This window comes from Tenrec ecaudatus, chromosome 1 (assembly GCF_050624435.1).
Source record: "Tenrec ecaudatus isolate mTenEca1 chromosome 1, mTenEca1.hap1, whole genome shotgun sequence".
In the NCBI taxonomy this organism is placed as follows: Eukaryota; Metazoa; Chordata; class Mammalia; order Afrosoricida; family Tenrecidae; genus Tenrec; species Tenrec ecaudatus.
The window spans coordinates 212,155,985-213,272,728 of NC_134530.1; the positions used below are offsets into that span (position 1 = coordinate 212,155,985).

Here is a 1,116,744-nt window from a genome sequence, read left to right on the forward strand (position 1 = left end):
ACACAATGACATTCAGGGTTCAAAAGAATCTTAAAGTGGTCATAAATAACTGAGCTTTTAGCTGCTAGGTCATAAAGAACTTTGTTATCTTGCAATGCTTTTAGCTACAAGGTAAACAGAGGCACAAGGGACTAATTTGTCACCCACCAAGAAACACATGGACCAGCTGACCACCTCCTACAATCACGCAGACTAGTGTGCTTCTTCCATGTGGGCTTTGTTGCTTCTGAGCTATATGGCTGCTTGTTTACCTTCAAGCCTTAAAAACCCCAGACGCTATATCTTTTGATAGCTGGGCACCATCAACTTTCTTCACAACATTTGCTTGTGTACCCATTTCTCTTCAGCAATCATATCAGGGAGGTGAGCACACAATGATATGATTTTTTGTTCTTTGACACCTGATAACTGATTCCTTCGGCACCTCGTGATCACGCAGGCTGGGGTGCTTCTTTGTGGGCTTTGTTGCTTCTGAGCTCGATGGCCACTTCTTTACCTTCAAGCCGTTAAGATCCCAGACACTATATCTTTTGATAGCAGGACCATCAGGTTTCTTCCCCACATTTGCTTATTTACCCGCTTTGTCTTCAGTGACTATGTCAGGAAGGTGAGCATCATAGAATGCCAATTTAATAGAAGAAAGTGTTCTTGCATTGAGGGAGTACTTGAGTGGAGGCCCAATGTCCTTCTGCTACCTTAATACTAAACCTATAAATATATGCACATCCTCAAAATAAATATATTTGCATATGTACATGCCTTTATTTTTCTGCTATTTCCTTTTACTTTCCTCTTGTCCCACTATCATGCTCAGTCTTCATTTCGGTTTCAGTAATTCCTCTTGGTTACATTACCCTTGATCACACCCTACCAGACCTCCTACACCCTCCTCACCACCGATTTGGATCACTTGTTGTTCCCTTGTGCCTGGGTTTATTAACACCACTATCTTTCCCTCCCACCTCCTCTTCTCCCATGTTCCCCCAGAAGTGTTGGCCCCATTGTGTTCTCCTCCAAATTGTTCATCCAGCCTATCTTATTTAGACAGACCTGCGGAGATAATAACATGCACAAAAACAAGACAGAGCAAAACCAAGCAATAATATACAAGAAAACAACAACAAAAACAATGAAAAAACAAAACACAACAAGAAAGAAAAGCTTATAGTTAGTACAAGGATTGTTTGCTGGCGTATAGGAGTGTTTTCCAGTCCAGTCTGTGGGGCACCAAGTCCTGGACCCAAAGTCCCCCTTCAGTATTCCTTGGGGAACTCACCGCTCCATTCCCTTACTGTTCTGTTGCACCTCCTTGGTGTTTTGTCTCGGTGTGGCGGGACCAGAGTAGGCACAATTCCCATACTGTGTCTCCAGTGTTGTCCCCTGTAGGGATATGGGTCAGTGAGGGGCGTCGTGTATCATAGTGAGACCGGCCATGTGGTCCTCTCTGTGGACTGGCTGATCTGAGTGGGATTATAGTCCTCAAGGTCTGGTGGGCCATGATGTGCTCTACTCGCTCCTCCTCCCCCTTCATCTGCTCCATGTGCTCTGATCAGATATGTCCCTCTCCTGGAGCTGCAGATTCTGTGCCATATTCTGAAATAAATTATTTTAGGGGGAGGGACAGGTGTTCACGTAGTAGTTGGGAGTGGGGACGGCCCCTCATACCTCTCCACTGGTTCCCTACTCCACACTGGCATGATGCGTTCACATCTTGGAGCACTGGGTTGAAGTTTGGTCCCTCTTTCCCTGTGGAGATATAAACAATACCCTCCCCTTGGGTGGGTTAGTGCCCTATGACCCTACTACCCATCTCAATTTTTATTATTTTTTTTCTTTTCCCCACCTCCATTTTAGCTTGCTACCATATGCATCCCTGGATTTGGTCTGGTCCCTGCCATGATACCTGGTTCTCACCCCAGGAATGCTTGTATACAGTAGCTTTTTCCCTATGCCTCTTTTACATTTTTTGTTTTTTCTTTAAGCTTACCCCAGTGGATTCATGTACTTGTCCTTTTGTGCTTGGATTACTTCACTTAGTATGATTTCCTCCAGTTCTTCACATGCAGTAATGTGCTTCATACATTCATGACTGCGTTTTAGTGATGTGTACTACTCAGTTCTATGTATGTACCACAGCTCTTGAATCCACTTGTCAGCTGATGGAAATTTGGGTTGTTTCCAACTCCTTGAAACTGTGAACTGTGCCACAATGAACATTAGAGGACAGATGCCTGGCTTTGGTTTGTTTCTTCCCTCTTCTGGGTATATGCTCAGTAGAGGGATTGCTGGGTCGTATGGTAACTTGATTTCCATCATTTTTAAACATCACCAGTTTGATTTCCTTAGTGGCTGTACATACTTACAAGTCCACCAGCAGTGGATGAGAATTCCTGCTCCCCCACAGTCCCTCCAACACTTGCTGCTTCCTGAATTTTTGAATTGGTCAATCTTTGAAGGTGCAATTGGTACCTCACTGTTTTTTTAATTTAAATTTCTCTTATGGCTAAAGATCAGGGACACTTTCTAATATGTTTGTTGGCCATTCGGATTTCTGCCCCTGTGAAACTTCTGGTTAGGTCCTTTGCCCAGATCCTCAGTGGGCAATTAGGTTGTTTTATTTGTTGTTGTTTTTCTTTTTGGAAGTTAGCAGTGTATTATAGATTTTAGTAATAAGACCTTTGCCTGATGTGTCATTACTAAAGATGTTTTCCCACTCCATGGACTCTCTTGATGAAATCTTTCTATGTACACAGGTGTTTTATCTTCAGTATATCCCATTTGTTAATTTGTGCCTCTTCTATGTTTGTGTCCTTCCCTATTTCTGGTAGCCTATGTATTACCTGTGCCAAAGTTCTTAAGTTGGTCCTAATTCACTCATTGATGGCCCTGATAGCTTGTGGCTTAAGTCCAAGGTCTTTGATCCACCTTGAGTTTATTCTTGTGCATGGAGTGAGATAAGAGTCTTGCTACATTTTTTCCTGCAGGTAAATATCCATTTTTTCCAGCACCACTTGTTAAAGAGGGCATCTGCTTCCCATTGGATATTTTTTGGGCCCTTATCAAAGATCAGTTGTCTGTATGCTGTTGGTTTTATTTCTGGGTTTTCAGTTCCTTTCCATTAGTTTGAGTATCTGTCATTGTACCAATACCATGCAGTTTTGGCAACTGTGGTTGTATAGCATGTGCTAAAGTAAGGTAAAGCAAGCCCTCCTACGGTGTCGTTCTTCTTAAGGAGTTATCTGCTAATTCTGGGCTTCTTCCTTCTCCATATGAAGTTGGTGACCAGTTTTGCCAATTATTTGAAGAAAGATGAGGGTAATTGTATCGGGATTGCATTAAACTTATACAGTGCCTTAAGCATATCTGACATCCTTACTATATTGAGTCTTCCAGTCCACGAGCATGGGATATTCTTCCATTTGTTGAGGTGGCTCTTGGTTTCTTGTAATAATGTTCTATAGTTTTTCCCATATAAATCCTTTGTTCTTTCAGTCAGGTATATCCCTAGATACTTCAATTTGTGTTTGGCTATTGTGAAGGGTACCACATTTTTTATCTCCTCATCTGTGGTCTTATCCAATGTGTATAGCAGTCTTATGGACTTCTGTTTGTTAATCTTGTTTCCTGCCACTCCGCCAAACTCCTCTATTGCTTCCAGTACTCTCCTTGTGGAGCTTTTGGGATTTTCTATATATAAAATCATGTCATCTTCAAATAATGATAGTTTCACCTCTTCCTTCCCTAGATGAATAAATTTGATCTCTTTCCTTTGCCTATGATGTTAGCTAATAACTCCAGCACGATATTAAATAAAAGTGGGGAAAAGGGGAATTCTTGTCTGGACCCTTTTTCAGTGGGATTGTGTTAGGCCTTTCTCCACTGACTACCACATTAGCTGTTGGTTTTTCATATATAGCTTATCTTGTCTTGAGGAATTTTCCTTCCATTCCCATCTTCTCAAGTGTCTTAAACAGAAATTGGTGTTGGATGTTGTCGAATGCTTTTTCTGTATCTATTGACATTATCCTGTCATTCTTATAGTTTTTCATGTCAATGTGGTGAATGTTATTAATGGTCTTTCATGTGTTGAACCATCCCTGCATCCCTGGTCTGAATCCCACTTGATCGTGGTGAGTAATTTGCTTGATATATTTTTATATTCTATTGGCCAATATTTTGTTAAGGATTTTTGCATCAATGTTCATTAGGGATATTAGTCTGTAGTTCTCGATTCTTGTGGGATCTTTGCCTGGTTTTGGTATCAGAGTTATATTAGCTTCATAGAAGGAGTTCAGGAGTTTTCCAGCTTTTTCTATGTTATGGAAGATTTTGTGTAGGATTAGTGTTAGTTCTTCCCTAAACGCTTGGTAAAAATCTCTAGTGAAGCCATTTGCTCCAGGGGATATTTTTGTTGGTAATCCCTCGATAACCTTGTCTATTTCTTCTATTGCTATGGGTCTGTTGAGATTCTTGATATCATTTAGGAACAGTCTAGGGAGGAATTGCTTTTCTAAGAATATGTCCGTGTCTTCCAAGTTGTTGAATGTTCTTGAATTCATTGGAGTACAATCCTTCGTTGTACTGTGTAATTGTCCTTTTTCATTTCATTAGTGTCTGTTGTAATGTCCCCTTTTCCATCCCTTATTGTTGCTATTGAAATTTGCTCCCTCATTTCTTTGGTTAGGTTTGCCAGTGGTCTGTCCATTCTGTTTATCCTTTCAAAGAACCAAATTTTAGCAGCATTAATTTTTCCATAGTTTTCTTATTTTCCTTCTCCTGAATCTCAGTCCTGATTTTTAAAATTTCTTTTCTTTTGCTATTAGTATGTTTGTCCTTCTGATTCTACTCTAGTTGTAAATTTTGTGCCAGCATATCAATCACGATTCTCTCTTCCTTTCTCAAGTGTGCATGTATTTCTATGAAACTTTTTCTGAGAACTGCCTTTGCTGTGTCCCATAAATTTTGGTACGTCGTGCTCTCATTCCCGTTGGTTTCTAGAACTTTCTTAATTTCATCTTTGATCTGTGCCAGTACACACTGCTTTTGCAGGAGAGAGTTATTCATCCTCTAATTGCTTGCTCTTGTTTTCTTCGTCTTCCTTTTGTTTATGTCCAGCCTTATGGCACAGTGGTCAGAGAGAGTGGTCTGTATTATATCAATGTGCTTAAATTTATGTAGATTTGTCTTATGCCTCAGCAGTTGGTCTATGAATATGTGCCATGTGCTCATGAAACAATGTGATTTTTTGTACTTGGATGAAAAATTCTGTAGATATCAGGTCAAATTGTCTAATTGTAGTGTTTAAATCTCTAGCCTCCTTGTTGAGTTTCTTTTCTTGTGATCTATCTTTCCCAGAGAATAGTATATTGAAGTCACCCACTATAATTTTTGAGACTTTAACTTCTTTTTTCATCTTTTGGAGTGTTTGGTTGACATATTCAGGGGGTCTCTCATTACTGGAATACATGTTTACAGTGCTTAGTGGCTCTTTGTCTATCATTCCCCTGAGCAATATACAGTGTCTCTATGTATCTCTCTTTATGGTTTGCACTTTGAGGTCAATTTTATCTGAGATTAGGATTGCAACCACTGCTTCTTTTGAATTTCTGTTTGCTTGGTATGCCTTTCTCCAGCCTTTGATTCTCTGACTAATTTCGTCTGTAGCATTAATATGCGTCTCCTGTGGGCAGCATATTGATGGGTTTTGTTTCCTAAGTCAATCTGCTAGTCATTTAATGCCTGAGTTCAGGCCATTGATATTCAGGGGTATTATCTCCATCTGCGGACTCTGTCATGTCATCTTATACCTTTTGTACTGGGTATTTTCATACTTGCCTTTCTCAGTATGTGTGTGTGTGTGTGTGTGTGTGTGTGTGTGTGTGTGTGTGTGTCATTCTTGACTTCTTTCCATCCTTAAGCCAATGCTAATTTAAGGAATATTTTTCTTTGTTGCCCTCTGGGTGAGGTTTTTCTATGTAGCGGTCTCTTATTTGTGCTTGGTGAGTGTTGTTCTTCTGCCCATACTGGGTCTGCAAGGATCTTTTGTAGGACTGGGTTTCTTCTAACGTATTCTTTGAGTTTTTCCTTGTCTGGAAAGACTCTTACTTCGCCATCTATCTTGATCGATACTTTGGCTGGGTAGAGTATTCTTGGGTTTGCATTGTTTTCCTTCAATTTTTGGAATATGTTAGACCACTCTATCTCCTTCTACATAGTTTCTGCTGATAGGTCTGAGCATATTCTTATTTGGGAAACTTTATATGTGATTGCTTGCTTTTTTTCCCTAGCTGCTCTCATGATTTTCTCCTTTTCCTCAAAGTTCTTGGGATTCAGCTAGCTGGTGTTCTTTCGGCCTCCTGAATGGTTGCCTGTTTTTCATTCATTAAGCTGGGGATGTTTTCCTCCAAGAATTCTAAACCAATGGTTCTAATTGCCTTATGTAGGTCTTTATCCAGTTGCTCACATTTTTTTGTTTGAGAGTTTGCAGCTTTACATACTATAGCAATCGTGAGAATGGCAGTCCAGATTTGTAGGTTGACATGAATTCTATCAAAACTCAAATAGAGTCAGATAATATTTATGAGATTCCTGTTTTATAATGTTTTATGAAGTCCCTGAGTGACACACATGACATCTAATTAGGTGGTAGCTAAAAATTAGAGAGTTCAACCCTATCCAATGTAATAAAGAAGAAGAAAACCCTGATGAACTACTTTCCTCAAGATTATAGCCAAGGAATCCTTATGCAAAGCATTTATCCTATGTAGTCCACAGGGTCACCATGAATCAAAATGAATTTGAGGGTGCAAGACAACAATAACAACAGTAATCTCTTATGGATAATAAAAAGCACCCTTTTAATAAATAAGGCAGGTTTATAATAACCTTTTGAGCTACTTGTCAAGTTAGATATGCATTAGAAGCCCACATTGATAATATTGAAATGTTTTGTCTTTCTTAAAGATTGTTCTCAGAATATGAAAACAAAGTCATCATGGGAGGCAATCAGGTTGATTCGTGTGATATAATAGATAAAAAATAACAACTATTTTGTTAAAATAATTAAAAATGACGATTATTAATATATTTTATAAAAGCAGGAGTGATCAGTCAGTATTAATAAAGCAAATAGTGCCATCTACTGACTACATAGTTCTATTATGAAAGTTGCCCTCCACATCTGTATCATACCATATTATTTTCTAATGTGATAGTTAATAATATAGGCATTCATTTCATATTTCAAATTTCCAAGAATTTTTGTTCATTTAAAATGATCAGTTGAATCTCTAGTTTTGCTAACTGAAGTGGAATTTACATGTGTTGAAATCAAATGACTGCCACTTTACAAAATCACTGTCATCACGAAGTAATCTATTTTAAGTGTCCCTTTGTGCTGGGAGCTACGTGATGTAAAAGAAATATGCCCAGATCCTTCCCACACAGAATGTACAGACCCAACACAGTAAGAATGCAGAAGTGGCTAGCTTGGATGAGTAATTATAAGGCAAAAGCTGGGGCTGGGAGGGACTATTCTAATAATTAAATAAATGAAAGCATTGGTGCAACTTACTAATAATTATATTTTATAATAATTATGGGAAGCAATATTTGAGATAGTCTTGTATCACAATTATAATTTAGATAAGATTTTAGAGAGGAAGTAGAATTGAAATAGCTTTGTAGACAAATACAATAGGACTTTGAGGCTAGTATGTGCTATTATTTAAATTGAATTTAATATTTTAAAATTACTAGGTCAAATGTGATTTGTTCCATTTCTGGCTCTTCTTGGGCAAACTTCCTCATATAGCTTACCATATCCTAAAGCGAAAGCAGAGCAGGGAGGAGGTAGCCTGGACACACAACACAGATTTCTAGGGTCTAGGGGGAAAGAGGCTCCAGAGCCTGAGGCATCATGTCAGATAAATATAGTCACCAGAAGTCACTTACCAGAACCAAGTCAGACCCTAGATCCCTTTCAGGTAGAGTATGATATGCATGCATTATGCTACTTTACATGTTAAAATCTGTAACTTCGGACTGTTAATCTACACCAAATCCAATCATTTTTAATTGGAACCAGACTCATAGCAAACATATGAGGCAGAGTAGACTGCCCTATAGTGTTTCCAATGCTATGAACCTTCATGAAAGAAAGCCACCACAATTTTGTCTCACATGGAGAGTGGTTGATGAGTTCATACCATGAACTTTTATGATTAGCAGTTGAGTTGTTAATCACTGCGACACTAGAGTACCTTAGTAAAATTGTAGGTCCTGCCAAATTGAGACAATCTCTTCTGGTGACAACTGAAAATCCTGTACTCTCTCTGAGGGAGGACTTCTTGCTTGACAAGAGGGTAATCGTGTGAGCCTGTGTTAGTCTGGGTAGACTAGAGAAACAAAATTTATAGACATTCTTATGTGTATAAGGAAGAGCTTTATTGATGGTGCCCGGCTATCAAAAGAGATGGTGTCTGGGGTCTTAAAGGCTTGAAGGTGAACAAGCGGCCATCTAGCTCAGAAGCAAAAAAGCCCACATGGAAGAAGCACACCTGCCAGTGTGATCACGAGGTGCCAAAGGGACCAGGTATAAGGCATCATGCAAAAAAAAAAGATATATGTGTGTGTGTGTATGTATATGTGTGTATATGTATGTGTATATATATATATATATATATATATATATGCCATATTGAATGAAGGGGGAAGTGCAGAGTGGAGACCCAAGACCCAAGTGTCGGCCAATGGAGATCCCCTCACAGAGGGGTTCAGGAGAGGAGATGGGTCAATTAGGGTGCGAGGTAGTACCAATGAGGAACACAGCTTTCCCCCAGATCCTGGATGCTTCCTCCCCACAACTACCATGATCCGAATTCTACCTTGCAGGGCTGGATAGGGCAGAGGTTGTACACTGGTACATATGAGGGCTGGAGGCACAGGGAATCTAGGGTGGATGATACCTTCAGGACCAAGGGTGTGAGGGGCGATGCTGGGAGAGTGGAGGGTGAGTGGGTTGGAAAGGGGGAACTGATTATAAGGACCCACATGTGACCTCCTTCCTGGGAGAGGGACCGCAGGGAAGGGAGGGAAGGAAGACTCCGGATAGGGCAAGATATGACAAAATAACGATGTATAAATTACCAAGGGCACATGAGGGAGGGGGGAGAGGGGAGGGAGGGGAAAAAAAAGAGGACCTGATGCAAAGGGCTTAAGTGGAGAGCAAATGCTTTGAGAATTATTGGGGCAGGGAATGTATGGATGTGCTTTATACAATTGATGTATGTATATGTATGGATTGTGATAAGACTTGTATGAGCCCCTAATAAAATGTTTTAAAAAAAGGAAGAGCTTTATATACCAGAGCAATTAAGGAACTATCCCAGCCCAGTCCAGATAAAGTCCATAAGTATATTAGCCCATGTGTCTGATACCAATATATAAAGTCTTCTTCAGACTCATGAAACACATGCAATGATGCTGAATGCAGGAAGATCACAGGTCACTGAGGAGAAAATCTTGTGGATCCAGTGGCATTGTAAGCATCTCAGTGCTGGCAGGGGTCTCCACATGGCTGCTTCAACCCAGGATTGTAGCTCCATGTGTCTTGTTTGCAGGGATGTCTAGCAAGAGTGAGCATGTATCTCGCCTCCAGTGAGCTATTTATCTCCTCATTAAGCTGTGACCTGGTTGACAGGCTAAACTCCACCCCTTCACTCTTCAGTCTCAAATTGACAACAGATTATGTAACTACCACAGAACCTAACAAAAGTACCAGAGCCTAAAATACAAATGGAATCAATTATAAACTCAAACTCAGTTCCGCAACATGCACATTTCACTGAATGCTTCAAAGAAGGGTATATTTCATTACTCATTCATTAATATAATGGCCTTATATTTTGAGTTAGACTTTGCATATACACATATTTATATATTTATAAGTACATGCTTCTGTACCTAAGGCATATGAATATATACATATGGTATGTAGAGTATTATATAGACCTATAACTCTTTGGTTTTGATCCCTAAACCCTATTCCAATAAGAATTTTAGATACTTCAGTGAATATGCTTTGATAAAAGGTGATAATCTTATAGAAGTTTATAAAGATAAAGCAAGTTAAAATAAGATTTAATTCATGAAAACAAGTTATCATTATAAAGAGTTATTCAATATTGGTACACACACTTCACATATATTTTAGTGGGGAACTGCTTTAATGAGAATCTGTATTAAAAATGTAAGTCAGATAATTTCTTGATAGTCAATTAACATTTTAGAAGCTTATTTAAAGTTCTATCCTTTCCTACTAGATCATTATGAATCAGAATCAACTCAATGGCAGTGAACTTGATATTTGGTTTTCAACTACAGAATCAAAGTGACTCTTCCTGCTAGATGATGACAAGGACTGAGGTGAGGAGACAAAATCCAGAACAGTCACAATGGAAGGGAAGGCTATCTTTACAATACACTAAGATCTTTTTCAGGCAACCACTCACCATTGCATTGAATATCACTGAATAATTTTTGGCCAATGAGCCTTCATACCAGGTTCAGGGAGTACCGCAGGTTAAAATTCACATCAAGATAATCCAACCTATTAAACAAGAGTCTTGATTATTGATAGTCATCAGCATGGCCTTTCCTATTAACAAGAGCTACAAGGACCCAGAAAAGCTCACAGGAGTAAAAGTAACCTCGCCTTGTCAGATGGTGTCTGTAACTATTCATCTGGGACTGCTGAACATAATAGGTATACATTTCTACTACCAAAACATGTACATTAGAAAAAGACCTTTGACAGTACATAAAACACCAATGGAAGATAGCTTAAACAAATGGCAAAGTGAGAACTGGTCTGGCCATGTAGATAAAATAATTTTTTAAAACAAGAAAAAACCTCTGTCTTCTGACTGCAATAGAGTGTCATTTCCTATCTGGAGTAAAATGCACAATCCATAGGCTAAATTTGATCACAAATAAGAAAGACTAAGTAAATATTTTTTTCTTTCTATTGCTTTTAATACAAAACAAAATATTTAGATTTAATCAATCACTGAAGCCAGTTAGATTTAATCAACCATTAAAGCCACAGGAAATATATTTGCATTTAGAATTATGCAAAATTTTGTCTCAAATAAATTCTATCTACTTTCCTAGAAGATATCTCTGTATATTTGATTCATAAAATTGATATCCAGTCTGTAGTTTTCCCTGATATCAAGGACAATGCAAATTGTTAGTTGAATCATTTAGTAGAATTGCTTTCTGAATGAATCATTAAAATCAAATAGAGGCAACTTTTTTCACAAAGTAAAGAAGTAGCAAAAAACTGCCTTAATCCAGAAGACAAAATGTACACTGTGAAAGAAAGGAGATGAGACTTTTAATAACTAAAATTCAAAAGGTAAAATAATATACTTTGACTTCAATATAAGTCAAAATGAACAATAAGCTTTCCTTGTATGAAGTGTCAACATTTCTCTGTTGATTACCTATTAAACAATGAACAGTTCCTCATTTTTGAAATAGACCCTGGTTCTCTTATGCACAACCACATGAAATGGAAACTCAAATCTAGAGAATTAGTCCATAGCTTTGCAATTAAAGAAGCTACAGAAGTGCATCAATAAAATTTTCAACTGGCCTTGCATGGATACATCCTTACACTCCCTATACTTTTGGAAGAATTCTAGATTTATAGTTTTTTCTGCTCCATCCTTAACCTCCTCATGTATTCTAAAGGTGCCACTTAACTTTATTTTTGAGACGTGGGACCCCAAGATACAAGGTACAAGGAAACACAGATGAGGACCTTATATTGTGTTCCTCTTTTCATTGTCTGAAGCCTCTGTATAAATAAAGATTATAGTGGGAATAATTCATGAGAATATGAAACCAGCACATTTTCATTTGTTAATAATTATTAATGAGTCATTCAAAGAAATGCTTATGTACATAATCAACAATAAAGCTAAAATGTAGCTATCGTGTGTCTAATGAATGTGTTTAGGTAATTCCTTGTTTCTAATCAGTTCTGCTGCTTTATTTATACATGTAGACTTTTTTCTGCTATAGAATGTCAATAATTTCATTTTGGTGAAGCTACTTCAGATAAACGGAAATGATCTACCTGATATTTTATGTACGGTCTACTTTATGTTTGAATTTGTTTTATATAATACCATTCTGTATATTTTGTTTCAAGCAAAAAAGGAAAATTAGCACATGTTCAAAAATAATAATTGTGATTGGAGAGTTTATTAAGCAAAGATATTTACCTCCTCAAATAGGGCCTTACTTTCTTAATGTAAGGTTTCAGATTACTAATAAAAAAATAGTCCCAGTACACTTAATGAATAGGAAACACAATTGACTTTACAATGATGCCCTAAGGCCCTAACTCTTTTTTAACTCACTATCTCTTTCATAAATGATATTATCCAAAACCTTCTATATTGTTTGTGTTATACAAAATCTTCTACTTAGTTCTGTTTTCACCCCATTGTACTCCTTGATATGCAAGAATATCTGAGCGCCGCTCACTGTCTCTTATCTTCTGTTTGGGATATCTTTTTCTTACTCATGATAAGGGTTAACTCTGCTTATCTTCCAGTGCTAAATCAATTTTATATTCTCAGTGCTTCTCTTTTAATCACTGAATCGAACATTTAGATGTCCTCCTCCATCCAGAATAGCAGAGTAACAATACCCTGCTACTCCCATGAAATATGTTAAATCTCATTTTAATCCCCCAAATGTTATACAATTATTGTTTATTTTGTACTGTTTAATGCTCCTTTAGCATTGAAAGTATCCCCTGAACATAGAAAAATACCTAACATGTAAGAACACTTATGACTGTTAGAATAAATAATTGAAGGAAAATATTTTAACATCTACAGCAAGACAGTAGAGCCTAAATCATTAAAAACAAACACTACAGGATTTCTGTCTAAAGTAACAGGTTGTAAAATCTTCTTTTTTTTTAATTCTTTCAATTTCTGGTCTGAGACAGGTACTGTTCCAAATTTTATTAATAGGGTCACAACATAAACAATATTTTTAAATACTGATACTATAGTCTTCTGATTATCAAGAAGGATAATAAGTTTTAGATTTACGTAGTTGTAAATGGGTCTCTAGTAAAAGCTATGCCATGGGCAAAGAGAAGCTATCAGAAATACAAGGGATTGCAACTTTACAACAGAGTTGGGTTATAAAACTACTACTGTCCAAGCAAACCACTTCCTGAACAGGTAGAAGTTCATTTTGAATAGACATCCACTTTAAAAACTGGATAGAATGTATAGAGAATAACTTTTATTGTTATTAACGACTTGTTACAATCTCCTTAGTCCAAATTCAAAGGATTTCTTTTCTGGAAGAGCTGAACTACAGAAAGATAATGGTTCACTTCAGGTTGTAAACGGTTTTTCACTAGAATCTACATAGCACAGCTGCACTTTAATAAAGAGAAATTTCTCAGGAGATAAGGACCATGGAAGAAAACATGTTCTACTGTGAAGGGGCATGCTACCAGCAACAAGCCATCTACAAGAGAGTAGGAATCATCTAAACATACACTATTTTGGTAACCTGTGTGATCCACTTTCCCTCTTTGTTTTTAAGAAATGCATTTCCAGTTGCCTACAGACGGACTTTGATTCTCCACTCTGCACTCACCCTCATTTAAAACGATATGATTTTTTGTTCTGTGATGCCTGGATCCTGATCCCTTCAACACCCCATGGTCACACAGGCTGGTGTGCTTCTTCCATGTAGGTTTTGTTGCTTCTCTGTTAGATGGCCCCTTGTTTATCTTCAAGCATTTAAGACCCCAGATGCTGTATCTTCTGCTAGCCGGGAACCATCAGATTTCTTCACCACATTTGCTTATGCACACATTTGTCTTGAGCGATTGATCATGTCAGGAAGGTGTGCAACTGCACTCCCCCTCACAGAAGGGGACTGCTGGGAGGAGACAGCCAGTAAGGGTTCAGTGTAGCAATGATGAAACATACAACATTCCTCTAGTTATTAAATGCTTCCTCCCCCCACTATCATGATCCCAATTCTGCCTTACAAATCTGGCTAGACCAGACGATGTTCACTGGTACAGATAGGAAATGGAAACACAAGGAATCCAGGACAGATGATCCCTTCAGGACCAGAGGCGTTACCTGGAGCATTGAGGGAGAGTGGGAGAACAGATTACAAGGTTTTACATATAACTTCCTCCCTGGGGGACGGACAGTAGAAAAGTGGTTGAAAGGAGATGCCAGACAGTGGGGGTCATGAGGGAGGGTGGAGTAGGGAGGAAGGGAAAATGATGAGCTGACACCAAGGGCTCAAGTAGAAAGCAAATGTTTTGATGATGACACCAAATGTACAAATGTGCTCAACACAATGGATGTATGTATGGATTTTGATAAGGGTTGTACGGGCCCTCAATGCAATGATTTTTTAAAAATGCACACACATATGTTAGGTGTGTATCATGTATAGGAAAAAACAGATGCAAAGTGCGTGTGCTGTTTGTAAAACTTGTATAACTTATACATTATGGAAAGCAAAATGTAATATTGTAAAAGATTAAAAACACAAAAGTGTTGATGGCTATTACAGAATCATTTTCTTCAAATTCTAGTGCTTTTGTAGATAGGTACAAGATGATAAGTATATTATAAATTATTTAAATCTGCTCTTTTGTACAGCATACTATTTTCCCTTAAAGTTTGAAAGATTTTACATTTGTGGTCTGAAGATTTTTTTTAAAATCAGCTGTAGTGCTTGTTTGTTTCCAACAAATGAATTTTTATTGAAAAAAATGAAATGCATTTCAATAATAAACTAATCTAGGAAAGTCATGTTTTATTTTCAAAGATGATGTAATTATTCAAATGAGCAATTAATATCATGTTAACTGGTTTGAAAATTATTTTAAGAAGAGGTGAGAAATGTATCACTGATTCTATTTTGAAAAGGTTTATTTTAACTTACAAATTTAGAATTTCATAGTTAAAGCAGTTTCCCTCCAGGAAAGTTACAGAATAGACCAGACATGCTCAGAAGTGATAAGGCAAAGAACACAATTTAAGAAGATTTAAAAGATGGGAAGCCTTTGGTTGCAGCCAAGTCGAGGACATATAAATAACTAGCATAGAAAAAAAATTTATTTTGAAGTGGACAATAGAAAATGTGAAATCTAAGTAATCAAATAATGGTAAAGATTTGAGAATTGTAAAGCAGCACGTTCATAGTGGAAACTTCTACATGATTCATACACCCGTTTCTGATTTATAATTCTGAAATATTTATGCAAAATGTTATTTCTACAAAGGCATACATATCTAGTCATGAACATAACCTAAGATGTGGACATGAAGTAAAACTCGTGCTTTAAGGAAAATATTTACAGGTCTCATTGATTTTAAGCAGCTGCTAAACTTATGAATGATAAAATCTTTACTAAATTTTGCATGCTGAGTGCATTCATTGATAGAAAATTTGAAATATAAACACTAATAATCATTTACTGACATCTGAAAATAGAGACAGAAATGAAGACAATCTCTATTCAAAGCTACTCAGAGAATTATCGAAGAAATATATATCAATAACTGCCATTAGGAAAAAATAAATTAAGGAAATTAGGTTGACATATTATATTGGCCTGCGCTGTTTTATACAGTAACAGTTACTTCTGCAGTTTTTCGGGAGTTTTCTTATTTCTTTTCTATTAAAAACATTATTATCTCACAAAGATGCATGTACTGAAAAGGGAACATCCCTTCATGATAAACAAAGAACTAGAAAACATACTGAGAAATGAGGCAGCTACAGTAAGTAGATAGTGTGTTGATCAAGAAAGAAGGTAATGAGAACACAAAATTAGGTGTTCTATGATTTTTCTAAGAGTTGCCTGTTAAGGTAGTACTTTTCAACCTTGTCTGAAAGCAAAGATTATCAGAACTATGTTTACCTGTCTTGAATCAACTATGTGAAAACATTTGACAATGTGGATCACAACAAACTCTGTAAAACATTGCAAAAAAAAAGGAATTCCAGAATATTTGTCTGTGCTCATGCAGAATTTGTACATAAAAAAAAGAGAATGCCCTTTAAATAGAACAATAGGACACTGAATGGTTTTAAATACGGGGAATGTGTGTGTCAGGATTGTGTGCATTCATGATATTTATTAAATTTGTATGCTGAGTAAATAATCTGAGAAGTTCTTCAATATAAATGAAGAACACAGCAACAGGTTTAGGGAAAAGCTCATTAATAATCTGTAATGTGCAGATTATATAACCAAGCTTGCTGAAAAGGAAGAAGACTTGAGAAAGGTATTGATAAAGATAAAACAATACAGAGTGTTTTAAAAATTTTATTGGGGGCTCATATAGCTCTTATCACAATCTATATATCCATCCATTGTGTCTAGCATATCTGTACATATGTTGCCATCATCATTTTCAAAACATTTTCTTTCTACTTGAGCCCTTGATATCAACTCATTCCTCCCCCTCTCCAAACCTCCCATCCTCATGAACACTTGATAATTTATAAATATTTGTTTTCATGTCTTACACTGACTGCTGTGTCCCTTCACCCACTTGTTTTTTGTCCACCCCACTTGGACGGGGCTATATGTAGATTACTGTGATTGGTTCTCCCTTTCTTCCCCAACCTTCCCCTTACCCTCTTGGTATCACTACTCTCATTATTGATCCCAAGGAGTTTATCTTTTCTAGATTCCCTGTGTTTCCAGGTCTTATTTTTTACAAGTGTACATGCTCTGGTCCTTCCAGATTTGTAAGGTAGAATTGGGGTCATGAGAGTGGGGAGAAGGAAGCATTAAAGCACTAGAGGAAAGTTATATGTTTCATCAGGGCAACACTGCACACTGATTGGCTCGTCTATTCCGTGTGACCCTTCTGTAAGGGAACGTCCAATTGTCTACAGATGAGCTTTGCATCTCCACTCCATGCTTCCCCTCATTCACATTAATATGATTTTTTGTTTTGGCATCTTTGATGCCTGATCCCTGATCCCATAGACACCTAATGATCAAACAGGATGGCTTGCTTCCTCCACGTGGGCTATGTGGCTTCTCTGCCAGAGGGTGGCCATTTGTTTATCTTCAATCCTTTAAGACCCTAGATGCTATATCTTTTGATAGCTTAGCACCATCAGCTTTCTTCATCATATTTGCTTATGTACTCATTTTGTCTTCAGCAAACATGTCGGGAGGGGAATGTGAGCATCACAGAATGCCGGGTTATTAGACCAAAGTGTTCTTACAATGAGGGAGTACTTGAATAGAGGCCCAATGTCCATCTGCTACCTTAATACTTAACATACACATATATGTACATAGATCTATTTCCCTATGATTATATATAAATAGATTTACGTATGCACATGCCTATATTTAGACCTCTATACATGTCCTTGCCTCCTAGTACTTTCCTCTATGTCCTTTTACTTTCCTCTTGTCCCTCTTTCATGTTTGGACTTCGTTCACATTTCATAATTCCTCTCACCTACATTACCTTTGATCAAGTCCTACCAGGGATCCTATGCCCTCCTCACCATCGTTTTTAGATCACTTGTTGTTTCCTTTTCCCTGGGTTTGTTGACTGCCCTTTCTTTCCCCCACGTCCCCCTCTGCTGGTTCCCCCAAGAACCATCAATCCTGTTTTCTCCTCTGGATTGTTTATCCTGCCTATCTGATCTAGGGAGACATGAAGAGACAAAAATAAGCACAAAACAAGACAGAGCAAAACAAAACAATAGAAGGAAACAAAACCACAGCAAAAGCAGACACACAAAAAAGAAAAGCTTATAAATAATCCCAGGTCTGTTTCTTCACCTTTAGAGTGTTTTTCAGTCGAGTCTGATGGGATGCCATGCCCTGGTCCCAAAGTCTATTTTTGGTATGCTCCAGGGACATCATTGCTTTGCTCCCCTTACTGCTCTGTTGCATGCCATTAGTGTTTCACCCAGGGCAGTGGGGTCCAATAGGGTACAATCCCCACACTGTACCTCCAGTGTTACCCCCCATAATGCTATGGGTCAGTGAGGGACATCATGCCTCATGGTGGAACTGGTCCTATGGTCCTCTGTGTGCATTTTCTGCTCTGAGCAGGAATATCATCCTTGGAGCTTGGTGAACCAGGATGTGTTCCACTCTCTCATCTTCCCTCTTTGTTTTACCCTATGTACTCAGATCAGATGCACCCCACTCCCTGAGTTGTAGCTTCTGTGCTTTCCTCTCTAGGCATTCTTAAGGGGGAGCCACATAGTTGGGATAGGGGCCAGCCCTGACATCTCTCTATTGGTTCCCTGCTTCATGCTGGTGCGTTGCATTCACATCTTGATGTACAGGGTTGAAGTCTGGTCTCTCTCTCCCTCTCCTGTGGAGATATAAACAATACCCTCCCCTTGGGTGGATTAATGCCCTATTCCCTCACTATGCATATCTTTTTTTTAAATTTCCCCCTCCTTTTTACTTGGCTGCCATATGTATCCCTGGATTGGGCCTGGCCCCTGCCATAGTACCTGGACCTCACCCCAGGATTGTATGTATATTGAAGCTTTTCCCCTTTTACATTTTTAAGCTTATCTCAGCAGTCTCATGTTTTGTACTTTTACTTTTGTGCTTGGTTTACCTCGCTAAGCATAATTTCCTCCAATTATTTCCATCTGGAGATGTGCTTCATGCATGCATCACTGCTTTTTAGGAATGCATAATGTTCCATTATATGTACGTACCAGTTTTTTTTAATCCAGTCGACCATTGATAGAAATTTCGCTTGTTTCTAACTCCTTGTTATTGTGAACTGTGCCACAATGAACACTGGACCACAGATGTCAGGCTGTGGTTTGTTTCATGGCTCTTCTGAGTATATGCCGAGTAGGGTGATTGTTGGGTCATATGGTAGCTCGATTTCTTTCAGTTTCAGACATTGCCAAATCAATTTCCATAATGGCTGGTTGTATATACCTACAGGTCCACCAGCAGTGGGCGAGAGTTCCTATCTCACCACATTCCCTCCAACACTTGTTACTTTCTGATTTTTTGAAGTGGGCTATCTTTGAGGGTGCTACATGGTATCGAATGGTTGTTTTAATTTGCATTTCTCTTATGGTTAATGATAGGGAACATTTTCTCATATGTTTATTGCTCATTCAGATTTTTGCCCTTGTGAAAATTCTGTTCAGGTCCTTTCTCATCTCCTTGTGGGCAATTCGTTTTTATTATTGTAAGTAAGCAGAGTTTTGTAGATTTTAGTAATACGGAATTTTTCTGATATGTCATTGCTAAAAATGTTTTCCCAGTCTGTGGGTTCACTTATTACTTTCTTGGTGAATGTTTTCATTGTACACAGATGTTTTAATGTCAGTATCTCCCACTTGTCAATTTGTGGCTCCTCTGTATTTGTGCCCTTCCCTATTTTCGATAGCCTATGTATTCCCTGCACCAAAGTTCTTAGGTATGTCCAAATTCCCTCATTGGTGACCCTATAGTTTGGGATTTTACCTCAAGATGTGTGCCCCACATTGGGTTTATTCTTGGGCATGGAGTGAGTTAAGGGTCTTGCTTCATTTTTCTGCGGGTAGATATCCAGTTTTTCTAGCACCATTTATTGAAGAGGGCAGAGCAGATGCAAGCACATTTAAAAATAAAACAATATAATGGGTGAGCGTTAAGTTTACCTAATTATTGGGGCAGTTGTTCTTAATCTTCAACATACACAGATATCAACAGAGGTTTTAGTTAAAATTCTTGAGTTTTGTCACCAGGGTTATATTTTAGTGAATTTTCAATAGACTTCAGGAAGCATTAGTTTGGACTACAATTACAAGAGATTCTGATAAACTTTGCGAACCAAATTTTGAGGGATAACTAAATAAAAAGGGCATTGAAATAGGGATTAAGACAAATATATTACTTTTACTTATAAAAATGACATGTTTCAAAGTTCACAATTATAGAATATCCTAACATATTGAGTACCAATCCTGCTTGTTGTTCACATTTCCCAGAGGGAAAGTCCATCCCGCCACATCCCCTTCTGTTTCATGACCGTTACTGAAAATGGTTACTGTACCATGTTCTACCGGGCCCATGTGTCTTCTCAGGCATAGTCTTATCTATTCCTTCTAAGTCAAAATCTATATTTAAAATTTTTGCTTTTGTTACATGGTATAGAAAATTGGGGTCGTACCATGTTTATAATGAATCAAATCTAACTACGTCTGTGTTTGTAAGGAATTATTTTTTAGCACAGGTTGAATCAACGAACTGCCACATAGCAGATTCTGACTCATAAAGAGCCCAATGGACAGTTTTCAAAGTTGCACATTTTTATGAAGTGCAAGATGAATTTGAATTGCTGACCTAGTGGTTAGCAGCCCAGTACATAATACAATATGCAACCAGGGCTCTTGAAGTATACCATACATTATCTTATTGAAATATGTTAAAATGCTTTGCAACTGTTTGGCCTAACTAACCAGATAAATGAGACATGTCTAAGAAACACATCTTACCCTTTGTGAGATCAACTATGCTACTCCTCTAAGTCCTGTAGGCCCAGAGATACCAAAGGAGTGCACGATGGTGAAATATATAAACTAGCCACACACACACACACACACACACACACATACACACACACACAGACTGCTGTTAAGCCAGTTCTGATTCTGGAACCCTACCTGGCAGTGTCTAACTGCTCAGCAGGTGTTTTGAGTCTACATATCTTTAGAGTAGAAAGAGCTTCATCTTTCCTCTGTGGAGAAAAAAGTGGGTTTGAACCACCAAGTTTGTGCTTAGCAACCCAATATTTAATTTACTACACCATTGGGGCCTCCCATGAAATAATACTAGGTCCTTAATAAGTTATGTAATGCTAGATGAGTTGAATATTTATTATTTAATAATAACGAACCAATCATTTAGTAATCCTGAGAAAAAAGAATTAGCATTTATGCTACTTCATTACAACTATGTTTCTAAACCATAGACAATCTCAAAAGCATATATAAGAAACAGGTTCATAAAATTTAAAGAACATCTTACACTTAAAATCATTTTTCTTATATCAATTTTATTTCAAAAGGCATAGTCTTAAGATTACTGAGTTTTTTTTAAGACAGATGCACAAGTTCTTTTAAGCTCACTTAAGAAAACACTACCAATAAAAAGAAAGCATTTAAAACTACATGACAAGAGAAGGAATATGAAATCAATGTATAATTTGCATCCAAGAAAATGAGTATAATAAAGGCAAGAAATGAGTCATACTTCAGAATAAGTGCTCTTTTCAGTACAATTATCTTTGAGTTCCTTTAGAGGATTAAATTTGAGATTTGCCTTCATTGTTTCTTTAGGGTTACATACAAATGGATTTCATCAGGTAGGATTAGTACAATACATAACTGAATGCTTCTGTCAAATCAGAATTCCACTGAGCTCATACATTAAAGGAATCTTTCATTTAAATAATGATCTGCCAATGTTGGACAAATGTTTTTCTTTGAGAATATGTAGCATGTTTATAAAGGACTAATGCATATATTGATGTCATATTTACTTATATTTTTTCCTTGGATTTATAAACTATAATTATACTTTATATATTATGTATGCATAGTTCATGCTTCAGTGTAATATCTTCACAAATAGAAGGTAGAATCTGGTTATCTTACTTAACATATCTACATTTCTCAGGTAAATAAAATATATGAACAGTGAAGTCTAAAAGAAATCATGTGCGACCTAGAGATACAGAGGCCACCATTGGCATAATAGGAAACTAAGGTATTTTATTAACACAAAATTAATTTTATTTAAGGGAAACTCATGTCTTTTATAAAAATGATGTAACTTGGGACATTATAAGGATGAGATCCATCTAATCTAGTTTGACATTGCAAATTTCCTTGGGTCAACTAGCATTGTAGCTAATCCTAGTAAAGAAGTAAAGATCACAATAGGGCAATCACATTTGAAAGTCTACATAGCTCACTCTCAAGGTATTTCCCATACAAAGTTGTGATGACAAAATCTGTTCAGGTAATCATAATTGAAAACCATACAAGTGTCACTCCCTGTGTTCAAAGAAATTTCTGGCCTGTAGCTGATCATTAAAGAATGGAGGTTAAAGTAACTTGGACCCGTTTGGAAGATTTGGCCATAAACTAAGCTGAGAAAAAGAACCTGAGAATGCTGTACTGATGGAAGGGAACTAAATAAAGAAACTAAATAACTAAATAAAGAAAAGGAAAGGGGTTGAGCTACATTAGCAGGCGACAGAGGAAAGGCTCATGATTGTGGCTGTAAAGCCCCTAAACTGTGTATAAGTTTATAGTTCACAAAGTAAGAAAAAGCACCAACACAAACCTAACACTTCACATTTTACATAAAAATATATTTTCTCTATGTGCATATCTATTTTATTTTTCTTACATGATTTTAAGCAAAATAAATAATTTTATAAATATTTCACTTCATGAAAAAGCAATTATTAAATATCTAGTAGAAATTACTATACGACCATTAAGTGATGAAGAGCAAAACAGTTATTTCTGAAATTAAATGGTTAGTTGTTGTTGATTGTTTGGGTAGACTAGCGAAACAAACTTATCAACACTCACATGTGTATAAGAAAGAAGTTTATATACAACAGATATTGAATGTTGAGCACACTTCCCAGACCAGTTCAAATCAAGTCCATAAGTCTGGTATTATCCCATATGTCTGAACCCAATCTATAAAGTCCTCTTCAGACTCATGAAACATATCTAATGATTTCAAATGCAAGAAGCTCACAGGCCAGTGGGTGGAAGGTGGGAATCCAGCAGTAGTATAAACATCTCAGCACTGACAAGGGTCTCCATGTGACTTCTTCAGCTCCCAGGGTTCTGGTTGCATGAGGGTAAGTACATGTGGTTTCTTCTCAGGGATGTCTCCCAGGGAGTGAGCAGAGAGAGAGAGAGCTTCTCCCGCCTCTAAGAACGAATATTGGAGTTCCCAGAATCCTCAGGAGAAGGCCATGCCCACACAGAGGCCTCATTGACTATGTCCTGATTGACAGACTATCCACCCCTACACTCTTAATCCTAAAATTGACACTAGATTATGTACTACCACATTGAGTTAGTTCCATAGCAGCCAAATGAAAATTAGTCAAATAAATCATCCAATAGTTAAACCTTATTTTCCAAATCTAGATTTTGTAACTACCACATTGAGTTAGTTCCATAGAAGCCAAATGAAAATTAGTCAAATAAACCATCCAATAGTTAAACTTTATTTTCCAAGACACGAAATTTTGACAGAAACTAACAGAGTAACTAGGAAGTGGAAATAAAAATGAGGCATCAGAAAAATGGAAACATTTTAAAGCATGAGTCAGTGCATCCTCGAAAAATAATAAAACACATACACAGACTTCCATGATTTCAATGTAAGTTTCTAAGCTATAGCCATATTTATCTCACTGTTCCCACAATTATTAACAGATGCCCCAGAGAAAAAGATTAAATTATATTCAACAGCCATGAAATAATTAATTTTTCAAAATGTCACCCACTATTAAGAAAAGGTTGGGGATTCAAATCCATCCAGTAAGTGATCCACTTCCATAAAATCACAAGCAATAAAACCCCGTGAAGTCTATTTCTAGATTAAAACCCATGGTATAACCATATGTAGGACTAGTGTCAATTTCAAAGGGTTTGATTTTTTGATAAAGTTATACAAGAATAATAATTGCAAATCCCCTATTACCATCTAAGATGCATTTTTACATCAATCGCCAAAGTTATGCTTAAATCTACAAACTAATGATATATAATAATCAATAGTTGATTCTTCATGGTAATTTAGTCTTACAAAACTGTGGAAATAAGCTAATATAGTGAATACACATACAAAATGAAAGAACTTAGATAAAAACAAATGAGGTATAAGAGAAACTACCACGAGTTCTCTCTTGGGAAGCAGACTGGTTGACATCATGAGTTAAGCATTGGACTGCCAACTAAAAGGTTGGTGCTTTGAACCGACCAGTTACTCCATGAAAGAGATGAAGCCGTCTGTATGGAAATTCACAGTCAGGGAAGCCCACAGACAATTAAATTGCATTAGTTCAGTTTGAGGAGGAATGGACTTGATGGAAGTGGGATTTTTGTTTTGGTTTGAATCATTTTCCTTGGAAAGACTCACTTTTTTAACTAATGAAAATGTAAATGTATATTTCTGTAAAGAGATTGAGTCACTTTTATGCATTAAAATTCCTCTTCATTAAAACACTGTATTTGGGGTAAGGAAGAGGTAGATGAGCTGTAAGGATGAATCCCTAGGTGAAAAATTAATCACCAATTGCCTAAATAAGCAACAAACAAACAAAATAGACATGAAATAAAAGGTAATTTTTTCTTCATCCTGTGTGGTAGGAAGCAAAGAAAAAAGGCAATTGGATGGGCAACTCATATTACTGATGTTGAAATTTTTATTGATCTTACATGTAGAGCCTTGAACACGTAATTAAATCTGATTTAAGAAATGGGCAAATATAATATTTCTAGCACCTAGAGTCAGGAAGCTTGCTGTGGTAGTTACATAATCTGGTGTCAATTTGAGACTTGAGAGGATTACGAGTGAAGGATGGAGTCTAGTCTGTTAATTGGTTTATAGCCAATGAGGCCTTTGTGTGGGCATGCCCTTCCCCTGAGGATTCTGAGAACTCCTGTATTTCCTTCTTGGATACAGGAGACACATTCTCCCTCCCTTGGAAACCCCAGATCACTATGAGTAAGACTGGACTGTATGGCAGTGAGTTAGATTTTTGAGTAGATTTGTTCCTTTTTAATTTAAATATGTTGCTCCCTTGGAGACTCAACTGACAATGCTCACTCCCTGAGACACTCTACTGATAAGACACTGGCATTGCGCTGATAGACCCCATGCCCTGGGAACTGGAGGAGCCACACAGAGACCCCTGCCAGCGCTGAGATGCTTACACCACTGGATCGAAAAACTTTGTATCCACTGGCCTGTGAGTGTACTGCATTCAGCGTCACTGCATGTGTTTCTTGAGTCTGAAGAGGACGTTATAGATTGGTATCAGATATATGGGCTAATATCAGACGTATGGACTTGATCTGGACTGGGTTAGGATGCTTTGTTAGTGTACAATTTTCCTTATTTAAAACTCTGTCTTATACACATGTGAGTGTCTCTATAAATTTGTTTCTCTAGTCTACGCAGACTAACACATTTACTATGTTTTGTTTTGTTTTTTACATTTGTATCATAAACTCTACTGCGGATGATTCATTTCTTATAGTAATTATATAAGTGACATACCTTCTTCTACTAATTCATTCATTTGTTAATGCACTTAGTTGGATTCTCTGAATCTTTTTTTAAATTGAGTATTCTATTAAGATAATTTTTAAGTCTAAGAATAAAGGACCATCGTAAAAAGATGTACAGAATCTCTAATAACAGACTGTTCTACCTAAACAGCACTCTCTACTTTTATATTTCTGTCACCCCCAGCACTCTACTTCTCAGCCACTACGGTCTTTATTTCTTTGCAACGGCCGCGCAGAACACATGAACAACACTTACAGGGTCTAGTAAGGAAGTCGGCAGGTTGAAATGTAGATGAGAAATGTTCAGGGTACAATGCTCAGGCAGGACGTGTTCTTCTAGAGCTGCTACTAAGTGTCCACTCTGCTGTACCCTTCAACCTGAAAGAGTTCAGCTCACACTCCATGAATCAGCGAATATAGTTGCCCCAACTAAGTGCCCAGAAGTGCCCTACTCCACTAAACCTCAACCGACGTCACTTAGCTCCACCTCTGTAAGTCAGCAAGCCCAGTTCCTTAAAATAAGCGCCAGTCTTTCCACCCCATAAACCAAACCCCTGCCCCAAAGCACTCAGCTTTCCTTGCTCTGCGGACTGGGCAGTCCATTCCTCTGTCTCACGCTCTGGCTCCTGCTTCTTCTGCTTCTGCAGCTCATATGCCACTCCCCGGATGTCAACGCTGTATTCCATGTGGCGGAGGTGCACTGCGCAGGGAGATCAGGGTCAGGGGACATGCTCCGTTCCTGGCAATTGCAGGTACAGATGCGCCCACCTACCCTGTTTCCTAGAAGGCTCATTTTGTACTCAGCATGATGGCAATGCAACAAATCCTGCTATCAGTGTCCCCCCACCCCACACCACACCTTCTTACTGTGACACATCCCAGCAAAGGTCATTTGCTGGGACCTACAGAGACATTTGTCATGAGAGCCACATTGTATAATTAACTACCCCTGCACAGATTCTTTGGTTAAATCATTTTATAATAAAATACATATCTTTGACACTCATTTCTTCAACTGGTGGAGTCTGTGCTTCAATCTAGAGACTACAAAATAAATGAAACATAATCCGTTCCAAAGCTACATCATAAATGGCCAGCCCATGCTGCTTCCAGTTGGTTCTCTGGGAACATTGCTTTCTGGAAGCCTCTGTTCGTGATCGGTACTCAGCTGCTGCCTCCTGAGTAGCTCACTTCACGGAGATGACACAGCCAGCCACTCGGATCAGTAGAGCAGCTCTTTCAGCTTCGTCAGCAGACAGGGGAGCAATGCAGTTGTCTTAGAAGTCCTCCCAGCTGGAGCTCCAGATAGTGCAGGGCAAAAAGGGTCACCCACTATATATCATAGCCAATCTCTGAACCACAGAATCTGTGGTTATAATAAAAACGATTCTTTTATACTATAGACAACGTGAGGGGGGTGTGTAATTGGTAAAGTCTTCTGAAATCAGACCTGTGTAAGGTATTTTAAAATCAACCTACTCATTTTTCTCACACCTCCTTTTTTTTTTTTTTTTTTTTTTTTTACCTCATAAGCAGTGATGTGCTGGCGAATGTCTGGAAAGAGAAAAAAAAAAGGCCACAGTCGTAGCAGCCACAGTGGATTTCCATTCATGGCAACCCAAGTATTTCAGAGTAAACATGGGGCCCATTGGACTTTCAGAGTTGTGACCTTTCAGCAGAAGATCTGAATCTGAGTGAGTCTGAAATGCTGACAGTCAGTTAATAGTCTGGCACGTCACCATTCGCTACACCACTTGCCTTCTTGGCTCTTCAACCCATAGCAGTAATCTTGGACATAGAAGAACTGTCCATTAGTTCCTTAGACTGTAATTTTAATGGAAACAGGTTGCAAAATCTTTCTTCCGGGAACTGCTGGTTCAAACTGCTGATGTTTTTATAGTAACTGAGAGCTTAACTACTTCATTACCAAGACAGCATACATAAATAATGTATAGGCTAGGATAACTTCTAGCTGGAGACCTCTTTTAATATACTTTAATTAACTTTTATCACATTAAATAAAATCAGACTTTTAAATAATAAATAATTTAAAAGAAATGTTTCGGGAAATTAAAATACTATAACAATTAAACAAGAGATCAATATATTTAAATTAAAAACAAACTAATCTACTCAAAAATCTAACTCACTGCCATATAGTCCAGTCTGACTCATAGTGATCTGGGGTTTCCAAGACTATATTTAAAGTATTAGAAATCATAATCTTTGCATAAGTTTTGATAATATCCATAACAGGATAGCTTTTATTCAATCTTCAATAAAAAAATCATGTATTTAATGTGACATTAGGTGTTTATTGAAAATAAGAAAAACCCTAATCAAGGAAAAATTTGAAAAATAGGTAAGAATTATTTTAAGTACCAGTCTTAACATAAATGGCTACTTATTCAAAGTGGGCATCAATTTGTTCTTTGTAATTAATATGGATTAATAATTTATATCTTTAAATCATAAAATATCACATGAAGCTAAGCCTGTGATTATTATAATATATACAAATTCTACCTAACTTTATTTTTATAGTTGTATAGTATTGTTGGATCCCACAAAAATAGCCAACACTGGTGGGCTGCTCAGTAGTAGAATTCTTGGATTCCATGTGGAGGATATAGGTTTGAGTATTGGCTATATACCTCATGTGCAGTCACTGCCCACACGTTCCAATGGAGCTTCCAGACAAATACGATATAGGACAAAAGGTTCATGGATCTACTTCTGAAAATCATCTTATGAAAACACTGTATCATAACAGTCTATCTGTAACCCATCAGTGGGATAGCATAGACTTGGGCAATATCTCATTACTTTGTATATGAGGTTTTCATAAGTCTTAAGCTGATTGTACCATAATTAACCAAAATAACTACCAGAGCAAGCATTGAAGAAATAATGAATATAAACAACCAGGCTTTTAACATGTTTGTCAAAATAATCTACAGCTTCAGATTATAGATGAGCATATAGATTGAAGAAAATTTAAATATAATCAACTCAATGGCAGTGAATTTGGTTATATATATGTATCTATAGATAGATAGACATAGATATATCACATACATGTTGCATATATATTACAATGGATACATTAACTAATGATAAATGATGCAATGTCATAACTATTACCCTCTCTCTTGCCATTTAAATGAACAGAATGGGTATATTTGCTTCTTATAACTTGGCAAAAATATTTCTGTGTTATTAAAAGAAATAAAAGCATCTGCTCAGAGGTAGCCAACCACTGAAATTAAGAATAAATACTTCTGATTCCTACTACAAAAAGTTTATAGAAGACCATCTTCACTTCTGAAAATTATAATTTTGGGGATTTCCAATCTACCAAATGTTGGATAATCTGCTAGAAGACTCATAGAACATACCCACTGAAAGTTATGCTCCTGGGTAAAATTTATTATAAAGGGATAAATTAGAAGCAGCCATGGGAGAGATATATAAAGTTAAAGACATTTCCCTTGTCTTCAGAATGTGTCAAATTCAAGAAACTGATCTGTGAAAATATATATAGATTTAATGGCCACCAGGAAAGCTCACTCAGACTTGAGGCTCTGGAGTTTTTATTCGAACTTACTGATTGACTTCATGGCAGTGAGAGGGAGAGTTACTGATCGCTTGTCCACATTGTTGAACTCAGTTTCCAGCCACTGCCTTCTTGACTGGCAGTGGGGTCAACACTGGCTGGCCTGAGAGGTCCATCATGAATAACAAAGACATAACCGGCATTCAGGGTCTTTCAAAGCTTTAAAGTCTGCCTCCCAGGAGTTGGAGACAGAGCAGACCTCGCTTTAAAACTCCCTGCCATTGAGGAACCTTGACTCATAGCAGCTCTCTAGGCCACAGTAGAGTTTGCACCTGACCTGAGTTTGAGTGACAGTTTATTTCTTAAGGATGAACCCTACAGCTAGCACCCACAATTACAGCCCTGGTCTTGAGATGGATGCATCATATAATAAAAAGAACAAGCGTATTTGCGCCACCATCTTCCTCTCACACTCATGAAAACAATTACATAGTCATGCTAACATCTTTAACAGCAGATGAATCTCTTTGTGAGAGACTCTTCTATACTACTTTCCTCTCTTGTTAAGATAAAGGCATGTATTCCAGCCAATCTTTCCTTTATACAACAAATATTTCAATGGCCTCTTCCTATTATCTATCCAACCATTTCCGGGAAATTATATCACTGCCCATTGTTAAACATATGGTAGCAAAGTATGTTTCTTGTGAGAAAAATGTGATTTACAAGTTAACATTGATGGTTATACTGTTTTGGTATCCTGAGCATTTGCATCTAACAATGACAGCCTGGTAGCTCAAGGAGCTAAAAGAATTAGTGCAATTTGCCCGCTATGTGTACGACAATCCTCACTGCTAGAGTCGTCTGCCCCATACCCATTTGTAGTCTCAGAAGATACCAGCAGAATTTTTCCAGATTCAATTCATCTCAACTTTGCTGAAGCTTCCCAATACACACTCATTATAGGTAAGAAATCAATAGCTTTTTTTTCACACTTAATAAAATGTATTGAGTCCCTTATGTATTTTGTTTTGTTTTGTTGGTAGATAGACTTTTAAAAAAAATCATTTTATTAGGGGCTCATACAACTCTTATCACAATCCATACATATACATACATCAATTGTATAAAGCACATCTGTACATTCCTTGCCCTAATCATTTTCAAAGCATTTGCTCTCCACTTAAGTCCTCTTTTTTCCCCCTCCCTCCCTTCTCCCCCCTCCCTTATGAACCCTTGATAATTTAATAAATTATTATTTTGTCATATCTTGCCCTACCCGGCATCTACCTTCACCCCCTTTTCTGTTGTCCATCTCCCAGGGAGGAGGTCACATGTAGATCCTTGTAATAGGTTCCCCCTTTCCAACCCACTCACCTTCTACTCTCCCAGTATCGCCTCTCATACCCCTGGTCCTGAAGGTATTATCCACCCTGGATTCCCTGTGCCTCCAGCTACTATCTGCACCAGTGTACAACCTCTGCTCTATCCAGACTTGCAAGGTAGAATTCGGATCATGATAGTTGGGGGGAGGAAGCATTTAGGAACTGGGGGAAAGCTGTATTCTTCATCGGTGCTACATTGCAGAGTCCCTTATATATTTTGAGAGGCCATTTTTCCTTAAGAAGCATGATTTGAGTTAATGCATACTCATTTTGGTGGTCAAATTTGCATATTAATGTAACCAGTTAACTAAATTTCTAAGATTTAATGCCATACATGTTAAAAAATAGTGTGCATCACCCAATCTGACAGTAGGCAACTTTACAATTTTCAAATGATGAAATAATTCACTGGATCGTGGTTAGAAAAGGTGATGTTTCACCATTCTTACTTCAACTCATTTTCCTTTTTAATAAACAATCTTGATAAAGTAGGGTCTCCCATTAGCAATTGTGGCTAATTGAAAGAAGCAGTAATTCAAATGAGGAAAACTTGAAGAAATTGTGCTACCACTATGTAAAATATTTTTAAGGTTAGTTCTTACCATCACATAGAATATCCTAAAAAAATATTGTGTTTGGATATCCATCCCTCAAACATGCCCCATCACTTTCCCAATTTCTGTCACTGAATAAAAATATCTCACTCATTCTTTTGGCAGCTTTCTCAATGCCAACCTTCTGCATCATACAACCCTTTGCTTATAAAAATATGTTAAACTTTCCTGTAGAAATATAGTTTGGATTTTACTTTGAAGTTCAAAAAAAAGAGAAAGAAAGAAAATATAAAATTTCTTAACTTTTAAGGGATAGAATTTCTTAAATTACTAAGGGTAGGATTTCTTAATTTTTACAGGATATAAATATTCTATAAGACACTGGGACCACCTCAAGAAATTTGAAATTATTTATTTTATGAATGCAAGCTATGTGCCTCAAGTAGATTTCTGCAAGAGTTTGATTTTGTAGATTATTGAATGTCAATGTTAGGCAACTCAGTTACCTCGGTGGCAGGAATTAGCCTGCAGAAAGCATAATCATGTGAACATATATGTTAGACACACTATGTTGTATCCTCACATAACATACAAAATGAGATGTTCTCATAAGAAAATGAATATTTTTATGACAGTGCAAGTGGGTGCTTTGAGGTCATTGAAAATTAACTTTGATCGACATTTACATTCAGTCGCTGGAGACTATGGCTGGTTCTATTTAGAGATGGCTCTATTACCTATTACTTCTAGAGAAGCCTAGAAGTTTTAAAGGTAAAAATAAAATGAACAGAAAAGTAAATTACTTTACACCCATGATTGATTTTCTCTATGTGCCTTGAAAGAAGCCAAAATCATTATGTTGCACACCTAAGGCAAATAATCATAAAAATTATAATCTGTTCCTTGAATTTCATTAAATCAAATCTCAATGATTTATATACCAGATTTCTAATAGTGATATGCAGTTCATTATGGAAAACATACAATTCTGAGGGAACATGCAGAGCTATTTGTAATTGATCTCCTTATCAAGATTTAATATTCCTCAAGGTTGAATAATGACTTCTTTCAGAGGATATATAAAGTTTCCACCTCATTTACTTTTTGTTTATTTCATCCATCACAGAGCTACAAATAATTTCAATGCTTGTCTGAAAACAAAAGGAATGCAGTAAAAAGTATAACTGCTAATTGTTGAAAATAATTTTATTTTAATTGTTAAAATTAGAATTTTAATACTTTTTTCCCCAGAAGAGATAGCAAAAGTTCTCAGTTAGAATTTAGTATTTCAAAGCACAAGTCTACAATGAATGCTACATCTTCATGAAATAATTTATAATAGAAAATCAATTAAACTCAAATGATCATTCAGAAACATCAAACTAGACTACTGTTAGATTTTAATGATTCAATATTGAGACCATTCTATTTGGTCAGTTTTGTTTACATGTGGGTGTGTTTAAGTTTCTAAGGGACAGTTGGATAGGCTTAAAATATAAGTACTTCAAAAATCTGACTTCAACGAAATTATGAATGCTCATTACCAAAGCTTAACTAAACAGTGGACTATTATGTACAAAGAATCACATTCTAATCTAGAAGTCTTTTATCAATCTGTTTTCTCATTAAGAAGATAACTAGTCCTTCTCATTTATATTTTCATTAGAAATAATTCTTAATGTTTATTTACAATCTAGCTTTCTGTGGCTCAGATTGAAAAGAATTAAAATGTCATTAAAGTGTGCTTTTATTGTAGATAATTTATCTGTGAAGAACGTGGGCAAAATTATTACTTTTTTTAGTACTAATATTTTACTAAATCCATGGCCAACTAGTTGATTCGCACACATAACAACCCTATTCAGGGATTCTAAGATTGTAACTTCTTACTCCAACAGAGAGCCTCATTGTTCCCTTGTGTGGGGCTCCAGGGGAACCTCCAAGACACTCCGTTATCCTCGCCAGATAAGCGGAAGGATTGTCAGCGAGTGACTCCGAGATCTTTGAAAGCTATAGAGCTTTCCTTTGTGAAATGTCTGTATAGGTATTTACACGGCTTCATTATATTTAATAGCATTGTCTCTCACTTAAGTATTCTAGGCTCTTTCACGTTTCTATTTTTCACTGGAAAGTTGGTGGTCATATTTGACTATAGAGGCTGCCGATGTTCACTAAAGCTGTATTAGGTAACTTAGAAATAGACAAGTAAAGATAGCTGAATGAGAAATATCAAATGTTAAATTATACAGTGAAGTCACAGATTTCCACCCAGTTTTCCTGAGAGATTCCCAATATATGTCTGTTGTCACATTAGTATATGTGATGCCTCTTTATCCTTTCAAAGGTGTTCCAGTTTGGATGACAAATCTCAGTGAAAAACATTGGGAATGTGACTATATTTTATACAGTATGCAACACAAACTGTTCCCTGAACAAAAATTATTTAGAAAAACAATTATGTATATTTTATGCTCACCTATTATCTTACACAGAAACGTGCACACACCTGTTTATAAAATCCTTACTGATATCAATATCAACAGAAATTAGGAATAGGAGTACTCATTTTTTTTACTACATCGAAACTAACTGTGGAGTAAGTATCATCACTCGGTACTAAAACTACACCAAGAATAAAAGAGAAATAAAAAGATGTATTCAGCCATGTCTCTGATTCAATCTGGTGAGAGTCCTGCCGAGAAAGATGGCCCATATGCATCTGCAGAAGAGAACCTACATACAGCAACACCAAAAATGTGAGACACTGAAAGTTTCTATGGTCAACGAAGGCGATAAATAAAGTAGGTTGACCTTCATGAAGATGGTTTTATCTAGACACCGATGCCACATAGACATAAGTATGAGTATAGTCTACTGCCTGTCTACATTTGTCATCCTGTGGTTGCTTGTATCCTGCTAAAGTGCTGGAAGCTATAACACCAGTGGTTTAACTACTAGAAGCGGTATGCCTGGTACACAGGTGTCAGCAAAAATATAGTAATATAGCCGAGGAAGAAAAGCTTTACTATCTACTTCCAAAATTAGTCTAAAAGGGATTGTGGATTTCAAAGGAACACTATGAGACTCACCTGCTTTATACACATCCTTGGAGTGCTCACTCGCTACTGGAAGACGCTGTGTTTGGCAAAGTAGAGAACTAACAACAGTGTGGGATCCTCTAAGTGAAACAGATGACCAGAGTGTCCATGATGAGAACCTTGAACACGCTGGCAATTGAGAGTGATCAGTATTTGATTGTTATAAATAGGTCTTGCTGAATAGATTTGACGATATCAATTGACACAGTAACCTGGATCTAGTGCAGGCAGATATATGCTTTATTTAACCTATATAATGCATCTCAAATATAGGGGGAAAGAAAAAAATATACTGAGGCTATAATTATTTGAGAAAATATATTTTGCATGCCAGGTACCAAATTTCTTGTACAACAAACATGCCCAATGCAATATCTTCTTTGATGTTCTGACTGTTGTGTACATGACATTAACTGTGGGTCTAAGTAAAACAAAAGCTTTGATAGATTCAATCTTTTAACATGATGCTGTCTAATATCTATTTGTCCAGTTGTAAGGATTCTTTTTTTATTTTTATATTGAGTTTTAATCCATACTGGAAGGGGAAGGGATTGTGTTTTGTTTTCATCAGTAAATGCTTCAAATGCTCCTTGTGGAAAGTCGTGTCTTTTGTGTATGGTAGGTCGTTAATACGTCTTTCTCTAATCCCGATCCTACATTCTTCTTCATATAGTCTAGCTTCTTGAATTATTTATCCAGAAAATAGATCAACTATGGATGATGAAAGGATACAACCTTAACACACAGGGTCAGGATTAGACAAATGCTATATAAATTTTAAAATAAATTACAACATATAGAAGGAATTACAGATTTATGGTTCAGTAAACCATTTATGAATATTAGGAATACTTTAAATGATAAAAGTGATGAAATAGTCACAGATCATAAATTTTATTTCAAGAAGGTAAAATTGAATTAATGTCAAATAAATTTAATGAACTTTTTAAAACAGAAATATTACATATGGTTTAGCAAAATAAAAAATTCAATTATTAGTTTTCAGATGTAATTGACTTCTGTTTATTATTTTGTATTGTGAGCTACTAACAATGGATTTTAAAAACAATTTTAATTAGAATATCTTGTATACTTTTTGCACATACTTATTATGATTTGGAGAACTTTCTTAATTTCTCAAAAACGTGTAGAATTGTAACAATCATAAAACGCAGATTTCTAGACTAGTTGTGAAACTTGATTGAATGAATCCTTATGATTTTGACAGAGGTTATTTTTTTAAGATTTTGGGATTTCAATTTGATTGAAGTCAAAAACTGAGGTTTTGTTTAATCTCCTAGCAGTTACACAGAAGTGCTTAAACGCTTCCTTTTTAAAAATTAGAAGGAAAGTTTAAAGACAGTGCTTTGAAGTTCAAACTATGTTAGCAGTTAGCAGGGAGTGAAAATGCTGACTTGTGAAGATAGTAGGTGTGTCAGAATAAACCTGTGTTCCTGAGAATATACCTTCAATGATGGCTTTTTCTGAAGTACATTGCGGTCGGAGTCTTTCTTTTGACTTTCCTGAGGGTGAATTCGAACCTCCAATCTCTAGGCTAGCATTTGCCTTCTACACTACCTAGGATAGCGAGAATATTTATAGAACTCCGAAAAGTGTAAAAGGACACATTAATTGAAGCAAATGTTCCAGAATTAAAACTGAGTTAAAAATATAGTCACACCCTGGATTTAAATAAGGTTCTAGAAATAAAGGAGTCCTAGTGGTGTGACGGTTAAGTACTAGGCTGCCAACCTAAAAGTCGGTGGTTCAAATCTACCATTTGCTTCAGGAGGAAAGCTGTGACAATCTGCTTTTGAAAATAGTATAATCTTTGAAACCCTGCTGGGTAGTTCTACTCAACTCACTGGGCTGGCATTATTGGAATTTACTTCAGGCCAATGAGTTTGTTTGTTTTTTATTGACTAAAAGAGTGATCAGAAATTTTCAAGTTTGTCTATATTATATAGATAAACAAGCACTACTTTCTTTTTTATTGAAACCATAAAATGTGTATGAACACTCTTCTTGTGAAAAATCAATTTTAGAGGTTTTAACTTCAACACATATAAGTGAATTATAAACATTATTATAATATATTAAACATGGCAGAAAATGACTACATTCCACTATCTCTAGATTTATTTATTGGCCACCTCTAGAGTATGACTTGGATGGAAGTTTTAGAAGTAAAAAGGAATGGAGCTACCTTTTTGTATTATTTTTCAGTTCCCTTCATAAAACATGCCTTCAGGGACAGATATTGATGCAGTTTTCAAAAATGAAGGTCTATGTCATAAATTAGATTAATGAAATAACATTTAAAAGTAGAAAGTCCCTCCTATTATCAGATGCAATGACAGGTAATGGAATAATGTAGTAAAAGCCATTAGTTGGATAAAAAGCATACTGTAAATAGTCTGTGTTTGCCTTCAGCATTTGTTAGATATTGCTGGAATAATGTATCAGAAAAATGTAAAATCTTTTAATGCATAGAAATGACCACAGAGGAACCATATTTCTTGCCATGAAAGCTAAGCTGTCTGGTGCCTTAAGGAAAAGAAAATAATGAATTTGGAAAGTGCCATTCATATTTTAAATATTGCCAGGCCTAGTGATTTGTTTTTTATTTGCTATGTTCTAGTGTAACTTGGAAGAAACGGGAAATGAATACTGATCAGAAATTTAATCAAAGAGTAATGAATACCTTTTAGCCCTTTTTAACCAATATTATGATAGTTCTTCCTGAGTACATGCTTCCTAAAAAAAAGCTAATGATGGTCATTGACTTATAAATATGTAAAGAGTATGCAAAAATATTCTAAAAATGCTTTAAAAATAAATTTATTTTTAAATAACTCACAATGTAAAATAATAAACAGATATCAATTACTTAATTCTAAGATCTAATAATTAAATTTTTAATTTTGCTAAATCAAATTTAACATTTCTATTTTTAAATTTAATTCCAATTTTTGACATTCATTTAATCAATATCATGATACATGTAGAATAAGATTGCAGCTGTTAAGGATTTCATCTTGACGTATCCACAATCAATGCTCATAGAAGCAGCAGTCAAGAGAACAAATAGTACATTGCATTTGATAAGTTAGCTGCATAGGATCTCTTAAAATTATTTGATATGATCGCTGAGGACAAATGGGTGCATAAGCAAATGTGGCGAAGAAAGCTGATGGTGCCCGGCTATCAAAAGAGATAGTGTCTGGGGTCTTAAATGTTTGAAGATGAACAAGTGACCATCCTGCTCTGAAGCAACAAAGCCCACATGGAAGAAGCACACCAGCCTGTTCGATCACGAGGTGCCAAAGGGATCAGGGATAAGGCAACATCAAAAAAAAAAACAACAACATCTTACCATAGTGAATGAAGGGGGAAGTGCAAAGTGGAGACCCAAAGCCCATTTGTCAGCCACTGGAGACCCCTCACAGAGGGGTCTAGGGGGGGAGATGAGTCAGTCAGAGTGCGATGTAGCACCGATGAAGAATACAGCTTTCCCCAGATCCTGTATGCTTCCTCCCCCCAAATACCATGATCCGAATTCTACCTTGCAAATCTGGATAGAGCAGAGGTTGTACACTGGTGCAGATAGGAGCTGGAGGCACAGGGAATCCAGGGTGGATGATACCTTCAGAACCAGGGGGTGAGGGGTGATACTGGGAGAGTAGAGGGTGAGTGGATTTGGAAAGGGGGAACTGATTACAAGGATCTACATGTGATCTCCTCCCTGGGGGATGGACAACAGAAAAGGGGTTGAAGGGAGACGCCAGATAGGGCAAGTTATGATAAAATAATCTATAAATTATCAAGGGCTCATGAGGGAAGGGTAGCGGGGAGGGAGGGGGAAAAAAGAGGACCTGATGCAAAGGGCTAAGTGGAGAGCAAATGCTCTGAAAATGATTAGGGCAAGGAATGTACAGATGTGCTTTATACAATTGATGTATGTTTATGTATGGATTGTAATAAGAGTTGTATGAGCCCCTAATAAAATGTTTCTTTAAAAAGCATTTGTTTTTCTCTGTCTTGTTTTTGTACATATTATCTCTGTATGTCAATCTAGATAAGATAGATGGGATAAACAATCTGAAGGAGAAAATAACGGGATCAATGATTCCAGGAGACATAAGTGGGGGTGGGGGTGGAGGGAGCAAAGGAATTGGGTGTTAACAAACCTAGAGACAAGGAAAACAGCAAGTGATCTAAAATAAATGGTGAGGAGGGTGTAGGATGTCTGGTAGGGCTTGATCAGGGACAAGGTAACCAACAGGAATTACTGAAACCCAAATGAAGGCTGAACCTGATAGTGGTACAAGAGGAAAGTAAAAGGAAATAGAGGAAAGGACTAACAGGCAAAGGGCATTTATAGAGGTCTAAATAGAGTCAGGTGTGTATGTAAATATATTTATATATGATGATGGGGAAATAGGTCTATGTGCAAATATTTATAGGTTTAGTATTAAGGTAGCAGATGGACATTGGGCCTCCACTCAAGTATGCCCTCAATGCAAGAACACTTTGTTCTATGAAACTGGCATTCCATCATTCTCACCTTCCCGACATGATTTCTGAAGACAAAGTGGGTGCATAAGCAAATGTGGTGTAGAAAGCTCATGGTGGCCAGCTATCAAAAGATGTAATGTCTGGAGTCTTCTCAGAGATAAGCAAGCAGCCATCTAGCTCAGAAGCAACAAAGCCCACATGGAAGAAGCACACCAGCCTGTGTGATCATGAGGTGTGAAGATAGGATCACATGTTAGGCATCAGAGAACCAGAAAAAAAATCATATCATTGTGAATGAGGGGGAATGCAGAGTGGAGACACAAAGCCCATCTGTAGTCAATTGAACACCCCCTTATAGAAGGGTTCTGGAGAGGAGATGAACCAGTCAGAGTTCAGTAAAGCACCGATGAAACATACAACTTTCCTCTAGGTCTTTAATGTTTCCTCACTCCCCCTTTATCATGACCCCTATTCTACCTTATAAATCTGTCTAGACCAGAGTATGTACATGGGTACAGATAAGAGCTGGAAACAGGGGATCCAGGACAGATAATCCTCTCAGAACCAATACTGAAAGTAGACATATCATCAGGGTAAGGGTTAGTTGAGGGGGGGAGGGAGAACCAATCACAATGACCCACCTATAACCCCTTCCCATGGGGATGGACAACAAAAAGTGGGTAAAGGGAGACATCGGTCAGTGTAAGTTATTAAAATATAATAATAATTTTTAAATTACCAAGGGTTCATTAGGGATGGTGGGTGGGGGAGAGAGGAGAAATATTAGAAGCTGATACCAAGGACTCAAGTAGTAACAAACTGTTTTGGAAATGGTGATGTCCACAAATGTACAAATGTGCTTGACACAATGGATGGGTGTATGGATTGTGATAAGAGTTGTACAAGTCCCCAATAAAATGATTCTTTAAGTGTTTTAAAGTGAAGATATTACTTTGAGGGCGAAGGTGCACCTGTTCCAAGCCAAGATATTTTCAATCATCTCATATGTATGTGAAAGTTGGACATTGAATAAGGAAGACCAAGGAAAAATTGATACATTTGAACTACAGTGTTGCCTAAGAATATTGAAAGAACCATGGACTGAAAAAAGAGTTACGTCTCAGAAAACAAACAGCCAGAATGCTCCTTAGAAACAAGGATGGTTAGACTACGCCTCTCATATTTGATGTGTTAACTGAGGGGACTAATGGGTGAAGAATGGCGTTATGCTTGGTAAGGTGGAGGGGCAGTAAAAAAGAGGTAGGATGCAGATGTAGTAGAGGTTACAAGGATGGGCTAAGAGTAAAGAACAAGTGTGAAGACAGCATGTTACCAGCAGGTATTTCCTTCTGTTGTCCATAGGCTCCGTAAGAGAAAGAACTGACTCTGGAACTTATCAACAAGAATTCTATGAGAACTAAGGGTTGATGACATATGAAACCAAAAATCAAAATCAATGCCATCAAGTTGATGCCCAATTATAGTGGTCCTATAGGACATGGTAGAACTGTCCCTCTGAATTTTTGAAGTACAAAAAGCCCTGTCATAGAAAAGCTCTGTTGTAGAAAGTGCTACCACTCTCCCAAAGAGCGTCTGGTGGTTTTAAATGCCCAAAGCATGGCTACCATGCCACAGCCTGGACCCTTGAGGCCATTCGCAGTCTGGTGGCAGGCAAATAACAGGATCAGTCACAGTATCTACCTGTGTCGACTATGATGGGGAATGTTTGGGATATGATGAGTGTACATCTGATCAATGCTTAATTAAACTTCGGGTGGTCAAGTAAGTTTTCCTAGAGAAAATATAATTTATATCAAAACCCTAACTTTGAGCAGTTAGCTCTTTTTCAAACACACCAGCTGTTTTTTAGTTCTTTCTCATGTATAATCTCATTTATGAAAATATAAATTTGGTAAATTAGGGTTTCAATAAATGTTTGGGGATTATATTATTTTATTTTTAAAAATCAGAATATTTTATGATATTTTGAAAATGGTTTTGTCAAAGCAATGCATTTGCCTACTTCAAAAAATCATTCAATAATATCAAAATTATTATGAATACTTACCCATATCTAAATAACATGCCCCAGAAGCAACCACCTAAAATATATATTACTATGGATACATTAAATTTATTAATAGACTCTATCCACAATCCTTTTGTGATGTATTTTAAATTCTATCCTCTTTTACTATAGAGTTAGTTTTCTTGTATGATAACAGGCAGGATTAAAATAGTATGTATTATGGGTCTGGGTTTCCACCCTACTAGAGACTGTGAACAAGTTAAGATATTTTGTTTATTTGGGGGTATTGTCTGCTGAATCACAATACCCCCTTCCCACTAAGCCAGTCTTTTGAGTATAAGATAGCTGTCTCAGAAACAGGAAGGGATGGAATCCAAGAACTTTCTGGAAATAAGCACCAGGAAGCATATTCAAAATCCCTGCCTGAAGTGGTGGAGGCTTAGACCAGAGGCACGAGGGGCTGAGGTTCAAAACACACGGGGCAGAGCCAAGGAGACACCACACCCCAAGAACTGAAACTGAGAGACAAGGAGCTGGAGTAGCAGGTGGGCTTCCTAGCCCATAAAGGCAGACGCCAAGGGACCACTTAGCTCAGAAGCTGAGGATCAGGGAGAGACTCGACTGCAACGGAGGAGAGGCGTGGTTTAATGCTGTGGTTTAATGACTGCACACTTTATGTTTTCTGATCCTAGCTTGTGGCAACCTGTTAACACACCTACTCACTCAGCTGACTGCTAACTCACTCAGCTCATTGCTAACCCATAATGACCCTTTGGACAGAGTAGAGCTGCCACTGTAAATTCCCTCTTTAAGGGAGCAGAAAGCCCCATCTGTCTCCTTTGCTGTGGCAGGTGGTTTTGAATCCCTGACATTGAGGTTAACTATCCAACTTGTAACCACTATGCCACCAGGACTCCTAACACCCTATAGATTTCCATAATTATGAATGTTGTCTTTGACTTCTGTGATCCTTTTGTGAACATTGACACACATTTTCAAGCCCAATAGAAAAGTGGAGTGCTATGGGATGAATGGTTGGTGTCGAAATAACAAAGAGAGGAGACTGGAGACATGCTTCACCTCTGCCTTCCGGCAACAGCCTTGGATTGGTGAGGAGGTCAGACAGAGTCTCCGTGTGTGTCCTTTTATCAGTTACTTATCTAAGTATTCTCAACATTGCTTTCTTCTGAGTTTTTTTATTTTATAATCATTGTTTTCCTTTAGGTAAGATACGTAGTAAGTATTCTTATATGTCCCCCTACAGTGGACATCCAAATATAAATGAGGCATTCTTATACACAGACACACTGGAACAGACATTTTCTTTCCTCATATTCTCAGTATAGTTATATCATTATTGTGTCACTATTCATAGTATAGTGGCAAAGATAAATTTTATATTATAATTGCATTATTTATTATATTATTATTTATTATTGAGTTAATGAATCCTTAATATTTGCTTATTACCTATTGAAATGCAGGGAATTACTTATCATGGATCTTCTACCCATAATCCTTGTTACACTAAACAACCTTCATTTTATTAATGGGTCTGGGTAAGAAGGAGGAAGCCTGGTAGAGTATAATTAACAGTTGGGCTGCTAACTACAAGGTCCAAAGTTCAAAACTACCAGCTGCTCCTTGGAAGAAAGACAGGCTTTCTACTCCCATCAAGAGTTACTGTCTCAGAAACTTACAGAGGCAGTTCGACCCTGTCCTACAGGTTCAATGTAAATCAGCAGTGACTTGTTGGCAGTGTGCTTGATTTCTTAGTTGGGTAAGAAGGTGGGGGAAGATAGTGATGATATAATTCATCTGGGAGTGATTGCTATCTGGCTAGGTACTAAATGAGTCCATTTAGAATCAGTAAGTAGGATTTCACTACCAATAAGTTCCAAGAGTATGTCTTCTGAGCCCGAGATTCCTGAGCACTTAACCTGTCTGACTCAGAAAGACAGATTTGTTATCAGAAAAGTGACGAGAGCACCAGCCAGACCAGGAATCAGAGCAAAGGATAGTTTCTGATGCCCCAGCCCATGAGCGCTTGAGCCAGCAGGTTGGCATGTGGAATGGGCTGCCTCCACGCTCTTCACACCGGTAGCTAGTTCCTGACCCATGGAGGTGGAGCTGAGTGCCTTTGGGTTGGGACTCATTGCTTTGTGGAGTACTTTGGGGGTGTATATAAGCAACCCTAAAATAATTTTGTAACATGCCCTGAGAGAACAACTATTCATTGGTCATTTCTTACCTGAAATGTAACTTGTTAATTTCCTTAGTAAACCCTACACTTACGAACATTGTCTGTGAGTTCTATGTGGCCATTGCAGCTGCTGGGCATTGGACTTGACTTACTCTCAAATGAGTGAGCAGAAAACTAGAGAGTGCTATGGAGACTGAGCTAAAAGGGTAGAGTGCTGTGTGAAACAGAACACCTATGTATCTATTAATTTTTTATTCCTCAGAAATTATATAAAACCATTTTTTAATGTTGCCCATTTTGTTTTGTCTTAGTTTGGTTGGTTTTCATCTGTCTTGAAGATATGGCATGGCAGGCCCTGCATGCTCCTTGATTATTGGTCTGTTGGCTCTCTATGTAGTTGTTCTGTTGACTCTCTGTCTTCTTAACTGGTTCTTCATTCATTTCTGAATTAAATATCTTTTATGTGGTCTTTTACCCAAAGTGTGTCTTTTAGCAGTTTCTTGACAAATAATAAATAGGACTTAAGTGTTTTGAGAATTTACATATTTAAAAATTCTCTATTATCTCTCCTCCACATTAATAAAGGGACTTTCTAAATGTATTACTCAAGGCTTAAAAGTGTAATTCCTTGGAATACGAAAAGTTATTCTCCTTGTGTTCTATAATCTAATCACCCATGGAGAAGTCTAATGTTCTTCTGATTCTTAATAACTGGCATATAACCAATATTTTTCCTTTGGAAATGCTTGTAAAAGGTGTTCTCTAATTGTTCCATTTTGGTGCCAGCACCATGATATGATATCTTGTCTCTGATCTTTATTAAACATTTTATTACATTTATTCTATTTTTCCCTTGATGATTTATTCTTCTAATTTCTTTTTTCTTTCTCTTTTAGTCTTCTTATTCAAGTTGAAGATTTGGTTGAAAATATATAAAGATATAGTCTTGAAATAGGTATAGATATTAACCTTTGGCTCTCTTTTGAGTTTTAATAATGAAGTATTAGATGACTAGGTGCTGTCTGTGTATGAGTAAGAATTGAAGGCCTGCTTGACAGTGACGTGGTGTGGCAAGAACCAAAGTCACAAGACTGAATGTTGTTCCAGTGACCTGTGTGGGTTTACAAGTTAATGGTATGCAATGCAGAAGTCTGCCTTTCTGAATCCTGCTTCAGAGAGAGGCTGCAATCTCAACATTCTTTATAAAGGCTTCTTCATTTCCTTCTTGTTTTAGTTTAACAGGTAGACCCCTTTCTCAACTGTGCTCAGCATCATAGAACTATCTTTCTGTTTCATTATTGGGATAGAATATAGACCTGGCTGGTCGAACTCATCCCATCAAGATTGTAATGGATTTTACTTTTCAATACTTACTTCTCAGTCTCATTCTTCACTTTTGAGATTCCTGACCTTCCCAATTTCCCACAATAATTTTCCACAATTAATTTATTTGCTTATTGTCAGGTTCTCCATCTACAAAAGCTTATGTTTTAGCTGCTACTGTCTTACAAATAGGAGCCCAGGTGGTATAGTGGTTACAAATTGGGCTGTTATCCTCAAAGTCCACAGTTCAAAACCACCAGGAGCTCCATGGGAGAAAGATAAGACTTTCTATTCCCATAAAGGGTTAAAGTCTCAGAAACCCACAGGGACAGTTCTATCCTGTCCTATAGGGTCACAATAAGTCAGAATTGAGTAGCTGGTAGTGAAAACTTCTTATAAATAACATTCATCTTTAATTCACAGAATATATATATTTTAACATTTCTCACCCACAGTTGTCTTATCTTCTGTTTTTGTCTTCATATGTTACATTACTTTTCAAGTTTTAAAAAATAATTTTATTGGTATATACTTCACATGTTATTTAATTGTTTAATAATATTAAGAAGAGTGGTGCACTCACAATCAAATTCAGAAATTTTCTCATATTGATTGTTGTTAGTCTCCTATTTCTCTACAACTTCTCCTACCATGCTACTAAGTAATTGCTAATTAAGTAACTGGCTCTTTATCTGTCCTGAATTTGATATACGGAAAATCATGCAAAACATAAACAGGGAGCAAATGAACAAAAATCACATAACAAAACAGAGAAAGCCCTCAATTGAAAGGAAAGCAGAAAATATTGAAAATTGAAACTACTTTGAAATGAGTCAAAAGGGAGCTCAAATGGAAAGATATTGCATTTTAACTGAACTGCCTCCACCAAAGTCAACTTTCCACTGCTCTCTGACTGATCAGAAGGGTAAACACATCCCTCCATTAGGATCAGAGGGGATTCACTGAAGGAGTAACCTTTGCGGAGACCCTGAAATGGATTGGGGCTCCACTTTCCTCTATAGCTTCTGAAAACCAGTGTTCAGAAGTCAAGCTTGCTTGGATACAGTTCCTCTTTCAGATATGGATCTTATTATTATTGTTGTTAAATACTTTTATTGGGGCTCTTACACCTCTTTTCACAATCCATTCATGCATCCATTGTGTCAAGCACATTTGTACATATGCTGCCATCATCATTTTCAAAGCATTTTCTTTCTGCTTGAGTCCTTGAGATCAGCTCCCCAATACTCCCCTCCCTCGCCCACCTGACCTTCTTCATTAACCCTTGGTAAGTTATAGATTATTATTTTTGTATCTTAAATTGGATTTGGATTCTATTATTTACAATCGTTGGATCACAGATTGGTGTGCTTCTTCCATGTGGACTTAGTAGATTCCTCACTTAGATGAATGATTGAAGACAAGCCTTTATGACCAAAGACACTATTCTCTGATAGCCAAGCACCATGGAGTTTTTCCACCACACTTTCCTGTAGCACCAGATTTCAGTGATCTCTTTATGAGGTGAAAATTAAGTAAGGTCATGTCATAAGAACTTATTATTCCTAGATTGGGGCTAGATTTGAGTGTAAACCCAAAATCCATTTATTTCTCTGTGGTTTATATATATATATATATATGGTTCATTTTAGAATCATCGCTGCCATTTTATGCTGGAGGACATTATAAATCATCTTCCTGGGACATAAAGTAATTCTATTGATAGTGTCAATAATTCTGCCAACTTTTCAGAATTTTTTTACTTCCCCTTTTTTGAGAAACTAGGTAGCTCTGCAGATTAGCATACTCATTCAGTTTACCATGTTTACCAAGAAATCTATTTATTTAATCTTGAGGCAGTATGTTTAAAATTTGGTCAACAACATTTCATATAGAATCTTAATATGTTGAATCAGTCTTTTAAAAATATATTGTGTAATTTACTCAACTGAGCGAAATCACTTTATGTGAAGCAAATGATTATGTCATTACACACCTCAAATCAACAATACCATTACCATGCCAACACATTGAAGGTAATTGCTGGGTCTATATATCTTAGGAGCCCTGGGGATGGGCTCTACCGTGAGTTGCAAACCAGAGGTCATTACCTTGAGTCCATCAGCCACTCCTTGGAAAAAAGACTGTCTATCCCTGTAAAGATTAAAAATCTCAGAAATGTAGAGGCATTCTGCTCTCTCTGATCTGTCTGAATTCACAAGATGAGAGTGAGACTGGTTTTTCTTAATTATTTTTTATTATTTCTTGGTCATGATTATATTTTCAGGGCTTTACACACAATATTGTTGAATATATTTGAATCCTGGACAAACTGCTGTGCCAACACAATTTTTGTCATTGAATATTGAAGCCTAGGTCTATGTAATTATTAAACTGTGATTCTTTTTTTAGTAGGAGCAAAACTGTTAAGGACCAATTTAGCAATGTCTACCAGAAGACGTATTTTTTTTTTGACATTTCAAATGCACTTTTGAAATGTAATGATCAATTTACCATAATCCAAGGCTGGTGCTCGGCACTATGTTCTACCGTCAGGCCCAGACAATTGTGGCTGTACTTAGACCGCAAAGTCTCCTTGTTTTCACCAGCTCTGGCCCGTGATTTAAAATTCTGATTCTACAAGAATATGTGGTCTCTACTGTAAACTTCAGCCTTGTTGGATGATTGCTTACCAAGTTTTGTCTGACAGTTCATCTTTATAACCCTGGTTGATTGCTGAGAATTGCACTGGCCAGACTGTTTATATTTCTCATGATTCCTGTAAGTTTAACACTAGATTCTGGCTTGTCATAATCTACTACCATGACCTTAACTGAATTGGTTTGCCAATTCAGTCTTGCTTTCATCTTATTTCTGTGAATCTAGTAACATAGTAATGCCCTTCAAATCTGTCCCATGTGAGTTCCTACGCGTGCTCAGTATAGAAGGGCTTTTCATCTAAGATAATTGTAAATCATCCCCATCTGTGCTTTAGATCTGATCTATCACTTCATTTCTTTTCATATCCTGCCTTGTGTATTCTGCTTACACGCTTCAAACAGTAATAGCTCTAGCCATAGTTTCACAGATTTGTTTTCCCAGATCGTCGCTTAGATTTCTTTGTCATGATAATGGATTACAATGATATATAGAGGGGATACAAAAAGTAACTACCTTTTTGATTTAATAGAAACTCTGAATCTTTAATATGAAAACCGGTTTGGAATATATATTTATTTGGATTTTAACATCAAATTAATTTTTTTAATTATGTAGTGTGAGTCCATAATTTATGCAGAAAGATAATATAGTGCAAAGGTTCAGAACATAGAATCTAGAGCCATCTGTTTATGATAGTCATGTTTTTTTTACTTGTCTGACACTCCCAGTGGTGTGATTTTGTTCAAGTTACTCTATTTCATGAAACTCAATTTACCCATCTGTAGAACAGAAATGTTCATAGCAACTCATGTGGTTATTTTAAAATTACATATCTAGATATGTAAAACATATGTATACATGCAAATCAAGTCCATAATTATAGAAATGCTTATTTTTATTGTTGAGATCATTGTAATATAGTGAGAATAATTTTAATGAATATTTGACATTTTTACTAGAAAATATATATAAAACATGGCCTCCCACATAAAGACCCCTACCTGTCTTAAGTGACCATTTATTCTGTTGCATGTCATACAAAATAGTTTTATTGACATATGATTCACATATCACATAATGCAACAGTTCAATTATATTCAGAAGAGTTGTGCCGTCACCACCACAACCAATTTTAGAATATTTTCTTCTTCCTTGAAACAGTTGTTGCTAGCTCCTCATTTTCCCGAAACTGCCTGCCATGCTCCTAAAAAATTATTCATCCAGTTACTGGCTCAAAAGATATACCTATTCTGAGTTTAATATACAGAAACAAAACAACAGTGACGAAATAAAACAGAAAAACCTCAATTGAACATAAAGCAGAAAATATTAAAATTGAATGAATTTAAAATAGGTCCAAGGTAGATCAAAAGGTACAGTGTTACATTTAACTTAACTACATCTGCAGTAATCCACTGTGCGAGGCACTCTGTCTGATAGAATGGCTATTCTCATCTGTAGACTATGGAGAGAAGGGATTCACCAGGGGCTTCATCCACACACAGAAACAAACAAACCTATGCCAACTCATTGGGACCCTAAATATGGATTTAGGACTTCCATTGTCATCCATAACCTTCTGCAGACCAGATGTTGAGAATTTAAACTATGATACAGTTCTGTATTCTAGATTTGGATTTTATAATTTGCAGTACTTGGATCACAAAGACTGTAACGTTTATTCAATCCTTCAAATGTGGAAAACATCATTCATTTTAGCCACCTCTCATTCAATTCTTGAATAGTTTCCATTCATTACAGTGTCCATTGAATAACCGTCTTTGTTGTTGTGTGCCACTGAGTAAATGCTCATTCATAACATTCCTAACTCAGAGAGTAGAAGCCCCCAACAGGATTTCCAAGGTTGGAAATTTGGGGGAGCAGATGCTAAGGCCAGTTGTCTTTGTGTTGGCAAGATAGTCTGGAGAACTAAATCTAACATGACTCATATATAAGAAAAAGTTGTATATCAATAAATAGTCTTATATCAGAAGAAAGCATCCCGACCCAGTCCAACCCAAATTTAGTCCATAAGTCCCTCTTTAAACTCAGGTAGCTTCATGCCAATGATGCAGAATGGTGAAGCATGGAGATCACGGGCAAGCGGATGCGATCTCATGGATCTAAAAGTCAGGGACAGCATGGCAGGGTGCCAGCCACTGTCAGAATTGGGTAGCCCCCATGGGGCCACCCCTGGAGGCCAAGCAGAATCCCAATGAAGTCCCACTAAGGAGGAAGGTTAAGTGGCAGAGAGAGAGAGAGAGAGAGAGAGAGCCCAAGAGAGACAATCTCTGTAAACCTTGCTCTCATATATCAAGGAGGTATCATCAGACTGTGAATTGACTGACAGATTTAACTGCACCCCTGTTTAGGAGTGGCTAGTTGACATAATCCCTAACGACCACAGACCTGCAGAGAATCTAATTGGTTCAACCTTTTAATTAGTGTCAGCCTCGGAACCCCTGCAACACCAGGGCTTTATCAAGAATCTAAAAGCAACAACAAATTAAATGATTACCATCTAGTTGACGCCAACTCATAGCAAGCCTAGTTAGGGTTCTAAGGGCATAAATCTTTGCACGAGCAGACAGCCACAGAGCCCGCCCATAGAGCACCTGGTGCATTTCAGCCTCCGTCCTTGCAGTTGTCAGCCTAACATTTAGTCAACCTCACCAGTTCTCCACATCAGTGCCTTAGTGACACATAATTAAAGCTCAGAGGTAGGGTTTTAATTGCTTCCCAGTCACTGGTACCTGGAAGTCAACAGTACAATTGCCTTTGATGACACTGAACCCACAGTATCCTTAAATTAGCTGAGGGATTACTGGGCTGTATAGTACCTCTGCTTGTAGATTTTAAAGAAGCACCATGATGGTTTCCATTAGAAGTGCACCATTTTGCAGTTTCACCAGTAATGACATGAGTTCAAATCTCCTCATAGCCTGTCAGCATTTGTTGTTCTCTGTATTCATTTTTTACACTGAGATTTTTGCTGGGAGGAGACAGTGTCTCATTTAATGATCATGAATGTCGTTTTATGCATTCATTAAACAGAATGTCTTCTGTGGTGACATATCTCTTCATATCCTTTGACTATTTTTTGTCTTTTTATTGTTGAGGCATTGAAAGTTGCTACAAGCTTCAGAGATAAGACTCCTGTCAGTTATATCATAGTCAATATCTTTACCCCAATCTATGGTCTTCTCTTTACTATTTTTGCTACAACTTTTAATGAGGATAAGTATTACATATTTCAGGAGATTCCAGTTACCTCACTCATCTTGTGTCGTTTGTTTGTTTTTAGGTATGTTGGTTCAGGCACACTAGAAAAATAAACAAGAGACACTTATATGTGTATGATAGAGCTTTATATCAACGAGTAATTGCACATTAATAAATTATTCCAGATCAGTCCATAAATCTGGTATTGACCCATATGTCCAATACCAGTCTATAAATTCTGCGTGAGAGTCATGCAATACATGTAATGATGTTGAATGCAGGAAGAGCACAGGCCTGTGGGTGAAAATCTTATAGATCCATTGGTGGTGGAAGCATCTCCGGGGCTCTGGCTGCCATCAGTATGGCTCCGTGTGACTTGTCAACAGAAAGACAAAGCAGAGAAAGAGTATGTACCTCCTCCAGGGAGGAAGAAGAAGTTCCCAGAATCCACATGAGAGGAACACGCCCACAAGGAGGGATCAATCAGACTGCACCATGATTGACCGGCTAGACTCCACCCCTTCATTCTTTTATCAAGTTGGCATAAAGTTGTGTAACTGCCAGAGTTGGGTATTATCATCATGACATATGCAGGGCCCCTAGTACTGTCCCTAAACAATTCCGTTTTGAAAGAAGTGTAGCCAGAATGCTCTTTAGAAGCGAGGAGGGTGAAACTGTCTCACATATTTTGGACATGTATAAAGAGAGACCAGTCCCTAGAAAAAGATACCATGTGGGGTAGAAGGTCAGTGAGTCTACTACAAGACAGTCAACAACATCATCATCAACAACATAAGTATTGCCCCTAGTGTTTCTTCCAGTGTTTACCTTACTATCACAATTCTGGGAAACTTAATTGCTTTTGAACAACTATGACTCCTAAATCATTTCTAAATTGGAGGGTTTGTTGTAAATATATAATTGTTGCTTGATAATTTCCTTTTATAGATTCAGTTGATTTAAAAGACTACAAAATGGCTTACAATTGAAAGTCAAGTCACATTTAAATTTTTGCTTAGAAGGAGGAACTCAAAAACAATATAACTCTCGTTAAAACTGAGAAAAATGAGCGCAAGATTGTCAAACTCATTATTGCAAACTATCATTTACTTATTTCATTATATAAATTGTTCCTATTAAAAACTTACTCATCTCAAAGAATTATAAATAATCAATAAGGATTTGTTACTTGCTCATCTCAAGGAATTATAAGTAAGCAAGAAGGTTTACAAAGTCATGACTCAGATACTTTCTAAAATATTTGGACATTATCTCTTAAGTAATTTTAATTCATTATTATTATTACGTTCTTTTTTTTTTTGCTCTTTTCAGTTTTATTGCCTGGAGTTACATTGTCCATGTAAAAAGTGGACCCCAAATGGTTACATCGTACGAGAGTGAGACAGAGTGTTGCTGTACAGCCACAGAAATCAGAGGAAACAAAAACCTCAAAAGATGAAGCGACTGTTTCTGGATGTAACCTGCACCTGGGCCCGTGCTGTTTTCGTCGACACACCTCTGAAGGCTGTGCTTCCATCCGACCCTGCCCGGCAGAACTCTCTCTCATCTATACCGTGTGAAAAACGGCAAGTTTTGCCTCTTTGAAGGACTCAAAATAATGCTCATTTTAAATGTTCTAATTCATTCCAAGAAATCCTCTTCAATAGCTTTGGTCCTGCTTAAAAGGCTTGGCGAGATCAGGCCTTTGAGCTGGCTGATCTTCCAACAGTGCTTTTGGCAGCCATCAAGACAAAAGTTGCCCGAGGCCCAGACAGCTGGCTTACAGTGAAAACTGCAGAGCGCCCTGAGAGTGGAAACTCCCCGAGTGGTCGATGGACACTCTACAGGGGACGTTCTTCAGCTATGCTCCAGACGTCGGTGTCAGTTTCTTCCTTTGTGGAGGTGGACGGTCTCGCCTTTTGGGGCTCATCTTTGGGGTCTTCCTGACTCTCCCTGAAATGCTTGATCAATTTAGAAACGGTTGTTTTAGATGGGGCAGAGTCCCGTAAGCTTGTTGCAAAGCCTCGGTTATTTGGGGAGATGCCCACTTGAGCTTTGTTAAGAATTTGATATTAGCCCTGACCTCAAAGTTAGTTTTTTCCATGGCACAAAAAAGTATCTTTTTAAAAAAGCACCACCAGTCTAAAACAAGTGGATCCCTGAGGGGACTATCTGGAGCCACTCAGTGGCTGCATGTGTTCACGTCTGTGCCGGGAAGGGGGCCTTTGCAGAGAAACCTTGTCACTTACCCTGAACGAGCTGTGAGGTTTTAAATTTGTGACAAGGGATGGAGAAAAATGTTCTACTCATTGCAGGGAAACCCTCACTTAAGCGACCGTGGACCACAAGCACTTAAAACCCATGCACCTTCAGCTGGTCATCCTTAGCCAGTCTGATCTCTACAAGGAACTGGCATGTGTGCTTGCGCTGGTCACCCTGGAGCTGAATCACTTCTCCGTATTCTGGATGCTCAATCACAGTCCCATTGCAGGCAAACTTCTTAAAGGCCTTCACTAGCTTCTTTTTGTCGTAGTCATCAGCGATCCCTTGGACAGTGGTCAGGGTCTTCCTGCCGATGCGCTGTTGAATTCTTATATGGATATAATCCTCGGTCCCGCGGGAAGCAGGTCATCACCCTTACTGGCATCAGCAAAGGGGTAGAAAGACTGGAGGTTCTGGGTAGCGGGCATACGATTAGATTCCTTTTCCTCAAAGGCTGAGGAAAGCAGCGGCGGGAGGAGGCGGGCGGCCGGGAGCCGGGTATGAGGGTCCGGAGGAGCGAGCGGCAACTCAGTAACTGGGCTATTATTATGTTCTTTAAAGGACTAATGAAGGCTAGTCTGAATGTTTCTAACTTTGAAATGATTTTCATAATTTTTTTTCTTTCATAGAAAAATAAAACAAGAAATTTTGGTTTCTGAAATACTTTAAGATTTTTCATAGAAGGTTTATCTTGTTCAATCATGTTTCAGCAAAAGTTGCAGTAATACACCAGACATACAAATTCAAATGGGACATTTTATTACATTTTTAGATAAACCATATCAAATACTCATTTAACTGTCTGTGTCATATCTCTATTTTTTCTTAAATTTCATCCATCTTTTCTCCACGTGAATTGTCCTGAGAGAGAAGGGAAACTTTGTCACTTTGGGATCTAGGTAATTGTACATAAAATACATATAACTTTGAGAGGGATTCAAAAGTGCAAATATTCCATTAAAAATTAATTTTATTCAAATTTTGAAGCCTCTTCATATGAATATAGATATATAGATCAATGTATACAATCTATACAACTATATAGTTTTTCAGTGCATATGCAGGGTGTACCCCACAAAATGGAATTGTTTTTCAAAGCTATATATTTTTTTTGCAAAACAACTTTATTACCTTCAATGTACACTTCATTACACTTAAAACATTTGTCAAATTTGTGATTCCGTTTTTTGAAAGATTTCTCAAACTCATCTATTTGGATGGCTGACAGCACGTCCCTCTTTGTTGCCATCGCCTCTTCTATGTCCTCAAATCACTGCCGTTCATTGTCCCTCTTCATTCACGAAAACAAAAAGAAATCACACACAGTGAGGTCAGGTGAGTAAGGTGTGTGGGGCAAGAGAGGCATGCCATTTTTTGCCAAAAACTGGCACACTGAGATGCCTGTGTGAGCAGGTGCATTGTTGTGGTGGCAAAATCCGTCCCCTGTCTGCCACAAATCAAGCTGGTCAGACACTGTTGTGCAATCTTTTCAGAACCTCTAAGTAGAAAGCCTGATTAGCGGTCTGACTGGGTGGAATAAACTGCAAGTCAACATTTTTGTCTTCAGGAAGTTGATGGATGTCCAGAAGGTTTGTCATCAATTGGCCTTTCACCTTTTTTGAAATGAGAAAAACCACTCGTACACTTGTTTTTCCCATAGTGCTGTCATTGTAAGCTGTATTCAACATCACAACATTTTCTGTGGCATTTTTCCTGAGCAGGAAACAAAAGTCCACACCTACACAATGTTCTCTTCAATAGGCCATGACAAAAACAAGGTCCAAATGAAACTTCTCATGAAAAAATTCACTGTGACCAGAGAGAACCTTCCTAGGCAATGCCACTGGGTGCACAAACTCAGCTCAGAGAGAGTTGCTTGCTGTTTGCCTAGAGGGAAAAATGCATGCAATGAAAGCTCTGCTAGTGGAGGATTCTTCTGTGGTTTGGGAGAGTACCCCCTCAAACAAAATATGCATATTCACTATTATAAAGATGTAAATATCGTGAGCAAAATTTTTCTTAGTTAAAGATTTCTGTGGAAATAGTTCAAAATAATATTTCCACTAAATGCTTTATTAATAAAATATGTTTCTTATGCTGCATTTCTCATTAGCAGTTTATAAAAATTTCCCATCTTTTCTCTGTTCTTTTATATTGGATATCTCCTTGTATTTTTGTTTAATTAAATACTTTTATTGGGGACTCTTAAATTCTTATCACAATCCACACAATCATCCGTTGAGTCAAGCACATTTGTACACATGCTACCATCATCATTTTCAAAGCATCTTCTTTCAACTTGAACCCTTGATATCAGCTCCTCATTTCCCCCTCCCTCCCCCGCCTTCCCTCCTTTAGGAACCCCTGATAAGTTATAGAGTATTATTTTCATATCTTACATTGTCTTCTGTCACCCACTTTTCTGTTGTTCGGCCCCTTGGGAGGGGCTATATGTTGATCTTTGTGATTGATTCACCCTTTCTCCCCACACCTTTCCCCCTTCCTCCTGGTATCTCTACTCTCATTGTTTACCCTGAGGGGTTTTCTATCCTGGATTTTCTGTTTTGAGCTCTTCTCTGTAGCAGTGTGCATGCTCTGGTCTAATCCGATTTGCAAGGTAGAATTGAGGTCATGATAGTTGGGGGAAGGACGCATAAAGAAACTAGAGGAAAATTGTATGTTTCAATGGTGCTATACTGCACCCTGACTGGCTCATCTCTTCCTTGTGACCCTTCTGTGAGGGGATATCCAATTGTCTACAGATGGGCTTTTGGTCTCTACGTACCACCCCCCACCCAATTCACTTAAGATATGGTTTTGTTCTGGGTCTGATACCTGGTCCCAGTAACATCTCACGATCGCACAGGCTGGCATGCTTCTTCTATGTGGGCTTTGTTGCTTCTCAGCTAGATGGCCTCTTGTTTATCTTCAAACTTTTAAGACCCCAGACACTATATCTTTTGATAGCCAGGCACCATCAGCTTTCTTCACCACATTTGCTTATGCACCCATTTGTCTTCAGTGATCGTGTCAGGAAGGTGAGCATCACAGAATGCCAGATTATTAGAGCAAAGTATTCTTGCTTTGAGGGAGTAGAATTACTAAACCTGAATGAAGCCAGAACATGATGGTGGGACAAGAGGAAAGTAAAAGGAAATAGAGGAAAGAACCAGGAGAAAAAGGACATTTATAGAGGTCTCAATACAGGCATGTACACATGTAAATACATTTATATATAACAAAAGGGGGGAAATCTATGTACTTATATCTATATGTTAAGAATCAAGGCTCCAGATGGACATTGGGCATCTCCTTGTATTCTTATGAATGAGACATTATATTTTGTGGTTAGGTCATGTGACTGTTATTGTTACCCAGGAAAATCAAACCCATCAACATCAAATCAATGTTAACTCATAATGACCATGTACACTGAGTAGAATTGTTCCATCAGGTTTCTAAAGTTATAATCTCCAGAGAAGCAGACAGTCATATCTTTCTCCTGTGGAAAAGTTGGTGAGTTCCAGTCACCAGCTGCAGCTGGGCTCTTAACCACGCTACCACAAGGGTTCCTTATGTTAACCTCTTGACCTGATTGCCAATGTGTTAATAAATGTTGTTAAATCCAATTTTAAAGTAAATAACAGTTTTCTAGGAAAGTATTTGGGGACTTCTATTCTCTATCTCACTAATTTTTCTGTATAATATCAGCATGGGCATATTTCCCAAGATGTTTATTAACATTAAATTACTCACATCTTTTTTCTTTATTAACTATCCATTTTTTTCATTTTCCAAAATGTTATCTGTATTTTTAGAAATATAATTTTCTTCAGAAAAAATATTTTAAATTGACAAACATAACTTGATCAATTAAAATAAGAAATAAGTTATTTTATAAAATTACTAGTGTATCAATAGAATCAATGTTACTTAAAAAACATAAGCCAAGACAATTTGTTTCATAAGTATACATAGGTGAATATGTAAGTCTTTGGAACATCCTTATGCTAATAGTCAAGAGAGACTCTGTGAGATATGTGTACATATAAGCATATGTACAATAATTGCTACAAATAATTATTTAGAGATTACAAGATGCCCAATGCCATGCATAGATAAGTATCATACTCACAGCTCCAGTAGCAGTAGTAGGGTTAACTTTCTCCCTGTAAAAGTTCTGGTGCCACAGTGGATTAAGCTTTGGGCTACTAACCACAGGGCTCGCATTTTATCCATGGGAGAAAGATGAAGCTGTCTGCTTCCATAAGAATGTGCAGAATTAATGACTGTAGGGATGCTTCTACTCTGTCCTACAGAGTAAGCTATGAGTTGGAATCAACTTAATGACAGCGATGGGTGCTCCACTTTCCACTCAAAAATCTGTGAGCAATAAATTTAACAAGGAGGCAGGAGTGGTGGAATACCAGAGCACATTCTTGAATGTACTGTAAAAAAAAATGTTTTTCTGAAACATTTCACAAAATGTTGATTATTGTTAATATGTTCTGCTCTACCAATTAGGCTCTTATAGGTAAATTCTCATATTATCTTAATCTTCATTAGGCAGAGCAAGAAGGAGATGTCATAATTCTGATCTCTGACTTGTACTGTGACCAAGGCAAAATGTTTTCCCGCTAGCAAATTAAGTCCATATTTTATGAATGAAAGGAAAAGGCACGTAAGGAAACTATGGAGAAGTGGTGGCTCCAGATGAAGGACCAGAAAGGGTAAAGTGGAGGGATGCAGGAGCATGGCCACAGTTCATGTCGCTCCATGCAGGGACACCATAAGACTTGTTGCTGCCTGTTTCAAATGGTGTGAAGTGTTACGAAATCTTATCATCTATCTTTCTGGAGTGCATGTTTTCTCTTTTACAATTTCTAATGTTTATTCTGCTTGAGAAAGTAATTTAGTCACATCGTTCATATAATCACAAAATTTTGTATGAAACTAAATAAAAATATCTATTGCTATTAGTGCCCAGTGTGCACATGCCCATGTTTGTTACAAATAAAATGTGCTAAATCATATCTCTGTGATAACCGATGACTAAAGATGTGTTCTCTGAGTGTTTGGGGACTTAAAAAAGAAGGGAAGACAGAAAGGAAAGATCTAAACAAAACAGTGTCTTCGGACGCAGATCGGTTGGGCCAGTTGAATCCAAGGCAGAGAGCTCAACTCACCAGGGTTTTCTTCAGGATTCTTTAGAGATAATCATGCTGGATTTTCCTGAAGAACACAAAATGATCACAGGTACTGCTTAATAGAAAGCTTTCAGAAAATTGAGAAGTGTATTGGTGAGACAAAAAGGCCAGAGAAATTGTGACAAGGTATTTTGTCTCTCACTACAGTGCACGGATGGACTGATCTATGGGAATTTTGCTGGGAAATCTCACTCAACCTGCCCTTCCTTCCCCATGAATACTTCTTTTTGTTCCACAAGCACAAAAGCATTTAAAAGGAAAAGAGTATGGGTCCTATGGGGATGTCAAAACTGCAAGTTAGAGATGGTTTAAATGGAAGAGTGCAAACTTGTTCAGGAAATGGATTGAGAGATTATGCTACTACTTTCAGAAGAGCATGGACCAGGTAGAAGATACACGAGGAATAATAGCTTCCTATTTTGATATTTTTGTTTAATACATGTTGTGATTTGTAGCTATACTTTTTTACTTGCTTTGTATTCTGACATTATGGAGCTAGAGTTGATTTTCTCCTAGATAGAAATTTCGTATTTCTCTCTGGGGACACCTGTATAGAGTCTTTAAAAAACTTCTTTACAAAATACCGGCAAGTGAAGTAAAATTTGTGAAGCACTTTTGAGACTTGGAAATTGCCCTAATGATACCTAAGGCCCATTTCTTACTAATAAATCACTTGCAAGCTAACTTCTTTATTGACAGGACTCCTGAAAGCTTTTTCCAGGGAGCTCTACCAAATCCAAACTTCCTCACTCAAATGTTCATGGTCCAAGTCAGAAACTCCCCCCACCCCACCCAAAGGACACTGTATCACCCACAGTCTGGAATGTTTCTCTCTTTGGAGGTCTCCTATGCTTTCTTGCAATTTTCCCCTCTTGGGTTTCTATATTCCATATATATATATATACATATACATACATATATATATGTTTTGTTTGACTATATTCTGTGGAGTTTGGTGAGTAATTTCAAATATCAGAATTGTGGGAAATTATAGATATTCCAAATATTGAAAATGAAAAATTTTCTATTTGCCAAAGCTCATATTTACTAGTACAAATTACCTAAATTGAAAATTGTGAAACAAAGTTGAAAATTAAGCACTTAGATTAGAGACAAATAGCTTTGCAGATAGCTATTTGTCAGGTGGTATGTGCCACCTGACAGCTGGTTGGATGTATTTATCATGTGAGACAGGTAAAGGAAAAATGGAAATTGAGATGGAATGTGGTACATTATGTGGAGCACATTCTAAATGTCTGTTTTTAAATTCTATATAGTTAAAAAATAAAAAGAAACAAACATTTTGTATAAAATTTGGAATTTGATCAAAAGAAAAAAATTCTTCTATAAAAATGTGCTTTTTCTCTTTTAATTTTATAATTTTTCTCAAGACGATGTGATATGCAAAGTGTATTTTGGTATATATTTCTACATTGCTTGAGGACTTACCATTTCAGTCATGTTGAAAACTCTGAAACAGAAATGCCTCAAATATGAGCTGCATAAATCAGTTTTTCTCAAAGTTGACACGGTTCTTCTCTAAAAATTTGGCCATGGCTCTTCTTAGTGTGGTCCAGGGAAGTTTTATCAGAAAACTTGGACTCTACTGCACCCAATTACCCCACTCCCACTTCTATGCCCCTGGTCAACCTTTCCCAGTGCCCAGATTGGTCTTAGTACAGTCTATCCATTATGCAACACTTCCCCCTGGCTGCAAAGTTCAGGTGAAACTTGCATAGATGGAACTGATACAATCTAATGATTGCATAAAACATCACGGTTTTATCATGCACTATGTCTCAGATTGCTCACCTTCTTGCTGAGTGACGTCACCTTCAGCTATAAGACCATCTCCGCTTCCCTAGGAGATCCTTGCCCTCTCCTTTCTTAGGGTGCCCCATTTGTTGTCTCTGAAAGGTCTCCTTTCCAGCCACCCAGTTGCCCAAGTGCTACCCAATAAAATGCTTCTTGTGCAACACTGCCATCTTGTGGCCACTCTTTTCCTTGATCGATCCCAGAATCCGTGAACTTGCCACATGTAGCAGCAGCACCCTAAATGGGAATCTGAACCAAAATGCACCTTAGGCAAAAATTAAGAGATATATAACTTAATTTTAGTTATTAATACTGTGTTAATATGGTTGCACTAATTGTGACATATTTGCCAAACTAGCCCCAAACTCTTCTGAAATAAAATAGTTTAATGGTTTATAAATCATAGTTTATAATAGTTTATAAACTATAAGATAGTTTATAGTACACCTAAGTACTATATCTTCTTCTTATAGACTTTTATTTTTAATCACCTTGTGGTCTTTAAAACAAAATAGCATGAATGAGATTAAGATCTTTTTCAATACTATATAATCACAAAATATTCTGGGCATTTTTGACATTCAAGAAAATGTGAGTGGAAAGTATGCCAAATGAATGCATTGAATAATACTGCAAACCAGCAGAGAAAAGATGGAACATTCTTTGTGATCATAAAACGATATTTTTACATATTATATGAAATAGCCCAAGGCATCATACAAAATAAATATTAATTCATAGTAGTATGAACAAATGACACACTATTGTTGATGAATGTGTGGCATACAAAGGAGTAAAATGTTACATTTAAGTGCAAAGCTAGAAATGAATTTTGAAAACGATTTGGAACAGAAGGAGTTAGGTACAAATTAATATATCCTATATTAATCCTTTTATAAGCATTTTTAAAGTAACTGTAATGGGTTAAAAATCAAGGCAATGCTTACTTCTAGAGAGAATGGAGAAAGCAAGATATTTTACGATATGGCCTGGAACTAGTTTAATGTGTAGGTTTATTGTATGATAGTTGATTTTTCCAAAAAATCATAAATCATGTGATTTTTCTGCATTAAGTTTCTAATTATATACATATATGGGAATTGTGGTAAATCATTTTAAAGTATAATAAATGTTATGTCTCTGCATTGAAGGGAAGTAATTTGCTATGGCTCTTCTCTCCATAGTCTTTCTAACTACCAGCCAGTGGCTGAGCGGAAGCTTGCAAATAAGGCTCAGAAAGCCGTAAGGAAGAGACTGGTCAGCTTTGCTGTTCTTCTGGGAATAAATCAGTCCTCTCAGAAGTAGGAAGAGGAGAATCCTGCCACCAGCCAGAGGAGGCGCCATGCTTGTCTGAGATCCCTGCACGGAGAAATGGTGCAGGTGAGAATATGAAGACGGAGATATCGAGGCAGTAAGACACCGTGAGACAGCAATTGGCTTCTGAGCCCCAGGAGAGGCTACGGCCTAGTGTCTTCAGGTAGAAAGCTGGCTTGCACAGTAGGGTGTCCTGTGGTCAGTTACGGTGCCAAATTAGCTTTGCAACACTTTGTGGGCAGGACAAAGTACAATGGACCATGTGTCTGAGAGGCTGAGGACCAGAGAGACAGACACATACCTGCTGTCATGGCTGAGAGTAGGTGTTTTAAATGAAAAGATGGTGTCATTCGTGTTTTCTGACTCTAAGTTACCTGTTCATTTCACCAAGAAGCCCCATCACTGTCAGATTATCTCAGGTCTCTGTGTCCATTGTACAGGATTTGAATGCAGGGGAGAAGCTGATTGCCATGGACAGAGGGTTGGTGATGGAGTAGGACGAAGAAAGTCAGAGAGTGGAACCATCTGATCCACTGAGCCATTCTTGAGCAGACATGGAGAAGTCTCCTTTCCTCTTTCGTAATTGGAAGAGGCGAGCCGTGGCTTGTATGGCATTTCCTGAGTCTTCAAGTAGAAATTATATGAAAGTTCAATTTTTACACAAAAACATATTTTTTAGTCTCTTTAGTCATTCTGTGTCACAAAATATGAATGATCACAGTGTTATATTCTATGGATATTTCATTAGAAATCACTGTGTTCAGTCTAAGTGTACATGAAATATGGACTTCTTTTTGTTAGTTTGGAAATACTATTGAATGGCTGTACTTAAGTGCAACGCATGGCATAGTCATATTTTATATATTGTGAAGAATACAGAAAAACTCTCATAGGTAACAGAAATGGTTTCCCAGTGAAGAACTGACTAATTGTAATTGCCAATCTCTTCCAGGGGGACAAATGTAGTCTCAAATGTCCCATTATGTTGTAAATGATTTTCCCTGCAGAACTGCATGTTCCTCGAAAGCAACAAACTATTAGTGAGTGATCGATCAGGATTTAATCATATTCTTTTACATACGGATCTGACAATATTTTATATGCTACTACTCCCACTGATACTGTATGTTCCATTGGCAAAATGTTTCGTAAGCATTTTCTAAAACACATTTGTTTGTTTCAAGGATTGTTAAATATTAATAGAACCAGAAATTGTCATTCACAAGCCGTACTAGGTTTTAAATTCAGTAGTATAAGTTTCAATCAGTTGTAAGCAAAGTAGTCACTATCAAATAGGTCTGGAAGAAATATTTAAATGTAGGTAATAATGTCCTAGTCATTGAATATAGCATCATGGAGCATGTTACAGACAGCAGCAAGGACACAAGTAATCATGAGGGCAGATGCTGAATCTGTCACATAACAGACCTGTCGCCTTGAAAAGTCATGTAACCCAAACATGCACAAACAAACTGCCGTAGAGTCATGTCTCTCTAATTATGATCCCTGTGGATTTTGAAAACTGAAACTCTTTCTCCCAGTCTTTCCCCCTTGGAGCTACTGGTGGTTTCAAACTGCCAACTATGCAGATTGAAGCCCAACATGTAACCCCTACACCAACAGAGATCCTGAGAAACAGGTAGTATCCAATAAATTAAAAAATGAAAAAGTGTTGTTTATCTACTTGATTTTTAAATAACTTTATATATCCCTGTTTTTATAAATAAATAATCAATATGTTAAAATATTGGCATGTCATTGTATAATAATCAGAAATACTCTTTTTGCTTATTACCCCAATGACACGACATTGTTCTTGGCATATAAATTATGTTCTACACAAATCAGACATTTCTTTCAATTATTTACTTCTGCAATCTTCTTATTACTTTGACTAACGGGTGTGTTGTCCAAATATATCTTTCACATAAGTGATAATTTTATGATGCAATTATAGTTCCCAATTATGATAACTGGTATGAAATTTATTCATCCAAGGAGGCCTATTTTACTACAAGTACATTAATCAGTATAATGAATTCAGGTGAATAAAATTGTAAACACGTTAGAGAAAGTGGGAGGAAGTAGCCTAAGTAATTATTACATTATACAGCATCAAATATTTTATCCTTTTTATAATTTAACCAAGAAGAAATTTTAGTTGAAAACCTTCTGGAATTAAGAAATTAATTATATTCATTTGTTTTGTAATGCAAGTTTAGTGAGCACTTACTTTGCACAAGCTAATGCAGCACGTAAGCGGAAGATATAGGCGTAATTAAGACATGGAAAACTGTCCTAGGCAACCTGTTGTAAAGTAAAGGCCAATAATGAGCACAAAAGTGAGCACACAATCTATACCAAGTTAGTGGTAAGCTCTAGGAAGGAAATGAAGCTGAGATGAAGGGTGAGAAGTGAGTGATAGAGAATGTAAAAGAGGATCCCAGGGACGGCTACATCCTGGACTCCTTGTCGCATACAACGCCGTCCTGTATCAGCAAGTATGATATCACACGAAAAGTTTAAGCAGTTGGTGATAAAATTAAGGGAAACTCAGAAAAATTTTATTATAGGACTTCACCAAAAATGAGAAAAGGCTACAAATCATTAGGAAATTCAGATGAAAGCAACAAATTTCTAGAAACACATCACCTATCTAAACCAACACAAAACAAAGCTTTAAAACTCTCCATGGGCCCATAGAAAGGAGATTAACTTGGTTATCAAACACCTCCTAGTGTCAACAGCAAGCAGCCCTGGAACACTGCACTGCACCAGGGGATTTACCAAGAGAAAAACTGAGCCCAGCCCTGCTAAACCTCTTCCAGAATGGAGAAAGGAGACTTCCTAACTCATCCCTGACAGCTAACATCGCCTTGAAAATCAGACAAAACATCACAAGTAAGAAACCCCAAACTGAATGCCACTCCCGAGGAGAAAAATAAGGAGGTTTGCTCCCAAAGGTTTTACATTCTAAGAGACCAAATGGAGTAGTTCTACTCCTTCAGATGGGATTATTTTGGGTTGAAATTGTCTTCATAGGTAGTGTTTGCTTTTTTAATATAGCCTCATAAATATATATGAAACAATGCTCAAGAAAATTCTGGCAAGTAAAATCTAACAATATATTAAGATAATTATATAGCAACTAAAATCCAAAATTATATTAAAATAATTATACAGCATTATTAGGTGGAATTTATTCCAGCAGTGCAAGAAAAATTCAACGTTTAAAATTCTATCAATGTGATATGAGGGTAACAAAAAAGTGTTGCTTCTGCTTCATAAATGCATGGGCTTATTGCAGACAAAATGGGTTTTAGTATGCATCAGTGGATGGCTGCAGACACATTCTCTCCGTCAACTTGTCTTAGTCTCATTAGAGGGCTTTCACAAGATACATTGTGTGCCTAGAAAATAAAATTGATGCTGAGAACCAGGCATAACGTTAGAGGATGAACAAAGCTCAAGTGGCTATCTAGTCAAATCATTAAAGGTTTGAGTGAAGTTTATGGGTGTGCATCACAAACAAAACAAAACAAAAAATCATTTTAGAAGGAGAAAGCATTTTAAGGAAGAATCGGAAGTTAATTGAAAAGAGCGAGCTCAGCTCAGAGAGTTCCGGTGAATGGCTTGGAGGAGTGCAGAGGAACAATCTTGGCAGGGTTTCTTCAGGGATACGGGATGATCATGGGAACTTAGCAAGAAGAAGCTTTAAGAAAACTACATTGATGAGAGGAAAAGTCCAGGGAGTTTGTGTCAGGAATTGTTGACCTTCACAACAAATCAGGGGCTCATTTTCCAAGAAACCCCCTGACAATTTTACTGTGAAATCATACCCTGTCCACCTCCTAGCCTTGGTCTTACCCCTTTCCCCTCCCCCGCTTTTTTTTTTTTTTACTCAGAATCAAAGAGCATTGATAGATTTGAATGTGTTGAGTGTACTAACCTTGCCACTATTCTGTGCTACAGATTGAAGAAGACAGATTCTTTAGGGAAGCCTTCAGAACTGTGTAGCCATGAATGAAGGGTATATTAAGAAACAGAAGCTTCAGCTTTTGATCTTTTTTGTTAAGGAAAATTTCTATGATATTTTTGATGTGCACTATGTCAATAGAACATATGATTATCAAAGTAAATTCAGAAAGGGCATGTGGTAGTTACGCCATCTGGTATCAATTTGTGAAGGGGTGGAGTCTGGCCTGTCCATCAGGTCGCAGCTTGATGACTTCATTTGGAGGAGCCACAGAGGTAAATAGCTCACTGCAGGCCAGATACAGACACACTCTGCTTCATCTTCCTGCGGACAAGACACATGAAGCTACACGAGAGCCCTGGAGCCCTGGAGAAGCCACGTGGAGAGCCCTGCCAGCACTGAGATGCTTCCACCCCCACTGGAGACTTTCCACCCACTGACCTGTAATCATCCTGCATTTGATATCATTGTATGTGCTGTGTGAGTCTGTAGAAGATTTTATAGACTATTTTTGGACATGTGGGCGAATATTGAATTTATGGGCAAATGTCGGGCTTATGGTCTTGATCTGGACTGGGCCGGGATGTTTTCTTAATATACAATTACCCTTTGATATAATGTTCTTTCTATTAATTTGTTTCTCTAGTCAACTCAGACAACACAAAGCATTGAATAAAATCTAACATCCTTCCTGATTAAAGAAAAGAAGAAGATGAAAGAAAAAGGAAACTCTCAATAAGACAAAATACTGAAGGAAAGCTATGCAATATAATTAAGAAAACCTATGAAAACCAACAGCCAACAACATCAGATGCAATGGGAAAAAGTTGAGCCTTGCCCTTGACAAGAGGGCTAAGGCCAGGATGCTTTTGTCGCCACTCCTATTCCATGAAAGTCCTAAAAAGAAGTGTACAAATTTTAAAAGGAAAAAATACATGCATAACTCCATTTGCAGGTGAGAAAATCCGATCCACAGCCAAGCCGAACGCGTCCACACGTGACCAAACAGAAAGTTCTGTGACCTCGTGGGCTTGTCTTGGCCGTAAATCTCTGCCGAAGTGTTTCACCAAGGTTTTCTTTTTCTTTCACAAAAGAAAGGCTTGTAGTTCGCTCAAGGATCGTGTGCTGGCACTTAGAAGCGCTTTCCAGTCCGGTCTGTTGGGGCACCACGTCCTGGCCCCAAAGTCCACTTTCAGCATTCCCTGGGGACCTTGCCACTCCATTCCCTTGCTGTTCCACTGCACTCCCCCAGTGCCTCGCCCCGGTATGGTGGGATCAGGTCAGGTGCAATTCCCACACTGTGTCTCCGGCGCCATCCCCCGCGCCAAGGTTTTCTTCCATGTTGCGGCTTGGTGGGTTAAAACCATCCCGTTAAGGTTAGTACCACTTTTCACCTGTAAACCCCACTGACGCCAAAACAAAACCAAGCAGACAAACCTCACTAATGACGAGTTAATTCTGACTCCTAGCACCCCTCTACCAGGTTCTGAGACTGCACATTTTTACAGGAAGGAGGAGGCAGCCCGTGTTTCCCTTGCTGAGTGACTGGTGAATTTGAACCTGAACATTGCAGTTTTACATCCAATGCCTAACTCAGAACTAACAGATAAGAATCAGAGAAAATTAAGAAATTTACAACCACTTATAACCACTGCCACCACGTCGGTTCAGACTCATATGGACTCTAGAATAAAATACAACTTCCCCTTTGTATTTCTGAAGCTATAAATCTTTTCTCTTGCAGACTACCAGATGGGCCGAACAGCTGAGCTTGCGATTAGTTGCCCAAAGAACATCACATTATGCCATCAGAGGTCCTTAGTTCTCCTTATAGGGTGATAGAAATCAGAGATTATTATGCAGAGATGCAAGGAAAATAACATCACAAATATGAATACACTTTAGGTGTTTTGTTTCTATTTTATCAATGAATTATGTGGCAACTATCAGGAAAGAGCTGAAATTTGAATAACTAGAAGTGAATAGAGCGAAAGGAAGATTCGAACTAACCATGCCATTATGCAGGAAATGAAACTTACACCACAATATAGCGGGACTCAAGACAGAAGCATACACTGCATGTATATTATTTTTATTATTTTATACTTCAAAATTTCAAATAGTTTACAGTAATATGTTTTTTTTGAATTCTTATAACTGAACCGTGACTTAATCTAAACTTTCTTTCAAGTATGAATATAAAGACATTGAAATTTTCTGACAGTGGTACTTAATGGAGTTTAAATCTTTTCCATAGAGGTAATATAAATAATTATTTTAATTTAAGAACTTTCCTCTATTAAAATAACTATGTAATTGTGCTTTTTAGTCTCATTTTGTGTCCAAGCACGCTGGAACTATTCTTTAGCCCACTACACCTGCCTCTGCCTCTAGGGTAGACGTGCTGTGGGGATTTTATTAAAGCTTCCTATGTCTTTTAAGGATGCATCCGTTTGAAAAAAAATACAGTGGTTTAAGTATCATGTCCCTCTTTCTCTCTTTTCTACACCCCCTACTTTATTTTTCTATACCTAATCTGAAACTAGGAGCCCTGGATGTGCAGTGCATTGCACCTCGGCAGCTAACGGCAAGGTCTGCATCTCTAACCCGGCAGCCGCTTCTCTGGACAAAGTCCAGGCTGTCTGCTCCTGTAAATCTTGACATCTTCAAAAACCCTAGGGCCGAGTCTACTGTATCCTATATCAGCATTATAAGCTAGCTATGAGTCAAAATCAAATTCATGGTAGTGGGCTTTGTTTTGTTTCTGTGGAGAGTTAACTTGAAACATATTCGAAGATTTACATAACCCTGTTAATCACATAACTATAACAGCATCAAATTGGAAATAGCCTAAATGAGCTAAAATAATGAATGATTAAGTGAGTCATTAAGCAGTGTAGCATTCTGTATTAATTAAAAGAGGATAATGTTTATGAAGAATGTTGGGAGCTTAGGGGAATTGTGCTATAGTGCTTCATGTAAAATCAGGATACACATTATATATACAGTATATTTTAAATACCTAGACTATTCTTTATTACAAAGATTAAATATAGCTTACAAAATACCATATTATTCAGCATGATCAAATGTATCTAACTTCAAAATGATTGAATAGGGGAAAAACTAGGAAACTTAAAATGAAACCCTATTCAATTGGCACTTCAAAAGAAGGCCCAGAGATGTTGCACTCACTTGTAATGTTTGGACACAAAGTTGATTCTAAGTATCCTATTATTAAAAAAAGCAATATCAGTTATATAATTTAGAACATCTGCTAGCGAAGTCAAACCGGCTGCTCCTGGGAAGCTGAGCTAAGCCTGGCACAGACACCTGCTAGACTTGTCTATGAAGTCTCAAATGCCTTACTTACTGGGCACATGCAATTCTCTACAATTGAAGAAGAAATGACATAGAAGAGGAAAAACATTCCTAAAAATACTGTTTTCCTAACTGTATAATTAAAATTCATAGAATTATACCCACTATCCCAAAAGTTCTGTGTCATTTATTTGAATAAAGTGAAAATAACCACTGCGAATGTACTGATGATGATGAATTTTATATGTGTAAGATTTTTAAGGAAGGCCTAATTTTTAAGGCAAAATTAATATACTGGTACACCTTCAAGTACTTGCACAGAATAAAATATTGTAATTCTTATATGGTGGGGCACTGAGGATTAGGTAGAAGTTATCAATGAGCTGATTCCTACTTGTGATAATCTTATATACCATTGTGGTAGTTACATCATTTCATATCAACTTGTTAAATGTTATAGGGATGGAGTCTAGCCTGTCAATCAGTTCATAGCCAATCATGCCTTCGTGTGGGCATGGCCTCCTCCTGAGGATTCTGGGAACTCCTGTCTTCCTCTCTGGAGTGAGAACACGCACTCTCCCTGCGAGACATTCCCGTTGACAAGCCACATGGAGCTACACTGATGGAGTCAGAACCCTGGAGCTGGAGGAGCCATGAGGAGACTGACACCAGCACTGAGATCCTCCCACTGCCACTGAGTCCACAAGACTTTCCACCCACAGGCCTGTGAACTTTCTGCATTCAGCATCATTGCACATGTTGTGTGAGTCTGAAGAGGCATATATAGACTGGTATCGGACACATGGGCTAATATTGGACTTAGGAACTTGATCCAAATTGGAGAGGGCTGGGATGTTTTCTCAATATACAAATACTCTTTGATATAATGCTCTTTCTTACACACATGAGTGCCTATGAATTTGTTTTTCTAGTCAACCCAGATTAGCACAACCATAGAATGAAAAATTGCCTGATTACTCTCACTGCCATTAAGTAACCTTCTGGAGGTTTCTGAGACTGTAACTATGTATGGGAGTAGAAACCACAGTCTTTCACCCATGGAACTGTGGGTGATTTTGAACTGCCGACCATGCCAATCGCAGCCCAACCTGTAACCACTACACCACCAGTGATCTATTGCCTGATTACAGCTACCCACATATTGAGTTCTTCCTTGTGCCAATTCACCTCACTAAGTATCTTTTGTATCCTTTTGGCCCTCTACTTCACCTAACATGATGTCTTTCTTCAGTAATAATTCTTTCCAAAGCAAGTCAGAAGTGTTCTGTTGTGATAATGTTTTCCTTGGCTAATTTTCAGAAGTAGATCACAAGAAGGACTTTATTCCTATTTAAACTAGACTTAGACCAGGTCCACTCTGTGTGACTGCTAGCATTTGTGATCATGGTGACTTTCAGGTTCCCTAACAGCACATAAGCCATTACATTGATGGATGGTGAAGATCTCAATGCAGGCTCACAATTATATTACTCAAGTCCTAATAGCACACACCACACAAGACAACACACATTTGGATGGTGAGAATAAGAGTAGAGTTTCATAATGACATTACTCAAGTGATTGGGGCCAGTTTTATCTTGGGATGTATTTTATAGTAAATAATACAATATGCTGTATACAATGTTATACCTTACACACATTTCTGCCAAGAAATAAGTGGATATTCATTGAACTCCATTGATGACCACTGTTCAGCCATACTGTTAAAATACTAGTAGTCAATGATGATATAGAAGAGTTCTTAAGCCAAGGAGTTCGTTTTCCAGTAATCCCTAAAGCAGCATATTAAATGACAAAATATTATATTATTAATATGACAAATGATTTTTATAAAAGTGAAAAGTAAACTCAAAAGAAAACATTGTCTTTCGACAAATAGTACTGTGAAAACTAGATGTCTTTGTCTCTAAGGAAAAAAAATAAATGAAATAAACATTTCATAAAATAAACAAAAATAAACTAAAGATAGGTCACTTAGGCCTGAAAGTAAAACTTAGAATTATAAAACTTTCTAAAGAAAATAAAAGAAAAAAAAGTATGAATTTGGGTCAAAGATTTCTTTAAAATGGCAAGAAATACATGATACATAAAATAATACATTTATAATTTGAATTGTCTCAAAAGTAAAGACTTCAGATGTTCAAATGACACTGTTGAGAGACTGCAATCACATCTACACAATATATTAAAAATGTTGCAAAATCTTTATACATATCTTATAAAAACTCATTCATAATATTCAATGACATTCAAATTCTATATTGAGAAATAAATCCAACTAATAACCACTCAAAGTACTTGAGCAAACCCATCACCAAAAATATATATATATGGCAAATTATCACATGAAAACTTTCTCAAGAACATTAACTATTGTGAATGGCAAAGTAAAATTATAATGAAATATATTTATGTAATTATTAGACAGAAAGTTTTAAAAGATAGCGAAAAGTATTAAAAGATAGTAGTGTACAATTGTAAAAAAATTATACACTACTGATGGTAATGTATTTCCTTAAACATTTTCAAAAGCAGTTTAGTAGTTTCTTCAAAAGTTGAACATATATATACTAGATAATTTGACAGTGTGCTGTTCTTAACAACTTTACCTGTAGCACCAACAAACAAGGAAAAAAATCCAAATATCCAGTAACAATTTACTTGATGGATAAACTATTCAGATAATGTGATGCAAAGAAATGATTGATATAATTATTGATATGCAATAGAAACTTTGCTTACTGATCATACGGAATGGAAGCACTCACTGGTCAATAAAAGCTACTACCGTCTTCAGCGTGGATTTCAAAGCAAAGCAAACTAAAACCCTCACAACTGGTCCAAGAGATTACATCATTATAAACGGAGAAACCACTGAAGTTGTCAGGATTTAATCTTTGTGGGATCAACAATCAATGCTCTTGGAAGCGGCAGTCAAGAAATCAAACCATGTATGGCATTGGGATAAACTGCTGCAACAAGACTTCTTTAAAGATTTGAGGACTAAAGCATGCCTGATCCAAACTTTGGTCATCTTTGTGAAAATCAAGGATTTTCAATCATCTCCTCTATCTCTTAAAGTTGAATATTGAATATGGAAAACTGAAGAACAGTTGATCATTTGAATTACAGTGTTGGCAAAGAACATTGAAAGTACCCTGGGATACCAGAAGAACCAACAAACCTGTTCTTGGAAGAAATACAGCCAGAATACTTCTTAGAAACCAGGATGGGGAGTCAGCCTCTCTCAGGTGTTGAACATTTATCAGGAAAGACAAGTCCCTGGAAAGGCATACCATGCTAAATAAAGTAAAAGAAAAATGTAGAAGAGGAAGAACCCCTACCCCCACCCCCACTGGAAAGAAACGGATTGACACTATGGCTGCATCAAAGGGCTCCAGCATAGGAGCTGGGAGGATGCCCCGTGCGAGGCTTTGCTCTGTGCTGCATAAGCTTGTTACAGAGTTGGCATGTTCTCCGTAGCGCGGAAGGACAAGAAGCACTTTAATTAAGCTCTCTATTGTTCGCTACCCTGATGATGGTTCTGACTTCTGGTGACCCTGGATACAATAGAATGAAAACACTGCCCATACCTGAAATCTCCTCGCAAGGGTTGTTAATTGTGAGCCCATCATCACAACCATTGTGTCAATCCCTCTCACCGAAGGTTTTGCTTCTCAATGGACACTTGATCAAACAGGATGCTTTTTCCAGTCGCTGGTCCCTACTGAAAACATGCTCGAAGGCCATAAGATGGTGTCTTCCCAACCTTGGCCCTACAGGGGATCTGGCTGTACTTCCCTCCACAAAGAAAGATTTGTTTGTTCTTCTGTCAGTCTGTGATATTTAACAATATAATTCATATTGTTATGAATAATGCATTCATTTATTCTTTGATCATCTTTATTTATTGTCTAGCATACACACACACACACATACACACACACACACACACACATACATATATTGCCATTACAAACACCATGGCCATGGCTTGGGTCAGGTGCACTTTAGTCCTCAAGTTATATCTTTGCTCTTAACACTGTAAAGAGATCTTGTGCAGAGATTGGACTAATGAAATAAGTCGTTTGATTTCTTAAATTTTCCTTCCAGGAGCATTCATTGAGGATGAATGAAATGAAATCCTTCACAATTTCAATCATTTTTCTTTTTATCATGATTTTCTCTATTGATCCATTGGCGAGGATGTCTAGTTTTCTTACAATGAAGTGAAATGTGTATTGAAAGCAGTGGTCTTCACTTTCAGCAAACAAGGCTTTGTTAATGAGCTTTCCTCCAATCCTTATACACGAAACGCCAATCATTTCATGAAACTCTGGGAAATACAATCTAGTATATGGTATAGAAAGCAAACAAATAGATTCCTTGGGGGTAAAGTAACTAAGTTGTGGGAGAAAAAGATTACAAAGTAGCATGAGAAAAGTTGAACTATCCTGACCACATTGCTGATTCCATAGATGCATATATGTCTAAAGTTTATCAAATGATCCCTTATCTCAATTAAACCTCTATAAAGTTTTAAAATTGTACAACGGGAGAGTGTGAAAAGTTAATTTAGTAAAAGCAATGGTAATATGAATGAGATTGCATCATCTGATTAATTGAAGTAGACGTTTGCATGCATTGCCACAGAGATTCTTTGAAACAAAGCATCTCAGCTCTTTTTACGTAGGGATCAATAACTATGCAGGGATGTATAATGGCCAGGTGCTTTATTGCCTGTACATCTGGTGCTGTAAATGTGGTATAGAACTAATGATTTATTCAAAAATATGCACTTGGTGCTTAAAAGTTGTTAAATCTTTGTACTTCGTGTAAAGATAAAAATTCAATCTCAGCAAGATTATCAGCAGAAAATTTAGAAAATGATTTCTGTTTTCCATTTTTAAAAGTTTGCATTCATTTGCTAATTAATTAGATGGCCATTGGAACTCACTAGTCAGTTTTAGAGAAAAATTTAACAATCTACTTCTGTAAAGTTCACAGCCTTAGAAATTCTTTGGGGCAGATCTACTCTGTTCAATATGGTCACTAGGAGTCATGAGTGCTTCAATGACAGTGAGTTAGTGAATACAGAGTCTAATCTGGGGAGAAATGAGATGAGGGAGAGGTACATCAGACTGACTTATTTCAGATCACCTTGGTTCCAGGAAATGGTGTCAAAGGAAAATAGAAAAATACACATGCTAGCCAAAAGAGTAGAACTTAATGATGATTTAGCAGAAATAAGAGAGTGAAAGAAACATTTATTGCATATAAGAGCATTTGTAATTCTAGAATAGAAGAGAAAGAACACAGCTTATAATACAAAATTGGAATTTATCTGGGATAAATTTATCTGGAATTTAGATGACTTTTAATATGCTGAAAATAAAAAGATAGAAAGAGGTGATGAAATATATAGAGAAAAAATGAGATATAAAAGCTGCCTTTTAGTGTTCTAATATAAGAATAAATGAATAAATATTGTGTGCAGATGCTACAGCTATATAAGCCCCGGAATAGACATTGCACTTTATTTCAGATTGAGATTTTGTTTTTCAGAGCAGTGAGCAAAAGCTCTGGATATTTACTGCAGCAGACAGCCTCATCTTTGTTTGGCCGGGTAACTGCGGGGGGCGGGGGGGGGGGGTGTTGCACTGCCAACATGGCTGGTAACAGCTCAATGTGAAACCCACTACACCAAAAGGGCCCCTGGGTGAAGAGGGTCAAGAGAGTGTTAGGCATGGAGTTACCCATTTCAGAACCCCCTTTAAAAACCTAGTGTCTTCATGTTTGTTTGTTTGTTTATTCTTTTCCTGTTTAACCCTCCAATTTTTTGCTCCCTACACATCTCCTTCCTCTCCCTTTTCCAACTCCTCGGTTCTGACTTTCTCATATTCATAAAGTTTTGTATTTTGATGTATCTACCACATTTTTCTTTGTTTTGCTTATAACAATGGTGATTTTAAATGTTTATCTTTGTAAATTTTTTTGATAAGCATCATGTTCTCAGTTTTATCTATGTCTTATAGAGTTTAGGAGAGTTGTAATTGTTTTGTATTGAAGTGTAAAATTCCATAATATGAATGTACCAGAGCTTATTTATCCATTCTTCTATAGTTGGGGTGTTGGGTTGTTTCCACGCTTTTGCTATTATGGTAACTGCTACAATAAATATAGGTTTACATATATCTGTTCCTGCTATATTCTTAATTTCTCTAAAGCATATACCCAGTAGAAAGATTGCTACATCATAAGGTACTTGGATTTGCCTTTGTTTAAGGAAGTGTCATGCTGATTTCCACAAGACTTTTACAATTACCCCGTCCCACTAGTACTGTCGAAGCATTCCTGCATCTCCACATCCTGTCCAGCATTTGTTATTTTGTGTTATTAGATTTTGACAAAAGTGTCAGTATGAGGTGATTTTATATTTTTTATTTAATTTTCACTTCTCTGCTTGCTAATGAATGCAAACATTTTTACCAATGGCTGTCGGCTGCCTATATGTCATCATTGGCTAATTCTCACTGGCTACTTTTAAGAATTGACTTTGTTTTCTAGTTCATTTGAATGTGGAAGCACTGATGAAACCTGTTCGACATTGCAGCAATATTCAAGCCCCCACTGTTCCTCAGAGCTCTCTTCTGAGAATCAAAAGTATATATCCCTCATTTGTCACTATGAGATGAGGCCAAAGATATAGCTATGAAGTGAGTGGGAAGGGTCAGGTCGAAAGCAATATAAACAGGGTGTATGTCACGAAATCTAAAAACTAACTAGAAGAGATTCATATATGCACCTATTTTAAAGATTGGTGTTCCAGCAGAATGCAACAACTATTGGACAATATAATTAACATTACACACAAGTAAAATGTTGCCAAAGATCATTTACAAATGGCTACAACAGTATTCCGCAGGGATCTCTCAGGAATTCCAGCCAAATTCAAAAGGGATTGTGGAACAAAGGGTATCCTTTCTGGCATCAGGTACATTTTGACTGATGTAAAGTAGTATATCAAACAATGTCCACCTATGTTTCATTGACTGTGAAATGTCATTTGACTGTGTGAATTATAGTATGGTATATTTAATATTTAGAAAAATTAGAATTCCAGACCACTTAATTTGAATGTTTTCATCATAACCTGCCCATAGGTACAGTCATTTGACTAGCGCCACCGTGTGTGATTTAGTATCAGGAAAGTGAGTGTCAGTGTTGTCGCCTTCCACTTTACTTATACACTCTGCGTGCTGAAGAAACATGCAAGAATTTTCACGAAGAATGTGGCATCGGGACTGGGGTAAGGCATATTAACAACTTGCAACATGCAGAAGTCACACCACGTTTGCCAAAGGTAAGAAGGTGGGACGCACTTAGTGATGAAGATTAAAGACTGCATCCATCAGTATGAATTATACTTATTCACAAATAAAACAATAAACTTCACAATCGGACCAATAAGTATCCTCATGATAAGTTGAGAAAATAGCGAAGATCTTAAGGAAATCATTTTACTTGATTCCAAAATCAATGCCTGTGGAAACAGCAGCCAAGAAATTAAATGAATATTGTGTTGGGAAAATCTGCTGTAAGACACCTCTTTAAAGTGATAAAAAGTAGACTTGTCACCTGAAGGACTATTGTGCACCTGGCCCAAGCTATGGTATTTTCAATTGCCTCCTATGCACACCTGACCTGGAAACCAAATAAGGAAACAAAAGGAAAATGTTGCATTTGAATTATAGTATTGTCAAAGAACACTGAGTATACCGTGGTCTGCCAGAGAAATAGAACACACATCTCTATTTTAAAAGAGACACAGTCAGAATACTCCCTAAAATGAAGAAAGGAAGACTATGTCTCATGTACTTTGGACATGTTATCAATAGGGACCAGTATCTAAGAGGATATGTCTGGGGAGGTCAAGGGTCAGAAAAAAAATTTTTTTAAAGGAAAATTCTCTACAAGATTAAGTGACACAGTGTGTACAACAATAACCTCAAACGTTGTAATGTTTGCGACAATAGTACAGGACTGCGCAGTATTTTGTTCTGTTTTATGAAGGGTCACTTTGAGATGGTACCTATGTGACAATACAATGCAACAACAACAAAAACAATAAATATGCAGGCTGTCATATCCTGAAGGCTCGTGTTCACCAAGAGTTGTCGGAGGATGAATTCCCAGTGATCCACTTGTAGAAAAAACACTGTTTGAACCTCCTATAGAGCCCAGTTCCTCTGTGACACACATTGGGTCTCCACGAGGCATAACTGAGTCAATGGAAACTGATGACAGGTTTATATAACTTACTGGTTGCTTCTAGACAATTCTAAGATAACAATTAAATAATCAGTCAAGAATTATATCTTCAGGGAATAATGAGACTGAGATTCTGGAAATGGCTTCAATAAGGAGATACGGGGTGGTATATTCGGTTGATGACTGATTTGAACCAAATATAGAAAAAAAGGTGTAGACACAGGAATGAAGGTAATTCACCACTAAGAATTGGCAAGTTAAGATTGGCAGAAATCAATGAAAAGCACTAATTATTTGAGACAAGCAGTATAACACATACTACAGAATTCCTAGGTGTCTGTGAACTTTTGCACAATGTTCTATACACGAAGATAATTGAATATTCCAATTGAGTTGGTTTATATACATTGTACTCACTAAAAATCTATATACCTAAAATGTATTCTCTGGTTATTTGGAGTATGTCGATTGGATGAAAATAAAATTTAACCCTGTGGTTATTAAAAGTTAGTTTTCCAATATGAAAATTTAACATTACCCCAGGCAAGAGTTTGTCTGTTAATTACTAATATCCACAGAGAATTCAGATTAAATTAGACTTAACATCTGCATCAATCACAGTATGTTTAGCCAGAAGCAACCCTGTCTATGAGTGTAATGATAATTTCTGGCGTATGTTTTGCTGCAGTGTCATATGGGCAGTAATAAAAAAAACAAACAAGAGGAAACCTCACACTACCACTACCAGTAATCCATGTTAAAATCCATGTTATACAAAGGAGTAAAAAAATTACCCCTTTACAATATTTAGTCAAATTTCAAAATGAATGTGCATTTTTGCCATGAAATATACACAACTCCACAGTGAATGAAAATATTGTTTCAACTAAAAAATTAAAATAACTGCACAGATATGAGGGAAAACAATGTCGCCAGTGACTGGTTCTTCATAGTTGAAGCTTCTTCCAATAATAGGTCCAAGCTGCATACATGTTACGTGAATCTAGCAATGTTACCTGTGATGAAAATGCCACGTTTATGATCAAGTGGATGAGAATTTGTATTAACAGCCTATTTGTCTCCTAGTATTGACTGAATATATCTATCTTTCTAACCAAGAATATTCTACATCAATCTACACTGGAGACTTTGTTCTACCATCCGGAGAGTTCAACTGATACTTCATGACTCTCCCACCTCTATTTTTCCATTGTTTAAGCTTGCTAATTCCACATGAGTTTTCCTGTTCACAGTGACCAGATTCAAAAATCTGGCCGAATGCTGCCCAGGGCCATAAGGAATACCTGCCAGAAGTTCCCTAGCTGCTCGGCCCCCTACTCAGCGTGTGCAGTGTGATTGGACTTGGAAAGTCACCACAAGCACTCCTGGTTTGTTGCTTTATAAACCGGAGTTTGAGCAGTGCTGGGAACCAAGACATCTGGAACATTCGCTGACTCCCAGTGGCTGCCTTAAAACCAAGCTTGCATTTGCCGAGTTCAGCGTGGTGCTGATTGACTTGAAAGCCAGGTGCAACAGGTAACTTTACATAAAATCACACTCAGTCTGAGAACATGCCACAAGCTTAGAGCAATTTGTCACATAATGGGTAATATTAATTGCTGAATGTATAAATCCTTAATTTTTTCTTTTTCTGTGTTTTGTTTGGCAAGACCAAGATTTATTACGAACATTATAATTATTTTCTAGCATGATAGACGCAAATTGTTAAATGCTCAATTATCAATCAAAAGTTTGACAGTTCATATCCATACGGGGCACAATTGAAGAAAGGCCTAAAAATCTTATGGAGTTCAGATTTTCTCTGTCAAATAAGGAAGGGCTTGGCAGAAAAATGGAATTGAAAGAAAGCAAGTGGATTTAGCATAACAAAAGAATTCCCAGCTTGTTTAGCATAACAAAAGGGTAGCTGAAAAGTTCTTCAAAGTCTTTGTATGGCTGGTTTCTTCTTACAATTCAGTCTAGTCATTTATTAGTCTCAAATTCTGAGATAAATGCTGGTCACATGAGCTGTAGATATGAAAGAAAGCCCTAAATAATTTTTTAAAAAGAAAGCCATATAATAAATGTAATGTTTAAGCATCATAATGTTACTTTCTGTCACAAAGTAGAGCATTAAAATTATTTATTAGCCTCTCCCCACTCTAGAATATAAAGATTTAAGCCCGCTCTCTATGGTTCACTTCACTGGTCACCTTGACGCCAGTTTAAACTCATGCAGGTGTTTCTTTCTGACGTAGAACCAGTTTCAACCTCTGGCACCACTTGACTAAGCATCTGCCAAAACATTACAAAATGATTTTAACTAGAGCAAAATCTAGCTATATACATAAGGTTATTGTGAAACTTAACCAAAGATTTTACAATGTAAATATTCAATAAAATGTTCCTCTTTTTTCTGTTCATGTAAGTACTTGGTAGACTTCAGGACAGGGGGCTTGTCCCTCTCATGCCTGCAAAGGCCCCCATAGAGGAAGTTGGATCAAAAAGCAGGCACCCCATTAGACATCTATGGGAGAAACCCAGAACTGAGTGTGCACAGACTAGGACCACGTAGACCCAGGTAAAACCAATACCTGAACACACCCATCTTAGGTACCAGCATATGACATCACCTAGGTGGGCCTAACTCAACCAGTGAGGCCAACCAACACCTTCAGCCATGCCTCCCCGAGTCAGGGGGCAGCTAGGATAAAGGCAGGAAGCATGCCCAACATGCTCTCCTGCTCTCTTGCTCACTTGCTCTCTCGGCAACTCCTTTTGCCATGCTGCCAGCCTCTTTTTGCTCTACACTCACTCCGGGCATGATGAAAGGAGGGCCTCTAGCGTGTCGGGCACTTATGCGCCCACATGCCCCTCAGTGTCCGTTCCAGGCACACTTGGGGCTTCTGCCCCCTTGCTGACGTGCTTTCCTGGTCTCTCGACCTCTTGATCTCAGGATTCCCCTGTTCCACATGTGTGGGTGTTCTTTTCCACGTGGTTGTCCGTGCCCAGTTGTGCACCCCAGCATGGCTTCCGCACAACTGGGCACACTGTCCAGAAATAGCGAGTACCCTTTGAGACTGTGAGCCCTGACACTTTCCTGTCTTTCATAAAAAATCATGTGGATTGCAAAACGTGCTTTGGTAAGAATTCTTTTAGCAAAGAACTGAGGTATAAACTACCCCCAGAAACCTAAAAGTATCTATCATAATTTATTAATGGCTAATCTAACCGAGCCCTGGTGGCTATTGTTTAGCGTTGGGCTGCAATCCACAAGGTCAACAGTTTGAAACCACCGGCTGCCTTGGGCATGAAAGATGGGGCTTTCTACTCCCCTTAACAGTTACAGTCTTGGAAGCTCACAAGGGCAGTTCCACCCTGTCCTACAAGATTTCTAAGTGGGCATTGACTTGATGGCAGTGAGAACTTAAATGAGCCACTTGGGAGAATATTCTTATGATGTGAAATGACTATCTTAATTCTAAATTGGTCAAGAAAACATGTAATTTTTCTACCAATGTAGCAGATGATATAAAAATATGTTAAGAATCAATATTTAGTTAACAGTGAAAGTTTTTATGTGAAATGAAATGTTGCCATGATATTAAGTGAATATGAAGAAATGATCTGCTTTTTCATTTTCCCTTTACTTATATGTTTTATATGTGAATTCAATATATTCAATAATACATTCTTCTGTCAGTTTGCTTCTGAAAATCAGCCCTTGGAGGCTACAGGAACATTGTCTAATACAGGGCTAGAAGATAAGCCCTTCAGGGTGTGGGCCACTCAGTCAAACACAGCACAGCGATGCAAGTAATGGCTCCTCAGAGTACAGCCAATCTTGCTTACATGTGTAGAGCAAAGTCTCCCGGACACTTATTTGCTAATGTGGCATAATTCAACATGAAAGACAAAATAATGCAAACACACCTTAATAGTTAGGACATGCAATGTACAAAGTATGAATCAAGTTAATGGGAAGTTGTCAAAAATTAAAAGGAATGCTAGAAGATCAATATCCTAGGCACTAGTGAGTTGAAATGGCATACTATTCGTTATTTTGAATTCAATAATCATATGTCCTACTAAGCCAGGAAAAATAAATTGCAGAGTAACAGTGATGTATTCATAGTATGGACAAAAATTTAAAAAGCTACCCCAATATACAAAGTTTCCGGTGATAAGTTATTATCCATACACTAAAAGGTAGGAACAGCTAATGCAACTATTATTCAAAATGATTCACGAACCATTAATGCCAAAGATGAAAATAAATAGGATTTGCACAAATTGCTGCAATGTAGTGCATTGATAAATACTAATGATTATAATGCAAACTTTGGAAACAGAAAAGAAGTGTGGACCAAAGAAAAACAGAGCCATAAGGAGAGGAAAGACACTAAGATTGCATGATGGACTACTGAATATACTGATGAAAAGCAAACTCCAGATATGCCTCAAAAAATAAATACAGCACTCAAACACTCCAGGTGTGAGGTCCAGGTAGTATGGCAGGCGCCAGACCAAATCCAGGGGTACATATGGCAGCCAACTAAAAAGGGGATGGAGGGAGGAAAGGGGAAAGAAAATAAAAAGATGTGTGATGGGGAATAGGGCACTGCCCCACCCAAGGGGAGGGTATTGTTTGTGTCTCCTCAGGGAAAGAGGGACCAGATATAAAGCCAGTGACAGATCAATACAGTGAGCTGGCAAAGAGTGGGGAGCCAGTGGGGGCCAGTGGAGCAGCTACATGGACAACAGCCCCTCACCCCAGAGGAATTTACTTGAGAGAACAGTACTGAAGTGGCAGCTAGGGGAGAGGGGCAAGTCTGATCAGAGCAAACGGGAGCAAATGAAAGCAGAGGAAGAGAGAGTGGAGCACATCCTCGCCCAACAGACCTGGAGGGCGATATGACCGCTCTGAGTAGCCAATGGTAAGAGTGGACAATATGGCTGGTCCTACTATGAGTGGACAATACTGGAGACTCATTGTCAGGACTGGCCCATATTGAGCCTGTGATACCTAGACAAACCACTAAAACCATGCAGCAGAACAACTGTGGGAGCAGAACAGGGACCCCCTGAGGGAATACAAAGGACAGACTCTGGGGCCAGAGCATAGTACCCCATTGGGCCTGACTTAAGGACATGCCTAGAGATCAAAAATCAGACCTTGATCTATTTACAGGTTTTTCTTTCTTTTAAATTTTTTTTCTTTTGATTAAGTTATTCTTCTATGGGTAATTGGTTTCCATTTTTGTTGTCATCGCTGTATGCTCACTCATCGCCTATCTTGCTATGGCTTGATTTTTGGTGCATATTATTATCTCTACAGATCTATCTAGATAAGATAGACTGGATGAATAGTCTGGATGAGAAAACAATGGGACCAATGGTTTCGGGGGGACATGGGAGAGGGTGGGGGTAAGGAAGTGGGGCTGACCAACCCAGGGACAGGGGATCAACAAGTGATCCAAAATCAGTGGCAAGGAGGGTGTCAGGGGCCTGGTGGGGATTTAGCAAGGGCAAGGAAACTGAGATAAATTACTGTAACCCAAATAAAGGCTGAGCATGATAGTGGGACAAGAGGAAAGTAAAAAGAAATAGAGGAAAGAACTAGATGACAGAGGATATTTATAGAGGTCTAAAAACTGGAATGTACATATGTAAATATATTCATGTTACAGTGTGGGGAAACAGATCTATGCACATATATTTATAGGTTTACTATCAAGGCAGCAAAGGACATTGGGACTCGACTCAAGCACTTACTCAATAGAAGAACACGTTGTTCTATTAAGTTGGCATTCCAGGATGCAAACCATCCAGACACAATTGCTGAAGAAAAATGTGTGCATAAGAAAATGTGGTGAAGAAAGCTGACAGTGTCTAGCTATCAAAAGATATAGCATCTGGGGTCTTAAAGGCTTGAAGATAAACAAGTGGCCATCTAGCTGAGAAACATCAACGCCCACGTGGAAGCACAACACACCAGCCTGTCTGACCATGAGGTGTAGAAGGGACCAGTTATATCAGACATCAAAGAACTAAAAATCATATCAGTGGGTGCCCACCTTCCTGATACCATCACTGAAGACAAACGTGTACATAAGCAAATGTGATGAAGAAAGCTAATGATGCCTGGCTATCAAAAGATATAGCGTCTGGGGTCTTAAAGGTTTGAAGATAAACAAGTGGCCATCTTGCTCAGAAGCAACAAAGCCCACATGGAAGAAGCACACCAGCCAGTGTGACCATGAGGTGTAGAAAGGGAGCAGTTATCAGACATCAAAGAACTAAAAATCATATCAATGGGCACCCACCTTCCTGATACGATCAATGATGAGAAACGTGTGCATAAGCAAATGTGGTGAAGAAAGCTGATGGTGATCAGCTATCAGAAGATATAGCATCTGGGGTCTTAAAGGTTCAAATATAAACAAGTGGCCATCTAGTTCAGAGGCAACAAAGCCCACGTGGAAGAAACACACCAGCCTGTGTGACTATGAGCTGTTGAGAGGATCAGGTATCAAGCATCAAAGAACAAACAATCATATCATTGTAAATGTGGGAGCGTGAAGAGTGGAAAGTCAAAGCCCATCAGTAGCCAACCAGACACTGTTTTATTGAAGGGTTGTGGGGAGGAGATGAGCCAATCAGAGTGCAGGGTAGCAACGATGAAACATATAACTTTCCTCTAGTTCTTAAATGCTTCCTCACCCCCACTATCATGATCCCAACTCTGTCTTACAAATCTGGCTAGACCAGAGGATATACACTGGTACAGATAGCAATGGGAAACACAGGGAAATCGGGACAGATTACTCTGTCAGGACCAGTGGTGAGATGCCTGGAGGGTGGAAGAATGTCGGGTAGAAAGTGAGAACCGATTACAAGAGTCTACGTATAGCCTCCTCCCTGGGGGTTGGATAGCAGAGAAGAAGGCTGGGGGAGATGTCAGTGTAACATATGACAAAAATAATTATGAATTATGAAGGGTTCATGAGGTGGGGGGAGTGGGGAGGGAGGCTGAAAATGAGCAGCCAATATTAAGGGCTCAAGTAGAAGGCAAATGTTTTGAGAATGATGATGGCAACAAATGTACATATGTGCTTGACACAATGAATGTGTGTATGGACTCTGATAAGAATTGTATGAGCCCCCAATAAAATGATTTATAAATAAATACATACAAACATACATACATACAGCACTGAAAGCCCTTCATTGTCTATGTCAAGAATTTTGGTAGACAACTATGTGTCAACTGTCAAGAGATCAAAAGGCGCATTGCATTAGGTAAATCTACTACACAAGGCCTCTTTGGAGTATTGAAAAACAAGAATCTTGCTTTGAGGTCTAAGGTATGACTCACACAAGCCATGGGATTTTCCATTGCCTTGTATGCTGCAAAAGTTGGACATTGAAGAAGGAAGACCACATGATTCTGGAGAAAAATATTAAAATTCCCATGGACTTGACAAACCAATCTGTGTTGGAAGAAGTATGGCCAGAGAGTTCCTTAGAGGCAAGATAGCAAGACTTTATCTTATATACTTAAGACATATTATCAGGAGAGGCCAGTCGCTGCTTGGTAAAGCGGAGAAGCAGCAAAAATGAGAAAAGTCCTCAATGAGATGGATTGCCGGCCTGGCTGCAACAATGGGCTCAGGCCTGGGAACCATTGTGAAGATGACACAGGGCCATGAGGTGTTTCACTCTGTTATAGGTTCGCTATGGGTCAGAACTAACTTGATAGCATATAAATGTGGCCGCCTAATGAAGAGAGCCAGACATATTTACTCCCATTCCAAAAGCAGGCAATGAAACAGAATAAAGAAACCAGCAAACAATATAATTAATGTCACATGCAAGCTAGATAAGCATTATGCTGTGTGAAATTAGCCAAGCACAGAAGAACAAATATTATATGAAACCAGTGTTATAAGGGAGGGAGCGAGGAGCCAAGACAAAGACTTTCATGCCAAATGGAGCAGGTTTTAGAGTCTTCCAAAGCAAGGAGGGTGAGGGAGGGAAGATGAAACAATAAACTAGGTGGTTGATGGTGTTCCCTTGAGTGAAGTGAAAGTGGTCCACATGTGGGAGAAAAGAAGTCAAGGAGTGGAGAAGGGTAAACTAGTAGAGTTTGATTAGTAGTTTAAACTGTTGAGCACAAAGTTCATGATCTGAAATGTAAACGGCCACCTAATTTTATATATATATTATCTCTAACAGTTAAAAAACACTCACAAGCAAATTTTTGCTGTAGATAATTTACTGTATATTGACAGGAGCTGCCAGAAATTCAAACCAACTTTAAAAAGAGGACATGAAACAAGTGATAGCATTGCCAATGTCAGGTAGATATTGGCCCAAACCAGAAACACAGAAATATGCCCATTTATCTGTATGTTATCAGCTACTGAAGGCACTCAGCTGCGTAGTTCATAATTGTGGATAATATTGCAAAGAAAGGGAGCTTCAGACAATTAGTTGTGCTCATTCAAAACCTCCCCAAGAATCAAGAGACTGTCATTCAGACAGAATAAAGGGATACTTTGGGGGTTAAAATTGGAGAAAATGCAGACAACACAACCTGGCTTGTGGAAACTGAAGACAACTCGAGTAGCTTATTGAAAAAGGTAAAAGACTACCTCTTTCAGAGAGGATTGCACCTTAGCATAACCTATATTAAACCTACACTATTTTTTGGAAAATAATCAGTCTGACAGAAAGATGAGCCCACGGTTTACTGTAAGGCACAGCATGCATGTGTGTTTAGGCGGCAAGGACTGGGAGGCCTAGGGGACATGTGATGCACTGTTTAAAATGTGGAGTTTAAGTTTCATTTAGTTAGAAATGCCTTTCTCTATCGGAAGACTGTCATTTGAATGTCGATAGAAGAGAAATATATCATTGAAAAAATATAAATGTGGACTCGGATGAAAGATGGTGTTTCCAGATTCAATCAGGGGTTGAGTTGGATAGTGTTTAAGATGACAGTGCAATGACCATGCCTCTGGGACAGCACTGGAGGTCGAGCTGCGCTCCTTCATCGTGATGGGGCCCAACCTGACCCGACATGGCGCTTATCTCCACTTGACTGATGAAAGGCGTATTCCAGGAACTGGCCACAATCTCAAAGTCAATAATTACCTGAGTTTCAACCTAATGGCAGGCCTCCTAGATTAGAATTTCAGGATCCTCAAAAGGAATCCAAGCGTCAAGTCCTCATTGTTACATGTAAAAACAATGTGGTTTAAAATTGGAAAAGGTGTGTGGATGTAGTATGTTCTTTCACATCACTCGGTCAAGCTACATGTGGACTCTGTACACATCAGTCTCAACAAACACTCATTTGCTGTTTATGTTAGTGGCATTTTTATTTGTATTTTATTTTACTTTTATTATATTATAAACTACATTATATTAAAAATACACTATATTTCCAGTGCATATGCAGTTCGTGATTTTATTTTGCAGTGTCTGCTAATGGGAGAGTCTATTGCATTGGAAACAGGTTGTGGTACTCAAATTTCTCTAACACCCTGAATGCACTGAGGGCAACATATTTTGAGCGCTATTGCTACCCTGGCTGTCCTGGCGGCTACACAAACCCGAACCTCTCTTTAGGTGTCACTTCCATCTGTAAAATTAGAATCCTAACTGGTTTTTAGGACTACTGAAATCCCTAAAAATCTACAAATTCAAATAGTGGCAACCTGATGTTTGCACGGCTGTGGTGACTGGCAAGCCGGGTGTTTTCAGGCTACTTCTTTCAAACCCTGTGAGCGCTTGAAAACCAGAGCCCTTCACGGGGCTCTTTGCTTCCCACGTCACTGACAAGGCGATGAAAGCTCAATAGTGTTTTTAAAACAGTCAAGTTAAAACCATTTCAAGGCGTTCTGGTTACTCCTGGGTATATTTTGAAGACTCAGAGGTGACTCTGGCCTTACAAAGATTCTAATCAGAGGAGGCAAGTGCACGTTCACTGCACATAACAGGGGTGTGGCAGCTAGACCAGAGGGAGTACTGGAGCTTGCCTCCCCCAGCACTCCCCCCTCCTCTCTCCACTCCAAAGAACACCCGTAAGCTGTGAGGGGAACAACAACAACAAAAGAGCAAATCAGGTACGTCTTTTATTATTGAAAAGTTTCTTCATGCCAAACACTGAGTTACGCACTGAGGGACAAAACGTCCTGACTCCTCCTTGGTAATGAACGACGTTGTATTTCAATTGCATGCAAAATAAAATCCGCAAAAACTGGAATCTGTGTAAGACAGAAACCTATCAGAGAAAGAAAAACATAAATATTTCCCACAAATAATGAATCATAGAAAAATGATACAACTGCACTATATCGAAGATACAAACCATGCAAGGCCTGGAATATCAAAGCTGTCCCACAGAGTTCCTGCTCTCATGTGTTTTACTGTATTAGCAAGTGGACATCAACCAATGTGTCTACTTGACATATAACAAGATTTAGCAAAACCACCCAAGTGCATCCATTGTTCGCGAAGGAATAGTTCTATATATTTTTAGTGGTAATAGTTATGCCACCCTATATTCCAGATGCAATTTGATAAAACTATACAAAAAATATGCAAATGAGTACATGCAAAACCTGGTGAAATTTGAAGAAAACCTGTATTCTAATTATAAATTATTGTATCAGCACCAATATCCTTGTACTGATATTGTACAGCTGATTTTATTTGGATGTTGCACTATAATTAAGGAGACTGCTACCATTAAGAGAAGTTGGGAGAAAGGTTCAAGGGAACATCTGAATTAATTTTGGAATTTTATATTAGCCTATATTTTTAGATAAATACAAAGTTTTTGATAATATTAAATTTCTAGCAGTGCAGTGCATGTGTGTGAGAGGAGAGAGAGAAAGAGAGAGAGAGAGAGAGAGAGAGAGAGAGAGAGAGAGAAAGAAGAAGAAGAAGAAGAAGAAGAAGAAGAAGAAGAAGAAGAAGAAGAAGAAGAAGAAGGGAGAAGAGAAAGGAAGGGAAGGGAAGAGAAGAGAAGAGAAGAGAAGAGAAGAGAAGAGAAGAGAGAGAAGAGAAGAGAAGAGAAGAGAAGAGAAGAGAGAGAAGAGAAGAGAAGAGAGAGAAGAGAAGAGAGAGAAGAGAAGAGAAGAGAGAGAAGAGAAGAGACCCTGTGTACTGCAGAACAAAATACTTCCTGGTCCTGTTCTATTCTCTTGTCGCCGTACTTGCGCCCATTGTTGCAGCATGTGTCAATCCATCTCATCCAGGATCTTGCTCTTTTTCACTGACCCTATAGTTTACTAAGCATGATGTACTTTTCCAAGGACTGGTCCTTAACTATACAGTTCTTAATACCGGAATCTCACCTTCCTCCCAACTAAGCCGCATTCCCTATTAACTCTAATGTTTCACTTGAATGCTCTCTTTCATATCTCAACTTGCCTTTGGCAACTTTCTATTCAACTCTTTTACTTCATCTCTCTTATTTGTTTTAGCTACCAGTTCATCTCATTTCACCAGGACCTAGGATAGTGATCATTATGCTTCCCATGTAATTTTGACAACTTCCAGTTTCCCCAGATTCATGCTTAGGACATTCTCATTACAATCATTAATGGATGCTTGCAACTGTTTCTTCTTATTGTCAGGCATGCCCCATCAGGAAGCAAAGGTCCCGAAAGCTGTAGATTCTATTTTGAAAATACCACTCTTAGACATATTCAATCTCATTTTCTGAAACTATATAACAAACTTTTGCTGCTATTCATAATGTGTCCAGTGGCGAAACATTCAGAAGAAGACAACCTATGTTATCATGAAAGGTTTGTTTTTTAATCTGGAAACTCCCTGTTGAAAAGGTTTCCATAGAGTTTCCAGATTAAAAAACAAACCTTTCATGATAACATAGGTGGTCTACTTCTGATTGTGGATCCAAGCAAGACTAAACCCATGACAATTTTGACATTTTGTCCATCCTAATGTTATCCATTGGTCCACCTGTGAGAATTTAGGTCTTCCTCACACTGGTTTGTAATTCATACCAGTTGAAGGTTGCAACCCTTGATCTTCAAGAAGTGCTTCAAGTGCTTTCAACCCTTCATTTTCATCAAGTGATTTCAGCAAGCAAAGTTATGTCATCTGCATAGTGTAGTTCTTAATAAGCCATCCTCCAATCCTGATGCAGGACTCTTCTTTATGTAATGCATCTTCTCTGATAATTTACTCAGCATATAGATTGAACAAGCATGGTGAAAGTATACAGCCCTGGTGCACCCCTCTCCTGACTTTAAACCATGCAGTATCCCCTTGTTCTGTTCATGCAACTGCCTCAGGAATGGTTGATCCATGTGCTTGAACTTGATTCGTGTACAAGTTCCTCATGAGCACAATGAAGTGTTCTGGAGTTCCATTCTTCTCAAGGTTATCCACAGTTTATTATGGTTCACAAGAAAGGCAAGTGAACATCCATCTGGTCTTATCTGCTTTGAGCCAAGATCCATCTGACATCAGCCATGAAATCCCTTGTTTCCTGTCCTCTTCTGAATCCTTTGAGAAGTGCTAGCAGCTCCTGACCAATGCAACCATTGTTGGAAGATCTTCAACTTCATTTTGCTCATTGGCGGTATCAATGCTATCATTCTATAGTTTGAGAATTCTGTTGCATCACCTTTAGAAAAAGAGAGTATATGGCAAAAAATATTTTCTAATAAATTAAGTCTTCTTATTCCTTTAATAATAAAAATCAAGTCGGTGCTAGTATTCAAATCCAAATTATTATTTATGACTACTAGAAGATAATATTTTTTGTGTTCTTGATTCATATCTATCAGTCACTGACCTTTATGTTTTCTCTTTTAAATTTTCCAACTTTTGAGAGGAAGATGCATTCTTCTCTTAGAAAAATTCGTGTTTTTGAAATGAATGTACTTTAAAAGACAGTTATAGCTAGAATATTTTTAAGTGTTTTGTCATGTCATCACATCAGTTTAGCAGCAGAAGAACTCCTACGCCTTAATAGCATCCAGTTCTTAAAAATAGCATTTTCAAAAACTATGCCTAATATTAAAGTTTCAAAATGAATGCTTTTGAATGATTATGCAATATTTAGGAGAAACTTTTTGAAAATATTATCATAGAGAATGCTTTGTTCCCTTCATAGTTTATTTTTCTTTGACTTGTTTTGCTTTGAGCTAAAAGAATGCTTTTGTGCAGTTCCTTTTGTAGTGTTTTGGAAACCTTTGGAGAGAAAGAAGTGCCACATTTGTAAAATCATTTATAACGAAACTGGTATGTGCATTGAAATAGCAGTGCGCCAGTTCCCATTTTATTTTTCTGGCCAATGTTCCTGAATTCAGTAATATGCAATTATAGTAACTGCCAAAATGAACACTAACTCAATAGAAATAAGAAAACAGGTCTGGTGTTCCAGCGCCTGAAAAGTAATTACATATCTGCATCAAGAAAATAACATCATGTAAAGAATACAAAGGTAAGCTAAAGTGGACGACGGGACAATTCTATGGCAGGATATAAAGGCTAGTTGGTGTTTTTATGTGCAACGCAAGACAACTGAACACTATTCAGCATAATTTGCCCAGGAATATCTCTGAATTGCTATTTTCATTCTGTGTGGGAAGGCTTTCTTAGAAGGCAAATTTGGTCTCACATGGATCGACCAAGCATTTTTTGAAAATAATTTCAATTCAGACACCCTGTCTCACTGTCATTATCTCCATAACCTAAAGCTAGAGCTATATGTGCTTAACATAGTAGTGTTTTTCCTTGCATTACTACCCTACGTATTGTAGCAGATTCCAGCCCATTTCTAGTTTCCCCGACCACTGACATAGCAAAGAACTTTAATGGTGCCCACGAAAAGACATAACATTCCTAGGGAGAAAACATCTTGCTCTCTTTCTAGCCATTCGTGAATGAGAAATAGTTCATCAGTGTATGACGCCCTCCTCCAAGACTCAGACATCATTCCCTATGTTTCTTCTTTGCCTTCAAGAAGATAAACTGCATCACCTGAAATGCCATAAATCTCTGACACAAGGGTTATAGGACTGTTGACTATTAAAAATAAGTTTGATTACAAAAGTAACTCACTGAAAGATCTAGGGAAAAATCAAAATATAAATATTCTTCATAGTTTCTTAAACTATTCTAGACAACACTCTGGTGACCTGGCTGGAGTTGAAAGCCGGGTTTTCATCAAAGCTATGTCCCCAATGTGGGGTCCTGACTGGCAAGTAGAGAGACAAAGCAAGATACCATGCATCTCATTTACTTCTATTCATGTAACATTCAAATGAGAGATAAAGTGGAGACAGGAGTCCTATTTCACTGTTTCTCTCAGATTGAATTAGTGTAATATTCAAATTAGGGTATGGTGGAGACAAAAACAAAAAAGGAATTATTTTAGATGCATGTAAAAATTACAGATGCTGGCTTTTCAACCTAAACCTGAGGTAACTTTCTCTAAAAACATCAATCCAGAATGATACAAATAGGACCAGCTGCCCAGCTGCTCGCTGGCTGGCTGATCAGCAGTGCGGCTGCCCAAGGCTGCCCCCGAAGAGCCAGTGGTAGCGCTGGCTGGCATCGTGCCTTGCCTAGAGCTGCTGTCTTTTAGGTGTCCTTATTGCATATGACAACAGCAAAGTAGTGGGTGAGCTGGGAGATATTTATGATGATCAAGGACACATTCATCTTAACATTGAAGCAGATTTTGTTATTTTCTGCCCAGAACCAGGACAAAAACTTGTGGGCACAGTTAATAAAGTGTCTTCCAGCCACATCCGCTGTTTAGTACATGGCTGTTTCAACGCCTCTATCCCTAAGCCGGAGCAGATGCCACCTGAGCAGTGGCAAACCCTGGAAATAAACATGGGAGATGAATTTGAATTTGAAGTGTTTTCCTTAGACTGATGCTGCTGCTGAAGTCTTTTGCATTCGAGGAAAACTAAACACGGCCAGTTTGCAAGCCAAGTGTTCTCACGTTTCTGAAGAAGCAACGGAAACCACCGCTGAAGAAACTATTGGAAATCCTCCAAAGAAAAAGAAGAAAAAGAGACTTGCAGAGTGGACGAGGGTACGACAGAGCTGGTGGCCGTCTTGGTACAGCGGGAAAGTGGGCTGCAGGCTGATGGCAGTGCCCATGGCCTCGGTGGGGAGGAGCCCCAGGAGAAGAGGAAGAAGGGGAAGCGCTGTGAAGATCGGGACCCAGACCCTGTTTTCCCAGGCAGTGACTCCAGCGGCTACCAAAGCGACCACAAGAAGACAAAGAAACGAAAACACCGCGAGGAGGCAGCGCTTCCCCCCACTTTGGAGCCCTCGCCTAAAAAGAAAAGGGAAATGTAATCTGCTTGACTGCATTTCAAACACGGTCCACTTTTTAATTTGATCATCTCACAGTAGATGAATAAATGTGTTGAATGATGTGAAATGCATATGTGTTTCACATAATTTATGGAAACATTTGATTTTGAGGTGTGCGTATGAGTTAAAATTATGAAACCCGTCTCTAAAGGATTTTAGGGATATTAAAGTGCCAATTTGTTATATAAGAATAAAAATGGAGCTGTTCTTAAAAAAAAATAATGATACAAATAAGACCATTGTTTATGAGAGCCAAACTGAGTTATCCAAGAAGTCGTACGCTGCTACTTGCAAGACCAGCCACAGAACAAATCCCCAGCTGCTCCACAGAGGACAGATGAGGCTATGTGCCCCCATTAAGTTTTGTTGTCTAGGAACCCCAATCTTTGGCAATGTACACGCTTTGGTTAACTAAGATATACAAAATGCACTCTCATAATCGCATGAAGGCGCGCCTGCCATGTCTATTTACATAAGGGAGAAGTAGCATGCCACTCCTCCTCTGCCTAAGAATGCTTCCTATGAGGCAGATGTTAGACAAGCTGCCCCTTTGTCCAATCTCCCACTCATGGCACGTTACGTCTCCCTGGATTCAGTAACTCACTGCATTGGCCACAAAGGATTGTCCGATAATAATCATGGTTATGAGGTTAATATCAAGTGAGGGAAAGAAAACATTAGGGATACAGTTATTTTGTAAACAGCACCTTTTCTCAGTCACGTCAGCAGACATAGCTCTGGTTTTCAGCTTGGAAGCTACATCGTCACTTGGCCTCCCTGCTTGGGCAAGTGTTACTAAGCTCCGTTATCCTCGGTAATGGTACCCACTCTGCAATGCAGTCTCTTTACTGAAGACATTCAGCTTTACTGCTTCCAAAGGCTGGGAAGGTCACCACTCTGCCTCATGATCTTGGCACATGTACCAGCTTTTGAGCTGGCTTGCTCTTATAACAGATTCAGAACCGATTAAAGATGAGTCAGAGTTCTTTACGCCTTATTTGTATGCTCCCGCCAAGTCACTGGGACTCCGCTGCTCTTCACATGATGTTGGAACTGCTGCTGTGTCTTTTGGACTCTGTGCTGTGGTCTCTGTTGCCTCAGCTACTTAGTCACTGGGTGGGGGGTCACAGCACTATCAATAGAATAGCCATGCTCAGCAATTTCACTTCACCTAAAAATTAGATTGAATTTTATTCAATAATATTTCTATTTATTATCAATTTCTCTTATCTTTTTTACGTTTCACATTTTCTTCTACTTTGTTTTACTTTGTCCTGAATCACATGCTAACATTACTAATTTTCAGCTATTTAAATTTATATATTTTCAACTAATTGTATTTAGTCATTGCTACATAATAATGTGAATTTTCATTTTATTTTAGTTCAATAATTATTTAGAATAGAGTTCTTTTATGGTGAAATATGATTGTGGCTGCATTGTGTTTATGAGAAAATATCCAGTAAAAGTAGCCATTTGAATATTTTAAGAGATTATTTTTAAGATTTAACACATGGCAAATGTTTTTTTACTGTCTGTGTAATTGTTTAAAAGCGATTTGTATTCAGTGCTTCTAGGTACATGGTTCTATAAATATTAGAATAAGATTATCACTTATCTTAATCATATATTTTCCAGTCTTGTTCTTTCTGTTACGGTGGTTTATTTCACTTTCTTCATTTTAAAATAGCATGTATTGCTATATTTCAAACATATTTTAGATGTATAAATCTTCATGAATGTTATTCTTTCTTAATAACCTTATTGGATATAATCTATATGGCCCTTTTACTAATTCCAGGAGGAAGCTCTCTGCTTTGGTAATGGCAGGATGAGGATGGGATTAAGGCCGAGCAGAATGTGGACCAAGTCACACACTTTGTTTTCTTGGAGGTGTAGTCTGGTGACCAGTGAAAACCACACCTCCATGTCTGGGGCACAGAGAGGAACCCTAGGATCATTGGAAGAAGACCACATTTGACATCTCAGTCTGGAGTAGTGGAGGCTGCGATCAGAGACTCCAGAAAGTGTAGCATGGAGGCTATCAAAGGCCAAGGAAAGGAAACTATGAGATAGAAAAAAGGAATATTGTCGAGACTATAGGACTGTGCGTTAGAGTGACAAGTAGGGATCCTGGTCCCTAGAGGCAGAGACCCAGGAGCCATGTGGTTGTGAGGCTGAGAAGTACAGTCCCCTGGGAGGGATGATTAACACCTGTGGTAGTTGGATGATTGAATGTCAGCTGACACTCCTGGCTAGGGGTGGAGTCAAACCTGTCAATCAACGTGTAGCTTGATGATGTCTCCTTGGGGGTGTGGCCTTTTGTATAATAGTGAGGGTCTCTGGGAACTGTTCTCTCTCACACGTTGCCTGCCTGCCTGCCTGCCTGCCTGCCTGCCTGCCTGCCTGCTGAGACTCTATGTCTGCCACCAGGGGCAGCCCCATGTGGGCAGTCCAACTCTGAAAACTGTCAGCATCCCTTCATGTTTCCAACAGCCTTGGATACATGCAGCTCTGCCTCTATTATCATGCTGCACCATTCTGTATCTGGCATGAAGCTACATGTGTCTGAAGAGAGACTTGTAGATTACCACTGGATTTATAGGTTAGAGTTGGACTGGTCAGGGATGTTTTCTTTGACATAAGATTATCTGTTGATATAAAGCTCTTTCATATATATAAAATGAGAGAGAGAGAGAGAGAGAGAAACTATTAGAATAGAGTTAAAAGGGTGGAAGCATGTCTGACCTATGTTGTGTGGCAATCAGCCTTGGGAGCCAGAGGTCAGATGTAGTCCTTATGCCATTTGCTTAGACATGCTGATGAACCAGTCAGGGTGCAGTATAGCACTTCGGAAACACACAACTTTCCTCTAGTTCTTTGGTGCTTCCTTCCCCCACTATCATGACCTCAATTCTACCTTGCAAATCAGATTAGACCAGAGTGTGCACACTGCTACAGATAAGAGCCCACAACACAGGGAATCCAGGATAGATAAAACCCTCAGGGCCAACAATGAGAATAGAGATACCAGGAGGTTAAGGGGAAGGTTGGGCAAAAAGGGGAGATCAATCACAAAGAACAACATATAACCCCTCCCAAGGGGCTGAACAACAGAAACATGGGTGAAGGGCGACAGAGGAAGATGTAAGATATGAAAATAACAATCTATAACATCAAGGGTTCATGATGGAAGGTGAAAAATGAGGAGCTGATATCAAGGGCTCAAATAGAAAGTGCTTTGAAAATGATGATGGCAGCATATGTACAAGTGTGCTTGACACAATGGATGAATGTATGGATTGTGATAAAAGTATTTGATAATAAAAAAAGATGTATAGCCTCAAGAGACCTATATAGGGTCAATTCAATTTGGGATGGGCTCAGTGGCAGTAAGAGTGGAAGAGCGATGAGTTGGCACCCACCCCATGGCCGTGGTCTGGCTGGGGATGTATTATTGTATTTAATACTTTTAAAGAAAGGTGATTAGGTTACGATGGTTGTTATTGCAGCTAGGTGCTGTCTTGACCACTCGCACTCCTTGCGGTCCACTGGACAACAGAATGAAACACTGCCGGTTCGGCACTCTCCTCACAAGTGTCCTCGTGTTTAGCCCATTCTTGCAACTACGGTGTCAATCCATTTTGTTGAGCGACTTTGTTTCTGTTGTCCTTTCACTTGCCAAGAATGATGTTCTTTTCAAGGGACTGGTCTATCTTGACAACATGACCTGAGTATGTGAGATGAAGTCTCACAATCCTTACCTCTGAGCAGCGTTCTAGCTGTGCTTCCTGCAAGACAGCCTTGTTTGTTCTTTTGGCAGAGCATGTGACTTTCAATAGTCTTCACCATAACCTTGATTCACGTGCGTCAATTCTTTGGTCTTCCTTATTCAATGTTCATTTGGTAAATTAAAAGCATATTTATTTATTTTATATATATGTATATACATGTATATAATCAAATATAAAGATATATCTTTCCCAAAGTGAAGGATACCACTCCCTTGGGGACACTGGAACAATTCAGAGGGGTGGCAAAATCAGATACCTAAACTTTATCTTGGATTATGGGTTATAGTACTAACTTTTTGATTGCCAGGTGATGCTGAGTAATTATTTTTTTTTAAAAAGAGTGTGGTAGAATAATAAGTTTGGGAAGCTATCGAAGAATAAAATAAATGAGTCTATTTGCAGATTCTATAAAACTAAAGAATAAGTAGGAAGATGAACAAAGAAAATTTATTTTAGTGCATGCTCAACTTGTGTTTCTCACTCCCCTGTTGCTCTTTAATTTTTAATGATTTTATAATAGCTAAAGATTTAGATTCTCAAAGAAAAATTATCATCATAAATTCTTAATTGTAGCATTATTCATAATTTGGGAAAATGCAAACAAAAATTTTCAAAGTAAATCATTAAGTGGAATAATACTATTAAAATGATAATTGTGAAATTAGTATGTTGTAAATTTAAAATTAGAATATGCAATATCAATTATAAATTATATGAATTATATGAAAGTATTTGAAAAAGAAATGAACAGAAACTTGATATATTCTGTTAGGATATAGGATTTGAATGTGTGTTGCTTGACTTTTTGTGCTGATTACTAATTTTAAATATAATTTTTAGAGAGAAAATCACAAACTTTTAAGGCTTCAAAAGTGGCAGATATCTGGCTGGAGTTAATATTGCCACTTCTGAATGGCATCCGTTTGATATAGACATCTTAAAATCCACCTTGGCAGCGGAGACATCACCTCAGCTGGGATCGGTTTTCAAGATTTAGGGGAGAGGGTGAAGACCATTCAATTGCTACCATAAACACAAATAAACTGATATCCTCAAGAGTGATAACTGAACCTTATCGGAGATTCAAGTAAAGATGGGGCCAGGGAGCATGTAGGTTTCCAAGAAGGTAATTACACTACTCTTGCTGGTTAAACCGGGAGGAGCAACCTCCTATCTGGAAAAAGAAAATGCTTAGCAATACTTATATAGAACCCAAGAGGAGAATACGCTCAATATAATGTTTCTAATTGGGTACTTTGGACCTCGTGTTAATTCAGCATTTGGTGGCCTAGGCCATGTGTCATAGAATACTGGGACTTCAAACTCTGTCCTTTTGAGGTGCACATTATCCTTCAGAGGCTACACCACACGGATTTGACAGGGAAACCCCACTAACGGGACTAGGCGTCACCTCCAACTCACCTGTAGCAGATTTAAGGGATTGCTGTACTCCTATGGACTTCAGACTGAGAACCTCTCATGTGAGAAGAAGCAGATGACCGTGAGCCCACGGTTATGGGTTGGCAGTCATTGGACTTGGGTTGCACTCTCTTGTTCGGAGGGCGCTCAAGGAATGGTTGTCCAGGGCTACCGTATATTTATCATGTTAATGCCCTCCTTACTCCTTAATACCTGCATTAGTCTTGCAGGCATGGTTATGCCTTAGTGAATGAGTGTTAGTGAAAGTGTTTCCATATCACCAAGTCCCATTGCTTATATAAATAATGTCTAGTCACTTAAGTTTTATCTGCACAAGTCAACAATTCATGGATTGCAGTCTAAACTTGTGTCTACTTGTATGATTTCCTTTTCTCAAGAGTGTTTTGAATTCCATACCATTGGCAAAATTAATGACCCTATCAGTAGAATTACCGTATGACCCAGGGGAGGAGTTATGTTATAGTCTCTATCATAAAATTATAATGATTCCTCTAAAGTGAACCAGAAAGCTACATAAATGGATTTGGAGCTTGCATTTAACTCAAGCACCAATCTGAAAACAGGTAGCTCTTATGATGTGGCCCTGATCAATGCTAGCTCTCATGAAGAGATTACTATAGACAAGTGCTGGGCTACCAGAAAGAATAGTTTCTGGGGTCTTGAGAGCTTATCTTAATATAAGCAGCTATCTAAATGTAAATTTAATCAACATGAAATAATCACACCAGTCTGTGTGATATAAAGATTGCATATATTAAAATCTAAATCTGAAGGAGGAAGTACTATTAGAGCTTAAATTGTGAACACCCAGTTTGCAGAAAGCTATTGATGATAGCAAAGAATATTGACAGGGTCACTGACTGCTACAAGGACATACAAATCAGTCTTGGGAAAGCTAAGGCAGAGTCGTCCTTCAAGGCAAAGATGAGGAGACTGTTACCTCACAGACGTTTTGCATGTTTTCAGGAGAGTCCCATCCCAGCAGAAGGACTTCCTGTTTTGTAAAGTAGAGGATGATAGAAGAAGGCCCTCAAGGAAATGGATCGACATTGTGATTGCAACAATGGACTCCAGCACAGGAACCATTGTGCATATGTCACAGGACCGTGCAGTGTGCTATCCGGGTGTGCATAGGGCCCCTATGAGTTAGAGCACACTCACTGGCACCTATCAATCACAATAATATGAATGAAATCTATGTTCAGGGTCTCCACACATCTTATACCTCTGATGTATTCCCTATGAACATAGCCAGAGATTTGAAGAACCTTGCTATCAAAGAGCATCATAAAGTAGATTTTTTGGCAGATGTAATTAGGTTAAAATGTAAGCCTTTATCACCAGTCACCTTTTGACCCATTTTAAAGTTGTTTCAGCTTTTAATATTGTCTGCTTTCTTATTTTTCAAGGGTTTTTTTATGTTTTGTCCAGTTATTACTGTTGTGGGTTTTTTTGTTGTTATTTTGTTTTGACTTTTCTTTGCTTGCTATCTTTTTATGTTTTGTACAAATGTCTGTATATGAGATCCAGGATAGGTTGATCTATAGAGACAGTAACAGAACTGACAATTGCCTAGGTTCATGGCAGGGGATTTTGCGGGGGAATGGGGAGATAACAAAAATAAGTATGAGAAGAAAATGTTCTGAAATTGATTGTGGTCATGATTGCACAAATCTTAATATGTTTGAGTAATTAAATTATATGATATGTGAAATACATGCCAGTGGAACTATATAAAATAAAATTTAGGATTTAAATTTTTGCTGAATTTTAAAAGTGTGAAAGGTAGTTTAAAATTTATCATTTTTATTTCAAAGAGCAGGTATTCATCAAATGGGTATTATTCATATATTTCATTCAATATATACAAAATGTAAAATTAAAAATTAGCCAGTCTTTAGAACAGAATAATTCATCTTATTCATAATCAAAATCTTTTGATGCTGTTAGTTGCATAAACCAGGAAATGTTTATTGTTTTATAGGAAAAGAATAAGATTATTAAATCCCTTAGAGGGAGATAGCAGGAGTCTTATCTAGAGTGTTTATGATTATTCTTGAAATGTGCTCTTGTTTACTAGAAAATGAGAATAATTTTCAATCGTATATTAATTTTTCCACCAATCAGTTTAGCACTAATAATCATAGAATAAGCTTACTTTTTAAAGTTGCATTATCCCATACTGTTATGAACAGAATTATGAAAAATTAAATATCATGCTATTTTGCATTTGAACACTTAAAATAAAATACTTTCTGTAGTAACAGTGCTTTTGGACTGGAAATATAATATCTAAACTTAAAAAGTAAATAGGGGATTTGCCTATATGTCAGCACTTAGTTATTGTTTTTGGAACATTGTGGCATCAGATTATAACATTCAAGGGTAAATGAAGCTTCAGAAAAATCCATCAATTACTGAATGACAATCTCTACATTTTTAGAAAAGAAGTTCTCATTTTTAGCCATATATATACACATTCATCATTGTGTGCACAAGTAAATCCATATCCATAATCAACCATGTTTTCTTTTCTAGCTTATAGAATATTGCTTCAAACACATTGGAAATATGAAACGACTCTGCTCTGGAAAATTCTTACAAACATAAATACATACAATGAAATGTTTAGTTGGAAGGGGTGTATAAGAGTGAAGTAGATTTTGAAAAATAGTCAGAATGTGATACATGTATTACCTGTTGTGAAAAATGGAGAGAAATCCACAAAGAACTAAGAGAGTAAAATATTACTGGATGTGGTTGAATGTCTGTGTTAATTGTGCCAAAGTTAACTTAGTAAAAAGTGTTTCTTTCTGGCTTACTCTCTTCTTTTTAACTCTCTCCCCCTTTTGCAGTTTCACATTATTGTATCCCACAATTTTTTCATCTAGTGAGTCATTTCTTTTGTTGTTAACTTTTTATTGTGTATTGAGTGAGGGTTAACACACTAAATCATTAGTTTTACAGTCAACCATTAATACACATTTTGTTTAATTTTGTTAATTATAAGCCCCTGGATGTAATATCATTTATCCAAGTTCCTCCTAGGTTTTCTGTTTCCAATCCTTCTTTTTTTCTTAATTCTTCTGAACTTTGTAATTGGGCAAGTGCTGCCACTTTTATCTCACATAGTTAATTATTCTAAGGTGTGTTTACCGTTCCCACTGTAAACTTGGCTATAGTTTGGCAAAACATCAAGTCACTGTGGTGAGTTCGGCTCCAGAGCTGGAGGGTGATTAACGGCCATAGGACTGGGTGTTCCAACAGCCTTCATCTGACTAGTAAACCGGTCATTTCTATGATTTCAAGTTTCTTCCCCATTTTCTCCCACTCTCTCCAGGAACTTCTAACATGATTTCCTAAGAGGAGTTGGCAGTGGTAGACTGGCACCATAAGTTCTCCTAGTATTGAGGTCATGGAGACTGGTGTTGGCTTGATCCAGTAGCCAGTGGATTAATTGCTTCCACATGTTTCTGATTGTCTTCACTCCTTTTTCTTCCAGATAATTAGAGGCAAATAGTTTCACCTTAGATGGTACTCATGAGCCCCAGTCACTACCAAAGTAGAATGCAGAACATTGTCTTGGTGAACTGTTTTGCCAATTGACCTTAGTGTCCTCCCACCTAATCAATAATTTCTTAAAGAAACAGCCTTACTACCAACAGCCTAATTAAGCTTGTTATTATATGTAAATAGTTAACTGTGTTCATGACAAACAGTAGTTGAATTTTAGTTACATGTCGATTTCCTTTTGAGACAAAATTTCCTTTGAGAGCAAAATATTCATTTATTGAAAAATGACTTCTTAGCCAAGTACATATGCTGCCTCTTAAATATTACACAGAGGCAACTGCTAATAAATTACATAGAGTTTTATTTATACTGGCACCTGTTATATTCCCAATAAAATCAAAGCACTTAATTAAACAATGTGAAGCTTTAATAAACACATTCATTAAAATCCTGGAGAACTGAATCAGCAGTCACACTAAAGTGGTGGCAACTTCTGGAATGCAGAGTAGGTATCCATAGAGGCCCACTGAAAGGAAAACATAAGACTGTTTGTATTGCCACTGTGTTTTCTCAGAAAAGTGACCTAAATGAAAATTAAATGTGTTAATAATATTTCCACAATCCATATTAAATTTAAGAACTTTATTATATGCGTGTAATTATGACAGAGATCAAGTGTTTACAGGTCCCCATTATTTATTGTTTACTTTTTATTCACCAAATTGCCAGGACCCAGAGAAGACACTTCTTTCTCCCTGTGACTCACACGGGCAGGTGATTGAGCTATGTAGGTGATCTTGTACTACCTGGTCTCAAAAAGTGCTATCCAGGCACAGTTGTCAAAACAGCCTCGTACTGGTATGATGACAAATGCTCAGACCAATGGATCAGGACAGAAATTCCAGAAATAAAAGCATCTCCATACAATTGATTTTTGACAAAGGCCAAAAAACATTAAATAGGTAACAGATGCCCCTTGCAATAAATAGTATTGGAAAATCTGGATACCCACCTGCAGAAGAATGAAACAAGATCCCTATCTCACTCCATGAGCAAAAACAAACTCAAGATGATCAAAGACCTAAATGTAAAACCCATAGCTATCAAATCATCAATGAAAAAAATGGGACAAAGCTAGGAGCCCTAGTATAGGAATGCACAGGCTATCAGATATCACAAAGGGAACACCTCTGTGGAAGATAAAATAGATAAGTGGGACTCATTAAAATAGATCACTTGTGTACATAGAAAGACAAAGATAAAAGGGAAATGGTGTTGAGGAGTCCAGGAAGGAAACTGATTATGGAAACAATCGTATAATTCGGCTTTTTGTGGTTGAACTATGGAATGATAATGATCTGCGTATCAACTCCCAAGTTACAGCAAACTAAAAGGGAAAAAATGGCATATATCCAGAAATGGGTTTGGGCTTTCACTCAATCCTAGCTCCAACCTAAGAATATTTCGTTCTTACATCATAGCCATGCTCAATACTCGCCCTCAGGTAGAGCACAACGAAGACACAAGTACTTTAGCAAAAGGTGGTGAAGAATTTAGATGGTGTATGGCTATCAAAATAAAATGGTGTCTGGAGTCTTAAAGACTTGTCTTTAAACAAGCAGCCAATTAAATGAGATGTCAACTAAGCCCACATGGAAGAAGCACACATCATCAGTCACTGAGGGATTGGAATCCATATAATGTGATGTAGAAGTAGGGATTCGTATCAAAGCCTAAATTTTAAGAATTTAATGTGCAGAGGCGATGGATGACAGTGGGAGCTTAAGATTCATTTGTGGACCAACATAGGAAGTAAGACTCCAGAGTAGTCTCCCTATCCAAAATTGAGAGCTGAGAGGAAAGAAGCCACTAAACAGAGTGCTTGGGAGGGATGAGTATAGAAGACGAAAGGCATAAATCTTACGTGAACAGTTAAAACTTTGTTAGTAGATCCTCTTATGATGTAGGCTTCACCTGATCTAGTTTCCAAAATTTTAAATATTTTTAGTTTGTATTGCTTTGTTTGGCTGTTGTTTGTTCATGTTAGAGAGTATCTTAGAGGCATTACGTCATTGGAGATCATCCTCTTGAGGTTGCTTTTCCAATTTTTGTATATGAAACCCAAGACTGATGAACTTATAAGGGACAGCAAGTAGAATAATGGTTTGGGGGAAGGGGAGTACAGTGGTGGGGGAGGGGTAAAAGGGAGAGGAGGTCAAGGAGTCCATGTAGAAAAAGAATATCTGGAAAGTGGTGTGGGAGCAACTGTACAATTTCATGTGACGTGAGTGACGGAATGATGGACTGATACAATATATGTACTAAATCCCAATTAATAAAAAATTGTGAGATTGCTTCTTTATACGATTTGTCATTTGTTGGTTTTACTAATTTTATAGTGAAATAACTTCAATTGAGAATATTAAACTCTATTATGTGTTATGACCATTTTTATTTGTTTTAAAATTTACATTTTAATGCTATCTAATTGTTCTAGTGCAAGCAGGTATCTGTTTCTATGGAAAGAAAGCAAAATGCAAAATCTACCAGTATGAGTCATATCAGTGTTCTTGTGAAGAAGAAAAAGCACTGAAGTTGAAACAAAAGAGCAATGGCCTTTTTGTTAACTCTGGTATTAATAGGCAAATAAAATCTTATTGTTTATCTTTTTTCCTTCATTTATAATATGAAAATATGAGGATCTCAGTTATTTTAATCATGTGGAAATGTCTTTAAATGCTATGCAAATATGTATATTTGGATGACAGTGACCATGATTTAAATATGGATCAATCCAAATGAATACATGCTTCCTTTCGAAATGAGTATTCTGGCCATTAATTTATATTTGAAGATCATGTATTTATCTATATTACAGGCAAGCATATTAAGAATGAAATTCCTTATTTATATTTGTATGTGCTTATGTACTGGTGTCTTATTACATAGTTTTTGGTTCACATAATAGGAGAAATAGTATTTACAAACATAATAAATCTAAATATCCAAATAAACATAATTTAGAGGGAATGATTTTACTTTCTAGAGAAATTAAGAGCAGCTGTGCCAGATATTATGGACAGCACTTCACAGCAACCAATTTTTTCCACAAATGAATAGTTTCAATGAAGGTAATACTTAATGTGGCAGGTGGTCTTTGTGTTGACAAAACAGATTTATAAAGGTGGTTGAATTACACACACTGCTTTTTAAAAAGCCTTTAGGGAAGGCTTTCATAAAATTCTTCCAAGATGTTGCCTTCAGTTTTTAGATTTGGTTTTTTAATGTACAAGAAATGACTTTGCATCAAGAAGTTGCTCCAGCCCAGTGCAAGTACAGTCCATGGGTCCACTGCTAGCCAAAGCACTTTTCAGGCTCATGTAGCTCCAGGCCGGTGATGCAGAAAGGAGAAGCACGAAGCAGGGAGATCGCAGGCTGGCACATGCAGAGCAACGTGGGTCCAACATCAGTGGAAGATGGCAGGGTGCCAAGAGCTCCCAGGGTTGGCATCCCACATGGATGCATCCCTAGGGGCAGATACAACATCCAAGCTAAGAGGAAGATGATGAAGGAGAAAGAGAGATAGTTTCCCAATGTGACTTATAAAATCTCCATACCCCAAGAAGGCATCATCAGGCTGTGACCCGATTAATAGATGCAACTCCATGCCTATACTTTCATTCAGATACAAGGATATAAAATCCAACCACCAAAGATCTTTTGTTCATTTGACACCAGTACACAACTCTTTAACCATACATAATTTCTAAACAAAGACAATAATAAAATCATGTTCTCACCAATAGGATACCTAAATATGTACAACAAAATTGTACTAGGCCTATTTACATATTTTATTCTACAAGTGAACAAAAGAAAAATAGTTTATGTCTAACAATTGCAGTTCTGTGAACACCTAAACCTGAATGCTATAACACTATAAGCATTATCCCTGCCCTCCTACCCTCTCCTAGATCAATTAGGAAAAGGTAAAATTAAACAATGGGGATCCGCCCTTGTTCCCCTTATTTAAGACAAATAACAAACGTGAAAGTTTGGAAGTCAACCACTTCATGTCTTTATCTCCCTCCATTTGCGGTATCCAATCTATAAACTGACCATTCCTTTCAACCCAGTAGTCTAGGTGACAAATAGTTTCTTTGTTGATAAGAATCTCCATTGGTGCACGGTTACCCTGAATCCATTAGCAAAGTCAAATCTAGAGCAGGACATCTATCAAGCCAGCAAGCAATGTGCACCAGCTCACAGGGTCACACAGCTTTCTCTTCATCAACTTGGGTTCTGGTTAACTGCAACCTAGCCATTGCAAACTCAGTCAGTGGGTTCAGTAACAAGCTAAGGAGTTTCACACAAGACCCTCTCCACTTCAGACCACTGACTCCTTCAGATATTCTTGTCAATTTTCTAGCTATCTCTGGTTAGGTTATTCCATAGGCTCAGGTTCCACACAATCCTTTAATCTTCAGACTAGCCAGCCCACTCTCGTCTCTCCTCTCGTCTCTACCTGTGGACCACTATGTTACTTTTGAAACTCTTCCTTTTCTTAATAGGTATGCCTAGATTTTCTATTATAACACAGAGCCACCACACAGATAATACAAAACAACACAGGCTATTTTAGATAAGAATTATAAAGCACAATGTGGAAATCCAGAAATATATGAGTAATTGGTAAGCAACCATCCATACACACACCCACACACATTTGTTTAGTCATTCACTTAACAGTGTTCATTGAACTCCATTGATGACCAATGGTCAGCCTGCCTGTTAAAATACTAGTAATCAATGAAGATATAGAGGAGTTCTTATGCCAAGGAAGTCATTGCCCAGTAATTCCTGAAGTAGCATATTAAATTAAAAACTATTATGTTATTAATATATAAGTATACATTTAATATCTTCAATCCTGAGTTTCCTCAAGTGACCCAAATGGGTGAATTGCACTTTGATTCAATATAAAAATGTATATTGTGTTTGTATTATGTGTTATGTGTGATTGTAGAAGTCGGAGAAACAATAATATGATAGGTTTATTATGCTAAGACTCCATAAGAACATGGGGGCAGAGTTTACCATATATACTAGTGTATAAGCTGAGTTTTTCAGCACAAAAAATGTGCTGAAAAACTGGGGTTCAGCTTATACATGGGTCAGTGTTACCCCAGCGAGGTGTAACATCTCGCTGCCTCCCTTCCCCTCCCCCCAAAGATAACGGGACGAGTACCCATTATCTTGTGGGTGATTGCTATTTCTCTGCTGTTCATTCAAAGCCCTGCTGATACTGCATGGCTTTGACTGTTTGTAACCAATCAGAGCCATCCTATGACGTGGACAGCTCCAAATCACAGAAGAATCCGTAGTGATTAACTTAAGCTGACAGCTGAACTGGTAAGGATGTGTCTATGGCTGCGATCCATCTCTCCCCTCTGGTATCTGTGTTAATTCACATCCTGCATCCCCCGCCCGCACGGACTAACCCCCTTCCTCCCAGCTAACACATATGCCATGTGTGTGTGTGTGTGTGTGTGTGTGTGTGTGTGTAGGTCGGGCGGGGGGGTGGGAGGGAAGGCATTACCTTGAAAGTTCCTTTTCAAAGCCTTGCTTTTTTATCCTATTAGAAATGGATACTCTTGAACCAAAACAAAAACACCGGTCATATGAGGCTGGTTTAAAAATGAAGGTTGTGTCAAGAGCAGACGAGCGCAATAACAGTATTACAAGTAGGGAATTCTGTGCTGATGAAAAGCAAGTGAGGGAGTGGCGGAAAATGAAGTCTGACTTGCAGCAGATTCCAAAAGCTAAAAAAGCTCATCGTGGTTTAACGTCTTTTTATGGGACTCTAGAGAGTGAATTGCATAAATGGGTTATGGAGTGTCATCAAAATGGTTCCTGCGTAACATGCATGGGAATCTGCATACGTGCTCTACAAATGGATAAGGATGACAAATATAAAGCACCAGACATTGAAAAATTTGCTACATCAGCAGGATGCTGTACCTGCTTCATAAATAGGTTTGGCCTACTATGTTTTAGACAAAATACAAATATTTCCTAGAAATTGCCACAAGACCTTGGAGAAAACATTATGTCATTCCAGTCATTTATTATAAAACAAAGGATTTATAATTATGATCTGTCAGATACTGGTAATATGGATGAGACTGCCATGACTTTTGATCATCCAAGCAACATATCTGTGGCAAGTTTAGGGGAAAAATTTTTTTTCTCAAAACCACAGGAAATGAAAAAAAAAACCCACTTTAGAGTTGTACTATCACGTTTGGATAATGGAACTAAGCTGTGTCCTGTCATTATTTTTAAAAGAAAGACCTTGCCTAAAAAGATCAATTTCCCAGCAAGAATTGGTGTGCGTGCACCTGTAAAAGGCTGGATGGATGAAGATGGAACCATAAAATGGCTGGAAGTAATTTGGAACCGACAACTAGGAGCAGTCTTAAAGAAAAAGCCATTGTTACTTGTTTGAGATATGTTGAGAGCCCACCTATCAGATGACATAAAAAAAAAATTGGCAAATCCAATAAAGTTAGTTTAGCTGTTATTCCAGGTGGGTTTACATCTGTACTGCAGCCTCTGGATGTAAATTTGAATAATCCTTTTAAAGACCATGTGCAAAGGATGGGGCATGAATGAATGTAATCTGGTCAAGCCCAACTAACAAAAGGAGGAAATCTCATGAAGCCTGACATAGAGTTAATAGCAAAGTGGGTTCGAGATACATGGGAAGACATTCCAAAAGACATGGTGTGACATGAATTCCAGAAATGTAGTATTAGTAATGCTATGGATGGCAGTAAAGACTGAACTTTGTATGAAAATGACAGCAGTGATGGTGATGATGGTGATCTCAGTGAGGACAGCGTCTATGATGACCTCACACCAGCTGAAGCTCTGCATTGCGATACAGATGATGATGAGGAATCCAGTTTTGAAGAATTTTAACTCTACATTTTAGCTTGGTTGCTGATTGAGTTTAGGGAATAGTACTCTTAAGGTATTGTTGATACCGTATTGTTTTTGTTGAACCTATTTTCCACTTCCTGTGCTGGTTTACCAATGTTAAATGACTTGTCCTTTTATTTTATGTTTTTTTATATAAAATAAATATTTAAATACATTACCTCACTGATGTCTCAATTTTTAGTAATTTTATTTTCATTTGTTTTGATTATTGAAACTCACCAATAGCTTCTGCATTTTCCACCCTAGGCTTATACTCGAGTCAATTAGTTTTTCTGGTTTCTCAGGTAATAATTAGGTACCTCGGCTTATACTTGGGTCGGCTTATATTCGCGTGTATACAGTAATTAGATCATTGCTTGATTGGAGGGTGACCAAAATAAATAATTTCTGTGGTTGGCATTCCCTCTCTCTCTTCCTCACTGGTGGTTGGACCAGTGTGCTGCTGCTTGGGATAGTTCTTTGCCTTAACCATGTGCTGCACTACCTATAGGCCAACCCAACCCATGGATCTTGTTGCTAGAATTTGAGGTCCCTTTGAGACCTGCTTCACCATGTTGCTGGTGCATACATCGCTTGAGCTAGACGCTGGGAAATCCTGTCACCATGCATCACTTGAGTTTGAGATCCCATCAGGGCCTGCTTCACTAAGCTGTTGCTGCCCACCCTGCTGTCTGCTGCCTATGGGCTGACTGCCTGTCTTGCCTGAGGAAAGACTTCACTGTTTGCTCCCTTGAGTGCAAGGACCTCAGCATATTAACTGTTCCATGAAAGTAAATTGAACTGAGCTCTCTATACTGCTGTGTTGACTAATTAGCTGTTATATTCCTTCTAATTGATAGATAAACTACTCTATCTATCATCTATTTATCAAAGTGTTCTGGTTTTGTTTCTCTAGAGAACCCTCCCCAAAACAAATAAATAAATAAAACAAAAATGAAATATCTGTTCTCATGGTGTTTACATTCTTAAAAGACAATTAATTAATTAATTAAAATGTGTTAGAAGATGGTAAGTATGTTTTTTACAAAAAGGGAGAGAGTGGTCCAAATGTTTTAATGTTGATGGCAGGTCAAATTAAGACAGAAATAGAAAGTTAATTTACCATTTTATTTGGCAGCATGGAGATTATTACAAGCCCACCTCACTACATTGTGCTTCACTTTGCAGATAATATATTTTTTACAGATTGCAGATTTATGAAAACCCTGAGTAGAATAAGTTTATCGATAGGATTTTCATCTGCTACTGCACACTCAGTAGCCTAATAGGCAGTGTAAGCATAGCTTTATATGCACTCTCAAAAGCTCCAAACTCACTGCCATCAAGTCATTTCCAATTCATTCGGACCCTATGAAATAGAACTGCTCCTGTGGTTTCTGCGGCTGTGCCTTTTTATAGGAGAAAAAGCATCGTCTTTCTCCTGAAGTGTAATGGGCGGTTTCCAATTGCTACCCTTTTGTTTAGCAGCAAATGCACAGGAAACCACATACATGGAACTTGCTTTATTGTGGTGGGCTTGAACGAAGCATGCAAGATCTGCGAGGTATGCCTGTCCTGGATCCAACCTGAAAAATTATGTGGGAGTTGGTAGAAGGGAAAATTAAAATCAAGAGAGAATGTTACAAGGGTTGAACTTCCAGTGGGACAATATAAGCCGCTCTGAGAAAACAACTTCCAAATGAGAAAGCTGAAAATTATTTTTTAATATAAAATAAAGAGTAAAAAGCACTTGAAATCCCTAGAAGGAGTTTCATGTCCCCAAAAGAATATATTCCGTAAAGACACGTTATTTAAGATGATCTAGTCAAACTGCAAAAGAGCAGTGAGAGCGTGTTGTATTTGAAACTAGAGCTGCCTCTTTCTCCAAGGACAGCTCTGTGAGATGAGAGCTCAGGAGCACAAGAATCTCTCTCTCTCTCTCTCTCTCTCTCTCTCTCTCTCTCTCTCTCTCTCTCTCTCTCTCTCTCCCTCCCTCCCTCTCTCTCCAACTCCTAATAAGGGCAGCACATCAACATGCCTATTCCTGTGCCCATCTACCAAGGGCGAAGACTAAACATAGTTCATTACCAATGGTAGTTGGGAGGTGGGAACAGTCTTTCACAATCTGTTATCTTCAAGATTTTTTTGCAACTTGAGCATGCAGCCTTTGAGAATGCAGTGGCCCCAGTGCCATTCTTCCTGCCTCTTGAACAGACGTTCCATACTGAAAGAGGCAAGGCAAAGAGACTGGTGCTTACTGCCTCCCAGCGTCCACCAACCACTGTGGTAGAGCTTATTGGATTAGAGCACTAGGCTTAGGCTAGGGAACATAAATCCATATTTGAATGTTCACATAGATCCAGCTACCACTGAGTTTTTTTTCTGATCACTGACTAGAAATGTGAGAAGATTTATCTTCAGGCTGAGTGTATTTGAAAATAAATCACTATCTCTCCCCTAGCCAGCCCAGGGAAGGAAATTGGGTACTAGTGCCCATAGCCATGAGACATACCCTGATTGCCTTAGCTGGAGGGTACTGGACCTCCTGAACATTTTTCTGTTTTAAACCAACATGGTCCCTTTCCCACTTACCAATGTGATGAATTGATTTGCTACAAGCAAACATGATTTTGTGGCCACTCCCTTCATTCTCTTTGTCCTGTTTAAGTGGATGCCCTCCTTGGACTCCTATATGGTCCCATGCTCATGGTCTTACACATCTAGATGTTTTACCTTTTTGTCTTGTATCTTTGTCTTCTTTAAGACTAATAAATATATCTCATAAATTATATTTGAAGTTGGAGTCTCTTTCCCTCCACAGAAGAGAATTAAGTATCGTAAGCATGGCTATCATTCAGAGAGAAGTACAACATTACCCTTGCTTCTGGCAAAGCAGTGGCTCAGAGACTTTCCAAAGGGAGAAACAGGATATCGCACAGGTGAAACCCAAATTTCTATCCCTAAGGAACTCAATTTGCAAGAGTGTGAAGTTCAAGATTAAGGGAGCTGTTGAAAACAGTTGAGGCCATGGTGAAAACAATTGGAGGGAAATCTATACATTCATTGGAGGAAAACTATGGGACAGAAATAAGCAAACAAACGAATAGACACACAGAAGCTGGGAAGAGCCCTCCTAGGGGCTAGTAGGAGCTGTCTCTTCAAAGGAGCTTACACTTTATGTGACCTGTCTGTGAAGCAAAGTGTTCTCCAGGGCTACGTGGGAAACAAATAGAACAAGTAAACTGCAACTAGAGAAACTTACTAGCAAAGTGAGTTTCAAACTGTAAAGACATAAAGACATCCCCATATTAAAAAAAAAAGCAAACTGGTTTTACAAGAAATAGTAACACTTTTAACACTGAAGCAGTGTTAAGCACTAATTCAAAACCACAATGAAAAAATTATAAGCCGATTTCCTTTCCCTTTTTTCAAGTTAAAATGTATAAATATTATATTGTTGGTCTACAATAAATGGTAAGGTAATATATTATTTACAAATAATAGCAACAATTATGCAAATGGGAACAAAGATATATAAGAAAAATGAAATGATTCCAGATGGTACCTGAAACCCACAGTCATAAATAAAAGAACCAGAAATTATAAATAAGAGAGCTATTAGGCAGAATTATAAATATATACTTCCAACAACAGTATAGTATATATTTTACTCAAGTGAACATGGAATATTCTTCAGGATGGACCATATGCTAGGATGTGTATATATATATATATAAATCAATATGAATATAAAACATAAAATAGATATAAATTAATATATAGATGTAAATATGTACACACACATATACATGCCTTGGAAGGAGCCTTGGTGTTGAACTGCTAATGGGCTTCTAACTGCAAGGTCAATAGTTCAAAACTACAAGCCAGGCATTTGACTCATATAAAGAGTTATAGTCACAGAAACTCACAGGGGGTAGTTTTACCCTCTCTTCTAGGGTCTCCAGGAGTCAGCATCAGTGTAAGGGCTGAGAGTTTGGTATAAGCCCTGGTGTCACAGTGAGTTTGGGGTTGGGATGCTAACTCCAGGGCCACCCATTCAAAACCACCAGCTGCTAAGCAGGAGAAAGACGAGGGTCTCTACTCCCATAAGGACTGTTATTAGGTGTCTTTAGGTCAGTTCCAACCCAAGGTGATCCATAGCACACTCGAATGAAACACTACCCAGCCTGGGACTGCCTCACAAATGTTCCTGTGCTGGAGATCTTTGGTGTAGACACTGTGTCAATCCATCTCATTGAGGACCTTCCTCTTTTTCTCTTTCCTTCCACTTTGCTAACCATGATGTCCTTCTCCAAGGACTGCTGTCTCTTGAGAACATATCCAAAGCATGTAAGATGAAGGCATACTCTGCTTCTGAGGCATACTTTGACTGTATTTCTTCCATAAAGGTTTACAGTCTAGGAAACCCATGGGGGCAGTTTCCTCCTGTCCTATAGGGTCACTATACATCAGAATTAATTCTTTGGCAGGGAGTTTGTGGGGAAAGTACAACCAGAGTGTACCTTAGGGGCAAGGAGCTGAGACTTAGTCCATACGACTTGGACATGTTGTCAGGAGAGACCAGTCCCTAGTAAAGGACATCATGTTTGGTAATGTAACAGGGAAACCAGAAAGGGAAAGTCTTCAACAAGATGAATTGACCCAGTATCTGGATTGATGATCTCGAACGTAAGAACAAATGTTGAGCGTGAAGCAGGAGCGGGCAGTGGTCTGTTCTGTAGTACGTAGGGTAGCCACGTGACAGGCTCGGCTCAACAGCACCTACTAACCATGTGGATGTGTATTCCACACATCTTTGAAAAATTCTATTTTCTTTTAATAACATTTTCCACAGAGTTTTTGAAACCCCCTTTGTGTGTATATAGACATACAGATACAAATGTTGTAGGAGAGAAAAATGAGCCAAAATCCGAACAAAATTAAAAAGATAAATTTGCTAAGTCTTAAACAAACAAACAAACAAACCAAAACACAAAGACAATTCTTCTGGATAAGAAGACTATAATCATGAAATTAGAAATCACCTACTACACCCTAAAACAGTACAATTTTCCATACAATTCTGAGTCACACAAAAAAACTCGGCATGCAAAACAGGAAAACCTTAGCAAGCCTCAAAGCCTTGGCAATCAAAAGTGTTTGTAAACAGAACAGAGAAAATGAACATTTAGCATTTCAGTCAGGAACATGCATAGCAATACTTAATAAGAAAAAGTGCTCTAAAAATTGAAAAACACAGATTTCTAAGTTCTGTGTGCTTACATTGTGGGATCCCCCAGGGTCTCTCAAAGTGCCATAAGATCACCCATTTCTTTGGTGCTAATTCCTTGGCCATCTGGAGATCCCTTCGTGAAAGACCACTTTGGGTCCTCAGGAAGACTAGGCCATTTGTTGCAGGGGAGAAAAGTGACCTCCAATCCAAAGATAATTTATGGAAGAGCTTATAAAATTGGTTCAGGGGCTCTTAAACCATGTGACTAGTAATGATGCAGCCATGCAGCCCTAGAAGCCACATTCCATCAAGGTCATAACCGGGCGAGTCCATAAAGGCTGGATGCCTCGCCCAGACTGGCGAGTAGCGTGGTAGAATCCACTTACTAATGAATATGGTCAAGGACAAAGATATGGATATAGCTGGTTCAAAAACACATTTAGGGTTTCCATTGCACACTATAGTCCTCTGCAAACTGAGTGCTCTAAATTTAATATATATTATTTAACATTTTATTATTATATTTCATAATATATTTAACATTTTATTATTATATTTCATAAAATGTGCAAAATGATGGAGAAAGAACAAAATGTGTCATCCAACCACCACATGGGGATGCAATGAGAAATTACAACAGGAATTCATAGATTTGCATAAAATAAAGAACACACTCCAAAATCATCAAGAAGTCAAAAAATAAAGTGAAAATAAAAATCAGAATCGTGAAACAACTTGTATCCTTATAGTCTGAGTTGCTCTTCTGCCATTAACAGTCACTCACTGCCATCCGAGCTTCCTGTCTAAATTTCTGATTGCATCCCTGTACACATAGATCTGTAAAAAGCACAATTTTTATAGCAGACACTAGACTTAAGGGTATATATTTTGTTTGCAACTTAAAGATTATCTCAGAGCAATAGTTTTAGGGGCTCATCTAATTTTGATATCTCCAGCAACTTTAGATTCCATGATAAATTAAAATGAAATGTTACAGCGTCTTCCTTGTGAACAGGATTCCGCTATAAAACCTTCAGCAGAAAGTTCAATGTCCATAGTCAGCAACCGTCTCACGTGTCTACTCCCATGGCAAAGGAGACGGCTGTTCTCAGAGGAATCGGCCTTACAGGCCGTTCTCTCTCCCGACCCCTGGCACTTCTTCGGTTGGTCATGATGAATCGAGAGCTATTGCTTCACCTTGAAAGCTGGTTGGTTGCTTGTTACTATTTTCCTTATGGAGCTTGTTTTCATTCGTCTTTGTCTTAAAATGAAATTTCCTTCAATTCCACAATGTGGTGTAGGCTCAGTGCTTTAAAATTACAATCAATAGCTTGGAACTTTAATCTCTGAATTGTAAGGGAAAAGACCAAACTCACTGGCATTGAATGACTGCTGACTCATTGGTAATCCCTGTGGGGCTCTGCGACTGTACTCCTTAAGGGAGCAGAAAGCCCAGTGGAGTTGACTTTTCTCCAGCGGAGCTGCTGGAGGTTTCAAAGAGCCAACCATGTGTGACCTCTACACCACTGGGGATCCTCCGGTATTGGTGTTTGCTGTTGTTGTGTTTGCTGTTGTTGTCCTATTCTGACCCAGGATAGCAGGTGAAACCGGTTTCAGAGTTCAAATCATGTTGCATGTATTTCCTGTTCATATCATCATTTCAATGACTTCATTATCCTCACCTTCAATTTCCACAGCTATATTTATCACTAATATAACATGCACCTTGATTATGAACTATATTAAATAAGCGTATCTAGATAGCCATCACTTTTGTTCATATATTTAAGATGTTCTACAGTTTAAATTACCTTTTAAGGTGACTGTTTAAGGTAAGTAACAGAAGAACACTTCTCCTCCATATGAATGTCCTCAGTAATTTCAATAAAAGTCAATAACCATGATCAAATTGTTATAGATGAGGTCTGACAATCTTCACATTGAACTTAACAACAGAGATAAATAAATAAAGAAGGTTATTTCCAACTTCATGAATCATACAGTACATTATGACATTACCTTTGATTATGGGAGAAGATCTGAAGAAAGTCATTTTTTATTATTTGAAAGATACAACTATTTAGCTCATTAACAAGAGTAAAACTGCCTGCTATATTTTGATAATGCATACCAGCTAAATAAAATTTGAATATATTTTTAGTACTTTCTTGCATTATGGGAGCTTTATGAATTGAGAAATGATGCAAGACAAATTCATAACATTAATGGATGTTCTATTTTTTTTAGTGCTGAAATGGTATCCTAAGACATTTCTTATTAAAAATATTCAATTCATCATAGCAGGTTTCAAAACCTAGTGAAATCTGAGTTGTATATAAAAAAGCTAATATTAAAGCTCTCATTAATTTTTCATCAAAGAAAAGAAATTCCCAAAGTCCTTAAACACAGACAAGGGGAAGTGAAGGGTGAGGATTATTTGAACCAGTTCCCCTGTGGCCACCTCAAGGTCATCCTTGAAGGAAGTGATTCTCTATAGGCAATGCTGCCAAAGCACACCAAATCAGGCCAAAGTCACTGCCATTGAGTAGATTCCAAATCAGGGTGACAGAGTAGGACAAGCTGACAAAAAACCCTGGTGGGTTTCTGAGATGGCAGTAGTAAGTCTGTGTCTAGGGGTTTCTAACTGCTGACCTTGCCAATCACAGCCCCACACAGAACCACTGCGCCAGCAGGCTCCTCTGCTGTGCCCACTGCCTTACTAATGCTCAGACAGGTAAGACAGTAGATTATTTGATACCATTGCTTTAAATGCAAATGGAAAGCAATGAGATAACTGATAGCTACTACCTTCTTTCAAAATATTCACATATTCATAGTTACTTTAGAGTTTTCACTTTCATTTTCTTCTTCTCCAGAACTACATTTATAAAAGAAAACTAAAAGTAGAAATAGATTACACATACATTCACTCTGAATATGCATAGCTGTCTATAATAAAAGCAATTATTTAATAAATAATGAATGTGTATACATTTATATTCTTAAGTAATATATTGGTTGTTAATATTTTCTATAGACACACAATGTATGTAGCATATTGTTTTATTGATTTGAAGATGCACTGTTTTCCAACTATCATCTTACAACTGCTAGGTCATCTTACAATCATAAGGAGCACTTGTGATGCAGTGGTAAATACTTGCCTGCTAAGTCAAAGGTCAACAGTTCAGCCCATCAGCTATTCTGTGGGCAAAATATGTTACTGTCCTGAAAAACTAATGGTGCAGTTCTACTCAGTGCCCTAGGATCACTTTGAGTGAGTTTTCATGGCATTTTATAAGGCAGTAATGTTAATGCAATGATGCTTACTCATATTTAACTGACTTTTCATCTTTTCATATATGCCAAAGTGATATAAATGTTTAACAAAAGTTCATGTTATAAGACTGTATTACATATTCTGTCCCCTATGCATGTGAATGTTGGACATTGACTAAGAAAGACCAAGGAAGAATCAATGCATGTGAACCATGGTGCTGGTGAAGAATATTGAAAGTACCAGGGACAGCCAGAAGAACAAGCAATTCTGTCTTGGAAGTACAGTCAGACTGCTCCTTTGAGGTCAGATGGGGAACTTTGTCTCCTGTAGCTTTCAACATATTATTGGAAGAAATCAGTCCCAGGAGAAGGACATCATGCTTAGTAAAATAGAGGGGCAGTGAAAAAGAAGAAGGTGCGCAACAAGATGGATTGACACTGTGGCTGCTACAAGGGGCTCAAGCAAAGAACATCTGTGAGGATGGCCCAGGACTGGGCAGTGTTCCAATCGGTTGCTTTGAGTATGGGTTGCTACGAACAGAAACCAACTCAATGGAACCTAAAAATAACAACAACAATTGAGTAATAATCCTCAATTTTGTTTTATTTGTAATATAAAACATAATAGTAAGCTAGATTCCATTAATGAGGACTTGTATTTAGCAACATACATAATTGATACACATTTTTATTTTGAGTTCATTATGAGATATTTTTCTCCAAAAAAAATTTTGCTGAAAGGTAGCTATTATTCACTCTCTTCATTTCTCCACTGTCCATTCATTCTTGTATTTTAAGTTTTAAAACTTTTGTAATTTATATGAGAGGGCTTCCTGAAATAGGTCATTATAGTTTCCCTTTGACTTTAATCTCACGATCTGCTAGTATTTTTTTTCTAGGGTACAAAGAGACTCAAATATCAAATGTAATGCAAAGAGAATATTTATCAAGTCCTAAAAAGGAAAATACAAGGCAAAGACACATCATCGGAATAAAGGAGAACATTAGCAAAAGGTCATAATGGTGTCCAAGTGTTTGCAAAGAACCAGAGACACATGGACGGGCAAAGAAAATGGTCTCTAAAGCATGATTGGCAATCAATCAATATGTTACAGGTGTGGGAATGGGACTATGATTGGCCCATGTACATTATGCTAGACAGAGTTTACTAGATTGGTCCAGGGCTCTATAAGTGGGAAATATAGGGCACAACCCATGATCGTGTGACCCTACGACCCCAATTTCCATGAATTGGCTAGGGGACAAATATATGCTCTTATGCATTTTGCTTGGGGACAAATCTCTTAAAGTTACCCCTTAAATATGTTTATCTTTCTTAGAGGAAGTATACCCAGAGTGCCCATTAGAGGTAAGGATAGCAAAACTTTGTCTTGCATACTTAGGACATATTGTCAGGAGAGACCAGTCCCAAGAGAAGGGCGTCATGCTTGGTAGAGCAGAGGTGCAGCGAGAAAGAGGAAAGCCCTCCAAGAGGTGGATTGACACAGGGACTGTGACAGTGACTTCTGGCATAGGAACACGTGCAAGGATGGTGCAGGGTTGTGCAGGATTTCGTTCTGTTGTTCTGTTCCCATGGGTCAGAATCCACTCAATGGTATCTAATAGCAAATATCAGCCCCTTTATGACTGTTAAGATATGCCAAGTTCGAAAGCTTTCTGAAGCTACTATGTATAAGATCTAAGGTAAAGTAGGGCATACCTCAAATTTCTAGATTGCTTCTTGTAAAAGAGAAAAGAAAACCCTGCCATTTCTGGATTATGAGCCATAGAAATGCTGGAATAAACACTTGTCAGGGTAGTTTTCCAGTTGCATGAAAAATGATGTATAAAACTCTTTGACATTAAGGGGTGCCCAGAAGTTCCTGGGAGCAGCCTCTGGTGAGCTGCTGCCATAAAGATTGGAACCTGGAGAACCCCGAGAGGCACTGCCACTGCTGCATGGACCACTGTGGCTCAAAATCCCCTTGACAGCGTCTATCAACAGAGCATCCTGGATGTCACACCTGATGCCTGTCCCCAAGAGTCCTGCAGAGCTCCCATGACATCTTTAATACAAATATGATCAGAAATAACATTTTAGACTATCGAGAGAGGTTAAAACTCACTTCTGGAAAGATCCCATAGGTATGTTATGCAAAAATGTTTTTACATAATCTTGTCATTTCTGATCATTCTGTGTGTCTATCTTATCTATATGGATGCACTATTTACCAAAAAAAAACATTCAGAATTGATTTAAAATATATTGGTTATGTGACAAAGATATGAACTTAGCTGAACTTCCTCTAGTAGGTATTAGATGCTAAATGCTAGTTCAAAATTAAGGTCTTAAGATGCCAACAAATTTAGAACTAGAGTAATTGAACACAAGCACATTAGAACACAGGATTCTGTGGTTCATTGGAATAGAGAATATGCCTTTATTAGTTGTCATATTGGACATTGCAGACCACTGAAGAATTTATGCTTTTGAATTGTGGTGCTGGACAATATTGAAAGTACGATGGACTGCAAAAGGACAAACCAATATGTATTGGAAGAAGTAAGGCCAGAGTGCTTCTTAGAGGCAAGGATGACATTCTTTGGATATATTGTTAGGAGAGGTCAATCTCTGGAGAAGGACATCATGTTTGGTAAAGTGGAAGGGCGGAAAAATAGAGAAGGCCCTCACTGAGATGAATTGGCACTGTGACCGCCTCAGTGGGCTCAGGCATAACAGCCATTGGGAGGCTGGCCCAGGACCATGCAGTGTTTTGCTCTGTTTGCACAGGGTCGCTATGGGCCAGAGGCAACTCGGTGGCACCCAACAGTAACAGTTGGCACGTATTGTGACAGAAAAATTACAAAACAAATATAGTGCTGTTATGTATACCAAGTCTAAAAATATGTATGTTATACTTTGACTCACTAATTTCACTTTTAGAAAGACGTATAAAGATATAATAATCCTGGTTGCAATATCAAAGTTCTGCAGCATTAACACAACAGTCCTGAAAGTCCAGAAAAGATCCCAAACTTCGTCCAAAGCACCTGTGCCATGTCTTGCTTTTCTGAGACTCAGTTGCACAGAGCAATTGACCTCAGACAAAGGACATTTCCCGACTCCCCTGTTTCAGCCAGCTGTGGGTCCTCCTCCAGACAATCCAGTCGAGGAAGTCAGGGCAGGTGTGATTTCATCTTTGGAACCCCTTTAGCTGGCGGAATCTTAGAATGTGTTATTCTCAAATAAATAACAATGAAAATGACTTTTCCCCCTCAGATTAGGACAACTGTGTCAGAGTTTGCACATCAATTATTCTCCCACAGAGGTTCATCATTGACATTTTACTTTTGAATTAAGATAAAGCCCTCTATATAAAAAGAATACCTGAAAATTTTTGAATAAGATAGTAACTTTTATTTATTTGACACATATATTTTATACAAATGTTATATATATAGTTATTATATTTACACAAAAAAGTGTGTCAGGATAAGTTCTCCTGGTGAAGAGAATATGGAATTCATCATGTTCTGAGGATATATTGCTCTCCAAGCAACCGCTGAATTTTTCTGTGTGTTCATGAGTTTAATTAGCCTGGTTGATGTATTGTTAACAATTTCCTGCCTCTCTGAAATGGCTTAGTGTGTTCATTTAGGTTCCATTTCAGAAATTAATATTTTTGAAATTATGCAGGGATTAATTAGTTAGGTGTTTTGTTTATTCCAATTAAAAAATGGACGTTTATATTCAGGGAGTAAAGTGGGAATGTTCCTGCCTGCCTGAGGCCACATTTCAGAAAGATTAAGGAATTGGCTTTGCCCAAATGATCATCAATTAATGTCCTAGAGTATAGATACCTGTTCTTGATAAATTGTGATTTTATGACCAATAAAGAGAAAAGAAGATGGGGAGATGTCATAGCATTCTTAGACTTCTATTTGAATTATTTATATATTCACACTATTTGAAAAAGCTTATTTGAATAGGTTTCTGATCATTTTAAAATGAATTTGAAGGAAAAAAATAAGCATGTACCAACTTCCTACCTTGTTATGTGGTAGAAAATTAGCATCACACAGGAAAAAAAGAGAAGAAAAGAAAAAGTCATCTTGTTATTTTCTAAAAAAGTATATTTTATTGAGTACTGGTATTAATTTTGATAAAATTTTGTTGACCTTTATTTTTCTTTTATAGATTGTACTTTGGGTAACATGTTAGAATTCTCTACCTAAACCAAAATCCAGAAGGGTTTTTCCCTATGCTTTGTACTAGATACTTTATAAATTTACATTTTCATTTAGATCTGTAATCTAGGATCTGTTATGCCTTTAATAAAATGTGAGGAATGAGTTAAAGCTCATTTTTAGCATGAAGAAATTCAATTTTTGCAGTTACATAAAAAAATACACTTCTAATTCTTTCCGTTTGTTTTCCTGTCACTGTAAAGATAAGTTGAGTATATTTATGTGGTCTATCTCTAGACTATTTATTGTGTTCTGTTAGTACTCACATACATCTTTCTGCTAATATCAAACAGGTTTGATAACTAGTTTCAAGGCACAACTTTAAATCAAATAATGTGAGTCTTCTAACATTTTATAAAAATTATATTGCTATTGTCATGTCCTTCCTCTTACAAACAAATTTTATAATAAGTTATTGTCTACAAAAATACTCTTGGTGTGTTTGTATTTGGATTATATTTCAATATATAAACTAATTTAATATAATTGATACATTACAGTTAGTTTTCAGTACACAGATTTTTCATATACTAGCTTTTATCTATACATGTTCACAGCATTTTAATTATATTATTTCTTTAAATAATTTTTGCATTATTTTGTATTATTGTATTATTTCTTTCAGTTTCATGTATAAATTTTTCTTGATAGTATATAGAAATAGGATCAATTTTCATATTTTGCAATTACATCAATTCCCTTACTGGCTGTATGAGCTTTCTGTAGATTCATTTAAACTTTCTATTAGAATAGTCATATCTTTTCAAAATTTATGCCTTTTGGAGAGGAGTTCAAAAGGTAAAGGCAAAAGAAGTTAATAGTCTTATATAAACAATTATGCAAGAATGGTGATCTATGAATAGATTTATACATAAACAAGCAGGCTGAACAAGTGTGGGAGAAAGATTAGAAGTATGCCTATGCCATGCATCAAAAATATGTATGAAAATATACATATATAGTCTAAGTATATTAACATAATTTATCATAAATAGATACTGATGTTTCAAAATTATTTTACTGTAACTATTTGGAGGATATTATAGTTTTTATTATCTAACTTGTTGATTTGGTGTCTTTCATCATTGATTTTTCAATTTTGAACTAGATTTGAATCCCTGAGATAAACTTTCATTTTTAAGTAAAATTAGTCAAACTTTTTATGAGACAGAAATTTTACTCTCAAATAGAGACAAATGCCAATAACTTGATTCTATTTGGACAATTCTAATAGTGGACTCAATAAAATTAAAATATATTAATATCTAGTAGAATGTATCCTTTAATTCAAATTTGGTTCTTTAAGATTAGTCAACAGGAAAGCACTTGGCAATTTATTTCAAGTATTTTGGCTACCCCATCCAATTCTCATAACATAAAAAACTAGGGAATGTATTGAAAATTAAAATAGTGAAAATATGGGCTTTAGCAACATTTTAATATGTTAGAGTTTAGAAAAATTGATCTCAAAACAAAATTTTAAATATTAAAATAGTGTAAATAAAGAAGAGAAGGCTATTATTTCCCTAATACAAATTAAATTTTAGCAAATTATGTTTAAGAAACAAGAGACTAGCAATGAAATGCTTGGCATGTAGGATCAGTCTAACCTGTCTGTATGCAGTAACTTTAGGGGTGAAATAGAAAAGTGGCATTATTTTCAAATTATATCTTGACTCAAATGTGATTTTAATGTGTTTTAGAATGCCTAAGCAATGATATTCAATACAACATTGCTACAACAAAAATATTTTGTTAACAAGCATTATGCTTGTGCTTCAAAGTAAAATAATATTTACAGTTTGCTTTAAATTTTTTTATGTTGGTATTTTCTTCATACTCTGAGCTGCAACTTTAATAATTCTAGGCGAAATCAAGTTTAGCTTAATTTTATTTTTCACAAACTTTACTTTTATATATATTTGCATAATTTCTAGAAAACAGTAATCATGGTAATCAGTATTCTATAACCTTCTTTAACCATGCCATTTATGATTGCAGAAAACAAAAATTAACCTTGCTAGGAGCTCAATATCATAATAGAATTTGCTCTCATGGAAAATATAGCAGGTGTGGCAGTGGGCAGCAGTCATTTGTCAAACTAAGAAAACCATACTGGTGACATCAAGAAGAAAATTATGCTAATATAAAGCCAATGCCTCTCAGTGGTATTATTAGCACTTTGCAACAGCAGAATGATAATGGAAAACTAAATCACTTCTGATTTTCCAAATTCTTTTTTTCTTATGATAGAGCAGTAACTTTCATTTACTGTGGGAGTTTCATGAGTATGAATAAGCACATAGCAAGCACTTAATGCATATTTATGAGCAGAATTTAACCTAAAAATTGGTTGTAATTGTCTTATGTTGTATTTTCATATGATAAATTTATTCAAACTCATAAATCTATTGGTTTTTAATGTATACATTACTTAGATGCTTAATGACATAAAGACCATCTAGATTACCCCACACACATATTTAAGTTTATTAGTATATCAAAAATAGACCTAAATCTGACTCCAAAAACTTGAGTCTCAATATCTCTTAATTTTTTATTTCTTTATCTGACAAAAGGAATACATAGAAACCATTCTATTTTTAAAGTGACAATTGTAAGGAATGACCGTGTTAGTTATATCAAATCAGTGAGACTCATAATACAATATGCTTTCTAAATGCAGTTGCTAAATTCCAGAATGTTTCATGTGTTTATGCAGAACTTATGCTTCACAATTATGCAAACAAGCAAGATAATACTCTGTATGATTTATAATCAGATAAGTCTACCTCATGGTTGTATCCTCTCACCATACTATCCAGTCTTTAAACTGAGCAAAATCATCAGAGAAGTGAAAAAGAATGTGGTATTGGGATTGGAGGAAGGCTTACTAACAATCTACTTAAAATATACTTTTATTGGGGGCTTTTATATCTCATCACAATCTATGCATTCTTCCAGTGTGTCAAGCACATATGCCGCCATCATCATTTTCAAAGTATTCTCTTCCCACTTGAGCCCCTGATATCAGTGCCTCATTTCTACTTTATGCAGATGGCACAACCTTGCTTGCAGAAAGTGAGGAGGTTTGAAGCACTTGCTGATAAAGATCAAGATTTGCAGTAGCCTTCAGTGTGGATTACAATGCAATGTAAAGAAGACCAACATATTCACAACTGATATAATAGGTAACATGGTAAATGGAGAAAATATTAAAGTTGTCAAGGATTTTGTTTTGCTTGGATCTACCATCAATACTCACAGAAGCAGCAGTCACGAGATCAAATAATACATTGCATTAGATAATCCTCTTTAAAGGGTTGAAAAGCCAGGATATTACTTTGAGGACTAAGATGCATCTGGCTCAGGCCATGATGTTTTCAATCATCTTATATGCATGTGAAATTTGGACATTGAATACAGGAAAAAGAAGAAGATTCAATGTGGCTGAATTGTGCTGGTGGAAGAGAATATTGAAAATACTATGGACTTGCAAAGGAACAAAAAAAATGTTTTGCAAGGAATACAACCACAATGCTCCTTAGAGGCAAGGATGGCAAGACCTCTTCTCACATACTTTGGGCATGTGGTCAGGAGACATGCTGTCAGTACCTGGGAAAGGACAGCATGATTGATAACATAGAGGAGGCAGTGAAAAAGAGGAAGGTCTACAACAAGATGGAATGATTTGGTGGCTGCAACAATGGGCTCAAGCATAATAACAATTATGAGGATGGCGGGATCATTCACAGGATCATATTTTGAAGCAAAATAATGTTAAGTTAAAATACACAAATCAAAGTTTAAAGAAGTCAATAATCATATTCTGATTAAGCAAAAGAGTGCAGAGTCAGAATAATCTTGGCTAAATGCAGAATTTTTTACTGTCAATTTCTTCTTGACAAAGGGTTAAACTGAGGATATCATATACTGATAAATGCCATCACTTTTCATAGACAAAAATCTTGAGGGAGTGAGAGAATAACGCATATCATAGGTTGCAAACAGCCTTCCTTCAATTCTGATGTCACAGTTCTCTTCATATAAGCCAGCTTCACAGATAGAGTACAGTGAAAAGATGCAACCCTGACACGCACGTGTCCTGATTGTAAACCATGCAGTATCCCCTTGTTCTGTTTGCATAATAGCATCTTGACGGGTAAAGTTCCACATGAGCACAATGAAGTTTTATGGAATTTCCATTCTTCTCCAGGCTATCCATGGGATATCATTGAATTATGAATATGGTCTTTGGCAGTAAAATAGCCTCTACTCAGATCTCTGTTCTTTGAAACTGCAATGGGAGGAGAACATCTCTCTGTTCTTCAGTTCCCTCAGCATGAAGCTAATATTAGCATACCTTCCTCCCTCAAATTTTTTGCCTTTGAAGATATAGTGTCTGGGGTCTTAAAGGCTTGAAGGAAACAAGTGGCCATCTAGCTCAGAAGCAACAAAGCCCACAGAGAAGAAGCACACAAGCCTAAGTGAACACGAGGTGTTGAAAGGATCAGGTAGCAGACACCAAAGAAGAAAAACCATCATTGTGTGATCACCTTCCCCACATAAACTCTGAAGATGAATGTTGCATAAGCAAGTGTGGCGAAGAAGGCTCATGGTGCCCGGCTATTGAGAGAGATAGCGTCTGGGGACTTGAAGGCTTGAAAGTAAACAAGCAGCCATCTAGCCCAGAAGCAACAAAGCCCACATGGAAGTAGCATATCAACATGCGTGATCATGAAGGACCAAGGGGACCAGGTTTCAAGCAACAAAGGCGGGGGAAAATCATATTATCGTGAATGAGGAGAGTGCATGATGGGGACCCAATGCCCATCTGTAGACAATTGGACATTCCTTGAAGAGGGGTAGTGGGGAGGAGATGAGTCACTCAGAATTCAGTGTAGCAACAATGAAACTCACAACCTTCCTCTAGTCTTAAACTCTTCCTCTCCCCAACTATCATGATCCCAATTCTACCTTGCAAACCTGGCTAGACCAGAGTATGCACAGTGGTACAGTTGGGATCTGGAAACACAGGGAATCTAGGACAGATGAACTCCTCAGGACCAAGGGTGAGAGTGGCAATACCGGGGGGTGGGGGGAAGGAAAGGGGATCTGCATATAACCTACTCTCTGGGGGATGGGCAACAGGAAAGCGGGTGAAGGGAGACACCAGGCAGTGTAAGATAAGATAAAATAATAATTTATAAATTATTAATGGTTCATGAGGGGTGAACGGGGAGGGAGGCGAAGGGAAAAAGGAAAATGAGCTGATTCCAGGAACCCAAGCAGATGGCAATTTTTGAGAATGATGATGGCAACGAATGTATAAGGGTGGTTTACTCAATTGATGTATGTATGGATCGTGATAAGAATTGTATGAGTCCCAATAAAATGATTACAAAAAAAGAAATGTATATTTGACTTCTTTAAACTAGTCCCCGGAGAAGGACATCACGCTTGGGAAGAAAGCAGAGGAGCAGTGGGGCGAGGAATGCCCTCCATGTGATGGGTTGACCCAATGCCTGCAGCAGTAAGGCCAAGAGTAGGAGTATTTGTGAGGATGGCGATGGTGCTGGACTTGTCAGTACTTTGTTTCCTTGTCACTAGTGGTAGGACCCACACCAACAGCTGTCATAGACAACAGTCTACTCCTCCGCAATAATTATAAATGTTAAATGTATGTTCTTATCACGGGGATTGTAATGATATTGGCTATGAGATAGGCTGCTGTTTCTCTACCCAATACCTGTTCTTATTTTTGTTTTAAATCCAATTTAGGGAACTTTGCTTTTTCTATCTGGAACACTGAATTTCCTCCCCCTCTTTGCAGCTTGGTATAGTCATCTGACTAAAGACCCGTAAGAAGAGTTGTGTGAGTCTTATCCAGCCATTAGAGAGGAAGCATGCACTTCTTCCTCTGTCTTGTTACTTGGAAAATAGATATTTTGACTGAATTGTATAGCCGCCACAGGAGCCCTTGCTGCCTATGCATTAAGGATTGTGTTGCTGAAAGTAAGGTGGCAAGTCAAATTCAGCAATCACTCCTCAGGAGAAAGATGAAGCTGTCTGCTTTCATTAAGACTCATAAATCTGAAGACATTTTGGCACAGTTTATTCTGTCCTGTAAAGACAATATGACTCAGAATAGACTTGATGGCAGCGGATTGAGCTAATTTTCTTCTGAATTTGTAGTCAATATAGCATTATTGCACTACTTACTGCCAACATTCTCTCATGTCGAATAGAAATAAACTGCTTGCTGCCCCGCTCCCCCACTGTCATGATCTGAATCCTACCTTGCAAGACTGACTGGACCAGAGGATGTACACTGGTACAGATGGGACCTGGAAACACAGGGAATCAAGGGCAGATGGTCCCCTCAGGACCAGTGGTGTGAGTGGCGATACTGGGGGGGTATAGGTAGGGTGGGTTGGAAAGAGGGAACCAATTTCAGGGATCTATATGTGACCTCCTCCCTGGGAATGTACAACAGAAAAGTGGGGGAAGGGAGATGTGGGACAGAGCAAGATATGACAGAATAATAATTTATAAATTATCAAGGGTTCATGAGGGAGGGGGAAAATGAGGACCTGATGCCAGAGGCTTGGATAGAGAGCAAATGTTTTGAGAATGATGAGGGCAACGAATGTATAAATGTGCTTTGCACAAGTCATGTATGCATGGATTGAGATAGGAGTTGTATGAGCCCCTAATAAAATGATTATTTAAAAAGGAAATAAACACCTAGCTTTATCTAATATCACCTCCAGTTAAGAGCGATTCTATTTAAAGCTCTGCTTGTAATAACCAATAGAATCATACTGCTATTTCAAAGGAGTCCTGATGGTATAATGATTATGCATTGGGTTGCTAGCACCAAGATCAGCAGTTCAAACCCACCAACTTCTCCTCGGGTAAAAGATGAGGCTTTCTACTCCAGTAAAGAGCTACAATCTCAGAAATCCATAGGGACAGTTCTACTCTGCTCTATGGGGTCACCATGAGTCAGATTCTTTTGACTCAATGATAGTGAGTTGAATTGAGTATTCTTCCCAAACTTCAATTTCTGCCAAAAAGAGATGAGATGTCTTTTGTAATGGCTTAATTGAACAGGAATGTACTCTCAGATAATATTAAATTTCTATACATTGTTAGACACTGATTTCTAAGCAAATTTGGTGGTCAGATTAAAGTTTAAATTCCCATCTCTTGTGCAAATATGTGTTCAGATACTGCCACCCCTCCATATACATCTATCGTCATATTTTTAACATTCCATTTTCATAATTTTCATAAAGTGCAGCATAAATATTCATATGTTGTTATAATTAGGTTGTATGAGACACCTATTTCTGATTTATAAATAGAATATTCTTTAGCTCAATGAAATAGATTACTCATAGATAACACTCAGTAAAAACAAACACAAAAATGAACCCTCCTTTCATGTATTCCTGCTTTAAAAAAATTGATGAATATAATTCCCCAAACACTCTCATGTCAATTGGAAAAGTTGGCTTCTTTGTCCTTCAAGAATAACCTTAGAAAGCAAGAGGAGTGTTAAAGTTAGGAAAGGGAGCCCCTGCTGGCACAGCGGTTAAAGTGCTTGGGTGTTAACAAAAGGTTAACAGTTGGAATCCATTAGCCTCTCTGTGGGAGAAAGATATGGCAATCTAACTTCCTAAGATTTTTCAGCTTTGGAAACTCTGTTGGTCAGTTTTTACTCCATCCTGTAGGGTCAGTGTGAACAGAAATGTTTCAAATTGCAATGTGTTACTTTTTTTGCTTTGTTTTAAATATTAAGAAAGCCACCATATGCAGGTGTTCAGATAAATGGTGGTTGGAAGAAGTTATACATTGAATTATTTCTTCCAAAAGTTGGTGATGTCATGGGCCGCCTACCTATAGATTTGACCTGTTTTTGAAACATAATTTTTCTTTAATGTTAGCAAATCAAACCAGTATAGGGTAGATACTAAATACAATCACAGTTTTTAAAAAAGAAGCTAGAATAAACACAAAAATGCATCTGGGAAGGCAGTGGTCATAAAGGCCATGTGAAGAATATTTATGAACCAAGGAGTGCCAAAAGAATTTAATTATATAAATTAATATTAACAGAACGTATCATATAACAAAAAAAGAAAAAAGATGTGAATTCAATGTAAATAAAAATAATATATATTTTGGTAATAGGAATAGATTGGAAAATCAAGTGTTAAACAGACTATGTATACTTTAGAATTGTAATTTAATTTATAATAATGTGTCAATTTTATAATCAAATGCAAATAATCAATTTTTGTGACACATAGATTAAATAAGTAAATTTAAGCTTTACAGGTTTTTAGTGTTCTTTTGCCTGACTACATGAGCTTAAAATAGAATGCAGAGAGGAATCAAAGTTCAGTGGGAAAACAATTTTTCTCATTTCCAAATGTCAAGTTGAATCGCTTCAGCTCATTTACATATGCAATTGTAGTTAAATCAAGCAGCCACACTAAATACTCAGTACAAGGCACACACACACACACAAAAAGCAGCTGTCTAAGCATATAAAAGGATTTCCAAAGAGGATTATTTCATAATAGAAGAATGTTTATTTTTCTAAACAAAATGCTTGATCTTATCATTATTCCTTTAAGAAATAAAGCATCTATCCTTTAGGAGAAATTAAGTGTATACCATCAAAACTAACCATTGTCATTGAGGTGAATCTGGATTATAGTGATTATATAGGTCAAAGGAGTCCTCGTGGTGTATGGTTATGAGTTGGCCCACTCACCACAAGGCTGGTGAGGTAGTGGGTTGTGGGTCTGTAAACTGGCTCAGGTCTGGGAATTGGAAGGACCATGATTGGAAAATTGGTGACAAGGACGTTTGGGGAAGAGGTATGTGGACAGACCTCTCAGAATGGGCCAAGAAAGTAAAGGTAATTGTATCTCGCGTGAATGCCTACCAAAGGATTACCTCTGAAGAGGAGGACTTTAATAATCAAATGGATAATATGACACTCGCTGTGGAGACTGGTCCTCCTCTTTCCTCTGCCACTCCTGTTATCGCCCAAAGGGCATATGAACAAAGTACACACGGTGGCAGGGATGGAGGTTATGCATGGGCACAGCAACATGGACTTCCACTCACCAAGGCTGACTTGCCACTGCCACTGCTGAGTGCCCCATTTGCCAGCAGCAGAAACCAACATTAAGTCCAAGATATGGGACCATTCCTTGGGGAGAGCGACGAGCAACCTGGTGGCAGGTTGATTACATAGGACCACTTCCATCATGGAGGGGACAGCGTTTTGTTCTTACTGGAATAAACACCTACTCTGGATATGGATTTGCCTTCCCTGCACGTGATGCTTCTGCCAAAACTACTATTCATGGACTTACAGAATGCCTCATCCATCGGCATGGCATCCCACATAGCATTGCTTCAGATCAAGGAACTCACTTCACAGCAAATGCAGTGTGGCAATGGGCCCATTCCCATGGAATCCACTGGTCGTATCATGTTCCTCATCATCCCGAAGCTGCTGGCTTGATAGAACGATGGAATGGACTCAAAAAGACACAATTATGGTGCCAACTAGGTGAAACAACTTGCAGGGCTGGGGCAATGTTCTCCAGGAAGCTGTATACGCTCTAAACAATTGGCCATTATTTGGTGCTGTGTCTCCAATAGCCAGAATTCATGGGTCCAGGAACCAAGAGGTGGAAGCTGGAGTGGCACCACTCACTATTACTCCTAGTGATCCACTTGCAGCATTTTTGCTTCCTGTCACAGTAATCCTGTGTTCTTCAGGCCTGGAGGTTATGGTCCCAAAGGAAGGAACTCTCCCACCTGGAAACACAGCACAGATTCCACTGAACTGGCAGCTGAGAATGCCCCCTGGGCACTTTGGACTTCTCATGCCTTTGGATCAACAGGTCAGGAAGGGTGTCACTGTACTAAGTAGTGTGATTGATCCTGATTACCAAGGAGGAATTGGAATGGTGTTACATAATGGAGGTAAAGAAGAAAATGTCTGGAATCCAGGAGATCCCATAGGCTGACTCTTAGTGCTACCATACCCTGTGATTAAAGTAAATGGTAAATTACAGCAACCCAATCCTGACAGGACTTATAATGACCCAGACCCCTCAGGAATGAAGGTCTGGGTCACCCCACCAGGCAAAAAACCACAGCCAGCTGAGGTCCTTGCTGAGGGCAAAGGTAACACAGAATGGGTATTATGACCACATGATCAATTGCAAAAATGAGGTTTGTAATTTTCAATGTATTTTTATGTGCTTATTGCATATCTTTCCTTTGTTCATGTATGATATATCAGATACAATTGGACTCAGTGTGTTTTCATTTATATGTATGATAGATGATTGATGATAACTATAAGTGTCATTTCATCAATGTCTGGAAATTGTATAAGTATATATGGCTAAAGAATTGTGTATAGCTGCCAGGTAGGCAAGGGTTGGATTGAGATAGTTAGTTTATTGTGCCAGCCTGGCCGATAAACACATGTGGGATTAATTGAAGGGCGGAGAGATAAATGGCTCAGTGAACCTCACCTTTCTTATCTCTTGCTCTTTGATCATCGGACCAGTGTGCAGCTGCCTTGCTTGTTCTGTGCCTCAATTTACAGGCTATACTACCTGTGGGATGCCTCGCCTGTGGACTGTGTCGCTCTAAGTTGAGGTCCCTTTAAGACCACAATATTGGAATTTACATCTCTTGAGCTGGGGGCTGACTGTTGGTGACCTGACTTGCTGTTTGCTGCCTGTGCTGAAATAGCCTACCTCTCTCTACAGAGGACTACCTGGCGGCCTTTAAGACTTGAAGGACTGTCAGTGTCTCACAACTCTCTCACAGGAGTGAGTCCCACTGAGCCATTTGTACTGCTTTATAATTTAACTGTTCATTTCTTGTATTATATATATCTGTATATAATTTAACAGTTCATTTATTGTGTTATATATCTATAAATAAATAAATATAAAATTATTAGCCATCTGGTTTTGTCACTCTAGAGAACCTTGTCTAACACAGCTGGCAATTCAAAATCACCAGCTTCTCCATGGGAGAAAGATTTGGCTTTCTACTCCCATGAAGAGTTGTAGTATTGGAGAACCACGGGGGAAGCTCTACTCCGTTCGACGGGGTTTCTCTGAATCAGAATTGGCTCAAGGGTAGTGAGAGGTTGGTACAGGACAAAGCTGTAAGTCTTTACAGAGCAGATTGCTACACCATTCTCCTGTGGGATGGTGCTGGTTTCCCATTGCTAATCCTTTGGTTGGCGACACTACACCACAAAGGCTTCTGAATGTATAGGTCATTTTCATATTCATTTCTAACGAACAATACAAGTGTTTGCAGAGAGATGAGCGATAGACGCTCCACCACTCCTTTTTCTTTGGAAACGATGTGATGCTATTGTTTCTATGGGCCTTTGATTCCCTTCCAATGCACAGCAACCCCACGAACAACAGAAACACTGTCAGGTCTCGTGACGTCCGCACAGTTGATGCAGTGATTGAACCCCCTCTTTACACGGATCCTCTGTCAAACACTGATGTCCTTTCCCAGAGACAGATCTCTTGCGATAACATGTCTGAATTCTTGAGATGAAGTCTGACAATTCTCATTTCTCAGGACATTCTGGCCTGTATTTCTTTCAAGATAGATTTGTTCCTCTGTCTGGCAGCCAATGGTACTTTCAATATTCTTCTCCTGCACCACAGTTCAAAACACACAAATCATTCTTTCCATTTTTTCTTATCTAATATTCAACATTACATGCATAGGAGGATATTGAAAATACCATGGCTTGGGTTAAGCACACATAAGTCCTCAAATTGACATCCTTAAGTTCAATAAAGCAGTTTCGTGCAGTAAATTTGTCCATAATTTGATTTCTGGACTGCTGGTTCCATAAGTTTTGATTGTGGATCAACATAAATGTAATTCTTGATTTCACACCTTTCTCTGTTTCTCATGCTGTTGCCTATTGGTCTAGTCGTGAGAATTTTCATTTTCTTTACATTGAGTTATAATCCATATGGAAGACGGCATTCTACCGTGTCTGTTCCCACAACGAGTCACCCTGAGCCAGTGTTTCACAAAGTGAGCGATGTCATCCCAAAGGGAGCACTCCGAAACCATCCAGAGAGCTAGAGGAACAGATACTTTGAATTCATCCTGGATTATGGGCTCAAAGGTTTTTCATTGCCAGACACGGGGTATGTTTTCTTTCTTTCTTTCTGAAAAGGAGTCAGTAGGTCAAATGCATTTGAGAACCTATTTAATATTCCCTTACAATATATGTATACAACGTGTTTAACACATTTAATTATATTAGTTTTTCAACCACCACCCAAATTATACTCTCACCCTTGAATGAAATCCACCTCTAAGCCATTTTAATGGATTAAAATGAAATTAAACTTGCTACCCAGGTTTACAAAACCCTAAAGAAACCTCATTCTGCTTGCCCCTCTCACCTCACCGCATGCAGCTATCCCATAACCACCTAGTATAGTCAAGCCACGTATCCATTTTCTCTTCCCATCACATTCAACTTTAGAAATTTGTGCTAGAATTTTTCTCTACCCAGAATGTTGATCAACCCAATCACCAAAAAGCTGGTTATAACTTGTGAATAGTTCTAAGCTGTTCATTATTTATCACCTCTTTCTAAGGTATTTTATCACATTTCACCTCTAACCCAGGTACATCTTATTTTCACTTTTTTGTGCATTATCTGCAATATTGAATTTATATGATTTATTCTAATCCTCTTAATAAAAGCAGAACTTTTGTCCATATTTTAGGATCTCCAATGGTCTCAGGTTTGTTGTAATTATGATATATCACTTGAATGAATGACTAAGTAGAAGCTCACTACAGGAGACAATAAAATTATGTTTTGGAAGTATTTGAATAATTAAGAAATTAGAATTTACATTAAACATGAAAGTTCAATGCCTTTCAAAATTCCCTCTTTGTTCAATTCAGGTACTTTGATTCTTCCTGAGCCCATAAGTTGGTTATTTCTATCCCGTTCAACTTCATATTTCAAAAAATAGCTTAAAATAGACTATTGGGGAAAAAAAAGGTATGGCATTATAGGTGAATTCTCACACTCCCTCAGATACAATATTTCCAAATATAGAAAAATCTTTCAGAGAACAATCAAGATGTAATAATATCCCTATAGTGCTACTAGACTAGTACAAAAATGCTAAACTTAAAGAAAATTAATACGCTAACGTTAAAATTAATATTATATAATTACCAATGATATATTTGTTTCAAAAGTACATTCAGTGATCTATTAAGTAATGTAATCTTCAATGTTAGGCCAAAAAAGTAATAATCTATAGATTATGAGGATATTTATACAATTCTCAGTATCAATTGTAGCCCCCCATCCTCCAAAATATATTCAACCAAGAATACAAGGAGACAAAACAAAACAAACAAACAAACATGTGCCAGATTTTAGCAAGAAAAACCAGGAAAGCTTTTCTTAAAGTGAAACATTGTAGCACTGTGCAATCCTCACTATCATTTCTATTCTTGAGCCCCTTGGTTCAGGACTGTGTCAATCCATCTTGTCCAGGGCCTTCCTCTATTTTGCTTCCCCTCTGCATGACCAAGCACCATGTCCTTCTTTGGGGACTGGTCTCTCCCGATAGATAACATGACCAAAGACCCAAGACAATGTCTTGCCATTCTTGCCTCTCGAAGCATTCTGGCTATTCTTCTTCTAAGACAGATTTGTTTATTCTTTTGGCACTCTATTGTACTTAACAATATGCTTCGCTAGCACCAAATATCAAAAGCATTGATTCTCCTTCAGTCTTCCTCATTCAGTCTCAAACTTTCACATGCATATGAGGCAATAGAAAATAATATGACATGCTCAGTTGCACCGTAGTCCTTCAAGTCACAGGCTTGCTTTTCAGTTCTCTATAGAGGTCGCGTGCAGCAGATGTACCCAATGCAATGTGTCTTTTGATCTCTTGACTGCTGCTCCTAAGGACATTGATTGTGGATCCAAGCAAGATGAAATTCTTAATTTTTTTCTCATTTTTATCATGAGGTTACCAATTGGTCAGATCGTGAAGACTTTCGTTTCCTTCGTATTGAGTTGTAATCCAAGTGGAAGGCAGCAATCCTTGGTCTTCATCAGCAAGTGCATCAAATCCCCCTCCTCGTTATATACCCAAGGAAAAGAAAGATTACACTCTAAAGTTACACTCTCTACTAAGGCACAGTAAATGATGCCCCCCAAAAACAAAGGGCGTGGCTTGGTTCACGCGTTCTACTGTGGCGAGGTCTTGATGATGCCCCTTAAGGAAACAAAGAGTGTAACTGGATTCACATCATTCATTGAGGTCTAGTCTTACTCCCACCCTATTAATAGAGAATTAGTCCATTAGTAGAGAACGACCTGAAAAATGGGACTTTTACCACTAACACATAAAGTCCAGAGTTATAATATTTTCCATAAGGGACTGTGGCTAGAAAAGCCATATTCATTTTAATTTCTGCACAACTATAATGATACCTTCTACCCATTTTACAGGAAGGTTGAGATGTAATGCTGCATGCCTATCACGTTTGTAGAAAACCGCAACTTGCTAATGGGAAAGAGCAGCAATTCCCATTGACACTGCAGTAAGCAGCCCTTTGCACAATGGTGCAGCTTTCCCTGTGGAAACAAGTGGAGTCGCTAAAACATACAGCCAGAATATGGGGTTCGGGTGGCGGTGGCATTTCTACAGCCATATGATCTCTTGGAATTCCCTCCCTGTTTTCCATAAAGCCCAAAATATGAAATTGAAGTAGGTTTATTTGAAAACTTACTTCTTTTTGTTTTTGTGTCCAACAAGGCAAGGTGTAGCAAAGCCAATAAGCATGCTGACGCCAATAGCAGGGTTTCTCTGGACTTCTATCTTTCTATTTGGCAAGTAAAGGAATAGCTGTAAGTGTGCTTGCATTGCGCGTATATATCCACCAGCCCTCTCATTTACAATGTACACTATCGACTAGATTTATGTATTACCTATTTAGCTTGAATATTCAATTGGATACATTAAAAGAACATACCAGTGAACATGATACATGATTAGCTCTAATGTTTTCTTTTAAGCATTTTAGTAATTCAGGAGTAATATTAAAATGAGTTTGATACTTCAGAATTTTAAAGGCATAATTCAATCATTAGCAACAAATGAATTGAGGAAGCATAACTATACTGTTTAATTTACTAATGACAAGTGGGTGGCTTTACAAATCCTTCATATTCTGTTTGTTTTACTACATGGAGTGTTTACATACTTCTTAATATTTTCTACAGTAGTATGTACTTTTCTTCATTATTTCATTTTGCCATCTGCTAACACACAAGCATCACTTAATATTAATTGGTCAACCCTCTGTATGGTTCAGTGCAATTACTTATAATAAGTGTCAATGAAATATATGTTCACTGATGGTAAAAATCTGAATTTGACCCCAAATGGGATGGTTGTGATACAACAAGCATACATTTTAAAACCAAGTAGGTCACTGAGCACTTGTGAGGTGGGAAAAGGAAGTTGCAGGTAGATTCATTAGGAGGCAAAGATGTCAGAAAGAAAGCAAGGCGCTGAGTATCAAGCTAATGAGCTGCACCTGGTTTCAATCACGACTTCAAGCACATTGGAATACAAATGCTAGTGTTTGCCCAGCTGGAATAGAGTGCTACTTTCCAGATAGCAGAAAGTCATTAAGAGCACACAAATAGACAATATGACTTTGTGAGATTGAACTATGAAATTTACAAAAGGGTAGGATTGTTTGAAAAAAAATGCCTGCCTTGTTCAAAACTAGTTTTCTTAAATAGCCTAAAAAATAAATACAGAGAAGATCATTCCGTTGCCTGTCTGGGATTGATTTGCAGGGAGACCATAAATACAAGAGTGATTACCATCCAATGCAGGAGCCACTGCTGCTGTCCGAAAATAAACCTCGCTGTACAGCTCCAAAGGGGAAATTGGTGCTACCAGGGGAACAGTCTTGATTTTCCACTTATCTTTTAATGACTTCCTGCAGGCAAAAACCTGGAGCCAAAATGCGACGGACAGCTGTTAGTTGGTATGGGCCTTATTTAGAGGCTCACTACTAGGTAATTATTCATTGCTTGTTGGCACTAGGATTGTGCGGCCCATGATGTTTTGTAACAGTTAACCTACAATAAATACAGAAGTAAACAAAACCCTTCTCCCAATGCTTATTTATAAGGAGCACCAGCAAAACAAATGGCATCACTACCAACAAGTTATTATTTCCAGGGAGTGACGGGTTAAAGTTGACATTTATCATTAACAAATGCAAAGATGGAAAACTGTTAGCTTTTTCATTGTAAATCAAAACTGATGCTTTAATGAGCAAGGGCACTTCATATTGTAATTTATGCTAATATGCTAGCCATACTGAGCAGCATGTTATTTTACCTTTGAAATATATATTTTTGAGACACTAGGATTTCACTGAAGAGCAATGAATGGGTTTTGTCATTTAAATAATGTATTTTTAAAGTGTAAGTCAGACATCAGAGATTTTAAGCAAATCATTTAACCTTTCTGGACCTTCTTCTTCATGCATTTTATAGTATTTTTCTTGAAGTATAGAGAATAATTATGTTATAGATATGAAGTCTATGGTATCGCAAGTTTAATACTATTTTATTTTGTCTCTAATTTTGTTTCCTACTCATTTTGAAGTATTTAGTTTTGAATAAAAATGCTTTTTTCACTGCATTTAATTGCTTTCATATGATCTTTCTAGTCAAGGCCTTCCAACTCTCCAAAAGTAATTGCCTGAGTCACAATGGATAATTCACTTTGCTTTGCAAATTGAATGGCATGCCGCCCACTGGGGGGACTGGATGGTTACTATGAAAATTGAGTGGCTTGTAGTCTACCAAGAAGATTGGTCAGTTCTGATCCTAGAGGGAGGATCGATGTTTTGAAATTGGCATGCAGTCAGTTTATCTAGAGGAGCAAGATGATGTAGTGGCTGAGTACTTGGCCGCAAAATAAAAGGTCCGCATCTTGAACCCTCAGCCCCTTCCTTTGGAGATGATCTGGAAGTCTAATCCAGTAAGGATTTCCAGTCTTTGAAAACCTATGGGTAGTTCGATTCTGTCCAATTTAACAGAGGTGCAGGGGCAACTCCCTGCCATCAAGGAGAACCTGGAATAGATGTGTCCTTTGTACCAGGGACCTGAGATTTCTGCACTGAGAACCTCCTAGACTCAAAACTAGACTACCTCACTGAAGATAGCACACGACAGCAACAGACAGTTGTGCGATTGCCAGCCCAGAAATCAAGAGCTGGGCACCATTGGTCGGGAACCTTGCATAAGAGAAAAAAAGATTTGTAACATTTGTCCTTACTTGACAGAGGTCTGAGGGTATGCCCATGTTGGATTTGTCTAGGAAGATTTTGTGCAGGGCTCTTTTCTAGACCAGGGTCTAACTAAATGCCTCTGGTTGGGGAGCTTTCCAGAGGACCTAGAAAACCTATGGCTCCTAATCTTACAGAGCTGCAGTGCGATCTGAGTGTGTCCCGTGCAGAGACAGTGCACCTCTTCTGTCCATTTGGCTGTGCAAACGGAAGCCAGGGGACCAGGCTAAGAAAGGCCCGGTGACTCAGCTTTCAGGACCCTTTGCAAGGGTGTTCACGCTGGTGAAGCATGTTTCGGTAGCATGGTGGTAGCAGGCAGCACCAGTGATGGGAACACAGCGTCTGACTCGAATAATAGTATACCATCCCAGTGACATAAGACTGGACAAGAGTTAAATGAAGAAGGGTGATTGTTTTATGTTTGACAATTTGTTGTTATTGTTTATAATTTGCTTTCTCCAGACGATAATGATGGCTGTCACTTGGCCAACACTATATAAGTGCCTCATGTGTCCAACTCAATCACATATAGACATAACACAAGATAATGGGTAATGACAGGATTTTATTTCTTGTAGGCTTATGGCTGCCTGAAAGGTTGAGACAAATTTTGTCTACATGTGCAATACAGATAAACAGATATATGCCCAGCACTAAAATACTACTTACTTCACAGCAATGTAATTTAAAAATAGACATGTAGAATAACTACATGTCTGAAATACAAGTTAGTTTACTTAAATATGAGAATCAACCAAATATGATTTGGATTTGTGTAAGGTTGGAAAAATCCTTCAAAGATATTAGGGTATAATCCCTGAAACAAGTGAATAACACCATATATACTCATATGCATGTACATATAATCATATATATGATTAAATTAAGCATTTTTAGAATGGGAGATGATCTTGAATCATTCTGTCTCTAAATGCAGATATGTTGCTGCATAGCACTCATCAGAGAAATGCACAGGGCCATTAAAACGTTCTGAAGCGTGCCTCCGATACTGTAAAGCACACTGAATGTTTTTGTTTAAACCAGATGGTGAGAAGACTTGCAGATGTCAATAAATAAGAAAGAGATAAAAAACATATAAATCACAGATTATTATCATATAAACCTAGATACATGACTAAACTAAACCTATTGCCAAAGAGTCGGGGCCAGCTGTGCATGGCTTCCACGACTGTAAATCCCTCGGGCTAAGAGAACCTCGCCTTCCTCCCACAGAGAATCTGCTTTGCTTCAACCACTGACTTTGTGGTGAGCGATCCACCAGGATTCCTTAGCATTCTGAAAACACGGCCCTGGCCAGTGATTTCACGCTAAAATGAGACATACTGAGGTTCACCATCTTGGTACCCCTCCCTGCATATGATTAACCTACACTTATATGAAAATGTATGTAGAACAGGATCAAGTCATTCTTACCACGTAAAGAAACCCTAATAGTGTCTGAAGGCAGAAATAATCTGGAGAATAACCCTTGGTTTCCAGTTTGTTGTAGAAGAAGCTTAATAAATAATGTTCCTGTAGCTTCTTCTTTTTTAGCTTGACTCATTCCAGACAATTAACCCAGGGCGTTACAAGTAAAAAGGGATACCCTTTTAAGAAAGAGACAGAGGAAACTTGGCACAGCAGCTGAGCAGAGGCATAAAGATATAAAGGGAAGGAGATGTGCCCAGAAGCAAAGATAGAATGATGCAGCTACAAATCAGGAAAAGCCACGAGAAGTCAACACAGACAGGAGTAGATTATCTTCTAGATCAGAGGGACCTAGGCCATGGTAACATTTTTATTTCTGCCCAGTGATACTGATTTTGGACTACTGGCTTCTAGAGCTGTGAGAGAATAAATTTCTGTTGTGATACGTCATTGAATGGGTGAGTAAATTGTTACAATGGTTTAAAGACACAATGTTCTTTAGCAATTTTACAGGTAAGCAGAATTGACTAATAAAGCATACATGATGTTTGAAATTACAAAACCTGGTAATGTAACCCAAGGGCTAGGATGCTGAGGTAAAGTTTATTGTTCCAACCTGGCCAATAAACACATGTGGGGCTAGTTGAGGGCTGCGTGATAAATGGCTGGTGTGAGCCTGGCCTTTCTAGTTCTCAGGTCTCTTGCTGTCTGATGGTCGGACCAGGGTGGGGTGCAGCTGCCTTAACTAGTTATTTTCCTCACTTCCTGACAGACATCCCTGAGGAGAAGCCACATGGACCCACCCCGATGTAGCCCTGGGTGCTGGAGCAGCCGTGTGGAGACCCCTGCCAGAGCTGAGGTGCTTACATGTTCACTGATTCAGCTTTCCTCCTACAGTTGGCATCATAGTGTGTGTTTTGTGAGATGGAGGAGGGCTTTGTGGATTGGTGTCGGACATATGAGCTAATGTTGGACTTGTGGGCTTGGGCAGCACTGGGTTGGAATGTTTTCTTGATGTGCACTTACCCTTTATATAAAACTCTCTCTTATACATATGAGTTTCTGTGGATTTGTTTCTCTAGTGTAGCCAGACTAACACAGATGCTATGATGAAAGAAGTACAGAATTATCAATTGTAAATGTGATAGTTGTATAGACATTGAGACTATTTGAATTCACAAGAATAGCAAAGAATGGAAAGCGAGCATTCCAAAAGTATGATTCACATGCAGGCAAAAAAGGTTAAAAATAAACACGGCTTAATTAAATTTTTGTGAAGGCAAATTTAATTTTTAGACCCAAAAGTAAATGGAATAGGTAAAACATCTCTTGTGAACCGAAGGACGGTGCTTGTATAGATAATTGTATGAGTAAATAGAGATCCCTTAGCTGAGGAAATACAGCACATGCTTGTCCTTTGGCAGGTGTTTGTGCTCCAGAGGGCCGCTGGGAATGCTCTCCATGTAATATATCTGAGTTAAAAGAGGAAGCAACTCATCTGGGCTGGGGAGTGCAGAAAGCATCCATGAATGATGGATAATGGAGGCCCTGAAACAAAGCAAACAGAGAGGTTGAAAGGAGAGATATCCCGTAGCTAGATCTCCTAGAGAATCCCATCAACTGCTGGCAAGACACAGCTGAAGGACTATGGTAAGCACATATTTCAGATGTGTATATTAACAGCAGTTTTGTTGATGGCATTCTTATATGGTGAATAAAGATGGATAATCATGTTCCTAAATTAACTGCGTAGTAAATTGCTTTTAGTCCATTGCTTTGTGTAGGGTGCATTCATTTGAAATGAACATTGGCAATGTGTTTCCTTGACTTAAAAATATCCATTCATGCTTCTATGGAGAACAATGCTTACTGTGAGAACAGACAAGCATATATTATGCTTGGGAAAATAGATCGGGCATTGAAAGGGTTGAAGACCCTCAACAAAATGGATTGACACAGTGGCTGCAGCAATGAGCTCAAGCATTTGAAGATTTGTGAGGATGGTACAGTGTGTTAGGGTTCTCTAGAAACAAACCAGGACACTTATGATTTTATATAGAAAGATAGATGATAGATAGGTAGATATTGATATATACATAATGAAAGACTATAACGGCTAACTAGTCCACACAGCAGTACAGAGGGCTCAGTTCAACTCGCTTCCGTGAAACAGTTAACATACTGGAAGTCCTTCAACTCACGAGGGCCGCTGAGTCCAAGGTCAAGGAAGCAGACGGCTGAGTCTTCTGTAAGCCATTCAGGCAGTCCAGCCACAGGCAGCAAACAGCAGGGTAGGTCACCAACAGTCAGCCAGATGACAGGATCCGAGGGTCCCAAGCTTAAGTGATGTATTCACAAGCAGTGTGGCAAAGCAGGTCTTGAAGGAACCTCAAGCTCTAGTGCTCCACATGCCGGCGTCCCAGGGGTAGTGTAGCTCGCAAGTTAAGGTAGAGAACTAGCAGAACTGGTCTGATCACCAGAGAGCAAGAGAGAGACAGGCAGGGTTTGCTGAACCATTTATCCCTTTGCCCTCCAATCAAACTGTGACCTTATGAATCCGCATGTTCCTATTGGCCTGGTTGGCACAATAAGCCTACCCATCACAGGCAGTATCAGGACGTGTTTCATGCTGTTCTTCACAGGGTCCCTGTGGTTGGAACTGACTCCATGGAACCTAACAACAACAACACCATCACGATTTTGGATCCCAGCATACATGACTTAGGTAGGCGTTATCATTTTAATAATAATAGCACAACCAGAATTTTTTCTTTGTGATTTGGAATAAGTTTGCTCTTGCCAAGTGTAAAATAGCTTCAAAGATATGAGAACAAGCTTGTCATACAATGACTTACTCAATCAAGCTGTTCTAGCCATTGTAGTAGCTGTTTCCACAATGATTTTGTGGACTTGTGCAAATAAGGTGCTTGTGACCCTTATTGTGACCCCCAAGCTATAGGGCATCTTCTTACGCATGTAACTAAGGTACATAGAATGCTTTTGGGGGGCGAGCTATTCAAATAAGGCATATGGCACCTGCTGAGGGTGGGGGTCAGCTTTGTCATCCTGTTAGGCTTAAATTGAACCATCCCCAAAACAGAAAGGGGGATCCTCACTGCCATCAAGAAAAAGAAACAGAAGCAAAGCACATTCATTAGACCCAGGATCTCCTCTTTGGTGAGAGTCTCTTAGACCCAGGGGACAACGAAAGAGAAAATGACTACAGTAACCCCAGACATAGTTCAGTGGCTTCCCAGCTCCAACAGCCTTGAAACAAGAGGTTTTCTGGCACAAGGGGTACCCCCCACCCTAGGAACTTGTCAGTATAGTTAAACTTGCTACCCCATCAAGCAAAAGAACTGCATATTTTCAGGCTGAGGCTTCCTGGTGAATTAGGATATCTCTAGGCACTTTATTAATAGAGTTCAAGAGATTTGTAATATTTGTCTGAGCTGGACAGAAGCCAGACTAAGAAACTGAGATTCATGGCAGGGGGTGGGAGTGGAGGGGTGCCTGAAGGCACAGTTGATAAGAAACTGTCTTGACTGAAGAACTATGTCCTGTATAATTTCTGGTTCTGAATTATAACCTGATGCTACCATAATAAATGTGATACCTGTGAGTATAATCTGTGAACTCTGTGAGGTTAATGTAATGAATTACCTTGCCCAGCAAAAAAGTCAGAATTGATTGGAAGGTGGTGGTATGTCTCACTTCCACTTCATAGAAATAAAATCTGAACTGATAGTGCAGTAATTATCTCTCTCATGAAAATTGCCACCACTGTAATTGAAAGACATCAATTCTTCTGTCTTCCTTATCCAATGCCCAATTTTGACATGCATATGATGCAATTGAAAATACCATGCCTTGGGTCAGGTGCACCTTCGTTCTCAAAGTAATATATTTGTATTTGAATTATGATGTTCACAAATAACATTGAATGTATCGTGGACTGCCAAAAGCACAAACAAATCTATATCAGAAGAAGTACAGCCAGAAAGTTCCTTGGAGGCAAGAATGGCAAGATTTCCTTTCATAGACTCTGGATGTGTTGTTAGGAGAGAGCAGCCCCCGGAGAAGGGGAGGATACTAGGTAAAGTAGCTGGGTAGTGAAAAATCAGAAGACCTTTAATAAGATGGAGTGACGCAGTGGCTGCATTGTAGGCGCAAGCAGACCAGGACGTGTCTCCTTTTGCTGGACACTGGCTGCTGCTGTGACCGGAACTGCCTGGAGGGCTCACCAGCACAAGCAGTGACTTCAGACAGGAAGTGGAGAGCCTGCATAGGCCACTTTAAAAGAGAGTGAGTACCACCGTGAGTCAAATGTTGGGCTGCTAACCAAAATGTCACTGGTTTAAATCTTTAAAAAAACTCTTTCCAACGGAGAAAGATGAGTCAGCCTGTACTAGCAAAGGTAGGCCGTTTTAGAAACACTGTTATTGCTAAGTGCCACCATGCAATTTCAACTCATTGTGACCCTATGGACAACAGATTGGAAACACTGCTCAGTCCTGCGCCATCTTGCAAGTGTTCATTTATTTGAGCCTAATGTTGCAGGCCAGGTGTCGATGCATTATGACAAGAGCCTTGCTTGTTTTTGATGCCCCTGTACCAAGCATGCTGTCCTTCTCCACGGACTTCTCTCTCCTGATAACTAGTCCAAAGTTCTGAGGATAAAGTCTTGCCAGCCTTGGCTCCAAGAAGCGTCTAGCTGACTTATTTGAAGAGAGACTTGTCTGTTCTTCTGGCAGTCTTTAGCACTTTCAATATTCTTCATCAGCACCATGATTCAAAGACATCTATTCTTCTTCAGTCATTCTTATTCAAAGTCAAAATTTCCCATGCATGGGAAATGACTGACTGAACATACCATGACTTTACTAGGGTTAGGGGCACTTTCGTGCTCAAAGTAACATCCTTGCTTTTCAATACTTTAAAGAGGTCTTTTGCAGGATATTTTTCCAGTGCAATGTATCATTTGATCTCTTGCTTGCTGCTTCCATTAATGTTAATTGTGGATCAAAGCAGAATTAAATCCTTGACATTTTCACTCTTTTCTTCATTTATCATGATATTTCCTATTGGCTCAGTTGTGAGAGTTTTTGTTTTCTTTACATCAAGTTGTAAATCTGTACTGAAGGCTGCATTTCTTGATGTTCATCAGTTCCGTCAATGTTTTGTCAGGCTTCCTCTGATTCTGATGCACTGTTCTTCAACATCTCTGATTATTTCATCCTGCTTTCTTAACTCCAGGTCTTTGGACATTTCATTATACTATTTACTTTGTCTTCTCAAATTCCCCATTGAAAATTCCTATTGAGCTTTTGACTGAATCACTTCTTCCGTTAGCCGTAGGTGCTCCGTTATGAAGAGCAAGTTTCATCTTTTCTGACATCCATGTTGATCTTTTCTTCCTTTCCTGTCTTTAATGACCTTTTGATTTCTGCTGTATAAATTTTTTAATGATATTCTCATCAGCTCTGTCATTAGTGTTAAATGCAGCCAGTCTATCTTGAAATATTCCAGAAATCCAGATGAGATAGACATAAGGTCATATATTGGCTCTCATGGACCTGCTTTAATTTTCTTCAACTTCAATCTGAATTTACATGTCAGCAAGTGACTGTCAGTCCCACAATCGGCCACAGGTCTGCTCTAAATTGCTGATATTGAGCTTCCGTCGTTTCTCCCCAGAGAGGCAGTCAATTTGATTTCTGTGTATTCCACATGGAGACATCTTTTGTGTTGCTTAAAAAAATGTATTTGGAACGAAGTCATCTGTCTCGCAAAATCCTATCATGCAATCTCAAATTTTATTTATATCACCAAGACCATATTTTCCAATTACGCTTATAATCACTCTTTGTTTCCAACCTTTGTATTCCAATGACCAATAATTATCAATGCCCTTTGATTGCATATTTGATTCATTATAGACAGAAGATGTTATGTAATTCCTCAATTTCTGTATGATTTAGTGGTTGGTTTATAAATTTGAATCATGGTGGTACTGACTGGATTTCCTTGTATGTAATTATGTATTATCCTCTTGCTAGCAGCATTGGCCTTCAAGATGGATCTTGACATGTCCTTTTCGGATGATGAACGCAGTGCCGTGCCTCTTGACTCGGTCATCCCAGCGTAGTAAACCAGGCCTAGTCTGATTCAGAATGTCCAACACGAGTCTATTTCAACTCACTAACACCTACAATGTTGGTCTGCAATGTCTAATTTGATTGGTTTTTTTTCCAATTCATTTTTCTTTGATTCATACTTCAGACATTACATATCCTGATAATTAATTGATGTTTTCAACTATTTGAGTCATGCCCTCTGCCTCAAATGAAGGCCCCACAGACTTGACTTCCTTTGCTTTGCTTTGTCCCACTCCTTATGGTTGACCGTACTCTGAGAAGGCAGTTTTGCCTCAGTCAGATTTTGACCTGAGGTGTCCGTTTTTTGGTATGATCTCTCACCATGCTCTGCTTCTATTCATGAAGTTTTCAGTGTCTGGCAATGTTTCAATGCTACTTATAAGAATTTCAGTGACTAATTCTTCAGAATTTGACAGCCTGTTTCTTCTGAATAGTCTCTTCTCCATATCTGAAAGTTCTCCTGAAATCGCTTCACTTTGGGTGGCCCTGGTGATACGTGAAGTACTAGTTGCATGGCTTCCAGCATTACAGCAACACACAAGCCACCCCAGTAAGATCAAATGACAGACATGGGGGTAAGAAACACTAGAGAGCAGTTGTATTCAATTCCTACAAGGTTGTTGTGAGTTGAAAACAAATCAACTTAGCAGCAGTGAATTTGGAATTTTACTTTAGTGATAGCATTTGAGGAAAAGTAAACAGCATGTGGACGATTGATCAAGTTGTGTAGTAACTATAGTTATGACTATAAGTGACAATAAGGGGTTTGTGGAAATAATAAAAGGATTTCCTCATAAAAGGGACTTCAAAAATCTTGCGGAAAACTGGAATGAGCAGATAATGGAATGGAATTTTTCTAAGAATCTTTGAAATTTCCTCATAAAAACCCTGAAGTTAGAGATAATCCCCATAAATGGCTGAAAACACTGCTGGGATATTATTCAAAAGCATTTATATAGTTAGTTTTAAAACAGCGTGAGGAATGAGTTAATGGAGAAAAAAGTGGCAGTTGAGTAACCTAAGTTAGTAAATTCAAACCAAAAGGATTGTTGCGACTACGACACGAGACTTCCTCCTCCACATAACAAACCCAAGAAGATCTCCTCAGAAAGTGCTGAAGAACTTCCACCCAGAGGGATAGCCCACACTGGTCGGGTGCAAGAAAATCAACTTTCAAAAGTTATGCAAACCAACATTTCTTAAAGTCCTGCTAATGATCGCCCCTCACGATAGGCCAGCAACATGAAACGTTTCGGTACATCCTCATCTCCCCTGCACAAGCCCACTCTTCCTGGCCACTGAGCAATCCCAGCCAGCCTGCCCTCCTTCCCCACTGTGTCTGGTGCGGGTGCGGTGCGGGCTGTGTGGCTAGCAGACCAGGTAGGCAGCTTGGTGCTCCGGACAAAAGCAACACTTTTCATCGGCATCTCTTTCTCCTGTGTCCCTGCTTTCTTCTCCAGGGCCCTTCCACACACAGCAGGTGCATACATAGAAGAGAATCCCCACCCATAACTTTGTTTTGTTGTATTTTTAAAATTCATTTTATTAAATTGAGTTTTGTATCTTTGATGTATCATAATACTTTTACTACTTCTTCCTAGTTTTCTCCTATTTCCTCTTCCCCTGTAGTTCCCCACCTCCTGAGAATATGCAAGCCTCCAAGGCAAAGCCAAGCAGGCCTGCAGACCTGACCACAGCCCCCCTACTATGGCTCACCCCCCACTCCCCTGAGTACACAGACATACCCACGTCCACACTGCTATGGCAACAGAACTCCAGCATCTACACTCAGGTACATCTTTGTTTTTCTACCCTTGTCTCTCTTTCTTATTGGCATCTCCACACTTTTTCCATCTTCTTTTCCCCCTGATAGTGTGCGTGTGTGCTTTATGTTCTTCCCCTTCACTCGTTTTTGTTCCTTTCCTCTGTTCTCTCTTTTTCCTTCTTTAATTATAGTTCATCTAAACATATATATATATATATATATATAAATCCTCTTCCTGTTAGAATATTTGCTTACATGTTTTCCTGTCACACCCACTCCCAGCTTACTCTGCCCATTTCCTCATCAAATATATTTTTTACAAAACTATTTATTCTGATTTTCTATTAAACACATGTCTCCATTATGTTTATAAACCGGTTGGCCTATTCAGATAACCACTTGATATTATCATTATATTATTTTTTTCTCTGTATTACCCCCATTCCCATCTTGCCCCACTTATCCATTCTCTCCCCCTTTCTCTATTGTTTCTTTTCCAGCTCCTATTACATCTTTTCCAGCTCCTATTACATGTGGCCTGTGTTAGTGGCCTGTGTTAGTAAGGGTAGACTAGAGAAACAAATTCATAGAGACACACATGCACATGAGAGAGTTTTATATAAAGGGTAATTACACATTAACAAAGTATCCCAACCCAGTCCAGTCCAAGCCCATAAGTCTGATATTAGCCATATGCAAGATACCAATCTATAAAGTCCTCTTCAGACTCACGAAAACATGCAATGATGCCGAATTCAGTACAATCACAGGCAGGTAGGTAGAAAATTTTGGGATCCAGTGGTGGTATAAGCATCTCAGCACTGTCAGGGGTCTCCACATGGCTTCTCCAACTTTAGAGGTTTGGTTGCATCAGAGCAGGTCCATGTAGCTTCTACAGCTCAGGGCACCAGTATATTTCCATGTGTCTTGTCAGCTGCAATGTCTCCTAGGGAGTCAGCAGAGACGGAGGGGTGTCTCCTGCATCCATTTACAAAAAACAAACAAACAGAGTTCCCAGGATTCTCAGGAGAAGGGCATGCCCACACAGAGGCCTCCTTGGTTGTATCTTGATCAACAGGCCAGACTCCACCTCTTCACTTCTAATTCTCTCAAGTTCCAAATTGACACAAACTTATGTAACTAACACATGCCCCAAATACTACACAGAAACAACTACCATTACACAATCCAGCAGCTCACACACTACTAATAGTTGCATAACACATCAGAAACAATAGTCAACAACAGTACACGCACACACAAACAACAACAACCAACCAATCACACAAACAGGTAAACAAACAGAATTAAGCTATAACACACACAAAAAAAAACCAATGGGTACTTTAAAAAGGAGGCCCTTAAATTACCAGAGACAGAATTTGGAATCATGGTGTCACCAATTCTATATGCACTATCCCGGAATATAGAAAGGGACAGAAAAACTTCCAAACTCATTTTATGAAGGTATCATAATCCTGACACTCAAACCAGGTAAAGATCCCACAAGGACATAAAGCTACTGACTAATATCCCTCATGAACATAGACACAAAAATTAGAATTTCCAACTAAATTGTAGCCAACAGAATCCAACAGCACAGCCAAAAGAAACAATACCATTTACAGTAGGCACACAGAAGTTGAAATACTTAGGAATAAACACAAGAGAAACAAAAGACCCATACAAAGAAAACAACAGCACATTAGTACAAGAAAGTACAAAAAGACCTAACAAAAAGAGAATACCCAGTGTTCATGGATAGGAAGAAATTCATCATGACAAAGTGGATTCATACCAGGGATGCAAGAATGATTCCAGATGAGAAAAATAATCTGTGTAATCCACCACATACAATGACAATGAATGAGAACCACATAATCATATCAACAGATCACCAATTTCTGATAAAAACACACAATAAATAGGAATACAGAGACAATTCCTCAACAAAACAAAGACCACATATAAAAATCTAACAGCCAACATCATTCTTAGTGAGGGAAAATGGAAAATATTTTTGCAAGAACATGAAGTAGAGAGGATTCCCCCATCACACCACTCTTATTCAGTGTTTTGTTGGAAGTCCTAGCGAGAACCAATATACAACATTTTAAAAAGGAAATAATTGGTCAAAGAAGAAAAATTCTTATTACTTTCAGATAATATGATTTTATATAAAGAGATCCCTAAGGACTACACACACACACACACACACACACACACACACACACACCTATTGGAAACAATTGAGGTATTTGGTAAAGTAGCAAAATATAATATTAACCAGCAGAAATCAATTGGCTCCTTATATATCAGCAAAGAAAGCTCTGAAAAAGAATATGCTGTGTTCATGGATAGAAAGACTTAATATTATGAAAAGTTCAATAATACCTATAGTAATCTACAAATTATAATTGTGATGCAAATCCCAAATTCATTCTTTAAAGAAATTTAAAACTAATTACCAACTTATGGAGCAGGAGCAAGAGAGCCAAGATAAGCATAGAACTCCTCAAGAAGAACAAAGTAGGAGGCCTTGCACAATCTAACTAAAAACCTACCACATGTGCACAGTAGTCAAAACAGTCTGCAGTAGTCAAAACAGTCTGGTTCTTGTATAATGGCATTTACATAGACCTAGGAAACAATATAAAACCCAGATATAAAAGCATCTTCCTACAAGCAACAGATTTTTGACAAAAGACCAAACAATCATTAACTGAGAAAGGAATAGCATGTTCAACAAATAGTGCTGGAGAAATGGATCTCCATCTGCATGTGAAAGAATTCATAATGCTCCCATGAACAAAAGAGAACTCCAGATGGGTTTGATACCTAAATGTAAACCCCAGAGTTATTAGAATCATCAATGAGAAAACTGGGACAAACTTGGGGTCCCCATTGGAAGATATACACAGACTACCAAATGTAATGAAAGAAGCACACATAGTGAAAGATAATATTGATATACTTGAGCCTATTAAAAAGAAAACAATTATGCACATCAAAAGATTTTGTCAAAAGAGTAAAATTAGAACCTATGGATTGGGAAAACATCTTTGGCAATGACACAAAGGTCAAGAGTGTAATTACAAAAATTACTATAAAACTTTGTAACACCTCAATAAGTGGGGTGTGGTGTCTGTTCACGATTAAAAGGTGGGCAAAGAACACAAACTGACAAATCACAATGAATGCCACTCAAATGCCTAACAAACACATGAGGAAATGTTCATGATAACTAGCCATCGAAGGGATGCAAACCAAAACATTGATGAAACCACTAAATAACTACAATCGCCCAATTAAAAACAAATAAACAGAATAACAAGTGCTGGAGAGGGTGCAGAGAGATTGGTGTGCTTGTAAACATGCACAACCACTGTGGGTAATGATATGGCTCTACCCCAAACAACTGACTAGAAATACCATATGACCCAGTCATGTCTGCAGACACAGACTCCAAAGAATAAGACATAGAAGGTCAGCATGCTTGTCCATGTTCATGGAGCACAGTTTACAGTAGCAAGAAGCTGGAAACAGATGAACATGCCATCCATAGAAAAATGGATAATTTCTGGTACATATACACAATGGAATTCTGAAACTGAATTCTGAAAAACAGTGATATAACATAAAACACCTCATTAACATTGAGAGACTGACCTCAAAACCATTATGCAGGGTGAATTAGTCAATCAATCACAAAAGAACAAACATCGCATGAGTCCAACACGATAAGGATAAACCCCAAGATAAAGGAAGGATTCTACTCTCAGATCATGTCATTTTTTAATCTGGTCTCCCAAGCAACAAGGGAATGGGGGAAGGAGGCCCCCTGCTGCCACTAAGCTGTCCATCACCCTCTTTCTTTGTACAACTTAAAAACCACTGCCATAGAGGGGGCCTCACCTCAGCTGGGATCTGTTTCTCACGATGTGAGAAGAGGAAGAAAACTATTAAGTCACTATCACACAATGTTTTTCCATGACCAGCCCAAATCAACAAGCACTCCTCTATGAATGATCAGCAAACCTTACTGAGACTAAAATCAAGACGTGACAGGGGACCATGTCTGTCTCAGAGAAGGCTATTAGGTGGAGCAACATTCCATCTGATAAAAAATGCTTACCAAAGCATGCAGGACCCAAGAGGAGATTGCACTTGGTATCATGTTCCTAAATGTACACTTTTGATCTAGTCTTTCTAGAACTTGGTGACCTAAGCCAGGTGCTATAAAAAATTTGCAATTTCAGACTATCTTTTCAAGGGATTCAACATTCTTTGTAAGGCCACACCAGAAGGGTTCAGTGCAGAAACCCCACTAAAAGAACTGGGTTTGTCCTTAAGCTCCCTTAGACTCAAGCTGAAACACCATGGGGTGTGAAGAAGCAGATGGCCTCTATCTCAAGATTATCGAATTCGTGGTTATTGTGTTTGGGTTCTGATCTCTGGCTTTGAGGTTTGCGGAAGGCTTGAACGGCGGTTTGCAGAAGGCTGCAGATAACAGTTGGAGCCCAAATCCACTTGTGGGGTCTTCAAATGGATTAAACCTTGGATTAACCTCCTCTGATCAAAGTCCAGGGACATGACTAGCCTTGCCTTCAGAAGAGAACATTGTAAAGTAAATTACGGCAGGTGTTTTAAAGGGGTTTCAGGTTTTAATATTTTCTGATTTATTTTTATTGAGATATTTCTCTGTTTTGTTTTGTCATTGTTGTTGGAGTTTTGTTAGTTTTTGGCTTTGTATGATATTCTGTATATGAAACCCAAGATAGTTAATCTATAGAGACAGGAACTGAATTAATCATTATCTGTTGGTACAGCAAGGGAAGTTAGGGAGAAGAGGACTGCTAACAAGGATGAGTACTTGAAAGAAGAAAATGTTCTGAGATGGATGGTGGTGATAATTGTACAACTCTTCTGAATATGAAAGAATGATTAAATTGTATGGCCTGAGAAATATATGCTAATAAAACTCTTTTTAAATAAATAAATAAACATAAGAGGGGAAAAAGACCAATTTTTGCCTGAATTTAAATATCAGAAAAAGGATATCTAATATGTAGTACATATTCATTTTATGAATTCTATGGAATGATAAAATGAGTCAAAGTTCATATACTTTTTTTTCCATCCTTATACATATTTCCTGATGTTCCTTTTAAGACAGTACTTAGAATCAAGAGTTAACTGTGAAGTACTTTTAATACTGTGAATTTATTATATTTAACATTTACTAAGAAGTAATATACAAGGGAACAGAGCTCTTGAGGAGAAACTATACAAAAAAGCTTTTCATTTTATCTCAAGGTGTAGTGTTGTATAAAATAAAAGTACGCATATTTAGTTAAGCAAACTGTCTACTGCAACAGTTAGCATATACAATAAAAACTTGCATTTCATTATAATTCAACCCAAGTTAAATTGAAAGTCTATCACTTTAAAAATCAAGCACACTGACAAGCATGTAATCAGAAGAAAAACTTTTATTTGGTGACTATAAACTCATTGCTAGAGTATAGAGTTTTATTTAAAGAAAGTTGCAAGATGTCTTCAGATGGTTCATGAAAAATGCATGTTATGAAAATAAAACTGTTCAAGGATTTTAAAAAATTGGAATTGAAACAAACTCATAAGCTTTCTCTTGCATGTCTGAACAGTATATAATTTGAGTCACTAAAGATAAGCCATCAATTAGATAAAAGCTCCTCTTATACAACATTAATTCTTCTAAAATTGATGCAAGAACAGGCAGCAAATTTATGGTGAAGCTTGAATAGAAAACTAGAGAAATAATTGATTCTTTATGAAATGTACATAGGGTGAGTACTCCCAAAGGGATCAGCAGTTTCCAATCATATTGCTTGTTTTAGTGGGAATTAAATGACGTTAAGAATGAAGCATGCTGTGTCAGTCTGCCCACATCATTGCAAGAAAAAGTAATGTTACATTTGCTCTAAAGAAGAGGACTGAAGATTAACAGCAGAAACAATAGCCAACACTATAGATGTCTCAATTGGTTCACTACACAATTCCAACAGAAAATTTAATGTTGATCAAATATTCTTCTAGAAAAGTGACACAATTATTGAATCCACATAAGTAGCAGACAGGAGAAGAAACTTTCAACAGAAAACATTTAAAAGGAGAATCAAGATCCTGTAGCATTTCCTCAAAGAACTATAACTGGAGACGGAGCATGGCTTTACCAGCACAATCCTGAAGACAAAGCACATACAAAGCAATGGTTACCAAGATGTATATGTGGCCCAGTCAAAGCACACTGGACCAGCCAAGAAGAAAGGCCATGGTAAGAGCTTTCTTTAGGACGCTCAAGGCATTTTGTATGTTGGTTTTCTAGGAAGAAAAAAGTGCTGAAATCTGCTAATTATGAAAATTATTTTTAGAAAATTAATCAATGTTTTAGGAGAAAATGCCCAGGAAATTTTCATCAGAGGGTTCTCTACCAAAACAATGTAGCACTCATCAAATAAAGACAATTTTGAGTGTTTCACTAGGAAATCATTGAACATTCAATTCAAAGTTCTGCTTTAGCCATTTCTAACTTATTTTTGTTTCCCAATCTTAAAGAAAATACTTAACGAACACCTATCCTTTAGTTAATATCTAAAAAACTACATAGGCATGAATAAATTCCCAAGACCCTTAATACTTTAGGAATGAAATAATGAATGGAAAAACTCGTATTGGATGAAACATTTTTCAAAGAGTAAAACAAATTATTATAAATAAAATGATTTATTTTTGTCAACAATTGAAAACAAGCAAGATGAGATGTTTTTGCCTTTTTGTCCTTTTATTTTTCCTATACCTTCCAAATAAAATGTTTTATTATGTGTAGCAGTGAACTTATGATTCTGATATTTAAACATTTTACTAATTTAAATATATGCAATATGCGTGGTTGGATCAAAACGCATTAAACGTAGATGAGACTGTTACTAAGTACAGTAATTGGCAGGAAAAGCAATTGGCTTTAGAAATTTTTAAATGTTTCTTAAAGAAACTATTAGGAAACCAATCTGAATAACTGATCATACAAGAGAACATGAAATTTATTTTTCATTCGTAATAAAGGGCAAGATAGAATAAGTTATGTTTGGGGGTTTGCCTATTAATATTTCGTTTTACTCTTAGAAAAATGTTTCACCCAATAAAACATTTTTCCATACATTTTTTTAAGTTCACAATACTGCATAACTAAAATTTAAAAACAAGCTTGTAAGATGATATGCTGAAATGAGAATAGGTGTTTCCATTGGGAAATGAATTTTTTACTCTCTCAAGTATGATGGTAGTTTAAAATTTATTGATTTATTTTTTATGTTTGGATTAAATTTGTTTGTCATTAAAGAGTCTAAGTCCATTTTAGCTTTACTTTTCCTCTTCTATAAATCACTCAGACAATATTTACATCTGAAAGCTATATATTTAAATTTGTACAAAAAAACCTTATCACCTTCAAAGTACTGTCCATCACACTTAATATCAAATCGGCGATTCCATTCTTGGAAACATTTTTCTTTAAAAAAATCATTTTGTTGGGGCTCATACAACTCTTATCATGCATACATCAATTGTGCAAAGCACACCTAGACATTCGTTGCCGTCATCATTCCCAAAATTCACCTTCCGCCTGGGTTCCTGGAATCAGCTCCTCATTTTCCTTTTATCCTTCCCCTTCCTTTCCCAATCCCCCCTCCCTCATGAACCCTTAATAACGAATAAATTATTATTTTATCTTATCTTACACTGCCCGGTGTCTCCCTTCACCCACTTTTCCATTGCCCATCCCCCAGAGAGAAGGTTATATGTAGATCCCTGTGATCGGTTCCCCTTCCCTCTCAGTATCGCCACTCTCGCCGCTGGTCGTGAGGGGTTCATCTGTCCTAGATTCCCTGTATTTCCAGATGCCAACTGTACCGCTGTGCATTCTCTGGTCTAACCAGGTTTGCAAGGTAGAATTGGGATCGTGATAGTTGGGGGGAGGAAGCATTTAAGAACTAGAGGAAGGTTGTGAGTTTCATTATTGCTACACTGAATCCTGAGTGATTCATCTCCTCCCCATTACTCCTCTGCAAGGGATGCAGCACTGAAAACCACGGACCATCACATGAAACATGTCGTTTCATGGGAAGAGCTTGAAGGAATCATGTTAAGCAAGGTAAGCCAAACTCAAAAGGACAAGTATAACATAAGTCCCCTGAGGTAAGTACAATCAGCATGCCAGGAATAGAAGAATAAACACCTATCTCGCAATAAACGGGAAACATTTTTCAAACTCATCTGTTTGGATGGCTGACAGCACCTCCCTTGTTTTTTTCTTCATCTTTTCTACTTTGTCAAATTGCTGTCCTTTCATGTCCCTCTTCATTCACAGAAACAACAAAAAAAGTCTCGGGGAGCAAGGTCAGGTAAATAAGGTGCATTGGGCCAGAGAGTAATGCTGTTTTTGCCAAAAATTGGAGCACTGTGTGAGCAGGTACATTGTCATGGTGACAAAACCAGTCCCCCACCTGCCACAAATATGGCCATATTTTGTCACGCACTGTCATGCAATACTTTTAGGTAGAAAGTTGATTAAGAGTCTGACCTGGTACAACAAATTCCAAATGTACTATCCAAATGTACATTCCTCCATGATAGGATCGCTGAAGACAAATGGGTGCATAAGCAAATGTGGTGAAGAAAGCTGATGGTGCCCGGCTATCAAAAGAGATAGTGTCTGGGGTCTTAAAGGCTTGAAGGTGAACAAGCGGCCATCAAGCTCAGAAGCAAAAAAGCCCACATGGAAGAAGCACACCGGCCAGTGCGATCATGAGGTGCCAAGGGACCAGGTATAAGGCATCATGCAAAAAAAAAACAACAACGATATAAGTGTGTGTATATATGTGTATATATGTGTATATGTATATGTATATATATACCATATTAAATGAAGGGGGAAGTGCAGAGTGGAGACCCAAGGCACAAGTGTCGGCCAATGGAGATCCCCTCATAGAGGCGTTTAGGAGAGGAGATGGGTTAATTAGGGTGCGAGGTAGTACCGATGAAGAACACAGCTTTCCCCCAGATCCTGGATGCTTCCTCCCCCCAACTACCATGATCCGAATTCTACCTTGCAGGCCTGGATAGGACAGAGGCTGTACACTGGTACATATGAGGGATGGAGGTACAGGGAATCCAGGGTGGATGATACCTTGATGCTGGGAGAATGAAGGGTGAGTGGGTTGGAAAGGGGGAACTGATTACAAGGATCCACATGTGACCTCTTCCCTGGGAGAGGGACAGCAGAGAAGGGGGGAAGGGAGACTCCGAATAGGGCAAGATATGACAAAATAACGATGTATAAATTACCAAGGGCACATGAGGGAGGGGGGAAAGGGGAGGGAGGGGAAAAAAAAGAGGACCTGATGCAAGGGGCTTAAGTGGAGAGCAAATGATTGGGGCAGGGAATGTATGGATGTGCTTTATACAATTGATGTATATATATGTATGGAGGGTGATAAGAGTTGTATGAGTCCCTAATAAAATGTAAAAGAAGAAAAGAGGAGAAAAAAATGATTAGGACAAAGACTGTACAGATGTGCTTTATGCAATTGATGTATGTATATGTATGAACTGTGATAAGAATTGTATGAGCCCCAATAAATTGTTAAAATTAAAAAAAAAACAAATGAGCACCATCTTTATTTTGGATTTCACTGGACCAGCTTTTTTGAGGTGAGGTGGTGATGGTGTCTTCTACTGACTTGCTTGATGTTTGTTTTGGGGTCCTAAGAAGAGCACCATGTCTTATCACAGAAATGACATAGAAATAAAAAGTCTGGGTCACTTTGGAGCTGTTCTTTCAAAGCATAGCATGTTTCCACTTGACGCTCTTTTTCCTGGTTAGTCAGAATCCAAGGCACACATTTCGCAGTGACCCTTCTCATTCTCATATCTTCCATTAAAATTTGCTGTACCGAGTTCCAATATAATCCAGATAACTTCCCCATCTCATCAATGGCCCATCCTTAGTCTTCAAAAACAAGTGCATACATTTTGTCAACATTTTTGTCCATTTGGGAAATTGATGGACATCCAGTCTGAGGTTTGTCATCAATGGACATTTCACCTTCTTTGAAATGAGAAAACCACATCACAACAGTTTCTGTGGTATTTTTCCCAAGCATGAAACAAAATTTCACAGCCGCACCCTATTTTCTTCAACTGACCATCACAAAAAAAAGGAGGTTCGAGAAAAACTGCTTTATGAAAAAATTCATTGTAACCCAAGGGAACCTTCCCAAGTGACACCAATGGATGCACTACCTCAGAGTAAGTTGCCTGATGCTTGCCTAGAAGGAAAATTACGTATTATGAAAGCTCCACTCAGCAGAGTTTTTTTCTCTTTCGGGGGAAGTAGTATCCCCTGGTAAATATTTAAAATATATAGTCATAAATTATTTAAAATATCTATAAGATTTTTTTGATTATATTAAAATAAGAACATGTCTGTGAGGTATATCTAAGGTAAATCAAAATTGGAAACTGTGTCAGTTTTAAATTCTCTGCTGTTTAGTGACAGTGAAAATGTTATCAGTTGTTTTAATAGTATTTTAAAAATTCCAATATTAGAGAATAAGATCAAATATTGGGGATGAGTATTTCATGATTGAAATAGCATCCATGCATGGAAGACAAATATCCAATAATCCTATGAAACTGTTTCCTTTCTTGCCTCCCCTCTGCCATCTCAAAGTTCTCCCCACAGGGTCACACATTGGAAACAGACACTGAGTGTTCAACCAACAATGTCCCACGCTATGAAGGGTATAGAAAAAGAGCATTTATCATGTTTCTTTTTTATCCAGAAATTCTTATCTCATCTGTGAGAACTAGAACATCAGGCTTTGAAAAGCTCATTGTAATAGACCCAACTCTGCTAACAAGGAAAAAAAAAATGTAGCAGCAAGTGAGTATCAGGAAACAATAGAAACTGATTACAAGGATCCACATGTGACCTCTTCCCTGGGAGAGGGACAGCAGAGAAGGGGGGAAGGGAGACTCCGGATAGGGCAAGATATGACAAAATAACGATGTATAAATTACCAAGGGCACATGAGGGAGGGGGGAATGGGGAGGGAGGGGGAAAAAAAAGAGGACCTGATGCAAGGGGCTCAAGTGGAGAGCAAATGCCTTGAGAATGATTGGGGCAGGGAATGTATGGATGTGCTTTATACAATTGATGTATGTATATGTATGGATGGTGATAAGAGTTGTATGAGTCCCTAATAAAATGTAAAAAAAGAAAAGAGGAGAAAAAAATGATGAGGGCAAAGACTGTACAGATGTGCTTTATACAATTGATGTATGTATATGTATGGACTGTGATAAGAATTGTATCAGCCCCAATAAATTGTTAAAATTAAAAAAAAAAAGAAAATACCTACATTACAAAATCTACCTCAAAAAAGGCTTCCATTAAGTATCCTTGGCAAAAACCAGGTTAAATAAAGATCGGCTGTTTTGTTTGGAGGTTTATTTGGATTTTTATTTATTTTTACTAAGGGATGTTCCTTTTACCTTCATTAGGACCCCTGGTGGTGCAGTGTTTACAGTCTCTGGAGCTCACTAAATCAGCATTTATTGGATGGCAATGAGTTTGGTTTGGGTTTATACTCTCATTAAAAACGTTTCTTTGTAAGGTAGAATTGGGATCATGATAGTTGGGGGGTGGGAGGAAGCATTCAAGAACTAGAGGAAAATTGTATGTTTCATCATTGCTACACTACACTCTAACTGGTTGGTCACCTCCCCAAAGCCCTTCTGCAAGGATGTCCAATATCCCCCAGATGGGCCCTGGGTCCCCACTCTGCACTCCCCCTCATTCACAATGCTATGATTTATTTTTTGTCTTTGATGCCTGAAACCTGATCCTTTGATGCCTGGTCATCTCACAGGCTGGTGTGCATTTTCCATGTGGGCTTTGTTGTTTTTCAGTTAGATGGCCCCTTGTTTATCTTCCAGGGTTTGGAACCCAGATTCTATATATTTTGACAACTGGGCACCATCAGCTTTCTTCACCACACTTGCCCATGCACCGCTTTGTCTTAAGTGTTCGCATCGGGGTAGGCTGGTGTGCTTCATTCTTGTGGCCTTTGTTGTTTCTTATGGGTGATTAGACCAGCTATCACACATCAAGCTGCATCTGAACAGAGGCATTTGGATGAAAGGAAAAGAAAGAGACATCTACAACGCATGGGATTGGGAGGACAACAGTCTGATGGACTGAAGTACCAAGTATATTTGAAGCTTGGTTTTTATACTCTTCTTACAAGGGAATGATTACAAAGTAAACATTAAAGCACTAATTTTAAAAAACATTCTGAACTTCTTATCTATGTAAACATGACTTAACTAAGCACACTGTCTAAACACTTGAATAATAACAGCACTATATTCTAAGACAAGCACAATGACATGCAGGGTTCCAGAGAATCTTAAAGGGGTCATAAATAACTGAGTTATCTCACAATGCTTTTAACTGCAAGGTAAACAGAGGCACAGGAGACTAATTAGTCACCCACCAAAAAACACCTTGACCAGCTGACCACCTCCTACAGTTTCTTAGTTAGATGGCTGCCTGATTGCCTTCAAGCCTTTAAAACCCCTGATGCTGGACCGGAAAATGTACATTGGCATGGATAGGAACTGGAAATACGGGGAATCCAGGACAGATGAGCCCCTCAGGAACAGTGGTGAGAGTGGCGATTTCGGGAAGGTGGAGGGAGGGTGAGGGAGAAACGGGAAACGGATGACAAGGTCTATATGTAACCTCCTTCCGGGAGAACGGACAGCGGAGAATTGGGTGAGGAAGATGTTGGACAGTGTAAGATATGATAAAATAATTATTTATAAATTATCAAGGTTTTGGGGTGAGTGGGGAGTGGGAAGGGAGGAGAAAATGAGGAGCTGATGCCAGGGGCTCAGTTGGAGAGTGGGTGTTTTGAGAATGATGATGGCAACATATGTACAAATGTGCTGGACACAAATTTTGTATGTACAGATTGTAAAAAGAGTTGTATGAGCCCCTAATAAAAAGATTTTAGCAAAAGATAGAGATCAAAACGATCAACTTGACAAGAACGGTTAAAAGCTTGCCTCCTGAGAGTGATACCAGAGCGAACTAGACAAAAGATCATGCATGCCTTTAATTGATAAACGTGTATTTGATTGAAGCTGCAGGCCTATGGTAAGCTTGACTGTGTACTTTTCCAAATAGACTGAAAAGCATGATGGTCTTACCTCATCGGGGATCATTGCCCTGCAGCACGCAATGCAAATGCTATTTTGATGCTGGAAACGGCAATTGAGAAAATGATTTCGGACAGAAGGAGGCATACCTCCAAGGAAGTGAAAGGAAAACGAAGATGGGAGACCGGGCCCAGCAGTAATCAGCCCCGATAGAAAGAGACTGCAGCGGCCCACGAGGGCGACAATGAAAGCATGCTCTGCCGCTAGCACCACACTGGGCCACTTGAGCAAACTCAACGCATTTTGATAATCCAGGTGGGAGAATACCTGGTGAAACTTACAACAGCAGGAAGTGATTAGCATCAATAGGAAACCAAAAATGTCTTCAGGTTTTGATTAGCCATGAATCTGAAACTCCATGCTGAGGAACAAAACATGGATAACAAATGTCAAAAAACAACAACAACAACAAATAATGTTTCTTTGGCATCATCTGTCTAAAAAAATGTATGGTTCCTTCCGGTTATGTGAACAAAATAATTTCATTGCATCACATAGAATGTGTGGTCCCTCTTGACAAATGTTCCTGTTATTGTTGTCAGATATCAAAAGATCCAAAGCAAATTATAATATCGATGTGCATGAGGGGGGTTGAAGTGGAGAACCAAAGCCCATATGTAGACAATCAGAAATCCCCCACAGAAGGGTCACAAGGAAAGGATAGCATTGAAGAAGCATGCATCATTCCTCTAGTTCCTGATGCTTTCTCTCCCCAACTACCATGAGCCAGTTCTACATTACAAATCCCACTAGACTGGAGTACACACATTGGCACAGAAAGAGCTTTCAACACATGGAATTCAGGACAGATAAAACCCTCAGGAACAGTAGTGGGAGCAGCGATACCATGAGGGTAGGAGGATGGTGGGAGTGGAGGTAGGGGGAACCAATCACAAGGCTGGATATGTAGCCCACCCCCCCAGGGGGATGAATAACAAAGGTGAGTGAAAGGAGACAGCAGTGTACTGCATGAAATAACAACAATAATATATAACTGATCAAGGATTTATGAGGGGGGAGGCAAGGGGAAAATGAGGAGCTGATTCCAAGGGTACAAGTAGAAAGAAAAATGTTTGGAAGTGTTGATGGCAACATATGTACAACTGTGCTTAATACAACTGAATGATAGATTCTTGCAAAATTTGTAACAGCCCCCCAATAAAAGAATCAAATAGTCATTTAGAAACTACCATCAATAAAAAAAGAAAATGCCATCGAAGAGCTTCCGAGTCCTAGGAAGCGTAGGTACAACAAAACGAAATCTTGCCTGGTCCAGTGCCAGCCTCACAGTCTGTTATGCTTGAGCCCTGTGTTTGTAGCCACAGTGCTAACTCATCTCACTGGGGGTCTTCCTCTCTCCTACTATCACTTTCATAAGCATACTAGCCTTCTCTAGGAACTAGTCTCCTAAGGAACACTTTGGCTGAACTTGTCTTTAAAAACTTTTGCTCTTCTGTCAGTCCATGGTACTGTCGGTATTCTTCACTAACATGCTTAAATAAAGCTCTTGCTTCACTGAACACAAGTCAGAGGCATATTTTTTTTTCATTGACCTATGTCTTTGTACAGTATTTGTTTCACTAAACAAATATAGAAAAACTTTTCAAAGTTTATGCACTTGCAAGAAACAAATTCTTGAAAAAGAGACACAATGAAAGTACACAAGACATCCGCTAAACTCCATTGAAGAAGTGAGGGCTGAAGGAAAATCAGAGCAAGCAAGATAGTTTTGCCTGTTTCTCAAGCTCTTTTACTCCCTCTCCCTTCGTGTCTCTGTCACACACACACACACACACACACACACATACACACTCACACACTCCCTCTCTCATTATCTCCCTTTCTGCCTCTTTTCAAAGTTCTCTCATCTTTCCTCTTCATCCACTATTTTATCTACCACTTACATTATCATTATTGATTTGCTCACCTAAGGGATAAGACAAATAATGATTGCCTGTGTTAGACCAAGTAGCCTAGAGAAAAAAAATCCAGAGACACTCATATGTGTACGAGAGAACTTTATATCAAAGAGCAATTATACATTAAGAAAACATCCCAGCGCAGTCCAGAGGAAGTCCATAAGTTTGATATTAGCCCATATGTCAATACTAGTCCATAGATTCCTCTTTAGACTCATGAAGCCATGCAATGATGCTGAATGCAGGAAGACTACAGGCCAGTGGGTGGAAAGTCTTGTAGATCCAGTGGGAGTGGCAACATCTCAGTGCTAGCATAGGTCTTCATGTGGCTCCTCTAGCCCCAAGGCTCTGGCTGCAATCAGCAAAGATCCACGTGACCTGTCAGGTAGACGGCAAAGGAGCAAATGTGTCTGGCCTCCAGTAAGCTATTTATCTCTGCTGTGGCCCCAAACGAGGTCATCAAGCTATGACTTGATTGACAGGCTAAACCCCACCCCTTCACAAGTTCACAAAAGATTATGTAACTATCACACTGCCTAAACCCTAACTTGGCATTAAGTGTTCTGTTTTTGTTTTCTTAATCACTTTATTAGGGGCACATATAACTCTTATCACAATCCATCCATACATCAATTCTGTAAAGCACATTTGTACATTCATTGCCCTCATAATTTTCAAAACATTTGCTCTCCACTGGCATCAGCTCCTCATTTTTCCCCTCCCTCCTGGTTTCCCTCTCCCTCATGAACCCTTGATAATTTATAAATCATTACTTTGTCATATCTTGCCCTGTCAGACATCTCCCTTCACCCACTTTACAGTTGTCTGTCCCCCAGGGAGGTGGTCACATGTAGACCCTTGTAATCCGTTCCCCCTTTCCACTTCACCCTCCCTCTATCCTCCCAATATTGCCACTCACACCACTTGTCCTGAAGGGATCATCCACCCTGGATTCCCTGTGGTTCCAGTCTGTACCAGTGTACATCCTCTGGTCTAGCCAGACTTGCAAGGTAGATTTGGGATCATGATAGTGTGCGTGCGTGTGTGTGTGTGTGTGTGTGTGTGTGTGTTGTATTTTTCATCGTTGCTACATCACACCCTGACTGGCTCATCTCTTCCCTGAGATCCTTCTGTAAGGGGATATCCAGCGGCCTACAAATGGGCTTCTGTAAGGGGATATACAGTGGCCTAAAAATGGGCCGCACTTCTCCCCCGCCCCTCATTTTCTATGGTAGGATTTTTTTTGTTCTGATGATATCTTATACCTGGTCACTTCGACATCTTATGATCGCACAGGCTGGTGTGCATCTTCCATGTAGGCTTTGTTGCTTCTGGGCTAGATGGCCGCTTATTTACCTTCAAGCCTTTAAGACCCCAGACGCTATATCTTTCGACAGCCAGGCACCATCAGCAGTCTTCACCACTTTTGCTTATGCACCCATTTGTCTTCAGTGATCAGTTCATGGAGGTGTGCATACAATGCTATGATATGACAGACAATATGACAGTTCCGGGGGGATATGGGAGATGAGGAGGTGGGGGGAAAGGTAGTGGTGTTAACGAACCCAGGGACAAGGGAACAACTAGTGATCCAAATTGATGGTGAGGAAGGTGTGGGAGGCCTGGTAGGGCATGATCAAGGGTAATGTAACCAAGAGGAATTGCTAAAACCCTGGTGGGGACTGAGCATGATAGTGGGACAGGAGAAAAGTAAGGGGAAATAGAGGAAAGAGCTGAGAGGCAAAGGGAATTTATAGAGGTCTAGATAAAGACATGTATATATGCAAATATATTTATATATGAGGATGGGGAAATAAATCTATGTGCATATACTTGTAAGTCTAGTATTAAGGTAGCAAAAGAACATTGGGTCTCCACTCAAGTGCTCCCTCAATGCAAGAATACTTTATTCTATTACATTGGCATTCTATGATGCTCATCTTCCCGACACAACTTCTGAAGACAAATTGGGTTAATAAGCAAATGTGGTGAAGAAAGCTGATGGTGCCCGGCTATCAAAAGATATAGTGTCTGGGGTCTTTAAAGCTTGAAGATAAATATGCAGCCATCTAGCTCAGAAGCAATAAAGCCCACATGGAAGAAGCACACCAGCCTGTGTGATCATCAGGCATTAAGTGTTGTGTTGAAAAACACTAGCTAATTGCATCCTCTGGTTACTAATACTATTGCTTTATATTTCAATTTTACAGAAAATTGGAGCAAAATTCTGGTAATAGCATTGATCAAAATACAAAATTAGGATATATAGATGAAAACATAGAAAACACAATGCAGAGATCTAAAATGTGTATCAGATACATAGTATTGTCACTTATAATTTAATATAGACCAAAGTGTGTCAAACAATAATGAATACTATTTAAATGTTTTCCCTTACTTAAAAATGTGGACAAAATTAAATGAGTCAAATATTGTACAAAGATTATAAGGACTAAGAGAAAGTAAGTTGAGTAATGTTTAAAGAAATAAAAAAATGTGTACCTGACCCAAGTCATAGTATTTTCAATTGTTTCATATGCATGTGAAAATTGAACACTGAATAAGGAAGACAGAAGAATTGATGTGTTTGAATTGTGGTACAGTAGAAAAATATTGAATATGCAAGGGACTGCCTTAAGGACAACCTGATCTGCCTTGAGGTACAGTCAGAGTGCTCCTTAGAGGAAAAGATGGTGAGACTTTGTCTTTCATATTTTGGACATGTTGTCAGGAGAGATCAGTCCCTGGACAATGACTTCATGTTTGGTAAAGTAGAGGGGCAACGAAAATAAAAAAAAGATGGCCCTCAAGGAGATGGATTGACACAGCAGCTACAAGAATGAACTCAGCTAAAGGAACAATTGTGAGACTGATGCCGGGCTGGGCAGTGTTTCGTTCTGTTGTGCCTAAGGTTACTCAAAGTTGGAACTGACTTAATGGAATTTAGTAACAACAACGTTTAAAGGAAATATCTTTATTCTATAAATATTTACTTATTTATTTCTTACTATTCATCTTCCATAGATAAAACAGCACAGCATTATATTTAACCTTTTAATTTTTAATAAAAAATTAAATGTGATATAAGATTTTGTAGGATTATTTGTATAATTTAAAGTTTAATATAAGGAATTATTGAGCAATAATTCCCTATTCTTTGTAGAAGTATTTGAGTTTTACTTGTACTTGTAAGGTTATTATGAATCACAATTGACTCAATGGCAGTGAGTTCTTTTATTCTTTTTTAGTGTAATTAGTGGAATAAAAACTTCCCTACATGGAGACATTTGTTAAATTTACATAAAGATTCTTTCTACAGAAATATACACAATTAAAAATCCAGTTAAAATGTTATCAATGATGTTAGGCAGAAATAGTTTCCTATAGATTAGTGAAGAGTAGCCAATAAATTGGAAAATCTAATTATATACATTACATATAATCTGTAGTCTACAATTTACTTATATATATCACAAACAATTGTGGATCTTAGAGGGATAATAATTTTTTTAAAAAAATTCTACCCAAGTTGGTATTTACAAAACCTGTGCATATTTTATTGGTTTGAAGGTAAAGTTCATTAGGCCTGCAAGAGTCTACATTGACCTACTTTCAACACCTACCTATCTGAACTTCCTTTATTCTTTTTTATAAATTATTTTATTGTGGGTTCATACAATTCTTATCACAATCTATACATACATCCATTGTGTGAATCACATATGTACATTTGTTGACATCATCATTCTCAAAACATTTGCCTTCTACTTGAACACTTAATATCGAATGCTCATTTCCCCCCTTCCTCCCATTTCCCCCTACCTCATGAACCCTTCATAATTCATAAATTATTATTTTGTCACATGTTACACTGTCCGACGTTTCCCCCTGCCCTCTTCCCTGCTGTCTATCCCCCAGGGAGGAGACTAGACATAGATTCTTGTAATCAATTCCTCCTTTCTACCCCACATTCACTCTACCCTCCGGACATCGCCACTCTCACCACTGGTCCTGAAGGAGTCATCTGTCCTGGATTCCCCGTATTTCCAGTTCCTATCTGTACCAATGTACATCCTCTGGTCTAGCCAGAATTATAAGGTAGAATTGGGATCATGATAGTGGGGAGGGTAGAGGAAACATTTAAGAACTAGAGGAAAGTTATATGTTTCATCTTTGCTACCCTGCACCATAACTGGCTCATCTCCCCACAACCCTTCAGTAAGGGGGTGTCCAGTTGGCTACTGATGGGCTTTGAGTCTCCACTCTGCACTCACCCACATTTACAATGATATGATTTTTTTGTTCCTTGATACCTGATCCCTTCAACAGCTCGTGTCACACAGGCCGGTGTGTTTCTTCCATGTGGGCTTTGTTGCTTCTCAGCTAGATGGCTGCTTGTTATCTTCAAGCCTTTAAGACCCCAGACGCTATATCTTTTGATAGCCGGCACCTTCAGCTTTCTTCACCACGTTTGCTTATACACACATTTTTCTTCAGCAATTGTCCGGAAGGTGTGTATCCTGGAATGACAATTTAATAGAACAATGTGTTCTTGCATTGAGTAAGTGCTTGAGTGGAGGCCCAATGTCCACCTGCTGCCTTAATACTAAACCTATAAATATATGCACATAGATCTGTTTTCCCACATTCTTATATAAATATACTTACATATGTACATTACAGTCTTTAGACTTCTATACATACCCTTTGTCACCTTGTTCTTTCCTCTATCTCCTTTTACTTTCCTCTTGTCCCACTATCATGCTCAGCCTTCATTTGGGTTGCTGTAATTTTTCTTGGTTACCTTACCCTTGTGGAATCCCTACCAGGCTTCTGACACCTTCCTTGCCACTGATTTTGGAGTCAGCACCACCTCCTTACCCCCACATCCCCCTCTCTCATGTCCCCCCAGAACCATTGGTCCCGTTGTTTTCTCCTCCAGACTATTCATCCAGTCTATCTTATCTAGATAGACCTGTAGAGATAATAATATGCATCAAAAATCAAGCCATAGCAATATAGACAATCAGTAGGAACACGGCTATGACAACAAAAAAGGAAACCAATTACTCATAGAAGAATAATTAATTAAAGGATAAACATTTTAAAAAGAAAGAAAAACCTGTAAATAGATCAAAATCTGATTTTTGATCTCCAAGCGTGTCCTTCAGTCAGGTCGAATGGGGTACCATGCTTTGGCCCCAGAGTCTGTCTTTTTCAGAGTGGTGTACTAAAGTCACCAACTATAGTTGTTGAACCTGGGATCTCTTTTTTAATCATTTGGAGTGTTTTACTTATGAATATTGCAGGTCCCTCTTTAGGTGCATATATGTTTATTATGCTCACTGGTTCTTGGTCTATTGTTCCCTTGAGCATTATAAAGTGCCCCTTCTTATCTCTTGTTATGACCTGTAGCTTGAGGTCAATTTGGTCATATATTAAGATCGCTACCCCTGCTTTTTTAGAATAACCATTTGCTTGGTATATTTTTCTCCAGCATTTAATTCTCAACCTGTTTTTGTCTGTAAGCTTGAGATGAGTCTCCTGGAGGCAGCATGTCAATGGGTTATGTTTCCTGAGCCAGTCTCTTAGCCTCTGTCTTTTAATGCCTGAGTTCAGGCCATTAATATTAAGTGTTATTATATCCATTTGTGGACTCTGTGATGCCATCTTTTACCTTTTGTGTTGGATATTTTCCTATCTCCCTATATTATATGCTTGTTTTGTGTGAGTGGTTTATATTTACCTTCTTTACACTATTGAGCTGATGCTATCCTGGGGTCTGTTTCCTCTTTGTTGCACTATGGTTGGTGTTGTTCTATGTGATGGCCTCTTATTTGTCCTCAGTGAGTGTTGATTTTCTTCCTATACTGGATCGGCAAGGATCTTTTGTAGGACTGGGTTTCTTTTAATGTATTCTTTGAGGTTGTCCGTGTCTGAGAAGACTCTTACTTCTCCATATATCTTAAGAGATAATTTGACTGGGTAAAGTATTCTTGGGTTTGCATTGTTTTCCTTCAATTTTTGGAATATTCTACTCCATTCCCTCCACTTCTTCATCATTTCCGCTGATAGATCTGAACATACTCTTATTGTAGTACCTTTGTACGTGACGGTTTGCTTTTCCCTAGCTGCTTTTATGATCTTCTCCTTTTCCTCATAGTTGAATAATTCAACAATTATGTGTCTTGGTGACTTCTTGGGATTAAATCTGGCTAGTGTTATTTCAGCCTCTTGAATTGTTGCCTCATTTATTAAGCTGGGCAAGTTTTTCTCTAAGAATTTCCTTGCTATTTTTGCTATTGACTTCTTTGTTGTGTCTTTTTCCAGTAGTCCAATTATCCTAATATTGTTTCTTTTCATAGCATCGGCCATTGGTCTCATTTTTTCTTCAGCGTATTTGATAGTATTATTTGACTTCTTTTCCCATTTGCTGAAGTCTGCTTGTTTATCCTCTAGGTCACTGGTGCTATTCTCTGCCTCCTCAAGCCTATTGGCAAAGTCTGTCAATTTGTCACTGGATTTTTTTATTTCATCCCTTATCTCTTGTATTTCCCTTTGGTTCATTGTCTTTATCTTCTCTATCATTTCATCTTTTTCTGCATTGCTTCCCTCATATCCTTTATAACTTCAAGCGGCATTTTGAGAATTTCTTTTTGTGGCAGGTCCATATCTGCTTCTTCTATGCCCATCATTAAGTTCATGACTTCCTCCCGCATTGTCTTTTGTTTCTTCAGATTTTTCTTGAAGCTGTTAGGACTGGTTGCTGTTTATGTGTTGCTTTAGAGGAGCCTGGAGTCATCTTCCTGAGTTGAAGAGTCCTGGGCTCTCTCTTGGGGGATTCGGATGAGTACTACTATGAACTACCTGCCAGTAGCTGTACTGAGGGATCAGGCTATTACTATATCTTCCTAGCTTTCCAGTATTCCATTACTTGGAATGTGTGTTGGATATTCCTCTCATGTGACACTGATTGGGTTGTTTGGGCCCACGAGGGCATTGCTTCCCTGGCCAATCTCTAAGTAGGCTTCACAGTTCTTGGAGCACCTCTGCTGGTCTGTGGTGTTTTTCTCTGCAACTGTAGTGCTCGCCAAATTTAGAGCGCTTTGGATTGTTCTTGGTTTGCTTTGTGAGTAGAAATCCCATGCAAAAAGGGGTTCAAGAGAGACCCTGGTACCCTAGTTCAAATTTCAGTGCTCTACCACCCCATTTCCTTCACCTTACCTCCAAATATCCTGGTCTGGTAGCAGGAGCTCTGGACAGGTGAGTCCTATAGGGTCACCATCTTTTCCCCTCCCTCGAATTTCCTTTATTCACTCAGTGAATAAGGGCTGTGCTGAGATCTGTATGGTTGGCAATTCGAAACCACCAACAGCTCCACGGGAGAAAGACTGAACATTCCACTCCCTTTTACAGTTACAGTCTCAGAAACACAGAGGGATCACTATGAGTCAGCACTGGTTTGGTGGCAGTGAGAGAGATGCTTCTCATATCTCATTCTACCTTACTATTTTATAAACACCGATCAACTTACTCAACATAAGGTCATTTGATTTGGTTTTTTTTCTCTCTTGTTTTCGCTGGATACATGCTTGGTTTATAGCTTTTTTTCCTTTCCATTCTCTGCCCCAATATTGCCTTTTTTGATAAATTTTCCATTATTATGTAAATGAGATAATTACTTGCCCCAAAGGTAGAGTGAAATTCCTCACCTCTTAATTTGGTTGCAGACATACAGCTTGTATGGGCCAAGGGATTTTAGTAGGTAAAACACAGGCAGATATTAGAATATGTTTGGGGCGAGGCTTTCCCCCTTTCTCCTTTGCCTTCAATCATCATGAGAAGAATTTCCCAAGGGGGTTGATAACTCCTTTAGTTTTGTTCCCAAATGAATAAATGTGGTGTAACCAAGACGTCATTTAGTTAGAAAGAGTACCTCATTCCAGTTGAGACAATTCTAGACAGAATGAAGCCTCCTGCTCTAGGAAATTCGACAGAAAGTAATTGGGAGATGGCCTTCTGGTTGTTAAAGATGATTGGTGTCAACTTCTGAGATTTCACAGAGACAGTTAAATTCCTAAACAAGTGTTTCTGGTTCAATAGAGAATAGTCCCAGCCAGTTTCAATTCAGAGATTTAGAAGAAAGAAACATATTGAGAACATTTCATTATGAAAAGCATCATAGGTGGTGGGAAATTAAGTTAACTGAGTGCATGATTCATGAAAATAAGATATTTAAAACACAAAATAGAATAAAGTGCTCTTGAAGATAGCATGAAATGAACATTTGATAAATTTATCAAATTTTAACAGATGATAAATTTCTTTCAAAGTGTGAGCTCAAGCATAGAAGAAGTATAATAGAGATAGGATTTTATTTTTCCCTAGCTGTATATATATTTCAATTTGCTCCTTCATTCCCCAAATATGCAAGTATCATAAATACTTAAAATTTAAAATGACATGACATGAGCTTCAAAAATGCACAATCTAGAAAATACGGTTCTAAAAGATATAGATTATAGAGAGATATAGATAAATTCAGTTTTATTTATTTTTGCTCGATCCCTCATAAAGATTAAACCTTAACATCATCCCTTATCTCTATGTAAAGTGGCATTACATGCGCTAGCGCTTCGATCCATAGTGCTTGTGGCATGTAGATAAGGCATAGAGTACTCCTCTAATGTAGAGAGTAGTCAGTTTGACATTCCTCTGGGTATGAGAGTGAACAGCCTCAAGAATCCTCTCACTCACTGCCATGGGGTCAACACTGACTGAAAGGGACCCCTGTTGGTTTCCAAAACTAATTTGTTTACCGAGTAGAAAACCCAAAGTCTCTCCCACGCTGTTGCTAATGGTTTTGAAGTGGCGACCACACGGATGACAATCCAACGCTTAACCACGACAACACCATGGCTGCACCACCATAAAAAGAAGAACTACCAGCAAAGCATGAGATCCCTGCAGAGGCAGCAGAGACATTGGCATCAAGGTCCAAGACAGAGGAGAGGAGCAGTCCCAGATTATGAGGCAGAACCAGGAGGCTGAGCAGTAAACTTCCCCACCAACAGAAACAGCAAATCTTGGTGCCCTCAGCGAGGGTTTCTGAGAACTGAAAGCATAGTGCTTATGGTTTGGGCTGCTAACCACATGGTCAGCAGTTCAAAGCCATCAAGCACTCCATGGGAGAAAGACATTTCTACTCCTATAAAGACAGTCTTGGCAACTATCATGGGAAGTTAGTCCACCTCCTATAGAGCCAATATAAATTAGTTTGATGGCAGTGAATTGGGGGTTAGGGGTTGGGGAAGCTGGATTTGCCTTCTGGCAGAAGCCTGGTGTGCAGAGTGGGGCTGTACCTTGGGCGTCAGTCAATGCTAAAGGGTACTTTGTGACACCTTGTCCAAATGGGGCAGAGGCCAAGCAGCTGCATGGCTGAGGGGCTAAGGACCCCGGAGAGAGAAATGCCCCTGCTGGCATGACTAAGAGACACTGCTGTGGTAAAGAGCATGTTAATTTAGGTTTTCTGTTCCCGACTTGTGGTAAACTGGTCCTAATAAATCCCATAATCCCACGTAGTACCTGTGAGTTCTGTGTTGAGGCTGGTTATCAAAGCCAGCAGAGTAGAGCGTGGTGGGAGGGACTGTTGATGTGGGAGAGACTCCTTCCAGCTTGTGACTCCAGATGATTTCCTCAAAGCCAAGGGTGAAACAAAGTGATTAGACAGATATTATTGTGCTAAATCTCCTGATATTGGAGCTTGTCCTTGGAGAGTTGCAGCTGAAAGCTGAGAGGGCCCATCACTTCAGAAATGTTAATAAAAATCTAAACAATTACGTTTGTCTTCTGTCTTTGTTTATGCCAGAAGCACCATTTGGTTTCTGGGTCCACTCTCAACATAAGGAATGTATTGTTTCCCAAGTTTGCCAAACACAGTTTTATCAGTAGGCTTTTGACTCCGGCATTTCTAGTCTCTGCTTGAATCCTTTCCCAGATATCTGCCTGCCTCATTTCTTACTCCCTTCAGGGATTTACTCCGAGTTCACCTTTGTTGGTGAGTTTTCCCCTTTTGGCCCAACTTAAAATTTCAACTTCCCAGCCTGGCATTCCTCATTCACTTATTGACATTGTTTTTCTCCATAGCCCTTACAACTATTTATCATAATGTAAGTTTATTGATTTTTTTAAAATTTATTGTCTGCACCCCACCTTAGAATATAAACTCCAGGAAGCCAGAGCTCTATCTCCAAACACAGAATAATGCATGGTGTACAGTATACACTAAATAAGAATTTATTGAACAAAAGATGAAGGACCTAAGAAAGGAAGGGGGAAATGAGGAGTCCAAGGAGGAATTAAGGAAGTAATTTCTGTTAAAATACTATTAAAGCAAACAAAAACAGAAACTTGTTCATGAATCCAAAGGTAGTAAGCATGAATATTTTGTATAAGTATTTTGGTGCACAAATGCCATTGTATGGAATTAGAAAATAAGCAAATAGATGTCTCTGTTTACTCTTGATAAAGCCTGTATAGCCTTCAAGAGTATTTGAGGATGACTAAGCAAATATTCAAGCATTACCCATTTTGCATGTACCCCAGGCGTTCCAGACAAAGAACTTGAACATAGCTGCCCATTTACAGTAAATCTACATGCACATCTACATTTCTGATGAAACTGGAAAGAAAACAACAAAAAAAGTAGAGCACATTAAGAATTGGCTAAAAGGGAAAGAAAATGATGAAACTCTTCACCAAACTGTATCTGATTTCATGTGTAATGAATTTCTCATGATCATTTTGCTCTCAGAAACCCTTCTGTCTTTTCTTTTCTTTACTATCTAGTACTTTTTTTCTTTGGGAATGAAAAGAAAATGTAACCAATGCCCCAGAACAAGTTGTACAGAAATTGTTAAATGAAGACCTACTTGATTGTATAAGCCTTCACTGGAAGCACAATAAAATTTTAATTTTTTAAAAAGAGATAGAAGTGGTTCCAGATGCTGTGTGAAGATTTGACTCAGAAGGCTCACAAATTCTTAGCAAGCCAATGATAACATTATTATTTCAAATCAAGAAATGGTGATGAGAAAATTATTGCTCAAAGTCCAAATAGTAACATAAGAGCAACTAAAAATAATTGATATATTCAAATGAGGAAGCACCATCTCTGTACAGGTTAGCTGGGTGATAAGCCAGGGAGCTATCTAAGTAATATTTTCAGACAGTGCTACGGTCCATTTCAGAGGGAGTTCTGGAGATAGAGGGTTTTAAGTACCCAAGTCATTAACTTTGACTGAACAAAGCATTGACTTTTATGTATAGACTGGTGAAATTCATGACACATATTTTAAATTTGCAGCACATGTTTTTTACTTGGCAGTTGATGGAATATCAATGTGATATATTAAAAAATAACATCATAAAATTACTATATTGTGTAAAAATAAGATTTGAAGGCACCAAGAAAGAAAGAGTCCACACACAGGCATTAGATGAAACCGCATTTTACTCATGAAAAGAAGAGATGGGGCAAGATCAACTTCAAAAGTCAATGCTGCTCCCTCATGACCAGGGGCAACTCCCCACACCCAAAGAAAGCTTGTGTCTTGCACACATTTCTCTGGTCTTGCAGGTAAGAAACCCATTCCCTTCCTGCTAGGAACTGATATACTTAGTAATGGTGTTGGTCAGGTGCAATATGAGGTGCACACAGAAGAAAATCAAAGGGTTGATAATTAGGAATATAACAGAGAAGGACTTCCCATGATTAAAATAGAAGAAACAAAACTAGGAAAGATGTAGGCTCTATTTCCAGTCTCCAATATCAGGGAATATTCCAGGCCTAATATTCTTGATTAGTCAGTCGGGTGAAGGTTATAAGAATCAGAGCTGTCCATCAACCATGCATAGTTCAATAATACAAAAGCTATCTGGTGAGGGTTTAATTTATAGAAGAAAACATAAGCCTCGCTGTTATCCAGTCAATTCTGACTCCTGGCGAGCCTGTGGGACAGGGTAGAACTGCTACTGTGACTCCTTATAGGAGTAGAAAACATACTCATTCTTCCAGAGTGGCTGGTGGTTTTGAACTGCTGACCTTGCGATTGGCAAACAAAGCATAACCACTAAGCCATCAGGTGAAAATGTAAGACCAATTATGGGGAACTACAAATTACATTAAGCTGAGGGAATTTTGGGGGAGTTATTTTCTTCTTTAATCCTAGAGAAAAAAAATACCTACATTAAAAATATACCCAATATCTCATTTCGAATAAACTATATGCTTAACTATACAAACACTTAAAATATGCATAAGTGCAAAAATTTGGTGGTCTTTAAATACAATGAAATAATATATTTAATTTAAATTTGAATGTACTATCAAGTGAATCACATCCATAATTTAGATTAAACAATATTTTATATTATTTCTGTCTATTGTTCTATTACCTATTAGCCTATTACACTGAATAAATAATACCTTATATATTCATCACTTAAGACTTCAAAGGACTTCATTAACTAAATGCAAGGAACCAATTAAGAGTCTTAGATAGCTTAATGAGTTTTTGAAGAAAAGTAAAATGAGCACAAACAAGTATTAAAATCCTGCCTGTGAGTAAAAAAGCCCGTAGGCCAGGATATACTCCTGATTCTGCAAGCCCAAAACATCCATTAAGGTTTCTGGAGATAAATGAGCTACTCTGTCACATTCCTAGATATAAAGTGATGTTTCAGAAGCACTGCAGCGGATTGAAAGTGTGTGAAGTTTTCTATATTTGTAGTTACTTTTTCTGAAGTCTATTTTGAAGCAACTTTATATAAATAGTGGATTATTTGAGGTCAAGTAGCTCTGGTAGTGTAGTGGCTGCTGGCCTCAAATTGATTAGCTCCAAATTACCAGCCACTCAACAGGACAAAGACATGGTTTTCTACTTCGACAAAGAGGCACAGTTTTAGAAACCCAGGGGAGCAGTTCTACCCTCTCCTGTAGGGCACAATGAGTTGGAATCAACCAGATAGCAGTGTGCGTGTGTGTTGACTATCTATGCATAATACCAAATTCTGAATACATTATAGTATGTATTTTTCTCAGGGTTTTAAAAAATGGTTCATTAGCTGGAAGGATTAATTGTAAATTATACATTAAACTGAGTAGATATTACTGTAAAGAATAGTTGACTTTTGCTTTTTAACTAAATAGTTTTTTTCTTCAATTTGTAGAGTTTTTAAAAGACTATTAGAGGTCACTTCAGCCTTCATACGTATGTTAAAATAAGAATATATGTGCTAAATATGAATCCAAAATATTAAAATGAACTACCAGAGATTGCATTAAATCATTAATTTAACATACATATTTGTTTTCATGTTCTGATTCAAAATAATTTTCTTGAATTTTGCTATGTAACATAATTTTATCTGATTATATCGTGATTCATTACTTCACATTGAAAGTTAATATTTATATTGTATTATTTGAGCTGCTTAATTTTTAAAACAAATACAAATAAATCAATTATACTCTGACTTTCTTTTTTTTCTTTAAAAATCAGTGCCCTATTGCCCCACCACACATCTCTTTTTTTCCCCCCTTTTGTCCCTCCCACCCACCTTTTTAGTTGGCTACCATAGGTACCCCTGGATTTGGTCTGGCCCCTGCCATACTACCTGGACCTCACCCCTGGAGTGTTTGTATACAGTAGCTTTTTCCCTGTGCCCCTTTTGCATTTTTCTTTTCTTTTTTTTAAAAAACTTGCTTCAGAGGACTCATGTTATCCTTGTCCTTTTGTGTGTGGCTTACATCGCTAAGCATAATTTCCTCTAGTTCTTCGCATGCAGTGCTGTGCTTCATGCGTCCATCACTGCTTTTTAGTGATGCATAGTACTCCGTTGTGTATATGTACCACAGTTTTTTATCCATTCATTTGTTGATGGAAATTTGGGTTGTCTCCAACTCCTTGTAATTGTGAACTGTGCTGCAATGAATATTGGAGCACAGATGTCTGGCTCTGTTTTTTTTCTCGCCTCTTCTGGGTATATGCCCAGTAAGGGGATTGCTGGGTCATATGGTAACTTGATTTCCATCTGTATTAGATATTGCCAAATCAATTTCCATAGTGTCTGTACATACCTACAGGTCCACCAGCTTTGGATAAGAGTTCTTATTTCACCATAGCTCCTCCAACACGTGTTGCTTTCTGATTTTTTTAAATTGACAAGGTAATCAAGGGATTACCAACAAAAAAATCCCCCGGGCCAGATGGCTTCACAGGAGAATTCTACCAATAATTCAAGGAAGAACTGACACCAATCCTACACAAACTTTTCCAGAACATAGAAAAAGATGCAAAACTCCCAAACTTTTTCTATGAAGCTAGTATAACTCTGATACCTCAAGTGGGCAAAGATATCACAAGAATTGAGAGGTACAGACCAATATCCTAATGAACATTCATGCAAAAACCTTAACAAAATACTGACCAATAGAATAAAAAAGCATACTCTGACTTTCCATCTGAATTCCCAGAAATTGGAAGTCTACTGCATAGTGTACTATCCACTGCTGCATTCGGGGCAGCTCCCCCACTTTCTGCTCACCCCCCCCCCCCAAACACTACTACCTGGACGCTGAAGAAAAGCTGGGATCTGGCTCAGGGATATGATGAATGCAATGCTTTGCTAACTCTAGAGGACGAAGTTAAAGGGCTATAAATAGGTTTAAATGGAGACGATTTCCTGTTTTTCTCCCCTCGTTAAATGATTCTTTTTTATATTGAGTCTTTTTTCCATTATTTTCTATGCTCCTTCTCATTGCCTTCATATTGATTCAGGAGACTAATGACCCTTGTGGTCGTTTCATAATCCATTGTCACTTTGAGTATTAAGAGTGATGGGGTGGAGTGTGGCCTGCATTTGGTGTCATTACATGTGTTTTGTGAGTCTGAAAAGGACTTTATAGATTGGTGTCAGACACCTGGGCTGATATCAGATTTATAGACATGAACTGGACTGGGCTGGGATGTTTTCTTAACATACTATTACTCTTTATCTAAAGCTCTTTTTTATACACATAGGCATCTCCCTGGATTTGTTTCTCTAGTCTACTTGGACTAACACAACCCTACATGACTGATTAGAACTATCCCATAGCTTGTAATCTTCACTATAGCAGATTTACATGTCATTGTCCCACAGTGTGGAGGGTGGATTTGAACCACTGACTTTTGGGTTAGCAGCAAGCCACCAGGGCTCCTTTTCCTCTATGTAGCTGCCATAATAAAACAGGTCTAAAGCAACATATAATTTCTAAAGGGCTCTTACCCATTGAGATTTATAGCAGGACAAGGTGAATTCTCTAAAGATTGTCTTGGAAGGGAAATATATTATTTTCTAGAGCTTAAAGAGAAATATTTTTATTTTGGGGGCAGTTTCCACTATTCATTCCTTCACTCTGTAATTCAATTGACAAGTATAAATTTAATTGTTACCATCTGCCAGGCACTACCATAAGTACTATTGTACAATGCCTAGCAGTGAACAAAGGATCTGTCCTCATAGGAGTTTTATTCCATCGAGGAAATGAAGTTTAAGTAGATAAAAAATGGATATACAGTATTATAATAATTTAATGTCTTACTGGGAAAAACAACACAAGATTGTTGGGAATTGGGATTTATGCTAGAATAGAGAATATTCGAAGTAGTGGCTTAAATATATGATTAGGGAAGGGCTCTGATAATAAAAACATTTAAATATCTTAGAGAAAAATACTATGCCGTTTGGGGTGATAGGATTACAGTATTTAAAATGGCTCTGAATTTGAAGAGTGTTTGCTTTGCTAAAAATCAGGTAGGGGACCAGTGTGGTTGTATTAGAGAGACTAAGGAAATTGTAACTTGAAATTATTTCAACTGCATAGTGGAGGGAAATCATGTTTTATTTTCTAGGTCAAAACACCATTAAGATTTTGGTTTCTATCCTTAGCCATCAATCCACTGCCATTGTGTCAATCTGACTTATAATGATCCTATCCACAAGATTGGGACAGCACCATGAAATTTCCAAGGCTGTGAATGTAAATATGTTGGAAGGAGCAGTCTTCCAGCATATTTCTAATCCAGAGCTGCTGGTGGGTTCAAACTGGTGACACATTATTTAGCAGTTAAGCATTTAACGATGCCACCAGGGCTTCCAAGGAACCAGTAAGTGCTAAAAAAAAAAAATACATGAACATGACTAAATGACAGAGACATTTAATAATGGTACATACTTTTAACATGAGGGACATGTTAATAAGTTAATCTGTCTGGTAAAGAAATATGGATCTGATACATAGCAATTTCTTATATCCCTATTGAGTTTCTTTGCCATTAAAATAGATGTTCAGAACTTTTTGTTACAAATGAGTGTAGTTTTCTCCTATTATCATTTAAACACTAAATATAAAGGTAACTTAATCATAAATATTCACAAGTAATCATGATGTTGTCTATTTTAAGAAAGTATGATTAACCCTTGTTATATCTTTGTGTTTATTTTTGTAAATAATTAATTGCAAAATAGATAATATATATAAAGTACATAAAATGTGTCTGTATGCTTACATTTCAACAAGAATAACAGTTGTGTTATATAAACATAAAGATAATTGGGAAGACCCATGTTTATTTCTTTTGAGCATCATCCTTTCCATTTCTCCTAGAAAAATAATCCTCATCTTAAATTGATATTATGCATGTTTATTTTTCATCATTTTATACTGTTACTTTGAAACAAGATTAGTTATGTGCTGGTTATTTTTAATCTATATCAAACCATGATGTGATATGTGTTATTTTGTTTTAATCTATGTCCACTCAAGATTCTGTGGTAGGATTTATTACGCTGGACCTTATAACTTCAATCAGTTCATTTTTATGCCTTTAGGGTTTTTCATTTTGCAAATGTGCAATAATTTAGTTCTCCATTTTCCTATTAATAAGTTTTTCAGATATGTTGAGTTCATCACAATAATTAACAAGGTATCTTGTTTTACAGGTGTTCTGGAACATATATGGTCCTAGAACTTTGCATGCAGCATCTTTAGCAATAGCACACATTGCCACTCTGCTGGTTAAGTGTTTATATGTATTTATAGTCCCACTATTATAAAGTCCCCACTGATACTCTGTAGCTTTATTTCCTTGAAAACACTTCTCATTTTCAAACTAGTTTGTACAAATTTCTATTTGGTAATTATTGGTTTAGTAGATAGTGGCATTTCATGAATACTTATTTCCCTGGTTACTTAAAAGAGTGAACACATCTTTTTTTGTCGGTCATTTTTGTGCTCTTACTTCTACAATGCCTATTGATTTTTTTTTTGCTATCAATAACCATTGACATTTTTTAACCTCTGTATTATTAGTCTATAAAAATCACTACTAATTTTAAGTTGCCATTAGGTTGCTCTTCTTTTTTTTAAATCATTTGATTGGGGCTCATACAACTATTACCACAATCCATACATACTTCAATTGGGTAAAGCACCCTTATACATTTGTTGCCCTCATCATTCTCAAAATTCACCTTCCAGTTGGGTTCCTGGAATCAGCTCATTTTCCTTTTATCCCTCCTCCACCCTCCCTGCTCCCCCCTCCCTCATGAACCCCTAATTATTTATAAATTATTGTTTTATCTTATCTTACACTGCCCGGCGTCTCCCTTCACCCACTTTCCTGTTGCTCATCCCTCAGAGAGGAGTTTACATGTAGATCCCCGAGATCGGTTTCCCCTTTCTACCCCCACTTCCCTCCTAGTGTCGCCACTCTCACTGCTGGCCCGGAGGGGTTCATCCATCCTAGATGCCCTGTGTTTCCAAATCCTAACTGTACCTCTGTGCATCCTTCCTCTAGGTTGCTCTTCTAAGGATCCAGAGTGAACTCAAGCCAGCAACCTTTTTTCTAACTATTGAAAACTTAACTCTTTGTGCTACTAGAAATTGCATGTATGCCTTCTACAGTTATCTTTCTTTGTTCATAAAACCAGAAGATAAAATCCATTGCCCTTACATTGAGTCTGACTCAATGATTTAAAGAATGATTTGAACTGACTCATAGAATTTTCAAGGCTGTAAATCTTTATCGAATTAAATTGGCATATCGTTTTCTAAGGAAGCTACCAATTTTTTAGTTAGCAGCCAAGTATTTCACCACTGAATCATTGAAATAAAAAATAATAAAAGAAAAAGTGAAAACACTCCACCAAAGGGGGAACCGATCACAAGGATCTACATATAACCCCATCCCTGGAGGACGGACAACAGAAAAGTGGGTGAAGGGAGACGATGGACTGTGCAAGATATGACAAAATAATAATTATAAATTATCAAGGGTTCATGAGAAAGGAGGGCTCAGGGAGGGAGGGGAAAATGAGGAGCTGATACCAAGGGCTCAAGTAGAAGCAAATGTTTGAGAATGATGATGGCAACAAATGTACAAATGTGTTTGACACAATGGATGGATGTATGGATTGTGATAAGAGTTGTGATGAGCCCCAATAAAATGAGTTTTTTTTTAACTGAAAACGCTGCTATCAATCTCAAATCCTAGTGACCCCATAGGACAAGGTAGAACTGTGCCATGGGGTTTGTGAGGCTGAGTTTTCTAACAGCAGACAGCCCTACCTATCCCTTCGACTGATGGGTGGATTTGAGCTCCAACCTTTGGTTAGCAGTCAAACAGGTAACCACTGTGCTGTCAGAGGGCCTTCTCCTGCAGCAGAGTCCTGTTTTATTAATCATACTTCTGGAGCATAATTTCTTCCAATTATTTGTTTTTCAATTAATTCAGTTTTTCTTTTATGGGTGGAAATTGTTAATTTTAATATAGTTGATGTCTAAATCTCTCAGTCTCTTCCATTAGAGGGAAAAATAAATATTCCCTCAGATCATCCTTTTCACTGCTAACAAGCAGTCAGAGCTATACAGTTGCCTACGAATGTTCAAAGGAGCAAGGTGCCTAGAGGGAACTGAATTTATTCAAGATATATGATATCTTTTAGTTTCCGGTACTCAGGAATACAATATATTATCTACATTTTTTTGTATTCATGCCTGCACTATGTTCTCTGTAAAGTTTTTTATTTAAATTTCAATGCCGCACCACGAGTTAAAGTCATTGACTCGTGTAAACAAGGGTAATGAAGGTAGGAGACTTCTCTTTTGTGCAGGATACAAGTTCTGGTACCTAAACAGATTGTAACATAGTGCCCCGGTGCTTTTTTATAATATAATAAATATTATATAACCATATGGATAATTTAAGTTATTAAAGGTTTGAAAAAAATCATATTAGCTTTCTTATAAAAATAGATTATTTATCACATTAAATAATTACTATGCCCTAAATGACAGTAAAGTTACATTTCTAGCTTATTCCATATTAATAACAATGCATATTCTTGTGATTATATGTTTCTTCAGTATTTTTTCCATTGTATTCCAAATAAAAAGTATACCTTCAAAGAGCAGAGGTTTCATTAAATAGCTTTTGAAAAATCATAAAGATCTCAATTTGTATTTTGCCTTATTTTAAGTAAATACATATAGTTAGATTTTATGCTTTATTTGATTTGATACTAGTGAAAGATTAATAACTTTTGTGACACAAAATCAGTGAATGAATCAGACACAGTTCATTTCATTCTGCTATAAATTGAGGAAAAGTAAACTGCATGAAATATAATTAATTTTAAAGCAATTTCTAAAATGTATTTTCTGCTTCTGAAGAATAAGCAGCAGCTTTTGAGGTATGCCAATCATCCTAAAGAGAAGAGGAAAATCTCTTGACATGCAGAAAATCACGTTAATATAGCATGGTTAAAAAATCTACAGATGACTAAAAAGCTGAGATTTGGACAATGAGCATAAACAACATACTCCTTGTTCCTTGATGAATTCCATGGAACATCACTGTTTCCTAGAATGTATTCTAAATAAGTGTGAGGTATTTTGCAGAACATTCAGCGATCGCACTGCCTGTAGGAGAAAGAAGGGGTTATCTGTTTCCATAAAAATTTACTGCGTATTTTATCATGCCTGATGCAAAATGTTATCTCATCTACATAATATTCAACATAAACCCTAAAATCAGCCCCAGTACAGTTAGATAGATAATGCTAACAAGTACAAAAACGTATTTTCAGATTAAATCTGCAGCAATAGTTTCAAAATTAAGTACTATATTGGAAATCTTAGCACATCTTGTATTTGAACTCAAACTACTTCAAAATGAGTCACTTTTCTCTGATTAAATCCTAACCTCAACAGAACTTGCTTTTCGCATGTCATTCTCAGAATGCAAGGATCTGGCTTCTTTTGAAAGTTCCCTCAGAGCATGCCAGCTCAGTTTCAGATTTCCTGTCACAGCAGGGATGGTGTCAGGAAGAACTATCTGAGAATGCCCTGGTACTCTCTGTTCCTATTGAAAAACCTGTAAATATTAAAATAGTGGTAATGGTATCCAGGAGCTTTTCAAAACCACTGCAATTAGCTACTCTTCTGCTAGCAAGATCAATGGAGGATGTGTTTATCAAAATTAAAAGCATAGCTCCTGTCCACCACAGCCAGAGCTTATCTAATTTTTCCTGTCTTCCCACTCACTCCAGGTATCATTCATTGCAACAATTCAGGTAGTTGTTGAATTTCCTAGTCAATAAAAGTCCTAGAGTTAAGAATCCTGCTTCAAAAAAGCCCACATGGAAGAAGCACACCGGCCAGTGCGATCATGAGGTGCCAAAGGGACCAGGTATAAGGCATCATGCAAAAAAAAAAGAGAGATATATGTGTGTATATGTATATATACATGTGTGTGTGTGTATGTATATATATATATGTATATATATACCATATTGAATGAAGGAGGAAGTGCAGAGTGGAGACCCAAGGCCCAAGTGTCGGCCACTGGAGATCCCCTCATAGAGGGGTTTAGGAGAGGAGATGGGTTAATTAGGGTATGAGGTAGTACAGATGAAGAACACAGCTTTCCCCCAGATCCTGGATGCTTCCTCCCGCCAACTGCCATGATCCAAATTCTACCTTGCAGGGCTGGATAGGGCAGAAGTTGCACACTGGTACATATGAGGGCTGGAGGCACAGGGAATCCAGGGTGGATGATACCTTCAGGACCAAGGGTGTGAGGGGCAATGCTGGGAGAGAGGAGGGTGAGTGGGTTGGAAAGGGGGAAGTGTTTACAAGGATCCACATGTGACCTCCTCCCTGGGGGAGGGATGGCGGAGAAGAGGGGCAAGCGAGACTCCGGATAGGGCAAGATATGACAAAATAACGATGTATAAATTACCAAGGGCACATGAGGGAGGGGGGACCGGGGAGGGAGGGGAAAAAAAGAGGACCTGATGCAAAGGGCTTAAGTGGAGAGCAAATGCTTTGAGAATGACTGGGGCAGGGAATGTATGGATGTGCTTTATACAATTGATGTATGTATATGTATGGACTGTAATAAGAGTTGTATGAGCCTCTAATAAATTGTTTTTTTTAAAAAAAGAATCCTGCTTCAGCAGTGAATATGTTCAATGGTTATCCAAAAAATTGGTGGTTCCAGTCAACTGAGAAGTGTGTTAGAAAAGTCTAGTAATATACTTAAAAAAAAACAACAGCCATTGAGAACAATCTAGTGCATCAGTCTACTCTCACACATGTAGGGCTGCCATGAGTTTGAATTGATGCCATAGCATCAATTTTCTCAAGTTAAAATTGTCTCAAGTTCAGCCTTCATTTGGAGTTCAGTGATTCCTCTTAGTTACATTGCCCTTGATTAAACCCCACTAGGCATACTACACCCTTTTCTCCCTTGATTTTAGTTCACTTGTTGTCCCATTGGCCCTGGGTTGATTGACACACACCTCCCTTCCTTTATCCTACATCCCCCTCTCCCATGTCCCCCAGGAACCATTGATCCCATTGTTTTCTCCTCCAAATTGTTTATCCCACCTATCCTTTTTTTTAACTAAATCATTTTATTGTGGCTCTAACAACAATCCATACATCAATTATATCAAGTGCATTTGTACATATGTTGCCACCATCAGTTCCAAACATTTTATTTCTACTTGAGCCTTTGTATCAGCTCCACCTTGTTTCAAAACTCATTTTATTGGGGGCTCGTACAACTCTTTTCACAATCCATACATCCATCTATTATGTCAAGCACGTTTGTACATTTGTTGCCATCACCATTCGCAAAACATTTGTTTTCTACTTGAGCCAATTCTATCAGTTCCTCACTTTTTCCCATCCCTCCCCATTGCCCCCTCCCTCATGAACTCTGGGACATTTATAAATTATTATTATTTTGTCATATCTTATACTGTTCAATGTCTCCCTTCACCCACTTTTCTGTTGTCCATCCCCAAGAGAGAAGGTTATATGTAGATCCTTGTAATCTGTTCCCCCTTTCTCCCTCACCTTCCCTCCACCCTCCCGGAATCACCACTCTCACCACTGGTCTTGAAGGGTTCAACTGCCCTGGATTCCCTGTGTTTCCAGTTCCTATCTGTACCAGTGTTTCTTATCTAGATAGACATGTATAGACACTAATAAGCGTAAAAACAAGACAAAGTTAAAAAAAGACAAAACCCTCAAAATAACACCAAGCAACAACCACAACAAAGAACAAGCTTATGAATAGTTCCAGATCTGTGTGACCTTTAGGAGTGCTTTCCAGTCAAATCTGATGGGGTACCATGCTCAGGCCCAAAGTATATTTTTGGTATTCCCCGGGGACTTCATTGCTTTGCTTCCCTTGCTGCTCTGTGCTTCACGCCAGTGTGATGGGGTCTGATCAGGCACAATTCCTGCACTGTCTCCAGTGTTGTCTCCCCTAGCACTATGGATCAGTGAGGGACATTGTGTCTTCTGCTGGGATCGGCACTATGGACCTCCATGTGCATTGGCTGCTCTGAAAAGGAATGTCATCCCCAGGGCTTGGTGGGCCAGGATGTGTTCCAATCTCTCTCCTTCCCTCTTCACTTGCTCCTGTGGTGTGTGATCAGATGTGCCCCTCTCCCCAAGCTGCAGCTTCAGTGATGTCCTCTGAAGTGTTTTTTTCAGGGTGGGGGTGGGGTGTCCATGTAGTTGTGATTAGGACCAGCCCTGCAGACATCTCTATTGGTTCCCTTCTACATGCTGGTATGTTGTCTTCATGTCTTTGGCTCACCGGTTTGAAGCCTGGTCTCCTCTCCCTCGCCTGTGGAGATATAAACAATACCCACCCCTTAAGTGGGTTAGTGCCCTGCTCCCTTCCTAACCATGTCTTTTTTTTCGTTCACTCTCTCTCTCTTTCTTTTCCCCTCCTATTTAGTTGGCTGCTATATGAATCCTTAGATTGGGTTTGACCCCTGCCATAGTACCTGGACCTCACCCCAGGAATGTATGTATATAGTAGCTTTTCCCATATTCCCCTTTTGCATTTTTCTTCTTTTTTTAATGAGTAAGCCATAGGCCCATTCTTTATTTTTTTAAACATTTTATTAGGGACTCATACAACTCTTATCACAATCCATACACATACATACATCAATTGTATAAAGCACATCTGTACATTCTTTGCCCTAATCATTTTCAAAGCATTTCCCTCCACTTAAGTCCTTTGCATCAGGTCCTCTTTTTCCCCCTCCCTCTCCGCTCCCCCTCCCTCATGAGCCCTTGATAATTTATAAATTATTATTTTGTCATATCTTGCCCTATTGGGCGTCTCCCTTCATCCCCTTTTCTGTTGTCCGTCCCCCAGAGAGGAGGTCACATGTAGATCCTTGGAATCGGTTCCCCTTTTCCAACCCACTCACCCTCTACTCTCCCAGTATCGCCCCTCACACCCCTGGTCCTGAAGGTATCATCCACCCTGGGTTCCCTGTGCCTCCAGCTCCTATATGCACCAGCGTACAACCTCTGCTCTATCCAGACTTGCAAGGTAGAATTCAGATCATGGTAGGGTGGGGCAGGGGGGGGGAGCATTTAGGAACTGGGGGAAAGCTGTATTCTTCATCGGTGCTACATCTCACTCTAACTGACTCATCTCCTCCCCAGACCCCTCTGTGAGGGGATCTCCAGTGGCCAACAAATGGGCTTTGGGTCTCCACTCTGCACTTCCCCCCTCATTCACTATGGTAAGATTTTTTTTTTGATGATGCCTTATACCTGATCCCTTTGACACCTCATGATCACACAGGCTGGTGCGCTTATTCCATGTGGGCTTTGTTGCTTCTGAGCTAGGTGGCCGCTTGTTTACCTTCAAGCCTTTAAGACCCCAGACACTATCTCTTTTGATAGCCGGGCACCATCAGCTTTCTTCACCACCTTTACTTGTTCACCCGCTTTGACTTCAGCAGTTGTATCAGGAGGGTGAGCATCATAGAATGCCAATTTATTTTATTTTATTTTATTTTATTTTATTTTTAGAATGCCAATTTAATAGAAGAAAGTATACATACATTTAGGGAGTGCTTGAGTAGAGGCCCAAGGTCCTTCCATCACCTTAATACTAAACCTATAATTATAGATACATAGATATATTTCCCCATCCATATATATATATATATATGCATGTACATGTCTTTGTCTAGACCTCTATAAATGCCCTTTGCCTCCTAGCTCTTTCCTCTATTTCCCTTGACTTTCCTCCTGCCCCACTATCATGCTCTGTCCCCACCTGTGTTACAGCTATACCTCTTCTTTACGATACCTTACCCTTGATCATTCCCACCAGGCCTGCCACTCCACCCTCACCACCAATTGCATTTTTCTTTTTATTTGATGAAAATTATTATAATCTTTAAAATGTTTTTAAAGTGTCTAATTTTTGTGTATATAAACATAAGTATATGATTTGTAGCCAATCAACAGTTAAAAATAAAATTCTACACCATAGTGACATAATTTTTATTATGCTGGGGAAAAAGAAACATATAACCCCATACCATGGGGACAAACAACATAAAAGTAAGTGAAGGGTGACAGAGAACGATGTAAGACATGAAAATAACAATCTATAACTTATCAAGGGTTCATGAGGGAGGGAAGGATGGGGGAATAAATGAGGAGCTGATACCCAGAGCTCACTTAGAAAGAAAATGCTTTGAACATGATGATGGCAACAAAAGTACAAATGTGCTTGACCCAATGGATGAATGTATGGATTATGATGAGATGTAAGAGCCCCCAATAAAAGTATTTAATTAAAAAAATGAAGGATAAAAACAAAAAAACCTACAGGGCACCAAATAGAAAAGTATCTATCTATGTCTAATAGAGGAGCTATGAGCACCAGTGGAATTACAACTGACTCCAGAAAAGCTCCAAATGTTCATGGATGGCCTTGTGGGTCTTCCCTCTAGCGAAAACGTCCAGTGTCAGCATGTTCAGCGACCTGAGGGAGAGGGAAAGGGGCCCTACCACACATATTTAAGAAGGTGGAATGTCCATAAAATAGTTATATTCCAAATGTACCATGAAAATCCAAACCCCTTCTTTACCTCTTATTAGTAAAATGTATCAAGAGTAGATATAGGGTATTGTAGAATGGTACCCCATTTCTGGTCAACCATGAATGGATAAAAGAGGCTGTTGAGTCCTGGAAATTTACTTTTTGAAATTAACCATAATAGAAATGTCTTTGGCTAAATCAGTCTCTCCTTATCCTTGGTTAAAAAAAACAAGGTCATTAAACTGCACTCAAGGGTTGCAATGGTGTATGGAGCCTGCTGACAGTAATGATTATTGTTATCAGTTCATCCCTTGCCCGTCTGCATCTTCCCTTCAGAGAGGCTGTGGAAGGCCATTTACACTTTCTTTTATCCCCAGCATAAAAAATTATGTCCCTTTTGCATTTTTAAGTCTACTTCAGTGGACTCGTGTTGTACTTGTCCTTTCGTGCTTGGCTTACTTCATTTAGCATAATTTCCTCCATTCTTCCCATGTGGCAATGTTCTTTATGCACTTGATAGTAGGACAAGAGGAAAGTAAAAGGAAATAGCGTAAAGAACTAGAAAGCAAAGAACATTTATAGAGGTCTAAATACAGGCATGTACATAAGTAAATATATTTATATGTAACAATAGGAGACTAGATCTATGCACATATATTTATATGATAAGTATTAAGGTAGCAGATGGATATTGGGCCTCAACTCAAGTACTCCCTCAACACAAGAACACTTTGTTCTAATAATCCGGCATTCTGTGATGGTCACTTTCCTGACATCATCGCTGAAACCAAAATTGGTGCATAAACAAATGTGGTGAAGAAAGCTCACGGTGCCTGGCTATCAAAAGGTCTTAGAGGCTTGAAGTTAAACAAGTGGCCATCTTGCTGAGAAGCAACAAAGGCCACATGGAAAGAAGCACACCAGCCTTTGTGATCACGAGGTGTCAGTGGGTCCAGGTATCAGGCATCAAAGACCCAGAAAAAGATACCATACCAATGTGAATGAGGAGGAGTGCAGAATGGAGACCCAAAGCCCATCTGTAATTAATTGGACATGTCCTTACAGAAGGGTCGTGGGAGGAAATGAGCCTGTCAGGGTGCAATGTAGCACCAATGAAATATGCAATGTTCCTCTAGTTATCTCATGTTTTCTCCCCATCCCCAGCCCCCATAATGACCTCCATTCTACATTACAAATTTGACTTACATTTCTACCTTACAAATAGACCAGAGCATTTACACTGGTACAGATCAGAGCTCAAAACACAGGGAATCAAGGACAGATAAACCCATCAGGACCAATAATAAAAATAGAGATACCAGGAGGGGAAGGGGAAGGTAGGGGGGGGGAGAATGGGGAACCGATCACTATGATCTACATATAACCCCTTCCTAGGGGGATGCACAACAGAAAAGTGGTTGTAGGGAGACAGTAGTCAGTGTAAGACATGGTGGTGGAAATTTACAAATTATCAAGACTTCATAAGAAAGGGAGGGAGGGTAGGGGAGGGGGAAATGAGCTGATATCAAGGGGTCAAGTAGAAAGAAATTGTTTTGAAAATGATGATGGCAACATATGTACCAATGTGCTTGACACAATAAATGGATGTATGGATTGTAACAACAGCTGTAAGAGACCCCAATAAAATGATTTATTAAAAAATAAAAATTAAAAAAAAACATTGCCTCCAGATTAACACCCAACCCTTAAACCTTGACTCTGGGGAAGACTCCCCAGAATGGTTTTCAGAATACGCATATATTTACCTCCCTCATAACTATCATGAATTTCTCAGGAGGAGGAACACATAAAAATTAACTACTGTCTTGTAGAGTCAGAAGTGACAAATATTAGACAGGAAAAGTACAAAGGCAAGTTTTGTCATAACCAAATCAGTTCTAAATGGAAGTCTGGATTATCAAAGGGTGTCAGTGCTGTTTTTCATTTAAGCAGAGAGATTTCGAAACAGTCCTAAAAATGGTGAATGTTTACATTGTGATTGTGAAAAAGAAATAAAAATATGTCTTTTCAAAAGCAATAGACAAGAAAGTAGTTTCTTAAGATTTCTTTGAACAGAGGACAGGCGCTTTGGGGGAATGCTTGGTTTTCTGAAGGAAATAGAGATACATATTGCATACAAGAAAAATTTCAATAAACTGATCAGACCAGTCCTACAAAAGCATATGCGTGATGCATGTTTCTCCTTTGTTGTTAGTGCCATTGAGTTGATTCCAACTCATGGTGGACAGCAGAACAAAACACTGCCCAGTGCTGTGTCTCCTTTACCTAAGTAAGTCAGTTGCTAGTCAGCTATAACCAGAGTGAATTCTCTACTTAAAATGTACAAAAACCAAATCAAACTCGCCACCATTGAGTTATTGCTATCTTATAGCGCCACCCCTTCCCCACCTCGCTTTACAAGACTGTGATTGTTCATGAGAGCAGAAAGCTGCTGGTAGTTTGCCACACTGCCCACCAAGTGGTTCACAGCCAACGCGTTACTACTATACCACCAGGGTTCCCTGTTAAAATGTATACCCACTACAAATAAGAAATTAAAACATCTAATAGTTTACCTTTGTAAAGTAATAGGAGGAGGGTATCCCCCCCAAAAAAAACATTTTTTTCCTTCAAAGCTATGTATTTACTTCTTTTTTTTTTTTTTTTACAAAACAGTCTTATCACATTCAAAGTACTCTCTATTACACATAATACGTTTGTTAAATCTGTGACTCCACTCTTGGAAACACTTTTCAAACTCATCTGTTTGGATGGCTGACAGCACCTCCCATGTTTAATTCTTAACCTCTTCTACATCATCAAATCACTGTTTTTTCATGTTCTTCTTGAAGAAGAACAGAAATGAAAAAAAAAACCGCATGGAGTGAGTTTAGGTAAGTAAAGTGTGGGTGGGGGGCAAGAGAGACATGCTGTTTTTTCCCTGAAAAGTGGTGCACTCAGATGGCTGTGTGAGCAGGTGCATTGTCATGGTGGCAAAACCAGTCCCCCATCTGCCACAATCAGGCCTTGTCATACACTCTCACACAATCTTTTCAGAACCTCTAATTAGAAAGCTTGATTAACCGCTTGACCTGGTGGAACGAACTCCAAATTCACTATGAGTTGATACTTTCATCCATTCAGGAAGTTGATGGACATCCAGAACGAGGTTTGTCATCAATGTTCTCAATATTTCACCTTTTCTTTGAAAGAGAAAACCACTCATACACTTGAGTTTTTCCCTTAGCGTTGTCTTCATAAGCTGTGTTCAACATCACAACGGTTTGTGGCATTTTTCCCAAACAGGAAACAAAATTTCACAGCTGCATGCTGTTCTCTTAAATTGGCCATCAGAAAAAAGACGAGGTTAGAGGGAAACTGCTTTTTATGAAAAAAAATTCACCGTGACCAGAGAACCTTGCCAGGCAGTGCTGCTGGGCACACTAAGTCAGAGGGAGCTGTTCAATGCTCGTCTAGTGGGGGGAACGCACACTACGAAACTCCTCTCTGCCCAGTGCAAGTCTTCTTTTGGGGGACTAACTCCTTGAATACTAAAAAGATATATGAGGAGATTCCCAAATGTTCTTAGGGAAATTCCATTATCTTTACATTCCACTTTTTCCATGACCTTTCTGAAGCTGTCTCATATATCTTTTGGGTAATTGGGAGTTAGAATACAGAAATTTTAAAATATATTAAAATTGTCACTGTATACCAACAAGTCAACCCAACTCTTAGCGATCCTGTAGGACAGAGTATCCTGCCCCATACTTTTACAAGATAGCTAATAGATATTTATAATTATGCAATTTTCACTTATAGAATAAAAAGGGACTAGGAAAAGTCTCTCCTGTCTCACTCCCGATCTGCATCTCCAGTCCCATGGTAGATTTCCAGTTTGGCACTAGAAGAAGTTACCAGGTCCTCAGGAAAAATTCAGGAAAACAAATAGGTGAGTGAAAAATGCTGAATATAAGTGAACCTTTATGTAACGACAGAGTCTGGGTGGTGTAAGAGTTACATGTTGCACTGCTAGCCACAAGGTCAGTAGGTCAAGACCACAAGGCTGGACTGGGAGAAAGAGGGGGCTTTCTAGTCCCGTACAGAATCACTGTCTCAGAAACCCTCTGGGGCAGTTCTGTCCTGTCCTATAGGGTCTCCAGGAGTTGGCATGGATGCGATGGCAGCCAGTGAGGTTTATATCACTGTGGTAAGTCTTTAATATTTAAACTATTTGTGATTAAAATTAATGAATATCTGAATATCAAAGTGTTTTATTAGTTCAAAGAAGCAGAATCGATGAACAAACATTTAGTTTACTTTATTTGCTCTGTTATTTTTGTTGTTCCCAAAGGTGTCTGACACAGGAAATAAATGGCTGGTTTTCTGTTTGTTTTTTCCTCAGTCCTACTTCACTGAAAATCGCAAAACTATTTTTGCCAACATCTTTTGGTTGATTGCTTGATGTAGTAGGAATAATGAAAAGGTAAACAAGTCATTCACTAGTAAGAGTATTCTCTGTGTGTGTGTCTTTCTGTCACACACACACACACACACACACAGAAATATGATTGGGGAGAATGAGAAAAGGGCAAAGGTCGAACCAATGATTTCTATATTCTCCTGAGTTCTATAATTTATATTTTGTGGAGAGAAAAAACAAAAACAAAACAGCAATACCTATTATAGAGGAAAATCTTTACAATAGAAGGTAATAGAGACTAATAGTCTCAAGGATTCTTGAGATATCATAAGGAAGACATCATAATATCAAGATTCGTAAGTGGCACATTCTCTGTTCATCAGAAGGAAAATATTCGCAGCCATTTTTTTCTTGAGTTTTCTTTAGGAACCAAATAGTCTTTAAATGAAAATATTATGTTTTATACATTTTGAAGGAAAGAAGATTCAGTATCACTTTAAAAATTTAGTGAGACCTAGAAAAAAATAACTCATTCTAAAGTGAAAATACTATTTGGACATTTTGCAGTACTGTCAGGTTTTTGGTATCAGGAAGCGATCATTACTCTCAGCATGGTACCATAGATACTGCAAAGAGCAGACTCCAACTTTTGTTTTCTTTTTTCAAGAAAGCAATTTTGTCACTTTATGTGCTTAGGAAAATTAGCCCTTTGGAACAGAAAAGCTGTGGCTTGTGAGTTAACTCTTGGCTTACTTGGATTCAAAATCAAAATTTCTCGTCAAAAACAATGAAGCTCCATAAAATGCTGTGAAGCTCAAATCGGTTTCTCGGGTAAAATGTTTTGACAAGACTACAGTGTTATAAAAACGCTCTAATTTGTGATGTTAATCATTAATAAAGATAATGGAAGTGTTTATTTCAATATTTTATTATTGTAAGACAATTCAAGGTGTCAAAATTTGGAACTAGCTGATTATCTGAAAGCATGAGTCATGTTTAAAATTAACAATTTATTTCATCTAGAGGCACATTCAAATATATAGTGATTAGGTTCTCAATAACTAGAGAGGCTGGATTTCAATGAATTTTTTTAAATACAAAAATAAAAAGAGCAGATCTGCTGATCTAAATAAGATAACTTCCCAGGGTTGTTTTTTCATATTGCAATCATAGATTCAATTGGTATGTTAGAAATATAATTATGTTAACATGTATTGTGACATAACAAAGGGATTCACTGAAATCATCTACTGAAAAGCTACTGGTATTGGTGACATAGCGGTCTATTTTACCTAGGGTCTTAACACAACAGATTTACCTTTATGTATTTTGTTCAAGAATTATCATTGTATATAAAAACAGCCTTATCTATTGCTCATATTTAGGACCACTGGTAGCACAAGTTATTACACCTTCAGCCTAGATCTGAAAGATATACAGCAGCTCTGTAAGAGAGAGATACTATGATTAGTCTCTGTAAAGATTGCCAAAAAACAAACCAAACTTACCACCATAGAGTGAGTCAATGCCAACTCATAGTGACCCTATAGAACAGGGCGGAATTGCCTCTGAGAGTTTCTGCGGACTGTAACTGTCTGTGGGAGGGAGAAGAAAGTCTCATCTTTCGCCAAGAAAAACAGTGGGCAGTTCTACTCTGTCATATGGGGTAGGTATGAGTCAGAATTAACACAAAGGCAACCAACAAGTACATTCTTCATATTATTGAGTGCATATGAGTTTGGGCTGTAATGAATTTACCCTTTAATCTGTTTCCTAACATATATTTTCCTTCTTTTTATTGTATTGGGGGCTCTTACAGCTCTTATTACAATCCATGCATATATTCATGTGTCAAACACGTCTGTACATATGTTGTCATCATCTTTGTCAAAATATTTTCTTTCTCCTTGAGCCCCTGGCAGCAGGTCCTCACTTTTTTCACATACCCACCACCCATCTTTCCCCAATGTCCCCTTGATAATTTATAAATTTTTTTTTACGTCTTACACATATTTTTGTGGTACATCTTTTTCTGATATTTAAGCCCAAGGACCCCTCGTGGAGTAGTGATCTCGCGTTGGCTGCTAACTGCAAGGTTAGCAGTTTGAAACCATCAGCCTCTCTACTAGAGAAAGGCAGGGCTTTCTACTCCTGTAAAGATTTATCGTCCAGGAACTCTTCTGGCGGTGGGGAAGGGTGCAGTTCTACTTTATGCTGTAGGGTCGCTGTGAGCCAGCATCTACTGGAGCACAGTGAGTGTAGTACTGGTTTGGTGTCAGTGCTTTTTCTTTGAGTGGGGCCTGAGGATTCTGATTTGCTTGTAAAAAGCAGATAATAAAATAAGTAAGTGGATGTCAATTCCTATATTAGTTTCAAAAGAGACTGGGTTTTATCTTAGGGTTTCTCTGTCACTGGCAAGCTTACTTGTCCTGAATGCAGCCAGATACCATGTTGTGAACTGGCCTGTGGAGGGGCCCATGCCACATGGACCCCTTTGTTTTGTTTTGTTTTTCAGTCAACAGGCAGTGAGGACCTGAGGCTTGCCAACAGGAGCATGAGAGAACTGTAATCAGATCGTCTCCCACATGAGTCCCATGATAGCTTTAGTAACAGTAGGCATTGTTTTAAACCTGATGAGGGACTTGGAGCTAGAGGCACCCAAGTTAGTCAGGCCCCAAATCCTGATCCAAGGGAACCATGAAATAACAAATGTTTTTGTTGTTGTTTTAAACCCCTGAGTTTTACAGTCTTTTATTTCTCAGCTACTATGATGACAAAGAGACTAAATGTTCACTATCTCATCCAAGGTACTTTGAAATCTTTCATACTAAATTAATCTGAACTCAGATTTCCCAATTTTGAACTTCTCTCAAATGCAATGTAAATAATTACGAATAAATTATTTTCAGTATTATGAATTACATGCTAAATGTCTTCTAGAATTATACATTATATTTGTTTAGATTATGATAACTCTAACAGAGATGACTATAAGAGAGAAGTTCAAAAATGCATATTATAACCAACAGGAATAATATTTATACATTATCAAATATGTTAGACTGCGTAGACTAGAGAAACAAATTCAGTGAAAGTCATATGTGAAAGAACTTTACATCAAGGAGTAATCGGATATCAAGAAAACATCTCAGTCCAGTCCAAATCAAATCCAAAAATCTTCTATTATCCCATAAGTCCAATACTAGTTCATAATCCTTCAGACTCATGCAGCATATGCAATCATGGAGAATTCAGGAAGGTCACAGGCTGGTGGGTGCAAAGTCTTGCAGATCCAATGGAGCTGGAAGCTTCTTAGTACTGCCACAGCTCTCTATGTAGCTCCTCCAGCTCTCAGAATGTGACTTTTCAACAGAAGATGAAAGCAGAGAGAAACTCTCTAGAGAAAGTCTCCAAGTGGCTTGTCATCAGGAAGATGAAGGCAGAGAGCAAGGGAAGCTGGCCTTCAAAGAGCCATTTATCTTGGTCACCCTCCAATCAAGGTGCACCCTGATTGTCAGACTTGTTCAATCAAGTTGACAGGAGATTATGTAAATGCTACACCAAAAAAGTAAAAATTATTGAGTTAGGAAGTTTTTCTCTAGCCTCAATATAGGGAGTTAGGAGACCATTATATCTGACAGATTCAACTCCAGTCTCATCAGTCATGTTTTCTTCAGGATGAAGGAGGAGGAGGATAGAAAGGGAGAGTTAGGGGGAGGAAAAAGAGAAGGATATGGGGGTGAGAGTATAAGAGGAATAAGAAGAGTGAAAAAGAAATAATCTGCTTCTTAACTACCTTCGCCTATAAATGCCATGTACCATTTCACCTTTTATAGATGACTGGATGAGGTCTAGTCACAAGGCACCATTTAATTGAAAGTATATAGCTGGGGGGAAAAACAAAACAAACAGGTTTTTCACCTAAGAATCCACTTCCCACATAATATTTTACACTATTGCATGACAACATGCAATAATGTAAAATCGTTGGCCTTCAGGATGCACATCTTTCCAGGCACTAAATGGAATAGATATGCCTCCTCCTCCAATTCATAACATAATACAAACCAAATTCAAAATTTGCAGATGCATCCTAGCATACCTGATGACAAAAGGTACAGAGGGTGAAACAACACAAATTTGGGGCCAGTATTCAACTTTTTATTTAACTTGTAAAATTCAGATGCTGTCTTAAACTGGGTTTTCTGGAGGAAAATATACATAGAAAGAGAAAAACCTATACCAATAAAATGTTTCACAGAATTGTAGAAGACAAGTTCCAAGTTTATAGGTCAGCTGTTAAGGTGGAGGCTTCAATTGACTCCTAGCTGCAGGGGTGACAAATTCAAGATCTACAGAAAGAACACAGGCTTGTGGATGTAGAGATGAATGAATGCCAGGCCAACAGGTCATATGTCAGGCAACTAAGGACTCCCAGGATGAGCAGGATATTGGTTCAAGTCCAAAGAACCAGAATTTGACAAGCCAGATGCCAACAAAAACCCAGAAAATCTTTCTGCAATGTTCATTTGTACTGGATACAGGCTATGCCACTGAAAAACTACACTTCAACTAATTGTCTGCTCATACCAGATCTCATCGTTGACATCATTATGTTGTGCTAGATTTCCTCCTGGAGTCTAAAATGCCGAAACACTGAAAATCCTGGCCCAGGCAAGTCGATACAAAACTTTAACTACCACAGGTATTCTTGGATTATAGTCTAGAAAGATATAGTTTAAAATGAGACTAGACAATGTCATTAGGACTATATGCCTATCTGTAGAAATGGGCCAATATGAAATGAAGTAAATAATAAAGATTATTAAATAGAATTTATTGTTAATACTTGATGTAGGATGATATAGTTGGGGCCTAAAAATAATTTAGGGCTTAAATCTGAACTACAAAGTCTCTGAAAAACAAAGTTGTCATTTAATGACTAATATGCAGCTGATCTAAGCATGCATGGGAAAGTTGGACATTAAAGAAGGCTGATAAAAGAAGAGTTGACACACTTTAATTGTAGTGCTGCTGATGAAGAATCATGAATATACATTAAACTACCAAAAGAATGAACAATTTTGCTTTGGGGGAAATTCCTTAGAAGCAAGGATGGTGATTTTTTGCCTTGCTTACTTTGGACATGTCATCAGAATAGACCAATTGCTAGAAAAGAAAATCATGCTTGGTAAAAGGAAGGCTAGATAAAACAAGGGAAATACTACATGACATGACTGGTTCAATTGTATCAAAAACTGCAAAGATGGCACTAAGCAATGTTTTCTTCTCTTAGAACAATGTTGCCAACTTGTAAACAACAAAAATACCAGTATTCTAGATGCGAAATTCTAGTGGTCCTTTATAAGACTGCAGTTTCAATGAAACCCATTTTGATTAACTCTCATGAGTTATCCCTTTATGAATTGTGTTTTTTTTAAGGTTTGACTTAATCATGGGGTACAAAGAGATTTCACAAGCTGGATCAGTTCCTGTGATTACTACTGCTTATCAAGTAATTGTGTCTGAAACTTCGTTTTCATACAACTGATGAGTAAGAGTAGAACAGTGTCTTTAAATAATATCTTGTTGAGATTAAAATGAAAATTAGCAGGTCACATACACTCCTGTCAGCTACAAAATTGGAACTGTCAATAAATTTTCAGTAAAATTTCATGACTATTTTCAATACAGAGTTATCCCTTTGGATTCTATTTAAATCTCAATATGGGATTAAATGAAGAAGTACTCTATATGTGCTTCATTGGATGCCTTATTATTAAATATATATTACTTTTTTCTAATGAATTTCATCTATATTTCTGTCATGCATAGTATTCTGTGAAATAAATGCAAAATCCAAGGAACCATCATTCACTTCATTTCAATTAAAAAGACAAAATTAATTTTGCAGTCAAAGTCATTCTGATGAAAAAAAAAGGAGAGCTGATAAGGATGATTGGTTGAACTCAGGAATTAGTGAACTCAAAAGAATGACAGACTTTGAGTTAATCATGCAGTGATTGAACCCAAATTATAAAGGGTACCTTATCCTAACTATCACCTCTGTGCAGAAGTTTGTGTCTACCGTGAATCACATACATAGAGAGGGGTATCACTCTCATCTTATGAATTCAAATGCTTCTTAGAAATGAGTTAGGGGATTCTGGCGCTGTTGGGTGCTGTCAATTGATTCCCTCACAGCCATCATATGAACAGCTGTGACAGCATCATTGTGCCAAATAGGCCTCCAGAGAACGTATGGAGAGAGTTTAATCAGGCTTCAGCTTGATGGAGTGCAACTAAGATAAATGCTGTCAGAGGCAGGCATCCCATCTCACTTTCTCCCTGGTGATGGGACCAGCGTGCTGCTGCTTGAGCTAGTTCTTTGCTTCACTACCTGTGGGCTGAGCAACCTGTGGATCATGTCACCTTGCTATGCGTTCCTAGAGTTTGAGATTCCTTGGAGACCTGCTTTACCCAGCAGCTGGTGCATCATGTTGCCGTGCATACAGTGCTGGAGCTCAAGACCAGGTCAGACCTACTTTGTTATTCCCCTGAGTGACTGCCTGCTGCTGCCCCACCCTGCTGTCTGCTGCCTTAGGCCATCTCCGCCTGTCTTGCCTGAGGGCACACTCACTATCTGCTTCCTTGACCTTGAACCTGCAGCCCTTATAAATCGAAGAACCTCCTTCAACTCTATATTAACTGTTTCAGAAAAGTGAGTTGAACTGAGCCCTCTGGTCTGTTGTATGGACTATTTTGCCATCATATTCCTCCATATATATAACATTATATGTAATATATATTCATAAGTTCCCTGGTTTTGTTTCTCTAAAGAACCCAGCCTAACACAACCACAGAACAAAAGACTGCCTGATCCTGCTCCATACTCAGAATTGTTCCTTTGTTTGAGTCCTGTGTCAATCCATCTTGTTGAGGCCTTCCTCTGTCTTAGCTTCCTCCCTAGTTTACCGAGCATGATGCGCTTTTCCAGGAACCGGTCTCTTCTCTTAACATGTCCAAAGTACTTGAGACAAATCTGGGCATCATTGATTATAAGAAACATTCTGGGTGTATGTCTTCCAAGACATGTCTGTTTGTTCCTTTTGAGTGCATGGTACTATCAATAGTCTTTGACAGCACCATCATTCAAACACCTTGATTTTCCTTCTGTCTCCCTTATTCAAAGTCCAACTTTCCTATGATGTGAAGGATTTTAAAAAATCACGTTTGAGTAAAGCACACCTTAAACCTCAAAGTAACATTCTTGATTTTGACACTTTAAAAAGGTTGTGTGCAGCTCATTTGCCCAATGAAACGTGCACTTGATCTCTTGACTGCTGCTTCTAAGAGCACTGACAACTTCAAACTTTTCTCAGTTCAGGATGTTGCTTACTTGTCCAGCTGTGAGGACTTTTGTCTTTGTTGTTTTTTTTTAAGCAATCGGTTGTAACTCATATAGAAGGCTGGAATCCTTGATCCTCATCAGTAAGTTCTTCCAGTCCTCTGAACTTTCAGCAAGCAAGATTGTGTCATCTGCAAACCCCGGGTTGTACATAGGCTTTCTTCCAATCCTGATGCTGCATTCTTCTTCATAAAATGCGGTTTCTCTGATTATTTTTGCTCAACATGCAGATTTTGTATAAGTATGGTGGATGGATACAATCCCGATGCATACCTTTCCTGGTTTTAATATGCGTAGTATTCCCTTGTTCTGCTTGTAAAACTGCCTCTTGATATACAGGTTCTACATGGGTACAATGAAGTGCTCTGGGACCCCTATTCTTTTCATGACTATCATAATTGGTTATGATTCATACAGTCGAATGCCTTGACTTAGTCAGTAATACAAGTGCACATCTTCCTGCTCTTCTCTGCTTTGAGCCAAGATCCATTTGGTGATGTCTTCCATGTTGTCATTTGAATCTGGTTTGAATTTTTGACAGCTCCCTATCAGTGAATTGCTGCAATCACTATTGGATGATCATTTGCAAAATTTTACTTGCATGTAATACTGACTTTGTTCTGTAATGTGAACATTAAATTAGATCACATTTCTTTAAGATGGGAACAAATATGGATCTCTTCCAGTCAGTTGACCAAGTAGTTGTCTTCCAAATTTCTTAAGTGCTTCCAATGCTTCATGAACATTTCAATTGGTATTCCAGAGATTCCTGGAACCTTGCTTTTGGCTATTGCCTTCAGTGAAGGCTGGACTTCTTTCTTCAGCACTATTGGTTCTTGATCATAAACTACCTCTTGAGACGGTTGCTTGTGGGCTCGTTATTTTTGCAACAGTAACTCTGTCTTCTTTTCACCTATGTTGAAAGTTTGCTGCAACATTCAATATTTTCCCAGTAGTCTTTCAATCCTGCAACTCAAGGCTTGAATTTCCTCTTTAATCCTTTCAATTTAAGATGCTGCACATGTACTTCTCTTTTGATTTTCTAATTCTAGATCTCAGTATATTTCATTATAATATTTTACTTTGTCTCCTCCGACTGCCCTTTTAAATCTTCTGTTCAGTTTTTTTACCCCAGTGTCTTCGATAATATTCTTATTTTTTTTCCTTTATTTTTTTCCTCTCTTTTACCCTAACCTGAACCCTCGATAATATTCTTAAAACTATTTTAAGCATTGTCATTTGTCTCAGAATACAGAATTACAGAATGTAGCTAGCATAAAATTAAAAACTCCCCCAAACAGTGATTTAAAAAAAATAATGTGAAAAATAATGACATGTTGATTAAATTATAATATATCTCAAACCAACTTTGGTGTATAATTGATCAATTTCAATAATAGGCAAGAATTTTCTCTTTTTTAAGTTCAATTTCAAAGAATTGAGTCATTCCAAATTAGTTACTTAGTTAAATAGACCATCAAAGAATGACACAAAAGTAACCTGTACTTTCTATAAAATATGGTCTGGAAATAATCAACTAAAACTATTCAGAGATAGATATAATTGTTGGGGTTTCAGTTTATTTGTTTGTTTGTTTTTATGATTCTAGCAATGGCTTAAGGAGCCCTGGTAGCATAGTGGTTACCGAGTAGGCTGTGTGATGGCTAGATTTTTTTGTGCCAACATGGCTCCTTTAGGGACCTGTGAGTGGAGTCAATCAGGTCACAGCTGGAAACTCATACAGGCAATTCTACTCTGTCCTAAATGGTTGCTATGAGTCACATTGATTCAATGGCAGGGCGCTTGGATATTTTTGGAGTGATGGCAAATTCAGGTTTCTCAATAAGCAAGGTAAACATGGTCTTACTTGTGCTTACTTATAACTCTATAGTGAGCAATGTCACATTTTCCCACCATTTCAAAGATTCTTTTTCTATGTATTACTGATATCTGTCTCTCTCCCTTTCTCACAGCATCTTCTTACAAGGCCAGAGTCTCTTTTAAAATCTGACAGGGATGAGGTATTTAGCAAAGGAATCTTGGATTAACTTATGCTTATTTACTAAATTGTGGGAAACAGTTCCACACCCACTGTTTGACAAATCCAATTCCACATAATGCCTACAAATTATTAAGAAAATTAAAATCTGAATCCTCTAAATTACAAGAAAAATCACTTCTCTAAATTATAATGAAAGGCAATAGTGGTGAAATAAAACAAATATGAGGGAGGAAGTGTGTGTGTGTGTGTGTTTAAGCAAGTGGGTATAAGTCTAAACTGGACACACAACTGTTAGACTTTTAGTTATGATCATTATTTTTTGTGAAATTTGGGAAGTTAATTCATATCTTAGGGACATGGTTTTTCCTTTCTAAAATTGAGATTATAATGTTTACAATTAAATAGTTTTGAAATATATTTAAAAGTATGCACACAGTGCCTGGTACATAGAAAAACTAAATAAATGCCATCAATTTTTGTTTGTCAACATGGGAAATTACTGGAGGATTCAAAGGAATTATCTTAGAAGACATTAAATGCTTCAAAACTCAGAGAATAGTTTTATAATAAATTTAACTTTAGTAAGAACTTGTTTATCTCGCTCTTAAAGATGACTTTATAAGTAATTTGGAAATATGTGCATGTTACTGTTTTATACTTTTTGAATTTCACATATATCCACAGGTAAATTATAAGTATTAATGAAATTAATATACAAGAAATATCAGACACAAAAAATGCCTGTGGTGACTATCTAGTCTTAGAAATTAATTAATTTCTAATTAATGTAGAATTAAAAAAATACTCCACAGTATGAGTAGAACAGTTTATTCCCAATTGGAGCCTTGGTGGCATAGCGATTGCTTGTTGGACTGCTAACCGCGGGTGAGCAGTTCAAAGCCAGTTGCTTCACAGGCAAAAGACTGAGCTTTCTGCTCCCTTAAGGATTATACTCTAGGAAACCCGCTGGGGCAGTTCCACCTGCTCCTTAGGGTCACACTATGAGTTGGAATCAAGTCAATGGCAGTGAGTGAGTGAGTGAGTGAGTGAGTGAGTGAGTGAGTGAGTGAGTGAGTCCTAATTAGTGGAAGAAAGATGAGACTTCTGCTCCCTTAATGATCTACAGTCTCAGAAATCCACAGGGTTGGTTCCATTTGTCCTGTGGAGAAGCCGAAATTAAGTATTGACTTGATGGCAAGGAGAGTGTTGGAGTCCCAATTGTATTTTGAGTTCTTTCTCCTGTGCTTCACACCTGCATACACTGTAATTTCAGCTATAAAAATATTTGCAGTTATTTGGATAACAGAAGCTTTTTCACACCTTCAACCTTTAAATGTGCTATGCCATTTATCCAGAATGCCTTTCTTTTCTACATACTATAAACTGTAAAAGACAAAAAGATATTCTCTTTTTAAGGTTTTATACACTAAGTATAATATAAAACCCATTGCCATTGAGTCCATTCCACTTCATAGGACTCTGTGGGACAGAATAGAACTTCTCTCTATGGTTTTCAAAGTTGTAAATCTTTCCAAGAGTAAACTATCTAATGTATCTCCAACAGAGCAACTGACGTGTCCCAACTGCTGACCTTGAGATTAGCAGCCCAATGCATAACCAGTTATGCCACCAGGGCTTCTATGTTAGATTGTTAACATCCAAATAGGTTTGTATGTGTAGATCCTAAACAATAAAGACATAATTAATACCTATTGGTCTTAGAATCTAAATTGTACTGGTATCACAGATTTCTTTAACTATTTAAAAATAAAATAAATAATTTATGTGTAAATAATTGATCCCAAATTATGTTTTAAGAGGAAAAAATATGACATTATAGAAATTCAGGTAGCAGAAGCATGGATAGTAGTCAAATAAGAATATGAAATCACTAGTAAGAGCAAGTATCTAAGCAAAATAAAGGTAAAACACGACAAAATGGACATTGTCTAGGGGTTTTTGTTCCCTTTCTTTTGGGACTAAAGGGGGTATTTGTATCAACAAACAGAATTCGATCCTTTAATAGGTATAGAAAAATGTGCAAGGTAGTTATTTTTAAATTCATGTACCTTGCACATTTTGTATATGAACTTATTCCCTTCCACACAGCAAGGGAGAGTAAAAATCCTTGGCTCTTGAAATCCTCTATTATTCTTTTATTTTATTTTTCTTGTTTTGCTCATAACTGCATTAGCAATATGTCCCAACTGGCTATCATAGCTTCTATTATTTTTTGTAATGTTGATCAGAGTCTGCCATCATCTGCCTTAGGGTTCTCTAAAGTGATTTATATCATGTCTGCTTCCTATCTGTAGGAGTTGTGGTTGTCTCGCTCTCACAGCTTCACTTTGGGCTTCAATACTATGCAGGAAATAGCCTCAAAATAGACCCAAAAGTTGCATTTCTACAGGACTCATAGACCATCCATTATGTCTGAATTTTGATTCTACAGGCTGCAATGATATTTTTCATTGCAAGTTTGTAGACATAGTTGTGATCATGAAGGATTTAGAAGAATGACAATAATACGGAGAATTCCCTTTGTAGACTTAAGTTTTGGTTTGGAGCCCCCTGAATTCCAATCTGAAATTATCCTTTCTTCTCTGAAAGTGAATCTGATAGTTTGAAAAATGACATTAAATCTCAGATCATTTGAATTCAATAAAGCATTAACACTGGATATTGCCAAATAATTTTCAAGTTGGTCTACTTCTTTCCAGATTTTATTTGTATTTATGTCATTGCAGTTATTTCTTTTACTATGCTAAATACTAAATTTTAATTTTCAGCTATTGTTCTACATCTCCTATATTTTCTACAATGATCAATTAGTGAAATAGATAATAGAGTATTAAAATTAATTTTGCACTTTTTACACCAATTTATATTATTTTAAATGTAGGTATTGATATTTGTTTACTTTTGTGTGCAGTGGGCATAGCTTTGGGATTAATAAATAGGTGGAGTGGAGTTAATATTACAAACAGCACGTGATTTTATGCTTGCTATAAGGTACATTTGGCTGATTTGGCATAAATTAGCTCCGGGTATCATGCTGACAGATGGATTAAGAAGAATAGCATAATAATTAAGCACAGTGGTACTATTAAAATTTAATTATAAAAGTCAGGTGCTAAGTTATTAATTGGTTGTTATAATTAGAAAAAAGTATATTTTCCAATTCGATCATTTATTCATTAAATAAATATGCACTGAGTGATTTTACCAGACACTACATATTTTTGAATGAGTATTTTTATGCAAAGACTGTGCGTGCGTTGGACTGCTGACTGCAAGGGCAGCATTTGAAGCCACCAGCCGTCTCAGGAGGAAGAAGCGGCTGTCCACTCTCATAAATCTTTAGTCTCAGAAACTCACAGTGCCGGTTCTATTCTGTCTTACGAGGTCACGGTGAGTTAAAATCGACTCCATGGCAGTGAGCTTGGCTCGATTTTGAATATTATGGGAGGATTAAATAAGATAATAAAGATAAGGGTCGTACTTGCCGTGGATATTCAATAAGTGAGAGTTTTACCACGTTCGTATCGTTTTAAGAATACGATTAGACCTCCCACTCGTGTCCTCATCCACCTCGGGAGCCCCTCCGCACCACGGTCCCGTGGGTTGTCCACCTGGAGCGGCAGTGGGGGGAGGACAGGCTAGAGCCTGCTGCTGTACCTTCAAGCAGCTGCATCCAGATCACCGGCGAGAGAAAGCATGCAGCCCAGGTCAGCAGCATCCAAAATGCCTCGTGGAAGGACTGTGGCCAGATCAAAGTTAAAGCAGTGGCTAAACCCAACAACGAGGAGTACTCACGCTGTAAGCGGATAGATCAGCAGCTGTGCCCAGGCCAGCAGGGCATCTCCAAGAGACAGGTCAGGGTGACCCTCTACTGGATCATCTTCACCCTGGGTTACGTCACCGGTTACTCTGAACGCAAGTGTTGATAGGAGTGGTTGGGGCTTAGTGCACATGCGCAGGACAGTCTAGCCCAACTCACACATATGCATGGACCACCCACCCCTGTGTACACCCCCCTGTATACATAGAACCCTGGGAACAGGCCTGGCACCTGCACTGGCACCGGGCACACAGGACATTGCACAAATGTTGCTGACCCTGCGAGAGGGTTCGCCGACAAACAGCATGGGGCGCAGAGGGCAGATCCCCAGAGAGGCACACACTGGCACATGGATAATGGAATAAAAATGGACTCCGAAGGTTAACACAATGGTGTTGTGGATAATACTCCTAAAATTAAATTCTGCCTACCTCCCTCAAAAGAAACAAACAAAAACCGTAAACCTATTTAAACATCCTGTAGTCTAGATTCCTGTAATTTAGGCCAACTCCTAGAACAATGAGCTCCTTAAACTGCATTAGCCAATCAGAAATGAGCTGTTGTTTTCGCCTGTCAGTAAAAGTCAATCACTTGAGATACTCAGGGGAATGTCTGTCCATGTGTGGACTGGTGCTCTCCTGATTCTTGGCTCTCCTCCATAAACCCCTGCAATGGAAAAAAGAGGAAGATTATGTTGCTGGTCAAGGAGTGCCAGTGTTGCTGGGGGGTTAATGGGTTGCATATTTGGTTGTTAACCACAAGATCTGCGCTTTCAAACTCATCAGCCTCTCTGAGGGAGGAAGCAGCTTGATATCAATGAGTTTGGTCTTAGGGATTTTGACTGGACCTAATCGTGGGGAAAATTAAATGCTGGGTTTATCTTCTCTGGTTTCGATGCTCCCTTGTAATAAGTTTTCTTTACTTGCTCATCAGAACAATTATGGAATAGTCTGAATTTTACATTTAAAATTTTTCTTATGAATGCATTAAAATTGATTTGACTTTTGAAAGAGTGTGGTTAATTAGTTGTGATAGCATGTAGCATTGAATTGTTCTGAAAGGAGTTCTGGTGGTATAGTGGTTATGCTTTGGACTGCTAACCATCGAGTCATCAGTTCAAAACCACCAGACTCTCTGAGGGCGAAAGCCTGTGAGGAGTTACAGTCTTGGACCCCAGAGGAGAATTTCTCCTCTGTCTTACAGGGTTTCTATGATTCGGAATGCACTGCTGCAGTTGGGTTGGTCTATGGTAGCTGATGAAAGCAGTGGTGCCTCGTCTCACAAAGAGAGAATGGCTGTGCCAAGGTACAACCGGACTCGAGCTGGCTGGAAACGTCTCTCGTGGAGCAAGGCTAGTTCTTAGCCACTCAAAAAATCTTTAGGCCACAAGATGTTCAAATTCTTCAACTCTTTGTCAAACGATGAGATTTAATAGAGGCAGTAATATAGTATTTAATTTTCTTGATTGCTATCAAAAGATCAACAGTCTTTCTTACAGAAGCAGAATTGGCATATGCAGTTAAAATAAGCAGTTACGATGGGCTTCTGAATTTGAAAGAGCTCCTCACCAAGATAGTAGCAGGCCTAGGCAATCACTGAATTCTTAGAAAAATCAAGATCTTATTTCAGACCAAAAGCAAACCAGAACACACCATATCTAGAGATGGATAGTCTCCATAGCAAGAGCCCAAAAGTACTAGAACAAGTTCAATTCCTTTTCTCTCTTTGAACAAGATGAACAAAATCTACTTTAATTTTTTGGACAAGAATAACTCACACATAAATCTCACTGCCATTGAGTCCATGCCAACTCATCGTGACCCTGTAAGACAGGGTAGAACTGCCTCTGTGGATTTCTGAGACATTAAATCTTTAAGAGGATACAAACCCTGGTCTTTCCCTGGTGGTTTTGAAATACTGACCTTGAAGTTCACAGCCCAGCTTACAAGGTTTTAGCCAACGAAGAGATGGGAAATGATTCCAGGAGTGTTGCTGTGGATGAGATAGTCTCAAGGTGCCTTCCTCAAATCAGCAGCAACTTGTCAAGTCCTTTCTCAGACTTATTTGGGTGGGAAACCAGCAATAATTGTTTTAACGCACTGTAAAGGTAATTTTGATTAACTAACTGGTGTGCATCTTGTAGTTTTATAGGTCCTAGTGAGATCAACTGTCTTGTTTCTTTAGGGCTTCACAAACTTATATGAAGGTATCAGTGGAAGTAGCACCTTCTCTGGAGAATAAGAATGCCCTTGCTGTCCAGGTGGAGCTGGCTGGTAAGTGTTGGAGGACTGAACACAAAGTCCATGGCTAAAAACCACCAGCCACACTGGAAGACAAAAATGAGCTTATCGGTGTCCTCAGAAATCCTACATGGGGTCACTATGGGTCAGAATAGATTCAATGGCAGTAAGCTTTGGGTTTATAAGACCAAGGTCACATTTTTTTTTAACCTGCTTGCTGGGAAAGTATTTCTCTCAGGAGCGGGCACCAAATGACTAGAACTGTAAATTGTTTTGCCTTGTTGATGATTTCTCTACCCCCACTGCACTCTAAAGAATAGTCACTCATTGTCATTGTCATTAAATGGGTTCATACTCACAGCAAACCAGTAGGGAAGATTAGAACTCCCTACGTGGGTTTCCGAGGCTGTAAATCTTTAGGGGAGCATAAAGCCCCGTGGTTCTCCCTTGAAGCAGTTGCTGACCTTGGGGTTGGAAGCTCAATTAATAACTTGCCGTGCCACCAAGACTCCCTGCATTGAGTAGTCCATACTGAAACTCACTGCCATCTGGTTAATGCTGACTCACTGGTAACACCCTACTAGTTTCTGAGACTGTGATTGTTTGTGGGAATAGAAAGCAGTCTTTCTCCCTCAATGTTGTTGGGGGTTTGAACTGCTGACCATGAGGAACCCAGTCCAATGCATAACCAGTAGTAGGTCAGTAGATAATAGTAACACATATGTTATATAAATGAATGTTGTATAGAATTGTATGTTAGATGACATATCAGAAAGATATCTACAGATATCTTAGCCTAAGTCATATTTCATTCTAATTATTAGCTTAGTTGAAGAGTTCACAAATTTCTCCACAAGTTATAAAGCCATAAAGCACAAAACATAAGTCTAATTAGTTTTTATATATGCAGTACTAAATTTATATACTTCTCAGATTTCTTAATAAATTACAAAATATCATTTTCATATTCAACCTTGCAAATGGTCAAAAATCAGTATTCATGACACCATAAGTGGGGGCAGAATTTTTTTTCTTGCATAAATTTTAATTTAGATAAGTTTCCCTGTGTCACAGTTGATAATTGATGATAATTGATGATTTTATTTTTGAGCATAAAGTACCACGGCAAGTTACTGTACACAAGCACTTAACAATTAGCCAAAGATTGGTGGTTCGAACCCAGCTATAGGCATGTTGGAAGATAGGCCCGGTTGTCAGTTTTCATAGGTGACAGCTTGAAAATCCTATGTAGCAATTTTACTTTACACACATTGGATCGCTGTGAGTTAGAATCAACAAAACCAAAACCACACACTCACTGCCATTTAGTTGAGTAGGACTCCTAGTGATCACGAGGTTTCCCAGACGACACATCTGAATGAGAGCAGACAGCCTCTGTTTCTCCCATGAAGCAGCCAGGTGTTTTGAACAAGCAACCTTACAAACAGTAGTTCAACACCTACCTCTCCCACTGAGCCTCCAGGCCTTCTTTGAAATCAAGTACACAGCAACTAAGGCGAAAAACAGCCAGGGCTCAATAATTTTTATTTTAATTTTTACTGCTGTCAATATGCCTAATGTGTTGATTAAGATGCTCATAAACCTTGTTTATTTTTTAGTGAAACATGCCTTTCATATGAATATATTAAAAGTTACAATTTTATAGGAACCAAAGGAAAAAACCATTCAGCTTTAAACAATTTGTTTACTGAAAAAGGCAATAATTACCTGACTCATGAGGCAACTTGGTTAGTTTTCAGCAGCTTGCTTCTTACAAAGTTTGATCAGTGTTTGCATAACTGTATGATTTAATTGTGCATAAAATTAGCAATATTAAAATAATAAAGAAATTATGTAAATCAGGGGCCAAACAGTTGTTATAAGACACTGCTTGAACCATTGGGTTGAAAAAGTTACTAGCACCTGGCTACTGTTTGTCAACCATTGCCAAGGGTGAAAATGAAAATTACAGTTTTTATTTTATTAAATGAAAAGTTATTTTTCAAAAATAATATTTTTTAAATATCTAGAACATCATTACAACATGTTTTGCACTACAATAATTATCCATATGGTTACTTGGATTTAGTTACTGCATTTTATGTTGAAACATTTTGAGGCTGTATTAATTATATTTTTTACCTTGAAAGTAAATACAATAAAATAACTTATTTTATAATTGGTGTATGATTTTGATATTTTTCTGTTCAAAATAAGACATCACAAGTAATATTTTTAAACTTTGTTTTATTTTTTGTCATTGTTGAAAACGTGCCTAGCTGAACACGTACCATCAAATGTCATTGATTACATGTTTACATTTGTGCAACTAGTCTAACCCTCACTTTCCAAATCTTCCCTTCCTCGTTATCTAAATAACTGGCCCTAAATTCTTATCTGAGCTTTCTAGTTGGTATTGTCGATTTAATTCCATATAGAAAGTTATTTTGAGAGGACAAGGTTCAGGGAAAATACACTTTACTAGATACGCTAAGCTATTGTTTAGTTTTAAGGCTCTAGAGGGTAATTTTGGATAAATGTGTAAGGTATAAAGATTAACTCAGGGCAATAGGTTTCAGAGTTCATCTAACCTCCATGACGCAGAAAGTCAGGAATCCATGAGAATTTGAAATTCTGTTCCATATTTTCCCCTTTAATCAAGAATCTTCTATTTAATCTTTGACAAAAGATGTACTAACGGTAGTCAGGCACCCTAAAGCTTCTCTCACATATCTCGTATGGCATAATCAGCAACCATTGTAGACCAAAGTCTTGTATTTATCTTCTTCCTTGCTTACGTCTGTCTTCTTACAGTTCCATAAGATCTATAAATCTTCAAGATCAAGGAAAAACATATTTCCCAATAATAGAATGTTAAGCCATGCTGAAAATTTAAATTTGGTAAATTTTTAGTTTCTTTGCTATTGTCAGTATCGACTCTATGGCAGTGAGCTTGGTGTGGCCTTATTGCATCATTGCATACATCAGGAAGCCCTGGTCGTGATGAAGGGAGACTTGGTGGTGGAGTGGTTATGCATTGGCCGTAATTTACAAGGTCAGCAGTTTGAAACCATTGTCTGCTCTGATGAGTCCATGGGACTTTCTACTCTCGTAAGTAGTTACAGTCTTGGAAACCACAAGGGCAGTTTTACCCTGTCCTATAGAGTCACTGTAAGTTGGCTTCAACTATATGGCAGTGAATTTGGATTTTGTGGTTATGAAAATGATGCTTTGGTTGAATAATTGCAAGGTCTGTGTTTCAAAACCACAAGCCATCTGTGGGAGAAAGGTGATGCTGTCTGTTCCTATGAGACCCACAGTCTTGGGAACCCTCTGTAGAGTGTAATAAAGTCACAGCCTTTTGAATTGTCAGTAAGTAGTTTGTGTTGGATCCATTAAAGCAGGAAGCATGTGTGCTTATTACAGAAAAAGAAATTCCTTCTATAACAGAAAGGGCAACGATCCAGTGGGCAAACATAACATGCAGGTTAAAAGCTGGAGTATTGGTGCAAAAACATTCTTGGTGTAACAACTCTGTGTGACAGGTGAAAAGGACAGTTGGCACATGAAGACTGACTATCATGGTCTCAATAAAAAGTGCCACCTGTGGCACTTCAGCCAGTACAGCTACGTCCTTGAAAGGGCAGAAAATATAGCAAGCTAAAGGAGAGTGGGAGGGGCCCTGTTGGTAGAGTGTGTGAGTTGTTCTTTGGGCTAGCAGCCTCAAGGTCCAAAATTTAAACTCACCAGTTGCTAGGAGAGAGAAAGATGAAGCTTTCTACTGTTGTACACATATATAGACTTTGAAACAAACAGGGGCATTAGAATCAACTGATGGTAGTGAGTGAGTGAGTGAGTGAGTGAGTGAGTGAGTGAGTGAGTGAATGAAAGGAGGTCAGCCTTCCATGTTTGATTTTGCTAATACCTTGTTCTCAATCCCAATCTCAGAAAAAGATTAGCTAAAGTTTGTTTCCATGTGGGAAAGAGAGTTACTTACTTTCAGTGTGTTGCCACTGGTGTTTGAATTCACAGGCTTACTGATAGTATGGTTAGAAAAGTTTTGGGAAAGATCTCAAGTGTAGTGATTGATACATTACATTGATAAGAATAACATACATTTTTTAAAACACTGCAATCAAGTCAATATTGACTCATAGTAAAGGGCAATGTAGAACTGCCCCTGTGTGTTTCCAAAATTGTTACTGTGTATGGGAGTAGAAAGCCTTTCTCCCAGGGAGAAACTAGTAGTCTCGAACTGCCGATCTTGTGGTGGCAGTCCAATTGGAAATTACTATGCCGCCAGGGTTCCTACATTGATAATACTACATCAAAATCAACCACAGGCTAGCTAAAACACCGGTGGCCCATGTGACAAACAGAAGCCAGTTAATAAAGTCAGTCAAAACCCTGGGCCATGCTTCGAAAGTGAAATTCTTAGAAACAGTTTAGGAAGGAGCCGCCTGTGATCTTCTGCAAGTAACCATGAATAAAGTGTAGTCATTATCTACACCCCAAACTCAGCAGGAGGTAAAAAAATTTTGATTGCTACTTGGATTTTGGAAGATATATGTATATTCCACATCTGGAAATAATGCTGACTCCCATTCTTAACACCACTTTGAAGAAAATCATTTTCAAATGGGGGCCCAGGCAGCAGCAGCCTGGTTCTGAGTTACAGAAGTCAGTCTCACTCTCTTCATTTTTAGGTCCTTAAGATCCACATTCACAGATGATTTGGGAGATACCTGCCACATGGGCTTATACAGACTGGAGTTCATGGCAAAACTTGAGAACCCTTCCCTAAGAAGCCACTAGGATTCTGAACTAGAAAGAGGCTGGAAGCTGCAACATGATGAACATTATTTGATAGGCAATAATTCCCCTTCTGTTGGGCATTGATTGAGACTGCCTCAATCGCAGAGGAACATAAAACTAACATGAGGCCGGAGACACCGATAATAAAATCTTTAGTGACGAAATATTTGAATAAGACGGGTGTTTCTAAAGTAGTCCCATAATAAATGGGGAATTGTTGATATAGGAACAAGGTACTATAGAAATGTAAGGGCATCCCTGCACCCACAAGCAGGCAGCAAACCTCTTTCTCATAAGTCCTACCCTGGGACCATCTGAAATGCTTCTAAGAGCATGAATAGCGCCCTGCCACAAACTCTGTGCCTTCTAGCCAAGGCTGCTTGGTCCACAGGTGGCAGTTTAAGCATACGTGGACAATTGACGTAGAAAGGTGCTGTATTCACATGGAAAGACTGAGAGTGGACAAGGTAAAGACCAGACCCTGAACTGAAGCAAGATCTCTCTCGCTATTCTACCTTCTGCTGAAGCTGGATCCTGCATATGGTTCTTCAATCCTTTATTATGTTTCCTTCTGATTCCAGGAGCTGACAGTGGACAGTTGACTTTGAAGTAATCTAATCTTTCCTTAATCTCTACATCTACCAGCCTGTGACCCTCCTGCTTGTTCTTTCTGCTTTCTGGTCACCAATCTCTATAGCTACAGGAGTCAGGAGAAGCCTCCAGCTTCCACTTCACCTTCAGACTTGAAAAGGACTAGATTTGCTTACTTCTACAACCGTGTTAGCCATTTCTTAACAGAAATATCTTTCTACATGCATGCACATACAAGCATCACTAGTTTTGTTTCTCTAGAGAATCTAACAAAAGAAGTGGGCAAAAATCAAATACTTTTTTCCCCAGAACCTTTTTTGTAATAACTGGGGGAAAATATATTTTAGTAATCTGCTAGATTTGCTTTACATGGAAAATATTTTTGATCTCTGCTTATATTAACATTAACAGAAAAAAACATAAAAATAAAATGCTTGTCAAAAGTGGATTCCGACTCATAGTTCACTTGCAGGACAGCACAGAACTACTTCATAGGTTTCGCTTAGGCTGTAATCTGTACAGAAGCAGTCCGCCACACCGTTCTACTCTTCCAGAGCTGGTGGGTTCAAAGTGTCAACCTTGCATTCAGCAGCAAAATGTTTAACCAATCATCCATTGGCAGATTCAATTTCAACAAATAGTCTTGGATGCTTATGGATAAGCACTTATTCAGTATCTTATTAAATTTGTTATGTTGTTTTTGTTACTGTTAGGTACAGACTAATTGACTTTGACTCATCAAAAATCTGGGACAACAATGAAACACAGCCCGGTCCTGCACCATTCTCCAAAGTGTTATTCTGCCTGAGTCCATTGTTACAGTCACCGTATCAATCCCCTTCATTGACGGTCTTCCTTGTTTGTTTGTTTGTTTGTTTGTTTTAACAGCCATACATCATTTATTGTTAAACTTGATTAGGAAGCAAAAAAACAAGGAATAAACCAGATTATTTGCCAATAGAAGTTCAAGTCATCAGATGGGGACAAAAGTCATGATTTGAGCCTGAGAAAATGCTGCCATGCGTGCCACCCTTCAGGGGGCTCCTTACAGACCCAGCTTGGTTCTTCTCCAATGTCTTCTCTTGGAGTTGTACCTGATTTTATTATCAGTTTTCAATCGAATCCATTGGGGAATGGGCCGATTCTGCTTCTGTTTCTTGACCAGGAATCTCTTGATTCTGAAAGTCTTATGAGATTACATGGTGAAGTCGAACCACTGCCACACTTGGGGTGGCAGAGAAACGGAGAGAGGGAGAAGAGGACGGAAGTGCGTTTTAGGGCGGGTTTGGTCTTCGTTGTTTTTAATGACCCTTTGCTTTACCAAGCATCAAGCCTTACCCAGGGACTCTTGATAAAATGTCCAAAGTTCTTGGACCAATATCTTGCCATCCTTGCTTTCAAGCACCATGCTGGATGTACTTCCTTCAAGATAGATTGAGTTGTTCTTCTAGTAACCCATGGGACTTCACAGTTTTTACCTACAACATAATTCAATTGCATAAGTTCTTCTGTCTTCCTTCCCCGTTGTGCAGTTTTCACCTGCATATGAAATCATTTAAGATACAAGGGCTTGCGTCGAGCACACCTTAGTCCTCAATGTGATGTCTTTTTTCTTTAACACTGAATAGCTCTGTGGAGTGGATTTATCCACCGAAACACTTTGACTTCCAGACTGCCCCTTAAATGGCCGCTGGTTCCGGATACAGTGGAAATTATTGACAACTTCTATCTTTTCGCTGTTTCATCATGATGACTCCATTGGTCCAGTTGTGAAGCTTTTTGTTTTTTAACATTTAATTGTAATTGTTTCGAAAGACTGCAGTCTTTGATCTTTCATCAGTAAGTCCTTCAAGTCCTCCTTGCTTTCAGCAATCAACGTTGTGTCATTTTCTTAATGCAGGTTGTTAATGAGTCCTCTTCCGATCTTGATTTAACAATTTTAATCCTATACTCCAGCTTCTTGGATTGCTCGGCAAATTGAGTAAGTACGATGAACAGTTTTGAAACTTTTCAGATTTTCAACCATGTAGTTCTGTTTGAATGACTGCCTTTTAGTCTGTGGACAAGTCCCCCACAAACAAAATAAAGTGTTTTGTCATCCCCATACTTGGCAATACACCCATTGTTATGTAATATGCAGGTAAATGATGTGGCATACTCAATAGAACACAAGCAAACATCGTTTTCATGTGCTCTCCTATCAGCCATGATCCAGCTGATGTCAGTTGTCATATCCCTCATTCACAGCCTCCTCTGAATTGAGATTTAATTTCTGTAAGCTTCCTATTCTTGGAGACAGGTGTTTGCTAGTGCTTTTGGTGTAATCTAGCCTTCTTCCTTTGATGCCATCTCCTTTATATCATATGTTACCTATTTTTGGTCAACCAATTATTTGGGGGACAGTGGCTCTGTGTATTGCTTCCATTTTCTTCTGTTGCTTCTTGCATCGTTCAATATTTAGCTCACAAATTTTTTTTCGATAATTTAACTTGTATGATTATTTTATTCAATTCTTTTGATTTGAGATACACTAGGTTTGTTCTTCCACTTTGGATCTCTAACTCCAGATCTTTGCACATTTCATTTTCATATTTTACTTTGTCTTCTCAAGTTGCCTTTATATAATTTCTGTTAAACTGTTTTACTTCATTTCTTCTATTTACTTTGGCTATTTGACCCTCAAGAACAAGTTTCAGAGTCTCTGTTGATACCTATGCTAGACGTTTCTTTCTTTCCTGTCTCTTTAAAGAACTTGGTCTTTCTTCATGTATGATGTTCTTGATGTCATCCCACAGCTCATCTACTCTTTATTCATACTTTAGATGGTCTCTAAATTCAAGTGGAAAGTACTCAAGGTCATATTTTGGCTCTTGTCAACTTGTTTTAACCAGAATTTTCATAGGAGCAATCAATAGTGTGTTCCATAGATGGCCCTTAACATTGCTTTGGTTGGTGACATTGAGCTTTTCTGCTGTGTCTTCCCACAGATGTAGAGTATTCAATCTAGGGATGCCCACTAATATTGTTTTTAAAAAAAGAAAAAACAAACAAAAATATTCACAAGGAAAAAGTCTTGCAAAACTCTACCATGCTGTGTTATTTATAGAAATAAAACCAATAACACTCATGCATTTATAATTAATAACTCCATAGCAAGAAATAATTTTATATTCAGAGGGTATCTGAGTCCAGTCTAACTCAAGACCATAGGTCTGAGTCAAAGAAGAGCTATATTTCAACTCGCAGAGCTGCAGACTGATGAAGCTGAAAGGTCAAGTAAGCAGTAAGGGGGATCATAGGCAAGTGGATGTGTTAGTTTTCTGGGATGGTTTACCTTAGTTCTTGCTTCTCAATGCTGAAAGAATTCACACAGCAGGAGCAGTTCTGTAAATCCAAGTAACTTTAGTGAAGGAAAGGGAAAACTGTGAGCAGTACAGTCTCAGACAGTACAGGTTCTCTCAGGAAATCATGCCAGGCCGCATGGTGGGGGGAAGTTCAAGACCAGAAATGGCTGTTTCAGGGGAGCTTGAAAAACCATGAGGAAAATGACTAGAAAGTGGAGTCCACAGAGTCAAAAGAGTGCCTAAACTCAGAAGGGAAAATAAGCTTGGGATAGAGAGAGTGCGGGCCCTGAGAGTGTCCACACGAGCCACGTGTGCACACAGGAGAGATAGTGCACTCAGGTCTGAAGGAGAGCACCTGAAAGAGGAGGCATGGCCTGCCCTCAGTCTGTTTATCCCCTCCTGTCCCCACTGGATGGGGCGGGGGTGGAGGGGCATGGCTGAGGGTATTGGCCAGTCTCAGTGGCTGAGTTCAGGCACACCTGTGTGACCTAATGCTGCTGGTGCCTAGTATTGTGTGCCCGGGTTGACCTCCACCTGGGCTTTGGTGACCTGAGCCTGAGCCTGCCCAGTTTTGATTGTTCCCCACAGGTGTCAAATGTGTGCCTTTAATGTGGCATGGCCAGCTAATCTCCATTCAGCGTTGGCATCAGTGCAGACAACCCTCTTTATCCCTAATCTTTGCACTTGTCAGGGGCAGGGTCGCATGGACCCAAAGTCAGTGGGAACATGGCAGGACAACGACAGCTCCCGGGGTTGATGGCCCACGTGGCGTAAGATGACCAGATGTTAACATTGGTAAAGCGGGACACCACTGATAAAATTCATATCCTGGCGAAATAGCCACATGGCAGCCGAAAACTGTATACTCTAGCTTGTCGTGCATTCTTTCCAAAAGTTGGGACTTTTTTTAAATGTCGCGGGAAAAATTGTTAAAAATTGGGACTGTTCCGCCAAAAGCAGAAAGTCTGGCCATGGGGCCACCCCTGGTGGCAAACACAGAATTCTAGCAAGCAGAGGGTGAACGACAAGAAGAGCTCGCACGCTCTCATATTAAAAGGTCAAACTCCAAAAGAGACCTTGCATGCTACTATCTGATTGACAGGTTGGACTCCACCCTTAAATTAAAATTATTCAAATGAACTTATAATTAATCAATTAAATGTATTTTATTTCTAAAGGAAAGCATGAACTTAGGGAAATTTCTATAGGTAATTCTATTTTAATTTGGCTGTTTCTTTTCATGATTGAAAACGTGAACTTTGTTTTCCTCCTTCATTCTCCACCTTCTCAGGTAGCAGTCACTCATTTTTTTCTACCTCTTTTTTTTTTTTTACAAATAAACTTGTTCTTTGTTGGCCTAAAATCAACTTAACTAAAACACAAAATAAAAAAGATTAGCTTACATGTGCCCTGGATTCAGATTTAATTTGTCTTCACACTAAGCTGAATAGTATTGGTAGAGTGCCAACCACTAAATTAATTTCAATTATAAAAAGGATTAGAAGACATTTAAAATTCTTGCTATGAGGACTAAAAGTAAGCAAGTCAAATATTTTTGAAGACCAATTTTATTTACAATAAGTTATTTGTCTTTGCGTAATTTATTTTTAATTACCTAAATAATGATCAGTGTGAGGCTAGAGGTTGTCCTGTACTTAGAAATGGCTGCTTCACACACAGTAATTTATTAGAGCTAATCTTTAGAATTGTAAAGCTGTAGTCTTTTAAACAGAACAGACCCCCAATATGAAAAATTCATATCTAAATTATTTAGATCTTTAAGGAAATTTAAATTAAACCTTGGTATTATTGAATACTCATATAATAAAAAACAGATGGAATAGAACTTAACAGAATTATTCTTCTCTAGATAAAACATTATAAATAGGATAAACCTTCATTTTGAACCTTTTTAAGCCACATGGTTTTACAATTTAATATCAAATAATTAAAAAGTGGTAAAATGTTTTATACCTAGCATATATAGCATAATTTTGGTTTTTAAGAATGAAATTTTAAATTCCCTAGTTTACCAGAATTATGACTAAATTGCAAAACATTTGTTTCACATTACCAAACATACATTTAAAAAGTTACTTTATAATTTTTCCTTTTATTCACACTCATTTTTCAAATGAATACAAATATTTTGCAAATATTCTTATAAAGTGACCTGGTGCTAGTTTGCCAAAGACTTAACAATGTATTTTCTAAATTAAGAAAAAATATATAGCTAAGTATTCATCCTCTGCTCTTACAGTAATAAACCATTATTACTATTCAGTTTACTAGTGAACTGGATCTTGAGCCTACTGCCTTGTACAGACCCCCCGTAGTTATTGACCCTGCATAGGCATTAGGTAATTATTTTCTCTATCAAGTAGCCTAATGAGACCAAGGAGGTGGTATCATTATAGTGCGAAATTAGATGTGGCTTGACAGAGGGTATAAAATCTCTGTTAATAAGCATTAAGAGATAGATAACAAGAAGAAGAAAAGAACTTTCTCAAGTGTTATTTTAATTTTCATTTAGAAAAAATTCTTAGCAAAAAGTGAGTCATCCTTATCACCTATTTTCCCTTATTTCTTGTCAAGGTATGAAATGGTCCTTGTTATGAAGTTCACAGTTCAGTTTGAAAATGAAAAATGTGCTTTTGAGAGATTTTGAAATATTATACTTTTCTCATCTTAACCTCTATTTTTAAAATTTAACTGGATCATATCCTAATAACAAAGGAACATTTTTCTGACTTTTTACATGCGAAAGAAATTTCAAAACTGCAGAGTTCTATATAAATGAGCTGGCATTCGATGCTAGCTTCCAATTTAACCTCAGGTTTAATTGAGATCTTTTTATAAAAATACTCACCAAGAAAAATAAACTAATTAAAATAGATTTCAGAATAGTGCTATTCAGAAGAGGATGAATGTGGAGATTAAGGCTTCAGGTGGGTAATTATAATTGGGAATTAACAATAAGTTATGGTTTAAAATGATGAATAGAAAACCCCAGTTTCAAATCCAATAAATTAACGAAGGGTAGTAAAGTCGTCTTAGTGCCTCCCTCTTCCTTAGCTTCTTCATCAAACATAAATCAGCTACGAACTCTTATTCCTCTCTCCTAAGGACTTTTCAACTAGTCCTCTTAATTAAAAACAACTAAAAGAACAATCCAATTGATCTCCACAATGCCTAAGTTTTATTCATGCCTCATCCTCCAAATGCCATTTCCACCTGCCTGCGGCAATGGGCTCAAGCACAGGAACAGTTGTGAGGACAGCATAGGCCTGGGCCATGTTTCACTCTGTTGCACATAAGAGTCACGATGGGTCAGAACCCACTCTACAACAACAGGTTCCCTTTCCTGTCTAATGTTCCACTGCCCCAAATTTTATCCTTAAACCCAACACGTACTTTGTCATTTTCCTGTGTCTCCAATGTCTCCCCGTAACCTTCATATAAAGTGTCGGCTCTTAGTATCAAATTCTAAGTACTTTGTATTTCAACTTACACATTCATGTAACAAGAGAGTCAGCCAGCAAGAGTACTTATAATGGTGCTTTTCATTTATTAAAGCCCTCTCCATTTCCCTTTCCTTTCATTTTTTTTTTTGCACAAAAAGGAGAAATTGGAGCCTATACTTAAACTGATAACTAGCCTGCACCATAGTAAACTCGCCTGGATACCACATCTCAAGTAATTAACACTAATAGTCAAGTAAGAAAAGCAATTTTGGAGAATCAAGCCATGATATGCTAGTAAATTGTGACATTGCCATGGCTGTTCAGAATTTCAAGGAATGTGCTGTTTCAATCGCAGTGATAACTCTAAACAACTGAACAGTGGGTATGTAAAATAGAAGAAATACAAAATATTGACGTAAAGAAGGGATTTTTTTAATAAGTAGCTCATAACTCACTTTTTGGTACCCCAATTTATTCTGGTTAAAAACTTAGTTAGTTATCGTTTTCTTGGTAATTTTCCAAGGCACTTTTTTTTGTCATTGCATTTAATGTGCTCCTTTTAATTGCTGTGCTTTACTGCTTCCAATAGAGCAGTTCTTAGGTTTGCTCTTGCTAGGGGACAGAAAATGAGTCTACTTCTCAGATAAATATAATGACCTGCAGGCACGTGAATGAGTGTTGAGGTTTATTAGCAGGGACCTAAAGTCTCACAGGGGTTTATGAGCATGATTATAATTATTTTCATTTTAAGCCAGCCATGTTTATGTGTAATCAGTTTTGCTTAGGGCTTCATCTAGTTTGTGACTTTTTTTAAAACATATGTTTCAACTGTGTCCCTAGATCTCAATCAGGAGTTTGGAATGCCATTGTCCTAAAGATCCTGTTCAAAATATACTTTATTCTCTAGTTTCCTGGTTATCATATTAGATTTGATAAGCATTAGTCATTTGGACAGTGAACAAAAATATCATTCCTTATCAACTTCTTACCATATCACAAACTTTCAAAGATAAACTCTATAGGTCACCTACATGTAGTAAATGACTGGTATTGTTAGAAAACTGGTATGAGTGCTGCTATAAACTGAGATAAGCAGAGCACCTACTAAAATGTCTTCGCTTCTGTTGAACCCTCTGTTAATCCATTTATAAACAGCTTTTTCTTTTTTTATTCAATTTACAATGATTATTAACTCAGTTAAATCACTTAAGAATAGAGACTTGATATTTGGAGTAGAACATGACTAAATTGTAACTCTTGCGACAACACTTTTTCAATTACACTCGTGTTGTTGTTGTTGTCAGTACTATCCAGTTGGTTCCAACTAACAGAGACCCTGTGGACAATAGAACCAAAGATTGTACAGGCTTATGGCATCCTCACAATTGTTGTGTTTGAGCCCATTGTTGCAGTCACTACAACTCATTAGGGGACTTATTTTTCGCTGACAGTCTGCTTAGCCACATAGAATGTCCTTTTTTAGAGACTAGTATTTCCTGATAACATGTAAGTACATGAAACCATGTTTCACTATTCCCCTTTCTAAATACTGCTTGTATTTTTTCCAACACAGATTATGTAGTTCTTCAATGGGATGTTCACTATTTGCCCAACTATCAACTCTTATGCAGTCCTTTCTTCTTTTTAACTAAAAAAAATCTTTTATCATTTTATTGGGGGCTCCTACAGCTCTTATCACAATCCATACATGCATCCGTACATACAATCCATACATACAACAGCAAAATTGCGTGTAGTTGCCATCATCATTTCAAAACATTTTCTTTCTACTTGACCCTTTGGTATCAGCTCATTTCCCCCTCCCCCACCTTCCCTCCCTCATGAACCCTTGATAATTTATCATTTTTTCATCTCTTACACTGACTGATGTCTCCCTTCACCCACTTTTCTGTTGTCCGTCCCCCTGGGAGGGGCTTATATGTAGATTAGTGTGATCGGTTTCCCCTTTCTCCCCCCACCTTCCCCTGACCCTCCTGCTATCCTTACGCTCATTATTGATCCTGAGGGATTTATCTGTCCTGGATTTCCTGTGTTTCGAGCTCTTATCTTTACCAGTGTACATGCGCTGGTCTAGCCATATGGTAGAATTGGGGTCATGCTAGTGACGGGGATGGGGTTGGAATAGAGACACATTAAAGACTTAGAGGAAAGTTGTATGTTTTATCAGTGCTACATTGCACCCTGGCTGGCTCCTCTTTTCCTTGTGACCCTTCTCAAAATGGACATGCAATTGTCAACAGATGGGCTATGGGTCTCCCACCCTGTGCTCCAGTCACTTATAAAGGCATCAAAATAAGAATATGCTCAGAACTATCAGCAGACACTGTGAAGAGGAGTAGGCATAGAGTAACATATTCCAAAAATTGAAGGAAAATAACAAAAACCCAAGAATGCTCTATTCAGCCAAATAATCTATCAAGATAGATGGAGAATTGTCTTCCAAGACAAAGAAAAACTCAATGAATATGTTAAAAGCAACCCAGCCCTTCAAAAGATCCTTTCCAACCCAGTATGGGCAGAAAAATAACATTCACTGAACACAAATAAGAGACTGTCACATAGAACACCAGCACCCAGAGGGCAACAAAGAGAAAACAGCTCCAAATATATAGTTGGCTCAATGGTGGAAAGAAGGCAAATGAGAAACACACACAAACACACACACACACACTGATAAGAAAGGGAGGTAGGAAAGCACCCAACCCAAAAGCTACAAGATGACATCACAGGATCCATAGATCGATGTAATAACCCTGAATATCAATGGACTGCAGTTCTTTCTTAGGCACTATCCAACTTTCACACGCATACGAAGCAGTTGAAAATACAATATCTGATGGCAAAGTTGTATATTAGTCTGGGTACTTTAGAGAAACTCGTATATAAGACAGATTTTTAAATAAAGGTTAAATGCACATCAAGAAAACATCCCAACCCAGTGCTGCCCAAGCCCACAAGTCCAACAATAACCTATTAACCCATATGTCTGACACCAATCCACAAAGTCCTCCTCCATCTCACAAAACACACACAATGACACCAACTGCAGGATGAAAGCCGAATCAGTGAATGTGTAAGCATCTCAGCGCTGACAGGGGTCTCCGCATGGCTGCTCCAGCATCCAGGAATGCATCAGGGTAGGTCCATGGGACTTCTCCTCAGGGATGTCTTACAGGGTGTGAGCCTTGCCAGCTAAAGCAGGCAACTGGCTAAGGCAGCTGAACCCTGATCTGACCATTGGAAAACAAACGACACAAAAACTAGAAAGGCAAGGCTCATCGAGCCATTTATCTCTCTGCCCTTCAATTAACCCCACATGTGTTCATCTGCCAGGTTGTCACAATAAACTTTAACTACATCAGTTATGTTTGGGACTGATAATCTAAAGGTCAGCAGTTTGAAATCACCAGTCACTCTACAGGAGAAAGAGGAGCTTTTTACTCCCGTAAAGAGTTACAGTCTCAGAAATGCACAGGGCAATTCTACCTTGTCCTATGGAATCACTATGAGTTGGAATCAACTCAGTGGTCAGTAGTTTGAGTTTTGGATTAAAAACACCTAAATTCTCAAAAGTTAAATCCTTGGTTTTCAACATTTTAAATAATATCTGGCATACTTGCCCTGTGCAGTATGTTTGCTGCTTTTTAGCTATTTATTTTATGAGTTCCCTTAATTGCTTGAAACCTTTTCTTCATATATCAGGAAGTTGTCTATTGGACCAATAGTAAGGATTTGGGTTTTCTTAACAATGAATTTCAATCTACCATATATACTCAAATATAAGCCGACCCGAATATAAGCCGAGGTACCTAATTATTACCTGCGAAACCAGAAAAACTGATTGACTAGAGTATAAACCTAGGGTGGAAAATGCAGAAACTATAGGTGAGTTTCAATAATCAAAACAAATGAAAATAAAATTACTAAAAATTGAGACATCAGTGGGGTAATGTATTTAAATATTTATTTTTAATAAAAAACATAAATAAAAGGACAAGTCATTTAACATTAGTAAACCAGCACAGTAAGCGGAAAATAGTTCAACAAAAACTATAAGGTATCAACAATGATACCTTACGAGTACTATTCCCTGAGCTCAATCAGCAACCAAGCTAAAATGTAAAGAGTTAAAATCCTTCAAAACTGGATTCCTCATCATCATCAGTATCCCAATGCAGAGCTTCAGCTGGTTGAGGTCATCATAGACGCTGTCCTCACTGAGATCGCCATCATCACCATCACTGCTGTCATTTTCATACAAAGCGCAGTCTTCACTGCCACCTGTAGCATTACTAATACAACATTTCTGGAAGGCACGTCGCACCATGTCTTCTGGAATGTCTTCCCATGCATCTCGAACCCACTTTGCTATTAACTCTGTCAGGCTTCATGAGATTTCCTCCTTTTGTTAGTCGGACTTGACCAGATGACATCCTTTCATGCTACATCCTTCGCACGCAGTTTTTAAAAGGCTTATTCAAAGATACATGTCATAGGACGGCTCTGATTGGTTAGATGTGAGTAAACAAATATTCAAAGCCCTGCATTGTCAGCGGGCCTTTGATTGAACAGCGGAGAAATGTCAATCACTCAAGAGATAACGGGCACTCATCCTGTTACCCCCGCGGGGGCAAGTGCGGGAGGAGGGACGACAGTGGGATGTTATACCTCGCTAGGGTACCACTGACCAGTGTATAAGCCGAGCCCAGTTTTTCCAACACATTTTTTTGTGCTGAAAAACTTGGCTTATACAGAAGTATATATGGTATGTTGAAAGTTTTAGTATTTGATTTTTATCAGCAAGGGCTCCAAGTCCTTCTAGCATTCAGCAAAAAGGGTTGTAGCATCTACATATCACCAGCTGCTAATAAGTCTTTATCCAATTCTGATGCCCAGATCTCAGTGATTGACCCATGATACAGGTTAAATAAGTGTACAAAGAAATCACCCTGACATACACCTTCCCTGGTCTTAAGCCACACAGCATTTCCTAATTCTGCTGCAACAATTATTTATGTACAGTTCTATATGATAACAATAAAGTGTCCTCAAATCGCCATTCTTTTCAGTGTTACTCATATTTACTATGATCCACAAAATATAATCATTTTCATAGTCAATAAAATACAAGTAAATATCATCTGTTATTCTCTACTTCCAGCCAAGATCAAAATGGCATAAACAATGGTATGACTCATATTGTATCCTCTTCTGAATCTGGCTTGAACTTCTGGTTGCTTCTTTTAATGTATTTTGGCAGCTATTTTAAAATTATCTTCAATAAAATTTTACTTGCATATGACTTGAATGATACCACTTCATAATTTCCACATCTCTTGCGTCACCTTTCTCTGGAATGGGCACAAATTTAGATGTCTTCCAGTTGGATGTTTGTGTAGTAGTTTTCCAAATTTCTTGGCATAGACAATTGAGTATTTCCAGTGCTTCATTAAGTTATTGAGCCACTTGAAACTTCATCAATTTTTGTTGCTTTTTAAAAAAATTCTTTAAATGCAACTTGAACTTCATTTTACACTATCACTGCTACTTAATTATATGCTATTTAAATGTTTGAACATTGAACAGTTATTTTTTGGTTCATTGACTGTGTATCTCTAATATATAAATTCCTACGTTGTTCAATACTTCCCATATAATCCTTCAATATAGTAATTGGTGGCATGAAATTTTTCTTCCATTCTATTACTTTGAGATATGCTGAGTGTTTTTCTTCATTTTTAGCTCTTATTCTAGGTTTCTCATGTTTCATTATAATACTTTATTTGTCTTCTCAAGATGTCCTTTGGAATCTTCTGTTCTATTCTTTTACTTCATCATTTGACCTATTTTCTTTTGCTACTTTTCATTAAGGATCTCTGATGGTGTAGTGTATATGCATTGATTCCTCATCCAATCCACTAGAGGCTGCTTAGGTGAAAGACAGACCTTACTACCCCTGTACATAGCCACCACCTCAAATGCACAGGGGAAGTTTTATTCTGTCCTATCAGGTTGCTAAGAGTCAATATTGCTTATGATGGAACTGAGTTTTTATGGAAGAGAGAATTTCAGAATCTCTTCTGACATCCACTTTGTATTTGTTTTTATTTTCTATCTTTTAATGACCTTTCGTTTTTTCTTGTATGATGTGATATCATCCCACAGATCCTTGGGTCTACTATTTTTAGTATTCACTTTGTTAAATCTGTTCTTGAGGTGTTCTCTAAATTGAGGTGAGACTTACTTAAGGTTTTATTTTAGCGTTCATGAACTTTTACATTTTTTAATTCAGTTTCAACCTGAATTTTCATGTAAGAAATCAATGGCCTGTTCCACAGTTCACACCTAGCCTTATTTGAGCTGATCATATTGAAGTGATCTTCATCACCTCTTTTTCACAAATACTAATCCATTTTATTCCACTATAGTACATCTGGTGAAGACATATGCATATTTGCCTTTTATTTTTTTGAAAAAATGTTGTCTGCAATAAAGAATTCCTTGATCTTGTATATTTCTATCATGTAATCTCTAGCTTCAGTTCTATCACTAAGACCTTTTCTTTCCCAACTAATGTTTCTTCCTTTTGTTTCCAAGTTTCATATTCCTATTGCCAATAATAGTCACTGCCTCCTGGTTGCCTATTTGGTCAATTTTAGAGTTAAGGAGTTTGTAGAATCATTCAATTCCTTAATCTTTAGCTTAATGGGTAGTGCATAAATGTTAATAATAATTTCACTTCCTTATAGGCAGATAAGTATTATTCTAAAGTGTACTATGCCACAAGAAGTCAGCTTTTGGAAAACAAGCAAACACACAAACTGGGCACTCTGGTGGAACTAGCACATCCTCCCTTGCACTAAAAATCTAGCTAATAGTAACCTTCGTGTTCTCTTTGTTTCTTTCATACAATTGCCCTTGGAAATGGATGCATCTATAAATATAACTATAGTGCATATAAATTCTATAAAAAGCTCTCTACAACAAGCTTTCTACACAAATATAAAGTTAGCAGATGTAGACTTTGCTTGATTTCTGGTTGGTGTTAATTCCTAATACATTCTCTTTTATACTCTACCTTGGTGTGTGCTTATAGATTCAATCACTCCAAAACATAAATTCGACTTTCATGAGCTTGATAAAATAGCAAGGATAGATTTCTTGAAGCTTACAGTAATATACTAGTAATGCAGAAAAAGGTCCTGTTCTTAGGTGAATTATGATGAAATAATTAGGCAGAAAAGTACCTCATTCAAAAATAAAGGTTTATGTGGATAATTATATATATTTGTACATTATAAGTATAATTACACACATATATATCACTGTAAACTTTTGAGAAGAAGTTCTGGTGGTGCAGTTGGCTAAGTGTTGAGCTGTCAACAGAAAGATTGATGTTTCGTGCCCACAGGATAGGATGGTAGAGTTTGTTTTTATAAACATATGCTGACTCAGAAACCCCCTGGGGCAGTTTAGCTCTCCCTAAAGACTGCTAGCTGTGAGTTAAGATCAACTTGATGCCAATGGGTTTGTGATGTGTGTATGTATAAGAGAGAGAAAATCACCTGAAAGAAGATGAATGACAAAATATGAAAATGTTAATAAATGATAGATCTAAGTGAAGGAAGGCTATAGAGTGTCTATTGCATTAGTATTTATACGCAGAAATTGTTTAGACTTCAATATAATTGTAAATGTCAAACATATATTTTTAGTTGGGCAAAAAATTCTGCAAAGTGCGCTTTTAAATATGCTGGTAACTAATAAGATGATCATTTTTGTTGTTGTTTCCTAACTGGCAATAAACTGAATGAATTTCCAGGCTTTTCAGATCTAAAGCTATGAAAATTAGCTTTAGAATTGCAGTTAATCCATGAAAATACTTGAAGAGTAGTCAACAAGACCTAAAAATCTTGTTTAAATCATTATTGGCCCAATCATAAATCAACTGAAAACACATTAGAGAAAAATTAGGAACAAATCCTTGATATAAGCATGAGTCATTTTAGGTTTACTTATACCGTTGTCTATCATTTTCCTATTATTTTTGTATGCCTTATCATCCATATTTTAATTTTAAAACTATCTGAATCAGGGAACTGTAAACAAAAATTTTCCAATCCAAAATTGTTCACTTACCACAAAAATGAAATACTGTGAACCAGATTTTTTGATTGCTTGAAAAAGTGAAATTGAACACTTTGAAGTCTCTATGCAGACTACTCAGGTAATTTACATAGAATTTTTAGATTCATAAAAATTACTACACTCAACAGACCTTCACGACAACGCATAATAGATTGATTTTTAATGTAGTGTAGTGATTAGTCTCAGTGAGTACAGATTACTGACTATAATTAGTTGTGGTGAATTAGAAAAAAATATTATCTATGGTGATTGATGATACTTTAGCAGTGTTTGAGAGATTCAATAATTAAATCTAATTACATTCAAAGCATGTAGGTATTTTATGCCACTTTAATTGTACATCATCTATTTATATTCCTGGCCTCAGATTTCTTCAGTAATGTTGTGACTATCCCAATTATATTTCTGTAGGTTAATTTAAATTTTTATGTAGTTGCTAATCAATCAGACAAAATCAAATATTATGACGAATATCACTTTACATATACACTTTAAATAAAACATCCCCAACTCACTATTTTGATTCAGGTACATTTTGAAAAATATATTTTATCACAAACAATGAGGACCTTCCCCCCTCACTACTGCCCCTAAGACTGAGATTTATCTAGTGTTACTAAAATGGATAACTGATTACCTAAAGAATATAATTAATCTCTTTTATCCATTTTATGGAGATGTCTGGGTAATATAAAATATCATATGATTTATTATCATAATCTAATCTAAAATCCAAATGCTGTGATATCATCACAATGCATTCTATCTCCAAATTCATATGAAAATAGATTTCGTGAGTGTAAATCAAAAAGTATTGCTACAGGGCTCCAGATCATACAATGTATGGGTTTTGAATGAAACAAACAAAATGTATTTAAACATGTCCCTGATCAGTGGATGGCTACTGATTATTTCCTTCAGTAATATGTCTTGTGTTAGTCTTTTTGGGTGCCATCAAAAGAGAATGCCTAATCAAACCCACGTCTACTGAAGAGATATTCTGAATCAGTTAAATTCAAGGCATATAAGTCAGCACAGAACATGAGCATGATTTATTCCCTAATTTCAAAGGTGTAATAGTGACAGATTTTCTCAAAAAACACAGGATAATAATTATGACTTATTATAAAGTTTTTAAAATATTAGGAAATGGCATTAGTGAAAGCAAGGCCAGAAATGTTGTACAGAGGAATTTATCACAACAACGTACCTACTCATTCTTTGATAGTAGCAAGGACTCTCCTATAAAAATGTCCATAGGAAACATTAATCCACATAATTTATAACCCTGATTTTGCCTTCTCAGACTTTTTTTTTCAGAAGCTCAAAGAACATTTCTTTAAAAAACAGTGACGTTAAAGAAGAGTTAGAGAAAGGAAAACACCACTTTCAAAAGTGTATAAAGCAATGTGGAGAAAATGTGGATAAATAATATAGTGATATTATTGATATCTAAATTATGATACCATGATACTATTTTGGTAGTTCTTTTCATAAAGATTTCATAATTTTGTAACAGTAATTTTGGACTAACTTTTGTATAACCTTTCAACTAAACATTCTATGCTCAGAATATCAAAAGAATGGACAAATGAACCAAACCCTTTTCTGCCAAGTCAATTCCAATTTCTAGAAACCTTACAGCATATAGTTGAACTATCCCACTGGTTTTATAGAGCCATAATCTGTAGGGGAAATGATGGTTGCATCTTTCTCTCACCGGGAAACTAGTAGTTTTGAATCACTGAGTCCTGCTGGGCAGCCAAGTGCTTAAACAATGTACCACCAGGGTCCCTATGGTCAAAGAAGATTAACTTTGAAAAATAAGTTTTATTTATCAAGAAAATGAAATTAACTTATAATGAAGTCTGTAAAGGCCTGAAGTTAGAAAGCCAAAAGGGAAGAAATAAAGGGGGAAAATATCAAGCCTGGAGTTGTAATATTGAAGGATTCTATGGAAAAAAAAAATCTGTCTTGAAGAGGTTCATGCAGAATGTTCCTGTGGTAGTTACATAATCTGGTGTCAATTTGGGAGTTGAGAGGATTATGAGTGAAGGGGTGGAGTCTAGCCTGTCAATCATGTCATAGCCAATGAGGCCTCTGTGTGGGCATGGCCTTCTCCTGAGGATTCTGGGAACTCTGGTATTTCTTTCTTGGAGGTGGGAGACACTACTGTCTTTCTCTGCTCACTTCTTGTGAGACATCCCTGAGAATCCAGATGGACCTACCTTGATGGAGCCCTGGGAACTGGAGGAGCCACATGGAGACCCCTGACAGTGCTGAGATGCTTACAATGCCACTGGATCCAGAAGACTTCCATCCCTCTAGCCTGTGATCTTCCTTCATTCTGCGTCATTGCATATGCTTTGTGAGTCTGAAGAGGACTTTATAGATTCGTGTCAGACATATGGACTAATATCGGACTTATGGACTTGATCTGGGTTGGGCTGGGGTATTTTCTCGGTATCCAACTGCCCTTGTATATAAATCTCTTTCTTATTCACATATGCATGTTTAGGAAATTGTTTCTCTTGTCAATCTGGAGTAACACAATTCCTTACAGTGAGGATGGAAAGGCTTCCAGGCACATTTTTTTAAAATGCTGTGAGGAAAGACAAGTCCCTGGGAAAGGATATCTTGCTTGGTGAAGGAGACAGCAAGTAAAGAGGAGGACACTCAACAAGATGGATCGACTCCAGAGCTGCAACAATGAGCACAAACAAAACAATGGTGAGGATGGTGCAGGACCAGGTAGTGTTTCATCCTGTTGCCTGTCAGGTCATGATGAGTCAGAACTGACTGGACAGCACCTAACAAGAACAACAATGTAGAAATATTAAAAGACACAGAAAGCATCGAAAGATATAAGGAATACTCAGTTATTGTACTAAAAGTAATCGGTCAAAGTTAAACCATTTCAAGAAATGGTTCATGATCAAAATTTAATGTCATTGAAGAGCAAATTTAAGCTACACTAAAAATATTGGAGAAAAAATGAGACTCCGGGAATTGAAATGGTTCGGCAAACTTTTGCAACACAAGATGTACCCATTGATCCATGCTAAGAAGGTCAGAAGAAAGTTACCTGGCCAAGAGATTCCTATTTGGATACATTCCAAAGAAAGGCAATCGAACGAATAGAATGTGGAAAGTATTAAACAATATCATTATTATCACCTGAAAGTAAGTTTTGCTGAATATTACAAACATCTTTTAGTGATTGTGACAGTACAATGACAGGAACGGTCAGAAAGTCAAACTGGTTTCAGAAGAGGATTCAGCACAAGAGGTGTCAGTGGTAAAAAAAGATGGATCTGAAAGCGAAGAATATCAAAAAGATATTTACTTTTGTTTTCTTGACTATCCCAAGGCATTTGACTTTGTGGACTTTAACAAATTATGGATAAATTTGCAAAGAACATGAATTCCAAAACACTTCATTGCTTATGGGGAACTGGTACACAAAGCAAGGAACAGCTGTTTGAAAAGAGCAAAATGAAGTGACATCGTTCAAAATGAAGAAAGATGGGCAGCAGGATGGTGTCCTTCCTCTACACTGGTTCAATCTGTACAGTGAACATGTAATTGGACAATGCGATGAAGAACATGATATCAAGATTGGAGGGAGACTCATTAAGAATCGGCTACAAGCAGGTGGCACAACTTTACTCGCTGAAGGCCAAGACAACTTGAAGCACTTATGGATAAAGATCAAAGAATGTAGCCTTCGGTATAGATTGCAACTCAGTATCAGGAAAAAAAAATTCTCACAACATGCCTAATAAATGTTGTGATAAACAGAAAAAATGATTGAAGTTGTAGAGGTTTTTATTTTACGTGGATCCATAATCAACACTCATGGAAACAGCAGCCAAGAAATCAAAGTGTTTCATTAGGCACATCTGCTACACAAGACCTCTTTAAAGAGCAAGCATGTCACATTGGGGACTACTCTGCCCCTGGCCCAGGTGATATTTATTTTCAATCACTTCACGTACATGTGAAAGTTGGACCAAAGAAGAATTAATGCATTGGAATTATGGTGCTGATGTAGAGTATTAGAAATACGGTGGACTGCCAGAGACAAATCCCTTTTGGTGGAAATACAATTAAAATAATTTTTAGAAATGTGTGTCAGAATCTGTTGTAAGCACTTTGGCCATGTTATTGGGAGTGGACAGTCCTTGGAAAAGGACAGACAGCATGCTTAGTAAGCAGAATGCCAGTGAAAAACAGGTAAAACCTAAATGAAATGGATATATATGAAGGAAAAATGTTTATATCAAAGAAGAAAATGCTTATCTGGAGCCACCTTAAGTCTCAGGCAGCTTACAGGCTGATGAAGAAAAATAGTTAAACAGGAAGAAGGGTGACCACAGGTCAGTGGATAGAGAGTCTTCTGGATCCAGAGTAGACAAGATCATGGCAGGATGCTGACAGGTTCCAAATTCACTAGGCCAAATAGATCATCAGCCAGATACAAAATCTGAACATTCAAGGCGGTGAAGAGGGCAAGCGAGGGAACCAGTTTTCCTCAATGTCTCTCTTATTTAAAAATGTCACATCCTCACGGAGGTTGTCTCCACCCCTACCTTCACACAGGTGCAGCAAGTTGATTTAAATTCAATCCATCACTGATGAATTAAAATCATGGCTAGACCAATGAGCTCAGCATATTTTAAGTAAGACACAATACCAGGTGGTGTTTCATTCTGTGGCACATTGGTCATTATGACGCAGTACAAACCAGAAGACACCTAATAAAAAACAGTAACAATGTTTGAACGGTAACATGAGAAAGAGTTGAGTTCAACAATGAGAAAGTCCGATATGTAGGTAGAAATGAAAAGAAAGTGTCCACAAATTAGTAACTTCTAAAGTTCAAAGAAGCAGCTTCCTTTTGAAACTGAGCATTGCAAAGTTGAGAAATGCTTTATTTTACAATGACTTTTAAACTCAGTTTTACAGCCCATAACAAATCAAGAGTATAGACATAAACAACCATTGTTAAAACTTCTAAATGATAATTCTCATCTCACTCTGAAATTGCATGAAATTAAGAAATTATCAAACAAAAATATTCATTGTGTGTTCTATAAAACTCCCAGTTCTGAGTTTGGCAAAATGATTCCTAAAATAAAAAGTCAAAATATCCAAAAAAAACAAACAAACTTCTAAATGGAGTGTCGGAACAAAAATGCACTGATTACTGGTACCCAGTAAACTTGTCACTAAGATACAGTAGCTCAAGGCAAAAATAAAAGGGTTGTTCTGGTGGTGCTGACCAAAAGGTTAATGGTTTGAACCTGCCGGCCACTATATGGAAGAAAGATGTGGCAGTTAGAAACCTCTGAGACAATTTTATTCTGTCCTACAAGGTGACTATGAGTAGGAATTGACTGCACAATGCACAACGGCAACAAACGCTCCCAAGTAGGCCGTCATAGCTTATTTGCTATTACGTGGTATTGTAGCTCCATTTGGTACTTCAAGGTAATTGAGTATAGCATCAATCATCTTTTCAAAATGTTCTCTCTGCTCTGAGTACTATTCTTAGGAATTGCCACATCACCTAGACCTGTATAGTGAAGTGTCACATTCATCATTTACTCCAACTTCCTCGTAGTGTGCTTTCAGTTGCTGGGCTAGTAAGATAGAAATCACATTTTGAAGATTTCTTTGCAGCAACCAGAGAAAAAAATTAATTTGTTGAGACAGATCTACCACAGGGAAAAAGTACTTCTGGAAATATTATGTATCTTTGCCTTTGGATTTCAGATCAATGGGATGATATGAGAGTTAAGAGGTAGCATATTAACACCCTGATTCTTTACTCTCATGAATATTTTACCCCTGGCAAGTCGTCTCTTGTTGTTGGAAGGATCATTATTCGAAGACTAGACAATGACTCTGCAAGTATATAATTAACCTAAATTAAATCCCATTCTAATTAAAATTGGCAGAATAATTTCTAATCTTTGATTGCTGTACTCTTTCACGATCCTGACTTGTGAACCGAGTTGCACCTTACTTGTATCTTCATGGAACATATACATGTCTTAACACCATAATTTAGAGTATTGTTTTTTCTTTAATCAACTTTACCTAATAATGACCAATTTGGGAACATAATTTTTGTCTAATCTGTCTTTATTTTGCTATAAGTGACTCTCATATGCACTAAATATATGTACATTTTATTAATATAGTACACAAAAATGTATTAAGTGATATAATGCCAGTAGTTGTTTCTGGTCTACAAATCCCCTTTCTAGTCGCAGTTTGGAAATTCAATAAACTTTCAAATCTTTGATTAATTTTCATCTTTTTCTCAATGTTTGAACTCTAATTGGTCCTGCTAATGTACTGAGTTACAAATTGGGCTGCTAACCACAAGTTCAGCAGTTGGAAACTATAAGGTGCTCTATAGAGAAAAATGAGACTTTCTACTTCTGTAAAGATTTACACTTTCAAAAACTCACAGGCATAGTTCTAATCTGTCCTACGGGTTGCTATTCATCATGATTGACTTGAGAACACTTAATGAAGTGCTGTCAGATAAGCATTTCACTGTTAACAACAAGGTTGGTAATTCAAACCTACTAGTAGTTTCTAGCAGTAAAGATAAGGCTGTCTGCTCTTCTAAGGATTTCCAAAGCCATAGAAATTCAATATAGGGTAATTATGAATCAGAATTGACTCAGTGGCTGTGGGTTTTACCTCAATATTTCTATTGTTCTTACTTAAATTGTGAATGTTATTTAATTTGGAATATTATTTCTTCTTTCATCTGTTTAGCCCCTATTTTGTTTAATATCATGCATTGTTTTAGTAAATAAAATTCATGACTTGTTGCATAGGGAATATATGTAACCATATTACAGTGTGATTTGCTGTCCGCAAGGAAAGGAAATATAAATCTCAATATTTATTATTTTATATAGAAACTGTCAAATAGTTAAAAAAAAGTTCTCACTTTTACCTTGTGACTTCCCTTTCATAGTCTAAGGAGTCGAGTCCCTTAATTCTGATGTGAAACTTCTATTTAGCTGGCTTACCTGGTTTTTCCTTTACAGATATTTCACTAAGCTTGTTTGAGGGAAGAGGGTGTATAGCAAGGAACCCTATGTTTACGTGTTGCCTTTGTGTTTCAATGATCTATTCTTACACGTAATAATAATAATATTTTAAGTAAAAATATACCCAGATATGTATAAGCAATTAGCCCTCAAAATGTACAAAAGCTGATGTTGAGCCATAAATACTAAACATGTACAAAAATGTATGCTAAGGGCAGTAGATGGATTTAAAATTAATGAATAAATCGTAATGGTGTTTAATACAATGACAGGCAATCTTATATTATAGGTCACATTTAAACTATTTTAATAAATCAAGGATTGAACCATTTACACTAATAATTCGTCTGTAAGCACAGGATCTAGCACTGGGTTCTTCAGGGAGAGAATCATTCCTGGGATTAAATCTGAAATTGAGCTCTGCCTTTACTTTGTACCATGTACAGTTTTATCAGGAAGAAAATATATTCATATTCAAGAGTCTTACATAAAACATACATTATTCCTTAAATATCATGAGAAATTTCAGTATCTCTAATGTGGATTTGTGTCCCCACTATGTGTTGGAATCCAGTGATTAAAAGCCTCAGCCCTACAAGAGATGCTGGTAGTTTGAATCCATTAGTTACTCAGCAAATATGTTGTCAGGTGATGTCTTAAAGATTGGAAACCTCACAAGGTAGTTCCACTCCAATCTATATGATCTCTCTGAGTTAGAATCAACTCCAAAGCAATAGGGTTTGACATGTGGTGGGAATCCCATTGGAGAATAGGGTTTTCTTTGCTATATCAGTTTTTAAAGTTACTCTGTTTTGAGATATGAGGAGAGAAAACTAGTCACAGAGAAGTTAGCATGATGAGGGATGGCAGGTACCATGGGGAGATCTCTAAGGAAAACCAATAATACTACAGCATGTTAGACAATGATTCTTCAGCATGGACAGGGACAAAGACAGTCTATCCAGAGTGAGTACCTACTTCTAGCCAATTATAATGAGATAAAATGAATTTCTGCTCATTAAAGTCATATGATTTGGTATTTATTACTAGCATCACTAAGATACCAAGACAATCTGTTAAAATAGTAGTAGTACTGTGTTTGATTTATCAACTTTTTAGATTATTTCTAGCATAAATTAGCTAGTTTGTAATTCAATGATCAAATTATAAATTCTTTTAGTTCATAATTCTGAGCTAGATTTAAGGAAGTTCTTTTTGGTTCAGATACAAAGACTGAAAACTTTAAAAACAAAGACTGAAAATTTTTCATCTCTAACATCAGAATTTACTGTCAACCTTTTGGGGCTCACACCTTACTCAAGTCAAATTTCTTCAGTACCATACCCAGTACTCTTAGACAAAAAGAATAAATAGGAAGCAATGAAAGAGCATAAAATCACACTCTTCTTTATGAGGAAAATCTAAAAAATATTACAATTATGGTTCCAGTTCTTACTATCACTGGTTTATTTGAAACAAAATGTTCTCTCAGTAATATACATGTCTTAGTCTCGGGGTATTGGGACAAAACTAGGGAGACTTTTGTGTTATCAGGGTAATTTTTAATATCCAATTTTAAATGAAACTCAGATGGACATTTCCCTCAAATCATGAAAGCTTTGTATCAACTTTTGGGAAATGCTAGTCCACATAAAACACGTTTTTAGGTATTTTAAGAGAGATCAGAAAATCCTTAGAGATGAATCAACACAGGGAGAATCATCAATCTTGAAGAACTAAAAAACTTGCTGAAACCCTGAAACTGGTGGGAAAAGGTCCTAGAAGAACCACAGATTCTATCACAACTAAAGTTGGGATATCACAAGGTTGGGCATTTTCAATTTTGAGGGGACAGCTTGGATTTAGCAAGCTTTTGATTAGATGGGAGCCAAAAGTGTGAGAAGATGACCTTGCTCAAATAATCTGTATTTCCATCAATCATTTAAGGAACATGTAAATTAGAGAAGATAATTTTATGTCATAAACCATAACCAGGTACTAGTCTTGGGTTTATCAATACTATCCTGTGAGCATGGTGTAATCAGAGCAATGACTTCAGAGGGAATCTGTTTGATGGTGGTAGGTGCAATCAAGTCAGTTCCAACCTACAGTGATCACATCTGCAGCAGAATGAAACACCGGCTGGCCCTTTCCCATCCTCACAATGGTTCTTAGGTTGTGTCCACTGTCACAGTCACTGTCAATCCTTCTTGTCAAGGGCCTTCTTCCTCTTTTCCGTTGCCTCTTACTTTACCAAACACAATGTCCTTCTCCAGGGACAGATCTCTCCTGACAGCATGTCCAAAGTCCATGAGATTCCAAGTCTGTCCATCCCTGTCTTTACAGAGCATTCTGGTTGTACTTCTTCCAAGACAAATTTGTTTGTTATTTTGACAGTTTAAAAGTAGACTTTCAATATTCTTCACCAGCACCACATTTATTGATCACATGTTGGAACAATTGCAGACTGAAGATGTTAATTCTTCAATTTCTGCTTTAATAATTGGTGTATAAATTTGAATAATAGTTGTATTGATTGGATTCCTTGAAGTTGATGAAATATCCTTTTTAATGATAAATGCAAAGCTGTTCCTCAAGAAACTGGCATTCCCAGCCTAGCGAACCACATAATTTTATTTTTTTAAAATGACCAATACCCATCCATTTCACCTCACTGACTCTTAGAATGTCAATTGTTATGTGTTCTGTTTCATTTTTGATGACTTCCATTTCCCCTAGAGTCATATGCCATACACCCCAATTCCATTATTAATTAATGTTTCTTCTCATATTTAGTAGTGACTCCTCAGCTAATGAGTGATCCAAGGACTTTATGCCTGCAGACTTTACTTCGTCCATGTTGTTATGGGTGATTCTCCTTTGAGAAGGCAGCTCTTCCTAGGTCACATTTTGAACGCCTTCTGACCTGAGGGGCTCATCTTCTGGCATTATCTCTGAGAATGTTCTTCTTCTATCCATGACCGTCTCAGGAGCTGACAATATTCCCATGGTACCCATAATGTTCCTCAGAAGTGGACAGCATAGTCTTTCTTTAAAACTGTTCTTCATCTAAAAGCTCTGTTGAAACCGGTTCACTTTAGTGACCATACTGATAATTAAAATAGTCGTGACAGCTTCCAGCATCGCAGGAACACACAAGCCACCATAGTGTGGTACCTGCCTACGATCCAATAACTGGTGGTTGTCTGGCTATGATCAAGACTTTACTGTGGATGAAGTAAGGTGGATGGAATAATACATATTCCAACAGTATTATTTTGATAATCTAAATATCGGTTGTACTGATTAATTATTCTATCCATATTTTACTAGCAAATGACTTCAAGCACAGAATTTATTGTATTTTGCAATTCTAAAGTTTTATATTTTTTAAAAGTAGAATATATTTCACCTTTATTTCAGTTGTTCAATTATCATTTATGAAAATGATTTTTATATATTATAATAAACTTTGAAATTCAAAGAAATAACTGCATAATGTTCATACAATATATTTTGAGCTCTATGTTATCTTAAATCAATAAGCCAGAATGATTTTAAGGCATTATACTAAATCAAAATTCATAAGACTTATAATTTCTTTGTATACCAATTGAATTTATCAACAATAAATAATTGGGAATAAATGGTATTTTCCAACTCCATAATAAGTTAATTAATATTTTAAAATTCTCCATCTCTTACCAACTGAACAATTTTTAATAATACTTTCTTGCCATCCTTGATTTACTGAGCAGTTCTCTATTTTATTTCCCATTTTAAATTTCTAGTTATATTCATATTTGAAATTTTTGTACTAGCTATAATATTTCCCCAATACTTTGCTGAAAATCAAACTCTTTCTCACAGTTGCTAAATATCAGAACTTAGCTCCAGCCCCCCTCCTCCCTTTTTATCTCTCTCTCCTGGTTATCTGATCCATGCCTATTGCTTTAAATGTCATCTCTAGAATATAGCTTCTAAATTCTTAGATCAAATGAAATTTAGATATCACTACCAACTGCTTGATAAGTATCTCCATTGGGATAAATGAAAGCCAGCTCAAATATCACCACTCCTGAACCAAACTCATCCTCCATGTTTCACTATGTTTTGATGTTTAGTCTTCATCATTCCCATTTTAGTAAATGTCCCCATGATTCATCCATATGCCAAAGAATCTGGAGATTAACTTAATATTCCACTATCTCACTCCCAAAATCATTGATATTTGTCAGGGAAACCTTCTAAATTTATTCCAAAACGTTCAGACTTTCTGCATCAATAACACTCTACTTTAGACCATCTCTTGACTATTAATACAAATTCTTCCTAATTTATATATTCTTTCTACTCTTCAATCAGTTCACTATACTTTAAAAAGCATGCCATTCAACCAGTGCTATGCTGTAATAGTATCCAGATACCTTTAATCTGGGAAGAGAATCATACAAAATAATCCTCCATAGGAATATTAAATATACCAGGAACTTCCAGATTAACAAACAAATATGTATTAGAAGAAGAACAGCCATAATGTTCCTTAGAAACAAGGATGGTGAGACTTCACATCTCCTTTACTTTGGTCATGTATGTTATCAGGAGAGACAAATCTCTGAAGATAGATATTATGCTTACTAAAGTCAGAGACCATGGTCAAAGAGGACAAGGAAGAGTGAGATGAATTGACAGAGCTATTGCAACAATGTGATAAAATCTAGCAGCAACTTGGAAAATGTCTCAGGACCCTGCTGTGTTTGGTCTATCTATACATAGATAGGGTTGTTAGGAGTCTAAATGAACTCGGTGACATCTAAGAACACCAACAGGAGTAATAATTTAGGCTCCCAACAGTTTACACATAATAGAGCACCTTTAAAAATACCTTTACTTTTTATCTCACAATATTTCATAACATAATTTTAATGACTGATTGCACTGAAGGAGATTTTACAGGAGGAAAGCATAAGGAAATAGAGGAAAGGAGTAGGAGGCAAAGGGCATACAAAGAAGCCTAAATACAGACATGTACATATGTAAATATATTTATGATTATGGGGGAAATATACCTATGTGCATATATTTATAGGTTCAGTAGTAGGGTAGCAGGTGGACATTGGGCCTCCTCACGCACACTTCCTCAATACAATAGCACTTTGCCCAGCTAAAGAGTCATTCCATGATACCCACCTTCCCTACATGATCACTGAAGACAGACCTGTGTAAGCAAATGTGGTGAAGAAAGCTGATGGTGCCCGGCTATCAAAAAGATATAGTGTCTTGGGTCTTAGAGGCTTGAAGGCAAACAAGCGGCCATCTAGCTTGGAAGCAACAAAGCCCACAGAGAAGAAGCACACAGCCTAAGTGAATACAAGGTGTTGAACGGACCAGGTAGCAGACACCAAGGAACAAAGACAATCATTGTCTGATCACCTTCCTCACATAAACGCTGAAAATGAATGTGTGCATAAGCAAGTGTGGTGAAGAAGGCTGATGGTGGCCGGCTATTGAGAGATCTAGCATCTGGGGACTTAAAGGTTTGAAAGTAAACAAGCGGCCATCTAGCCCAGAAGCAACGAAGCCCACACGGAAGCAGCACACCAACATGTGTGATGGTAAAATCGTGAAGGGCAGAGGGGACCAGGTCTCAAACAACAAAGGCAGGAGGGAGGGTGTCGCATCACCGTGAATGAGGGGGAGTGCATGATGGGGACCCAGTGCCCATCTGTAGACAGCCGGACAGCCCTTGAAGAGGGGTAGTGGGGAAGAGATGAGTCACTCAGGGTTCAGTGTAGCAACAATGAAACTCAAAACCATCCTCTAGTTCTTGAACGCTTACTCCCCTCCCAATTATCATGATCCCAATTCTACCTTGCAGACCTGGCTAGACCAGAGGATGCACAGTGGTGCAGTAGGGATCTGGAAACACAGGGAATCTAGGACAGATAAACCCCTCAGGACCAGCAGTGGGAGTGATGACACCGGGAGGGAAGGGGGTGAAGAAAGGGAGAACCAATCTTGGGGATCTATGTGTAACCTCCTCTCTGGGAGATGGGCAATGGGAAGGTGGGTGAGGGGAGACGCCGGGCAGTGTAAGATAAGATAAAATAATTACTTATAAACTATTAAGGGACCAGGGGGAAGGGGGGCACGGGGAGGTAGGGAGATGGAAGAAAAGGAAAACGAGCTGATTCCAGGAACCCAAGTGGAAAGTGAATTTTGAGAATGACGAGGACAATGAATGTTTAAGTGTGCTTTACTCAATTGATGTATGTATGGATTGTGATAAGAGTTGTATGAGCCCAATAAAATATTTATTAAATTAAAAAAATAGTGAGAGAGAGATAAAATAAGTGATGGAAACAGAACACATTGTATTTCTTCTGTTATTGGGGATCTTCTATATGCAGTTATTTAAAATATCAGATTTGCCCGAGTGGCTAAAAAACATAATACTCCAATGTATATTTCACTATATTCCAAATAAGCTTTCTATATATGTTCCCCATCGTTCTCTAAATGTTTTGGGGGTCCTCCTGATAAATAAGAGGTTGCTTATTTGAATCATCCAATGGCTCTGCATGTGAGCAACCCAGTGACCTAAAAATGAATGTCTAGGAAATTAAATTGACAGTTCTCTTCCACAGGGAGCCACTATGAATTGAAACCGCCCCAATGTCTCCTAGCAGTAACAGTAACAAAAGTACTTTTGGACTAGGAACAATATTTCAGAAAAAAATACAATTGGAAAGGAATTCTAATTGGGCCCTTGCCCAATTTTAAATGGTATTGGAATCTCCGTATATTAGTAGTAACCTTTTCTACTTGGGCAGCTCAAAACTTTCAGTTTCACATCATCATGCTTACTTATCATGTATGCATCTCCAAGAAATAAAGCATTCTTATTGAACATGCAAATCATTTTATGAAAAAAATAGGAATGATTTACAGTAGAATGAGTTATATAAAAACTATTTCACTTGAGGTGTGGTCCTTGGTACATTAGCATTTGTTTTTACTGTCTTAAATGTTACTTTTGTTCTCAGGTGTAAAGCTCACTTGGATGACCTATTTCAAAGAAAACTCACTGCCTTCAGGCAGATGCTGACTCAGAGAGACCTTATATAAGACAGGGTAAAACTGCATCTGAGGATTTCTGAGCAAACTCTTCCCGTCTTTCTCCAAGCAGGGACTGGGGGTATGGAACTGCTGATCTTGAGGTTACCAGCCCAACTAGAAATCACTAAGCCCTGAAGTTTGATAACCCAATTTAGCCATAAAAGTGAGTTATGACAGGTTTGAAAGCACAGATGCAGGGTTGTGGGAGTCATAGTTGACTAGCTTAACTCTTCAATGCACATGCTACTTACCAATTGTTAAATAATTGTATGCCAAAATTCTCATAAACCAATGCTATCACTGATCAAGTCTGAATCATTCAAATACAAAAAGCCCACTTCATTCTGTAAGCTATTGGAGTGTCTTTTTACCCTCTCATTTTGCTACCTTGGTTATTAATAGTTCCAACGCCATAATAAATCCCAAACCCTATAATCAGGGAGTGTGTTCTGGGCTAGGTGAAATAACTTATAGTTAGAGCTAAATAGATTGCACGCTGTTATATTTTGGAAAGCTATCAGCAGTAAATGAACTCCAAATGTATGTGTTGCTTTCAAGATCAATTCAGGGAAGAAGTGAAAAATGTAAGTAATTCAACAAAATTTAATAGCGTGCCCAAACAATGCATTTCTAATTAAAAGTAATAGGGAGTACATCTTCATTACAGAAGGTCAATCATGTCTCTTTAATGGAAAATGAATGTCAGCATAAACACAAAAATGATAAGAATCGGAAACAACTCTGGAATGAGCTTGTCCTACACCTGGTACGAGGTAAAGGATGGTGTGGAGAAGGAAGCGGCTGCGTGTTGCAGGGAATTCTGGGCAGCTGGATTCTTCTGCATGGATTCACCATGACTGAACCTGGGTTGTCATGGGACCCCATGGGATGCAGCATGACGGTGTCATACCTGTTCTAGCCCAGCAAGCAGCTAATCTCTGACCCCACTGATAGCCCTGTTGTGTGTCTGGTCAGATAATGGGAGCATTGAGATGCAGAAATATGACAGCACCATGGTGGCAGCGCACAAAATGGCCTTTTGATAGATCCCTTCTCTACCCTGTCATGTTTATTGTCTTCTGCAACTATCGAAGTTCCACCAGTTAGACCATTCATTTCATGTGCATTGGGCATTTTTCCTTTCCTTTTTTGAACATGTACTGGTGGTTTAGGTGAAAGCTTACAAAACAAGTTATTTTCCCATTGGACAATTTATTTCACATTTCATGACATCGGGTGGATCCTATCAGTGCGTCATCACTCTCCCCTCTCACTCAGCTCTCCTGCCCCTTCCGCCTTCTGAGTTTTGCTTTGGTGTACATGCTGCCCTTTTGGGGTTTCTCCAGATTGAATGAAGGTTGAGGAGCCGGTTCCTCCTAAGTGCTACTTTCTGTTCCCCCAGGGCTATTACTCAGCTGTGAGCAACCTGTGTGGCGTAGAGGCTAAATGTTAGGCTTATAACTGGAATGTCAGCAGTTCAAAACCACCAGCTGCTACACTGGAGGAAGGTAAGGCTGTCTATTCCCTTAAAGAATTATAGCCTCCGAAACTCCCAAGAGCAGTTCTGCACTGTCCTCCAGGGTCACTGTGAGTCAACACCGGGTTCAATGGCAATGAGTTTGATTTTGTTTGCTTTGAGTTTGACGTTTTGGGTTTGTTTGTTTGTTTTTTTTAATCTATAAGGTGATCACCCAGAGTGAGTTCAGTTTTCAAATGGAAAGGTTTTAGGGCCAATGTCGGCGTTCACTCAGCCTTCACCAATAAGTCTGAATTTGGAGTTTGTCCTACAGTTTTGCTCTTCCTTTGTCTAGGACCGTGTGTAATCCTGATCAGAGCTATGAGAGGTAGCCAGACACCTTCCGGTTCTGGTTTCAGAGTAGGAGATGCTGTGGTACATGTAGTCCTTTGGATTAATAGCTTGCTTTCATCTTTGATTTTATTTAGCCTTTTTTGCTCCAGATGGGAAGAAACCAATACTTGTATCTTAGGTGGCTACTTGCAAGCTTTTAAGACTTTGGATATTTTTCTATTTTTTTGAGAGTAAGATGCTTTTTCAATATTCTATGTTCTAACCTATCAAAATATTGATAAGAAAATATCAGAATTTGAAGCAGCATGTCCAATTTATTATATTAAATAAATCTGGTTGGAGGGAAAGAACTATATAATGTGTGTGTGTTATGAAAATTTGGGGAGAGCCATGAGAGTCTGTGACATCATTGGCCACCTTTTGATAAAGAAAGTGCTCAAGGACTTCTGAAGCTTATGCAGTAGAGAAATATATGGAGACAATGAACTAATACAATGCCAAGCCTTGGGAAATGCAATTTTTAGAGTCCTGCTCAACTGAAAGTTAATGAATAGGCAAATACTTTCAAATAATAAATAGAGCCAATAGTGAGGATTAGTGATCACACATTTGTTCCTAGGAAAACTTAGGTGCTTCCATACAGTTAGTACTAACACTAAAACTTGAGAGGCAATCGCTTTTTCATTTGATCTCATAAATTGCAAACAATATGCTGCTTTCCTGGCAGTCAAAGTTTTTTTTCTGTTTTTTTTTCTCCCCATTATCAATGTATCGGCAATTATCAAAAAAATATCATGCAGAGGTAATTGCATGCTGTTCCCATTTTTGGAAAAGTAATGTTTCTTCAGATATGCTTAGGTAGAATTATTAGTCCTGCAAAAAATAAAAAAGGAATATGAAAAATTACTGAGTAAAGTGTATCATATTTCATAATTCCCAAGATTGATAATTTAGAACTTAGCTGCAGCTTTTTTTGTTTGTTTTTTAATTAAATGTTTCTACTAGGGATGCCATTCGTGATTTGATTCATACCTTCATGTACCACTTACCCACGACCACTGAGTCAATTCTGACTCACAGACGCCCTATTTAGGTGTTACCAGTGTCTAAATCTCCACGGGAACAGACAATCTCATCTTTCTCCCCAGGAGTGACCTGTGGGCTTGAGCAGCTCATCAGCCTTGCAGTGAAGAGCTGATGCTTAACCCACAGTGCCGCCAGGTTTCCTTTTTATATCTCCGGTCAAACTCAAAGAAATCTTACTGCTGTCAAGTCGATTCTGACTTGTAGTGACTCCAAAAGACGGGGTAGAAATGCCCCTTGGGTTTCTTAGGCTCACTGTTTATGGGAGAAAAAGTTCTCCTCCTTACCCTGCAGAGCACCTGATGGTTTTGAACTGCTGACCTTGCCAGGAGCAGTACAGCATGCAACCTAAACACAACTCCCCTTTTATTGTCTAGGATCATCACTCATTTACTTCGGTAACTGTACCTCTTGCTTCATAGTTATTTCCAGACGTAAATGAAGAGATCATGGTAGGTTGAGGGACCTGATGGCTCCGTGGGCAAGGATAGTAGCTGACACCACCAGGGAAGCAAGATGTGTGAAGCTGCTTCTGAGACTGGTACCCATAGAGAAGCCTATGGGGACATTCTGTTTTGTCCTGTTGCTGAGCATTTACTAAAGTTACCATATGTCAGGCATTGTTTGAGGAGCTTTGCAGGATATAACTAATTCAATCTGCACCACAGATCTTGGCAGCAAGTGTTTTGTTATCAAGTTTCATTGTGGGGAATAGTAATAAAGCATGCTTGGTTGCAGAGAAGACAAAGGGCAGAGTCAACCTTGAATGCCAGCAGTTAGCTGTGGAACCCAAGTCATACTGACTCTGTTAAAAGTACTCACCAAAAGGAAGGACGGCGCCTGCTTCTTTGAAACAAGCTTGAAGGTAAAATCACCAGGGCACTGAGAAATGTATTACTTATCATATTTTAGAAAATGAATTGTTATGACCAAGAATGAGTACTGTTTGCCGTTTGATGGGGGCCACAGAAAGCCAGCTCAGACGGTCCCATAGTTGTGTGCCCGCTGCTAATTAAAGATTGGAGGTCTGAATTCCCCTAGCCACTGTGTGAATGAAAGGTATGCCAATCTGCTTCTGTAAAGATTACAACCTAAAACACCCTGCAGGAAAGTTGTACTTTGCCACATGGGGCCCTATAGAATCCACATAAATAACTGGTGCCAGTACCGGCCTCAAACAAGGTACTGACACTGCTCAAACCTCACTAGGAATGCACTACATTGAGAAGTTAGCGCATTGGTCTAGTCAGCCTTTGTTCCTTATGGCTAAAGTTTAGATGAAGGATGCTTTATCACAGGAATGCTTTTGTTTTATAATGACTACAAAATTACTTGTTTTTATAATAGCACATAATCATTTTTAAACATAATATCCTATGTTTAATAGGGTGTTTGAAAATGTACTTCATACAATCAGAACTATAGTGTTTTACAAATATTAAGGGTTACAAGTGTGAGAGCACCTCTCTGTGGTGTAAAATTATTACTATTTTTAAAAGGAAAATCTTGGGGTATTGCAATTATCACTAAGTGGCTCAGCATCTTGCTATTATTTGGATTTTCTGGACTATATACTTTTATCTTAATGCCTATATTTTATTCATTTTTTGATTACTTATTATTAGGAAAGAAAGATGGACAGAGCCCTCAATTAATAGACATGGTATTACACTACTCTTTACTTTCAGAGAAAAAAATGATGATAGAATTCTGAAGTCCGTGGAGGATTAACTAGAATTTAAGGACACAAACACCATATTTGTGTTTTGTTATGTTTTGTTTTTTTTTTCTACATGAGAGAATGTATTACTATCCTGGATTCAAGGAGACTATTTCAAAGTTAAACTACCAAAGAAAGAAATAGAATCACTAAGAAATATTATATATATATGTATATATACACACACACAAATGCACATACACACACACTCTGAGTTTGGCCTTAACCAATGGTGGCAATTTCTTTAACAATCTCAAAAAGATGTTTGTGTGCGTGTGCCTGGTGCTGGCCCATGGACTTTATAAGGTACGCCATAAGGTAGAGAATATGAATAAACAGCCATCAGAAATGCATAGTGCAAGCTGGAGGCCACATGAAATACTGAATGAAAATGTATCAATTCTTTTTTACTTCAATGATATGATGTGATTATCCAGTAGAAGCCGAAGTCCTTAATCATTGTAAAAATGGTGCTGTGGAAAGGGGGGGGGACACATCTGATTCCTCTGTCTTCCCTACTGCCATGAGGCAACAGTGAGACTTCTCTCCACCTACATATTTATCTTTTCTGACATCTCCCACAGAATTTGACTTCTCTGCTGAGTTTGATAATTGATTGCAATGGCCAGACACAACTCATACTGACTACTAAGTATGAGTTATTACTATTATATCAAATAATACTTGCAATTAAGGGAGTATATTAAGGAAATTAACAGGTAACCACAACTCAGGAATTGTAGGAGTAGACCCACATCAGTACCTCTCATCAGTCAGCAACCAAGCCTCTCTTTGGTCCCCAGCTTCTCAGCGATGTTGTCCCTTGGCTTCTGCCTCCTTAGGTCAGGAAGTTCTCCTACTGCTCTGCCTCACAATCTTCTAGTCTTGCCACAACCTCTAGTCCTGGCGTGGTTCTTTTGCTTTGCCTAATGAACTTCATACTGCAGTCCCTGGTGCCTCGGATCTCTGCCTCCACCGCTTCAGTGGCCTCAAACATGCTCCACATCTAGTGGTCCTGAGATGTTCCTCTGTGCTTCCAACATAGCTCTGATAGACAGAGAAATGCCTTTAATCATGGGTTATATTTTTGCCCCAAAGGGGGGAAAAAGCATGTCACTTGGTTCATCCCCTCTACTGAGGTTGAGACAATACCACTTTAACCCTGTCCATTAGTACAATATAGATCTCCCTCCAAAATCATTTGACGATATCTTAATTGACTGCATCAAAGTCAAGGAACTAAACATCCCTACCTCACACTAGAGTCAAATAAGCCAACAGAGCATCCAGTGGAAGTTGCAGACCTGCCCACTGATTCACATCAATGAGATGAGCTAGCAGAGAGATCATTCTATTTGTCTGCTACAAATTTTCTACAGCTACCTCTCTGCTCTAAAAATGTCCCTCTAGAAATGCTGTGATGTGCCACCTGAGCGGATCTTCAAGGAAACTTCTGGAAGACAGAGTTTGCTCTGTCCAAGCTGACACATCACAAAGCTACTAGTTTTCTCACAGTCTATTTAGCATCCATTTCCATTTTTGCAAGCTAATAAACTATTTTAAATGTCTATGACAAAGTCATGCGTCTCCATAACATGGTAAAACCTCCCAGATCCATTTAAAGATAGAAACGCCTCTAAAATACATCAGTCCATTCCTAGAAAGGTTACAAATCCCACCTTGTCTTTGGATTGTATTCATTCTTCCAGATTTGTGTTCTCGCTTTGATATATTTTAAAGCATTGAGGTAAGAAATCAACTGCTATGAAGCACCTTATGTAATCAGGAATAAAATGGTAGAGAAAATTTTTTTAAATGTTTGTGTAGTTTCTGTTATTATTGTAAGGTATTGTTGGTGATGTCCCATCTCACAGCAATGCCACAGTAACAAGATAACATGTAGCCTGATCCTTCACCATCTTCCCAGTTATGGCTATGCTTACTTTGATACAGCCCCTATGCCATCATCCATTTCATGGAGAGTCTACTCTTTTTTTGGGGGGTGGGGTGGCCCAAGAATGATGATAAAATGTCCAAAATAAATGAAATGAAGAGTTGCTACGCTTCCTGCTAAGGAGAATCCTGGCTGTATTTCTTCCAAGACGTGTTTGTACCTCCTTCTAATGCTCGAGGGTGTATTCGGCATTCGTCTCTAACATTATAATGCAAGGGAATCAATTCTTCTTTGAACTTACTTATTCCTTGTTAAGATTTTGATTGTATTTGAGGAGATTGAAAATACCATGTTTTGCATCAGGCCCGTGTTATGTGGTAGCGGCCCAATTTTACCTTGATAGTCCTGAAGTGAGCACACAAATCCCATTATTTGCCCCATGACTCAAAGATCCAAACTGAGTAAGTGGACATCTCCATTCAGTTCAGTGGAAACACTGTGTGTGTGGTCCCTCTCTGGAATGAAGACCTCAAGAGTAGCAGAGCTTACAGTGGAGAGAATAGGAAGCAAATATGTCGCTAGAAGTAGTGAGAGGATTCATTTCGATTTCCTCTCCGAGAGGCTTGGGCCATGAATTCTCCCTGCGGTAGACTCTGGACCACGGCGGGGTGCTTACACGTTGGGCTGCAAACCACAAGATCACCAATTCAAAACTGCCAGCTGCTCTGTGAGAGAAAGACGCAGGTTTTTACCCCCTCAAAGAGCTATGGTCTCAGACACACATTGGGAAATTCTCCTCTGCCCTAGGAGGTTGCTATGAGGCAAAAGTTACCTGAAAGCAGTGTTTTCTGTGTTTGGATGATCACATAGCACATCCTACAGGACAGACCTTCGGCTTTTCCATGGGTTTCTGCCTGCCCAATCACAGCTCTGTCTATTAAAGGTCATTCCACCACACTATGAATTTCTTCTGAAAGGAAATCACAGTAAGACCAGCTTATTGTATAATCCTGAAAATATTTCCGCACTTCATTGGACAGTGCCTTTGGAAAAGTGTTGCTGTAGAGAATAACATGAGGATGAAGTATCCTATAAGTACACAGATGGTAGGAGAAGATTCACATGCAGAGTTACATGTCTAGGTCAATGAGAACGCAATGCTGATTCTTACCTGATAAAAGTGGTCCAATTTTATCAATCTGTCCTCAGGTGTCTTGGTGACTCCCAGCTACGGTGCCAGCATACCCAGAGCTCCGTGCGGGTCTTCGCTGCTAGAAAAGCAGACCCCAGCAGTGTCTATAGCTGAGTGAGACGTGACAAAGTGAGGTCTGTGAGGATAAACCCACGTGTAAGCTTCGTCACTGCCAACATATTCACTTGGGTCATAAGCCCTATTCATCAGTAACATGAGTGACCAGAGACAGACACTAATAGATGTTCAAAGATCAAGTTATCCTATTCATCTGATAATTAAAATCCTGTTCTCTTGAGATGTTTCTTATCCTTTAGGAAACCCTCATAGGTAGTATAAATATTTGTACAATTTATGTCCACTTGAAGCAATATCTCCACATATCACCAATTTCCCTACAGTTTTCTACCATGTATTTAATCATACAACCAAACCATTGGCTCGGTTCTTGAATCAATATTGACTTATACCTCCAGCCATTTTTCCTTCTGGGCAAAATATGCTACTGAAAATTCTACCTACTGAAACAATTTCCCTTCATTGCTATCCTCTGGGTTTGCCCAGCACAGGGCTATGGTACTCTATCTGCTCAATTTCATGAGGTGACTAAATATTGTACAGAAGCATATATAAACCAGGTAACTATGATAATGTTGTTGCATAATTTTGTTCATTCAACTGGCTGTAGAAAATAATTCAATAGGTCATTTCTCCAAGATGAATGACAGTGGACAGTGTATTAAAAAAAAAAAGTTCACAAATACATGGGCCACTTGTTCATGCAGCATGTGCCTGGAAGGTGTGATCAAGTCATACACCATATATACAACCTTGATTGTATCGTGGAGAGCAACTCTACATTCCCAATTTCCTAGTTTGGTTCATGTACACGACAGAGCTCATGAAGGGTAGCTCATGTGTTCCATGCTGGTCATAGTTCCAATTTGTTCTAAAACCCAGTAGCATGCTAGGAGCTGTTTTTTAAAAAGAAAGTAGTTACCTATATGAGATGGCCTAACTTCCTCCAGAATTCTAATGGTCTGTATCATGATTCACCCCCAGTGGCCTGCCAAAGATTTCAACAGCACTTGTATCTACCAGGATCACATAGAATACAATGAAATCTGCAGGGATGTCTGGTTTCAGTGTCAGGGAGGCTTGGGCAGCTGCTTGGACCTGTGTCAAACTCTCTGCTTCTGAGCTACACTCAGCATGGCAACTGCTTGGATCACTTGGTAAATGGGTCAGAGTAGTACAACACAAAGAGAAAACCCATTAATACCTATAGCCTTTTGGGGGAGTTAAAATAATTTCCTGGAGATAAATTCAATACTGTAAAAGTATGCTCTGATTCCTTAAATAATATACTAGAGTCCAAATAGCATTTGAAGATGTTTACAAAGGTACACATAGGGAATTTAAAAACTGTTCAGATATACACTTTAAAGATAAGACTTATTCTTTATCAAAAATAAAATGTATTTAAATCAATGCTTTCACTGTGGTAAATATGATCATGTTTACTTGTAATTCTATTTATCTGGTAATATCTTTGATTTAAGATCTTGGCAAATATTGATGTAGTAAGTCCATTACTTTTTATTAAATTCAGTTCATGATGATTTCTAGAAGTAAAAAATTTAAGGCAGAATAATGAAAAACTTAAAATTAAAACCTACTGGAAATGGTTGCTGGCATATAAGGAGTGAATGATTTTACCTAGGGAAGGGAAAGGTAAAAGGAACAATGTCTTTGGAGAGGATTTAGAAATGTGTAAAACAGCTAGCAAATTTTAAAAGAAAAAAGAAATACAGGAAAGAATAGAAATTCTCACCTGTTATTGTACACTATGTAGAATCAAGAAGAGAGAGGTGAAATATTCAGATACCCTTTAATTAGGTTTTTTCCAGAATTTATAAATGTTTACATTTATGTAAAATGTAATAATAAGGTGAAACCTAATAATTCAGTAAGCAAACAATTTCTACTATGGAAGACAGTACACTATGCTCCACAACTTGTTTACCTACATCTGTTTCTCACTTGGATATGGCCCCTGGTTTCACTCTTTGCTGCATGTACACAAATTAAACAGAAGGTTTATTCAACAAGCTGTTTCTCCAAGCTAACACCTTGTTAAGATAAAATAAATTCACTAATTTATTTGCTATATTTAAGAGTAATAACTTATTGTACAACAGGTTTGCGCCATGTTTTCCAAAGGGGTGCAGACAGACACAAACCTCTAAGCTACTAATGTAACTATTAAGAACAACTCCTCCTTTTGCTAAGGTGCCAATTCCTATTCGTTCCTGCTGTGGCTTTTACTTCCACTCACATGGAGACCGCACCGTGTCTTAGGCGTCAGGAAACACTCTTTGGTAATTCCCATTAGTGAGAGAGTTTCCTTGTACGAGTGCAGATGATTAACTGCAAGCTCTCCTGCTGTTCTCAGTTGGTAACCAGCTCAGTTCTTGGTTCTACAGATGTTTCTCTTTGAGATCTTTAAGAACTATAATTTGGTTGAAAGAAATAGCAGGCTTTTACTTACTTCAATTTTACTATTCACTTGTAAGATCATGTATCATTTAAAGTCCACATAAATGTTTTTAATAAATGAAATAAGCAACAATTGAGATATATGATTCTGTTCCATGTGTTCATAAAATATGTTACACAATGGGTGACACATATAAAGGGAAATTTAAGTAAAATTCAGAGAATTTTTATCTGACTGTACATGTTACTAACTTGATAATAAAGTTTTGGTGTTGTCTAAAGTTCTCTGAGTTCAAGTAACTTGTGTACCTGGATAACTGCTATATCTCTATCTCCTAGCTATAATATAAAATATTCAAAAAACATTTAAATAAAATTTATATTACTAAGAGTGTAATCATATGACTAGAAAATGCAGGAGAACGATTTAAGGAAATTTTTAATCTGATTATATACTACTTCTTACATATACAGGGAGCCCTGGTGGTATAGTGGTTACACGTTAGGCTGCTAACCCAAAGTCAGAAATTTAAAACCACCAGCCAGTATACTGGAGAATGACAAGGCTTTCTATTCCCATAGAGAAGTATAATCGTGGAAACATACAGGGGCAACTCTATCCTGTCCAATAGGATCATCATGAGGAAGAATGGACTCAATAGCAGTGAGCTTAGTTTTCAATTTCTTATTTATGCAGTACCTTAGTTGCATGCAAATATCAGTAGGTTCTTCTAATTTACTTAATTTATCTGTTAAGAAGTATAGATAATATAACATTTAGCAATTCACATGTTTCGTATGTACAAATTAGTGAGACTAATCATGCCATTTATGTTGGCCTTCTGTCACTGAAATAGTTTGCAAATTGTCCTCACGTTAAAGAGAAACTCAGTGCTTCCCAAACAATGGTTCCTTTATTTCCTTTCTTTTAGTAAACATTAAAACCAATATTTTTAAGACTAAACAATCAAGTACCTATAAAATTATGTAAAAATAATTAAAGACATTATTAACTTCAGAGATGTAGTGGTTTTCAAACATGGCCCATTTTTAATGACAGATGAAAGTAGTTGAGTCAACATAGCAATATTTTCATTCAGGTGGCCAGCCACTCAGTACTTCACATATATCATTTCATTACATAATAAATAAATATCTGAATGAAATTAATAAAGTAAATTAATATACTAGAATACTGTTGAATAATTAAATGGGGCTTTAAAAATTTGTGGGGAAATCTAATTATATTTCCATTTCATTTTCCTATGACTTTTTTGATGCCTTCTAGTATTTGTGGGTTAATCACTTAGACTAACAAGACCTAATAGAAATTTCCCCTGGGCTCTTTTATCCTTTGAAATATATCGTTCATGAGCATTCACTTTGGTGCACATAAATTTTAATATGAAATGGAAGACTGTTATTATAACTTAGACTTTGTTTTGGAGAATTTTTGGAAATGCTGTGGACCTATTTATGAATTTTGATTGAGGCCCATGGCTAACATCTGATCTATTTGCTTAATTGTTTAATATTAAAACTTAAGTGTATATAGCTGTTTTTAGTAGACATTTTATCTGCAGTATTTCTGGGATAATTTATACTAAAAATAATTTTAAGGAATCATAAAATATGAGGTTCAACTATAAATAAAGAAAATCACTATATTTATAATTAGCCTCACTATACCATTAAAAGTAACCTTGCATAAATAGCATCCTATTTGCATAAATTAAGTACATATAATTATTACACCTACCCTCAATTTTATTGTCACAGACATTTGAGGTTCAGTAAGCAGGATTATATAACTTCCACAAAATTTTGACTGGGAATGTGCAAATATGGTGTGTATGAATTTGGAAGGGATTGGACCATTTAATATGGATGCTAATAAGGTAACTGTGGCCTATTAAGAGGATTGGTCAGTTTAATCCTTTTATTGAGTTTAAAAGGATCAAGCTCAGGGAGGTTCAAGGAGGACTTTCAGTATCATCAAGAGCACATATTTCAGATCAACAGACTGGGATTTCAGTAAAGAAAATATTCAAGACCTAGAAGACCTACCACACCTTCCCAAGAGATCACTGAAGACAAAATGGGTGCATAGGCAAATGTGGTGAAGAAATCTGATGGTGCCCAGCTATCAAAAGATATAGTATCTGAACCCTTAAAGGCTTGAAGATAAGCAGCCATTTAACTGGGAAGCAACAAAGTCCACATGGAAGAAGCACCCCAGCCTGTCTGATCATTAGGTGTCGATGGGACCCAGAATAATCGTATTGATGCGAATGCGACTGACAGCCCCCTGTAGACAATTGGACATTGCCTCACAGAAGGGTAACAAGGAAGGGACAAGCCAGCCAGGGTACAGAGTAGCACCAAGGAAACAGACAACATTCCTTAAGTTCTTTAACATTTACTCCCCGCCGCTATCATGACCCCAACTCTACCTTACAAATCCAGCTAGACCAGAACATGTACACTGGTGCAGATAAGAGTTCTCCACACATGGTATCCAGGATAGATAAATTCCTCAGGAACAGTAATGGGCATAGCAATACCATGAGGGTCGGGGGGCTGTGGGGGAAAGAAGGGGGGACTGATCACAATGATCAGTGTAAAACCACTCCCTCCCCCAAGGGGGATGAACAATAGAAACATGGGTGAATGGAGACAGCACTCGGTGCAAGATATGAAAATAATTTTGTATAAATCATCAAGGGTTTGTGAGGGAGGAAGGATGGAATTGGGGGGTGGGGTGGGAATGAGGAGCTGATACCAAGGGTTCAAGTAGAAAGAAAAGGTTTTGAATAGGGTGATGGAAACATATATACAAATGTGCTTGACACAATGGATGTATTAATTGTTTTAAGAGCTGTAAAAGCCCCTGATAAAATGATTTTTTAAAAGAAAGAAAAGAAAGAGCTAACACAAAAAGAGCATAAGATAGCAATGGTGAGCCTTCTGGGCACAAGATGCCCATACCAAACTCATTGTCACTGAGTCAATTCTACGTGTTGTTGTTAGTGTTCTTAGGTGCTATCGAATCAGTTCTTACTCTTGGCAGCCCTCTGTAAACAGACGGAAATCCTGCTTGCTCCTGTGCCTTCTGCCTCCTTGTTCTGACCTTTGAGCCCAGACATACAGCCACTGGGTTAACCCATCATGTGGAAAGTCTTTCCTCTTTATTGTTGCCTGCTCACTGTTTTCCCAGTCCTAACATCCTGCTCTAAGCACTGGTCTTTCCTGTAACACGTTCAAAGCATGTAAGACGAAAAGTATCTCCATCCTTGACTGTGCTTCTTCTAGGGATTTTTGTAATTCTAGCAGAGCGGTTCTCAACCTACGGGTCACCTAAGACCATCAGAAACACGTATTTCCCATGGTTTTAGGAACCGAGACACCACTCCTCTGTCCATCTCTGGGAGGGGGGGGGGGTCTGCTCACGTGCAGATATGCCCACACACGAGTACTCAGCATGGAGACTTTTATCCATGCTACACCATATTTCAAGACAAAACTGCATTTATTTGTAATTAGAAATAAAAATTTCGCAATATATAATTGGATATTCTTTTGTGATTAATAGCTAGGCTTTAATTATGTTCAATTTGTAACAATGAAAATACATCCTGCATATCAGATATTTACATTATGATTCATAACAGTAGCAAAATTATAGTTATGAAGTAGCAACAAAAATAATTTTGTGGTTGGGGGTCACCACAAAATGAGAAAGTGTATTAAAGGGTCACGACATTAGGAAGGTTGAGAACCACTGTTCTAGCATTTGATGGTACTTTCACCTCATAGTGATTCTGTATCAGGTTTCTGAGACTGTAAAACTGAAAGCAAATATCGCCATCATTTCCATCTACTAGTAGATTTGAACCATAAGACTTGTGGATAGCACTCAGAACCTGATCCATAGTGCCAACAAATCTGCTTAGGAGCAACAACTAAACGCTTGTGGGAAGGTGGTTTGCCAGCAAGGCTCAATGAATTGTAACACTTACATAACTAAGTCACAAGTATGAGTGTTCCCTGTACGGGTCTTATACATTCCTTCCCACTCAACAGTGAAAGCATGAGGATTATGGTGGCAGGAAAGCAGACTGTACAAAGGTTCAGAGGCAGAGGATCAGATCCTGTTGCAAGATACAGTCAAATCCCAGAAGGCTGAGCAGTCCCCTCAAGTAGCCTGAGGGTTGTGAGAGGAAACAATGGCAAGAATGAACCCAGAATCTGACCTGAACAATGGCAAACCCACCCAGCAACATAATAATGCACATAGATAATTTGGGAAACATAAAACATTTGCCCTTTGGGAATCTGTGGCTACCATTAAACAGTTGCTTTCTATCAATAACATGATACTTTCACTTTGCCAACCTTGCATGACTTGTATGTTGAGCTCAAGCACATATAAATGTAGCAAGTGTAGAATTGTTGATACCAGCCGGTGGATGTGCCTCCATCCTAGTAGTCTGATTGCTGCCTGGAAGTTTTAGGCACAGCCTGCCTGCCTGTGCAGTGCAGATAGTCAAGCAAGTGCGTGCGATATTTATCTAAATATGAGGATGTCAGTATTTATTCTTGGCTTACTTTAATAATGTCTCAATTCTTTCTATTTTCTTAACTATACATAATATATGTAATATAGTACTTTATAGTTTGTAATATGTCTATATAACTAAAAGTAGGAGAGCAAAAAAAATTAAATCTATAATAAAGACTTCTCAGTTAAGCACATAAGTTAGACGCTTCCAAGCCACTCCACAGGAGAGAGGTATGGCAGCCTGCTTCTGCACCCATTACAGTCTTGGAAATTCTACGGGACAGTTTTACTCTGTCCTATAGAGTTGCTAATCAATGTCTTTGAGTTGTGCTGTTGGAGAAGAATACTGAAAGTACCATGGACTGCTAAAAGCGCAAGCAAATCTGTTTTGGAATATATACTGCCAGAGTGCTTTTTAGAAACAAGGATAACAAGACTCGTCTTCTGTACTTTAGACATGCTGTCAGGAGTCGTGTCCCTGGAGAAGGACATCATCTTTGATAAATGAAGAGGCAGAACAAAAAGGCAAAGGCTCGCAAGGATTTGCACTGACATAGTGGCTAGAACAGTGACCCAAACATAAGACAATTGGGAGGATAGTGCAGGCCTGGGCAGTTTTCCTTCTGTTGTATAGAGGGTCGCTCTGGGTCAAAATGGACTGAATTCCACCTAACAATAAGAATCGCTATAAATCAGAATCAACTGGACTATAACAGATATAGAGCAACAATATTTCTAAAGAAATATTTTATTTAATATCACTGAAAGGACTGTAATGTGAGTAACCTGATTAAGTGGATTTTTCGACACATACCTAAATTGAATTTTACCAGTGTATGGTTTAGTTATATTGTTTAGAAAAAAAAATTGAAATGGTTTCAAATATGTGAAAACAACTGAAAATTTCCTTCCTCTCAGGTTAACAGTGTTTACTTATGTAATGTTTGAAAAAATCTTTCCAAATGATACTGCAAAAACTATGAAAAATTTAGAATAAGTGTTTCTGAAAAATGATAAAAATGAGATTTTGTGTACTAGTGATGCCTTTGGAAAGAAGAAATCATTACAGATTAGGAAAGTAGGAAAATTAGCATTCAAGTATCATTAAATTCAGAGAGAAGTTATACTAAATGAATAATAAACATATGGAACATATCACCAAGGAGACCAATTAAAACTGTAATAAATCAGAAACACTGTCACTATTTCTAGTGAACAGAAGTAGAGGGAATAAGATAAGAGACTAAAAGTAGATGCTTTCTTTATTGAAAAAGTTATGCCATTGTTGTTCTTTCTTTTCTTAATGTTATAAAGAGGAAACTTCAGTGGTGCAGTGGTTACTGGGCTTGGATGCTAATGACAAGACCAGCAGTTCAAACCCACCAGCAGCTCCAAGGAGGAAGCAGGGCTGTAGCCGTATCCTACTCAGTCAGAGATGAGGTCAGAGGTGACTCATTGGCAATGGGGGTTTGGGTTAATGTAAAAATCTATCATGTAACCTCACCATGTATAGGAAACCTTGAGAATTAACTATTTTTCCTGTCAAAATTCTATTCTAAAATATCCATTCTTGAATGGCTGTAATTGTCCATTAGCTGTATCATCCATCTTGAGTAAACTGTATGAAATCTGAATTATTTAGTATAAAAGTTGGAATTTATATTTTCTTTTTTATTTTAATATATCAGCTCGCTTAAGTGCAATTCTGCCTACTGAGGTGATATTTCACACATAGTATATCAAAAGCGCCTTCCCTCGCTCTTCTAGATATTAAATTAACAACTAACAATTCCATATTTCCTGTGAAGGCATCCTGACCTTTCTGCTGACATGCACATTACCATTTGTAGGAAACATATTCACACATAATCCGCTTTATGTTGTAATATGATTCTTCTTTCAAAAAAAATTGTTTCTCAATGAGGTCGTTACTTGAGGGAAATTGTAATCTGGGTTAGGAACTATTTGATTCAGCAGACAGGACCAGGATGCTGCAGTGTGTAGTTTGGATCATGTGGAGGTCAAGACAGTTTCCGAGCAAGCAAGGAACAAGGAAGCATGTAGCCCCCTAGCAAAAACAGCAAAAAATGCCGTAACAAAGAGGGAGTACACAGACACAGGTAAGGAGACAATTTAAAAATCGCCCTCACAACATAATTCCTGCTCTTGAGCTATTCATGTTTAAAAGTGTTTTATTACTTTAGTTCTGAAAGTTATTAAATACACATTTCATTAAAATAAAGTAGGGTTAACATTAAGATTTTAAAGTTTTCAAACTAATGTTCATAAAATATTTAGGAGGAAACCATAAAATAAAACCTAATATTTGTTCATTCATTCATTCTTCAAAAAAATATTGAACATTGCTTTGCACAGTGAACTGAATATACATAATTCACAGCGCTGGTCAAGACACAAACTTTTCCTTTTTTTATTAGGTGCCACTAAGTCAGTTCTGACTCACAGTGACACTAAGCAAACAAAAAGAAACATTGTCCCATCCTGCCCCAGCCTCACAATGCTTCCTATGTTTGAGTGCATTTGGTAACCACTGTGTCAATTTATCTTATCCAGGGTCTTACCAGTTTGTTTGTTTTTTATCCTTTTATTAGGGGCTCATACAACTCTTATCACCATCCATACATACATCAATTGTGTAAAGCACATTTGTACATTCATTGCCCTCATCATTCGCAAAACATTTGCTCTCCACCAAGACCCCTGGCATCAGCTCCTCATTTTCCCCTCCCTCCCTGCCGCCCCCCATGAACCCTTGATAATTTATAAATTTTTATTTTGTCATATCTTGCCCTGTCTGATATCTACCCTCACCCACTCCTCTGTTGTCCGTCTCCCAGGGAGGAGGCCACACATAGATCCTTGTCATTGGTTCCCCTTTCCACCCCACCCTCCCTTCACCATCCCCGTATCGCCCTCACACCACTGGTCCTGAAGGGGTCATCTACCCTGGATTCCCTCTGTTTCCAATTCCTATCTACACCAGTGTGCATCCTCTGGTCTAGCCAGATTTGTAAGGTAGATTTGGGATCATGACAGTGGGGGAGGAAGAAGCATTTAGGAACTAGAGGAAAGTAGTATGTTTCATCGTTGCTACATCGCACCCAACTGGCTCATCTCCCTGAGACCCTTCTGTAAGGGGATGTCCAGTGGCCTACAAATGGGCCTTGGGTCTCTACTCCGCACTCCCCTACCTCCTTCACTATGATATGATTTTCTGTTCTGGTGATGACTGATACCTGATCCCTTCGACACCTCATGATCGCACAGGCTGGTGTGCTTCTTCCGTGTCAGCTTTGTTGCTTCTGAGCTAGATGGCTGCTTGTTTACCTTCAAGCCTTTAAGACCCCAGACGCTGTATCTTTTGATAGCCAGGTACCATCAGCTTTCTTTGCCACATTTGCTTATGCACCCAATTGTCTTCAGGGATCCTGTCATGGAGGTGAGCACCTAATGATATAATTTTTTGTTCTTTGATGCCTGATAACTGATCCCTTTGGCACCTCGTGATCACACAGGCTGATATGCTTCTTCCATGTGGGCTTTGTTGCTTCTGGGCTAGATGGCTGCTTGTTTACCTTCAAGCCTTAAGACCCCAGATGCTAAAATAGCTGGGCACCATCAACTTTCTTCACCACATTTGCTTATGCACCCACTTTGTCTTCAGCCTTCATGTCGGGAAGGTGAGCATCATAGAATGCCAATTAAATAGAAGAAAGTATTCTTACATTGAGGGAGTACTTGAGTAGAGGCCAAATGTCCTTCTGCTACCTTAAAACTAAACCAAACATAGATCTATTTCCTCATCCACATAAATATATTTGCATATGTCCATGCCTTTATTTAGACCTCTATAAATACCCTTTGCCTCCTAGCTCTTTCCTCTGTTTCTTTTTGTCCCACTATCATGCTCTGTCTTCAGTTGGGTTTCAGTAAATCTTGGTTAATTTACCCTGATCATGCCCTACCAGGCCTCCTACACCCTCCTCACCACCGATTTGGATCACTTGTTGTTCCCTTGTCCCTGGGTTTGATACACCACTACATTTTGGCACACCTCCCCCTCTCCCATGTGCCCCCAGAACTGTCTGTCCCATTGTTTTCTCCTCCAGATTGTTCATCCAGTCTATCTTATTTAGACAGATCTGCAGAGATAATAACAAGCACTAAAACAAGACAGAGCAAAACAAGCAATAATATAGAACAAAACAACAACAAACCAATGACAAACAAAACACAATAAGAAAGAAAAGCTTGTAGTTTGTTCAAGGACTGTTGGCTGGCCTTTAGGAATGTTTTCCAGTCCAGTCTGTTGGGGCACCACGCCCTGGACCCAAAGTCCACCTTCAGCATTCCCTGGGGACCTCACAACTCTGTCCCCTTGCTGTTCTGTTGCACCCCCTTAATGTTTTGCCTCCATGTGGCAGGTTCAGATCGGGTACAATTCACACACTGTCTCTGGTGCTGTCCCCAGTCCATTGGGTCAGTGAGGGACGTCATGTCTCATAGTGGGTCTAGACATGTGGTCCTTTACCCCCACTACCCATTTCTTTTTTATTATCTTTTTTTCCTTTCCCCACCTCCTTTTTAGTTGTATACCATATGTATCCCTGTATTTGGTCTGGTCCCTGCCATATTACCTGGTACTCACACCAGGAATATCTGTATACAGTAGGTTTTCCCCTATGCTCCTTTTTCATTTTTTTTAAAGCTTACTTCAGTGGACTCATGTTGTACAATTCCTTTTGTGCTTGGCTCACTTCACTTAGCATGATTTCCTCCAGTGCTTACCATGCAGTGATGTGCTTCATATGTTCATTGCTGCTTTTTAGCAATGGGTAGTGCTCCAGTATATGTATGTACCACAGCTTTTTAATCCACTTGTCAGTTGATGGAAATTTAAGTTGTTTCCAACTCCTTGCAATTGTGAACTGTGCCACAAAGAACACTGGAGCACAGATGTCTGGTTTTGCTTTGTTTCTTGCCTCTTCTGGGTATATGCCCAGTAAGGGGATAGCTGGGTCGTATGGTAACTTGATTTCCATCTGTTTTAGATATCACCAGATTGATTTTCATAGTGACTGTACATACCTACAGGCCCACCAGCAGTGGATGAGAGTTCCTATCTCCCCACAGCCCCTCCAACACTTAGTGCTTTTTCATTTTTTGAATTGAGCTACCTTTGAGGGTATCAGCTGGTACCTCATTGTTGTTTTGATTTGCACTTCTCTTATGGCTAAAGATCGGAAACATTTTCTCACATGTTTATTGGCCATTTGGATTTCTACCCCTGTGAAACTTCTGTTCAAGTCCTTTGCCCACCTCCTCAGTGGGCATTTAGGTTTTTTTTTTTTCTTTTTGGAAGCTAGCAGGGTATTGTAGATTTTAGTAATAAAACCTTTCTCTGATATGCCATTGCTAAAGATGTTTTCCCAGTCGTGGACAATCTTATTACTCTCGGTGAATTATTTTGACATATGGAGGTGTCTTTGCTTAATCATTTTATTGGGGGCTCATACAACTCTTTTTACAAGCCATACATAAATCATTTGTGTCCAGCACATTCGTACATATGTTGCCATCATCATTCTCAAAACACCTGCTTTCTACTTGAGCCCTTGGTATCAGCTCCTCCTTTTCCCCTCCCACCCTGCTCTCCCCTCCCCCTGAACCCTTGATAATTTATAAATAATTATTATTTTATCATACTTACACCATCCGACATCTTCCTCACCAGGGAGGGGGTTACATGTAGATCTTGTCACTTGTTTCCCCTTTCTCCCTTACCCTCTCCCTACCTTCCCAATATCGCCACTCTCTCCACTGTTCCTGAGGAGCTCATCTGTCCTGAATTGTCCGTATTTCCAGCTCCTATCCATGCCAGTGTACATCTCCTGGTCCAGCCAGATTTGTAAGGTAGAATTGGGATCATGTTAGTGGAGGGGGGTGGGGGGTGAGGAAGCAGTCAAGAACTAGAGGAGATTTGTATGTTTTATCGTTGATACACTGCACTCTGACTGGTTCGTCACTTCCCCACAGCCCTTCTGCAAGGAGATGTCCAATTTCCCCCAGATGTGCCCAGGGTCCCCACTCTGCACTCCCTCTCATTCACAATGCTATGATTTTTTTTCCTTTGATGCCTGATACCTGATCCCTTTGATGCCTTGTCATCTCACAGGCTTGTATGCATTTTCCATGTGGGCTTTGTTGTTTTTCAGTTAGATAGTCCATTGTTTATCTTCCAGTTTATGAGACCCCAGATTCTATATATTTTGACAACTGGGCACCATCAGCTTTCTTCTCTGCACTTGCCCATGCACCCACTTTGTCTTCAGTGTTTGCATCGGTATAGGCTGGTATGTTTCTTCCTTGTGGGCTTTGTTGTTTCTTAGCTAGATGGCTGCCTGATTGTCTTCAAGTCTTTAAGACCCCTGATGTTATATCAATTGATAGCGGGCACCACCAGTTTTGTTCACAACTTTTGCTTATGCACCCACTTTGTCCTTTGTGATTTAGTTGGGACAGGCTGGTGTGCTTCTTCCATGTGGGTTTTGTTGTCTCTCAGCTAGATGGCTGCTTGTTTATCTTCAGGTCTTTAAGACTTCAGGGGCTACATCTTTTGGTAGCTGGGCACTATCAGCTTTCTTCATCACATTTGCTTGTGCACCCATTGTATTCAGTGACTTAAGGTACTATATCTTTTGGTAGACAGGCACCATCAGCTTTCTTCACCACATTTGCTTGTGCACCCATTGTCACCAGCGATCGTGCCAGGCAGGTGAGCCTCTCTGACTGCCGAATTGTTAGAACAAACTGTTCTTGTGTTGAGGGAGTACTTGAGCAGGGACCCACTGTCCATCTGTTTCCTTAATACTAAACCTATAAATATATGTACATAGATCTATTCCCCCTCATCGTATATAAATATATTTACATTTTTATATGTCTGTATTTAAATCTATATGACTACCCTTTGACTCCTAGTTCTTTCCTCTCTTTCTTTGTATTTTCCTCTTGTCCCACTGTCATGTTCTGCCTTCATTTGGGTTGTAGGAATTCTTCTCGGTTACATTGCCCTTGATCCAGCTCTGCCACACCTCCCACACCCTCCTTGAGACTGATTTTGGATAACTTGTTATTCCCTTGTCCCTGGGCTTGTTAACACCCTCTTCCTTTCCCCCGCCACCACTGCCCCCATGTCCCTCCGGAACTGTCATCCCATTGTTCTCTCTTCTGGCTTGTTTATTTTGCCTATCCCTTCCAGGTAGATATGTTATGTACTATCACGAGATTGAGTACCACGAAGCAACAACAGAAAGTAAAACAATAGCTACAACAACAACAACACACACAAACACATGCACACATAAACGTATGAATAGTTCAGGGTCTGTTTGTTTTCCTTCACAGGTGCTTTCCAGTCAAGTCTGATGGGGGCCATGCCCTGGCACCACCTCTATCCCTGGGGACTTCATTACTCTTCTTCCCCCCGCTGTTCTGCTACATGTCCCCAGGGTCTGGCTTCGGCATGGTGAGCTCATGGTGGGCACAATTCCCACTGCGTGTCTCTAGTGTTGTCCCCAATGGTGCTATGGGTCCATGTGGAACGCTGCGTCCCATAGTGGGGCAGGCCCTGTGATCATCTCTGTGCATTGCTGCTCTGAGCAGGAACATTGTCCTCAGGGCTTGGTGAGCCAGGATGTGTGTCACTCTTTTCTTTTTTTCCCCTTTTGCCCCCTCGTTGGCTCCTGTGTGCTCTGACCAGACCAGTCCTCTTCCCCTCTTCCCGAGCTGTAGCGTCAGTGCTGTCCTCTGAAGTGAATTCTTCTTGAGAGGAAGGTGGTGCTGTCCACTTAGTTGGTAATGGGGCCGGCCCCTTAGGCCTCTCTATCGGTTCTCTGCTTCATGTCAGTGTGTTGCGTTCTTGTCTTGGAGCTCTGGGTTGAAGTTTGGTCTCTCTTTCCCGATTTCTTCGGAGTTTCGGGTGCAAGCTACCTATCTGGCAGCCATCTTCCTGGAGTCTCCTACAGAGGTGTTTTATCTTCAGCAGATCCTACTTGTTAATTTGTGCCTCCTCTGTGTTTGTGTCCCTCCCTATTTCTGATACCCTATGTATTCCCTGTGTCAAAGTTCTCAAGTTGGTCCCAATTCTTCATTGATGGCCCTAATAGTTTGGGGGTTAACTTCAAGGTCTGTGATCCACCTTGAGTTTATTCTTGTGCTTGGAGTGAGAAAAGGGTCTTGCATCCATTTTCTGCAGGTAAATATCCATTTTTTCCAGCAACACTTTTTAAAGAGGGCATCTGCTTCCCATTGGATATTTTTGGGGCCCTTATCAAAGATCAGCTGCCTGTATGATGATGATTTTATATCTGAGTTCTCAGTTCTTTTCCATTAGTCTGAGTATCTGTCATTGTACCAATACCATGCAGTTTTGACAACTGTGACTGTAGTTTTCCCCATATACATCTTTTGTTCTTTTATTCAGGTATATCCCTAGATATTTCCATTTGTGTTTGGCTATTTGAAGGGTATCACCTTTTTGATCTCCTCTTCTGTGGTCTTATCTGATGTATATAACAGTCTTATGGACTTCTGTTTGTTGATCTTGTATCCTGCCACTCTGCCAAACTCCTCTATTGCTTCCAGTACTCTTCTTGTGAAGCTTTTGGGATTTTCCATATATAAAATCATATCATCTGCAAATAATAATAGTTTCAACTCTTCCTTCCCCAGACGAATACCTTTGATGTCTTTTCTTTGTCTTATGTTGTTAGCTAAAACCTCCAGCAGGATATTAAATAAGAGTGGGGACAAGGAGCATGATAGTCTGGTCCCCCTTTTCAGTGAGATTGTGTTTGTCTAGTCTATATTGACTACCAGGTTGGCTGTTGGTTGTTCATATACAGCTTGTATTACGTTGAGGAATTTTCCTTCCATTCCTATCTTCTCAAGTGTCTTAAACAGGAATTGGTGTTGGATGTTGTCAAATGCTTTTTCTGCATCTGTCGATATTATCATGTGGTTCTCATAGTTTTTCCTGTCAATGTGATGAATAATGCTAATGGTCTTTCATATGTTGAACTATTTCTGCATCCCTGGTATGATTCCCACTTGGTCATAGTGAATTATTTGTTTTATGTACTTTTGTATTCTGTCGGCTAGTAGTTTGTGAAGGATTTTTGCATTGATGTTCATTAGAGAGATTTTTCTGTAGTTCTCAACTTTTGTGGGATCCTTGCCTGTTTGGGGTATCAGAGTTATACTAGCTTCATTGAAGCAGTTTGGGAGTTTTCCATCTTTTTCTATGTTCTGGGAAAGTTTGTGTAGGATTGGTGCTAGTTCTTCTCTAAATGCTTGGTACAATTCTCCAGTGAAGTCATCTGGTCTAGGGGATTTTTTGTTGGTAATACCTTGATAATCTTGTATATTTCTTCTATTGCTATGTGTCTGTTGAGATTCTTGACATCCACCGAGGATAGTCTAAGGAGGGATTGTTCTTCCAAGAATTTGTCCATGTCTTCCAAATTGTTGAATTCATTGGAGTATAATCCTTCATAGTACTGTGTAATTATCCTTTTGATTTCATTAGGGTCTGTTGTAATGTCCCCTCTTTCATCCCTTATTGTTGCTATTATAATTTTCTCCTTCCTTTCCTTGGTTAGGTATGCCAGTGGTCTGTCGATTCTGTTTATCCTTTCAAAGAACCAACTGTTAGCAGCATTAGTTTTTTCCAGTTTTCTTATTTTCCCTTTCCTGAGTCGCAGCCCTGATTTTTATTATTTCTTTTCTTTTGCTAATAGTAGGGTTGTCCTGCCGACTCTGCTCTAGTTGTTGTAAATTTTATGACAGCAAATCAATCATGAGTCGCTCTTCCTTTCTCAGGTGTGCATGTATTGCTATGAAACTTCCTCTGATAACTGCCTTTGCTGTATCCAATAAGTTTTGGTACATCGTGTGCTCATTCTCGTTGGTTTCTAGAAATTTCCTAATTTCAGCTCTGATCTGTGCCAGAACACAATCCTTTTGTGGTCGATATTTATTCATTCTCCAATTGTTTTCTCTTGTTTTCTTCGTCTTCCTTTAGTTGATATCCAGCCTAATGACACAGTGGTCAGAGAGGTCTGTATAATATCAATGTGCTTAAATTTATGTAGATTTGCCTTATGCCCCAGCATGTGGTCTATCTTCAAATATGTGCCATGTGAGCTTGAGAAAAATGGGAACTTTTTGTTTTTGGATGAAACGCTCTGTAAATATCTATCAGGTCAAATTGTCTAATTTTAGTATTTAGATCTCTACCCTCCTTGTTGAGTTTCTTTCCCTGTGATCTATCTTTCTCAGAGTGTAGTGTACTGAAGTGTATTGAGTATATCGAGACTGTGATTTCTTTTTTTTAATCTTTTTGGATGTTTGGTTGACGTATTCAATTGGGTCTCTCATTCGGGGAATATGTTTACAGTGATTAGTGGTTCTTTGTCTAACATTCCCTTGAGCATTATATAGTGTTCCTCCTTATCTCTTTTTATGCTTTGCACTTTGAAGTCAATTTTATCCGAGATTAGGATTGCAACCCCTGCTTCTTTTGAATTGCTTTTTGCTTGGTAGGACTTTCTCCAGCCTTTGATTCTCAGGCCATTTTTTGTCTGTAGCCTTGAGAAGTGTCTCCTGTAGGCAGCAGATTGATGTGTGTCTTTTCTAAGCCAGTCTCCTAGTCTAAGTCTTTTAATGACTGAGTTCATGCCATTGATATGCATGGTTATTATCTCCATCTGCGGATATCATCTTATACCTTTTGTGTTGGGTGTTTTCCTACATTCCTTTCTCATTAGTGTTGTGTGTGTGTGTGTGTGTGTGTGTGTGTGTGTCATTCTGGACTTCTTTCCATCCTTAAGCCAATGCTAACTTGGGGTCTATTTTCTCTTTGTTGCTCTCTGGGTGAGATTGTTCTATGTGGGTGGCCTCTTATTTATGTTGGGTGAGTGTTGTTCTTCTGCCCACCCTGGGTTGGCTAGGATTTTTTGTCGGACTGAGTTTCTTCTAACGTATTCTTTGAGTGTTTCCTTGGCTGGGAAGACTCTTATTTCTCCATCTATCTTGATCGATAATTCAGCTGGGTAGAGTATTCTTGGGTTTGCATTGTTTTCCTTCAATTTTTGGAATAAGTTACTCTACTCTCTCCTCTTCTTCATAGTTTCTGCTGATAGGTCTGAGCATATTCTTATGTGGGAACCTTTATATGTAATTGCTTTTTTTTCCCTAACTGCTCTCATGATTTTTTTCTTTTTCCTTAAAGTTGGATAATTTAACTATTATGTACCTTGATGACTTCTTGGGTTTTAGTCTAACTGGTGTTCCTTCAGCCTCTTGAATGGCTGTCTGGTTTTGATTAATTAATCTGGGCCAGTTTTCCTCTAAGAATTTGCTCACTGTTGATGTACATGGCTTCTTTGTTATGTCTTCCTTCAGTAATCCAACAAAACATTAAAATTAATGTTGTTATGCTTCACATCATCAGACATAGCTCTTAGGTTTTCTTCAGCTTCTCTGATGATCTTATTAGATTTTTGTTCGCGTTTGTTAAAGTCTGCTTGGCTGTCCTCCACGATACTGATGTGGTTCTCCGCTTCCTCCAGTCGATTCTCGAGGTCCGTGTACTGCTACTGGTTTTTATTATCTCCCCCCTAAGCTCCTGTATTTCCCTTTGGTGTATAGCCTTTAACTCCTCTGTCATTTCATCTTTTTTCTGTATTGTTTCTCTCATATCCTATATGACCCCAAGCAGCATTCTGAAAATGTCTTTGTCTGCTCAATGTCTACTTCTTCTATGCATGTCATTATGTCCAGGACATCTTCTGTCACTGCCTTTTGTTTCTCCTGTTTTTGTTGTTGTTGTTGCTGTCATTTGGACTGATGTCTGTTTGTGTTGCATCATTTTAGATGAGCCAGGTGCCATTTTCCAGGGAATCGAAGAGCACTGGCTCTCTCTGGTAGATTTGTAGGAATGCTTCTTCAAATTGCCTACAGCTAATTTCAATATGGAGTTAACCTATCACTTTATCCTTCTGTGGGTTCCCTCTCAGGGGAGTGCCCCAGGAGGCTGGTGGGTTTCATGCTTTGGTGTTGCAGAGATTTGGCAGAGGTTCCTGCAGTAGCTTGGATTGTTGACGAGTGTTGGCCTCTTAGGCCCCTAGGCATACAGGCAGGAATTCCCCATTAAGAAGTTGGGCAGAGTATCCCTTGGTGGAGGTTGGCAGGGCGTTCCCCAGTCTCCTGTTAGCTGCACAGGGTGAAGCTCACCTAGCTGGGTTTGGCGCAGGCATGATTGCCATAGGCTACGGGTAGTGGTCTGGAGGTCAGTAATGGAGTGTGAGAGAACAGGAAAGAGACAAAGAGAAGAAGAAAATAAATTAAAAAGTAAGCCCGCTGAGACTGCAGGGATGTATATAAGAGAGGGAAACCAAAGTAACAATGTAGCTGAGTCCCAGTCCCTGCTTGTGGAGCTGTGGCAAACTGTGGCTGTGTTGAGATTAAGCCCCCATGAGGGTTCCAAATGGTCCTAGCTTTGACAGAGACAGTGGTGGGGCTAAAGTTAATCCCTAGCCAGCCTCCACTGTGGTAAGCCAAAAGCCCCCAGCCCCTCAAAACATTATGGGTCTGTGACTACTTATCTTTATGATGCTCCTCTAAGCAACTCTCCTCGGTTGAATTCTGTGGAGTCCCTCTGGTATGTGTTGCTCTGTCACCATCTTCCCAGAAGTATCCCTTACCTTTGTTTTTTTATGTCACTCCACTTTACATGATGTCCATCTTCAGGGACTAGTCACTCCTGACATGTCCAAAGTATATACAAACTTTGCATCTTTTCTTCTAAAGAGCAATCTAGCTGCTTTTCCAGGACTGATTTGCTAGATAACAATTCAAATGCATGCATTCTTCTTCAATCCTCCTTATTCAACATGAAAATTTTGCAGGCATGTGTTGATAAGTGGTTGGGTGCCATCTAGTCCACTCAAACCATAGCAACACTATGCACAACAGAAAAACACACCCAACTGCCCAACAATGCCTGTGCCTAAGCACATTATCACAACCACTGTGTAAATCTTGTTGGTGGTAGGGGTGGATGATGAACCTCTCTAGAAATACTTTATAAATGTTCTACAAATGTTCTACTTGATTTTTATTATGCAAAATATCTTCTGCCTGTTTTCAGTGCTGTGTTGAAAATTATTTAGTAAGAGTATTGATAGCTTGCCCCCCCCCCCCACATGTCTTTGACCTTGCTAGGTTAGGGCAAAGGGTGACTGCATTATAACATTAATTCAGAAAAAAAAACCTATCCAAAAAAATTCCTGACTTTGAATAAAATTGCCTGCCTAATGGAATTACTTTAAATGAAATGTTCAAAATTCTATTACACAGGTATTAAGAAATACAGTATATGCACCACACACCTTATGTAAAGGGGAAGTTTTTAAACTTTTGTTTAAGTTAAGTAGTCGACAACTTTTTGACTCTCCTCAGGTCATGCTTCCTGGAGAAAATATTTCTATTCATACTAATGCTTTTAGGAATTGCCGTATCTATTTATCTGTTCTAACAAAAAACTGCACCACAGTGCTCAGTCTAATCCATTTTTCTTAGTATTATTAGGCTGCTTTTCAGATGCAAGGAAAAGAGAGGACCACAGATAATTCGTTTTGTGCTTGGCCATGTAATTGGAATCCAGAGGAAACAAAGCGGTATCATGTCGATGCCACTATTATCATTCTCAAAGAGGAAGTGAATCCTATTAAGAAAATTAGCACTTTGATCATTCAGTCTTTGAATTTTAGCCTCTGGTTGAAGTGACTGACCAATAGAGAATAAAGACTTCTTTCTTTGGTAGCATGTTTACTCTTGTGCACTGTGGGCACATGTTCAGTCCAGGTATTTGATGTGCTCCTTAGTTATGCTGCACTGATACAAATGAAAGGAAAGTCAGCTATAATTCCATTGTTTATTTTTTTAACTTGTGGGAAATTTTCAGGTACTCACATAGTGTGCAATAACAATGACTTTGGGCAGGTTATTGAGATTTTCATCGCTAACAGTTGACTTCATAAGAAGATCAGAAAGCATACACGTCAGCAGACAGAGTTGGAATATGTACATGCCTTTTTTTCTACTCCTTCTTCTTTTCATGTCTATTCATATAAGATAGATTGGATAAACACTCCAGAGGAGAAAACAATGGAACCTACAGTTCCTAGAAGACAAGGAGTAGGAGAAGTGTGGAAAAGGGTGGAGGGAGGGGGCAACTAACCCAGCGACAAGGGAGCAACAAGAGATCTAAAATTGATGGCAAGGAGGGTGTAGAATGCCTGGTAGGATTTGATCAAATGCATTGTAGCTGAGAGAAATTACTGAGAGCCGAATGAAGGTTGTGGGACAGGAGGAAACTAAAAGGAAAGAGGAAAAAACTAGAAGGCAAAAGACATTTACAGAGGTATAAATATAGGCATGTACATATGTAAATTTATTAATATATAATGACAGGGATATAGGCCTATGCACATATATTTATATATTAAATATTAAAGAAGCAGGCAGATATTAGACTTCTTATCAAATACTCCCTCGATGCAAGAACACTTTGCTCTAATAGCCTGGCATTCTGTGGTGTTCATCTTCCTGACACAATCGCAAAGACAAAACGAGTGCATAAGCAAATGTGAAGAAAGCTGGTGGTTCCAAGCTATGAAAAGTTATAGCCTCTGAGTTATTAAAGGCTTGAAGTTAAACAAGTGGCTATCTAGAAGACAAGCAACAAAGCCCACATGGAAGAAGCTCACAAGCCTGTGTGATGAAAAGGTATAGACAGTATTGTGTATCAGAAATCAAAAAGACCCAAAACAAGCATACCATTGCAAATGAATGGGGTCAGAGTGGACACCCAAAGCCCATCTGTAGACAATTGGATATCCCCTCACAGAAGGGGAACAAGGAAGGGTCGAGTCAGCCAGAGTTCTGTATAACACCAAGGAAACACACATTCCTCTAGTTCTTTCACAACATTCCTCTAGTTCTTTAATGCTTCCTTCTCCCACACCAGAGCCCCCCCCCCAACAAACATACACTATCATGGCCCAATTATACTATACAAACCAGGCTAGACCAGAGCATATGCACTGGTATAGAGAGAGCTCTGTGACACGTGGAATCCTACACAGATGCTCTCCCACCCACCTGTAGCAGTAATGAGGGTAGCAGTACCATGAGGGTAGGGAGAAGGTGGGGAAAGAAGGGGGAGAAAGGGAGAACCAATCACAAGGATTGATATATAAACCCACACCCCCCGAAGTGGATGAACAACAGAAATGTGGGTGAAGGAAGACAGCAGATGTTTTAAGATATGAAAACAATAATAATTTATCATTTATCAAGAGTTCACAAGGGTAGGTGGCAGGGGAGAGGAGCTGATACCAAAGGCTCAAGTAGGAAGAAAATGTTTTGAAAATGATAATGGCAGAAAATGTACAAATGTGCTTGATACAATTGATGTATGGATTGTTATAAGATCTGTAAGAGTCCCCAGTAAAACAATTAATTTTTTCAAAGAAAAGTTTCCAATCATTCCTACACCAAATTGTTAAAATATGTTAAAGACCAATGAATTGAACTTATTGATCATAATTAGACTATAATAAAAGTGAGTGATCTAACATTACTTTAAATATCACCCCATCTAGTCATATGTGGATTTCATGCATGATGATACAAAGATTAACAACATGAGTTAACATGGGTCATGAAGAACTGGAATGAAAAGTTATTGCTTATTTACATAATTGTTAATATCCAGTCAAACTGGCTTCATATATAAGTTTTGAAGTAACATTAGCAATGGGGTACAACATGTTGTACATTAGGTAAAAGTAAATCCATTTGTTATATATAATTTCTGGAATCTCTTAAGCGAAGTTCTGAGTAATATAGTGTATGAATAGTTTAATCAAGCTTTTTTTACGAAGTAAGAAAAATAACAGTGATGATTGCTTTGCTGAAGTTTATAATTTGGGCTCGTAATTTGTGCATTGAAAATTTTTCCAAGTAGATTGTATTCTGTCTTTTCTTGCTAAAAGAAAAAATCCCATATATAAAAGAACTCAGCACAGAAAATTAAGAGGAATAAAGAAACCATTAGTACTTTACACAGAGAGAGAAATGCTAACAGCAATGTGTACTCACACGCACGAAACACAACAAAATTACAACAAAGAATTTATACCTAGTGATAATCACACTGAATATAAATGGAATAAATGAACCAGATCAATTCAATGGGATTAAAGTTTAATACAATTTTTCAGATGTTATGGATGGCAGTGAAAGCCTAAAACCCATTTTCAGGTTTCCCATGTGGATTAAGCTTTTGTTTAATCCCCTCTGACTATGGACCAGGGATATGAATGGCCTTGTTATCTTATAGGAGATGTTACTGAAGATGTAGTTAGATTGAAATGAGACACTGTCATTAAATCTCCCTTTTGTCCCATTTTATATATTTCCAGATTTTAGTATTTTATGATTTCTTTTCTTGGTTGTTTTTATTTCCTGCTCTCTTTTCTATTAAAAGAAGGCCTGGTGACACAGTGTTTACATGGTGGGCTGCTAACCACAAGGTCAGTAGTTCCAATCCACCAGCTGCCCCTCTGGAGAAAGCTGAGGCTTTCTACTTTCTACTTTGTCCTACAGGGTTGCTGTGCATTGAAATCAACTTGACAGCGGTGAGTTTGGATTACCTGGGTTTTTTTCTCTATTGAGACTTTCTCTGTTGTATGTTGACATTTTTGTTGGTTTTGTTTTGATTTTGCATTAGGATTTAGTTTAGTATGTTTCCCTGCACATGAAATCCAAGTTAGGTAAATCTATAGAGACAGTAACTGGATTAGCAGTTTCCTAGGGGCATGATAGGGTTGGGACATATTAGAAGCTAGAAGCAAAGAGTACAAGAAAGAAGAAAGTCCTAAAATTGATTTTTGTGATGATTACACACTCTTTTTAATATGACTGAATTTTAAATTGTATGATATACAAGTTATAGCATAATAAAACTGTCACTAAATGAATAAAGAAATAAGACTATGCATCTCATTCATCTCCTTAGCATGTAAATTTGCTTTTCTCTTTAATAAATGGCAAAATGTTATGTACACAATTAAAAAAACGACTCAACATATTGTCTGCAAGTCTTCAGACTTAAATAAATTAAAATGTTGAAGATAGAAAAATATATAAAGCTAATAGTAAACATGAGAGCAGAAATATCAATAGAAATTGCAGATAAAATAGAGTTTAAGTCAAAATATAGTATAGGAGGACAAGAAACATGTTATATAATAGCTAAAGAGTAAGTTTCACCAAAAAGACAAAACAATAATAATATTTATGCACACAATGACAAAAATACATAAAAGCAACTCTAACATAATTGAAAGAGTCATAGACAGCTCAATAGTAGGAACCTTTAACACACCTTTGTCACCAATTGACAAAAATAATTTTTAAAACAATATGCAGCTATAGATAACATAATCAACCAACTATATGTATATGTATATACATATATACATATATGAGACACAACACTCCAGAGCAACAAAATATGCATTCTTCTCTGATATACATTTATTTTTCTCCAAAGTATATTATATCCCGAGCCACAAAGTTAACCTCAATAAATACAAAAATACTGATTTAATGTACTGCAAAGCATCTTATAATACTATAAAAATAGATGTCAATAACAGAAAAACCAAAGGAAAAATAAATAAATATGCAGAAACACCTTACTTAAAAGCACTGGGTTATAGATGAAATTAAGGATTAAATTCCTTAAAACAAAATGAAAAGGGAAATATACTGAAACATTTTGGGCATGGAAAATTGAGGTGCTTAAAAAATTATAGCAATAAATATACATCAAATTAGGAGAAGATCCAATTGCTTTACTCAATTCCTTGAATAAATAGAAAAGGAACAGTACAAGAGGTCCGTAGTCAATAAAGAATTGAAACAATAAAAAAAATCAAAGCAGAAAAAATGAAATAGAGAACAAAAAAGTCTTATAAAGAATACATTAAACTAGAAATTTGTTTTCTAAGAAGACTGATAAAACTGACAAACTATTGACCAAATTGATAAAGGGGGAAAAAAGAGAAGTGCAAATAAGTAAATGGAAAATAAATGGATGACATTACAACAGACAACCTCTTACTTTCCACAAAAACACAAGTATGTTTTCTGGAATTTCCACTCTTGAACAGTTTATTCATAGTTTCTTATGATCCACAGAGTTGAATGCAGTGTTGATGTTGTGGGGGGTGGTGTTCCACAATATCAGGTGAATTCCTACTCACAATGACTATGCACAGCGGAGGAAAGATACAATTGTTATGTTTCAACCCATTGTTTCTGCCCTGGTAGCAATACATTTCATTGTATGCCTCCCGCTGTTTGCTGCCTCTCCTCCTTAGTAAGCATGATGTCCTTCTGATAACATGACCACAGTACTTGAAACAAGCTCTCACCATCCTTGCCTCTAAGAAGTGCTCTGACTGTACTTCATCTAAGACAGATTTGTTTGTTCTCTTGGCAGTCCATGGTACTTCAAATATTCTTCCTCAACACCATAATCCAAATGCATTATTCTCCTTCAGTGTTCATTATTGAATGTTTAGCAACATCATTCCTCTTTTTTTTAATTTCCAACATAGATTAAACATGGCCAACGCCATTGAAGTTCACTAGTGCCTGAATATCAATTTCATCTTTTGTTTGTTTTCTTAATCATTTTATTGGGGGCTCATACAACTCTTATCACAATCCATACATACATCAATTGTGTAAGACACATTTGTACATGCATTGCTCTCATCATTATCAAAACATTTGCTCTTCACTTAAGCCCCTGGCATCAGCTCCTCATTTTTCCCCTTCCTCCCCGCTCCCCCTTCCCTCATGAACCCTTGATAATTCATAACTTATTATTATTTTGTCATGTCTTACACTGTCCAACGTCTCCCTTCACCCACTTTTCTGTTGTGTGTTCCTCAGGGAGGAGGTTTAGTGTAGATCCCTGTTATTGGTTCCCCCTTTCCACCCCACCTTCCCTCCACCCTCCCGGTATTGCCACTCTCATCACTGGTCCTGAAGGAATCATCTGCCCTGGATTCCCTGTGTTTCCAGTTCCTATCTGTACCAGTGTACATCCTCTGGTCTAGCCAGATTTGTAAGGTAGAATTGGGGTCATGATAGTGGTGGGGGGAGGAAGCATTTAGGAACTAGAAGAAAGTTGTATGTTTGTTGCTTCACTGCACTTCCAATTTCCTAGATTTGTGTTTCATGCATTCTGTACTCGTTTGCTAACGTATGTTTGCAGCTGGGTTTTTTGGGTTTGTTTTGTTTTTTCATTTTGAGTCATGGTCCATTATCTGAAGTTCATGGAAGCTTTGCTCTAGCAATGTCATGGAGAATGACTTTAGCTTGAGGTGGTAGATTTGTGCCAATGTCTTATTTGGAGTGACTATGAGTTATAATCAGCTCTATGGCAGTATATATAAATGAATTAATGCCTTTTAAAATTAAGGTGTTGTCAAAGAATATTGAATGGACCAGAAATATAAGCAAATCTGTGTTAGAAGAAGTACTGACAACATACTCCTTTGAAGCAAGGATGGCAAGACTTCATCAGTTGTACTTTGAACATGCTATTCAGGAGATCTGTCCATGGATAAGAGCAGCATATTTGATAGGGTAGAGGGCCAACAAAACAGAGGGAGTCCCTTAAGAAGATGGTTTTACACCATGGGGACTGCAAGACTGAGCTAAATTACAGTAACAATTTAGAGGGTGGTACATGATTTGACAGTGTTTTGTCTTGTACCTAGGGTCACTGCTGTGAATAAAAACCAACTTGATGATACCTAACAATAATCAATTAATATATTTACATAATTAATGAATCAATCAATATCTTTTCATAATGTAAAACATTGATATATGGCTCATATTACAGAACCTTTAAGTGTCTTAGGCTGAGTTTCATAATGAAGCTGTTATATATGTATCTGCTTATATACGTATATGTGTATGTATGCATACACACAAATTTTTCCTTCTACTTCATAAATTTCCTTGCAATACTTTAAAGATATCTTTCCATTGTCTTCTTGCTTGCATTGTTTTTGACAAGAATTCCCAAAGTTAGATCCTTGTCTATATATAACTTATCTTCACTTCTTTCAAGATATCTCTTCCCATTGATTTTGAACAAACAGGCTGTGGTGTATTTGGTATACAACTTTCCCAAATACTCATTGCTGAAGATTCTGTTCCAATTAATGATAACCCTATCAAACAAAATTAAATTGCCCCATAAGGATCCCAAGGCAGTAATATTTATAGGAACTGACCGTTACATGTATCTCCTGTGAAGCAGCTGGTGATGTTGAAGCGCAATATTTGGGTTCAGTAGCAAAGAGCATAACCACTCACTACATCACCAGGCATCCTGACCTTGGTAAAACCAAAAACAAAGAAGCAAAAGGGTCCAAATAATAGTGACCCTATAGAACATAGTAGAACTGATCCTTAGAATCGGTGAGACTATAAATATTATGGGAGCAGACAGTCACATTGTTCTTCCATGGGATGACTGCTGGGTTTGAACCAACGACCTTAAAATTAGCAGCTTGAAGTTCAATCCACTGTACTACTAGAGTTCCTGTACCTTAGTCAAGAGTATAATTTTATGTTTATTAGATTCTTGGAGGTGTCCCACATTAGCTGGTCTTCTGTTATTTACTTTGTTGTTGTTTTTTTTTAGTGTTAAATTGTGGGCACCTTGTATTGATGTGTCTTAAAGTCCACTAATAAATTCTTTGACATTTTTCATTGGCCATTAAATACTACTGGGCATATTTCTTTATCTTGAATACTATAATGCAATTTGAGTCCTTTTTTCATATTATTCTATTCAGCAGTTAACTTTTGTAATGCATGACATAAAGTACAATCAATTTCTGATCTTGCTTTAGATCAAATCCCCTGCTGCTTTTTATGCCTACTAATATTTTATTGAAATAAAAATACTGTGAACTTTACATTTTTCTTAATTAATTTTTTAATGTTTTATTGTAAATTAGGTGACAGTTTACAGGGAAGATTTTCGATTTTATATTCAACAATTCATGCACACTTTGTTTCATCTCATTGGTTGTGATTCCATCAAGGTAAAATCACCTACCCCACTTCCTCCTGTGTTTCCTCGTTCTATTCCTCCTGTCGTGACCCTTCTGAGCTAGCCATAGTAAAGCATTTCCTTTTCATCTCAATTGCCGCCTCATAGGTGTTTTTGTTCCATTTATGGGCAGAACTGTCTATTGTGTGGTTGAAAATTGAGCTGCAGGGGTCAGTGTCACACCTAAATAGCAATGAAGGGCCACCGTATTGGCTTTCCACCACTTCTGATTTTGCCAGGAAGCCGGAGATTTTTTTAATGATATTGAGCCTGCCCCCACACTGTGGATCACATTGTCCAGTTCTCTCCCGGATCTTCTAGAGTGATCCCTTTCAGTTCGTGTGGTAGTTGAAACCAGGTGTTTGATTCTGCGTTGCTATAAATATGTTTGTACTTTGCATTGTGAAGCATTTATCTAGCCAAAAATAGTTTGGAAACTATTTCTCCCTTTTTATGTCTTACTTTTAATATGTATTAGAAGAGAATGGAGCAATGCTCAGTATAGGGCTAATTATATCCCACAACTAAAGAAGTATATTTCTGTGCACACTATCCAGTGCCCAGTGGATTGTGTAATTCTCCAGTCTGTTTGGTGGGACAAAGCACTATTTCCAGCTTTGTATGAGCACCTGGTATTATTTCTATTTGCCCATTTAGAGAGTTCTTTCTTGAGCCTCATATAATTTCCTTCTGATTTGCTGCTCTTCATCTATACTCCACTTAAACCTCAAGGGGAGCCCTCTGCAGATATCCAGCCCTCCGCAAATATCTTTGTGAATATTTTTGCTTAAGTCTATCTTGGGAATGCTTGTTAATTTTATTTCCCCAGACTCAACTTCATCTCCTCCATTCACGGCTTTCTATGGGCTCCATCTCTTTCTCTCTATCTACCATGGCCTCCAAACACTCTCGAAGCAGTAATTTGGCACAATTGTAGGGCTTACCTCATTTGCTTCTGAACTCCCAGGGATCATTGTGTTTTGGTTTTGATTGTATAATACCTACTGCCTTAAAAACAATTGTTTTTTATTCATTTGTTTGTTTCATAGTGTGTTGTTGAACTTGAGGAATTTGAAGTAAATAGATTATTACTTGCCTTCTACCACCCCCCAGAGGCCCAAAAACTATTTCTAAGAATAGTCCCGGCTTTGAGCTTCCTAATCTCCCAAACTTAGCTCTCCCCAACCCCCTATTTTTAATGGAGCAAAGCACTTTGTATAATATCATGATTGCAACTTAATGTTCAGTTTCCGTGTTATTGGTTTCCAAAACAGACTTCTCTATGTCTCTGGAGTACTGGCATGTAGAAGCTCTCAGATTAATGAGTGCAGCCACAGGGTTTAGTAAAAATATAACCTAAGAGCTACTTAGTAAATGTTTATGAAAGGAGAAAGGCAGAAAGACAAACTCAAAGAAACCTGCTGGTAGGCAGGTCTCAATTGTGAAATAGTTACTGTGAACATTATAGAGTATAGCATAGAGGAAATGAGTTCTAAATATGGGAACGGACTTCCATTATGTGAGCAATAGCACTAGGCATTATGGTGGTGATTTTTACTATTTACTAGTAGTCTGATTTTGAATGATTCATTTACCGTTTCTATGTTTCAGCAATTATCTATAAAATTAGTATAAAATATTTTTCTCACAGAATTTTTATGAGAATTATGTGAACTAATAAATGTAATTGGAATAATTGTTATGAGTTTTAACTGACTCATGGTAGTGAACTAATATAGATATTAACTGTACTATTTGTCAGTGAATATAGCTATAAACCATGTGATATAAATAATGCTTGAAAATATTTCCTACATGTAGCTTCTCTAGCTATTCCAAGTGTTGACAAAAATCAAATCATCTCTAAATTCTCTGAACTTTACATCTTAACCATACCTCTGATCAATCAAGCCCCTCTGTCTTCAGAATAACTATTGCCTCCAGTTTTATTATTGTCGATTACCATAATAGTCACATCAATTCCTGCCTTTTTCTAATCTTTTCTGCATCTTAAAGGCAAGCAAATAATTCAAAAGTTTAATCTGGTCATATTCTCTCCTCAGCACATACACATAACACATTTTTTTAATTACTCTCTAATTATGTGGGATAAAAATATGAAATCTTTAAACGGATCACATGTGTCAAATTCATCTGGGCTATAGACACCTTTCTAGCCCAATTCTAGGTCATGTCCCCCGTGCTACAACACTAACTAGTTGTCTATTCTCCACTTCCCTAATAGTACCTGCTGTCTTCTGGCATTTTTAACTGTGGTTTTTATGTGCTTAAATCTCCCCAAGTCCATCATGATAAGTAATTCTTAAACCATCAGATTTTCAAGGATGCTTACCATATATTTCCTCCCTGGAATAGATAAATTCTCCCTATTATTGTTTTTCATCAGTTCTGGGCCACCAGCTGCTCCAAAGGGACAGCTTCTGTCTTCTGCTCCTATAAAGATCTCCAACCTCAAAAAGCTACAGAGGCAGTACTACCCCATCCACAGGTTACTGTGAGTCAGAATTGACTCAATGTCAGTGAGTTGGGCTTCATGTTGATTTGGTTTTATAGAACTATAGACTTCTTTTTGTACAACAAATTCAGCAGTAATGCTTTAATTTTGTGCTTATTTTTCAATATGTTTCCATCAGCTATCTATTAGCTTATTAAATTCAAAACACCTAGCACAGCATGTATCTAAGGACAATGCTCAGGAGGGTTAGAAGCCAAACAAGGAGGAATAGACACAGGAAACAAGACGAGTGTTGTATCAAGGGGAAAGCAATCAGATGACATAAAACAAAATGTGCATGAATTGCCAAATAGAAAACTGATGATCCACACCCAATTCATAATGAAAACATTTCTAAGTTAATTAAACAATTTAAGGCACGTGCTAAGCAAACCTAAGTGGACAATTTTTGGAATTTAAATTGGAGATTAGGTTATTAAAGTAATTGTCCTCATTCTCACCTTCAGGTTCACCGAGCTCAATTACTGCCTATTGAGCATTTTGAAATACTTGATGACAACACAGTAGAGAAAAAAATACTAGATAAGAGAAAATAATAAACTGAGATTCTACTCAGGAAAACTGCTAAGTACCACAATAATCTGAGGAAAGATATCTGAACACAAGTTGAAAGGGCAAGAGTTAACTAAAGGGCTACAATGATGTATAAAGAACTTAATGATGCAGGTAGCAAATTGTATATGAGATTATAATAGAAACCCAAAAGGACAATCACTCCTTGTGCTGAATGTCAAAATGCATTGCACTGCCAAGCAGTAAGATTACAGTCTCCATGTATTAAAGATAAGAGCAACACATGAAATCCATTGGCTCTTGTTAGGCATTTGATATGGAATATGCCAACAGTTGTGAATAAAAACAATTCTAGTACATGGTTTGGGGTGTTAGAAATATATTTTCAGAGCAATAGGAGGGTAGTAAGTGTAATAACAAGCTAATCTCTTCCAAGTATCAACATACATCAATTTATTGTACTTTGCAGATACTGCATATTATACTAATTAAAAATTGGTGACAACCCTGTATCTAGTAAATCTAAGTGTCGTTTCCCAGCAGCATATACTCACTTCATATAACTGTGTCACATTTAAGTAATTTTGACAATGCTTCCAACTTTTAAGTAATGCTCATGAATATTGAACAGACTACTGTCTAGTGTAAACGTATCTTTTATAAGTACTGGAAAAATGTGTGACTGGTTCACTTTATTGCTTGATTCACTTTATTGAAATGATCTGGAATCAAACTTACATTGGTGCACAGATATGCCTGTATATATTTCAGTTATGAATTGATGACAATTAAGTTTTGCATACATTCCTTAAAAAAAAAACTGCTTTGCTCTTCCTTTTCTTCCAGATGGGGCCTTAGCCTGCTAGGCTCGCATCTCTAACCCTCCTTGGTACTGGTCTGTCTGTGTGAGTTCCTTTAAGTGTGCATGCAATAGTAAAGCATTGCCATCCAAATTACCTGTCCATATTATTCTAACGTACACAGCTTCTCAAGTTCCATTTTGTTTTGGCTAGAGAGATAATGATTAGTTCTGAATTTATAATTATAGCTTTATTCTCATTTGTATTTCTTTTGCTTAAAGAATGTATAATGTTGGTGGGAAAACCTCACAATGTATTTGGAAGTTAAAAAATTGTTGTTAAACAACATTAAAACTATTTATTACCTGTTTGAATTGAGTATATAACTTAACCTGAGGCTTAGCTTTCTTCATCTGTAAATGGAGATGAAAATGACATGTTTGTAGAATTATTATATGTCTACAAAAAGGGCATTCATTAGCATTACTAATAACTTAATAGATGGAAGTTTTCCTTCTCTTTTGCTTCAAGAAAATGATAAATTATTATAGTAAAAAGATTGTGTGAATAAGCGGCATGAACTTCCTCTGGCATTTGCTTCTCTATAATCTTTATGCAGTTGGAGTGAAAGCAATTTTCTCACATTGTCTGAAATACAGTTTGATTAATTAAAGCAATATTTTTTACAGAGCACATCATGATATTCTCTAAAATTAATGAGACTCAAATTTTCATTTCATATTCAATATTTACCATTATGCTGGTGGTAAGATTAGATTCATAATACTTCATCACTTGACTTAATATTAAAATGTGAGACAGAATCATGGGAACAGTTTCTTATGTGAATCATTTTGCGCAAGACAGTAACATCAATATGAAATAAAAGACTGATATAATTCCACAGACCATTGAATCAACAAGCTCTTATTGAAACAACCTACATGATTCTACTCTTGAATATTATAAATGACATTTAACAAAATAATCCCTAAATTCAAGTAATTTTGTTTCAAAGTAACAAATATTTATCTATGAACACTAATTCGTTTCTTCCGCTTTCGAAGACAGAGGATGAAAAGAGAAAAGGCTAATTTTTAAAGGTAAAATATACCTTCACTGAAATATGCAAAATCTGTGTTCAGAGTAGGATCCCCACAACTTTGTGGTAATTACTGGACATCCAATCTGACTGATCCTGTTATTTTATTAATAAAGAGTTTTATTATAATTTCTTATATTTCCATTTGCCTTTAGTTTTTTTAAATCATTTTATTGGGGGCTCGTACAGTTCTTATCACAAACCATAATGCATAATGCATCCATTGTGTTAAGAACATACTTACATTTGTTGCCATCATCATTCTCAAAACATTTGCCTTCTACTTAAGCCCTTAATATCTGCTGCTCATTTCCCCCCTCCCTCTCCACTCCTCCCCCACCCCGTGAATCCTTCATCATTCATATGTTATTATTATTTTGTCATATATTACACTGTCTGATGTCTCCCCCTGCCCTCTTCTCTGCGCTCCCTCCCCCAGGGAGGAGGCTATATGTAGATTCCTGTAATCAGTTCCCGCTTTCTACTCCACATTCTCTCCACCCTCCTGGCATCGCCACTCTCATCACTGGTTCTGGAGGAGTCATCTGTCCTGGATTTCCTGTGTTTCCAGTTGCTATCTGTACCAATGTACATCCTTTGGTCTAGCCAGATTTGCAAGGTGGTATTGGGATCATGATAGTGGGGGCGGGGGGGGAGGAAGCATTCAAGAACTAGAGGAAAGTTATATGTTTCATCATTGCTACCCTGCACCCTGCCTGGTTCATCTCCCCACAACCCCTCAGCAAGCGGTGTCCAGTTGGCTATCCTTGGGCTTTGAGTCTCCACTCTGCACTCACCCACATTTTCAATGATATGATTGTTTGTTCCTTGTTGCTTGATACCTGATCCCTTTGACAGCTCGTGGTCACACAGGGTGGTGTGTTTCTTCTATGTGGGCTTTGTTGTTTCTGAACTAGACAGCCACTTGTTTATCTTCGAGCCTTTAAGACCCCAGACGCTATATCTTTTGATAGCTGGGCACCATCTGCTTTATTCACCACATTTGCTTATGCACACGTTTGGCTTCATTGATCGTATCATGGAGGTGGGCACACACTGATAGCTCTTTGATGTCTAATAACTTGTCCCTTCTGCGCCTTGTGGTCAGACAGGCTCGTTTGCTTCTTCCATGTGGGTTTTGATGCTTCTCAGCTAGATGGCCACTTGTTTATCTTCAAGCTTTTAAGACCCTAGATGGTAAAGAATTAACATTCTTCCAAATATCAGTGTGCCATATAGTTTCTTTTGCTTTTTAATTGAGTAACATTCTAATTCAGCCAAGTAAATTTTTATAAGTAAATTTTATTAGGTAATTAAGTGTTATCCTCCCCGTTTGGGGTATCCAGTTTCTGTACTGCTCACTTATATCAGCACAGTGCTCTGAGGAGATAAGGGAGTTCTTTGATGTGAGGAATGTTCATTCTAGGTGGAACCTTTGGGTCTGCATCCATGAGCAAAATCAAATCAGCACAGGCTATCCATAAAGTCAGCAACAGTCCACTGATTTCAAAAATCTCATCTGCACCTGGTCAGTTTCTGGTAAACTCAATGCGGACTGCCTCACTTAGACTCACCAGAGTGCCCCTTGTCTTCCTTGCCTTTCAACCATGGCCCATCACAAATTTTCAGCAACCGTAGCCCCCTTGGGATTGGTCATGAACTTCAGATCAGCCAACAAACTGTGGTATTTTCTTTCCCTTACAACCAAGTGTACAGGTGCCAGTGGCCTAACTCAACCCATCTCTCTATTGCTGCATGGCGCCCACTTCTAATCAACAAATGGATTAGAAGAGCAAGCATTTCAGCAACTGCATGGCTCCCTCGGATCTCAGCATGACTCCATAGGATTAGTCAACAGAAAGGTGAAGCAGAGAGAATGTGGTCCATCTCCAGGGAGAGAGGGGAAGTTCACAAAATCCTCATATGAAGGCCATGCCCACAAGGAGGCAGCATCAGGCTGTGACCTGATTGACAGACTAGACACCACCCCTATACTTATCAAGTTGACATGAAATTATGTAGCTGCCACAAGCCTTCACACAGAAGGTGCAACCCATAATTCCCAAACTCATTCGTTACCAACACTAGTATGTCAGCTTCTGGTGTTGTCCACAGCAGGAGAGAAATCCTTGCAACAGGCTTAGGTAAGATAGCAGTTTTTCTGGGTGCTTCCGTATGTCACACAACATCCCTACACCCTAAGCAAAGAACTCAGTGGTTGGGAGGAACAGGCAGATTGAAGACTAGTTGATTTTAAGGATCTAGAATATATCAGCCAATTAACCCGGGATCGTGGAATAAGATAATGGAACAAGATTCCAGTGTAATGTGAGGTACTGCAGGTTACACGTCAGGTGTCTCAAGCTCTCATACAAGAGGGAAACATATCAACATATTTTTATAGCAAGAATTTTTGTAGCACTGAATAATATAGTTGTTGTCTTTGTGTGGAAAGTCAGAAGTCTATAAAACATAGACACCTATAAATAGAGAAAAGAGCAAAGACAAAGAATTATAGTAGACCTATTTCAAATACTTCAACAGGATACACTAACTAGAGAAGACTCTCACAACTTTAGTTTACTTAAGGGATGAAGGAAAAGAGCAAGAGTGAAATAAAAACATTTGGTATAGGTTACAATGCTCAGCAGAATCTGGAAAATGCTCAAAGATTATTTTGTGGGAGTTATGTTCGCCATATCTTATTTAAGTCATAGAATAGTTATTGTTTTCAAAATTACAACCAGTTCAGGTAACACTTCTTCAAAATATATCACTCAATAGCAAAACAAAGAGATTTATAAAATTCAAGATAATTTTTATTTGAAAAGCTCTGATTATAGAGTGGGATGTAATATATATATTTTTCCAAATAATGAGTTTACAAATTGTATCCAGGAAATATTTGATATTACTTTGGAAGACCTGATGCCTCACTAAGGTTTTCTTGATTAGTTATTTTATGTCAAATTGCATCTCAACTATAAGTATTATTGCTTGGATTTTACTGGATGTATTCACAGCATCTATAAGAAATAAATATTAATTTATTAATTCATAGAGCTTATAGTTTTGTTTATTTGCATAAATATTGTCTTATTTCTATTATAGTAATATAGGTCAAGCATTTACAAATTGAAACATAGTGGACTACACCAGTATCCTGTTTCATATCTTCTCACCCCTGATTATTATTTTCAATTCTTTCCTATGTTTCTTCTGGAATTTATATGCATATGGATTAATAATATCCACTGGCCTCTAGTTACTTTTTAAATTGAATTTCAGCTTTTATCTCTTTATTGGGGAAGATGAAAATCCCCCCTTCTTGAAAGGAGGAGTCAGGGAAAGGATGTGATGTTAGCAAACTCAGGGAAAAGGGAACAACAAGTGATGCAAACTTGATGGTGAGGGGAGTGTAACAGGCATGATAGGGCTTGATCAAGGCCAATGTAACCAAGAGGAATTACTGGAACCAAAATGAAGGTTGAGCATGATAGTGGGACAAGAGGAAAGTAAAAGTAAACAGAGGAAAGAACTAGGAGGCAAAGTGCATTTATAGAGGTCTAAATTCAAGTATGTATATATGAAAGTATATTTATATATGATGATGAGGAAGTAGGTCTACGCATATATTTATAGGTTTAGTATTAAGGTAGCAGATACATTGGGCCTTTACCCAAGTAGTCCTTCAGTGACAGAACACTTTGTTCTATTAAATTGGAATTCCATGATGCTCACTTTCCCGACAAAATCACTGAAGACAAATGTGTACATAAGCAAACGTGGTGAAGAAAGTTGATGGTGATTGGCTATCAAGTTATATCGCATCTGGGGTCTTAAAGGCTTAAAGGTAAACAAGCACCCATCTAGCTCAGAAGCAACAAGACCCACATGGAAGAAGGACACCAGCTTGTGGATCACGGAGTGTCAAGGGATCAGGTATCAGGCATCAAAGAATAATGTGAATGAGGGTGAGCGCAGATTGGGGACCCACAGCCCATCTGTAGGCAGCTGGCCATCCCCTAAGAGAAGGGTTGTAGTCCACACGAGCCATAGTCTCCTCCACCCTGAGATCTACCAGCTATCATTCCTAACCATTCTAGTCAGAACTAGGGTAGACCCTGATAGAGTGTGTGCAAATGTGAATCCAGGACAGATGATCCCTTCAGGACCAGTGGTGATCCTGTTTGGGTGGAAGGAAGGTGGGGTAGAAAGAGGGAACTGATTACAAGCATCTACATATGACCACCTCCCTGAAGAACAGACAACAGAAAAGTGGGTGAAGGGAGACATCAGAAAGTGTAAGATATGACAAAATAATAATAATTTATAAATCATCAAGGGTTTATGAGGGAGGGATGGCATGGAGGGAGGTGGAAATATGAGGAACTGATACAAAGGGCTCAAGTAGAAAGCAAATATATTGAGAATGTTGATGGCAACAAATGTACAAATGTGCTTGACATAATGGATGTAGATATAGATTGTGATGAGTTATATGAGCCCTGAATAGAATGATTTTAAAAAAAGAACTGTCCCCCTTCTTACTCTCATCCCTGTTTATACCCCAACATCTCCACCTTTTATAGTACCTTTGCTGCTTAACTAATTTTTTTTATTAAATTGGATAAATATTATTCAGAACAAAGCCAGAGTACACTCTAAATGAATGTCAATTTGATGACATTTCTTATCCCCAGAGTTAACATTTAATTTGTTTCTGCTGTTTATGTTGTTTGCCTGGTAACTGTCATAAATCCATTGGCGATCTTTCTGACAGTGTAGTTTTTCTAAAAAGTACTTCTTTTCCCATATGCAAATACATCAAATATTCTATTATTCTTATTTTTCTTCTTTTGAGAACTGCCAGCCCTAGCTAGTAAAATTTCTTTACAAGGTACATTGACAGTTGGTATCCTGAGTTTCCCTTTATCATCATCTTGGGAATTCTTTTCACTTATCTCCTATGTTAAAATCCTTGTTTTGTACCCCTTTTTACATGTCCTTTAAAGTTCACTTCTTTAGAGAGAGTATATCTTTCTACTAATTTCAAAATAAGGAAAACTATGTAAAATTATCTTGTTTATTCTTGGGAAATTGGTAAATGTCTTTCTCTACATTCACATTTGTGTGCTTTTTTGATTGGGTAAAGAATTCTATAAATAAGACAAAATTTTCCTTCTGGATTATGAAGCCATTTTCCTAATTCTTGCAGCTTAGATTTTTATGAGACTTAATGTCACTTCCCTTTCTCTCTCTTTCACTGTGTCATTGAAAGTATACTACATTTTCTCCTAAATCTGATACAAAATTTCAACAAAACAGGCATAAGAAGTACTTTTCTTAATTGGCTTGGACATAAATCTAGTATCACTTAAAGTGTAGTAATAAATATCCTTCAATTAGGTAAACTGTCTTGTAACTAGAATCCTTCAATTGGAATATACACCTTTTGTCATTAAGTGATTTTCTTCCATTTTCTCTGCTCTCAACTTCTAAAACGCTTCTTTGTCCCATTATTAACTTTCTGGATTTATCATATTATATCTTTTCATCAACTTTTCAATATTTTATCTCGTTTAATGTTTTCTGTTGACATCTCATCTCCTAAAGCTACTTTTGTAATTGTTAAAAAATATATTGCTATATATTACATTTCAAGTGGAATCTTCCTTTTCCATGCTCTGATTTAAGTGGGAAACTGAGGACCAGCAAAAGAAGTATACACGGCCAACACACCAGACCTAGTGAGAGGCGCACCTCCCCAGCTCTGAGGTAGCGGAAAGTGTCAAATGCACACATTCTCAACACCACCCTCCATAACACGATCATGTAAAGCTGTGTCCTGAAGATGTCTGGTTCCTCGCAAACCCCATTAAAGGATGCTTATCATCAACATTTCAGTTCCCTTTGCTTCTTATTCTTTTCTTTTTAAAAATCATTTTATTAGGGGATCATACAACTCTTATCACAATCCATATATATATATATATTGTGTAAAGCACATTTGTACATTCATTTCCCTTAGCATTCTCAAAACATTTGCTCTCCACATAATCCCCTGGCATCAGCTCCTCATTTTCCCCCTCCTTCTCCATTTCCCCCTCCCTCATGAACCCTTGATCATTTATAAGTTATTATTTTGTCATATCTTGCACTGTCTGATGTCTCCCTTCACCCACTTTTCTGTTGTCCATTCCCCTGGGGCGAGGTTATATGTAGAACCTTCTAATTGTTTCCCCCTTTCCACCCCAGTCTCCGGCCATCCTCCCAGTATCACTACTGTCACCACTGGTCCTGAAGGGATCATCCACCCTGGATTCCCTGTGTGTCCAGTTCCTATCTGTATCAGTGTACATCCTCTGATCTAGCCAGATTTGTAAGGTAGAATTGGGATCATAATAGTGAGGGGAGGGGCGAGCGAGGAAGCATTTAGGAACTAGAGGAAACATATGTTTCATCGTTGCTACACTGCACCCTGACTGGCTCGTCTCCTCCCTGCAACCCTTCTGTAAGGGGATGTCCAGTTGACCACAGATGCGTCTTGGTTCCCCACTCTGCACTCCCTCTCATTCACAATGATATGATTTTTTTGTTCTGATGATGCCTGATACCTGATCCTTTCAACACCTCATGATCTCACAGGCTGGTGTGCTTCTTCCATGTGGATTTTGTTGCTTCTGAGCTAGATGGCTGCTTGTTTACCTTCAAGCTTTTAAGACCCCAGACGCTATATCTTTTAATAGCTGGGCACCATCAGTTTTCTTATCATTTGCTTATGCACCCATTTGTCTTCAGTGATCGTATTGGGGAGGTGAGCACACAATGATATGATTTTTTGTTCTTTGCTGCCTGATAACTGGTCCCTTGCTTCTTATTCTTAAGGAGTTATTTACACTCTCTTTCTCTTGCCTGGTGCTCCCATTGAAGTATTCCCCTTGAGGGCTCAGTATATTCAAGATTAACACATTGCCCATTTTATTGTGTATGTATTAACAGGCTTACAGGCCTCAGTGCTACAAAATCTCATCGTTGAATGAACTCTATACCTTTTCTCCAGATAATGGAGAGGGGTCCCCTATGCTCCTCTTTCTACCTTCATGTGTGCCATTGTGCCATTGCTCCTCAGGACCCCATTAGACTGTGGGGCTTAATGCCACAGATTTGTAGCATTAAAATCAGAGTTTTTTTGGTGAGTTTTGCTAGTTATTTGATATAATTAATTTAATATCTTTGGAAGTTTGATTTTTAAACTGTTTCTTCCATGTTTCTTTTATTGATTGTTCTTGTATTAGATTTCAAATTCCTGAGCACTGATTTATATAACTTACTATATAAATACAGTTCACTGTGGAAGCCCCAAATCCATTTATGAATATTCACATAAATTCAGCCTCTATTGAAACCTTTTCACCTTTACCCAGCAGCATTAAGAGCTCTGCCTTTAGAGCGAGTTCAGAACACAGTATATTTCATCACTCGCCTATAGGTCCAGGGAGAAATTTAGTCCTGGGGATTTGCCTTGGTGTGACCATACTAGAAATTGGGGTACTGGAATCTCATGATCATAAGTCATCCTGACCATGTTGATAAGAGAGCCTTGTACTAATTTTATAAGCTCTTTTAGTCTTGCTAATGTAAGTGTCCCAAACATGGTCCTAATCCTGGCTGTATAAAAATGTTTCAAATATGATCTGCTGCCATTCATGCTTGTGTGAAAGTTTTCTTTTGGCCCCCATGTCCTTTTTAAGTCTCCAAATCACTGCAGACAATAGGATGCAATTACGACCTCATGTTAGTGGTCTCCCTCAGTCAGACCATGTGGCTTTGTCTGTATCTTGCTTTTTCCTGTTTAAGAGTTACTAAATGTTCTCCCTAGATTGTATTGGAGATTTTAACTCTCTTTTATACCCTAAAACAATCTATTTTATATTAGAGGTGTTGGGTTCTAAAATAGTCTTCCATCTGACATGCCAACCTTGGATTTATTACCATCTGCCATCAACCAGACTGACACACGACCACAGATTTGATACCTGATGGGACTTGGCCTAGACTACTTCTAAACTTAGATTTAACCACTAAATTAAGTGTATGAAGAATTTCATGATATAAATTTCTCTTTTTTGCATCATTGATTTTACTTCTCTAGAGAGTGCAGCCTAACACACCTGTATCTTTGTATAGCCATTAAGATTTAAAACAGAGGCATACAAATTGACTGGAAGCTCTTTTTGATGAAAAGTTGGATTCGGGGCTGGTGGATTTGCAATAGAATAATTGGGCTGGGTTCTGGATAAGTTATTGATTTTCTTGAGTGTCACTACACAGAGTTCTTCAGGTTTTGGCTTTCTTTAAAAAAAAAAATAGTTTCCTATATCCTGTCAGCAGTGTCGTTGGAGAACAAAACGGAGCAGAAACAAACTTCGGAGCTTCATATCACTCCTTCCCTCTTTTGGATTCAACACACTTTACTCTCATTTTCAATTAAGCCTATTTTCCTGAGTCCAGAAGTTATCCAGATTAAACCACTTCCAAGAGGACATTTATTCTACTGTAGTGCATGATGATGGGTTGCCATTGTTGAGTGGCAGTGAGATAAGATCTGGCTGAGAAATGAAGGAAGGCCAGAAAATTGCCAATAAAAAAACCCTCCATTTTATCATCTCTCATTCTCATTTTCTGAAGTAACAATGATTCCATTTTCAGAGGTAATTCAGGATTGTGCAATTCTAATATACTTATTGCCATCAAATTTCCTCCTTACCAATTTAAGTTTCAGATGCACTTCTTAAATTATTCATCAATCATGGCTATAATTTTCAGCTCCAATTATTTTGTTACTGTATTCTCAATGTTGATTTTGTTCTCTTTTCCATTTACAATTTTACCATATGCAAATATTATACTTTCTTGCTTTGTGCTGTTAGTCTGTGTGGCCTAGAGAAGCAAATCCAAAGACACTCATATATGTGTAAGAGAGAGCTTTATACCAAAGAACAATTGTATATTAAGAAAATTAGCCCAAATGTCTGATACCAGTCTATAAATTCCTCTTCAGACTCATGCAACACATGTAATGATGTCAAATACAGGAAGATGGAATAGATGGAGTCTTGTGGATTCAGTGGTGGTGGGAGCATCTCAGCACTGGTGTGGGTCTCCATGTGGCTCATCCAGCTCAAGGACTTTGGCTGCCATAAGTTTAGCTCCATGTGGCTTGTCAATAGGAAGGTGAAGCAGAGAGTGTGTCCTGCCTCCAGGGAGCCACTTATCTCTGTCACATCTCCAAAGGAGGCCATCAAGCTTTGACCTGATTGACAGGCTGACCTCCACCCCTTAACGCTTAATATCCTGAAGTTGACAGCAGACTATGTAACTACTATAGTTGTCAATATGAAAGAGTTCAAAAACAATTGGAGAAAACATTGTAGGTTAAACCCTGAAAGCTACTTTTTCCCTCATTTTCCAAATCTTTCTTTAGTATAAAACTAAACAAATCAAACTCTTTACCATTGAGCTGCTTCCAAATATTAAAGACATTGGACAGGGTAGAACTTCCCTGTGAGTTTCTGAGATTATAACTCTTTACTGGAGTAGAAAATCCCATCTTTCTCCCAGGAAGTGGTTGACGGCTTTGAACTGCTTGGCTTGCAGCTGGCAGCTCAGCACATAGCCACTCTGCCACCAGGGCTTCTTTAGTAAAGTATCTGAAAATACTTCATTTGACGCCTTTTGGTCACTAGAGTCACCTTCCATGAGTCAGTTCCTTATTCTCTATGTAATGGAAAAGTAACCAGCATACTTAAGAGCTTTAACAGCCTTCTGGGAAGGCTGCTATACTACAAATATAGAGCCTCAGAATAAATCACAATACATATGCATCTGGCAAAAGATCAATATTTTTAAATGATTTAAAAAGTTAATAATTTCATTAAAATTAAAATCCGTTTTATACACAAGGATAGCATATTTTCTCTATCTTAAAGAGTTCAAACATTTTAGTGTGTTTCATTAATTATATGTATCCTTGAAACTTTTAGAAAAATTAAATTGAAAAACAGCTTAGTTTCCAGAAAGCATTGACATTTGAAGCAAATTACTCAGAGAGGGAATTGTGCACTTATGTTTGCATGAGACATCTAGTCCCAGGAGCATTTAAACATCAACAAGTTCCACTTTTGTCACACTAATACTACCTTTCACTGAAGTTGAGACATCTGAGAAGCAAAGTTTCCATGCTAGAATACGTAACATCCCTAAACACTTTAGACTTTCATGGATATTAATCCAATTTGTTGGATTTCAATAATAATAATAAAAATAAGTGGGGATGGGGTTTCTTTTCTCCATAAACACTGAACATTCAAGAATCATATTGCCATATTGCAAAATTGAAGCAGATTAATAGTGCCATTTGGTCTAATTTTTGTTTAAATACCCTTTTTTATTCTCAAGTGAAACACATTTGGGAATGTTTAACTTGTCAGTGAAGTTGGATCACATTCAAGAAAAAATTTAAAAAGTAAGCTTTCGGTTTGTTTTTATTTAATGCACATGACAACATTTGGGGGGAGACACGCAATTCTGTTTCATTGGGAATCAAAGCAGGGTATTTTTCCTTTGACACCATGTGGAAAGTAATGGAACTTTGAATGGCATCTATACAATCTTCCCAGTTGTCTTTTAGCTAATCCCATTATGATACCCTAATCCACGTTCTTACCTTTTGTTTGGATTCACAAAATGGCTTCATAAACAGTTTTCTCACACGTTTTCATTAATCAATTTTCCATTCTTAGAGGTCTCTGTCTAAAATGTAAATCTAAGCATGTCTCACATATCCTTGAAGGATCTAATGATTTCTTATTGCAATTAAGCGCAAATCCTTTTACCACACAATCTGGTATAGTGCTTAAAGACCTCTTATTTATTTTTCTTGAATTATTGATAGGTTTCTTGGGGGGGGGGTGCAGTCGATACCTCAGTTCTTGACTTCGCAAGAGAAAGAATTTACACCAAAGCCTAGTTTGTGATCCAAGGGGGTTTTATAAAGGAAAGAGGAAGTGTCAGGCTTTACAGTCATGGAACACGGCAACTTCATGGGACCGCAAACCCACACGTGCGGCCTGAGGCCAGATAGACTGCGGCATGACAGAGCGACAGGCCCAAGAGCAGCTGGAGAGAAAAAGAGCCCCGTGGTTTCCAAGTTCCAGCTTTTAGGACCCTTGGCTGGAAAGTGTGGTCGATGGTACTGGTTCACTCTACTGGCTGAATTAAGTACACCTGCCTAGTTTGGGCCAACCCAGGTGTACTGCCCACCTTGTTTGGGGCTGAATTGGTGCATGCCCCTTAGCCTTTATTGCAGCAGTTCTCAGCCTTTAGGGGTCAAACAACCCTTTCACAGGGGTCGCGTAGGACCATTGGAAAAGACATATTTCCATTGGTGTTAGGGATCTATCTATCTATCGATCTATCTATCTATCTATCTATCTATCTCTCTCCAGATGGGTCCGCCCACAGGCAGATATGCCCACAGATGAGTACCCGTAATCATTATGCTTTAATGATGCACAATTTGTAACAATGAAAACACATCTTACATATCAGATATTTATATTATGATTTATAACAGTAGCAAAATTACAGTTATGAAGTGGCAACAAAAATAATTTTATGGTTGGGGGGTCACCACAGCATGAGGAACTGTATGAAAGGTCATCACATTAGAAAGGTTTAGAATCACATATTTATTGATTCCAATTTCCTGTTAGAGGGTGGGGGTGGCTTGGTATGTAGAGAAACAACCCCTGGTTCCTGTCTCTAGCTCCCTAACATTACCACACCTCTTTCTGATAGGAATCTTCATGCTATAACACTATCCCTTCTGTTTGCACAAAGCTCCTTCTCATTCCTCCATGTCATCTCTTACCCATTACTTAAAATCATTAGCTCAAAGATGTTCTCCTTCCCCTTAGATATAGATATGAAGACTGAAACTAGAATGAGTGTGAAAACATCTTCAAGTTTATTGAATGAAGGAAATAGCCCTCTGGAAAACTGACTTTGCAAACTCTGACAACGGAACAATTTATAGAATATTTTATGGAGGTATTTAGGAGATGACATAAATCATTTCTATACTAGCATTCCTGGATGTGTTTATATGTGTATGCATGTGTGTATGTGTTTATGTGCATGTGTTAGTGACGGGAGAGTAGATCCTATAAATTTGAGATATTACTGAATTAGTTTATTTTTTCCTTGTCTTTCCGATTAAGGTTGATAATTCTTATTGAAAACCTTACTAGCATAGGGCGGTTGTTGGGTAGGCCTCCAACTCCTGGTGACCCCGTGCTACAGAGCAGAACCATTCCATTCTGTGTCTTTGACCTTTATTAAACAGGTTGTTAGGTCTTTCTTAAATGAAGGCACACATTGGTTCAAACTCCCACCCTCAGGTTAGCAGCCATTGCAAATTGCTTGTATCATGAATCTCCATATTAACATAGTCATGTGCATTACTCTATCATTTAGGACAGTATATTATGCCTGAGGATACACAAACACACAGAGACACATGCACCCACACAAATATACAAATACACATATGTTAATTAATGCCTAATTTAATCCAATCCATACATTAACTAATGATTCCATATTCTTCTTTACAGAGTCCACCTTCTTTAGTTATTTGTTCATCACACAGATTGAATAACTAAACTGAAAAACATACAGTTTCATCATTAAATATACAACATAATCTTATTTCTTCGTTATTTAAAATTTCAGGAAGTATGAAAAGAAAATATAACATACATTCATATCTTTAAATTTTATAGAAACCAGTGTCCTGATCAGTGGCCAAATATTTTAGTCTTAATGAACTTTTCTTCCCATCTTTTCCCTTCTCTTTCCTTTTATTGCTAGTCCTTGTTTTCTAAAGTAAATGTTCTAGTCATTAAAGGAGTACTGGCGTTGTCAGGTAAACAGCACTGTACTACAGGGATGTAAATTGCAAGGTCAGTGGTTCAAACTTAGCAGCCCCTCCTAGTGAGAAAGATGAAACAGTATGTTCCATAAAGATTTACAGTTTTTCAGAAAGCTTCACAGAGGATCTTTGTGAGTTAGAGCTGACTCTATAACAGTGAAATTGGTTTCATTTAGTTTAATAGTGTAAAAGTATAGTAATTAGCTGATAATTCGAGAAGAGAATGTAGAGTTTAATAGTTTTTGAGTTTCCATTTTATCTGAAAACAATAAGAAATAACTTCTTAAGTTATTCCTAGTGAAATAAATTTGTTACTTATTAAATATTGATTACTTGATATTCATAATAAATTTTATGGTGCATATGGAGTAATAAACAAAATTTCAACTTGCTAATGTCTAACTACTAATTATTTCATTAATATTTTATGCTCTTATAAATTTTTCTCATTCTCCCAAGTGTGCAATTGAATCTCTTTGCAGCCCAGGTTTAATTAAAGAATTCCAGACCTGCTTACAGGGCTTTTGCTATTTTCAGTTTTATAAAATCCTAATACTCCAGTGAATACTTGCTTCAGAAAAACAGGACAATATAGAATCTACAGCTTAAGAGATACATGCATTATTTCAGACCATCACTATTTGCTTAAGCAAAGAAGTCAATGATCTCAGCACTGGTTCTGTACCTAGAAAATAAACATACAAAACTCAACTTCAGAGTTCTTTTGAGAATGGATATAATTAAATTTATTAATATATTAAAACTAAATACCAACCTTGATGGGCTACAACTATTGACATAATAGAGGTGAGCTGATGGGAAAGTAAACTACAGCTTTAACTAGAGCTAAATTTGGTTTAAGTCTTTTAAAAAGTGTTTGTTAATTTTGTGTATGGCAAAAGGTTTGCTTTGATAATCTGTTTTCTTATTTATGACTCCTGGGTGGTACAAAGATTTGCACTTGACTTCTCACCTAAAGGTTGATGGCTTCAACCAGTCAGTGGTTCAAGATGTTCACTTTTGATGGTCAGTTTCTGTAGATTTCCAAGAAGAAAACCCTAGGGGTCAATTCAACTCTGTAATACTTGGCTGCTTTGAGTCACTTTCAACTTCATGGCATTGTTTTGGTTTTTTGGGTTTTTTTTCTTATTTATATTTGAATGATATAAACTGGCCTTGAATAGCAATGAATATTAAATAAGATTTATAAGAAAACGCAGCAAAATTAAGCTCATGCAGCCAGTGCTTTTTGTAGGAGCTCCTAGGAGAACTTTTTCCTAGGTGTGAGTAGGTGACGTTTCCGGGCCAACAAAATGATAGTCAAAAAAGAAATAATATGCTGGGGGTTACTCAGTGCCATTTCAAATACCTAAGGGAAATGTGTCTTCCATTAATCCCTACTCAATCACCCACACCACCATGCCCAAGTACTTCATTCTTGCTGAAAATCACCAGCACTGCTAGAAAGAATCAGGTTCAATTTTTTACTCATTTTTTGATGAGAAAGTACTATATTTTTATCGATCTCATTATTACAGAGTCCTACTGTTTGTGGGCTGAAAACATCAGAATCCCCATTGTATCACCAGGGGAATGACAATTTTACTTCAATCTCTTTGTTTCTTATCTAATTTTAAGGATTACCAAACTATCAAACTCAGCCATCAAGTCAATGCTGACTCATAAAGATCCCCTGTGTGTTTCTGAGACTGTAACTGTTTAGAGGTGTAGAAAGCCCAGTCCTTCACTCAAGGAACTGTTGGTGGCTTTGATCTGTGGACCATAGAGATTGTGGCCCACTGTGAGAAGAGTACCCCATCAGAGCTCCCCTTTTAAAGATATATGGAAATATGATCAAGACGGCGAACAAGTAGCACACACAGGAGGAACTCTGCAAAGACCAGAGCAAAGGGCTGCACAGAGAAATAACCTAAAGTTCCAGCCTGCAAGATTCTCTGCACAAAGATAAGTAGACACAAACTCATTAAAATATGAGAGCAGCAACATCTGCTTATAGACTCCCTTTTGTCATTGTACCTCAGCACAAGCTGATGGTGCACAGCTCCCCAACTCTCCAGACTGATTGGTCTAGGTCCTGGAGCTAGCTACGGTGACTGGTTGACTACAGGGCCACAGCTCTATGTGACCACACAGCAGCAGATATAAGTACAAGTTGCCTTGGCTCTCTGCCCAAGGCAAAGGAGCTCCCTTTTATGCCCTCTGAGTTTAATATCCCAGTGTCATGGGCAGCACAGTCTACCAAGATTCCTGAGGATAATTCTACAGGGTAGCCTGGAGAGGGCATAAATAGTAAATAAACTAACTTTCCACACCAGCTGGGGAGCTCCAGTCACACTAGGTAAATCTAAGCCCCCATTCCTGAGGTAAACCTCTGTATGCCCCAGTCTCAAGATACCCCCAAAGCAGGCCCATTAGCAGGCTTTTCTTTCTATTTTATTTTTAATTATTTAGTTAGCAGATAACACCCACCCCTTATCAGCAGGATATTAGCATAACAATACAACTACAAACTACAATGGCAGTTTTACAAAGCACAGGCAAGCAGGGAGTTTGGGCTTGAGACAAAGATGCAAAGCTGCAGGTTCCAGACGCCACTCCCAGCTAACATATTAGGTAAACCTAGCAATTTACCACCTGTTCCATGACACCCATCTCTCATCAGCACCCCAAAATGCTCAGATAAACAACCTGCCCTCTGAGTAGATTATTGCACCCTTCTTCCCTCCTAGACCATCTAGGTATGTGGCAGTTATAGACACCCCCATCCCACTTCCTGACCCAAACTTGGTCACATCCATTCTCTGAAAAAAGCAAACTCTGTCCCCTCTGACCTCATCCACCAGAGATCAATTCCTTTAAGATAATAAAGATAAATCATAAGAATATAGTACTGTCAACCATTCCAGACACCAAAGTCATCCCCCAAGTCTTAATCTCAACCCTACCCTGACATCCTAAAAGCATACAAGGTAGTAAAACCACATACTACCAGAAAATATATGCAACTGGTCAAAAGATCTCTGCTCTACAAAGTCCTGATTTGCCCTGAGGACAAGGTCTAGACTTCAGGTGTTCTTTTGTTAGTATTGATGTTGCTCTGGTCTATCATTCCTATACTCTCCCCCTCTTTATTTATTTTACTATATATAATATCATTGCATAGTTCTATCATAACAAACAGAATTGTACAAATGCTACCACAATCAGTTCCAAACATTTCCTTGACACTGTCTCCCTTTTACCCCACCTCCCCCACTATACCCCTCCCCCTGAACCCCTGATTCTACTTGCTGTCACTATAGGCTCATCAATCCTTATTTCATATAGGGAAAACAGAAAACATATAACACAACTTCAACAGCTTGGCCTCCAATAACATGACACCTCTGAGATGTAGCCTAATATGGACAAGCAAAAAACAACAGAACAATATAAACCAAAAATACAGAAAAATTCAGAAACTAGTTCAGGTTCTACATTCATCATAAAACTTCCTTCCCCTCTTTAAATTAAAACAAAGTCTTGCACTATGCTTATAATTCATTCTAATCAGGACTTCTCCAGCTATTGGTATGTATAAGGACAGAAAATAACATTATTTCAGTGTTTTGTTTTCAATGTGCTTTTGTTTTCTAGTCCCTCAACAGCATCAACACACAAGGAAGCACCCACATCAGAGACAAAGTGCTTGGGAAAAGCTTAGAAACCAAACCTATATACAATAATGCTTTTCTGCTTCTTACTCTAGTACTGTCTTTATCCATTTTTATTTTAATACTGAGTCTCTTACCCTTTCCTTTAATTTTAATATCTAAACTTTTATTTCATAGCCCATTTTACCTGTTTTCCTCTTTCCTGCAAATTAGTCCTTATCTTTTTCCTCACCTTCTTAAAACTAAAAGCTGACACTACTCTTAAATATTATTTTTTCTCCTAAATATTATTAGTAATTCCTTCATCATTGCAAAACAACACTTTTCATTTATTTTTGTTTATTTTCCTTTCTTTTAACATAACATTAACATTACCTGATCCCTCTCATTTTTGCTTTCTTTTGCTTTTCTTTTTGTATTATTTCTCCTCTAACACTTCTTCTTGCACTTTTTTATCTCTTCACTAACATTTAAACTAACACTCCCTAAGATACTTAATATAAAGTGTCTGCTTTATATTACTGAGCCACCTAACAGAGTGAACTAAACTCTCACATAAACTCACCTGCTGCCACACTTTATATATATAACAGCAGTATTACAAGACAAGGAGAAAGAAATTAAAAAGAAATTAAACAAGAGCACCAATAAATAAATAAATAAAACCTCAATGAAGTACTAACGTCAGAAAACAAACAATGGCATGCTAATCTGAAACCAAACAAAATAATTCTCAAAATGAGGAGCTGATATCAAGGGCTCAAGTAGAAAGAAAACGTTTTGAGAATGATGATGGCAACAAATGTACAGATGTGCTTGACACAAAGGATGTATGTATGGATTGTGATAATTGTATGAGCTCCCAATAAAATGATTAAAAAAGAAAAAGGAAGAACAACATCCAAAACAATGAACTAATACACAAAGAACTAAGAAATTAAATTCAGCACATACACACTTACACAAAACATGCACAAATATAAGGCAAAATTACAGTAACAAATACATACATATTAAGAATCTCACCAAATGCTAAAGAACTTAATGCACCAATAAAGAGACAGAGAGTAGTGGAATGGATAAGAAAACAAAATATATCAATATGCTGCAAACAGTAAATTCACACTTCCCAAATCCAAACATGAACAGACTAAAAATCAAAGCTTGGACAAAAGCATACCAAGAAAATAGCATCCAAAAGAAAGCAAGGGTAGCAATATTTATCTCTGAGAAAAGAGACTTCAAGGCAAACATTGTAATAAAAGGAAAGAATGGATTACGTAATGATGAAGGGAACAACAGCCCACGAAGAAATGACAAGATGGATACCCATAATAGAAATGCAATTTCTTCAAAGATATGTTTGTTTGTTTTTTACAGAACAATCTTATGAGTTTAAGAGTACTCTTCATTACACTTAATACATTTGTCGAATCTGTGATTCCATTCTTGAAAACATTTTTCAAACTCATCTGTTTGGGTTGCTGACAGCACCTCCTTGCTTTTTTTCCCCTTCACCTCTTCTCTGTCGTCACATCGCTGTCCTTTCATGTCTCTCTTCATTTGTGGTGAAAAAAAGAAGTCACAGAGGGTGAAGTAAGGTGAGTAAAGTGCATGGGGCAAGAGAAGGATGCTGGTTTTGTGTGTGTGTGTGGGGGGAGGGGGTGTTGTTTTGTTTTTTTTGCCAAAATGGCACACTAAGATGGCTGCGTGAGCAGGTGCATTGTTTTGGTGGCAAAACTAGTCCCCTGTGTGCCACACAGCAGGCCTTTTTGTCACATACGGTTATGCAAGCTTTCTAGAACCTCTAAATAGAAAGCTCGATTAAGAGTCTGACCTCGTGGAATGAACTCCAAATGCACTATGACTAGACATTTTCATTTGATCGGGAAGTTGATAGATGTCCAGAACAAGGTTTGTCATCAATCAACATTTCACCTTTTTTAAAAAGAGAAAAACACTTGAACCCTTGAGCTTTTCCTTGTGCTGTCTTTGTAAGCTGTATTCAACATCACAATTTCTGAGGCAGTTTTCCCAAATAGGAATCAAAATTTGCACAATGTTTTTGTAAATAATGAGGTTGAATCACAAAGGCTTTTATGAAAAAATTCGCTGTGACCAGAGAGAACTTTCCCAGGTGATTCCACCTGGTGCACTAGTTCAGAGTGAGTTGCTCGATGCTTGCCTAGTGGGAAAAATGGGGACTATGGAAGTTATGCACAATGGAGATTTTTCCCATTTTTGGGGGGAGTGACCCCTTATAATAAACACATAAGCACCCAATGAAAGATACTTGAAATACATCAATGAAATCCTCACCGAATTTAAATAGGATACAAACACTTTGAGAATAATAACAGACTTCAATACATCGCTCTCAAGGAAAGACAGAACATTAAAAAAATTCAATAGCCACTAAAAGCTCAGCAACACAATCAATAAAATCAAAATATCCATATTCAGAACACTCCATCCAACAAGAACACAGTATATGTTCTCTACCTACACAAATGGAACATTCTCAAAAGGACACATAGTAAGCCATAAACCATGCCTCAACACATTTTTAAAAATTGAAATCATGCACGCTATCTTCTCAGACCCAAAAGCTATAAAATTAAAAATCAACAACAAAATAAGCAGAAACATAAAGACAAATGCATGGAGATTGAACAAAATACTACTCAAATATGGCTGAGTAATAAACCAAGTAAAGGTGGAAGTAAAGGAATTCCTTGAGAAAAATGAGAATGATAAGACAACATAACAAAGCCCTGAGGCCAAAGGAAAAGCCGCAATCAGAGGCTTATTTATGGTAATCAGCACACACATGAAAAGAAAACAGAAGAATATCACAATGAGCACCCTAACACCACACCTTTTAGAACTGGAACAAGGACAGCAGCATCAACTCGCCCATAAGAGAAGGAAAGAAACCATAAGAATCTAATCAGAAATAAGTGATATGGAAAAAATCAAGACAAGAAGTTGGTTCTTTGAAAAGATTAAAACATAGCTATGCCACTGGCAAATTAATAAATTGGAAAAAAGAAAAGAAACAAATACCCAGAATGAGAGATGAAAAGGCTGACATTACAACAGATCCAAATGAAATAAAAAGAATAAAATCACACTACTATGAAAAACTCTAATCAAACAAATTCTACAATCTAGAAGAAATAGACAGATAACTGGAAATCAATACCCACTCAAATTAATGCACACAGATACTGAAAACTCAACAGACCCAAATGAAAGAAGAAATAGAACAGGTCATCAAGTAATTACCAACTAAGAGTAGCTCAGGACCAGACGGTTTCCATGGGGGATTCTACCAAATATTTAGAGAAGATCTGACACCAATACTACACAAGCTATTACAGAACACAATAAAAGATAACAAAATGACACCAGCATAACATTGATACCCAAACCAGGCAAAGACAATAAAGATTGAAAATTGTATAGTAATATCCCTCATGAACAAAGATGTTGAAATCCTCAAGAAATTTCTGGCCAATAGAATGCAACATCCAAAAAAAAAAATTTCACCATAACCAAGTGGGTTCTTTCTAGGGATGCAGGGATGGTTTAATTTTCAAAAGACAAACAATGTAATCCATCACATAAACAAAGCAAAGAATAAAAACTACATGAGAATATTAATATATTCAGAAAAGTCCTTTATTTTGCAACACTCAACACCCAATTTTGATCAACATACTTAAAAATAGAGATAGAAGGGCAATTTCTCAACATAATAAAAGCTCTATATGAAACAAAACAACCACCAACATCATGCTCAAGGGGGAAAAAATAGAAACACTTCCACTGAAAACAGAGACCAGACAAGGATGTTCTCTATCATCATTCTTATTAACATTATGCTGAAATTCTTAACTAGAGCAGACAACAGAAGGAAATCAAGGGAATACAAATATGCAAAGAACAATGAAACTCTTGCTATTTTCAGATGATATGGTTCTCTAAAGAGAAAACTCAAACATCTCCATGAAAAGCTGACTGGGAACAATCGAGGGATTGGGCATGGTAGCCGGATACAAAATTAAAAACTAGAAATAAGTTAGATTCCTGTATACCAGCAAAAAGAGCTACCAAAAAAGGGCATTAAGAAAGCAATACCATTTACAATAACCACACAAAAGATTAAATAATTAGGAATAAACCTAACTAAAGAAACAAAAGACCTATACAGAGAAACCTATGGAACATCACTACAAGAAACCAAAAAGAAAGAAAGAAAGAAAAGAAAAGAAAAGTATAACCTATAAGAAATCATAAAGGACCTTCATGGAAGAATATCCTGTGCTCACAGGTAGTCAAACTTAGTATTGTGAAAATGTCAATACTAAAAACAATTTACAGATGCAATGCAATTCCAATCCAAATCCCAAACACATTCTTTAAAGAAATAGAAAGACTAATTGTCAATTTCATATGGGTAAGCAAAAGATCCAAGACAAGCAAAGAACTCCTTAAAATGAAGAAACCAAGCAGGAGGTCTAGCACTACCCGACCTAAAAATCTACTATATAGCTACAATCATCAAAACAGCCTGGCACTGGTATAAGGTGAACTAGATAGACCAATGGATCAGAATAGATAACCCAGAAATAAATGCATTACTGTACAGGCAACTAATCTTTGACAAAGAGTCTAGAAATATCCAATGGGAAAAAGACAGCCACTTCAACAAATGCTGCTGGAAAAAAAATGGATTTCTATAGCAGAAAAAAATAAACAAGACCCATATCTCTCCTCATGCACAAAATAAAATATAGATTAAAAGCCTAACTCTGAACCCCGAGCTATTAGGATCATCAATGAGAAAGCTGTAAGAAATGAATTGGTCTTATTGCACGGCATACAAGTACTACCAAGTATAATGAAGGAGAAACACACAGTGGAAGACAAGGTAGATGACTGGCACATGCTATAATTATGTCTCTTGTGCACATCAAAAGACGTCATCACCATCACGAGCCATGGAATTCTGGATAGATAAAGCCACCGCAATATCAAGGTAGTTGGGGGATGAGCGGGGAGAGAGAAAGGGGAGAAAGGGGGACTCCATCACAAGGTAGCCCCGTCTCCCTGAAGGGGATGAATAACAGAAATGTAGGTGAAGGGAGACAATGTAAAGTGTAAGATAAAAATGGTAATAACAATGTATAATTGATCAAGATTTCACAGGGTGGGGTAAGGAGGGAGAAAACAGATGAGCTAATACCAAGGACTTAAGTAAAAGATGCTTTGGTAATGATAATGGTAACATATGCACAAATATGCTTGACACAATCAATGTATGGAATGTTATAAGAGATGTAAGATCCCCCTATAAAATGATTTTTTAATTGAAAAGTGATTTAAAACAAAAAAAAATTAAGAGAGAGAGAGTAAGAGAGTATAAAACAAAAGCCCACAGATTGGGGAAAAATTTTTTTACCAATGACACATCAGGCAAGGGCCCAATTACCAAAATATACATATCTCTACATCTACTAAGCAAGGGAATAAAAAAGGACCCCGTTAAGTGGGAGGGGAGAAGATATAAACAGAGAGTTCACAAAAAAATGAAATACAAATGACTAACAAACGCACAAAGGAGTGTTCACTTTCACTAGCCAATAGTGATATGCAAATTGAAGTGATGGGATACCACTCTAAACACACCATGCTATCCCAAATTCAGCATAAATATTTGAAAAAAGAAAGAACAAATGCTGGAGAGGATGTGGAGATTTTGGAATCAGTATATAGTGTTGGTGCATTTGTGAATACATACAACCACTATCCAAAATAATATGGCACTACTTAAAATGACTAGGAATTGAAATCCCACATGATCCAGCAATACCACTATTAGGCACCTACCCCAAAGAAATAAGAGACACGCATGAATAGATGTATACCCATCCAAGCTGATAGCAGCACAGTTCACAGTAACAAGAAATTAGAAACGGCCAAATGTCCAACAGTGGAAGAACGGATAAAGAAACTATGATGGTGCATACTATGCATCCCTAAAACACAGTGAGGAAAATATTAAACAGCACATGGTATGGAAAGACCTGGAAACCATTATGCCAAGTGAAGTTAGTAAATCACGAAAGGACCAATATCCTATGAGTCCATTACTGTAAGGAGAAACAATTAAACAAATCTTAGAGACCGTTTCCCCAAAAAAGGGAAAGAAGTTCTGCATGATCCATATATTACCCGCCCCCCCTCTGTATGTCCACTTCATAAGAACTGCATAGAAAGAGGAGACCTCATATTAGTTGGGTTCACTCCTTCAAGAAGGGGGAGAGGGGAGAAGACTATCCACTTGATGCTATATAACGTTTAGGCAAGCCTGCGCAAATCAACTTGCCATCCATGGGAAGGAGAGGAGAGCCTTGCTGGAAAATCAAGTTAATCCCAGGGGAAGAGAGCATGTACATTGCAGAGGAGGCACTGGTGTTATGTTGGTGGGGATGGAGGGTAAATGGGGATGAGCAACCTCATATTGAGAAAGGATGCTAAACGATACTTGCAGGGAATCTAAGGAGAACTGAAACTGAGTTCTGTGGTCCTGAGTAGACATTTCGACTGTTTCTACCCAAGCAACTAACCACTATAATGACCTGATAATGGCCTGACAGATGATGGCATTCCTGAAGAGCCACACCAAAAGGACTTGGCATGGGCGCCCGACTGAATGCACTGGACCCTACTTCCAAACTCCCCGTGCCCTTGGACTTGGACTAAAATACTCTGATGGGAGAGGAAGCAAAAGATGGCACCCCAAGACTGTGGAAGTGGTGGTCTTTGGGCCCTCGGGGGGACTTCTGGCTTAGTGAGTATTCAATGAAAACACCATTTATTTAGTACCTCGATGCTTCCCTTGCATTAATATGACAAGTATTAATCTGAGAGACAAGGACCTGGCCTTGTAAGAAATGGTCAGGGAATTTTCCCCTAACATCAACTCCCATGCTCAATGTAAACATGCTCAACAAATGCAATAACAACTGTGATTTCAGCTCACAGTTGGACTTTGCTCGCACCAACTCCTCATATCAACAGTACCTTAAAGTACCTTCCATGTCATTGGATAAATTACTGATGTTATCAGTGCAATCACCTTATACTCCAAGGGGATGATTGACAATGTTTTTATTTTCATTTCTTTTGTGGAGGATTTTTTTTGGTCTATTTTTGTTTTGTTGTTGATGGCTTATGTTGAGTAAACCAGAGTCATTCAAAATCATGGAAAAGTAGACAGACCTTGATCTTCCACTTAATTCTAGCCCCAAGCCAAGAAGAGATAGTTTTTATAACATGGCCCTGCTTGGTACTCACCTTCATGTAAAGATCACTGAAGATAAGGGTGCTACAGAAAAGTGTGTTGAGGAAAGCCTAGCCATCAATTGGCTATGTTTACCTTTTTATATGCAACTCCCAAATGATTTTCCAAAGTGTTTGTACCATTTAAAATTTTCATGATCACTGTGTGAAATCCAATTCCTCTACATGCTGCTGAAATATGATATGGTCAGTCCTTTTAATTCTTTCCATTTTAATACCTATGAAGTAGTCTGTCATGATGGTTTTAATTTTCATTGCCCTTGTGACTAATGGTGAATATTATGTTGATTTAAAATTGTCTGTCCAAATCTTTTGCCTATCATTTACACTTTTTAAATGGTAGTTCTTAATTAGAATTTGGGAGACAATTTTAATTTTCTTACTCTTTTAAAAGCTATTGATTCCATCACTTGTCTGTCAGTTTGCCATACTGTGGTGGCTTGTGTGTTGCTGTAATGCGGGATGCTATGTCACTAGTATTTCAAGTGCCAGCAGAGACTCCCAAAGGGAATAGGTTTCAGAGGAGTTTCTAGACTAAGAACAGACAACAAAAAATCAGATGTCCACTTCAGAGGAAGTAACCGCTCAATACCTTATGCATAGATTCCACATATTGTCAGATACTGAAGGCCTCATTAATGGAAGCATGGTGCAATCAGAGATGGTGCCTGAGGATGGACCCCTTTGTTTGGAGGGCATTCAGTATGTGACTAAGGAGTAGTTGCCTTCTCAGAGTGGAGTTGAACCTGGTGATAGGAGTGGGATGAAGCTTATGGGAGGAGAGCAGAACTTTGACAGGGAGGTACCAAATGTTCAGGCCAGATTCAAAAGACAATATGGGACAAGGGATATCATTGCCCATGTCAGATGGATATTGGCTCATAGCAGATAATACCAGAAAGATATTTACTTATGTTTTATTGGCCATGTCAAAATATTTTACTATGTAAATCATAACATAACCATGGATAACCTTGAGAAGAATGGGAATTTGAAAACATTTCATTCATTCATACAGAACATGTACATGGATCAAGAGGCAGTTCTGGAAACAGAAAAAGGGAAGACAGAATGATTTAAAATCAGAAAAGTTCTATGTCATGTTTGTATCATCTCACCGTACTTATGCAATGTGTATGCTGAGCACATCATCATAGAACCTGAATTATATGAAGAAGAATGGGGCATCAGGATTGGAGGAAGGCTTATTAACAATCCGAGCTGTACAGGCAATATGGACCTGCTTGCTGAAAGTCAAGAGGACTTGAAGCACTTGGTGATGAAGATCAAGGATGCAGCCTTCAATAATCCTCACATTTGGACCAATAGGTAACAATAGGCAAAAAAGGTTGAAATTGTTAAAAATTTTGTCTTGCTCAGATCTTCATTAAATGTTCAAGGCAGTAGCAGTCAGGAGATCAAAAGACACACTGGGTTAAATAAATCTGATGCACAAGAACCTCTTTAGAGTAATTAAAAGCAAGGATGTTACTTTGAGGACTGAGGTATGCCTGACCTAAACCAAAGCAATTTCTCCTCGCTCCCCCAACTTTTTTCCCAAAATGAGCCATTTGTTTTATTTTCTTTATTTTTTTTTATGGAACTACATCTCTTTATTTTTTATGAATAGTTTTATTGGAACATAATCCAAATATCATATAATTCAATAGTTCAATCATATCAAGAAGCGTTATACAATCATTACCACATTCAACTTAGCATAATTCTTCTTTCTTGTGCTCTTGTTAGTAGCTACCTATTTCCCCCCAAATGCCCTGCCATTCCACCATTTATCTAGGTATAGTCTTTTTTTATATAGTCATTTTATTGGGGCTCATATAACTCTTATCACAATCCATACATACATATATTGTAGGTCAAGCACAATTGTATATTTGTTGCCCTCACCATCATCAAAACATTTGCTTTGGTATCAGCTCCTCATTTTCCCCACTCCCTCCCCGGTCTCCCCTCTCTCATGAACCATGGATAATTTATAAATTATTATTATGTTGTCATATCTTTCACTGTCCAACATCTCCTTTCACCCACTTCCCTGTTCCTTAGGATCTTCATATAACATCTGTCACCCAGGGAGGATGTTATATGAAGATCCTAAGAATCGGTTACCCCTTTCTACCCCACTTTCCCTCCACCCTCCGGTATTGGCACTCTCACCACTGGTCCTGAAGGTATCATCTGTCCTGGATTGCCTGTGTTTCCGGTTCCTATCTGTACCAGTGTACATCCTCTGGTGGAGTAAATTGGTAAGGTAGAATTGGATCATGATAGTGGGGGGTCGAGTGGGAAGAAGCATTTAAGAACTAGAGGAAGTTTGTATGTTTCATTGTTGCTACGCACACTGATTAGCTCATCTCCTCCCCATGATCTTTCTGTAAGGGGATGTCCAGTTGCCTACAGTTGGGCTTTGGGTCCCCAGTCTGAACTCCTCCTCATTTACAGTGATATGATGTTTTGTTCTTTGATTCCTGATACCTGATCCCTTCGACAACTTGTGGTCACACAGGTTGGTGTGCTTCTTCCACGTGGGCTTTGTTGCTTCTGAGCTAGATGGCTGATTTTTTACCTTCAAGCCTTTAAGACCCCAGACACTATCTCTTTTGATAGCCGGGCCCCATCAGCTTTCTTCGCCACATTTGCTTATACACCTGCTTTGTCTACAGTGATCATGTTGGGAAGGTGTGCATCTTGGAATGCCAATTTAATAGAACAAAGTGTTCTTGCATTGAGGAAGTACTTGAGTGGAGACCCAATGTTGATCTGCTACCTTAATACTAAACTTATAAATATATGCAGGTAAATCTATTTCCCCATCATCTTATATAAATATATTTACATATATACATGCCTGTATTTAGAACGCTATAAATGCCCTTTGCCGCCTATATATTTCCTCTATTTCTTTATACTTTCCTCTTGTCCTGCTATCATGCCTAGCCTTCATTTTCTCTTGGCTACATTGCCCTTGATCAATCCCTACCAGGCCACTGACACACTTCTTGCCACCGGTTTTGGATCACTTGTTGTTCCCTGGGTTGGTCAACACCATCTCCTTTCTCCCACCTCCTCCTCTCCCATGTCACCCCAGAACCATGGTCCTGTGTTTTTTTGTCCTCCAGACTGTCTCCTCACAGCCCCTCCAACACTTGCTACTTTCTGACTTTTTGAATTGGGCTATCTTTGAGGGTGTTAGGTTGTATCTCATAGTTGTTTTAATTTGCATTTATCTTATGGCTAATGATCAGGAACATTTTCTCATATGTTTCTTGGCCACTTAGATTTCTGTCCCTGTGAAACTTCTGCTCAGGTTCTTTGCCCACCTCAATGGACAGTTAGTTTTTCTCTTATTGTAAGCATGCGAAGTATTGTAGATTTCAGTAATAAGACCTTTGTCTGATGTGTCATTGCTAAAGATGTTTTCCCAGTTGGTGGACTCTCTTATTACTCTCTTGGTGAATTCCTTTGATGTACACAGGTATTTTATCTTCAGTATAACCCACTTGCCAATTTGTGACTCCTCTGCATTTGTATCATTCCCTATTTCCGATAGCCTATGTATTCCCTGTGCTAAGGTTCTCAGGTGTGTCCAAATTCCCTCATTAATGGCCCTTATTGTCTGTGGTTTTCCCTCAAGGTCTGTGATCCACCCTGAGGTTATTCTTGTGTATGGGGTGAGGTAAGAGTCTTGCTTTAACTTTCTGCAGGCAGATATCCATTTTTTTGCCAGCACCATTTATTGAAGAGGACATCCACTTCCAATTTGATATTTTTGGGGCCCTTATGAAAAATCAATTGGGTCTTCATCTCTTTTCCATTGGTCTGAATATCTGTGGTTATACTGGAACCACACTGTTTTGACCACTGTTTTGCCTATTGTAGAGCAAGTCTCACATTGTCCTTCTTCTTGAGAAGTTCTCTGCTAATTCTGGGCATCTTCCCTCTCCATATGAAGTTGGTAATCAATTTTTATAATTCTTTGAAGGATTGTGATATTCATAGAGGGATAGCATAAAATTTATATAGTGCCTTTGGCAGAAATGACATCTTTACTATATGGAGTCTTTGGTTTCTTGTAATAGTGTTGTATAATTTTCCCCATACAAATCTTTTGTTTTTTAAGTCAGGTATATCCTTAGATATTTCAATTTGTGTTTGGCTATTGTAAAGGGTACTTCCTTTTTAATTGCTTCTTTTATGATCTTGTCTGATGTGTACAGCAGACCAATAGACTTCTGTTTGTTGATCTTATCCGGCCACTCTGCCATATTCTTCTATTAATTCCTACACTCCACTTCTGGGGTTTAGGGAATTTTGTATGTATAGAATCATATTGTCTGCAAATAATGATAAATTCCTCTATTCCTTTCCCAGATAAATATGTTTGATGTATTTTCTTTGTCTTATGTTGTTATCTAGGACTTCCAGTATGATGTAAAATAGGAGTTGGGACAAGGGGCATCCTTGTCTGCTTCCCATTTTCAGTAGAATTATTTTCGCATTTCCTCATTGACTACCACTTTGGCTGTTGTTTTTCTTATATAGCTTGTATAATATTGAGGAATTTTCCTTATATTTCTATCTTCTTGAGTGCCTTAAACAGGAATGGGTGTAGGATATTGTTGAATGCTTTTTCTGTGTCTATCAATATTATCTTGTGGTTCTTATTATTTTACCTGCCAATGAGACAAATAGTACTAATGGTCTTTTGTATGTTGAACCATCCCTGCATCCCTGGTTTGAAATCCACTTGTCACAGTGAATTAATTTTTATATGCTTTTGTATCCTATTGGCCAGTGTTTTGTTAAGGATTTTTGCACTGATGTTCATTAGGGATATTTGTCTGTAGTTCTCAATTCTTGTGGGATCCTTGCCTGCTTTAGGTTATATTAGCTTCATAGAAAGAGTTTGGGAGTTTTCTATCTCTTTCTATGTTCTGGAAGAGTTTGTGTAGGATTGGTGTCAGTTCTTCCCTGAATGCTTGGTAAAATTCTCCTGTGAAGCCATCTGTCCTGGAGGATTTTTCATGGTAATCCCTAGTAGCCTTCTGTATTTTCCTCATTGAGATGTGTCTATTGAGGTCTAGGGAGTGACTGTTTTTCCAAATATTTGGTCACGTCTTCTAAGTTGTTGAATTCATTAGAGTACAGGCCTTCATAGTACTGTGTAATTATCCTTTTGATTTCATTAGGATCCGTTGTAATGGCCCCTGTTTCATCCCTCATCCTTGCAACTGACATTTGCTCCTTCGTTTCTTTGGTTAGGTTTACCAGCAGTCCATGAATTCTGCTAATCCTTTCAAAGAACCAACTTTTAGCTGCATTATTTTTTCCCATAGTTTTCTTGTTTTCCCTCTCCTGTATCTTAGCTCTGATTTTTATCTTTTTGCTATTGGTAGCATTGTTCTGTCAACTCTGCTCTAATTGGTGTAAGTTTTGTTCCAGCATATTAACCCACAAGTCTTTCTTCTGTTTTCATGTGTGCATGTATTTGTATCAGCAATCCCCTGTTAAATGCTTTTGCTGTATCCCAAAGGTTTTGGTACATCATATTTTCATTCTCATTGGTTTCTAGAAATTTCCTGATTTCATCTTTGATCTGGGTCAATACACACTCCTTTTGCAACATAAAATTATTTATCCTCTAATTCTTTGCCCTCTTTTTCTTCATCGTCCTTCGGTTTATTTCTAGGCTTATGGCACAGTAATCAGAGAGAGATATTTGTATAAGCTCTAGGTGCTTGAATTTACTCAAGTTTGACTTGTGTCCCGGTACATGGTCTATCTTCGAATATGTGCCATGTGGACTTGAAAAGAATGTGATTTTTTGCATTTGAGTGGAAATCTCTGAAAATATCTATCAAGTCAAGTCGTCCAATTGTGCTGTTTAGAACTGTAGCCTCCTTGTTGTGTTTCTTTCCCAATGACCTGTCTTTTTTTCCCCAGAGAGTGCTGTATTAAAGTCACCTATTATAATTTTTAAGCCTGTGACTTCTTTTCCCATATTTTAGAGTGTTGATTTACACATTTCCTGGGTCTCTTGTTGGGCATGTATATATTTATTATGCTCACTGATTTTTGGTCTACTGTTCCCTTGAACATTATATAGTGCCCCTCCTTTATTCTTGCCATGGCCTGTACCTTGAGATCAATTTTGTCTGAGATTAAGATGGCTACCCTTGTTTTTGCTTTGTCGTTTGCTTTATATATTTTTCTCTAGTCTTTGATTCTCAACCTGTTTTTCTCTTCAAGCTTGAGATGTGTCTCCTGTAGGATGTAGAATCATGGGTTATGTTTTCTGAGCCAGGCTGTAAGCCTCTGCCTTTTAATGCCTGAGTTCAGGCCACTGATATTCAGTGTTATTATATCCATCTGTGGACTATGTGATGTCATCTTGTACCTTTTTTCTTGGGTGTTTTCAAAGTAACTATCTTATCTGTTTATATTGTGTGTGGTTCACTGGCTCTGGGCTCTGACTCAGTACTCAGTCAGAAATTTAGGCTTGCTTCAGAAGGTCTTTGTTATGTTGAAAGCCTCCAGGTACTGTAGCTAAATTCTGGCATTCCTTAGCATGGATTCTCTTCTTATGCTAATATATGTTGAAACTTCTTCTAAACATTTCCTTGGAGTTGAACAATGAGCTTGGGATTTGCAGTTTTTACCAAGAAAATTATATTTTCTCTCTTTTTTATATTGAGGTTATTAGGTGCCCTAATTTGGGAGCTGCCATGCTGACTCCCAGAGGGTGAGATGTAGTATATCTGGGAGGTTGTTTTCTTGTCAGCCAACTGGAACTGAATTTTCCCCTCTGGACTATGACTCTGCTTATTTTCTGCCACACCACGACCTGGCTCAGGTAATTTCCTGCTTTTACTTCTACCCCAAATTTATGGCTACCTACCGACCCCACTAAAGACAGCTAATAGCATGGGGAGCTGTGGTGTGGGGTTCTCCTCGTGTCGGGGATTATGTCTTCTATAGGCATCAGCCCCGGGAAATTGTTACTTGCTGCAAAAGGGCGTAGGTAGTTCTTCAGCTGGAGCTCACAGTCCTAGCACATAGAACCTACAGTATTTAGTCTGTTCTTGGTTCTCTTTGTGAGTGGAAATCCAAAATAACAGGGTTTGGGACAGGCCCTAGTACACTAGTTCTAATTTCAGGACTCTGTCCAGTCTCCTTCACCTTCCTTCCCAATTTTCTTATTTGGCAGCAGGAGCTTCGGAGGGTGAGTCTTAACTAGACGCCATCTTCTTCCATCCCTCTAGTTATTGTCTTTATGGATTCATGAATTCAGGATTTCTCGTTTGAAAAAAACATACAGAAACAAAAGCATTGAATCAAAAATCTAACAATAACAAAATAAAACATCTGTTTTATTATAATAAAACACTAGTTGAAAAGAAAACAGAAAATACTATAAACAACGTTAAAATGGGTCAAAATAGAGATCAAATGAGAGGATGTTGGATTTTAATCTAACTATATCTGCCATAATCCACTTTCGAATGCACTTTGTATGATATTAAGACTATTTACTTCCCTGGTTGTTCAGAGATGATTCATCTGAAACTTAATCCATAAGTATTCCCCCTTCACTTTTTTTGTTTTTTAATTAAACCTATAGAACTTTACAATTGGCCAAAAGAGGATCACACCATGCATTGCATTTTAACATTCTACTATCATTGCCGCTGAAATATTCTTTGCCTGATAACAAGGCTATTTATCTTTCTTGACATGGTCAGAGGTAAATAATCAGATCCTGAAAATGGGTTTTGGGTTTCCACCGTCATCCATTGCCTTCTGAAAACCAGGTGATCCTAATTTAAGCTCTGACTTAATTCCGTCTTTCAGGTTTGGATACTATTTGCAATCCTTGGATCACACAGCCTGGTATGCTTCTTCCGTGTGGATTTAGTTGATGCCTCATTTAGAAGGCTGTTTGTCTGAAGAGAAGCCTTTAAGATCCCAGACACTATTCTTATGATAACTGAGCACCATCAAGTCTCTTCACCACATTTTGTTGTAGCATCCATATCTTCAGTGATCTCTTCATAAGGGCATGTATTAACCAGAATACAACATAAGAATTAAGTCTTAGATTGTGGCTAGAATTAAGTGTGACTCCAAAATCCTTTGAAATATTTATGGTTGAAATGTGTCTGTTTTGAGGTATCATAGTCATTGTATGTTAGAGAACATTATCCCTCTTTTCACGGGAGCATAAGGTCATGTATAAGGTTATGTAAAGAATTTAAAACACACTTGAGAAAATGAGATCATACAAGCATAGGCTGGCTATGAACCAAAGTACATGCAATATTCAGTGGTACAGATTAAGTTCTTAAACAAGTGAATACTATATATAGATGTGGGGGTTGGAGATAAGACAAAGCTCTCAATTTTACTCATTGACAGTGGCAGAACCAGGCCTATAGTATGTAGGAATATATAGGTATATATATGTATATATATATATTAATAAAGCAAGGAAGACATTGATATAGTAAGTATAAGTCCAACTACCACTAGTTCTATACCCTTGATATAATAGTAGTCTGCTTCTTCTCACACTCTATAGTTGTGGCCTTATGTTGAAGAGCTCTTAGTGAGTTTGAGGTAGAGTCCAAGTCTTTAATGGGGTTTCCACATTGAGTCCTCCTGGTGTAGCCTATCATAGAAGCATACACCTCAAAAAAATTAGAGTCTAAAGTCCCAGTAGTTTAAAGCATGTGGCCTGGGTCACCAGAAGCTGGAGAGAAAGTAGTCTCAAGGAATATAATTAGGAATATAACATGAAAGCACTGGTATTTTCAATTGTCTCATATGCATGTGAAAATTGGAAATTGAATAAGGAAGACTGAAGAAGAATCCTTGCATTTGAATTGTGTTAATGGAGAAGAATATTGAAAGTACCATGGACTAGTAAAAAGACAAACCAATCTGTCTTTGAAGAAATGGAGCCAATATGCTCCTTAAAGGCAAGGTGGGCAAGACTTCGTCTTACGTACTTTGGACATACTGTTAGGAGAGACCAATTCTTGGTGAAGGACATCATGCCTGGTTGGTAAAGTGGGGGGCAGCAAAAAAGAGGAAGGCCCTTAAGGAGATGAATTGACACAGTGGCTGCAGCAATGGGCTTGGCATAGGAATAATTGTGAGGATGTCACAGGTCTATGCTGTGTTGTTTCTGTTGTACCTAGAACTGATCCAATGGCACCTAACAGCAACAGGGGTTACAATAGAATTATACTCAATGGTTAAACAGACATGATTTTGTCACTTAGCATAGTTTTGACTGATGGAAGCCGATGCATGCTGTATTATTCCACTGATGCGGTTTATGGAAATTTGGAAATCAAGAGACAGAGATAAGGCCAATCATTTCCAGAAACTGTGATCAGTATAGAGAATGTTGGTTACAGAAGTGTAGAATTAGGTTGTGTGTGTGTGTGTGTGTGTGTGTGTGTGTGTGTGATGGAACATCATACATAGGCACACAAAAAGAGCATTGGTGATGTAGTGGCTATGAGTTAGAGACTTAATAGTGAGGCTACCATTTCAAAACCACCAGTTGTTCTGTGGGGGAAAGATGAGGCATTCTAGTCCTGTAAAGAATTAGAGTCTCAGAAACCCACATAGGCAATTCTACTCTGCCCTATGAGATTACTGTGAGTCAGAATTGACTCTATGGCAGTGAGTTTTTATGTGTGTTAGGATGCTTTTAATTTAAATACATAACAATTCTTTTCTAGAAACATATTGCACTGAACACCATTAGAGTGAATTGTACTGCATATAAATAAAAGCAAAAATACATCAACTTTTCAACCAGATAAAGTTGCCACTTCACCATACTGCATAGTTTCTTTTCTCTGCAACTTTGCATATTGTGCAACTTTTCTTCCTTAGAAACACAAACCATATCCCTGAAACATTGTTTGTTGATCCATTTCTGATTAAAGAAGCCAGAAAAGTGACATTCCATCTTAGGTAACAGCCCTCTCTGAGACTCTCTCCACCCCAGCCCCATTTGTAAAGAGTATTTCCCATCTCTTTGGTGAGAGACACCAAAGAATGTGGCAGGGAGCCAATGGGACAGAGGAAGGGAAGACTGAGGCTATGGGCCTGTGAGGTAGAGCAAGAGGTTGGCTTCCTGGTCCAGAAGGCAGAAGTGGCCACCAAAGCACACGGTTGAGAGGCTGATGGCCAGAGAGAAACTTGGTTGCTGACTGAGAAGAGAAGTCTCTGTTCACCGTGTCCTTAAATGTTTACTGAGTCTGACCTGTGATAACCTATTCACTTCCCTAATAAACCCCCAAGTTTTGAAAATTGTTTGCAAATTCTTCATGGTCTTTGCAATGGATTACCAGAGCCAGCATAGAAGTAGAGTGCTGTTGGAGGATTGGTTGGTGTCAAAGTGGGTAAAGAAGGATGGAGTGTGGAGGAATACCCGACCCCAAAGCTAAAGGTGGTCAAATATGCTCTCCTCCCATACCATATAATTCAGGTATATACTTTGTTTATTATACATTATTACATTCATTTAAAAATTCTGAGAAACATTATTCAAATAAATATTGAGACTCCAAATATAAATAATTCAAACAGAAGATCTGACAAGACTATGTTATTCTATCTCCTTTTTTGTCTCCTAACTCATAAATTCACAAGTTATTAAGAAGTTACACACATATCCAAATTGCTGAAACTTCGAGCAAAACGATCCCCATCACCATTCTGAATGTGGCCTCAGGCAGCTCTGTACTTTCCTATTTTAACCCAAAAATCAATTGCAATTTTTTAATTAGAATAAAGTTTAATTAATCCCTAAGTTATTTCAGATAAGTTTTAATTTCAGAGATAAGACCCAGAGAAACACAATAACCCATTTCAGAGAGGCAGGAAGTTTTCAACAATATATCAAGTAGGCTAATTAAAAACAAACACATGACAAGCTTAGGCTTCTATTTGCCATGAGAATTCATCCCCAGACCCAATTTTCTACAAAAATATATACACAAATGAGGGAACATAAGCTATAATTTTACTTGGAAAATCACTTAGGGTACATAGCTTTGAAAACAAGAGATTTATTTTTAATTTAAAACTATACAATAACAGTGATGAATTTCTGTAGAAAATAATGTATATGTAAAACAGCATGAGATTGAGTTGTACTCATCTAAGGACATAAGATGCTGTTTTAATTTTATTAATTCAAGATGTACCTTGTTTTAAGGATCAATTCAGCTAATACAGTCCAAAGATAAATAAGCCCATATCTCTCCTTATTTCTAAAACAGAATACTTGACAGATGTTACAAGAGGAGGATCCCACAGGGTGAGCTATCAGAGTCAGGAAAGTGCCTCTGGATGCAAATATTTGTGACTTGTGCACAGGTGCCTCTAAAGAAGAGTGGAGACTGCACACTGGACTTGGGGAAGGAGTTAAGGGTATTTCTTGCATTCAATACATTTAATATAATTCTGAAGAAGCAGCATTTATACTTAAAACATTCTTAAAAGTTAAACAAATGAGTCAAATTGCCATATAAATAACCTAGGAATTAATATGCATAATGACACCATATTTTTGTTTATATAACTTCACACTAAAATTATAATTGCATATTTCTCAATCACTTAAAAGATGTACAATTATTTTTTAAATGAAAATGGAAATAGACTCTAATAATGTTTTAATTTGGTTGTATTCAATTACTAGAGATTAGTTCTCAATTTATTGATCCTTTGGGGTGCTAATTCTAAGCTAGTTTAAAAATACAACACTTAGTGGGTTACGCACTGAGCTGCTAACGACAAGGTCAGGGGTTTGACCCTCTCTGTTCTTTCTGTGGTAGAAAGATGAGGCTGTCAGCTACGGAAATACTAGCCTCAGAAACCTGAAGGTACTAAATCCTGCGCTGCAGTCCAAGGTCACTATGAGTCAGAATTGACTGGAAGGCAATGAGTTTGGATTTTGATTCTTCTTTCCCTAATGCCAAGGCACCTGTGAATTCAGACAAAGTAAACCCAGCCATCCTTCACACTGTTCTATATGTGGGAGTGGAAGAAGTCTCAAGCACGAGCTAGAAATAGTATCTGGGATGCCTAAACTAGTCAGATACAACTTTCTAGGAAATCCACTGTTCTGAACTGTGATCTATTTGGGGAGCATAAACCACGCAAGGCTTCCAAGATTACCCATGAAAGGCACAGAATTTTTACGTTTTTATATCTCACTTTCCAGGTAGTTAGAAAACCCATGTGACAAATGTTTTTTCCAACCTTGCTATTGTCATCAGTCCAGAAATTGTATGGGTTTATTTTGCTTGATTATTTTCATATAATAAGAGATCTAGAAATTTTAGCCATAGTCTGATAAAACTCATTTTATCTTAAACTTTGCCACTTGGCTGCCTCAAAATAGCCTGGAGTTTAGTTTTTAGATGGCGGAGTTCAACAATGGGTTAAAAGGACATTTAATCAAAGACTATCAGTTGCTCACAAGCAAATTCAGGTTGAAGTCCAAGAAAATGAAATAAGTTCATGAAAAATAAAATACACTTTTGAGTATCTTCCATCTGAATTTAGAGAACATCTCAAAAATAGATTTCATGTAGAATGATAGAAAACCAGACAAAGAATGTAATGATACCAAGGACATCATCCATGAAGAAAACAAGAGGTCATAAAAAGTCCTAGGAGAAACATTGTTGTCAGAAGAGATGCTGCACCTTGGGTTAGAAGCCCTGGCAGGACAGTGAGTTCTGATGTGCGGGGCTGCAAACCACAGGTGAAGAGTTTGGAAGTAGCAGCTGTTCCAAGGGGGAAAGATGAGCCTCTTGACTCCAGTAAAGAGTTATTGTCTTTGAAACCCGCAGGCGCAGTTCTACTCTGTCCTACAGGGTAACTGTGAGCTAACATTGAATCAATGGCAGTGAGCTTAAGAAAGTAAAGGGAAGAAATGATGAAGTAAAAGAGATTAACTGAAAATTCTAAAGTGAAGCTTAAGAAGAGCAAGTAAAGTATTATAATGAAATGTGCAAAGATCTGGAATAGAACATCAAGAAGGAAGACCATACTTGACATCTTTCAAGATGAAGGAACTGCAGAAAAATATCCAACTCTTGAGTTGTAATATTGAAGGATTCAATGGACAAAATATTGCACAATGCAGGAAACATCAAAACAAGATAGAAGGAACACAGCTCCTGAGCTTGAGCTCATTGCTGCAGCCACTGTGTCAGTCCATCTCCTTAAGGGCCTTCTTTTTTGCTGCCTTTCCCCTTTACCAAGCATGCTGTTCTTTCCCAGGGATTGGTCTCTCCTAAAAATATATTGAAAATATGTAATAAGAAGATTTGCCATCCTGGCCTCTAAGAAGCACTCTGGCTATACTTCTTCCAACAGAGATTGGTTTGTCCTGAGCAGTCCATGGTAGTTTCAGTATTTTTCACCAGCACCAAATTTCAAATGTGTGCATTCCTTTTCAGTCCTTACTCGATTTCAAACTTCCTCCTGCAGATGAGGTGATGAAGAATGCCAAGGCACATAGTACCAGGTGCACCTTAGTCCTTAAAGTTACATGACTTTTCAGCACTCGAAGGGGTCTTGCACAGAAGATTTACAAATAAGAAGTTCTTATATATTACATGTTTCTACTTAGATAATTCCCTAGAAACTGTGAAATAACCTAGAGTACAGTAAAGCAGATCATGCATTGCTTGGGGGCAGGAGACCGAATGAAAACATTAGAAAAACAGAAAAAATGTCATGTGATTGATAGCTTTCCTTGATTGGTCTCATACTTTCACAGGTGTGTGCATGAGTATGGTCAAAGTGTACTTTGAAATCAAAAACATTTATTGTATGCCAGATATACCTCAATGATACAATTTTTGAAAAGAAATTAATCAATGTACAAAACACTAAAAACTTGAATACAATAAAGCACACATTCTTTACAAGTCTATTGCTCCTAACATTACATCAAGGGAAATAATTGAAAAATAACTGGGAAAGAATTGAAAAATAAATGTCTTCCATGCTCTCCCCTGTAGGCTAAATTGATGCTAGAGCTGTGACCTTTGTGAAGTCTTCAATAGCTTACTAGTGACTGAATTTTTACCTCTGTATTTCTTTACAAAGCTTGTCTATAAACTCCTATCAATCTATGTGCAAAAGGTCAGAATGTTCTGCCATGTAATATGAGCTTTCATTATTTCCTTAGAAACTATGACATTTTCAATATGTCAGTATCAAAGAAGCCAGCATGCTTTTCACTCTTTGTTCTACTATGAAATATATGGCATGGAAAACATCTAAAATGTACTTCAACTGTTGTGATATAAACTGTATTGTGAGAAATAATAATACAGAGCATATGAGGGGTACTCCACCCAAAAATATCCAGATTTTTTTCAAAACTATGTATTTAAATTTTTTACAAAACAACCTAATCCCATTCAACGTGATATCCTTAATACATTTATGAAATCTGAGATTCCATTCTCAGAAATATTTTTCAAATTCATGTTTGTATCGCTGATAGCACCATTCTCATTTGTTTCTTCACCTTTCTACACTGTCAAATTGCTGTCTTTTCATGTCCCTCTTCATTTGCAGAAACAAAAAGAAGTCTCATTAAGTGAGGTCAGGTAAATAAGGTGCGTGGAACAAGAGAGGCATGTTGGTTTTTGCCAAAACTGGCACAGTGAGATGGCTGTGTGAACAGGCGCATTGTCATGGTGGCAAAACCAATCCCCCGTCTGCCACAAATAAGGCCTTTTTTTTGTCACACACTCTCACACAGTCTTTTCAGAACCTCTTAATAGCTTGATCAACAGTCTGACCTGGTGGAACAAACTTCAAATGAACTACCAGTCGACATTTTCATATGTTTGGGAAGTTGATGGACGTCAGAACTAGGTTTGCATTAATCGACATTTCACCTTTTTTCAGGTGTATAAGAAATAGCTTTAGATACAAGAACAATTGAATATTGAGAGAATAGCCTCCATAAGTCCGGTATTAGCCCATATGTCTGGTACTAATCTATAAAGTCTTCTTCAGACTCACAAAACACATGCAATGACACTGAATGCAGGAAGATCACAGTCCAGTGGGTGCAAAATCTTGTGGATCAAGATGCTAGAAGCATCTCAGTGCTGGCAGGTGTCTCCATGTGGCTTCTTCAGCTCCCAGGACACAGGGTCTATCAGCGTAGTGCTATGTGTCTTGTCAGTGGAGCTTCTCTCAGGCAGTGAGCAGAGTGAGAGTGTCTCCCACCTAAGATGAGGAAATCGAGGAGTTCCCAGAATCCTCAGCAGAAGGGTATGCCCACACAGATGCCTCATTAGCTATGATCTGATTGACAGGCTAGACTACAACTGCACTCTAAATCCTCAAATGGACAAATGATTACATATCTACAACACTGACCTACACTTTTAGATTTATCAGTATTATGATCAAAGGAGCCAGTTCCTTAAAATCAATCAATCCTGTGGTAAAGATTGTACAACTCTTCTTTATATCATTGAACTATTAAATTATATGATTATGTGAATTCTATGCCAATAAAGTTTACAAAAAATCAAAATCAAACACTCTGTTTCTCAAACACACACACACACACATACATACATGTGCGCGTGCATGTGTGTGTGTGTGTGTGTGTGTGTGTGTGTGTGTGTGAGTCCGAGGCTTTAAAAGTTCGTGGACAAATGGAATTAAACCTTAATGGAATTTTCCCATGATCATTTTGAAGTTTTCTATGTGTTTAGGAAAACTATTAAGGTTCTAGTTCTGTTTTTGTGAAGAACTTTAAGAGGCTTTCTGAAATCAGTTCTTAATTTTTTTCCCTAGCTTTCTTTCACCTACTAATTCAATGCTTCTTCCATAGTTTCAGCCTAACATGAATACATGCTATGACTGGCTCTGAAATGCGTTAGTCTATCATATTTCCACAAGAACTACAAAGTGCCCCCCCATTCAAGTGACCGGGGAAATTGTCTCTGATGCTTACAGCAATCATTTCCCCCAGACTGAAGCTTTTTCCATTGGTATACATTGTGCTGATTTTTGGGGTGGAAATTTTTGAAAATTACAAGAATATTTTTGAACACTACCAGCTGAGAAGAGATTTGGTGTGTGTGTGTGTGTGTGTGTGTGTGTGTGTGTGTGTGTGTGTGTGTGTCCCCTCTCCTCTTTAGCCTCATACCCTATGGTTTTATATTTTCCCTATATCCTATTTAACTTTTCCTTCCTTATTTCATATTTGTTCAGATTTTATGAGCAAGCACTCCTGGGCTCATTACTGCAATCCAGAAGGATATATGGGAATTATCACAATAACCTATGTAAAGGACAAATACAAGATGTGAAACTGCCTTTGAAAAGAAAAAAAAAGAGAGGATTTATTGATGGATGCTTTAATGCCTCTTTCTATTTGAAAATGCTCTGCCTAGTTCACCTTTTTGAAACAAGAAATCCACTCATACACTTGAGTTTTTCCCATAGTGTTCTCTTTGTAAGCTGTGTTCATCACAACAGTTTCTACAGCATTTATTGCTGCTCAGGAAACAAAATTTCACACCCACATGTTGTTCTTTTAAATTGCCCATTACAAAAAAAATGAGGTTTGAGTGAAATGACTTTTATGAAAAAAAAAAATCGTTGTGATCAGAGAGAACCTTACCACAGGATGCCACTGGGTGCACTAACTCGGAGCGAGTTCCCTAGAGGGAAAATGATTTCAACAAAAGCTCTGCTCTGTCCAGCACAATTCTGGCTTTTTGGGGGGGTATCCCTTCATGTATATTTTACAATTTCTTACAGAATGCAAGAAAAATGGAGGTGTACTTCTGTGATGCATATAAATCACATGGATGTTATGTATCATATGTTCTCACAATTTTCTTTTGGAGTCTGAAGCCATACAAGTCAGCAATGTTGTTACATAATTTAAAATGAATAAATAGATACATATATCAATGGAATATTCATATACATTTTAATAATAAAATAAGTATGGATAATACTTCCACCAGAATAAGCACGTTTTCCAACAGTTCCTATAAAAATGTTAAAATTTTGTATATTAAATAGTTACTTCAGAAGTCCCAGTGTTGCCAGGGTTAAAGGCACAGCAATTAACCCAAAAGTTGTGTTTTTAATTCACGCAATGTTTGGTTCTACAGAGAAAGACCTGGTGATCTACTGCTTTATCTATTGCAACCCAGAACATCCTATAGTGGACTTCTTTGTTATATGGGGTCACCATAAGTCAAACTCAACAAAAAGTCACCTAAGAGCAGTAAGAGATAACTAAAAGTCTTCATTTTATTATTTTCATTTTAAAGTTATTCTTTCCTTACTCAGAACAAAATATAAAAAACAGAAATCAAACTTCCTTCCATTGAGTCAGCCTCTGTGGTTTCTGATGCTATAACTGTTTAAGGGATTAGAAAGCCCAGACTTTCTCCCACAAAGCTGCAGCTAGTTTCGAACTGCAGACTATGAGGCTCGCAGACCAAGACCACTACCAGGGCTACTAAAACAGGATATAGAAAACAATTTATCCCAATCAACCACATGCATGCTCCAAAGATTAATGATAGATAAATACCAAATACTTTCCAATTTTATTTAGCATTTGCTATCCCCAAGCCCCGTGGTTTCTGTTAGATTAAAGCAATTTAATATTGTTGTTATTAAGCGTGTTGTAAATGATGAGATCAATTCTGACTAACAATGACTCACATAAAATAAAACAAAACACTCTCTGGTCCTGCATCATCCTTATAATCATTACTGTTTGAACCCATTTTTATGCCAACTGTATCAATTGATTTCATTGAAAGTCTGTCCTTTTCAGTGACACTTAACTTCCCCAAGCACGATGTCCTTCCTTAGGGACTAGTCTCTCCTGATAACATATGCAAAGTACAGGAGATCCATTTTTAATATCCTTGCTCCTAATGAGCAGTCTGACTGTACTTCTCATTGTTCATGCTCTGGATGTCCTGGATATATTCAATATTCTTCACCAATGCTCTGTTTAAAATAGATCAACTGATCTGGGTATTCCTTATTCATTATCCGGATTTCACCTATATCTGAGGTCGCGGAATGTACCAAGGCCTGAGTCAAGTGTTTGCTTTTGAACACTCTGAGGAGGCATTTTGCAGCGAGTTTTCCACGGTCGCCTGTCCTTTGAATGACTTCTGCTTTCGTGAGGCTGACAGTGGGCCCAAGTCAAATGAAATCCTTGTCAACTTCATGATTTTCTCTCATTGTGCTGCTTATTCGTATAGTTGTGAAGATTTTCTTAAAAGTATAGTCCGATTAGAAAGCTCTGTTATTTGACCTGCATTAGCAAGTGCCTTAAGTCCTCTTCCCTGTCTGCAAGCAAGCTGGGTTATTTGCATATCTTAGACTGTTAACAAATCTCCCTCCTATTCTGATGCCTCTTTCTTCTTCCTATAGTCCAGCTGCTCAGGCTATATTCCTTGAACACAGATCAAATAGATGTGATGAAAGAGTTAAACCGCAGCACACATCTCTCCTGACTTAAAACCATGCCCTATCCGTTGCTCTGTTCGAGTGGCTGCCTCCTGATCTATATATATGTTCTCAATTAAGTATTTTACGATTCCCATTCTTTACAATGCTATTCAAAATGCCCACACATTTTGCATAGTCAGTAAAACACAGGCAAGTATCTTTCTGGTAGTGTGTTTCCGAGCAAGATCCACTTAAAATAAGCAGTGAAATCCCTCTTTCAGCATGCCCTTGAATCTCTGGCAGTCACTGCTGTGTTAAAGTACTGCATGGCCATTTGAAAATTATCTTTAGCAAAATTTTATATGATTGTGATACATAATGCTATTGTTTGATATATTCTGCATTGGTTGGATCAACTTTTATTGAATGGCCACAAATAAGATGTCTCCAGTCATTTGCCTAGGAAGCCTCTTTCAAATTTCTTGATATAAACAGGTGAGCACTCCCAGCATGGCATCAACGTATTGAAACACTCCAGTTAATATGTAGTCAATTCCTAGTGCCTTAAGCCAAAGTCTTCAGTCCAGCTTGAATATCTTCCTTCAATACCATCAGTTATTGATCATGTTGTATCTCCTGAAATGGCAAACATCTAATAAATATTTTTGGTACCACGACCCTGTATTTTGTCCATCGTATTTTGATGTTTTGCGCATGTTTCAATACTTTGCACATACCACCAACCAAACAAACAGAAACCCCATAGAGTTCATTTTGTCACTATAAGGATATGTAAACTTAGTTTCCAGGGCTGTAAATATTTATGGGAACAGAAAATGTCATCTTTCTCCTGTGGAGCTGCTGACAGGTTCAATATGCCGACCTTGTCGTTAGAAGTCCAACTTGTAACCCATTATGCCACCTGGACTGCTTCTTAGTTGCCATCCAATCCTTTAGTATTGGAACTTGAGTTTTAAGCTTTTGCTTCAGCCTTTTTCAGCTTGAGAAAACCTAAGCATTGTCCTCCCTTTTGTGTTTCAACTCCACGCCTTTGCACACTTCATTATTACATGTTACATTGGCTTCTCCAGCCATCCTTTGAAATGTTCTGTTCAAGTTTTAATCCTCAATGTTCACATTAGCTATTCCTCTCCTAAAGGCAAATTTCAGAGGCTTTTTCAGCACTCATTTTGTATTTTCTTTCTTTATTTTTGACCATCTTTTGCATTCTTTATTCAGGTTATTCTTGATGCCATCCGCAACTCATCTGGTCATCAGTCTTTGATGTTCAATATGTCAACTCTATTCTCAAACTGGGTTATCAATTCAAGTAGGATATACTCTAAATCACAGTTTTGCTCTCTCTTGGACCTATTTTAATGTTTGTTAGATTCAACTTCAATGTGCATATGAGGAATTAATGATATAGTCCATGATCAGCCTCGATTTGACTTGGGTTATTGATATTCTCCATCCTCTCTTTAGAGAGATGTTGTCAAATTTGATTACAGTGGATTTCACTCTGCAAAGTCCACGTGTATAGCACATATTTATGTTGTTGAAAAGGGTATGTGCGATTATTAAGTCATTTGTCTTGAAAAATTATGTCATGTAATAACAGGCATTTCTTCTATCATTAAGGTCATGTTTTCAACTACAATCCTTTTAGTTCAACCTTCACGTTCCAATCATAAGTAATTATCAATGTCCTGGTTTCATGCTTGATCAATTCCAGACCACAGATATGGATAAAAAGCTTCACTTTCTTCATAGTTGGCATTAGGACTTGTTATATAAATTTGAATAGTAGTCATAGTAATCCATCTCCCTTTTAGTGAAAGGATTTTTCATTATCTTTGAGAGCATTATAGTTTCTGTTAGATCTTGAAATTAGCTTTTTGATGATGAATATGATACCTTTTTTTTCAATTTGCTATTCTCCAAATAGTAAGCCATTTGACTGCCTAATTAAAAATTGATAATAAGAAGTCAATTCAGTTCAGTAATGCCTAGGACATCAAGCTTTGTATATTCCCTTTCAATTTGGACAGCTCCCAAATTTAATAGATTCATGCTTTATGCATCATACACTCAAATTATCAATGACTATTTTTTTGCTATTTCATCCCATTTTGATTCTTGCCACATTAGTAAATTATGGTTCTGAAAGATTTATTCCATTAGATTAATTAAAGTCAACTTGACTTTGAAGAAGATCCTAACTTTTATTTTGAGTGCCTTCCTACATGAGAAGCTCAACTTCTGCCACTGTATTAGGTTATATTCTACTGCTATACATAGGCTTGCATGGTTTGTTTGCTTTTTATAAGGAGAGCCACTAGGTCCTTCTTTGCACTTGATTTCCTGAATTATCTTCAGCAAATTTTACTTGTGTGTGAGATTAAGGTATGATTAAATCCCACATTCTGTCAGATTTCACCTAATTCCATGTAAGCAATTAAAAAGTAATTATAATAAAGAATCAACTAAAACTGCCAGCAATAATAGTTCAGTAATAGGTGCACCTTTATCAGGTGCCAAATGCCTAAACATGGAGATGTATCACATTGAAGATATATTAAATAGATCTCAAAACTGAAAAATAAATAAATGGAAACACAAAGTAAAAGAAAGGAGGTTCTGGGGGCCCTGGAGTGCAAACCACCTGAAAAGTAGGAAAAAGGAAATTTCTAACAGGTATATGTTTAACTGTTCTAGTGGTCAAAATAGGAAGTTTCTTCTCAGATTTGAAGAGGTGGAGTAAAACACTCTTTTTCTTGAAGGGGATAAGAGCATGTGAGATTGGAGATATTGTAGATGACATTGAAAAATGGAATATGACTCCTAAGTGTTCTTTGACTTCCCACATGTGAAACTGTAGGATGTCTTAGAAAATGTGGCCACCATATCTGCTAACTATGGGACACAGAAAGTGGGAAGAGCGTGTATGTTGATGAATCCTTTTTTCTCGTATCAAAAGAACACTGGCAGGTTGGGTTTCTGGGATGGAGGGAAGCCCTCACCCTTGTGAGTTGGAGACAAATCCCAATCACATTTTCATAATTAGTATTGTTCCCCACAATATCCTCCCATAACAGCACTACTTTAAAGTTACCTCGTACAAGTACATGGCTGATTGCTATCTAGATGGTAACTTTACCTATAGGAGCAGATATGCGCTATTCCCTCTAGGCTCTGGAGCCAGTCATTCACCCTTACCTGCCCCCCCCCCCACCAGGACTGGTGTTAGAGTACTCCTCCAATGGACTCAAGGACCTTTGGGGTTCCTTGTACTTAATGGAGCCTGCATGCCCCAAGAGTATAAAGGTTAGTGTTGGAAATATATTCTCTCTCTTCAGGGACCTGGTGTCAGAAGTCATGGCAGCGGATGTGAGACTTTGGATGTTTTGTCTTGTCTGATGTCTCTTTAATTTACCCTCAATTCCACAACCACCCTTTCTGACCCATATGGTTTTGGGGGTTTGTACCCCACAGTGACCCTCTAGAGTAGAGTTCAGAAACAATAACAACAAAAAATAAAATGACATAATACAAGATAGAATGTGCCAAATCTTATAAGCAAGGGACAGAGTGCTATGGAGCTTCCAGGGAGATAATCACCACTATAGAGGAAAGAAATTAGAAAATAATCATGAAAGAGTTGACATGTGAGATGACCACTGAAAAGGAAATGTTTTCCATGATGGAAGGGGAAAGAGAAGAAGAGCTAGTTAACATTTGTTCTGTGGAAATAAATACACAAACAAACAAATTTGAAAAAGTCTGCCCCCCTGAGAAATAAGAATGAACAGGTATGGAAGAAATGCTGGACATTAAGTGATGTATGTAGACATATAAAGGACAGTCAAAGGACTCATTAATTTGAGTACTGGTCATTGACCAAGCAGCGATCTGGGTGCATTACAAGACTTAACTCAGATACTCCTCCTAGGCATCATACGGGTTTTCTTACAAATAGGGGAAGTTAAGTACCCAGAGTTTCAAAAAGTTGTCCAAGGCCGAATAGAACATCCATTTCTGTCTGACTCTAGAGCATTTGTGTTATACACTTCACCAAGTGCCTCTCCTTGTAGGAAGGTGTAGTATTTGATTTTGAATTTAGTCAAAATTCATAGAAAAATAAGAGCAAGAAGGTAACATTGTTTACAATGTGCTAAAGAAATATTTAAAGGGTCAGCAAAAGAATCTGAGAAAACTGGGAGACGGCTCAGTAGGTCACCTCAGTATTCCCTTACAAGAGATATAAGACTTGGACTTAGAGCCAGGAAGTTTCTTTGTCCTGGAAGCTGGAAGCTATGTCATTGGTATATCAAATGCCACCAGGATTACCTAACATGAACAGGTTTCAAACGAGTCTTCATATTATGAACAGACCATAAGGAAAAACAGCTGCAAAAATCTGCTATTGATCTGCATTTGGAATGTGTGAACTATGAACCTAGGAAAACTGGAGGTCATGAAAAACGAAATGGGACAAAGAAAGACATACAAAGATCAACATCCTGGGCTTTAGTGAGTTGAAATGGACTGGTATCAACCAATTTGAATCAGAAAATCATATGACTAACTATCCCAGAAAGGACACACTCATTGTATGCATTCATTGTATGACCCTCAATCTTGAAGTGCAATGCTGGCTGTGATAGGATTATGTCTATCTGCCTTCAAGGAAATCCAATCAATACAACTGTTATTCAAATGTATGCACCAGCAAGAAAATCTAGTGATGAAGAAATTGAAGAATTCTACCAATGTCCTCAGTTGGAAATTATAAAAATGTGAACTCAAGATGCATCGATAATTATTGGCATTTGTATTGCAGAAGTTGGAATGGATATAGGAAAAGAAACTAGAAAATATGATGTTCTGTTTTCATGAGGAAAACTAAAGCAAATCCATTAGAGCAAGTCCATTGACTCAACAGATTTGACCCACTGAACACTAGTATGGAAGGCCTGGTGAATTGAGGGACAATATCAAAAGCACTACTCATGAAGAAAGCAAAATGTCATTTAAAAGACAGGAAGATAGAAAAGCTCAGTATGGGTGTCAGAAAAGATTATGAAACTTGCTCTTAATTGTAGAGTAAATAGAATAAATGGAATAAACGATGAAGTCAAAGAGCTGAGTAGAGAATTTCAAAGGGCAGCTGTAGAAGACAAAGCTAAACACTATAGTGAAATGTGCAAAGTCCACGAGTTAGAAAATCAATCAGGAAGAATATGCACAGCATATCTTAAACTCTCCATGGAAGTAGCCGTCAGGAGATCAACATTGCTTTGGGTAAATCTACCGCACAAGAGCCATTTAAAGTGTTGGAAAGCAAGGATCTTCCTTGGAGGATTAAGGTGTGCCTTACCCACGCCATGATATTTTCATTGCTATGCATTTGAAATTTGGCTATTGAAAAGGAACACTGAAGAAACATTGCTGCATTTGAGTTGCGGTGCTGGTGAAGAATATTGAAAGTGCCATGTACTGCCAAGAGAAGAAACACATCTGTGTTGGAAGAAGTACAACCAGAGTTCTTAGAGTCAAGGATGGGGAGACTTAGTCTCTTGACTCTGAACAAGTTCTCAGGAGTAAACAGTCCCTGGAGAAGAACATGATGCTTGGTAAAGTAAGGGCAGCAAAAAGGAGAGCGCTCCTCTGTAAGATGGATTGGCACAGTGGCTACAACAAGGGACTTATGCAGCGACATAGGAACAATGGTGGGACTGGAGCAGGACCAGGCAGGGTTTCGTGTATTGCACATAGGGTCTCTATGAGTTGGAACTAACTGGATGGCATCTAACGACAGCAACACACACTTAATGGGGACCCTGGTGGCGTAGTGGGTTATACATTGGGCTGCTAAGTGCAAGATCCACTCTATCAACCACTCTTCTGGACAAAGACGAGGTTTCCTGCTACTATAAAATCACAGACTTAGAAACCTTACAGGGACAATTTTATTCCGGCATTTAGAATCACTCTAAGCCCAAACCTACTCCAGGGCCCTGAGCTTTAAAAAAAATTTTTAATATGTAAATAAATTAAGGATTCCTAGAGGGGTTTAAGTTTTGGTTAAGTATCAAGATTTAAGTATTGGTCAGCTCACAAGGTAGATAGGTAAAACTCAGCAGGTGCTCTCTAAAAAAAGAGGAAGCTGCTTGCTCCCAAAAGATTCATAGTCTAGGAAACCCTGTATAAGGGTGATATGAGTCAGGATCAATTCAGTATCAGGGGTTTGTTTTGATTTGGTCTGGATTGTGCAATATTTTGTCTTCAGTAATAACCATGCAGTAGTCAATAACATTTTTCCCTCAGTTTTCTCATTACTTTTTAAGCTAAAACGAATTTAAAAGAATAAATAACAAGTTTAAAGGCATTATTCAAATTCAAAAGACATTTTTTGTATGTATTCAAAAGTGCACCAATCAAGCAAAAATATTTTACAATATAGCTCACATAGTTTCAGTGCTTTAATTTTAAACACAAACGAAGAAAATATCATTCCAAATGGTCACAGCATGGCAGAATTTGAATAAGAAAGCCCTGTTTCTTCAACTTTATTATATTTCATTTTTAAAAACTATGCTTTCTGAAGTAAGATTCTATGGACTATTCATTTTCTTCCAGTTGTCACTAGGATTTCCATGAGAAAACATGATTCATTTTTTTTACTTTACATAGCACAAGTTCACAGTGTTGAATAAAAAATGACCTGATAATCCCATTAGTAATTCTATTAGAGGACATTCAGTTCCATTTGGCAGTGTACAGAAAGTCTGAACTGCTTTGACTGAATCCATTTACAAATTTTGGTGAGAAACAGGAGAGGTTGCTGATAACTGGGGAGCATGCTATTGATAACAGCCAGCACTCTATTGCGTAAAGAGGTGACAGCACATGAATCATCTCCCTGCTTTCCAATTTGCTCTCCCGTGCTCCGTTCTTGTACATCTGGCATGTGTGATAGACAAAACGTGATATATTAGTATAAAAATATAATCAGAAGAAAATTTTAATTTTAAAGAAGAGATTTTTACATGCTACAAACTGCTGCTGTAAGTCTCACTCTTTTGCATGCTGCAACACATGATGTCGGTTAGAACTGAATGCTAATGTTATGTTTTCATTCTTCTTGCACATTTGTAATGACTTTTTGTTTTATATTTTATTAGCATTTGTTGATTTATAAGTTTGTCTGGGGTTTAAGGTTTAGCTGTTTTTGAAGATGATGTGTAAGATGAAATAGGTTCAGGGTTAGGAAAAATTCTGATGTTATCAGTGACAAAGAGTTCAATCTTCAAAAAAATGCATGGTACTAATGCAACGCAGGCTATGACTAAGTTCTCCATTACAATGAAAGTTACTTGCCATTGGGTACTCCATGGACAGCTGATCCCAGTTATCCTGTGTTATTATACACTTTATGTAACCATGACTGCAGATATGTAGCAAGGGCTCCAACAAAATTACAAAGTCACCTTCCTAAAAATCATATCTATCTGACCAATATAAATACTAGTCATTTAAAATATGTATTAGAATCTTAAAATAGAGTAAAACTTTAAAAATTATATCATGGAGAAATGTTTCAATTAACAAGTTACTTAGTAAGATAAACTGTTCAGAAAAAGAAATACCATGTAGTTATTAAGCTTCTAGTAATACCAGCATATAAAAATGATAGAGAAAATGCTAGATCAAAATACAGAATGAAGAATTGAAAAGATTCCATGCTTATAAAATACAAGTTGATGTGTTGACTATATGTCACATGATACTGAAGAGTCTTGTGTAATAAACTGATAAACAATAGCTTCTCTATGCAAGTTGAAGTGTCAACAGATTTTACCAGTAATTTCCATAAGATAACTTTTTTAAAGATTTATAAAGAACGTGAAATTGTAGGAAACTTTTCTGCTGAAAAAAGCAACTTGAAATAATCAAAGGACAAGACATATTTAAGGTTTTGCCCGGATATAGGGAAAAACAGAGCTCTTTCTTAGAGGAACTTTGTTGTTCTCGCCCATGGTTAGACTGACATACAACTCAGAGATGGTCAACCTAATGAGGAATATACTAATTCTCCACCAAGTACTGTGATAAAATTGATTACCTTTTATAAGACAACTCTGGATTAGGGCTTAAGAGGAAGAGTTGATTTAGTCATAATAGCTGACTGCAATCAGCTGAAAAAAAATCTATGTAGGCCTTGGCACACATGACTAAACCTCTTTTAAACAATCATAGAATATTTTGGGGGAAATAAAATGAACATATGTATGATATAATAACCAGTGTTCACAATGACACTCAGAAAAGTGAAATAGAAGTTGATTTTCATTTCTACAAATATATCTTAATTAGATAAAAAGAAGTATTTAAAAGCTTCCAGATGGACTATAATATTGGTAAATGTGAGAAATGGCTTTGGCATGTGAGACAGTAAATGAGTAGATGTTTTATTCTTTCATTAAATATTCAGTAAGTAGATATTGTTTTCTTTCAATGTACTAGGTACTAGGATACACACTGAGGGACATGTAGCCAAGAGAATAAAATGGATAAAGCATGCTTTAGAATGGATATTATAAGGTAAGTGAAAACATAGCCAGGATTTCAAAGTCTATAGGTCGTCCTTATCACCAACACAAGTTTATGAGACTGACACCATAGTGAGTAAAGATGCTACATAATTGCCATACAATTCCAAAATATTGTTTTCCCAAGAAAAACAATCACTTAATCATAATGAAACTAATATCATTTACAAAGACACACAAATTATGAATAATGTAATAGGAGATTTATGCTAATAATATTAGCAAAATGTTTGGGAAATGAAAATATTGAGGATACCCTCTCTATTCAACTCCCAGAACATGTGTTCTGGATATTATCTAATATGTGTGAACATTAAAGGGAGCATAAGTGAATCATTCTTTGGACTTTTCATAAACTGTTATTTTAGTTAGGCACACAGTTAAGAATACTAATGAAAGATTCGTTGACTCCACTCAGGACTAACTTCCATGGCAGATGGCAATTATTATAATTGGTCATCATCCACCTAATATTCATTTTATTTCTTGAATTTAATTTTAAATAGAAGAATGAAAGTTTTTGGCAATACTAAATCAACTTGTATAACATAAGTTAATGTACATTTTGACTACTCACATAAAAATTTACATAAAATATTTAACACCATTTATGTGGTACTTAATACCTTTAGATAATATTTTAATAGTGTTCTACAAAATAATCTGCATTGTACTTTTTAAAAACCAAGATATTTAAGTGTCCCTATAAAGAAAGATGTGTGTAACAATGGACAACCACTATAAATGTCAAGTTTTTCATGACCAAGAAATATGATTCATGCTATAATGTGTTACAAATATTAAACACATGTTTTTATACACATATGTCTAACTATAAAGTTATCAATGATTTTAAAGATGGATCTGGACTGGACAGTATTTCATTCTATTATACATAAGCCATCTGGACAGCAACTAACAAAAATAAAATATAAATTTGAATATATATGTTTGAACTCATTGATAATTATCATTATTTTATATTGTTTTAAAATAACCCAATAGTATTTATTCATTAAAAAATTTAGTGATGTTGTAAAAGGTTAAGCACTCACCTGCAAGCTATCTGCTTTGGAAAGATTATGTCCTTGTAAACACTGTGGAGTAGTTCGACTCTATACATGGGTGCCCATGATTTGGAATTGACTAGCCAGCAACAAATGTCAAAAATTAGTTGTTCTATAGACAGGCCATTATGAGTCAGCAACTTTACAGAACAGAGTAGAACTACTCTCTAGGGTTTCCCATAGTGTAAATCTTTACAGCAACCATTAACAACAACATATTCACACACACACACACACACACACACACATACACACACACACACATTCAGGTTGTTGATGGACTGGAAATGACTGGAAATCAGACCTCTTAAGCTCTCAGAGAAAACTGCATAAAAGGTGGCCTCAAAGTATTAGAACGTCTCCCAGATGGGCTCAAATGCTGAGATGAGAAACTGAGGCTGCCCTGCTGCTGCTGGGATCCGCGTGTGACCTTCTCCCTGGGAGAGGGACAGCAGAGAAGGTGGGGGGGGGGGAGGGAGACTCCGGATAGGGCAAGATATGACAAAATAACGATGTATAAATTACCAAGGGCACATGAGGGAGGGGGGTGAGGGGAGGGAGGGGAAAAAAAAGAGGACCTGATGCGAGGGGCTTAAGTGGAGAGCAAATGCTTTGAGAATGATTGGGGCAGGGAATGTATGGATGTGCTTTATACACTTGATGTATGTATATGTATGGATTGTGATAAGAGTTGTATGAGCCCCTAATAAATTGTTAAAAAAAAGAGGGAAAAAAGAGAATGATTAGGGCAAAGATTGTACAGATATGCTTTATACAATTGATGTATGTATATGTATGAGAGTTGTATGAGCCCCTAATAAAATGTTTAAAAAAAAAAGAAAGGATTGCTAAACTGATTTTCATAGGAAAGGAAAGCAGACAGGAGGTAAAGTGGAAATAGTACACTAATACTCTCATGGTGTCCTTCCAGCACTCTCTGTAGGTAGACCCTAAGAAGTAGGGTGCTGGCAATGTTGGACTATGGCTATCAGATCTACAACCTCAGTGTCACAAAGGACTATAGGGTGGGCTTGGAGCTGAGAGGCAAATACTTAATAACCAGCACCCCATACTTTGTTTTTGTTTAAAATGTACTGAACTACACCAAAAAATTAATGTATTTATTTATGGTTATTGTGTGATTATGTATATAGTTTTGGTAATACAATTATTAGACTTTGGCCTTCCAAACTAAAAGTCAGCAGTTTGAATACACCAGCTGTTCTGAAAAAGAAAGATGTGGAAATCTGCTTCCATTAAAATTATTTTTTTAATCTACAAAAATCCACTGCCAAAGATTTGATTTTTATTCCCAGCAAACCTGCATAGGGTTTTTGAGGTTACAATATTTTTTCATTTTAAAATCATTTTATTAGGGGCTCATACAACCCTTTTCACAATCCGTCCATCCACCCATTGTGTCCAGGACATTTGTGAAATTGTTGCCATCATCTTTCTCAAAAATTTTTCCTGCTACTTGAGCCCTTGGTATCTGCTCCTCATTTTATCCCCTTCCTCCCACCTCACCCCCCTACAAACACTTGATAATTTATAAATTACTATTATTTTGTCATGTGTTACACTGTTCAATGTCTCCCTTCACTCACTTTTCTGTTGTCCATCCCCCAAGGTGGGGTTTATATGTAAATCCTTGTGATCAGTTCTACCTTTCTACCCCACCTTCCCCTACCTTCCTGGTATCACTATTCTCATTATTGGTCGTGAGGGATTTATCTGTCCTGAATTCCTCTTATCTGTACCAGTGTACATCCTCTGGTCTAGCCAGATTTGTAAGGTAGAATTTGAATCATGATAGTGAGGATGGGTGGGGAGGAAGCATTAAAAAATGAGAGGAAAGTTGTATGTTTCATCATTGCTGCCCTGTACCCTAACTGGCTTGTCTCCTCCCCATGACCCTTCTGTAAGGGGTGTCCAGTTGTCTACAGATGGACTTTGGGTCCCCACACTGCGTACATACCCTCATTCACAATGATCTGATTTGTTTGTTCTTTGATGCATACTACCTGATCCCATTGACACCTCATGGTCACACAGGTTGGTGTGCTTCTTCCATATGGATTTTGTTGCTTCTCAGCTAGATGGCTGCTTGTTTACCTTCAATCCTTAAAGACCCCAGATGCTATATCTTTAAATAGCCAGGTACCATCAGTTTTCTTCACCACATTTGCTTATGCACCCGCTTTGCCTTCAGTAATCATGTCGGGAAAGTGAGCATCATGGAATGAAGCTATAAATATTTATGGGAGCAGATACACTCATATTTTTCCTGAAGAGCAGCTAGCAAGTCTAAGCCATGAGCATGCCATATCAACCCAACACTTACCTGACAGCATCACTGGGCTTGGAAACCCTATGGAACAATTTTACTCTCTTCTTTAAAGTAACTCCAGTTGCACTATTGGGTGACAATGGATAGGATAGTGTTGATATGGATAGAATTAGCTCAATGGCAACTGGTTTGAATTTTTGGCATGTGTGGAGGGGTGTTAAATTAATAAGTTTGTGTGTGTGCATGATATTTTCTATTACATACATGTCTATGTTTTCATTGTGGCTAGTCACTGTAGTTCATAATGATTTCATGGGTACTGTTAGAATGGCTCCATGGTGTTTATCAAAGTGTTATCTTTGCAGAAGATAATTAGTCCTGTCTTTGGAGGTTCCTCTGCTTCGATTCAACCTGTCAGCCTCTTAGCTGCTAGTAAAGTGCTTAATCATTTGTATCACCCAGGGACTCCAAGAAGTGTGTGTAGGGGATGGGGGTCGTTAACTGGAGAGATACACCGGGGCATCATCATTTAATAGATGATTCTTCAACTATTTGGGCATCGTGATCATTAGATGATTTTATGTCTACTTAAAGATGTGTGAAAATGTAGACATGCGGTCACTAGCCATCAGGGAGATGTAAATAAACCACAGTGAGATACTGCTTTACACCTTCAGTGCTAGCCCGTGTTAAAAACAAAAAACAACAGAAAACAAGTAAGGCTGGACAGAATGGAAAGAGACTGGAACTTGTACACACTGCTGGTGGACTTGGAGATACATACAGCCACCGTGGGAAATGATATGGTAATATTTAAAGCAACTGGAAATTGAAATCCCATATGATCCAGCAATACCACTAATAGGCATATACTCTAAGATCAAAGAGACACACCACGAGAGGAGGTGTGCTCTCCCAGGTTTATGGCAGGGCATTTCATATTGGCTAGAAACTGGAATGAGCCCAATACCCAACAGTGTACGAATGGATAAAGAAGCAATGGTGCATACACAATGGAATACTATGCATCCCTGAAAAAACAGTGATGAAAGCATGAAACACCACATGGCATGGAAGAACCTGGAAGCCACTATGCTGCTTGAAGTTAGCCAATCACAAAAGAATAAGTCTTGTATGACTCCACTACTATAAGAAGAACAAACAAATCTTAGGAACCAATTCCTGAAGAAAAGGAGGGAAGTCTACCTCCTGGCCATGCAGCATATATCATCTCCCTTTTGTGCATTTTGCAAGAGCCAAGTAAAGGAGGAGACCCCATATTGTGTGGAGTCATCCCTTCAAGAGGGGAAATTTAGAGATGACCATCAAATTGAGGCTATAGAGCATCGAATCAAGCCTGGGGAAAATTAATTGGGCCCCTAGAGAGATGGAAGGAGAAGCTTGTTGGGAATTCAAGCCCAGCCCAGCAGAAGGGACCATCTACATTGTGGAGGAGACGCTGGTAGTTCTGGTGGTGAGTTTGGTGGGCAATTGGGGAGAACTAACCTCACAGCGGGAAGGGATGCTAAACAAGGAGTGTAGAGAACCTAGGGGAACAATGGGCCAGATTTTATGTTCCTGGGTAAACACTACAAATACATTTCTATCCTACCTTCGTTGAACCATGCCATGCACCAAGCCCCATGATGCTCATGGAAGCTGACCTTACAGAAAGTATGGCATAATGCAGGGGCTATACCAGAAGGACATAACATAGAGGGCGTGCTGAATGAATAGAGCACTGTCTCGAAGCTGCCTGCACCCTTGTTCTGAGGACTTGGATGGGAGAGAAAGCAGAGGGTGGCTTCCCCAGGACTGTGGACGTAGCAGCCTTTGGACCTTGGGAGGAGTCTCTGGCTCTGTGGGTGTCCAATGGAAAGGAACGCAGGGTGGTGATACATGCCCAACTGGTGGTACATGACAAGTTTTGATCTGCACTTGGAAGAATTGATCCAGGAAGGTCTCCCCACATTAATCCCCACATTTAGGGTCAACAGAATCCAATCAAATGAGAAATCAAGCACTGTAAGGCAAAAACTGGTGGTTGTGGTACAAGGTGTAACTGTACTCTCTCGCACAGATTCCTCATACCGACAGTGTCTGGCATGCTGGGTTATTGAGAAAATTGATGACAATGATAATAGTACAATTGACTTATATCCTAAGGACGTGATTGGCAATGCTGTACTTTTTTGTGTATATGCCTTTTTACTTGCCTGCTTGTTGCTTGTTTTTGTTTCTCTTTCTGTGTTTTTTTCTTTGTGTGTGTGCATTGTTTTTTTGGGTGCTGATTGGTTTATGGCTGCTATTGGTCTTAAAAGGTTTTGATTTTGTCATATTATGACTGCCTATTATGGCTGCCAGTGTAAACCTGAGGCCTGAAAACCCCAGGGAAAAGCAGATCGAGTCTAGGCTTCTACTTAACTCTACCCTCCAATTCAAGAACCATTAGTTCTGATAACATGACTTTGCTCTATACTCACCTTTATGAAAGGATCACTGATGATAAGGGTGCTACAGCAAAGTGTGGTAAAGATAGTACATGGTGCCAGGCTATCAACTGGAATAATGTCTGGGGTCTTAAAGGTTTGTATTCAAACAAGCAGCCAACTAAGTGAGAAGTCAACTAAGTCCACACGGAAGAAGCATACCAGTTTTATGATCCAAAGATAATACTTACAAAATTCAAATATGGTGGAGGGAAAAATATCAGACCTAAAATTGTGAACACCCAATTTGTAGAAGGCTATGGAGGACAGTGGGAGCCCAAAACCCACCTGCAGAGTATCTAGTCAGACTGAGTCACTAGCAGGTCCCCTTTAGCCACAGGCAAGCGTTTTGAACAGCTTTATCATCAGGCAGAGACCACCGTAATCCAGATTATGCTGCTCAAACGCCATACTTGGCCAGTTGACCTCCCTCTAGACCCGACCAGAATTTGTTCTGGGTGTGAGTATATCTTACTTGTTCTATGACAGAACTTTCTTCTCTGGCGTTTTGAATGTTGATGGGGTGTTTTATTTCTTATTCATTATTTGTAATTTTGTCTTTATATTATTATTATTTTATCCTTACCACCTTATTATAGTTTGGTTTTTATTGTTTCTGTTGGGTTTTCCAGTTTGTGAAGCACAGGAGGAGAGAATGCATAGTGATAATAGCTTATATGAAAGTTTATTAGTGATTGAAGAGTGGATGGGTGTTAGGGAGGGAGAGGGGATTTGGGGAGTAAACAATGAAGGTGGGAGGGAGAAGGAACACTATTACTGATTATGATTACACAACTCATTTTAAAGGCGATTTATCCTTTGGAGGGGTGGATATTCTAAAAGTAATGTGGTAATGATTGTACAATTCTTGATATGACTGAATAATTGATCTATTTAATTGTATGATATGTAAATTATGTGACAATAGAGCTGTTGGGGGTGGGAAGGGAAAGTGTAGGGGCGGAGTCTAACCTATCACAGCCTGATGATGCTTTCATGGAGGTGTGGCCTTTTCATAAAATATCTGGCAAACGTTTCATGTCTCTATAACTCTGCCTTCCTGTTTGTTCTCTCTCTACCCCCTCTATCTTCCTGCTGGCTGGGACTCTGGTGACCACCCTGAGAGGTGTTGGGGCCCTGCTATGTTTCCACCAACTCTGGATCCACACTGCTCTGCACCCACCAGCCTGTGATCTTTCTGCATGCTACATATTGCAACTACTAGTCAACCCAGCCTAGTCATTATATCCCACTCTCAGTACCATAGTGCATTCAGCCATGTTGACTAGAGAAACAAATCCAGTGATATATATATATATATATATATATATATATGAATGAAAGAGCTTTATATCAAGAAGTAATTATATATCAGAAAGCATCCAAGTCAAGTCCAACTCAAGTCCTTAAGTCCAGTACTAGTCCATAAATCCCTCTTCAGACTTAGACAACCAAATGCAATAATGCAGAATGCAGGAACATCATAGGCTGGTGGGTGCAGGGTCATGTGGATCCAAGGTTGGTGAAAATATGACGGCATCAGCAACTCTCATAGTGACCAGAAGAGTCCCAGCAAGCAGGCAGGTGGGGTGGCAACTAGTGAAGGAGGTTCCCTGGGATCACCTTATGAGAAGACCACACTTTCAAGAAGAAAGCAGCAGCCTGGGACCCGATTGATAGGCTTGACCCCTCTCCTAATCAAGATTGTCTAGTTGACCTAAAATCATCTAACTACCACAGGCATGAACTTAAATATGAAGCAGCACTACTATGAATTTATTTTATTTTAGGGTTATTTTTGATAATGTTACCTAACTTTTAGTAATCTAGTTTAATATTTAAATAGTTTGCTGTCAGAAATCAGTTAGAAACATTACCCATTACAGCAATAAAATCCTATTGACCTTAGTAAATGAAAATAGCTTTAACATCTGGCTTACAACTGTAGCTGAGCATCCTGCTTCGTTATGACAGAAAAAAAATCAGCAAAGCTGCCATCATTCAGCATTTCCCAAGCATAAATGCTTCTTTCTCTGGCTGCTTCACCTGTGAGCTCACTACGCATATTTCCAGGTTGGCAGTATGATACTTGACTCCTTTGGCAGCAGCATTTGAAAATCCACTTGCCTGATAATTTGAAGCACCTGTATGTTTTTAAATCATGTATGTATGTATTAAATCAAATGAATGTTTATATATGTGTATATTCGTACACAGTGTTTCTATCTGTCACTGTATATTTTCATCAAGCTCAAATGAGTGCCCATCTTTCTCTATATTTAAATCGCATTGTCATTAATTGGGTTATAAGTAGAATACAAATATTTATATTTACATAGTTGTGGTGGTTACATAATTTCACATCAAATTGAAAATAAATATAAGAGTGGAGCCTGGCTTGTTAATCAGGTCACAGCTTGATGATGCCTTCCTGTAGGTGTTGGCTTCTCATGAGGATTCTTGGAACTTCCTCTTCTTCTCCCTGCAAGTGGTCCATACACTCTCTCACTGCTTCACCTTTCTGTTAACAAGCCACATGGAGCCACACTGATGGCAGCCAGAACCCTGGAGGTGCATCTACCTCTATTGGATCTACAAGACTTTGCACCCACCGGCCTGTGATCTTCCCGCAATCTGCATCATTGCATGTGGCTTTGTGCATTTGAAGAGGGACTTATGGGCAAATATTGTACTATGGACTTGATCTGAACTGGGCTGGGAAGTTTTTTCAATATACAATTGCTCTTTTATATAAAGATCTCTCTTACACATATGAGTGTCTCTGGATTTGTTTCTCTGGTCAACCTTGTGTGACATAATAATTAAAACATTAATAGAGTTGTGAAGGTTAATTAATATATATTTAAGAAATTTGAGAATTATTCTTTCACAGGAGGTGTTTCTGGATGATGCAAAAGATTAGTCACACAACTACTAGCCAAAAGGTTGCTGGTTCTAACTCAACTAGAGACTCCAAGGAAGACAAGTCTGACAGTCTACTTCTGAAAAGCCCATGAAGCTATTGTACTTTGTCGCCAGGAGTCGTCTTGAATTGGAGTCAACTTAATGGCAAATAATAGTAAATGTCAGTGGAGCTTCAGCATTTACACTAAAAAATAAATAAGGATTCCTTCAGACTTTGCTTAAGGACACAAATGACAACACCAAAAATTTTTAAAGGAGTAAATTATTAGAAATGATATCCTAAAACAAATTTACATATTTCAAGACTTACTCATTCTTAGAACATAAATTAATCAGTAAGCATATTTATGAGAATACTCACCCATGGAAAATCTTAACAAAATCAAAATAATTATTTTACTATGTGTCATTTCCTTATAGTCTCTCAGTACTTCACTGTACATATTAGTTCACACATTTTCATTTTTCTAAAACTTTTAGTTGGAATAAACTTGGAGGGACCTATTCACATAATCTGAATAGTCAAGAGTTGGCATTATTCTTGAATGAATCCTTTTATAATACTGTGCAACTGGATAGAAGATATTTTTAAAAATCACATGAATTAAGATTAGCTCCATGACAGATAGATAATGCATTCAAAGCACTGGAAGAAAATATTTAAAAGATACTATTTTAGAGAGTAAGCTCACTATATCAGTTAAATGAAAGGGTAATAATTCGATTTTCCACTTGAAAAGGAAAACTTTGTTGAAGGTGGAAGGAGAACCTGATATATATAAAGCTGGAGTGTTTAATCAATTTCATTTTTAGAAAAAAATTGAGTATTATTTAAGAAACTTAAAACTTTGCTAGCACTACAGACACGGTCATCAAGCCAATTCCGATTCAGAGTGATGCTGTTGGACATGATAGAAGTGTCCCATTTGCATTGCCAAGGCTGGAATTCTTTATAGTAGTAGAAAGCCTCATCTTTCTTTGAGAAGCATCTGGTGGCTTAGAAATTCTGACCTTGCTGGTAGCAGACAGATGTGTAATTATCCCACCAGTGTACTGTCAACTTAAATTGAAATTACTAAACCTTTGAAATTCATTGGCTTCATTTATACCATACAAAAGAACAGAGGAATTCACTGCCATCGAGTGGATTCCAAGTCTTAACCACCTGTAGTACAGAACAGGGTACAACAGCCCCTGTGAGTTTGCAAGACTGTAACCATTTACTAGAGTTGAAAGCCCCATCACTCTCTCAATAATACCATAGATAGCCAATATAAAGTGGTCTTCTTTATCCCCAAATTGATTGATGGATTCAGTACTATTGTTGATTGACACGTATTTTAATATTTTCTTCAATATTTTAGTGTGAACTTCAAAAGAACTGCATGTTGTGGGAGCCAGTTGATATACCTCCCCCTTCTTTATTCCTTTTCCATATTGATTGAAGATCGCCTATGTCACCAATATGATATTACATGAAGGATTGGGTGTCCCGTAATAGGATATATTATAGAAGGCATTGTGTCTTTTCATTATATGTTCTTAGGACCATTACTCCAAGGGGATCTCTTTGCTTTTTCATGAGACATGGGTGGATCTGTCTCACAGTATCTCAGGTTATAGTTAAGGTGTTAGCTTCAGCTGCAGCTGAAGACAAAATTGAACCTACAAGTACTCTGTCCAATATAATACTTTCACATATATGTTGGTTGGAGGTCTTAGTCTCCTCACTGCATGAGTCTCTCCATAATTTGTCGGAGTGTCTTCCTGACATAGCAACAGGATTCTCCAGCGTAATGTATCTAATAAATGAGTTAGTAGCATTAAATAATTTCATACAAAAGAATACTACACTTAACCTGATGGATCAATTCTTCCTATGGCACCATAGATAGATCTCAAGTCCAAAATTCTAAAGAAGAGAAGCAAGTTAAAAAAATAAATACAGAGCAGAGGTAAAATTTATCAAGATAACATTTATATGAGAATCTGACTCACAAATGTGTAGTGCATACAAAATATGTGTAATTACATATTATATGCATGAGGATGAAATAGACCAACTTTAAGAAGGAGAAAGTAGCAATTTACTCTGAAGAAAGTAGACCTAGAGGGCTAGGCAGGAATTGGGTGGAGATAAAGCTTTACCTAAAATAGGATTTTTAAGTCTTTAAAGAAGTCTGAAAACATCCAGCTACAGGAGAAAAAAAAGTTAGCAAAGAAAGGACATTGAATTGACAGCGTTATCTTTGGCCAGTCCCAAGGTTAAAAATAGGTCGCGCAAATATGTGCACATGAGACTGTTGTGTCTTGCTTCTTATTACTTTTAAATATGGTGTGATTAGGGATTTTGCCAGAATAAATTGTGGCAACTCAAATCTGCATGCATCATTTGATAGAGAAAATGAGCTTATGTACATATAACTAATGCAAAATGCATTCTATTGTAATGAAGTGTAAGCAGGTAGAAAATAAAATTTATAAGGTAATGCTGACAAAGAGAGAGACAGAATTCCCACAAGTAGCCCATCTAATAGGTATTTACTGAAAGGATCATAATATATAAGAAACACAGGATAACTAACCAAACAAAATGTCTTTAAACATTGATAGGAAGATTTTTTTCTGTGACAAGGAGAGGCAAAATGTGAGTTGGTATTTTAAAATCTTGAAGATAATTTAAATCCAAAATTATAATAAAATGATCCTGTACTGTAATTGGAGAATCATCCTTTTCCTTGCACCACCTTCTATAAACCTAAAGAAAAGGTATTTTATTTCTCCTTAGAGATATTTACACACTGCTATTGAGTAATTTCTGAGTCACAGGACAACTGTCCCATTGGGTTTCTGACACTGTATATTCAGACTGTACATCTTTACATGGATACTGGATAAGTAGGTTCCATCCTTTGGCCTTTTTCTCACAGGCTCCTCTGACTTTCTGATTGCATTATCAGACAAACTGGCAACAGTGAGTATGGGAGCATCAATTCATCTGGGGAATGTTTCCTTTTAAAGGACCTCCTCCCGTTGCACCAGTGATCTAGTCTTATAGCCACATCACTGATGGCAACTTTGTCTTTACAAGGGTTGGGAAGTAAGGGAGATACATTCAAGAGGCTTTTAAAAAAAAATTCATGGATACACAGAATTAAAAGATAGTTGACTTTTACAAGAATTTGTGAAGACCCTTTGTATTTCCAAACTACACTTCCTGGCACCATCAGATTCAAAGCAAATTCTGTTCTCACCTTGGTTGGATCCCAAGGCCTGGATTGGGAAAGGGCAGAGATGCTCTGATTCTGACGGCAAGCCCACGTTTGTACTATATTCCTTTATTGAACTCCAAGACACATCGTCCTGATATTTTTGTCTGTGCCTATCATCTTGGCTTATTATCAGGCATTTCAGTGGAGATGTAAGAGTTCCAGTGGTATCTATGAGTCTAACATCATGGAAAAATTTAGTCTCAAGTCCGGAGATACCACAGGAAAAATCAAAATGTACTGCTGCAAGGGTTCCAGTTTATACATGCAGGAGTTTATTCCAAACAAAGCAAATTTGAGCAGGACCCTACAATTAGTGGATGGTTGCTGACAGAATTACTGAGGAACACACATCTCAGTTTTCTTAGGATGCTCTCCAAAAAAAAAAAAAGTCCAATTAAATTAGTGATTTCTAAGGGAATCTGCCGATCTATACAAATTCAAGTCAGAGAAATCAGCTCAGAAGAGTATAGTGACTGTTTTTGGGAACTCCAAAAGTGTAATATTGATAGATTTTCTCACCGGACACAGGACAATTATCAGGGCGTAATATAGAGAAGTTTTAAGTAAATTAAAAACTTATTTGGTAATAAAAAGTCAGAGAAGTTGGGCTAAAGATTTTTTTTCCATCACAACAAAATGTCTGTTCATTCTTTGAAAATAGAAAGTGCTGTCTTATGAGAATCTCACAGGGAAGCCTTACCCCGTCCACACTTCTACCCTGATCCGGCCTCTTCGAATATCTTTTGTTATCAAAACTCATACAGCATTTAAAATGAACTACATTAATCCTCAAAGATTGATGAGACTGCCATTTTTATTTTCTGTAAATCAAAGAGCAAAGATTTTTTGGAAAAGCTAGAAAAATTATACATAGAAAATTGCAAAGATTCCATTTAAAAAGGACTGGAACTAATTGGAAACTTTGGCAGCATAGGCTATAAGATTAACATAGAAAAATCAGATTCTTGTATATTAAAAATGATGACACTGAAAATGGTATTAAAAGAATAATACCATTTACTATAACTACACAAAATATAAAATATTTAACAACAAATCCTACCAGAAAAACAAGACTTAAAGAAAACTACAAAATACTCCTACAAGAAAAAAACAAACAAAAACAAAACACACACGCAAAAAAAACACACAGGCATTTTGTGGTTGGATAGGTAGACTGAATATGATGAAAATGTCAACAATACAAACAAACAACAACAACTCAAAGAAATTGTTATGCAAATCCTACAATAATCCTTTTAAGAAATGGAAAACTTATCACCAACTTTAAATGGAAAGGAAAGATATTCAGGAAAAATAAAACACTAATAAAAAATAAAAACAAGGCAGGGGAGCCTTCCACTCTCAGACTTGCTACCTATTACAGAGTCACAGTAACCAAAACCAACTTTGTACTGGTACAACAATAGATATGAAAATGAGTGAATTAGAATTGAAAATCCAGAAATATATACAAATACCACAGATACTTAACTTTTCATAAAGGATTAAAACAGATTAAATGGAGAAGTGATAGTCTTTTCAATCAATGTTGCTGCGAAAACAATTATATGAAGAAACGTTCACATTCATTACCAATAGGAGAAATATACAGTAATAGCACAATACTACCTAATGTCAACTCTTCTTAGCAACATTTTTAATGTAATAAATTCTAGAGAGAATGTGGAGGGATTGGAAAGTCCCACATTGCTTGTGGAAGGCAAAATTTTGGAACAGCTATGGAATTCAGTATGGCACTTCTTCAAGCAAATGAAAATACCATTACCTGATCCTGCAACTCCTATTGAGTATATACTCTGCAATAGGAATGGATATATGCACAGCTATATTTATTTCAGCAATTTCCACAGTAGCAAAGAGATGTAAACAACCAAAAACTCTGACTATACGGGAATGGATCATCAAAACCTTACATGCATTCAAAGGAATATTATGCATCTATAAAAATCAGTGATGACTCTCTTATAAACACTACAAGACATGGACAATACTAGAGAACATTATGCTTAGGAAAGTTAGTCAATGGTTTATAAAAAATATTTAATGATGCTATTATTATAAGGAAGAACATAGAAAAAGAAAAACATTTTTACATCAGAAGATAAAACTGAAGATTTTTGAAGCTAGCAACAGGGTTGCAGGCAGGGAGAATGAAAGCCTTTGAAATTATGGGGGAGATGGGAGAAAAATACCATATTAATGGGATATTTAATAGAATATTATTACTGATTTCATTTGTTTAGATGGGCTGTAGAACTTGTATTAGTCTGGATACATTACAGAAAAAAATCCACAGAAATTCATATGTATAAGAGAGAGTTTTATATAAAGGGTAAGTGCACATCAAGAAAACATCCCAAGCCAGTGCTGCCCAAGCCCACAAGTACAACATTAGCCCATATGTCCAACACCAATCCACAAAGTCCTCCTCCATCTCACGAAACACACACTATGATGCCAACTGCAGGAGAAAAGCTGAGTCAGTGAATGTGTAAGTATCTCAGTACTGGCAGAGGTCTCCACACGGCTGCTCCTGCACCTAGGGCTGCATCGGGATAGCTTCATGTGGCTTCACCTTAGGGATGTCTTGCAGAAAGTGAGCCTTGACAGTTGAAGCAGGGAACTGCTAAGGCACCCTGATCTGAACATCACAAAGCAAGAGACCTGAGAACTCGAAAGGTGAGGTTCACTGAGCCATTTATCCCTCAGCCCTTCAATTAACCTCACATGTGTTTATCGCCTAGGTTGGCACAATAAACTACCTCAAACTACAGATAATATACTTCTTTAAAAACAAAAATAAATAAATAAATGAAGTTAAAATTAAACCAAAAACTAGAGTGAAGTCTCACAGCCTTAAAATCCCTCAAGACTCCTTAACTCTGGAATCTAAACATTGGTCTCAGTAGCTAAAAAGGAGGAAAAGTAAAACTGAAGTGGACATGGAGTCTTGGTGACATACTAGCTCGTTTGAAATATATACACAGAAAAGAAGGAAAAGTTCATAATACGGAAATCCTGTGTTTGTAGTATATACACTTTAATGGATGATATGTGGAGAAAGAAGAGCTTCACATTTTGATATTTTTTGTTTAATAAAGATGTCTGATGTTGTGTAATGCTTTTTTACTCATCTTCATATCATATACTTCCTTTAAGTCATCATCATAGACATAGCATTTAAAGCCATAAGACTAGAGTGCATAAAGAGATCCATGGACTAAGCCTTGCACACTCTAAATTTAAGATTTGAGGAAATGAGGTGGAAATACACACATATCCAAAAAGGAAACTACATTGGTTAGGTTAAGCCTAGCTAGATCACAGGCAGGAAAATCTGGTTTTCTTGTTCCTTGATAAAGGGTGCACTGTTGATGGAGGCAGCTCTCCTCTACATGGTCATTCAGAAAGCAAGAAGTCCCCACATTGCTGAGCTGTCCACAAAGAAAAAGAAGAATGTAGACTTCAAACCTCTAGAAGTTCTATGATAGAACGAAGTAAAAGCAAAGAGGTAGGAAAAGTTCAGAGGAAAGTGGAGTTTAGAAATCAATTGAAGACAGTTTTTCCTGGAGAAACAATCAATTTTTTGACATACTGGTTATATACATTTTTAGATATTATTTTTATTGGGTTTCTCCATTCCATATTATATTGACATGTGATGAATATGATTTTATAGGTCAGATGTTCATTTTACAGTGCATAATTACTCAAATCATCTTCTCTGGAAAGCATATTAATTTTAACTAATTTTTCACCTTTGAAACTGAACGTACACCTTGGTGAGCTATACTATTTCTTTTTTTTTTTAATCATCTTATTGGGGGCTCATACAATTCTTATCACAATCCATACCTACATCCATTGTGTTAAGAACATATATACATTTGCCATCATTTATTCTCAAAACATTTGCCTTCTACTTGAGCCCTTAATATCTGCTGCTCATTTTCCCCCTCCATCCTCACTCCCCCTACCTCATGAACCTTACATAATTAATAAATTGTTATTATTTTGTATATGTTACACTGTCCGGCTGTCCCTTCCCCAGGGAGGAGGCTATACGTAGATTCCTGTAATCAGTTCCCCCTTTCTACCCTACATTCTCTCCACCCTCCAGGCATCACCACTTTCATCACTGGTTCTGGAGGAGTCATCTGTCCTGGATTCCCTGTGTTTCCAGTTGCTATTCTCTGGTTTAGCCAGATTTTCAAGGTAGAATTGTGATCATGATAGTGGGGGTGGGGGAGAGAGAAAGTATTTAAGAACTAGAGGAAAGTTATATGTTTCATCATTGCTACCCTGCACCCTGCCTGATTCATCTCCTCCCCACAACCCCTCAGCAGGGGGTGTCCAGTTGGCTAGCATTGGACTTTGAGTCTCTACTCTGCACTCACCCACATTTTCAATTATATGATTTTTTGTTCCTTAATGCTTGATACCTGATTCCTTCGACAGCTCGTGGTCACACAGGCTGGTGTGTTTCTTCCATGTGGGCTTTGTTGTTTCTGAACTAGACAGCCACTTGTGTATCTTCCACCCTTTAAGACTGCAGACGCTATATCTTTTGATAGCTGGGCACCATCGGCTTTCTTCACCACATTTGCTTATGCACACATTACATTTTTAAAAAAGAGGCCCAAGAATTGGTAATTAGATTTTGCAATGGGGCATTTATTTGTGCCTCAGATAGCAGGACATAGCAAAGTGACTGAGAGTTGAAACCCCAAAGGCAGTGTGCCTTGGTTTTAGTGAGACCTCTATTGTCAATAGCCTTCTTGATTTCCTACTGGTTCCATAACAAAAAATGCAAGAATGTGACTTCAAGAAAGAACAGTTAATCTCCTCCCAGTTCTGGAGATTAAGAGCTCAAAGGAGGTCTTAAATACATAGATTATTTCTATTTATTCTCTCTCAATTTTTGGTGCCAAGCAGCACTAATTAGGAAGGAAGGAAGGAAGGAAGGAAGGAAGGAAGGAAGGAAGGAAGGAAGGAAGGAAGGAAGGAAGGGAGTTTTGGAGACTTGTTTTTAAACAAGCAGCCATCTAAATTATTCATCAACCAAGCCTGCATGGAAAAAGCATAACAACATCTCTGATCCAAGGAGTGGAAAAGATATAATCTGAATCTGAAGAAGGGAATTGTCTCAGAGATTAAATTGTGAAATTCAGGTTTGTAGAGGCCTGTGGCTGACAGTAGAAGCCCAAAATACATTCACTGGGTTTACACATGGACTAAGTCTCTCGTGATTCCCCTCTGACCATAACTGAGGGATGAGAAGAAGCCGGTAATCAAACAGAGCGTATTGGAGAGATGATGACAGTAGATTAAAATGGTAAATCTGACTTGAATAGTTAAAAACCTTGTCATTTGTTCTCCCTTTAGATACCCTTTGAGCTTAGTCTGGTTTTTGTTGTTTGCGGCTTATCTCTGTGGTAATTTGTTATTATCTGTAGCTTTATTGACTGGCGTGTATCTTTCCATGTTTTTCTATAAGTGAACCCCTGGTTGAGTGAAGCAATAGAAAAAATAACTAGAATAGGGTTTCTGGAGCATATGGCAGGGGATGGGGCTAGTGAGGAGCTGATGTCATGGGGTACAAGAAGAAAGAAAATGTTTTGAAAATTATTTTGGTAGTGATTGAACAATACTTTTTGATACGATTGAACTATTGAATGGCATGATGTCTGAATTATGCCCTAATAAAAACAGTTTGGGAAAAATTCTAATGAAAGAGAGAAAGAAAGACATTTGGCACTTAAATGGAAAGCGTAGACATGAGAAGCGCAGGGAGTTAACAGTGGTCATACAATGGAGAATGCAATCGTTCCTGAGAAAATGGAGCAGAGGGCAGATACATAGATAGATGTTGTGGGAGAAATTATAGAAGCTCCTTTTCAGGTGTTTAGATGTTTACCATGACATACAGAGCAGAATCATCAGTTATATGTAAGGGTGCTTTTTATGTAACAGTCTATGATAGGGAGCCGATGTCCTAAAATATTCTACTAGGCTCTAGAAAATAACTTTTAAGGCACAAATAACCAAGTGGGGAAGACTCCCTTGGTGTGGGAGACAATATAAAAATGTCCATATTTTAATATGCAGAACTTGTAACTATATTGCCTCCCATGATAAAGGGGACTGTACTGATTTTATGAAGATAAGAATTTTCAAATGGGGAGGTTACCCCAGATTACTTATTGTGTCCAACTGATCAGAAGAGTTCTCATAATAGAAAGATGAGAAGGTCAAGGTCAGAAAAAAGAAGTGTGACGTAGAGGCCAAGGTTATCGGCGTTAGACTGAAATGACTAGAGAAACAAATCCAGAGACACTCACATGTATGTAAGCGAGAGCTTTATATCAAAGAAGATTGCATATTGAGAAAACGCTCCAGCCTAGATCAAGTTCATACATCCGATATTAGCCCATATGCCCAATATTGGTCCATAAATTCCTCTCTATACTCATGCAGCATATGTAATGATACTGAATTAGGAAGATCAGAGGCTGGTGAGTGGAAAGTCCTGTGGATCCAATGGAGGGGACATATCTCCAGGGCTCTGGCTGCCATCAGTGTGGCTCCATGTGGCTTGCCAGCAGGAAGGGGAAGCAGAGGGAAAGTGTTTCCGCCACCAGGGAGGGAGGGTCAAAGAAAGAAAAACAAAACAAATCCCTCTGCCATGAATATAATCCAACCCATGGGCACCCAATAAGATAGAGTAGAACTCCTCCATGGGGTTTCTGAGACTTGAAATCTCTAGTAGATTCCCTCATCTTTCTTCAACAGAGTAGTTCATGGGTTTGAATCATCGACCTAGCTGTTTCAGCAGGCTGAGGATTCACCCTCTGTATCATCATGGTCCAAAATGCAAATGGCCTCTAGAAGCTGAAAAAGGCAAGGAAACAGATTCTCTTCTTAAGGAGGCCTCCAGAAGAAATGCCCTGATAATACCTTGATTTTTTATGCATTTGAATATTAATTTGGACTACTGATATCCAGAACTATAAAATAATAAAAATTATGGTTTTAACTAAATTTGTGGCAATTTACTACAGCAGCAATAGCAAAGCAAATACACATGACTATTAAATTGATCATTCCTCTGGACTATAACTCTAAATCCTCCCTACCTGTACAGGAGCTAAAATCACCTATGGAAGATTTCACTGATCCATGAGCTGAATTCCTATTTCACCCTCACATACACAGATGGCTTTCCTATGGCTTCCTTTGCCACATCATTTGATCTTCAAGATGGAGAACTAAATGAATTTCATTAAAATGATAGATAAGTGTGATAGAGTTATATTCTCATGTCATGCTTGGTAATAAAAGGATAACAAAACCTCTAGCCCTTTAGACATATTTCCCTTTACTTGAAGATAACATTAGATGTACTTCTATCCTCGTATATATTATAGAAATTCTTTATAGGATTTAGTCTCAGAACCTGGCAAATGACATGCAGGTGAATTCAAATTAAAAAATATATATTGGCAGCCATTTAATAACCTTTCGCACAGTCACTTGTGAAAGTGACTTACAGTGACAAAATATATTATACACATTAAAATATTTAAGCTTTCTGGACATATTATGAATCGTGAAGCAATGGGTATTTTATTTTTGATGCAGCTAAATGCATCTGCAGTTTGATGGCCCTCATAAGTAATAATCTGAATTGCCTATCAGAGAAAAGTGGTGGAGTTATTTACAAAGAAAAAAACCAGCCCACTAACCCAAGGTGTCACCATTTATGCAGAAATAAAGTAAGTCTGGCAGCAAAAATAATGAAATGAGGGAAGCCACACATTTGAAATCGTATATGCCATGTTTAAAAAAATCATTATAAAATCTTCCTGTGCATCTATAGGTTTACAGGAATAGGATTCATATAAATTACACAGAGGATCAGCCAAAGTGCTGAGTCCAAAATGTCCTTGCAGTGACCCTGGTCATGGCTTCCCCAAATGTCATTCCTAATCCTTCTAGCTCTCTACTTATTCAAGATACTCTAATTCTGATGTTTTTCTTCACCTCAATTCCTTTTTAAAAGATCCTGTTTCTTCTCAAATATATGTGTATGACTGCCTATCCATTGCTGGTACATCTGGACTCCCCATTCTAAAAGGTGGTCTCCAAGTAAACCTAATTTTATTAATGCTGTAGTAAGGAATATTCATATTGCCCCACTCTGCTGTCACAAAGCATTCTTCAAAGGGACTCTTCCCCTGGGTTCTTAACCAGATGGTTGTGCATGAGTAGCACCTACTAAAAGTTTAGAATTTGCAGTGTCTTTCAGAACTAAAAAATAAACTGTTAACTAATTTAAAAATGTATTAAACAAAGGATTGATTGAGATAATCCACAAACACAAACACTTTCGGGAGTCCTCAATAATTTTTAGGGATGTGTGAACAGTTTTGGAACCGTTCCATTGATTCCACTTGAATCACTGCTGCGCCGATGTTTTTCACAACTGTAGAAAGACTGGAACGTCACTTTGCACTGCATTTTCAACAGTGAGTGAAAAACACAAATTCTACCGTTTGTATGTAGAAACTTATACGTGTGAATCTTATCATGGAAGACTGAAGAACAGGGAATGTAGGCTCTCCTTATTTTCACTGGACACCAAGGCACTCTTCCTTCAAACCCAGCATGAGCTAGTCACCTCCCTATATGTCCTTCAGTCCTGAAGTGTCCCACTCCAACCAAATAGGAGTCTGGCTACTCAGACCATGCACTCTACTTTGTCCAACCAATTGCAGTATGGATTATGATCTCAGCATTGTGTCCTAGATTCCTGGAATATGCTAATAACTATATATTAAGTAACTTGCTTCTAAGTAAGTCTTATTGGCCTATACTGTCAGAAGAATTCATAAGGAGTTTATAGGTTCCCAGATTCCAGGATAGTATTAGAAATTGCACCCCAACTCTGTCAGCATAGCAAGAAAGGAACTGAATTTTCAGAATTTCATAATCTAAGACAGGCTTTTACTTTGTGGTTTTTAAGTTTTGTGTTTGTATGGAATAGTGATGCTTATCAAAGCTATCACTTCCCATATTCTAGATCTGAACTGTTAGAGCTAATGAGCACTTGAAATATGACGAGTCTAAATTGAGGTGTGCTATATATTGCACAATGTATGAAGATAAGGTGCACACCTGATTTTGAAGACTTAATATAAGAAGAGACAGTCTGCTTCTCCACTGTCAGCTTCTTCAGTGTCCTAATTGTTCTTGCCTTCACTCTTGCATCCCTAGAATCCATTCTCTACATTGCAGCCAAACAAAGAAACAAATCACTCCTCCAGACTGTCAAGGTTATGAAAAACAAGAAAAGTCTGAAAAAGTAACAGAACAAGGACCCTAAAGATATGTTATAACTGGACCCACTCCCTGCCATTGAGGGAATGCCAGCTCATAGTAACCTGAGAGCACAGGGTAGAATTGCCCCTGTGGATCTCTGATACTGTCATTCTTTTTTTTTTGTTCACATAGAAAGAAAATGCTTTTAAGAAGATGACAACACATGTACAGATGTGTTTGAGGCAATGGATATATGTATGGATTATGATATGAGCTGTAAGAGCCCCCAATAAAATACAATAATAATAATCAAAAAGAGGATTATACTTGTCATAAACATTCAGCATTCACTTACAACTTTATTTTATCATTACTGTATGGCTGGAACTGGCCTTAGAAATAGTGACATAAACCAACAAAAGTCTGATATATTTTAAGAAAAAAGTACATAAATACAGATAGAAGGCAAAAAAAGCATTAAACTAACGTTTAAAGAATGTACTGACAGGGATGTGAGCTAGAACTGTCCAAATATCTGCACTGTTTTTCTAATAATTAAATAATAAGATAAGTTTTTCTGCTGATACTGTCATTGTTAATGGGAATAGAAAACCTCATCTTTTTTCCATGGAGCAGCTGGGAGTTTTGAACATCTGACCTTTCAAATCACAGCCCAGTGCATATCCACAATGCCACCAGGTCTCAGTAGTTAAATGCAATAGAAAATTTAGTGAAATCAAAATAAAATATGGAATTTACTAATAGCAATGTGTCTCTGTGCAGTTCTTAATTTTTGACAAATATAGTAATATAAGATGTCAACAATGAAATAACTTGGTGAAGTACATATGAGAAATCTCTATGCTGGTTTTATAACTTTTCTATAAATACAAAATTATTCCAAAATAAAAGCTCTATAAAAATAATGCAAACTATGTTGTTTCTTTTCTTTGAGTCCTTTAATGGTCAGTAAAAGGGTACAACCAGAACTTGCTTCAGCCTTAGTTGTCTTGTTTTTACTAACACAAAAAGATAGAGAAAAATGCATTGCTTTTTGTTGGGACACTGTTAGCACTGTGGAGATAATTGCTGCAACTGACTGTGAAATATTCAACCAGTCACCACGTCCCCAGAATTCATAACCTTTCACATGCAAATTACATCTACACTTCACCACAGTTTTCCCATTTCTCATTCTATTATAACATTAGATATAAGTTTGCTGCATGATATCTGGAACCTCACCTGAGATAGCTCCTTAAATGGTGAATTGATACTTGTGTTTGTCTGGAACAATCTCATGGACACTTGTATGGGTACTCTTTTATATAAAAGAGTAATTGTATATGAAGAAAGGATCCCAGCCCAGTCAAGTTCAAGTTCATAAGTCCTGTATTAGGCCATATATCTGATACCAGTCTATAAATTCCTCTTCAGACTCATGCAACACATGCAATGATGCCAAATGTAGGAAGATCACAGGTCAGTGGGTGGAAAGTCTTGTGGCACCAGTGATGGTGGAACATCTCAATGTTGGCAGGGGTTTCCACATGGCTCCTACAACTCCAGGGCTCTAGCGTAGCTCCAGGTGTCTTATCAGAAGGGTTGTGTCATAGGGAGTCAGCCTGTGTCCCACCTCTAGTAAGCTCTTTATCCCTTTCGTGCCTCCAAATGCAGTCATCAAGCTACGACCTGATTGACAGGTTAAACTCCACTCCTTCACTCTTCAGTCTCAAATTGACAACAGATTATCTAACTACCACAATAATGGTTGCAAGAGTAGATAGGAGCTCCCTGGTTCCTCTCCATGTGTGCTTTTCGAGGGCTCAGACTTGGTTCCAAGAAGCGTGAAACACAAACTGTAAGTCTAGATACAGGTTAAATGACTGTTCAATCAGTTAAGCAGTCATAGCACCAACAAGTTCTGTTCATTCCTCTGGAAGTCCAAGGTACATTGAATATTCTTCAGCAACCTATAATTCAAACATATCAATTTTTCTTCAGATTTTCTTATTCATTGTCCAGCTTTCATAGTTATATAGTATTATTGAAAAATCATGATTTGGATAAGGTACTCATGAATACTCAATGAGACATGTTTCATTTGGAAAAATTCCAGCAGTTCTTCTGTAACCTATTTCCTTCTCCATTGTGCCCTTTTACCCCTTGGCTGATTCTTCAAAGAATGTTGATTGTGGATCTTTTTCATGGTGTTGTTTATTTGTCCAGCTGTAAGGATTATTATATAAAGAAGAGAGCACCATAATATCGGAGGAAGGCTTATTAAAAACCTACAGTATGAAGATGACACAGCTGCAGTAGGAAGATGTTTCTGAAAGTGAGGAGGACTTGAAACACTTGCTGATGAAGATCAAAGATCTCAGCCTTCAGTTTGGAATGCACCTCAACGTAAACAAAACCCAAATCCTCACAACTGGACCAATATATAGCATCAAGATAAACAGAGAAAATATTTAAGTTGTCAAAGATTTCATCTTGGTTAGAATCACCGTGAGTTCTCATAGAAAGAACAGTCAAAATTCAAACCACATATTTTATTGGGTAAATCTGCTCCACAAGACCTTTTTAGACTGTTACCTTAGAACTAATTAGTACCTTACCCATGTTTTTATATTTTCAGTCACCTCACGTGCCTATTAAACTTACAATGAATAAGAAAAGACAAATTGAATTGTGATGCTGGAGGAAAACATTGAAATTACTGTTACCAAAACTTCAGGTTCTTACCTTCCCAAAATGCAGATTTACTTTGAAAGGCATGGAATGGAGTTTTTGAATAGAGAAAATTTATTGGTAGTCTCCTGGAAGAGAGAGATAAATCACCCCGCAGACTGCATAACTTCTCTTTGACGCTTCTCTCTGGCCCATGGTGAAAACAGGCTTTTAAATATTTACACGGAAGAGAATGGTGGAAAGTTCCACTGTGGATTTCTTGGTTTCTGGGGAAAATAATCCCAAGACATTGCATGGAATTTGGGCATGCTCAGTCCCCAAATCTCCACTTTTGTTCACATGCCCTGCCATACTCCTGTGGTCTTCAAGAAGCAAATCTGTCTCGGAAGAGGTATGACCGTAATTCTCCTTAGAAGGAAGCATAGTGATAATATTTCACATATGTTGGACTTGTTATAAGGAAAGACCAGTCCTGGAAAATAACATCATACTTGATAAAAGAGAGGAGGATGAGCAAAAATAAAACGAAGGAGGAGGAGGAGGATGAAGAGGAAGAGGAGGAGACCCACAATGAGATGAATTAACTGGAAGCAAAAATGGCCTCCAACCTAGTAACAATCATTAGATGGTGCTGGACTGAGCAGTGTTCTGTTCTGTTGTACACATGCTCACTATGAGTTGGAACTGACTTGATACCACTGAATAAGGACAAAGGTTTTATTGTCATTGCATGCTTGTTTAATGACTACTCAGGCTGCAGTGTGCCTCGAGTCCTCTTTGTTTCCAGCAAGCAAAGCTATGTTTTTTACATATTGCAGGTTGTTAATGAACCTTCCTCCAGCTTTGGTATTGAATTCATTTTCATGTTGTTCAGCTTCTAGGTTTCTTTGCTCAGCATACAGGTTGAATAAGTATGGGAAAAAGAGGTGGCTTGCATGTTGCTGGGGTGCTGGAAACTAAGACAGTGGAATTTCAAATATCAGCAAAGTCAAACTAGTGGACATATTTTATCCAAGTTTGCAGACTAGGAATAAACATCTGGTAATCTACTTCTAAAAATTAGTGGTTAGAATTTTGATAAATAGCTGTGAAACCTTGTCTAGTATAGCGCTGAATGATGAGCCCCGCAGGGGGAAGGAGATCAGACCATGACAGGAATAGGGCTGCGTTCCCACAGCAGCGGGAACTTCCATAATCTGAATGAAGTACAGTGTTAAAGGCTTTCTGCTGGAGACCCAAGGCCCAAGTGTCGGCCAATGGAGATCCCCTCATAGAGGGGTTTAGGAGAGGAGATGGGTCAGTCAGGGTGTGAGGTAGTATTGATGAAGAACACAGCTTTCCCCCAGATCCTGGATGCTTCCTCCCCCCAACTACCATGATCCGAATTCTACCTTGCAGGGATGGATAGGGCAGAGGCTGTACACTGGTGCATGTGAGGGTTGGAGGTACAGGGAATCCAGGGTGGATGATATCTTCAGGACCAAGGGTGTGAGGGACGATGCTGGGAGAGTGGAGGGTGAGTGGGTTGGAAAGGGGGAACTGATTACAAGGATCCACATGTGACCTCCTCCCTGGGAGAGGGACAGCAGAGAAGGGGGGAAGGGAGACTCCGGATAGGGCAAGCTATGACAAAATAACGATGTATAAATTACCAAGGGCATATGAGGGAGGGGGGAATGGGGAGGGAGGGGGGGGAAAAAAAAGAGGACCTGATGCAAGGGGCTTAAGTGGAGAGCAAATGCCTTGAGAATGATTGGGGCAGGGAATGTATGGATGTGCTTTATACAATTGATGTATGTATATGTATGGATTGTGGTAAGAGTTGTATGAGTCCCTAATAAAATGTAAAAGAAGAAAAGAGAAAAAAATGATTAGGGCAAAGACTGTACAGATGTGCTTTATACAATTGATGTATGTACATGTATGAACTGTGAAAAGAATTGTATGAGCCCCAATAAATTGTTAAAATAATAAAAAAAAGGCTTTCTGCTTTGTTGTTGTAGCATGAATCAGAAACAGAAGAAACTGCTGGAAAATCAATTAATAATCAGAAAATGAAATATATGAAATAGGATTCTAGGAAAATCAGAAATTGTCAAAATGGAATGGAACACATTAAGATTGATATCCTAGGTATTAGTGAACCGGAATGTATTAATTTTGACTATCTGGAATAGGGCACTCATGATATATTATACCAGGAATGAAAAACTGAAGAGCAATGGCATTGTGCTTCAGCACAGAATTTTGAATATTTCAGTTCTAAGCTGAAGTACAATATTGTAAGTGATCATATAATATCCATGTGCTTACAAGGAAGAAAAATTAATATGACTTTCATTCATATTTATACACTGACCTTTAAATTCCAGAGTTGAATTGAAGATTTTTACCAAGTATACTGGTTTAAATGGAGCAAATATTTATTCAAGATCCATTAATGATTATTGGTGATTGGAATGTAAATTTGGAAGCAAAGAAGGATCAGAAGTTGAAAATCATATTTTTATTTTAACAGAAACACTGTCCAGTCCTGTGGTATGTTTGAGTCCATTCTTTGCACCTATTTTGTAAAGGAAACTCATTGAGGGTTTGTGTTGTTGCACTGTTGCAACGATTCAGTCATTTGACCTAAGTAACATCCTTGTGAAAATCTACCACAAAGTGATAAATATTACTGTTTCTCTCTTTAAAATGAAATAAAAATCTCTGTATTCTAAGTTCTCTTCTCTGTAGTTAAAGTTTTCCAAATGAATCTAGACTTCTTGGCACTAACATTTTCTTACTAAACTCAAATTATGTTCATTGACTAATTATTATACATTACGAAAGATAATAATTATCTCTTGAAGAAGGGAAAGAAATTTTGCATATAACAAAACATTGCTTTGCTAGTAAGTTAATTTTATTAGAATGTTATTCAGACTATTTTCAATATATATATATATGAGTATTACATATATGTAACTTATATTTATATGTTAGATGTGGAGAATATATATATATATATATATATATATATATATATATATATATCCAAACATTAAGGGCATCATGTTCAATGTGTACATTTTCCCTAAGCATAACATGAAATTTCATTCCCTTAGGACTGTCTTAATTTATCTGCAAGGTCATACATATATTATTTTTAGCAATTCCAAAGATGATAATAAAACAACACAGACAAAGTCTTTATTTTTGACAATAGAAAAAGAAACCCCATGACTGAAACAAATTTATAGTATTTCTAGCAGGAGTAATGGTTATAAATTTGTCACTTTACAAAAAATGAGCAAAATGAAGTGTTCCCATTCTTCTGGAATTTCTATTCTTCTCAATGGAATCCTTAGCTTATTATGTTCCATACAGTTGGATGCCTTTGCATATTTAATAAGACAAAGCACAACAGAATAAAATATGGCTAATTGAATGAGAACAGGTCTTGAAGCATCCTCAGATTTTTATATGTGTGAGGCCATTGTTGCAGCCATTGTGTTGATTCATCTTGCCAAGGGGTTTCTGCTTTTTGTTGCTAAACTTCTACTATACCAAGCAAATTATTATTTTCCAGGAACTAGTACCTCCTAGTTGTGTAACATGTCCAAATTATGTGAGACAAGCGCTCCTTAGAATGCCTCTCAGTGCTTCTAACAAGCATTCCAGCTGTGCTTTTCCAAGACAGATGTGCCTGTTCTGTCTGCCCACTGTAATTCAAATGAATCATTCTTCTGTGGCCTTCCGTATTCATTGTGGTTATGCATTGGGCTTCTAACAATAGATCAACAGTTCTAATCCACCAGCCACCCCAGGGGAGCAAGATGAGGTTTTTGACTCCCACTTAGAGTTACAGTCTTGGAAACCTTCCAGGGCAGTTCTCCCATGTCCTGTAGGGTCGCTATAGTCTGAATCAAATTGTGGGAATGAGAGGAGGCCATTGAAACTACCATAGGTTGGGTCAGGCAGACATTAGCCCTCAAGTTAATAATTTTGATTTTCCCAATGCAATACACCATTTGATTTTTTTTGATGTCTGCTTCCATGAGCATTGGTTATGCATCCAACCAAGATTAAATTCTTGACAGTTTCCATCTTTTCTCCGTTTATCATGATGTCACCTATTGGTGCAGCTGTGAACTTTTAAATTTTCTTTAGACTGAGTTGCAATCCATACTGCAGGCTGCAGTCCTTGATTTCCATCAGCAAGTGCTTTAAGTCCTCCTCCTTTTCATCAACTGAGGGTGCATCCTCTGCATGCCATCAGTTGTACAGAAACTTTCCCCAAGGTTTATGTCAAATTCTTCTTTATGTTTTCCAGTTTCTCAGATTATTTGCTCAGCATAAAGATTTAATATGCATGGCAAAAGGATACAACTCCAGTTCACACCTTTCCTGATTTTAACCATACAACATTTCCCTGTTGTGTTCCAATGACTGTCTGGTGGTCCTTTCACAGGATGCACATGAGCACAATGGAGTGTTCTAGAATTCCCATTCTCATTGCTATCTCTAGTTTGTTATCTTCCATACCGTTGAATGTTTTTTAATAGTCAATAAAATAAGACACGAGTAAACATCTTTCTGACATTGTCTGCTTTCAGCCAAGATCCATCTGACATTAGCAATATCTCTGGTTCCATGTTCACTCTTAACTACGGCTTTAATATATGGCTCTCTGTCAATGAACTTCTGGAACAATTATATTCCGTCAACTTTATTTGTAATTGGTACAAATATATCTCTCCAAGCCAGACAGTTATGTACTTTTCCTCCAAATTTCCTGACATTGATGAGTGACTATTTTCAATGCTTCATCAGCATAATGGAACATCTCCTTTGGCATTTAGTGAATTCCTGTATCTTTGTTTTTCATTAGTTCAGTTTTTTGTTATTACTAAGATTTTATTTTATTTTAAAAAATCATTTTATTGGGGGCTCTTACAGCTCTTATAACATTCCATACATCAATTATACCAAGCTTATTTGTACAAATGTTGCCATCATCATTTTCTAAACATTTGATTTCTATTTGAGCCCTTGGTATCAGTTCCACTTTCTCCACCCTCCTCCCTTGTGACCCCTTGATAGATTAGTTTATCATGTCTCCCTTCAACCATGTTTCTGTTGTTCATCCCAGTGGGGGTGGGGATTAGGTTTTTATCATTGGGATTGGTTCCCATTCCTCCCCTTCTTCTTTACCTTCCCCTACCCTCCTCGTATTGCTAGTCCCATTTCTGTTTCTGAGGGGTTTATCTGACCTGCTCTTATCTGTATCAGTGTACATGCTCTGGTCTAGCCAAAACTGAAAGGCAGAATTAAGGTCATGAAAGTAGGGGGTGAGGAAGCCTCAAAGAACCAGAAGAATATTGTGTGTTTCATCCGTGTTGTACTGCACGCTGGTTGAGTCATCCCTTCCTTGTGACCTTTCTGTGAGGGCATGTTCCATTGTCTACAGATGGGTTTGGAGTCTCTGCTCTGGCCCCCCTCATTCTCAACAAATATTTTTGTTTGGGGTTTGGGTGGGTGGGGGTGCTCTTCTGGTGCCTGTTAACTGATTCTGTTAACACCACATGACCTCACAGGCTGGTGCGATTTTCCATGTGGGCTTGTTGCTTCTCTGCTACATGGCTGCTTGTTTAACTTCAAGTCTTTCAGATCCCTGATGCTATATCTTTTGATAGTCAAGCACCATTAGCCGTCTTCACCATATTTTCTTATGCACCCATTTTGTCTTATGTGATAGTGTTGGGAGGGTGAGCATCCAGAATGCCAGGTTGTTTGAACAAAGTATTCTTGCATTGAGGGAGGGCTTAAGCAGAGGGTCAAAGTCTGTCCACTTCCTCAATGTATTTCCATATAATTATATGTACATAACCCCAAACCTCTATTGTTATGAATTAATATATTTGCATAAGTGCACACCTAGGTTTATACCTCTATCTATAGCTTTGCTTCCTAGATCTTTCCTTTGTTTCCTCTTACCTTCCTTCTGCTCCACCATCATGCTTTCCCTTCTTCCTCCTCTTAGTATTCCTCTCAGCTCTCTACATCCTCCTCATTGTTGTGTTTATTTCCTAGTTGTTTCCCTGTCTATGGCATTGTTTGCTCACCACTCCTTTTTCCTCTCCTCCCCAAGTCTCTCCAGAATCATAGGTCCCATTGCTTTCTCCTCAAGCTTGCTTCCCATGACTATCTTAGAGTGGTAGGCAAAACAACAGTAACAGAGACAAAACAAAAAGGAAACAAATGATTGGGAAAAAATTGGAGGGAAAAAGAGGGGGAAAAGAAACAAAAACAAAACTCCTCAAAGCATACATAATTCCAGGCCTGTCTGCTGAGCTCTGTGACTATCTCTTTGATTACCCACCGGTCCTGGGGGATTCAGAGAGCTGTCCTTCCTAGACTGAAGTCCATTTGTGGGGCTCCTCAGGGGTTTTGTGGCTTGGCTTTGCTCCTGTTGCTAATCTGTTATGTCCCTTCGTGGTTTGTCCCATTGAGGGGTTAGTCAGAGTGGACTCACTCCCCTCCTTGCATCCCCAGTATTGTCTTCAGTTGTGGTATGTTCCAGCAAGGGGACATCATGTCTCGAGCTGTCTTCTGCCTTATAGTCTTCTCTGTGCTTTAGCAGCTCCATGGAGGGCCATCTTCATCAGTGCTTGGTGGGCCAGAATGGGGTACAAACATTGGCTGTCTCTTTGACCATCTTGGTTTGTTTCTGTGTGGGTGCAGCAGGCTGGCTCCTCTCCCCAAACTGGAGGTTTAATTTTGTCCTCTCTAGCACATACCTCCAGGTGTGGGGAGGACAGGGGGGCGGGATCAGTTTGACTCTGGTTTGGGCTGCCCTATAGACCTCTCTGTTCATGAGATGCTCCATGTGGTCATGTGGACCTCAAGTTTGGTGTGCCCTGGGGTGAGGTCAGCTCTCACACTCCCATTTCTGTCGAGACAGAAACAATACCCTCTCCATGGGTGGATTATCTCCCTACTCCCCAAGTGCCATTGTCTACTTTTTTTCTTTTTTCTCTTTTATCCCTCCCCACCCCCACCCCCACCCCCCACCCACACACACACACACCTTTCCCCCTTCTTTCTGTTGGAATGACATATGTATCCTTGGGTTTGGTCTGCCCCCATCCCATTGACTGTACCTCGTCCCATAAAGTGTAAGATAAGTGGTTATTCTTTTATATCTACTGTGCTAATAATACTTACCTCAGTGGTCTCATGTTATACTTGTCCTTTTGTAATTGATTAACTTCACTTAGCATAATGTCCTGCCACTCCTCCCATGAGACTATGTGTTTCATACAATCATCAGTGATTTTTAGGGATGGGAAGTACTCCGTTATGTGCCTGTGCCAGAGATTTCTAATCTTCAACTCTTTGCGATTGTGAGTTGTGCCACAATAAACATTGGAGGTTGGTCTTGATCTGTTTCTTACTTCTTCCGGGTATATACCCAGTAGAGGGATAGTTGGGTCATAAGGTAACTCAATTTCCATTTGCTTTAAATATCACCAGATGGCTTTCCACAACCATCAGCAGTGGGGAAAAGTTCTATCTGGCCACATCCCCTCCAACATTGTTGCTCTCTGATTTTCTGATTTGGGTTATCCTCAAAGGTATTAGTAGTATTTCATAGTTGTTTTAATTTGCACTTCTCTTTTGGCTAATGATGGGGAGCATTTTCTCATATGTTTATTGGCCATTTGGGTTTCCTCCCTAGTGAAACTTTTGTTCAGGATTTTGCTCACTTCTTCAGGGGGTTACCTCTTCTTATTTTTGAAGGTTAGGAAGGTGTTGCAGATTTTACTAATACATCCTTGGTCTGTTGTGTCATTGCTAAAAATCCTCTCCCAGTCTGTGGGTTCTCTTGCTACTCTTTTGATGAAGTCTTTCGATCACACAGGTGTTTAATCCTTATTATATTTGATTTTTTGTTTTTATCTTCATCTGTGTGTACCCTTCCCTATTAGAGTTATCCTACATACTCCCTGAGTCAAAGTTCTTAGATTTGTCCCTAGTCCTTCACTGATGGTAATGATAGTTTGGTGTTTTACTCTAGGTCTGTGATCCACCTTGAGTTTGTTCTCGTGCATAGGGTGAGGTAAAAGTCTCGTTCCATTTATCTATAGGTGGATGTCCATTGATTGCAGCACCACTTGTTAAAGAGGGCATCCACCTCCCACTTGATGCTTTTTGGGCCCTCTGAAGGCCAGTTGTCTATAATGTTAATGGTTTTATTTCTTTGGTTTCTGTTTGTTTCCATTGGTCTGATTATCTGTCATTATTCAAGTACCATGCTATTTTGATCACTGTGACTGTGTAGTACGTGTTAAAGTCAGGAAAAGCAAACCCTCCAAGTTTGTCCTTCTTCTTGAGAAATTCTCTAATTCTGGGCTTCTTCCCTCTCCATATGAAATTGGTGGTCAGCTTTCCCAATTCTTTGAAGAAGGTTGTTGGTATTTGAATCAGGATAGAGTTATACTCTTATAGTACCTTGGGTAAGATTGACATTTTTTGCTATATTGATTTTTCCATTCCACAAACATGGGATATCCTTCAATTTGTGGAGGTTGCTTTGGTCACCTATAGGAGGGTCCTGTAGCTTTCCTTGTATAAGTGTTTTGGTGGGGTATTTTTTGGTTAAATATATCACTAGATATTTCAATTTGTTCTTGGATATCGTGAAGGGTATTGTCTTCTTGATTTCCTCTTCTATGTTCTTGGCTGATGTATATAAGAAACATATATACTTCTGTTTGTTCATCAAATATCTGTTGATCTTGTAATGTTAATGAATTTTCAGATGTTAAACAATACGTACATTCCTGGCATGAATCCCACCTGATCATGATGGATGATATGTTTTAAATACTTTTGTATACAGCTGGCCAATAATTTGTTAAGGATTTTTGCATCTACATACATTAGAGATATCGATCTATAGTTGTCTATTCCTGTGAATCTTTGCACAATTTGGGTATCAGTCTTACTGACTTCATACAAAGAGTTTAGGAGTTTGACACTTTTTCTGTGCTCTGAAATAATTTGTAGTGTGTCAGCTCTTCCCTGATTGCTTAGTAGAATTCTACTGTGAAGCCATCTGGCCTGGGAACTTTTTTTATTGGTAGTTTCTGAGCACCACACTGTTCTTTTGCTATGTTCTTGACCTCTCTCTGGAATAATCTAGGGAGGGATTGTTTTTCAAGGGATTTTTTTCATGTCTTCTACGCTGTTGAACTCACTAGAATACAGACGTTCATAGTACTTTGTGATTACCGTTTTATCTTTTTTGGAGTCTGTTGTGAATTTCCAGGTTTCATCCCTCATCCTGGCTAGTGCTGTTGGCGCTGTTCTTTCCTTAGTTAGGTTTCCAGCAGTCTGTCGATTCTGTTGATCCTTTGAAAGAACTAGCTTTTTGCTGCATTGATTTTTCACCATTCTCCTGTCTTCCCACTCTTTTAACTCTGTCCAGATTTTAATGTTTTTGTTTTCTTCTGAGCCAGTAAGCTAACCTTTGTCTTTATTTATTTATTTAGATCATTTTATTGAGGGCTCTTATAATTCTTATTAAAATTCATACATAATTGTATCAAGCATATTTGTATATATGTTGCCATCATTCTTTTCTAGACAGTTACTTTTTATTGAACCCTTATAATCAGCTCTTCTCCCTGTCCCACCCTTGTGACCCCTTGATCAATTATAAATTATTATATTTTCATATCTGACACTGACCACTGTCTCCCTTCCTCCATGGTTTCCAGTGTTCTTCTCCCTAGAGGGGTTTGTGTGATTGTGTGTCAACCATTAGGATCAGTTTCCCCTTAACAGCCCCCCTTTCCCATGTGGTATCTCTCTTCCCATTCCTGCTCCTAGGTTGCATGTAACTTGAGCTCTTATCTCATGTCTACACCAATGTACATACTCTGGTCTAGTCTGAAGTAAGAGGTGGTAGGGGTGGGGGGCTGGTGAGGAAATCTCAATGAGCCAGAGGAATACTGTGTATTGCAGGTTGGGGTGAGAGGCTGGCATGTCACACCCAAATGGAAGCAAACCAAGAAGGAAGAAGAGAAAGGGATGGTCGGTCTAGACCCCATATTGGCACACCAAACCCAGAGGACGATGTCCCTGCATGGAACTACTAAGACACAGAGATGACTATAGGGTTGACAACACCTCATGACATGTTGTCCCTTATTGGAGCATACTGAGAGAGAGGACAATATTGGGGGCACACGGCAGGGTGGAAGTGCAGTCTGAACGCCTCACAGTGGGGCAAACCAAGAAGGGAACACAACAGATCAGTAATGGGAGCAAATCATAGCCACAAAGCCCCTAAAGAACCTCCTGAAATGGACTTCAGGCTAGGAGGGGCAGTGTGCTGTTTATGCGAGGGACTTCATTCTTGCCTTCTTTTCCTTCAGTGGCAATGTTATCTTGGTAATTGTTTTAGGCATGTTGGATTCTGGGTGAAGTTGCACTATAAGGTGATCTCCTGCTTGTATTTGATGGATTTTAGTCTTCTGACCACAGTGATTCAGCAAAGACTCTCCACAGGGTTGGTGTCTTATGGAGTAATTTTGCTTTTTTTCCTTGTCAGGGAGGACTCTTGCCATTTATCTTAACAGATAGTTTGGCAGGGTCGAGGATCCTTGGGTTGTTGTTTCTTTCTTTCAGCTAGCTCTCAGAAGATGTTACTCTACTCGCTCCTACTCTTCATGGTATCTGCTGATACATCTGAGCATCACTGTGACTGCCTTTTGTAAATCTTGCTGCTCTTAAAATGTTTTCTTTTTCCTGAAAGGTAGATGATTTAACTATTATATGCCCTGGTGAGTTCTTTGTGGGGCTTAGTTTAATTGGTGCCCTCTCTGCTTCCTGTATGAATGTCTGATTCTCATTCATTAAGGTGAGGGAGTTTGCTTCAAGAATCTTCGTGCTAATTGATCTCTAGACTTCAGTGTGTCTTGTTCTGGAAGACCAAGTATTCGAATATTGCTCTTCTTCACAACATGTGTAATTGTTCTCAGGTTTCCTTCCGTGTCTTTGATTATCTTGTTTGACTGTCTTTCCTGTTTGTTGAAGCCTGCCTGCTTGTCCTCAAGCTTGCTTGGTACGATACTACGCCTCTGTTAGTGAGGTTTGTTATCTTGTGTTTTGCTCCTGTTACTTCATTCATTAGTTTTTGGATTTCCCCTTGGTGTATGGATTTCATCCCCTCTTTCATGGATTTCATCTTCTCTATCATTACATCCTTATTCATCATTGCTTTCCTCATATACTGTATTACTCCAAGCAGCATTCTGAAGATTTCTTTTTGTTGCAGATCAACATCTGTTTTTTCTTTGGGTATCCTTACATTTAATATTTCTTTCACTGTTGAATTTTGTTTTTATTGTTTTCTTGCTGTGGGTGTTGAGGTATGTTGCTGTCTGCCTGTCATTTTGGAAGAAGTTCATGTCATATTCCTGGGAGACTGAGGGGCCCTGAGCTCTTTCTCTGTGTGACTGGTAAGAGTGGTTTCAGAGACCACATGTGTCCTACTATCTTGTTGGGCTGGGATGTTCTGTAGGCGAAGTGAATGAAGGCAGCTGGGGCCTCGATTGGTATGCTAAGTCTGGTGTCTGTAGGTATACCATTGGACCAGGTCGGGGCTGACCTGCAGCATGGGAACAGGTCTGGTCTGGACTGTCTGGCCACAATTTGCAGTCTCTTAAAGATTGTCTGTGGAGCCCAGTACTAGTAGAGCTGGTTGTTGGCTTGGGCTCTTTTTTTATGTTAAAATCCCAAGCTGTGCTCTGGGGATTAGGCTTCAGCCTGTCTTGTTATACTATTATTATGCTAACAGACCAGGAGCAGGTTTCTGGCTGCTTCCATTCAAAGGTACTCAAAAGAACACAGCTTGGAATAGTGAGTTTAAAATGTTGTTTTCTTTTTATAATGGATTTGTGGAGTGCCCTGATATCAGGCCTGTGCTGTGCCGTCCAGGAAAGGTGGACCATATTATCCAAGTGGGTTTGGAGCCCTCTGGATCTGAATTCTCTGCCAGCTGCACTCCTATCTCACTCCAGCTCTCTTATGCAGCTATGTCACAGGAGAATATGCCAGAGGGCTCTTCAATTGCTGCAAATTAGTGACTAATTATCTATGGTCATCCACACTGGCAGGGTGGGGCTGTGGAGAAAAGGAAAAGTGATGGCTGATCCTTTCCTTATTGGGAGTGAGGAAACAAGTTCAATAATGCAAGAGCGGAGTTGATAATAGAGAAGAGAACTCCAGTTTGAGGTCTGTGACTAGTTCTCAGAGGCTCACCAGGAGCCTTGGATTATGACCACTTTTAGACAGCAGCCTGGGGAAATTAATGCATGCTGAAAATCTTATATACTTTTTAAAAAAACATTTTATTAGGGACACATACAACTCTTATCACAATCCATACATATACATACATCAATTGTATAAAGCACATCTGTACATTCTTTGCCCTAATCATTTTCAAAGCATTTGTTCTCCACTTAAGCCCTTTGTATCAAGTCTCTTATGAGTTCTATTTCCATTTTTGACTACTTCTAGTTTTCCAACGTTCCATTTTATGATTATTACTAAATACCCAAGATATTTTCTTCTCATGTTGAGTCATGCCCCATATGTAAATGATGGTCCTGAAGACTTTACTCTATCCATATCATTAAAGTCAACTCCACTGTGAGAAGGCAGCTGTTTCTCAGTTTTATTCTGACTGCCTTCGGATCTGAAAAGTTCATCTTCTGGCACTATCCTAGACAATGTTCTGGCTTTGTTCAGAATGCTTTCACTGGCTAATCTATCAAAAGGGTGCAGACTCTTACTACTTTATAACTTAGTTTGGAAACACTTTTGAAATCTTTTCACCATGTGTGCCTCAGCTGGTGTTTGAGACACTAGCATCAGAACAACAAGGAAGACATCACAGTATGAAAAGTTGAATTACAAGTGGTGAGGAAATAAATGTTCACGCCTAAAAATAATCATTTTGCAAAATATAGACACTGTTTTGATCTGAAATATTTATTAGATGAAATATAAACTCAGTGTAAGTTTTTTAACAGAAAAAACTGGAATAAATATTGAATTAATAGATATCAATATCTCACATTACTACTAAGGACATTACACATTAAAGAATATGACATCATAAAATCATGGTCACTGATTTCTGTATACCAGAAGTTGGAACATTGGTGCTGCCAATGAGCAAAATGATTATTTTTTTTTGCTTCTACCCATGCTGCAATTGGAGCGCTAATGTTTCTGTGACTACTGCTCTGACTCAACAGAATGCATCGTCTCACAGTATGTACTACACTCTTTCCCTATATCCAGATTCAGTATTGCTGTCAGGTATACCCCATTGGTTGAGACAAAGTAAATTACTCAAGCTCAAGGGAGTCTGGAACAGTAAATATTTGGTGTTTGCAATTTCAACGTTCTTTTTCTACACATATCGACATTTATGAAATATCTGACTTATATAAATGGGCTTCCAGTTCCAAGACACATAAACCTGCAAAAAAAAGTTCACTCTAAAGACATCTATTTACCATCATTCCACAATTTGCCATATGATATGTTATCTATAAATTTATTTCACAATTTTAAATTATTGACGTATGCTGACATGTTGCAGCATTTTCCCCACGGTCAAAGGAACTATATCCCACTTTGCTAATTATAGATGCAAATCAAGAATTGAAACTTTCAATAGCTCACTTCCTTTTTTGATTCGTATATAGGGTGGTCATCTTGGTTCTTGTCACAGTTTTATAAAAACCTTTTCGTTATTCTAAATGAGGTTTTAATGTTGTAAAAATAAACTAAGAATAGTTTTTATCGATATATCTGTGGAAACTGTATATGTTTATGGGACTTCTTTAAATTACTGGCCTAAGCTGAGTTTGTGTGCGTATTCAAGTCAAAATGCCATTTGTAAATATTTTGGAATTCCTCAAGGGAATTTATTGAAAAGTGTATCTTGTTTTATCTCTAATACAATTTTTAAATATACACATAATATAAAATGTTAAAATAGACACATATCAGAATAGAAAGTAATGAGGTACATACTCAAACATGATAAAATTCAAACTTAATACATTGAAAACATAGTCCATTCCTAACGTTCATAAATTAAATTTATTTGAAACTGTTTAATGAAGAAATCAAAGGTTAAATTTTGTAAGCCACTTTATTTTACATCTTGACATTGGTGAAACAGAACTTAAAATATGAGCAAAAGAATTATGAGAAGGAGGAAAAACTGAGAGTCTGAATTTTAACTGATGGTGATATATGTTGTACAATTAACATTAACTTATGATGCTCTTTGGCAAGGGAACAAATTATAGCAGTCTACCCTCTGAGCTCCTTTGGAGTTCCCTAAGGGAAATTTATCACAGAAAATGAAGCAAGGAAAGTAACACTTTGTCATTCATTGATTGGAACGTTAGCATCTGATCCTCAAAAGAGAATTCTAGTGAGTTAATAAGTCAAAAGGGTCATTCTATTTTCTTGGCACTGTTTGCGATGTAAGGAAGAAAGAAATAAGTTATCAGCACAGGGCCTTCCTTGCTGGAACTTGTAATCTAGTGGTGAATATTGAGATCAGATGAAGCCCCCAACAACTGATTGGATAATTCAAATGGCAAAGTGCTGCACAGAGGGTAGATGGTGAGTTTCGAGGTGGACCTAATTTACTGAGGGGAGGGGAGAAGTCCCTGGAAAACTGTGACTAAACTGAGGTTTGATGGATAAGTAAGCGTTATCCAGACTGAGTGATACCAAGAAACAGAGCCTTTTATGGCTAGTGTTGAAAGGAAAAGCCCAAGAAGACTCTACTCACCTCACAGTGAAGGAGAAAAATGCTATGAGGAAAATGATTGAATGTTGGACTGATAACCACAAGACCAGCAGTTCAAAAGCACCAGATACTTGGTGAGAGAAAAATGTGGCTTTCTATTCCTGTAAAGATTTTCAGCCTCAGACACCTACAAGGCAGTTGTATCCTTTCCTGTAGGATCACTATGAATCATAATTTACTCACGCAGTGGAAGTGGAACTCAAAGACAATTGAATTTTTCCATACATTTTTGAAGTCTCTTCATCTATAGATTTGATAGATTATATTTCTACATATTTATTTATTGCAAATATATCCATAAGTATGATATAGCACATAGAGATAAATTTATGAAAACGTCTTAGCTATAATCAAACATCTTAAGGCAGTGGTTCTCAATCTGTGGATTGCAACCCCCTTTGGGGTGGAATGACCCTTTCACAGGGGTTGCTGATTCATAAGAGTAGCAAAATGACAGTTATGAAGTAGCAACGAAAACAATTTTATGGTTGGGGGCCACCACCACATGAGGAACTGTATTTGAGGGTTACGGGATTAGGAAGGTTGAGAATCACTGCCCTAAGGGAATCATTCTCTGAGTCTAGAGGCTCAGGACTTTAGTTCTTGTGAACATTAAGGTCAATTTGGGATAAGAGAAAAATGGATGAATGGAAACAGTAAACACTGGGAGGAAGTGAGAAGCGAGTGCTGTTAATAAGTGGGGATATCAATCAGTGTTCCAAATCTAAATTTATATGAAATCCCAATCTGTAGACTCTCATTTTTGCATAAATAAAATTAAAACTAAAAAATCTTCTCAGATAGGCAAATGAGTATCATTTCATCTATGCAAATTCATTATGGTGTTTGGTATTGTCTAAAAGATATGAGTATTTATTATGTCAGGAAATTATACACTATGTTTTTATTTTACAAAAATTTTTCTAGATATATCAGAAAAATGGATTAGTTAAAGAAAGCATGGGACAAGAGAGCAGTTAATACCTTACTGCAGTAGTCTAGGCAGGCTACGTTAAACCAATTTCTTACCTGAACTAAATTGTCCTAGAAGCCAAGAAGATGAAATTTTCAGACCTGCTTATTACCCTTTAAGTCCAAGGCAAGGCCACATGAAACCATTCAAAATCAAGTTTTATGGATATGTTTCCTTATGTTACATAAAGGATCCCCAGTTTTGTATTCCATGAAATGTATTTTGCCAAATTCAAGGATGAGTTTCAGTTGATACAACCTGAAATGCAAGCCGTCAGTCAGCACATGGAAAACAAAACTAACATCTGGCTGTGATGTAAAGAAGTAATGCCTTGGGATTAAGTCCCCTGAAAGTACACTACTTCGGGATTTTTCACAAGCATTTTTGCATAAAGTTTTCATATTTGAAACAACTATTTTGAATCTTCTCATTAAGGTAAGACATCAACTAATTATATTAAAGAAATGTAAAACCACTTATTTCTTCATTTGAATGCTGTCTATTTTCAATTTTATGAGGGGCTCCACAATGTTCTTGAAAAAAATTTTATTATCTTTTCATTCTATTTTCCCATGAAGTTTTTGAAACCTCCTCCTACAGTAGTACTTAAATATAGTCACCGCAAGAAATCATTGTGTCCATTCAGTGTCCTGAAATCACTGCAATAGAATCACCTTGGTTTCTTTTGAGATCCAGGATGCATGTTGTTGGGAGGGGGAGGCGGAGTAAGACAAAAGAAGTAGCCATCTACATGAAGAAAGGAAGAGTGCTGGAGAGGAATAAATTGATATAAAATAAATCACCTATGTTTCTGAGTCTTAACTTATCTAACATATAAAAATCTGTTAAAAATAGTTGTAATATATTAGATTATTATATGTGTTTATATGTGAAATAAACCACATCATTTTAAAGGGCTGGGAGGGAGAAGTGTAGAATATTCATGATGATTTCCTATGGCTGCTAAATATCACAAAGGGAGTGTCTTTAAAAAGCAGACATTAATTTTCTTGCAATTCTATAGGCTAGGCATTTGAATTCAGAGTTCAAGCAGGGCTATGCTGTCTTCCTGTAGACGCTAGGAAAAGGCCGTTACCTGTTCCCTTCAGTCTCTTTAAACCGAGGCATTTCTCAGTGTTGCCAAATTGTAAATGGGACCATACATTCGATCTTTCTCTGTGTGTGACTGTGGTAGTTAATATTATGGGTCTACCTGGCTAGGATATGATTCTCAATGGTTCGGCTGACACTGAACTGATTACAAAATTTAATGTAATCACTTTGGTAATGTGAACAGGTGCCATCAGCCAATTGGGTGAAAGAGGAGTTTCTTGGGGGTGTATACATATATACAGATGAAGACATTGACTCTACTCTCTTGGTTTGTTCTGTAAGACACCATTCAGAAAAGATTAGGACTAGAATCCACCTGGGGTGCAGCGATGTGCTTGCCGGAACTCATCTAGCCATCCAAAGGTGGGGAGAGGGGAGACTCACTGCCATCAAGTCCGTGCTGACTCATAGTTTTGTAATTACACCAAATGATTGGGTGCAGGCATGCAGATTGGGTGCATTTCCTGTTTTCCTAATGAATACAGGCAAAAGAAGTTGGGGGAGATATCACTAGGACTGTCTGATTCAGTTGCAGTTATTAAGAGGGTTTATTGCGATTATAAGAACTTGGAACTCTAGAGTCAATTTTTGGAACCCATCAATATGCCACCCTGTTAGGTATAACATAAGCTATCTGTTAATAAGGAAGAGCCGGCAATGGAATTCAAACCCAGAAATCCTGTGTTCTTTGAACCAGCAGACAGGATTATGACACCAGAGGAGTGGCAGAGTACAATCAGTGACAGAGGCAACAGTACCAAGAACATAAGACAACGTTTCTAGCTTCCCATCCTACAAAACTCTCCAACCTCACACTGCCATTGAGTGATCCTGACTCATAGCAACTCAACAGACTCAAGCTGTCCCTGTGGGTTTCCAAGACTAAATCATTACAGGAGCAGAACATCTCATCTTTCCCTTCAGGGCAGGTGGTGGTATCAAACAGTTGATCTTATGAATAGCAGCCCACTATTTAATGTACTATACCCTACGGCTCCATTACATGGGATAATGAAACTAATTAAAATAGCATGATTTTCTCCATTTGTGAGTTGAGAAAATAATGTGAGAAGCTGAAAGATATGAGGAAGCATAGGACAGGATTGGAGGAAGGCTTATTAACAACCTGCAGTATTCAGATGACACAACATTGCTTGTTGAAAGCAAAGAGGACTTGAAGCACTTGCTGATGGAAAATATGTAGCTTTTAGTATGCATTGAAATTCAATGTGAGGAGAATTCAAATCCTAACAACTGGACCAATAAACAATAACATTGTATATGAAGAAATGATTGAAGCTGTCAAGAATATTATTTTGCTTAGCTCCACAATCAGTGCTCATGGAACCAGCAGCCAAGCAATCAAATGACATATTGCATTGAGTAAATCTTCTGCACATGACCTCTTTAAATAGTTGAAGAGCAAGAATGTCACATCGAGCACTAAGGGGCACTTGGCCCAAGGAGAACAGTACCTGAGAAGAACATCATGTTTGGAAAAGTAGAGTCAGCAAAAAAGAGAAAGACCCTTGATGGAGTGAATTGACACAGTGGCTGTAACAACGGGTTCAAACATGACAACTGAGAAGGTGGCACAGGATCAGGCAGTGGTTTTATCCTGTTATACACAAACCCATTATGTGTCAGAGAGAATCAATAGCACCTAACAACTATGACATAAGAACCCCATTTCATAAAAACACAGATAAATTAAAATTAAAGAAATATAGAAAAACACCAAAATAAAATGTGAGTAGCTATATTAATTTTAGATTAATTTCAAATTTAGAGGAAGGAAAATCATCAGTGATAAAAGACTCAGTTCTCCAAGAAGATGTAACAATACTTAGTGGATATATGCCAAATAACAGAAATGCAATATATGGATGCCAAAAATGGGTCAAACTATAAGTAGAAGTAAATAAAATCCCACAAAGTCCCCAGGATATACCAAAAACAGACTTTGGGGCCAGGGCATGGCACCCCATCAGACTTGACCCCAAAACACTCCTAAAGGTCAACAAACAGATCTTGAACTATTTCGAAGCTTTTTTTTTGTCATTGGTTTTCTTTGTTGTTGCTTCATTTTCTTTTGTTGTTTTGTTCTGTGTTGTTTTTTGTGATTTTATTAACTCTGTGGTCTATCTAGATAAAAGAGGTGGATAAATAAGCAGGAGGAGAAAACAATGGGACAGACGGCTCTGTGGGGACATGAGAGATGGGGAGATGGAGGAAAGGAAGTGGTGTTAACAAACCCAAGAACAAGGTAACATCAAGTGATCCAAAATAGATGGTGAGGAGGGTGTTAGAGGCCTGGTAGGGCTTGATCAAGAGCAATGTAACCACAAATTACTGAAACCTAAATGAAGGTTCAACATGATAGTGGAACAAGAGGAAAGTAAAAGGAAATAGAGGAAAGAACTAGCAGGCAAAGGGCAATTATAGAGGTCTAAATACAGGCATGTACATATATAAATATATATATGATGGGGAAATAGATCTAATTGCATATATTTATAGGTTTAGTATTAAGGTAGCAGATGGACATTGAGCTTCTACTCAAGTACTCCCTCAATGCAAGTATACTTTGTTCTATTAGCCTGGCATTCCATGATGCTCATCTTCCCAACATGATCACTGAAGACTAAGTGGGCACATAAGCAAATGTGGTAAAGAAAGCTGATGGTTCCCAGCTATCAAAATATATAGTGCCTGGGGTCTAAAGGCTTGAAAATAAACAGGCAACCATCTACCTGAGAAGCAATAAAGCCCACATGGAAAAAGCGCACCAGCCTGTGTGATCACGAGGTATCCATAGGATCAGTTATTAGGCAACAAAGAACAAAAAAATCATATCATTGTGAATGTGGGATAGTGTGGAGTGGAGACCCAAAATCCATCTGCAGGCAACTGGACATCCCCTTACAGAAGGTTCATGTGGAGGAGATGAGTCAGTCAGGGTGCAGTATAACACCGATGAAACGTACAACTTTCCTCTACTTCTTTAATGCTTCCTCCAGCTCATTATCATGACCCCAATTCTACCTTACAAATCCAACTACACCAGAAGATGTGCACGGGTACAGATAGGAACTGGAAACACAGGGAATCCAGGACAGATAAATCCCTAAGGACCAATAATGAGAGTAGCGATACTAGAGGGGTAGAATGGTAGGGTAGAAAGGGGGAACTGATCACAATGATCTACATATAACCCCATCACTGGGGGCAAACAACAAAAAGAGTGGGTGAAAGGAGACATCGAACCGTGTAAGACATGGCAAAATAATAATTTATAAATTATCAAGGGTTGGCAAGGGAGGGAAGGGAAAAACCGAGGAGCTGATACAAAGGGCTTGACTAGAAAGAAAATGTTTTGAGAATGATGATGGCAACAAATGTAGAAATGTGCTTGACACAATGGATGGATGTATGGATTATGATAAGATTTGTATGAACCCCCAATAAACTGATTTTTTAAATAGATAAAAATCACTATGACAGAGATTTCAATAACCATCTATTGGTAATTGTATGATGGTCCTGCAAACCATCAGTAAGGACAGAGTTGAACTGAACAGCATCAATAATCAAGATGATCTAACTAGCAGTTATAGAATACTTCATCATCAACAGTAGAACATACATTCTCAAGCACACATGGAACTTTCACCAGAATAGACCACATCCTAGATCAACTAGAAGATCCTTCAGTCAGCCTAAGGTGGGACAATCAATAGATCTAATAACTGTAATCAACTATACTACATAAATATGTGAAAATTGCTATGTTTTAATTAAACTTTAAAAAAATCCATTGATCATTTTTGGGGAAAAGGTAGAAACCATATTATTATTTGAAAACCTGTCAATAGAAGAGAAGCGTGGGAGGTGCAGAAGAATCTATGAGACAAGAATTCTGAGATTCATTATTTTGGATACTAGAAAGTTAAAATAGAGACTAGATTCTACAAGAGAAACAGAATAAAGAAAACTGTCTTGGTTTAAAAAAGTTTTTTAAACTGCAGACTAATGGCTTCATATAACCACATAGTAACTGTTAATGGTTGCAAACAAAGATAATGGGAGAAGCGTCATTCTAAAAGTTAAACAATATAGTTTGTTCTAATAAATTACAGCCATTATGCCTTAAGATGATACATTTAAGTTAGTTTTCCAGATCATTTACTATTTAACTTCTATTTAATAGATCATCATTGTGGGTTGTTATTTCTATATATGAATATTAATAATTTCAGGAAATAAAAATCAGATGTTTTCAAAGGAATATACAGATTAAACAAAAATGTCATAACCTTTGAAAAATTAAAAACCCTGCATCCTTGAGTGACCAGAATGACATTTTTCATCACTCATCCATGACTTTGTTGCACTAGGCAAATATTCTTGGTGAAGTAACACAAAAGGAAGCTATGCAGGGAAAAGATACACAGGAATAAAACATGACCACTCCCTTTACATATATGGTATCATTGTAGGAATCAGAAGGTTTTGGTGTAGTGAAGCAATGGCAGTAACACAAACTTCAAAACTAGCCCAAGTTCTGAAGGTTTTTACACAAATGCCCAGGCCAATAACCACCCAATGAAAGAAGAAATGGGCTCAACTCAAAGAATAATATACATTGACCTTAGTTTCTAAATGTCCTGGGTGGTAAAAATGGCCAGCACATTTAGCCACTAAACAAAAGTTTGTAGGTTCAAATCTACCCATCCTGGATCTTACAGTTCCAGATGTTCTGTTGGGGACAAGTCTAGCAATCTGCATTCAATAAGTCACCCACCAAAAATCCTGCTGAAGCACAGCGAAGACACATGGGTTACTATGAACTGAAATCCACCTGATGACAACTAATTTTGGTTTTCTTTAGTCCCTAATCTCTTATATAAAACATATCTGCCTTTCAAAGTAAAACTTTGGATATTTTAATGAGCAATCAATTCTGGACAAATATACACATTAGTTGCTCAATTTTACTATTAATAAGGAAAAAGTAATTTTAGACCAAGGCTACATACACATCATCTAGATTAATAATTATGAAAAACAAAACACAATACGAACAAACTGTAAGCACCAAGTGCAGGGTCTGCATGTAGAACTTGAGGTGCTCAGGTGTACTGGTGGGAAGACCGGGGGTTAGTATAAACACTGCAAAGACCAACTTGGAAATATTCAGAAAACTTGAAGCTATAAATGCTATATTACCACCTCACTTACTTACCAGATATTTGGCCTAGAAAACATATATGGGAGAAAATAAAATTGACTGTTGTCTGCTACCTATGTGAAGTTTAAAAATCACATGATTGATATACACATACACACAGCTTCAAAACTGTGAAAAGATGGGGTTAAAAAATAATGGGATTTTCCCATGCATTTTCAGAAGGCCCTTTATACAGGGTGAAAGTATAAGAAATAAATAGAAATAAAAATCACTGCTATTAGCATGATGATCTCTTAAATAGGGAAAGGAGTAAAATGCTATCAGGGTGATGTTAAAGCAAGCTTTAAATGTATCAGTAATATTTTATTTCTCAAGTTGGGTGTTTGATATAAGTGTGTCCAATAGTTACTTTAAAATTTTTGAGTTATATCACAATGTAACATTTATTAACATTTACATATAATTAAATATGCACAATAATATAATTTTCCACTTTTGAAATGTTTCATAATAAACTATTTCAATAAATATTAATATTTTAATATATAAATACAAATCCATGCTTATATTCTAAACTATATTTAATTATTATGTATATTTAATTCTTACAAAAAAGAACTTATTAATTAAACATAATTTGCTTAGGAACAAAATTGGGCCAATTTTTCAAAGAAAATTTGGAAATATTTGCAAAAAAACATTGTTCCTTTATTATTAATTACTTTGATACAGTGAAAGTTTATTGTGCCAACCTGGCAGATAAACACCTGTGGGGTTAACTGAAGGGCGGACAGATAAATGGCTCTGTGAGCCTTGCCTTTCTAGTTTTCAGGTCTCTTGCTTTGTGATGGTCAGACCAAGGTGCAGCTGCCTTAGCCAGTTCCCTGCTTCACCTGGCAAGGCTCACTTCCTGCAAGACGTCCCTGAGAAGCCACATGGACCTACGCCAATGCAGCCCTGGGTGTTGGAGTAGCTGTGTGGAGACCCCTGGCAGCACTGAGATGCTTCCACGTTAATTGCTTCAGCTTTCCTCCTGCAGTCAGCATCATGGCATCTTCTTTGTGAGATGGAGGAGAACTTTGTGGATTGTTGCCAGACATATTGGTTAATGTTGAACTTGTGGGCTTGGGCAGCACTTGGTTGAGATGTTTTCTTAATGTGCACTTAACCTTTATATAAAACTCTTTCTTATACATGAGTTGCTGTGGATTTGATTCTCTAAAGTACCCAGACTAACACATACTTGCAGATTTCCTATTTGTTCCATTTGTATTTAAGTATCTAATTATATTGTACAACTCTTTTCCCTGAAAATGTCCCACACACATTTATGAAATGAAAGTCCATAGATTGCATTGGGTAAGCAAGGTGTTATTATTGTTATTTTATTACAATAATATTTTTATGATGGCCAACATATTCGCCATGTGATATTAAATGGTTTTATGTCAAGGGAACATTCCTGACTAGAATTGTAGTCAGACCTGTCAATCAGATCACAGCCTGATGCTGTCTCCTTGTGGGTGTAGCCTTCTTTAAGGAGGACCCTGGTACCTCCTGTTCAGCCTTCCTGCTTGCTGGGACTCTCTACTACAGAACCTGAGATCTTCTGGAGCCCTCCCATATTTCCACTGAACTTGAACCTCACACAACTCGGAGCTCATTGTCCTGTGATCTTCCTGCATTCTGCACCATTGTAAGTGGCTGTTTGATTCTGAAGAGGGACTTATGAACTAGTATTAGACTTATGGACTTGAGTTGGATTGAGCTGGGATGCTTTCTTGATATATAATTACACCTTGATCTAAAGCTCTTTCTTACACATATGAGTGTCCCTGGATTGGTTTCTTTAGTAAACATAGCCTAGCACAAAGTATTTAACCAAAGTGGGGTCCTTGCATTTGTGTTATGTAAACTTATATACATTATAATTTTGACAAGAACATTGAACCTCCTCATACCATGGCATAGAAGCCACTAAGTGGACATCCTCCCCTCTATGCCCCCTCGAAAATCTGATCCCAGCTGATGTGAGGACACCTCTGCCAAAGGGATCTTTAAGGTACACACAGAATTAGGGTCTCTACTGAGCTGCTTGACTTCCCTGGCCAGCAGAAGATTGGCCTGAAATCCTGAGCCTGTGCCCATCCTGGCTTCATCCCTACAGTAGTGTACTCATACAATATTTGTCATCATGTGATTGACTAACTTCACTCAGAGTAATGGTGTCCATATCCCGACTTGTCATGAAATGTTTCATGATAGTGTCACTGTTTTTAGGGATCACAATATTCCATTGTGTGGGTACACCAAGTTTTACAAAATCTATTCTTGTACTGAATTTGGTAATTTAAATACCATATGTCTTTTTTTTTTTAGGTGGTGGTGGTGGCAGGTAATCAATTTAGTGTTGTCTCTGGATCCTGGATGGTTATCATCTCCTCCTTTGTGATATTGGGGCATTTTCTTCCATAAATACCCACACTATTTAATCTTGAGCCTTGTTTGTTTCTTCCTTTTCTGGCACTCCAATGAGATATATATTATTCCTCCTCCTGGCATCCCACAGCATCCTCTGGCTTTCTTCAGATATTTTTGCTTCTTTGATTTTCTCAAAAGCTAAAGCCTGCATGGTTGTATTCAAGTTAATGGATTTTATTTCCCTTTCTTCCATTCTATTGCTCAGTTCTTGGACTGTGTGCTTTATTTCTGCTATCTCATTTTTCAGTTTTTAGTTTTCTTTTGGAAGTGAGGTTCTTAGCATCTCAATTACTTCCGTTGTTTTCAAAATTGATAACAAATACCTTTTGTGTGGTCCTAAATATCTTTCTTTTGTATTCTCCTCCTAGTAGCTCAGGGGCTTCTTTTTCTGTGTATTCCATTGTTTGGTGGTAATCTTAAGTTGTTGATTTTTATTTATCTTGATATTTTGCGGTTACTGCTTTTGTCTTTTGTTGGCATGACATAGTGGTCCAGTTCTAGATGGTATGCAGAGTTCTGGGTTGTGTAGGGGTCCGTGAATCTTGGCTCTTTGGGTTAGAGGAGGATGAGCAGATAGAATCTGGAATTCATAATCTTGTGGAGAGGGGACAAAAGTGACAGAGCTGGCTGGGTAACAGGAATTGGAGATAGGGGCTCAAGAGTAGAGCTTAATTGATGGTACTAATTATAGGTTTTCTTCTTGTTAAATACAGTATTTATTTAACAAGGGGATTTTAAATTGAAAGAGGATTTTAAGAGGTGTGCTAGTACTTGTTAGTTTATGTAAAAGTGTGTCTAACTCAGAAAGGAGGAGTAGGGTCTTGAGGTTGTTGTGTTTGGGGTAGGTGGGCAGTAAATTTAGTAATCCACCAGTCACTTATAGACCTATTATATAATATGAAGGAAGTGCAGTAGATAGATGTTATTAAATTTATAGCTCAGGGCCTTTAGTTTGCCACCACACAACTTCCCTGCTCTAAGTGAAGGTGGGTCCCCAGGGAGATAGTAGAGCAATATGGGGTTCTGTGCCCTGCCACACTATCTACCCTCCAAGCTGAGGTCTCAGGGTGAAAATTTCCTAAAGGAATGGAGGATAGAGGTGAAGGGTGGGGGCTTCAGTGAGAGATTGAGAGTAGGTAAATTCCAAGAGAGGTGAGTCACCTAGATGGAAGAGAGGGTGCAGTATAGCACAAATAAAACATACAATGTTTCTTTAGTTCTTTAATACTTCCTCCCCACCAACTATCATGACCCCAGTTCTACCTTACAAATCTGGCTAGACCAGAGCATGTACACTGGTACATAGAAGAGCTCTTGCCATGTGGAATCTGGGACAGAGTAACCTTTCAGGAACAATAATGGGAGTAGCAATATCATGAAGATGGGGGAAGGTGGGGGTAAAAGGAGAGTCCTATTGCAATGATCAATGTATAACTACACCCCACCCAGGGTGACAAACAACAGAAATATGAGTCAAGGGAGACGGTAGACAGTATAAGATACAAAAATAATAATAATTTACAATTTATTAAGGGTTCATAAGTGTTGGGAGGGTAAAGGAGGGAGAGAAAAAATGAGGAGCTGATACTGTGTTAATCTGGATGGATTAGAGAAACAAGTGCATAGACACTCATATGTGTATAAGAAAAAGCTTTATATACAAGAACAATTGAATATTGAGCAAATATCCAAGTCCAGTCCAGATCAAGTCCATAAGTCTGATATTAGCCCATATGTCTGATACCAGACTATAAATTCCTCTTCAGACTCACACAGCACATACAATGACGCTGAGTGCAGGAAGATCACAGGGAAGTGGGTGGAAAGACTATGGATTCAGTGGCAGTGGAAGCATCTTAGCACTGGTGTGGATCTCCATGTGGCTCCTCCAGATCTGGGGTGCTGGCTGTCATCAGCTTGTCTCCTTGTGGCTTGTCAACAATAATGTCTCCCACGGAGTGTGTATGTGTGTCCTGCCTCCAGCAAGCTGTTTATATCCTTAGCTTCTCTAACTGCAATCACCAAGCTGCGACCTGCTTGGCAGGCTACACTCCACCCCTTCACTCTTTAGTCTTAAATGGATAACAGATTGTGCAACTACTACAGATATGAAGGGCTCAAGTAGAAAGAAAATATTTTGAACAAGATGATGGCAACATATGTACAAATGTGCTTGACACAATGGACATATGATTGTTATACGAGCTGTAAAAGCCCCCCTAAAATGACTTATTAATTTTTTTAAAAAAAGAAAGGAAAAAAAGAAGAAGAAACAAAGCTCAGTGATGAGGCCACTGGGTCTGTCGAGTCAAGACAACAGGTATCCTCCAACCTCCACGTGCTCTAGTCTCGTTCACTTAGGACAGGTTCCTTTTTGAGACTTGAAGCCAGTACCCACTGTGTTTACTAATTCTTCCTTTTCATGATTTCATCTTTTTTGTCCTTAAGAGTGCCTACAGGATGACTAACAGAAGGCACACATTCACTTGCTTTGTTCTTGCATCTTCTTTCTGGATGGTATGTTCTTGGATTATTCTCTTTTTGCATTAAAGCAGCAAGATATAGAAGGCTAAGACTGAAAATAATTTAGTAGCACAGCCTAGACCTATTTCTAATCTAATTTAAATAAGTCTTCCATACTTTCCAGCATCACTCAAAAGGACATGGTATCAATATGGGGGGTAAAACCTTCATAGTAACAATAAAATGTATTTGCTTGAAAAAAACATTTTTCTCAAAAATTTTAAACCTTAAATGTTTTTAATTTTATGTAATTTAAAATATGTTACTAAATTTGTTTTAACATTCAGTAAAATCATAATATCTTATAGCAATATAACACATGGTAAACCTCATAGGAATATTTATATTTAATCCATTGCATTCTTGATTAAATTAGAATAGAGACTATTTTAAATTTGACCACAAGATGGCGATGTCACAAAGCAATTCCAAACATAAACCTAATTCTACTCAATTTTTAAAGCTTTATCTTTGCATCTTTATAAATCAGGCTCTTACATTCTCCTTAGTCAGTGCCTTTTCCTAACTTGTTTTGTATTTCAAGGCCTGTTTTAAGATCCGTGATTTGCTTTTGTTTGTTATTGTTGATTTTGTTTTGTTTGTTTTTGTTTGCCTCCTGCTACTGAGTCACTCAAAGATTAATTAAATTTAGTTAATTTAATAACAAATTAAAACTTTTTCTTGAAATCATGTACAGTACTGATAAATTAGAATTTCAAAAATAAGTAAACCAATATAATTCAGTTTTAGTTCATAACTTTTGTTTATGTGTCTTGTTGTTGTACCTACAACAGTCAATTAATTTAATGGTCACAAACGGAGCAAGCATTTGTGAGGATAACAAGTTGAAAGAATATTTTAATTAATTATGTCAGGTTTTTCTCTTTCCTCACCATCTGTGCCTCCATGTGTTGAAAGGTTTGCCTAGCCAAAAGAGGCAGAAAACAACTAAGGAACTTCTCTGAGACACCTAGAAATGAGAGGAATTTTCAGCAAAGCATGGTTGCCAGATGATTTGACACCCTCACATTGTATTCTCTCATCTTATGCAAAAAAGGATATAGTTACTGATTGATTATCACTGTTCCATAAGCCACAAAGCATTGACTTTCTACCCCTGCAACTTGTATGAAAGTGAAAGGTAAAATCTGAAGATCCAAAGTTCCTAGCAACTGTCAGTGTGTCGTTTAGGAGGTAGAAGGGGAGGGTTTCCTGAAGCAGAGCATGAATTGTACAAATTGCAAGGGGATGATGGAGTACATTCTTCATGTCACACTGATAGAAGCAAGAGAGCAAGCCCAAGCCCACAAACACACCTCAAGCTTTGTTTGCATTATCGGCATGACACTCACCAAAGTAAATCCCGTGTGGACATGGAGTCAAGGAAAAGAGCATGTGCTCTGCTTTTAGTAGGTGGAAATGCAGCTTCAAAGGACAATGGTCAATGGTTATAAATACAGGAGATGTGGAAATGAGCAAAATTCAGTTGCTCAGGGTCATCCAAAATTATTTTAGAGAACCTTTATCAGAAAAGACTCACGGACTTTATTTCATTATCTCATTTTTCCAAACCTTGAATTTAAGAAATAACGAAGTCACCTTTGTATGTGTTTATCCAGAAAAAATAAGTTTGGTTTGGGCTACTAACCTCAAAGTCAGAAGTTCAAATCCACCACCTGCTACTGTTTGGGAGAAAAACCAGGCTTCATACTCCTGTAAATGGTTGCAGCCTCAGAAACCCATAGGGAGGGTTCTACCATTGGAACCGAGTTGATGGCAGTGAGTAATTTGTTTTTTGGGTTTTTAGTTCTGAACAAACTCCACAAAGTGTATATATATATATATATATATATATATATATATATATATATATATATATATATATTTATATTTATATTTATATTTATATATATATATTATAGTTCACATCAATACTATTATGAAATTTATAAATTTCTCAGAGAAGCATGAAAACAATATTCTGGTGAAACTTATTTTTCCTTTCATTTAGACTCTTAATTGAATTTCCATTATCTCTGTCTATGTCAAGACAAACTAGCTACCATCAACACACCCCGACATGATGTTGTTGTTATTAGTTGCCATCGATTCATTCTGACTCAGAGCAACTCTACAATCAACAGAAGGAAACACTGACCCCTGCTGTGCCAGCCTTACAATTATTCTAGTGTTTGAGCCCCGTGTTGCAGCCACTGTCTCACTCCATCTTGCTGAGGGCCTTCTGGCTTCTGTTGAGGGCTGCCCATAAACTTTCCCCGCCATGAGGTCCTTCTCTAGGGGTTGGTCTTTCCTGACAACACGTCCCAAGCATGTGAGGCAAAGTCTCACCAGCCGGGCTACTAAGGGACACTTTGGCTATGCTTCTTCCAAGACAGAGTTGTTTGTTCTTTCAGTCCATGGAACTTTAAATATTCTTTGCCAGCAACGTAATTCAAATGTATCAGTTCTTCAGTCTTCCTCACTCCGTGTCCAAATGTCATACGCATAGGAGGCAATTGACAATACCATGGCTTGGATCAGAAGCACCTCAGTCCTCAAAATAGCATCCTCATTCTTCAGCACTTTAAGGAAGCGACTTCACTGGGATTTCAAATACCAGCAGGATTACCCCAAGCAAATAAGTTTCAGCAAATATCGATTGAATATGAAAAAGACTGTCCACTTCTGAAAATTTAGCCACTGAAAACTTTATGCCTCCACTTGTCTATCATCCGGAACCAAAACAATAGTGACAATGATTCCATTGGCTTGTCTACAGCCCAAACTGTAGATTTACACGTTATTTCACATTCAGCACACATTTGCTAGTTCCACACCACTATTTCTACCACCCCCACTTTTTATGCTTTACTTAGAGAAACAGGGATAAAAATTAGTCAATATTCTGGCCTCAATCATATTCAAAATACACACACAGTTTGGTAACATTTGGATTTGCCCTTCACCCCCAATACTTGTGGTGATAATCTGCATCATATTAAGTGAAGAGTAAACAATTATAATATCAGCTTAAAGTGTCACAGTGAGTTGGAGACAGTGAGTAATTTGTCTTTTTTTTAAAGGTCTGAACAAACTACACAAAGCATAGAGTAGTGTGTGTGTGTGTGTGTGTTTTATAGTTAGCATCAATACTCTTATGAAATTTATAAATTTCACAGAGAAGATGAAAATCTTCACCTACAAGTATCACCAAATTTTAGTTAGAATGTTGTGACAGAAACTGTCAATTGGCATTGCTCTGCTCGACACTCTATCACCAATCCTTTAAAATGTTTAGAAACTTTGATCCAGTATTGTTATAAACAGAAATATTTTTCTTTCACTGAGAACTGGGCCCTATATTGACTTTTTGAGACTCTGCCTTAGTATTGTGACAGCAGTGGTGTTTCTAATATTAAAGCCCAGAATCAAAAGTTTGCCCAGCTGGATGCAGGCTTCCCTCGGGAACCAGAGGCTTCTTTTACCAAGACAGAGCTTTCGTCTTTTGACTGGAACCACAATAGCCTACCACGGCACATGCTTTCTACAGGCTAGTAGATAACAAAATGTAGAAGCAAAAATGCCTGATCTCGATACATGTCCTTAGTTATTGCTTCCTCACTTTTACTCCAAGGCCCAAGGATATTATCCTAATGACTATCTCCATCTCTTAGAAAACATCATGGAGAAAAATAAATACTACAACACACATCTAGAAGTTAATTCTCAACTCCTGTCAGAGATCCAACAATATATAACAAAAAAGTATTAATCACAGGTATACTAAAAGCGACATAAAAGGGACTTAAAATATTATGTGGTATCAGTAAGGAGACAACAAAATACCAGTTATATTTATTGAGTTCAATATAAAGGATTCTCTATTAAGCATTGAAGAACTAAAAAGGCAGGGAGGATATTAGGGAAACATGGTAACAGCAACAGAAGAAGTGCCCCAGTTAAGGTTAGGAGAGCAAACAGAAGAGGCTAGAATGATCAAGACCAGGAAATGGAGTGCAGCCCTGAAGACATCTCAGATAGAGCTCATATCTCTGAACTCAGAAGAAGACCAGATACCTTGGACCTGGACTTCCATGGTAGAAACACCAGGGAGTTCTTAATGGTATCTGTGGTGGAGATATTTGTGGGAAATTTTTCAGCTGAACTCGGTAACAACTACTGGAGTAAAGTTATGCTGCCAGTGAAGAAGAGAGACGTGGGTGATTCGTGGAGGTAAACGAGAAAGACACGCCGCTTCTCCCTTCCTTAGTGATCCTCCAAAATTCATCTTGACGTTGTCTAACACATTGTTAGCTGCAAAAGCAGAAAAGGGTCTGTAGAACCACAAAGCTAATTATAGAAGGATGGGCTTGGTGCTGAGAGATAATAGCTTAATACCATGCCATATGGGAACAGTTATATTTTGTTGAATATACACAAGCAATATTGAGGAATATTGTACAGCTACTATAGTTATGTGTTGATTGATGTTTATTACATTTGGAAAACCCCATAGTACTCTACTAACTTTAAAATAAAGATTTCTAAAAATAAAATCAAGATTGCTGATTTATAAATGAAGTCAATATTCAAGATGCAAACCACCCAGTACACCTGACACTGCAAGCAAAAGAACTGATATATTAGTAACAACTACATCTGGGTGTTGGGATTGTGAATTGTAATTATGTTTCTTTTAATTCTTTAATGGATATTTTAAAATCCCCATAACTCACATGCATATTTAATGATAATACAACTTATTTGATATATGTACATTTATTTCAAGCAGAAATGTTGTTGAGAATTAGTGTTAGCAATGAGCAGTCTTTTAAATTTTAACCCTTCCCCTCATTGGAGACATTAAAAATCAAATCCATGTCTGTCAAATAAATTTTGACTCCTAGCACCCCCACGTGTTACAGAGTGAACATGAACTAGATAGGATTTTCTTGGCTGTAAACTTTATGGAAACAGAATGCCCGTTCCTTGTACCACAATACCGAGCAGAGTCTTCGACCACAGCGCTGACTGTGCAGTGGTTACGCATTGGGCTACCAACTAAAAGAACTGCACTTCCAGCCATCTTGTGGGAGAAAGACAGCTTTCCACTCCTCCCAAGAGGGTCAGTCTCCATGGAAACCCATTGCGAGTTTTCTTTTTGGGGTGACTTCAAACTGCCAATCAGACGGTTTGTAGGCAAGCACAGTTTGTGCCATTGGATAAAGTCTCTTCACATAATAAACAAAATCTTCAATTCTAACTTTATAATTTGAAAACACAAAAACCTAGTACTGTAACAATAATATTGGGAAATATTATTCTTGATGTTAAAGTAGAAAATTCCATGTCTCCACTTTTGTAAGAAACTTCTTGCTTGGATTTGGCCCCTATCACTTGTTATATTGTGAAATCCAATGATCATAGATTCAAGAGTGTTTCCTTCCACTGACATACACAGTGCTTACAGTTTGCAAAAACCCATGAAGATCTATAAAACAAAATATGTTCTTGATTGGTTTATAAAGCACTTACATTTCCATGTGGCACATAGGTACACACAACTTTTAAGAGTTATTCTGGGCATTAAGATAGTAATTTACTGCCAATCCAAGGGGGGAAAGACATTGAGTAAATAATTGTATCATAAATATTTACCACAAATGGTGACAACACAAATGATGCTGTGCACAATATAATTAAGAATTAACTTTATGCTGGGAGACTATGGAAAGATTGACTAAGGAACATGGACAGTGAGAGCTGATGTTTTTAACCTAGGGACTCAGCAGCATGGAACTTTCATGTAAAGGTTCAGAAGTACATCAAATTGCTATAGAAAAGAATGGAAGGCGAGACTACGCTGCAGTGCTACAGACAGCACAGGGCAGGTACACCAGTGAACTCCAGCGCTCAGTACACAGTGGGAACCGACACCTGGCTGCTGGTGCGATCCTGCCTTCCAGAGGAATCCCACCCTGCATCTGTGTAACCCTGTATTAAGCGGGCACATCACCCCGCTACCTTGAGAAAGAGTGGGAACACCTCCAGCCCCACAAACAGGTGATCAAGTCTCAGTTATCGCCTCACTTACCTCTATTTTCTTTATTCGCTCGCATTTCTACCTTCCTCACTAGTCAGTCTCAATGAGCTCAGGTGAGAATAAAAAAAATCTGAGTATCACTAAGCATATAAACTCGAAAATAAAGGAAGGGCAAAAGAGATAAAGGGCAAGCCAGAGAGGAAACAATGTGTTGTGCTGGGGAACAAATAGTGTGCCACATGGTCTAAAACCATTGAGAGGTCATATTAAGCAAGATATGAAAGTTTCCATTTGATTACATTCACAGAAAATGATGAGTACATAAAAATAATAGTGTTTACTCTTAAGAAGTGCCTAGGAGGTATTCATTGCCAATGTAAATATGATTTTCAGTTCAGTTCTTATTTATCTGGAAGCATTCTGTTGTTACTTACTTTATATGTGTTTATAGCAATTCCACTTAAATTTTAGTTCAGTCCTGCCACTCTCTTTAGAATGTATTGAACAGAATTCTCTTCAAAATATTTGCATTCTCTCTGGCATTTTTTTCTATTGCAGGAATCTTATAAGTGCCAGACTATTTATTGCTATCTGCAGAAAACTGCCTTCAGATGTATAAATATACAATGTATGCACTATAAGAAGCAGTGCATAGAGAAACGCACATGACAGCCCTGTGCTGGCCTCGTGTTTTCCGTCTGTCAGTGACTGCTTCTCTCGGTTGACATGTCCCAGAGATCTTTTGATTCCAGTGCTTTCCTTCCACTGGCTGGAGATGGGTCCAGCTCTGCCCCATACGGCGATTCCCAGCATGCCATCCAGGCCTTTATCACTGTCCTTTGTGTTAAGCTGGAGTGTGTTGACAAGAAATCTCCCTTTTTAAAAAGTGAATGATATATTAAACACATGTATCTGACAATGACTTCATTCAATTTGTATAAGACATCGATAGCTTGATTTGGTATCAAATTGAAATAAAAAACAATGTCCTTCATTTGTTAAGGCATAACTATTGTCTTCTACCTCTGAGTGTGTCAAAGAAACATCTGCTGCCAGCCTGGAATTTTACTTTTATGCTACTTTACATGTCTGTCTTTCTTGGTTATCTCTGGAAATTTTGAAATGTTCTTTTTAACACTAGTATTTGTGTTGTGCTTTCCAATTGATTGCAACTCATATCCACCCTATATGACAGAGTAACATTGCCCTGTATAATTTTTAGATTGTGATATGGAAGGAGGCAGATGACCGTGTTTCATTCTCCCACAGAGCACTGGGTGAGTTCCAACCACTGGCCTATGATAGCAGCTGAATTCTAAACCGTTGCTTAATTAGGGTTTCTAAAAATAAAAATATCAGCAACTCCAAATATCATAATGTGTAAATGCTTATCAAATGTTCTCAACTCTTTTTTTATGGGATTCTTATGTAATGCAATCACTCCTGGCCAGGAAAGTGCAATGTGCCCTTTAGAACAGCGCATTTAATTGTTGATGGAATTCTCTTGAAAGTGTTCTGTTCCTTTACCATAATGATTCCACAATTTATCTGCCAGTTTGTCATCTTGTGGTGATTTGTGTGTTTCCCAGAGTTCTGACACTGGTATTTCAACTACCAACAGGATCACTCATAGGAGATAAGGGTCAGCAGAACTTCCACACTAAGAATAGGAAGGAAGACCTTCTTTGATGATCTACTTTTTGAAAATTGGGCAGGGAAAACCTTCAAATAGCAGCAAAATCATGTCTGAAATAATGTCGACGCATGAGTCTCTCAGATGTAAAGCCCTCAGTTTAGAAGTGGCCTCTTCAAAGTAGAGTTGACAGGAATCATATAGATCAAGGAAAGGTTTCATGACCTTCATTTGCTGAGGTGGAATGAGCCAAATTGAGACTAGACAGCTGCAAGCATCCATTACTAATCCAAATGTAGAGTGTCAAAGTTTGGACTAGGAAAATTGGAAGACATAAAAAATAATACAGGGTGCATAAAGTGGAATATGTTAGGTATTAGTGAACTGAAATAGTCTGATAGTGCCCATTTTGAACTGGATAATCATATGGTACACTCTGGTAGAATTCAAGAGGAATGGCATCACATCCTTTAGTTTACATTGATCAAACATGCAATCAAGAGGCAAATCTTGTACAGGGTGGACTGACACCATGACTAGAACACTGGTTTAAACACAGCAGGGGCTAAAAACATGGCACTGGATCGAGGACTGCTTGCTTATGTTGCACATAGAGTTGTGGATTGGTTGATCCCTATGTTCAGCTGTGCTATTCAGAGCGGGGCAGAGGGGGCAAGCCAGTGACACTCACACAATGCATACGAAAGCACTTTTTATCAAGAAGTGTCCCAGCCAATTACAACTCAAGTCCATGGGTTCCATGCTAGCTGGGACCCTCTTCAAACTCACCTAACTTCAGGCCAATAAAGCGGCAAGTTGAACTTGGAAGCCGGATATCAAAAGTCAGTGGTTGCAGATTCAAGTGGATCCAAGATCAATAGGACTATTGCAGGGTATCTCCAGCTCCCAGGGGCCAAGACCAACACAGGCCATCACTGGAGGCAGATACAGAATTCAATGAGCAAGGAGGGTAAAAGGCAAAAGGTAAGAGTTCTTGCAGTTTCTCTTACAAAAATCCACACCCCCAAGGAGACATCACATGGCTACCACACAATTGATAAGTTAGACTCTACCCCTATCTGTTTTGTGGGTGGTGGGGGTGTCTCAGAGTCAGTTCCACTCTTAGCTCCCCGATGCACAACAGAAAAAAAAACATTGCCCTATCCTGCATCCTCCTCACAATTGTTCTCACATTTGAGTCCACTCTTTCAGCCAATGTGTCAATCCATCTTGTCAACCGTCTGCCCCTTTGACACTACCCCCTTCACTTTACCAAGCCTAATGTCTTTGTCCAGAGGCAGTTCTCTCCTGAAAAGGGCCCAAAGTATGTGACATGAAGTCTCACCATCCTGGCCTCTAAGGCAGCATTTCTAAACCTTCTAATGCTGTGGCCCTTTAATACAGGTCCTCATGTTGTGGTGACCCCCAAATGATAAAATTATTTTCATTGCTCCTCATAACTGTAATATTGCTACTGTTATAAATCGGGTGACCCCTATGAAAGGGTCATGCAACCCCCAAAGGGATTGTGACCCACAGGTTGAGAACTGCTTCTCTAAGGAGATTATTTCTGTACTTTTTCCAAAATAGATTTGTTTGTTCTCCTGGTACTCCATGGTACTTTCAATATTCTTTGTCAACATCATTGGTTAAATGCATTCTTCTATCTTTGACTTTCTTATTCAGTGTCCAACTTTCACATACGCATAAGACAACTGAAAATACCTTGGTTTGGGTCAAATGCACATTAGTCCTCAAATGCCCTTTGCTTTTCAACACTTTCCTGGTACGATCACTGAAGACAAACATGTACATAAGCAAATGTGGTGAAGAAAACTAATGGTGCCCGGCTATCAAAAGATATAGCATCTGGGGTCTTAAAGGCTTGAAGATGAATAAGCGGCCACCTAGCTGAGAAACATCAAAGCCCACATGGAAGTAGCACACCAGCCTTTCTGACCGCAAGGTACAGAAGGGACAAGTTATCAGACATCAAAGAACTAAAAATCATATCAGTGGGTGCCCTCTTCCCTGATACGATCACTGAATACAAACGTGTGCATAAGCAAATGTGGTGAAGAAAGCTGATGGTGCCCAACTACCAAAAGATATAGCATCAACAGTCTTAAAGGCTTGAAGATAAACAAGTGGCCATCTAGTTCAGAAGCAACAAAGCCCACATGGAAGAAACACACCAGCCTGTGTGTCCACGAGCTGTCGAAGGGATCAAGTATCTAGCATCAAGGAACAAAAAAAATCATACCATTGAAAATGTGGGTGAGTGCAGATTGGAGACTCAAAGCCTATTGGAAGCCAGCCGCACACTCCTTACTGAAGGGTTTTGTGGAGGAGGAGATGAGTCAGTCAAGGTGCTGGGTAGTAACGATGAAACATATAAATTTCCTCTAGTTCTTAAATGCTTCCTACTCCCCCCACCCCGCACCACTATCATGATCCCAATTCTACCTTACAAATTTGGCTAGACCAGAGGATATACATTGGTACAAATAGCAACTGGAAACACAGGGAATCCAGGACAGATGACTCCTTCAGGACCTGTGGGGAGAGTAGTGATGCCTGGAGGGTGGAGAGAATGTGGGGTAGAAAGGGGGAACTGATTACAAGAATCTACGTATAGTCCTCCCTGGGGGAAGGACAGCAGAGAAGAAGGTGAGGGGAGATGTCGGACAATGTAATATATGACAAAATAATAATAATTATGAATGATGAAGGGATCATGAGGTAGGGGGGAGTGGGATCAGAGGAGGAAAATGAGCAGCAGATATTAAGGGCTCAAGTAGAAGGCAAATGTTTTGAGAATGATGATGGCAACAAATGTACATATGTGCTTAACACTATGGATGTATGTATGGATTGTGATAAGAATTGTAAGATCCCCCAATAAAATGAATTTTTAAAAGAGAAGTCTTGTGTAGCGGAGGACCCATTGCAATCTCTTGGCTGCTGCTTGTGTGAACATTGATTGTGGATCCAAGTGAGAATTCCTCACACAGGTTTCATTAAGTTGACATAAAATCTAACAACTTCAGTACCTAACATTTGCTGTGTTAGGATGGGTTCTTATTTTTAAAATCATTTTATTGGAGATTCATACAACTCATTACAATCCATACATCCATCCATTGTGTCAAGCACATGTGTACATTTGTTGCCCTCATAATTCTCATAACATTTGATTTCTACTTGAGCCCTTGGTATCAACTCCTCATTTTCCCCCTCCCTCTCCACCCACCACTCCATCATGAAACTTGATAATTTATAAATTATTATTATTTTGTCATGTCTTACTCTGTTGCCCATCCCCCAGGGAGGAGGTTATATGGAGACTCTTATAATCAGTTCCCCCTTTCTACCTCACCTTCCCTCCACCCTTCCAGTATTGCCACTCTCATCACTGCTCCTGAAGGATTCGTCTGTCCTGGATTCTGTTTCCACTTCTTATCTGTACCAGTGTACATCCTCTGGTCTAGCTGGATTTTTAAGGTACAATTGGAATCATGATAGTGGTGGGGAGGAAACATTTAAAAACTAGAGGAAAGCTGTGTTTCATCATTGCTACACTGCACCCTGACTGGCTCATCTCCTCCCCCTGACCTTTCTGTAAGGGGATGTCCAGTTGTCTACAGATGGGCTTTGGGTCCCCACTCCACACTCTCCCTTGTTCACAATGATAGATCAGTCATATTTTTTTTATTGAAGACAAAGCCTATTGGTTTCTAGTTTAATAACTATGCAGAACAGAATCACCGGAAACCTTCAACAGGCAATACTTAAAAATACCAAATGTATTGCTTTAAGCCATGGAAGACTGTGGAAAGGAAAGGTGGAAGAAGCACGGGTGCGTTTTAATGCTGGTGCTCAGGGAACATGTAGAAAGCACTATGGACTGCGGTGGAAGGAGTAGTTAGAATGCTCCAGAGAGGCAAGAATGATGAGACCTCAGCTTACATATTTTGGATAGATATGTTGTCAGGAGAGCCCTGTCTCTAGAAAATAGCATCATACTTGATAAAGAAGAGGGACAGAGAAAGAGAAGAACCCTTAGCAGGATGGATTGATGCAGTAGCTCAAGGGGGTTAAGCAAGTGAGGATGGCCCAGGGCTGGGCTGTTTTTAGCTCTGTTGTTCATACGTTCCTCTGGGTTGGAACACTCTTGAGGGCCCCTAACAATGAGTGCACCTCAAAGTACTAGAGTTTAGGGTTTGTCCATTAGCCAATCCAAACGAACGGTGTGTTACCAATGTTTATGTTGTTGTGAGCACTGGATGAGCCACTGTTTATGGTTCTGAGAAATTTCATCTGCTGTATTTATTTATTTTGAAATCTTTCTTTTTGCTTTACTATGCTGTTGTTTTGAGATCTGCTATGTTAATTTTAAACATTATTTTTTTCATTTCAATTTTATCATATTTCTATCTCTCGATTTCGTCGAGCTCTTTTCTTGTTCTGTGTTTCTTTCATATATTGGCCATTGTTACAGAGTCTCTAAGACTTTGGTCTTTATTATAGCCTTATAATTTCTGGTCATCCATAAATTCTCTGCATTTGGGAGGCATGAGGTTTTTAATTTTCCTTTTTGGATATTTTGCTGTGATTATTTCTTATTTAAGCATTTTATTGATTTTTGTTGTTCATTGATATCTGACAATAGGCAAAAGTACATAGTGAGGCTGGTGAACACAAGCATTATCATCTGCACCCACACTGCCCAATCTCCTGCAGGATACAGGGATGAACTCTTACTCTTCTTGTCAAATGTCAATCCATCAAGGTCACCTTAATCCTGGCTTTCCTTCTGAGAGAGCCTTGGTTCCATCTTCTGAATTTCTACTGAATTATCCATTGCTTATTCTTTCTGGGACAGTTTCTTTAATCAAGGAATGATTCATAAAACAAAAGATCACCCATTTCCCATATCATTTCCATCTACTTCCCCATATTCCTAAGTCTGTGCCCATTCCTGGTCCAGAAAAATTGCTTTCTTTATTTGACTATCTTGGATGAGTCCCTTCAGTATGACCAGGGAGTTCTGTCTTCTTTTGCTTCAGAACTGCGCTAGCCAAAGCCACAAGAGATAGTCAAGGTGCCAAATCCAATCATCACATTTTATTTTATTTCTAAGTATTTTGCAAGACATTTGGCCTTTTCCGACACTATGGAATATTTCCTTCTTAGTATTATCATACTGTTTGTTGTTTCTACTCTCTTTCTGGGAAATATTGTATACTGAAGCCTCTTTGAGGGATTCTTTAATTGCTTTAGAATATTGAAGACCAGAGTCCTTAATAATATCTGTTTAACTTCCTTAGCAAAGTCTCTGAAGTTACATGGGCATGAAGAGCTCTGAAGAAGTCACAACTCTCTGGCACACCTACTATTAAGTAACATAATAATCCACTCGATGCAGCTCTGCCTTGATATAGAGTGAGCTCCAGACAGGATTAACCACCAGTGGATGCTTTCAGAAGAGCTAGAAAGACCTGCTTTGTTAAGGATTAGTTATAGAATAACTGATCATATCAGATCTCTTTCTATGGACTGATAAGCCCCATTAAACACAAACATAATTCAAACTGAAGACAGGAAAAGATGAATTGCATGGGATTCAGTGTTTTGTTCTCTCCTTCTCTTCTAACCACCTCCTGAACAGAGTTGAAATAATGAAGAAGAAAAAACATCAGTTCTGAAACAATTGAAACCCTGACATTTCAAAATTTAAAAGCCATTGTTTCCATAAAAGAAAGATTAATATATATATATATTTAGAATAAAGATATAGGAATACTTGCTTGGTTTTTGTTCATGAAAAGAATTCAAACAAAAAGAAGAAGAAAAAAGAATTAGAACAGATTTATATTTTTCATAAAAGGAGAACTCATGTACTATTTCTATTGAATTAAGATACATAAACATTTGCAAGGATGTTTGTTTACACTATCACTTAGCAATTTAATTTGAAATGAGTATATTACAAACCTCAATGAAACATTTCTTAAAAACACTTTTTAAAACTTAAACAGCATATTATGTCATCGTATGTTATAAAGTACTCTTTTAAAAATCATTTTATTGGGTGCTCATACAACTCTTATCACAATCCATGCATGCATACATCAATTGTGTAAAACACATTTGTGTATTCACTGCCCTCAACACTCTCAAAATATTTGCTCTTCACACTTTTTAAAATGTGCATTTGCAAATATTCATATAAATTTGAAGTGATTATAAAATAAGTTATTATATGTAGATAGACATATGAGAAGATGAAAATAGTAAGAAGATATTACTTGTTACAAATAGCTCATTATTTTGGCAAAACCTCACCCTTTTATATTTTATGTAAATTTGTTTTAAAATATTTTTATAATTTTGAGTAAATAGTTCTTTTGGAGACATTAATAATTCAGTTAGTGAAAGTATTATTGGAGAGATGTTAATAAGTGTAGTGCGAAAAATTAAAATGACTCCATACTCTGTTTCCCTTTGGTTTATGAATTTTGTTAAAATAAGAAATATCCAAATCCTCAAATATACCTCCTTAACTTTTTTAACTGAGTTTCTCAAGTTATGTGAGCAAAGAATATCTGCATGATACAGGTGATAAACCTGCCCTTTTAAATTACAAATAATATATTGATAATTCCTTAATTTCCATTCATCAGACAGGCACAGAAATAAAAATGGATTTCACCTGATTTTCCATGGAGCTATAGGTCTTATCACCCCTGCTATACCTCTTCTCTACAGCCTGTAGTTTAATGCAATAAAACAAAAGAAAGAACACATTACTGCCATCCAGACATTTCCAGTGAATTCTACAGAGTAGAATTTCCCCTGTTGGTTTTTTGAGACTGTAACTCTGTAAGTGAGTAGAAAGTCTCCTCACATGAACCAACCAATTTTAATTTGCCGGCATTGAAATGCCAGATCACACAGACCAAGTTGAAGCTCTGCTCTGTTACACTGAGGTGATGCTGAAGTCTTCCACCAGGAAGAGTAGAATTTAGGACCCAAGGGGAGACCCCTAATATAGGATGTAATTCCAAGGAAACAGGCCTATTCTTATTAATCTCTAGAATCTTTCCAATCCCCCCAATTTAGAAGGGTTTTGTTTTGTTTTTCTAGTTTGGAAATCCAAAGAAAAGTTAAATTAACGTAGCTGTTTCAGCACTAGAAATAAGCTTACATATCTCTCCTATTTTACTTTCTAATTTCTAATGGCTTGACTTTCAGTTAAACGCAAATCCATTTAGGTAAAAATCAAAATCATCTCATCCATGCCAATTTGTATAATAGAAATGTGGGGAAATTGTGTAATAGAAATAATGAATCCAATAATGAATTCTTTTATGGCTACATTTCAGGTAGGCTTGCAGGAAGAGATATATTTGCATGAGAGAACACACATCCCCACAAAGAGTAAGATATGTTCCCAATTTAATTAGCCAAGGATGTATAATTTCAGCAATAGCATGCTGGCCCAACACAACAGGAGCAGATGCCAACTACCTGAACACCATATCTCTAGTCTCCAGAGAACTTGAGAGAGGCAAGGTTAATGTTAGACCGTGACTGGGACACTCATTAGTGTCCTGGAATATTTCCAATAAGATCAACTTCTCCTTGGAAAAGCAAAGGAAAAAGAAACACAATATAAGTTTGCTTTCTCTCGTCACCAACTTATTAAGTATATTCCTCACTTCTCAAGAATTCTTTGTTTTATTTTTAAGAGAAAGTTACATCAATAATTCAAAGTTCGATTACTGAAAAAAATTAAAACACAGGGAATCTATGAACAGAGTAGAACTGCCGCGGTGGGTTTGGTTTCCAAGGCTGTAACGTTTTAGCGAAGCAGAAAGCTTCTCCTTTCTCCCTCCCAGTGGCTGGTGGAGTTCACTTGCTGACCTGATGGTTAGCAGTCGGATGCATGAGCCACTAGACCACCAATGGAAATCCTTAAATTCCCTTTCATTCTTGTTTTAATTACTTTTCCCACAAGGATATGTCCTATCTTAAGTATGTTCTGTCTTCAACACCTAGAGCTTATGTTATCGTGCTCTGAAAATGATGTAGATCTTTTAGTAACTTCCAAATATAGAAAGTGTTAAAATGTACAACACTTGGAAGAATCAATGGGACACATAGGAAATCAGTCTTATCTTTGGAGGTGTCTGCTTTGTCTCTGTATTTTCCCTGGGTGATGGTTCATATTCAATACATTTCTGAAGAGGCAATGATGGCATCAGTACCATTATTGGAATACCTGTGATCAGTATCTTGATATTTATGTAATCATAAGTTCTATTCTGTTATCTCAGAATAATTCCGTTTTTTATTTTTCTGGTTTTGAATAATTATTTAAGTCACAGCACATGCTTTTCTGTTCATATCTTCTTTATTTACTTATTAACAAATTCACCTAGTATTTTATTTCCTCTTAACAACTACTTCTATGTGGAATCTATGGACAAGGTAAAATAAAATGATTTTTTGTCCTGCCTTTTAAATTAAATTAATATATCATTTGTTCCATTTTCCATCTACTGTTCAGATATTAAATAAAACTTTCATTTTATAAATTTCTAATATTCTCCTAAATACTCTGAAATAAATTTTTCATATGCTACATTAATAAATATTCTCTTGCTTTCATTGAAGTAATCTCACAGCCTCTAAAAAAATTGGTAGTCATAGCCTTCCACGAAGAACCCTTTTAAATCATCTCTTTCTTCTTTATTAACTAATAGTTTTGGCTTTTTGTCCCAATCAAGATGATACATTTTCTACACAATAGCTAGTTTCAACTATTATTTATACCATTACATTGCCTTCCAGTTGATTGACCCATTATCTTCACCTAAGAAACCAACAATGATGTTTGGACTTTTCAAATCAATGAATAAATAAAATAATTTGAAATCAAACAATAGGCCAATGTTATCTTAAAAGTATTACTTTTACTGTTCAACTTTCATTATTGTATGAAGCTCATAATATGATAAAGGACAAATGTTAGAATCATCTCCTAAAGATAAACAATAATGGCCCTCAATGAATATCTGCAAAAGGCTGAAAGCAAACACTTGTCTAATTCTTCAAGAGTTATAATCCAAGAATTGTTGATCCAAGTAATGTTTTTATCCAAAAATACTAGGCCATTTCCGTGTACTAGTTAAGAGTCCAAAGGATTTTCTAATTAAACTGTGATCAATTGTACACAATTATCAATGACTTTCTCTAGCCAGAGCCTGAGATATTGTTATAATCTGATGAAAATCTGATCTGGATCATGTCTATCAACCAAAAGGAATGAAAACAGTTGCAGCTTCTTCCAATGCCTATGGTTAAACTGATTTGGATTGTCCGCCCCTAGGTACAAAAAATTGTCTGGCCTCAGTTCAAAGTCCACAAATAAAAAGAATAAAGACAAGGGAGAAAAATCCAGACACAAAAGGAGTCATCCAAAACACAAACTGGCTAGTGCCTGAGGCCACGGTTCAATTTTCAGATCCTATGCCACAGTTACAGAGAACAAGAAAAAAGTGTAAGAATGGACTCAGGTTAGCTTACCAGAGCATGAATACAACAAGATGGAAAAGAGAGCTATATGTTTTAAACAAACACCCTTCAAGGCAAGGATTGTGAAACTTTAGCTGGCTTACTTAGAATATAATTGGAAAAAACCTGTTTATTAAAATGACATCAACTGCTATAAAAGGACATCATATTTGGTAGCTTGCTTTTTCAGCAAAGAAAGAGACAGACAAAATAAACAGTCAATTAATTAGATGGACACATCAACTGAAACAATGAACTCAAACATACCAATGATCATGAAGCCATTGCAGGATCATTCTGATAAACAGAGACCTCACGGTCAGTGCTGCCTCCACAGCAACCAGCAAGAGCCACAATCAAGACGGCCGTCATTCTAGCATCCCTCTACGGCACAGATTAGACACAAGTGGATGGCTTTAATAAACAGAAATTTATTTTCTCTTATTTAGGATCCTAGAAATCTGAATTCAGATAGCCAGTTCTGGGAAGACTCATTATCTCTTTTAACTCTTGACAGGGCCGTATTAAGAGAAATGAGAGCCCAAACACTGCGGATCCGTGGTGGCCTCCTGATTTGCATATTCATTGTTTGGACTGGAAATGTGCATTTCATATATGAGAGGATAGCAAACAGCTCGTGGGAAAATGGAATCAAATGATCATGGAATTTTTCTATGAATGTATTGAAGCCCTTCAGTTTTTCACTGTGTATGTATTAGCTAGCTATCCATGATGAAACGTGTATATGTGACTATAAAATTAACGATTGATTACCAAAAAGGTCTATGCCAGTGGGTCTCAACCTTCCTAATGACAGGACCCTTTAATACAATTCCTCATGTAGTGGTGATCCCCCACCATGAAATTATTTTCATTGCTACTTCATAACTGTAATTTTGCTACTATTATGAATTGGGCGACCCCTAAAGGGGTAACGACCCACAGGTTGAGAACTCCTGGTCTAAGCCATTGTAGCACAATGAAATTAATTAGATTATAAGAATTTTATGGGATGCTGGTACTAAGAATTGTACTTTGCAATATGTGTTCTACAAGAAGAGTATACCACATACTCCAAAACAAAATATTCCAGGGTCTTAGGATGCTTGTATGCTAGTATTATATTGTTAATCATGTTAGAATTATATTATTTCCCATGCTATTTTATATGAAAGATTAAGTATATCAAATATTGTTTCTGAGTGTAGGCCAAACATATTGCAAAGTTAAAGTTATAAATATTATCATGTACAAACACATCACTGGACATAAATAATATACAGTTACAATGTAACTTTAATGAATACATTGCGATGCTTTCCCTTTCTTTGGAGTGTCATTTGAGAGTGAAGTTTTCATTCAGTCTGAATGTTGCCTCCACTTGTGTTTTTTCTTGACAAAGAGCATTGCTAGCCCTTCGGGCCGGAGAGTTGAATCAACGAACTTGGATGTTAATCAATGTGGATTGTAGAACTGTTATCTACTAGTATAATCACTCCTTGCCCATAACTGCTCATGCTGCACATTAAGTGAAGATAACAAAAGTTAAATTCAATAGCCCACCTCAACCTCTTGTTTATTAGAAAGAAACCGTATATTCCTAGGAGACCCACAAAGATTGAAAAACAAGTACTGCCATCAAGTCCATTTTGACTCATAGCCAGCCTACAGGGCAGAGTAGAACTGCCCCTGTGAGTTTCCAAGACTACAGGAGTAGTTACGGAGCTAGTGGTTTCAAACTGCTGACATTGCAGATTGAGATAATTAAAGTTTATTGTGCCAACCTTGCCAATAAACACATGTGGGATTAATTGAAGGGTGGAGAGATAAATGGCTCGGTGAGCCTCGCCTTGAGTTCTCGGGTCTCTTGCTTTGTGATGGTCCAACCAGGGTGCATTTGCCTTAGCCAGTTCCCTGCTTCAGCTGGCAAGGCTTACCTCCTGCAAGACATCCCTGAGAAGAAGCCACATGGACCTAACGCCCTATGCAGCCCTGGGCTCTGGAGCAGACCTGTGGAGACCCTTGCCAGTGCTGAGATGCTTACACGCTTACTAACTTGACTTTTCTCCTGCAGTTGGCGTCATAGTGTATGTTTTGTGAGGTGGAGGAGGACTTTGTGGATTGGTGTCGGAAGTATTGGCTTGGGCAGCACTGGGTTGAGATGTTTTCTTGATGTGCATTTACCCTTTATATGAAAATCTCTTTTATATATATGAGTTTCTGTGAATTTGCTTCTGCAATGTACCCAGACTAACAACCAGATCATAGCCCAAGGTAAGATCACCAACGGGAGGCCTTTAGAGCTTCAATTGCATGGGAGGTGACTGTGGTAGACATTTGTTAATAAAGGTATTTAAGTGGAAGGGAGCACACAACTTAAACAACTTTGGGAGGGGCAACCTCATGACCTTCCATGAACATTATGCCTGCCCTGCAAATTCTTGTGTATTGGAAGTGCTATCAATGTCCTTTAGTACTCTTCTAGTTTCCTTCTGGGGTCCTGGTGGTACAGTGGTTATGCTTTGGTCTGCTAATCTCAAGGTCAGAAGTACAAAACCACAAGCTTCTCTACAGGAGAAAGAAGAGGCTGTCTAATCCCTTAAAGAGTTAGTTTGTGAAACCCACAGGGGCATGTCTGCCCTGACCCATAGGCTCACTGTGAGTTGGAATCATTCAATGGCAGTGAGTTAGTGACTGTGAGTAAAAGGGAGTTCCTTTTTACTGTGGTCAATTATTCTTATGTCCTGTCTGCTAGGCATATATGATTCTGTATTTTGGACAATGGGTACCCTGTTTTTGATGCTATATACTCATGTTTACCTTGTTAGTTGGGTAATCTGTCTTTGGCTCTGGAAAAAGCCCTTGCATTTTTTAGTTTATGTCTTTTGGTTTTTCAGAGATTTCCATGTGTCTTAGCATCTATCTTACCCAATTCTCCTATTCTTGTTTGTTCAATTAAAAAATTATACCTTAAAAGATTGACTCAGGATATACTCTACAATAAACATACCTGATTAACATAAAGATAATCCATTCATGAATAGGATTAAATCACTGATGTAGAGGTTTATATTTGCAACTCACATTTTGGGAGACCATAATTGAATTCACAATGTCTGAAATGAATAAAAATTGACCAAATCATGCCTTCTAGTTTAACAGAGGAAATTAACCTTCCCACTACTTAAAACAGAAAGGTAAAAGAAATATAGGAGTATTCTTCTACACAGAAATTATTACTAGTGATTTATCAGTATTTGGTTTCCTTTTGAAATGCATGATGTTATGCATTTTATGGTATATTAACCATGTATTTTTTTCTTTCTTTTGGTCAGATTGCTCTTGTTTAAAGTCAAGAAGAATTCATGATGTCCCCACAATATTTTGCTGAACATATATTCATATTCCATGATTATCGGTATTAACTATATGAAACTCAGATTTATAATTATTTTCATATTTAAATTTGACTTTATCATACCAATAATGCCAGAGTATTAAAAGAAACAGAAACAAAGAAAAAACATATTTATTCATTAAGAAAGACCAGTGCATTACAGCTGAATATACTTTCTCTAATACAATATACCAAAGTCCTAAAATTAGTTGGAAAACATGGGATATGGCTCACATAAAAAGGGTAGCTACCTACTCTCTAATTTTCATAAAGCTATCTTTCTTTATTGGAACCATCTGCTTAGGAATAACCTATTTACTTTATATACTCTGGTGTCCAAATCCAGTATTCATTTAACTCCAATTACAGTGACAAAATAATTTTGTTTTTAATTTTCAGGACAAGATTGCACCAAAGAAAGAACATTAGTCCTTAAGGAAATCCAGGAAACAAGCTCTCTAAAAATGAACACTTCCGCTGCTAGTCCTCCTACTGTGAAGAAAAATTTAAACACAACTAAACTTGCTCAGGACATGACTGAAAAACACATATATCCTCATCCCACTGAATTTCTTATCAATGAGGAAAATAAATGGAAAGGAAGAACACCCTTTTTTGGTGCCTTTAATCTTCTCTCGGTCCTATTAAAAAGTCACATTGAGACAGCATCAGGAAAACCTAGGGAAATAAAACTGTGGTATTGGTATATGAAATGTTTGCCTATTCATGCTGGGTGTTCAGAAAGAATGTACCACTGACAATGTAATGAGAGAAAGCACAAAGTATCGTGGCATTATTCAGCAGGACTTTCAAGACACCAATTAAAATTTAACCGAAAAAGCCCTTGAGAGAGTATAAAATAGGGTGTCCTTTATTGTGGAGCAGCCCACTACCTACTGCCCCACAGCGCACCTGGGCTCCTTCCTTGTGCCACCAGCAACTCTTTCGATGTTGTGCTGAGAGCCTGTCCTAGTGATCTGGTGCTACCATAACAAAATGCCACCAGGAGATGGCTTTAGCAAACAGATTTTTTTTTAACAGTCTAAGTGGCTAAAAGTTCAAAATCAGGGTGTGTGCTCTGGGAGAATATCTCTTTTATCTCTCTATTGACCTTGGGGACAGGGCCTTGATTCATCAGCATCTGTAAAAGATTGACTCAATATACACTGTACACTAATTGTGACTCATTTATATAAGAAGGATAACCTAGTCTCAAATGGAATTATAACCGCTAGAGGTTAGGAATTACAACACATATTTTGGGGGAACAAAATTCAATCTGTAGCAGACTCTAAGACAATTTTATGAATGAAATTTATCATTGGAAAAAAGATTAACTTGTGATACTCATGTTTGTACCAAATTCAGTATTATTATCCCGTTATTAAAAAAAAGAAACTCATTGTCAAGAAGCAAACTACAACAATGCTTGTGATAAGTAGGTTTATTGTGCCAACATGGCCAATGAACAAATGTGGGATTAATTGAAGGGTGGAGAGATAATGGCTTGGCGAGCCTTGTCTCTTGCTTATGATCATCGGATCAGTATGCGGCTGCCTTGCTTGTTCCGTGCCTGCATTTGCAAGCTACACGACCTGTGAGACACCTAACCAGTGGACTGTGTCACTGTAACTTGAGGTTCCTTCAAGACCTGTTTCACCACACTACTGGAATATACATTGCTTGAGCTGGGGACTGCCGGACCCTGTCATCTGACTGTTGGTGACCTCCCTTGCTGTTCGCTGCCTGTGGCCGGATAGCTTGAATTGCTCTGCAGAGGACTACCTGGTGGCTCTCAGACCTGAAGGACTGACTGCCAGTGTATTAGCTGTCTCATGGAAGTGAGTTGCCCTGAGCAATTTGTACTGCTTTGGAGATTAATTAACTGTTTATTACTTATGTTATCTATCTATATAAATATATATACGATTATTAGTGTCCTGGTTTTGTTTCTCTAAAGAACCCTGTCTAACGCAATGCTCATCAGGTCCATCTGGATGCTGATTTTATTCTTTGAGAGAAAAGGTGGCCTTGCTCTTTGTTGGCAAGTTTGAGTCAAGAACCAGGGGGAATTTATAAATCTATATATGAAAGTAGATGATTTATTTATGGCATTTTATAAAGAATGTTGATGAAAGCCCTTGTATATACTGAAATGTCCTACATCTTTTCCTGATTGGGTGGCCAGTTTGTATTGCTTAGAGTTTAAATGAGAACTTAATGATACCTTCCATTGGGTTCATATATCTGTTTGCGTCTATGTATAGCTATTTCTGCAACTATATAACCTATATGAGATGTTGCAGTTACAGCATAGTTGATTACTGGATCCATAAATTCAATGTTTCTATACCTCAAAGGTGAAAAATAATGGATATGTCACCATTATAACCCTCATACCTAATGTAACAAAGAAATTGTAAATGTAAAATAGACTTACTTTATAAATACTTGCTATGTCTTCTCTACAAATATTTCAATGAAAATATACAAAATCTATGGAAATTATATGAAAATCATGTTCTCTAGATTGACTTGGGAATTTTGCATCTTTAGTTTTGACTACTTCATTTCCATCTTTAATACTTCCATGTGTAGTCATATCATATATATATGTAAAATGAGAAGTTGTCAGACAAGGATGTATGTATTCCTTTAAATTATATTCTTCATTCTGTAAAGGTGTACTCTGACTTATACACCTTCATACATTCTGCTTTCAGCCTGACATCATGCTTACAAAGAGTACAGTATATGTACCTTTCTTAATAAGATATATATATATCTTGACCTACTGACTGGTATGGATATGAAAATTATATAGAAAGCAAAACCTAAAAATAAAGATGAAGATAAATCAATGAGTCTGGACAAGTTATAGTTCAATGGTACTTCATCATGTAAGCTGAATTTTTTTTAATTGGGTCTATTCTACTTGTAGTATTTTTACAAAATGTTCTCCTATTCATTAGCCAATTCTCCTGTATAAGTTAGCATCTGCAAAAAGAGTATATTGAATTGCTATTAATGAAAATGGAGATAGCATTAATAGCTAAGACATGCACTTGTATATTCTATAAGCAATCTGGTTATTTGTCACAGAGAAGAGTCCCAATTAATTCAATAGGAAAACCTAGAGATACAGAAGCAAGCTGGCTACCTGACCTGAATTTTGCTCTGCAAGGCGCTGTAATTCAGAATTAGAATTCTGTTCAAACCTTCATTTTTCAGTAAACAGATGGTTTTGTATAAGATAACATATACATTAGGATAAGTAAATGCAGCATTTTAGAAAGCTGAGTATTTTTAACAAGATTCCATTAATAACTGCTTATATAAAATTTCAACAAAATTAGTCTTAAAATAGTTCATTGTGGCTTTAAATTGCCTTTAGAAGATAGCAATTCTAAGAGAAATGTTTATTTACATTAACACACTTTCTTCTATCCTTTAATTTTCACTTTTCCTAATGTATTTAATTGTTTGCACAATGGAAATATTAATGACAAAACTCCAAACCAAACTCACTGCCATATAGTCGATGCTGACACATCGCCACCCTCTGGTGGCTTTCTGGGACTGAGACTATTTCATATAGTAGAATGTCCAGTCTTTCTCCCACAGAATTGCTGGTGGTTTTGAACTGCCGATCACGTAGATAGCTGCCCAACAGGTAACCACTACACAACTAGAACTCCTTCAGATAATAAGACAGGATGAGGCAAATCTAGATACATAACTCACTGCCATCAAGTCAATTCTGACTCATAGCCACACTAGCACAGAGTAAACCTTTCCCTGGGAATAGAACGCTTCTTCTTTCTCCAGAGGAGAGACTGGGGATTTTTGAATGGCTAACCTTGAAATTACCAGCCAAATGGTAACCACTGGGCCAACAGAACTCTATACATATAGGTCACCATGGCACATACACACAAAGTGTTCTGAAAGAAATACTAATGCCCATTCACTCATTTAAGAGATATTTTCACCATGCCATGGAGTAGGCACAGCAAACTACAAAATAGATAAAAATCATCGCTCTATAGAGCTGATATTTGGAGAGAGAAAAATAAACATTATAGATAATAAGTGGATGATACAGCATGTTAGAAAATTGAAGTGATGTAGGACATTTTGATTTAAGGGGTTAGGAAGCCAACAGGGCTGAGATGTACTTATTCATACTCAGTGACTTATTACAACTGGAAATGTAACTCACCAGATCCCAAAACCAATGAAAACAAAAGCCTGGAGTAATAGTCATAATTGTTCCCTTTGCCTTGGGACCTAGTCGGGGTAGAGTGTGGGGATGGTGAAGTAGAGATCATAGTGGGAAATGAAATTACGAAAGAATTTCTCTGAGTCAAATGTACATTGAACAAATAATTGATCTTCAACTCTGGACCCCCCTCATCTGTCATTTTGTACACTTGTGGCTTGCATGTTGCTGTGATGCTGGAAGCTACACTGATGGCATTCAAATTCCGGCAAGGGCACTCATAGTGAACACGTTTCAGTGGGCCTTCCAGAGTGAAAAACAAAAAAGGCTGTCCATTTCTGATGGATTAGTCTAGTGCTCTGCTTCTGTAAAGATATAGCAAAAAAAAATCTTTTGGAACAATTCCACTCTGACCACATAGAATATCAATTAGTTGGAATGATAATTGGTTTTTGTTTGGTTTTGTTTTGCTTGGGAACTAGAGTAGACAGAGATGGGGAAAGTAAGAGATTTAGGCCGAGATGTAATAATAGTCCAGATAAATGTGAATCATTTAGTTTTTAATTTAATTTAATGTAAGACGGAAGGCCATTAGAAAGCTTTGGATGACATGGCTTGACATATTTTATTAAAAGCATTCAGACCTCTGTATTAGGAATCGATTATGGATAATGGATAATAGGGAACAGAGATGGTGAAAACAAAGATATTCATTAAGATGCTGGGATAAATTGAAGCAATAGAAGCAGCAATAATTTGTAAACGTTGAATATACTTTAAAAGAAGCCTTGACAAGATTTACTGACACTTTGATTTCATGTATGAAGAAACAGCAGCAATAAAAAAACAGCAATGACTGTGGTTCCTGAACTATGCAGTGAGACATTTGACACTGCTATGTACAAAAGATACACCCGTACAATTGGCTCATAGGGACTCAATAGGACATGGTAGACCTGCTCCCATGGGTTTCTGAGACTGAAAAGCCTCATTTTCCTCCCACTGAATGGCTAGTTGTTTCCAACAGCTGATCTTGTGGTTAGAAGCCCAACATGTAGCCACTACACTACCAGGGAGCTACGAGAAACTCGGAAGAAAAAAGTGGAATGAAGGATATCTTTGCTGAGATCAGAGGGATCTAGACTGAAGCTGAGAAAATGATTTACTTGTGTTTTGTTTACTATGTAAAGGCCTTCAACAGTGTGGATGATAACAGACTATTGATACCCTTGAAAAGAATGGGAAATCAGGACACCTAATTGTGCTCATACTGAAATTGTGCATTGATCAAGAGGTAGTTCTATAAATATAACTCATACAGTACCCCCCATGTCCTGTTTAAATAACAAATAATTTTGTTTATGTACAGGTTCCAAATAAGCACAATAAAGTGTTCTGTATTTTCCATTCTCTTTGTTATACACAATTTGCTGTTATCCTGCATAAACTGTTCAGAGACCACATCTGAACTCTGGCTGCAGTAGGGAGAAAGTGAATGCATCTACTTACTCCCCCAAGGCTAATTGCTAATCGCCAGAGGTCAGACAAGTCTTTACACTCCATGACTGTTCATTCTGACACCAATCATTCCTCAAATCGCTTTCTAATTTTCTGATGTGTTCAATAATTTATTGAAATGTGAATGCATAACTTACAGACAAAACTCATAATTGCAAGGGATATTAGAGACGTTCACAGGTTATTTCAAGTCAGGATCAGTAAACAATAAGGATACAGTTATTGATCCACTGTAGCACAAGCACGTTTCCTCAGCCAACAGCCAAGACCCTCTCTAACCCTTAGCATTCCAGCCACGGGATCCCTTGCCTTCTGCTTCCGTGGGTTAAAAAGCTCACTTGCAGCTCCTGTACTGCACGACAGTGCAGAGGGTCACAGACTCAGTTCTCAGGATCACCACCCTCCGCGCTGTCTCAGCATGGCTTCTGGGCTTTGTCACCTGGTCTCTGGGCCACAGTTTTGTTCTTCTAGTCTCAGTGTCAGCCACTTAGGCAGGGATCTCAAACATACGCACTGGTGGTTCTTATTTGATGGTCGGTGAATTCTTTCTGTTCACGGTTCTAAAGTCCAGTTTTATACAGAAGGGAGTGACAACCAAAACGGACCAAGCACTTCTATTACTGTTTCATACATCTTATTTGCATAGACCCACCCAATCATTTGCTAGGAGTTACAGGGATGTGGATAGAAGAAATTTCACTTCGCAGATCTTCAGAGTTGAGTGTTGTTGCATAATTAAAACAAACAAAAACACACTGTAAACATCTGTCTGATTTCAGGCAAGATCCATCTGAAGTCAACAGTCATCAATGAGATCTCTCATCCCACTAATATGGTTTGCATTTCTGGCAGGCCCCTGTTGATGTACGGTTACAACCATTTTTGAATTATTTTTACCAAATTTTTTCTTGCACTTACTATCAATGATGTTGTTCAATAACTTCCGCATTCTGTTGGATCCTTTTTGTTAGGGCTGAGCACAAATATCAATCTTTTCCAGTCAGGTTGACAGGTAGCTGTCTCCCAAATTTCTTGATCTAAACAAGTAAGCACCACTTGCACTGCATCTACTTATTGGAGACTTTCATTAGTATTCTGTGACTTCCTGAGCCCTTAGTTTTCTTTTTTTTAAATACCTTTATTGGGGGCTCTTACATCTCTTATCACAATCCATTTATTCACCCAGTATGTCAAGCACATTTGCACATGTTCTTCCATGAGCCCTTAATTTTCAAGAATGCCTTCTGTACATTGCAGATTTCTTCCTTTGATGCCATTGACTATTTCCTGAAATGACTGAACACTGTGCTTGGTGCTGAGACTCTGTGTATTTCTACCATCTCTTTTGATGCTTTCTGCATCATTCCATCCAGTATTTTGCCTATCTACATCTTCAATATTTCCCCTCCAGGCTTGAGTTATTCTTCTAACTCCTTTTTCTTGAAAACTGCAAAGTGTATTATTTCTTTTCAGTTTAGATAAACCCAGGTCTTTCCACATTTCACTAAAATGCTCTATTTTGTACTACTCCGCTACCCTTTAAAATCTTCTGTTCAGCTCTTTTCTTTCATCATTCCTTCCATTAGCTTTAGCTTCTTTCCACGCTAAAACAACCTTCAAAGTCTCTTCCGTCATAAATCGTAATCCTTACTTTCTTTCCTCTATAATCACCTTTTGATTTTTTCATGTATGTGCTACTTAATACATATCATAACTCAATTAGTCTTTGGTCATTAATGTTCAGTGTATCAAATTTATTCTCAAGATGATCGCTAAATCAAGTTGGACAAACACAATGTTGTCGTCACGCTATATGGATTTGTTTTTATTTTTTGGAGCTTCAACTTGAACTTGCATCTGAACAATTGATGGGCTCTTCCACGGTTCGCCCTAAACTTCATTCTAATTGAGGATCTTTAGCTTCTTCATCGTCTTTTCCCACCAATGTAATCGAATGAGTAAATCTGAATAATAGACATGTTACCTAGTCTTCCTTAGACTATCATTGACTACATTTTACTTCAGATTAGATCTTGAAAATTTTTTTCATGAGTAAGTCATTTCCAGCACAATACCTTACTATCTATTTTTTTATTCTAAATGGATAATACCAGTCCACTTAAACTCACAGTTTTCTACAATATCAATTCTTACATGCTTGATTTCACTTTGTACAACATTTAATTTTCCTTGTTTTATTGTGTGTACATCCCACAGTCTAGTGATTAGTGGATGTTGGCAGCGGTTTCTTCTAATTTTGAGTAATGCTACCTCAGCAAATGAGGATGCCGAAAGCTTTACTCCACCAATAACCTTAAAGAAAACTCCATTTTTGAGGAGACAACTCTTCTCCAGTTGTACTATGAGCCTCTTCCAATTTTAGAGGCTTAACTTTTGGCACCATATCAGACAAAACCCTCTTTCTAGTTATACTGTTTCATTGGCTATTTTTTCCCCTAAGTGGACCACAACATCCTTCTTTTAGTTTGTTATCATGGATGTTCCAGTTGATAGTTGAAATACTAATTACATAGCTTTCAGCAGCACAGCAATATGCAAGCCAAAATGACAAACTGACAGATGAGTGACGGTAGGTAAAATCAGTCAATCGCAAAGAACAAATATTTTATAGTACCTTTTTTATAAAGTTTTCACAGGGGAAAAAAATCTTTTTTTTATGTTTACCAAGGATGAGAGGAGAAGGGAGGATAAATCACTAGAGTCCTTAACGCGTTGTTAATGCCTGCCATCGAGCCCCTGCTGACGCATAACAAGCAGGTATGCCATGGAATGACACATTGCAAGTGTGCCATAGAATGACACATTACAGGTGTGCCATGGAATGACACAGTCTCAGTCTGGAATCACTCAGAAAGCCATTGCTGTGTTTGAGTCCACTGTGGCAGCCCCTATACCAACCAGGTTGGTTAAACTTCTTTCTCTTTTTAATCGATCCCCTATCTTACCAAGTGTGATGGATTCTCCAGAGACTGGTTCCTCCTATAAAATATCTGAAGTACATGAGATAAAGTCTTGCTGGACTCTTTTCTAAAAAATCTTCTTGCTATATTACTTCCAAGACAGATTTACTTGTTCCTTTGGAAGTTCCTGGTACATTCAGTATTCTTTGCCAACACCATGATTCATATGCATCAATTCCTCTTTCTGTCTTTCAGTCATTCTTATTGATTAGGCGCGTTCTTTCACATACTGAAAATGCATTGGTTTGGGTTAGGGGAATAGTCATCTTCAAGGTGACAGCTTTGTCAGTGGTGAGGTTCAAGTAATTTAACTCTGAACAGTCAAGTGACTTCTCTTCACAGAACATAATATGTTCGTCTTTGAAGGGTCCCTTTCTACTTCTGCTGACCTTTCGGCAATTGTTCTGACAGCATTTTTAGCTCTTTGAACGCTTTCAGGAATTGCATAATTCACTCATAATATCTTGTCTGGATTTGGGGTATAACACAAAGCTGAAAGGAATGACAGCGTGTCACCCTGTTCGACACTTTTTATGTACTGTTTGTTTACTGAAGTAACAAACAGAAGGGAATAAAAATGTACAATTTCATAAAAAGTTTAATGAGTTTTATGAAATGAATAAACATTACAAGCATAGTTCCATCTAATTTGTAATACTTATGGAAGAAATGAATATTACTATGGGCATTTAATATACACAGTTGCACAGATTAATATCTAAAAAGAGCAAGAAGTGTAAACTGTGAGTTCTACCTTTGAGAGAAAGCTGAGAACAAGTGGCACTTTAACAACCTCAAAGTCAACACACAATTAGGCAACAATTCTACCAAAATGACGTGACAGCTGAATCCCACCACTGGTCTTTGTTTTGCAACACTTTCATGAAGTCTTTTACAGCAGATTTTCCAAAAGGAATATGTTGTTAGATTTCTCAGCTTCTGCTTCCATGGTAATTGAATGTCAATCCAAGACAAATAAAATTCTTGAATTTTAATTTTTTTCTTCAGTTTTCATTATGCTTCGTGGTCCAGTGTGAAGACTGTTATTTTATTTATATTGAGTTGCCTTCCATATTGAAGGCTGTAAGATTTGTTATTCATCAATAAATACTTTGGGTTCTCTTTAATTTCAGGAAGGAATTTTGTGTCATTTGCATATCACAGTATGATAATGAACCAGCTTCCAATCTTTTTTTTTTAAATCATTTTATCAGGGACTCATACAGCTCATCACAATTCATACATACATCCATTGTGTCAAGCACGTTTGTACATTTGTTGCCATCATCATTTTCAAAACAATTCATTTCTACTTGAGCCCTTAGTATCAGCTCCTCATTCTTTCCCTTCCTCCCCACTACCTCCCACACGAGCCCCTGATAATTTATCAATTATTATTTTTTCATATCTTACACTGACCAATGTCTCCTTTCATCCATCCCTCTGAGAGGGGGTTATTTGTAGGTTATTGTGATCAGTTCCCCCTTTCTCCCTCCACCTTCCCCTTCCCTTCCTGGTATCAATACTCTCATTATTGGTCCTAAGAGGTTGATCTGTCCTGGTTTACCTGTGTTTCCAAGTCTTATCTGTATCAGTGTATATGCTCTGGTCTAGCCAGAATTGTGCCTTCTTCCAATCTTAATACTATATTCTTCATCATGTGGACCAGCTTCTCAGCATACAGGTTGAATCAGCATGATGCAATGATAATAGCCTGACTTTCACTTCCCATGACTTCAAACGAGAGTTAGGCACATATTAATTAACTTGAGTGAGGAGGAAGGCACTACCATAAAAATAAGTCAGCACAAAATGATGAAGACAAAGGAATACGCTGAGAAGAGACATGGATTCAGGGCAATAAAGGTAAATACTATAACATACATAATGCTCCAACAGTAGTAATATCAGTCTACAGGTGGATACATAGGCATACAAGATGAACAGGTATAAGAGGACAAGATTTCAATTTTTGGTTATATTCCTGAAGATAAATAGTTGGGGCATGAGATATTTCTACACAAACATGCAATATATACATATATACATATGTGGATATATCTTCAAATATATTGCTATTATAGAACATGCAGGGGCAATATTATAAAAACTTTATAGCCATAACTAAATACCTTAAGGGAGTTTCTGAAACATTGAAATTGGGCCTAGGGGCTCGGTTCCCTTGTAATGGGGGATATCAGAGTTAATTGGAACAACATTGTCAACAAGGAAAATGCTCTAAATCTTTCTTTGTGGTTATCAACCATCTAAAGTGCAAACATTGCTCTGCCTGTCCAGCGCTAAGAAGAGTGAAAAGAATCAACGAGGAATGGAAACAATTAGCCCAAAGGACTAACAGACTCTGAGACTAATGAATGGCAGCCAGTTTTTGACTTCCTACAACTTGGAAATGGACCAAAATAGGAGGTTCTGGATAAAGAAGAAGAAAAATTAGGTACACAATTTAAAAATGAATATCAAAGTTACTGTTCTGATAAAAACTTTTGGACCCCTAAGACTATGACCTTTAATCACCCTTTAGTCCTGGAACTGAACTTGTCGCCAAAGTTCAATTGTCAGCCACATGGATAGGTCTATAAGGTGAACAATGGCACTTAGTTCTTAAATCTATCATGTCTTAGAAGTATTCACGCCTTAGAATAATCAGCTATTTGAGATAAAAGAGAAGCATTTGCCTGTCGACAAAGTTCCACCTGCAAGAAAGGTCAGGAAAGAAGGAGCGATGGCAATGGAAACAACAGGAAGAGGTAGGGGAAGTCATGTTCCATGTTAGGATTGCACTCGATGGAATAAAGCCAAATTGTGTATGAATTATTGAATGGATTTTCTCTGTAAACCATCATACAAATCACATTACAAAGTTACAATAAATAAACACAACACTATTATTTGACTATTTACATATATTGTATTTACATTACATTACGATTTAGGATGAGCATGAGCAGAACATCGGCCTGAGAAGGACATAGCCATAATCTGTCAATAGGGCTTAGAAGAGCAGAAGACTGTCATAAAGAATTACCAACTCTGCATGAGAGCAAAGCAAAAAATCCGGTGAACATTCTCACATTAAGTATAAAGAATAAATAGATCTCTCTGTAAACAAGAAGGAAAACAGAAAAGAAAGGCATTTAATGAAGATGGGCAAGATGAGGAAAAAGTAAAAGAAAACAGAGAAAGAAGAACTAAAGGGGAATTGGAATATAAATGTTTATGAATAAGGCAACAAGAGAAAGAGATGACAAAAACATAACCCATAAAAGACAAAGAATCATGTTTGCAAGGAAACAGTAGATGCCACAAAATATTTACCTAATAAAAAAGAAACATTATAAGAAAGAATTTTAGTGAAACAATGATTATATGGAATGAGATCATTATGTCTTGTTAATAGCATTACATGAACCTAACAACATAGGGAAAATAATTAAGACTCAAAAGGAAATAGACATTATAAGTAAATAGAAAAATAGACAAAAAAGGAAAAGTTCAAACAAAATAATTTTGAATGCAAACACATTGTAAAAATTAAATAAATGATATAGAAGAAAAAGTAAAATAGAAAATATATTGTGATAGGAATAAATCCACGCCTTGACCTGGACAAGAGAAAAAAAAGTAATTAAAATATAACTGAAAAATAATCATTTGTTACTATAACTTCCCTCTAAAGGCAAGGTAAAACCAAATCAGTTGATTGAAAGGGAATGATATTGCATAAAAATTTATAAAAAGCAATAAATATACAGAGATATGCTAACAAAGGTACTGAATTTCAAAGATAAAGAATATTTCCAGACATCCTAGCATAAATAGCAAGTCCTTGAAAATCAAGCTTCAAAAGATTATTAAGCCCCAGGGTTTCTGTCATTTTCTGTTGGCACATCTGGTATACAGAGTAATTCCCACAATGTTCTGAGAAACATAAGGAGACTTGTAGTTATTTTACTACAGAATCCACCAAACATTTCATTCTAATCTGAAAGGAATAGTGGCCATTCTCTACAGTGCAAGAGTGAGTACCAATGATGCCTAACGAATGTGTTGGGCACACAAAGAAGTGAAAAATCAGCCTCCATTAAAATTATTTTAAATGTCTAGAGCAATTGAAGGTGTTAGTTGGGCCCTATCTATCCCCTACATTCTCAATACTGTGATGTTTGCATGGTCCATTCGTCCGTTAGACTAATTGTTTTGATACTTCCTTTGGTTTCCATCAGTCTTCTTTTCTTTGCCTGGGGAGCGACTAACCCTAAGGAAAAGCTCTACTCTGTCCTAGTCTGAGAATGTCGTGACACAATTCTACTCAGTCAATAGAGTTCCTCTGTGTTGCACATGCAGAAAAGAATGAATCTGAAGTCAGTAAAATGAGTCTATGATTGGTAGTCCATTGATGGCTCCTGGCATTAGCAGGAGTTGCAACAGCAGATTGAAAAACCAGACAGCTCTAGCAGAAGATGGAGGGCCAAAGAGAACTCAGCTCTGCTTAGGACCACTCTCTGAATCAAAAAGTCACACCCCAAGAAGGTGTCATCAGGTTGCAAGCTGATTGATAGTTTGGGTCCCACCCCTATTTTTACCCAGGAGTGTCTGGTTGACATATGACTCTAACCATCACAGATGATCTATATATTTTGTTCCTAGAGCCCATGATTAATATAATCCCAACCAGTGAAGTTTTTCAGAGATTCTTGGTTATCCCATCAGGTCTGATGCCTAAATAAGTATTGTAACCTCACGGGAGGAGTTAAGAGCTGACTCCGTTCTCAATTTTGCCATTTTGGGTTTCTTCCCTGTATTGCTGAAATCACTGTAATTGCAGTCCTTCTCAGAGTATAGAAATTAAAAGTTCTATTTGATAATGTAATCAGTGAGTTGTGACTACACTTCAATGATTCTTTTGCTGTGGCAAGCTGAGATTACTTGGGGGAGTTTTTAAATAATATCAGCATGCAAATCCCATTGAAAACCCATTAAAGCAGAATTTTTGCATATGAAACCTAGACTCTGTCCATTTTCAATCATCTTTAAGTGACCCTAACATATATTCAGGGTTATTGTCATTCTCGATGTAGGTATTTAAACTACTGCTATCTCTGATAATTAACTCTGTCTCAGAGATCTGATGTTCACTTATATGTGCTTACCTATACATACTTGTATTCTGGTCAAGATTTTGCTATAGAATCAGGACTAATTGTATATGCTCCTTTTTTCTTTATTACCTCCATAATCACAGGGAGCCACAAGTCAGTACTCAATTTTGTCAATGAAAAGCACGCACAAAATAACGCCCCCACCTTGTCTATATTCCAACACAGAGGAACCCTATTGACTGGGTAGAAGTGTGCCAGGACATTCTCAGACTAGGACCACGTAGAGCTTTTCCTTAGGGTTTCTGAGGCTGCACATCTTTATGGGAACAGTCTTTTCCCCACATTGTCAGCTCAGTAGAACTCAATTAATTCAATATTTATATCCTAGTTTCTGATTATAATTGGAGATTGTGTTAGTCTGGTTTGACTAGAGAGATAAATTCATAAACATGCATATGTGTAGAAGAGAGTTTAATATAAAGGGTAATTATATATTAAGAAAGAATCCCAACCCAGTACAGTCCAAGCCCATAAGTCAAATATTAGTCCATATGTCTGATACCAATTTATAAAGTTCTCTTCAGCCTCATAAAACATGCAATGATGCCGAATGCAGGATGATCACAGGCCAATGGGTAGAAAGTATTTGGATCCAGTGGCATTTTAAGCATCTCAGTGCTGGCAGGGATCTCTATGTGACTTCTCCAGTTTCAGAGGTCTGAATCAGGGTAGGTCCATGTGGCTTTTCCTCTGGGATGTTTCTCAGGGAGTCAGAAGAGAGAGAGAGAGAGAGAGAGAGAGAGAGAGCTGCCTCCTGCCTCCAAGGAGGAAAATACAGTAGTTCCCAGAATCCTCAGAAGAACTCTCATTGGCTATCTTTGTATTGACAGGCTAGACTCCACCCCTATACTCTTAATCCGTAAACTGACACCAGATTATGTAGCTACCACAGACTACCCCTTGTCAATCTGACACTTTCACGTAACTCTTTATCCATATATAATTTTCAAGCACACAATAACAGAATCATATCTGTACCTAATAGGATAAAACTAAAATAAATACAATTCAAAATGTGCCACCCTCATTTAAACATAATATTTTATAAGTGACAAAACAAAAATGTCCTATGCCTAACAATTATAATTAAGTCACACCTACACCTTAATCCTGTAATCCTATGAATATATTTCCCCACCTATGAAAGTTTGTAAACCAACCATTTCATACCTTTACCCGCCAATTTTCGGTAACCCATTTCTATAGTACCCACTTATATCAATCCAGTGCACTCAGGAAACAATCATGTTCTTTGACGTGAAGACTCTTCATTCCAGTTGGAACCTTGTGAAGTCCACATCCATAAGCAAAGTCAGATCAGGGCAGGCCATCCATAAAGTCTGCAGCAATAGGCACCAGTTCACAGGCTCAAATATTTCTCTTAATCGGGTCAGGTTGTGGTCAACCCAATGTGGGCTGCCTCTCGTAGCCTCACCAGGTGTCCATTGGTTGCCTGGCCTTTAGACTATGGGCTTGTCACAAATTCTCAACAATTGTAGGACCCTTGGGCTAGGTCATGAGCTTCATACCATTCAGCCTGCTCTCATTTTCTCCTCTACTTTCTTCTAAACCAGATCCACAGGTGTCAGTGGCCAGACTCAACCCATCTCTTTATTGCTGCATTTCTCCCAATTCCACTCAACAAGTGGATCCAGGTGGTCACCTAGCAAGCATTTCAGCCTGCCCACAGCCTTCTTTTAACTTTCAGTCCTAAAGAGGAGCTTTCTTCATGGTTCCAGATTTTTTTTCAGCTTCTGACAAAAACCATAATTCAAGATTTCCAAAACCAGAGTTCCTCTTTCTTCAATCTGTCAATCTTGCCCCCAAGCAAATCTCTTGGATTGCAAATGCCCTGAGTACTGCAGAGCACTGGGTGGGGCTTATCTTCTCAAAGACTTCTCTGCTGGAGTGTCCTAAACCCATCTAAGGATCAAATTAGTGGCTTGAGGCAAGTAGGCTTACAAACTCTCTAGTTTTATACTTCCCAAAATAATTTATAAAAATCCTTATATCAATAGTAAGTAAAATAAATCAGTATAAACAAAGTTTAATCAGATAGTAAACCCAATTCTTAAAACAGTCAAGTTCATTCCTTATTTAGATTATCTAAACAAGGACATGGGATTAGACCTCCTGAGAGTATCAACCCAGAGACAAGCTTTCAGTAAGCTATTTTTCTTAAGCAGCATGGTTTCTCAGAAATTCAAAGGGCAATTTCTACCCCTGAGCTCAAAATATACATTAATCACATTCATTTTTTTCCCATTTCACACAGGAATATGTAAATTTCCATATTGTTTCCAGAAAACAACCCAGTAGACTGCATGGACACATCTGACTTCAGGCTAGCCCAAGAAGAAATAATACCATGAGGCAGAAGTCAAACAAATATCCACTCTTCATCTTTATGATTTGTTTCTCTAGTACCCCACTCCCAAAGTGCCATTATGTAGACTAGAGAAACAAATTCATAGAGACTCAGATATGTATGGGAAAGAGGTTTATATACAAGAGCAGTTGAATATTGAGAAAACATCCCAGCCCAGTCCAGATCAAGTCCGTAAGTCCAATATTAGCCCATATGTCCCATATCAATCTATAAAGTTCTCTTCAACCTCACAAATCCACAATGACGCTGAATGCAGGATGATCACAGGTCGGTAGGTAAAAAGTTTTTGGATCCAGTGGCATTGTAAGCATCTCAGTATTGACAGAAGTTTCTATGTGGCTTCTCCATCTTCAGAGGTCTGGTTGCACCAGGGTAGGTCCATGTGGATTTTCCTCCAGGATGTCTCTCACGGAGTCAGTAGAGAGAGAAAGAGAGGTGTCTCCTGCCTCCAAGGAGGAAAATATAGCAGTTCCCAGAATTTTCAGAAGGTGGGCCATGCCCACACAGAGGTCTCATTGGCTATCTCTGGATTGACAGGTTAGACTCCACCCCAACACTCTTCACACTCAAATTGACACCAGATCATATAACTACCACAGAGTTGGATATGCTTTACTGACTATTACAATCCTAGTGTACCTTACTAACATTATCTATGACCTAGAAACTTTCTTTACACTATAAAAATTACAATAGTAATCTAAGACCTATCTGTAACTGGTACTGCTGCACACTGTGTGGCCAGAAGAGTCCTAGAGCATGTACATAGTTAAGAACTCTATTACTAACTGAAAGCTTAGCAGTTTGAATTTCCCAAAGGCAACATATAGCAATATCCGGTCTTAAATGGAGTGTAATCATACTCAAGGAGTCTTCGTAATCTGGAATCTATTTTAATAACAGTGTTTGTGTGCGTGTGTCCTAGAAGGATTAGCTATGTATTCACAAAAGAAATGCAATTCTTCAAATTGTTGATGTTGTCTTGAAAAATACAGTGTGTCACTTGCCATCAGTGGGTTACCAGGATGAATAAGTAGAGAGAATGAGAAAAAGAAAAGCAGAAAGAGAGTGAACTGTTTTTGTTTCTATTGTCCCCTGACTTTTCTGGCTTAGAGGTTTTAGCATCTGAAGGAAGAATTATAAAAAGACATCAATAAACATCCTAAATCTGGAGCTAGGTGAATTAACTGGGAAAGTACTTTTGTTTTCTCTTTCTGAAAAGTATACAAAATGGGGAGAATTCCTGATATATTTGCTAGGCTTTGTTCTATAGCAAATCATGACAAAAACTAAAGGTCTAAAGCAATATCCATTCATTATTTCTTCTGATTCTGGAGTTAGCAGGCATTTTCTTCTGATCTGAGTTATTTTGGCTGATAAGAACGGTCAGATCTGGAAGATGGGCTGTCATTAGACATTCAATAGGGGATGTCCTGTTATCTTTGGCAGACTGTTCCTCCTGCCATATACAGCTGAGACCTGTTCTTTGCGTGATCTCAAGTGATCGTCCAGTGCATCAGCTCAAGCTTACTTACATGGTCTTCCTCTAGGCTTAAGGAGAAGCAAGTGAAGGAAAACCTAATCAAGGTCTTTCCAGGATATCTGCTTTATCTCATTTGCAGTTTGTGCTCATTAGTCAGTGCAATCACAGAGCCAAACCTAGCCAACATAGCAAAGGATACCTTAAGGATATGCATAAAAAAGTCAAATCATAGGTCTCTTTTGTGTAACTATCTACCACATGTGTTTACAATGACAAAATAAAATTTACTGACAAAAGGGGATGACCTCTTGGAAAATATTTGGACTTACACTAACAAGACGAAAATAAAGAAACAAAGAAGAATAAACAAGACTCTTGAAATTTAGAAGGAAAAACAATGTAACCAGAATAACACTATTAGACATTACTACACCTGCTAGACATCCTACTTCATCATGCATACAACTGCTTTTGGAAGGCAGAACCTGATTGTGTATCAGTCAAGTCGATTCTAACCATCCTTTCACTTTCGCCTTATCAGATCCTAATTGAAATCTTAGGTGTGGGCCAGGGTAGAGCAAAAGATTTGGTACAGTGGAAAGCATCTACGTTTGTTTCTTTACCGTGGAGGAAATTGTACAAGCACTGCGGAGTCCCTCTGTAAGAAGGGCACAGCCATTGCTATCCAGTTGATTCCAACTCCTGTTGAAAAGGTATACATAACTGCACACACATGCATAATTAACATCGCAGAGAAGATGGTGTTTAGTTGCATCATATTTGGAAAATATACAGTAGGGCTTTTAGGTCTAGGAATTTGAACCATATGAGTAGTGGCACAAATAAGAACGAGATTACAAAAGTGTCACTCACACCCCACCTCCACCCCCACACGCGCGCGCACACACACACCTTTGGTATCACGAATAGTTCCCCGGCCTTGGTAAAAGCTGCATCATCAACATGCTCTTGGTACTGTGTACTGCTCAAGTGGATTCCAATTCATAGTGACAGCATGTGACAGAGAAGAACTACTCCAGGGAGTTTTTCTACCCTGTAATCCTTATGTGCGAAGATCTAGGGGACTTCCCTTCTGCGAATACTGAGTTTGAACAGCAAACATGTTGGTTAACAGCCCAACAGTTATGTGCCTCCAGGTTTCTTTTTCTCTTTGCTGGGACCAACTGTCGGAATCAACCGGATGTCAGAAAGTTTGTCTGTCATTGTTTTTGGGGAGGACTAAGATCAATTATTTTTATAATCAAAAACACTCATAAAGAAATTGAAGTAAAATGGAAACAAAGGAATCAAATGTGCACACTTGTGTGTTCTCTGTTGTGTTAGGCAGGGTTGTCTAGAGAAACAAAACCGGTGACTCTCATCTATGTACAAAGATGAAATTTATATCAAGAAGGCATCTGATGCCTGTCTCATGTAAGTCGATGGGTCCCTAGCCAGCCAGAGCCCTCTTTAGACTGACACAGATGAAGGTGGGTGATGCAGAAAGGTGAAGATCACAGGCTTGTAGGTAAAGTCATGTGGATCCAAGGTTGGTGGAAGCAGGCAGGGTGCTGACAGCTCTCAGGATCAGGTGGCCCAGATGGGGCCACTTTTGGAGGTAAGGCCAGAATCCCAGCAAGCAGGAAGCTCAATGGAGCAGAGAGAGGGGTGTGAGGGTCCCAGTGTCTTTCTGTGAAAAGTCCACAACCCCAGAGGTCCCATCAGGCTGTGACCTACTTGACAAGTTAGATTCGACACATCTACAAGTGTAAGTTGACGTCAAGCCAACTTCCACATCTCTCCTTTGTGATTTTGTTCTGCTTTTGCACATCAGTAATGTCTTTTGCTTTAGGACTGAGTAAATATATTTTTATTCAATCTTTATTCTTTCTATATAATGGCATCTGCATCCATTGATTGCTTCATTTTTGTTGTATAAACTGTAGCTTGTGGTAATGACTTAAAAAAAGTTTAAGTTAAAAACATTTCTTATTCTTTATCCATAATTTCTACTCAGGAATTTCTTTTCTTTCTATGCTCTTGCACATTTCCATATCTAAACATAAACAGAAACTCATGTGTCTTAAATAATACTTAGGTCCACGGAATATTTAGTTTGCAGAACATATTTTGAGTCATTGTATATTTGTGATCTCTAGAAATTATAAAAGGAAAATTGTTAGTCAACTAATATTTTTAAAGTTCAATATTTGGGGGCATCAGGGTAGAATAACATACCCTGATTTTAGGAATTGTAGAGTGTGTAGAGGGAAAAAAAACCTTAAATTTAACTGCAAGATCCCCATTTTCTTTTTAGAAATTACTGTACATGAGAAGGAAATAAACGTGTCTCTAGCCTGAAGCTATATCATCCTAGAGTGTTTAGTGTTTGTTTATTTACCCTGCCATGCTGTCCTCCTCTCCACTATCAGCTTTGTCTGGAGCCTGAACCCATTTCATTGTCTTTCCCTGTGGGAGTTTCATAATTCCAGGTCAACTTGAATATAGATAAAAGTGTGGGAGTGGTATCAAACTGTCCATCAGGTCATCGTCTCATGGGGCCTCCTTGCGGATGTGGCCTTCTCATAAGGAAGACCCTGGCAATTTCCCCTTCATCTCTGCCTTCCCTTTCCTGCTGGCTGACCCTGATTGCTGCCACCGCCACCACCAGGGCATCCTCAGGAGCTTGCACCCACTGCCCTGCGATCCTCCTGCCTTCTGTATCATAGCATGTGGCTGCGTGACTCTGAAGAGGGAGTTATGGACTAGTATCAGACTGTTGACCTGGACAGGCCTGACAGGCATTCTCCATACAAAATTACTTCTTGATCTAAAGCTCTTTCTCACACATATATGAGTGTCACTGAATTTGTTTCTCTTGTCAACCCAGCCTAATACAATCCCCACGTAGACCATTTGTTCTTCATTAGACAGGTACAGAGCAAGTTTCCCTCTCCACCCCGCAACCCCGCCCCGTGTGATCTTTACCCTAAAATTGTGTTAAAAGAGCATACCCTGGGCAAACTGACCCATCCTTTAGTGCTTTAGCTGTGAATTCTCCTCTAGTTATATAATTATATGCTGACAAGATCTAATCCTGCAGTTTAGAAGAGAAGGTAGGGTTTTTCTCTCTCAACACCATCAAAGCCACAGATAATCACAGATGTGGAACCCAGACTGCTTAAAGAACATCCTTCTACCACATTTCCTCATTTCCCATGCAAGGACTTCCTCAGGATTCCTCTTGGCCTCAACTATACTTGTATCCCTGTCAGGCCTCTATGCCCCTTTATAGTTCCTTATAATTCATTTATGGACCCTGAGTGGCCCTGTCTGGTAAACATTGGACTTATGACCGAAATATCTGAGGTTCATTTGTTGGAGCTCTGGTGGCATAGTGGCTCTGTATTGGGCTGCTAACTGCAAGTTCAGCAGTTTGAAGCCATTCAACAGTTTGTGGGAGAAAGATGAGGCTTTCTACTCCTGTGAAGATTTACCATCTTAGAAAACCACAGTGGTGATTCTCCCTTTTCCATCAGAGAAGACTTGATGGCTATGAGAGGTGAGACAGAATAGACTGGTTGGCAGTGGTTTCTTCCACTGGGGGCGGAAGAAAGCCCTGTGCCAACACTGCTAAGGAGTAGGGTTTTCTGTGAAGGGCTTGTCGCAAACAAAATTTTACCCTTTCTTCTCCATCTCTGTGTGAGTCATAAAGCTTAAGGAAAAATGCTACTAGGTACATATTCATTGAGAGCCACAGTTGTGAATGAACTTACTTTCATTACTGCCTCATCCTAACAAAGTTCTTTAATTAATAGAGTTTATTGAAGATTTTGGTCTTTATTGACATGTAGCACAACAAAAATATTTAAAATAAGTATTGGGGATCTTTTTCAAAAAGGATACCACTCCCATAACACGAACTATTCAAAAACTTTACTCAGATCTCAACTTTCTTTAACTACACCTGTCATGTTACTTAGACCTTCCTTCTTTAATATCTTTATCAATAACCATTTCTATTCTCTCAACTTCTTTTCTTAAAATGCTATATTTTTCTAATCCCAACCCATTTAGGTTATTTCTATAGAAATTTCTCTTACAGCCAAACATGCATACTAGTGTTGTGATAGGTTTTTGTGCCAACCTGGTACTTGTAAGAAGGTATGAGTGGAGTTTAGCCTGTCAATCATATCACAGCTTGATGACCTCCTTTGGAGGTATGACCAAGATAAATGGCCCACTGGAGACCAGCCTGTCTTTCTCCTGCCTTCATCTTTCTGTTGAGGAACCATGCTGAGACCTACATGAGCCCTGTGGTGCAGCCACGGCCATTGCATCTACACGACTCTGCACCCACGTGCCTAGGATCTGCCTGCATTCTGTATCATTGCCTGTGGCTAAGTGAGTCTTATGAGACTTATGAACTGTTAGGCCAGGTTGACTAGAGAAACAAATTCATTGACACTCATATATGTGAAAGAAGGATTTTTATATCAATTTTATTGTGTAACAATAAAACACCCTGGCCCAGTCCAGATCTGGTCCATGATTTCTATATTAGCCTATATGTCCAATATTAGTTCATGAATTCCTCTTCAGATGCATGCAGCACAGACAATGATACTGCATGCAGGAAGATCACAGACCAGTGAGTGAAAAGTCCTATGGATCCAATGGCAGTGGACTCATCTGGCTGCCATCAGTGTGACTCTATGTAGCTTGTCAACAGGAATGACTCACAGAGAAAGAGTGTGGTCCTCCTCCAGGAGAAAAAGTGGAAGTTTCCAGAATCCTGGTAGGAGTTGCCTTGTGACCTGATTGACAGGCTAGACTCCACCCCTACATTTTATTTATCAAGTTGACATGAAATTATATAACTACCACATGGACTAGTAGAGGTATTTAAGTGTATGGCCAGATCAATGCTAGGCCAGCTTCTAGCAGGAAGTGACCTTGAATCTCCCCCACCAGTGCGGAACTGACCAGACCGGGTGACACAACTAGTAGCAAGTGGCCTTGAATCTCCCACACTCACCTGTGGAGCTGACCAGAGCTGCTATGTAACCTGTCAGCAGCTTTGCAAGTTTTTTTTATTTCTTATACTCACAGCCCGTTTTGTTCGTGGCCTGATTGGCTCAGTGCCCGCTTTGTTCTCAGCCTGCCACTCTGCACCCGGTACGAACACACCCGGAACCAGGAAGACACCTTACATTCCAGAAACCCGGACTTACCTTTCCATATATAAGCACCACCCCTGTGTAGCTTGCAGTGTGACTCCCCCTGGACCGACACTGTGCACTGTGAGACTTCGCCCAGGCTGGGTTTTTCTCCCCAATAAAGCCTGTTTGATCTAATTTGACTGATTTGGTCTTTACCACCTCTTGACTACCTTACATTAAGGACTTGAGTTGGATTGGAAGGGGAGGTTTTCCTGACACACATTTACTTCTTGATATAAAGCTTCCTCTTACACATATATGAGTATCACTAGATTACTTTTTCTAGTCAAACTGGCCTGACACAATATGGTGTCTGGGGAGTGGGACACATTAGAAGCAAATCATGAAGTTGAAGACAACTTCATGAAGTTGTCTGGTAGTTTTCATTCTTTGGCAAGCAAGACATCAGATATGGTCATGCAGTTTACCAAGTAGTTTTCTGGAAAGGACATGAGAAGTGAAGGTTTTGATTATTAGAAATTATTTTCAGTTATTCTTATATGAAATGGTGAAAATGAATATCAAAAGTGAAAACTTTGAACTCAAAGGGAGATATGGTCCCTTGAACTTCTCTGAGGCCTAGTCAAAATGGCCGACAGAAGGCTGTGCCCTGGTTTGATGCAGTAAGAGACTGAAGTCCATATTGCAAAGAAAAGGGATAGTTTAGATAAGAATTTAATTTGACTGTCTTAAGAATGTTTTTAGGATCTGGCTGTACTGGGATTATATTGATTTTTTCTAACTATTTGTATTGATATGATGTGTGATATAAATGATTACTGGGGAGTAAGAATAGATCATTTTACATCCAACCTCCTTCAGCCATTAAATTGGCTCTGTTAAATTGGTATAGGAGGTGCATGAAAAGAATTTTTAGAAAAGATAAGCCCCACCCAGTGCCTTGAGTGGTCAAGGCATTTGCATTTGAAAAGACTTGCTAAAAGAGCTGTTGGCAGATTTGGGGGGTGGGAGGGAGATCCATTGTGGACTTTTTGAATTTTGAACTAGTGGTTTGTGCCTGAACCTGGAGAAATCAGGAACCCTGAAGGAACTGTCATCTCTAGGAATGAACATTAAGAGAACCTTTAGGAAGCCTGAAATGCTTATTAGTTGACAACCTGCATCCACTTGTTGGCTGGAAGTGGGAGAAAGAAGCAATATACAGACAGATTGAGTGTGGCCACTGATATCCATGGACATGGTTCTAAGGGACTATTGGAGAGATGAGATTGGGTGGTCTGCAGAGTATAGAGTTGTGAGGATGTCTATGGCATGACCTAGCCCAAGGGGGCCAGAGTTTTTGAGAATTTGTGAAAGGGTCCATGGTTGAAATGCGAGGCAGCCAGTGAGCACCCTGGTGAAGCCAAGCTGATCCAGCTTGAGTTTCCAGCAGTTCATTGTCTACTTATTTCTGCAACTATTCTTGAATCATCTTCAGCAACATTTTACTTTTTTTATAGGGCATTAATATTGCTCTATGATTCCCACATTCTGTTTCTTTCTTTAAAGAAACAAGTAGTTAGTTGGTTGACTAGGTGGCACTTCTTCCCAATTTCTTAGAATAGACCACGAGTGTTTCTAGCATTATGTTCATATAATGGTCAATCACCACTTAATGCTTTGGAAGTGTTCATATCTATATTAATGTTCTCCCACATTCTTTTCTGATTTCACTACCATGGCAAATGGTGTCATGTTCCTCAGAGCCCCTAACTGAGCCAATTGACAAGTGTCTGGATTCAGAAGCAAATGTGACAGCTGCAGTCACATTGGTGACTAGCTTCTTGCATCAGATTGGTGTAAAATGGGCACTAACACAACTTTATCTTTAGTGGCTCACAGAACACTGCTCTTGTCTTTACATAGAATATGAGTTGGTGCTGACTGACCATTTGCTACTTGACTAGCTAGCTTTATGCTAGCTTCTTGCATCAGATTGGTGCAAAATGGGCACTGACACAACTTTATCTTTTGTGGCTCACAGAACACTGCTCTTGTCTTTACATAGAATATGAGTTGGTGCTGACTGACCATTTGCTACTTGACCCAAATGCCCCACCATTGAACTCCTGAATATCCTCGGGCAAAGGAGCTGCCTCTTTAAAAGTGAGTTCAGTGTACCTTAGCAGAGTTAAAATGAGGCAATTACAACACAGCTATGTCTAGAGACATGATCAATATGGTATACACAAAACAAATTACTTACCCTCAATCATTATCTATATTCTGTAGTTTATTCTGTGATGGTATTGGAAGAGTTACAAAGAAATAATTGATTTGAGACTCAGATGAAAATTGTCTTCTATCTATGAAACAAAAAAATGTTAAATTACTTCACTAAGTTACTTCAAGGTGATATGAGTTCAATAATTGCTTGGGAGGCTGCTTTTATCTGAAGGAGAACACAAAAATATGGTGTTAGGGAATGTTGAAAGAAATTTGATTCTTTAAATCATGAAAAATTGCTCTGTAGCCCAAATAATTATTAGGTAGGCTATATCTTGTCCGTATCATTTTGTAATAGCTGTTTAAGAAAAGCTTAACTAATGTTATAGGAAGGTGTTATACTCTAGCGCTTCTCTCTTGAAACTTTTTAACAGTACACTTTTAATAGTTCCTATGTCCAGCAAACAAATATCAATGTTTTCTCAAACTCAAGGGGAAAAATATGATAACCCCTAAAATAACTTTTTGTAAGAGTAAAATTACCTTGGTAAGAGATTTAAGCTTTAAGTAGTATTCAATAATTTGCTACAACCAAAATAGTAGGCACCATAGACAGAATTTGCTGACAGATTTCTTGTTTTAAAAATTGGTTTCCATTCCAAAACGATCAAATAAACGCCTTTTCACAGATACTTTAGGATTTTATTCTTCTTCTTGCTTAAAATAAACTCCAAGTACATGGATACATTCCTATTTGATTCCATAGAAATGAGAGTATTCATAATAATTTGGAAGACTGATGAATTTAAGATTTTAAAAACTTTTTTAGTTATACATAATAAACCATATGTAATTACTTAATTATATTTAGCAACGTGCTTTTCAGGGTAAATGTCAGGCATTTCATACTCAATTTGTAGCATATTAGTAATCCAAACCATTAAAAATTAATTGTCTTCATTGAAACGTAATTATAAGGTAGTATATATCTGAAGTCAAATTACTTACACTTTAGCTGACTCAAGAATATCTAAAAGTGAAGTTATTTTCAATAGTTACTGTTTAGTAGCTTTTCCTTATTTTAATTTCCGAATTGAATTTATAAAACAGGTATTATATAATTTTATCATTTCAATGATTTCTATGTTTATATTATTCACAACTGGGCCTTTATAAAATCTCTTATCATATGACTCCAGATAATTTTATGCATTGGGTACTATTTCAGTTCAAAATAAATTTACATTGTATTAAACCATTGAATTTGCAGTGTTGATCTATTACTTTAGCAGAGCCAGGCCTGTTCTGGCTAATATATTCCTATAAACTGTCAGTTCTTTGTGAGTTCATATGAAGAAGGGACTGGTCTTTTGGGGAATCATTCAGTGTTTTCTATTAAAATTTGGAATTTATTACATATGATGCAAAGTAATGTGATTTTTAAAATATAACAATTAAGAGTAGCTTAAAGTATTTAAAGTTCTAGAAGTGTTGGTTTAATTTAAACCAGGCATAATTTAAATGTGTAAAAATGACCACAAAGTACTTGGCAAACCTGCAGAACCTCCTTCAAATCTAAGGATAATCATTTTTCTAGGCAATGAGAGCTGTTGGTGAAGAAAATATATGTGTATATTCCATTGAGCTCTCGGCTACCTTGGCAGCTGCAGTTATGAACACACACGTGTCTACCGAGTCCTCGGTTGTGTCAGTTTCTTCCCTGGTATCTGCCTGGAGTCCTGCGGATTCCTTTGATTGTAGACTATTCTGCTATTTTTATAAGACACAGCTCAGAAGACACTGAATATAGGACTCACTGTACACTGACAAGACCTCATCCAATTAACAAAAGATGACCTCAGTTTTCAAATAGGATTATATTTACAGGCATAGCTGTTAGCATTTTCACATTTCTTTGATGGGACACAATTAAGTGCATAACATGACCCAGTCAAGAGATCTTAATCAATTATCTGTTAATTTAAATAGTATACAGGTCATGGAATAGCAGTATATAAATTCACAAATGTTTTCTCTTGAACTTCAAGCCTGTTCCCACATGACATAAAACATGTTTTTGAAATATTGGTAATAAAAGGAAAATATATTTTTTTGGAAAATATGATTTTTATAGAACAATCTTTCTTTGAGATGTGATTTTAGCATAATGTGTTAAAGATGTCTGCTAGTACTAATCCTCAGAAAGGCTGACAATTGACCTGAAACATGTTTAGAGATAACTGCTGAAATACAAATCCTCTGACCAAGAAGGCAGCACACGTAGCTTATAAAACAAACACCTGTTTTAAATCATCTTTTACTATATGTTTAGGCTGATCTACCATAATTAAAGTTGTACTGTTCCACAAAAATCAAATATGATAGGTAGTAGTCTTCTAAAAAGAGTAGAGATGATCACAGTGAAATCAATATTGTCAGAGACGCCATTGGGTGATTGCATTGTCTGAATGACAATGTCTCAGCAGGTGATATTTAAAGTACTGAGTTTGTTAAGGGGGCCCTTGGGGTTGGAAATCCCAGAGTTCTGACACCATTATCTCAGACTGAGGACCCCTGATTTGGGAATGTCGCATCAGTCTGGGTTTAATCTGGAGGGGAAACCACACGGCAATTTGGGCATGGAAAAGTTTGCTATAAGGAATTTAAAGTTTGATATAAAGAGGGCATTTGGGCACGTTATCAGAAAACACCTGTCCCTGGAAAAGCACGGCACTGCTTGGCAAGATTAATTGTCAGTGAAAGGAGAATGAACCTCTAGCACAGTAGTTCTCAACCTGTGGGTCACGACCCCTTTAGGGGTTGAATGATCCTTTCACAGGGGTCGCCTGATACATAACAGTAGCAAAATGACAGTGATAAAATAGTAACGAAAACAACTTTATGGTTGGGGGTCACCACTACATATATTAAAGCATTAGGAAGGTTGAGAACCGCTGCTCTAGAGGAGGGATTGCCACAGCGGCTGTAGCAATGGTTAACATAACACTTCTGGTGATGGCTCAGGACTAGGCAGTGTTTCCTTCTGTGGGGCCCAGTGTGGACGCTATCTCACAACAACCAGAGCATCACAGTGTGACTTATTGCTTAGTCAAAGAGACAGGGAACTTATGCATAGAATAGGAGTAGCCAATATCAGAAGCATCCGTTGTCTCCAGGAGGAGATGTAATGTTCCAGGAGAGTGCTGCAAGGCTCAAGTGCAGACTTTTTTAGAGATTCAATAGCTGTGGCTCAGAGAAGTCACCGGGTGCTTGTGGTCACTGGCAGAAACCCGCCCTTATAGTTCCAGGGAAGGCTGCACACAGTGAAGTATCTCCCTGCTGGAAGCTGCTACACCCTGCCTTGGCTGACTGCCAGTCTCCTATATTCTAAAAGCCATTCTTATGAGAAGCTACATATATTCAAAGCAGTCCTAATGGCTTAGTGGATTGCACATTGCACCTCAATTTGAATTCATCACTTGCACTGTTGAGTGGTGGTAGTCGGGGGTGCTGGGGTAGGGGCATGAAGTTGTCTACTCTGGCAAAGACATACAGTTTTAGAAACCAGAGTCACAGTGAGTCAGAATTGCCTTGATGGACGCGAGGGAATAAGTTACCTACATTCAGGAGAACCAGCGAGCACTCTGATACTCCAGAAACTGCAAAGGCCAACAAGAGAGAATCCTTGTGAATGACCCCTCGAGGTTTTTCCAGGACATTTTTGTTTGTGGCTATGGGTGGTTCCCAGTCAAGAATGGGAAGGATGCAGGAAGGAACCCCAGGGAACTCACCGCTATATGGAGACTCATGGTTCCTGGTCTCTCGTCTCTTTACTTTCCTTAGTTTTCTTGTCTGTAATGGTTATGCATTGGGCTGCTAACCTTAAGGCCAGCAGTTCAAAACCACCAGCCAGCTGTTCCATTTGGATAACACTGTGGGCAGTTTTACCCTGCCCTATAAGGTGGCTATGAGTCAGAAACTATATATAAGCAAAGATTTTAGATACACTTAAGTGGAAGTAATAGGAAGAAATGAGTGCACTCTATTTGCTTGGATTCAGAAGTCAAGGTGCCCTTCAAACAAAAGGGCCGGGGGACTTCTAATCATTGCTTCCTTAGCAGAGCCAAAACGGTATTGTAGCACCTGTACTCTTCCCCCTTCAACTTCCCTTGCTCTATGTTCTCTTTTTTTCCTCTGTTCATCCCTTCTGATCCCTCTTCCTTCTTTTCTCTGTTTACTTTGTGCTTATTCCTTTCCTACCATATAATTATAAAAATGCCATATTAACAGAAATTCAATTCCAACTTATTGTTGCTGCTTCCAGTAGAAAATGAAGAGAAGAGGCAATCAGGGTGCAGCATTGCACTAATGAGACACACAGCCTTCCTCTAGCTCTTTAATGCTCACACACACACACACACACCCCACTACCATGACCCCAATTCTATCTTACAAATCTGGCTAGGCCAGAACATGTACATGGTATGGATAAGAGCTTGCAACACAGGGCATGCGGAACAGATAAAGCCCTCAGGACCAATAAGGGGGCAGTGATACTACCACAATGATCTACATTTGGCCCCCATCCCAGTGGGATGGACAACAGAAATGTAAGTGAAATGAGACAGCAGTCAGTATAAGATAGGTTAAAAAAAAGAATAATTTATAAAATATCAAGGGGGCATAGGGGAGAGAGGGTGGGTGGAGTGAGGAGGAAAAATGAGGAGTGGATGCCAGGGGCTCAAGTAGAAAGAAAAGAAAAAAAATGTTTTGAAGAAGATGATGACAACATATGTACAAAATGGGTATATGTGTGGATTCTGATAAGAGTTGTAAGAGTCCCCCCAAAATAAAATAAAAAGAAAGACACGTGAAAAAATGATCTTCATATTTCCCTTTAAAATATTAAAGGGGAATATTTTTTATATTTCTTCTAAAATATTACTTGGCTAGACAGCTACAATTTTGGCAACAAACAAAAACAAGGGATTTCATCATTAGAAATAATTTTATTATTTATTTTAAAGCAATTCAATGTAACTGGTAGCAAAATGGTACATGGACACTAAACAGAAACTATCATCGGGTTACAAGGATGACAGCTGACTTCATGTTCTTTTCATGTGCAAGCAGAATCATTTTTAAAAGGCAACAAGGTATTAAAAGGCTATTATAATCATGTTCTTATTCTTTAAATAACAGAAAAGCTAATAAGCTATCATTAGTAAAGCAAGTGATATGAGTGTGTCAAATGCTATTTGGAACAAAGTTCATAATAAAAAATAACTATTTAAGAATTTATCAAATGATATTTAGTTTCATAGGAAATATAATCTTCTCTAGCTTAAAATTCAAGTGTTGTTGACACTGTCATACTGTGAAAATGCTGACCTTAAGATCCCATGAGGAAACTGAAGAATTGTAAAATATTACAATCATTTCTAAAAATAAGTACAATGGAATAAAGAATGTCAATGAAAAGATACCTCATATCTGATTACTGATGGGACATATTTTAGAAAACCACTAGACATAATTATTATCCTCCAGCATATATAATTTGCCCAATTCTGCCTTCAGTTTTGAAAATTTATGTGACTATATCTTTTTCAAATATATTTAATTTGTATTTATAACATATATACATTCATGTGCATACTATCTTTCTGTTTTAAATCATACAAGGAAGTACCCCCCACCCTCCAAAAAATCTCCAAACTGGAATTGTGGTGGGCGGAACATAGCTTGTGTAATATGCATTTTCCTGCTAGGCAAGCCTCAAGCCACTTGCTCTGAGTTTGTGCACCCAGTGGCGTCACCTGGGATGGTTTGCCCTGGTCATAGTGAACTTTTTCGTACAAGCAGTTTTGCTCGGATCTCATTTTTTGTGATGGTCAACTTAAGACAGCAGCATGGAGCTTTGAGATTTTGTTTTGCACGCAGGAAAAACGCCACGAAAGCTGTTGTGACGCGGAACTTCCACAGCTTACAAGGAGAGCGCTATGGGAAATTCAATCGCACGAGTGGCTTTCTCATTTCAAAAGAGGTGAAGTGTCAATTGATGGCGCACCTCGTTCTGGATGTCTGTCAACTTGTAGAACGGACCAAAATGTTGACTCAAAGTGCATTTGGAGTTCTTTCCACCAGGTCATTCACACTTTCTATTTAGAGATTCTGAGACGAAACCATAACAATGTGCACCAGAAAAGGCCTGATTTGTGGCCACCACGACAATGCACCTGCTCACACCGCCATCTCAGTGCTCCAGTTTTTAGCAAAAACCAGCATGCCACTCTTGTCCCATGTACCTTACTCATCTGACCTCGCTCCATGGGACTTCTTTTTGTTTCTGCAAATGCAGAGGGACATGAAAGGACAGCAATTTTAGGACTACAAGAGGTCAAGAAATAAACGATGGAGGTGCTGTCAGCCATACAAACAGATGAGTTAAAAAATGTTTCCAAGAATGGAATCACAGATTTGATAAATGTATTAAGCTTAATGGAGAGTACTTTGAAAGTGATAAGGTCATTTCGTAAAAGAAAAATTAAATACAAGCTGTGAAAAAAAATCCCCTTTTGGTTTTTTTGGTACCCCTCGTGCTTCTAATTTTAATCACTATGTTATAAATGCTGCTTATTTAATTTGATATGATTAAAGATTGGCTCTGTGTTAGAGGAAATTATTGAAATTGGGACAGAATTATATAAAATGCTAAAAATAAGCCAAACAGAAATAGATATATCATATTCTCTAAGCCAAGTTAGTTACATAATAAACTTACAACTTATATATTACATTTAAACTTTTTATACTATTGTTGGGACATCATTAAGCTTGATCTTTTAAAGTGATTCTATGTTCCTTTCAGTTAATCTGCTTCTCCAAGAAATGTAAAGATAATATGTTTCTTTCTAGCTTCATATATACAGTTTTTGCTAAAATAAAGAATAATCTCAAATTCAAAAATAATGAAAAATATCAAAGTAGAAGAAAAATCTCTCTTTTAATTTACCAAATTTCCCCATTGAAATACCTTAACACATTCTAAGTACTGGGTACACATTATTTTGTACTTTTGCTCTGTTTCTATAGTGGGGAAAAAAAACACAAACAAAAAATATCATTGAAGTCATCAATAATCAATTTATCTTTATATGTTATTACAAATGCACTTAACAGCTGTGTCAAATACTGTATTATTCATATTAAATTTAAAAGATAATTACATATTTAAATTATATGCATCTTATTATGCTAAAATATAGCTCTTCTATATTATTTTTCAGAGTTAGGTAATTTAACATAGCATGTGTGCATGTGCGGCTATTTTCAGTGTTGTTGGGATGTTTTCAAGTGGATACCTATCAGTCAGAGTAGACGACTGTAAACTACTCCATAAAGGTTCTTATAATACTGGACTGAAAGCCACAAGGTCAGCAGTTCCAAGCCACCATCCCAGCCACAGGAGCGAGTATTAAGCAGTCTGTCTCCTGGAAAGAGTCGCGAAGCCTCGGAAAACCCTGTGGAGGCTTGCGGTGAGGCGGTGGAACTCAACGACGGTGGTGAGTCTTTGTCTTTCTTCCTCAGAGAAGAGGGTGGAATCAAACTGCTGACCTTTTTGTTAGCTACAGAAGGCGTCACCGCTGCATCCCCAGGCCTCCTGGGTTATTTTCATGTGGAAAGCATACAAAAGGGCTGTCAGCGTTTTGGATTTCATTAAAAAAGCATGATTTTGCTACTATAAGTTGTAAAGTATTCTTTCTCATGAATGTATTATATAAAACCATGAAAATGTTAATGCCCAGGAGTCTAATGGAAATCATAGTTGCATATTTCAAGAAAAACAGTTAACGTGCCAATGTTTGGATTATACATGTCACTAAATAAAGGTTAAATCTCTCTCTTCTCCACACTTGGCATTATTTTAGGAGAACATGCATAGAGCGCCCTACTTGGCCATACAGTGTTTGTCACACATGAAGTTTTAAAATGTTCAGGTACTTACTATTTCTTTTTATGTTTTGGTTTCTGCATTGTAATAAAACATGCTATGAGTATCTCAAATTCTAAAATGAATGTACCATATGAAAACACACCAAAATAAAAGAATAAAATGACATACAGTTTTGTATTCTAAAGCAAACTGATTTTTACGCAAAAATTCAGCCACATAATTTGTTAATCTCTTTGTAGAGAAGACTGGACATATAAGATGATGTAATCTTAATAAAACAGCAAGTTCAAGCAATGTAATATGGCATATTAAGAGAAGTAATCTTCTAAATCCATTTTGATGTACCAAATGTCATTGGATTTTAATTTACTTTCATAAAGAATTCATCCTTTTAAAATTAGTTTCATTTAATTTAGATTATTGTCACACAATTATAATATTTAAGTGTTCACCTATTAATTTAATTTTCCAAAATCATTCCACTTATATTATAAATATTAAAATGGGAAGAGTATCATTACATTTGGCAATAGTCTATAATTGTAATAACTTTTTTGTTTAATATATGATAATGAACATATTCCAATCTAGTTTGCATTTTGTCAGCAGCACAATTGTTCTACAGTTAGAGTTGTTTTGAGCAAGGTCTTGGCAGGAACATAAATATTTCCATTTATCATAGTTGAGTTTCTTCCTTGGAGTCATGTCCTGGGGCATTGCAGATGCTATTTTTTCGACTGGGTTCGCTGTTTGGAAGGTATGCCAGTGGATCTGGTCGGATTAAATATCTAGTCAAAACAAAATAATAATAATAAAAAAGTTGGTAAGTAATAAATAATGACTCACTCAATTCATCTTAACCATTCATTGTTCCAGCTCATCTAAACGGTGTCTCTAGAGGTGACACTGATACAGCTCACTGTTTACTAGGCCGATGGTATTTTATACATCAAGTATTATTTCTTCTATACCTGATAAGATTATGATATTGAAAATTTTTTAAAAGAAAACAACATTTTTCTTTCAGTTATAATCCATTTAATAGCCTTAGCTTGTCAATGATTTATTCTTTATTTTAGTTGTATATTTGTTTGCTTACTTTTAAGTTTGTTATTCATTTCTCCATCTTTTTAAAAATTTTAATCATCAAGGAGATCTAAATCTTAGCATGATTGTTCTGTTGCTCAAATTTATTATTAAAATATATAAGAAATTTTTATCTAAGTAAGATTTCTATTATATCTTCAGCTTTAAGTACGCTAAGATTTTTCAAGGAAATGGATTGACATTGTGGCCACGACACTGCTCACACACATGGACAAATGTGACAAAGATAGTGCAAGGCCAGGAACTATTTCCTTTGGTTGTACTTCGTAATATGGCCATGAATCTGAACCACCTTGACAGCCCTAACAACAGTAACCCCAAATCCAAACCAACCGCACTGCCATCGGTGATTCCAACTTATAGCGAACCTGTACTGGATTTCCGAGGCTGGGAGCCTGAGTGGAGCAGGGGGCCTCCTGTCTCCCTGACACAGCAAGCACCCGGCGGGCTGACACCACTGACCGTTTGTTAGCAGTCGAATGCTTATCCCTATAGTACCGTCAGTGCTCAACATGTTTCTCTGAAGTTAGTGATTTTATAAACGCAACGGCTGGTGGCATAGAGACTTAAGCATTGGGCTGCTAACTCTACAGTCAGCAGGTGGAACCCACCAGCAGTGACGCAGGAGAAAGACGAGGCTTTCTGCCTCTGTGAAGATTTACAGTTCCTGAAATCCTACGGAGCAGTGCGATGCTGCTCTGTAACGTCACTATAGTTGGATTTGATTGGCTCCCAGTGGATTTTTGCTTATGGTTAATATGATGCATAGTGCTTTTTCTTTTATTTATCGAAAGTCTTTCATAACCCATCTTATAGAAACATAATCTTTCCTTTTTCAAAAAATTTTCAAAACATAAACCAGAAAATTTGGGGGAGTATCCAAGGGTTTACAAAAATGTTTTCTGGAATACAATGTACAATTAACATGCAAATTCATTTGTGTGTTTAAATTATTCTTATATGAGTGTACAGGATAAAGAAACTGACCTTCCCCCATGTAGCTAGTTGTAATTCATGCAAACCCTATTGACTGAAAAATAAATGAACCTAAAATCCAGGTTGTGGCAAAGAGATCAATTCAATGCCAACTTATAAAGACTATCTAGAGTTTTAGAGGCTATAAATCTTTCTGAGAGCAGATATTCATTCACTGACCAGTTGCCATTGAGTTGTTTGATGCCAACTCACAGAGATCCTATTGGACAAAGCAGAACCGCCCATGTGAGTTTCCAAGACTGCAACTCTTTACGGGAGTGGAAAGCTCCATCTTTTTCCCCAGGAGAGGCTGGTGGTTTCTAACTGCTGACCTGCTGAATCCCAGCCCAACACATAACCACTATGCCACCAGGGCTTCTTATGGGGCACATACACTCATCTCTTATTTCGAGAAACTGCTGGTGGGTTTGAACCACCCACCTGTTGGTTAGCAGTCTAGAAAACACTCACGGGCCAAAATTAAGTATTGTATTTATTTTAAAGTTTAATTGATATAAAATCTTTGGATTTTCAAATGGTATCATCAGTCACTCCATCTTCAGCACCTGCACTGTAAAGGGCTTAGGCATAAACATGCACACAACTTGACCCACTTCCTTCAGAAGAATAGACTTTCATTTGGGGAGCCAGATACAACAGAGAGAAAGTAGTTGCAAACATTTAACAAAAAGAAAGAGAAGGACACAGAAAGGAATCCTTTATTGAGGGTATTGAAATTCAGATTTCTTTCTCAAGGCCTGAGGAGAGAGAAGGAGAGAAGCAGTCTCAGAGCTGAACAATGAGAAGTAGAGAGAACGGTGATCATGACAAGCAGGGCAAGGGGAAATCTGGGAGCTGGTGATGCGGAAACTAAGGGGAAGTTTATGAGTGTTTTACACTATTGAATACAAAGTTGATGCTCTGAAATGTAACTCCCTGCCTAATTTACCATTATAATTTTTTTTAAACTGAGTTTGACCTTAGATTATTTAATCAGGGAATTATATTCACTGGCCAATAAGTCTATTCTGATTTATGACAACCCAGAATATAACTGTACTCCATAGATTTTTCCAATAGCCGATCTTATGGAACTAGGTCATCATGCCTTCCTTCTGAGACATCTCTGGGTAGACTTGAACTTCCCACCTTCACTTACCAGGTGAGCATATTAAATATTTACACCACTGGGCACTGAAACTAAGGACGAGTGTTAGGTACAGTCAGAAAGAAGGTAAAAAAGAGCAAGTGACGGACTTTAAGCTTAAAGGGAAGAATTTCCCCTTTTTCTCAAAAGTGGGAGGGAAGGAAAGTGAAACATATAATATAGCATTTTAAGGAAATCATGTCTAAGTGCAATTGAAATTAGTGTTTAATAGTTTTATGGTGCTTTGAGGAGGATGTACCAAAGAATGAAGAGAGACGCTAATTTTAAATCTGAACTCTAATGAAGATTGTACTTTTTCTCTTAAAAACTAAGAGAACATTAATAGATTGTAACCCTTAATGAAAATGGGTAAAGGCAATTTGACACTCTAAAGTCTATTTTCTTCAATTACATAAAGTTGGGATTAAAATCTTTGGATCTGTTAACTGGAATTTTGTTATCTGTGCATGCTGCTTTATAATTACTTTAAATATCAATAGCATTATAGATCGATGAAGAAAACTAATAGTGCACATTAAGCATTTCAGAATCACAAAATCCAGTGATTTATTGTTCTTGGAATAGAATTAATGTTGTGCCTTCATTTAAAATGAACTCCGAAATGAATCTTTTGATAACATAAAACGCAGGAGGACAATCCTTATTCTCTGTAGTCACTGACACCGTGGCAGACATTCCTTTCCCTGTGATTCTTACTACTGCGCTTACGGCTCTAATGGAATCAACTTCTTCCACTGCGCTTTTGTACATGACTTGTCATGGTAGACATTTATTCATGATCATTTATCATTAGTTTTATGTCAATACTACAAATCCAAGTTTGACACTGATGTGGCCAATGATTTTGTCATAGAAATCAAACTGATGCTTTTCTATAAATCTGGTAGAAAAATTTTAAATGAATAAAATTAACAGCCCTAAGAGAGAAAATTCTCAGAATATAGCATATCTATTTTATCTAGACACAAAGGTATATATATATATATATATATATATATATATTTGCCTTGGAAATTATTTGAAATTTTACACATGCATATTTGATGGGTAAGCATAGTCATAGACTCAAAAACATATATTTTCCCAATTTGTCAAAAATTATCATGAAAAATAATTGTATTAGGCTCAGGATACTTAAATTTTATTATGAAACACAAATCAGCTAAATGTAAAAAAATATTGTGAACATGATTTATCTAAAAAAGATTCATAAAGACATTGAGAGCCCAGGGGATGACAGGAGAGTTAGCAAAAGCTGCCATTTTTCAGACGTGTATAAACGGGGACAAGAAAAAACACAAGTGAGTTTGCTCCAGAAATAGATGAAGTGAAAGCTCTAGTGAAATAGATGAAGGAGAAGGCCACCTGAATCGTATGTTTCACCCTAACTTAACATCCTCCACCAGTTTAACACTGCGACCGACCATAATGCTCGACAGCTCCTTAAGAACTCTCTCTACCCGCTAAAATGGCTCTTCCTCGAATTCCCCAAAGCTCCTGTGTTTTAGCCTGCACTCTAAGAAGTCCAAATACACCATAACTGTTCCTGCTAGTTGTATCTTAAGTGCATTTAGGATCTTTTAACCTAGACTGTAGACCACCTTTATATTCCTGACACCTTTTCCTGATAAGTTTGTGATGTGTTCTTCCTGTTGCCCCCACACTGGGCACTAATCAACACTTCACTGTTCGTTCTTCCACGTTTTCCTCTCTCTGTTTCTGTTTTATGGAATATGCATTCCTCTTTTTGAGCTTTATTTGTCCAGAAGATGAGAAATAACTATTTTCTACCTAAACCAGCTGCTCTTTTAAGTTCCAGGCCTTTATCGCTACCTGATTTCTAGAAATTTCTACTTAGCATCTTAATTAATATATTAGAACCCAGATTAATCTCTCTTTTCCCCTCAGACAACAATCTCTTTATTACTTGTGATGAGGCCCCGTTGTGATTTGCTTCAGTGATACAGAATTTATTGTTGCTAATACACACATGTTCTGACCAGCAGTCTGCCTTCAATATAGGTGGAATGCTCTAGCAATTTTGTTCCCTCCATCTGGGCAGCATGAGGCTCGTCTTTGTCTGACCTCTGTCCTTGGAACATACTGTGATGGCCTATTGTCTGACCTGCTCATTTGTTTTTGTTAGTCCCTGCAGCCACATAAGTGGGGAAAAACTACCATCATGACTCTTGACCCTAGATTTGGACTTGGCAATCTCTACAATGGCGCCGTGACAGCTTGTGAGTTTTGTGAAACATTGCAGTGAATTAAGGACCACAAAGACTAGCAGGAGAGTACGGAGGGGAGGGAGGAGGGGAGGAATGCTGGGGACATATTCAACCTCTGACTCATGGCCACCAACCCTATGCTGAATATTCTCAAGAAATTATGGCTTCATTTTGCAAATCAACTGAATTGCTTGTATTAGGGTTCTTTTTATTTTTAAGTCACCCCTTTCCCCTTGCCAACCCCAAGCACACACTCGCACTAAGGTGGCAATTCACATAAAGGAGGCTCTATAAGCTTTATTGTTTTAAACCACTTGCAAGGATGCATTTTGTGCTTCACATCACAAACTGGCCATATTCCTCCTACTCATTGACTAGTATTATTTTTTTCCAGATTACAGATACAAATTAACACCAAGGCCACAAATCCAGTGAGATTTTTAATGCTTTAATATTTGTTTCATATCGGCAATATGATCGGAAGTTGCCTATCTTTAGTAGACACAACATGTAGCTTTGCCTCGCACCATACAGTTGAGCAGGTACTCACGGAAAGTTTCCCTTCGTGTTTACCCCAACAACTGACAGATTTCTTTTAAAACCCTGGCTCCCTACTGTCTGTAAAGTCCTGTTTAAACTATTTTGTTATTTATGACCCTCCAGAGTCAGGTCTAATTTTCTTTTCTAACATTTGCCTCATGATTGTAAATTATACAAAGCTTCTACTCTAGTCAAACTGGACTATATAACCCTGCAAACGGAATTACTGTAAGCAGCCTCTCACAATGCATTTTTATCGAGCCATTCCCAGCATCCTGAATGCTCTCTGCTTTTGAACTACATAAATATTATTACCCTTTATAGTCAGTGCATAGATAGATAGGTTGATATAGATATATAGATAAATATTACAAGAACAATATTTTTCCTCCTTAAATTTAGAAAAAGATGTTTTTGTCTAGCTCACTCATTTGAAACTTTATTCAATGGGGACAACATCATGCTACACATTGCCATTACATTTTCAGTTTGAATTGTAGCCTTGCTAATTGTATGTAACCCGAAGTCAAGGAAGATGTCTTCCTTACTATTCTATAGAACATAATCACAATTATACATGTACAAGCCATATTTTAGTATGAATTAAATTATTTCCACAGATTTCTTAATAAACATCTTAACTTAATCTTTGAGGAACGCGCACATATTTAGAGTGAGATCATGCGAGATATTCCAGGTTTTTCCTTTAAGACGCTCTCTTATTGGTCTATGTATATGCTCATGTTTTCTGAAATATATATTAGCCCAAAGAATACAGAAAATGTGCTGCTATCTACTGCCTTTGCATCTCTACTACTCTACAACACTTTTGTAAAATTATGTAACACAAATACATGCATTTATTAAAAAAGGAGCAGCGGACTGTCTAAGCACTTATATCACACTATTATGGCTTAGATAGAAACATAAGCATGAACAGAACTGGTAGCTTTCTAGAAATGGATGCCTTATGTGAAATATGAGGTAAACTTACACAACGTCGTTCAGCTCTATCCTGGTGTCTGGAGATGGGTTGATCAGGATGTAGGAGAGAGTGCTTTGATGATCATTCATCTCATCTGTAAGATAAGTAAATGCCACGTGTGTTATAACATTTACACAGTGTTACAGAAATTACTGCAGAGTAGTTTATGTGAAAATCATAAAGCAGTCAACTAGAAATTGCTATAGTTTAGCCCACAGCATAACTATGTACATATGTCTGACGTTTTCAAATTATTATCATTGGGAATACATGACAGGTACTCATTTTTGGTTCCAGCAGAAGATATAAAGTAGCTCATTCTGTATAGAATATAGTTATTTCTTATCCCTTAATCCATTGCACTGACAAAGAGGACTATGAGAGAAAAGACTGGGTAAGATCCTTGCTTCCTTGATTTATTTGCCTTATGAATATTATGAATCAGAATGTAATTGTGGGTAGATTCAGTCATCCTGGAAAGGAACATTCATATAAAAAATAGGTAAAGTCACCCAATTACCCTGTGTTGAAGAATTGTACTAAAAGTATATCTCAAAAGGTAACAGGCCCAAACAAAAGTTATTTCATTGCACGCGGTATCTCCCATCAGCCATCCGATTGTTTCTGCAAGGAGCCCTGTGGCACAAGGGTTAAAACAACGTGTGCTTGCCATGTGATGGGCACCTGCTCCAGGGCGGAGGAAGACGCAGCAGCATGCGCCCATGAAGACTGCAACCTGGAAACCCTACCGCACGTCTACTCCATTTAGAGGGTCGCTATGAGTTGGAACTGTTTTGTGGAAAGTAAAGAAGCTTGTGGCAGAGAATCTAACGATAATTTTTCATTGTAAACTACTAAGTATATATATATATTTTTTTCTTAAGAACAATAAATGTTTCTAGAATTCTCGTATAAGGCTGTGTCCTTTGAATGTCTTAGGTCATTCTGATGACTCGTTGTGAGGCTGCAAGTTCTGCAGAACCGACTAAGCGTTTCTCGATGTCTCGGTGACAGAAACAGCCGACAGGTTTTCAGGACCTCAATTTTTCAGTTGTCAGTGTTGTCATTGTTGTTGTTTGCTTCCTGTTTATACTTTGTATGGTTTTCTGCATATGAAATCAGGATAAGTAAATCGACAGAGACTGGATTAGTGCTTTCCTAGGGGCGTGACAGAGCATGTCGGGGATATGGGGAGCTAACAATGAGCACAGGAAGAAAATGCTCTGAATTTGATTGTGGTGGGGATTATACTACACTTCTTAATATGATTGAATGATTAAATGGTATGCTATGTGAAGTACATACTAATAAAGTTATTTATTTAAAAAGTAAAGCCATATTGACACATAAGTCAATAAACATAATTCTTCTACAAGGTAATGTTGCAATGTGAGTGCTCTTAAAATTCATATTTAAAATTCATCACTGTATTTTATGCAAAAAAGACTTTCATATGTGGAGTGCAGCCATGCAGGAGATGCAAGGAAATGATGAAATTAAGTAAAACACTCCTGGCACACTGTAAATTATCTGTAGAGAAATAGGTAGTAGCCATCTAGGCACTTCAATTAAAGACATCCTGGGTTATAAAATCTCAGAATATATTTCTTACCAATAGAGATATAATAATACTCAAAAAATTGAAGCAAATGAAAATAAAAGTCTTAGGTCAATTTGACTTTAATAATACATAGTTTGCATAATAAAAATAATAGTTAATACAAGATTTTAAAAATGCATGGAAAAAATTCTGTGTAATTTTAATTCCATATTCCCAACATTTTCAATTCTTCTCATATATATAAAAAAATGTTTACCACTAGTTTCATCTGACTAAAAACTTGATGCTTGAATGTGAAAGACATACATTTTTGAGTTATGATATTTCAAGTTGCTATACTGATATGGCCTGCTTCTAAAGTGTATTAAAAGAAAATATTTGCCTCTTCACAGCAAAAATAATGCAGGATAAGTAGACCTACAAAAATATTGCAGGATAAGCAGGATAAGTTTTTCCATAAACTATTCCTAATCTAATTAGTATTCAAATAAAGAATATATTCAGTTGCACACTTACGAGGCAACGTAACAGTGGTCTCATACCGTGGGGGCAAAAAGACTCCACATTAACTGATTGATGGTTAATATGAATATAAAATCTCCTTTTCGAACAACCAAATGAATGACTATTTGTTCAGAAACTGCTGTAGCAAGAAAGCAACCACTTTTCTGTCTGTGGCATCCAGTAACAGCAGTCCTGAATCGCGGAGTCCGTGGTCATCATTCGGGGGAAGAGCCTGATTACAAGCCGCTCAGAGGCATCTTGAAGGACAGGCATGGCAACAGGCATTATAAAATCCTTTTGATCGTTCGTAGGACTTTTTTCATTTTGAGTTCTGGGATCCAGTCGGTATCTCTTGGTGACTTGGCTTGCCTGTAATTTTTTTAAATGCCTAGATAATTAAGAAATTTCCAACAGTAAATATCAATATGCCAAAGTTTTACGCTGCACAGCTAGCATACGTGACTTGGAATTGACTTCATCTCATCGAGAACTTCTATAATTGGAGAGAATGTTTGGTAATTGCGCAATTCCATTATGCCATTTGCTGTTACCGAGATTTGGGTACCATCCCAATCAGAAGTTAGCATTTTGGTTTAGGTATGTCTTCTCTTGCCCCTTACTGACTCCTCTCTGAGGAGAAATGACAAATCCATTTGATGAGTTTGAAAGAGGTTGCTGGTTGAAGCCCGTCTCTGACTCTTTCTCCGTTCATGTCTCCCACTGACGAAAGCACTCGTTCTGCCCTCCTTGCTCTCTGCCATGCTCCTCTGGAAAGGTCAGTAGTTGTCTATTTCTCTGTGTGACTCTGTGTCTAAGAATTATGAAGTGTGCTTTTCAAAAGTCAATTTCTCATATCAAACCAACATTCAACGATCTAAATGTTATGGACCATAAACCTAGTATCGTAGTCAGTCCCTGTACATGCTTTTAGTTCTATGTGAATTCTGGAGGAGACGAACGTGTCGCTTGCTGGCTTTAAAGCCCTATTGCCATCATCATGGCACCAGCATACATTCATTGATTTCAGCTCGGCGCCACAGTAATAGGAATAAAACAAAAGTACTTTGCAAAGTTCAGCTTCACAAGATAGAGTGCCGATATTCTACTTTCTATCTCCGAGTGATAACGATTATGTGAATATGCTAACAGCATATTCACCTGTTCCTGACAACCAAACTTTGACCTAGGAAAATAAAAAGAACCATCTAGTTTATATAACTTTCCTTGAGATAGTTGTTTCACCTCTGATACATTATTTTAATGAAATATATTCTTATCTTAAAATGCATTAAAAGGCAGATGAAAATCTTAATAAGAAATCCATCGAAGTAAAATCTGTTCATGGTATATGCAAAGAAACATATTTTGCTATATTAATTAGCATATACAATACCTATCATAAAATTTTTAAATAGTAAATTGTTAGTGTAAGTACTACAACCTCATTCTACACATGGAAACATCAGATTTTATATTTATTTCATTTTACAATTTTTATGAAAATATTTTAAGAAGACTTTTGAAAAAGAAGAAAATTTAAGAAGAAACAAATTTTAATCTTGTATATATTTGCATAGGCTGTTAAACAAGACTTCTGAAAGCATGTCTCTATTATACACTAACACTTTGAATCAGAGGAGCAAATCACACAATCCAAGAGTGACAGAAAGAAGCAAGCTTAAAGAACAAAGGCTTTGAAGCCACAACGCTTACTCTGAGCTCCCGGCTGTCCCCCACCTCCTCTCTGTGGCTCTAGAAAAAACACCTCTTACATTTTCTGAGTCTCTCTGTGTTCTGTTTTCTCACGTACCAAATAGCAATAATAGTACTGCTAACTCCTAGATTATTGTCGAGTTATAAATAAACAAGTGGTGGCCAACTTTAACCAATGTGCAATAGGCCTCTTAACTGATTAATAAACCCCAAACTCACTGCCATTGAGTCAATGCTGACTCACAGCGACCATCATGGGTTTCCGAGACTGTCACTGTTTGTAGGAGCAGAAAGCCAAGCCTTTGTCCTTAAGAGCTGCTGGTAGTTTCGAACTGCCCACCATGAGGATTATAGCACATTATGTAACCATCATATCACCTGCTTAATATCAAGTACTACCTAAAACTTACCATTGCCGGCAAAATTCAAGCTATAATTTAAAAATAAGTTGTATACATATAATAATAAAAAAGTACTAATATAGTATTTCCAGGTATAAAATCAACAATGATTAGGGTCACCAGGCAAATGTTCTCGGAGGCAAGGAAGCTGTTATGCAAAGATTGATTGGGTAAAAAGGTGTCCCAGACAAAGGGAACAGCGAACGTGGAACTCTGCAAAGGTTTGCTCTCAGAGGTGGAAAGCATCGTCTCCCTGCGAGCAGAGGAAAATGATCCTGGAGTGCTGAACTGGACACCATGCTGGAAAGGTAAACCAGGGTCGCCTAAGGTATGATTTTATAAATGTGGTCCAAAGTGTACTTATAGTAGAGACATAATCAAAAGTCACTGGTGGATTGTAAAGGGGCAGGAAACAGACTGATGATAGGATTTTATTAAATATGTCACTGCTGACCTTGTGAGAAATAAACTCTGAAGCCTCAAGTTTAACTTAAAATAGCAAATGGCCAATGCAGGGCATACGTCTCAGTGAGATAGGTTGGCGGTTTAGAGCAGGATGGAATCAATGATAATAGAGGGAAGGCGAGAAATGGTGAGTCAGAGAGACGGAACTACACATACATACACCAGAGAAAGAGACTGAGAACACACATGCTCGCACGTGAGAATGGGGACACAGACACACATACACACATACACACACACACAACACATGGGTTGGTTTTAATGTGGGTGATAACACAGCATATTTTAATGCTGTAGAAAAGGTTAACCAGGAGGGAGAAACTGAGAGATTACTTTTCTTCTGTCGCTACAGAGAAATATTTTTAAGGAAAAAGTACTCTTAGTTGTACAGTGCTAATTTCTTCAGTGCAGACAAATATCACAAATAACTGGTAATAACATAATCCAGTGATGCTTTCTTCTCATACGTGCACTTCTTTTCAGATGTGTTGTCCACCTATCAAACTGACAAGGTGCTTGTTTATGGCGGCTTGCAGCAACTATTATGTTGAACAACCATTTTGCCTATTTATAATGTTAGGGTTAGGAAGAGAGGGGTGATGATAGACAGTGATAAAAGAGTAATTCCATTTAATAACATTGATTGAAAATATTTCCAATACCATACAATACTTTCTATATATTTTATGATAGACCAAATACAAAATTAATGGACTTGTTTATATGTTCATCATGATCAGAAAACAAGATGAAACACTTAGTAAAACATGTAGCATGACATAAGCAGAGCTTCAAATTTCAACTGTACCAAGAGCCACTCTTTCACTTATTTGTATCAGAGAAAACTGGTTGCTCTAGACTCAATTGTGCTTTTACAAGGAGTTATTTAATATTTCAGAACCTTTTACAATCAATGTCCCTATTAAAACATAAAAAGTAAACATTAAAAACTAGACCCCGTGTGATAAGGAATTCAAAAAAACTAATAAAGTGAAACTTGTTTTGCAAACATCCTTCCTCTGCCCATGCCCTGTCATGTGGTGCTCTGCTGTCAGGGCTGGTGCGTGGCTCTAGTGAACGGGAACTGCTCCATCGGTGGCGCACTTTTCTCGCGGCTGCGCTGTGGGAGAAAGGCAATGCTCTCTACTCCCAGGAAGTGTTACAATCTCAGAGACCCGCAGGGGCCGTTCAGCCCAGCTTTTGAGGGTCTGCAGGAGTCAGCAGTGACTCAATGGCAGTAGAGTTTTCTATTAATTGAGTTTTATGCTGCTAAAGGGTCAGATTTTCCACTTATTTTTTTACTTTCCTGACTTGTGACCTGTTTAGGTTATACTCAAGTTTCCTCTCTGAAGAAACTATATTATATGCTAATTTTTGTACAACATCTTAAAATATTATTATATATTTATATCTGTGTAACTACATATCATATCAGTCTATCTTGATCTATACATAGCTTTCTAGTTACTTAATCTGAGATCATATAGAGTTCTCTGTGTCTCTTGTCAGAGGTAGATGTTACTTCTTGTTTTAATATATGTATAACGTGCCTTTATTTCTCTCCAAATGATTCTTTAAAACAACTTGAAAAAAATATTTTACTAGGCTCTGTCAACCTAGTAATTTTTTCCCTCAGTTATAAAAAACATCCTATGTTATTAAAAAGGACCCATTTTTCTTTCACACTTCACAGAACATAGTATGAAAGACAAAAAACAGAATTCTGAGAGCAGCTAGAGAAAGTGTGTATGTATGCATGTATATATATATATATATATATATATATATATAGACATCAATTTTAAAAGGCTGAAAATTTTCAGCAAAAACCATGCAGACAAAAAGACAATGGCGTGACATACACAAAGTCTGGGGGAAAAAAATAAATCTGTTAATAAAAAATCTTGTATCCAGTAAAATTATTCAACTATGAGAGAAAAAATGAATGTGATCACAGATAATAAGAAGAAATTAAAATAAATTAAATGTTGTAAAAAAACAAAACTACCACTGTGAAAAATACTAAATGGAGTATTGTGGCTATGAAATTGACAGAAGCAGCACACAAACTTGCGACCAACATATGGGACAATTCATCACAAAGGCCATCGTAAAGTAGTATCCAAAGCAGCACAGGAATATAAAAAGAAAAAGAAACTGATTAACCCCCACACGCAAATCAAAATGATGGCAAAAATATACATATAAAAAATCTCAATGGTTATTAGTGAATTAAATACATCAGGCAAGAAAAATAGAGTAATAGACTGCATAAGAAAACAAAACCCATCAATATGCTTCTTACAAGAAACACACCTCAGACACAAAGACAAAAGCAGACTAAGAATCTAAGACTAGATAAAAGCATTATCAAACATATGGCAATATTAAAAACTGGGAAGTATGGCAATATCACTCTCTAAAAAGTGGACTTCAAGGCAAATAACATAATGAAAGACAAGAATGGGCACTGCATCATGAGTAAAGCAACAGTAAAACAAGAAGACGTAACCATACACAATATGTATGTTACCAATGAGTAACCCTCAAATTCATCAAATCCTTATAGAACTAAAGAGATAAATAGCTCACCAATAACTGTCGGAGACTTCAACACAATAATAGCAGGAGGCTTCAATACATCTCTCTTGAGGAAAGACAGACCACCAAGAAAGAAACTCAGGACATAAAAGAGCTAAACAACACAATCTACCAACTCAATCTCCTAGAAATATACAGAACACTCCAATAAAAAATAACACAGTATACATTTTTCTCCGGTGTACAGGAAGATTTCTTAAGAATAGAACACGTTAGGCCACAAAGCAAACCTTAATATATAAAAAATTGATATACTATCATCCATTTTCTCATATACAATGCTATAAAGCTATAAATTAATAATAGAAAGGAGAGCAACATCAAGAAAAATGCATGGAGACTAAACAACACACTATTTTAAAATGACTGAGTAGTAAATCAAATAAGGGATGTAATTAAGAAATTCCCTGAAACAAATGAGAATGATATCGTAACATATCCAAACATATGGGACATAGTAAAAACAGTCTCCAGAAAGCAATACATAGCAATCAATGCACACATGAAAAAGATGAGAAATTCAAAACTAACTCTAACACACCTGCAATTCCTAGAAAAATGATAACAACACAAGCCATCCAAAAAAGTGAGAAATCCAAGAGATTAGAAATAAACTGGAAAACAAAACAGAAAAATGGAAAAACTCAACAAGACAAGTAGGTTCTTAAAATGTTCTGACATTGAAGGTGGGAACGATTGCATTGACATTCTTAATATGATTGCATGATTAAATTGTATGATATATGGATTATGTACCAATAAAATGTATGTTTATTAAAATAAGTTGGTCCTTTGAAAGAATTAAAAAATTGACTGCTGGCAAATGTAACAAAAGAAAAGAAATAGAAGATAAAAATCAGTAGACTTAGAGATGTTAGGGATGACATTGCAACAGATTCAAATGAATAAAAATAATAATAACACAACAACTCTGAGATACTGTATTCTAAAAGGTATAATAACCTGGGATAAATAGCAGGAAATATACCATCTACCTAAATCAGTGCAAATGGGTATAGAAAACCTGAACAGAGCCTTAACAAAAGAAGACATAAAGAGGGTCATAAAGGAACTTCCAACCAAGAAAAGCCCAGGACCAGAGAGTTTAGCTCCACACAGGAATTCTATCAAGTACTTAGGAAGACTTGAGGCCTGGTAGTGTAGTGGTTATGTGCTGGCTGCAATCTGCATGGCTGGCAGATCAAAACCACCAACAGCAGAGAGCCTGGACTTTCTACTCTGGTAAACAATTGCAGTCTCGCAAACACAGGGGAGTTACTATGAGTCAACATTGACCCAATGGCAATGAATTTGGTTTTTATTTGGTTTGAATACTACAGAAACTATTCCAAAATATAGAAAGAAACATACTCCCAAATGCATTCCATGAAGCAAGCATAACCTTGATACCAAAGCAAGCCAAAAGCCCCGCATAAGAAGAAAGTTCCATACTAATATTCCTCATATACATAGATACAAAAACCCTCAACAAAATTCTGACCTATGGAATCTAAGAACATAGTAAAAAGCTTCATCTTCTCCTTTGGGCCCTCTCCCCAACGCATTTGTTAAAATCAAACCTGAATAAAACAAGTTTAATATGAAGCCTCCAAAAAAAATAATTCATCATGACCAAGTGGGGTTCATATTCAGGATGTAAGCATGATTCAACATTAGAAAAAAATCAGTGTAGCCCATCACATAAGGCAAAGAATAAGAACCATATAATCACATCAAAATATGCAGAAAAGGCATTTGAAAATATCCAACACTTTCAATCCTAGTCAAAACTCTCAACCAAATAGGAATAGAAGGGAAATTCCTCAACATAATAAAGAGTATATATGAAAAACCAATAGTCAACAACATCATGTTTAATGAGGGAAAATTGAAAACATTTTCTCTGAAAATGGGAACAGGACAAGGCTGCCCCAACACCATTCTTATTCAATATGCTGGAAAACTTGCCAGATCATTAGACAACAACATGAAACAAAAATATCAAGGGTATTCAATTGAGCAAAAATGAAAATTAGGTTTTTAGTTAAAATTATAAGCAAAAAAGGAAAAGAGAACATTATTATATTAACATTGAATGACATAAAGAGTGACAAAAGATTTATATAAACTGATAGAAAAGATCTTATACTAATATAGAGTAGTGTTATTAACTTTAATATATAAGTAACTTCTATAAATCAACGCTTATAAAAATATGGTTAGTATAAATAGGGCACTGAAAATGGCTTTCACACATAAAAATATACTTATTTTCATAATAAAATGATACCTCTTCTTCTCTATTAGATTGGCATAAAGTCTAAAGGTTTAATAACATATTCCATTGGAAAGGTTTTGGAAAAATAAACTCTCATAATCACTGGTAAAAATGCCAAATGCCACACATCTAAGGTGAAAATTCAACCAACAACAAAATTATCTCTGTGTTTATTCTTTATTCCAGTAATTTTATCTTTAAAAATCCATGCCAAAGATAAACTGGTGAAAAATAAATAGATATAAAACTAATTGCATGATTATTTGTAACCACAAAGGATTAGAAACAACCTAAGTATCTGTAAAAGTGATTCATGAAGTAAACTACAGTAAACCTCCATAATGGAATATTTGTTAAAATATATATCTATGAGGGACTAGTGAGTTAAACAGACTTTAGTACAGTAACACAATGCAGCACTAAGTAACTAAAGAAAGGTTTATTGCTGTAAGCCTATAAATCTATGATCTACAGAATATGCCATTAAATGAAGGAAGCAGAATTTTTAAAAATGAACATATCATACTGGCACCTATATTTTAATTGATATATTTGAACAATAAACCATAAAATAATTAACCATGAGGAAAGAAGATCATGTGGTAGTCACTTGAAGAGAAGTTAAATTTCTTTGACTGTGAACACTTTACTTTGTGTATTAGTGTGGGTTGACTAGAGAAACAAATCTGGAATCACTCATATGTGTATAAGAAAGAGCTTTATATAAAAGAGCAATTGTATATTGAGAAAACATCCTAGGCCAGTCCAGATCAAGTTCACTAGTCCGATATTAGGCCATATGTCCGATCTTATTCCATAAACTCCTCTTTAGACTCACACAGCACATGCAATGAGGCCGAATGCAGGAAGATCACAGGCCAGTGAGAAGATGGTCGTGTGGATCCAGTGGTGGTGGAAGTTTCTTGTGCTGGAGTGGATCTCCAGGTGTCTCCTCCAACTCTCTGAGTGTCTCAACAGCAGGAAGGGAAAAGCAGAGAGAGTGGGTCTGGCCTCCAGTGAGCTATTTATCACCATCAAAACCCTAAGTAAGGTCATCAAGCTGAGAACTTATTGACAGGAAAGAGTCCATCCCTTAGCTCAAGTTGACAGAGTTTATGTAACTGCCACACTTTGTTACCATGAAAAGGTTTTAATTAAATACAAAACAAATTTTAGAAAAGGTAATTCCTCAAACATAGGAAATGAATATGAGACTAAATTTGCATCCAGTTGGTGGTATAACCACATCAGGAGGAAGTATACTATATATACTTATTCTAATAAATAAATCCATAGGTTATCAACAAGATCCATTCCAAGTCTGTCATTAAGTTGAATTTGTAAGTAAATAGGGGAAGATGGATACACTTGTTACACACCTATGTTAGTGTAAGAAAAAGGCTCAAAGGTTTTCCAATGGTTAAAAGCTACACATGTAGAAAGTGAAAGTGACTGTAGAATGAAGAATCCCTTGTGAGTAGGATTTGGCACAAGGAATCCCCATGGGTTCCTTGCATGGAACTGTTGACTAAGTTAACTAAGCATTGAACTCTTAATTGCATGGTATATGGTTCAAATCAGTCAGCTACTCTGCAGGAGAAATGTAAGCTATTTACCCCTGTAAAGGTGTACAGCCTCGGGAACCCTATGTGGGATCTCTATTCATTTGATGTCTTGAGGCGGTGTTGTTTGTTTTGAGTATGTGTTAACTCAATCATTTCAAAGTGAGGGAAAATTAACATAATATTAAAGGGTAAGTATGGGTCATCTGTAAATCAGATGTAATCCAGGGACTTATTGTACAAGTCAAAAATAAACAAACACATTTTAGTGATCACATTTGTTGCCATTTGCCTTGCAATAATATTCAGAATCTGCCTTATTCATAATGTGTGCGTGGAGGGAGGGGAAGTATGACATTCCAATTCTTTACTTCTAATGGTATGGATAACCTTAACTGTAAATGTGGGAGAAAGGAAAATATCAAGAGTTAACTAAAAATCCCTTACCCCCAGATTTTAATTGCAAACATGTGTACAAACTAATAAAATATTTTGTTTCCATATCTATCTGTTAGTTCTGTTTCTTTAAAAAACCTAAAAACACAAGAATTATCCATTAGCAATGAGCATCTCTAAAAATTTATTATGGTCTTGAAATAAAATTTATCACTAAAAGTAACTATGTATCTTTGAAACTTGATTTATTCCATGTTGAAAGCATTTAGTACTATGGAGAGCAAGGGGAGTCCATCAAAAATGGATGTTACAATCGACATATGTTCCCCAAAATATGTACTGTAAATCCCAACACCTATATGTAAGTATTGGTTATAATCCATGGGTTTTTTTTGTTATGACATTAAAGTAGTATTAGTGTAGAGTGTATTTTAATCTCTTGTGAGAAACAAAAAGATATAAAATACTATAAGACATATGATTTATAAGATATAAAATATCATGCAAAATCTCCCCCCAAAACTAACATATGTCATGTCATAAGAGAAGTTCAAGAAACCAAGAAGTGGAGGTTTATAAAAGACAATTTTTCCTGTAAACTCCTAGAGAAAATGCCTCTCATTATAACTGTTGACTTGAACTGAGACTTGTAGCCTCCAAAATGTGAGAAATAAATGTTTCTTAAAGTCATCTACTTGTGGTATTTCTGCAACATTAGGAAATGGCTATCAAAAAAGACTCCAGAGCCATTTGAAGAAACTTTCCCTGGCCAAAATTAGGGCAATATTATTAATAAAATAAATACTAAAATGTATTAAAACACACTATATATATTTAAATCCATTTGTAAATAATAAAAGAAAATAAAAAACAATTAAGGAGAGAGAAACAAATGAGGAGACTGCGATGGGCCAGTTCAGCCTGTGAATTCTTAGTATGGAGACCTCAACAGAAGAGATTCCTCACAAATAGGAGAAGTGATGAGTACACCTAAACATTCAAAAGGCACAGGAATCTACTATGTATGTCAAAACCCAGATAGTAAGTCATACTGATTAAGCAAATCAGTTGTAAAAACCAAACTATGGCATTTATAAGATAATTACAAATTTGAACATCAAGTGATGGTTTGAGCATATTCATTATTTTTAATTATTTGGGTATATAAAATGGCTAAAAGTTAAGTTTCAAAAGGTAGGCATTAAATTATTGAGATATATGCTGAAACATAAGGAATGTTATCAAAGAGAATGCTGCAATTATCAAATAATAGTTAATATCACATAGAAGTAAAGTTTGCTGAAGATAAATCAAAAGTGGTTGCAGCAGTTGTACATAAAGTGGAAACTGGGAATTCAAACTTACTCAGAGGACAAGGAGCAAAGTATATAATTGCTTTATGTTAGATGGATCTTGGCTAAGAATACCAGAAATATGCCTACTTGCATCTTATTGATTATGGCTAATATTGAATGAATGGGAGTGGTTTTTCATTTGTGCTCATGTGGAAACAATACATGAACCAAGACATTTTAAATGAACAAAGGAATAATGAGTTGTTGAAATCAGGAAAATTTGCCAACAAGCTTGTGTCCTTTACCATACTTACTCAATCTGTATGCTGAGCAAACTATCCAAGAAGCTGGGCTATATGAAGAAAACCATGATATCAAGTTGGGAGGAAGGCTCATTAAAAGCTTTAGTTGCTGAAAGAGAAGAGGACTTGAAGCACTTACTGATTAAGATCCAAGATGATGAGTTCCCAAATGCTACCCCCGCCCCCCATCATGATCCCAATTCTTCCTTGCAAGTCTGGCTAGACCAGACGATGTACACTGGTACAGATAGGAACTGGAAACACAGGGAATCCAGGGCAGATGATTCCTTCAGGACCAGTGGTGTGAGTGGCTATACGGGTAGCGTAGAGGGAGGGTGCGTTGGAAAGGGGAAACCGATTACAAGGATCTACATGTGACCTCCTCCCTGGGGGATGGACAACAGAAAAGTGGGTGAAGAGAGATGTCGGACAGGGCAAGATATGACATAATAATAATTTATAAATTATCAAGGGTTCATGAGGGAGGGGGAAGTGAGGAGGGAGAGGGAAAATGAGGAACTGATGCCAAGGGCTTAAGTGGAGAGCAAATATTTTGAGAATGATGAGGGCAATGAATGTACAGGTGTGCTTTACACAATTGATGTATATATGGATTGTGGTAAAAGTTGTATGAGTCCCTAATAAAACAATTAAAAAAAATAAAACAATGATGGAAACATATGTACAAATATGTTTGATGCAATTGATGTATGGATTGTTATAAGAGCTGCAAGAGCCCCCAATAAAATGATTTATTCATTAAAAAATACAGCCTACAAAAATCTAAAAAAATGTCACTTTTAAAGTGTTAAAGAGTAAAGATAATATATTTTCAATGCATATGAAATTTGGACAACAAATAAAGATGACTGGAGACGAATTTAAGCATTTGAGTTATGGTATTGTGGAAGAATATTCAAAGTATTATGAACTGCCAGAACCAAAAAATGTGTCTTGTTAAAAATACAAAGAGATGCTCCTTAGAGACTTCATCTCAAGTAATTTAGTCATTTTATCAGGGGGAACTAGTGCTTGGTATCATGCTTGGTAAAAGTTGAAGAATCACCATAGAAGAGGAAGACCAACAAATATACTGTGAGAATGGCACAGGACTGCTCATGTTACCTCTTTCTGCCACAGTATCTGAGTCAGAACTGGCTAGAGGGCACCTAACAACAAAAACAACCTGTCAATGGAAGTGTCCGCAGTACAGCTTTAAAATGGATTGATATGGGGCCCCCCAAACCCATATCAAACCTATGGCCATTGAGTTGATGTCTACTCCTATGGAACGAAATGATGGAGGGAGAGGGAGAAAGAAGGAAAGAAAAAAGTGAGGAGTGTCTGCCCCTTGTATCTGTAAGAGTTAGTGTGAGAATTAAATCAACAAGTTCAACAAAAATAACATGAAAATAACCAAAGCAAGTTGGAAGATGGAGATTTCATTGGCATAAACATAGTATGTGCCCTGATGACTCTCCCATTCAGCTAGCTTACACATTTTTGTGGCACTCATACCCAAATGATTCTCTGCCACATGCTTTACAAGAAAAATCTGGGTTATAATATTTAAGAAAAATAGCAGGAATCGATGAACAGTAGATTACTAACATTTTTAGAAAAATAAAAAATCTGGATAATAATGATCAAAAGCATTCCTAAATATATCAATATAGACCTATCAATAATACATATATGACATTATATATTAAAATATATAATCATATATGTAATGTTATTAGATGGGGAATTGGCAAATACATTCTAATGATGAGGATTTTTATTTTTTTTAATTTTCTGCTTAATGTAAGCTGTCATGTAGTTATATAGAAATTACTGGTCACAGTAGAGCCTATAATATATTTAAGTAATGACAATATAATTATGAATTACAACTGCAGAAGGAATCTGGACTCTCCTACATTTCTATAATGAACAATTCCATTAAACTTTGGGCTTCAAATTCTTGAAAGATAACATGATAAAAATAAAACAGGGCTATAAGGAATACATATAACGTGCATAGGTGTGTAGCACCTACTTTGTATAGCTCTTGGAGTGAAATAGGTACTCATACCTTTCCTAATTAAAACAAAGGTAATTTCTCATAAACGATCTAATTGGGTGATTAGAATTTATTCTTTATGTGTATTATCTCAAATTGAGTCTTAATAATAATTCGAGTAACATGGAAATAAACATGGACTGTATTCTATTTGTTCCTTAACTTTCATGAAACTGACACTATTTTATGTCTTGGATAAGTTATATAAGGACAAAAACAATAATACCTTTCATTCATTCATCATTTGATTTTCCTCTGCAATGACCAAAACTAATTTTACAAATAAAATGTATATATAGTAATAAATAATATATTTAAAAATTGCACTTGCAGTTTTATTTAAACTGTGTCCTTTTGAAGTTATTTCTATGCCCTCCAACCCCCATTAAAAGCCTTAAGAGATTTCATCTATGGTTAGTAGAGTTAGTTAATCCTCAAAGGCTTGAGCTCATTACCTCAGGCACTGGAGTAGATGAAAGTAAGTGTGTGTGTGTGTGTGTGTGTGTGTGTGTGTGTGTGTATACATGAGACTTTGGTGACAGAACATTTGCATATGAGTTCAAGTTCAGCTATTAACATGCTATTTATCAAGTTAGTTGGTTTATGCTTCCTTCCCTCTAAAATAAAAAAGAATGTCTGGACCAAAGAGTTTTTGCGAAAAATAAAAATGAGATAATGCATGCAACATTTTCAGTACAATGCCCCTCAAATGAGGGGGTGTTCAAAATGCTCATGCTTTATTTCATTATCATCATAATCAGAATTAGAAGGCTAGATCTGTCACCAGGTCTTATAAATGGACACATAAAATTTTAAAATGTGAGTTTTTAAATTCCTAAATTATATCCAATTGTACCACAAGTAGTGGTAAGAAAACATAAATCATATTACACAATATTTTTAAAGGTCATACCATATCCCACTGTAGAAAGACCCAAGTGTTTCATTCTATTTTTCACAAGTTCAGCAAGCTCTTGTCTTTCTGACCTCCGGTAGAGGTTCAGCCGTTGCTGGGTTATTTTCTCAGCTGTTTTCCCAGCATGTTTCGGACCTTTTCTGCTCAGTCTGCGGGCCCACTGCATGCTCTTTCTGCGCAGCAGCGGGTGGTCTGACTGGTCGCTAGATGTTGAGTTGCGGTGGCTGCTGCGGTGGTGACCTTGGTCTTTGCAGTCTTTGGTGTCTTCCCACTCTTCTACAGTGATAGATATTTGAGACTTTAAAGAAGATGGATATTGATAATTAGACATTTTAGGAATAATGAAATCTTGGAGTTGAAATAACATTCCTTTCCTAGCCTCACGGTGTAATTATTTGCCCACTCATGAGACTTTCTACAGAAAGAACAAAGTCATAATCATTGATTCTGAAAATATTACCAAAAATAATTCCAGACAATGTTTTCAAATTTACATGTGAAATAGACAAACTATCTTTGCATTATCAAAAACAGATTTTCAGGAATATATTAAAACTTTTTGCATAAGAATTTTCTAGTAAGTGACAATGCTAGTATATGAAACACACAAAATAAAACTAATTATAATTCCATTCATATAAATGCCATGTAGTAGACTTTCATAAATCTATTCTAAATATCACAAATAAAAGTTAATGAAAATTATTTTGTCTTTGGAATGATGAATATTTTCAATGATTATGAAGTTATTTTGCTCTTTCAATAGCGGAAATTGAGATGAACTTTCATAAATGCAAAACTTGTTATTCCTTCATATAACCCACAAGAAAAAAGTTCCTTTTAAACTCATGCATTCATAATGCATAATATAAAATGCTTTTCTGGCTAAAATTATTAAAGCAAATTTTGGTAACTGATAAAATGCTTAGATGTTATTGTTTCACTAATGTGTTATAGATTCACCCTTACTCTCTATAGAAGGGGAAGGACAATGAGCTAATTCATAATGTCTGTTGTGGTTTATTCTTTCAAGATTAAATCTGAATTTGAAAGTAATAAGCTCTCCTTTGACTTTTGGCCCTTAAAAAGCAAAAACGTCCTGTTTTCGATTTTTTTCCTTTTCATTCCAAGAAGTCACATAAAATGCACTACTGATCAAAGCTGAAAGACTTACTTTCTAACATGCACATGCAAATGAACCACTTCCTGAGGTCTAATGCCCATAAGTGCACCATTCATGAGTCAGCTAACTGGTTTCCCCTCAATGGATGCAAGTGTGAATTCCAATTACAGCATGCATGTATTTCTGACTTTCAAAGTAAGAGAATTTAAATTACCAATTTAAGTAAGGTCAGGAAGTAGATCCAATAAAATCCTTAAAAGTGAATATAAATTATTGAGGCTCAGTCAGTCCCTTACATATAATTTCCAGTGGCTACCTATAAAATTATGTTCAACTTAAGTTCAAGTATTCATCCACATCTCAGTTTTAAAATTCTACTGGATCTGAGTGACATAAAAAATCTTTAACCTTCATGTCTTCATGATAAGAGAACATTTGATGAAAAACTTTACAGCTCAAATATTAGTTATCATAATTTAAATTAAAGGCATCATGGATTATTAAATAATGTGACTTTGTAAAAACTGAATACATCTATAATTCTTATTCAAGTCTCACCTTGCTTGGTAATGTACTAAAATCCTCTTTATAGAACTAAAATACATACACTTGAGTGATATTTTGCTCAGTGGTTTATGTGTGCATTGTAGCAAAAATATAAACATATAACATATTCATATTTTAGGCATTTCATTGCAAAGTTTATTCATCACAATCTTGAGCCAATTTGAGGTAAATCTTACATGTCATTCTAGACATAAGTCCCTAGGTGTGGTCGTCTACTTTTCTTCAAATACATAAAAATAGTCATCTTGCTAGGTGAAATACTCACGATATTGTTTATATAAAGTCCCTCATAATTCAAGTCATGGACACATGAGTTAATACATGGGATAGGAGAAAGTTGTTTCTCTCCCATGCAAAATGACGATTGACTGAAGACTAATTTTTTTAAAAATCTTTATGACATACTGGATAAAACGTATCTAAAACAGAATGAAGTATAGGCATATGTTGGCTAAATAATACTGAATGTCCTATTCATCACTGCATTAACTTCCTGGAGGAAAGAAATATTATTTAGTCATAAAACCACAAAAATCATAAGCATTTAAAAAATAATTCCATAGAATAAGTAACATTCATTTACAAATGTCATGTAAACTTTCAAAAAAAAGAAGTGAGAAAGATTGAATTTCATTTTCAGCTATCCAAACACACATAAATTGTTCTTTCTTTTCATGTTTGAAATGGGCATGCTTTCCTCCTTTCCAATATTGTGAAATAAAAGTATACTGAACTGTTGAGCACTGATACACAGATATAAAAGTAATTTATGAAATTTCCTACCTCTGACTTCAAAATAAAACTGCATAACCTCTATGAAAAATAATAATCATATTATCAATCATTTACCCCATAGATAATTAATATTCACATAAGACATCTGTCAACCATAAACTTTCACATATAGTAAATATTCTTCCAGATATCCTATGTAGTGTTGTTATGCACAATGTCAATAGCATTAGTGATAAACATCAGTTAACCCATACCCCAATGCTATATGCAGGTGTGCAAGTGTGGACTTAAGCATTTTAATAGAAGGTTGATTTATAAATATACTTTCTGAATTCCATCCCCTGTTCTGGTTGTAGCGCCTATGTTTCCAAAACACTGTCATGATATATATATAATGGAAATATTGATATGTCAGGACACAACCGTGCCTTGGGAGTACAAACTTTCCTGAACTTGACAGCAGAATCGCGGAGCTGTTAAAGAAAGAGCAAGCACGTTGTTGTAAAGGGGTTACAAACACATGTGAGCGCAACTTTCCTATTGTTTTCCCTCCCTAATGAAGTTTTAATTTTCCTAGAAATTTCTCGAGTAAGCTTCTGTGATCTTATGGAGTCCTTCAGGAAAACCTCTTGAAATCATTCCTTTAAGGGACTTCTCTGCAGTGTAATCCCGTGGGTTTGGAGTTACCGCTTCTGACAGTTCACATTTCCCCCAGCCACACTCCAGATTACCGCCAGGGGGGTTAAAACAAGGAGCTCCGGCATCACACGAATCAATTTTAACCATCAGTTTCTCCATTGAACTGCTCTGGATTCTTGAGTATGTAATTTATCCTCCCTAAAATTCCTACCAGAAACCCTGGTAGAATAGTGTGTTATGAATTAGGCTGCCTACCAAAAGGTCAGTAGTTCAAAACCTCCAGCAGTTCCATGGGAGAAAGATGAGGCTTTCTATTTTCATAAATATTTATCGTCTCGGTCTGGGTCACACTAGGAATTGAAACTGACTCAGTTGCAGTGACTTTGGAAAATCACTCCCATTTCATGGTCTGAAAAAATGGCTATTGTAGTATTATTTTGCCAGCAAATATTTTTTATTGAGGTTTAAAGAGAAATGTCCGTGAAAGGCACATAATTTAGTGCCTGTCTCAGCAAGTGCTCAATAAATATGACGTAATATTATGGCTGTGTGATCTTAAATAAGAGGGCAGTAAAGGGAGAAAAGAAAAAGAAATATTTATGAGAGGCATGTGAAGGAGATGCATGTGCATGAAAGTCAGCAATTGTTCACAATAATTTTGGTTCAGTTTCCTTTGTCAGTGTCTGTATTTCATAAAGAACAGTGGGCTATAAACAAATCCCTAGGGGAAGAGACTCCTTGTCCAGGTGAATCTGAACAAGGGAAGGAATATCTAAACGGAAAGTAGAAGTTTATCACTCAGTGGATTTTTGTGACACTTTAGCGAATAAACAGAGGACAATGTTTGACTTTTTGGTACTTTTGTTCTCAAAAGTCTAATATAATCATTAACTTAAAAATGATTAAAAACATCTTGGAGGGAGAATGAATTAAAGTCCAGGAATATTTCTTGTCAAATGCTTTCTGGGAACATATTTATATACTTCAGTGTGACAATTAAAAAAAATTTATATAATTACTTAATATTTTAAAATAAAATTTAATATATTATTTTATAAAACAAATTGTTTTCTAATTATCATAATGAATATGATTGGAATAAAGCTAACATAAACTATTTAAAAATATAAGGAAGTATTTATAATGTGTAAAATAGCTCAAATAACTTCATTATTTTCAGAGAGGTCAAACAGGTCAGATTTATAAAGTATAACAAACACTTTTCACATTCCATATATATATTTTTGGAAGCACACATATAAACACTCCCAAATTACTCAATTCAACTGTCTTTCTTTTTTTTATTGAACAGTTATTCATGTTAAACGTTATTGAGTAATTTGTGAAGCCAAGGAAAAACTAAGATAAATCAGTTCACGCAGTAGTTTGAAAATGAGTGTTTGTAATCTGAATTCATAGCTCCCTTAAGAATAGTCTTATGAGGTTTGTAATAGACTTAGACCTATGCTACATGGTGTATGATTAAGACATTCAGCAGCATTGCTAAACGGAAGAAAATAGAATCACAGATATGGTAATTTAGCTAATTCTTATCTACTATTTTCCATTAAAGAAATTTGATCTAATAAGAATATGTGAAAGGTAACCTAAATGTAGATTTATACATACCATATTTAGAAACTGTAGGCTCAGCAAAAACAAACAAACCCCCGAAGACTTTGTAAATATATTTCACGAATTTCAATAAAAAATGAATTTAATATGCTCAGGCAACAACTATCTAAGCAGAGATAAAAACATCATGCTTCATTATCTTGATATGCATTTTGACATAGTTTCAGATAAAAGGAAGTAAGTAGGGTATAACTAATCCTATAAATTAATATAATACTAAATTTGAAATCAACTTACAAAGTTATATTTCCAACTACATGAAGATTATGTTTCAAAAATTGGAGAAATAAACTGAGCTACTTATAAAATAGTGATAATTATACTTTCAATTATATATATTAACTTTATATATAAACATATTTAACATTTTTACTATATACATAAAACATTATATGTAACATCTAATATATAGTATACAATAAAATATATTCTATAACACACATAATAAATAATATATATAATATTATACATAATGCAATGTTGAATATATAGTGAGTCTATGCTATATATAAAAACATGATATATAAATGTTATATACTTAATGTTTATATATATATACCCATTAAATTTATTCATAAACAAAAATAACTCAAAAACTAATGCCACCAGGGTTCTAGTTCATAAACTTTATGCAAAAAAAATGTTGAACATCTCTCAGCAATCAGTCATCGCTGCAGACAAGACCTCTCTAAACACATTTGTCAGTCTCTTTGTCTCAAATTCCCAACTTCCTGCCATCGAGTGGATTCCAACTACGAGTGACCTTACAGTACAGAGCAGAGTTGTTCACTTGGATTTCAAATATTTTGAATTTAGACAGGAGTCACTGTCTCAGCTGTCTCCCTTGAGCAGGTAGTGGGTTCAAACCGGCAACTTTGGGGTCAGCAGTCCTGTGACCACAGCTCCTCTTACTGTCAGTCAGGGAGGGGCCTTTTTGTTGAAAAAAAAAAAAGCCAAATTTAACCAGTGGTTCCAAGAGTCCCCAAAAGGAGCTGGTTACAGTCAAGTCAGTTCAGAAGGGTCTGTGCTGGTAGATGTCCTAAAGGCAGTTCCAACTCATAGTCACAGTACGCGCAACCACACAATATTCTGCCTGATCCCACACCAGATTCAACATCATTTTTCTGTTTGAGCCCATTGAGGCAGCCCCTGTGTCAATCCATCTTGTCGAAGGTCTCCCTCGTTTTTTTTTTTTGCTGCCCCTCTACGTTACCATAAACGATGCTCTTCTCCAGGGACCTGTCCCTCCCGACAATATGGCCACAATGTGTAAGACAATGTCTTCCCATACTTGCCTCAAAGGAGCACTCTGGCCTTACCTCTTCTAAGACAGATTTGTTTTTCCTTAGCTGTGTGTGGTACTTTCAAGATTTCTCTCCATTGCTACAATTCAAATGCATTGATTTTCCTTAACTCTTCAATGTCCAACTTTCACATGCATACGAGACAATTGAAAATACCATAGCTTGGGTCAAGTGTAAAATAACCTTCTTGCTTTTCAGCACTCTAAAAAGATCTTGTGCAGCAGATTTACCCAATGCAACCAATTGTTTGATCTCCTGACTGCTGCTTCCATGAGCACTGATTGTGGATCCAAGCAAGATAAATCTTACACAACGTCAACCTTTTCTCCACTTATCATTATGGTAGTTGCATAATCTTTTATCAATTTGAGATTGTTAAGAGTGAAGGGGTGGAGTTTAGCCTGTCAATCAGTTTGCAGCTTGATGACCTCATTTGGAGGTGCTAAGAAAATAAACAGCTCGCTGGAGACAGGGCACACACTCAATTCCTGCAAGACATCCCTGTTGACAAGTCACATGGAGCTATGGTGATCTCAGTCAGAGTCTGGGAGCTGGAGGAGCCATATGAAGACCCACGCCAGCGCTAAGTTGCATCCACTGTCACTGGATCCGCAAGACCTTCCACCCACTGGCTGGTGATCTTCCTGCCCTCAGCATCATTGCATGTGTTGTGAGTCTGAACAGGAATTTATGGCCTAGTATTTGACATGTGGGCTAACATCGTTCTTATAGACTTGATCTGAGCTGAACTGGAACAGCTCTCTCTTACACATATATGAGTGTCAATGAATTTGTTTCATTGAACTAATACAAGTAAACATATTTATGCTATTGTCTGCTTTAAGCCAACACCCATCTGATATGAGCAATGATGTCCTTTGTTACACGCCCTCTTCTGAATCTGGCTGGAACCTCTGACAGCTCCGTGTTAATGAATTGCTGCTACCTTTGCTGAGTAATATTCAGCAAATTTTACTTGAATGTGGTATTCCTGATATTGTTCTACAAGTTGAGCATTCTCTAATTTGATTATGTTTAAAGTTAAAGGCACTTTTTAAACAACAATGTGAATATACACATTCTCTTCAACTGTTTCTTGACATATACTGATGAGTGAAAATATGGGAAATGATACGCTATCACACTAATAACAATGGTGTCCATTAAAATTACTGCTAGTGTTATTACCAGCACCAGGTACTGAGTCATAGTATGTGCCAGACAGAAAGCTAAATACTTTATACACATTATTTAATTTAATCTTTACAACAATGATATGAGGTAAATATTACTAACTCCAATTTACAGTTCAGAATCTATAACTCAGAGCTGTGAAGCTCTATGCCCAGGGCCATATGGTTATTATGTGGTAGAGGCAGGTTGGGGGACTTCAAAATTTGCTCTATTAACTGGTATACCATACACTCCTGAATCTAGTTTCTGTGGACCACCTAGTTAGTTAAAAGTCTTTCCCATACCAATATGTGCTGTCAGTTAGAGCCCCTAAAGACCTTCATATAGTCCATCCATCACACTTAGAATGAAATATGCCCTTAACTACAATCACACACAATATCACATGAATTAGTAACTTCCCTCCAAATAAAGTATACCATAAAGAAGATAAGAACAAATATTTTGGATAAATGTCAAACTCTTTTGGCTGACTGAAGGTATTATCAGACATTGTTAAGTGAAACAGCTTCTGAAATGATGCCATTCTGTAATCTATAGGCTTTTTAATCTAATCAATCCACATGCTGAGCATACTAGCAGAGGTCTTCAATAAAGTAGCTAAAGGATGGGTCTTATCACGCACATTTGAAGAGAAAAGAAATCACCTACTTGTTTGAAAATAAAACAAAACAAAGCAATATAGCCACACCTCCAAAACTACTTCATTAAGAATATTGATGAGAAAATTAAATTAAAAATAAATTCACCTAAGGGTTAAATAGTCATAATTCTGGTTAACATGGAAGAAGGATGCATTTATTTTTAAATATTTTCCCCAAACACCACTATGAAAGGAACATTACTTTATTGTTATACACTGCTATTCTCTTTGTATAAATTAGGAATTTATGACATGAACCAAAATAAGTAACTTTTAGACATTTAAATATGCCCTGATAATTACTTTCTTTTTTTGTTGTTGTTTTGTTTTTCCAGTGAGGATTCTTTTTTTTTTTTTTTTAACATTTTATTAGGGGCTCACACAACTCTTATCACAATCCATACATACATATACATCAATTGTATAAAGCACATCTGTACATTCTTTGCCGAGGGAGGAGGAAAACATAATTACTTTCTTAATGTTAAAGTAAAATAGTATTTATGTATCTGCATATTGGTATTCTCGGGGGAAAATGTCCAAATCAAATAATCAATAAACTTGATTGAAGACCAACAAATGTAAGATTGGTTTCCAAACTATTAGGGAAATACAAATACACTAACCAAAATAGAGCAATTATAAGAATTTCAGCTTAATTGACTAGTACTTTTAAAGGAAATGTGAAATTCTGTATTTTTTCTTTCGTTTCTCTTCTCTTGATATCTGAGTTCATGTACTAAACCACTTGACAAAAGGGAGACAAACAGAAAATACTTGTGATGCTACTTTTCAAAACTGACACAAAGGGATGGAAAAAGAAACACACAGAATGGAGTTTAAACAATGACTAAACATGATACGTGCACTACACAAACAGCAACAAAATTAAAACATGAAGGAACTACAAAAAGTTTGTAGAAAATGGGGTTAAAAGATAATGAATTTTCCCCACAAATTTTATAAACCCTTTGGTTTAGCATGCAGTTACAGTTCCCTTATAAATGACCATCCTGTAATATAGGCTGTTAGGTGAGATGGACATGGTATAGAGGTTGCTCCAGGATCGCAAGCATGTTCTGATGCTAAATCTATTTAAAAATGGATTGTATATACCAATTGGAACCAATAGGGATGGTCTATGCAACCAATGGCAATTAGTGAAATGTTTGTCTTAGGATATTATGTAGTGTATCTTTCTACACATAAAAAGATGAAAGATACACTTCTGATACACAGGAATATGTTTGGCATAAAAATATAGTAAAAATAATGTTGTTTATGTGTGTTGTTAAGGAATGCCAATTTGTTTAAGGAGGCTTCAAAAAGTTTGTGGAAAAATTCCATTACCTTTAATTCTATGTTTTTTCCCATGAATCCCTTGAAGTTCTCTTAAATATACCTCAAATTTTAAATAATATAGGTTTACAAAAGTTGAGTTTATACATACATATTACCTAATTAGGTGCTAAGCTGTGCATGATAGAATGTGCAAATATCATTAATAGTCAAATCATGTATTTGATTATTTTTCAGGTGCATTTTTAATAAAATTAAGTTATAATTTTAACTTTAAGAAACATATCTATTATTTTTAAGGTTTTAGAAGAGTCTTGTGTTTAGATTTTATGTGGCATGTTGATTTTCTAAGATTTGATTTAAAAAGTCATGCAAGTAAAAAATAATTTTGAACTTTGACTTTGACTTTGACTTTGGTATCTAACACTTGAGTTACCCAATAAATACAAGTATATTTACTTTCTTGTCTTATACTTCCGTTCTAAGGAACAATATTTATTTTAAAATATGTATTAGTAACAACTTCAATGACATGATTTGGTACAGTATAAATAAAATACCTTTAGAAGCCATCATAAATAAAGAAATTAAAATATATTAATTATAAATTAAAATAGCCACAAATGAAAAATTGCATAAAATATATTATGAATACTTTGAAAATGTTTTTCTCAGGATTCTTAACATATATCCACTGCAATGAAAGTTGTCTGAGTGAAGAATGGTGCAGAAAATGGTCAGGGAGAATATTATAACTATTTTATGCTAACCCATATTGCAATAAGTCTATCAATACATTTGCCCTTTGTAATAAACCAAACTCACTGCCATGAAGTCCATGCTAACTCATAGTGACCTCCTGCGGCTTCTGAGACTTTATCTGTTTATGGAAGCAGAAAGACCACTGTGGTAGTTATATAATCTGGTGTCAATTTGAGGATTAAGAGTGAAGGGGTGGAGTCTAGCCTGTCAATCAGGTAGTAGCTTGATGACCTCATTTGGAGGCACTAAGGAGATAAATAGCTCACTGGAAGAGGGGCACATGCTCATTCCCTGCAAGACATCCCAGTGGAAAAGACACATGAAGAAAGACTAATGGAATCAGACCACTGGAGATGGAGCAGTCACATGGAGAGCCCTGCCAGCACTGAGATGTTTAAAACATCACTGGATCCACAAGACTTCCCATCCACTGGCCTGTGATGGTTCTACATTTGGTATCATTGCATGTGTTTCATGAGTCTGAAGAGGACTTTATAGATTGGCAGCAGACACATGGGCTAATATTGGATTTGTGGACTTGATCTGGACTGGGCTGGGCTGTTTTCTTAATATTCAACCGCTCTTGTATATAAAGCTCTTTCTTATACATATGAGTGTCTATGGATTTGTTTCTCTAGTCTATCCAGACTAACACACCCACTTTCTCCCTCAGAGCTGCTGGTGGTTTTGAACTGCCAGTCATGCAGATCCCAGCCCATTGCTTAACCACGACATCCACCAGTGTTCCTGCCCTTTTGTGACAGGTAGGATTTATTTTTAAAATTTACTTTTAATGTTACCATCTGCTTTAATAGTAAATGCTTAATGATTGGCACATGGGAAGTCACATGATAACCTTTACCACTATGCACAGCTACAAAATTTACTGAAGATAAAGTTTATCAAATGTCAAGATAATATATTCCACACATTAAGTCTAGGAACAGATAGCTTACTAATTCAGGTTTTTGTTTTAAATCATTTAATTGAGGACTCATGCAACTCTTATCACAATCCATAAAGCAATTGAATCAGGCATATTTGTACACAGGTTGCCTTCATTCTTTATAGACATTTATTTTCTATTGAGCCCTTGGGATCAGCTCCTATTTTTTGTCACCCTCCTCCCCAATTCAGGTTTTTAAGATTTTGGAAAGATAGTATTATATCTTACCCTATACAGTAGGTACAAGTCATGATGTCATCTAAGATAGTATTTCATAATACATGCATGAATATTTCTATACTAAAAATATGCATACTGACAGTAAGGAGAAAGGTAAACACCAAATGTACTCTGTGCTACTCCACACAAGTTGCCTCAAAGGTGGTCCCAAGATACCAAGCAATCACAAGACGAGCATGAGGAGCCGAACCTGTAGCAGTTAGCCCAGCATGAATGTGGTCCATCCTGTGTGACTAAGTCACATGCACAAGACACATAACACTGCTTTGTTCTGTTAGTAATAAAGAAATCAGTGTATTACCAACAGAAAGCAAACCGCAGGCTTGGGAGGTTACCTGGGTAAACTGCAGACTCCTCTCCGCGCTCCCCAGGTTACGCGTCCATAGGAGGAAAGAGGTTCTGGGGGGTTTTAACCAGTTGTATACTCCAGTGTACAGGTGAATCACTTGAGTCACGGTCAGCTGAAGAATTTCTGGCACAATGTCTAAGGACATTTAATAGGCACCAGCCAGTTTCCCCAGCCCTGAATTGAATTTTTATCTCCCCAACCCTGTTGCTTATCTGGGCAGAATGAGAAGCTTCAAGCTGAGCTGTGACTTGATCCTCAAGTCTCAGCATTTGCAGCGGGAGGATTGGGGGAACTATGCTCAGTGGGCTCCTTCAATAATCTCCCTACAGGTCAGTCAGGTCAGGTTTTGCCTTCAAACGTGTTCACTAGCCGTTTTGGATTTGAGATTTTAAAATCTCCTCTGAGCTAGCATGGATTCTTGCTCATCCCATATTTGTTGCTTGAATGAAAAGAATTTAGTGTTTACAAAAATACTCTTAAATACTTAAATACTCTTCTGACACAGTGCTATGCAACTTGGTAAAAAGGGGCAGATAGAGCTGAATCTACTTTGAGAACTGCTTTTCCAGATATTGTGTACATTTCCAGTTTATTTACTCTGGTCGAGTGTGTGTGTGTGTGCAAGTGTATGTGTGTACATACGCATGCATGTGCATATGAGTGTGTGTGTGTGTGTGTGTGTGTGTGTGTGAGAGAGAGAGAGAGAGAGAGAGAGAGAGAGAGAGAGAGAGAGAATTCTCCTTCCAGCAGAAAAACTGTGATACCCTCCTCCAGGTAATTTATAAATAATTTTGGAGATATGGATGATGAACATTGCCTATCATCATTGGCCTTTTCAATGATGAGTTCTAAAATATTCAGTGCTTCTTCCTCTCCCCTCACAGTCACAAAGCAAAACCAAGCTCCGGCCATCAAGTCACAGCAATTCACAGCACCACGCCAGGACTAGGTAGAACTGCCTCCATGGGTTTCTGAGACTGTACCCCTTTAAGGGAATAGGAAACATCGTCTTCCCCCTCCCGAATGGCTGGCAGATTCCCACTGCTGCCCTGAAGGTTAGCAGATCAATGTGTAACCACTCTGCCACCACCAGGACGCCTTCCTTGTTCTGTCTAGTACACTAATCTTTTTTTCTACATACTGAATATGAGAAGATACTGAAGACAAGCTACAAAATGAGGTGAAAAGTTAGAACCAACCTTTTTTTTGAACTCTATAAAGATTTATGGCTTTTTTTTTTTTTACTAATTTATCCCAACTACAACCTATATGCCTCTAACATTACTCTATGTCAAGGTCTGAGGCAAGAAGGACAATGGCCCTATGGCAAGGATGGCGTGACTTCATCTCAAGTACTTTGGACATGTCAAAAGAGCCCTGTCCCTGGAGAGAGGCATTCTGCTTAGTAAGATGGTGGGGCAACGAGCAAGAGGACAACCTCCAATTAGATGGAATGACACAGTGGGTGGCTGCATCAATGGAATCAAACATAAGAACAATTGTGAGGATGGCACAGGCTGGCCAGTGTTGCTTAGTTGCAGCCAGTAGTGTTGTACTTGGAGCCATTATGAGTCTGAACTGACTACTACAACACATCCGACTTTGAGGACTTTGAGGCCTGACCCAAGCCATGAAATTGTCAATCACTTCATACCATTGTGAAAGTTGGACATTGATTTAGTTAGTTTATTGTGCCAACCTGGCCAATAAACACATGTGGGGTTAATTGAAGGGCAGAGAAATAAATGGCTTGGAGAGCCTCGCCTTTCTAGTTCTTGGGTATCTTGCTCTGTGGAGGTCGCACAAGAGTGCAGCTGCCTTAGCAGTTCCCTACTTCAGCTGGCAAGGCTGACTTCCTAAAAGACATCCCCAAAGAGAAGCCAAAAGGACCTACCCCGATGCATCCCTGAATGCTGAAACACCCACGTGGAGATCCCTGCCAGTGCTGAGATGCTTACACATTAACTGACCCAGCTTTCCTGCTGCAGTCAGCTTCATTGCATCTGTTTTGTGAGATGGAGGAGGACTTTGTGGATTGGTGTTGGATATATGGGTTAATGTTGGACTTGTGGGCTTGGGCAGCACTGTATTGGGATGTTTTCTTGATGCAAACTTAACTTTTATATAAAACTCTCTCTTATACATGATTTTCTGTGGATCTGTTTCTCTGAAGTACCCAGACTAATACAGACATTAAATAATGAAGACTGAAGAAGAGTAATGAATTCCAATATTAGTGCTGGTGAAGAATATTCAAAGTACTATGGACTTCCAAAAGGACAAACAAAGCTGTCTTGGAAGAAGTACAGCCAGAATGTCCCTTAGAGGCAAATATGTTGAGACTTCTCACATACTTTGGACAGGTTATGATGAGAGGGCAGCCCCTGATAAAGGACATCACGCTTAGTAAAATAAAGGGACAGTGAAAAGGAGGAAGAACCTTGACAATGTTGATTGACACAATGTCTGTAACTATGGGCTTAAACATAAGAACAATGGTAAAAATGCTGTGGGACTGAGCAGTGTTTCTTTCTGTTGCACATATGGTCACTGTGAGTCAGAACCAACTCAATTGCACCTAACAACACACACACGCGCACACACACACACACACCCTACTCCTCATTTATCAACTATATAGTTATCTGACATGTTTGCATTTATGATATTATAAAAAAATCTGTATATACATCTGGCATTAATCTATGCCAAGATATTAAGTAAGAATAATACTAGCTTTGAAAACCAATGCCATCCAGTGGATAGTGACTCATTGTGACTATCTACAGGGTTTCTGAGGCTAACATCCTCTCATAGAGCAGTCTCATCTTTCCCCCCATAGAGTGAGTAGCAGATTTGAACCTTAGACCTTGCAGTTAACAGTCCAATACTTACCAACAGAGTCATATTTGGTTTTTAACCACAAGGTCAGCAGCTCAAAACCTCTCACTGTTTTACAGGAGGGAGACAAGGGTTTCCACTCCCATCAAATATTGCAGCCTCAGAAACCCACAGGGCAGTGTGACTCTGTCCTATTCGGCCACTATGAGTTGGAATCAATTCTTTAGGAGTGAGCTTGTTTTTTTTTCAGTTTTGATGGCTTAAGTCATATTTCAATTTTGCAGAGCCAGCATTCTCAATGATGCTTCAGTCATGTAATCTGGCAGTTGCATAATCGCACAATTTGGCATTTATGTGATGATGAGTTTATCCTCTATTTTTTGCGATGTGGTTATCCCACAATTTCACACAACATTGTTTTATATAATTTTAAATTTCACATAATGCCATGGTCTTTGGATCCCCATCATGTTAATAACTGAGGAGAATGTATATACAGGAACATAGAAGGGGTCATTTTTATTTAGCTTGGTTTCATGTTAGCTGCCCAAAGGTATGTGCTTTCTATATGAGCTAGAGGTTTGGAAACTTAGCAGTATATTGGGTTGATCTTTGTGATGGAAAATTAAATGTGAACTGTTACTCCATGTCTAAACAAATGCTCAGTTCTCATTCGCCTACCTATGACGTAAACAGCACACCACACAGCCCTTTAATAATGCAAAATGATTGCCACGAATGAGAACGACACCGAGAACACAATTTTCTACTTCCAAATTGACATATCCCACAAGAACACTGTAATGCGATGCTATTGGAGATCTTTATGCTTACCAGATTCAAACTAGAAATGCTTAGCTGCTCATGTGTGAAAGTACACATCCTCTCCTAATTTGGAATCAAGGAATAGGTTTTTTTTCCTACCTAATACTTTAAGATTTTTATGCATACCTGACCAAGCCATGTTATGTATTTGCGCATCAGGAAAGTTTCTCTTGTCAGTCGTTCTCACTGTCCCGTGGTTTGCTCTTACTTCCTGTGGAGTGAACCACAGGGTCACAGTCCAGGAAGGGCTCACATTCAGCAGGTAGTATGGCAGAAAGCTGCATGTAGCATCCCTGTGGCTACAGTGAATCTACCAGAAAACAGCTGAGGGAAACTGAATGCTTTCCTGCTGGCCTCTATATCTACTTATGTAAGTGACAAAATATCAATTTTGACAAGGGAACAAAAATCAATTCTAGTACTCTTGCCTCCAACTTATTTATTAGGGGCCAAGGGCATTAACCTATCATACCACCTGATGGCTCTGTATTCTACATACAGACCTTCATTCCTCCCAGAAGATTTGAAATTTTTATTACAATTGAAGTTGATTCCATAGGTTACTACAATATTAGGGCTGATATGAGCCTCATCCCTATTGCCTTTAAGTCAATTCTGACTAATAGAGATGGTGTAGGACAGAGGAGAACTGTACCTGTGGGTGTCCAATGTTTACAGGAGCAGAAAGCCTCATCCATCTGCTGCAGAGAGGCTAGTGAGATTGAACTGCTGGATGGATGGTTAGCAGCCTAACTTATAACCTGCCACACCACCAGGGCAGAATAGCAAGGGTTCAAACCACTGACCTTTCACTTTGCAGCCAAGTATGAATCACTATGCTCCAAAGACTCTTTCAGCCTCATAATTGAAGAAAATTTAATAAGATCAATAGAAGGTAAGGTTGACAAAAATTCAAATAACATTGGGGTAACTTTTAAATCAAAACCCCATAAGAATATACCATGTTATTTATATGATGCAACTTTATGTAGATTCATAGTCTCATACATGTGTGAAAAATTTTATTCTGCAAGATTTTAATTTTAAAAAGTGATGTTTTACTAAAAACTTATAAATGCTCAGCAACATGACCAGGACAACTATGTGACATGACCATGTCCAAATGTGGATACATTTTCAGTTATGTATCTCTCAATGTCACTTCCATTAAGTTGATTCCAGCTCACAGTGACCCTACAGGACAGGGTATAACTGCCTCATGTGTTTCCGAGACTAAATCTTTACAGGAGTAGAAAGCTGCCTCTTTTTCTCATGGAATGGCTTGTCGCTTTGAACTGCTGACCTTGTGGCTAACAGCCCAATGTGTACCCAACTACGCCACCAGGGCTCTTTCCTAGCTAGACTAGCATGAGAAATTCTGTTTTACATTGGCATGCTCTATGTTGCCTTTAAAATCGTGGAGCTTTTCTCTGGGAGCTGGGGCACTGCTCTTGACTTAAGTGACCTTCCATGTCCAAAACAATACCAAACTTACTGCCATCAAGCCGATGTGACTCATAGTGACCCTACAGGACAGAGTAGAACTGCCCTGTGAATTTCCAAGACTGTAAATCCTTATGGGGATAAAATACTTAATCTTTCTGCTGTGGAGCATCTGGTGGTTTCTAACTGCAGATCTGTGGTTAGCAGTTGAACAGGCAACCCACTGTGCCAACTGGGCTTTCTGATCTTCCATGTAGAGAGTGTGAATTGTGAGTCTCCATACTTATTAACTACTCTTAACTTTACTTCCTCCCAAATGCTAGTATTTGGAGTCAGGGAGTAGATTAGAAAGCTATATACTGCATAAACAAACAAACAAACAAATAAATAAATAGATGATGGATAGATAAAAAGAAAGAAGCTAAATTGCTTGATTTATGTATGTATCTGAATAAATTTTTGTAAATCACCAGGAAATGACAAATCCTAGATCTATAAAAAGCATCCATATTCTAAATCCATAAAGTATAATAGTCTATACTAATCCCTTATCCCAAAATATTTTGCAAAGAGCTGGCAAAATTTAAAGCATAAATAATGGCTTTTTCTTCTTCTTCTGTGACATGACATACAATGAGCTCAGAACACTATTATTTTTCACTCCTACTGTATGTTTCCAAAAACTCTGTAGTTTCAAAGCATACAAATCAATACAGCAAATGCCCATATTTAACCAAAGTAAATATCAGAGTAGAAACATTTTGGTATTTCCAAACCTCAGATGTGGTAAGTTTCTGGGATTCAGTCCTGTAGATTCCAATAGGAACATCTCCCGTAGAAGAACACAGCTTCTGATAAAGTCTGGCGTAAGTCCTGATCCATAAATCATCTTCAGTGATTTTCATCTGTAATATGCACAGATTATTTGCATACTCATTTTTATTTCTTAAAGGCAGACATTATAAATATTTTGAGATCTCGAAATGAAATTTCTTAAGTTCTTATCCTTGGAATAACATATTTGTCACATTCTACCTCAGTATTTCCCCACAGGCCACTCAAACAAGGAACTGAGAACTCAATGTGTGGCAGGAGAACACTGAGTTTAATATGGGTAGGGACCAGGGCACTGATGATCAACTGCAAGACACTGGAGAACAGGTGGAGAAAGTTGCAGTAACTAAAGGCTGCTACTAGTCATTGGAGGATTGGAGATGCTAGAAAGCTTAACATGCAAGAGACACTCCAGCATAAAAAAAGAGTAACTCACACCTGGGGCTGAAAGGCAAGAGATGTGATTTCTTTTTTTTAAATCATTTTATTGGGGGCTTTTACAGCTCTTATCACAATCCATACATTCATCTATTGTGTACATATGTTGCCATCATCATTTTCAAAACATTTTCCTTTTACTCAAGCCCTTGATATCAGCTCATTTTCCCCCTCCCCATGAGCCTTTTATAATTTATAAATCATTATTATTTATTGATGTCTTACACTGATCAAAGTCTCCCTTCACCCATTTTTCTGTTGTGCGTCCCCCTGGGAGGGGGTTCAATATAGATCATTGTGATTGGTTCCCCTTTCTCCCCCCCCCCCACCTTTCCCTTACCCTTCTGGTATCACTACTCTCATTATTGGTCTTGAGCGGTTTATCTGTTCTGGATTCCCTGTGTTGGGAGCTCTTATCTGCACCAGTGTACATGCTCTGGTCTTGAACTGTTAGCTAGACATTTTATTAAATCCACTCAGACAAGTTTAAAAAAATGGGGTTAAACTTTCTGAGCTGCTTCCTGAAAATTTAAATATAAAACTGAAACTCACACGCGATATTTTGGGCTCACAGTAGAAAAATACTTATGACACAGAAAAGTTAGCTAAAGGAGCATGTACACACTAGAGAACTAAGACAAACTGTACGTAGAAATGATGTCCAACCTCTGAAGTATTTTGTGGAACATGATATTGTTTACATTGACCGTGGATGAATTAATAATAAAGTACCACATGCATGGATTTCAGAGACTTCTAGCATAGCAATCATTTAATCCAGAAATTGTTAACTTACAGAACAAAGAAACCCCGATCCTGGGATGGTGTCCAGTCCCAATAGAAGCCTGGTGATAGAAATCATGTAATCCTTCACAAAAGACTGCAAGATAAATGAAGGGTGTGTTTATTATGTGGACATAATGTATGTAATTTCTAAGATAGTGAGAGCCTTACAACTTTTAATAAATTACTTCTGGTGATATAGTAAGTCTCAATAAGAAAGGACATAAAATGTTATCTTCTCACTGTCCAAAATAAGTTCATAATGAAATAAAGAGAATAATTATCACATATAAATTTCTGACATTTTGATCAAAATAGATACATAACAGGGCTTAGCATTTCTTCAATTTTTCCTAAGCTCCAAATAAACAACAATCACAACACATTTTCAATGAATGCAAATAGCTTGTATGACTACATGTAACAACTATCAGCACATCCTGTGAAATGATCACCTTGAGTTAGGAGTGGCAAATGGACAGAATAGCATTGTGTGGTTTAGGGATTACTTTTAAAATGCTATAATCCCTTTAAAATACATCTGCTAGTTTGTGGGGTCCTTGTTTCTTCACTGATAGCTAGTTTCAAAAATTTAACCCTGCTCCTTGCATCACAAAATAAGGGGAAAGGCCCAACCCTTTTCATCAGTCCAGAGGAATTGAATGGCATTTTAGAAAGCGTTGAGATGTGCAACATTAGACTGAATTGCACTCCATTAATATGACCAACCATAATTCCTATATAATGTATTGCAATTTTAAATTCGACACCTGGGGCTATAATCCCATTGTGGAGGGTGTTCTCTACTATACTAATGAGCAGGATTAGGGTGGAATTAAGATTTAACTGTAGAAGCAGTGTAAACCAAGTCACACCCTGTCCCTTGGGGGCATCTTTAGACTCTACCTTTGAAGACACCACCCTTTGTTTTCTTTGAATGGGGATTTAGGCTAGTACCACCATATAATTCTAACACTTAGTATGTCACCTGGAAACCAAACCCCAGTTTCTGGACTGAATTTTGGTAGAAGAAAGAAGATCTGCTTTGACTTTTTGACATTTTTGACTTCTGGCTGTGAACTCTGCATTTGGCTCGCCTCTGCCGGACCTTTGGATTTGGAACTGACTAACTCCGTAGGAGAAAAGTGAGGCAGTTTGCTGCGGTACCGATGGAAACCCAAGCACTTCCCTATTATGCGGCTATGAATCTATGGGTCACTTGAGAATAGGACTTTGCTTTTCTGAATTACCAGTGACCCCTAAAAGTAGGATCCTTTTAAAATCATTTAATAAATGATTTACTATTTTTTTTAAAAAAGTATGAAGAATGCAGTACAAAGAAGAAGAGATAGAAAAACTAAAAACGAGAGACAGGAATAATAAAAACAAAGTAAAAATAGCTACCATAGACCCAGATAGAAAAGAGAAAGGGATTGGAATAAAGTCAGTATTTGAACTAATAACCACTGAGGATTTCCCAGAACTGCTTTAATACATTCACGCACACATTCATGAAGCCAGAGGAGATAATGTTTCTTGAAGGAAACCTGGCTAGGATTATGAGACCGGAAGAGTACTATGGGTAAAAGTAGTAGCCCAAATGCAAAAGCAGGAGCGCATGTAACAAGTGGCTTAATATTGCCCTTCTAGACATAAACTTTGTGAGTTCTACCAAATGACTGGGTGGAACTATGCAAATGAGGCACTTGTGACCCACCAAGGAGATTGGCTAGCTAGCTAATAATGCAAATTCATTTTGTGGCGTCCCTGTGGTGCTCTGAACATGCACATAAGGTATATGGAACCCTAACAGGAGATTGGGCAATTTTGCCATCTTGCTGTGCTTAAAATCATCAAGCAGAAAATAGGACTACCACCACCAGGAAAAAGACGGGGGTGGAGTACCCTGTGAGCATCATAGACCAAGGAGAGAGAGAGAGCGAGAGACAGAGAGAGAGAGAGGTAACCCTGAAGATGGCAAGGGATTGCAGCAATAAGAACCAGGAGATCTTCAGGAAACTAGGCAGTAGGCTTCCTGGCAAGTGAGAGCCAAGCATCTTCAGACAGGAAATTCGCTATGAATGGGGCATCAAGACACTTGGCACGGCTAGGTTCACCAACCCACAGGAAAAGAGTGACCACCTGAGGGTAAGAGGACTGCTGATAGAGCTGGGTGTTCCTGAGCACTTCATGGCTGCATTAGGAGCTTTCTAACACTTGCCTGAGTAAGGCAGTGGCCAAGGGCCAGAGAGGTGTTCTTGGACCATGAATAAGAGGCTGTCCTGAGTTTTTTTCTGCTCCAAAAACCTATTACTTCCCGAAAAAACCGTGAAACTCTAAACAAATAAATAAAAGTAGGATGCTAGCCAAGTGTTAAACTGCTTATGCCTGACCCAGTGATTCCAAATATATCGAAGCCTATAACCTCATCTCTCTGGAAAAGTGGCTGGTGAGCTTGAACATTTTATTCCTTACAGGCAGCATATCAAAGCTTCAGCCCACTGGGACACCAGGGATCCTTAGATGAAAGACTTTCCTGGGAGAATATTTAGAGTCCTTTGCTATGTGGGCTCCAGCATTCATCGGCATCAGCAGATGGTTCCTGACATAGCTAGAGGCTTACCCCCAGGCAAAATTACCCATGGTGAGTAGAAAACCTTTAACCATCCTTAGAAGAAAGTACCTAAAATATAGAGAGGGAAAAAAAGGCACTATAAAATGCTTAACCGCCTAATTGGCAATAAAAGTTAAGAAATAATTTAAAGCCCTACATCTTTATTTTTTAACTACTGAAAATACTTGGAGATTGGCTGATTACTGGACTCAGAAAGTATGAAGCAGAATTGCTTTCTAGTTTCTGCCAGGGAATCTGAATTGAAAATATAAGAGTTATTTGTAAAACTGGATGTCTCAAGTTTCTCAGGTTTAAATGATGACTTAACTTTGGCACTCAAGGCCAAGCTAAATTGTTCCCTCAGAAACAACAACAACAAAAAAGTCCGAATTCACTGCCATTGAGCTGCTTCTGATGCAGTGGCCATGGAGGACAGAGAAAATAGTCCCTATGGGTGCGGAGGGTGTCAGTCTTTCCGAGAACAGAAAGTCTCATCCTTCTGCGACTGGTTCTAAATCCTTTCCTATGTCTGTTTTCTGAAGTAGGCAATATTTTCAGATGTTTAAAATGGCCTGCGTTATCAGTTTATTTATATCAACTCGCTGTTTTACTCAAACAATGTATATGTTAAGGTGTGACACCTTTATTTTAAACTTTTTTTCCCCTAGCTCTTCTTTCTAATCTAGTAACATCACTAGAGTACTATATGAAATGTAGTGAAGTATCAAGAGAAACACTGCTAGGCATTGGTAACACGATAATTCCTATTAGTAATTTCCATAAAGCAAACCAAACCCAGTGCCACTGAACCGCCTCTGCTCAGTGACCCCAGCGCAGAGCAGCTCTGCTTGCTGGGTGCTTGGAGATGGCACGTCTTCACGGGAGCACCGGCTGCATTTCTTTCGCAGAGCGCACCTGGTTGGTTCACACTGCTGACCCTTTGTTCGGTAGCCCCATGTGTGACCTACTCGGCCACCAAGGTTCCCTAACAATTTCCATAGGTTATTCTAAAAGCTCTCCATACCACAAATTCATAGGAATGCTATGTCCTTAACCTATGGACTAAAATATCATATTATTTCGAGAAGTGATTTTCAGGGGACAGCCCTGTGAAAACCAGGAAATGAATTCATTATTTTAAAACTTCCAGTTTATCGAATACACATGAGAAAGAGAAAGCATAACATACCTGATATAAGAGTGTGTCCAACATACTGATGCTAAACACTCTGCCAGCCGCAAAAGGTAGCCGAAACATAAAGGCCAAATTAGAGCCTCGCTCCCGTTCTTTCTGCTCAGAAATTCAAGACAGAAAATTTAGTAAGTATTCTTTCTCTCTCTCCTTTTTAATCGTTTGTATTTATTCCAACACTTCTGCCATACACGAGAAAAGATGTTCATGATTTATTATCTCGACTCTGCACACGAAGACATGAGAGCAAATATAAATGTGGATATGGTTAGGAGGATTTTCTAAAGAAGACTAGTGAAGTTTGTACTTGACAACAGTCAGTAACCATAAAAATGTGCTGGTTTCCTTTGTTACCAGATGTTCTTTACAAGGAACACAGATTTAGCTGTGCCGAAGTCAGTCCTCACGTGTGTTGAGGCAGTAGAAGTAAGCAGCTATATCGCGTAGAGTGAATCTGCAGGTTCTGAAGAGAAGTCTCTTAATCTTCCCGTGTGAAGAATGAGTGTGGGGGAGTAGTATTAACAAATCAGTCTTGGAGATCAACCGGAAATCCTGCTTGCTTATCTTGATTATGGATGTGATTCTTGAGCTTCTCCGGGGACAACGAGATAAGGTTGGTGCAAGGTAGAAACCAAGACAACCGGATGAGCAACTTTCATTGCATGCATCTTGACTGAGAAACAAGGTTCAGACCAAGAGCATCCCCGCTAGTGATGCATGGAGGAAGTAAAGGGAAAGGTAACAAGTAGAACCCCTATGTTTGTCTGTGTTCATTACATCATGTTAGAGATCACAGGGATTTTATGATTCCAACCCATATTATATGATGCCACAGCAGATTTTACTAACGATGTTGATAATCAATTTTTTGTTGTTCAAAAATATGAGCTTTGTTCCGCCTACAACTCAGACTATTTTTAGCCATTTCTAGAAAAGTCAGAGTCAGGATCTCTGTAAGAATTACATTTCTTCTGGAAAAAGAGCTTGATCAGGCAAGTATGCATGAGTCTGTCAAGTTCCAGTTCGGAAGAGAAGGGTGGTCATGGCTTTTTTTTTGGGCATTTTTGTTTTTTGTTTTAATCACATAGATTATCCTTGCCCAACAAATTACTAACAGGATACATTTGTTAAATCTAATGAGTTACTCTGAATGAATCCTGATGTCATCAATATTTCATGCTTCTTTCTATTATTCACCTAAATGAACACACTACTTCAGTCCTATTATATTACATACAAAATGTAAGTTTCTGATAAACAATCTTTAATACATTTAGATGCACATAATTTATTTTTACCTCATTTAATTATATTCCCAATTCATATAACTTTTCAAAATGCAGAACTGTTCCCTCCCACCACCCCACCCAGAGTGCATATCCTGTAGGTAATGAATACTCTTCTATCACTACAGAACAGAATCTTTTCCATAAGTTCCATTTTTATGACAGATTTACTAGATTTTTAAAAATTTTTCATGTGAATTCAGTCAAAGTTTACAGAGCAGATCATCAGCTTTTCATTCATCAATTCATACACATTTTTCATCTCATTGGTTGCACATAAGGTATATGGAACCCTAACAGGGTTACAGTCAATTCCTTAAGATGATCTTTCTATCCATAATATATTCCACTATGCCTGAGGTGATAATCTCATTTTGGAGTGAGTTTTCTGCTACGGCACTGGACCAGATTAAGTTTCTGCTTTAGCAGAGGGGGAACCAAGTCACACTCTTTGTTTCCCTGGGGGTGTCTTATGCTGAGAGGCCAAAACCATACCTCAAAGCCATTTATCTTTGTGTTTTAGAACCATCTCTGAAGAACAGAGGGAAATGAAAGCCAACCAAACACAAGGCCATCATAAGAAGAGCACATTCTAGAACTCTGTCAGAAGTGGCAGAGACCAAGAGCAGACACACCAGAGACTGTAGAGCAGAGACCATATACACAGCCAGGTTGAGAGCAGAGGCTGAAGCAAGGGAAACACGAGACAGAACAGAGGAGCCATGCTGAGACTAGGAGATTAGGAGGTAGAAGAGTGGCCCCACAGCTGCAGAAAGAGACCGAGGGACCATGTGGCTGAGAGGCTGAAGACCAGAGACTTGGCTGCTGGTTGAAGAGGTGGTGCTGTGTACCAATGACTGTATCCTTGCTGGATACTAATACTGGTTTGTGATACCCTGTTAGCTTCTATAATGAATCCCTTTAATTAGACATATTGTCTGGGGGCTGCTCTCTGTAGCTATTGCAATGATGTAGTGAGCTGAGTCTAACAGAATTTGCCACGAGAGGAATGACGGGTGTCCGAACAGAGTCAAGAAGGATGGTGGGCGCGGGCTTGTCTGGCATGTACCTCATGGCAACAGAGAATGACCACCTTTGTGCCTGTATCATGGGGCTGCAATTCACACAATGAAATATCCTACTCTACTCCCTCCCTATTTCCTTTTCCATTCTGCCTTCCTCAGCCCTCTGAACTCTGTCCTTGGATAAATGCTGCCCTTTTCATCTCAAATGGTTGCTTTTTCAAAGGTGTGTATATGTCACTACTGTTATTACTTATAGACTTGTATATTGTTTGGCCGAGCATTAAATCATGGGGTGAGTTTAGTTGTAGACCCGAAGGGTGATTAAGGGTTATAAGAAAAATATACTAGTCAGCGTTAGGACATCAGTGATAGTCATCATTAAAGCTATTGATCAAAGGCTTGACCTATTTATTTATTTATTAAATTAATCCCTTAAAAATGTCTTGAACATCCACTGTGTGTTAGTGTGGAGTGAGCTCCAGTGACATAGTTAAGGCACTTGGTTGCGAACCAATAAGTTGGAAGCTCAAAACTACCTGCCACTCTGGATGAAAGATTTATAGTCTAGAAACCCTACAGGGAAGCTCTATACTGCCCTACAAGGCAGGTAAAAGCTAGAATCGTTAGGGGTTATTTGAATTGTACTTAATGCTGGAAATACATATCTCTGATATTAACATTTAATTATTATAAATAATAAACAATCATGAATCAATAAACACAATTGTTCTATATTAATAATACTTATATTGTTATCAAATGTTTTATATGTTGAATGTGGACAGGCAGTATTAAACACAATGAGGTCCTTTTTATCTAAAAGAACTCATGTTTGTGAGTGGCGCAAGTAACAAAACAGGGTCAGGATATGTAATGGCACATGGAGCAATGTATCGATGCCTGCAGGATGGAGATTTAGCACCTTCTTTTAGGAATGAGGGGCTGTGCTAGAAGAGATCAAAGCTTAGACCTAGTAAAAATTATCCTGTGCATTTGGAAATGGTATACAAAAGGGCTTCAAAGCTCAGGGCAAAGGAATGAAAAGGTCATGGAAATTTCCCAGAACATTTGGAAAGCACTTCATATTATGGGAAAGCCAACAGCATGAGGGCTAGCATGCTAAGGGCTGGAAGCAAGTGAGCTTGTGAAACTTGAAGAACTATATGCAATTCAAGTACAACTACACCAGAGTATAACACAGACTTTGAGTGTAAGGTTGGGTTAAGGAGACCCGAAATGAGGCAGGAATAGTCACTATGGGCTTCATCTGGAATGTAAGGGTATTTTTGAGAGTAAAATGGTGTTATTGATAATTTCTCTGAAATAATAGTATATATTGGAACAGGTAAAAACTGAATATGTGAACACAGTATTTTAAAGCCATTAGAAGAATTTTTTAATTGATGTTAAAGGTATTGGTGAAAAACTAAAATATGTTTGAGAGGAGGAGTGGTATTATCATATTTATATTTTAGAATGTGTCTGACAAAATGTAAATAGATTAGGAATGGAGACATTTTATGGGACAAGACAAACTACAATGCTGTACAACTCAGTGGAAAATGGGACAAAACTTTACTATAATAGTTGCAGAGAAGAAATCCTACTAAAATATATTGAGGCATGAAATCTGAAAGGGTATGAGAGTACATTGGAGTACAGAGAAAGCAGGAATTCTACCCAGGGTTTGGGGTAAATGGATGCATAATGAAGCCCTTCTGTGCGATAGGAGACTTCAGGCAGACAGAACCCAGACGGGTGGAAAGAAGGTAACCATGAGGAGAGGAATCCTGAAACAAAGGGGGAGGGAGGCACACTTCCACCATGCCTCCCCAGCTCAAAGACAGGTGTCGCCGATAAGACACGTTTTACATCATTAGGAGAGACCACGATAGGGAAAGGCTGTGGGCAGGGAAAGACCGGATGTTCACCGAAGCCCAACAGTGGCTGAGTAGACCTTTGGTGGGGAGATGGGACTGGTGGCAAGAACAAAGCATGAACTCCAGGGTGCAGTGGACTCTGTATTTGGAGAGGAAAGTTACACTACAGAAAAGCACAAGGTCTACTTGAAAGCTAGCCAGTGGTGGAAGGTCCACCATAAGTAAGATTGAAGAAAACACACTAGCGAACTCTTCATCCTAAGTGGCCTCAATTTCCTGCCAAAGTACTTCCTCAGTACACTCACTCACTTTATTCAAACCTTTTGTCTGACTCTGGGTTGACTGCTGCCCCTCATCTGAATTCTTTCTCATGATTGGTATAAGCACTAAAAGAAGTAGAAGCTCAAACCAGGAGTCCTCTTCTAAACTCCAACCAAACTCACTGCCGTTGAGCTGATGTCAACCTATGTAGCACTGCTATTGTGGGTTGTGGGAGGAGAAAGCCTGGTCCTTCTCCCGGAGAGTGGCTGGTGTTTTCAAACTGCTGACCTTGAAGTTAGTAGTCCAATGCATAACAAGCATAAAGAAGATCACAAGCTGAGTATGGTACTTGAGTTTCAAGGTCAGGGGAAATATATTGTAGGCAATTAAAAACAGGGATCTATCAAATAGCATGGAAGGAGCTCGGGTGGTGGAGTAGGTTGTGCGTTGGGTTGCTAACTTCAAGATTACAGTGTAAAGTGTTTAACATTTATAATCAAGAAACAGGAATTTCTTGAGGCAAACTCAACTTGTCTTTCCACCACCATCCTTTAATGAAAGTCTGAAGATGTGCAGGATCAAAGTGTTTACTTCTTGCAAAATTCTTATACCTTTTGTTAACTATGTGACCAGATACAATGATAGAGCATTGTTATACAAACATATAAAACAAACTTGTAATACAAACTGCTATAATTCCTTAGGAAATACATTTTCTCCCTAGAAGAATTCTGCATTCAATGGAAATTTCAGTGAGATTTTATGTTTTCTTAAAAATCACTTAAAAGCAAAACAACGGAAAGAAATCTGAGCCACCCAAATCCTGATCAAACTATCCCAAACACCTTAGGACAGCTGGTGTTAACTAAATTTTCCATTTGGTTTTATATCATAAACATGTGCTTTGTTGGAAGAAGAAATTTGTTTTTGGCAGAAATTTTGTTTCCTTTAATCTGTGTCGATCCAATACCATATGGAATGAGATGATAAAATTATTGGATTTGGCAGATCAGTGTGGGAGTGGGAAAAAAAAAAAGAATTGGCACCAAATTAAAGGTTTCCTTGTTTATACGTTTTGTCCCCTATTTTCTCAAATATAATTCCTTTACATTCCTGTATTCTGATTGACGCTCTTGCCCATGCATACAACGATCCTGGGATAACCAACTCCCATGGCTTCTCTAGCCATTCATCCTTCTTGAGCTCTCTCATAATTTGACACAGCCTGTTCTACTTAGAAAATCCACCCCCTTTCTGTGGGATCAGTTCCCCTCCACTTCCATTTTATCTTTTAGATTTTTCATAATTTGTTTTCTCTTATTTAGCTTCTCTCTCCCTCTCCTTCTCTGCCTCTCCCACTTTCTCTCACTTTTCCTCCCTCTCTCTGTCCCAGCCCACCTTCCAGGCAATTCCAACTAACACCTAGTGACCTTAAGTAGGGTTTCTGAAGCTGTAAATCTTTATAGGTGGATAAAGCCTCCTATAGCTCTCACAGAGATGCTGGAGGGTTTGAACTACTCACCTTGCTCCTAGGAGCCCAATGCGTCACCCATTATACCCCCACAACTTCTTATTTTCTTCCAAGTCCCTTTTATACGAATGCCAAAATTAATCCCTCAGTAAGATTCACATTCGAATTGCTTTCTTCCTATGTGACCTTATCATCATTCGTGGCTTTGAATTTCATACATTTGTGCACACACTTCCAAGACATCATGTAGCCACATACATAAGCACACACAATTATGTTTTCCTATCCTTCATTCTGAATCTAATTTATCAATTATATTTCACTACATGATATACAACTTCAATAAACTTAAAATAAATCAGTGTAACATCCATTTCACTAAAGTTAGCACTTTTCCAAAATTCTCATCAGTTTGACCTAGCATGTGTGTATTCTCTCTGCCAATAGCTTAGCCCATCCCTTTACAATCTCATTCCTGACTTGACAGAAATAGTTTACTATGTAAGGCCGGGTTGTCTACAGAAACAAATCCAGTGGCACTCAACTATGTATATAAATAATTTGGTATCAAAAAATACAATTATAAATCAAGAAAGTACCCCAGCCCAGTCCAACTCAAATCTTAAGCCTAATGCTAGTCCTTAAGTCCCTCTTCAGACTCAGCCACATGACAGGGACACAGCATGGTGAACTTGGAAGCAGGTAGGAGCTGAGCTTAGTGAATCCAAGACAGGTGGGATCATGTCAGGGTCCTGGAGGTTCGCAAGGTTGGGCAGCCCACAGGAAGCCATTCCTTGAAGCAGGTAGAGATCCACAGGCATGAAGGGAGAGAAGCATTGTCTCTGTTCATCTTGCTCTGTTACAAAAGGATTATAGTACCACGGTGGTGTTGTTAGGCTGTGACTTGATTCACAGGTTTGACTCCACTCTTGGCCACGAGTATCTAGTTGGCATAATGCCTAATTATCACCTTTACTAAGCCTTTTCCTTTCCTTTTGTAGCTAAATATAGAAACACAGATCTCATGAAGGCATGTCTAATAATATAACCTCTCCAAAGTTCTTACCTAAATATTTATGCACATGATCTATTAATTTTATTTTTATGGTATCTATTTATGCTTTTAGTGTAATTGTACTTTTTAAAGTTCACTCATCCATGGAGCCAATTCTGACTCATCATGGCCCGATATAGTACAGAGAAAAACTGATCCTTTAGGTTTCTGAAGTTCTGCATCTCTACAGGAGTAGAAAGCCTCATCATTCTCCCACAGAGTAGCTGGTAGGTTTGAACTTTTGGCCTCCTGGTTAGCAGCCAACTCACAAAACACTATGCCAATAGGACTCTAGAGTTTTAAAATTTAACCACTGGTGTTCTTTCCTGTGTTTTTATAGAACTATAAATGTACATGCAGTTATTTAACATCAATAAAGGTAAACTTTGTGCCATTTAATGTTTTTGAAAAACTGAAATTCACAAAAGAATCTATAACTTAAAAATAATTAAATTGCCTAAACCAACAATTATAAGGAAATATCTAAACATATACAACCACATGCAAAAATGAATTCCTCAATGAGAGAATATAAAGAATTTGAACCACCCAAAATGCATTGTGATCAATAGAATCCTCCACTGACAAGCATTTCAATAGTGGAGAGTTAGAAAATAATGTTGACATAGAATGAAACGAGAGATTCCATTATTTTAGCTGGAGTATGAGCTTAGAAAATAGGTTTTATGTGGACCCAAAAGTTTGTCTTTGTACGTGATGCATAAAAAACTAAGTCTTTAAAGAGAAATGAAAGATGCATATTTTACTTGTGAAAGTTTTACGATCTGGTGTGATGTTTATGGTAATTCAAAAATGATCTTGAAAGACTAACAAGAGATTTTTGCAGATAAGTGAGTCTTACGGAGTCTGAACTATACTGTTGTTTTGTTGCTTCCTTTCAAAGACTATTTCATATGCTTTGATTAAATAAGCTATTAATATAAGATTGTGATATTTATTTTTTCAAAACTACCTTGCATGTTGTAGATATTCAGTAAAGGATCCCACAGACAACAGTAAGCTTCAAAGTAAAGCTCAGAATCACATGTGAATCATGATCTGTTTGATTTATTAAAAATTGTCCTAAGATTAACTTTATGATTTGATGACACAGTTCAAAGTCTTAAGAATGAAATTTAAGAAGATTACATTAACATATTGAAGCCATAATGCTTACAGAAACTTTTAAAACAACACAGAATAACTAAAGTTACCTGAGACACGCTGCATAAAAAGTTTCACAAGAACTTTGGATGCCTGTAATTAATTTTTTAATTAATAAATCTTTTTATTTGGGCTCATACAACTCTTATCACAATTCATAAATACATCAATTGAGTAGAGCACCCTTATACTTTCGTTACCTTCGTCATTCTCAAAATTCGCCTTCCAATTGGGTTCCTCGAATCAGTTCATTTTCCTTTTTAGTTTGATGATGATATTAAGCATATAGTAAAAACTGATAAGTATGTTAAGTTTATATGTATCTACATACACATTAAAAAGCTTGTAGTGTTGCAAGCAATTTGTAACCACCACTAATCACAAGGTTAGTGGTTTGAAAACCTCTAGTTGTGTTGCAGAAGAAAAGGCTTGGCAGTTTCTGTACAGATGACAGGGAAGAAATCCCCATCGAGCAGTACTGATCTGTAACGCATGAGGACGTAATTTGTCACCACAACAATAACTAAAGAGGACAAGTAAAGTCCCTGAGAGCTGGACCCTGTGTAAGGCAGAAGACAGAGAAGGAAGCCTAAAGCAGTTCCCATTAATACAATTACTTCAACCTAATAGATGTTCTCTGAACAGAATGTTTAAGACATGAACAGACTCTGAAAGCTATTCACATTGCTACCAGCACATGAGGAAGTGCGGACGCAACAGCTGGAAGCAGCTCTGAGAATCACAGGATTTAGAGACGAACATCCAGTCTTCCACTGCCTTCTCCAGTACTGCTCTGGTTGAATGTGGATTGGGAATCACTACTCTTCTTTGAGTCTATATAACTGAATAACATCCATATGTTAAGCAGAAGGTAAGACCAAAGAAACAAACAACCTAACCCCAAACCACTCCCATCAAGTCCCTTCTGACTCATATAGGGCTTCTGAAATTGAAAATCTTTACAGGAGCTGACAGCCTTGTCTGTCTCCAGAGAGGCTGGTTGGCTTGAACCACAGACCTCGCAGTTAGCAGTCCATCTGTGACCCACTTAGTCACCACGATCTTCTTAATGCCTTGCTTTATTTCCACTAAAGTAAAGCAAAAGACTCTGCTTCCTGCAGTCTTAAAATGTTTCACTCTCTTCATCTTTCATCTTTAGCTTCTGCTTTACTTTTTAAAATTTGATACATTCTGCAATTTTCAAAACTTACATCATTTCCTTGAAATTAGCTTGCCTAAAATATAGAGAAGTATTTCCTCACTTAGCACATTCAGTGTGTGTATGAAAGCAAAAACATTCTGTTCATATGTTTTTTTCTTAAACTTTTACGGATGTAAGCTAACTTATTATTTAGTAATGATGATTCATATTTTATTTTATTCTCATTTGAGCTACACCTGATTCAAAATGATCATATATTTATTAATTTTAATAAGAACTTACTTCCTTTCTTTAAAAAATTAATGCTTATTTTTTTCAGTCATGGAAAAAAGAATGAGAAATTGATCTGTTTTAATAATTTTACCCAAAACCACACACAAACAAAATAGTTCATGTAAGATGATTTCCTTAAAAAGTGAACTTTGACATAATTTGACTTGAATTGTATACGTACATAATTTGAGTAAATATATAAACTGTATTTATAAAATGGTTTGGTCTCTTTCCCAGGCCTAAAATACATTCTGAGTGTTTATGAGGTAGGGTTATTAATAGACAAGAGTAGAAAATGGTTAAGACTGCACCACTTTAAAGACAAAAAACCAGGTTTGCTCTCACAAGTTTTGCTGTACATTATTTAGAGTGATTTAGAAGACTGCTTTTTAACTTCACAATAAGTGTCCACCATGTGGAGAAATTGTTGAACAATACACAGGAAGCTCGTTATGTGGAACATTTTCCTGAGCCTGTTTCTACTTAGTTCAAGGTACACACCAGGGCAGCTCCAGCCATCAATGAACGCTTCTACCACGTACATAGTGGAGGAGGTGCTTATTTCCCCCTGTAAGTGCAGACCGATTTATCTTCCCGCTGTAATATGCCCCGCACTGTGCTGGCTTCTGAGTTTGAAATATTCCCCCCTCCCATCTTTTCAGCAACTTGGCCTTTTACAACCTCAAATCCTCTTTAGAACACATCAACTAAATTTGTCGAGAAGCAATAATTTCTAGTTCATAAGACCACTGTTAAGCATACAGAAGAGGAGATGGCATTCTTTGGCGCATCAAGAGTTCCTGTTTCAGCTCTGAATTCCTTCAAATGTAAGCCTGATTCAGTGTACTCTCAGAGTCTGAACTGATTCAATGACAGTGAGTTTGAGGTCTTTGTCTCTTTCTTCTCTGGATTCCAGAGAGGGGTTGTGTCTGGAATCCCAGAGAAAGAGCACCAAGATAAATAATGAAGGAAATACTCATGAATAAAGAAGTCCAGTGAATATAAAGTTCTCAAGAGGAAAAAGATGGTTAAATGTCCCTGTCTAATGTGAAACTATGTAACACCACAGGTAGAATTGCCCCATTGGGTTTCTTAGGCATTAAATCTTTATGTGAGCAGACACCCTCATCTTTCTTCCACAGAGAGACTAGTGGATTTGAACCATGGACCTTTGGGTCAGCAGCCAAATAGGTAACTCACTAGGTCTCCAGGGCTCTTAAGAGAAAACAATCCAAAAGTTACTGTTACCTTTATCATCCTTGATGCAATTTTGGGGTCACAGGTGTTTTTTTAAGCTAATTGAAGTGTGAAATATATTCTGTTAAACACAATTTATCTTTCAATAAACAAACCACCAGTTGCCACCAAGCTGAATCTAATTCATGGCAAGGCTTTGTATGTCAGGGAAGAACTATGCTCCATCTAGTTAACAATGCTCATTTTCCAAAGTAGATTGCTAGGTCCCTTGTTACCAGTCAAGTGTGCTAACAACTTGTACCAGCCAGGGACTCCTTCAGAAGCATAAAATTAGTGGTACTTGATTGATTTTATCAGGGTAGTCTGGAACTGAACCTTCAATAGATCTGAGGTATGTCTCTTTATATGGTACATATGTATAATAATACTTTATGTACATACTTATTATTCATAAAAGAAAAACAAGTGCTAATCTCCCTAAAAATAGTTGTCACTTTATTGTGGTTATTGAATTTCATAGCATATGTAAATTTATGTGATGATAATATAATGTTATTTTATCTAACTTATTACTCATATAAATTCATAACTTTTCTGTACATGGTAATTCAACTGGATAGCTAAAACATAAGCATTTGGCTCAAAGTTGGCTATATTTAAATTCAATTGTGCAGAAGTTTGCCTTTCTATTTTACATAGTGAAAACATTAAAAAAAAACTTAATATGTTTGTCCTATTTCCCACTGAAGATAATTCCATTCACTGGTAAAGGTTTTATCATTTTGTTATATTAGTAACTACAAAAGTGATATAGACATAGAGGCACAATTATTCATCTAACATTTTAATTCCTTTGCTTTTTATATAAGTGTGTAATTAACATATGATTGCTAAAGTGTAATCATGATCATCATTGGGGAACAGAGACAGTTATAAAGCAATTTTAAAGGAAGTGGATTTGAAGCATATTGTACCATTTATACCATAATCATAAATAAAAGGTTTTACACAAACGATATCAAAGTATGAGACATGAAATCAGCATTCAGAGGTAAAGTTGACATTTTATCTTTTCCCTCTGTTTCCTTTTACTTTGTTTATTTCACCAAGTTAAAACCAAAGTCACTGCCACTGAGTCAATGCTTACACATAGCATCCTTATGGGACAGAGTCGAACTGCACTGTGGGTTCCCCAGACAGGAACTCTTCACAGGAGTAGAAATCCTCATCTCCTTCCCACAGAGAGGCAGCTGGTTGCCAATTGCTAACCCTGCAGTCAGCAGCCCCACGCTCAACACACGACACCACCTATGTGGTCATTAAACTGTGCTTCCCATGTCCTTCGTACCGACTTTGCTAGGGTGGATTTTCAATGGTGTTCAGCATAGGAGTCATGCTGGAAAAACAACAGCAGTGATGGAGATATTCTTGATAATGATACTCATTCTCTCTATGTAGGCATATATATATGATATATATATATATCATATATAATGTCCTCTGGAAATGTTGGAAAATTGGGAAAGAATTATCAAATAAAAAACTCACAAATAAAGTGTAGTATTCAGAAATATTTTGATAAATTTTCAAAATTTGATGTAAATAAATGCAATGTATTAATTACAAAATAAAATGCTGACTATCCATCCACTGTTGACTTTTCTCTGAATATTCCCCCTATGCACTTAGATTTGATCTTGTGTCTGAGCTTTATCCAATGACTGTGAGCGGACAGGTTATATATCAATCTTGGAAATGGCGTACTTATAAAGCATCCCATCTGTTTAATATTGGTGTGCTTGCACTACTGTGCACTGCATTTGGCTGAACACTTTGTGAGGGAGATGAATTCAAGCCAGAATTAGTTTCAAGCAGAAATGAAAGAAATAAACATTATTCATCTAGATGTTAACAAAAATGAGAAAAGATTCATAAAAACCTTAAACAACAAATTCCTAACTTGTACCCTTTATTAAAATGTAAAACTTAACAGTATCACCATCTAAACAACACCCCCACATTTTTTTCACAGCCTCAATAAAGCAAGCCTTGAGGTTAAGGAGGCAATGAAATAAAGAATGAAAACACTGTTTAGGAAGAAAATTTGAGTCTATTTCTGAAATACGAAAGTGACTAAAATAGTAGAAATAGCTTGTTTTAGCTTTCTTGAAACTAGTGAAAGTTTTATAGCAAGCAAACAAATATGCTGAGCCAAGAAAAAGTAAAACTTCAAAATAGTAGAAAAGCTTGCCAGTGGTCTACCCCCCACCCCCCCACCCCTTAACATGACATCAGGCTTTAAGTGACAACAACCCACATTCACAGAGGAGAACGCTAGTTTCTGTTCTGGATGGATCAAGGCACACCTCCTTTGCAAATTAAGAGTTATGTTTGCTCTAATATGCCTGAAGGAAAATTGAAGGGCAGTTACAAGGTTTTTGTCTCTGGCTTATCTCAGAACTCAAACAGAGCAGAAATGTGGCAGGCATTGCCCCCACAGAGCAGCTTCCTGACACCACAGAGAGCAATAGAGGCATGCAATAAGATATCTAAGAACTGGAAGAATAAACTAAGAAGAGAATGTCTTTGGAAAAGTGAGGCATTTAAAACCATCCATGTTTGTGGGATAATTTAGGAAGTCACATATATGACTAGAATGCCTGCTCAAAAATACCTGATACAAGCCAAAATTTTCATCTCAGGGTGTTCCCTAGGATTACTGTAAATCAGGCTAAGTGTGAAAGGAAGAAACTCAATGTGAAAACTGGGAGATGAGTTTTTCTCCCCACTAATCCATTATCAGTAAAATCTCTGCCCAAACACAAACTGGGCATGAACTAAGTAAAAGATGCTTCAGTGTTCAAGACAACCAGTAAGGGAGTCATTTCAAAAATTGTAGAGGAAGTCATTAAGCCAATGAACTACTGCATCCTAAAAAGAAACAAAAAATATCCTAAGCCTTGAGGAAAGTGAAGATATTTTAGATCTGATATATTAATCTGATTTTTTAGATTTGAAATATTAATATTAAAATGTCCATTCCCTCCAGATTCTTTATCCCACAAACCTAAAATGTGGTTTGAGTGGTATAAATATTAAAAAAAAAGGAGGAAAAATAAAGTTGAAGTGGACTTGGAGTCTTTAGTGACAAACAAGTTGATATCAAACAAACTAGGAGGAAAAATATATTAATTTGCCCAATTTTCAACAACAAACGCAAACAGACAGGCATGAAAGAGTAGCCCATGAAAAAAAACAAAATACAGGTCCCCAGGGAATGCTGAAAGTAGACTTTGGGGCCAGGGCGTGCTGCCCCAACAGACTGGACTGGAAAACACTCCTAAGGGCCAACAAACGATCCTTGAACTAACTACAAGCTTTTCTTTCGTGAAGTGTTGTTTTGTTCTTTGTCAGTGGTTTGTTTTTGATGCTTTGTTGTCTGGTTGTATACTGTTGCTTTGTTTTCCTCTGTCTTGTTTTCATGCATGTTAGTGTCTCCACAGGACAGGCTGGATAGGACAGGCTGGATGAACTATCTGGAGGAAAAACAATGGGACTGACAGTTCTGGGGGGACATGGGGTGGGGGGTAAGGAAGTGGTGTTAACAAACACAGGGAGAAGGGAACAACATGGGACCCAAAATGGTAGTGGATTCTATGCGTGGTGAGCTCTTATCTCCTACCTGTAACTGTGTACATGATCTGTTCTAGACCAAAGTGAAAGGCAGAACTGGGATCATGATAATGGGGTGTGAGAAAGCCTCAAGGAACAAGAGGAATATTGTGTGTTTCATAGGTGCTGTCTTGTGCCCTGATTGACTCATCCTTTCCTTGTGACCCTTCTGTGAGATGTCCCATTATCAACAGATGGACTTTGAGTCTCTGCCCCAACCCCCCTCACTCTCAACGATATGTTTTTGTTTGTTTGTTTGGTGTCTTCTGATGTCTGTTATCCAGTCCTGACAACACTTCATGATCACACAGGCTGGTGTGCTTCCTCCATGTGGGCTTGTTGCTTTTCTGCTAGAGGACCTCTTGTTTAACTTCAAGCCTTTAAGGTCACAGACACTATATCTTTTTATAGCAAGACACCATCCACTTTCTTCACCACATTTGCTTATGCTCCCATTTTGTCTCCAGCAATTGTGCTGAGAGAGTGAGCATCACAAAATGCCAGGTTGTTAGAACAAAATGATCTTGCATGGAGGGAGGGTATGAGCAGAGGTCTGAAGTCCATCCACTAACTCAGTTTATTGCCATCTAAATATATGTACCTAGGCCAATATCTTTATTTTGATTTATTAATGTATTTACATATATACACACACCTATGCTTATACCTCTACCATAGTTTTGCTTCCTAGATTGTTCCTTTGTTTCCTTTTACCTTCCTCCTGCCCCACCATCACCTTTGCCCTATTCAGCCTCTTAGTAATTCCTCTCAGCTAGAGTGCTGTTGCTCCAGCACCCCCAGGATCTCTACGTCTTCCTTGTTGTTGATTTTAATTCCCTATTTATTTCCTGGTTTATGTCCTGCTTTCTCCTCGAATTTGCTTCCCTTGCCTAGCTTATAAAAGCAGGCAAGCCAACAATAACAGAGATCAAACAAAAAGAAAACGAAAGATTGAAAAGAAAAAAACATACATAATCCCATGTCTGTCTGCTGACCTTTAGGACTATTCCCACTGGTCCTGGGGGAATTCTGGGAGCTTCCTCTCCTAGCCTGAAGTCTATTTTGGAGGCTTTCAGGGGATTTGTGGCTTTGGATTTTTCCTATTGCTGATCTGTTTTGTTTCCTTCTTGGTTCGCCCTACTTCGGCGATCCCTTGTGAAAGTTAAACCAATTTCATGACACTTTCCTCCCCTTTCATAGTTTAAGAGTATGGTATAATACAATTTTTGCCTTGAACATCAATAATCTTAAATTTTCCTTTACTGCAGTAATTTGATAGCTATAGTATCTTGAAAAATCTTACTTAACCTGTCTTAATTCAGTGTTTTTCATCTGAAAAAAGGGAATAGAAATTGGGATAGTTAAGGTCTATTGTGCCAACCTGGTTGATGAACACATTTGGGATTAATTGAAGGGCAGTTTAATTGAAGGGCGGAGAGATAAATGGCTCAGTGAACCTTGCCTTTCAGTCTCTTGCTCTCTGATGGTCTGACCAGTCTGCAGCTGCCTTAGCTAGTTCTCTTAGTTCGACTAGAACTACAACTAATTCTCTTAGTTCTACTGCCTTAGCTAGTCCTCTCTTGTTTCAGCTGGCAAGGCTCAATTCCAGTGAGACATCCCTGAGGAGAAGCCTATTCAGATGCCGCCCTGGGTGCTGAAGAAGCGGCATGGAAACAGTTGCCAGCGCTGAGATGCTTACATGCTCACTGATTTGGTTTTCCTCCTGCATTTTGCATCATTGTGTATTTCTGGTGAGTTTGAGGACTTTGTAGATCGGTGTCGGACATATGGGCTAAACGTTGGACTTACGAGCTTGAGTGGACTGGATTGGGATGCTTTCTTAATGTACACTTACCTTTTTATAAAACTCTCTCTTATACACATATGAGTTGCTGTGGATTTGTTTCTCAAGCCTACGCAGGCTAACATAACAATGGTTTCCCTTAGTCCCTAAAAGAATGACAATGAGACTGCCAATAACATAATATATGAGATCCATCTTTGGAGATGGAAATTACTAGATTAGGCAGCAGAAAAAATGCTTACTTATATGTTTCCCAGGATTTAGGAGTTAGCAGTATTTTTTTTTTACCAAGATAAACATTAAATTGACCTTTGGGAAGCTAGCTTTGAACAAAGTCTACTATTTTTCTATGACCTTGAAGATTTTATAAAACTGCAAAACTGTCTATATAGACCCCATAATATAGTTAGTAAATCATAAATAATGTTATCAATACATCTTAAATGATCAATGAGTATGTACATATCAATTACATTATTTTAATTATTACTAAATCATGAATAAGTTTTAATTTTTGAATGACAGCAAGATATCTTTATTATATTGGTGTGATATAAATGGTTCATATAGTACATATTCATCAATTCAACTAAAAAATATTTAAACTAGACATTTAGCCTCAAATTCAGAATGCAAACAGCATTGCTACTTTTACCATCATGTGGCATTTCTCTCTCTAATACATATAGATACACACATGTATATGTATGTGTGTGTGTATATATATATTGGGAGTTAGTTTTTTCAAATGGAAGAGCTAAATACAACATTCTTAAGGAAGTGGAGTCTTACCTTTTCCAGTTTTGAGAGAGCAAGAGAGTAGCAGTCTTTGGCTCTGAATTGCATGAATCTCATGTTGGCAGGGTGAGTAAGTTCTGTGATAATACTGAGACTGGAAAACAACCTACAGTAAAAACAACATATGTATGCATTACACTAACAATCCAATATACTCCTTTTCCACCCAACAGCTTATGCCTAAGTCAGTGATTCCGACCGCAGGCATAGAACTGCATGCAATGACACCGGCAGGCAGTGCCACATAAATTGTTCTGTACAATGCAAGAAAATGGAAATAGAAGTCTCCAGGATATATTTAAACCAACATTGTAGTATAATAAGAAAAATAAATTTAGCAATTTGGATTTTATTAATAATTTTCTCCCTAAAACTGTAAAATAGAAAACTGCAAGTTGATTTTAAAAGTTACAAGGTTACTGTGTGGATTGCACTGAAAGGGAAAATTCAAAGAAATCAATATTCTTATCAGAAATTTCTCATTATGAGCTTATTGTCCATTATGTGAGCTGTTTGATCTATGTCTTCCAATTATCCTAGCAGCAACTTTTTCAAAATCAAATCTTACTAGAATTCACTACTGATAAGAAGAAGCAATTTAATATAAACAAAAATTCACTGCTTGGAATGGGTTAAGGAAAGGCATAAGACCGCTGTTCTCTAACAGGGGTCTGAGAATCCCCGTGTGTCCACCGCTGGACTGCACTTTCAACCCGCTTCCCTCCTCTCCCCAAACACACACAAACATGTGATCATGTTTTTCCTCTTTTCATCTTCATAGAAATGGGACATAAGTACAGGATACAGCAGAAATGTCTTTTTATTTTTCCTACTACTGGCACTGAGACTTACCTGGTATCTATGTATGCTTGGTTACACTCCTGGTTCAAATATTCGAATATCTCTGTGGTAGGCTCTATGTGTGATATTCAGCTTTGAACCCCATGGTGTATGTCTTTAAACTCAGTTATAGCCATTTAATTCCCACCACGAGGCTGAATCCACACCTTGAAATGAGGCTAGAACTGAATGAAAGTAGGCGGGACATAAAGAGCCTGTTAGTGGCTCAGAAACAAATAAGCTGCTATCACTGAATTCGCTCATTTTATGCCAAATTCCAGCAAAGAGGGCACCGTGCCACCTAGGTGCCTGAGTACTTGATGTGGTGCCTTACAGAGAAATCACACTTCTGATTAAGGTAGGAGGCCTGTTTCTAAACTCAGTACTCTAGGTCAAATTTTAACTGCACTCAGCCGTGTCACACTGTGGTGGCTAGTGTGTTGCTGTGACACTGGGAGCTGTGTCACTGGTATTTGAAATGCCAGCAGGGTGACCCATAGTGGACGGGTTTGGGTGGAGCTTCCAGACTAAGAACAGACAATGAAGAAGGACACAGATCCCATTTAGGAGGAAGAATTCCCTAGGAATCAAGTGCATGGTTTCAAAGTATGGTCAAATTCGGGAAGCCTAAACAAAGGAAACAGAACCTTTTCTGAGACACTGGCAGAGGATGGGAGCCTCAGTTCCCAGGACACTCAAAATGTGACTATAAAACAGATGATTTCTTAGAGGGAATTGACCGCACTATGGTGCCATGACTTGGGTAAAGCCTATGGAAGTAGAGCCGTCAGGAGCTACATTTGCTGAGGGGCATGACTCAAGGTAAAGAGAAACTTGCAAAAACCTGTTAATGATTGGAATTTGGATTGTACCAAATATGAATCTAGGACAATTGGAAGTCATCAAAAATGAAATAGAACAAATGAAGATCACGCTCCTAGGCATTTGTGAGCTGAAGTTTATTGGTCATTTTGAATAGAGGGTCCTATAATTTAGTGTGCATGGATGAAACAATCAAGAGGAGTTGAGAGGCATTTATTGTATTGTCCACAGGTCATTGAAAATCCTTCCTGAAGTACAATGCTACTATTCGCCTTCAAGGAAAGCCAATCAGTACATCTGCGATTCAGCTTTATGCAACAACCACAAAAGCTGGTTGTCGTTAGGGGCCACTGAGTTGGCTCTGACACCCCCCCCCCCCCCCGTGCACAGCAGAACACAGCACTGCACGCTCCTTCCTGTGCCACCCTCACTGCAAATCATTAGATCAGCGGAGACCACCTGACACATACCTTTGATGATTTTAAACTATGCAGTATGCTTTTGCACAACTGCCCCTTGACCCAGGTACAAGTTCCAAAGGAGCCCAGTGAAGAGTTCTGGAATTCCCCGCTTTTCTCAAGGTTTTTCACAGTTTTTTAACATCCATCCAGTTGAATATCTTTGCACAGGTAAATATCTTTCTGGGATTCTCTGCTTTAAGCCAAGATCCATCTGACATCAGCAATTAGAATCCCTTGTTCTACATCCTGTTCCGAACCCAGCTTGGCAATTCCCTGCCAGTATACTGTTGCTGGATGCTTTTAAGTAAATCCTTGCTCGTGTGGCTATCAATGGCATTGCTTTACAGTTTGAGCATTCATTTGAGCCATATTACTTTGGAATGGGCACAAATTGAATCACTTCTAGTCAGTCGGCTACTCAGCCCCTTTCCAAATTTCCCAGCGTAGATGTGTGAGTGTTGGTTTCTGCAGCCTTGTTCCTGCTAGTGCTCTCAGTGCAGCAGGAGCTTCTTCCTCCAGTGCCATTAGTTCTTGCTCATAGGTTACCTCCTGAAGTGGTGGACTATTGATTCATTCTTTGTGGTGCAGTGACTCTTTGCCAAGGGTCTTTCCTTTATCCCAGAGAGGCTGCTCCCGGCTGCCGGACTGGCCTCCTTGAAGCGGTCTTTCCCCCGTTTGCGGTCTTCAGTGTCACAGGTCTGTCTCACCTTGGGCTTCCATAAAAATGCGGAGCCATCCAAAGCTCTCTTACACGGTTTCCTTCTGAGCTTCCTATGAAACTCGGCCAATTTGGTTACCTCCATGGAAATGAGTGGTGTTCATGGGGACACCAATTTAGCTCAATCCTGGGTGTGTCGGAGCAGAAGCAGGTTCCATAGGGCCTTCAAAGACGGAATTTTCAGAAGCACAACACCAGGTCTTTCTTCTGAAGAATTTTGAACCTTTTGGTGAGTAGTTGATGCCTTACCTCTTTGTACCACAGAGGGATTTCCATCGATCAACGCCCATGCCTTATCATCAGATGCGTCTACTCTTTAAAATGGAAAGACATGTTGCTAGTATTCTATGCCTTAAACTCCTTTTTGAAAAGCGACTAGCTGAACTGTTGGCAGTTCAAACCAATCCAGAGATAGGTTAACCTCAAAGATAGGTCTGGTGGCCTGGTTCGGAGAATTCAGTCTTCAAAAGTTGGGGGAACAGTTCTCCTTCTGCCAGGGGCGTCATCATTAGTTGGGAGTGACCCAATGGCATCAATCAACAACAACACTGATGAAATGATTTGCAAAATACCAGAGCATTATTGTGCTGGGTTTTCATGTTAAAAAGAGTGATTTTTTGTGAACAATATGTAACAATACTCTATGGCTTGTGCCCCTGAGGGGGCTTTTATCTCTGACGCTGTGAGCAAGGTTCCTGGTGAAGCTTAAGGATAACGTGATGAAGCGTTCCGCCCTCTAGCAGCTCCAACTCAGAGTAATGCAACAGGACACCATAGAACTGCCCTCCAGGGATCCGCAGACTGAAAATCAGCGGTTCTCAACCTGTGGCTCATGACCCCTTTGGAGTTGAACACCCTTTCACAGGGATCACCTGATTCATAACAGGAGCAAAATTACAGTGATGAAGTAGAAACTAAAATAATTGTGTGGTTGAGGGTCGCCACAACATGAGGAACTGTATTAAAGGGCCACAGCATTAGGAAGGTTGAGAACCACTGCTCTAAATCTTTCTCCCCTGCAGTGGCTGGTAGGTGTGAATTGCTGACCTGTGATTAAGCCCAAAGTGTAACCCACTAACCTGAGAAATGCTCATCCCGCTGCGTGGACCTGGAGCAGGTGCCATTTCTGATGATCGCATTATCATTTTCGTAGCATTGTTCCTTTCCTGTTGCTATTTCTACCTGAAATTCACACCCCCTCCCTTATTTCTTTTCCCCGAAAATACCCCAAATGTCTTTTAAAGTTCTTCTCCAATTTAATTGGAGTCAGACTCATTCTCTCTACATTGGCTCCCCATGGGTCTCCTTAATAAATTTATTCTCTTGCTGGTTTTATGCTCTGTCCTTGACTCTGACTACATCATAACATCTAAAAATATGAAGTTTATTTTTAGGGCGTAATGACAAATCAAAATGAAAAGTAATAGTCATTTTTTAGTACATGCCTCACTTCCTCTTCCAAGAGTATTTATCTTAAGAAACTCTTAATGGCAAAATCTTACTCTGACCATTTGGTAGAACTGTCTCTTTGTATCCTTCCCCCCCGCACCCAAAAGCTCAATTTTTCAATCACATCAATGGGAGTAGATACAATCACCCCCACATCTTTCATAGACACTCCCTCCCCAACCAGCCCCAACCCATGATCATATCGTCTTTAAACTGAATTGTGCAATCACGATCAGTTCTAGTGCCCCGCCCTGCCTTTATTGTTTACTCTCGAAATCCTCTTTCCCTCTCTTTTGCCCCTCCATCCCTCATTCCCTATAACACTTTGCATCTTTTACTTCATTATACATCCATTCCTCCTGTGCTTCACGGCTGGGAAGACCGATACAAATGACGTACAAGATGAAGAAGCGTCCCATCGACACTCAAAATGCCTGGGGAGGAAATTTCTGTCATGGCACAGCTGAGGGATAGTTGCACCAAGTGCAAATTCGTGTCATGTCTATAGAGGACAACTGGTAGGGTTCTGGATTCAATCCCACGTAATTAAGATTATAATGGTCTCTGCCTGGGAGGAAGTTTGTTTGGGGCTCTTGTCTTTTACTTGAGTGGATCTGCCAGGGGCGTGGTCTGACCGGATCCTCTGTAGATGAATGTGGGGCTCCCACTGTCCCCCATAGCCTTTTCCAAATTGGGTGTTAATAATTTTAGCCCTGATACTTTTTCTTCACCATATTCTAATTTTGAGAACATTTAATATGTCTTAAAAGAGCCCAACACAACACAAAGGCACAGACGTATCATCCGCATGAGGGAGAATACCAACATTAGGTTAAAAGGGTGTACAAGGGCTCAATTCGGTACCGAGTTTGAAAAGGGGCATGAGCGGGCAAAGGGAGTTGTCAGAAAAGCATGATTGATGGCAGGTCAACATCTCACAATTAGAGGTGGGACAACAGAAGCAGGAAGAGAGTCATGATGGAGGGAGACATGTACATCATGAGATGAAGGGTTTATACAATTGGCCCAGGGCTTTGTGAGCAAGGCAGTCAAGGTGAGGCTGATGTGTTATGATTGGGCATGACTAAAACTCTGTGACCCCTTGTAGCCCCAGAACTGTGGCCTCCATCAAGGACATACCTAGAGAGTATGTCCTCCCTGGGTTGGCAGGAAAGGGGCAGAGGCACTCAATTCTGCCAGGGCAAGATTATTTTCATCATTGGTTAAAAATCAAAAAAATTCAGTGGAGGTTTAATCAATGTCTGAAAATTAGTTTTGGCCTGTCAATGCCATCCATAGCCTTTTTGCAAACCAGGGTGTCGGAATTTTAGCTCTAATACAAGCCCTCCTCTAATTAAATTATTATTAATAATAATTTTTGGATCACACAGGCTTCTATTGTAGAGTAAGCTGATACCTCACTTAGATGACTGCTTGTTCTAAGACAAGCCTTTAAACATTATCCTTTCTGATAGTTGGGCACCATCTGATTACTTCCCCACACTTTGCTAGGCATCCATATCTTCATTGATCTCTCTGTGAGGGTTAGTATTGAACAGGACCATATTGTTATAATATTTTTTCTTCTTAGATTAGGGTTATAATCAAGTGAGAGCTCCAAAGTCATTCATGTTTAAGGTTTTTGTATCTCTATGGAATGCTGTAGTCATGACATTATTACCCTCCTGAAAAGTAACATAAATAAACTCCCTGAAACATTTGGTAATCCATTGCCTCATATGCATGTGAAAGTTGGATATTGGATAAGGAAGACTGAGGAAGAATCAATGAATTTGAATTGTGGTGCTGGAGAATGATATTGAAAGTATCCTGGACTGCTAAACGGACAAGCTGATCTGTCTTGAAAGAAGTACGGCCAGATGACCCCTAGGGCAAGGATGAAAAGGGATCCTCTTACAAACTTCAGATGTATTATTTGGAAAGACCAGACTCTGGAGAAGGACATCATGCTTGGTCAAATTGAGGGGCAATTAAAAAGAGAAAGACCCTAACGGAGATGGAACTACACCATGGGGGCAACAATGGACTCAGGCACAGGGCCATTTGCAAAGAGAGCCAGACCAGGCAGTGTTCTGTTCTGGTGTGCACAGGGTCACCACGGGTCGGAGCCAATTCGATGGCACCTAACACCAGCAACAAGACCAGCATCATGAATCCAGCCAATGGCATAGAATGGAGCACACTACTAAAAAAAGTGAACATGTATTGGAAATCCCTTTTAGACTAAGATGCATAGAATAAGGAATGTCTTTCTTAAGGACTTAGGGACTTAGCCTTCAAGGATGATTTTGCTCAGTTTTCCATTTTTTTTCCCCCCGTGGGAGAGAAGGTAGGAGTCTGGCTTGTGGGTCCAAGTTGCAAAATTATCTCTTGTCACTGAGTTACAAAAATGCTTGTTACCATCTAAATTTAGGAATAACTACCCTAGTGGCAAAATAGGTTAAGCACTGGGCTGCCAACCTCAAAGTTGGTGGTTTAAACCCAACAGGAGTCCCACAAGAGAAAGCTGAGGCAGTGCACTTCCTTAAGGATTGACAGCCTTGAGAACCCGATAGAGAAGTTCTGCTCTGTGAGCAGGTAGTGTGGATTTGTGAGTAGAATTGGCTCAATGGTAGTGGATGCTTGGATCTATGAAAAATAAAACCTAACTGTCAAATCGCCATACCAGAGAATGAGAGCTTATTTATCTTGAGAACATGCACATGCATCATGAGTTGTTTATGGTTACCCGTGGCTATGGAGTTGATTCTGACTCATGGAGACCCTGTGAAGGGCATCTGAGGTCTTCATTATTTTCGGAGTGAAAGCACGAGCCTTCACCTGCGGAGCCACTGGCAGCTTTGGACCCAGACCTAGCAGGTAGCAGTGCAATGCTTACTTGACTGGGCTACCGAGGCTCCTCTGTTGGCTATGTAAAACTGTTGGCGCTCTATATCTTGCTGACTACATAAAGAGAATGGTTTTCTTCCATCTTCATGGTCTTTTTTTGTAGTTTGCCCGTGATACATATCACAGCCTGGTTTGGTGTGCTTCACTACTAAAACAGATTTCTTTCCTGTCAATTTTTGTGGATAGGTTTACTGCTTTGGCAGGGAATTATTTTTTTGTTTTTCTCCAACATCTTCTCAGTGCACTTTATATTTCTATAATAAACATTTTTGTTATAATAAGTAATTTGCCAATTCTTATTGGTGCAATTTGGATAAGCAGTTTAATAAATATATCTTGCTGAAGTGGTTGCTTCAATCTTATTCTATTAGTTTCTGAAACATTGCATTACTTATATTTTGCATGACTTATTTTCTAGCAGTTTCATTCTTCTTCATACTCAAAAGTCACTTAAGATAGTAAGTTCAATCAACTAAATTGGTCTTGTGGTTTGAAAAGCCCACACTGATCTGTAAGGTCATGGTATATTCAAAATGCTTCACCAAATGCACAATTCCAATATACTAATTATTCTTTGGTGTTTCTTATTCATAACTTCTTTCAAATTCATGAGGCAATTGGAACAAACATGGCTTGTAAGTCTTATTCCAAAAAGAGTGTCCGCTCTGTTCTTCAATCATTCCAAGAGGCCTTTTGCTGCACACATGCCCTTGTACTACATTGGCTGTTTTCATGGATATTGATTGTAGATCTTAGTCAAATTAGATTGTTGACAATATCTGTCTTTTCCCCATCAATCATCATACTGCTTATTGGGCCACTTGTGAGAATCTTCCTTTCTATTCCGTTGAGCTGTGATCCATCCTGAAGGCTCGGATCATTCACCCTCGTCAGTAAATGCTTGAAGCTCTCTTCCATGCCAGATACCAAGACAGCGTCATCTTCATAACTCAGACTGTCAACGAGCCTTCCACCAAGCCCGATGTGTGTTCTCATGTATACCTTCCAAATTCTTCAATTATCTGATCATCACACAGATTGCGATAAAATGGTGGAAGGATACAACTGTGACACATACCTTTCTTGATTTTAAAAGACACGTTATCCCCTTGTTATGTTTAACGGACTGCCTCTTGGTCGATATACAGCTTCTGCACGAACACAATTAAGTCAAATGTCTTTACGTAGCCAATAAAACCTGGGGGAAACCTGCCTGTTGTCTTAACCTTTAGCCAAGATCTCTCCGGCTTCAGCAATGAGAGCCCACATTCCACCTCCTCTTCTGGATCCTGTTTGCATTTCTAGCAGTTCTCTGTTAATTCCTGTTGACATCTATTTTTCATTATTTTCAGCCAAAATTTACATGTGTGTGATCTTATTACACTATAATTTCCACATTCTGGACCGCCTTTTTTGGGAATGGGCATGAATAGCATATTACTAGGTTAGATGAGGAAACTGAGAGACAGAAAGGCAAAATATGATCATGCTCAGGGCCTCCCCGCGCAGTCAGGTTGCAGAGCGTCCTTGGGATTCTCATATACATGGAGAGATCACTGACAAGGAAATTCAAATGTCCCAAGTAACAGAACACATTATCAAGACTCTCCAGTGACACACAATGCTTCTGAGACTGAAAGCTGACTCAAGAGGGACAGCATGGTGCACATCAGTCTACGTAAATAGTGGCTAGTGGTTCTAAATGCATGCAACTGCGATTTTATTTAGCTCAACAACTAATAGATAACTTACAAATAATTGTCAAGCAGGTATTGTTACCAAATTCTGGTCTTAAGGTGCATCAAAAACATATACACCATAATTAGTAACATCGAGGGGAGAAAACAAAGGAAGACCTTCTAAAAGATTGATTGACACGGTGGCGGCAATCACCACAGTTGAGGAGGTCATGCAGGATCAGGCAGGGTTTCATTCTGTTTCACAGGGGCTGCTATGAATTGTCAACTTGAAATGAGCTATAAAATGGAGATAAACTGTGGCTAGCTGAATAAGCATAGAGAAGTAGTGTCAAGACATAACTTGTTAAAAACATTTAGGGGCTATTTAGAGGTAAGGTAGGAAGGAGTTTACAAGGAAAAAACAGCACCAGATCAAAGGAAGTTCATTTCATTTTGCTGAAATGTTTTAATTTTCTCTGAGAAATGTTGCTTTTAGCTTTTAAATATGTCATCATTCTAAATCTGAATACATTTGAGCTTACTAGGTTTTCTTTGATTGGAATCTCTCTGTAAAACCTGACTCAAATAGGAATGAATACAGTCATACATAGGTAGATACATTACATTTGACTTCTTGGTAAGTGTGGATGATCATGTGATTGAGGGATCCAGGCACTGTTCTTAAGTGAATTTTAGACTTGAAGTTGGATAGGAAAGCAAACCTAATATGATGTGCCTTTTCGGCTCTCCATACATCAAGCTTCACCACTTCTGTTACTTTAAATGAAGAAAGTGGGTATGTTAGCTGAGCCTGCCACCTAGTGAAAATCTAGGATGAAAGAATACTTTCATAAAACACTACTGTACAGCAGTGCCACTTATTTCTTTAAACTGCTGCCATTGTACTAAAGTATAATATGTTATATGTGCTAATTCGGTTCTCTAATAGATTTACTTAAACAACACAAAATAACTTAAAAAACAGTATTGATACTATATGTCTATTCTGGGTCTTAATAATAGCTAGATACATTTTGAATACAGAAATAAAGTGAAATAATAAGTAAGTCTCTTTCCCCAAGTACTCGGCTATAATTAAGCAATATTGTAATTAAAAATCATATTTTGTCCTATTTAAATGTTTCTACCATTGCTTTTATGTTCTGTCTCAGTGATATAAACACAGTTGTGGAGATGCCTAGAATAGCTACGATTTAGTTCACTGCCTACTTTAACCATTCAATTCATATTTCTGACATCCTTATTTTTACTCAGCAACCCCTAAGAGCGAAAACACAAAATACTCTATTTCACAGTACTCTGAAACTTCTGTTGGTATTTTAAAGCAAAACAAGAAACACAAGAAAACACAAATACAACATCGAATGCAATCCCCTGAGTTGTGCATGCAATGGAGGCACTCAGCTTCTACCTGAAGGCTGGAGTCCATCAGAGACTCCTGGAAAGAAAGGTCTGAGAGTCGAATTCCAAAAATAGCCACTACAGAGCTAATGAAGATCAACTCTCCTCTGACACTAGAGTTGGAACCACACGATGGCTCTAGTGCAAGATTTCTTCCCAATATTTTAGAGATGGTTTAATGAAATATTATTTTGCACTACACATTCTAAATCTATCAGGTTAGCCAGGAATTATATATTTTTAGCCAATAGGATGTTTACAGTAAAACAAGTAGATATATAGGCATGCTTGGATACATGAATAAAATTTTAGACTATCATTGACTATGAACACTACAAAATAAATATGTATATGTTATAAGGGCTCCTAAATAGCTTAAAACACTTCAGGAAGTCTGATTTAGTAATAAGTGGGTGTTTAATAAATATCAGACATATCTTGGTTTTATCCATTGAAACTGTTGACAATCTAAAACTTATAAATCATGTGCACTGAATAAAGGAATAATCACCTACAATCACCTGTACATATGCATCTATTCAGCACTTATTTTAAATGCTCTTATTTGTGTTTCTAAGTTATAGTATTTTGGATTTTGTAATTTCTCATATGCACATGCAAATTATTTTCTCTATAAGATTATTGTTAGAAGGTATAAATAATAATATATTAGCATACACACATTTTTTCTATCCTGGAAATGTGAAAACCCTCTACTCTATTGTCTCAGAAAACTATTGCTTTCCTCTACACCATTCTGTATATTTCGAGTAAAATAGTTTTTTTTGAGAAAAAAGTTTCTTGGTCTGACGGTAATTTCCTGTTATTCTTAAATAAAAATGAAGCTATAATCTGGTTTTGGCATTCATTTTAGCATCATGGAACCAATCTTCTCTTTGTTTTATGCTCAGTCCTCAAATATGTCACATTTCTAATATCTTCTACATACGGCCCCAAGGGTTCGAACCCTCCAGTCATCCCACAGGACAAAGAAGAGGCTATCGGCTCTGGCAACCCTGAGAGAGAGTGGCACTCTGTCTTGTTAAGCTGCTACGAGATGGGCTGAATCGATGGCAGCACTTATATATGCTGTTCCCACCTGGGATGTTCTGTCCATCTTTTTGCCCACTAAACCTCTATTCATCCTTCAAATAGCAGATTAAATATCCATTTCTTGGGGAGGCATTTCCTCACTGTGGGACAAGATCAGATATTCTAGATTTATATAACCCTCTAGTTTTTACAGCAGTTGCTACATTTTAATTCTCTAGGGAAACTGCAAAATGGTTCACTTAATACTTTCCCCTGTCAGCCTACAGGCATCTTGAGGCCAGGCATTATGTCTGTCTTAGTCCTTACTGAATGGAGAGCCATAGGATCCGATATATCCCCATAGATGTTCAACAGATGTTTCTGGACTAAGCATACTACATTAACAATGGTCAATTATAAATAGACTTAGAATTTATCCTATACAACTACCCATCAGATGGGTAATTTATTTATGGCTTTCCAAACAGATATTGTTGAATGTTTAAATGAGCTCCTTATCATAACATTAATATTAGAAAACAGAAATAAAGGTAAAATCACATGTACTTTACTCATATGAAAATAAAATCAATTCCCCAATTACTACTTCATTCAAATTAATCTAATAACAATTTAATCCCATACCCACATTGCAATAAACATTATTGTGGATCCTCTCCAGAGATACTTTTGTAGCATTTAAGTGCAAATTTTCCCATCTTCCATTTCTTGTACCTAGCAGATTAAGTTCTAGGGCTGTTTCTGCCATTTATTTATTTTTGCTATGCGAAGTAGCCAATTGTTCAGGATGGTAGGAACCTCTTCTAAGTAAAGAAATGAAATTTATTCTTATTCATGGAACCTGGAACTTCTAGGACAGAGGCTGTCACAAAAGAAGTTTGCTGCTGTAAGTAGCTCCTCAAAACCTACAAAAAGGAACTGAAGAAGGATGGTCCCTATGGAAGCAATAATGAAACCAGGTTGTTTGCGGGAGAGAGTCATTATTCTTGCACAGAGAACAAACCAAAGCTGGAGAGTTTTCTTGGCCCAGGCGTCTGGCACAAAGAGAATGCTTAGCAATGCTCTTTAGACATGCCTGATCCATTTTTGAGTGCTACATTCTTGAAGTTGTAATGTTGCTACTTTGGATGTTGAAATATGAAACATTTCCTGGGTTGGTCTATTCTGGAAGAGGAGACAGTCCTCTGAAAGAATCCTGCAGGAACCAACCCTGTAAGTGCATAATTGTCACACACTTAACTCAGTTGTTTAGTTTGCAACTACAAAACCATGCTAATTTAGAGATGCAAGTGCAGATGAAAAGAAATCCACACCACACTACCACCAAACAACCCCCACATATCCTGCAGTTAATAGATGAGAGTCTCCAATTTTGCCGTTGGTCCTTTTGAACTGTGTAAACTTTCAGGGTACTTGGACAATATATGTAGAGAAGAGGCTTATCTGGAAAAGTTATCTGTCCCAGGAAATTGGGAAAGTATAGGTTCAAATAATCAACTTCAACTCTTGGACCCCAAACAAATAAAAACTTGATTTTCATTCCAGCTTGGTAAAATAGGCCATACCTGTTACTTGTGAGTAACTTGTGCAGCCGAGAAATTTTACTTTCATTTTATTCTTGAACTCAATTGCATTCCTGTCTCCTGGGCTCTAATAGAGAGATCTGGTTGCATAGTGGTTCCCTTTTGAGATGTGATCCAGATGGTCAGCAGTTGTAAACCACCAGTGCTCTGAGAGAAAGACTGCCTTTTGTGATAGGTGGGTTTACTGTGCCAACATGGCCAATAAACAGATGTGGATTAACTGAAAGGCAGAGAGATACATGGCTCAGCAAGCCTCACCTTTCTCGTCTCTTGCTCTCTGATGATCGGACCAGTGTGTTGCTGCTTTAGCTTGTTCTCTGCCTCAGTTTGCAAGCTACATTACCTGTGGGACATCTAACCTGAGGACTGTGTCATTGTAGTTTGAGGTTCCTTCAAGACCTGCTTTGCCATGCTACGTGAATATATATCATTTGAGCTGTATACATCACAGGGACTGTCGGACCCTGACATCTGGCTGACTGTTGGTGGCCTGCTTTCTGTTTGCTTTCTCTGCTCAGATAGTCTGAATTGCTCTACAGAGGAATACCAGGGAGGCCCTCAAGACTGAAGGACTGCCCGTGTATTAACTCTCTCACAGAAGTGAGTAGCACTGAGCCATTTGTACTGCTTTATAGTACTGTTTATTTTTTAAGATACATATATAATCATTAGTATCCTGGATTTGTTTCTCTAGAGAACCCATCTGACATAGCTTTCTACTCGCATCAACAGTTCACAGTCTCAGAAACCCAGAGAGGGTTTGACTCCCTGGCAGTGACTTTGGTTTGGGGATGGTGGTTTAGGTTCTAATGTATATTTATTGAAGATACTTATAACTTGTTATTTGGTAGTTTTCAAAACTGAGTATGTAATAGGAAAATAGCCCACAGGAAAATACAAGTCATAATAATCAAGTCAAAATGGAAAAAATGTCCATATGGTCATTCACAAATGTTAAAAAGAAAATGGAAAATGTGACATCACCTCACATAAATTCCAGCATTCCATGATCTTCATTTGTCTAGTATGTATAGATACTGAGTAAACCACAAGACTTATTTTTTTCTTTTGTAGAAATAAAACAAGGTGAATACAATTTTCTAACTCTCCCAATAATTTACATAATAAAATGACCACAGTATTCTCCTCAAATGTATCCTTTCCTGGCCACTGGATTTTAGATGTATCGATTTAGGAAGTGTTATTTTAACAAACACCATCAATCCATTTCCTTTGCTTACTGGCACCAAGCACTACTATGCATGCTTTACCAAATCTCACGTGGCCATCCCAACAACGTTGTGTGACAGGGTCATGCAACAGCATGGACATTTTCAAACTGCCTGGATTAAAGTACAGTTGACTTTAGGCTTTAGAACTCATTTAGTGTAAATCCTAGCTCAATCCATCACTACTAGCCAAGTGGTTCTTGTAATGTCTATATTTACTTAAAAGAGCTATTGCATAAACAGTGTGATACGTGCATGTTATTTGTTTACACTATATGCCAGGTGCAGCTGGTATTCTAGTTCACCATGCAGTGGATTATCAAAAAGAAATTCCACACCCCAGAAAGGGCAATCAAAATTGCTTTTTTAAAATGCACATATCTATCAAAATCAGATAACTTTCAAATGGGCCAATTCGAAACCAACTCTCCAATAAGCAAATTACTAGAATTCATCAAGATGAGTTGGCTGAGATATTTTAGGGATACTACTGACTCTCCTACACTCAACATACAAGATTCTAGTTTCTTTAGGGTTGGGGACACAGGCATAAATACTAAACAGGCTGGAATGCTTTCACTGTGAGTGAAAATTTCTGGGTGTATGAAACCTCCTTGAAATGGTAAGAGAACCTTGACTCTAGACTATCCGGCAGGATTCCATGCCAAGCGGTCAGAAGAGTACCACGAAGGACAGAGACGTGTGGCAGGATAACGAGGGAGTGACAGAGAAAGGGGAGCTCAGTGGGAGTCTAGAGGTGGAATTAACCCCATGACAACAACCAAAAATAAGATTGGTAAATATCTGTTGACGGTTTTTGCACAGGAATGGTTACAATGTTTGACCATGGAATTGACTCTGGAATTGACAACCAAGTGATGTGGCATAATGAAACGTTAATCGGTTGAGCAGGTTGTAAGTTAAAATGGAGTCCAAAGACTAGGAGTTGGGATATTAGAGTAACTGAGGTAACATCTGAGTGGTCTTGTCAGAGTCAGTTTGCCACACGGGTCAGTTTGCATGTTGCGGAAAGCGACACCACCACTATTTCAAATGCCAACAGGGCCACCCATTCAGCAGGGATTGAAGACTATGACAGGCAGGAAGAAGGACCTGGAAATCTGCTTCTGAAAGCACTGACCATAAAAACTTGGTGAGAGTTGTGGAACATTGTCTGATGTAGGGCTGGTTTGTGATATCCTGTGTGCTATAGAACCTCTCAGGTTGGAGGCGCTCAGTACAACGGGGAGGGGTTCCTCCTTAATGATGATTTAAGTGAAGTGGGTGGGGTTATGCTCTAAACCTTCATTAATAATCAAAACATGTAATGTATGGAGCATGAATCTAGGAACGTTGAAAGCTGTCAGGAATTGAAAGAGAATGCTTTAAAGATCAATATCTTGAATTGCGGAGTTGAAATGGATTGATATTGGCCATTTTGAATTTTACAATCATACAGACAATCAAATAGAAACCGGCCATCATGCTGTCAATAAAAAATAGAAAATTAATATCAAATTAGATATATATCTAATATCTAGAATATATATTGATATATATTCAGATCTATCATGAAGTAGAACACTATATTTACATACCTACAGAGAATACAAGTTAATGCAACTATTATTCAAATGTATGCATCAACCACTAATGACAAAGATGGGTTTTGGGTTTCCACTCCACACTCTCCCTCATACATAATGATATGCTTTTTTTTCCCTGGGTCTTTGTTGGCTGGTACCTGATCTGATAAATACCTCATGATCACACAGGTTGGTTTGCTTCTTCCGTGTGGGATTTGTTGCTTCTCATCTACATAACCGCTTATTTATCTTTAAGCCTTTAAGACCACAGACGCTCTGATAGCCAGGCACCATTAGCTTTCTTCCCTCTGCTTGCTTATGCACCCACTTTGTCTTCAGCAATCGTGTCGGGAAAGTGAGCATTATGCAATGCCAGGTTAATAGAACAAAGTGTTCTTGCATTGAGGGAGCACTTGAGTAGTGATCCAATGTCTATCCGCTCCCTTAATGATGGGGTAAGAGATCTATGGACATATATTTATAGATTTAGTATTAAGTTTTAAGATTTGACCTATTTTCAATGTAAACATATATGTATATTCACATTCCCTCTGACAAACTTGTTTGCTTTGTGTTATATCTGTGTCCTACACCTGACTCATTGATCTCCGGTGCCCCAAACTTGAAACAACAGACTGTCATAATGCCTATCAATCATGAGAGTCCTCATCAAGCTGTCATCTGACCTGCTGACTTTGGATTGATATCACCTACAGTCATAAGCCTGGCCTCCTGACCTTTTATTCATTCTCCTCTGCAGTCACCAGCCTTTTTTCTTCTCAGTTATGAATCCCCCCACCCCCCAGCTGACTTCTCTAATCAAGAGAAGTCTCTAGCATTGTTTTTGTTTCTATAAGGAAGTAGTCTAAGATAACAAAGAACAGACTACAAATAAATAGTTGTCCAGTTCTGAAAGATTAGCAACTGAAAGCCTTCTTAAGGGAAGCAGAACATATCTGACATGGTGCCACAACATGAGCCTTTCAGGTAGGAACGTGCTCAAAATACCACTGGAGAAAAGCTGCCTTCTTAATACAGAAACTGAAAAAGCAAGCAAGCAAACAAACAAACAAGAGCCAACGCCATAACATGAATTCTGATTCATAGCTACCCTATAAAGTATGTTGAAGGCTGTAATTCTTTATTGGAGAAGAAAGTCTCATCTTTCTCCCGAGTCTCTGGAACGTTAGAACCCTAGACCTTTTGATTAGCTGTCCAATACGTTTCCAAGTGCTACTAGGACTTAGTTGACCGTAATGACATGGCTGTACCAAAGCTTTTGAACTTTTTATTTGATGAGAGGCATGATGCAAACAAGAAATGGCTGCAAACGTGCATTGGGCATTGGGACATGGAATGTATAAAATATGAGTTTAGGAAAACTGGAAGTTGCTAAAACTGAAAAGGAATGCATAAAGAACAGTACGGTCGGTATTATTGAGTTAAAATAGACTGGTATTTGCCATTTTGAGTTTGACAACCATGCAGTTTACTCTGTGGGGAATGATTAATTCAAAAGGAATGGTGTCATATTTATTATCAAAAGAGCATTTCAAGATCTCTTTTGAAGTCACATTCTGTCTGCAATAGGTTAATTCACACTGGCCTATAAAGAAGTCAAGGGAATACACCTAGTATTAAGATTTACACATCACCCATTAAACCCAATGATGAAACATTGGAGAAGTTATAGCAACTTCTTCTCTCTAAGAATGTTGGACATACAGTCAAGATGCATTGAGAAGTAGCGGTGATTAGAATGTTACACAGAGGGAACTCAGTCATTGGAAACTGATGCCTTGTTGATAAAGAAGCTAGAGATTATATAACAGACAGTTGCAAGATCAACAACTTCTTCATTAAAAATTCATTTTTTAATAACATAAAAAGCGACATACATTTGAACAACATATGGAATACATCGGAATCCAACTGACTACATCTGTGGGAAGAGACTGTGGAGAAGTCCCATATCGTCAGTCAGGACAATCCCCGAGTCAGCTTTAGAGCAAAACATCATCAAGTGATCTTTTGTTCAACTTAAGTTCAAGTCAAGTTCAAGTTGACGCTGAAGGAAATAAAACTGGTCCCTTGACACCTAAATCCCAACTTTTAGTACAGCGGTTCTCAACCTATACGTTGTGATCCCTTTGGGAGTCGAACGACCCTTTCACAGGGGTTGCCTGATTCATAACAGTAGCAAAATGACAGTGATGAAGTAGCAATGAAAATAATGTTATGGTTGGGGGACACCACCACACGAGGAACTGAATTAGAGGGATGTGACATTGGGAAGGTTGAGAACCACTGCTTCAGGATATCCTGCCAGAATTTAGAGGGCTTCCCAAGAATTGTCCGAGATAGGAGGATTGTGGGGTGAAATCAAGAACATCGTGAAAGAAAAGAGTGAAAGGTCATTAATAAGACAGGAGAGAAAGACTAAAGTGGATGTGGGAAAAGACTCCTAAACTTGCTTTTAAATATAGAGTAGCTACAGAAAAAGGAAGAAATGATCAAGTAAAAGAGCTGAATACACAATCCCAAAAGGGAGCTTGGGAGGGCAAATCGGATTTTACAACACACAAAGCCCTGGCGTTAGCAAGCCAGAAGAGGGACTTTTTCAAGGCAAAAAGAAAAGGAGGAAAAAAGTTCACCCTCAAATGTACTGGTGATGATTTGGGTTGTTAGCGCCGCAAGTTCAGCAGATCAAAGCCACCAGCGGCTCCAGGGAGAAAGGCGGGGGCTTCTGGAAAAGAACTACAGTCTTGGACACTCAGGTGCAGTGTGATCCTGTCCTATGGGGTCGCTATGATTTGGCATGGACTCACTGGTGGGGAGTGTTGAAGTTACAGATAGAATGTGTCCTAAAAGCAAGGAGAAAGCAGGACTCTCTCTCACGCACTTGGGCATGTGGTCAGAGAAAGCCAGAGGAAGACGGCACATGTGCCGAGTAGAGTGTCAGCAAACAGAGAGCCCCTCAGTCACATGGACTGACGCTGCGGCAGCCGCAGTGGACTCAAACAGCGACACTGGTGAAGAGGGCACGGGACTTGGCGATGCTAGGTGGTGTTCTACAGAATTGACTCAAAGGCACCGAACAATACGGTATCTACAAAGGACACGGATTTGGAAAGGACTCGAATGTAGTGGGTCTTGTGAGGGTGTGTTGGGAAGGGGAGGGGTGAGAGGGGTTCTAAGAAGAGTCTATTTTCTTTATTTATCTAAGTGTAGGTTTCTAATTTCTTAAAATGTGCAAGCCTAGCATGCAAGGTTAGCATGTGGAAGGTCGCACTAAAATTTAGGGTAGCACTAAAATGTGCAAGGTTAGCCTGCTGATTATTCCATTTATTACTATACTCGAAATTGGCAGACATTTCCCCTGAAACATTATGTTTAATAATCAGTGAAAAATGATAGTGCCTTTACAGGCATAGGAAAAGACAGATGCAATTAGTTTGAAATTTAGGGGGCAAATAGTTCATTTGAAAAGCTCTTCTTATATCTACTCATTCCAGGTATTGAAGTATTCGCCCATTGTGGAATTGAATCTCTGGTTTGCCCATGTGTTATAGAGTACAGCTGCTTCATAGGTTTGTTTGGGTTTCTGTGGCTGCCATCTTAATGAAAGATCATGTCTTCCCTTAGCAATGGTGCTGCATGATTTTAAACGGCCAACCTTTCATTCATGATTAAGCAAAAACCATCTGTGGTTCCCATAGACCTGTAGTTGTCTATATAGGCTATAAAAAGTAAGGTTTTTCCAACAAACTCTAACAGTGAAAAGAGTCAAGCCTAAATTGCCAAGGGATTAAATCCCTCACCAAGGTATTAAAATTGCTTCATTCATTCATGCATTCATTCAGCATGCGCTCGCCCCCTAAGCCAAGAACTCGGCAGAGAGTGGACTTTGCATAGTTAACCACAACTGGTCAGTGCGTTTTAAAATATTCATCGGTTTGTTATTATCTTGGAGTGAAAAGGATTCATTCCGAGAATACACAATAGAAGTCAAATAAATAGAAGCTTAATAAATTCACAGTCAGTGGGAAATTAAAATGGCATGTTTAATAAAAAAGACCTGAGATATTCTCCTGTTGAAACTGTAATTACCTTTTGCCAAGCATGGGATTGAAGAGTTTGACTTTGCTTAAATTAATTGACTATTATTCTCACCCCTCAGAATTAATTTTCTACCCTATATTTTCCTTTTTAATTCTCTAGAAGAAAAAAATGCTATGTGCCTGTCATATTTTAAATATGTGTTTTGCTCACTTTTAGAGGTGATGCTTAATATAGCTAAAACATGCGCTAATTATATTCTGAGTGAACCGTCGCCTCGCTGCTATTTAACAGTGTGCTTTCCACGTGGACAAGACGTTCCTTGGCAAGTCTAGGTAGATCTAACTCTAAATGTCCAAAATTGAACTTATCTTTTAGATATTTAAATTTTCAGGTGATTTTAGGGAAACTAAGCCCAAGTCATGTAGCTACATGATCTTGTCCTTGCTTCTTAAAAAACCTTTTCACTGATCATTATTACTCTCTGAAAAATGACCATAACAAATATTAATTTGGGGTGAGTTTATTTAATCAAACAGAGATAGAAGATAAAATTATAGCTCCTTACATAAAAAGACCTGGTGGTACTGTTTGGGTAAGTGTTGAGTTGCTAACCACAAGGTTGGTGGTTGAAACCCACCAATTGCACCTTTTGAGAAAGATGAGGCTTTCTCAACATAGGGTCACTATGCGTTGGAATCCACTCAATGGCAGTTGGGTTTATTTGGAGGTGTAAATTACTTGTTTACTGTCTTTCAATCTTTCCGTCCCAGTTGTCCAGTTATCTAAAGGGGTATGCTTCGTCCCCACTGAGCATAACATCACATTTAGGACAGGGAAAGCTTGTTACAAACCATGACTACTACATAGTTGATGGTAATATGAATGTGCTTTAAGAGTAATTGAATACAAACATCTCATCCTCATTTCTCACGTACATAACCGGAGCCAAGTATTTTCACATTTGCCTTCAGGTCAATGACGGAGTTGGGTTACTCAGAGATTTACCTGAAAAGTGTCTGGACATTTACAATGGTTTTGGCATCGGCCATGTAGTCCTCCTCGGCACTCATGGTACTTTCTTTGTCCACGACAACCATGTTGGCAGCAAAAGTCACTCCGCACCTGAGCAGATCATCTAGGCTTTTCATGAAAAGAAGCAGAGAATAAAAACTTACCCTAAATCACAGCATTAGCATCAGTATTACATGTTGCACTTCCCCTGAGCCTGCATATCTTCTGGTTACAAGTGATTTTTTGCAGAGCATACAGGTAGCTATTAATGAAAATGATAATATATATCCTCTTCTCCTATGAAATAAATGATATGTTTGGGCTCTTTATATAGAATTAGATTTCAATTGAAAGCACATGTATTATAGGTTCTTAAAATTAAGTATGTATTCATTATTTAAATAAAAGAGATATCATTCATTTTATAATTAAATAGAAATAAAATATTTTCTGGTCTTTTCTCTGACAATTCATCCACTAGTTCAAGATTCCACATCCACTCTTATTATTCCTGAGATAATGTAGTAGGAGTGAAAATGAATACTGTCTTTATTAATTTAGATAGTTAAGTCTAATAGTTATTACCATGAAATAATTTATATTTACATGCCTGGTAGTTCCTTATGTTGCAATCATGTTATAGATTACTTACACAGAGCCATGAACATAAATGTTATATAAACATCTGCTGTACTCAAGCTTATATTCTAGTCAGCCTACACTTTTATAGCATTAGTTAGAATAATCTGATTTATTTCACTGCATTAATTGCTAATTTTGGATATAAATTCTTAAGAACAATAACAGAGTCAGCTTTCTCTTCTGTTATTGATTAAACTATAACCTTTCATTCTCAAAATACACTTTTTTTTCAGCTATCAATAAAATGGGTGAAGGAAAATTACTACTTTCATTGTCTCTGCTTCACACACACTAGGAAAATAGCACTGAATTGTCTGAGGGAGACTGGAATTGTGGAGTGCAAGAATACTCTAGGCATAAAGTTGATGGAGGACCAAGAAGAGGAGATGGGTAAATTGATTTTCACATCTTCAAAATTTGAAGTGGAAAACTTAAAGAATTTTCTTTCTTTCTAGATTTTAAGTAAAAACGTCAGGTCACTATAGATCTTTGCAGAATGCATCACTGGTTGCGTGAACCATATCACATTAGAGGGAATGATTTTTTTTACAGAAGGCAGAAGGCCACCTTTGTACTCTGTTATAATAGGAGAGAGACCGTTGCCAAAACATGGGTCCCAGGATCCCCAAAAGTGGTGCAAAAAAAAATGTCATTGGAACCAGAAGCAATATTCTGTGGCAGAGATGTCATGGCTAACAATGTGGAAACAGCGTGTCATTCCAGATAAATAGCTTTTCCCAAGAAAGGCCTGATCCGTAATATTGAACCACCACGATTGCCTTTAAGTTTAATCTCTATAGGAAGTCCAGTTCTCCTTTGGTCTCAAAAGTTCAGAATTGTTCTGACATCCATAAAAATACGATTATTAAAAGGAAGAGATAGATGAAAAGTAAATTCTGTATGTTTCTCTATGGGCCATAAAAAGGATGACTAAGTCCTAGACTTTCAGACTTCATTAATATAATTAGTGGTAAACCACTATCACTTTCCCATGTCAATTCCTATAATCTTTTTGCACCATTACAAAAAAGAAAATCCTAGAGAATAGGAAAAAAGGGAAGTACACGGTAAGCTTGTCTAAAAAAGATATACAGATAGAAATTAAGATGGACAATATGAATGCTATGTCATATATCATTTAATGACACAGAATTTAATACCTGACAGTCATTCCACTAGGAAAATATGCGCTAAGTAACTAATGACTATTCTATGTGTCAGTTAATTCTATTTTCAAAATATCAGCTACTATAATTTACACCTAACTATGAAAAGTTAGTAATTATGATTGAAACAATACATACATTTGAAATGCGTAATATTAGAATATTTCTAAATCATCTAATATTCATGTACACGTTTTTACATTAAAATATTGTTTATAATTTGTCGGCCACTGGAGATCCCCTTATAGAGGGGTTTAGGAGAGGAGATGGGTCAGTCAGGGTGCGATATAGTACCAATGAAGAACACAGCTTTCCCCCAGATCCTGGATGCTTCTCCCACCCCCCCCCCACCACTACCGTGATCCGAACTCTACCTTGCAGGACTGGATAGGGCAGAGATTGTACACTGGTGCATATGAGGGCTGGAGGCACAGGGAATCCAGGGTGGACAGTGCCTTCAGGACCAGGGGTGTTAGGGGTGATGTTGGGAGAATGGAGAGTGAGTGGGTTGAAGGGGGGGAAACTGATTACAAGGATCCATATGTGACCTCCTCCCTGGGAGATGGACGGCAGAGAAGGGGGGGAAGGGACACTCTGGATGGGGCAAGATATGACAAAATAACAATTTATAAATTATCAAGGGATCGTGAGGGAGGGGGGAGCGGAGAGGGAGGGGAAAAGAAAGAGGACCTGATGCAAAAGGCTTAAGTAGAGAGCAAATGCTTTGAAAATGATTAGGGCAAAGAATGTATGGATGTGCTTTATACAATTTATGTATGTATATGTATGGATTGTGATAACAGTTGTATGAGCCCCTAATAAAATGTAAAAATATATATTGTTTATATTTACTTAATGTTTATTGGGTTATATGGAAACTATGCTTCTTTTCTTAATAGGTCACTAACTTACCCTTATACCCCAGGTCTCTCGTAATTTTTCTAACTCGACTAGATGGCAGTGAGAGCCTACCGTATTTCTTTTTACTTTGGCACGGCTGCTTTACATAGTTTAGCCACCAGGTGGCAGTCCAACAAAGAAATCAATCTAGAAAGCTCAGATAATCTGTCAATGTCTCCCTCTCTCCTTTGGATGAGAACTAGAATGGGTGCTAGGGAGTACCTGAGGATAGTTATTCATTTATTTACAGAGTTATTCTCTTTAAAAATGTAAATAGTAAATTTATATATATAAAGACTTTTATAGTGACACTCTGATCACATAGCTTCAGTAATTTTCCACTTGTCTCATTTGTATCAGTGGGAATTGTACACACTCAGTGTTTTAGTCCCTTGCTGTAAAACTACTCCCTGCTGGCTTCACAATTTACATAGGGAAGTTTGTAACTTATGTTTCTAGTATACTATATTTCTAATGAATTTGAGTAGACCACCATCACTTTAGACTAAGTAACATCACTGGTTATGAAATAAAGGGTGATTTTATCTCGAATTCTACTTTTATGGATTTAAGTAGAAGTTTTAGTGCACCAAACTACATTTTAGTTAGTTGGCTAATAATATGATAACTGATTATGTAAGTGATAGTAATGAGGAATAGAGACTAACCACAGTTTAATCAGTTTTCCCTTTAACGTGGTCACCAAAAATAAACATGTTCCAAGTTAAAACGCTGTTGTTTCCTAATCTCTGGGATTAAGTACAAGCAAGAAGGTTCTCAGTTAGTAAATTTAACTAAAGCATTCTAGTTGAAAAATATTTTAATGAAAAAGTAACATCCTACAACATTGCAAGTGCATTCTTTTCTGACCTACATATTTATGTGTTTACAACATCATCTTTATGAATAAATAATAATTTGTGCTTCGATGTTACTGCATCACACACATTTGGCTTTCAATGAACAAACTACTAGAAATGACAGAGCCTGAGCGAAGGCACTAGAATAAAGTAAACAGTTAAGGGCATGACTTTCAAACTGAGCCCTCCTGAGTCATTCCGAGTGTTTCTGCGGAGCATATCCATGCAACACACGGAATGTTGAGCATTCGAATTTTTCAAACACAATAATACTACTGAAGACATTCTTACCGAAGGCAGACAACTGAAATCCTTTTAGAAGCTGAGCAAACTTAAAATTGGCATGCAGTAAGATTTGCTTTATTTCAGCACTAGAATAGTACTTACAAATTTGAAGTGCAAGATGTACAGTGCACTTGTACAGCTCTACATGCAAAATATACCATCTTTGCAGTCCTGACATGGCAAAATACACTCATCATGCAGTAACACGGCACAACACACGACAAACCACAGGACACGACACGGGTTATTGCGCCAAAGACTGCGTCACCTACTTGTCGATAGAGCCCACCATGTAGTAAACCATTGGAAACCAACAGATTGCATCCAGAAAATGCATATCTGGCCTAGGCAGCGGACAGGTGACAAAATGAAACACAAGGTCACACAGTGGGAACACTTGTAGGAAAGGAAGTAAGTTGATTCAGTTTGCAGTTACAAAACTAAATAAGGGAGCAAGATTGAACTGATGTTTTCATTAACATTGATCGGAAATAATCATTTGCACTTGTTAAGAGTAATGGGATGTTCTCAGAATCTTCAAAACCATTTGCCTTTCAATTTTTAAAATCAGAAACATTATGGCACAATTCAACCAGGATATTGAAATAATGTTCTCACTTTTGAGTATAGTGAATTTTAAAATTATTTGAGTGAAGGAAGCCTTGTAAAAGGAAGAATTAATTATTATTTTCTCTTTATAATCTTGAGCACAGAGAACAATATTATCATAATTATGAAGGGTAAGCTTCTCTAAGGTATATCTATAAAATCTCCAAACAAAATGACATGTCCCCTACTATAGCAATTTAATAATACATAAATATATGTGTATGTGTTTATGCAAAATATGTATTATATAAGATTAAATGAAAGTAAATCACTTTTATTTGATCTACACAATATGTATTATTGATCAACTATTTATTATGACTGAAATATTTACTTATCAACCTGAAAGATTCTATAGAAATCATTTTCTCTAATGTATTTTTCACAAAATTATTAACTTACCTATATAGGCATATAGGCACTAAAAATAGACACTTAAATATACTTATGCATATGCAAAAATAATATGATGTTAACCTGCAGAATCTTTGAAAATATATAAAGAAGTACAAAATTATAATACATGTTTTCATTTGAAAAACATTTTATTTTGCATTAGGAGATGGAAGTAAGAAATATTCAAGAGGTGATATCTAATATGTGTTGAAGAGTAAGAAGTTGCCTTGTATAAGAGAAAAATTCTAAGCAAATAGAATTAAGGCACTTATACTTATCCAGGTGCTGATCTTCAATTAGTTAACCCTATCCTCCCTGCCTTACCATCTTCTTCCTACTGATCACTATCTTATCTGTTTCTCCTGGTGAAAAAGTGGTGGTGAATAGAGATAAGCATAAAAATAGAAACCTTCCAAAGATTGTCATATTTTCTAATTTTGATTAAATGTACTCTGCCTTTAAATTTCTTTGTGACATTAAAAAATAAAGGCTCAAATTATTCCATTTAACAAATATAGCACCACAGTTCATTTTAAGTCTTCAAGTATTGTAATTATTTTGATATCAGTTGGTGTTGGTGTAGTTTTATATTATTTTTTGCTAGTATATATATACTACACTGATGCGGAATCTACGGTTAACATGTTTTTAGCATAGCTTTGTACAAAGTACTTTCGAACATTTGCAGAATTTATATTAGTGAATCAAGGGTTGTAAACATCTTAGATGGCTGATGTTTGCTTACTTTTGTTTGTGTAGTTTGCAATTGGGGGTTATTTTCTACAATGATTCGAGCAATAGTATGTAATTCCAATAGCGTTAAATAATGGCACCTATGCAGAGAATTCAAATTTTTCTGTCTTTCCTAGACAGGCCTATTTAATGGTTGATACGACACTCCTGACGTTTCCTGTCCCGTACTTGGGTGACTATGGACGTGAGGACACAGAGGGTGAGCTTGCACAGCCACACTATTGTTCAGAGAAAAGTTATTCTGAGCACCTGAATGTGGTGGGTGTTGTGTGTAAGCCTCACGGAACTATTGCTGTTTTGAAAAATAATGTATACTTTTTATTGATCTTTGAGCCAAAATTTTTGTATCATTCCAGTCAGATAAATGAATTTAAAAAAAAGATAAAGAAGCTAAACCTATTGCCCGTGTGGACTTGTAGTTTGTAAATCTTTAGAGAAGCAGACAGCCTCATCTTTCTCCTGAAACATAACCTAAGTAACTCAATTTTTATGTGGCAAAGTTGAGTCCACCATTCTTTAATATTTATTACAATATACATATACCTTACTTAGAATAATCACCTGTTACCTTTGACCCATTCTTTTAGTCTGGTACCATTTCTTTGTTCCGTCCTCACTGACAGATCACCTCTGCAGCAATATTTAAGGTTATTTAAATAAATAAATAAATAGATAGATAAATAAATAAATAGATAAATAAAGAGATTGTGTGTTTTCTGTGTCACAAAAGTATCAGAGTCATTGGAGACAAAGTAAGTCCTTAATGTTATAACAATCCTTCTAGTAGAGTTAACGCTGAAAAGAAGAGCTCTCTCTTGCTGTTTTTATACTAGAGATCATTACAAGTACTTCAGTATCAAAATGAAGGCCTTGACATAAAAGGTCACAAATGTTAATGAAATGCAATTTTTGTCATAAATTTGTATTTATATTGCACACTAAATAGTTATAAATTAGAATTAACATTTGATTTTTGAAAGTACTATTCATTCTTACATAAATTCAGCTATGCTATATTCAACTAACATCCTTCAAGTCCTGGTAAATGCATAACCCTGATGAATTATTAGCCAATGCTAATATGGAATGTCATTTGTAAATGTAATCTTGAACAGCAAATCGATTGATCTACTGCTGCTCATAGTAGACAGTTTAATAGGAAACATGAAACATAGATGAAAAATAAACCAAGGAGCCCCGGTGGTGTCATAGTTACACAATGTCCTACTAAGTGGCAGGTCAACTACTAGTGAATCTGGGGGAGAAAGACAGGGCTTTCTATTCCTGTGAAGAGTCAGTCTCAGAAACCCACAGGGGCAGTTCTGCCCTGTCCTGTAGGGCATGCGTTAGCATCCACTGGATGGCAGTGAGCTGAGTACTTTTACCTCTATAGTGCTGGCTCATTTACATAAATTAACAAGAATGTTATGCCACTAAAGTGATGGCTGCCCTTGTTAGATGCCATTAATCCAGTTCCAACTCATAGCAACACCATGTGCACATCATGAAACACTTCCTGAACCTCTCCCGGCCTCACAATGATTGCTATGTTTGAGCCCCTTGCTGAAGCCATGTGTCAATCTAGCTCCTCGAGCGTCTTCATCTTCTTCGCTGACCAAGAGTCCAGCTGGCATGTCCAAAGTATGTGAGCCAGTCTTGCCATCATTGCTCCAGGTGAGCACTCAAGTTATATGTCTAGTAAGACATATTTGTTCCATCTTCTGGCACTCTATAGTACATTCAATATCTTTTGTCAACACCATAATTCAAATATGTTTTTATTTTCGGTTTTTTTCTTATTCATTACCTAGCTTTTGCTCAAAGTAACATCTTTCAACTTTAACACGTTAAGGAAACCTTTTGTAGCAGATTTGCCCAGTGTAATGTGTCCTTTGATGTTTGGGCCGCTGCTTCCATGACCATTGAATGAAGATACTAAATTCTTTACAACTTCAGTCTTTTCTCCATTTATCACAATGCTGTCTACTGGGGCGGTTGTGAGGACTTTGGCATGCTTTTTATTGCACTGCCATCTAAACTGATAGCTCTGATCTTTTATCATCATCAGCATGTGCTTCAAGTCTTGTCATCACTTTTGAGTAGGAAAGTTGAGTCCTGTGCATATTGCAGGTGGTTAATGAGCCTTCCTTTAATCCTGCAGCTCTGTTTTCAGAAACAACTTAGTAGTTAAGAAACACAACTAATATCATAAGCTCCTTCTAGATATTAAATGACTATTCATTGCCAAGCATAACCTTTGCAATTGTACTGAGTTTTGAAAAGAAGCTTATAGTTCTAATTTGGACCTGTCTCAATTGTCCCTCACAGTGTGGTGCTTGATATAGAGAATCCTCAATAATCATTGCTGTGGTGAATAGAAACAGAAGCATAATTACTTTGTAAATGATCTTGATTATACTATTAAAATGAAATTTCTGTAATAAAAGGTCACATCTATATTGATACATGGATAATGATAATTTTGCCAATAATAAAGAAAAACAAGTTTTATATTTTCTGTAATTGACCCTATTTAGGGATTATACTTGTTAAAAACATTTAATTTTATGGTTCTAAGACATGAATCAGCCTACTATTGAGAAATCAGGCATTTGGGTCCCTGTTATTCAAAACCAGAAAAGGACTGATATGGAAACAGCTACTCCAGCATCTCAAAAGGTGCAACTGTGACACTCACCTGAGATAATAACAGGTGTTGGGAAAGAGATGACACACTGCTGAGCTGGAATTAATGAGCAAGACTGGAGATGGTTTTCTGGAAGGAAAGTCTTTCTTCTTTTGAAAGACTTCCAGACCTCCTTTGGAAAGTTTTCAACTCCAGAAACATTATCTTGAAGTAAAACACACAACACTGCCACCAAGCCAGTTTTGACATTGCGACCTTGTGAAGGTTTCCAAGGCGGCGCACATTCCCCTTGATGCCAACCATGCGTGAAAACGTCAATGCATTGTCACACAGATGAAACTCACCAAATGAAAACTTCAAATGAAAACTCCATGGGTGTGTGTTCATGTTTTCAAACAGTTGAGAATCGCCAGATTGGTATGTTCAGAATAAGCAATGACAGGGAGCTATAATATATTGCGGAGATATTACTGCATTGAGAAAATCAATGACTTTGAAAAGCAGAGACCGAGGAATAGCACTGACGACTAGATGTAGTGATGCCCGCTATTGGTACGAGTTTGAAATGGAAATGGAGAGCTGGAGGATCGCACAATATGGGATTGATCTAATGATCATCTGCTACCAATTTTCAGCAGAGGAGATTAGTATAACTTTATAATGCGATGGCTTTATCATATTGAGTGGTCCATATTTATATACTCATAAGGATATTACACTGTGAAAGTTATCTTATTTCACAAAAATAAATTGATTTGAATATTTTCAAAATAAATGAATGTGGTTAAAGATGATTCATATCAGGGTATGTTTAGGGTGGGAGTTTTAACAGTGGACCAATGATTACATTTATGATGGTGCTTGATAGTATATTATATGGATATAGATATTAGATGTTTGTGTTAATTAATGTTTCCTTAGATAGAAAGTAAAATTGTGTTTCTTTAGAAAGAGTAAAATTCTCTGGTTTTGGAAGAACTTTAAAATCATATTTTCCAGGCTGGTTGATTAATTTAAGCAAAATTACTGTAATTATTTCAGTGACATGCTTCCTGTTCTACTGGGTGTAAACAGCCATTTGTAAACTAGTTTTAAATATGCTCAGCCTATCCCAATGATGCTTTTAGTATTTGTGAAATAAATCCCTACTTTTCTTTTGACCTCAGCACAGAATGCTTCCAACTGATTGTATGCCATAATGTATCTGATTTAAAATGGTCCATGAAAATAGGAATCAATTATTATGTGCATAATGTAATATTCAAAATTCTTTTTTCCTGTTTGTTCATTTTAAAATATACTTACGGGTTATCCAATAGCAGCACTATGGGATTGAGTTCTTTCTTTGGTCTATAATATGCCCTGAGAGGAACAATAAAATTATACAATCCATTTCCAGCTGTTTCAGCTGCAACTATAATTAGTTTATTTTTGAATCCATAGGCTTTTGCATCCTCATAGTAGTTATGCTGGCAACTCTAGAGAAGAAAAATTATACAAAACATGTCATTTTTAGACTCCATGAAAATATGTTGAAATATTTTAGGATAAATGGAAATATAAAATTAATCTAAGCACATCTTTTATATTTGAAAATCTTGGAAGCTAATTATATATGTTGTGCCTAGTTGCCTAATATACAGTAAGAAATATGTTTGTGTATGAACAAGCAGAATGAATGGAAGTTGTGTAGCTTGACGTTCGGATCCCTGATGGCACAATGGTTAAACACTTAGTTGCTAAGCAAAAGGTCCCACTTGAAATCTTCCTACTGCCCCGTGATTGAAAGGTGTGGTAGCCTCTTTTCATAGTGATGACAGCCTTGGGAACCCTATGGAGCAAGCTACACTCTAGCTAGGTTAGACGTCAGTATGCGTCCGAATCTACTCGGGTGGGCAGCAGTGGGTGAGCTTGCTGATGGGATGAACGGTCAGTAAGGCATGCATGAATATGTTCTTTGAGGCACTAAAGCTTGGTTCTATTTGACTCCTGGATACCTTTAAAATCATCTACCACTTTCTATTTCAGGAACAAAGCAATTTTATAAATTAAATTGCTTCAGAGACCTTGCCAGTACTAAGTACTAAAAGTGATGGATTGAGCAAAACAAAACAAAACGAAATAAAATTTAAAATACAACTGTCTAAAAGTATGGCAGAGCTGGCAAGATAATAATAGAAATCCTCGAAATAATTCTACTAACAACAACCGCAACAGTAACAACCCATTGCCAAAGCTCATTGTTGTTCTGTTGGCAATTTGCTGTTCCTCGGGGGCTACAGCTTTCCATTTTAATGGATTTAGCATTACTAAATGGAAGCTCTTTTGAACTAAATTGTCTACATGAAGAGATACTCTGATGTTCTGCTCCTGCACTCTGATATATCACGATATGAATTTCTGTTTGATTGTTCGGGCTGAGAGTAGTTCCTTTTCTGTGGATTCATCAATTCTGTGGATTCATCAATTCTTTGCCCTTTCATAATTATCAAAAAATGTATTGGCCCCTTCTAAGAATGAGGTGCCATAACGCAACAGAGCGAAAATCAAACAAGAGAATTAGACCCACAATGACCACACATTTTGCTGCCATTAAACTCATCATACAATGAGCATGGTTGATGCTTGCAAAAACTAAATGAACATTTAAAGAGAGAACAGAAAGAAAGAGACATTGCAAATATCTGGAAGATGTTAAAGTTGTATATGTCTATTACTTCTCAAAATGAACAATGTGGTAAAAATACAATTTAGAAAATATAATAATACTTGAAACATCCCAAACAGATTAAACAACATGTTTGGTACAGCTGGAGAGGAATTAGTGCGTGGAAGGACAAAGACCAAACCGCTGCCATCAGGCTGATTCCAACTCCTTGTGCCCCTAAAGGGCAGGGTAGAATTGTTCCTTTAAGCTCCCAAGCTGTAACTCAGACAGAAAAGTGCATTTCCTGAGGAGTACCTGGAGCAACAAGAAGATTAGAAATGCTGACATTGGGGTTAGCAGCCCAGGACAGAGTGGAAGAAAGTATTTAGAATGCTAAACAGAGAAGAAATTGACAAAAGAAAATTGGTAGGTAGAATGAGAATATCTAACATATATATGTCATCTATAACATATTTAGTGAGACTACTCAAAGGAAAGATAAGTCAGATAGACTTATTACATTACATATTGTTAAATATTTCTCTGGTATTGATGAAAAACTCAAACTATCATCTCTAGGAAGCCCAACCAATCCTAATCCAAAGAAAGAGAAGCCCTATTCATTGATACAAATCATCATCAAAGTGCACAACAATCATCCGCCTGAGAAAAGCTTACAAGCACTTTAAATGGAGAAGAGCAGTAGGCTGTTGGCATTATTAAGAACTCCAATAGTTTTGAGATAAACGGAGGCAAAAGAACCATCCTCCTAAGGCGACTTAGAATTAGTTCAAGCAGTAAGAAAATAAACAAGGAGACAACAAAACACAAACACAAAACAAGCCCACTTTCTTCTAGTCAATTTCAAATCTCCTAGTGACCCCATAGGACAAGGTGGAATTGTGCCTTAAGGGTTTTTGATACTGGAAGACGTTGTGGGAGCAGACAGTCTCAGCTTTCTCCTGAGGAGGGAGATGGTGAGAACAAACGTGGACCAACCTTGTGGTTAGTAACTCATTGAGCCACCAAGACTCCTTAAAGAAAGAACACTTGGAAACCCAGGTAATTTCCTGTAGACGTTGACCAGACCATCAGGCTGTTAATACTGGAATGTGAATTCAACTCATATACTTCACTGAATCAGTTGAGTCAGCTCTTCTGCTGGTGAGTGTCCATGAACATAGTAAACTACTGCCAACTGGCTTCAGGTTACCTGAATAACTGGCAATCCTTGACATCAACTGCCAATTAGCAACACTCAGAAAATTCACTCTCCTAATATCATGAAGACTCAGTTCATAATCTTTTGACTCTCCGATTCACAAGTTCTCTTCTACACACTATCATCTCTTGGAGTTTATCTTTTCAGTTGGATCAAGCTCTTGGAGATTAAGTAGTTCCACTCTGGTTTTGATATATTCCTTTTTCTTTTACTGTGCACCAAAAAGCAGTAAAAAAAAAATGCTACCCGAAGTGAATTCAGGGTTGAATTTGTGGGGCCTGATATTTATGCTATTATGAGAATCCTTTTAAAGGAAAACGCAATATATATATGGAGAGAGAGGGAGAGAGAGAAATCTTCCGTGTCCAGTTAATCTTCTTTGTCAAGAGTGAGCGCAACACTCACTCTTCATACTGTTTGCCACAGGAAAATCCAAAAGATAGGAAGAACATTAACAAAATGTTATTGTGCCCCTTATGTAATAGGTGTTTGGCACGGTGCTAAGCCTTTTGCACTATTACTTTATATAACCCCTACCTAATGTCTACGGAGTAATACTAAAATTATACTCATGTTCAAGTTGACGAAAATGAAATTTAATGATGAAATAAATTTTCCCAAGTTGCACGGCTTATAGTGGGAGGAGGTGGGACTTGAAATGTAAGTAATTCCAAATTTTAGACTAAAAGGAAAAATTCCCTGGTTGGTATTAGCGGCACATGTAAAGCTCTGGAGAAATGGTGAAGATCGTTTTTAGCTCCTTTTTTAATTCTGCTGAAGAATTTGCTCTTTTGCAGTTCAAGTCCAACAGCCATATTACAAAAATACGTTAAGAAACAAAAAAGACCATCTTGCATTCGCTTTTTTTTTTAATGGATTCCTTAGAACATTCAGGCAGGAACCAAGAACTACAGAAGACCCTTAAGAAAGGAGCTAGGACACATGAAAGTGCTATTAGATATTTGTCTACTCAAAATGAATCTTGGTTGCTAACACTTGGGCCAGCTTAACTTCTCGTATCAAGTGGCTCCACACTGAGATTTGAGGTGAAAATAACAAGAAATATAAGTAGCAACAAGTGATGTTTGTGAGGCTGGCGAGTGGGGATTCAAGCATCTGAGATTCTCTCTCTCTGTTTTCCTAAGTGAAAAGCTGACTGGCTACAGGGATGCATTTGGGTGTTCTTCAGTGCTGTTAGGAAAATGGATCTACTACTTGAGGCTGCTGTAGGCACATCTGAAAAAAATAGTACCTATTCAAAGCATTTTAGTCAAAAGACTGCACGTGATTATATTACTGTGCAAAGGGGCTTGAAAAAATTGTGGAAAAAAATGGAAGGTGAAAATAATGGAATTCTACCAGGAACTTTTGAAGCTCCTTCATCATGCATAATGATACAGGGCTATATTTTTATTTTTAAAGAGGAACAAGAATACGTACCTTGTCTAACCTTAAGCAGCAAAATGGCACTTTTTCATGAAGAAGATGACAAAAGGTGGGTGAACTTCCTATATATGGAGAGTAAGGGGGATAGCCTTTAGCATACCTGAAAAAAACATGAGATGGCATGTGTGGTGAGGACATGCACGGTGGGAGGTTTAAGTTACGGCCATGCTGTGCTATTTTCTATGGGCGTCAATAACTTTTTGTATCGCAATTCTATTATGATAAAGCTCAGGTACAGGCAAATGACAGCCTGTGGACCAATTCTGGTTTTGCGAGTTGAGAATTATTATGAAATTGTTGTATGACTAAATGATCAATAGAATAATACTTTATATCCTATGAACAAGTCATAAATTCAAATCCCAGTACACATAAAATAGTTTTCTGGGGAGATAGTTGTAGTCCTTCATTTACATTTCATCTACGACTGCTTTTGTGTTACATCACAGTTCGGCAGTGACAGCAGGGACCAAATAGTCGTTAAAACTTGAGAAGTTTCCCATCTCGTCCTTCTGAGAGAAAAACAAACAACCAAACAAAAAACTGCCATCTTATGGTTTGAATATATTTGTAAAATAGTCAAATTAATTTTTCAGAACTCACGCAAAGCAAAGCACATTGTTATTCTTCACTCTATCAATATTCATTAGCCATAATGAATAACAGATAGTAAATGGTTGAATTAATCATTCAACTAAGTTCCCACCAAGAACAGTTTTTGCTTAAAAATTATTCAAGAGATTCACGTTGTTTGCACACTTTATATAAATAGCCACCTGCACATTTTGACTTTACTTATTTCCAAAATGAAAAAAACAAAAAGCAGCAGGATAAATGACAAACTAGTAGAAGAATAATTCCTTTCTCCTGTATGAAAACTCTTGAATTTAACCCAAATGAAGGACAGTTGCAGATTGACTTGTAAGTACATTTCAGATATCATATCTTGGAGGATAAAAATAGCATATTTTGCAAATCTAGAAGTTGGTATTCTTCACTATTACTTCAAGGTCACTTTCAAGAAGTAAAAGATTCTAAATATCAGTTCTTTTCATAGATACACAAAAATAATTTAAGAGCAAACATATATAATATCTGTTTTCAGAAAGATACTGACTACTATAACTTCTGCCTCTTCTGGGTTCCACAAATATATTTGCGATAATCAGATGTCTATGAATTTAATAAAACATGCAGGGATGAAAATACAATTTTGGAGAATCCTGCTGTGTTCTGTGAGAACTTCAAACATTCTTGTAATACATGAGAATAATGTGTGGGATTTAAAATACAATAATCTTTCCACATATCAATGACTTTTTGGTTCATTTTAGCTCAACTCAACATTAATTGATCATTTACTATGAACAATATCAGGACTAATGTTGAACATTCATGTCACCACTACTGGCACTACTAATATATCTCCTTTAAATATTGACCAGACTAAGAAATCATTGACTATGGCAATGATTACTCTTCAAAATAACACTCTGAGGTAGCAATTATGCCCAGTTTACTGACAGAGGAAAAGTGGGCAAGTTTATCTGATTGAAGTTACTTGCATGCAATCGGCACATGATGGATCAGGCTTGTGCAAAGTCTTTCAAACTTCACCTTCAGTGCTGTGGATCACTGCTTTCCTCAACAACTAATATAGTATGCAGAATAAGACATGCATTCAAATCCTGGTACCAACTAAAAGGCGGCACCACTACACAGATTGGTACTATGTCACTGTAGAAGCTTACAAAGGGAGATACTACTTTGCTTTGCGTAAATTCCAAGCAAATAGTTGAGGTAAGCAAAAGCAGCTTGATGGCGAAGAGTATATTCATAAGTCATTAAACTGAATGACCATATAAATTGGAATAAAGTTAATTAAAGGTGGAAAGTACAATTTGAAGTACAGAGCATAGAATTATAACAATGAAACTTATACTAAGAGAGAGTGGATATTTTACTAAAAGAATATATGGATGATTCTAGGATTTTAGAAAATGAGGTCCTCAGCTTCCTAGGCACAAGACTAAGTGAATCTTACACCTTTGAGTATCTGAACATACTCTAAGTTTGAGGATACTTCTTCATCTGGTGTAGCTTCATCTTCTGACTGGTCACTTAGAAGATCACATGTTTGAATGGATGATGTATCTGCAACCTCTAAAACAGGAGCAATGCTGGGTCTTCTGGTTTCCTTGCCTCCCTCTGCAGGAAGAGATAAGGTAGGGCCACTTCCTGATCTACAGCTCGTGTCCTGCAAGTCTATAGCCACAGTGCCTAAAAGAAAAAAGCATGAAAGTTCATCAAAGCATTTGACATCCATATTACTTATTGATAATTTATAAATCAAAATGAAATAAAATACCATCAATATAATTAACAAAATATCGTCGATAGCCTGTCGTTGAAAGGTTAACTATGTCTGCTCTCTAATTACTAAACAACAAAAAAAAAACCCTCCAAACTCACTCAGTGCTAACTCATAGTGACCTCCTCTGGATTTCCTAGACCAGAGCTGTCTGCAGGAGTAGAAAGCTCAGCCTTTGTTCCATGGAGCTGCTAGCAGTTTTGAACTGCTGACTGGGTGGATCATAGCCCGACATGTAACCACTACACCACTGGGCTCCTCTTCTCTAACGAAAGCAGTCCACCTTTATATCACAAGTATATATTTTTAGTCCACACACATAACACAGATTACATGATATGGGAAATCTTAAAGAATTTAAAATCTTAATGTAACAAATATACATCATTTCCATTAATATTGCTTTAAAATTAAGGGGGGAAATGTAGCTATTTCCCATTTGTTAATTTTTTCATTATGTCCTTTTCCACTTTATAAAACTGAATTATTTTCTTTTTTTTTTCCCCCCACTACCACAAATTATGCAGTCGAGTTTCCCACATTTGGGGAAATCGCAGGGGTCAGCACATCCGGAGTGCAATGGATAAGCCTCGCCCTGGGAAAACCACCTTCGTGATCATGGTATCTCCCCTGCCAGGTAAGTATTGAATTATTTTCTTTCTGATTGATTTGTAACCACTCTTTATATCACAGCAATTGACAGTTTATATTTATTCCCCCATGCCACAAATATTCATTGAGTACCTATATGTGGCTGGCAGTGTTTTAGACACTTGTATTGTGCAAGGAATAAGACTGACAATGCTTCTACACATATAAGTTTTATCTTTAAAACAACCAAGAAAACAACTGGATGCAATGATTTTAGAGAATGACAAATACCATGCAGAAAATAAAGCACAGTGATATGACAGTGAGTGGTGGTCAAGGCTAGCAGGAAAAGAAAATTCATTGGAAGTGCAAAGAAGACAAAATCTGAAGTTAAGACATTTGATGTTCTACTGAGAGACAAGAAGGCTCAAACCATGATAAGAGCAGAGAGAGGAGCAAATAGCTTACGGAATTTAATATTTAGGAAATTCTGGGTGGCAGGAATAGTGTAACACTCTACTAATAGCTGAAAATTCAGGGTTCAAATATGCCCAGTTGCTACATGGAAGAGAGGCCTGATGATCTGCTTTCAAAAGATCACAGTGTGCTTCTACTCTGCCACACACACAGCTCCACCCTCCAGAAATGGTTCTGCACAATGGTCTTGGTTCAAAAGCACAATCCTTCCACTGGTCTACAAAGACCTACTGGAACTGCTTCCTTTTTACTTCTTGGACCACATCTCCTACTAAGTACAGCAATCCTCACTGTACGTGAGCACAGTGGCCCCTACCATTCCTGGTGGATATCCAACAGGCTCACAATTCAGGATTTCCTCCAGAAATCCAACGGGCTCATTCCCTTGCTTTCTTTAAGCATTGTCTCATATCTAATAATGTCAGTGAGGTCTACAAACACTTCATTTAAATTCCAATCCAGAATTCACAATCCCTTCTAGTGGCTTTGTTTTTGATCTCCTTCCTTACCCTCAAAGTTATCACCATTGTCTAAAATATCAAATTATTTATTCACTTATTATGTGTAATTTTCATTGGCTGTCTCCCCCGTGAAAGAAAACTTGCTCAGTAAAGGCAGGGATTGTTGCTCGTGTATTCAAATATCCCATTAAGTATTTCTAGAACATGTTGTTGTTGTTGTTGTTGTTAGGTGCCATCCAGTCAACTTTGACCAGTAGAACAAAACCATGCGCGGTCCTGTACCATCCTCCCAATTGTTCCTATGCCTGAGCCATTGCGTTAATCCATCTCATCGAGGGGCCCTCTCTTTCACCGCCCCTCTACTCTACCAAACACGATGTCCTTTTCCAGGGTCTGGATTTTCCTGATAATATTTCAAAAGTATGTAAGAAGATGTCTTGTGCTCCTTGCCTCTAAGGAGCACTCTGGCCTTGCTTCTTCCAAAAGAGATAGGTTTGTCCTCTTAGCAGTTCATGGCACTTACAATATTCTCCTCCAGCACCACAAATACAATGTATCTATTCTTCTACAGTCTTCCCTATTCACTGTCCAAATTTCACCTGCATATGATGCAATGGAGAATACCAAGGAAACGCCCTAGCTCTTCGAGACTACAAAGACCTCTTGTGCAGTGCATTTACCTAATGTAACCAGTCTTTGGTTCTCTTGACTGCTGTTTCCATGAGCACCGAGTACGGATCTAAGAAAGACACAATACTTGACCAATTAATCCTTTTCTCCATTTATCATGATGCTACCTAGTGATCCAGTTATGAGGATTTTGGTTTTTCATACTAATACACACTGAAGGCTACAATCCTTGATCTTCATCAGCAAGTGTTTCAAGTCCTTCTCACTTTCAGCAAGCAAGGGTGTGTCATCTGCTTAGAGTAGGTTAGTGACAAGCCTTCCTCCAATCCTGATGCCACATTTTCTTCATATAATCCAGCTTCTCTGATCATTTGTCCAGCATGCAGATTGAACAAATATGGTGAGAGGATTTAACCCTTTTTCCATGTTCTCTTCTGAATCCAGCCTAAATTTCTGGCAATAACCTATCAGTGTACTGCTGCAGCCATTTTTGGATTATTTAAGCAAAAATTTACTTGTGTGAGATATCAATGACATTGTTCTATAGTTTGAACATTCTTTTACCTCACCTTTCTTTGAAATGGGCACAAATATGGATCTCTTTCAGGGTCAAGTGGCCAAGAAGTTGTCTTCCAAATTTCTTGGCATAGATGAGTGAGTGATTCCAGTGTTTCCTCAACTTTCTGAAACATTTCAATGAGCGTTCCATCAATTCTCAAAACCTTGTTTTTTGGTTAATGCATTGTGTGCAGTTTGAACTTCCTTCAGTATCATTGTTTCTTGCTCATATGCTCCCTCCTGAAATGGAATGTGAACTAGTCGGGTTTGTTTGTTTGTTTGTGGGGGGGTACAGTAACTCTATATTTTTCCCATCTTATCTTGATACTTACTGCATCATTCAATATTTGGTTTTTAGAATCTTTCCAAATTACAACTAGTGGTGGTTATATAATCATACAACCAACTTGTGGTAGTTACATAATTGATGTCAATTTGGGACTTGAGAAATTAATAGATAAGGAGTGGAATCGAGTATGTCAATTGGGTCACAGCCAATGAGGCCTCTGTGGGGCTTGGCCTTCCCCTGAGGGTTCTGGGAAACTCTAATATTTCCTGCTTGGAGGTAGGAGATACACTCTCTGGTAGACACTCTACTGACACATAGAACTACGCTAGTGCCCTGAGCTGGAGCAGCCACATGGAGACCCCTGCCAGCGCTGAGATGCTTACAATGCCACTAGATCCAAAGACTTTCTACTCCCTGGCTTGTGATCATCCTGCATTTGTTGTCATTGCATGTGTTTCATGAGTATGAAGAGGTCTTTATAGATTGGTATCGGTCATATGGGTTAATATCGGACTTATGGGCTTGGACTGGACTGGGCTGGGATGCTTTCTTAATATACAATTACCCTTGATGTTAAACTCTCTCTTATACACATATGGCTTTCTATGGATTTGTTTCTCTAGTCAACCTGGACTAACACACAACTCAAAGAATGAATTTTTCTTTGCGTTCTTTCGGTTTCAGATACTTTAGCTTATCCTTCCTTCCCTTTTATCTTTCTAATTCTAGGTCCTTGCACATTTCATTATAATTATTGGCTTTGTCTTCTCCAGCTAGATGCTCTCTGAAATTTTCTATTCAGCTTCTTGACTTCATCCTTTCTTCCATTTGCTTTAGCTACTCTACAATTAAGAATAAGCTTCATGGTCTTTTCTGACATCCTCTTTGATCTTCTCTGTCTTTCTTGTCTTTGTAATGACCTTTTGCTTTCCTCGTGAGTGATGGTCCTGATGTTCTCCACAGTAATAGAACATATTAAGGACTAAATAATTAATCCTGAAAATGAATAAAAATGATAGAAAGGGCTACCATCAAAGATAGATTATATGAGGGGGGTTCACAATTTGGGGGGAAGTTCATTATTCTCAATCAGTTTTTCTATGAGTTTTCTGAAGCATCCTTCTATGTCAATGACAACCAGGGTTATCTAACAAAGTCTAAGTATGGCCATGAAATATTGAGGTAAGTAAAAAAGTATTGCTACAAAATCATAGAAAGCTTTATTTAAAAAATCTCAGTATGTAAAGCTATATTGTTTCTTAACATATCAGCTATCTGGCTGTATGTATCTCTGAATAAGTGTTTCCTTCCCTTCAACCCTTTCTGAGGAATTTTGTACTCTTCAAAACATCAATTTAAACATCCTCAAGAAAGTTAAATAATAATTCTTTTAAATATTGTCTGAGTTCTTGGAAAGACAACAAGCACCTGAAAAGGCCAGATCAAGGCTGAAGGGCGAATGGAGTAAGGTTTCTCCACAAAATTCTCATAGGACAAAAATTCTCTAATTACTCAGGCGGACTGAGAAGATATGCTGTCATAATAGGGGGAATTTCTTGGTAAAGCTTTCTTGGTGCTTTCATCACCAATATAGTTCTAATTTTCCTGAAAATATCCTCACATTAAGCCCTATGACTATATTGGATTTTTGGAGAAAATTATCCCTTGGGAATCCCAAGAGTTGTCGTCACCTTCTACGTTGACCTCTCTGCCTTGAATTTAGATGACCCAGAAGTTCATCTAGAAAACTACTCTTTTCATAGGGCCTGGCACTCTGGATCACGTTACTAAACAAGAGTTGGTTTTCATTATGATTTGTTCCATAACATATCTTCACTACAATAATAAGGTTCACATTTTGAAACCTCCAGCTGCTCCATGGGAGAAAGGCAAGACTTTCTTCTCCTGTAAAGAGTTACAGTCTTGAAAGCCCTACAAGAGCACTTCTGCTCATTGCTAGAGGGCAGCTAGGATGTCAGTGAGCGAATCATTTAAGCAGCTTCTGACTCCTGCCACAGTTTCTATTGTCGGTGAGGGTTTTCCTTGTCTTGGCTCATCACTCAGGCCTTCCTAGTGACACTTGATCAATCTAAAAGCTGTTGTTTTATGTGGGATAACATACCTGAAAACTTGTTGCAAAGCTTCAGGTATTTGAGAACTTGAGTGCTGTTAAATTCTTATTACTAACTCTGAACTCAAAATCATTTTTACCCATGGCATAAAAAGTATCACTGCTTTGGAGGCAGCCTACCAAAACTAAAATAAGTGTGCCACTGAGGTACTTGGCTGGAGCTAGCCACCGGCTGCGGTAAAGCTTAGCAGGGTTTGGTGGAGACTGTCTGCGTGTGTGTCAACTGGAAGCCTAGCACAATACTTTCCGACGTACCCTTGGGTAGCTTGGAGGCATGAGACTTAGATGGACATATAAAGAAGTAGGAGTTGCTTAGAAATTGGGGGTCAATGGATGATTCCTGTAGAAGGAAACAGTGAGTTTATTAGCTAAAAATGTAAATGTATATATACATATATATGTGAACATAGTAATAAATGTAGTATGACTGGAACTCAGGAGAGTAACTGAAGGGGGCTGGCAAACTAGTAAAGAGAGTCATTAATAACATGCTTCAAGATCATGTAACTTGTCTCCTAAACTTAACAACCACACGAGGACAAGGTGTGTGCTCTGGAACTTAAAAACAACAACACCAACATCAAACTAGTATTTCCTCATGCAAACGGCAACTAGTGGACAGCTACTTAAAGATCCTGGCACACACTGGAGTAGCATTTCCCCTGGCGGTGCAGAGGCTTAACACTGGGCTGCTCACTGCAAAACAAAACAGATCACTGGAACACACGTGTTGCCCCCAGAAGCACGTTGAGGTGGTCCACAATTGAACATTGCAGGCTTACCGCCTTGGAAACCACAGCGGCAGTTTCAATTTGCCATTTGGGCACAATGAATTAGCATCTACTCGAGGGCAGTGGGTTTGTTTGTTTGCTTTTTATATGGGAAACTGACATTATGAAGATTATGTTTATAAAATATTACTTTAGTTGCTGGGTGGGAATAGAGTAGGGCAGCAAGACGAGAAGCATGGGGTTAGATTGGAGGTTGACATTGAAATTCACAAGGAGAAAGACAGAGGTACACACTGTGACAGTGACAGAGGCCATGGAAAGAAACGCAACTCTTCAGGGACTATTAAGATAACAGACTGAACTGACTTGGGGCATTGTGAGGCATGCGAGGAGAAGAATGGTGAAAAGTTTAGACTGTGACTTTAATGAATAATAAATAAAACGATAATGGTGCCATCTGTTTCTGACAAATGAAACATGGAGAGGGAGAAGGAAATGGTTTCCAACGAGGAAAGAGGGATTACTTCAATTTGTATCTACTGAGTTGGTTTTTCCTGTAAGCCAGCCAAATAGCAATGACCAATAGGCAGTTGAATCTATTGTTCTGAAGAGAAAATGAAGTTGTTGAGCAAATTAGGAAAGGGACCCATCAGTTATTGAGGGCAAAAGAACCATGAGAGCAAATATGAGTGCACAGGGAGAATAAATCTAACCGAAGCAGACAAGAACATGATCAATATTGCCATATGCTGCGGAGATGTCCACTGCATTGGAGAGGTACAGAGCACTGATGACCTTGAGACGGGCGCTTATGTGGCCGGGCTGCAGGTGCTAGAGTGCACGTGTGTGTGTGTGTGTGTGTGTGTGTGTTGCTATAGAGATATGAGAGAAAAGGCAATGGCAAGAAAAAGTGAGAGATTTAAACGTGTTACGGACAGAAATCAACAGTGATGCAACACAAACAACCGAAGCAAAACAAACCTGAAAATGTGAAATAAGGATGAATTAAAGAAGCATTAAGTTAGGAAGGCAGCAGGTTTCTCTTTCACAGAGACAATGCACAATGGATTATTGTGTGTTCGTTGTTTTTAAAGTGGTTTAAGGAAAGTCTCACAAACTCTATTTACTTATTTTCCTTTTTGGTGTAATAGAAATTGACTTTGATATGGAGAGAGAGAGACGACACTGGAAGGAGGGCTTTGGGGGAACCCGACACCAGTGCATCTGGGCTGGGCTGCTAAAGTGCAAGCTGCTCAGGGAGACAGGGATGAAGTTTCCTCCCCTCAAGTTCCCAGGCTCAGAATCCTTATGTAGCGCTCTTGTGATTCGGAATCTACTTGATGGCTATGATTTGGGGGTTTTGTTTTGTTGATAATGGACTAGAGAACTAACAAGAAAAATAGATAAATGCTGATACTGATCATCAGAAATGTAGAGTAATTTTTGGCTGCATGATTTTAATATTTGCATTGATTATCCAACTTAGGGAAAAGTAGTTTCTATAAAGCTTATTATATCTAATTTGTAATCAGCACTTGTATATTTTAAATTTTACTTAAACATTTTTAGTATGAATTGTTGTATATATTATTTTTGCTTAGAAATAATCTAATGATATTTATAACTTTGTTTATACTTACCCATACTGGCAATTATACTGTGTACAGGTAATCTGGAAGGCCCATGATAAAACGACCTTGATACATTGCTTTTTCTCTTCTGGTCTTGGTTTTTAAATGCTGAATTTTCTTCTTTGGTAATATTAATATAAAAACATATGTCTGAAGCGTTCATAATATATCGAGGACCTGGATTCAGCAAAATGTTTTTGTTATCTTCCCTCCTAACACCAATCAAACAGACACCAAACCTTAATTAAAAAAAATAAGAAGATGAGTCTAAGTTTTCTCATATGGCAAATTTTCTTTTTAAATTATGAATGTATGAAAATTAATAAAACCTTATATAACAGGAACTTAAAATGTCAAATCAGAATATTCTAAAGCTTAAAAGGAGCTTAAGATTTTATAGGAAAAGAGCCATTTAGTGGGTCATGAGATCAATTGCATTGCATTAATCTCATTTACCAATTTTTAAAAATGAAATAGAAACTATCACAATACATGACATATAGTAAGAATAATGTTGTTTTGCCTTTAATTTATCTACTTGGCACATTGAGATCAACAAAAAATCTTGCCTGTTTAAGTGTGTGTGTGTGTGTGTGTGCATCGAGTACAGACAGCATATAAAGCATTTATTACTTTGGTCAGAAAAAAAAATAATTGGCCTTAAGGAAAGAAAGAAATGTACTTAAGTCTTAATAAAGGCACCTGGATTTAAGAATGCTTTCTATTTAGTTTACTCTAATTGGTAATAAAAAATCCTTAATAAGTATATAGCTTATTTAAAAAAATAACACTTTGAATATAACAGCTATTACTTAAAGCCTTTTGCTACATATATTGTTCTAGACAATGCACTAAGCATCATCTGTCCTCATTATTTTTCCAACATCTTATAGTATAAAACTATTATTGAAATTTTTTAATATTTTCAAACAGATAAAGTAAACCTATGAAGCTTTATACAATTGATGTATGTATATGTATGGATTGTGATAAGAGTTGTATGAGCCCCTAATAAAATGCTTAAAAAATTAAAATGGGATGCTAATCTAAGAACAGTTCATTCCTATGATGTGGCCCTCATAAAAATATCACTGCTCTGGATACTTGCCTTAATGAAAAGATCTCTGAAGATATGGGTGCTATCTCAAAGTGTGGTTAAGAAATCAGATGGCGCCTGGCTACCAGGAAGAATAGCATCTGGGGTCCCAACGGCTTGTCTTAAAAGAAACAACCATCATGTTTTAAGTGAGAAGCACCCAAGTTGGAGTGACCCAAGGACTGTAAATAACAAAATCGACAACTTGAGGAAGGAACAGTAGTAGAGCTTAAAGTTTTAACACCCAATTTGTAGAAGGTCAAGGGTGACAGGGAAAGCCCCAGATCCATTTGCAGGGTCCCTGTGTGGGTTACCCCTCTACCACTGATCAGGAGTGGAAACATTATCCTTGCTATCACACAGAGTGCATTGAAAAGTGGCTTAATGTACACGAAGTTAGGATAAGATGGAACACATTATCATCTGTTCTCAGTTTTAATCCATTTTAAGTTTGTTCCAGTTTTCATTTTCCACTATATTTTTGATAGTGGTCTCTCTCTCGTGATAGGTCAGGCTGTAAATAGGACAGTCACGGGATTAGTCGTCCCAGGGGATTATAGCGGGGCAGTTAGAGGACAAGGAGTGTTCATAACAACAAGAATAAGAAAGATGAAAAAGTTCTAAAAATGATTGGGTGATGACTGCACAATTCTTTCTATTATGTTCAAACTATTGAACAGTATGATATATGAATCATATGTCAATAAAATTGTTAAAATGAAAAAAATAAGTGGCATGTATATATGCTAAATACCAAAAGAATACGCTATGATGTCGTGACATTTATTTGTGTTACCGATAAAATATTATTTTCTTGATAAATGTGCATTTTAAGTTAATATTGCTTTCTCTTTTCAAAACTTAAAACCAAGTTCACTGCCAACAAATTGATTCTGGCTCATTCCCTCTCGGGAAGGGCAGAAAGAACCGGCCAGGTGTGTTTCCTAGACTGTGCCTCTTTACCGGAGTAGAAAGCCCATCTTTCCACAGAGTGGCCGGTGGCCTTTAGGACCCAGACACACTCTTCTCAAAAGGAAGAAACCGTCCCTTGTGTTGAATCAGAAGGTACCATCACTAATTTTTAAGGGAGCCATGATGGCACAGTGGTAAGTGCTTGACTGCTACTCAGAGATCATAGTTTGGAACCCACTAGGCATGCGTGGGCAAAAGATGTGGCAGTCTACTTCCGTCAAGTTCTCCAAGTCAGAATAGACTCAAGGGCAATGGGTATTGTCTTTTCCCTTTTTTCTTTTTAGCATTTAACTTCTCTCTCTAGATAAAGCACGTGCAATCATAAAATCATCAGGTTTTTAATACAGCTTTTAAAATGTACTATTACTTTGTTAAATGTTAGCATTTATAGGATTAGTTTTCATATATAAGTGGATTTTTAATAATTTATTTTTTAAAAACTGATAGTTTGCAAGCTGCTACAGTGCACACAATCCAACTACATCACAGTTTGCATGCAGTAATCTTAATTTGTTTTAGAGAAAATAGTAGTCAGAGTTCAAATATTTTAATAATTATGTCAATAACCCAGAACACTGGCAATTTGTGGGCACAGAATGGATTGTCGTTATGAAAGTGTGGGTGGTTCACTCTGTAAGGCCACGGTTAAAGCAGAAACATACTTCTTGTGTGCATGAAAAGAGGCATATGTGAAACTCTTTCCTTCATACTCAGCAAAAAATGAGCTTTCTTCCAAAACAATGTGGTACACTTCATTCCCCGAGCATCTCCCATACATCTTCTGCCATTGTTCTGGCGACTGCTGGCCTTCCCTGCAACAAGCACACACACACGTACGTGGACACAGATGAAGATAAAACAGTCAAGGGATAGAAATCGTTATTACATATGTAACTTAGAGCTTCCAAAAGGAAGCAATAACAACTCGAGTATAAAAAAAGATCCACATAGCACTCTTTATACAGCATAGGCCTTATAGTCTCAACAATACAAGTTCTTCAGGAATTAATGGTACTTACTTGGTCTTATGAATATCTGATTTCGTTTTGTATTTAAAATTATAAATACATCCACTACAATAGATTATTTTAAGGTTAAATCGTCTATTCATAAAATACTTTCCAAATTTAGAGAAAATGTTATTTTCCCATTTTGTAGACACACCTACAAAAGTATTTGTTCTGAATTCAAGAAGATCTCCTTTTTGTAAAAATCAAACTCACCGCCTTCATGCCTATTCTGGCTCATAGTGGCCTCTGTAGGACAGGGGAGACTGCTCCTGCGGGTTCCTGAGATCGTAACTCTTCATAGGAGTAGAAAGCTTCATCTTTCTCCCATAGTGTGACTAGTAGTTTCAAACTAGTGACCTTGTGGTTAGAAGTCTAACACATAATCACTATGCCACCAGGGGTCATCTTTAGGACAAAAGAATCTCAAAATTAGAGCCACGGAGTGTTAGAAGAAGATATGTTACCATAAAAATTGTAGCCTTTTTTTGTCCTGGAGTATCCTGTCTGGATCATCTGACTCAGTAGCAGTAGAGATATTTAAAAACTCAATCAATGATAAATTTAATATGAGTATGATATTGTCTCATCGCCACCCCATGTTGGTTAATAAATTCTAGATACTTTTATTAGTAATTCAAAAGTAAGAGAAATGTATATTCTGGGTGCTACAGCACAATGTGGTGTAGAAAGCAGAATGGGGCCCATTGTTAAAAAAAAAAAAAGATTGTTGGGTCTTAAAGGCCTGCCTTCAAATACACAGCTATCTAAGTGTGGCATTAACTAAGATTACATGGAAGAAGCACACCATGCCTGTGTGGCCCAAAGAGGATAAGTAATAAAATCCTAATACAGAAAAATGAATGGTATCAGAGCTGAAATTGTGAACAGCCAATTTGCAGAAGGCTGTGGATGACAGTAGGCGCCCCAATGCGATTTGCAGGTCCCCTACATCGATTGAGCCTCTGATGAGATCTCTCTGACCGGAGTCAAGGGATGTGACTAACCTTGCTATGAAGGATGGCAGATGCAATTAGGTTAAAATGTAATACCAGATCATTTGAGCGCTCTTTTGACCCATTTTAAATTTGTTCTAGTTTTTAATACTTCCTGTTTTTTTCTTGATCAAGGTTTTTTCCCCCAATAGTTTACTTTAATAATATTGTTGCTCTTTCCTTCCTTCTTTCCTTAATTTGTTTGTATTTGCTGCTTTTGTTTTTACTTTGTATGTTTTCTAGTATATAAAGTTCAGGATAGGCAAATATATAGAGACAGTAACTGATGTACTGGCTTACTGGGGATATCGTGGGCAGAGGCTGGAGGGAAATGTGGAACATATAATGAATACAAGAAGGAAGAAATTTTTCTAAAACTTTGTAATGATGTTTATATAACTTTTTATATGATTGAACTATGGAAATGTATGATACATGAATTATATCCAACAAATGTATTAAACAAGAAATTCATCCTAGAGGCAAAATGATAATTTTATACAGTAATTTTGCATAATTACTATAGACTCTCGACAAAAGACAAGCAATGACAGGCTCTTTCTACAGGATAATGTACTTTCAAAGTGTAAATATCTTTTTAAAAATCATATATTTTAGAAGAATGTTTCAAATGGACATTCTTCCACAGAGGCAGTGTGCTCAGGGTCCATAGCATGTCCCTTGACTGATTACGTGAACTGAATATAATTTTAAATACAAAATCAAATGTATAATCCGAGTGAACTGCTTAATCTTTTGGTGGCTCTTTACTTCTGGAAAAAGCAACACTCACTTCCTTGGGTTGCTGTGAGAACGGCATGAGGCACTGACTACAAAGAGCCTGCTTAGAAGATGACCTGGGTCAGACTGCGATGCCCGGGTTTTGTGTCAGTTTGTGTAGACCAGTATCCTCAGTAGTGTGGCAGTAACACGTCCACACATACACTTCATATCACAGCCTGAGGACCTTGGGGGTATAACCTATTTCATATCGATAAAGAATTTCTGGTCCTCTTCTCTTCTTCCTGGCCTGAATCCTGCATCTGTCTTGGGCCTTGGGCTAGTGGAAACCATGTGGCCTGCCTACCCTTGGGAGCTATGGGAGGCCTGCCCTTTTCTCTGTGTCAGATTCACTCATCTCTGTCTCCGCCTGCTGGTTTCATTTCCTTAGTTCAACTGTCTGCAGTGTTGAGTCTGAAAGGGTCTCCCCAGCTAGCATCTAAACCACAGACTGGAGTTGAACTGTGTGATGTGTAGGCTACTTTCTTGATATATATATTTCTTTCTTGATATGAATTTCTTTCTTATTCATATGAGTGGTAGTAGGTAGCACAAGCTGGTATATATCTCAGAAAAACTCACTGCCATGGAGACAATGCTGACTCCTAGCGATCCCCAGGGGTTTCCAACACAGGAAGTGCTTATAGGAGTAGAAAGCCCAGTTTTTCTCTTGTGAAACTGCTGGTTGTTTTGAACTGCTGACCATGTAGTACACAACCCAGGGCATAATGACCATCCCACCAGGGCTCGCAAACCTCATACACACAGTAAACATTTATTAACTTTTTGCTGTCCTTATAATTTGGCTGTTTTACTTTCCTTGTTGTTAAATTTTGGAGCCACTTTCTGACAGCCTTGTCACCCCATGAGCGTTGTCGTTGGTTCCTGACTTTCCAGAGATTCCTGATATTCCGCCTGACAAGAAGGGTCTGGCAACGTATTTTGAGAATTCAGTTCTTGGAAACCCTATGCAGATCGTGTTGGAACTGACTCGGCTGCAACGAGGTCTGTCACCTTTTTAAACAGAAGTCTTTGTAAACCTTTACTTTTTCTTCTGCAATGCAAGGATTTTTTTAAGAAAATAAAACAAAACATTTTATATTCTTGATTACACTTGGCTAAACCTAGCCATTCACCATTTCCTAAGACGATTTGGTGGAGAAAGCTTTCCTTTTGGCAGACATTGTTTTTAAAGGAGCAGCATTATGTATTTTGGCCAAGATAAACCCCAGCTGAAGCGTTTTGTGTTTTATGATAAGAGACAGTGACTATAGTTCATCAAGGTCAGTTGGAAATCCGACAGGCAGCACAAGGTCAAATAATTATCTAACAAGTGTACTAAACGCTGTGTATGACAATCGCAAATCCTCACGCCAAGGCTAACATGGGAGCACAGTGTGGGCGTCTGGAAGGGGCGCAAAGGAGAAGACGGGGCCGCCCTGCGGTTCGCAGGTGTCTCTAACTCATGCGCTTGTTCTCATGCTACTTTAGATTGGTGGCTTTCACTTCTGGGTCCTCTTTCTTCTTTTTGTGATTTCTTAAAGAGGCCCCAGTAGGTAATTATGAATCTTTAAATTCAAATCATTATTAACATATAATATTCCCCTGTCGCCTGATGGCAGTTGCTTGAGAAATATTCCAATCAGTGATTGCATCTAGTGCTGATGGGTGTGTTCAGCTTCCATTCATTATTGCCTACAATGAATATTTGTTGATCCCCTCCCATGTGTTAAGATGTTTCTGGATTCAAAATTCAAAATTTTAAAAATGGGTGGAAATTCTTTCTCTCGGGGATCTCTTGTGGGGCAAAGACTGGTAATAAAAAAAACAAATAAGCAAATCATATTACATGCTAGCAAGTGTTGGGGAGAAAATTAAAGCTAGAGCTAGGTATTTTTTCATGGAGTACTTTGGAATTTTCAGAGTGGAGAGGAGAGCCCTACAGGGAAAATGCTATTTAAACAAGAATTTTGAAGAGGATGAACAAAATATCTAAAAGAAAACCCAGGCAGATGTAGTAGAAAGTTCGACCCTGAGGCAGTGGGATTCTAGGAATGACTCAGGTTAAGCAAGGAATCTACCTTGAACAGAAGTCTCAGAACAAGCAAAAATAAGCTAGAGAGTTAAGTAGGCAAGGAGGGGTATATAACTTTCCAAGTGACCTTGAACCTCATATGACATGATTTCAATAAGAATTCAAAGGGGATCTGACCTACCTTTTACAAAATCGCTTCTGGTGATTATGTTGATTGAGGATTGAAGAAGGGGCATAGATCAATAAGGGTCATTGAAGTGACCCAAAGATATGATAAATGTTAGGACAGTCTGAGGTTCTAAGGGAGTTCTGACGGTGCACTGATAAGGTTTGGCTGGTAAGAGAAATATGTAAACAACAACAGGAGAAAGCTCTAAATACCCGTGTCTAATATTCTTAGACCCTCATTTGAATCACCTTTCTTTGATTTTAAAAGCGTGCACTTGTCCTTTAAAGCACCACTACTTTACAGTGTATCAATGTATCCCTGCTGTCCCTTTTCCTTGTGAAAGAAGCTACGTGAACAAAGGGGGTGGGTCCTGCTTACTGCTATGCCCCCAACACCTGACATGTTCCCTGACAGAATAAGTGCTGAATACGATTTTTTTAATTTAAAAATGAATGAAGAATAATTGAACACTGTTTTCATGTTCGATTACTACATGGGCTGTTTTGATAAGTACAGAAATTCTTTCTCCTTCACCAGAATTAGTTTTTCAGGTCTAAACAATCACTTCCTCTATAATGAATTTGCAATTAGAAATAAGAAAAAGAAAAAAAAAGTTGAATTTTATGAGCACTAATACATACAAAACGGTTTTAATGTTAGAACAATTGAACAGTATCATAATTAGGTTAAGAAACAGCAGTAGAAACACAGAAGATATTAGAAATAAAAAGCACAGAATGGTAAACATAGTGAAAATTATGAAAAGCCATTTAATGAAAAGATATGGTTATAGAACTTAAATGAACATTTAAGGAAAACAAGTGGCCGCTGCACTTACTTACTCTTCACTTCAAAATCTACCACTCATCTGTCGGTTTGCTATACCTCAGTGTACCTCATCTGTTGTTTTGCTGTACCTCAGTGTGCCTCATCTGTCGGTTTGCTGTACCTCGGTGGATTACATGCTGCTGTGATGCTAGAAACTATGCGACTAATATTTCAAAGACAAGCTCCTTCACTCATGAAGGACACAGCATGGGAGCTTCCAGGTGAGGAAGAAAGGCCTGGCAATCTGCTTTCCAATATAAGACCATGAATCTTAATGGGTCAAAACAGATTATTGTGTGATTTAGTATTAGAAGCTGAATCCCGAAGATTAGAAGACACTAAAAAAAAAAACCAAAACACAGTGGCTGCAATAATGTCATCCAATATAATAATAGTCCTCAAAACCCAAACCTAATTCATTGACATTGAGTCTATTCTTTGAGTCCATTCTGATTCATAGACCCTATAGGACGACATGGTACATCTACCTTGTGGGGTTCTAAGACTGTAAATCTTAACAGGAGCAGAAAATCTCAATTTTCTCTCTTGGGCCAATAGCTGGTGTGAACTGCACACCATGGGGTTACCAGCCCAATGGGTAATCCACTAAGCTACTAGGCTTCCTTGAGAAGACAAAAGACCAGTTGAACTTGAGTAGGAAATAACTTGGCAATAGCTAATGAAAACAACAGCTTCCCAAAACACAGAAATGTATAAAATTTCACATTCTATAATCTATTTGAAGGAATCCTTGCAGTGCTGCTAACCCCGCAGTTGGTGGTTCAAACCCACCATTCATTCTCAAGACACAGTTATCTCCTCACTTAAAGACGACCTGCTTCCGGAACCCTATGGAGGGTCACTAGGAGTCAGTATTGGCTTGGTGGTCATGAGCTGTTGATGGAGTCTATTTCATACTGTCTGAGGGCTCCTTTATCATACCAATAAATGGCTGAATAGAAAGAAACCCTCCGTAGGAAAACTATGCTTACTTTCATTTTCAAAATAATTGTCAGCATCGGTGTGTCTTTTTCAAATTAATAGAAAATGGCAAAATGAATATGAAATATTCTACTAGAAGAAAAAATAGAAAATTTCTTCTATTTTCTCCTAAAAAGCAAAACAAAAACAAACAAACCTGTAGGCTGTGTGTACTCATTATCATGGTCACAAGAGTCTTAGAATCCAGGTTGTAGGATTCATGAACCCAAATACTACCACTGTGAGAGTCTAAGAACAATTGGATGACACAGCAAAGAAGCAGAAAAACCTTATGTGCTATTATCTGTGTGACTTAATAAGAAAGTATTGAAAAATGGTTGGGAACAACAGTAAAAGGAAAAATGGTAGAGAATTTCTGAGCAAAAAATATATCTGGAGAAGTTAATAAATTATAAACTCCTATCGAAGTCTTCAAGATCCTAGGAGTTTTCCCTTATGCATACCACAACTTCATTTTGGAAGGCATATTTTCAGTGCATCCATGTTATTTCAAAAGTAACAAGGAACTAAGATTCATCTTGTTAGAGGAAAGAGGTATTTACTGGTTATACCCACCCCCTTATTAGACAGTTGTTTTTCTTTTAGATTTTCCAAAATAGGGCTTGGATGATATCTGCTTTCCAAACTAATGATGAGTTAAGATTTGTATAAAATGATAAATTAGATTTATATATAAAATAAAAGTAGGATTCAATATAAAACATACAACAATGGCATTGATAGTCATGATTCAGACTTGTCAACTCAGCCAGTAATTTTCTATTAAAAAACAGGAGGCAGTTTTCATTCCGTTAGTTTACATTGGTTCACACAAGGTCAAAATGATATGTACAGCTGCTTCCTTGGTTTCTTTACATGGATACGTCCAGGAAAGCGTGTGACGATCAAAATGTACAAAATGGAATCTCTCCATGATCACAATTATTTTTCCTTCTGTCACAGATCTGTTTCACAATTTATCCACAAGGAAAAAAATGAGTTTTATCCTTGAAGTGTTTCCTTCCTGTTTTTATACCCAAATCACAATTCCCTTCCATTTAATTTCAAAGGAACCCCAAATTAAACTGATGATCTCTATTCCCTAGGAAACCTAATAGTCCAGGCAAGCCTCCCCTCGATTAGTGGTTTCATTTAGCAATCATCTACAGATAAAGTAGTGTACTGAAAATGCAAAGTGTGTGGTCTACTGAATCTTGAAATATTTTAAAAATTGTTTTTGTTTTTTCTGTTACCATTAGGATCCATTCTAAACTCCTTACGGTGAGAAAAAGCTTCCAGAATATCTCATTTACTTTTTTATTATCTTTCGCTCATATTTTATTTCAAGCGTGATGATGGACTTGTCTTTTCCACTCCTTACATCATGCGCTCTCTTGTCATCTCCATATTCTGCACAGCAGTGCTTGGAGGGGCTTTGAGGCTAGATTTTATTCATTTTTACAATTCTCAGTATAAATCAAGACCCTTAGATTCCCTTCTACAACACCATCTCACCATCACTGCACCAAGGCTTAGCACAGACTGGACACACTTCATAGGAATGTCCACGGTTCCTTGAACTTCCTCTGACATAGTCATTGCAGCATGATACAATTAGCTCAATCATGATTATTCTAACTAAACTGCAAATTGTATTAGCATATATTGTGCCTGCTGACATTATTAATTTTTGTCAGCAAAAGGTTTGGTAAACAGTAGAAACTCAATAATACTTGGTGTTACGAACTAATGATTTATCTAGCTAGTACCTTGAGTATTTCTTTAAAATAATATTGGCATTGATTTTAACTCTAACAACATTATTTTGAGATACAGTTTTCTTTAAAAGCCAGAATATCTTTCCAGAAACTTGTATGCAAGGCGACACAGTGGCTGCAATAACTGGCTAAGACAAAACAATAATTAAGAGGATGAAGCAGGACTAAGCAGTGTTTCCTTCTATTTGCATAGAGTTGCTATGGGTCAGAACTCATGAATCGGCACCTACGAGCAACAAGAAACATAATTATAAAATATTTACATCCTATTTTAATTGGATTTGTGTATCCCTGGAAGCCTATTTTGGGCCAAATTTCAGGGCCTCTTTATAAAATTATTTTAAAACAAAACAGAATTATGCACTGAATATTCGCTATGGACTACTATAGTGCTAATAATCTTTAAATAATCCAAACTAGGTAAAGTTTCAACTTTCTATTACTCTTTTCTCCACTAATCACTCCTTTATCTTAGCTCTTTAAAACCTCTCCCTCCTTTCTTTTAATGTCCACTTCTTTCACCTCATGGTCAGCTATTGACATGCAGTCTCAAAATATATAAAACTTACTCGTTCAGGCTTGACCTCTCAGGATATTTCCTACTTTCAGGAATATCTGTAACTGGCCATCAGCGTCCTCTGGGATCAAAAATGACCATGGACCGGTACTTTGTGGAGTCATGTTGAAATTCTTTGTGGGAAGTGAGGGCTTGCCCTCCTCCCCAGCACATTATCATTGCTAAGAAAGAGACGCTCTTGCACTCACCCAGCGTTTATTTGTCAGACCCTACGGCTCGAGTTATGTCGGTTTCCTTGTTTTGTGGAGAACCTCCACGGATTGGATAACAGGAAGATAGTTCAGGCCACTGTAGTCTATTAGTTATGTTACAATTGGCTCAGGGTTATGAGTGCAGCTGTCTTAATTCTCTTCCAAGTCACCTCTCTGTAGTCCTTTCCTCATGCTCACATAATCCAGAAAACCCTGTAAGCAGATGTCTAACTGAGGAGTGATATGCTAGTTCCACTTTCAGTAGATAGCCTTGTTCTCTGTGCTAGTGTGGGTGGACTAGAGAAACAAATTCATAGACACTCATATGTATAAGAAAGAAGCTTATATACAAGAACAATTGAATATTGGAAAAAAAAAGTCCCAGCCCAGTCCAGATCTACTCCATAAGTCCAATATTAGCCCATGTGTCCAACACCAATCTATAAAGTTCCCTTCAAACTCACGAAATACATGCAATGATGCCGAATGCAAGAAGATCACAGGCCAGAGGGTTGGAAATCTTGTGGATGCAGTGGCATGGTAAGCACCTCGGAGCTGGCAGGGGTCTCTATGTAGCTTCTCCAGCTCCAGTGGTCTGCTTGCATCAGGGTAGGTCCGTGTGGCTTCTCCCTCCCAGAACATAGTGCCATGTCTTGTCAGTAGTGAGTCTCTCAGGGAGTGAGCAGAGAGAGAAGTGTCTCCCGCCTCCAAGGAGGAAATACAGGAGTTCTCCGAATCCTCAGGACAAGGCCATGTCCACACAGAGTCTTCACTGGTTATATCTTGATTGGCAGGCTAAACTCCACCCCTTCACTCGTAATCCTCTCAAATTAACACCACATTATGTAACCACCTCATTCTCAATGCATACTGGCTTTGGCCTTGGTGTCACTTGGCTTGGGTGACAACAAGAGCTCTGTCTCTCTTTTTGTCCTCCTCTGTGTTCTTTTAAAATAGAGGACTGGGGAGATTAAAATGGGGTGTTTGGCTCTTCTTTGTCCTTAGTTTTTGCTGAACGGAATGTAAAATCTCCCTCAGCAAAGTGTCTCATTATTGTTTGTTTTAAGGTATGTTTGTTTTTTTCCTAAGGTCGCAAGAGTATCTGTTCCAGTTAACTTTTGCATTGTGAATAAGTCAATCATGACAATTGATTTATATTTTTCTTTGAAACACAATTTTCAGATTTCTCATCAGTCCACAATGGGACCAGCAAGCCAACATTCATTTTTAGTGAGAAATCAATGCAACATATTTGTTCCCTCTACTTCAATACAATCATCCAAGTGGAAAAGGATTGTTAGTTTTAAGTATTGGGCTTTACTCTCAGCAGAAATGAACTTGAATACAGTCCACTAAACACAGTTGTTTTGAAAACTTTGCCCACATAAATTCTCCCAGAGGAAGAAAGAATTTAACGGAAATTTCCTGTTGAAAATAAATAGTTGAAATCTTATTATATTGTATACAATGTCTCTATTTCAGGAATGTACTGAATAATTATCAGTAATTTAGTGTGCTAAAAATGATGAAACAAAAATTAACATAAAACCTTATTCTATTGAGAGCCTTCTACTTTTAAAATGAAGAGGTATACTTGTGGAAATTATATTAATATATTGTAGAAAGTAAATTTTAAATATATATATATATACAAACCAAAGGCAGACTAAAGAAGAATGACTATATAATATGTCCTACCACTTCAAGATTAGAAAATAGAAGAAAATGTAAACATTAATGGGAATCCTCGTCTTTTACATTGTTTACATTTTGCTGACCAGCTATTTCAAGCCCCAAACTATCCTGCGCAGCAGCTATTTTCCCCGCATTGAACATAAAATGAAAACATCATCTATATAATTATTTATACATCATGCAGTTAAATGAAACTTATACAAACTCACATTCACTGCCACCAAGTCGTTTCTGACTCATAGCGACCCCATAGGGAAGGGTAGAATTGCCTCTGTGAGTTTGAGACTGTATCAGAGTGCAAAGCTGGGTCTTTCTTTCCAGGTGCAACTGGTGGTTTCTAGTTGCCAATTTCATGGATAACATCCCAACTGGTAACCAATATGCTACCAGGGTTCTGGGAAACTTTTTGCACATACGTAGTATTTGCCGGGCGGGATTGGGGGTGGGGGTTAGAAGTACGGTATACTATATATAATTTATCTACGTGCAATGGTACACAACAAATTTTGTGAGCAATATCCAGTTTTGATTGAGTTTCCTTTGGAAGAGAGCACTCTCAATGCCCTATTCAGACTTTTTTCTTCTTTAGTTACTATTTTTGTTTAAAGTATGGTCTTTCAATTATCCTGAAAGCCTCAAAGATAAATTTGCATGTGGAACTCATTTAGAGATACCTGATCTACTGCCACATTCTGAGCCACATTCGGTTGAATTATCTTACCTATTTCTGGTAGGAAATATTTTCATTTATTATTTTTGTAATTTACAGTTACAGTAAATTTTGAATAAGGCAAATTTTATCAAGAGGCTACTATTTCTGCTCCAACAACTCCTTTCCTATACCTGTCACAAGCCACTACGAAAGGTACATTTTATTGTGTCCTGTGTGCATGTCATAGAGGCAGGCATCAGGAATACCTGAAATTATACACTTTGGCCTTGTGTCTTTCTATGTAACAATGACAATGGATTTTTCCACAAAAACGTAATATTTCCTTTTCAAAGTTTCTTTGATTTTCCTTTTAGTAGTGCTGGCAAGCCACAGTTCTCCCTTCTTTTACACAGACGAGTGTTTTGTTTCTCAATTATATATCAGCAGTCGACCTACTGCTATAGTAATTATCTTAGTGAACACCATGCCAAGAAGCAAGAAAATAGGTATCCACAAGATGGCTAATATTGGGTCTTGTAACTTTTTGCCTTCACCCAAATAAATCATCAGTTGCAAATAGCTAGTCTCGCTAACATCCCAATTTTTATCGTTTTTGCTGGATTATATGTTCGGAGCTGATATGTCTTCTCCATGATACCTGCTATTTTGGATACATACATATTGACTAAATTTTTGGAATGAAATGATCCAAAATAATTGTGAATTTGTGAAGCCTGTCTTTGTTATATATAGCTTGTTAATTATTGCTAAGATAAAAAATAAGGATTTGCTCAAAACTCATTCTAGTCATAGATTTAAGAAATATGAGTTCTTCCAAGAAAATACAAGTTGACCAGCAATCTTTATATTTTTTGGCATGTCTCATCAATGTAAGTTCACTAAGAAACCCCTTTCTATTAATGCCTATTTGTATCTTCCAATTTAAACATATATATATATATATATATCACATATATAAACATATATGTTTACTTATATATAAAATTATATATATTTATCTCTATTGGTATCTTCCATCCTTGGTGAAGTTTTAAAAAGGATTTGTAACATTTTTACCTTAGGAGATGGTATAGTTGGTTTGAGAAGCAATTGAATCAAAGAAATTATTATCAAAAAGTAAATTTGTTACTTCACTTATACTTCATGGATCTCCAGGTTGAATAATCATGCCTGAATTATGTATGTGATCCTATAAAGTTGTGAAAATGTCATTTCCATCCATTCTTCTTCAGAGTAATATCAATTGTCAGAAACTACATGTCCTTTTTGCTTTCAGATGGTCTAATGTCCAAATTTATTACTCTCTTTTAATAAGATATCATCTTGCTGACTACTATATATTCTAAAGTGACTTGGAAGAATCAAAGTGCACAGAATTCATTCAAAAGTTCCTCACTGCCGCAATGTGCGTCATGTTTGCAATGTTTTTAATACTAGTATGACCATAAGAAGTCAGAAGTGTTACATGTCTCCCAGAATATTGATTGACTACTTCAATAAAAATACACACATAGCTAAGAGGAAAACTTGGGATGGCTGAAATTAGAGATGTGTTTTGAAGTGCCTTGGCTTATCTCACACATGTGCCCTTCCTAGAATTTTAGCCTAAACTTGGAACTATGATATAGAGTACTCCCATAAAGACCTACATTGCTTCCAGCTTAACAACCGCAGTGACTAGAGAAAGTACAAACATAAGTCACCTAGTGATCAGACAGCAACTTTCAGGCATGAAAACATGAGTGCACTCAAGACTGGCCCACAAAGTGTTAAATGCAACTGTTGGGTTTAGTTTGACAGAATTTATCGTTCTCTTTAATCCCAAATACTATTATCAAATCTTGGATAAATTAGTAGTGGATTCACCAAAATTGATATAAATTGTCATGTGCAAAAAATCCAAAGTCAATGTCATTGAGTAACTTCTAACTCCTAGTGACCCTTTAGGATACAGTAGAACTGCCCCTGTTGTTTCCAACACTATAAATCTTTGTGAGACGAGAAAGTTTCTTCTTTTTCCCAGAGTAGCTGGAAGGTTGGAACTGCTGACCTTGTGGTTAGCAGCGCAGGGAATAACCCACTATGTCACCAAGGATCCTTATTTTCACAACAGCTGCTTCATGAGAACGTCATGTTTATTATCCAACTAAATTATTCCACCCTCAACAAGAATAGAGTAGCTCATTGCAAAGTAGCTTTAGTGTAATTTTTTTCCAGTTAGGTAATAACAGGATTTACATATAACAAATTAGGCCAGGCATTTTTGCTTTAGCATAAAGATGGCATTTAGATTCATGCTTGAAGACAAGCCATAAAATTTGCTTCTTATTCAATTTAAAGGGGATTATTTATTAACTCGTTATGCTTAGTATAGTGGTTATATTATATTGCTGATTATATGCTGTTTGCCTTGTTGCATTTAGTCATTGTGGGTAGCCTTCTTGATATGTATATCTACAATTTTCAGTGTCTGAAACCCCAGATAGGTGAATCCATAGAAACAAAAACTAGAATAAGGGTCCCTGGTGGTTGGGGGCAGGAGGGTTATGGAGGAGGTGCTGGGGGGTTAGGAGGAGGCTGATATAAAGGGTTTCAAGAAGGAAGACACGTTTTGAACTGATTGTGGTATCAATTGTACATTGCTTGACATGATTGAACTGTGGATTGGTATGATGCCTGGATTAACTCCTAATAAAATGGTGTGGGGAGAAAAGAAAAAGAAAGTGGATTGTAAAAGCACAAAACAAGTGACCCAAAATTTCAATATAATTAAAATTAACATATATTTAATGAATTCCTTAAAGAAGTACTGGTGGCATAGTGAATTTCTTGGGTTGCAAACCCACAGCAAGCAGTTTGAAACCACCAGGTCATGGATGGGAGAAATATGAACCTTTCTGCTTTGATAAATATTTACAGCCTCAAAATCCAAAGGGGCTATTTATTCTATGCCACCCTATACAGTTGCTGAGAGTCAGATCGACATGGTAGTACTGAGGTTTCTTCTTGGTTTGTTCAATTTCTGAGGGGACTCCTCTACTAAGCTGCTGAGTACAGCCAGCTTGCTTGAACTTTTTTGCTTATTTGGTTTGTCATGTCCTTTTTAATAAAAGGCACCTGAATAACAACAATTCATACATGTTCTCACTGTATTTACATGTACTCACTGTATTTAAATATTAAATTGTTGCTATTGCAATCTTGTTTTCATGATCCATGTTAGGACTCTATAGTTGGCCCACAATGCAGTTCAAAGAAATATTTGAACAATTCTGCCGGTGTCATTGGAAATAAAATTGTCATTGTAAGCCATAGGGGGAAATTGGTATGCACAGAATTTTCTAACATCAATAAAAAGAAGCAGCCACATAACTGAATCAACATTAATTCAAACTAGTCTGTTACCTAGACAGAAACAATATCTAGACCTTAAAATAAAAGCAATACAACACAGAAAGCACTTTTGTCCACTCTGCCATGAAAGAGCAGAGTCATTTCTACTTTTGAAAAGCAGAAGCAGCACTGCTTTGTCAGCTCTCTAATCTAAAACCAGAAAACTGAGTTCTAAGATTAAAAGTTGCAAGTACAAAATGTGATCATCAATTTTCTACCACTAGATGGAACTGGAAAGTGGATAGCTCCTCTCAGAATGAGAACAATTGCTGTTGAAAGTGGAGAGGATTGATAAATGCTACCTAGTGTTCAAGTCTTCTCAAGAGTGGTGAGCAACCATGAGCACACTAAGAAAAGGAGTTCTTTCAAGAAGAAACGACAAAAAGAGCAGAGTTACATTTGAAAGGCTGATTAATGTGAAGGTGCACAAAATGCACTGCCCTTAATGTGGTTGCTTCTCTTTTTGAACACGCACATGCTTATACATGTATATGTGGGGGCCCGTGTGCATGTGTCCACGAAAACTTCACAGGAATTTATAGCAAGTCTGATATTTAAATGGTTACCAAACAGATGAAAATATGCTTAAGTGATCAGGCATCAAATAGATGCAAATCCAAAACAGTGAGATACCAGTCTACCTCCACTTGAATGGCCAACAGGAGCTAGCTCAGGCAGCACTTTATAGTAAGTATTGGACTACTAATCACGAATTTGACAGATCAAATCCACTAGCTGCTCTGAAAAGAAAGAAAGGATTGTTTGTTCCCATAACAATCTTAGAAACTCTACATAAATAACTATGAGTCAGAATGGACTCAATGGCAATGGATTTGATTTGGTTCAGTTTGATTAATATGACAAAGAATAATTTTTGAAATTGTTTGTGAGAATATGCACAACATGGAAACAATATCTCTTGCTTATTTGAAATGCAAAATGGTATAGCCTTTGTAGAAAACAGTGTGCAGTTTCTCAAAAAAAAAATTCACCCCTGGATATGGATCATGCTGCTTTGAAATTATTCTCTCGCATGCTCTACAATGTGTACAGGAAAGCTCCAGGAAAGTAAATGGATGAAGCATGTAAGGTGTAGGACAATTGGTAGTGGTCAGGCTTCTGCAGATTGGTGGTTTCACGCCCACTGAACGCAAAGGAAATAATTTAAAAGGAACAATGTTACAACAATTTGGTGAGTAAATTAAAGCCACCTGCTAATAGGATTTGGCTCACTTATTATTTGGTTTTAACATCTGACCTATTGGTTCTTTTTAAACTTTAATCAGAGCCCTAAAATATGGTTCCATCAAACATTGATTTCACCAGTCCAGCCTCCTCTGCTTTGAGACCAAAATCATTAAGTGGTTTCCAGATATTGCTAATGAACACTCTGAGCAGGGATAAAAGAGATGGATCCTGCATGGAAGAAACACACCGATATCCATGATCCAAGGATTTAAAATGATCTAATCCAAATCTGAAGGAGAAAATTGTATCAAAGTATAAATTGTGAGATTCTGGTGTGCAGAAGGCTGTAGACGACAGTGGAAGCCCAAAATGCATTTACAGGAGCTACCAAGGGACTAAACCTTCTGAGATTTCCCTCTAACCATAACTGAGGAAGAGGAGTAATCTGGTTATCTGACAGTATTGGAGATATGACCAAAATAGATTAGAATGATAAATCTTATTTAAGCAGTTAAAACTTTGTCACGTTAAGCACATTTAAAGAAAAATCATTTTATTGGGGGCTCTTACAGCTCAACAATACATATATCTATCCATTGTGTCAATCATATTTGTATATATTTTGCCATCATCCTTTCCAAAACATTTTCTTTCTATTAGAGCCACTTGTATCAGCTCCTCATTTTTTCCACCCTCCACCACTCTCCCACCCTCATGAACTTTTGCTATATTATTTTCATATATTATAACATCCACTGTCTCCCTTCACCCATATTTCTGTTGTTCATCACCCTGGGAGTGGGGATGGATGGTTATATGTCACTAATTGTGATCAGTCCCCCCTTTCTCCCCCAACCGACCACCTACCCTCATGGTATCATTACCCTCATTATTGTTCCTGAGGGGTTTTTCTGTCCTGGATTCCGTGTGTCAAGACCTCTTATCTGTACCAGTGTACATGCTCTGGTCTAGCCAGATTTGTAATGTAGAACTGGAGTCATGACAGTGGGGTGGAGGAAACAACAGCACAGCAAGAAGAGGAAAGCTATGAAGTCCGCAAGGAGTCCCCAAAATAGACTTCAGGGGCTGGGCCTGGCACCTCATCAGACTTTTTTTCATGTCTATCTATATAAGATAAGCAGGATAAACAACTCCGAAGAGAATACATGGGGACCAACTAAAGGGGGAGGTGGTGGAAAAGAACTGGGGAGCCAACAAACCCTGAGACAAGAGAGCAACAAATGATCTGAAATCGATGGTGAGGAGGGCATAGAATGCCTGGTGGGGATTGGTCAAGTGCAATGTAATGCAGAGGAATTTCTGAGAACTTAATAAAGGTCGAACAAGAGAAAAGTAAAAGGAAGTAGAAGAAATAATGAGGTGGCAAAGGACGTTTGTAGAGGTCTAAATACAGGTACATGCATATGCAAGTGTATCTATATATAATGATAGGGACACAGATCTATGTACATATGTGTTAAGTATTAAGGTAGCAGACAGACATTGGGTCTCTACTCACATATTTTCTCAATGAAAGAACATTTTGTTTTAATAATCTGGCATTTTGTGATGCTCACCTTCCCAGCATGATCGCTGAAGACAAAATGGATGCATAAGCAAATGTGGTGGAAAAAACCGATGGTTCTCAGTTTTTAAAATATATAGCATCTGGGGTCTTAAAGGCTTGAAGATAAACAAGTGGCCATCTAGCTGGGAACCACCAAGCCCACATGATCACAAGGTGTAGATGGGATCAGCTATTAGGGATCATAAAACCCCAAACAAACAATGGTTATCAATGCAAATGAGGGGTGGGGTGGATTGGAAACCCGAAGCCCATCTGTAGACAATTGGACATCCCCTCACAGAAGGGACACAAGGAAGGAACAAGTCAGCTAGGGTGCAGTGCAGCACTGATGAAATACACAACAGTCCTCTAGTTCTTTAATGCTTCCTCCCCCTCACTATCATGATTTCAGTTCTACACTTTGTCTACATTTTGATCCATGTTGCACTCGATCTGGTTTTTAATATTTTCTGTGGGGTTTTTTCATATTGGGTCTGTCCTATTGTATTTTGTTATTTTTGGTAGCCTTCTTGACTACTTTCTGGGTTTGTTTTTTCCCTATGCTTTTTGGTGTCTGAAACCCATGATAGATGAATCTATGGAGACAATAACAAGCATAGGGTTTCTGGGTGGTATGGAAGAGGAGGGGGTGAGTGAGAAAAGGGGGAGCTGACATCAAGGAGTTCAGGAAGGAAGACAATGTTCTGAAACTGATTATGCTGGCAATTGCACAAAACTGCTGGATATGATTGAACTATGGAAAGGTACAATGTCTGGATTAGCTCCTAATAACATGGTTTGGGGAAGAGGGGGTGGATTCTGATAAAAAGAGAGAAAAATGTGAAATAGATCCTTGAATTCTTAAAGATTGCATATATACTGAGTCCTCTAAGACTGGGGAATGCCCAAGACAATGGCTCTAAGACATTCTTTAAAACTAGAAATGAAATAATCCCTTGAAATTACTTCAAACCAAAGAGGAGACTAGTGCAACTAACGAATGCCATTCTTGAGTTCTGCATTTTGGAAAAAAATATTTATATGAAACCAAATTAATAAGTTATTCTCAGGCGATTTCAGAAGTTTAGGGTGCTGTAAGATTTAGCTACTGGCAGCAAAACCGCTAGGGCAGTGATAATAATAAGAAGAACTTCTCTAGTCACTGAACATTATGTATTGAAACTGTTTAGTGGGTACATTCATGCCATGTGTACAAAAATACAAAAAATATGGAAATAAAAAGTAGAGAACAATTAGTGGTGGTGATGATTGGACTATTGTTATTTTTTCAATATAGTATACTGAAGAATCAAGTGGATTGTATGCATATATAACCTTATCTGCAATTTCCTGATATACTCAGCAGTAAATGTTTAAATAACATTATCCTGAATGATCACATATTGCTCAATATTATAGCACAATGTACTTTATTATAGAGGTTTATTTTTCCCACAGAGTTACAATTGCTTTGTATTATTTTCAAATAGGGAAAGGAAACCAATTCCCACTTTATTATGTCATCTCATACATTGTTTTTAATTAACTCCCATTCTCTGGTTGAGGTACAAGGTCTGCTTTTTATAATTGGGGCCACTGTTTCTTATCTCTATCACAACTTTCTAGTTGTGTGGTGCAGTAGTGGAAGCTGTTAATAAAAGTTTAGCTGAAAAAGAGTTCCAAGAATGTGAATATCTAGCCCCTGACACTATGACAGCACAATGGTGAATGGTGCTAACTGAAAGGCCTGAAGATCATATTTATCAGAGGCTTAAGAGGAGTAAAGACCTGGCAATCTACTTCTCTAAAGAGGACAAGCTAAGTGGATCCTACTGTGCTCTATCAGCTCGTGCACAGATCATAGACGACAAATCCCTTTCTGTGTTACTATGTCAGAATTTACTCCAAGGCACACAACAACAAAGAGTCATCCTTTTGTGGAATTTCAATGATAGCAGCACGAAGAAAATAAGATGGGAGAAAAAAATGAAGTTCTCTAATCCCTTAAAGAGTTACAGTCTTAGAAACCTACCAGGGCAGTTCTACCCTGTCCTGTAGGGTCAATATGAGTGGCATTAGCTCAATGACACTGAGATTTTTGGAAGAAACTCAAGCACTGTATATACAGTAGTGGTTCTTTCTCATTTATTATGATTCATAGTCAGGATACCCTTCTTAATACACTTTCCCACGTCTTGACCTGGTTAGATGCCAAGACCAGGTATTATGCAAGAATAGGTATCATGTGAAAATGAAGGATGATTATTCCAAATCAAAAAATAGAAGATGGCTACATCATTACATAACTACCAAATTACATAACTGTCAAACCAATATGAATCATGGGCCAGGGAAGTTGACATCTCACCTTAATTATCAAGGCCAGGGTGATTCTTGCCTGGCATTGTTTACTGAGAGATGTATGCTATTAAACATGGTTTATACATTTGACTCTCCTTTCAAAGACTATAGTTTTAATGATTTTTATTTGTTTACTAGTAAGTAATTCCAGGACTGAACCTTCGTTAAACCTTCATCACAATTTATGTGATGACATAGGTACAAACACTGCCCAGGTTATGACAAATTTTTGTATGATGCATATCTTTCAGTTAAATTTCCAGGTAAGTTAGAACAGGTTCATAGGATGGTATGTAGCCTTACTTTGTGAAAGAGGAGGTTTTTTTTTTTCTATAACTTTAAAGCTATACATGCAGCAAATGGAGATGAGTGTGATGAAAAATTTGTTGTGAATCAATGAGCAGAGGTTGGTTCAGTATTTTCAAAGTTAGGGGAAATTTACATAACATTAAAGGACAAGTATGAGTTGCCGGTGGTTACGATGTTTTTAATACAAAGACTTACTGTAATTAATAGCTTCTTGGTTAAAGTGCTAATAGGTTACCAAAAGGCTTGAAGTTCAACCTATTCCCGTATAGACTTGTGTATAAGCCAAGTTTTTCAGCACATTTTTAGTGCAGTTTTGTGGTAAAATTAAGTGTCTCGGCTGATATACGGGTCAGCTTAAACTCGAGTATATACGGTAACTGCTCTGTGGGAGAAAAGTATGGCAGTTGGCTCCCCTAAAGATTGTAGTCTTGAGAACCCTACAGAGCAGCTCTACTTTGCCTAAGTCAGAATGGATATGTCAGTCATTTTAACGCGTATTGCAAGGATAGGGACTCATGGTAAATAAGGATATAACATCAAGTCAAGACTGGAGACTTGCAGAGTACATTAATTAAAAAATAAAAGAAATTTTATGAAGGGTTTCATTGCTTTTCCAAGACATACAGTCTTGAAGCAGTTTGTTACTGTGGTGGAAGTGGAGAGATACTCACTAGAAATAAACAATACTATTATTCTTAATTTCCAAGGATAATTAAGTGGTTTTTTTTGAGATCTGCAAGTCTATTTAAATAGTAGGAAAAAATGACAAATTGTAAGACGCATTGGTGTCCCCCACCCCCACATGCAAGGAAATCCATAGAATTGGGATCACGGTAGAGCAGTGGTTCTCAACCTTCCTAATGGCGCCACCTGTGAATAAAGTTCCTCATGTGTGGTTCCTCGCAACCATAAAATTATTTTCATTGCTACTTCATAACTGTAAGTTTGCTACTGTTATGAATCATAATGTAAATATCTGCTATGCAGGATGTATTTTCATTGTTACAAATTGAACATAATTATAGCATTGGGATTAATCAGAAAAACAATATGTAATTATATATTGTGAAATACTTATTTCTAATTGCAAATAAATAAAATTTTGTCTTGAAGTATGTTGTAGCATGGGTGACAGACTTCATGCCAGGTACTCGTATGTGGGCGTATCTGCATGTGGGCAGACCAGCCTGAATACGGATAGAGGAGCTGTGTCTCAGTTCCTAAGACCATCAGAACATATTTCTGTATTGTGAAAGGGTAATTTGATCGTCAAAGGGGTCATGACTCACAGGTTGAGAGCAGCTGCAGTAGAGAAAGGTAGGAGAGTTCTGGAAGAGCATGTGAAAGCTGCTATGCAGACCCTTGGTGTAGCGTAAGTCACACTATCGTCTCGCACAGTAAGAAAAGAACTCTTTTGAGTCATACCTCATGGAACAATTGGATGACCCGACCGGATAGTAGAGAGAATTTAGGGAAATTGTTTGAAGTGAGAGTCTGGTTGAGGGATTAGCAGATAAGTAGGAATAAGAATAGTAGTAGTATATTTTAAAGAGGACAATGGGGCAAGATGGGAATAAACCTAGGACTTATGCTACTACTCTGAAACACGAAGGTAGCAGTAACAAATAAAAAGATGCAAGGTTTTCTACAAGTAGTGAAAAAGTATAATCCATGGTTCCCAAAGGAAGGAACTTTTGATCTAAAGACCTGGGAGCAAGTCATCATTGTAAACTTAAAGAAAGCATAGAGAGATGAGGAGAGTATCCCCATGGAGACACGGTCTCCATGGGCTCAAGTTACGATGGTTTTAGAACCTCTGCAGAAGGAGAGAAAAGAGGAACATCATAGTAAGGAAAGGCCTGAAATAAACTATCCAACTTTAGAGAAGCAGGTAAAAGTGACCCAAAATGAGTATCAGGTGGATAAAAGGATTTTAGACGGAGCTGAGAAAACTAAGCCTGAATCAGAAGGGGGCATGATAGTACAAGTATGTGCTTCCCCTGCTGGAATTTATTGTAGAAAACACTAGAGATTGTAAAACAAGAAGGCAAGCCAGTGCAGGAGATAAAGATGAGGAGATTAGCCCCCAAGAAATGCAACCTGAGAAAGCCCGCCCAGACGATCAAGTTCTGGAAGTAAAGTTCAGTGATCTACCAGTCAAGAAAAGCAAGGCAGAAGATAGAGGGAAAGAGGCAGCATGTAAGAAAGCACCATTACTTTCAAAGGTAGAAAGACGGATCGCGGAAGAAGATTTAGAAATTAGGATGTTTTTTTCTTGTTTGTGTCATTAACAGACAGTCTGATACACAACACCCACAAGTATAAAGTATTTGTCAGAGTCTTAATGCTGGGTCCAACTGACTGGAGAGCTTTGACTGCAGCATGCACTTCTCCTTCAGAATTTTCACAAAATAGGATCTGGTGGAATAAAGCAGTGTATGCACACGCTTTTAGAAATACTGAGGCTGGAATAGCTACAGGAATCCATCAGTTGCTAGGGGATGAGAGTTATATCACAGTTGAATCACAACTACAGTTTATTGAACTGGTATTCACACAGATATGTGATGTTTGCATGCGGGCTTGAGTAAAAATAATCCAATCAGGAGAGAGACAAGCCAGTTACACTGCTATCCGGCAGTGGAATGATGAGTCCTATGTAGAGTTTGTGTCCCAATTAGAGGATGGTGTGCGCAAAAGCAATAAGGCAGCAATTCTCAACCTGTGGGTCACGACCCCTTTGGGCATCGAACAACCCTTTCACAGGGGTCACCTAAGACCATCAGAAAACACAAGATGAATAGTAGAGTGTTACACTAAGTACCTGAGGATTTGAGACCGGAAAGAAAAGCTACCTCCAACCTTGCTTCTATAGGAAAGCCACCAGTGTGATAATGGTGTAGAACACACATAGCTGGAAGTAAGAGTGTGGTTTGGAGAAGCCTAAAATTTGCACTAACATTTGATGGACACGACTGGGTATATATTTTTTAACTTAGTTTGTTTGAAAACTTTCAGATCACTCTATTTATAGAAATGAAGTGCTGAGATTTATGAAGGTTATCTCAAATTAAGTCTATTTTAGTAGTTATTCAAGCCCACCAGCTGCTCCTCTGATAAAAAATGGGACTGTCTGCTTCCATAGAAATTTACACATACAGGATCATTATGAGTTGGAAACAATTTGATAGCAGTAGGATATGTTAATTGCCTAAACTATAGCAATCAAACATACTACAGTTTTTTTTCTTCAAATTTTTTTGTGTGTGTTGCGCTGTAGAGGGCAATAAAAGTGCCTCTTGTCCTCACCAGCACACCATTATATCCACCTTCAGAGAGGTGTTATTGAACTGAATTTGCCAGCTTAAAGAAATATAACCCTGGGTAATAATTATGTAGTGAAAACCTTTCAATGGAGATAAAGATAGCTCATTTGAGCAAGCTTCCTTTTTTCCTGTATCTTGCAGTCAGGGTAGTAATTATAATCTCTCGTTTTTTGGAAAAGTTTCTCCTCCTCCCACAGGAAGCTGATTTTCTAGCTCCTTTGTGACCAGTGTACATTAAATGCTAAAAAGGGTATCTCTCTCCTTTTGCTCTGGCTTCCACTTCTTCTTTGAGGTTTTTCTTGTTCTTTTTTATGGCGATGGAAAAACACTTTTTTTTCTTTTCTCTCATCAAGCGTTTAAAATTGAAATGCCTACACATGTGGAGGTGTAATAGATGAAAAAGGTCACACAGCTAATTCGACTCACTGAAAATGAAAGAAATGGCATGCCCTAGATGGATCATTTCAAATCCTTGGAGTTCTGCTTGGGAACTGGGTTACAGATGCTAGAGTAAAACAAAGTGTGGTTTTGCCTCCCATTTGCCTTGTTCGTTGTTATCCTTCAAATTTATCAAGTTTTCTTTAAGGCTTTGCTAGGAGGAGTTCCCCAGTCAAAATACTGTGTAAAAACCATTTAAAGCACCCACATATCAAGTTGATTCAAATATTTCAAGATAAACGTGCAATTCCTTTGTCTTTCATGCTCTTGGATATTTTAAAGAATTCTAGTCAGTTACTTGGCAGGATGTCCTCTCATTTAAGCTTGTTTGATATTTCTGTGATTAGACATTCTTGACAGGAAAAGAAAAGAAAAGATGTGGTGTCCTTGATGCATTAAGCAAGAGGTATGATGTATATCTGTGACATTTTCCGTGTCCTTTTGGCTAAGGTGGTGTCTGCTAGATTTCTCCACTGCAATGTTACTTTTTTCCCTATTGATTATATAAGATAAAATTATGTAATTATCCTGATTCATGTTAAACTTCAAGTAATTTTAACTCCCAGAGAGGAATCTTGTTGAAATTATTATTAATACGGCATTTGCCTAATAAGGAGTTCTGATGGGTTAATAAAGTTACTCACTGGGTTGATAACCACAAGGTTCAAACCCATCAACTACTCTGTAGAATAAGATAGCACTTTCTGCTTGCACATTTAGAGCCTTGGAAAGCCACTGGGACAGTTCTGTCTGGCCTTGCTATGAGTCGGAACTGATCGCACGGCAATGAGTAAGGTAGTGAAGGTCTCGAAGGGCAGGAGCCCTGGTGATGCAGTGGACGGGCACTCCGATGCTAGCCTAAGATGGGCAGTCTAGACCCACCAGCTCTCCCAGGGAGAAAGATACGGCAATCGACCTGCATAAAGAGTTACGTCCGTAGGAACTTTATGGAGGAGGTTTATTCTTTCCCATGAATATGAATAGCTATAAATCAAAACCAAACCAAGAGAAGTGGGTTTGATTTTGTTTGGGTTTTACCTAATGGTGACATTAGGGTAACATTACCCCTAGAATATTTCCATTTCTTTCTTGCCTTCTACCATTATTTATTTAAATTCTTTGGGAATAACTACCCCTTCTCCTCCATTGATTTATTTTTATCACTGTGAACTCATAGAAATATGTTCTATATTATAAGCTAAAACACATTATTATGATTTATTGTGTTACTGAAATTGCTCCATTAACAATTCCTTTAAGTTAGTTATTCTGTCATTTTGAAAACCCCCAGCTCCACTTTTCTTAGCATTAAAAAAAATACTTTCTTGCCCCATAATATTTGTTAAGTTTCTGTTGTACTTTCTCTGGCTCAGTTCAGGAATCAACTATCATTTCAATGAATCCTAATTGCTTCCATTGGGGAATTATGGTTAGTAACCTATAGGAGTGCTCTTTGCAACTGGAGTGCCATTACCTCTAGTACATCTCAGCCAACAAAGGAAGGATTATATGTATATAGATTACCATACACATATAAATTCCATATTTGTATTTCTATCCACAAGTACTAAGAACCATGAGTTTATTCCGATTCTGTGTAACTCGCAGAGACTGTCACAAATGAATCACACAAAACACTGCCACCAAGTCAATTTCAACTCACAGTAAGCCCAGGGATGGTTTCTACGATGGTAAATCTTATGACAGTAAAAAGCCTCATCTTTCTCCCAAATAGAAAAGTGGGAGGCAACAAACAAATAAAATGCAAACACACATGTAATGTGGGACCCTGGAAAGGACCTTAGATCAGAAAAGGGCCATTAATACAAAAACAGTACAATTCAAATGAAGTAAACTATTAGGACAGCAGTATTGTACCAATATTAATTTCCTAATTTTAATTCTGTATGGTGTAAACATTAAACCAGCTTCCATGTATTTGACTCATAGGAGGCCCATGTATGTTCTATAGGATTTTCTGCTTCCGAATTTTTAGAGATAGAAGACCAGGAGTTTCTCCTGAAGTGCCTCTGGGAAGATTTGAACTTCCAACTATTGAGTTAGGCGTTGAGAATCTTAATCCTTTGCACCACCCAGGGACTCCAATGGGAATCGTATCTCATAAGTGCATGTGAGAACATTCTAGATTGGTTTTGTAACTTTTCTGTAAGTACCATATATACTTGAGAATAAGCCAGCTGAGACATTTAATTGTACCACAAATACTGCTTTTAAAATGTGCTGAAAAACTCAGCTTATACACGAGTATATGTGGTAAAATAGTTCAAATGACAAGTTAAAAACAATATTTTAAAGATTTAAGTCCACCTTCAAGAATCATATCAGACTGTATGATCCAAGGATTATAAATAATAAAACCAAATTTGAAGGGAGGAACTGTATCAGACCTTAAATTATGAACACCTGGTTTGCTGAGGTTTTGAATAAGAGTGGAAATCCAAAGTCGACTGGCACAGCCCTCACATGGATCAAGCCTCCCCTGAGGTGAATCCCCTCGGATGATAGTCAGGGGGGTGAGTGGCCTTGATAAGACAGAGAGCCTTGTAAAGTCAATTCTGGCCTGTGAAGGTAGACTAAAATGCAATACTTTATTATTTGGTATCCCTTTGACCCACTTTGAAGTTGTTTCAGTTTTTAATATTTTGTTTTATTTTTCCATTGAGATTTTTTGTTTTGCTTTGGTGTTGTTTTTTAAAAAAGTGTTTGTTTTCTGTTTGTGTTTTGTGTGATTTTAGTTATCAAAAGGCATAGAAGGAAAGATTGGGGAAAATGGACAAATAACAAGGAGTAAGAGAAGAAAATGTTCTGAAATTGATTGTTGAGATGATTGCACAAGTCTGCTTAATATGATTAAATGATTAAAGTGTATGATATGCAAAGTATATGCCAATGTTGATAGATGCCAGAGAGCGATTTCTGACCTATAGCAACCATATACACAGCAGAATAAAACACAGCTGGTTCTTAGGACAACCTCATAATTATTCCTGTCTGAGCCCATTGTTGTGACTGCTGTGTCAGTCCATCTCATTGAGGGCCTTCCTCTCTTTTGTTGCCCCTTCACTCTACCAAGCGAGGTATCTTTCTCCAGGAACTGGTCTCCTAGCAACATGTGCAAAGTAGGTAAGACAAAAGCTCTTCACCCTTGCCTCCAAGGAACACTCTGGCCATACTTCTTCCCAGGCAGATCAGTCTGTCCTTTTAGCAGTCCATGATTACGTTCAATATTCTTCTGCAGCAACACAATTCAAATGCATTGAGTTTTCTTCTGCCTTCCTTATACAATGACCAACGTTCACATGTATATGAAGCAATGGAAAACATGATGGCTTGGGTTAGGTGCACGTTAGCCCTCATGTAACACATTTGATTTTCAATGTTCTAAAGAGGTATTGTGCAGCAAGATATTCCAATATACCAATATGTTGATACAATTATTTTAAAACAACGAAATAACCCAAGGAACGTAATACATTTGAATACACGGTGTTTTCAAGATGTTACTCAGGCCTCTGAGAGGAGAGGTTGTTTACAGAACTTTATAATAGAAAGTACTGAGGTTACCTAAGTAGCCTGAGTGTTCTTTGTGTACAAATATATTTTAAAATAACAAATTTATAAATCAAAGATTTATGTGAAAATCTCCAAATATCACTTTAGTAAATAGTTCTATTAAAATGTTAATGAATACCCATCCATAAATATTATTAACTGTTCCTTGGGACACATATTTCTGAACTGTATGAAGTAAACGAATCATTATTATACTACATACAAATTAATAATTCAGAAATTTTAGCTTAATATTTAATTTCATAAAAATGTGTGGATTTCATAAAAATATTAAGCAATTCCTGAACCACTTTTTTGAAAAATAGAATTTCTTAAAATTTAAATGTGTACAGTAAACATGTTTATGAGCAAAAGTTAAATAAGAATTTCTCTTTGTTATTTTGTAAATTATTTACATTTTATTAGATGGATAATAAAAACTTATAGAGAAATAGTCAGGATATAAGTATTTTGCTTTCATCTTCCATTTTTAAAGACACTGATTATTTTGAAAACTAAAGGTAAAAGTTAACAATGTTAAAAATTTAATTTTTATTTTGTATATCCCTGTATAACAGTACTGAGATCTGCTGTTTCTATGTCCCATTGATGAAAATAATATTCATGCTTATGAAATAAACAACCTGGGGGAACATATTTATAAAAATGAAACTCCTTGGTTGCAGTCAAGACGGTACCCAGGTAAGCAGTACATACTGAGCTCTTTCGTGTATGGTGGGCCTGATGTCCAGGAGGACTAGTGGAAAGATTCTGGTAAGTGAGAGGACCCCTAGGAAACCCCACCCCCAGGCCCAGTCACCATAACAGGAGCTCATTGGCTGCCCCGCTGAGCTGTGACAGGACTCCCAGAAGCAGCTGTCCACTCACAGTACTCCACTTGGAGAGTGGTTTCCTTCTCCCATGGGTCCCCTGTCTCACGGTGGCAGCGATCTGCTGCCAAACTCAGGTCTCTCCTTCCATTCACCCAGGGTCCCAGGAACTGACCTGCTGTCTACATGTAGTAGGTTAGGTGACCAGTGACTGGGGCACTTACCCGCATTGTTGCCTGAGACCCCCCCACCTTCCCCCTGCCTGCCTGCCCGCTTCTACCACACCAAGTTGCTCCTGCGAGTTACCCCATCCAAGCCACTGTGCTCCCCTTTGCTCCTGCCAGCACCACTCCCCCTCCTTGTCTGATTCCACACCGCTCCCTCCCACTCCTACTGGCGCCAACCCACACCACTACAGTGCGCTACCATGTGCTCCCTGAGGGCAGCAGCCCTCCCCAATTCAGCTGAAGCCACTTCCCAAGAATCCCAGTTCTGTCGGGATCAGGGGGGAATGCATCCTTGATCCAAAGAGCATACATTCCCCACATATTTCCTGGCTCCAGAGCCCTAGATCAGCAGCCCCTCACATGAAAGTGAAGCCTCCCACAACTTTGCCTTCTATTAAGCATCTTTAAAAATTTTTTTTTAATTAAACAAGAAAAAATCTGCTAAGGGTGGCCTGACAGGTCAGTTCAAAGCAGCTCAGGGCATACATACAGGCTCCAGCCCCACTCTAGTCACTGAAACTCCTCACCATTGTTGGTCACTGAACAATAGAGGAACTCTGCCTACACAGCAGTCTGACTCACATCTATAGTAGGTCACAGGTAGCCCCCCAAAAGCACCATTTTCAGAAACAGAGAAATCCCTCATGGTCCTGTGGTCTCCCAGAAACACAGCACCTATCTCCACAAAAGTGTCAAAGAAACATCAACAAACAACATCACTCTCAACCACAACAACAAAAAAGAGAGACAAAACACAGTAGCAGAGTTAATGACACTCATAGAAGAATCAGATGCAGATCTGTCACACAAAATATCTTCAGAAGGCTGCTTGGAGTAATACAGGAGTTGAGGGAAGCAATACAGAATAAGGATACAATGATATATATGAAGTCCACAACTGAGGGGATGAAGTCCACACACAAGGAAAATACAGGTGCTAATGGATGAGGTAGCAGAAGTCACACGGAAGTTTACAGAATTTATGATTAGACTTGAGGAGGCAGAAAACTGCACCAGCAATCTTGAAGAAATTCAAACAGACCTCAGCAAATGAGAAAGACAGTCAAATAGGAAAAGAAAAGAAGCAGAAGACAACCTGAGATCAATACAGGTGCTATGAAGAGGAATGGCATTTGAATAATTGGTTTACTAGAGCAAAAATCCACAAACAAGTTGACAGCTAAAAGAGCCAAGGCATTTCTGCAAGGAACGAGAATCAGACACTCATACAGGAAGCAGAGAAAACACCAACTAGACTAAACCCCAAAAAGAACTCACCAAGATATATACTAGTAAAAATACCAACTTTGAGGAAAAAGAGAAAATTTTAAGAGTAGCAAGAGAAAGGAAGACAGTCACATATAAGGGAGCTCAGGTAAGAATAGGCTCACTGATGAGCAGAGACCATGACAAGGAGAAGAAAGTTGAGCATCATCTTCCAAAAGCTGAAAGAAAAATAATGCCTGCCCAAGAATTCTTTTACCCTGCCAAACTATCCATTAAGTGGGGGCATGGGGCACTAATCCACTCAAGGGGAGGGTATTGTTTATATCTCCACAGGGAAAGTGGGACCAGACTTCAACCTAGTGCCTCAAGGTGTGAATGCAATATCCGGCGTGCAGTAGGGAACCAGTGGAGAGGTCTGGGAGGCTGGCCCCAGCACCAAAAATTAAGTGGATTCCTGCCCCTCCCCCGAAAAGAATTGTTTTCAAAGACGACATTGACTCTGCAGCTCCGGGAGATAGAAATAACTGATCAGAGCACACGGGAGCAGATGAAGGGGCAGGAGGAGAGAGTGGAGCACAGCCTGGCCCACCAGGCAGTGAGGATGATGTTCCTGAGTAGAGCAGCCAGTCCACAGAGAGAACAACATGGCTGGCCCTACTATGAGACATGATGCCCCTCAGTGACTAAGGGCGATACAGGGGACAGCACTGGAGACATAGTGTGGGAATTGCACCTGACCTGATCCCACCACACCGAGGCAAAGCACTGGGGGAGTGCAGTGGAACAGCAAGGGAATGAAGTGGCAAGGTCCCCAGGGAATGCTGAAAGTGGACTTTGGGGCCAGGGCATGGTGCCCCAACAGACTGGACTGGAAAACGCTCCTAAGGGCCAGCAAACGATCCTCGAACGGACTACAAGCTTTTCTTTTGTGAAGTGTTTTGTTTGTTCTTTGTCAGTGGTTTGTTTTTGTTGTTTTGTTGTCTGGTTGTATACTGTTGCTTTGTTTTCCTCTGTCTTGTTTTCATGCATGTTAGTGTCTCCACAGGTCTGTCTGAATAGGACAGGCTGGATGAACTATCTGGAGGAAAAACAATGGGACAGACAGTTCCGGGGGGACTTGGGGTGGGGGAGGGATAGAGGCGTTAGGAAGTGGTGTTAACAAACACAGGGACAAGGGAACAACATGGGACCCAAAATGGTAGTGAGGGGGGAGTGGCAGGCATGGTGGGGAATGATCAAGGGTAAGGTTGCGTAGAGAAGAGGTATAGCTGTAGCCCAGGTGGGGACGGAGCATGGTAGTGGGGCAGGAGGAAAGTCAAGGGAGATGGAGGAGGGAACTGGGAGTCAAGGGGCATTTATGGAGGTCTAGACAAAGACATGTACATGCAAACATATATATGAGGATGGGGAAATAGATCTAAGTGTCTACATTTATAGGTTTAGTATTAAGGTGGTGGAAGGACCTTGGACCTCTACTCAAGCACTCCCTCAATGCATGAATACTTTCTTTTATTAAATTTGCACTCTATGATGCTTACTCTCCCGACACAACTGCTGAAGCCAAAGCGGGTGAACAAGTAAATTTGTTGAAGAAAGCTGATGGTGCCCGGCTATCAAAAGAGATAGTGACTGGGGTCTTAAAGGCTTGAAGATAAACAAGTGGCCATCTAGCTCAGAAGCATCTAAGCCCACATGGAAGAAGCACACCAGCCAGTGCGATCACAAGGTGCCAAAGGGACCAGGTATAAGGGATCATGCAAAAAAAGAGATATATTTGTGTGTGTGTGTATATATATATATATATATATATATATATATATATATATATATATATATATATATATATATATACCATATTGAATGAAGGTAGATGAGCAGAGTGGAGACCCAAGGCTCAAGTGTCGGCCACTGGAGATCCCCTCATAGAGGGGTTTAGGAGAGGAGATGGGTCAGTCAGGGTGCGAGGTAGTACCAATGAAGAACACAGCTTTCCCCCAGATCCTGGATGCTCCCTCCCCCCAACTACCATGATCCGAATTCTACCTTGCAGGACTGGATAGGGCAGAGGTTGTACACTGGTGCATATGGGGGCTGGAGGCACAGGGAATCCAGGGTGGATGATACCTTCAGGACCAGGTGTGTGAGGGGCGATGCTAGGAGAGTAGAGGGTGAGTGGGTTGGAAAGGGGGAACTGATTACAAGGATCCACATGTGACTTCCTCCCTGGGAGATGGACGGCAGAGAAGGGGGGAAGGGAGAATCTGGATAGGGCAAGATATGACAAAATAACAATGTATAAATTACCAAGGGCACATGAGGGAGGGGGGAGCGAGGAGGGAGGGGAAAAAAGAGAGGTCCTGATGCAAAGGGCTTAAGTGGAGAGCAAATGCTTTGAGAATGATTGGGGCAGGGGATGTGTGGATGTGCTTTATACAATTGATGTATGTATATGTATGGATTGTAATAAGAGTTGTATGAGCCCCTAATAAAATAAATTTTTAAAAGACTAGCCCTCCCCATCCAAAAGGCAGATGTATTTTTCATTTTATTTGTTGTTTTTGTACTTCTGATCTATTAAATTACTCTTATTGTAAAAACATAAAAAAGCTAGATGGGAGATAAGGGCCTCTTGACAAGGAAAAACTCAATGAATACATTGCAAGACACCCAACCCTGCAGAAGACACAGGCTGACTCACTATAGTCAGAGGATCAATGTCCACCAAGCACAAGCAGGAGGCCACCATATAGCCAACTCCTTTCAGAAGCTATAAAGTTAGAGATTAATAAAAGGACGACCAGAAAAGCAAGGGCAAACAATTATAGGATGAACAACGATCTTCTGGGACATGAATGGACACAGGTCCAGATGAGAGAGAAGGTCAGAAAGTTTCTAGAAACTCATGAGAATGAGAACACAATGTATCAAAAGTTATAGGATACTGTGAAGGCAGTTATCAAAGGAAGCTTGATATCAATAAATGCATATATGAAAATAGAAGAAAGGTGTATGACTTATATATTATCACAAAACTTCCAGCAACTAGAACAGAGTCAAGAGAACAACCCCTCTAACAGCAAAAGAAAAGAAATAATAAAAATTAGGGCAGAATTAAACCAGTGGGAAGACCTAAGAATGATGTAAAAGATTAATGCAACAAATAGTTGGTTCTATTATAGGATGAACAGAATTGACAGACTGCTCGCAAACCTAACCAAGGAAAGGAAGGAGCAAATATCAATAGCCAATGAGTTAAAAAATGTGGAAGACATGGATAAATACTTGGAAAAACAGTCCCTCCCTAGATTATCCCAGACAGAGGAGAAGAACCTCAACAAGCCCATAGTGAAAGAAGAAATAGATGTGTTTATTAAAAAGCTACGAACAAAAAAGCCCCTGGACCAGATGGCTTCACAGGAGAATTCCACCAAACATTCCGGGAAGAGTTGAGACCGATCCTCCAAAAAAAGTATTCCAGACCATAGAAAAGCATGGTCAACTCCCAAACCCATTCTAAAACCCAGTGTAACTTTGATACCCAAACAGGGCAAAGACCCCACAGGAACGGAAAATAGAGAAAATATCTCTAATGAACATAGATGTAAAAGTCTTTAACAAAATGTTGGCCAATAGAATACAAAAGTATATAAAACACATCATCCACCAAGATCAGGTAGGATTCTTCCCAGGGATACAGGGATGGTTTAATATCTGAAAATCCATTAATATTATACACCACACTGATAAGAAAAAGTCTAAGAACCACATGATAATATCTATAGATGCAGAAAACGCCTTTGACAACATCCAACACCCATTCCTAATTAAGGCATATATGAAGATAGGAATAGAAGGAAAATTCCTCAAGCTAATACAAACTATCTACAAAAAGCCAACAGCTAACATCACAGTTAATGGAGAAAAGATGAAAACAATCCCACTGAAAAAGGGCATTAGGATATCCCCCCCCACAATTCTATTCAATATCATACTGGAGGTTCTTGCTAACAACATAAGACAGCAGAAGGACACTAAAAGTATCCAGCTGAAACTATCGCTATTTGCAGATGACATAATTCTGTACATTGAAAAATCTCAAAAGCTGCACAGTGGGAGTACTTACAGCAACAGAGGAATATGGAAGGTGACAGAATATAAGATCAACAACCAGAAGTTGATTGGTTTACTATATACATCGGAGAGGAACACGGAAGAGGAGATCAAGATGGCAGTATCCTTCACAATAGCCAAGAACAAATTCACTTACCCAGGTATATATTTGCGATAGTTTATTGTACCAGCCTGGGCAATAAACACAAGTAGGATTAACTGAAGGGCAAAGGGATAAATGGCTCGGTGAGCCTCACCTTGCTTGTTCTGTGCCTCAGTTTAAAGGGGTACACTACCTGTGGGATGCCTAGCCTGTGGACTATGTCGCTGTAAGTTGAGGACCCTTTAAGCCCACACGATTGGAATGTTCATCTCTGGAGTTGGGGACTGACAGTTGATGACAGTTGGGGACCTGCCTTGCTGTTTGCTGCCTGGATATATATAGCCCAGCTCTCTCTACAGAAGGTGACTGGCAACTGGTGGCTCTCAAGCCTTAGAGGACTGCTAGTGTCTCACTGCTTTATAATTTAACTGTTAATTTCTTGCATTATCTATTGTACATAATTTAACGGTTAATTTCTTGTTTTATATATCTATCTTTATAAATATATTTATATATAATTACTAGCAATCTGGTTTGTCTCTCTAGAGAACCCTGTCCAACACAATATTTAACCAAAAAAACTAAGACCTTTACAAGGAAAACTACAAGCGACCTCCACAAATGGAAGAACATCCCATGCTTGTGGATTAGAAGGCTCAATATAGTAAAGATGTCAATCTTACCCAAAGTACTTTATAAGTTTAATGCTATTCCAATTCAAATACCAGCAACCTTCCTCAACGCATTGGAAAAACTGACCACCAATTTCATATGGAGAGGGAAGAAACCCAGAATTAGCAGAGAACTCCTCAAGAAGAAGGACAAAGTCAGATGACTTGCCTTAACTGATTTAAATACCGACTACACAGCTAAAGTGGTCAAACCAGCATGGTACTGTCATAATAACAGATACTCAAACCAGTGGGAAAGAACAGAAAGCTCAGAAGTAAAACCATCACCATATAGAAAAGTGACCTTTGGTAAGGGTCCCAAAAAGCATCAAGTGGGATGCCCTCTGTAACAAGTACTGCTGGAAACAAAAGATATCCACATGTAGAAAAATGAAACAAGATGTTTACCTCACCCCATGCACAGGAACAAACTCAAGGTGGACCACAGATCTATAAGTAAAACCCCACACCATTAGGACCACCAAAGAGGGTATTGGGACTAGCCTAAAATCATTGGCCCAGGGCATACATAGGGTCACCACAATAGGGAAGGGTACACACACAGGTGAACCGGAAATTGACAAATGGGATTAAATAAGAACACTTGCGCACCTCAAAAGACTTCCCCAAGAGGGTAACATGGCATTCCACAGACTAGGAGAGGATTTTTAGTAATGGCACATCAGACAAAGAGTCTATTACTAAAATCTACAATACCCTCTGGCCTGCAAAAAGAGGAAAACAGTTATCCCCCTAAGGAAGTGGGCAGAAAAACTGAAAAGAAGTTTCACTAGGGAGGAAACATCTATGGCCAAGAAACACATGAGAAAGTGTTCTCATTCGTTAGCCATAAGAGAAATACAAATTAAAACAACCATCTAACACCTTTGTGGTTGGCGCAAATCAGAAAATCAGAGAACAACAAATGTTGGAGGGGATGTGGCAAAATAAGAACTCTCCTTCACTGCTGGTGGTTGTGTAGATATGTACAGCTACTGTGGAAAGTTATCTGGAAATATTTAAAGAAAGTGGAAATCGATCTACCTTATGACCCAGCTAACCCTCTACTGGGCATATACCCAGAAGAGGTAAGAAATAAAACACGACCAGTCATCTGCACTCCAATTTTTATTATGGTGTAATTCACAATTGCAAAGAGTTGCTATGCAGCACTAAAAAAGCACAGACAACCAAATGAAACATGTTGCTTCATGGGAAGTGTTAGAAGAAATTATGCTAAGGGAGGTCTGCCAATCACAAAAAGACAAGTATAACATGAGTCCCCTGAGATAAGAATAGTCAGCGCAGTAGGACTAAAAGAAAAGACACTTATCCCACAATATATGGGTGGAGGCACAGGCAGTCGGGTAGAGTTAAGACCAAACCCACGGAGGTACATGTGAATCCAACATAAAGAAGGGGCAAGGGGAGAAAGACAGGGGAGTATGTGGGGGGGGGCAGACATGATGACATGGGGGGAACAGGGCACTAACCCACCCAGGGGAAGAATATTGGTTGTGTTTCCACAGAATTGGAGTGTGCATGCAACCCTGACCGTGGTGCACCAAACCAGGAGGGCAACGAAACCATGTGAAGGATTGCATGAGAAGATTGGGCTACAGGGTCAGCCCCAATCATAGCCAGTCTGACCCTGGACTGGAAGTGTGTGTGGTAGAGAATGACCCTAGACGTCCAGGTGAAGGAAAGGAACTGATCTACCATGGCCACACAGAAGCAAATCAAGAAGGAAAAAGAGAAAGGGACAGTCAGCCGTATAGGTACACCAAGCCCGGAGGATGAGGTCCCTACACAGAGCTGCTAAGGCACAGACAGGACTGTGGGACTGCCAACAGCTCAAAACATGTAATCCCCTAACTGGAGCATACAGAGACAACAATGGGGACACAAAGTGGAGAGATAATGTGGACTAAATCCTCGCAGTGGGACAAACCAGGAAGGGAGCATAACAGATCAGCAAGTGGAGCAAACCCAATCCACAGAGCCCCTGAGGAGCCCCAAGAATGGACTTTGGGCTAGGAGGGGCAGCCCTCGGTTCTCCCCTAGGACCAGCTGGGAGGGATTCATAGGGGCCAGCTGACAGAGCTGAATCTATGTAGGTTTTCTTTTTTTATCTCTCCGTTTCTGTTTTCAACTTTATGTTTTCCTATTGTTTCGACTAGGGCATTGCTGGTTGGCCTACTTACGTGGGACGGGCATGGGAGGAAAGTTCAGGGAGAAAGCAATGGGGAAAATGGCCCCAGAGGGTCTTGTGGGAAGAAAAAGGTGGGGAGAAGGGTGTGGTGAGCGGACGGTGCCTTGGACAGGGGAACAACTAGGGAAGTGAAACCAACATCTTGGAGGGTGTAGAGATCCTATGAGTATTAGAGCAACACCAATATAGCTGAGAGGAAGCACTAAGAGGTGGAAGAAGGGGGAAAGTGATGGTGTGGCAGAAGGAGGCTAAAGGAAAAAGAGGTAAGTTTTAGGAAACAAAGCTATAAATAGAGGTATTAACAGAGGTGTATACTTAAGGAAATACATTAATCCATAAAAAGATATATTGGCCTATGTACATATATTTATAAGGCAATACACGGAGGCTACAGACAAGCCTTGGGCTTCAGCTCATACCCTCCCTCAATACGAGAACACTTTGTTCTAACAAAATGACATTTTGTGATGCCCACCCCCCACCCCACCCCGACATGATTGCTGAAGAAAAAATGGGTGCATAAGCAGATGTGGTGAAGACAGTAGATGGTGCCTGGCTATTAAAAGGTACAGCATCTGGGGTCTTAAAGGCTTGAAGTTAAACAAGCGGCCATCTAACAGTGAAGCAACAAACCCACATGGAAGAAGCACACTAGCCAGTGCAATCATGAGGTGTCATCAGGACTGGACAACAGGCATCAGAAGTTACATAACAAACATCAAGCAAGCAAAACATTTTGGTGAGGATTATAGGGTTGGAGCAGAGACCCAAAGCCTGTCTGTGGACATTGGAACATAGTCCAGAGGGGTTGCAGGGAGGGGATGAGTTAATCAGGGTGCAGTAGAACACTCATGGAGCATACAATATACCTCTGATCCCTTGAGGCTTCCTCCCTCCCCACTATCATGACCCCATGCTATTTCCCACTCTGGAATACAGGGAGCATGTACATAGTTATAGGCAAGAGATAAAGCTCATGACACAGGGAACCCAGGAACAGGAATGGGGATAGTGATACTAAAAGGGTAGGGGGAAGGGGGAAAAGGTGGACAGGAAGGGGGTACTGATTGCAAGGGCCAGGGGTGGGGGGAGGAATCTGATCCCAAGGGCTCAATAGAAAGTAAATGTCTAGAAAAGAATGATGGTGATATATGTACTAATATGTCGGACAGAATTGATGTATGGATAGTAATAAGAGTTGTAAGAGCTCCCAAAAAAATTATCTAAAAATAAAACTCCTTAAAAGTTTTAAATTAATTCTCTGCTTCTCTTTTGCATTTAACATTGATGAGTTTAAGTCAAAAAGTATGCTTACTATGCTTCAGGTTCATACACACATGAGTGTATTCTCAACAAAACATTTTTACACACGTCTGTGCAATCAGTGCAAAGAGCCCTGGCTGTGCTATCAATGATGTGATGAACTGCTAACTGTAAGTTTGATAGTTCAAAACCACAAGGGATAAAGATGAGATTTTTCTACTACCTTAACAATCTACAGCCATAAAATCCCTAGATAAGGTTGCTATGAATTGAGATTGATGGGATGTCACACACTATGAATGGTTGAAAACAAGTTGTACCAATAATGGTCTTGTCACCATCTCATTAGAGTGACTTAAAGAAAAATAAATAAATGAAACTACAAATGATCTGATGGCTTAAGTAAGTTCAAGTCATAGAGATCAACTCAGAAAGTTATGGCACTGTGTTTTGGAGATTCTGACAGTGTAAGATAGACAGATTTTCTCAACGGTCACAGGACTTTTACAAGGATTTGTTAGGAATAAGTTTTGAGAAAATTGAAAAATGCATTGGTGAGCAAAAGACCAAGAAGTTTTATCAAAGGGATTCTCCCATCATAATTTATCAAGAATAGCAAGGTTTATCCCACAAGGACTCCAACCGGAAATCTCACCTATCTACCTTACGGCCCTGATCTAACTTCTTCAGACTTATTTCTTTCCCCCAAACTCAAAGAACATTGGAAAGTAACATATAGAGTCTTTGAAAGATGCTCATACTGGGGTTTTGAGGTGGTGTAAAGAGTTAAAAAGTTAGAGATGTATGTAGAACTATATCGTGGATGATATGTTCAGAAACCATAGCTTCATATTTTAATCTTCTGTTTTGTTAGATTCTTTGGGTGGGCAATACCTCGATTCTTGGCTTTGCACGAAAGAGAAACTCAGGCTGAAGCCTGGTTTGTGATCCAAGTGAGTTTTTATAAAAGATAGAAGTTTCAGGTTTTACAGTTAGCTGAAAAAAAGAGGGTCATCTCCCAGTTCCAGCCTGTTGGGGCCTTTTGGCTAAGAGGCGAGGTCAATGGCAGTGGTTGAGCCCATTGGCTGAATCAAGCCTATCTGGCCTAGGTAAGCCAATCTAGGTGTACCGCCCCTTCTGGCTTGGGGCCTGAATTGGCACATACCCAGTGTATGCACTGGTCCCTGTTCTGCTACCTAACAGTTTAATAAAGGTTTCTATGATTTGGTACCAATATTTTTTTAACTGACCTTTATATGTGCAGGGTGTGCCATTGATATGTTATCTCTTTTAGTTCATTCAAAATATCTAAAATATGTATTATTATCATGTATCATTTTATTAGTGATCCCTCATGGCAAAACGGGTTGAGGTTGGTTGGTTGACCCCACCAGTCGCTCTGCAGAACGATGAGACTGTAAACGCTCAGAGGTACAGCCTAGAAACCCTGTGAAGTAATTCATAGTAATTCATATAAGATTACTATGAGGCAAAATTGACTAGATGGCAATAGGAGGTACCATTTGATTTCTATTTTAAATTTACTTGTTTATTTGTAGTTTCCTAGTTGGGCTTTTAAATTTTTTTGTCATTTAACTAAAATTAAAATTCTGTCAACATACTCTGGTATTATGATCATTTTATATCCATGGACTGCCAAAAGGACAAGCATCTATGGATAAAGTGCTGCCAGAATGTCCTTTAAAGGCAAATATGGTGACACCATGCATCAGATACCTTGTTGTAAATATTATCTGGCAAGATAAGTCCATGGAGAAGGACATAATGTTTGGTAAAGTGGAGGGGAAGTGAACAAGAGGAAGGGTCTTTGAGTAGATAAATTGACACAGTGGCTCAACAATGCACTTGAACTTAATGATTTGGAGACAGGTGCTTATTCTGTTGCGATGAGTTGGGTTTTCTTGATGGCACCTAACAACAATAACAACAACAACATCTGCTCCCAGAATGAGCCAATCTAGCGACCTTAAGAGTTAGAATGGATTTGATGGCAATGGTGCGATTGTTCAACCAAGAATTCAACCCTGTTGTCTCTCTTTGAAGTCAGAATTCATCATTCCTCTTCCAGAACCATTCCAGTAGTCCTCCAGCTCCAAAGAACAGCAAGATGCCTTCTAACGACCTTGAAGACGTGTGCTCTGGAGCCCTATTTCCTTTCAGACCTCAGTTTTCACTAATTTTCTCTCACTCCTCTCTGGAGTATTGCTATTCCTCAACTCCTCAGATGTGCTTGCATCTCAGAACACTTGTTTCCCATGTGTCTGCTTAATTCAGTTCTCAGGAAATTGTAAGACTCAGGACCTTACCTCACTTAGGCTGCTGCTAAAATAGGAACTCTTCATTGAAGGCTTAGTAGACCATTTAAATGGGATTTCCTGCTACATTTCTGCACCTCTATTTCTTTTCCCTGATTTATTTTGTTCATTGTATAATTGCCTTCTAAAATAGTATATATTTTACTTATGTTTGGCTTGTTTGCTGTTTTTTTGGCTCTGCGACAGTGTTATTGTGGAAGTCATGAACATTTTTAAAACTTTGTTCTCAAAGGACATCATTAAGAAAGTGAGAGGACAAACCACAAAAATGAGGAGCTATTTGTAAATAATATATTTAATAAAGAATTTGTATGTAATATTTTAAAATAATTCTCAGAATCCAGTTATTAAAGATAACACAATTTTTTTAAAATGTGAAAAATAACCTTAGTATTACTCCAAAAAGGATATACAATAAACAAATGAAAAGATGGTCAACATTATTAGCTGAGATGCAAATCAAACTTCAATGAGAGACCACTCAACACTGACTAGGATGTCTCGAACTAGAGCAATGATAACAAGCATTGGCCAGATGTGGAGGAATGGCAGCTCTCATATATTGCTGTTTCATATGTAAAATAATTCAACTGCTATGAAAAACAGATCAGTGATTCCTTGAAATTTAACAAGAGGGTGATCATATGACTCAGTTCAACATCTAGGTATATGACCAAGATACACGAAAATATGTGTCCACAAAAATTGTAATAAATTCTTACAGTAGCAATATTAATAATATTGGAAATAATATAACTGTACATTAACTGATGAAAGGATAAATAAAATGTGATATAGCCATGCAATGGAATTTTAGCAAGCAATTAAAAGAAATTAAGTACTAATGCATATTGAAATATGAGTGAACTTGGAAACTTTGTTATTTGAAAGAAGCCAGTCAAAAAAATTAAACCACTTCTTTTATGATCTTAATTATATGAAATTTCCAAACTGAGCAAATCTGTATAAAGTTGAAGTAAATTAGTAGTTTCCTAGGACGAGGGGAAACATGGAATGACTGTTAATGAATACAGAGTTTCTTTATGGAGTGGTGAAAATGTCTTAAAAATAGTCAGTTTTGAAGGTCACACAAATCTGTGAACACGTTAAAGACCATTTCACAGAATGTTTTAAAAGAGTGAGTTGTGGTTGTACAGTCTGTGAACTGTATCTCAATAAGGCTGTTTCTAACAAATTCGTTTTGAGGAATTCTAGCATTTATTGTGGCACCAAGTTATGAAGTCATTTTGTAAGTTGATCTTCTTTGTAGGAAAGCCTTAATTATATAATATATTACATCTTCAATAATGCTACTTCATAATTACTTTTTAATTAGACAAACTTTTACTTCATTATTTTTAGGAAATTCCTGTTTTAAAGGGTCACTGACATTTTAAACTAAATGTCAGTACAATTTGTTCACCAGGCATTACTATGATTCATCAAATAACATTTACTAAGATTCTGGAAATGTAATTTTAGCTTCAGTTTATGAGTAATAAGTTGTTCTGTATAGTGTCAAGAGGTCTCAGTTTATTATTTGTAACCTAAGGAAGGTAGTCTAAATATCCAACAGTGTGATTGTATAAGTCTATAACAAACAAGGTGTAGCAAACAGTGAATGCTTGTAAAGAGTTCTACAAATGGTAATTTAATTAGTGTTAAAATAATTGTCTTCCATTTTAACTAATTGAAAAAAAACTGCTGACTATTTCTTTTAAACATAATATCACTTTAGACTTCTATTTCAACTTTTCCTTTGCTGAGATTGAAAGATTATAAATGTAAAAAATAGAAATATTTATATTTATGACAAAATTTTTCCTGGGTAACCCTTGTCATAGTAAAAAAATATAATTAGAACCAAGAGTGAGACATTTGCTATTTAAATTAGAAACTTACACTATTTAGAATGAAATCTCAATAAAGATTTTTTTCTTTCCTGAATATGTTTGATTTAGGACTTTACTTGAATAGTTGTCCATCAACTTACTACATTAAATAATGAAATGAATGAGCAATACAGTGGAATTTACTTCACAAACCAACACATCATAAAGTATATTGGATTACAAATAAAGAAAAATTACAAAGGGCATGCATCATATCTTCTTTGGTTACCACAGTAAAAAAAACTTCCAGATTTTATGAAAATAAACAAAAGCATGATATACTTGACTGTGCCTATTTTGAAATGCATATAAAAAAGTTATTTCCTAGATGTTCTGTTACACTATATAACTAAATTCAACTACCTAATTCTCATTCTCCAATATTGCAAAATTGCAATTTTGAGGACATTTATTTATGTACAGCTTTAGCATGAAAACTTACTGGTGGGGGTGGGGGCCTAAGCTCTTATAAAAGTGATCATCCAAATCACTTTCTTAAAATTGTATTTGCTACACAATTATTAATCCCACAGCAGAAGCCATATTCTAAACGTAAGGCAGCATACTGTAAGCATAGGTCTGAGAAATGAGGCCGAGAGAAACAGGATTACAGATACATGAATTAAAGTTAGATATATATCTAAAGGCTACTATGAAAATTGAGACAACCACTCTCATATTTTATCTAGGTTTTTGACCCTCATCAGATAAAGATAACACACAAATAGAAACATAAATACATATATAGTTGTATACCTTGGGTTATTAGTTTTCTAAGCCATATAACTCAACACACACATTTGATAAATGTAAAATGTATTATTTTGGAGAAAAAATATATACTTACTGGCCTCTCGAGGTATGAACCAGTAGCGTAATGAGCGTAGATGTTGCCGGGCATATACAGTTTAAAGCTAACATGGCGTATTTAAATTCTTCTTCACACACAACATGGTCTGTTCAAAATAAAGTAGGTGAATTAGAGCAATTTATCTTGCGAGTGAAATATTTTTGAATAATATAAAAAAACACAGTGAGTACAATTGCAGAAGTTTCAACATATTGTTTTATAGATGTTTTGGCATGTGCAATTTAATCTCTAGAAACAAAGTTTCATAGGAAAGAGATTACTGGACTATTGGTTAATGAGGTGCAGTATGAAAAACAAACCAGATGCCTCCGATGCCTCACTGAGGTATCTTTTAGTTTTGATAATTACCTGATAGGCAACTGAACTTTAAAAAGCTGTGTTGATTTTTCAAATTCATAACTACATGGCATAGTCTTTGAAAATGATCTTGAAATGATAGATACCATTTACCTTACATATAACAAGTAGATTTTATATCATTCACATAAACATACTGTCAATCAAAAATTAATGCTGAAATAAATGAAAGTTGTAATTGTCCTGCCCCCTACAGGTGCAAGAGTCATAAATTCAAAAGCTAACAGGACGTGCTCAGATAGGGCTATAACTGAAGACGGACGGCTGGAGAAACCGAGTGAGCACAATGCGAAGGTTAGTGTCCCATGTAAAGCACAATGATATAACTGTTTTCCCACAGGAAGAAGGGTCCAGATGTTAGACATTCACGTCTCCACAGGATTTATACTTTGGAGGCCTTTTCAGGTTTGGGGGTAGTGGTAGTGATGCTTGGGGGCTGCAGCTTCTCTCTGCTCACACTCTACGTGGGAATCCCATGTATCCTCGACAACTGCCTCCTGCAGCCTGCCCTAGGTGAAGACCCACATCCTCCGCCCACTCCAACTCCAACTCTACAAGCCCTACGTAGCTCCCTTTCCTCTGTCATTCTCCCTGTCCCCACCAACCGAATTATCGCTGGGCCCTCTGGGAGCGTGCCAAAGATAGTTTGGACCTGCCGTGGACTGATCGCTGGATAGAAGTTGTTGTAAATGTGAAATTACAAATAAATAAAGCCATCGTTGATAAGCAGGAAATAGCTGTATATCACAAGACCTTTTCCCTGAAGTTCAAATCCAGTACTCTTCCTGGTACATGTTCTAACATTAATCTCGATCTGCCATTAATGAGCCTGCTTTAGAAAACTGGCAATGTTTGCTGACGTTACTTTAAACAGAGGATTTCTAACATACCCTGCCCTATATGGTCACTATAGGAAGTTTTTGTTTTTATTGTTTTGTTTCTTCTAGTCACATCTAAATGAATGGTAATAAATAACACCAAAGCACTAAAGTTGACTTAAAATGACTTTCTTTAATATACAATAGAAAGTCAGGCTGACTTGGAAGCATGGAGAACCAAGATATTCCCTAGAACTCGGAGACAATAAGAACAGTAGACAGAAGCTGTGGGTGTAAATGATTGAGGCTGGTAGCGCTGCTGAACTGCAGGTCCCAGTGTGCGAAAAAGCTAGTTGGTATTCTGTATTAGACAATGTTGACCGGAGGGGACAGGAAGTGGTCCGAGTGGAACAACAGGAGCAATGGATGTACAGGTGAGGTCACCTTTACAGGGATTGTCACAAAAATTACCATGGCAGTTAGTGACTGCGATACAATGGTGAAGGGAGGCTGGGGAACATAAGATTCATTTTCACGAAAATTGAATTCACCAAGAATGATCAAGAACCTTTGAAGGCAGTGACGATGAACTCTGTTATTACGTACCTCTTTAGATGTATCAGCTATTTAAATTTTCTTTTGAGAAATTTCAAGTTACGAACGGCAGAACTTTATCAACTAATTTTATGCCTGGGACTACAACATAGACTGATACAAACTGTAAATATAGAAATGTATAATCTAGAAATAACCTATGGCAGAAACGGATACACTCCTCTATATGTAGAAACTGCCTGTCTGTGGGCAATGCATCTTTATAAAGTTGGGTGGAAAGGGTCGTAATACAAAAATTTATTTTACTTATTTATACATATCTACGAAGAGATGATTTGAAGTAAGAATCAATTGCCATGTAAGCAGAGAGCAAATAGAATACAAATTACTTTAGTAGGGTCCGTACAGTTGCAGGCTGAATTCTGAAGCAAAAATGAAAGAAAATTAGTACTCAGATAAATGGAAATAGTGCACCCTAAGTAGCATCAGACTAAACTCTTGCAGTCTGCAAAGAGTTTTCCACTAAATACAATAAAGTCAGACATGTAACAAAGACTTGTTTCCTTCCCCTACAAACAAGTGTTCTAGATAATGTCCAAGTAGGGAACAACGAGCAATACTGACACAAAAGAACTTCGCAATTGTGGACATACAGAATGAATTGAAAGTGGGCAATTGTTTTAACTTTTTCATGCCAGAATTATTTTCTGCTGAAATTTTCTCTAAATACAATGTATTTTTAAGAAGGAACAACATATTAAAACCATGTGAGAGAAAAACATTTTTTGAGATAGTATGAATTTAGATACTATTATGTGGGACACATACATCCCAAATGGACTCTGATGGAAGGATTGGTGAGATGGTGTGTTTTTCTTCAAGTTCACACAGTTACTCTGTTCCTCACCATGTGGTAGCACATACAGCAGTTGGGATTACAACTTTCCAGGAATCCTAAGAGATGGAAAATGTGGAAATATGTGACCCATTGATGACAAAATGTTAGGATTACACACTTATATCGTTCCTAAATGTGTATCAGCTAAAATGTAGGCTTCAAAGATTATGCAGACCCCAGACAGAAGTCAAACAAACAAATCCTCTTCCATCAAGTCAATTTTTAATCATAGTGACCCTGTAGGACAGGGTAGAACTGCCCCTGTAGGTTTCTAACACTGTGACTCTTTACTGGAGTTGGATATTCTCCCAAGCAGCAGCTTGTGCTTTAGAACTTCTGACCTTGTGGTTAGCAGCCCAACACATAACCACTAAGCCCCCAGAGCTCGGCAGAATCAGTGCATTGGAATTATGTTGCCAGTGAAGAAAACAAAAAGCACCACGCACTGCCAAAAGAGGAAACAAATCTGTCTTGCAAAGAAGTACAGCCAGGATAGGATGCTCCTTAAAGACAATGATGGTGCAAGACTTCATGTCACTGTAGTTTGGACATGTTGCCAGGAGAGACCAATCCCTGGAGAAAAACATCGTGCTTGGTAAAGTAGAAGGGCAGCTAAAAACAGGAAGACTTTAGATAAACTGGATTGATACAGCAGCTGCATCGATGGCCTCAAGCATTGTGACTATTGTGAGTGAGGCACAGGACCAGGTAGTGTTTCCATGTGTTATGTGTAAGATCACTATGACTTAGGACCAACCTGAATGCACCTAACTACAACAAACATTTTCCTATTTGTAAAGTGCAGGGGCCAAGCACAGTCAAGAAAGTTCTTTCAGAGAGCAGATGAGTGTCTAATCAAGGCAGGTACTGTACTCTTAGTGAGTTTCTGCAATTTTTATCCTCTGAGCTCAAAATAACTCAATGTCACTGATATATAGTGGATCCTGAGTCATATAGGGCAGAGTAGAACAAGCCCCTATGGGTTTATAGAACCGTAACTCTGTTGTTAGATGACAGCCAATCAGTTCCAACTAATAGTCTCCATCTGTCCTATGTACTACTCATATATACAACACAGCTAAACACTGCGCACCCTTGCACCATTCTTGTTGGGTCAGGGACAAGCTGTCAGGACCTCAACCCTTGTCACTGCACAGACCAGGAAACGAAGCTGATGGACAATTCTTGGAACAGGCTCCAAGAATAACTATCTTTCCTCCCCACTTGCAACGGCTGGATCATTAGACTAAGGAAAAACAGGACAGTAGTGGGAAATCCCCAGCAGCTGCAGCCCCAACCCCTTCCCAAAGGGACACTTCTCGGCCCCTCCTTTAAAAACCCACCACTCTCCTCAATGGGCGTGACTTCCCTGGGCTACTTGCCAGACCATGAACCTCGTCCGGGAGCTTCTTTACTAATAAAGAGCTGTTACAGCCTCTTAACTTTTTCTCTCCTTGTTTGTTCTCGTGCCTGTTACCTCTCAATCCCCACAACTGTTCTCATGTTTGAGCCCACTGCTGTCGCCAGCATGTCCATCCATCTTGCTGAGGGCCTTTCTCTTCACTGTCCAGCCACTTTATCAAGCATGATGTCCTTCTCTAGGGACGGGTCTCTCCTGACATGTTCCAAGTAAGAGAGATGAAGACTTGCCACCTTTGCCGCTAAGTAGCATTCTGGCTATACGTCTCTGTGACAGATGTATCTGTTCGCTTTGTGGTCCACGGCACTTTTGATGTTCTTCGTCAGCACCTTTATTCAAATGGACCAATTCTTCTTCCATCTTCCTTATTCAGTGTCCTGCTTTCACAAGCATATGAGGCAATGGAAAATACCATGGATTGGACCACTATCACCTTAGTCTAAAAAGTAATAGTCTTGCTTTTTGATACTTTAACGAGATCTTTTGCAAGCAATTTTCCCAATGCAATGGGTCATTTGATCTTTTTTCTACAGCTTCCATGAGCATTGATTGTGGAGCCAAGCAAGACAACTTCAGGTTTTACTCTATGTACCATGATGTTACTACTGGTCCAGTTGTGAGAATTTTTGCTTCCTTTACAATAATTTGTAATCCTTACTGAAGCCTGAAATCCTTGATCTTCATCACCAAGTGCCTTAAGTCCTCACTTTCAACAAGCAATGTTGTGTCATATGCAAAACACAGGTTGTTAATAAGAATTCTTCAAATTGTCATGCCTCATTCTTCTTTATATAATCCAGGTCCTCTGATGATTTTCTCAGCATACAGATTCAATAAGTATGGTGAAAAGATATGATCCTGATGCATAACTTTTGTGATTTAAAACCATGTATTATGCCCTTGTTCTGGTCTCACAACTTGATCCATGTATAAATTCTCGATGGGCACACTGAAGTGTTCTGGAATTCCCACTATTCTCAAACCTATCCTTAGTTTATGACCCAGTTAAACTCCCAGGCATAGTCCATAAAACACGAGGAAGCAGATTTCTGGTATTCTCAACTTCCAGCCATGATCCCTCTGACATCAGCATGATATCCCTTATTCCACATCCTCCTCTGAATGCTTCCCGAACCTCTGGCAATTTCCTGTCTATGCACTCCTGCAAACATTGTTGGGTGATTTTCAGTAAAGTTTTACTTGCATGTGATAACAATAATACTGTTTTGTAATTTGAGGATTTTGTTGGGCCGCCTTTCTTTGGCATGGGTAAAAATATGGATCTCTTCCGGTAGCTGTCCAAGGAGACGTGCATTCTTTTGGTCTTCTTTTGAAGCCTCCTGTACTGTGAAACATTTCTCTACAGAATCTTCCAATATTGCAGCGTGAGGCTTGACGATTTTCAGGTTTTTTTTACATGTCCCTTCTTATCTGTATCAAAACTCACTGCACAATGAGTTTGGGAGCAAGAGGATTTATTCTTGCACCTGTCTTTGAGTGTTTGTCCACCAATTAAACAAACACAAACACAAAAGCAGGACTTTTTTCAGTTTAAGGTATGCTGAGAATGTTCTTCCTTTTTAGTTTACTAACTTTAGATTTTTGCACATTTCATTATAATATTCTACTTTGTCTTCTTGTGCTGCCGTTGGAGATTTCTGTTCATCCCTTACTTTATCAGTTCTTCCATTTGCCTTAGCTACCCTATGATGAAGGGCAATTTTTACAGTCTCTTCTGACATTCACTTTAATCTTTTCTTTCTTTCCTGTCTTTTCATGACCTTTGCTTTATCATGAGTGACGTTCTTAATGTCATCCTACAGCTCATCCAAGTCTTCTCTCTTTAATGATCAACAGGTCAAACTGTTTTTGCGATATTTTCAAAATGCAGGTGGGCTCGTCTCAAGGTTGTATTTTGGTTCTTGTGGACTTGTTTTCATTTTCTTCGCCTTCAACCTGATCTAATAGATGAACAATTGATGGTCTGCCCCCCAGTCAACCCCTAGCTACTGATACTGAGTTTCTCTATTGGCCATTCTCAGTGATATAGTGTATTTGATTTCTGTGTTTATCATCTGGAGAAGACCATATGTACACTCATTAATTGTGTTGTTGAAAAAATGTATTTGCTAGAATTGAGTTATTTGTCTTGCCAAATTCTACCACTCACTCTACAACAATGGTTCTCAACCTTCCTAATACCTCCACCCTTTAATACACTTCCTCATGTTGTGGTGATCCCCAACCATAAAATTATCTTCATTGCTACTTCATAACTTTACTTTTGTTACTGTGTTGAATCATAATATAAATAGCTGATGTGCAGAATGTATTTCCATTGTTACAAACTGAACATAATGAAAGCATAGTGATTAATCACAAAAACAATATGTAATTATATATTGTGAAATATTTATTTCCAATAAATTAAACTTTGTCTTGAAGCATGGTGTAGCATGAGTAACAGTCTTCATGCCAGCCTCTCTTGTGGGTATATATGCATGTGGGTGGACCCGCCTGGACCAGTGTCTCGGTTCCTAAGACCATCAGAAGTATGTGTTTTCCGATGGTCTTAGGGGACCCCTGTGAAATGGTCTGTCTACCTCCAAAGGGCTCGCGACCCACAGGTCGAGAACCAATGCTCTACAACTTCATTTTTATCACCAAGACCATGCTCTCTAACTACTGTTCCTTCAGGTTTTGTTTTTCTTCCCAATTTTCGCATACCAGTGGCTAAAACTTATAAATGCACCTTGGTTGTATGTTTGATCAATTTCAGACTGAAGACTTTCATAGAGTTCTTAAACTTTTTCATCACTAGCTTAATGGCTATTGCATACATTTAAATAATACTTACATTGACTGACTTTCCTTGAATGTGGATAAATTTAAGCCTATCGAAAACAACATTGTACTTCAAGATAAATCTTCAAATGTCCTTTTGGATGATGAAATCATTACCATTTTCTTCATTATGTCATGTCCAGAATATCAACCCATATAAATTTCTGATTCAAATGGTCAAAACCAGTCTATTTCAGGTCACTAATACCTACCTAATATGTCTATCTTTATGCATTACATTTTATTTTTATAATGCATTTGCAAATTTTCCAAGATTCATAATTTTCCAAGATTCATAATTCATACATGTCAAGTTCCAATTAGTAGAGTTTTTCCCATTTCTTCTCATTTTGAATCGTGCCTGATCGGTAAGTAAACATCCTGAAGACTTTACTCCTATAGGTTGTATATTATGTGCATCATAATGATGGACCTTACATTGAGAAGGCGGCTCTTCCTCTGTAATATCCGTAAGGCCTTTGGTATCTGACCACATTTTGATGCTGTGCATATAGTTTTTAGTGGCTAATTCTTGAGATGCTAATAGTTGACTCCTTCTGGAAGCTCCATTAAAACCTGTTCATTTTGGGTCACCCATCTGGTATTTGACATACTAGTGACAGCGTGCAGCATCACAGCAACACACAAGCTACCACAGTACACCAACTTAAAGACAAATGGTATAACTCTTTACTAGAGGGGAAAGCCTCATATTTTTCTTGTAGACCAGCTGGTGTTTTCAAACTGCTGAAGTTTTGGTTATCAGCCCAACATGTAACCCACTATGCCACCATGATTGCTCCAAGATTGTTTTACTGCTGTGGAATCTTGGTGGTTAAATGGGTTAAGCTTGGAATGCCACTATTAGACTAGTGGTGGTTCAAATACGCCAGTGGCTGTGTTAGGTTCAAGCTCCCAGCCAAGAGGGGTGTTACACCTGGATTGGCCCATCTAAACCAGGTGAATTTGATTCAGCCAATGGAGTCGACCAGTATTGTCCTCCACGCATCCCAACTGGGGCCCTGAAAAGCCAGAGGTTCTGATCCGGTGCTCTCTCCCAGCGGCTGCTACACGATGTAGCAAAGCTGGGCTGTGGTCTGCAACTGTGCCACGGCCTCTGTCTTCCTTGTCTTCCATTTACTGTAAAACCTGAAACTGCTTCGAACTTTCATAAAACTCCCTTGGATCATGAACCAGGCTTCGGCGTGAATTCTTTTTCACGGGAAGCCAAGGACCGAGGTCTATCTCTCCGATGAGAGAGATCTAACAGCTACGTTATGAAGATGAGGCTGTCTGTTCCCTAAGGCCTTATGGTCTGGAAAACTCACGAGGCTGTTTTACTTTGTTATTGGGCTGCTATATGCCAGAATCGGTTTTATGGTGCATTCTGGACTGCTTTGTCATAACTGTTCTTCTACTGATTTATGAATGGGTGATGTAGTGGTTATGGATTGGGATGCTAACCACAAGGTCAGCAATTGAAAACTGCAAGCTGCTCTGTGGGAGAGAAATTAGGCTTTCTCCTCCCATAAGAGTTATACCACTGGTCTCTCTTTGATGCACTATGGTGGCTTCCTCCGCCTGTGAAGTGTTACAGACTCAGCAATGTACAAGGGCAGTTCTACCTGGTCTTATAGGTTTGCTATGAGTTAGAATTGACTCAAAGGCAGTGAGAAGGATGAGGCTGTGGTCAAGAGATCTGGTGATGTCTCAGGCTAGACACTGGTTCCTTACCCACAAGGTTGGAGGGTCAACCCTACCAGTTGCTCCACTGGAGAATGCAGACATTGTCTGTTCCCATAAAGTTTTACAGTCCCGGAAACCCTGTGAGACATTTCTACTCTGCTCTACAGGATTGCTTTGAGTTGGAATCAATTCAATGACACTGAGATTTTGTAGTTTTGGTCACGGCTGCCACAGAGCCAGTTATGACCACATTAGTAAATATATCATCAAACCACTTAAAATCTTGTCTAGATCTGGCTTTGCATAATCAAAACATTACAGACTTTGAGTTGGATGCAATAATGGATGGGTATGTTGATGCATTTTCATAAGGATTGGATGAATTTGTTTAGTATATGAGAAAAAATGCAGTGCATGTGTATGAAGTAGCCCAAGGTTTGAAGTGAGGATGAAACAACTGCCCCCCAATATCTATCCCTTCCATGTCCTTTTAGGAGTAATTTTTTTTCCTTAATAAACTTTAAGCTGGGTGCATGGTTGCTCAGGTAGGATTTCTATTTCTCAGCTTTTTTTTTTCCTTAGGTAGTAACTTGATGGCACTGTGGGTTAGGCACTGGTGACCCACATGTACCAGCTGTTCCACAGAAGACAGACAGACAGCTCTCAGAAAGAAGTCACCTAAAGAACACTTCTCCCCTGTCCCCTTCTCCCCTGCCCTTTTCTCCCCTACCCCCTTTTCCCCTGCTCTCTTCTCCTCTGGCCTCATCTCTCCCCGTAGAGTTGCTATGATGCAGAATTGACTTGATAGTAGTGTTTTTGTTTTTTAAGTAGAGTAATATGGCATTTTCTGGGTTCCAATGGGAAATGTATGATACTGTACTATTTCTTGGCTTTAAAAAGACGATGGCACATTCCCTACATAGGTTCCATTTTGCTAACAAAACTGCATAATGTCACCAAGACCAACCTTCAATATGCAAAGGTAATTCCTTATGCAATCAAATCACTCCATTCTTTCTTTAGACTTATCATTTTCCTTTCCCTTTGTGGAAAGTATTTCCTGTTCCCAAATTAAATATGTTTAACATCCACTTTCCTTCTTGGTATTTTAAAGTTTGCTTGTTTTGATTTAGATCTTTCTCCTCTTTTAGTTGTTGATAAAACATTAACATATAAGGTCAAGTAGTGTCACCACCATGTGGACAAGGCCATATGCAAGTGCCCTCCCCCACTCTCGGTTTAATGTGGCTGGTATTTAGAGTAGGAGTAAACATAGTGCTTATCTCACAGGGTGTCATAAGTGGAAAATAGGGTAAGGCATGTGGAATGCCTTTCAGAATTTCAAGTAAATAGTATAGATACAGTATAAAAGAGGTGCATTGTGAAAAATAAATATATATTTCACTAACTATCTTGAACTAGCATCAAAAACATAAAAATGAAGCAGCAAAACAATATAACACAATTCCATTGTTATAAAATTCTCACAGATTAATTTACATGAAAATTCTGATTTCTGTATATATGCTAAAGTGTGTTCCTGCATGTATGTCTAAATATGCTTAAAATACACTCTGTATGGATAAGCATCTAACTCTTAATAGTTAGTATCTTAAAGACTACAGAGGAGTTTTGAAGACATTTGTTTTTTAAAGTAATGGAATTATGCGTGACACTTGGCTTCTTTTTTGGTGTTGTTGTTTATGATCACTTCAATTAAAATGCATTAAATATGTAGGTACAATTAAAGATAAAAATACATAAATGTGAATCAGAATTATTTCATGGAAAATAAAATTGATAATGACATTTGACCAAGCAAAACAGTTTATAAAAGTGCACATCACAGTGTCTTATGAACACTCGTATGATTTTAAGTACCAGAAGCTTCTTGCCTGTAGTTGCTAGGTAACAGCCTTTTGAAAAATAGAAAGCAACAATAGAAAGTCCAATAAACCAATCTAGGCCTGGGCTTTGATTTACAGAAATCAAATATCCTTTGCAAGAGAGGTTTTAAACAGAAACCCAAAACAAGGCCAATTAAAATAAAAACATTTCAAAAGCCCTCTGTATTTATTGTTTTTACTTTATGTAGTGTGTTTGTATTACTTGTACTGAATAACTTGTAAGAACTCTCATATGCCTTGGCTTCTTTGACTCTGTTCATTGACATGAGTGGGTGGATTTCCAAGAAAATTGCTTCTTTTTAAAAGATGACAATAGAGAATCTCTAACAATTAACTCATTTTATTCTGATCTGCTGTCTTAACTAATAAAATAACCAATCTATGAGTGTGCGTCTTTACTTATGAATCCATGCAGATCAGAGACTTCTACCAGTTCTAGGATTGCTAAGCATTGTTTCCAAATAGTAAATTTTTAAGAATTCTTTAAGCGTCATTTACTTTCACAGAAACAAGACAAAAATATTTCAAAAATGCATACAGGGTAATCCCATTTGAGATATAAATTTTTCTTCAAGCAGATACTTCTGCATTAATAAAGTTTAGTGTAAAGGATATTTTTGTGTTTCTTTAACTTACTGTGATACTATTTTAAGATTGCAGTATTCTACTATATCTTCCTTTAAAAAATATCAGCAAAGAAGAAAAATATTAATAGTTTGTAATTTTCTTTCTCCACAGTCCAATTTTATTACATTATTGGCTAAATTATTATTTGCTTACCCATGTGTTATAGTGTCTGATAGTTTTGGAAACTTCTATAATGTAGTAATAATACCAAATAGTGTTCACATTTATGTTAAATAATATAATTTTGCATATGTTCTGTATATATACACATTTATATGGATTATATGTGTGAGATAATGAACACTTATTGTGCCAACCTGGCCAATAAACATATGTGGGATTAATTGAAGGATGGAGAGATAAAGGGCCCTGTCATCTGGCTGATTGTTGGTGACCTGCCTTACTGTTTGATGCCTGTGCCCAGATAGCCTGAATTGCTCTACAGAGGACTACCCAGCGGCCCTCAAGACTTGAAGGACTGTCAGTATTTCACAACTGTCTCATGGGAGTGAGTTGCACTGAGCCATTTGTACTGCTTTATAAATTAACTGTTTATCTCTTATGTTATCTATCTATAAATATATATACATAATTATTAGTGTTCTGGTTTTGTTTCCCTAAAGAACCCTGTCTAACATAATGCATATATAATTAAACTCTTACAAATGACTTCTAAACCGAAGAATTCACTACCATCAAATTTATTTGATGTATATTATGTTAAATAATTTCAAATAAGAAATTTTCTGCTCAAAGTGACAAAAAACTTGCTTAAATCTATTATGCACCAAAATTCAAGTTGCTTAATGATTAAATGGTGTGGGGGCCATGCCTACCTTCTAACTTCAAAGGAGGGACTGAAAATCAAGCTCTACATCAACATCACCCAAGGCTGATAACATCTAGGCAGATAGTGACATGACCCAGGTCATTTATGTCAGAGGCCAGACAGATGTCCTCCTCCATCCTTCTTTACCCTCATCTGTCATATGACACTCTACTTCTCTTGCAAGTTTAACAATACATTGTAATGCCCACACAGTACACACAGACAATATTCCTGATTATCGGTTTATTAGGGAAGTTAACAAGTTCTCATTACTCTCAGAAAACATTATGGACATAGCAATGCCTCCATGCCAGCAGGCATGTCTGCTTCTGGTCCACTGTCTCTCTCCGGTCCTCAGCCTCTCAGCTGACTGACCCTTGGTCACTGTCTTGTTCAGGCAAATGTTATAAAGCTCCTTTACTCTTGAGAAATGTGCAAAGGGCACCACACTCTACAAGCCAGCCTCCTGTCCAAAGGCACTCAGCTTTACTTGCTCTGGGGGCCGGGAAGCCCGAAGCACTGTCTCTTGACTCTGCCTCACAGGTTTGCCTGCTAACCTCTAGGTTGCTCCCTGCTCTGGGTCGTGGTGCAGATTCTTCAGCCTCTGGTGCCTCTACCACTTCAGGCAAGCATCTCGCAGATGCCCACTGGCAGCTTTTCTTTCTTGATGGTCAAGGAATTCACTTCCTACTTCTGGGCTAGCCTACATTTTTACCAAGCAAAATTCACAAATCCCTGAGTTAGAGTTCTCTACATCTTATTTTCAAGATCTCATCCAGTCATTTGTTTGTGAGTTACAAGACTATGGGTCGAGGAATCATACCAAATAATTTCACTGTACCCCACCTACAAACAACTCTGAAAGACCTAGAGAATTCTAAAGTGTGATCAACCCAGGACATTAAATTAGGTGATACGTTCTAGTGACTTTTCCCTTCCTAAATCCATTTTAAAACTTCCACTTGCTGCCAGACATACACATTGCTGGAACTCCCACCAAACTGAAGAGAAACCTGAGAAAATGCAACCATTGATCTCTCAAATTTCTAGCAATTAAAGGGGGGAAAGGTAGGGAAATGTAGGCAAGTTTGCATTCAAAACAGTATTCTTCCTCTTCAATCACACAAACAAAACAAATAAAGTCACTATGATATATTACAACTGCACTAAAATGTTTGAGTAACTGATGAAAAAGATTTCTAATTATCTCTGTGACAAGTATTTATAGTAACTTAGCAATGTTACCAAGAAAATAAATACCGGTATAAGGTATGAAACATTATACAGAAGGAAATTTGCCCTCACCTGGGAGAAATCAAGAAAACATCAGTAAGTGACATTTAAATTGAGGTTTAAGAAAAACAAGTTTGTTGAAAGATTAAAAAATTGCTCAGAGCTAATTTTATTTAGAAGGCACTGGTGGTACAATGGTTAAGTATTTGGCTGCTAACAAAAAGTTATAAGTTTAAACCCACAAACTGTACCATGGGAGGAAACACTTCATGTTCCAATCCCAAAAGACTACAGCTTGGGAAACTCAATGAGCTGTTTTACTCTATCAGATATAGAGCCACCAGAAGTCACAAGCTTCTCCACAGTACCCAACAATTTTCTTAGAGGACACTGGTAGAGGTTATGGATAGAAATGTTGACAAAAATTAAATAGCAAAGACATTTTACATTTAAGGAGGGAATATGGTAGAAATCATTTGAAGCAATTTTCATTTTTGACTTCTAGTTTCTTGGGAAATGATGAGACAATATGAAGTTTAAAATTGTAACTGCCAAGTAAGAGAAGCATTTGACAAAATCACATCCACAATGGTGAGGGCATCTGTGGATGCTTGCACCCAAGACATGGGAACACGAACCTCACCTTCTGTGTCTTGGCTTGCCTTATTTCCAGCAGAAATCAAAGATGAAACAAGCCCATGGCTCTCAAACCAGCTCTGACTCACAGTCATGCTCTATAGACTGGAGCAGAACTGCTCCTTAGGGTTCCCCAGAACGTAAATCTCTATGGAATCAGGCTGCCACGTCTTCCTCCTGGGTTGGGGAGTTCAAACCAGCTGCCTTTTGGCTAAGAGCCACTTATTTAATTGCTCCACTGGCAGTCCATGAAAGAAGCCTGAAAAAGTGGTTTCATTCCCCCCACACCCCATTTTTGTAGTACTTAAAAATGTATGTGGTTATTTTCTATCAGGAGTGATAAAAATCATAAAAACCAAGGGCACACTTAACACGGGGTTGACTGAAATTATGATGAGACGAAGTCCATGCTGTTTAAAGAAGGCAAAGAAATAAGAGGGGACTGAGGCCCAAGGAGCACCTGGAGGGAAGAAGCACGAGGCTGATGCTTCTTGAGCTGTATCTCGTGAGAGGTCAAGTTTCATTTATTTTAGGGCAGGCACAGGCCGACTCTGTGGAATTTTACACAGCTCCTGCGACGTACCAGACCCAAATTAGTATCTTTCCTATCTTAAAGAGCAATTCACTAATTATGCACTTTGATGACGTGGTAATGACATTGCTAACGAAGGGTTGACATGTATATGCTTACTGGTGGCACCTATCTCCTGGTGGCCAGGGGGAAATGTAGTGGGTTGAAACTAGTCTTCAGACCCCTCATTGAATAATACTGCCGTACTGGAGTGACAACGTGAGTAAAATGAAAGGGCATGGGATTGCGATTCAGTATTGTGAGCTTTAATTTGTATAAAAAGTTTTAAGGTTTTTCAGCTAATGATAAGGTAAGAAAGTTATCTCAATAGCATGCCTTTTTCACCCCAATTCTCAGGAAATCATTGTAATTGAACCAGAAAATGGGCATCTGATTAAAAAATCAGATGAAAAAGATTAACTGGTTTGAATCAGACCAGCTCTGATTCGTTGTGACCCCAAGTGTGTCAGAGCAGAACTACAATCCTAAGATTTGCAAAGGCTGTGGGTGCTTTTGTTTGTTTGCTTGGTTTAATGTGATGGAAGTAGATCACCAAAAGTTGGAAGCTAAAAGGAAAGAACAATAGTATGAAAATGAGATCTTGATGATAGCAATGAAACATAGAATTTCACAAGACCAAAGATTTATTCATCACAAACCCCATTTTCAACAGCACGAAAGGATGTTGAATCTTTAGATGGAAGACAGAAACATCAAATTGACTACATACATGGGAAGAGAAGATGGAGAAGTTCAACGTCAGCAGCTATAAACAGTCAGGGACCGACGGTGGAACAGACTCTCAATTGTCCACACGTAAAGTCAGGTTGAAGTAGAGCCAAGTACACGAGCACCAAAATACAACCTTGAAGAAATACCACTTGAATTTCAAAAACCTCTCAAGAACAGATTTGATGCCTTGAACACTCATAACAGAAGACCTAATCAGATGTGGGAGGACATCAAGAACATCATACATGAAAAAAGCAAAAGTATATTTAAAAGACAGGAAAAAAGGAAAATCAGTGTGGATGACAGAATAGCCATTGAATCCTCCTCTTAGTCACCAAGTACTTAAGGAAAATGGAAGAAATGATGGATTCAAAGAACAGAACGTTTCAAAGGGTAGCTTGAGAAGACAAAGACAAATATGATAATGAAATGCACAAAGACCTAGAGTTAGAAAACAAACAAACAAACAAAGAATACCATCAGCACACTGTAAAAAGAAAGAACAAAAGAAAATATTCAAACCATGGGTTGTAATATTGAAAGATTCTATGGGCAAAATATCAAACAATGCAAGAAGCATCAGATCAGGAAAGATTACATGGAGCTACTATACCAAAAATTCCTACTCAACATTCCACGATTTGAATAGGTAGTGTAAGAGCAAGAACCAATAGAACTGAAGGAAGAAGTCCAGGCTTGATTGAAAGCATTAGCCAAACAGAAGGCACTAGGGATTCATGGAATATCGGTTGAAAGGCTTCAACAAGATGATGAAGCACTGGAAGCTCTCCCTCATCTAGTCCAGGAAATTAGGAAGAGAGTTGATTTGTCAAATGACTGGAAGATATCCATATGTATGCCCATCCAACAGAAAGGTGACCCAAAAGGATGTTCAAATTATAGAACACTATCACGAATATCACATGCAAGTAACATTTCACTCAAGATTATCCAACAACGGTTTCAACAGTCCATTGACAGGGAGTTGCCAAAAATCCAAGCTTGTTTCAGAAGAAGCTATAGAACAAGGAATATCACTACGAATGTCAGATGGATCTTGGCTGAAAGTACAGAATACCAGAAAGGTTACTTGTGCTTAATTGATTATGCGGAGATATTCAACTCTGTGGACAATAACAAATTAGGGCTAGTCTTGAGAAGAATGGGAATTCCAGAACACCGAAATGTGCTCATGTGGAATCTATACATGATCAAGAGACACTTGTGTGAAAAGCATAAGAGAGCCTTGCATGGCTTAAAATCAGGAAAGGTGTGCATCAGGTGTTTTCTTTTTTCTTTCCAGGGTGGCATCTAGTCTTGTCAGACTATGCCAAATGATGATTATCCACCCCTCAGAGAACTTTGCCTATATGTGCTTAATTATAGCACTCATATTTAAAATCACAGTGGTTTCTTTTAGCTTTAGAAAACTTTTACTACCAAGTATGCTACAGCATTTACCATGGCAGATACAACGAACTTAAACAAACTCTAAGTCCAGAAGACAGTGAAGTAACTAAAAATCACTTATTTTAACTGCCGGAAAAAATTCACATCAAATAAATGTATAAAGAAAATAAAAATAAAGTTAAAATATTATAATAGAGTGATTCACTCTCTACATTGGTTACCATAGTCAATTTATTAATAAGTCTTTCAAAGTACTACTGAAATATTTCTAAATTGTTCTCACCCTTCATTTCCATTATCACTTCTCTGGTGCAATTTCTCAGCATCTCTCACCTGAACAGCGATCATAGTTTACTGAATTATCTCCTCTATCAGTTCCTCTTTGTCCTTCTTCTCCACTGCATTCTACATTTGAGCTAAAGTTAACTCTAGCTGAACTTGTATATGTTGATTTAATGAAACTTTCATTAGTCTCTCATTTGTTCCCTAGTAAAATTCCACTTCCCTACCAATGCATAACCAGAATTCAAAAATCAAACACACACACACACACACACACACACACACACGGCTGTGCATATACACATAAAGTAAGACGTTCCCATACAGTATTTGAGGTAATGATATGTTGAATCAATATTCCAGTTTAATAATTATTCTCTTCCTTCAAATAGCCATCCTACCATTATGTTCTAGGTGTTTGAATGTATAGAACTTAATTTTAAGAGGTTCGATAAAATAGCAATTACAACAGAAATGGGATCACATATTGCCATTGTCATGAAAACCTACGAGTTTCTAAAAAATCAAAAGATTGGCTAAATTCATCAAGCACAATCAAATTCAGTGAGCTTAGACTATAATTAAAATAATAAATTTATATATGAGAGGCAAGAGTTGGAGAGCTTGAGGTTTATAATTCATGCTTTATGTAGAAAGAGGCTCATTTGACTACTATTGTTGAAAGGTCTAATAAAGGGATTTTGGCTCATTGGTTACTAAAAATAGTGTGGTAACAAAAATTAGAAAATTTATACTTGCAATAGACACATTCTTTTCCTTCACTGTGTCACTAGTTCCCAAAGCAATATATTGCTCCCAGGTAGCTTAGTAAAGTGTATTGAATGAGTGAGTGAAAATGAAATGGAACATCCTGATCTTTTTCATATACTATTGAGTGAAAGTATCACATTTAGACTGTAGATCACAAATCTAAAATATCCTATATATCTGCTAGGTTCCTGAGTCAGAAGAAGAAATATTCTACTTCAGTTTTCAGAAACCATGAAACTAAGTCTATACAATGACACGAAAATTAATGGAGGAAACACAGAGAGGAAAGCTGGCATGGCTTGATATTCAGAAGTAAAAGTGTGTATATGTGAGTATGAATGTGTTTGCTTGAAAGAGTGTGTATAGGTGTGCATTAAATAATTGTTTCCTCTATCTGGAAGGAATACAGGTTTTCACTATATGACTGTTTTATACTCTGTGTTCGATATTTCTGTTCAAATTAAAAATGAACAGAAACAGAGTCAAAGCACCAACGACTTTGCAAATAGTGCTGGTTTGAGATATAGCCTATATTAAATGCTTTATCTCAATCACCACCATAAAGATAAAAGTGCAACTGGAAATATTTTCATCTAAAAATTAAGAATGTTGGAGAATTTGTTGATTTATTAAGAATACAGAAATATAAAGTTTTATGTTCTTAATGATGCTATAGATTAAAACTTCATCAATGTGTTTGTGATATGAGAAAGAAAATTATTCAGCATGAAAAACTGACACTCTCCACTTGATAAAATTGAAACCTTAAGCATACATATGTTATTTTGAAAGAGTCATGACAATTTACCATATTTATGTCACTTGGAAATATTGTTTCGATCTCTTTTCTTTGTTGGGTGGGAACAACGATGCATCGGGATGTCTGGTACTTTTGTAATATATAGATGGTGGCTAAGTTGAGACAAGACCTTCATTTATTGGTCTAATCAGTTGTCCAAGTCTAGCCTTTTCTCTAAGTAATGATGTGTGTGTGTGTGTGTGTCCCCACATGCATTATTTCCATAACAGTATTCAATGAGTATTCACTATAACAAAGATAGACCCTTAAACACTATTATCTGCAATACTGTATAAAATGCATTTACTTTTCTCTGTATTTTTAACATCTTATTGCAATTGAAATTTTTTTCTATTTCCCAGAAGAGCAAACTCCTACAGTTCTAGGATAAAGATTCATTCTTCTGGGCGTGTTTTATTTGGAAAGTAGAACATATTTCATTAAATCAACATTTTACTATTGGGATATGATTCTTTTCATTCATGAACTGTAATTCTCATTATGATGCATGAAATATCATAATTAAAGCATGAAATTCAAATTTTGTAGAGAATTCGCTTTTACTTAAAGAGGCTTTTCCTTTCATAATTGTACTTAGGGGGAAATTTTTCACAAATTTGATTTATATATTTTTTTATCTGCTAAAATTAAGCTGACAATTTTTAGAGGACATAGAATGAAAAATATTAAATGAAGAAGCAAAGGTAACTGATCACTCATGGTTGACACAAGCTTTTACTTGAGTGTGGTAAGAATAAAGTGTTAACCTAAAGTTAGCAATTCACTTACTGTTCTTACACAAATTCATCTCCCATTGAATTCTGAGAAGCTTAGTCTGATTAAGAAGGACATAGCAAATTTCTTTCAGAAGCAGCTGAGTATATCCATATAACACTAAAACTATTTCTCACTGGCAAATAGATTTACAGTTACCAAAACTAATGAATTTTTGATTTTGAACTATGAAAAATGACAAAAACAAACCCACAAGAAACAAATCCTTGAGAAATAATGAAATTGAGGAAGATGGGAGGCTGTGGGAAACTCTGACTCCATGAAAGCTGAATAAATCCTTGTAACTATTGTTTGAGGGAAACTTCAAAATTTAGACCATTGAGCTTAACTAGTACAAATGTCTTTCTTAAGCATTCTGCTCTTTTAAGAACTAGCCAAATGGGAGGAAACTGACTAGAGCCACTTGGAGATGAGAAGAATATTAGGGGACAGTGAAATTACATTAATGGAGGGACAACTCTGAAAAGGAGGCTAGAAATTGTTGTACAACTAAAGGAATGCTGTCAATGCCATAAGATGGTACATGGGAAATCGTTGAAGTGGAGTATATTTTTCCATTTTTATTCTCAACAACAACTTAAATCAATGAGATATTCAGAATTAATAATAAGATTGTATTAGAATATCAGTATCTGTCTATGAAAAAGTGGAAACCAATGAGTTTGAACCCACCTTGGGAACATAAAGATAAGACAGGTTTCTGCTATAGTACATAAACAGCCATCATGGTTGAAAATGTCCCAGGGACTGTGAAGAGTAAGACTCAGCTTATACAATTTATGAATAGCAAGAAAAAAGTGAAAATAGATAAGTTAATGAATATCCATGTTAAAATGTCCATGTTAAAATTATGTTAAAAATGATGCCCATGTTAAAAAATGATCATGGCAATGACTAAGTCATGGCAATAGGTAAGGCTAAAATATTCAGGGAATGTTATCTACTCCTCTCCCACCCCCTAGCCCCCAAAACACCCCAAATTCACTGCCATCAAGTCAATTCCAACTTACCCTATAGAAAAGAGTAGAACTGCCCCTGTGGGTTCTCAAGACTAAATCGTTACTGGAACAGAAAGCCTCTTCTTTCTCCCAAGGAATGCCTAGTGGTTTTGAATTGTCAGTCTTATGGTTAGCAACCCACCACTCAGTCCACAGTACCAGCAGGTATCCAGGCTTTGATAAATTCTATGCAGAGGATAAAACAGTGACTCAGATTCCCCCCCCCCCTTAAGTTTTAAATATAGATGGTTCAAGGAGGACAGGGAGGTAAATAGATTCAGGATAAAAAAATCCTAAGTAACTAGTTTTAGAAATGTCACTTTGGGATGGCTATTTGGGGGAGTGACTGGGTGGTGCAAATGCACCTAGCAGATGCTAACAAGTTGGTGCATCGAAGCCACCCATAGGGGCCCTAGAAGAAAAGCCTGCTAATCTGCTTCCAACCCCCAATAACCATTAAAATACTATGCAGCAAAGTTCTACTCTTCAACACCAGAGGTGGTGATGAGTCAGAAGTAACTAGAAGGTGGCTGTTGTTTTTGTATCTTTTTGGCTTATTACAATCCTAATACTAAATAATGGCTTTGCAATTGTAACTGCAAGACTAAAACTCAAAGTGAATATTGATGGCGGACCTGGTTGTGAAAATCATATAAATGGATGAGACTCAAAAGAAAATATAAAGAAATATAACTAAATAAATAAACAATTTCATTGATATATCTATGATGAACAATATAATATGTGGATAATGGCCATTTAAATTCTCATATTATGGTGATTATTCTTCAAATGTATTCATTATTCTTATTGCATTCTTAAGGATTTTAGGAAAATACTGCATTAAAAAACCCCACTTTTGATAGGCACCATTTTTGTGCCTATATTTAAGCATAAACATTAATATGTGAATATTTAGCAGGATTTTTCTAGGTTATTTTGTAAATAACTTACTTTGGGAACAAATTATACTTTATTCCTAGCTCTTCCATAGCTTATGTTTGTTGGGTTTTGATTTGTTATTGTGAAAGAATGTTAAACGTTCTCTTAATTGCTTTTTCTGCATCCATCTTCAAAAGGATAAGCTAAGTCTGAAATAATTTCAATGCTATAATGCTACATAATCTTGTAAATAAAATACTTGCCTTTTGGCAAATATATTGCAAATAATTTCTCAACTACTGTATATTTATCAATCAAATCGGTCTCCAAATGATATTTCTCATATTATATTTAATGAGTTTTTATATCAATGATAGGTCAGTCCCATGAAAAGAGGTAGGAAAATAGTCGATTTTTCATTCTCTAAAAAGTATGCGTTTGCTTATAGTATACTTTATGGAGGTCTATCGGTAATTATTAAAGCATTATGGATACATTCCAGTATTTTTTACCAGACATAAAGATAATAACACAGCTTGACTAAAATAAATAATGTCACTAAGAAACACACAAAAGGAAAAGATGCTTGTGTTAAAGAAATACCACAAATACTTTGGCAACATCACAAGTGATAACCAAATATGACTAGAGGAAACATATATAGGCATAACCTAGGTGAAGGTATATATGACGCTACTCTCCTATCCGATTGTCGTGCTGTGCTGACTTGTGTGCTGCTGTGACATTAGCAGCTATGCTAGTGGCATTTCAAGTACCAGCTGCATCACTCATGTCAAATAGATTTCAGGGGATGTTCCATAATAATAACAGACTAAGAAGAAGGAATAGGCAATCCATTTCTGAAAAATTAGTCATTGAAAAATTCTGGTGAGTAAAAGCTGAACACTATCTGACATAGCGCCAAAAGATGACCCACGCATGTTGGAAGGCACTCAAAATACAACTGGAAAGAGCTGCTTCCTCAAAGTAGAACCCAAACCAAATGTATTGCCGTCAAATTCATTCCAACTCATAGTGACCTTGTAGGGCTGGGTAGAACTGCCATTGTGGATTTCCAAGACTGTAACACTTACGGTAGTAGAAAGTTTTGAACTGCTGACCTTGCAGTTTCAGCACATCAATTAACCACTACACCACCAGGGCTCCCCTCAAAGTAGATTGAGCCTAAATGACAAGAGTAGTGTAAAATTTGTGGGACCTGCATTTGCTTCAAGAGACACACACAAAACAAATTTTTAAGCTGCCAAACTTGGAATGCTTCCAGTATGAATCTAAAAAAATTGGAAATTTTCCAATATAAAATGAAATAAATAAAGATAAACATACTAGGCATTAGTGAAATGAAATGAACTTTGAATCAGAAAACCATATGATTTATGATACTGGGCAAGGCAAATCCAAGGGGAATGGTGCCACATTTACCTTCAAAAAGATCATTCCAACATGTATTTTAAAGTGCAATGGTGTCATTAATAGTATAATACACTTACAATAGCCAGCTAATACAGCTATTATACTATATGAATTTATACAGAATAATATCTCATTTGTACATGGATTTATACAGAAATTTAAATATTTATAAACTATAAACCACATAACCTATTTATACACTATTTAGATTTACCCACCAATCACTAAAGCTAATGATGAAGAAAATGAAGAATTCTACCAAGTTCTTCAGTTAATCAAATGTGCAATCAAGTGTCATTCATGGAGGTGTCAACTAAGTCTACATAAAAGAAGCACACCAGCTTGTGTGACCCAAATATTATAAATAATATAATCCAAATAAGAAGGATGGAAATTATCAGAGCTTAAACTGTGAACACTTGGTTGGCAGAAGATCATAGGTGACAGTGGAATTCCAAAATCCATTTGCAGGGTCCATGCACAGAATAAGTCTCTAGTGAAACCCCTCTGCTCAGCGTCTAAGGATGTAAATAGCCTGCTATCACCAAAGAGCACTGCAAAGTCTATTATGGCTGATATAGGTAGGTTAAAAAGGTATACCTTATCCTTCAACCTCCTTTTGAACCATTTCAAAGTTGTTTCAGTTTAAATTTTTTAAAAGTTAAGAGGAAAAATATGGTGTAATCCTCTGGTGAATTCCCTCTGACCACAGAACAGGACGATGAATTGTCATGCATAGGACCTTGGAGAGTGGATTTTTGCAAATGAAGTTTGGTTAAAATTTAACACCATATCATTTTATCTCCCTTTTGATTCATTTTACAATTGTTCTGGTCTTTAATATTTTCTTTCTTCAACAGAGGCTATTTTCTGCTTTACTTTATTATTGCTGTTATTTTTTGTGTATATGAAATCTATAGAGACAGTAACTGGAAAAATGATTTCTTGGGGGTACTGCATGGGCAGTTGGGAGGAATGGGGAGCTAATAACAATGATTACAAGAAAGAAGAAAATGTTCTAAAATAGATTGTGGTGATGACTGTACAACTCTTCTTGATATTACTGAGCTACTGAATTGCATTATACATGGATTATGTGCCAATGAAACTTTAAATGACACATTTTTAAAATGAAATTATATTTTTCAAAGAAACATTCACAATTACTAGTGATTAGAATGCAGAAGTTGGGAACTAGGAAGGGTCAGTATTTAGAAAATATTGTCTAGGGAAATAGAAAAGATGATCAAGATCACATGTTGCAAGATCAATGTCGTTCGCATGGCAGATACTTTTTCAACAACAATATATGCATACCTATACACATGCATCTGGCAACGTAGAATACACAGGAATCAAACTGACTGTGGGAAAAGATAACATTGAATTTCAATATTCTCTGTCAAAAGTTCAGGCTGCCAGTGAGTCCCCTCTGACCACAGAGAAGGGATGTGAATCGCCTTGCCTACATGAAGAGTGCAGTGTTCTTGTTCAGCTTTGATTTTCTGCGTATGAAATCCAAGATGACTACAGCTATAGAGACAGTCACTGCATCGATAGCTTCTTGAGGAGTATGGCAGAGAAGGGTGGAGGGAGATGGTGAGCTGATGACAATGGGTACAAAAAGGATGCAAATGTTCTAAAACTGATTTTGGAAATGATTGCACAGCTTTTATTAATATGATTTAACCACTGAATATTATGATATGATAAATAAAACTGTTGCTTTAAAAAGAGGTCAAGCTGAAGCTAAAGAAAAGTGAAAACAACTCCACGATAGCCAAAACACAATTTTGTGTCTACTAGATGAGGTGCGTGGGAAACATCCTAAAGAACATCACAAAAGAAGAAAGAAAAATAACATAATAAATATAGGAAACATAAAATAATGAATATAGGAGATTCTGGAACATACTCATGAAGGTAGAATAGCTAAAATAAATGAAAGAAATGATGAAGCAAAAAAGTTAAACAGAAATTTTCAAAAGGTAGATTTAGAAGACAAAGTCAAGCTTAAGTACTACAGCTAGACAGTGAAAAGAGAAAAATCCACCTCAAGAACACCTTGAGAAGAGTGGGAAGCAGCACTGGGGCCATGACAGTCGGGGGTGTGGAAGCCTTAAGAGAAGACCAGGGGATATTATGTGATCCATCTGTGCTCTACTGCACCCTGATTGACTCAACCCTTCTTTGGGGGTACATTCCATTGTCTACATATGGGCTTTTGGTCTCAGCTCTGAACCCCCTCTTCTCAACGACGTGGTTTTTCTTGTTGTCGTTGTTTACTATGAATCTTCTGATGCCTGTTACCCAGTCCCGATGACACCTTATCATCATACCGACTGGTGTGCTTCTTCCATGATCATACCGCTGGTAGAGCGTGTTGCTTCACTATTGGATGGCCTGTAATTGGGCTGGTAGGTACACTGACTGTTGGATTTACTAGGATGTTTGGGATGGATCGACATCACTTTCCATGTGAACTTTTCTTATTAGGGAAGCTCAACCACACTTCTTGACATGCAGTCTCAGCGCAGTGTTCCAATAAAAAGAAAGTCGTGTGGCCATTACATGCTTTGCTTCATAGGTTGTGCATTATATCTTGACACATGGAGATTTAATGGGTTATGTATTGGGAGATACTAACTGAAAAATCAGCAGCTCTGTTCTGTGGGAGAAACACAGCCTTCTCACTCTCATAAAAAGTTACAGTTTCAAGAACTCACAGGAGTGTTCGACCCTTCCTATAGAAACACTATGAGATGAGATGGAGTACATGACAAGGAGTTAGATTTTATAACAGTTAAAGTAAGATACAGGGCTAGTCCATGTAAAGAGTCTAAACAAAATTGTCTATCTTCCTGGAAAGAGCTGAAATGTTACATTGTAATGGGAGAACGGATAAGGAGTGGAAGGAACATTTTTGTTTGGGGATGATTATATTAACCATCTCCCACATAAGCCAAGATTTATACTCTGTCTTTTGAAAGGTAAAGTCAAGTATTTTTAAAATTTTCATGCTGAGATTAAAAATAAAGTATATTGGTTTAAGAGTCTCATATATCATTGCTGTCATGACATTTTAATGAAACAAGGGGATTTTCAACTTTTAATAACAGAATAACAGCTTGCCTAGTAGATTACACATTCAGCTTTAAAAAAATAGACACTCTTATAAAGGAATTTCTTATAAAGGAATTTTAACAGGTATCATAATGAGGAGTATTTAGAGAAGCTAGTAAGATAGAATTTTTAAATAACCCACTTATTCCAATCTGCTTATTAGAATAGTGATAAAATAAGATTTTGGAAGAGAACTCATGTTATAGTTTGTATTTTTTGTTTAAAAACAGAGACCAGTAGGTGATTACAGTGTGTTTGGTCGATCATTGAGTGCAAAAGCTTTGTAAAGAAAAGGACATGGACAGAAGGAAGATGGCAACCATGTAGCACACAGGGGGGGATTCTGCAGAGACCAGAGCAAAGGGCCCATGCAGAGGAATAGCCTACATGTCCAGACCAAAAGATTCTGAGTATACAGATAGGCAGAAACAAATTTATAACCATAAAAGAGTAGAAACACTGCCAATAAACCCACCTTTGTCATCAGCTCTCCTGAATGACTTTTCCGAATCCAGGAGCTAGCTAGGGTGAGCTTCAAGACATAGCTCTACATGACCAGCCAGTGATTGATGTAAGCACAACTAACCTGGACTCTTGGCCCAAACCAAGGGATCTCTGGTCTGATACCTTCACAGTCCTATCTCCTCAATAGCAGGGATAACGCAGCCTACCATTGGGATAACTCTTCTGGGCATCCTAGAGCAGGCACAAATAGTGAATAAACCAACTTTCCAGACAATCAGAGGGAGCTCCATCCCTACTCTGAATAACTAATATCCCTTCCCAAGGCACAGCTCAGTAAGGGCATTGCCATTCACAGGCTTTTTTTGTTTTTCCTTCCTCTTTTTCTTCTTTGGTTAGTAGATAACACACACCAGTGTCATTAGCAAGGTATTAGAATAGCAATACAATTAGAAAATGTAGCATCAGTTTTACAAAGCACGGGTAGGGAGTATGGGCAGGAAACAAAGACTGAATGCCTCAGGGTCCAGAAAATACTCCCTGCTGACAAAGTGGAGAGGCCTAGCTACTTACAATTGTCCTGTGACATCAGCCCCAGTCAGCATCCCAAGCCTCTCAGACAAGCAAGTTGCACTCTGGATAGGCTTTTGCTTCATGCATCCCTCCCTCCTAGACCATCCACATAGGTGGCAGATATTGACCCCATTCACAAACCTACACTTGGTCACCTCCATCATCCAGAGAGTGAAACCCATCTCCTCTGAACTGAGCCATCAGAGGTCTATAACTTTAAGATGATTAACCTAAATCATAAGAATACAAGACTCTTAGACTTACCAGACTAATTCTCCTAGCCTTAATCTCAACACTAAATTGATATTCCCAAAGATCACAAGGTAGTAAAACAAAATACTAACATACACTGTCCCCAACTGCTCAAAAGACTCCTGCTCCAAACAGTCCTAATATCCCCCGAGGACAAGATATAGATCCCAGCTGTTCTTTTGTCGATATTCTTATTATTCTGTGTTCTATCATTCCTATGCCTTCTCCATCTTTAAAACTAAGTTTTTCACTATTCTTATAATTCGTACTTAGGCAGGCTTCCCATCTATTTATATACGTAAATTCAAGAATAAAAATATTATTTTACTTTTTTTCTTCCAATTAACTTTTTTGTTTGTCAAAGCTACCAGTCAAAGCTTAGAGCCTAAACAAACACACATTACATGTTCTCTGCTTCATAATCTAGTATTATTTTTTCTATTTTTATTTTTAATATTTTTCTCTTGCCCTTTCTTTTTTGAATTTCAAGATCTAAACTTGTATTTCACAGTCCTTTTACTTGTCTTTTTATCTTTCTTTTCTTCTCTCTAATCATCCTATTTCCTTTACATCTTCAGAAAACCAAAAGTTGACAAAATGCTTACAATTATTTTTCCCATCAAATATTATTAGCCATTCCTCCCTCATTATAAAACAAGGCAATATTTCGGTCTAATTTCCTTTCTTTTAACCTACCAGTTACCACTACTGGATCCCTCCATTTTTTAAATTACTTTTTACTTTCTTTCCCCCTCCTCTACCACTTCTTCTTCCATTTTTTAATCTCATCCAAATATTTACTCTACCACTCTCTCCCAGATATTTAATATAAACATCTACTTTCACTTGAGTGAACCATCTAACAGAGTTAACTACTCTCACATAACCCCACCTTCCTAACACTCCTAATAGCTACACCAATATGTCAATGAAATAACAGAAAACATTGATTCACATTGATTCACACACACAAATACCAAAAAAAAAAAAAAAAAAGCAAAAACATGAAAAACAGACACAAATAACCAAACCTAAATGAAATGCCTGAAATTGAACAGACTATGAAATTACCAGAAATTTTATTTTTAAACAGTGATGCACTCATGCAACAGATTTAAGAAGACCCTGAGAGGAAAAGTGAAAAACATAGAAACGCTAGAAACTGCACTGCAGGCCATAAGAGAAAATGCCAAACAGAAATAAAAAAGTCAAATTATACATTAGCAGAATTGCACAATACTATAAAAGAACAGAGAAACAGAACTGAAGAGATGGAAATCCGAATTAGTAAGTCTGAAGACAAATCTATTAAATTCAATATAAAAGAACAAACAACATAAAAATATGCAAGAGATCATAAAAACTTTGAGAAGCTTTTTGCTGAGTTGATTTGTACGGAGCTCGGAGCTCACTGACTGCCAGAGGCAAGAGCTCTTTTGCTGCCTGGGACTAATGATACTGTTGCTATTAAGTAACTAAAGTGCAGCTGTAGCATTGTGTCACATGGGTTTCTCAAGAAAAGATTACTTCTAGCCTTTCTAGAAGTATGACTTTTTGTTGCTTTGATTACAATTGCAATACAATAAATACTTACACTCAAAAAACAAAAGAGAATCACATGAGGATAAAACAACATAATACTAAAAAATGATGGGGCAATAAAGTAAGTGCAGAAGGAAATAAAAACCCTTCTTGAGACACATGAAACACAACATATCAGCAAATGCAGTAATCAGAGACCACAGCAAATGCAGTCACCAGAGACCAATGTGAGGCAACAATCACACACGTTAAAATCAACACCATTACACAATAACTTTAAGAATAGCACAAAGACAGGAACCTCACCCTCCAATTAAAGAAGGATTTTAAAAAATTTGATGTTGGTTTCTATTGGCCAGAATTTTGCTGAGGACTTTATCACCTATGTTCATGAAGGCTATTAGTCTATTTGTTTCAGACTTTGTGTGGTCTTTGCCTGGCTTGGGTTTCAGAGTTATGCTGGCCACCTCCAATTAAATAAGTATCAAAGCAGAAATAAATGATATGAAAAAAGTATAGAAAATGTTAACACAACAAGAAGCTAGTTGTTTGAAAGGACTAACAAAATAGACCCCTGGAAAATTTGAAAAAGGAATGAAAATATGCAAATACATGGAAAATACAGTAAATAGGCAACATTACAAGACATCTAAACAAAATAAGAAAAATAACACACTACATGAAAACCTGTATCCAAACAAATACAAAAATCTGGAAGAAATTCACAGATGTCAAGAAACACATCACCCACTCAAATTAATGTGGACATATATTGAAAAACTCAGCAGATACTTTTTTTAATTAGCAATAATTGCGGCTCGGATAAACCTCACTGGCTATGATATTGTCACTGTGCAAAGCTAAAACTCAGCAGATTCTTAACAAAAAAAGAATTTAAGAATGTCATTAAGAAATTCCCACCAAGACAAGCTCAGGACCAGATGGTTTCACAGGAGAATTCTACAGAGTGTCTGAAACAAATAATATACAACTATTCAGGAACATAGAAAAATATAAAAACTCCCAAACTCTTTCCTGAAGCCAGCATAACTCTCAAACCCAAGCCAGGCAAAGATCACACAAAGTCAGAAACTGATAGATAGACAGCCATCATGAATGTAGGCAGCTAAGCCCTCAGCAAAATTCTGGCCAATAGAAACCAACAAGTTTTAAAAAAAAAGTTCACCATGGCCAAGTGGGATTCATTCTAGGGATGCAGAGATGATTTAATATTTGAAAAAAAAGTCAATATAATTCACTATGTAAACAAAGCAAGAAATAAAAATCACATTATTATATTAATATATATAGGAAAGAAAGTTGATGATATCCAATACCCAATTTTTACCAAAACAGTAAAGAAAATAAGAACAGATGGGAAATTCCTCATCATAATTAAAGGTATATATGAAAAATCAACAACCAACATCACACTCTATGGGGAAAAGCTAAAAATATTTTTGCTGAAAATATGGACCAGACAAGGATGTTCCCTATCACCACTCTTATTCATCATTGTGCTAAAAGTCTTAGCTAGAGCCCTTGCACTACAACAACAATCACAACATCAAGGGAATACAAATAGGCAAAGGGGAAGTGAAACTCTTGCTATTTGCAGATGATATGATCCTAAATATAGAGAACCCAAAAGTCTCCACACAAAGACTGGAAACAATGCTCAGAAGATGATGTCCTTGCTGGGAGTTAATGGGACACCGAGGGGACTGGGCAAATGACATAGCATGTGACACGCTGTCCCCTTACTGTAGCGACTGCGATAGAGGACATTTCTGGGATCACATGGTGGGGAAGCAGCGTGGTCTGAACCCCCCAAAATGTATCAAATCAAGAAGGGAACATACCTGGACAAACATTCTGGAGGAGAAAACAATGGGACTGACGCTTCTCGGGGGACATGGGAGAGGAGAAGGTGGGGGAAAGGAAGTGGTGTTAACAAACTCAGGGAAAAGGGAATAACAAGTGGTCCAAAATCAGTGGAGAGGAGGGTTTAGGAGGCCTGGTAGGACTTGAGCAAAGGCAATGTAACTGAGGGGAAATGCTGAAACCTAAATGAAGGCTGAGCATGATAGTGGGACAAAAGGAAATTAAAAGGAAATAGAGGAAAGAACTAGGAGGTAAAGGGCATTTATAGAGGTCTGAATACAGGCATGTACATATGTAAATATATTTATTCATTATGAGGAGGAAATAAATCTAGGTGCATATATTTATAGGTTTAGTACTAAGGTAGCAGATGGACATTGTGCCTCCACTCAAGTACTCCCACAATGCAAGAAAACTTTGTTCTATTAAACTAGCATTCCATGATGCTCACATTCCTGATATGATTCCTGAAGACAAATCAGTACATAAACAAACGTGGTGGAGAAAGCTGATGGTGCCCAGCTATCTAAAGATAAAGCACCTGGCGTCTTTTTGTTGTTGTTGCTGTTCCATTTGACTTTTTTAATTTTAGTTTTTTGGGGGTCAATTTCCAAAATAAATTCCATGAAATTATTGTAATAGTTAAAACAAAGGATCTGGCACTGTTTACCAATATGGGCAAAGAATTACAGTTTACTGCCAACATATTAAACAAAGTTTGGTTTTATTTCTAAGTATATAACAATGTCTTAACGGCTTTAAGATAATCAAGCAGCCATGTAGCTCAGGAGCAACAAAGCCCACTATGGTAGAAGCACAGGAACCTGTGTGATCATGAGTTGTGGAAGGAATCAGGTATTAGGCATTGAAGAACAAATAATCATATCATTGTGTGCCCACCTCCCCAATACGATCACTAAAGACAAATGGGTGCATAAGCAAACGTGGTGGAGAAAGCTGATGGTGCCCGGCTATCAAAAGATAAAGCTTCCAAAGTCTTAAAATCTTAAAGGTAAACAATTGACCATCTAGCACAGAACCATCAAAGTTCAAATGGAAGAAACACATCAGCCTGTGTGATCACAAGGTGTCAAAGCAATCAGGTCTCAAGCATCAAGGAATAAAAATCACATCATTGTGAATGAGGAGGAGTCTGGAGTGGGACCCTAAAGGCCATTTGTGGGCTACTAGACATCCCCTTATAAAAGGGTTATGAAGAGTAGACGAGCCAGTCAGGGTGCAGTGTAGCAATGGTAAAACATACAACTTTCCTTTAGTTTTAAATGCTTCCTCCCCACCAATTATCATGATCCCAATGCTACCTTATAAACCTGGCTGAACTGGAGGATGTACACTGGTACAGATGGGAACTGGAAAAACAGGGAATCCAAGACAGATGAACCCCTCAGGATGAGTGGTGAGAGTGGCGATACTGGGAGGGTGGAGTAAAGGTAGGGTAGAAAGGGAGAACCGATTATAAGGATCTACATATAACCTCCTCTCTGGAGGGCAGACAACAGAAAAGTGGGTAAAGGGAGACGTTGGACAGTGTAAGATATGGCAAATTAATAATGCCTTGTAAATTATCAAGGGTTCATGAAGGAAAGATGAGTGGGGAGGGAGGGGAAAATTAGGAACTGATGCCAAGGCTCAAGTAGAAAGGAAATATTTTGAGAATGATGATGGCAACAAATGCACAAATGAGCTTGACACAATAGTTGTATGTATGTATTATCATAAGCGTTGTACAAGTCCCCAATAAAATGTTTTTTAATTACATGAATAATGAGTACAAGGATGAAGAAAATGTTCTAAAATTGATTGTAATGATGGCACAACTCTTCTTGATATGACTATTGAATTGCATAATATGTGCCAATAAAATAGTTTTTAAAAAGGAACCAAATCGTATTCTGAATTTTTGTTATTCCATCCCTTAAGTCTTGAATTTCCCTTTGGTGTGCTGCCTTTATCTCCTCTATCATTTCACTGTTTTTTTCTGTATTGCTTCCCTAATATCCCGTATGACTCCAAGCAGCATTCTTAAAATTTCTTTCTGTGGCAGGTTAATATTTTCTTCATTTATGCACATTGTTAGGTTCATGACTTCTTCCAGCAATGTCTTCTGCTTCTCCTGCTTTTTTTTTTGTTGAGGCTGTTGCGGCTGGTTGCTGTTTTTATGTTGTTTTAGAGTAGCCCAGAACCATCTTCCAAAGTCAAAGAGCACTGGGTTTTCTCTTGGACGACTCATATGAATGCTTCAGTGAACTACCTGCAGGTAGTTGCACTGAAGGCTCAGGATACTGCTGTATCTTCCTTTAGCTTCAGTCTTACCCTAGATAACCAGTATTGCATAATTTGGAATGTGAGTTCGATAGTCCTCTCATGGGACGCTGGTCAAGTGGTTGTGGACCCACGAGGGTGGCATTTCACTGCTTAAGCTCTAAGTAAGGCACAGTGGTTTGTCTCCCCGTACTTGTAGTGCCTCAGGTGGCATGTGGTATATTTGCCTTCAACTGGAGTGCTCCGGAGGGCGTGTAGGTGTACCCTCCTTGGTGTAGAGCACTGTAGATAGCAGGTCAAATTACCCTAGTCGGAGAGATCACCATCGAGGTTGGGCGGATGTTCTGCAGCAATGTGGAGCACCACCAATGGTGGACAGGAGTTCTCCCAGTCACTTGTAGGGCCTCGGAGTGCAGGCTGAAATTCCCCCAGCCATTTGAAGGGGAGATCTTCCAGCTGCTTGGGGTATGGAGGAGGACAGGTGTGATTTCCCCAGCTGTGTATAAAACCAACAAGTGCGGGTGGGAGCTCCTCAACTGGGCCGTCAGAGTTGTCCTAGGTGGAGGGAAGAGGCCTGGAGGCTGATAGAGGCATGTGAAAGGAAAGAGAGGGATAAGAGAAGAAAAAGAGAGAAAGGAGAAAAGCAAAGGAAAAAATAAAAAGATAGCTGAGCCCCATGCTGTGCTGTGTGTAGCACTGTCACTGGGGGCAAGCAGGAGCTCTCAAACTGGGTGAGCAGAGATGCCACAGATAGAGTGTAGGGGACTGGAAACCAGCAGTAGAATGTGGAAGAAAGAGAGGGAGTGGAGAGACAAAGAAAAGAAGACAGGAGAAGAGGGAAAAAAAGAGAGATAAGCAAGAAAAGAAGAAAGAAGGGGAAAAATACAACTGTGTTCACTAAGATTGACTTTGTTGGTAAAGAGAGAAGAGAAAAATAAAGAATAAAGAGATAGCTATTCCCCGATTGCCTGAATGTGAGACTGGAGGGTTTGAAACTGCCCCAAGACAGCAGGTTGGTGTACCCTTTTAGGGCACGGTTCCAGTGGTGCTGGGCGGAATCACCCTAGTTGGCAAGATCACCTTAGAGGCCCAATGGAGGTTTCCTCAGTAGCATAGAGTGCTGTAGATGGATCTCACAGCTGCCTCATGTGGAGTACAGCACTCCCATAGAGGGCAGGCTGGAGTTCCCCATGCTATTTGGGTTGAGTTGCCCTAGGTGGAGGGGAGGGGCCTGGAAGCCAGCAGTGGCTTATGATAAGAAAGAGCGGGAGAGAAGAGGAAAAAGAAAGACAAAGAGGAAAACGAAAGAAAACAAAACTGGGCTTGTTAAGACCGACTGTGGTGGTAAAGATAGAAGGGTGAGAGAATAAAGAGGGAGCAAATAGAGTGGTTAGTAAGAAGATAACCGAGGCTTGATTGCCTTACCATGGGGCTGGAGTAGTTCCAACTCTGCCCCAAGGTATTAGGTGGTGTGCCCACTTGGTGTAGGGTCCCACAGTGCTGTGCAAAATCACCCTGAAGGCAAGATCACAGAAGAGGCCAGGCGGCAGTTCCCACAGCGGTGTTGAGCGCTAGAGTTCACTGGTACAGCTGCCTTAGGCTGCATGTAGCACTGCAGCGGGGAGCATACTCTGAATTTTTGTCAGAACAAATTCAACCTTAAAAACTGCCTTCTAAACAAAACTTTCTTTTAAGAAAAAGATTCAAAATCCATTTATTAAAGACTTAATATTTTGCAAATCATTATTATTTAATATTTATGGTAACCTTAACCAAGGAAAATATTTTTATTTTCACCCTTTAACAGGCAACAAAACTAGGGTTCATCTTGTTTACTTAAGCCTTCATTCATTATGCCCAAATATTGTTTAAATTTTAATCTTTAAGCTAGTGTTCGTATAAGTATCACTTCCCTTAATAATTTTTACACCGTCTCAATATATGGCCTGATAAAAATTTGTAAAAAATAATTTTACTAAATGATTATAAAAATACAGTTGTACTTTAGTTTCTTAAAGATAAACAATTGGCATTCATTGCATGCTCATACTTTATAGGAAGCTGTTAAATAGTAATTGAAATACATATTCCCATTTCGTTTTACAAAATTTTCTACAAAAGAACTTCTGGTGTTTCTATTTTCTAATTGAGCAAACAGACCTAAGACGTTAAATGAATTGTTCAAAGCCTTGCCTCTGTTAATATTGTAAAATTGAGACTTAAATCCATGATCGGTAGAATAACAAAAGCCTAAGATTCAGGAGTGCATTTCCATCCCAAGTTTACAAGGACATCTTATCTTCCCAATAAAAACATCTTTGAGCTCCTCATATTCCGCTCTCTCGCTTTCCCTCCACCCCCTATGCCCCCTTGATAATTTATAAATTATTCTCCTTTTTTGGTGATGTTTTACACTGACTGCTGTATCATTTCACCTACTTTTCTGCTGTCTGTCCCCCTGGGATGGGGGCCATATGTCGATCATTGTGATCAGTTCACCCTGACCCTCCCCCTGCCCCACACACACACACCCTTACCCTCCTAGTATCACTGCTCCGCTTATTGATCCTGAGGGGTTTATCTGTTCTGGATTCTCTGTGTTTTGAGCTCTTATCTGTACCAGTGTACCTGCTCTGGTCTAGTCACATTAGTAAAATAGAATTGGGATCATGATAGTGGGGGATGGGGAGAGGAAGCATTAAAGAATTAGAGGAAGTATTGTGTTTCATCAATGCTATATTGCACCCTGACTGTTCGTTCCTTCCTTGTGGCCATTCTATATATTTGGGTCACCACTCTGCTCTCCCCATCATTCCCATTGATATGCTTTTTGTGTATATGATGTCAAAATAATGGGAATTAAGATCCCCCTTTTTGTTTATATGATGTTATAAGTTTTTTGTTTGTTTTTATGATGTTAAAATAATGTGGATTAAGATCTAATGGCCAACATCATCATTCATCCTATTCACTGCAAGAAAACAATATTCTTAAAACACAAGTTGTTGTTACGGTCTGTAATCCTTGGCATTTGTTCAGATGTATAATGAAACGAGGCAAAGCAATCACAGTTTTATTGCAATTTCTTTTCCTCGCTGTGTTTTTATCCAATGAAAAACATTTTCCTGCTTTCTTTAAAGCAATGCAGTTCTAAATCTCACAGGATTTTAAGACAAATATGAGAACTCCTAGAATGCGAAAGCATTGCTTACACTCATCTCCAATAAATACGTTTATAATAACCCAACGGGGTGGGGGTCTCACTTCTATTTCTATGAAACCCTGGGGGCACAATGCTTAAGTGCTCACCTGCCAACTGAAATGTCAATGGTGTGAACCCGCACACCATTCCACAGGAGGGAAGACTGGAAATCTGCTCCATGAAGATTACATACTCGAAGACCTATGGATAGTTCTACTCTGTTATGTAAGATCATCATAAATACCAGAGCTGACTGGTTAAGATCCATCCAAATTATACAGGCCAAAACACTAAAGGAAATCACATGCTTTACAGAGGATAAAAGGCTTTAAGGTAAATGTTATGCCGGTAGACTCTCTGCAATGGCCAGCATCTACCATAGTACTCAGAAAGCTAGGGCTAATGTGTACTTCTGGAGTTTAATAAATATTTATGTGTGAATATGCATGTTAAAATTAAATGAGCCTAGAGCTAATGTCTAAACAAGCCAGAAACAAAAAGCTAACTTTTAAAGGAAATAAAATATAAGCAAAAATCTAAAGTAGCATTTTCCAATCCTGACAGGGAAATGTAAGACTAACTAAAAAGATTTTTAAAAAATTAAAGAAGACTTGGAAACAACTCAAATCATTTAAATAAAAATCTATTGGATCAATCATTTAGAAAACTTTCAATAAAATAATGACACGAGGCCAAAGCAGAGAGCCGTTGATTTAAGTTCTTTGCTATATATTTGGGTGGGGAATGAATGGTGGTGGTTGTGGAATGGTGAAATAAATTATGATGTAATTAATGGGAAGACTAGCAGCTTTAAAACGGCAAATTAAATAACAATGATTTCAGGGTTTTCTTATCTGAAGGGTAAAATTTCTCAGTATTTCCCGTTTTTGTTTTTCTTTTTAGCTCAAACATAATATTCTAATAGGCAAGCATTTTAAGGATGAAAGCACAGCTTCTAAGGGAAATACTTTTTTTGCTGACACATAGCTAACATTGATTCCTTTTACTAACTTGACACTTCAGATGATTAAGATAAAATGCTACATCACAAACAACAAGGGTTTTAGACTTCAAAAGAATAAATAAATTACTGTCAGAATCAAAATTAGTTCCTTTCTCTTGCACAAGCACTTAGGAACAAAATCAAGCAACGTTTTACTGTTCAATTTCCCAACACCTCAAAGTACATTCCTGTGCGATCAATTATTTTGAAAGCAATATTGTTTCCATCAACAACAAACAAGAGAGAAAAAAACTCACGTGCATTATTATCTGAAATTATCTAAAAGTCAACCCTCCAGTTAAAGTTATTTACATATACCTGAGCACATTTTAACTGTGCAGCAAGTTTATATACCCACCAAAAGTCAAAAGAAGGCTGTTTTTCTATATGAAACAGAAGATATGGTATTGGAAACCTGTCCCAGCGTTATGAACAGTCTATTTAGGCTTAATTAGATATCCGGTAGCTTCAGCTCTTAGAAAGACTAAATTAGGTAACAAAGTGGAAACTCAACCCCCAAACGTTCCCTTGTTACAGAAGAACAGAATATCCTTATCAAAAAAACCCAGGCAAGAAGGAATTCATTTTCTGTTCTACATCATCAAGCTTGTGCTAATTCCCCACTAACTTGAGTAGCATGATTCTCCACAATCACAGTGGAGTTTTAAAAATTCAAAGGATCTCATCTGAGATGAAACTTACCCACAAATTTGATATGGAATTTATTTTCAGGCTTTAATATCTGGACATATAAAGGGCAATTTGGAGCAAAATCTTTGACAGCCCATGCTCTCAAAATCGTTTGATGATCCTGAAATGATAGACATCAGAAGATAATGAAATATATCTATAAGTTTATCATGTTAAAAAAATCAAACAATTAGTTACTTGCTCACATAAGTGGTTTACCAGTAAACATAGACAGTAATTGTGAGGGTCTATCTCTAGGGATATTTTTGTTTCTGCAAAAAGAATGTCACATAATCTGTATTTCATTCCATGCTAGTAATCAATCATTAGAATATCAGCAGTGGTCAGCAGAAGAGTTGCGGTTGGTTGGTGCCTTCAGTAGATTCTAACAGGACTACACTCTACCCCGCCTGTGCAGGCCAGAACAGCACCACTTCGGAGTTTCTAAGCGGTGATCACTGTGCATGCAGGTCACCAGGCCTGTCTTCAAAAGTGCTCCTGGGTGGTTCGTAGGGGTTGAACGGTCCCTACAAATCAGAAGCCTTCAGGAAATCAGTAGAATGAATGGTTTTTAATGGCAATTCCCATAGAGAAAAAGCAAATATAGGGCTATGATTTAAAATATGTCAAGAGAGTTAGAAGATAGGAAATCATTGCCATGACGAAATGCGTAGTGGGTATATTAATTTATTTTTTATATTTGATTTCTGATCTTTCTAATATTATCTCTTTTTTTAAATCTTTCACTCTCTACTTACAGATTTAAGAGATGAAATCTATTGACCAAAACGCTTGATAAATGCTGAGGCTGGAAAGGAAAAACCACACTTAACATAAATTATTACACATAGCAGTAAACCATAAAAGTATTCTTTATTAAAGTGAATAAATCAGGATAAATTATTAGAACAATATTCCATAGAGTCAGCCTCCTAAAAAGGAAGCCCCAGCTTGCTTTTTAGTACCAAACCAAATTCACATCCATGGGGTCACTTCTGACTCAAAGCAACCCTATAGTGCAGGGTAGACAACCCTGAGTGTTTCTGAGTCTGTAACTATTTATATGCAGAGAAGTCTCCACCTTTCTGCCTTGGAGGTGCTGGTGGGTCAAACTACTGACCTTGTGTTTAGCAACCCAACAGGCAACCACTATGCCACCAGGGCTCCTTACTATAGTACAGAGGGGCTAATGCTCCTATAACATATTGGCCAGAAGTACTAGGGAAAGATGCGCAGAGTATACAGAGTCTCTAGATACTGAGTACAGTTTATCAACAATGCAGTGCGCGAAACTATAAATTCAGTATACGGTTGAAATACAAAAGAATGCAACATAACACAATATCTACGATATTATGCTAAATTACACAATATATTCTTAAGAGAGAGAGAAAACACTAGATAAAAACAGCTAGATAGGAACGTTCGAATGATGAGAAAATGGCGCACCGCAGCTCCTGCAGCCTCTGTAATCTATACTCCAGCCATGATCTTCCTAGCTCTAGTCTCCAAGGCTGCTGATAGAGAACAGTTCATCTAGAACGTTACTTCCTGCTAACCCCTATTCAATCATGGAGTCGCTACTAAAAAAGGAACTTTCTTTAGGAGCACTTTCCGTATGACTGCCTACAATATGTTAAAAATCTGGACTAATTGTTCTCATTGCATTCTCTAATGAGCTCTCATTGCATCGCTGTTACTACTGCATCACCCCAAAGGTACTGTGACTCCATTCCTTAAACTGCGGCTCCCTCTGACTTATCCCTAGCACCTAGAGTGTACAAGATGAACAATGATCTGTAGGGATGTGCTGAGCAGAGAAACCATCAGCAATTATTTCAGTTAAATGAGTGACGGCATGAAGACTTTATTCAAAAGGTTCACAAGTATGGCTTGTAATATTCATACGTTGTGCCTTCCCAAGATATGAGAATCAATGATCCAAATGAATGAAGTCTTATGTGTGACAGAAAAAGGCAGCAGCATACTGGGGCAATATTGTGGAATGCAATTAAAGTCATGTTCACCTTCTGTTACTATACCAGACAATATCTATTCTATAGCATCTGCATTGGAGTAATTGTCGGTGATAGAGACTCACTACTCTTTTTGTTTGAAAGCCTTTCTAAAATCTTAAATGTTAAAACCTTTCCACCATGGTTGACCCTATTGATATTAGAAATATTGATGACAGATTCTAGCACTGTAGCTAAACACAAGCCAGCAAAGTATGTCAATTTGACAGATAAGTCGTGGAAAAAAACTGATGGTAATAAATTGTAATTCATGTAAACCTTTTGACACTGAAAAACATACCCTAAGTATAAAATCTTATTCCCTATCTTAATCCCTTTGAGTCATGTACTCATCTATGGACAATACATAAAGCAGTGTGCCATGGTGCCCAAAGTCTCACCAAACTCACTGAGGTATGATTGTCAAATAATAATAAAGAGACAATTCTTTCAGCAATTCATAAAGAGGTTGGGCTAACCGAAAAGCATGCAAATGGAGCCCGATGGTAATCATCTATCACAGATTTACTGAATGATATCTTAGGGCAGATTAAAATTAAGTTAAACTTGTAGCTTCAAGGAGTACTTGTAAGTTTTAAAATACTGTGGTTTTATAAATTGGCCAGAAAAAAGTTACTGAGAACAGATATTTATATAAATTTACATTTGTATAAAAAGAAAGATAAACTTGTAGAAACTCCATAAATAAGGTACAGTTTATTAGAGAAAAATTTAGTGATGTTTGACCTGGCCCCAGTTCAATGCTTTTGTCTCTTTGTTGTACTTTTTTCTCTTTCATTTTAAGGTGTCATACATACCTAGCCCTAGGGAGACATGCTGGAGCTCCATGTACTTTGTTTTCTTTTGTTTCAACCTTGTAATTCTATTATAATTCATAATAAATTGAAAAACCTATGCTGTTTTCCTTTTGAAGTTAGAAATTAACTTACTTACCTTTAAAAGACAGAACTTGCTAACTGTATGCGCAGCTGAAATGTGGATAAACCCTCCAAACAAAGGGAACTTGCTGAGAGCCAGACGCCCACATAAATTGTTGATTGCTCCAGGAGGTACCCTCCACTGAGATGACCAGATTTCCAATTAGTGTTGGTTCTTTTGTGAAACTCCCCACTTTTTGCTTATTAAACACCTTTTGACCCATTGCTCAGAGAAACAGGGTTTGTAAAACTGAATGCATGCTGTCTCCTTGAATATCAATTATCAACTGATTGTCTCCCTCTCCCTTCTACCTCTGTTTTGTGATAGGGCGTATTTAGAACAGGTTGCTAGAATCACTTGTGTTTTGTAAACAATAGTGCAAATGATTATGTATTAAAGCATTTCAATGTACCAAATGGATGTGCTTGAAAATTAAAGAACAAAGAAACAGTTTTTTTCAATCGTAGTTTCATCTCTAGATTTTTCATGCTGTCCAAAAGGAGCAGCAGATAGAAAGTATTAAAATTGAGGCTCAGTGATTACTTTCTTGTCTGATATTTCATACGTTCCAAAATGAATGTAATAGTAAAAAAGTTAGCGTTATTGCCATTTATGTGAAAAACTAACACTCATGTTTTTTCTTCTTCTGACAGTAGCACTCTCTTTAAAGTCAGAAAGAGTGCCATTTAACTGCTAGCTTTGTCAGCTACTAGCCGCACGTTGTTAAGGAGGTTACACAAAATGCACCAGTCTTGGTGTATTAACCTATACATTAGAAATATTAATTACTTCCTTACAAGGTTGTGTGAGAAATATATAAATACATAGGTATATAAATTCTTCATCCATCCACTCATCTAGTATCTTCATGATCTGATAGTCTGCATTAAAAACCATAAAAATATTATTTTTCATGTTACTGACACATAGCTGACTATAATGAACACCCACCCAAGGACAAGGTAAGCATAATGGTGTTTGTGATGGCTAACAATATGGCAACTTGGCTGGATGATAGCCCTCCATGATTTCAGTGATGGAATGATGGGATTTGGCATCTGTGTGTGATGCGCTCATCCTCCATTCGTTGGTCTGTTGTGTCTATCCTCCATTTTTGTATGATATAACTTTGCACAATGACCTGGTCTTTGGAATTTAATGATGCCTATGAGTGAGGAGATGGCATGCTGGTATGTAGTAGTTGGATAGATTCAGACACAGCACTATGTGACAGAACAATGGTAAATAACAGGGAAACTCTGATGTGCTTATTTTCTGTTTTACTTCTATGGAGCCAGAAGACTAGAACAGAAAGTTTCCAAGACATCGAAAAGAGTCAAGAAAGCTTTATCAATAATTCATATAAAATGCATAAGCCTAAGTCAGCAAATGCAGTTATGTCAGTATTTAAAGAAAATACATCTAGAAGGCAAATCTACTCATTGCATATATTAGTGATTCAGAGCACATAAACAGTTCTGGATTGATCTTTAAATTGAATTAAGAATACAACAAAAACATTAACAGTGTCAGAATATGCTTTATTATGATACAACCTTCTAGTCATTCATTATAGCTCACTAATTTTAAACCAATACATTTGAGTTACACAGAAACAAGACTTGTACTTCAGAAGTCCTTCTTAATCCCAGCTCCTAGGCAAAGATCCCTTTATGCTAATATATTCCTCATTAGAGCTACAACTTCATGCCACGGTTCACTGCTGTGTCTCACAGCAAGCATTTTCAAGATTAGAGGATTGCAAAGGTTTTATAATAATTGATTAACATTAAGGGATGTCTGGGATATAGAAAGTGGGAATCTTTGTATACTAGCAGCTGTTAAAATGAAATTGACCACATAAAGATCAATATTTTGGTTATTAGTAAGTGAAAATGGCTGGCCCTGGATATTTTGAGTGCAGAAATCTTATGGCTTACAGTACCTGGAATGACAAATTTAAGAGGAATGATGTCATAGTCGTTAAAAAAAAAGGTTTCAAGATTTATCCTGAAACAATTCTGTGGTAGAACAATATCAATTAAGTCCACTTAATACAACTATTATTCAAATCCACACACCAACCACAAAGGCTAATTATGAAGAAACTAAAGAATTCTACCAATCTATTCATTCTGAAATTTATGAAACATGTAATCAAAATCCATTAACGATTACTGTTGATTGGATTGCAAATGTTGAAACAAAAAGAGATAGGTAGTTACAAACCAGGGCCTCATGACAGAATAACAAACAAACAAACAAAAATATTGCATGATAGAATTTTACAAAGCTAAAAGCAAAATCAATTACTGCTTTAAACAAGATAAAAGACCATGATAAATATGAACTTCACCATGTGGAGCACACGGGAAATAAATGGAGTAAATCTGTGGGAGAAGTTCAGTATCAGCCAATATAAGGCCAGGAGTAGACTGTGGTTAAAAAACAGAGAAAGCTCATATGTAAATTTTAGTTAGAGCTAAAGACAATTAAAACAAGTCTCTCGCCACCATCAAGTCAATTCCAAATCATAGAGACCCAACAGGAGATCATAGAACTGTAGCTCTTGATTTTCAAGACTGTAAATCTTTACAGGAGAAAAAAACATCAGATTCTCCCTTGATGTGGCTTGTGGTTTTGAGGTTCTGATCTTGTGGTTAGCAACCAAAGAATGGCCTTGAACGTATGGCTCCTGTATTTAGAGATCATCCCAACAACAGCTTTGACACATGGAGCAACAGTGACCAAACACCTGACAAGTTGTACAATGACAAGAATATCAAGCACAAAGAAAGCAAAGTTAAAAAAGACAAGAAATAATGAAGATCAAAGTGGATGTCAGAAGAGATTCTGAAAACTGCTATTTAATACAGAGAATTAGCTAGAACAAAGAGCTGAAGAAACGATTTCAAAGGGCAGTTTAAGAAGACAAAGTAAAATATTGTAATGAAATTTGCAAAGATCTGGAGTTGAGAGTCACAAAGAAAAAACAATAATAAGCAGCATTTCTCAAGTTGAAAATAAAACTGAAGATAAAATGAAGTCTTGAATTTCAGTACTGAAACATTCGATGAAAAAATTTTCAATGATGCAGGAATAATCAAGACAAAATGGAAAGAACACATAGAATCCCTGTACAAAAGGAATTGGTTGAAGTTCAAAATTTTCAAGAAGTGCACTTGAACAAGAACCTATGGTACTAACGGAAGAAGTTCAAGCTACACTAAAATAATTAGCAAAACAAGACTCCAAGAACTGACAGAAGAATACAAATTGACATGCTTCAACACACGAATGCGAGTGTGAGTTGGAGTAAAGCTACCAAGGCAACTAGTAGAACAGACTCAGATCTTTACCATTCTAAACAGGTAACCCAACAGAATGAATAAAGTATCAAGTGATACCAATAATATCATAGCATTAGTGATAATACCAGTAATAAGGGTGCCGAGCAAGGGATAATCATAGTTGACATCTGACAGATCTAAGCTGACAACAGAGAAAAAAACAGAAATATATTTACTTTTGTTTTCTTTTAACTATGCAAAGACAGTTGCTATGCGAATCATAACAGACTATGGAAAACATTATGAAGAATCAGAACGCTTAATTGTGTGTATGTAGAACCTGTACATAGATCAAGAGGCATTTATTCAATTAGAACAAGGAAATCTTGCATGGTTTAAAAGCAAGACAGAGAAATAGTGGCTGGGTGGCATCATTTTCATATACTTTTTCAGTCTGTATACTTTTAGCAAATAATCTGAGACAGTGAACTTTATGAAGGAGAATACGGCATCAGGGTTGATAGAAACATACTAACAGCTATCCAAATGCAAATGGCACAAACTTACTTGCCGAAATCTAGGAGTCGAGCCATTTGACGAAGACCAAAGAGTGCATGCAGTTGGACTGCAACCGGTGCAAAGCTAGTAAATATCTTCTCAACATGACCGATATCATCATGATAAATGAAGGGAAAAACAGATTAATAAAGGATTCACTTTCCTTGGATCCATGATCAATTCTCATAGAAACATTTGTCAGGAAATGAAAACATACTGTGATGGGGAAATGTGCAGCACAAGGCAAGGCGTACATGAACCAAATCATAGTATTCTCAATCAACTCCTATTCACGTGAAAGCTGAAAACAGAGTAGGAGAGGCTGGAGAAGAATCGTTGCATTTAAATTATGGTGTGGGTAAAGAATACTAGAAGCACCATGGACTGGCAGACCGATTTAGATGTAATAGAGCCCAAATATTCCTTAGGAGCCAGGACAGCAGGATCCCATGCCATGTACTTGGCTATATTATCAGGGTAGCTCGGTCCCTGAAACATTACTTAGTAAACTACAAATGCAGTGGAACAGAGGAAACCCTTAACTAGGTGAATTGACATAGTGGCTGCAGGAACACGTTCATGACGCTGAGTGTAGAACAGCACTTAGCCATTCTTCCCATGCTTCTGTTCGCAACCTATTCCACCTCCCCACACCTTCCCGGGTTCATGGGGGAAAAAAATCCCTACTGTTAGGTCTTTCAGAGCTAGAACAAGACCTTTAATTAATAGATTTATTGAGAGAGGTAGGTTTGTATGGAACAGGAAATCAAAGGAAATGAAGTGAGTTTAGAATAGCCAGATAATGAAAGGCCCTCTGTCAAAAGCCAGAGAATTAGCTAACCTAAAAGGTATAAATAAAGTCCATGATGGCCGCTGTTACAGTGAGGAAGAGAAAACTAGGTTTAATACAGACCCACTAAAAAACTTCAACTGAGGCTGACGAGGAAGGAGTTAATGTGGTGTTCTCTGATTGCAGTCACTGCCTGTGGTTTTATTGTAGAGAAAGACTTATGGCAGACCCAGTGGTGAAGAAAGAAAGAGCTGGCAGATAAAAGCGGAGAACACTTTGTTCTATTAAACTGGCATTCCATGAAGCTCACCTTCCCAAGAGGATCACAGAAGGCAAAGCTGGTGCATAAGCTGGTGATGAAGAAAGCTGATGGTGCCCAGCTATCAAAAGATATAGTGTCTGGGGTCTTAAAGCCTTGAAGATAAACAAGCACTCATCTAGCTGAGAAGTAACAAAGCCCACATGGAAGAAACACTCCAGCCTGTGTGATCACACGAGGTGTTGAAGGGATCAGGTATCAGGCATCAAAGAACAAAATAATCATATCTTTGAGAATGAGGGGGAGTGCACAGTGGAGACCCCAAATCTATCTGTAGGCAACTGGACATTCCCTTACAGAAGGGTCGTGGGGAGGAGATGAGCCAGTCAGGGTGCAGTATAGCAACAATGAAACATACAACTTTCCTTTAGTTCTTTAATGCTTCCTTCCCCACCCCTCTCCGCACTATCAGGATCCTAATTCTACCTTATAAATCCGGCTACACCAGAGGATGTATATGGGTACACATAAGAATGGAAACATAGGGAATCCATGACAGATAAATCCTCCAGGACCAAAATGAGAGTAGCAATACCAGGAGGGGAAGGAGAAGGTACAGTAGAAAGGGGCAACTGATCACAAGGATCTATATATAGCCCTCTCCCTGGGGGACAGACCACAGAGAAAAGGGTGGAGGGAGACATCATCAGTGTAAGACATGACAAAATAATAATAATTTATAAATTATCAAGGGTTCATGCTGGGGGGGGGCGGGGAAGGAGGGGGAAAATGAGGAGCTGATACCAAGGGGTCAAGTAGCAAGAAAATATTTTGAAAATGGTGATGGCAACAAATGTACAAATGTGCTTGACACAATGGATGGATGTATGGATTGTGATAAGAGTTGTATAAGCCCCCAATAAAATGATTTTAAAAGGAAAAAAATAAAAACAAAAAGAATAGGAGAAAAGAACAACAGAGAGAGAGAGGGAGAGAGACCTGCCTCTTCTGACAGCAGAATCAAGAGAGAACAGTACAAGATTGAACAAAGGATCAATTCCGGTATTTGGCATGTCTATAACTCTTAGACAGGAGGGTTCCCGCTCATCTTTCTGGTTGGTGTTGGTAGCTCCAATTGGCTAGGCATGTATGTCACAATCAGGCAGGAAGACGGGAGAGTAAACCTTGTAAAACGAAGAAATGTCTGCTGTTGTCCTTGGTAGGGCTGCCATGGAACCCTAGGCCTACATGTCAGCAACCACGTGACCCCCGCCTGATTCAAACGTGCCAAACAGAATGATACACAGTGCTTCCCACACTTAGCTATTAGCCACTGTGTTATCTGGGTACTTTAGAGAAACAACAACACAAAAAATCACAGATATGAGTTTATAAAGGTTAAGTGCACATCAAGAAAACATGCCAACCCAGTGCCACCCAAGCCCACAAGTCCAACATAAACCCATTAACCCATATGTCCAACACCAATCCACAAATTCCTTCTCCATCTCACAAAACACACGCAACGATGCCAACTGCAGGAGGAAAGCCGAGTCCATGAATGTGTAAGTATCTCAGCGCTGGCAGGGGGTCTCCACATGGCTACTCTAGCACCCAGGGCTGCATCAGGCTAGGTCCATGTGTCTTCTCATCAGGGATGTCTTGCAGGAAGTGAGCCTTGCAAGCTGAGGCAGGGAACTGGCTAAGACAGCTGCACTTTGGTCCAACCATCAGAAAGCAAGAGACCCAAGTACTAGAAAGATGAGCCATTTATCTCTCTGAGCCATTTATCAATCTGCCCTTCATTAACCCCACAAGTGTTTATTGGCCAGGTTGGCACAATAAACTAACTACCTCAGCCACTTGTCCAGAAGGTATATTAGTGTGTGATTCCTTTGTTTGAGGCTTCTCCATTCTGTTCCTCGGATCTCCCTCTGTTCTGCTTTTTGCTCTCTCTTCCTCCTCCATTTCCTTTCTCCATACTGTCTGGAGAAGCCCAGCAGGACTCATTTGCTAACAAAGCCTATGTATTAGTCTAGGTACTTTAAAGAAACAAATCCACAGAAACTCATGTATGAGAGAGAATTTTATATAAAGGTTAAGTGTGCATCCAGGAAACATCCAAACCCAGTGCTGCCCAAGCCCACAAGCACAACATTAACCCATAAGTCCAACACCAATCCACAAAATCCTCCTCCATCTCACAAAACAGTTGTAATGATGCCAACAGCATAAGGAAAGCCGAGTCAGTGAGCATGTAAGCATGTTAGCGCTGGCAGGGGTTTCCACATGGGTGCTCCAGGACCCAGGGCTGCATCAGGGTAAGTCCATGCGGCTTCTCCTTGGAGATATCTTGCAGGAAGTCAGCCTTGCAAGCTGAAGCAGGGAAGCACTAAGGCAGCTGCACCTTGGTCAGACCATCAGAAAGCAAGGTTCACTGAGCCATTTATCCCTCTGCCCTTCAATTAACCCCATTTGTGCTTATCAGCCAGGTTGGCACAATAAACTAACTAAGCCTATAATCTGATATTAATATTTCTGTTTTCAAAAGTTCTGTTTTCCATCATTTCGTGCCAAAACCTGTGAGGCAAGCAGAGCCAAACTAAAACAATGCTCTCTTGGTTCCAGTAGCTTCTCGTCCACCCCTCCTGGACCTAACCATGTGGGTACCTCAAAGGGATCTTCTACATTTGCTATTGCAAACCCAGCATCCAAACACCAGCTAATTCTAGGTGAGTGCACATTCAAGATTCTCCTTGTCTATTTTATGCCCATCTCTACGGCTTTTAAAGGTCAATCTTGAAAATACTTGTGCCAGGTTACAGATACTCTATGCCCCTGAGACATGGGTTGCAATCAGAGGGGACACCTTACTGGTTTTCCCCCTCACTACTCCCATTTTTGGGATCCAACGTCTAGCAGATTTTTGGAGGATGATGGGGAGTCTGTTAAACTTCTCGGGAATTCAAATTTCACTCACTCCTCACTTCGGTCCGCCCTCCCTCTACCATGGGGAGTAACCAATCTAGGCAGCTTCAAAATTCTAGTATGGGATGCCTGATCACAAATCTTAAACCTCTGGGCCTTAATTCAGTTATTAGAACAAAACATCCAATTCTTCCATGTAATAAAATCTGGTCTCAGTATAAATTGGACAGCAACTCAAAATCCTCTGAGATCTTGATAATTTTTTGTCAGTGTAACAGCAGATTCCTAGAAATGCCCTATTTGCTGTCTTTCTTTCACCCCATCTGTGTAAAAAATGTCCCTCCACCCAATTTCTTCTGGTTCAGAAAAAAAATCCCCCTCTCAGCCAATGAATCTCCATTTGACCATTTCCACCATGCTCTGCCTAAAGCTGAACTTGACATCCTGCCTCTTTCTTCTCCTTCTTTGTCTGCACCAGCTTCTTCTCCTCCCCCTTAAAATGTCTCTAACTCTTCCAGATCCTGCCACTCCTCCAATCCACTTCATAGCTTTCTGCCAACTTCTTCTCCATTGTCTCCTGCCTTCTCCCACTCCCAACTCTGCCATCTTCTGTTGTAACTCCCTACTCTCCTCTCCCTCCTTCATCTCCACCTCACATTAATTCATGGTCAGGTTTATTCCTCTCCATGAAGTGGTGGTTGCTGAAGGATTGGTTAAAGTACATATCACCTTTTCTCTTTCTGACTTATCTTTTCTGCAGAAACATCTGGGAGCTTTCGTCTCTGATCTGCACACTTATATTAAAGATTTCAAATATCACATTCAGTCTTACAAACTTACCTGGCATGATATTTATATTATTCTTAAAAATACCTTACCCCCCAAAGACAGGAAGAGAATCTGGGTAATGGCTCAGCAGAGAGGTGATCAAATTCATGCCCGGGACTTGAGTAGACCAGCGGGTTCTGGCGCAGTTCGCTGACAGGACTCTAACTAGAATTATCAACGCAGTCATGGGGACCACACTCTCTGAGATGGCATAGTTACCCACCTCAATGAGGATTTGGAAAAGGTGGTTAATATGGCAGTCAATTATGACAAGATTAGAGAAATCCTCTGGAAGCCAAAAGAAAATCCTGCCCAGTTTCTAACTCGCCTCTTGGGGGCTTTCCTTAAGTTCACCAGAGTTGACAATGCAACGCCATCTGGGACCACTTTATTTCATTCATCCATTATTCCACAGTTACCTGCTGACATCACAAGAAAACGTAAAAAGCTGGAGGAAGTTCCCCAGACTCCACAGCAAGGAGGACTTTGGGGAGTTACCTGACCTCTCCGACAAAGTATAGGAAGGATAGTGTCTTGCATAACACTTCCAGAGCCCCCAGTTCAAGATGCTTCCTTGCCAGGGTTCCTTGGCTTGACAATAGAGGATTGGTGGTGCTCAGGATCAATGGACCCACTGAGATCACCTATCTCAAGCCCAAGGTAAGAATAATCACCTCACGTAAACCTATTTCTTTCCTTTTCCGCTTATTCATTATTACCTGAACATTCAGGACAAACATTTTAGCATCAATCACTATTATAAGAGTCTAAGGTATAGTATCACAATCTCTCATTACACAACTACTTTTATGTAGCCTTTATAATGTACAATTCTCTCATCAGTTTCTAGTCATCCCTAAATGCCCTGTTCCTCTACTGGGCAGAGATATCAACCGCCCCACCACCACCCCTAGGGACACGGGTGAACTTTATTGGGCAATCTAATGGGTAGGGCAAGGTGGGGCTGCAACCCGGCAGGGTTTGGGGCTCGGTCAGGCTCTAAAAAGCTGACTTGGAGGTCTTTGGGCTGTCCTTGACATCCTTGTTCTCTGTGGTCTAGCTGACCTCACTGAAGTCCTCGCTGTCCCCACCACTATCCCTCTGGGAGGCCTCGCCTCCATTTGGCAGCAGTTTGTTCTTATTCTCAATAGGCCCCAGCACCATAAGCCTGCCTTTCTCCTTCAGCTCCAGCTGCCACCTCAGCTCATCTGCCGTCTGGGTGGGGTCGCTCTTCGTGGCATAGGCATCTTCCCCCTCGGCCCAGGACGTGGGCTCTACTCCCCTGATCTGGAAGTTGAGCGTGTTGGAGTAGAGGTGCAGAGCAGTATGGTTATGCTTCCTGACAGGCAGAGCGGCGTATTTAGCACTGAAATTCTCAGTCACAACTCGGGAGAACTGGTCCACCGGGTTCTCAGCCAGGGCAAGGCAACGGTGCAAGCGCTTCACAGCCAGCGGCATAATGTGTCCATGGGGCACGGCATCTAGGTTCTCCTCCATTTTGGCGAACATGGAGCCTCCGATCTTCTCATTCTCGTGCTGTAAGATAGCCGGGGCCAGGCGAGGCAATGATGAAAGTGGCACTTCATCTGGTAGCACTCAGAAAGCACAGCAGGTTGCAATGCCGCATATTCTTCGTGCCCTTGGGCTTCACACTGGATGTTCACGACAGCAGTGGGGGAAGAGGGGTCAAGGGCCACCAAGAGGTTGTGAGCACACAGTCAATGGCTGACACGCCTCAATGCGTCACCCTAGATAGTCTTACTAAATTCAAAACACTAGTAACTTTTCACTTACTGCGGGCTTCCCAGACCCACACTTACTGCTTCTCTTACAAGCAGCACCAGACACTCTTCCTGCCTCCATCTCCATCCAAAATAAACCTGGTATGCTGACATCCCACCAATGCACTTCTTGTACCTCCTGCTCTAGTTAACCCATGCATTTGGAATGTTGCTCAACCCTCTGTTGCCTGGGACCACCAACCCTTTTGCACCACGTTAAAAGACCCCTGAATGTTCCCCGATGTTTTTCAATAATCTCTGGCTTTTGGACACCTAAATGGCCCTAAACCTTTTTAAAAAAAGGTAAAACTGATAAAGCACAGAAAACAAGTGATGCTAGCAAATCTTGGAAGACCTATGGCCCTTAAGTATGTTTCTAGCAATGATTACAGTTATATCTGTCACCACTGAGGTATCTGCTACTCATGCTTACTGGGCTTATGTTCCTCATCTGCCCGCACTGGAAATTGTAGAATGGACTCAAACTGGTGCTGTCACATTTGTGAATGATTCTGTGTGGGCTCCAGGCCCTTGGGGAGGTGGGATAGTCATGCACCCCAAGGAAGAAGGCAAGGGATTTAATTTTACCTGTTTGAGATGTTACTTTTATGTGTGCGTGTCAGTCATAGCTGTCTATCTACTAAACCACAAGCTTGGAATAGCTGAATTATGTTTGACAACACTGATGGTAGTTCCTACATCATCATAGGAGATGCATTTACAGAAAATGAGAACTCCACCACCATGGAGGGGAGAGGAGATGTGGAAACTTGTGAAATCATGAGTTCCAAGAATTCTAAAGCCACTAAACACAAATGGCTCAAAGGAGCCCCATGTAAAAGTTTTTAGAAATGACACTGGCACAATTATTGAGTGGGGCACTCATGGAAAATTTCTTAAAAATTGCTCTGAAGAATCTGCTTTTCCAGCATGCGATTATGTCAGCAATTGCAAATGGCGCAAATCCTCCGATGGTATTGTTACCACTGGATCACAATTAATGGTGTGGGATGACGGCGACCTTGCTCCTCCTCATCCTTGATTGTTAAAATCCTAAAAAGACTCGAACAGTGGGACCTATGGAAAATACCTCCCACCACTAAACCTTTAGTAGTATATATAGGACGCTTTACTAATACTGATCAGTCTAGTTCTATATACACTTCCCATCAAAATGCAATGCAGTACATAGTATGCTGTATCAAGAGGTCCCATGTATTGACTGTTCGAAACATCTTAACAGATGGACTGTACTCAGTGCCATATGCTCTAACTGTAGACGGAATACCTTCCCTAGCCATACTGTTTATAAACCTCCCTAAAGATAGTGTCCTTATCTTACTGGCCGGCTGGATGTCTGGGTCCCAGTGCAAATGAATCGCAGATGGGAAATCAGTGGAACATCATCAGTGTTGCAGATAATGTCGGAGATGTTAAAAAGACGTCATCAATTTCTGAGTATGATCCATGCTGCTGTCACTAAACTCAAAGCAATTGCCGCCAATGCTGCTGTTGTGAGCAACATTGCATTGCAGGAAACTCTCAAAACTGAACATTTTGTACAAAAGTGGCAAGCAGACTCACCACCAAGGGGACCACAAGCAAAGAGAGATGACAACTATGAATAACAAATGGTTGAATTGCAACACACTCTTCTCTGGCTAGGAGATAAGATTATGGGCTTGCAAAATTAGTTAATACCGAATGAAATGTGATTAGAAAATTACTGATATCTGCGTAACTCCTTATCCATATAATGTAAGCTTACATGATTGGGATCTAATTAGAAATAATTCACAGACATTTAAGGAAACATTTCTTTAAATTTATATCAGCTAAAAAGGGAAATTTTCAACACATATAAGGATGAGTTAAAGGCATCCCTTAACATAACTCTGGTGTAAGTAAACAACTGGTAGATGGTGTGTTGTGGCTAGATCCATGTGCCTGGGTCCAAAGCATTTTACATAATGTAATTTCTAGCCTAACTGTGCTACTCTTGGTCATAATGTTGTTCTTATAATGACACGCTGCTTCTATAGAAAGCTTAGGTATATTTAAAAAGCCATTTAGCCTCATCAGCTCTTTTGAGTATTACGCATAAGGCAAAAAGGGGAAGCATGAGAGACTGAGGGGGCAATCCAACACAACTGAAGGGGTTAAGGAGACATGGGACATGCATGGAAAAGTATTTTTGGTTCTTGAAAATCTTAGCTTCTGTTACCCTTGGGACCTCTTAGTTTCAATATGCATAATTCTGTGTTTGGGCCTTCTGTTTTGCTGTTTTCAAAACTTTTTGCAGGAATGTACGTGTGCCTTTATCAATCAGGCCTACCTGGAGCTGTATATGGCTGGATTCTAACACCTAAAATGCTCACTGGACCATGCCTACCCAAGACAATTATAAACCTCTTGCCACCCCTGTTCTGCAGGAAGCAGTTACAGAAGATGAGTCCTCCAGCCCTGTTCCCTTTCATCGATAGGCAGGAATGATAGGTCCAGCTGAGTGTAGAATAGCACTTAGCCATGCTTCCCATGCTCCTGAACACTCTGTACCTTCCCAAACCTTCCTGCGAGTGCAGAAACAATTGCCCTACTGGTCAGATACCACATCACCCTCGCCTCATTCAAATGTACACAGCACTCTCCCGCACTTAGCTATTAGGCGCCACTCCTGACGGTATAGTATTTGTGTGTGATTCCTTTATTTCAGGGCTTCTCCATTCTGCTCCTGAGATCTCCCTTCATCCTGCTTTTTGCTTTCCCTTCACTCTCCCTCCCCTCTGGGGAAGCTCTGCAGGAAAGGTTTGCCAATAAAGCCTGTGATCTGATATTAGTGTTTTGGCCCATTTTGTTTTCCATCATTTCACACGTATCAATAACTGTGAGGGTTGCAACGAGTGGGCACCGAGTCGATGGAAACTAATAATCAAAACAAAAAGGTTCGTCCCTAGGAAAAAGGCTCAGATCATAATAGATGGTTTTTAGTCATGTTGTGTGCCCTCCTCTGTCCAAAGTCCTGCTTTGTGATAGGCAGAATAGTCTCTCTAGCCTGGGCAACCATGGCAACAGGGCCACTTCGGTCTTAAATTTTCTGTACAAAGGTTATTTTATTTAAAAATCAGCCGCAGGATAGTAATTTGAGAAAATTAACGTAATGCAAAAATAATACAATAGTATCGTTAATACTTCCTTTGACACTTTTCCTCCTGGAAAATGCATTGTATCCGCATTTTCTCAGCAAGCTTTTAGACGTCTCCTGCCATCTGAACACAAAATCTTCCCTCCCCACTCTCCTCCTGAGGATCAAAAGCTTTTTTCTACTCGTCTGACCACAGGGTAATCCTCAGCAAAATTTTTAGATTTTAACCACTCATTAAGAAAAGTATTATAATTCTGATGCTTTATGAACTAGGGAATGCTTTCACAATGTCTTGCTTATGATCATTTTCCTCCTTTCTTCTTGCATTAAAATATTTAATAAAAGGAAATTCTTATTTTCCATTCTTATTTTTCCCATAATATTCTCAAGAGGCATTATTATTCCATCTACCAATGTGATAAAATGAGCTTCATATCATTACAACTCAAACATAATTTCTTTATTCATTGTTTAATAAAACGTTTTAGGCCTATCTAGTATTATTTTGAATACAACTTATAATGTAATGAAAGAAAACATAAAGTATTAAAAACTAGAGCAAACTCTGTTGTATTTTGTTAGGGTAGCCTTCAAGTCTCTTTGCTATGTATTTTCCTATGTTTTCCAGTATATAAGATCCAGGTTGGGTGAATCTATAGAGACAATAACTAGATTAAGGGCAAGGGAGTTTTTGGGGTAATGGGGAGCTAATAACCAGGAGTACAAGAAGGAAGAAACTGTTCTAAAATTGACTTTGTTAATGATTGTACAACACATCTGAAAGTGATTGGGGCATTGAATTATATGATATGTGGGTTATATTCTAATAAAACGGTTAAAATTTAATAAGCAATCAAACATGTAGCCAAATGAAAGAAAATTAATGAGAAAAGTTTTTTAGTGATTCTTTCATCTTTGATATGTACAATCAAGGAAGAATTAAAACTGTTATTGAGAAAGGATCATGTGGTGCAAAGTCTTCTCGTTGTAGAAGTCAAGATTACAAAGACAGTTCTTGCTATGAACATGGTTGGTTTGCTTTTTTGTGGGTGTTTGTTTGTTTTACCATATGTCAAGAGAGAGCATACTTAACCTTTTCTAACCAAATTGAAAACTTTACCAATGCACCAGTGATCTACTAACCGACCCATTCGAGCCACCCCTTTATAAAAGTCACCATCTCGACTAATTGTCGAGATGAAGAAAATATTAACTGTGGGTCAAAAGGTTGAGTCAAGTAAAGATTATATAATCCATTAAGATTAAACAGAGAGGAGTCCATTTCAGTGTTATATGGCAAGTTTAATTTTGTGACATTTACAAAAGCCTGAGAACCTTTGGGGCATCATCAGAAAATGCATAATCATTAGTTATATGTATAAACATTGACTTAAGGAAAAAGGTGAAACTATGCTAAATAAATTGATAAGGGAATGCTTAGCAACTTGTTGGTAATTTCAGTTTGAATGTAAGTTATATTATTCTCAAAAAAAGTACAGTCATTCAGGTGAAAATATTCCCTAGGGGGATATCCTGCGAATTATGATATTTAAAGTATTTAAAAGTAGGAAACATTGAAATAGAGTGAAATGAATTAATCTAAAATTTAAGAAGAAATTTACAAGCTTAGGCTTCAAAACAAGTAGATAATGGGATTCTATGCAGGGAAAGAGAGGCTACAAGGAAACTGGAAAAGACAACAGGACAAACAATTAAGAGAAACATTTTAGAATGATCTTCATTAGTGAACCTTTGTGGAGGAAATGCATGAAGTACAAATCATGAAGTTGAAACAATGAGTGCTCCTATTTCAAGCACTTAAATACCTAGCCATCCTAGAGACTGAGTAACACCTGTAGGAACACATGTGGTTTGAAGTAATAAATGACTCTAAGCAATCAAACCAGTGCTGACTCATACTAACAACCAATAAAACTAAAGAAACAACTGCATGCTTGATAAGTACTTTATCTTAGTAATCAATAGATGGTCCATCTGATTGTATAACAATGGTGTCAAGAAATTAAACAGCATTAAACTTGCTTCACATGCCTTTAAATTGTGGTTGAAAAGCAATGATGTCACTTTTAAGGACTAAGGTACTCAGAGCCAAGACATGCTGTTTTCAAGCACTTCATATACATGTGAACATCGGACATTAAATAATAAGAATTTTCCTTTTGAATTATGGCATTGAAAAGGGTCTCCAGCTTTCCCACTGACCTTCCATTTTACCAAGCATAGTGTCCTTTTCCAGAGACTGATAGCTCCTGGTATCGTGCCCTGGGTCTTACCATCCTTATTTTTAAAGAGTCTTATTCTCAGGCGATGTATGCATTCAGATGGAAATCCATTCAATATTGTTCACCAAACAAATGCATCTTCATGACTACTGCTTTCATAATTATTGATTATGGATTCAAGAAAAATAAAATCTTTGATAAATTCACTCTTTTTTTAACCATTTATCATGATGTTGTCTATTGGTCCACTTCTGAGGATTTTTCTTTCTCTCCACTGAAGTGCAGTCCATAATGAAGTCTGCAGCCTGCTTTTCAACAGGAAGTGATTCATGTTTCCCTCACTTTAAGCAATCAAAGTTGCACCATCTGCACACGAAAGGTTGTTACTAAGCCTTCTTCCAATCCTAATGCCATGTTCTTTTTCATATAGCCAACCTTCTCATATTATTTACACAAAATACAGATTGAATAAATATGGAAATAGGATATAACTCTGATACACATATTTTTTTAATTTTAAACCATCCAATATTTCCTAGTTCTATTCAAACAACTTCCTCTTGGTCCATATACAGAATCCACATGAGTGCAATGGAGTATTCTGGAAATCCCATTAATCTCAATATTATTCATATTTAGTTATAATTTACACAGTCAAATGCCATTGCATACTCAATGAAACACATGTAAATATTTTTCAGGAATTCTCTGCTTTCAATCAAGACCCATTTGACATCAGCATTGATATTGTTCACTCCATATTCTTCTTTGAATCTAGCTTGTGAATTTCTGGCAATTCCCTGTTGGTGTACTGCTGGAAATGTTGATATATGTCCTTCAGCAAAATTTTACTTCCATATGATAATATTGATATTTCTGGATAGTTTCCTCATTTAATTGGGTCAAAAATTCTTTGGACTAACCACGGATATAGTTCTCTTTCTGTCAGTTGGCCAAGCAGCTGTCTTCTAAATTCTTGGCATAGATGAGTGAGTGCTTCCAGTGCTTCATCATGTTAAGGCAACATTTCAATTGGTGTTTCATCAATTCCTGGCGCCTTGTTTTGACTAATGTTTAGGGAGCATTTTGGACTTCTTCCTTCAATATCATTAGTTCTTTGGGGGGCAGTGAATATATGCATTCCTTCTATTTTTTTTATGCTTCCTGTGTCATTGAATATTTTTGCTCATGAATCCTTCAATATTGCAAATTGAGGCTTGGAATTTTTCTTAGGTTTTTTCACCTTGAGAATTGCTGAATCTATTCTTATTTCTCAGGTTCATTTCATAAATCATTAAAATACCTTTTGTTGGTTTCTCAAGTTGACTTTGGGATTTTTCTATTTAGTTCCTTTACTTCATCATTCACTTGTTTTAGTTGTTCTGTATCCAAGAGCAAGTTTCACAGCTTCTTTATAATGACCTTTGATTTCTTTATGTATTATCTTCTTAAAGTCTTCCAGCTTGTGAGGTCTTTGATCTTGAATGCTTTATTGCTTTTTCTCATTTCCAAAAAAGTGAAATGTAGATAGATAACAAACCTTGTAGTGGATGTCCATCAACTTCCTGAAAGGAAGAAAATGTTGACTCACAGTACATTTGGAGTTCCTTTCAGCAGGTCTTACCCATAATCAAGCTTTCTATTTAGAAGTTCTAGAAAAATTATGTTACAGTGTGTGCCCCCAAAGGCCTGATTTGTGGAACACAGAGGACTGGTTTGACTACCATGACAATGTACCTGCTCACATAGCCATGTAAGTGTACCAGTTTAGGGAAAAAAGAGAGTGCCTCTCTTGCCCCACACACCTTACTCACCTCACTATGCTCTGTGGGCCTTCTTTTTATTTCTGAAAATGAAGAGGGATGTGAAAGGACAGCAATTTGATGACATAGAAGAGATGAAGAAAAAAACTAGGGTGTTGCTATTACCCATCCAAGCAGATGAGTTTGATAGTATGTTTCCAAGAATGGAATCACAGATTTCGCAAATGTTATAAGTGTAACATAGAATACTTTGAAGGTGATAAGGGTGTTTTGTAAAAATAATTAAATACATAGTTTAGAAAAAATATTTCAGTTTTTTGGGGGAGTACCCCTTATAAGGCAGTATCTCCAACAACTAAAAATGCACAGAAGAAAATAAAAAATAAAAATATGAGCATAAATAAATGAAACAGAAAGAAAATTAAAATTAACAATATTAGAAGTTGGTTGTTTGAAAGGATTTTTAAAATTTATAACTGGGAGATGGATTCAGGATGACTTCCAGGTAGAATTACCTGCACAGCACTCCTGCTGTCAGAAAAGACACTTAAAGAGGTAAGAAGGTCAAGACTGGGAACCGGAGTGCTAAATATATATTCAGTGTACTATGGTCGAGCTCAGACCTCCCCTTTTTATTTTCACCCACAAGGCAATTAGTGCACTGAAATGCTTTGGGTACATTGCATCTGCCGGGGGACTCTGCTGGCCCTGCACCAAGTCTGGAAGGACAGCATCTGCAACCACTTCCAGTGCTCTAGCCTTGCAGTGAGCAGCAATTAACTCAGAATGCAGTCTAAAAGTAGTCATAATCCAAGGCTCACTGAGAGCAACCGAAAACTACAGCAAGAACCCACACTGGAGTTTCTCACAGTATCAGCCGCCCTGCGCTTGCACTCTAAGGGTTGACGGCTCCCCTCCCCAGCCAGAAACAGAAGGAGTACATCAGCCAGCCCCTCTTGCCTTTCCCAGCTCCACACCTGCCAGAATGGGTAGTGATAGATAGTTAGATAATAGTTTGCAGTTATCAAAGAGCTGCTGGGACATTTACCTGTGTCAGAACACAGTTCCTTAGAGCACAGCCAGATAGCCAGGCAGAGAATTCAGTTTCAGTTGGCCACAAAAAAACCCCAAACAAAACCACTCTGCTAAGCTAGTCCCCCACCCCTGTAGGCCAGCATGGCACAGCCCTGATACCAGGGCACCCCACAAGCCCTACATAAAACGAAAAAAAAAAATTTTTTTCTTGTTAAAAACTTTTAAATCCAGGCTGTGGACCCTGGTGTAACTTTGAATATAAGTCTGTAGCACCCTGTCCTTTAGCATATATTCGCATCACAAGAAAGTCATAGCTAATTTCCAGAGCATAGCCTAGGTTTTTTTAACACAACAAAAAAAAATGAGAAAAGCAAATAGGCTTTACTCTTTGAAAGGCTACAAATCATGGCTGGAGAGTCTATACAAGAAACATTGGCCAAGCTACAAGCCTGCCACAACTCAGCCCAGGGGTATACCTATACTTACCAGCCTCACCCCACAGTCTGAGGACAACCCATTCCCCCCCATTGACCACTGAGTTGCCACAGCACCCTGGCAACAAAGCAGTCTGACCCACCACCATAGTAGGCCACAGGCAATCCTTACAAAACCCTCTTACCAATCACACAAAGTAAGAGCCCAGGTCCCTTTGGTTTCCCAGAAGTATGGCACCTACCTCTTCCAAAATGATATGCAAACAGTGACACATTGCAACAAGCTCAATAAGAAAGACAAAACATGCTCATAGTGGAGATAATGATGCTCATAGAAGAATCAGACATGAATGTGCCACAAAAAGAAATCCTCAGAAGGCTGCTCAAAGCAATACAGGAGATGTTAGAAGCAATTCAGAATAACTCAAAGGTAGAAGAGATGAAATCCACGATAGAAGGGATGAAGTCCATGCAGAAAATGTAAATATTAGAGCTTCTAGATGAGGTAACAGAGGAAAAACACAAGATCACAGATCTCACAAACAGCCTAGGGGAGGCAGAGAATCATACCTGTGACCCTGAGGACGATCAGGCAGACTTCAACAAATGGAAAAATCAGTTAAACAAGATAACCAAAGAGGTGGAAGAAAGCCTGTGATCAATGACAAAGGCTATTAAGAGGAACAACATTCAAATAACTGATCTTCCAGAACAAGACACAACAAAGAAATCAACAGCTAAATTATCACGGGAATTTATGGAAGCAAACTTCCCCACCTTAATGAATGAGATTCAAACACTCATACACGAAGCAGAGGGGACAATTAGACTAAACCCCAAGAAAACCTCACTAAAGCATTTAAGAGTGAAATTATCCAACTATGAGGAAAAACAAAATTTTAAGTGCAGCAAAAAAAAATGAGATGGTCACATACAAGGGTCCTCAGGTAAGAATATGTTCAGACCCATTACCAGAAACGTTGAAGAGGAGGAGAGAGTGGAGTAACGTCTTCTGAAAGCTGAAAGACAGAAAAAATAAACAAACAAAAATGCCTCCCCAAGAATCCTCTACCCTGCCAAACTATAGATGGCAGTGTAAGAAAGAGTCTTCCAGAAGAAACAAAAACTCAAAAAATATGCCATAAGATACCCAACTCTGCCGGAAATTCTTGTCGACTTGCTATGGTCAGAAGACCAATGTCCACCAAGTACAAGCAGGAGACCACAATATAGACCAGCTCCACCCAGAAGCCAACACACCAATAATATTTACCAAGAGAACATGGCCTCAGAGGTAAAAGACTAGAATGAAGTCCCACACATAAACACATCACAATGATATGAAGGGAAATAGGAAAATAGCCAACACAAATAGTACAGAATGAGAGCAATGAATCCACAGATCAAGTTAATAACTCTGAATGTCAACGGGCTCAATTCATCCATTAAAATACAAAAGCTAGCAGACTGGCTCCGAAAACAAAACCCATCAATTTGTTGCCTGCAAAAGACACACCTTAAACTCAGAGACAAAAATAGGTAAGAATACAAGACTGGTGGACAGTATATCAGGTAAACGGCAATTTAAATAAGAAGGGGTTGCAATCCTAATCTGCGACAAAATTGACCTCAAGGCACAAACCATAACAAGAGACAAGGAGGGACACAATATAATGCTCAAAGGATCATTAAATAGGAAACAGTGAGCAATAAAAATATATACACGCTTAACGAGAGACCCACAAAATCTGTCAAACAAACTATTCAAAAGATGGAAAAGAAATCCCAGAATCAACAATCATAATAGGTGACTTTAATACACTCCTATCAATGAACAATAGATCACTGGGAAAGCAGCTCAGCAAGGAGGCTACAGAGCTAAACACTACAATTAGGAGAAATGGACCTAAGAGACACCTGTAGAGTCTTCCACCCTAAGTACACATGGATTATTTTAAAAAATAGACCACAAGCCGGGGCATAAGTCAAGCTGGAGGAAATTCAAACACACAGATTACTTCAAACGTTTTTTCAGGCAACCATGCCATAAAGCCAGGGATCAATAAAAGGACAACCAGAAAATCAAGGGCTAACAATTGGAAGATGATTAAAGAACTTCTGAGACACAAATGGGTATTGGCCCGGACTAGAGAGGAGTTTTGGAAGTTTCTAGAAAATTAGAATGAGAAAACAAAGTACAAAAACTTATGGGATACACCAAATCAGAAAACCAGAGAGCAACAAATGTTGTAGGGGAAGTGGCAGATAGGAACTCTGCTCCACAGCTGGTGGTCTTGTAGGTACGCACAGTCTTTGTGGTAAGTGATCTGTAGTTATTTATAGCAAATGGAAATTGAGCTACCTTAAGACCCAGCAATCTCTCTACTGGGCATATACCCAAAAGAGGTAAAATAAAATAAACCACAACTAGTCATCTGCATTCCAGTTTATTGAGGCACAATTCATGATTGGAAAGAATTGGAAACAACCTAAATTTCCATTGACAGATGAGTGGATTAGTAAACTCTGGAGCATACACACAACGGAGTAAAACACATCACTGAAAAGCACTGATGATCACATGAAACAAGTCATTTCAGGGGAGTAGTTGGAGAAAATTATGCCATGCTAAGTATGCCAGTGACAGAAGGACAGGTACAACAGGAGGCCCCTGACCTAAGTACAGTCAGCACAGTAGATACTGAAGAAAAGCCACTATCTCACACTCTATGGTTTGAGAGTGCCTGGTCTTGGCACAAGGGACTCAATTTTGAGTCTGGTGCCTCCATCTTAGCTCTCAGAACTCACCCCTCGCTGGCCTTCCCTCCCCTCGCTGAAAACCGCAGGTGCTGAGAACAAAACATCCCTAGAGCCAGGGTGTCTTTGAAGATATGTGTACTCCACCCGCCCCTGACCTATAGATAAGTTTAAAGATCGCTTCCCATGTGAAACCCCTGTGTGTGCATGTCCTCTCCAGCTGTACCTGCCAGCAGGGGGTATAAAACGCAGCCAGAACTCCCCACCGCACAGTATCAATAGCTCAATACCCTGAGTTGCTGAACCCGCCCGCAAGCTTCTCAATAAAGCCTGCTTCTAAAACTTTGCCAATTGGATCTTTGGTTCTGTTTTGTGCCCCAATAAACCTCACATACAGGCAGTTGGGGAGGTCAGACCAAACCCAGAGAGGTACACAAGGAAGGGGACAGTGGGGGGTAGGTAGGGAGAGGGAGAAGATGACAAGGCACTAACCCACCCAGGGGAAGAGTATGCAGACTCCACCATGGCACACCAAGCCCAGAGGGCAATTTAACCACATGGAGAAATGCCTGAAAAGATTGAGCTACAGAGCCAGCCCCAATCAGAGCCAAACAGACCCCCTCCCTAGGTGTACAGGGGACAACACTAAACCTACCGTTGGGAAGAGGGGCCATCATGCCACCCCACACAGAAGAAAACAAAGATGGAACAAGAGAAAGGGCTGGTCTAGACCCCATATTGGCACACCCCGCCAGGAGGATGATGCCGCTGCAAGGAGCTCATAAAGCACAGAGAGGACTGGAGGGTGACAACAGATCAAGACACGTTGCCCTCACTGGAGCATCCTGCACCAGGAGACAAGAAGGGGACACAGGTTGTGAGTTAGTCCACTCTGAATCCTGGCTGCAGTGGGGCAAAATGAGAAGGGAACATAACAGAAGAGCAGTAGCAGAAAGAAAAGACTCGAAGCCCCTGAAGAATCCCCACAATAGACTGCAGGCTAGGAGAGGAAGCTCTGGGAATTCCCCATGGCCACTGGGGAGGCAGTCACAAAGGTCAGCAGACAGACCTGGAATAATGTATGTGTTTTCTTTTTAGTTTCTTTTTTCAAACTTGTTTCATCTCTTTGTTTCATCTCCATGACTGTTTGGTTGCCTACTATTGCTTATACATGATAGGCGTGGGAAGCAAGCTTGAGGAGAAAGCAGGACATACCTACAGGGACTGGGGGCAGAAGAAGGTGGGGGAAGGGAGTGGTGAGCAAACAACACTATAGACAGTGAACAACCAGGGAAAATAAAAGAAACAACAATAAGATTGTAGACATCCTGGGGGTGTTGCAGCAACAGCAATCTAGCTGAGAGGAATTACTAAGAGGCGAGCATTATAATGGGGCAGGAGGAAGGTGAAAGAAAACAAAGGAATGATTTAGGAAGTAAAGCTATGGATAGAGGTATAAGTATATATATACATGTAAATACATTAATTCATAAAATAAATGGTATTAGACTATGGTCATAGATTTATATGGCAATACACTGAGGTAGTGGACATACTTCAGACCTCTGCTCATACCTTCTCTCAATATAAGAACACTTTGTTGTAACAAACTGGCTCCATGCGATGCTCACCCTCCTGGAACAATCACTGAAGGCAAAATGGGTCTATAAGTAAATGTGGTGAAGAAAACAGATTGTGCCTGCTTATCAATAGATATACTGTCTGGGGTCTTAAAGACTTGAAGGTAAACAAGCAACCATCTAGCAGAAAAGCAACAAATCCACATGAGAGAAACACACCAGCCTGTGCAATCATTAGGTGTCGCCAGGACTAGGTAACAGGTGTAGGAAGAACACAATGGACCAAACAAACAAACCATATTGTTGAGAACTAAGGGGGTTGGAGCAGAGACCCAAAGCCCATCTGTAGACAATGGGACATCCCCTCACAGAGGGATCACAGGGAAGGGATGAGTCAATCAGGGTGGAGTAAAGCACTGAAGAAACATACAATATTCCTCTGGTTTCTTGAGACTTCCTCATCCCCCACCATCATGACCATAGTATTGCCTTTCACTGCAGGCTATACAGGAGCATGTGCACAGGTACGGATAAGGCATAAAATCTCATGGCACACAGAATCCAGGAACAGGAATGAAGGGGGAACCAAGTTTGATGATTAATACACAAAACCCACCCCTCTCCTCCCGCCAGAAACCATTGGGAAGGGAGACAGTGGTCGGTGAGAGAAATGGAAATAATAATAAGCTATATTCTATCAAGGGTCCACGAGACAGAGGGGAGAAGAGGAAGAGGAGCTGACAAGGGCTCAATAGATAATAAATGTCTGGAAAGTAATGATGGCAATGTAGGTACCAATGTGCTTGATACAATTGATGTATGGATTGTTCCAAGAGCTGTAAGAGCTCAGATAAAATGTTTAAAAAATTGACAATTGGAAGATCTAATAAATGAAAAAGAAGAAAAGGGGAGAAAGTGTGAAGAACTGTACACAAATTTGAAAATGTAAGAAATATACAAATTTATAGAAACACACTACTCACACAAACTAGCAGAGTGAGGTAGAAACACAACAAATAATAAATTATACAATTCATAAGAATAGAGCTCAACAAAAATTACTGACTGTGGCAGTTTCCCTGATGAATTCTGCCAAACATTCAAAAAAAGCTGACACCAATTTTGCCCAAACTATTCTAGAATTTTGAAAATAATGGAATACTCTCTAATTCAGTTCATGAAGCAAGAGTAACATTGATTTTAAAAGCCAGGTAACACCATTAAAAAAGAAAAGTATTGACCCATATCTAGCATGAACAAGTGTGTAATCAGTCTCAGCAAATCCTAGACAAAAAAATCCAACAACACATTAAAAAAACAATACATCATAACCAAGTGCTACTTTTACTAGATATTGGAGAATGCTTCACATTAGAAAAACAATCAAGGAGACCCACCACATCAGTAAAGGAAAAGGTTCACACAATCATATCAGATGTTGCAGAAAATGCATTTAACAAAATCCAATACTCACTCTTGATAAAAATGCTAAACAAAGTAAGAAATGAAAATTATTTTCAAATAACAGAGCTCAAAGATCAGCATTAGTCAGATAGAGAAAGACAGAGAGCATCTCTTTGCAAGAAGAAACCAGACATGGATGTATTTCATTGTCACATCTATTCAATATGGTACTGGAAGGCCTAGCCAGAGAACAAAGGCACGAAAGAGAAATAAGAAGCATCCAAATTGATGAAGAAAAAGTAAATGTTAAAAAACACTATGCTCACCTCTGTGTCTGATACAATTATATCTATTAGTACCTTATGAATTTGAGACAAATGGACATGAAACGTAATAACAGCACAAAGTATACATCAATATATGAAAGAATAAACTTGTTATTGGGTTTATTTTGACGCATGGCAACCCCATATGTGTCTGAGTAGAATTGTGCTTTGTAGAGTTTTGAGTGGTTGAGTTATCTTTAATAATATCATCATACCTTTGTCCCAAGTCACTGTGGGTAGGCTCAAATTTCCAATCTTTCAGAAGGCACCAGGTGTATTAACTAATAGCACTGGCTACGAATTCTGCATGATAGAATTAAAATCGCTCCTGCTGATATAGAGTCAGTTCTGACTCATAGAGACCTTATGGGAGCAAACAGCCTTATCTTTCTCCCAAAGAATGGCAGCAACAACAACGAAGGAGTAATGAATAACAACAGATATTTGAAAAGAATAGCTGCCACTAAAAGTGGGATGGAGTTGGGAAGAAAACTTAGGGAAAATGACATATAATCATAGGATAACTGACTCTTCATTGGACAGAGTGGAGACATAAATGCTATACAATGCTAAATGTTTATTGAATTCAACATTTAGAAATCATCAATAGATAATGATGGGAAAGTTGGTTTTGGCTTAAGACAATATTATCAGCCTCAAATTGTGACTCTGAAAAGAAAAAGACAAAAGTTGAGAAATGTAGACATAAGAATGAAATTTAAAGAAAAAAGCAAATGTTATCTTTTTACAAAGTATATAATGCAAACTGACTTCAAAATTTTATAGAAAAGTAAACTTGATAAATAATGGATTTTTTGCCAGAAACTCTTTGATGCCACATTATATGTATCAATGTTTCCCAACGTGGGTGGTACCACCTGCTAGGGAACACTGGATTGATCCAAGGAGGCTGCATGTATAGAAAGCTAAAGGGAGAGAGAAACTGAATATACATAGTAACTCAAACCACTTCTTTTAGACAGATGTATCCCTTTGATTCCAGGTGGCATAATGGTTTACAAGTTAGGGGTTTAACCCCAAGATCAGCAGTTAGAACTTCCAGCCACTCCTTGGAGAAAGAAGCTTTCCAGTCTGATAAAAATTGTTAGGCCTTGAACTCCAACAGAAGCTCCACTCTGACTTATCAGATCACTCTGGACAGAGGAGAGAGGTCTATCTATCCCTTTGACGAGTAAGCTGTTACCACCATAGGAAGTAGTTGCATGAAAAGAGGCTTTAGAGCTGAATTGACAGGTGGAATCCAATCACTGCCATTCTGAAGAATTCTGGGGAATCTAACACCTCTGGGTTCTGTAATCTATCAAACAATTCTGGTGGGGCTTTAATGGCACAATGTGCACAAAAGGCCTGCCCCTTGAAAACCTACTCAACAGAAGTCAAATCTGTTTTGTTCTTTCATTATCCTTGCTCTACTTTGTTTACTACAGGAACTTGAACAAGGGAGCTAAAATTTCTATAACTATTGTCACATTGTTGACTGAATAATACACCCTATATAAATATGCAAATTCTGTATAAACGTCTGACTGCCATATCTAAAAAAATGTTAAATTTTGGTCATTTTAAGAAAAAAAACCTGGTGCTTAAAAAAGCATATATTATTACAGTTGTAAATATATATTATTTAAGTATTCATTGTTTTAAATTAAAATTAATCTAGAATCATCAGAAAAGATATTGACTTCACTGAAATTACAATTTAATGACTTGTTTTAAAAATGCTTTCTGTTATTAAATCTAAAAGATAAATTAATAAGTCAGTGTCTATGACACTTTCAAAATCATGATTACCCACTGGTTTTAATTAAAGATAAAATTTTATGAAAATATATTTTATTAAAAAATGTTAATTCTATAACAGAATCTTTTAAAAGACCTGTTTTTTAATTGATACTATCCAGACTGCCTCTCCTCCTATCAATAAAAAATCTAATTCAAGACTTCACAATGATCTGCCTGTTCATAAAATTGTTGCTATAAAAAGAAAATGAACTTATTAATTTGTGTTGTAGACTGTGTATTAATATCTGAATGCACCTTTCAGAAATGGTGCTCAAACAACATTATCCAAACTCATTCTATGTCACGTAAACTAATCCAAAAGACCATTTTTGTAATATGGCAGAATGATTAATAGCACATATAATAAAAAAATGAAAAGCACACCTGGTATTAGAAATTCAGTTATACAAATCTACAAAATGCATTTTATATGCAGTAAGTAGTCATGGATACATTCTGCAATACATAGAAGAAAAAATTTTCATATGAAAAAATTATTAAAATTGAGATTTGGATCTTTATTTGAGAAAAAAACTATTTTAAAATTTAGTCAAAATAAATAAAGCAAAACTTATGAAATCTGGAACCTGTTTAAGGAGAAAGCTAGTCAGAGAGAGCACACTAAAATCTGAGTATTTCACCCCAAAATAAACTGGAGGAAATTAACTTTTCTAAAAGTGTCAACCTGCATCTTGCCAAAGAAGAAAGCACTTTGGAGACCTGGAAAACCAAAGCAGCCTCATTATGTTCTAGTTCTGACAGGTTTCACTGGACAGCCTTCAGAAATCATAAACTTATTGTTAATTAATTTTATATATATAACCTTGCGATTAAATTTAAAGGAGGAAATCTTTATTTTTGTCCAATTTCTACTTATTTAGCAAATTTTTCCCAAGGTCTATGAAATTAATCTTATATTTTTGGCCATTTTAAAAAAGTTGATTTTTAAAACATTTCAATCTTGTTCTTGTACTGTACCAGTAAAATAGGAGTCTACATGCTTATCTTTTAAATCCTATAATCAGGTTTAACACTGTTTTTCAGTCTATGTATATTAAGAAATACTATACCTTATAGGAGGGAAAGAAAGTCTCTAGATAATCCCCTATAGTTTTCCCATGGGACTCAATTATTTAATGTAAGTTTGATTAAAATTAGAAAGATTTTGCTAAAGGCAATGCCACCCAGCAAGTAAAAAGCATACCATGATTCTCGACCTCCCACGGCACGCTGTTCTCTGAAAGCTCATGAAAAGAGTGACTTGGATTTAATATTAAGGGTAAAATTCTGAAGAGTTTATTTTCCTCTAACTGAAATACAGGAAAGGTGTAGTGAACATTAAAAATTTAAATTATGAAAAAGCTAGGTGATCATAAAAGAAGAGAAGCTAATCCTCTCTTGCCATCTACCTCCCAATGAGAACTAATTGGAGCAAGGTAATTAAAATAGCTTGACTGAGAAAGGATTATTAATATCTGGACCATGTGTTTAGGTGGTCACCAATATAGTCTTTACAAAAAGTCCCTATAAAACAACTAAGTTTGGTCTAGTTATTTTAAACAACTGGAGAACAGATGAAGCTGCACAGCGTGGCAGCCATGTGTTAGGGTAAGCCCAACAGTGGGGAACGACTGTGGAGACCCTGGAATCAACCTCTGTGGAAAATCATTGAATGTTATAGTCCCGCAAATTATTCCAGGCCTCCCTAACAATCACGCTCGCATAGAAGAACATTCATTACCAGCAATACGATGCCCTTGACAAAAGCAGGCAATTGAATGAGCGATGCTCTTTTCCAAGTTTTTACATTTTTCTAAATAAATCTTTAAATCAAACTCACTGCCATTGAGCTGATGTGGACTCTTAGCGACCCACCTGGGTTTCTGAGACTGTAACTCTTGACAGCAGTAGAAAACCTGTCTATCTCCCACGGAGCAGCTGGTGGCTTCCAACTGCCCACCATGCAGATCGCAGCCCAATGTGGAGGTGGAGTTGTTACGTGTTGGGCTGGATAGACCTTACTGGCAGTTCAGAACCCACAAAGAGTGGCTATGAATTATCATTTCCATGACATATGACAAGATATATTAAAAAATGTAGTCAATTAATATGGCTTGTCTAGCCATAGTTCCTTATATAATGCATTATACTTTTAGATTCTATGCCTCTGGCTAGAATCTCATTTTGGAGAGAATTCTCTGTTCTTCTAATGGGCAGAATTAAGGTGAGATTAAATCCTAATTTTAGTGGAGTGCATGGAGCAGGTCACATAGTTTGTTAACACCATCCTTTCCTCAGGAAAGTGATGAGATTGTACCTATCAGACTTACCACTTCAAAAACTCACAGAGACAGTGCTACCCTGCCCTATAGTATCCATGAGGCACAGTCAACTCAGTGGCAGTGAGTTTGTTTTATGGTCTGCTGAAAGACAAAACCACCCATCCATCAAAGCCATTCTTCTGTGACTTGGACACATTCACCTCAGGCACACAGAAAACTCCCAGGACCATAGGAAGAGCACAGTTGGGAACTCTCTCTACATTGAGGTTCCAGAGACTGTGACATAGTGACTACGGGAGAAAGCAAAGGAACTAGAGACCAGAGCCTAGGCAAGGAAATCACAAAACAAATGGGACTGTGAGTGAGGCAGAGCGACAGGGGGCCTTCTGGTCCAAGTGACCATGCGGTTGAGAGGCTAGGACTGGAGGGAAACTTGGTTGCTGGTTGACGAGCGGTATTGCTGCCCATCAATGACTGCATCCTTATTGTTTACTGATTCTGACTTGTGGCAACCCACTAACTTCTCTCATCCCAAACCAAACTCCCCGCCATTTTCCTCAAATGTCTCAATCCCTGTTCTAGGATTGAAATACTCAAGAGCCTTTGAGGCCTACATGGATGAAAATTTGTATTTTCTCTTATATTACTGTAAAATTATCAGTATAGGATACTTGATTGGACCATGGCAAAATTAATATACATGTCCTGATGTATACATATTATAAAACATAAGTCAATTCTGACATAAGTTGTTTTTATAGGAGTGTTTAGAATTAGAAATAAGAACATTGATCATTTGTAAGTGAAGATCTTAGAATAATGATATCAGTCAATTATGCCCTGTAGCTTGTTTGTAATATTTATTACCTATAAGAAATACAAAAGAAACAAACTGATGGCTGTGTGTGCAATTTTGTTGTATCTTGGATATTTCTTAAATCAGAGATTTTAATATATACATACAATACACACATTTGCATGTATAGTTTTTCTTTTATGATGGACCATTTTCTCCAGAAAATATTCCTTCTAACCTGACTCAGTGAAGATGCGGCCTTTCCTGTTGGGGTCCTCAGAGCTATTTATAAGGTGTGAACCAGCTTGGTCTTAATTCTTCTGGTTTTAGCCTTTCCAGACCTTCAGTTGTGCTCAGTGTGTCCACGTGGAGAGTCTCTCTGAATCAAATCCTTCAAAAAGCAAACCTTTTCTCCCTGGATTGGGAAAGTAACCAGCCATGTCTATTCACGGCAAGCCTAATTGTTCTACATACAGACATTTACCCACCATTCTTGTGTTTCGTCCAACCCTCAGCACATCTGGTGCCTCCAATTCCTAAGAGGTTTCCAGTTCCATTGCACAGATTTCCGACTTCCTTCTGTTAAGTCAGCTACCACTCATCCATCTGCTTTCTAGCTTCCAAAATAGTCTAAGTTTGCCTCATCTACCATCTCCTTCATCCCTGTGAGTGCAAATATTTTTCTTCACTTCCTGTCAGTTTCATAGAGTATCAAGAGGAAATTGAATACATTTGTTCGATGGAGAATTCAAAATTCACATGGTAAAGGACAAGTTATTCTAGAAAACATTATTTAGTTACTTTCTAATCCATACCCCTTCCATATTATATAAATGCACTAACAAAAGAGTACAAGTATTTTAAACCAAGTTATCCTAGGAAGAGCACAAGACTCATAATTATAGAAGTTAAATAATCATGGAAATGTTAGGTAGACTTTGTTAAAATTTATTTAGTAAATATATTTGGAATGGCTATTATGCCAAACCTAGAAAGCAATCATTGAATAAAGTGTATAAGTGTCCTGTGAATGGTCTAATATGATTAAGTTGATGTTAAAACAAATATCATATTAAGCTGATAAAAGTCAATTGTGGATATTTGTTATGTAGGCAAATTGGGGGAATACACTGGCTAAGGAATCAAAAATACTCCCAAAGCTAAAGTATTTCCAGAGACTATTATCCCCTAACTGTCATGCCAATGCTACCAGAACTGTGTATTCACACAACAAGCAAACCCCAAAATAGATTCATTGCCATCCAAGAGGTTGTAACATGTAGTAGCCCTATAGGACATGGCAGAATGCTGCAGAGGAGCTGACAGACAGTAAATCTTCATGTGAGCAGACAGCCTCATCTTTCTCTTAGAAAACACCTGCTGGCTTTGAACCACTTCACTTAGCAGCACAGTGCTTAGCTCACTGCATTAATAATTTACGAGACATAACTTCCAATCTAACCAGGGCATTTCTGTTTCTAGGACCTGACTGCACATAGTCAAATGAAGGTCGCTGACATCTCATCAGATCAAACTTGGAGCCCGTCGCCCTGGTGGCATCGTGGATTACACATCGTGCTGCTCACCCTAACATCAGCACACGAGCCCAATCTCTCTGCAAATGTTCACAGCCTTGGAAACTCGAAATGTAGTTCACCTTGTCCCAGAGTCCCTACGAGTGACTGTGCTCAGACAATTCAAAAGACCGCAATGTCTACGGCACAGGGGTCTCACTGAGGCATTTGCTAGGTTGACAGGTGACTTGAGGAAACCCGTGTTCTCAAGGCTCAAGGTTTGAAAGAAGATCTCAGAGCAATGGTCTGGCTGGTCATCCTACTACATGGAATCCAAGAGAATTAAACTTATATTCAACAGTAACTGTAGAGAAGAATGGAAGCAGATGGATTTTAAAGATATATATTTTTAATTAAATATTACAATCTGCATAATGAATTTTTTGGTTTCTATATCCATCAAAATTGAGGTTGAGGAAGTTGATGGGAAAAAAATGAACAAGAAGCTTAAACAAAGTGAGAACACCAGATAGTTAACCACAGTAAGGATTCATGGTCCTAAGCCACGAGAGAGAGAATGCCGTCTAGATGCCCTGGGACAGTAAGAATATGTGTTAGATAGACTCATGCAGATTTAAAGTTTTCCCCCAAGACCATACAGAAACTACCAAGTGCTCTCATTAGTCAGGGTTCCTTAAATGTAGCCAAAGATACACATGTGTGCTAAGACACAGAAGAAGTACCAGGACCTATCAACATACATAATAAGGCATTTCCTAAAAACAATAAAAATTTTATCTAAAAATAGGAAGTTACAATTTAGTTATGATTCTATACAACTTTAGACATATAAAATAAGTCAGATATCTTTAAAACCAATGGTTCCTAAGATGGGCTTGATTCATAATTCCTTGGGGAATCTTTGTAAAAAATATAGAGCCCAAAGTCTCACCTCAGATGCTTTGAGTAGAACTTTTACAACTGGACATTTTTTTTGAAAAATCTTCAATTAATTCTAAAGTCGTATGCCTAGTCCATCTCTGTTTTTTTTTTCAGAGTTGAAGAAATTGAGGCCATTTAAGTAAAATTAGTTAGCATAAATTATATTTGATGGAACAAATATAGTTCTGTTTATCTAGAACTCACTGCGCTTTGATCAGCAGAACAGCCAATAGTAGTAGAAATGCATTTGAAATATACTCTGTTGCCAGAGAAAAAATGCAACTACCCTTATTTCATGACAAAAGTGCCTCATAAGTACCTAGTTGCATTTAGAATATTTTCTTTGAGTCTCCAATATTTCATGGTGGCAGATTTTAGAAAATCAAATTTTAAGAATATCCCGAAAGGAAAAGCATAACTTACAAAAAGTGATTTTAGAAACTTACAGATGATGTCCTATCTACTTCACATCGGCTGCTCAGAATGAAACAGGCCTCAGCATCGTCCATCCTGAATGCAGGCAGAAAAACAATTCATCACCCACTGGGAAACCCACAGACTGCCTGAAAATCGGGACTTTATTACCTAGTCAACATATAGAAAGCTACACACATGTAAATTAAATGTATCTTCATGCTTAAATAAAAGTTGAAGGTCATGGAAATGAATCTGTCCTAAGAGCAGGGAATGTATATATATATATATTTTCACCATTTACTATGTAACTGAGTAGTTTATAAGGACAGCATGTAAAAACAAAAAACAAAAGCCACATGTTATTTATTTCTTGATATTTAATTATATTTTCATGAATATGACCTAATTAAATTAAAGGACTTGTATTGGCCTTCATTTAGTGATTAACTGCATTCTGACTGCAATGTTTAAATTAAACAAAGAGAGAAAATAGAGTCACTCAGGAGTCAAAATCTCCTGCACAAATACCTGCCCTGGAGAGGATATTATCAGATTGTCCCCAAACTCCTTCCACACATACACATTCTACATTTCTTCAATAATGAACAGTTAGTGATTGCCTTTCATGCCTCCCAAACTTAAGGCTGATTTGCTTCCAAAATTAGAAGAAAATTGACCACGTGAATATTTACCATTTTAGTTCACAGTGATAAAACAACACTTTTCAAATATTATAGACAACATTTTCTACTGAGAGGAAAAATACAAGTCCATGCAATTTGAATAAGCCAAATAGTTGAAGAGAAATGTTGAGCAAAGGTTATTAAGTTGATCTGCATGTATAATTCCATTCTCCAGACATCATTCATTACAAAGCTATCTAAAAGTCATTCAACTGACCTTTAAAATTCTACTCATTGTTCTTTGCATGGGAATTATTTTGAAGAGTGTATTAGTTAACATTTAATCCCAAAACTTTTACATGAAATTAGGGTTATAAATGTATTTGAAAATGGATGATCTTGTTATTGAAACATCTTTCTTACCCATCTTTTGGAGTATCATTAAAAAAATAATTCGAACTTTGTAAACCTGACTTATTTGGTAAATATTCATTTTATTACCATTAATAACAAATTCATTGTATTAGTGCCAAATAGCAACTAATTTTGAATTTAATAACTCAGGTTGACCTGTATGCCTCGATTTATCACATGAAGCCTTATGACCAAATTATGACTGCTATTTTCCCTTGCAAAGAACTTCACTCTTATGCAATAAATGAAGAATGTAGAGTATAAAGAATGGTATTAGATTATGTCACACAGTGAATATAGTTAGTAAAAGGACCCAATAAAAACCAGAGTATGACTGAAATATTGGAGAATCTGTTATATGTATAATGAAAACACATGTCCTGTAATTTAATCCACCAAAAAGATGACCATCATCTCAAAGAAGTTTATTTTTCTGATTATGTGCCACTCACTATATTCTGACAGTTTAGTGGCATTACTTAATTTATTAAAGCAGTGAAAACATCTCAGTTACATGATCATACTACATATAAATCTAAAGTGATGTCAGAGAGGTTCCTGTTACTAGATAGCTAGTCATTATTTGCAGAATGAAGCTAAAAAGAAGGCTTGGAATCTGTGCTGCGAAGCCTTTTGTTCTTTCTGTCTCTCTCTGTCTCTCTGTCTCTCTCTCTCACACACACACACACACACACACACACACACACACACACACACACACACACACACAGGCTCATGCTCGAGCATACCACCTCGCCCTAGATTCTAGGCGAAAACCAACCAAACAACAGCGACATAAAACAGTTACTCCAGACTCGTGCCAGAAAACTCAGAGAGATTTTTAAATTTGCAACAACATATAGCAAAACTCCAGGACAGGAATGAAGATGTGAAAGACTGTAATATCAATGGGAAACCTCAAGCAAAGTCACCTCTGTTAAGGTTATGTCCTAGCTTCAGAAATTATAGATGCTGCTCTGCAGTCTGCCCTCTTACTCGGCTCATGTGACTAACCCCGAAGAACCTGTGACAAATCTTAAGTGGCATGTCACCTTAAATTGGGTAGGCTGACATACGTTTAACTAAAAGAGAACGATGAATTAATATCTGTCATTTTTCTGATTCTTCGTAGCCCGAGATTTCTTTGTCTCTTATCCCTTATAATACCTACCCAATGCACAACAAAACTCGTTAAAATTTAAATACTCAACCACACTCTTTCTGTATCTTATATAATGTTTGGACCCAAAATGTATTTGTGAAACAAAAGAAGGGCTCAGTTTTAATAGTATGAAAATGGATAGGTCAGATAATTTCTGATGGTTTCAGACAATCGCACCATACTATACTTTGTGGGATGTGTGGGCATGATTTATGGAATATCTTTTCACTGATGATAGGATGGAAAAGGGGTGTGAACTGTCTGCTTTTCAGCTTAACTAGCAGTACAACTAAGTGCAGGAGCCCTGGAGGCACGACCAGTGAAGGGCTTGCCTGCTAACTGAACGACTGGCAAATCCAACTCACCCAGCAGATCAGACGCTCTGCTGCCATAACGGTGACAGACTCAGAGCCCCATGGGGGCATTTCTACTCTCCCACAGGGCATTTCTACCAATTGGAAGCAACTTGACGGCATCCAACCATAATCTAAAAATACCAAACTCACTGCCATCGACTCATAGTGACCCTGTAGGATTGGTTAGAACTACCCCTTTGGGTTTCTGACACTGTGGCTCTTTCCATTTTACAAGAGTAGAAAGTCTCTTCTTTCTCCCACCTAGCTGTTGATGGTTTTAAACTGCTCACTGAGGTTATCAGTCCAGTGTGTAACCACGATGCCAGCGGGGCTCCTCAATAGCCTGACTTAAGTCTATATCCAATGCACTGAAGCATATTTTGCAATATGGGAAATAACTAAAACATATACAGAGAAAAATAAGGCACTTGACACTTTACTGCAGGGTCAAAACAAAACAAAACAACCAAACTGATACCTACTTTGCTCTCAGTAGGTCCTGATCTTTCAGGGCTGAACCTTGAAGATAAATAACTCTTTGTGACCACATTGGTATCTGCAGCACCCTTCGAACTTGCACATCCATTTCGGTAGGACACAAAATCACCACATAATAATCCTATCCAAAACAAAATATGCCATGAGACAGAAACACTAATTTTTTAAATACTATAGTGCTCAATAAAATCAAAGAAATTTTGAAATGTGATACAATGAAACTGCTTTCTTGTTAATAAATAAAATTTCTAAAACTTAGTTATAGGAGGATTAATTTAAAATATTGTTACAAAATCAGAGAAACCTTTACTAAACCAAACTATCAAATGGGAAGCTATTGGTTTTTGATGTGTTTTCCGTCTAGGTCTACGTATTTGTAAAACCAGTGATTCCACCTCTGGAACCCTTTCCCATGGAATTCAGTGACCGTAGGTTAACACAACATCAAAAAGGCAGTTTTAACATCCTCTGAGACCTCAAATAGTTTGCATCTCTCTAATTCTCTCCCCACCCCGCCCCACCTTGTGGCCCTGCGGGTATTGTGGGTTATACTTTGAGCTGCTAACCATACCGCCACCGACAGTTCGAAGCTGCCACCCATTCCACAGGGAGAGAGATGAGGCTCCCTGCTTCTGTAAAGACTCACAGCATAAGGAACCCTAGGGAACAGGTCTACACGCTGTCTGATTGAGCGTCTGTAAGTTGAGCTCAACCTGATAGGAGAGCGTTAACCCTTCACAGAAAAATTTTGTGCTGCTCATTATTCCATGTCAAAATGGAAATTTGGCATTCTGGTGGAACTTGCAAAGGATTAGGAGTTGGCCGACTAACTGCAAAAAGAGCAATTCGAAACCATCAGCTGGTCCAAGGGAGAATGAGGAGGTTTTGGGGTCTAATATGATCTGGGAAACTACAGGGACGGTTCTACTCTGTCCGGTAGGTTGGCTCTGAGTCAGAATGGACTCAACAGCAGAGTCTGGCTGGGTTGGAGGAACTCAAATCATGTTCCTCTACAACGGCCTGTGTGTGGGGAACAAAAACAAGTGTGAAAGAGCAGGGCTGTGGGGTGCACTGGGGTAATGTTTCCCCTCAAAATTTTCCTAGGACATCCAACGTTACCCTCCAAAAACAAGCCCTCAGTGACTCTAAGTGCATCCCTATTCTTGCTATGGGTGTATGGTAGTGCTGCCACGAGGGTAACTAAGACACTCACTGCCATCGAGTCGATTCTGACTGATAAGGAGCCTATAACACAGTCATACTTCCCTGTGGTTTTAAAGACTATAACTTTTTACTGGAGTAGAAAGCCTCATCTTTCACCTATAGAATAACTAACTGGTGGGTGTGAACTACTGATCTTGCTGTTAGCAGCCCAACATGTAAGCCATTATGTCACTAGGGCTCCTACTACATGGGTGCACATATATCTGTTCATACTCAGGGTCACCTGATGGGTCACTGGTATTTCTGTTTCCCAATGTTTGAGGCAGCACTACATCACTTCCTATCAGGCTTGCACGGTTTTACAGTCCCCCAGCAGAGTGTGAGGGTTCCAATCTCCGTGCCCCCTCGCCAACACCTGTTCCCTCTCCTTTTTAACTTGGCTATAAATAGTGGCATCTTGCATTGATTTTGATTTGCCTCTTTCAAATGGCTAATGATCTCGAACATTTCTTCGAGTGCTTGCTGTTGGCTATCTGGATGTCTTAATTAGTGAACTGTGTTCATGTTATCTCCCCATCTTTAAAGTGATTTATTTGAGTTTCTTGTTGAGGTTCTCCAGTTTTCTATATATTTTAGAGATTAGCTCCTTATCTGATGTATCACGGTCAATTGCCCCACCCCGTCTGTGGGTTTTCTTTTATTTGCTTGATGAAGTCTTATGATGCACATAATAAGTTTCTTATTTTAGGAGGTCCCAGCCATCGGCTTTGTCTTCTGTTGTGGGTGGTTTCTGTCATGCTTGCTAATGGAGTTATGCTATATATTAGGGCCAGGGAAGTTTGTCTTGATTTTCTTATGGATGATATCTATAGTCCTAGGGTTCATGTTTAGGTGTTTAATCTATACTGAGTTCATTTTAATATATGCAGTGAAGTATGAGTCCTGTTCCCTTCTTCAGCAGATTGAAATCTAACGCTGCCAGCACAATTTGTTAAAAAGACCTCAATTTCCCATTTAATGTATTTTGGCCCTTTGTCAATTGTTTATAAGCGGGTGGATGTATCTCTGTGTTCTCTATTCCATGTCAATCAGCTATGTATCTATGATTGTGATAGTATCCAGCTGTTTTTGTTACCATGACGGTGAAGTAGGTTTTGAGGTCAGGAAGTGAGAGGCCTCCTGCTTAGTTCTTCTTCCTACGTAACGCTCTGATCCTTTTCTTTTCTATATGAAGTTGGTGATTAGCTTTTCCATTTGTTTAAAAAAGCATATAGGGGTCTGGATCAGGATTTAGCTATATATATATAGATTGCTTTGAGTCGTATTGGCATTTTTACAATGTTAAGCTTTCCCATTCATGAACACGGAATATTCTTCCATTTACATATGTTTCTTGGTTTGTGAATGGCCACCAGTAGAAGAATGGACAAATAAACTTTGGTACATAAACAGAATGGAGCACTATGCATTGCTAAAGATGATGGAAATATGAAACACCTCACCACATGGATGGATTTGGAGAACATTATGCTGGGTGAAGTTAATCAATCACAAAAGGAGAAATATTCTGTAAGACCACTGTTACAAAAGAAAACACAAAACAAAAGTTTCATACCAAAATAAAGAGACGTTTATGGTCACCTGGAGTTGGAGGAAAAAGGATAAGCAATAGAAGCAGGTAGACAGATGTGAAATTGGGTGAAGGAGGAAGATAGTATTCTACAAACGGGAAAAGAAAGAAAAATGTGGGAGGGGATGGCAAACTAAGGGAGAATTATTATGTAGTTTCAGTTGTGAAATATAGAAGTGATTGTCTAAAATGCAAACTGCCATCTAATGCACAATAAAAAAGTAAAATAAAAAAAAAGAACATGTAAGTGCTTTGCCATAATGGAAAAACATTCCTCAGTCAGTTTTCATGGTCTTTCCCTGGATCACAGAATGTTTTATTTTCTTAAAATGCAACATTCTGGACTAATAGGTGACAACACGACAAACAGAGAAAATGTTGATGTTGTCAAGGATTGTGTGTTGCTTGGATCCAGAATCAATGCTCATGGAAGCAGCAGTCAAGAGATCAAAAGGGAGGCTGCTTTAGGTAAATTGGTTACACAAGACCTCTTTAGAGTACTGAAAGGCCAAGATGTTACTTTGAGGACAAAGGTACACCTGATCCCAGCCCTGGTATTTGCAGTGAAAGCTGGGCATTGAATAAGGAAGCTCACAGACGAATAGATGCACTTGACTTTTGATGCTAGAGATTCATAATGAAAGTACTGCTACATGGACTGCTGAAAGGACAACCTGACCTGGCTTAGAAGTATGACCACACTGTTCCCTGGAGGCAAGTATGTTGACCTTGTCTTACACATTTAGGACATATTATCAGGAGAGATCAGTATCATGCTCCGTAAAGTAGAGGAAGGCCCTCCAGGAGATACATCGACACAATGGTTGCAAAACTGTACTAAAGTATAGGAACAAATGGCATAAGACTGAGCAGTGTTTCCTTCTATTGTGCATAAAGCCACTATGGATTGGAACCAACTCAATGGTCCCTAGCAACAAGAACGCTCCTTTATGATCATTCTGGGTTCTTGGAGGAAGCCAACCAATGTTCTCCCGTTGAAATGCCCCGAAACTGCAACCATAAACTTCTCTGCCTTCTCTGACAAATTTAACTGACTCAAGAGATCCCTCAAAAACTACTGCTTGGATTAGGCTTCTGTTTTGTAAGCACTATAATGACTGTAAGACAAACATGTTACGAAGAGAACTTGTCTGCGGCCATCCCCTGGATTGCAGGGACGTCTTTAAGCATTGTTCTCTTGAAATAAAATTTTGGATGTATGAATGGTAATCCTGGTAGCAATACTTTTTCACTTACCTTCATATGTTAGATAGGTTTTGTCTATAATTTTCAAAAACAGATAAAATTTCAAATTTCAATACATTTATCTAGAACTGTCGCAAACATTACCATCAACAGCAGCCTATTATTCATACTATGAAGTCCTTAGTACAGCAATAGGCAGATCTTGAAATCAACACTAACTTATAGGCAATATTACTAATGTATTAGCTTTAGAATAAAAATATGATAAAGCCAGTTTCTATTTGTGAATTGCTGATTCTGGATTTCTAGTGAATGAAAGATGGGTAAGGATTCATAAAAATAATATTGACATTGAAGATTAGATAAGAGTTTGAAAATTTTAATCTTTAGGAAATAGTGAAGGCATTCAGTCATAAAATGGTTCAGAAATCTACAGAATAATAAAAATGTCATAAATATTTTCATGTCATCATTTTAAACTATATCATCTGAGACTATTTAGAGGTATAACAATTTTCTATGTGGATATTAAAAAAAGAATTTTTAAAATCTTTTCTGGAATCGAAATTTCCCCAAAATAGATTTTCATTAATGAACATAATGAGCAAACTGAAAATTACCCAATATGAATATGCAATTTAAAACAATGAACCATCACATATAAACAAGGATTTGCTAAACGGAAGTAAAAATGCATTATATATAGAAAGCATATAATGTATAATTTTGACCTCAATGATAAATTAAGCTTTTGAAGAAAAAATATATTATTTTTAAAGATCTACAAAATGTTTATGAATCAATCTTTTTTACTTATGAAATAAAAACAAAACAAAACACTGTCCCTGGTCAATTTCAGCTTGCAGCTTCCTTATGGAGGGTTCTGAAATGGAAAATCCCTATTGGAGCTGAGAGCCCCACTTTCCACCCTGGAAGTCATTGGTGGATTTGAACTATAAACCTTGCAGTTCCACTTTTGGCCTACATGCCAACAGAGCTCTTTACCTTTTACTAAGAGAAGGATAATTGGATATTCTCAACATTATGCTGATCTTTGAGGAATTTTTCCAAATTTTGACACAAATTCATTGAGGATATGAAAGCTCTTCAAATGGTTCTTTGCTGTTTGGGCTAGGCTTGGTGTATTACGCAAGAAAGGAATTTGCCTAAAAATACATGAGGCCACTACCTCATCAAGTTAATGTTTTACATGAAGATTTGAGCTACACAGACAGATAAAGGAATTTTTCTCAACCCTTGTTCTCAATTCAGCTAGTTAGGGTCCAATTTTCAGCATTTACTGCCACTGTAAATAGACCCAGAGTCTAAAAAGCAAAAGTACAAAGGGGACTTCCAAATTTCCTTTTAGTCAAACCTGACAAAATTCTTCAGTCTTTCACTGAGCAGCTGCTCCTTAAATGGCAGTTTCATTGTTATATTGTACATATATTTTATGTTAAATTCACTGTTGCATAAAAATATGATGCATCTTTACTCAAAGAAGAGAAAATCGTTTCAATTCAAAGAAACCCTTTCCATCTGCTTTTACAGCATAGACAGACACAGACGGAAACTTAAAAAATTTTTTTCTGTGTATTCCTCCAGCATTTTTCTATGTTGCTCATTATAACAGTAGGTCTTCATTTACTCTTTCTAAGTGTTGTTTGTTTACAAACCAAACCTGCAGAAAGTAAGCTGCCTCATCAGTTAATCACATATGTTACTCGATATGATTAGTGCATAATATAGTTGAAAAGTACCTGTAGTCTTGGATGAGCATAGAACTCATTTAAGAAGTCCATCAGCAAATCAATCTTCAGGGATGTGACACACAAAACAACATGCTTCTCCGTCTGGGCTCTGTGTCGACTGTAGTTCCCACCCGACTTTTGTCTCTCCATCCACAGATAGGCCAGCTGTTCAAACTGCAATATATATTTTTACAGGAAAATGACAATCATTGGACATGAGGATAAAAGACAGTGCAATATATCTGCTGTTTATTAGATATACTCAATATCTTAGATGGAACTCAATGACCAGTGCTTCTTCAACAACAGAGCTTCAGATGATTGCCAAAGAGCCTGCAAATGCCTCCCAAGGGCATCAGGTCTCTAAGGAAACAGAGGAACATGATTTCCCTATTATAGCAAAACAGATCACTAAGAGGTTTGTGCTTCTGTTTTATGCCCAGTAAAGTGTATAGCCATGAAATGAGATCTGCTAAGTGGGAAGGAAAACCTCATGCACATTTCTTTCATATTCTTATGTTAATTCCCCCACATTAATTAAATGGTAGATACTCTTACCACAAGATACAAGGCCAGATTGTTTATAGCTTTAGAGAAGTTGGTCCTGGAGGAAGTAAAGCTTTCAAGGGAGGATGTCAGAAAGGAAGAAATATGGAGAACATGGAGCGATGCCATAGTCGTAGCTATGGGAGGTATATTTAGATCAATTGTGGTCAAAGACTGTGCCATGGACATGGAGGTTTGATATGCACTTGGTATATCTCTCTTTGGCTCTGCTAATCCATGGGCACATTGGGCTCCCTGCAGAAAATATTTGGAAAGTATTTATATTTCTAATTTTTATCTCTGTTCCTTTGCAACCTCTCTCTGTACTACCCAAAAGGATGTAAAATATATACATACCATCTTCAGATTTTTTGCTCAGCAGCCTATGCAATGCCCATTTTTCCATATGTGGCTTTTGGGTTTATTTTTTGAGAATGAAGATAAACCATTCTTTCTCAAATTTACTTCCTTGATATGTGATTCTAGATAAAAACTATGCTATCATACAAAACAGTTAAACCGTATAGTTAAGTACCCTATCGAAAAACTGAAAATAGATGTCAACTATCTATAATTGACATTTTTTTAGTAAAGCACAAACAAACTGACCTGCATTTTTTTATATATGGCAATATATAGAATGTAAAAAGAAATTTCTGAGACAAGGTTAATAAAGGGTACGATGTAATTAATGCATGTGCCAATATATTATTGTTGTATAAATAATATTTAATGTATTAAGTGTCAAGGACTTTATTTAATAAAGTTTGCACATGGCTGTGGAAGGCAACACATGTTTACCTGTATGGGCAGGACCACCAGAGCAACACAGATCATGGCAACGACAAAGAGTTTGGAGGACCATGTCTCTGGGGTGACATCCCCAAACCCCACCGTGGAAAATGTCACAATGCAGAAATACAGGGAGTCAAAGAGATTCAGCTTCTTTCCTATCCGCTCCAGATGCTGGATTCCACAAATGCTAAACAAACAAACATGCATTAAGGTTAAAACGTTCATATTAGACACATTATTTTTCAAATAACTCTTCTTTTGAAAGTAAAAACCGTTTATAGTCACTATTCATTGGACTTTTAATATTTGGCAGAGTATTTTCTCCTCAGCAAAATGCAATTTCAGCTTATATTTACTCCATTATTAATCTTGTATATCCATATTTTGATTAATAATTGACCAATAGTGTTTTTCTAAAATCACAAAGTATAATTTAAAAGCATATATTGAATCAATGCATTGAATTTTATTGGTGACTAACATACAGTTAGAATACACTTGTAACCAACATATAGTCTAGAAATTCCTAAATCTCTTTTTTTGTTCTTAATTAAGAAAAAAGGACATTTTATTCGTAGGAAATTTTATGTAAATAAATATGAAAATTTTGAGGCATTAACAATTTCCAAGTAATGTCCAAAGATAATAAGGGCCTTAAAAGGACCAATCACTGAGGACTGGCGTTCTTTGGTGGGCAGGGAAACAGAGAGTGGCCATCCAGTGCTGTGGAAGTGGCAGTCATTGGACCTTGGGGGGAACTGTGTCTTGGTGGGTGTCCAAAGGAAAGGGACATCGATTCACCATATATATAGTAGTTTGATGCCCCCCTTGCAGTTTTATGACCATTCAGATCTGATGGACAAGGATTTGCACTTGTAAGAATTGATCCAGGGAGATTCCGCTGGGCGTCAATCTCCATGATTAGGGTAAACTGAGCTCAATCAAATTGGAGATCGACCTGCAGGGCAACAACTCATGGGCTGCGGCTCACCGAAGAACTGTACTCGAAGAGACTCCTCATACCAGCAGTGTCCAGAGTACTGTGTCCATTGGAAACACTAGCGCAATAGCCTTCTACCCCAGGGGAATGATTGACAGTTTTACTTGTTTGTGTTTTTATTTTGTTTTCCTGCCTTTTGTTTGCTTTGGGTTTGTATTTTTGATGGTTGGTTTGTTACTATGGTTGGTGTAGTTGGTCTTTTGGGGTTCTGATTTTGTCATAATATGACTGCCAAAGAAAACCAGAATCATGTATAACTTGTGGAGAAACAGATGGGTTCTGGGCTCCCACTTAACTTTAGACCCAATCCAAGAACAGTTCTGATCACATGACCCTGCTCCACACACACCTGTATGAAGTGATCACTGAAGATTAGTATACTACAGCCAAGTGTGGTGAAGAATTTAAGTAAGGAGTCAACTATGTCCACATGAAAGAAGCACACCAGCTTGTGTGGTACAAAATTGACCATAATGAAATCCACATATAACGAAAGGAAAGTATCCGAGCTTAAATTTTGAACACTTGATTTGTAGAAGGCTATGGAGGACAGCGGGAGCCCAAAGCCATCTGCAGAGTATCCTGTCAGATTAAGCCACTGGCAGATCCCCACTAGCCACAGGAAGTGTCTCGAAAAGCTTTACTGTTATATAAAGGTCATTGTAAACTTGGTGACGCTGGATCCAACTTGATATTCGGTCAGTTGCCCTCCCACTTGACCCAACCTGTTTTTGTTCTAGGCTCACGTATTTCTTGCTTGTTGCATGACAAAAATGTATTCCCTGTCTTTTGAAATATTGACAGTGGCCTTTTTTTATTACTCATTATTTCGGTTTTTATCCTATATTATCATTACTTTATTCTTACCACTTTATTTTGCTTTTGTTTTTATTTTTTCTGTTGGGTTTCCCAGTTTGTACAGCACAGAAAAAATTAAATGCATAGAGATAATAACTGATGCAAGTGTTTATAGGGGATGTGGGGGCATGGGAAATGGGGAGGGGTGAGGGAACTTGGGGAAGCCAAAAATGATTGCAGGCGTGTGAAAGGGAGCACTAGAACTGATTGTAATTATACAACTCATTTAAAAATTGACCTTACCATGGAAATAAATCATATGTGAATACTATATCAAGAAAACCATGGGGGTGGGGAAAACTTGACCAATGCTTACCACAGGCAGAGGATAAAGAGATTTGCATAAAGGGCAGTGTGTTTAGGTCATTTGTGGCAGAATAATTTGGAAAAAGATATCAATAAAGGCTGTACTGCATGAAGAGAATCATCAATGACACTAAATTATACAAGTAGTAGTCGTGGAACTGGAGAAAGTTCTGTGCTGTATATTTTTATCACAATTAGAAAAAATACATGAAGAACAATGACTACAACGAAGACGTAAATGTCCTAGAATTGAATATGATGACAATTGACAGCTCTTCTCGATATGATTGAATTACTGAATTGTATCACATGTGGATAAACTTCTAATAAAACTGTTCTCCCACAAAGTGTGAAAGTAGGGAAAATCAAATCAAACCTAGTGCCAGAGAGTTGATTCCCACTCATGGTGATCCTACAGGACAGAGCAGAACTGCCCTCTGGGTTTCCAAGACTGCAAATCTTTAAAGGAGCAGAGTCTTCTCTCTCCCTCAGAGCAGCTGGGGGTTTCGAACTGCTGAGCTTGCAGCTAGCAGTCCAACACATAACCCACTATACTGAAAGTAAGGAAGCATATAGAAATTATTACAGTTGTCAAAATAGCCTGGGAGATAGCATAGCTGCTGTTTTTTTAAAATTGAGGTGAGCAAATGCACATATTTTATGAAATATTAGAGCGAGATCTACAAAATACACTTTTAAAATAGTACTTAGTGAAATATTCTTCAGCATTACAAAAGTGTCCAAGTACTGATGTATGCTACACCATCAGAGTACCTCAAAAATGTATTGAGTGAAAAAGTCTGAAGGAAAACTGCCTGTGCTATGGAAAATTGAGAGAAAAGAATGAAAGCCAATTAGGGCTGCCGGTGGGAATGAGATAAGGCTATGTTCTAAAATTAAATTACCATGAGATATTTTAATATGCTTCCTGAAGTTCAGTATTGTCGGGATGGTTGTACAACTCTGTCAATACAGTAAACATGATTCAATTCTGAACTTCATATGAGTTTTATACCCTTTAAATTACACTTCAATCAGTTTTTTAAAAAGATAGACTTTAGATGCTCAATAAACATATTGAGTTTAGTTACCTTGAAAAATATTCGAAAATTTAAATTGCAATAATATTTTCCTTATTTTTTAAGACTATCACTCCTATTCATCCCAATTACATATCATACATTTTTATTTGATTGAAAAATAATACAAAGTATAAGATGGTAAGCACCAGCTGAGCTAGCTAAAGTGGTAGAGAAGGCGGTGAGTCAACGGAGGACCAGAGGGAAGAGAGTTGAGGAGGTTCCTGGGATCATTTCATACTGGAGGCAAAAAGTGCTGCTTTTTGGTTTGAATTTTATTTTGTTTTGACCTCCAGGACACCTGAATGGCTTGGCCTAATCGTCCTTGTTCTATGTTTAGGAATTCAGCATGGATTGCCAGGTCATAAACATGCCAAGACCAATGAGTGAATTCATATTAGAGTATTAGTTCAGCTGCTTGAATGCATTGCTGCCAAACGAATTACGAAACTATTCAGAAGAAGCCACAAGGCAACCAAAGAGAAAGGTACTTGATAATGACAGACATTTCTGTGTTGTATGTCTTTCACTTTTATTATTCATTTTATTTAAAATAATAAATATTTGGCAATGTAAGCAGTTTATAAATGAAGTGTAAACTTCACTGAGGGTTTATTACATATTGCATGTCCAAAACATAAAAGTCTAACTCTGATCATAGATCAAATGTATATTTTCATTTATATAAATGTAACTAAGAATTAATTCAGCATAAAATATTTTAATATGCTTCCTGATCTCCAGGCTCTCCTTCATTTTCTATAAGGTATTCATGAAGGCAATACTGATGCTTCTTAAAACAGTTTAAATATGTGAATCCTTGGTCAAAAAAACTGGATTCCTATTACCTACATAAAACTTTCTAATTCATGATGCAACCGATCATTAAAATAGCTCCCAGTGAATAAAGTCTCCCGGTACCTCTTCCCCTTTGCAACGTGATCCTGTTCTACTTCTGATCAAAATGCAAAGTTGATTTCTAGGCGTCTTTGACTTGTGACACTGGGTGGGCTGCAGAGCCTAGGTTTTGAAAGACCTTGTGTAGTTCTTGCCCTTGTCATCTGTGATCCTGTCATTTTCGTAAGGTGCCCTGGAGTCAGTCCTGAGAGCTTGTCCTGTGTCATCCTCACTACATTTGGCCCCCTTGTGGCAGGAACCATTTCAACCCAACTTGCTGAGCGCCATCCTCTTTTTGCTTCACTCAATCAAGTGTCATTTCCCTCTCCAAGTACAGGTTTCTGTTGTTTAATATGCAAAGTACACGAGGGAAGTGCTGCCATCCTCACTTCTAAGGTACAGATTGGCTGCACTCTTTCAAGAAAGCTGCAAGCAAAAATTTATATTTGGAATTTAGAATGTACAAAGAATGAAAAAAGGAAGATTGAAGTAGTCAAAATGAATTGGAATATATAAAGACCATTATTCCAGTCATTAGTGAGCTGAAACAGACTGGTATGGGCCATTGTGAATCTGAAAATCACACTGTTTTCTATGCCGGGTATGACACGATTGAGAGAAATCGTGTTGCATTCCCCATCAGAAAGGACATTTTCACACTCCCCCTTGAAATACCAAGCTGTGTATGGGAGGATTGTGTTTGTCTACACATGAAGAATCCCAATCAGTACAAATATTATTCAAATTTATGCAACCACTGAAACTAGTGATGCAGCATCAAAGAATTCTATCAAAGTCTTCAGTATGAAATTTATCAAACATGCAACCAAGATGCATTGGCAATATTGATGCTTGGAATGCAAAAGTTGGAAACAAAGAGGGAAAAACAGTAGTCAAGATATGGTCTTAGTAAATGATAGAAATTACACTGTAGATTTTATAATTGAGTTTTGCAAGACCCACAACTTGTTCATAGAAAATAACTTTTTTAAACAGCACAAAAGGTGACTATACACATGGATTTCTCCAGAGAGAATGCATAGAAACCTTGGATCTCAGGAACAGTTGGATCGTAATAGCCGAGTATACTGAAAGGTGACTGGTGAAGTGAACGAGAAGTCAAGGGTGCAGCCTGGTGATTGGAGAGACCTTAGGCCAGGGTTTCTCAACCTGTGGGTTGCGACCCCTTTGGGGGTTGAACAACCTTTAACAGGGGTCACCCAATTTATAACAGTAGCAAAATTACGGTTATGAAGTAACAACAAAAATAATGTTATGGTTGGGGAGTCACCACAACATGAGGAACTACATGAAAGGGTTGCGGCGTTAGGAAGGTTGAGAGCCACCGCTTTGGGCCCTCCAGTTCTAATCATGATATCAGATGAATAGTAATATTCACTGTGATGGAGTGGATGCTGACTCCGGGCAATCTTACACACAGCATAAAATTTCCCTTGTGAGCGTCCGAAGCTGTAACTATGGGCTTACAAAGCTCGATCTTCCCCACTAGGGAGGGATGGTGGTTTCAAACTGCTGACTTTGTGGCTAGCAGCCCAACTCAAGAACACTACACAACCAAGCTATCAGATTATCAAGGTCAAAATAGTAATTACATGTGAGATCAGCAGAAAAGTTTTTCCAGAGGCCAGCATTACAATAGTTGAAAAAAAAAAAAAGGTGCCGTTTAAAACCATTGAATGTGGAATGGCTTCTTCTTCTGTACTTAATTTCTGCATTGGTATAGCCTGTAAGAGGTAGTACGTAATTAAGAGGCAGTTGTGTGAACTCAACAGGGTGTACTGCATAGTTTAGAATCAGGAAAGGTGTGCATCAGGCTTGTATCCTTTCGCCATCCTTGCTCCATGTGTATGTTGAGCAAATCATGGAGAAACTAGCCTATGTGAAGAAGAATGTGGCAGCAGGACTGGAGGAAGGATTATTAACGGCCTTCTGCATGCAGATGACACAAGCTTGCTTCCTGAAAGTGAGAATTGAAACCCTTACTGGTGAAGATCAATGATTGTAACCTTCAGCATGGGTTGCGACTCAGTATAGTATAAAGACCACCCAAATTCTCACAACTAGACCAAGATGTAAAGTCATGATAAATTGAGCAAACATTGAAGTTGTCAAGGATTTTGTCTTGCTTGGATCCACAATCAATGCTCACAGAAGCAGCAGAAGTGATCAAACGAGGTGTTACATTAGATGAATCTTCTGGACAAGACTTTTTAGAATACTGGAAAGCAAGGATGTTACGTTAAGGACCAAGGAGTACCCGCTACAAGCTATGGTGTTTCCATTGTGTCATATGCATGTGACTGCTGGACATTGAAGAGGAGGATGAAGAGGAATGGCTCCATTTGCATAGTGGTGCTGGACAATACTGAAAAGGACCATGTGCTGCCAAGTGGACAAAATCTTGGAAAAAGTCCAGCTCGAGTTGTCCTTTGAGGCAAGGATGTCAAGAGTTCCTTTTCTGTACTGTGGACGTGTTGTCAGGGGTGACTGGTCCCTGGAGAAGGACACCAGGCTTGGTATAGTAGAAGGGCAGCCGAAAAGAGGCAAGTTCGCCAGAGATGGATCGAGAGCACGGCTGCAACAATGGGCTTGGGGATGGGGACAATCGTGAGGACAGTTCAGGGCTGTGCAGTGTTTTCGTCCGTTGTGCACAGGGTTGCTATGGGTCTCGACCAACTCAGTGACACCACAACAGCACGTGCAGTAGGACACCTATAACAACGTCGCAGCCAGCATGGAGATCTAATCTAGCTTCTCTTGAGCCATTCCCTTTTCACTTCCAATTTAGATGGGCAATTTATACTTCTTTCATGTGGAAGCCCTTCCACTTCATTGCCTGCCACAATTTCTCTACTTTAGAAAGTTCTCCCTCAACACTGGTGGCACTGGTAGCACTGTGGCACTGAGGTAAACTGCGCCAGCTCACCCCCAACTTCTCAGGAGACAAATGAAGCTGTCTGCTCCCACAAAGATCTACCGTTTTGGAAACTCTATCCAGGGTCACTGGGTGTCAGAACCAAGGAGTCTTGGTGGCATAATTGTTAAGCTTGGGCTGCTAACTGCAAGACCAGTAGTTTGAAACCGCTGGCCACTCTGAGAGAGAAACACAGGGCTTTCTACTGCAGTAAAAAGTGACAGTCCAGATTTTTTGTGTGTGTGCCAACACCGTTCCCCCCGAGTTCTTTCCTATCCTGTGACCTATCTCCTGCTTCCTCGCTTACTGTGACCCTGATCATCCTCCACCCACAAACTCTACTGGCAGGGATGTGCCCAGACTCTGTTAGTGTGGGACGCAGGAACCTGTGTTTAAGTAAGACCTGGGGCTTGCTGGAGTCACCCAAGAAAAGGTTGAGAAACTGTTATTCCAGAACAGAAACGCAACTCATGCATCAGAAAAGGTGACTCCAACATACCAAAATATGGCTGCCCAAATACCAGAATCCTCTCAGATAAAAGAGTTTAAAGAATTTCTTGGAACCTACAATAACCTTACAGAAGCCTGCTTTGGGGCCGTGTTAAAGACTTCGCAACAAGAGAGGCAAAAGCTGCAGAGCGCGTTGCTTACAGAAGTACTGAAAAGTGACACAAAGAATATCCATGCGGCTGCAGGAATATCCGATTCAGCAGAACGAGGCTCCGGCAGCCAAAGCAGCTCCTTGGCCAGGCCCGCCAGAGAAGGTCGGACTCAGGGTGGGATGGTGCCCTGGAAGGAGAACTCAGGTGCCAGAATGCCTCAAGAGCAAAAGGCACTGTGCCACCCTGTCTGGCACCAGGACCCACTGGGGACCCTGCTGCAATGGGCCGGGCATCACCAACGGGAGATCCGTGCAATGGAAAGGTAAAGATGTAGCCCTTGTTCAGGCGTTAAGATTCCACAGCTTGGTCCACTGATTAGAAACACAAACGCCTGTTTCTTCAGTTGTGACTTAATTTTAAATCAAAATAGGTGTCCAATCATGTAAGAGACTGAAAAAAATTATGACCAAAAATAAATGGAAGCAACGCTGGAAAAAAATTTACAGTCTAAGAAACCCATAGGGCCAGTTCTACCATTTCCAACAGGGTCGCTATGAGTGGGAATCGATTTTAATGCCATTTTTTTTGAGAGATGAGTCAGAATCAGAATTAATTAAATGGCAGTTTGCAGGCAGCTCAACTCTGAACTCCTCATCCAGATTTCTTTGAACCCCAAATAGGTGCTCTTCTTCTGGATTGCCAAAGTGTATACGTTCATGTCTTCGGAACCTAATTTATTAGAAGAATATCTACACATACTTCTCAATTATATCTAATTATCCAACATTTTCCAGTTAGAAAATAGATAAATTTACTATTCAATTGTTTTGCACATTAATGGCATATGCCTGGCAGTAATTAACACAGAAGTGCAAAGGGAAAGTTGTTTGGCAGTTATAAAATAATGTGGCAGTGAAGCAATGGTGACATTTGGCGATTTTTTTTTTATGTAATCACCCTTGATTTTGTGATCTGATGTGATTATGATCCATTTTCTCATAATGCTTATTTTCACTTTAACAACATATTCATGTCAATAAGTGAGGTATGTATATTTAAAGTTGCTTGTCAATAAGTGAGGTAAGTATATTTAAAGTGGCTTATAGTCCCAACAAAACTAACAACTCCCTTGACAGCGACAATTATTTTGTATTCATATTTTTATTTATTACAGAACGTAGGACAACTTGCCTAGTAGCCACTCTATGAAAATTTTTCTGAAAGAGCAAAAGAACTGGTTAAATTATGTCCAAATCTTAGATTGCAAATTTTCAAAATGTATCTATTTTTTCTTATGGTAGAGCAAACCTCAAAACCAACTGGTTTAAACAGTAGCCATTTCTCACTGAGTGGGGCTCTGTGACTCCTCTAGGACCATTAAGGCAGCTGCACACACTGAGAGAGTCAGCTGAAAACCCAAAGGGCCTTCACGCCCATGCTCAAGGGTTGTTGATTGTGGTTGAGGTGTTCCGAGTGTTCAATCTGCCTTCTTCTCTTTACTAATTATCAATTAGTTGTAGTCTCTGGACAGCACCCCCAGATAACAGATGTGGGAACTGCATGTTCAACTTTTTTTACCCACTCTAATATTGGTGAAAATAGTCATCGACTGGCAGAGATTGACGTTTGTACAAATAAAGTCCATTTTGTTATGAGAGGGGCTACATATCATGGCCATAATTTTTAATCCATCAAATTATATAACAAATGATTTCAACACATAGTGGCCCTATGTGCAACAGAACAAAACACTTCCTAGTCCTTTACATTCCAAACAATTGTTCGTATGTCTCACACCAACAATACAAGCTGTGTGCCAATGGATCTTGTTGAGGGCTGTGTTGGATAGGGTTCCCTAGAGAGACAAACCAGATTTCTAGTAATTATATAAAAATATATTTATAAAGATAGATGTATAATATAAGAAATGAACTGTTAAATTATATACAGATAGCTGATATAAGAAATTAACAGTTAAATTATAAAGCAGTGAGACACTAGCAGTCCTTTAAGGCTTGAGAGCCGCCAATTGCCAGTCCCTTTCTGTAGAGAGAGCTAGGCTATATATACCCAGGCAGCAAACATCCAGGCAGGTCACAACTGTAATCAACTGTCGGTCCCCAGCTCCAGAGACAAACATTCCAATCATGTGGGCTTAAAGGGACCTCAACTTACAGTGACACAGTCCAAAGGCTAGGCATCCCACAGGTAGCGTACCCCTTTAAACTGAGGCACAGAACAGCCAAGGCAAGGCGAGACTCACAGAGCCATTTATCCCTCTGCCCTTCAGTTAATCCTACTTGTGTTTATCAGCCAGGCTGGAACAATAAACTATCGGAATCCGCCCCTTGTCAACCTGAGACCTGTACACAATTCTTTACCAATACATACTTATATAATTTCCAGACATTAATGAAATCATACTATCATCAATCATCTATAATACATATAAATGAAAACACACTGAGTCAAATTATATCTGATATATTATACCTGAACAAAGGAAATATATGCAATAATCACATACAAAGAAAATACATTGACAATTACAAACCTCGCTTTTTCAATTGATCACGTGGTCAGTAATTGATAGGTAGAACTAACTTCTACTACTACCTATTCTGCATTACCTTTGCCCTCAGCAAGCACCTCAGCTGGCTGTGGTTTTTGGCCTGGCAGGGTGACCCAGACCTTCATTCCTGAGGGGTCTGGGTTATTATAAGTCCTGTTAGGATTGGGTTGCTGCAACTTACCATTTACTTTAATAACAGTGCATGGTAGCACTAAGAGTCGGCCTATGGGATCTCCTGGATTCCATACATATTCTTCTTTACCTCCATTATGTAACGCCAGTCCAATTTCCCCTTGCTAATCAGGATCAATCACATCACTTAGTACAGTGACACTCTTCCTGACCTGTTGATCCAAAGGCATGAGAAGTCCAAAGTGCCCAGGGGGCATTCTCAGCTGCCAGTTCAGTGGAATCCGTGCGGTGTTTCCAGGTGGGAGAGTTCCTTTCTTCGGGACCAGGACCTTCAGGCTTGAGGAACACAGGGTTGCTGGGACAGGAAGCAAAAATGCTGCAAGGGGATCACTAGGAGTAATAGTGAGTGGTGCCACTCCAGCTTCCACCCCTTGGTTCCTGGACCCATGGATTCTGGCTATTAGAGACACAGAACCATATATTGGCCGCTGGTTTAGAGCGTATACAGCTTCCTGGAGAACATTGCCCCAGCCCCGCAAGTTGTTGCCATCTAGTTGGTGCCGTAATTGTGTCTTTAGGAGCCCATTCCATCATTCTATCAAGCTGGCAGCTTCAGGATGATGAGGAACATGATATGACCAGTGGATTCCATGGGAATGGGCCCATTGCCACACTGTATTTGCTGTAAAGTGAGCTCCTTGATCTGAAGCAATGCTACATGGGATGCCGTGCCGGTGGATGAGGCATTCTGTAAGTCCACGAATAGTAGTTTTGGAGGAAGCATCGTGTGCAGGGAAGGCAAGTCCATATCGAGAGTAGGTGTCTAATCCAGTAAGAACAAAACGCTGTCCCCTCCATGATGGAAGTGGTCCTGTGTAATCAACCTGCCACCAAGTTGCTGGTTGATCACCCTGAGGAACTGTCCCATATCTTGGACTTAATGTTGGTTTCTGTTACTGGCAAATGGGACACTCAGCAGTGGCAGTGGCCAAGTCAACCTTGGTGAGTGGAAGTCCACGTTGCTGTTCCCATGCATAACCTCCATCCCTGCCACCATGTCCACTTTGTTCATGTGCCCATTGGGCGATAACAGGTGTGGCAGAGGAAAGAGTAGACCCAGTCTCCATAGTGCGTATCATCTTATCCACTTGATTATTAAAATCCTCCTCTTCAGAGGTAATCCTTTGGTGAGCGTTCAGGTGAGATACAATTAACTTTACTTTCTTGGCCCATTCAGAGAGGTCTATCCACATACCTCTTCCCCACACCTCCTAGTCACCAATTTTCCAATCATGGTCCTTCAAATTCCCTTACCATCCAGCCAAGCCATTAGCCACAGCCAATGAATCAGTATATAGTCTCACATCTGGCCATTTTTCCTTATATGTAAACTGAACGGCAGGTGCACTGTTAGAAATTCTGCCCATTGTGAAGATTTCCCTTTACCACTGTCCTTTAGGGAGATCCCAGAAAGGGGCAGTAGTGCTGCTGCTGTCCACGTATGAGTAGGACCTGCATATCGTGCAGAGCCTTCTGTAAACCAAGAATGCCTTTTTGGGTCTTCAGTTAAAGTATGGTAAGAAACTCCCCAGGAGGCCATAGGTGCAGCCTGGGAGAAAGGAGGCAATGTGACAGGAGTGGAGACTGTTGGCATTTGGACCACTTCTTCATGCAGCTTACTTGTTCCTTCAGGTCCTGCTTTGGCCTGATCTTGTATATACCACTTCCATTTAACAATGGAGTGTTGCTGCGCACGTCCAAATTTATGATTACGTGGGTCAGACAATTCCCAGTTCATGGTAAGTAATTCAGGCCTCATGGTGACTTGGTGGCCCATGGTGAGGCGTTCAGTCTCCACCAAGGCCCAGTAACAGGCCAACAGCTGTTTTTCAAAGGGGGAGTAGTTGTTTGCAGAGGATGGCAAGACTTTACTCCAAAATTCCAATGGTCTACGCTGTGATTCACCAATAGGGGTCTGCCAAAGACTCCACACTGCATCTTTATCTACAACTGACACCTCTAGCACCATTCGGTCAGCAGGTTCATATGGTCCCAGTGGCAAAGCAGCTTTCACGGCAGCCTGAACTTGTTGAAGAGCCTTTTCTTGTTCTGGGCCCCACTTAAAAATGGAGGCTATTCGTGTCACTTGATAAATAGGTCGAAGTAGAACACCCAAGTGAGGGATATGTTGCCTCCAAAATCCGAAGAGGCCCACTAGGCATTGTGCCTCTTTTTTAGTCATTGGGGCGCTAAATGCAATAGCTTATCCTTCACTTTAGTAGGAATATCTCGACATGCCCCACACCACTGGACCCCTACAAATTTTACTGATGTGGAGGGTACCTGAATCTTCGATGGGTTAATTTCCCAACCCCTTGTATGCAGATATTGTACCAATGAATCTAGAGTCTTTGATAAACCCCACTTAGTGGGTCCAATCAGCATGTCATCAATATAATGGACCAGTGTGACATTTTTTTGAATAGACAAGTGGTCAAGGTCCCTTCGGACTAAATTATGGCACAGGGAAAAAAAGTTGATGTACCCCTGGGGGAGAGTTGTGAAAGTATATTGTTGCCCCTGCCAGCTGAAGGCAAACTGCTTCTGATGGTCCTTTGAGACTGGTATTGAGAAGAAGGCATTAGCCAGATCAATTGCTGCATACCATGAACCAGGAGAAGTATTAATTTGCTCAAGCAATGTAATCACATCAGAGACAGCAGCTGCAAATGGAGTCACCACCTGGCTAAGTTTACGATTATCCACTGTCATTCTCCAGGATCCATCTGTCTTCTTTACAGGCCAAATAAGTAAGTTAAATAGGGATGTAGTAGGAATCACCACCCCTGCATCTTTCAAGTCTTTGATGGTGGCACTGATCTCTGCAATCCCTCCAGGAATGCGGTACTGCTTTTGGTTTACTATTTTCCTAGGCAATGGCAATTCTAATGGTGTCCACTTGGCCTTTCCTACCATGATAGCCCTTATTCCACATTTTAGGGATCCGATATGGGGGTTCTGCCAGTTACTAAGTATGTCTATTCTAATGATGCATTCTGGAACTGGGGAAATAACCACAGGATGGGTCCGGGGGCCCACTGGACCCACAGTGAAGAGTACCTGAGCTAAATCTCCATTGATAACTTGACCTCCATAAGCCCCCACTCTGATTGGTGGGCCTTCGAAACATTTTAGGTCTCCTGGATTTAGTGTCAGTTCTGAGCCGGCATCAAGTAATCCCCCAAAAGTTTTATTATTTCCTTTCCCCCAATGAACAGTCACTCTTGTGAAAGGCCACAGGTCCCTTTGGGGAAGGCTAGAAGAAAGACTAACAGTATAGACCTTCAGTGATATAGCAGGGTCCTCCTTCAAAGGGACCCGGCCTCCCCTTCATTCAAGGGGTTGTGAGTCTGTAAACTGGCTCAGGTCTGGGAATTGAGTGCGTGATCGTGACTGTCTATTCTGTTCACCTGATCTACCATTCTTTCGCCTGCACAGATCACATAATTATTTAGTAGGCTTCCCATCTATTTCATTCCTAGGGACACCGTGGCTAAGTAGCCAGTGCCATAATTCCACATGAGACAGGTTGCTTTGATTATTATTGAAAACTTGTTGTCTATTATAACCACACCCACCCTGTCTCTGTTGATTCAGTGCTGACACCTGCCCTCTACAATCACGGGGACCAATCAGCCCCATTGTGGGCAAATGTCGGAGTTCGCTTAGGGCAGTGCCCACTGTTAATCCTAGTGCACATAAAATAGCAATTTCAGGAGGCTTAAGAGATGCTGGGGCCCACTTCACAAACTTGTTCCTTATGGTTGTGGTAAAGAGTATGTCCTCAGGACACCCTCTTTTTGGGTCTATGGGGATATCTTGATAGATCCATTCCAATATACCAATTTCTCTAAGCTTTTGGACGCCTTCCTCTACAGTGTACCAAGGTAGGTCAGGTACTTCAAGTTGGTCTAATCTAGGCCATCTGTCAGTCCATGCTTCATTGAACTAACCAAATAAAGAATTAGATCCTTTTTTAGCTTGTCTCACAGAGATATTAAAAGAAGAGTCTGTGCTTAGGGGTCCCATATCCAGAAACTCAGACCGGTCTAATATTACATTTCGTGCACCAGTATCCCACACCCTGAGTAACCATTCCCAGGGGTATTCTCCAGGCTTTTGCTTGTACGTATTTGAGAACTCGAGCAGGTCTTTATGTGTGTAGCGTACTTCTTCTTGGATAATCCTCTCAACTTCAACTTTAGGAGGTTTCTGAGACTTAATTTTAGTGACAGGTTTAGCAGAAATAATGGGTGGTGAGGGTGTTTCCTGGGTGCTCTCAGCAATATCTTGCGAGGCATCTTCCTCAGGTAATCCTACTGATGCAGCCCCATCTGGCATATCAACTTGAATAGTTTGGCTAATCTGCTCAGGTGTTTCTAAGGGCTCAATATCCTCTTCTTCTGGATCATCAGCCCATACGTTCCCATCCCATGTTTCAGGGTCCCAACTTTTCCCAATTAATGCCCTTACTTTGGTTTCAGACACTACTCTAGATCTGCAATTCAGCTGCCGTTGTAATTCAGCCACTCATATAATGAGACTCTGGACCTGGTTCTCGGCAATGTCAGCTCTTTTACTAGAGGAGAGAAGGCTCTCCTTTGTAGCACAGATGGAAGTTTTCAAATCCGTTAGTCTGCACCTGAGGCGCGCTTTTGAGGCTCCGAGATCATCCCTCTCCTTAATCACACTTTCCATTGTAAGAAGGACCAGCCAACCAGCTTCCCTATACTTGTCATCCTTACAAAACTCCTGGAAAATATCAAACATACGATCACCCAGAGCATCTCCTTTAACCAACACCTCATCTATCAATGGTGCTACTTTAGGTATTATCTTTGCTATTTCACACCATGGATTAGTAAGTGTAGCAAACAGATCCACGTCTTGGGGTGTTGAAGTAGCAGATGTATCCACGTTTGGGGGTGGTGAAGTGCTGTTAAGACTAATCAGGTTGGAAAGCCCATTTAAGAAACCCATATTTATGGTTTATTTCTCTAGAAGCACTCCTGGTACCAAAATGTGTTGGACAGGGTTCTCTAGAGAGACAAACCAGATTGCTAGTAATTATATATAAATATATTTATAAAGATAGATATATAAGAAATGAACTGTTAAATTATATACAGATAGATAATACAAGAAATTAACAATTAAATTATAAAGCAGTGAGACACTAGCAGTCCTTTAAGGCTTGAGAGCCGGCAGTCGCCAGTCCCCTTCCGTAGAGAGAGCTGGGCTATATATACCCAGGCAGCAAACAGCCAGGCAGGTCACCAACTGTCCTCAACTGTCAGTCCACAGCTCCAGAGAAAACATCCCAATCATGTGGGCTTAAAGGGACCTAACTTACAGCGACACAGTCCACAGGCTCGGCATCCCACAGATAGTGTTCCCCTTTAAATTGAGGCACAGAACAAGCAAGGCGAGGCTCACAGAGCAATTTATCCCTCTGCCCTTCAGTTAATCCTACTTGTGTTTATCGGCCACGCTGGCACAATAAACTATCGCAAGGGCCTTCCTTTTTTGATACCCCCCTACTATGCTATGCCTAAACTAAGCCCAGTAACTGACCAATCCTGAAAACCTGTCAAAAGTGAGAAAAGTCTCATCATCCTTGCCTCTAAGGAGCATTCTGGCTGTACTTCCTCCAAGACAGATTTGTTTGTTCTTTTGCCTGTCCATGCTAACTTCAATATTCCTTACCAGCACCATAATTTAAATGCATCGATTTCTTCTTAAGTTTTTAGTATTCAATGTATAACTTTCACATGCAATTGAGGTGATTGGGTCAGAGGCACCTTACTCAAAGTAGCATCCTTTCTGTGGTAGTTACATAATTTGCTGTCAATTTGAGACTTAAGAGTCAAGGGGTGGAGTTTAGTCTGTCAATCAGGTTGCAGCTTGACGACCTCATTTGGAGGCGCTAAGGAGATAAATAGCTCTCTGGAGGTGACTCCCTGTGAGATATTCCTGCAGATACGGTACATGGAACTGTGCGAGAGCCCTGGAGCTGAAGAAGCCATGTGGAGACCCACACCAGCGCTGAGATGCTTCTACCACCACTAGGTCCACAAGACTTTTGACCCACTGGCTGGTGATCTTTCTGCATTCAGCATCATTGCATGTATTTCATGAGTCTGAATAGGAATTTGTACATTGGTATCGGTTATATGAGCTAATATCAGACTTATGGACTTGATTTGGACTGGGCTGGGATGTTTGCTCAATATTGAAGTGCTCTTGTATATAAAGTTCTTTCTTACACACATGATGAGTTTGTTTCTCTAGTCAACCCAAACTAACACACTTCCTTTTCAACATTTTAAACAGGTCTTGTGCAGCTGATTTGTGTGATAGAATTGGATTCATGAGTATTGACAAAGGTATGCATATATGTATTTATAATTTATTTTTGTTTTTAAAGAAGTATATTCCATATAATGACAAAGATCATCTCAAAATAGGAAAACCACTAATATCCCCTAAAATGTGGTTATATTCCCCCCTCACATCTTTCTTCCTCCCCCTATAATTTCGTAATCGTCCCTTCTCTCTCCCCATCCCATTCCCTGCTTTCCTCACAGTCTTCAAAGTCTTAGCTTGTGCCAAAACCTGCCTTTTCTTTGTTTTTCCTTTTAATAGTGGTATTATTAAATATTTATCTTTATAAAATTGAATAAGTTCTCTAAGCATAAAGTTCCTTAGTTTTGTATGTGTCTTGCAGTGTTTGAAAGCTATTATTTTTTATAGACAGATATTGTTCCATTGCATATCTGTACCAGTTTATCTATTTCTCTATTATCAGAGTATTTGGTGATTTCCATGTTTTTGCTATTGTGGAAGTTGCTGCAATAAACATAGGCGTGCATATTCTTTATTCTTTAGGATAAATACCCAGTAGAGAAATCCCTAGATCCTAAGGCACTTGTATTTGCATTTCTTTAAGGAAGCGAAATACTGATTTCCTTAGTAATTATATCTTTCTACCGTCCCACCACCAATGAAAGAGCACTCTAATCTCTCCACATCCTCTTTAGAATTTAGTAGTTTCTGTTTTATTGTGTTTTACTAAAAGTGTTGGTGTGAGGTAGTTATCTCTTTGTTGTTCTAATGTGTATTTCTCTTATTACTAATGAATGCAGACATTTCTTCATATGGTGCTGGCCTCCTGATGGCATCTTTAGTAAATTGTCTATTCTCAAAGGTATTTAATACACATGGAATAGTTCTAGTTAAATCCAAACATAAATCAATTTTAAAGCACTTATATAACATTCCACTTTGTTAATGATCTGTGAAAATTGAAGCATTTTGCATATTCTTAATATACTATTTCAGCTTGACTGTGTATTTCAGTGATCTCTGTATCAATATTTGGGAGAAAGACGGGGCTTCTACTCCCTTATAGAGTCACAGTCTCAGAAACTCACAGGTACTGTTCTACCCGGTCTGATAGGATCACTATCGACTCAAGGTCAGTGAGGTTTTTTTGGTTAATATCAATAAGTGTTCTATATATCAGTGTTTGGAGCCCTGGTGGCACAGTGGTTAAATATTAAATTGCTAACTGCAAGGTCAGCCGTTCAAAACCACCTGCAGCTCAGCAGGCTTAAGACAAGGCTTGCTACTCCCACAGAGAATTACAGTCTTGAAAACTCGGAGGGAAAGTTCTACCATCTTAAAGGGTTGCTGTGAGTCTGTTTCTGCTCAGTGTCAATGTGTGTGTGTATCAGCATGTACAAAGAAGACTTGCATATGAGCTGGTATATGCTAGTGTGCAAAATCAAAATATGTCAAATAATATACACAAAGAATTAACTTAAAATAGGGTTAGCTATAATGCACACTGAAATACTTAGAGTTACTCCTATTTTAAATAGGCTTACCAGCTGGTTTCTCTTAAGACCTCATTAAGTGAGCCATTCCTTATGTTCATCAATAAAATACCATTATATTTAAGAAATGTTGATGTTAATATACTCTCTTCTGATGCCATACATGTTTTTGTAGTATATAAATGAATTTAGTACTGGCCCCAACAGGAAACATGCAGAAAAAAAATCTAAATTTCCACCCAATGAACAAGGGAATCCTTAAAGATTACTGGTCAGATCTGTTGCTTTTCTATTCATATGACTCAGTCATTTAGAGCAAGAATAAAATGGAATACCTGATTTCCTCTGACCTCATCTTCAAAGACTATCTTCGAACTCAGTGCCCTCCATTCTCCTTGATCTTTGTGTTATACCATAAATAAGTGAAGGGTTTGCACTTGTGGTTATTCCCTCGACTTGGGACCTCTCTTTCACTTCATCAGAGGCCCCTCCCAAGCACCTAATCAAAATGAGAGCCACCTGGCCCTCTGTAGCTCTCTGCCTTGCTAAACTTTTCTTCCTGACATTACCATCAGCTCTCTCTATGTTTCATCTCCTTAACTAAAAATATAAGCCGTAATTGTACATGTTTTTTCCTGCACAGTGTTATCCCCTAAACCTAGAATAGTAGAACAGCATTGTACACATATTGCTCTTTGCCATCAAGTTGAATCTGTTTTTTTGCATGAGCCCAAAGCTTCATTTTCTCCAAAGGGCTCACTGGTAGTTTTAAACCACCAGCCATGTGGTTATGAGTCCAATACTTATCTGAGAGTGCCACCAAGGCTGGGAACATACAAGACACTCAGTAAACACTGGCTGAATGAATAAAAAGAAGTATAATCTGGAATTTTTTCCAATAAGATTGAATAAGTAAGGCACAGATATTTATGTTATACTAGATTGTAAAAGGAATGTTGGGGAAATTATACATGAATGTACCTCTATGCCTTGCCTAAAATAAAAATGTCATAATAAATCAGATTAATGCTTTAAACAATTCTTCAGAGAAAAGTACTTTATACGGAATTATGCATACATAGTAATTATAGCATGTGGGTGACAGAAATCCATTATATTTTGTTTTGGTACATGCCATAGGTGGAAAACATACTCAGGCTTGGCATCAGTCATGAAGATTTAAAAAGAGAATTGAGTTTAATAATTAGTCAAAATATGTGGCCTCCGTCCAGGCCTGGTAGCTATTCTTTTATTGGCATTGTGGCATGACTTCCATAAGATCAAGGGATATTCAGGTCAGATGACCCCTCCAGGACCAGTGGTGAGAGGGGCGATGCCTGGAGGGTGGAGGGAATGTGGAGCAGAAAGGGGGAACGGATTACACTATGTCTAGCCTCCTTCCTGGGGGCTGGACAGCAGAGAAGAGGGTGGGAGGAGGCGCTGGACAGTGTAATATATGACAAAATAATAATTCATTAATTATGAAGCGCTCATGAGGAAGGGGAGGAGGGAGAGGGAAAATGAGCAGCCACTATTAAGGGCTCAAGTAGAAGGCAAATGTTTTGAGAATGATGATGGCAACAAATGTACAAATGTGCTTGACACAATAGATGGATGTATGGATTGTGATAAGAACTGTACAAGTCCCTAATAAAATGATTTTAAAAAAAGATCAAGGGATACATTGCCAAATCCAAGCAGTTTGCAAATCCTCTGTTTATTAAATGGATATACACATGTGCGAAAGTAAAATTTCTGAAGATATGCTATTGATTACCTCTAATCCTTCGAAATTATCCATAATTACAACCATCTTGCTATTAGCTTCATGTTTTAGTGGCATAATTGCTACAGGCTCCAGAAAAATGAGTGTCCATGTCACTTATTCGGTCTTCCTAAATCACATGACTGAACACTTGTTCAGTTAAGGAGCAAAAAATTAGTTATTGATTAAAACACCAAGTTTCATGAGAATAATTTTGATACTGCATAAGGTATACATGAAACTAAATACTTCAAATCATTCGCTTTAAAGGTGCATATCTCTACTGAGAGAAAAGATACTTATTAGCTTTCTTCAAATCTGTCTCCACATTCTCAAGGTTCATTCCAATCATGGGTATATCCTCATCCCTGCATCAAACTGCGCGGCCACTTTAATAAGTTCCTCTATAGTGCTAAATATAACGGTCATTTCTTAGTCTTCGTTCTCAGAAACAAACACTTAACACAGCTTACCCTTTCATCTCTGAAATACTGTCTTCACGTGTCTTTCAAGCAATCTAAACTTTTAGCTTTATTTTGTTATATTGGTTGCTTTATATGTTTGCTCTGTAAGGTTGGCCTTTTTTACCGAAGCTTTCAATTTAGTTGTGTTCCATGGCTGAGTTGTTTATTTCTGTGGACACTTACTCCCTTGCTGTTCTTATTCCAACTCATGGATTTATATTTATATATTTGGTTCAGATCTTTCTGAAGACCTGCTCATAAATTCACTTCTTTTCTCAACTTCTGATAGATATCTAAAAATAAGTGTGTCTCTAACTAGATTTTAAAGAGTCTTTCTCAACCACTTCCTCTTGAGTTCTTAAACAGTAAAGTGGAAGTCACCCCTAATGAATTGACTCAGACTCATGAAAATGCTACAGGATAAACAGAACCGTCCCTGTGGGTTTCCAAAGCTATAAAACCCGGAGGGAGCCGAGAGCCTCATCTCCCTCTTGAGATGCCACTGGTGGGTCTGAACGCCACCCCTGTGGAAAGCAGCCCAATGGGTAGCCCAGTACACCAGGGTTCCTCATTTCAAAATCCGCTGATGACAAACCCATTTCTCCAATTGTTCAAGCTAGGATCCGTGGATACTGTTTTGTCCACTCCATATTTATTAAGCCCACATCTAACCTCTCATTATATTGCACTGTTGCTAGCTTCAAACTGTAACAAGGATCTACACTTCTAGTCTCTATTTCCACTTTTCCCACGATGATTCAAACCACGATCTTCTCTTGTCTGTACTGCAGTAGAGACTTCTACTCTTCCCCCAATAGCTGCAGTTTAACTAAATTGAGGCATATTATACTATTATTCCTGCATTCAAAACTCTGGGATGACTCCATATTTCACCTACACTAAAGTAACCATTCAGTTGGCTATAGGATGTTACTTAATATACCCCTTCCCTATTGTTTTTTTTCTTTTGTTATGGTACTTAAAATTTTTTTAACTCATTTTCAACATTTATCCCTGTAGTTCAGGCACTGGCATTCTTGCCTCGGATACATTCACCAGGTATAATCCTTATTCAGGGTCTTGGTTTGGACAGTTCTTCCTGTCTAGAGCTTGGTTCTGATAGGTCACCATACAGTTAACTCCTAGTGTCTTTGAGATCACTCCTCAAGGAGATCTAACCTGACAACGTAAAAGTCTGACCTTACTCTCAGGCTCTGTCCATTCCTACAGCTTTGTTTTGCATAATGATTTCAGCACATCTTGAACTTCTTCCTTCAGTACCGTGGGTTCTTGCTCATATGCAACTTTTGAAAGGGTTGAAATCGATTATTTTTGTTACAGTGACTCTGTATCCTTTCTATCTTCATTGGATGCTTACTGCATCATTCAGTATTTTACCCAAAGAACATTTCAGTGTTGTAACTCCAAGCTTTAATTTATTTCTAGATTTCTCTCAGTTTGAGAGCATATTATTTATTGTGTGCGGGTGTGTTTGTGAGCACCAAAACAAGAAGGGAATACTGCACCATTTAAAACAGAGAAATGGGTGTGTCCGGTTTATGTCTTCTTAAAATATGTATCAATCCGCAAGCTGGATATATGAACAACTCAGCATGCAGATTGGAAGGAGGTTTAACAACCAGAGATATGAAGATGACACAATCTTGTTTGCTAAAAGTGAGGAGGGCTTGATACACTTGATGAAGATCAAGGATTCTATCCTCCGGTGTGAATTACAACTCAATGTAAAGAAAACAAAAATCTTCACAACGGACCAAGAGGTACCATTATGATCACTGGAGAGAGGGCTGACATGTCAAGGATGTCATCTCGCTTGGTCCACAATCAAGCTTTGTTGAGGCATTGGTCAAGAGGTCAAATGATGCATTGAACTGAGTCTATCTGTTGCACCAGCAAAACTTAGAGTGTTGACAAGCAGGGAGGTTCCTTTGAAGAGGAAGGGTGACCTGATCCAAGCATTGGCATTTTCAACCACCTCGTCTGCATGTGCAAATTAGACACCGAATAAGGAAGACCAAAGAAGAATCGGTGCCTTTGAGTGACAGTGCTGGTGAAGGGTATTTAAAATAACGTGGACAATTAAAAACAACTGTCTGGAAAAGGTACAACCAGAAAGTACAAAGAGGCAAGGGTGGAAAGGCTTCGTCTCACTGTGGACACATTCTCAGGAGAGATGCTTGTCTGGAGAAGCACATCATGCTTGATAAGTAGAGGGGCAGCGACAAAGAGTAAGGCCCTTGATGAACGGATTGACACAGGGCTGTAACAAAAAGCTACCGCAGAGGAACAATTGTGAGGATGGCATAGGACCAGTCAGTGTTGCGTCCTGTTGTCTGTAGAGTAGCTACGAGTCAGAACTGTCAGCATTTTCAACAAGTACTAAAACTCCTCATCTTTCTTCCTTTGCTTTGTCATTTTAAAATTATTTACTCATTTACTGTGTTTGGTGTTTACCTCGCTTTTTGAAAATAAAGGTCCATTAGGCCAAAGAAACTCATACTCTCTCCACCTATGCTGTTCAATCACCTAAAGGATGCTCATTTATGGTTCATTTTGATGCATGACATTGCACATGAATTGTAATGTGCTACACAAGATCTTCAAAAGTTAACTGGAGCCTATCGGTGATCATGAAGGTGGTGCAGTACCGGAAACATCTCACTACATGACATGTAAGGCTGTCTGTCATCAGTCATAGGATTTGGCCAACGAATAAATGAATGCATTATGTTAAATACATAGATCCCATTGTCCACATTTAAATAACTAAGACCAGACATAAGCTGAAAAGAGGTATTGTAAGATGAAAGATAATGTATGCAAAAACGTTTATCTGCCACTTCCCTGACATGGAATCAAATAGTATTAAGTGGCAAGACAAAACACCTCTTTGGCACAAGAGCCAGATGCGAATGTCTATAAGTCAATTGACTTTCTCACAAACTTTTAATTAATAGACATTAATGAAATTATCCAAGTCCCTCTGAACAAGTATATCATGCCTTACTTTTTGTAGTAATTAGTATCTATAACTCCAACATTTGTTTCAATGGTTGTTGACATTAATTCCCAACGCACGTGGGAATCAACATCATGACAGCCTTATTTATGTACCGGCATAAGTAAAAGTGTATTCCTGCGAACACATAGAAACCTTTACTTCAGGATATTGTCTTTGATATATCTTGAAGTATATTCCGGAAGGAGTTTTTCATCTCTCTAACCCATCCCTTTAAAAGCCTGTGGACTTCATTTTGTAACACATAAAGACAGCAGTTTGGGCATCCTCGAGGGTTTAAATCACATTCTTTTAAAATATTCTTTGAGTCTGGAGAAAGAAAAAGTCTGCAAGGCAATATTAAGGTCGTACAATAGATATGCTAAGGTTTTCCAATCACATTTGTGTAGGACAGCCCTTGCTTCCCTCGAAGCATTAGCAGGTACATTTTCTGTGGGTATTAAAAAATGAAAATAAATTCTCAGTCCAAATGTCCTGACCTTCTCCTCATCGATGCAGTTTACTCTTAAGAAGTCCTGGTGGTGCAATGGGTTAAATGTTGGGCTGCTAACCAAAATGTCAGAGGTTCAAGTTCATCAGCCTCGAAGGAGTAAGGTTTGCAGTCACTGAATTTACAGTTCTGCTCTGCCTTACAGAGCAGCTGTGGATTGAAATGGGCTCAATGTCCATAGATTTCCAAAAACAAGTTTGGCCAGTCAGAATTGTTATATACTCTCATCTACAAGACAGTGAGAAAGACAAGACTTCCTATTCCAGTGAAAAGTTACAGCTTGGGCAGCAGCAGCGGCAGTTCCACCCTATTCTAAAGGGTCTCTATGACTCAGAACTGGCACAATGGTTTAGCTTTTAGTATCATATTCAAACAACTCTCCAGCTTAGATTTTCCAGAAAAAACAAGATCTACAGACAAATTTGCATTAAATACAAAGTACAAGCTGCAGTCACATTAACTTCTGTAACTATTTCATTTTTTTTGCTCTCCTGTTTATGCAAAAATACCACATAACTAGAATAACTGAAATAACTTTGTAGAATTGTGTAGAATTTTGTCTTGTTAATCAAATTCTAAGGCAGACTATCCAAACTGCTTAATAAAGGAGTCCTTCAAATCTCCTCTTAAATTATAAAAAATAGTTAAAATAATTTGAACTTTTTTTTTTCAAAAGCCAACAGTGGACACGGAAAAGTTTAGTAAAAAGTCAATGGTTCACACTATTTGGATAGCACTGGCTCCTGATAGCACTTACAGAATTTCTATATGAAACATGTGGAGACCGTGAAGTGTATTAATCCAACTTTTTAATATGTAAATTACATTGAAATTTTATGTACAATGTGGTTAGAGATCATAGAACAGGAAATGGTTGGCAGAGAAGAAACATGAATACTGACTTTACTGACCTATGTGAGTCACTGGAATAAATATATATATATTAATTGTTCACATCCATATAATTTCCCCTCCAAACAATTCAGCTACTTTTAGGATGGAATGGAAAAAAGTATACCATTGGGCTATATAGAAAGCAAAGAGCTTTTGTTGCTGTTGTCGGTATTGCTGTTATTGCTGCTGTAGCTATTTTATAACTCTTAAGACCAAGATATTTTTATGAAATATTTTTATTGACATATCATTCATATATCATACACTTCGATTGTGCAATCATATTAGAGTTAGTTGTACAATCATTACAATAATCAGTTCTAGAATATTTCTTCCTTCTTGTACTAATTATTTTTAGTACAGAAACTTTCTTAGTTTACATAATACATAAATGTTATTGTTTCACTTATAAATTACCTGTTTTGCCAAGGTCTTTAAATACTAGACCAAACTAAATAAGGAATTGAAAATATTCAAGGGCTACAATTCATTTTTAATATAGATTGTTAGATTTGGAATCATTGTTGAATGAAAACTGTCTTGTCTCTCTGATTGTCATGAATTTCAGTTACTTATTACTTTGAGTTTGTACCCAGGCATGAATTTCATCACAAGCAAAGATTTTCTGATAAACCGAACCCAAGGAAGGAATGAACTATAGCAGAGACATACTCACATATCCTACTATACCCGGTCTTATGAAAAGATATGCCTTTTCAGTTGGTTTAAGGATGATATTAAACTATTCAAATTATAGCCTTAATTGAAATTAGCACAAGAATTTAGTAATGTGGCATAACAGACTAGATAAACATTGCCACTATATACTAGGAAACATTGATATCTTTAAGAATTCTAGTAATTAGGTTTAATAATATTCTAAATTAGTGTAGCAAATGTTTTTAAAGCTTGCTTAAAATGCTTGGCCTCAGTGACTAACAAAAATTTTTGTTTATATCTCACACCTCTAACATTTCAAGTTAAATAATTTCATATAATTAAAATGTAAACAGTAAACGAAAACCACACCATAGTCAACTGATCTTTGGCTTAGCTACTATATGTCAGTATTACTCAGATTCACTGGTACTCGATAACTGTGAAACTGAGGATGTTCCATGAACGCCAACTCATTGTGATTTCCCTTTTTAAAAGTCTTTATATATTGCAAATATGATTTATATAAGCTCAAGGCACACTATAAAATTTTACTTTGTTTCACAATGGAAACAAGTAACCTTATCTATCATAAAGGAAGACGTAAACATTTTAAAACAATACATTTAGTGATAGTTAACTAGCGGAGTTCATGTGCAGGATGGTATAGATGCAGAGATGCTTAAAAAAGAGCTTCTTCATCCTCATCTGACAGAAAAAAAGTCTCTAATATTTAAAGTTAACAATTATGACCTTAGGTGTCCTTCTTGTAAGGTTGTTATGCACTGGAGTGCTACCTGTGAGCTCAGCAGTTTGAAGCCACCAGCCACACCGTGGCTCCCCCAAAGAGTTACAGTCTCAGACGTCCATAGGGGTACTTCTATCCTATATAATCACTACGAGTAAGCACTGACTTGTTGGTATTAAATTATAACCACAGATTAATAAGAATAGTAATAATGGGGTAAATTAATAACCAAAGAAGTAACCTATGGTTTTTTCAAAGTTAACTGGTAAATTTAAGGTTTCGAAGCTTCAGGATTCACATTTGAAAAGTAAATATAAGAAAATTAATCTCTTCATTCATTTATTATAAGAATTATGTGAGTTAATACTCAAGGAAATACTTACCATGTAATAAAGATCAATGAATTCAATATGGATTACCCTCCTATCTCAGCATAAGAAACACTGATGCATAGAAGTGAGTGAAATATTAGGATCAAACAAATACCCATAATGTTAGACAGTCTTTGTTCCTTTGTGATTAAAAAGTATACTATTCATCATAAAGTCAGGGAGTATGGTGAGAGTTGATGACAATGAGCAAATAGAGTGTAATGCGCGTAAGGTGGAAACCTGTCAGGAAAGAGAAGCCCATGGGGAGTTCTTCGGCAGTAAGACTCCTCATAGAGTGTGCTGAGCACATTTGGAAAGGCTGAGTGCTTACAAGGCCCAGAAAACGCAAGGCATCCCCAACTGCATTCCAGCTCGCACAGGTTTAACGGTACTCTGTCTATTCTGTTTTCCCGAGTATTTGCGAACATGAATTTCAGCAACAGAAACTCACTCGGGAATTAATGAGTAGCTATAAACATGCCAAATCCTTTCTCAACCCTGCAGTTCCCAGGAAGTGGCAAATATGACAAGCACAGAGTTAGGCAATTTACAAAATAAACCCACAACCTGTAACTATTTAGAAAGAGCCGCCTCCTGATAGGAGTTGACCTTTGGAGGGTACACTGTCCTCCTTTATGGACATTGACGGCTAATTCTGGTAAAACAGTTGGAATGGAGGGAAGCAATGTTTCTATGCCAAAACATTCAATCAAGCCTAAAGGCTTGCTTTTAAATTAATTCTGTACACTAGTGTTGTATGACTTCAATGCTGATTATATAAAACCCTTATGAGATAGATAGATATTTATATAGTCTGGTGAACTTTATAACAAACACATTGTTACATAGTGATCATTTAAATACCAAATAGTAATACAAAAGGCTCCTAGGAAGCAAATCATATATTTAAAATTTTGCATGATTGTGTCTATGATCACAATATTGAGTTTCAACTGGACTTGCCAAACAACCCCACAGAGCCTTGTGCCTTAACATATTTTATTTTTAAATGAATGTTTGCACATGGTAAAAACTGTTTTAAAGATTACTGACACCAAATAAAAATTCTTTAGGAATTTTATAACATGGCACTTTGACAAGCTCTTTAAAAGTTAAAGTAGATATGTGAACTAGAGGACAAGCACGTTAAAAAATAGAGTATGCCCATAAATAGATACTCAGATCTTGATTATCACAAATTAATACCCGATAAAAAGATAGTTCCTTGGGGTTTTTATATTCCACAGCTAATAATAATAACAGATTAATTAGCCTAGCATACATCTGTACTACAACTATATGAAGCAATTACAGATCTAGAGAGTTGTGATGTATTATTTGCATTTCATCCAATATTTATTGATTTTCCAATATCTCCTATATCAAAGTGTAGAAATGGCAGATAGGAATGTTATGAGGGTGATAAATATTAGGGTAAGTTTTGCAGGTAGAGAGAGGAGACAATTATTTAACTTGGCATTGTGCTAAATGTAATACTCCTGTAAGTTATTCATGTCTTACCCACGGAGGTGCAATATTTTATACATATTTGTCTTTGATACACTATTCTTACATTTCTTAGCTAACACGAATTTGAATGTGATTTTAAAAAATAATTATAATCTTTCTGTGCCTTCTATGAATGCATGGAGTAAATATGTTTCACTCTCCCTTTCTTGTTTTTGTTGAAATATATGAATCTGTATGTAGAGATCTATACGAATCCATTTTGACTTAAACAATTTTGAACATGGACCGACAGGAATCATTCAGAGCAAAGAATGAAGTTCGAAGAAGCTTCCTAACTTAATGCACAACAAATAGGTAGGAAAAAAACAGATCTTTATCCTGAACATTGAGCGCATCATATAGAAAGTAGGAATTCAAAAAAGAAAAGAAAAAAGAAAGTAGGAATTAAAACTATTTCGATTACGAAAAAATGTTAACTGCAGTACTGCTTAATGTCACTAAGGATAATTTTAGTAAATATTAAATATTGAATTAAAATAATTGCAAATGTAGTCATGGTACATATCATACAGGCATTTTGACTTCTAATTACCTTTAGAAATAAAAGGGACATTTAATCAAGAAGGTGTTCATTTCTTTACTCTCGTTTAGGCTAAATATTCCTCCATTTAGAAAAGCTATCTGCTTAGTTTACATATTTCAAAAGAAGGATTTTATTTTTTCGTCTTTATTTCATTCAACTAGAAAGGGAATTTTACCAGAGCATAAGACAGAAATAACATAAGGATACATCCTTCTTTCTATGTTAAATATATCAGTCAAACAGATTTCACCCTGTCCTATAGATTACATCCAATTTAAAAAAATTATGTTACATTCTGCTTGTTTTTCATCATTAATGATTTAAATAAGCAAAACCATCTGCCAGATAGGCTATAAATTTTTCACATTTTCGTTAGCCTATGGGCCATTACTATTGAAAAACTAACAGACAGAACTAGACTTGCTCATGGTAGGAAGGATAGAGCCTTTAATCACGTAGTGCTTTGCTCTGCTTGAACCCTTGGTTCCTATGTTGCACAGTGCATGTATTCTTATTCATCCGAAGACACTTTTAAAGAAATGTATACAGTTCTTCAAGATAAAATGTGTTTTCCACTATGACTTATAAAGAAAACATGAAAATAAAGAGACCAGGAACTAGGATAAGCTATCTCTTCAAAGAAAACTGTCTTTAGAGGACAGTAAGTTTTGAGACAGCAATAACAAAAGGCTGTCAACCAGCTAAAGAAAGGAGAGAAGTGCTTGTAGTCAAAGGCAATACCATATGATGGTCAGGAATCAAGGGAGATTAAGAACATGCTTAGCTTGAGGCCTCCATTCCAGGCAATTCCAATATTAAGAGACTTATTGGAGAGCATGATGAATTTTATAACCGGCCGAAAGGTAATTTCAATAATTTCCATATTACTTAAAATAAATTCTTATGAATGAGATAGTAAAAACAACATGGTACTTAATCATCCTATATTTCAATGAATAGAGAAAGTTTTTTTGTATTTTCTATTTTGCTTCCTAAAAAAAAAGGATTTTCTTCACCTAAAGTTTCAATAGAGTGTTTATAACTTGTTTCCTTCTATTGTAGATAATACATCTTTAAAAACAGTGTGCGCTGGTCTGTGTACTCGGTAGGCACTACCAAGAAGTGGCAGGCACAGTTCTACTCACTGGGACGACGTGGCTATGTGAAGCTAGGCATGACTATTTCCCTGCAGAAATGTTTCGCCTAGTGGGAGAGATAGAACATGTGGACTCCTACGATTGTATGTCCACACGTACCAGTGTGCCCTCCAGTGCAAAGGTAATCCAGTCACTTTTGGGATGAAGGCTTTGATATCAACATTATGTATAAATCATAGAGGAGGCTCCAGATTCAGAGAAAAAGATAAAAGTACAAGGAAGAGGAAGTTTAGTATGTTGATGGGCAAGGGGATAGTTAGGGCTCCTGAACAGAAAAAAATATAAGCATTTGAGATGAGCGTCTCAGGCCAGGACATTCCTGATCAAGCAGGAAATTTAGATCAAACCAAGAGCTTTGTACTCAGCCTAAGACAAAGAGATTGCTTTTTTTTAAATGACTAAGCAAGTGGTAATACATCAGGTTCACACTTCACAAGGGTCACTTTGGTTGGTGTGAGAGGAATGGATGGAAGGGAGTCAGGCCTGAGGCAGGTAAACCCATTCAACAACTCTTAGTGTAGTTTTGATGAGGAAGGTGGTGAACGAACTGTCCGACATGAACAGCCTTGGTGGATAATTTGAAAGACAAATCTGCAGACCTTAATAAGTAAGTGTTGCATAACCAAACAAGAGGTCTGAGGGAGACTCTGACATACCTGGATCGCATAAAAGAATGTTTGAAGCTGGGTAATTCACAGATCTGGACAGCCATAGAGAGACAGTTCAGTTTTGCTTTGGGATATTTAACCCTCGAGACATGTAAGAGGCACGGTCACAGGGTGAATTGGAAACTCATATTGCTGTCAGAAAGACTTTGTTTGGCCTCTTCTGTCTCTCATATGGCATAGGGACTATGCATAGAGAGGAAGACAGATCAGTTATTGGGGATTGTTTTTTGTTTGCTTTGTTTTCAAAATTAATCTTTAGAAAAGGGGACCATGAACCTTAGACCTATCATGGTTAGGCTCAGAAAGTTTATAAATCACACCTTAATTAGGGGGGAAATATCTATGTACATATTATCCACACACACATATAAGGGGGTAAACAAAATTTGAATTTTTTTTAAAAACTGCTGATTTTTTTAACTAAACAATTTTTATCACCTTCAAAGTATCCTCCATTACACATAATACAGTTAGCAAATCTTCCACTTGTGGAAACATTTTTCAAACTACTGTTTGGATGGCTGATAGTATCTCCTTCATTTTTCTACATCTCAAATCACTTCCTTTCATGCCCCTGTTCATTTGCAGAAATAAAAAGAAGTTGCACAGAGAGAGATCAAGTAAATAAGGTGTGGGGGCCTGAGAGGAATGCTGTTTGGGACCCAAAACTGGCACACTGAGATGGCTGTGTGAGCAGGTGCATTGTCATGGTGACAAAAACAGTCCCACATCTGTCACATATCAGACCTTTTTTGTCACAAACTGTTATACAATTCAGAGCCTCTAAATAGAAAGCTTAATTAACAGTTTGACCTGATAGAACGAACTCCAAATGCACTATGAGTTGACATTTTGTTCGTTAGGGAAACTGATGGATGTCCAGAACAAGGTTTGTCATCAATCGACATTTCACCTTTTTGAAATGAGAAAACAACTCTTACACTTGAGTTTTTCCCATAGTGCTGTCCTTGTAAGCTGTGTCCAACATCACAACAGTTTCTGTGGCATTTTTCCCGAGCAGGAAACAAAATTTCACAGCCCCACACTGTTGTCTTAAATCGGCCATAACATAAAACCAGGTTCGAGCAAAACTGTTTTCACGAAAAACTCAATGTGACCAGAGAGAACCTTCCCACGTGACAGCACTGAGTGCACTAATTCCGAGTGAGTGTTTGATGTCCACCTAGCCATGTGGCACACTGATTCTCAAACATGTACACACTCAAGTTGTGTGCACATGCATCTACAACTACACTCACACCTTTTTGATCTCCTCTGGAACTCACCCTCTCCCAAAACCCATCATTAAATGATGGAGTTTCATAGAGGTCCGTCCTTGGCCCTTTCATCATGTTACCTTTTCATTTTATTTGTCTTTATTAGGAAAGTATCAAAAGCTAAACCAAACAAACAGATAAACAAAAAAAACATTTTTTATCACGTTGACTCAGCACCAACTCATGGAGACCCATACGTGTCAGAGTAGAACAGTTCTCTATGGGATTTTCAATGGCTGCTTTTCCAGGATTAGCTCGCCAGGCCTGTCTTCTGGGACACCTCGGGATAGGCGACTCTCCAGTCTTTTGGCTAGCAGCTGAGCATCTTAGCCATATGCAATATCCAGGGGGTTCAGGATTTAGTATTTTAGTTGTATTTTCTATAGCCCAGTAGACATTTAGCATGGTTATGTGACATTATATATTCACATCATAGCTTCAAAATAATGCACAGTAGCAAGAGAACCTCTAGTTGCAAAGAACATGCAGTGAACTTTTGCATCCAAACTCAGTTGTGAAAAGCATCAATTTAGTTTTATATGTCTCACACAGAGATTTTAGAGGTAGTACCCAGACAGGAGGAAAAAAAATACCCCCAAGTTCAAATATATTTTATAAAGTCCCCTTTACTATGTCTGAAAGAAGACAAAAACAAGGAAACACAAAAATAAAACACAATGAACATGAGGCCAAAATGGTGCCCAAAGGAATCACAGCCATTTGCCTACCATCAGATATTTAAAACAAAGAAACCAGTCAGAGATTCACAAAGGGTGGTAGGTCATCACTGGTGTAGGCAGAACAACAGAAACCGGAGAGGGGCCTTGACGGGGATTCGGACACTCTTGCATCAAAGGAAAGTTTTTAAGATTACTTCAGGGCCCTCTGAACAAGGTGTGAGGGGGTGGATATGATTCATCATAACCAGGCTACCCTAGTACCCCGATTAACATCAAAGGCACATGCAAGGCCAGAGAGACTCTTCCTTTCTCGGCAAGCCCAAGGAGTCTCACAGCAAGCATGTGTCACCTGAAGGCAAAGCATTTTCCATGGCTAATCCTGCATCGCAGAGAACTCAATGGAGGCTGAATCGATGTGATGATTCAACATGGCTCTATGGTTCCCACTGTAACATAGCCTTCTGCCAACCTTGTGCACAGAACAAGCTGTAGCACAGGACAAATAGCAGGAGATAGAGCCGGTGAATTATTTGAATGCAAAACATCAAGGGATTATTCATTTATCTTGAAGTCTTTGAAGGCAAAATTGAAAACTTTTAAGCAAGAGAATGAATGTTATTAAATAGTAAGTGCCGGGCTCATTAATTAAAGTCTGCTGACATCCTAACGGGTAACTACTGTCCCAAACAGCAACTATATTTATACTAGCCTTTTAGTTGCTAGGCTAAAAATCCCCTTTAATACTCTGTCTACACAAATCAGCCAAGTGAAATCACCCTTCTGAGCACAGGAATTAATGGATGTCTAAAAGCTAGCAAGATCAGCCCTAAAACAATATCGAAGTTTAGCTACCTGGCTTCCCTAAAGTTTACTAATTTTTAAATTTTTTGTTATAGCATTTGTTTCCTTATTTGTTTGAGTGTTGGCGGGGCAGGCTTGAATTCATTTCATGGATTTGAGTCAGTTCTTTAAAATGGATTCCTAAATGATTGAAAAATAATTGGTTAAAAATATTAGCCTTAACTACTATTAATTCCCATTATATTTTTACAATCACACCCGTATTTAGAGTTCATGCAAAGAAAATACAATATTCATCGTAACCCAGAGCACACATGACACAGGGGAACTCTGTCTGGTCCTTCACCATCCCTATCATCAGTTCAAGATGACACCATTGTGCTCTCTAGGGTATCATTGGCGGAGTGTCAGAAGTAGATTGAGGTCTTTTCCCTTAGCCCATCTATATCTAGAAGCTTTGTTAAAACCTGTTTGAACCACACAAATCTTTACAGACAGATGGGCTTTGGCTGTATCTTAGGGACAAGGTCTTCAAACCAGAAGTAGGCCTCTGCATGGAAGATGGAGATAACAATTTATTGAATTGGCAATCTCCTCATGAAAATATGCATAAATCCTCTAAATATCTTCAGAAAAGGTTTGACAGGTTTTAGGTTGTTGGTTTGTTTTGTCTTGTTTTGTTTTTTTGCCTCTGCTTAGTAAGAGGATACTCAGTTATATGACCGTGGGCATGTGAATTATAAAATGGTTCCAAATAATTCTAAGATAAATTAAAGTGATTATATAAGTGGCATCTGCTCCCACAATAATATCTTGCTATTTACTGCCACTTTCAATATTCAATATCTAGTCAACATTTTCTGAAAATCAAGTAAAACTTAAAATAAAGTTTAATTTATTTTCCTTGAAAGTATATCACTGATATTAATCAACAAAAGTAAAGGAGAACATAGACTTTGATATGTGTCTACATTGTATGTAATGAGAATCGATCTATTATCAAGTGACTTATTTATGCAATGATTTACATGAATACCATTTTAAATGATAATATTAAAATACCCTGTTTAACAGAGAAATATATTAATAATTACAGCACTATTACTTTCATAATATGTAATAGGTATGTAAAATCAAGTGGAAAACATGCCCCTTCTATGAGAGAGTTAAATAAACATGTATTTCATTCCACATAATATTCCAAGAAAGTGTTTAAGTACAAATATGACCATATGTGAGTAAAAAAGTGTCAGATTCAGGAAACAATTGACATTGCTATCTATTGATGTCATATTAAATTGATTTCAAGATACTGCTCTAAGTAGAATATTCTTCTAGTTAAACGATTATTCCTCCTCTTTACTGAAATTTAAAGCTGCTTTTTTTAAAAATTTTTAATTTTAACAATTTATTGGGGCTCATACAATTCTTTTCACAGTTCATGCATATACATACATCAATTGTATAAAGCACATCTGTACAGTCTTTGCCCTAATCATTTTTTTCTCTTTTCTTCTTTTACATTTTATTAGGGACTCAAAGCTGCTTTTCAGATCAATATTTGTTCAAAGATAAGGTTCAAAAGGTCAATGACACATTCTACACTTCAAAAAATTTACTGGAAAACATGATTTGTGTTAACAATTACACAATGAACATTTTGCTTTTGTGATTTCAGAATTTTAAAAAAGGTTTTACTATATGGTATTATTTAAACTCTGACATTGAATCAGGAATTATATTGCATTTAAGATAAAATATTTGGTTATAGTTTTTCCTTATGAAGTATTTCACTAGTGAAATGTGAATGCCAAGATAGGTACCAACTATGATATTTGTATTACTTTTTATTCACCATGGGGCCCATTCAGCTAAAAATTCCATTTAACAGACATTATCCTAATAAGATGTATCTCGATTATTAGGAATGTTTGGTAACATATCATCATAGCTTCGATAGCACTGTTTTGAAAGTCTGGGACATGCTAACAACTGGTTGAGAATGCCTGACCACTTCCAGTTTCTTTGTCTACAAAGGACAGTGTGAGGGGAGAAAGAGTTCAAAACATGCCCACGGATATCCCTACTCACAAGAGACAGCCCTACAGATAACAATCTTTAATCACTTCCCTCCAACTTTATTGACGTGAAATAATACCTTTTAGATACGTCTCCTTTAAGAAAAACAAGATTAGGGAGGAAGCCAGTTACCTCAACCCATGTTGTTTATTCAGACATTGTGTTCTCAAATCTTCGCTGTGCTCAACGGAAACTGGACTTCAAATCTAGGAAACTCAGCGGCAGCGTGGTTGTTTATCTAGCAGTTATGTAACTCAGGTGATGGCTCCAAATTAGAGCAAACTAAGCTAAACGGTTCATCATCACGGAGTCTCGCGAGGCTAGCAGTTCCCTCTTGTCTTCACGGAGTCTCGCGAGGCTAGCAGTTCCCTCTTGTCTTCACGGAGTCTCGCGAGGCTAGCAGTTCCCTCTTGCCCTGCTAATTGCCAGGTCATCATCTCAAACCTACGTGCTCCGAGGGAGAGATAAGGGGCTTGACTCTCATAAAGACTCACACCCTTGGGAACCCAAAGGGGAAGGTCTACTCTGTCCTCTAGGGTCACTATGAGTCAGAATAGACTCAGCAGCAGTGTGTTTGGTCATTTTTCTGTCTTTTTTTTATGGGGGGGGGAGGGGCTGTTGCTCTGTTGCTAAAGTGAGATATTTGTCTATGTTGTTTTCCGCGAATGTAAAAAGAAATAGGCCTAATGTCTACTACATCCTCTCTTAATCCACCTGAAATATAAAACCCTTTGGTTTGCACCCAAACAAATTTTGAGTTAAACAGCCCAAATTTTAACACAGGCTTTAAATATTTGTGAAAATGTATATGAGGGGAAAAAAGCATAGGAGAAAATAACAGTTCATGAGTTTTTCTTATTATTTATCTACTTGATTTATATTGGAACTTGAAATGAAATCAATTTTATTTTTCCCTTTATTTTCAATCTTAAGTAAACTATTTTGTCTTAAATATATTATGCAACATATTTTAAAGATAATGAAAAATAAAATTAAAAATAGATAAAAATAAATAACTGATTAATATATATTTTAATTATTAAAGAAACCACAAGTCTAAGATACTAAGAGAGTAACTGATGGTTTATGGTGTAGCAACATTTTAAGGACCCTCAAGTTGTCAAGAAGGATTCTTTAGGGATTTGACATATGAGGCAAGACCTTTAAAAAGAATGATGATGAAAGCAAATACGAGGTTTAAGAACTGAGTCAGATATTCTTTTAATATGGCCAAAGCGCAGGGTGTATAGAAATCCAATAGATAAGATTGACTAAGCTCCTGGAAAGCCTCATTGCTGTGCTTTTATTTAAATTTTATTCAGTTACGTGCATCGAGGAAAGAAAATAAAGAAACTGGAAAGAGTAGTCTTACAACTTTGTGGAAATAAATATTATGAGCATGAGTGTCAGCAGTAAGCTCAGCATTCAAGCAAGAGAGGGAGAGTAATAAAGGCAACAAGGTCAATGGAACCAGCTCTGTGCTTGAGCGCACTGTTGCAGCCATGGTGTCGATCCACCATATTGTTGCTGCCCCTCCACCCATCATTATGTCCTGCTCCAGGAACTGGTCATTCCCAACAACATCCAAAGGATGGAAATCTTACCATGCTTGCTTCTAAGGAGCCCTGTGGCCAGACTTTGAAGACAGATCAGTTTTCCCTTTTAGAATGCCATCGGACTTTCAATATTCTTCTCCACAACGATTCAAACAGATCAATTTTCCTTCAGTCTTCCTAATTTAATGTCCAACTTTCACATGCATAGGAGGCTTGGGTCAGGCGTACCTTAGACCTCAAAGTAACATCCTTCCTTTCAAGACTCTAAAGGGGTCTTATATAGCAAATATCAAAATAATAGATGATACAGAGGCTGGAAATGTGCTTGTACAGAGGAAATAAAAACTGTTGTTTTGAAGTGCTCATGTTTTGCCTATATATGGTACTGGAAGCCATAAGACCTAATCTGATTAATCTCTTTTAAGCTCTTATCAAATATTTGGATGGAAAATTATGACTAAGAAAGTCAGATGAAAGTATAAAATACTTTTTTCCACTCAGGTATATATCCTAATGTATCACTTAAAATTAAGTTGAACATGTGAAGTACTATAATTGATACCACGACACATGGCCCCCAGAGAGAACTCCTTTGAAGCTGCTGGGAAAAAAGACAAAAAAGGTGGAATGACCATGAACAAATGCCCTCATTCTTGCTGTCCTACGTGTCGGCGATAGTTTATTGTGCCAGCCAGGCCGATAAACACAAGTAGGATTAACTGAAGGGCAGAGGGTTAAATGGCTCGGTGAGCCTCGCCTTGATTGTTCTGTGCTTCGATTTAAAGGGGGTACACTACCTGTGGGATGCCTAGCCTGTGGACTGTGTCGCTGTAAGTTCTGGTTCCTTTAAGCCCACACGATTGGAATGTTCGTCTCTGGAGCTGGGGACCAACAGTTGATGACAGTTGGGGACCTGCCTTGCTGTTTGCTGCCTGGATATATGTAGCCCAGCTCTCTCAACAAAAAGGGACTGGCAACTGGCGGCTCTCAAGCCTTAAAGGACTGCTAGTGTCTCACTGCTTTATAATTTAACTGTTAATTTCTTGTATTATCTATCTGTATATAATTTAATGGTTCATTTCTTGTATTATATATCTATCTTTAAAAATATATATAATTACTAGCAATCTGGTTTGTCTCTCTAGAGAACCCTGTCTAACACAGTGCCTTAAAAACACAAAGTTTCATTTCTTCCTGATTTTATTAATACATAATTCACAGTGTCATGGGGCTATTTTAAATATTACGGTAAATGAAATAAGATAAGTAAAAAATAGACCAACTAGGTTAAAAACTAAGCTATTTTTTCAACTATAACATTTTCAGAGAAAAATAATGATTGACTTCTCCACTGGATTGTTATATAGAACACCTCTATATCATTCTGACTATAGATAGACATATCCTCATTATGGATGGCAAAACAAAAGCAACCATTGATTTCAATAGGTCTTATTATCTTTCTGATCACGAAAATTTTCAAAATTGCATTTCTTTCTTCATCTCAGCTGCCTTGAAGCTTCTTATTAGGGTCAATGCTAAATTCCAACTATGTTGATATGTTTTTCCTTCTATTTCTGTCACCACAGCCCAAATTCATATCTACTTTGAAACCAGCTTCAATTTAACAACATTCTTCTCTCTTCATTTGACAGATGAATTCATTAAGGCTCAGGTTTTGTCCTGAGTTGCTGTCCAATCCGTTCTGATGCATACAGAAGTTATGAGTACTGAATCGATCCAGAACTCTCAAGCCTGTGACCTTTCAGAATGAGATTCCCAGTCTTCCAAGGTGCATCTCTCCGGGCTTGAACCGAAAAACCTTATGACTCAGAAAGCCTTTCATTTAATTAAGGTCATATAGTAAGAAAATGGGAGTGAACCAAAACATCATCAAATCCCATGTTTTTTTTCAATCTAAACTTTGTCTAGATAAACTTTACATATACATGTGAAGTTTCTTACATGTGATATATGAGAAATGAAACCTAAGAACAACAACATTTTGGTTAAATTGGAAATTTATCCCCTAAATTATGGTAATAAAATGTTACCTTACATTTCAGTTGCACTTTATAATTTATAAAAGACCTTTATATAAATCATCTTGATGTTTGTGGTTATTTAGCACTGGTTCCTGTATCATTGTATAGATTTTTAGGTAGAAATGACTTAGGGAAAGAAAAACAAACAAAAATCCTGGGGAGGAAAGTTAGAAACATTTGGGGGATATTTGGCTTGAAGGAAAGAAAACTGAGTGCTTTCAATTGCCAATATAAAAGATAATTATAAAGTAGGCAATTGAAAGTGGTTTTTCACCTTCACAGTAGGCACACTAGAGAGAACAGGCTCATATGAAATTCAAATGAGATATTTAGAACATCCTAAAATCAATTTGCTAGCAAAGTAGAAACCTAAAAATAAATACCAAGAACTTATATATAAATACATGACAACGGCATAGCAGATATAATTCACTGGACTCATGCACAGGAGCAACAAAAAGGGTATTAATTTTCTAAAAGAATCAGGGTGATTAGGGTTAAACAGAAATATTCTGTGCAGCATGTGGCTAGCAGAATGGTGTAAAAGTTAGGATAACCTGAGGCCTGGAGACAGCATCTGATTAAACAATAGATGTCGAGAAAGGGTATAATGCTAAAATGAATCAGTAGTCTGAACCGACATAATTTAAAGGACATTGGCAATGATTAGAAGCAAGAAAGAGGTTAAATAATGAAACAACTCAGAGAATATGTTAACAGAAAATAACAACAATGACTCCTGATCCTGAAAGGACGGTGTCTAAAGGATAACTGAAATACAAAGGTGTCTGCATGATTGCAAAAGAGGAATTAATAAGAATAGGAAAGCAGAAGAAAAAACAATCTTTTAAAAAGATAGAAATGACGATGTTTCTAAAAGATGTATGAACCCAGCATGAATCCTACCTCTTGATGGTAGGAAATGCTTTTGTGATCTTAAAAATATATTATAAAATCTCTGACGTTGATTATGGTTTAAAATAGACAACCATCTGGGTTGTATGGTATAGAAAGGACTATGTTTGGAGAAGTGGCAACTAAAAAATGTTCCAGATCCATTTTAGTCAAATGATTCTGTATTAAAATCTGCTACAATTATATTTTCATCACATTTTTCTTGCAAGTTCACTTATTATTACATTGTACTTTTAACTGTCATTTTTGTATTCAAAGCAAATGGATACCATAGCTCTTTATTCTTGTACAATGCATCTTATAACTCTATTAAAGTTTGTGTGTGAGTGTGTGTGTTTGTGCTTTTTATAGCAAAGATTATATTTGCTCAAATACTAAATGCTCTCATCTAATTGCCTCATTTTAAGGATGATACATACAACTGACCATTACATGTTTAGATGTATACTCCAAATCCTTCTCCTGAGCTCCAAGAACTGATAGTGAAATGACTGGCTATTCAATATTCCCATTTCCAACTCAAATTCACTGCCATTGAGAAAATTCTGACTCATGGTGACCCTATAGCTCAGAGTAGAACTGTTTTTTGTGACTTTCCAAGACTGTAAATCTGAGAATCAGTGGTTTCTTTGTGCTTATATTGAAGTTAGCAACATAACATATAGGCCAGTATGGTAGAGTACTAGAAATAGAAATAATAACACAATTAAAGATAATACTAAAGCACTGATAAGAATAACTATGAAAGAAAACAGTTTGTCTGCCTCTATTCTCAGCTGTTATATTTTGTTAATGTTTTCTTCATCTGACATTAGATAATGTGTTCATTATTGTAATTATTCCTAAACTCAATATAGGCTAGAATTCTGCTCATGTTGATTACTCTTCCACCCTCAGCACCTGGGCCAATCTTAAAAACATGCATTGAATAAAAATAAATAAACATTGATACTGTCAATCATCGTTTCCTAAGTCTGCACTTCCTTGCTATTCCACTGTAAATGTTCTTCCTCATCATAAGACTATTTCTGATCAAAGGCATTACTTTTCCATCCTATCAGACACTCTTTCCATCAAATTCTGCATGTCAGACGTTCAGGGAAGCTTGGTTGGTTTGAATGCTGGGTCTCATGCAATTGAAACCAAGATGTTGGCTGGCCCTGGTTTTCACCTGTAGACGGGGGTTGCTGGACAAAGGTCCCTGGGACATCTTTGATTTGGCACATTTTAAAGAGATAATTGGCCTATCTTCCCAATGCAACACATCCTTCGATTTGTTGATTGATGCTTCCATGGATGCATTGATTTCAGATCCATGTAAAATGAAATCCTTTACAACTTCACTATTTCCCCTATTTATCACAATGATGTTTAATGGTCTAGTTACAAGCATATTGGTTTTATGTTTGGCAACAATTCATAATTTAGTTATAGTTTTTCATTTCCATCATAGTTTTTCATTTTCCCCTATTTTTCACAATGTTGTTTAATGGTCTAGTTACACGCATATTGGTTTTATGTTTGGCAATAATTTATAATTATAGTTTTTCATTTTCATTTCATGTCTTATACATCAGCATGTACAGTTATGTCATATGCATACCACCAGTTGTGAATGTGTCAGCTTTCAATCATGATGAAATGCTCTTCTTCAGGGCCTGACCTCTCAGATATTCATAAAATTGAAGAACACTTTTTTTTTTTAATTTGGTGGTATATGATGTGAGCATATTCCAGGTAAAAGTAACAGTCATTTTTTTAAACCAACATGACTAGGCCCTTTTTCAGTACAATAAAACTTTTCCCCATTATTTAATTATTGCTCTCTTTTACTTTTATTCTTACTTGAATACAAGTCGTATTTCAGATGTTCTCAATATAGCTTCCAGGTCTGTTTCCTTCTCCTTTCCAGTTCCTTAAGGAAATTTATTTCATTAGGCGTATACCTTGATATTTAACTATATTTCACACTCATGTCTTACTTTTTGGAGTGAATTATTGTTTGTTTCGTTGTGCCTACGTCAAGGGTGCCTTTGCTGGCACGAGCCCTGTGCACAGATAGAGACCTTTGCTGCGAGGAGCCAGTACTAATAGGCTGGCTGCAAGATGCTTGCTGAAGGCAAGAACCAAAGCTCTTTGGACCTGCTCCTCTCCAGCTTCCCCTTCTCTGCAGACTGCCATCAGCCAATCTGTTCCGTTTTCCTCATATGTTTAAGGATAGGCATATTGGCTGAATCTCCCCCAATTTCCACCTCTGTGTTGTAAATGCTGCATTGTTCAGCTACTAATAAGATGATTAACAGTTCAAATCTACCCAAAGGGAATTCATTAAAAATAAGACTGGTGACTTGCTTCTAAAAGGCTACAGCCATTAAAAATTGCACTGAGCTTAGTTAAACTCTGATACACACAGAATCACCTTGGATTGGAGTTGATTGATTTAATAGCAACTCTCTCGTTTCTTTTGGTTCTAAAATCCACATTCCAAAGATGCTATCAATGAGCACATGCTTGGATACTAAGAATTCAATATTCACTCAACAGCCTTAAGCATAGTCTCAATTTCTCCAGTTTACCAAGTGGTAGAAAATATCACAACAGCTCTCTCCTTTCTTGTCAGCCTACTTATCTGTGCACCTACTCTCTTAAGTTCATACAGGATGCGAAAGCCTATAGCAAGTGTTAACAAATAGGCTTAGTCAGTCAACCAGCCTCACTCCCAATCTTAACCAAGTTCATTCTGAATCATAGTGACCCTAAAAGAATAGAACTGCTTTTGTGGGTTTCTGAGGCTGTAAGTCTTCGTAGGAGCCCCAAACCTCATGTTACTCCCATGGAGTTGCAGGTGGGTATGAACCATCAACCGTGCCATTAGAAACCCAATACTTCCTACACTGCCATCAGAACTCTGTAACCAACCATTCAGACTCACTGTCATTGACTCTATTCTGACTCCGCGTCATCCTACAGGACAGAGCAGAATACACCTCTACGGATCGCTGAGTCTGTATATCTTTACATAGTAAATCTCAGCTTTTTCCCAGGGTAGCGCTGGTCGGTTTAAACTGCAGACCCTGTTTACAAGCCCAGTTTGTCGTACTCATGCCATAATCAGAAGTATTACAATGAATTATTTTTTAAAAGCTTATTTCCTAAGAAGAGAATTGCTCTATTTAAGGTTCAGTGCAAATAAAATAAGACATGGAAATAACAAAGTGAAAGAAATGTCCTGGAAATAAACATGATCAACAATCGTACCCTCCTTAGTTTCTGGTACCTGTTTATAACTTTCCTTGTCCCTTGAGCGGGGCTGGTTGACTGACTAAGCCTATTTGTGAACACTTACCTTAAGCTTTAGCATCCCATAAGAACTTACACGAGAGCAATTCAATTTGCCCTATTATATTCCTTATGCTGCACCATTGCCATACACTTTAAATCCATCTTTCCCTTCCCCTGATCCTTTAAATGTGCATTTCATCTCTAATTCCAAATTCTAGCTTTCTGTTTTATGTCAATCATACTAACCTTAATAACAACAAGGTCGTAATTTGGGTTTCTTATTCTATCCTTCCTTTGCCTTCTCTGGCAACATTAATGAGGATGAAGAAATTCACCAGGTGAAATTAGATCTTACTTGCTCTGTGCTGCACAAACACTTTTCTCATACGAGTAAGATAATACTTATGCTGCTGTAAGAATTTCCAAAACTTTCTAAGATGCTTCAAGTGGGATATCAGAAGTATTCGTCTCCACAATAAAACTTAATTTTAAAATATATCGAAGAGTTATCATACATTTACTGGATTTTATAGAGACATCAGAAATAGCTTACAGGGGAAAAAGCTAAATGCCCCTAAACTAGAAAGCATGACAAAGTTAAACAGAAGAATATGTGTAACTATTTTTTAAAAGAAATGTATGCTTGTGATTATGTCAACTCACGTAAACTAAAAATCATGCCCTTTAATTTCCCAGGGGGAAGAACTTCTTCTTCGGCTGATCCCCTAATCAACCACTGAGCTATATTTTACCAAAATGAAATTTCACTCCTCACACTTTATATTCAATAGTTTATTCCACAAGTATTTGCTATGTTCTTTCTATAGACACATGGTAAAATGTTAAAACTGATAAAGCATGAAATAGACAGCTTTGGAAAAATAGTAGTGCACCATTATGTGGGATCCAGACAAATTTCTCCCAAGCTGTCTCCCCCAAATATATGCCAAACAGCTGCTTGCAAATGACTATCCACTTGGAGGTCATCAGAAGTAGGTCAGGGGTTATTCTCCCTAAGAACTATAAGCCATCTAGAGCAAGCAGTCACCACTGTTTATCCCACAACAAATATGGCCCACTCCCTTCTGATAAGGATAGTAGTTGTCTGTTTCCCTGAAGGAGCCCCCAGTGAGGTCAAACCGTCCAAGGATGAGTAAGGCTAGGCTGCCATCTTGAATCTAGGGTCCACCCATCTTGTCACATGTATACCCCTAGACCTTCCCATCCCTATGGGCACACCCCTAGCTCATCCCCTTCCTGTCACGCTTATGCGTATCATACATCCCCTTCCTATGATGTGTACGCCTATTGTACTGCCCCTTCCTGTGACATGTGGTTACCTGTAAGGATGCCCCCTGAAGGAGATATAACCCTTGGTTAGCAGTAAGCGGGTCCTCCAGCCTCGCGCTGGGGCTCTAGCCTCCAGCCCGGTCCTCGAGCCTCCTGCCAGGTCTCCACCCCACCTCCCTTCGACCCACGCTGTGCTGGACCTTGCTGGTAAGATCATGGACATCAGAAGGTGAGCATGCTACCCTGAGTTGTGTCTGAATCCATTATTTGACTCTTCTATCTCTCATGTTCTTTATAACTTTATTGTGATCTTTACTTATTATCGCTGTACAATTGCGCATACCGGACCCATAATGATGTGTTAGGGGCTGGCTTCCCCTGACACCATTATCCTAAAAGTATACAGAAAATAAAAACAAAACTCGATTAATATACCGAGTTGTCCTTTCTTTTTCTAAATATCATATGATTCTCAAAGTAATTCTATTTGGTTTCATTATGCACCTATTGCATGCATGAAACTGGTCTTGTTGCCCCCGCGTGCTGCTGAGTTAATACAGTTCACTCCTGGGAACCCCCTGTGTCAGAGCAAATCTTCCTCATGGGGTGTCCCAGGCGATCATAATTGCGGGTCTTCCTCAGGGAGGTCCTGGGCTATCATAATTGCGGGTCTTCCTCAGGGGGGGTCCTGGGCCATCATAATTGCGGGAGCAGATGACCAGGGTATGCCTTCTACGAGCCACTGATGGATTCAAAGCACCTACCTTTCAGGGAGCAACTAAAAGTTAATAATAGAGAGACCAGAGATGTCGATGTAGTTAAGAGATATCAAGCTAAAGTCACTAAATTAATTAATGGGAAAAATTTGCATGCAGAAATGCATCATCTAAAAGTCTAAAGTTTTTGCAATTATATCAACATATAGAATGAGCTCACCTTTACTTCTACAAAAGAAAGAAACTCCCTACAATAACTCTAGTCTAATAATAGCTATCATAAAGATAGAAAATGAAGACATTCATAAATAACAAACAGTAAATTATATGCATTAAAACATCCAGGTGAAATGTACATGATAAAAAAAATTTAAGCACACCAAGACCCAGACTGTACCCGAATGGAGACTGTTGATTATTGATTTTTAAGCTATCTATTTTAGCTAAAGAGTTTTATCCATAGAAACAGGACCTGACAGTTTGCCACATGACTCATAGCCCACTGCACTCACATGTGGCCTTTTCTCCGGCTGGACAGCGAGCACCCAGGGGCCTGCCAGGCCCTCTCATGCTGCAGGCACACCAGTGCTACCCCGATCATCAACGATGTAAGAACCAGAATTAGGAAGCGGGTCCTAGGCACTCTCATAAGGGTTATGGAGCTGGTCAAGACACAGCTCCCAGTGTAGGTAACGAATCAGACTAAACAGACCCCAATGAGGCCCTGAAGACCAATCCGAGACTGTGTCAAACTTGGGCAACTTTACGATCATGTACATATTTTCTAATATATACAAAATTAATATGTAAATATTATAGTCTCATTTTAGGATGGGGAATAGTCACTATCCAACACCCCCAAATAAGCATTAAAATATTATACTGCGTATACATATATTTTATGTTGTTCAATATTCATATATTACATATTAATATATTATATTAAATACATAAAATTATATATTTATTTTATGCATATATTAGAATCTATATTATCTATTGAAACTGTCTCCAGGTAGTCTCATAAAACACGACCAGTTGTATGCGGTCCAATGTTTATTGCGGCACAATTCACAATCACAAAGACTTAGAAACAGCCTACAGTATATACTCGTGTATAAGCTAAGTTTTTCAGCACATGTATTGAAAAACTGGGGTTCGGCTTATACATGGGTCAGTGGTACCCCAGCGAGGTATAACATCTCGGGTGATTGCCGTTCCTCCACTATTCATTCAAAGCCCCGCTGACACAGCAGGGCTTTGAATGTTGTTTACTCACATCTGACCAATCAAAGCTGTCCTATGACATGGCTCCAATAAACAGAAGCACCCATAATGATTCACTTACACCGGCAGCTGAACTGGTAATGATGTGTCTGTGGCTGCACTCCGTCTCTCCCCTCTGGTCCCTGTGTTAATTCACATCCTGCATTTCCCACCCTAGGCTTATACTCGAGTCAATCAGTTTTTCTGGTTTCCCAGGTAATAATTAGGTACCTTGGCTTATACTCGGGTCGGCTTACATTCAAGTATATACAGTAAGTTTCCATCGATAGATGAGTGGATTAGTAAACTCTGGCACATACATACAATGGAGTACTATGCAGCACTGCAAAGCACAGATAATCACATAAAACACGTCATTTCGTGAGAAGAGCTGGAAGGAATCATGTTAAGTGAGGTAAGCCAAACTCGAAAGGACAGGTATAACATAAGTCCCCTGAGGTAAGTACAATCAGCATGCCAGGAATAAAAGAATAAACACCTATCTCACAATAAACAGGTGGAAGCATAGATAGTTGGAGGGAGGGCAGGCCACATCTAGGGAGGTACATGAGATCCCAAAATAAAGAAGGGGAAGTGGGGCAGGTGGAGAGAGAAGCGGGGAGGGGAGAAACCAAGTGGATGGCACAGGGGGAATAGGGCACTAACCCACCCAGGGGGAGAGTATTGGTTGTGTCCCCACCGAACTGGAACCTGCATACGGACTCCACCATGACATGCCAAACTAGGAGGGCAATGTAACACATGGAGGAATCCACAAAGAGACTGGACCATACGCCGGCCCCAATCAGTTAGCCCAACCCCCACCATCTAAGGGAGTATCACAGAGAATGAAAATAGATCTTCTGGTGTGGGAAAGGAACTAACCTACCACACCACACCCAGAAGATAGCTGAAGCAAAGGAAGGAGGAAGAACAGAGCGGAGCACTCCTGGGCCCACCAAGCTCAGAGGACGACAGCCCGGCTCAAAGGGCCCAATGTACAGAGAGGACCATATAGCCGGCCCCACGGCGAGATGCGACATCCTGCACTGACCCATGGCTCTACACGGAACAGCACCAGAGACACAGTGGGGGATGTACGACTAAGCTGACCCCACCACACTGACGCAAAGCACTGGGGCATGCAATGGAGCAGCGGGGGAAGCAGAGCAAGGAGGTCCCTAGGGAGTATAAAGGATGAACATTGGGGCCAGTACGTGGCACCCCATCAGACTTGCAGGTAAACACTTCTAAAGGTCAACAAACAGACCTTGAACTACTAATAGTCTGTCTTGGCTGTTGTTGTCTTTTTGGGTTTTTTTCTTCTTTTCTCTTAAATGTTGTAGGTCAGTGGCTTTTTTGTTTGTTAGCTTGGTGTTGCTGCCATTAATGCCATGTTCTTATGTGCCACTTTGGTGCTGTCAAAGCCATCGCATTTTTTTTTTTTTACATTTTATTAGGGGCTCATACAACTCTTATCACAATGCATACATATGCATACATCAATAGTATAAAGCACATCCCTACATTCTTTGCCCTAATCATTTTCAAAGCATTTTCTCTCCACCCAAGCCCTTTGCATCAGGTCCTCTTTTTTCCCCCTCCCTCCCTGCTTGCCCCTCCCTCATGAGCCCTCGATAATTTATAGATTGTTATTTTGTCATATCTTGCCCTATCCGGATTTTCCCTTCCCCCCTTCTCTGTTGTCCATCTCCCAGGGAGGAGGTCACTTGTGGATCCCTATAATCAGTGCCCCCTTTCAAACCCACTCACTCTATAGCTTCAGGTCCACCTAGACAAGATAGGCTGAACAAACAATGTCAGAAGAAAATAACGGGACCAATGGTCCTGGAGGGACATGAGAGTTTGGGAGGTAGGCAAAGGGAGGAGGTGTTGGCTAACCCAGGGACAAGGGAACAATGAGTGGTTCAAAACCAGTGGCAGGGAGGGGATGGGAGGACCAAGGGCAAGGTAACAGAAGAATTACTGAAACCTGAATGAAGGCTGCACAGTTAGTGGGACAGGAGGAAAGCGTAAGGAAATAGAGGAAAGGAGTAGGAGGCAAAGGGAATACAGAGAAGCCTAGGTACAGACATGTACATATGTAAATATATTTATGATTATGGAGGAGATAGACCCATGTGCATATGTTTATAGGTTTAATAGAAGGGTAGCAGGTGGACATTGGGCCTCCTTGCGCACATTCCCTCAATACCAGAGTACCTTGCTCAGCTAAAAAGTCATTTCATGATACCCGACATGATCGCTGAAGACAGATGTGTGCATAAGCAAAGGTGAAGAAAGCTGATGGTGCCCGGCTATCAAAAGATATAGCATCTGGGGTCTTAAAGGCTTGAAGACAAACAAGTGGCCATCTAGTTCAGAAGCAACAAAGCCCACAGAGAAGAAGCACATAAGCCTATGTGATCATGAGTTGTTGAAGGGATCAGGTAGCAGACACCAAAGAAGAAAAACCATCATTGTGTGATCACCTTCCCCACATAAACGCTGAAGACAAATGTGTGCATAAGTAAGTGTGGTGAAGAAGGCTGATGGTGCCTGGCTATCGAGAGATATAGCATCTGGGGACTTAAAAGGTTTGAAAGTAAACAAGCGGCCATTTGGCCCAGAAGCAATAACGCCCACATGGAAGCAGCACACAGGTTTCAAGCAACAAAGGCGGGAGGGGGCGAGGAATCATATCGTGAATGAGGGGAGTGCATGATGGGACCCAATGCCCATCTGTAGACAACTGGACATCCCTTGCAGAGGAGTAGTGGGGAGGAGATTAGTCACTCAGGGTTCAGTGTAGCAATAGTGAAACTCACAACCTTCCTCTAGTTCTTAAACACTTCTTCCCCACCAACTATCATGATCCCAATTCTTCCTTGCAAACCTGGTTAGACCAGAGGACGCACAGCAGTACAGTTGGGGTCTGGAAACACAGGGAATCTAGGACAGATGAACACCTCAGGGCCAACGGTGAGAGTGGCGATACCGGGATGGAAAGAGGGTTAGAAAGGGGGAACTGATCTTGGAGATCTACATATAACCCCCTCTCTGGGGAATGGGCAACAGGAAAGAGGGTGAAGGGAGATGCCAGGCAGTGTAAGGTAAAATAACAATTTATAAATTATCAAGGGTTCATGAGGGATGGGGGAGCGGGGAGGTAGGGGGAGGAAAAAGAGGAAAATGAGCTGATTCCAGGAACCCAAGTGGAAGCTGAATTTTGAGAATGATGAGGGCAATGAATGTGTAAGTGTGCTTTACACAATAGATGTTTGTATGGATTGTGATAAGAGTTGTATCAGCCCCAATAAAATGATTTTTTTTAAAAAAAGAATGTTGGATACAAGTTGGAATCCAAGGAGCTTTGCTTCATTTAAAAAAAAACATTTCTCAGTAATATCTTCATATATTCATACACATTCATTTCAGTCATATCTGAACAGTATTTAATTGAGATTTAAAATAGAAACGGCAATTTGCCTTGCAAAAAAGTCTGAATAGTTTTAATTTAATTGTTTGTTTACATAGTCTCTATATGTATAACAAAAGTGCACTAATTATTAATCACTTTGTTTTCTCGATGTTTCTTTTAATGTTAACTATATTTTAGGATGCAAGCATGCCAGAATCTGGAAAGCTTATAAGGATAACTTTCATCTAAATGAAAGAAAAATATTGAGACTAAACATGTTTTTACTCCCTGGTAAATGTCAATTTGTACAACTTAATATTTTCAGAGGAAAAGGTTCACATGCAGAAATAAATACCCTTAAATATTGTACTCTCTATGATCCCCATTTCTGCACACAGTTACTGGATAAATTTAATTAGCAATGGCATTCTATGCTGGAAACATCTAGCACTTTGATTTCATGCCTGTGCTTCAGATATTAACATTCAAAGCAGCCCAGAACATGGACTCTGATTAATACCATTTAAATGGTTTCAAATAATCACTTCCATAATTTATACAATCATCATAGCTAATATGCCATGTAAAGCTTAAAATAATTTGATTTATTGAAATTTTATATATTTTATTGAGATTTTTCATTTTTGTAGTGCTCCTCACTCTCTTAGACAAATAAAATAAAATATTGGGCAAATAAAAAAATAAAATATTTGCAGCAACAACAAAAGGTTGGTGAGTCTTCCTTATAAATTTCCAGGATCATCCTGTGTCCTTCCAAAAATCTTCAAGATTATGCTTTGGGACTGAATCTCAAAACACAGGCACCATAACCTGTTCAATGGACTTCTACTTCTTGACTTTAATGGGTCCAACCTATCACTTCCAGAGCCACCTCTTTAGAGATTGGCCCTTGTTCTTTGAATCCTACTGTTAAACCCAAGACTCCTCTTCGAATATGACTTGTTCCATAAAAGCTTCTTCTCTGTCCTTCATACTGCATACCGAAATCAGTGGCGAGACCTGCTAATTCAGCTGGCTGGGCTGCACAGTTTTCATGACCTCCATCGAGATGAAGACTTGAGGAAAGATGATTGCTTAAAATTGAAAATACCAAACAGTAGGAGATTCCTACTTTAGTAGTTATTACATACATAATAATTCTATGCTCGTCTGCCATCTCTGGAATTAAACCACAGTTTTTTATTCACTGAGATTTGATGGTCAATGTTTTCTTCCTCAAAATACTAGACCCGCCTGAAAACTTATCTCATGTGAGGCAATAGTCCCACATAAGCTTTAATGATTTGAGAAGATGTCCACTTGAGTTTTGATACATATTTGATATTAATCCTCACTTCAAAATTCACATTTTTTCTTTGAAACAAAATATCCCTTAATTTTTTAATATACTCCACCGAGACTAAGGCAAGGGTATTTCTGAGGAAGTTTGTCTGCAGTCATCCACTGATCAGAGAGATATGTTTAAAACTTGAAATAATCCCATGTAAGTATGAATACTATTAGCAACACTTTTTGATTTCCCCCTCTTTTAAACGATAAAGAGATGCATGCACTGGTAAATGAAAATTCAGATTATTTGTAAATGACAATTTAATGCAAGATATTTTTTGTACGATTGGCTTATAATTTAAATAAATCTATGAAATTTTGCTATATTGCAGATAACTATTTTCACAAAAGTGATAATAAAAGAACTCTTCTAGAACTTATCAAACTATAATGTTTACAAATTCAGACTAACATCTTAATGCCTTTCATTACACAATCATTCTTCTTCAAAGAGTAATTTAAACATGAACAATAACAAAGATGAGAAAATATTATAATTCTAGTTGATTTCTTTTGATTATGTTCACATACCTAAAATAATGACTTGGAAGACAAGAAATAAATGATATTTTAATGGCTAAGTAAATAAACACTGGAATGGATTTTTCAAGGTTCAAATCCTAGCTCTTTTTCTTACAAATTGTAAACCTAAAACAAAGCATTTAACTGTTGTGTGCCTCGGTTTCCTGTCTATGAAATGAGGGTAATAATATTTAAAAGGTTTCTGAAAATTTAAACAATGTACTCTGCATGAATGTATAGAAACCATCTGGTAAATAGTAAATATTATAAATTAATATATTTTTTGTTTTGTTTCTTTCTGCATTGGGGTTTCACTCTGTTGTCTTTTGTCATTGTTGGTTGCCTTCTATTATGTGTTTTCCTATATTATAAGATGCCCAGGATAGATTCGTCCATGTAGACAACTAGAATAAGGGTCCCTGGGGGATACAGCAGGTGAGGCGAGGCTAGGTGTTCAGGGGAAACTCACAGCAAATACTTCAAGAAGGAAGAAATTTTTATGAAACTGATTTTGGTAGCAATTATGCAACACTGCTTGATATGATTGAACTATGAAATGGTATGGTGTTTAGATTAGCTCCAAATAAAATGGTTTTGAAACAAACAAATGTATTAGCTATTATTCATATGGTTATGACACCTCAGAGCTCTCTTTAAACTGAGCTCCTGTCTATTTATACAATAAAACTTATATCTTACTTCAACCTATTTTTCCCCTTAATACAGCATTTTTCAAAGAAGCCTCATCTACATCACACTCTGTATGTGTGCTCATTTGTGAGAATCCCCTGTGATTTCCCTGACACTGGCATGGCAGTTAGAATGGAGTAAGTCAACAGAGCCTTTCTATAAGAACCGATGACAAGGATCCACATATAACATCCTCCCTGGGGGACGGACTACAGAAAAGTGGGTGAAGGGAGATGTTGGACAGTGTAAGATATGACACACTAATAATTTATAAATTATCATGGGTTCATGAGGGAGGAGGGAGCAGGGAGGGAAGGGAAAAAAATGAGGAGCTGATGCCAGGAGCTTAGGTGTAGAGCAAATGTTTGGATAATGATGAGGGCAATAAAGGTACAAATGTGCTTTCCACAATTGATGTAAGTATGGATTGTGATAAGAGTTGTATGAGCCCCTAATAAAATGATTAAGAAAACAACAAACAAACAAAAAACTTCAGAGTCTTTTCCACTGTGAACTGGCACTGAGGCTACTCCAAACAACATTCAGGCAAGCCTGAATTCTCACCTTCAGAGTGCCTTTTGTCCTGTGGGCCTTCATACTCAATGATTCGTTCTGCACTATTGACTCTCCTCAGTACCTTTCCCAGGATGAATCTTGTGGATCCTGATCCCCACATTTTAAAGAGACTATTGAGTTATCAGTTTTAGCTTTTGTTTTTTTTTTGTTTTATTAATATTGCTTCCATTACAACTTGAATTTTTTCTTGAAAAAATAGTGATACACTTTTCCAAAAGAGTCATCAAATGTTGACTTCCTTTATTTTTATTGTTTACTACTATTGATTCATTCACAATTGTGGTGATGGATAAAAAAATCAGTCCACAGGCCAATCTATCTTTCAGTGTTCTCTGATTTCTGTAATAACATATCTGTATATTTGAAAATAACTGTAAAATGTTTGTGTTCAAAAAAGTTTGTTTTGTGGCAGAATTGTAGAATTATTTTTTCTTAGAACACATTATTTTAAAATACATTACTATTATTTTGGTATGTGAACTATTAAAATTTCCTTTTCTCCAATGGGAATTCACCTTAACTATCTAGTTAATTATCTAAAATTTGACAGCCCACTCATGCAAAATGTAGTAGATACCAAAAGTTTTCTATTTGACCTAGAGTAAAACATACTTGGAGCCTGTTAGCGATTGGCTTGGTCTTTAGAAAATTCACTTGCTGTCATTTATCAGAATATTAGAAAAACAAATATGACAAAATAAACACACAAGTGCTAATATAAAGCCATTATCCCATGTTGTAATACTTCTTTCAAACTATAGTACATATGTGTTCACTGTCCATTCTAAAGTAGCCATTTGGCTTCACAGTTATATTGATAATTAGAATTGAAGGATTTCAGCATTTAGATTTGAAATAATAATTTAAAAAACCATAAAAATTTCAAATTTTTTTAAATTAAGCATGTTAATGTTTAGGTGATTACATTTTAACAATAAATAAATGGATTTAATTTCCTCTAAAAGAAGTTTGAGTGAATTGAATTTTTCACACTGGACTAAAACAATATCCATTAAATAAGATAGCTTTTTAGTTATAGCACTATGAAAGATAGGAACATTTATGTGTGCGCATATTAATTTAAATAGAAATGTTTTAAATAAAAATAGGTACAAAATTAATCCATCAGTGTAAAAAGTTTTAAAACCAAATGAATTATAAGTTACACTACTTCCTATTAGAATAATTTGTTAAAAAAAACTAAAGTCATGTTCTTAATTCCTGAATCTACCAGCTTACTTTGCTTTGTTCCAGAGCCATGGACTGAATCACAAATCCCAGCTGTCTTGGAAAAACACATTGTTGATCAAGAGGAGTGTATAGCTAACATGTGGCCATATTCGCCCAATTCTATTACAATGACAGAAAAAAAAATTCTAAGCACATTTCCTACTGAAATTGGGTCCACAGCTTTTTATTTCATATTGGCACTGAGCATAATTCCTCTTGTAGACAGATGCTTAATGACACTTCTTTGTAATGTTAATAACGATGAGTAAATGATAGATTTAAAAACTATATAGCAGCCTTCTAAAAAGGGGAATTGATAAATTTCTGAGATTCGTGAACAACACAGTCAGTTCATCAAGCATCAGTGCCTGCATCTTTGGGGCTTAAATTATAATAAATGTATTTATAGCTCTGACATAGAAAAACACCAACAGTCTTGATAGATGGCATAATGCAATGGCAAATAGCTATAACTAACATTGGCACAAAGTTTAAAGGGCATCAGAAATATCCTTTTTATAAGCAGGAAAAATAATGCTAACTTTCATGATTATCTATGGGTCAATATTCAGAGAGTAGGGCCATAAATGATAGGATATTTTCCCATAAAAGTACTCCTAAGTATCTTAAGAGTTTTACTGTGTATATAAAAAACCACCTCTCTGTTTATAATCATTCTCCATCATGGTTTCCACTCATCAGCTTATTCTAAGATCAAATGAGAAAAACTTTTCCAGGTGGAAAGAAGCAGAAGAAATGGGTATGCATGCTGTTGCTCTTTACCAAAAGCTCCAAACATACAGACATTTAGAGAACAAAAGGCAAGCCATAGACCGTGTGAAGCTATTTGTAAAAAACCCTGGTCTTAAACAGAACTTGTATCCACAATGCATAAGAAGTCTTATACCACAACAAAAAGAATACAAACAACCCGCTTTAAAGTGAACAAATCATCTGAGCTCCATTTACCCAAAGAAGCCAAACAGATGGAAAATCGGCATATAAAAATAAGATTGACATTACACATCATTCGTGATTTGTAAATTAAAATATCAATGAGATACCACTTGTAAACTTACTAGCCAAATCTAAATCCACTGCCATCAAGTCAGTTCTGACTCATAGTGACCTTGTGAGTTCAATATTCAGGACGAGAGATACTATTCTCTTTCTCTCACTCACTCATCCCCATGCTCAAACCCTGGACCTTGAGGTGAGCAGCCCAGGGGCTAACGCCCAGGGCTGTAGGGTTCTATTAGAACAGCTATAGTATAAAACTTTGATAACCCGCAGGCTGACAAGAATGCCGAGCAACAGATTCTCATTTATTACTGGCAAGAATGAAAGATGCTACAGCTGCTTTGGAAAACAATAGTATAGATACTTACAAAGTGATTAAAATAAATAATATCATACTAAGAGCTATCAAACTACAAATTGAGACCTGGGGTGTCATGGGTAATGCATGGGCTACTGACGACAAGGCAGAAACCACCAGACAGACTGCCAGAGAAAGATGAATATTCCCCCTCTCGTAAAGACTTACTGCCTCAGAAATCCAGAAGGGGTGGGGGGTTACTCTCTAGAGTAGGTATAAGTTGGAATTGACTCAACAGCAGTGTTTTTTAGTTTGCTTTTTTTTTTTAGTGAAGCTACAAAATGAAATTTTAAATGCATATTACTAAGCTGGTCTGAGAAAGCACTGCATGTTCCTAATTATACGACTTTCTGCAAACAACAAAACTAGACAGAAAATGAGAAAATCAGGGATTGTCAAGGTCTTAGAGTGGCAGGGTTGGCATAAAAAGGTGTAGCACAGGATAGTTTAAAGAAAGTGACACGAATCAGCATGACGCTGTACTGGTAGATGCAGGATATTGTGCATTGGTTTAACCTCATAAAACTATGCACCAAAAGTGAACCCTACTATAAACTACAGACTCTAGTTAGTTCAAATAAATCGGCATCAGTTCGTCATTTATAACAAATGCACCTTCGTATTTCAAAACATTAGTAACTAGAAAAGTTGTATGGAAAGTAGGGGGAGAAGTATATCAAAGGTCTCTGCACTCCCTGAGTATTTTTTTCTGTGAACTTAAAACTGCTTTATAAAATTAAGTATACTGTCAAAAATGGACCTAGAGGGCTAATACCATCATTTAAAACTTAAGGATCAAAAAAAACAAAGATTAGAAACTCGTAGAAAAAAACAGGAAATATGACCACACAAGAATTGGGAGAGACTCTCAGGGAAACCCGCTCTCCCTCTGCCTTTGGACCTGCTTGCTTCTGACCCTGAGGGATGCCGGAGCGCTGCCATGCTCCAGACCTGCCATATTTCCACTGAACCTGGATCCATCGACTTTTCACCTACCGGCCTGTGCTGTGATACTTCTCCATGCTGCATGATTGCATGTGACTACGTGACTCTGAAAAGAGACCTAGGGACTATGATCTGATTTATGGACTTGAGTTGGACTGGACTGTTTTCTTTATATAAAATCTTTTTGATATAAAGTTCTTTCTTATACACATATGAGTGTCACTGAATTTGTCTCTAGTTAACCCAGCCTAAGACAAAGACACTTAATGTAATCCTAATTTAATATTGTGGAAAATAAGTTGAGGGACATTAAGCTGACCATGTGCTCTAGGAAAGTAAATTCCTGAACTTAAAAAAAAAACAGCCAGATGTGAGGATGGTTTTTGAAATTAATCAGTGTCTAAGACTTATTTTTTTTCATATCTAGTTTTTCTCTTGCACATGACAGTACAATATACCACCGAGTGTATTTGCTACCCAACTAGATGACATATTTCAGACCCATTGAAGTTATTTGTGAACATATGACAACATTCTGGTTGATGAGATGGGTTTAAAATATACACTGAACTTCCAAGATAGATCTTAAAAAGAAGAGCCGTGTCCTGTGGATTTCAGAACCCTTCCACGAGCTCGTATTCGGATGCACTAGCAGAACTAGCAGAGCCATCTTGAAAAATGAGATGGGACTATATTTTGAAAGTAGCAGAAAAAAATTATAAGAAACCAGTTCTTAACAGACTATTTAACAACTTGTAGTTGTAGCCCTTTAACTACGATTTTTATGGTTGTTACTAATAAGATTTATTCTAATGCATCGTGATTATCAGATTTTAGGAAGCCATTCTGCTTGTAATGATAGATAAAATTATACAAAATAATCCTAATTAAGTTCATTCGAGATCATTATAATTTTAAAACACAACAAAGTAAACACATTAATGTATATGTGATTAAGACAGCACATATTTTAGCTAAGAATGACTATAATTTTTGAGTCTGACTCATCTACCTATTTGTCACAGCGGAAGACATTAGTAACATATGTCAAAACTATGGTTCAACCCTTTAAAACTGGTAAACACACACCAAAAAGAATCAAAGTTACAACTGCAAATAAAACATATTATGAAATAACCATGATTTCAATGATGAAAATACTGTAATCAAACTTTCACTTAGATCACACACAAAATAATATTGACTAGCACTGTGTCATCTCTTGGTTTAAGAGAAAGTTACAAAAGTTACTGAGGTGCTACCTTTGAAACTAAAACTATCCCAAAAATTAACAGTAAGCAAAAACAGGAGTAAATAGAAATCCACTGTGGTTGGTAGTCACATAAATTCATGTCAACTTGAAGATATATAAAAGCATAGGAGTGGAGTGTAGCCTGTCAATCAGGTCACATCTGATGGTGACTCCTTGTGGGCCTGGTGTTCTCATAAGACCTCCTCCTCTCTCTCTGCCTTCACCTTCCTGCTGGCTGACTCTGATTGCTGCCACACATCCTCCGCCATTGGATCCACAGGACTTTGTACTCACCGGCCTGTGATACGCCTGCATTCTGCCTCATTAAATATGGTCGCATGAGTTAGTACAGGGACTTATGGACTAGTAGCTGACTATGGCCTCGAGTTAGAGTGGGCTGGTATAGGAGAAAAATTGTTTACCCTTTAGGTAAAGGGGACAGGACCACCCCTTTCCATGCTTCATGGTCCGTGGGAGAATTCTGATGTAAGCCATGGGAGCTTCTGAACAATGGCTGGCCTGTCTCCCTGCCAGAGATTCACAGACACTTGCCTCCTGTTCCCTGACAAGAGCTGCACACGGCAGCAGTCTGCAAACTTATCAGTTATTTCATGTTCCCAGCCTCATCCTCCCCTGCGGTCTATGAATAACTTGACTGATGTGTTGATGCTTCTTTGTAAATCTTCAAATTGTAACCCTTCCCTTTGTGTCATCCTGTCATGAGTTGCAGGCTGCATGCAGGGAAAATATTTAAGCCTGCCCCTAATAAAGCTCTGGGGTCTGGAGTGCCTATACTGCAGGGGCTCTTTGACTTTTGGCGATCCCTTTGTATATAAGTTTTCTCATTGCATATCATGCCCCCTATTGAACCCGTTAGTAATGTAAGGGAAGAGCTGGTCTCAATATTATCTAAGAGGCTTTCTCCATACATAATTACTTCTTGATTTAAAGCTCCCTCTTAGACATTATAAGGGTGTCACCTGATTTGTTTCTCTAGTCAGCTCAACCTAACACATATAGTACTAGGAGTAGGATTCAAACTCATGCAAACATATGTCCAAAGGAACTGATTGACATGCTAAACTTCACCTGTATCTTTTTACAGGTGCCAAATTGGTGCAAAAAACCTAACTAACACTCCCTGAAGCTAAATCTATATTGCAATGAGAATAACTCCTGATTAAAAGTACTGAAGTGTTATTTTTAAAAAGTGTCCTTATTTTGCTAACAACATTTGAATTGCCACTTTACCAAATATAATTTAACAGCATACTACATTATGTTTAAGAGTCATTAATTTTATTATTATTATTTCCTTTCAATCATTGAAAAAATAACATTAGCATTAAAACTCAGTGCTATTGAGTCAATTCTGGCTTATATATTATAATTTTTAAAGTATTTTTCCTAGAGTAAGATGGAATACTCCTAAATTAATCAATTGATGGATGATATTTTACCAAAAGTGAGAGATGTCCTCTGCTATGCTATCATATATTTACTGGATAAAGTACAAAAACATTTCCTGAAGAGTTAAGGCTAAAATATACTATGATATTGTGTCAATTTTTGAGGGGCATTTTATATGTAAAGGCATCATGCAAAGTAGTTGTACTACATATATATCTAGAATTTCCAGTTTATGTCTTACTCTGCTGTACTAGGTGTACCTGTGCATGCTCTTAGTTAGTATTTGCTAATTAGCTTTTTGTCTTTCTGAATAAGGTTAAAGCAGCATAAGATCCCAAATAAATGCTAATACCTAAGATGCCTGCAAAGAGATATGTTATTCTGCCTCACTTTATGTTCCCCACATTTTTGTTTCGCTAAGCATCTCCAGGAACCTTTTGTGAAGCGCACTGTCGCACACGCAAATGTCCTGTACTTGCCGACGTGTGCCCTCCTGAAAGAGGGGAGAACCGTTTCTGGAATAAAGTGAAGCTCCAAGCTCTGATCACACTGCCAGGCAATCAGCCCTTCCTTTCTGCCTGATTGCCCACTGAGCATCACACAGATGAGAAAGAGGCACAGAGAGTGACTGGAAATGACAATCTTTTCAATGTTGTCTCAGCTTTGAAGGTTGTAGATGCTTCAGGGCACCTCCATGTCAGTGGTTAGACAGCGAAATTCTTGTTTTGACAAGTATGACATGCAGTACAGATGCTTGCTGTTTGCAGCAGTTGGAGAAAATGTCAGAGATACAATAAACATCCATACCCGGCAATACATGTGCTTCTTTCTCTCATCTGTAGGGCAAACTAAGGGCTTTGCATATATTTCTGGGCGCTATTGGCTGCATTTTCAGGTAAAGATCATTCTGCTTTATTTTAGCTATTAATTAAGATTACTCTATGTACAAACTATAATTAAAGAAAGCATAATGAAAAAGGCTACTATATACAATCTTACCAGGTGAAGATAAGACACAGTAATGTAGATATTAGAATCAGCACTTGATTAAACATGGCTGACTGTGTACGCTGAATGGCTCGGTGTAGATCATTCTGAAATAATTCAGAAAAAAAGCACACTATAAATTTTGATAAATACAAAATATTCATGAGATTAAATACATGGTATTTTAACTATCCTATTCTTAATCAATAGAAATATTGTCAACTAATAAATTAATACATTCATATCCTGGTTTAGATACACAAATGACCATGTAGTATTCATATTCCAAAGACACTACAAGGAAAATCACAGAAACACTGGTTCCAGCATACTTGCCCTAAATTTTTGAAAAGATGTGACACTAAACTCCCCCCACATTATCCATGGTTCATTTAACCTCTTATGGAAAATTCTCATTTCAAAAAATTGGAAAAAATGCATATATTTAGGTAACAACTGGATGAAATTAATATCATGTTCCTTTCTCTGACTCATAAAAATAATGTAAATTATGACAAGAAATTTCAATCAATTTACAATCTTAATAATCAAAGAAGAAAAGGTATAAAATTTTTATTTCATCACTTATTCAAATAAATGTGAATTCAAAATAAGCTTTGCACAACTGACCAAACAAAAAGTAAATAAATAATACGATGGAGTTTTGATTGCAAGTAACGAACACTAACCTACAATACTGCTCATATAATTTGTTATGCATTTGGGGAAGGCATTTAGGTAGTATAGATATATGTTATTTTAATTTTCTTCATTCATTCATTCAAGAATAGTATTGGCAAATTACAATAAAAAAATGAACCACATAAAAATAATCAGATCAGCACAAACATCTATGTATGTTAATCTTTCATACAAAATGATAATTCTTCACATATGAAATGATGAATGTTCATTACCATACAAAATGCAGAAATAAAATAGGTTAAATAAATTGTACATTATGAATACAAAAACTGTAGATTAATTCATTAATAATAATCTCAAGAAAATTTGATACAGATCTGTACAGTGGATACCAATATACAAAAAATTCCATTTATATGTCTGAACAAACCAGGATATGTTGGAAATGTGTGTATATTTATGTATACAAAAAATTGGAAATATAAAATTGTTTCATTTCTTTGGCTTACTAATGAATATAATAAGCATTTACAGGTTTTAAAATGCTGTTTCATAAGTAGCTCTGGTGGTGGTGTAAGGTAAGAGTTGGACTATTAAACACAAGGTTGCAGTTCAAACCCACAAGCTACTCCATTGGAAAAAGGTCCGACTATCTACTCCCATGAGGATCAACGGCCTGGGTAACCCTATGTAAGGTCACTAAGTGATAAACTAGGCTCGATGGCAGTCAGGTGTAGAAAGCAATAAAATAACTTCACCAGTAGAAATTCTCAATAAGCCATGGCTTTATCTTCCTCCACCTGGTATTGCAATAGAACAATTAAGAAAACAGCAGGACAAAGATGAGGCCTTCTACTCCCATAGAAAGCTACAATGTTGGCAAAGCACAGGAGCAGTTCTGCATTCTCCTGAGAGGGTCATGAAGAGTCAGAATGGACGCAATGGCAGTGAAGTCAGTATTATGAAAGCAAATACCCTCTGTCGCCTACTTGTTCTCGCAGAATTGTGAGGGAGCAGAAAGAGATACAATCTAGCAAGAAATCAAATAGAAAATGAATCCTAAATCAGTATTGCAAAGCGTTGCCTTTATTCTGATTCTCATAGTATTTTCTCCCAAAATGAATAGTATAAAAATAAACAAAGAATTCTTCCCCATCCCTAGTCTTTTTTTCATTAGCAATTATGGTGACCAGGGTTTATTTTGGGCAATCCACAGTCTAGTGTTTTTGCAAAACATCCCATGGACAAATACTTCCACCCATCCGCCATCCATAACCTTCCCGGAGACCACAGAGACTACTTGAATAAATTCCTCTTTAAAAAAAAAATGAGTATCTTTTGAACTATTCACTTTTATGAATATTTTCCAAATATTCCTTTTGGCCCAAACATGAATCACTATGTCTGTTTAAAATAAGCATACTATAAAATTAAAATAAAATGCATTTAATAATTCTGAGTCCTTAATATATTTCTATCTTTATACCAAATGTAATATTATGTCTGTTTGTGTGTGTATATATAACCAGTCTGTGTGCATAAGTATGTAAAAGTAAATCTCAGAGCAACAAAGCTACAGTGTAGGCACTTTTACTTATTTACTTTTTACAGATGGAGAAACGTGCAGAGATGTTACATTGCTTATTAGAATGCTTGACAGGCAATAGAGTCTTACCAATATGTGTGAACTGAATTAATGTATAGCAAATGGTCTTCAGACAGATTATAGGTGCCAAACCCTATGGTACGAATAGACTTTGAACATAGAATTAAATCAGTCTTTCCAAACAGGGACAACCTTGGGCAAAACGCAATGCTGGAATCATTCTCAGTTCTTGAGCTGCTACCATATGTCAGTGGTTCAAAGCCCCCATTCACTCCCTGGTTGGAGGCGGGGGGGGGGCGGTGTAAATGAGTGTGTCTATGCCTGTAAAACTTCAAAGTCTGCTGGACAGAGTCTCTTAGAGTCTGAATCAATTGAACAGCAGTGAGTCCCTGACATTCTTTGTCCTTGCTCCCTCCTTTTCTACTTGCTCTCACTCTGACCAAATCGAAAGAGACATCTTTGAAAGAGACCCTCCACTCCAACAAATGGTCTGCTACAGGAAACATTAGAATTCACGTGGGATACACAGTTAAGGGCTGTTTGGAAACATCTCCTCCCAGATCCCATTATAATCAACAGATGGCATTAGAAATTAAGTTTACTTGTGATCAAAAGGCCAGTAACCTAGTTGAACTCATCGAAACAAGCAGCTAGGATTTGGTGTTCTGATATTTAGAATATCTGCATCATAGTGTTTCAACAGGATATCAAACCTCACAAAGTTTCGGTGGGCAACATGGGCATTTCTAAGCGTGCATGCTCAGTGGGATGTGGAGTGACAGCATGTATAGACATTCATATTGCATATGACTTATAGTATTTCACCCCAACATATTAGATGAACATTTAATCAGTCAAATTACCTACTAAGACACTAAATGAACTTAAAAATATATTTTTAAATAAACATTTGAAAATTTGGTTGTAACTCAACAATGTCCAGTCGTGTAAGTTTACATTCTATGGGAGAAAGCAGAATGTGAACGCAAACTATTGCGATTCCAAATCACCTTCTCTCTTTGCTGGACATGAGCACTAAGAGTAAAAAGAAAACAATGGGGTTTAAAACGATTACTGTGCTAGCATTTCACTGTAATACTTACGATCATATTTTCCAAGGCATGTTTCGCCAGCCAACAATTCAGAAAGACGGGCACAAAGAGATTCCGTAAAGATGGCCAGAAGATCTGAAAAGCAAAAGAAACCTGAAGCTTTGCTCTCCAAGCAAGAATTGATAGGCAGTCGATTAAAAAGAAAGGTTAAATAAAACATGGTCACAGGTCCTGTCTTTCATTTTCTAATGTTTTGTTATGAAAATTTTTTAGAGGAAAGCACTGTAATGGTTTCTAGAAAATAAGTTCTCGCTAGGTGTGTCAGCTGTATCTAATTATGTTAGTTCTATCAGAAAGCTTTTTGTACGATTACATATCATAGACATGGGTTCTTCTTTTTCCTGGAAATAGAGATGAAAAGTAGGTACAAAGAGAGAAGATTCTCCCCTTTTATTTTGATCACTTATTACTATTGTTGAATTCAACCATTTTAAGTCACATTGAAGAGTCAGATCAAAATAGAATAATATTTATTTATTTCATCTTGAATAAATTTCCAGGTGTTCCTCTAAGTAAATTACTCAAATTAAAACAATTTCAGAAGACAGAAACAAGTTCAGAAATCACCTGTTTTTCACAATCCTATAAACACTAGAATAAATTTATATCTGAAAGCCAGACATTACTAGAACCCTATGGCATGAAGATTGAAATGTCATTTACAAGCAGAAAGAGTGTTGGCTATCAACTCATGGAGCCAAGGTAAACGAGACCCTGATGGCATGGGTACCACAGAGCTCTGACAACGAAAGCACTGCTGTTTGCCTGTTGGCAACCTTCTTTTGAAAAGAAAGTTGACTTTCATAAATTCTGATTGAACTAGATATAAATACATTATCGGTAGAAGAAAAGTTTCATGGATATGTAATTGATTCTACAGTTTCCCATTTTTTAAAGAAGTATGTAGATCCGTATCAAAACTATTTTCCTATCTATGTATTGATATCATGACACTAACCATATTTGAAGATCATTTACATGGACTACATTATATGATGGTAGTTATATGTGATGTATACTCTTAGATATGATGGCAACATTATTTCATTGTAAGACTCTTTCAGGACTTACTGAGATAATGAATGGAACCGCATTAATTATTTCCAAGATGAAGGGTATCCGTAAAATCTGTTCCCAGATGTTTCCCTTCCAAGAAAGAATGAATAAAAGTGAAAGTCAATTTACTGAATTCCATTAAAGGGAAAAGAAAGACATCGCGTAGAATTTCTGTAGCAACAAGGTTGATTGCATTAACAGAACACGGAACAGCTTAGAAAGGTTAGCTTTTGGAATGTAACCATGCCTTCACAATTGCGTGGTGCATTTAAGTAAACTAAATAATCCTGTCACCGCAAACATATTAAACATACATATTTTGATTACTTAATAGCCCATGGGAAAGATCACTAGTAAAGCAAAAAAATAATAAAATCCATGAGATAAATTGAAAAGTGATTCGATACTTTATTAAAATAATAAAATTCATCTACCTGTAAAACACACTAAGTAGTTTGTGAAACAAACAAACTGTATTATTCAACAGACCATAAGCATAAAAAAAAAAAAGGTTCTTTAAGCCACCATGAGCCTAGCTGCCTGATCCTCAGGACAACAGGATCAGAACATGATCTGTGGGGCCAAGGCAAAACAAAATTCTGCTCCTCTTATTTAAAAATCACTAGCAATTTCAAGAAGATGTCATTAGACATAAAAACAAGTTGTTAAGGGCTCAAGTAGAAGCCAAATGTTTTGAGAATCATGATGGCACAATGTACATATGTTCTTGACACAATGGGTACATGTATGGATTCTGATAGGAATTGTATGAGCCCCAATAAAATGACTAAAGAAACAAACAAATGGTTGCCTTTGTCGCTGTAAAGTCTTATGGAACTACGCAAATCACATGTTCTTATCCTGGCCCTGATTAAAGTTTTCTTCAATGGTCTTCAATAATATAAAACTCATTAAAGCAGCCTATTCTTCTATGAAGAAATCTACATACCAGCATGTTGAATTGAAATTGGTGGTCCTGTTATTTCCCAATTATGTTATCATGATGGGTGTATTGGGTGCATGTCTCAGTTTTGCTTGAGGCCCCCAATCTTAAAACTACAATGGCACGAAAGTCTGCCACACTAAAGGTGCTCATGATGATGTTAGCTTCAGTTCATTGTCCACCTCCAGGCTGCCGGTGGAGGGGTTGAAAGAGGAGGACCACAGTGTCAACTCGACAGAAAGAAGACCCAGCAGCTCCTTGTTTCTCTCCTTGCCTCAAGCTAACTGAGACGGGCTCAAGGGATCAACTAGGAGAGTTTGATTTAGGTGGAGAATATTATTTCTCTAGTGCTTAAAATGTCTCAAAATGAGAAAACAGAGAAAAAAGAGCCCAAATGAAAGCAAACCACAGTTCTGCCAGTGGCAAGGCAAAGGTGCCTCTTTTCTGGAAAGCAGCTACAGATGTTAAAGGTTAACAACCGGTCTGGGTTCATTTCAAAAGTGTTTACATCAAGAGATGGTGGATTAAGGAAACAGGTTTGGGTTGGAGCTACCAGGCAGAGGTACTGTGGCTATGTGAGGGCATGTGAGCAGAACCAACCTATGGGAGAAATGGCCAAGATATATGTTTGCCAGGCTTGAGGGATCCAATGCCAAATTATAACTAACTGAGCCAGTCAAGCAAATCTATGCCAGATGTTGTTCTCACTTTCCTAGCTAATCCTCCTTAGACCAAAAACCAATTGGATTCAATGGAGAGATTTGTTTACAAAGGAGATAGTTCTCTGCCCTCAATCAAGTGGGCATAAGCTGAGGAAAAGCAAACGAACTTTTCTAATTTTACATGCATTAATTCTAATTTCTTAAATACTGACATGAAACTTGCCTTGCAAATGGACAAGCTCGAAGAGAGCTCTGTAAAAGAGGAAGAATGAATGGGAAGCAAGGTGGAAAGATGGAACCTCTCCTTGCTAGCACTGACTCAGACTTGTTTAATAAACTGTTTATAAATGATTTAGTTATGCCTTGTGCAGGTAATACATTAAAATATCTTCCACTGAGTTTTCAAGGCTAAGTTTCCAGCAAATTCAATATTTTGTTACTCTTTTTGTTGTGTTCTACTCGCCTCTGTACATCTTTCCTAGGTGTCAGGTGTGCACAGGAAAAGAGACTCATCTGATCAGCAAATGAGTGAGGACATAGCACCAACGACCACTGGTAATATAAAAGTGCATTTCCAGTAACCAGATGCGCCTGGCCTGTGGAAAGAATAGCATCTTGGGTTAAAGATTTGTCTCAAAAGATGCAATCATCTAAATAAGCATCTTCTCGGGCCACATGGAAGAAGCACAGCAGGCTGTGTGATCCTAGCTTTACGCATTCTAAAATGGAAAGCCAAAGAAAGATGGTACCAATGCTTAAAGTAGGAACGCCTGGTTTGCAGAAGGCTATGGATGATGCCAGGAGCCCAAGAGCCATTCGCATGGGTTAAGCCTCCAGGGACTTCCTTCGGAGCAGAGTCCAAGGATGTGACTTGCCTTGCTATTACGTAGAGAGCGTTGTAAAGTCGGCAACGGCAGTTGTTGCTGCTGCTGCTGCCAATGAGGCCGTTCGGACCCCCAGCATTACCGTGCACAGCAGAAATGACTCCGCCCAGGCCTGTGCCATGCGCAGATTGGAGCCCATTGCCGTACCCACTGGGTCAATGCATCTTGTTGAGAGCTTTCCTCATTCTCTTGGCCCTCTATTTTAACAACCGTCACGTCCTGCACCAGGGACTGGTCTTTTCTGACAAAATGTCCTAAATACCTGAGATGAAATCTTGCCATCCTTCCCTCTAAGAAACATTCTGGCCGTACTTTTTCCAAGACAGATTTGTTTGTCTTTGGGGTGGTTAATGAAACATTCTTTGCCAATACCACAATTTAAATGCATCCATCTTTTGGTCTTCTTTATTCAAGGTCCAACTTTCACATGCATGTGAGGTGATAGAAAAGTCAACGACTTGAGTCAGTCCTCAAAGAACCCTCTATACTTTTCCACATTTTAAAGATTATTTTACATGACATTTGATTTCTTGACTGCTGCGGAGTCAAGCAAGCGGAAATCCTTGACGACTTCAATGTTTTCCCCATTTATCATAATCTTCTTTACATTCAGTTGTAATCCGTACTAATGATGCAATCCTTGATCTGCATCAGCAAGTTCTTCAAATCCTCCTGACTTCAGCAATCAAGGCTGTGGTCGTCTGCATATCACAGGTTGTTACTAAGACTTCCAGCAATCCTGATGCCAAGTTCTGCATCATACATTCCAGCTTCTCAGCATGTAGATTGAGTAAGTATGGTGAGAGGATACAAGGTGGATCCACATCTTCATGCTGCTATAGAGCTTCTCCATCGTCTCTTCCCATAGATGTCGTCACTTTGATTCTGAGTGTTCCATCTACAGAAGTACCTGGGCATGGTCAACGTTCACGTTGTTGACCACAGGTGTTTGTTATGAACAAATCATTAGTCTTGCAAAATTCTCTAATGCTATCTCCAATTTCATTTCTATCACCAAGACTTACTTTTCAACTACTGTTCTTTTTCTTTGTTTCCAACATTTGGGTTTCAATTGCCAATTACCAATGTATCCTGATTGCATGTTTGATCAATTTCAGACTGAAGACATTGGTAGAATTCATCAGTTTCTTCACCACTAGTTTGGTAGTGGTGCATAGATTTTATGATCTGTTATATTGATTGATTTCCCAAAAGGCAAATAGAGATGGTCCTATCACAGGCAACCCTTTCTTTCAAGATCAATATTGAAAAGTCCTTTTTGATATTTAATTCAAGCCTTTCCTCTTGATTGTGTCTTTCCCAGCTTAAAAAATCATATGATTTTCTAATTCAAATAGCTAATACCAGCCCATTTCAGTTGAATAACGCCTGGAATATTGATCTTTATGCATTCCATTTCATTTTTGATGACTTCTGATTCTCCTAAAACTTTATTTTGTACATTCCAAGTTCTGATTATTAGTAGATTTGTACAGTTATTTCTTCTCTTTTTGAATTGTGCCCCTTAGCAAAGGAAGCTCCTGATGGTTAGACTTCCACAGGCTTTACTCCATTCAGGGCTCCGCGCTCCACTCGACTTTGAGAAAGTAGCTTCCTCTCAGTCATATCGTGCGTGCCTTATGACCAAGAGGCGCTTTCTCTCGCACTGTCTCTGACTGACAATGCTCTGCTTCTGCTCATTAGCCCTTCGATATCTGACATTTCCATTTTATGCATACATTTTTGAGTGACTGCTTCCATCAAAGGGGATAGTCAAGTCCTTCTTCAGAGAGGTAAAATGGTTAAAATGTAACGTCTTATCATTTGATATCCTTTTGAACCATTTTAACGTTATTTAAGTTTTTTAATGTATTCTGCTTTCTTCTTAACTCAAGTTTTTCTGTTCTGTCTGGTTATTTTTGTTAAGTTTTGTTTGTTTGTTTGCTTGCTTCCTGTTTGTGTTGTGTATGGTTTTCTATGAAATCCAGGATAGGTAAATCTATAAGGACAGTAACTTGCTTAACAATCCCCTGTGTGTATGGTAGGGGAACAATGGGGGGGGGGGGGGCGGAATGGAGTGCAAAAACAACAAAATGTTCTGAATTTGATTGTGGTGATGACGGCACAGCTCTTCTTAATATGACTGAATGACTAAATTGTAAGATAAGTATACGGCAATAAAACGACTTTAAATTATGTTGCCATGAACACACAGCCCTACCGCCATGGAGTGGATGACTAGTCACAGACACTCTAGGAGGAGTTTCTGATCTGTAAATTGCTACGAAAGCAGTGCCATCTTTCTACTGCAGACTGGTTTCTGGGTTCCACTGCCAACCTCTCAGCCCAGTGCTAGTAGTCCGCTTCATCATGTGACCCAGAGACAAAAGCAGTTTGCACAAATACAAATGGCCATAAAATCTCCTACAGCTCTTCTCCTTTCATTGCCATATATACCACATTAAAACATCCTTTTATGTTACTTGAATTGTTTTTTTTTAAAGCCTCATAAAGTGAAATCTATCTTAGTTTGTACTCTTTCTGATTTATATTCTCTATCAAAGCTAAAAGTTCTTCTTCCAAAGCAAATTCCCATCGGCAGAACAATAAAATTCATATTCCTCAGGCTATTATATAAAGTTTCACAATTTGGACTTTAACTACTGGTCAGCCTTATCCTAACTCTATTGTTCTCCCTATCATGCATTCAGCCACAGATTCAGATACACTGGTGGTTAACAACTCTCTGGAAAAGATCGCATGTTTTGTACTTTCTTTTTTGCAGAAAAATCAGGATACTTTTATTAATAAACAAAAATATCAAAACGGGAAGCTCTATTTTTTAATCATCTATATCCAGGCTTATACACATTTGCAGTATTTCTATTTTTCCAAGCCTCCCCCCAGGACTTCTGCCCGCAGTTGTGACATCATGGGACTCAAACTGGGTTCTGTTTCATGTTCCTTCAGATTGGGAAACAAGCAAAAAGAAATCCGAGGAAGCACAGGGCCGGTGGGCAGACGAGTAAGGAAGACACTTCTACTAGGACAGACCCTGCGACCCTCCCTACAAAAATGAGCAGGTGCACCGATGATGCAAACCTCTCCTTGGCACGGCTTCCCCGGCCCTTTCTTCACCAATGCAGTTCCATCATTCCAGCAGATCTTCCTTACAAGCTCCCCACCGTCACTGTGTGTCAAGAGAATCTATCAAGGCTACTCTGTGGAATCCCGAAAAGCAGTCAGTCACCTTTACCTTCTGAGCCAGCCTGTCTTCAATGTAACTGGCCCAGCGGATCCCTCAGAAGCCACTATTTTGTTGTGACTTTACTCTCAGGATCTGGCTTTAAGGCCTTACTTCACTAATCCCTTTGATAATTGATTGGGTGGTGCAGTGGTTAAATACTTGACTATGAGCCCAAATATCAGCAGTTCAAACCCACCAGCCTTTCTGTGGAAGAAAGAGACCATTTGCTTCCATATAGATTTACAGCCTTAGAAAGCCTATGGGTCAATTCTATCCTGCCCTGAGAGGTCACTATTTTTCTGCAATGTCTCTGGCAATAGTCTTGGTTTGAGGTTTGTGTACATGACTACTAATATGACGGTGAATGATTTAAACCTCCAGAATTTAATATTCTCTTCTTCCATTGCATGTGCGTTTTATCTTTAAAGTACACATTTATATTCCTATATGTTTAATTTAAATAGATAAATTTGAGAGACTTTTAAAATTGAAAGCACTTTCTAGCGAAAACCTATTTAAGAGCTCTTGTCTATGAGGTTCTCTAAAGTAAGTTCATCTATCCTGTGAGCTTCGACTGTTTATCGTCATAACATGGCTGCAAATAGGACATCACTGCTGCTGTTGTTAGTCGGTGCCATTGAGTGGTTCTGACCCATGGGGATTCAGAGAGACAATGGAGTGAAACGATGGCCCAGTCATGGGCAGTCCTCAGCTATTCTTATATTTGAGGGCACTGATGCAGGGACTGTATAAATCGGTCTTATTTAGGGCCGTCCCCTTTTCACTGCCCCTCTACTGTACCAAGCACGGTGTCCTTCTCCAGCAACTGGTCTCCTGTGCCAACATGTCCAAGTTCATGAGATGAAGTCTTTGCCTCTAAGTAGCCTTCTGGCTGCACTTGAATATAATTCACCAGCACCGTGATTCAAATGCATCCATTTTTGTCTCATCTTCCTTATTAAGCTTCATCTCTATCTCAGACCAATATTATCTCTGATATTGTTATGTAGGTCTTCAATGTCTAATCAACTGAAACATGAACGTCTCAAAAGCTTTGAATATACTATGCTTAAACACACACTTTATGATTCTTGGCCTAATTAACTTCCCAGCAACTGACCAAAAATTTGGGGACAATTCTTTGCATCCTCCTTTCACACAGAAAATATGATTTGTCCCTTGGGGCCTCCTGATAATGCTTCTAAAATAGATCTTAATCAATCAAAATTCATCAATCTGTTGAAGGCCATTAGAACAAAAAACAGGAGTTTCATTAGAGGTCTTCCGTCTTTAGATAATTTGTCAGAAAACTTAATCCCACCGGTTCCATTATGCAGCCTGCATAGATCAGGACTGTCAACTACCCACAGTGATGTGACCTGTGTCTTCCAGGTACATCTCGATTATCAAAGACATGGATGGGTGAATCGATAGATAGATGGATGACAAATAGAGACAAGCAGACAAGATATAGATAGAGAAATAGACAGAGATGATAAATACAGACGCACATGCATAGATGCATCTGTGTCTGTATACATACATATTTATTTAACTATCAGAATCCTGATTTAGAAATCTCTTCCTTCTACAGAAAACTATCACTACACTGTTTTTCACAGGTTAGTGCTGATAGTAAATATTTTTTGCTTGTGATATTTTATGGCAATTAAAAAAATAAAAAACCTACGCACTGAGGATTGATTTTAGTGATATTATATTTAGAGTGTAGTAATATGTTTATTACAAAACATAAATAATTACTGAGTAGCATTATTTTGATCTAATGATAAGATCTCAAGTTTTATACTGAACTTAGAAAATATTTTCACAAATCACCAGCTCTAAAATTACCTAAATAAAAATAAATATAGAAATAATCTATAAATATTATTGAATATTCTGGAGTCCTAATGTGACTATGTAGTTTAAAAGTCCATAGTATAAAAGCAATTATGAAAAAAAGAATGAATAGAAAAATTCCTACAGAGAAGTATAAAATAAAATTCAAAAGAAGGATAGTGTGTATTTTAAAATTATGTCAAATGAAATTTTCATTTAATCTTATATTCTTAGAGTAGATAAAACACAATAACCTCCTTCCAAAACTAATTTTTCTATTAAAAAACCCTTATGCTGATAAAGGAATAGCTAGCCTTGCTTAAAGTGTGTAATTCTGTGTTTCTTTTTTCATCAATGATATCCAATTAAGTATTCATAATCCGTAATTCAACATTCTACTACATTTAGTATTGGCTTATCATTCCTTAACCAATAATAATTTGGGAACGCATATATTTTTCTAAAGTACAGTAGGTCTTTAGTTGCATCAAAACAGAAAAAATAACCCACTGCGGTTGAGATGATTCAACCTGACGGAAGCCCTATTCGACTGGGCAGAGCTGCCTCTGTGGGTTCGGAGGGTGGATTGTCTTATGGGAACAGAACACCTCACATCCTGTAGGGTACCTAGTGTTTGCTGAACGGCTTGTGAATGAATGGTTACTGGGCCACTAAGGCGCCTTTCCTCTCATAGGACTAAAAAAAAAGAAAAGAAATTTGAAGCTTAGATCAAGATAGTGCTAAAAAGTTATGATAATATAACTGTTGTTTAACAGTTTGGTCAGGGGGGATTCAAAGAATGTTTAATTTTTTAATGCTAAAATATTTAATGAGGAAATTTTACACCCTATCATCTTTCATATAGTATAGCATTTTAAACGTACACGCAACAGGATTAGGGCCACCAACTTCAGAGAATAGTAGGCAGAATCAACAGAACCATAAGAAAGCAGCAAGGAGTCCCAGACTATATCCTTTTGACTTTGCCAGAAATAAGAGCATAATGATTTTAGTTTTCCAAATTGATGTGTTTTGTTTTGTTGTTAAAGGTGAGCATAGAAAAAGAATTGCAGATTTAACAAAAGGCTTCCAGGTATGATGAACTGTAATCCAAAATCGTGGAAACAGTGCTTCAATTTCCTTTTGTTTTTCTTGGGTTAATTAATCTATGTACGTAAATAGAATGTTGTATGAGATCACTGTTCAGAGCTAAGATAACAATGAAACAAAGACTTTTAAACCGAAAGGGAAACAGGTGGTCATACCGCTCTCCACTGCTACTGTTCTGACGATTTCCCATTATTTCAATTTTTCACTTCCTATTTCAACCTCTGGAACTGGCCCACCCATGTAAGTCTTCCCCTGGAAGGGAGATCTTCCCAATGGCATCCAAATGGGTAGGCTAACTACATTAGCAAATATCATTTACACTCGTACATTAGCCTAGTTTTTCAGCACATTTTTAACACAGTTTTTGTGGAAAAATTAGGTGCGTCGGCTGATATTCGGGTCGGCTTATACTTGAGTATATATGGTAACATTTATTGTGCATAGAATTTTAATTTGTATATTTTGCTTATTTGAGGTTACATAGTTATGAATGTGTTTCTCAGAGTTTTGTTGTCATGGGTCTTGTGTCTTTTGTCACAAACATGATAATATTTGCTAAATAATATATGAAATTTGTTTTTTGATTAGTAATAAAAAGTGAATTGTGTATTCATGGGTATTTGGTTGACAAGACCAAATTTCAAAAATTACAAAGTGCTTGCAGGATATTACATCAGGGGTATTTTATATCATATGAGTATATAGATAAAGAAATATAAGCATTATCTTTGAGTGGATATCTATTTTGACATACATACAGATATATGTATTTCCAGAATTGAAGTTCGAAAACACTATTAGGTATGGATACAACTACTAGAGACGCTTCCATTTTGAATGTGTATTAGTTTGCTGAAAAATGAAAATACGGACAGCAGCTCCAGTTTCGATTCTGCTAACCAGAATCTAATTTGAAGTCATTAATAGTTACCGTTTACTTAATTTTCTCTTTCTAATAGTCTCCTGGCAGAGTCAAAAGAGTCCATGGGTTTAACCAGATTTGGGAGAGGAAAAAGTTGATAATTAACAGCAATCTGCTTTTCTTGTTTCATCCTGTAAAACTCTACAGCCTAGAGACCTGTGCGGTGCTGCTGCGGTGGCCCAGGCGTGGTGGCCGGGTGGTTAGTCCTTCATCATATGCAGGACATAACTGCTGTGTACCTTACAGCATCTCCTTCTAATCCATTAGGATTCATGAAGGTCATCTTATAACTTTGCTCTGATTTTATAAAGGACAGGAAGTGATTCATTACAAATGTCATCATCATATAATTGCAATGAAAAATTATCATGCATCTCTGTGCGCTTTTAAAATTACTTTTTAAATCAGGGCTAGGATGTCCATTAACAAAATAACAAAATTAATTTCCTATTCATTTTAGCTGGACTTCATTCAGAAGTCCAGATTAATATTTCAGCCAGTTTATATTTCTGTTTATACTTCTGTGTTATGACAAAATATGCTTCATAAACAAGAGAAAGAGAATGTCTATTTTTGGAAAATCTTTTTTTATATCACATTCAAAACTATCCATATATTTATATATTTTATAACTGAAAATCTGAAATCATATTTATTGATTTTATGTTGTTTTTCAGGGTATCCAAAAATCCAAATTTGTCATTCTGCATTATTAAATCACAACTTTTAATTTACTCAAATTCATTGTCATTGAGTAGATTTTGAATCATAGCAGTCTTACAACAGAGAACGACTTATCGGGTTTCTGAGATTAATCTTTACAAAGTAGACTGACTGCTACTTCTTTCTTCCCTGGAATAATTAAGAGGTTTGAATGCTGCCCTTTCAATTAGCAGCCAAGTGCACCAACATGGCTGGGATAACTTTGAAATTATTTACCCAAAATAGTTTTGAAGTGAAAATGGAACCCTAGGAACCCAGTGGTTAAATGCTCAACTGCTAACCCAAAAGTTGGCAGTTTGAACCTACTAGCCACTCCATAGGGGGAAAATGTGTCAATCGTATTTCTTATATTGCAACAAAAAATCCTGATGGGACCGTTTTACTCTGACATATAGATTCATTCCTGAAATCAAGCTGACTACCTTCTCATCAATTTTGGTTCATAGTTATGCTACAGGTCAGGGTAAACATACCCTGTGGGTTTCTGAAACTGAAAGTCTTAATGAGTAGAAAGCCACGTATTTCACCTGTGGAGCAATTGGTGGATTCGAACTGCTGATCTTGCAGTTAACAACCTAAGTGTAACCCACAATGCCACCAGGGTTCCCCATAGGGTCACCAAGAATCCAAACAAATATGATAACAACATAATTATTTTAGTTAAAATAGTGAAGGAAGATAAATTATTAAAGCTTCTACATCTTAATCTAAATATTATTTATCTAGTATTTTCACATAAGCTTACAATAATATACTATCACATATCAGTTTGCCATACTCTGGTGACTTGGGTGTTGCTGTGATACTGGAAGTTATGCTAAAGGTATGACCAATACCAAGAGTCCTCAATCATGGATGGTTTTCAGTAAGAAGGAATAGGCAGTCAATTTCTGAAGGACTAGCCTTTGAAAACCTTATGAATAGCAAACAAAAAACATTGATGTCATGCTGGAAAATGAGTCTCTCAGGTTGTAAGGAAGTCAACTCGTGCTGTCAATGAGCTATTCCCTAAACATAGAGCTGACCTGAATAACATAGGTCACAGATTTGGGGACCTTCCTTGCTGTGAGACAGAATTCAAAATTAGAAGAAACAACTGCAAATACCCATTAATAATAAGGATATAGAAGCTACACAGTATGAATACTACTGGATTGGAAGTTGTCAAAAAATAAAATAAAACACGAAAACATCAATATCCTAGGTATGAGTGATCTTAACTGGATTGATTTTGGCTATTTTGAATCAGATGAAAGTAAAGAATAACAAATTCAAAAGGAATGGGGTCATAGTCATCATAAAATATTTTTTCTCAATTGATAATGAAGTACACTGCTGTTTGTGATTGAACAATAACTATATGCCTATAAGGATATCTAGTTAATACAACTATAATTCAAGTTTACCCTCAAAGCGAATGATGGAAAACTGAAGTGGTCTATAAACTTCCTCAGTCTAAAATTGACCCAATAGACAATCAAGGTATGTTGATAGTTTCTTGTGACTGTAATGCAAAGTTGGAAACAGAGAATCAGTAATTGGAAAATAGGGTCTTGGTGATAGAAAGAAAAGTAGAGATTATGTGATACAATTTTACAAGACCAATGACTTCTTCACTGAAAATATTTTTTCAACAACATAAATGGTAGCTATAAAAGTGGCCTTATCCTACTACACCGAGGTAAAACACTAAAGGCTTGCAATAAGAATGGTGGAAGGAGCAGAGCAAGGAAGTCCCGAGGGAGTATCAAAATTAGACTTTGGGGCCAGGGAGTGGCACCCCACCAGACTAGGCGGAAAAACACTCCTAAAGGTCAACAAATAGACCTTGATACTATTTACAGGCTTTTCTTTTCTTTTCTCTTCTTTTCTTTCTTTCCCCTTTTTTCCTTCTTTTAGATTTTGTATGTCATTGGCTTTTTTGTTTGTTTGTTTGTTGATGCTGCTGTCGGCACCTTGTTTTTAATGTGTCCCTTTGTTTGGTACTGTCGAGTCCATCTGCAATTTTATGTGCATATTATTATCTCTGTGGGTCTATCTAGATAACATAGGCTAGATAAACAATGTGGAGAAGAAAACAACAACTGGACTAAATGGTTTGGGGGTTGGGGGGCATGGGAGAGTGGGAGGTGGGGGACGGAAAGAGGTGTTAACCAACTCAGGGAGAAGGGAACAACAAGTGATTCAAAACCAGTGGCAAGGACTCAAATCGACCCTATCTCTGGGAATAGACAAAGAAGTCCAATATCAGCAACCAAAACAAGAAGAGAGGCTACCTGTGAAATACCATCATTTGTTGATATGCAAGGAGAGGATGAACTAAAACACATTTAACCAAATCCACAAAAGCTAAAATAGGACCATGACAGCTAAAATAGTACCATTTCTTGAGACCAACTCAAGAAAAGACTTGACTCATTGGACACTGATTAATGAAGATTCAACAAGTTATGGGATTGTATGAAGAACATTTCATATGAAAAAAACAAAGGTCTTTTGAATGTCAAAAGAAAAAGACCAAAGTGGATGTCAGAAAAGACTCTGAAACTTTCTCTGAAATATAGAGAAGCTAAAGCACATGAAAGAAAGTATGAAGAAAAACAGCTTTAAAATGTTAAAGGGCAGATTAGGAGACAAAGTAGAGCATTATAATGAAATGTTCATATGCCTGGAGTTAGAGAACCAAGAGAACAGGCTCAGCATGTCTCAAGATGATGGAATTGAAGCAATCGGTTCAAGGCTTGAATTCTAATGTTCAAAAAGTCGATGACTATTGAACCACGTCAGAAGCAACAAAAGGAAAAGGCAGAAATATATAGAACCAGGACACAAAAAGAATTGGTCAGCTTTCAAGTATTTTAAGACATAGCATATAAAAAGACCAACGTTACTAAAGGAAGAAATTCAACCTGAACTAATGGGCGTAGTAAAGTCAAAACCCCAGGATTTGGTGAAACCAATTAAAAGGTTTCAACAAACCAATGAAACAATGGAATGACTCACTCGTCTATCCAAGAAATGCGGAAGACTGTTAAAATTACTGAAGAGATGTTATTTGTGCTTGATCCAAAGAAAGGTGACTCAAGAGAATGTGTCAATGACAAAACAGTATCATTAGTATCGCATGAAAGTAAAATTCATAAATGATGTGGCAGTACATTAGCAAGGAGCTGCCAGAAATTCAAAAGAAGGTATCCAAAATTTCTCTTAAAATCCATGTCAGATGAAGCTTGGCTGAAAAAATAACACCAGAAAAAGATTCCTTTTGTTTGATTAATTTGTCATAAGTATTGGACTGTGTAGAGATCATAATGAAATGTGATTAATATTCAGAAGAATTGGATTTGCAGAACTTTTCGTTCTGAGCATGCAGAACCTCTACATAGAGGAAGAGGACATAATTTGAATGAACCAAGGGAATACTGGGTGGTTTAACATCAAGAAAGATGTGTCTCAGAGTTGTCCCCTTTCACCACAGGAAATCAAAGTGTCTGCTGAGAAAACAATGCAAGCAGCTGGACTATGAAGAATGCAGCAGCAGGAATGGAGCAACGCTTGCTACAACATGTAGTGCACAAAGGTCGCATCCTTGCTTACTGAAAATGGCAAGGACTTAAAACATTTATTGCTGATCATCAAAAACAATAGCTTGCAAAGAACCAGAATCTCACATCTGAGCTAATCGATGATAACATGATAAATGGAGAAAAGACCGAAATTCTCAATGATTTAATTTTTCTTGAGTCCACAATCAATGTTCATGAAGTAACAGTAAATAAAAAAATAACATATCGCATTGGGCAAATCTACACATGACTTCTTTAAACGGTTAAAGAGCAAAATGTTACTTTGAGGACTGATGTGTGTGTGATCCGGCCATAGTCTGTTCAATATCAGCCTTTGAAAGTTGGACAATGAATAAGGAAGAATGTATCTGTCTGAATTATAGTGACAGTGTAGAATATTGAAATTACCATGGACTTTCAGTAGAACAAACAAATTTGTCTCAGACAGTGTACAGCCACAATGATCCTTCAAAAAAGGATGATGACAAGACTTCATCTAACATACTGTAGACATACTATCAGAAGACCCAGTCCCTGAAAATAGATGTAATATTTGGTAGAGAGTCAAGGACAAAAAGGAGATGGATTGACAAGTGGCTGCAACAATGAGCTCCAAACAATTGTGGGGCAGTAGCAAGGCAGGGCAGTGTTTCATTGTGCTATACAAAGGACAGCTGGAAGGTGCCGCTGACTGGATTGCACCCAACAACATGTGCTAGTTTACATCTTCCCTTCTCTTGCTTCCAAAGATTCCTTCAAGTACTATCTTCCACAATAAAAGAGAGCCTCCCAAACTAATTTTTGGCCATGAAATGTCTATTGCAGACTGTTCCTTTTCATAAATGTTTTACATATTGAGTGCCAAGTCTATGTGCTTGCCCACCAGCACTTCAAATTCAGCATGTTTAATTCCAACCTAATTCATCTGTGTAACATTATTTCTAAGAGTGCTGCTGCATTCCCAGTCATTCTGCATGAGAAACATTTTAAATAACATTTGGCTTTTCTTCTCCTCAAATGTTTCACCAAATTGGTTGATGCTTTCTTTAGCGCCTAGTTTCATAATTCAACTTGAATCAACTCTGTCAATACTTTTCTTTCAGGCAGCACCATACTCCAGATTCTCCTTTCAAGTCTCAACACACTGGGGGGATGAACTTTGCCTGTGCCGGACAGAGGACTTGCACGAATACACTCACATCTTAATTACAATCATGTTCAGCATGCCCATCAACTTCTCATCACATATATTTAAGCATAGCCCACAGAAATTGCCCTAGTTTTTTCAAACATAATATCTTCCACACAAAACAGGAAAGAAAAAAACCAAAGCAGCTTCCCTTGAACAGATTCTGAATCCTGGTGACCCTTATTTATCAGACACGAGCTACTTTCTGTAGAGTTTTTAATGGCTGTTTTTCCTTCTGACGATCACCAGAATTTTTCTGAAAGGAACTCTGAGTTGATTCAAATTCTGCACAGGTTATTTCTGAGCACCATCGATGTATAATAGCATCCCAAATATCCAAAAATTACTATTCTATTCATTTTATATGTGTGAGGACCTCTAAAAGGTTTTGGAATAATTTCATTTACTTTTAATTTTTTTCCAAAAACATTTGAAGGCCCTTAATATGTCACTTCCTTTCAGATTTAGCTAATTCTATTGATCCTTATTGATCAATCCATGCATTGATCCTCCCTGATTGAAGCCTCCTCTGATTAATCAAGTCCTCAGCTTAAGTCAGTAGTTATTTCCTTCCATCCCATAGTATGATCTTTTTTCAAAAATGTTAAATGGTTTTACAGTGAACTGGAGGAGTACATACTAGAACATTTTTTGCAGTCTCTCAATTCTCTTCATGGCTTGCCCTGTTCCCACCTTCCCTCTTTCCTTCCCGTCTCCCTCTTCTAGACTACTGTCTTCCCATTCACCCCATTGACACCTGCCTGCTCTTGACTCGACTAGTTTCACTTCTCCCCTTCCTCTGCCATGACAAGTAACCATCAGAGAAAAAACACCCAGCTTTAGAAGCCCCTTAGTACTTTATTTTTCACCTTAGTGAAAATACGTATTAAGTTCCGCCTGATACTGTTAATGTGTGTGTAATTTTCTCTGGGTCATCTCTTTCCAGATTACAAACTCCAATAAAGTAAGTTATATAGTGCACAGAGTAAAGCTTTTCACCAAAGCTGGGCTCAATAAAAATTAAAATGAAATATTTCATCAACATAATTTTAATATGCATATTTTTGCTTCCTCGACATTTTCCTCCAGGTCAGGAACAAAGGTTAAGGGCAATAAAACTCCAGACCATTCCTTTGATTCTCTCACAGTAGCTAGTCACATAATATATACATTTACCCACTGTAAACGATGAAGCACGTTTAACCCACCAAAAACAGTATCTAGATTACTATAGTTTCTTATTCCGTATTAGAGAAACCCAAAATAATTAAAGTCATTTAAGATGATCTTGCCTTATTCACACAATATAAATGGAAAAATAGAAGAATATTGAAATATTTTCTATCAGCAAAAAAATGCTAAGTGAAATAACTTACCTTATAACTGAGGTAACCAAGTAGTATGGTTTCAAATAGACTTATCAATGCCACTGAAACCTAAAATATAAATGGCAACTTAATGAGAATATTCAATAAACATACAACATATAATCATAATTTTAATGCTAGAATGTCTGTGTGTGTGCATTTTATTAAGTAGAAAAAGGCATATTAACTTTCATACACAAGAAGTTTTCCAACGCCTGCACTCTCTTTTCATCAATGGTCTTAAATATAAAGGTACAATCAGATTTGCAATGATGTGTGAAGATGTTGTTGTGTTCCTAATATAGACAATTATGCAGAACTCTCTCACAACACTGAAATCCTATCCAAGCAAGAGTTTGTTGAAGATCATCCAACAAAGATTGCAGCAGTACATCGACAGAGAACGGCGAGAGGTTCTGGCTGGATTCAGAAGAGGATGTGGAACAAAGAAGTTCATTGCTGATGTCAGGTGAATCTTGATTCAAAGCAGAAAATACCAGAAAGATGATTACTTGCATTTTATTGAATATGCAAAAGCATTCAAGTGTGTGGATCATAATACCATGGATAACTATAGAAAAGGGCGAATTCCAGAAAACTTCATTGTGCTTATGTGGAACTTGTACATGGATCAAGAGACACTTGTGAGAGCAGAATAAGGGAATACTTCCTGGCTTAAAATTAGGAAAGTTGGGCATCAGATTTTCAACTTATCACCATACTCATTCAATCTGTATGGTGAGCAATCATCAGAGAGCTGGATTATATGAAGAAAACTGTAACACCAGGAATGGAAGAAGACTTAATAACCAACTTACAAGATGGACGTGACACAACACTACCTGCTAAAAGTGAGGATTTGAAACACTCACTGCAGAAGATCAAGGACTTCAGCTCTCAGAATACAACACAACTCAATGTAAAGATGACGAAAATTCTCACAACTGGAACGAATGGTGACATCGTGATATATGAAGAGATGATTGCCATTGTCAAGGTTTGTGTGTCGCTTGGATCCACATCAATACTAATGGAAGCAGCAGGCATGAAATCAAAAGACGTATTGCATTAGGTAAATCTAATGCACAAGATGCCTGTAGAATATTGAAAAGCAAGGGTATTTCTTTGAGGACTAGGGTACACCTAACCCAAGCCATGGCATTTGTAGGCACCTTGTATGCCTGTGCCAGTTGGACACTGAATAAGCAAGACTGAAGAGGAATCTATGCATCTGAATTGTGGTGCTGGAGGAGAATGGTGACAAAATGATGGACTGCTAAAAGGATAAAAGTATACGTCTCAGGGAAAACAAGGTAAGAATGCGCATTAGAGGAAAGGATGGCAAGACCTCATCTCACGTACTTTACATACATCATCAGGAGATATCAGTCCCTGGAGAATGACATCCCTCGTGGAAAAGTGGGTGGGCACAGTGGCAAAATGGGCTCCAGCATGCCAATGACAACGAGGATGGCCTAGGACCAGGCAGCGTGTCATTTCCATGTCTATAGTGTTGCTGTGAATCAGAATCGACTTGATGATACCTAGCAACAAAACCTCACCACAAATCTGTGTCCTTGATTAGTACAACCTCTTTCAATGTATGCCCCCAAAACAATGGCTTCCAGAAGAATGTATAGAAAATAAATTTTTAAAAAGCACTTCCCATAGTATGATCAATCCTACCAAACATCTGAAACAACAGGTAGCAGCAACACCTTTGAACACTAAAGAAAATAATCCATCTGAGCAATTCAACATACTTTCCAATTTTATTAGATGGTCTTGCTAACTAACCTTCCCCATCCCCCTTTAGCACACGGAAGTATAGGTCATGACCTGTGATTAGCATTTCAACACCTGATCCACTATGCCTTCAGTTCTCCTTTGAGAGAAAACAGTGTGTGAATTATGCTCTTAAAATTTATTTTATAGGGGTAGTTCCAATATCATTCTGGACAAATATTCATTTATACATATATTTTTAATATTAATAAATCATTTTATTGGGGGCTCTTCCAGCTCTTCCAGCAATCCATACCTCCATTGTACCAGCACATTTGTACGTATGTTTCCATCATCCTTTTCAAAACATTCTTTCTACTTGAGCCCTTGGTATCAGCTCCCTTTTTTCCCCCTCTCTCCCTCGCCCTCCCATGCTCATGAAGTCCTGATAAATTATAAATTATAATTATTTTCATTTTTGTATTTTTTAATGTAAGCACACTTTTCACAGATTGTCTAAACTTTATTGTTGCAAAGGAAAATATAAGTGGAAAGATATCCAAAACATTCTCTGTAAGGGCTCTTGGCCTCTCAGAATAGATGAATAAAATCAAGATAAATAAACATAAGCAGAAAATAACTGAGACAACTGCATTTGTTTACATATTTTTGATGTTTAAGACAAATCTTGAGAAAGGCAATTAGCACTGGAGGTTTAAATTCAGTCATCTTCTGGAAAATATATCATGATCTTGAAAGATAACAAGCAAGTAAAAATATGGAAATTTACGTAAAATATGTTCAGATGTACAGAAATAGAGATAGACAGAAATAATCAAAAGCACACTCTTCTGGGTTTTGTCCCTCGTGTTCTATAAATCATAATTGGTTGTGTTCTTTCCTAAACGCTCACAGAACTAGATTGTTCCTAGAACCCTGTATTAGTTCATGTTTTCTTCATTTCAGTAAATGTTTTTCAGGAATTACTGATGATCTTATCTGGAAAGAATGCTACCATTTTAAAAAATGACTATTGAATAAAAGTAACCCTAATAAACCAGAATACATTCCAGTCCATAGATCACTATTCTTAAATATATTGACTTACTCTAAATTTATACTTCACATACTCTAAATTTATACTTCACATACTAAATTTATACTTCAGAAACTATGTTTTTATTTTAGACTTAAATATTTAAAAGGGATCATTTAAGAGGGAGATGAGGAAAACGGTGGGGTAAAAGCAGAGTGATCCTCTGGTAGGTTTGATAAGTTGTTCAAGTTGTTGAATGGAAAAATTATGACCTGAGATGTAACCCCTGACCTAATTCACAAAAGAGTTTTTCTTCATCAACGATCACTTGAAACCCTTTTGTTTTAGTTAATCAATATGACATTTTAATATCAATATGGCATTTGTGGCATTATGAATCAAAATAAATAACTTATTTCCAAAAAGTATGAAATAGTTAAATAAATTAAAAGTGGATCTCATAGGTATGATCATAGTGCACACACACTTGAAAAAATTGCATATGAAATGCAGACTTTGTGATTATCATAACTTTAAAAAAGAAATTGCACATAGAACAGGTTTGATTTAAAAGTTGTTCTATGAGCACGTTAGTTTTAGATCCTTTTCATTTCCTCAAAATTTAAGTGTAGTCTGACCTCCATTTTTCTGAGGTGGAGGGAAGTAGTGACTTTATTTTTCTGATTACTGACTTCTTGTAAAATAGCAAAATATGAAAAAGTGTCTGTAGGAGAGAAACAGGCGTAGAGGAGAAAGGAGCATGTATTGAGTTTATTTGGAATGGAATCCCCTAGGAAAAGGAACGGATTAGAGGTACAGGAGACTCGGGAGTAATTATAAGAGCATAATTCAGACACTGCTCTCTCTCAAGGGGCCCTGCTCGGCCACTAGTTGAACTACTAACCACAAGGGCAGTAGTTTGAAACCGCCAACAGCTCTACTCCAGAAAGATGAGCTGTCTGCTCTCATGAAGATTTACAGCCTCAGAAACCCAGAGGGGCAGTTTGACTCTATCCTATATGGTCGGTATGAGTCAGAATGAACTGAAGGGAAGAAACTGGTTTTTTATTTTGAATTCTATCTTATAATTTCTTTACTGTTTCTTGAGGTTCCTTTTATGCTAAGACACACTTGTTTCTACAGACAGAGATGACTTCCTTCAGCCCAAGGCTTACTTTCTAAGGGTGACATGAGCCGCTCACTCCATTTAAAAACTTTTTGTGTTGTTTTGTATTTAGTAACAGTTTACTAAGATTTTAATATGACCTGTCTGGGGATATTAAGGTGAAAATGTAAATTTGTAAGGGGCTTTAAAAGCATGTATTTTATTGCGATTCTAGTGACAATTTAGGTAGCAAATTTGATTCCCATCCAATCGTTCACATCCAAAATGTTCTGAGACTGGTTACAATCCCCAAAGGTGCCATCATTCTCTCTACTTCCACCGCATCTTCCTTACCGTCATCATGCAGTGGCCCTTCCCGCATTCTCATCTTTCCTCTTGGGCAAATGTTGAATGTGTGATCTTGGTGTTGACTGTTTAAATTACCATGGAACTCTGAGTGCTATTGCTTATTATACAGGTCAATCTATTATTTGAAAGGTGACCTCCGCCAGTGGCTTCAATCTTCAATTATTAATTATGTCCTAAGTATCTTTGTTGGGTTTCTTCTAGTTTACCTGGTCATCATCAAACGCAGCGTTCTGAAGTCTCCTTCCATGAAAACAGCGCTGGTGGCATAGTGGTTCCACTTTGGACTGCTAAGTCAAGGTCAATAACTAGAAACCACAAGGCTTTCTACTCCCTTAAAGCTAGTTTTGGAAACCCTAAGGGGCAGTTCTCCTCCAATATACAGCATCACTCTGAGTCAGTACTGATGCTACGGCCGGTTGGTTCTGGACCGTATGAACAATCAAAAAAGAGAAAGAGCCTCACAAGATGGATTACCTCAGTGGCTGCTGCAATGGCCTCGAGTATTCCAACTGTGAGGATGCCACAGGCTGGGAAATGCTTTGTTTCGGTTGTACGTGGGGTCGCTATGAATCATGCCCACATTGTTGGTAATGAACAATGAAAGCCAGCAGTATTGAGAATCTTTTTCTTTCTAAAATTTACAATTTTGGAGCTCTATCATTGAGCGCATAGATATTGATTATAGTTTTGTCTTCTTAGTGAGTGACCCTGTGCGCTGTCTTTTGAAAATGGAATTCGAGCTAAAGTCTCTTTTATCCAAAATTATTATCGTTACTCTTATTTGTTTGGGTTACTGTTTAATTTTTTATATATTTGTGTCTAAGGTGGGTCTCTTATAGGCCACATATTAGTGTATCATATTTTTAATATATTCTGCCCCTCTCTGTCTCTTTATTGGCATATGTAATCTATTTAAATTCATTGTGACTAGAAATAAATATAAATTAACTGTAGACATATTCTTATACTTTGCGTTGTAATATTAATTATTTCCCTGCATATCTGTGTTCTCTTCTTATTGTACATAGATTTTTATATCAGTTGTTTTTCATGTTACTTGAGTCCTTACTATGTTGAATAGATTTGTTAATTTTATTCGCAGATATTCTGACATTTACATATATCCACTTAATTTTAAGAGTGTATTATCTTGAATTTGTCTTAACTTATCTACATGTAGTTCTGTAATACCATCACTTATCCTCTTATTTTGTCTGAAGTTCTGATTGTTTGTCACTTACAGCTCAATACCTCTGCTTATTTGACTGCATGCGATCTTCATGTAGGTTGATATCTAGGTGATGATGTCACTCTCCAATGAACTCTCTTTCATATTATAAGATTGGTCTGGTTTTTATGAATATCCTTTATTTCTACGTATGGGGCACCTCTTCAATTCACCATAATTTTTATAGGCCAACTTTTCAGAGTATATATTTCTTAACTGTTAGTTCTTTCCTTCCAGGGTTTGACAGGCCCTATATCCCCTTCTCTTTTTGCCTGCCTGGTTTCTAAAGAGAAATCAGTACCTAGTCTTATTGGTGACCCTTTGTAAGTGATATTTTCCTAATTTCCCAAATAATCACTTATCTCTTGATCTTGAATCATTTGATTCTGATATGCCTTGGTAAATATATTTTAGCATCTATTAGATGTAGGGTTGGTTGGACTTCATAAATGGAGAACTTCTCATAGTTTATGATATTCAAGAAGATTTTTGCCAATACATTTCTGAAAATTCTTTCTGTATTTTTCTATATGCCTCCTATTCTAGAGTTCCTAATACACATAAAGTATTCCTCTTGATAGTATCTCACATAATTCTTAAGTGTTTAAAAATTGTATTCATTATTGTGTCTAGTTGGTCCTCAGACAAATTAGTTTCGAGATGTGTCCACTCCCATTCTTTCTTAAACCGAGAACACACTGTCACTGCATCTATTCCCCCTCAGTGACCTGACGGGACAGCTGATCTATAACGTTTCCAACGCAGTATGCTTTTACAAGAGCAGGTTTCCTCGCCTTTCTCCCAAAGTTAAACCAGTAGGTTCAAACCATCAACCTTTCTGTTAACAGCCCAAAGCTTCACCCACAGCATTACCAAGACACCTTTCTTATACTGATTCAATCTGCTTCTGCATCCTTTCATTGGGTCATCTATTTTCTGATGTTTTATTGAAATCTTCATTTCTAGTTGCTAATGTGTACTGCTTCTATTTACCTGAATTAGTGGTTTTGTGCTTTTATTGTTTTCTTGCGTTATCTTAGGTTTTTATCTGTGTGTTCCTTGATCTCCTTGAAGATCTTTCAAATAAAGCTTCGAAAGTCCTTCTCAAGTATTTCGATTAGCATTGTCTTTCCCCTCCCTCACCTTTTTTGAACAATCATATCCTGTTCATAAGATTAGTTGTTACCGTTCTCAAGGAATTGAAGCATTATTTTATTTCTATACTAGGGGATGTCAAGGAACTTGTGAAAAAATTCATCATTTTCATTTACATTTTCCATAAACTTTCTCAAGTCTTCATATGTGTATGTTGATCAGATATCTACTCGCTTAGTCCTGTTATTTGTTTTGTTCTGATATCTGACAGTGGGTGGGCAGAGCATGGTTTACTGATCATCAATCTATTGAGATGAGAGCACTCACTGCCAATCCTTGTGAATTGAGTGTACACCTCAAAATATGTGGCAGCATGACTGAACCATAATTATCAAAGGTTTAGTCATTATATGATAATATAATAAGACATTTATATAATGACTTAATCATCCATCATGATGTGATCAGCTCTGATGAGATCTTATGTAGGGGGGTGGGGTATCTTGATACAATATAAGAAGAGGTTTCCTGGTATAGGCCCTGAATCATTTTTCTATCTGATATTTTTAAGTTCTATTCAAGGGGAGAGAAGCCAGCAGAGGGAGAGAGATTTATTACTGTCCAGAAAGAAGATCTGAGAGTGGAGCGCGGCCTTTGGTTCTGCACTGAGAAATCCCTAGACTCATAAGAAGGGTTAGGAAAAGGAAATTCTCCAGAGCCAAAACTAAAATCCTGCTCTGAGAGTCAGTATCCAGAAATCAGACTTCCAGGTTCCCAACTGTTAGAGAATAACTGTTTGTTGGAGCAGTACTAGATGACTAAGAAACACCGTTTATCCTTGGGTAAGCAAGACATCAGTAGCAGGGAGGGAAGAAGCAGGGAAGGGTTGAGGGCAGGAAAGGATGGCAATTCTGTGGCAGTCTATCTGGTGGTTCAGGAGTCTGTGCTTTCTCTAGCTGAATAAGCGCAATAGTCAGGGCATAGGAGGCAGGCAGGATGGGTATGTGCCACCAACAGGACCACGCAGTGACAATCACAGTGTGAGTAGTGGGGCAAGGATTATGACATGGGTGGAAAGAGCAATGCCTTTCATTGGTCACGTGGTACACAATGTGCACTACAGATGGCTAGGTGGGTAAGGTGGCAGAGCAGAAGGTGAGTGGAAGCACATTTGGGGTAACAACGGGGTAAATCAGGGAGGGGAAAGGCTCCTACTAAGGTCCTGGTTGATCAATATGGTGGGGGTTGGGTTGCCTGGTGCTGGAGGTCACCAAGAGAGTTTGGGGGCTGGGGAGTGTGCTCCTTTGGTACCAATAATGGCTTTTGATTACATTTTTAGGGGTAAAATTTGTGGCACTAAGATAGAGAATCGGCCAAAATGAGGGTTTTGTTCGGCTCTACATAGGGTCACTAAATGTTGGCCCCAACTCTATGGCACCTAGCAACAACAACAATGTGCACAGTGGGATAAACATTGGGTCACTTATTACAAGGTCAGTGATTCAAACCCACCAGACACTCTTCAAACAAGATAACTGCAGTTGTTTGCTTCCATAAAGATGTATCATCTCAGGAAGGGACAGCACAGGCTGCCAGGGATTGCCACCAGATCCCTCCCTGAGGTGCAAAGTAGTCTTACCCATACCATGGAGACAGGAAGAGACAGAAGGTTTTTACTATAAGCAGTTGGACAACAGGGGCAGCCACAGCCTGTGAGCTGCCAACAGCTGGGCCCCTAGCCCTTATTGCTCACTCTAGAGTGTTCGACCAGAATCTCAATATCCTAGCCAAGCTCCTCAGTGGCAGTGTAGCAGGACTAAGGGGGTGACCTGTGTGTTCCCCATCAATTTGACCAAGGCTTACCTGCAAAAACTAGCACAGAAGTGATACCTAGCCATGTACTAATAAAGGGCTGCAGTGAACCTAACTTTGGTCATTCTGAAGAAAGCCTATAAGCTGGCTGTCAACAACTTCTTCTGGCATTTGCTCATGACTGATGGGGACAGCAGAACCATAAGATGGAGATACTAGCTGGGATGTGCCAATTGGTAGTGACGTTTCCAATGGAAATGTTCAAGATTCAGCTGCAGGACACCATCAGGGTCCAGCCACAGCATCTTCCTCCTCCAAACCCTACACCACAGGCGCACATCCATCCCCCTCATTGCCTGGGAGTAGCTCTGCTCTCAAGACTGGACGGCCTCTTAAGGGTCTGGCGCCACTCCTTCAGAGACATTCCCTTCCCGCTCTTTGCCAGACTTCACAGCCTTGGATTCAGGAGCTTTCTGGGAAAGTTTCCTTTGCTTGTTCCTTTGTGTCAGGCTGTGGAGCAGTTTCTGAAGCTGCTATTGCAGTGGTGCCTCTCGACATTGTGAACACTCAAATCCAAACTCGCAAGAAAGGGCTGGTGAGGAAGTCTACAGGGGGATCAGATATTGTGCTGGGAAGCTCTGGACTTGAGAAGGACCATCTGTCTGCATGAAAGGAGCAGAATGCCAGGCCCTGGGCATGGGGATTGACCACGGTGTCTATTTCATTGGTTTTGGGGAGCAGATCTTTAACATTTCTCAGTAGAGTCCTTTTTGCCTGCTGCCATCTGTCTACTTAGCCCATTTTACCATTTTACATGGACTAGACAGGGTTCAGAGCAAGACACTCCACCATGCTATAATTTGTCCTTTAATTTTTAGAACTACCTAATTCTGGGGAGAAATCCTACTCTATTATTCAAGATAGATCTTACCTTACTCTCCCTATATACCTGTATTTGTCACCTTTGGTGGTATGTTTACCAGGGATTTTCAGAACCCCTTAACCACCTACTTTTTTTAAAAAATAACAAATATGATACTTGGTTTGGTTGTCTCAATGGCAGGGCCTTAACAATTGGTACAGATAGAGAATTATTTCTACACTTTATTTCATTTTGACACTTGAACCTGGTATAGTCAAGGCAATTTTAAGATTTGGTTTTGCTAATCCCAAATTGATAATTCATGGTTAGTGCTAACAATGAAGTTTGGGGAATGGGAGGGTCAGAGAATAAAGGGGACTATTAAAGTCAAGGCTTACTATGAAACTAAGCAAAGCCTTTCATACTGTGATGGTGAGGAATTTGATTATCTACTAGCTGAAGAACCCAACCATAAACATGCTGGAGCACAGGCTCTCTGGATCCATATGCACCAATGTTCACAGAAAACTTCTTGAAATAATGTGAACTGGTTAGATGTCTTAAAAAGGAAAAGATTTATAGTATAAAAAAAACCATACAGAGCTATGAGTGGAAATCTTTGAGGAAACTGCACGTTGTTCAAAGGGAAGTTGTGAGAATATAGCACGGAATTAATACTTCACAGTTTAAAACTAAGAAAAGTGTCCAACAGAGATGTATCCCATCACCATGTTTATTCAATTTGTACACTGAATATATCATCATAGAAGCTGAGTTATATGAAGAGAAATATGGCATCAGGTTTGGAGGAAGACTTATTTAAAAACTGCAATATGCAGATGCCACAACTTTGCTTTCTCAAAGTGAGGATGACTTGAAGCACTTGCTGATGAAGGTAAAGGATTCTAGTCTTCAGTATTAATTTCAACTCAATGTAAAGAAGACTAATATTAACACACTGGACCAATAGGTAACATCATGATAAATAGAAAAGATTGAAGTTGTCAAGGATTTGTCTTGCATGGATCCACAGTCAATGCTCAGTACAGCAGCAGTCAAGAGATCCAATAATGCATGCATTGGGTAAGTCTTCAGCACAAACACCTTTCATGTGAGAATAACAAGGATTTACTTTGAAGATTAAGGTACACCTGACCCAAGCCATGGAAATTTGACTCGACGCATATGCATGTGAAAATTGGACATTGAATAAAGAAGATAAAAGAATAATTGATGCGATTAAATTGAGATACTTGTGAAGAATGTTGAATGTACCATGGACTGTCATAAAAGTTTTGTGTCTTGAAAGAAAGCTAGAAGGCTCCTTACAAGCAAGGATGCTGACACTTTGTCTCACATACTTTCGACATGTTATCAGGAGAGACCAGTCCCTAAACAGCATGCTTGGTAAACAACAGGGGGTGGGTGAGAAAAAGGAAGATCCTGCACAAGATGGATTGATAGAGTGACTCCAACCATGGGATCAAACAAAACAACGGCTGTGATCATGGCACAGGACAGGTGGTATTTTGTTCTGTTGTATGAAGGGTTGGTTGCTCTATGTCAAAACTGACTTGGTGGCACCTAACAACAACAGCAACAACATGAGTGTTGAAATAGATTCACTGGCACAGGGTTATTTTGGTGTTGCAGTTTGGGTTTTGTTGTTCTTTTGTGGTGTGTGTGTGTGTGTGTAATAGCAAAAAGCATTTGGGGAAGCTATTGAGCCCTGAGGTAATGGCTTACTTGGTTTTATCCATACTCTAAATCATCAATAACAGCATTAGGAAATTATCAGATGATAGAGTGGAGAGCTGAGTCAAATATAGTGAAACAAAAAATTTTTGTCTAAAATATGCTCAAGATAAATTCAGCAGCAAGACGAAATTATCTTAAATATCAATAAATTTCACTCTAACATTATTTACTTGTGAAGTATCAATAAACAAAAAATATACTAACAACCAAAATTTTACATCACCTGTAAGCCCCATAAAGGTAGACTTCTGTTCACCCAAAAAATATGAGACCTGTGAAAAGAAAGATAACATTTCAGTATAAAAATATGAAAAATACATTCATTTCAAAAACTCAAATTTTCAAACTTCTAAATGACTCTGGAATAAATGAAATCAAGCATAAATTTAGAAATGCTAATAATGCTTCAGTTTCCTTTGAGCTGATGTTGAGTTCTATCCAGCAGAATTTACTTCATCTTTAGTCCCATGTTCATAAGGTGTAAAACTTAACAACACACTGCCATAATGTTGACTGCAGCTGCTGAGAACACCATGTGTACACAGGAGAACCTTTCCATAGGGTTTTGGGGCTGTGGCCTTCCTGAAGTATGGTGAAGGTCTTCTGGGGAGGCGGGAATTGCCAAACTTTAGCATATAAATTATTATAATAGGCCATCATTTAAAGAAATATAGCAGGTAAGCTAAATCTCAAACTTGTTACTAGTTAGCTTGTTATTTGAAAATTAAGGGCTCACCATGAGTCAGAATCAATTGGATGGAAGTGGTTTCAACTGATGAAATGTAAGAATTTGTTTTTTTTAACCTGAGAATATTTTAGTAGTACAAATTCAGAATTATAAATAAGCAGAATCAAGTCGGTAACTCAGATTGTAGATCAAAATAATATGTTATTTAGATTTTGATAAATCGTTAATATGCCAACAACAACCTCTGATTTGGTTTGCATAGAGCATAACGAAGAGTGAGCGCCCTTTAATACCCCTCAAATTATAGGATTTCTGAGGTTAAAATCTGACTACACACTGCAATAACTCCACGATTGTTCTAATTTTCCCCAGTTATCATTTTCAACTAGTCATACACTTATGTGCATCATTCATCGTAGAGATCATTCAAATGACGCCCAACCGAGGAATATACTCCACTTGGAAAAACACAGAAATAGGTACATTGTGTGACCAAACCCAACAATGTAAATTAAAACATGGGGGAAAAAGATACAAAATAAGCCCACTTAGTCATTAAACCAAAAACCAAAGACACTGCCCTGGACTTGATGCCAGCCCACAGGAGTCCTGCAGCACAGGGTGAAAGGGCCCCTGTGCATGTCCCTGGCTGTGGCTGTATGGCAGGAGGAAGCCGCACTTTCCTCCCCCAGGATGGCTGGGGTTCCAGCTAGGGCCTTGAAGATCTCAGGTCCCTTAGTAACCACCATGCCACCAGTGCGCCCCAGATGGCTCTTTAGAGCAACAGTCACACAAGTATTAATTGTATTTTAAACCTTTGGATATTGTCTTTTTGGTAATATGTGGAACAATAGCAAAGAACAATGACATCTCTTTAAAGTTTGCATTTAAAAAAGTCTTTGGAATCATTCAGAGACACTGGCTGGTATTTTAGAATAAATTGCACTGGAGTTCCAAAATATCCAATCTACTTGGCTAATATCGTCAGATGCTCCAATCCAAGTGTGATTTTTCTATACAAAACAAACCCTACTTCTGAATTTCACATTTTGGGAAATGGCACCAAATCCCAGTACATTAGGTTACATCACAACTTCAATCTCATCTTAGATATTTTCCTGTCCTGTTTTTCAAAATTGATGTCTTAAAAAATCTTACCGAGGGTTAGGGTTAGGGTTAGGGAAAAAAAGGAGAAAAATCTTACTGAGGCTCAAATCCAGCTATTTTAACCACCCCCAATATTTTCCAAATATTTCTCCAAACTTCAACCTCAATGATCCTTTCAAAATGCATTCATAGCACATTCTCCCACTACTAACTGCCTTCATACTTTTATTAGAATAGTGAACAAAATTATTTTAACAGGTATTCATTCTTCAGACTTGTAACAGATATTCTTCAGACTTGTTCAACTGTGTGAAACATGCTCCTTCCTACCACAATCCCTTTTGCATAGCCTTTCCTTTTCTAGAGAGTTCAACAAAACCTTTGAAACGAGAACATTTTTCGCACACCACACACTAACTACCAGTCACAATGGTTGTAACTTAGTTTGTTTTTGTAAAATACATCTTCAGTGGCTCCTCACCTAACTGCAAGTTTCCTAAGATTACGTCTTGTGTCTATTTTGCATCCTATTGTAGTGTCAACTTTTGTGGAGTTCATGCACTCAAGTTCTAAGCACGTAGGTAAAATGTCCATGCTGAATAACGGACACTCAAAATTCATGAGTCAGTGATGAAAATAAAAGAAACATATGACTGATGAGTTCGCATACACTATTTTCACCCTAAACCAACCTCCCTGCCACTGAGCCAATGTCGACTCCTAAAGACCCTCTAGCGCAGGCTAGAATGTCTATGTGGGGTTCAGAGTAGGAAGCCGAGTGTTTCTTCCACGGAGCAGGTAGCTGAGTGTTTCTTCCACGGAGTAGGTAGGGGTTTGAATAATTATCTTGCAGTTTGCAGCCCAGCATGCAACCACAGAGCCACCAGGGATCAGTCATATTTGAGAAATCAGACTAAAGAAGATATGTAACAGTAAATATGGGGATATGCACAGATTTCAAGATTAAAAATTAATCTGCTTATAAAAAAGGTATTGCATAAGAAAATACATAGCAATCCTATTTACAAAAAGAAGTTTGTGGCTAAAAAATCCATTACCTGGTCCCCATGGTTAACACAGCCTGGTGCTGGTACAATGATAGATCCATAGACCAATGTAAAAGAACAGAGGACTCATAAATAAATCTATGCACCAACTGACCTTCAGCAAAGAGTCAAAAACACTAAATGGGGAAGAGATGGTCTCTTCAACAAATGGTGGTGGAAGAAGTGGATCTCTTTCTTCAGAAGAATGAAACAGAACCCATACCTCACCTCCATATATAAAAATGAACTCAATATGGATCAAACACCTAAAGGTAAACCCTGGAGCTATAAAGATCACTGATGTGAAGACAGGAATAAACTGAAGGGCCCTAATGCTGGACATAGGCCTACTATCAAACAAAACAAGCAAACAAACACACACAGTAGAAGGCAAAATAGATGAGTTAAACATACAAACAAAATAGGCACTTATGGCCATAACACACAAAAAAGTCCTCAAAAAAGCAAAATGAGAACTTACAGAATGGGGGCAAAAAGTTTTGGCAGCAACAAAACAGACGGGGTACTAATCTCAAAAATCCATAGAAAACTAGAGCATTTCAACAAGGAAAAGAGGAACTATCTGACTATAGTTTTGGCAAAGGACATGAATAGACAGTACACCAAAGAAGACATCAACATGTTCAACCAACATACAAAGAGATGTTGGTGATCACTATCCATCTCTAGTAAATAAAAACAAAGATATCACCTTATTACAGGTAAAGTTCAAAAGTTGTACAGAGATAGGAACCTTTATACATTATGTATAATATTTAGAACTTTGATAATATGTTCATAACATTTATAAATTACTTAATCTGTTCAAAACACTGATAATATTTTAAAGCCAGCTATCAGGTCTTGGTGGAAAGGGACTTAGTGTTGACGATTTGAGACAACTAACACTAGAGGTCTTCCTATCCAACAAACAGCGGCTGTGACAGTGGTGGGTTCCATCAACACCAAAGCTTCCCTCTTTCGTTGGAATACAAGGTTAAATTTAAAATGACACTATCCAACCAGTTACTTCATTCCTTAGCCTTTCTGGGTAGGTATGATGGTGTGACTATTTCTACATGAGATCAGAATATGAAATGTGATTAAAAACTTTTGTCACTGGTTAGCCTAAAACTTTAACAAGTGCATGTACCTTCTACATGTTCTCCTCTTTTTGGATGTTTAATGTAAAGGACTTCGCACAACCACAAAGTAAAAGTGGCTTGCAAATAATACTGCCCTTATCGTGTGTGTGTGTGTGTGTGTGTGTGTGTGTGTATGACTCAGCTCAGCCCATTGAATAGTATTAGACTTTCCTTTTAAATTTATATTTTAAAATTTATATTTTGAATCACTTTTGGGCTACTTTATTTTACCTTGAAAAAAGCAAACTCTTTGTCATTGAGTTGTGTGTGTCTCATGGAGACATGAATGACAAGCTCAACTCTGCTCCCTAAGGTGTTCAATGATTGATTTGTGAGAAGCAGACCACCAAGCCGTTCCTTCAAGGCACCTCTAAGTGGACAGAATGGCCAACCTCTGGATCAGCACTAATTATATTAAAAGCAAACAAAATACGTAGGGGAAGATAATTGTATCTCAAAGTCTACCTTATGACAGCCTTTACTTTTAGTTACCAAGAACTTTCAGGAATCGAATGTCTTTAAATAGTTACCCCTACTAAAGAAGAAGATTATTAAAATTCTAATATCACCTGAGCACATTAGGCACTGATTTTAATCCAAATACCATAAAATGTAAGCACATTCATAGTCTTCTCATCTTTGTGTCTGCCAGTTGAGGTTAGAAATAATCATCACTTTGTCACTGTTAAAGGTGAGGAAGGAGACAAGCATGCTGTGCAGAGTGAGGAATGGACAGCACTGATAGCACTGTGGCCAGATTTCTCAGTATCATTTACAGGCTACATGATAGAGGTACACATCTTCAGTTAACACACTTAAATCATTTCCCGCAGACTGTGTACATCCAAGCCTGTCACATATACAGTTTTGCACCTTAAACAATAAGATTATTTTCATTTCCCTAGTTGCCCACTTAAATTTTTTCTTATTGGTCATGACTATAGGGAGAGATTTAAAAATAAGGCAAAGCAGCACAAAGTATCTGCAGGTTTGTCATGTCAGAGGCTATGGCGAAATAAATCCCTCTGCTGAATTAGACTCATTATTTTAAAATAAGGCCTTTGCCCATAAAGGCCACTCCTGTTTTTAATTAACCAATCTTGCACCGACAATGGGCACTGAACAGAACATTGCATTCAAATGGAGCCATAAGTTATTTTATTATGCTTTTAATTGCAGTAATCTGATTTTTCAAATATATATCCTCTATAATTATGGCTGAATATTCTTAGTAATATTGTATAGAAGTTAATTGTAGGAAACTTTGTTCTCCTAATGATTTCAGATAATATAATTTTATTCTGCCCTCACCCTGTAGTGCCCTCTTACTTTTTAAAGGATGCTATCATGCTACTTTTAATGGTTTTCAGACCTTTACAATGTACATATAATTTATAAATCAGCAAACTTTAAAAGCAATCATGGTTGGTTTTAAGAAGGATTTGTAAGTGAACCAATTTTATGAACACAGAGAAAAATGTAATATTCACTGACATATCTAGGCAGTGGCCTTCCATCATTCCAAAGTGTGCAATACAATCAATAAAACTGGCCAGCATGATTCCATCAATCCAACAGCGTTCACTGAATTACCAGATCCTATCAGAAATTTGAGAGCTCCAAGGCCCTTGCTGTCCTTGCTATAGAGAGAGAGGACAGAAATGTGACCAGGACCATTGTACTAGGTGTTGTGACGGAAGTATTCGGTGCTTTGCAGAAAGCATTCTTAACCCAGAGTGAAATTGAATTACAGGGAGTGATGTCGAGTAAAGGTTTCAGAGAAAATGCTAGTCAAGAAAGCGCTGTCATGAAGACTTGGAGTACTGTAGTGATAAACCTTCCCCCAACCACCACCACCAAATAAAAAGAGCAAGGAGGAGAAAGGCTAGATGACATATTTACAAAAATAAGCCAAATGTTGCAAAATTAAAGGGCAAGAGAGAGCGGTGTATGTCTAAGTAACTTCAAGTAAATCTCTTGTGGTGTAGAAGGCTGGAGAAGTGAGATAAACAAAAATTAAATTTTAGAAGACCTTCATTTGCTCATTTTTTAAATTCATTCACTTAAAATACCTTTTGGGTTTTTTTGTTTGTTTTGTTTTTTTAAAAAAGAACACCTTTTGAGTGCCTACTTTGTGACAGTCCTGAGTTTCAGAAAACTCACACTCAAAGAAGACATGTTCTGACACCAAGGGAATCCCAAGGAAAGCACACTGAAGTAACACGTGCACTATACTATGTATGAGTGAGGCACAGTGGAGAAAATTACAAGATGAAGAAGAAAAGAGAGTCCTCAGAAAAGATTGCAATTTTAAATGTGATGGTTACATAAAGACATTACCTAAATTACCATTTTGAATAAAGAGCTGAGATAATATGCCTTCTGCTACCTGCTGGAAGGAAATATGAGTAAAGTCCCCACAGTGGCAACATATTTGGCATGATCCGGACACAGACAGCTGGCCGGGTGGCTTCAGCAGAATACACAGGAGATGAGTAATAGGGGTGAAGCTAAAGAGGTGAGAGGAGTTCTCGTAAGCTACTGTAAGGCCACTTGTATTAGAGTTGGCCCTTGTAAAAGCCATGAATATATTTCAAATCTACTGGTTGTTACATTATAAAAAAACAGATGCTACAAACCCCAAGAAAGTTCTTCAAACTATTTAGGAAAGCAGCAGGATACCGGTCAATGCATGAAAAAATTCCACATAAGTCTTACATATCAGCAATGAGCAATCTGAAAGGAAAATTAAAATTTTTTAAATCTATTTAAAATAGCATGCAAAATAAAAAATACCTTGGGATTAATTTAACAAGAGAAATGAAATACCTGTACACAGAAAACAGTAACATATTACTGAAAGAAATAAAATGAGACATAAATAAATGAAAAGATATTCATTATGCTCATGGTTTAGAAGATATAACATTATCAAGATGTCAATACTATCTAACGCAACCTATATATATTCAATGAAATCCACATAAAAATTCCAATAGCCTCTTTTAAGAATTGGAAAACCAATCCTCATATTTGTATGGAATTATAAAGAATCCTAAATTGCCAATGAAATCTAGAAGAAAAAAAGTATGGGAAGACTTTCCATAGGATTTCTTGATTTAAATTGTATTCATAGGTAGAAAAATCCAGAGTCTGGTACGAATACAATGATAGACATGAGAACAAATAGAATAGATATCAGTGTATGATATACACATCTATGATCAATTAGACTGGAGTTCTAAATCTACCAAAAGAAGAGCAATGATGTCTTTAATAAATGGTGCATAGACAATTGGATATTCACCTGAAAATGTCAGACCCATGCCTCACATCATAAAGAAATACTATCTAAAAAGAACAGAAGCCTTAGACGTCTATAACAGCTTTCAGATATAGCACAGGAAACACAAACAACCAAAATGAAACAATTAAGTAAGACTTCATCAAAATGAACAATTCCGGTACAATAGACTTTGTGAATGAAGTGAAGGGACAATTCTCCACACTGTGAGAACATTGGGGGACTGGGCGGTGCCACCAGTTTCCAACCAGCTACTAACTTACAGAGTGTTCGAGCAGCACCAGGGAGGAAAGATCTAGCGGTCTGCTTCCATGAAGACAATACCCAAGAAAATCTTATGACGTGGCCTACTCTTCAAGAACTAGAGGAATCAGGATGAACTCAAAAGAACCCATGGAAGGTAACAAGAAAAAAGGCAAAGAAACTGAAAAAATGGGCAAATTAATCTGAATGGTCATCTCATCAAAGATAAATATAAATGGCCAACGAACATGTGAGCAGATACTTGGTACCATTATATATTTTGGAGATGTAAATTGAAACCATAATGGACCAGCACACTCCACAAAGATGGCTAAGACTTTTAAAATAAGGAAAGTGACACATACACTGGTGGAGGAATATGAAATGGTAAAGCCACTATGTAAAACAATTTAGATACAAATTTAAGGAGATATAAAGCAACAATGCAACATGTGTATCGATGTTCATTGAAGCACAATTTACAGTAGTGAAAAGGTGAAACCAGCCCCCAAACCCAGCAACGGATGTGGCATAAAAGGCAATGGAATAGGCCTCTGCCATGAAGAGTATTGAAGTCCTGACATGTGCCTCAACATGGGTGAACCTTGAAAATATGCTGACTGACATAAGTCCATCACAAAAGGACAAACATTGACTTGATCTCACTAATAGGAAATACACAGAATAGCAAAATAGAGGCAGATCAGAATTTAATAGTAGTTGGCAAGGATAAGAGGAAAAAGGAATGGGAAAATTGTTTAGAAAACACTGAATTTTTGTTTATGAAGATAGAAAATTTGCAAACAACAGCGATGATAGTTGAATAACATGATTGATGTAATTGATCTCATTAAATTCTATATGTGAAAAATATTGAGTTGGCAAGGGAAATGCCATACATAATTTTTATAAATAAAAAGAATAAATTAAAGAAAAGCAAAGGGACCCCTGGTGTGCAGTGGTTACATGTTGGGCTGCTAACCACAAGGTCAGCTGTTCAAACCCAACAGCCAATCTCTGGGAGAAAGATGAGGCTTTCTAATTCTGCAAACAGTCACCATCTCAGAAACCCATGGCGGCTGTTCTGCCCTGCCCTACAGGTTCACGATGAGTCTGAATTGACTTGATGGCAGTGAGTTTGCTTTGAGCTTGTTTGCTTTGTTTGGGGTTTTTTGTTTGTTTGCGTGCTTGTTTTTAGATAGCTATTGCAATAATCTGATGAGGGAAGAAGGTGGCTTGCAGCGAGGTAAGGTATATATTGACTGTATCTTGAAGGTAGAAATCATAGAAATCCCTAGTGGATCTGAATATGCTGAGTGACAGGTGAGCAATCTGTCACTGAGCCGTTAAGAGCACAGAATAAGTCAATTGGAGTAAAAGATCTTGAATGTTGTAGATTTAAAATGTCTACTAGAAATTCAAGTAGAAAAGTTGAAAATTCCGTTGGAGCTCAGTGATGTGGGAAGGTTTCCAGTAGCCAGAGAAAAACATATAAAAGACATAGAAAGAAGACTTCCAGCAAAATGGTATACTAGCCAGGCAGACCTCCCATGCTCTGTGAAACAGAAATGGATGGTAATCCTCAAACCCTGGAATTCAAAATAAAGGGTAGAGAAGTAGATAAATTTTGAACCAAGTGAAGAAGTGGAATAAAAATGATTAACAAAGGGACAATGAGAATGGAGAAATCTCAGCTGGCCTAATACAGTGTGGTCCTTTTGAACTTTTTGCCGGCAGAATTTCAATCAAGGTATCCAGTGCATACGACAAGGGTAATGTTTGAATTCCAACATTGATAAATAAAGCCTGAGGTTTCAAAGGCTTGTGAGCAGCTAATGAAGGTACAATGATTAGTCTCTCTTCTTTCAAAGCAAAGGAGAGCAAATACAAATGGAAGCAATGAGCCATATGGACTAATGAACCAAAAGAACTTCCACGTCCAAGACCGGTAGAAGACAGAAAGAACTAGATTGGAACTAACAGGGCTGACCACTGTGAAAGCAATTATATTAGTTTGACCTTGGTTTGAAGTGGCGAAAAATGTGGAGGAAAAACCCCTCAAAATCATACTAAAAATATAGGTTACTGCACTGATAGAAACGCCGAGATTATGACTCTGAGTCGCCCTTCAGGCCTAGATTTGAACTCACCCCACGATTACATTTTCAACCCAATAATAAATAACTAGGCGTAGAGGGTGAATAGCAACTCTAGTAAGTATGACCTCCCAAGACTAAACAGTGATTTGAGAAGTAAAGGGAAGCTTTTGACAACTGAGAAAGTTCAGAAAACAAGACGTATTGGGAAAGAAAGAGGAATGAAAAAGGAAACAAACAGAAAGCGGCATAACTGATGTCATATTTTGAGGATTAATTACAATTAATGACACACACAAAGCAATGCAGGGATTGTTGACTGAAAGACAGGTATTCTCTGTGAGCCCATGTCCAATGGGAAATGGAATATTTTCAAACAAGTTTGCATCATCTGGCTCTGGTTCTACAACGAATGCATAAGTGCTTCACAGCTCTCCAAAAGGCTGGCAGTTCACACCCATGGCAACTTGACTCCATGCAGGTTGCAGCCAAGGAAACACTAGCAGGTAAATTCATTGTTTCCCACAACCTAGCCTAGAGTCAGAATCAACTCATTGGTACTGAACAGCAAGAACCAGAAAATAGATCACAATCCTGAGAATTTCAGGCCACGATGGTGAAACATTTGGCTGCTAATCAGTTCAGCGATTCAAACCCACCATCAGCTCCACAGCCTGCTTTCATAAAAACAAAACAAAACAAAAAAAACAGCTTTGGAAACCCTGTGAGGCATTTCTACTAGAATGGACTTGACTGCAGAATTTTTTTAATTTGCTTCTTCCTATGTAAAGTGAGAATAATTAGATTAAATGCACTCTAAAGATAAGACTACATATAAAGCAACCAGCCTAATGATTAATACATATAGTTCCCCATTATATTTGGTTTCACTTTCCATGGTTCAGTTACCTGCCATCAATTGTGGCCTCTAAGCAATGAATGGGAAATTTTGGAAATAAACCATTCATCAGATTTCAGTTCCAGCTATTCTGTGTAGCATAATGAAATCTGGCAATCAAGAAATGAATCATTCCTTTGTCCAATGTACCCAAACTGTGTATACGATCCACCAGTTCTCAGAACAATTATCTAGGCATCGCAGTGCATACACACACACACACACACACACACACAACTCTTTTTTAGTTAACAATAGCCCCAAAGCTTTAGAGCAGTGATGCTAACGATTCAGTTATGACAAAGAGAAATCCCGTGAAGCCCTGAAGAGGAAGTGTGAGAACTCTCAACTTAATGAACAATTGTATGTTGAAGAGGCTAAGATCTATGATAAGAACAAATATTTTACATGACTGTTATTATAGTATACTGTTATCATTGCTCTATTATTATTCACACTTACTGATTTCTTTCTGCTCCTAAATTATAGATTAAGCTTTATTATAGGTATGCATGTATTAAAAAAGACATCGAGAATATAAGATTTGAGGTTTCAAATATCCACTGGGGCTCTTAGAGAATGGGGGATCCCAAACTATCCAATGTTATTACAAGTTAAAAGTTACCACACAATGGAAAATATTCCTTTTCATTCTTATAGCTTCACTTCTAATAAAGTAGCTCAAACACATATATTCAATAAAAATATGATGACATCTATAATTATAACTCATAGAATAAATGTCACCAATAGTCAACAAATTCACTTTTTGGTACTTTATTTATCCCTAATCGCCTTAATAATTATGAAATAATTTTATCAAAATAACCGATGTTTAACTAATTTATTTAAATATATTATGATCTCACATTACATTTTACGTTGCTTTCATTCTTTTAATTTTCCAAGGCTGACATATATATAAAGAAATTAGGCAACATATTTAAGTTTTCTACCCTGCACATTTTTCTAAAATTTAGAATCCTGGGCAGATCCTGGATAATTGTATGTAAAAATCATCAGATCTTTTCAGCAAAAGGGAGCTTAAAAAGCAACTTCCAAAAATTAAAAGAATCCAATTTAATGAAAGCAATTTGATCATGAATTGGGGGTGGGGACAGGAATACATTCGATTCGAACAACAAATGGAACCACAAAGATCGAGCCTGAGACTTCAAATAAAAGACATTTCAGTACGTGCTGGTCTGCCTCCATTCAGGAGAAATCGCTCAAGCATAACTGCAAATGCCTACAAAACTGACACCAAGTGGAGGAAACCATTTGGGACTAAATGTAAACAAAGAACAGAAAATCTTTCGGGTTTTTTAAGAGATTGACCCATTTTAAACAACAATTGCTTATGTTTCCTTGTATGTATTCATTGCAGCCTTATTCACAATAACTAAAAGGTGGAAACAACCCAAGGGCTTGTGACCAGATGAATGGTTAAACAGTGGAATGTACCTCCACTTTAAAGAGAAATGAAGTCTTGATATATACTACAACACGGAATGCCCCACACTCTGTGAATTAAGTCGTTCATCAAAAAGATGTATTAATGTATGAGCTCACTTATATGAAACGGCAAAACAAAAACAAAGAAAGCCCAAACTCCCATCGAGTTGATTCCCACTCAGCACCCCTGGAGGAAGGGTAGATTTCCCCCTGTGGATTTCTGACACTAACTCTTGGTGGGAGTACAAAGCCTTGTCCTGTAGATGCAACATGACGCAATGTCAACTCAATGGCAGTGAGTTTGGTTTCGGTTTGTTTCTACCTCTAGTTCAGTGATAGTGCCTGGGTCTTAATAGCTTACCCATGGCCTTGCAGTTGGTATTTATTCTCCTGAAACAGCAGAAAAAGGAGGCCAATAAATCAAAAAGGAACCAGAACTGCATGTCTCATTGCCTCCATGAATTACTACTTCCACTGCCATAAGGTCAGAAGAACATGATAGTACCCAGCTACCTTAGTCAACACCGTCATAAAAGTTTCAATCAACAGATTCTAATCCAAAAGACAAAAAAATGTACAATAGAATTTAAAAATCTTATAGGACGTAAACTTACTGGATTCACTGCATTGGTGAAACTGACACATTTATTTCCTGGAGATAATTGTTAACACGAATCATAATTATACAGCTTAATTCCATTAAACAGTGGTTTGATGTACTAATAAAGAGTGTTCACCTTGAGCTCTGAGCTAATTTTTTTAAATTATCTGTATTAGAACAAAATGACTATAATAACTCCTAAAAAATGGTGGAATTTTAGGAAGCAGACAGCCCAAGTTAATGATGGTCAATGAATATGAACACAGACAGCGAGAATAACGACACAACGCAAAAGTGTGGCACTCTCATTGAACTTTGTCTTAAAAAATGATGAATGGTGAAATAGTTTATTACGCATTTCCACCAAAAATATTAGCAGTAAGTACTTAGAATGTTTAGATTAGCAATAAAGATTTATGATTTGGTGTCCAGTACTAGCATTACACCAACAGATAAACATTAAGAGATAAAAGTTTAGAAATGTTCATGTATTACCTGAGAGCAAGATTAATTAATTTTTTGGCAAAAATCTAAAAGATCCTTAATACATTGAATTCAATATAGCATAGTTACAGTTCTCTTAAAATTAAACGGTGAAGATTACAGAAAGATGTCTTACCATTCATTTCCTTGTGAAGGGGTTTCTAGCAGCACTCGGATTATGTACAATAAACAGCTTAATAATTTCAGCGAAAAATTGAACAGACGTATTCTTAAACCTTTAAACAAACAACAAGAATTCAATTTTTATTTGAAGTTACCTCACAAAAGACTAAAAATATGGTCAAGAGTATTAAATTTGAGCACAGCACTTTAATTTTTTTCAGGAAGTACAATATTGTAATTCTCTAAACATTCTGAAGTCCTAGATAGCTGAATTTTAATCAGCTGAATATTAAAACCATGAGTGAGTTTAACAGAATAGATGAACTACAAATAATAACAAATATTATACCACAAGGTAGTCTAGATTTTTGTATTCAGAAGTGACAAAATTCATGTCCAATAAAATTATGTAAAATTAGTTTTAAATTTTTTAAATTCTTAATAAATCATTTCATTGGGACTCTTGCAGCTCTAATGGCAATCCATACATTAATTGTATCAAGCTCTTTTGTACATGTTTCCATCATCATTTCTAAAATATTTTCTGTCTGTTGAGCCCTTGGTATCAGCTCCTCTTTTTCTCCTTCTTCCTCCACCCTTGCCCCATCATGAACCCTTGATAAGTTATTATTTTCATATCTAACACATCCGCTATCTCCCTGCACATCTGTTTTATGTCCAGCAAGGGCGAAGGGGGAGGGGAACGTCAATCGTTGCAATCCGTTCCCCGTTTCGCCCCATTCTCCCCCACATTCTCCCTACCCTCATGGTGATCCTACTCCCTTTACTGTTTCTGAGGGTTTTATCTGTCCTGGATTCTGTGTGTCAAGAGCTCTTATCTATAACAGTGTACATGTTCCAGTCTAGCCATATTTATAAGGTAGAACTGAGGACATGATAGTGGGCAGTAAGTAGCATTAAAGAATTAAAGTTGTGTGATTAATTGGTGCTAGACTGCACCCTAGCTGACTCCTTCCTTTCTTGTGACCCTTCTGTGAGGGGATGTTCAATTGTCTAAAGATGGGCTTTGTGTCTCCACTCAAACCCCCATTGTTTGCATCTATATATTTGTTTGTTTGGGGTCTTCTTGTGCCTGATACCTGATCCTGTGGACACCTCGTGATCACATAGACTGGTTGCTTCTTCCATGTGGTCTTTGTTGCTTCCCTGCTAGATGGCTACTTGTTTAATTTCAAGCTATTAAGATCCCAGATGCTATGTCTTTTAATAGCCTGGCACCATCAGCTTTCTTCACCACATTAACTAATGTACCCATTTTGACTTAGTGATCCTATCAGGAAGGTGAGTGTGACAGAAGGCCAGTTTATTAGAACAAAGTGTTCTTGCATTGAGGGAGTGCTTGAGTTGAGGCCCAATGTCCACCTGCTACCTTAATCCTTAACATTTGAATACATGAACATTTACCTACAGCCCTATCTTTCTGTAGTAATATGTTTGCATATGTACATGCCTATATTTATATACTTATAAATGTCTTTTGCCTCCTATCTCTTTCTTCTATTTCTTTTTACTCTCCTCCTGTGCCACAATCATGTTCAACCTTCATTCGGTTCTCAGTAATTACTCTCGGCTACAATGCATTTGATCAAACCCCACCAGGTATTCTACACCATCCTTCTCGTCGATTGTAGATCTCATGTCTATCTATGTAAAATAGACAGGATAAGCAATCTCAAGGAGAAAACTATGAGGCTGATAGCTCCAGGGGGTTATGGGAAAGGAAGAGGTGGGGGAAAGGGGATGAGGGAGTCAACAAATTTAAAATATTTTAATATTCATTCATCTGTAAATGAATTTAAACTAGTTAGAAGATTTGACTGTTAAAATTCACAGGATAAGTTGTAAATAGTGTACTTTCAGAGCACCATATCTATTTAATTACACAGAGATCACAGCATATGGTAAGGCACACACATACACACACAAGCACACAGTAGAGAGAAACACATACAAAATCACATGTGTGTGTTTTCTCCCCCATTTTAAGGTGAACGGGTTAAACATGATATTCACTCTAAGATATCGTAGTGATATCTTAAAGTTCTTGTTAGAATTAAGACTACCACAGCCATGAAAGTAAATCACTGTTAACCAATGTGTTAGTGATGAAAAAGAGGACAAAGAGGAGCAATTACCATTGAGCAAAACATGCTTAGCACCTGATTAATAGAAGTATTACCCTTTATTCAATTATCAGGGGGTATCTGATTCATGCATTGTGAATTAAATCTTAAGGAAAGTCTTATCTCTCGTATTAATAATGTAATATGGAAATGAAATACCACTTTGAAAATGTTCAGCTATATGTGAGTGTTCTTGGGGTAACATTTCTTAGTAGCAAAACCCAAAAGCTTGTTATGCTTGTGTTTTTTTGTTTAGAGGTGTTTTTGCCCCTAAACTTTCTTATTAAAATGCTAGATATAGTTTATAGGTCTGCTTCTTAGTGTAGTCTTCTGTTCAATTATAAATAAAATTGTTCTGGGTTTCCATAAGCACGTCTCCTCAAAGGACTGGTTAGTTCAAACTGGCTGCAGGTGACTTATTAGAATAATGCTTCTGCCTTTTCCTGGTCTAGAGAAATAGTATTGAAATCAGGAAAATGATTCAGATAGTGAAGTTCTTATAGGTAATGTCTATTAGTAATTCCTTGGCAATTCTAAACAACCTGGTTTGAAATACTGAAGCCAATATGTCACTGAGAACCTCTTCGGTTATACCTTAAATGCTAATAAATTTCCTATAGCCAGGATGTCCATACCTTCTCATGATTCGGGCTTTTCCTTCCAAGCTCTGCTGATTCTCAAAAGGGTTAGGGGTTTGAATCTCCACCAATTATTTGATCCATACCAATAGCTTAAAATCTACACCCATCTATTCCAGTTCTTGCTGACGTTGTAAGCAGTGATTATATAAAAAGTTACACATGGACTTTTCATATTCTTTAAAAATATGTGATAATATGAAAAGTAGTAAGTATCACTGACACATTGATATAACTAGCCAAGTTTCTGTTCTCCTACAGTACCAATATCCCCAAATTATTAGGTGATGAGATGCTTAGAAGTCTGAGTCTCACCCCACACTTCCTAAATAAAAGGATGAGGGAATCTGTGCATTTCAGAGCACACGCACGGTCTAGTTCTCCTTCTCAGGCACGAGTGGGAGCCACCTAACACTCTCCCACCAAATCAGTAAATTATGCCAAGCTGTGGTCAGCCAGAATCACCAGGGCTTTTCCTCACAAAATGCATTGGGTATCCGCAGCAATTCAAGCAGTGCAACTCCCAGTTAGTGGTGCTTTTTATTTTTACCCCTTAATATTTCTACTAACACAACTCACTAAGAAGTCTACTTCTTAACATGGAATTTGGGAAATTTTTGAAAGTGTTCAAGATACTCAACCACCAGATGATCTGCTATAATTTTCTAAAATATTACCGCCTGGCAGATGAAATTAACAATAATATTCTTGATAAAGAGGTCCTAATGGCACAGTAGTTAAACACTGGCTTATTAACCTAAAGGGCAACAACTCAAACTCACTAGTGGCTCATAAGAGAAAAAATATGACACTCTAGGAAATACTGTGGAGCATTTCCATTCGGCCATGTGTGGTTTCTGTCAGACAGAAAGGCCTCAAAGGTACACAACATTGTTTTATATAAAATATAATTTCTGCAAAAGAAAGACACACACAGTTGGACGTTTTTGAAGTAAGTATATGTAAAATTACATAGAAAAGGGGAATGAAATTAATGACTTACTTGATCTCTGGTTTTTAATGAAAAATAACTTTAGTCTTTCTTTAAATGTGTTCTCATTCATATAGAATTCAACTTGTACCCTGAAAACAGAAACAAAAAAACTATGTAAGCTTATGAGTTCCAACACAAAAATATTTTTTTACAAATTATTAACTATAAACTTATTTTGTACCTTTGTCTGTTATCAAAAACTAAAATATAAGAAATAGAAATAATAGATTTTGTTTAACATATAAGTGAATTACTCAGCAAAATAAGGGACAAGTGAATAAATTTTTTTTCTTGGTGAGAAACCATTTTTAAAAAATATAGTCATATATCATATCATATATGTGAATCAGTAAAGGAGTGACTCATCATGGCTAAATTCAATAAAGAAGATATAAAGATATAAAGCAGATAATTCAATAAAATGGATGAATTTAATTCATTTTAAAATTTTATAGTGTAAAAACCATCTCTGACATAATGGGGCATTTGGCATAAAGAATATGTTTAAAAGAATAATTGGAAAAATAATGGTGCGTGTTGAGTTGTTAGGAATCATGATAAGGAATTTTATTTACCAAATAGTCTGGAATCCATTCATTATTGCTTAGGGTTCCAAAAAGAGGTAAGACAGCATCTTAATGTTTGTATAAATAAGAAAGATTTGACTTCATTTGCATTTTATTGGCCTGAATATAAAAAAGTTGATGATATAATGTATTTTTGCAGACATAAACATTGAGAAAAAGTGGAAGAGAAAATTATTGATATAAGGGTACTCATGTAATAGAGAAATACTTCATTACTATATTCTTTCGACTATGCTATATAGTAAATAAGGCAGAAAAGTCATTCTAAAATGCAATCTCATGTTATGAAAGTAAAAGGGATTTTTCCATCTATTTCAACTCAAGTTGAATGTTATGCCTTCTAAAAACATGTTCTCCAAATTTTAATTTTACCCTTTAAAACATTTCCACCCACAAATAATTCTGATTGATTCTTATCATTTCCTTATTTTAATCTTTTGGGTTTTTTTTCTCCCACTTGATATGAAAAGAACAGACAGAAAGCAAAACCTTCTTTAGTTACTCATTTCTCCAGAAAGAAACTTAAAAATTACAAAGTCATCCAGAAGAACAATTCTACGCACAAGCCTGTGTACATGCACTTCCCCATATGCACAGAAACAAACCTACACACACACACACATACACACTCACATAAACTCCCAACATAGGTGAACCCACATCCTCATGTGCACACGCAAATCTCCATTAGTATCCTGGAAAAAACCTTTATTGGATCTGTTTCTCTGGTTTATCAAATGAGAAGTCATTTTACCTCAAATGAAAGACTGTAATGCTGAGATTATGCTAAATTAGTTTAAATTTGTTATTGATGCAAAAGCAAACGAGAGGACATATGGTTATTACATAAATAATCCAGTCAAGACTATGCAGATTTGTTTCCAAGAGTTGAAAAATTCATAAGAATATGATTTAATTCTTTAGATAATATCTGAAGTCAGACAGAATCTGCAATACAGGTGTGTTATTGAAATAAAATGAAAAGTTCTAAAGCCTAATTAAAACCTTAACTATGGTAGTTTGTATAACAAATAGATGAGGCTATATAGCAAGCAGCTATTAGATTTAAACACTAATGGCAGGTAGGACTGTGAAGCTATTTTGTAGATGTTGTTAACACCAAAACTCAGTTGATTTCTGTTACTTCTTTTAGCCATTTGCCTTCTCTTTATTGACACTTTATTATAGAAATCAACTCTAGGTCACCATTAAAAAAATAGGAAAATTAAAAGCAGTGCAAACCGCAATATGCATGGGAAACCTGAGAAGTGCCTGCTTCATCTGCCCATTGATTAGTGACTCTAGATCAGGTTTGCATTTTTTCCCAAAGATCCATACCTAACTCTGGTAACAATTGTTTACCAGATTATCTACTAACATGGAAGTCTCTGAGTGAATAATGAAATAAAAGTACGATCCACTTTTCATCCTGTAAGTGTACTTTTGTCACTCCATCCTCCAGGAAATCTCTACGGGTCACGTAAACTTTATGGCCAAAGTAACCGGATTTTACCTGCCTCAGAGTTCTCCTCAAGGCATTGCACATCTACTTTTTGCTCTGTTAGATAGTTTCCAATTTTGTCCACCTAATTAATTTTTATAGTTTTGATACTAAATTTCTCAGTCTTTAGCAGGCAACATTGTATAGGGAGCTAGGGATTAATTCTGAGGATACCTGGCAGTAGTTTTTGTATTTAAAAAAAAGTTTAAGTAATGTATCTTCTTAAAAATTTCCCAGCAACTATATCTGACAGATGACAGATTAGATAGATAGATAGACAGATGGAAGATAATGTAACATTGCTTTAAAATATATGAATGCCACTGGAGATTCCCTCATAGAGGGGTTTAGGAGAGGAGATGGGTCAGTCAGGGTGCGAGGTAGTTCCGATGAAGTACACAGCTTTCCCCCAGATCCTGGATGCTTCCTCCCCCCAACTACCATGATCCGAATTCTACCTTGCAGGACTGAATAGGGTAGAGGTTGTACACTGGTGCATACGGAGGCTGGAGGCACAGGGAATCCAGGGTGGATGATACCTTCAGGACCAGGGGTGTGAGGGGCGATGCTGGAAGAGTGGAGGGTGAGTGGGTTGGAAAGGGAGAACTGATTGCAAGGATCCACATGTGACCTCCTCCCTGGGAGATGGGCAGCAGAGAAGGGGGGGAGGGAGACCCCGGATAGGGCAAGATATGACAAAATAACAATGTATAAATTACCAAGGGTGATTGAGGGAGGGTGGAGTGGGGAGGGAGGGGGAAAAAAAAAGAGGACCTGATGCAAAGGGCTTGGGTGGAGAGCAAATGCTTTGAGAATGATTGGGGCAGGGAATGTGCGGATGTGCTTTATACAATTGATGTATGTATATGTATGAATTGTGATAAGAGTTGTATGAGCACCTAATAAAATGTAAAAAAAGAAAAAATAAATAAGCTGTAAAAAATATATATGAATGTGTGTATTCAGATGTGTATGTATGAGTGTGGATGGTGTGATGTAATGGTAATGAGAAAATCATCCGTAAGTGCTAATCATCAGCAATTACCTTCTATGATAAACGCTGAGAGCCCCTGGAAAAACACATTCACTTTCCTGTCTCTCTTTCTTAATCTCGACTTGCAGGTAGTTGGAAATGCACACTCTGGTGGTTTCCATGGTAAACACATTATAAAGCCACCCAGGAGCACTTTTGTAGTCAGTTAGAAAGCCTATGCCCTCATGCACAATGCTCATTTGCAAGACCTGCTTTGGAACTTCCCTATGTTATGTAAAATAATTAAAGCCACCCCAATTGACTTAGAGCTAACATTGGGGAACACAAAACAAAGTTCATCCAAAGATACCTGTTTTTCTATCTTTATATAGCAAGTTATTTTAGTGCCCAGACACTCAGAAAGAAATAAAATTAAATATTTCTAAGAATGGGTTATTTATTTCCTCTTTTCTGTGAAATATGTGATAAGGAGAAGCAAATCTCCATATCAAAAGCTGGTAATTAATTACCTTTGGGAATGACTACACACCGTTCTCTCCTTCACACACACACAAAAGATCGCATGCTTCAAGTACAGTTCCCTTTATTCTATCGCATCTTCGCTTTCTATCACACATACACACACACACTAAAGCCCCCCTACAGGAAGATAAAATACATATTTTCATATGAATATGTAAATATACATACCTACTGGAAATATACAGCTGTATAACATGTACATAAGGTTCTCAGACTTATACGTTTACATACAATAACTACAGGAAGCACAACTCTGCCATAAACCTCACAGCTTCCCAATCAGAGCAATTAACAGCTCCCATTTCTTCTGTTACATACAAGTCTGCAAGAAAAACTTAAAATACATCCCGGCATCTTTATTCCATTTGGAATATTCCAGCAACCATTAGTTTGAGAACTTTGAAGGAAAGTGAGGTGAAGTTAGTGAAACTCAGAATTTGGTTCTATGGCAAAGCACAATTTGAAGGAAAATAAGTGTGTGAAGGAGCCCTGCTGGCAGAATATGTTACCCAAAGGGTTATTCAGCACAAGATCAGCAGTTCAAACCCACAGCCACTCTGAGAGAGGAAGATGAGACTTTCTGCTCGCATGAAGCAGCCTTGTAACCCTAACGGGCAATTTGACTCTGTCCTACAAGGCTGTGATGTCAGATTAGAAGTGAAGAGTTTGGGGTTTGTGGAGAGGGAAGCATTGAGTCTCAAAACATTTGACTACATTGGACAGAGCTAATTCTTAGTATTAAAGTGAAAATCCCATGAAGACCTTCACATACAGTGCAGGGTGCACTTTCACAATTTAGACAGAAAAATGCTTACTTCCCACTTGCCATCAAATGTGAAACCAGCTCTCCACACCTTCTCTTCCATTTTGCACTCCATAAGGAGAGGACATAATTTGGTTAAAGGCAGTGCTCAATGGAAAACAGAGGTTAGGCGCTGAAGGAAGTGGTACCTTGACCACAGCAGTTTCTTGTTTATTAAAACAATTTTCACTATTGTAAATTATAATGTCTTTTAAAAATCACATGTCTACCCCACTTATGCGATGACCTTGGAAGTATATTTTTTAAATGTTCTTTTTTTAGTAGCAAGAATAACTTTATTTTTGGATTTGCTTGAATGCTGGAAAATAATTTGTATGTCATTCAGATTCTGAGTTGAAGTTAGCTATGAACTATAACATCTAGAGTAATCCCTATTTTTTAAAAAACATTTTATTAGGGACTCATACAACTCTTATCACAATCCATACATACATCAATTGTATAAAGCACATCTGTACATTCTTTGCCCTCATCTTTTTCAAAGCATTTGCTCTCCACTTAAGCCCTTTGCATCAAGTCCTCTTCTTTCCCCTCCCTTCCCATGCCCCCCTCCCTCATGCGCCCTTGATAATTTATAAATTATTATTTCGTCATATCTTGCCCTGTCCGGCGTCTCCCTTCACCCCCTTTTCTGTTGTCCGTCCCCCAGGGAGGAGGTCATATGTAGATCCTTGTAATCGGTTTCCTCTTTCCAAGCCACTCTCCCTCTACCCTCCCTGTATCGCCCCTCACATCCCTGGTCTGGAGATATCATCCGCCCTGGATTCCCTGTGCTTCCAGCTCCTATCTGCACCAGTGTACATCCTCTGCTCTATCCAGACTTGCAATGTAGAATTCGGATCATGGTAGTTGGGGGGGGGGAGGGGGGCAATTAGGAACTGGAGAAAAGCTGTATTCTTCATCAGTGCTACATCGCACCCTATCTGACTCATCTCCTCCCCTAGCAGAGTGGAGACCCAAAGCCCATTTGTCGGCCTCTGGAGATCCCCATTTTTAAATGTTGTATCACAAATGCACATTAATTAATAAACTCCTCTGTGTCAACATGACTAGGGTCAAACTGTGGAGCACACATTGTCAATGTGACCTAATTGATCACTCCACCAAACAAGGCACATATAGGTGTTTATTCAGAAAAGTCCTGCAAATCCATTCATTGTAAACAATAGTCTCTGTCTTGGCAAAGAGATCACTTATCCAATATTAGCATACTCATAGAGACTTATCTGAATGGCCTCGGGTGAGGTATCTGTTCATGTCCTTTGCTTACCTTACAATTGATTTATTTGTCTTTTTGTTGTTAACTTTTTTCAATATTTAAGAAATTAGACCTTTAATGGGTATGTCATTTCTGAAGACATTTTCCTCCTCTCTGTTTTGTAGTTTTACTTTTTGTAAAATTTTTTGATAACCACAATGTTTTGATTTTTGAAATCCCAATTACCTAATTTAACTTGTTATGTATTCTAATAATTTCCTTTTTGTTTTCTTTTTCCTCCAGGAACCATACAATTTCATGTTAAATATTCAGATCTTTGGTCTATTTCAAGCTAGTTTCCCTGTAATGTGAAAGATATGTCTGGTTTCACTTTTCTCCAAGTGGTGATCCATTTTTGGCAGTGTCATTTACTAAAGAGCCTATTTCTTTATCATTGAATGGATTTGGGCCCTTTCAAAAATAGCTGTTCACAAATGGATGACTTTGTTTCTGGGTTCTCAACTCTATCCCACTATGTGGCTCTGTACCTACCATTAAACGCATACCAAGCTGCTTCATATATGCTGTCTGTATAGTGTCTTTTGATATTAAGGAATGTGAGGGCCAACTGTTTTATTGCTAAGTAATGCTTTGGCAATTCAGGTCCTGCTTCCTTTCCACATATAATTGACCATGAGTTTTTGCACTATAGTAATGGATGCTGTTAGATTTGTATTGGGATTGCATCGTAGCAATAGATCACCCTATGTAGTATTTACATTTTCACTATATTATCTTACAATCAATGACATTTTGGTTCACCATCTATTGAAGTAGGTCACTCTTAATCACCAATGACACTGTTTTGTAGTTTTGGAAACATAAACACCTGTTTGATTTATAAATATTTTACCATTGGGGGGAGGAGGCTACTGTAAATGTTGCTTCTTTGACTTCATTTTTGGAATTCTCATTGTTAGTAGAAGGAAAAGCAATTGAGTATTCTGTATTAATTTTGTACAAAGCCACACTACTGAATTTCTTCATCAGCATAGGCAGTTTTCTTTCATCAACTCAAAATTATTTACCAAAAATTTTGTCCATACCACTTGTCACCATGTTCCACAACTCGATAAATGATTTTGACTTATCCTTTCTGACACATTGCTTAATTTTACCTGTTTACTAAATTTGAATAACTTAGTTTGATTTTATTGAAAAGTTCTCAGGTAATATTTCTGTTGGTTAAATAACTGCTCCATAAATACTTTCTTTGTTTTGTATATAAAAACTGAGCATTAATCAAAAATCATTATTTTAATACATATATGTTATTCTACTCTACTAATATGCAGCACTTATTCACCAATACCATTCACTATTACAAATAAACTTATAAAAACTTATATATAAGTATAAATATTCTGAACTTGAAACACATTAAAATATTCTTAAATATAAGTACATATGCCAACTAACATTGCAATAATATAAATATCTGGTTAAAACACACTCGCCAACTGAGTAATCAAAAGAAAAAAACTTTTTCAACACTGTGGTAGTGAGATGATTTTATGTCAACTTGAAGATGTATGGAATTGCTGGGGTAGAATCCAACCAACCAATCAGGACACAGCTTGATAATGCCCCTCTCCCCTCTCTCTGCCCCACCTAACTCCCTGCATGCTAGACCTCTGCCATGATGCCTATGTGCTACTGGTGCCTGACCACACTCTATCACGTTTCCACCAACTCTGGATCCACATGACTCTGCCTGTGGTCTTTCTGCAGTTTGTGTCATTGCATGTAGCCACATGAGTCTGAAGAAGGACTTATGGACTAGTATTAGATTTATGGACTTTCGGTAAATGGGTTTGGGTGCCTTCTTGATAAGTAGCATTTTTCACAATAGTTTTTGTTGACATACAATTCACCAGTAATACAATTCGACAGTTTAATCACATCAAGCAGTGTTATGCAACCATCACTACAACCAGCTTTAGAACATTTTCCTCAATCCTGCTTTCATCATCATTAGCTCCCCATTTCTTCCAACCTCTCTACCAATCCCCCAATGAACCATGATTTCAGTTCTTGTCTCTATAGATTTACCTGCTCTGCATTTCATGTACAGAAAAAAGGCTAAAAACAAAGTAGACGAAAACCCCAATCAAAAAATCAGAAAATATCAAAATGAGTACACAGTTAAATGGATCATAAGGAAGATGAGCTACTAGGGTGCTAAATTTTAACCTGTCTACAACAGTCCACTTTCCAATGCACTCTGCATGTCAGCAGGGCTATTCCCATCCCTGTCCATGGTCAGAAGGGGATACCTCAGGGGCTTCATCCATGCGTATTGCCCCTTCAGTTTTTAAAGAAAATTGAGACATCTTTAAAACATGTCAAGGGGGAGATCAAATGATATTGTATTACATTTTAATTAATTCTTGATATAAAGTTATTTCTTAAATATGGATGAGTGTCACTGGATTTGTTTCTCCAGTCAACCCCGCCTAATACACACACACACACACACACACACACACACACAATCCTAAAATGTATAGGACAGGACAGAACTGCCCCGTGGGAATCCATGACAGAAGACCCAGTGGTTTCAAACTTAACTTTGGGGTGAGCAGCCCAACACAGGGCTCATTATGCCACCAGGCCTTTAATGTACTTTCCTTAAATTCACCAAGAAGATAACTAATGATGTATATAAGATTAAAATGAGAAAAATCATTTGGGAAAATAATTCACTGTCATTTTCTGTCTGAAAGATTACTCAAAACTTAGAAATAAGTATGTCAGATTACTTAATCTTTCCGTTCAGTGTTGACTCTTTCAGTTTTTCACACTATATCACCACTCCCTCAATTTTATTAAATTGGCACTCTATGATGATTTAATATTATTGCGTATAAGCCTGTATAGACCTGTCTAACAAATGAGATAATTCCAAGATTTATGCTTAAGGCTCGCTTCAATTTTTTTCAGATGGTCTAATACAACAATCTTATGCTAACATTGCTTAATACCTAGCTTCCTACATACTGTATAGATTAGTTTTAACGTCTTACTGTTTCTTTAATTAACAAGTTGTATAACATTTTTGACAAGTTTTCACATACTATTTACATGAGGGACATGTTTTTTAGCCTTTTGAAAACATTATTTTGACATTTCTGTGTAAATTACTAGGCATATGTTTCTTATTAATTGCTAGTATAATTTAAGTGAACCTTGGTGTTATATTGATTAAGCACCGGGGACCACAAGCAACTCATACAACTGGGCTTTCTATGACCTGAAACAGTGAGAGTCTTGGAAACCCACAGAGGCTCGCTATGACTCAGCATTGACTCGATAACTGTGAGTAAAAGTATGTATGATTTTAATCGGTGCGATGGCCTTAAAATGCAAATTATTTATATTAATAAATAAACCACAATCCAAAAAATTCCTATATAGGTCACATAGAATTTTTATGGGATTTTCTAAGTTAATTCTTTTTGTTTTTCTTTTATAAAACAAATAATTTTATTGGGGTCTCTTACAACATTACATACATCAACTGGTCTTTTTTTAGGGGCTCATTGATTATTTTGAGTTTTTATTAGGGCCTCATGCAACTGTTATCACAATCCATACATACATCAATTGTGTAAAGCACATCTGTACATTCATTGGCTTCATCATTCTCAAAACATCTGTTCTCCACCTAAGCCCCTAGCATCAACTCCCCATTTTCCCCCTCCCTCCCCACTTCCTCCTCCCTCATGAACCCTTGATACTTTAAAAATTATTATTTTTTCATATCTTTCCCTCTCTGACGTCTGCCTTCACCTACTTTTCTGTTGTCCATGCCCCAGGGAGGAGGTCACATGTAGATCCTTGTAATTGGTTACCCCTTTTCAACCCACCCTCCTTCCACCCTCCCAGTTTCGCCACTCACACCACTGGTCCTGAAGGGAACATCCACCCTGTATTCCCTGTTTTTCCAATTCCTATCTGTACCAGTGTACATCCTCTGGTCTAGACAGATTTGTAAGGTAGAACTGGGATCATGATAGTGGGGGAAAAGAAGCATTTAGGAACTCGAGGAAAGTTGTGTATGTAGGCATTGCTATATCGCACCCTAGTTCATCTCCTCCCCTAGACCCTTTTGTAATGGGATATCCCGTGGCCTACAAATGGGCGTTGGGTCTCCACTTCGCACCCACCCGCCCCTGATCATTCTCTATGATATGATTTTTTTTGTTCTGATGATGCCTGATACCTGATTCCTTCAACACGTGTGATCGCACAGGCTGGTGTGCTTCTTCCATGTGGGCTTTGTTGCTGCTGAGCAGACTGGACTGGAAAACACACCTAAAGGCCAACAAACAGTCCTTTAACTAACTACAAGCTTTTCTTTCTTGTTTTTTTGTCATTGGTTTGTTTTTGTGGTTTTGTTGTATATTGTTGCTTGGTTTTCCTCTGTCTTGTTTTTGTGTTATTATCTCTGAAGGTGGCTGGATGAACAATCTGGAGAAGAAAAGAATGGGGCTGACAGTCCCGGGGAGCAAGGAAGAGGGGGAGGCATGGGGGGAAGTTAGTGGTGTTAACAAACCCAGGGACAAGGGAGCAACAAGTGACCCAAATCGGTGGTCAGGCGGGTGTAGGAGGCCAGGTAGGGCATGATCAAGGGTAATGTAACCAAGAGGAATTGCTGAAACCCAAATGAAGACTGAGCATGTTAGAGGGACAAAATGAAAGTCCAAGGAAATAGAGAAAAGAGCTGGGAGACAAGGGGCATTTAGAGAGGTCTAAATAAAGGCATGCACATATGCAAATATATTTATATATGAGGACAGGGAAATAGATCTATGTGCATATATTTGTAGGTTTAGAATTAAGATAGCAGAAGGACACTGGGCCTCTACTCAAGTACTCCCTCAAAGCAAGAATATTTTCTTCTATTAAATTGGCATTGTATGATGCTCACCTTCCTGACACAACTGCTGAAGACAAAGCGGGTGCATAAGCAAATGTGGTGAAGAAAGCTGATGGTGCCCGACTATCAAAACATACAGTGTCTGGGGTCTTAAAGTTAATTCTTTAAAGGATAAATTATCACACTTGGACAGACTCTTCAGAAGGTTAAAGAATGGACAATACCCCTATCTGATTATCAAGACTCATTAAGATTCAAGGGCAGTTAAGATATTATAGACATGTCATCACCATTCGTCTCTCAGTTTGTCATGCTGCAATGACTTGCATGGTGCTGTGATGCTGAAAGTTATATTCCCAGCATTTTAAACACCAGCAGAGTCACCCAAAGAGTTCAGGTTTCTAAAGAGCTTCCAAACTAAGAAGAGTAGGAAGAAGCTGTCCTTTTCTTAGGGAATAGCCGCTGAAAACCTTAGGAATAGCAGCATAACATAGTCAAATATGATGTTTAAAGATGAGTCCCTTGGGTTGAAATTCATTCAAAATAAGACTGGGAGCATGGTAGTGGGGCAGGAGGAAAGTCAAGGGAGATGGAGGAAGGAGCTGGGAGTCAAGGGGCATTTATGGAGGTCTACACAAAGACATGTACATGCAAATATACATATGAGGATGGGGAAATAGATCTATATGTCTATATTTATAGGTGTAATATTAAGGTGACAGAAGGACCTTGGGCCTCTACTCAAGCACTCCCTCAATTTTATTAAATTGGCACTCTATAATGCTCACTCTCCCAACACAACAGCTGAAGCCAAAGTGGGTGAACAAGTAAATGTGGTAAAAAAAAAAACACTGATGGTGCCCAGCTATCAAAACAGATAGTGACTGGGGTCTTTAAAGCTTGAAGATAAACAAGCGGCCATCTAGCTCAGAAGCAACAAAGCCCACATGGAAGAACACACCAACCTGTGTGATCGTGTGGTCCTGAAGGGATCAGTTATCAGGCATCAAAGAACAAAAAATCATATCATTGGCTGCACACCTCCATGATATGATCGCCTAAGACAAACGGGTGCATAAGCAAATGTGGTGAAGAAAGCTGATGGTGCCCAGCTATCGAAAGAGATAGTGTCTGGGGTCTTAAAGGCTTGAAGGTGAACAAGCGGCCATCTAGCTCAGAAGCAACAAAGCCCACGTGGAAGAAGCACACCAGCCGGTGTGATCACGAGGTGCCAAAGGGACCAGGTATAAGGCATCATGCAAAAAAAAAAAAAAGAAGAAGATATATATACCATAGTGAATGAAGGGGGAAGTGCAGTGTGGAGACCCGAGCCCCAAATGTCGACCACTGGAGATCCCCTCATAGAGGGGTTTAGGAGAGGAGATGGGTCAGGCAGGGTGCGATGTAGTACCAATGAAGAACACAGCTATCCCCCAGATCCTGGATGCTTCCTCCCCCCAACTACCATGATCCGAATTCTACCTTACAGGACTGGATAGGGCAGAGGTTGTACACTGGTGCATATGGGGGCTGGAGGCACAGGGAACCCAGTGTGGACGATACCTTCAGGACCAGGGGTATGAGTGGTGATGTTGGGAGAGTGGAGGGTGAGTGGGTTGGAAAGGGGGAACTGATTACAAGGATCCACATGTGACCTCCTCCCAGGGAGATGGACGGCAGAGAAGGGGCGGGGGGGAATGGAGACTCCAGATAGGGCAAGATATGACAAAATAACAATCTATGGATTATCAAGGGCTCATGAGGGATGAGGGAGCAGGGAGGAAGGGGGGAAAAAAGAGGACCTGATGCGGAGGGCTTAAGTGGAGAGCAAATGCTTTGAGAGTGATTAGGGCAAAGAATGTACGGATGTGCTTTATACAATTGATATATGTATATGTGTGGATTGTGATAAGAGTTGTATGAGCCCCTATCAAAATGTAAAAAAAGAAAAGAAGAAAAAAAAGAAAATGATTATGGCAAAGAATGTACAGATGTGCTTTATACAATTGATGTATGTAATGTATGGATTGTGATAAGAGTTGTATGAGCCCCTAATAAAATGTTTAAAAAAGAAAAAAAAAGACTGGGAGGGCTGCCTCCTCAACATATGGTCAACCCTAAGATGTGGGTGACATAAAGCTTTCAGGGTCTTAATTTTGGGGTGAGACATAAGAAGCATAAGAAGTTGTGAACATCCATTAATGATCTTAACATCAGGATGTGTAAAGAATGAGTCTAGAAAAAAATGGAAGTAGTCAACAAATTAAATGGAACACATAAAGATCGATGTCCTAGGTATGCGTGAGCAAAAATGGACTGGTATTGGTCATTCTGAATCAGAAAATAATATAGTTTACCATGATGAGAATGACAAATTCATGAGAAATGGCCAGTGTCATATACCTGAATGAAAGTAACATTTTCAGATGATCTACCTTGAATTACAACTCTGTGTGTGATAGGATAATATTCATAAGAATACAAGGAAACCTATCACTTGCAACATTTATCCAATGATATTTAACTTGCCTCCATGTTAAAATTTATTTACAAGGCAAGATGGGAAAAACATAACACAAAAATAAACTTTAAGTGATGTACTATAATGTGTAAATTTTTTATTCTATGTTGTGATTATCATTCAATTGGACTGTAAAAATAGATGTATAGCAAAATACTGGAAAAGAAATCATCATATTCATTCTGCTTCCCATCACCTTATTGTGACTAAGGAGGTACTATGGTGTAACCTGCTAGCTTTCCCTGCATCTATTCATTTCTACCCTCAATTAATTACAATTTAGGCATCCAAGAATCTATAAAAAATCACAATTGGCTTTGGGAGAATAAAATGTGTCCTTCAACAGCTTTACACAGGCTCGCTAAACCTGAAGCATCAATAAAGAGACACTTACCAGTGTTTGCTTATAATTGTATGCCCAGCTGAGTGCCTACAGCAGAGTGGATGCTCTCTCACATGTCTGGAATTAAAAGTTACTCTGCAGTAGCTGCTTCTAACACTCTGTTAGCATCCAATGTTAACCACTATCAGAATGCAGAAGCTGGCAATCTGTGGCTCCTGCCATCTGGCATCTAAACAGCAACTCCCAAGTAACCTTGTTCCAAAAGAGAGAGCACATTCGAAAGTATGAGAATGCATGCTTCTGATTGGCTGTGGATGATAGGAATAGCCGAGCGAGCTGAGATATTTCTCTGTGTCAGTGACACGTCTTAGTGGATATCCAAATTGCTGGCTTTTAAAATTCTTCTCCTTCCATAAACAAATGACTCCTAATATTTAATATAAGGGCCCTGGTGCCATTGTGGGCAAAACAACATGTCAGTGGTCCAACTCACCAGCAGCCTCTCAGGAAAAAGATGAGGTTATCTTCTACCTTAAAGTATAGGAAACACGATGTATGATCATTACAAGTCAGAATCAACTTAAGGGCAGTAGATTTGGTTTCTTGAGTTTGGAATACCGAATACACCATGGACTGCCCAAAGAGCAAACAACTGTCTTGGAAGAAGTATACCCAGTATGCTCCTTAGAATAGAGGATAAAAAAAAAAAAAGAATAGAGGCTAAAAGGGCTTCATCTTGTGTACTTGGCACACATTATTCGGGTGGACCAATCCCTGGAGAAGGTCAGTGTAAAGGACGACAACCCTCACTGCTGAACCACACAATGTTCGTGAGGCTGACGCAGCACCAGGCAGGGCTCCATTCTGCTGTAACAGGCTTTCCAAGCGTTGTTGCTGAGGATACCTCATAACAATAAAAAATAAGCCTTCTTCTCGCTTGCGTCTAGGACCCTTCCTTTTTTCCCTCAGGTCCCAAATTAAGCATCACCTGAAACTTCTTCCTTCTCAAAATATTAGTTAAGTGATACATGTGCATGCTAGTGGGTGTATTTATTTTGTCATGATACTTATTACAGTGTTTTGGGACTCCCGATTTACTAGTCTGTATCCATCAAGTGAGCCCAAGAGAGCAAGTAGCAGGTGCTGTGCCATAGGACACAGAATCATAAAAGGAGAGAATGCATTTTTAGAAATATTTATATAATTTATAAGTGCTATAATTTTAAATATGGTATATTTATATGGTGAAAGTATAAAAAAGTAGCAAGAGTTTGGCTTAGTGCTTTACAAGAATAATGAACAAAAATAGACAGCAATAGAGAGGAAGCTACCAGCTGGAACGCTGCGTTAATAGCATCCAACTCTGAGCCTCATCCACAGTTGACTGGAGGGCGCGCTTCTCGCTGCGTCCTCCCAAGCTGCTAGTAAGGCTCTGCTTAGCTCGAAAATTGACATTTTCTAAACTGTGTCTATTGTGGGAACTCGGGATATTATGCTCATCTTAGTTGTATTTTCAGGACCTAACCCAGTGCCAGGTGCACCTATTAGGTGCTCAACATATTTTAGAGTTGAGTGAATATAGCTGTGTGAAATTTCTGCTCTTGTCTTACATCCAGTTTTATCATTGAATGAGTTTGTTAATATCCTTTTTGCTGATTTTTCTATTTTTACCACCCATTCTTGATATCTGTAATATTGAGATTGTGTGGATTTTCCCACAGCAATTTTCTTCATCTTTCCCCATCATTTATTATCAAATGACTCAACAGTTTTATTGTAATGCATTTTTGTATGTGTTTAAGAAGAACTTTACTAAAATAAAATATATGTTTTCCTTGCTGATGTAGTCAGAATAAGTATTATAGTTCACATAAGTTACAGGTAAAACCGTGGCTTAGAATGGGTATACAATGTAAACATTTGGAGTGCCTTGGTGGTGCCAACCAGTCAACATACTTGGTTTCTGATAGACAGGTTGGAGGTTCAAACCCATCAGAAGATGAGAATGGCCTTTCAAAGTACTACTGGAAAGCTCTGACTGAAAACCTTGTGGAGTACCGCTCTCTTCTGACACATGTATATGGGACCACCACAAGTCAGATGTAGCCTAAGGAAACTGGCCCTGATATTTCAGCATTTATTTATGCATTGACTTAAACACTGAAATGAATAAACGCCACTTCCATGACCCAATTCTACCTTACAAATACTGCTAGAACAGAGTACATACATTGGTACAGATAAGAGCTCTTGGCACACAGAATCCAGGACAGATAAACCTTTCAGGAACAGTGATGGGATTAGTGATACCATGAGACTAGGGGAAGGGAGGAGGGAGAAAAATGGGAACCTGATCACAATGATGGCTATTTAGCGCCCCACCCCCACTTCCAAGCCTCCAAGGAGGACGAATAACAGATATGCGGTGATGGGAGATAGTGGATGATGTAAGATATGAAAATAACAATTATAATACACAATTGCTCAAGGGTTCATGAGGGTGGGGAGGGAGGGTAAAAACAGGAGCTGATACCAAGGGCTCAAGTAGAAAGAAAAGGTTTTGAAAATGATGAGGGTAACATATGTACAAGTGTGCTTGATACGACTGATTTATAAATTGTTATGAGATCTATTAAGAGTCCCCAATAAAAGGATTATATCTTCCTGCACACAAAGAGTAATTTAATCTAAATGGCAGGTTTCCACTTTCGTAGAGTATTTTACTACAAAATCTACACACTTGCTATTTATTTGAAGCTGTTAGGGTTGATGTAAATAAGGTGGCGCAGTGATTATAATAAAAGGTGGTGGGAGTTTTTAAGCCACGTGAGAGAGTTTGAACATAAGAAATTAAGTTAAAGGTAATAGAGACTGATTCAAATGAGTAGTTCTTTTTAAAGAATCATAAGTTTTGGAAATCCATCTCTGTATGGAGATTACATTAAAAGTCTTATGAAACAAACAAAAAGTTACTTCAGAATAGAAAGAAGAAATGTGGTCATTGTGAAGAACAAAACGTTAAATCACACTACTGACTTTCTGACTCAGGCATGTGAGTAGATACGGATACTGATACTTGGAAAAGTAGTACCTGAAAAATATAAGCAATTTTGTGATTTTTGGTCGTTGGAGAATTATGAATGACCAGATCGAAAATCACTTCCGTTATATATATGACAAATTTTAGATTTCTATGCAACATCTAAATTATGACCTCAGCAGAGAACTGCAAGATTGGGGCTTCGAACACATCAGCCATTTCATAGAGGAAATGACCTGGTTCTCTGCTTCCATGAAAATTAGAGCCTACGGAACCCCCAGGGGCAGTGCTACTGTGTCTGAAAAGTTATAGATACCCATATGCATCTATATGTCCTAAAAGATACATTTCAATGCCCAAAGTTCACTTCCAAACACATACACATAATACACATGTATGTAGTGTGTGTGTAATATATGCAATGAAGTATCACTGATCACTGTCTGGCCTTTGTACTTTATGGATCATCCAAAATGCATTCTTTTCTGCTCACCAGATATTGCCAACTCTAGAGCACCAGCTGTAACTTGCACCTTTTTGTAGCTCCCTCACCTTGTGGATTCTACTCTATACCACTCAAAAAGGCTTTTGAAATGACAAATTATCATTTTTACTCATTTTAATAGGAAAAGAAAGACTTCATATCATTTATGAGAGCTGATTATTAGCTTCAATAATTTCTTTTATTATTCAAGTATAAGGTATTACTACCACAAAACTGAAAATACAGGCATAGAAATATATCACACCACCGTAAAGTTAGGTACAATTGCTTGAAAGGTATTCAGAGTTATTCACATGTAAATAATGACAATACACTGCCCAAACAAGGTGAAATAAAACGAATGACATCAATTATCTAAAATATATTCTGAAAATGAGGCCATTATTTTTATAGTTTCAAGTACTTTAAAAGCTGCTTGAATTTCTTTCATGGGGAAAAATATTAATAGAAAACCATTATTGTGCTTGTGAATCAGCATGTGCTTTTTGAAATTAGCTTATATTTCTAGCACATGAAATATATATATGCTTAATTACTTAGAAACTTTCATTTATATACAATTAAAACTCAAAAAGTTTATATTAGTTCAATTTAATATAAAGCAAACCACTGGTGCACATGAAGGAACATTTCAGGAAATATATTACACAAAACTTAGAGTTGAACTTATGTCTCAAGGTAATGTGCAGGTGTTAAATCAATTCACTAATTTATTTAGTTCAGCTGTTGCATTGAAAAACTAGATCTGGAGGTCAAGAAAATATTCAAGGAACCTATATTATCACACAATGTGCATTTTTAACAATTAACCCGATTGCTTTACTTTAATTTTCTGCCTTGCAATAGGACATCGATAAGTATATATAAAATTAAAATTTCCAAATAATTCATAGAAACAACTTGGAAAAATTCCTTTTACTAATGGACATTTTCATCTCCAAGATGCACTGAATTTGATTAATAAATCACATTATTTTAGGTACTGAGGTGTATTATAAATTTAAATACATGCCATAAGCCAGGCATATAATTTTCATTTAATATTGCAAGAAATCATTTGAGCTAAAAATTACACAGATGAAATTCATGAGACTCAGAAGTTTCAGTAAATTGGCCAAGATTATACTAGTAGCTACTAAATTATGAATCTGGGATCCAAAATAATTACAAGGAAAATCAAGTGCATTTTGAGCTCACTCCATTTCTTACACTTGTCTCTTGCACAACACGCTACCTGCAATGTATCATAGCTTCCCTTCCTCAACAAGAAATTCATCAATGCCAACTTTTATTTATAGGGAAAACAGAAGGTTAGAGAATGTAACAAACTTTAACTAGAGGGCACCCCTTTTGCACACAGTTACAGACAAGCACTAAAACCAAGTGGGATTCTGAACTCTTGGGTTGGGTCAATGTACTGAATACAGCCTGCCATTTCTTCCATCACTGGCTAATTTACGCAGCTTCAAGTGGATTCCAATCAACTACTTTTAAGAAGCCTTTTTTAGAAAGCAAGAACAGCATCAACAGAATAAGGGTAAAGAATGGGATGGCATCCCTTCACGTTACCCATCAACTGGTCTTTATAGCCATTGTTATAGGAAATGATTATGTTACAATATATATTCCAGAGCAAAAATGAAAGGCATATGCTTCCACATCAAAATAGAATGTCTCTGTTTTTAAATAGTATCATATCTATTTAGTCCATCAGTTCTCTGAACATTACTAACCCCCAGAAAGGTTAGTCCTTTTAACATTTTCAGCAAGATAATATCCTCCATCAGTGATAATATTCTTATACTCCCAATATGAAAATCTATGGGGCCCTCAAGTATTCATAATGACTGCAAACTAGGTCTTACATTACCATTAGTTTTATTGTTCTAAATTTTCCTTTGTACCAGTCAAATTCAAAAACAAGTCACAAATGATTCCTTTATTAGATTTTTGTGAGAGTAGCTTTTTCTGTTAAAACACAAATCAAATAAATTGACACACACTGACATCTAATTTTCCAGTGAAAGACAAGCCAAGGAAGGTGTTATTGACTAAAGAGCCAATAGGAAATGGAATAAATCTTTACCCATTATGGGTCACTACCCAAGCAATTATTTTGCCACAGTCCATTTATGAAATATGTGTGTTAATTTTAAGTGTTCAACATAGAAAACACAATTATGAATTAAGTAGTGGTTTTATCTTTTGTGGAGGCTTCTAGCTGGAGCATAGCTGTTTTTAACTAAGAAAAACGGGTTAGCACTTCCCGTGCTCATTAGGTAGAATTATTTCCTGGACTGGTGACATCAATGTATTTGTAACATCCTTCTGCCAAGCTGGCAGCCTGGCCCAGAATGTAATGATGAAGAGACCAAGGGCAGGCATTTTGAGAGAAACCTATTCTGGTCATCCAAGAGCACAAAGAGTCAGACATGAATGCCTTTTTATTAGCTTTCTCCTGAATTTCATGCTCACAAGTACAGTATAGATGCAATACTCTTAAAGATAGGTTTTTAAATACATCATTTGAAAAATAGTTACAGTTTTGAGAAAATGCTACACTTAAAGTATTCGAAATGCCTTTCCTTGAAATAATAACATTTAGTCACAGACATTATGTTAATTTAGAACAATCTGATGATGACTTGAAAATAAACTGCCGAAATAAAGATGACTAAAGCTAAAGAGGATTTTCATATATGTAGATATATCTCTTATTTATCGTTAAACTACATATATTTAAACCATGCCGTGCAAGTTCACTGGAACCTGCAGAGCACTGATAACCCTCTATTTTGGATGAAGAAACAAAGCAAAGAGAAAATACTTATATATTTCGCCACATTAACAAAATAACTCAAACATTTCTCTCATTATTTCCACCCCTTAATGTTGTAGTTTGCCTTACAGTACCTTTTTCTTGATTCAGATATTGTTGACGGAAGTCGTGGAAAAGGCACAAATGTGGATCCACAAGGAACCAGCTGTGGAGACATTGTGATCTTCTGCTCAGATGTTTGTAAGAGCACGAATTTGTGTAAAACCACAAACTCCTTGACTCCTGCGGCAGGATCACAGGAATGGAGTCTTTCCTTATTATCATTACTTTTGGAGGATTTTGTAGGATGTAAGCATTTCAGTTTCAGCAGTTGATTCTAATGGCTTGAATGCTATCTTGGATCCAGCATCATTTGATGGACTATTAAGGAAATGGTGATGAGGCAGGAAGACCAGTGTACTGGTTAACACAATTATTTTACAGAGCACCGTGCATGCATTAATATCAAATAAGTTGCCGTGCTATTCATCTCGGTTTCTTTCTAAAACACTCTTTATTTGCTTTTACTCAAAACAAAGAACACATGTTATATCTTAAACCTCCAGCCTTTTCTTTTGTTAATAAAATTAAATGTTAATTTTAGGAAAAAACTCACAAGGGTAAAACCATGTATTTCAAACACATAAACTTTAAAATGCAGAAAAATATGCAAGCATATTACCAACGACTTTTAATCATGATGAATATCTAGTCACTCAATGTCAAATTCCAAGTGATCACTATGTGTAAGAAGTACCCAGCACAATGTCTTGAGACATTAAAGGACACTACAAATGAGACCTTTCCATAGGCATAGCAGAACTAGAAGAAACAAAAGCAAAGGAAGCACGCATTTTTTAAATAAGAAAATATTTGAAAAACTGTTGAATGCTGGTAAAAGGGGAATACAGGGTGTTACTAGCAATTTTATGACACAAACAGAGCACAATAATATGGAAGCATTTATTGTCATCTTACACTTCTAGTCTTGTTTTTTAATAGGAAAAAAGAAATCAAAGCAATTTAGCTGTTTACTAATAGAAGATAGTTAAATATTTGGGTGAACAATAGTCTACAATAATACGTAATCACAAATAAAGTTGGAAAACGATTGACAAAAACAATCAAGTTTATCAAATATCATTGTAGTTCGATCCTGTTTGAGTAAAGTACTGCACATGAAAATATATGGAAAAACTGAAATGTTTATTCCAAATTATTATCATTGGTGACATCATGGACTTCTGTTTGTTTCATACACTTGATGACATTGCTGTTAATTATAATTTTGTGCCATTCGCATAGAGACCATATGCAACTTACATAATAAAAACAAAGCACCAATGAAATAAAACAAGCCATACATTACAGTTAGCATCACTACTACAATATATATTGATTTTATTTCTTAAATGTGTATCTCTTGAAAATCGCTTTGTGAATAACATACAGAGTGATGCATATAACTTTTCTCAGTATATATTTAGAAATTTTATATTGTCATGCTGGAAAAATCATGTCATATCTAGACTTAGAAATGAAATATCTTTTCCTAACTGCTAATTACTAGTTCAACTGACATTCAACTGTCAGGTAACTTGCCAGGGCTACCTTTAAAAGTCAGACAAGAATGTAAAATTAAAAAATCAAAGGACTAATATTTATGCAAATAATAATTTTACAGAGTGCAAGTTCTTGATGTTATCACTATTCACTGACCAAAACACATATAATACATCCTCCTGCTATTCTTTTGAACAGGTTGCTTTGCAGTTGTGGCTAGGTGGTATCAAGTCAGTTCTGACTGAGCGTGGTCCTGCAGACAGCAGAGTGAAACACCCTCACTCCCGTGCCAACCTCAAAAGACAGGTATGGAGACAGGAAATAAAGGCAGAAAATGGGGTCGTATATTGAGGTGATTGCAAAATATAAGGTAAAACAATGTATGCATGAATTGTTGAATGCAAAGCTGATAATTTGTGCTATAAACTTTTATTTAAGTAACAATAGAAACTTAAAAAAAAAAGGAGGGAGGGGGGAAACTTGAGGCAAGTAAGCAGCCCCGCACATCAAAGATACAAGAGACTTAATAAAATAGATACAGATACAGGTGATAATGCTGGGAGCGCTTGAAACCCCCGTAATAGATCAGGAGAGTCTGTACTACTAGCCCCCTGGTCACCACTGAACAGACAGGAACTCCTTCCATCATCAACTGTCATCACCAGCTACTTTTGTGCTGGAAAAGAGTCCTTCCAAATGACAACCGTTCTGATCTCAGCCACTATCTGAGCCAACATGAACCACTTCAAGATCACATCTCTATTCCCAAAAAACATATAAGATTGCAAGAACTCCATCGAGGTGTGAGTCCCACGCCCTTCACACCCCAACACACTCTGTGAGTTACATAGCCGGCTCAGGAAACCAAGCCATCCTGGCTGCCCTGACAGCCACAGTTTTCTCATTTTGCGGGTATAGTTATTGTTTTGTCGTTTGTTTCTTTTGCTTTCCATTCCCATGCTTCTTTCCTTCTTTTTGTGCTTTTCTTTCCTTTTGCTTTTTTTTTGCCTTGCCCTTTCATTTTTCTTGTTTTTCTTTAAATTTAATATTCACTTTTATCTTCCTACTTATCACATTTTTCCCACTGTTTTTCTTCTACCATTGTTTATACTTTCCTATAAACTTCCCTTTCTGTTAATTTTTTTTCCTGTTCTTTGCATGCTTTCCTCTGCTTGCTTGATTGTTTTTAAGTAATTTCATTTTGGCTCCTGCCTGTGTTTGGTTGCCCTCCCTTGTTAATGTTTTTTGCTTGTCCCATCTGGCAGGATACTGAACCATAGTCAGAATAGACGATGCACTGAAGGAGCAGAGGAGTAGAATTGAGTCAATGTAAAGGTCGACTTAAGTGAGCTTGAAGACAAACTCATCAATACTAAAATGCTAGAGGAAGAAAGAAAAGGGTAATGATGAAGAAGAAAATGTTTTTAAAAAATGAATCCAAAAACCAAACTCTATGAATTATATGGAACAACAAGAAAAACACTTTCTGTGTGATTGGAATTCACTAACAGGAAGAAATAACAAAAAGGCACAAAGAAAATTGTCAAAGAGCGATTGGAAGGAAATTTCCCTAACATCAAGAAAAATAAGAAAATATACATTCAAGATGTTGAATGAGCCAAAAATGGAACAATTCCACTCAAAAATTGACATAATCAAACTATCTAAAACCAAAGATAAGGAAAGAATCCTGAAAACAGGAGGCACAAAAGGTGCCTCCAAAGAGAACCTGTCTGATCTCTCAAGAGAAACCAGGCAAGAGAGAAAGCAATTGGATGTTGTATATAAAAATGATTATGAAAAAACTATTGTCAGCCAGGACCCAGGTACACAGCAAGCGATGAAAGTGTAATTGGGACATTTTCAGATAAACAAAACTTGATGGAATATGCAGAAGTGATGCCATCCTTGCAAGGATAAGGGCAATTCTTTACCCCGAGAACCAGCAACAGCAGGGAACAACCCAATATTAACATGCAGGAAATCATTCCCCAGAAGTGAAACCATGTATAGAAAACACACACCCAAAAAACCAAACCTACAAAGTTGAAAATAGGGAATCAGAGATAACAATTTGTAATAAAAATAATTACAAAGTAATTTGAAGTATTATAGTGGCAGAAATTTCAAATGGGAAGAAAATCAATTAAATTCCCAAATAAAATGTCTGTTTAAAACATGAGAAGGAAGGACTAATTAGAGGGTAACCTAAAAATTGTATAAACCTCATCAAATAAAAAGAGAAAAACACTACAGCAACAGCAATGTGAACGATGACAAGAAAGAAAACTTACCAATAAAATTAAGTCAGTACAGAAAATAATGTGGAATAAAGAAATCAGCAACACCACAGAAAACGCACGCACAACAAAAGCACAGCAATCAATGCCACACCGTACAGTAGGGACAGGCAATGTAAGTCAGTGGAGTGCGTGAGTCAGGACAGCGTGACACAATGGATTGAAAAAAGCAGGACACATCCATCAGCGGCCTACAAGAGGCACACTTTGACATAAAACCAAAAATAGTCAAAAAATCAAAGGGTAGGAAAAACATAACTAATAGATATTAAAAAGAAAGGCAATATTAATATGTGATAAAGTAAATTAAAATATAGTAGCATAAAAGATAAGGGCATTATCTAATGATTAAAGAGTGAATCGATCAAGAGGGTGTGACAACAATGACTATACACTCAACGAAAGAATCTCAAAATACATTCATTACACATTTACAGAAATGAAGAAAGAAATACACAGCTTTACGTAATAGTGGAATACTCTAATGTACCACATTCAATGAAAGATATAACATGAGAAAGAAACCCAACAAAGGTACAGAAGTAAACATCCCATCAGCTATAGTGAGAGCACACCTCCCCAAAGCAGGACAATATACATTCTTTTCAGTGCACATTAAATGTTACCTCAAACAGACCATCGATAAAGCCCGCCCAAAAAACAGGCTCAATAAATTTAAGAATACTGGTGAATTATAAAGCATCTTTTAAAAAATCAGATTATGATTTTAATTGAGTTGGAAAAAAATTGTATTTTCGGAACACCGGACAAATGGAGTAGTCAAAGCGACTTGTATAAGAAAACAGACATTTGATCAAATTGAGGGCAAGCTAAAGAGATCTATGGATCTGTAGATGGCTCAAAAGAGAGTAGTTAAACTTGCTTCACAGGAGTTAAAACTGGAAGCTACAGAAGGTCATGTGAAAAAGGGGAAAAACTCAAAGCAATATCTGACATACTTGGGGGAAATATCATTACTGATCAGAAGGGGAAAGATCCAAATCTGAGAGTCCTCTGTGCACATAAAATGTATTGAATCATAACTATTTGTTCTTATCAAATCTCCAAAGGCTGAACTTTGTATATCAAAACACTATGAAAATAAAAATCAGCAACAGGAGAACTAAGTAGAAAAAATCCAAATAAATGGAGTGTGACTAACAGTCTACTTTAAAACTACTTGGTAATAGAGTAAATAAAAAATGAAATTTAAAAAATTCCTTGAATGGAACAAGAATGAAAATACAGCACACCAAAACTTTTGAGATATAGCAAAAACTGTCTCTGCGAACAATTTGTTGAAAGAAACACACACATTAAAAAGCAATAAAGACCCAAAACAACACCAGAACTGAACCTCTGTATTAGAAAATGAGCAGTAAACTAACGTATATACTCGTGTATAAGGCGAACTTTTCAACGCGTTTTTAATGCAGGTTTTGTGGTAAAATTAGACGGGTTGGTTTATACTCGATTACATACGGGTGTTTTGCCACCAGAAAAAAAAAGAAAGAAAGAAATAATATGGGTCAAAACAGATGTCAATGAAAAATAAAAACAACAGGAAGACCCAGCAAGACAAAATACTGGTTCTTTGGAAGATTAACAAAATCTACGAACTGCTGCCAAATACAATAAAGTGAAAAGGAAAATCTCACTAGCATGAACAAGATGTGAAATGCGCGCCCTTAAAAGAGAAACTGCTCAAATAAAAGGCCAGTAACAGAATACTATAAAGAACTGTTGCTGGTGTGGGAAAATTCTACCTTTCTGTAACCAAACCCTTGTTTTCCAACTCCTGATCCTTCCTTATTTACATTCCAAAAGGTGTGTACAGGCTTCCTTGCAATTTAAAGTTTGGTGATATTTTCCCCAACGATAATGTACTAGATATAGAGCTTTCTGCCATTTCTATCATGAAATTAAAAATAAATGCATCCTCTCAGTTCTCACAGTAAAATTTCTGAAAAGACTTCCAAAAGGGCAGTTGCCATCTACGGATTACATTATTGAGAACTGCAGAATGGAATAAAGATATGGATTTGTTTTTGAATCCATCAGACTATACAAGGGATTTTAAGCACAGCAGTTATTTAATCATTCAGAGAGAGAAACGGTTTCTCAGGGAGAAGGGGAGGCAATACCTGCCTCCTAGTGTTATGATTGCATTGGAGAAGTACAACTAGAATGGTGAGACTGAGTCTTCCAGATGTTGGACTTCTCAGGCAGCACCTGTGCCTGGAGAAGGGCATCATGGCCGGGAGAGGGGCATGGCCAAAGAAGGCCCTCAACAAGACGCACTGGCAGGAGGCTGCAGCGATGGGCACAGGAACACAGTGGGGACGGAGCGGTCGGGCAGTGTTTCTCTCTGTTGTGCGCTGGGTTTCTGCGGTGGGAACTGACTAGATGGCACCTAACTACACTGCTGCTGACTGGAATGTTTCAACAAGCTGAAGAAACAGTGGAAGCGTGCACTGATCTGTGTAAAGAAATTTGGAAGGCAGCTGCTGTCGAACTGACTGAAGAGAGCCATATTTGTGCTCATTCCAGGAAGGTTACTCAACAGAATGTGGGCATTGTTGAACAATAACATTGATATTAAAATGTTAAAAATAAAATGTTGCTGAAGATAATTCAAACATGATTGCAGAAGTACATCTATCGGGAGCTAGAGAAATTCAAGTCTTCTTTGGAAGAGGACGTGGGAAGGGTGATCATTGCTGGCATCAAAGTCATGTTGGGTAAAGGCAGAGAATACCAGAAAGGGGTTCACCTGCCTTTTCATAGACTGTACAAAGGCATTTGACTGTGTGGATCCTAACAAACTGTGGATAACATTGAGAAGAATGTGAATTTGAGAATAATCTGTTGTGCTCATGTGCATCCTGTAAATATCCTGTAGACTTTCTAGCAGAACAAGGGGGTAGTGCATAGTTTAAAATCAAGATGAGTGTGTATCAAATTTGTATCATTTTACTGTACTTATTCAATCTGTATACTCAGCAAACGATCCTGTAAACATCCTGATGCTTCATTCTTCTAACTATGGTCAAATTGTGGGATTATCTGATAATTCAACTCTACGTATTTAGAAGAATGAAGCATCAGGATTGGAGGAAGGCTTAACATTGTAATGCAGATAACAAAGCCTTGATTGCTGAAAGTAAAGTTGAAGCACTTTCAGATGAAAGTCAAAAACTATAGCCATTAGTATGAACTGCAACTCATTGTTAAAAAAATTCCACTTAACTGGACCAATAAACAAGAGCATGAAACAGATGAAAGAGTTCAAGTTGTCAAGGATTACATTTTGCTTAGATCTATAATCAAGTCTGGAACCACCAGTCAAGAAACCAAAGTATTACATTGATTATATCACATGGGTAAACCTGCTGCACAAAGCCTCTTTAAAGTATTAAAGAGCAAAGATTTCACGGGCGTAAGTGTGCCTGACTCTAGTCGAGCTATCTTCAGTTGCATCCTACATACGTGAAAGTTGGGCAATGCACAGGGAAGCCACAGAAGAATCAGTACATTTGAATTATGGTGTTAGCAAAGAATATTTAAAGTGACATAGACTGCCACAAGCAGGACCAAATCCATTTTGGAAGAAGTTCAGTTAGAATGCTCCTTAAAAGCAATGATACTTCGAATACGTTGTCAGCGGAGACCAGTACCTAGAAAAGACATCATGCTTGGCAAAGTAGCGGTTGAGGGAAAAAGAAGAAATCTTCAGCACTATGGAGTGACATGGTGACTGAAGTAATGGCCCAAATATAAGTAGATGGGAGAAGACTGTAGCAGTCTGCCTCCAGACTATCACAGTCTTGGAATCCCTGTTGGCAGTTCTGTTCTGTCCTGTAAGGTCACTGTGAGTCAGAGCCACCTCCATAGCATGGACATTTTTGTTTTGTTTTGTTTTAATATTGCCGAGAATAAAATAAGAGTTCTGGTAGAACACGTCATACAAAAACTAACATGGAGGAGTCTCATAATGAATACTTTCTTTCTCATGTATATATTAACCTGTTTCTAGTGAAAACTGGATACTTCACAACCAAATCAGCGTCTTTTAGTAAACTACGCAATATCATTCCTGAAAAAGAGAATTGTCATGTTTATTGAAATTATGAAATAAGCCAAGAATTTGATGATTATAACAGCAGAATTTCTAGCCAGACCATACTAGAGTTCTCTCTATGTAGTAATCAGAGATGTTGTTGCAGCAATTTAATGTAATTACACTGAAATGGCTGTGGAGAGAAGTGGCTAATGGAGCAGAAGTTCCCAGCCCTTACAAGTTATATAAAGTGCCGATTGAGAAACCTAGGTAGTGTACATAGCATTATCGCAGAACTCATTTTCTGGCTATGCATTAGATTGCCTGTAAGCATGAAGAAACTCCCATTCGTGGTTCAGTTTTCTTTCCACAGTTACAGAAAAATGTTTTTCTCTGAAAACATCTTCGTGAATGTTCTCTCCTTTGACCCCTAAGAAATAGATACCTTATCAACTAATTTTATTTATTTATTTCACAGGATTGTAAATGAGAACAAAAGAATTAATAGCCTAATTTAAAAATGAAGCCATGAGACATCTTTCAAAACATCAGAGTTTGAACAAACAGGGCATGCTGCAAGAAACAACTTATTCCAACTCTGAAAAGTATCATAAACATCAGCAGAGGCCAGACCAAGAAACAGGGAGAAGGAGGTGAGATTAAGAATTCCCGTGTTGTGAATTTATTCATTATTCAGTTCCAAAACAACTATGTACATTTTTTACTTCAATCTGCTTTAATGCTTTAAGCATTTTTTGTTGTCAGACCAAACTTGGAGGCTCGATCTTAGTAATGAGAAAGAAAGCAAAATGTGGCCCACAAGACCAGTTCCATGTAAGCCTTGAGAACACAATTCTTATTTAAGCCCTGGATTTTCCACATATCTAGCAAAATAATATTTGTAAAATTCTTATTAAATGAAAATTTTAAAATCCTGAAAATTCTTTAATATGTTTCATACTTTTCTGTGCCTGAGCCAAAAACTCTTCTACTCTATTTGAACAAGCCTACCACCTATACTTGAATATAAGCCGACCCGAGTATAAGCCGAAGTATCTGATTATTACCTGGAAAACCAGAAACACTGATTGGCTCGAGTATAAGTCTGGGGTGGAAAATGCAGAGGCTATTGGTGAGTTTCAATAATCAAAACCAATGAAAATAAAATTACTAAAAATTGAGACATCAGTGGGGCAATGTATTTAAATATTTATTTTAAATAAAAACATAAACAAAAGGACAAGTCACTTAACATTAGAAAACCAGCACAGTAAGTGGAAAATAGGTTCAACAAAAACAATAAGGTATCAACAATGATACCTTAAGAGTACTATGCCCTGAGCTCAATCAGCAACCAAGCTAAAATGGAAAGAGTTAAACTCCTTCAAAACTGGATTCCTCATCATCATCCGTATCCCAATGCAGAGCTTCAGCTGGGGTGAGTTCGTCATAGACGCTGTCCTCACTGAGATCGCCGTCATCACCATCACTGCTGTCATTTTCATACAAAGCGCAGTCTTCACTGCCATCCATAGCATTACTAATACTACATTTCTGGAAGGCATGTTGCACCATGACTCCTGGAATGTCTTCCCACGCATCTCGAACCAACTGTGCTATTAACTCTATGTCAGGCTTCATGAAATTTCCTCCTTTTGTTAGTCGGGCTTGACCACATGACATCCATTCATGCCGCATCCTTCGCACGCGGTCTTTAAAAGGCTTATTCAAAGATACATCCAGAGGCTGCTGTACAGATGTAAGCCCACCTGGAATAACGGCTAAAGTAACTTTACTAGATTTTGCCAATTTTTTTATGTCATCCGATAGGTGAGCTCTGAACATATCCCAAACAAGTAACGATAACTTTTTCTTTAAGGCTGCTCCTGGTCGTCGGTTCCAAATTTCTTCCAGCCATTTTTTGGTTCCATCTTCATCCATCCAGCCTTTAACATGTTCACGCACAGCAATTCTTGCTTGGAAATTGATCTTTTTAGGCAAGGTCTTTCTTTTAAAAATAATGACAAGACACAGTTTAGTTCCATTAGCCAAACATGATAGAACAACTGTAACATTTTTTTTTTCATTTCCTGTGGTTTTGAGAAAAATGTTTTTTTCTCCTAAACTTGCCACAGTTCTGTTGCTTGGAAGATCAAAATTCATGGCAGTTTCATCCATATTCCCAATACCTGCCAGGTCATAATTATAAATCCTTCTTTGTTTTATAAGAAATGACTGGAATGACATAATTTTTTCTTTAAGGTCTTGTGGAAATTTCTGGGAAATTCGTGTTCTTTGTCTCAAGCATAGTAGGCCAAAACTATTCATGAAGCGGGTACACCATCCTGCTGACAGCAAATTTTTAAATGCCAGGTGCTTTGTATTTGTCATCCTTAGCCATTTGTAGAGCACATATACATATTCCCATGCGTGTTACGCAGTAACCCATTTATGCAATTCACTCTCTAGAGCCCCATAAAAAGACGTTAAACCATGCAAGCTATTTTATCGTTTGGAATCTGTTCCAAGTTAGCCTTTATTTTCTGCCACTCCCTCACTTGCTTTTCGTCAACACAGAATTACCTACTTGCAATACTGTTATTGCTCTCTTCTGCTCTTGACACAATCTTAATTTTGAAACCAGCCTCATATGACCAGCGTTTTTGTTTTTGTTCAAGAGTACCCATTTCTAATAGGATAAAAAAACAAGACTTTGAAAAAGAACTTTCATAGTAATGCCCGCCCCGTGTGACATGTTAGCCAGGAGAAGGGGGGTGGGGAGTCTTTGCTGGGGGGGGGGGGTTGCAGGATGTGAATTAACAGAGACCAGAGGGGAGAGACAGAGCACAGCCACAGACACATCCTTACTAGTTCAGCTGCCAGAGTAAGTGAATCACTACTGGAGCTTCTGCGAATTGAAGCCTTAGGACAGCTCTGATTGGTTAGATGTGAGCAAACAAACACTCAAAGCCCTGCAGTGTCCTGGGGCTTTGAATGAACAGTGGAGAAATGGCAATCACCCGCAAGATAATGGGCGCTCATCCAGTTACCTGGCAGGGGGAGAGGGGTGGAGCAGCGAGATGTTACACCTTGCTGGAGTACTACTGACCCATGGTATAAGCTGAATCCTACATGAGTATATACGGTATGTGTAAATGGGATCCTTAAATGGTAATTTTCCACTCCAGTAACATGCTTTGATCAATAATAAAAATGCTGTGTTCTTACAAAGGAAGACTTAGAACAACATATTGCATATAGCACTGAATATAATTCAGCAACTCAGATTTACTTTTCTATATGATCCTAGAATCATTACTTCTTGCCATGTGAGTTTTGCTCATTCAAGATCTTTTCCTTCTCAGGTAAAGGAACAGTATTTCAAAAGCAAAGATATTCTTTTAAATGTGAGACATCTATCTGGATATATATATATATATATATATATATATATATATATATATATATATATATATATATTCTTTCCTGAGCAAACCAAAGATCATATGAATGATATAGTAAATATAATTTATATTGTTAAGTTAGTTTACTAATTATGTTTAAGGATATCAAATTCAACTTAGGTATTGCTTATGATTCTCATCATTTTCTAAAGTGCAAGGATTTTTGCTGAAGCTGACAGAATAGAAGAAGGCTGCTGGTGATGTGAAGCTCTTCCAATGTTAAACAATTTTTGACCTTTCCAGGATTTTATCTGAAGTAAAGTAATGCATCTCTCAATTACCAAGGAAAAATGTGTTTCTTGGTTCTCAGTTGAGGTGTCTTAATGTCTGATGATTATAAGGATAATTTTAAATGAAAAAAATATATAGAGGAGTCCGGGAAGATGGCCGACAGGGACACCCGCATACTCTGAGAGCTCCTCCAAACAAAGCGGGATTGGTGACCAGGTAGCTGAATAGTAAGAGTCTGGTGAGTGAAATATCCCCCAGGGACAGCACCCCAGTCCCACCCCACGTATTTGTCCTGAGCAGGGGTCTAGGTGAAAGAGGACCGGACTCGTGGGACATCTCTGGTCACTAAGCTGCCGTGAGCTCACTGGCGACCGGCCTAGGCTCCATCCCCAAACCGGACACCAGCCCAGAGCCGCTTGCCTGCCCTGCCTAGACAGGCGCAGCAGGTCACGCTCCCCTACTCCAGCGGCCCACTCGCAGATCCCCACTGGGAGAGAAGCTTTCCTCTCCCGCAGTTCCCCTCTCCCCGCAGGGCAGCGATCTGCCCTCGGGCCCACGTCCCTCCTTCCATTCATCCAAGTTCAGGGGAGCGGACCCGCGGGTTGTCTGGCGACCCCCACGGGGGACCATCCACCCGCACTGCTGCCGCGGACCTCTCCACCTGCCCTCCGTGCGCCGGCCTCCCACCCCCGCCCGCCCCTGCCCGCCCCTGGCAGCCTAGCGCCAGCTCCACTCCTGGCGGGGACCCTGCGCTGAGCACTTCCCGCCGACGGGAGCCATAGCCCAACCCGCGCCTGTACCGGACCCTGAGCTTCCGCGGAGCGCCGCGGCCCGCGCTGCTGAGTCTGCCCGCCAAGGGCCCCTCCCTGCGCAAGGCACAAGAGTAGGTGCCCTCCGCAGGGTGCTGCGGGGACCCCGGCGGCCGCGACTCTGAGCCTGAGCGGAGGAAGGGCGCCATTGCCCCCTACGGTTTCGCGCCAAGCCTCCTTTGCCGGCGCCATTACCCCCTGCGGTTTCGCACCAAGCCACTATGGTCTGCTGGGTTCTGAGCTCAGAACAGGGCAGAGAGCGAACACCATTGTTCCCTGCAGTGTCGCACTGCTGTCTGCGCAGCTGTCTGAGGGGCCTCCCCGCGCCCGCTCACAGCCCGGGCAGTTCAAACATTCCACCTGCAGTGGAGCCTGGGACTCGGCTTTGCAGTCCCTGAGGAGCCGTCAGTGAGCTCCAGCCAGCTCTGACCACCTGGGGGCCCTGTGGGGTCCCCAGTGCCAGCCCTAAGCCTGCCGCAGCCCGCCCCAGCCACCCCAGGAGACGGCACAGTGGCCTGAGCCTCCACACAATAAGGTTACTCCTGTCTCCCAGAAGCATGGGGCCTATGAAAGGATCAAGGAAAAATCAACAGACCACATCACTCCCAACAAAAAAATCAGAGAAACGAGGCACTTTAACAGACCTAACGTCACTCATAGAAGAAACAGATATAGATCAGCCACAAAAGGAAATCTTCAGAACTCTGCTTGCAGTAATACAGGAGCTTAGAGAAGCAAACCAAAATAAGGATGCAACGATAAAGGGGATGAAATGCACAATAGAGGGGATGAAGTCCACAATAGAGGGGATGAAATGCACAATAGAGGGGATGAATACTATCCACCAAAAGGAACTGCAGAAACTAACAGAGGAGGTAGCAGAGGCCACACAAAAGGTCACAGAAGCTATATCTAGGCTTGAGGAGGCTGAGAACCATATCAGTGAACTCGAGGACGCTCAAACCAAATGAAGCAAGCGAGAAAAACAATCAGATAGGAAAATTAAAGAAACAGAAGACAGCCTGAGATCAATGACAGATGCTATGAAGAGGAATAATATTCGAATAATCGGTCTACCGGAACACAACATAACACACAAATCGACTGCCAAGATAGCAAAGGAATTTCGGGAAGAAAATTTCCCCAACCTAACAAAGGAGAATCCGACTCTCATACAGGAAGCAGAGAGGACGCCGGCTAAGCTAAACACCAAGAAGAACACGCCAAGACATATAATTGTAAAATTATCCAACTTAGAGGAAAAAGAGAAAATTTTACGAGCATCAAGAGAAAGGAAGACAGTCACATACAAAGGAGCACAGGTAAGAATATGCTCAGACTTATCAGCAGAAACCATGAAGAGGAGGAGAGAATGGAGCAACATCTTCCAAAAACTGAAAGATAAAAATGCCTCCCCCAGAATCCTATACCCTGCCAAGTTATCCATTAAGATAGAGGGTAAGATAAGGGTCTTCCAGGACAAGGAAGAACTCAAAAAATATACTGCAAGTCACCCGACCCTGCAGAACATACTGGCTGACTCACTATGGCCAGAAGATCAAGTTCCAACTAGAACCACCAGGAGACCACCATATAGCCCATCTCCATCTAGAAGCCAACATGCCAGCAACACGTACCAGGACAACATGGTCTCAGATGGAAAAGAGGACAGGATAGAAACCCTCCACTCAAACGCAGTACACTGATATGAAGGAAGATAGGCAAAGACCCAAAACACAAAACAGAATATGGCAACCATGAAGCCAGAGATTGTAATAATAACTCTGAATACAAATGGGCTCAAATCATATGTTAAAAGAAAGAGGCTGGAGGATTGGATTAGAAAACATAACCCATCAATCTGCTGCCTGCAAGAGACACACCTTAAACGAGCAGACAAGCATATGCTGAGAATAAAGGGCTGGCAGAAAGTTTACCAAGCAAATGGTAACTCCAAGAAGGCAGGAGTGGCTATCTTAATCTCCGACAAAATGGATCTCAAGATCCAAAACATAAAAAGAGACAAAGAGGGACATTACATAATGCTCAAAGGCTCAGTAAACCAGGAAACACTTAGCATACTGAATATTTACGCACCTAATAATGGCGCGGCAAATTTCGTCAAACAAACTATTAAAAAAATGACAGAAGAAATCACGGAAACAACAATAATAGTGGGGGACTTCAACACTCCACTATCAGAGAAAGACAGGTCTCAGGGAAAGAAGCTCAGCAAAGAGGCCAGAGAGCTAAACAATGTAATTAGGCAACAGGGCCTGATAGACATCTATAGAACCTTTCATCCAAAAGCAAAAGGTTTCACATTCTTCTCCAATCCACACGGATCTTTCTCAAGAATAGATCACATGCTGGGACACAAGGCCAGCCTGAGTAAATTCAAACACATAGATGTTATCCAGACGTCTTTCTCAGACCACCATGCCATAAAGCTGGAGATTAATAGGAGGGCACCCAGAAAAGCAAGGGCCACCAATTGGAGAATAAACAATGATCTCCTGCGACATGAATGGGTTAAGGTCCAGATCAGAGAGGATATCAGGAAGTTTCTAGAAACTAATGAGAACGAGCATACAACATATCAAAACTTATGGGACACTGCAAAGGCAGTTATCAGAGGTAGTTTGATATCACTGAATGCATATATGAAAAAAGAAGAAAGGCGTATGACAGATATGTTAACACAAAACCTCCAACAACTAGAACAGAGTCAACAGAACTACCCCTCCAATAGCAAGAGAAAAGAAATAATAAAAATCAGGGCGGAGTTAAACCAGTGGGAAGACAAAAGAACAATGCAAAGGATTAATGCAACTAGAAGCTGGTTTTATGAACGAATTAATAAAATTGACACTCCCCTGGCAAAGCTTACCAAAGATAGAAAGGAGCAATCATCAATAGCCAGGATGAGGGATGAATCGGGGGCAATAACAACAGACCCCAATGAAATAAAAAGGATAATCACAAAGTACTATGAAGGTTTGTATTCTAATGAATTCAGAAACCTGGAAGACATGGATAAATATTTAGAAAAACAATCTATCCCTAGATTATCTGAGACAGAGATCAAGAACCTCAACAAACCCATAGCGAAGAAAGAAATAGAGAGTGTCATCAAAAACCTACCAAGGAAAAAGGCCCCAGGGCCAGATGGCTACACAGCAGAATTTTACCAAACATTCAGGGAAGAGCTGACACCGATCCTCCACAAAGTATTCCATAACATAGAAAAGAACGGCAAGCTCCCAAACTCATTTTACGAAGCCAGCATTACTTTGATACCCAAACAGGGAAAAGACCCCACAGGTGTAGAGAATTATAGACCAATATCTCTAATGAACATAGATGCAAAAATCCTTAACAAAATATTGGCCAATAGAATACAAAGGAACATCAAACATATCATTCACCACGACCAAGTAGGATTCATCCCAGCGATGCAGGGATGGTTTAACATCCGAAAATCCATCAATATCACACATCACATCGAGAAGAAAAAGGATAAAAACCATATGATAATATCCATAGATGCAGAAAAAGCATTTGACAACATCCAGCACCCATTCCTAATCAAAACACTCATGAAGATAGGATTGGAAGGTAAGTTCCTCAAGCTCATACAAGCTATCTATGAAAGACCAACAGCCAACATCATAGTCAATGGAGAAAAGACAAGAACAATACCACTGAAAAAGGGTACAAGACAAGGATGCCCCCTGTCCCCTCTTCTATTCAATATCGTTTTGGAGGTTCTGGCTAACAACATAAGACAGCGGAAGGACATCAAAGGGATCCAGTTGGGAGAGGAGGAGGTGAAACTATCGTTATTTGCAGATGACATGATCCTATACATTGAAGACCCCCAAAACTCCACAGTTGGAATACTTACAGCAATAGAGGAATACGGAAGAGTAGCAGGATACAAGATCAATAAACAGAAGTCGGTAGGGTTTCTATACACATCAGACAGGGCCAGGGAAGAGGCGATTAAAAGGGAAGTACCCTTCACAGTAGCCAAGAACAAACTGAAATGCCTAGGAATATATTTAACAAAAAATACTAAAGACCTTTATAAGCATAATTATAAAACCCTATTACAGGAAACCAAAAGTGACCTTCACAAATGGATGACCCTCCCCTGCTCATGGTTAGGTAGGCTGAACATAGTAAAGATGACAGTTCTTCCTAAAGCACTCTACAAGTTCAATGCTATACCAATCCAATTACCATCAACCTTCTTCAAAGAATTGGAAAAACTGACCACCAACTTCATATGGAGAGGGAAGAAACCCAGAATTAGCAGAGAACTCCTCAAGAAGAAGGACACAATTGAAGGACTCGCCCTACCTGATTTTAATGCCTACTACACAGCTACAGTGGTCAAAACAGCATGGTACTGGCACAATGATAGACACTCAGACCAGTGGAAAAGAATAGAAAGCCCAGGAGTAAAATCATCAGCATATAGACAACTGATCTTCGACAAGGGTCCCAAAAACGTCAAGTGGGAAGCAGATGCCCTCTTTAATAAGTGGTGCTGGAAACAATGGATATCCACATGTAGAAAGTTGAAACAAGATATCTACCTCACCCCATGCACAAGAATACACTCAAGGTGGATCACAGATCTAGAAGTCAAACCCCAAACCATCAGGACCATTAAGGAGGGAATCGGGACTAATCTCAGAGCACTGGCCCAGGGAGCACATAGGCTCACTGCAACAGGGAAGGGGACACACACAAGTGATCTGGAAATCGACAAATGGGATCTAATAAGAATAAAACACCTGTGCACCTTGAAAGACTTTGCCAAGAGGGTGACAAGGCAACCCACAGATTGGGAGAAGATTTTTAGTAATGACACGTCAGACAAAGGGCTCATTACTAAAATCTACAACACCATCATGACCTGCAAAAAGAGGAAAACAGTTAACCCCCTAAGGAAGTGGGCAAAAGAAATGAGAAGAACTTTCACTAGAGAGGAGATCAATATGGCCAATAAATATATGAGAAAGTGCTCGAAGTCCCTTGCCATAAGAGAAATGCCAATCAAAACAACCATGAGATACCACCTAACACCCCTGAGGCTAGCCCAGATCAGTAAATCAGAGAGCAACAAGTGTTGGAGGGGCTGTGGTGAAGTAGGAACCCTCCTCCACTGCTGGTGGTTGTGCAGATTTGTACAGACACTGTGGAAAGCAATCTGGCGATACCTAAAGAAAATGGAAATTGATCTACCTTAAGACCCAGCCATCCCTCTACTGGGCATATACCCGGTTGAAGCAGCAAATAAAAACATGACCAGTCATATGCGCTCCAATGTTTATTGCGGCACAATTCACAATAGCAAAGACTTGGAAACAGCCTAAGTTTCCATCGATAGACGAGTGGATTAGCAAACTTTGGCACATACACACAATGGAGTATTATGCAGCACTGAAAAGCACCGATGAGCACATGAAACACGTTATTTCATGGGAAGAGCTGGAAGGAATTATGTTAAGCGAGGTAAGCCAGACCCAAAGGGACAGGTACAACATGAGTCCCCTGAGGTAAGTACAATCAGCATGACAGAAATAGAAGAATAAACATCCATCCCACAATAAATGGGAGGAAGCATAGATAGTTGGAGGGAGGACAGGCCACACCTAGGGAGGTACATGAGAGCCCAGCATAAAGGAGTAGTGGGGTAGAGAGAGGGAGAACCGGTGGGGGGAGAATCTGAATGGATGGGATGGGCGGGGGGCAGGGTACTAACCCACCCGGGGGAGAGTATCGGTTGTGTCCCCACAGATCTGGAACATGCATACGGACCCCAACACGACACACCAAACAAGGAGGGCAACGCAAAGTACAGAGGTCTACACAAAGAGGCTGGACGACAAGCTGGCCCAAACCAGAATTAGGCCGACCCCCACACTCGAAGGGAATACCACAGAAAACAAAAATAGATCATCTGGAGTGGGAAAGGAACTGACCCACCACACCACATCCAGAAGGAACCTGAAACAAAAGAAGGAGAAAGGACGTAGTGGAGTACACCTGGGTCCACCAAGCCCAAAGTCGATAGACCAGCTAGAAGGGCCCGTCATACAGAGAGGACCATTCAGCTGACCACACTACGAGATACGACATCCTGCACCAACACATGGCCCTACATGGGACAGCACCTGAGACACAATGGGGGATGGGCGACTGAGCTGACCCCGCCACACTGAGGCAAACACTGGGGGCGTGCAATGGAGCAGCGGAGGAAGCAGAGCAAAGGGAGCCTGAGGGAGTATAAAGGATGGTCTACAGGCCAACGAAAGGACCTTGAACTACTAGCAATTTTTCTTTTAATATTTGCTATCTTTTTGCTTAGTCTTTTTTAATTTGTTTTGTTTTTTACCTTGTAAATTTTGCATGTTAGTGGCTTTTCTGCTTATCAGCGTGTCGATGTTGCTTCTGTCAAAGCCATGTTCTTATGGGCCACTTGGGTACAGTCAAAGTCATATCCATTTGTATGCACATATTACTATGTCAGCAGGTCCACCTAGACAAGATAGGCTGGACAAATAATGAGAGAAGAAAACAACAGGACCAACGGTCCTGGAGGGACATGAGAACGTGGGAGGTAGGGGAAGGGAGGAGGTGTCGCCCAACACAGAAACAAGGGAACAGCGAATGGTTCTAAACCAGAGGAGGGAGGGGAGGGGAGGACTGGAAGGGAGTGACCAAGAGCAAGGTAACTGAGAGGAACTACTGAATCCAGAATGAAGGCCAAACATGGTAATGGGTCGGGAGGAAAGCGAAAGGAAATAGAGGAAAGGAGTAGGAGGCAAAGTGCATACAGAGAAGCCTAAATACAGACATGTACATATGTAAATATATTTATGTTTATGGGGGCAATAGATTTATATGCATATATTTATAGGTTCAGTAGTAGGGTAGCAGATGGACATTGGGCCTCCTCATGCATAATCCCCCAATACAATAGCACCTCGTCCTGCTAAGCAGGATACCCATCTTCCCGACATGATCACTGAAGACAGCCGTGTGTGTAAGCAAATGTGGTGAAGAAAGCTGATGGTGTCCGGCTATCAAGAAAAGATATAGCGTCTGGGGTCTTAAAGGCTTGAAGGCAAGTAAGCGGCCATCTAGCTCAGAAGCACAGAGAAGAAGCACACGGCCTAAGCGAACACAAGGTGTTGAATGGACCATGTAGCAGATACAAAGGAACAAAAACAATCATTGTGTGATCACCTTCCTCACATAATGGCTGAAGACGAAAGTGTGCATAAGCAAGTGTGGTGAAGAAGGCGGATGGTGCCCGGCTACTGAGAGATATAGCGTCTGGGGACTTAAAAGCTTGAAAGCAAACAAGCGGCCATCTAGCCCAGAAGCAACCGAGCCCACACGGAAGCAGCACACCAACATAGGTGACCATGAAGGACAGAGGAGACCAGGTCTCCAACCTCAAAGGTGGGGTGGTGGTGAGAATCACATCACCGTGAAAGAGGGGGAGTGCATGATGGGGACCCAATGCCCACCTGTAGAGAGCTGAACACCCCTTCCAGAGGGGTAGTGAGGAGGAGATGGGCCACTCAGGGTTCAGCGTAGCAACAATGAAACTCAAAACCTTCCTCTAGTTCCTGAACGCTTCCTCCCCTCCCAATCATCATGACCCCAATTCTACCTTGCCTTGCAGACCTGGTTATACCAGAGGATGTACAGCGGTGCAGTGGGGATCTGGAGGCACAGGGAATCTAGGACAGACGAACCCTTCAACACCAGCGGTGGGAGAGGCGACACCAGGAGGGAAGGGCATGTAGAAAGGGAGAACCGATCTCAGAGATCTATGTGTAACCTCCTCTCTGGGAGATTGTCAAGGGGGAGGTGGGTGAGGGGAGACACCGGGGAGTGTAAGATAAGATATAATAATTATTTATAAACTATCAAGGGACCAGGGGTGGGATCGGGGAGGGAGGGGGATGGGGAAAAAAAAAGGGAAACCGAGCTGATTCCAGGAACCCAAGTGGAAGGTGAATTATGAGAGTGATGAGTGCAAAGAATATATAAGGGTGCTTTGCTCATTTGATGTATGCACAGATTGTGATAAGAGCCTTATGAGCCCCAATAAAAAGATTTAAAAAAAAAAAAGAAAGAAAATGATGAGGGCAAAGCATGTACGGATGTGCTTTATACAATTGATGTATGTATATGTATATGTATGGATTGTGATAAGAGTTGTATGAGCCCCTAATAAAATGTAAATAAATAAAACAAAAAAACAAAAAAAATCACAAAAGAGCATCAAGAAATCTTAAATGCGTATTGTTAAGCAAAATAAACCAATATGGAAAGGCTAAAAAAAAAAAAAGATAATTAACAGTTACTTCACATGAGAGCTTAGCGCTAGAAAAAAAAGATTGAGGTCAGGATAGAGAAATCGTAGTTTTATCTGTATGTTTTAGTTCCTGAGGAAAGATAGCTCCTAAAGAAACACCCCTACTTGCTAATATGACAGTCTACATTATTCACATAAACCTTATTATGCTTTGCTACTTTGGGTAGGTTTATTATTGTTTTTTATTTATTTCATAATTTATAAGTAAAGTAATATAATAGTATATTTTAAAATAATAGAAAAAACTAGATGGGTATTCAATTTCTATATTTTATCATATTTTCTTACATAATCTTCATGTCCATTATAATCACATAAAATGTAGTGTGTACCTTTTTTCCCCTCACTTTCTTAATATTGCGTATACATCTAGCTCCCAAATGTCAATAAACGTATAACACAAACAGAAAAAATATATATATATATATTTACAAAGAAGTAACTGTGAATTAGAGCTTTAATTAATTACACTAGCTTTAATTAATTACACTCTCATGGAACAACATGCAACTGGGAAATACTCAAGTTCTTAGCTTTTGGAGATAGTTCACTTACTCCTTAAAAAATAAAATGATTTGAGTATTTGCCCACCAAGTCAGATTTTACCTTGCTACTCTAGAAATTAAGCTATATGTAAAGAAAAACTTCTGTTTTATTGCAGAAAAACATATTTGATCATTCAATTATTTTTATAGTATGCAGGGAATGTAGTTTCCTGTATAACAGAGTGACCAAAGAAACATAATCCATGTTTCCATATAGTGTTTAGCATTTATACTTCAGAGAAACAAAATAAACATATCAATGAATGTTTCATTACAAATTTGAATATGTGCTATAAATGAAAGGTACATGATGCTTTAAGAGTGAGTCTGCCGAGGGGCAGTAAGCAAGAAAAGGGTCTTCACTTATGCTGTGTTCCTGGGCCAAGAGAGTTCTTTTCTCATAGATGTTAATTCAAAGTTGGTTTTCATTCACAACGTGGAGCTTACAAGTGATACAGATCAACTGTGACACTGTCTAGTAAGCCTGGAACTACTGAATAGAGTTATTGCTTATTTCCTAATAGACTCTGAAGGAAATTGTCTCTGAATTTAAAGTGCACATTTAGTTAGGTGCATTATCTTCATGTTCTCATTTCAAATTCCTACTTGTAGTAATAAATATGTGCAAATCACAGAATAATTATTAGCACACTATTTGCTACACCTGTGAGATTAATTATTTGGGCAATAGAGGAATACCTATGTCCAAAAATTATTCTCAGATGAAGAATAAGAAGGAAATAGAGAGACCAGGAAAGCTGTTGTGACCTAGATTAAATAAAACAAGCATATTAAAAGAAATATTGCTTTCTGGTCTTTAAAGTCTTCAGGGGGAGTGAAAATATTCCTTAGAAATTTAATTAAAATCTATTGCTCTGATCAAAAGGAAAGTAAATTCACAATCCATGAAAATAGCTTCAACATTTTATAAATTTATATAATATAGATTTATTTGTAAAAGGGATAAAGTTTCATGAAAAACTTCTATTATCTGATAGTTATATTTCCCATGAACTTTTTGAAACTCTCTTGTATACTGCAAATAAAAACAAGTCATTTTATATAAGTGTTGCAACCTCACATATATACATAAATTTATCAAGCTTCCCAATCGTATAAGGGAATTTTTATCATTCTTCTACTGGAGAAGGAACTATGAATACCATCTGCTCCCCTCAAGCCAAGTTAAAATAGTTAACACTCTTGTCCGTTTCTCTGTGAGGCTATGCACAAGTCTGATTATAATGTCCAATTCCGTGCATATAAATTAGGTGGAAAAAGGCATTACTCTAATATTATAGTCTGCATCTCAGTCACATTATAGACTTCAAATATTGACTCAGACCCTCTGAAATCACTAAATTCCTAGTGTCTTCACAAAATTGAGTTATATCTGAAATATCGCTGCTCTATCGCTGCTCCCTGAGGCACTTAAAGGTAGTGGGCACCATTATGTATTCACCCAAGTGCTCAATCATGGTCTCATTTTTGTTTCTTTGATTTGGCTTTATCTTTGAGAGGTCAAAGGACAAAATTCAAATTACTCAATTTTTACTTATTTGTAAAAGCCAAATGTTTACCCGAGATAACACTAATTCCAAAGATTCCATTTTGTTTGGATGCACAGTCAACTCCCATGGGAGGCAGTAGTCAGAAATCAAATGATGCCTTGCACTGGACAAATATGGGTGAGTATAAAAAGGCAAAAATGTCACTTTGAAGACTAAGGTGCATTTGAACCAAGTCCTGTTATATTCAGTCACAGTGGCATGCCATTTGGGGCATGTATTAGCAGATCTGAAAGTTTGTAACATGCCCCAGTCAACAACTACACTGAGGATTTCCCCTTGACATTAAAACCCCTTAACTCCCTTAATAAATTCTTTACATCAAAAATGTTGTCTATGAGCTCTGTGTAGCCATCACAACAGATATTAGAACCCATAGAATAAGTAGAAAATTAAAATAGATGAAATTGATGAAGAGATTGTTCATTGTCCCCACAAACCTTTGTGAAGTATCCTCATGCATAAAGTATATCTATTTGCAATATTGAATATTTCTTCAATAAAGTTATCATATTTGGAACAAAAAACTTCTGATACATCTATTAATCTCCAGACATTAGCATGTCGCTCCTTTACATTTTGTACAAAATAAAAATAATAGCAGTATTCAATTATTGTTTTCAATATTGTAAGTGCTTTAAATTTGGAAAGTATAATTCCATGGTGTTGCCACGTTTTCCATCTAATCATACACGGTTTAGATTTTATTCAAGACACTAAGGTATTATAGTTGCTAGCACTACACAGTTGGCTCCACCTCACAGTGTAAAATAGAAGGCAACGCTGCCTATCCTGTGTCATCTTCACAACTATTGCCGTTTGAGGCCTTTGTTGCGGCCACTGTGCCATTTCCTCTTCTTTGGGGTCTTCCTGTGTTTTGCCACCTTCTACCAAGAATGATGTTCTTCTCCAGGAATTGCTACCTCCTCCTGTCTAAAGCACAAGAGCGAACTTCTCACAGTCCTCACAACAAGTAATCTGATTGTATTTTCCAAGTTACTTGTAGGTTTGTTCTCTCTTTTGGTAGTCCACGGTACATTTAATATTCTTTGGCCCCACTATAGTTCAATGTCTAAATTCTTCAGTTTTCTTTTTTCAGTCGTTTTACATGCACATTACGTGACTTAAAACCCCATGTTTGGGTTAGACTTGCTTTAGTCTTCCAATTGCCGTCTTCGCTTTTCAACACTTGAAAGAAGACTTCTGGAACACATTGCCCAACGCAAATGCCATTTGATTTCTTGACTACTGCTGCCATGAGAGTTGATTGTAGATTCCAGTAAAATAAGATCCTTGACAGCTTCAATCCTTCCTCCATTTATCATGACACTGCTTATTGATCCAGTTATTAGGATTTTTGTTTCCTTATGTTAGGGTTCAATCCACATTGAAGGCTGCAGTCTGATCTTCATCAATAAGTGTTTGAAGTCTTCTTTTCAGTTAACAAAACTGAGACTGCTGCATATTATAGGTAGTTAATATAACTTTCTCCAATTATCATGTCACATTTTTCTTCCTATAGTGTGGATTATCAAATTATTTGCTTAGCTTAAAGATTCAAAAAGTAGCTTTCAAGGATATAAATCTGACACAAATTTGCTGATTTTAAAGCATTCAATATCTTCTTGTTCTGTTTAAACAACTGCCTCTTGATATATGTATAAGCACTGCATGAAGACAGTGTCCAGAATTCTAATCTTCCCATAGTTATCCATACTTTTTTAATGATTCCCACAGGATGACTTTGCACAATTAATAAAACACAGGTAGACAAATAAATTACTTTACTCAGAAGGAAAAAGACACACGCTAACTTTATGTCCCTTGTCTGTAAATCAGCAATCAGTAATGCTGGCAATTCATCCAATGACAAACAAAAAACAAAAAACCAGAAAATCAGGTACATGGTATCATCAGATAATAAAAGATGCTGGTTGATATGTAGAAGAAGGTCAGCAAGTATTCTAAATATTGATGCCTAAAATGATTCTGAAATATTTTACAAAATTATCTTTCATCTACAAATCAGTTGTTATCAAGTCAATGATGACTCATAGCAACCCCAAGTGAATTATATGTATAGGAGACCTGCACCTCATAGATTTTTCAGTAACATATTGTTCATAAGTAGATCACTCAGCCATTCTCTAGTTGTCTCAGGTAGACTCGCACCTTCAAATTTTCGGTTAGCCGAGTACACTTTAGTCATCTGCACAACTAAAAGACTCCTTTTAGTCTATAAAGCCCCATAATTGGGGACCAACAAGCTAAATGATCAATATTTTGCCAGAATGCCCTCAATAGACTGGAGTTAAACCTACAAATCTGTAGAAAATTTCTATAGTTTATGTCTCCAGAAAAACAAAACAAAACACACGAATGCCATCAAATTTATTCTGACTCATAATGACCGTATGGGACATAGTAGAACCACTCCTGTGGATTTCCGAGATTATACATCTTTACAGGAATAGAACGTCTCACTGTTTTACTGCGGAACAGCTGGTAGTTTTGAAATGCTGATCTTGTGGGTCGCAGTCCAACACGTAACCCTTTAGACCACAATGCCTCCGATTTTATGGCAGAGCTGATAATTATTCCAGGTCATGGTCAGCCAAGTGATTCATAAAGTTCAGTCTCTTATTGCAAGATTCAAAGTAAACCTCAACATTTATTTATCATTACATAAATGAATGACAGTATTGCTTGCAAAGCAAACTGCTAGTTTTTGCACTTGTCATATCAATTATTTAAATTAATTATGAAGACAGAATTATATCATTTGTATTAAATTAGTATCTATCTAAGAAAATATTATTAAATTTGAAGAAAATTGATTGGAATTAAAATGATGTTTCCTGTGTTATTAAATTCCAGTTTAAAAAGCAGTCAAATATCTTTAATACTAATATAATAAATATTGAGGGGACTTCAAAAAGATCATAGAAAAATGGAATAGAAAGACAGTAAAATTTTGTTGGCAATCTTTTTTGAAGCCCGCTTGTAATATTGCTACACTGCTGCTCTACCGAAAGGTCAAACTTAAATGCTTTTATGTATAAAAAAGGAAACGTGTGTATTTATGCTTTTATATTTCTCATTCAAGAGAATTATTTTTTTCTTCACTCATTATCAAAAACATTCTCCCCCATATTGGTGTGTCATCCAATACTGTTTGGAAATCTGAGAAATTGAAAGGAAATGGAATAAAATTGCAAAATGAATAATTAAATTATACATTAAAACTGCAACTCAGGGACTACGTTTGGAAAAAGAAAACCTACTTTGTATTTCAAGTCCCATTTGCCAATTTTCCAATCCAATTCTCCTTAAAAGGAAGCTAGCAGGATCAAAATCACTCAGGGGGAAAATCTAATGGAAAACAAATATGAATTCATTTTTGAGCTATGTCTTTGGGAAAATAACAGCACTGAACATGAACCAACCAAGAAAAAAAGTTGAACATATATCATGCTAAGTGGAAGCAGCATATGTAAGTGGTGGGAAAATAATTGGCTAATTCTATAAATAAGGAATCACATGAGTTATGGTAATAAATACAGCATTTACTGAATAGCTATTATATACCTATAATACATTTTTCATTATATACTTTACCAAGTATACGACATTGGAAATATTGTTTATACCCACCTTTTTCATGCATTAAAGTTTAACATTAAAATAAGAATATCTGTATCACAGCATTGGTGACTAGATTAAGTAAGAACTGATGCATGCCATTATTAGAAAATAGTCATTGCCCTATATTGAAAAATCCCTTCTTTAAGTGATATAGAATGTATAAGCTATTAATTGAAATAGAAATATTTGAACAATATTTTAAATTAAGAAAACAAGTCAAATAAATGAGCCCACCCAGCAGATCTCATCCCTCATCTTTCATTTGTTGTACTATGGTGGCCCGTGAGTTGCTGAAGACTATGTAACTAGAATTTCAAATACCAGAAGAGTCATCCAAAATGAATAGGTTTCAGCAGAGCTTCCAGACTGACAACAAACTTTGAAAAAGGATCAGGCTGTCCACTTCAGAGGAATTAACCACTGAAGACTCTATAGAGAGTACTGAAACGTTCAGTCATCAATGAATAGACACAGAAATTGTTAGCTGTAATGTCAAGAGATGAGCCCTTTAAGTCCAAGGGCACTCAAAGTATGACTGAGGAAGAACTTGCCTTGTCAAAATAGAGTCAATCATGACACTGAAGGAGTAAAGCCTATTAGAGAAAAGCCTTTGGACCTTTATTTGCTGATGGGGCAAGAACTGAAAAATCTGTCATGGAAGAAGTACAGCCAGAATGTCCCTTACAGACACGGATAGTGAGGACTTTGTCTCCCATACTTTGGACATGTGATCAGGAGAGACCATTCCCCAGAGAAGCACACCATGCAAGGTAAAGTGGAGTAGCAGTAAAAACAAAAAGGAAGACCCAGGACCAAATGGATTGACACAGTGGCTGCAAAATTGGGATCAGGCATAAGAACAATTGTGAGAACAGCGCTGGACAGTGGGGGAGGGTGGGGAGTGTTTCATTCTATTGTGCATATGATCGCTATGGGTTGAAATGGACTCGATGGTACCTGACAACACCACGGCAGACCTTATTGAAGATTAGAAGTTGGCAAATTATGACCCCTGGACCAAATCTTGCCCACCTCTGTTCTTGTGCAACTTGTTTATAAAAATTAGTTGTTGCATGTTTAAATGTATGAAAATCAATCCAATGAATAACAGTTCTTGCCACATGAAATTTACATTCAGCATCCACAAATAGTCCTATGGGATATGTTCAGTCAGTACATCTGAGTACTGTGATACAGGTGGTACAATCTGCAGAGTCTAAAATAATTACTATCTGTACTTTACAAAGTTTCATGGACCTTACCCTAGTATCTTGTACCACGTTACATTTTGTTACCTCAAAATAGTACATAGAAGAGATTCACATTTTGATTATGAAAGTTTCCATCTTAATCAGCAGATAGCACATTATTTGTTTTGGGATTACATGATGCTGTAAAACAAAGAATGATATGAAGTGGAAATTGGGTAGAGAAAAATAATGGGACAAAAATATCCTACTGTGCTTTTATATGTTTATTTATTACTAATAGATGTATATATGACACTTATTCTAGTATATGAATATGTTTTGGCCCTATCCATAAGTTATTTCATGCCTAATTTATCAGAAATGGACAGTTTATTCCTTCTTCATATTCTGTTCTTAGTCTGGAAACTCTCCCAAACCTATGCACTTTGGAGGAACCTGTGCATTTGAAATACTGGTGCTATGGACTTCAGCATCACAGTGACATACAAACCACCACAGTACAGTTAACTGACACACAGTGACATACACACCACCACAGTACAGTTAACTGACACACAGTGACATACAAACCACCACAGTACAGTTAACTGACGCACAGTGACATACAAACCACCACAGTACAGTTAACTGACAGACAACTGCTACCAACAGATAGCATCATAAAAAATATAGAAAATATTGAAATTGCCAAGAATTTCAGCTTGCTTGGATCCACTATCAATGCTCATGGAAGCAGTCAGGAAATCAAGCAATGCATTACATTGAGAAAGCGGCTACGTAAGACCTCTTTAGGGTGCAGAGAAGCAAGGATGGTGTTTTGAGGACTGAGGTCAGCCTGACTCAAGCCATAATATATCAATTGCCTCACATACATGTGAAAGCTGTAGACTGAAATAAGGAAGACTGAAGAATGATTCATGTGAATTACAGTGTTGGTAAAACATAATCCAAGTATCATGGACTGCCAAAAGAACAAACTAATCTGTCTTTGAAGGAAATACATCCAGAATACTGGAAAAATATGTATATAAAAGGCAGAAATACACACTCATAATTTTTAAATGCATGTTGAAAAGGTTTGTATTACTACCTCATTTTCACTAAGGTAAAATCTACCTAATTCTATTTTTAACATTCCTTAAATGAGATTTTTGATTAACAATAGGAACTTCTAGATTAATTTCAGTGAACTGACCCAGCTATATATTACTTTCTATTGAAAAAATCCAGAGTGACAAAAATATTTTATAGACAAGAAAATGGAGCATCCCGATAGCATTTGATTAAAGGACATAAAACTTCAAAAAACATCGATGTTCCAAAAACAAGGGTATTTTATAAAGCTCTTATTTCCTGAACTATAAAGTATTACATAAAGGAGCTGGAGCTGTAATTCTAGGACATCTTCAAGGGGATTTCATAAATTGAGTCCCAGGACAACCTTATATGTTATTCCCTTATTATGTGATTTCTCTTCTAAGTTCATGATCTAGAGTCAAAGCCCAAAGTAGAGGGATTTAGGAGCAAATAACTTATTAAATTAATAATAATAAATATGTTCATATAACTTAGGGATTGTAAGACATTTTTAAATTCAATATTTCATTTCTTCTACCAGCCACTCAACAAAAACATATTTACTTATTGAGTGTGTTGTCTAAATTGCTAAGGTAAAGATATAGCAATAAAGCAAAGATATTCTTACTAGGACAGGAGGAAAGTAATTATGTTAGCAATTACCAAGTATTAAGACATAGTTTGTACGGGTGGCATCATGACACAGTGATTCACCCCAAGGTTAGCAGTTTGAAATCATCACCAGCTCTGCAGCTGAAAGAGGGGGTCTTCTATTCCTATAAACAGTCACAGTTTTGTAACACAAAGAGGGAGTTCTACCCTGTCCTACAGTCACCATAAGTCAGAATTGGCTTGTTGGCAGTAAGTGAGTTTATGACATGAAATGCGAGATGAGGAAATACATACAAGGAGGATTTAAGCTGATCCATAATCCTGCAGGGCCCTTAAAAGACAAAATTGGCGAGTCTGAACCGTCAGAGGCCTTTATAGGAAAGGGTGATGGGAACATCAAGAAAGGAAAAAAATGTTCAAAAGAAATCAATAGTGTGAGACATCTTATACAAAGTTAGGCTGTGCTGGTGCTGTGCAGTCAAACATGATTCTATGGCAGAGTGGAACGGCCCATGGCGTCATAGGCTGTGAGCCTCAAGGGAACAGATCGCCAGTTCTTTATCCCACAGCTACATTGGCTGGGTTTGAACTGCTAGCTTTTCAGTTAGTAGCTGGGTGCTCACACAGGGTGGTACCAGGGCTTACAAATAAGTAAATATTTATCAGCAAACTAAGCAAAAAATATTAAGTTAGGGTATATATAGTTGTGGTAGTCTTAAAAGTTACTGATTTACAATTCTTTTTTTTAACATTTTATTAGGGGCTCATAGAACTCTTATCACAATCCATACATATACAAACATCAATTGTATAAAGCACAGCCGTACATTCTTTGCCCTAATCACTCTCAAAGCATTTGCTTTCCATTTAAGCCCTCTGCATCAGGTCCTCTTTTTTTTTCCCCCTCCCTCCCCGCTTCCCACTCCCTTACAATTCTTAAAGTGAATTCACTAGAGTTAAGTTTCATACAATAGAAACCAGGTTCATGATTTAATTTGTAGATTCCAAACAATTATATTTGATGTGTGGATAATTATCCCATCTGCCTCTCAGCAGTATTTTAGAGAATTAACATTTTAACATACTACAATTGTGAGGAACTAAATCAAAATACTAAAGTTAATCCTCAGTAAAATGTCTCATGTATATTTAATGAAGTATTATAAAACTGAAGGCTCTTTTCATATAGCTACAGAACCACAGATTTTGCTAGAGTGGATGGGAATAAATCACAACTATTTGATTTTAAATGGTCAGATAAATCTATGAAAGATAACAAGTACATCAATAAAAAAGGAGGATATTAAATGTTTTCACCGGGAACTAAAAAGAGTGCAGATAAGAAACAAATCTAACTTAAAAAGTATTTATTAAGTATAATCTCTGCTTATAATTTTATGTGTAATGTTCAATACTATGTGTACAATGTACTTTGGAAGGGTTCGCAGGAGAGATGCACCCCTGGGGTAAAAAGGCACACGGTGCATGGTAAAAAATCAGTGAAAAGAGACTCTCGATGCAATGGGTTAACAGTGTGGCTGCAACAATGGGCTCAAGCATAATGATAATACTGAGATGGACACAGGATGAGACGGTGTTTCATAACAACATGTAGCAGTAATAGTAATGGCGTCAGAACCTAGGTCCTTTATAAAGGGCAAGGACAATGATCATCAATCCATAGTTGATTCCTAAGGGGCGAAGGTCATATCTAGCTTCACTCTTCACACTGTCTTTTTTAAACCAATTCTGACACTAGTCATCTCTATCATTACACTTTCTAATGTTTGGCTCATTTCCATAATCTACTGCAACTCTACCACACAGAACCAGCTCTCCTGCTGAGCCTTTCGGGGTCTCATCCTCATAATCCAGGGTGACATGTGACGAGACTGCTTTGGGAGGTCCTTTGCCTACTCGTGCTCTGGTTATTCCCTTTCCTCTTGCTTGTCCCTTCTGTTTCCTACTGCTTCCCTTTCTGCTTCTTTCAGTTTCCAAACTCTATGTGGGGTTGGTCGCTTATAGACATAACACCTTGTCAGTTTCGAGGCATGGCGCCATGCCTTGGCACTAGCAGTGATGTCGCAAACTGATCAGTCCCATTCGGCAGTCCATAACCATGCTACCTGCATAGTAGACCACAACTCCCTTCATTTTCATGGTCTACTGAGCAATCCCTGCAAGGTACAGACCAATCACAGGTTAGATTGCAACCTAGGCCCTGACAAAAAGGATCAAACACAACAGTTAACAGCTTGCCTGGGAAATGTCAATCAACCTAGACACAAGTAAGGAATGCTCCAGGGTAGGAAACTAGTAAACATACCCAAACAAACCCACTACCATCGAGTTAATGCCAACTCAGAGCAACAGTACAGCTCCGGGTTTTTTCCAAAAGAGCAACTCTTTATTGGAGTAGACAACCTCATCATTTTTGCCCCAGAGAATCTGGTGGTTTCAAACTGCCAACCTTGTGGTTAGCAGTCCCAACGTATAACCACTATGCCACCGGGGCTCATTTAGCAATGATAACGCCTCAGGATTTAGGAAGAAAATTTCCTCAAGTTGCTTTTCCAAAGAACCAAAGCAAAAGGAAACATAAATTTCATCACATTATGTTTAAAGAATCATTCTTTTTGAATCTATAGACACCAGCTGTAATTTCATGTCTTAAATTGCTACATGAAATTAATATTAGCATATTGTTAAACATGACACATTATTATTATAATAATTATAGCTGCTATATAGTAGTATATTCAATTAAATAACAACATGAATGCTTATTATTAAAATCTATATCAATCATAGTCCTATAGAATTAATAGATGGCTGCATTTTATGAGATTCTAGATAGTTCTTACTGTACAAAATATGAAATTTTTACCACTTAAAACTTTGAACCATCATTCATTTATCAAGAAAACTAAAATAAAAAATTTTAAAAATACCAAATAATCATTCTGGATGTGAGAAACTGGATCACTAATACATACTAGGGGTAATGATATAGTCACTCTGAAGATCGGTTTGGCTATTTCTTATACTCAGGTATCATTTTTTTTAAAAAGTTCTGTTCACACATAAACCTGCTCACCAATGTTCAGAGTAACTTTATTCATCAGAGTTAAATTCAGAGACTAAGTCAGATGTCCTTTAATGGATAAAAAGTTTAAAAAGCTTGTTTCTGGTGTATATATATATATAAGTACACCACAGAGTTTCCTACAGCTATATAAAAAATTAACTGTCGAAACACATCCCTTTGGATTAATCACCAAAGCAACTTTAATATCCATGAGAAATGATTTCATCAAGAAGAGATGAAAAGTATACACAAGAGATCAGTTTACAATTCTGAGAGTCTTTTGAAAATTACATGGCAGCTATGATGTGATGGTTACTCACTGGGCTGTGATCAGTGTCGTTGACAGTTCAAAACCAGCAGCTGCTGCTGCTCCGTGGGAGAAAGCCGTGCTGGGCTTTCTGTTCCTATAAACAGTTATTTTCTCGGAAACCCACAAAGTGTCAATATGAGTCTGCATCAACTTGATGGCAGTGAGTTTGGTTTGGGTCATATTGATATTTCATTAAGAAAGTATCTCCAGGATTTCTTACAAAATAAAAGAATGAAAGGTAAGGAACAGAGTACACAGTCTCCACCATTTATTTAAGATTTCTCTGGAAGCATGTCTACAAACAGATGATCCAGGTAAGCTAATTTTTTTTTAAACTAAAACTAGAGGTGTCAAAAATATGAGTGTCTTTTCACTCCATTCCATTGTATACCTGGCTTGAACATTTGAACTCTGTGAATGCAACATCAATTAAAAACTAAAGGAAATAAGAGTTGCCTTATTTCAAAATGTGGTTGCAATTGAGTAAAACTAAAAGGATAACATTGGGAAATTGAGATTTGGAAATAAATTTGCTCACTCTGTCTCTAGCCTCAAAGTGAACTGCTGGATATCAGAAACCACTGGATGGTTTGGGTGTTTTCCATATACTCACTGAGCAGGCGTTTTATCCTAATTTGTTTTCTGACATAGAGTTCACTGGAAAAACAATGCCCTGAGCAGCGTTAAGGCATCCTGGCAGGCTTGGCACTTTCATGTCTCATTATCCGTGATCAAATTGGTTTTGTAATAAAAATAATATCTCCCATGAGGCTTACCAGTGTGGTTTTCCTCAGGATGTGAACAGCAGAGGGAAAATTTGGAATAAAAACTGACTCCACAACAAGAAGTTTGGGTTTTAAACCATTGTTCATGATATGCTTTCCCAGACAAGAAAAAGAGGGAAGAAGAAAAGATCCTAACCTTAATTCAAACCACTGGAATTCTCAAACCCACAGAGAAGAACACAACATGCAATTATATTTAAACATATTTGCATTTTTCCCTTCCATATAAAAACCTACTCGAATACATTGTAACTTCTGGAAATTACAAGATGCTTCCCATCATCCCATCCCCACCATCAGTCAGTTACAAAAACTGGCCAGACTTCAGATGTTTACTTCCACAAGTGCTTTCTGAAAATCAAACCAAGCACACCTTGAGAAGCAAAATTAAAAAGTGCGCAGGAGAGGAAAAGCCTGTCTGCTGAGCCACTGCCCCCCACCCCCTCCCAAAAGAGCCACCCACCCAGGGTGAATAAGGAGCAACGGCAGCTGGGAGATCAAAATGGTCAAATAAAATATTTTTAAAAATAAACACAGTGGTTAATTTCTATTTTAAATGCTATAAAAGGGAAACGTTAATGTAAATCTCGAATTATCAAAAATGTATCAAATATTTAATAAAGAATGCAGGGAATGGTTCAAGGGAGAGTAACCAGAACACATGGTCTTTAATGATGTCATGTGGAGAGAAGGGAGTCCGTCTGGTGAGAACAATGGCCATGCTGAGCGACCAAAGTGAACCCTGGGAGCCAAGCCTAAGCCATGCTCCATCGACCTTAAATTTTCAATGACTTTGTTGAAAAATAATTTACATAGGATATGCTTCACCTTCAGGAAGTGTATCATTCGGTGCCTTTCAGTATACCTGCAGTTGTACAATCATAACCAAAGCTCATTCCAGAACATTTTCCTCTCTACCCAAATAAACTTCATATCCATTCACGATCACTCCCCAGACAGCTTACTCCCTAGCCTTGTTGTCATTGTTGTTAGCTGCCTTGAAGTCTATTTTTAGCCATGGTGACTCCACAGTACCACTACTCCATAAGGCATTTAAGGCCAGGGCTTTCTGGAAGCAGATCACCAGTACTATCTAACTTGGGATCCCAGGCTAGGTCTGATACACTCACCCATCAGGTAATAGTCAACCACTTTAAGAATATGCACACTCAGGAACTCTTCCCCGTACCCTGCTAATCAACTGTCTGTTATACTGATTTGCCTATTCTGACATAGTGTCTATGTGATCTTTTGTGCCTAGCTTCTTTCATTCAAAATAATATTCTCAAGTTTCATGCATTCTGTGGCATGTATTAGTACGTCAACCTTTTTTAACTGAATAATATTCCACTGTAACGCTTTAACTATATATTTTACTTATCCATAACTTAATTTTTTATATTCAAGGTGTTTCTAAGTTTTGGTATTATGAATCATGCTTATTTGTGCTTAATTGAACATGGAAAGGCATTTGACTGTGTGGATCATAACAAGCCATGGATGGCACTGAGAAGAATGAAAATTCCAGAACACTTAACTGTGCTCATGCAGAAGGTACGTGGACAAAGAAGCAGTCATACAAACAGAAAAGGGGATTTAAAAGCAGGAAAGTTGCATGACAAGGTTGTATCCTTTCACTATAGTTATTCAATGTGCATGCTGAACAAATGATCTGAGAAGCTGGACAACATGAAGAAGAAAAGGGTATCAAGATTGTCAGAAGGCTTATTAACAACTGTTAACATATAGATGACACAAGTTGCTTGCTGAAAACATGGAGGATCTGAAGCACTTGCAGATCAAGATCAAGGACTGTAGCTTTCAGGATAGATTGAAACTCAATGTAAAGTAAACAAAAATCTTCACAGCTAGACCAATAGCTAACATTCTGGTAAACTGAGGGAAGATTGAGCTTGTGAAGGATTTCCGCTTGCTTGGATTCATAGACAATGCTCATGGAAGCAGCAGTCAGGAAATCAAATGTCACACCTGCATGGACCAAACATGCTGCACAAGACCTCTTAAAGATGCTGAAAAGCAAGGGCATGTGAGAGCTGGGAAGTTGAATCAAGGTTGTAGAAGATACATTTGAATTATGGTACTGGTGAAGAATCCTGAAAGTACTATGGACTTCCAGAAGAAGAAAATATCTCTCTTGGAAGATGTACAACAAGAATGATCCTTACAAGCAAAGCTAGAAAGACTACTTCATTGAATGTACTTTGGGCCTGTTAGGAGAAGAGACCAATCCCTAGAAAAGGACACCATGCCTGATAAAGCAGGCGGTTCATAAAAAGGAGGAAGGCCCTGGTCGAGATGGACTGAAACAGTACAGGCAGCAATAAACTCAGACCTAACAATTGTGAGAATAACAACTAGCCAGTGTTTGATTCAACTGCACATCGGGGCACTGAATCAGAAGCAACTTGATGGCACCTAACATACAAAATCCATGCCGCTGTGGACATTCTCCTACACACCTTCACGTGGATGTCTAGTTTCATTTCTTGAAAGGTATTGTACTAGGACTGAAATTTCTAAATATATGATGACTATATGTTTACCCATTTGAGGAACTACTAGGTTGTTTTTCAAAGTGGCTGCACCATTTTGCATTCTCCACAGCAGTGTATTAGTTACAATTTCTGCACATCCTCACCAAAACTTGTTTTTATCAGTCTTTGATATCATAACTGTCTTAAAGCCTGTGAAGATGGATCTCTTGGTGTTCTGATAGTTCATCCCCTGATGTCTAATCATGCTGAGCAAACATTCATGAACTTATAGGTTATTTGCCTTTCTTCTCTGCAGATATGCCTAAACAGAACCTCTGCTCATTTTTCACTGGGTTTTCATTTTATTATTGACTCATGAGAGTTCTTTATATAATGTAGATACAAGTGTTTATACTCTTGATAGTGTCATTTGAAATGAAAACATTTTTATTTTTGGTAACGTACACTATACCATATTATTCTTTTGTCACATAAACTCTTGGGGTCACTCAATTGGTCTCTATTATTAAAAAATAACCCACTATCTTCTCAAAAGACCACACCCAATTAACTACTTGTCTCATCCTTGGGACCTATGAGCATTCTAGTAACATCAGCCAACAATTTAATATTTATCTTAGCAATCAGTTGATATTATCCAAATACTGGGCCAATCTGCAAGTTGCCATTGCTTGTATCCTATAGCCATCTGATACCACAATGCAGAAATTCACAGATTCCCTGAAAGAGGAGACTTTCAAGGACATGGATACTAAGCACCAGAGTCTTGTGAGCAATGAGCTCTTCCTCTTGCTAATGAACATTAGACCTATATTAGAATAGAAGTCAAATAAAGACATCTGAACATGCCAATAAAGTCCATAAAAACAGAGAACAAAGAATTGGGGGAAACTTTATTGAGTATTGTCATGCCTACAGTTTATGTCACCAAGACACTCCTGGGTGAAATTAGGGGTGGACTCTAACCTGTCATTCAGGTCCCAGCCTGATAACATCTCCTTGGGGCTATGACCTTTTGTATATGGGATAGCTCCTAAGCACAGCCAAGTTTCTACCAGAGCTAGGTCCTGGGTCTGGTTCATGGGTCTCCTTTAGTGTTGCTTGGTGATCCTAGGAACCGTCAGTGGACTGCTCACCTTGGATTCATTTGGCCAACTTTGTATTTAGTTACCACTGTATCACCCAGCCTGTGGCCCTCCTGCATTTCCATCCTTCTCCCTGTCCTTTAGCTTCTACAGCTACAAGAGTCAGAGAAGCCTTCTGCTCGCATCTGACTCACAAACTTGAACCAGACTAAACTAATCTTCTTCTACAACTGGGTAAGCCATCTCAATATAAATCTCTCTCTTCACATACAAGCTTGACTGGTTTGGCTTCTTGAGAGAACCTAAACCAAGACAAGCATAGTATAAGATAAAAGCTTGCTTGCAATAAACGTCAAATGTGCTCTAATGTAAGGCGCACTTTGCATCACGCAATAATAAGCATCAAATACTCAAAAGTAAGATATGTTCTTGAAAAAGTGCTGAATTTCATAGAGAGTTTGCTGTTTTTCAAGTAAAATAAAAGGATGAGTTAGGTGGATCAGCGTAATTGGAAATTTCTGCATGTAAATAAACAGTATCAGAAAACAAAGCAATATGCAGTATTATATGACAGAATCACAAAATAATGATACACCCACTCTATTTGTCTTTCTAGTACATATAAAAGTATCTTCTCAAGCATGCACTAAAATCGTGCACTAATTTTGTTGGAAAATGATAACAACATGGAATGCATTTGCCATAGAGAAATAACAAAATAAAAACCAGGAGACATTGAGCTCCTGTTAAGAGTAATGATATAATTGAAGAGTAAACAAGGGCATTTTAAATATGATAGATATAATTAGTGCCAGTGAACTATGCAACTGAAGACTGAAGAAATGTCAAATGCTGAATTGCAGATATATTTAATACAATAAAAAAGGAAAGGAAAGATTCAGGAGAGTTGATGTCCAAATTTGTATTGCTCATGAGACAGTACCCTTGCTTAAACATAAAAGTAAGTTTAACCAACTATTAGATTTATAATTTCAAATAGAATAAGAATACTTTTAAGTATTTTATTTTACATATAAATCTTAAAAAATAGGTTAGCTTGGGAGAGAATAAAGCAGTGCATGGATTTATATGTTCTCATCCTACACTGTGAGAATGTGTCTAAAGTTGAATCACATCCATCTCACAATGTTATTATATATTAGAATTTTTTCAAGATGCAATATCTTTAAAACGTCCCTGTATGTAGACACCAACAAGTAAAACTCTGAAAAGGAAATCAGGAACACAATTCAAATTGAACAACACAAAAAGAATAAAAAATCTATGAGTAAATCCAACCAATAATGAGGGAACTTAAACAATTAACCTATAAAACACTGCTACAAGTGATTACCACAAACTTACTTAAAAGGAAAGAAGTGTTGTGCTCATAGATGGGAAGCGTTCATATTGTGAAAATGTCAATATGATACAAACCAACATAGATCCAATGAAAGCTAATATAAATCATATAACTTTTTTTTACAGAAATGGAAAAACTAATCCTCATTTTCATAGAGTCAAAGTGATTTTGTTATTTGTTGACATTTCTTTTTTTAATTATATTGTAAATTATTTGAGGGTTTACATTTCAGGCTATCAACTTTGCATTCAACAGTGCAAATAAGTAATCGAGCTCTCCAGTATTCCAGTATTCCACCACCCAGTATCACCGTTCATTCCCTCTCTGTATACAACAACCCTCCATTCTACAAAGTCAATAATCTACAGTCCAACCATTGCCCCAGGCCCTCCACTGCCCACCCACCACCCACCCTCTTGGCAATCTCCAACATCTGTTCCCTTTGATATGAAAGTCTTGATTTTGTTTTTACCCCATTTTAGCAGTGGCCTTGTACAGCATTTACCCGTTTGTGGTTGGCTAATATCACTCAAAATTTTGAATGTAAACAAAAGAGACCTCTCACTTTCCAACTTTAAAACATATTATATGACTACCGTAACCAAAACATGCTAGTACTGTTTAATGATAGTCACAAAGGCCAATGGAATAAAATTAAGAGACCGGAAAGAAAGCCATGCATCCATGAACACATGATTTTTAACAAGGGTGTTAAATAAATTCAATGAGAATGGAACAGTCTTTCAACAAGTGATGCCTGGAAAAACAAATTTCCACATGCAAAAAACATGATAATAGATCCATCCCTCACTCCAAAATTTACAGCCATCAAGTCAATTCTGTCTCATAGCAATCCTACAATGCAGAGCAGAACTGCTCCCTTGGGTTTCCAGGGCTATAAATCTTTATAGAAGTAGACAGCTTCATCTTTCCCCCTAAGAGCTGAGCAGCTGGTAGATTTGAAATGTTGACTTTGTGGTCAACAGTTTAATGTGAAGCCCACTGCACCACCAGAACTCATGTGAGCATACAGAAAACTTTCCTCCAAAAGGTGTCCTGATTCTGAATGTTAAATCCACAATCATAAAGCTTTAGAAGAAAATAGAGAGCTGAAACTAAGAAACCTATTTGTTCATTTTTTAAAGGCAAGACTATAAAATACAACTAGAAACTGTACTAACAGCAAAAATCTAGATAGTAATTAGAACTTCATAAAAATAACGCACATTCATGAAAGAACTTTACCAAGAGGTATAAAAAGTTATCCTGCAGAATCAGGGAAAATCTTCAGTGTCTATATATCACTACAGTTCTAATGTCTTAAATATATATAATTCCTCTCCAATTTCACAACAAAAAGGCTAGTAACCTAGTCAAATTTGGGAAAGTACATCAACAAAGATTTCATGAAAAAGGAACATTTAAGAGGGCAAAAAGCACATTTTAAAAATCTCATCATCCCTGGCCATTCCTCACCTCCTAAAATCACAATTAAGATTAACAATAAAGTAGAAAATAACAAATATTGGTGAGGACACTACATGATTGGACCTTGAGACAGTATGCTGAGAGGAAAAGTTATTCACAAAGTGATAAAGACTATATCGTACACTGATATGAAATTCAAGAACAAGTAAATAGAAGCAAGGGACTATTAATGGTTCCTGAGACAGGAGGAGGGAAAGAAACAGGAAATCCTTCTCTAGGAGTTGGTGAATTTATGTTTATGGCAATGGGTAAATTAGCATTAATTAAGGTTAATGTATCTACAAGTGATATCATTAAGCAATGCACCTCAAAAATTGGCACTTATAATGTGCTATCTGCCAGCATAAAATTTTATAACAGCAGAAATGTGTGTGGAAGAGAGGGGAAGATAAAGTGGTTGGTACTTCTTCAGTACCTTCAAACATCTATTCATTCAAAGGTATAGGGTAGAGCTTGTGGAACTGTCCAGTCAATGGGCCTAATACGTAGTCTCAGAGTCTCTGTTCTACTTCCTAACTTGGTGAGTAGTACCGGAATCTTAAAACTTCCCAGTAGTCTTTAAGAGACAGCAAATGGTTTCTATATGCCTGGAGCAGGGGTTGGAAAACTGGAATTCTCCAATCCAACAAAGCTCTTTTGGTAACTACATGTAGCTCTGAAATATAATTTCAAAATTTTAAAGGATATGGTTCAGATCATGGTGATTTAGTTTATTGTTAAGATTATATTTATGGCTCTTGAATAATTTTTAAATTGTTTCAAGGGACAGAATTGGTTCTTCCAACCCCTGGCCGAGAGCAACAGAGGAGACCCAGTAATCAAATAAGTAAATTGGCTGCAGGTCTAACTGCTTCCATGAACGACTGCCTCCTTTGCTGTGAGAGTAAAATAATTTGATGGTATCCTGCCACCATTGCCAAACATTTTGATCAAGCACTCAATAGATGAATCTTGATCAAAAGGAGGAAAGATATAGGGGATAATTTCAACATCTTACAGAATCCAGACCTGGCTGACTTACTGAGATTGGCAGAAACACCAAATCTATCATTCTCAGACAATCTTGAAATAATACAGTAAAATTATCACTTATATTATTTTTAATTAGACAAAGGTTTAGTTAAATCAGTAAAGAATGTTCACCAGATGCACTGTGCTCTTTAAAAGATTTGTCTATATGAGACCAATTGATCATAGTAATTCTCAAGCACAGATGAAATATTTAGGAAACAGTGGGTTTAAGCTAAAGGTTTTAAAACAATATGGATAGAGCTATCAAGAATGGTGACAAAACATGAAAATGTAACCAGTGTTAGTAAATTGTATGTGTAGAAATTGTTGAATAGTTAAATGTTCTGTTATCGGTATTTGTGAAAATAAAAATATTTTTTAAAATATTAGGAAATAATAATTACAATAAACCATGACATGTAAACAAATGACACTTTTATGAAAAGCAATTTTATTTTATAAATTTAAAAACAAATAGATAAAAGATCCCATTGGGATGCAAGTAGTTGGAACTCAGCTACTAACGCCCCCAGCAGGCCACTGATCAAAAGCTTAGCAATCTTCTCCCATTAGGTGAATGGCCGAGCAAATCTTATGGAGTGGCTGTACTCCCCAACACAAAGGTCCCCATGAATCGAAATCAACTCAACAGCAACAGGTTTGATTTTGAGTTTTGGTATTTCGAAATACTATATATATCATTGCACTTCAGTAAAATCCTCTCCATCCCACTCTCTTGCCATTCAAGAAAAATATCTAAGAGCCTAAGAAAAGGATATTTTGAGATGGTGCTTCTAAACCTTAAAGGAGAATAAAATCAGTTAGGAATCTTGGTAAGATGCAGATTCTGAGTCAGTAGACCTGGAGTATGTCCAAGGTCTGCATGTAAGATAAGCACAGCACAGAGTAATACAATTTTTAAATTTCACAGTTATTCATTACATAAGCAGAGCCATGAAAATTAGAATATCACAGGAATACAAGTGGAAATTAATTTAAAATAGTAAAACCCATTCATCGGAATGAAACTTCTGCTGTACTATGTAATTAAAGGAATATTTCTTTTATAGTCCTTAAAACTGTCATTTATTAGGGATTACAGTTATAATTAAATAAAAAAATTTAGTGTTACTAGGTGAAATTTATAAATTTGAATGATTGTGGATTATCATAATTATACTTTATTATTGAAATAAAAGTAGTCTTTTTCTTCTAATTTCCTCTATTTTGTCAGCATTTTTCACATATAAAATCTTAATATTCCCGACTGAACTATCACTTATGTAGTTTAATAGGAGAAAAAGAGCTGAGACATAAGCTAAAGGTAATAGTTACCCTAAACTTGAGAGTGAAAAATATTTATGGAGTAAGCTTATAAACACCTCTAAATTATATAATATAGCTCTTCCACCAAATAACATTTGCTTTTGAATTATGATTCCGTTCTGAGTAACTGTTCACAGGGTTCATTAAGAGTGCAACCCAGCTGGGTATAAAACATGGCACCTAGAAAGCATGAGAAAGGATCGAACTACCAGTAAATGAGTAGAAACAGGAGTAAAGATCTCTGTGCATTGGACCTACTTGATTCAGGAGACAACTTTGATAACAGAGGAGCAGCAACAGCAGAACTAGGAGATGCATCATGAGACAAGGTGGTTGACTTTCCAGTACACAGAGAAAATAAATCTGAATGGTTTTGAACAGAAGTTTAGCTTGTGGAGTCAAATACCTCTGGGCACTTAATTTGGAGTGTGGGGTTTGCTGACCAAGAAGCTGGAGCTCAGTGCCTTGGATTGAGGCTTACAGAAGAGTGAATTGCCCTTTGGGCATTTATTGGCAACCCTAAAGAGCTTTGTAAAATTGCCTGAGGAGGGGTAAATGGAAGGTTGAGAAGCTGAGGGCCAGAGAGAGGCCTGCCTGTAGGCATGGCAGAGAAGAAACTGTTCATTGAACAACTGTATCTTGAACATTTCTCACCTGAATTGTAACCTTTTAACTTCCCTAATTGTGGTAGTCACCTAATCTGGTGTCAATTTAAGGATTAAGAGTGTAGGGATAGAGTCTAGACTGTCAATCTGGGGATAGCCAGTGAGACTTCTGTAGGCATGGCCTTCTCCTGGGAATTCTGGGAAACCTGGTACTTCCTCATTGGAGGTGGAAGACACCTCTCTATCCCTGATACTCCCTGGGAGACTTTGCAGAAGACAAGCCACATGGATGCAACCAACCTCAGAAGCTGAAGAAGCCACAGAGAGACCCCTGCCAGCACTGAGATGTTTTCATTGACCCTGGATCCAAAGACTTTCTACTCACTGGCCTGTGATCTTCTGCATTTGGCATCATTGCATGTGTTTCATGAGTCTGAAGAGGATTTTATAGATTAATATCAGAAATATGGGCTAATATTGGACTATGGACTTGATCTGGACTGGGTTGGGATATTTCCTCAATGTTCAATTGCTCTTGTATATAATTCTCTTTCTTATACACATATGTGTTTCCATGGATTTCTTTCTCTTATCTACCCAGACTAACACATTATGGTGCCTTGGGAATGCAGTACTGGAGAAAGAATTAAAAATGCGTCATTGTAGTGTTTCTTATTTGGCTAGCCAGAAGTCAGATAAATCCTTGCCATTTACTCAGTTATTTTCTGGAAAGAATATGCAAAGATAAACTTTTGATTATTTTGTTTGGTTATTGTTTTTGGTTATTCCTGTGTGAAATGGCAAGAATGAATGTGACTAATGTACACTTTGAGCCCAGAGATAGAAATTGCAGTTTGAATGTCTCAGAAACCATGCTGCGTAAGGAAAATGGCTGATGGAAAGTCAATATGCTGTGTTTTGATGCCTTCAGAGACCTAATCACATATTTTTGTATAAACAGAATAGTTTAGATAAGGATTTAGATAAGCTAAATAAGGATTGAACTTGACTGTTTTAAGAATTGAGATAAGTATCTGATTCTATGCTGTTTATACCGAATTCTTATGCTTATTAATGTTGATATAAGGATGTATACAAAGGATTTGGGGGAAGTATGAACAAAGCTTGTAAGCCCACTTGCCTGGAGCCAATAATTTGATATTTAGATGGGTTTAGACCATGTCTGTAAAGAAGTCTCTGAGAAGATAAGCCCCACCTAGTGCTTTGGAGTACTCAGGACATTTGCAAGAGAACTACCTAAGGACAAGATTGACAGATTGACAAAAGAAAAAAGGAACTCTTTGAATTTGAAGTTTGAACTCTAGTGGTCTTTGTCAGAAGCTGGAAAAAATCTGGAACCATGAAGAAAACTCCTCTCTGTGGCTGAACATTAAAGGGAACCCGTGGCCAAGCTGAGATGCTTGCTAGGTGACCACCTGGATCTACTTGTTGAGTGGAAGTGGGAGAAATGCAGCAATAGAGAGATGGGTTGAGTCTGGCCACTGACACCTGTACACTTGTTTCAGAGGAACTAGAGAAGATGAAAGCAGGTTGACTGGTCTAAAGTTCATGACCTAGCCCAAGGGGGATTTGTAATGGGGTCATGGTCTAAAGGGAAGGGGACCAATGGACACCTAGTAAGGCAACGAGAGGCAGCCCACCTTGAGTTGACCAGAACCCAACCAGATGAAAAGAAGATTTTTGAGCCTGTGAACTAGTGCATATTGCTGTTGACTTTATGGAGGGCCTGTCCTGATTTGACATTGCTTATGGATGCAGATTTCAAAAGGTTCCAATTGGAATGAAATTTTTCATGTCAAAAAATATGATTGTGTCCTCAGAACACTGAGTGGGTGTAAGTGGGCAGTACAGAAATTGGATACCCAAAAATGGGGGAATAAGGGCATGAAGTAGTTGACTTACAAACGTTCATAGGTGGGAGAATATATTGATAGGATTGTAGGATCACTAATGAACCCCGTAGGGTAAACATTGTCTGTGAGTTCACCGTGGCCACTGCTAATAATGACAGCAGAAAAGTAGTAAGTGCTGTTGGAGACAGTACAATAAAAAGTAGCCAGTACTGCGGGTGACAGAACAAAAACTTATCTTAAGTATCATATTATAGACCAGAAATCTCTCACCTCTCCTACTAGAATTAAATACTTCTAAATCACTGGTGGGGCAATAGTAATTCGGAGATAAAATTCTCATCTATTTAAATTTTCTGCTAATGCACCTCACATCAGCAAAAACATCCATTAGAGGAGCTTTCCATGTTTCTATGATGCTGTAAGTTTGTCACATGGTGGTGGCTTGTGTATTGATATGCTGGTATATTTCAAATACCAGCACTGTCATCCTCACACATTGGTTTCGTCAGAGCTAACAGACAACAAATACAAAAAAAAAAATGCGCTGTCCACTTCTGAAGGATTAGCAACTGAAAATGTTGTGAATAACACTGTCAGACACAGTTAAAACATATAAGACCCCCAAGCTGGAAGGCACTCAAAACAATGACTTGGAATGAGCTGTCTACTCAAAATAGAATCCATGTTAATGACTATATATGTATATACAAACACACACACACACCTTGAGACCTTAATTTGCTGTTGGAAAAATAACACAAAATAAGGAGAAAAATCTGAAAAATTAATTAATAATGTCTGTTATTGTTGGTTTGCCTACCTATATAAGATTGGCATGGGAAGCAAATCGGGGAAAAAGCAACCGGTCCGATGTTATTGGAGGTACTCAAGGGAGAAGAAGGTGGGGGCGGGAGTGATGAGCAAACAATGAATAGACAGGGGAACAACTAGGGAATTAAAATTAAAAATAAGGAGGACATAGAGTTCCTGTGGATGTTGGAACAACAACAGTCTAGCTGAGAGGAATTACTAATAGGCAGAAGAAGGGGTAGTGTGATAGTGGGGCAGGAGGAAATTAAAGGAATCAGAAGAAAGATCTAGGAAGCAAAGCTATGCACAGAGGTATGAGTATAGGTGTGTACTTATGTAAATACACTCAGTCATAAAAATAAGGACAATGGCCTATGTAAATATATCTTTATGGCAATACACTGAATTAGGAGACAGACTTTGGGTGGGATCAGGAAACAGGTATCAGAAGACCTAAAACAAACAAAAAACATTGTTGAGAACAAGGGGTGTCGGAGCAGAGACCCAACACCCATCTGTAGTCAATGGGACATTCCCTCACAATAGGGCCATAAGGAAGGGATGAGTCAATTAGGGCGCAGATGAAACACACAATATTCCTCTGATTCCTTGAGGCTTCCTCACCCCCCACTATCATGACCCCAGTCCTGTCTTTCACTGTGGGCTAGACTACAGCAGGTGCACAGGTACAGATACGAGATAAGAGCTCAAAATATAAGGAATCTAGGAACAGACATAGAAGCAGTGATACCAGAGGGTAGGGGGAAGTTGGGGAGAGGTGAGGAGGAAGGGATAATGGGTGAGAATGATCAACACATAACAACACACATAGCCCCAGGGGGACAAAGAACAGAAATCATGGGGGAAGGGAGACAGTGGTCAGTGTAAGATATAGAAATAGGAATAATTTACAATTTATCAAGGGATCACAAGGGTGGAGCTGGGAGGAGCTGATACCCAGGGCTCAACAGAAAGTAAATTTTTAACAAATTAAGAATGGCAACATATGCACAAATATGCTTGACACAATTGATGTATAAATTATAATAAAAGCTGTAAGAGCCCAATAAAATGATCTTTAAATAAAAAATGAGGAATATATGAAGTGTGATCATAGAAAAATTGTACACTGTGTAAACTGAAACAGAACACACGAAGATAGATATCCAAGGCTTCAGTGACATAAAATGAATTAGATAATCATAGGGTTAGCTCTGCCGGGAATGAAAAATTCAAGAAAAATGTCACATTCTGTGTCAGAATAGAACACTCTAAACTCTATCTTGAAGTACAATGCTGTCAATTATAGGATAGCATCTATGAACCTAAAAGGAAGTCCAGTTAATAGAATTATTAAAAATTACTTACCAACAACTATAACTAGTGGTGAACAAATTGAATAATTCTACCAAATATTCAATCTCAAATTGAGGATGCATGCAATCAAAAGTCATTAATATTCATAACTCATTGGAAAGTAGAAAGTGGAAAAAAAGAAGGAAGATCAATATATGGAAACTATAACCTTGGTGAGAAAAATGAAGCCAGATATTACATAATAGAATTTTGAAAAAAAAAACAATGGCTTCTTCATTGCAACACTATTCTTTTTCAAACAACAAAAAGGATAACCTCACCAAATTGAATACACAAGAGTTCAATATCATCAAACAAAACAAGGCAGAAAACAACTGTGAAAGAGGCCATCCATTGGTCATGTGTAAATTCAGGTTGACGTTTAAGAAAATCAAAACAAATCCACAAGAGCCAAAATATGGCCTTCAATATATTCTGCTTGAATATAGAGACCATTTCAAGAACAGATTTGACACATTGAGAACCAAAGACAGTTGACTTGGGGAGATACAGGATGACATCAAGAATATCATACTTGAAGAAATCTAAAGGTTAAAAGGATAGATAAGAAAACATACAAAAACAAACAAAAAAGAAAAAATGAAAACAGTATAGATGGTTAGAGTGATAGAAAGATGATACATAAGGATAGATATATCTGCATAAAGGAAGGATAAATAGAGAGAAGCAAAAACTGGCGTAATAGCTTTTGGGGGTTAGAGGGTTTGAGAGGGAGTAGGAAGCAACTAATGAATATAGGAGGTATTCATGCACTAGAACTGAGTGTGGTGATGTACATACAACTCATTTTAAATATGACTTCATTATAGAATTACAAGATAGGTAAATTACATCACAATAAAACTATTGGAGAAAAATCGGATAGAAAAGACCAAAGTGAATGTCCGAAGAGACTAGGAAACTTGCTCTTGAATGTAGACTAGCTAAAGTAAATAGAAGAAATGATGAAATGATGTAACTGAACAGAAAACGTCAGGGAATAAGTCAATAAAATAAAAATCATGAAGTCTAAATACAGGCATGTACGTATGTAAATATAGGATGATGGGGAAATACATCTATGTGCATATATTTATAGGCTTAGTATTAAAGTAGCAGATGGACATTGGGCCTACACTCAAGAACTCCCTCAATGCAAGAACATTTTGTTCTATTAAATTGGCATCTCATGATGCTCACCTTCCCAACATGATCACTGAAGACAAATGGGTGTATAAGCAAATGTGGTAAAGAAAGCTGATGGTTGCCAGCCATCAAAAGATAGTGTCTGGAGTTTTAAAGGCTCTAAAGTAAACAAGCGACCATCTAGCTGAGAAGCAACAAAGTCCATATGGAAGAAATACACCAGCCTGTGTGATCACAAGGTGTCGATGGGATCAGGTATCAGACATCAAAGAACAAAAAACTATTATATTTGTGAATGAGGGGGCGTGTGGAGTGGGGGCCCAAAGCTCATCTGTAGGAAACTGGACATCCCTTTAAGGGTCACAGGGAGGAGACCATCCAGTCAGGGTGCAATGTAGCAGCTATGAAACATACAACTCTCCTCTAGTTCTTAAATGCTTCCTCCTCCCACTATCATGATCCCAATTCTATCTTACAAATCCAGCTAGACCAGAGGATGTGCACTGGGACAGACAGGAGCTGGAAACAGTGAATCCAGGACAGATCATCCTTTCAGGACCAGTGGTGAAAATGGCAATACAGGGAGGATGGAGGGAGAGTGGGGTGAAAAGGAGGCATCTATTACAAGGATCTACATATAACCTCCTCCCAGGGGGGACGGGCAATAGAAAAGTGGGTGAAGGGAGATGTCAGACAGTGTGTGACATGACAAAATAATAATAATTTATAAATTATCAAGGGTTCATGAGGGAGGGTGCGGGGAGGGAAGGAGGAAATGAGGTGCTAATAACAAAGGCTCAAATAGAAAGCAAAAGTTTTGAGAATGAGGATGGCAACAATTGTACAAATGATCTTGACACAATGGATGGAAGGATGGATTGTGATAAGAGTTGTACGAGCTCCCAGTAAAATGATTTTAGATAACAGTAATAATAAACTGTCCTTTTGCTTTCCTTCCAGGAAAAAAAAAAGAAATACGCAAAACTTGGAGCTAGGAAAAAAGAAAAAGAGCACACTTAGCATTTATCAAGCTGAAGGAAATGAAGAAAAATGTGAACCTTCCAGTTGCAATACTAAAGGATTCTAGGGGGAAAATATGGGTCCTGGTGTTTTAATGGTTATGTGTTGCTCTGCTAATTGAAAAGTCAGCAGTTTGCAACCACCTGGGGGGAGTAGATGAGAATTTCTAATCCCATAATGAGTTATAATGTTTGACATCCACGGGGGCTGTTCCAGCCTGCCTTATAGAGTCGCTGTAAGTCAGAATTAACTCAATGACAGTGAGTTTTGGAGGAGCAAAATACTAAACAATGTAGGAAGCATCAAAAGCAGGTACAGGAATAGAGACACTCCTCCATTTAAAGAGGTAGTATAAGATCAAGATCTAATGATATGAAAGAAGTCCAAGCTGGGCAGAAGATGTTAGCAAACCACAAGAGTCTGGGAAGTGGTGGATTACCAATTGAAATGTTTCAACAAGTTGACGCATTATTGAACTCACCAAAGAAAATTGGAAGACAGTAGTTTGACCAAGAAAATGGAAGATACTCATATTTGTGTCCATTACAAATAAATACAACCCTACAGAATAGAGAAATTATCTAGCAATAGCTTTAATATAACAATTACATGCAAGTAAACTTCGGCTGAAGAGCTTTTAAAAGTGATGAGTTTCAGCAGTAACATTGACAGGGAAGAGCCAGAAATTCAAGCAGGATACAGAAGAAGGCATGGAATGAGGATATCATAACTGATGTCAGATGGATCTTGACTGAAAGCAATGAATACCAGAGAGATGAATATTTTTGTTTTATTGACTCTACAAAGACATTCAACTATGTATGAGTCATAAGAACCTAAGGATAACATTGCAAAGACTGGGAAACACAGAACACTTACTTTGGTTCATGTGGAACAAATACATAGACTAAAAAGCAGATATTGAAATAGAATAAGAAATATTAGATGATTCAAAATCAGAAAAGGTGTGCATCAGAGATGTATCCTTGCACTGGAGTTATTAAAACTGTATACTGAGCAAATAATCCAAGAAGCTGGACTATATAAAGAAGAGCATGACATCAGGGTTAGGGAAAGGCTTATCAATAGTCTGCAATATGCTGATCACATGACTCAAAGTACTTGCTGATAAAAATCAATGGTGGAAGGCTTCGTTGTGAGTTGAAATTTAGTGTACAGAAAACCAAAATCCTCCCCGCTAGATGAATAGGCAGTATCATAATAAATGAAGAAAACTGAAGTTCTCCAGTATTCTATTTTGCTTGGATTCACATGCATGCTCATAGCAGCAGTCAAGAAATCAAATGGATATATCACCTTGGGCAAATCCTACTGTACACGACCTACTTGAATGTTAAAGGGCAAAGATGTAGCATCGAGGGCTAAGGTGGGCCTGAACTAAGCCATGATATTTTTAACCATCTCATATGCATGTTAAAACTGAACAATAAGTAAGGGAGACCACAGAAGAATTGATGCCCTAGAATTATGGTGTTTGCAAAGGATATTGGACTGCCAGAAGAATGAGCACATTTGTCTTGGAAGAAGTGCAGATGGAATGCGCCTTACAAGTAGGATGGCAAGACCGCGACACACATATTTTGGCTATGTAATCAGAAGAGATCAGTCCCTGGAGAAAGACGTGCTTGGTACAGTAGAAGGTCAGTGAAAAAGAGCATTACTGTCTATGAGATAGTTTGATATTGTGGCTGCAACTATAGCCTCAAATATAATAACAACTGAGCGCATAAGGCAAGAGCAAGCAGGATTTTGTTTTGTGGTACAGGATGTGAAACCACAGGGGACAGTTTGCTGTGTCATGAAGGGCTACGCTGAGTCAGAGTCTACTTCACTGCACAAGAGTACAGCAACAGGTGTTCGAAATCGTTCCTGTAGCTCGATGCCCACAAGTCAGTGCCAAGTCGTAGTGACCAACGCGACACAACACTGCCCAGATAGGGGCCGTACTCGCAATCGTGTTATACTTATGCCGATGATTCCAGGCACTGTCTCATTCCATTACCTTGAGTGTACACCCTGTTTTTTTCTGATGTTCTATTTTACCAAGAATGATATCTTTATCAAGGGATAACTTCTGATAAATTGCGATACGCGGGCGTGTGAGATAAAGTCTCAACGTTCTAGTTTCTAAGGAGCATCCTGGGTGAACGATTTTCAATACAGATTTGTTTGTTCATTTGGTTGTCCATGATTTTTCAATATCCCTTGCCAACACCTTAATTCAAATGCACCGATTCTTCTATGGTCTTCCGTAGCCACTGCCTAACTGATCCATACATACAAAGCAATTTAAAATAATAGAGGTTGGGTCTCCCTCACTTGAGTCTTCAAAGTGATTTCCTTACTCTTCCGCATATTAAAGAGTCTTGTGCTGCGCATTTTCTCAATGCAGTACATTGCTTCATTGCTTGACTCCTGCTTCCACGAGTATTAATTGTGGATCCAGGCAAAATGAAACCCTTGGCAACTTCACTCTTTTCACCATTTATCAGAATGGTGTCTATTTGATGCAGTTGTGAAAATTTCTGTTTGCTTTACCTGAGTTGTAACAGGCTATACAAAATGCCAAACCAAACCAAAGCCCACTGCTGTCTGGTTCACTGACTCACAGAGACGTCATAGGGCAGAGTACAGCTGCCCAGCATTTCCAGGCTATCAGATTGCTACATCTTTCTCTTTAGAGTGGCTGGTAGGTTTCAACTGATGGACTTTCAATTCACAGGTAGGCTCTTTAAACAATGAGCTCTCCGGACTTCCGCAAAATTCAAAAATTAGCAAACCAAAAAGACAGGGTGAGCATGGAGATGTACAGTTAGAAAAATAAGCATCCTGCTGCCATGATGTGAATTTCAAAATCTCCATCCAGTTCTTACTTTTCTTCCCTGAAAACTGAAATACATTCCTGCTACTAAACCAACTTACCACAACCCTGATCGTGACATCTTCCCCAACCACATTTTTCTGTAAGCTCCAGATCCAGAATGCATGTGCACAATTTTTTAAAACTTATGATATCTTTTAGTTTAACTCTGTGCAGTTCAAATTTTTTTTATTTCTTAAATTTTTTTTAGTATTCAATAGAAATGAACAGCTTGTCTTACATTCAATCCCACTCCCATATGTTTATTATCAGCTTAAAAGGAATGAAGAAGCAATTCTCAAAGAAACTAAATTTTAAAATGTATGCACTTGTTATGCAGGAGTGAGTGAATGGAAATAATTTAAACCCCCCCAATTCTGGCAAAATCATTTAGAAAATCAGATATCTGAGACATTTGGTTTGTCTAGATTTCCCTTAACTGCTTTACTTTAAGAATCACATGCAAGAAAACACACAGAATGAAGATGGTTTATTTAAAACACAGAACATTCTGTGATCACGCTGTCAGAAAAAAAAGTAAATTTTCATATTACATTTAAATGTTTATATTATGTCATTGCAACAAAACATTAGCAAAACCAAGAAACTAACTTTAGTGTTATGGTCTTTCCCAGATACATAATCTCTGGTGGTGGCTATATAGGACACCATTTAAGATTTTATACATAGACTACATTTATATTTTATCCATGTACACAGGCTTAAAAATAAGCACTCGTTCTCTTGTAGAGGTTCAAAAATAAATCAGGCAGCAGACACCAGGAAACAGAACATACCCTGTTTTTCACTTCTATCCCTTTATGTCAGTTATCCTGGGACCTCAGGCTCCTTGAGACTCGTGTTTTTGTTCCCTGAAATAAGGACTGAAGGACACAGGAAGACAAAGAATGATGCCACAGAAAACAAGCACTGAGACCAAATTCAAGTGGAACTCATGGAAAATTTTAATACTACTTAGGACGATTATGTTCCTAATAATATTTTTCTAAGTCCAAGTAACTCCTCACATTCAAAATACTTAATGATTCACGGTCTCAGATATTTGCCAAAGTTGTGCAAAACCATGTTCTCTCAGTTCACGGCGCATGTTTTTATAGCACTGCTCCCCAGGGAGCCGTTGAAGGAAGTACGTGGGCTCAGTTTGACCTCCAGGAGCAAAACAAAGCTCAGGCGTTCGCTGTTCCTTCCTCTCCTATGTCTGCCTTGTAGAGATTGATGAGGATTAACTCATGCTCAAATATCCTTTGGGAGCATGAAATCTATTTTAAATTCCTAACGCCTGTTGAATTATTTTCATCAGATGCAACACAAAAGCACTGAGCAGTAAAAAGCCGTTTTTGTTTTGGTAGAAGAGAAAACATAAACATGGTGTTCAGAGGTGTTTGTATAAATAGCTTGTGCCAGGTGGCACAGGAGTGAGAGTGGAAATGGGAATCACTGTGTGGCTTTGGAGGATGTGGAAGATGGAAGAACCTTCTAGGAGGGATAATGAACAAGAGAAAGAAGGGCTTCAAAAAGGAATGCTGGCTGTTATTTCATTTAGATCACAGTGAATAAAGGAGTACCATGCAGAATTAAAAGATGAAGCCCCTTTCTTCTATTCCGGAGAAGGAGACCTTTGACATCAACCACAGAAGGGCAGCATCCCTCATTTGAGGCCAGTGTCGGTGATACCGGGCTCACTTCATCAGTATGGTTCCATTTAGAAACACTTCCTGACTCTGCTGTACATGTGTTCCCCGGGTGTCCCATGCGATGAACTATGATAACAAATAGTTCCCTTCCCAGTCAAATTCATTTTAGAGAAACCCACTGTGGGCTGCCTTTAACCGGAAGTGAAAAGGTGGTGGTTTCTAGATGCCACTGGGTAGACCATTACTCATCCAGACCCCACGTGGAACACTGCTCAACCCTGACCGCTGTCACGACCACTGCTGTGTTTGTAGACAGCATGTCAGCCCATTTCCTGGCAGGTCTTCATCTCCTTCACCGACCCCACACCAAGCATGCCGCATTTCTCTAGGGCCAAATCCTTCCTGACAACAAATGGAGAAAAAGCTAAACGAAGTCTAGTAAACCTTGATTAAGGAAAATTCTGATTCTACTTCCTCCAAGACATCTGGTAGTCCATGGTCTATTCCCTATCCCCCAGCAGAGCCACCGCGCAGAAGTGTCAATGCTCCTTAGGTCTTCCTTATTCATATTCCAGCTTTCACGTGGAAACAAAACAATGGAAAAGAGAGTGGCTTCCGGTAGGCTCCCCTTATTCCTCAAAGGGACTTGTCTTTGCTTTTAAAGATTTCAAAGAAGTTTTCCGCAGCAGAGTAGACCAACACAATCCATGGTCTGATCTCTTGTCTGCTGATTTTAGCATATTAAAAACAACAACAACTGATACACACTGCCACCAAATCAATTCTGAGTCATTGCAACCCTGCAGGACAGAGAACAGGGTTCTCGTGGATTAATGGAATGTAAAACCTCATCTTACTCCTTCAGAACAACTGGGGGTTTCAAACTGCTGACCTTGCGGTTATCAGTTCAGTGCATACTACACCAACAAGGCTCCTTCCAAACATTTTGTTTCAAACTGCAGACTTCCAGATCACAGGCCAGCAGGTAACCACTCTGCCCCCAGGGAGTGGTGGTGAGCAGGCTGTAATAGCTTACAGAACCAACATCATTTCTGGAGTAGCTTGGAGATCTCCAGGCATTTGAACAAAGCTTTCATGTCATAGTCTCTCCTTCAGTGTGTCATCCTCGCTTCCTCCTTAGTGGACATCTCTTTAGGACATTCCACCTGCCACTAACTACAAGTAAGATGTATGTTGAGAACTTTAGAATGCACGGGAATCCATGAACTGCATATAAAATCATACGATTTTGCAATATACCAGAAATATTTATAAGTGCAGTAGGTTTCAGTTTCTTGTCAATTTGGCTCTTTCCTGTGCTTTTCTTTCAAGTCAACACAGTCAACATAGCAGTTGCCTACCTAACACAAGGCCCATCTTAATGCTGAAGCCAAAAAAAGCAAAAACAAGAAGTGAAACCCAAACTGAAGTAATCCTGTGGTCATTGCAAATCATCGTGATTTCATAGACCAGAACAGAACTGCCCCAGTAAAGCTTCCAAGGCTGTACATTTTTATGAAAGCCACATCTTTCCCCCAAGCGCGGCGGGTGGGTTCAAGCCACGGACCTTTGGGTTAGCAGCCAAGTACTTTATCTGCGGTGTTGCTAGGGCTCCTTGTAAAGAGGACAGAGCAATAGAAGCGTGTTTGGTTCTAAAAGGATATCCACCAATTCTCACAATGAGCTGTGCCCAACTCAACCTTGGTTCATGTGTTTGTTTGCTTTGTTTTAAAAGGAGCTCCTGCTGCGCTTCCTTATGAAAATAATGACTTTCTTCAGTTGCCCAGTGTCTCATAATACATAGCCCACAGCAGCGAAACCATTCCTATTCTAAAGGGACAAATATAGATGGCTTAAAAATCTCCTCTTTTTTTCAGACGTCCAATAGTATTGGGATCTTCTTTTTTCTTAGTTGGGTGAGAATTCATGGAAAACATAGGAAATGCTATCCTATGCTAGCAATTCTTGAGGAATATCATGCTGCCAATGAACATTGTCACCGAACCGTCACACTTGTGTGCAGCTTGGTGTTCATTAATAGTCAGGATGTCATTTTTGAAGCCCCCTGTGGATAGTCTATTCATATCAAGTTTATATCATAACATGACCTCTGTGGTTAAAAAATAATTGTGGGCTAACAGGAAAAGCGAAAATTTGGCCCAGCGTAAACATAGGATTTATTTATTAAGGGTAAAGTTAATTCCATTTTGTTTAACAAAACCCTCTTTTAAAAGTGAAATGGAAGTATGGAATGAGATAAGAGAAAAATCACTGAAATGAAAATTAAATAATATCGAACTATTGGATTATATGATATATGGATGAGATCACAATAAAATGTTTTTTAAAGTGAAAAAGTAAATAAAGTAGAAAGTCTGATAATTTTGAAGCCTTATCTTGTGTATAAATTCGGCAAATATGTTTTATCAATCCAGTTAATAAATTTTTCAATATGGAAAGGTATTCAATATTGGAAAGCACAGTTTCCTTCCAAGGACATAAAATGTTTATCAAAGAATACCTTTCAGAATGGTTAAGAAACAGCAATGAGACCTGACTATTCTTAGGTGGCAAACCTGGGAGGTTGTTGTACAATATGCCAGGGAACATTGTGTACTATTTTATTGCACTGTTACCACCAAAATGTTATTGGCTGGCAAAGTAGGAGATATCTAATATTTTTTAAAGGGAACCTTTAAGTGCAAGCTGATATTATAATAGTGTAATTGTTTTTATTCTTAATTAGGAAGCGACGCCATCTAATGAGCTGAAAGAGAGTTTTCTTCAATAACAGCACCTCCGTCCCCCTCCCCCAGGGCGGAAGGGATGGGAGCTACAGCTCTCATTTAGCACCCAGAAAGGTGCAGCTGCAAACCACATATGCTAAACAGAATTTGGTGGTACGTTCTAGAAAAGGAAGATTATATTGTAAAGGATACCTGAATAACTTTCAGATTATTTTATTTTAAAATTTGTTTTAAGTTGGAAGCATAATTAAGTTACACACCCTTAAAAGGAGTTGCATTAGTGACATAAACATGATGGTGTACATGGGGGGAGGGGGGCGTTTGCAGCCTTTGTAGGAAAAGGAGAGGAATAATATTTACAACATTAAAAAAGAGAGAGGGCGAATCTGCAGGCAACACGTACAACAAGCCAAGTAATATGTAACTTACCAGAATCACTAATGTCTTTTGGGACCTGATCAATGATTTGCCAGGAAAACAGAACCAAAAGCAAACAGGCAGTAGACTAAGGGCAAGAAGACAAAACACGAAATTATAATGAAGGATATGAACTCATGGTTCAGCTACTACTGGATTTCTTTCCAAAATAGCTACCTGGTGTTCTGCTTATTTCCACTTTTATGTAGTTAGGATGTTTCATTTTTCATAGCTAAAATGTCCTATTATTTCATAAAACTGAAAATAATATACACTGAATCAAAGGTACCACTTCGTGAAATGCTTTTTTATTATGTAGAGAATAATGTCGTTGTGATTCTTTAATTCCATCACACAATTTTATATGCACTTCTCTAAAAAGGTGGCAATACATTGTTAGTCTTCACAAAGCAAGAAATATCCCAAGAGGCAAGCTTATTTAAAACACAAATAAGATATGATGAGGCAAAAAAGTTACGTATAAATAAAAATAAGCAGGCCAACAAATGATTATTTTACTTGGGAAATATAAATTACCAGAATATTTCACATAAATTGATCTACCTTTCAAATTTTTGAAGTAAGTCGTTGTAGAGAAACAGAATATTGCTTTTGCTATTTTAAATACGACCTTTTATTTTTTATAACTTGACAACCTGAAAGACACATATAAGAAAGGATCCCTGATGCTGTTGAGGACTACTGAAAATGTGCTGTGCCGGTTCAGGAGTTCACCCCATGAGTACACGCATTCACAAACAGGAAACCAAACTTTCAGTGTTGAATATTTAGGTTGTGTCTAATTTTACAGCATTGCAAATAAACTACAAGGAACTGTCCCATGTAAAACTCTTTCTATAGTTCAGATTATGTGGTGAGAGTAGATTTCCAGAAGTGGATTTATTTGACCAAAGAGTATTAACATTTCAAGGCTCAATAAATATTGCCAAATCACTCTGCAAAGGGTTGTGCAAATTGACATTCCCACTAAAAATGTAGCAAAGTTCCAGCTTCACAATGTCCTTTTTCATACTAAATTGCACAATCTTAAAAAGAGTTACTAAATGCAGTACCACATTTTAATGTGCATTCCCTGTTTATTGGCTAAGTGGTTTTCTGTGGCTAGTATTAATATGCCTTTCATATTTTCTGAATTTTCTATAGAATCCTTTGCAAAGCTTTGTATGAAAATTTTATATTAAAGAAATCAAGCATTTGCTATAATTCTTCCAGCATGCTATCTGCCTTTTAATTTGTGAGCATTTCTGTGTCTGTGCATATGTACACATGAGACATCTTAAATCAAATTAAATCATTCTTCATCTTAAAGAGATATATTTCTACAGCTTTCTTGTATGTTCCCAAAGTGTTTCTTTATTTAATATTTACAGTTAATTACATTATTTTAACTATTTGATATTTTCACACATTGTCGTTTTTATTCATTCCTCTCAAAAGTATTAGTAAAGGCCTATGATGTGTCAGAGAAAAATAGCTTAAATTCTTCATAATGAATAGTGACCAAAACTGATTTAGTCCTCATACTCATGTGGCTTAAAATCTTGTGCAAGAGAAAATGATTAATGACAAAGACTAAATTAGGTGACAGGCATAGTGGAGCAGAAAACTACTTATGTGTCAGATCCATACTGTGAGTTCTAATAAGATGAAATAAAAACAAAAATCTCTCGCGGTGTAGAGGAAGGTCTGTAGCACTATCCTAAGAATAAAAGGAAAACTTAAATTGCTTCTGAATTGTAAAAATGAACGATAAGCTTAGTTTGGGAGCTTTAAAAAATTATTTCAAGATAATCTCCTGGCAATATAAAGCAGAGAAATGATCAGAGTGTAAAATAATCGTCCCTCCCAGCTAATGAGTAGTACAAGAGAGAGGAATGGGAGAAGCTTGGATCCAGATGAGAGTGATAAAACAGAGGAGTGGATGAATTCAGGAGAGATTCTATTTAACAAACCAACTCGATCTGGTGATTAATTGAACATCACAGTGAAAGAACATGGACACAAGAAGAAAAATGATGTGCCTGATTTGCCAAACATTACATGATATGTAACTGAAATAAATCAAAAGCAAAAGGTAAGTTGTCAGCTGGATAATTTATTTTGAACATGATTTTAGAAAGTGAAGTAAGATTCTCATTTCCTTTTTCTCTCCTAATTATTGCTGAATACCCCAGAGATGGAGCGCTGTGGAGCAGCAGGCACAGACTTCTCTGCAATTTGAATTCGACCAGTCAGTCCACCAAGAGAGAGGTGACAGTTTTGTTTTGTTTTTTGTTAGGTGTGACCCACAATGACCCTACACATGTCTAACACTGCCTAATCCTACACCATCCTCACACTTTTCCTATGCTTGAGCCCATTACTGAGGTAAGATTAAGTAGAGCACAAAGTCCGTCTGCTTCCTTATTGTGTGTGTATACATATATGCACACATGTATACATACTGATATGCCTCTTTGTATATTTATATATATACACATCTACATACCTATGTACATGATTACTGCTTTCTAGTTCTTTCCTTTTTCTTTTTTCTTTCCTCCTGCCCCACTAGTATGCTTACCTATCATTTACCACTCTGAGACACATTTCAATTGATCAATCTGGAATACTACACCATTCTTCCCATCAGTTTTATATCCCTTGCTATTCCCCTGTCAAAGTCATTATTGGTTCCTCGCTCCTCTCCCCAAGCCTCCTCCTTGCCAATCCCTAACCCCCAGTCCTATTGCTGTCTCCTTGGGATTGCTTATCCTGCCTATCTCATGGAGATAGATACCAAAGGGAAAAGAGAGAGAGAGAGAAAGAGAGATAGAGACAGAGACCATGCAAGTAGTTCAAAGTCTAGCTGTTGTCCTGAACTAAAATTGGTGAGTGTCCTTCTGTAAACAGAAAGCAGACCCTGTTATAATCTACCGGTCCAATCCCCTTTTGTTCCAGGGATCCCTTCCCCAAGACCTGCTTACCTAACATCCCTACACCTTGTAGTTTTGACCAATTCTTTCAGTGCAGCTTGCACTTCTTTCAGTACCATTTGTTCTTGCTCATATGTCACCTCCTGAAATGGTCCAAGATTGATGAGTTCTATTGGGTGCAATGACTCTGAATTCTTTATATCATCTTTTGATGCTTCCTGCATCATTCATTATTTTTCCCATGGAATCTTTAAATATTACACTTCAAGGCTTGCATTTATTTTCTTGAGCTCTTTCAATTTAAGATCTGCTGAACATGTGCTTCCTTTTTGGTTTCTGACTCTAGGTCTGTTATTATAATATTTTACTTTGTCTCTAGTTGTTGAGCTAATGAAAGCTCCCGGTGACCCCCCATGTGCAGGGCAGAAGAGCACCACAAAGGGTTTTCAAGCTCACTGACATTTCTGGAGCAAACCAGCAGGCCTGACTCCTGGGGCTCCTCTGGGAGTATTGAGGGAGGCGAGCCAACGACCTTTGGTCGGTAGTTTTCCATTTTTTGACATAGGTAACTTTTGCATGACTTCTATTAACTCCTTAGGACTGCTCTCTCTTTAAAATATCCTGATCTGTCAACAAAACTCTTCCCCAACAATATCTCTTCTCCCTTAAAGTTTAACTTCTTTAACATTGTTTCAAGTCCCTGCATGATGAGATTGAACTACAGATGTTACTGTCATAAATTTCAGACATCAGGAAGTGAGAGAGGATGAGGTCAAATAAGGTGCAATCACTTGGAAGAATACATCTTCCTAAATCAAAAGCAATTGTTCTCATTCAGGTAGATTAATAAGAACTGAAAGAGTAAACCTCTGAGATACTTTTTATTTTCTCTCTCAAGTGGAAAGTTAAGTCTTCTGTGAGAAAGACAAGAAGCAAGTAAAGAAGTTAAGGATAATGCAGAATATTTCTAAAGATTCTCTACAGAAAATGTGTATCATCAAAGATCAGAGTCGTTAAACAACATTTACACATCGAACCGGCTCAGCACATAAGGCCCTCCTGCATCCAGGTTTCACAGGCTGCACATTCTGAATATGAGCAGAAGACAAGTCAAAAACCAAAATCTCCCTGATGTGTGTTTATACTTACACTGGGTTATCATTGTTAGGTGCCACTGAGGTGATATCTAATTCATATTGACCTTGTGCTACATGAGAACTTTCCAAAAAGCCTCTTAGGATGTAATCTTTACAAAGCAGATTGTCCAGTATTTTCCCCCATGATGTGGCTGAGTGGGTTCAAACTAACCTTGCTGTTAGCAGCTGTACACTATTGAATCAGGCTGGGTAGTTGCTGCATGCCTTTGAATGGACTCAGAGTGAACCTGCAAAACCATTTGTCAGGGCTATAATCTTTACAGAAGCTGACTGCTACACGTATCTCCTTTGGAGTGCACTGGCGGGTTCCAACCGCCATGCCAACCTTTTGATTAGTAGCCAAGCGTCTTTAACATCTGTGCCCCCAGGCTACTTTCAGACCGCGTGAAGGTGGTGGTGGTTTGTTGTTGTTGCGTGCCATTAAGGCAGTCATTACTCATAGCTAACCTGTGGACAACAGAACAAAAAAACCTCACAGTCCTGTCACCCTTACAATTGTTCTCATGTTTGAGCCCATTCTTGCCGACACCATGCCAATTCATCTTGTAAGGGCCTTACTCTGCCCCACTGCTTTACCAAACATGATGTCCTTCTTTAGGGACTGGTCTCTCCTGACTTGTCCAAAGTTTCACTATCTGTGCCTCTAAGGAGCATTCTGGCTGTGCTTCTTCAAATATAGATTTGGTTGATCTTTTGGAAGTCTATAGTACTTTAAATATTCTTGCCCAGCACAATTCAAACACATCCATTCTTCTTCAGTCTTCCTTATTCAACCAATATACGCATGCTTTTGTGATAGGAAATTGAAAATGCCATGGCTTGGGTCAGGCACACCTTAGTCCTCAAAGTAACAACCTTGCTTTTCAAAACTTTAAAGAGGTTTTAAATCGCAGATTTCCCCAATACCAGGCATCATTAGGTTTCTAGACTGCTGCTTTCCATGAGCATTGACTGTGGATCCGAGCTATTTGCAGTCCTTGGAACTTCATCCTTTCCTCTGTTTATTCTGATGTTACCTAATGGTCCAGTTTGGTCTTCTTTGCACTGAGTAAATCCATACTAAAGGCTGAAGTTCTTAATCTTCATCAAGAAGTGCTTCAATCCTGCTCACTTTCAGAAAGTAAGGCAGGCCATCTGCATACTGCAGGGTGGCTAATAAGCCCTCTTGTAATCCTGATGCTGCATTCTTCTTCACATTATCCAGGTTTTCTGGATTAAGTAATCTTTTTCTGTTTGTTTTCTTTAAATACCTACTGGCTGAAAATTGGGCTGTTAATCCCCAAATCAGCAGTTTCAATACATAAGCAGCAGCACATGAGAAGATAACCTTTGTGCTCTCATAAAAATTTCCATCCTCTGAAACACAAAGGGGTAGTTCAACTCTGTCCAATGGAGCCACGGTACATTAAAATTGACTCAAAGGGAGAGAATGGAGTCTACATTTACCATGAATTGCAATGCTTTATTTATGCTATAAAATAAATAGGGCACCCTTCCTTAATTATGTCATCACTGAAGTACTTAATAATCTTGGCTAAATATATGCCAGGAAGATATCATGTGAGGCACAACCCAGAGATGAAAACACACAGCTCCAACTTTCAAGGGAGCTCCTATTCTGTGCAGTCAAAGCTATTGATGTGTTCCTTTGTGATAGAGCTGTTTTTATCCTGTTAAAATTATGATGATCAGTGACACAAGATCAGGCAGGAAGCACTAAGCTGGTTATTGCTATTACTTTTGTAACCCTAAAAAGTTTAGATTCTTTCCATTAAAAAGTTCATTTATACATTTCCTACTATTTTGCTTTCCACGCTATTGAAATATTGATAAATGTTGGTTTGATCATTTATATTTCTAACCAAATGTTTTTTGAAAGTGCTACTTGAGCATTTCTGATGACATATTAATTGTTTATATTAACTTCCTAACATTTCAGGTCTTCTATACTCTTTCACTGATATCTATAATTATTTTAATGTATTGTTTTATTCATTTATATATATAATTAGTTTAATAATATTGCTTTTAAAGGGAATTCAAATTTTCAAAATTACATCTTGAATTACAAACATTTATTTTTCAAATTAATTTGAAATACTGATTTTTTCAATAAATATATACTTTAAATTGTCATTATAATAAAGCATTTTGTTTATGCGATTTTGGGTTAGTACATTACTAAAGAAAAAGCTACACACATATCTGTTTAAGTCTCAATTTTATTTCTTGCATTAAATTTATAGAATGCTTAGGATCACTTAGAAATTTTTATTACTATGACTCTTTATGGAAGAATTCATACTGAAAGAGCTAATACTGTTGGTTAGTGCCCAGTTCTGATTCATAACAATTCCCTATGAGCAATAGAACAAAACACTGCCTGACCCTGTGCCAGCCTCAAAATATTACTGGCATGTTTGAGTCCATTGTTGCAGCCAATATATCAATTCATCCCACTGGGGGTCTTTCTACTTTTGATGACCCATTGGCAAGTGCAGTCGTTAAAGTTTTGTGTCAACCTTACCGAGCTAGGAATTTTAGTAGCTTGGCGGTTAATATCTTGCAATTTCCCATGATGAGATCTCCTAGGAATTTGACCTGATGTTATGCCAAAACTTGCTTTCTTTTTGCTAAGGTTTGATCTTGCATCTGGCTTATTATCTACCCTTTTTCCCCCAAGTATGAGCCCACTGTGATAGTTAGATTTATTGTGCCAAATAAGCCACTAGGAATATGCAGGCACAGCTTGATGGGAGCGTGACTGAGATAAATGAAGACAGCCAGCGCCCCATCTCTCTCTTGCCTCTCTGATGATCAGACTAACATGCTGCTGCCTCAACATATGTGCTACGCTACCTGTGGGCCAAGCCAACTTGTAGATTGTGTTGGTAGAGCTTGAGGGTCCTTCGAGACCTGCTTCTCCGTGCTGCAGGTGCGTATATTGCTTGAACTTGAGGCTGGTGGATCCTGTCTTCATGCATTGCTTGAGTCGGAGATCCCATTGCATCAGGGCCTGCTTTGCCACCCACCCTGCTGTCTGCTGCCTGTGGGCAGACTCTGCCTGTGTTGCCTCAGGGCAGACTCCCACGTCTGCTTCCTTGACTTTGGACCCAGCGGCCCACATGAGTTGGAGGACTTCCAGGATAATAAGTGTTCCATGAAAGTGAGTTGAACTGAGCCCTCTGTACTGCTGTGTGGACAAATAGCTGTTACATTCCTTTTCACTGTGTGTGTGTGTGTGTGTGTGTGTGTGTGTGTGTGTGTGTGTGTATTCACAAGTGTCCTGGTTTTCATTCTCTATAGAAACCTGCCTAGCACACCTACTATAGTGTTTTCTGATTCTCGAAGTTGTCAGAAGTTTGCCCTTTTATCTACCAACCGTGTGTTCATTCACTCAGGAACCAGAAGCCTGACTTGCCAATCTTGGGCGAGTAAGTCCATGAAGGTCTGTGACTCAAGGGAAATCTCCAGGTTGACATCTAGATAGCAGGGCTTTGGTATTTCCTTGACTCTAAAATTATGAGTCATTTCCTTGATATAAATCCCACAATTGTTCCTGTGCCTGAGCCCATATCCGCAGCCACTGCATCAGTACATCTCATTGAGGGCCCTCTTCTTTTTGTTGCCTTTCCACTTTACTGAACATGATGTCCTTCTCCAGGGACTGGTCTCTCCTGAAAATGTGTCCAAAGTATGGAAGAGGAACTCTTGCCATCCTTGCCTCGAGGGAGTACTCTGGCCGCACTTCTTCCAACAGAGATCAATGTGTCCTTTTAGAAGTCCATGGTACTTTCGATAATCTTCTCTAGCACCATAATTCAAATGGATCCGTTCTTCTATGGTCTTCCTTACCCAATGTCCATCTTTCACATTTATATAAGGCAACAAAGAACACCATGGCTTGGGTCAGGTATACTTTAGTCCTCAAGGTAATATCTTAGCTCTTTGATGCCCTAGAGGCCTTCTGCAACATATTTACCTAATGCAACATGTCTTTTGATCTCTTGACTGCTGCTTTTATGAGAAATGTTTGTGCATCCAAGTAAGGCAAAATCCTAGACAACTTCAACCTTTTCTCCATTTATCATGTTTCCTATTGGGCCTTTTGCGTTGGTTTCTGTCTCCCTTACACTGAGTGGTAATCCATACTGAAGCCTGTGATCCTTGATCTTTATCAACAAGTGCTTCAACTCTCCTCTCTTTCAGCAAGCAAGGTTGTGTCATCTGCTTACTGCAGGTTGTAAATAAACCTTCCTTCAATTCTACTGCCCCATTCTTCTTCCTATAATCCAACTTCTCTGATGATTTATTCAGCTAATGGATTGAACAAGTATGGTGAGATGCAATCCTGGTGCACACCTTTCCTGAATTTAAATCATACAGAATTCTTTTGTTCTTTTCAAAAAGTTGCCTCTTGTCTCATGTTTAAGCTCCTTATGAGCACAATGAATTGTTCCACAGTGTATTGGTCAGTTTGGCATACTGTGGTGCTATGTCACTGATATTTCAAATACCAGCAGTCACCCAAGTGAGCAGGTTTCAGTGGAGCTTCAAGACTAAGAAGAGACAACTAAGAAGGATTCAGTTTCCCACTTCTGAGGAAATAGCCAATAAAAACCTTATGCATATCTTGGAAACACTGTCAAATACTGAAAGAGAAAACTAGAAATAAACATTTTTATAGGAATTTTTATTAACACAAATGATTAAGTTGGGAAAATAAGTTGTGCTTTCGGATTCCCAAAAGGAAATAATAGAATGGTTCAGAAACAGTATTTGAGGAGATAAGGGCTAAATTTCTCCTGAACTGATAAAGGGCCCAATTCAGAGATTGCAGAATACCAATAATTTGAGATATTAAATGAGGCAAGACAAAAATTTTACAACGTATATGTGTAGAAAGCACATTTAAAACCAAAGTCAAAAAATAACCTTAAAAAGTCAGGAGAGAAAAGACTACTTTCAAACGAGTGTCATACTGAAAGCTGATTTCTCAAAACTTTGGTATAAGTAAAAATAAAATAAGCTTCCTTTTCGCTGAAAGAAAATAACTAATAATTTCAAAAGCCACACCCAGTAAAAATATCCTTTAAAATTGAACACAAACAAAAGATACATTCAGAAGACCAGCGATTAAAAAGAAAACTCCACACTGAAGATCATTAATAAAAAATATATATTTCAGCAATCATTATACTGCATGGAGACTCAGAAATATATAGGAAAAGTTAGGTAAGCAATGTTTATGAAGTTTAAGTGAAAAAGAAAACAGGAAAGAAGCTATTTAAGGCAGTAACTGGTTTCCAGGAAGGGAGCCTAGAGCTCTCCTATGGGGAGAGTGGAGGGATGGGATATGGAAGGGGAAGGAAAAGATGGGGAAGCAGAGGGAAGAGGGAGAGAACAACATATACTCAAAGTTTCAAAGGATATTCTTTTGATTTCATTTCTTGGCATGGACTGTGTAAATATATACAGTTTTCATTAAAAAACAAAACACTCACACTCACACAATCCCTCCAGATTCCTGATCCTTCAAACCTAAATAGTGGCCTGATGAGCTTTAAAAAAAAAGAAAGAAAAGCTGAAATAAACGGAGTGTTTATGACAACCACTCATTTCAAACAAAGAATTCTCCTACGTCTTGGCCAAGTAACTAGAGAGTAAGACCTATGACACGGAAGCAGTTTTAGCAGAGGGAGTTGCAGAAATCTCCATAAGGCTGTCTCTTATGCCTGAAATGCATTTTGGTTTGTTTGTTTTTTTCAGACAGTAAGAGCACACACTGAATTTTTTTTTATAATTTCCATGCAAGAACCTTCTTAGCATGCTGATAATTTTATTATCTCTCAAGTAGCCCAAAATTTCCATACCCCAATGTCTTTGGGGAAACAGTTTGATAAGTCTTTTGAGGTAAAAGAACTAATAAGATGTCAACTAGATCAGAGTGGCTAAGCAGTTTTTTCCAATAAAAACAAGGGAAACATTACTTCCGCCCCCTGTAAATGAAAAGAACTGAGTTTCAGAAAAAGAAAGACTAAAATAAAGCTACTAGGAGTGAAGTCGGAGTCTACGTAGGAAATTCAGTGTACGGTGGAATTGTCTGACAATAAAAGTAGAGCACAGTCTAGAAATGTATGTGGCTTTTGTCAAGAACTGATTTGATTAAATGAAAAATGCAAGAGCATGACTAGAATCTTTGTTTCTAAAGAATTACTGAGGCTGAAAAAAGAAATTCCTGTAAATAAATGACTTTGGGGGGAGGGGTGTATTGATTTTTTTACTAATTCTGGTTGCAATAACATTTTTGCATAAAACAAGTCAAGAGATTAGTTCTACTGATTACCATGTCTAGTAGCAGTGATAGGCACAATCCCATGGCATTATGTGGAAAATGTATGGATTTGACTGAGATGGAGGGGACACTTCACAATTGAATGACAATACTGGGAAGAATCAAGAGGACATGTTACCCTCAACCTCTCTCTAAATCTTTCAAAATGAGTCTCATTACTTCTTAGTAACCCGAAAGAAGTCTTATCTATTCTTTATGGGAAAAAAATCTCTTCACCTTAAGTTCTACTTCTTATTTTTGTTCCTGGGCACAATTCAAACTAACATGGCTCTTAGTGTAAAATTTAAGAACACTGGAAATAAAAGTTTTACTTAAATTATTGGAATTGGATCACTCTTGTTTCCATAAATTTGATAAACATTTGTGCTGGGAGATAGTGTATTTTTCGTTCATAATTTTGATTGAACTTGTATAAATCCAAGTTTAAAATAATTGTGTGTTATATTGCTCTAGAACAAATATGTGCTATATTGAACCTAATTGTGAGAACTTCATCCCACCCTTCAGATATCACATTTTTATATGCTCTGACCAAATACCAAGCAACCTGAAATAAAACTGAACCCTGAATAGAGAACATTGTTTTACTAATGAGTGGTGATGGTGATGTGGTTCAGTACCCTTACATCCGTTCCAACTCTTAGCTAGCAGAACGAAAGCCCTCCTAGTTCTACACCATCCTCACAACTGTTCTTAGGGTTGAGCCCATCCTTCCAGCCACTGTGTCCATCCACCTCAACAGCCTTCCTCTGTGTCACTCTTTACCAAGCATGTTGTCATTCGCTTGGGACCGGTCTCCCTGATAATATGTTCCGAGTACTTGAGGTGAAATCTCACCCCCTCTGCCTCTAAGGAGCATTCTGGTTGCACTTCTTCCAAGACAGGCCCCTTAATTCTTTTGGCAGTTAATGATATTGTCAATATTCTTCACCAGCATCATAGTTCAATGTACAACTTTCACATGCATTTGAGACAACGGAAAATGCCATGGCTTGGGTTAGGCACATTTAGTCCTCCGAGTAACTGCCTTGCTTTTCAACACTTTAAAGAGGTCTTGTGCCACAGATTTACCCAATGAATGCATTATTTGATGTCTTGACTGCTGCTTCTTTGACCACTGAGTGTAGATGTAAGCATGATGAAATCCTTGACAACTTCAAATCTTCTCTCTGTTTATCGTGGTGCTACCTTATGGTCCAGGTATGAGCATTTTGGCCGTCTTTACATTGAGCTGCAATCCATACTGACGGCTGCAATCTTTGGTCTTCATCAGCGAGTGCTTCAAGTCCTCCCCACTTTCAGCAAGCGAGGTCCTGTCATCTGCTGATTGCAGATTGGTTAACAAGCCTTCTTCCCATCTGTTCGTTAAGTGATATTCTCAAGTACAAAAAAGTCTCTACACAATTTACAAAGTGGAAAATTCAACAGTATCCAAATACTCTGTGACAAATCAGAGTGCTATATGAAACCTATGATAAATTCTCGCAGGAAGAACAATATGAGTACATCAAAGATTCTGAAACAAGAAACAGCTCTCCTTCATTGAGAGACCATCCTTCTTTTAGGAACAGCAGTGTCTTGGCCCTGCCTTTGGATCTTGGTGAAGATTAAATGCAATATAATTGAATAGAGAGGGCTCATCTTGAAGGTGCCCTTAAAAACAGCATATCTGATTCATCCAGCTATAACTTAAACATGTATCAATTCCTCTGAGGAAAGTGTCCTGAAGGCACAAGTAATTTTTATTAATATATAAATTCTTACTCTTCCTGCCTACTCCTATTGTGTTGTTCTTATATGGTCCTAGTTATGGACTGCATTGTGTTCCTCAACAGTTCGTGTTATAGTCAGTCCTAATCCCTGTAAATATAAAAGTGCCTGCTTTAAAAATAGGGTTAGCATTGTTATAAGGAGCTCTAATGGTACAGTGTCAACCACAAAGTCAGTAGTTTAAAGCTACCAGCTTCCCCGGGAGAAAGATGAGTTTCTCTGCTCCCCTTGAGATTCACGACCTCAGAACCCCAAAGGGGCAGTTCTACAATGTCACTAGGGTCTCGATGAGTCAGAATCAGCACAATAGCAGTGGTGTTCAACAATTTATCAGTTAACAAAAGATCATATGAGAATGTGTTCATCTGGGTTGACTAGAGAAACAAATTCATAGACACTCACATGTGAGTAAGAGAGAACTTTATATCAAAGAGCAATTTGCACATTAAGAAAACATCCCAGCCCAGTCCAGGTCAAGTTCATAAATCTGATATTAGCCCATATGTTTGCTGCTAGTCTATAAATTTTTTTCAGATCCACACAGCACATGCAATGAGATCGAATAAAGGAAGAAAGATCACAGGCCAGTGGGTGGAAAGTCTTGTGGATCTCATGGTGGTGGAAGCATCTCAGTGCTGGCATAGATCTCCACGTGGCTCCTCCAGCCCGAGGGCTCTGGCTCCATCAGTGTAGAACATCTGGCTCTCAGCAGGAAGACCAAGCAGAGTCAGTGTCTGCTCTCCAGGGAGCTATTTATCTCCTTGTGCCTCCCAATGAGGTCATCCAGCTGCAACCTGTTTGTCAGGCTAGACCCACCCCTTCGCAAGTTGACATTAAATTCTGTAACTGACACAGAGAATGTATTGGGGCTTGCCCCATCTAAATGAGTCTATAGAAAACAGCAAAGAAAAGCACAAAAAAAACTAGTTTGGATTGCAATAAGAAGAGATCTTCCTGAGAGTTCAAGCCCGATTTTCTTGTGTTTAAAAAAAACGGATTGTGCTCTTGAGTTTTCCCGTACACCTTCAGAGAAAATATACTTTTCTGACACCCTGGGACTCCTACCTCAGAATTATGAGATAATGTACTTCTATTCTAATATACACACTTTGTGGTATTTTGTTGCAAAATTCCTACCATAACAATGGAGTCACTGGTTGGTGCAAAAGTTTACAGTATTTGGGTGGTAGCCAAAAGGTCAATTTAATATAAAAGCTCTAGAGATCTACTTTCCAAATATCAGAACATCCTGGGTCCCAGTGTACATCGTACATCAGCTATGACCCAAGCAACTGGTTACTCGTTAGGAAACCGTCATGGTTCCATGTGGTGTATGCCTACTTTTGTTTTCAACCTCTCCTCCTCACTAGAATACAAATTCTACAAAGGCAGAAATATTCGCCAAGTTTGTTCACCTATGTGACCTTACCTCTTTGAACAGTACCTGATACAATAGCAGATGTCCAGCACATGATTGTTGAAATAATAAATGATTTAAATATACATGGTAGCTATGAGTTAGTAGCAACTTGGTTTTGTTTTAGATTTTGTATAGATAAGATAATATTTGTATAGATAAATTTGTATAGATAAGATAATATTCCAAAGACACAGGATGAGGTTAAGCAAAGAAGAAAGAAATATGGTCAACTACAGAAAACGTTTATAGACCTATTTATAATATCTTTTGGAAGAACTTTGGCAGCACAGGAGAAAATCTGAACAAAGCCCAACTCTATTTTCTCAAATTCTCATTGGAAGGAGACATTATGAGAGGCGTTGTACCTATCCTCAGAAATCACTACAGATTAGTAGCTTTGGGGTTACTCAGATCCAGAGAGCAGAACTATAAGTGAGAGGATGAATAAAATAAGTCTTGTCACTCAAATCTTTCGGTCTCCAAGATAATGGATCAAAGCTAGTTTTCCAACATAAGCCAAGTGTGATTTAAAGAGATCTACGTGCCTACACATAACTCATACTGGCTGAGGTGCCTCTATCATAGTGTTTATAATGTTATATTATAATATCTATAAATGAAATAGCTGTGAAATAAAGATCAATAACACTCCAATGCCTAGCAAACAGAGGCTCAAATGGGGCAAATTCAGAAGGCACAGTGCTGCTAGGAACCCCATTACCAAAGATCCAGTGACCTGATTGTAGTCCTGGAGATGAATACATCCTTTTTTCATGCAAAAGACCCACCTCAGCTGGGAAAGAGGTATGTTTGTGGAATGCTGTCAGGTGCCATCAAGTCTTCCCAACTCTTAGTAACTCAGCACACAACAGAAACACCACAAGATCCTCAAGATTGCTACATTTGTTGCAGTCACTGTCAATCCATCTTGCTGAAGGTCTTCCTCTTATTCGCTGGTCCTCTCTCTTACTTCCTCGAGTATGAAGTACTTTTTAGAATTTATGTTGGAAATGTCAATTATTTTGTTCTAATAGTAGAAATAGTGCGTATGTCTAGTAATGTGCAATAATGCTAAAAATGTGACCATGCAAATGTTAAACCCTGCATTAAGAAATATTAGAAAATGAGAAAAATGGTGAAGGAGAACTGCTTAAGGGGTAACAACAGGAAATGTTGAGATGGAACATTTAAGCAAAGTACTCACAGATAAGTGCAAGGGTGCAATGCAGCGATTTATTTGATAGGGCTTCTAGCAAGTCTTCAAAATCTCACCATACTCCAACATACAAATGGATATATTTCCTCTCATCCATAAGTTTGGGTACAAGAAGGTAGGGGAAGATGCTGGTCAGATTATATAATTTAGGTGTGAGTGATTGCTAACAGAGTTCATTGGGATTATAAAACATGTAAATATAGAGTAGTAACTAGACAATTGTCGTCATCCTATATAGGTTGAGTCATCTCATAAGAAGGAATGAGGGAATTTCACTACCACGATGGAAGCAAAGCCAAGAATGGAGTGCATCTTTTCAGGATGCCATGAACTTCCTTGATTCAGGTGGCAAAAAAGGTGTGACACCACTCAAGTTGTGGACAAGTGGCAGCAGCAAGCATAAGACCTCCAAAACTGAGGTGGGCCTTGAGGAGAAAACTCGGTACCTTTGGGCAGGAGGCTCACTTACAGAATGGGGATGGCGCCAGTCATTTAATCAGAGGTAGATTTGCTGATGCATGGAGTAATAACTGAGTATCTTTGGGGTGAGACTTATGGCAGAGTAGAGTGCCCTTTGAGCATTTATTGGAAGAGCTAAAGGACCTTAATAACACTTGCATGGGCAGGGAGAGACAACAGGGCCACATGGCTGAGGGGTCAGAGCCAGAAAGTGATGCACCTGCAAAGCACAGTTGAGGAGGGACACTGCTGACTGCATCCTGAGCTTTCTGAAACTAAATTCCATCGTTTTGAGTACTGTCTGTAATCTCTGTGTGGCTACTGCAATGGATTATCACACTCAGCAGAGAAGTCGAGAATTCTATTGGAAAGACAGAAAGTATCAAAATTGGTAAAATGATTGGACAGTGGAGACATGTCTGATCTCCACCTCAAAAGGAATCAGCTTTGAGCAGATGTTGACCCATTCTCCTTGCCCCTTGTAAAGTCAGAGATTAAATGTGGCCCATCCAACATTCTTAGAATGTATAACGGGTGAAATCTGGATAAGGTCTATGAATTACATTATACCAACATGCATTTTCTGCTTTGGGCATTCAACTATAGTTAGCCAAATGTCAACATCATTGTGCCCACAATCATTACTTAATTGCATGGCACACAGTGAAAAATAAAAAGCTATTAAAAGAATGAAATCGATTGGGGCAGGGAATGTATGGATGTGCTTTATACAATTGATGTATGTATATGTATGGATGGTGATAAGAGTTGTATGAGTCCCTAATAAAGTATAAAAAAGAAAAGAGGAGAAAAAAATGATTAGGGCAAAGACTGTACAGATGTGCTTTATACAATTGATGTATGTATATGTATGAACTGTGATAAGAATTGTATGAGCCCCAATAAATTGTTAAAAAAAAAAGAATGAAATCATAAATATCTATTAGTATATATCTCGACTTAAAATTCTGAAAATTTTGAATTTTTAAAAAATAAAATTCATGAATACCCTTCCCTCTATTCCTACTTATTTTCCTCATAAATATTTCTAATACTAATATATTACATAATATACAATAAACCATATAATCATATATATACATGCATGTACACAAACATACTTACCATTGAAAAATATTACTTATGACAAACTCAAAATGCACTGACATGGTTATAAAATTTACATCTGCTAAGAAATGATTCATTGAATATAAGGAACTTTTCCAAAAGAAATTTGAAATGATATTCACTTTTGGCTATATCTAGAATCCCAGACAAATTTAATCATCCACATTTTCACCCAAGCAGGGCTAACTTCAGTACAAGCAGAGAAGTGATATGTCCAAAGCACAAATCTCAGCAGGTCACCTTATCTCTTTAAATCATTCAGTAGCCTCCCTTCCCCTCACAGTCAGGATTAAGGGAAAGAGGGGGGGAGGGAACAGAACTTGAAAAATGGATAGCCAGGGAGCTTGATGAAGAGCTAGCTCATTTATCTTCTCAGATCCTCACACTCACACTCACACTCCTAGGTCCCCTCACAGTTCAGTGCCACCGCACCTGCGATTTCTCTGCATATCCCTATCACACAAGCTTGACTGAGTCACCGACTGGGCTCTCATCCTCTTCAACTCCCCCCCTTATCCTTGGCAGGCTAATTACTTGTGGCACCCCTACTTATTGTACTGGGCACTTAGAGATCACAAAGGTTGTAATGATGTGGAAGTATTTCTAACACAACCTTACATTGAGGATGTTATAAAGGATGTACTCAAAGTTTCTTGAAAGGGAAAGGGAAGTTGACTATGATATTCAAGATATGGAAAAATCAATTGAATGTACGAATTTGGATGCTAATAGATTTGGAGTGTTCCACATTGATGAGATGCACTAGCTTGGACCTAGGCTTGAATGCTAGCTATTTCACAGCTACATGGTCCTGAAGAAAATATGTTTCATCTCTCTAAGAATCATCTATCATTAGCGTTATTATTTAATCTGGCTAAAGGTGATAGATTTTTATGAGTTATAAATGACAACATATGCAAAGTGCCCCATCAATAAATAACAATAAATGGAATCTTGTGTTCTCTTTATTATTAATAAATTTATGGGTCTGTAACCGTACTAAATATGTTTGCAAAGAGCTTTGTTCAAATAGATTGTTGGCTGTTTTCATAATCACCTTATGAGCGGATGAAAATTTTGTTTCATTTTCAGAAGAACTAAGAGTTTCTGATGTTATACAACTTACCAGAAAGTAGGGTGCAACACAAGACCCTAGAACATGGCCTCCAGTTTTTCCTATCCCCCCTCAGCATTCGATCCACTATGCAATTCCCATTTCATTCACACAGGTATCATACACATCCCTAAGAAGAAATAATTAACAAATGATCAATCATTCTCCCAAATAAAATATTTAGTAAAGTATTCTGAATCATTATACAATCTTCTTTGATAGATATATTAGATTTGCCTTAAAATGAAGGAGAAATTTAAACTAGAGTGATACATATATATTTATCCATAAGTAATTTACATACCCTTGGTATATGATTCAACTATGATCGATAAACTTCAAAAGCTGAATCCAGCACTTACATGGGACATTATATAAACATCATCATAATATGTAAGTATGTACTTTTATTATCAATTTTGAGTGATGAGTTTGTAAGTAGGGAAATAATGAATTTACATAGAAAAGGGGTTTCTCCACTCTTACTTTTTAAAAGCTACCCAGGTAAAGAACTCTTATTGAGTTTCACTCGATTTACATATCTAACAGATTTTTTTCTCCCAGAGTTTGGCACCAAATAATGTAATACTTTGTGTCTGCTGATTTTATAAAAACTACAAAGCTCATTCTCCACAGACAGTGATCTCTCTCTTAATACATTTCCCTGTTCCCATTTTGGCAGGAAAGATGATAGCCGAGACACTTTTCAAAGTCATCAATATATGAAAAGGTGAGAGATGTTTATAATGAAAACACACTGTGTGCCCAGAGAACCAAGTAAAGGATATCACTTCCATTGATGGAGCACAGATGGATGCTTTAAATCCCTAACAATGATTGTAAGGTTCTCTATACAATGATTGACCAGACTTTCAATTTCCAACCTTTTAAATTCTGAGTTCTTGGTATACAGTTTGATTTGGTTAGGCAATATTTTGTCTTTCCAATTGCATCAGTATATTTTTTTCTTTTTACTTAATATATCTTATTGTAATGAATATACAATAATACTGTTTTAAGGTGAAATTCATGGCACTAAACTTTGAGTCCTTGATCCTAGCAAAGACGTGAGTGTGCTAACTTTCAGCCAAAATACATTTCAACCAATATTCAGGTGATGACATCTCTATAAGTACATGTGACTTGTTTATTTTAGATATTTATGGTATAAAGCTATAGAAAACTGATTAGAGCTTAGTATGGTTACTATGCAGCAGTGGGGAGTTATCTGTGAGACATAGTAAACTAGATATCCAAGGAAACACAAGCAGTGATACCACAGGAATTTGGATGGGTGTGTTTCCATCTGAATCTACTATTTCTTCAAAGACCGGCTATTTACAAGGATGTACTAATAAATACTGCATCATTAAAGTCGCTGTCATTTGAATAACAAATGCTAGAAAAAGGTGTGAGGTGACAATATCAATGTACTGAGGAGAAACCCCTGGCTGAAATATAATTTTTAGGTGCAAGGGATTCCAACACATGGGAAGCAAGTCCACAGTGCTGTAAAATATTTCTTAAAAAAAAACAAATTCTGGAAACCATTTAGTTAGGAAAAACTGTCATAACTGATGGTTGACTCCAAAGTATTGCAAACTAGACTGGGCTCTCCTGAGGTAACATTATCATCATCATAACAATAAATGGATGATGCATGAGAGGAGGGGCCTGATGAAGATGATGGCCTGGTCCGAATTTGCTGCTGGAGTCAATTTCTTGAAATAGCACCAAGAAAGATGTGTACCAAACGATTATTGTTCTCATTCTGCATGACCAGTACCAGCTGAGGCCTCTGGTAACGGCGTGGAACACTCGGGGGAATGTTTCCGTATGGCGAGTTTGCCCTTCCAAATTTACTTCAGTGACAACAAAGAACACCTTCAACTACCTCATTTTCTGCAAAGATTTCATGGTTCTGGAGCTTTTAGGTCACCATTTTTCCAATTACCTTATTATTCCACTTTACTTTCAGTCATGATAATTATCCTTCTCTCTAATATAGCACCAGCAATTACATCAAATTTACAATCTGGAGGCATGGTAACGAGGGCAAATAAAAGGAACTGTTAAGCCAAGTGCAGTTGCAGTCTCGACAGAGGTGAATGACATTGTGATCCAACTTAAAACTTTCAATGATGCTCTTCTTCCTCTAACGCTTCAGTGTTTTCATGAGCTTCTCGATGTAGTGCATGCATCTGTTGTTCAAAACCATCACACTGAGCACAAATTTCTGATACAATAGGTTTCAACAGCCTTCCACTCTTAAGTACCAGTTGTCTGTGATTCAGGTTTTCAGAAGGCAGGAAATTATTGTATAACCAAATACATATGAGGCACACTCACAATGGCTTCCCAAACAATTCCCATTTGCAGGATTGGTAATTTGGCTGAAAGGCATAGGACCATCGTGTCAGGGAATTGGCAAAACATTGTGCATAAAAGGAATAGCTTTACTGAGTGTCATCTGGAGTCTTAGAAGCTTACAAGCAGCCATCCCCAATGCAATAATTGGTCTCTATTACAGGAAGCAAAGGAGAATACAGAGAACAAAGGCTTAGAGAAAAAGATAGTCTACACACTGACATTTTTTGCCAACTGCTCCCTCTCTACATGAAGTATTTTAGTAAATACAACTATTTTGTTTCTGTTTTATTACTGTTGTTGGGGGTGGGGGGCGGGTTAGCATGGAGTCTTTAAAAACTACAAGTCTTTACCTTCCAAGGGAGCCAGCAGCTGGAAAACATAGAAGGCAGCACAAGTTATTTGTGCAAAAAATTCAGTGATTATCTGCCCCCCAAAACATGGCCTCTTCTTACCTGAAAACAGAAGTATTAGATGGTATCTGGCTACAAAAACCAACTGTTCTGACCTTGGACACCTGGATCAAAAATGGGAGGAAAATGTACAACAAAACTGTAATCCCTAAAGAGTTCACAGTTGCTAGCCAAATAGAGGTTAGAAGAACCCTTAAGATACATTCTCAGAAAGTTACATTATAAAACATTACACTGGTTAGAAATATTGTCAGAAAAACCTTCAGTCACTTTTTTCTAATAAAATGTTATGCTAATAGTAAACTAATGGGAAGAGCTAGACCAGAAACTTCATGACTCAGAGTGGAATTAATTTTCTTCAAAGTTCCAAAGGAAATTGTAGATAAATGCTGTCTAAAATAAAATGTATTGTGCTGTCCAATATTCAGGAGACTTGATCCCAAAGAAAATAAACATGATGTTCGGGGCCTGGAAGGAGTGCTTTGGAAAGATAAACTGCAAAGAAAGTGCTCCGTTGGCCCTGCATCCCTTTAAGAAGAAAAAGAACACCTTTGTCCTGCTCAAGATGAGGGTTGCTTCGAGGAAAAAGAAAATCATCTCTCAGTATTTGAAAAGCATTTATTATAGCCAAGTGTTAGTACCATAAAGTGTAAACAGAACCTGGGATCCATTTGGGGAGATTGAGCTATTAAAAAAAAGTAAGCGCCTCCAAAGAGTCAAAGTAGAAAGAAAAGCCAAGAGGAAAGGCTGAGGGAGCAGCAGGACGAGTTAGCAGCAATATTCTTGAATTGCTGTGCAATTCCTGGCTCTGTGCCAAATATTTTTTCGAATGATCTTTTCTAAAAGAAGTTGGGACTTGATTTGCACATCAAAAAACAGGTGGTGAATAAATAAACTGTGAAGGGGGGAAGAGGAATGTAGAGATAAGCACATAAATGATGTATATTTTGATCGTTTAGACCAGACTTGTTTATTTTAAGAATCAATACTAATGAACTCACTTTGACATTTGTGCCACCCAATAACCAATTTATGCAAATGAATGAAAATGATTGGCTAATTTAATGGAAATTATTTAACTATTATGACTAAAAGGAAGCTAACTAATAAAAGAACACTCATTATAAAAATTGGAAAATAAATTTGATAACATGAATGTAAGAGTTATAAGGAGAATAGAATTGTTGATTTTGTAATGAAAAGCCTGATTTTCTATCCACCCATTACGTCTATCAATTCAGTTTCTTAAATACAGTCTTAGTACAGTCGACACGGAAGGAATGACAGAACTGGATTGTGAGGACCTGATATTTAGAAACTCTTCCTCCTTTCAGCTGCTTCAGTCAGCAACAGTAGTGACACCCAATATTTCAGTTCTAGGTCAAACACGAAAACCCAGATCTGCTGCCATCAAGTCGATCCCAATTAATGACCACTCCATGTGGTATTGAGTAGAACATTCTGTTCAATGTTCTAGTTTATAAACTTTATGAGTGCGCATTGCCAGACCTTTCTTCATAAGACAAATGGATAGGCTTAAACCATCAACCTTTAGGTTAACAGTAAACGGGAATTTGCACTGCCTAAAAACTCTTTCTTTCTAGTGGGCTCTTTCCACGCTACTTAGAATAAAAAAAGATATGTCATATCCTGCTCAGAAATGTTTCCATATATTCATTGCATTCTGAATGACCCTTATTTTTGGATGATGCTTAAAAACAATATGTCATGAGATCATTATTATTATATTCAACTGAACTTTTTTCTCCAATTTATTTAATTTTAACTTTATACTTACAGAATTAACGAAGCCTTTTACTTTGTTCTTACTACTGAATTTATTTTATATGTTTCAAGTTCTGCAGAATCTTATTAACTGTTGATATAATGTTTTAAAATTATTAAGCCATCTAAATATATTATAAATATTCTCAAGAAGCTGCTAATGCTGTCTCTAAAATTGGCCAGGGAGATGATATATATTAGCTATATGAATGGATTTTGAGCTCACACTTGATAGTAAGGCCTAAACTAAGAAAAATTATTTCTTCTGAAATAGCCCTTCTCAGTATTCGCTCTTATGAAGAGAGCACTGAAGATATGGGTGCCATGGCAAAGTGTGGGGAAGAACGCAGACAATGGCCAGCTCTCAGGAAGAACAGCATCTAGACTCACACAGGCTTCTCATAAAACAAACAGTTATAAATATGGGCTTTCCACCAAGTACACACGGAAGAGCACAGTCCTGTGCAACGCAGGATTGGGAATTATAAAATCCGTGATGAGAGCAGGAACTTGGATTAGAGCTTAAATTCTGAGCACCTCCTTTGCAGATGGCCAAAGATGACAATGAAAGTGAAAAATTCCATCTGCAGAGTCCAAACTCAGACCCATTCTCCACAGAATTCCTTCTGACCATTGACCACTGATGTGAATAGGCATGCCCTCAGAGTGCTTTGGAAGGAGGATTATCTCCACACACCTGAGCTTGCCTTGGTGGGTCTTTGATGTAGATGGCCATGCTGAGAGCTACAGTCAGGAATTGAGCCCTGACTGTGCTGGGTAAGGCCCTGGACCATTCTGGTAAGCTTCGTTATCTAACACGATGTACATGGCCCAATTATGGCCCCATTTCCACTTCAGTAATCCCACCTGTAACTATGATGTATTGATCTGCCCCAAGCATGCATTTGTGACAGTTTTCTTTGCCCTCTCAGATCTTTTTAAAACTCTGTATATCAGCAAACCCCCTGACACCATTATGATCTCATGTTAATGGTCTCCCTCATCTGAATGATATGTCTTTGCCTTTGTTTTGTCCTGATCTCATTTCAGACATAATAAATGTTCCCTTAAAAATAGTATTAAGTATTAGAAATAGTATTAAGACCTTAATCACTTTTAGACTAAAATTACTTTGATATGAGTTGATAAATAATCTTGACCTCACTTGTTGACAAATAAGTTACATTTCTCATTAGATTTCACTCCTATAAATGTCAGTGACTCATCTGAAACCAAGATTCACCTTCTATTTCTACTACTGGGAGAATCAATCTCTAATCATGGTCACTTGTTTAAATAAAGAACTTTCATAAAAACAAAAGAGAATATATATAAAAGTAGGAATTTATAGTTTATAGAGCAAGTAAATACTAGGGAAATAAATAAAAATTTTTAAATACAATTAAAATAGTAAAATTTCGTCCATAATATTTTATCACTGCTGCTACTTTCTCTTCAGTTAATTCCAACTCATCGTGACCCAAAATGCTTCATATGTTTTCAAAGCTGTGACCTTTAGGAAACAGATTGTAATGTGTGGCTTCCACAGTACTTCTGGGGGATTTAAATTGCCAACCTTTTAGCTAGTAATTCAGAACTTAACGGTTCGCACCACCCACGGGTGACCTGATCATTACAACCTTCACACTTTCCTCATTTATCCTATTTCTCTGTTCATGAAATATGGTTACAGTGAATAATAACAGCAGTATTTCATAACTGTTCATAGGAGAACAATAATCATGTTAGGTGTAAATAATGAGAGAGGATTCTTTACCTTTAAACTTGATTCTCCAGAGCACAATCGCCATAATAGTAAATGTTCAAATAAAGTCAGAGCTCATGAAATAGCTATAAACTTTTGCTACCAAGATTCTACTTTTCTCATAAAATTGTAAAAGAAATAACACTCCATATTTACAATGTCTCTCCCATGTCAATGCCTGATATGCTATTCTAAAATTTCTAGTTTACGACTAACAAAAGTAACTAATATTTGTTGTTGTAGTTGTTGTTCGGTACCATTGAGATAGTTCTAACCCCTATTGACCATGTGAATAATAAAAGACAACATTGCCTGGTGCTATGTCATACTCACAATTGTTTCTATGCTGAAGTCCATTGGTACAGTTCCTGTGTCAGTCCATTTCATTGAGGGACTTCCTCTCTCACACTTCCCCTCCACTCTACCAAGCATGATGTCCTTCTCCAGGGACAGCTAAGAATGTTTCATTATCTCTTAATATCCACAGAAAACAAAACCCACTACATTTACGTGATTCCATATCTAATTGAGGTTTCCAAGCCCTAGTGGTATAACCAGTTATATACTGAGCTGCTATCCATGTGGTCAGCAGTTCAAAGCCAACAATAGCTCTTTGATAAAAAGACTGGAATTTCTACTCCCATAAACAGTTAGAGTATTGAAAACCCATGGGCAGGGTGCGATGAGTCAGCATTAACTCCATGGCAGTGAATTTGGGTTTTTTGGTATGAGATTTCCAAAGCTATAAATACTTATGGGAGTAGATAAGTTCAGATTTCTCGCTTGAAGAAATTAATGCCTACCCCACACTGTCACCACGGATACTAATATCCACAGAAGGCAAATATTATTACTACAGAGTTTACAGATGTTACAAATAATGCAAATATTGTTGTTTTAAAGATTAGAACACTGATAATTCCAAATTACGTGCCATTAGGTCAATTTTGACTCATAGTGATACAATAGAACAGAGGAGAACTGCCCCCGGTGGGTTTTCAAGGCTTTAAATCTTAATAAGGGTAAAATGGCTAATTTTGCTGCTGTGCAACAGTGATGGCACTGAACGGCTGACCTTGCTGTTAGCAAGGCTATATGTAACCCAGTATGCTACCAGGACTCCTTTAGAAAACTGATTAACTAAAGGTATTAAAACAGCACACGGCCACATACTTAGTAAATGTGAAAGGTCAGATTCAAAGCCCAAAATGAGATGGTGGCCAACATTCATTAATAAGTGGAATGTGAGAAGTGGAAAGTATGAATATAGTAAAATTGGAAATTGTCAAAAATGGAACACATAAAGATCTATATCCTGGTTGCAATTGCAAATGTGCTGAAATGAACAAGTGTTGGCCTTTCACTCACACTACCATCTGGTTTACTATGCCAGGAAGGACAAGTCCAAAATGAACAGCATCCCAAGCTTCAAGTTCCAGCTTAAAATATAATACTGTCTGTGAGGTGATAATTTCTATTGGTATACACAGAATTCCAATTAATACAATTATTTATTCAAATTTCCACATAAACCATGACAACTAGTAATAAAAGAACCCTGAAGAATCTTACAAATTTCTTCAGTCTGAAATTGATCAAATGTGCAATCAATACATATTAATAATTACTGGAGATTGAAATTAAAAGTTGGAAACCAAGAGGAGAGATTAGTTGTTGGAAAATATGGTCTGGGAAGCAGAAACAAAGCTGTAACTCACATGAGAGAATTTTGGAAGACCAAGAACTTCTTCATTGCAAATATCATTCATTAGTAACATATAAGGCAAATATACATATAGACCTTGTGTTAGTCTGGGTAGACTAGAGAAACAAATTCATAGACACTCATTTGTGTATAAGAGGGTTTCATATAAAAGAGCAATTGAATGTTGAGAAAGCATCCCAGCCCAGTCCTGATAAAGGCCATAAGCCCAGTATTAGCCTATATGTCCAATATTAATCAATAAATTCCTCTTCAGACTTACTAAACACATGCAAGATGCCAAATGTAGGATAATCACAGGCCAGTGGGTGGAAAGATTTGTGGATCCAGTGGTGGTAGACATAGAGGCATCTCAGCATTGTCAGGGGTCTCCACGTAACACTATCAGCTACCAGGGCTCTGGATCCTTGTGGCTTCTCATCAAGAAAGACTTGCAGGGAGGCTATCTCCTGCCCCCAGTGAGTTATGTATTTCCTTTGGGGCTCCAAATGATATCATAAAGCTGCAACCTGATTAACAGGCTAAACTCCAACCCTTCACTATTAATACTCAAATTGACAACAGATTATGGAACTATCACAGGCCTACCCAGATGAGAAATCAAGTACTGTGGGAACAAACAGTGGAGACATTCAATACCACCAATTAAAACAAGATCAGAAGTCACCTGAGAAACAAACTATCAATTTCTCAAATGGAAGTTCAGTTTGAAGCTGAAAAAAAAAGACAAGTTCAGTTGAACTAATTCGTAACCATGAGTATACCCCACTTGAATTTAGAAACATCTCAAGAGCAGGCACCAGATTGAACAGTATTGGCAAAATATCTAATGTACTGTGAAATAACACCAAGGACATAATATATAAAGTAAGCAAAAGATCATTAAAAAGACATAAAGAAAAACCAAAGTGGTGTAGAAATAGAAGCAACTCTAAATTCTGCTCCTACATGTATAATAGATGTACATGCTAAATGAAGTAAAAGAGCTGAGCAGAGAACTTCAAAGGTGGACTTCCAAAAAATGGTGACTTAGTAACACATAACAGAGGGACTTCACCAAAATCAGCAAAGGAGAGTTACTAAGAGGGAAATTCCACACTGCCTGGTCATAGTAGGAGCAGCATAAAGATAAGTAGGCACAGATTCACTAGGTTTTGAGGAGCTTGGGGCTTTTGGCTTAACACTGTGGAGACCACGTAGGGTTTGAGGTTTAGCCCCGCCACTGTTTTGGCTGGAGCCAAGGTCATTTGGGGCCAGTGCAGAGGCTTTATCTCAACACAGCCACAGCTTGCTGCCTCAGGGAAGGGTTTAAACCCCTTGAATCCTATGGTCAGAAAGCAGGGCTCAGGTATATTTTTGCTTCTGTTTCCCTCTCTTCTCTCCCAAACAGTCTCAGCAAACTTAGTTTTTTGTTTTTGTTCTTTTCTCTTTTTCTCTTTCCTTTTCTCACACACCCCACTGCCCAACATCCAGACCACTCTCGTTAGCCTAGGGCATGTATGTCTGCCCTTCGCCCAGCTGGGAGAGCTCCACCCTCTGCAGCATAACCCAAGGCTAAAGAAAGTGAACCAATCCTCAACTAGGAGATAACCCGCCCAACTTCTTCTGGGGGAAACCCTGCCCACCTTGTTCAGGGAGAATCCTGACTGCATGATTTATGGAGCTCCTACCCTTCCTCTGTGGTCCCAAGTAACTGAGGAAACTTCCTACCGCATGCCATAGTCGCTCACATGGCCTAAGGAGGCTCAGCCAACACTCGCTACTACACCACACTGCTGTGGGAACCTACACCCAAACTCTGCAGTGATCTACCTAACCAGGTCAAATCCGCCAACCATTCATAGTGCTCCAAACCAAAGCAGGCAACTCACCGGTATTCAGTGGCACTCCTGTTACAGCAGGCACCGTCTGTGGCTCCCCAACCTGCCATGGCCTACACCATCAAGGCTTCTTGTAAGATCACCCACTACAACACCATCCTCGTGGATCCACAACCACCCAACCAGTGTCTTCTGAAAGGACCATCCAATTTGCCCTCCAGATAACAGAATAGTGATGGACTAGGGAAAGAATAAAACCACAGGAGGATAAAGTGGTAGGCCAAATCCATAGTGAAATTACCTGCAGGCTGTTCAAAGAATCATTCCTATAAGTCTCCCTGAGAGAGTCAATGCTCTTTGACTCCCTGGAAAATAGCACATGGATCCTCTAAAACAACACAACATAAACAGCAATCAGCCACAATGACCTTAACAAAAAAACAGGAGAAACAAAAGGCATTGGCAAAAGATTTCCTGAACCTAGCGACATGCATTGAAAAAGCAGACTTTGATCTGCCACAGAAAGAAATTTTCACAATAATGCTTAGAGTCATACAGGATATGAGGGAAACAATACAGAAGAAGAATGAAATGATTGAGGAGTTAAAGTTCATACACCAAGGAAAATACAATCGTATTCCTGACTCATTAGGGATGAGAAAACAAAAACCAGTAACAGACTCTTAGACTTCGTCACTCTACTGGAAGAGACAGAAAACCAAACCAGTGACCTAGGGGATAGCCAAGCAGACTCTAACAATGTGAACAAAAATCTAGTAAGATCATCAGAGAAGCTGAAGAAAACCTAAGAGCTATGCCTGATGCTCTGAATAGGAACAACATCAGAATGATTGAATTACTGGAGGAAGACACACAAAGAAGTCATCTGCAACAATGGTGAGAGAATTCTTGGAGGGAAACTTCCCCAGCTTAATGAATGAAAACCAAACAACCATTCTGGAGGCTGAAGGAACACCTGCGAGACTGAATCCCAAGAAGTCACCAAGGTACATAATAGTTAAACTATCCAACTTTGAGGAAAAGGAGATAATCATAAGAGAAACTAGGGAAAAATAAGCAACCACATACAAAGGTTCCAAAGTATGAATATGCTCAGACCTATCAGCAGACACTATGAAGAAGAGGAGAGAGTGAAGTAACATTGCAAAAATTGAAAGAAACTAACACAAACCCAAGAATACTCTAGCCAGCCAAATTATCTATCAAGATAGATGGTGAAGTAAGAGTCCACCCAAACAAGGAAAAACTCAAAGAATATATTAGAAGAAACCAAGCCCTACAAAAGATCCTTACCGACCAAGTATGGCCAGAAGAACAACCCCACCCAGAGGATAACAAAGAGAAAATAGCCCACAAGGTTTAATTAGCTTAAGTTTGGAAAGAAATCAAGAATGAAGCGCGCGCGCGCACACACACACACACACACACACATGCACACACACACATGCATGCACAGCACACTGATAAGAAATGGAGGTAGGAAAACGCCCAATGCAAAAAGTATAAAATTATTTCACAGAGACCACAGACGGAGATAACAACCCTGAATATCAATGGCCTGAACTCAGGCATTAAAAGACTGAGGCTAGCAGACTGCCTTAGAAAACACAAACCATCAATTTGCTGCCTACAGGAGACACATCCCAAGGCTAAAAACAAAACAAAACAAAAGGCTAACTCTAAAAAGCTGGAGAAAGGTATACCAAGCAAACAGCAATTCACAAAAACCAGGTGTTGCAATCCTAATCTTGGATAAAATTGACCTCAAAGTACAAACCATAAAAAGATGAGTAAGGACACTATATAATGCTCAAAGGAATGGTAGACAAAGAACCCCTAAGCATTTTAAACATATATACCCCGCATGAGAAACCTGCTGAATACATGAACTAAACACTCCAAAGGATGAAAAAAAAAATCAAAGCCTCAACAATTATAGTAGGTGACTTCAATATACCACTCCCTGAGATCACAGGGAAAGAAATTCAACAAGGAAGCTAGAGATCTAAACACTACAATTAGACAATGTTACCTGATAAATATTTACAGAGGTCTTCATCAAAATCCAAAAAGTTAACATTCTTTTCAATCCCATATGGAACATAATCAAAGAAAAACCGCATACTGGCCATAGCGAGTATATATAAATTTAAGCACATTGATATCATACAGACCTCTCTCTCTGACCATGGTGCCATACGGCTGGAAATCAACAAAAGGAAGATGAAGACAACAAGAGCAAACAATTGGAGGATGAATAACTCTCTATTTCAAAAGGAGTGTTTACTGGCATAGATCAGAGATGAAATTAGGTAATTTCTAGAAATCAACAAGAATGAGAACACAACATATCAAAACTTATGGGACACAACAAAGGCAGTTATCAGAGGAAGTTTCATGTCAATACATGTACACATGAAAAAGGAAGAGAGAGTTATGATTGATAAGCTGGCATAAAGTTTACAACTAGAGTAGCGTCAGCAGGGTAATCCCACTAATAGCAAAAGAAAAGAAATATTTAAAATCAGGGCTGAGATTCAGGAGAGGGAAAATAGGAAAATTATGGATAAAATTATTGTTGCTAAAAGTTGGTTCTTTGAAAGGATAAACAGAATCAACAGACTGCTAGTAAACTTAACCAAAGAAAGGAGGGAGAAAGTTTCAATAGGAAGATTGAGGGAGGAAACAGGACATTACAACAGACCCTAATGAAATCAAAAGGATAATTATACAGTACTATGAAGGACTGTACTCCAATGAATTCAACAACTTGGAAGACATGGACAAATTATTTGAAAAGAAATCCCTCCATAGACTATCCCCAGTGGAAGCCAAGCATCTCAACAGACCCATAGCAAAAGAAGAAATAGACAAGGTTATCAAGTAGCTCCTGGATCAGAGGGCTTCACAGAAGAATTCTACCAACTGACACCAATTCTACACAAACTCTTCCAGAGCATAGATAAAAATGGAAGACTCCCGAACTCCTACCAAGCTAGTATAACTCTGATGCCGAAAGCAGACAAAGATCCCACAAGAATCAATAACTACAGACCAATATCCCTAATGAACATTGATGTAAAACTCCTTAACAAAATACTGGCAAATAGAATCCAAAAGAATATAAAACAAATAATTCACCAGAACCAAGTGGGATTCATAACAGGGGTGCAGGAATGGTTCACCATATGAAAGACCATTGGAATCATTTGCCACATTCACCTGAAAAGCTGTAAGAACCACATAATAATATAGACAGATGGAAAAAAAGCATTCGACAGCATCCTACTCCCGTTCCTGTTTAAGACTGTGTTAGTCTGGGTACTTTAGAGAAACAAATCCACAAAAACTCTTATCTGTGAGAGAGAATTTTATATAAAGGTTAAGTGCACATCAAGAAAACATCCAGACCCATTGCTGCCCAAACTCACAAGTCCAACATTAACGCATATGTCTGACACCAATCCACAAAGTACTCCTCCATCCCACAAAACATACAATGATGCCGCCTGAAGGAGGAAACCCAAATCAGTGAATGTGTAAGCATCTCAGCGCTAGCAGAGTTCTCCACACAGCTGCTCCATCACCCACGGCTGCATCAGGATAGGTCCATGTGGCTTCTCCTTGCAGATGTCTTGCAGGAAGTCAGCCTTGCAAGCTGAAGCAGGGAAACACTAAGGCAGCTGCACCCTGGTCTGACCACCACAAAGCAAGAGACCTGAGAACGAGAAAGGCGAGGATCTCTGAGCCATTTATCCCTCCACTCTTCAATTAACCCCACATGTGTTTATCAGCCATCTTGGCACAATAAACTAACTACACCTAAGACACAAGAAGACATGAATGGAAGGAAATTTCTCAAGTTAATACAAGCTATATATGAAAAACCAACAGCCAACATGGTAGTCAGTGGAGAAAAGATGAAAACAATCCCACTGAAAAAGGAGACCAGACAAGGATGCCCCTTGGCCCCACTCTTATTTAACGTCATACTGGAGGTTTTAGCTAACAGCATAAGGCAAAGAAAAGACATCAAAGGTATTTGCCTCAGGAAGGAAGAGGTGAAACTATCGTTCTTTGAAGAAGATATGATTTTATATATGGAAAATCCCAAAAGCTACACAAGGGAGTGCTAGAAGCAATAGAGGAATAGGGCAGAGTAACAGGATACAAGATCAACAAACAGAAGTCTATCAGACTGCTATACACATTGTATAAGACCACAAAAAAGGAGATCAAAAGGTGGTACCCTTCACAATAGCCAAGCACAAAATGAAATATCTAGGGATACACCTGACTAAATTAACAGAAGATTTATAGGAGGAAAACTACAGAATACTATTATAAGAAACCAAGAGTGACCTCAACAAATGGAAGAATATCCCATGCTCATGGAGTAGAAGATTCAATATAGTAAAGATGTCAGTTCTGCCCAAGGCACTCTATAAGTTCAATGCAATCCTAATACAATTACCCTCATCTTTCTTCAATGAAATGGAAAAACTGACTACCAAGTGTGTTAGTCTGGGTACATTAGAGACACAAATCCATAGACACTCATATGTATAAGAGAGAGTTTTATATAAAGGATAAGTGCACATCAAGAAAAATATCCCAACACAGTGCTGCCCAAACCCACAAGTCCAACATTAACCCATTAACTCATATGTCAGACACCAATCCACAATGTCCTCTTCCATCTCACAAAACATATACTATGACACCAACTGCAGGAGGAAAGCCGAATCAGTGAATGTGTAAGCATCTCAGCGCTGGCAGGGGTCTCCACACAGCTGCTCCAGTACTCATGGCTGCATCGGGGTAGGTCCATGTGACTTCTCCTCAGGGATGTCTTGCAGGAAGTAAGCCTTGGTAGCTGAAGGAGGGACCTGGCTAAAGCAGCTGCACCCTGGTCTGACCATCAGAAAGCAAGAGACTCGAGAACTCGAAAGGCGAGGCTCACCAAGTCACGTATCTCTCCATCCTTCAATTAACCCCATATGTGTTTATCAGCCAAGTTGGCACAATAAACTTTTAACTCACCAAGTTCTTATGGAGAGGGAAAAAGACCCGAATTAGCAGAGAACTCCTCAAGAAGAGGACAGAGTAGGAGGGCTTGCTCTACCTGACTTTAGCACATATTATACAGCCATAGTGGTCAGATCCACATGGTATTGGTATAATGACAGATAATCAGACCAAAATGGAAAGAAACTGAAAACACATAAATAAAATCCTCAGCATATACACCGCTGATCTTTGATAAGGGCCCCCAAAATATCAAATGGGAAGCAGATGCCCTCTTCAACAAGTGGTGCTGGAAAAAATGGATATTTACCTGCAGAAAATAAAGCAAGACCCTTATATCACTCCATGCACATGAATGAATTTAAGGTGGATCACAGACCTTGTGGTAAAACCCCAAACTATTAAGGCCAGCAATGAGGGAATTGGGACAAGCCTGGAAACATTCGCTCAGGGAATACATAGGCTATTGGAAATAGGGAAGGACACAAATTGACAAGTGGGTTATACTGAAGCTAAAACACCCATGTACATCAAAAGAATTCACCAAGAGAGTAATAGGAAAGCCCACGGACTGGAAACATCTTTAGCAATGAAACATCAGACAAAGGCCTTATTACTAAAATCTACAATACTCTGTTAGCTTCCAAAAAGAAAAAAGCTAATTGCCCACTGAGGAGGTGGGCAAAGGACCTGAACAGAAGTTTCACCGGGGCAGAAAGTCCGAATGGCAATAGCCATATGAGAAAATGTTCCCTAACATTAGCCATAAGAGAAATGAAAATTAAAAAATAATGAGATACCACCTAACATCCCCAAAGGTAGCCCAATTAAAAAAATCAGAAAGCAACAAGTGTTGGAGGTGCTGTGGGGAGACAGGAACTCTCATCCACTGCTGGTGAACTTGTAGGTATGTAAAGCCACTATGGAAATTGATTTGGCGGTATTTAAAACATATGGAAATTGAGCTACCATATGACCCAGCAATCCCCCTACTGGGCATATACACAGAAGAGGCAAGAAACAAACCACAGCCAGACATCTGTGCTCCAATGTTCATTGCGGCACAATTCACAATGGTAAGGCTTTAGAAACAACCCAAATTTTCACCAACAGACAAATGGATTAAAAACTGATACATTCATATAATGGAGTACTACACATCACTAAAAAACAGTGATGAATGTATGAAGCACACCGTTGCAAGGGAAGAACTGGAGGAAATTATGCTAAGTGAAGTAACCCAAGCACAAATGGACAAGTACAACATGAGTCCTCTGAGGTAAGCTTAAAAAAATGCAAAAGGAGCATAGGGAAAGCTATAAACATTCCTAGGGCATGGACCAGGTAGTATGGCAGGGACCAGACCAAATCCAGGGATACATAAGGTAGTCAACTAAAAAGGAGGGGGTGGGGAGAGAAGAAAAAAAAAAAGAAATGGGTTGCCGGGGAACAGGGCACTAACCCACCCAAAGGGAGGATATTGTTTATAACTCCACAGGGAAAGAGGGACCAGACTTCAACCTGATTCTCCAAGATGTGAATGCAACATACCGGCATGGAGTAGGGAACCAGTAGAGAGGTCTAAGGGGCTGGCTAAAATACCAACTATGTGAACAGTCGCTCCTCCACCCAGAAAAATTTATTTCAGAGGACAGCAGTGAAGCTACAGTTCAGGGAGATGGCCATGTCTGATCAGGGTACACAGGAAAAAATGAAGTGGTAGGAAGAGAGAGTGGAACACATCCTGTCCCACCAATCCTTGAGGATGATATCCCTGCTCAGAGCAGCCAATGCACAGAGAGGACAATATGGCCAGCCCCACTCCAAAACATGACATCCTTCACTGACCCATAGCCCCGTAGGTGACAATACTGGAGACACAGTCTGGGAATTAGGCCAGATCTGACCCACCACACTGAGGCAAAACACTAATGGAGTGCAACAGAACAAGGGGAACAAAACAAGGAAGTCCCAAGGAAATACCAAATTCAGACTTTGGAGCCAGCACGTGGCACCCCATCAGACTCAACCAGAAAACACTCCTGAAGATCAACAAACATACCTTGACGTATTTACAGGCTTTTCTCTTCTTTTGTCATTGTTTTGTTGTTGTTGTTTTGCTTTCTTTTCTTTTGTTGCTTTGTTTTGCTCGTCTTGTTTTTTGTGCATATTATTACCTCTGAAAAGTCTACCTAGATAAGATAGGTGGGATAGACAATCTGGAGGAGAAAAGAACGGGATCAACAGTTCCTGGAGGACATAGGAGAGGGTGGGGTGGGGGGAAGGAAGTGGGTGGGAACAAACCCAAGGACGAGGGAACAAGTGATCCAAAATCAGTGGTGAGAAGGGTGTAGGAGACCTGGTAGGGCTTGATCAAGGGCAATGAAATGGAGAGGAATTACTGAAACCCAAATGAAGGCTGAACATGATAGTGGGGCAAGAGGAAAGGAAAAGGAAATAGAGGAATGAACTATGAGGCAAAGGGCATTTGTACAGGTCTAAATATAGGCATGTACATATGCAAATATATACTAAATACAGGCATGTGCATATATAAATATATTTATACATGATGATGGGGAAACAGATATATGTGAATATATTTATAGGTTTAGTATTAAGGTAGCAGGTGGACATTGGGCCTCTATTCAAGTACTCATACCTAAAGAAGGACATTGGACCATTCTGGGTTAATAAAAAATGTTAAATTGCATCTCGCAACAAGTGATGAGCAGGGCAGGTGACATTGCTGTCTTACTTTAGCTACACCCTCTGTATGACACACTGAAACACTCCATTGCTACAACTAATTCATTACAAATAGAAATACATTTTCATCATTTTCAAACAGTTAAGTGTTCTGGTTCAATCTCTACCAGACCTCTTACCTTCAAAAATGAATGGAGAAAAATGATCACTTTAATCAATGTTTTAGAAGATATTATCTGGTCATTGAGGCAGTAGGGTGAGGTGGAGAGCAAATTATCATACTGTTATTCAAATAAACCACTGCATGAGGGGGAACTTTAAATATCTCAAATTTGGGAGATTAACTTCTGCAGGATTATTATCTGAGCATGGATTGACAAGGAAGGTGAAAGTGGAGAATAAACATTTAAAGGGAAATGGTTACCCCACTGCCCTACACACAGTACCCCACAAAAATGATCTCCTTGGAATAATAAAAATATGATTTTAGCTAGTTGAATTGTTTCTAGAGGGCAAGGTCCATGCTTGTTGTCCATCTTCTTCCTTTATTTTTAAGCAGCACACAATAAAACAGAATTTATTAGCAAAATAAAACACCATCTTGCTGCAAGCATTTTGTTACTTTTTAAAATGAGGATATTATTGTTTTACTAATGCATGAACTACACGTATCAATTTCCTTTGGTGATTTGGATTTATTTCCTACTCCTCCAGTCAGTGATGGGTTAATATATGTGATATATGAGAAAAGTAAACACGAACACAGTGCGTGTGGTGAACTATTTGATAAGCTTGTATTTTACAGTGATGTAGAACATGTAAATCTATGCGTAACAATTAGTTTTTACAATATAATAATTAATATGTGGGGAAATAGTGGGTATACAAAATACAACATACTTTTTGGAATACAATTTAGAAGTATACATACATAGTCAAGTTCATTATCATTGACAACAGTATTTCTACATTTTGGGCTTTATTCTAGAAATACCAAAAGTGCCTATAAATAATAAGAGACAAAAATCTAAAATGACATTATGGAGCAAATTAAATGTCCAACAACAACAAAAAAGCTAGCTAAATAAATATTATACATTTATACATTGGAATGCTACACTATTAAAAATCTAGTTTCAACAGTCTACTTAAGAATGAACATCACTTAAGAGATTTACGAATCTATACATAGCAGTAGGAGTCCCTGCATATTGAAAATAGCTAAGCACTCTCCGACTAGAGTAAAAGCTAGCTATTTAAATCACTCAGAAGCACCTAGTAAGAAAGGCCTGAAGAACTGCTTCTGGAAGATCACAGCCTGGGAATCTCGAAATAACAGTTCTACTCAGCTCACACGAGATTGTCATGAGTAAGAATTGAATTTGACAGCAACTAATAATAACGACATCCTAACATTATATATAGTTTAAGCAGCAGTTGATAAAAGCTGTCTTTAGTGTAACTTCATTCTTGGCCACAAAATCCTTGGAACAATGCAAAGTAATTAATCCTAAAAAAGTGTGTGTGTGTGTGTGTGTGTGTGTGTGTGTGTGTGTGTGTGTGTTTGAAGCCTTGGGGGCACTGTGAGTTTAGCACTGGGCTGGTAACCTCCAGGCTGATGGCTCAATCCCACCAGTCACTCTCCAAGTGCAAGATGGTGTTGTTTGTTCCTATAAATTTATACAGTCCCTGAAAACCCCTGCAGAGAGTCACTCTAAGTTGCAAGCTATGTAATGGTGACAACATTGGTTTTGATATATGAACACAATCAAATAATTTTCATGTACTTTTAAAAACAATTTTCAGCATTAAAATGTGCTGACTGCAATAAATATTTTCCTAAGTAAGAATATAAAAATTGAGCCTAGAAGTACTAGGATTAAAGACCAAAATTAATCTGCAATATAAAAGAGTACAATATTTGAATGGTTTATTTTGAATTTTCTAAAAGGAATAAAGGTAAAATTCTGCCTCATTTTTCTTCTAAAACAATCTGCAGTACCTGTTTTATTCAGCTGAAGAGTAACTCCTCAGACAGGTCCACTATCCTTAATTCAAGAATATGCTCTTACAAAATGTATACAGCATGAGTGCGGTATGTGTAACTTTCACTACTCCGTTAAATTTTATTCTATTTGGCTATGCTTGAGCATCTCTGATGGTGTTGTATCTCTGTAGGTGTTACTTCAAATAATCTGTCTCTTTTAATCACTGTGTTATTTATTGAATCTTTTGTCTATTACACTTGTAATAGACTCTATGGGCTACTTCATTAAAAGAGCTTTTTTAATTTAGCCTTATAGATTTTTAAATCAATTTTTTACAAAACAGTACCTAGGATGTGCTAATACAAACCCTCCAAAAGCTGCCTTTTTCACAAGAAATTCATTTCAACTTTCCTATCACTTTCTTCACTGCAGTACCACAGAAATGATTTTTGTAACCATTGATGTTTTAAAAATAGTGTGACTCTCAAGACTTTGGGAAATTAATAAAGTAGATATGAAAAAGAATAAAGCCAAGTATAATGCTTATCAATCATTGCTACTCCAAAAATCTTATGTTATGGTTATGGCCCTCCTTCACACAAACCAATATAAATATGTCCAACCTGCAAAAATGTTAAATGTAGGGAATAAAAGAATGATATAAAAATCCTACAACCCCCATAAGTAACCAACAGATGCTTGCCTTTGACATGCAACAGTTGATTTATTAGTGACCAGATGACTTGTGACAAGAATGACAAACAGTCACAGAGATGCAGGGCAGGTTTTGTCTGACAACCCCATGAGGAGGGCTGCCCTCCACCACTCCCAAAACCTTCTCTACTCATGCAGTCTCTTCTAGATAACACAGGACACGATTTTCCAGATACACAAAGATCTCCTAACGAGGGCATGGGGACAGGCAAGTGCTCCTTAACTGAAGTGTGTAGTCTAGCCTACATTTTGAAGAAAAAGCAAGTCCCTGCATCTAGGTTGCTCTTTTGAGGTTATGTGACAATAAGGCAGAGTCCCTTCCTTATCATCCACTGCCCCAGCACAGAACTTCCTCCAAACCTAGACGACAACTGCAGAACTTCCTCCAAACCTAGATGACAACCAACCTAGATGACAACTGCAAATTAAAAAGAAGCATTCCACAGGGAAAACAAAATAGAATGGCTTACTCCAGTGGGCCTACTTACAAGTTGACGCATGCGTATTACATTTTAATTTCCATAAGGGAACTTGAGAATGTGCATATATTGTGAGACCATTATGTTTGCCAAGAAAAGAACATGAACATTGAGGAAACGGTAATTTCCTCTGATTACTGCGCAGACTTGAAGAGTAAAATCAAAATAATAACTATTATATCTTAGAGTTTAAATTATGAGTTCTCTGTTTGATACTAGTTAAGTTCCTCACCCTGCCTCCAAAGCCCCGTCTTTCCACTAGTGTTTTATATAATAATTGAGTTCGCTCACCCTCATCGAGTCATCACGGCAGTCAGGAAAGGCTAGTCCATCAGCAGGCCGAGGGGCAGTTGACTGCAACCACGCTAAACCAGTCCTACTAGTCCCTTCTGTCTTTATGAACATTTGGTCTTGGCATGGCAGGGGCACGCAGCAGAATTCTAGCCAAAAGTATAAAGCAATTTATCTGCTGGAATCCATCTTTTGAAGACAATTCTCTTCTTTGGCTCTTGGTTTTTTTCACTCTAATAAGATAACTAGAACCGTTCAGAGCACAAGAGGATTCAGTGCCAGAGAAAAGGCAGACCTACAGGAAGCCAAAGTACCTGCACCTTAATAACATTCTTGGGCTCACTCTGAAATGGCCTTATTTCCAAACTTCTTGCTTTGCTAAGTACCTTATTTAAGATACCTTAAGTGGTTTTTGTTCTATCACTTACATCTAAAAGAAGGTTAATAGAGAATTTTTGCTATTGATGTTATTAGGCATTGATGTTCTTGGTTAAGTTTTCTACTATTTGCTTAAGTTTTCTTACCTTACCATCCATATTGTGAAGAATAAAAAAATGTAACCTTAAAATGGTTCAAATTCAATCACAGTTTTTATGTGGCTGTACTACATGTATCCATCACCCATCTATCAATTGGCTGTACTGTGGCAGTTTGTGTATTGCTGTAAAACGAAGCTTTCTCACCAGTGTTTCAAATATGAGCAGGGTGACCATGACAGGTCACAGGAGATCAATCTCTGACAGAGGACGCCATGTTTGGGGAAGTAGAAGGCCAGGAAGGGTGATGGAGCCCTTAGATGAACTGGCAGAAAAATCACAGAGATGAACTCCCCACATGCCAGAATTTTACTGTACACAAAGCCACCATGAATCAGAATTAACTTAGGAACCTATCTTGTCTATTATAAGAGATCACATGATCATGTTTCCTCTGCACTAGCTCCATACATTTTCTATTCTGCTTTAAAAACAACTTGCAGTACACTATAGAATAATTAATTATTGGCCCCTCTTCCTTCCCTGAGGTCAATGGAGGTAGAAACATCTTAACATTTGTTTTCAGAGATATCAATCAGCAAATACCTTGACTCAGTTAGTCCTCAACAATTGCTTGCTGAATTTAATTAAATTCAATACATGATAAAAATAAATATATGAAAGAGCATCTTCCTTTGGTGCTTTCCAAAGCTTATTAGTAAGATACTAGAAATTTTTTCTTTTAAAAATTTTACAACCCCACTGAATATTGAATTACATTGAAAGACCATGAGGAACCCTAATATATAGTCCTCTGCCAGAAAGTAATCCTCTTTATAAAAATACTCTCCTTTCATTTCTCAATAGTATCATTTCAATCATTTATCAAGTCTTATGGAATATACTTTCAAAGCTTTTGCTTTTATAGGATCCCCCCTCTGTTCACTATTGTTTTATGTCTTTTACCTACTGTATTTTTCTAGTACCTTCTTTACTTTTGTGCTTGACATTTCCAGTACACTTCTAATATATAATTGTAATATATATCATTTACTTTTTATAGAATTCTATCACCAAGAAGTCATTCTATGTACCACATAGCTAATACACTGGATGTTATTTTTTTTAATGTTGTAACCCACCCACACAATAAAAGTCAAGAACTATGCACGTCTGCAATCATGCTCCTCAAGTGTCTTTGATAAGTCATCTCCTATAGTATGATAAGAGGAAAATGTTCAAATTAAAAACAACTGGGGTTGAGCAAAGGGATTGTGTTGCCTTAATTAATGTTCTCTAATTATCTCTCTGGGTCCTAATTCCATTGCAATGGCTACACAGAACTCACAGACAAAATTCATGATTAAAGGGTTCATTAAGAAAATTAACAAGCTGTCAGGCCAGCGAGAAAAGCTCAGGCTTGGGTATTTATCAGGACACGTTACATTGTTCTTTCAGATATGCTCCAACTCTTTGGGTCAACAAACCCAGTTCCCTAAATTATGTGCCCAGAGGTACTCCAGTAAACCAGTAACCTCAGCCTGAAGTTACTCAGATCCATTGCCATAGGTCAGTAAATCCATCTCTCCACTTAAGTGTCCAGTGGCACCCTACTCCTCAAGTCATCTTCCTGCACAAAAGAACCCAGTTTTGCTGGCTCTGTGGGTTGGGAAGTCAATCACTCCATACCATGTTCTTATTCCTGGTTCTGCTGCTGCTCCTCTGATGCGACAGCTGTCTTCTGGACCCAGGAGGTTTCCTGTATAGGTATCTTGAGTCCAGAGGATGTATTCCATTCCTGGGTCTTACTGCTAATGAGATCCCTCCTCCTATTTCTCCGAAGACTCATTTATTCACAACAAGGTGGCACTGCATGGACTACTCTTCACAATTACCCACCCTAATTGTGCATCTTCCCCTCACCTTCTAACCAGACAATGTAGGGGAAAAAGCATTTGGTAGGCGTTAGAGACTTCAGCTAGAAGAAACATGTTAATTCATTGCCTTGCATGGATATTCACTTTTCTTCTTTATAAGGATTGACTAAAATGAGATATTACTCAAAAAGTATTATACGTAGAAAGAATAGAATTATCAAACCAGAACAACTTTAGGATGAACATTCTAATTAACCTTCTTTAGGTATATATGCAATTATATATTTACACAAGTGCCTATAGAGTTTGCCTTTCTCCTGCCTGTGATCACTTCCTAAGTTGTAAGCATAAGAATGCAAACCAAGTTTCTTTCTGGTACATAGGTAGTCACGCAATGTGGCAAAGATCAATAGAAAAGGATCTGACATGGTACACCGAATACTATTGGGTCTGTACATGCGTTAGAAAGGATGTCTGCTAGGGCTTGATCAAGGGCAATGTAACCAAGAGGAATTACTGAAACCCAAATGAAGTCCAAACATGATAGTGGGACAAGAGGAAAGTAAATGGAAATAGAGGAAAGAACTAGGAGGCAAAGGACAGTTATAGAGGTCTAAATACAGGCATGTACATATATAAATATATTTATAACAATAAGGAACTAGATCTATGGACATATATTTATGTGTTAAGTAGCAAAGTAGCAGATAGACATTGGGCCTCTACTCAAGTATTCCCTCAACACAAGAACACTTTGTTCTAATAACTTGGCATTCCATGATGCTCACCTTGCTGACAGGATCGCTGAAGACAAAATGGGTGCATAGCAAATGTGAAGAAAGCTGATGGTGCCCAACTACCAAAAGACATAGTGTCTGGGGTCTTAAAGGCTTGGAGATCAACAAGGGCCATCTAGCTGAAAAGCAACAAAGTCCACATGGAGGAAGAACACCAGCCTGTGTGATCATGAGGTGTGATGGGATCAAGTATCAGGTATCAAAGACCCAGAACAATGTGAATGTGAATGAGGGTGGGTGCAGAGTGGAGACCTAAAACCCATCTGTAGACAATTGGACATCCCCTTCCAGAAGGGTGACAAGGAAGAGATGAGCCAGTCAGGGTGCAGCATAGCACTGATGAAACATACAACTTAACCTCTAGTTCTTTAATGCTTCCTCTTCCCACCCCCCACCCCCACCCCTCTATCAGGATCCCAATTCTACCTTACAAATTCAGCTAGATCAGAGCATGTACATGGGTACAGATAAGAACTGGAAACACAGAGAATGCAGGGCAGATATACCCCTCAGGACCAATAATGAGAGGAGCGATACCAGGAGGGGATGGGAAAGGTGGGGAGAGAAAGGGTAACCAACCACAATGATCTACACTGAGTAATGGAGAACAGAAAATCACACCAGGGAGGTATGCAGTCCTCAGAACAGTAAACTATGTGAGATCAAAGGTCAGCATTGTCCCTGTGATAAAGCTCAGACAGCAGGAAGAAGCAGGAGGGGAGGGGACGAATGGAAGCAGAAGACCTAGGGAGCGAGTGAACAAGTGCTGCTGCGTTGTAGGTGATGCCGTCAATGCCATGGAAGAAAACATGATGAATTGCAGCATGCGAGCCCTGTAAACTTTCACCCGAAGCACGATAAAAGTGTAAAAAATAAAGTAACCAGGAAATAGGAGTCTCTTTCCCAATTCCATATGTTTGCTAAATGTCAAGGTGATTTGCATGGCAAAGACTTATTCTCAAGAATAATAGCCCATCCACATGCTATTTACATTTTGTCCTTCATAAGAACATATATTATTTGTGGCTGAAAATAAATAAAATCAAACATAAATGGTTTAAAAAAAATAAATGTGTCTTCTTCCACTTAAAGCCTGAGAACATGTTTAAATAACTGTTGCTGATATTTTTACATATGTTTTCACTTATGTATTTATTTTTTAAAAATACACCTCTTGATTTTTCAAAACAATTGTGGTTCTTCAAAATACAAAAAAAAATCTACAGGATTTAATAATGAAAATGTAATGTTATTCCAAAGTGTACAGTTTTACTCCTGTGACCTCTCCCAGTAAGGGGTAACTTGATCCTTTGGAACGCCTCCATGAGTTCTTCAGACAATGGCACCGCTGGCTGTCTAGAGACTGACAGACTGATGGCCTGTGCTGAGAGGCTCCCTATGTAAATTCCAGAATTCACTTTAACAGCCATTTGAGCTGTCACAGTGGGAATTATGGACTGAAGCACATTCCGCTTTGCCATTTCCAAAGGAAAGCTCCTTGTGAATATTAAGCTATGTGTGGAAAAGGTATTTTAAAGTCAAATGATTTAAACTACTGTACCCACATTTAGAAAGAGCTTTTAAAAAATCCTTTTGTTTCTGGAAGGGAGAAAAGAAAATTCAGTAGTTCTACTGAATTAACCCTGTTTCTGTTGAAATAATACATATGAGTTATATGATGCACATATACATTCATAGATGTGACTCATTTTTCTCTTAGAAATAATCTTCCATGCATTACAGAATATGAGACTACTTTGTGTAAAGCACTTGTTTTAAACAATATAGGAGAATCCAAAATCAACTGAAGTGGGATTTTCCCTTGAACGTTATATACCATGTCTGTAGCATATGCAGGACACTGTTTGATAACACTGATAAAACAGTGTGGTAAGATATATGGAACACCTTAAGTCATTGAAAAGATTTCATTGATAATATCTGGTTCTGATAATATCCAGACTTGTGTCCTGTCTTAGAAAGAAATGATAATATGAATGAGAAGAAATAACAGCAAGAAGTAAAAAGATGTCTATGAACAACTATAGTAAATTAAATTCCAAGAAGCATTTTGAAAAGAAATGTCAGTAATTAGGATCATTAAATTCTGGGGTGAGCAGTTTACACTTTTCATAATAAGTATTAGTGACAAAATATATGTCAAAACAATTTCCATCAAAATTGTCTACTTAAAAGTTAATATTGATCATGGTATATTGAATCAATGAGACTTCAGTGGTCATTGGAAAAATATTGGAGGAGGGGTTCAGAGATCAAAATGCAGTAGACTAGGAGATTGTAGTAATTTAAATAAGAAAGGAGAAAATCATACCAAGAAAAGATAGAAAGAAAAGTGGAGTGTGATAAAATTTGAGAGACAAGTTGAAAATACAGAATGAATCTACTGTAATATTTGCTGTAAACTGAAAAATTTGGAAACATATCTTGTATTTACTTTATACAATATAAATTACTTACCAACCCAAATATGTTATTATTAAGATATATATTACATTCCACATCTGTATATGATATACCATATACCAAAATCAAAATGACTGTCATCAAGCTGCTTCCAACTCATGGGGACCCTAAAGCACAGGGAACTGTTGCCCCTGTGGTTTCGGAAACTGCCAGTCTTTATGGGAGTAGAAGGCCTCCTCTTTCTCTTGAGGAGCGGCGGACTCTCTTGAACTAGCAAACTGGCAGTTAGCAGCCAACGGGTGGCCACCATGCCCCCAGGAGGCTTTCTGTATTCAATATGTGATAGCAGATAAATAGGTAGATTGATTGATAGATGACAGAGAGACAGAGAATGTTAGAGTTCCATACAAATTCATGGAAAATGAAATTGAAAGATAATGGAATTTTTCCATGGACTTTTGGAGCCCCATTTTATGCACAATTTTATGGCTCTTCTAGCCATGGTTTCCTAACTCCCACTGAGCAACTGGGTGGGACCTGGAAGAGCGGGTGGATCTCCTCTTTTCTGATGGGTCCGGGACATGGTGGGGAGAGATGCTGAAAGGATTTTATGACTAAGTCATGAGTGACTGTTAACAGGATTAACGGTGATTGTAAAAACTTGGATAATGAATGTGGAGATTGGCCAGTTGCCTTACCACTGGGAATAAAATAAGCCACATCAGTATCATCAAGAAATAAGAGTCAGGAGTGGAACACATCCTCTGGACTTTGAAAGCCCTGTGACCTAAACGTCCTGGTTCAGGAAGCAGCTGTGGTAAGAGAGGAATAGCAGTCTCAGAACCAAGATCCAGAACAAATGTCACATCCCACAGAGGGAGTCAAGTGAGTCAAGTGGAGTGTCTTCAGAAGAACAGGAATTCCAGAACACTTCATTGTGTTTGGGCAGAATCTGTACGTGGCTCAGAAGGTAGCTATGGGGAACAGAACAAGGCAATACTGCATGGTTTCCAATAGCTGACTAGCCAAAGTATAACCACTACACCACCATGGATTCTCTAGGTAAAGCATAAAGTCAGTGAAAAAGAAGGAAAACCCTTGAAGATATGGCTCGATGGATGGATACAGTGGCCACAACAGTGGGCGCCAGTATAATTATGAGGATGCATCAGGACTGGGCAGAGTTTTCTTTTGTTGTGTATACGGTTATTGTGAATCAAAACCAATCTGAAGGCACCCAACAACAACACAGATGTCATTTACATGTGTTCAAGTTTCTATTTCTCATATTCAAGGAACCTTGATAGCCATGTAGGCTGATAACTAAGAAGTTGGCAGTTCAAGCACACCAGCTGCTTAAAGGAAGAAAGATGAGACAGATGACTTCCATAAATGCCATAGAGCAGGCCTACTTGGCCCTGCAGTCTCACTCTAAGTTGGAGTCAACTTTACAGTAGCGTGTTTTTCTCATCTTTTTTCCATATAACTCTTTTCTCATCACAACCATTTTGCTAAAACATTATCTTTATTTTACACCCAAGATGCTAATTAATCTTTCAAAAACAAACAAAACAGATAAATGAATCAATAAATAAAGACTTTGATGGATCAATAAATAAAAGCTTAACTACTTTATATTTTTTTTTAAAAATCATTTTATTGTGAACTCTTACAATACTTATTACAATCCATTCATCAATTACATCGGGCATATTTGTACATATGTTGCCATCAATCTTTTCTACACAGTTACTTTCCATTGAGCCTTTGGTATCAGCTCTTCTTCCTCTCCCGCTCCTCGTGACTCCTTGATAGATTATAAATTATTATGTTCATGTCTCACTGACTCCCTTCCCCCATGGTTTCTGTTATTCTTTCCCCTGGAGGGGTGGTTGTGTTTGGATCATTGTGATCCGTTCCCGCTTGGTCCCCTCTTCCCCACAGCCCTTCATCCTTCCCATCTGGTATCTCTCTTCCTATTCCTGCCCCTGGGTTGTGTGTGTCCTGCGCTCTTATGTCTTATCTATGGCTGTGGACATGCTCTGGTCTAGTCCGAAGGGAGAGGCATCGCTGGGGTCGTGGTGGAAGGGGTGAAGAAGCCTCTAGGAACCAGAGGAATACTGTGTGTTTCAGTGTTCAATATTATCCACTTTCTGTATTTTCAGCCCTCTTTCGTATTTGCAGCGGGAATAGGTGAAACAGCAAATGAAATCCTTTGTGAAACGAAAATCAATAGAGAACATTTCCATCTACAATTTGCCAGTGCAATTACCACCTGGTGCGGCAATGACTGAAGTCATTACCATTACTCCTTATTGCTACTTGTGCCGCTTACTGATCACTCCATCTGATTCCTAGGAGATCAAACGGTATTTCAGTGTTTGAGGAACCTGAGATGGCAGGCTGCCCATTATTAAACCACACATCTGGACCCTGTTGCTAATAACTGGCTATGGACAATCTACACAGTTTCCCAGCAGGCACCAAATGAGGTTGAAATGTGTTAATCCGGTGATTTATAAAATGGGCTGAGCATGCCCTTGTAACGATTCATTGTTTAGGATTCTGTGTGAAGTCCAGTGCCTGGGAGCCAAGAACAAGAAGTCCTCTTTTTCTGAATTCGCTGTCTTTTGGCTTGATATGCAAAGTCCACTTCTACACCCAAATTTACATACTGTGCAAATTGAAAGTAATACAGTTCTGAGCGCAAGGAATGCGTACGGAGGGAAATGAGTCCACTCTGTCAGGCAGCAGCGTGATTTGGGGCGTGCTGAGGGTACTGCAGCGCAGCTCCGAAGAGAGGCCTGCCTGACACTCTGACAGAAGGGGGCAAGGAGTTGGAGATGGGCTGTCAGCTATAGTCCCATATAAACCAGCCAAGCTTAATGGTTTGAGTGTGTTTGTGTATTTTTTGTCAGATGTATGAAGGTAAATATGATAGATTCAAGTGGATTCACTACTGCTCTATCCCTGAAGAATCTTCTCTCTATTCCTTCTCTGATAGTTATATAATCTGATCTTAATTTGGGCTTGAGAGGATCAAGAGTGGAGAGTGTAGGCTGTCAATCAGGTCATAGCCAATGAGGCCTCTGTGTGGGCAAGGCCTTCTCCTGAGAATTCTGGAAATATTCGATATTTCTTCCTTGGAGGCAGGAGACATCTCTCTCTCTCTCTCCCCCCCCCCCCCCCGGGAGACATTGCAGCTGACAAGACACATGGAACTACACTAGTGACCTGAGCTGGGGAAGCCACATGGACCTACCCTGATGCAACCAGACTCTGAAGCCAGAGAAGCCACATAGAGACCCCTGCCAGTGCTGAGATACTTACACACCCACTGGATCCTAAGATTTTCAATCCACTGGCCTGCGATCATCCTGCATTCAGTGTCATTGCATGTGTTTCATGAGTCTGAAAAGGTCTTTATAGATTAGTAGCACACATGTGGGCTAATATCGGTCTTATGGACTTACACTGCACTGGGCTGGGATGTTTTCTCAATATTCAAATGCTCTTGCATATAAACCTCTTTCTCATTCACATATGCATGTCCATGAATATGTTTCTCTAGTCTACCCAAACTAACACACCTTCCCCAAACTAGGACTTTCTAGACTCTTACCCTCTTCCTCTTCTTACCTCTGAAACGATCACCACTTCCCAATTTAAAAAAGACACTGACTGTTTAATTTACATGTCATTTCTTTTTCCCAAGTGTGTATACTGGTCCCTCCTTCCCAATTCACAGTACATCTAAGACTGTTTTAGAGTCAGCTGCTCTACTAGCCTGCAGTTGTTGAGGTACTGAAGGGCAACTCACTGCTTTTGAGTCAATGCCAACTCACAGCAACTCTATACGTCAGGATAGAACTGCCCCCTTGATTTTCCAAGACTGTACCTTGGTACAGGAAAAGAAAGGCCCATCCTCTCCTGAGGAGCAATTGGTGGTTTCAAACTGCTCATCTTACAGTTAGCAGCCCAACATGTATCCACTACACCACCAGAGATTTTTGAGTGGTAAAAGAGAAAAAAAAATTCTCATTATTTCTCTGCTTCTAGATGAACCGAGGAAGCAATGTCAAATGTTACAGCTTTCTTATCTTTGTGGAGCCTGGATTTTTATGTATTTTTTCTAAGTGTATACACGACCACTCTTCTTATGTGAAAAGTGACAGATTTGAAACTTATCGATCACTTTCTTTAGAGAAATCCCCTCCATGCCTTTGTGAGGGCTGGGAATGACTTGATACAAACAACTAACCAGATAGATTTAATCACTTTGTGATTAAAGTCACATTGTTTCCAGTCCCTAGACTCTAACTTGCATGTCCCTCTCTCCCCTGTTGGATCTCTCCATAGCCAGGTGGCCTTATCTTAAAAATATATGAACAATTCCAGAGTACACCTAGCCTTTCTTGTAGCCTCAGTAAGCCCCTCTCAGCAGCACACTGTTCAAACCTAAACGGTTTTCTTAAAAATTGCTCAATTTTGTTTCAGTGGAATTGAACCCATATTCATGGGTTGTTTTTTTTTTTTGTTCTCCTACAACTAAATCTCCTTATCCCCTCTGTCTTCTTCCCCTTTATTTTTTAAATTATAGCCACCAAAAGGCAACCTTGACTATTGACAATTGATTTTTTTCTTCGACATATATATGAAGCCAATCAGCCAGTGACTCAGATTCCTCCTTATCTGGGACACTGTGACAAATTGTGAGACCAAACACAGATGAAGCAGCATTGTGCTGCTGCCGTGATGACAGTTCTGACTAACCATTGCCTAGAACTGCACCTTCAGCATCATCATTAGGTTGGAGCTCACTGTTGCAGCCACAGCGACCCTCCGTAGACCAGAGCGAGGGTCGGCAAACTTTTGAAATGAAAGAGCCAATCCTGTCCCTCACAACAATTGAAAAAGTATTCAAGTATCATAAACATATTTTTTAAAAGCAAATGAAATCACCATGCTCAGAATAATATCCTTTAAAATGTTCCTCATATGCCTAGAGCCACATGCACTGACCGACAAAGCTGCCAGTGGGTCTAGAGCATCCGTTTGCCACCTTTGAGTGAGAGGAGAGATGGGGGATGTTGGACACACGGCATGTAAGAGAACCTTGGCTCTGCAGGAACCACAGTCTTTGTCCTGGAATGCAAGAACACTTAAATAAGGAAGTTAGTGACACAATACATAATATTAGAAAAGTTGTCAATATTGATAATTGCTTTAAGTAAAAGAAAAATCAGATTGTAGTTTGGCCAATGAAGTAAAATTCATGAATGTAATATGTGGATTTTCTTGATTCCTATGTTAATCAGAATAAAGCATTGGTTTGTCACGCAAAATTCTACTTTTATATTTGGCCCTATAATTTATTGCAATGCCGCAAAAAAAAACCAGACAATATTCATGATTAAAGGGTTTATTAAGGAAGTCAATAGGTCACAATGCAGGTAAGAGATACTCAGGATATGAATGTTCAGTCAGGACATGTTACAAAGTTCCTTCGGGTCTATTAATAAATGCCCAAAGGGCATACCATTGTGCTACAAGTCTCAGCCTTTGTGGATTCAAGCTCTTTGGCTCAGTGAACCCACATCTCTGAATTAAATGTGTAGAGGGTTCCCACTCCAGAAGCCACAGCTCTATCTCCATGGGCCTCAAGCCTCGCAACTCCAACTATGTGCTCAGAGGCAACACAATCCAGAAGCCAGCCTGCTGCCCCAAAGCACTCAGTTTGACTCGCTCCAGGAAGTTGCCAGTCTGTCTCGTGCTCTGACTCCCGGTTCTGCTGCTGCTGCTCCCCTGCCACTCCCTGGACGGCAGAGCTGCCTCTGGATCAAGAAGGATCACTGTGCAGGGACCTCCAGATCCAGAGGATGCACTCCACTCTTGGCTCTTGCTAGCAATGAAATTCCCACTCCTGCTTCTTGGAGGGCTCATTTTATACCCTGAAGGATGGCTATCACATCGTATTCTGTTACTATTGACTTTGAGGTGAATGGTATCAGTATCTCCCCTACCTTCTACCCCATGACTAAGCAGAGAAAGGTCATTTGGTCGGAGTTTCAAACACTGTGCCCAGAAGAGCCACATTAAATATGTCATTGCCCCAACAAATGTTCTTTATAAATGTGTAGAAAGTATACATATTTAACATGTATTTTATTAGATGCTTCTTAAACTAACAATGTTCAGAGTACCTATAAGTCAGAACCAACTGGAAGGCACCTAACAACATTGTTTATTTAATTGCATGAGTACAATATGTATCTAAACATATACATCTAATCTGTCATTATCATTTATTTCTTCACAAAGCTTGATTTGTTCTTTTGTTCTGTTTGCTTATGACTTAGAAAATTTCATATATCACCACCACTTCTACCAGAAAGAAACCTTCCTGGCTCTGCTTATCTCTCACTACTGTATCTGGGGACTAAAACCAAAGTAAAGAACTAAGTATTCAACAATAACGGTTCTCAACCTGGGGGTCGCAACCCCTCTTGGGGTCGAACGACCCTTTCACAGGGGTCGCCGAAGGCCATCGTATAACACCTATTTCCCATGATCTTAGGAACCGAGACACAGCTCCTCTATCCATCTTCAGGTGGGTCCACACACATAAGAGTACCCGGCGTGAAGACTGTTACCCATGCTACACCATGCTTCAAGACAAAATTTCATTTATCTGTAATTAGAAATAAATATTTCACAATATATAATTACATATTGTTTTGTGATTAATCACTATGCTTTAATCATGTTCAATTTGTAACAATGAAAATACATCCTGCATATCAGCTATGTACTTTCTGATTCATAACAGTAGCAAAATTAGTTATGAAGTAACAGAGAATATAATTTTATGGTTGGGGTCACCGCAACATGAGGAACTGTATTAACAGGTCGTGACATTAGGAAGGTCGAGAAGGTTGCTCTACATCTACTTGCACTTTCTGCAACTTTCTACAACACCGTCCTAGCAACACCATCCGCATTACTTAGTAGATAATGAGGACCAACTATGTCTAGTCTTCTCTCTCTAGGTGATTTTCCACATAGCTAGGCATAGTTTTACCTCACATATTTGGACATGTTGTCGGAAGGACAAGTCCCTGAAGAAGGAAATGATGCTCAGTAGCATGAAGGGCAGAGAAAAAGAGGAACACCGTCAACAAAATGGATTGACACAGTAGCTGCAACAAGGAGCTCAAACACGAGGACAATTGTGAGGATGGCGCAGGACCAGACAATATTTCATCCTGTTGTCCAGAGGGTCACTATGGGTCAAAATGGACTCAAAAGCACCTAACAATCACAAGAATAATTTCAGTAACAAGATACCTATATGAAATGCCTATATTCGCCCACTTAATCTACTGTCTATATTTATATTAGTAGTTTGTATTCTCCTACTTAATCTACTGAACTCCAGAATTAGCTTACAATTAACCACTAGATTTTCCTTATTTCCTTGAAAATGACACCTTTCAGCCAGGCCTTGTCCAAACATTTATATGAACCCAAAGTAGTTCTACTTCAGTGAGTAATGTCTTCTCATTCCCAGCGTAGATGTCTCTTAAAGATTACACACACACACACACACACACACACACACACACACACACAAACACACCTCATTTCAAAGGTGATTTAATTAAGGGAGGAAAAAAGGAAATGTTCTGAAATTCATTGTGGTAATAATTGCACAATTCTTCTTGATATGATTGAACTATGGAAGTGTGTGATGTGTTGATTGAGATCTAATAATTTTTTTTAAAAAAAAAGAAGGAAAGAAAATATTCTCAAAGCTAAAAAAGAAATAAACAAAGAAAGAAGGAGAGATTTTCTCAAACCGCCATTGTATTTAAAATACTGCACAGGTCTTCAAGTCATACCGCCTCATGGCATCTTGCAATGTTTATCTATAGCCTAGAGCAATTATCATTACTTTGATTTGTGTGATTGTTTGGTTCGTGTTACTTTCCACTACTGCAAACTATAATTCAGTAGCGCTACATCTATTTTACTTACAATATTATTCCTTGTAATGATTCAGTTCTTGAAATTTAATAGATGTTTAATATTTGTAAAGTAATGACACCAAAGCTATAATGGATTTCCACCAGATATTTTTAAATGTGCTCCATCCCATGGTTGAATGACTATGAAGAGAGTTCCTGACAATACTGCTACCCTTCTGCAAGTTCAAATGAAAAGTCCAGAGTAATAAAAGCATCAAAGCATAATTCTCATTATTGTAAATTTTACCTAACCACCAATTCCCACTGTTTATGTAAATACCGTCCAGTGACATAAGAATTTATTCTGTACAAATGGATAATCCAAGTACTGTCATACATAGTTAACCTACACAGGTCCAATATCCCTCTTTCGAAAGTGTTTTAAAACAGAAGACCCTTATGCTCCAGAGAGATAAGCAACAGAATTCTCTCCCATAAATTAACAAAGATGTGTGTAAGGGTAGATAGAAGTAGATAAAAACATAGATACAGGTATGGATTTGGGGCTCACACTAAATCCTGGCTTAAACTTAAAAAAATTGGTTCTTATAGTATGGCCCTGGTTGATACTGACCCTCATGAAATAAAACAGAAGATAAGCATGCTACAGCAAAGTGTGGTAAAGAAATTAGATGGTGTCTGGGGTCTTAAAGGCTTGTTTACAAACAAACAGCCATCTAAATGAGATGTCAACTATATCCACGTGGAAGAAGCACACCAGCATCCATGACCCAAGGATTGTAAATTATATAATCCAAAACCAAAGGAGGGAAAATTATCAGAGTCTTAATTGTAAGAATAGGCTTGCAGAAGGAGATGGATGACAATGGAGAGCCTAAAATACCTCTGGAAGATCTACATGGATGGGAATAAACTGGTTTCCAAGCAGAGAGTATTGGCGAGGTGACTCTGGAGACCAAAGTGAAGAATCTGACTTGAATGGCTAAAATCTCATCACTTCAATGGTTATATCCTCAGTACTTGATCCCTGCTGGCACCCCAAATACTTTGATCTGGTTGTTAATATTTAATGGTTGTAGTTTTTTTTATGCTAAGGCTTAATCTCTGATATATTTTGTCATTGTGGGTAGGTTTCTTGAATCATTGTTATGTGTTTTTTAGGTTTTCACTGTATGAAAACCAGGATGGATGGACCTATAAGGACAAACAATATAAGGGATCCTGGGTGGCAGAAGGGGGGATCAAGAAGGAAGAAAATGTTTTGAAACTGTTTGTGATACCAATTGTATCAACTGAACTACAGGATGGTATGATAAACTCTCAATAAATGTTATTTTTGGAGGAAAAAAAGCACGATTCTCTTAGGACTTTCTTTAAAATCTTCAGGTAGCTTTTATTTCGTAGAGTAAAATAGATTGCACTATGATATTGATCATTTTAGCCTGAGTGTTAGGTTAATGCTCAAGGACTTGTGTTACATCAATGGTACCTATTCTCTAACTTAATAGGTTGCCTACTCTTCTTTTTTATTTTTTAAAGATTTTCCACATAGAAATCCATAAAGAATACAAAAAATTAATTAGTCTAAGGTCCTTTTAACATGTTTATTTAACATGTTTTTGTCAGTATTTTGCAGTTATATTTATAAGGAATATTGGTCTGTAATTGTTTTTGGTGGTGATACTTTTGTTTGGCACTGGTATTAATTACAAAGTGCTACTGCCTCTTTTATATTTTGGAAATGTTTTAAAAGGATTAGTACTACTTGTATTGATATTTGATGGAATTTCCCCCGGGAGCTATACAGGCCCAAGGTAGTCTTTATTGGGAGGTTTTTAATTATTCTTTTTATCTCTTCACTTATTGAAATTTTCTTATTGAAATTTCTTCACCATTGAAATTTTCTGTTTCTTTTTGAGTCTTTGTAGGAAATTTATGTTTCTAGCAGTTTGCCCTGATTCCTCTAGGTTATCTAATCACTAGGTGTACAATTCATCATAATCTCTTTTGACCCTTTTTAGTTCCATATCGTCTATAAAATTAGATAGTCTATAGTCAATCTTTTAAATGTTTGCTTTCTTTATTTTATGCTCTGATGTTAGGTACATGTATGTTTATGATTGTTATACTTTTCTGAATGGAGATATTTTTCCCCACTATCAAAACTCAAACTCACTGCCATCAAGTAAGTTTGACTCATAGCGGCCCTATAGAACTGAGTAGAGCTGCTCCGATGGGTTTTTGAGACTAACTCTTGGAAGAAGAAAACCGTACCTTTCTCCTGTGGAGAGGCTGTTGGTTTCAAACTGCTAACCTATTGGTTAGTAGCTAGTCCTGCCTCCTCCAAGGCTTTTATCATAGTATTCTTTTTCCCTTCGAAGCGGTTTTGACCTAAAGTATATTTTGCCTGATACTAAAAATGCTGCCCCAGCATTTGTTTCTTTTACTTTCAACTAATTTCTGCCTTTGGGCCTTAGCTGTGTCTTTTTCAGATAACACATATTTGGATCTTGATTTTATAAGCCATTCTGCAGGAGTTTTCTGTCTTTTCACTGGAATAGAATTTATGGAGTTGAGCACAGATTTCTATTTGCTTTTCTTGGTGTTTACTTGTGGATGGTCCAGATATTTGATCAGCTAACTGCCATCTGCCTGAAAGTCCTTTGCTTAGTTTCTTTTTCAAAATGGGACATGAATTTTAGGTATATTTTCAAAGAAATAGGAAATGCGGAAGGCTCTTATAACTAAGAACTCTACAAATAAAACCATGTTAAAAGGATTATAAACCACAGCCAAGTACAATTTAGTCCAGAAATGCAAGGATGATTCAACATTAGAAAATCAACCAATGTAATGCACCACATTAACAGAACTGAGAAACAGAAACACATGATACGTGAAGCAACAACAACAACAAAAAGTCTATGACAAAATCAAACACCAGTACTTGATGAAAATACTCACCCAACTACCAGAACAATTACACTGGTTAAGGCGTTTATGAAAAATCCACAGCCAAATCATATTCAATGGAAAAAGGGATAACTGGGTGTTTGCCCTTCCTTGTAAGGATGGAGAGGGGACTACATCTGACCTCCTCTAACTTCATAAGGAGAAGGAGAATCACCATCAGCATCAGCCCTTTGCCAATTCCTATGAGACACGGGTCAGAAATGCCTCAACCCTACAAAATGCTCGTGAACTCTGACACTAGCTATCACGCCCGCAACACACTATTTCTGAAGGGTATGATAATTCAAAGGCACACAGAACTCACACACCATACTCACAATTGTGAGGTTAATTAGGGAAGCTAATAGGTTATACTTTAGGATCATACATTCTCAGCAAACAGATTTTTGGTCTAGACAGCTTTATCTCAGCCATGCATGCAGCAATCTCTCTCTCTCTCTCTCTCTCTCTCTCTCTGGTCTCCCCCTACCTCTCTCCCTCCCTCCCCCACCCCAAACCTTTAGCTTCTACTTGGATAATGTTACAAAGCTCTTTTGACACTGCTGATAAATACCCAAAGTGTATTCACACTCTTCTGCTACAAGCCTCATTCTGAAAGTGCTTGGCTCTCCTCCATGGATCAGGAAATCTGTCCTACCCTCTTAAGTACCTAGAAGCACCCATATGAACAAGTCAGCTTGATGGCCTTCTGCCCAAAGACACTCTACTCTATTTTCCTCTGTGGGCTCTTGGTTCAGCTGCCAACACTCCTCGCCAATCCTCTAGTGCTTCTCTGATGCCACAGATTGGATCGAGACAGTTCAATGCAAGGGGATCTCAGGATACAAACGCACTCCACTCCTTTCTCTTCTTTTTGGTAGTAGTGAGAACTTCCTGCTTCTGAGATGGTTTGCTTTATATCCAGTTAGATGGCAAAATTGGCCAATCCCCACATGCAGTGAAGTAAAAGTGCTTGATGACTCTTCTGCATAGTCTTGGCCACTCCCTCTCAGTGCTAGGTTGCTGTTGTTGGGTTGTTATAATATCAGTTCTGATGCACAGGGACTCTAAACACACCAAAATAAAAACACAGCCCAGTCCTGTACCACAGGCATTAATTGCTTTTGCTATTCTATAAGGTATAAATTGAGCTATTTCAGAAGCAAGAAGGAAGGAATACCAGGATAAATAAGAAAGAAGAGCTATCAGCAGGAAGTAAACAAGGTCCCTACCTGAAGTGTGGGCATATCAGGGGCACTAGAGGCCATGGCACCAAGACTGTGAGCAGTGGGTTTTCTGATCCACACAATGAGTAGAGCTGAAAGGCTTCAAGCAGAAAGTTGGCCTATAGAGCGGACTAGCTTTTGACATTTATTAGCAATAAAGGAGCTTGTAACACTTTCCAGAACTGAGTACAGACGAAGAAGCCATGTAGCTAAAAGGTTGAGGACCAAAGATGTACCTACTGGTATGACTGAGGAGTGGTTTTGCTGTGGTCCACATGGCTGTATCTTTAGTTTACTGATGTTGACTTGTTACCTGTTCACTCACTAATAAAAGCCCATAATTTGGAGTTCTGTGTGGCCATTGCAAAGGAATATTGAACCAAAAGAGAAGTAGAGCATTATAGGAGGAATAATTGTGTCAGAATAAGATAAAGAAGGATGAAATATGTAGACATGTCTTGATTCTCATTCTCTTTTGTGTAGCAAGAGGAAGTCATATGACATATCTTTACCAAGACAGACTTCATGCTTTCATAATCGCTCTGTTAATCATCTCTCATCTTCTCTTACCCAGACCCACTGTGGTAGGTAGGATTATGGCGCTAACCTGGTCAAGAGGAACATGCAGGATTAATAATGTTGCAGTTTGATGGGAGGGCAAAGAGATAAATGGCTCAGCAAACCTTGCCCCCCTCTCTCTCTTGCTCTCTGGTGATTGAACCAGCATGAGGCTGCTTTAGCTAGGTCTCTGCCTCAACTGGTGAGCTACACTACCTGTGGGAAAACCAACCTGTGGAACATGTCGCTAGAACTTGAGGTTCCTTCAAGACCTGCTTCGGCATGCTGCTGGGGTATACATGGCTTGAACTTGAGGCTGTTGAATCCTTTTGTCTTGCATTGAGTTTGATATCCCATCCAGGCCTGCTACACTATGCTCCTGAGCTGACTGTTGGTGACCGTCCCTGCTTTTTGTTGCCTGTGGCTGGATTGCCTTCATTGCTCTAGGGAAGACTCAGCTGTCTGCTTTCTTGACCTTGGACCCAGCAGCCCTTGTGAGTTGAAGGACTTCCAGTGCATTACCCGTTCCACGGAAGTGAGTTGAACTGAGCCTTCTGTACTGCGGCATGGACCGAATAACTTTTATATTCTATTGTGCTGTATACATCTATATCATCTATATCTATCTATACATATACATACGAAATCACAAGTGTCCTAGTTTTGTTTCTCTAAAGAACCTTGTCTAACGCACTGATGTAGTTTAAGTTTATTATGCCCACCTGGCCATTTAACACATGTGGGGTTAATTGAAGGGTAGAAAGATAAATGGCTCAGTGAGCCTCATTTTTCTAGTTCTCAGGTCCCCTGCTTTCTGATGGTCGGACCAGGGTGCAGCTGCCTTAGCCAGTTCCCTGCTTCAACTGACAAGGCTCACTTCCTGCAAGACATCCCTGAGGAGAAGCCACATGGACCTACCCTGATGCAGCCCCGGGTGCTGGAGCACCTGTGTGGAGACCCTTGCCAGCGCTGAGATGTTTACACATTCACTGACTCAGCTTTCCTTCTGCAGTCGGCATCATTGTGTGTGTTTCATGAGTTGAAGGAGGAATTTGTGGATTGGCAACAGACATATGGGTTAATGGGTTAATGTTGGACTTGTGGGCTTGGACAGCACTGGATTGGGATGTTTTCTTGATGTGCACTTAACCTTTATATAAAACTCTCATACATGGGTTTCTGTGGATTTGTTTCTCTAAAGTACCCAGACTAACACACACACACACACAAACCCAGAAAATAAGAAACAAGTCTTAAAAGAAAACATAGGAATAATGCGTCAGGATCTAGTTTTTGACAGACTTTTTGATATGGTAGCAAAACACAATCAAGAGATGAATAAAGCAAAAAAATAGCAATATAAGAAATTCAATTTTTGCTCACCAGTGGAATTATCAATCTAGTGAAGAGAAAGCCTACATATGGGAGGAAAATGTGGGGAATCCATATATCAACAATGGATTTAATATCAAGATTATATAAAGAACTCCCGTAATCTACTAACTAAAAGGCAATGCAATCAAATGGACAAAATACTTGAATAGACATTTAACCAGATAGACAAATGGCCAACACACAAAATACTCATTGCCATCGTGTTAATTCCAACTGATGTTCCTTCATATGTATCATAGTAGAACTATGGTGCTCTGGGTTTTCAATGGTGGGGTTTTCCCAAAATGGATCATAAGGCCTTCCTTTCAAGGTGCTTCTGGGTGACCACAAGCCAATAATCCATAATGTTAGCCACAAGCACTTACTAATTTATACTACCCAGGGACCTCAAACAGCCAACAAACACATGAAAATATGCCCAATGTCATTAGTCACTAGGTGTGGTAGTTACATAATTTCATATCAACTTGAAGATATTTTAAAGTGTAGGGGTGGAGTTTAGCCTGTCAATCTGGTCATAGCCTGATGTTGACTCCTTGTGGCATAGCCTGCTCATAAGAAGGGTCCTGGGAACCTCCCCCATTCTCTCTATCTTCACCTTCCCGCTGGTGTGCCACTCTGGGACCTGCTAGAGACCTGAGCCCTCCACTGCTGTGAGATCCACACGACTTTGTACCCACCAACCTGTGATAATCCTGCTTCCTGCAGCATAGCTTGTGAATGCATGAGTCTGAAGAGGGACTTATGAACTTGAGCTGTCCTGGGCCGGGGCATTTTCTGGATACATAATTATTTCTTGAAATAAAGCTCTCTCTTCTAAATGTCTGAGTGTCACTTGATTTGTTTCTCTAGTCGACCCAGCTTAACACACTAGGTAAATGCAAACCAAAACTACAATTAAATTCCATTTTACCCCTAATAAAATAGCTATGGTCAGAAAAAAATGCAACAAGTATTTAAAAGATATGTAGAGAGGAGCTGATGCCAGGGTCTTATGTGAAGAGCAAATGTTTTGAGAATGATGAGGGTAAGGAATGTACTAATGTGCTTTACACAGTTGATGTACGTATGGATTGTGATAAGCTGTATGAGCCCCCAAGAAAATGATTTTTAAAAAGGTATGTAGAAATCGGAACTCTCATTTACTGCTGATGGAATTGTAGAATAGTACAGCCCTTGTGGAACAGTTTAGCAATTTTCTCAAAAAGTTACACATATAATTACCATATGACTAAGTAATTCCAATCATAAGTATATACCCAAAAGAACAGCAGGAGACTGGGAGTGCATATTCGTACATCCCGATATTCATTACAGCATTATTCCCAATACCCAAAGGTGGAAAGGGTTAAGTTTTCCCAATGACATTCCCCCTTGGACAGTCCTTGCTACCCTCCCAAGACTAGCAAGTGTCTCCATCCTAAACGGAACAACTAGTGCAACTTTGCTGGGGTTTTGTTCTCAGTATGCAATCTTCTATTTTCTGAAACTTCTTTGGAATAAGACTCTGTGATAACCATGTGTCCTTCAAGGAAATCTGTCATGATCAGCCCTTCGGAATCTGGGGGAAAATAAAAAAGTTGCCACAACCTTTGAAGCAGACCTCTCTGCCTCGGGTTTAATTGACCGACCACCTTCCCTCAGAAGCTGCTGGTTTGTGTGGACTTTTTCTTAAGGTAGTCTCAAGAGACTTTCGCAGATATCCCTGAGAGAATGTGTTGGTTGTGTCGTTGTTGTGAGGTGTCAAATCAAATCCAACACACAGTGCAAATAACTGGATCAAGGAGACTTGTTTTTCAGAGGGTTTTCAATGACTGATATCACCAGGTCTTTCTTCCTAGTTTGTCTTAGTCTGGAAGTTCGACTGAAAACTGTTCATTTTCAAACCAACACAGAAGAGAGATGGGCAGTGCTGTCCTTGAACCCTACCACTGACCCAGCAGTGCCCCTTAGTTCTCATGTTGCCACGTGCCCTCAAGTAGATTCTGACTCATGGGATCCTACTGGACCATGTGAAACACCACACAGGGCTTCCTAGACTGCATTTTTAAAATCTTTTTGAAGGATCTTTTCTCTCAAGAGCCACTGGGAGTTCAAACTACTAGCTTTTTGGGAAGTAGCCAAGTATAAAACCACTGTGCCACCAGGAACCCAAGGACTGCTCATATTACCCTTTAGACCTTTTTTTTTTTTTTTTTTTTTGCAGAAGCTGAGTTGCATTACTAGCAGAGAAAGAAAATAGTATGTTAATAATTCCTATTAAAAATAAGTTAGCTGAAATCATTTCCTTTGTTGTGCTCCGAAATATAATGTTGCACATTTCCTGAGGACTGAGATGCAGTTGTCACAGAGATGAGTAGAAGTGTACATAATCATTTTAAAAGGCTACATACCTGATGTAAAAAATGAAATTACTACCATCCAAACTCCCAGATCCATGACTTCCTATATGTGGGGGTACTCTGAAAAGTTAAAATTGCACTATTTACAGAGAAGGTGTATAACCATGCACAGAAAGTGGATATATAATAATGGTTTCCTGAAATCAAGCCTTAAAAATAAGTTCTTAGTAATGTGAAAAACCACATTTCATTTTTTTTACTAAGAGCAGGTCGAAAGGGAAGATATTAGTTAGATAGATATAGAGATACATATATACATGTATTGCATAAAAAAAATTTCTGGATTTGAGTAAATTCAAAATCAGTACTTACCAAGTAATGAATTTTCTCTGCATTTTAGGCATTTCACTGTTTATATCTAAAGTAATTTATGCAGAAGCAGCCTCATCAATTTCAACATATTTATTACCTGAGCCATGGAGAATTCTCTAATACAATTAATAATCTTAAGAAACACAGCTTCCTCTGAATTACCATACTTTAAACTTTACAGATAAGAAATAGGTATGCTTGATTTCACTATATACTAAATAAAACTTATCAATATTTTAAAAATACATTTATTGACCCAAATCTTTTAATAATTTAGAATATATTAGTACCTTAAAATAAAACTACTTTTCAAAACAATATATGATTTATTTTATGATATAAAATTGGTTGCATAAACATAAACCCTGTCATAAGTCATTCTAAAAGCCCACTGCCACAATTTTTTATGATTTTATGAAGTATTACATTTTGTATCATACATCTAAAACTATACGTAATACAAAAGCTATGCAAACATTTCCTCATTTCATAATTACCTCTTAAACTGCTAATTGATTGAGTTGTATTTTTGTTCAAATGCTTTTATGATTTGAAGCACTACAATGCACTCATTCACTTTCTTACATTACTTTTTATTGCCACCTATAAAATATAAAAGATATACTTAAAGCTACTGTAGTTGAACTGACCCATTTTTGAAAATAAGAATTATCTTAATTAAATAAGTGACCTGCTCCTCTGTGACTACATCTGAAAATTGTCCATTAACAACTGGAGTTCTGGCAATTTGTCCACATCAAGTACATTGTGTTCCAAATCTTACAATCACGAAGTCATGTTGAAGAATGACGAAGGTTTGTCTTAGCCATCTAAAGGTGTTTTATACAAACAAAAACAATGAAACTGATTGCGGTAGCAATTGTACAGTAATGCTTGATGTCATTGAATTATGGCATGATGATTTATGTATTAACTCCTAATTAATAATAAGTTAAAATATATTTTTTAAAACCTCACCAACTTAGTTGCAGAAGACTAGCTCAATTATCTTTATTGTTTCATAAATCATAGAAATATTAAAACAGAAAAATGGATTTTAACACTACATGATTCTACTTCAACTTCTAGTAAACATTACCATGTTAAATTTTAAAAATATTAATATTTTGATCCCTCTATTATATGCACAGGGCCTTCAAAGAGTTCATAAGAAAAGTCCATTATCTCAATTCCTTTTTTCTGTGAACGTTTTGAAGCACTCTCATAGTGAATTGAAGTAGTTATTTTCAAGCAAATACTTTGGAATATAATTTCAACAAATGGTAAAGGAGCTTCATGACACAATTTTAAATATAATTTCTGCAAGATCATCCCCATAACTAAAACAATATTGACTCTAACCCAGGTGGAAATACAGTTCTAAGTACACCTCTGAACACCTCTTGACAAGATACTGTTTCATTTTCCTTTCCTATTTTCCCAGATCTAGCTTCATGAACACCCTGAGACGCAGCATGCATTCAAATATTAGTTGAGAGGATAAATGGTGGCCGTTGGAGAAACATTATGCAAAGCTCTTGAATTAGATTCTTATGCTTTACTCAGGATGCCAAAGCAACACACCTGCACCATATATTCAACAGACATCCCTATGGCACCAGGAGTGATCTCATTCTTCAACTCTCAACTTTTACAAGACCCGAAGGAACTAAAGTTATCCGCAAGCTCATTCCTCAGTAGTGCTGTGTATATGTCTTCCTTTATGACCCACTCACGAAGGACACAGTCATACAAGAAACAAAGCCAAATTCAGTGCCATGGAGTCAATTTGGATTCATTGAGACCCCACGCAAAGGAGGGAAGAATCATTATGCAAGGATGGCATTGAAGCTACAGCATTCTTGCAAGCACTTCCAAGACAGATTTGCTTGTTATTTTGGCAGTCCATGGTATTTTCAAAATTCCTCACCAACCCCACAGCTCAAATACATCAATTTTTCTTCGGTCTTCTTTATTCGATATCCAACTCTCACATTTATATGAGGCAAGTGAAAATACCATGGAATAAGTCACCTTAGCCTAGCCTTAGCCTCAGTGCTATAAAAACATAATATAAATTTTTTAAAATCACGTGTTCCTCGAAGTTCTTCTGGGATTTGTATTACAAGTGAATTGTGCACAAGTGTAATTTCTAAACTTATATTAAGACAAACTTATAAAATAAATGTATAAGATAAAAATGTAACTGGCCAGAAACCCCGTCTCCTGGTCTCTACAATAACACAATTCTCACCGCCATAAAGTTGATGCGTACGCACTAGAACGGTTCCTCTGAGTTTCCAAGACTATAACTCCTTAAGGGAATAGAAAGCCTTGTCTTTCTCTGGAGAAGCAACTGGTGGTTTTGAACTGCTGACCTTAATGATGACAGCCCACTGTGTAGTCTCTATGCCACCACGGCTCCTCAGTCTCTATAATCATTACCTATTATTCAGAGATTATGTAAGGATTGACAGAAGTGGCAATTAACAAAATAAAGCATTAATCATTGCTTCGTGTCGATTGCTTGTTATTCCTATACACATTCCCCTCCTTTCACCGCCTGTCTCTTTTTTATGAGGTAATGTTTCCATTATAGAAATAAGTTATCTTATAATGGCAGAATGACTGGAGAAAGCCCACTCAGCTGGTAAGTGAATAAGCAAAAGGTTGCTTATTCACAAACCTTCAAACATGGTTGCAGTTTTACATAGTAAAGACGTCATTTTAAAAGTAAATCTCGCTTGGTTCTTAAGTGAAACTTGGGCTAGTATAGCATTGTATACTAAAGATACTTTAAGAGATTGTTTGAAACTTTAAAAACAATCAGCGCTTCATTTAAATAGTACTTTAAAAACTAACCAAGTCTTAGTTACTGAAATATTTCACAGCAACCCTAGAAAAATATGACAACCACAAGAACAATTAAATCCTTGAATATGTAATTAAAAATAATAAACATTTCATTGAAAAGATATTCAGCTCCATCCGACACTCTCTAGAGTAAGCATTTTTATTCTAGAGGCTGATGCGAACTAACGCAGATTCAATTACTTAATGAAACCACACAGCACTTGACACATCATTTACTAGACTAAACAGTTTAGGTACAAATCAAGTAGTAATACAAATTTGCTTAAATTTGTCTTCTGCTAACGAGAACACTTTTCTTAATGAGTATACTGATTAACTGGCATTTGTTCTTCTAATTTTTAACCAGTATATGTGTTTTTTGCATTAAAATAAGAAATCTAACTTATCCTCTAAAAAAACTCCCATATCTCTTAAATCACTATACGAGAGCAAGGGAAAAGTTCATAATTAAGACCCAAGATAAAAATCTCAATGGGTAGAAATAGAAGGCACGAGAGGTGACGTAGTGAAGTAAAGACAGAGGGGCACTGACCAGTAGTGCATGGGCAGCAGATTTTGCACTGGGTCAATGATGGGTCTTCTATACGATTAAAAGAAACACGTTAAGACAAGCGTGAATTTCAAGTAAGCATACCAGTTGAGTGCTGAGTTAGTATACGTGCTGTTGAAAAACAACGCAGGTGGCACATTACGGAACTATTGCAGAACATACTCAATCCAGTCCAACTCAAGATAAGCTTTTTCATAATGAGACAGAAAGAGCTGAATGAATTTCAGAAGTTTAACTGAGCACAGCAGTTGACATTGTAGATGAAATGCGTAAGCAATACTTGGCTAATAACAAGTATCCTGGATTTGAAAGTGTTGGATTCTGATACAAAAAGCTCAAAACACACCCATCATGGAAAGGTGGCATTGTATCATTAAAACCCCATCATTAAAACACCACTATTAGTAATCGTCACAAATACCTGCTCAAAGTGGATATTTTCTTTTGTAAACGTCTTTTTCACAAACTACCTGTTACATACATCAACCAATTGTCTACCTGCAACTCCAAATGTCTAAACGGCATAAAATCCCCAGTAGCAAAGCAGACACTCCAACCAGGCAACACTCAGGAGGAGTAAGTACCATAGGTGCAGGAGATTTAAGTTTCTAAGGTGCTTTGCCTATCAACTTGGGTACACTTGTAAAAAATAGATGAACAACACTGGGGGGGGGTCAGTATTCTGCACTGATAACTGCGCGTTATCTGGACAGACTGTCGCTCTCACACCAGCCTTAAACACGCCTTAGAGAGGCACAAATAAACCAAAGAATAAGCACGGAATAAATGGAATAAATGCATTGAAAGGCAAAGAAAGTGGCGAGAGGTGGGGGTCGTTCATTGTCTTAACAACTGCTCTGTGGAGTCAAAATGGAGAGACATATCAAAGAATGCCTTTTGCTCCCTCCTCCAATTTCATAGTCTCCTTTGCTGGCTCCCTGGTCCTCCCCTCTCTCCCTTTCCCCCCACCAGTCACCCCTCCACCCCTGTCTCTTTTCCAGCTATACCAACGGAGGGACGCTGCACCAAGCCACTCACCTGTCGTCGTTTTGCCATCCTTGGTCACCTAGCAGCAAATCCCGAAACCTGTACCTGGGAGGAAGAGGGGGCACTTCGCTCTCCAAATCAACCATGCCTCCTCAAAGAGTGGGAAACATAAAACGACAAATGGGGGGAGAACGAGAAAATATTGCGGAGGAGAGGAGAGGACTAATAAAATATTGTGGCCGAGAAAGGGACAGGAGGGAAACGGGGATGGGGGAGTGGAATGGAGGAGGGGGTCTGCGCTGAGCCGGAAGCTGAGGCTGCAAGGGGGATGGAGCCTCTTTCCAGAGGGTGTGATGGGGGATGATGCAAACCAAGCCCAGGAGCAAAAGTCTGGCTCCAACTAGAACCAACGCTGCCACGGAACCGCCCCCGGGCTCGGCACCGCCTCTGGTCCCCAGGACTGGGGGGGAGGGAGCGGTGCAAAAGTTACTTCGCGGAAAAACCCGCGCGGTGCCTAGAAGGAGGCGCTGGGATGGAAGTGCGCGCCAGGTGATGGTGAAGCACTTTCCGCCACTGCAGGTAAAGATCCAGCGCCGGGGACAGCTCGGGGCTGCTGTTCCCTAGGCTGGCGAGCACCCGGCGCAGCCCAGAGCAGGCAGGAGGGAGGACAAGTGGGTCTTGGTCCCAGACACCACCAAGCCCACGCTCCTGGAGAACGCCCTCTGGAGCAGCCTAGGAAGGGAGCCAATGAGGCTCCCCTTCATTTGCATAACACAGTGACGGCAAGGGGGTGCCTTGGGGACAACCAATGGGGGCGAGCTAATTAGCAGGTCCCCGGGCTCCTAGACCCATCCCTGGAAGGAGGGGGCGCTGGGTGCTCGGTGGATTCCTTAGTGTCCCCAGCTACTTCCCTTTGATCGCCTCCCGCCCAGATGGGCGAAGTGAAAATACTCGTTGCTAGAGAGGGAATCCCCCGCTTTCACCCTCAGGAAAATCCCATTTTTATTCGCACTCTGAAAACAAGAAACAATGTTCCTGGTCTGGTAATATAGATGGAGGGCTACTATGCGAAAGAGGCTGCTAAGGGGAAACCTGTAAATGGTAATTCGGAGAAGCACTGACAAGCATCAAAGGCTAGGTAGTAGTAACTATTTACTGATCTGCTTAGCCTTACTGGGAGCTTCCAGAACGTCTTTGGTTTATAACCCCAAAAGGAAAAGCATACCCACAGTTTGCCTTTCCATAGCATGCTGCTTGTACTCTGTTATACAAGTCCCAATTTATTTGTTTGTTTTTTTTCTCTTGTTTGTTTGTTTTTATCTAAACACACTCTTCCCCCACCAATAACTCATTTTATCAGAGCACACACCGACTAGGAAGAGTTAAGTTGGGACAGACCCTGGACTAGGGCCTGGGCCTATTATCATTGCCTATTACCATTAAGGCTCGCATCATATGCCCAGAGGAACAAGCTCTGTATGTGAAAGAATATGAAAGATATGTAAAAAGTACAAAGAGAGATTTAGAAATACCTGTGAGATAACAATTATTCATGGAATTTAGGGAGACTTGTGTATTTCTCCCCAGCCCACTTCCGGCAAGGAGAAGTGAAACAAAGGGAATGCCATGAGCAGATGCAAAGAGGGGGCGAGGAAATTTGCTTGACTTATACAGGAAACGATGATTAGCTTGGTATTATAGGGATCCAGTAGAGACGATCGCTAAAGAAGTCTAGAGATGTTAGAACAAATCAGCAAACTGTCTATTCAGAGAGAGTGGATGGGCACCTAGACCACAGAGGAAACAGAACATGGCCTATGTTTGTATTGTCTGATTCCGACCCCTTCTTCTAGATCAGTCCCTAAGGAGCAGATCTGCTCTCCATTTCCTGATTCTCCCACCTGCTGTGATGACCTCCTTCCTTTGACCTCTTTGTGCACCTGTGAAGTATTTTTCTTCATAATGCTTTCATATGCTCATTATAGTCTACCTTGCTGTAGAATTACTTCTGCACTTCTCTTACATCTCTGCCCCTCTCTCTACGGTTGAGCTTTGTAGCACAGTGCCTTGAGGGTGGGAAAATCTGAATAAATGTGTTGAGATATATTAAAATCTTTTATACCTAAGACATCACTACTTTTTTCAGATATATGTGTTAGTTCAAATTCAGAGTTATACATTTGTTCATATTTCTCTTGCATAAAATTATGTGATCATTGAGCCAAATGAAAAAAGCTGTATCACTATAGTATCAGTCTGTACTATATATAAATCTTATATTTTGAACTTTAAATTCATTATCTGCTATTAAGATACATCTTTGAGTATTTAATTTTTCAATTATTATGGTGTATTTTCATTATTATAATGTCAAACAGCAAACTGGAGTATCTGTTAAAATTAAAACAAGGAGATTCATGGAAGGAATGGGGTGGGGGGAGAAAATAGAGAATTCATGAATTGGGAATCACAAGGTCCAGAGAATTCTGAAATAAGTGACCTAAGAAGATGACAATTCAGGGAGTCTCTATAAGGAACTAAAAGCAGCTGTAGTAAACATTCAGTTCAGTCAGTGGCTAATATTTAGGTAATGGTTACCACATTGGGTGCATTTGGCCTCCAAACAGTCACGCGCCCTCCTTGTGTGACCACAGGGAGGACCTGTGCAGCTCTGAGGTTTACAGTGAGTAAGCACATATACTAAGCATTGTTTTGAACCCAGTTTTCTGAACAGGAGGTATTCTTAAGCAAGCAAGACTCTTAAGCAAACAGAACCATATTCTTCTCTAAAGTTGTTTACCAAGTAATTTTCTCAGGGTTCATTGAAGTGTCATAGAAATGATAGGATGTATTTCTTAGTGCAGAAGTTACTTTTGGCTTCAAATGGAGTTTTGAGCTTCAGACCTAAGCATAGTCATCATTTTATATTGAGAGCCCTAAGTTAATTTTCAAGCACTGTAAGTTAACAAGTCTGATTTGTGTGTTTGGCTGTCTCAAAACTCTGACATCTTTGCATATCGAATATTGTAGATTCAAAACCCACTGTCATTGATTGAGTCCATTCTCATTCACAGTGACCCTGAGTGGGGTTTCAGAAACTGCAAATCTCGGAAGGAGTTGCCAGCCTCATCTTTCTACTGCAGTGCAGCTGTTGGCTTTGAACCACTGATTTGAACAGCCCAGTATCTAATCCCTAGTGCTACCAACAGCATCTTAAGAATGACTAAGTACATTAAACAAGAGAGAGAAAGAGACAGAGAGAGAGAGAGAGAGAGAGAGAGAGTCAACTCTGTTGTCAGAGCACAGTGAAGAGCATAAAGGATACAAACCATTGGGAACTATTACATTAATGTTAACTTTATAGTGTGTGAGTGTGTGTGTGAGTGTGTGTGTGCGCGCGCTTTCCTATTGATGTCAAAGTGAGAAATCTTTTATCTCTAAATTTAAAAAATAGAATAATGTAATTTAAGTAACACTAAAGCTAGCATGTTAAAATACGCCTTAGCACTCTACAGACACTGAAATACACATTTCTGTGTGGAAGATCAACTGATCTTTCTGTTTACAGTTAACAGGCTTTTATTTTTTTATCATTCATTTTCACTTTCCGTTTCTCACCTGTCTTGTACTTTCATTCTTCTCATTTTTATGTCCTGGCATGTCATTCCCTGCTGCGAAGATATATTTTCCTCATTCACTCTCTTGTACCTCGGTTTCATTTTTCACTGTGCTTTTTTAATCTTCTGTCACATAGCATCTTTTTTCTCTCTGGGTGTGAAAGCTTTCATTCTACTATAGCATTGGATTTGATTTTTGGAAATTGTCTTCAACTTGATTTTGCAAATTAAAATTCTCTATTTTATACACTCATGCTTTCAAGACTCCTAATCAATGTTTAATAGTGCCATTGATGAGATAAACCACATACTCACAAATAAAATTCACCCAAAGTTCTTAAATCATTATTCTTAGTGGAATGACCATCCAGAATGAGGATTAGGGGAAAACTTAATTGCTTAGTTTGCAATTTTTTAATGTCTAGGAGACACATTTGAAACATTCTAATTTCCCTAACTTCTTTTCCAGAAGGAGGGTATGGGATCTCTTTTTAAAATTAGTGTTGTCAATACATTAATTGATTATGTCAATTTTAACATTAAAAACCCCCATGAATGCTAAATGAGAAATAGTTTTATTAAGAATTGAATGTACTGACAATTTATCCTTAGAATAATGTACATCAGTGCACTCATATACTATGGTAGGGGTTCTGATTAATAACTCAAGAATGCCATATATCATTTCTAGGACAAAATTCTAGAAATGGCCAAAGATTATATCTATGTTGCCTGATTTTTTTTAAAAAAACAAACAACTTTTAAATGGCACTTGAAAAGGAAAAAAATTAAAAATCCTTTCTATGTCCTAGTTTACCTACTCCATAAATGTTTCATTTTTTGTGGGCAGAAAAGGGCAGGATAATCCACATCTATTCAAGTAGCATCATTAAGCTACTTCGGTAGCTTCAGACCTCACAGTGTGAAGAAGAAACATTTTCTACTACACTTTAAATCTAGTGATATTAACAAATTACTACACATTAAACTTCTCATAGTCTCGTGAGGTGTGGAAAATATGAGACTACAAAACCATTAATAGTTAAATAGAATGTAATAGGTGTCCGTAGGCATTACTACTGGCTGTTACATTGCCAGTAGCACAAATAGTTAACATGCTAATTTTCGTTTACTCATATATGCCTTGGAAAAATGACTTAATGATCTACTCTCCAAAACAAGCAGCCATTGAAAGCCCTATGGAACACAGGTCAACTCTGAGGCACATGACATCTCCATGGGTCAGAGGAGATCCCAGAGATCAGGTGGTTGTGTCAGAGTAGATTCCAGAGCAATTGGTGATTGTGTCAGAGCAGATTCCAGCAACTGGAGAGAGATTTTAAAAACCCATTGCCAGAGGGCTCATATGGAAACAATGAAATGTGGTTTTGGAAAATAAGGGCAAGTTTTCTAGATGAAATGACATGGATACAGAAAAATGAGAAAGGAAAAAAAATGCAGAGGACAAAGGTAGAAGCTGAGGAAACAGCAAGTGTGAAAGTTGTTGTTAGGTGCCATAACATCAGCTCCAACTCAAAGCGACCCTATGTACAACAGAATGAATCACTCCCCAGTCCTACACATCCTCACCACGGCCCTTGTGTTTGCCAACATTACTGCAGCCACTCGGTCAATCCATCTCATCAACAGCAGTCCTCTTTTATGCTGTCTCTCTACCAAGTGGAATGTTCTCCCGGGGGGAAATCCCTCCGATAACATATCCAAAGTCTGTGAGATGAGGCCTTGCCATCGTCATCTCCAAGAGGCATTCTGCCCGTACTTCTTCCACGCTGATCCCTTTGTTCTTTTGGCAGTCCATGAACACTTTCCATAGTCCTCACCAACACCACAATCCAAATGCAGTGATTCATCTTTAGGCTTTTATTCACGGTTCAATTTTTCAGACACATGAGAGGTGATTGAAAAAACCAAGACTTGGGTCAGGTGCACCTTAGTCCTCAAAGTAACATCTTTGCCTTTCAACACTTTAAAGAGGCCTTGTGCAAGTGACATAGCTTCCAGTATCAGAGAGACACACAAGCCACCAAAGAATGGCAACTGACACACAAGAATAAAGCTCGGGAAGCATGGCTTCCATACTGCCCCAGACAAGCGGAAGTGGTTCCAGGAGTAAGTGGTTACAATGCATTGAAAACATGAGTGGTTATGAGTAAATGCTAACAATGCATTGCAAATATAAAGGAGACATGGGAATTTTTTGAAGTAGAGTTAACAGGAACGAGAGGTTGTGGATGGGAAAAAAAACTGCTCAAATAATTGCCTAAATATTCCAGTTGCAATATATTAAAATCTTGCTGAAAATATTGACTATAATTTAAGTATGTATGTATATGTACATTTGTCATGCATATGTAAGTAATTCACATTTTAAAAACTTGATTGTGAATTAATTGTGTATGAATACTCCCAATTGGATCCATTTACTATCCATCTATTCACGTCACTGATTACAATCCCACAAAATAACATCATTTATGGAACAGCTTTCCCATTTTCCTGTGCTACCTCTTTCCTTTTTTCATGTCTCTTTCTTTCCTAAGCCTTTCGAGCTTTGTCCTTGGGTAAATGTGACCCTTTGGAATTCAAATGGTTATTTGTGAGGTATCTGAGTTACTATAGTGTTATTATTCCCATTATATACCTGTCTACTGTTGGGCTGAAAATTGAGCCATGTAAGTTAAGGTCATTTCCAGACTTGAAGGGTGAATGAAGGCCATATTTTCAAGTGTTCCACCAGCCTCAATCTGACCAATACACTTTTTTTTAATGTTTTGTTGCTCCATGTTGTCCTCCCACATTCGCCAGGATCCTCTAATGTGGTCCTTTTCAGGGCAGCTTGCGGTGATAGCTGAGCATCATCTAGTTCTGGCATCAGGGTCATGGAGACTGATGTCTGTGTGTCCTTTAAACAGTATGCACAGTTTTCAAAAATAATTTGTCAGAAATTCATACTGATTATAGCTGGTCTTGTCCTGATTTTTGAGAAATAGAGTAATATTTGCAAGGGAAAAGCATAGGGTATGGTATTGACGACTAAAATGGTTTCGCTTCCATGTGAAATATTCTTATTTTTATTGATTCCTGTTGTATACAAAGTCAATCTATGAGTAGCAAGGTTTTGGGTGATTGTTGCACTATTTTTTCTATAGTACATAAACACCTTATAATGTGTAATTACTACGTATTTCAGTATTTTAAATTGCCTCAGACTGATTAGATTAAAACGCATCATAATTTTACCTTTAGATAATAGGTATTTTTCTCATTTTGAAGAGGATTATCTGGAGGCAAAAAAAGGATAAAATTAATCCCTCAGTAGCCATTTCAGTGTTAACTGATATGAAAATTTATTTTCCTAATTATTAATGCAGTGCCTTTGGGCCATAAGATAATTGTAGTTCTTATTGCATACAGCATGGTGGCACACACAAAATATTGCAAAGAAGGAAAAGATCGACTATTGTTGGGAAATTAGAAAATGTATGCATGCCTTTTCATATATATACATTTATTTATATATATATGGGATTCCCTAAATTCCTTGTTATTCATATATTTTCTTTATCCACAAACTTGTTATAAATATTAATTATACTATATCTGTATATACCAAATCTTGATATATTTTTAATTTTAATAAATCATTTTATTGGAGGCTCTTTCAGCCCTTATAGCAATCCATACATCCATTGTGTCAAGCACATTTGTACATTTGTGGCCATCATCATGTCCAAAACATTTTCTTTCTACTTGAGCCCTTGGTATCAGCTCCTTTTTTTTCCCTTCCCACCCTCACCCCACCCCCACCCTTGTGAATAAAAAAAAATTATTTCTGCTTTCATATTTTGCACCAACTGCTGTCTCCCTTCACCCATATTTCCGTTGATCGTCCCCTTGGGTGTGGGGGGGGGATGTTGTAGGATGATCATCTCACTTTGTCCCCCTTCTTCCCTACCCCTTCCCCCTGCATGATATCGTTGCTCTCGTTAATGCTCCTGAGAGGTTTATCTGTTCTGGATTCTCTGTGTCCAACGTTCTTATCTGTAGCAGTGTACATGATCTGGTCTACCAAGATTTGTAAGATAGAACTAGGGTCATGATAGTCAGGTGGGGAGTGGCGGTGAAAGCACCAGAGAACTAGAGCAGTGGTTCTCAGCCTGTGGGTTGCAACCCCTGTGGGGGTCAAACGACTCTTTCAAAGGGTTCGCTCAATTCATAATAGTAGCAAAATTACAGTTATGAAGTAGCAATGAAAATAATTGTATAGTTGAGGGCCACCACAACATGAGGAACTGTATTAAAGGGTCACCACATTAGGAAGGTTGAGAGCCACTGAACTAGAAGAATGTATGTTTCATAGGTGCTATACTGCACCATGGCTGGCTTGTCCCTTCCTTGTGACCCTTTGTGTCCAATTGTCTACCTTTGGGCTTTGGAGCTCTATTCCAACCGCCCTCGTTCACATGGAAGTGGTTGTTTGTTTTGGGTCTTCTGATACCTGATCTCGTCGACACATCGTGATCACTTGGGTTGGTATGTTTCTTCCATTTGGGCTTTGTTTCCTTGCTAGATAGATGGCCACTTGTTTAACTTCAAGACTTTAAGACCCAAGATGCTATATCTTCTAATAGCTGGGCACCATCAGCTTTTTCACCACATTACCTTATAACGCCCATTTTGTCTTCAACGATTGTTTTGGAAAGGTGAGTATAAGAATGTCAGTTATTAGAACAAAGTGTTCTTGAATTGAGGAAGGACTTCAGTAAGAGGCTCAATGTCCATCTGCTACTTTAATACATAACCTATAAATATATATATATATAGATCAATACCCCTATCATTTTGTATTAATATATTTAATATGTACATACCTGTGTTTATACCTCTATAAATGTCTTTTGCCCCCTAGTTCTTTCCTCTATTTTCTGATCTCTTATTGTTCCCTTATGCCCTTTTTGGCTTATCCCTCCCTTTTCCCCACCTGTCTTCGCTCCCCTGTCTGCACAGAACTGTCTGTTCTTTTGTTTTCTCCTCGAGATTGTTTTTCCTGCCTATCTTATATAGATAGACATGGGGGAAAAAGGCCTATGAATAGTTCCAGGTCTGTCTGACTCGCATGAATGTTTTCCAAGCAGGTCGGAAGTAATACCAAGCCCTGCCCAACCCCACCCCAAGTCTGAAGTCTATTTTCAGAATTCTTCTTGGACTTTGTTGCTTCACTCCCTGTGTTGCTCTGTGCACTCCCTTCCTGTTATGCTCTGGTAAGTGGTGTTGGGGGGTGGGGGAGGTGTAAAACCGGGCACAGTTCCCACAGACTTCTCTGTTAGTTCCCTGCTTCCTGCCAGTAGATTTTCCTCAAGGCTTGGCACACCAAGTGAGGTCTGGACCCTCCCTCCCTTTCCTGTGAAGACATAAACAGTACCCTCCCTGTGGGGGATTAGTGCCTGCTCCCCCCAATGCCTTAGTCTTTCCCTCTTTTTTATTTTCTTCTCCCCCCTGGCTCTATTTTTTTGTAATTTTCAGATACCTCACCTCAACAAGGTTTAAGATGATGGCTTCTTAACCACTATCATCTTGGTTTGTACTGCAAAGTTTTTGTTTGTCTTTGTGCGTGTGCTAATATCAGTTTTGATGTCTTTCTACTATTGCATACGACTATGTTAAAAGTGAAAAAGTCAATTAGCAATACCGATGAGAATATACTGACTACTCATCACTACGCGCTGCCACGAGCAGCAACTGATTAGGTTTAATTGAGCATCCTGTACTCTGTCTTCAGTAAAAGAACAAAATTATAGAACACGAGAAGCTAGATATATCATTGAAGTCCTATCATCGTTCTACTCATATGAGACTGGTATGCTGCTTGATTTAACATGTATTTCTATTACATGAACTGAGTCAGTATGTAAACCATTTTCACCATAAGTTCGCCTTCAGACCCCTCTACCCGGAGAACTAGAAAAGGCATAGCATGCTTTGCTTACTTACACACTCAATACCATTGCCCTTCCCTCCTTCCCTTCTCCCGGACTCCCCTCAACCAAGGACTTACTTATGAAATAATATTGCTTGATGAGAAAGTACAGATTCTAAATCCAAACTGCTTGGATATAAATCCTGACATTGGCATTTATTAGCTGTTTGACCTTGGGCAATTTATCTTCAGCATGCTTCAATTTATCCATATGCAAAACAGAAAAATTGAGAACTTACTTCTTGAAGATCAAAAATGTTAATACACGTAAATATTTTAGAATATCTTTTGTCACATAGTTTGTTATGATTATTATAAGTTTTTCAAAATGAATGCATCCAAATTTTCAGAAGCCTTTTTCTTAATATAAACTCTCCTCTGTTTAACAACTAATGAATTTAATTATGCTCTTCAAATTTCACACAACTGGTGGAACAGCTTTGATTACCTTTTAGAAGATAAACTAAAGTATTTACCCTCAAAGCAATTGAAGCAACATAAAAGTCTAAAGTTAAAAAAAGAAAACAGACCTTATTACTCAGCGATTCTCCAAAATTCTCATGGAAAAAAATAAATGCAGATAATCAGAAAAATAACTTAAATATTCTCTAGTTAGAACCAAATCATGTAGGCATTTAAAATTAAAACAAGCATCTTGAATTAAATCCAAATGCAATGCAGGGGGAAAAAGTGCACCATATTGAGTTCAGATGCAACAAGCTGAGCATGTGCTACAGAGCTAAATGAGTAATAGAATTTTTACACTGGTTCCACGCAAGCTCCCTAGTGGCAGAAAATAAAGATATGGCAAGAGCAATCTGGAAATGTCATAGCAAGTCAGTTATAAAGAGGAAAGTTCACTGCCTACTGCTCAAACCCCAATACAAAATATATTGAACTATTCACTAGCATGAATAAACCAAACATATATTTAAGATTATGTGGACTAACATTTTAGATGTGGCATTCAACGAGATTTACAAAGCAGAAATAGGAAAGTCAACTTTGATTTGTCCTTTGTTTTCCTATTTTTGCATACCAAAAACCATTTTCCTATTTTTGCTTACCAAATGATGAAACACTGGGAAAATCACCAAACTGTACCGGATGTCATTAAGGCATTAACAGCCAACATCCACCTAATGTCCTGTGTCAAGAATAGGTTATTTTTCTACAAGATGACTACCGAATTCCAAATTCCCTGGGACTGTAATTAGACTGTTTATCTGGTATATTTAGGCAACCTTTTAAAATATTTTATCCATTCAGTTATCTAAAATAGAAGTCTAATGGGATTAAATTTGTGAATGTAATGTCCATATAAATTAGATAGCTTTATTTTTTTAATTGTCCACCAATAATTTCTTCTTTCCTATCTCATTTTTCTTCATTACTAAAAACTTTCTGCTGAAGATCAACTCCTTGATCAGCCAAATCTCAGGTTAAGAAATATGTTCAAATTCCTATGTAAAGGTCAGTCAAGTTAGGAAAAAGTCACGCTATTCATGCTAGAGTCATATGAGCAGAAATGACTAAAATAGGAGCGAAAAATGTAGCTGCCCTAATCATAACCCAATAGTACCAAACCAATCTGTGTCAGTGTGGTAGTTACATAATCTAGTGTCAATTTGGGACTTGAAAGGATTAAGAGTGAAGGGTTGGAGTCTAGTTTGTCAATCCAGTAATAGCCAATGAGGCCACTGTGTGGGCATGGCCTTCTTCTGAGGATTCTGGGGAGTCTCTCACGCTCTCTCTCTCTTTCAGCTCACTCCCTGCAAGTCATTTTCTGAGGAAAAGCCACATGAAGCTACCCTGAGGCAGTCAGAGTATCAGGGCTGGAGGAACCAAGTGGAGATCCCTGTCAGCGCTGAGACACTTACAACTCCACTAGATCCACAAGACTTCCCACCCACTGACCTGTGATCTTCCTGCATCCGGCGTCATAGTACGTGTTTCATGAGTCTGCAAAGGGCTTTATGGATTGGTATCTGACTTATGGACTAGTAACGGATTTATGGATTTGATCTGGACTGGGCTTGGATGTTTTCTCAATGTTCAATTGCTCTTGTACATAAAACTCTTATATACAAATAGAGTCTCCCTGGATATGTTTCTCTAGTCTACCTGGACTAACATAGTCAGAGATACTGCGAAGGGCAGACTAGATGCTACAGAAAGAGTCAAACCAACAAAAGTGGAATCTGAGTGTTCTACAAAGAAGGAATAATCTAGGAAAAAGAACATAGGGAGAGGGATTTCAAAAAATAGTAAGATGGCTATTATATAACTAAATTAGCAGACTTTTAATTCTCACACAAGGGGATTTTTGTCCTTATTTTTTTAAAGACAAGGTTCCAAATGATTTGATATATTGTTTGGAATATCCTTGATTACTAGTAACAAGATATCTGTTCTACAACGTCATAAAATAGAATTAAATAAATTTACCAATTCACATAACTGAAAAATTGAGAGTTAGAGAAGCTACAGTCAAGGTTTGATATAATGACTTAATGATCCCTCTGCATTGAATTACTCTGCTTCTTATGCCTCTTCAGATGACTTCCAGATGACTGCCAGAAAACATAGGGACTAGTTCATTCGCTGCAACAGAAACAACTGAGCAAGCTTTAAACCTAGGATTTTCAGCAAAATTTAGAGCTATGATCGTAAATATACTGTCTTTGGTTCTCCAATCAACAACAGTAATATAAAGTTCACTAAAATATTTGAGTCTGTGTGCTACATTCTTTCCCAAACTCAAAACAGTAACAGCAGCAAATAGAATAGATGTCAGAGACGCTAAACCAACTTAAAGTACACATGTAAATCTCTTCCTGGGTCATATAAAATCAGGACTTTGAGACCGTGTGCCACAGTAAATTGTATCTGCTTCATTTCTGGTCCACCAATATGCTATTCTTGTTTCATTGTGGTGATAGTTTGTCCCTCATTTCTACACATCTTCTTAGATATGTTTGTATGAACCAAAGGTAAAATGGTATGCATAAAAGAAGAGCAAAATTATTGTTCTCTTATTTCTAACCAGCAATTGTCATGTCCTTCTTCTAAATGACTTGAAAAGGTCCACTAAGTATTTTGCATCAGCACAAAGTATTTTTGAAAATCTGGTTCCACTTATGCATAAAGTGTTTGTCTTAAAATCCACAGTCACTGAGTCCCATACGCCACTGTACTTTCCAAAAAATGCTTTTAATTGGATTTCTATCAACAATCTCTATCACTTGTGGCAGTCTCCTCAGTAATAAAGAGACAGACACCGGAATTGATTCAATGGCGATAAGTTTGCGGTTGTCAAAGTCATTTTTTGCTTACTCCCAGATTTTTTCTTTATTAAATTAAGTAGTGAAACATCTTCACATTTATTTTCTCAGAAAATTCTACTGATGTTTGGATGTTACTTGTCAAGATCATTGACATGGCTGACATTGCATGTCCAGGTTCCAAATTATTTATCCTGCAGTAAATATGCTCCCACCACGAAGCAACCAACCACCTGATCCCATAGTAAAATTAGTTTCACTGTAATAGAAAGATTCAAAAGATAAGACATTTACATTTTACTGATCAATATTTTGTTCACTTTTACTAGCACATCCCTGTGCAATAATATAATGTATAATAGTAGATAATACAAAAACAGAATAGTAGAATGAATTAGGCATTGTCCTCTTCCATTTTTATGAATTTTCTTCTGTTATACCAATTGAAACAACAGTTAAATATTAAAAATGAACATCATGAGACTTCTAATGGGACTAAGAAACAGAACAACCAAATTTTAAAATACTAGGAGCCCTGATGCATAGTGGTTAATCCGTTGGGTTGTGACCTGAAAGCTCCACAGTTCAAAACCACCAACCACTCAGTGAAAGAAAGACAGGGTGTTCTAGTTCTGCAAATATTTTGTCTTGTAAACTTACAGGGTCAGTTCTACCCTGTCTTATATGGTCACTCTGAGTGGGCAATGACTCAAGCAGTGAGGATTAAAATGGGAGATGGCATTAAGAGCAAATGCAAACTCTAAGAGATAGTCATTCAAAGTAGATGATTAATACCTTACATAGAAAGAACCCTTCAAAGTAGGTGATTGATGCTTTATATAGATGGTATGAATGGAGTACATTTTCTATAGTAAGACAAGTGTGAGAGAAGGTTGATTAAAAACTGCACAGATAGACATTTCTCTGGAAAGCAGACAAGAGTGCATACACTACAATCATCTTGATGACAGCCAAACCAAACCATCAGAAAAATAATTATTAAATGATAACTATATCTTAAACAATTAGAACATAGAGCATTCATTATAAAATTCTGCATACTTCATGCTTACCAGATATGGGTAAAGTAAATAACCAAGTGGAGTTTTCATCAGATGGCCAAACAGATAATGAGGGTATGTACTAAACTGCCAGACTTCATCTTTAGTTACATTTGTTGTTGTTTCATAAAATTTTATTGTGGATTAGGTGAGGGGTTACAGAGCAGATTATAGTTTTTACATATAGCAATTCATACATATTCTGATTCAACTCATGCATTATAGTTCATAACCTTGTACCTTGTGTGCTTTACCACATTCATGATATATTTGCAGCAAATGTAAATATACATATACAAATATCCTGTCAAACCTACTCATAGAAATACTCCCTCTTCCCCTTATTCACCTTGTTTATCTATCTAGGAAATGCTCAGAAATACCCATTGTTTCAAAAAATGTGTATAACATTATTTTCCGGGGTCACCTTTACTTCTTGCAAACTTCCCAGTTTCTTACCCTGTGTCAAGCATTTTTCCTAACTTCCCTGCTATTGTGGATCACCTTACCCTTCACGCAAGCTAGCAGTTGTCTACACCCTAGCCAATGATGTCCTCTGCCTCCCTTCTGCTCCCATTCCTAGTAATTATCAAAAAGTATTACTTCATTGTATAACTCTATTCGTGCCTTTCTGTAACAGTGGTCTCATATCCTCCATGTTCAACCATGTTGTGAGACGTCTGGCAGATCTACCTTCGTGCTTTCATAATTACATAGTATTCCATTGACTCTATGGCCTAAAGTTGATTTATCCTTTATTCCACTATGGGCCATTTTTAAAAAAAATCTTTGGTATTGGGCATAGTGCTTTGATGGACATATACATGTATATATTGTTTTATGTAACAACTGATTTCTTTAAAATATATACCAAGTATGGGGTTTGTTGGATCATAAGTATTTCTATCCCCAATTTCTGAGGAAGGACCACGGTGCTTTCCCACCTAAAGTATATAAATTTCATGGTTTCACTACACCTTCACCATAATTTGATGTTACTATTTTTGTTTATTTGTTTGTTTTAGCTTTACTATCAATGCTGGTGTGGTGGTATCTCATTGATGTTTTGATTTGCATCTCTCAAATGGCTGGTGATCACTAGTATTTCTAGATGTCTGGTGGCCAACCGAATGCTTTCCTCTGTAATGACTGTTCATGGACTCTGGATACTTTTGTTGTTGTTGTTGTATTATATATTATTATTGTAATTATTTATTCATTTTATGCATTTATTTTTGCCGTATCTTACAACATCCAATGTATCCATTCACTTGGAATGTTGTTGTTTGTTCCCTTTGTGTGGGGTTATGCCATCATCATTACTATCAGTACTTTCCCCCCCACCACCTTCCCATACCCTCAGGGAATCATTACTCCTATTGACTTGTATGCATCAAATGATCTTAATTATGTAACTGGACCTTTGTGGGTCTAACCAGATTAATGACGGAAAACAAAGGTCATAATAAGGGTAGAAATATTAAAGAACTATGGGATAGTTATGTTTCTCATCAGTGCTTTACCACACCCTAGATCAGTTGTTCTCAACTTTCCTAATGCCATGACCCTTTAATACAGTTCCACATGTTGTGTTGACTCCCCAACCAATTATTTTTGTTGCTATTTCATAACTGTAATTTTGCTACTGTTATGAATCAGGTGACTCCTGTAAAAGCGTCATTCAATCCCCACAGGGATTGTGACCCACAGGTTGAGAACTGTAGCTCTAGATAAATATAAAATTTATGTGGCCCTTCCATGATGGACTGGCCCATTATCTTCCTGGTGGGTTTGGGGTTCTCATTTTGCCCATGTTCCTTCACGTCAATTTAATTGCTTGTTTTGGGATTTCTGATACCTATTCCTGTTGACACCTCATGATCACACACACCGATGTGCTTTTTACATGTAGGCTTTGTTGCTTCCCTGTTAGATGGCTACTTGTTTAACTTCAAGCCTTTATGATCGCAGATGCTATATCTTTTCTTAGCCTGGCAACCATCAGCTTTCTTCACCACATTTGCGTATGCACCCATTTTATCATTAGTGATCACGTCAGGAGGGTATCATACAGTGCCACATTATTAAAATGAATTATTTTTGTAGTGAGGTAAGATTTGAGTAAGTAGAGGCCCAAAGTCTATCTGCTTACTTGTTTTGTGTGTGTGTGTGTGTGTGTGTATGTGTATGTGTGTGTGTGGAGAGAGAGAGAGAGAGAGAGAGAGAGAGAAAGACAAATACACCTATCTTTATATTTTTATATATTTACATATAAACATATCTATATTTATACCTATATAATTTTTTTCTTTTTCTTTCCTCTTTTCCCACCATCATTCACTTCTCAGTAATCCCCCTCAGATATGTTTCAATTGATCAAACTTGACCAAGAATGCTACACCCTCCTCCCTCTCACTTTTTATACCCTTGCTATTCCCCTGTCCTTGTCGTCATTGGCTCACTGTTCCTGTACCCCCGCATCTTCCTCTCTCATGCCAGCCACAGGAACATCCTTGGGCTGGATTATCCTGCCTGACTTGAATAGATAGACACCTAAAGAAATAAAAAAAGAAAGACAATACAAATAGTTCCAAGTCTAACTGTGATCATGACCTACAGTATATAAGTATCCCTGCAGATAGAGAGAAGGTCATGTTTAAACCACCAGTCCAGTCCCCATTTTTCTCAGGATTATATATTGTGGGACCTGTTTACCCAACAGTGTTTATATCCCTTTAGGCCTCAACATTCGTGACCTAAAGTCGTGTCTCCTACTAATCCCTATTGTTCTTCCAGGAATCAGGGATGGAGTGGTCTAGTGCTGTACCACCACCCAGTTACACGTTTAGGCTTTCAGTGTGACCCACTTGTGAGTAACCCCTGACCAGTTCAGATCAGGTGCCAAGCACTGCTCAGAGTCAGAAGTTTACAATCAGGATTCCTAAGGGACTCCATGTCTTTGCTCCTATTGTTAGTCTGTTGCGCTTACCTCTAGGTTTGCCCCCATGTGGGTGGGTTGGACTGGCTTCTCTTCCTGAATTGTATCTTCGGTACTGTCCTCTGTAGTACTGTCATCTTGGGAGGGGATGCCATGTCTCCAGCTGTGGCCTGCACTGCAGCCCTCTTTATGAATGAGCTGCTCCGAATAGGAGCATCACCCTTAAGGACTGGTGCACCAGACTCTCTCTCCTTTTCCTGAAGAGACATAAACACTACCCTCCGCTTGGGTGCATTAGTGCCCTTGTCCCCCACTGGCATCTTTTTTTCCTCCCCTCACCCCTCTGTGGGCTTTAAAGAAATATGAGGGGTGGGGCAAATGTCTTCAGCACAAGTGCTATATGCATCTTTAAAAAATTTTTTTAATGACATAATGCATCATAGGGTTTGGTCTGGCTTGTGTCAGAGTATCTAGTCCTCAGCCCATGCAGCTTCCCCTTCGCCCATTCTGCTCTTTGGATTTACCTCAGTGAACTCATGTTGTACTTCTCCTGTTGTGCTTGGCTAACATATCAGCATACTATCCTCCAACTTTTTCCATGAGACAAGGTGCTTCATCTGTTCATCACTATTTTTTAGGGATGTGTAGTGCTGCATTGTGCGCTCCATTTTTAAAATGTTTTTTAAAGCCATTCATCTATTGATGGAAATATAGGCTGTTTCCAATTCTTTGTAATTGTGAACTGTGCAGAGATGAACATTGGAGCACAGGGGCCTGGTCGTGGTCTGTTTCTTATTTCTTCTGGGTATATGCTCAGTAGCGGCGTTGCTGGGTCGTAGGTAACTCCATTTCCATCTGTTTTAGGTATCACCAAACGATTTCCAGAGTAGTTGTATGTATCCGCAAGACTACCAGGAATGAGAGTTCCTATCTCACCACACACCAGCAACATTTGTTGCTTTCTGATTTTTTTAATTGGGCTCTCTTTGAGAGTGTTAGGTGGTATCTCATAGTCATTTTAATTTGCAAATAGCTAATGATTGAGAACATTTTTTCATATATTTATTGGGCATTTGGGTTTCCTCCCTTGTGAGTCTTTTGTTCAAGCCTTTTGCACAACTCCTCAAGGGACAGTTCATTTTCTTCTAATTGTAAGCTTGCATAATTCTGTAGGTTTTGGTTATAAACCCTTTGTTTGATATGTAGTTGGTAAATATCTTTTCTCAGTCTGGGCTTTCATATTATTCTCTTGACTAAGTCTTTTGATGTACACAAGGGTTTTATCATTAATATGTTGCACTCATCTATTTTTACTTCCTCTGAGTGTGTATACTTCCTTATTTCTAATAGCCCGTGTATTCCCTGTGCTAAGGTTCTTTTTGTTCCACTTCTCTCGTTGATAAATCTTGATAGTGTGGGGTTTCACCTCAATGTCTGCGATCAACCTTGAATTTGTTCTTGTGTATGGAGCGAGATAATGGTGATGCATCATTTTTCTGTCGGTAGATATCCAGTTTTTCCAGCAGTATATGGTAAAAAGGCATCCAATTCCCTTTTGATATTCTGGGGGACCTATTGAAAATCAGTTTTCTGTATGCCACTGATTTTATTTCTGGATTTTCTATTCCTATCAATTGGTCCAGAAATCTATCATAATACCAGTACCATGTTTTTTTTAATTGTGGCTATATAATAAATTTTAAAGTCAAGTAATGAAAGCCCTCCTGCTTTATTCTTCCTTTTGAGCAGTTTTTGTTTTTGATTTTTACCAATTCTTGGCTTCTTCCTTTTCCATATGAAGTTGGTTGTCATTTATTTTCATTTCTTTGAAAAAATATGCTGGTATTTGTATTGGGATTGCATTGAACTTATTTAGTGCCTTGGGAAGGATTTACATCTTTACAATATTGAGTCTGCCGATCCATGAGCATGGGATATTCTTCAATTTTTGAAGATCCCTTTCTGTTTCTTGTAATAATGTTCTGTAGCTTTCCTTGTACAGATATTTTTGGGGTTTTTTGGTTAAGGATATCCCTAGATATCTCAATGTATGCTTGGTTATTGTGAAGAGCACTACCTTCTTGATCTTGTTTTATGTAATTCCATCAGTTGTGCATAGCAATTCTATTGACTTACCTTGTATAATCTACCATTTTCCTCTATCATTTCCAACACTCCTATTTTGGAGCCTTTGGGATTCTCAATGTAGTAGTTACATAATCTCCTTTCAAATTTTGAAGGGGTGGGGTCTAGCCAGACAATCAGGCCCCAGCTTGATGACCTCCTTTAGAGGCACGAAGGACATAAATAGCTCATTGGAAGGCAGTCACACACTCTCTGCTTTGTCTTCATGCTGAAAAGATACATGGAGCTTTGCTAAAGCCCTGTAACTGGAGGAGTCACAATTAGACTCCGGCCAGCGCTGAAATGCTTCCTCTGCCACTGTATCCACTAGACTTTCCACCCACTGGCCTGAGAGCTTCCTGCATTCAGCATCATTGCATGTTTTGTATGAATCTGAAGAGGAATTTATAGACTGGTATCAGACATATGGGCTAATATTGAACTTATGGACTTGATTTGGAGTGGACTGAGATGTTTTCTCAATATACAATTGTTCTTTTATATAAAGCTCTTTCTTATACATGTATGAGTGTCTATGAATTTGTTTCTCTAGCCAACCTGGACTAGGACACTCAGAATATAGAATCATATCATCTGCGAATAATGATAGTTTAACTTCTTTCCCTAGACAAATACATCTCCAAGGAGATGTTGAGTAGCAGTGGGGACAAGGGGCATACTTGTCTGATCCCCTTTCTTAATGAGAATGTTCCGTCTTTTGTCCATTGATTGGAAAGCTGGCTGTTGGTTTTTCGCATATATATAGCTTGTATTATATTGCGGTAATTTGCTTCCAATTGTGTCTTCTTGAGTGTCTGATTAGGGATCGGTGTTGAATGTTGCCAAATGCTTTTTTTGCATCTCTTGATATCATCATGTGGTTCTTGTCCTTTTTCTTCTCAATGTAATGGATAATGTTGATGGACTTTCAGATGCTGAGCCATCTTTGCATCCTGATATGATTCCCACATAGTCATGATGAATTATTTGTTTTATATATTTTTGTATTCTATTGGCCAAAATTTTGTTAAGGATTTTTGCATTGATGTTCACTCAAATTATTGGCCTGTGGTTTATCTATGTTAGGGGATCATTGCCTAGTTTTGGTATCAGTGTTACTAGCGCCATACAATGTGTTTCATTTTATTGTCCTTTTCTAAGCTCTGGAAGAGCTTGTGTAGAATTGGTTTCAGCTCTTCCCTGAATGCTTGGTAGACTTCTCCTGTGAAGTCAACTGGCTAGCACATTGCTTACTTGGTAGTTCCTTGATAGCCTATCTATTTCTTCTTTTCCTATGGGATGTTCAGATTCATGACATCTATATGGGATAATCTGGGTAGGATTTTTTTTCAAATATTTTCCCATGTCTAACAAGTTGTTGTATTCATCTTTAAAATTCATTGTCCATTGTAGATTGTGAGATATTAGGATCATTACTGCTGTTTTTAAAATTGCTATTAGTTTGATATACTTTTCACCAGTCTTTGAGTCTCAAAAAACTCTTTTCATCTGTGATTTTTGAGATGTGTCTCTTGCAGACATTAGATTAATAGGATTTGTTTCCTAATCCAGTCTGCTAGCCTTTGTCTTTTAATGTGTGAATTCAGACCATTGATTTCAGTTATTACATCCATCTGTGGATTCTTTGCTTTCATATTGTACCTTTTGTGTTAGATATTTTGTATCTCCCTCCATAGCAGTGTATTGTGTGTATGTGAGGAAAATTCATTCTTGCCTTCTTTCCACCATTGGGTAAATGATTTCTTGGACATTGCCTTTAGTGTGTTGATTTCTGAATGGTGTTGTTCTATTTGGGTTCTGTGGATGATGGTCTTCTGAAAAACTGAGTTATCAAGAATATTTTGTAATGCTGTTTTTTTAAACATATTTTATGAAACTTCCAGGTCCAGGAAAACTCTTACCTGTCCATCTATTTTGATGAATAGTTTGGTGGGATAGAGTATCCTTGGTTTACCGTTATTCTCCTTCAACCTAAGAAGATGCTACTCCATTCTCTCCTCTTCTTCATGGGATCTATCAATAAATCTGAGCTTATTCTTGTCTGAGTACCCTGATAAGTGATTGCATCGTTTCCTCTAGCTGCTCTTATGGTTTTGGCCTTTTCCTCAAAGTTGGATAATTTGACTACTATATATCTTGGTGAATTCTTCCTGGGGTTCATTCTTATTGGTGTACTCTCTGCTTGCTGGATGATTGTCTGATTCTCATTCATTAATTTTGGGAATTTCCCCCCCCAGGGATTCCCTTGCTATTTTGACTGTGGATTTCTTCATTTCATCTTCTTCTTATATCCTAATTCTAATATTGTTCATATTTTCTTTTTTTTAATTAATAAATATTTTATTGGGACTCATACAGCTCTTATCACCATCCGTACATACATAAAGTGAGCAAAACACCCTTATACATTCGTTGCACTCATCATTCTCATAATTCACCTTCCACTTGGGTTCCTGGAATCAGCTTGGTTTCCCCTTTTTATCCCCCTCCCTCTCCCTTCCTGCTCCCCTCTTCCTTCTGGTCCCTTGATAGTTTATAAATAATTATTATATCTTATCTTACACTCCCCGGTGTCTCCCCTCACCCACCTCCCCATTGCCCATCTCCCAGAGAGGAGGTTGCACACAGATCTCCAAGATCAGTTCTCCCTTTCTACACCCCCTTCCATCCTGGTGTCGTCACTCCTACCGCTGGTGTTGAGGGGTTCATCTGTCCTAGATTCCCTGTGTTTCCAGATCCCTACTGCACCGCTGTACATTCTCTGGTATAACCAGGTCCGCAAGGTAGAATTGGGGTCATGATAATTGGGAGGGGAGGAAGCGTTCGGGAACCAGAGGAAGATTTTGAGTTTCATTACATCATTGATTGCTCTCAGGTTTTCGTCAGCTTCTTTTATTATCCTGTTTGAGTGCATTTCCAGTTTGTTGAAATCTGCTTGCTATATTTCAGATTGCCAGTACAATTCTCTATTTTCTCTATCCTGTTGGTGAACTTTCTTACATTAATCTTTGATTCTTTTGCTTCATCCTTTAACCTTTGGATTTCCCTTCAGTATGTGGATTCCACACCTTTTCTATTATTTCATAATTTTCGGTATTGATTTCCTCATATCCTATGTGACTTTAAGCAGCATTCTGAAGATTTTTTTCTGTGGTAATTCAATGTCTGCTTCTTCTGTGTAACTCATTAGGTTCAGGTATTCTTCTGACATTGAATTTTGATTATCTTGCTTTCTTGTGGAGGTTGCTGATGTGAGTAAACGTTCACACAGTGGGTCAGAAACAATCTCTTTAATAAATGGTGCTGGGAAAACTAGATTCCCACTTGCAGAACAATGAAATAGTACCTATATTTCACATTATGAACACAATGAGGCAAAAAAAAAAAGAATTAACATTCTAAATGTTAACCCTAAACCCATAAAATTCCTGAAAGAGAAATTTGGAGGAAACTATGAGGCCTAATTATTTGTGAAAATAATAAAAAAAAATTTTTTAACTTTACAATATAACATGGATAGATGATAAAATAGATAAATGTTACCTCACAAAAATTTTAAAATTATGTACATCAAAATATTAAAACAATAAATAAACAACCTTCAGACTAGGGGGGACTATTCTGAAGTGTCTTATCAGGTAGAAATCTAATCCCTATAGTTGTAGAAAGCAGCAGACAAACAACAACAAATGGACGAGAAACCCAATCATAAAATGGAAAACATAAACAGTGCCTTCAGCAAAGATGGCATTCAAAGCATGCAAACCTATGAAAAGATGCTCATGCTCATTATCATTAGAGAGTAGCAAATCAAAACTACCATGACACCATCTTACTCTGGATAAAATGGCACTGAGAAATAGAATCAATAAACAAATTAGAGGGCATATGTATGCGAGCACTTCAAAAGTCTGTGGAATAATTTCATTATATTCCCATTCATTTTTTCCCCTATGAACATTTTGAAGCCTCTTCAAACAATAGAATACTACACATGCATAAAGAGCAATGATAAGTTCATGAAAAAAATTGGATGGACCTTGAAGGAATAATGCTAATTCAATATATAAGGACAAGTACTGTGATTGTTGACCTTTATGAGCCTTGTTGATGTAATGGTTAGGCGTTGGGTTGTGAACTACAAGGTCAGTAATTAGAAACTGCCAGTTGTTCCACAGGAGAGAGGGCTTTATCCTCCTGTAAAGAGTTAAAATCTTGAAAAATTCACAGAGGCAGTTCTACCATGTCTTGTAGGGTCAATAAGAGTTGGCATCTATCTGAGGGCAGTGAGTTTTGGTGTTACTGTATGATTAAAAAGCCCTGGTGGTTCAGTGGATTAAGAATTGAGCTTCCAATCACAGGTGACTGATTTTAACCCACCAACAGCTTTGTGGGGGGAAAGATGTGGCAGTCTGCTGTCTAAAGATTTTAAATGGCACAGTTCTATTCCATTCTGTAGGAGAGCTATGAGTTATTATCAATCAATAGTGGTGAAATGTTATATCCCTCTTTTATAAAGAAACAAGAATAAATACTGAAAGACCAATTTTCATGATCATTATTAACCTTTCATCTACATAAAGATTTGTTATTTTGAGTGATGAGAAAAGTGGCACAATAACTGAATGTATGAGCACTGCAGAAACAAAGTAAAACCAGTGTTAAGAGTATGAATGGATAAATATAGGCAAAATGATATAAGTAGGTACATGTGTGTACATAGGTGAGAACAGAGAGAATTGTCTGTAACCAAAATTCACACTGATTAAGTTATTGAAAAAACAAAATCACTGCCGTTAAGTCAGTTCTAACTCAGTGGCCCAGTGGTGGTTAGGAGCCCAAAGCATAACCCATTACACCACAAGGGATCATTGATTATATCCATGTTGTTTTTATTGTTAGGTGCCATTGACTCATACTGACCATTATGCGCAACAGAACAAAGCACTGCTCAGTCTTACACCATCTTCACAATTATTAAGTCCCAGCCCATATTTGTAGTCATTGTATTTTATCAAGGGCTTGTATTTTTCACTGCCCTCTACTTTACCAAGCATGATGTCTTTCTCCAGGGACTGCTCACTCCTGAAAACTTATCCAAAGTGCATGAGATGAAGTCTGAACTTTCTTGCTTGTAAAGAGTGTTCTGGTGTTACTTTTTCCAAGACATATTTTTTTTTGTCCAGGATACTTCAATAATTTTTGCCAGTACCATACTCAAATGAATTAATTCTTCTTTGGTCTTCCTTATTCAATGCCCAACATTCACATGCATATGAGACAATTGAAAATGCCATGGCATGGATCAGATGCATCTTAATCATCAAACTAGCAACCTTGTTTTTCAATACTTTCAAAACTTTAAAGAGATCTTGTGCAATGTGGTGTTTGATCTCTTGACTGCTGCTTCCATGAGCATTGACTATGGATCCAAAAATGATGAAATCCTTGACAACAAGAACTTTTTCTTCCTTTATCATAATTTTACCTATTGCTCTAGTCGTGAAGATATTGATTTTCTTTGCATTGAGTTGTAATCAATACCAAAGGGTGCAGTTTTTGATCTTCATCATCAAATGCTTCATATCTTTTTCACTGTTAGCAAGCAAATGCGGAGGGGAGTGATGGAGTGGGGTGATCTGGATTGACATAGTGACTGCGAAAATGCACTGAAGCAAAAGAACAATTATGATGCTGCACAAGGGCAGTGTTTCTTTCTGTTGTGCACAGGGTAGGAGTCAGAACAGATACAACTACAACAAATCTTGTCATACCTTTGACAAGATTGAGGGAAGTTTCACTCAGGATGTGACTTACTAGGTATAAATTGTTAGTACATGGAAGCTAGCTCACTTCTACTACCCAATTTGGATCCTGCTTCTGATTTGTCTACCTCTTGTTACATTACGTGCTCATCCTAGGAAGTTTTAGCAGACTGCTGACTTTGGATTCATTCAGCTAATCAGCCACCAGTCTATGTTATTTCTGCTACATCTTCTGCTTCCTGTTTAACAACCCAGCAGCTAAAAGAGTCAAAAGCCTTCAGTTTATATCTGACCCATGGAGTTGACCCACTAAAATAAAATAATAAAAGGCATGAACAGGTTCTTGAGTATGTTTATGAGAAAAATTCTTGCAGACACTAATAAACTAGGAAAATACACATTAAGACAACAGTGACATAAAGATAGAGGAAGGTTCGAGTACTCAGGAGTACACACTGGTATAGTCATTCTGGAGGACAATCTATCATATAAAGTCATATTTAGTATATGTGAACTCTAGATCATCAGCTTCTCTAATCATTCATGAAGAGATATGTATAAATATATACTTTGTTTCATAGATAAGTTACTTGTAATGGGCACACACAGAAGAAAACTACGGATAAATGTATCTGAAAAGATGAATAGACTTTAAAAAACATTCTGAGTAAAAATAAGTAAAAACTAGTATGCAATTTATTGGAGTATCTAATTTATACAAATGAAAATTCATGTTTTAGGAGAACATGCACAAAAGTATTTGCCCACCAAATACTTTAATGTGTTTGTCAACTGGGAGCAGGAAAAGATAAATAGTAGCTGTGGGAATTGGCGGCAGGTATGCTAACAGGAAAAGAAACAAGTAAGTTACCTTTGAGTCTTTAAACTTCAAGGATATGATTATATCAACCCCCTGCATTTGAATTCAAAATGGTGTAAAATGAAAATAAATTGAACATGTCATGATTAATAGAAAAATGAAAATGAATGCTTCTTAAAATATGGAATTGAAAAGAAATATAAACAATTCTATAAAAGTAATGTTTCATTTGTTTTATAGTAATTTCTTGTAAGCCATAACCCACTGTCATTGAGCGAATTCTAACATATATGTTATAATAACTTGTATGTATTAAATAGTGAACACAATTTTAAGAGGGAATTAGGAAAATCTGTATATCTCTGTTTTTAGATCAAGAAAAATCTGTATAGCAGCAAACATTTGTTAAATAACTTCCCTCAAACTAGAATGTAAAGCCAGTCAGACCATAGATCGTGTAGAGCATTTGGACCAACCCACTGACTTGATTCCAACTCATAGTGACTCCATAGAACAGAGTAAGGATTGCTCCTTTGGGTTTCAGAGACTGTAAATGTTTATGGGGTTGGCCTTGTGGTTTGTAGCCCATCACTTAACCCTCTATTCCACCAGGACTCTTTTGAAGGAACCAGAACTCTCATTTAATACTACTTTAAAGAGCTCTGGCTCTATTGATTAATCTGTGACATGCATGCCAAGTACAAACGCAGTACTATGTGATTGATTCTGACTCATAGTGACCCCATAAGAATGAGTAGAATGACCCTATAGGGTTTCCTTTTCCAAACCATTTCATTAGGACATAATCCAGACATCATACCATTCATAGTTCAGTCAGAGCAAGAAGTAAGAAGTGTTGTGCACCTGCTACCACAATCAGTTTAAAAACAATTTCTTCTATTTTGTACTCCTTGATATTAGTTCCCCACTACCACCCCCACCCCCCACTGCAAGGCTAGAATCTTTATTGAGCAAGCTATCACATCTTTCTTCCAAGGCGCAGTTGTAGTTCCCAGCTCCGACCTGTGGGTTACCAGTCAGGTGCTTAGCCACTGCACCACTAGTGCTCTTTATCATACATTCCAGTGACCTCTCTCCTATATATGCGTCCTTTAACATATTTATATACATGTACACAAAAGACATGTGACATGTATAAAATGTGGATGACAGCATTATAGTGGTTATTACCAACTTAAGGGATTAATAATTGTCCTACAATGTGCTTCATACAAAGTTTCAACCATAAACAGTGAAGATAAGTCTTATAAGTGTAATGTCAAGCAAGCAAAGCAACAAGCATACACAGTGTAAAATCTCATTTATACAAGGGTGTTCACCCTCCCACCAAAAAAAACAAAAACAAACCGGAATTGTGCTCGGTGGAACAGACCTTTAGTAAGACACATTTTTCCTGCTAGGCGAGCATTGAGCAACTTACTCTGAGCTAGTACACTAAGTGGGGTTGCCTGGAAAGGTTCTTTCTGATCACAGTGAATTTTTTCAGGAAAGCAGTTTTGCTTGAACCTAGCTTTTTTTGTGATGGCCAATTTAAGAGAACAGCATGCAGCTATGAAATGTTTTTTGCTCAAGTAAAAAATGCTGCAGAAACTGTTGTGATGTTGAACACAGTTTACAAAGGACAGCAGTATGGGAAAAATGCCAATTGATGACTAACCTCATTCAGGATGTCTGTCAATTTCCCGAACAGATGAAAATGTCACTTTGTAGTGTGTAGTAGTTCATTCCACCAGGTCAAACTGTTAATCAAGCTTTCTATTTATAACTTCTGAAAAGATTGCGTAACAATATGGGACAAAAAAGGCCTGATTTATGGCAGACGGGGGACTGGTTTTGCCACCACAACAATGCACCTGCTCATGCAGCCATTTTAGTGAGCTAGTTTGGGGTAAAAAAATAGCATGCCTCTCTTGTCCCACACAACTGACTCACCTGACCTTGCTCCATGTGGCTTCTTGGATGAACAGGGACATAGAAGGACAGTTTGATGATGTAGAAGACATGAAGGGGGAAAAAAACAAAACAAGGGGTGCTGTCAGTCATCTAAACAGATGAGTCTGAAAAGTATTGCCAAGAATGAAATAAAATTTAACAAGTTCAGTTTTTTAATGGAGAGTACTTTGAAGGTGTTAAGGTTTTTTTGTAAAAATATTTGAATACATAGCTTTGAAAAAAATTCTGGCTTTTTTTGTACCCCTTGTATAGCATATGAAAGCACATAAAACGCTCTGATTTTAGAAGTTAGGAAAAGAAAAAAAGAGGTGCTTCTGTCATACGGGACCCCTGGTAGCATAGTGGTTATGCATTGTGCTGGTGGCCAGCAGGTCAACGGTTTGAAACCACCAGTCTCGCTCTTCTCGTGTAAAAAGTTCCAATGTTGGAAATCTGTGGGGGAAGTACTAATACCCATTCCTTTGATAAATTAAAGCTTTCTTGCATGATACTAATTTTCTGTGTGTCTTGGTGCTGATCCCATGGGTTCTGAAATGTTATGATGTAGGATCATGTGTAGGTAATACTTGAATGTAGCATTTTCTTTTTCAAAAGAATGTAAATTAGAATACAAATATAAAAATTTGAAATTGCATAGCTTTGTAATGAAGAAAAAAGATATTATTAAACCTATAGAAATGAATCAATTATCAATCATCCTTTACATCATAGGGGAAATATTTTGATGAAGGTCTGAAATGTTAACCCTTTTGCAAATTATTCAAGAATTTAATTCAAATATAGTTCATGAAAATCCATAGCGCTCTTTTCATTTGATAACATGTTATCAATGAATAAATGTTCTTATTAATTAAATATAAAATCTTAGATTTATTTTTTATAATTCTATGTCTATAGGAATTTAAATTTTACCAATGAACTTCTTTTTAAAAAATCATTTTATTGGGGGCTCATACAACTCATTAAAAATCCATATATCCATCCATTGTGCCAAGACTTTGTACAGTTGTTTCCCTCGTCATTCTCAAAACATTTACTTTCTACTGTAGCCCTTGGCTCATTTCTTCCCCATGACCCCTATGTGAGGGGATGTCTAATTGTCTACAGATAGGCATTGGGTCTTCACTCCATGCCCCACCCCCCATTCACCTTGGGTACGGTTTTATTCTGGGTCTTAGATGCCTGATATCTGATCCCATCGACACCTCATGATCACACAGGCTGGTGTGCTTCTTCCATGTGGGCTTTTTTGCTCCTGAGCTAGATGGCCACTTGTTTACTTTCAAGCCATTAAGACCCAGACATTATATCCTTGGAAAGCCAGGCACCGTCAGCTTTCTTCACCGCATTTGCTTATGCACCCATTTTTTCTCAGCAATCTTGTTGGAAAGGTGAGCATCACAGAATGCCGGATTGTTAGAACAAAGTGTTCTTGTGTTAAGGGAGTACTTGAGTTGAGGCCCAATGTCAATCTGCAACCTTAATTCTTATGAGTATATAGTTCTATTCCCCTCTCATTATATATATATATATTTACATATGTACATGCCTGTATTTAGGCCTCTATAGATGTACTTTTACTCCTGGTTCTTTCCTCAATTTCCTTTTTATTTCCTTCTTGTCCCACCACCATATTTGGTTTAGTAATTCCTTGCTGCTACATTGCCCTTGATTGAGCCCCACTAGACATCCTGAGGGACACTGTGTTCCAGGTTGGGGCCAGATCTATGGCCCAATCTGTGCATTGTCTGCTCTGAGGAGGAACATCGTCCTTGGGACTTAGGGCTTGGTTGGCCAGGATGTCTTCTCATCCCTCTCCTTCCCTTTGTGTTTCTCCTGTGTGCTCTAATCCAATGCGGCCCTCTCCCTAGGCTGTAGCCCCAGTGCTTTCTTCTGAAGTGCATTTTTTCTGAGGGGGGGAGTGGTGTCCACAAACGCGGGATTGGGGCCCGCTCACAGACCTCTCTATAGGTCCCTTGGTACATGCCGGTATGTTGTATTTATGTCTTGGCACATCAGGTTGAAGCCTGGTCTCTCCCACTCCTGTGGAGATATAAACAATACCTTCCCCTTGGGTTGCTCCCCTCTTACACATGTCTGGTGTTCTTTCTTTCTTTCTTTCTTTCTTTCTTTGCCCTTCTTAATTAGCCTGCTGCCATATTTATCCTGGATTGGGTTTGGTCCCTGCCATAGTTGCTGGACCTCACCCCAGGGATGGATGTATAAAGTAAATTTTCCCCTATGCCCTCCTTTTTTGATTTGTTTTCTATTTAAAGCTTACCTCAGTGGACTAATGTCGTACTTGTCCGTTTGTGATTGACTTACTTCACTTTGCATGCTTTCCTCTAGTTCTTCCCATGCGGCAACGTGCTTCATGCGTTCATCACTGCATTTTAGGGATGCATAGTACTCCATTGTATGTATGTACCACAGTTTTTAAAATCCATTTGTCTGTTTGTAGAAATTTGGGTTGTTTCCAGCTCTTCACAATTGTGAACTGTGCTGCAATGAACATTGGGGTACTGATGTCTGGGATGGTTTGTTCCTTGCCTCTTCTGGGTATATATGCCCATTAGGGGGGTTGTTGGGTCATACAGTAGCTTTATCTCCATCTGTTTTAGGTATCACCAAATTGATTTCCACAGCCCCTCCAATACTTGTTACTTTCTGACTTATTGAATTGGGCTGACTTTGAAGGTGTTAGGTGGTATCTCATAGTTGTTTTAATTTGAATTTCTCTCATGGCTAATAATTGGGAACATTTTCTCTTTTGTTTATTCGCCATTTGGATTTCTGCCCCTGTGAATCTTCTGTTCAGGTCCTTTGCCTACCTCCTCAGTGGGCAATTAGATTTTTTTCTTTTTGGAAGCTTGCAAAGTATTGTAGATTTTAGTAAGAAGGCCTTTGCCTGATATGTCATTGCTAAAGGTGTTTTCCCAGTCTGTGGTCTCTCTTGTTACTCTCTGGATAAATTCTTTTCATGTAAACAGGTGATTTATCTTAAGTATATCCCACTTGTCAATTTGTGACTCCTCTGTATTTGTGTCCTTCCCTATTTCCGATAGCCTATGTATTCCCTGTGCCAAGGTTCAGAGGTATGTCCCTATTTCCTAATTAGTGGTCCTAATTATTTGGGGTTATACCTCAAGGTCTGTGATCCACCTTGAGTTTAGGCTTGTGCATGGAGTGAGATAAGTGTGTTGCTTCATTTTTATGCAGGTAGTTATCTATTTTTTCCAGCACCACTTGTTGAAGAGTGTATCCACTTCCCATTTGCTATTCTTTCGGCTCTTATCAAAAATGAGTTGCCTGTATGCTGATGCTTTTGTCTCTGGGTCTTCAGCTTTTTTTCTATTGGTTGAATATCTGCCGTATACCAGTACCACACTGTGTTGACCACTGTGGCCATATAATATGTGCTTAATACGTCCGTAGAGCAAGCCCTATCACTTTGTCTTTCTTCTTGAGGAGTTCTCTGCTAATTCTGGGCTTCTTACCTCTCCACATGAATACGGTAATCCGTTTTTCCAATTCTTTGAAGAAAAATGATGGCAGTTGTATTGGGAGAGCATTAAACTTACATAGTGCCTTGGGCAGAACTGCATCTTTACTATATTACAGTAATTTATTAAGGATTTTTGCATCAATATTCATTAGGGATATTGGTAAGTAGTTCTCAATTATTGTGGGACCCTTGCCTGCTTTAGGTATCAGAGTTCTACTAGCTTCATAAAAAGAGTTTTGGAGTTTTCTGTCCTTTTCTATGTTCTGGAATAGTTTGTGTAGGATGGGTGTCAGCTCTTCTCTGAATTCTTGGTAGAATTCTCCTTTGAAGCTATCTGGCTCTGGGGGAAATTTTTGTTGGCAATCCCTTCGTAGCATTGTCTATTTCCCTCATTGATATGGGTCGATTGAGGTTCTTGACATCCATCTGGGATAGTCTAGGGAGGGATCGTTTTAAAAAGTATTTGTTCTTGTCTTCCTAGTTGTTGATTTCGTTGGAGTACTTGCCTTCATTGTACTGTGTAATTATCATTTTGATTTCATTCTGGTCAAGTGTCCCCTGTTTCATTCCTCATCCTTTCTATTGAAAGTTTTTCTTCCTTTCTTCAATTAGGTTTGCTAGTGGTCTATCAATTCTGTTAATCCTTTCCAAGAAACAACTTTTAGCTGCATTAACTTTTACCATAGTTTTCTTGTGTTCCCTCTGATCTAATTGTTATTATTTATTTCCTTTGTTATTAACAGAATTTTTCTGTTCACTCTGCTCTAATTGGTGTAAGTTTTGTGCCAGCATATCAACCACAGGTCTCTCTTCCTTTTTCATGTGTGCATGTATTGCTATCAGCCTTCCTCTGATAGATTCCTTTGCTGTATCCCAAGGTTTTGTTTTGTCCTATTTTCATTCTCATTAGTTTCTAGAAACTTCCTGGTTTCATCTCTGGTCTGAGCCAATATCCACTGCTTTTACAATAGACAATTATTCATCCTTCAATTGTTTGCCTTTGGTTTCATCGTCCTTTTGTTGATTTCCAGCCTTATGACATAGTGGTCGAATTTACTCAGGTTCAACTTGTGTCCCATGTGTGCTTGAAAAGAATATTGAATTTTCTTACATTTGTGTAGAAAGCTCTGAAAATATCTATCAGGTCAAGTCCAATTTTGCTGTTTAGATCTGTAGCCTCCTTGTTGAGTTTCTTTCCCCATGATCTGTCTTTTCAGAGAGTGGAGTATTAAACTCGCCTACTATAATTGTTGAGCCTGCGATTTCTTTTTCATCTTTTGGAGTATTTGATTTGTGAATTTCATGCATCCCATGTTGGGCACATATATATTTATTATGCTCACTGGTTCTTGGTCTATTGTTCCTTTGAGCATTATATAGTGCCCCTCCTTGTCTCTTGTTATGGTTTTACTTTGAGATCCATTTTGTCATAGGTTAAGATTGGTACCCATTGCCATATGCTTGGTGTATATATTTTTCCTGCCTTTAGTTCTCAACCTCTTTTTGTTTGTAAGCTTGAGATGTGTCTCCTGTAGGCAGAAGATTGATGGGTTGTTTTCTGAGCCAGTCTGTTTGCCGATGTCTTTTAATGCCTGAGTGCAGTCCATTGATATTTAGTGTTATTACATCTATCTGTGTACTTAGTGATGCCATCTTTTAACTTTTGTGTTGAGAGTTTTCCTACCTACCTATCTTATCAGTCTGTGTTGTGTGCGTGTTTGGTTCACTCTTGCCTTCTTACCACTATTGAGCTAATGCTATCTTGGGGGCTGTTTTCCCTCTGTCCCCCTCTGGGTGGAGTTTTTCTATGTAATGGACTCATATTTACACTCAGTAAGTGTTGATCTTCTGCCCATACTGAGTAAGCAAGGATCTTTTGTAGGGTTCGGTTTCTTTTTATGTATTCTTTGAGCTTTTCCTCGTCTGGGAAGACTCTTACTTCTCTATCTAGCTTAATAGATAATTTGGCCAGGTACAATATTCTTGGGTTTGCATTATTTTCCTTCAATTATTTGGAATACTCCATTCCCACCTCTTTTTCATCGTGTCTACTGATAGATCTGAACATATTCTTATTTGGGTACCTACATAAATGACTGTTTTTCCCTAGCTTCCTTTTGATTTTCTCCTTTCCTTCATAGTTGGATAATTGAAGTATTATATATCTTGGTGAGTTCTTCTTGGGATTCTTCTGCCTAGTATTCTTACAGTTTACTGAATGGTTGCCTGATCTTCATTTATTAAGCTTGGGAAGTTTTACTCTATGAACCCCCTTGCTATTTTCGCTGCTGACTTTTGTTGTGTCTTGTTCTGGTAGTCTAATTATTCCAATATTGTTCCTATTAATATCATGAGCCATGGCTCTAAGGTTTTCTTCAGCTTCTCTGATTGTCTTGTTTGACTGCCTTTCCCTTTTGTTGAGGTCTGCTTCCCTTAAGCCTTGTATTTCCCTTTGATGTGTTGCCTTTATGTCCTCTATCATTTCATCCTTTTTCTGTATTGCTTCCTTCATATCCTGTATGACTCCAAGCAGCATTCTGAAATTTTCTTTCTGTGGAAGGTCAATGTCTGCTTATTCTATGCACATCGTTAGGTTCATGACTTTTCCCGTCAGTCTTCTGTTTCTCCTGCATTTTAGTTGAGGCTGTTAGAATTGGTTGCTGTTTATGTGTTGTTTTAGAGGAGTCTGGAGCCATCTTCCAGAGTCAAGGAGCACTGTGCTCTCTATTGGGGAACTCGTATGAGAACTTCTATGAACTACCCGCAGATAGCTGCACTGGGGGCTCAGGAAACTGCTGTATTTTCCTGTGGGTTCACTCTTACCCTAGCTGACCAGTATTCCATTACTTAGATTGTGAGTTGGATAGTCCTCTCCTGGGATGCTGGTCAGGTGGTTGTGGGTCCAAGAGGGTGTCGTTTCACTGGCTGATCTCTCAGTAAGCCATAGTGGTGTGTCTCACAGTGCTTGGAACACCTTAGTGACATGTGATGTTTCCATCTGTACCTGGAATGCCATGGATGTGGCGTCTGTGTGTACCCTCCTTGGTGTAGAGCACTATTTATGGCAGGCAGAATTACCTTAGTCAGAGAGATCTTCATGGAGGTTGGGAGGATGTTCCCACAGCAGTGCAGAGCACCACCTCCGGTGAGCAGGATTTACCCCAGTAACTTGTAGGGGCTTCGGTGTACATTGGTGTTCCCACAGTCATTTGAAGTGGAAATCCACTTTGAATATGATGGGGGATGGATGTGATTTCCCCAGCTGCGTGTCAACCAACAAGTGTGGGCAGGAGCCCCCCCTCCCCAACTTGGTTGTCAGACTTGCCCTAGGCAGAGGGGAATGACCTGGATCATGGTAATGGCTCATGAAATTAAAGAGAGAAGAGAAGACAAAGAGAAAGGAGAAAGCAAAGACAAGAGCAAAAAAAAAAAAAAAAGCACAAACACAATGCAAAGACAAAAAAAGTAAAAGTCAAAAAAGGGAACAACAAAAAAAGAAAACTGTATCTGCTGAGACTATGGCAGGAGAGACGAGCTAGAAGAAGGGGGAAAAGAAATTGTGAATGAAGAAAAGTTAGAAAAATGAGAAGAAAAAATAGATAAAATGATAGCTGAGCCCTGTGCTGTGTGTAGCACTGCCTAATGCCTTGTGCAGCAGTGTTACAGGAGGCAGGCTGGAGCTCCCCCAACTGGGAGGGCGGAGTTGCCATAGGCAGAGGGTAGGGGGCTAGAAACCAGCAGTGGCATGTGGAAACAAATAGAGGGACTAGAGAGAAACAAAAAAGAAGAAAGAAACAAAAATGAGAGAGAGAAGAAAGAGAGAAACAAAGGATGGAAGGAAGAAAAATAAGGGAAAAAAACACAACTGAGCTCGCTAAGATTGACTGGTGGGAAAGAGAGAAGAAAGAGAGAAGAAAAGAGCAAATAGAGCTGATTCCTGATCCCCTGAACAAGGACCCAGAGGGGTTTAAAACCTATCCCAATGTAGCAGGTTTCTGTACCCTTTTTGTGCAGTGTCCCACTGGTGATGGGCAGCATTGCCCAGTTGGCAAGATCATCTTAGAGGCCACACTGAGGTTGCATCAGCAGTGCTGAGTACTGTAGAGGGCTATCACAGCTGCCTTGTGTAGTGGGAAGCACTCCCACAGAGGGCAGACTTACTATTGTTTCAAAAACTAAGAAAACGATTAGTTGTGGGAATCAGAATAATGGTTAGTTCTTGGAAGTTTTGTGATGACAAAAAGCCTGGCAGACTTCACTGACGCTGTCATTTTAGTGGCTTCTTTCTGTGCGAGCACTGGTGGAATCGTGGTTACATGTATTGGGCTGGTAACTGCATGGTAAACCATTTGAAACTGCCTGTCACTTGGAAGGAATAAGATGGGCTTTCTTCTCCCATAAACAGTTAAAACTTTGAAAGCCCACATATAGAGCAGCACTACTCTTCTCTATAGAGTCACTAGAAGTTGGCATTGATTTCATGGCAGTGACCTTTTGTTCTTGATTTTTTAATAAATATGTGAGGTATATGAGTATATTAATTTTTTTAAGATTAACTCAGCTCGAGAGATATTTGCACATTTTGTATAATTATATTCTAATTCCATAAATATATTCAGAGGAAGAAAAACAAGCTCAGTGATATAAAATTGGTTTGTAGTACAAAGCTTACTAATATTCTTTTTTCTATTTTTTGTTATATGACTTAACTTCAAAAGGTAATTAAATTTCTTTCAATGATAGTTTAAAATGTAAAGCAATTCCTACGGCAACCTAAAGGTAAAACATGGAAAGGAGAAAACTCTGAATGACATTAGAATCTCCACAAGTGAAATCGTTTTTATAAATCCTAGGAAAAGGAAGTGTGATTCAAGGCTTTTTTATATTTAGTCAAGCTGGCATTTTAGTATAAAAAATAAATTCATGAATATGCACTAAATCAAGGGATAAAGTCCAAAAGATTGTCTTAAAATTTTGATTATGAAATACAGAGGGAGGAAAAAATATGATGAATCAAAATTAACATCTCTATAACAAAAAAGCTACAGTATAAAAGGGCTTATGATAAAAAATAAATCTGCTAGATATAAAATTAAAATTTGAATAAAATAAGAAAAAATTAGTAATGAAATTGTAAATGTTAGAACCATACAATAATGGTTAAACAAAAAGAGAAAAGAAGGGAGTGAGTTGATGGCATACAATAAGACTGTACCTTCTTCATAGTATTAATACTAAATATATTTAGATATGATCTCATTAAATATGTATTATATTATAATATATGCTATTATACGTATATAATGAAGTGATTTGCAAGATTTCTAGGCAGATGTTTTAAGATGCCGTGAACAATTTGCAAAAGCTATTTCCCTCTGGGAGCATTCAAGATAGTCAAACTCTTAACCAAGCTCATTGAAAATCAATTCTGACTTAGGCCTGTACAAGTTCTTGAGTCTTTGACCTGTGGAACAACAAGTGGGTTTAAAACACCAATGTTGTATGATGATTCAAAGTCCACCATATGCAAACCTTACTTGACAGTACCACCAGCACTCCTCAAAACGTGGCTCCAAATCCTGAGCTGAGGCACAAGAGAAATGACTTGAAAGTTTCTATGTCTTCTGTGAGACATGTCATTATTCAGCTCTATCCATATTTTGGTTCATAGAGACCTCAATCTTCTTTCCCTTTAAGATATCATTCTGACCCCTTAGTTTGGTGATATTGTGCTGGTTATACCTACTGAGCAAGAGATAACAACTACTCTAGATTTATTTGGAAGACATTTGCATGTTAGGTTGAAAAACAAAATCTGATACAAATATGGGGTATTCCATCTCAGTGAAGTTTCCAGGGGTCAAGGCATATGAGGCATGTCTAAATAACCCTCTAAGGCAAAGGATAAGTTGCTGCATAAGCTCTCTCCAAAAAAAAATGAAGCACAGCAATGCTTCATTGATGACTTTATTTGGTGGGGGGATGCAGTGTGGTCTTTACGTTGGTGTGCTGCTCTAGCCCATTTGCTGAGTAACCAGGAAAGTCGACCATTTTGAGTGAACTCCAGAATTGGAGAGGTACAACAACAGATACAGTTTCAAGTTTCTTGGCCCACTTGGACCATGTAATTAATCAGCTCCAATAATGTTTGAGGTGGCTATAGTAGATGGATATGCTGTTTGGAACTGTTATCAGGCCATTATTGATGAATTACAGTATAGACTCTAAAGATAGATATCGGATCAGAACCTGTCAACCTTTGTGGAAAACAGATCTCATCAAAAAATAACTTTTGGCTTGCTTTTGAACACTTAAATATGGGTCAGGTCCCCATCCAACCTTAGTGAGCATCAGGAACTTGGTGGTGTCATAAGTTAGATGTGCATAGAGCACCCTCTCATTAAATGGGTGGGTTACGATTTCACCCTCAAGCATACCTTAAAAGCCTAAGTAACCTAAAGGCTGAAGTAGCTCAAATGCATATGGCTCTCATTATTGCTGTTGTCCACTGTCTACTGCATACATCTGGCATTTCTGCGAGTTCTTTAAATCAGTTGACTGAGAAAGAGAAAATCCAGTCTTATTTCACACATAGTTTGCTTTCTTAGGCAGATACCACCCTAAAATGTACAGCCTCTTCCTAAGGCAACCCTAAACAACAATATTGGCTGTGCTTCACTTCAGTGCTCTGTTGCTCTGCTCGTTAGGTGTTTCCAATTCATACCAGCCCTGTGTTCAACAGAACAAAATACTACCTAGTTCTATACCATCCTGTAGCCCTTCGTTAAGGGTTTAGTTGCTATATTTGGATCCATTGTTGCAGCTACTTCACCAGTCTGGTTGTCAAGGGCTATTCCCTTTTAACTGATCTACTTTATCAAGCATGATGTCCTTCTCTAGGTCCCTCTTGATAACACGCCCAAAGTATGTAAGATGAGATCACCCATCCTCACTTCTAATGGATATTCTGGATGTACTCAGCAGGTTTGTTGGATCTTCTGATAATCCCTAGAATATTTAATATTTGTTACTAGCATTGTAATCCAAAGGCATATTTTCCCCAAAGAGCTGAACTTTGAGCAGCACACCGAGGTGTTCATTTCGTTTACAAAAGGCGAGTGCATGCCAATACACAAGTTCAATGGCTTGGCTTGGTGGTCAGAGATTTGGAAAATACATGATTTGAAAAATGGAGATAAGGGGGAAGTTGCATGTAAATAGATTTCTCTAAATGAGTAAACCAAACCAACCAACTACCGAAGTGTTTCCCAAGGGAATGCTCACTAAAGAATGACCTACGTTGAGTAGGAATTTTGATAATCAAACGCAGAGGATGAACCATGCTGTGGATACAATCTAGACTCGTCTGATGGGAAAGGAGCAGTGGACTGTTCATAACGGAACATGTGCGTGGCTGTGCCTTTGTATGCGTTGCTTCTGCTGAAACTCTGTTGATGGTGTTAGGCGTCCTCTCGAGTCAGTTCTGACTCAGCGTGATCATGTGCCAAACAGAAAGAAACAATGTCTGGTATTGTGCCATTCTCATGATTGTTATGTTGGAGGGGCCACGGTTCTTGTTGTTACTGCTGCAGTCACTCTCAATCCATCGTGCGAGGGTCTTCTTTTGCACGGTCCCTCTAATTTACTAAGCCTGGTGTCCTCCCTGATCACACGCCCAAAGCACATGAGATGAAGTCATACACTCCTTTCTTCTAAGGGATATTGGGCAGTCACTCTTCCAAGACAGATTTGTTTGTTCCTTTTCAGTCCATGGCATGTGCAATGTTCTTCACTAACACCATATTTCAAGCATTCACCTGCAGCCTTCCTTATTCACTATCCAACCTTCTCATGCATATGAAGTGATTGAAATTATCATGGCTTGGGGCAGGTGCAAAATGGGACCTCTTTAGCCTTCAAAGTGACATATTTGTGCTTCAACATTTAAAAAATTTCTTGTTCCGCAGTTTTGGTTAATGCAATGTGTTCTTTGATTCCCTAATGATTGATTCTTTCATGAAAATTGGTTGTGTAAAACAAGTAAAAACCTTGACAAATCCAACATTCTCCATTTATCATTGGTTCCCGTGTTCTTTACAGAGTTGCAACCCACACTGAAGGCTGCACGTTCCGTATCTTCCCCAGCTAGTGCTTCAAGTCCTCCTACCTTTGAGCAAACAAATTTTGTCACCTGCACATTGCAGGTTATTAATAAGATATTGTTCATTCCTGATGCCACCCACATTCTTCCTCATATCATCCAGCTTCTTGGATTATTTATTCAGCATACAGACTGAATAAATATGGTGAGAAGATACAATCCTGACATACACCTTTCCTGATTTTAAACCATGTGGTACACTCTTGTTCTGTTCAAATGACTGCCTTTTAGTTTATGTATAGGTTCTGCATGAGCAAATTAAGTGTTCTGGAATTCCCATCATTTTACAATATTTTCTATAGTTGGTTGTTATTCACACAGTTGAATACCTTTGCATAGTCCATAAAACACCATATAAACATCATTGGCATTCTCTGCTCTCAGACATCAGGATGGCAAACTTACAGTAAATATCATCTATGAAATCACCAAATGCCTTCACCAGAGCCAAGATATTTTACACATTACTTCTGATTGAGAAACTCACTACACGCATAGTAAATACTAAATGTCACTGATTCTATACTCGTGAAATCCACCTCTATTTCATACATTTAAGTTACTCTCAAATATTCTTTAGAATAGCTTTTAATTTAATGAATAACGTTTGAAAAATATTAAAGGCAATGCTAAAGGGCAGGCCTCTTGAGGGCTCACATGAGTAAAACAAGGAGTAGTGAAAGTGCTGAATGCTGACATCAGCAAAAGGTCTTCGATGTCCTCAGACAGTCTCAGTGGAGCTGAGAGGAGTCTGATCTGCTAGCAAGAGGGAAATAAATAAGCCACGAACACCAGCCATCTTTGTCTAGCCTCAATCAGCTACTGGCCGCAAGGGAGAATTATTGATTATAAGTCACTGTGTTCATTCTGATTGACACAAGCTCACAGTGATTTCACAGTGTGTCTGAGAGTAGACAGGTTTCACACAGCAATTCCTGAGAGTGGAAAATCAATGAGAGACTACACTTATGAGTTAAATTGGAAGTGGCATATCCAGACTTGTGAAGGATTCATATTATGAAGCATTGCCCAGAAGATGTTCAGGAGGATATTTTTGGGTATCTGCACATATCAGTATTAGAAAAAGAGAAGATTATTTAGAGTCCTATCCTTCCTTCCATCCAAATCCTAGGATTGGGCATTTTCACACCCAACAAATTGAACTCTTTCATTCCATCTTGGGAATAAGCCAGACTGTTCTTTTAACAGACGAGTGATAGCTACAGACACTCAAAATGGCCATTTTTTCTCCTAATGAATCTGGGGACTTATGAAGGTGTCTGCCAACCCACTTGAAACAAAACAATCCAAGTTCATGGAAGCTCAGATATACTTGAGTTGAAGCAGTAGGACTTTTCTCTTCTGGGGTTAAATCAAACATTTAAACATTGTCTACATATCATCAGAGATTGTAATAGGAATAAAATAGGAAGAGGCACATATGATTCTGGAAAGAAGGATGCTATGTACTGTTGCTTCTCAAAGTTCCTCTTGTTCTCCACTCACTAGCTCGTGGCTTTCTAAGAGAAAGCACACACGGTTCAGAAGGAAACTATGGTGTCTTCAGTTTATAAAGATCTGAAGACTGTTAGAGCAGTTAACCTCAGAAAGGTTCTTGCTTGTAAAGTAACAAATAGTAAAAGCTTGAAAGTAACAATGACTTAGTAGTGGTTTCATATATTTGTGTTTGAGCCTAGACACTGTGAACTACAATAGAGATAATAGCTTTGCCTTCGGATTGTCTTTGTCAGTAAAGGTGCTGTAAGTTAAAAGAAATCCCTGAATTTGGGCTAACAAAAAGTTCATAGGTAAGTTGTGATATGTATTTCATAAATATGATTTTTATATTTGACTTCAGATCATTTCTTTGATACTCCTCAGAAACATATTACACTAGTATTTTCATGAGGAAAACATCAGCCAAATTCCAACTAAGTCTCAGTTTCAAAATATCTAATCAGGGCTTCTCAAAAGTGTCAAGGAAACCAAAAAGTCTTTAAAACAGTCACAGACTAAAGAAATGTAAGGAGAGGAAGTATGATAACTAAAGAAAACATGATATTTTTAAAGGAATCTTGAAACTGAAAAGGAACATTTGGTAGAAACCAAGACAATCCACCAAAAGTACACTGTTATAAATTATCAATATTTTTATGAAGATTGTTGGTTTTAACAAACGGATCATGATAATTTAATATTTTAACAACAGGAAAAATTGGTTATGAAGTACACAGAAATGCCCTGTACAATCTTTGCAACATGTCTATAAAGTTAAATACTTCTAGAATAAAACGTTTACAAAAGGATAAATAGAAATACAAATATTCTAACATCCATTAGATGAATGCAACACATTACTAAAACGAGTACCGCAAGTTGCTCATACTATTTTTCAAATTTTAATTTGAGTATTGTCATAGATTGAATTATATTTCCCTAAATCCTGAAGCACTGGATCTTTTACCTGTAAATAAATATGATTCTTCTTGGAAACAGGATTTTCTGAGGACAGGTAATTAGATCATATGTCAGTATGTTGGGGTCTCAAATGAATCATTTCTGAGTTATAAGAAGAACTGGGTAGACACCGAGCAATACAGGGTTGGGAAGAGGAAGAGGCACCACGGAGATAGGCGCATCTACTAGGACTTCCGTCAGCTACTAGAAGCTGAAAGAGAAGAGGGAAGAAGGCTACCCAGAAGCATGAACTGAGTTTGTTCTTGTTTCCCCCTGAACTTTGAGAAAATAAGTGCCTGTTCATTAGCGGCCACACTAGTGATGTTTGTGCTATGGAGGGAAGGGTATCATTACTTTATGATATTTAACATTGTTTTGAAGTGTTTCTTGCTCCATCATTTACATTCCTTTTCTTTTCATTTGCTACACTTATTTAGTTAACTTAGTGATATCTTAGTATGCATACCTCAATTTTACCATAAATTACTTTATTCATAAGCTGTGATTGCTTTTTTTTTTTCTCACTAGCCAATGAAGAGCGAAATATAATGCTGACCAACACATATTGTGTCTGAAATATTAAAAATTTGTTTCTGGATGCAGATGGCACTGATTTTTCCTATTAGTTCAAGAGTTTGAGCTACAGAACATATGCCACATAGCACTCTTCAATATTTGACCCATAAAAAAATGAAAATATTTCAATGTAGTAGTAGCAAGCTTGAGATAGAGGAAGTACATGGTGACTTTCTTTATAGTAGTTTGTGTTGCACTAATAGTCAGTTCAAGTTAAACTTTACATGGTGTCCTTTGATCCAAAAATATACTTGAAGACTGAAAATTACATGAACTTGGAATTTGCTCCAAGCATCACTTCGTATTTGTTAGGAACTGAATAGGAGTCAGTCCAATTTATCTCAAAAAGGAGTTGGAAGTAAGAGTTACTGTACAATAAATATGGCATAATGGATATGGGTTTGATTGCCAACATTTGGTCAACCATTCTAGTCCACCAGCCACTCTGCAAGAAGATAAGACTTTCTGTTCCCATAAAGAACTGCAGCCTCAGAAACCTACAGAAGAAGTTCTACTGCATTCTAAAGGTCTCTATGGGTCATAATTTACTGACCGATAGTGGGTTTACTGCAATAAGTAGAAATTCAAATGTTCTGAAGTAAAAATGGGTCTGTCAGTGTTCAAACTCCTTTATTCAAATTGAAATGCTATAATCTTGTTATAAGATGGTGCAACTTCTCCTGTGCACAGAAACTCTTACAAAAAAGATACATTTTTTCTTATAAAAAATTTAGAGTCAACCTCACTTCTGAAACATTTCATATGAATTATCCAAAGACTTCTCTATATTAAAATGTATTCTGAAATATATACTCTACAATTTGAAGAAGGAAAATTTAGATCTTCAAAATATGAAATCTTATATTTGCTATTATAAGAAAATTTTATAAGAAAATACAGAAAATATTGTAAGAAAATATTATAAGAAAATTTGTGTCTTGTCCTGTAATTTGTGGGTCTGGATTGTTATTACAGTCAAAACTAGGATAACAAATGAATTATTACAATTTAATAGCTGAAAATATAGTGCAATACCCTGTTGAAGACACCAGAGCTAATTTGGCATATCTGATGTAATTTTCCAAATTAGCACCCCAAATAACCCCAGAAACAGGCTTGGAAAACATGACAACAGGGGAATTTAAAAAAAATTGTTGTTTGGTTGTGTAATCATATATAGATGCCTCAAGTGACCTTATTAAATGCTTGATGATTTAATTTTAAATGTACAGGCTTTCTCATTAATAAATAGACTATGGGAGTTAAAGAACTAAGAATAAAGTTACATAAATGCCATATAGGAAACCACAGGGAGATAACATTAAGATAGGAGGCCTGGTGCTGCCTTGGGTTACAATTTGGCCTGATAATCATAAAGTCAGAAATTCAAAACCAACAACTGCTCAGCAGGAGAAAATTGAGTATTTCTGCTCTTATAAAGACTTACAGTCTTTGAAACCCACAGAGGCAATTCTACTCTGTCCTGTAAGGTAACTGTGAGTAGATATTGACTCAATGATGGTGAATTTAGTTGTTTGCTTGCTTGTTTTGTATTTTTAAAAACAGATAAATAAAAACAAGGCAATGTAGTATCATAGAAGAAAAGAAAGTGAAATTTCAAAAGAGAAAGTCAACCTTGTCCAATATAAAGATTAGTGGTTCTCAATCTTCCTAATGCTGCGACCCTTTAATACATTTCCTCCTGTTGTGGTGACCCCCCTCCCCAACTCTAAAAATATTTTTGTTGCTACTTCATAACTGTAATTTTGCTACTGTTATGAATTGGGTGACCCCTGTGAAATGGTGGGGGGGGGGGCTCCTGTGAAAGGGTCCTTCGACCCCCAGGTTGAGAACCACTGCTATAGCGAATGTGGTGAAAAATTTTTAAGATTAACTATTGTGCCACACAAATGTATGTTCAATAGCTAATATACAAAAGTACATGTTCAATATCTAACACTCAGTTTCTTTGAATATAAACATGTTTGTAAAGAGAGTATTTCCAGTTGTAATCAATGAAAAGGAGGCCTAATCCAGCGAGTGCTGTTCTTCAAGAGAAAGGGGAAGGAGATTAAGGCACTGAGGAATGGAGACACACCAATAGGGAATGAGACAATTTCAAGATGAAAGCAGAGAGTACGGAACCACAACCACAAGCCAAGAAGCATCAAGGATGCCAGAAGCCAGGAGATGCTCGGAAAGGGCAGGGAAGGATACGTGGATAGAATCATTAGGAAGAGGGGAGATGGCCCTCTTGACCCTTTGATTTAGGATTTCTAGCCTCCCAAAGTTAGATAGAATATATTTCTGTTGTTTCAAGATATTGAGTTTGTGGTAATTTGTTATTGTAGCTTGAGAACATTTATACATTGAGAAAGGATTAAATGCTTAGGGAGTTTATTGGTAGCATTCCAGGATCAGTGTCTTAGAAATAAGGAGAGAGATTAAATGAATGAGTAGTGTAGAAAGCTCAAAACCAAATACATCCAAAAGGAAAACCCATTGAAAAAACAAATTCACTGATATTGAGACCATTCTGACACACAATGACCCTGTAGGACAGGGAAGAACTGCCTCTGATAGTTTCCAAGACTGTGACTCAGGGTGACTTGCAGTTAGTAGCCCAATATATAATCACTACACCACCCAGCCTCATCGATGCATAAGAGGAAGAATCTGCTGCCCACTTTGGGGGAGTATCCCCTGAAAGCTTTATGCATAGCATGGAAATGTTCTTAGATACTGAAGGTCTAATAAAAGAAACACAGTATGTTTGGAGATCATGATGATGGTCCCCTCTGATAAGAAGGCACACAAAACAGGACTGAGGAGTACTGCTTTCTCAAAGTAATGTCCACATGGTGAATTAAGATAAAACGTGTAAATGGAGTCTTGGAGATCTTCATTTGTGGATTGAGCACACCTCAGGGGGACAAGAAACAGTTTCAAAAATCTATTAACAATCATTAACAAACAGGATGAATAAAGCATAAATCTAAGGTAATTGGAAGTTGTCAAAAATGAAATGGAGAGTGAGAAAACAGTAATTCCTTCTACAAGATAGTCTTAAGCATTGAATAAGGAAGATCTAAGAAGAATCAATGTCTTTGAATTTTAGTGCTGGTGAAGGATATTGAAACAGGGAACCCAGGGCGGATGGTCTTCAGGACCAGTGGTTTGAGTGGCAATACTGGGAGGGCATAGGTAGGGTGGGTTGGAAAGGGGGAACCTATTTCAAGGATCTGCATGTGACCTCCTCCCTGGGGGACAGACAACAGAAAAGTGGGGGAAGGGAGACATGGGACAGAGCAAGATATGACAAAATAATAATTTATAAATTATCAAGTGTTCATGAGGGAGGGGGTTGGGGGAGGGAGGGGAAAAATGAGGAACTGATGCCAGGGGCTTGGGTGGAGAGCAAAGGTTTTGAGAATGATGAGGGCAATGAATGTTCTTGACACAATTGATATATGTATGGATTGTGATGGGAGTTGTATGAGTCCCTAATAAAATGATTTTTTTAAAAAGGAAGTAGCATGGATGGCTAAAAGGACAGACATTTGTCTTGGAAGAAGTATGGCAGGATTGTTCCCTAAAGACAAGGAGGGCGAGGCTTCACTTACAAGCTTTGACACACTGTCAGGAGAGACCAGTCCCAGGAGAAGGACATCATGTGTGGTAACGTGGAGGGGCAGGAAAATTGCACTGCACTGTCAGTCACAGCAATGGGCTCAAGCAGAGGAACAATTGTAAAAATATCACAGGCCTTGGCATCATTTCAAATTGTTGTGCATAGCGTCCCTTGGTCTGAAGTAACTCAATGAATAAAGAAGTAACTAAATTAACTGTATTTAATGGAATACAATATACATTGACTGTATTTCAAAATTCCAATGGACTGTTACTGTATTCCACTAACTGTATTTAATGAAATATTTAATGCCATTGTATATATATTGTATTCATGAAATCTTCATTACCGCTTTTGATATTTAACAATGTTTTAAAATTTATGGTAGTGTGTTTTCATATGTTATTGTAGTTATGTTGTTAGGACAATGTTCTTGGACAGCAATTTAAAAATGGCTTGTGACATAAAAAAAGAATAGAGATTTTATTCTCAGAAAATGATTGCTAGTTTAGAGAATTTCTCTCTATATGTATCATAGCAAATACTATGTACATTCATTTTCAAAGTTTAAGTTCATTTTGTAGAAGGAAATTTTTTTTCTCTCTCATACTGACTAATCTAGCTCAGCTTTTCTTTGCAGCTAACTCTGTGTGCAAAGAATCAAGATACAATTTCATTTCATGTTGCTAAGTTCAATGTGTAGTTCAATCTTAAAATAACATAAGAACTAGACAAATATGTCTATTTGGCTCCATCCAGCCCTGCAGCCTGTTCTATGTTAGCCATTAATAGCAAACTTCTAGTAGCGAGATTACATCAACATCTAGGGGCAAGCATTATTTTCTCAAGAATAGGGAGGTTTCAAATGATTGACATTGTCATAAAAATTTTTTAAAGTTTACAAATTACACATTTCACTTTAAGAATTTTTTAAGATAGGCCATATTCCATCATTAATTTCCTCTATTAATTTTAAATTAGTTGATGCAATTTTTAAATGTCACTATCAGAATAGTCAGCCATTTTTACTCTTATATCCTACAATGTAGATCATTACAATATGGCCCTTTGTTGGAATAAATATAATAAATACGACTAATATAATAGACTTTTATTCAGCACATCAACAATTTTTGTACAAAATACTCTGGTTCTGTCAAAATTAAAACCAAATTCACTGCCACAATCACAGCAAACTTACAAGACAGAGTATAATTACTCCTGTTGGTTTCTAAGACTGTAAATATACACCAAATAGAAGGCCTCATCTTTCTCCTATGGAATAGCTGTAGTTTCAAACTGCTGACCTTGTGGTTAGCATTCCAGAGTGTAATACACTATGTTACCAGGTGTATTTTAGAAATGTCCATTTGATCTGTGAAAATGAAAAAAAAAACTTTCAGGGAATCTTATCTTGATTTTTAAATATATTTATAATTATTTTTCTGACAGAAGGAAAAATTAACTGAGATACTCTTTAAGAAACTCTTCCTGAATTAAGGGAGCTCTGCATATTTGAGTATATTGAAACAATGCTATAAGTTGATTTTTAAAATGTAATATTTATACAATGGAATTTTGGAGATGTACTTTAAAATTGTTTCCTAAGAAATGTTCTGTGAATAGATTTCATTCTATTATCTTATATCTAAAAAATTATGTTTTATCATCAAATATCTTGCTAATGAAATTAAATGAAATAACAATATCAATGTTAATTATCAATAAGTAAGATATCTTAAAAACTAAAACCACTATTTTGGTGTGTTATCAATAGAATTTTATATCCTGTCTTAGTTATATAGTGATGTTATAGCAGAAATACTACAAATAGCAGACTTTAACAAACAGAAATGTATCTCCTCATGCTCTAGGAGACTAGGACCCTGACATCAGGGTGCTGACTCACAGGGGAGGTCAAGTTCTCTTTTGCTTCCTTAGAGATCGCCATGCTGCTTAGCATCTATATTTTCCTTGTCTGCAGCTGTTGCTTGCTTATTTAATCTCTTTTGTAACTAAAACCAAATAAGCGCAAGACATGCCCTACACTAATTCTGTCTCATTAGCATAACAATGACAACCCATTCTCATATAGGGAAGCCACATTGATAGAGGTTAGATTTTACAGCACATACTTTTCAGACACAAATTAATGCATAACATTTCATGCTCTTCTACCCCCCTCCCCAAATCATGACATTTCCACATGCTGAACACATTCATTTCCATTATACCATCCTTTAAAAGTCTTAAATCAATTGCAAGTTCAAAATCTCATCTTCTAAATCATCTAAATACAGGATAAGTGGGACAGGGGCTTATTCCATCATAGAATGGATCTCACATATCTGAGAACCTGTGAAATCTAGACATAAACAATATCCTCCCCATGGGTGGATTAGTTTCCTGTTCCCCTACTATTCATGTCCTCTTCCCCTCCCCATCTTCTTGTCTTTTAGTTGGCGGTTATATGCATCCCTGGGTTGGTCTGACCCCTGCCAGAGTGCCTGGGCCCTGCCCCGGGAATTCATGCATTTAGTGGCTATACCCCTGTGCCCCGTTTGCTTTTTAAGCTTACCTGAGTAGACTCGTGTTGTACTTGTCCTTTTCTGTTTCGCTTATTTCATTTAGCATAATTTCCTTCAATTCTTCCCATGCAAGGATGAGCTTCATGCATTCATCACTGCTTTTTAGGGTTGCGTAGTACTCCATTGTATGTATGAACCAGAGTTTTTTATTCCATTTGACCATTAATGAAAATTTAGGTTGTTCCCATCCTTTTGTGCCTGGGTGATTATGAGGTATCAATGGGACCAGGTATCAGGCATCAGATGACCTAACACAAACACTCATACCAATGAAATCGAGGGAGTTTAGAGTGGAGACCCAAAGCCCATCTGTAGACAATTGGACATCCCTTCATAGAAGTGTCATAAGGAAGGGACCAGCCAGTCAGATTCAGTATAGCACTGATGAAACACATAACATTCCTCTAGTTCTTTAATGCTCCCCCCCCCCACTATCATGACTCCAGTTCTACTTTACAAATCCAGCTAGACCAGAGCATGTACACTGGTACAGATAAGAGCTCTTGACATGTGGAATCCAGGACAGATAAACCTCTCAGGAACACTAATGAAAGTACTGATCCCATGAGGGTAGGGGAAGGTGGGGGAAGGAGGGGGAGAAAGGTGAGTTCATCACAAGGATCAATGTATTAATGTCCCCTCCCCGTGAAGATTAACAACAGAATAGTGGGTAAAGGGAGACTTCAGACAGTATAGGATGTAAAAATAATGATGATACATAATTTATCAAGGGGTCACAAAGGTGGAACGGTGGGGGAGGGAGGAGGAAAAAAGAGGAGCTGGATATCAAAGACCCAAATAAAAAGAAAATGCTTTGAAAATGATGATAGCAGCATATCTACAAATGTGCTCAATACAACTTATTGTAACAAATGCTGTAAGAGCCCCCAATAAAATGATTCAAAACATTAATTAATTAATTAAAATAAAGCTCAAGAAAAATAATCTGAGCACAGGTTATCCACTTTCCAAATAGAGTAGTGGAACAGGCAGAAAGCATATATTTGCATTACAAATGGGAGGAAGAAAGAGGAAGGTAAAGATGGGATGATGGGCATCGTCAGTCAAAACCTCACCTGAAAAAATTACATTAGGTTCAAAGTTTTAAAATAATCTTTTGTTCTCTGAAGCCATCTAGACTATGATCCTATCCTACAGTCTTTGGTTATTGACTATGCCCTTTGGATTGTGTGTTGGGACTCCTTGATCAGGGACTTCAGCTCTGCCTTTAAAGCTGACTAACATCATGATGCTGTTTACATAACTTTGGATAGCTCCATGCACCTAATCTCCAAGTAGGTGTAGGTTGGAGTTGTGGCCCCACCTCTTCAGCTTTTGGTATGCCCCAGCCTTCTGTCCCTTTAGGCAGTTGATCTAATCACATTCCCTTGACATTCTTGAATGACAATCTCATATTTTAGAACCAAGTTGGTGAAGAGCTGACTCATAAACTGGGGGAACAACAGACATAGGTCCTCTATATACTGTTTCCTTCTATTGAATTACAAGAGAGAGACAATGTTTTGTCCTTGTCTTCTTTGTCCCCATTCTGTCTAAGCTGGCGAGTTTTCTGTTAGGTAGTAGATTAGATTCATAAATCAAAGACCCAATCTCTTTACAAAGTGATTTTACAGTTATGTTCTTGGTGAATATACTAGCATGCCCTTAGTTTATACAGTAGATATTCCAAATCTTTACATTTTATTTTTGTTTTATAGTTAATTTTTGAGTCCATCTCTTTCCTCTAAATTTTGTTGTAATCAATACAGAGAAGCCATGAGGCCTCATTAAGATCTTATGTAGGCATTTTTCACCATACTGACGTGAAAATTATAAGAACCACATGATAATATCGATAGACACAGAGAAAGCATTCAATAATATTAAACATCCATTCCTGTTTAAGACACTAAAGAAGCTAGGAATAGAAGGCAAATTCCTCAAAATGCTACAAGCTATAAATGAAAAACCAACAGTCAATATGATAGTCAATGGAGGAAAGACAAAAAACAATCCCACTAAAAATAATAACCAGACAAGGATGCCCCTTGTCCCCATCCTTATTTAACACCATACTGGAGGTCCTAGCTAAAAGCATAAGGCAAAGGAAAGACATCAAAGATATTCATCTGGGGAAAAAAGGAGGTGAAACTGTTGTTATTTTCAGATGATATGATTTTATATATGGAAAATAAAAAAAGTTCCACAAAAGGAGTGCTGGAAGTGATAGATGAATATGATAGAATGGCAAGGTGCAGGACTGCTATATACATTGGACAAGACCATGGAAAGGGAAATGAAAAAGATAGTACCCTTCACAATAGCCAAGCAACCAAGAAAGAACGATCAAGGAAAACTACAGAACACTATTACAAGAAACCAAGAGTGACCTCCCAATTGGAAGAATACCTCGTGTTTTTGTCAGAAGACACTATATAGTAAAGATGTCCCTTCTGCCCATGAGCTATATAAGTTTAATACTCTCTGATACAAATGCCAGTATCTTTCTTCAAAGTATTAGATAAACTGACTACCACTTTCATATGGAGAGGGAAAAAGCCCAGGTTAAGCAGAGAACTCCTCAAGAGGAAGGACAAAGTCAGAAGACTTGACTTTAGCTCCTATTGTACAGGCACACCAGTCAAAACAGCATGGTACTGGTATAATGACAGATAATCAGACTAATACAAAATAATGGAAAACCCAGAAATAAAATGATCAGCACACAGAAATCTGATCTTTGATAAGGGCTCGAAAAATATCCAATGAGAAGCAGATACCCTCTTTAACAAGTGGTGCTGGAAAAAAATGGATATATACCTGCAGAAAAATGAAGCAAGACCCTTACCTCAGGTGGATCACAGACCTTGATGTAAAACCCCAAACTATTAGGGTCATTAATGAGGGAATTGGGACAAACCTGAGAATTTTGGTACACGGAGTACATAGACAACTGTAAATAGGGAAGGGCACTAACACAGAGGAAGTACACAGTGACAAGTGGATGATAGTGAAGATACAACACGTGGGTACATTGAAAGAATTCTCCAAGAGAGTAATAAGAGAGTCCACAATCTGGGAAAATATCTTTAGCAATGACACATCAGACAAAGGTCTTATTACTAAAACCTACAATATTCTGTTAGCCTATAGTAAGAATAAAGAAGAAAACCCTAATAACCCATTGAGGAGGTGGGAAAAGGACCTGAACAGAAGGTTCCCAAGGGCAGAAATCCAAGTGGCCATGAACATATGAGAAAATGTTCCCAATCTTATGCCATAAGAGAAATGCAAATTAAACAACAATGAGATACCTCATAAAACCCTCAAAGATAGCCCAATTCACAAAATCAGAAAGTAACCAGTGTTGGAGAGGCCATGGTGAGATAGGAACTCTCATCCACTACTGTTGGACCTGTAGGTATGTGCAATGATTATGGAAATCGATTTGGCGATATCTAAAACATGGAAATTGATATACCATAGGACCCAGCAACCCCCCTATTGGGCATATACCTAGAAGAGGCAAGAAAGAGATCACGGCCAGACATCCGCGCTCCAATGTTCATCGTGGTGCAGTTCATAATTGCAAAGATTTGGAAACAACCTAAGTTTCCATCAATGAATGAATTAAAAATGCTGGCACATACATACAATGAAATACTAAGCATCTCTAAAAAGCAGTGATGAATGCATGAAGGAGGAAATTATGCTGAGGGAAGTAAGCCAAGGACAAAAGGACAACTTCAACATGAATCCACTGAAGTAGGCTTAAAAAGTAAAGGGGGCAGAGGGGAAAGGCCACTAAATGCATAAATTCCAAGGACGAAGCCCAGGTACTCTGGCAGGAGTCAGACCCAACTGAAGGATGCATATGGCAGCCAACTGTAAAGGAGGGGAAAAGAAGAAGGAGGAGAAGGAGAAGGAGAAGGAGAAGAAGAAGAAGGAGAAGAAGAAAAAGAGGATATGGTAGTGGGAGAATAGGGCACTAACTCACCCATTGGGAGGATATTGTTTATTTCTCCACAGGAAAGGAAGAGAGGGACCAAACCTTAACCTGGTGCACCAGGACTTGAAGGCAGAATAACGTTAGTTCTGCTGACCAGCCCCAATCCCAGCAACATGGACCTCCTCCCCAGAAGAATGCACTACAGAGGACAGCCCTGAAGATTCTGCTAAGGGAGAGGGATGGGTCTGCTCAGAAGGCACGGGATCAAACTAAAAGGAAAGGAGAGAGACAAGAGAACCACATCTTGGACCACCAAGACCCAAAGATGATATTCCTGCTAGGAGCAGCCAATGCACAGAGAGGACTTTAGGGCTGGCTCCACCACAAGACAAGGTGCCCTGTCACTGATCCACAGCGCTATGGGGGGCAAGACTGGAGACACAGTTTGGGACTTGTTCCAGTCAGACAACCCACACCGGGGTGAAAAACAGAGGGAGTGCAACAGACCAGTAAGGGGAGCAAATGAAGAAATCCCCGAAGAACTCCCAAAATAGACTTCAGGGGTGGGGCTTGGCACCTCATCAAATTCAATTGGAAAACATTCATAAAGGTAAACAAACCTACTTGGAAATAATTATAGGCTTTTCATTTCTTTTTCTCCCTTTCTTTTTTTCCCCTCGTGTCTATCTATATAAGATAGGTAAGATAAACAATCCCAAGGTGAAAACTAGGGTACTGATGGTTCCAGGGGAACACGGGAAAGGGGAATGTGGGGGAAAGGAAGCAGGGAGCCAACAGACTCAGGGACAAGAGAAATCAAGTGATCTAAAATTGATGGCAAGAAGGGTGTAGAGTTTGATCAAGTTCAATGTAGCTGGAAGGAATTACTGAAAGCAGAATCAATTTGAACATGACAATGGGACAAGAGGAAAGTAAAAGGAAATAGAGGAAAGAACTAGGAGGCAAAGGACATTTATAGAGCTATAAATACAGGTATGTACATAGGGACATAGATCTATGTGTATATATTATATGTAATGATAGGGACATAGATCTATGGTAGCAGACAGACATCGAGCCTCTACTTAAGTACTTCCTCCATGCAAGAACACTTTGTTCTAGTAACCTGATATTCTGTGATGCTCATCTTTCCAACATGGTTGCTGAAGACAAAATGGGTGAATAAGCAAATGTGGTGAAGAAAGCTGATGGTGCCCAGCTATCAAAAGAGATAGCAGCTGAAGTCTTAAAAGTTTGAAGATAAACAAGCAGTCATCTAACTGGGGAGCAACAAAACCCACATAGAAGAAGCACACCAACCTGTGTGATCATGAGGTGCCAACAGAATCAGGTATCAGGCATTATGGAAGCTCCCAAGCAATCATATAAATGTGAACGATGGGAGTGGATCACCAAAGCCCATCTGTAGCCAATTTGACATCCCTTCACAGAAGGGCCACAAGGAAGGGACGAGTCAGCCAGGGTACAGTATAACACCGACGAAACACACAACATTTCTCTAGTTATTTAATGCCTCCTCCCCCCCACTATCATGACCCCAGTTCTACCTTAAAAATCTGGCTAAACCAGATAGTGTGCACTGGCACAGACAAGAAGTTCATTACACAGTGGAATCCAGGAAAGATAAACTCCTATGACATAATAATGGGAAGGTGGGGGGAGATAAGGGGAACCAATCCAAATGATCAATGTATAACACCGTCTCCCCAACCTCAGGGTGACAAACAACAGAAACCTGGGTGAAGAGAGACAACAGGTGGTGTAAGATATGAAAATAATAATCATTTATAATTTTTCAATAATTAATGAGAATAGGAGGGTGGAGGAGGCAGAAAAAAATGAGGTGTTGCTGCCAAACACGCAAGTAGAAAACTTTTGAAAAGGATGATGGCAACATATGTACAAATGTGCTTGACACAACGGATGCATGGATTGTTATAAGAACTGTAAGAGTCCCCAATAAAATGATAAAAGAAAAAAAAAAGAAAAGAAATCTTGCTTAGGAATCTCAGACAGATATTAAAGTCATCCCTTACAAATACTCTCTTCAAGCAAACATTTGAACATACGTGAAATATGTTCTTTACCACTACATAAGAATGACATCACTTTCCTCCAGTGCCCAATCGTGTTTTTATCTAAAGTCTCACCAGAGGCATATGTAATGTTTACAATTATAGAAAAACAATCTGTGCTCTGGTTCCACTAGCATTCTCTAAGATTCTAGGCACTCTCCGTGTCTCTGCAAACTTCCTTCAGAACCCTCACCGCAAATTGCCTTTGACCATAGTCTACCCACAGCTTCTTCAGAGCCTTCTAGGACAGCCTTTCTCAACCTTTGGATCGTGACCCCTTTGGGGGTTGAATGACCCTTTCACAGAGGTTGCCTAAGACCATCAGAAAACACAAATATTTCACATATTGTTTGGTGATTAATTACTATGCTTTATTATGTTCAATTTGTAACAATGAAAATATAGCCTACAAATCATATACTTACATTATGATTCATAATAGTAGCAAAATCATAGTTATGAAGCAGCAATGAAAATAGTTTTATGGTTTGGGTCATCACAACATGAGGAACTGTATTAAAAGATCGTGGCATTAGGAAGACTGAGAACCACTGTCCTAGGATGTTATCAACAGGCACCTTAAAATTTTCAACCTCTACCCATAACCCGACTGCACAACACCTCCACAGTTTAGGTATTCCTTAGAGCTTCACCACTTTATTCCAGCGCCAAAGTTTTAAAAGATATAGAGTTGTGATAAGAGAATACCACAAGTGGATGGTCATAACAACAAAAATTTATTTTCTCAAAGTTTCAGAGGTTCAAAGTCTGAAATTAGGGGTCTGGCTCTAGGGGAAGACTTTCTTTCCATTTTCTGAGACAGCACTTATCCCTTCTGCTTCTTGGTTCCTTGAATAATTCCAGGTGTTTGGCATGTATCTTTTCTGTTTTTGTTACTTTTATGACAGTAACCATCTCATCAACATAACAAATACAGCCCACTCCCAAATGACATTATAATCATAGGAATAAAGTTTCAAATTTACTACATAACAGAACACACCAATTCAGCAATTTCAATATGATCCATTAAGAAACATTACATTATTCACACCTTGGACCTATTCTCTCACTTGTTTTACTTGTGTTTTTTTTTAATTATCCCTCCCCCATTCATATAAACTCACTGTCCTCTAAGGGTTCTGTCCAATATGTGAAGTTGCTATATTCCGTGTGATCCCATATATATATATATTATTAAAAGAGCTCATGGCCCAAGGCAAACCTTCTTTACTAGTTAAATTAACCTGCTGACTGCTTTCAAGAATACTTTGGGATCTTTTTTTTTTTTCAGGTTTATAAGTTATCTCATGGCAATAATTTTTGGGATTCATCGACCTCCATGGTTCAAAAACAATCTGTATTCCACAATAATTTCAAATCCTGTTTCATATTTCTTCTGTTTTGTTCAGGATTCTTCTGTAGGATTTTTGATCTACAGATCAGTAATGATAACCAGGCACCACCATTCTGGCCTCGTGGCAAAATATACAGTTAATCTCACATTCCATTTCCTCCTCCTCTTTCTGAGTCTCCTTCTTTCACTATGGCTCCTGGTGAATAGAGATCAATTTGTTGCACTTGAATGGCCACTTGCAAGTTTCCAAGACTCCACTACAAATTAGTAGGTAGAGTACAAACACTAAACATATTAGACCAAAGAAACGGTATATTTCATAAAATTATGAATCTACACTTCCAAATCAAAGAACCCAGAGTGTTTGGTTATACTCACGTTTATACAGCCTCAGCAGCAGCTACACATTTTTTTCTGTTCTTGTTGCTGTATCTACTGCATAACTTGCCCAGTCAACTTTGTATAGGTGTGCAACTTACTAATGACAAATTGGCTATTAAACCTTGCCTTTTAAAATATTTTCATTGTGAATTAGGTGTAGGTGTAAGGTCTCTCTCTCTCTGGGTTAGATTCCAACCTTGGTCCTTGGCTCCGCACGAGAAAGATTTCACGCTGAAGCCGGGCTCGTGATCCAAGTGAATTTAATGAAAGTTCAAGGAAGCATCAAGTTTTACGCGGCACCCATAGGATTCCTTTGACCATGCAGCCTGGCAGAGACTGCTCCAGGTCACCCAAGGATCTCTCTCCTCCCACGAAGATGACCAGACAAGACAAGCCAAGCCAAGACCCCTCTCCCTCTCGGTCCCTGCCTTTTCAAGGGTTCCCGGGGGAGGCGTGGTGAAGGACACCAGGTCGATCCCATTGGCTGAATTGCAATCACCTGGCCCAGGTGGGCTGCTCCAGGTGTAACGCCCATCTCCACCCACTGGCGGGAAAACCCAGCTTTGGCCTTTGCTGGCTCTCCTGGGCATGCGTAAATGGACTTCCCAATTACCTAGGCTAAGCTACCTAACAAAGATTTATACACACTTTCATACCTATTTTGTGTCTTCTCTTTCATTGTCATCCATGAATATAACACTGCCTATCCCACTTCTCTTTTTCCATTTAAATTTCTTCTTCTTTCTCAACCTTTCTGACCTCCGTCCTTGGGAAAAGGCTTCCCTTTTGATATGGTTGGATATCTTAAGATATCTGTACCTAGTTAGTGTTGTTCTTATAGGGCCATCTATTATCTAATAGATAACAACCTAGTTAGTGTTATTCTTATAGAGCCATCTATTATCTAATCTATCCTTAATCATCACCATAAACTAAAACTTACTACTCTCTAGACATGGGCCTCTCCCTTTCCCTTCTCCTCTGACCCCAGATAACAACTAATAAACTCTATGCATTTGCTTGTTCTTGTCTTTTTATATAAGGAGGCTCTTTTGTGATTGCTTTAGTTCACTAAGCATAGTTCTTCAGGCTTCATTCATTCTACTGTATTTATCAGGACTTCATTTCCCTTACTGGCTGAGTAGTATGCCACTGTATTTATGTACCAAATTATGTGATGGGCAATTTTGTCCTCCTTCGGCTACGGTGGCGAGTGCAGCAATGAACATTGGTGTGTATATGTCCATTTGTTTCAAGCTCCGTGTGTTTCTGCTGACATGGAACTGCTGGGTCATATGTAGAGTAGTTACAATCGTAATGTATTTTGATTAACCACCGCACTGTTTTCCACACAGCTGTAGCATGGTGCGCTCCATAGCAATCGATAAAGGTCACCATTACCCCACATTCTTACTATTATTTATTCTTTTCTGTTTTGCTTGGCTTTTTAAAGCTTATTCATATGACTGGAAATGAAATGATATCTTACTGTGGTTTTATTTATATCTTTCTGTCAGCTGAAAAAATGATCAGCTTTTTATGTATTTGTGACTATTTGAATGCTCCCTTTGGTGAAATGCTCCTTGCTCGTGTTTTCATTGGTGTGTCTTCTTGTTGTTAATTTGAAACTATATTGTATGCACTTGGGTTATTAGGTTCTTATGGGATATTTGGTTTCTGAATATATTCTCTAAGTTGATAAACTTTACCTATTTTAGTGTAGTTTTAGACTTATAGAAAAATTCTGAAGAAAGTATGATTTTCATATACTCTTTCTATCCATTGCACATTGTTTCCCATATTTTTAAAAATTTCCTTGGTATATTTATTGCATCTGATGAACAAGTATTTATACAATATTATTAACTAAAGCCTATAGTTTACATTAAATTTCACTCTTTGGTTGGTTGGTTGTTATTGTTAGGTGCCCAAATGTCAGTTGCTAACCATAGCAAACCTATGAATAACAGGGAAACGCTGTCTAGTCATGAACCTTCCTTACAATAGTTCCTATATTAGAGGCAAATGTGGCAGCACAGACAACATCAATCCATCTAGTCAAAGCCTTTCCTATGTTTTTCTACTCCTCAACTTTACCCAGCATAATGTTCTCCTTCAGGAAAAGACACTCTTGATAATACACCCAAAGTATGTGATACAAGATCTCACTATTCTTGCCTGTAAGGTGCTTTCTGTATGTACTTCTTCCAAGACAGATCTGCTTATTCTTTTTGCAGTTCACATTACTTTAAATATTCTTCACCATCATCATAATTAAAATGCATGGTGTCATCTGTCTTCTGTATTAAATGCCCAACTTTCACATAGATATGCAGCGACTGAAAGTACTGTGTTTGAGTCAGGTGCACCTTCGTCCTCAAGGAAGTCTGCTTTTCAACACCGTAGAAAGGTGTCATGCAGCAGATTTACCCAAGACAGTATGTCATGTGATCAATTGACTGCTGCTTCCATGTGGATACATTGGGGATCCATGAAAACTTCAATCTTTTCTCCACTTATCATGATAGTCTACCTATTGGTCCAGTGTGAAGAGTTTGTTATCTTTACATTGAGTTGTAATTCATACTGAAGGTGCAATCTTTAATTTTCATGAGCAAATGCTTCAAGTCCTTCTCACTTTCAGCAAGGCAAGTTGTTCCATCTACATATCTCAGGCTGTTAGTAAGCCTTTCTGTAGTCCTGATGTTCTTCTATATTTAATCCAAATTATTGAATGACTTGATTAGCTATACAGATTGAATAAGTATGGCAAGGGATGCAACTCTCATGCACACCCTTCCTGATTATAAACCACGTAGCATTCCCTTATTCTGTGTGCATAACCGCCTCTTGATCCACGTACAAGTTCCACCTTAGTACAATGCAGTATTCTGAAATTCCCCGTGTTTTCAAGCTATCCATAGATTGTGATGAGTGTCTTGGCATAGTCAGTAACACAGAAGTAAACATTTCTCTGTGATTCTCTGCCTTGAGCCAAGCTCCATCTGACATTAGCAATGATATCCCTTTTTCTACATCCTTTTTCTAAATCTGGCCTGAACCTCTGGCAGCTCTAGTTTGGCTAATCTTTGTTGGATAACCTTCAGCAAAACTTTACTTGTATATAATAGCAATGACATTATTCTATAACTTGAGCATTCTGATGGATCATCTTTCTTTGGAATGGTTTTAAATATAGATCTCTTCAGGCAGTTGGCCAAGTAACTGTCTTCCAAATTTCATGGCATACATCAGTGATGAGCGCTTTCCGTTCTTTGCGAGGTAGTTGAAACATTTCATTTAGTGTTTCATCAATTCCTGGAGCCCTGTTTTTGCCTAATGCTTTCAGGGCAGCTTGAACTTCGTCATTCAGAACCATTGGCTCTTGGTCATGTGCTACCTCCTGAAATGCTGGACTGTTGCCTAATGTTTTTGGTACAGTGACTGTGCATTCTTTTCGTCTTCTGTTGAGGCTTCCTGCATCATTTCATGTCTTGCCCCTAGACCCTTTCAATGTTGCAACTTGAGGCTTGACTTTTTTCTTGAGAGTTTTCAGTTTATGATGATATGCTGTGTTCTTCCATTTCTTATTTCCTCACTCTAGTTTTTAGCACATTTCACTATAATACTTGACTTTGTCTTGTTGCCTTGCCTTTTGAGATTTTCTATTCAGTGCTCTGACATCATCATTTCTTGTATTTGTCTTAGCTAAGGAAGCTAATTTTTCTACAATTAAGAACAAATTTAAGAATCTCTCTGATATCCACATTGATCCTTGTTGTCTTTGTAATGACATTTTGCTTTCTTCATGAATGGTGTTCTTGCTGTCATCTCATATCAGGTCTTCCATCATCAGTGTTCAGTGCATCAGATCTCTTCTTGAGATGCTCTCGAAATTTAGGTAGGCTATATGAAAGAGGGCACTTTGACTCTTATGGACTTGCTTTTACTTTCTTTAGCTTCGACCTACACTTACATATGAACATCTGTGGTCTGCTCCTCAGTCAGTCTCTATCGTCATTTTAGCTGCAGATATTGAGCTTCTCCATTGTCTCCTCCAACACATGTAGGCAATTTTATATCCATGTATTCCAACTGGAGATATCTAAGTTATAGTTGCCATTTGTGCTGTTGACAAAAATTGTTATAAACAAGTCATTGATCTTACAAAATTTTCATCCTGCAATCTCCAGCTTTGTTTCAATCACCAAGACAATATTTTCCAACTAATATTCTATCCTCTTTGTTTCTAACTTTTGCCTTCCAATTGCCACTATGAATGCACCTTGATTGCTTGTTTGATCAATTTCAGACTGAAGATGTTGGTAGAGTTCTTCAAATTCTTCAGCATTTTTTGGCTGTTGCAGCATAATTTGAATAATAGTTGTGCTGGTTATATTTCCTTGAAGTTGGACAAATGTAATCCTATCACAGACAGCACTGTACTTCAAGAGAGATTATGAAATGTCCTTTTTAATAATGAATGCAAGGTCATTCCTCGTGATGATGTCATTCTAATGTGATGAGCCATAAGATTTTCTGGTTAAAAATGGCCAAGACCTGTCCATTTCAGCTCACTAACAGGATATTGATCTTTATGCATTCCATTTCATTTTTAACAACTTTTAATTTTCTTAAATTCATATTTGATATATTCCTTGTTCTAGTCACTAGTAAGTTTTAACTAGTAAGTTTCTCATTTTGAGTTGTTCCCCATAAGCAAATGAAGTTCTGAAAACTTCATTCATACTCCATTCATGTAATTATCATTGATTTTTCTCTGACAAGTTAGCTCTTCCTCGGTCATATTTTGAGTGTCTTCTGATCAGAGGGCTTCAACTTCTGGCACTATCTCTGATAGAGTTCTACTTAGATTCCTTATGCCTTCAGTGTCTGATAACATTTTGATACATGATGCTTTCTGCATAATTCCTCTGACATGGACTGCTGATTCCTTCTTTGTAGTCTGTTCTTAGTCTGCAAACTGAACTGAAACCTGGTCATTTTGGTGACTCTGTTGGCATTTGAAAGGCCAGAACCACAACAATCTACAAGCCACCACAGTAAGACCAACTGATAGACAAGTGGTGTTTAGCTGTGTTGTACAGTCTTGTACGTTTGACAAATGTATGTCATTTATCCACTGTTGCAAAATTATTGAACATAGTTTCACATCCCTAAAATTTCCCTATCTCCAACTATTTATTTTCACTCTGTCCTCTGAATTTCTAGCAACCATTGACCTTTTTTTAACTGTCCATAGTTTTCCAGAATATTTTATAGCGGGAATAAATAGTCTATAGCTATTTCAGTCTAGCTGTTTCCAGTTAGCCATATGCATTTAAGTTTTATCTATGCCTTTCATGAAATTGATAGCATTTTTTAATTGCTAAATGAGGCTTCATTATTTGGCTGTACCAGTTCATATATTGCTACCTACTGAAGGACATCTGGATAGATTCCAATTTTTCTTTTCTTTTTTTAATGATCATGTAAAAAGCTTCTAAAACATCCATGTGCAGACTTTTGTATGAGTATACATTTTCTTTTCAAAAGAGTAAATAATTGCAATTGCTGGATTTTATAGTAAGCTTATATTTCCCATCATAAGAAACTGTCATACTATATAGCTGTGTTATTTTGTATTTCCTTCAGGAATGAATGAATATTACCGCTGCACTACATCCTCATGAGTATTTGTTGTTGTCAGGGTTTCAAATAGTTTCTGTGGTAGATGTGTAGTGCTACCTCATTGTTTCAATTTCAAAATGAGTTATGATGCTGAAAAAAATTTTAATTTTAAAGAGTTCTTCATACATTTTGAGTACAAGTACTTTATCTGATATGTGATTTGCAAATATTTTCTCCCAATCTTGTATTTTCAGTCTTTAAACATTGTCTTTTGCAAAGTAGATAAAAAACTAATTAAATTCTGTTTATCAATTTTATTTATTTTATAGATCCTAATTTTAGTGTTGGACCTGAAAAGTAATTGCCAAACTCAACATCATCTACATTTTCTCCTATGTAGTGCCCTACAAGCATATCATTTTCCATTCTCCATGAAGATCTATGATCCATTTTTTGTTAATTTTTGTGAAAAGTAAAATATTGCTTTCTGGATCCACTTTTTCATAATTTTTCTAGAGTCGTTTACTTTTTAGAATAAGAATGTTGCTTCCTCATAGAATTCATTGTGTTCCTTTGTCTTAGATCAGTTGACTCTTAAGGGTATGGATTTTATTTTCTGGCTTTCTATTCTATTCCATTGATTTATTTGTTTATTCCTTTCCATCAAAACAAAGTTTTAAACTTCAGTAATGTTAGTATTCTAACTCTATTCTTCAGTATTCTGCTTCCTTTTCATGTAAAAATTAAAATCAGTGGTTCATATGCACATAACTTGCTGGGGTTTGGGCTTTGATTGCATTGAGTCTATAGATAAAGTTGGAAAAATTTACATAATAATAATGTCTTTCTGTGAGCATATAATCTCTATTTATATCATCCTGGGTTTCACTCAGCAGTTTTATACTTTACCTCATTGAGATCCTTTATATAGGATCTTAGATCTACAATTGTTAGAATTATACCTAATATATTTTTTGGATGATAACTAATGATGTTTTTAAAAATCAGGAAAGGTGGATATCAGGGTCTCATCCTATCCCTTTACATAATAATTCTGTATGTTGAGCAAATAATTAGAGAATCAGAAATATTTGAAGAAGAATTCAGCACCAGGATTTGAGGAAATCTTATTATGAACCCGAGATATACAGATAACAGAACCTTGCTTGCTGGAAGTGAGGAGGCATTGATGCACTTGCTGATGAAAATTAAGGAGTAAACCCTACAGTGTTGATTGAAACTCACTGTAAAGAAGACCCAAATCTTCACTACAAGACCAATAGTTAGTATCGTGATAAATGGCGAAAAGATTGAAGTTGTCCAGGATTTTATTTTGCTTGAATCTAAAATTAATTCACATGGAAGCAGCAGTCAAGAGATCAAATGTTACATTTTTTTAAGAAAGTTTGCTACACAAGACCTCTTTAAAGTGTTGACAGCCAAGAATGTGATTTTGACAACTAAGGACTTGCACCTGACCCAAGCCTGTTGAAGGCCATTAAGACTCAACCTTCAAACGGCTGAGAAGTCTCATGACCTATCTCTCAGCATTTGCTGTTTTCTTCTGTAACTTTATGCTTTGAACAGACTGCCAAGGACAAGAAAGCAAGAAAGGTCTGGGAAAAGCAGGTGATTTAAAATTTTCTCAAGGATGTCTGGCTTGGGAGAAGATAGAGTTGCTATGTGTATCAAATGTGCTTGCTTAGCAATGAGATGATTAACCCGGGTTGTTTCTGCATGGATAGAAGGAGTGTGTGGCATAAACTCGGGTGTTTCAGTCCAGACTGTTGCCCTCCCAACACTTTCTGTCTCTCTTTTTTTCCTCAATCCTCACTTCCCCTTTCAGGACTGTTCGACTCATCGGCTGGCTCCGACACAAGCCATACTATTTTTAATCACCTCCTACCCATGTGAAAGTTGAACATTCAAGACAGAAGACAGAAGAAGAAACTATGCATTTGAATTTTGTTTCTGGAGAATAATATTGAAAGTATCACAAATTGCCAAAATAACAAACAGATATCTGTCTTGAAAGTACACCCAGAATACTCTTGGAAGCATGAATGGCTAGACTTTGTCTCCCGTGCTTTGGAGATGTTGTGAGGAGAGACCAGTCACCAGAGAAGGACATCGTGCTTGCTAAAGAGGAGAGGCAGTGAAAAAGAGGAAGATCTTTGGCAAGATGGATGGACGCAGGGACTCCCTTGATGGGCTCCCATGTAAGAGCGGTGGTGCGGATTGCACAGGCGAGGCAGTGTTTCTTTCTGTGGTGCGTGGAGTCAATCTGAGTTAGAACAGACTGGACTGCACTTACTAGCAACAACACCCAAAGTGCTCTTCAGTTTTAAATTCTCATCATTCCGTGGTGATAGTGTAATTTTTATCTTTATTTTATGTATTCCACTTGTTTGTTTAAGAATTGATTGGGATTAATGTAACAGACTGAGTTCCTCCTCCCACCTCCCCACCCCCACAATTGGGGTCAAAAATACATGTAAAAATTTAAAAAGATTATCAATCTTTTAATTTTTTTCATTTTATCTTTAAGTGATGGCATGTTTGTTGACCTGATCACTATCAATTATATCGAACTACATGGACGCTTTAAAAAGTTTTTGAAAAATTCCACAATCTTTGAATTCCATTTTTCCACAAACTTTTTGAAACTCTTTATGATATCATTGCTAAGGTTTATTTTATTTTCCCTAAGAAATAATTATTTCAACTGATATGTGGCAATGCATAATTCTTAGATGGGGGAAATGTACAAAATGAAATTATGTACCATTAAAATGCATCTTAGTATCATTATACAAAATATTAAATTGTGACCCTCTGTGTCTTCATTAAAGACTGGAACAAAATCAGCGCTGAGAGGTTTCCTCTCTCCAGAGCCAAAATTGATTTAAAAGATTGATAATAATATATACTTGTAGTCAGGAAGACGGTGAATCTAGTGGTTATATGTTCAACTGGATAATCAGAAATCCTAGTTTCAATTCTCAAGTTCATTGCTAGCTTAACAATTCACTTAACTGTCTTTAAAATTCAGTCCCTCATACGTAAAGAGAACAAAAACTGGTTTACAAGGACTTTTTAGGGAATCATTTCAGATTATACAGCAGAATATATACATATGTATAATCAATTATAATTTTCATTGGATTTGTGGCGCTAGGAAGATTGAAGTAAAGTTAGTGCTTGGCCAACCAAATGACTATGCGGACAGATTTTTAATACAATTTAGAAATGTCTCAGAAATTTGTCATTGTGTTGTACTCTATGAAAAACATGTGATAACATAGGAAGGATGCAGTTACTACGCAGAGGGAAAAGAGAGTTTCTCAGAAGATTTTAAATAATTTGCTTATGTTCAGAGTAGACTAGGGAAATAATAATAATATAGTACATTTATCTAGATTCTTTCTTTTTAATGCCTTGGATTATTTGGAGAATTTGTGTTCTGATTCTGAAAATGAACTAATAAAATAAGCACAATAAATATAATGGAGACTTTGTGTGTTGTCACTTCGTCACAAACTAGAATGAAAGAAAACCCTAAGACATTTCTTCTTCATCCCTATGCAATTTATTAAATTGTATTTTTCTAACATTGTCAACATCCTTTGAAAAAAATAAAGGTAATAACCTTGTTTTTGTGGACTGCTGTGCTTTGAGACATCCTGACTCATAGTAATTTTTTTATAGGTCAGAGTTAATTACCCAATAGGGTTCCCTAGCTTGTAATCTTTATGAGTAGAACACCAAATCTTATTCCCGTAGAGCAGATGGATGGATTCAAACCATCAACCTTCCAGGTAGCATATATTTTTTTTAATCATTGCATCACCAGGCCATGTAATCACATAAGCACTGGGAAAGGGAATGCTAGGGATGTTCGACTTCTGGGCAAATGGAAAAGTTAGATGACTTTTTTGTTGGATCATGCTCATCTATGGTATTTGGGGGCTGTGCTATCACATGTTCAAGATGAAAAAATAATGAGAAATATTGTTTTAAATTCTTTTCTTCAAGACATCAAGGAGATCATTATAGAGCTAAGAAAGGTGTCAGTAAGAGAAGGAACACTTGACCTCAAATTAGAGGATAGGTGGAACTGGGGAAGTTGAAGGTCAGTTGTTGTGGCTTGTTGGTAGTACCATCGAGTTGGTTCCAACTCCTACCTATCCAGTGTGCAACAGAGCCAAAGACCACCTGGCCCTGGGCCATTGTCACATCATTCTCATGTTTGAGGACATTTTTGCTGCCGAAGGCCTTCCTATTTTTCACTGCCTCTCCACTTTACTAAGCATGATGTCTTTCTCCGGGGACTGGTCTTTCCTGATCACATATCTGAAGTATGTGAGATGTCTGGCCATCCTTCCCTCGAAGAAACATTCTGGCTATACTTCTTCCAAGACAGATTTGTTTGTCCTTTTGGCCATCCATGATACTGTCAATATTCTTCACTAACACCATAGTTCAAACATCAGCTTTAATCAGTCTTCTGTAGTCAATGTCCAACTTTCACATGTATATGATACAATTGAAAATAAAATGGCTGAGGCCAAGTACACCTTAGTCCTCAGAGTAGCATCCCTGCTTTTCATGACTTTAAAAAGGTCTTGTGCAGCAGGTTTACCTAATGCAATATGTTGTTCAGTCTCTTGACTGATGCTTCCAAGAGCATTGATTGTGGATCTGAACAAGATGAAATCCTGAACAACTTCAGTCTTTTCTCTAATGTCATGATATTAACTATTGATCTAGTTGTGAGGATTTTGGCATTCATTACATTGAGTCCTAATCCATACTGAAGGCTGCAGTCCCTGATCTTCATCAGTAAATGCTTCAAGTCCTCTTCGGTTTCAGTAAGCAAGATTATGTCATCTGCACATTGCATGTTGTTAATAAGCTTTCCTCCAATCCTGTTGTTGAAGTCTTCCTTATCTAAGACAGCTTTTCTGATTATTTTCTCAGCATGCAGAATGAATGAGTATGGGGAGAGGATGCATAAATCTGATGAACATCTTTCCTAATTTTAAACCATGCAGTATTCCCTTTTCCTGTTTGTACAAGTGCTTCTTGATCCATGTACAAATTCCACATCAGCACAATGAACTGTTCTAAAGATAGAATTCCTGTCCTCTCTGACATCAACAGTTCTGATCCACACACTTCAATGCCCCTGCATAGCCAATGAAAGACAAGTAAACATCTTTCTGGTATTCTCTACTTTCAGCCATTATCCATCCGATATCAACAATGACATTCTGTGTTTAATGTCCTCTTCTAAATCTTGCCTGAACCTCTGGCAACGCCCTGTCAATGTACTGCTGCAACCATTGTGGGTTAATCTTCTGCAAAAACTCCTTGAATGTGGTAGCAATGGTATAGTTCAATAATGTGTGCCTTCAGTTGAGCCACCTTTCTTTGGAATGGGTGCAAATATAAATCTGCTCCAGTCAATTGGCCAAGTAGCTGTCTTCCAAACTCCCTGGTATAGATGAGTGAGTGCTTCCTTAGCCTATTGAAACTTGGTTTTGGTTAATGCTTTCAGTGCAGCGTGGAATTCTTCCTTTACTACCATTGGCTCTCGGTCATATGGTCACTCTTGAAACGGTGTACTGATACTGGTTCTTTCTGATACAATGACTCTGTGTATCCTTTCCATGTTATTTTATGCTTCCTGTATTATTCAGTATTTTGCCCATAGAATCCATCTATATGGTCACTAGAGGGTTGTATTTTCCTTTAGTTTAAGATATACTGAGCATATTCTTCCCTTTTTATATATATGAATTCTAAATCTTTGCAAGTTTCATTATAAACTTGACTTTGTCTTCTAGGGCTGAACCTTGGAATTTACTGTTAAGTGCTCTTACTCCATCCTTTCTTCCATTTGCCTGGCTAGTCTAAGATTAACAGCAAGTTTCAGAGTCTCTTCTGAAACCTACACTGGTCTTTTTTTTGTTTTGTTTTCACTTTCTTTGTAAGGACATTTTGCTTTCTCTTGAGCGATGTCATCCCATAGCATATCACGTCTTGTGTCAAAGACCTTATTTTCCAACTACTACTGCTCATTTCTCTTTGTTTGCAACTTTTCCATTCTAATCACCAATAATTATCAATATCTTTAATCTATGTTTGCTCAATTTCAGACTGAAGACACTGGTGGAAATCTTCAATTTCTTCATTCTTACCTTTAGTAGTTGGTGCATAAATTTGAATAATATTTGCAAAGATTACATTTCCATTTGTGTGGATGGATATCATCTTTTCACAGACAACACTATATTTTCAGATAGATCTTAAAATAATATCCTTTTATGATGAATGCAGTGCATTTCTGGTATAATAAACCATGATTTTCTGATTAAAAATGGTGAATGCCAGACCATTTCAACTCACTAACACCTAGAATATTGAAGTTTCTGCCCTCCATTTAATTTTGATGGTGTCCAATTTTCCTAGATTTATACTTTGTACCTTCCACCTTCTACTTATTAATAGATCTCTATAAATATGAATTCACTTATACATTGATACTTATAATTGATATTGAACTTATTAATTGATAGTTTCTTCTCAGCTGCAAAAGAATGTCCTGAAGGCTTTACTCTGCAGTTTTCCTCCATCTGCATGGCTACTGTGGACTCTACTTTGTGCTGAGTTCACTCACAAACTCAAACTCACTGCCATCGAGTCAGTGTGGACTCATGACTAATGGTGAACCTGTAGGATACAATAGAACTGCCCCTGTGGTTTTCTGACACTTTACTTCTTTACAGGTGTTGAAAGCTTCACTTTTCTCATGTGTATTGGCAGGGGGGTTTAACATCTGATCTGCAGTTAGCAGCCCAGAGAATAACCACTTCACCCCCAGAGCTTCCTGAAGAAAGTTGCGATATGTTAAAGAAAAATAAAAGCTACTAAAACTACTTTCTACCTTGAACTCATTAAAGAAATGATAATGAGCTCTTCATAATTTCCTTAATTTTTTTCCAAATTGATTGCAAATTGTGTATTAATAGTATTTTAATTTTGGTACGACCCAAAATGCCAGTGCTTTTAAAGGTCATGGAACTGAAAAAATAAAATAAAATCACACAATATACGTGAGATGAATGAATCTTCACACATAACTTTGATTTGTACATCGATATACTTATCAGTTATCATCAATAATATATGATGGTACTTTCGATATTCCCTTTGGGGCTATATGTGAAAATCAATTTATGAAAAATGTTGCCTTTCGCACCTTTCCTATTTTGAGCTTTCTAGGCACTGGCTGTGCACCACGGTGTCACTTAGGGAGCACTGTTGTTGTTGTTGTTGTTGCTAGGTGCCACGGAGTTTGTGCTGACTTCCCAGTGACCTGTCAGAAAGGGGAGAACTGTTCAGTGGGCATTTCCATATACTTATGGAAGTGCCTCTTCAGGTTTTCTTCCATCTAGAATCACCATTTGGGTTAGGCTCAGCAAACATTTGATTAGCATCTTAGTGTCTAACTGCTGGGACCTCTAGGGTGGTAATGAAAATGCTCTCTCTCTCTGACACTGAAAGAATCGCCCTACCCCACATTAATCTATGAGTTGACACAAAAATTTACACACAAGATAAACAGGAGTAAGGTGAATGGATTTATAGGTGGGTTGCTATGAGTAAAAATAACTCAATGACTGTAAGGGTTTTGCTTGTTTGATAATGTGGTGTTGTTGGGTAAGCAATGGTGTAAGATCTATGATTCATACCATCCAGTTGTCCATGATACAAAATTGAGACTGTCTGCTCCCATAAAGAATTATGAAACCTTGGAAACTTTACACAGCGTCACTATGAATCTGAATCCCTGGTATGTTTTAGTTGTTGTTAAGTACTGTGAAGTCATTTCAGATTCATAGCAACCGTATATGACAACCCTATAGATAAGGAAACAGTATCATGCATCCTGGAAATTGTTATCTTTGAATCAATTGTTGTAACCACTGTATCAATTTGGCTTGATGGTCTTCCTCTTTGTCACTGATTTTTTGTTTTACCAAACAGGATGCCATTATGTCATTTTCAAAGGACAGGTCTGTCCTGATAACATTCCCAAAGCATGTGAGACAAAGTCCTGCTATCCTTGCTTCTAAGTAGCATTCTGGCTGTATTTCTTCCAAAACAGATTTATTTGTTTTTCTGGCTGTCTATGGTACTTTCAATATTCTTGGTATTCAATATTCTTCACCAATATTCTTCATTCAAATGCATCTGTCCTCTTCCTTATTCATTGACTAACTTTTCATATGCATATGTTCCTGAGAAACCATGGTTTGAGTTCAAAGTAACACCTTTGCTCTTCAACACTTTGAAGAGAGCTTGTGAAATGGATTTCCCCACTGTGATACCTTGTTTGGTTTCTTTCGAATCCTCTTAATAGAACCTCTAAATAGAAAGCTTGAGTAATAATCTGACCTGGTGGGTGTGACAACTCCAAAGGCACTATCCCCCTCACATCAAAAAAGCAAACAAACAAACAAAAGTGCATCCTCTTGATCTCTGATTTCACTTGATTAGCTTTTCTTTGAGCAAGGTGACCATGGCATCTTCCACTGGCTTGATTGCTATTTCCTTTAGGGGTCATAAGAATAGCACCATGTCTGTCACCAGTAAAGACCTTGGTGAGAAAAATGTCTGGGTCACTTTGGAGCTGTTCTTTGAAAACCCTGGATGTTCCCACTTGTACTCTTTTTTTCTGGTCAGTAGGAACTCGAGGCACAAATTTCACATCAACCCTTTTCCTTCCCAAATTTTCTGTTAAAATTCACTGAACTGAGCTCCAAGAGAGTTCAGAGAATTTCCCCATCTCTTGTTGGGGAGTGATCTTTCGTTGGTCTTCAAGCACAGTGCACGGATTCTGCTGACATTTTCATCTGTTTGGGAAGTCGATGGAGGTTCAAAACGAGGTTTGTCATCAATCGACATCTCACATTTGCTGAAACAAGAAGACCACTTGTACACTTGAATTTTCCCATAGCACTGTCCTTGTAAGCTATGTTCAAAAGCACAACAGTTTCTATGGCATTTTACCCAAGCAGGAAACAAAACTATACTGCTCCTCACTGTGATCTTAAATTGGCCATCACTAAATATGAGGTTTGAGCAAACCTGATTTCACGAAAAAATTCAGTGTGATCAGAGAGAACCTTCCAAGATGACACAACTGAGTGCACTAACTCAGAGTGAGTCGCACTGTGCTCACCTATTGGGAGAAATGTGATGTGTACTACAAAAGCGGAGCTTTTTCCCCTTTGGGGGGGAGAAGGTATCCCGCACATGTGTTTATATGTGCTGCAAATGTATCCATAAACATAGGCAAACCAATAGAATGCAAAGTTATGAAAACATCTTGGACAGAATCAAACACATTGAGGGAAAGAGTTGCTGGGTCTATGGATTCAGAATCACCATTTTAATGGTCCTAAAGAAAATTGTGAAACACTACTCAAAATCATAAGAAAGATCAAGCTTACTATTTCAGTAGAGACTGGTTGGACCCCTGAAACTTATCTATTAGGCACCCTTCAGACCTAAAACTGAACTCACTCTTGTGCCTCAACTTATAGGCAAACAGTGCCTCAAATTTAAGGTGACCAGAGATAACCTTCCCAGGTAACACCCTAACTTTAAGGTGATTAATGGAGCAATGGAGTACTCCTTAGAACAAGCAACCATCTGAGAACAAAAGCAGCATTTTCCCAGGATAAAGTTCACAAAGCAGGGAAGGGATAGGAAAGAACAATGAATGAAATAAAGTTATTAGCAGAGGAAGTGGGAAGAGTGCTATTACACTGTGGGGATTGCATTTAATGCTCCAAATGTAACGTGCTTTCTGCATTATTAAAAGGATAAATTATTTTCTATGTACACTTTGACCCAAATCTCTCTCTCTCTGTCTTACCCTCTCATACACACGCACGTGTAATGAAAGTGAGAGAAAGAGACTAAGTACATGAAATATGAAATGAGACTACGAGTATGAAAAATTCAATAAATAGTTAAACAAAACTGCTTAGTTGAGATTTTGATCTGCAATAAACAATGTAGCTATCATTTGCATTTTCAATTAATAATCCTTAACCTCTGTGAGTAGTGAGTTTTATTCTTTTTTTTAACTTCTGCTTGTTTTGATATTTCTGGTTATACTGCTTTCAGCCAATATGAATTTTCTGTGCCTTGATGCAGCTTCTTTGGGTTTCTGATACTTTGGATTTGTTGAACATATTTGAATTGTGAGTTTGTAGTTCATGAAGTTTGAAAAAAATTCAGGTAATATGCTTTCATATACTTTTTTTCTGGTCTTCTAATCATGTTTACTAAGCCATTTGAAAAAAGCAATGCAGTGGCTAAAGCTCTAGGCTGCTAACTGAAAGGTTGGCAGTTCAAACTCAAGAGGCACTCTGAGGGAGAAATATGTGGCAGGCTGCTCTGATCAAGTTCACAGCCTTGGAAACTTTGGGGCATGACAGTTAGGTCTAGAGGGGTTCGATCAGTCAGAAATGATTTCATGGCCAGTTGAAGTTGTTCCACATCACACTGATGCTCTATTCATTTAAAAAAATATTATCTTTCTTTCTGTGTTTCCTTTAGGATGTTTACTGTTTCCATGATTTCAAACTCAATAATTTTTCTTGTCTAATGTTTAATCTGTACTTAATCCTATGCAGAATGGCAACAAGTATCTCACACTTTGTAATTTTCATCTAGGGTGAAGTTTGCCTCGCTTCATTTTTGTCTTCTGTATTTATAATTACATTTTAAAGCACATCTGACAGTTATGATAATGATTCTAATGTTCTTATGTTCAAATGGAATTCCTGTAAGTTCTTTATTATGGGTAGTATATCCCTGCATACTTGCATGCCTGGTTAGTTTTGATTGGTTGACAGATATACAAGAGAGTAGCCTCCAAAAAACTTAGTATGCATTTTTCCTGATGGTCAAGCACCCGGAAAATTGATCTCAGGTGGTCTACCAACGGGTGTTGCCTGGGAAGTTTCTCTCTGGTCACACTGAATTTTTCTTTTTTTTAGTAAAAGCAGTTTCACTTGAACCTCATTTTTTTGTGTGTGTGTGTGATGGCTGATTTAATTTTTTTGTGTTTGGCTGAGAAACTTGGTCTCCTGCTCTGGAAAATTTCCACAAAAACTGTTGTGCTGTTGAATACAGCTTACAAGGACAGCGCTATGGGATAAACTCAAGTGTATGGTATTGTGGTTTTCTTGTTTCAAAAGAGTTGAAATGTCGATTGATGACAAACCTTGTTCTGGATGTCCGTCAACTTCCTGGAGGATGAAAATGTCAACAAAATTCATGCACATGTGCTTGAAGGCCAATGGCGGACCATTGAAGAGATGGGGAAGTTATCTGGATGATCTTGGAGCTCATTTCAGTAAATCTTAATGGAAAATTTGGGAAGGAGAGGGGTCGCTGTGAAATTTGTGCCCTGAGTTCTGACTGACCCGGAAAAAGAGCGCAAGTGGAAACATGCAGGACTTTGAAAGAACAGCTCCAAAGTGACCCAGTTTCCAATTGAAGTAGTTGGTAGAACTCTTCCATTTCTTCCTTACTAGCTTTTGTGATTAGTGCATAATGTTGAATAATGGTTGTATTGATTAGATTTACTTCAAGGCAGACAGAGAAAGCCTATCACAGACAGCATTGTACTGCATGATGGATTTCGAAATGTCTTTTTTGACAATAAATACTATGCTATTCCTCTTGATTGTGTTATTCTGGCATAGTAAAGCATGTGACTTTCTGATTCAGAATGGTCAATAACAATTCATTTCAGCTCACTAATGCCTAGGATATTGATCGTTATGTTTTTCATTTCAATTTTGATTATTTTAATTTTCTTAGATTCATACTTTGGATATTAGAAGTCCCAATCATCAGCAACTCAAGATCCCAAAGTCTCCATTCATACAAGCTTTACACCACTCAGGTCACCATGGTCAAGTTCATTCTGAGAAATGTTTTCCTCAGTCACTATCCAAGTACCCTCAAACCCAAGGATGTTCAAGGGCCTATCATTTGGTGACAATGTTGTGCTTCCATTCCTTAGGCCTTTAGTATCTGAACATGTTTTGAGCTATGCATAAGGTCTTCAGTAGCTACCTCCTTTGAAGCGAGGAGCCGAATCCTTATGGTCTGTTCTTAGTCTGAAATCCTGCTCACTTTGGATGACCCTGCTGGCATTTGAAACACAGGTTGCAGAACTTCTAGCGTCACAACAACCCACAAGCCATGACATTACAACAAGAGACAATTATGTCCCTCAAATTATGGCAACTCTCTAATATTAATTCATTCTTTGGAATTACAATGGAAGGGAGATCAGAATGGAAATTTTAGTAGTTCATCTTCTTATAATTAAAATGTACTACTTTTCAAATTTTATTAAAATATGTGTCCATGTGAAAATAATTAAAGGTGTCCTGTTCAAATAAGGATTCCTGATGTACACAATTCATTTGCTTCAGTTGAAAGCAACATCTGACTGTAGTCATCATTTTTACACTTCTTAATATTGAACTTCTATATAATCACCTTAATTTGAACCAGTTTGCCAAAGTTTTTTCTCCTCCATACATTAAAAGTACAATTGTTGAAGCAATGTTATAAAATACTGCATTACCTACCTATTCTTTTTTCTTGGTCACATCTAGCAAAAATTCACATTGAATATTTCATATATTCTTTGACCTGGAATTCAAGTATCTTCTGTCTGTCTTATTTCTTCCACAATCTACTTATACAAAAACACTGCTGCAATATTGATCTTTTCATTAATAATTAAACAATCTTTACACTTTCTCATATATCAAAGTCTTTGCTCAAGTGCATTTCTTCCTTAAGCAACAATTTATTATCTTGTGATCTTGAGATTATTTCAGATGAAACCCAGTAGTCAGCAATTTTCCTGTTTTCAAAAATAACACATTAATCATAGAAGTTGCTTGCTACTAAATGTAAGCATCATTTACTTTTAATTTCAAAATATATATTTTCTTGAATACAAATTTCTTAGTTTCTGAAATATTATAATTGATGCCCAACTCATACCCTATATATATAATACACATATACCCTATATATGACATTGTGCCCATATAAATATTGAGAATAAATAAGAATCTCTTGAGCTTAACTTTATTAGTGATTTTTTCTTTTTGTTCTTAATTGTTAATGTATTAATTTTCTGATGGTACTCTAAGAATGTATAAAACAAACCTATTTGATTTTAGAAATCATTGATAAGACAACAAAAGAAATGATAAATACTCTATTGACTCTTTTCTTATTAAAAATTTTGAAATGTGAAAAAAGAAAATCTTATATCTGAAAGATATATAAATCTCCGTTGAAATTTCCGCAATTGTAAGAATTAAAACCAAGGGAACAAACGAACTTTTAAAGCTTTCAATATAAACGTCGAAAGTACTGTGAAAGTGGAGATTAAGAGGCAACAGAAATCTGCCTTTTGAATCTGATTCTAGAGGTTTGTATGATTTAAAAAATGTTAATTCACCATTCAAGCTTCCAAAATAGTTTCTAAGAACTTTATGGTGGGGGGGGGGGGTGTTGTGGCAAATCAAATAATGAGATTTCTGACCTAAGAGTAGTATTCTGTTATGACAGAATTTTGCAATTTCAAAACAAAAGGGGCTAGGAGAGGAAGAGGGCGGACTTAGCAAGGTACTCAGTACAGAAACCCAGACAAAGGCATCTCCTTGAGGAAACATTAACTGGTAGAAAACTAGCTACATGGTGATTGTTCAGTGTTCTATCACTCAGAGAAAATGCTTAAGGAAAAGTATCTTATTATTCTGTTGAGCCCTTTTCCCCTCCCTTTAAAAAAGACTATACACAACATAAGTAAACCTAAAGCAAACAGCCTGAAAGCTATCAGCCACAAAGATTTCATTTTTTTAGGGAAGTTAAGAGATTAGTTGGAGTTTTCTAAGAATGTAATATTTATCCCTTTGATACACTTTAGTCTTATGTGTCATGAAACAAGCCTTTTCCTGGGTTTTGTACCTTATCATCATTATGCTAGTTGGGTCTAAGCTGTACTTTTCTCCCCTTGCAACAAGCCTTTTTATTGCCGGATCAACTGCGCTTAGGGTTTAAAAAGCACTTTCCAGGTTCTTACAGCCACTTGCTTAAAAATTTCATCTTTATTTAGGTTTGCTTTAAGCAAAATGGCAGTTGATCTAATTTAAGAATTGCTCCTTTTACCCTTGGGTGCTGACCAACAGGCAGCACTGAGTAATTCAGGGCTACACCAGAAGGAGTTAGCATAGAGGTCTAGCTGAAGGAACTGAGCAATAACTGGACATTCCCTGGCCCCTTGGACTGAGTAATGAGGCATTCAGAGGGGAGAGGGAGAAAAGAGTGGCCCACCAGGACTGTGGACGTGGCAGTCATTGGAGCTTGGGACAAACCCTACCTCTGTGAGTGTCCAATGGAAAGAAGTCAAGGATCACCATATACTTAGTGATGCCGTTTTGTTGACTGCTGAATGACCTGCCTTGTTACCCACTCCCATCCCACAACATCCACTAATGATTGATTTAATAATGTACTCTGATGTTCCCAAGATCAGGAAATTGTAATTAATCTCATAATTCTTCAGTACTGTTGCTTTTGATGTTGTAAGGTGAATATTGTAATTAATTTTGTTATTCTTCAATATTGTTTCTTTTTGTTGTTATAATCAATCCTGTACCCTGCTATGCTCACTTACTCTAAAGCACGATAACAGTAATTTTGCTTTCTGCTTGTGTCATTCCTCCTCATTCTATAGGAAAGTTCCTGATAAATGGGTTTTTACCATATAAACTGGCTATTATCTCTGGAATGCAATCTAATGATTGCCTTTAGATTCTTGCTGTCTGGTAAACTGAATAAAGACTCTTCTACCTTTCAGACTCTTCTAACTTTCAAGACATTATACTGACTGTCATTTATTTGAACCCACACAGTACCGCGATGCTTCCCTCACACTGACATGACAGGGTTGATCTGTTGAGTAGAAATCTGCACATGGAAAACTGAGCCAGGAGGTTTCCCCCTGGCACCAAGCCCCATACTTAAGGTCAACAGAGCTCAATAAAAGGGGAAACAACCTCTGGGCTGCAGCTCAGCATCGACGGTGTACTAGCATAGATTCCTCGTACATAGACAGTGTCCAGAGTGCTGTGATGTCATCAGGACAATTTTCTCATACGTCAGGAGGATGATTGACATTGTTGTGCTTTTTTGTTTATAAGGGTTTTTGGTCTCCTACCTTTAGGTTTTCTTTTTTCCCTTTGTATGTTTGTTTGATTGTGTGTTTGCTGGTTGGTTTGTTGCTGGTGCTGGTAAAGTTGGTCTGACAGCTGTTTGGTTTTATCATAAGATGACAGCCAAAGTAAACTTCATTCATGCACATTCCATGGACACGCTGATGGATTCTAGGCTCCTACTCGACTCTAGACCCAATCCACGAAGAGCTACTTCTGATAACATGGCCTTGCTCCATACTTGCCCTCACGAAATTACCACCGAATATAAGAGTTCCACAGAAAAGTGTGAAGAGAGCAGATGGTGCCCGACTATTAATTAGAATAGTATCTGGTGTCTTAAAGGTTTGTACTCAAACAAACAGCCATCTAAGCAAGGAGTCAACTAAGTCCACATGGAAGAAGCACACCATCTTGTGTGATCCTAAGATGAAAATAACAAAATTCAAATATGACAAAGGGAAAGGTATCAGAGATGAAATTGTGTACACCTGATTCGTGGAAGGCTGTGGAGGACAGTGGGAACCCCAAACCCATCTGCAGACTATCTAGTCAGATTAAGACACTGGCAGATGCCCTCTAGCCACAGACAAAGGTCTGGACCAACCTTACTGACAAGCACAGATCAATATAAGCTTGACTATTCTGGGCCAAACTTGAAAGTTGGTCACTTGACTTCCCTCTAGACTCAATCTGAATCTGCAAGGATCTCTTGATTGCTCTGTGACAAAAACTCCTTCCCTGTTTTTTAATATGTTGCTGGTGATCTTTTCTTTCTTAGTCATTGTTTGTATTTTTTATTGTTCTATTACTATTGTTTTATCCTTACTACTTTATTGCATTTTTGTTCTTAATTGTTTCTTATTTTGTTTCTGTTCTTTATTATTTCAATAGGTGTGTGAAACACAGAAAGAGTGGACGCACAGCTGTCACTGATGCAGGGGCCCTAAGGGTGGAACTGAAGTGCAGCATGAGATTTGTCTCTGTGACCACACGTTTAGCATTTTCATCGTAAAATGCTCCTTGTATGAAGGAAAACCAAAGCACACTTGGCGTGTGTTACCAGAAAGTTAGTAACTCCTTCCTCCTTCCCAGAATTGGCTGTACTATCAGCCAGGTTGGTTCTGGCCTACTTGCTCCTTGTAACCATTGTTTCTGACCTCCACTCAGGAGATTCTCCCCTGCCTCCATGGGTTTTTCACATGACATCTGTCCACAGAGCTCTCACCTGGCACAAGCCTGGCAACTGCCAACCACCCAAGTCCCCCCCCCCCCCCCAGTTTGGTTATTCCTCTCCTCTCACTTTACCTTCCCATGATCCACTCATGTTTTCCTTTCCTTTTTCTCCTGGAAATATTTTTACTTCGCCTATTAATTTTTATCATGTTTCTTTAAATAAATATAATTGGTTTCACAAATCTTTGGAGATTAATCATGCATTCCTTTCCTCTCCTTTACGTTTCTTTTTATCCATCCTTCATTCTCCTTTCTCTAGCTTTTTGTAATCTGGTTCGTATTAATCCTCTCTCACTATCAGTCCGAATTGGCTCAATGGCACTGAGTTTTTTGTCCCCTATCACCACTCTTATTCCACTTGTGCTTGAAGTCTGAGCCCAAATGATTAGAGAAGAAAAACACATCAAAGGAATGCAACTGGGCAAAGAAGAAGTAAAACTCTCACTATAGGCAGACGGTAGGATTTTATAAATAGAAAACCCCAATGACTCGACCAAAAGGCTGTTGGAAGAAATCAAAAGATTCTGCAATGTGGCAGAAAACAGGAATAGCAGATACATATCAGGAGGATTCCTGCTTATGAATGAAGAGAGCTTTGAAAACTACATCAAGAAAGCAATGTCATTTGTAACAGCCACAGACAAGATGAACTAGCCTAACCAGAGAAACAAAAATCGGCCACCACACGTTCCATGTCGTGAAAGTTTAATATTGTGAACATAACACCCAAAGCCATCTCTAAATATAACAATACATCTTGATCCAAGTTCCAAGTTCATTCTTTAAAGTAATGGGGAAAACTAGTTACTAACTAAATATTATTAACTGGGAGTTAATACATACATATCATTCCATAGTTCCATCATGCCAACCAGTACTGTACAATTGCTGCCACAAGCAATTTTAAAACATTCTTTTCCTTCCTGGATGCTTTGCCATTATCTCCTTTTTACCCCTTGCGCCCCACTGTACCGCACCCCCCCCCCCCAAAAAAGACAAAATTTTCTACTTTCTGTCCCTAAAGCTTCATCAATCTTGGGTTTCATATACCGAAAACCAGAAAATCATATAACGCACCTTCGTGAGGTGACATAACACCTCTGAGACACACCTTAACATGAACAAACAAAACAAAACAAAAATCCAGAAGATGCTGAAAACCAGATCAGGTCCAATGTGCATCAGAGGGGGTGTCTTTAGCTGTTCAAGTCAGGGCTATCCCTTTGATCTTCTGTACTCATCTCGCCAATGAACTCGTTGTCACCAGGATCCTCCCAACCCCCAATTATGGACAGAGGAAGATCGCTGGAAGCTTATTCCCTATGTGGTTCCACAAATGTTCCGGGGCTCTCACTGTCATCCAGAGCCTCTGTCCTCACAATGTAAGCACTGACTTGAAATTACATGATTTACAATCCTTTGGAGACTGATGATGGTGTGCTTCTTCCATGTGGACTTAGTTGACATAGCACTTAGATGGCTGTTTGTTTGGAGACAAGCTTTGAAGACCCCAAATGCTATTTAATTTTGGAACAATGTGCAGTCACATTTTGCTATAGCAGCCATGTCACCCATGTTCCCTTCCTGAGGGCGAGTATTGAGCAGGACCAAGATGTAAGAACTAATTGTTCTTAACTTGGCGCTCGGATTGAGTGTGAGCCCCAAACCCATTCTTAGATCTATGGGTTTTGCTTTTATCTACCTTTGGCTCCCTTTCTAAACTTGCTTGTTAATTTTTGGTAGAGAGCCATCTCTCTCTTCCTCCTAGGGCATAATGACTTTGCATGAACAGTGTCTTTGATTATCTTCTGATACTAATTTTCTAAAGCCCTATTGAGAGAGGGCTATTGGGTCAATGTAAGCGAACTCTGCATCACAGTACCTGAATTAATCACTTGTGAAGAATCAAACTTTTCATGGCTGGATGCTATTTACACAACCGATGGGGGTTGTCAGGGAAATTACACTGATAATCACTGAGAATGTCAGTCACAGGTTGTAGGAATAATACCTAGCTTAATACAGTATATAGGGCATTGATGTAACAGGGCCATGTTTGTTTGCCTAGCAACAGTTCATCAATCTCGGTATAGCTGTATTTATTGTGCTTCCTCAGATACTGTCTTAAGGGTGTCTGAGATAGAGTCCAGTTCACACAGTGGAGTTTGACATCAGATCTCACTGATGCAGCCTCTGGAGCCTTCCATGTGCCTTGAAGATCCAGGAATCCATGACTCAGTATTCTGTGGCACCCTCCTGGGTCTTCAGGATGTACCCAGAAGCCTAGGTCACTGTGGCCCATTCAGTGCATACCACCAAAGACCTTCCCCCGGGATCCTCAAAATTATTGTCTGTCATTATTCCCCCAACTAAATGTAAATATCAAATAGAGTAAGGGAAGCACACTCCATATGTCATTCAAAAGAAATAAATGAAAGAGTAAAAGGAAAGCCCACAAACTGGGGCAAAAACTCTTTAAAAGTGGCACAATGGACATGGGACTCATCTCTAAAATCTATGGAATATTTAAATACTTGAAAAAGAAACACCACCAAATAACCCAATTAAAAAGAGGGCAAAAGACATGAATAGACAGTTCACCAAAAGAGACATGTGATTTGTTAACAGCCACATTAAAAATGATTATGATCGTTTGCCACATGGCAGATGAATTAAAAAGAATGATTAGATAATACTTTATACTACCCATGTCGCTGAGATAGTTTATTGTGCCAACGTGGTCGATACACATGTGGGGTTAATTGAAGGGGTGAGGGGTAAATGGCTCAGCAAGCCTCACCTTTGTAGTTCTCAGGTCTCTTGCTTTCTGGTGGTTGGACCAGGGTGCAGCTGCCTTAGCCAGTTCCCTGCTTCAGCTGGCAAGGCTTACTTCCTGCAATATATCCCTGAGAAGCCGATGCAGCCCTGAGTGCTGGAGCACTCTTGAGAAGACCCCTTCCAGCGCTGAGATGCTTACACATTCACTGACTCAGCTTTCCTCCTTCAGTCGACATCATTGCATCTGTTTTGTGAGATGGAGGAGGACTTTGTGGATTAGTGTTGGACATATGGGTTAATGGATTAATGTTGGACTTGTGGGCTTGGGAAACACTGGGTTCGGATGTTTTCTTGATGTACACTTAACCTTTATATAAAACTCTCTTTTATATATGAGTTTCTGTGCATTTGTTTCTCTGAAGTACCCAGATTGACACAGTCTCAATTTAAGAAAATGTCAAATGCTGGAGAATATGTAGAGACATTGGAACTCCTATACACTGATAGTGGGTCTGAAATGTTCAGAACCACTGTGGAAAGCAATATGGAAATATCTCAGACAAATGGGAATAGAAATTCCATCCAAGCAATGCCTGGTGTGTAGTATGATATTTAAAGAAGTAAGAGTCATATCACAAACACAACAAGCAGACACATACACTCCCATGTTCATTGCAACACTGTTCACAATTGCAAGAAGTTGGAAACAACTTCAAAGTCTATCAGTAGAAGTCTGGATAAAAAAAAAATCTGGTACATACACACAGTCAAATACAATACATGTCTGGAAAGCATTGAAGAAACTACAAAGCACCTGAAGACTTAGAAGGACATGCAAATTATCATTCTGAGAGAAGCTAGACAATCACAAAAGGACCGATATTTTATGAGACCACTATTGTAAAAATTAACACCAGAAAGAGCCTGGCATCTGTTTTTAAGTCAGGTAATCTTTTAATATGAATCCTAATTATGGTTAAAGGGAAATCATCAGAGGCTTAGGCCTTGTGTAGAGCCTCCAAAAGTATTTTGGGCATCCATTGTCATCCATTACCTTCTGCACACCAGAATCTCACATTTAAGATATAATACAATTCCCTTCTTCAGATTTGGACAAAGGAGGTCATTTATAATCCTTGGATCATGGATGTGTGCTTTTTCCATTTGGGCTTAATTGAAGTCTCGCTGAGATGGCTGCTTGTTTAAAGCAAGCTTTAAAACCCCAGATGAATTTCTTTTCTGAAAATAGTTTTATTAGGGGCTCATGCATCTCTTATTACAATACATACATACATCAATTGTGTAAAGCACATTTGTACATTCATTGCCCTCATCATTCTCAAAACATTTGCTCTCCACTTAAGCCCCTGGCATCAGCTCCTCATTTTTCCCCTCCCTCCCCACTCCCCTCTCCCTCATGAACCCTTGTTAATTTATAAACTATTATTTTGTAATATCTTGCCCTGTCTGTCTCCTTTCACCCACTTTCCTATAATCCATCCCCCAGGGAGGAGGTCACATATAGATCCTTGTAACCAGTCCCCCCTTTCCAACCCACCTGGGAACCATCTCATTTGTTCACAACACTTTGCTATAGCACATATATCTTCTGTATTTACTTCATAAGGGATATGTTGGAAAGGGCAATGTGGTAAGAGCTAATTATTCTTATATTGGAGCTACGATTATGTGTAAGTCCCAAATCCATTCCTGAATCTATGTTTTTCATCTGCCTATGGTTCACCGAGAGACATCCTTGTTAATGAATGGTAGAGAACCTTAATGATAATCTCGCAGGAGCACAATGAATTTCTATTTATAGTGTCATTGATTAGCCCCTGGCATTCATTTTAAAACACTATTGAAAGAGGGAACTTGAACATGTATAAGCTAACTGCATATCACAATACCTGATTTATTCACTTGTTCAGAATAAATCCTATGTGTCTGGACACTATATGCACAAGCAAGAGGAGGTGGTGGTCTGACAAAACGTACAGTAATATCCACTGACAATATCAGACACAGGTCTGCCAGAATAATAAAGAGCTTAATACAGCAAGTAAGACATTGAGGTAGTAAGTAAATATTAGTCTGCCTACCGACAATTCACCATTCCTGGTATAGATGTCTTCTATTTATTCACACACCATGTAATTCAGTTTCAGTCAGGTGTGTTTGAGGTAAAGCCTAGTTCACCTAGTGGAGTTTCCATACCATATCCCTCTGGAATCGCTTTTGGATCACATTGTGCACCTATAAGATTCAGGGTTCAATATCCCAGTGTTCTGTGGTACACGGTCTGTGTCTCCAGGCAGTGTACAGAAAGTCAACCCAATGTGGCTTTTTAGGAGCCTAGTACCAGGTATCGTCCCACGTAGACTCCTTTAAAGTGCTGTTAGTCATTTTTCCCCTCTAGGAAGTTTATCTTCACGCCTTTTCTATCACCAGACATGTACTTATCTTCTAAAAGACATGTATGTTCCTCTCCCCACCCCCGATGACTTGATTTTCCCATCAGTATTCATCATAAATCTGGTAGAAATATATGCTAATTGAGGGGATCTTCCTCTAACCAGAACTGAGGGATGTGAATAATCAGGTTATCTGACCGAGAGTATTAGTGAGACGACTATAGTAGATTAAAATGAAAAATCTGACTTGAATGGTTAAAACTATTTGTCATTTGATCTCCCTTTAATGCATTTTGTGCTTGATCTGTTTGCAATGTTTTCTCCATTATTTTTCTTATTGGTGTTTATCTCTATGGTGTTTTATCATTGTTGGCAGCCTTCTTGACTCCCTTTTATTTTTTTTCTATATTTTCATTATATGAAACCCAGGAAGGCTGAATCTATTGACAAAATGACTTGAAGAAGGGTTCCTGAGTGCACATCAGGGAAGGCTTGGGGGATGAGGAGCTGATCAAGGAGCACAAGAAGGAAGGAACGGTTTTGAAATGGATTGTGATAGCTATTCTACAACACTCATTGGTATGATTGAACTGTGGAATGGTATGATGTCTGGAGTAGGTTCTAATAAAATGATTTTAAGGAAAAACATTTTAAAAGTAATATGTACTCCAAAGCAATGTTGTGAAGCAACTGTCTAATGCCAATTAACTATTTAGCACTCTCTTATTTGTACATCTAAAAAAGTTCTTCTTCACAGGAGGCCCCCACCTCAAATAGGATTACTGTTTAATTTAGCAGGAAATTGGCCAAATAAATTCTGCCAGAGTTACCCCAATTCGATAGAATCTCCTGCAATGGTTGTGGTAGTTACATAATCTGATGTCAATTTGAGGATTGAGAGTGTAGTGAGAGTCTGGCCTGTCAATCAGGCCAATGGGGCCTATGTGTGGGTGTGGCCTTCTTCTAAGGATTCTGTGAACTCTTGTAGTTCCTCCTGGAGGCGTCAGACACTCTCTCAAAGCTCACTCCCTTGGAAACTCTCTACTGACAAGGCTCACTTCCTGCAGGACATTTCTGAGGAGAAGCCACATGAAGCTACCCTGAGGCAGTCAGATTTTCAGACCTGAAGAAACCACATGGAGATCTCTGCCAGTCCTGAGATGTTTATAATGTCACTGGATCCACAAAGCTTCCTACCCACTGGCCTGTGTTCTTCCCACATTTGTCATCATTACATGTGTTTTGTGAGTCTAAAGAGGACTTTATAGATTAGTGTCAGACATATGGGATAATATCAGACTTATGGACTTGGTCTGGACTGGGTTGGGATGTTTTCTCAATATTCAATTGCACTTGTATATAAACCTCTTTCTCATATACATATGAGTGTCTATGAATTCATTACTCTAGTCTACCCGGACTAACACAATGATGTAGGAGTCCCTTTAAAAGGATTGAAATATTATGTTGGGCTTAAAAGTGATAAACCCCGGTATGGGAGAACATAGGTGATTACCATGGTAGCAAGGTGGACTTTGAAGTCATTGGACTCTGGGTCAAAAATCTGGCTTTCAAAGCTGCCCACGAATTGGCAACTTAAGACCAACCTACTTTTTCCTACTTCATATTTTCTTTGCTGTCTGTGATATTATGACTGTGGCAAAGGACCAGGCAGTGGCTTGTTCTATTGTACACAGAATTGCTATGAGTTAGAACTGACTCAATGGAAATTAACAACAACAATAACATGTGTGACTTGTATTAGCTCAGCAGGCATAGTTCTGTTTTAGTGAACGACTGTAATAGAAAATTTTGCATTGTGTCTTACCCCCATTGTTTTCTTAAGCTGTGTTCAGTAACTTAAATTTCATCCATTAAAAATGCACACTCCAATATTTTAGTCTAATAAGTGTTCAAAAATGAAGAACATGCTCATGATATATAAAACTGAAGGACTCAAGATGCAATATTGAAAGATTCTATTGGCAAAATATTGAACGATGTGGGAAGCATCAAGAGAAGCTGAAAAAGACACACAGAGACACTGTACCAAAAAGAACTAGTCAACATCACACCATTTCAGGAGGTAGCATGTGACCAAGAGCCAATGGTGCTGACGGACGAAGTTCAAGTTGCACTGATGGCATTAGACAAAATCAAGGATACAGGAATTGATGTAATACCAGTTGAAATGGTCCAGAAAACTGATGAAGCACTGGAAGCACTCACTTATCTATGCCAGGAGATTTGGAAGACAACTACTTGGCCAACTGATTGAAAGAGAACCATATTTGTATCCATTCCAAAGAAAGATGATACAACAGAATTTATTGAACAATATAATTGTTATCACAGGCAAGTAAAATTGTACTGGAGATAATTCAACAATGGTTGCAACAGTAAATTGACAGCTTACTGTCAGAAATTCAAAGGGGATTCTGAAGAAAACATGGCATGAGGGATACCACTTCTTATATCAGTTGGATCTGGGCTCAAATAAGAGAATACTAGAAAGAAGTTTACTTGTATTTCATAGACTTTGCAAAGACTTTTGACTGTGTGGATCATAAACTCAGGATGGCCTTGAGAAGAATGGGTATTTCAGAATCCTTCACAGTGCTCAGACTGAATTTGCACATGGATCAGGAGGCAGTACAAACAGAGCAAGGGCATGCTGCATGGTTTAAAATCAGGAAAGTTGTGCAACAGGGTTGTATCACCTCATCATACTTATGCAATCTTTATGCTGAACAAATCATCAGAGAAGCTGGATTATATGAAGAATGTGGCAACAGGGTTGGAAGAAGTTTTATTAAGAACCTGTGATATGGAGATGGCACAACTCTGCTTGCCGAAAGTGAGGAGAACTTGAAGAACTTGCTGATAAAGATTCAGATTTGCAGCCCTTATTTATGGATTACAACTTAGTGTAAAGAAGACCAAAATTCTCCCAACCGGCCCAATGTGTAACATGATAAATGAAGAAAAGGTTGAAGTTGTAAAGTGTTTGTTTTGACTCTTTAAGGCCAACAAACGATTCTTGAACTAACTACAAGCTTTTCTTTCTTGTTTTGTTTTGTTCTTTGTCAGTGGTTTGTTGTTGTTTTGTTGTATATTATTTCTTGATTTTGCTCTGTCTTGTTTTTGTGCATGTTTTTATCTCCAGAGGTCTGTCTGAGTAAGATAGGCTGGATAATCAATCTAGAGGAAACACAATGGGACCAACAGTTCAGGGAGGACATGGGATAGAGGAAGGTGGGAGGAAAGGAAATGGTGTTACCAAACCCAGGGACAAGGGAACAACAGGTGATCCAAATTGGTGGTGAGGTGGGTGTGGGAGGTCTGGTAGGGCATGATCAAGGGTAATGCGATCTAGAGGCATTGCTGAAACCCAGGTGGGGATGGAGCATGATAGTGGGACAGGAGGAAAGTCAAGGGAAATAGAGGAAAGAACTGGGAGGAAAGGGCATCTATAGAGGTCTACATAAAGACATGCACATATGCAAATATATTTATATATGAGGATGGGGAAATCGATCTATGTGCCTATATTTATAGGTTTAGTATTGAGGTAGAAGAAGGACATTGGGCCTCCACTCAAGTACTCCCTCAATGCCAGAATACTTTCTTCTATTAAATTGGCATTCTATGATGCTCACCTTCCCGACACAACCGCTGAAGACAAAGCGGGTGAATAAGCAAATGTGGTGAAGAAAGCTGATGGTGCCCGTCTATCAAAAGATATAGCATCTGGGGTCTTAAAAGCTTGAAGATAAACAAGCAGCCATCTAACTCAGAAGCAACAAAGCCCACATGGAAGAAGCACACCAGCTTGTGCGATCACGAGGTGTCGAAGGGATCAGGTATAATGCATCATCAGAACAAAAAAACTTACCATAGTGAATGAAGGGGAAAGTGCAGAGTGGAGACTCAAAGCCCATTTGTCGGCCACTGGAGATCATTCCCCTTGCAGAGGGGTCTAGGGGAGGACAAGAGTCAGTCAAGATGTGATATAGCAACAATGAAATATACAATTTTTTTTCTAGTTCCTAAATTCTTCTCCCCTACCCTCATCATGGTCTGAATTCTACCTTGAAAGTCTGGATGTACACTGGTACAGATAGGAACTGGAAACACAGGGAATCCAGGGTGGATGATCCAGGGGTGTGAGTGGTGATACTGGGAGGGAAGAGGGAGTGTGGGTTGGAAAGGGGGATCCTATTACAAGGATCTACATGTGACCTCCTCCCTGGGGGACGGACAACAGAAAAGAGGGTGAAGGGAGATGTCGGACAGGGCAAGATATGACAAAATAATAATTTATAAATTATCAAGGGCTCATGAGGGAGGGGGGGAAAAAAGAGGACCTGATGTCAAGGGCTTAAGTGGAAAGCAAATGTTTGAAAATTATGAGGGGAATGAATGTACAGATGTGCTTTACACAATTGATGTATGTATGTATGTATGTATGTATGTATGTATGTATGTATGGATTGTGATAAGAGTTGTATGAGCCCCTTATGAAATGATTAAAAAATGGATTTGTTTTGTTTGCAGCCACAATCAGTGCTCATGGAAGCAGTAGTCAAGAGCTCAAAAGATGTGTGGCATTAGGTCAATCTGCACAAGTCCTCATTAGGGTGTTGAAAAGCAAGGTTGTACTTTGAGGACGATGTTGTGCATGATACAAACCATGATATTTTCATTGCCTCCTGTCCATGTGAAAGTTGGACATTTAACAAAGAAGATTGACAAAAACTTGATGTATTTGAATTGTTGTGCTGGAGGAAAATATTGATAGCACCATGGACTCCTAGGAGGACCAACACTTTTGTCTTGGAAGAAGTACGGCTAGGGTTTATCTTAGAGATATGGTAGGTGCGACTTCATTGTATATATTTTGGATATGTTGTCAGCAGAGACCAGTCCCTGGAGAAAGACAACATGCTTGGTAAAGTAGAGAAGCAGTGAAAAAGAGGAAGGCCCCTAAAAAGAGAGATTGACACAGTGGCTGCAACAATGGGTTATAGCATAGGAACAATTGTGAGCATGGAACAGAACTGGGCAGTGTTTCCTTCCGTTGTGCAGTGTCTCTATGCGATGGAACCAACTCCATTGCTTCTAATAACTACATTGTATAGGGATGTGAGCAATCATGTCCATAGGCAAAATGAGTTGGAAAGTGGATTACTACAGATACAGTCTGGCTTAAATCTAACATTTTATCATTTGTTTTCCTTTTTGATTAATTTTCCTGGATTTTATTACTTTCTTCCTTCATTGGGAATGAGTTTTACTTTTGTGTTCTATTTTATTGATGTTGTTGCTATTTTGGGTATGACTTTTTAAAATATGAAATCAAGTAAAGTTAAGCCTATGGAGATAAAAATTGGGTTAGTAGTTCCTTGGTGTTAGAGAGGGGAGGCTAGAAAGCAGGAGATGCCAATAACAATAGATGAAAGAACGAAGAAAATCGATTTGGTTATAATCATAAAACTTGTTTTGTTGTATTTGAACCACTGATTTATATTGTATGTGAGTTACATGTCAATAAAACTTAAAATAAACGCACAAAACAGTAACAGAAAGACAATGGAATAACATAAATTCCCAAAGAAAAAATTGCTCAAAATAATTTTATAGCTAGCGAAATTATCCTTCAAATGTGTGTGAGAAATAAGGGTATTTCCAGACAAGGAGAAATAAAAGGAATTTGTGAAAACAAGAGCAGCACTACAAAATACACTATCAGGAGTGCTCTGGAAAGATAACCCAGCTCTACAGAAAAGGTTTTTTTCTTGGTGTCTTGATTTTTAGACTTGCTTCTTGGGTTATTTGGAGCACTGATTCAAGAAATTGTATTAAATAGATCACATCAGTATGCATTTTAATATATAGAAATCAAGGGAGACTTTATGTTAAATATTTCAGAGGTGAGGTTGACTCCATGCTCTTTATAAGGAAAAATTCTCTCTTTTTTTTTTTTTTTAGTTTTTGTGCATAAGCGGAGAAGTTGTGCCATCTTATAACAAGATTAGAGCATTTTAATTTTAATAAAATAGCCACATCTTGAACTCTGACAGCCCATTCTGGGTTTCAGGACATTTGAATCTTCCTTTTTCCAAAATTTTTATTGTACCAAACTCACTACCAGTTGATTACAATTTATGGTGATCCTATAGGACAGAGTGAAGCTCATCCTGTGGTTATCAGTCAAATAGATCACCTCTCTGCCATCAAGGCTTTTTAGTTAATGTACAATAACTTATTTCTACCTTTTTAAGATAGTAAATTGGAACTGTCCGCTATTCAGTTCCTAAAAAGGTGGAGTGATTCTTGGGGAAATCAATAACAAGTTCATGTACTTTGCACTGTTTATATATATCTTTTGATCCAAGGAAACCATGTGAACTACAACTTGGTCTAAATAATTAGCACCACACCAACTACTTTAAATAAAACCAGCATGCACTTCCTCTCTCTCAGGCTTGCTAACGCTACATTTTAAAATATCTTTATTTTGTGTGGGGAGGAGAGTAAAGAGTAGTACATGGCATATGTTCTGTATCTCAAAAACCAGAGCTGCCAGGGGGAACCTTATATCATTTGGGATCAGCGGGTCACATGGACTCAGAAACAAGTTTAACATTTGAGGCACCAAAATGTGCGTTGGTCAATAAATTAATAACAATAGGAGACAAACCTGAGATATACATACTAGACAAAACCATCCAGATATCAACACACCTAAAACAGTATTCAGAACAACACAGAAATATAGGAAAAATGAGGCAACAGAATGAAATACTAAACACAGTTAAAAACACGATGGTGAAATCACCAATCAATGAACCCAAAGAATATCATAGTGAGTGAAATTAGGCTTTCACATAGGATAAATATTCTATTAGACCATTGCTAAAGGTGGGAAAGGTTAAGAACTTTCATACTAAAAAGAATAGACTTTCAAATTTGCCACTGGAGGAGAACAAGGTAAAGCCCTGGGCGAGGCTGTCGACAGCCATGAACTTCGGTGAAATGGAAGAGAGTCACTCATAAGAAGAGAGATGAGGGACCGATGAGGTGCAAAGAAACAGGTGGTTTGATGAGTTCTTTAAACTTTTGAATAAAAGTAGATGTTCTAAAATGTAAATCCTCATCTAGATAAAGCTCTAAAGCAAGTAACTGGATTCATGGTTCCTTGGGAGTATGGCAGGGGAGGTTGGGGGACATGGAGAACTAAGAAAGGTGAGTACAAGAATGAAGAAAATGTCCAAGATTGATTGTGGTGATGATTGTACAATTCTTGATGCGATTTAACTAGTGAGTTTTATGATACGTGAATTAAATGCCAATAAAACAGTTTTAATAGGTCAAATAAATGCACATATACACAAAATAAATAAACGTGCTTTAGTTCTTCTCATGTACTATTTTAATTCTTTTTTTCTTTGAACAACAGATCAGCTATAGCTCTTTGATCCTGATTTTTAAAATTTCCAGTAGAAATATATTAATTTCAAATATTAATTTTTGTTGAAATTAATTCAAGGTAATTATCATCACATGAGTTGTAAAGTTGCATATTATATCCAATACTTGCAATTAAATCGAATTGTTGTGAGATGAAACTTCTTATAATTTTCATGTATTTATGGGTGTGCATAGATAAGTAAGATGATAGCTACTAGATAGATACAATCTGAAAACACTACAATAATCTTTATAATAATATTTATGCACACATATAAAACTTGTATATAACTCTGTAATTAAAAGAACAAAAATCACCCCACCAAACAATTTACTGCCAGTGAACTGATTCTGACCCATAGTGACCCTACAGAAAGTAGTAGAACTGCCCTGTTGGTCATCGAGGCTGTAAATATTTATGGGAACAGAAAGCCTCAGTTTTCTCACTCAGAGTATCTGGTGGTTTAAACCGGTAACATTTCAATTAACAAAGTAAATGTGGGGCTTTTTATGATAAGATGATCAATCTAAGAAGGTATTCCAGATTGTTTATTATCTTTAAAATATATGAAGGGACATTTAACATACCCTTTTAGAACCCCTGCTGGTGTAGTGATTACATGTAGGGCAGCAGTTTCAAAGCACCGGGTCTTCTGAGGGGAGAAAGGCAGGGCCTTCTATTCTTTTCAAGAGTTACAGTCTCAGACACTGGCCAGGGCAGTTCTCTCCTGCCCTACAGAACTCACTGTGAGTCAGCATTGACTCCATGGTAGTGAGCTTGGTTATGTTTTGGTCTAATTGCTCATAGAATAAGCAGATACATGTACCATAAAACTATATAAGATTTAAACAAAATAATTACACACGAGATATATCAACATAGCTAGGACATTGCCCGTGAAAGGGATCATAAAGAAAATTTCATTAAATTATAAAAGATTGAAAATATTCACAGCTTATCTCCTGACCACAATAAAATTAAGCAAGAAATCAATTAAACTATAACTGGAAATGTCATAAGTACCCAGAAGTATACACTTTTAAATAAGCATGTTTTAAATAATTGTGTACAATAAATCTTAATGAGAAATATTTAGCTATTTAAAAAAATAGTTTACCTTGTGCTAGATCAATCTTTACATAGCAGATAGTTTTACTAGACAATAGTTAGCTAATCAATATAAATTGTCCCATGACAGTGGTTGAAATCCCTGAAATGTGCAGGCAGTCTTCCTATTTTCTCTCTGGTTTTCCTGATTGCCTTAGTTAGGGGCAATGCTGCCCTCACATACTTGATTGTTCTGAGACGCATGTTCTCCACACTGCTTGTTTTATGGTCCTACCTACTCTTTGCCTGGGAGTAGCCCTCTCAAGATGTCTTTAGTTTCAAATAGATAAGTTCTTGCAAAGCAACCATCTTGAGACAATCTTGAGGTTTCTTTCTTGGCCAGTAAGAACTGGACTTTGGGCTCTGGGTTGTGTCATTGTTCTTCTTCTTTTTAACCCATCCTGAGACCTTCTGTTGTGATTCTTCTAGCTATTTTAATATGAAGAGTTTGATATTCACATTTAAAAGTGTATCTCTGAATTTGGCATGCCATACACAAAAGTCAGTTGCTGTTACATTCATAATGAAGATCTAAATGTGAAAGAGAAAGAATGATACTTGTTAAGAAACATATTGTGTCTGTGTATTACCAAACGTTTCTTCAGAAAGACCCCAAATGCCCTAATCATAAAGTAAATATTTTCTGTTTTAAAAATAAGAAATTCCATTTATTTTAAGATGTAAAACTGAGAGTGAAAAGATAACCCATGTACTTACCATGCTTAGCATGTATTTACCATGCTTAGGCTTCATATGTACTTAAAATATGAAGAACTTTTACATTTCGAGAAAAGCCTGGTAACCCAGTAGATAAATACGCAAGTTTAGAATAAACATTACTCAGAGACTATATAAATGACAAATATACAAAAAGTTGCTCAACTTTTTCAGTTAGGAAAATTGATACTAAAAACACAAAATAAACCCCTGTTCTATGTTCACCAGAAAGACTAAATGTAGGAAGGTTGGACACATCAAGGGTGGTGGAGGATGTTGAACACTCAGAGCTCATATACACTGCCCAGAGGAATGTTGTTGGGTCTAATCCCTTTGGAAAACTGATGTCATTAACTTTCTGAATATATTCATAGTTATGTTCATTTTTGTATGCCAATATTCTATTTCTAGGTAGGCATTCTCCTGAAATATCTCAATATGCACATTTTTACAAAACATGTATTGTGATGTACCTAGAAGCTCTGTTGCTATTATTTACACACCAAAAACTGATCAAATGCATATTAACAGTTATGAGGTTGAGTAAAAATAGGTATTCCAATAATAGAATACTAGGCAACAGTAAGAAATATCAATCAACAACTCTCACCCCAGTTGCATAAAATACATCAACTAGCAAATCTTTTCCATGCTCTTAGAGATCTGGGCAAGGACTTCCCTTGAGTGCTGGGGGCTGGAGTGTGGTTGATTGAAGGGAATATTGCGTGTTTTCTGGGAAGCAGGAATGTGCAGTTTCTAAACCTGGGTACTGGTTGCCCTGGGTTGTTATTCAATAAACCAAATGCCTGCATTCTGTTCATTCTCTTCTTGATTAGATACTTGCATTGCATAAGCAGTTTTAAAAAATGAGCCTCCCCATTTCTTGCTTTTGGAATTATTAAATTCATGTATGCTAAATGAGTAAGCCGGTTGCTACACACACACATACACACACACACACACACACACACACACACTATCTTTAGGAGACTCCCTTTCATAAACTATGGGAAAAGCAGTCCCCAAAAGATCAGCCAGCACCGCATTCTTGGCAAAGTGTACTTGCCCTGTCAAGACCTTGATAGCAAAGGATTGCCTCACATGCACTTTGGTAAGTGGTTTTCAAAAGAGTTTTTGTTCTGGGACTTACTCACGTTACACCTCAGTGAAGTTTGAATAATCGGAGGATTTATAAAAAGTAGAAAATATCACCAACTTATGCTCTGCATCCCCACAGAGAGCCCCGCCTACGTTTATAAACGTCCAGCCACAGGCCAGACGTGGGGTTCTTACTCAGGGGTGCCGTGTGAGTAAGTTCACACTGGCATCCCTAGAGCTTCCAGCTGTGTTTCCTTTCACTTTCGCGGGAGGTTCGGGTGGGTGGAGCACCTAGCAATCTCCTTAATTTTTAACCTGTTTCAACGTCCACTTGGAGCAAGTGCTTTCCTGTTCCAACGGCAGTGTCTAGGAGACGTGAGCCTGACATAGAATGAGCAGAATTGGATATTGAAAGTTTTACTGAAAAGGACCCAAAATGAGATTTACAGGGAAGATTTTTTGGCTTATGTTCTGGACCCTTTGTGTCGCAGAAGGTAAGTTTAAAAGGATTTTTCTTTTTGCTTTAACTATTTTATAAATGATTTTCTAATCCATTTCACGATGATAAAAACTTTAATCTAGAAATGTGATTTCATTATTATTCTGCAGTTTAATGTGGGTAGGTTTTGAAATCAGTTTGAGCAATATAGCATATTTTAATGGCACATCTCTTCATTTTATCAGTTTATTTAATGTAAAAGTTAAAAATGTTTCATAAGTATTTTAAAACTTTATATAATTTAATTTGTTTTGTTGTTGAGGATCAACTTTAGTGATGTTGGTTAAATTCTTACAGTTGTATATCCATGCATGTACACTTTGGAAAATTCTAATCTGTCATGATAATTTATTTTGCCAATTTTCATGACAGAATTGATCTTTTATGCTTAGAGTTCTTACGAGAACACTTTATGGCGAAGTGCTAAAAAGTGTGGATAGATGATAGGTTGACAAATAGGGAGATAGTTAATGCAATAGAAAGAGGGTAGACAGGACCGAAACATTCACTCAAAGTCCTCAAATTGTGTGTAACTAGATTTTTTCCCTCAGATGTAGGTTTTATCCATAATTAAAGATCAATTTATTTATAACGTATCACTCAGATTTCGACAGACTTGAGCATCTTGTAAGTAAGCATTGCTTGTGACTTTAGAATAAAAATATGAATGTAAACTTGAAAAACAATTGACTATAAAATCTAAATTGTTAAGAAGCTTCCATTTTATTTTGCTTTGTTTGGCCATACAGTATAGCATGTCCTAGAACAGGAAGTTTAGGAGTAATACATATGAGTGTACAAGTTAGATTTCCTGAGCATAGTAGGCCAATTTTCAGATTCACAAGTAAATTTAATTTGTTATTGTTTCATGATAGATTAAATTTTGTTTTTCCTTTGGGAGAACGTTGTTCCTCTAACAGTCTATGACAGACTCACTAGAGGCAATATTGTTCAAATTGCAGGACAGTGTTTAAAACGACAGGTTCATAATTGTAGCCCATCTTTTCTGTTCTGTGGTATAGATCATGAGTCAGCTTTTCATAAAGAGCCCTGGAGGCATAGTGATTACTCACTGGGCTCAGATCTTCAAGGTCAGTAGTTCAAAACCACTAGCTGCTCCTTGGGAGAAAGACGGGTCTTTCTACACTCATAAAGAGTGACAGTCTTGGAAACCCGCAGGGGCAGTTCTGCCCTGTCCTTTAGGGTCACTATGAGTCAGATTTTCCTTGATGGCAGTGGACTTTTGAGTTTGAAACTTTTCAGATGTATCCTTTATGATCTAAAAATGTATACTATTTAAAATTATACCACATTTCAGAAATTCCAAGATGAACAAAAATAACAAATACTCCATCGAAACATGTCCAAGTCCATACTGGCTCTGTTGTAATCTGGAGCTGTATCTTTTTAAAAGGTCAAGATATGTTAATTCAGACCCTTAAATGTAGTGTAGGCCAATGAGAGAACATTTCCATTCAAATCAGAGACAATCCATTTTCTAAAATTAGATTATTTCAAGTAAACTATGCTTTCATGAGTGATTAAACCTGATCTCAAAACAAATTGATATTATAACTATTATTACACTTAATTATAAATCAATAAAATTAGATGCTTCATATAGCTTTATATGAATGTTATTCTTTTCTAATGTAGAAATATTGAGAAAGTGGTTTATAATCTCAGATTCTGCTCAGATTTCAATGCAGTGAGCCCATTTCTCACTCTCAACTCAAAAGAATATAAAAGTATATTTTCAAAGTTAGTACTATAGGTGCCTACTTATGTGATTTTAAATTGCCACATGGCTCTGTTGTTATCAATTTTTTCTCTCCCTTTAAAATACTTGATCTTTTAACCAATCACTTTCAATTACTTTCAAGCAATCTGAAATCTAAGTGGAAGAGTAAACACTCTTTTAAAATATTTGGGATGGTTGTTTTGGTACAATTCATCATTTACTTCAAATCAATGCAATCTGATAACATTTCTGTAGCAAGATGGCAGGTAGAGACATACTGGATGAGGAGGACGGTTGAAGAAAAATAGGACAGAGTGATTCTGGAAATGAAAAGTTTCCAGGTGAAAGCGATCTGAATGAAGTGCACAGGGAACTGAGGAAATACCTACCCAAATGACAGACCGCGGGGAGGGGGCGGGGCCCGAGAAGCACGTCCTGATAAGGACCATGCTAGTCTTTCCCTGTGTAGGATTTCTGAACTGAAACTGACTTCTTGAAGTACTAAAAAGTAAATTCTTCTTAGCTAGAAGTGGGTGTCCAAATGAAGTTCAAAGGTAGATCAGTGAAAATTTTTTTCTTTGGGGCCCTTTGGTTGCTCTGTCCCGCCCCCAAATCAAAGGTGATCTGTTTGTATTTGCTCAGTTCTGGACTGTCCTGGAGCCTTTGTCACTTTTGTTCTGGATGCTTCCTTCTCACTCCCCCACCCCGTGTCCAACTTGCCTGGGCCTTGAGATTCTGCCAATTAATCTGCTGATTTAAGTAAACAAATATGCTCTTTGCCCATTTTTAAAAGAGTCTTAGCAATTTCACCAAGTCTCAGAACATAGGGCATTAAAATGTGTCAAATTTTAGCTGAAAATTATAAAGAGAGATTTAAAAAATATGATTCAGAGAATGTAAAGTAACTAAACTGAAGAAGATATCCACAAATATAATAAAAGAAAAGGAGGGAAGCAAAAAATTAACAGAGCACATTGATTTGTTTTGACATGTTAACTGAGAGAGCCAAGCTTCTTATAAACCTTGTGAACCAGACATGTAATAGATAGAAAAGTGATTATGGAAATGTGCTTTCAGACAATTCCAAAGGATTTTTGAGCTCAATAAAGCCGATTCCTGACTTCAAAAACTATAAAATAAATTTAACATTATCGACCAGATGTACAATGGAATTATAGATGTCATAGGTTCTTGTATTCCTGCAACATGCTTTAGACATTATCTCCATTTCTTTTCAACTTATTTATATCTGTTGTTGTCTGCTATGTCCTTTCACAGACTGTCCACAATTTACAGATAAAGTGGAAAAGATCCAGATAATTTTATTCATTTGTCAGTTCATTCAGTGACTTTTTCCCTTCTTCCTTTTTTTTTGTTTTTTGTTTTGAATGACTGCTAAGTGCCAAGCAAAGTAGTTGGTGGTTGGTTGAGCAGTGGAATTCTCACTACTATGCAGGAGACCTGAATTTGATTCTTGGTCGATGGACCTCAGTCAGAGCCACTATCAAGTCTTGTGCTGAACAGATTTCAGGAGAGGCTCCAAACTACAGCAGACCAGAAAGAAATTCCTGGTGCACTCCTTCTAAACAATAAGCAACGAAAAACCCTATGAACTGTAACTGTCTGGTCTACAACTGATCACGAAGCTGATGTAGACGTCATCTCGTTTAATTGTTCATGGGGTTCCTAACGAGTGTCTGGCACCATGATAGCAGCTGTCCAGAAGTGAGTGACCCACTGGATGAGGAAAAGCAAAATAAATGAATATTTCATTTCCTTAATGCATTGCATTTGATCATTTAAAATACTGTGACTGAGATGAAAAAATGTTGCTGCAGGAAAGACAAAAAACACTAAATGGACTGAGAGGATGGAATAGGGTGACCTTGGGTGGTGTTTATAGGAAGTGTAGCAAAAAGAGAGAGCAAAATATGGCAGACTGCTTCTTGGAAGAGACACCGTGTAGGCTCCTCGTGCTAACATCATCCTGTGGCTAGGTTCCTATCTAACGTAAACAATCCGTTCTTACAAAAACTCTCTCTGAGTGCAATTAATTTTAGACAGATGAAATGGTCACAGTTTACTGATTGACATCAGCTATTCAAAGGCTGCACCTTTAAAGACTCTTGATTTTACTTAAATTAACCAATTGTGTCCCAATAATTGGTTTAATCCCTAATTGTCATATAGTTGTTATTCTGGTCATTTTTTATGGATATATGCTTATGCTATGCTCTCATTTTCTCCATACAAATGTAGTATTTTCTTATTTTTATTATTTTCCATGCATAGTAACATTTTTATTTTTAAAATATGACTATATTCCTTCAAATGCTTTTTATTAAGTACAGCATATCCTCTGTTCTACCTTGTCTAGTTTATTTTTCTTAACTGCTTATCGCTACTCATTTTTTCTTTAACACAGGTACATGTATACATATGTAACTTCCTATTTTACTTTAAATCATTGTCATATTTTTTACAAATTCTTTTTTACAGCTCTTATATTGCGAAGCTATTGGATCATATCAAATAGAAGTGTATGTCAGTTATATGATTGTTTTCCAATGAGATAAGAAATCTAACTAAAATCTGCTTTTGCTGTTTCCATTCTGTTCATTTGTTTTACTTTTTACTGAGTTAATTTTGTCGTTTTGCTTTACAATCTCCTCTAACAACTACTAGATTTAGAATTGCTTTCATATACTTGGCTGCTCTCAAGTTGCTCTTGATGCAGGGCAACCTCATAGCTGTTCCAATGGCTGACTTCAGGAGTAGATCTCCGCGCCTTTCTTCATTATCTGCCTTTAATCTGGAAGCTCTCCTATAACTTGTTTATTATCATAGCAATATGGAAACATCCACAGACAGTGCCTTGTCTAGTAATTAAACACGAGCCTCTAAGAGTTAGGAACCACATTAAAAAAAATAATAACCAAAAGAAAATGTGCTTTTGGTGAGCCAAGTAGGCCAACATTTTATGAATGGTTACTTTAATAGGCAAAATATAAATAAAATCAATAATTTGATAAGAAAAATAAAATGACTTTCCTCTAATTAGCCTAACTGAAGGTAAATTAAGTTTGTCAGCATTTTATAGTTTGTGGAAACCATTTCTACTCACAATATTAACATGAAATTCAACTAACTTCTTTCTACAGTAACCTGAACTCCCTGAAGTTGAGGTGAATTACTGTAGTGAAAAACATGCATATAAATCTGTAATTGAACTGAACATCTTCATATAAAAACCTAGTTAAAAAATGGAGAAAAAAAAACAGCCCTTTTTTTTTTGAGAGGAAAAGATCTCATTTCTTTTATGCTAGAATATTAGCACCATCTAGTGGAATAAAATATGTTTACTGTAATTATAAAAATCAAAACATTTGAAGTGAAACCACTTATATACTATTTGTGCAAACATTTTCAAACACGCCAAAGGAAAGTAGTGCATGTGGGAGCCCACATTGGTATTATGTATTAAACAGATTTAACTTTATTTAGAGCTTTCTTCCAGTAAAATTTCATAAAACACATTTGTAATCTCGATGTAAATTGATCAGGTTGTAGTAGTCGTTTACCTTTTCAAATGAATTTCTAGAATAGAATATTAAATTACAGTTTTATTATTTTTTATTAAAATATCATTTTATTGGGGGCTCTTACAGCTCTTATAAAATCCATACATCAACGAATCAACTACATTTGTACATATGCTGCCATCATTATTTTCTAAACATTTACTTTCTATTTGAGTCCTTGGCATTAGCTCCTACTTTTTCCCTCCCTGGTACCCTCATGACCACTTGGTAATTTATAAATTATTTTAATTTTCATATACTGATCACTGTCTCCCTTCCCCAAGAGTTTCTATTGTTTGACTCCCTTGGGGCGGGTCAGAGAGGGGTGTTTTGTGTCAATCATTGCAATCAGTCCCCCCTTCCTCCACTCCTCTCCCTACATTCCCTCTTCCTCCGAGTATTGCTACTCTTATTCCTGTTCCTAGATTTCGATTCCATGTGTCATGAGCCCTTCTCTCTTATCTGTACCTATGTATGTGATCTGGTCTAGCCCGCAGTGAAAGGCAGGACTGGGGTATGATAGTGGGAGGTGAGAAAGTCTCAAGGGACCAGAGGATTATTGTGTGTTTCATCGGTGCTATATTGGCCCCAGTTGACTCCTTCCTTCCTTGTGACCCTTCTGTGAGGAGACGTCCATTGTCTACAAATGGGTTTGGTCTCTGCTCCAACTCCCCTCATTCTCAGCAATATGGTTTTGTTTTGTTTTATTTGTTTGTTTGTTTGTCTTGGGTCTTCTGATGCCTGTTACCTGAACCCATAGACACCTCATGATCTAACAGGCTGGTGTGCTTCTCCCATGTGAGCTTGATGCTTCTCTGATAGATGGCTGCTTGTTTAACCTCAAACATTTAAGATCCCAGATGCTATATCTTTTGATAGCTGGGCACCATTCGTTTTCTTCACCACCTTTGCTTATGCACCCATTTTGTCTTTGGTGATTGCGCCAGGAGAGTGAGCATCACAGAATGCCAGGTTGTTAGAACAAAGTGTTCTTGCATTGAGGCAGGACTTGAGCAGAAGCCCAAAGTCCATCCACTTCCTCAGTGTATTGCCATATAAATATATGTACATAGACCAATAGTTCTAGTTTTATGAATTAATGTCTTTATATATGTACACACCTATCTTTATACCTCTCTCCATATCTTTGCTTACTAGATCTTTCCTGTTTCCATTTACCTTACTCCTGCCCCACCATCACACTTACCCTTCTGCCTCTTCCTCTCATCTAGATTGCTGTTGTTCCAATAATCTCAGGATCTCTATGCCCTCCTTGTTGTTGATTTTAATCCCTAATTGTTCCCCCTGTCTATGGCATTGTTTGCTGACCATTACCCCCCAACTCCTCCCCTCAAGTCCCTCAGGAAACATTGGTCCTGTTCTTTCCTCCTTGGGCTTGCTTCCCATGCCTATCTTACATAGGTAAGTAAAACCAACAATAACAGAGATGAAACAAAAAGATTGAATAAAAAGAGAGAAATAAAAGAAAAAAGATAATAAATAGGGGGAAAAAACCACAAAGCATCCATATTTCCAGGTATGTCCACTGACCTTTATGACTATCTCCCCACTGGTCCTGGATTCTGGGAACTGCCCCTCGTAGCCTGAAATCTATTTGGGGGCTCCTCAAGGGCTTCATGGCTTGGCTTTGCTCCAGTTGCTTATCTGTTATGTTCCCTTCTTGGTTTGCCCACTGCGGGGGGATTCAGACCGGACTAACTCCCCATCATGTGTCCCCAGTGTTGTCCTCTGTCACAGTATGCTCCAGTGAGGGGACAGCATGATTCGAGTTGTTGTGGGCCCTACAGGCCTCTCTGGGCCTTAGCAGCTCTGTGCAGCGATGTCATCCTCCAGGCTTTATGTGTCAATATGGGGGTCTAGACCCTCACTCGCTCTTTTTCCTTCTTGGTTTGCTTCTGTGTGAGCATGGCATGCCAACCCTTCTCCCCAACCTGTGTGTTAGTATTATCCTATGTAGCACATACTTCTTAGGGAGGGGAGTAAGTTTGGCTCTGCTTTGGGTTGGCCTTTTAGCCCACTCTTTTCATGAACTGCTCCATGTGATTAATTTACCCTCAAGGTTTGGTGAGTTGTGGTGGGGTCTGCAGGCACACTCCCAATTATGTGGAGACATACCAATATTCTGCTATTCGGTGGGTTAGTGCCCTGCTCCCCCAGTGCCATCATCTCCCACCCGTTTTCCTCCTTCCAACTGCTCCCCTTTCCACTTCTTTGTGTTGGAATAATGTGTACATTCTTGGGTTTGGTCTGTCCCCTCACTTGATTGCCTGTATCTCAATCTGTATAGTGTGAGATAAGTAGCTTTTCTTCTATACTGACTGTGCTGATTAGTCTTACTTCAGGGACTCGTGTTGTACTTGTTCTTTTGGAATTGGCTAAGTTTTCTTAGCAAAATTTCCTCCAACTCTTACCATGAGATGATGTGCTTCATGTGATCACCATTGCATTTAAATGATGCATTGTACTCCATTGTGTGTATGTGCCAGAGTTTTCTAATCCACCTGCTATCTATGGAAATTTAGGTTGTTTCCAAATCTTTACAATAGTGAATTGTGCCGCAATAAACATTGCAGTGCAGATGACTGACCTGGTCTACTTCTTACTTCTTCTGGATATATGCTCAGTAGAAGGATAGCTGAGTCACAAGGTAACTCCATTTCCATTTGCTTTAAATAACACCATATTGCTTCACACAGAGGCTGTATGTATCTACACTACCTCCAGCAGTGGAGGAGAGTTCCTATCTCGCCACATCCTCTCCAATTTCTCTCTGATTTTCTGATTTGGGCTATTTTCAATGGTGTTAGGTGGTATCTCATCATTGTTTTAATTTGCATTTCTCTGATGCCTAATGACTGGGAGCATTTTCTCATATGTTCATTTGCCATTCAGTTTCCCTCCCTAGAGAAACTTCTTTTCAGGTATTTTGCCCACTTCCCCAGGGGAGTAATGGTTTCCTCTTTTTGCAGGGTAGGTGGGTATAGTAGATTTTAGGAATAAGCCCTTTATTGTGTCATTGCTAAAAATTCTCTCCCAGTCTGTGGGTTCTCTTGTTACTCCCTTGGTGAAGTCTATTCCACTTGTTGATTTCAGGTTTACCTGTGTGTGTTCCCTTCCCTATTGCAGTTAGCCTTTGTATTCCCTGGGTCAAAGTTCTTAGGTTTGTCCCAATTCCTTCACTGATGGTATTGATAGTTTGGGGTTTTATTTCTAGGTCTGTGATTTACGTGGAGTTTGTGTGTGTGTGTGTGCATGAGGGTAAGCAAGCATCTTGTTACATTTTCCTACAGGTCCACATCCATTGTTTCCAGCACCACTTGTTAAAGAGGGCATCCACCTTCCACTTGATGCTTTTGGGGCCTTGCCAAAGACCACTTGTCTATATGATAATGGATTTATTTCTGCGGTTTCTTTAAATTTCCATTGAGTATCTGTCATTATTCCAATACCATGCTATTTTGATCACTGTGGCTGTGTAGTAGGAGTTAGAACCAGATAAGGCGAGTCTGCTAACTTTCTCCTTCTTCTTGAGGAGTTCTCTGCTAATTTGAGGAATTTGTCCCACTTCATATGAAATTAGTGGTCAGTTTTTCCAATTCTTTAAAGAAGGTTATTGGTATTTGATTCAGAATAGTGTTAAACTTACAAAGTGCCTTGGGTAAGATTGATATCTTTACTATATTGAGTCTTCCAATCCATGAGCATGGGATAATCTTACCTTTTTTGGAGGTCACTTTTAGTTTCCTGTAATAGGGTTCTGTTGTTTTCCATGTATAAGTCTTTTGGTTTTGTGTTAAATATATCTATAAATATTTCTATTTGTTCTTGGCTATTGTGAAGGGTATTGTCTTCTTGACCTCCTCTTCCATGGTCTTTCCCAATATATGTAGCAAACCAATAGACTTCTGTTTGTTGATCTTGTATCCTGCCACTCTTCCATAATTTTCTATCGCTGTCAGTACTCTTACTGTGTGGAGCTTTGGGGAATTTCAGTGTATAGAATCTTGTCATCTGCAAATAGTAATAGTTTCACTTCCTCTCTCCCAGTCGGATACATTTGATGCCCTTCCACTGCCTAATGTTGTTAACTAGAACCACCAGTATGATGTTGAATAAAAGTGGGAACAAGGGGCATCCTTGTCTGGTCCCCTTTTTCAGTGGGGTTGTTTTCATCTTTTCTCCTCTGACTATGATGTTGGCCATTGGCTTTTTGTAGATGGCTTGTATTAACTTGAGGAATTTTCCTTCCATTCCTTTCTTCTTGAGTGTCTTAATTAAGAATTGGTGTTAGATGTTTTCAAATGTTTTTTTCTGAGTCTATTGATATTATCATGTGATTCTTGTGTCAATGTGGTGAATAATATTGATGGATTTTTGGATGGTAAACCATCCCTGCATCCCTGGAATGAATCCCACCTGATGGATGTTATGCTTTATATACATTTGTTGTCTACTGGCCAATATTTTGTTAAGGGCTTTTGAATCTGTGTTCATTAGCGATATTGGTCTATTATGGTGTACCAGCCCCACAATTGAACAGGTCCAAAGGGCGATTGTATAATTGAGGAGTATAATTAAAGAGATATCAGAAAAGATAAGGCATGCAATTTCTCACCTCACAGATGGCCATGATCTTGGTAGCCAGGTCTGCACAGAGAGAGCAAATATATTTCCAGCCAAAGCTTATGTACACTTAGGGGCCATTCAAGCCCCCCATAATTACTGATAATTACATACGTAACAGAAAGGTGCTGTACAATAGGCATACGTGTGACAGGAAGGGGATGAACTAAGACTGTACACTCAATAGAAAGGGGATGTACTAGGAGCACACATGTGACAAGATGGGAAGACTCTTGGCTTGACCCTGTCTTTGGGCTCTCCTTCAGGGGAACAAGTGGCTATCCTTATCACAGAGAATGGGTCCCACCTTGGGTGGGGCAGACAGTAGGATCTGATTGCTCTGGATGGCTGATACTGTCGGGGAGATAACCGTTAGTCAGCTGACCAACAAGTGTATAGACATTGACCATTTGTTAACAAGCAGCATCTTAAGTTTGGCATATGATATAGGAGGACAACCTGGGAATAAACTGCCTATATTCCTGTGTGATCCTTTCCCTGTTTTGGTATCAATGTCATATCAGCTTTATAAAATGAGTTTGGGAGTGTGACATCTTTTTATGTGCTCTGCAATAATTTGTGTTCGACCCATGCCAGCTCTTCCCTGAATGCTTGGTAGAATTCTGTAAAGCCGTCTGGTCTGGGAACTTTTTTCCTCGGTAATTTCTTGATAACCATGTCTTTTTCTTCCTTTGCTATGGGTCTGTTGAGGCTCTTGACACACCTCTCTGGGATAATCCAGGAAGGGATTGTTTTTCCAAGTATTTGTCCATGGCTGCCACGTTATCGAACTCTTTGGAGTACAGAATTTCACAGTACATTGCAATTATCCTTTTAATCTGGTTGGGGTCCACAGTGATTTTCCCTGTTTCATCCCCATGCTGGCTATTGATGTTTGCTCCTTCCTTTCCTTGGTTAGGCTTGCCAGCAGTCTTTAATTCTGTTGATCCTTTCAAAGAAGCAGATTTTTGCTGAACTGAATTTTTGCATTGTTCCCTTGTTGTTACACTCATTTAACCCTGCCCTGATTTTTATTATTTCTTTTCTTTAGCTATTGCAGGAGTTCTGTTGACTCTGTTCTAGTTGCTGGAGGTTTTGTGATAGCATATCAGTCAAAAGCTGCTTTTCCTTTTTCATATATGCATTCATTGTTATGAAACTCCCTCTGATAACTGTTTTTGCTGTATCCCATAGGTTTGGTTACATTGTAGTCTCATTTTCATTATTTTCTAGAAACTTCCTAATTTTCTCTCTTATCTGGACCATTATCGTTCATGTTGCAGAAGATTGTTATTCATCCTCCAATTGTTTGCTCTTGTGTTCCTGGTTGTCCTTGTATTGAGCTCTAGCTTTATGGTGTGGGGGTCTGAGAGGGACATCTGAGTGATCTGAATGTGCTTGAGCTTACTCAGGCTCAACTTGTGTCCCAGTAGGTGGTCTATTTTCAAAAATGAGTCATGTGAAATGAAAAAGAATGTGAATTTTTATGCATTTGCTTGGAAAACTCTATAAATGTCTATTCAGTCCAGTTGCCTAATTTTAGTATTTAGCTCTGTAGCCTCCTTGCTGAACTTCTTTCCCAGTGATCTATCTTCCTCTGATAGTGATGTATTAAACTCATCTACTATGATTGTTGAATGTGTGATTTCTTTTTTTTAATCTATTGAATAATTTGACAAATTTCATGGATCTCTCATTAGGTTTTTGTATGTATTTACAGTGTTCACTGGTTCATGGTCTACTGGTCTTTTGGGCATTATACAGTGCTCCTCCTTGTCTCTTGTTATGGTTCGCACCCTATGATCAATTTTTTTCAACATTAGGACTATACCTCCAGCTTTTTTTAAGTTGCTGTTTTCCTGGTATATTTTCTGCCAGCCTTTTATTCTTATTATCTTAAGATGCATCTCTTGCAGGCAACATATTTATGGGTTATGTTTTCTGAGCTAGTCTGTTACGTTTTTTCTTTTAATGGGCATATTGAGGCCATTGACATTCAGAGTTATTATCACCATTTGTGGATTCATTGCTTAGCCCATAATGCTATCAGCACTCCTTCAAACTTAGAACAATAAAAATTTCTTGAATTAATGAATAAATAATGGAATGTATTCCAGTAATTAAAAATAATATAGTTAACTGCATTCATTGTACTAGGATATTGTTTTGGTTATTTTTACATATTGGGCATCTTACAAATATGATGTAGTTCCAATTTTTATAAGATAAATGCAACAGGACATCATTTGGAAGGACCTGTAAGTGCATACATATTTTCAAAGTAAAGTTATATTTGATATATCATAATTTTCATCATCAATCAAAGCAATATTTTTAAAGTTAATTTTTATCATTTACAGATTGTATAGAACCTCCTCCAAAGAAAGACTTAGAAATTCTGACAGGTTCTTGGCTTGAACAAACATATCAAAAAGGTACTCAGGCTATATATAAATGCCGCCCTGGATTTCGAACTCTTGGAACTATTGTAATGGAATGCCGGAATGGAAGATGGGTGTCTCTTTATCCATCCAGGATATGTCAGAGTAAGTCCTTTATACATTTGTTGAACTAAAAATATTGAAAGATTGATATTGTAGGAATATTGGCTTAATTAATAAACATTATCACTTAAATACAAAAAAATACACTATGTTTTCTAAAAGGGTTCTGATCTGGAAAATTTCAAAAGAGCAAACATACAAGCTAGTTTAAATACAAAAATCTGTACTTTTAAACTTTTCCATATCTTCACTGACATCCTCTAACATAATAGCAAATATCCTTGTCCTGAAACACCTCCATAAAATATATTTCCTTTAAATGAGTACTAATTGTTCCCTTTTCTGATTCTAGGGAAGCCCTGTGGACATCCTGGAGACACTCCCTTTGGTTCTTTTCAGCTGACAGCAGGAAAAGAGTTTGTATATGGAGCAAAAGTTGTTTATACATGTTCTGAGGGGTATGTAGTCAATTAAAGCCTAAATTTAGCTATTAACTACCATGAAATAGTAATGAGAACTCTACGAGTTTACGTTTTCAGTGATTAATCTATTTTTCTGTGAGCATTTTTTGTCTGTCCACCACTGATCTGTCAGTGTGTCATAATGAGGGGGCTTGGGTGTTGTGGTGTTGGAAGTTATTCCACCAGTGCTTCAGATACCAGTGGGCTCACTCATGCTTTAGAAGATTTCCTGACCAAGAAAGGGCTATGAAGATATCCACTTTGGAGGGATAGTCACTGAAAGCCTTATGCCCAGCAGACAAATATTGTAAGACAGAATGCTGGAGGAGAAGCCCTGCAGGTTGGAAGGCCCTGACACCATAAATGCAGAAGAATTGCCTTCTCAAAGTCGAGATAGACTGAATAATGTGGCTGGACTAACATTGAGGCACCTTTAACTGCTGATGGAGCATGACTCAGAATGAGAATAAATAGCTGCAAACATAATAATCAGAACATGGACTTTACAAAATATGAATCAAGGAAAATTGGAAATTGCTGAAAATTTAATTGAATACAGAGAGTTGGATATCCTAGGTCTTAGCTAACTAGGAGAAATCCATGTTTGTTCCCATTCCAAAAAAAATGAGTTAACAAAGTATGAAAATCAACTAATGATATTAATATCTTCTCTATGTCAACATTTGCTGAAGATAATTTTAAAATGTTGGCAACATTATATTAATAGGGAGTTGCCAGAAATTCAAACTGAATCCAGAAGAGGACATGACACAAGCGACATTAGTGCTGACTTCAGATGGACCTGGATTAAAAACAGAGAATATCAGAAAGTTATTTACTTGTATTTTACTGACTATGCACAGGCTTTTTTGTGAACCATAACAAATTATGGATAGGAATCCCAGAATTTTTCATTGTGTTCATGTAAAACCCATGCATGGACCTAGAGTGAGTCATTTGAATACAATAGAGTTTTACTTCATAGATTAAAATCAGAAAAGGTGTGTGTAAGAATTGTATCCCTTCACCATATTTATCAATCTGTATAGTAAGAAAATAATTTGAGAGACTGGACTACAGAAAGAAGAATGTGGCCTCAAAATTGAAGAAAAGTTTATTAACAACCTGCAATATACAGTAGACACAATTTTGTTTCCAAAATGAGGTGGACTCAAGGTACGTGGTAATGAAAATGAAAGACAGCCTTCAGTATAGATTGCAACTCAATGTAAAGGAAGCCCAAATCCTTACAATTGGACGGATAAACAACATCGTGAAAAAAAATGGAGAAAAGGTTGATTGGACCCACAATCCATACTCATGCAAGCAGCAGTGAAGACAAACCCCATATTCCATTAGGAGAATTTTCTGGACAAGATCTTTTTGAAGTGTTCAGGCAAGATGTCATTTGGAATACTAAGGTATACCTGACACCAGCCACAGTGTTTCCATTTGCCTCCTATACATGGGAGAGTTGGACAGTGTATAAGGAAGACTGGAGGAGAACTGATACATTTGTATCATGCTGCTTCCATGGGCTGGCAGAAGAATAAGCAAATCTGATGGCAACCTCCTGTGTATCAGGCGCTCCATCAGGTTTTCAATGGCTGACTTTTCAGAAGTGTGTCTCCAGGCTTTTCCTCTGAAGTTCCTCGAAGTGAACTAAAACCTCCACCCTTCCGGCCAGCAACTGCTATGTCAACCACCCAGACTCCGATGATTTTGTGAGCATCTACTAACATTAGTTCTCTATTGCCCAAGGAAGCTATTTGAAACACATTTTATGCCAACCCTCTGTCATTACTGTGGACCTTACACATAATCGAATGGGATAAGAGTACGTGGCATGAGCTTTCCCATTTGTTTTTCTATCATTGTCTGACATTTCTCTGTCAAACCCACCTCAGCTTGGCCCATTTATTTTCTGTCCTCTTTCCCCCAAAGCATCAAAATTCCATAGGCTTCTTTCGCTCTACTCCCTACATTTCAGAAATTCATAATATTTATAATTTGGTGAGCAAAATAGCTGCATACTTGCCTCTGCCTCCGCTTAACTCGCCTTTGGCTCCTTCATTTTGGATGCGCGATGAATAAGTTCTTCTCTAGGGCTATCATGAGAATAGCTGTCTCCACCTTACAGGTGTCTCCAAAAGGACTAGGTATTAGTCAGTGAAAAAAAAAGATAAGAAAAGTCTTTGAACTATCCAAGGTTAATAAAAGTACTTTGTGTTACTTAAACCTTCTATCAAGGCAGTGTTTTATTGACTTGAGCGGTTTAAATCTTTTGACTCAGTTCTGTAATCTAATGGTAGAGTAACTGATCCCTGGTTTCTGCAAGTCAACCTATACTTTTTTGTCCTTTGTCTTCCTCTGTCTTTTCCAAGGCAGGTAAATATATATGTAGTTGAATACGAGTCACTTATCAGAGTATTCAATGTGGACAAACCAGTTTCATTCTCCTATGGGCAGGCAATCTTAAGAAGTCTTCCAAGAAAACTCTCCTGGAGTTTTACCTATCATCTCGACATATAGAGACAAAGGTCATTATTTACCCTCCAACCACCAATGTAGGGACATTTTCTTTTTCTCTGTCCTTCTGCCCCCCACCCCCCCATCCACTTCTAGGTGCCTTGCTAGGCTCTGTGTAGAATTTTGGAGAATTCCTACGAAAGCTTTGAGTAAATAGATGGATCGCTGGAACAGACAAAGAATGTGAATCAAGAATTATACGTTCTTTCCTGGAAGGGTAATCCTGCTCTTTTAAAAAAATTAGAGAATGTCCTTAATGTAAAGATTAGTTGTTTTGTTTACTCTATGTGATAGGCACATAGGGTAAATGTGTGAGTAGGCTTTTAACTTATTGAAAAGTTTTCTTTAACACATTGAAATATCAGCAACAAATCAACAACAGTAAAAGGAAAGCATTTTCTGTCTGAGATAGATTTTCTTTTTGCTTGCACAATCAGAAGAAAATTCTTAATAACAAAGAAAGGAAAGCTTTGTCTATGTAGTTTTATTTACAGACTTATGAAGACATATAACTTTCATATGGTGACCAAGTGCCTCTTTTTCACGTCTTTTCTCCTTTTCCTGCTTAGTTTCCAGGTATCTGCTGTGACTGACCTAACCCGTGAGAATAAAAACACACATGCTAGTTGGCGAGAAGGACGTTGTCTCAGTCTAAAGTCTCACATTCCAATCGTCCGACTTGCATGTGCCTCAAGGAAATTAGGTCAAGGCAGAGCATTCTAGAGAGGAAAGACAGGTTTCATGAGTTGCTGCAATGAGACAATTCAGCCTAGAATGGATTGTGCAAGGACACTGGCCTCATTGCCGTTGGGACGATCGCTAGGATGAAGATGAGGGAATGACTGAAAACAAACATCACACAAAAGATTTGGTTTGGCACTCTCTTTGATCGTGCAGTTAGACCAAAATGTAAAACACACACAAAATCACAATGATGAAGTACAGGAGATTAGAAACAAAACTCATGACCATCAAGTTGATTCTGACTCATATAGACCATCTAAGACAGAGTACAACTGCCTGTGGGTTCCCATGACTGTAGCTCTTAACTGAATTAGAAATCTTCATTGTTAGCTCACAAAGCAGTAGGTGGTGTCCAACTGTTGATCTTGCAGTTAGCAATCCAAAACTTGATCCATTGCGTCGTCAAGGTTCCTTTGCAGAAGATGCTGTTGTTAGGTGCCGTCAAGTTGGTTCCAACTCATAGGGACCTGATGTGAAACAGGACGAAACATAGCTGGTCCTTAACCATCCTCAAAATTGTTCTTAAATTGAAGCCCATGTGACAGCCATTGTATCAATCCACATTGTAGGGGGTTTTCTTCTTTCTTGATGCCCTCTCCTTTATCAAGTACAATGGTTCTTTTTCAGGAGTTTGTCTCTCCCGGTAATAGGAGTTAAGGATACGAACAGGACTGGGCTAAGGGAGAAATATGTGCAGCGATGGGTTGCTCATTTTTTAACTTCTCTTTTCCTTGGTGATTATTCATGGAGCTAATTCCATTATAAGTGTAACAAACTAATGAAAGCTAAAACGAAAGCCATTGGCATCAATCCTCATTCTGACTCATCTCAACCATGTAGGACAAAGCGGACGTGCTCAAAGTGTTTAAGAAAGCCTGCTGCCGCATTGGTCTACCGTCGTGCTGCTGATCGACTGGAACTGCAGACCTTTGGTTAGCGGTGAAACACTTGCCTCCTGTGCACGCAGGGCTCCCTGAAAAGTAACTGTACAAAATATTCATGAGATCTCGTTGTGAACCAGATACTATGAGCATTCCAATTTTGTGTACCAGAGGGCCCGAGGATCTTCCTTAAGAAAGAAAAAAATATTTGGATGAATTTAGGGCTCACACTTAATTCTAGCCCCTGTATGAAGACAATTGGTTTTTATGACATGGCCTTGCTGTGTGCTCACCCTCATGAAGAGAGCATTGAAGATATGGATGTTATAGCACAGTGCGGTAAAGGAACTAGCTGGTGCCAGGCAATAAAAAGAATAGCATATGGGGTCTTAAGGGTTTGCCTTCAAATAAGCAGCCATCTGAGCGAGACATCAAGTAGGCTCACATAGAAGAATCACAGCAGCCTGTGGGGTCCAAGGGTTGTAAATAATAGAACCTAAATCTAAAGGAAGGAATAACGTCAGAGCTTAAATTATCAACATCTGGTTTGCAGAAAGCCATGGATGACAGTGTGATACGCCCTCCACCCCCCCCCCCGCCCCAAAATTAGGAGCTGATGCCATAGCCTTATGTGGAGAGCAAATGTTGTGAGCACGATGAGGGCAATGAATGCACAAATGTACTTTACACAATTGATGTATGTATGGATTGTGATAAGAGTTGTATGAGCCCCTAATAAAACAAGTAAGAAAAAAAAAGAATGCAATTTTTAATGGTATAAACTTGGAAATAACCTAAATGTCCAACAATAGGGAATGGTTAAGTAAATTAGGTCTCATTAATACAAAAAAAATCAATTTGCAGGGTTCACACGTGGATTAAGCCTGCAGTCAGTCTTCCCTGACCACAGACCAGGGATGGGAATGGCATTGCTCTCGCGCAGAATGTAGTGAGGTTTTGTTTTGTTTTTCTGTATTTTGTTTCTAGGTTTCTCTGTATAGGAGATCCAGAATGAGTGGAGCTACCGAGACAATGATAGGGATGATGGTTTCTTGAGGGCGTGGGAGCTGGGGGATAGGTAGAGAGTGGATCAAAATGAATACAAGAAAGAGGGGAATGCTTCAAATTTGATTGTAGAGATTATTCTACAACTCTTATTAATATGTTTGATGTATTGGATTATATGATATGTGAAATATATGCTAATAAAAGTGTTTCATTAAAAATGAAAATAAAAGAAATTGAGTGAAAGAAAGGAGAGAAGCAAAGAAGGGAAGTAGATAGAAAAAAAGGAAGGAGAGAATGAAGAAGGAGGCATCAATGCACATGCTATTATTGTTTGAACAAATAGAACTTCCTTGATACTAAAACTGCACATACACACACGTTAGCTAACATTTCTGTTATTTTTGATCTTTCAGGTATCAATTGCTAGGTTCAATTGATTACCGGGAATGTGAACCAGATGGATGGAGTAACAACATTCCTTTATGTGAAGGTAGATGTGCATTATTTTACAAATATATTTAAATACTTAAACATGAAATATTTTTTCAAGATGTCTTACATTAAAATATCCTCAAATGTATGATTACTTTGTTTTTTATTCAATCATCTATGTCACTATCCAGTGGAAATCAGAATTCCAGCTTCACAAATAAATTTCTCCAATAACCTACCACTTGCAGACATCTCTGCTAAAAGCAGAAGCAGATGAAAAGATTGAAGTATATTTCTCCACTTTTTTTGAATGAAGATTTTGTGGTAGTCTTAGTCTTTACACAGAAGTAGCATAAATAAGAAATAAGGGAGAGACCTTCCCTTTCTCATTAATCTATAAAGCAAACCCAGAAAGTATGTAAAATGTAGATCTTGTTTTTGAGTTTGAACTAACAATCCCAAACTCTGCTCGTCATGAAAACAAAAGAGTCAAAGACCAATTTCAAATCTTTCATGATTTTTTGAAGAGCACAGCTGAGTCATAGGAGCTTATTATTTTTTAAAGTTTTAAGAAAATTTTAAATGGTATTTGGCTGAAGGAATCATGACCTTGAACCTACTCATTCTTCAAAAATAGCAAGAATTTTATAGAAAATCCTTACTCCATCCACTCTATGTAACTTAACTAGCCCCATCCAGATGTCTTTTTGTACCCAACCCTTTAAAAATAACACAATTTGAGTCCCTGGAGTATGCCTAATGTGACCATCTAAATGTATAAATATGTGGTACACAACCTTCAGGGAATGGTTCACACTAAAAGCACCCACTGCCACCCAGTCAGTTTTGACTCCTAATGATCCTATAGGGTTACAGAAATGGAGCATGTGTATAGCCATCCACGGAGGATATTCAGGAAACAAGGGCTTCAGTTTTTGGTATTTTCATTTAATAAAAGTTTCTCTGATTTTGTAGGAATGTTTCACTTACACAAACATACACACAACTTTTTATGGTAAAGTTTTTAATTCTGTTGGAAAAAACGTTACATTTATTTTTTTCAGTTGTTAAGTGTGAACCAGTAACAGAACCAGAAAATGGAAGAGTTATCAGTGGTGCATTAGAACCAGACCAGGAGTACTCTTACGGACAGGTGGTCCAGTTTGAGTGCCAGGCACGCTTCAGGCTAGATGGGCCGAAAGAAATTCATTGTTCAGCAGATGGTACATGGAGTGGAACAATACCAAGATGTGTGGGTAAGATGCATTCATATTTCACTTGAGAGTTTGGTTGGTTTTAGTTTTTCTTATAAAGATATCTCAACACATTTTCCATTATAAATGAAAATATAATACTAATAACTGACTTCTTATTGATCATGTATTATTTTCCTGTAATTGGTAGTACTTTACATGTGCTAGCTATCTCATTTTACCTTTTAAAAGTTATTAAATTTGTCTACCATTATCATTTCTATTTTCTTTTTGAAGAAATGGAGGTTCAAAGAAATCTAATTACTTACCCTATCATACTGAAACATAAATGATAGATTTAAGATGCTGTTAATAATCAGTAGAATGTTCTTGGCTCTTACAGGGTGAAATAGAATGCTAAGCATCTTTGCTTCAAGCTATAATGCTGTAATATTGAATTCCACATTGTGTATGTATTTGCATATATTTATAGTTGTGTATCCACATACATAGTTGTATATATTTAAGAAGCAATAATGCATTTATAATTGGTTCATTTCATTGTGTTTGAAAATGTTCTATTTTTAAATAGCACTTCTAACAAGTGGGTTTGTTTTACATTTGATATCTTTGCATTGAGTATCAGGTAACTATTGGATGAATTGAATTGAATCCACTAAATGAAACTTTGCCTTTTAAAAATAATTCTTTAGTGAACTGTAAGCCAATATGTAGTTGTAATATTGCTGACCTATGATCAAATTCATGATTTTGGCCTTTTTGTCAAAATAGTATGGTCAATTTATTTGACATTGCATCATACTTCATTTTACCAATAATTTGGCAGAAATTTCTTCAGTTTTTGCTTTCTAACATCATCAAAATTTCCAAATTCTTTCCAGTCCCAAAGTTAGAACTATGGCAAAACATTTCGTTCCTTAGGAACTCTTTCCAAAAATACTACGTCGTAGAGTCAATGATGATGATAACAATATTCATCCTGGCACATGCTGCATATATTACAGACTCTCACGTGATGGGGTGGAGGATGTCACATTTGCTATATTTCTATGCCAAGTAAACACTTCCTGGAGTTTCAGATACTTAAGAAAATCCTCAAGGAGAATTTTAGAAGAAGTTGGAGATGTTTCTGTTGGAGGGAGACTCAAATGTAGTGAGACTTCAAGGAGCATGGCATTCACTGATGCCTACTTGTTGTTCATGGAGACCCTAGTGTACGATGAAAATAGACAGAAGTTAAGGATGGATTGGAGATAAGCCAGTGCAAGGTTCTGCGGTGCTTTATATAATACACTGAAGAATTTGCTTCTTATTCAAGCTGATTTAGGGATTAAGCAATGGAGTGGCGGGAGGAAATATTATTAAATATACATTTGGAAAATGGTTTGGAAGTACTAGAGGCTGAAGGAGTTAGGTATGATCGCAGTAATGACAGGAAGATTTGTTTGAAGGGAGGTAGTGTCAAATATGATGGTAGGACAATAAAACTGGATGGATGAGGACGTCATGAAAGAAAAATGTCAACTACTTCTCGGAAATGTAATGACAAGGAACTGAATCAATTTTATTGATAAAGAGTTCAGTCCACTGGTAACTAAAAATGTGCAGCTTTTGTTGTTCTCTTAGTGAAAATACTTATCACAGTGAATATTTATTTAATTTACTTTATGTGTATATTTGAAGAATGTTACCTGTCACCATTTATTTAAAAATGATCAACTTATCCACTCACCAAATAAAATAGCAAATTATATTAGTGCCATCAAAACTGAACGATAAGAATAATTGATAAATTGGGCAGAAAACATTCAAGTCAAAATGGAATTTTTATTTGGTTCCCTTGGCTGGATAATGCAATAAAAAAGTTGTGTTCTTATATCATTTTATCTTGGTCTTATCCTTAAATTTATAATTAACATTATGTAATTTGCTCTCTTCTAATTAGAAATTTCCTGCAAAATACAAGAAATCACAAATGGGTATTCTATATCGCCAGACAAAATGTATAAAGAGAATGAGAGATTTCAATATAAATGCAACAAGGGCTTTGAGTACAGTGAAAGAGGGGATGCTGTGTGCACCAAATTCGGGTGGAGTCCAACTCCGGGATGCAGAGGTAATGGTATAGACTCGCTCTACCCCTTGTGTTAAATAATTTTATCAAATATTTCTATTTCTTGTATCTTTTTATAATGAACAATTAATTTTCTCTCACATGTAATATTAAGTTTATAGGAGTCAGTATTGTTAGAATAAAGATGTCCTCTAAGAAAAATAGAGAACAGATTTTTTCTTGGAGAGATCTACTTTGAAATAAATTGATACGAGTCTCTCATTTTGAAAATAGAAATAAACAAGGCCAGAAACTTTTAATACTTCATTAGGTAGCTAGTTCATTGTCATGAAGCATATTTCCAGGCAGACCTAGAGCAGCCTTCCTACTTCCCAGGCATAATCTATTCCTAAACAATTGCTGTCTTCTTTGAATATCCCTTTCTGCTAAAAGAGCAAATTATATTAATACCAGATGGAAAAATCAAATAATTGGAAGAATCAGAGGAGGGTGGGTGTCTACCTGGGAGATGAAGATGTAAAAGGACATTTTAATTAACTATAAGGATAATATGAATCAGCAATGATGTAGGTGCTTACAAAAGTAATCTAACTCAGGTGGACTTCTTAACGGTAGTAGGTTCAGCCAAAAGGTTAATCTCAACTGTTCTATGTGCTTAAAAAATGTATATATGGAATATTGTGTTGTAAGAAGCATGATGTGTTTTTAAAAGGATGCTTTAAATTATCGTAGTCAAACAAAAGCATATGAGTATAGATAGTTGAAGTTAAAAAAATCACACTGTAAGAAGACGAGAAAGAAGAAAAAGCTATCACATGAAAATACTAGTCGAGATATTTGGAAGCATCTATGAAAAGAATGAGTATGCCTTTTTTGAAGGTAGCCATCGTTAGTGAAACAAACATCAGTGTTATCCAACCTGGAATCAGAAGAGAAACAGAAGGACATGGTGGCAGCTTATTCTCTGTGGGCCCTATAGTCTACTCCACTCCAAATCCACTGCCATTGAGTCAGTTCCCACTCACACGATCCCGTAGCAGAGAACAGCCTTTGTGTGTGTCTGAGGCTGTAACTCCTTTTAAAATTATTACTATTTATTAATAAATAGTTTTATTGGGAGCTCTTATAACAATCAACGCATCAATTTTATTAAACACATTTGTACATATGTTGCCATCATCATTTTAAAAACATTTTCTTTCTGTTTGAGCCCTTGGTATCTGCTCCTTTCAATTCCCTCTCTCGCCCACCCTCCCATGCTCACGGGACCCTGATAAATGACAAGTTATGATTATATTCATATTTTACACCATCTGTGGTCTCCCTTTGCCTACATTTCTGTAGTTCCTCCCCCAGGGATGGGGCATTAATATGTCAATCACTGTAGTCAGTTCCTCAATTCTCCTTGTCCCCACTTCCCCCTACCCTCATGGTATTGCTACTCCCATTACTGCCCCTGAGATGTTTCTCTCTCCTGGATTCTGTGTGTCGAGAGGTCTTATCTGTACCCGTGTACATGCTCCAGTGTAGCCAGATCTGAAAGGGTGAACTGGGGTCATGATAGTGGGGTGGAAGCATTAAAGAACTAGAGGAATGTTGTGTGTTCTGTTGGTGTTATGCTGCACCCAGGCTATCTCATTCTTGGGTGAAGCACAGCAGCCTGTGTGATCATGAAGTGTCAACAGGATCAGGCATCAGGCAACAGAAGACCCAAAACAAACAAATAGATCAATGCAAATGATGGGGGTCCAAGTGGAGACCGAAAACCCATCAGTAGACCATTGAACACTCCCTCACAGAAGGGTCACAAGGAAAGAATAAGGGGGTAACTCTATGGTAGTAGAAAGCCTCATATTTCTCACAGAGTGGTTGATGGTTTCCAGTAGCTTACCTTGTGGTTAGCAGCCCGAAGCATAAACCAGTATTCCATCATTCCTTTGCTGTGGGTGTAAATAATCTTGCCCACAGACAGAGTACATTGAAAAGTGCATTACTGAAGTTGTCCAAACCAAATGCGCTGCCATCGAGTCAATGTTGGTTAATAGTGACCCCCTGTGGGCTTCTTGAGACTTGCTTATGGGAATAGAAAGCCCAGTCTTTCTCCCACTGATATATTTAGGTTCAAATTTAGCAGGTTATCATTTGTTTTTCTTTTTAACTATTTTTAATTTGTTCTAGTTTCTATTACCTTCTGTTTTCTTTTAGTTTAAGCTTTACTGTATCGTAGCTTTTGTTGTTGTTGTTTTGTATGATTTTCCTTATATGAAATCCAGGATAGAGACAGTAAATAGATTACTAGTTCTTTAAGATTATGGGGAGCCCTGGTGCATATGTTTAGGCAAGGTCAGCAGTTTGAAAACCCCAGATTCTCTGGGGGAGAAAGACAGGGGCTTCTTTTCTACTGCAGCGACAGTCCATTCTGCCATGTCAGATCACTATGAGTGGCATCAACTTGATGATAGTGAGGTTTCTGGTTGTTTGGATTTGTTTTTGTTTTCTTGAGTTGAGGGTTATGGCAGGGAGGCTCAAGAGGAATTGGGAAGCTAATAATAATAATGACACAAGAATAAATAAAATGTTTGAAATGGATTCTGGTGATGATTGTACAACTCTATTTAATATATTTAAGCCATTGGCTTTTATGGTGCATTAATTATATGTCAATAAAATTTTAAATAAAAGGAATGCCATTATGGTAATAAGATGGAGAGTAAAAGGAAACGTAGGAGGAGATGACAGTTTCACTGAGTAGGTTTCAACTCATGACAACTTTGTATATAACAGAAGGGAGCATGCCCGGCGGGGCCCATCCTGACCTCGTTGCCAGGTTTTGGAGCCAATTGCTACAGTCACTGGTTCAGTTCATCTTATTTATGTTTTTCTCTTCTCTACTCGCACTCTAACTTAAAAACCATGGAATTATTGTCTGGTACCTGGGCAAATTTGATGATGCGGCCAAAGTCAGTGGGAGGAAGTTTCACTATCCTCACTTTCTAAGGGCACGTGACTCTACTTCAGTCAGGATGGATGTGTTTATTCTTGGTGTGTTCAACATTCTTCACCATGGCATTTGAACACACACATTTCCCTTTAATCTTCCATTTGTATTGTCAATACTACCATGCGTTCGAGACTAGAGAATGACGAGTGCAACAAATGTATAAGGGTGCTTTGCTCAATTGATGTAGGTACGGATTGTGATAAGAGCTGTATGAGCCCCAATAAAAAGATTTATTAATTAAAAATATATACTATGGCTTGAGCCAGGCACACCCGCCTGAAAGTGCCATCTTGATTAAAAAAAAAAAACCAAAAACTTTCAAGGGGCTTTTTGCAATAGGTGTGCCAAATGTAATGTCATTTGTTTGCTTGATTACTGCTCTTATAGTAATTGCTTTTTGACTGAACAAGATTGAAATTATTGACAATTGTAATTTCTTCACTATTTATTGAGATGCTAGCTTATTTGTCCAGTTTTAAGACTTTTCATTTTCTTCTACAGCACAATTTACACTGAAGAGTTTAGATTTTTTACCTTCATCCTATCAAAAGGTGAAATGGACTGAGCCTTGGAAAACAAGTAGAATAGAGAAAGAAGAGCTGGAAGAATTATAAAATTAAATTAAATTAATACTTAAGAATGAGGAGGAGCAAGAGAACATAATAATATGAGTATTTGAGAAATTTCAGAAATAAGTGATCAATAGGATCAAATATTACAGAGAATCTATCTGACCAGTTATACAAAACAATGAAAATGTCCAAATTTTATACCAACAAATATAGTGTTTAGAACACAACAAATACTTAAATTTAAAAAAATTAAAAAATTTTCAGAAGGGCACCCCTATGACAGACGTGTTAAGAATCAGATAGAATTGGGTTGAAGAATAGGAAGAGAGAGAGTGGAGATTGCAAAAATGAAATTTTGTTGAAAGGATGGATAAGCATAAGACATAAGAAGGTTGAGAGAACTAGTTTAAAATTTGATAATCTTGCATGTCCCTGAGAGGGGGAGTAGCTGACAAGCGAAGAGCAGGAAGGAATAAACAGCAGTTTAACATCCCTGGGGAAAATAAAAGCCTGGAGTTGAGAAACTATCCTTAATTTGAAAACAAATCAAACACACAAAAAAGCTTAATGTCTAAGGCTTACGAATGAAATAGATACAATTAAAAATCAAAAGGCTTTTTGTAAATATGTAAGACAAATCCCAATTAATAGTCTCTACTGATTTCTGCGAACAAAAGGCCTAATTCACTGGCCAACATACATTTTGGTTCTTCGAATATGACACTTGTGTCTGGGTATATCTACCTGCTGTAAAAAGGGTGCTCATTTTCCTTTGCTAGCTCTAGTTTTTGAGATACAACACATACACGATTTCCACTCTTTACTCTGCTCACCCATAAAACAAATTAACCAGGATCTTTCAATGTAGTGTTGGCTAGCCTGAGATAGAAGAAGAACACAATGGCTTTATTTAAATTAGTTTACATTGTACAAAATATTTTGGTCAAGTTATACTTCACATGACAACCTTTGATCCAAACCCATAGTGCACAGTGCAAACTACATGACCTAGGGAGTTTTTCTCAAGTATCACTGCTAACCATAAGGCCACCTATTTGAGACCATTGACCGCTCTGAAAGATAGAGATGAGACTTTTTGTTCCCATAATGATGTTCAGCCTTAGAAACCCACAGGAAAAGTTCCACTCCATCCTATTTGTTTTCTATGAGATTTAATTTACTGATTGGCAGTGAGTTTATTTCAATAAATTAAAATGTGCTGAAACACATAAGGGTTTGTCAGAGTTTAAACTGCTTTACTCAAATTAAAATATTTCAATCTTATAATAAAACACAACTTCTTTTACTGTGCACTGAAGCTCTTAAAAGCTAGAATTCTTCTTATAAAGAAGCTTGGAGTCAATCTCACCCCTGAGATATTCAACAGAAATTATCCATTAAATTCTCTATATTAAAATATATTATGAAATGTTTACTGTACAATTTGAAGAAGTAAACTTAGATTTTCAAAATACTGATGAAAATTATTACGACGTCTTACATTTTCAAAATTCTCAATAGCCCTAACAGCTTTCAAATATGTGTTTTTGAATTTTTTAAAAAATATTTCCCACTCTTCTTAAACTGTTTTCTGGCTTTGCAATAGCCAACTAGCAACCTCGGTACAGAACACACAACCTCCCATAGCACACAGAAGAACCTGTTGCTAAACACAGTGAACTTATAGCACAGAGAATAATTTCCTCTTTCGGTTTCCAAACATTTAAGTGTTTTTAGGGCTTCATAATGACTGATGGGTTTGAACCACTGACCTTATGATTGGCAGCTCAACATCTAACTAACTAGCTACCATGGGTCTACATATAGAGCTTGCCTTAGAAGTGCCTTAATACCTAATTCATTTACAAATATTTCTTATCTTTTTATCCTATCCTGTAATTTGTATGTTTGAATTATTCTCATATTTAAAACTAAGATAATAAATTAATACATTAGAAAAACAATAGAAATAAAATGGAACCCCACATCTAAGAAACTAGAGTTAATGCAATCTATCCAATGAAATTTTCTGAATATGCTCCCCAAATAACTCCAGGATGAGACCTGAAAATAAAGACACAAAGGAAAATGATGTTCTTGGGCTTTCTTAACGCTAATGATGAGAGATGAGTGAAGTGGCTTTAAGAAATAGGTGACTCTGGGACAATACATTTGGGACCAACAAAAAAGTAAATTAGGGGCATTTGCATGAGTTCATGGAAATACTGAGTTTCTATGCAGGTTTTTAGTCAAAATTACAACATGGCATCAATCTAAACAATCATGACACTTTTGTACTGCAATACTTAAAAGGAGAGATAATTAATTTGAAAAACTTTGAAATTTTTTTCATTGTTGAAATTTGGCACTTGATGTAGAGGAATAAATAGTGGCTTTTTCAATTGAGATAGAGTAGGTTAGAGGATAGTTAAATATAATTAATGTTTAGAAAAACAGAGTCTGCTTATACTCAGCACAATTTAATTAGGATATAGCTATAGAAAATTACACTAACAAAAACATATCTTTAAAACTCAGTAGTCTAATAAATCAGAGTATTTTCTGTTCATGTTTAATGTCCAATATAGTTTAGAAGGCAACTCTATTCCTGATGATAATTTAATGCATACTTGCTAGAATATCTCTCGGTGTGCATGCCTAATCCCTGGAGCCACGGGGAAGGGTCCATACAAAGTCACACCACGGTTCCTAAGGCTTCCTCCTTAGGGACATCTGTGACTTCCCATGTCTGCATCAAAAGGTCAAGGTTGCAGAATACAACCATATATCTGGAGGGACTGAACCGAGACTTCTTGTAAATACTTACTGTGACTAGTAAAACTTCACTAAAGAGAGTGACGGGAATGAGGGGAGTATTTAAAGGGATATAGAGATCATTGGCAGAGACGGAATGGTATGGAGAGTATGAAGACTTTGTAGAACTAGAATGGTCGTGTCCCAAGGGAACAGTTACAGCACATAATAAATATTGTGGCGGGATGTAGGAGAGATGTAGCAGGAAGAACACTAGGCTGTGCTCATTTTAGATGATGTGTTTATTGGACTTAGGATAAATAACTTTGATTTTAAAATGTTTTTCATGTACGGCACCCTGTTGTTGTTTTTTCAGAAGTCATATGTAATCCTCCTGCTATTGCAAATGGTTTCTTCGAACCTCAGAGGATCACACACAGAAGTGAGGATGAAATCAAATACAGCTGTAAAACTGGCTTTTATCCGACGACCAGAGGAAATACTGCACTGTGCACGAGCCGCGGCTGGGAACCTGTGCCCAGATGCAGTTGTAAGTTGCAATGATGTCCGGATCGATTTTAAAATAGTGAAATGAATTGCCACTGCACAGAAAAGCCATAACCACAATAAAAGCAAACATTTTGCTGATTGTGTATGTAAATTAGGACCCCTTTACAATTCTATGCTTATCACAGTAAGCGTTCCAAGTTTTTGGAAGCCTGGATATGTTTTCAATGCTGACAACCGTTTAATCACTCAAAATAGTGTATGTGTATGTGTGAATAGGAATATGTGTTTCACTTCCCCAATATCATAATTGAAGCTTGAGGGATAAAAGTAACACCTAATATTTTGCTACTGATCAAATACTGTGCAACAAATTCCCCTCAAAATGGATTGGTTTAAAACAACAAACCTTCATTATCTCCTGATTTTATCAGTCAGGATTGAAGAGGGCTAGTTGTTTTTCTGATCCAGACTCTCTCCAGTAAGCTGACCAGATGGTTGCAATGTGTCCGCAATCACCTGACGGCTTGACTGGGCTGGAGCATCTGCTTCCAATGAGGCTCACTCACCTGGCTTTGAGGAGGAGCCCTCAGTTTCTGGACACGTGGACCCCTCCATACACTGCTTGGATTGCAGCCAACTTTCCTCCCAGCTGCTTTGGAAGCGTTACTAGTAGGAAACCATGCTTGGGAAAGTGGTGGCGGAGCCAAAATGGGAAGCCTTTTGACAAGAGGGGTTGACCAGTGGCTGCAACAGTGAGTTTACACATAAGAACGATTAGGAGGATGGGCCAGTGCCAGGCAGGGATTTGTTTTGTTCTCTGGCACATACGGTCCCTACTGAGTTGGAACAGGCTCCACAGCACCTGACAAGAACAATAATAATGACAAGAACAACAATCAACAAAAACAACAGTGACCAGAGACATACAGATATTATAAAAGAGACAGAAACAGACTCAAATATGCTCTCCCCAAAACAAACTCACTGCCATCAAGTTGATTCCAACTAATAGTGATTCCAACTTCAGCTGTATCTGGACCTTAGATGTGAGAAACTAAGTCCAGCACACATTCAGTAAGAGGGAAATTAGGCTCCATGATTTGAAAGAGGTGTTGAAAAAGTTTTACAATCTTAAGTAATTATTGCATAAAGCAGATTGTGACTCAATATACTGGTGCTTTCTCTGTACTTTGTAAGTTTTGTTTTTAATTTCTGGATTTTCACACTTAATTTTTTCTTTGTTTCTATCTTGCAGTACACTATATACCATCATTACACTGGATATTGTAGGAAACAAAATACATAAATAGTGATAAAATGGGGCCCATTACTTCAATATTAAAACAGACACAATCCTAAGATACATGAACAAATGTCTAAGTACCTAGCAAAGAAAGTTATTATCACTCTGAAACTTATTTCAAAATGAATAGGATTTATATGGAAAATATTAAATAATTTTATGCTTGATTTTTAGTATTGAGAGAGAAGCCCAACCTTCTATGGGTGAACTCAGACCAAATTGCATTGGGCCTCCTGTAAAGGACCTTCTAGAATTCTTGGGAACAAAATAGAGAAACTGACTTGTCCATCAGGTTATTTCTTTAAATGTTACGTGAAGATCAGGTGCAGGACTCTGTTACTATAATTATCCCATTAATAATTTGTGCCATTAGATAGTCTAGAAATTTAGGAGAAATTCACAAAAAAAATCACTCATGAAAGTGAATGTGAATTAGGAGAGACTCTCTATTCAGAAAGTTTCTAAATGCTAGAATGACTCCAACAATGTGAAAATGCTGCATTGATAATTATATGATGTGGGATTAGATGAACAGAATCAATTGCACTTAGAATTCTTAGCAATCGTTATAAAATTATAATCTTTTTAATCTTTCTTAAAGATCAGTTTGAGTTAGCACCGTGTTGTAACCTACACTGCAATAAGAGCCTTTAATGAGCTCAGAGACTTGGTTACAGGGAAGAGAGGTGTAGAAATCTGTTCTTAGTTCTGTGGATCTCAATGATGATCAGACTGTATGTGGAATTTTACATTCACTTCAGGGACAGATCCTGTAAAAGACACAAAACTCAGATCCAAACATACCCTCCCCAAAACAAACTCCCTGCCATCAAGTTGATTCCAACAATAGAGACCCTGCAGGACAGAATAAACCTGCCCCTGGGGTTCCTGAGCTAATAAATCCTCATGGAGATAGAAAGTCTCATCTTTCCTCCAGAGAGCAGCCAGTGGTTTTGAACTGCTGAACTTGTGGCTTGAAGTCAAAGAAGAACCCACCAGTAAATCAGGGTGCTCTACTGGATACCATAGGGACCCTGAAATCAAGTATTCAGAATTCCAAATAAATAATGAGAAATAATTATCTAGGGGCTCACACGTGTGATATAATGAAATTTCTTTTGATCATGTATTCATTTTGTAACTTTAGGAAAGGCATTTCTTCTGGCTATTTTATTTATTCACCCTAGGAAGCATCATAACGAGGTGGACAAGCAACCTTGGATTGAAAATCTGAGGACAAGGGTTTAAATCTCAGTTGTACAAGTTAATGACTATTGTCACTCAGTAAATCTGCATCCCAAATTCTGTTTATTGTTGAAAAGCAAGGATGTCACTTTTGAGAAGAAAGGTTTGTAGGACTAAAACCATAATACTTTCAGTGGTTTCATGTGCATGTGAAAATTTGACATGGAACAGTGGTTCTCAACCTGTGGGTCATGACCACTTTGGGGGTTCGAATGACCCTTTCATAAGGGTTGCCCCATTCATAAAAGCAGCAAAATCACAGTTATGAAGTAGCAATGAAGATAACTTTATGGTTGGAGGTCAGCAAAGCATGAGGAACTATATTAAAGGGTCGCGGAATTAGGAAGGTTGAGAACCAATGACATCAAATATGGAAGCTCAGAGAACAAGCAATGAATGTGAACTTGGTGCTGATGAAAAATATCGCAGATATTTTGGACTGTTAAAAGCGCAAACAAAGCTGACTTAGAAGAAGTAGACTCAGAAAGCTCCTTGGAGGCAAGGTTGGTGAGCCTTCATCTGTCATACTTTAAATCTTTTAAGAGGAGGCACTGGTCCCTGGAGAAGGAGACGTTCCTTGGTAAAGCAGCAAGTCATCGAAACAGAAGAAGACCTGCACCAAGATGGACGGGCACAGGGCTGCACAGAGGGGCTCAAACGAGTGCAGATGGAGCAGGGAAAGCAGTGCTTGGCTCTGTGTGGATTTGGTCCCGGGAATCAGAATAGACTCAACTGCATCTAATGATAATAATGTACCTTTAATTTTAAATTCCAATAATTCATTGTTGATTCCCAGTGTGCTTTATCTTTATTTTATATTTTTGTTTATCTAAGAGTTGATTAAAATTAATGGGACAGAATTAGTTCCATGCCCCAACCTAAAGAAAAATAATACATATGACCAATTACACAGAAGTGACAGGCATTATTGTTTAAAATAATTTTTTTAAGTGATAGCATCTCTCCTGACATAATTGGTGTTGTAACTTGTTAAGTGAATGATGTCAACTAACAACATTGTTTTCTGTAAATAGAAGAATCATATTAAATGAAAGAAATTTAATTTAGTCTGGTGATAGAATTATATCTTTACTTTATCCCATAAATATGGCACAAGATCTGAAAAATAGGCTTACCCTGTTGATAAAGAAAGTAGCATTTATTGACATAAGCCAAAATTACTCTTAATATATTAACTTAATAAAAGTAAATATTTTATAGAGCATTAAAGAAACACCTTATCCTCAATTAAAATGAGAAATAATCAAAATTTTAGCTTAATCTTAAATCGTGTGTTTTTATATTTCAATTATTCCTACTCTAAAATTTCTCATTACCCTGTACTATGTGAGTAGATATGGAGGGAAACAGCAAACAGTACTCTGGTTTCTGCTGGGGATAAAAAGAAAGAAGAGCAGAAAATAGCTGGATGGTAAATATAGAGCCTTAGTCCTTTAACAGAATGGTTCACTATTAGAAAGATGTGTCCTCAATGAAACCAGCTCACTCGATCTCACGGTTTAATTTCAGAGAATAAAACATAATTGTGTACAACATCAGATCAATTAAATGTAGCTTCATCCTCATCAGCAAAGATGTTCTCCAGTATCTAGTTAAATAACTTCTATGTTCTGTGAAAATTTAAATACTAAGATAAAATATTATCTGTACTCTGTTTATTTTTTATTCCAAGGGCAGCCTTGTCATTTTCCAGAAATACAACATGGTTGGCTGTATCAGGCAGAGAGATATCGACCGTACTTTCCAGTAGCAACAGGGAAATATTACTACTACTACTGTAATTCGGGGTTTGTGACACCTTCACAGTATTCTGGGGATTACATTACCTGCACGAGAGAAGGATGGACGCCAAAGGTCCCATGCCTCAGTGAGTGAACTTCCTTAAATTTGTAGCTGGTGACTCCTTCAAGAGCAGTGAAAAGCCCTGAGAAGCGACTGCCATTGAATCTTACGCCAAAATATAGAGCCTTCAGAAGAGTGGTCACAGCAAAACCCAAATAGTTGTGTTCTTCTGTGAGTGGGTGTCCATGACACTCTGCTGAGAAACACAGGAGAACATTGATAAAAATATTCCTAAGTTATAAATGTAAATATTTAAATTATAAAAACAGTGTAAGTAGCTTTGAATATTTATTTTTCTTCTAAAGAATATGTTGAAGTCACCTGACTTTTCGTCCTCTAATTCATTAGTTTTAGAATCTTACATGTGCTCATTTAAACACTGCAGAAATAAATTTCAATACACTTTCTGCCCTGATTTTCACTTTTAACTTATTACTACTATTATGATTGTGGTCCTTAGGAAGATGTCAATTGTATGAAGTGGAAAATGGATATGTTCATTATGCACAGCGTTATTATCTACAAGGTCAGTCTGTAAATATTCAGTGTAATCGTGGCTACAGTCTCCCGAATGGACACACCGCCATCACATGTACGGAGCAGGACTGGTCCCCTTCTCCCAGATGCGTTCGTGTCAGTAAGTAATATCTCAGATGGTTTCTAATTTCATAACACTGGTCTACATTCACCATGGAGAATGCATGTGTCTTGTTAGTCAATGGGCATGATGTATTGTTTTACCTATGTTGTGTATGCATATAAAATGTTATATCTATAAAAGCTTCTTAAAAAATATTTAGCAAAATAAATTAGCCTGTTTACAGATCAAAGGAAAAAATACAGAATTTTATTTTTCTTAAGTGGATATTCCAGCTTAAATTTTGGAGCTTCTTGAATGCATACCTTTTTGTCTTTGGTGATACTTGAGAAGTTTTCAAAAAGCAACGGTTCAACATTACCCTCTGCGGGGTTTTGTTTTTGTTTGTTTGTGGCCTCTTTCTATTCTGAATTTCAGCATAGGAAAATAGTTTCTCTTGATCTGGTCCCACATAATTGTTAGGCTTTCTTAATTAAAAAAAATTTCCTCATATACATTAGTATTTAGGTTTTATTTTTATTCACTCAATTAACATATAATTAATTGGATTGTATAATTGATTGAATACTACTCTTTGATCCTTGAAAAATTGTAATATTAATCTCATGGATTTATATTTGCTGTTTGTGTATGGTCTCCAATTGTCTATTTATTTTTGTCATTTTCCACTTGTATTGTTTTCTTGAATTCATGCATGGTGTTGACTGTTTTTTTTCCTTAATTTGTTTGTTGTTTTCTTGAAATATACATAATTTTAAAAATTACTTTGCTGGCATTATTCTTCATCAATGTGATTTTATGATTTATTTATTTATTTTGGTGGTTTGCTCTCTGTCCTTGTCCTATTTCTTTCCTTGATTTGAAGACGTCTGTTGTTTCTAAGATGATTTGAATTTGTACTTACTTGTTGATTACATGTTGATGGGTACAACTAGAACGTTGCTCTGCGACAACTGAGGGAGTGCATGCTGCTTTGGATGCTAGTTTGACAGCACTCCTGAGGGGAAGTAACTGGTTGGTAGTGTGAGCATCGGTCTTCATTTTCTGGTCCTGGAGGGCAGCTATGATGGGATGCGCAGATGTCTACTAGCTCTAATTAGTTCCTCTGTTGGGAAAAAAAAGGAAGCAGATAAGGAATAGATGTTTGCTCTCCATGTTCACCACAGCAAGCAAGCACCTGGAAACAACCTAAATTCCCATCCGTATACTATTGGATGGAGAAACCCTGGTGCATACACATAAAGGAATACAATGCTCCCTCCCCCCAAAAAACTGGAAGATAGCTATTATGCCGAATGAAGTTAGTCAAGTACAAATGGACAAACACTGTATAGAGTCCACTCCTCCAAGAAAAAGCAGCAATCTGGCCACAAGCTTAGGTTGACGGACATCCAGTTTATTGGCTGGGGTGGGAGGGCACTCAGCCTGGTGGAGAGCCTAATCAGTGTCAATGAACCATACCACATCTGCTCTAGGTAGGCATTTTGAAAGTCACTAGGCCAGAGGGCACCTCATGTCAGCCAGGATCAGATGGTAAAGGGGAAGGGGGGAACAGGAAGTGAGATGCCTCTCGAGAGCCTGTCCTCCTGTCCAGGTGACAACTCTGTTGGATGGAGGAAGAACACTGACAAGAAGAACAACGCTGGAGAGAGGAAAGGGAAGAAAGCAAGTCTGGAGGGAAAGATGCATATCTGCTGGTTGCAAAACAAGGACAGAATTCCAGTTGGGAAAAATGACTGAAATGCTTGGGGACACTTGAAGTGGGGAGTGCCTTTGGTGGGATGCACCAGATGGACAACTTTGAACAGGCTTCTGAGTGAATCCTGGGGACAAGTCACGGTGTCAAGGGCCCCTGGGACACTGAATCACGAATCTTTGATACTAATTCCAGAGACTGCCCCAGTGAGATCTGATGTGGAAACTTCACTGGCTGTTTTGCAAAACAAATGACTTGCTCATAGCAAATACCTATTTTCAACAATACACAAAGCTACAGTATATATGGACTTCCCCATACGGAATATATAGAAATCAAACTGACAATATTTATGGGAAGAAATAATGGAGAAGTTCAATATCGGCAGCTAAAACAAGACTAAGGGCCATCAAATGATCAGATGTAAGTTTAGGATAAAAGTGAAAAAAAATGAAAGAAATGTACAAGAGTAAAAATATGACCTTGAGGTATGAATTTTGAGAATATCTGAAGAAAACAATTGATGATTTGAACACTAATGACAGAAAATCTGATGACCTATGGGAGGATATTAAAACCATCATTCATGAAGAAAGCAAACGATCAAAGCGGGTGTCTGAAGAATCTCTGAAACCTACACTCAATCCTAGTGTAAACAAAGGAAAGGATGTAGTCAAGGAATTGAATAGATAATGCCAAAGAGCAGCGAGAGAGGGAAAACCAAGTATTATAACAAAATGTGCTAGGACCTAAAATGAGAAAACCAAAGGGGAAGAGCACGCTCAGCATCTCAGACACTGAAAGAACTCAAGGAAAAATTCAAGCCTCAAGTTGCAATTCTGAAAATTTCCACAGACAAAATATTGACTGCTGGAGGGAACATCAAGAGAGGATGGAACAAATATGCAGAGTCACTCTACCAAAAAGAACTAGCCAAAACTCCACCATTTCAGCGGGTAGCATATGGACCAGAATCAATTGTGCTGAAGGAGTAAGTTCAAAGTGCACTGAATGCTTTATCTAAAAACGAGGCTGAAGGCACCGATGGAACTATGGAAGACTCCTTGAAATGTTTCAGAGAGCTCAAGAAGCTCAGGAGCACCAGCTTGTCTATGAAGGGAATTGGAAGACAGCTACTTGGCCAACTGACTGAAAGAGATACATATTTTTTGCCAGTTCCTAAAAAAAAGGAGACACAACACAATGTTCAAACTGGATACCACTAACATCTCATAAATGAAAGTTTCTTCAGATCATCCAACACTGGTTACAGCAGTTCACTGACAGGGAACTGTCAGAATTTCAGGCAGGATTGAGAAGAGGACATGAAACAAGGCATGCCATTGCTGATGGCAGATGGACCTTGGCTCAAAGCAAAGACTACCAGAAAGATGTTTACTTATGTTTCATGGACTATTGAAAGACATTAAACTCTGGACCATAATCAGCTGTGGATACCTTTGAGAAGAATGGGAATTCCAGAACACTTCATTGTGCTCATGAGCAACATGCACGTGGAACAAGAGACAGTTATGTGACCACAACATAGGACAACTGCGTGGTTTAACATATGGAAAGGTGTGCATCAAGGTTGTATCCTCTCACCAGACTTGTACAATGTATATGCTAAACAAATTGTCTGAGATACAATATCATATGATATAGAGTGTGGTATTAGGACTGGAGAAAGCATATTAAGCACCTGTGGTATGCAGATGACAACAAGCTTGCTTTGCTGAAAGTAAGGCATAATTTAAACACTTGCTGATGAAGGTCAAGGATTGCGGTCCTCAGTATGAGTTAAATTCAATGAAAGAAAGATGAAAATCCTCACAACTCCAACTGTAGGTAACATCATGATAAATGGAGAAAATGTTGAAATTGTCAAGGGTTTTGTCTTGCTTTTGTCCACAACCAATGCTCATGGAAGCAGAAGTCCAGAAGTTGAAAGACATATCACACTAGGTAATCTTCTGGTTGGGACCACATTATAATTTTGGAGGGCAAGGATGTTGTTTGGTGGACTGAGGTGTTCTTGATCCAAGTCAGAGTATTGTCCATTGCATCGTGTGCATGTGAAGTTGGACACTGAATAAGGAAGACAGAAGCATAGAGGCATTTGAATGGTGGTGCTGGAGAAGAACATTGAAACTGCCAAGAGCTGCTAAAAGCACAAACTGATCTGTCTCAGAAGAAATAATACCCATGTGCTCCTTAGAGAAAACATGGCAAGATTTCTTCTTACATGATTTGGACATATCAGGAGAGACCAGAGTCTGGAGAAGGACATCATGTTTGGTAAAATGGAAGGGTGGAAAAAGAGAGGAAAGCCCTAAACCAGATGGATTCACACAGTGGCTGCAGCAACGGGCTGAAGTATAGGAACAATTGTGAGAATGGCACCGGACTGTGCAGTGTTTTGCCCAGTTGTGCATAACGTTGCTATGGTTCACAACCAACTCAGTGACACGTACCAACACCAACAATTCAATGGTTTAAATATATTAAAATGCATACTCTTTTTACTTAATGTATAGACTCACACAATACTTATTAAGATAAAGCAAACCCACTGCATGTGAGTGAATTCTGTAAGGGTTTCCAGACTCTAATTACTTTTTTCTGCACAGTGGCTGGTGGTTTCCAACTTCTAGACTCAGGCATAGATTAGGAACACATCCATGCCTGCCCCACAGTAACACCAAAGGGCCTTAGCCTACATATTGTAGAGTGTACAACTCTTAAAAGCACAGTGTGCAGGACACACACACACACACACACACACACACACTCAAAACCACCACTGCCCGAATGCTCCTTAGAGGCAAGGACGACAAGAGTTGGTCTCAGGCACTTTGGACATGTTGCCAGCAGTGACGAGCTCCTGGGGAAGAACATCATTGCTGGTAAAGTTGAGGGGCAGCAAATAAGGGCAGACCTTTCATGGGATGAATCGACACAATGGCAGCATAGACGGGTTCAAACGTGGGAACTATTGTGACGCTGGTGCAGGACTAGGTGGTGTTTTTCTGGTGAATCTCAGGCTGCCCTGAGTTGGAAGGGACTCGATGGCACCTAACAGCAGCATGATATGGTTTCTGCAACACCGACTTCAATGCTGTTTGATAGCATCGAGTAGTTATGTAAAGCAGTACGGGTGACTGTGTATCATCAGAACCTTATTTTCAATGTAGATTTTAGCACTCCCACTTGTGAAGACATTGTAATTCTAGATCATATGAAAAATCAGACATTCAAAAACACTTTATGTCCGAGATGTTCAATGCATAACCATGTAGGTTGGAGATCGACAGTTGTCAGGGGATCTGTTGTTGAAGAAGGTCCTTCGGAGGCAACGGTTCCCCTCAACTTACCCCCAATAGGGGTTTACTCAAACAAACGAGATCTTATTAGAATCAATAGAGTACACATGAGCCTGTTGTGAATGTTTTGTAGTCTCCAGAACCTGAGCTGCACCTGCAACTTCATATAAAAGGATTTCTGCAAAAAAAATACCTTAATCAATATGGATATTAACAATGATAAAATGTAGATGATTATAATCTTGTTCTCTCAGCTGCTCACAAGCTATCAATGCAATATTAGCATTATTGACTTTGCTTCTCTTCTGAATACAAACATTCCCTTATTTTTCACTTAACATGAGCAAAGATGGAACCACCAGCGGTGGATTCCACAATTATGGCGATCCACTGATCCCAGTCTGTGCAGTGGTTTCCACTTTGTGCCTGTTCAAAGATGCGAGGAAGAACTGGATAAAATCAAACATATGTCAATGTATTATCCACACCGCAAGGAAGACAGGAGACGTGAATTTCATGTTAGACTGATGAGAAGAAGAAATAATCTTTCAGTATTTCTTAGGGTTGTTACTGTAATGTGGTTTACATTGACAATTGATCCTTCCTGGGAAATCAGAAAGAAGTGTGAAGCTCAGTTCCTGTGTTATATCTGCCCTAGTCTCACCATTCTTCACCAGTCTATCCACAGATGATCTGCTTTCGTCCCCATGCATATTAGCGATTTTCATACATTCCTTTAGTCATGCAAATGAGCCTTCAGTCTTTTATCACCACCCCTCAACCAGGATCACCTCAAATGACTCTGCTGCATTGTGAGGAATACAGAATGTACATTCAGTGCGCTGTACCGGATGGTGCTTATCCTATGGCTGCATTGCATTAGAAGTAAAATGTGAACCCTGACCAGGAGATTCAAATTCCAATTATTCTCTGTTAAAAACTTGAGTTACGTACTATGAAATTCACGATAAATCATATACATTCTAGGAAACAACAATGATCATCTTCATGTAAGTGTGAGGAAGGAGCTAATTCAGTCTACGTGCCTGCAGTGGACTGCCTCCAATCTCTTTGACTGGAGGTGCAAAGATATTCTCAGAGTTGGATAGAACCACTTCATTTTATGCTGCTAGATTGTTTAGTAGTGATTTAAAACATTCCCTAGTGTAGTAAGCAGTCTCTTCACAAATCAAATAACCTAATCATGTTTTGTGTTTTTTGATTTTGTAGCTCGGTTAAAAAAATTAAAATAAAACAAAAAAATTTCTTAGAGTTTCTCTTGTGTGGAGATGCTCCTAGTCTCTATGACCAATGTTATGACTAAGAGTTTTACTGCTGGGCTGTGTTTTACTGGGTGATTTTCCACTTGATAGTACTTCTGAGTCCCTATGTTGTGGGTTCAAATAAGCAATGGCCACTATATTTTCTTGGAAATGAAGAGGACTCTTTATTCGGCTAGCTGCCCTGCAGCAAGCTAAAGCACTCTCCTGATTTGCAGCACTGAAAACAGTTATGAGCAAGCTTTCAAAGGCAAATTCCACCTCCTAGTTGGCTCAGCTGTCAAGGTCCTTTCACTTAAGCAGGCAAGTATGACAGAAGCGGGAACAACAAAATTAGTAGATTAATAATATCATCAAAATTACAGAATAGCAAGACTATAGTGCCTAGATTCGGGGCACGCAGTAATACATTCAGGAAACAACACCTACCTTGGCTTTCTGAGAAGGGAAAGGGGAGAGGACAGGTCATCCAGTTTTCAACCAAACGAAGTCTCTGGGTCTCCTCTGCCTCACCTTGTTGCCCAGCTATTGCCTAAACTTTGAATGATTTATCCAGCCGAGGGCAACTAAGAAGAACCCGGGGTTCATAATCATTATTCGCTGGGCTGTGAGCCCATAAGTCTGCAGGGAAACCACCAGCTGCTCTGCAGGCAAACAACAGGGCTTTCTACACCTGTAAGCAGGTATGGTCTAGGAAATGTAAAGGGGACGTCCTCCCTTGGTCCTACTGGGTCACTGTGAGTCAGCAATGGCACAAAACAGCGAATAAGTGTGTTTTGAGAGGCACCTTGGAAGGAAGTGGGGTATCTGGTGGAACCCAGTTCTTCTATTCTTGACCACATGTCGTTCCTTGAGTTGAAATTTTTTTAAAACATTTTATTAGGGCCTCATACAACTCTTATCTCAATCCATAATATACATACATCAATTGTATAAAGCACATCTGTACATTCTTTTCCCTAATCATTTTCTTTTTTTTCTCCTCTTTTCTTTTTTTACATTTTATTAGGGGCTCATACAACTCTTATCACAATCCATACATATACATACATCAACTGTATAAAGCACATCTGCACATTCCCTGCCCCAATCATTCTTAAAGCATTTGCTCTCCACTTAAGCCCTTTGCATCAGGTCCTCTTTTTTTTTCTCTTCCCTCCCTGCTCCCCACTCCCTCATGTGCCCCCGGTAATCCATACATTGTTATTTTGTCATATCTTGCCCTATCCGGAGTCTCCCTTCCCCCCCTTCTCTGCCGTCCATCTCCCAGGGAGGAGGTCACATGTGGATCCTTGCAATCAGTTCTCCCTTTCTAACCCACTCACCCTCCACTCTCCCAGCATCGCCCCTCACACCCCTGGTCCTGAAGGTATCATCCACCCTGGATTCCCTGTGCCTCTAGCCTCCGTATGCACCAGTGTACAACCTCTGCCCTATTCAGTTATGCAAGGTAGAATTCGGATCATGGTAGTTGCGGGGAGGGAGCATCCAGGATCTGGGGGAAAGCTGTGTTCTTCATCGGTACTACCTTGCACCCTGACTGACCCATCTCCTCTCCTAAACCCCTCTATGAGGGGATCTCCAGTGGCCGACACTTGGGCCTTGGGTCTCCACTCTGCACTTCCCCCTTCATTCAATATGGTATATGTATACACACACATATATACATACACATACACATGTATATATATATACATACACATATAAATTTATTGTCAATGTCTGCATAGAAATTTTATAGAAATGCTTAGAAATTCAGAGTTTTGTATAAAAAGTATGAAGTCAATATAAGGAAGAACTGCTTTTTAGCTAAGTGAAACCTTCACAAAAGGACCTTCTGAAGGTCCATGAGAAAACTCTCCTCTTTTAGCTCAAAGTCTTTCCTTCAGCTTGTTGCTTCTGGAAGCACGCTTTCTCCCAGTTCTTTTGCATCTACAGCTACTTTCCAAGATTCTTCAATATTTCTTAGTTGCTATAGCGGACTAGTAGTCAATGAAATTGTAAATATTCATGCACCTGATTCTAATATACTTAGTTATAGTCAAAATATCATTATGATACCGAGGTATTTGTTAAATCACTTATAGGAAACTTTTAATATCTTGGTGCGCATTTCTGTCATGTCCAACACAACGTGAGGCATGAGAATAGTATTATGTGTAACAGCTTACTCATGACAAAAACGTATGCAGGGGGCCCTTTGTTATTCACACCTGCCTTCCCCCTAATGGATGGCCCATAGCTTCATATAGTGATGTTTCCATCTTATTTTGTATTAGTTTTCCATTCCTGTGTGGCTATTCTAACATATATGACATAGTATCCCTGTCCCCACTCCCTAGTGCTGCTGAACACTTTTTTCTGACCGTATTTACCAGCCATGTGTCTTCATTGCTGAAAACTTGTCAAATATTTTATTCCGCTTTTTGAAAAATTATTATTGAAAAAGTGAGAGTTCATAATATATCCCCAATATGAGTGCTTTGTCAGATATGTTTGAGGTCTAATTGGGGACATACGATTGTGTTCGGATGTTTTTTTCCCTGTTGAAACCAGGCCTGCACTGGGTTGACTACTGAAGCTTCAATGTCTTGACATTATTCAAAATCCAATCTCGGTGCCTTGAGTCGGTTCCTACTCACAGCCATCCTAGGTAGTGCTAGCTTCCAACTTTACTTCTTCTTTCCAAAGCTATTGGAGGCTCTTTTATGATACATGGCACCTTTTAGCATCTATCATTATAAGTATATTTATATATTTAACTTCACTCCTCATTGCCAATTACATGAAAATTTACAGAGCAGATCACGGCCATACAATTAATCATTGAAACACATTCTGAATCAAATCATCCATTCAAAGTCCTTCCAATGTGCCATTGCGTATTCCATTTCCACCCCATGTTCCATAGCCCTTCTTCCTTAACTCTCTGAACTGTGTCCTTGTGTAAATGGTGCCCTTTTGATCCTAAACGGTTGATTATTCCTATGCAGAGATATGTTTAGTTCTAAATCTAAGGGGTCTATCTGACCAGTAAGTCTGATCTCCTTTACATGAATATCCATATTTTAAAAAATCATTTTATTAGGAGCTCATACAACTCTTACCACAATCTATACATACATCATTTGTGTAAAACATATTTGAACATTCATTGTCCTCATTATTCTCAATATGGTTGCTCTCCACTTAAGCCCCTGGCATCAGTTCCTCACCTTTTCCCCTCCCCGCCCCACTCCCCTCTCTCTCATGAACTCTGGCTAATTTATAAATTATTATTTTGTCATATCTTGCACTGTCCAACATCTCCCTTCACCAACTTTTCTGTTGTCCACCCTACAGGGAGGAGGGTATATGTAGATCCTTGTAATCGGTTCCCCCTTTCCAGCCCACCCCCCCTCTATCCTCCCCGTATCATCACTCACACCACTTATCCTGAAGGGATCATCTGTCCTGGATTTCCTGTGTTTTCAATTCCCATCTACACCAGTGTACATCCTCTAGTCTAGCCAGATTTGTAAAGTAGAATTTGGATTATGATAATGGGGGGGGGCAGAGAGGAAGCATTTAGGAACTAGAGGAAATTTGTATGTTTCATCGTTGCTACACTGTACCCTAACTAGCTTGTCTCTTCCCGACGACTCTTCTATAAAGGGATATCCAATGGCCTACAGGGGGCTTTGGGTGTCCACTCCACACTCTTCCTCATTCACAATGCTATGATTTTTGTTCTGATGATGCCTGATAGCTTCGACATCTTGTGATCTCACACACTGGAGTGCTTCATCCATGTGGGCTTTGTTGCTTCTGATCTAGATGGCTGCTTGTTCACATTCAAGCCTTGAAGACCCAAGATACTATCTCTTTTTATAGCCAGGCACCATCAGATTTCTTCACCACATTTGCTTATGCACACATTGTCTTCAGTGATCATATCAGGGAGGTGAGCACACAATGATATGATTTTTTTTGTTCTTTGGTGCCTGATAACTGATCCATTCAGCACCTCATGAGGATGCAAGCTGGTGTGCTTCTTCTATGTGGGCTTTGTTGCTTCTGAGCTAGGTGGCCACTTGTTTACCTTCAAGCCTTTAAGACCCCAGGCACTATATCTTTTGATAACCGGGCACCATCAGCTTTCTTCATCATATTTGCGTATGGGCCTCCACTCACGTACTCCCTTAATGCAAGGGTACTTTTTTCTATTAAATGGGCATCCCAAGATGCTTACCTTTCCAATATGATCGCTGATTATCCATATTTTAAATATCATATTTAATTTTATTAAAGGGGAAGAAGGGATGGAGGAAAGTAAGCCCTTTACCCACATTCTCTTAATGTTATTCAAATCACTTAAGCTTGTGCCCTGTCCGGCGGGCTGGTGTGGTGGACACGCAGAAAGTCCTAGTTTGAGTGAGAAGCCAAATAGGCTATGGAACAAGGTGTGCTCTTTTCATCACATATGAATTCTGGACCAAAGGCCCTTCCCAACTCTCCCTGCTGACAGGCTCAGAGATCAGAGGACTGCTAGCATTAACTCTGCCTCTTCTCATGGTCACCCTGCTGTTGGGACCTGGCCACCAGCAGCCTGTTTCCTGCAAGGAACAAAACCAGGCACTTGGAAAGCGGGTTCATGCTGTGGAGCAGCTGGAGCACATGAAGAGTGCTGAGCAGCTCAGCACAGGCTCTGGTACCTGCTCATCATTCTGTAGGTTTCCAGAGCGCTGCAGCACTGGGCTTTGCAGCACCGTGCAGTCCCAAAGATCTGGGATTCACTGCAGCCCCTCTGACAGTACAGACGCGCTGGCCAGCTGTACGTGCTGAACAGAAGTGGTGGGAATAAACAGCGATGTGTTGTTTCCTATACGAAGGCAAACACTGGCTTCCCTTCTCCATGGAGGTGTCTGTTCTCTATTCCGTTGTCCTTATGGAGAAATATATTGGCATGTTTCTAATCATGAAACATTCTTGTGTCATTTGATAAAGCATTTAATCATAGCATATTACCTTTTAGAGGACTTTGGATTCAATCATTAACATTCGCCTGATCTACAGCATTTTTTAAAGAATTTGTAAGGTTCTAGTGTGGTTTGCATTATAGTGTAATGCAAAGTCTAAGAATGAGAAGTCAGATTTTTTCTTTTTTTTTTAATCATTTTTTGGGGGTCATACATCTCATGACAATCTTTAAACATATCTATTGTGTCCAACATATTTGTACATTTTTTGTCATCATTATTCTCAAAACATTTGCTTTCTACTTCAGCCCTTTGTATCAGCTCCTTAAGAAGCACACCAGCCTATGTGGCTATAAGGGGTTCAAGGTATCAGGTATCATGTATCAAAGAACAAAAAATCGTATCACTGTCAATGAGTGGGAACCTAAAGCCCATCTGTAGGCAACTGGACATCCCCTTATGGAAGGGTCACATGGAGGAGATGAGGCAATTAGGGTGCAGTGTAGCAATGAGGAAACATACAATTTTCCTCTAGTTCCTATATGCTCCCCCCGCCCCACTATCATAATCCCAAATCTACCTTAAAAATCCAGCTAAGCCACAGAATGTACACTGGTTGAGATGGGAACTGGAAACACAGGGAATCCAGGACAGATGAACTGCTCAGGACCAGTGCTGAGAGTTGTGATGCCAGTAGGGTGGATGGAAGGTGGGGTACAATGGGGAAATGATGAAAAGGTTGTACATATAACCTCCTCCCTGTGAGACGTACAACAGAAAAGTGGATGAAGAGAGATATCAGACAGTGTAAGACATGACAAAATAATAATAATTTATAAATTATCAAGGGAGGGGAAAGTGAAAAGTCAGATATTTTATACGCACTTCAATTCTGTGAACATGTCTATGTAGAACTATGATCTTTTCCTCGTTAAATATTGACTAGACTTCACCAGTGACTCTATTAATCCGTTCTTGGAATTTTCTTTTTGGGAATATTTTGATTTTTAAGTCTGAGTCAAATTTATCTATTAAAATTAAGCATCCCCATGTTATCTAGTCTACCTTGATTGAGTTTAGTTGGTTGGGGCTGCCAAGAAATTTAACAATTTCTTAAGTGTTTTAGTTTATTGGTTATTTATTTGTATATTTTATTGGCATTGCTCATAATTGCTGACATCCCCTTATTATGCTTTTAATTTCCTTAATGTAGTCAAGCAATTGATCTCATTGTTGAAACTCATAATTAAATTTGTTTTTTATCCTAGTGTGTTAAAAAATACTGTGGATCAACTGGATTTTATCAATTGAATTCACAATCTTATAAAAACTTAATATCTTATGTCCAAACGGCTTATCAAAGGAAATAAGAACGCTCTATCTCTAGAAAGACGCCATCGTGATTTACCAATAACCCGAAACTTGTCTGGGAGTTGTGCTGTTCTCTTCACCTAATACTCAGTTTATTCATTTTCCCAATGATTTTCTCTTGGTCAGTTTTTGCTCTGATGTTTTTGCTTTTGGTTCATTTGAGTTTAATTTATTGTAGTTTTTCTAATGATTCTGAAGTCATTGATGTGGAAAACCTTTTCTTTTCTGATACAGGTGTTTAGTGTGACAAAGTCCTTCCCGAATATCACTAACTATGGACGTTTACTCATTACTATAAACTCTGGCACCAATATATGAACTACCAGCAGGGTCACCCCGTGTGGACAGGTTTTAGCAGTTCTTCCCGACTAAGACGGACGAGGATAATGACCTGGACACGCATTATCAAAAGTTAGCTGCAACCCATATGATCACAGCAAAACATTGTCTGAATCACTTGCTTTGGACACAAGTTCAAGAGGGATCGGTCATTCAGTACTGGAAGACATCACAGTGATAAGAGGTCCAGTGAGGTGAGGGAGAGTTTTGGGAGAAGACTGGTATGAAGCTACAAGCAAAGCCTTGATTCTGCTGATCATGAAAATGATGAAGGACTGGCAACATTTTGTTCTGCCAGAGTTGACGCTATGGCAACTATCAATCTGTGATCCAACGCCCATAATTCCTCCTAAGAAAGGATTTGAAATTGAGTTGTCTATGAATCTGGAAGCCTACAACATGCTAGCGCTATACCTACCATGGTGCCTTTTTCATGCTTGTTTTCAATCTCCCTTTTCTCAAAATTATTTAGTAAAGCTTTTTATTGTGATAGCTTATGAAGCAGCATCTTTTCTCACTCAAATATCTTGGGTAATTGGAATTATTTCAGAGTTTCATTTATTAATGACGTATTTTATTCTATTGTCTTATTATTTGACTCTGAATAAAAAATGTTTATTGGACATATGCTCATCACTTGGTTGTCCTTTGTTTCCTTTAGAAACATGTTCAAGATCAGACATAAACATTGAGAATGGATTTCTTTCTGAATCTGAGTTTACATATCCTGTCAATAAACGCGCACAATATTCGTGTAAACCAGGATATGTGACAGCAGATGGTAAAGCATCGGGATTCATTACGTGCTTGGAAAGTGGATGGTCAATTCAACCGACATGCATTAGTAAGGAATTTACTAAGTTTATTTTTTATGATAGATTCCAAGTATTTCCTCACCTTAATGCTCTGATTTTAGGGAGTGGTAGGAAGAGGGTGTGGCTGACATAGTTCCACTTATAATGATGAACTAAAGAGATATGCAGAAATTATAAATAATATAGAAATGATCAGCAATATCATATACATGATATGAAAATTATATGTTATATATTATAATATTATATGGAAGTTCAAAACATAGGAATAATGTACATTTAGAAATCGTATACAATGTCAAAATTATATGTAACACATAGAAATTATATTAATAAGGTAACAACCCTATAGAAAATACATAGCATACATATAAAATATAAAAACCACGTATAATGTAAAAATTATATATAAGGCAGATTTATAGATAACATTTGTAAAATGTATTTAATATAAAATCATATATGTAATCGTGTATATATGTATCTTTATAATTAAGCATGTTAGACTCTTTTACAAGATTACTTTTAGGATAAAAGATCATTCCATCTTTGAAGCTCAAGTTTTTTTTTTTTTTTTTCAAGTGTTTCCCAATTCCAAACAATCCTCAGATTTGGAAGCTAGTTAGTGAGTTTTATGTCTATTCAGGAGTAAATATGTCTCTTTTTTTTGAACCCGTAAACACAGGTTGGTTGGTTGGTTTCCATTAAATTGTTTCCTTGATGCCTGTGTTTAGGTGACTAGTGTTCTATAACGGAGTCCTTTTTCCTAGCCATAGACATTATGTTTTTAAATATAAAGGGAACATTCATGGTACAGAATCCCAGAATAATGTGGCCTTTATAATGCAAGCAATTAATTTAAGTGGATGCCAACCTACGAAAGTCTGTATGGCCCTTTTGAAAAATCTTCATTATTTGTTGAGTAATGTAAGGGAGGAGCATTCTTACAGTATTAAGTTTCATCATGATCAAAATTGTGTCTACTGCAATGGCTAGATACTTATAAAGGTTCTCTACGATGGAGTTGAAACTCTGGGAGGAGATTTGGCTCAGTGTAAAACCGCTAACCCAAAGAGCTGTGACCCAACCCACCTCTCTAGGGGAGAAGCTGAGTCTGTCTGCTCCCTTAGAGATTTACAGAGCCTTTGAAGCCTGCGGAGTGTGGGGAGAGTGGGAAGGACTTAGTGACCACAGGTCAGAGTACTGGGCTCATTGAAGTGACATATATCCTCTCGCCCCTGCAAAGTGACTCGGCAGTGTTTCAGAAGTATATCTGCATGAGTGGGCAATTATTTTTAATTAAAATTTTTGGGGAGTGGTTTTATTATGGATTTGGGGAAGGGAAAGACAAAAGTTAACCTCATAGCAACTTGTTTATCCTACATTGTGATTAATATATATTATAAGACTCCTTTATGAGAGTGAAAATATCATACGGCATCTTCATATTCCATTTATCAATTTACTCTAGCATGTATAACTCAAATGATCATAAGATTGATATTTTTAATTTAAAAAATGTTACTATGGTTTCGTAAAAAAGAATTAAACTCCATTGACGTTTGATTTTACCTGCATGGGACATTCTCACAAGAACAAATGGAATTGAGAAAAAGGTACTTATAATAATGTTATTTTCAAATGATTTAAGTGAAGCAGAGAATGCTGAAATCATAAACATGCACTTCTAATGTAATCATGATTTTAAGCAATCAATTATTTATTTTTCTCAGGGGACCATACAAGATACATAATTAGGTAGGATATGTTGTTTCTGAGAAAATATTTACTCAGTTGTTTTGCCCATTAAATAACGTGAAATGAAATCGTCAATTTTACCACGCAATAGAATCTTGTGATATGCCGGTATTTGAGAATGCCAGACCCAAACGTAATGGCACGTGGTTCAAGCTTCATGACCAGCTAGACTATGAATGCAGCGATGGCTATGAAAACACAGCTGGAAGCACCACAGGCTCTATAGTATGTGGTGAGCATGGCTGGTCGCACACACCCAACTGCTATGGTGAGTTCTGTACCTGTTAGGTTTTTTTTGTCTCTCTTCATTACATTCAGATAATATAATCTATCTGTATGCGTTTCTATTGAGGGGGGAATTTTAAGGATCAAGGAACATTGTTCAGGAATGATCATTTAAATCAAAATGTCTCCTTCTGCTTTTATGTAAACTGGGAAGAAATAGTGTTTGAAGACCAAAAATAGTACTCTGTGTTTAAAATAGTACATAATAAATGTTTTCTACAGGCAGCAGAAATTAGATCTTTCTCATTGAAATGTATTTTTAATAAATCCTACTTCCACATTTCAAATTATTTGAAGCTGACACTCATTATCAAATTCTGGTTAATCATAATCCCTTCAATGATTTATTTGAGTGCTTGCTTTTTGCTTTCTTCTTTAAAATGAATAGCTATACATTTTTCTAAGCCAAGGAAATAGTTTGGACAATGCTCTAACATAAAAATAAAATTAAAAATCTGAGCATGAGAGGAATCTGCTCCAGGTGTGTAGGATTTTATTAGCTAAATCAGGAGAGGAGTCAAAAGCAAGATGATCCATAACATTTCAGGACATAGAACATTGGCCTATTTCATTACTGATGAAAAGACAGAGAAGGGGTTTAAAAAAGACAGTGATGCAAATAGACTTGCATTTGGAAGGGTTCGTTTTCTTTGTCTGTGTGTGGTAGTCGTGACAGGCAGCAAGGAGCCCCTTAAACTGAGAGATGGTGGGACTCAAGTAAGATGAGGAATTAAGATATGCGGAGCTGAGAGTGGGATTTGGACATATCGGGCAGTGGAAAGGAAACACAGAGTGACTGTGTGTTGGATCAAGCGTCTCACACATTCTGTTTTGGTTTTCAGAGACACGTTGGTAAATGGCAGCCATTTATGCCTGCTTGTCAGTCTGCTTGCACATGCAGAAAGGCTGCAGGTCTTACTATTGGCCGCGATAAAACTGCTAAGAATGAGGTGCATGCAATTACCATGGGTGCTGCCCTCATGTGTCAATGAGTTGGGCACATGAGATACTGACACAGTGTTGGCAAAGTGAAAATCATTATTATTATTTAGAGCAAGCAAACAGCAAGCAATACGAACAGACTCTGAAGGGGAATTGTTGGCTTTCCTCCAATTACCAACGTCTATTCGTGCATTGCTGGGCAGGCCTATTGTGGTCAAAGTCAGGTACTGTGCACATGCTCCTGTTACCTCTGGCTGCACTTCTGCTTCTGCTGGGAGCCCGCATGTTTCCCAAGTCTTCTGCTGTGCCCTGGGCCTCCCTTGTCCTCAGGGAAACCCTCTGGCCAGGTTCTCCTGTGGGTCTGTCCTTGTCACTCTTGCTGCCTCTCCACTGGCTCCCTCCATACTGCCGAGGGCCCACTTGGAGGAGGCTTAGGGCGCTCTAGCCAGGGGCACATGCAGGCCTCTGTCCTGCATGTAAAGAATTCTACTTCTTTCAACTCCATGCCTGGATGGAACCCTCCTCTTTCAGAAATAATCATAACTGATAGCACTCAGTTCTCTGTGCCTAGGCTGGCAAGGTCATGGCAGCGCTCACAGTTCTGCTGCTCAAAATGCTTCTGTTCTTTCTCTGCTGCTCGGTTTTGCTGTGTTGGCTACTCTTTATAAACCTTGGACATTTTCTTTCGGGTTACAACTTGTTTCTTGGTGTAGGGGGTGTTGTCTGCTCAGGAACTCCATGTCCAAAGAGCGTGCTCCACTTGAGACTCTTTTAGGTGGTACTGAGTTCCCTTGGACTGGTCTTTATATAATAAACTCATTCATTTCAAGGCATGGTCTTTCCAATGGACCATGAGCTGACCAAGCCCACTTGGTAGAGCACAAGTCACTTAATGGAATAAGTGACTTCATTGGTAAAATTTTGTCCCAGTCCATCACTTTGTGTTATTTAGATGATCAGATTGAGAACAACTATTTTTTTAAACCAATGCAGTGTATTGCAGCCATTTATTAAAAAGGCATTGCCAGGACAGGCCAAGTTTGGGAGCAATGCCAAAACTTTTATCTTAGATACATTATGATTGAACTACCTATGACCATCAAGTGTTGGTATATAAACCAGAAATTTGGTTATGTAAGAAGAAATAATAAATTAGTGTTACTAGGTTACAGGTCATACAGACACAGGTTTAGTTCAAATGGGTTATGTTTGGACACATCTCTGTGATCAGCGGATGGTTACTAGCAAGCTCTCTCAGGCATACACTTCTCTGAAGGTCGTTAGGATCACTCCTTAACAAGTCTAATCAAACCAATAGCTTTGGAGAGGACCTCTTGGCTTTCAAGACAGAGATGTCTGCGCTGAAGGTAAAGACATGTGTTCTGGGGAGATGGCAGTGTGCACTGAGTGGTGTGTCCCAGGACATAGGACCATCATGAGGATTTACGGGGAGATGTTTGAGGCCATTACAGACTGCATTGCTGGGCATTCGGCTCCTTCACGACAATGCACCTGTACACTCTCAAGGGCAAGAAGGGCTGTCTTATGTGGATGGAGCAGGAAAAGCTGCCCACATCCACCTTCTAGTCCGGATTTTGCCCTGTGCGTATTCCTTCTGCTCTCCAAACTCAAAATATATTTTACAACATTGTTAAAATGTATATTTAGCATTTAAAATTGATATATATATAACTATCATCTTGGATGTATTTTGAATTTGGGACAAAAACACTTATGTATTATACAGCTTAGGACCATTCAAAGTATTCTTAAAATCACTTTCCAGAAGATGTTATCATAAATTGTAGTGTAAATGTTAATTGATGAGTATTTTTTCTTAATTTGTAGATATGTATATATTTGGATTTTTAGTGTTCCTTGCCAGAAAATATACCTTAAACATCTCTTACTTGCATGCACATGATTTCCAGTCAGATCAAAAGGAGCTCCAGTCGTGCAGTGATTAAGAACTTGGGCATGAACTAGAGATAGCTCTTCAAACACCACCAGCTGCTTCGCAGTAGTAAAATAGTAAGAGGCAGGGGCGGATTAATGAAATCCAAGGGGGAAAATCTACTGTGTTTATAGAGTTGCTATCTGTCAGAATTGATTGGCAGAAATGGTTTAATTAGGTTATACAAAATTACAAATTTATATTAAATGTTCAATTCAAAACTAACATTCCTTCCTTAATTTGAGAAAGTAATTCTATTGTTTAAGACTAAAAAAAACTTTAACTATTTTAAATGCTAGTTATAAAAGGAGATCTAACCGAGCAGGTTGCCTTTACATCTATATTTTCAGGACACATATATTTCTGTTCAATGCCATACTATCTCACTGAGTTCAATGTTAATTTTTAGGGTTTCCAAAAGTGAAGTGATTTTTTTTTCAAAGAAAGGAGTTTATATAATGCTCCTCTGCATCTGTTTACATGCAGTGTTTCATTAATTCATGACATAAATGAAGCTTAATTGGTAATGGAATATTGTATGGCCTCATTAATATATCTCATTGTATTTTTTAGAAAGAGAATGCATTGTTCCTAATATACCACGATCCTTAGAAGCGTCACCTAAGAAAGACAAGTATAAATTTGGAGATGTCCTGAAGTTCACCTGCAGACAGAAATTCAGAATAATTGGACCAGATTCTATTCAGTGTTATCACTTTGGATGGTCCCCTCAACCACCAACATGTAAAGGTGACTATCTTATCATTGATACAAAAATGATTAAAATTTGGATGTTATCACCTCTTTTCTCTTTCTGGCATTTTGTGTACTTTTAGATAATCCCTAATCTAGCAGCGTAATCAGAGATACTGTACAGCAGAAGGCTGTGAGTTGGGTGGGAAACAGCTCAGAGAGATCCCTGTGCAGTTGTTCCTTGAAATGTGTGCTGGCGTGCTCAGAGATGCGTTTACGGAAGCTGAGAGGGGGGTCATTTGGCTCTTTTCCTTTACCTGTGCTGCTCGACTGCCAGTGATGCTGAAAGAATTCTACTGACGGTCGTTAATTACGTTTCCATTACTCCTGCATAAACAACACTCACAGAGCTTAAAGTTCACCCAGTCACACGCGTAGCTTAATCAAAGAGAAAACATGTTATCTACAAATGGTTGAAAAATGACAGTATTTAAAAAATAATTTAAAAAGAGTTCCCATGCAGTATGCATATGACTAATTTATATAACTATTTGCTGATATGTACACATCTCTAACTATCCAGCTTATTGCTCATAATAATTTAATTTAAAGTCTTAACTGTACCGATATCCAACTACTTCAGTATAAAAAAGCAAACAACAGCAACAACAAAACCTCCTACTTCTGGCACAATGAGTGGCATTCAGCCCAATGGCAATGCTGAGCACCAGCAGATGCTGCGGACGCATAGCAGCCCTGCAAGGCAGAGGGGAACTCTTCTTTAGGCTTTCTAAGGCTGTGATCTCTATGGAGGCAGATAGCCTGTCATTCTATGTCAGAGCAGCGGCGGGTTAGAATTGCTGACATTTCTTTAAGTTCTCAGAACTAAGCCTCTGAACCACCTGGACTTTTCTTTCCTTAGAAGAAACAATTAATAAATACTGTTGGGGTAAAGACTCTTCCTTTTCATTGTCTGAGAATGTAGCAGTAAGCTAAGTAGTAAAGCAAATATTCTCCACTTTGCTTAACTTTTTATCGTAACATGAGCTATTTCAGCATTGTTTCAACAATATCTGTACTGTAGGAGAAGTAAAATCTTGTGGCCCTCCGCCTCCCCTCCCCAACGGGGAAGTTAAGGAGAGAGAGAAAGAAGAATATGAGCATGGTGAAGTGGTGGAATATGGTTGCACATCTCGATTCTCGATGAAGGGGTCTAAGAAAATTCAATGTGTTGACGGAGATTGGACAACTCTGCCTATTTGTGTTGGTAATGTACATACTACATGAACTTATAAATGTGAATATCCTAGTTTATATAGATATTCATATAAGACAAATACTGCTTTAAATTAAAGTTATTTTACCACATTTTATAGAGGAGCAGCGCACATGTGAAAACATACCGACACTTGAGCATGGCTATGACTTGCCCTCTGTCCATCCCTATCACCATGGATATTCAGTGAAATTCAACTGCTCAGAATCATTTACAATGATTGGAGATGAGGCAATCACATGTGTCAGTGGAAAGTGGACTCAGCTTCCTCAGTGCATTGGTAAGAACATATTTTTCAAATTGTTATTTATTATTGTTTAAAAGAGTTACTGTAAAGCTATATGGGCAGACTCAGATGAAAAATACTAGGTCTTATGTTATAAAAATCAAAGTATTTCATCCTTATCTCACAATCTACAGGACATATCTCCCGGGCAAAATATACAAACTTGCAACAAAATGTTACTATTCTTATACCGCACAATTTGGTAATTTTTTCTAAGCATGAAACTAGAATTACATATAAACTGGCATATGATATAAAATAACAGCCAAAGGAATAATTAAGATGGAAGTATTTTGCATAACTGTCAGCATTGTTATCATTGATCTCATTCCATCAGTTGCTGGAAAATAAACCTCAAGTTGAGAAAATACCCATTTTACTCCTCTTGCCTCTCTCACAGGTCTGACAGCGTGCATTTCTCAGTCTCTTTCAAAAGCAGCAGAAGGCAGGGAATGCACAGCAGTGTGGGCGGCCACAGGCCCCCTCAGTCACAATTACAACTGCAGACGCATGACTCAGTGAGGACGCATGCCAGGAAGCAAAGTGCCCCCTGAGTTTCTTTGTGCAAGTCATTCATCCTGACCTGCCAAGACCACTGGGGGGATGAGGGCCCTGATTCATATTTCCATTAACGGAGTTTTATAAAAACTTTACTTGATTCTTCCATTCAGAGTTTTCTAGATACATACGGTTATGTCATCCTCAGATTTCTAGAAGTTAATGACCAGTAATTCCCGTCCAATGCAGAGCTGAGGATCAGGTTCCAGGCGAGCAGAAACGCACACCTGCTTTGCTCACTGCTGCATTGCTCACATTACCTTTTCTCTAAGTGCTTTCTTACTACTGCCAGGGCCAGTTCTTCCAGATCTAACTCCTCATGTGTCCTCTTTGATTTGTCCATAGATGATTTTGCCTCCATTCACATGGAGAGTCACCCAAGATAGTATCTATCAGGCATGAGAATGGTCAGCTTTTCATTCCAACCTACACTGAAACTTAGCTTCAATGACGACTCCCTCTGAGCGCAGAGCTACCGTCCTGTCCTGCATGTTTCTCAACACAGGTTCACTTAGTGTAATGGCCTTCAGCTGTCATAGCATCCAGAAAAACACAACACCAAGCGTGGATTGCTTTGAGTGGAAACGGCACTGAGGTGATCGTCTTTGCAGAACCAGGTTACTGCCTCTCTCTGCGTGGAGTGGCTAGCAGCTGCGGGTTTGAAGAAAACCCTTTCATTAGTAGCCCAGCGCTTAGCTGCTGTGCCACCAAGGCTCCTTTGTAGTCCTCCTCTACCAGTTGTCCCTGCTCAGCGTCGACTTTGAACCCTCTTTCCTGTCTGGAATCTTCACTCCTCCAGATTTGTTTATTAAGAATCACATATCAATTATAAGAGCTCCTCTTAACTGCAGATACCTCTGAAGTTTCTCCCCCTCAAGAGCGCCTTGTACTAAGGGGGTCTCCAGTACTAACTCTTCCCACCATGTGATGGGTCATTCCTTTCACAGACTGGGTGGACATTCTCTGAAGTCCCTAATATATTTTCCATCAGGCTCTTTTCATGGCTAATTTATGGTTACATTTTTACTAAACACTTTCCGACTAAAGCCACCGCCCATTCTTCCTGATCCAGCATCGTCTTTGTCTTCTCTGCTGGGCCCACATTTGTTGCACTACAAAACCACCACCTGTCTGTGTCCAGTTTTTAACTTTTCTTTTTACTGGTTAGTCTCTACTAACTCTGCTTTTTCTAACCGTTAATAACATATGCTATCAAATACTAACATTGGTATCTTATCAAATGCAAAAAAAGTGCCATAATCATAGAATTATTAAAATATAAAGCTATATCTACACCTACAGGTATATATATTAAACATTTGGGTGGGAAAGATGAATTAAAATGGCATTAAATTACAATTGGATTACACAATTGTCTACAATATAGAAGAACTCCCTCAAATCCTAATATTTTATTACATCAATTAGTGATTTCTTAGTCCACTTGCCTATCTCTGTTTTCCTAGTCATCTCGAAAATAGTCATTCAAATATTCAAATTCTGTACATCTTAACTTTTCAATATTCTACATTTCTGAAAAGATTTTCTTTTAAACTGCCTACTTCTTTCATCCTAGGAATCATTTTTTGATGATATAAGCTTATAATTGAAAAATAAGGTAATGCATTTTGAAAACTATGAAAAAATATGTGCCTCTCTGTTCACATTGCAGTGAGACTGCATCAGCTTGCAGGCGAGTTGCTAAATCAGTGTGTGGGCTACATGTGACCTCCTTTTGTCACACAGTGGATAAGGCGATTCCAACTCCCCACCAGAACAAGGCCAGTTTCCATAAAGCAGAGACCTGGGCAGGCCAGGAAGCCTGCCTCCCACTGCTCTGTCCCTCCTGACCCATGGTCACAATGGCATTTTACACCTCTACTGTGGTCCCTCTGTTCTTAACATGACCTCTGTGGCCTCTACCCCCTCAGGCAGTGATTGCAAAGGTACTGCTCTGTAACTCCTTCATTGAGGCTCTGGAAATGCTATCTTTCTGCTTCTAAGATTCCTCAGTCCTACACTCACTAATTCCCTCTGTTAGTGCTTCGCACCCCATAGCTGCATGGTTCCACCTGCTCATTTGGTGGGAACTACAAAAAAGAAAAAAAAAAAACAGGAAAAAACTCACTGCAAACAAGTTGATGGCATTTTACCTCCACCCCATAGGAGAGGGTAGAACTATAGAAAGGCCCCTCCTTCTCCTACTGCCAGGCTGCTTGTCTGTAACTGCCGACCCCAAGGATCACAGCCCCATGCTCAGCCACTGAGGCACTCGGATACCTAGGAACGACAAAGACATGGATAAAATAACCGGGACAATAAAGTTTATGTCAGCATTGTTCACTATATACACTGTCCAAAAAAGTGAACTTTTCAGTCCCTAGCTGAAACATGTAATGATGATAAATATTTGCTCAGACATTTCTAAAGATGGATGAGGAACTACATTTATATATAAAAACTCACTTCATGTAGTATGATGAGGAATAACTAGCTCGACTGAATGGATCATTTACTTTTCTATAGCTGTAGTACATAATACTTGCTTATTTCTTCTTAATCAGTTTTTTCATGGAAAAATTTTGTTTCTACAGAAACAGAACAACTCCAGAAGTGTAGCATCCCACGCCAACGTAAATTGGAATTCACCCCATCAAGTCAGGCTGACTTCAATCATAATGAAACCTTAAGTTACAGATGTAAAGGCAAATCCAAAAAATCAGTATGCATAAATGGAGTGTGGGATCCCAAGGTAACTTGTGCAGGTAAGGTCTTGGGTATCATGTTTTAAAAAGTGGATTTTCTTTCCTCTTAACTTACGCAATTGCAACCTTTATAACATGAAAGTAGTTATTGATTCATATATTGTAACAAATGAGTTTCAATTTGCAGGATAATTGAGAAACTAATCAGAGCCCGTTTCTAAGTAATAACCACATGGTGTTCATTCGTTGACTATGAAACAAATGCAACAGAACTGGAAGCTTTACATTACTACCTGGTCACTAAGTTCGCTCATTGCTGTTGTACTCCTGAGGCTCCTGTGTTTCACCAACGGCACGGAAGCATTAGTCCATCTTACCCCCTTGCTTATCTGCGATTCTCTTCTCCAGATTCAGGAACCCTTGTCCCTCTGTCCGCAACACTTTTACCTGGATTTCTAAGTCTCACATACGAGGGGGGCCTCTTCAAAAAGGGAAAAGAGCTCAGTTGGTTAGGATTATTAAGTTTAATGGAGAGTTCTTTGAAGGTAATAAACTTGGTTTGTAAAAAATTTGAATACAAAGCTTTGGGAAAAAAATTCATTTTTGTGTGGTATCCCGCATATACAGATAGTGGTTTCACACCAATCCTAATGCAAACCTTCTATCTAAAGTTCAACTGTTTATGCTTGTTTGTTTTAAGGAAACAATATTTATATGCAGTCAAGTGCACAAGTTACCCTGTATTTCGGCGAAGAATTTTTACAGTTTTGGCATTTGCATTTATGCATACTGTCTTGTACTACTCTTTAAGGAAATTGCTAAGTAGAGATGGATGTTCTTTTTTGTATGATTAGTCAGTTGTGGGAAAAATTTTGAAAAGAAAATAAATTGAATAAAATAGTAATGGTTTAATTCTGGACTTATTTCAGTAAACTTATTTCCTCATATCTTCTTATGCACAAATTATACTGATCAACGTAGCTTCACAGTAAATTGTGAAGCTGCATATTTTAAAATTTTATTAATAATTGGGAGTTAATACATATACCATATTATTTCATAGTTCAATCATGTCAGGGAAAATTTCACAATTGCTACCACAATAAGTATCCAAACATTCTTGTTTTTCCTCAAAACCTCAACATCATCTCCCTTTCACATCACACCCCCACCTTTGTTTCCCCCTCCCCACAACTCCATAAAACCTTTTTCTACTTGATGACCTTATAGGATTTCCAATCCTGGGTATCATATACCGAAAAACAGGAAAACAAATAACATGATTTCAGGAGACCAACTCTGCCATGGAGTAAAGCCGCATCAGGCTCCCATGCAGTGGGTGCTGGTTTTGAACTGCAGGCTTTGCAGTTAGCAGCCCAGTGCATAACTACTACACCAGAAGATACGCACAATAAAGAGTACAGAATAAACCAGAACAAGTATACTCAATTGCTTTTCATTTCAAAGTATTTTCTACACATATTTTTAAGACAACTGCTTTTTAATATTGAAAGAGACCAATCCCTACCGGCCACTCTGATCAGAGAGCAATATTAGATGATGTTTTAGAAACAAAAGATGGAACTATTAAGCTTCGAGAAGAGAATGCAGACAAACCCATGCCTTCACTTCATGTTATCATTACTTGATTCCTTAAGAAAAAAAACAAGAATCCCATAATTGACTAAATACCAAATTCACTGCTTAAAGAAACAGATGCAACACTTGGGCATTGGGTTGTTAAGCTCAACAGTGTGGAAAGCAGCTACTTGAGCAGTGGACTGGAAGAGACCCATGTTTACGGCCACTCCTAAGAAAGGCGACCCCACAGAATGCAGACAGTGTTTAAAAATATCACATGGAGATAAAATGTTGATGACGAGCATTCAACATTTTGTAGTGATAGGCTGATAGGGAGCTGTCGGAGCTGCAAGCCAGATTCAGAAAACAATCTGGATAAGGGGTATCTTTTCTGATATCCGGTGGGTGTTGCATGGAAACAGAGAAAACCCAGAAAGATGTTGCTTGAGTCCCATTGGCCATGGGAAGGTAGTCATTGTTTGTGAAGTAAACAGAGTATGGACAGCATCCAAGAAAAAGGAATTCCAGAACACTTTATTATACTCATCCAAAATCTGTACATGTGACTGCCTGATATTCTGTCACAGAAAGGATAAAAGGAAGAACCTAAAGGCAAAACGATACAAATATAAACCAAAAGTGATCATCTCAAAGTGTTAATAGGCCACAAAATAATACACATACTAGCAAAGAGCATAAAAATTATTGTGTGCTTATTTATGATACATTCATATTTCATATTCTAAGTGTTAAAATTATCATTCTATTCAAATTATGACTTTTTAATAAAATAATCCAATTTCAATATTTTTAGAAGAAAAACCACAGGTATGCCCACCTCCTCCTCTAATTCCCAATGCTCAAACTATGACAACGACAGTGAATTATCAGAATGGAGAGACAGTATCTATTGCTTGTCAAGAAAATTACTTAATCCTGGAGGGAGATGAAATCGTGTGCAAAGATGGAAATTGGCAGTCTATTCCACGCTGTGTTGGTTAGTAGTTCTTAACTTGTTTTCATAGATTCTTTCAAAGTGGGATAAACAGTCTACTGTGCTTTGCATAATTGAAGAACATGAAGATTTTTCTGTATGTCTACTGCACTTTACTTAACAAAGCAGAGAACACTGATGGGCCAAAATTAATAATCATTAATTCATTTAGATATGATGTAAACGCAATAAGAAGACATTATTCTTTTTTAATATATCACATAGTGCTTTTGTTATCATTTATTTTGCTTGATAAAAGGGCCGGTAAAGAAGGACATTTAATGAGATGAGAGTAGCATAGACATAGTGATGATTTAGAATGTCACAAGGTCCAGATATTTCTTAGTTTTAAAAATTATAATCATAATATAAATTATCTTAAAATTTCAAAAAGATTTTATTTGATTCTTCATTTTAGACTTTATATTTGTACTCTATTGTTTTGATCTCTTATATTCATATAGAAAAAACCCCATGTAATCCACCTTCTCCTATTGAACATGGAAAAATTAACTCATCTAGCTCTTCAGAAGAAAGGACAGAAACCCCTGAATCCAGGTACTCACATGGCACGACGTTAAGTTATAGCTGTGAAGAAGGTTTCAAGCGCTCTGAAGAAAAGGGAATCACATGCCACATGGGAAAATGGAGTTCTCCACCGCAGTGTGTAGGTGAGGGCACAAGACTAGTCAAATTCTGCTTGGGAGTAATTTATCATAAATAATCAATCCTGATCAAAGGCATAAGGAATTTAATTTAGACTTATTAATACAATTCTTCATATACCTTACTAGGAAAGGACCTATTGCATATGCAAGATAAACATATTTAATCTCAATATAGAATCACTTTAAACCCTGGCATTTATTTTTTCTTGAAACATGTAACTTCGTGTACTCCAGCCACTTTGTCTAGAGAAGTTTTAGAGTTTGATTTGTCAACCAGTGGTTTCTCTTAAAAAAAAATGTTTTCCCTCCAATGTTCCTTCTGATTTATTGTAACCTAATGGTCTATTTTGAAAGATCGTTCATGTTTCCTTTATTTCCTTTAATCATTCATGTCTGGCAGAGAAGCATTAACTATATTGTGCATAAGTGCACCAATATTCCAGCTCAAGCTTTTAGGCCTGTTCTGAAAGACCACAGAGTGGTGTGTATGTACTGCATAATGTAATAGTTAACTCCTGTGTTTTAATTTCTTTTTTCTGTATATACTTCATGATGTAATAGTTAACTCCTGTGTTTTAATATCTTTTCAAATACATAAAATGATTAAATAGAACACATGATATACAAAATTAAATTTCAGAAGTGAAAAATGAATGCATCCTTTCTTGCTATTTCAGGACTGCCTTGTGGTCCTCCACCGGGGAGACCTCACAGTTCTCTGTCTCCTGAGTTAGACAGCTACCAACATGGGGAAGAAGTTACCTACATCTGTTCTGATGGCTTTGGGATTAATGGACCTGAATCTATAAAATGCTTTGGAGGAAAATGGCCTACCCCACCAGATTGCAAAAGTATAAATTTAATTTTCTTCCATGAATGAAAAAATATATTTTATTCAAAGCAGAGGTGGTACATCTAAGCACATATGCAGTAATTGTAGAATGTAGCAATTTGCTTGTGGGAAATTGTTCTGTATTCTGGTGGACAATTTTAACCTTAGGAATAAGAAACGCTTGGCAACATGAGACAAATTATGACCTTTTAAAATCATCCTCTCTTTGCTCTCTGGAAACCAAGTCTTTATTTTTAGACTTCTTAACTCTGCTTCTGATGTGCAAGGGACCCGTCCTCGTCTATCTAATCATTCCCCACTCTGCTGTCAGCTTTTCCATTATCTCCTTATAAACATACAATTTCCTAAACTATTTTAATTTCCCATAAGTTACATTTTAACAGAAGCAGAAAGAAAAAAAAATAGACATGAATACAAGATACAAGTGACTACAACAGGGCAAGAATAAATTTGAATGTAAAAAGAAAAATGACCCCCAATCATTGTGTCTACACATATCAGGGAGTCTCCACTATGAACATCCCAACCTATGGCTTTGATGCATGTACAACAATGGAATGTAATTACATCAAGACACTATAGAATTTATTTTGTCAAGTTGAAAGAAAAAGACTGTACAGTGATTAATGGTATAATCTAATGCTAGTTATTTTAGACGATAAATATTGAATATTATAGATTTTAAAGATTTGCTGAATTCCTTATTCCATTTCTTTCAGTTACAGATTGCTTTGAAGTACCCACATTTCCTCATGCTGTACTCAAAAGCACTGTAAAGGAGTCATATAAATCAGGAGAACAAGTCGAATACGAATGTGAAAAGAATTTCCAATTAGATGGGTCAAATATCATAAAGTGTATCAAGAGTAAATGGATAGGAACTCCTACATGTAAAGGTACTTTGGTTAAACCTTAAATTTACTAAAAGATGATACATTAGACAATAAAACCCTCTTTTTTGGGCACTTTGAACAAATGGGCATAGTTTAAGGGGTGTGCAACACATAGACAACAGTTAGCCTCTTAGCCCAGTGGTTCTAACAGAGTGGCCACTGATGTAGCAGCATCAATGTTTTCTGGAAAGTTGCTAAGACAAATAGATCTAAGGGTCCACCCTAGACCTATTAAATAAAAAAACTTGGATAAGGGACCCTGATATAAATTTGGTAAATCTTATAGACTGTAAGACAAATCAGTGCAGCTCTTATGCTATAAATCGAACAGCTTCGAGGGGGCACGATCTGCCATGGGCAAACCTAGATGAGAGGAAAGTGTAGATGCAGTTGAGGAGTTAGGGTCCCTGCAAAACGCAGTCCAGGGAACCAGAGCTTTACTTGATACAGGTTTGTATACACTCCCTGTCACGTAGCCAGCACTTCGTGACATGTTTCTACACAAAGGTACGATTGAAAATTATTTCAGGATAAACAAAGAAACAATACATCAGCCAAGTGGTTGGCAGATAGGAGGGGAGAGCAAGGTTAGACACATGAAATAACTGGTAGGGTTGCAGACTGCTGCAAGTACACTTCATTTGGGAATCAAGTCTTACCTACTCTTGCTTTTGCATTGACCTGGAACTCTTTAAAGCAGCGGTTCTCAACTGTGGGTCTTGATCCTTTTGGAGGTCGAACGACCCTTTCACAGGTGTCACCCAATTCATAACTGTAGCAAAATTACAGTTATGAAGAAGCAACAAAAATAATTTTATTGTGGAGGGTCACCACAACATGAGGAACTGTGTTAAAGTGTCACGTAATTAGGAAGGTTGACAACCATTGCTTTAAAGAATTTGATATTTGAAAACGATTAACAATGTAATGATCTGAGTGCATAATTGTTTGGAGAGTTTCAGGTGGACGTGAAGCCATAATAGCTTATAACCATGGGTTCCAAATGGAATCGGTTTCTTTATCTTTTCCTCATCATTATTTTGCACCTCCCATTTGAATTATTTCAGTTACTTAAAGTCTTTTTATACTGTAATGTACTTTAAAGTGTGCTCTTAACTTTTGACATATAATTTAAAGAAATGCTTAATTCTAATAAGTTTCTAAGGAGTTAAAACATTAATAATAAGCAAAATAATTTAAAATAAATACCTCACATTGCATAGTTAAATTTTTGCAAATTTGACACTTTCTAAATTCATATTGGGTTCATAGTAAATATTTGTTTTAGTAATTCTATAAATTTTCAGGACCAATCTCATTTTCACAGGCTACAAGGTGAAAGAAAAACCACCGTGTTATAATAAAAATAGAGAATATATTTAAGGCTTTGAAACTTTATATGTTGCAGCATTTAAATTTAATTTTCCTAAATCTTCCATGTACATTTCTTAACATTAGCAAACATCATTATAAATTGTCTACTGATTTTAAACTTCTTTTGAAATATATTTGGAATCTTGTTTATTGATTTCCTACTGAAAATGGACAGTCTTCTCTCTCTCTCTCTCTCTCTCTCTCTCTCTCTCTTACTAGATGTTTCCTGTGGGAATCCTCCCAATATTGAAAATGGTAAGATGATCTCAAAACCGATGATGAAGTATCCACCGGAAGAGAAAGTGCGTTATGAATGTGACAAACATTATAAACTCTATGGAGAGGTAGAAGTGATGTGCATGAATGGAACCTGGACGGAACCACCTAAGTGCAAGGGTAAAATATATTATTTCTTAAATATTTGTCTACCATATTTACCCGTATGGTTTTTAATTCCCCCATTGTTTTCTACCTTTCTTTCATTTTCAATTCTCTCTGGGTTATGTTGTGAAATTAATTTTACTATTTACAGAATATGGGTTTGCTGGAGACAAGTTCCTTTACTTGGCCTCTGAGAATGGCTGTGCCCCTCCACTGGTCTGGAGGATGGTGTTCGTTATATACTCATTTGTGGTCGACATTTATTTATTTTTTCTGAATTTGAAAAATGTTTGATCACTGCACTCTGATCTCCATGGATTGCAGATGACAAGTCCACTTTCATTTGAATCCTTGTGTCTCATTCCCCACTGCCAGTCACTTTGTTCTGACTCACTGCAACCTTATAGAGGGTTTGCAAAGACTGTAAATCTTTTACGGAACAGATAGTCTTCTGCATCCTTTCTTTCTAGCTGCTTCCAAGGTTTCTTTCTCTTCCTTTATTTTTCATTACTTTGCTATGAGAGCGTTATGTAAATTTCTCTGGGTTTCATTTGACTGTAGTTCATTCAGCTAGTATATAATTGTATGCTTTAGGGCTAATTGGAAAAATCGTATCTATCACATTTATATTTGTTTTTTCAACATCACACTCCCCTTTTTATGGAACTCCAAATCTTTTTTCTTCCCACAGAACCTAAAGCTCTGATATTTTTATTTGTTTATATTAAATTTTTATTAGAAAATACACATTATTTTATCATCAGCTGTTAGATTTGCTGGCCTGTGACCTTGTATCAATTTTATGAATTTCAATGAATTAAAATTTAACCATGCTCTAATTTTTTAGGTTCATCTTCCCCCTTAAATTTTAAAAGTTGTCAACTAATTTCAACGTCTGTGTCATCTGACTATTGGTGATCTGTTGGTTGTGTTTTCACTTTTGAGATTTTCCCAAATCTTGATACTAGGAATGATTTTCAAATGTATCCAGGATTTTGGATACTATATTTCCCCCCAAAATGAATATTATTTAAATCTGATATTTTAAAAGACCTACACAGCTACAATGCGGTAGTACCTAGGCTACCCATCTGGTGTTACTGACACCAATGAAAAAGGATTGGTGCCTTGTTACCCCACTTGAGATTGGATGTGTAAATTCTTTGGGGGGTCTGATAATCGTGGGAGAAGAAAAGGAAATGTGTTTTAACTTCCTATGGCGATCTTCTAGGTTTGGACCAATTAATTCATGCTTCACCAAGCCCACTGCCATTAAATTGTCTTCAAGTCATAGGAACCCCTGTCAAATTTCTGGGACTATAAATGTGTGCACACATCAACGTTGTCATTGTCCTTTGATGGAACACTTAGTGGGCTTGAGCCATGACCAAGTTTCTATTTCAAGAGTGCTCCTTCCCAGAGACTTTGGTTAAAGAAGGAATGTTTGCATCAAAAATATTTAGTATGAACAGGACCTCAATTCAACATTTCAATATTCTCTAAACTGGAGATACAAAGAAAAGCCAAAGAACTCACTGCCATGTGGTCCTTTGGGGGTGCTGTCAGGTAAGCGTTGAGCTTCTAGACTCCAGTTAAATGGTTCATATCCAAGAATGAGTCAGAGAAAACTGGGGCTATCTGCTTCTGTAAAGATGTACAGCCCCAGGCCCCGAATTTGAAGTCTTTATGAGTCAGAATACAATTGATGTCAGTGGGTTTTCTTTGGTTTTATATTATGATTTGAATCTCAAAATCAACACATTTCTGTATTCCAGAGGGTCCTTTGCTTTCATATACTCTGTCCAGGACGTTAAGTTATTCTTGGGAAAGGTTGAATGTTGCTGTGCAGAGTGACTCTGTGTGCAATAGAACAATACACTGCCCTGTCCTGCACGATTCTCATGTTTGCTGTTATTGTGGGCTCCAATATTACAGGCACTGCTTCAATCAAACTTCTTGAAGGGTTTTCTTTTTGCTGACTCCTTACCGAGCATGATGTCCTTGTCAAGGGTCTAGTCTCTCCTCATTGCATTTCACAAGAGCTTTGGATAGCTGCCCCAGGCTATGCAAAATATGCGAGAGGAAGTCTTGCCATCCTAGGCTTCAAGGAAAATTCTGGCCACACTTCCCCAAAACAGACCTGTTTGCCCTTTTGGCCTCCAGGCCACTTTCAATATTCTTCTCCAGCACCATCATGCAAAGGCATTGATTCTTCTTATTCAAAGTCCAACTTTTATATGGATATGAAAACTCTTAAAACCAAACTACTTGCCAATACAAGACAGTTGGAAACTCCGTGGCTTGAGCAAGGAGCATCTTAGTCCTCAAAGAAACACTTTTGCTTATGAACACTTTAAAGCGGGCTTGTGTAACATTTTACACAATACAAACAGCCCATTTGAGCTATTTTCAGCTCCTTACATGAGCATTAATTGTGGACCCAACCAAGAGCAGATCTTGACAACTTCAGTCATTCCCCCTTATCTTGATGTTACTATTAATCCAGTTGTGGAGAGTTTGTTTTCTTTATATTGAGCTGTAATCCCTACTGAAGGCAGCAATTCTTGAACTCTATCTGAAAGTACTTCAACTGCTCAGTTACAGCCAGCAAGATTGTGTGTCATCTGCATTTCACAGGTTGTTAATATGCCTTCCGCTAAATGTGATGTCAAATTCTTCTTCATCTCTGGCATGTTTGGCTGAGCTTAGAGATTGAATAAATTTGGGGAGACGATACAATCAAGATGCAGGCCTTTCCTGATTTATAACCATCCAGTGTTCCCGAGTTCCATTCACATTCTTGATCAATGGACAAAGATATACTTTGGTATTCTCCTTCTTCTCCAGGCTATCCATAGTTTATTATGATCCACAAAGTTAAATGTCTTTGCATAGCCCAGAAAACACAAGTGAACATCTTTCTGGTATTCGCTGCGTTGAGCAAAGAGCCATCTGACAACAACAAGCTTATCCTTTGTCCCACATCTACTTTGGAATCTGGCTTTTACTTCTGACAACCTTTGTTGCATGATCATCAGTAAATTTTACCACCATGTGATATTAATGATATTGTTCCATGATTTCAACATTCTGTTTGGTCGCCTTCTTTGGAATGGGTACAGATATAAATCTTCCAAACAGCTGACCAAGTAGCTGTCTTCCAAATTTCCTAGCGTACATGAATGAGTATGTGCTTCCAGTGTTTCATTAACGTGTTGAAACATTTCAACGTGTGTGCCATCGATCCCTATAAAGTTGTTTTTGGCTAATGCTTTCAGTAGAGCTTGGAATTCTTACTTCAGTACTGTTAATTCTTGCTCATATTATGCATCTTAAAATGGGTGATATCTACCAGTTATTTTTGGTACAATATTTCTGAGTGTTTTTTCCCTACACATTTGATTCAGTATTTTATTCAGAATCTTTAAATATTTGCAACTTGATGCTTGACTTTTTATTTAGTTCTTTCAGTTTATACAATGTGAATATTTTATTCCTTTTTGTTTTTCCAACTCAATGTCTTTTCAGACCTATAAAATTATCATATTTTACATAGTCCTTTTGAGATACATTTGAATTTTTTGTCAAGCATCTGATTTTATCATTTTTCCATTTGCCTTAACTACTCCGTTATTATGAGCAAGTTTCAGAGTCTCTTATGACCTCAACTTTAATCTTTCTTCTCAATGTACTTTTGCTTTTCCCTCCAAAGATATCCGTCATGTCAACCCATGGTTCATCAGGACTTATGCCAATAGGGCTCAGTGTGCAAACCTGTTCTGGAGAGGTCCTCAGGTTCAGGAGGTGTATATCCTCGGTGCCATGGTAACTTGCACATTGCACTGAAAACAACACAGTTAGCTCTTTGAAACCACCATCCTGTTAGAGAGAAAAAGATGAGACTTTCTTTTCCCATACAGAGTTACAGTCTCAGAATCCGACGCAGGCACTTATGCCCTGGCCTGCAGGGTTGTACGATCAAAATCTACTTGATGCACTCAGTGGATGGCCACCTAGGACCTGTATATATATGTTTATTTCATGTTCTTTCTACCTCTTTGTGACGAGGTTTAGGCTAAAATATACCTCTAATCCCACAATTGAGGCTTAACAAAAGTATTAGTTTAGCTTCCATTCCCATACAATACAAACTAGCAACCAGTAACCTACATCTTGGAGATATACAAACTGACTGCTCAGGCAATTGAGCCTGATAAATACTACACACGTGTGAACTTGTCTGATCAATAAGATAATATCATTATCGACTAAAATAATATTCCTAGCTTAGTATGGCTCTAAACCTTAGTGAATCATTTAGGATTTAATTCAATAAAATGACAAATCTGTACCAGAAATAAAACCAGGCACTTAGAGAAACAACAGCTGTAAGGATAGATACGGTACTATCACCTGAGGACAGCCCTAATATATGACAACTTAGTTGTTATAGCTTGGCCCTGCCAAATCCTCACAGCCACAGTGAAATCGCTGAATGCACGGGTGCCACAGCAAAAGGTAGTGAAGAAGCTGCATGGTGTTTGGTTATCATGACGAATAGCATGCGGGGTCTTAAAAGCTTGTCCCAAGCAAGCAACTGTCTAAGACAGTGGTTCTCAACATCTCTAATGCCACAACCCTTTAATATAGTTCCTCATGTTGGGGTGAACCCCAACTGTAAAATTCTTTTTATTCCTACTTCATAACTGTAATTTTGTTACTTTTATGAATTGGGTGACCCTTGTGAAAAGGTAGTTTGACTACCAAAGGGGTCACGACCCACGAATTGAGAACCACTGATCTAAGGGAAGTGTCAGCTAAGTTCTCATGAAGAAGCACACCACCCTGTGTGAACCAAAGATAAAAGATTTTGAAAATCAACTTAAAAGCAGTGTGTTTTCTGTAAAGTTAAAATGCGTTTTAATCCCTGAACATGTTCAAGGCGTTGATGTTTTATTTGAAATCACATATTTGTAAATGTGTGATCCAATAGACAGTATATTTTATTAGACAGAAAAACACTCATCATCTTAGTCATTAATTTTTCATGAAGATAACATTGATAGTGCAAAACAGATATATTTATCAATGTTTTATGTGTTTTAGAGTAGCCTTCAATTTATATGATTTGTGTCTTCCATGACAGAATTCTTTGCTCAGTAGTCACAGAAAACTTTATATAACACATTATGCTGAATTTTTATTTTCCACAGGTAAATCAGCAAGGTGAGTTAATTTCTCATTATGTCATATAGTACATTTATGTTGTGTGTGTCTCTGTGTGTATATATATAAATCTATATATATGTATATATATATGTGTGTGTGTGTGTGCATACATATATTAGATCCTAAAGGAAAATGTGGACCTCCTCCTGCTATTGAAAATGGAGACACAACTTCATTCCCAGACAAAGAATATGCTCCAGGATCATCAGTGCAGTACCAGTGCCAAGCCCTCTATATAATTCAGGGCAACCATAAAATCACATGTGTGAATGGACAGTGGTCACAACCACCAAAATGTTTAGGTGAGTACCTCAGTGTTTCCTTTGATTCAGGAAAAGTTAGAATAATAATCATTATGTTTTGCTAGACATGATATAACATCACAAACTAGCAAACACCCTTGTGTTGAATAGCTCACTTCTACATATTAATAAAGCAAAAATTTTTGCCATAGAACCAATTATCATCATGCCACACAGAATTGAATTGCTTTCTAGGGATTTTCAATGTTAATATGTAAACACATGAAGATTTAGAAATTCTTACTGAATCAAAAGGTACAAATATTCCTTTAACGCAAACCACTTATTAAAATAAATGACCTTGTGATTCCCTGATATATGTTCAAGTTACTCCTTATTAAGTATGATGCACCATTTTTGCATCGTCGAACAATTTTCGGGCCCCTGGGTAGCACAAATGCTTTACAGTCATCTTCCAACTTGAAGGTAGGCAGTTTGAGGCCGCGAGCTGTACTACAGAAGAAAGCCTGGCAATCTCTTCCTATTAAAATTATAAACAAGAAACTCTATTATGCAAGTTTGTTCCATGCACACACACACATGGGGTTAGATCCCACTCAACAATTCAGAATTTGTTTAACTGCAATGAGTTGATATTTAGGTTTATTATTGTCACCATATCAAAACACACAAGATAATTCCTGACAGAGAGGAAAGATTTTTGGAAAGCACGCCCACATCATTATTCACCACTGTTTGTAAGCCTAAAAGTCTACAAAATATATTTTTTGCTGGCTAAGAGTTTTTATATTTGTTTGTTCTACTTTCAGATGCGTGCATAGTATCAGAAAGCGACATGGAAAGACATAATATACAGTTAAAATGGACACAAAATAAGAAAATTTATTCTGAAACACGTGATACTGTTGAATTTAAATGTAAAAGGGGTTACAGGGAATTGACACCAAGAGCCAGTTTTCGAGCAACTTGTCATGAAGGGAAAATAGATTATCCCCGCTGTGGCTAAAGCTGTGACTGAAGTATATTCTTATAATCAAATTGTATACATTTCCTGAATTTTATATATGGTAATGTAATTTCTCAAGTTTTTCAACTCTTATGTAAATTTTACTCATAAATTAGAATTTGTTGTATAGAGAATCATGCAATTATAATATCAGAGACAGATATTTGACTTTCTCACATACCTTATTAAATGTTGCCAAACCACAAGCAATGTGTTCTGTTTATAAAACATCCTTGGTCAAAGGTTATAGGCACTCAGTCCAGTGCCAGCTGTGTTCCATCACTTTCCCAACAGTGAAAGGTTTTCAACATAATGCCAGAGGCTTTCTGAGACTCCTAGTCAGACAAAATAAGAGCTTTAGTTGTCTCCATCTTCAAAGAAATATTACATGGAAAGAATTTTGATGGTCACAAAATATATCCAATTATTTTTCTGTTCTCACTATTAAGCCATTTAGCTCCCTATAGGTACATATGCCAGGAAAATTCAAATGTGTGGTCTCCTATAACATATCTCACCTGACTGATTATTCAAACCAATTGTCAGGAGAGATTAAAATTGATTTGAGTTTACAGCAATCGTAACATTGACATACACTCTGAGGAAAGTCCAATTTCATCTAAGCACCCACATACAAATACATGTACACAGTACTACGAGATTTGATCAATGCTTCTAAAACCAAGATGGGCAGAAAAGTTGATAATATGTTCCAGGGAATGTAGGTCAGTTAATGAGTCCTGGCTAAGCCACTAATTGAAATGGTTGGGAGTTCGAACACATCCAAAGGCTACATGGGAGGAAGCCCTGACTGAATGCCTCCAGAAAGATTACAGCCAAGAGAATTCTGTTGGGCAGGTCGACTCTCTCACCTGAGACCACTCTGAATCCACACTGACTTTACAACACATCAGAAGAAGATGGCATTTGAATTGGAGACAGCACATAAGAGTATTTGTGTTAGTAGTCTCAATTACTTTATTTTTAACCTATATTTGAAACAAACATTCATATTTTAAAACAAGAAGGCTAACAAAAGGTACTGTTGATGGTTTTCAGGACTTTGAAATTATCTTTGGGCCTAATAAAACTTTCTGTATCTAAATGCATGTGTCAACATCCAAGCCTTTCGAGAATTCACAAAAGATCAGGAAACAATGACAGCGGCGGGGGAAGTCGATGCTGGATGGAAGTCATTAGCACAGATAATGGCCCAGGAGTAGACAGAATACCAACTGATCTGTTTCAACACGCTGATGGAAGCTTTCCCACTTAATGCCAAGCCATGTGCAAGGCCAACCTACTGGAACACACCCATGTTTGTGCCTGTTTCAGAGAAAGACTACCTAATAGAAAGCAGGATTTGTCCATCAATACCATTCGTGTCACATGCAATTAAGATTTTATGGAAAATTATTCAAAAGTGACTGTAGCTGTACATCCACAAAGAGTTGCCAGAGATTTCAGATGGATTCAGGTGGGATTAAGACCACTGGGACTTCCCTGCTAATGCAAGCTGGGTCTTGGAGGAAAGCAGAGAAGACTAGAAAGATGCTTACCTGTGTCTCATGGACTATGCAAAGGCATTCGACTGTGTGCTTTATAACAAACAATGGATAGTGTTGGGAAGGATCATAATTCCAGAACACTTCTTTGTGCTCCTGTGGAACCCATACAAAAACCCCAAAAGGCGTGGTTCTAGGAGACCAAGGGAAAAAATGCCTGCTTTATAATCAGGAAAGGGTTTAACAAGATTGATATTCCATGATATGAATCCGCATTCTGAACAAATAATACAAAACTCTGCCCTATGTGAAGAAGAGCCCAACACCAGGATTGCAAGAAAGCTATTAACGTGTGAGAAGCAGGTGACACGCTCTTCCTTGCTGAAAGACAAGAGCCCTCGAAGCACAAGCTTAACATCAAGGATTTCAGCCTTCAGTGGGATTACAGCTCAAAGAGTCAAAAATCCTCACAACTGTAAGCCCCGTGTTAAATGGAGAAAAGATTGAAGTTGTCACTGATCGCCTCTTGCTTGGAGTCACAACCAACACTCCTGGAATCATCAGTCAAAAAGGGTCGGGGGACGACATTGCATTAAACAACTCTGCTGCTGAAGGCCTCTTTAAAGTGTGCAAGAGCACGATGTCCTTGGAGGAATCAGGCATCTGTGACCTAAGGCGTGGCATTTTCAATTGGCTCATAAGTTTGTGAAAGATACACAATGATTAAGGAAGCCTGCAGGAGAATTGATGCATTTAAATTCATGCCTTGGAAAACAATAGCAGAAGTTCCATGGATTGCCAGAAGAATAAGCAAACCCTGGAAAAAAATCTAGCCTAGAATTCTCATGGACAGACAGGACTTTAGCTAGTGTACTTTGGACATGTTGCTGGGAGAAAACTGTCCTGGGAAAAGGAAATCAGCTTGGAAAAGTAGAAGGTCGGTGAAGAAGAGGGAGCCTCACAAGGACTGGGCTGACAGAGTGGCTACGACAGTGGTTCAGAGACAATGACAAACGTTATTTTTTCTATTGCCCTGTACGGGGCAAAGTGGTCATGTTTCCTTCTGCTTTGATTATGATCGCTCTGTGTTTATGAGTTGCAAACAACTCAAAATCTTCTAACAGCAGTAGCAACAATCACAATGTTTGCATTATTTTTTTCTCTAATGAAGAAATTAGTGACTATTGAGCAACATGATTCTGAAATGCAATGTTTATATTTATATATTTCAAATAGCATAAATTAATAAAGTTCTTGTCGAAAATTCCTCTTCATTTCCAAAAAATAGGAAACATCTTAATATCAAATTTAATTTGAAATAAAAGGGCAGAACTAAACTTTTTCCTTAGTGTGTTGGATTGTAGGCCTGATTCTGAGTGTATTTGTCACGGGGAACCAGAATATATCACTGGATAGACTGAATCAGCTTTGTTTTCTTAGGTATGGAACAGTCTACATTTTAATATTTGGAGTTATAATAATTATTTAAACTATCAAACTGATTTTTAAAACGATAAGAACTCATATCCACAAATTATAGCATAATAAAGAAAATGGAAGAAATACAAAACACCAATCTGCAAAGTAGCTCTTGGTGTGAAAGGATGGAGGAGCGTGTTTCTCATAACCCGGATTAGTATTTAGCTTATCAATAAAAAAATTTTAATTTCTATTAATCTGTGGTTTAAGAAAAGGTCTTGTGTATCTTTACTTATGGAAGAGAGAAGAAAAGAATAAAGAGCAAAGAACTGATCCCTGATCGCCTGAACATGGAGCTGCAGGGATTTAAAGCCTGCCCCAAGGTGGAAGGTCATGTGCTCTTTCAGTGCTCCGTGGATTTGTCCTAGTTGGCAAGATCACCATAGAGGCCAGACTGAGGTTTCCTCAGCACTGTGTAGCATTGCCTAGGGCTGTCATAGCTGCCTTGTGTGGTGCGAAGTGATCCCAGAGGGCAGGCTGGAGTTCCCCTGCTCTTTTGGTTGAGTTGGGCCTCGAGCAGAGTAGAAGCCCAGAAGTCAGTGGTGGCATTTGAAAGGAAAGAGAGGTAGTGAACAGGAAATAGAGAAAAAGAAGAACAAAGAAAGAAAATGTTAAATAAAAACAAAAACATTCCGACTCCTTGAGACTGATTGCAGTGGGAAAGATACCAGGGAGAGAGAATAAAGAGAGGAGAATAAGAGCAGTAAGCAAGGAGATAACTGAGGCTTGATCACCTGACTGTGGGGATGCAGGAGTCCCAACCCTGCTCAAGGTAGCAGGGTGGTATGCTTGGGGTAGGGTCCCACAGATGCTGGGCAGAATTACCCTCAAAGGCAAGATCACAGCCGAGACAGGCAGCGGTTTCTGCAACAGTGATGAGCACTGGGATTCACGGCTAGATCTCCCTTGTGCTGTATGCAGCAGGGGAGGGGTGAGTTCCCCAGGACATGTAAGACTTCCCCAGATGTTTGGAGGATCACAGATTGGACAGTAGCCCACTGCCACTGGGCTTGTCCTAGTAGCGTGTTTCAGGACCACTGATGCCCTAATACCTGAGAGTTCTTGTTTTTTGTTTGGTTGGTTTCCTTGTCTCCCGGCAAGCAGGAATTGAACTAAGTTATTCTGAAAGCGAGGCCTGCTCCAAGGGGTCGTTTTTAGGTTCACAGGCTCTGGGATCTCTAATTTCTGGCCTTCCTTAGCATGGGCTCCATTGTTATATTAATGTATGTTGAAGGACTCTTTCTACCACTTGTCTTAGAGTTACGCAGTGAGCCTAGGATTTGTAATTTTTACTGAGAAAATGTTATTCTCTCTTTTTTATATTGGATTATGGGCGGCCCATTTGGGGGCTGTCACATTGACCCCCAGACTGGGAGACCCAGCTTATCAGAGAGGTTATCTTCTTCTTGGCCAACTGGAACTGAATTGGCCCCCTGGACTAGGGCTATCTGCTATTTCTGTCACCCAGGGACCTGACTCTGGTAAATTTCCCAACAGCTTTTCAATTGCTCCAAATCTATGACGATCCACTGAGCCGGTCCCCGGGCTATGAGAGAAGACAGTTCACAGTGCAGGGAGCTCTGCTGTGGGGCCCAGTGCTAACTTTCCTGTCTGGGATTTCATCCCCTTTGGGGCATACGCCTGAGGAATTCCCTACTCACCGCCCAACAGGGGCGCTGATAGCTGCTTAGCCAGGGCCCAGGAGCCCAGCACACTGAACGGAGTGCGATTTAGTGCATTCCTGGTTCACATTGTGAGTGGAAATTTTTTTAAATGTGGGGTTCAGGACATACCTTAGAATCCTGATTCTGATTTGCAGACTCTGCCTCCCAGTCTCTTTCAACCGACCTCCCCATGTTCTAGTCTGGGAGCAGGAGCTCTAGGCAGGTTAACCCAACTAGACACCATCTTCTTCCATCTCCCTGCCATTTCCTTTCTTAATTGCTGTGTGTGAGTGTTGATTACATTGATGGGGGCTCCATTAAATGACAGCCACTATAATGTCTGGAAATGTAGAAGAGCCTTTTATTTGGTTATAACTGGACTGGGAGAATCAAAAGCAGTCCAGAGTGAACATCTCAGTGAGTTTTTAAAGGCAAAATTCATTCATTGTGTATTGAAGCAAGCATATGACAAAAATAGAAAGTAAAATTAATATTCTTTTGATTTAGTGAGCTTTATAGAGTACAGGATTGATTATACCATCCTAGTTAATAAAATGAGAATAATAATATTCTTATTACAATATCAAAAGGAACAATGTTATTAATTACACTGTTCTGATCACAGGAGCAAAGAATACATTCTAAAATCAATCACCAGTGGGGATTTCCGACAAGGGCATCGGGAAGGATACAGGTCATTCAGAAGTCAACAAAATGCCATCACTTTGATCTGTTGCCTCTGTATACACATTAAAAACTTCAATCTTTTATATTTTTAGATACTTCAAAATTTCAATTTTTCAAAACTTTAAACTTTTCTATATTTATCTTAATGTTGTCTATTGGTACTTGTTTTTTTCCACTGAGTTGTGACCCATACCAAAGACTGATGTCTTTATTTTCCTTAGCAAGTGCTTGAAAACCTCCTCACTTTAATCAAGCAAATATGTCATCTGCATGTTGAAAATTATATCATGTTTGTTAATAAGCCTTCCGCTAATTCCGATGATGTATTCTTCTTACTATAGTTCGTCTTCTCAAATTGTTTCCTCATCATAAAGATCAAATAAGTATATAGTTAAAGGCTATAGCCGGGATGCTCATCGTTGGTAATTTTAAACCATAAATTATTTTCTGGTTCTTTTCAAACCTCTGCCTTTGGTCAAAGAGCAGATTCTGAATGAACACAGTGAAGTGCTCTGGAATTCCCATTACTCTCTATGTCCTTCCTAGTTTTTAATGGTCCACAGAGTCAAATGTCTGTGCATAGTAATAATCAATGTATCATAAGTAAATATATTTCTGTTATTCTCTGATTTCAGCCAAGATTAATCTGACATCAATCATGACATCCTGTGTTAGTCTGGATTGAGTAGAGAAACAAATCCAGAGACACTGTAGTAGTCTAGGTAGACCAGAGAAACAAAATTCATAAACACTCACATGGTATAACAGTTTTATATAAAGGGTAACTGTACATTTAAGTATCCCAACATAGTCCAGTCCAGGCCCATAAGTCTGACATTAGCCCATATGTGTGACACCAATGTACAAACTCACAAAATACACACAATTACATTGAATGCAGGAGTAAAGCCAATCAGTGAGGGTGTAAGCATGTCAGTGTTGGCAGGGGTCCCACTTCACCTCCAGTAACTAGGGTTGCATCAGGGTAGGTCCATGTGGCTTCTCCTCAGGGATGTCTGGCAGGAAGTGAGCCTTGCCAGCTGAGACAGAGAACTAGCTAAGGGAGCTGCACACTGGTCCGACCATCAGAGAGGAAGAGACCAGAGAGGTGAGGCTTGCTGAGTCATTAATCTTCCTCCCGCTTCAAGTATGCCCATATATGTTTATCTGCCAGATTGGCTCAATAAATCTTATGTATCACAGACACTTATATTTCTTTAAGAAAGATCTTTCTATCAACTAGTAATTGTATATTCAGAAAAGCTCCCAGCCCCAATTCAGATCAAGTTCATAAATCCGATATTAGCCAATATATCTGATACCAGTCTATGAATTCCTATTCAGACACACAGCCATGCAATGATGCCAAATACAGGAATATCACAGGGACCTGGGTGGAAATCATGTGGATCCAATGATGGTGGAAGCATCTCAGGACTGGCTTGGTTCTCCACATGGCTCCTCCAGGTCCAGAGCCCTGTCTCCTTCACTGTAGTGCAATGTGGCTTATCAACAGGAATGTGCCACAGGGAAAGTATGTGCCCTGCCTCCAGGGGGGAAGACATGGCCACACAGAGGCATGATTGGCTATGACTTGATTGACAGGCTAGACTACACCCCTTTGCACAAGTTGACAGTAGATTGTGCGACTGCCACACATCACTTGAATTTCACTTAGCTCTCCTAGTATCTCTGCAACCAGTTTTCAATTAATTTCAATAAAATAAATGTTAATTGCATGTAATATTCATAAGATTCATAGGAAAAGTTTACATTCTTTTTTGTCAGCCTTATTTGGAATGGATATAGTTCGTTGCCAGGTACCTGTCTTCCCAATTTCTTGAGTTTAATGAGCTCAAACGGTGCTTCCAAGTAAGATTCACTGGCACTTATGTGAGGAATATCTCCATGCTTTCACATATTATAAAATATGAAACCTGGAAAACACAATGGATAATCCAGAGCAGCTGCTCACACAAGATGTAGAAAAGTTGTATAACAGTGTAATTGATCTGTATTCAAATACTAGTAGGCCATTTTTATACATAGTTTTATATGTCAAATTGACAATGATGATTGGAGCACAGAGCCAACCAATTATGACTATACATGGCTATCTCTGGGCTGTTTCTAACACAATTTAGAAGACCTATGGATAAGATGACAACACCTGAACAAAAGTATGAAGTAGAATATAGATACATTAATTCCTGGCTCCTGACAAACAATGATGAAATATGCTTTTACATTGAGAATAAAAGAAAATAAGCAGACAATCCACTGAGTCTTCTGCCCCTGCATAATTTCATTTTGTTCTGGTTCCTCATGGGCTTTCTTGATAACAAAATTGCCAAATGCTTTGCCACTATAACTGATTATCTGGTTGCCAACTATCTGTTCCTCACCGGGCATATCCTTCACATCTCAGGACACCCATTTAGGACTGCCAGAGCATGACTACCAAAGTGCAATAATGCTCTCATGAATGTCTTGAGCTCTAAGGTGAATAGTTTTGGTTGCTTTTGAAATGATCACATTGGCTGATTTTTCTATGCAGATTACAAAATGAGTGCAAGTCCTAAAGGATTTAAATCGTGGAAAATATGTATGTAGCATGCTCTGTAAGCAGAAAATAAGTATTGAAGGCTCCTAATCATACCCTTGAAAATTTATTTTGGAGAAATCTTTAAGGCAGATAACATTATCAAGCTTGATCATATTTCTTTAGCAAAATGTCTTAATTTTGAAGTTCAATCTAGAGCCAACATTCTAATTTGTGGCCTTAATGGCTGTTCACTATTCTGTATTCTGGTGAGCTATAGTCTCCTTTTGAGGACATTTAACTAAATATGAGAGAAGAATGAAATTTTATCCTTCTCAAAGAGAGTATATGATACCTGGAAGATTTCGGGTCTAAGTGACACATAGAGATGGAAGAAAGGATCAGTAAAGGAAGTGTATCTTTGAGCTGGTACTGAAGGACTATTTGTAAAACATCCAAATGGGCCATATCCTGGTAGGTGGAGGAAGCTGGAACAGTATTCATGATCAGGGGTGGAGAAAAACAAAAATAGGTGATGGCAAGATTCTTATATCATAAGCCCGTTTGTTTTGGATGAATGTACAAGCAAATCTAGTTTGTATGCTGTGTTAGTCCAGGTGAACTAGAGAAACAAATCCATAGAATCTCATATTTGTATAAGAGAGAGTTTTATATAAAGAGCAATTGTACATTTAGAACGCACCCCAACTCAGTCCATACCAAGCCCACAAGTCCGATATGAGCCCATACATCTGATACCAATCTATAAAGTCTTCTTCCGACTCACGAAACACACGCATTGACCCAGAATGCAGAAGGATCACAGGCCAGTGTAGAAAGTCTTTGGATCCAGTGGTGTTGTAAGCATCTCAGCACTGGCAGGGGTCATTGCATTGTTTCTCTGGCTCCAGAGGTCTGGTTGCATCAGGGTAGCTGGCTTTTCCAGCTCAGTGCTCTAGAGTAGCTCAGTGTGTCTTGTCAGCTGCATTGTCTCCCAGGGAGCGAGCTGAGAGAGAGTCTGTTTCCTGCCTCCAAGCAGAAAATACCAGATATCCCAGAATTCTAAGAAGGCCATGCTAAAAAAGAGGCCTCATTGGTTATGACCTGCCTGACAGACTAGACCTCCGCCCCTTTACTTTTAGTCCTCTCAAGTCCCAAATTGATACCAGATCATGTAACTAGCACTGATGTAGACAGCTACATTTATAGTCATTGTCAGAGGGTTGGCATCACCCTCTTCAATGTGTTGCCTCAGATGTCTCTTTGGAAACATCATGAGTGCTATCTACATGTGGATGGCAGAGGCAATTATGAATTCAAACTGATAACGGAAGGTAAGTTTGAATTTGGCCCTGACAACCAGAGAATGAAACCTGCTCAAAAAAAATAAAATTATTGATTCCACTTAGAAATACAAGCTAAATTGTAAAATGAAATTGAGATTGTGTTTGTATTTGTTTCAAAACACAAACAAAGCAGCAGAATAAGTAGCTAGAGCGTAATTAAGTACAAGTTGTTAAAGCGTTTCATATTACATGTTGTCACGGTTAGGTGCCTTTGAGAAAGTCTGACCCACAGCGACACTGAAGGAAACATCACATAGTCCTGCATCATCCTCACAACCTCACAGTGGTCCCTGTGCCTGAGCCCATGGATTTTACCGCTGGGTTAGTCTTTCTACTTGAAGACCTTCCTCTGTTCGCTACCCCTTTACTTGACCAAACGTAATGTCTTTCTTGAGGGACTGGCTCCGCCTGACAATATGTCCAGAATATCTAGAGCTATGTATCGCCATCCTTGTCTCTAAGGAATACTCTGGCCTTACATATTGGTGTGTCTTTTTAGCAGTCCCTGGTACTTCCAGCACGCTTTTCTGGTACCACGGTTCAAATGCATCGATGCTTCTACAGTCTTCCTGATTCAATGTCCAACGTTCACAAGCATATGCTACAATCAAAAGTAGTATAGCTTTTATCACATGCACCTTAGTCCTCAAAGGAACCTATTTATTTCATTACTCTAAATGGATCATGGGATCTCGTGCATCACATTTGCATAGAGTAATACATCTTTTGATCTCTTGAGCTCTGCTGCTTTGAGTATTTATTCTAGATCCAAGCAAGACAAAACCCTTAACAACTTCAAACTTCCCTCCACTTATCATGATGTTACCTATTGGTCCAGTTGTGAGGAATTGAATCTTTCTTACATTGAGTTGTAATCCATCCTGGAGGCTCTAATCCTTGATCTACATCAGCAAGTGTTTGATTCCTTCTCATTTTCAGCAAGCACGGTTATGCCATCTGTGTGTTGATCGTTGCTAATAACCCTGCCTTCACAACTGATGCCCACCTTGTTGATAATCCAGCTCCAGGGATGATTTGCTCTGCATATAAATTGAACAAATACGGTGAGAAGATTCAACCCTGCCACATCTTTCTTGATTTAGAACCTGGCATCATTCCCTTTTTCTTTTCACACAATTGCCTCTTGATCCCTGCACAAGTTCCTCATGAGCACAACGAAGTGTTCTGGAGTTCCCATTCTTTCCAAGCTTAACCCCAGTTTATATGGTTCACACAGTGAAATGCCTTGGTCAGTCAACAAAACACAAGTAAACATCTTTCTGTTGTTCTCGTTTTGAATCAAGATCCGCCTGATATCAGGAAATATATCCCTTGTTCCATATCTGTTTCGGAATCCCTCCTGAACTGCAAACAGAACCCTACCAATGTCCTGCTGAAACTGCAGTTGGATGATCTTAAGCATAATTTTACCGGTGTGCACTATCAATGATATGGTTCTATAGTCTGCGCATTATGTTGTATCACATTTGTTTGGAAGAAGAAAAATATGGATGTCTCCTAGTGAATTGGCCAGATGGTTCTCTTCCAAATTTCCTCGCATAGGCAAGTGAGGGCTTCCAGTATTCCCCAGCTTTCTGAAACATTTAATGGGTATTCCCTACAATCCTGGTTATTTATTATTAATAGATTTTAATGCATACATGGGGGCCCCCCTAAAAACACAGAATTTCATGGGGAGGAACAGAGATTTATTTCCAATAATTTTTATTAGGAGCTCATACAAGTCTTATCACTATCCATACATGCATCAATTGTGTAAACCACATTTGTACATTCATTCCCCTCATCAGTCTCAAAAGTTTTGCTTTCCACATAAGCCCCTGGCATCAACTCATTTTTCACTCCCTCTCCACTGCCCCCTCCCTCATGAACCCTAATCATTTATAAAATATTATTTTGTCATATCTTCCACTGTCCCATATTTCCCTTCACACACTTTTCTGTTTTCCATCCTTCAGGGAGGATGCTATATGTAGATCCTTGTAATCAGTTCCCCCTTTCCATTCCACCCTACCTTCCCCCTCCCAGTATTGCAACTCTCACCACTGGTCTTGAAGGGATCATCTTTCCTGGATTCCCTGTGTTTCCAGTTCTTATCTGTACCAGTGTACCACTCTGGTCTATCTAGATTTGTGAGGTAGAAATGAGATCATGATAGAGAGGCTTGGGTAGGAAGCATTCAGGATCTAGAGTAAAGTTGTATGTTTTATCATTTCTATATCACACCCTGACTGGCTCATCTCCTTCCCCAGAACCTTCTGTAAGGGGATGTCCAGTGGCCTTCGAATGGGCTTTGAGTCGCCACTCTGCACTCCCCACCTCATTCACAATGATATGATTTTTTTGTTCTGATGATGTCTGATACTTGATCTTTTCAACACCTTGTAACCACACATACTGGTGTGCTTCCACCATGTGGGCTTTGTTTCTTCTGAGCAAGATGGCTGCTTGTTTACCTTCAAATCTTTAAGACCCCAGACACTATATCTTTTGATAATGGGCACCATCAGCTCTATTCACCATATTTGTTTATTCACATTTGTCTTCAGCAAATGTGTCAGGAAGGTGAGAATCATAGAAAGCCACTTTAATAGATCAAAGTATTCTTGCATTGAGGGAGTACCTGGGTGGAAGCCTAATGTCAATCTGCTACCTTAATATGAAACCTATAAATATATGCACATAGATCTATTTCCCAATCATCATATATAAATGTATTTACATATGTATATATCTTTATTTAGACCTCTTTAAATGACCTTTGCCTCTTAGCTCTTGCTTCTCTTTCCTTTGACTTTCGTCTTGTCCCACTATCATGCTCAATCTTCATTTGGGTTTCAGTAATTTCTCTTGATTACATTATCCTTGATCACACCATACCAGACTTCCTACACCCTCCTCACCACCAATTTGGATCACTTGTTGTTCCCTTGTCCCTGGGTTTGTTAACACCACGACCTTTCCCCCGACTCCATCTCTCCCATGTCACGTTTGGTGGGCCCCTTAAGCTTTTTTTTTTTAAGCTTTCCTCAGTGGACTCATGTTGTACTTGTCCTTTGTGCTTGGTTTACTTCGTTTAGCATGAGTGCCTCCAGTTCTTCCCATGCAGCGATGTGCTAATTCATCACTGCTTTATAGCGATGCTATACATACTCCATTGTATGTATACAACACGGTTTTTTAATTCACTTGTCATTGATGGAAATTTGGGTTGTTTGCATTTCCTTGCAATTGTAAACTGTGCCGCAATGAACACTGATGCCCACATGTCTGGCCGTGGTTTGTTTCTTGCCTCTTCTGGGTATATGCCCAGTAGGGGGATTGCTGGGTCCTATGGTAGCTCAATCGCCACCTGTTTTTGACATCTCCAGAGAAATTTCCATAGTGGCTGTACATCCCTACAAGTCCAACAGCAGTGGATGAGAGTTCCTGTCTCCCCACAGCCCCTCCAACACTTGTTGCTTTCTGATTTTTTGAATTGGGCTATCTTTGAGGGTGTTAGGTGGTATCTAATTGTTTTAATTGGCATTTCTCTTATGGCTAAAGATGAGGAACATTTTCTCAGGTTTGTTGGCCATTCTGATTCCTACTCCTGTGAAAGTTCTGTTCAGGTCCTTTGCCAACCTGCTCAGTGGGCAATATGGCTTTTCCTTTTTGGAAGCTAACAGAGTATTGTAGCTTTTAGTAATAAGGTCTTTATCTGCTATGTCACTGCTGAAGGTGTTTTCCCAGTCCGTGCACACTCTTATCACACTTTTGGTGAATTTTTTCTATGTACACAGGTGTTTTACCTTCAGTATTTCCCACTAGTCAATGTGTGCCTCCTCTCTGTTTGTGTCGTTCCCTATTTCTGATAGCCTATGTATTCCCTGTGCCAAAGTTCTCAAGTGGGTCACAATTCCATCATTTATGGCCCTGATAGTTTGGGGTTTTCCTTTAAGGTCTGTGATCCACTTTAAGTTTATCCCTGTGCATGGAGTGAGATAAGGGTCTTGCTTAATTTTTCTGCAGGTAGATATCCATTTTTTCCAGCACCGCTTGTTGAAGAGGACGTCTGTTTCCCATTGGATAGTTTGGGGGCCCTCATCACAAATTGGTTGTTTGTATACTGATGATTTAATTCTGGTTTTCCGTTCTTTTCCATTGGTCTGAGTATCTGTCATGTGTTTTTGAAAACTGTGGCTGTATACTATATGACAAAGTCAGGTAAAGTAAGCCTTCCCACTCTGTCCTTCTTCTTGAGGAGTTCTCTGCTAATTCTTGGCTTTTTCCTTCCCCATATGAAGTTGGTAATCAGTTTATCTGGTTTTTTGAAGAAAGATCAGGGTAATTGTATTGAAATTGCATTAAACTTATATAGTGCCTTGGACTGAACTGACATCTTTACTATATTGAGTCATCTAATCCATGAACATGGGATATTCTTCCAGTTGCTGAGGGTACTCTTGGTTTCTTGTAATAGTGTTCAAAGTTTTCCTCATAGCAATTTTTTTGTTCTTTTAGTCAGGTATGTCCCTAGATATTTCAATTTGTGCTTTACTACTGTGAATGGCACCACCTTTTTGATCTCCTCTTGTGTGGACTTAACTGATGTATATAGCAGTCTGATGGGCTTCTCTTTGTTAATCTTGTATCCTGCTACTCTGAGAAACTCCTTTATTTCCTCCAGCACTCCCCTTGTGGAGCATTTATGATTTTCCATATATAAAATCTTATCATCTGCAAATAATAATAGTTTCACCTCTTCCTACCCCAGACGAATACCTTTGGTGTCTTTTCTTTGCCTATGCTGTTAGCTAAAACTTCAAGTGTGATGTTAAATCAGAGTGGGGTTAAGGGACCTCCTTGTCTCACCCCCTTTTTTCAGAGGGATTGTGTTAGTCTTTTCTCCATTGACTACCAAGTTGGCTATTGGTTTTTCATATTGTGTTAGACAGGGTTTCTAGAGAGATAGAACCATATTGCTGATAATTATATATATATATATAGTTATATATATATAGTTATATATAGTTATATAACACAAGAAATGAACTGTTAAATTACAAACAGACAGATAGACATATAATACAAGAAAAGAACAGTTAAATTATAAAGCAGTACAAATGGCTCAGTGCAACTCACTCCATGAGAGAGTTGTGAGACACTGGCAGTCCTTCAAGTCTGAGGGCCACCAGGTAGTCCTCTGTAGAGAGAGAGAGCTAGACTATCCCAGAACAGGCAGCAAACTGCAAGACAAGTCAACAATAGTCATCCAGGTCACCAAATGTCAGTTCCCAGCTCCAGAGATGTACATTCCAATTCTCTGGCAAGGCAAGTCTTAAGGGGACCTCAAATTACACTGTTCACAGGATAGGCATCCCACAGATAGTGTAGCTTGCAAATTGAGGCATAGAACAAGCAAGGCAGCCAAACACTCATCTGATGATCAAGGAATGAGGGATAAGAAAGGCGAGGCTCATCTAACCATTTATCTCTCCACCCTTCAATTAATGCCACATGTGTTTATCAGTCAGGCTGGCACAATAAACCATCTCAATCCACTCCTTGACAACCTGGCACCTGTACACAATTCTTTAGCCATATATACTTATATAATGTCCAGACATTGATGAAATCACACTTATATCTATCATCAATCATCTATCATACATTTAAATGAAAACGTACTGAGTGCAATTGTATCTGATATATCATACTTAAACAAAGGAAAGATATGCAATAAGCACATAAAATAGAAAATACATTGACAATTAGAAACCTAGCTTTTGCAATTGATCACGTGGTTGTAATTGATAGGGAGAACTACCTTCTTGTACTATCCATTCTATATTACCTTTATCCTCAGCAAGCACCTCAGCTGGTGGTGGTTTTTTGCCTGGTGGGGTGACCCAGACCTTCATTCCTGAGGGGTCTGGGTCATTATAAGTCCTGTCAGGATTGGGTTGCTGTAATTTACCACTTACTTTAATCACAGGGCATGGTAGCACAAAGAGTCGGCCAATGGTTCTCCAGGTTTCCAGGCATATTCTTATTAACCTTCATTTTGTAACACCAGTCCACTTTATCCTTGGCAATCAGGATCAATCACACATCTTAGCACAGTGACACCCTTCCTGACCTGTTGATCAAAAGGCATGAGAAGCCCTAAGTGGCCAGGAGGCATCCTCAGCTGCCAGTTCAGTGGAATCCGTGCTGTTTCCCAGTGAGAGAGTTCGTTCCTTTGGGACCAGGACCTCCATGCCTGAGGAACACAGGGTTGCTGGGACAAGAATCAAAAATGCTGCAAGGGGATCACTAGGAGTAACAGTGAGTGGATGCCACTCCAGCTTCCACCCCTTGGCTCCTAGACTCATGAATTCTGGGTATTGTAGACATAGCACCATATATTGGCCGCTGGTTTAGAGCTTATACAGCTTCCCGAAAAACATTTCACCAGCACAAGTTGTTGCCACCTAGTTGGCATTATAATTGTGTCTTTAGGAGCCCATTCCATTGTTCTATAAAGCCGGCAACTTCAGGATGATGAGGAACATGATACGACCAGTGGATTCCATAGGAATGGGCACATTGCCTCACTGCATTTGCTGTGAAGTGAGTTCCTTGATCTGAAGCAATGCTATATGGGATGCCATACTGGTCAATGAGGCAGTCTGTAAGTCCACGAATAGTAGTTTTGGCAGAAGCATCTTGTGCAGGGAAGGCAAATCCATATCCAGAGTAGCCCTCTTTTCCAGTAAGAACCAAACGCTGTCCCCTCCATGATGGAAGTGGTCCTATGTAATCAACCTGCCGCCAGGTTGCTGGTTGAACTCCCCAGGAATGGTCCCATATCTTGGACTTAATGTTGGTTTCTGCTGCTGGAAAGCAGGGCACTCAGCAGTAGGTATGGGCAAGTCAACCATGGTGAGTGGAAGTCCATGTTACTGTGCCCATGCATAATCTCCATCCCTGCCACCATGTCCACTTTGTTCCTGTGCCCATTGGGCGATAACAGGAGTGGCACAGGAAAGAGGAGGACCAGTCTCCACAGTGCATGTCATTTGGTGAGCGTTCGTGTGAGATACAATTACCTTTACTTTCTTGGCCCATTCAGAGAGGTCTATCCACATACCTCTTACCCACATCTCCTTGCCACCAATTTTCCAATCATGGTCCTTCCAATTCCCTTACCATCCAACCAAACCATTAGCCTCAGCCCATGAATCAGTATATAGTCTCACATTTGGCCATTTTTCCTTATATGCAAACTGAACGGCCAGTGCACTGCTCAGAATTCTGCCCATTGTGAAGATTTCCCTTCACCACTGTCCTGTAGGGAGGTCCCAGAAAGGGGCAGTAGTGCTGCTGCTGTCCACTTACAGGTGACACCTGCATATCGTGCAGAGCCATCCGTAAACCAAGCATGACTTTTTTGGTCTTCTGTTAAAGTATGGTAAGGAACTTCCCTGGAGGCCATAGGTGCAGACTGGGAGAAAGAATGTGATGTGACAGGAGTGGAGATTGTGGTCATTTGGGCCACTTCTTCTGCAACTTACTTGTCCCTTCAAATCTTGCTTTGGCCCATTCTCATATATACCACTTGCATTTAACAATGGAGTGTTGCTGCGCATGTCCAACTTTATGATTCCGTGTGTCATTCAATACCCACTACATGATAGGTAGTTCAGGCTTCATGGTGACTTGGTGGCCCATAGTGAGGCGTTCAGTCTCCACCAAGAACGAGTTACGGGCCAACAGCTGTTTTTCAAAGGGGGAATAGTAGTCTATGCTGTGATTCACCAATAGGGGTCTGCCAAAGACTCCACACTGCATCTTTATCTACAACTGACATCTCTGGCATCATTGGGTGCGCTGGATCATATAGTCCCATTGGCAAAGCAGCTTGCACAGCAGCCTGGACCTGTTGAAGAGCTTTTTCTTGTTCTGGGCCCAACTCAAAATTGTAGGCTTTTTGTGTCACTTGATAAATAGGTCAAAGTAGAAAACCCAAGTGAGGGATATATTGCCTCAAAAATCTGAAGAGGCCCAATAGGCATTGTGCCTCTTTTTTAGTTGTTAGGGGTGTTAAATGCACAATAGCTTATCCCCCTTTAGTAGGAAGAGCTCATCATTCGTAACACCACTGAACTCCTAGAGATTTTACTGAGGTGGAGGGTACCTGAATCTATGTTGGGTTAATTTACCAGCCACTTGTACGCAGATATTGTACCAATGAATCTAGGACCTTTGACACATCCTCCTTAGTGGGTCCAATCAGCATAACGTCATCAAAATAATGGACCAGAGTGACATTTTGCGGAATAGACTGGTGATCAAGGTCCCTTAAGACTAAATTATGGCACAGGACAGAAGAGTTCATGTACCTCTGGGGGAGAGTTGCGGAAGTATATTGTTACCCCTGCCAGGTGGAGGCAAACTGCTTCTGGTGTTCTTTTGAGACTGATATTGAGAAGGCATAAGCCAGAACAATAGCTGCATACTAAGTACCAGGAGAAGTATTCATTTGCTCAAGCAATGAAATCACATCTGGAATGGCAGTTGTAATTGGAGTCACCACCTGGTTAAGTTTATGATAATTCACTGTCATTCTCCAGGATCCCTCTGTCTTCTTTACAGGCCAAGTAGGTGAACTAAATGGGATGTAGTAGGAATCACCACCCTGCATCTTTCAAGTCTTTGATGGTGGCACTGATCTCTGCAATCTCTCCAGGAATGCGATACTGCTTTTGGTTTACTATTTTCCTAGGTAATGGCAGTTCTAATGGTGTCCACTTGGCCTTTCCCACAATGATAGCCCTGATTCCACATTTCAGGGAGTAATATGTGGGTTCTGCCAGTTATTAAGTATGTCTATTCCAATGATGCATTCTGGAACTGGGGAAATAACCACAGGATGGGTCCGGGGGCCCACTGGACCCACAATGAGGCATACCTGAGCTAAAACTCAATTGATAACTTGAACTCCACAAACCCCCACTCTGACTGCTGGTGGTCCTTCGAAACACATTGGGTCTCATGGAACTACTGTCAGTTCCGAGCCAGTGACCAGTAATCCCCAACAAGTATGATTATTTCCTTTCCCCCAATAAACAGTCACTCTTGTGAAAGGCCACTGGTCTCTTTGGGGAAGGCTAGAAGAAAGACTAACAGTATAGACCTTTGCTGATGTACCAGAGTCCTCCTTCATTGGGACCCGAACTCTCCCTTCATTCAAGGGGCTGTGGATCTGTAAACTGCCTCAGGTCTGGGAATTTGTTGAGCGATCTTGACTGTCTGTTCTGCTGTTCACCTGATCTACCATTCTTCCCCTGTATAAATCACATAAATATTTAATAGTTTTCCCATCTATTTCATTCCTAGGGACACCGTGGCTAAGTAGTCAAGGCCATCATTCCACACGAAACAGGTTGCCGTGATTACTCTGGAAACCTAGTTCTATATCATAACCACATCCACCCTCTCCCTGCTGATTCAGTGCTGACTCCTGCCTTCTACCATCAGGGGGACCAATCAGCCCCATTGTGGTCAAATGTCAGAGTTTGCTTAGATCTGAGCTTGTGTTGCTTTGTTGCTTGTGGGAGGGAAGCAGCTGGCAGCTCTCCGTGTTCTCTGTGAGATGTGGGACTGTAACTGACTTAGGAGACAGTCTGTGTGGGGCTATTATAGCAAAGTGGCAGGTTGTCGGGAGGAGTGTGAGAGATGCTGTTCCTCTTACGTTATCAGGGGAGTGTTAAAACCCTGAATGAGCAAACAGAGGTAAACACCACAGCGTGGTCTCAGGGATCTATGTGGGGTGTGGGGATACGTCCTGCTCTTGAGAGAGAGTCTATTTAGAATCTTGTACCTTCATGGTGAGTCACAGAACTAGGGTGAATCGGGGAAGGGTGGCAGATGCCATCCTTCTGGTCCAGGAGAGGGAGGGGTAAAGTTAGGCTTTGAATGGCTGTGCTGAGGCTGAATTGCAGAGGTGAGCTCCTAGGGCTCTGTGGAGTGTGGCACCGTGACCTGCACTTGGGAAGCAGTCTGTCTGGGGACAATACACCATGTGGGTAGGTCGTGGCACTAGAGTGAAAATGTGTGTGTGCAGGGGGTGTTGGTAGCAGACACACTCCCTCTGGTCTTAAGAAGGGACAGGGAGAGTTTGGGAGCAGGTGTGGTGAAGATATAGCTTCACAGCGAGCTCTAGAAGCACTAACTTGGAAGGAGGGTTGTGAACCACAAACCGAGGACACTGGGATTCTAGGTGTAGCACTTGATTTTCCAAGGTTGTTCCCCTAACCTCTTGATTTTTGTGGTCTCACGATGGGAGCACAAGACTGGTGATTCTACAGTGTTTCATCTTCCCTGAAGTCTGTGATAAAGAGTTTTTTTAAAACTAACACTAACAAAGTAAAACAAAAAAACCCTCGATCAAAAAGAAAGGAAAACAGCTAAAGCTGGAACAAATTGTAAATGGATCAAATGGAGATCAAATTATATGAAGTATTAACCTGTTTTAACCTAACCAGCAAATATCCACTTGCCAATGCATTCTGCATTATATCAAGGCTTTTGGTATTCTGGTCCACGGTCAGAGGGAAATCACCAGAGGCTGAAACCACGTGATTTCCCCTTCCCATTTTTTAAAACTGAAACAGCTTTAAAATGTGTCAAAAGAGAGGTCAATTTTACTACATCTGCTATATTAGACTTTACAAGGTTCTCAGTCTCCTAACAGGGTTATTCACACACTTCAACTATGATTAGAGGGAATTCAGCAGAGGCTTAATCCATGTGTGGACCGTGGAAGTGGGTTTAGACTTCAACTGTCACCCCTTCACTTCTGGAAACTGGCGGTTTACAAGTTAAGCTCTAATAGCATTCTTTCCTTTAGATTTAGATTATATTAGTTACACTCCTTGGAGTACACAGGCTGGTGTGCTTCTTCCATGAGGACTTAGTGGAGACCTCCCTTAGACGGCTGCTTGTTAGAAGACAAGCCTTTTAAACCACAGATGCTATTCCTTCAGATACCTGGGCATCATCTCAACCAAGCATCAGATGATCATTCGAGGGTTTTGAATTTGGCAATGTCATTGTTGTAAGGTGCCATTGAGTCAGGTCTGTCGCACAGGACTTTAAGCATCACAGAGTGAAATTCTGCCCGTCCTGCAGCATCCTCACAGTAGGCCTCATGCTGGAGCCCATTGTTGCAGTCACAGTGTGCACACATCTCCTTGGGGCCTTCCTCTCCCTTGCTGCCCCTCTGCGTTACCAAACATTGTGTCCTTCTCCGGGGAACCAGCTCTTCTTATAGTATGTCCAAATATGTATGATGAATTCTTGCCCTCCTTGCCTCCAAGGAGCAAATACCATGTATTTGGTATCCTTAGTTGTCAAAGTCAAACCTTTGCTTTGCAATACTCCAGAAGAATCTCGGGCAGAATATTTATCTAATGAAAATTGTTTTGTGATATCTTTACTGCTGCTTCCATGAGCAATCATTGTGGATTCAAACAAGACAAAATCCTTGACATCTTCAAACAATTCTCCATTTATAATGATGTTGCCTATTTGTCCAGGTATGAAATTGTGGCTTTCTTTTCACCATATCTTGATGCGGATTAAAAACTGCAAATCTTGACTTCATCAGCAAGAGCTTCAAGTCCACATTGATTTCAGCAAGTAAGGTATGCTATATGCATATGGAAGGTTGTTAAAGTTTCCTTCAATCTTAGAGAAACTGTCTTCTTCAGATAATCCAGGTTTGGGATGATTTTGTCAGCACCCCGACTGAATAAATATGGTGAAGAGACACAATTATGACCTACACCTTGCCTGATTTCAAACTGCCCAGCATGCCTTGTCCTGATTCCACAACTGCCTCCTTTAAAAAAAAACAACATTTTATTAGGGGATCATACAACTCTTATCACAATCCATACATATACATACATCAATTGTATAAAGCACATCTGTACATTCTGTTCCCTCATCATTTTCTATTTTTTTTACATTTTATTGATACATGTACAAGTTCCAAACGAGACCAAGACATGTTCTGGAATTCCCATTCTTCTCAAGTTATCCTTAGTTAACATCCGCATAGTCAAATCCTTGGCCTGTGAGTAAAACAGTAAATGCGTTTCTGGTGCTCCCTGATTTCAGCCACGACACAGTTGGCTCGGGCCCTGCTTTCCCTTGTTGCTCATGCTCTTCTCATTCCAACGGAAACGCTGGCACACCCCTGACAATGTACTGCTGCAACCGCTGTTGGAGGGCTTCAGCCACATTTTGCTGGAATGTGAGATCAGTGATGTTGCTGTGTAGTTGGAGAATTCCTTTGGGTCACCTTTCTATGAAGTGTGAACAAATATAGATCCATTCCTGTCACTTCACCAAGTAGCTCTTTTCCAAATTTCCTGGAATAGAGGAGTGAGTGCTTCCAGACTTTGTCAGCCTGTTGGAACAGTATTGAGCAATAGTTTGTTCTGTTCATGAGGAGTATGGAGACTTGCTGTAACCATTGGACTCCAGTAACGAGGTCGGCAGTGTCAGATCCATCATTCTCTGTGGGATACACAGAGGTTGATTGCTGCTGATAGATCCTTGTAAACATAGACAGACTTAACCCTATATAGAGTTTCTATGCTTCAGAATTGGCTTCGTGGCTGTGGTTGGGGTAGTATTGCATTGTATTCCTCTAGATAATTTTATTCATCTATTTCCTTAATTTGCAGCATCATGCAGAGAGATGCTGGGAACAATCTAGTGCTGAATTCTTGGTGGTCACACGCGCATTTCCCTGAACAATTTAACTAGGAATGACCCAGTTGCCAACCCATATTTCAAAGCGATTGGACCATTCAATCCTCCTCCAGCGTTAACTTTCATCTGCATCCAAAGTTAAATGCCGGACTTTTCAATAGTATTCATTTTGTGAGTATATAGTTTAATTGGGTATCTATGTTGTGTGTCACTGCTTTGTAATGATGTTGAGCACATTTGTGTATTTAGGTATGTGAGATAGGTGCTGTGACATTTTGCTTGAACTATTTATGCATGATACATATAAATCTTCTGTCTGCTCTATTAGAAATATCCTTCCCTATATGGGTTAATTAATTAATTTAAAAAATCTTCTGATTGTGGGCCCATACACCTTTTATCACAATCCATACAGAAGTCCATTCGGTCAAGCATATTTTTACATTTTTGCTCTCATCATTCTCAAAACATTTGCTTTCCACTTGAGCTCTTGGTATCAGCTCATCATTTTCCCCCTCCCTCCCATCCTCTTCCTCATGAACACTTGATAATTTATAAATTATTATTATTTTGTCATATCTTACACTGTACAGCATCTCCCCTCACCCAATTCTCTGCTGTTTATCCTTCAGGGAGGAGGTTATGTGAAGGTTCTTGTCATTGGTTCCCCCTTTCTACCCCACATTCCCTCCACCCTCCCATTATCACCATTCTCACCACTGGTCATGAAGGGATCATCAGTCCTGGATTCCCTGTTTTTCTAGTTCCTATCTGTATCAGTGTACACCCTCCTGTTTCAGCCAGATTTGTAAGTAAGAATTGGGATCATGATACTGGGGGGAGGGGTAGGAAACATTAGAGAACTAGGGGAAAGTTGTATGTTTCATCGTTTGCTACACTGTATCCTGACTGGCCTGTCTCCTTCCCAGGACCCTTCTGTCAGGGGATGTCCTGTTGCCTGCAGATGGGCATTGGGTTCCCACTCCTCACTCCTCCTCATTCACAATGATATGATTTTTTGATCTTTGATGTATGATATCTGATCCCTTCGATGCCTTATTTCACACACTGGTGTTCTTCTTCCATGTGGATTTTGTTACTTCTGCGATAGATGGCCCCTCGTTTACCTTCAAGTCTTTTAAACCCCAGAAACTATAACTTTTGATAGCTGAGCACCATCAGCTTTCTTCACCACATTTGCTTATGCACACATTTGTATTCAGCAATCTTGTTGGGAAGGTGTGCATCATGGAATGCCAGTTTACTAGAAAAAAGTGTTTTTGCATTGAGGAAGTACTTGTTCATCTGCTACCTTAATACCAAACCTATAAATATATGCACATAGATCTACTTCCCCATCAGCATATATAAATATATTTACATGCCTGTATTTGGACCTCTATAAATGCCGTTGTCTCCTATTCTTTCCTCTATTTCCGCTTACTTTCCTCTTGTCCCACTATCAGCCCTCATTTGGGTTTCAATAATTCCTCTTGGTTACATTGCCCTTGATCAAGCCCTACCTGGCTCCATACACCCTTCTTGCCACAGATTTTGGATCACTTGTTGCTGTCTTGTCCTGAGTTTTTAATAGTACTTCCTTACCCCCATCTTCCCCTTTCACATGTTCCCCTGAACCATTGGTCCTCTTGTTTTCTCCTCCAGGTTGGCTTAATTTGTTTTTATAATGCCTTTTGATAGACATGACTTTTTAATTGTTACTTATGTCCACTTTTGCATTTTATAGCAGTGGTCTTTGAGTGCATTTTCACGAATATTGGCCCTGAAGCCACAACTGAATATTTCCACTCATTGGTTTTTGAGTTTTATCTTTTTAGCATCACATTTATTACTATCAACCAACTTCAGATGACTTATTTTTTGTGAGAAGAAAGCCAAGATTAAGTAGTCTTATTTACCATCTGAACCCAGTGCTGATCCAAAATTGAAACTAGTGGTTTATATATGTCATATATTTCTGGGTTCTTTTACCCAATTAATTAACGCATCATCATGTGCGTGCCAACAGTGTTCAAGAAATCTAACAAGTTTTCACAGACTCTGGGAATACTCTGAATAATATTGACTATTATCGTGTGAAGTCCTGGTTTTAGCCTTTGCTAAGGAGGGCCTATTTTGAGTCTATCTTACTCTAAGTGTATACTTTTGAGTTAATTCCTAAGACATGGCATTCTAAGACATATCTCAGTCTGGGTTTCAAGAAAAATGTGCTAGGCTCTGTAGGTCCATCAACTTTCACGTTTGAGAAAGATGAGGCTTTCTGCTCCCATAAAGTGTGACAGCATTGTAAGCCTATATTGTTAGATTGTATGAGTCAGATTTGTCTTGATGACAATGGATTTCATTTTTTGTCAGTTGGCCTTGAAAGACAAACTCTTTCCACTCCACATTGGAGTGACTTCATTTTAAATGGTTATAGCTTGATCACACTTGCTTTC

The 1,116,744-nt window shown here is 38.0% G+C and overlaps 2 protein-coding genes, 2 non-coding genes and 5 pseudogenes across 6 annotated transcripts; 4 read left to right on the top strand and 5 right to left on the bottom strand.

The window, feature by feature from the left end:
• The first annotated feature begins 85,212 nt into the window (after positions 1 to 85,212).
• On the top strand, positions 85,213 to 91,515 carry LOC142439409 (DNA-directed RNA polymerase I subunit RPA43 pseudogene; annotated as a pseudogene).
• A 348,373-nt stretch (positions 91,516 to 439,888) lies between these two features.
• Positions 439,889 to 926,883, bottom strand: KCNT2 (potassium sodium-activated channel subfamily T member 2). Its single transcript, XM_075540516.1, has 27 exons — positions 926,608 to 926,883; positions 784,321 to 784,400; positions 780,549 to 780,648; positions 767,570 to 767,618; positions 756,366 to 756,425; positions 739,917 to 739,991; positions 738,837 to 738,920; positions 735,495 to 735,589; positions 675,235 to 675,415; positions 673,897 to 674,061; positions 668,121 to 668,257; positions 665,113 to 665,176; positions 629,270 to 629,378; positions 591,736 to 591,844; positions 548,816 to 548,965; positions 546,095 to 546,324; positions 538,282 to 538,495; positions 536,210 to 536,315; positions 532,206 to 532,378; positions 522,637 to 522,771; positions 501,812 to 501,923; positions 484,768 to 484,869; positions 480,978 to 481,061; positions 479,686 to 479,814; positions 462,362 to 462,662; positions 446,315 to 446,399; positions 439,889 to 440,090 (listed from the first exon to the last, which is right to left on the bottom strand). The coding sequence occupies exons 1-27, from the start codon at positions 926,700 to 926,702 to the stop codon at positions 439,979 to 439,981; spliced, it is 3,336 nt and encodes a 1,111-aa protein (XP_075396631.1). The 5' UTR covers positions 926,703 to 926,883; the 3' UTR covers positions 439,889 to 439,978.
• Positions 539,067 to 539,231, bottom strand: LOC142437957 (U1 spliceosomal RNA). Its single transcript, XR_012782454.1, has one exon. It is a non-coding gene; the product is annotated as a U1 spliceosomal RNA (small nuclear RNA).
• On the bottom strand, positions 597,224 to 597,344 carry LOC142437886 (small nucleolar RNA SNORA40). The gene has a single exon (XR_012782389.1). It is a non-coding gene; the product is annotated as a small nucleolar RNA SNORA40 (small nucleolar RNA).
• On the bottom strand, positions 620,884 to 621,057 carry LOC142438121 (U4 spliceosomal RNA; annotated as a pseudogene).
• On the bottom strand, positions 641,864 to 642,491 carry LOC142429504 (N-alpha-acetyltransferase 10 pseudogene; annotated as a pseudogene).
• LOC142429515 (mitochondrial glutamate carrier 2 pseudogene) lies at positions 757,147 to 765,488 on the top strand (annotated as a pseudogene).
• A 93,648-nt stretch (positions 926,884 to 1,020,531) lies between the features above and the next one.
• On the top strand, positions 1,020,532 to 1,092,689 carry LOC142423356 (complement factor H-like). 3 transcript variants are annotated; one of them, XM_075528624.1, is made up of 23 exons: positions 1,020,532 to 1,020,665; positions 1,021,016 to 1,021,146; positions 1,033,478 to 1,033,663; positions 1,033,974 to 1,034,079; positions 1,039,658 to 1,039,734; positions 1,040,741 to 1,040,932; positions 1,042,836 to 1,043,006; positions 1,049,668 to 1,049,841; positions 1,054,043 to 1,054,237; positions 1,054,673 to 1,054,849; positions 1,068,439 to 1,068,621; positions 1,070,442 to 1,070,618; positions 1,074,105 to 1,074,281; positions 1,075,309 to 1,075,491; positions 1,075,601 to 1,075,780; positions 1,078,939 to 1,079,109; positions 1,081,445 to 1,081,627; positions 1,082,089 to 1,082,295; positions 1,082,970 to 1,083,143; positions 1,083,865 to 1,084,041; positions 1,085,632 to 1,085,808; positions 1,091,142 to 1,091,324; positions 1,092,095 to 1,092,689. In XM_075528624.1, the coding sequence occupies exons 2-23, from the start codon at positions 1,021,089 to 1,021,091 to the stop codon at positions 1,092,289 to 1,092,291; spliced, it is 3,705 nt and encodes a 1,234-aa protein (XP_075384739.1). In that variant the 5' UTR covers positions 1,020,532 to 1,020,665; positions 1,021,016 to 1,021,088; the 3' UTR covers positions 1,092,292 to 1,092,689. The 3 variants fall into 3 exon arrangements, with proteins under 3 accessions (XP_075384739.1, XP_075384733.1, XP_075384749.1); XM_075528618.1 differs by having other exon boundaries at positions 1,020,549 to 1,020,665; positions 1,020,990 to 1,021,146; XM_075528634.1 differs by lacking the exons at positions 1,020,532 to 1,020,665; positions 1,068,439 to 1,068,621; positions 1,070,442 to 1,070,618; ... (9 more) ...; positions 1,091,142 to 1,091,324; positions 1,092,095 to 1,092,689 and adding an exon at positions 1,067,673 to 1,068,337 and having other exon boundaries at positions 1,020,719 to 1,021,146.
• Positions 1,092,690 to 1,095,565: 2,876 nt separating this feature from the next.
• Positions 1,095,566 to 1,102,964, top strand: LOC142439417 (ATP-binding cassette sub-family D member 3-like; annotated as a pseudogene).
• Positions 1,102,965 to 1,116,744: the final 13,780 nt, after the last annotated feature.

Coding starts and splice junctions, on each gene's coding strand:
- KCNT2 (XM_075540516.1), bottom strand. CDS start 926,702: ATGGTTGATTTGGAGAGCGAAGTGCCCCCTCTTCCTCCCAGGTACAGG. Junction 767,619..780,548: donor CCTTCACAAGGAAATGAATG/GTAAGACATCTT, acceptor TTCTTTTCACAG/GTCTCATATTTTTTGGGTGA. Junction 538,496..546,094: donor CAGTATAATTGCCAGTATGG/GTAAGTATAAAC, acceptor TTTTTCTTTTAG/GCACTGTGGCTATAGACTTG.
- LOC142423356 (XM_075528624.1), top strand. CDS start 1,021,089: ATGAGATTTACAGGGAAGATTTTTTGGCTTATGTTCTGGACCCTTTGT. Junction 1,083,144..1,083,864: donor TACCCCACCAGATTGCAAAA/GTATAAATTTAA, acceptor CATTTCTTTCAG/TTACAGATTGCTTTGAAGTA. Junction 1,084,042..1,085,631: donor AGGAACTCCTACATGTAAAG/GTACTTTGGTTA, acceptor CTCTCTTACTAG/ATGTTTCCTGTGGGAATCCT.